General features: G+C 44.8%; 2 long non-coding RNA genes across 3 annotated transcripts; one reads left to right on the top strand and one right to left on the bottom strand.

Annotated features, from left to right (window-relative positions):
* Positions 1–249771: 249771 nt before the first annotated feature.
* LOC140695281 (uncharacterized) lies at positions 249772–1148554 on the bottom strand. Of its 2 annotated transcripts, none has more exons than XR_012070972.1 (3): positions 1148319–1148554; positions 1145047–1145119; positions 249772–249903 (listed from the first exon to the last, which is right to left on the bottom strand). It is a non-coding gene; the product is annotated as an uncharacterized lncRNA (long non-coding RNA). The 2 variants fall into 2 exon arrangements; XR_012070971.1 differs by lacking the exon at positions 249772–249903 and adding an exon at positions 1138621–1138660.
* On the top strand, positions 301995–598625 carry LOC140695285 (uncharacterized). The gene is made up of 3 exons (XR_012070976.1): positions 301995–302053; positions 571868–572005; positions 598464–598625. It is a non-coding gene; the product is annotated as an uncharacterized lncRNA (long non-coding RNA).
* Positions 1148555–1153433: the final 4879 nt, after the last annotated feature.

Genomic DNA, 1153433 nt, shown 5'->3' with positions numbered 1-1153433 from the left:
CCCAAAGACCCTCTGACTAATCAGCCCCCAGAAAATTCTTTCAGTCAATTGTCTTTTCTTTTGTCCTTGAAACAGTGATTTTTGTTGTTGTTGTTCAGCCCCTCTGTTTTGAATTGAACAGCACGCAATGACCTCAAGATGTTATTTATGATACAGAGCTACAGGTACCTTTCAAAATGTCAAATGTGGAGTCTGGTGGCAAACAGTGATTTCTCCGTGAAGAGCTAGGTAAGAAAATAATAAATGCATTTTTTGCAAAGTGCCCATCTTAATAGCTACCAACCTATCCTAAACACCATGAAGTGTACGATTGTACTATGTCAGAGTACAGTTACCCCCTCTCCTTAACCCTGACCTCCGTGGGTGTGGACTCGGCGCTGCACACACCAGGTACACACATCAGCTGACTCTCACTGCAATTCAAAGGGGGAATCAGACGATGCAGTCTCAAAGTTAACATGTGGCTTTACTCATCATCTGTGCATTTTGGAATGTTTTTACTCAAAGTTTTACCAAGTTAAAAGACATATGTGCAATTCAACATGTGATTCCTGCACTGCCTCTGAGGGTCCTCCCACATGGGAGAGAGGTCATGTAGACGGTGGTGACTGACAACGTGCAGAAATGACCTGTGGTTCCTCTAAAGTCTTGCTGCTCAGAGGCCAGTCCATGAATCAGCGATCCGGCCATCATTTGGGAGCTTGTTACAAATGCAGACTCTCAGGACCCAAAACTACTGATTCAGAATCTCCTTTTAGTAAGATCGTCAAGTGAATTGCATGAGCATGAAAGCGGGAGACACTAATTTAAAATGTTCCTTTGAAGTGTTTGAATATAGGAAACCAATGGCTGCTTGACTTACCAGCCACACAGCTTATGCTGATCCCTTAACCTTTCTAAGCCTCGGGTTTCATATCGGTTACTCTTGCAACATCGTCTGTGCTGACACTGGAATGGAGTTGTAAGATCAAATCATGGCCCACAGGAAGGTGTCTGACCCCTGGAGATAAGGTCATCAAGTATGTCATCATTATTAATTTTTCTAGTAGGGAGCTCTCTTTCCATCAGTTGAGGAATATTGATTTTCCAATACCTTAAGTATTTCCAATACTTAAGTTAAACGTAGTTTTTCTATGACAGTATAATAAAGCTTTTTGTCTAATGCTCTTCCATATCTGCTCCATCTTTGCTGCCAGGCACGTGGAAGGATTTTACGTCACTGCCCCCGAGGCCTTCTCTTGGGCAAAGTCACGTGACCAGTCTGGCCAGTGGCACTGGGCTACAGTGTCACTTTCAGGTAAGAACATTTATTTATCAATGTAAGACTGTGCAAGTGTCGCTTCTCTCTTCAGTGTGATTCTTTTAAATGGTGGATGTTTGATCAATCTGAGTCCCCGAGTGAGGAGGATGTGGGGGGGTCCCCTGTTGGCATTTGGTGAACATGCATCATGAGTGAGAAATAAACGTGTCTGGCTTTAAGCCCCTGAGATTTTGGAGTAGGTTGTTAATACACCATGAGGAGTCAATTTGACGACAGAAGCATCTACTCTGCAGTGCTCACCTTCAAGACTGCAGGCTGGTTTTAGACATCAGGATATCTTTACAAAATAAATACTCTAGAAAAACAAAAAAGATGTTGTGAAAAAGTTTACAAATAACTAATCTGATTCATTTGAACAACCACTTACTCTCTGATTCAGCCTTGCCACATCAATCTACCCTATAGAGCTGACCTAAATCTATCTTCCTTATGACTCCTGAGACTGAGATTTCTGTAGTTCCTCTTTCTGACTGTATAGTCTAGCTCAGAATTGCAGACACAGCTCATGAGTTCTTCCATATTTCAAGGAAAACATTGATAATTGATGGCAGTAAGTTTTCTTGAAGAAACAAGACGCATGCTCTTACAAGCATTTTTAACTCAGAAATTTTGCAAGCCTGTAAATAACCCATCAGAGTAAACCAGAAAGATGTAATAAATTTGCAATCATTGGTCCAAATTCTTCAGCTTAATGTCCTAAATAAACACCCCTAAAATCTGGTCTCGCTCCTTTAATTTTAATTTGTTTCATACAAGTCCTCAAAAAAAAAAAAAAAAACAAACCTTTTCTCAAACCAGAACACCTTCCATACTATTCTCCAGCAAGTAAAATACATTAACATGAGGTCTGATTGAGAATGTTTGTCAAGAGTTTACTAAGTAGATTACAGTGCAGCTAGCAACCTGTTGAAAACTGATTTCAAAAACTACCCAGCCCTCGTCCTGAGATACTTGTGGTCCCAGGTATGAAAAGACTAGGTGGTTCATCCAGCCTTATTAATGAGAAGTATAAGAAAAGTTAAGAATGGGCAAACCAGCTAGGTTTCTCAGAGATCACAACACTCAGAGAACCTAAAATACCAGGCCAGCATGACTCTGAGGGTGTGAGACTGTGGCTCTACAGTTGTAACAGTCAAGGGCTAAGAGAAACAGAAATGTTATTAACAACCACGGCAGTAGTGACTATTACACGTTGAGTTCTTACTCTGTGGCAAGTACTGTGAGAAAGCCTTTTCTTGCATTTACTTTTCCCACATCCTTATGAGATAGGTTTTATGATGATTCCTACTTTACGGATGGGGAAACTGAAACTCAGAGAGTTTGCTAAACTTGCCCAAGGTCACGTAGCAAATAGATTTTGAAAACTGGACTTTCTGTCTCTAGGACTTACATGCCTAGCACCTTTCTCCAGATTGCTCTAGGCAGAGAGAAAGTTGCGGTCAACCTCTGGAGTAACGGGGGGAAAATCAATAACTGAGGAAGAGTTACACCTCAGCTGTGGTTGCAATTCAGTTTCAAGTGTACACTTGACCTTGAATAGTATCTCTAAAGTGCTTTTCCAGCCGAGATCCGGTGACAGTCACACATTTCACCTTACACTGACACTCTACTGAACAGCAACTGAGTAACTCACTTTCTATGTCTGCAATCATTTTATATGTTTCAAATATTTGCCATTGGCTGAATCTCTGCATACATATGTTTTCTAAAATAAAGAATCCTTTTCTCATGGAAGCAGTAACTTGCTATCCATCTTTGTTATTTGTGATTTTTATGTATTGATTTTTCTCAACAGCCAATCTTCAGGAAAACTGGAGTTCTCATTTTTCTCAGTTGGCTCTAATTATTAAATCTTACAAAAATATTTCTAAGTAGTTCATCAATTATTCAATATTTAGTTCCAATTAGTAAAAAAGTTTTCCACGGTCCAATTTTCAATATTTATACATCTTGGAAGTTGAGAAACTAAAGATGGCACTGAAGGAGTTTGAAAGTGACACTAAGATTAGAACTAAGGAATTCTGAAGGCATTTGGAGTATATTTTATGTTTGTGAGCAGAAAGAATGTTTATTAACATAATTTTACTTGGTATATTTCGTGATATGCCACGATAAATTCAGAAAGTAACTAGTGTACTGAGAAAACATTACTTTGGTTATTAAAGGCTACAATTTACATCTACCAGTTGATACAACTTTGAGTTTTTCCTGTAATTTTTTTGGAGGTGTCAGTTACTCATCTCTAGAACTGCCCTGACAAGTGCATGAAATTTTATACAACGAGATTAGTTACATGAAAGCCCTTAGACGCTAAATTATTATTAAAAAAAAGTTTTGCTCTTATTGTGAATGCTGATTTTCCTTTGAATATCTGTTGTTAACTCTACAGGGACTAAAAAATATGTGTAGCCCAGAGTAGTTGTCTTATTAATTAAAAAATAACCAGATTAAGGCCTGTTCACTACTTGCCTATTTTGCCTTTATGAACACAGTATGCGATGCATATACTTTGTCTGTCTCTGCACTTGACTGCAGTCTGTAAGATCTGGTAAGACCCAAAGAGGAAATAGAAAATGTGTGTGCGTATGTGTGTAAGATTAGGTATAAAAAGAGATGATAAGATTACTAACTTTTGACAACCTCAATGTAAATTTTTTCAATGTTACCTAGTGAATATTTATTCAAAGGGAGCTTATTATTACAATTGAATGTATAAAATATAATTATTCATTATATTTTTCTATGATAAATTGTTAGTAAACTGTTGTGAAGTAGCCGAATACAATGAACTTTATAACATTATGAGTATTCCTTTGATTTTTTTTTAGTATGTGACAATTTTAAGGACTGTAATATTTTGGTGAGAAATGACTATATGCTTTACTATTAGGGTAGCAGTATTTTGAAGTCTCATAATTAGATTCAATTGACTCTTCAGCATCCAAACCATGGGGTAAGTTCCAAAACAGAGAAGTATTGTCACTAATTTCATCCACAGAAGCAACTTGAATAGTTTTATTTTCTTTGTGTCCATAGTAAACAAGCTTCTAACCTCAGAGCTATTTCAGAATGTAATTACTTAAAATGCATTTCCATTAATATGGGTTTCATTACTGAGAGTATATGGGGATGACTAGATAAGAGACGGATTTTTTTCAGGTAATTCATAGTTATAATTAACAATATGCAAAATTAGGATCACCTAATTTTGAAAAAAATGACAGTTTCTTAGCAAAATTATTCTGCTTTATAAAATGTACTCAGTGTGATTCCCAAACCAAACCACACCCTCTTTGTAATAACATTTAAATTTTTAATTACAAAATTAATTTTCCAGCCTAGCAGGCTGAAATCAGATACTACAATATTTATGTTGCCTTTTTCCCCTGGGTTAGTTATCTAAATAACTCACCTGTTTGCCATCTTTAGAGATAGGTAGACTGACGGCAAAGCAGAGACAGAAGGTGATCTCTAAAGGTCCTCTTCTGAAATGGCTTGCTGTATGTTCTCAGGATGTATCATTGTTTTTGAATAATTTAAGTCATACTTTAGTATTTAAAAGTCATTTAAAATCGTTCATTGAATTATAACAAAGTTACAGAAGAGTAAATGAACCATAAGTGAGCAGTTCAATCAGTTGCCACAATGTCAAGTCCCCAGCGTAGCAAACTCACAGGTCAAGGACAGGATACCGTGTGCCACGGTGCCAGTTTGTGCTCCCTCCCAATTCAAACTTAACTCATCTCCAAACTTCTCATATCTTAGAGTGGTTTTAGTGTTTTGTTTTGTTTTTTCAGCTTTTTAATACTTACACAAAAGTGTGCTTTTTTAAAAGGCTTTTTTTCGCTCATTATTTTCGTGAGATTACTGTGTGATTTACACGTAGCAATTCATTCTTTCTCATTGTTTTGCATCATCATGAAGAGTCTCTGCTTTATCCATCCATCTGATTTTTTGATCCACTTGCTAATCTTTTTATGTGTTTTAATCTTCTATTGGAATTCTATTTCATGTCCTCTGGTTGTGTGTACCTAGGAGTTGAATTGCACAAATATATTAAATCATATGAGATGTTGACAAGCAGCTTCCCAAAGGGATGGAACATAATTTACACTCCCAAGAGTGTCTAGTAATTCCTCCATTACTACAATATTGCCAATACGTGGTCTTAACAGCACCATCTTTTTCGTCTTCTCTTTAGTGGATGGTGTATGCTGGTGGCTTGCAATGGGTTTTGTTGGCATTTCCCAAATGACTAATGAAGCTGACAGTCTTTTCACACTCTTATTGGCTTTCTAGAATCTTCACCTATGAAGTTGCCTATTTTGCTATTAAATTGTCTCTATTTTCCTAGTTACTTGAAAAATTTCTTAATATTTTCTAGATGTGTTTAATTTCAGGTCAAAGTGTTCTCAGCATCTTCTGAAACTTTGTGCCTTGATTTTTCACTTTCTTCATGGTGTCTGTAGTGAAATGAAGTTCTTAATTTTAAAATAGTTCAACACAACAATCTTTTCCTTAAGCTTTAGTTGTGCTTTTCATATTTTGCTTATGAAATATTTCCCCATCCCAAGGTAATGCAAGAATCATCTATATTATCTAGACGTTTCATCCATGTGAAATTGATGGTTTTAAGATGGGGTCAGATTTATTTCCATATGTACGTCCAATTTACCTAGCACAAGTTTTTGAAATTCTCATCTTTCTTAACTCCTCTGCTCTGACGTCCTTGTCATAAATCAGGTGTCCATATCATCTGTGGGTCAGTTTATGAACTCCATTCTGTCATATATGAGTCCATTTTCATGACAAACAAGGACCTGTATTTCTTGTTTTGTAATATTTTTGTTAGGGTTTGTTATCAATATTTCTGCTGGATCATAAAGTGAGTTGAGAAGTTTCACTCTTTTTCTAATAATATTCAGAAAAGTGTGGGTGTGTGTTTTATTTTTCCTACATTGTTTGCAAGAATTCAGCAATGAAGACAACTAGAACAAGAGTGTTCTTCATGGAAAAGCTTTAAATTTTAGATTCAATTATTTTTACTAAAAATAGAAAACTATATATATGTTCCATTTTTCTTCTTCAATTGTATTTTTCTAGGATATTTTCCTCTAGGATATTTTTATTTCCTTTACTATTTCTTATTTATTGCTATAAAATTATTCACTGGTACTAAAAAGTCTGTCAAAATTTATGAACCATGTAATGTCTATATTGTCTGCAGTAATATCTCCTTTTCATTCCTGATATTAATTAATTATGTCTTCCCTCCAATTTTTTTCTCACCAAATCGATCAAAGTTTATCAATTTTATTGGTCCTTTCAAAGAATGTCTTTCTTTCAATTAATTTATCATGTTTGATCAATTTAATTACTTTTCTCTATTATTTTTACCACTCCCTTTCTTTTCTTCTAATTATGCCTCTGAATGCAGTTAATTTTCCTCTAAGCTTTGATTAAGCTTCATCCTACCAGTTTTGATATGCTGTTTGCATATTAATATGCTGTTGAAAGTATTTTTTGATTTCCATGGTGATTTCTTTTTGACCCACTGGGTTTTCAGAAGTCTGTTGCTTTCTAGTTATTTGTGGATTCTGTATTTGAGAATTTGCATACTCACTAAAATGTATTCATAACCCCAAACTCAATACTCTGATTGATTTACTGGTCATCAACAGACTTGCACAGATTGCTGAGAAATTTTAGACATGATGCCTATGTCCCAGCCAAGGTAGAACCAGGGCGCATGCTGCCCTCTTGTTTCAGGCCTCATATGGAAATGACCAGAGGACAGATCGGGGAGGAAGTGAGGAAGCCCTGGTTCGGGGCCATTGGACCACATTTGAATCCCACCTCTGACACCTGTTAGTGGGGCAGCCCCTGGCAAGTCACTTAACATCTGAACATCCCTTGCAAATAAAGAAAAAAGAATCTACCAGGATAAGTATTTTTGGTATTTAAGAGTATAATTGATGTGAGGGATGGATAAATATGAATATATTCCCTAGAAGGGATGATACAGTATTTATTTATCCAGTGTTCATTTTAAAGAACATGACTCTTGAAAATAAGGAGAATTGATCTGTTTCTTTTTCTTAAATAAATTTCTAGCTTCATTGATTTGTCTCCCAGATTCTTTTAATTTTGTTGTCATTTTATGGCCCCTATGTTTCAATCTTGGTGAATGTCCCAAGCACACAGTTGGGTCGGTGATGTATTATGGGCTGAATTATGTCCCCTCACATCTTCACCCCTTTGTGGCTACCTGGTACCTCCTCTCTGGCACTTTACTATGTGTTCTCAGTAGTGGAGCAACTGCTCAGCTGTTCAGCTGTTGGTCTTTAACTAGCCCACTGTTGCTGGAAGATGAATTCAAGTTAAATTTTTCTTATAATATCATCTAATCTGTCTATACTGTTATAGTTCTACATAATTTGGCAAAACAGAACAAGAGAATTGTATTTCCTCCCTCTGCATACGCCTGAATGTAAATTTACACCGTGAAACTGACTGCTGGGCTATTATTAACTCCAGAACGCTGGGAGAGCTTTTTTTTCTTTTTTTTTGGATCAGCGTAACTGTCAGGGTTGACAAGGTGGGCTGCACCATGGAAATAAACCCCAAATGTAGTGACTTCAAACGAACAATTTTTTTTTTGCCTTCTCAATTATTCACACTTCATGGGCATCCAGTTAGTGGGGAACTCTGCTGCTGCTTGATTTCATCAAAGACACAGACAGATCTGGAACATTTCTAATCACAGGGAAGAACTGAAAAAGACCTGACAGGTGACGTTCTGGATGTAGCACGCCTTTGCTTGCATGCTGCTGACCAAGTGGCATAGTTGGACCTTACTTCAAGGAGGCAGGGACAGTAAACCTCATTATGTGATGAAGAGAGGAAGCAGAACATCTGTGAACAGCACTAATGGCTGGTAAACCAGTTTTCCTGTGACCAATGGCCACCATTTCCTAGGAACTGAAAGACGAAGGGTGGAGAATCTGTTACGTCCTTAATTGTTTTCATAGTCTCTGATGGAACTGTATTCATTTTTTATTGCTGACATAACAAAGTCCCACCAACTTGATTGCTGAAGACAACGCAGATTGGCTATTTTCCAGGTCTCTAGGGGAAAATTCACAAGTTTAACCAAGCTAAAATCAAGGTGTCAGCAGGCTGTGTTTCTCTCTGGGAGAACTAAGGGGGAACCCATGTCTTGCTCACTTGAGTTGTTGGCAGAAGTTAAGTTCTCTGTGGCTGTAACACTGAAGCCTCTGGTTTTGCACTGGCTAAAAAGTGAGGGCCACTGTCAGCTGCTAAAGGCTGTCACAGTCCTTGGTTCATGGCCCTTTCTTCATCTCCAAGGCCCGCAAAGGGAAATGGTAGTAGAGATCCCCCATCTCTCTCCCCCTCTCTCATTCTCATGTTACATATATATACACACATACATATAATTTATACGTACACTTTAATTTACAAGTAATGAAATAGAATTTTTTTTAAATGCTATTTGTGCTTGATTAATCTCAGTTAGCTGAGTGAGGGCTATCTGGTCCTATGTACGGAGAAATACAACCACAGTCAAGCACTTCATTCTTTTCCTTTGATACTGATGAATCCTGATCCTTTAAAAATAAACTTAACATTTTATAAAGCATGAAATAGAATAGTCTACGTTAGTAAATGAAAGAAAGGGTTTCAATAATGTGCTTTTCCCCCCATGATTCAAGGAGTCTGGCTGAATAATCAACTCAAATATTGAGGAATGGATTCTGTGTAGGGTGGAAATTGTGGCTAGAGTTCTCAGGCATCATGTGGCTTCCAGACAGGTCTCACCCACATTAGTCCATAACATTTCCACAACTGCTCTGTGATGCAGGCAGGGCAGGAATAAGTAACCCAGTTTTGCAAGTGAGGAAGTTGAGACATGGAAGTGGACACACCCACGGTTTTAGAGCTAGCTGTGGCAAAGTAAGAAATCCCTTAATTCAGGTCTCTGTTGTTTTGCTTAAATCTTTTTAGAAGACATTTTCCTGGACATTAAAGGATAACAAATAGGCTGATATTTTCACTCCAAATTCTGTGGCCTTTGTTTCAGAGAATTGTCAGCTGTACAGAAATAGCAGAAGATGGTTCCTCACCTCACATGAAGGGTTAGGGTTAGAGTTAAGGTGATGCACTGGCTGATTGGCACATGGTCAGTTCCAATGCAGAAGATCTCAGAACCCACTGCAGAAAGCTGTGTTCTGCTTTGTGACTTACTAGCTGTACAATTGCGGGTAAACAATCACCACTCTGGAAAATACATGTTATTGATATCTTACCTGATTTATTGTTTCACGACTATCAAAATGTCTATGTGGAAGTGAGTTTCTATAAGCTGAGATAAGATGTAGCGAGAAGCCCTTGCACATGGCATTGCTGAAGCTGATCAGCATTCTCTTTCTATTAAAACAATTAAATCCTTCATCTGAAGATAAATCATCTCGTGGACCATATGACATCACCCTGGTGGATAATCCGCCAATGTTCTGCTAGTTCCAGACGTTTCACACGTCTTCCTCTGATAGAAGGGAACTGTGGGTTATGAGACAGTACCTTCCATGGGTCATTGGTGCACGGCACCATCTCTGAAAGCCTTGTCACCAGGAAGAGGACAAATGCCTGCCCTCCCTCCATGAGTGCGATGGATCCGTGTAAACCCAGCCACGCCACTCCTCACGGCGTGTGTGCATCAGACTCCTCGCACTTAGTTTACGCTTTTAGTGTTCGTTACCTACCGTTAGTCTAACCCCTGTTTTGTGGGTTTTGAAGCTTCATCTCACATGTCATCCATCAGACACCATGAAATCACCATCAGGTATACTGTGTCGGAACTCCAGAAATGGTAACCGTTTTCTTCTTCTCATTTTAATTCATCTCATCTTATTTCATTTCAGAGTAACAGTAAAATTTAGAACTCATTCTGATCGAGATCAAGTCACTGCTTGAAACTAATATATTCATGTCCAACTATCATTTTTAAAAAGTTATTCGTGACTGGGACATTGTGCTGTGCACCAGAAATTGACATGTAACTGACTGTACTTCAGTTTAAAATAACTGAATAAAAAACACAAATGTAGTTGGATAAATAAATAAATAAACAAATATTTCTTGGGTCTAATAAAATGCATCAATTTATTTTTAAAAAATTATCCTTTAAGATGAAATTTTTTCTCTTCTCCCTGAATTTTCCCAATTTCTGTTCTCTCCTTTTCTAAGAATTCTACTTCCCTCTCTTTTTTAAAGCAAAGTATTCTGAGATATTTAATAGATAGTTCAAGTACCATAAGAATCCACAAAATTGTGCTCATAATACCAAATGACATTAGAGCATCTAATGTAATATTAATTATTATTTAAATATTGTGTTAAATATTTATATTATTTAAATATATTCAAATGCATACGCTGAGTGTTTGCTTAGACATGAAGTCTCCTCTCAAGGAAATCATTTTTTAACTGTAAGAAACACATGTGTAAAATCAAATTCTAGTTTAGCATGTTGAGTATCAATAAGGATTTGTAGAAAACACTGAAAGCACAGAGCAGGTGTAATTAACCCATGCTAGTAAGTGAGAAAATGATTCACAGAAGAGGTGATATTTAGGTTGATTCTCAAAGGATTATTTTAGTGAGATGCAGACCTGAGTAGAGAGTAGGGTGAAAACATGTTGCAGGCAAAAATAATTGTATGATTTATTGTTATCTATTGCTGCATCACAGAGCACAACCTGTTAGGTGGTTTGAAACAGCACACATTTGTTATCTTACAGCATCCCCATGGCAGGAGTCTGGGCATGCCTAGCTGAGTCCGTCTACCCAGGGTCTCATGTCGCTGCAGTCAAGGTGTTGTCCTGGTCCGCATTCTCATCTGGAGGCATGACTGGGGAAGAACTGGTTTCCAAGCTCATTCAGTTTGTTGGCAGAATTAATATTCTTGTGGCTGGTTGGCTGATGTCCTGATTTGTCACTGGATGGAGCCAGGGGTCTGAAAGCTTCCTTAAGCTCCCTTCTCCATGGGCATTTCAAACGTGGATGTTCACCTCTACAAAGCCATAAAGGTAGCCACTCACTTTTAAGGGCTTTCATCTGATTAAGCCAGGCCCACCTGAGACAGTCTCCCTTTTTATTAACTCAGAATCAACTTATATGAGACTTTAACTACATCTGCAAAATCCCTTAACCTTTACTATATAATGTAACTTGATCACAGGAGTGATAGCCCCACTTTTGCCAAATTTTATTGATTAGAAACAAATGACAGTTTCCAACCAAAATCCAGGGACAGGAGTTATACAAAAGCATGCCCACCAGAGTTTGGGAATTATTGGCAGTACCCTGGGGTCTGACTGCCATAATGAGCAAAGATCAGTGCTCAGAAATGATATAATATTGCACACCTGCAATTACTACATGCAGTAGAGAGAGAATGTAAGAGGTGGAGGAGGGTGAAGATCACAGCCTATGAACTTTGAGTGTCTTGTGAAAGAGTTTGGATTTGGTGCTTCATGGGATAAGAAACCATTGCAGAATATTCATGGAGTAGAGCTTGGGTACAACCAGCCTGGAAGCACTGAGCAAGGCAGAGGACAGACCAATTTGGAAGGAGGGAGACCACTTAGAACATCCTCACAATTAACCAGCCGAAGGAGGATATACAGAAAAAGAGAAACCAGATATACAAATCTATTTAAGAAAAATGATTACCAGGGGCTTTGAAGATGGGAAAGAGGGAAGGGTACGAGGTGACTAATTTTTGTCTGAGCTGGTTATAATCTCTGGAACAGGGGCCTCCCAACCTGAGTTTGAACATTGACAAATTGTCCTATCATTGTGTCAAAAAGTACTTAATACAAATCACTCTGTTGAGAATTTCATGTAAATTCAAATATTTACTAGATGCATCATCCAACTCAAGGAATGTATCAGACACAGAATGTAAAAGACTGGATGCATAAGGCTGTGTGCAGTATCGTATCTGATGGACTGTAATGGCGAGATGTCTAGAGTATATGCTAGCTGTAATATGGTTTTAAAAGGATAGTAAGTAAAGGCTAGATTCAGATATGAAAATTGGGGGTAATACGGGGATTTTTGAGTGAAGGTTAAAGAACTTGCACTTTGTTTATAGGCAGTGGAGAAATCGATGGTTTTGAAACTCAAGGGGGACACTACTGAAACAGTGCTTTCTGAACATTAATTTGCAAATTGATGAGCAAGTTTTAGGTTTGATGGACAATGTCTGGAGACAGGAGAATATTTTAAAGAAAATATTATAATCTAGGGTTGAAGACATATGGATTCGGGCCAGTGGGATTGGAAAATGATTGTCGAGAACCTTCACCCAAACTGCACGAAGTTTGTGGTTGCAGGAAATTGCCACAATGGGTCCTTCTTACTTGGTATCTTCACTTTCTAACCAGCATTTTAAGTGCATCCCCATCATACAGATCAGAACCACCATCAGTACACGTTCCACTTGTCATATGCTTTGGGCTTTAACCTTGTGGTCAAAGAATAACAGTTGATTCCTGTTGTTTCTTAGAAATGCGTACCCTTCTTCACCCAAAGGCTACAGCATCCTGCGTTAGTGGATAATATTTATTTTACTAATAGTACTAAAATTGCTATTGAATGTACATTACCTGTAGATAATATTATGAACACTCAATAAGAGTTATCCCTTTGAATAAACCATTTGGTTATAAACCCAATGACTGGAGAAGAAGCTGAGGTGAAATAACTTGCTAAACTCATAACTCTGGTTAGTAGCAGAGTCTGGATTCTAGCCTGCAACATGCGCAGATGTCTACTGCAGAGACACGGTCTTGACCGCTATGGGACTCTCCTTAATTTGACACTGTAAGCAAAACACTCATGCAATGGAAACATTTAATGGGTTCCATTACTTTAATTGGTTCTCTGTATCTTTCCTGTGGAATTCTCATCCCACTAACTCTTTCTGCAGATGAATTATATGGCCTTTCCACCTTATGTTATTTCCCCCAAGTGGGGAAAAATTAACTATTAATAAAGATGATTTAATATATTTTTTGCATAGTAAATTGGAAAGGGGAGGAAGGAATCTGTCATCTGAGAAGAAATCTATTCAAAAATATATTTCTGTGTTGACAAGTTTGAAACATAATAATAATCTAATTTTGATTATTATAGTTGTCATGGGCCAAACTCGCATACAGCCCATTCAGTGAAATGCTCCCCGTGGTATAATCTAAAGTCGCTAAGAAGTCACGTATTCAATGATAAATTTCTCCATTGTCTACGAAGCCATGATAGCCTTCCTTTTCCACTTAGAGCATTTTCTCTAAGAGCGTGTGAGGACATCAAACCACATCATAAGCAGGCAGCCTCAAAGGTATAGACAGGATGAATCACTTTTAGTTACTCATTCATTCAATCATTTGTCCTTTCCATGAGGATATCTTGAGCGATGGATGTGATGACTATATTGGCAGTGCAGAAGTGAAGACAAGCTAGCCAATTGCTTTTGTCTTCCTCGGGGCTGACTTTGAATTACCTTACTGATTTAGAAGAGGAGGACAGAGAAGGAGGTGACTCCAATCCCTGGAGAGTTTCTTCCCTCATTTGATAAAGAGAGCTGTCAAGAGAGATGGCTGATATCGGGGCTGTGGCAGGAAATCATTTCCTTGTGAGGACTCACCTGGTGCAAAAACTCATTAGGGAGTCTGGACAGAGGATGAGAAGAAAGTGTGGAAACTCCTTGAAAGGCAGGAAGATGCTGAGTAGATTGATAATTGTCCACTGATTTTCTGTTTGTTCAGTGAAGAATGTTCCCTTACCCCAGTTATCAAGCTAGAACAGACTTAAAAAAATATAATACTTGTTATAAAAAAAAAACAAAGAAAAAGATTTAGACAATGGGAGAATTAAGGTGAAAGAGATGTCTGTTGCCCACATTAACTCAATGACCAAAAAGAGTGAATTAATGTAATTAGCCAAGGTATTTTGACAAGACTGTCAAATGGCTTAATTAAAATGAAATTTTTCTTATGTTTGTAAAACTCAAAATGCCTTGTTGAGGTAAATCGAGTTACACCCCTCTCCTCTTCACTTGGCAGGTAAGGAACACGAGTTTATTACCATATTTTTTGTGGATGGATAGTAACACTTAACTTTCCTAACAGTTGCTGGTCCATTTAACCTATTTCTTGTTTCAAGAAGGAGATACTTTTATCACTAGTCTCAATAACCCTTATTGGTTTATATCATACATAACCTGGAAAAAATGGAGATTCAAAAACACAAAGAGATTGGCAAATTAACTTTTAAGCTAGAACTAGTCAGTGGGGCAATTTCTGACTTTAGAAGGGTTTGTTTTCCAGCAAGTGTGAAAAGTGCCCTATGCCTTCCTTAAACCACCATGGAACATCTCAGTCCACTCTTGGGAAAAACAAGACTGCCCTAGAATGTAAAGAATTTTAACAGTCTTCTTAGTCACCATCATCTGTGTGAATATTATGAAAAATCCACTGAAATTCATTCACTTATTAAAACTTTTTTTTAACTTAAGTATAGTTAGTTACAGTGTGTCAATTTCTGGTGCACAGCACAATGCCCCAGTCATGCAAATATATATACATATAGTCATGTTCATATTCTTTTTCATTAAAGGTTATTACAAGATATTGAATATGGTTCCATGCTAGACAGAAGAAATTTGTTTTTATCTATTTTTATATATAATGGTTAACCTTTGCAAATCTCAAACTTCCTAATTTATCCCTTCCCATCCCTAATTCAAAAAGACATATGCACCCCATTGCTCACAGAAACACAAGAACAATAGCCAAGACCTGGAGGCAACCTAAATGTCCATCAACATACGACTGGGTAAGGAAGTCATGGTATATTTATACAATGGAATACTACTCAATGATTAATAATAATAATAATAATAATAATAATAATAATAATAATGCCATTTGCGGCAATATGGGTGGATCTGGAGGTCATCATTCTAAGTGAAGTCAACCAGAAAGAGGAAGAAAAATACCATATATCACTCATATGTGGAATCTAAATCAAAAAAAGAAAAGAAAAAAGAGGCCACTAATGAACTCATCTACAAAACTACAAAAATGTAGCTACTTATACTGTTTATTACTAAATGAGGCATGTGTAATTAGCCATTCTCTGCATTATTACCTTAAAACCATTCAGTGCATCCTGTTTCCCCGTGATTCTCCAAAAGATCCTGGAGGTCAGGGGACCATAACCTATAATCTGGAAAACATGAATTCTGAATCTGTACTACAAAGGATTTCTGTAAGGAAAAATTGAGACAATTACACAAAATATGTAAACATAGGGCACTGCTTCAACCATCCTTCCATCAGCAGACAATTTATACTAGTCTCCCACCTAGGATTGTACCATCTGAGATTGTTTTAGTGTAGATGTCTGTCTGGGTACTTTGCACATCATTTTACCACCTGTCATTATTGGAAGATATGTTGACTTTTAAATTAATTTCATTTGGTCCAGACCCACAGTTTTGTAGGAGCAATGCTCCTTATCAAATGAAATTGAATATTAAAGGGGCTTTTGTGTACATTTTTAAGTGAGTTTATTGAATAGCATATTGAACTTTTTTTACGTATAATGCACAATCGATTTCTCACCAGTAAACTACATCTCAACACCGAAGCTCTTAGACAGCCCCAGATGTGGACTCTGCCTCAAAACATTAAGATCTGGCATCCTTTTATGCTTATAGTATTGGAAACTTCGTCATGATACACTGTAAACAGATGAAAGATGATCTACCAGTCTTGTGAAAAATACAAACAAAAGGGATAAATATATAAATAACAGAGCAGTCACCTTGGCTCTTCCCTTCAGTCTGGTTGGCAGGAACATGAAATGTTTACACATCTGGCCTTTAGATGTACCTAGAACATTTGTTTAAAATCTAAAGAACCAGTTTAGTCCTCCAGATAGTGAAAGCTATGTGTCTGCTGTATTTTTCTGTCTGGGGAAATTTTGCAAGTCAGTTTTTTCACAACCATCCCAGAGTGAGCACAGTGGGCTGAGTGCCCGAGCACCCCTGTTTCAGTGACTCTGACTCTGAGGAAAGAGGGGAACTCCATACATTTCTGGGCCATTTTTTCTAATACGTTGAGGCTGCCAACTCAGCATGGAGCTTGGTAGTGCAGTAAAGGGCACCATGTGTTTGAAACTGTATTTTTACCATCTCCAGTTTTTAAGATCTTTGTCTTTGGGAGCATTTCATAAGTAGGCACTAAGCAGTTTTTTGGGGTTTTTTTTCCTTGCCTGCAATGGTTAGATAAAGAGGATTCTAACATTTTTTTAGATCTTAAAGCTGCCTCGATGGCATTGCTCTGCATTTTAAGGAGATGCTTGGAAAAATAAAGCACTATAATTTTTAAAGATCCACTAACATTCACTTACCTTCTATAAATGTGCTGTAATAGTTCACGGAAACTGAAAGGTTTCAAAATGACTTCTGAGCATTTCTTGGAAGGGTTCAGAGTAACTTTCATGTTTGAATGAAACCTACTTTCTGAGACGCTGTCTACAGATTCTGGATGTAATTTTCTAAGGTGGAATACTTTGTCCCATTTTTTTGTCTCCATTCTTCCAGCAGTAATTTCGTCTGTGAAGGATGACACACGTCTGTGGACCCACACAATAGGAGATGATGACAATGGGAAACTACCCTCATGGCACAATGTATTGTTCTGCGTCTCCTAAACTCCAAGAATAAAAGACCTTTTTTTCCAGCACTGTATAATTTTCACACATCTTCCTCTTCACTAAATGCCTCATTAGCTTTATCTTAAGTGGGTTTTGTTTACCAAGAAATTTGTATGCTTCGTGAAATAAGATGATTTTTCAAAGTGACAGAAACGCAGCATTCCCACTGTGCTACTTAGAAATCTGTTGCTAAGAGTGTTCTGTTTGAAAATCAGAGCACAAATTGGGTGCTTCCTCTCAGTGCTGTTGGGTTAAAGTCTTCCTCAGACCTCTCTCCGTGTGATATCCCATTAGCTCACCCTGGTTTGGATTAGAGCCAAGCTCCCGTCTCCAACCCCATGATTGATTCTCTGCTTCCCGGTGCACAGCATGTGCCCCTGACCGGCTTCAAGTGTTTGTTTGACCTTCTGTGTCTGTTCCGTGACAGCCCTCACTTTGGGAGTGTGCACTGTCTACTTTGTATGCTAGGTGTTAACCAGACGTACAATAGGAAGGCGAGAGGATGGCTCCAATCTTACCTAAAGCTTGTACGCCTGTGGTGACCGTTTTTCTAAACCCAAAATTGAGACAAATTGGTTGACAAATATGAATAAACTTGTGGGCACAGAGGGAGATAATATTTTAAGATAGAACAATCCTGGAAAAAAACCCACAACACTGAGTTCAGACACAAACAAACCCAAATGCAGACACACACACACACACATCCTTGGTTCCACGCACAGCCACCCCATCCTCCTCAGCAGAAATTACCACTGATCGATGGTAATTTTACAAGTTTACTCTGCATAGAGTTATCTATACACTGCGTGCAAATTCCTTTTCAGCCAATTTAATTTACTCACTTTTTTGAACGCATCTCAAAGACACAGTTAAATATTAGATACTTTCCTACAAATTCCATGACCCCCAATATTTTAATCTTATGTTTATATATAGCATCTTATAAATTTTATAAATATTTTAATTTTATGCTTATATATAGCAATTTATGAATCTTGTAGTCAATAAAAATCTGAAGCCCTTCATTAGTAGGATTTCACACTTATTTTCTGATTTCCAAACACTCAGACTTTGTGTAGATTCCATAGTATTGCATTTTGTTCAATAAGACAGTAGACAAAATACTGTTTTGCACAGGTGGTGTATAATCTCACAACACATTAAGTATTAAAAGAATAATTGCTGGCATCACCCTGACATATTTTCTGTAAGAACACACACATACACCCCACACATATACACATGTATATATATATTCTATTTAAAATTGTAGATCAATTTTTGAGTTTTTATACTGCTTTTAAGAAACAAACATTTCCAAGTAGCTTAAAAAGCAGTTGCCACAATCAAGACAAGGATTTCACAGTGTATTTGCCAATAAAAGCATTTCAAATAATTTATGTTCAGTTGTGCAGGGTTTTTAAGGGTCCATGCAGACAGCTGCGAGTTACCTTGGAGAATCTATAACGAAGGTAACTCTTATGAGACTTACTCCCTCCCATATGGAAAAAATATTACAGCCTTGACATTGATGCACGCAATATATTTCTAAGATGACATTTACACAATACCGTTCTTGCCAGTAAAAAGTAACACTCCAAAGAAGAAAGTGTTTCTATAGTATGGTACAATATGCCGCAAGAGGTCTAATGTTCCAATTTCTACACTTTTTCTACTCATTCTCTGAACAAGTCAGTATTAACCTGATGGAAATATTTTTTAAATAATCCAGTATGTGTAGCACTAAAATATTCATTTAATCTAAGGAAATTTAAAAGGTGATCAAACGTGATTTGTGTGAAATATACAGTGCAATGTTTATTACCTTCATGTTTCATTTCACCTTTACGTCTCTGAGCTGTTTGCAACTATGTGCACAATGCTGTGACTCTGACCTCCCAGAAGCACTCTTGGCACCTTCCGCCCTCGCCAGCCCCCAATGCTGAACTAGATGGGTGGCATCTCCAGGCTCTTTTGCTGTCTGGCTTCTGAGGTGTGTTTGGACAATGGGTGACATGGGGTGGAGCTCAGAGGCAGGAGAATGAGGTGGGAAGTGGATCCCAGCTCCCTGCCTACTGGGAGGTGAACCTTTATAGGAGGTTGCTGGGTAGTTCCCTGCTGGAACTGGAACCTCTCCAGTCCCCATAACTGCTGTCTTCCTGGGTCCTGCAGCCAAGGGTAGAATCTGCTCCCTGCTGTGCAAGCTTTGAGAACACCCATCCCTTACCAGTGTCCCATAGCCTGTCTATGGATCTGTAAAGAGTCCCTTCATTCAATCTGTCTGTTTTTTTAATTAAGTATGGTCAGTTACAATATGCCAATTGCTGGTATGCAGCATAATAGTCCAGTCATACATATCAATACACATATTCTTTTTCATATCAGTTACTACAAGATGTCAAATATAGTTCCCTGTGCTATACAGTAAAAATATGTTGTTTATCTAGTTTATATATAACAGTTAGTATCTGCAAATCTCGACCTCCCAATTTATCCCTTTCTACCCCCTTTGCCCTGGTAACCATAAGTTTATTTTCTATGTCTTTGAGTCTGTTTCTGTTTTATAAATAAGTTCATTGATCTTTTATTTAGATTCCACATATGACTGATAGCATATGGTATTTTTCTTTCTCTTTCTGGCTTACTTCACTTAGAATGACAATCTCCAGGTCCATCCACATTGCTGCAAATGGCATTATTTTATCATCTTTTATGGCTGAGTAGTATTCCATTGTATAAATATATTACAACTTCTTTACCTAGTCACCTGTCAATGGGCATTTAGACTGTTTCCATGCCTTGGCTATTGTATATAGTGCTGCTATGAACATTGGGGTGTTCATATTAAAATTAGAGTTCCCTCCAGATATATGGCTAGGTGTGAGATTGCTGGATCATAGGGTAAGTCTGTTTTTAGGCTTTTGAGGAATCTCCATACTGTCTTCCATAATGGCTGCACCAAACTACATTCCCACCAGCAGTGTAGGAGGGTTCCCTTTTCTCTACACCCTTTCCAGCATTTATTGTATGTGGACTTTTTAATGGTGACCATTCTGACTGGTGAGGAGTGAGATATTTATACAAAGGAATATTACTCAGCCATAAAATATAAAAAAATGCATTTGTGGCAACATGGATGGACCTGCAGATCATCATTCTAAGTGAAGTCAGCCAGAAAGAGAAAGAAAAATACCATATGATATCACTTATATGTGGAATCTGAAAAAAAGGGGGGGGAAAGGACACAAATGAACTCATCAAAACAGAAACTGACTCATAGACAAAGTCAACAATGTTATGATTACTGGGGAAAAAGGGGTGTGTAGGGATAAATTTTGGTGTTTGAGACGTGCAAATGTTAACCACTATATATTAAAATAGATAAAAATCAGATTTCTTCTGTGTAGCACAGGGAACTCTATTCAATATCTTGTAATAACCTTTAATGAAAAAGGATATATGCATGTATATGCATGACTGGGACGTTGTGCTGTACACCATAAATTGACACACTGTAACTGACTGCACTTGAATAAAAAAACTGCATTCACTTTTGAACCACAGAGTTCTTTAGTGTCTTTCATCCTCACGTGTCCACTTTAAAGTGTACCAAACTCCAGAGATTCAGAAAAAAAGAATCTTTATTTCCTTTATGCAAAGTTTCAAGTTATATCTTCTCTTCAAACAGAGCCAGAGCTTTCCATAAATGTTTCTAAGTGAGACCAATCTCAGGGTCAGCAAATCAGTATAGTTTAAATCTTCTGGGACAGAAATGGAGAAAAGTTGTTGTCTTCACGGACGTTAACAGGTATATTTTTAGGTTTTTTTTTTAAATATGGCAAGAGTGTATCTATGAAAATACTCTAAATTTATTTTTCTTAGTCCTGTCTGTTGAATTTGGCTTCCTACAAGTTTGATCATTCTTTTCCCTACTTTCTCTTCTCCAAGTTAACTATTTACTGTTTCATTATAATACTAATCAAATCCATTTAAGGCACTGAGTTTCCCTCCAAATCATCCAAAACTCTTCTTAAATCATCCAAAAACCTGATGATCATTCCCTTTATTCCTCTGGGCCACATTCAAGAGACATATTTTCCTAAGAGCAAATTATTATTTGATTCTTTGAAAGTTGGGCTTACTCTATGACTTACTGCTTGGTAAGTTCCTGCTGCAAATATTTAAATTAAATCATCATGGACTGTGGACCCAGCAATAAAGTATAATGTTTAATAATAATTTCCCATTTTAAAACCTGTTATAAAATACATTTATTCCATTTATTTTTGTAATGTTGAGAGGGAGACAAAATGATTGTCCCCGTCTTACATCCATACAAAAATTGAAAGGTTATGAGTGGATTAAACCAAGGCCATCTGATTGCTGAGTGGTAGACAGGGAATCTAAGACTCAGGGCTTCCTTCTCAGAGTCTTCTGGTCTCTGTCTGGTACCAGCCTCTGGTTGGTACCACTGCATCACTTCAAGGTGGTAACTGGGAACAGTATGGTCCGGTCTGTTTAATGCCTGGTGATAACTTTAGTGAACATATAAAGATGTGAAGTAAATAGTACATGGTAGACACAGATGAACTCTAGTGAGGGACGTTCAGACATCTGACCCCAAAGTAGAGTTAATCTGAATTGTTGGCAGCTTTTAGGAGAGATTGTATTTTAGAAATAGTCAGCTACTGAATTTGAACTCCATCTTGCCCCTAATACAATATTTTATTGATGGGGAAACACAGAGCAAAGTGTTCATCTAAAGCAATGGGATAAGTGGTCCTAGGATCAGACACAGGACCCTGGGGTGCTAACTACAAGAGCTCGCAAGGTGGCCCACAGCTAAGTGGTTGACTTAAATGAACTATAGTAGCAGACCTAGAATAAATCCAGTTTATCCTGATCGTCTGAGTCTGTTTAGAGTGTCAACTCGGTGATTATCTTAGATTAAAAACAGTATTGCACTGTAAAGAGAACACAGGTTGGAATGCACACAGACAGGGTCCAAAACCCTGCTCAGTCCCTTTTCATCTGGAGACCTGGAGCAACTTAATGTCACCAAGACTCAGATTTCTTAATGTTGGCGCAGATACAATAACTTTGTATGCAGGCCAGATACCTAACGTACATAAGCTCGTTCCTATTTACCATGGGAGTATTTCATGTTAGTTTCTTTCACGTAGAAAGACCATTGTGAAGACAAAACCTCCATCCTGGCTTTGCTATGAAAAGGCCATTTAGCCTTAAATGAGTCACTGCCTCTCTCTGGGTGTCATCGTTAAAATGAAGTGGCAAACCGACACCACAGGGAATCCCATCTCACACCTGGCAAAAGTGTTCTCCTCGAAAGACAGCAAACAGCAGGTCTTGGTAAGGATGTGGAGAAAAAGGAATCCTCCTGCACTGCTGGTGGGAATGCAAATTGGGGCAGCCACTACGGAGAGCAGTATGGAGGTTTCTCAAAACATTAAACACAGAACTACCATATGATCCAACAATTTCACTTCTGGATATTTACCTGAAGGAAATAAAAACACTAACTTGAAAAGATACATACACCCCAATGTTCATAGCAGCATTATTCATGATAGCCAAGATAAGGAAGCAAACTAAATGTCCATCAACAGATGAATGGATAAAGAAGACTTGGTGTATGTATGATAGAATCTTATTTCACCATCAAAAAAGGAATTTTTCCATTTGTGACAACATGGCTGGATCTAGACGGTTTTACACTAAGTGAAATAAGTCAGAGAGGGAACGACATATATCATATAATCCCACTTGTATGTGGAATAGGAAAACAAAACAAAAAAACTGAAAACAGACTTGGGGTACAGACAACAAACTGGTGGTTACCAGAAGAAAGGGGGTTGAGATGGGGGTAAAATTAGTGAAGGAGACCAGACCTCTAGTTACAAAATAAATAAACCACAATGGCATAACATACAGCATAAGGAATATAGTCCATAACATGGTAACAACTCTGTGCGGGGACAGATGGTTACTGAACGTATCATTTCACAGTGTTTGCAAATGTCAAACCACTATGTAATACACCTGAAACTCATATAATATTGTGTGGCAACAATATTTCAATTAAAAAGAGAGAAAAAATGAAATAAAATTACCTTTTAAGACTTTAGATTTAAACAGAAAAATCAAAACAAAATGAAATGGCCTCTTTTTCCAACTAGGCAACTACTCTTCTTTAATGATTTGCTTCTAAGTTGCTAGAATTTAGTTCCATAATCTTTTAGTCTCTTCACACAAACATTTTCAAACACTTGTTCTCAGTGTATCCATAAATAAATGCTCCGTAAAATTAGCTATATTCCTAGCTACTAGCTCTCTACGGACTTTTACATCTAAATAGCATAATATCTTATATCAGCTCAGCTGCGAACTAACCAGACTATTTACAGCCTAAACTATATGGAAAGATCATTTGGTGTGAGAATAATTTACAGAAGAGTAAGATCCTCTGTGTTCATCAGATTAGGTGCTGCCTATCTGTTCTTAACCGATTCTGCCATATGGTTTAATTGACTTTAGCTCAAAACACCCAAATGGGGAGACTTTAACAAAAGATACAGCTGCTGTATCATCTAGTAAGTGCAAAGTCAATAGCAATTTAAGGGAAATAGCTGGTAATCAGAATAAATTATAACTGGGATTATTTTTTGCAAAGTTTGCCCAAGTTATCATTCAGGGGTGGAATATACCTGTATTTTTAAGACTTTTATTTTAAAGTTGGAATAAACTCCAAGCACAGGAAATGCTTGTTTGCTAAGAACAGAAATAAGTCATGTTTTGTCCATCACAAGCACACTGGGCTATGTGATCCACAAATCTCACATTCAGGCAAGGTCAAAGCACACATTCTCACATCACCTTCGGAAACTTTGTAGTAGGGCTGGGTGTAAATTCACCTTTAGGTTATGAGCAGGTAATTTGTCATTCCTCTTAGAAAACAGAAAATGGTTTTTGGAGGTTGGTTCTGTGCTGTGATAAATTTTTATCCTTTACTGGGACCTCACCAAGCACAGAGCCATGTGTGAGTAAACGTCCCCATAGTTTGCATCGCACAGCTGTCATTGTTGGGCACCAGATGATTATCCCCACAGCTGTTTCCACATTTTAAGAAGGAAGCATGGAAACTGAAGACAGTTTGTAATGAAAGAAAGAACAGAAGAAAAGAAGTGGGGAGGGCAAGAAGGAGTTATAAATTAGAGCCTAAAATGACAGATCAAGAGATTAGAATCATCTGGGTTTGCGTGCCCCCCAAACTCATGTATTGACATTCTAACCCTAGTACCTTAAGAATGTAACTGTATTTGAAGAAAGGTCTTTAAATAGTAACCAAATTAAAATGAGGTCATTAGGGTGGGCCCAAATCCAATGTAATATGTCTTTATAAAAAGATTAGGACAGAAACACAGGGAGGGAAGACCATACGAAGACACACGGAGAATTCGGCATCTACAAGCCAAGGAGGGAGCTTTCAGAAGAAACCAACCCTGCTAACACTTTGACCTCAGACCTTTAGCCTCCAGAACTGTGAGAAAATACATTTTTGTTGTTTAAGCCACACACCCAGTCTCTGATACATTTTCGTGGCAGCTGGACCAAACTGAAACACCGAGCAATGGAAGGGATACTGTGTGTCAATTTAATACTTGTGTTTGACTATCAGAAGTTTCACTTAATGGATAACTTTCATCAGCTGTCTTAGATGTACATAATTAGATGACATGAAAGGGGCAAATAATTGGACTTTCTAGTCATTTTGTTAAGTTGAATACATTGTAATAAATTAGACTGAAATATTCATCCTAACTTTTTGTTCATGAAAGTGTTGATATCAACTCATAGACAAAAAAAAATACTGCCATTCAAAGATCAATCAAGTGATATCGCCGAATAGATACATGGACAATGTCTTCAGTCCTGATTGTGAAAATCACCTTTGAATACACAACAGCCTGACTTGAGTGAGGGCTTTATCTTGTCTCAGTATGGATAATGGGATCTTCTCAGGCCCTACTCAAACGTCACCTAAAAAACCTGAAGGTCTTCTACACTTACCCATTTCTTAAATATGTAATGGAAAATAACAGAACCATTAAAGTGAGGGGAAATTTACACAACAGTGAATCAAGCCTCTTAGGAGATTGAATTCTTGATGTTGTAAATATCAAGATTTAAGTGAAAAAGGCTTTAAATTCAAGAGGATTTATTGGCTTATTCAACCAAAAAGTCTAAGGAAGAAGTTTAAGTGTGCTTTGATCCTGAGGGTCCCTAGATTGCCAGATTTCTGTCTATAGTTTAAAATAATTCTCTCAGCACGGTTATCCTTCATATGCCAAATATATCCTCTAGTGTCTTTCTACATCATAATAAAATAGGTGCCTCTGTTACAAGCTTTATGTTCAGAGAATATATTCTCATAACATTCAGACAACTGGTCCAAGTGTGGCCATCAACCAGCATCGTGAGGAGATGGTTCTTCTAAGTGAAGTCAGCAGAAGGAGAAAGAAAAATGCCATCTGATGTCACCCATATGTGGAATCTAAACAAAGAAAAAAGAGGACACTGATGAACTCATCTAAAAAGCAGAAACAGACACATAGTCAACAATCTAATGGTTACAGGGGGTAAGGGAGTGGGAATGGATAAATGGGGAGTTTGAGATTTGCAAAGGTTAACCACTATATATAAAAATCGATAAACAAGAAGTTTCTTCTGTAGAGCACAGGGAACTATATTCAATATCTTGTAGTAACCTCTACTGAAAAAGAAAATGAAAATGAATGAATATATGTATATATATGCATGACTGGGACATTGTGCTGTACACCAGAAATTGGCACATTGTAACTGATTGTATTTCAATTTAAAAAAAAAAGCATCAGCATAATTCCCTACGAGACTGTGAAAAGTTCAAATTCTAGGTAATTTGTCCGGTAATTAGAAAAGGTAACTGACCAATTTATCAGATCTCTGAATAAGAATTTCTGGGATCGGGGCTCCAAAATCTGTCTTAAATCCTTCAAATGATGTTGATAAACACTACATTTTGAGAAGCTCTGTCCTAGAGCAATTGTTTCAAACCTGGTTTTATATAAGCTATCACCTGGGGGAGGTTTTAAAATAATACCATGGCCTAAGTTGCATCTCAGAGATGCTAATTTTGTTGATCTGAGGAAGGGACAGGACCATGCAGCCTTTGCTCTGAATGCAGGTTTCATTTACACATTTAGTTAAATAACACCAGTCCCCAACAACTAAAATTTCTGGTGCCACGACTTATTAACTGCCTGTCATTGCATAGAAAGTAAACTCCACAGCCACTTCTTCAGCCCACAGATCCCTATGAAAATAACAAATGCGCATTAGGATCAGTGATCAGTCACATCACTCTACAGCAGCTCTGTGGTTACCGCACATCTGTTAGGTCACAGACGTAGACTGCAAAGTGGTCTCTCAGTGATACCCCCACATAGTGTCATAAAGACGGATAATCAATGCAGGAGATTGGCCAACAAAGATAAGAGGGCAGCAAAGAAAGGAAAAGTGAAAATGCTGAAAGTGAGCTATAGATCAAGTGTAAATGAATAGTAAGAGAATTAGCTGATCGTGGGAATGTTGAGTCCCGCTATTACTCCAGATTCTATTCAATCTTTCTTTTTTAATTGAAGTACCATCAGTTACAATGTGTCAGTTTCTGGTGTACAGCATCATGTCCCAGTCAGGTATATACATACATAGATTCATTTTCATATTCTTTTCCATTAAAGGTTATCACAAGCTATTGAATGTAGTTCCCTGTGCTCTACAGAAGAAATTTGTTGTTTTATCAGTTTTTATATGCAGTGGCTAAGATTTGCAAATCTCTAACTACCAAATTTATCCCTTCCCATCCCCTTTTCCATAAACTCTAGACATGAAGTCAGAGGAACTTACCAAAGACAAAGTTATAACATAAATGAGGAAAATGGTTGTGGGGAAAAAAAACCGGATGAAGGTGTCCCTGAGGAAGTGTCAGTGGCAAAAAAATTCACATTAAATAAACTCCTGGAGGTATCTCACAATGTGAAAAGTCCAAAGGCTAAAACGTTGGAAGCTGATCTAAACTCGGAGAAGGGTATGAAAATTTGCCAGAGCACAGAAAACTGCACGTTCCCTAACATGTTTTAGAACGAGAAGGCAAGCACTGTTCCAATTACTTCTGATAAATTTTCCACAAAGAAAGAAAACATTATTCTCAATATTTATGACACTTAAAATTGCAGTGTCATAAACATTAGTTTCACTTAAAAAAAAGTACCCAACATTAAATAAACAGTAAGAGAGTTTTCTAATATTTTGACAAAAAATGGTTAAAGGTCAGGGATCCAGTGTAATTTTTCCAATGATTGTTAAGACCGCTTTGCACTGAGGGAGCTGAGCGGGCATTTCTGCAGGTCTGTGCTACCATGTGAACTGGGGACTGCCTGCACCCAGAACTCCCTGGCAGTGGGTGGGGGTCCTCCAAAGTAGGGCGGAGGACCACCGATCCGAGCAGCAGCTCTCACAATGAGCTTCTTGAACGTTAGCATCGATATCAGTACCTTATCGTTTACTAGAAATGTAATGTCATGGGTTCCAGCCCACTAGGGGTGGGGCCCAGGAATTTGTGTTTTATTTAACAAGCTCTCCAGGTAATCATCATTCAAATGCATACTAAAGATGAAGGATCACTGATGCAGAGAATAGAGTGCTTCCCTTACCCAGAGGTCAGCATGAGGGGCAGCCTTTCCCAGGCATCCTGTGTGGTCCAGTCCTTAACTGAGACACTCAGCACTCACTATTGTCACTGAGAAGGTGGCTGCTGGGAGGAGTCCAATAATATCTACTCTAACTCTTTTCTTATAAGCTTCTCAAAAAAAAAAAAAGAAAAGCTTTAAAATTAAAAGGGAAGAAAATCTAAAAAGGCATGGTTTTTAAGTACGCATGCAAGTTATTGAAATTTGATAACTGTGTTTCATAAAAAATGTTTCCTGATTCCACTGAACTGAAAGTGTAACGGAGGTACTGCTTAAAGGAACTGATCCACAGACAATATACTGACCTAGGAAGCTTCTATTCCAGGATCCTTGTGTCAGGCAGCATCTAACGTAGCAGGGAGAGAGGAGCTCTGAAGAGCTGTGCAAGGTGAGAGACGTTTATAGGTCAAATTGTGCATGAACAATGAAGTTATCTGGGGCCTTGGTGATGGGTTAAAACAGGGTTACCCTATGGAGAAGGGCCTTCATGGCACGAGGTCCTGGGTTCAATCCCCAGCACCTCCATTAAAAAATAAATAAATAAACCTAATTACCTCCCCCACCCCCCCAAAACAACAACAACAACAAATTTTTTTAAGTGCACCAGGAAACTTTTGGGAGTGAAGAACGTTTATTATCCTGACTGTGGTTGTGGACTCACAGGTGTATACCCAATGCCAAGATTTATCAAATAGTACTCTTCATAACCAGTTTGTTGTAGTCAGTTTTACCTCAGTTGAAGTTTTATGAACTAGAGAAAAAGAGAGAGAGAGAAAGAAATAAATTTGTCCCATATATTGAAACATATTAAGATGATGTTAACTCTCAATTTTCTGTTATTTTTGCTGTATTTTCTCCGTCAGCAACTGAATTGACAACTTACGCCTAATTTTTATGAAGATTATTTATCATACACCCATAAGTTTTGTAATTTTTTTCCCATAATTTGCTAGTAAACTGAAGTATAAAATAGTACTAATATCAAAAATAATTTCCAAATTCTTTAGTAACAAATGTACTTGGTTTATTTCTTGGATCTCCTGATTTCAAAAGAATAATTAGCAAATTAAACATAGGATTCTGAAGTAAATGTTAAACATTTTAACATACATCAGCCTCCATAGTTTCACAAAATTATATTTTAAAAATTATAGTTGGATATTTAGATGACGATAAATTAAATAAGATGGTATTAAAATGATCCACAAATAGTCAAAATATGAACCAAAGTATACTAGTATATTTAATATTTTCCCTTAAAAATCACCCAATAGACATGTAACATTTTATTCCATTCCTTTCAAGCAAACGAATGACTGGTTTTCAAAAACTAACACGAAAAGCCATCATATGTAATCATTTGCAAAACAAGGAAAAGAAAAGTAAAGAAGGAAAGGAAGAAATTAACCCGGACTGAGCGCTCATCAACTGCCAGGAACCATGTGAGGTTCTTTATATACGATGTTTCATTTAATCAAGAGTCAATCCAGAGCTTAGTCAGCAGTTTAAAATTTAATACCAAAGCTTCAGTCTGGAATATTGGTCATGTTCAAGATCCAATGACAAAAGAGTAAATATTGTTTTTTTTTTTTTTTACCATAACACAGTGCTTAATATAGTGCCAGATTTATTGTGGATGCTTAATATATTTTCTCTTGATGAATGCATGTATTGTCCACTTACCCTAATTTTTAATTCCCACTAAGAAGATTACAGCAAGAGACAGATAATATGTGTCTACAGAATATTCCATTTAAGAGATGAGAGAACCCTAACTGGTTGGCTGTCTGGTCACAAAAGCAAAGACCAGCTCACCCTCACCCCCCAAAAAACCAAAAGTACTGTGAAAAGAGTCCATTAGAAAGCCCAGTGGCAGCGGCTGCATCCCCATGCTCAGGGAAGGTAATTGTAGGACTTCCCCCTAACAGGGAACACCTGTGACTGAAGATAGCTCTGTGGACGTGTCTCTCGAGCTCCCCCATGCACACAGAAGCGTTCTGGAATCCTGAGGGTGGGGAGGTTCCACCAAAGGTTGGCAGCACGTGGGTTCTAACGGAATCCCTTAGCTCACCACACCTAAGTGTTTTCCTAAGTCTGGCTGCTAGGGGGGTGTGTTGGAAAGCCCAGTGTAAGCGGCTGCTTCCCCATGTCAATGGAAGGAAATTATCGGACTTCCACTAACAGGGAACACCTGTGACTGAAGATAGCTGCATGGAGGAGTTTCTCGGGCTCCCCTATGCACACATAAGGGTTCCGGAATCCTGAGCGTGGGGAGGTTCCACCAACGGTCGGCAGCATGAGGGTTCTAATGGAATAATTTAGCTCATCTCCCCTGAGAGTTTTCCTATGTCAGGCTGTCAGGGAAAGCTAGGGGGTTGCTGGAAAGCCCAGTGACAGCGGCTGCCTCCCCATGTTCAGGGAAGGAAATTATCGGTCTTCCCCCTAACAGGGAACAACTGTGACTCAAGATAGCTGCATGGTGCAGTCTCTCGTGCTCCCCCAAACACACAGAAGGGTTCCGGAATACTGAGCATGGGGAGGTTCCAGTAAAGGTCGGTAGCGCGTGGGTTCTAATGGAATAATTTAGCTCATCTCCCCTGAGTGTTTTCCTGAGTCTGGATTCCAGGGAAAGCTAGGGTGTTGTGCTGGAAAGCCCAGTGGCAGCGACAGTGTCCCCAAGGTCAGGGAAGTTATTTATCAGAATTTCCCCTGAGAGAGAACCCCTGTGAATGAAGATAGCTGCTTGGAGTGGTCTCACGTGCTCCCCCACGCACAGCGAATGGTTCCGGAATCCTGAGCGTGGGGAGGTTCCACCAACGGTTGGCAGCATGTGGGTTCTAACGGGAACCCTTAGCTCATCTTCTGAGTATTTTCCTGATTCTGGCTGCCAGGGAAAGCTAGGGGTTGTGCTGGAAAGCCCAGAGGCAGCGAATGCCTCCCCAAGGTCAGGGAAGGAATTTATCAGAGTTTCCCCTAACAGGGAACACCTGTGACTGAAGATAGCTGCGTGTCGTTTTCTCTCGAGCTCCCCCACGCACAGCGATGGTTCCGGAATCCTGAGCGTGGGGAGGTTCCACCAACAGTCGGCAGCGCGTTGGTTCTAACGGAAACCCTAAGCTCGTCTCCCCTGAGTATTTTCCTAAGTCTGGCTGCAAAGTAAAGCTAGGGGGATGTGCTGGAAAGCCAGTGGCAGTGGCTGCATTCCCATGAGCAGGAAACGTAATTATCAGATATCCCCCTAACAGGGAACACCTGTGAATGAAGATAGCTTCGTGGACGGGTCTCTCGAGCTACACCACGCACAAAGAAGCTTTCCAGAATCCTGAGCGTGGGGAGGCTACACAAACGGTCGTCTGGGCGTGGGTTCTAATGGAATACCTTAGCTCATCTCCCCTGAGTGTTTTCCTGAGTCTGGCTGCCAGGGACAGCTAGGGTGTTGTGCTGGAAAGGCCAGTGGCAGCGGCTGCGTCCCCAAGATCAGGGAAGTTATTTATCAGAATTTCCCCTAACAGAGAACCCCCGTGACTTAAGATAGCTGTGTGGAGTTTTCTCTCGAGCTCCTCCATGCACAGAGAATGATTCCGGAATCCTGAGCATGGGGAGATTCCACCAACGGTCTGCAGAGCGAGTGTTCTAACAGAATCCCTTAGCTCGTCTCCCCAGAATGTTTTCCTATGTCTGGCTGCCAGGGAAACCTAGGGGTTTGCTGGAAAGCCCAGTGACAGCAGCTTCCTCCCCATGTCCAGGGAAGAAAATAATCATTTTTCCCCCTAACAGGGAACAACTGTGACTGAAGATATCTGCGTGGAGCTGTCTATCGTGCTCCCCCACGCACACAGAAGTTTTCCGGAATGCTGAGCATGGGGAGGTTCCACCATTGTCGGCAGCACGTGGGTTCAAATGGAATTCGTAAGCTCGTCTCCCGTGAGTGTTTACATGATTCTGGCTGCCAGGGAAAGCTAGGGGTTGTGCTGGAAAGCCCAGTGACAGTGGCTGCCACCCCAAGGTCTAGTAAGGAATTTATCAGAATTTCCCCTAACAGGGAACACCTGTGAATGAATACAGATGTGTGGAGCGGTCTCTCATGCGACCACATGTACAGAGAGTGGTTCCTGAATATTAAGCGTGGGGAGGTTCCACCAACTGTCGGCAGCGCATGGGTTCTAACGGAATCCCTTATATCAACTCCCCTGAGTGTTTTCTTGAGTCTGGCTGCCAGTGAAAGCTAGGGGGTTGTGCAGGAAATCCCAGTGGAAATGGCTGCCTCCCCAAGATCAGGGAAGGTATTTATCAGACTATCCCATAACAGGGAACACCTGTGACTGAAGATAAATGCGTGGATGTGTCTCTCGAGCTTCCCCATGCACAAAGAAGGGTTCCGGAATCCTGAGCGTGGGGAGGATTCACCAAAGGTTGTCAGCGCGTGGGTTCTAATGGAAACCCTTAGCTCGTGTCCCCTGAGTGTTTTCCTATATCTGACTGCCAAGGAAAGCTTGAGGGTTGTGCTGGAAATCCCAGTAGCAGCGGCTGCATCCCCATGCTCACGGAAGGTAATTATAGGGAATGAAGGTGTATAACGGGAGGCTTGTGGCTGGTGGATCTTAGGTAACCGGGCAGAGATCTGTGGGTGGATCTGTGTGATGGAGGGGCTGCAGCCCTTTGTGGAGCTTGGCTTAAGTCTTTGGTCCGGGAATCTGTGTAAGTTGGAGATACTGCTGCTGACCAAAGACCTGAGATCACGGGTCAGTTTCCAGAACCTAAAAGGGCAGACAGTGGAAGATCTGCCTGTAATCAGCTGACTGGTGAGGCTCCGAGGTACATTCAGAATTCCCCACTCCTGTTGAAGTCGACTTTATGGGAGACACGAAGAGAAGCTGGCCGAAAACTTGGCTGCACGGATTGAGGAGAGATGCGAACACATTGATGAGAGATGTTCTGCTACAATGGAGAATACTGGCATGGAGACAGCTGTAGAGGATACCAGGTTTGAAAGACATTCATGAGAATTTTTGAACATCGCTGAAACTTGCAGAAACATACAGTGTGCCAACGTGGACTTAAGAATGTTCCTCAATTCTCTGCTCCAAGAACGGATCCAAGATCCCTGACATCTAAAAGAGAAGAGATGGCTGAGATGATCAAAACAATCATGTTCTTGGAAGAGGACGTGAGAATCCACATGTCCCAAGGGGCATTTCCAAGCTATTAAGACCAAAATGCACCATGACCTGGTAAGCCTTTCACCAGGTTTCGGCCTAGCTAGTAAGCATATGCTCTTCCCTCCCCTCCACTCAGGCATCCATCTGGAAGGATCAAAACCTGACCTGCAAAGAAGCCAGTACTAGAAGAGCAAGCCCCTCCTAGAATCAGAGTTCCCCCAGAATCACACTCTGTGAACAACAGTGAACTCCTTAAAGGTCAAATAGTCTCGACTGAAACAGATAGGAATTGAATACTTAGCTCCCACAAAGAAACGATGGCCTTCCGTTAGATTCAGCAAATGCTGGGTTTATGCCTACTCTGGGGTGAAGTCAGTGTGGTAAGTGAGTGGAATCATTGACTGAACCGTAATATGTATTAGACCTCAGTTTTTCAAGACAGTGTAGGTAAATATTATAAGTCAGATGTTGAACTGAAATGTAAAAGTAGCCAATGACATTAAAGACCCTGCTTACGTGGACAGTCTTTCAATTGAGTCAAGCCACCTGGGGCACTATATCATGGGGGTGCAGACTTGGTTGCGTTAAATTGCTTTACCCAACATGATCGCATGATTAAGCGTTCTCATCACTGATAGAATTACACCTGGTTCTCAATAGCCTAGCATAGCTACAGCAGGGTACTCACAGCTAAAAAGGCTCTAGGTGCTTTTGGATTCAAACCTAAATGCATAAATTTGATTTGTTTTCTCTTGTATTTTCCAAGAGAGGATGTAACCCCTTGAAATGCCAACATTGTCCAGTAGGTGTCATTGGTAGTAAAGGGCACCAAATGAACAACTGAATCCTAAGTTGGGGGTTATTTCATGTTTCCAATAGGTATTTCATGGTTCCTGTTGGTTTCGGAGGCTTCAACAGTAAAGAGTTGTCATGCACTCTTTAAAAGATTGGACTGCTAGTTTGCATTCTATCTGTCTATGTTTTCCTTAGAGCTGACAAAATGTTACCAAAATTGACAAGTCTGGCTTCTAGGTCGATTGAGTGTGTTTCAAAAAATAACTTCATTTTCGTATAACTCCCAAAACATGTAAATCAATTCTATTAAACTTTTTAAAGACTGCAAATGAGATATCAACACAATGTCAAAACTGGAGTCTTCGGACAATCCCTCCCACCACGGCTGTATGGAAACAAAGAGCTAAACAAAAACCACATTTCTGTGAAATGTATCTGGAACGTATTGATTCATCGATACCCAGTTGGCAGAGAAGAAGTGCAAACTGCACTCACTCGCTCCCATGTACACAGCAATGGAAATATCCACTCACTCAGCCCTTGGCACAGGACACATGCCGAAGAGAGGTCTGTTACTTCCAAAGAGAGGATGAGTCCGCAGAACACCAGGAAGTAGGAGAAGGCAAAGCAGGGATTGGAAACCAGTGTGGGTATGACACCAGGTGATGGAGCAGCAAAGTTGAAACTCGCTTTATCTTGGACGCACACGCTCAAGCGGACAGTAGACATGGGATTGAAGGTGATGCTCTGAGTGTTAGAAGAGTGCACAGCAGATGCTTGGCTGACACAACTCAAAGAAACCAGTGCAAAATATCCCCACAGTTGATTCTGAGACCAAGAACTGAGCTGCCAAATTTGACGTAGCAGAGGCAGCGGTCAGGTAGGGAATGGGCTACCGATGATGGCACACGCTGAGGCTCAGGGATCTGGAGTGCATTGTGGGATGTGGTGGGTCCTATCAAGAGAGCAAACCGACCTGTGACTCCAATGAGAAAGCAGCCACACTGGCGTGAGCGGTTGAGATTATCGATATGTCCCATGGCCACACCCAGTGCATCTGCAGGACCAGTGATCAGTATGGCATTTTGCCAATACAGCAATTGTGGGGCTGAATCAGAGATATACTGAATCTGGTTTGAAGGATCCAGGGAGCCTAGGGTTTGAAATAAGAATGAAAAGCCTTAGGATCTGCTACATGCAAAAGCTGGGCAGGGATTATGGTTTGGTTTGAGGCACAGGATGCACAACAGCTCTGTGGATGCTTTCGTGCACCCGTGACACAAGGATGAGAGGACAAGGAAGAGTGGTCCAAGTCCACAGCGTGAGAAGAGGAAGCATTTCCTTCAGCATTATCTCCCAGAAACAGATGCAACATTTTGGATGGCACCAGCACGGTACGGCACCGAGGACACCAAGGTCGGTCTGCGGGAACATTTCAGCAGGCCCTGATGTGTGACATCCAAGGATGTGTTTCCACTGGAGTTTCTGTATAGAGAGAAGCTCTGGGAAGAACTGGTTTCATTGGGACATTCCCGTGGCACTAAAAAGCACAAGCTCAGTCCCAGTTTGCTGTTTTGGAAACACTCCAAAATGACATAGAGCAGAATGCAGAGCTGAGAACCTTTAGAAGCTTCATATCAACAAGAGGAAGTGTCCTCTCTACTTTCAGAATTGTGAGATAAGCGTAATCAAAATGAAGTTATGCTAATCGAAATAGTATGGGTTGTTCATCACAATAAAGGTAACACCAGCAATTGGAGATTTACCAGTCAACACACACAGGAACAGGACATGTCATCAATGTCTAGGAAAAATTGTCTTCAAAGAAATCCCATGGAATTGCGTAGACACAAGAGTCTAAAATATTTACTAAACAAAGCTCTAAAAGTCTACATTAGATACCTGATATTACCTGACAAGAAGAGGCGAAGAAGAACAGTAAACGAAAAAGGAATTACCATTTTCAGTTCCAAAGATATTGAAGGCCCAAAAGATAAGATTTCAATGATCTAGACTGCAAAACGCTATCCAGAGCAAGTATTGAAAACGGAGATGAGGGAAACACTGAAGAACAACAGTGTCTCAGAATCACAAAAGGCAGAATACCAGAAAAGGGGAAGAGAAAGTCTAAAAACGAGCCAAATAATATCAGGAAACTCAATGGATCTGATACTATCAGGGCTAAAATTCAGTCCTAAGCAGACTAGGTAATGAAGAGGGACGCGTGAATGACTGTGAAGACAGGGAAATAAAAATCCCTCGGTCAGAACCAGACGTAGGAAAGCAAGTGCAAATCAATGAAAACATTTTTGTTGAATCCTGGGGTAAGTCAAGACATGAAAGACGAGGATTCGTAAGAGTCCCAGATGGAAAAGCAAGAGATAAAGAGACAAAAAATGTCTGAAAAGTTATCTGTAGGAAAATCATAGTGAAACTTGCTGAAAGCCAGCAAAGAATCATCCATGCGAATACAGGAAGTACACAGCGTCCAAAGGAGGTGGAATCACAATAGACCTAGCAGCAGCTCTATGATTCAAATCAACAAAGTTCATGAGCATCCCAGTGATTTATAATGTGACTGGAGGAAAGCAACCTATTCACAAGAGAACCTCCAGGGAAGTTTCAGCTGGTAAACAGGGAGCAACAGTGCAGGATAGGGAGGAGTGCCAGGACATAGACCATAGCATGAATGGCAAAATGCTGCAATCAATGGTGGCCTATGCCACATGACCGCCATATCCAAAAACGGCAGAGCTGGAGATTTCCAAAGCCGGCCAATCTTAAAAGAATTCAGCATTTCGATACTTATCCTACAAGTAAGGTTGAGAATTTTCCCCTGAATAGAAAAGCAGCAAGATGAAATGGAAAGAAGAAAACCATTATTGGAAATGCAAAAAGAGAATGAGTGGCAAAGAAGAAACAAGAAGAAGGCAAGGAGGACATCAAAACCCAAAAATGGGAGAGGGAAACAGGAAATCATAGTTGATTGGAAGCACTATCTTATGTGAGTCAGCTGATATGACTCTCACTTTGAAGCAAAAGGAGAGATGCATGGCCTGACGTGTTTGCAAAACAAACGAGAAGGAGTCCAACAAAGAATCAAACAAACAAACAAGCACCAAAAGGGTACGGTTGGCTGACATATACCAAGGGAAACATGATTATTCAAAAGAAAATACTCAAGGAGTTGTCAAGGATAATTCAGCACGCATCGACCCAGAATCGCAGCTTGCATGTACTCAGCACACTTGTATTCGGAAATCAGAGGCGTGCATTCATATTCGTAAATATAGATTCATAAGAGCATATCGTGACCTCACCCAAATGCCGATATGGAATCCAATGGATTCCTAGTCCGTGATGTAGTCTTGTATGTCTTCCAACAGGATGAAGGAATGCCATAGTCTACGCTACGTAGAGAAGAATTGTACGAAGCTTATAACAAATGCAAGTAGCTCTGCCAAAGTGCACTAAGAGCAAAAGAGACAGACAGTAAAGTGCACATTGGGGTTGGTTTCATTTCTTGGAATTTCAGCCCCCATGAAACAAATAGATCAATGTCCTGTGAGTGTGGGTATTTCAGCAGAAATCATGCGACGCATATGTATTCCGGTTGTACGGATATTATAGGAACATAAGTCTCCTTTACTGGGTCTCTGTGTACTGTGAACTCTTAGAAAGTTTAAAGACGTGTGAAAACTTCAACTGAAAAGGGACACACTTCTCTCCATTGGTACTGTGCATACAGATCTGAACAAAAGGAAAGAGGGAAGAAGAAAGGCCCATGGGACGCTAGTGGGCAGAACCACATTTACTTTAGGAACCTCTCGTCGGATGCAGCCCCTCCCCCAACACTGACAAGATGCAGCAGCCATTGGGGATGGCAGTTACCGGTTGGATTCCAGGTGGAATGTTGGTGTGTTCCACGAGGCTTGTTGTGGCTGTTGGATCCTAGGTAACCGGGCCGAGTTCTGTGGGTGGATCAGTGTGATGGAGGGGCTGCAGGCCTCTGTGGAGCTTGGCTTAGGTGTTTGGTCCGGGAAGCTGTGTAAGTTCGAGATACTTCTGCTGCCCAAAGACCTGAGTTCACAGGTCAGTTTCCAGAACCTGAAAGGGCAGACAGTGGAAGATCTGCCTGTCATCAGCTTACTGGTGAGGCTCCGAGGTACTTTCAGACTTGCCCAGTCCTGGTGAAGTCGACTTTAGGGGAGTCACGAAGAGAAGCTGGCCGAAAAGCTGGCTGCACGCATTGAGGAGAGATGCGAACACATGGATGAGAGATGTTCTGCTACAATGGAGAATACTGGCGTGGAGACAGCTGTAGAGGATACCAGGCTCAAAAGACATTCAGGAGACATATTGAACCTCGCTGATACTGGCAGAAACATACGGAGTGCCAACGTGGACTTGAGGAAGTTCCTCAATTCTCTTCTCCAAGAACGGGTCCAAGGTCCCTGACGTGTGCAAGAGAAGAGATGGCAGAGATGATCAAAACGCTCCTGTTCTTGGAAGAGGTCGTGAGAATCCACACGTCCCAAGGGGCCTTCCCAAGCCATTCAGACCAAAATTCACCAAGCCCAGGTAAGCCTTTTCCCAGGTTTGGGCCTAGCTAGCAAGCACTTGCCCTTCCCTCCCCTCCACTCACGCATCCATTTTGAAGGTTCAGTACCTGAGCGGCAATGAAGCCATTAGGAGAAGGGCAAGTCCCTCCTAGAATCAGAGTTCCTCCAGCTTCACACTCTGTGAACAACCGTGAATTCCCTAAAGGTCAAATAGTCTCGGTTGAAATAGATAGGAATTGAATACTTAGCTCACACCTAGAAACGATGGCCTTCCGCTAGATTCAGCAAATGTTGTGTTTATGTCTTCCCTGGGGTGAAGGGAGTGTGGTAAGTGAGGGGAATCTTTGACTGAACTTGAATCTGTATTAGGCCTCAGTTTTTCAAGACAGTATAGGTAAATAGTACAAGTCAGAAAGTGAAGTGTACTGTAAAAGTCGCCAATGACATTAAAGACACAGCTTATGTGGATCGTCTTTCATTTCAGTCAAGCCCCCGGGGGCACTATATCATGGGGGTGCAGACTTGGTTGAGTTAAAATGCTTTACCCAACATGATCGGAAGATTAACGGTTCTCATCACTGATAGAAGAACACCTGGTTCTCCATAGACAAGCATAAGTGCAGCAGGGTTCTCCTAGCTATAATGCCTCTAGGTGCTTTTGGATTCAAACCTAAATATATATATTTGGTTTGTTTCCTCTTGTATTTTCCTAGAGAGGGATGTTACCCCTTGAAATGCCAACATTGGCCAGTAGGTGACAAATAGGACTAAAGGGCACCACATGGTCTAGTGCATCCAAGGTTGGGGGTTATTTCATGTTTCCAATAGTTATTTCATGGTTCCTGTTGGTCTCTGAGGCTTCAACTGTAAATAGCTGACATGACCCCTTTAACAGTTTGGACTGCTAGTTTGCATTTTATCTGTTTAGGTTTTCCGTAGAGCTGATAAAATGTTACCAAAATTGACAAGTCTGGCTTCTAGGTCGATTTAGTGTGTTTCAAAATATAATTGCATTTTCGTATAACTTCCAAAACATGTAAATGAATTCTGTTAAACTTCTTAAAGACTGCAAATGAGATATCAACACAATTTCAAAACAGGTGTCTTCGGAAAGTCCCTCCCACCACGGCTGTATAGAAACAAAGAGCAAAGCAAATATCACATTTTTGTGAAATGTATCTGGATAGTGTTGATTCATCGATGCCCAGTTAGCAGAGAAGAAGTGCAACCTGCACTCCCTCAGTCCAATTTACAGAGCAATGGAAACCACATCTCACCCAGCCTTTGGCACAGGACACTTGCCGAAGAGAGTTCTGTTACTTCCAAAGACAGGATGAGGCCTCAGGACACCTGTAAGCAGGAGAAGGCAAAGCAGGGAATGGAAACCAGTGCAGGGTCTGACCCCTGGTGATGGACCAACAATGGTGAAACTCTGTTTAACTTTGACGCACACTCGCAAGCGGACAAGAGACATGAGATTGAAGGTGATGTGCTGAGATTTACAAGAGTGCACAGCAGATGCTTAGCTGAAAGAACTCAAAGAAACCAGCGCAAAATATCCCCACAGTTGATTCTGAGACCAAGATACGAGATGCCAAATTACAGTTAGCAGGGGCATCGGTAAGTGAGGGATAGGGCTACGGTTGATGGTATACACAGATTCTCAGGGATCTGGAGTGCGTTGTGGGATGTGGTGGGTCTAATCAAGAGAGCAAACCGAACAGTATACCAATGATAAATCAAACACACTGGTCGCGTGGCTGAGATTACCGATATGTCCCATGGCCACACCCAGTGCATCTGCAGGACCAGGGACCAATTGGTCATTTTGCCAATAGAGCACGTGTGGGGCTGAATCAGAGCTATCTTGCATCTGGTCTGAGGGATCCAGGTTGCCTTGGGTTTGAAATCAGAATGAAAAGACTTAGGATCTGCTAAATTCATAACCTGGGCTGGGTTTATGGGTTTGTTTGAGGCACAGGATTCGCAAAAGCTCTGTGGTGGCCTTCGTCCACACGTGCCACAAGGATGATAGGACAAGGTAGAGTGGTCCAAGTCCACAGCGTGAGAAGAGGAAGCATTTCCTTCAGCACTATCTCCCAAAATCGGATGCTACATTTTGGATGGCACCGGCACGGTACAGCAGCGAGGACACCAAGGTCGGTCTGCGGGATCATTCCAGCAGGCCCTGATTTGTGACATCCATGGATGTGCTTCCACTGGTGTTTCAGTAGACAGAGAATCTCTGGGAAGAACTGCTTTCATTGGGACATTCCCGTGGCACTAAAAAGCACAAGCGCACTCTCAGTTTGCTCTTTTGGAAACACTCCAAAATGACATAGAGCAGAATGCAGAGCTGAGAACCTTTAGAATCCTCATTTCCACAAGAGGCCGTGTCCTGCGCACTTTCAGAATTGTGAGATAAGCGTAATCAAAATGAAGTTATGCTAATCGAAACAGTATGTGTTGTTCATCACAACAAATGCAACACCAGCAATTGGAGATATACCAGACAACACACACAGGAAAAGAATATGGTATCAATGTCTCGGAGAAACTGTCCTCACAGAAATCCCTTGGAATTGCGAAGAGACAAGAGTCTAAAATTTTCACTTAATAAAGCCCTAGAATTCTGCATTAGATACCTGATATTACCTGACCAGTAGAGATGAAGAAGTACAGTAAAAGAAACATGAAGTAAAATTTTCAGTTCCAAAGATATTGAAGGCCCAAAAGAAAAGCTTTCAAACAACTAGACTGCAAAACGCTATGCAGTCCAAGTGTTGAAAGTGGAGGTCAGGAAAACACTGAAAAACAACAGTGTCTCAGAATCACAAAAGGCAGAATACCAGAAAAGGGGAAGAGAAAGTCTAAAGACGAGCCAAAAAATATCAGAAAACTCAGTGGATGTGATAATATCAGGGCTAAAATTCAGTCCTTAGCAGACTAGATAATACAGAGGGACGCGTGTATGACTGTGAAGATAGGGGAACAGAAATCCCTCGGTCAGAAGCGGACATAGGAATGCAAGTGGAAAACAATGAAAATATTGCTGTTGAATCCTGGGTTAAGACAGGGCATGAAAGACTAGAATTCATAAGAGTCCCAGATGGATAAGCAAGAGATAAAGAAATAAAATATGTCTGAAAATTTATCTGTAGAAATATCAGACTGAAACATGTTGAAAGCCAAGAAAATTCATCTATGCGAATTCAGGAATTACACAGAATCCAAAGGAGGGGTAATCCCAATAGACCTACCAGCAGCTGTATGATTCCAATCAACAAATTTCACGAATATCACAGTGATATAAAATGCACCTGGAGGAAACAACATAGTCACAAGGGAACCTCCAGAGGGGTTTCAGCTTATAAATCGGCAGCAATATTTCAGGATATGGAGGAGTGCCAGGACACAGACCAAATGTTGAATGGCCAAATGCTGCCACCTAGGGTAGCGTATGCCACATGACCACCATTTCTAATAACGGCAGAAATAGAGAAATCCACAGACTGTCAAATCATAAAAGAATTCAGCAGTTCAAAACTTCTTCTAAAAGGAAGGTTGAGAATACTCCCCGGAATAGAAAAGCAGCTAGAAGAAATGGAAAGAAGAAAACCATTATTGGAAATGCAAGAAGAGCATGAGTGGCAAAGAAGAAACAAGAAGAAGGCAAGGAGGACATCAAAACCTTAAAGAATGTAGAGGGAAGCAGGAAATCATAGGTGATTGGAAGCACTCTCTTAAGTGGATCAGCTTATTTGACTCTCTGAAGCGAAAGGAGAGAAGCATGTCCTGACGTGTTTGCAAAACAAGCGAGAAGCAGACCAACAAAGAATCAAACCAACAAACATGCACCAAAATGGTACTGTTGGCTGACATATACCATGGGAAACATGATTATTCAAAAGAAAATACTCAAGGTGATGTCAAGGATCATTCAGCACGCATCGACCCAGTATTGCGGCTTGCATGTACTCAGCACACTTGTATTCAGAAATCAGAGGCGTGCATTCATATTCGTAAATATAGATTCTTAAGAGCATATCGTGACCTCACCCAAATGCCGATTTGGGATCCACTGGATTCCTAGTCCGTGATGTACTCTTGTATGTCTTCCAACAGGATGAAGGAATGCCATATTCAACGCTACGTAGAGAAGAATTGTAAGAAGCCTATAACAAAGGAAAGTAGCTCTGCCAAAGGGTACTAAGAGCAAAAGAGACAGACAGTAAAGTGCACATTGGGGTTGGTTTCATTTCTTGAAATTTCAGCCCCCATGAAACCAATAGATCCATGTCCTGAGAGTGTGGGTTTTCCAGCAGAAATCATGCGACGCATATGTATTCCGGTTGTACGGATATTATAGGAACATAAGTCTCCTTTACTGGGTCTCTGTGTACTGTGAACTCTTAGAAAATTTAAAGACGTGTGAAAACTTCAACTGAAAAGGGACACACTTCAATCCATTGGTACTGTGCATACAGATCTGAACAAAAGGAAAGAGGGAAGAAGAAAGGCCCATGGGACGCTAGTGGGCAGAACCACATTTAATTTAGGAACCTCTCGTCGGATGCAGACCCTCCCCCAACACTGACAAGATGCAGCAGACATTGGGGATGGCAGTTACCGGTTGGATTCCAGGTGGAATGTTGGTGTGTTCCACGAGGCTTGTTGTGGCTATTGGATCCTAGGTATCCGGGCCGAGTTCTGTGGATGGATCAGTGTGATGGAGGGGCTGCCGCCCTCTGTGGAGCTTGGCTTAGGTGTTTGGTCCGGGAAGCTGTGTAAGTTCCAGATACTTCTGCTGCCCAAAGTCTTGAGTTCACTGGTCAGTTTCCAGAACCTGAAAGGGCAGACAGTGGAAGATCTGCCTGTCATCAACTTACTGGTGAGGCTCCGAGGTACTTTCAGACTTGCCCAGTCCTGGTGAAGTCGACTTTAGGGGAGACACGAAGAGAAGCTGGCCGAAAAGCTGGCTGCACGCATTGAGGAGAGATGCGAACACATGGATGAGAGATGTTCTGCTACAATGGAGAATACTGGCGTGGAGACAGCTGTAGAGGATACCAGGCTCAAAAGACATTCAGGAGACATATTGAACCTCGCTGATACTGGCAGAAACATACGGAGTGCCAACGTGGACTTGAGGAAGTTCTTCAATTCTCTTCTCCAAGAACGGGTCCAAGGTCCCTGACGTGTGCAAGAGAAGAGATGGCAGAGATGATCAAAACGCTCCTGTTCTTGGAAGAGGTCGTGAGATTCCACACGTCCCAAGGGGCCTTCCCAAACCATTCAGACCAAAATTCACCAAGCCCAGGTAAGCCTTTTCCCAGGTTTGGGCCTAGCTAGCAAGCACTTGCCCTTCCCTCCCCTCCACTCACGCATCCATTTTGAAGGTTCAGTACCTGAGCGGCAATGAAGCCATTAGGAGAAGGGCAAGTCCCTCCTAGAATCAGAGTTCCTCCAGCTTCACACTCTGTGAACAACAGTGAACTCCTTAAAGGTCAAATAGTCTCGGCTGAAATAGATAGGAATTGAATACTTAGCTCACACCTAGAAACGATGGCCTTCCGCTAGATTCAGCAAATGTTGTGTTTATGTCTTCCCTGGGGTGAAGGGAGTGTGGTAAGTGAGGGGAATCTTTGACTGAACTTGAATCTGTGTTAGGCCTCAGTTTTTCAAGACAGTATAGGTAAATAGTACAAGTCAGAAAGTGAACTGTACCGTATAAGTTGCCAATGACATTAAAGACACAGCTTATTTGGATCGTCTTTCATTTTTGTCAAGCCCCCGGGGGCACTATATCATGTGGTTGCAGATTTGGTTGCGTTAAAAGGCTTCACCCAACATGATCGGAAGATTAACTGTTCTCATCACTGATAGAAGAACACCTGGTTCTCCATAGACAAGCATAACTGCAGCAGGGTTCTCCTAGCTATAATGCCTCTAGGTGCTTTTGGATTCAAACCTAAATGTATATATTTTGTTTGTTTCCTCTTGTACTTTCCTAGAGAGGGATGTTACCCCTTGAAATGCCAACATTGGCCAGTATGTGACAAATAGGAATAAAGGGCACCACATGCCCAAGTGTATCGAAGGTTGGGGGTTATTTCATGATTCCAATATTTAATTCATGGTTCCTGTTTTTTTCGGAGGCTTCAACCGTAAAGAGCTGACATGACCCCTTTAACAGTTTGGACTGCTAGTTTGCATTCTATCTGTCTAGGTTTTCCGTAGAGCTGACAAAATGTTACCAAAATTGACAAGTCTGGCTTCTAGGTCGATTTAGTGTGTTTCAAAAAATAACTTCATTTTCGTATAACTCCCAAAACATGGAAATGAATTCTGTTAAAATTCTTAAAGACTGCAAGTGAGATATCAACACAATGTCAAAACAGGTTTCTTTGGACAACCCCTCCCACCATGGCTGTATAGAAACCAAGAGCTAAGCAAATATCACATTTCTGTGAAATGTATCTGGATAGTGTTGATTCATCGATGCCCAGTTGGCAGAGAAGAAGTGCAACCTGCACTCCCGCGCTCCCTTGTACAGAGAAATGTAAAACTCCACTCACCCAGCCTTTGGCACAGGACACTTGCCGAAGAGAGGTCTGTTACTTCCAAAGACAGGAAGAGGCCTCAGGACACCTGGAAGCAGGAGAAGGCAAAGCAGGGAATGGAAACCAGTGCAGGGTCTGACCAAAAAGGGTGAAACCCTGTTTAACTTGGACGCACCCTCTCAAGCGGACAGGAGACATGAGATTGAAGGTGATGTGCTGAGATTTACAAGAGTGCACAGCAGATGCTTGGCTGACAGAACTCAAAGAAACCAGCGCAAAATATCTCCACAGTTGATTCTGAGACCAAGATCCGTGATGCCAAATTACAGTTAGCAGGGGCATCGGTAAGTGAGGTATAGGGCTACGGTTGATGGCATACGCTGAGTCTCAGGGATCTGGAATGTGTTGTGGGATGTGGTGGGTCTAATCAAGAGAGCAAACCGAACAGTGTACCAATGAAAAATCAACCACACTGGTAGCGCGGTTGAGATTACCGATATGTCCCATGGCCACACCCAGTGCATCTGCAGGACCAGGGACCAATTGGGCATTTTTCCAATAGAGCACGTGTGGGGCTGAGTCAGAGTTATCGTGCATCTGGTCTGAGGGATCCAGGGGGCCTTGGATTTGAAATCAGAATGAAAAGCCTTAGGATCTGCTACATTCATAACCTGGGCTGGGATTATGGTTTGGTTTGAGGCACAGGATGCGCAACAGCTCTGTGGTGGCCTTCGTGCACCCGTGCCACAAGGATGATAGGACAAGGTAGAGTGGTCCAAGTCCACAGCGTGAGAAGAGGAAGCATTTCCTTCAGCACTATCTCCCAAAATCGGATGCTACATTTTGGATGGCACCGGCACGGTACGGCAGCGAGGACACCAAGGTCGGTCTGCGGGATCATTCCAGCAGGCCCTGATTTGTGACATCCATGGATGTGCTTCCAATGGTGTTTCAGTAGACAGAGAAGCTCTGGGAAGAACTGCTTTCATTGGGACATTCCCGTGGCACTAAAAAGCACAAGCGCACTCTCAGTTTGCTGTTTTGAAAACACTCCAAAATGACATAGAGCAGAATGCAGAGCTGAGAACCTTTAGAATCCTCATTTCCACAAGAGGCCGTGTCCTGCGCACTTTCAGAATTGTGAGATAAGCGTAATCAAAATGAAGTTATGCTTATCGAAATAGTATGGGTTGTTCATCACAACAAATGCAACACCAGCAATTGGAGATATACCAGACAACACACACAGGAAGAGAATATGTCTTCAATGTCTAGGAGAAACTGTCCTCACAGAAATCCCTTGGAATTGCGTAGAGACAAGAGTCTAAAATTTTCACTTAACATAGCCCTAAAAATTTACATTAGATACCTGATATTACCTGACCAGTAGAGATGAAGAAGTACAGTAAAAGAAATAGGAAGTACCATTTTCAGTTCCAAAGATATTGAAGGCCCAAAAGATGAGCTTTCAATCAACTAGACTGCAAAACGCTATGGAGTCCAAGTGTTGAAAATGGAGGTCAGGAAAACACTGAAGAACAAAAGGGTCTCAGAATCACAAAAGGCAGAATACCAGAAAAGGGGAAGAGAAAGTCTAAAGACGAGCCAAAAAATATCAGAAAACTCAGTGGATGTGATAATATCAGGGCTAAAATTCAGACCTTAGCAGACTAGATAATGCAGAGGGACGCGTGAATGACTGTGAAGACAGGGGAACAGAAATCCCTCGGTCAGATTCGGACATAGGAAAGCAAGTGCAAAACAATGAAAATATTGCTGTTGTATCCTGGGTTAAGACAGGGCATGAAAGACTAGAATTCATAAGAGTCCCAGATGGAAAAGCAAGTGATAAAGAAATAAAATATGTCTGAAAATTTATCTGTAGAAATATCAGACTGAAACTTGTTGAAAACCAAGAAAAAATCATCTATGCGAATTCAGGAATTACACAGCATTAAAAGGAGGTGGAATCCCAATAGACCTACAAGCAGCTGTATGATACCAATCAACAAAGTTCACGAATATCACAGTGATTTAAAATGCACCTGGAGGAAACAACATAGTCACAAGGGAACCTCCAGAGGGGTTTCAGCTTATAACTCGGCAGCAATATTGCAGGACAGGGAGGAGTGCCAGGACACAGACCATATCCTGAATGGCCAAATGCTGCCACCTAGGGTAGCCTATGCCACATGACCACCATTTCTAATAACGGCAGAGCTAGAGCAATCCACAGACCGGCAAATCATAAAAGAATTCAGCAGTTCAAAACTTCTTCTAAAAGGAAGGTTGAGAATACTCCCCGGAATAGAAAAGCAGCAAGATGAAATGGAAAGAAGAAAACCATTATTGGAAATGCAAGAAGAGCATGAGTGGCAAAGAAGAAACAAGAAGAAGGCAAGGAGGACATCAAAACCTTAAAGATTAGAGAGGGAAGCAGGAAATCATAGGTGATTGGAAGCACTCTCTTAAGTGAATCAGCTTATTTGATTCTCTGTTTGAAGCGAAAGGAGAGATGCATGTCCTGACGTGTTTGCAAAACAAGCGAGAAGCAGACCAACAAAGAATCAAACCAACAAACATGCACCAAAATGGTACGGTTGGCTGACATATACCATGGGAAACATGATTATTCAAAAGAAAATACTCAAGGTGATGTCAAGGATCATTCAGCACGCATCGACCCAGTATTGCGGCTTGCATGTACTCAGCACACTTGTATTCGGAAATCAGAGGCGTGCATTCATATTCGTAAATATAGATTCATAAGAGCATATCGTGACCTCACCCAAATGCCGATTTGGAATCCAATGGATTCCTAGTCCGTGATGTAGTCTTGTATGTCTTCCAACAGGACGAAGGAATGCCATATTCTACGCTACGTAGAGAAGAATTGTAAGAAGCCTATAACAAAGGCAAGTAGCTCTGCCAAAGTGTACTAAGAGCAAAAGAGACAGACAGTAAAGTGCACATTGGGGTTGGTTTCATTTCTTGGAAATTCAGCCCCCATGAAACCAATAGATCCATGTCCTGAGAGTGTGGGTTTTTCAGCAGAAATCATGCGACGCATATGTATTCCATTTGTACGGATACTATAGGAACATATGTCTCCTTTACTGGGTCTCTGTGTACTGTGAACTCTTAGAAAGTTTAAAGACGTGTGAAACCTTCAACTGAAAAGGGACACACTTCTCTCCATTGGTACTGTTCATACAGATCTGAACAAAAGGAAAGAGGGAAGGAGAAAGGCCCATGGGACGCTAGTGGGCAGAACCACATTTACTTTAGGAACCTCTCGTCGGATGCAGCCCCTCCCCCAACACTGACAAGATGCAGCAGCCTTTGGGGATGCCAGTTACCGGTTGGATTCCAGGTGGAATGTTGGTGTGTTCCACGAGGCTTGTTGTGGCTGTTGGATCCTAGGTAACCGGGCCGAGTTCTGTGGGTGGATCAGTGTGATGGAGGGGCTGCAGGCCTCTGTGGAGCTTGGCTTAGGTGTTTGGTCCGGGAAGCTGTGTAAGTTCGAGATACTTCTGCTGCCCAAAGACCTGAGTTCACAGGTCAGTTTCCAGAACCTGAAAGGGCAGACAGTGGAAGATCTGCCTGTCATCAGCTTACTGGTGAGGCTCCGAGGTACTTTCAGACTTGCCCAGTCCTGGTGAAGTCGACTTTAGGGGAGTCACGAAGAGAAGCTGGCCGAAAAGCTGGCTGCACGGATTGAGGAGAGATGCGAACACATGGATGAGAGATGTTCTGCTACAATGGAGAATACTGGCGTGGAGACAGCTGTAGAGGATACCAGGCTCAAAAGACATTCAGGAGACATATTGAACCTCGCTGATACTGGCAGAAACATACGGAGTGCCAACGTGGACTTGAGGAAGTTCCTCAATTCTCTTCTCCAAGAACGGGTCCAAGGTCCCTGACGTGTGCAAGAGAAGAGATGGCAGAGATGATCAAAACGCTCCTGTTCTTGGAAGAGGTCGTGAGAATCCACACGTCCCAAGGGGCCTTCCCAAGCCATTCAGACCAAAATTCACCAAGCCCAGGTAAGCCTTTTCCCAGGTTTGGGCCTAGCTAGCAAGCACTTGCCCTTCCCTCCCCTCCACTCACGCATCCATTTTGAAGGTTCAGTACCTGAGCGGCAATGAAGCCATTAGGAGAAGGGCAAGTCCCTCCTAGAATCAGAGTTCCTCCAGCTTCACACTCTGTGAACAACAGTGAACTCCTTAAAGGTCAAATAGTCTCGGCTGAAATAGATAGGAATTGAATACTTAGCTCAAACCTAGAAACGATGGCCTTCCGCTAGATTCAGCAAATGTTGTGTTTATGTCTTCCCTGGGGTGAAGGGAGTGTGGTAAGTGAGGGGAATCTTTGACTGAACTTGAATCTGTATTAGGCCTCAGTTTTTCAAGACAGTATAGGTAAATAGTACAAGTCAGAAAGTGAAGTGTACTGTAAAAGTCGCCAATGACATTAAAGACACAGCTTATGTGGATCGTCTTTCACATGAGTCAAGCCCCCGGGGGCACTATATCATGTGGGTGCAGACTTGGTTGCGTTAAATGGCTTTACCCAACATGATCGGAAGATTAACTGTTCTCATCACTGATAGAAGAACACCTGGTTCTCCATAGACAAGCATAACTGCAGCAGGGTTCTCCTAGCTATAATGCCTCTAGGTGCTTTTGGATTCAAACCTAAATGTATATATTTGGTTTGTTTCCTCTTGTATTTTCCTAGAGAGGGATGTTATCCCTTGAAATGCCAACATTGGCCAGTAGGTGACAAATAGGACTAAAGGGCACCACATGCCCAAGTGTATCCAAGGTTGGGGGTTATTTCATGTTTCCAATAGTTATTTCATGGTTCCTGTTGGTCTCGGAGGCTTCAACCGTAAAGAGCTGACATGACCCCTTTAACAGTTTGGACTGCTAGTTAGCATTCTATCTGTCTAGGTTTTCCGTAGAGCTGACAAAATGTTACCAAAATTGACAAGTCTGGCTTCTAGGTCGATTGAGTGTGTTTCAAAAAATAACTTCATTTTCGTATAACTCCCAAAACATGGAAATGAATTCTGTTAAAATTCTTAAAGTCTGCAAATGAGATATCAACACAATGTCAAAACAGGTTTCTTTGGACAACCCCTCCCACCAAGGCTGTATAGAAACCAAGAGCTAAGCAAATATCACATTTCTGTGAAATGTATCTGGATAGTGTTGATTCATCGATGCCCAGTTGGCAGAGAAGAAGTGCAACCTGCACTCACGCGCTCCCTTGTACAGAGTAATGTAAAACTCCACTCACCCAGCCTTTGGCACAGGACACTTGCCGAAGAGAGGTCTGTTACTTCCAAAGACAGGAAGAGGCCTCAGGACACCTGGAAGCAGGAGAAGGCAAAGCAGGGAATGGAAACCAGTGCAGTGTCTGACCAAAAAGGGTGAAACCCTGTTTAACTTGGACGCACCCTCTCAAGCGGACAGGAGACATGAGATTGAAGGTGATGTGCTGAGATTTACAAGAGTGCACAGCAGATGCTTGGCTGACAGAACTCAAAAAACCAGCGCAAAATATCTCCACAGTTGATTCTGAGACCAAGATCCGTGATGCCAAATTACAGTTAGCAGGGGCATCGGTAAGTGAGGTATAGGGCTACGGTTGATGGCATACGCTGAGTCTCAGGGATCTGGAATGTGTTGTGGGATGTGGTGGGTCTAATCAAGAGAGCAAACCGAACAGTGTACCAATGAAAAATCAACCACATTGGTAGCGCGGTTGAGATTACCGATATGTCCCATGGCCACACCCAGTGCATCTGCAGGACCAGGGAACAATTGGGCATTTTGCCAATAGAGCGCGTGTGGGGCTGAGTCAGAGTTATCGTGCATCTCGTCTGAGGGATCTAGGGGGCCTTGGATTTGAAATCAGAATGAAAAGCCTTAGGATCTGCTACATTCATATCCTGGGCTGGGATTATGGTTTGGTTTGAGGCACAGGATGCGCAACAGCTCTGTGGTGGCCTTCGTGCACCCGTGCCACAAGGATGATAGGACAAGGTAGAGTGGTCCAAGTCCACAGCGTGAGAAGAGGAAGAATTTCCTTCAGCACTATCTCCCAAAATCGGATGCTACATTTTGGATGGCACCGGCACGGTACGGCAGCGAGGACACAAAGGTCGGTCTGCGGGATCATTCCAGCAGGCCCTGATTTGTGACATCCATGGATGTGCTTCCACTGGTGTTTCAGTAGACAGAGAAGCTCTGGGAAGAACTGCTTTCATTGGGACATTCCCGTGGCACTAAAAAGCACAAGCGCACTCTCAGTTTGCTGTTTTGGAAACACTCCAAAATGACATAGAGCAGAATGCAGAGCTGAGAACCTTTAGAATCCTCATTTCCACAAGAGGCCGTGTCCTGCGCACTTTCAGAATTGTGAGATAAGCGTAATCAAAATGAAGTTATGCTAATCGAAATAGTATGGGTTGTTCATCACAACAAATGCAACACCAGCAATTGGAGATATACCAGACAACACACACAGGAACAGAATATGGCATCAATGTCTAGGAGAAATTGTCCTCACAGAAATCCCTTGGAATTGCGTAGAGACAAGAGTCTAAAATTTTCACTTAACATAGCCCTAATAATCTACATTAGATACCTGATATTACCTGACCAGTAGAGATGAAGAAGTACAGTAAAAGGAATAGGAAGTACCATTTTCAGTTCCAAAGATAATGAAGGCCCAAAAGATAAGCTTTCAAACAACTAGACTGCAAAACGCTATGCAGTCCAAGTGTTGAAAATGGAGGTCAGGAAAACACTGAAGAACAAAAGGGTCTCAGAATCACAAAAGGCAGAATACCAGAAAAGGGGAAGAGAAAGTCTAAAGATGAGCCAAAAAATATCAGAAAACTCAGTGGATGTGATAATATCAGGGCTAAAATTCAGTCCTTAGCAGACTAGATAATGCAGAGGGACGCGAGAATGACTGTGAAGACAGGGGAACAGAAATCCCTCGGTCAGATTCGGACATAGGAAAGCAAGTGCAAAACAATGAAAATATTGCTGTTGTATCCTGGGTTAAGACAGGGCATGAAAGACTAGAATTCATAAGAGTCCCAGATGGAAAAGCAAGAGATAAAGAAATAAAATATGTCTGAAAATTTATCTGTAGAAATATCAGACTGAAACTTGTTGAAAGCCAAGAAAAAATCATCTATGCGAATTCAGGAATTACACAGCATCCAAAGGAGGTGGAATCCCAATAGATCTACCAGCAGCTGTATGATTCCATTCAACAAAGTTCACGAATATCACAGTGATTTAAAATGCACCTGGAGGAAACAACATAGTCACAAGGGAACCTCCAGAGGGGTTTCAGCTTATAACTCGGCAGCAATATTGCAGGACAGGGAGGAGTGCCAGGACACAGACCATATCCTGAATGGCCAAATGCTGTCAGCTAGGGAAGCCTATGCCACATGACCACCATTTCTAATAACGGTAGAGCTAGAGCAATCCACAGACGGGCAAAACATAAAAGAATTCAGCAGTTCAAAACTTCTTCTAAAAGGAAGGTTGAGAATACTCCCCGGAATAGAAAAGCAACAAGATGAAATGGAAAGAAGAAAACCATTATTGGAAATGCAAGAAGAGCATGAGTGGCAAAGAAGAAACAAGAAGAAGGCAAGGAGGACATCAAAACCTTAAAGATTGGAGAGGGAAGCAGGAAATCATAGGTGATTGGAAGCACTCTCTTAAGTGAATCAGCTAATTTGACTCTCTGTTTGAAGCGAAAGGAGAGATGCATGTCCTTACGTGTTTGCAAAACAAGCGAGAAGCAGACCAACAAAGAATCAAACCAACAAACATGCACAAAAATGGTACGGTTGGCTGACATATACCATGGGAAACATGATTATTCAAAAGAAAATACTCAAGGTGATGTCAAGGATCATTCAGCACGCATCGACCCAGTATTGCGGCTTGCATGTACTCAGCACACTTGTATTCGGAAATCAGAGGCGTGCATTCATATTCGTAAATATAGATTCATAAGAGCATATCGTGACCTCACCCAAATGCCGATTATTATTCCAACGGATTCCTAGTCCGTGATGTAGTCTTGTATGTCTTCTAACAGGATGAAGGAATGCCATATTCTACGCTACGTAGAGAAGAATTGTAAGAAAACTATAACAAAGGCAAGTAGCTCTGCCAAAGTGTACTAAGAGCAAAAGAGACAGACAGTAAAGTGCACATTGGGGTTGGTTTCATTTCTTGGAAATTCAGCCCCCATGAAACCAATAGATCCATGTCCTGAGAGTGTGGGTTTTTCAGCAGAAATCATGCGACGCATATGTATTCCGGTTGTACGGATATTATAGGAACATAAGTCTCCTTTACTGGGTCTCTGTGTACTGTGAACTCTTAGAAAGTTTAAAGACGTGTGAAACCTTCAACTGAAAAGGGACACACTTCTCTCCATTGGTACTGTGCATACAGATCTGAACAAAAGGAAAGAGGGAAGAAGAAAGGCCCATGGGACGCTAGTGGGCAGAACCACATTTACTTTAGGAACCTCTCGTCGGATGCAGCCCCACCCCCAACACTGACAAGATGCAGCAGCCATTGGGGATGCCAGTTACCGGTTGGATTCCAGGTGGAATGTTGGTGTGTTCCACGAGGCTTGTTGTGGCTGTTGGATCCTAGGTAACCGGGCTGAGTTCTGTGGGTGGATCAGTGTGATGGAGGGGCTGCAGGCCTCTGTGGAGCTTGGCTTAGGTGTTTGGTCCGGGAAGCTGTGTAAGTTCGAGATACTTCTGCTGCCCAAAGACCTGAGTTCACAGGTCAGTTTCCAGAACCTGAAAGGGCAGACAGTGGAAGATCTGCCTGTCATCAGCTTACTGGTGAGGCTCCGAGGTACTTTCAGACTTGCCCAGTCCTGGTGAAGTCGACTTTAGGGGAGTCACGAGGAGAAGCTTGCCGAAAAGCTGGCTGCACTTATTGAGGAGAGATGCGAACACATGGATGAGAGATGTTCTGCTACAATGGAGAATACTGGCCTGGAGACAGCTGTAGAGGATACCAGGCTCAAAAGACATTCAGGAGACATATTGAACCTCGCTGATACTGGCAGAAACATACGGAGTGCCAACGTGGACTTGAGGAAGTTCCTCAATTCTCTTCTCCAAGAACGGGTCCAAGGTCCCTGACGTGTGCAAGAGAAGAGATGGCAGAGATGATCAAAACGCTCCTGTTCTTGGAAGAGGTCGTGAGGATCCACACGTCCCAAGGGGCCTTCCCAAGCCATTCAGACCAAAATTCACCAAGCCCAGGTAAGCCTTTTCCCAGGTTTGGGCCTAGCTAGCAAGCACTTGCCCTTCCCTCCCCTCCACTCACGCATCCATTTTGAAGGTTCAGTACCTGAGCGGCAATGAAGCCATTAGGAGAAGGGCAAGTCCCTCCAAGAATCAGAGTTCCTCCAGCTTCACACTCTGTGAACAACAGTGAACTCCTTTAAGGTCAAATAGTCTCGGCTGAAATAGGTAGGAATTGAATACTTAGCTCACACCTAGAAACGATTGCCTTCCGCTAGATTCAGCAAATGTTGTGTTTATGTCTTCCCTGGGGTGAAGGGAGTGTGGTAAGTGAGGGGAATCTTTGACTGAACTTGAATCTGTATTAGGCCTCAGTTTTTCAAGACAGTATAGGTAAATAGTACAAGTCAGAAAGTGAAGTGTACTGTAAAAGTCGCCAATGACATTAAAGACACAGCTTATGTGGATCGTCTTTCACTTGAGTCAAGCCCCCGGGGGCACTATATCATGTGGGTGCAGACTTGGTTGCGTTAAATGGCTTTACCCATCATGATCGGAAGATTAACTGTTCTCATCACTGATAGAAGAACACCTGGTTCTCCATAGACAAGCATAAGTGCAGCAGGGTTCCCCTAGCTATAATGCCTCTAGGTGCTTTTGGATTCAAACCTAAATGTATATATTTGGTTTGTTTCCTCTTGTATTTTCCTAGAGAGGGATGTTACCCGTTGAAATGCCAACATTGGCCAGTAGGTGACAAATAGGTCTAAAGGGCACCACATGCCCAAGTGTATCCAAGGTTGGGGGTTATTTCATGTTTCCAATAGTTATTTCATGGTTCCTGTTGGTCTCGGAGGCTTCAACCGTAAAGAGCTGACATGACCCCTTTAACAGTTTGGGCTGCTAGTTTGCATTCTATCTGTCTAGGTTTTCCGTAGAGCTGACAAAATGTTACCAAAATTGACAAGTCTGGCTTCTAGGTCGATTTAGTGTGTTTCAAAAAATAACTTCATTTTCGTATAACTCCCAAAACATGGAAATGAATTCTGTTAAAATTCTTAAAGACTGCAAATGAGATATCAACACAATGTCAAAACAGTTTTCTTTGGACAACCCCTCCCACCACGGCTGTATAGAAACAAAGAGCTAAGCAAATATCACATTTCTGTGAAATGTATCTGGATAGTGTTGATTCATCGATGCCCAGTTGGCAGAGAAGAAGTGCAACCTGCACTCACGCGCTCCCTTGTACAGAAAAATGTAAAACTCCACTCACCCAGCCTTTGGCACAGGACACTTGCCGAAGAGAGGTCTGTTACTTCCAAAGACAGGATGAGGCCTCAGGACACATGGAGGCAGGAGAAGGCAAAGCAGGGAATGGAAACCAGTGCAGGGTCTGACCAACAAGGGTGAAACCCTGTTTAACTTGGACGCACCCTCTCAAGCGGACAGGAGGCATGAGATTGAAGGTGATGTGCTGAGATTTACAAGAGTGCACAGCAGATGCTTGGCTGACAGAATTCAAAGAAACCAGCGCAAAATATCCCCACAGTTGATTCTGAGACCAAGATCCGTGATGCCAAATTACAGTTAGCAGGGGCATCGGTAAGTGAGGTATAGGGCTACGGTTGATGGCATACGCTGAGTCTCAGGGATCTGGAGTGCGTTGTGGGATGTGGTGGGTCTAATCAAGAGAGCAAACCGAACAGTGTACCAATGATAAATCAACCAAACTGGTCGCGCGGTTGAGATTACCGATATGTCCCATGGCCACACACAGTGCATCTGCAGGACCAGGGACCAATTGGGCATTTTTCCAATAGAGCACGTGTGGGGCTGAATCAGAGCTATCGTGCATTTGGTCTGAGGGATCCAGGGGGCCTTGGGTTTGAAATCAGAATGAAAAGCCTTAGGATCTGCTACATTCATATCCTGGGCTGGGATTATGGTTTGGTTTGAGGCACAGGATGCGCAACAGCTCTGTGGTGGCCTTCGTGCACCCGTGCCACAAGGATGATAGGACAAGCTAGAGTGGTCCAAGTCCACAGCGTGAGAAGAGGAAGCATTTCCTTCAGCACTATCTCCCAAAATCGGATGCTACATTTTGGATGGCACCGGCACGGTACGGCAGCGAGGACACCAAGGTCGGTCTGCGGGATCATTCCAGAAGGCCCTGATTTGTGACATCCATGGATGTGCTTCCAATGGTGTTTCAGTAGACAGAGAAGCTCTGGGAAGAACTGCTTTCATTGGGACATTCCCGTGGCACTACAAAGCACAAGTGCACTCTCAGTTTGCTGTTTTGGAAACACTCCAAAATGACATAGAGCAGAATGCAGAGCTGAGAACCTTTAGAATCCTCATTTCCACAAGAGGCCGTATCCTGCGCACTTTCAGAATTGTGAGATAAGCGTAATCAAAATGAAGTTATGCTAATCGAAATAGTATGGGTTGTTCATCACAACAAATGCAACACCAGCAATTGGAGATATACCAGACAACACACACAGGAACAGAATATGGCATCAATGTCTAGGAGAAATTGTCCTCACAGAAATCCCTTGGAATTGCGTAGAGCCAAGAGTCTAAAATTTTCACTTAACATAGCCCTAAAAATCTACATTAGATACCTGATATTACCTGACCAGTAGAGATGAAGAAGTACAGTAAAAGAAATAGGAAGTACCATTTTCAGTTCCAAAGATATTGAAGGCCCAAAAGATAAGCTTTCAAACAACTAGACTGCAAAACGCTATGGAGTCCAAGTGTTGAAAATGGAGGTCAGGAAAACACTGAAGAACAAAAGGGTCTCAGAATCACAAAAGGCAGAATACCAGAAAAGGGGAAGAGAAAGTCTAAAGACGAGCCAAAAAATATCAGAAAACTCAGTGGATGTGATAATATCAGGGCTAAAATTCAGACCTTAGCAGACTAGATAATGCAGAGGGACGCGTGAATGACTGTGAAGACAGGGGAACAGAAATCCCTCGGTCAGATTCGGACATAGGAAAGCAAGTGCAAAACAATGAAAATATTGCTGTTGTATCCTGGGTTAAGACAGGGCATGAAAGACTAGAATTCATAAGAGTCCCAGATGGAAAAGCAAGAGATAAAGAAATAAAATATGTCTGAAAATTTATCTGTAGAAATATCAGACTGAAACTTGTTGAAAGCCAAGAAAAAATCATCTATGCGAATTCAGGAATTACACAGCATCCAAAGGAGGTGGAATCCCAATAGACCTACCAGCAGCTGTATGATTCCATTCAACAAAGTTCACGAATATCACAGTGATTTAAAATGCACCTGGAGGAAACAACATAGTCACAAGGGAACCTCCAGAGGGGTTTCAGCTTATAACTCGGCAGCAATATTGCAGGAGAGGGAGGAGTGCCAGGACACAGACCATATCCTGAATGGCCAAAGGCTGCCACCTAGGGTAGCCTATGCCACATGACCAACATTTCTAATAACGGCAGAGCTAGAGCAATCCATAGACCGGCAAATCATAAAAGATTTCAGCAGTTCAAAACTTCTTCTAAAAGGAAGGTGGAGAATATTCCCCGGAATAGAAAAGCAGCAAGATGAAATGGAAAGAAGAAAACCATTATTGGAAATGCAAGAAGAGCATGAGTGGCAAAGAAGAAACAAGAAGAAGGCAAGGAGGACATCAAAACCTTAAAGATTGGAGAGGGAAGCAGGAAATCATAGGTGATTGGAAGCACTCTCTTAAGTGAATCAGCTAATTTGACTCTCTGTTTGAAGCGAAAGGAGAGATGCATGTCCTGACGTGTTTGCAAAACAAGCGAGAAGAAGACCAACAAAGAATCAAACCAACAAACATGCACCAAAATGGTACTGTTGGCTGACATATACCATGGGAAACATGATTATTCAAAAGAAAATACTCAAGGTGATGTCAAGGATCATTCAGCACGCATCGACCCAGTATTGCGGCTTGCATGTACTCAGCACACTTGTATTCGGAAATCAGAGGCGTGCATTCATATTCGTAAATATAGATTCATAAGAGCATATCGTGACCTCACCCAAATGCCGATTAGGAATCCAACGGATTCCTAGTCCGTTATGTAGTCTTGTATGTCTTCCAAAAGGATGAAGGAATGCCATATTCTACGCTACGTAGAGAAGAATTGTAAGAAGCCTATAACAAAGGCAAGTAGCTCTGCCAAAGTGTACTAAGAGCAAAAGAGACAGAAAGAAAAGTGCACATTGGGGTTGGTTTCATTTCTTGGAAATTCAGCCCCCATGAAACCAATAGATCCATGTCCTGAGAGTGTGGGTTTTTCAGCAGAAATCATGCGACGCATATGTATTCCGGTTGTACGGATATTATAGGAACATAAGTCTCCTTTACTGGGTCTCTGTGTACTGTGAACTCTTAGAAAGTTTAAAGACGTGTGAAACCTTCAACTGAAAAGGGACACACTTCTCTCCATTGGTACTGTGCATACAGATCTGAACAAAAGGAAAGAGGGAAGAAGAAAGGCCCATGGGACGCTAGTGGGCAGAACCACATTTACTTAAGGAACCTCTCGTCGGATGCAGCCCCTCCCCCAACACTGACAAGATGCAGCAGCCATTGGGGATGGCAGTTACTGGTTGGATTCCAGGTGGAATGTTGGGGTGTTCCACGAGGCTTGTTGTGGCTGTTGGATCCTAGGTAACCGGGCCGAGTTCTGTGGGTGGATCAGTGTGATGGAGGGGCTGCAGGCCTCTGTGGAGCTTGGCTTAAGTGTTTGTTCCGGGAAGCTGTGTAAGTTCGAGATACTTCTGCTGCCCAAAGACCTGAGTTCACAGGTCAGTTTCCAGAACCTGAAAGGGCAGACAGTGGAAGATCTGCCTGTCATCAGCTTACTGGTGAGGCTCCGAGGTACTTTCAGACTTGCCCAGTCCTGGTGAAGTCGACTTTAGGGGAGTCACGAGGAGAAGCTTGCCGAAACCTGGCTGCACGTATTGAGGAGAGATGAGAACACATGGATGAGAGATGTTCTGCTACAATGGAGAATACTGGCGTGGAGACAGCTGTAGAGGATACCAGGCTCAAAAGACATTCAGGAGACATATTGAAACTCACTGATACTGGCAGAAACATACGGAGTGCCAACGTGGATTTGAGGAAGTTCCTCAAATCTCTTCTCCAAGAACGGGTCCAAGGTCCCTGACGTGTGCAAGAGAAGAGATGGCAGAGATGATCAAAACGCTCCTGTTCTTGGAAGAGGTCGTGAGAATCCACACGTCCCAAGGGGCCTTCCCAAGCCATTCAGACCAAAATTCACCAAGCCCAGGTAAGCCTTTTCCCAGGTTTGGGCCTAGCTAGCAAGTACATGCCCTTCCCTACCCTCCACTCACGCATCCATTTTGAAGTTTCAGTACCTGAGCGGCAATGAAGCCATTAGGAGAAGGGCAAGTCCCTCCTAGAATCAGAGTTCCTCCAGCTTCACACTCTGTGAACAACAGTGAACTCCTTAAAGGTCAAATAGTCTCGGCTGAAATAGATAGGAATTGAATACTTAGCTCAAACCTAGAAACGATGGCCTTCCGCTAGATTCAGCAAATGTTGTGTTTATGTCTTCCCTGGGGTGAAGGGAGTGTGGTAAGTGAGGGGAATCATTGACTGAACTTGAATCTGTATTAGGCCTCAGTTTTTCAAGACAGTATAGGTAAATAGTACAAGTCAGAAAGTGAAGTGTACTGTAAAAGTCGCCAATGACATTAAAGACACAGCTTATGTGGATCGTCTTTCACTTGAGTCAAGCCCCCGGGGGCACTATATCATGTGGGTGCAGACTTGGTTGCGTTAAATGGCTTTACCCAACATGATCGGAAGATTAACTGTTCTCATCACTGATAGAAGAACACCTGGTTCTCCATAGACAAGCATAACTGCAGCAGGGTTCTCCTAGCTATAATGCCTCTAGGTGCTTTTGGATTCAAACCTAAATGTATATATTTGGTTTGTTTCCTCTTGTATTTTCCTAGAGAGTGATGTTACCCCTTGAAATGCCAACATTGGCCAGTAGGTGACAAATAGGACTAAAGGGCACCACATGCCCAAGTGTATCCAAGGTTGGGGGTTATTTCATGTTTCCAATAGTTATTTCATGGTTCCTGTTGGTCTCGGAGGCTTCAACCGTAAAGAGCTGACATGACCCCTTTAACAGTTTGGACTGCTAGTTTGCATTCTATCTGTCTAGGTTTTCCGTAGAGCTGACAAAATGTTACCAAAATTGACAAGTCTGGCTTCTAGGTCGATTTAGTGTGTTTCAAAAAATAACTTCATTTTCGTATAACTCCCAAAACATGGAAATGAATTCTGTTAAAATTCTTAAAGACTGCAAATGAGATATCAACACAATGTCAAAACAGGTTTCTTTGGACAACCCCTCCCACCACGGCTGTATAGAAACCAAGAGCTAAGCAAATATCACATTTCTGTGAAATGTATCTGGATAGTGTTGATTCATCGATGCCCAGTTGGCAGAGAAGAAGTGCAACCTGCACTCACGCGCTCCCTTGTACAGAGAAATGTAAAACTCCACTCACCCAGCCTTTGGCACAGGACACTTGCCGAAGAGAGGTCTGTTACTTCCAAAGACAGGATGAGGCCTCAGGACACCTGGAAGCAGGAGAAGGCAAAGCAGGAATGGAAACCAGTGCAGGGTCTGACCAACAAGGGTGAAACCCTGTTTAACTTGGTCGCAAAATCTCAAGCGGACAGGAGACATGTGATTGAAGGTGATGTGCTGAGATTTACAAGAGTGCACAGCAGATGCTTGGCTGATAATACTCAAAGAAACCAGCGCAAAATATCCCCACAGTTGATTCTGAGACCAAGATCCGTGATGCCAATTTACAGTTAGCAGGAGCATCGGTAAGTGATGTATAGGGCTACGGTTGATGGCATACGCTGAGTCTCAGGGATCTGGAGTGCGTTGTGGGATGTGGTGGGTCTAAATAAGAGAGCAAACCGAACAGTGTACCAATGATAAATCAACCACACTGGTCGCGCGGTTGTGATTACCGATATGTCCCTTGGCCACACCCAGTGCATCTGCAGGACCAGGGACCAATTGTGCATTTTGCCAATAGAACACGTGTGGGGATGAATCAGAGCTATCGTGCATCTGGTCTGAGGGATCCAGGGGGCCTTGGGTTTGAAATCAGAATGAAAAGCCTTAGGATCTGCTACATTCATAACCTGGGCTGGGATTATGATTTGGTTTGAGGCACAGGATGCGCAACAGCTCTGTGGTGGCCTTCGTGCACCCGTGCCACAAGGATGATAGGACAAGCTAGAGTGGTCCAAGTCCACAGCGTGAGAAGAGGAAGCATTTCCTTCAGCACTATCTCCCAAAATCGGATGCTACATTTTGGATGGCACCGGCACGGTACGGCAGCGAGGACACCAAGGTCGGTCTGCGGGATCATTCCAGAAGGCCCTGATTTGTGACATCCATGGATGTGCTTCCAATGGTGTTTCAGTAGACAGAGAAGCTCTGGGAAGAACTGCTTTCATTGGGACATTCCCGTGGCACTAAAAAGCACAAGTGCACACTCAGTTTGCTGTTTTGGAAACACTCCAAAATGACATAGAGCAGAATGCAGAGCTGAGAATCTTTAGAATCCTCATTTCCACAAGAGGCCGTATCCTGCGCACTTTCAGAATTGTGAGATAAGCGTAATCAAAATGAAGTTATGCTAATCGAAATAGTATGGGTTGTTCATCACAACAAATGCAACACCAGCAATTGGAGATATACCAGACAACACACACAGGAACAGAATATGGCATCAATGTCTAGGAGAAATTGTCCTCACAGAAATCCCTTGGAATTGCGTAGAGTCAAGAGTCTAAAATTTTCACTTAACATAGCCCTAAAAATCTACATTAGATACCTGATATTACCTGACCAGTAGAGATGAAGAAGTACAGTAAAAGAAATAGGAAGTACCATTTTCAGTTCCAAAGATATTGAAGGCCCAAAAGATAAGCTTTCAAACAACTAGACTGCAAAACGCTATGGAGTCCAAGTGTTGAAAATGGAGGTCAGGAAAACACTGAAGAACAAAAGGGTCTCAGAATCACAAAAGGCATAATACCAGAAAAGTGGAAGAGAAAGTCTAAAGACGAGCCAAAAGATATCAGAAAACTCAGTGGATGTGATAATATCAGGGCTAAAATTCAGTCCTTAGCAGACTAGATAATGCAGAGGGACGCGTGAATGACTGTGAAGACAGGGGAACAGAAATCCCTCGGTCAGATTCGGACATAGGAAAGCAAGTGCAAAACAATGAAAATATTGCTGTTGTATCCTGGGTTAAGACAGGGCATGAAAGACTAGAATTCATAAGAGTCCCAGATGGAAAAGCAAGAGATAAAGAAATAAAATATGTCTGAAAATTTATCTGTAGGAATATCAGACTGAAACTTGTTGAAAGCCAAGAAAATATCATCTATGCGAATTCAGGAATTACACAGCATCCAAAGTAGGTGGAATCCCAATAGACCTACAAGCAGCTGTATTATTCCAATCAACAATGTTCACGAATATCACAGTGATTTAAAATGCACCTGGAGGAAACAACATAGTCACAAGGGAACCTCCAGAGGGGTTTCAGCTTATAACTCGGCAGCAATATTGCAGGACAGGGAGGAGTGCCAGGACACAGACCATATCCTGAATGGCCAAATGCTGCCACCTAGGGTAGCCTATGCCACATGACCACCATTTCTAATAACGGCAGAGCTAGAGCAATCCACAGACCGGCAAATCATAAAAGAATTCAGCAGTTCAAAACTTCTTCTAAAAGGAAGGTGGAGAATACTCCCCGGAATAGAAAAGCAGCAAGATGAAATGGAAAGAAGAAACCATTATTGGAAATGCAAGAAGAGCATGAGTGGCAAAGAAGAAACAAGAAGAAGGCAAGGAGGACATCAAAACCTTAAAGATTGGAGAGGGAAGCAGGAAATCATAGGTGATTGGAAGCACTCTCTTAAGTGAATCAGCTAATTTGACTCTCTGTTTGAAGCGAAAGGAGAGATGCATGTCCTGACGTGTTTGCAAAACAAGCGAGAAGAAGACCAACAAAGAATCAAACCAACAAACATGCACCAAAATGGTACTGTTGGCTGACATATACCATGGGAAACATGATTATTCAAAAGAAAATACTCAAGTTGATGTCAAGGATCATTCAGCACGCATCGACCCAGTATTGCGGCTTGCATGTACTCAGCACACTTGTATTCGGAAATCAGAGGCGTGCATTCATATTCGTAAATATAGATTCATAAGAGCATATCGTGACCTCACCCAAATGCCGATTAGGAATCCAACGGATTCCTAGTCCGTTATGTAGTCTTGTATGTCTTCCAAAAGGATGAAGGAATGCCATATTCTACGCAACGTAGAGAAGAATTGTAAGAAGCCTATAACAAAGGCAAGTAGCTCTGCCAAAGTGTACTAAGAGCAAAAGAGACAGACAGTAACGTGCACATTGCGGTTGGTTTAATTTCTTGGAAATTCAGCCCCCATGAAACCAATAGATCCATGTACTGAGAGTGTGGGTTTTTCAGCAGAAATCATGCGACGCATATGTATTCCGGTTGTACAGATATTATAGGAACATAAGTCTCCTTTACTGGGTCTCTGTGTACTGTGAACTCTTAGAAAGTTTAAAGACGTGTGAAACCTTCAACTGAAAAGGGACACACTTCTCTCCATTGGTACTGTGCATACAGATCTGAACAAAAGGAAAGAGGGAAGAAGAAAGGCCCATGGGACGCTAGTGGGAAGAACCACATTTACTTTAGGAACCTCTCGTCGGATGCAGCCCCTCCCCCAACACTGACAAGATGCAGCAGCCATTGGGGATGGCAGTTACCGGTTGGATTCCAGGTGGAATGTTGGTGTGTTCCACGAGGCTTGTTGTGGCTGTTGGATCCTAGGTAACCGGGCCGAGTTCTGTGGGTGGATCAGTGTGATGGAGGGGCTGCAGGCCTCTGTGGAGCTTGGCTTAGGTGTTTGGTCCGGGAACCTGTGTAAGTTCGAGATACTTCTGCTGCCCAAAGACCTGAGTTCACAGGTCAGTTTCCAGAAACTGAAAGGGCAGACAGTGGAAGATCTGCCTGTCATCAGCTTACTGGTGAGGCTCCGAGGTACTTTCAGACTTGCCCAGTCCTGGTGAAGTCGACTTTAGGGGAGTCACGAGGAGAAGCTTGCCGAAACCTGGCTGCACGTATTGAGGAGAGATGCGAACACATGGATGAGAGATGTTCTGATACAATGGAGAATACTGGCGTGGAGACAGCTGTAGAGGATACCAGGCTCAAAAGACATTCAGGAGACATATTGAACCTCACTGATACTGGCAGAAACATACGGAGTGCCAACGTGGACTTGAGGAAGTTCCCCAAATCTCTTTTCCAAGAACGGGTCCAAGGTCCCTGACGTGTGCAAGAGAAGAGATGGCAGAGATGATCAAAACGCTCCTGTTCTTGGAAGAGGTCGTGAGAATCCACACGTCCCAAGGGGCCTTCCCAAGCCATTCAGACCAAAATTCACCAAGCCCAGGTAAGCCTTTTCCCAGGTTTGGGCCTAGCTAGCAAGTACATGCCCTTCCCTACCCTCCACTCACGCATCCATTTTGAAGGTTCAGTACCTGAGCGGCAATGAAGCCATTAGGAGAAGGGCAAGTCCCTCCTAGAATCAGAGTTCCTCCAGCTTCACACTCTGTGAACAACAGTGAACTCCTTAAAGGTCAAATAGTCTCGGCTGAAATAGATAGGAATTGAATACTTAGCTCAAACCTAGAAACGATGGCCTTCCGCTAGATTCAGCAAATGTTGTGTTTATGTCTTCCCTGGGGTGAAGGGAGTGTGGTAAGTGAGGGGAATCATTGACTGAACTTGAATCTGTATTAGGCCTCAGTTTTTCAAGACAGTATAGGTAAATAGTACAAGTCAGAAAGTGAAGTGTACTGTAAAAGTCGCCAATGACATTAAAGACACAGCTTATGTGGATCGTCTTTCACTTGAGTCAAGCCCCCGGGGGCACTATATCATGTGGGTGCAGACTTGGTTGCGTTAAATGGCTTTACCCAACATGATCGGAAGATTAACTGTTCTCATCACTGATAGAAGAACACCTGGTTCTCCATAGACAAGCATAACTGCAGCAGGGTTCTCCTAGCTATAATGCCTCTAGGTGCTTTTGGATTCAAACCTAAATGTATATATTTGGTTTGTTTCCTCTTGTATTTTCCTAGAGAGTGATGTTACCCCTTGAAATGCCAACATTGGCCAGTAGGTGACAAATAGGACTAAAGGGCACCACATGCCCAAGTGTATCCAAGGTTGGGGGTTATTTCATGTTTCCAATAGTTATTTCATGGTTCCTGTTGGTCTCGGAGGCTTCAACCGTAAAGAGCTGACATGACCCCTTTAACAGTTTGGACTGCTAGTTTGCATTCTATCTGTCTAGGTTTTCCGTAGAGCTGAAAAAATGTTACCAAAATTGACAAGTCTGGCTTCTAGGTCGATTTAGTGTGTTTCAAAAAATAACTTCATTTTCGTATAACTCCCAAAACATGGAAATGAATTCTGTTAAAATTCTTAAAGACTGCAAATGAGATATCAACACAATGTCAAAACAGGTTTCTTTGGACAACCCCTCCCACCACGGCTGTATAAATACAAAGAGCTAAGCAAATATCACATTTCTGTGAATTGTATCTGGATAGTGTTGATTCATCGATGCCCAGTTGGCAGAGAAGAAGTGCAACCTGCACTCACGCGCTCCCTTGTACAGAGAAATGTAAAACCCCACTCACCCAGTCTTTGGCACAGGACACTTGCCGAAGAGAGGTCTGTTACTTCCAAAGACAGGATGAGGCCTCAGGACACCTGGAAGCAGGAGAAGGCAAAGCAGGGAATGGAAACCAGTGCAGGGTCTGACCAACAAGGGTGAAACCCTGTTTAACTTGGACGCACCCTCTCAAGCGGACAGGAGACATGAGATTGAAGGTGATGTGCTGAGATTTACAGGAGTGCACAGCAGATGCTTGGCTGACAGAACTCAAAGAAACCAGCGCAAAATATCCCCACAGTTGATTCTGAGACCAAGATCCGTGATGCCAAATTACAGTTAGCAGGGGCATCGGTAAGTGAGGTATAGGGCTACGTTTGATGGCATACGCTGAGTCTCAGGGATCTGGAGAGTATTGTGGGATATGGTGGGTCTAATCAAGAGAGCAAACCGAACAGTGTACCAATGATAAATCAACCACACTGGTCGCGCGGTTGAGGTTACCGATATTTCCCATGGCCACACCCAGTGCATCTGCAGGACCAGGGAACAATTGGGCATTTTGCCAATAGAGCACTTGTGGGGCTGAATCAGAGCTATCGTGCATCTGGTCTGAGGGATCCAGGGGGCCTTGGATTTGAAATCAGAATGAAAAGCCTTAGGATCTGCTACATTCATAACCTGGGCTGGGATTATGGTTTGGTTTGAGGCACAGGATGCGCAACAGCTCTGTGGTGGCCTTCGTGCACCCCTGCCACAAGGATGATAGGACAAGGTAGAGTGGTCCAAGTAAACAGCATGAGAAGAAGAAGCATTTCCTTCAGCACAATCTCCCAAAATCGGATGCTACATTTTGGATGGCACCGGCACGGTACGGCAGCGAGGACACCAAGGTCGGTCTGCGGGATCATTCCAGCAGGCCCTGATGTGTGACATCCATGGATGTGCTTCCACTGGTGTTTCAGTAGACAGAGAAGCTCTGGGAAGAACTGCTTTCATTGGGACATTCCCGTGGCACTACAAAGCACAAGCGCACTCTCAGTTTGCTGTTTTGGAAACACTCCAAAATGACATAGAGCAGAATGCAGAGCTGAGAACCTTTAGAATCCTCATTTCCACAAGAGGCCGTGTCCTGCGCACTTTCAGAATTGTGAGATAAGCGTAATCAAAATGAAGTTATGCTAATCGAAATAGTATGGGTTGTTCATCACAACAAATGCAACACCAGCAATTGGAGATATACCAGACAACACACACAGGAACAGAATATGGCATCAATGTCTAGGAGAAATTGTCCTCACCGAAATCCATTGGAATTGCGTAGAGACAAGAGTCTAAAATTTTCACTAACATAGCCCTAAAAATCTACATTAGATACCTGATATTACCTGACCAGTAGTGATGAAGAAGTACAGTAAAAGAAATAGGAAGTACCATTTTCATTTCCAAAGATATTGAAGGCCCAAAAGATAAGCTTTCAAACAACTAGACTTCAATACGCTCTGCAGTCCAAGGGTTGAAAATGGAGGTCAGGAAAACACTGAAGAACAAAAGGGTCTCAGAATCACAAAAGGCAGAATACCAGAAATCGGGAAGAGAAAGTCTAAAGACGAGCCAAAAAATATCAGAAAACTCAGTGGATGTGATAATATCAGGGCTAAAATTCAGTCCTTAGCAGACTAGATAATGCAGAGGGACGCGTGAATGACTGTGAAGACAGGGGAACAGAAATCCCTCGGTCAGATTCGGACATAGGAAAGCAAGTGCAAAACAATGAAAATATTGCTGTTGTATCCTGGGTTAAGTCAGGGCATGAAAGACTAGTATTCATAAGAGTCCCAGATGGAAAAGCAAGAGATAAAGAAATAAAATATGTCTGAAAATTTACCTGTAGAAATATCAGACTGAAACTTGTTGAAAACCAAGAAAAAATCACCTATGCGAATTCAGGAATTACACAGCATCCAAAGGAGGTGGAATCCCAATAGACCTACAAGCAGCTGTATGATACCAATCAATAAAGTTCACGAATATCACAGTGATTTAAAATGCACCTTGAGGAAACAACATAGTCACAAGGGAACCTCCAGAGGGGTTTCAGCTTATAACTCGGCAGCAATATTGCAGGACAGGGAGGAGTGCCAGGACACAGACCATATCCTGAATGGCCAAATGCTGCCACCTAGGGTAGCCTATGCCACATGACCAACATTTCTAATAACGGTAGAGCTAGAGCAATCCACAGACCGGCAAATCATAAAAGAATTCAGCAGTTCAAAACTTCTTCTAAAAGGAAGGTTGAGAATACTCCCCGGAATAGAAAAGCAGCAAGATGAAATGGAAAGAAGAAAACCATTATTGGAAATGCAAGAAGAGCATGAGTGGCAAAGAAGAAACAAGAAGAAGGCAAGGAGGACATCAAAACCTTAAAGATTGGGGAGGGAAGCAGGTAATCATAGGTGATTGGAAGCACTCTCTAAAGTGAATCAGCTTATTTGACTCTCTGTTTGAAGCGAAAGGAGAGATGCATGTCCTGATGTGTTTGCAAAACAAGCGTGAAGCAGACCAACAAAGAATCAAACCAACAAACATGCACCAAAATGGTACGGTTGGCTGACATATACCATGGGAAACATGATTATTCAAAAGAAAATACTCAAGGTGATGTCAAGGATCATTCAGCACGCATCGACCCAGTATTGCGGCTTGCATGTACTCAGCACACTTGTATTCGGAAATCAGAGGCGTGCATTCATATTCGTAAATATAGATTCATAAGAACATATCGTGACCTCACACAAATGCCGATTTGGAATCCACTGGTTTCCTAGTCCGTGATGTAGACTTGTATGTCTTCCAACAGGATGAAGGAATGTCATATTCAACGCTACGTAGAGAAGAATTGTAAGAAGCCTATAACAAAGGCAAGTAGCTCTGCCAAAGTGTACTAAGAGCAAAAGAGACAGACAGTAAAGTGCACATTGGGGTTGGTTTCATTTCTTGGAAATTCAGCCCCCATGAAACCAATAGATCCATGTCCTGAGAGTGTGGGTTTTTCAGCAGAAATCATGCGACGCATATGTATTCCGGTTGTACGGATATTATAGGAACATAAGTCTCCTTTACTGGGTCTCTGTGTACTGTGAACTCTTAGAAAGTTTAAAGACGTGTGAAACCTTCAACTGAAAAGGGACACACTTCTCTCCATTGGTACTGTGCATACAGATCTGAACAAAAGGAAAGAGGGAAGAAGAAAGGCCCATGGGACGCTAGTGGGCAGAACCACATTTACTTTAGGAACCTCTCGTCGGATGCAGCCCCTCCCCCAACACTGACAAGATGCAGCAGCCATTGGGGATGGCAGTTACCGGTTGGATTCCAGGTGGAATGTTGGTGTGTTCCACGAGGCTTGTTGTGGCTGTTGGATCCTAGGTAACCGGGCCGAGTTCTGTGGGTGGATCAGTGTGATGGAGGGGCTGCAGGCCTCTGTGGAGCTTGGCTTAGGTGTTTGTTCCAGGAAGCTGTGTAAGTTCGAGATACTTGTGCTGCCCAAAGTCCTGAGTTCACAGGTCAGTTTCCAGAATCTGAAAGGGCAGACAGTGGAAGATCTGCCTGTCATCAGCTTACTGGTGAGGCTCCGAGGTACTTTCAGACTTGCCCAGTCCTGGTGAAGTCGACTTTAGGGGAGTCACGAAGAGAAGCTGGCAGAAAAGCTGGCTGCACGGATTGAGGAGAGATGCGAACACATGGATGAGAGATGTTCTGCTACAATGGAGAATACTGGCGTGGAGACAGCTGTAGAGGATACCAGGCTCAAAAGACATTCAGGAGACATATTGAACCTCGCTGATACTGGCAGAAACATACGGAGTGCCAACGTGGACTTGAGGAAGTTCCTCAATTCTCTTCTCCAAGAACGGGTCCAAGGTCCCTGACGTGTGCAAGAGAAGAGATGGCAGAGATGATCAAAACGCTCCTGTTCTTGGAAGAGGTCGTGAGAATCCACACGTCCCAAGGGGCCTTCCCAAGCCATTCAGACCAAAATTCACCAAGCCCAGGTAAGCCTTTTCCCAGGTTTGGTCCTAGCTAGCAAGCACTTGCCCTTCCCTCCCCTCCACTCACGCATCCATTTTGAAGGTTCAGTACCTGAGTGGCAATGAAGCCATTAGGAGAAGGGCAAGTCCCTCCTAGAATCAGAGTTCCTCCAGCTTCACACTCTGTGAACAACAGTGAAATCCTTAAAGGTCAAATAGTCTCGGCTGAAATAGATAGGAATTGAATACTTAGCTCACACCTAGAAACGATGGCCTTCCGCTAGATTCAGCAAATGTTGTGTTTATGTCTTCCCTGGGGTGAAGGGAGTGTGGTAAGTGAGGGGAATCTTTGACAGAACTTGAATCTGTATTAGGCCTCAGTTTTTCAAGACAGTATAGGTAAATAGTACAAGTCAGAAAGTGAAGTGTACTGTAAAAGTCGCCAATGACATTAAAGACACAGCTTATGTGGCTCGTCTTTCACTTGAGTCAAGCTCCCGTGCGCACTATATCATGTGGGTGCAGACTTGGTTGCGTTAAATGGCTTTACCCAACATGATCGGAAGATTAAATGTTCTCATCACTGATAGAAGAACACCTGGTTCTCCATAGACAAGCATAACTGCAGCAGGGTTCTCCTAGATATAATGCATCTAGGTGCTTTTGGATTCAAACCTAAATGTATATATTTGGTTTGTTTCCTCTTGTATTTTCCTAGAGAGGGATGTTACCACTTGAAATGCCGACATTGACCAGTAGGTGACAAATAGGACTAAAGGGCACCACATTCCCAAGTGTATCCAAGGTTGGGGGTTATTTCATGTTTCCAATAGTTATTTCATGGTTCCTGTTGGTCTCGGAGGCTTCAACCATAAAGAGCTGACATGACCCCTTTAAAAGTTTGGACTGCTAGTTTGCATTCTATCTGTCTAGGTTTTCCGTAGAGCTGACAAAATGTTACCAAAATTGACAAGTCTGGCTTCTAGGTCGATTTAGTGTGTTTCAAAAAATAACTTCATTTTCGTATAACTCCCAAAACATGGAAATGAATTCTGTTAAAATTCTTAAAGACTGCAAATGAGATATCAACACAATGTCAAAAGAGATTTCTTTGGACAACCCCTCCCACCACGGCTGTGTAGAAACCAAGAGCTAAGCAAATATCACATTTCTGTGAAATGTATCTGGATAGTGTTGATTCATCGATGCCCAGTTGGCAGAGAAGAAGTGCAACCTGCACTCACGCGCTCCCTTTTACAGAGAAATGTAAAATTCCACTCACCAAGCCTTTGGCACAGGACACTTGCCGAAGAGAGGTCTGTTACTTCCAAAGACAGGATGAGGCCTCAGGACACCTGGAAGCAGGAGAAGGCAAAGCAGGGAATGGAAACCAGGGCAGGGTCTGACCAAAAAGGGTGAAACCCTGTTTAACTTGGACGCACCCTCTCAAGCGGACAGGAAACATGAGATTGAAGGTGATGTGCTGAGATTTACAAGAGTGCACAGCAGATGCTTGGCTGACAGAACTCAAAGAAACCAGCGCAAAGTATCCCCAGAGTTGATTCTGAGACCAAGATCCGTGATGCCAAATTACAGTTAGCAGGAGCATCGGTAAGTGAGGTATAGGGCTACGGTTGATGGCATACGCTGAGTCACAGGGATCTGGAGTGCGTTGTGGGATATGGTGGGTCTAATCAAGAGAGCAAACCGAACAGTGTACCAATGATAAATCAACCAAACTGGTCGCGCGGTTGAGATTACCGATATGTCCCATGGCCACACCCAGTGCATCTGCAGGACCAGGGACCAATTGGGCATTTTGCCAATAGAGCACGTGTGGGGCTGAATCAGAGCTATTGTACATATGGTCTGAGGGATCCAGGGGGCCTTGTGTTTGAAATCAGAATGAAAAGCCTTAGGATCTGCTACATTCATAACCTGGGCTGGGATTATGGTTTGGTTTGAGGCACAGGATGCGCAACAGCTCTGTGGTGGCCTTCGTGCACCCGTGCCACAAGGATGATAGGACAAGGTAGAGTGGTCCAAGTCCACATCGTGAGAAAATGATGCATTACCTTCAGCACTATCTCCCAAAATCGGATGCTACATTTTGGATGGCACCGGCACGGTACGGCAGCGAGGACATGAAGGTCGGTCTGCGGGATCATTCCAGCAGGCCCTGATTTGTGACATCCATGGATGTGCTTCCACTGGTGTTTCAGTAGACAGAGAAGCTCTGGGAAGAACTGCTTTCATTGGGACATTCCCGTGGCACTACAAAGCACAAGCGCACTCTCAGTTTGCTGTTTTGGAAACACTCCAAAATGACATAGAGCAGAATGCAGAGCTGAGAACCTTTAGAATCCTCATTTCCACAAGAGGCCGTGTCCTGCGCACTTTCAGAATTGTGAGATAATCGTAACCAAAATGTAGTTATGCTAATCGAAATAGTATGGGTTGTTCATCTCAACAAATGCAACACCAGCAATTGGAGAAATACCAGACAACACACACAGGAAAAGAATATGGCATCAATGTCTAGGAGAAATTGTCCTCACAGTAATCCCTTGGAATTGCGTAGAGACAAGAGTCTAAAATTTTCACTTAACATAGCCCTAAAAATCTACATTAGATACCTGATATTACCTGACCAGTAGAGATGAAGAAGTACAGAAAATGAAATAGGAAGTACCATTTTCAGTTACAAAGATATTGAAGGCCCAAAAGATAAGCTTTCAAACAACAAGACTGCAAAACGCTATGCAGTCCAAGTGTTGAAAACGGAGGTCAGGAAAACACTGAAGAACAAAATGGTCTCAGAATCACAAAAGGCAGAATACCAGAAAAGGGGAAGAGAAAGTCTAAAGACGAGCCAAAAAATATCAGAAAACTCAGTGGATGTGATAATATCAGGGCTAAAATTCAGTCCTTAGCAGACTAGATAATGCAGAGGGACGCGTGAATGACTGTGAAGACAGGGGAACAGAAATCCCTCGGTCAGATTCGGACATAGGAAAGCAAGTGCAAAACAATGAAAATATTGCTGTTGTATCCTGGATTAAGACAGGGCTTGAAAGACTAGAATTCATAAGAGTCCCAGATGGAAAAGCAAGAGATAAAGAAATAAAATATGCCTGAAAATATATCTGTAGAAATATCAGACTGAAACTTGTTGAAAGCGAAGAAAAAATCATCTATGCGAATTCAGGAATTACACAGCATCCAAAGTAGGTGGAATCCCAATAGACCTACCAGCAGCTGTATGATTCCAATCAACAAAGTTCACGAATATCACAGTGATTTAAAATACACCTGGAGGAAACAACATAGTCACAAGGGAACCTCCAGAGGTGTTTCAGCTTATAAGTCGGCAGCAATATTGCAGGACAGGCAGGAGTGCCAGGACACAGACCATATCCTGAATGGCCAAATGCTGCCACCTAGGGTAGCCTATGCCACATGACCACCATTTCTAATAACGGCAGAGCTAGAGCAATCCACAGACCGGCAAATCATAAAAGAATTAAGCAGTTCAAAACTTCTTCTAAAAGGAAGGTTGAGAATACTCCCCGGAATAGAAAAGCAGCAAGATGAAATGGAAAGAAGAAAACCATTATTGGAAATGCAAGAAGAGCATGAGTGGCAAAGAAGAAACAAGAAGAAGGCAAGGAGGACATCAAAACCTTAAAGATTGGAGAGGGAAGCAGGAAATCATAGGTGATTGGAAGCACTCTCTTAAGTGAATCAGCTTATTTGACTCTCTGTTTGAAGCGAAAGGAGAGATGCATGTCCTGACGTGTTTGCAAAACAAGCGAGAAGCAGACCAACAAAGAATCAAACCAACAAACATGCACCAAAATGGTACGGTTGGCTGACATATACCATGGGAAACATGATTATTCAAAAGAAAATACTCAAGGTGATGTCAAGGATCATTCAGCACGCATCGACCCAGTATTGCGGCTTGCATGTACTCAGCACACTTGTATTCGGAAATCAGAGGCGTGCATTCATATTCGTAAATATAGATTCATAAGAGCATATCGTGACCTCACACAAATGCCGATTTGGTATCCACTGGATTCCTAGTCCGTGATGTAGTCTTGTATGTCTTCCAACAGGACGAAGGAATGCCATATTCTACGCTACGTAGAGAAGAATTGTAAGAAGCCTATAACAAAGGCAAGTAGCTCTGCCAAAGTGTACTAAGAGCAAAAGAGTCAGACAGTAAAGTGCACATTGGGGTTGGTTTCATTTCTTGGAAATTCAGCCCCCATGAAACCAACAGATCCATGTCCTGGGAGTGTGGGTTTTTCAGCAGAAATCATGCGACGCATATGTATTCCGGTTGTACGGATATTATAGGAACATAAGTCTCCTTTACTGGGTCTCTGTGTACTGTGAACTCTTAGAAAGTTTAAAGACGTGTGAAACCTTCAACTGAAAAGGGACACACTTCTCTCCATTGGTACTGTGCATACAGATCTGAACAAAAGGAAAGAGGGAAGAAGAAAGGCCCATGGGACGCTAGTGGGAAGAACCACATTTACTTTAGGAACCTCTCGTCGGATGCAGCCCCTCCCCCAACACTGACAAGATGCAGCAGCCATTGGGGATGGCAGTTACCGGTTGGATTCCAGGTGGAATGTTGGTGTGTTCCACGAGGCTTGTTGTGGCTGTTGGATCCTAGGTAACCGGGCCGAGTTCTGTGGGTGGATCAGTGTGATGGAGGGGCTGCAGGCCTCTGTGGAGCTTGGCTTAGGTGTTTGGTCCGGGAAGCTGTGTAAGTTCGAGATACTTCTGCTGCCCTAAGACCTGAGTTCACAGGTCAGTTTCCAGAACCTGAAAGGGCAGACAGTGGAAGATCTGCCTGTCATCAGCTTACTGGTGAGGCTCCGAGGTACTTTCAGACTTGCCCAGTCCTGGTGAAGTCGACTTTAGGGGAGTCACGAGGAGAAGCTGGCCGAAAAGCTGGCTGCACATATTGAGGAGAGATGCGAACACATGGATGAGAGATGTTCTGCTACAATGGGGAATACTGGCCTGGAGACAGCTGTAGAGGATACCAGGCTCAAAAGATATTCAGGAGACATATTGAACCTCGCTGATACTGGCAGAAACATACGGAGTGCCAACGTGGATGAGGAAGTTCCTCAATTCTCTTCTCCAAGAACGGGTCCAAGGTCCCTGACGTGTGCAAGAGAAGAGATGGCAGAGATGATCAAAACGCTCCTGTTCTTGGAAGAGGTCGTGAGAATCCACACGTCCCAAGGGGCCTTCCCAAGCCATTCAGACCAAAATTCACCAAGCCCAGGTAAGCCTTTTCCCAGGTTTGGATCTAGCTAGCAAGCACTTGCCCTTCCCTCCCCTCCACTCACGCATCCATTTTGAAGGTTCAGTACCTGAGCGGCAATGAAGCCATTAGGAGAAGGGCAAGTCCCTCCTAGAATCAGAGTTCCTCCAGTTTCACACTCTGTGAACAACAGTGAAATCCTTAAAGGTCAAATAGTCTCGGCTGAAATAGTTAGGACTTGTATACATAGCTCACACCTTGAAACGATGACCTTCCGTTAGATTCAGCAAATGTTGTGTTTATGTCTTCCCTGGGGTGAAGGGAGTGTTGTAAGTGAGGGGAATCTTTGACTGAACTTGAATCTGTATTAGGCCTCATTTTTTCAAGACAGTATAGGTAAATAGTACAAGTCAGAAAGTGAAGTGTACTGTAAAAGTCGCCAATGACATTAAAGACACAGCTTATGTGGATCGTCTTTCACTTGAGTCAAGCCCCCGGGGGCACTATATCAGGTGGGTGCAGACTTGGTTGCGTTAAATGGCTTTACCCAACATGATCGGAAGATTAACTGTTCTCATCACTGATAGAAGAACACCTGGTTCTCCATAGACAAGCATAACTGCAGCAGGGTTCTCCTACCTATAATACCTCTAGGTGCTTTTGGATTCAAACCTAAATGTATATATTTGGTTTGTTTCCTCTTGTACTTTCCTAGAGAGGGATGTTACCCCTTGAAATGCCAACATTGGCCAGTTGGTGACAAATAGGACTAAAGGGCACCACATGCCCAAGTGTATACAAGGTTGGGGGTTATTTCATGTTTCCAATAGTTATTTCATGGTTCCTGTTGGTCTCGGAGGCTTCAACCGTAAAGAGATGACATGACCCCTTTAAAAGTTTGGACTGCTAGTTTGCATTCTATCTGTCTAGGTTTTCCGTAGAGCTGACAAAATGTTACCAAAATTGACAAGTCTGGCTTCTAGGTCGATTTAGTGTGTTTCAAAAAATAACTTCATTTTCGTATATCTCCCAAAACATGGAAATGAATTCTGTTTAAATTCTTAAAGACTGCAAATGAGATATCAACACAATGTCAAAACAGGTTTCTTTGGACAACCCCTCCCACCACGGCTGTATAGAAACCAAGAGCTAAGCAAATATCACATTTCTGTGAAATGTATCTGGATAGTGTTGATTCATCGATGCCCAGTTGGCAGAGAAGAAGTGCAACCTGCATTCACGCGCTCCCTTGTACAGAGAAATATAAAACTCCACTCACCCAGCCTTTGGCACAGGACACTTGCCGAAGAGAGGTCTGTTACTTCCAAAGACAGGATGAGGCCTCAGGACACCTGGAAGCAGGAGAAGGCAAAGCAGGGAATGGAAACCAGGGCAGGGTCTGACCAAAAATGGTGAAACCCTGTTTAACTTAGATGCACCCTCTCAAGCGGACAGGAGACATGAGATTGAAGGTGATGTGCTGAGATTTACAAGAGTGCACAGCAGATGCTTGGCTGACAGAACTCAAAGAAACCAGCGCAAAATAACCCCACAGTTGATTCTGAGACCAAGATCCGTGATGCCAAATTACAGTTAGCAGGAGCATCGGTAAGTGAGGTATAGGGCTACGTTTGATGGCATACGCTGAGTCTCAGTGATCGGGAGTGCGTTGTGGGATGTGGTGGGTCTAATCAAGAGAGCAAACCGAACAGTGTACCAATGATATATCAACCACACTGGTCGCGCGGTTGAGATTACCGATATGTCCCATGGCCACACCAAGGTCATCTGCAGGACCAGGGACCAATTTGGCATTTTGCCAATAGAGCACGTGTGGGGCTGAATCAGAGCTATCGTGCATCTGGTCTGAGGGATCCAGGGGGCCTTGGGTTTGAAATCAGAATGAAAAGCCTTAGGATCTGCTACATTCATAACCTGGGCTGGGATTATGGTTTGGTTTGAGGCACAGGATGCGCAACAGCTCTGTGGTGGCCTTCGTGCACCCGTGCCACAAGGATGACAGGACAAGGTAGAGTGGTCCAAGTCCACAGCGTGAGAAGAGGAAGCATTTCCTTCAGCACTATCTCCCAAAATCGGATGCTACATTTTGGATGGCACCGGCACGGTACGGCAGCGAGGACACCAAGGTCGGTCTGCGGGATCATTCCAGCAGGCCCTAATGTGTGACATCCATGGATGTGCTTCCACTGGTGTTTCAGTAGACAGAGAAGCTCTAGGAAGAACTGCTTTCATTGGGACATTCCCGTGGCAGTACAAAGCACAAGCGCACTCTCAGTTTGCTGTTTTGGAAACACTCCAAAATGACATAGAGCAGAATGCAGAGCTGAGAACTTTTAGAATCCTCATTTCCACAAGAGGCCGTGTCCTGCGCCCTTTCAGAATTGTGAGATAAGCGTAATCAAAATGAAGCTATGCTAATCGAAATAGTATGTGTTGTTCATCACAACAAATGCAACACCAGCAATTGGAGATATACCAGACAACACACACAGGAACAGAATTTGGCATCAATGTCTAGGAGAAATTGTCCTCACAGAAATCCCTTGGAATTGCGTAGAGACAAAAGTCTAAAAGTTTCACTTAACATAGCCCTAAAAATCTACATTAGATACCTGATATTACCTGACCAGTAGAGATGAAGAAGTACAGTAAAAGAAATAGGAAGTACCATTTTCAGTTCCAAAGATATTGAAGGCCCAAAAGATAAGCTTTCAAACAACTAGACTGCAAAACGCTATGCAGCCCAAGTGTTGAAAATGGAGGTCAGGAAAACACTGAAGAACCAAAGGGTCTCAGAATCACAAAAGGCAGAATACCAGAAAAGGGGAAGAGAAAGTCTAAAGACGAGCCAAAAGATATCAGAAAACTCAGTGGATGTGATAATATCAGGGCTAAAATTCAGTCCTTAGCAGACTAGATAATGCAGAGGGACGCGTGAATGACTGTGAAGACAGGGGAACAGAAATACCTCGGTCAGATTCGGACATAGGAAAGCAAGTGCAAAACAATGAAAATATTGCTGTTGTATCCTGGATTAAGACAGGGCATGAAAGACTAGAATTCATAAGAGTCCCAGATGGAAAAGCAAGAGATAAAGAAATAAAATATGTCTGAAAATTTATCTGTAGAAATATCAGACTGAAACTTGTTGAAAGCCAAGAAAATATCATCTATGCGAATTCAGGAATTACACAGCATCCAAAGGAGGTGGAATCCCAAGAGACCTACAAGCAGCTGTATGATTCCAATCAACAAAGTTCACGAATATCACAGTGATTTAAAATGCACCTGGAGGAAACAACATAGTCACAAGGGAACCTCCAGAGGGGTTTCAGCTTATAACTCGGCAGCAATATTGCAGGACAGGGAGGAGTGCCAGGACACAGACCATAACCTGAATGGCCAAATGCTGCCACCTAGGGTAGCCTATGCCACATGACCACCATTTCTAATAACGGCAGAACTAGAGCAATCCACAGACCGGCAAATCATAAAAGAATTCAGCAGTTCAAAACTTCTTCTAAAAGAAAGTTTGAGAATTCTCCCCTGAAGGGATAAGCAGCAAGATGAAATGGAAAGAAGAAAACCATTATTGGAAATGCAAGAAGAGCATGAGTGGAAAAGAATAAACAAGAAGAAGGCAAGGAGGACATCAAAACCCTAAAGATTGGAGAGGGAAGCAGGAAATCATAGGTGATTTGAAGCACTCTCTTAAGTGAATCAGCTTATTTGACTCTCTGTTTGAAGCGAAAGGAGAGATGCATGTCCTGACGTGTTTGCAAAACAAACGAGAAGTAGACCAACAAAGAATCAAACCAACAAACATGCACCAAAATGGTACGGTTGGCTGACATATACCATGGGAAACATGATTATTCAAAAGAAAATACTCAAGTTGATGTCAAGTATCATTCAGCACGCATCGACACAGTATTGCGGCTTGCATGTACTCAGCACACTTGTATTCGGAAATCAGAGTTTAAAGACGTGTGAAACCTTCAACTGAAAAGGGACACACTTCTCTCCATTGGTACTGTGCATACAGATCTGCACAAAAGGAAAGAGGGAAGAAGAAAGGCCCATGGGACGCTAGTGGGCAGAACCACATTTACTTTAGGAACCTCTCTTCGGATGCAGCCCCTCCCCCAACACTGACAAGATGCAGCAGCCATTGGGGATGGCAGTTACCAGTTGGATTCCAGGTGGAATGTTGGTGTGTACCACGAGGCTTGTTGTGGCTGTTGGATCCTAGGTAACCGGGCCGAGTTCTTTGGGTGGATCAGTGTGATGGAGGGGCTGCAGGCCTCTGTGGAGCTTGGCTTATTTGTTTGATTCGGGAAGCTGTGTAAGTTCGAGATACTTCTGCTGCCCTAAGTCCTGAGTTCACAGGTCAGTTTCCAGAACCTGAAAGGGCAGACAGTGGAAGATCTACCTGTCATCAGCTTACTGGTGAGGCTCCGAGGTACTTTCAGACTTGCCCAGTCCTGGTGAAGTCGACTTTAGGGGAGTCACGAAGAGAAGCTGGCCGAAAAGCTGGCTGCACGGATTGAGGAGAGATGCGAACACATGGATGAGAGATGTTCTGCTACAATGGAAAATACAGGATTGGAGACAGCTGTAGAGGATACCAGGCTCAAAAGACATTCAGGAGACATATTGAACCTCGCTAATACTGGCAGAATCATACGGATTGCCAACGTGGACTTGAGGAAGTTCCTCAATTCTCTTCTCCAAGAACGGGTCCAAGGTCCCTGACGTGTGCAAGAGAAGAGATGGCAGAGATGATCAAAACGCTCCTGTTCTTGGAAGAGGTCGTGAGGATCCACACGTCCCAAGGGGCCTTCCCAAGCCATTCAGACCAAAATTCACCAAGCCCAGGTAAGCCTTTTCCCAGGTTTGGGCCTAGCTAGCAAGCACTTGCCCTTCCCTCCCCTCCACTCACGCATCCATTTTGAAGGTTCAGTACCTGAGCGGCAATGAAGCCATTAGGAGAAGGGCAAGTCCCTCCTAGAATCAGAGTTCCTCCAGCTTCACACTCTGTGAACAACAGTGAACTCCTTAAAGGTCAAATAGTCTCGGCTGATATAGATAGGAATTGAATACTTAGCTCACACCTTGAAACGATGACCTTCCGCTAGATTCAGCAAATGTTGTGTTTATGTCTTCCCTGGGGTGAAGGGAGTGTTGTAAGTGAGGGGAATCTTTGACTGAACTTGAATCTGTATTAGGCCTCAGTTTTTCAAGACAGTATAGGTAAAAAGTACAAGTCAGAAAGTGAAGTGTACTGTAAAAGTCGCCAATGACATTAAAGGCACAGCTTATGTGGATCGTCTTTCACTTGAGTCAAGCCCCCGGGGGCACTATATCATGTGGGTGCAGACTTGGTTGCGTTAAATGGCTTTACCCAACATGATCGGAAGATTAACTCTTCTCATCACTGATAGAAGAACACCTGGTTCTCCATAGACAAGCATAACTGCAGCAGGGTTCTCCTAGCTATAATGCCTATAGGTGCCTTTGGATTCAAACCTAAATATATATATTTGGTTTGTTTCCTCTTGTATTTTCCTAGAGAGGGATGTTACCCCTTGAAATGCCAACATTGGCCAGTAGGTGACAAATAGGTCTAAAGGGCACCACATGCCCAAGTGTATCCAAGGTTGGGGGTTATTTCATGTTTCCAATAGTTATTTCATGGTTCCAGTTGGTCTCGGAGGCTTCAACCGTAAAGAGCTGACATGACCCCTTTAACAGTTTGGACTGCTAATTTGCATTCTATCTGTCTAGTTTTTCCGTAGAGCTGACAAAATGTTACCAAAATTGACAAGTCTGGCTTCTAGGTCGATTTAGTGTGTTTCAAAAAATAACTTCATTTTCGTATAACTCCCAAAACATGGAAATGAATTCTGTTAAAATTCTTAAAGACAGCAAATGAGATATCAACACAATGTCAAAAGAGATTTCTTTGGACAACCCCTCCCACCACGGCTGTATAGATACCAAGAGCTAAGCAAATATCACATTTCTGTGAAATGTATCTGGATAGTGTTGATTCATCGATGCCCAGTTGGCAGAGAAGAAGTGCAACCTGCACTCACGCGCTCCCTTGTACAGAGAAATGTAAAATTCCACTCACCCAGCCTTTGGCACAGGACACTTGCCAAAGAGAGGTCTGCTACTTCCAAAGACAGGATGAGGCCTCAGGACACCTGGAAGCAGTAGAAGGCAAAGCAGGGAATGGAAACCAGGGCAGGGTCTGACTAACAAGGGTGAAACCCTGTTTAACTTGGACGCACCCTCTCAAGCGGACAGGAGACATGAGATTGAAGGTGATGTGCTGAGATTTACAAGAGTGCACAGCAGATGCTTGGCTGACAGAACTCAAAGAAACCAGCGCAAAATATCCCCACAGTTGATTCTGAGACCAAGATCCGTGATGCCAAATTACAGTTAGAAGGGGCATCGGTAAGTGAGTTATAGGGCTACGGTTGATGGCATACGCTGAGTCTCAGGGATCTGGAGTGTGTTGTGGGATGTGGTGGGTCTAACCAAGAGAGCAAACCGAACAGTGTTCCAATGATAAATCAACCACACTGGTAGCGCTGTTGAGATTACCGATATGTCCCATGGCCACACCCAGTGCATCTGCAGGACCAGGGACCAATTTGGCATTTTTCCAATAGAGCACGTGTGGGGCTGAATCAGAGATATCGTGCATCTGGTCTGAGGGATCCAGGGGGCCTTGGGTTTGAAATCAGAATGAAAAGCCTTAGGATCTGCTACATTCATAACCTGGGCTGGGATTATGGTTTGGTTTGAGGCACAGGACGCGCAACAGCTCTGTGGTGGCATTCGTGAACCCGTGCCACAAGGATGATAGGACAAGGTAGTGTGGTCCAAGTCCACAGCGTGAGAAGAGGAAGCATTTCCTTCAGCACTATCTCCCAAAATCGGATGCTACATTTTGGATGGCACCGGAACGGTACGGCAGCGAGGACACCAAGGTCGGTCTGCGGGATCATTCCAGCAGGCCCTGATTTGTGACATCCATGGATGTGCTTCCACTGGTGTTTCAGTAGACAGAGAAGCTCTGGGAAGAACTGCTTTCATTGGGACATTCCCGTGGCACTACAAAGAACAAGCGCACTCTCAGTTTGCTGTTTTGGAAACACTCCAAAATGACATAGAGCAGAATGCAGAGCTGAGAACCTTTAGAATCCTCATTTCCACAAGAGGCCGTGTCCTGCGCACTTTCAGAATTGTGAGATAAGCATAATCAAAATGAAGTTATGCTAATCGAAAAAGTATGGTTTGTTCATCAGAACAAAAGCAACAACAGCAATTGGAGATATACAAGACAACACACACAGGAACAGAATATGGCATCAATGTCTAGGAGAAATTGTCCTCACAGAAATCCCTTGGAATTGCGTAGAGAAAAGAGTCTAAATTTTTCACTTAACATAGCCCTAGAAATCTACATTAGATACCTGATATTACCTGACCAGTAGAGATGAAGAAGTACAGTAAAAGAAATAGGAAGTACCATTTTCAGTTCCAAAGATATTGAAGGCCCAAAAGATAAGCTTTCAAACATCTAGACTGCAAAACGTTATGCAGTCCAAGTGTTGAAAATGGAGGTTAGGAAAACACTGAAGAACATAAGGGTCTCAGAATCACAAAAGGCATAATTCCAGAAAAGGGGAGTTGAAAGTCTAAAGACGAGCCAGAAGATATCAGAAAACTCAGTGTATGTGATAATATCAGGGCTAAAATTCAGTCCTTAGCAGACTAGATAATGCAGAGGGACGCGTGAATGACTGTGTAGACAGGGGAACAGAAATCCCTCGGTCAGATTCGGACATAGGAAAGCAAGTACGAAACAATGAAAATATTGCTGTTGTATCCTGGGTTAAGACAGGGCATGAAAGACTAGAATTCATAAGAGTCCCAGATGGAAAAGCAAGAGATAAAGAAATAAAATATGTCTGAAAATTTATCTGTAGAAATATCAGACTGAAACTTGTTGAAAGCCAAGAAAAAATCATCTATGCGAATTCAGGAATTACACAGCATCCAAAGGAGGTGGAATCCCAATAGACCTACCAGCAGCTGTATGATTCCATTCAACAAAGTTCACGAATATCACTGTGATTTAAAATGCACCTGGAGGAAACAACATAGTCACAAGGGAACCTCCAGAGGGGTTTCAGCTTATAACTCGGCAGCAATATTGCAGGACAGGGAGGAGTGCCAGGACACAGACCATATCCTGAATGGCCAAAGGCTGCCACCTAGGGTAGCCTATGCCACATGACCACCATTTCTAATAACGGCAGAGCTAGAGCAATCCACAGACCGGCAAATCATAAAAGAATTCAGCAGTTCAAAACTTCTTCTAAAAGGAAGGTTGAGAATACTCCCCGGAATAGAAAAGCAGCAAGATGAAATGGAAAGAAGAAAACCATTATTGGAAATGCAAGAAGAGCATGAGTGGCAAAGAAGAAACAAGAAGAAGGCAAGGAGGACATCAAAACCTTAAAGATTGGAGAGGGAAGCAGGAAATCATAGGTGATTGGAAGCACTCTCTAAGTGAATCAGCTTATTTGACTCTCTGTTTGAAGCGAAAGGAGAGATGCATGTCCTGACGTGTTTGCAAAACAAGCGAGAAGCAGACCAACAAAGAATCAAACCAACAAACATGCACCAAAATGGTACAGTTGGCTGACATATACCATGGGAAACATGATTATTCAAAAGAAAATACTCAAGGTGATGTCAAGGATCATTCAGCACGCATCGACCCAGTATTGCGGCTTGCATGTACTCAGCACACTTGTATTCGGAAATCAGAGGCGTGCATTCATATTCGTAAATATAGATTCATAAGAGCATATCGTGACCTCACCCAAATGCCGATTTGGAATCCAATGGATTCCTAGTCCGTGATGTAGTCTTGTATGTCTTCCAACAGGACGAAGGAATGCCATATTCTACGCTACGTAGAGAAGAATTGTAAGAAGCCTATAACAAAGGCAAGTAGCTCTGCCAAAGTGTACTAAGAGCAAAAGAGACAGACAGTAAAGTGCACATTGGGGTTGGTTTCATTTCTTGGAAATTCAGCCCCCATGAAACCAATAGATCCATGTCCTGAGAGTGTGGGTTTTTCAGCAGAAATCATGCGACGCATATGTATTCCGGTTGTACGGATATTATAGGAACATAAGTCTCCTTTACTGGGTCTCTGTGTACTGTGAACTCTTAGAAAGTTTAAAGACGTGTGAAACCTTCAACTGAAAAGGGACACACTTCTCTCCATTGGTACTGTGCATACAGATCTGAACAAAAGGAAAGAGGGAAGAAGAAAGGCCCATGGGACGCTAGTGGGCAGAACCACATTTACTTTAGGAACCTCTCGTCGGATGCAGCCCCTCCCCCAACACTGACAAGATGCAGCAGCCATTGGGGATGGCAGTTACCGGTTGGATTCCAGGTGGAATGTTGGTGTGTTCCACGAGGCTTGTTGTGGCTGTTGGATCCTAGGTAACCGGGCCGAGTTCTGTGGGTGGATCAGTGTGATGGAGGGGCTGCAGGCCTCTGTGGAGCTTGGCTTAGGTGTTTGGTCCGGGAAGCTGTGTAAGTTCGAGATACTTCTGCTGCCCAAAAACCTGAGTTCACAGGTCAGTTTCCAGAACCTGAAAGGGCAGACAGTGGAAGATCTGCCTGTCATCAGCTTACTGGTGAGGCTCCGAGGTACTTTCAGACTTGCCCAGTCCTGGTGAAGTCGACTTTAGGGGAGTCACGAAGAGAAGCTGGCCGAAAAACTGGCGGCACGTATTGAGGAGAGATGCGAACACATGGATGAGAGATGTTCTGCTACAATGGAGAATACTGGCGTGGAGACAGCTGTAGAGGATACCAGGCTCAAAAGACATTCAGGAGACATATTGAACCTCGCTGATACTGGCAGAAACATACGGAGTGCCAACGTGGACTTGAGGAAGTTCCTCAATTCTCTTCTCCAAGAACGGGTCCAAGGTCCCTGACGTGTGCAAGAGAAGAGATGGCAGAGATGATCAAAACGCTCCTGTTCTTGGAAGAGGTCGTGAGAATCCACACGTCCCAAGGGGCCTTCCCAAGCCATTCAGACCAAAATTCACCAAGCCCAGGTAAGCTTTTTCCCAGGTTTGGGCCTAGCTAGCAAGCACTTGCCCTTCCCTCCCCTCCACTCACGCATCCATTTTGAAGGTTCAGTACCTGAGCGGCAATGAAGCCATTAGGAGAAGGGCAAGTCCCTCCTAGAATCAGAGTTCCTCCAGCTTCACACTCTGTGAACAACCGTGAATTCCCTAAAGGTCAAATAGTCTCGGCTGAAATAGATAGGAATTGAATACTTAGCTCACACCTAGAAACGATGGCCTTCCGCTAGATTCAGCAAATGTTGTGTTTATGTCTTCCCTGGGGTGAAGGGAGTGTGGTAAGTGAGGGGAATCTTTGACTGAACTTGAATCTGTATTAGGCCTCAGTTTTTCAAGACAGTACAGGTAAATAGTACAAGTCAGAAAGTGAAGTGTACTGTAAAAGTCGCCAATGACATTAAAGACACAGCTTATGTGGATCGTCTTTCACTTGAGTCAAGCCCCCGGGGGCACTATATCATGTGGGTGCAGACTTGGTTGCGTTAAATGGCTTTACCCAACATGATCGGAAGATTAACTCTTCTCATCACTGATAGAAGAACACCTGGTTCTCCATAGACAAGCATAACTGCAGCAGGGTTCTCCTAGCTATAATGCCTCTAGGTTCTTTTGGATTCAAACCTAAATGTATATATTTGGTTTGTTTCCTCTTGTATTTTCCTAGAGAGGGATGTTACCCCTTGAAATGCCAACATTGGCCAGTAGGTGACAAATAGGACTAAAGGGCACCACATGCCCAAGTGTATCTAAGGTTGGGGGTTATTTCATGTTTCCAATAGTTATTTCATGGTTCCTGTTGGTCTCGGAGGCTTCAACCGTAAAGAGCTGACATGACCCCTTTAACAGTTTGGACTGCTAGTTTGCATTCTATCTGTCTAGGTTTTCCGTAGAGCTGACAAAATGTTACCAAAATTGACAAGTCTGGCTTCTAGGTCGATTTAGTGTGTTTCAAAAAATAACTTCATTTTCGTATAACTCCCAAAACATGGAAATTAATTCTGTTAAAATTCTTAAAGACTGCAAATGAGATATCAACACAATGTCAAAACAGGTTTCTTTGGACAACCCCTCCCACCACGGCTGTATAGAAACCAAGAGCTAAGCAAATATCACATTTCTGTGAAATGTATCTGGATAGTGTTGATTCATCGATGCCCAGTTGGCAGAGAAGAAGTGCAACCTGCACTCACGCGCTCCCTTGTACAGAGAAATGTAAAACTCCACTCACCCAGCCTTTGGCACAGGACACTTGCCGAAGAGAGGTCTGTTACTTCCAAAGACAGGATGAGGCCTCAGGACACCTGGAAGCAGGAGAAGGCAAAGGAGGGAATGGAAACCAGTGCAGAGTTTGACCAACAAGGGTGAAACCCTGTTTAACTTGGACGCACCCTCTCAAGCGGACAGGAGGCATGAGATTGAAGGTGATGTGCTGAGATTTACAAGAGTGCACAGCAGATGCTTGGCTGACAGAACTCAAAGAAACCAGCGCAAAATATCCCCACAGTTGATTCTGAGGCTAAGATACGTGATGCCAAATTACAATTAGCAGGGGCATCGGTAAGTGAGGTATAGGGTTACGGTTGATGGCATACGCTGAGTCTCAGGGATCTGGAGTGCGTTGTGGGATGTGGTGGGTCTAATCAAGAGAGCAAACCGAACAGTGTACCAATGATAAATCAACCACACTGGTCGCGCCGTTGAGATTACCGATCTGTCCCATGGCGACACCCAGTGCATCTGCAGGACCAGGGACCAATTGGGCATTTTGCCAATAGAGCACGTGTGGGGCTGAATCAGAGCTATCGTGCATCTGGTCTGAGGGATCCAGGGGGCCTTGGGTTTGAAATCAGAATGAAAAGCCTTAGGATCTGCTACATTCATAACCTGGGCTGGGATTATGATTTGGTTTGAGGCACAGGATGCGCAACAGCTCTGTGGTGGCATTCGTGCACCCGTGCCACAAGGATGATAGGACAAGGTAGAGTGGTCCATGTCCACAGCGTGAGAAGAGGAAGCATTACCTTCAGCACACTCTCCCAAAATCGGATGCTACATTTTTGATGCCACCGGCACGCTACGGCAGCGAGGACACCAAGGTCGGTCTGCGGGATCATTCCAGCAGGCCCTGATGTGTGACATCCATGGATGTGCTTCCACTGGTGTTTCAGTAGACAGAGAAGCTCTGGGAAGAACTGCTTTCATTGGGACATTCCCGTGGCACTACAAAGCACAAGCGCACTCTCAGTTTGCTGTTTTGGAAACACTCCAAAATGACATAGAGCAGAATGCAGAGCTGAGAACCTTTAGAATCCTCATTTCCACAAGAGGCCGTGTCCTGCGCACTTTCAGAATTGTGAGATAAGCGTAATCAAAATGAAGTTATGCTAATCGAAATAGTATGGGTTGTTCATCACAACAAATGCAACACCAGCAATTGGAGATATACCAGACAACACACACAGGAAGAGAATATGGCATCAATGTCTAGGAGAAATTGTCCTCACAGAAATCCCTTGGAATTGCGTAGAGACAAGAGTCTAAAATTTTCACTTAACATAGCCCTAAAAATCTACATTAGATACCTGATATTACCTGACCAGTAGAGATGAAGAAGTACAGTAAAAGAAACAGGAAGTACCATTTTCAGTTCCAAAGATATTGAAGGCCCAAAAGATAAGCTTTCAAACAACTAGACTGCAAAACGCTATGCAGTCTTAGTGTTGAAAATGGAGGTCAGGAAAACACTGAAGAACCAAAGGATCTCAGAGTCACAAAAGGCAGAATACCAGAAAAGGGGAAGAGAAAGTCTAAAGACGAGCCAAAAGATATCAGAAAACTCAGTGGATGTGATAATATCAGGGCTAAAATTCAGACCTTAGCAGACTTGATACTGCAGAGGGACGCGTGAATGACTGTGAAGACAGGGGAACAGAAATCCCTCGGTCAGATTCGGACATAGGAAAGCAAGTGCAAAACAATGAAAATATTGCTGTTGTATCCTGGGTTAAGACAGGGCATGAAAGACTAGAATTCATAAGAGTCCCAGATGGAAAAGCAAGAGATAATGAAATAAAATATGTCTGAAAATTTATCTGTAGAAATATCAGACTGAAACTTGTTGAATGCCAAGAAAATATCATCTAAGCATTCAGGAATTACACAGCATCCAAAGGAGGTGGAATCCCAATAGACATACCAGCAGCTGTATGATTCCAATCAACAAAGTTCACGAATATCACAGTGATTTAAAATGCACCTGGAGGAAACAACATAGTCACAAGGGAACCTCCAGAGGGGTTTCAGCTTATAACTCGGCAGCAATATTGCAGGACAGGGAGGAGTGCCAGGACACAGACCATATCCTGAATGGCCAAATGCTGCCACCTAGGGTAGCCTATGCCACATGACCACCATTTCTAATAACGGCAGAGCTAGAGCAATCCACAGACCGGCAAATCATAAAAGAATTCAGCAGTTCAAAACTTCTTCTAAAAGGAAAGTTGAGAATACTCCCCGGAATAGAAAAGCAGCAAGATGAAATGGAAAGAAGAAAACCATTATTGGAAATGCAAGAAGAGCATGAGTGGCAAAGAAGAAACAAGAAGAAGGCAAGGAGGACATCAAAACCTTAAAGATTGGAGAGGGAAGCAGGAAATCATAGGTGATTGGAAGCACTCTCTTAAGTGAATCAACTTATTTGACTCTCTGTTTGAAGCGAAAGGAGAGATGCATGTCCTGACGTGTTTGCAAAACAAGCGAGAAGCAGACCAACAAAGAATCAAACCAACAAACATGCACCAAAATGGTACGGTTGGCTGACATATACCATGGGAAACATGATTATTCAAAAGAAAATACTCAAGGTGATGTCAAGGATCATTCAGCACGCATCGACCCAGTATTGCGGCTTGCATGTACTCAGCACACTTGTATTCGGAAATCAGAGGCGTGCATTCATATTCGTAAATATAGATTCATAAGAGCATATCGTGACCTCACCCAAATGCCGATTTGGAATCCAATGGATTCCTAGTCCGTGATGTAGTCTTGTATGTCTTCCAACAGGACGAAGGAATGCCATATTCTACGCTACGAAGAGAAGAATTGTAAGAAGCCTATAACAAAGGCAAGTAGCTCTGCCAAAGTGTACTAAGAGCAAAAGAGACAGACAGTAAAGTGCACATTGGGGTTGGTTTCATTTCTTGGAAATTCAGCCCCCATGAAACCAATAGATCCATGTCCTGAGAGTGTGGGTTTTTCAGCAGAAATCATGCGACGCATATGTATTCCGGTTGTACGGATATTATAGGAACATAAGTCTCCTTTACTGGGTCTCTGTGTACTGTGAACTCTTAGAAAGTTTAAAGACATGTGAAACCATCAACTGAAAAGGGACACACTTCCCTCCATTGGTACTGTGCATAGAGATCTGAACAAAAGGAAAGAGGGAAGAAGAAAGGCCCATGGGACGCTAGTGGGCAGAACCACATTTACTTTAGGAACCTCTCGTCGGATGCAGCCCCTCCCCAAACACTGACAAGATGCAGCAGCCATTGGGGATGGCAGTTACCGGTTGGATTCCAGGTGGAATGTTGGTGTGTTCCACGAGGCTTGTTGTGGCTGTTGGATCCTAGGTAACCGGGCCGAGTTCTGTGGGTGGATCAGTGTGATGGAGGGGCTGCAGGCCTCTGTGGAGCTTGGCTTAGGTGTTTGGTCCGGGAAGCTGTGTAAGTTCGAGATACTTCTGCTGCCCAAAGACCTGAGTTCACAGGTCAGTTTCCAGAACCTGAAAGGGCAGACAGTGGAAGATCTGCCTGTCATCAGCTTACTGGTGAGGCTCCGAGGTACTTTCAGACTTGCCCAGTCCTGGTGAAGTCGCCTTTAGGGGAGTCACGAAGAGAAGCTGGCCGAAAAGCTGGCTGCACGCATTGAGGAGAGATGCGAACACATGGATGAGAGATGTTCTGCTACAATGGAGAATACTGGCGTGGAGACAGCTGTAGAGGATACCAGGCTCAAAAGACATTCAGGAGACATATTGAACCTCGCTGATACTGGCAGAAACATACGGAGTGCCAACGTGGACTTGAGGAAGTTCCTCAATTCTCTTCTCCAAGAACGGGTCCAAGGTCCCTGACGTGTGCAAGAGAAGAGATGGCAGAGATGATCAAAACGCTCCTGTTCTTGGAAGAGGTCGTGAGGATCCACACGTCCCAAGGGGCCTTCCCAAGCCATTCAGACCAAAATTCACCAAGCCCAGGTAAGCCTTTTCCCAGGTTTGGGCCTAGCTAGCAAGCACTTGCCCTTCCCTCCCCTCCACTCACGCATCCATTTTGAAGGTTCAGTACCTGAGCGGCAATGAAGCCATTAGGAGAAGGGCAAGTCCCTCCTAGAATCAGAGTTCCTCCAGCTTCACACTCTGTGAACAACAGTGAACTCCTTAAAGGTGAAATAGTCTCTGCTGAAATAGTTAGGAATTGAATACTTAGCTCACACCTAGAAACGATGGCCTTCCGCTAGATTCAGCAGATGTTGTGTTTATGTCTTCCCTGGGGTGAAGGGAGTGTGGTAAGTGAGGGGAATCTTTGACTGAACTTGAATCTGTATTAGGCCTCAGTTTTTCAAGACAGTATAGGTAAATAGTACAAGTCAGAAAGTGAAGTGTACAGTAAAAGTCGCCAATGACATTAAAGATACAGCTTATGTGGATCGTCTTTCACTTGAGTCAAGGCCCCGGGGACATTATATCATGTGGGTGCAGACTTGGTTGCGTTAAATGGCTTTACCCAACATGATCGGAAGATTAACTGTTCTCATCACTGATAGAAGAACACCTGGTTCTCCATAGACAAGCATAACTGCAGCAGGGTTCTCCTAGCTATAATGCCTCTAGGTGCTTTTGGATTCAAACCTAAATGTATATATTTAGTTTGTTTCCTCTTGTATTTTCCTAGAGAGGGATGTTACCCCTTGAAATGCCAACATTGGCCAGTAGGTGACAAATAGGTCTAAAAGGCACCACATGCCCAAGTGTATCCAAGGTTGGGGGTTATTTCATGATGCCAATACTTATTTCATGGTTCCTGTTGGTCTCGGAGGCTTCAACCGTAAAGAGCTGACATGACCCCTTTAACAGTTTGGACTGCTAATTTGCATTCTATCTGTCTAGGTTTTCCGTAGAGCTGAAAAAATGTTACCAAAATTGACAAGTCTGGCTTCTAGGACGATTTAGTGTGTTTCAAAAAATAACTTCATTTTCGTATAACTCCCAAAACATGGAAATGAATTCTGTTAAAATTCTTAAAGACTGCAAGTGAGATATCAACACTATGTCAAAACAGTTTTCTTTGGACAACCCCTCCCACCACGGCTGTATAGAAACCAAGAGCTAAGCAAATATCACATTTCTGTGAAATGTATTTGGATAGTGTTGATTCATCGATGCCCAGTTGGCAGAGAAGAAGTGCAACCTGCACTCCCGCGCTCCCTTGTACAGAGAAATGTAAAACTCCACTCACCCAGCCTTTGGCACAGGACACTTGCCGAAGAGAGGTCTGTTACTTCCAAAGACAGGATGAGGCCTCAAGACACCTGGAAGCAGGAGAAGGCAAAGCAGGGAATGGAAACCAGGGCAGGGTCTGACCAACAAGGGTGAAACCCTGTTAAACTTGGACGCACCCTCTCAAGCGGACAGGAGACATGAGATTGAAGGTGATGTGCTGAGATTTACAAGAGTGCACAGCAGATGCTTGGCTGACAGAACTCAAAGAAACCAGAGCAAAATATCCCCACAGTTGATTCTGAGACCAAGATCCGTGATGCCAAATTACAGTTAGCAGGGGCATCGGTAAGTGAGGTATAGGGCTACGGTTGATGGCATACGCTGAGTCTCAGGGATCTGGAATGTGTTGTGGGATGTGGTGGGTCTAATCAAGAGAGCAAACCGAACAGTGTACCAATGAAAAATCAACCACACTGGTAGCGCGGTTGTGATTACCGATATGTCCCATGGCCACACCCTGTGCATCTGCAGGACCAGGGACCAATTGGGCATTTTTCCAATAGAGCGCGTGTGGGGCTGAGTCAGAGATATCGTGCATCTGGTCTGAGGGATCCAGGGGGCCTTGGATTTGAAATCAGAATGAAAAGCCTTAGGATCTGCTACATTCATAACCTGGGCTGGGATTATGGTTTGGTTTGAGGCACAGGATGCGCAACAGCCCTGTGGTGGCCTTCGTGCACCCGTGCCACAAGGATGATAGGACAAGGTAGAGTGGTCCATGTCCACAGCGTGAGAAGAGGAAGCATTTCCTTCAGCACTATCTCCCAAAATCGGATGCTACATTTTGGATGGCACCGGCACGGTACGGCAGCGAGGAAACCAAGGTCGGTCTGCGGGATCATTCCAGCAGGCCCTGATTTGTGACATCCATGGATGTGCTTCCACTGGTGTTTCAGTAGACAGAGAAGCTCTGGGAAGAACTGCTTTCATTGGGACTTTCCCGTGGCACTACAAAGCACAAGCGCACTCTCAGTTTGCTGTTTTGGAAACACTCCAAAATGACATAGAGCAGAATGCAGAGCTGAGAACCTTTAGAATCCTCATTTCCACAAGAGGCCGTGTCCTGCGCACTTTCAGAATTGTGAGATAAGCGTAATCAAAATGAAGTTATGCTAATCGAAATAGTATGGGTTGTTCATCCCAACAAATGCAACACCAGCAATTGGAGATATACCAGACAACACACACAGGAAGAGAATATGGCATCAATGTCTAGGAGAAATTGTCCTCACAGAAATCCCTTGGAATTGCGTAGAGACAAGAGTCTAAAATTTTCACTTAACATAGCCCTAAAAATCTACATTAGATACCTGATATTACCTGACCAGTAGAGATGAAGAAGTACAGTAAAAGAAATAGGAAGTACCATTTTCAGTTCCAAAGATATTGAAGGCCCAAAAGATAAGCTTTCATACAACTAGACTGCAAAACGCTATGAAGTCCAAGTGTTGAAAATGGAGGTCAGGAAAACACTGAAAAAAAAGGGTCTCAGAATCACAAAAGGAAGAATACCAGAAAAGGGGAAGAGAAAGTCTAAAGACGGGCCAAAAATTATCAGAAAACTCAGTGGATGTGATAATATCAGGGCTAAAATTCAGTCCTTAGCAGACTAGATAATTCAGAGGGACGCGTGAATGACTGTGAAGACAGGGGAACAGAAAACCCTCGGTCAGATTTGGACATAGGAAAGCAAGTGCAAAACAATGAAAATATTGCTGTTGTATCCTGGGTTAAGACAGGGCATGAAAGACTAGAATTCATAAGAGTCCCAGATGGAAAAGCAAGAGATAAAGAAATAAAATATGTCTGAAAATTTATCTGTAGAAATATCAGACTGAAACTTGTTGAAAGCCAAGAAAAAATCATCTATGCGAATTCAGGTATTACACAGAATCCAAGGGAGGTGGAATCCCAATTGACCTACCAGCAGCTGTATGATTCCAATCAACAAAGTTCACGAATATCACAGTGACATAAAATGCACCTGGAGGTAACAACATAGTCACAAGGGAACCTCCAGAGGGGATTCAGCTTATAACTCGGCAGCCATATTGCAGGATAGGGAGGAGTGCCAGGACACAGACCATATCCTGAATGGCCAAATGCTGCCACCTAGGGTAACCTATGCCACATGACCAACATTTCTAATAACGGTAGAGCTAGAGCATTCCACAGACCGGCAAATCATAAAAGAATTCAGCAGTTCAAAACTTCTTCTAAAAGGAAGGTTGAGAATACTCCCCGGAATAGAAAAGCAGCAAGATGAAATGGAAAGAAGAAAACCATTATTGGAAATGCAAAAAGAGCATGAGTGGCAAAAAAGAAACAAGAAGTCAAGGAGGACATCAAAACCTTAAAGATTGGAGAGGGAAGCAGGAAATCATAGATGATTGGAAGCACTCTCTTAAGTGAATCAGCTTATTTGACTCTCTGTTTGAAGCGAAAGGAGAGATGCATGCCCTGACGTGTTTGCAAAACAAGCGAGAAGCAGACCAACAAAGAATCAAACCAACAAACATGCACCAAAATGGTACGGTTGGCTGACATATACCATGGGAAACATGATTATTCAAAAGAAAATACTCAAGGTGATGTCAAGGATCATTCAGCACGCATCGTCCCAGTATTGCGGCTTGCATGTACTCAGCACACTTGTATTCGGAAATCAGAGGCGTGCATTCATATTCGTAAATATATGTTCATAAGAGCATATCGTGACCTCACCCAAATGCCGATTTGGATTCCAATGGATTCCTAGTCCGTGATGTAGTCTTGTATGTCTTCCAACAGGATGAAGGAATGATATATTCTACGCAACGTAGAGAAAAACTTTAAGAAACCTATAACAAAGGCAAGTAGCTCTGCCAAAGTGTACTAAGAGCAAAAGAGACAGACAGTAAAGTGCACATTGGGGTTGGTTTCATTTTTTGGAAATTCAGCCCCCATGAAACAAATAGATCCATGTCCTGAGAGTGTGGGTTTTTCAGCAGAAATCATGCGACGCATATGTATTCCGGTTGTACGGATATTATAGGAACATAAGTCTCCTTTACTGGGTCTCTGTGTACTGTGAACTCTTAGAAAGTTTAAAGACGTGTGAAACCTTCAACTGAAAAGGGACACACTTCTCTCCATTGGTACTGTGCATACAGATCTGAACAAAAGGAAAGAGTGAAGAAGAAAGGCCCATGGGACGCTAGTTGGCAGAACCACCTTTACTTTAGGAACCTCTCGTCGGATGTAGCCCCTCCCCCAACAATGACAAGATGCAGCAGCCATTGGGGATGGCAGTTACCGGTTGGATTCCAGGTGGAATGTTGGTGTGTTCCACGAGGCTTGTTGTGGCTGTTGGATCCTAGGTAACCGGGCCGAGTTCTGTGGGTGGATCAGTGTGATAGAGGGGCTTCAGGCCTCTGTGGAGCTTGGCTTAGGTGTTTGGTCCGGGAAGCTGTGTAAGTTCGAGATTCTTCTGCTGCCCAAAGACCTGAGTTCACAGGTCAGTTTCCAGAACCTGAAAGGGCAGACAGTGGAAGATCTGCCTGTCATCAGCTTACTGGTGAGGCTCCGAGGTACTTTCAGACTTGCCCAGTCCTGGTGAAGTCGACTTTAGGGGAGTCACGAAGAGAAGCTGGCCGAAAAGCTGGCGGCACGTATTGAGGAGAGATGCGAACACATGGATGAGAGATGTTCTGCTACAATGGAGAATACTGGCGTGGAGACAGCTGTAGAGGATACCAGGCTCAAAAGACATTCAGGAGACATATTGAACCTCGCTGATACTGGCAGAAACATACGGAGTGCCAACGTGGACTTGAGGAAGTTCCTCAATTCTCTTCTCCAAGAACGGGTCCAAGGTCCCTGACGTGTGCAAGAGAAGAGATGGCAGAGATGATCAAAACGCTCCTGTTCTTGGAAGAGGTCGTGAGAATCCACACGTCCCAAGGGGCCTTCCCAAGCCATTCAGACCAAAATTCACCAAGCCCAGGTAAGCCTTTTCCCAGGTTTGGGCCTAGCTAGCAAGCACTTGCCCTTCCCTCCCCTCCACTCACGCATCCATTTTGAAGGTTCAGTACCTGAGCGGCAATGAAGCCATTAGGAGAAGGGCAAGTCCCTCCTAGAATCAGAGTTCCTCCAGCTTCACACTCTGTGAACAACAGTGAACTCCTTAAAGGTCAAATAGTCTCGGCTGAAATAGATAGGAATTGAATACTTAGCTCACACCTAGAAACGATGGCCTTCCGCTAGATTCAGCAAATATTGTGTTTATGTCTTCCCTGGGGTGAAGGGAGAGTGGTAAGTGAGGGGAATCTTTGACTGAACTTGAATCTGTATTAGGCCTCAGTTTTATAAGACAGTATAGGTAAATAGTACAAGTCAGAAAGTGAAGTGTACTGTAAAAGTCGCCAATGACATAAATGACACAGTTTATGTGGATCGTCGTTCACTTGAGTCAAGCCCCCGGGGGCACTATATAATGTGGGTGCAGACTTGGTTGCGTTAAATGGCTTTACCCAACATGATCGGAAGATTAACTGTTCTCATCACTGATAGAAGAACACCTGGTTCTCCATAGACAAGCATAAGTGCAGCAGGGTTCTCCTAGCTATAATGCCTCTAGGTGCTTTTGGATTCAAACCTAAATGTATATATTTGGTTTGTTTCCTCTTGTATTTTCCTAGAGAGGGATGTTACCCCTTGAAATGCCAACATTGGCCAGTAGGTGACCAATAGGACTAAAGGGCACCACATGCCCAAGTGTATCCAAGGTTGGGGGTTATTTCATGTTTCCAATAGTTATTTCATGGTTCCTGTTGGTCTCGGAGGCTTCAACCGTAAAGAGCTGACAAGACCCCTTTAACAGTTTGGACTGCTAGTTTGCATTCTATCTGTCTAGGTTTTCCGTAGAGCTGACAAAATGTTACCAAAATTGACAAGTCTGGCTTCTAGGTCGATTTAGTGTGTTTCAAAAAATAACTTCATTTTCGTATAACTCCCAAAACATGGAAATGAATTCTGTTAAAATTCTTAAAGACTGCAAATGAGATATCAACACAATGTCAAAACAGGTTTCTTTGGACAACCCCTCCAACCAAGGCTGTATAGAAACCAAGAGCTAAGCAAATATCACATTTCTGTGAAATGTATCTGGATAGTGTTGATTCATCGATGCCCAGTTGGCAGAGAAGAAGTGCAACCTGCACTCCCGCGCTCCCTTGTTCAGAGAAATGTAAAACTCCACTCACCCAGCCTTTGGCACAGGACACTTGCCGAAGAGAGGTCTGTTACTTCCAAAGACAGGATGAGGCCTCAAGACACCTGGAAGCAGGAGAAGGCAAAGCAGGGAATGGAAACCAGGGCAGGGTCTGACCAACAAGGGTGAAACCCTGTTTAACTTGGACGCACCCTCTGAAGCGGACAGGAGACATGAGATTGAAGGTGATGTGCTGAGATTTACAAGAGTGCACAGCAGATGCTTGGCTGACAGAACTCAAAGAAACCAGCGCAAAATAACCCCACAGTTGATTCTGAGACCAAGATCCGTGATGCCAATTTACAGTTAGCAGGAGCATCGGTAAGTGAGGTATAGGGCTACGGTTGATGGCATACACTGAGTCTCAGGGTTCTGGAGTGCGTTGTGGGAATTGGTGGATCTTATCAAGAGAGCAAACCGAACAGTGTACCAATGATAAATCAACCACACTGGTCGCGCGGTTGAGATTACCGATATGTCCCATGGCCACACCCAGTGCATCTGCAGGACCAGGGACCAATTGGGCATTTTGAGAATAGAGCACGTGTGGGGCTGAATTAGAGCTATCGTGCAACTGGTCTCAGGGATCCAGGGGGCCTTGGGTTTGAAATCAGAATGAAAAGCCTTAGGATCTGCTACATTCATAACCTGGGCTGGGATTATGATTTGGTTTGAGGCACAGGATGCGCAACAGCTCTGTGGTGGTCTTCGTGCACCCGTGCCACAAGGATGATAGGACAAGGTAGAGTGGTCCAAGTACACAGCGTGAGAAGAGGAAGCATTTCCTTCAGCACTATCTCCCAAAATCGGATGCTACATTTTGGATGGCACCGGCACGTTACGGCAGCGAGGACACCAAGGTCGGTCTGCGGGATCATTCCAGCAGGCCCTGATTTGTGACATCCATGGATGTGCTTCCACTGGTGTTTCAGTAGACAGAGAAGCTCTGGGAAGAACTGCTTTCATTGGGACATTCCCGTGGCACTACAAAGCACAAGCGCACTCTCAGTTTGCTGTTTTGGAAACACTCCAAAATGACATAGAGCAGAATGCAGAGCTGAGAACCTTTAGAATCCTCATTTCCACAAGAGGCCGTGTCCTGCGCACTTTCAGAATTGTGAGATAAGCGTAATCAAAATGAAGTTATGCTAATCGAAATAGTATGGGTTGTTCATCACAACAAATGCAACACCAGCAATTGGAGATATACCAGACAACACACACAGGAACAGAATATGGCATCAATGTCTAGGAGAAATTGTCCTCACAGAAATCCCTTGGAATTGCGTAGAGACAAGAGTCTAAAATTTTCACTTAACATAGCCCTAAAAATCTACATTAGATACCTGATATTACCTGACCAGTAGAGATGAAGAAGTACAGTAAAAGAAATAGGAAGTACCATTTTCAGTTCCAAAGATATTGAAGGCCCAAAAGATAAGCTTTCAAACAACTAGACTGCAAAAGGCTATGCAGTCCACGTGTTGAAAATGGAGTCAGGAAAACACTGAAGAACAAAAGGGTCTCAGAATCACAAAAGGCAGAATACCAGAAAAGGGGAAGAGAAAGTCTAAAGACGAGCCAAAAGATATCAGAAAACTCAGTGGATGTGATAATATCAGGGCTAAACTTCAGTCCTTAGCAGACTAGATAATGCAAAGGGACGCGTGAATGACTGTGAAGACAGGGGAACAGAAATCCCTCGGTCAGATACGGACATAGGAAAGCAAGTGCAAAACAATGAAAATATTGCTGTTGTATCCTGGGTTAAGACAGGGCATGAAAGACTAGAATTCATAAGAGTCCCAGATGGAAAAGCAAGAGATAAAGAAATAAAATATGTCTGAAAATATATCTGTAGAAATATCAGACTGAAACTTGTTGAAAGCCAAGAAAAAATCATCTATGCGAATTCAGGTATTACACAGCATCCAAAGGAGGTGGAAACCAAATAGACCTACAAGCAGCTGTATGATTCCAATCAACAAAGTTCACGAATATCACAGTGATTTAAAATGCACCTGGAGGAAACAACATAGTCACAAGGGAACCTCCAGAGGGGTTTCAGCTTATAACTCGGCAGCAATATTGCAGGACAGGGAGGAGTGCCAGGACACAGACCATACCTGAACGGCCAAATGCTGCTACCTAGGGTAGCCTATGCCACATGACCACCATTTCTAATTACAGCAGAGCTAGAGCAATCCACAGACCGGCAAATCATAAAAGAATTCAGCAGTTCAAATCTTCTTCTAAAAGGAAGGTTGAGAATACTCCCCGGAATAGAAAAGCAGCAAGATGAAATGGAAAGAAGAAAACCATTATTGGAAATGCAAGAAGAGCATGAGTGGCAAAGAAGAAACAAGAAGAAGGCAAGGAGGACATCAAAACCTTAAAGATTGGAGAGGGAAGCAGGAAATCATAGGTGATTGGAAGCACTCTCTTAAGTGAATCAGCTAATTTGACTCTCTGTTTGAAGCGAAAGGAGAGATGCATGTCCTGACGTTTTGCAAAACAAGCGAGAAGCAGACCAACAAAGAATCAAACCAACAAACATGCACCAAAATGGTACGGTTGGCTGACATATACCATGGGAAACATGATTATTCAAAAGAAAATACTCAAGGTGATGTCAAGGATCATTCAGCACGCATCGACCCAGTATTGCGGCTTGCATGTACTCAGCACACTTGTATTCGGAAATCAGAGGCGTGCATTCATATTCGTAAATATAGATTCATAAGAGCATATCGTGACCTCACCCAAATGCCGATTTGGAATCCAATGGATTCCTAGTCCGTGATATAGTCTTGTATGTCTTCCAACAGGAAGATGGAATGCCATATTCTACGCTACGTAGAGAAGAATTGTAAGAAGCCTATAACAAAGGCAAGTAGCTCTGCCAAAGTGTACTAAGAGCAAAAGAGACAGACAGTAAAGTGCACATTGGGGTTGGTTTCATTTCTTGGAAATTCAGCCCCCATTAAACCAATAGATCCATGTCCTGAGAGTGTGGGTTTTTCAGCAGAAATCATGCGACGCTTATGTATTTCGGTTGTACGGATATTATAGGAACATAAGTCTCCTTTACTGGGTCTCTGTGTACTGTGAACTCTTAGAAAGTTTAAAGACGTGTGAAACCTTCAACTGAAAAGGGACACACTTCTCTCCATTGGTACTGTGCATACAGATCTGAACAAAAGGAAAGAGGGAAGAAGAAAGGCCCATGGGACGCTAGTGGGCAGAACCACATTTACTTTAGGAACCTCTCGTCGGATGCAGCCCCTCCCCCAACACTGACAAGATGCAGCAGCCATTGGGGATGGCAGTTACCCGTTGGATTCAAGGTGGAATGTTGGTTTGTTCCACGAGGCTTGTTGTGGCTGTTGGATCCTAGGTAACCGGGCCGAGTTCTGTGGGTGGATCAGTGTGATGGAGGGGCTGCAGGCCTCTGTGGAGCTTGGCTTAGGTGTTTGTTCCGGGAAGCTGTGTAAGTTCGAGATACTTCTGCTGCCCAAAGACCTGAGTTCACAGGTCAGTTTCCAGAACCTGAAAGGGCAGACAGTGGAAGATCTGCCTGTCATCAGCTTACTGGTGAGGCTCCGAGGTACTTTCAGACTTGCCCAGTCCTGGTGAAGTCGACTTTAGGGGAGTCACGAAGAGAAGCTGGCCGAAAAGCTGGCTGCACGGATTGAGGAGAGATGCGAACACATGGATGAGAGATGTTCTGCTACAATGGAGAATACAGGCGTGGAGACAGCTGTAGAGGATACCAGGCTCAAAAGACATTCAGGAGACATATTGAACCTCGCTGATACTGGCAGAAACATACGGAGTGCCAACGTGGACTTGAGGAAGTTCCTCAATTCTCTTCTCCAAGAACGGGTCCAAGGTCCCTGACGTGTGCAAGAGAAGAGATGGCAGAGATGATCAAAACGCTCCTGTTCTTGGAAGAGGTCGTGAGAATCCACACGTCCCAAGGGGCCTTCCCAAGCCATTCAGACCAAAATTCACCAAGCCCAGGTAAGCCTTTTCCCAGGTTTGGGCCTAGCTAGCAAGCACTTGCCCTTCCCTCCCCTCCACTCACGCATCCATTTTGAAGGTTCAGTACCTGAGCGGCAATGAAGCCATTAGGAGAAGGGCAAGTCCCTCCTAGAATCAGAGTTCCTCCAGCTTCACACTCTGTGAACAACAGTGAACTCCTTAAAGGTCAAATAGTCTCGGCTGAAATAGATAGGAATTGAATACTTAGCTCACACCTAGAAACGATGGCCTTCCGCTAGATTCAGCAAATGTTGTGTTTATGTCTTCCCTGGGGTGAAGGGAGAGTGGTAAGTGAGGGGAATCTTTGACTGAACTTGAATCTGTATTAGGCCTCAGTTTTTCAAGACAGTATAGGTAAATAGTACAAGTCAGAAAGTGAAGTGTACTGTAAAAGTCGCCAATGACATAAATGACACAGTTTATGTGGATCGTCGTTCACTTGAGTCAAGCCCCCGGGGGCACTATATAATGTGGGTGCAGACTTGGTTGCGTTAAATGGCTTTACCCAACATGATCGGAAGATTAACTGTTCTCATCACTGATAGAAGAACACCTGGTTCTCCATAGACAAGCATAAGTGCAGCAGGGTTCTCCTAGCTATAATGCCTCTAGGTGCTTTTGGATTCAAACCTAAATATATATATTTGGTTTGTTTCCTCTTGTATTTTCCTAGAGAGGGATGTTACCCCTTGAAATGCCAACATTGGCCAGTAGGTGACCAATAGGACTAAAGGGCACCACATGCCCAAGTGTATCCAAGGTTGGGGGTTATTTCATGTTTCCAATAGTTATTTCATGGTTCCTGTTGGTCTCGGAGGCTTCAACCGTAAAGAGCTGACATGACCCCTTTAACAGTTTGGACTGCTAGTTTGCATTCTATCTGTCTAGGTTTTCCGTAGAGCTGACAAAATGTTACCAAAATTGACAAGTCTGGCTTCTAGGTCGATTTAGTGTGTTTCAAAAAATAACTTCATTTTCGTATAACTCCCAAAACATGGAAATGAATTCTGTTAAAATTCTTAAAGACTGCAAATGAGATATCAACACAATGTCAAAACAGGTTTCTTTGGACAACCCCTCCAACCAAGGCTGTATAGAAACCAAGAGCTAAGCAAATATCACATTTCTGTGAAATGTATCTGGATAGTGTTGATTCATCGATGCCCAGTTGGCAGAGAAGAAGTGCAACCTGCACTCCCGCGCTCCCTTGTACAGAGAAATGTAAAACTCCACTCACCCAGCCTTTGGCACAGGACACTTGCCGAAGAGAGGTCTGTTACTTCCAAAGACAGGATGAGGCCTCAAGACACCTGGAAGCAGGAGAAGGCAAAGCAGGGAATGGAAACCAGTGCAGGGTCTGACCAACAAGGGTGAAACCCTGTTTAACTTGGACGCACCCTCTGAAGCGGACAGGAGACATGAGATTGAAGGTGATGTGCTGAGATTTACAAGAGTGCACAGCAGATGCTTGGCTGACAGAACTCAAAGAAACCAGCGCAAAATAACCCCACAGTTGATTCTGAGACCAAGATCCGTGATGCCAATTTACAGTTAGCAGGAGCATCGGTAAGTGAGGTATAGGGCTACGGTTGATGGCATACACTGAGTCTCAGGGTTCTGGAGTGCGTTGTGGGAATTGGTGGGTCTTATCAAGAGAGCAAACCGAACAGTGTACCAATGATAAATCAACCACACTGGTCGCGCGGTTGAGATTACCGATATGTCCCATGGCCACACCCAGTGCATCTGCAGGACCAGGGACCAATTGGGCATTTTGAGAATAGAGCACGTGTGGGGCTGAATAAGAGCTATCGTGCAACTGGTCTCAGGGATCCAGGGGGCCTTGGGTTTGAAATCAGAATGAAAAGCCTTAGGATCTGCTACATTCATAACCTGGGCTGGGATTATGATTTGGTTTGAGGCACAGGATGCGCAACAGTTCTGTGGTGGCCTTCGTGCACCCGTGCCACAAGGATGATAGGACAAGGTAGAGTGGTCCAAGTACACAGCGTGAGAAGAGGAAGCATTTCCTTCAGCACTATCTCCCAAAATCGGATGCTACATTTTGGATGGCACCGGCACAGTACGGCAGCGAGGACACCAAGGTCGGTCTGCGGGATCATTCCAGCAGGCCCTGATTTGTGACATCCATGGATGTGCTTCCACTGGTGTTTCAGTAGACAGAGAAGCTCTGGGAAGAACTGCTTTCATTGGGACATTCCCGTGGCACTACAAAGCACAAGCGCACTCTCAGTTTGCTGTTTTGGAAACACTCCAAAATGACATAGAGCAGAATGCAGAGCTGAGAACCTTTAGAATCCTCATTTCCACAAGAGGCCGTGTCCTGCGCACTTTCAGAATTGTGAGATAAGCGTAATCAAAATGAAGTTATGCTAATCGAAATAGTATGGGTTGTTCATCACAACAAATGCAACACCAGCAATTGGAGATATACCAGACAACACACACAGGAACAGAATATGGCATCAATGTCTAGGAGAAATTGTCCTCACAGAAATCCCTTGGAATTGCGTAGAGACAAGAGTCTAAAATTTTCACTTAACATAGCCCTAAAAATCTACATTAGATACCTGATATTACCTGACCAGTAGAGATGAAGAAGTACAGTAAAAGAAATAGGAAGTACCATTTTCAGTTCCAAAGATATTGAAGGCCCAAAAGATAAGCTTTCAAACAACTAGACTGCAAAAGGCTATGCAGTCCACGTGTTGAAAATGGAGTCAGGAAAACACTGAAGAACAAAAGGGTCTCAGAATCACAAAAGGCAGAATAACAGAAAAGGGGAAGAGAAAGTCTAAAGACGAGCCAAAAGATATCAGAAAACTCAGTGGATGTGATAATATCAGGGCTAAACTTCAGTCCTTATCAGACTAGATAATGCAAAGGGACGCGTGAATGACTGTGAAGACAGTGGAACAGAAATCCCTCGGTCAGATCCGGACATAGGAAAGCAAGTGCAAAACAATGAAAATATTGCTGTTGTATCCTGGGTTAAGACAGGGCATGAAAGACTAGAATTCATAAGAGTCCCAGATGGAAAAGCAAGAGATAAAGAAATAAAATATGTCTGAAAATATATCTGTAGAAATATCAGACTGAAACTTGTTGAAAGCCAAGAAAAAATCATCTATGCGAATTCAGGTATTACACAGCATCCAAAGGAGGTGGAAACCAAATAGACCTACAAGCAGCTGTATGATTCCAATCAACAAAGTTCACGAATATTACAGTGATTTAAAATGCACCTGGAGGAAACAACATAGTCACAAGGGAACCTCCAGAGGGGTTTCAGCTTATAACTCGGCAGCAATATTGCAGGACAGGGAGGAGTGCCAGGACACAGACCATACCTGAACGGCCAAATGCTGATACCTAGGGTAGCCTATGCCACATGACCACCATTTCTAATTACGACAGAGCTAGAGCAATCCACAGACCGGCAAATCATAAAAGAATTCAGCAGTTCAAATCTTCTTCTAAAAGGAAGGTTGAGAATACTCCCCGGAATAGAAAAGCAGCAAGATGAAATGGAAAGAAGAAAACCATTATTGGAAATGCAAGAAGAGCATGAGTGGCAAAGAAGAAACAAGAAGAAGGCAAGGAGGACATCAAAACCTTAAAGATTGGAGAGGGAAGCAGGAAATCATAGGTGATTGGAAGCACTCTCTTAAGTGAATCAGCTTATTTGACTCTCTGTTTGAAGCGAAAGGAGAGATGCATGTCCTGACGTGTTTGCAAAACAAGCGAGAAGCAGACCAACAAAGAATCAAACCAACAAACATGCACCAAAATGGTACGGTTGGCTGACATATACCATGGGAAACATGATTATTCAAAAGAAAATACTCAAGGTGATGTCAAGGATCATTCAGCACGCATCGACCCAGTATTGCGGCTTGCATGTACTCAGCACACTTGTATTCGGAAATCAGAGGCGTGCATTCATATTCGTAAATATAGATTCATAAGAGCATATCGTGACCTCACCCAAATGCCGATTTGGAATCCAATGGATTCCTAGTCCGTGATGTAGTCTTGTATGTCTTCCAACAGGATGAAGGAATGCTATATTCTACGCTACGTAGAGAAGAATTGTAAGAAGCCTATAACAAAGGCAAGTAGCTCTGCCAAAGTGTACTAAGAGCAAAAGAGACAGACAGTAAAGTGCACATTGGGGTTGGTTTCATTTCTTGGAAATTCAGCCCCCATGAAACAAATAGATCCATGTCCTGAGAGTGTGGGTCTTTCAGCAGAAATCTTGCGACGCATATGTATTCCGGTTGTACGGATATTATAGGAACATAAGTCTCCTTTACTGGGTCTCTGTGTACTGTGAACTCTTAGAAAGTTTAAAGACGTGTGAAACCTTCAACTGAAAAGGGACACACTTCTCTCCATTGGTACTGTGCATACAGATCTGAACAAAAGGAAAGAGGGAAGAAGAAAGGCCCATGGGACGCTAGTGGGCAGAACCACATTTACTTTAGGAACCTCTCGTCGGATGCAGCCCCTCCCCCAACACTGACAAGATGCAGCAGCCATTGGGGATGGCAGTTACCGGTTGGATTCCAGGTGGAATGTTGGTGTGTTCCACGAGGCTTGTTGTGGCTGTTGGATCCTAGGTAACCGGGCCGAGTTCTGTGGGTGGATCAGTGTGATGGAGGGGCTGCAGGCCTCTGTGGAGCTTGGCTTAGGTGTTTGGTCCGGGAAGCTGTGTAAGTTCGAGATAGTTCTGCTGCCCAAAGACCTGAGTTCACAGGTCAGTTTCCAGAACCTGAAAGGGCAGACAGTGGAAGATCTGCCTGTCATCAGCTTACTGGTGAGGCTCCGAGGTACTTTCAGACTTGCCCAGTCCTGGTGAAGTCGACTTTAGGGGAGTCACGAAGAGAAGCTGGCCGAAAAGCTGGCTGCACGGATTGAGGAGAGATGCGAACACATGGATGAGAGATGTTCTGCTACAATGGAGAATACAGGCGTGGAGACAGCTGTAGAGGATACCAGGCTCAAAAGACATTCAGGAGACATATTGAACCTCGCTGATACTGGCAGAAACATACGGAGTGCCAACGTGGACTTGAGGAAGTTCCTCAATTCTCTTCTCCAAGAACGGGTCCAAGGTCCCTGACGTGTGCAAGAGAAGAGATGGCAGAGATGATCAAAACGCTCCTGTTCTTGGAAGAGGTCGTGAGGATCCACACGTCCCAAGGGGCCTTCCCAAGCCATTCAGACCAAAATTCACCAAGCCCAGGTAAGCCTTTTCCCAGGTTTGGGCCTAGCTAGCAAGCACTTGCCCTTCCCTCCCCTCCACTCACGCATCCATTTTGAAGGTTCAGTACCTGAGCGGCAATGAAGCCATTAGGAGAAGGGCAAGTCCCTCCTAGAATCAGAGTTCCTCCAGCTTCACACTCTGTGAACAACAGTGAACTCCTTAAAGGTGAAATAATCTCGGCTGAAATAGATAGGAATTGAATACTTAGCTCACACCTAGAAACGATGGCCTTCCGCTAGATTCAGCAAATGTTGTGTTTATGTCTTCCCTGGGGTGAAGGGAGTGTGGTAAGTGAGGGGAATCTTTGACTGAACTTGAATCTGTATTAGGCCTCAGTTTTTCAAGACAGTATAGGTAAATAGTACAAGTCAGAAAGTGAAGTGTACTGTAAAAGTCGCCAATGACATTAAAGACACAGCTTATGTGGATCGTCGTTCACTTGAGTCAAGCCCCCGGGGGCACTATATCATGTGGGTGCAGACTTGGTTGCGTTAAATGGCTTTACCCAACATGATCGGAAGACTAACTGTTCTCATCACTGATAGAAGAACACCTGGTTCTCCATAGACAAGCATAACTGCAGCAGGGTTCTCCTAGCTATAATGCCTCTAGGTGCTTTTGGATTCAAACCTAAATGTATATATTTGGTTTGTTTCCTCTTGTATTTTCCTAGAGAGGGATGTTACCCCTTGAAATGCCAACATTGGCCAGTAGGTGACAAATAGGACTAAAGGGCACCACATGCCCAAGTGTATCCAAGGATGGGGGTTATTTCATGTTTCCAATAGTTATATCATGGTTCCTGTTGGTCTCGGAGGCTTCAACCGTAAAGAGCTGACATGACCCCTTTAACAGTTTGGACTGCTAGTTTGCATTCTGTCTAGGTTTTCCGTAGAGCTGACAAAATGTTACCAAAATTGACAAGTCTGGCTTCTAGGTCGATTTGGTGTGTTTCAAAAATTAACTTCATTTTCGTATAACTCCCAAAACATGGAAATGAATTCTGATAAAATTATTAAAGTCTGCAAATGAGATATCATCACAATGTCAAAACAGGTTTCTTTGGACAACCCCTCCCACCACGGCTGTATAGAAACAAAGAGCTAAGCAAATATCACATTTCTGTGAAATGTATCTGGATAGTGTTGATTCATCGATGCCCAGTTGGCAGAGAAGAAGTGCAACCTGCACTCACGTGCTCCCTTGTACAGAGAAATGTAAAACTCCACTCACCCAGCCTTTGGCACAGGACACTTGCCGAAGAGAGGTCTGTTACTTCCAAAGACAGGATGAGGCCTCAGGACACCTGGAAGCAGGAGAAGGCAAAGCAGGGAAAGGAAACCAGTGCAGGGTCTGACCAACAAGGGTGAAACCCTGTTTAACATGGACGCACCCTCTCAAGCGGACAGGAGACATGAGATTGAAGGTGATGTGCTGAGATTTACAAGAGTGCACAGCAGATGCTTGGCTGACAAAACTCAAAGAAACCAGCGCAAAATATCCCCACAGTTGATTCTGAGACCAAGATCCGTGATGCCAAATTACAGTTAGCAGGAGCATCGGTAAGTGAGGTATAGGGCTACGGTTGATGGCATACGCTGAGTCTCAGGGATCTGGAGTGCGTTGTGGGATGTGGTGGGTCTAATCAAGAGAGCAAACCGAACAGTGTACCAATGATAAATCAACCACACTGGTCGCGCGGTTGAGATTACCGATATGTCCCATGGCCACACCCAGTGCATCTGCAGGACCAGGGACCAATTGGGCATTTTGCCAATAGAGCACGTGTGGGGCTGAATCAGGGCTATCGTGCATCTGTTCTGAGGGATCCAGGGGGCCTTGGGTTTGAAATCAGAATGAAAAGCCTTAGGATCTGCTTCATTCATAACCTGGGCTGGGATTATGGTTTGGTTTGAGGCACAGGATGCGCAATAGCTCTGTGGTGGCCTTCGTGCACCCGTGCCACAAGGATGATAGGACAAGTTAGAGTGGTCCAAGTCCACAGCGTGAGAAGAGGATGCATTTCCTTCAGCACTATCTCCCAAAATCGGATGCTACATTTTGGATGGCATCGGCACGTTACGGCAGCGAGGACACCAAAGTCGGTCTGCGGGATCATTCCAGCAGGCCCTGATGTGTGACATCCATGGATGTGCTTCCACTGGTGTTTCAGTAGACAGAGAAGCTCTGGGAAGAACTGCTTTAATTGGGACATTCCCGTGGCACTACAAAGCACAAGCGCACTCTCAGTTTGCTGTTTTGGAAACACTCCAAAATGACATAGAGCAGAATGCAGAGCTGAGAATCTTTAGAATCCTCATTTCCACAAGAGGCCGTGTCCTGCGCACTTTCAGAATTGTGAGATAAGCGTAATCAAAATGAAGTTATGCTAATCGAAATAGTATGGGTTGTTCATCACAACAAATGCAACACCAGCAATTGGAGATATACCAGACAACACACACAGGAACAGAATATGGCATCAATGTCTAGGAGAAATTGTCCTCACAGAAATCCTTTGGAATTGCGTAGAGACAAGAGTCTAAAATTTTCACTTAACATAGCCCTAAAAATCTACATTAGATACCTGATATTACCTGACCAGTAGAGATGAAGAAGTACAGTAAAAGAAATAGGAAGTACCATTTTCAGTTCCAAAGATATTGAAGGCCCAAAAGATAAGCTTTCAAACAACTAGACTGCAAAACGCTATGCAGTCCAAGTGTTGAAAATGGAGGTCAGGAAAACACTGAAAAACTTAAGGGTCTCAGAATCACAAAAGGCAGAATACCAGAAAAGGGGAAGAGAAAGACTAAAGACGAGCCAAAAGATATCAGAAAACTCAGTGGATGTGATAATATAAGGCTGAACTTCAGTCCTTAGCAGACTAGATAATGCAGAGGGATGCGTGAATGACTGTGAAGACAGGGGAACAGAAATCCCTCGGTCAGATTCGGACATAGGAAAGCAAGTGCAAAACAATGAAAATATTGCTGTTGTATCCTGGGTTAAGACAGGGCATGAAAGACTAGAATTCATAAGAGTCCCAGATGGAAAAGCAAGAGATAAAGAAATAAAATATGTCTGAAAATTTATCTGTAGAAATATCAGACTGAAACTTGTTGAATGCCAAGAAAAAATCATCTATGTGAATTCAGGAATTACACAGCATCCAAAGGAGGTGGAATCCCAATAGACCTACAAGCAGCTGTATGATTCCAATCAACGAAGTTCACGAATATCACAGTGATTTAAAATGCACCTGGAGGAACAACATAGTCACAAGGGAACCTCCAGAGGGGTTTCAGCTTATAACTCGGCAGCAATATTGCAGGACAGGGAGGAGTGCCAGGACACAGACCATATCCTGAATGGCCAAATGCTGCCACCTAGGGTAGCCTATGCCACATGACCACCATTTCTAATAACGGCAGAGCTAGAGCAATCCACAGACCAGCAAATCATTAAAGAATTCAGCAGTTCAAAACTTCTTCTAAAAGGAAGTTTGAGAACACTCCCCAGAATAGAAAAGCAGCAAGATGAAATGGAAAGAAGAAAACCATTATTGGAAATGCAAGAAGAGCATGAGTGGCAAAGAAGAAACAAGAAGAAGGCAAGGAGGTCATCAAAATCTTAAAGATTGGAGAGGGAAGCAGGAAATCATAGGTGATTGGAAGCACTCTCTTAAGTGAATCAGCTTATTTGACTCTCTGTTTGAAGCGAAAGGAGAGATGCATGTCCTGACGTGTTTGCAAAACAAGCGAGAAGCAGACCAACAAAGAATCAAACCAACAAACATGCACCAAAATGGTACGGTTGGCTGACATATACCATGGGAAACATGATTATTCAAAAGAAAATACTCAAGGTGATGTCAAGGTTCATTCAGCACGCATCGACCCAGTATTGCGGCTTGCATGTACTCAGCACACTTGTATTCGGAAATCAGAGGCGTGCATTCATATTCGTAAATATAGATTCATAAGAGCATATCGTGACCTCACCCAAATGCCGATTTGGAATCCAATGGATTCCTAGTCCGTGATGTAGTCTTGTATGTCTTCCAACAGGATGAAGGAATGCCATATTCTACGCTACGTAGAGAAGAATAGTAAGAAGCCTATAACAAAGGCAAGTAGCTCTGCCAAAGTGTACTAAGAGCAAAAGAGACAGACAGTAATGTGCATATTGGGGTTGGTTTTATTTCTTGGATATTCAGCCTCCATGAAACCAATAGATCCATGTCCTGAGAGTTTGGGTTTTTCAGCAGAAATCATACGACGCATATGTATTCCGGTTGTACGGATATTATAGGAACATAAGACTCCTTTACTGGGTCTCTGTGTACTGTGAACTCTTAGAAAGTTTAAAGACGTGTGAAACCTTCAACTGAAAAGGGACACACTTCTCTCCATTGGTACTGTGCATACAGATCATAACAAAAGAAAAGAGGGAAGAAGAAAGGCCCATGGGACGCTAGTGGGCAGAACCACATTTACTTTAGGAACCTCTCGTCGGATGCAGCCCCTCCCCCAACACTGAAAAGATGCAGCAGCCATTGGGGATGGCAGTGACCGGTTGGATTCCAGGTGGAATGTTGGTTTGTTCCACGAGGCTTGTTGTGGCTGTTGGATCCTAGGTAACCGGGCCGAGTTCTGTGGGTGGATCAGTGTGATGGAGGGGCTGCAGGCCTCTGTGGAGCTTGGCTTAGGTGTGTGGTCCGGGAAGCTGTGTAAATTCGAGATAGTTCTGCTGCCCAAAGACCTGAGTTCACAGGTCAGTTTCCAGAACCTGAAAGGGCAGACAGTGGAAGATCTGCCTGTCATCAGCTTACTGGTGAGGCTCCGAGGTACTTTCAGACTTGCCCAGTCCTGGTGAAGTCGACTTTAGGGGAGTCACGAAGAGAAGCTGGCAGAAAAGCTGGCGGCACAGATTGAGGAGAGATGCGAACACTTGGATGAGAGATGTTCTGCTACAATGGAGAATACAGGCGTGGAGACAGCTGTAGAGGATACCAGGCTCAAAAAATATTCAGGAGACATATTGAACCTCGCTGATACTGGCAGAAACATACGGAGTGCCAACGTGGACGTGAGGAAGTTCCTCAATTCTCTTCTCCAAGAACGGGTCCAAGGTCCCTGACGTGTGCAAGAGAAGAGATGGCAGAGATGATCAAAACGCTCCTGTTCTTGGAAGTGGTCGTGAGAATCCACACGTCCCAAGGGGCCTTCCCAAGCCATTCAGACCAAAATTCACCAAGCCCAGGTAAGCCTTTTCCCAGGTTTGGGCCTAGCTAGCAAGCACTTGCCCTTCCCTCCCCTCCACTCACGCATCCATTTTGAAGGTTCAGTACCTGAGCGGCAATGAAGCCATTAGGAGAAGGGCAAGTCCCTCCTAGAATCAGAGTTCCTCCAGCTTCACACTCTGTGAACAACAGTGAACTCCTTAAAGGTCAAATAGTCTCGGCTGAAATAGATAGGAATTGAATACTTAGCTCACACCTAGAAATGATGGCCTTCCGCTAGATTCAGCAGATGTTGTGTTTATGTCTTCCCTGGGGTGAAGTGAGTGTGGTAAGTGAGGGGAATCTTTGACTGAACTTGAATCTGTATTAGGCCTCAGTTTTTCAAGACAGTATAGGTAAATAGTACAAGTCAGAAAGTGAAGTGTACTGTAAAAGTCGCCAATGACATTAAAGACACAGCTTATGTGGATCGTCTTTCACTTGAGTCAAGCCCCCGGGGGCACTATATCATGTGGGTGCAGACTTGGTTGCGTTAAATGGCTTTACCCAACATGATCGGAAGATTAACTCTTCTCATCACTGATAGAAGAACACCTGGTTCTCCATAGACAAGCATAACTGCAGCAGGGTTCTCCTAGCTATAATGCCTCTAGGTGCTTTTGGATTCAAACCTAAATGCATATAATTGGTTTGTTTCCTCTTGTATTTTCCTAGAGAGTGATGTTACCCCTTGAAATGCCAACATTGGCCAGTAGGTGACAAATAGGACTAAAGGGCACCACATGCCCAAGTTTATCCAAGGTTGGGGGTTATTTCATGTTTCCAATACTTATTTCATGGTTCCTGTTGGTCTCGGAGGCTTCAACCGTAAAGAGCTGACATGACCCCTTTAACAGTTTGGAATGCTAGTTTGCATTCTATCTGTCTAGGTTTTCCGTAGAGCTGACAAAATGTTACCAAAATTGACAAGTCTGGCTTCTAGGTCGAATGAGTGTGTTTCAAAAATTAACTTCATTTTCGTATAACTCCCTATACATGGAAATGAATTCTGTTGAAATTCTTAAAGACTGCAAATGAGATATCAACACAATGTCAAAACAGGTTTCTTTGGACAACCCCTCCCACCACGGCTGTATAGAAACCAAGAGCTAAGCAAATATCACATTTCTGTGAAATGTATCTGGATAGTGTTGATTCATCGATGCCCAGTTGGCAGAGAAGAAATGCAACCTGCACTCACGCGCTCCCTTGTACAGAGAAATGTAAAACTCCACTCACCCAGCCTTTGGCACAGGACACTTGCCGAAGAGAGGTCTGTTACTTCCAAAGACAGGATGAGGCCTCAGGACACCTGGAAGCAGGAGAAGGCAAAGCAGGGAATGGAAACCAGTGCAGGGTCTGACAAAAAAGGGTGAAACACTTTTTAACTTGGTCGCAAAATCTCAAGCGGACAGGAGACATGAGATTGAAGGTGATGTGCTGAGATTTACAAGAGTGCACAGCAGATGCTTGGCTGACAGTACTTAAAGAAACCAGCACAAAATATCCCCACAGTGGTTTCTGAGACCAAGATCCGTGATGCCAAATTACAGTTAGCAGGAGGATCGTTAAGTGAGGAATAGGGCTTCGGTTGATGGCATACGCTGAGTCTCAGGGATCTGGAGTGCGTTGTGGGATATGGTGGGTCTAATCAAGAGAGCAAACCGAACAGTGTACCAATGATAAATCAACCAGAATGGTCACGCGGTTGAGATTACCGATATGTCCCATGGCCACACCCAGTGCATCTGCAGGACCAGGGACGAATTGGGCTTTTTTCAAATAGAGCACTTGTGGGGCTGAATCAGAGCCATCGTGCAACTGGTCTGAGGGATCCAGGGGGCCTTGGGTTTGAAATCAGAATGAAAAGCCTTAGGATCTGCTACATTCATATCCTGGGCTGGGATTATGGTTTGGTTTGAGGCACAGGAAGCGCAACAGCTCTGTGGTGGCCTTCGTGCACCCGTGCCACAAGGATGATAGGACAAGGTAGAGTGGTCCATGTCCACACCGTGAGAAGAGGAAGCATTTCCTTCAGCACTATCTCCCAAAATCGGATGCTACATTTTGGATGGCACTGGCACGGTACGGCAGCGAGGACACCAAGGTCGGTCTGCGGGATCATTCCAGCAGGCCCTGATTTGTGACATCCATGGATGTGCTTCCACTGGTGTTTCAGTAGACAGAGAAGCTCTGGGAAGAACTGCTTTCATTCGGACATTCCCGTGGCACTACAAAGCACAAGCGCACTCTCAGTTTGCTGTTTTGGAAACACTCCAAAATGACATAGAGCAGAATGCAGAGCTGAGAACCTTTAGAATCCTCATTTCCACAAGAGGCCGTGTCCTGCGCACTTTCAGAATTGTGAGATAAGCGTAATCAAAATGAAGTTATGCTAATCGAAATAGTATGGGTTGTTCATCACAACAAATGCAACACCAGCAATTGGAGATATACCAGACAACACACACAGGAACAGAATATGGCATCAATGTCTAGGAGAAATTGTCCTCACAGAAATCCCTTGGAATTGCGTAGAGACAAGAGTCTAAAGTTTTCACTTAACATAGCCCTAAAAATCTACTTTAGATACCTGATATTAACGGACCAGTAGAGATGAAGAAGTACAGTAAAAGAAATAGGAAGTACCATTTTCAGTTCCAAAGATATTGAAGGCCCAAAAGATAAGCTTTCAAACAACTAGACTGCAAAATGCTATGCAGTCCAAGTGTTGAAAATGGAGGTCAGGAAAACACTGAAGAACATAAGGGTCTCAGAATCACAAAAGGCAGAATACCAGAAAAGGGGAAGAGAAAGTCTAAAGACGAGCCAAAAAATATCAGAAAACTCAGTGGATGTGATAATATCAGGGCTAAAATTCAGTCCTTAGCAGACTAGATAATGCAGAGGGACGCGTGAATGACTGTGAAGACAGGGGAACAGAAATCCCTCGGTCAGATTCGGACATAGGAAAGCAAGTGCAAAACAATGAAAATATTGCTGTTGTATCCTGGGTTAAGACAGGGCATGAAAGACTAGAATTCATAAGAGTCCCAGATGGAAAAGCAAGAGATAAAGAAATAAAATATGTCTGAAAATTTATCTGTAGAAATATCAGACTGAAACTTGTTGAAAGCCAAGAAAAAATCATCTATGCGAATTCAGGAATTAACAGAATCCAAAGGAGGTGGAATCCCAATAGACCTACCAGCAGCTGTATGATTCCAATCAACAAACTTCACGAATATCACAGTGATTTAAAATGCACCTGGAGGAAACAACATAGTCACAAGGGATCCTCCAGAGGGGTTTCAGCTTATAATTCGCAGCAATATTGCAGGACAGGGAGGAGTGCCAGGACACAGACCATATCCTGAATGGCCAAAGGCTGCCACCTAGGGTAGCCTATGCCACATGACCACCGTTTCTAATAACGGCAGAACTAGAGCAATCCACAGACCGGCAAATCATAAAAGAATTCAGCAGTTCAAAACTTCTTCTAAAAGGAAGGTTGAGAATACTCCCCGGAATAGAAAAGCAGCAAGATGAAATGGAAAGAAGAAAACCATTATTGGAAATGCAAGAAGAGCATGAGTGGCAAAGAAGAAACAAGAAGAAGGCAAGGAGGACATCAAAACCTTAAAGATTGGAGAGGGAAGCAGGAAATCATAGGTGATTGGAAGCACTCTCTTAAGTGAATCAGCTTATTTGACTCTCTGTTTGAAGCGAAAGGAGAGATGCATGTCCTGACGTGTTTGCAAAACAAGCGAGAAGCAGACCAACAAAGAATCAAACCAACAAACATGCACCAAAATGGTACGGTTGGCTGACATATACCATGGGAAACATGATTATTCAAAAGAAAATACTCAAGGTGATGTCAAGGATCATTCAGCACGCATCGACCCAGTATTTCGGCTTGCATGTACTCAGCACACTTGTATTCGGAAATCAGAGGCGTGCATTCATATTCGTAAATATAGATTCATAAGAGCATATCGTGACCTCACACAAATGCCGATTTGGAATCCAATGGATTCCTAGTCCGTGATGTAGTCTTGTATGTATCCAACAGGATGAAGGAATGCCATATTCTACGATACGTAGAGAAGAATTGTAAGAAGCCTATAACAAAGGCAAGTAGCTCTGCCAAAGTGTACTAAGAGCAAAAGAGACAGACAGTAACGTGCACATTGGGGTTGGTTTCATTTCTTGGAAATTCAGCCCCCATGAAACAAATAGATCCATGTCCTGAGAGTGTGGGTCTTTCAGCAGAAATCTTGCGACGCATATGTATTCCGGTTGTACGGATATTATAGGAACATAAGTCTCCTTTACTGGGTCTCTGTGTACTGTGAACTCTTAGAAAGTTTAAAGACGTGTGAAACCTTCAACTGAAAAGGGACACACTTCTCTCCATTGGTACTGTGCATACAGATCTGAACAAAAGGAAAGAGGGAAGAAGAAAGGCCCATGGGACGCTAGTGGGCAGAACCACATTTACTTTAGGAACCTCTCGTCGGATGCAGCCCCTCCCCCAACACTGACAAGATGCAGCAGCCATTGGGGATGGCAGTTACCGGTTGGATTCCAGGTGGAATGTTGGTGTGTTCCACGAGGCTTGTTGTGGCTGTTGGATCCTAGGTAACCGGGCCGAGTTCTGTGGGTGGATCAGTGTGATGGAGGGGCTGCAGGCCTCTGTGGAGCTTGGCTTAGGTGTATGTTCCAGGAAGCTGTGTAAGTTCGAGATACTTGTGCTGCCCAAAGTTCTGAGTTCACAGGTCAGTTTCCAGAACCTGAAAGGGCAGACAGTGGAAGATCTGACTGTCATCAGCTTACTGGTGAGGCTCCGAGGTACTTTCAGACTTGCCCAGTCCTGGTGAAGTCGCCTTTATGGGAGTCACGAAGAGAAGCTGGCGGAAAAGCTGGCGGCACGTATTGAGGAGAGATGCGAACACATGGATGAGAGATGTTCTGCTACAATGGAGAATACTGGCGTGGAGACAGCTGTAGAGGATACCAGGCTCAAAAGACATTCAGGAGACATATTGAACCTCGCTGATACTGGCAGAAACATACGGAGTGCCAACGTGGACTTGAGGAAGTTCCTCAATTCTCTTCTCCAAGAACGGGTCCACGGTCCCTGACGTGTGCAAGAGAAGAGATGGCAGAGATGATCAAAACGCTCCTGTTCTTGGAAGTGGTCGTGAGAATCCACACGTCCCAAGGGGCCTTCCCAAGCCATTCAGACCAAAATTCACCAAGCCCAGGTAAGCCTTTTCCCAGGTTTGGGCCTAGCTAGCAAGCACTTGCCCTTCCCTCCCCTCCACTCACGCATCCATTTTGAAGGTTCAGTACCTGAGCGGCAATGAAGCCATTAGGAGAAGGGCAAGTCCCTCCTAGAATCAGAGTTCCTCCAGCTTCACACTCTGTGAACAACAGTGAACTCCTTAAAGGTCAAATAGTCTCGGCTGAAATAGATAGGAATTGAATACTTAGCTCACACCTAGAAACGATGGCCTTCCGCTAGATTCAGCAGATGTTGTGTTTATGTCTTCCCTGGGGTGAAGGGAGTGTGGTAAGTGAGGGGAATCTTTGACTGAACTTGAATCTGTACTAGGCCTCAGTTTTTCAAGACAGTATAGGTAAATAGTACAAGTCAGAAAGTGAAGTGTACTGTAAAAGTCGCCAATGACATTAAAGACACAGCTTATGTGGATCGTCTTTCACTTGAGTCAAGCCCCCGGGGGCACTATATCATGTGGGTGCAGACTTGGTTGCGTTAAATGGCTTTACCCAACATGATCGGAAGATTAACTGTTCTCATCACTGATAGAAGAACACCTGGTTCTCCATAGACAAGCATAAGTGCAGCAGGGTTCTCCTAGCTATAATGCCTCTAGGTGCTTTTGGATTCAAACCTAAATGTATATATTTGGTTTGTTTCCTCTTGTATTTTCCTAGAGAGGGATGTTACCCCTTGAAATGCCAACATTGGCCAGTAGGTGACAAATAGGTCTAAAGGGCACCACATGCCCAAGTGTATCCAAGGTTGGGGGTTATTTCATGTTTCCAATACTTATTTCATGGTTCCTGTTGGTCTCGGAGGCTTCAACCGTAAAGAGCTGACATGACCCCTTTAACAGTTTGGAATGCTAGTTTGCATTCTATCTGTCTAGGTTTTCCGTAGAGCTGACAAAATGTTACCAAAATTGACAAGTCTGGCTTCTAGGTCGAATGAGTGTGTTTCAAAAATTAACTTCATTTTCGTATAACTCCCTATACATGGAAATGAATTCTGTTGAAATTCTTAAAGACTGCAAATGAGATATCAACACAATGTCAAAACAGGTTTCTTTGGACAACCCCTCCCACCACGGCTGTATAGAAACCAAGAGCTAAGCAAATATCACATTTCTGTGAAATGTATCTGGATAGTGTTGATTCATCGATGCCCAGTTGGCAGAGAAGAAATGCAACCTGCACTCACGCGCTCCCTTGTACAGAGAAATGTAAAACTCCACTCACCCAGCCTTTGGCACAGGACACTTGCCGAAGAGAGGTCTGTTACTTCCAAAGACAGGATGAGGCCTCAGGACACCTGGAAGCAGGAGAAGGCAAAGCAGGGAATGGAAACCAGTGCAGGGTCTGACAAAAAAGGGTGAAACACTTTTTAACTTGGTCGCAAAATCTCAAGCGGACAGGAGACATGAGATTGAAGGTGATGTGCTGAGATTTACAAGAGTGCACAGCAGATGCTTGGCTGACAGTACTTAAAGAAACCAGCACAAAATACCCCACAGTGGTTTCTGAGACCAAGATCCGTGATGCCAAATTACAGTTAGCAGGAGGATCGTTAAGTGAGGAATAGGGCTTCGGTTGATGGCATACGCTGAGTCTCAGGGATCTGGAGTGCGTTGTGGGATATGGTGGGTCTAATCAAGAGAGCAAACCGAACAGTGTACCAATGATAAATCAACCAGAATGGTCACGCGGTTGAGATTACCGATATGTCCCATGGCCACACCCAGTGCATCTGCAGGACCAGGGACGAATTGGGCTTTTTTCAAATAGAGCACTTGTGGGGCTGAATCAGAGCCATCGTGCAACTGGTCTGAGGGATCCAGGGGGCCTTGGGTTTGAAATCAGAATGAAAAGCCTTAGGATCTGCTACATTCATATCCTGGGCTGGGATTATGGTTTGGTTTGAGGCACAGGAAGCGCAACAGCTCTGTGGTGGCCTTCGTGCACCCGTGCCACAAGGATGATAGGACAAGGTAGAGTGGTCCATGTCCACACCGTGAGAAGAGGAAGCATTTCCTTCAGCACTATCTCCCAAAATCGGATGCTACATTTTGGATGGCACCGGCACGGTACGGCAGCGAGGACACCAAGGTCGGTCTGCGGGATCATTCCAGCAGGCCCTGATTTGTGACATCCATGGATGTGCTTCCACTGGTGTTTCAGTAGACAGAGAAGCTCTGGGAAGAACTGCTTTCATTCGGACATTCCCGTGGCACTACAAAGCACAAGCGCACTCTCAGTTTGCTGTTTTGGAAACACTCCAAAATGACATAGAGCAGAATGCAGAGCTGAGAACCTTTAGAATCCTCATTTCCACAAGAGGCCGTGTCCTGCGCACTATCAGAATTGTGAGATAAGCGTAATCAAAATGAAGTTATGCTAATCGAAATAGTATGGGTTGTTCATCACAACAAATGCAACACCAGCAATTGGAGATATACCAGACAACACACACAGGAACAGAATATGGCATCAATGTCTAGGAGAAATTGTCCTCACAGAAATCCCTTGGAATTGCGTAGAGACAAGAGTCTAAAGTTTTCACTTAACATAGCCCTAAAAGTCTACTTTAGATACCTGATATTAACGGACCAGTAGAGATGAAGAAGTACAGTAAAAGAAATAGGAAGTACCATTTTCAGTTCCAAAGATATTGAAGGCCCAAAAGATAAGCTTTCAAACAACTAGACTGCAAAATGCTATGCAGTCCAAGTGTTGAAAATGGAGGTCAGGAAAACACTGAAGAACATAAGGGTCTCAGAATCACAAAAGGCAGTATACCAGAAAAGGGGAAGAGAAAGTCTAAAGACGAGCCAAAAAATATCAGAAAACTCAGTGGATGTGATAATATCAGGGCTAAAATTCAGTCCTTAGCAGACTAGATAATGCAGAGGGACGCGTGAATGACTGTGAAGACAGGGGAACAGAAATCCCTCGGTCAGATTCGGACATAGGAAAGCAAGTGCAAAACAATGAAAATATTGCTGTTGTATCCTGGGTTAAGACAGGGCATGAAAGACTAGAATTCATAAGAGTCCCAGATGGAAAAGCAAGAGATAAAGAAATAAAATATGTCTGAAAATTTATCTGTAGAAATATCAGACTGAAACTTGTTGAAAGCCAAGAAAAAATCATCTATGCGAATTCAGGAATTAACAGAATCCAAAGGAGGTGGAATCCCAATAGACCTACCAGCAGCTGTATGATTCCAATCAACAAACTTCACGAATATCACAGTGATTTAAAATGCACCTGGAGGAAACAACATAGTCACAAGGGATCCTCCAGAGGGGTTTCAGCTTATAATTCGCAGCAATATTGCAGGACAGGGAGGAGTGCCAGGACACAGACCATATCCTGAATGGCCAAAGGCTGCCACCTAGGGTAGCCTATGCCACATGACCACCGTTTCTAATAACGGCAGAACTAGAGCAATCCACAGACCCGCAAATCATAAAAGAATTCAGCAGTTCAAAACTTCTTCTAAAAGGAAGGTTGAGAATACTCCCCGGAATAGAAAAGCAGCAAGATGAAATGGAAAGAAGAAAACCATTATTGGAAATGCAAGAAGAGCATGAGTGGCAAAGAAGAAACAAGAAGAAGGCAAGGAGGACATCAAAACCTTAAAGATTGGAGAGGGAAGCAGGAAATCATAGGTGATTGGAAGCACTCTCTTAAGTGAATCAGCTTATTTGACTCTCTGTTTGAAGCGAAAGGAGAGATGCATGTCCTGACGTGTTTGCAAAACAAGCGAGAAGCAGACCAACAAAGAATCAAACCAACAAACATGCAACAAAATGGTACGGTTGGCTGACATATACCATGGGAAACATGATTATTCAAAAGAAAATACTCAAGGTGATGTCAAGGATCATTCAGCACGCATCGACCCAGTATTTCGGCTTGCATGTACTCAGCACACTTGTATTCGGAAATCAGAGGCGTGCATTCATATTCGTAAATATAGATTCATAAGAGCATATCGTGACCTCACACAAATGCCGATTTGGAATCCAATGGATTCCTAGTCCGTGATGTAGTCTTGTATGTATTCCAACAGGATGAAGGAATGCCATATTCTACGATACGTAGAGAAGAATTGTAAGAAGCCTATAACAAAGGCAAGTAGCTCTGCCAAAGTGTACTAAGAGCAAAAGAGACAGACAGTAACGTGCACATTGGGGTTGGTTTCATTTCTTGGAAATTCAGCCCCCATGAAACAAATAGATCCATGTCCTGAGAGTGTGGGTCTTTCAGCAGAAATCTTGCGACGCATATGTATTCCGGTTGTACGGATATTATAGGAACATAAGTCTCCTTTACTGGGTCTCTGTGTACTGTGAACTCTTAGAAAGTTTAAAGACGTGTGAAACCTTCAACTGAAAAGGGACACACTTCTCTCCATTGGTACTGTGCATACAGATCTGAACAAAAGGAAAGAGGGAAGAAGAAAGGCCCATGGGACGCTAGTGGGCAGAACCACATTTACTTTAGGAACCTCTCGTCGGATGCAGCCCCTCCCCCAACACTGACAAGATGCAGCAGCCATTGGGGATGGCAGTTACCGGTTGGATTCCAGGTGGAATGTTGGTGTGTTCCACGAGGCTTGTTGTGGCTGTTGGATCCTAGGTAACCGGGCCGAGTTCTGTGGGTGGATCAGTGTGATGGAGGGGCTGCAGGCCTCTGTGGAGCTTGGCTTAGGTGTATGTTCCAGGAAGCTGTGTAAGTTCGAGATACTTGTGCTGCCCAAAGTTCTGAGTTCACAGGTCAGTTTCCAGAACCTGAAAGGGCAGACAGTGGAAGATCTGACTGTCATCAGCTTACTGGTGAGGCTCCGAGGTACTTTCAGACTTGCCCAGTCCTGGTGAAGTCGCCTTTATGGGAGTCACGAAGAGAAGCTGGCGGAAAAGCTGGCGGCACGTATTGAGGAGAGATGCGAACACATGGATGAGAGATGTTCTGCTACAATGGAGAATACTGGCGTGGAAACAGCTGTAGAGGATACCAGGCTCAAAAGACATTCAGGAGACATATTGAACCTCGCTGATACTGGCAGAAACATACGGAGTGCCAACGTGGACTTGAGGAAGTTCCTCAATTCTCTTCTCCAAGAACGGGTCCAAGGTCCCTGACGTGTGCAAGAGAAGAGATGGCAGAGATGATCAAAACGCTCCTGTTCTTGGAAGTGGTCGTGAGAATCCACACGTCCCAAGGGGCCTTCCCAAGCCATTCAGACCAAAATTCACCAAGCCCAGGTAAGCCTTTTCCCAGGTTTGGGCCTAGCTAGCAAGCACTTGCCCTTCCCTCCCCTCCACTCACGCATCCATTTTGAAGGTTCAGTACCTGAGCGGCAATGAAGCCATTAGGAGAAGGGCAAGTCCCTCCTAGAATCAGAGTTCCTCCAGCTTCACACTCTGTGAACAACAGTGAACTCCTTAAAGGTCAAATAGTCTCGGCTGAAATAGATAGGAATTGAATACTTAGCTCACACCTAGAAATGATGGCCTTCCGCTAGATTCAGCAGATGTTGTGTTTATGTCTTCCCTGGGGTGAAGGGAGTGTGGTAAGTGAGGGGAATCTTTGACTGAACTTGAATCTGTACTAGGCCTCAGTTTTTCAAGACAGTATAGGTAAATAGTACAAGTCAGAAAGTGAAGTGTACTGTAAAAGTCGCCAATGACATTAAAGACACAGCTTATGTGGATCGTCTTTCACTTGAGTCAAGCCCCCGGGGGCACTATATCATGTGGGTGCAGACTTGGTTGCGTTAAATGGCTTTACCCAACATGATCGGAAGATTAACTCTTCTCATCACTGATAGAAGAACACCTGGTTCTCCATAGACAAGCATAACTGCAGCAGGGTTCTCCTAGCTATAATGCCTCTAGGTGCTTTTGGATTCAAACCTAAATGTATATATTTGGTTTGTTTCCTCTTGTATTTTCCTAGAGAGGGATGTTACCCCTTGAAATGCCAACATTGGCCAGTAGGTGACAAATAGGTCTAAAGGGCACCACATGCCCAAGTGTATCCAAAGTTGGGTGTTATTTCATGTTTCCAATAGTTATTTCATGGTTCCTGTTGGTCTCGGAGGCTTCAACCGTAAAGAGCTGACATGACCCCTTTAACATTTTGGACTGCTAGTTTGCATTCTATCTGTCTAGGTTTTCCGTAGAGCTGACAAAATGTTACCAAAATTGACAAGTCTGGCTTCTAGGTCGATTTAGTGTGTTTCAAAAAATAACTTAATTTTCGTATAACTCCCAAAACATGGAAATGAATTCTGTTAAAATCCTTAAAGACTGCAAATGAGATATCAACACAATGTCAAAACAGATTTCTTTGGACAACCCCTCCCACCACGGCTGTATAGAAACAAAGAGCTAAGCAAATATCACATTTCTGTGAAATGTATCTGGATAGTGTTGATTCATCGATGCCCAGTTGGCAGAGAAGAAGTGCAACCTGCACTCACGCGCTCCCTTGTACAGAGAAATGTAAAACACCACTCACCCAGCCTTTGGCACAGGACACTTGCCGAAGAGAGGTCTGTTACTTCCAAAGACAGGATGAGGCCTCAGGACACCTGGAAGCAGGAGAAGGCAAAGCAGGGAATGGAAACCAGGGCAGGGTCTGACCAACAAGGGTGAAACCCTGTTTAACTTGGACGCACCCTCTCAAGCGGACAGGAGACATGAGATTGAAGGTGATGTGCTGAGATTTACAAGAGTGCACAGCAGATGCTTGGCTGACAGAACTCAAAGAAACCAGCGCAATATATCCCCACAGTTGATTCTGAGACCAAGATCCGTGATGCCAAATTACAGTTAGCAGGGGCATCGGTAAGTGAGGTATAGGGCTACGGTTGATGGCATACGCTGAGTCTCAGGGATCTGGAGTGCGTTGTGGGATGTGGTGGGTCTAATCAAGAGAGCAAACCGAACAGTGTACCAATGATAAATCAACCACACTGGTCGCGCGGTTGAGATTACCGATATGTCCCATGGCCACACCCAGTGCATCTGCAGGACCAGGGACCAATTGGGCATTTTGCCAATAGAGCACGTGTGGGGCTGAATCAGAGCTATCGTGCATCTGGTCTGAGGGATCCAGGGGGCCTTGGGTTTGAAATCAGAATGAAAAGCCTTAGGATCTGCTACATTCATAACCTGGGCTGGGATTATGGTTTGGTTTGAGGCACAGGATGCGCAACAGCTCTGTGGTGGCCTTCGTGCACCCGTGCCACAAGGATGATAGGACAAGGTAGAGTGGTCCATGTCCACACCGTGAGAAGAGGAAGCATTTCCTTCAGCACTATCTCCCAAAATCGGATGCTACATTTTGGATGGCACCGGCACGGTACGGCAGCGAGGACACCAAGGTCGGTCTGCGGGATCATTCCAGCAGGCCCTGATATGTGACATCCATGGATGTGCTTCCACTGGTGTTTCAGTAGACAGAGAAGCTCTGGGAAGAACTGCTTTCATTGGGACATTCCCGTGGCACTACAAAGCACAAGCGCACTCTCAGTTTGCTGTTTTGGAAACACTCCAAAATGACATAGAGCAGAATGCAGATCTGAGAACCTTTAGAACCCTCATTTCCACAAGAGACCGTGTCCTGCGCACTTTCAGAATTGTGAGATAAGCGTAATCAAAATGAAGTTATGCTAATCGAAATAGTATGGGTTGTTCATCACAACAAATGCAACACCAGCAATTGGAGATATACCAGACAACACACATAGGAAGAGAATATGGCATCAATGTCTAGGAGAAATTGTCCTCACAGAAATCCCTTGGAATTGCGTAGAGACAAGAGTCTAAAGTTTTCACTTAACATAGCCCTAAAAATCTACATTAGATACCTGATATTAACGGACCAGTAGAGATGAAGATGTACAGTAAAAGAAATAGGAAGTACCATTTTCAGTTCCAAAGATATTGAAGGCCCAAAAGATAAGCTTTCAAACAACTAGACTGCAAAATGCTATGCAGTCCAAGTGTTGAAAATGGAGGTCAGGAAAACACTGAAGAACATAAGGGTCTCAGAATCACAAAAGGCAGAATACCAGAAAAGGGGAAGAGAAAGTCTAAAGACGAGCCAAAAAATATCGGAAAACTCAGTGGATGTGATAATATCAGGGCTAAAATTCAGTCCTTAGCAGACTAGATAATGCAGAGGTACGCGTGAATGACTGTGAAGACAGGGGAACAGAAATCCCTCGGTCAGATTCGGACATAGGAAAGCAAGTGCAAAACAATGAAAATATTGCTGTTGTATCCTGGGTTAAGAGAGGGCATGAAAGACTAGAATTCATAAGAGTCCCAGATGGAAAAGCAAGAGATAAAGAAATAAAATATGTCTGAAAATTTATCTGTAGAAATATCAGACTGAAACTTGTTGAAAGCCAAGAAAAAATCATCTATGCGAATTCAGGAATTAACAGCATCCAAAGGAGGTGGAATCCCAATAGACCTACCAGCAGCTGTATGATTCCAATCAACAAACTTCACGAATATCACAGTGATTTAAAATGCACCTGGAGGAAACAACATAGTCACAAGGGATCCTCCAGAGGGGTTTCAGCTTATAATTCGCAGCAATATTGCAGGACAGGGAGGAGTGCCAGGACACAGACCATATCCTGAATGGCCAAAGGCTGCCACCTAGGGTAGCCTATGCCACATGACCACCGTTTCTAATAACGGCAGAACTAGAGCAATCCACAGACCGGCAAATCATAAAAGAATTCAGCAGTTCAAAACTTCTTCTAAAAGGAAGGTTGAGAATACTCCCCGGAATAGAAAAGCAGCAAGATGAAATGGAAAGAAGAAAACCATTATTGGAAATGCAAGAAGAGCATGAGTGGCAAAGAAGAAACAAGAAGAAGGCAAGGAGGACATCAAAACCTTAAAGATTGGAGAGGGAAGCAGGAAATCATAGGTGATTGGAAGCACTCTCTTAAGTGAATCAGCTTATTTGACTCTCTGTTTGAAGCGAAAGGAGAGATGCATGTACTGACGTGTTTGCAAAACAAGCGAGAAGCAGACCAACAAAGAATCAAACCAACAAACATGCACCAAAATGGTACGGTTGGCTGACATATACCATGGGAAACATGATTATTCAAAAGAAAATACTCAAGGTGATGTCAAGGATCATTCAGCACGCATCGACCCAGAATTGCGGCTTGCATGTACTCAGCACACTTGTATTCGGAAATCAGAGGCGTGCATTCATATTCGTAAATATAGATTCATAAGAGCATATCGTGACCTCACCCAAATGCCGATTTCGAATCCAATGGATTCCTAGTCCGTGATGTAGTCTTGTATGTCTTCCAACAGGATGAAGGAATGCCATATTCTACGATACGTAGAGAAGAATTGTAAGAAGCCTATAACAAAGGCAAGTAGCTCTGCCAAAGTGTACTAAGAGCAAAAGAGACAGACAGTAACGTGCACATTGGGGTTGGTTTCATTTCTTGGAAATTCAGCCCCCATGAAACAAATAGATCCATGTCCTGAGAGTGTGGGTCTTTCAGCAGAAATCTTGCGACGCATATGTATTCCGGTTGTACGGATATTATAGGAACATAAGTCTCCTTTACTGGGTCTCTGTGTACTGTGAACTCTTAGAAAGTTTAAAGACGTGTGAAACCTTCAACTGAAAAGGGACACACTTCTCTCCATTGGTACTGTGCATACAGATCTGAACAAAAGGAAAGAGGGAAGAAGAAAGGCCCATGGGACGCTAGTGGGCAGAACCACATTTACTTTAGGAACCTCTCGTCGGATGCAGCCCCTCCCCCAACACTGACAAGATGCAGCAGCCATTGGGGATGGCAGTTACCGGTTGGATTCCAGGTGGAATGTTGGTGTGTTCCAAGAGGCTTGTTGTGGCTGTTGGATCCTAGGTAACCGGGCCGAGTTCTGTGGGTGGATCAGTGTGATGGAGGGTCTGCAGGCCTCTGTGGAGCTTGGCTTAGGTGTATGTTCCAGGAAGCTTTGTAAGTTCGAGATAATTGTGCTGCCCAAAGTTCTGAGTTCACAGGTCAGTTTCCAGAACCTGAAAGGGCAGACAGTGGAAGATCTGACTGTCATCAGCTTACTGGTGAGGCTCCGAGGTACTTTCAGACTTGCCCAGTCCTGGTGAAGTCGCCTTTATGGGAGTCACGAAGAGAAGCTGGCGGAAAAGCTGGCGGCACGTATTGAGGAGAGATGCGAACACATGGATGAGAGATGTTCTGCTACAATGGAGAATACTGGCGTGGAAACAGCTGTAGAGGATACCAGGCTCAAAAGACATTCAGGAGACATATTGAACCTCACTGATACTGGCAGAAACATACGGAGTGCCAACGTGGACTTGAGGAAGTTCCTCAATTCTCTTCTCCAAGAACGGGTCCAAGGTCCCTGACGTGTGCAAGAGAAGAGATGGCAGAGATGATCAAAACGCTCCTGTTCTTGGAAGAGGTCGTGAGAATCCACACGTCCCAAGGGGCCTTCCCAAGCCATTCAGACCAAAATTCACCAAGCCCAGGAAAGCCTTTTCCCAGGTTTGGGCCTAGCTAGCAAGCACATGCCCTTTCCTCCCCTCCACTCACGCATCCATTTTGAAGGTTCAGTACCTGAGCGGCAATGAAGCCATTAGGAGAAGGGCAAGTCCCTCCTAGAATCAGAGTTCCTCCAGCTTCACACTCTGTGAACAACTGTGAACTCCTTAAAGGTCAAATAGTCTCGGCTGAAATAGATAGGAATTGAATAATTAGCTCACACCTAGAAACGATGGCCTTCCGCTAGATTCAGCAAATGTTGTGTTTATGTCTTCCCTGGGGTAAAGGGAGTGTGGTAAGTGAGGGGAATCTTTGACTGAACTTGAATCTGTATTAGGCCTCAGTTTTTCAAGACAGTATAGGTAAATAGTACAAGTCAGAAAGTGAAGTGTACTGTAAAAGTCGCCAATGACATTAAAGACACAGCTTATGTGGATCGTCTTTCACTTGAGTCAAGCCACCGGGGGCACTATATCATGTGGGTGCAGACTTGGTTGCGTTAAATGGCTTTACCCAACATGATCGGAAGATTAACTTTTCTCATCACTGATAGAAGAACACCTGGTTCTCCATAGACAAGCATAACTGCAGCAGGGTTCTCCTAGCTATAATGCCTCTAGGTGCTTTTGGATTCAAACCTAAATGTATATATTTGGTTTGTTTCCTCTTGTATTTTCCTAGAGAGGGATGTTACCCCTTGAAATGCCAACATTGGCCAGTAGGTGACAAATAGGACTAAAGGGCACCACATGCCCAAGTGTATCCTAGGTTGGGGGTTATTTCATGTTTCCAATAGTTATTTCATGGTTCCTGTTGGTCTCGGAGGCTTCAACCGTAAAGAGCTGACATGACCCCTTTAACAGTTTGGACTGCTAGTTTGCATTCTATCTGTCTAGGTTTTCCGTAGAGCTGACACAATGTTACCAAAATTGACAAGTCTGGCTTCTAAGTCGATTTAGTGTGTTTCAAAAAATAACTTCATTTTCGTATAACTCACAAACATGGAAATGAATTCTGTTAAAATTCTTAAAGTCTGCAAATGAGATATCAACACAATGTCAAAACAGGTTTCTTTGGAAAACCCCTCCCACCACGGCTGTATAGAAACCAAGAGCTAAGCAAATATCACAGTTCTGTGAAATGTATCTGGATAGTGTTGATTCATCGTTGCCCAGTTGGCAGAGAAGAAGTGCAACCTGCACTCACGCGCTCCCTTGTACAGAGAAATGTAAAACTCCACTCACCCAGCCTTTGGCACAGGACACTGGCCGAAGAGAGGTCTGTTACTTCCAAAGACAGGATGAGGCCTCAGGACACCTGGAAGCAGGAGAAGGCAAAGCATGGAATGGAAACCAGTGCAGGGTCTGACCAACAAGGGTGAAACCCTTTTTAACTTGGACGCACCCTCTCAAGCGGACAGGAGGCATGAGATTGAAGGTGATGTGCTGAGATTTACAAGAGTGCACAGCAGATGCTTGGCTGACAGAACTCAAAGAAACCAGTGCAAAATATCCCCACAGTTGATTCTGTGACCAACATCCGTGATGCCAAATTACAGTTAGCAGGAGCATCGGTAAGTGAGGTATAGGGCTACGGTTGATGGCATACGCTGAGTCTCAGGGATCTGGAGTGCGTTGTGGGATGTGGTGGGTCTAATCAAGAGAGCAAACCGAACAGTGTACCAATGATAAATCAACCACACTTGTCGCGCGGTTGAGATTACCGATATGTCCCATGGCCACACCCAGTGCATCTGCAGGACCAGGGACCAATTGGGCATTTTGCCAATAGAGCACGTGTGGGGCTGAATCAGAGCTATCGTGCATCTGGTCTGAGGGATCCAGGGGGCCTTGGGTTTGAAATCAGAATGAAAAGCCTTAGGATCTGCTACATTCATAACCTGGGCTGGGATTATGGTTTGTTTTGAGGCACAGGATGCGCAACAGCTCTGTGGTGGCCTTCGTGCACCCGTGCCACAAGGATGATAGGACAAGGTAGAGTGGTCCAAGTCCACAGCGTGAGAAGAGGAAGCATTTCCTTCAGCACTATCTCCCAAAATCGGATGCTACATTTTGGATGGCACCGGCACGGTACGGCAGCGAGGACACCAAGGTCGGTCTGCGGAATCATTCCAGCAGGCCCTGATGTGTGACATCCATGGATGTGCTTCCACTGGTGTTTCAGAAGACAGAGAAGCTCTGGGAAGAACTGCTTTCATTGGGACATTCCCGTGGCACTACAAAGCACAAGCGCACTTTCAGTTTGCTGTTTTGGAAACACTCCAAAATGACATAGAGCAGAATGCAGAGCTGAGAACCTTTAGAATCCTCATTTCCACAAGAGGCCGTGTCCTGCGCACTTTCAGAATTGTGAGATAAGCGTAATCAAAATGAAGTTATGCTAATCGAAATAGTATGGGTTGTTCATCACAACAAATGCAACACCAGCAATTGGAGATATACCAGACAACACACACAGGAACAGAATATGGCATCAATGTCTAGGAGAAATTGTCCTCACAGAAATCCCTTGGAATTGCGTAGAGACAAGAGTCTAAAATTTTCACTTAACATAGCCCTAAAAATCTACATTAGATACCTGATATTACCTGACCAGTAGAGATGAAGAAGTACAGTAAAAGAAATAGGAAGTACCATTTTCAGTTCCAAAGATATTGAAGGCCCAAAAGATAAGCTTTCAAGCAACTAGACTGCAAAACGCTATGCATTCCAAGTGTTGAAAATGGAGGTCAGGAAAAACTGAAGAACAAAAGGGTCTCAGAATCTCTAAAGGCAGAATACCAGAAAAGGGGAAGAGAAAGTCTAAGGACGAGCCAAAAGATATCAGAAAACTCAGTGGATGTGATAATATCAGGGCTAAAATTCAGTCCTTAGCAGACTAGATAATGCAGAGGGACGCGTGAATGACTGTGAAGACAGGGGAACAGAAATCCCTCGGTCAGATTCGGACATAGGAAAGCAAGTGCAAACAATGAAAATATTGCTGTTGTATCCTGGGTTAAGACAGGGCATGAAAGACTAGAATTCATAAGAGTCCCAGATGGAAAAGCAAGAGATAAAGAAATAAAATATGTCTGAAAATTTATCTGTAGAAATATCAGACTGAAACTTGTTGAAAGCCAAGAAAAAATCATCTATGCGAATTCAGGAATTACACAGCATCCAAAGGAGGTGGAATCCCAATAGACCTACAAGCAGCTGTATGATTCCAATCAACAAAGTTCACGAATATCACAGTGATTTAAAATGCACCTGGAGGAAACAACATAGTCACAAGGGAACCTCCAGAGGGTTTTCAGCTTATAACTCGGCAGCAATATTGCAGGACAGGGAGGAGTGCCAGGACACAGACCATATCCTGAAAGGCCAAATGCTGCCACCTAGGGTAGCCTATGCCACATGACCACCATTTCTAATAACGGTAGAGCTAGAGCAATCCACAGACCGGCAAATCATAAAAGAATTCAGCAGTTCAAAACTTCTTCTAAAAGGAAGGTTGAGAATATTCCCCGGAATAGAAAAGCAGCAAGATGAAATGAAAAGAAGAAAACCATTATTGGAAATGCAAGAAGAGCATGAGTGGCAAAGAAGAAACAAGAAGAAGGCAAGGAGGACATCAAAACCTTAAAGATTGGAGAGGGAAGCAGGAAATCATAGGTGATTGGAAGCACTCTCTTAAGTGAATCAGCTTATTTAACTCCCTGTTTGAAGCGAAAGGAGAGATGCATGTCCTGACGTGTTTGCAAAGCAAGCGAGAAGCAGACCAACAAAGAATCAAACCAACAAACATGCACCAAAATGGTACGGTTGGCTGACATATACCATGGGAAACATGATTATTCAAAAGAAAATACTCAAGGTGATGTCAAGGATCATTCAGCACGCATCGACCCAGTATTGCGGCTTGCATGTACTCAGCACACTTGTATTCGGAAATCAGAGGCGTGCATTCATATTCGTAAATATAGATTCATAAGAGCATATCGTGACCTCACCCAAATGCCGATTTGGAATCCAATGGATTCCTAGTCCGTGATGTAGTCTTGTATGTCTTCCAACAGGATGAAGGAATGCCATATTCTACGCTACGTAGAGAAGAATTGTAAGAAGCCTATAACAAAGGCAAGTAGCTCTGCCAAAGTGTACTAAGAGCAAAAGAGACAGACAGTAACGTGCACATTGGGGTTGGTTTCATTTCTTGGAAATTCAGCCCCCATGAAACCAATAGATCCATGTCCTGAGAGTGTGGGTTTTTCAGCAGAAATCATGCGACGCATATGTATTCCGGTTGTACGGATATTATAGGAACATAAGTCTCCTTTACTGGGTCTCTGTGTACTGTGAACTCTTAGAAAGTTTAAAGACGTGTGAAACCTTCAACTGAAAAGGGACACACTTCTCTCCATTGGTACTGTGCATACAGATCTGAACAAAAGGAAAGAGGGAAGAAGAAAGGCCCATGGGAGGCTAGTGGGCAGAACCACATTGACTTTAGGAACCTCTCGTCGGATGCAGACCCTCCCCCAACACTGACAAGATGCAGCAGCCATTGGGGATGGCAGATACCGGTTGGATTCCAGGTGGAATGTTGGTGTGTTCCACGAGGCTTGTTGTGGCTGTTGGATCCTAGGTAACCGGGCCGAGTTCTGTGGGTGGATCAGTGTGATGGAGGGGCTGCAGGCCTCTGTGGATCTTGGCTTAGGTGTTTGGTCCGGGAAGCTGTGTAAGTTCGAGATACTTCTGCTGCCCAAAGACCTGAGTTCACAGGTCAGTTTCCAGAACCTGAAAGGGCAGACAGTGGAAGATCTGCCTGTCATCAGCTTACTGGTGAGGCTCCGAGGTACTTTCAGACTTGCCCAGTCCTGGTGAAGTCGACTTTAGGGGAGTCACGAAGAGAAGCTGGCCGAAAAGCTGGCTGCACGCATTGAGCGGAGATGCGAACACATGGATGAGAGATGTTCTGCTACAATGGAGAATACTGGCGTGGAGACAGCTGTAGAGGATACCAGGCTCAAAAGACATTCAGGAGACATATTGAACCTCGCTGATACTGGCAGAAACATACGGAGTGCCAACGTGGACTTGAGGAAGTTCCTCAATTCTCTTCTCCAAGAACGGGTCCAAGGTCCCTGACGTGTGCAAGAGAAGAGATGGCAGAGATGATCAAAACGCTCCTGTTCTTGGAAGAGGTCGTGAGAATCCACACGTCCCAAGGGGCCTTCCCAAGCCATTCAGACCAAAATTCACCAAGCCCAGGTAAGCCTTTTCCCAGGTTTGGGCCTAGCTAGCAAGCACTTGCCCTTCCCTCCCCTCCACTCACGCATCCATTTTGAAGGTTCAGTACCTGAGCGGCAATGAAGCCATTAGGAGAAGGGCAAGTCCCTCCTAGAATCAGAGTTCCTCCAGCTTCACACTCTGTGAACAACAGTGAACTCCTTAAAGGTCAAATAGTCTCGGCTGAAATAGATAGGAATTGAATACTTAGCTCACACCTAGAAACGATGGCCTTCCTCTAGATTCAGCAAATGTTGTGTTTATGTCTTCCCTGGGGTGAAGGGAGTGTGGTAAGTGAGGGGAATCTTTGACTGAACTTGAATCTGTATTAGGCCTCAGTTTTTCAAGACAGTATAGGTAAATAGTACAAGTCAGAAAGTGAAGTGTACTGTAAAAGTCGCCAATGACATTAAAGACACAGCTTATGTGGATCGTCTTTCACTTGAGTCAAGCCCCCGGGGGCACTATATCATGTGGGTGCAGACTTGGTTGCGTTAAATGGCTTTACCCAACATGATCGGAAGATTAACTGTTCTCATCACTGATAGAAGAACACCTGGTTCTCCATAGACAAGCATAACTGCAGCAGGGTTCTCCTAGCTATAATGCCTCTAGGTGCTTTTGGATTCAAACCTAAATGTATATATTTGGTTTGTTTCCTCTTGTATTTTCCTAGAGAGGGATGTTACCCCTTGAAATGCCAACATTGGCCAGTAGGTGACAAATAGGACTAAAGGGCACCACATGCCCAAGTGTATCCAAGGTTGGGGGTTATTTCATGTTTCCAATAGTTATTTCATGGTTCCTGTTGGTCTCGGAGGCTTCAACCGTAAAGAGCTGACATGACCCCTTTAACAGTTTGGACTGCTAGTTTGCATTCTATCTGTCTAGGTTTTCCGTAGAGCTGACAAAATGATACCAAAATTGACAAGTCTGGCTTCTAGGTCGATTGAGTGTGTTTCAAAAAATAACTTCATTTTCGTATAACTCCCAAAACATGGAAATGAATTCTGTTAAAATCCTTAAAGACTGCAAATGAGATATCAACACAATGTCAAAACAGGTTTCTTTGGACAACCCCTCCCACCACGGCTGTATAGAAACCAAGAGCTAAGCAAATATCACATTTCTGTGAAATGTATCTGGATAGTGTTGATTCATCGTTGCCCAGTTGGCAGAGAAGAAGTGCAACCTGAACTCACGCGATCCCTTGTACAGAGAAATGTAAAACTCCACTCACCCAGCCTTTGGCACAGGACACTTGCCGAAGAGAGGTCTGTTACTTCCAAAGACAGGATGAGGCCTCAGGACACCTGGAAGCAGGAGAAGGCAAAGCAGGGAATGGAAACCAGTGCAGGGTCTGACCAACAAGGGTGAAACCCTGTTTAACTTGGACGCACCCTCTCAAGCGGACAGGAGGCATGAGATTGAAGGTGATGTGCTGAGATTTACAAGAGTGCACAGCAGATGCTTGGCTGACAGAACTCAAAGAAACCAGCACAACATATCCCCACAGTTGATTCTGAGACCAAGATCCGTGATGCCAAATTACAGTTAGCAGGGGCATCGGTAAGTGAGGTATAGGGCTACGGTTGATGGCATACGCTGAGTCTCAGGGATCTGGAGTGCGTTGTGGGATGTGGTGGGTCTAATCAAGAGAGCAAACCGAACAGTGTACCAATGATAAATCAACAACACTGGTCGCGCGGTTGAGATTACCGATATGTCCCATGGCCACACCCAGTGCATCTGCAGGACCAGGGAACAATTGGGCATTTTGCCAATAGAGCACGTGTGGGGCTGAATCAGAGCTATCGTGCATCTGGTCTGAGGGATCCAGGGGGCCTTGGGTTTGAAATCAGAATGAAAAGCCTTAGGATCTGCTACATTCATAACCTGGGCTGGGATTATGGTTTGGTTTGAGGCACAGGATGCGCAACAGCTCTGTGGTGGCCTTCGTGCACCCGTGCCACAAGGATGATAGGACAAGGTAGAGTGGTCCAAGTCCACAGCGTGAGAAGAGGAAGCATTCCCTTCAGCACTATCTCCCAAAATCGGATGCTACATTTTGGATGGCACCGGCACGGTACGGCAGCGAGGACACCAAGGTCGGTCTGCGGGATCATTCCAGCAGGCCCTGATGTGTGACATCCATGGATGTGCTTCCAATGGTGTTTTAGTAGACAGAGAAGCTCTGGGAAGAACTGCTTTCATTGGGACATTCCCGTGGCACTACAAAGCACAAGCGCACTCTCAGTTTGCTGTTTTGGAAACACTCCAAAATGACATAGAGCAGAATGCAGAGCTGAGAACCTTTAGAATCCTCATTTCCACAAGAGGCCGTGTCCTGCGCACTTTCAGAATTGTGAGATAAGCCTAATCAAAATGAAGTTATGCTAATCGAAATAGTATGGGTTGTTCATCACAACAAATGCAACACCAGCCATTGGAGATATACCAGACAACACACACAGGAACAGAATATGGCATCAATGTCTAGGAGAAATTGTCCTCACAGAAATCCCTTGGAATTGCGTAGAGACAAGAGTCTAAAATTTTCACTTAACATAGCCCTAAAAATCTACATTAGATACCTGATATTACCTGACCAGTAGAGATGAAGAAGTACAGTAAAAGAAATAGGAAGTACCATTTTCAGTTCCAAAGATATTGAAGGCCCAAAAGATAAGCTTTCAAACAACTAGACTGCAAAACGCTATGCAGACCAAGTGTTGAAAATCGAGGTCAGGAAAACACTGAAGAACAAAAGGGTCTCAGAATCACAAAAGGCAGAATACCAGAAAAGGGGAAGAGAAAGTCTAAAGACGAGCCAAAAGATATCAGAAAACTCAGTGGATGTGATAATATCAGGGCTAAAATTCAGTCCTTAGCAGACTAGATAATGCAGAGGGACGCGTGAATGACTGTGAAGACAGGGGAACAGAAATCCCTCGGTCAGATTCGGACATAGGAAAGCAAGTGCAAAACAATGAATATATTGCTGTTGTATCCTGGGTTAAGACAGGGCATGAAAGACTAGAAATCATAAGAGTCCCAGATGGAAAAGCAAGAGATAAAGAAATAAAATATGTCTGAAAATTTATCTGTAGAAATATCAGACTGAAACTTGTTGAAAGCCAAGAAAAAATCATCTCTGCGAATTCAGGAATTACACAGCATCCAAAGGAGGTTGAATCCCAATAGACCTACCAACAGCTGTATGATTCCTATCAACAAAGTTCACGAATATCACAATGATTTAAAATGCACCTGGAGGAAACAACATAGTCACAAGGGAACCTCCAGAGGGGTTTCAGCATATAAGTCGGCAGCAATATTGCAGGAGAGGGAGGAGTGCCAGGACACAGACCATATCCTGAATGGCCAAAGGCTGCCACCTAGGGTAGCCTATGCCACATGACCACAATTTTTTATAACGGCAGAGCTAGAGCAATCCACAGACCGGCAAATCATAAAAGAATTAAGCAGTTCAAAACTTCTTCTAAAAGGAAGGTTGAGAATACTCCCCGGAATAGATAAGCTGCAAGATGAAATGCAAAGAAGAAAACCATTATTGGAAATGCAAGAAGAGCATGAGTGGCAAAGAAGAAACAAGAAGAAGGCAAGGAGGACATCAAAACCTTAAAGATTGGAGAGGGAAGCAGGAAATCATAGGTGATTGGAAGCACTCTCTTAAGTGAATCAGCTTATTTGACTCTCTGTTTGAAGCGAAAGGAGAGATGCATGTCCTGACGTGTTTGCAAAACAAGCGAGAAGCAGACCAACAAAGAATCAAACCAACAAACATGCACCAAAATGGTACGGTTGGCTGACATATACCATGGGAAAAATGATTATTCAAAAGAAAATACTCAAGGTGATGTCAAGGATCATTCAGCACGCATCGACCCAGTATTGCAGCTTGCATGTACTCAGCACACTTGTATTCGGAAATCAGAGGCATGCATTCATATTCGTAAATATAGATTCATAAGAGCATATCGTGACCTCACCCAAATGCCGATTTGGAATCCAATGGATTCCTATTCCGTGATGTAGTCTTGTATGTCTTCCAACAGGATGAAGGAATGCCATATTCTACGCTACGTAGAGAAGAATTGTAAGAAGCCTATAACAAAGGCAAGTAGCTCTGACAAAGTGTACTAAGAGCAAAAGAGACAGACAGTAAAGTGCACATTGGGGTTGGTTTCATTTCTTGGAAATTCAGCCCCCATTAAACCAATAGATCCATGTCCTGAGAGTGTGGGTTTTTCAGCAGAAATCATGCGACGCATATGTATTCTGGTTGTACGGATATTATAGGAACATAAGTCTCCTTTACTGGGTCTCTGTGTACTGTGAACTCTTAGAAAGTTTAAAGACGTGTGAAAACTTCAACTGAAAAGGGACACACTTCTCTCCATTGGTACTGTGCATACAGATCTGAACAAAAGGAAAGAGGGAAGAAGAAAGGCCCATGGGACGCTAGTGGGCAAAACCACATTTACTTTAGGAACCTCTCGTCGGATGCAGCCCCTCCCCCAACACTGACAAGATGCAGCAGCCATTGGGGATGGCAGTTACCTGTTGGATTCCAGGTGGAATGTTGGTGTGTTCCACGAGGCTTGTTGTGGCTGTTGGATCCTAGGTAACCGGGCCGAGTTCTGTGGGTGGATCAGTGTGATGGTGGGGCTGCAGGCCTCTGTGGAGCTTGGCTTATGTGTTTGGTCCGGGAAGCTGTGTAAGTTCGAGATACTTCTGCTGCCCAAAGACCTGAGTTCACAGGTCAGTTTCCAGAACCTGAAAGGGCAGACAGTGGAAGATCTGCCTGTCATCAGCTTACTGGTGAGGCTCCGAGGTACTTTCAGACTTGCCCAGTCCTGGTGAAGTCGACTTTAGGGGAGTCACGAAGAGAAGCTGGCCGAAAAGCTGGCTGCACGGATTGAGGAGAGATGCGAACACATGGATGAGAGATGTTCTGCTACAATGGAGAATACTGGCGTGGAGACAGCTGTAGAGGATACCAGGCTCAAAAGACATTCAGGAGACATATTGAACCTCGCTGATACTGGCAGAAACATACGGAGTACCAACGTGGACTTGAGGAAGTTCCTCAATTCTCTTCTCCAAGAACGGGTCCAAGGTCCCTGACGTGTGCAAGAGAAGAGATGGCAGAGATGATCAAAACGCTCCTGTTCTTGGAAGAGGTCGTGAGAATCCACACGTCCCAAGGGGCCTTCCCAAGCCATTCAGACCAAAATTCACCAAGCCCAGGTAAGCCTTTTCCCAGGTTTGGGCCTAGCTAGCAAGCACTTGCCCTTCCCTCCTCTCCACTCAAGCATCCATTTTGAAGGTTCAGTACCTGAGTGGCAATGAAGCCATTAGGAGAAGGCAAGTCCCTCCTAGAATCAGAGTTCCTCCAGCTTCACACTCTGTGAACAACAGTGAACTCCTTAAAGGTCAAATAGTCTCGGCTGAAATAGATAGGAATTGAATACTTAGCTCACACCTAGAAACGATGGCCTTCCGCTAGATTCAGCAAATGTTGTGTGTCTGTCTTCCCTGGGGTGAAGGGAGTGTGGTAAGTGAGGGGAATCTTTGACTGAACTTGAATCTGTATTAGGCCTCAGTTTTTCAAGACAGTATAGGTAAATAGTACAAGTCAGAAAGTGAAGTGTACTGTAAAAGTCGCCAATGACATTACAGACACAGCTTATGTGGATCGTCTTTCACTTGAGTCAAGCCCCCGGGGGCACTATATCATGTGGGTGCAGACTTGGTTGCGTTAAATGGCTTTACCCAACATGATCGGAAGATTAACTGTTCTCATCACTGATAGAAGAACACCTGGTTCTCCATAGACAAGCATTACAGCAGCAGGGTTCTCCTAGCTATAATGCCTCTAGGTGCTTTTGGATTCAAACCTAAATGTATATATTTGGTTTGTTTCCTCTTGTATTTTCCTAGAGAGGGATGTTACCCATTGAAATGCCAACATTGGCCAGTAGGTGACAAATAGGACTAAAGGGCACCACATGCCCAAGTGTATCCAAGGTTGGGGGTTATTTCATGTTTCCAATAGTTATTTCATGGTTCCTGTTGGTCTCGGAGGCTTCAACCGTAAAGAGCTGACATGACCCCTTTAACAGTTTGGACTGCTAGTTTGCATTCTATCTGTCTAGGTTTTCCGTAGAGCTGACAAAATGTTACCAAAATTGACAAGTCTGGCTTCTAGGTCGATTTAGTGTGTTTCAAAAAATAACTTAATTTTCGTATAACTCCCAAAACATGGAAATGAATTCTGTTAAAATTCTTAAAGACAGCAAATGAGATATCAACACAATGTCAAAAAAGATTTCTTTGGACAACCCCTCCCACCACGGCTGTATAGAAACCAAGAGCTAAGCAAATATCACATTTCTGTGAAATGTATCTGGATAGTGTTGATTCATCGATGCCCAGTTGGCAGAGAAGTAGTGCAACCTGCACTCACGCGCTCCCTTGTACAGAGAAATGTAAAAGTCCACTCACCCAGCCTTTGGCACAGGACACTTGCCGAAGAGAGGTCTGTTACTTCCAAAGACAGGATGAGGCCTCAGGACATGTGGAAGCATGAGCAGGCAAAGCTGGGAATGGAAACCAGGGCAGGGTCTGACCAACAATGGTGAAACCCTGTTTAACTTGGATGCACACTCTCAAGCGGACAGGAGACATGAGATTGAAGGTGATGTGCTGAGATTTACAAGAGTGCACAGCAGATGCTTGGCTGACAGAACTCAAAGATACCAGCGCAAAATATCCCCACAATTGATTCTGAGACCAAGATCCGTGATGCCAAATTACAGTTAGCATGGGCATCGGTAAGTGAGGTATAGAGCTACGGTTGATGGCATACGCTGAGTCTCAGGGATCTGGAGTGCGTTGTGGGATGTGGAGGGTCTAATCAAGAGAGCAAACCGAACAGTGTACCAATGATAAATCAACCACACTGGTCGCGCGGTTGAGATTACCGATATGTCCCATGGCCACACCCAGTGCATCTGCAGGACCAGGGACCAACTGGGCGTTTTGCCAATAGAGCATGTGTGGGGCTGATTCAGAGCTATCGTGCATCTGGTCTGAGGGATCCAGGGGGCCTTGGGTTTGAAACCAGAATGAAAAGCCTTAGGATCTGCTACATTCATAACCTGGGCTGGGATTATGGTTTGGTTTGAGGCAAAGGATGCGCAACAGCTCTGTGATGGCCTTCGTGCACCCATGCCACAAGGATGATAGGACAAGGTAGAGTGGTCCAAGTCCACAGCGTGAGAAGAGGAAGCATTTCCTTCAGCACTATCTCCCAAAATCGGATGCTACATTTTGGATGGCACCGGCACGGTACGGCAGCGAGGACACCATGGTCGTTCTGTGGGATCATTCCAGCAGGACCTGATGTGTGACATCCATGGATGTGCTTCCACTGGTGTTTCAGTAGACAGAGAAGCTCTGGGAAGAACTGCTTTCATTGGGACATTCCCGTGGCACTACAAAGCACAAGCGCACTCTCAGTTTGCTGTTTTGGAAACACTCCAAAATGACATAGAGAAGAATGCAGAGCTGAGAACCTTTAGAATCCTCATTTCCACAAGAGGCCGTGTCCTGCGCACTTTCAGAATTGTGAGATAAGCGTAATCAAAATGAAGTTATGCTAATCGAAATAGTATGGGTTATTCATCACAACAAATGCAACACCAGCAATTGGAGATATACCAGACAACACACACAGGAAGAGAATATGGCATCAATGTCTAGGAGAAATTGTCCTCACAGAAATCCCTTGGAATTGCGTAGAGACAAGAGTCTAAAATTTTCACTTAACATGGCCCTAAAAATCTACATTAGATACCTCATATTACCTGACCAGTAGAGATGAAGAAGTACAGTAAAAGAAATAGGAAGTACCATTTTCAGTTCCAAAGATATTGAAGGCCCAAAAGATAAGCTTTCAAACAACTAGACTGCAAAACGCTATGCAGTCCAAGTGTTGAAAATGGAGGTCAGGAAAACACTGAAGAACAAAAGGGTCTCAGAATCACAAAAGGCAGAATACCGGAAAAGGGGAAGAGAAAGTCTAAAGACGAGCCAAAAGATATCAGAAAACTCAGTGGATGTGATAATATCAGGGCTAAAATTCAGTCCTTAGCAGACTAGATAATGCAGAGGGACGCGTGAATGACTGTGAAGACAGGGGAACAGAAATCCCTCGGTCAGATTCGGACATAGGAAAGCAAGTGCAAAACAATGAAAATATTGCTGTTGTATCCTGGGTTAAGACAGGGCATGAAAGACTAGAATTCATAAGAGTCCCAGATGGAAAAGCAAGAGATAAAGAAATAAAATATGTCTGAAAATTTATCTGTAGAAATATCAGACTGAAACTTGTTGAAAACCAAGAAAAAATCATCTATGCGAATTCAGGAATTACACAGCATCCAAAGGAGGTGGAATCCCAATAGACCTACAAGCAGCTGTATGATTCCAATCAACAAAGTTCACGAATATCACAGTGATTTAAAATGCACCTGGAGGAAACAACATAGTCACAAGGGAACCTCCAGAGGGGTTTCAGCTTATAACTCGGCAGCAATATTGCAGGACAGGGAGGAGTGCCAGGACACAGACCATATCCTGAATGGCCAAATGCTGCCACCTAGGGTAGCCTATGCCACATGACCACCATTTCTAATAACGGCAGAGCTAGAGCAATCCACAGACCGGCAAATCATAAAAGAATTCAGCAGTTCAAAACTTCTTCTAAAAGGAAGGTTGAGAATACTCCCCGGAATAGAAAAGCAGAAAGATGAAATGGAAAGAAGAAAACCATTATTGGAAATGCAAGAAGAGCATGAGTGGCAAACAAGAAACAAGAAGAAGGCAAGGAGGACATCAAAACCTTAAAGATTGGAGAGGGAAGCAGGAAATCATAGGTGATTGGAAGCACTCTCTTAAGTGAATCAGCTTATTTGACTCTCTGTTTGAAGCGAAAGGAGAGATGCATGTCCTGACGTGTTTGCAAAACAAGCGAGAAGCAGACCAACAAAGAATCAAACCAACAAACATGCACCAAAATGGTACGGTTGGCTGACATATACCATGGGAAACATGATTATTCAAAAGAAAATACTCACGGTGTTGTCAAGGATCATTCAGCACACATCGACACAGTATTGCGGCTTGCATGTACTCAGCACACTTGTATTCGGAAATCAGAGGCGTGCATACATATTCGTAAATATAGATTCATAAGAGCATATCGTGACCTCACCCAAATGCCGATTTGGAATCCAATGGATTCCTAGTCCGTGATGTAGTCTTTTATGTCTTCCAACAGGATGAAGGAATGTCATATCCAACGCTACGTATAGAAGAATTGTAAGAAGCCTATAACAAAGGCAAGTAGCTCTGCCAAAGTGTACTAAGAGCAAAAGAGACAGACAGTAAAGTGCACATTGGGGTTGGTTTCATTTCTTGGAAATTCAGCCCCCATGAAACAAATAGATCCATGTCCTGAGAGTGTGGGTTTTTCAGCAGAAATCATGCGACGCATATGTATTCCGGTTGTACGGATATTATAGGAACATAAGTCTCCTTTACTGGGTCTCTGTGTACTGTGAACTCTTAGAAAGTTTAAAGACGTGTGAAACCTTCAACTGAAAAGGGACACACTTCTCTCCATTGGTACTGTGCATACAGATCTGAACAAAAGGAAAGAGGGAAGAAGAAAGGCCCATGGGACGCTAGTGGGCAGAACCACATTTACTTTAGGAACCTCTCGTCGGATGCAGCCCCTCCCCCAACACTGACAAGATGCAGCAGCCATTGGGGATGGCAGTTACCGGTTGGATTCCAGGTGGAATGTTGGTGTGTTCCACGAGGCTTGTTGTGGCTGTTGGATCCTAGGTAACCGGGCCGAGTTCTGTGGGTGGATCAGTGTGATGGAGGGGCTGCAGGCCTCTGTGGAGCTTGGCTTAGGTGTTTGGTCCGGGAAGCTGTGTAAGTTCGAGATACTTCTGCTGCCCAAAGACCTGAGTTCACAGGTCAGTTTCCAGAACCTGAAAGGGCAGACAGTGGAAGATCTGCCTGTCATCAGCTTACTGGTGAGGCTCCGAGGTACTTTCAGACTTGCCCAGTCCTGGTGAAGTCGACTTTAGGGGAGTCACGAAGAGAAGCTGGCCGAAAAGCTGGCTGCACGGATTGAGGAGAGATGCGAACACATGGATGAGAGATGTTCTGCTACAATGGAGAATACTGGCGTGGAGACAGCTGTAGAGGATACCAGGCTCAAAAGACATTCAGGAGACATATTGAACCTCGCTGACACTGGCAGAAACATACGGAGTGCCAATGTGGACTTGAGGAAGTTCCTCAATTCTCTTCTCCAAGAACGGGTCCAAGGTCCCTGACGTGTGCAAGAGAAGAGATGGCAGAGATGATCAAAACGCTCCTGTTCTTGGAAGAGGTCGTGAGAATCCACACGTCCCAAGGGGCCTTCCCAAGCCATTCAGACCAAAATTCACCAAGCCCAGGTAAGCCTTTTCCCAGGTTTGGGCCTAGCTAGCAAGCACTTGCCCTTCCCTCCCATCCACTCACGCATCCATTTTGAAGGTTCAGTACCTGAGTGGCAATGAAGCCATTAGGAGAAGGGCAAGTCCCTCCTAGAATCAGAGTTCCTCCAGCTTCACACTCTGTGAACAACAGTGAACTCCTTAAAGGTCAAATAGTCTCGGCTGAAATAGATAGAAATTGAATACTTAGCTCACACCTAGAAACGATGGCCTTCCGCTAGATTCAGCAAATGTTGTGTTTATGTCTTCCCTGGGGTGAAGGGAGTGTGGTAAGTGAGGGGAATCTTTGACTGAACTTGAATCTGTATTAGGCCTCAGTTTTTCAAGACAGTATTGGTAAATAGTACAAGTCAGAAAGTGAAGTGTACTGTAAAAGTCGCCAATGACATTAAAGACACAGCTTATGTGGATCGTCTTTCACTTGAGTCAAGCCCCCGGGGGCACTATATCATGTGGGTGCAGACTTGGTTGCGTTAAATGGCTTTACCCAACATGATCGGAAGTTTAATTGTTCTCATCACTGATAGAAGAACACCTGGTTCTCCATAGACAAGCATAAGTGCAGCAGGGTTCTCCTAGCTATAATGCCTCTAGGTGCTTTTGGATTCAAACCTAAATGTATATATTTGGTTTGTTTCCTCTTGTATTTTCCTAGAGAGGGATGTTACCCCTTGAAATGCCAACATTGGCCAGTAGGTGACAAATAGGACTAAAGGGCACCACATGCCCAAGTGTATCCAAGGTTGGGGGTTATTTCATGTTTCCAATAGTTATTCCATGGTTCCTGTTGGTCTCGGAGGCTTCAACCGTAAAGAGCTGACATGACCCCTTTAACAGTTTGGACTGCTAGTTTGCATTCTATCTGTCTAGGTTTTCCGTAGAGCTGACAAAATGTTACCAAAATTGACAAGTCTGGCTTCTAGGTCGATTTAGTGTGTTTAAAAAAATAACTTCATTTTCGTATAACTCCCAAAACATGGAAATGAATTCTGTTAAAATTCTCAAAGCCTGCAAATAAGATATCAACACAATGTCAAAACAGGTTTCTTTGGACAACCCCTCCCACCACGGCTGTATAGAAACCAAGAGCTAAGCAAATATCACATTTCTGTGAAATGTATCTGGATAGTGTTGATTCATCGATGCCCAGTTGGCAGAGAAGAAGTGCAACCTGCACTCACGCGCTCCCTTGTACAGAGAAATGTAAAACTCCACTCACCCAGCCTTTGGCACAGGACACTTGCCGAAGAGAGGTCTGTTACTTCCAAAGACAGGATGAGGCCTCAGGACACCTGGAAGCAGGAGAAGGCAAAGCAGGGAATGGAAACCAGGGCAGGTTCTGACCAACAACGGTGAAACCCTGTTTAACTTGGACGCACCCTCTCTAGCGAACAGGAGACATGAGATTGAAGGTGATGTGCTGAGATTTACAAGAGTGCACAGCAGATGCTTGGCTGACAGAACTCAAAGATACCAGTGCAAATTATCCCCACAGTTGATTCTGAGACCAAGATACGTGATGCCAAATTACAGTTAGCAGGAGCATCGGTAAGTGAGGTATCGGGCTACGGTTGATGCCATACGCTGAGTCTCAGGGATCTGGACTGTGTTGTGGGATGTGGTGGGTCTAATCAAGAGAGCAAACCGAACAGTGTACCAATGATAAATCAACCACACTGGTCGCGCGGTTGAGATTACCGATATGTCCCATGGCCACACCCAGTGCATCTGCAGGACCAGGGACCAACTGGGCATTTTGCCAATAGAGCACGTGTGGGGCTGAATCAGAGCTATCGTGCATCTGGTCTGAGGGATCCAGGGGGCCTTGGGTTTGAAATCAGAATGAAAAGCCTTAGGATCTGCTACATTCATAACTTGGGCTGGGATTATGGTTTGGTTTGAGGCACAGGATGCGCAACAGCTCTGTGGTGGCGTTCGTGCACCCGTGCCACAAGGATGATAGGACAAGGTAGAGTGGTCCAAGTCCACAGCGTGAGAAGAGGAAGCATTTCTTTCAGCACTATCTCCCAAAATCGGATGCTACATTTTGGATGGCACCGGCACGGTACGGCAGCGAGGACACCAAGGTCGGTCTGCGGGATCATTCCAGCAGGCCCTGATGTGTGACATCCATGGATGTGCTTCCACTGGTGTTTCAGTAGACAGAGAAGCTCTGGGAAGAACTGCTTTCACTGGGACATTCCCGTGGCACTACAAAGCACAAGCGCACTCTCAGTTTGCTGTTTTGGAAACACTCCAAAATGACATAGCGAAGAATGCAGAGCTGACAACCTTTTGAATCCTCATTTCCACAAGAGGCCGTGTCCTGCGCACTTTCAGAATTGTGAGATAAGCGTAATCAAAATGAAGTTATGCTAATCGAAGTAGTATGGGTTGTTCATCACAACAAATGCAACACCAGCAATTGGAGATATACCAGACAACACACACAGGAAGAGAATATGGCATCAATGTCTAGGAGAAATTGTCCTCACAGAAATCCCTTGGAATTGTGTAGAGAAAAGTGTCTAAAATTTTCACTTAACATAGCCATAAAAATCTACATTAGATACCTGATATTACCTGACCAGTAGAGATGAACTAGTACAGTAAAAGAAATAGGAAGTACCATTTTCAGTTCCAAAGATATTGAAGGCCCAAAAGATAAGCTTTCAAACAACTAGACTGCAAAACGCTATGCAGTCCAAGTGTTGAAAATGGAGGTCAGGAAAACACTGAAGAACAAAAGGGTCTCAGAATCACAAAAGGCAGAATACCAGAAAAGGGGAAGAGAAAGTCTAAAGTCGAGCCAAAAGATATCAGAACACTCAGTGGATGTGATAATATCAGGGCTAAAATTCAGTCCTTAGCAGACTAGATAATGCAGAGGGACGCGTGAATGACTGTGAAGACAGGGGAACAGAAATCCCTCGGTCAGATTCGGACATAGGAAAGCAAGTGCAAAACAATGAAAATATTGCTGTTGTATCCTGGGTTAAGACAGGGCATGAAAGACTAGAATTCATAAGAGTCCCAGATGGAAAAGCAAGTGATAAAGAAATAAAATATGTCTGAAAATTTATCTGTAGAAATATCAGACTGAAACTTGTTGAAAACCAAGAAAAAATCATCTATGCGAATTCAGGAATTACACAGCATTAAAAGGAGGTGGAATCCCAATAGACCTACAAGCAGCTGTATGATACCAATCAACAAAGTTCACGAATATCACAGTGATTTAAAATGCACCTGGAGGAAACAACATAGTCACAAGGGAACCTCCAGAGGGGTTTCAGCTTATAACTCGGCAGCAATATTGCAGGACAGGGAGGAGTGCCAGGACACAGACCATATCCTGAATGGCCAAATGCTGCCACCTAGGGTAGCCTATGCCACATGACCACCATTTCTAATAACGGCAGAGCTAGAGCAATCCACAGACCGGCAAATCATAAAAGAATTCAGCAGTTCAAAACTTCTTCTAAAAGGAAGGTTGAGAATACTCCCCGGAATAGAAAAGCAGCAAGATGAAATGGAAAGAAGAAAACCATTATTGGAAATGCAAGAAGAGCATGAGTGGCAAAGAAGAAACAAGAAGAAGGCAAGGAGGACATCAAACCTGAAAGATTGGAGAGGGAAGCAGGAAATCATAGGTGATTGGAAGCAGTCTCTTAAGTGAATCAGCTTATTTGACTCTCTGTTTGAAGCGAAAGGAGAGATGCATGTCCTGACGTGTTTGCAAAACAAGCGAGAAGCAGACCAACAAAGAATCAAACCAACAAACATGCACCAAAATGGTACGGTTGGCTGACATATACCATGGGAAACATGATTATTCAAAAGAAAATACTCAAGGTGATGTCAAGGATCATTCAGCACGCATCGACCCAGTATTGCGGCTTGCATGTACTCAGCACACTTGTATTCGGAAATCAGAGGCGTGCATTCATATTCGTAAATATAGATTCATAAGAGCATATCGTGACCTCACCCAAATGCCGATTTGGAATCCACTGGATTCCTAGTCCGTGATGTAGTCTTTTATGTCTTCCAACAGGATGAAGGAATGTCATATTCAACGCTACGTAGAGAAGAATTGTAAGAAGCCTATAACAAAGGCAAGTAGCTCTGCCAAAGTGTACTAAGAGCAAAAGAGACAGACAGTAAAGTGCACATTGGGGTTGGTTTCATTTCTTGGAAATTCAGCCCCCATGAAACAAATAGATCCATGTCCTGAGAGTGTGGGTTTTTCAGCAGAAATCATGCGACGCATATGTATTCCGGTTGTACGGATATTATAGGAACATAAGTCTCCTTTACTGGGTCTCTGTGTACTGTGAACTCTTAGAAAGTTTAAAGACGTGTGAAACCTTCAACTGAAAAGGGACACACTTCTCTCCATTGGTACTGTGCATACAGATCTGAACAAAAGGAAAGAGGGAAGAAGAAAGGCCCATGGGACGCTAGTGGGCAGAACCACATTTACTTTAGGAACCTCTCGTCGGATGCAGCCCCTCCCCCAACACTGACAAGATGCAGCAGCCATTGGGGATGGCAGTTACCGGTTGGATTCCAGGTGGAATGTTGGTGTGTTCCACGAGGCTTGTTGTGGCTGTTGGATCCTAGGTAATCGGGCCGAGTTCTGTGGGTGGATCAGTGTGATGGAGGGGCTGCAGGCCTCTGTGGAGCTTGGCTTAGGTGTTTGGTCCGGGAAGCTGTGTAAGTTCGAGATACTTCTGCTGCCCAAAGACCTGAGTTCACAGGTCAGTTTCCAGAACCTGAAAGGGCAGACAGTGGAAGATCTGCCTGTCATCAGCTTACTGGTGAGGCTCCGAGGTACTTTCAGACTTGCCCAGTCCTGGTGAAGTCGCCTTTAGGGGAGTCACGAAGAGAAGCTGGACGAAAAGCTGGCTGCACGGATTGAGGACAGATGCGAACACATGGATGAGAGATGTTCTGCTACAATGGAGAATACTGGCGTGGAGACAGCTGTAGAGGATACCAGGCTCAAAAGACATTCAGGAGACATATTGAACCTCGCTGATACTGGCAGAAACATACGGAGTGCCAACGTGGACTTGAGGAAGTTCCTCAATTCTCTTCTCCAAGAACGGGTCCAAGGTCCCTGACGTGTGCAAGAGAAGAGATGGCAGAGATGATCAAAACGCTCCTGTTCTTGGAAGAGGTCGTGAGAATCCACACGTCCCAAGGGGCCTTCCTAATCCATACAGACCAAAATTCACCAAGCCCAGGTAAGCCTTTTCCCAGGTTTGGGCCTTGCTAGCAAGCACTTGCCCTTCCCTCCCCTCCACTCATTCATCCATTTTGAAGGTTCAGTACCTGAGTGGCAATGAAGCCATTAGGAGAAGGGCAAGTCCCTCCTAGAATCAGAGTTCCTCCAGCTTCACACTCTGTGAACAACAGTGAACTCCTTAAAGGTCAAATATTCTCGGCTGAAATAGATAGGTATTGAATACTTAGCTCACACCTAGAAAAGATGGCCTTCCACTAGATTCAGCAAATGTTGTGTTTATGTCTTCCCTGGGGTAAAGGGAGTGTGGTAAGTGAGGGGAATCTTTGACTGAACTTGAATCTGTATTAGGCCTCAGTTTTTCAAGACAGTATAGGTAAATAGTACAAGTCAGAAAGTGAAGTGTACTGTAAAAGTCGCCAATGACATTAAAGACACAGCTTATGTGGATCGTCTTTCACTTGAGTCAAGCCCCCGGGGGCACTATATCATGTGGGTGCAGACTTGGTTGCGTTAAATTGCTTTACCCAACATGATTGGAAGTTTAACTGTTCTCATCACTGATAGAAGAACACCTGGTTCTCCATAGACAAGCATAACTGCAGCAGGGTTCTCCTAGCTATAATGCCTCTAGGTGCTTTTGGATTCAAACCTAAATGTATATATTTGGTTTGTTTCCTCTTGTATTTTCCTAGAGAGGGATGTTACCCCTTGAAAATCCAACATTGGCCAGTAGGTGACAAATAGGACTAAAGGGCACCACATGCCCAAGTGTATCCAAGGTTGGGGGTTATTTCATGTTTCCAATAGTTATTTCATGGTTCCTGTTGGTCTCGGAGGCTTCAACTGTAAAGAGCTGACATGACCCCTTTAACAGTTTGGACTGCTAGTTTGCATTCTATCTGTCTAGGTTTTCCGTAGAGCTGACACAATGTTACCAAAATTGACAAGTCTGGCTTCTAGGTCGATTTAGTGTGTTTTAAAAAATAACTTCATTTTCGTATAACTCCCAAAACATGGAAATGAATTCTGTTAAAATTCTTAAAGACTGCAAATGAGATATCAACACAATGTCAAAACAGGTTTCTTTGGACAACCCCTCCCACCACGGCTGTATAGAAACCAAGAGCTAAGCAAATATCACATTTCTGTGAAATGTATCTGGATAGTGTTGATTCATCGATGCCCAGTTGGCAGAGAAGAAGTGCAACCTGCACTCACGCGCTCCCTTGTACAGAGAAATGTAAAACTCCACTCACCCAGCCTTTGGCACAGGACACTTGCCGAAGAGAGATCTGTTACTTCCAAAGACAGGATGAGGCCTCAGGACACCTGGAAGCAGGAGAAGGCAAAGCAGGGAATGGAAACCAGTGCAGGGTCTGACCAACAAGGGTGAAACCCTGTTTAACTTGGACGCACCCTCTCAAGCGGGCAGGAGGCATGAGATTGAAGGTGATGTGCTGAGATTTACAAGAGTGCACAGCAGATGCTTGGCTGACAGAACTCAAAGAAACCAGCGCAAAATATCCCCACAGTTGATTCTGAGTCCAAGATCCGTGATGCCAAATTACAGTTAGCAGGAGCATCGGTAATTGAGGTATAGGGCTACGGTTGATGGCATACGCTGAGTCTCAGGGATCTGGAGTGCGTTGTGGGATGTGGTGTGTCTAATCAAGAGAGCAAACCGAACAGTGTACCAATGATAAATCAACCACACTGGTCGCGCGGTTGAGATTACCGATCTGTCTCATGGCCACACCCAGTGCATTTGAAGAACCAGGGACCAATTGGGCATTTTGCCAATAGAGCACGTGTGGGGCTGAATCAGAGCTATCGTGCATCTGGTCTGAGGGATCCAGGGGGCCTTGGGTTTGAAATCAGAATGAAAAGCCTTAGGATCTGCTACATACATAACCTGGGCTGGGATTAAGGTTTGGTTTGAGGCACAGGATGCGCAACAGCTCTGTGGTGGCCTTCGTGCACCCGTGCCACAAGGATGATAGGACAAGGTAGAGTGGTCCAAGTCCACAGCGTGAGAAGAGGAAGCATTTCCTTCAGCACTATCTCCCAAAATCGGATGCTACATTTTGGATGGCACCGGCACGGTACGGTAGCGAGGACACCAAGGTCGGTCTGCGGGATCATTCCAGCAGGCCCTGATTTGTGACATCCATGGATGTGCTTCCACTGGTGTTTCAGTAGACACAGAAGCTCTGGGAAGAACTGCTTTCATTGGGACATTCCCGTGGCACTACAAAGCACAAGCGCACTCTCAGTTTGCTGTTTTGGAAACACTCCAAAATGACATAGAGCAGAATGCAGAGCTGAGAACCTTTAGAATCCTCATTTCCACAAGAGGACGTGTCCTGCGCACTTTCAGAATTGTGAGATAAGTGTAATCAAAATGAAGTTATGCTAATCGAAATAGTATGGGTTGTTCATCACAACAAATGCAACACCAGCAATTGGAGATATACCAGACAACACACACAGGAAGAGAATATGGCATCAATGTCTAGGAGAAATTGTCCTCACAGAAATCCCTTGGAATTGTGTAGAGACAAGAGTCTAAAATTTTCACTTAACATAGCCCTAAAAATCTACATTAGATACCTGATATTACCTGACCAGTAGAGATGAAGAAGTACAGTAAAAGAAATAGGAAGTACCATTTTCAGTTCCAAAGATATTGAAGGCCCAAAAGATAAGCTTTCAAACAACTAGACTGCAAAACGCTATGCAGTCCAAGTGTTGAAAATGGAGGTCAGGAAAACACTGAAGAACCAAAGGGTCTCAGAATCACAAAAGGCAGAATACCAGAAAAGGGGAAGAGAAAGTTTAAAAAGACGAGCCAAAAAATATCAGAAAACTCAGTGGATGTGATAATATCAGGGCTAAAATTCAGTCCTTAGCAGACTAGATAATGCAGAGGGACGCGTGAATGACTGTGAAGACAGGGGAACAGAAATCCCTCGGTCAGATTCGGACATAGGAAAGCAAGTGCAAAACAATGAAAATATTGCTGTTGTATCCTGGGTTAAGACAGGGCATGAAAGACTAGAAATCATAAGAGTCCCAGATGGAAAAGCAAGAGATAAAGAAATAAAATATGTCTGAAAATTTATCTGTAGAAATATCAGACTGAAACTTGTTGAAAGCCAAGAAAAAATCATCTATGAGAATTCAGGAATTACACAGCATCCAAAGGAGGTGGAATCCCAATAGACCTACAAGCAGCTGTATGATTCCAATCAACAAAGTTCACGAATATCACAGTGATTTAAAATGCACCTGGAGGAAACAACATAGTCACAAGGGAACCTCCAGAGGGGTTTCAGCTTATAAATCGGCAGCAATATTGCAGGACAGGGAGGAGTGCCAGGACACAGACCATATCCGGAATGGCCAAAGGCTGCCACCTAGGGTAGCCTATGCCACATGACCACCATTTCTAATAACGGCAGAGCTAGAGCAATCCACAGACCGGCAAATCATAAAAGAATTCAGCAGTTCAAAACTTCTTCTAAAAGGAAGGTTGAGAATACTCCCCGGAATAGAAAAGCAGCAAGATGAAATGGAAAGAAGAAAACCATTATTGGAAATGCAAGAAGAGCATGAGTGGCAAAGAAGAAACAAGAAGAAGGCAAGGAGGACATCAAAACCTTAAAGATTGGAGAGGGAAGCAGGAAATCATAGGTGATTGGAAGCACTCTCTTAAGTGAATCAGCTTATTTGACTCTCTGTTTGAAGCGAAAGGAGAGATGCATGTCCTGACGTGTTTGCAAAACAAGCGAGAAGCAGACCAACAAAGAATCAAACCAACAAACATGCACCAAAATGGTACGGTTGGCTGACATATACCATGGGAAACATGATTATTCAAAAGAAAATACTCAAGGTGATGTCAAGGATCATTCAGCACGCATCGACCCAGTATTGCGGCTTGCATGTACTCAGCACACTTGTATTCGGAAATCAGAGGCGTGCATTCATATTCGTAAATATAGATTCATAAGAGCATATCGTGACCTCACCCAAATGCCGATTTGGAATCCACTAGATTCCTAGTCCGTGATGTAGTCTTGTATGTCTTCCAAAAGGATGAAGGAATGCCATATTCTACGCTACGTAGAGAAGAATTGTAAGAAGCCTATAACAAAGGCAAGTAGCTCTGCCAAAGTGTACTAAGAGCAAAAGAGACAGACAGTAACGTGCACATTGGGGTTGGTTTCATTTCTTGGAAATTCAGCCCCCATGAAACCAATAGATCCATGTCCTGAGAGTGTGGGTTTTTCAGCAGAAATCATGCGACGCATATGTATTCCGGTTGTACGGATATTATAGGAACATAAGTCTCCTTTACTGGGTCTCTGTGTACTGTGAACTCTTAGAAAGTTTAAAGACGTGTGAAACCTTCAACTGAAAAGGGACACACTTCTCTCCATTGGTACTGTGCATACAGATCTGAACAAAAGGAAAGAGGGAAGAAGAAAGGCCCATGGGACGCTAGTGGGCAGAACCACATTTACTTTAGGAACCTCTCGTCGGATGCAGCCCCTCCCCCAACACTGACAAGATGCAGCAGCCATTGGGGATGGCAGTTACCGGTTGGATTCCAGGTGGAATGTTGGTGTGTTCCACGAGGCTTGTTGTGGCTGTTGGATCCTAGGTAATCGGGCCGAGTTCTGTGGGTGGATCAGTGTGATGGAGGGGCTGCAGGCCTCTGTGGAGCTTGGCTTAGGTGTTTGGTCCGGGAAGCTGTGTAAGTTCGAGATACTTCTGCTGCCCAAAGACCTGAGTTCACAGGTCAGTTTCCAGAACCTGAAAGGGCAGACAGTGGAAGATCTGCCTGTCATCAGCTTACTGGTGAGGCTCCGAGGTACTTTCAGACTTGCCCAGTCCTGGTGAAGTCGCCTTTAGGGGAGTCACGAAGAGAAGCTGGCCGAAAAGCTGGCTGCACGGATTGAGGAGAGATGCGAACACATGGATGAGAGATGTTCTGCTACAATGGAGAATACTGGCGTGGAGACAGCTGTAGAGGATACCAGGCTCAAAAGACATTCAGGAGACATATTGAACCTCGCTGATACTGGCAGAAACATACGGAGTGCCAACGTGGACTTGAGGAAGTTCCTCAATTCTCTTCTCCAAGAACGGGTCCAAGGTCCCTGACGTGTGCAAGAGAAGAGATGGCAGAGATGATCAAAACGCTCCTGTTCTTGGAAGAGGTCGTGAGAATCCACACGTCCCAAGGGGCCTTCCTAATCCATACAGACCAAAATTCACCAAGCCCAGGTAAGCCTTTTCCCAGGTTTGGGCCTTGCTAGCAAGCACTTGCCCTTCCCTCCCCTCCACTCATTCATCCATTTTGAAGGTTCAGTACCTGAGCGGCAATGAAGCCATTAGGAGAAGGGCAAGTCCCTCCTAGAATCAGAGTTCCTCCAGCTTCACACTCTGTGAACAACAGTGAACTCCTTAAAGGTCAAATATTCTCGGCTGAAATAGATAGGTATTGAATACTTAGCTCACACCTAGAAAAGATGGCCTTCCACTAGATTCAGCAAATGTTGTGTTTATGTCTTCCCTGGGGTAAAGGGAGTGTGGTAAGTGAGGGGAATCTTTGACTGAACTTGAATCTGTATTAGGCCTCAGTTTTTCAAGACAGTATAGGTAAATAGTACAAGTCAGAAAGTGAAGTGTACTGTAAAAGTCGCCAATGACATTAAAGACACAGCTTATGTGGATCGTCTTTCACTTGAGTCAAGCCCCCGGGGGCACTATATCATGTGGGTGCAGACTTGGTTGCGTTAAATGGCTTTACCCAACATGATTGGAAGTTTAACTGTTCTCATCACTGATAGAAGAACACCTGGTTCTCCATAGACAAGCATAACTGCAGCAGGGTTCTCCTAGCTATAATGCCTCTAGGTGCTTTTGGATTCAAACCTAAATGTATATATTTGGTTTGTTTCCTCTTGTATTTTCCTAGAGAGGGATGTTACCCCTTGAAAATCCAACATTGGCCAGTAGGTGACAAATAGGACTAAAGGGCACCACATGCCCAAGTGTATCCAAGGTTGGGGGTTATTTCATGTTTCCAATAGTTATTTCATGGTTCCTGTTGGTCTCGGAGGCTTCAACTGTAAAGAGCTGACATGACCCCTTTAACAGTTTGGACTGCTAGTTTGCATTCTATCTGTCTAGGTTTTCCGTAGAGCTGACACAATGTTACCAAAATTGACAAGTCTGGCTTCTAGGTCGATTTAGTGTGTTTTAAAAAATAACTTCATTTTCGTATAACTCCCAAAACATGGAAATGAATTCTGTTAAAATTCTTAAAGACAGCAAATGAGATATCAACACAATGTCAAAACAGGTTTCTTTGGACAACCCCTCCCACCACGGCTGTATAGAAACCAAGAGCTAAGCAAATATCACATTTCTGTGAAATGTATCTGGATAGTGTTGATTCATCGATGCCCAGTTGGCAGAGAAGAAGTGCAACCTGCACTCACGCGCTCCCTTGTACAGAGAAATGTAAAACTCCACTCACCCAGCCTTTGGCACAGGACACTTGCCGAAGAGAGATCTGTTACTTCCAAAGACAGGATGAGGCCTCAGGACACCTGGAAGCAGGAGAAGGCAAAGCAGGGAATGGAAACCAGTGCAGGGTCTGACCAACAAGGGTGAAACCCTGTTTAACTTGGACGCACCCTCTCAAGCGGGCAGGAGGCATGAGATTGAAGGTGATGTGCTGAGATTTACAAGAGTGCACAGCAGATGCTTGGCTGACAGAACTCAAAGAAACCAGCGCAAAATATCCCCACAGTTGATTCTGAGTCCAAGATCCGTGATGCCAAATTACAGTTAGCAGGAGCATCGGTAATTGAGGTATAGGGCTACGGTTGATGGCATACGCTGAGTCTCAGGGATCTGGAGTGCGTTGTGGGATGTGGTGGGTCTAATCAAGAGAGCAAACCGAACAGTGTACCAATGATAAATCAACCACACTGGTCGCGCGGTTGAGATTACCGATCTGTCTCATGGCCACACCCAGTGCATTTGAAGAACCAGGGACCAATTTGGCATTTTGCCAATAGAGCACGTGTGGGGCTGAATCAGAGCTATCGTGCATCTGGTCTGAGGGATCCAGGGGGCCTTGGGTTTGAAATCAGAATGAAAAGCCTTAGGATCTGCTACATACATAACCTGGGCTGGGATTAAGGTTTGGTTTGAGGCACAGGATGCGCAACAGCTCTGTGGTGGCCTTCGTGCACCCGTGCCACAAGGATGATAGGACAAGGTAGAGTGGTCCAAGTCCACAGCGTGAGAAGAGGAAGCATTTCCTTCAGCACTATCTCCCAAAATCGGATGCTACATTTTGGATGGCACCGGCACGGTACGGTAGCGAGGACACCAAGGTCGGTCTGCGGGATCATTCCAGCAGGCCCTGATTTGTGACATCCATGGATGTGCTTCCACTGGTGTTTCAGTAGACACAGAAGCTCTGGGAAGAACTGCTTTCATTGGGACATTCCCGTGGCACTACAAAGCACAAGCGCACTCTCAGTTTGCTGTTTTGGAAACACTCCAAAATGACATAGAGCAGAATGCAGAGCTGAGAACCTTTAGAATCCTCATTTCCACAAGAGGACGTGTCCTGCGCACTTTCAGAATTGTGAGATAAGTGTAATCAAAATGAAGTTATGCTAATCGAAATAGTATGGGTTGTTCATCACAACAAATGCAACACCAGCAATTGGAGATATACCAGACAACACACACAGGAAGAGAATATGGCATCAATGTCTAGGAGAAATTGTCCTCACAGAAATCCCTTGGAATTGTGTAGAGACAAGAGTCTAAAATTTTCACTTAACATAGCCCTAAAAATCTACATTAGATACCTGATATTACCTGACCAGTAGAGATGAAGAAGTACAGTAAAAGAAATAGGAAGTACCATTTTCAGTTCCAAAGATATTGAAGGCCCAAAAGATAAGCTTTCAAACAACTAGACTGCAAAACGCTATGCAGTCCAAGTGTTGAAAATGGAGGTCAGGAAAACACTGAAGAACCAAAGGGTCTCAGAATCACAAAAGGCAGAATACCAGAAAAGGGGAAGAGAAAGTTTAAAAAGACGAGCCAAAAAATATCAGAAAACTCAGTGGATGTGATAATATCAGGGCTAAAATTCAGTCCTTAGCAGACTAGATAATGCAGAGGGACGCGTGAATGACTGTGAAGACAGGGGAACAGAAATCCCTCGGTCAGATTCGGACATAGGAAAGCAAGTGCAAAACAATGAAAATATTGCTGTTGTATCCTGGGTTAAGACAGGGCATGAAAGACTAGAAATCATAAGAGTCCCAGATGGAAAAGCAAGAGATAAAGAAATAAAATATGTCTGAAAATTTATCTGTAGAAATATCAGACTGAAACTTGTTGAAAGCCAAGAAAAAATCATCTATGAGAATTCAGGAATTACACAGCATCCAAAGGAGGTGGAATCCCAATAGACCTACAAGCAGCTGTATGATTCCAATCAACAAAGTTCACGAATATCACAGTGATTTAAAATGCACCTGGAGGAAACAACATAGTCACAAGGGAACCTCCAGAGGGGTTTCAGCTTATAAATCGGCAGCAATATTGCAGGACAGGGAGGAGTGCCAGGACACAGACCATATCCGGAATGGCCAAAGGCTGCCACCTAGGGTAGCCTATGCCACATGACCACCATTTCTAATAACGGCAGAGCTAGAGCAATCCACAGACCGGCAAATCATAAAAGAATTCAGCAGTTCAAAACTTCTTCTAAAAGGAAGGTTGAGAATACTCCCCGGAATAGAAAAGCAGCAAGATGAAATGGAAAGAAGAAAACCATTATTGGAAATGCAAGAAGAGCATGAGTGGCAAAGAAGAAACAAGAAGAAGGCAAGGAGGACATCAAAACCTTAAAGATTGGAGAGGGAAGCAGGAAATCATAGGTGATTGGAAGCACTCTCTTAAGTGAATCAGCTTATTTGACTCTCTGTTTGAAGCGAAAGGAGAGATGCATGTCCTGACGTGTTTGCAAAACAAGCGAGAAGCAGACCAACAAAGAATCAAACCAACAAACATGCACCAAAATGGTACGGTTGGCTGACATATACCATGGGAAACATGATTATTCAAAAGAAAATACTCAAGGTGATGTCAAGGATCATTCAGCACGCATCGACCCAGTATTGCGGCTTGCATGTACTCAGCACACTTGTATTCGGAAATCAGAGGCGTGCATTCATATTCGTAAATATAGATTCATAAGAGCATATCGTGACCTCACCCAAATGCCGATTTGGAATCCACTAGATTCCTAGTCCGTGATGTAGTCTTGTATGTCTTCCAAAAGGATGAAGGAATGCCATATTCTACGCTACGTAGAGAAGAATTGTAAGAAGCCTATAACAAAGGCAAGTAGCTCTGCCAAAGTGTACTAAGAGCAAAAGAGACAGACAGTAACGTGCACATTGGGGTTGGTTTCATTTCTTGGAAATTCAGCCCCCATGAAACCAATAGATCCATGTCCTGAGAGTGTGGGTTTTTCAGCAGAAATCATGCGACGCATATGTATTCCGGTTGTACGGATATTATAGGAACATAAGTCTCCTTTACTGGGTCTCTGTGTACTGTGAACTCTTAGAAAGTTTAAAGACGTGTGAAACCTTCAACTGAAAAGGGACACACTTCTCTCCATTGGTACTGTGCATACAGATCTGAACAAAAGGAAAGAGGGAAGAAGAAAGGCCCATGGGACGCTAGTGGGCAGAACCACATTTACTTTAGGAACCTCTCTTCGGATGCAGCCCCTCCCCCAACACTGACAAGATGCAGCAGCCATTGGGGATGGCAGTTACCGGTTGGATTCCAGGTGGAATGTTGGTGTGTTCCACGAGGCTTGTTGTGGCTGTTGGATCCTAGGTAATCGGGCCGAGTTCTGTGGGTGGATCAGTGTGATGGAGGGGCTGCAGGCCTCTGTGGAGCTTGGCTTAGGTGTTTGGTCCGGGAAGCTGTGTAAGTTCGAGATACTTCTGCTGCCCAAAGACCTGAGTTCACAGGTCAGTTTCCAGAACCTGAAAGGGCAGACAGTGGAAGATCTGCCTGTCATCAGCTTACTGGTGAGGCTCCGAGGTACTTTCAGACTTGCCCAGTCCTGGTGAAGTCGCCTTTAGGGGAGTCACGAAGAGAAGCTGGCCGAAAAGCTGGCTGCACGGATTGAGGAGAGATGCGAACACATGGATGAGAGATGTTCTGCTACAATGGAGAATACTGGCGTGGAGACAGCTGTAGAGGATACCAGGCTCAAAAGACATTCAGGAGACATATTGAACCTCGCTGATACTGGCAGAAACATACGGAGTGCCAACGTGGACTTGAGGAAGTTCCTCAATTCTCTTCTCCAAGAACGGGTCCAAGGTCCCTGACGTGTGCAAGAGAAGAGATGGCAGAGATGATCAAAACGCTCCTGTTCTTGGAAGAGGTCGTGAGAATCCACACGTCCCAAGGGGCCTTCCTAATCCATACAGACCAAAATTCACCAAGCCCAGGTAAGCCTTTTCCCAGGTTTGGGCCTTGCTAGCAAGCACTTGCCCTTCCCTCCCCTCCACTCATTCATCCATTTTGAAGGTTCAGTACCTGAGCGGCAATGAAGCCATTAGGAGAAGGGCAAGTCCCTCCTAGAATCAGAGTTCCTCCAGCTTCACACTCTGTGAACAACAGTGAACTCCTTAAAGGTCAAATATTCTCGGCTGAAATAGATAGGTATTGAATACTTAGCTCACACCTAGAAAAGATGGCCTTCCACTAGATTCAGCAAATGTTGTGTTTATGTCTTCCCTGGGGTAAAGGGAGTGTGGTAAGTGAGGGGAATCTTTGACTGAACTTGAATCTGTATTAGGCCTCAGTTTTTCAAGACAGTATAGGTAAATAGTACAAGTCAGAAAGTGAAGTGTACTGTAAAAGTCGCCAATGACATTAAAGACACTGCTTATGTGGATCGTCTTTCACTTGAGTCAAGCCCCCGGGGGCACTATATCATGTGGGTGCAGACTTGGTTGCGTTAAATGGCTTTACCCAACATGATTGGAAGTTTAACTGTTCTCATCACTGATAGAAGAACACCTGGTTCTCCATAGACAAGCATAACTGCAGCAGGGTTCTCCTAGCTATAATGCCTCTAGGTGCTTTTGGATTCAAACCTAAATGTATATATTTGGTTTGTTTCCTCTTGTATTTTCCTAGAGAGGGATGTTACCCCTTGAAAATCCAACATTGGCCAGTAGGTGACAAATAGGACTAAAGGGCACCACATGCCCAAGTGTATCCAAGGTTGGGGGTTATTTCATGTTTCCAATAGTTATTTCATGGTTCCTGTTGGTCTCGGAGGCTTCAACTGTAAAGAGCTGACATGACCCCTTTAACAGTTTGGACTGCTAGTTTGCATTCTATCTGTCTAGGTTTTCCGTAGAGCTGACACAATGTTACCAAAATTGACAAGTCTGGCTTCTAGGTCGATTTAGTGTGTTTTAAAAAATAACTTCATTTTCGTATAACTCCCAAAACATGGAAATGAATTCTGTTAAAATTCTTAAAGACAGCAAATGAGATATCAACACAATGTCAAAACAGGTTTCTTTGGACAACCCCTCCCACCACGGCTGTATAGAAACCAAGAGCTAAGCAAATATCACATTTCTGTGAAATGTATCTGGATAGTGTTGATTCATCGATGCCCAGTTGGCAGAGAAGAAGTGCAACCTGCACTCACGCGCTCCCTTGTACAGAGAAATGTAAAACTCCACTCACCCAGCCTTTGGCACAGGACACTTGCCGAAGAGAGGTCTGTTACTTCCAAAGACAGGATGAGGCCTCAGGACACCTGGAAGCAGGAGAAGGCAAAGCAGGGAATGGAAACCAGTGCAGGGTCTGACCAACAAGGGTGAAACCCTGTTTAACTTGGACGCACCCTCTCAAGCGGGCAGGAGGCATGAGATTGAAGGTGATGTGCTGAGATTTACAAGAGTGCACAGCAGATGCTTGGCTGACAGAACTCAAAGAAACCAGCGCAAAATATCCCCACAGTTGATTCTGAGTCCAAGATCCGTGATGCCAAATTACAGTTAGCAGGAGCATCGGTAATTGAGGTATAGGGCTACGGTTGATGGCATACGCTGAGTCTCAGGGATCTGGAGTGCGTTGTGGGATGTGGTGGGTCTAATCAAGAGAGCAAACCGAACAGTGTACCAATGATAAATCAACCACACTGGTCGCGCGGTTGAGATTACCGATCTGTCTCATGGCCACACCCAGTGCATTTGAAGAACCAGGGACCAATTGGGCATTTTGCCAATAGAGCACGTGTGGGGCTGAATCAGAGCTATCGTGCATCTGGTCTGAGGGATCCAGGGGGCCTTGGGTTTGAAATCAGAATGAAAAGCCTTAGGATCTGCTACATACATAACCTGGGCTGGGATTAAGGTTTGGTTTGAGGCACATTATGCGCAACAGCTCTGTGGTGGCCTTCGTGCACCCGTGCCACAAGGATGATAGGACAAGGTAGAGTGGTCCAAGTCCACAGCGTGAGAAGAGGAAGCATTTCCTTCAGCACTATCTCCCAAAATCGGATGCTACATTTTGGATGGCACCGGCACGGTACGGTAGCGAGGACACCAAGGTCGGTCTGCGGGATCATTCCAGCAGGCCCTGATTTGTGACATCCATGGATGTGCTTCCACTGGTGTTTCAGTAGACACAGAAGCTCTGGGAAGAACTGCTTTCATTGGGACATTCCCGTGGCACTACAAAGCACAAGCGCACTCTCAGTTTGCTGTTTTGGAAACACTCCAAAATGACATAGAGCAGAATGCAGAGCTGAGAACCTTTAGAATCCTCATTTCCACAAGAGGACGTGTCCTGCGCACTTTCAGAATTGTGAGATAAGTGTAATCAAAATGAAGTTATGCTAATCGAAATAGTATGGGTTGTTCATCACAACAAATGCAACACCAGCAATTGGAGATATACCAGACAACACACACAGGAAGAGAATATGGCATCAATGTCTAGGAGAAATTGTCCTCACAGAAATCCCTTGGAATTGTGTAGAGACAAGAGTCTAAAATTTTCACTTAACATAGCCCTAAAAATCTACATTAGATACCTGATATTACCTGACCAGTAGAGATGAAGAAGTACAGTAAAAGAAATAGGAAGTACCATTTTCAGTTCCAAAGATATTGAAGGCCCAAAAGATAAGCTTTCAAACAACTAGACTGCAAAACGCTATGCAGTCCAAGTGTTGAAAATGGAGGTCAGGAAAACACTGAAGAACCAAAGGGTCTCAGAATCACAAAAGGCAGAATACCAGAAAAGGGGAAGAGAAAGTTTAAAAAGACGAGCCAAAAAATATCAGAAAACTCAGTGGATGTGATAATATCAGGGCTAAAATTCAGTCCTTAGCAGACTAGATAATGCAGAGGGACGCGTGAATGACTGTGAAGACAGGGGAACAGAAATCCCTCGGTCAGATTCGGACATAGGAAAGCAAGTGCAAAACAATGAAAATATTGCTGTTGTATCCTGGGTTAAGACAGGGCATGAAAGACTAGAAATCATAAGAGTCCCAGATGGAAAAGCAAGAGATAAAGAAATAAAATATGTCTGAAAATTTATCTGTAGAAATATCAGACTGAAACTTGTTGAAAGCCAAGAAAAAATCATCTATGAGAATTCAGGAATTACACAGCATCCAAAGGAGGTGGAATCCCAATAGACCTACAAGCAGCTGTATGATTCCAATCAACAAAGTTCACGAATATCACAGTGATTTAAAATGCACCTGGAGGAAACAACATAGTCACAAGGGAACCTCCAGAGGGGTTTCAGCTTATAAATCGGCAGCAATATTGCAGGACAGGGAGGAGTGCCAGGACACAGACCATATCCGGAATGGCCAAAGGCTGCCACCTAGGGTAGCCTATGCCACATGACCACCATTTCTAATAACGGCAGAGCTAGAGCAATCCACAGACCGGCAAATCATAAAAGAATTCAGCAGTTCAAAACTTCTTCTAAAAGGAAGGTTGAGAATACTCCCCGGAATAGAAAAGCAGCAAGATGAAATGGAAAGAAGAAAACCATTATTGGAAATGCAAGAAGAGCATGAGTGGCAAAGAAGAAACAAGAAGAAGGCAAGGAGGACATCAAAACCTTAAAGATTGGAGAGGGAAGCAGGAAATCATAGGTGATTGGAAGCACTCTCTTAAGTGAATCAGCTTATTTGACTCTCTGTTTGAAGCGAAAGGAGAGATGCATGTCCTGACGTGTTTGCAAAACAAGCGAGAAGCAGACCAACAAAGAATCAAACCAACAAACATGCACCAAAATGGTACGGTTGGCTGACATATACCATGGGAAACATGATTATTCAAAAGAAAATACTCAAGGTGATGTCAAGGATCATTCAGCACGCATCGACCCAGTATTGCGGCTTGCATGTACTCAGCACACTTGTATTCGGAAATCAGAGGCGTGCATTCATATTCGTAAATATAGATTCATAAGAGCATATCGTGACCTCACCCAAATGCCGATTTGGAATCCACTAGATTCCTAGTCCGTGATGTAGTCTTGTATGTCTTCCAAAAGGATGAAGGAATGCCATATTCTACGCTACGTAGAGAAGAATTGTAAGAAGCCTATAACAAAGGCAAGTAGCTCTGCCAAAGTGTACTAAGAGCAAAAGAGACAGACAGTAACGTGCACATTGGGGTTGGTTTCATTTCTTGGAAATTCAGCCCCCATGAAACCAATAGATCCATGTCCTGAGAGTGTGGGTTTTTCAGCAGAAATCATGCGACGCATATGTATTCCGGTTGTACGGATATTATAGGAACATAAGTCTCCTTTACTGGGTCTCTGTGTACTGTGAACTCTTAGAAAGTTTAAAGACGTGTGAAACCTTCAACTGAAAAGGGACACACTTCTCTCCATTGGTACTGTGCATACAGATCTGAACAAAAGGAAAGAGGGAAGAAGAAAGGCCCATGGGACGCTAGTGGGCAGAACCACATTTACTTTAGGAACCTCTCTTCGGATGCAGCCCCTCCCCCAACACTGACAAGATGCAGCAGCCATTGGGGATGGCAGTTACCGGTTGGATTCCAGGTGGAATGTTGGTGTGTTCCACGAGGCTTGTTGTGGCTGTTGGATCCTAGGTAACCGGGCCGAGTTCTGTGGGTGGATCAGTGTGATGGAGGGGCTGCAGGCCTCTGTGGAGCTTGGCTTAGGTGTTTGGTCCGGGAAGCTGTGTAAGTTCGAGATACTTCTGCTGCCCAAAGACCTGAGTTCACAGGTCAGTTTCCAGAACCTGAAAGGGCAGACAGTGGAAGATCTGCCTGTCATCAGCTTACTGGTGAGGCTCCGAGGTACTTTCAGACTTGCCCAGTCCTGGTGAAGTCGCCTTTAGGGGAGTCACGAAGAGAAGCTGGCCGAAAAGCTGGCTGCACGGATTGAGGAGAGATGCGAACACATGGATGAGAGATGTTCTGCTACAATGGAGAATACTGGCGTGGAGACAGCTGTAGAGGATACCAGGCTCAAAAGACATTCAGGAGACATATTGAACCTCGCTGATACTGGCAGAAACATACGGAGTGCCAACGTGGACTTGAGGAAGTTCCTCAATTCTCTTCTCCAAGAACGGGTCCAAGGTCCCTGACGTGTGCAAGAGAAGAGATGGCAGAGATGATCAAAACGCTCCTGTTCTTGGAAGAGGTCGTGAGAATCCACACGTCCCAAGGGGCCTTCCCAAGCCATTCAGACCAAAATTCACCAAGCCCAGGTAAGCCTTTTCCCAGGTTTGGGCCTAGCTAGCAAGCACTTGCCCTTCCCTCCCCTCCACTCACGCATCCATTTTGAAGGTTCAGTACCTGAGCGGCAATGAAGCCATTAGGAGAAGGGCAAGTCCCTCCTAGAATCAGAGTTCCTCCAGCTTCACACTCTGTGAACAACAGTGAACTCCTTAAAGGTCAAATAGTCTCGGCTGAAATAGATAGGAATTGAATACTTAGCTCACACCTAGAAACGATGGCCTTCCGCTAGATTCAGCAAATGTTGTGTTTCTGTCTTCCCTGGGGTGAAGGGAGTGTGGTAAGTGAGGGGAATCTTTGACTGAACTTGAATCTGTATTAGGCCTCAGTTTTTCAAGACAGTATAGGTAAATAGTACAAGTCAGAAAGTGAAGTGTACTGTAAAAGTCGCCAATGACATTAAAGACACTGCTTATGTGGATCGTCTTTCACTTGAGTCAAGCCCACGGGGGCACTATATCATGTGGGTGCAGACTTGGTTGCGTTAAATGGCTTTACCCAACATGATCGGAAGATTAACAGTTCTCATCACTGATAGAAGAACACCTGGTTCTCCATAGACAAGCATAACTGCAGCAGGGTTCTCCTAGCTATAATGCCTCTAGGTGCTTTTGGATTCAAACCTAAATGTATATATTTGGTTTGTTTCCTCTTGTATTTTCCTAGAGAGGGATGTTACCCCTTGAAATGCCAACATTGGCCAGTAGGTGACAAATAGGACTAAAGGGCACCACATGCCCAAGTGTATCCAAGGTTGGGGGTTATTTCATGTTTCCAATAGTTATTTCATGGTTCCTGTTGGTCTCGGAGGCTTCAACCGTAAAGAGCTGACATGACCCCTTTAACAGTTTGGACTGCTAGTTTGCATTCTATCTGTCTAGGTTTTCCGTAGTGCTGACAAAATGTTACCAAAATTGACAAGTCTGGCTTCTAGGTCGATTTAGTGTGTTTCAAAAAAACTTCATTTTCGTATAACTCCCAAAACATGAAAATGAATTCTGTTAAAATTCTTAAAGACTGCAAATGAGATATCAACACAATGTCAAAACAGGTTTCTTTGGACAACCCCTCCCACCACGGCTATATAGAAACCAAGAGCTAAGCAAATATCACATTTCTATGAAATGTATCTGGATAGTGTTGATTCATCGATGCCCAGTTGGCAGAGAAGAAGTGCAACCTGCACTCACGCGCTCCCTTGTACAGAGAAATGTAAAACTAAACTCACCCAGCCTTTGGCACAGGACACTTGCCGAAGAGAGGTCTGTTACTTCCAAAGACAGGATGAGGCCTCAGGACACCTGGAAGCAGGAGAAGGCAAAGCAGGGAATGGAAACCAGTGCAGGGTCTGACCAACAAGGGTGAAACCCTGTTTAACTTGGACGCACCCTCTCAAGCGGACAGGAGGCATGAGATTGAAGGTGATGTGCTGAGATTTACAAGAGTGCACAGCAGATGCTTGGCTGACAGAACTCAAAGAAACCAGCGCAAAATATCCCCATAGTTGATTCTGAGACCAAGATCCGTGATGCCAAATTACAGTTAGCAGGGGCATCGGTAAGTGAGGTATAGGGCTACGGTTGATGGCATACGCTGAGTCTCAGGGATCTGGAGTGCGTTGTGGGATGTGGTGGGTCTAATCAAGAGAGCAAACCGAACAGTGTACCAATGATAAATCAACCATACTGGTCGCGCGGTTGAGATTACCGATATGTCCCATGGCCACACCCAGTGCATCTGCAGGACCAGGGACCAATTGGGCATTTTGCCAATAGAGCACGTGTGGGGCTGAATCAGAGCTATCGTGCATCTGGTCTGAGGGATCCAGGGGGCCTTGGGTTTGAAATCAGAATGAAAAGCCTTAGGATCTGCTACATACATAACCTGGGCTGGGATTAAGGTTTGGTTTGAGGCACAGGATGCGCAACAGCTCTGTGGTGGCCTTCGTGCACCCGTGCCACAAGGATGATAGGACAAGGTAGAGTGGTCCAAGTCCACAGCGTGAGAAGAGGAAGCATTTCCTTCAGCACTATCTCCCAAAATCGGATGCTACATTTTGGATGGCACCGGCACGGTACGGTAGCGAGGACACCAAGGTCGGTCTGCGGGATCATTCCAGCAGGCCCTGATTTGTGACATCCATGGATGTGCTTCCACTGGTGTTTCAGTAGACACAGAAGCTCTGGGAAGAACTGCTTTCATTGGGACATTCCCGTGGCACTACAAAGCACAAGCGCACTCTCAGTTTGCTGTTTTGGAAACACTCCAAAATGACATAGAGCAGAATGCAGAGCTGAGAACCTTTAGAATCCTCATTTCCACAAGAGGACGTGTCCTGCGCACTTTCAGAATTGTGAGATAAGTGTAATCAAAATGAAGTTATGCTAATCGAAATAGTATGGGTTGTTCATCACAACAAATGCAACACCAGCAATTGGAGATATACCAGACAACACACACAGGAAGAGAATATGGCATCAATGTCTAGGAGAAATTGTCCTCACAGAAATCCCTTGGAATTGTGTAGAGACAAGAGTCTAAAATTTTCACTTAACATAGCCCTAAAAATCTACATTAGATACCTGATATTACCTGACCAGTAGAGATGAAGAAGTACAGTAAAAGAAATAGGAAGTACCATTTTCAGTTCCAAAGATATTGAAGGCCCAAAAGATAAGCTTTCAAACAACTAGACTGCAAAACGCTATGCAGTCCAAGTGTTGAAAATGGAGGTCAGGAAAACACTGAAGAACCAAAGGGTCTCAGAATCACAAAAGGCAGAATACCAGAAAAGGGGAAGAGAAAGTTTAAAAAGACGAGCCAAAAAATATCAGAAAACTCAGTGGATGTGATAATATCAGGGCTAAAATTCAGTCCTTAGCAGACTAGATAATGCAGAGGGACGCGTGAATGACTGTGAAGACAGGGGAACAGAAATCCCTCGGTCAGATTCGGACATAGGAAAGCAAGTGCAAAACAATGAAAATATTGCTGTTGTATCCTGGGTTAAGACAGGGCATGAAAGACTAGAAATCATAAGAGTCCCAGATGGAAAAGCAAGAGATAAAGAAATAAAATATGTCTGAAAATTTATCTGTAGAAATATCAGACTGAAACTTGTTGAAAGCCAAGAAAAAATCATCTATGAGAATTCAGGAATTACACAGCATCCAAAGGAGGTGGAATCCCAATAGACCTACAAGCAGCTGTATGATTCCAATCAACAAAGTTCACGAATATCACAGTGATTTAAAATGCACCTGGAGGAAACAACATAGTCACAAGGGAACCTCCAGAGGGGTTTCAGCTTATAAATCGGCAGCAATATTGCAGGACAGGGAGGAGTGCCAGGACACAGACCATATCCGGAATGGCCAAAGGCTGCCACCTAGGGTAGCCTATGCCACATGACCACCATTTCTAATAACGGCAGAGCTAGAGCAATCCACAGACCGGCAAATCATAAAAGAATTCAGCAGTTCAAAACTTCTTCTAAAAGGAAGGTTGAGAATACTCCCCGGAATAGAAAAGCAGCAAGATGAAATGGAAAGAAGAAAACCATTATTGGAAATGCAAGAAGAGCATGAGTGGCAAAGAAGAAACAAGAAGAAGGCAAGGAGGACATCAAAACCTTAAAGATTGGAGAGGGAAGCAGGAAATCATAGGTGATTGGAAGCACTCTCTTAAGTGAATCAGCTTATTTGACTCTCTGTTTGAAGCGAAAGGAGAGATGCATGTCCTGACGTGTTTGCAAAACAAGCGAGAAGCAGACCAACAAAGAATCAAACCAACAAACATGCACCAAAATGGTACGGTTGGCTGACATATACCATGGGAAACATGATTATTCAAAAGAAAATACTCAAGGTGATGTCAAGGATCATTCAGCACGCATCGACCCAGTATTGCGGCTTGCATGTACTCAGCACACTTGTATTCGGAAATCAGAGGCGTGCATTCATATTCGTAAATATAGATTCATAAGAGCATATCGTGACCTCACCCAAATGCCGATTTGGAATCCACTAGATTCCTAGTCCGTGATGTAGTCTTGTATGTCTTCCAAAAGGATGAAGGAATGCCATATTCTACGCTACGTAGAGAAGAATTGTAAGAAGCCTATAACAAAGGCAAGTAGCTCTGCCAAAGTGTACTAAGAGCAAAAGAGACAGACAGTAACGTGCACATTGGGGTTGGTTTCATTTCTTGGAAATTCAGCCCCCATGAAACCAATAGATCCATGTCCTGAGAGTGTGGGTTTTTCAGCAGAAATCATGCGACGCATATGTATTCCGGTTGTACGGATATTATAGGAACATAAGTCTCCTTTACTGGGTCTCTGTGTACTGTGAACTCTTAGAAAGTTTAAAGACGTGTGAAACCTTCAACTGAAAAGGGACACACTTCTCTCCATTGGTACTGTGCATACAGATCTGAACAAAAGGAAAGAGGGAAGAAGAAAGGCCCATGGGACGCTAGTGGGCAGAACCACATTTACTTTAGGAACCTCTCTTCGGATGCAGCCCCTCCCCCAACACTGACAAGATGCAGCAGCCATTGGGGATGGCAGTTACCGGTTGGATTCCAGGTGGAATGTTGGTGTGTTCCACGAGGCTTGTTGTGGCTGTTGGATCCTAGGTAACCGGGCCGAGTTCTGTGGGTGGATCAGTGTGATGGAGGGGCTGCAGGCCTCTGTGGAGCTTGGCTTAGGTGTTTGGTCCGGGAAGCTGTGTAAGTTCGAGATACTTCTGCTGCCCAAAGACCTGAGTTCACAGGTCAGTTTCCAGAACCTGAAAGGGCAGACAGTGGAAGATCTGCCTGTCATCAGCTTACTGGTGAGGCTCCGAGGTACTTTCAGACTTGCCCAGTCCTGGTGAAGTCGCCTTTAGGGGAGTCACGAAGAGAAGCTGGCCGAAAAGCTGGCTGCACGGATTGAGGAGAGATGCGAACACATGGATGAGAGATGTTCTGCTACAATGGAGAATACTGGCGTGGAGACAGCTGTAGAGGATACCAGGCTCAAAAGACATTCAGGAGACATATTGAACCTCGCTGATACTGGCAGAAACATACGGAGTGCCAACGTGGACTTGAGGAAGTTCCTCAATTCTCTTCTCCAAGAACGGGTCCAAGGTCCCTGACGTGTGCAAGAGAAGAGATGGCAGAGATGATCAAAACGCTCCTGTTCTTGGAAGAGGTCGTGAGAATCCACACGTCCCAAGGGGCCTTCCCAAGCCATTCAGACCAAAATTCACCAAGCCCAGGTAAGCCTTTTCCCAGGTTTGGGCCTAGCTAGCAAGCACTTGCCCTTCCCTCCCCTCCACTCACGCATCCATTTTGAAGGTTCAGTACCTGAGCGGCAATGAAGCCATTAGGAGAAGGGCAAGTCCCTCCTAGAATCAGAGTTCCTCCAGCTTCACACTCTGTGAACAACAGTGAACTCCTTAAAGGTCAAATAGTCTCGGCTGAAATAGATAGGAATTGAATACTTAGCTCACACCTAGAAACGATGGCCTTCCGCTAGATTCAGCAAATGTTGTGTTTCTGTCTTCCCTGGGGTGAAGGGAGTGTGGTAAGTGAGGGGAATCTTTGACTGAACTTGAATCTGTATTAGGCCTCAGTTTTTCAAGACAGTATAGGTAAATAGTACAAGTCAGAAAGTGAAGTGTACTGTAAAAGTCGCCAATGACATTAAAGACACTGCTTATGTGGATCGTCTTTCACTTGAGTCAAGCCCACGGGGGCACTATATCATGTGGGTGCAGACTTGGTTGCGTTAAATGGCTTTACCCAACATGATCGGAAGATTAACAGTTCTCATCACTGATAGAAGAACACCTGGTTCTCCATAGACAAGCATAACTGCAGCAGGGTTCTCCTAGCTATAATGCCTCTAGGTGCTTTTGGATTCAAACCTAAATGTATATATTTGGTTTGTTTCCTCTTGTATTTTCCTAGAGAGGGATGTTACCCCTTGAAATGCCAACATTGGCCAGTAGGTGACAAATAGGACTAAAGGGCACCACATGCCCAAGTGTATCCAAGGTTGGGGGTTATTTCATGTTTCCAATAGTTATTTCATGGTTCCTGTTGGTCTCGGAGGCTTCAACCGTAAAGAGCTGACATGACCCCTTTAACAGTTTGGACTGCTAGTTTGCATTCTATCTGTCTAGGTTTTCCGTAGTGCTGACAAAATGTTACCAAAATTGACAAGTCTGGCTTCTAGGTCGATTTAGTGTGTTTCAAAAAAACTTCATTTTCGTATAACTCCCAAAACATGAAAATGAATTCTGTTAAAATTCTTAAAGACTGCAAATGAGATATCAACACAATGTCAAAACAGGTTTCTTTGGACAACCCCTCCCACCACGGCTATATAGAAACCAAGAGCTAAGCAAATATCACATTTCTATGAAATGTATCTGGATAGTGTTGATTCATCGATGCCCAGTTGGCAGAGAAGAAGTGCAACCTGCACTCACGCGCTCCCTTGTACAGAGAAATGTAAAACTAAACTCACCCAGCCTTTGGCACAGGACACTTGCCGAAGAGAGGTCTGTTACTTCCAAAGACAGGATGAGGCCTCAGGACACCTGGAAGCAGGAGAAGGCAAAGCAGGGAATGGAAACCAGTGCAGGGTCTGACCAACAAGGGTGAAACCCTGTTTAACTTGGACGCACCCTCTCAAGCGGACAGGAGGCATGAGATTGAAGGTGATGTGCTGAGATTTACAAGAGTGCACAGCAGATGCTTGGCTGACAGAACTCAAAGAAACCAGCGCAAAATATCCCCATAGTTGATTCTGAGACCAAGATCCGTGATGCCAAATTACAGTTAGCAGGGGCATCGGTAAGTGAGGTATAGGGCTACGGTTGATGGCATACGCTGAGTCTCAGGGATCTGGAGTGCGTTGTGGGATGTGGTGGGTCTAATCAAGAGAGCAAACCGAACAGTGTACCAATGATAAATCAACCATACTGGTCGCGCGGTTGAGATTACCGATATGTCCCATGGCCACACCCAGTGCATCTGCAGGACCAGGGACCAATTGGGCATTTTGCCAATAGAGCACGTGTGGGGCTGAATCAGAGCTATCGTGCATCTGGTCTGAGGGATCCAGGGGGCCTTGGGTTTGAAATCAGAATGAAAAGCCTTAGGATCTGCTACATACATAACCTGGGCTGGGATTAAGGTTTGGTTTGAGGCACAGGATGCGCAACAGCTCTGTGGTGGCCTTCGTGCACCCGTGCCACAAGGATGATAGGACAAGGTAGAGTGGTCCAAGTCCACAGCGTGAGAAGAGGAAGCATTTCCTTCAGCACTATCTCCCAAAATCGGATGCTACATTTTGGATGGCACCGGCACGGTACGGTAGCGAGGACACCAAGGTCGGTCTGCGGGATCATTCCAGCAGGCCCTGATTTGTGACATCCATGGATGTGCTTCCACTGGTGTTTCAGTAGACACAGAAGCTCTGGGAAGAACTGCTTTCATTGGGACATTCCCGTGGCACTACAAAGCACAAGCGCACTCTCAGTTTGCTGTTTTGGAAACACTCCAAAATGACATAGAGCAGAATGCAGAGCTGAGAACCTTTAGAATCCTCATTTCCACAAGAGGACGTGTCCTGCGCACTTTCAGAATTGTGAGATAAGTGTAATCAAAATGAAGTTATGCTAATCGAAATAGTATGGGTTGTTCATCACAACAAATGCAACACCAGCAATTGGAGATATACCAGACAACACACACAGGAAGAGAATATGGCATCAATGTCTAGGAGAAATTGTCCTCACAGAAATCCCTTGGAATTGTGTAGAGACAAGAGTCTAAAATTTTCACTTAACATAGCCCTAAAAATCTACATTAGATACCTGATATTACCTGACCAGTAGAGATGAAGAAGTACAGTAAAAGAAATAGGAAGTACCATTTTCAGTTCCAAAGATATTGAAGGCCCAAAAGATAAGCTTTCAAACAACTAGACTGCAAAACGCTATGCAGTCCAAGTGTTGAAAATGGAGGTCAGGAAAACACTGAAGAACCAAAGGGTCTCAGAATCACAAAAGGCAGAATACCAGAAAAGGGGAAGAGAAAGTTTAAAAAGACGAGCCAAAAAATATCAGAAAACTCAGTGGATGTGATAATATCAGGGCTAAAATTCAGTCCTTAGCAGACTAGATAATGCAGAGGGACGCGTGAATGACTGTGAAGACAGGGGAACAGAAATCCCTCGGTCAGATTCGGACATAGGAAAGCAAGTGCAAAACAATGAAAATATTGCTGTTGTATCCTGGGTTAAGACAGGGCATGAAAGACTAGAAATCATAAGAGTCCCAGATGGAAAAGCAAGAGATAAAGAAATAAAATATGTCTGAAAATTTATCTGTAGAAATATCAGACTGAAACTTGTTGAAAGCCAAGAAAAAATCATCTATGAGAATTCAGGAATTACACAGCATCCAAAGGAGGTGGAATCCCAATAGACCTACAAGCAGCTGTATGATTCCAATCAACAAAGTTCACGAATATCACAGTGATTTAAAATGCACCTGGAGGAAACAACATAGTCACAAGGGAACCTCCAGAGGGGTTTCAGCTTATAAATCGGCAGCAATATTGCAGGACAGGGAGGAGTGCCAGGACACAGACCATATCCGGAATGGCCAAAGGCTGCCACCTAGGGTAGCCTATGCCACATGACCACCATTTCTAATAACGGCAGAGCTAGAGCAATCCACAGACCGGCAAATCATAAAAGAATTCAGCAGTTCAAAACTTCTTCTAAAAGGAAGGTTGAGAATACTCCCCGGAATAGAAAAGCAGCAAGATGAAATGGAAAGAAGAAAACCATTATTGGAAATGCAAGAAGAGCATGAGTGGCAAAGAAGAAACAAGAAGAAGGCAAGGAGGACATCAAAACCTTAAAGATTGGAGAGGGAAGCAGGAAATCATAGGTGATTGGAAGCACTCTCTTAAGTGAATCAGCTTATTTGACTCTCTGTTTGAAGCGAAAGGAGAGATGCATGTCCTGACGTGTTTGCAAAACAAGCGAGAAGCAGACCAACAAAGAATCAAACCAACAAACATGCACCAAAATGGTACGGTTGGCTGACATATACCATGGGAAACATGATTATTCAAAAGAAAATACTCAAGGTGATGTCAAGGATCATTCAGCACGCATCGACCCAGTATTGCGGCTTGCATGTACTCAGCACACTTGTATTCGGAAATCAGAGGCATGCATTCATATTCGTAAATATAGATTCATAAGAGCATATCGTGACCTCACCCAAATGCCGATTTGGAATCCACTAGATTCCTAGTCCGTGATGTAGTCTTGTATGTCTTCCAAAAGGATGAAGGAATGCCATATTCTACGCTACGTAGAGAAGAATTGTAAGAAGCCTATAACAAAGGCAAGTAGCTCTGCCAAAGTGTACTAAGAGCAAAAGAGACAGACAGTAACGTGCACATTGGGGTTGGTTTCATTTCTTGGAAATTCAGCCCCCATGAAACCAATAGATCCATGTCCTGAGAGTGTGGGTTTTTCAGCAGAAATCATGCGACGCATATGTATTCCGGTTGTACGGATATTATAGGAACATAAGTCTCCTTTACTGGGTCTCTGTGTACTGTGAACTCTTAGAAAGTTTAAAGACGTGTGAAACCTTCAACTGAAAAGGGACACACTTCTCTCCATTGGTACTGTGCATACAGATCTGAACAAAAGGAAAGAGGGAAGAAGAAAGGCCCATGGGACGCTAGTGGGCAGAACCACATTTACTTTAGGAACCTCTCTTCGGATGCAGCCCCTCCCCCAACACTGACAAGATGCAGCAGCCATTGGGGATGGCAGTTACCGGTTGGATTCCAGGTGGAATGTTGGTGTGTTCCACGAGGCTTGTTGTGGCTGTTGGATCCTAGGTAATCGGGCCGAGTTCTGTGGGTGGATCAGTGTGATGGAGGGGCTGCAGGCCTCTGTGGAGCTTGGCTTAGGTGTTTGGTCCGGGAAGCTGTGTAAGTTCGAGATACTTCTGCTGCCCAAAGACCTGAGTTCACAGGTCAGTTTCCAGAACCTGAAAGGGCAGACAGTGGAAGATCTGCCTGTCATCAGCTTACTGGTGAGGCTCCGAGGTACTTTCAGACTTGCCCAGTCCTGGTGAAGTCGCCTTTAGGGGAGTCACGAAGAGAAGCTGGCCGAAAAGCTGGCTGCACGGATTGAGGAGAGATGCGAACACATGGATGAGAGATGTTCTGCTACAATGGAGAATACTGGCGTGGAGACAGCTGTAGAGGATACCAGGCTCAAAAGACATTCAGGAGACATATTGAACCTCGCTGATACTGGCAGAAACATACGGAGTGCCAACGTGGACTTGAGGAAGTTCCTCAATTCTCTTCTCCAAGAACGGGTCCAAGGTCCCTGACGTGTGCAAGAGAAGAGATGGCAGAGATGATCAAAACGCTCCTGTTCTTGGAAGAGGTCGTGAGAATCCACACGTCCCAAGGGGCCTTCCTAATCCATACAGACCAAAATTCACCAAGCCCAGGTAAGCCTTTTCCCAGGTTTGGGCCTTGATAGCAAGCACTTGCCCTTCCCTCCCCTCCACTCATTCATCCATTTTGAAGGTTCAGTACCTGAGCGGCAATGAAGCCATTAGGAGAAGGGCAAGTCCCTCCTAGAATCAGAGTTCCTCCAGCTTCACACTCTGTGAACAACAGTGAACTCCTTAAAGGTCAAATATTCTCGGCTGAAATAGATAGGTATTGAATACTTAGCTCACACCTAGAAATGATGGCCTTCCACTAGATTCAGCAAATGTTGTGTTTATGTCTTCCCTGGGGTAAAGGGAGTGTGGTAAGTGAGGGGAATCTTTGACTGAACTTGAATCTGTATTAGGCCTCAGTTTTTCAAGACAGTATAGGTAAATAGTACAAGTCAGAAAGTGAAGTGTACTGTAAAAGTCGCCAATGACATTAAAGACACAGCTTATGTGGATCGTCTTTCACTTGAGTCAAGCCCCCGGGGGCACTATATCATGTGGGTGCAGACTTGGTTGCGTTAAATGGCTTTACCCAACATGATTGGAAGTTTAACTGTTCTCATCACTGATAGAAGAACACCTGGTTCTCCATAGACAAGCATAACTGCAGCAGGGTTCTCCTAGCTATAATGCCTCTAGGTGCTTTTGGATTCAAACCTAAATGTATATATTTGGTTTGTTTCCTCTTGTATTTTCCTAGAGAGGGATGTTACCCCTTGAAAATCCAACATTGGCCAGTAGGTGACAAATAGGACTAAAGGGCACCACATGCCCAAGTGTATCCAAGGTTGGGGGTTATTTCATGTTTCCAATAGTTATTTCATGGTTCCTGTTGGTCTCGGAGGCTTCAACTGTAAAGAGCTGACATGACCCCTTTAAAAGTTTGGACTGCTAGTTTGCATTCTATCTGTCTAGGTTTTCCGTAGAGCTGACACAATGTTACCAAAATTGACAAGTCTGGCTTCTAGGTCGATTTAGTGTGTTTTAAAAAATAACTTCATTTTCGTATAACTCCCAAAACATTGAAATGAATTCTGTTAAAATTCTTAAAGACTGCAAATGAGATATCAACACAATGTCAAAACAGTTTTCTTTGGACAACCCCTCCCACCACGGCTGTATAGAAACCAAGAGCTAAGCAAATATCACATTTCTGTGAAATGTATCTGGATAGTGTTGATTCATCGATGCCCAGTTGGCAGAGAAGAAGTGCAACCTGCACTCACGCGCTCCCTTGTACAGAGAAATGTAAAACTCCACTCACCCAGCCTTTGGCACAGGACACTTGCCGAAGAGAGATCTGTTACTTCCAAAGACAGGATGAGGCCTCAGGACACCTGGAAGCAGGAGAAGGCAAAGCAGGGAATGGAAACCAGTGCAGGGTCTGACCAACAAGGGTGAAACCCTGTTTAACTTGGACGCACCCTCTCAAGCGGGCAGGAGGCATGAGATTGAAGGTGATGTGCTGAGATTTACAAGAGTGCACAGCAGATGCTTGGCTGACAGAACTCAAAGAAACCAGCGCAAAATATCCCCACAGTTGATTCTGAGTCCAAGATCCGTGATGCCAAATTACAGTTAGCAGGAGCATCGGTAATTGAGGTATAGGGCTACGGTTGATGGCATACGCTGAGTCTCAGGGATCTGGAGTGCGTTGTGGGATGTGGTGGGTCTAATCAAGAGAGCAAACCGAACAGTGTACCAATGATAAATCAACCACACTGGTCGCGCGGTTGAGATTACCGATCTGTCTCATGGCCACACCCAGTGCATTTGAAGAACCAGGGACCAATTGGGCATTTTGCCAATAGAGCACGTGTGGGGCTGAATCAGAGCTATCGTGCATCTGGTCTGAGGGATCCAGGGGGCCTTGGGTTTGAAATCAGAATGAAAAGCCTTAGGATCTGCTACATACATAACCTGGGCTGGGATTAAGGTTTGGTTTGAGGCACAGGATGCGCAACAGCTCTGTGGTGGCCTTCGTGCACCCGTGCCACAAGGATGATAGGACAAGGTAGAGTGGTCCAAGTCCACAGCGTGAGAAGAGGAAGCATTTCCTTCAGCACTATCTCCCAAAATCGGATGCTACATTTTGGATGGCACCGGCACGGTACGGTAGCGAGGACACCAAGGTCGGTCTGCGGGATCATTCCAGCAGGCCCTGATTTGTGACATCCATGGATGTGCTTCCACTGGTGTTTCAGTAGACACAGAAGCTCTGGGAAGAACTGCTTTCATTGGGACATTCCCGTGGCACTACAAAGCACAAGCGCACTCTCAGTTTGCTGTTTTGGAAACACTCCAAAATGACATAGAGCAGAATGCAGAGCTGAGAACCTTTAGAATCCTCATTTCCACAAGAGGACGTGTCCTGCGCACTTTCAGAATTGTGAGATAAGTGTAATCAAAATGAAGTTATGCTAATCGAAATAGTATGGGTTGTTCATCACAACAAATGCAACACCAGCAATTGGAGATATACCAGACAACACACACAGGAAGAGAATATGGCATCAATGTCTAGGAGAAATTGTCCTCACAGAAATCCCTTGGAATTGTGTAGAGACAAGAGTCTAAAATTTTCACTTAACATAGCCCTAAAAATCTACATTAGATACCTGATATTACCTGACCAGTAGAGATGAAGAAGTACAGTAAAAGAAATAGGAAGTACCATTTTCAGTTCCAAAGATATTGAAGGCCCAAAAGATAAGCTTTCAAACAACTAGACTGCAAAACGCTATGCAGTCCAAGTGTTGAAAATGGAGGTCAGGAAAACACTGAAGAACCAAAGGGTCTCAGAATCACAAAAGGCAGAATACCAGAAAAGGGGAAGAGAAAGTTTAAAAAGACGAGCCAAAAAATATCAGAAAACTCAGTGGATGTGATAATATCAGGGCTAAAATTCAGTCCTTAGCAGACTAGATAATGCAGAGGGACGCGTGAATGACTGTGAAGACAGGGGAACAGAAATCCCTCGGTCAGATTCGGACATAGGAAAGCAAGTGCAAAACAATGAAAATATTGCTGTTGTATCCTGGGTTAAGACAGGGCATGAAAGACTAGAAATCATAAGAGTCCCAGATGGAAAAGCAAGAGATAAAGAAATAAAATATGTCTGAAAATTTATCTGTAGAAATATCAGACTGAAACTTGTTGAAAGCCAAGAAAAAATCATCTATGAGAATTCAGGAATTACACAGCATCCAAAGGAGGTGGAATCCCAATAGACCTACAAGCAGCTGTATGATTCCAATCAACAAAGTTCACGAATATCACAGTGATTTAAAATGCACCTGGAGGAAACAACATAGTCACAAGGGAACCTCCAGAGGGGTTTCAGCTTATAAATCGGCAGCAATATTGCAGGACAGGGAGGAGTGCCAGGACACAGACCATATCCGGAATGGCCAAAGGCTGCCACCTAGGGTAGCCTATGCCACATGACCACCATTTCTAATAACGGCAGAGCTAGAGCAATCCACAGACCGGCAAATCATAAAAGAATTCAGCAGTTCAAAACTTCTTCTAAAAGGAAGGTTGAGAATACTCCCCGGAATAGAAAAGCAGCAAGATGAAATGGAAAGAAGAAAACCATTATTGGAAATGCAAGAAGAGCATGAGTGGCAAAGAAGAAACAAGAAGAAGGCAAGGAGGACATCAAAACCTTAAAGATTGGAGAGGGAAGCAGGAAATCATAGGTGATTGGAAGCACTCTCTTAAGTGAATCAGCTTATTTGACTCTCTGTTTGAAGCGAAAGGAGAGATGCATGTCCTGACGTGTTTGCAAAACAAGCGAGAAGCAGACCAACAAAGAATCAAACCAACAAACATGCACCAAAATGGTACGGTTGGCTGACATATACCATGGGAAACATGATTATTCAAAAGAAAATACTCAAGGTGATGTCAAGGATCATTCAGCACGCATCGACCCAGTATTGCGGCTTGCATGTACTCAGCACACTTGTATTCGGAAATCAGAGGCGTGCATTCATATTCGTAAATATAGATTCATAAGAGCATATCGTGACCTCACCCAAATGCCGATTTGGAATCCACTAGATTCCTAGTCCGTGATGTAGTCTTGTATGTCTTCCAAAAGGATGAAGGAATGCCATATTCTACGCTACGTAGAGAAGAATTGTAAGAAGCCTATAACAAAGGCAAGTAGCTCTGCCAAAGTGTACTAAGAGCAAAAGAGACAGACAGTAACGTGCACATTGGGGTTGGTTTCATTTCTTGGAAATTCAGCCCCCATGAAACCAATAGATCCATGTCCTGAGAGTGTGGGTTTTTCAGCAGAAATCATGCGACGCATATGTATTCCGGTTGTACGGATATTATAGGAACATAAGTCTCCTTTACTGGGTCTCTGTGTACTGTGAACTCTTAGAAAGTTTAAAGACGTGTGAAACCTTCAACTGAAAAGGGACACACTTCTCTCCATTGGTACTGTGCATACAGATCTGAACAAAAGGAAAGAGGGAAGAAGAAAGGCCCATGGGACGCTAGTGGGCAGAACCACATTTACTTTAGGAACCTCTCTTCGGATGCAGCCCCTCCCCCAACACTGACAAGATGCAGCAGCCATTGGGGATGGCAGTTACCGGTTGGATTCCAGGTGGAATGTTGGTGTGTTCCACGAGGCTTGTTGTGGCTGTTGGATCCTAGGTAACCGGGCCGAGTTCTGTGGGTGGATCAGTGTGATGGAGGGGCTGCAGGCCTCTGTGGAGCTTGGCTTAGGTGTTTGGTCCGGGAAGCTGTGTAAGTTCGAGATACTTCTGCTGCCCAAAGACCTGAGTTCACAGGTCAGTTTCCAGAACCTGAAAGGGCAGACAGTGGAAGATCTGCCTGTCATCAGCTTACTGGTGAGGCTCCGAGGTACTTTCAGACTTGCCCAGTCCTGGTGAAGTCGCCTTTAGGGGAGTCACGAAGAGAAGCTGGCCGAAAAGCTGGCTGCACGGATTGAGGAGAGATGCGAACACATGGATGAGAGATGTTCTGCTACAATGGAGAATACTGGCGTGGAGACAGCTGTAGAGGATACCAGGCTCAAAAGACATTCAGGAGACATATTGAACCTCGCTGATACTGGCAGAAACATACGGAGTGCCAACGTGGACTTGAGGAAGTTCCTCAATTCTCTTCTCCAAGAACGGGTCCAAGGTCCCTGACGTGTGCAAGAGAAGAGATGGCAGAGATGATCAAAACGCTCCTGTTCTTGGAAGAGGTCGTGAGAATCCACACGTCCCAAGGGGCCTTCCCAAGCCATTCAGACCAAAATTCACCAAGCCCAGGTAAGCCTTTTCCCAGGTTTGGGCCTAGCTAGCAAGCACTTGCCCTTCCCTCCCCTCCACTCACGCATCCATTTTGAAGGTTCAGTACCTGAGCGGCAATGAAGCCATTAGGAGAAGGGCAAGTCCCTCCTAGAATCAGAGTTCCTCCAGCTTCACACTCTGTGAACAACAGTGAACTCCTTAAAGGTCAAATAGTCTCGGCTGAAATAGATAGGAATTGAATACTTAGCTCACACCTAGAAACGATGGCCTTCCGCTAGATTCAGCAAATGTTGTGTTTCTGTCTTCCCTGGGGTGAAGGGAGTGTGGTAAGTGAGGGGAATCTTTGACTGAACTTGAATCTGTATTAGGCCTCAGTTTTTCAAGACAGTATAGGTAAATAGTACAAGTCAGAAAGTGAAGTGTACTGTAAAAGTCGCCAATGACATTAAAGACACTGCTTATGTGGATCGTCTTTCACTTGAGTCAAGCCCACGGGGGCACTATATCATGTGGGTGCAGACTTGGTTGCGTTAAATGGCTTTACCCAACATGATCGGAAGATTAACAGTTCTCATCACTGATAGAAGAACACCTGGTTCTCCATAGACAAGCATAACTGCAGCAGGGTTCTCCTAGCTATAATGCCTCTAGGTGCTTTTGGATTCAAACCTAAATGTATATATTTGGCTTGTTTCCTCTTGTATTTTCCTAGAGAGGGATGTTACCCCTTGAAATGCCAACATTGGCCAGTAGGTGACAAATAGGACTAAAGGGCACCACATGCCCAAGTGTATCCAAGGTTGGGGGTTATTTCATGTTTCCAATAGTTATTTCATGGTTCCTGTTGGTCTCGGAGGCTTCAACCGTAAAGAGCTGACATGACCCCTTTAACAGTTTGGACTGCTAGTTTGCATTCTATCTGTCTAGGTTTTCCGTAGTGCTGACAAAATGTTACCAAAATTGACAAGTCTGGCTTCTAGGTCGATTTAGTGTGTTTCAAAAAAACTTCATTTTCGTATAACTCCCAAAACATGAAAATGAATTCTGTTAAAATTCTTAAAGACTGCAAATGAGATATCAACACAATGTCAAAACAGGTTTCTTTGGACAACCCCTCCCACCACGGCTATATAGAAACCAAGAGCTAAGCAAATATCACATTTCTATGAAATGTATCTGGATAGTGTTGATTCATCGATGCCCAGTTGGCAGAGAAGAAGTGCAACCTGCACTCACGCGCTCCCTTGTACAGAGAAATGTAAAACTAATCTCACCCAGCCTTTGGCACAGGACACTTGCCGAAGAGAGATCTGTTACTTCCAAAGACAGGATGAGGCCTCAGGACACCTGGAAGCAGGAGAAGGCAAATCAGGGAATGGAAACCAGTGCAGGGTCTGACCAACAAGGGTGAAACCCTGTTTAACTTGGACGCACCCTCTCAAGCGGACAGGAGGCATGAGATTGAAGGTGATGTGCTGAGATTTACAAGAGTGCACAGCAGATGCTTGGCTGACAGAACTCAAAGAAACCAGCGCAAAATATCCCCATAGTTGATTCTGAGACCAAGATCCGTGATGCCAAATTACAGTTAGCAGGGGCATCGGTAAGTGAGGTATAGGGCTACGGTTGATGGCATACGCTGAGTCTCAGGGATCTGGAGTGCGTTGTGGGATGTGGTGGGTCTAATCAAGAGAGCAAACCGAACAGTGTACCAATGATAAATCAACCACACTGGTCGCGCGGTTGAGATTACCGATCTGTCTCATGGCCACACCCAGTGCATTTGAAGAACCAGGGACCAATTGGGCATTTTGCCAATAGAGCACGTGTGGGGCTGAATCAGAGCTATCGTGCATCTGGTCTGAGGGATCCAGGGGGCCTTGGGTTTGAAATCAGAATGAAAAGCCTTAGGATCTGCTACATTCATAACCTGGGCTGGGATTATGGTTTGGTTTGAGGCACAGGATGCGCAACAGCTCTGTGGTGGCCTTCGTGCACCCGTGCCACAAGGATGATAGGACAAGGTAGAGTGGTCCAAGTCCACAGCGTGAGAAGAGGAAGCATTTCCTTCAGCACTATCTCCCAAAATCGGATGCTACATTTTGGATGGCACCGGCACTGTACAGCAGCGAGGACACCAAGGTCGGTCTGCGGGATCATTCCAGCAGGCCCTGATTTGTGACATCCATGGATGTGCTTCCACTGGTGTTTCAGTAGACAGAGAAGCTCTGGGAAGTACTGCTTTCATTGGGACATTCCCGTGGCACTACAAAGCACAAGCGCACTCTCAGTTTGCTGTATTGGAAACACTCCAAAATGACATAGAGCAGAATGCAGAGCTGAGAACCTTTAGAATCCTCATTTCCACAAGAGGCCATGTCCTGCGCACTTTCAGAATTGTGAGATAAGCGTAATCAAAATGAAGTTATGCTAATCGAAATAGTATGGGTTGTTCATCACAACAAATGCAACACCAGCAATTGGAGATATACCAGACAACACACACAGGAAGAGAATATGGAATCAATGTCTAGGAGAAATTGTCCTCACAGGAATCCCTTGGAATTGCGTAGAGACAAGAGTCTAAAATTTTCACTAAACATAGCCCTAAAAATCTACATTAGATACCTGATATTACCTGACCAGTAGAGATGAAGAAGTACAGTAAAAGAAATAGGAAGTACCATTTTCAGTTCCAAAGATATTGAAGGCCCAAAAGATAAGCTTTCAAACAACTAGACTGCAAAACCCTATGCAGTCCAAGTGTTGAAAATGGAGGTCAGGAAAACACTGAAGAACAAAAGGGTCTCAGAATCACAAAAGTCAGAATACCAGAAAAGGGGAAGAGAAAGTCTAAAGACGAGCCAAAAGATATCAGAAAACTCAGTGGATGTGATAATATCAGGGCTAAAATTCAGTCCTTAGCAGACTAGATAATGCAGAGGGACGCGTGAATGACTGTGAAGACAGGGGAACAGAAATCCCTCGGTCAGATTCGGACATAGGTAAGCAAGTGCAAAACAATGAAAATATTGCTGTTGTATCCTGGGTTAAGACACGGCATGAAAGACTAGAATTCATAAGAGTCCCAGATGGAAAAGCAAGAGATAAAGAAATAAAATATGTCTGAAAATTTATCTGTAGAAATATCAGACTGAAACTTGTTGAAAGCCAAGAAAAAATCATCTATGCGAATTCAGGAATTACACAGCATCCAAAGGAGGTGGAATCCCAATAGACCTACAAGCAGCTGTATGATTCCAATCAACAAAGTTCACGAATATCACAGTGATTTAAAATGCACCTGGAGGAAACAACATAGTCACAAGGGAACCTCCAGAGGGGTTTCAGCTTATAACTCGGCAGCAATATTGCAGGACTGGGAGGAGTGCCAGGACACAGACCATATCCTGAATGGCCAAATGCTGCCACCTAGGGTAGCCTATGCCACATGACCACCATTTCTAATAATGGCAGAGCTAGAGCAATCCACAGACCGGCAAATCATAAAAGAATTCAGCAGTTCAAAACTTCTTCTAAAAGGAAGGTTGAGAATACTCCCCGGAATAGAAAAGCAGCAAGATGAAATGGAAAGAAGAAAACCATTATTGGAAATGCAAGAAGAGCATGAGTGGCAAAGAAGAAACAAGAAGAAGGCAAGGAGGACATCAAAACCTTAAAGATTGGAGAGGGAAGCAGGAAATCATAGGTGATTGGAAGCACTCTCTTAAGTGAATCAGCTTATTTGACTCTCTGTTTGAAGCGAAAGGAGAGATGCATGTCCTGACGTGTTTGCAAAACAAGCGAGAAGCAGACCAACAAAGAATCAAACCAACAAACATGCACCAAAATGGTACGGTTGGCTGACATATACCATGGGAAACATGATTATTCAAAAGAAAATACTCAAGGTGATGTCAAGGATCTTTCAGCACGCATCGACCCAGTATTGCGGCTTGCATGTACTCAGCACACTTGTATTCGGAAATCAGAGGCGTGCATTCATATTCGTAAATATAGATTCATAAGAGCATATCGTGACCTCACCCAAATGCCGATTTGGAATCCAATGGATTCCTAGTCCGTGATGTAGTCTTGTATGTCTTCCAACAGTATGAAGGAATGCCATATTCTACGCTACGTAGAGAAGAATTGTAAGAAGCCTATAACAAAGGCAAGTAGCTCTGCCAAAGTGTACTAAGAGCAAAAGAGACAGACAGTAATGTGCACATTGGGGTTGGTTTCATTTCTTGGAAATTCAGCCCCCATGAAACAAATAGATCCATGTCCTGAGAGTGTGGGTTTTTCAGCAGAAATCATGCGACGCATATGTATTCCGGTTGTACGGATATTATAGGAACATAAGTCTCCTTTACTGGGTCTCTGTGTACTGTGAACTCTTAGAAAGTTTAAAGACGTGTGAAACCTTCAACTGAAAAGGGACACACTTCTCCCCATTGGTACTGTGCATACAGATCTGAACAAAAGGAAAGAGGGAAGAAGAAAGGCCCATGGGACGCTAGTGGGCAGAACCACATTTACTTTAGGAACCTCTCGTCGGATGCAGCCCCACCCCAAACACTGACAAGATGCAGCAGCCATTGGGGATGGCAGTTACCGGTTGGATTCCAGGTGGAATGTTGGTGTGTTCCACGAGGCTTGTTGTGGCTGTTGGATCCTAGGTAACCGGGCCGAGTTCTGTGGGTGGATCAGTGTGATGGTGGGGCTGCAGGCCTCTGTGGAGCTTGGCTTAGGTGTTTGGTCCGGGAAGCTGTGTAAGTTCGAGATACTTCTGCTGCCCAAAGACCTGAGTTCACAGGTCAGTTTCCAGAACCTGAAAGGGCAGACAGTGGAAGATCTGCCTGTCATCAGCTTACTGGTGAGGCTCCGAGGTACTTTCAGACTTGCCCAGTCCTGGTGAAGTCGCCTTTAGGGGAGTCACGAAGAGAAGCTGGCCGAAAAGCTGGCTGCACGGATTGAGGAGAGATGCGAACACATGGATGAGAGATGTTCTGCTACAATGGAGAATACTGGCGTGGAGACAGCTGTAGAGGATACCAGGCTCAAAAGACATTCAGGAGACATATTGAACCTCGCTGATACTGGCAGAAACATACGGAGTGCCAACGTGGACTTGAGGAAGTTCCTCAATTCTCTTCTCCAAGATCGGGTCCAAGGTCCCTGACGTGTGCAAGAGAAGAGATGGCAGAGATGATCAAAACGCTCCTGTTCTTGGAAGAGGTCATGAGAATCCACACGTCCCAAGGGGCCTTCCCAAGCCATTCAGACCAAAATTCACCAAGCCCAGGTAAGCCTTTTCCCAGGTCTGGGCCTAGCGAGCAAGCACTTGCCCTTCCCTCCCCTCCACTCACGCATCCATTTTGAAGGTTCAGTACCTGAGCGGCAATGAAGCCATTAGGAGAAGGGCAAGTCCCTCCTAGAATCAGAGTTCCTCCAGCTTCACACTCTGTGAACAACAGTGAACTCCTTAAAGGTCAAATAGTCTCGGCTGAAATAGATAGGAATTGAATACTTAGCTCACACCTAGAAAATATGGCCTTCCGCTAGATTCAGCAAATGTTGTGTTTATGTCTTCCCTGGGGTGAAGGGAGTGTGGTAAGTGAGGGGAATCTTTGACTGAACTTGAATCTGTATTAGGCCTCAGTTTTTCAAGACAGTATAGGTAAATAGTACAAGTCAGAAAGTGAAGTGTACTGTAAAAGACGCCAATGACATTAAAGACACAGCTTATGTGGATCGTCTTTCACTTGAGTCAAGCCCCCGGGGGCACTATATCATGTGGGTGCAGACTTGGTTGCGTTAAATGGCTTTACCCAACATGATCGGAAGATTAACTGTTCTCATCACTGATAGAAGAACACCTGGTTCTCCATAGACAAGCATAACTGCAGCAGGGTTCTCCTAGCTATAATGCCTCTAGGTGCTTTTGGATTCAAACCTAAATGTATATATTTGGATTGTTTCCTCTTGTATTTTCCTAGAGAGGGATGTTACCCCTTGAAATGCCAACATTGGCCAGTAGGTGACAAATAGGACTAAAGGGCACCACATGCCCAAGTGTATCCAAGGTTGGGGGTTATTTCATGTTTCCAATAGTTATTTCATGGTTCCTGTTGGTCTCGGAGGCTTCAACCGTAAAGAGCTGACATGACCCCTTTAAAAGTTTGGACTGCTAGTTTGCATTCTATCTGTCTAGGTTTTCCGTAGAGCTGACAAAATGTTACCAAAATTGACAAGTCTGGCTTCTAGGTCGATTTAGTGTGTTTCAAAAAATAACTTCATTTTCGTATAACTCCCAAAACATGGAAATGAATTCTGTTAAAATTCTTAAAGACTGCAAATGAGATATAAACACAATGTCAAAACAGGTTTCTTTGGACAACCCCTCCCACCACGGCTGTATAGAAACCAAGAGCTAAGCAAATATCACATTTCTGTGAAATGTATCTGGATAGTGTTGATTCATCGATGCCCAGTTGGCAGAGAAGAAGTGCAACCTGCACTCACGCGATCCCTTGTACAGAGAAATGTAAAACCCCACTCACCCAGCCTTTGGCACAGGACACTTGCCGAAGAGAGGTCTGTTACTTCCAAAGACAGGATGAGGCCTCAGGACACCTGGAAGCAGGAGAAGGCAAAGCAGGGAATGGAAACCAGTGCAGGGTCTGACCAACAAGGGTGAAACCCTGTTTAACTTGGACGCACCCTCTCAAGCGGACAGGAGACATGAGATTGAAGGTGATGTGCTGAGATTTACAAGAGTGCACAGCAGATGCTTGGCTGACAGAACTCAAAGAAACCAGCGCAAAATATCCCCACAGTTGATTCTGAGACCAAGATCCGTGATGCCAAATTACAGTTAGCAGGGGCATCGGTAAGTGAGGTATAGGGCTACGGTTGATGGCATACGCTGAGTCTCAGGGATCTGGAGTGCGTTGTGGGATGTGGTGGGTCTAATCAAGAGAGCAAACCGAACAGTGTACCAATGATAAATCAACCACACTGGTCGCGCGGTTGAGATTACCGATATGTCCCATGGCCACACCCAGTGCATCTGCAGGACCAGGGACCAATTGGGCATTTTGCCAATAGAGCACGTGTGGGGCTGAATCAGAGCTATCGTGCATCTGGTCTGAGGGATCCAGGGGGCCTTGGGTTTGAAATCAGAATGAAAAGCCTTAGGATCTGCTACATTCATAACCTGGGCTGGGATTATGGTTTGGTTTGAGGCACAGGATGCGCAACAGCTCTGTGGTGGCCTTCGTGCACCCGTGCCACAAGGATGATAGGACAAGGTAGAGTGGTCCAAGTCCACAGCGTGAGAAGAGGAAGCATTTCCTTCAGCACTATCTCCCAAAATCGGATGCTACATTTTGGATGGCACCGGCACGGTACGGCAGCGAGGACACCAAGGTCGGTCTGCGGGATCATTCCAGCAGGCCCTGATTTGTGACATCCATGGATGTGCTTCCACTGGTGTTTCAGTAGACAGAGAAGCTCTGGGAAGAACTGCTTTCATTGGGACATTCCCGTGGCACTACAAAGCACAAGCGCACTCTCAGTTTGCTGTTTTGGAAACACTCCAAAATGACATAGAGCAGAATGCAGAGATGAGAACCTTTAGAATCCTCATTTCCACAAGAGGCCGTGTCCTGCGCACTTTCAGAATTGTGAGATAAGCGTAATCAAAATGAAGTTATGCTAATCGAAATAGTATGGGTTGTTCATCACAACAAATGCAACACCAGCAATTGGAGATATACCAGACAACACACACAGGAAGAGAATATGGCATCAATGTCTAGGAGAAATTGTCCTCAAAGAAATCCCTTGGAATTGCGTAGAGACAAGAGTCTAAAATTTTCACTTAACATAGCCCTAAAAATCTACATTAGATACCTGATATTACCTGACCAGTAGAGATGAAGAAGTACAGTAAAAGAAATTGGAAGTACCATTTTCAGTTCCAAACATATTGAAGGCCCAAAAGATAAGCTTTCAAACAGCTAGACTGCAAAACGCTATGCAGTCCAAGTGTTGAAAATGAAGGTCAGGAAAACACTGAAGAACAAAAGGGTCTCAGAATCACAAAAGGCAGAATACCAGAAAAGGGGAAGAGAAAGTCTAAAGACGAGCCAAAAGATATCAGAAAACTCAGTGGATGTGATAATATCAGGGCTAAAATTCAGTCCTTAGCAGACTAGATAATGCAGAGGGACGCGTGAATGACTGTGAAGACAGGGGAACAGAAATCCCTCGGTCAGATTCGGACATAGGAAAGCAAGTGCAAAACAATGAAAATATTGCTGTTGTATCCTGGGTTAAGACAGGGCATGAAAGACTAGATTTCATAAGAGTCCCAGATGGAAAAGCAAGAGATAAAGAAATAAAATATGTCTGAGAATTTATCTGTAGAAATATCAGACTGAAACTTGTTGAAAGCCAAGAAAAAATCATCTATGCGAATTCAGGAATTACACAGCATCCAAAGGAGGTGAAATCCCAATAGACCTACAAGCAGCTGTATGATTCCAATCAACAAAGTTCACGAATATCACAGTGATTTAAAATGCACCTGGAGGAAACAACATAGTCACAAGGGAACCTCCAGAGGGGTTTCAGCTTATAACTCGGCAGCAATATTGCAGGACAGGGAGGAGTGCCAGGACACAGACCACATCCTGAATGGCCAAATGCTGCCACCTAGGGTAGCCTATGCCACATGACCACCATTTCTAATAATGGTAGAGCTAGAGCAATCCACAGACCGGCAAATCATAAAAGAATTCAGCAGTTCAAAACTTCTTCTAAAAGGAAGGTTGAGAATACTCCCCGGAATAGAAAAGCAGCAAGATGAAATGGAAAGAAGAAAACCATTATTGGAAATGCAAGAAGAGCATGAGTGGCAAAGAAGAAACAAGAAGAAGGCAAGGAGGACATCAAAACCTTAAAGATTGGAGAGGGAAGCAGGAAATCATAGGTGATTGGAAGCACTCTCTTAAGTGAATCAGCTTATTTGACTCTCTGTTTGAAGCGAAATGAGAGATGCATGTCCTGACGTGTTTGCAAAACAAGCGAGAAGCAGACCAACAAAGAATCAAACCAACAAACATGCACCAAAATGGTACGGTTGGCTGTCATATACCATGGGAAACTTGATTATTCAAAAGAAAATACTCAAGGTGATGTCAAGGATCATTCAGCACGCATCGACCCAGTATTGCGGCTTGCATGTATTCAGCACACTTGTATTCGGAAATCAGAGGCGTGCATTCATATTCGTAAATATAGATTCATAAGAGCATATCGTGACCTCACCCAAATGCCGATTTGGAATCCAATGGATTCCTAGTCCGTGATGTAGTCTTGTATGTCTTCCAACAGGATGAAGGAATGCCATATTCTACGCTACGTAGAGAAGAATTGTAAGAAGCCTTTAACAAAGGCAAGTAGCTCTGCCAAAGTGTACTAAGAGCAAAAGAGACAGACAGTAACGTGCACATTGTGGTTGGTTTCATTTCTTGGAAATTCAGCCCCCATGAAACCAATAGATCCATGTCCTGAGAGTGTGGGTTTTTCAGCAGAAATCATGCGACGCATATGTATTCCGGTTGTACGGATATTATAGGAACATAAGTCTCCTTTACTGGGTCTCTGTGTACTGTGAACTCTTAGAAAGTTTAAAGACGTGTGAAACCTTCAACTGAAAAGGGGCACACTTCTCTCAATTGGTTCTGTGCATACAGATCTGAACAAAAGGAAAGAGGGAAGAAGAAAGGCCCATGGGACGCTAGTGGGCAGAACCACATTTACTTTAGGAACCTCTCTTCGGATGCAGCCCCTCCCCCAACATTGACAAGATGCAGCAGCCATTGGGGATGGCAGTTACCGGTTGGATTCCAGGTGGAATGTTGGTGTGTTCCACGAGGCTTGTTGTGGCTGTTGGATCCTAGGTAACCGGGCCGAGTTCTGTGGGTGGATCAGTGTGATGGAAGGGCTGCAGGCCTCTGTGGAGCTTGGCTTAGGTGTTTGGTCCGGGAAGCTGTGTAAGTTCGAGATACTTCTGCTGCCCAAAGACCTGAGTTCACAGGTCAGTTTCCAGAACCTGAAAGGGCAGACAGTGGAAGATCTGCCTGTCATCAGCTTACTGGTGAGGCTCCGAGGTACTTTCCGACTTGCCCAGTCCTGGTGAAGTCGAGTTTAGGGGAGTCATGAAGAGAAGCTGGCCGAAAAGCTGGCTGCACGGATTGAGGAGAGATGCGAACACATGGATGAGAGATGTTCTGCTACAATGGAGTATACTGGCGTGGAGACAGCTGTAGAGGATACCAGGCTCAAAAGACATTCAGGAGACATATTGAACCTCGCTGATACTGGCAGAAACATACGGAGTGCCAACGTGGACTTGAGGAAGTTCCTCAATTCTCTTCTCCAAGAACGGGTCCAAGGTCTCTGACGTGTGCAAGAGAAGAGATGGCAGAGATGATCAAAACGCTCCTGTTCTTGGAAGAGGTCATGAGAATCCACACGTCTCAAGGGGCCTTCCTAACCATTCAGACCAAAATTCACCAAGCCCAGGTAAGCCTTTTCCCAGGTTTGGTCCTAGCTAGCAAGCACTTGCCCTTCCCTCCCCTCCACTCACGCATCCATTTTGAAGGTTCAGAACCTGAGCGGCAATGAAGCCATTAGGAGAAGGGCAAGTCCCTCCTAGAATCAGAGTTCCTCCAGCTTCACACTCTGTGAACAACAGTGAACCCCTTAAAGGTCAAATAGTCTCGGCTGAAATAGATAGGAATTGAATACTTAGCTCACACCTAGAAACGATGGCCTTCCGCTAGATTCAGCAAATGTTGTGTTTATGTCTTCCCTGGGGTGAAGGGAGTGTGGTAAGTGAGGGGAATCTTTGACTGAACTTGAATCTGTATTAGGCCTCAGTTTTTCAAGACAGTATAGGTAAATAGTACAAGTCAGAAAGTGAAGTGTACTGTAAAAGTCGCCAATGACATTAAAGACACAGCTTATGTGGATCGTCTTTCACTTGAGTCAAGCCCCCGGGGGCACTATATCATGTGGGTGCAGACTTGGTTGCGTTAAATGGCTTTACCCAACATGAATCGGAAGATTAACTGTTCTCATCACTGATAGAAGAACACCTGGTTCTCCATAGACAAGCATAACTGCAGCAGGGTTCTCCTAGCTCTAATGCCTCTAGGTGCTTTTGGATTCAAACCTAAATGTATATATTTGGTTTGTTTCCTCTTGTATTTTCCTAGAGAGGGATGTTACCCCTTGAAATGCCAACATTGGCCAGTAGGTGACAAATAGGACTAAAGAGCACCACATGCCCAAGTGTATCCAAGGTTGGGGGTTATTTCATGTTTCCAATAGTTATTTCATGGTTCCTGTTGGTCTCGGAGGCTTCAACCGTAAAGAGCTGACATGGACCCTTTAACAGTTTGGACTGCTAGTTTGCATTCTATCTGTCTAGGTTTTCCGTAGAGCTGACACAATGTTACCAAAATTGACAAGTCTGGCTTCTAGGTCGATTTAGTGTGTTTCAAAAAATAAATTCATTTTCGTATAACTCCCAAAACATGGAAATGAATTCTGTTAAAATTCTTAAAGACTGCAAATGAGATATCAAAACAATGTCAAAACAGTTTTCTTTGGACAACCCCTCCCACCACGGCTGTATAGAAACCAAGAGCTAAGAAAATATCACATTTCTTTGAAATGTATCTGGATAGTGTTGATTCATCGATGCCCAGTTGGCAGAGAAGAAGTGCAACCTGCACTCACGCGCTCGCTTGTTCAGAGAAATGTAAAACTCCACTCACCCAGCCTTTGGCACAGGACACTTGCCGAAGAGAGGTCTGTTACTTCCAAAGACAGGATGAGGCCTCAGGACACCTGGAAGCAGGAGAAGGCAAAGCAGGGAATGGAAACCAGTGCAGGGTCAGACCAACAAGGGTGAAACCCTGTTTAACTTGGACGCACACTCTCAAGCGGACAGGAGGCATGAGATTGAAGGTGATGTGCTGAGATTTACAAGAGTGCACAGCAGATGCTTGGCTGACAGAACTCAAAGAAACCAGCGCAAAATATCCCCACAGTTGATTCTGAGACCAAGATCCGTGATGCCAAATTACAGTTAGCAGGGGCATCGGTAAGTGAGGTATAGGGCTACGGTTGATGGCATATGCTGAGTCTCAGGGATCTGGAGTGCGTTGTGGGATGTGGTGGGTCTAATCAAGAGAGCAAACCGAACAGTGTACCAATGATAAATCAACCACACTGGTCGCGCGGTTGAGATTACCGATATGTCCCATGGCCACACCCAGTGCATCTGCAGGACCAGGGACCAATTGGGCATTTTTCCAATAGAGCACGTGTGGGGCTGAGTCAGAGCTTTCGTGCATCTGGTCTGAGGGATCCAGGGGGCCTTGGGTTTGAAATCAGAATGAAAAGACTTAGGATCTGCTACATTCATAACCTGGGCTGGGATTATGGTTTGGTTTGAGGCACAGGATGCGCAACAGCTCTGTGGTGGCCTTCGTGCACCCGTGCCACAAGGATGATAGGACAAGGTAGAGTGGTCCAAGTCCACAGCGTGAGAAGAGGAAGCATTTCCTTCAGCACTATCTCCCAAAATCGGATGCTACATTTTGGATGGCACCGGCACAGTACGGCAGCGAGGACACCAAGGTCGGTCTGCGGGATCATTCCAGCAGGCCCTGATTTGTGACATCCATGGATGTGCTTCCACTGGTGTTTCAGTAGACAGAGAAGCTCTGGGAAGAACTGCTTTCATTGGGACATTCCCGTGGCACTACAAAGCACAAGCGCACTCTCAGTTTGCTGTTTTGGAAACACTCCAAAATGACATAGAGCAGAATGCAGAGCTGAGAACCTTTAGAATCCTCATTTCCACAAGAGGCCGTGTCCTGCGCACTTTCAGAATTGTGAGATAAGCGTAATCAAAATGAAGTTATGCTAATCGAAATAGTATGGGTTGTTCATCACAACAAATGCAACACCAGCAATTGGAGATATACCAGACAACACACAGGAACAGAATATGGCATCAATGTCTAGGAGAAATTGTCCTCACAGAAATCCCTTGGAATTGTGTAGAGACAAGAGCCTAAAATTTTCACTTATCATAGCCCTAAAAATCTACATTAAATACCTGATATTACCTGACCAGTAGAGGTGAAGAAGTACAGTAAAAGAAATAGGAAGTACCATTTTCAGTTCCAAAGATATAGAAGGCCCAAAAGATAAGCTTTCAAACAACTAGACTGCAAAACGCTATGCAGTCCAAGTGTTGAAAATGGAGGTCAGGAAAACACTGAAGAACAAAAGGGTCTCAGAATCACAAAAGTCAGAATACCAGAAAAGGGGAAGAGAAAGTCTAAATACGATCCAAAAGATATCAGAAAACTCAGTGGATGTGATAATATCAGGGCTAAAATTCAGTCCTTAGCAGACTAGATAATGCAGAGGGACGCGTGAATGACTGTGAAGACAGGGGAACAGAAATCCCTCGGTCAGATTCGGACATAGGAAAGCAAGTGCAAAACAATGAAAATATTGCTGTTGTATCCTGGGTTAAGACAGGGCATGAAAGACTAGAAATCTTAAGAGTCCCAGAAGGAAAAGCAAGAGATAAAGAAATAAAATATGTCTGAAAATTTATCTGTAGAAATATCAGACTGAAACTTGTTGAAAGCCAAGAAAAAATCATCTATGCGAATTCAGGAATTACACAGCATCCAAAGGAGGTGGAATCCCAATAGACCTACCAACAGCTGTATGATTCCAATCAACAAAGTTCACGAATATCACAGTGATTTAAAATGCACCTGGAGGAAACAACATAGTCACAAGGGAACCTCCAGAGGGGTTTCAGCTTATTACTCGGCAGAAATATTGCAGGACAGGGAGGAGTGCCAGGACACAGACCATATCCTGAATGGCCAAATGCTGCCACCTAGGGTAGCCTATGCCACATGACCACCATTTCTAATAACGACAGAGCTAGAGCAATCCACAGACCGGCAAATCATAAAAGAATTCAGCAGTTCAAAACTTCTTCTAAAAGGAAGGTTGAGAATACTCCCCGGAATAGAAAAGCAGCAAGATGAAATGGAAAGAAGAAAACCATTATTGGAAATGCAAGAAGAGCATGAGTGGCAAAGAAGAAACAAGAAGAAGGCAAGGAGGACATCAAAACCTTAAAGATTGGAGAGGGAAGCAGGAAATCATAGGTGATTGGAACCACTCTCTTAAGTGAATCAGCTTATTTGACTTTCTGTTTGAAGCGAAAGGAGAGATGCATGTCCTGACGTGTTTGCAAAATAAGCGAGAAGCTGACCAACAAAGAATCAAACCAACAAACATGCACCAAAATGGTACGGTTGGCTGACATATACCATGGGAAATATGATTATTCAAAAGAAAATACTCAAGGTGATGTCAAGGATCATTCAGCACGCATCGACCCATTATTGCGGCTTGCATGTACTCAGCACACTTGTATTCGGAAATCAGAGGCGTGCATTCATATTCGTAAATATAGATTCATAAGAGCATATCGTGACCTCACCCAAATGCCGATTTGGAATCCAATGGTTTCCTAGTCCGTGATGTAGTCTTGTATGTCTTCCAACAGGATGAAGGAATGCCATATTCTACGCTACGTAGAGAAGAATTGTAAGAAGCCTATAACAAAGGAAAGTAGCTCTGCCAAAGTGTACTAAGAGCAAAAGAGTCAGACAGTAAAGTGCACATTGGTGTTGGTTTCATTTCTTGGAAATTCAGCCCCCATGAAACCAATAGATCCATGTCCTGAGAGTGTGGGTTTTTCAGCAGAAATCATGCGACGCATATGTATTCCGGTTGTACGGATATTATAGGAACATAAGTCTCCTTTACTGGGTCTCTGTGTACTGTGAACTCTTAGAAAGTTTAAAGACGTGTGAAACCTTCAACTGAAAAGGGACACACTTCTCTCCATTGGTACTGTGCATACAGATCTGAACAAAAGGAAAGAGGGAAGAAGAAAGGCCCATGGGACGCTAGTGGGCAGAACCACATTTACTTTAGGAACCTCTCGTCGGATGCAGCCCCTCCCCCAACACTGACAAGATGCAGCAGCCATTGGGGATGGCAGTTACCGGTTGGATTCCAGGTGGAATGTTGGTGTGTTCCACGAGGCTTGTTGTGGCTGTTGGATCCTAGGTAACCGGGCCGAGTTCTGTGGGTGGATCAGTGTGATGGAGGGGCTGCAGGCCTCTGTGGAGCTTGGCTTAGGTGTTTGGTCCGGGAAGCTGTGTAAGTTCGAGATACTTCTGCTGCCCAAAGACCTGAGTTCACAGGTCAGTTTCCAGAACCTGAAAGGGCAGACAGTGGAAGATCTGCCTGTCATCAGCTTACTGGTGAGGCTCCGAGGTACTTTCAGACTTGCCCAGTCCTGGTGAAGTCGACTTTAGGGGAGTCACGAAGAGAAGCTGGCCGAAAAGCTGGCTGCACGGATTGAGGAGAGATGCGAACACATGGATGAGAGATGTTCTGCTACAATGGAGAATACTGGCGTGGAGACAGCTGTAGAGGATACCAGGCTCAAAAGACATTCAGGAGACATATTGAACCTCGCTGATACTGGCAGAAACATACGGAGTGCCAACGTGGACTTGAGGAAGTTCCTCAATTCTCTTCTCCAAGAACGGGTCCAAGGTCCCTGACGTGTGCAAGAGAAGAGATGGCAGAGATGATCAAAACGCTCCTGTTCTTGGAAGAGGTCGTGAGAATCCACACGTCCCAAGGGGCCTTCCCAAGCCATTCAGACCAAAATTCACCAAGCCCAGGTAAGCCTTTTCCCAGGTTTAGGCCTACCTAGCAAGCACTTGCCCTTCCCTCCCCTCCACTCATGCATCCATTTTGAAGGTTCAGTACCTGAGCGGCAATGAAGCCATTAGGAGAAGGGCAAGTCCCTCCTAGAATCAGAGTTCCTCCAGCTTCACACTCTGTGAACAACAGTGAACTCCTTAAAGGTCAAATAATCTCGGCTGAAATAGATAGGAATTGAATAGTTAGCTCACACCTAGAAACGATGGCCTTCCGCTAGATTCAGCAAATGTTGTGTTTATGTCTTCCCTGGGGTAAAGGGAGTGTGGTAAGTGAGGGGAATCTTTGACTGAACTTGAATCTGTATTAGGCCTCAGCTTTTCAAGACAGTATAGGTAAATAGTACAAGTCAGAAAGTGAAGTGTACTGTAAAAGTCGCTAATGACATTAAAGACACAGCATATGTGGATCATCTTTCACTTGAGTCAAGCCCCCGGGGGCACTATATCATGTGGGTGCAGACTTGGTTGCGTTAAATGGCTTTACCCAACATGATCGGAAGATTAACTGTTCTCATCACTGATAGAAGAACACCTGGTTCTCCATAGACAAGCATAACTGCAGCAGGGTTCTCCTAGCTATAATGCCTCTAGGTGCTTTTGGATTCAAACCTAAATGTATATATTTGGTTTGTTTCCTCTTGTATTTTCCTAGAGAGCGATGTTACCCCTTGAAATGCCAACATTGGCCAGTAGGTGACAAATAGGACTAAAGGGCACCACATGCCCAAGTGTATCCAAGGTTGGGGGTTATTTCATGTTTCCAATAGTTATTTCATGGTTCCTGTTGGTCTCGGAGGCTTCAACCGTAAAGAGCTGACATGACCCCTTTAACAGTTTGGACTGCTAGTTTGCATTCTATCTGTCTAGGTTTTCCGTAGAGCTGACAAAATGTTACCAAAATTGACAAGTCTGGCTTCTAGGTCGATTTAGTGTGTTTCAAAAAATAACTTCATTTTCGTATAACTCCCAAAACATGGAAATGAATTCTGTTAAAATTCTTAAAGACTGCAAATGAGATAACAACACAATGTCAAAAGAGGTTTCTTTGGACAACCCCTCCCACAATGGCTGTATAGAAACCAAGAGCTAAGCAAATATCACATTTCTGTGAAATGTATCTGAATAGTGTTGATTCATCGATGCCCAGTTGGCAGAGAAGAAGTGCAACCTGCACTCACGCGATCCCTTGTACAGAGAAATGTAAAACCCCACTCACCCAGCCTTTGGCACAGGACAGTTGCCGAACAGAGGTCTGTTACTTCCAAAGACAGGATGAGGCCTCAGGACACCTGGAAGCAGGAGAAGGCAAAGTAGGGATTGGAAACCAGTGCAGGGTCTGACCAACAAGGGTGAAACCCTGTTTAACTTGGACGCACCCTCTCAAGCGGACAGGAGGCATGAGATTGAAGGTGATGTGCTGAGATTTACAAGAGTGCACAGCAGATGCTTGGCTGACAGAACTCAAAGAAACCAGCGCAAAATATCCCCACAGTTGATTCTGAGACCAAGATCCGTGATGCCAAATTACAGTTAGCAGGGGCATCGGTAAGTGAGGTATAGGGCTACGGTTGATGGCATACGCTGAGTCTCAGGGATCTGGAGTGCGTTGTGGGATTTGGTGGGTCTAATCAAGAGAGCAAACCGAACAGTGTTCCAATGATAAATCAACCACACTGGTCGCGCGGTTGAGATTACCGATATGTCCCATGGCCACACCCAGTGCATCTGCAGGACCAGGGACCAATTGGGCATTTTGCCAATAGAGCACGTGTGGGGCTGAATCAGAGCTATCGTGCATCTGGTCTGAGGGATCCAGGGGGCCTTGGGTTTGAAATCAGAATGAAAAGCCTTAGGATCTGCTACATTCATAACCTGGGCTGGGATTATGGTTTGGTTTGAGGCACAGGATGTGCAACAGCTCTGTGGTGGCCTTCGTCACCCGTGCCACAAGGATGATAGGACAAGGTAGAGTGGTCCAAGTCCACAGCGTGAGAAGAGGAAGCATTTCCTTCAGCACTATCTCCCAAAATTGGATGCTACATTTTGGATGGCACCGGCACGGTACGGCAGCGAGGACACCAAGGTCGGTCTGCGGGATCATTCCAGCAGGCCCTGATGTGTGACATCCATAGATGTGCTTCCAATGGTGTTTTAGTAGACAGAGAAGCTCTGGGAAGAACTGCTTTCATTGGGACATTCCCGTGGCACTACAAAGCACAAGCGCACTCTCAGTTTGCTGTTTTGGAAACACACCAAAATGACATAGAGCAGAATGCAGAGCTGAGAACCTTTAGAATCCTCATTTCCACAAGAGGCCGTGTCCTGCGCACTTTCAGAATTGTGAGATAAGCCTAATCAAAATGAAGTTATGTTAATCGAAATAGTATGGGTTGTTCATCACAACAAATGCAACACCAGCCATTGGAGATATACCAGACAACACACACAGGAACAGAATATGGCATCAATGTCTAGGAGAAATTGTCCTCACAGAAATCCCTTGGAATTGCGTAGAGACAAGAGTCTAAATTTTTCACTTAACATAGCCCTAAAAATCTACATTAGATACCTGATATTACCTGACCAGTAGAGATGAAGAAGTACAGTAAAAGAAATAGGAAGTTCCATTTTCAGTTCCAAAAATATTGAAGGCCCAAAAGATAAGCTTTCAAACAACTAGACTGCAAAACGCTATGCAGTCCAAGTGTTGAAAATCGAGGTCAGGAAAACACTGAAGAACAAAAGGGTCTCAGAATCACAAAAGGCAGAATACCAGAAAAGGGGAAGAGAAAGTCTAAAGACGAGCCAAAAGATATCAGAAAACTCAGTGGATGTGATAATATCAGGGCTAAAATTCAGTCCTTAGCAGACTAGATATTGCAGAGGGACGCGTGAATGACTGTGAAGACAGGGGAACAGAAATCCCTCGGTCAGATTCGGACATAGGAAAGCAAGTGCAAAACAATGAAAATATTGCTGTTGTATCCTGGGTTAAGACAGGGCATGAAAGACTAGAAATCATAAGAGTCCCAGATGGAAAAGCAAGAGATAAAGAAATAAAATATGTCTGAAAATTTATCTGTAGAAATATCAGACTGAAACTTGTTGAAAGCCAAGACAAAATCATCTCTGCGAATTCAGGAATTACACAGCATCCAAAGGAGGTTGAATCCCAATAGACCTACCAACAGCTGTATGATTCCTATCAACAAAGTTCACGAATATCACAATGATTTAAAATGCACCTGGAGGAAACAACATAGTCACAAGGGAACCTCCAGAGGGGTTTCAGCTTATAACTCGGCAGCAATATTGCAGGACAGGGAGGAGTGCCAGGACACAGACCATATCCTGAATGGCCAAAGGCTGCCACCTTGGGTAGCCTATGCCACATGACCACCATTTCTAATAACGGCAGAGCTAGAGCAATCCACAGACCGGCAAATCATAAAAGAATTCAGCAGTTCAAAACTTCTTCTAAAAGGAAGGTTGAGAACACTAACCGGAATAGAAAAGCAGCAAGATGAAATGGAAAGAAGAAAACCATTTTTGGAAATGAAAGAAGAGCATGAGTGGCAAAGAAGAAACAAGAAGAAGGCAAGGAGGACATCAAAACCTTAAAGATTGGAGAGGGAAGCAGGAAATCTTAGGTGATTGGAAGCACTCTCTTAAGTGAATCAGCTTATTTGACTCTCTGTTTGAAGCGAAAGGAGAGATGCATGTCCTGACGTGTTTGCAAAACAAGCGAGAAGCAGACCAACAAAGAATCAAACCAACAAACATGCACCAAAATGGTACGGTTGGCTGACATATACCATGGGAAATATGATTATTCAAAAGAAAATACTCAAGGTGATGTCAAGGATCATTCAGCACGCATCGACCCAGTATCGCGGCTTCCATGTACTCAGCACACTTGTATTCGGAAATCAGAGGCGTGCATTCATATTCGTAAATATAGATTCATAAGAGCATATCGTGACCTCACCCAAATGCCGATTTGGAATCCAATTGATTCCTAGTCCGTGATGTAGACTTGTATGTCTTCAACAGGATGAAGGAATGCCATATTCTACGCTACGTAGAGAAGAATTTTAAGAAGCCTATAACAAAGGCAAATAGCTCTGCCAAAGTGTACTAAGAGCAAAAGAGACAGACAGTAAAGTGCACATTGGGGTTGGTTTCATTTCTTGGAAATTCAGCCCCCATGAAACCAATAGATCCATGTCCTGAGAGTGTGGGTTTTTCAGCAGAAATCATGTGACGCATATGTATTCCGGTTGTATGGATATTATAGGAACATAAGTCTCTTTACTGGGTCTCTGTGTACTGTGAACTCTTAGAAAGTTTAAAGACGTGTGAAACCTTCAACTGAAAAGGGACACACTTCTCTCCATTGGTACTGTGCATACAGATCTGAACAAAAGGAAAGAGTGAAGAAGAAAGGCCCATGGGATGCTAGTGGGCAGAACCACATTTACTTTAGGAACCTCTCGTCGGATGCAGCCCCTCCCCCAACACTGACAAGATGCAGCAGCCATTGGGGATGGCAGTTACCGGTTGGATTCCAGGTGGAATGTTGGTGTGTTCCACGAGGCTTGTTGTGGCTGTTGGATCCTAGGTAACCGGGCCGAGTTCTGTGGGTGGATCAGTGTGATGGAGGGGCTGCAGGCCTCTGTGGAGCTTGGCTTAGGTGTTTGGTCCGGGAAGCTGTGTAATTTCGAGATACTTCTGCTGCCCAAAGACCTGAGTTCACAGGTCAGTTTCCAGAACCTGAAAGGGCAGACAGTGGAAGATCTGCCTGTCATCAGCTTACTGGTGAGGCTCTGAGGTACTTTCCGACTTGCCCAGTCCTGGTGAAGTCGACTTTAGGGGAGTCACGAAGAGAAGCTGGCCGAAAAGCTGGCTGCACGGATTGAGGAGAGATGCGAACACATGGATGAGAGATGTTCTGCTACAATGGAGTATACTGGCGTGGAGACAGCTGTAGAGGATACCAGGCTCAAAAGACATTCAGGAGACATATTGAACCTCGCTGATACTGGCAGAAACATACGGAGTGCCAACGTGGACTTGAGGAAGTTCCTCAATTCTCTTCTCCAAGAACGGGTCCAAGGTCCCTGACGTGTGCAAGAGAAGAGATGGCAGAGATGATCAAAACGCTCCTGTTCTTGGAAGAGGTCGTGAGAATCCACACGTCCCAAGGGGCCTTCCCAAGCCATTCAGACCAAAATTCACCAAGCCCAGGTAAGCCTTTTCCCAGGTTTGGGCCTAGCTAGCAAGCACATGCCCTTCCCTCCCCTCCACTCACGCATCCATTTTGAAGGTTCAGTACCTGAGCGGCAATGAAGCCATTAGGAGAAGGGCAAGTCCCTCCTAAAATCAGAGTTCCTCCAGCTTCACACTCTGTGAACAACAGTGAACTCCTTAAAGGTCAAATAGTCTCGGCTGAAATAGATAGGAATTGAATACTTAACTCACACCTAGAAACGATGGCCTTCCGCTAGATTCAGCAAATGTTGTGTTTATGTCTTCCCTGGGGTGAAGGGAGTGTGGTAAGTGAGGGGAATCTTTGACTGAACTTGAATCTGTATTAGGCCTCAGTTTTTCAAGACAGTATAGGTAAATAGTACAAGTCAGAAAGTGAAGTGTACTGTAAAAGTCGCCAATGACATTAAAGACACAGCTTTTGTGGATCGTCTTTCACTTGAGTCAAGCCCCCGGGGGCACTATATCATGTGGGTGCAGACTTGGTTGCGTTAAATGGCTTTACCCAACATGATCGGAAGATTAACTGTTCTCATCACTGATAGAAGAACACCTGGTTCTCCATAGACAAGCATAACTGCAGCAGGGTTCTCCTAGCTATAATGCCTCTAGGTGCTTTTGGATTCAAACCTAAATGTATATATTTGGTTTGTTTCCTCTTGTATTTTCGTAGAGAGTGATGTTACCACTTGAAATGCCAACATTGGCCAGTAGGTGACAAATAGGACTAAAGGGCACCACATGCCCAATTGTATCCAAGGTTGGGGGTTATTTCATGTTTCCAATAGTTATTTCATGGTTCCTGTTGGTCTCGGAGGCTTCAACCGTAAAGAGCTGACATGACCCCTTTAACAGTTTGGACTGCTAGTTTGCATTCTATCTGTCTAGGTTTTCCGTAGAGCTGACCAAATGTTACCAAAATTGACAAGTCTGGCTTCTAGGTAGATTTAGTGTGTTTCAAAAAATAACTTCATTTTCGTATAACTCCCAAAACATGGAAATGAATTCTGTTAAAATTCTTAAAGACTGCAAATGAGATATCAACACAATGTCAAAACAGGTTTCTTTGGAAAACCCCTCCCACCACGGCTGTATAGAAACCAAGAGCTAAGCAAATATCACATTTCTGTGAAATGTATCTGGATAGTGTTGATTCATCGATGCCCAGTTGGCAGAGAAGAAGTGCAACCTGCACTCACGTGCTCCCTTGTACAGAGAAATGTAAAATTCCACTCACACAGCCTTTGGCACAGGACAGTTGCCGAACAGAGGTCTGTTACTTCCAAAGACAGGATGAGGCCTCAGGACACCTGGAAGCAGGAGAAGGCAAAGCAGGGAAGGGAAACCAGGGCAGGGTCTGACCAACAAGGGTGAAACCCTGTTTAAATTGGACGCACCCTCTCAAGCGGACAGGAGGCATGAGATTGAAGGTGATGTGATGAGATTTACAAGAGTGCACAGCAGATGCTTGGCTGACAGAACTCAAAGAAACCAGCGCAAAATATCCCCACAGTTGATTCTGAGACCAAGATCCGTGATGCCAACTTACAGTTAGCAGGGGCATCGGTAAGTGAGGTATAGGGCTACGGTTGATGGCATACGCTGAGTCTCAGGGATCTGGAGTGCGTTGTGGGATGTGGTGGGTCTAATCAAGAGAGCAAACCGAACAGTGTACCAATGATAAATCAACCACACTGGTCGCGCGGTTGAGATTACCGATATGTCCCATGGCCACACCCAGTGCATCTGCAGGACCAGGGACCAATTGGGCATTTTGCCAATAGAGCACGTGTGGGGCTGAAACAGATCTATCGTGCATCTGGTCTGAGGGATCCAGGGGGCCTTGGGTTTGAAATCAGAATGAAAACCTTAGGATCTGCTACATTCATAACCTGGGCTGGGATTATGGTTTGGTTTGAGGCACAGAATGCGCAACAGCTCTGTGGTGGCCTTCGTGCACCCGTGCCACAAGGATGATAGGACAAGGTAGAGTGGTCCAAGTCCACAGCGTGAGAAGAGGAAGCATTTCCTTCAGCACTATCTCCCAAAATCGGATGCTACATTTTGGATGGCACCGGCACGGTACGGCAGCGAGGACACCAAGTTCGGTCTGCGGGATCATTCCAGCAGGCCCTGATGTGTGACATCCATGGATGTGCTTCCAATGGTGTTTCAGTAGACAGAGAAGCTCTGGGAAGAACTGCTTTCATTGGGACATTCCCGTGGCACTACAAAGCACAAGCGCACTCTCAGTTTGCTGGTTTGGAAACACTCCAAAATGACATAGAGCAGAATGCAGATCTGAGAACCTTTAGAATCCTCATTTCCACAAGAGGCCGTGTCCTGTGCACTTTAAGAATTGTGAGATAAGCGTAATCAAAATGAAGTTATGCTAATCGAAATAGTATGGGATGTTCATCACAACAAATGCAACACCAGCAATTGGAGATATACCAGACAACACACACAGGAAGAGAATATGGCATCAATGTCTAGGAGAAATTGTCCTCACAGAAATCCCTTGGAATTGCGTAGAGACAAGAGTCTAAATTTTTCACTTAACATAGCCCTAAAAATCTACATTAGATACCTGATATTACCTGACCAGTAGAGATGAAGAAGTACAGTAAAAGAAATAGGAAGTACCATTTTCAGTTCCAAAAATATTGAAGGCCCAAAAGATAAGCTTTCAAACAACTAGACTGCAAAACGCTATGCAGTCCAAGTGTTGAAAATCGAGGTCAGGAAAACACTGAAGAACAAAAGGGTCTCAGAATCACAAAAGGCAGAATACCAGAAAAGGGGAAGAGAAAGTCTAAAGACGAGCCAAAAGATATCAGAAAACTCAGTGGATGTGATAATATCAGGGCTAAAATTCAGTCCTTAGCAGACTAGATATTGCAGAGGGACGCGTGAATGACTGTGAAGACAGGGGAACAGAAATCCCTCGGTCAGATTCGGACATAGGAAAGCAAGTGCAAAACAATGAAAATATTGCTGTTGTATCCTGGGTTAAGACAGGGCATGAAAGACTAGAAATCATAAGAGTCCCAGATGGAAAAGCAAGAGATAAAGAAATAAAATATGTCTGAAAATTTATCTGTAGAAATATCAGACTGAAACTTGTTGAAAGCCAAGACAAAATCATCTCTGCGAATTCAGGAATTACACAGCATCCAAAGGAGGTTGAATCCCAATAGACCTACCAACAGCTGTATGATTCCTATCAACAAAGTTCACGAATATCACAATGATTTAAAATGCACCTGGAGGAAACAACATAGTCACAAGGGAACCTCCAGAGGGGTTTCAGCTTATAACTCGGCAGCAATATTGCAGGACAGGGAGGAGTGCCAGGACACAGACCATATCCTGAATGGCCAAAGGCTGCCACCTAGGGTAGCCTATGCCACATGACCACCGTTTCTAATAACGGCAGAGCTAGAGCAATCCACAGACCGGCAAATCATAAAAGAATTCAGCAGTTCAAAACTTCTTCTAAAAGGAAGGTTGAGAACACTCCCCGGAATAGAAAAGCAGCAAGATGAAATGGAAAGAAGAAAACCATTATTGGAAATGCAAGAAGAACATGAGTGGCAAAGAAGAAACAAGAAGAAGGCAAGGAGGACATCAAAACCTTAAAGATTGGAGAGGGAAGCAGGAAATCATAGGTGATTGGAAGCACTCTCTTAAGTGAATCAGCTTATTTGACTCTCTGTTTGAAGCGAAAGGAGAGATGCATGTCCTGACGTGTTTGCAAAACAAGCGAGAAGCAGACCAACAAAGAATCAAACCAACAAACATGCACTAAAATGGTACGGTTGGCTGACATATACCATGGGAAACATGAATATTCAAAAGAAAATACTCAAGGTGATGTCAAGGATCATTCAGCACGCATCGACCCAGTATCGCGGCTTGCATGTACTCAGCACACTTGTATTCGGAAATCAGAGGCGTGCATTCATATTCGTAAATATAGATTCATAAGAGCATATCGTGACCTCACCCAAATGCCGATTTGGAATCCAATGGATTCCTAGTCCGTGATGTAGTCTTGTATGTCTTCCAACAGAATGAAGGAATGCCATATTCTACGCTACGTAGAGAAGAATTGTAAGAAGCCTATAACAAAGGCAAGTAGCTCTGCCAAAGTGTACTAAGAGCAAAAGAGACAGACAGTAAAGTGCACATTGGGGTTGGTTTCATTTCTTGGAAATTCAGCCCCCATGAAACCAATAGATCCATGTCCTGAGAGTGTGGGTTTTTCAGCAGAAATCATGTGACGCATATGTATTCCGGTTGTATGGATATTATAGGAACATAAGTCTCTTTACTGGGTCTCTGTGTACTGTGAACTCTTAGAAAGTTTAAAGACGTGTGAAACCTTCAACTGAAAAGGGACACACTTCTCTCCATTGGTACTGTGCATACAGATCTGAACAAAAGGAAAGAGGGAAGAAGAAAGGCCCATGGGATGCTAGTGGGCAGAACCACATTTACTTTAGGAACCTCTCGTCGGATGCAGCCCCTCCCCCAACAATGACAAGATGCAGCAGCCATTGGGATGGCAGTTACCGGTTGGATTCCAGGTGGAATGTTGGTGTGTTCCACGAGGCTTGTTGTGGCTGTTGGATCCTAGGTAACCGGGCCGAGTTCTGTGGGTGGATCAGTGTGATGGAGGGGCTGCAGGCCTCTGTGGAGCTTGGCTTAGGTGTTTGGTCCGGGAAGCTGTGTAAGTTCGAGATACTTCTGCTGCCCAAAGACCTGAGTTCACAGGTCAGTTTCCAGAACCTGAAAGGGCAGACAGTGGAAGATCTGCCTGTCATCAGCTTACTGGTGAGGCTCTGAGGTACTTTCCGACTTGCCCAGTCCTGGTGAAGTCGACTTTAGGGGAGTCACGAAGAGAAGCTGGCCGAAAAGCTGGCTGCACGGATTGAGGAGAGATGCGAACACATGGATGAGAGATGTTCTGCTACAATGGAGTATACTGGCGTGGAGACAGCTGTAGAGGATACCAGGCTCAAAAGACATTCAGGAGACATATTGAACCTCACGGATACTGGCAGAAACATACGGAGTGCCAACGTGGACTTGAGGAAGTTCCTCAATTCTCTTCTCCAAGAACGGGTCCAAGGTCCCTGACGTGTGCAAGAGAAGAGATGGCAGAGATGATCAAAACGCTCCTGTTCTTGGAAGAGGTCGTGAGAATCCACACGTCCCAAGGGGCCTTCCCAAGCCATTCAGACCAAAATTCACCAAGCCCAGGTAAGCCTTTTCCCAGGTTTGGGCCTAGCTAGCAAGCACTTGCCCTTCCCTCCCCTCCACTCACGCATCCATTTTGAAGGTTCAGTACCTGAGCGGCAATGAAGCCATTAGGAGAAGGGCAAGTCCCTCCTAAAATCAGAGTTCCTCCAGCTTCACACTCTGTGAACAACAGTGAACTCCTTAAAGGTCAAATAGTCTCGACTGAAATAGATAGGAATTGAATACTTAACTCACACCTAGAAACGATGGCCTTCCGCTAGATTCAGCAAATGTTGTGTTTATGTCTTCCCTGGGGTGAAGGGAGTGTGGTAAGTGAGGGGAATCTTTGACTGAACTTGAATCTGTATTAGGCCTCAGTTTTTCAAGACAGTATAGGTAAATAGTACAAGTCAGAAAGTGAAGTGTACTGTAAAAGTCGCCAATGACATTAAAGACACAGCTTATGTGGATCGTCTTTCACTTGAGTCAAGCCCCCGGGGGCACTATATCATGTGGGTGCAGACTTGGTTGCGTTAAATGGCTTTACCCAACATGATCGGAAGATTAACTGTTCTCATCACTGATAGAAGAACACCTGGTTCTCCATAGACAAGCATAACTGCAGCAGGGTTCTCCTAGCTATAATGCCTCTAGGTGCTTTTGGATTCAAACCTAAATGTATATATTTGGTTTGTTTCCTCTTGTATTTTCGTTGAGAGTGATGTTACCCCTTGAAATGCCAACATTGGCCAGTAGGTGACAAATAGGACTAAAGGGCACCACATGCCCAAGTGTATCCAAGGTTGGGGGTTATTTCATGTTTCCAATAGTTATTTCATGGTTCCTGATGGTCTCGGAGGCTTCAACCGTAAAGAGCTGACATGACCCCTTTAACAGTTTGGACTGCTAGTTTGCATTCTATCTGTCTAGGTTTTCCGTAGAGCTGACCAAATGTTACCAAAATTGACAAGTCTGGCTTCTAGGTCGATTTAGTGTGTTTCAAAAAATAACTTCATTTTCGTATAACTCCCAAAACATGGAAATGAATTCTGTTAAAATTCTTAAAGACTGCAAATGAGATATCAACACAATGTCAAAACAGGTTTCTTTGGAAAACCCCTCCCACCACGGCTGTATAGAAACCAAGAGCTAAGCAAATATCACATTTCTGTGAAATGTATCTGGATAGTGTTGATTCATCGATGCCCAGTTGGCAGAGAAGAAGTGCAACCTGCACTCACGTGCTCCCTTTTACAGAGAAATGTAAAACACCACTCACCCAGCCTTTGGCACAGGACACTTGCCGAAGAGAGGTCTGTTACTTCCAAAGACAGGATGAGGCCTCAGGACACCTGGAAGCAGGAGAAGGCAAAGCAGGGAATGGAAACCAGTGCAGGGTCTGACCAACAAGGGTGAAACCCTGTTTAACTTGGACGCACCCTCTCAAGCGGACAGGAGACATGAGATTGAAGGTGATGTGCTGAGATTTACAAGAGTGCACAGCAGATGCTTGGCTGACAGAACTCAAAGAAACCAGCGCAAAATATCCCCACAGTTGATTCTGAGACCAAGATCCGTGATGCCAACTTACAGTTAGCAGGGGCATCGGTAAGTGAGGTATAGGGCTACGGTTGATGGCATACGCTGAGTCTCAGGGATCTGGAGTGCGTTGTGGGATGTGGTGGGTCTAATCAAGAGAGCAAACCGAACAGTGTACCAATGATAAATCAACCACACTGGTCGCGCGGTTGAGATTACCGATATGTCCCATGGCCACACCCAGTGCATCTGCAGGACCAGGGACCAATTGGGCATTTTGCCAATAGAGCACGTGTGGGGCTGAATCAGAGCTATCGTGCATCTGGTCTGAGGGATCCAGGGGGCCTTGGGTTTGAAATCAGAATGAAAAGCCTTAGGATCTGCTACATTCATAACCTGGGCTGGGATTATGGTTTGGTTTGAGGCACAGGATGCGCAAGAGCTCTGTGGTGGCCTTCGTGCACCCGTGCCACAAGGATGATAGGACAAGGTAGAGTGGTCCAAGTCCACAGCGTGAGAAGAGGAAGCATTTCCTTCAGCACTATCTCCCAAAATCGGATGCTACATTTTGGATGGCACCGGCACGGTACGGCAGCGAGGACACCAAGGTCGGTCTGCGGGATCATTCCAGCAGGCCCTGATGTGTGACATCCATGGATGTGCTTCCACTGGTGTTTCAGTAGACAGAGAAGCTCTGGGAAGAACTGCTTTCATTGGGACATTCCCGTGGCACTACAAAGCACAAGCGCACTCTCAGTTTGCTGTTTTGGAAACACTCCAAAATGACATAGAGCAGAATGCAGAGCTGAGAACCTTTAGAATCCTCATTTCCACAAGAGGCCGTGTCCTGCGCACTTTCAGAATTGTGAGATAAGCGTAATCATAATGAAGTTATGCTAATCGAAATAGTATGGGTTGTTCATCACAACAAATGCAACACCAGCAATTGGAGATATACCAGACAACACACACAGGAAGAGAATATGGCATCAATGTCTAGGAGAAATTGTCCTCACAGAAATCCCTTGGAATTGCGTAGAGACAAGAGTCTAAAATTTTCACTTAACATAGCCCTAAAAATCTACATTAGATACCTGATATTACCTGACCAGTAGAGATGAAGAAGTACAGTAAAAGAAATAGGAAGTACCATTTTCAGTTCCAAAGATATTGAAGGCCCAAAGATAAGCTTTCAAACAACTAGACTGCAAAACGCTATGCAGTCCAAATGTTGAAAATGGAGGTCAGGAATACACTGAAGAACAAAAGGGTCTCAGAATCACAAAAGGCAGAATACCAGAAAAGGGGAAGAGAAAGTCTAAAGACGATCCAAAAGATATCAGAAAACTCAGTGGATGTGATAATATCAGGGCTAAAATTCAGTCCTTAGCAGACTAGATAATGCAGAGGGACGCGTGAATGACTGTGAAGACAGGGGAACAGAAATCCCTCGGTCAGATTCGGACATAGGAAAGCAAGTGCAAAACAATGAAAATATTGCTGTTGTATCCTGGGTTAAGACAGGGCATGAAAGACTAGAATTCATAAGAGTCCCAGATGGAAAAGCAAGAGATAAAGAAATAAAAAATGTCTGAAAATTTATCTGTAGAAATATCAGACTGAAACTTGTTGAAAGCCAAGAAAATTCATCTATGCGAATTCAGGAATTACACAGCATCCAAAGGAGTTGGAATCCCAATAGACCTACAAGCAGCTGTATGATTCCAATCAACAAAGTTCACGAATATCACAGTGATTTAAAATGCACCTGGAGGAAACAACATAGTCACAAGGGAACCTCCAGAGGGGTTTCAGCTTATAACTCGGCAGCAATATTGCAGGCCAGGGAGGAGTGCCAGGACACAGACCATATCCTGAATGGCCAAAGGCTGCCACCTAGGGTAGCCTATGCCACATGACCACCATTTCTAATAATGGCAGAGCTAGAGCAATCCACAGACCGGCAAATCATAAAAGAATTCAGCAGTTCAAAACTTCTTCTAAAAGGAAGGTTGAGGATACTCCCCGGAATAGAAAAGCAGCAAGATGAAATGGAAAGAAGAAAACCATTATTGGAAATGCAAGAAGAGCATGAGTGGCAAAGAAGAAACAAGAAGAAGGCAAGGAGGACATCAAAACCTTAAAGATTGGAGAGGGAAGCAGGAAATCTTAGGTGATTGGAAGCACTCTCTTAAGTGAATCAGCTTATTTGACTCTCTGTTTGAAGCGAAAGGAGAGATGCATGTCCTGACGTGTTTGCAAAACAAGCGAGAAGCAGACCAACAAAGAATCAAACCAACAAACATGCACCAAATTGGTACGTTTGGCTGACATATACCATGGGAAACATGATTATTCAAAAGAAAATACTCAAGGTGATGTCAAGGATCATTCAGCACGCATCGACCCAGTATTGCGGCTTGCATGTACTCAGCACACTTGTATTCGGAAATCAGAGGCGTGCATTCATATTCGTAAATATAGATTCATAAGAGCATATCGTGACCTCACCCAAATGCCGATTTGGAATCCACTGGATTCCTAGTCCGTGATGTAGTCTTGTATGACTTCCAACAGGATGAAGGAATGCCATATACTACGCTACGTAGAGAAGAATTGTAAGAAGCCTATAACAAAGACAAGTAGCTCTGCCAAAGTGTACTAAGAGCAAAAGAGACAGACAGTAAAGTGCACATTGGGGTTGGTTTCATTTCTTGGAAATTCAGCCCCCATGAAACAAATAGATCCATGTCCTGAGAGTGTGGGTTTTTCAGCAGAAATCATGCGACGCATATGTATTCCGGTTGTACAGATATTATAGGAACATAAGTCTCCTTTACTGGGTCTCTGTGTACTGTGAACTCTTAGAAAGTTTAAAGAAGTGTGAAACCTTCAACTGAAAAGGGACACACTTCTCTCCATTGGTACTGTGCATACAGATCTGAACAAAAGGAAAGAGGGAAGAAGAAAGGCCCATGGGACGCTAGTGGGCAGAACCACATTTACTTTAGGAACCTCTCTTCAGATGCAGCCCCTCCCCCAACACTGACAAGATGCAGCAGCCATTGGGGATGGCAGTTACCGGTTGGATTCCAGGTGGAATGTTGGTGTGTTCCACGAGGCTTATTGTGGCTGTTGGATCCTAGGTAACCGGGCCGAGTTCTGTGGGTGGATCCGTGTGATGGAGGGGCTGCAGGCCTCTGTGGAGCTTGGCTTAGGTGTTTGGTCCGGGAAGCTGTGTAAGTTCGAGATACTTCTGCTGCCCAAAGACCTGAGTTCACAGGTCAGTTTCCAGAACCTGAAAGGGCAGACAGTGGAAGATCTGCCTGTCATCAGCTTACTGGTGAGGCTCCGAGGTACTTTCAGACTTGCCCAGTCCTGGTGAAGTCGACTTTAGGGGAGTCACGAGGAGAAGCTGGCCGAAAAGCTGGCTGCACGGATTGAGGAGAGATGCGAACACATGGATGAGAGATGTTCTGCTTCAATGGAGAATACTGCCGTGGAGACAGCTGTAGAGGATACCAGGCTCAAAAGACATTCAGGAGACATATTGAACCTCGCTGATACTGGCAGAAACATACGGAGTGCCAACGTGGACTTCAGGAAGTTCCTCAATTCTCTTCTCCAAGAACGGGTCCAAGGTCCCTGACGTGTGCAAGAGAAGAGATGGCAGAGATGATCAAAAAGCTCCTGTTCTTGGAAGAGGTCCTGAGAATCCACACGTCCCAAGGGGCCTTCCCAAGCCATTCAGACCAAAATTCACCAAGCCCAGGTAAGCCTTTTCCCAGGTTTGGGCCTAGCTAGCAAGCACTTGCCCTTCCCTCCCCTCCACTCACGCATCCATTTTGAAGGTTCAGTACCTGAGCGGCAATGAAGCCATTAGGAGAAGGGCAAGTCCCTCCTAGAATCAGAGTTCCTCCAGCTTCACACTCTGTGAACAACAGTGAACTCCTTAAAGGTCAAATAGTCTCGGCTGAAATAGATAGGAATTGAATAGTTAGCTCACACCTAGAAACGATGGCCTTCCGCTAGATTCAGCAAATGTTGTGTTTATGTCTTCCCTGGGGTGAAGGGAGTGTGGTAAGTGAGGGGAATCTTTGACTGAACTTGAATCTGTATTAGGCCTCAGTTTTTCAAGACAATATAGGTAAATAGTACAAGTCAGAAAGTGAAGTGTACTGTAAAAGTCGCCAATGACATTAAAGACACAGCTTATGTGGATCGTCTTTCACTTGAGTCAAGCCCCCGGGGGCACTATATCATGTGGGTGCAGACTTGGTTGCGTTAAATGGCTTTACCCAACATGATCGGAAGATTAACTGTTCTCATCACTGATAGGAGAACACCTGGTTCTCCATAGACAAGCATAACTGCAGCAGGGTTCTCCTAGCTATAATGCCTCTAGGTGCTTTTGGATTCAAACCTTAATGTATATATTTGGTTTGTTTCCTCTTGTATTTTCCTAGAGAGGGATGTTACCCCTTGAAATGCCAACATTGGCCAGTCAGTGACAAATAGGACTAAAGGGCACCACATGCCCAAGTGTATCCAAGGTTGGGGGTTATTTCATGTTTCCAAAAGTTATTTCATGGTTCCTGATGGTCTCGGAGGCTTCAACCGTAAAGAGCTGACATGACCCCTTTAACAGTTTGGACTGCTAGTTTGCATTCTATCTGTCTAGGTTTTCCGTAGAGCTGACCAAATGTTACCAAAATTGACAAGTCTGGCTTCTAGGTCGATTTAGTGTGTCTCAAAAAATAACTTCATTTTCGTATAACTCCCAAAACATGGAAATGAATTCTGTTAAAATTCTAAAAGACTACAAATGAGATATCAACACAATGTCAAAACAGGTTTCTTTGGACAACCCCTCCCACCACGGCTGTATAGAAACCAAGAGCTAAGCAAATATCACATTTCTGTGAAATGTATCTGGATAGTGTTTATTCAACGATGCCCAGTTGGCAGAAAAGAAGTGCAACCTGCACTCACGCGCTCCCTTGTACAGAGAAATGTAAAACTCCACTCACCCAGCCTTTGGCACAGGACACTTGCCGAAGAGAGGTCTGTTACTTCCAAAGACAGGATGAGGCCTCAGGACACCTGGAATCAGGAGAAGGCAAAGCAGGGAAAGGAAACCAGTGCAGGGTCTGACCAACAAGGGTGAAACCCTGTTTAACTTGGACGCACCCTCTCAAGCGGACAGGAGACATGAGATTGAAGGTGATGTGCTGAGATTTACAAGAGTGCACAGCAGATGCTTGGCTGACAGAACTCAAAGAAACCAGCGCAAAATATCCCCACAGTTGATTCTGAGACCAAGATCCGTGATGCCAAATTACAGTTAGCAGGGGCATCGGTAAGTTAGGAATAGGGCTACGGTTGATGTCATACGCTGAGTCTCAGGGATCTGGAGTGCGTTGTGGGATGTGGTGGGTCTAACCAAGAGAGCAAACCGAACAGTGTACCAATGATAAATCAACCACACTGGTCGCGCGGTTGAGATTACCGATATGTCCCATGGCCACACCCAGTGCATCTGCAGGACCAGGGACCAATTGGGCATTTTGCCAATAGAGCACGTGTGGGGCTGAATCAGAGCTATCGTGCATCTGGTCTGAGGGATCCAGGGGGCCTTGGGTTTGAAATCAGAATGAAAAGCCTTAGGATCTGCTACATTCATAACCTGGGCTGGGATTATGGTTTGGTTTGAGGCACAGGATGCGCAACAGCTCTGTGGTGGCCTTCGTGCAACCGTGCCACAAGGATGATAGGACAAGGTAGAGTGGTCCAAGTCCACAGCGTGAGAAGAGGAAGCATTTCCTTCAGCACTATCTCCCAAAATCGGATGCTACATTTTGGATGGCACCGGCACGGTACGGCAGCGAGGACACCAAGGTCGGTCTGCGGGATCATTCCAGCAGGCCCTGATTTGTGACATCCATGGATGTGCTTCCACTGGTGTTTCAGTAGACAGAGAAGCTCTGGGAAGAACTGCTTTCATTGGGACATTCCCGTGGCACTACAAAGCACAAGCGCACTCTCAGTTTGCTGTTTTGGAAACACTCCAAAATGACATAGAGCAGAATGCAGAGCTGAGAACCTTTAGAATCCTCATTTCCACAAGAGGCCGTGTCCTGTGCACTTTCAGAATTGTGAGATAAGCCTAATCAAAATGAAGTTATGCTTATCGAAATAGTATGGGTTGTTCATCACAACAAATGCAACACCAGCAATTGGAGATATACCAGACAACACACACAGGAACAGAATAAGGCATCAATGTCTAGGAGAAATTGTCCTCACAGAAATCCCTTGGAATTGCGTAGAGACAAGAGTCTAAAATTTTCACTTAACATAGCCCTAAAAATCTACATTAGATACCTGATATTACCTGACCAGTAGAGATGAAGAAGTACAGTAAAAGAAATAGGAAGTACCATTTTCAGTTCCAAAGATATTGAAGGCCCAAAAGATGAGCTTTCAAACAACTAGACTGCAAAACGCTATGCAGTCCAAGTGTTGAAAATGGAGGTCAGGAAAACACTGCAGAACAAAAGGGTCTCAGAATCACAAACGGCAGAATACCAGAAAAGGGGAAGAGAAAGTCTAAAGACGAGCCAAAAAATATCAGAAAACTCAGTGGATGTGATAATATCAGGGCTAAAATTCAGTACTCAGCAGACTAAATAATGCAGAGGGACGCGTGAATCACTGTTAAGACAGAAGAACAGAAATCCCTCGGTCAGATTCGGACATAGGAAAGCAAGTGCAAAACAATGAAAATATTGCTGTTGTATCCTGGGTTAAGACAGGGCATGAAAGACTAGAATTCAAAAGAGTCCCAGATGGAAAAGCAAGAGATAAAGAAATAAAATATGTCTGAAAATTTATCTGTAGAAATATCAGACTGAAACTTGTTGAAAGCCAAGAAAAAATCATCTATGCGAATTCAGGAATTACACAGCATCCAAAGGAGGTGGAATCCCAATAGACCTACCAGCAGCTGTATGATTCCAATCAACAAAGTTCACGAATATCACAGTGATTTAAAATGCACCTGGAGGAAACAACATAGTCACAAGGGAACCTCCAGAGGGGTTTCAGCTTATAACTCGGCAGCAATATTGCAGGACAGGGAGGAGTGCCAGGACACAGACCATATCCTGAATGGCCAAATGCTGCCACCTAGGGTAGCCTATGCCACATGACCACCATTTCTAATAACGGCAGAGCTAGAGCAATCCACAGACCGGCAAATCATAAAAGAATTCAGCAGTTCAAAACTTCTTCTAAAAGGAAGGTTGAGGATACTCCCCGGAATAGAAAAGCAGCAAGATGAAATGGAAAGAAGAAAACCATTATTGGAAATGCAAGAAGAGCATGAGTGGCAAAGAAGAAACAAGAAGAAGGCAAGGAGGACATCAAAACCTTAAAGATTGGAGAGGGAAGCAGGAAATCATAGGTGATTGGAAGCACTCTCTTAAGTGAATCAGCTTATTTGACTCTCTGTTTGAAGCGAAAGGAGAGATGCATGTCCTGACGTGTTTGCAAAACAAGCGAGAAGCAGACCAACAAAGAATCAAACCAACAAACATGCACCAAAATGGTACGGTTGGCTGACATATACCATGGGAAACATGATTATTCAAAAGAAAATACTCAAGGTGATGTCAAGGATCATTCAGCACGCATCGACCCAGTATTGCGGCTTGCATGTACTCAGCACACTTGTATTCGGAAATCAGAGGCGTGCATTCATATTCGTAAATATAGATTCATAAGAGCATATCGTGACCTCACCCAAATGCCGATTTGGAATCCACTGGATTCCTAGTCCGTGATGTAGTCTTGTATGACTTCCAACAGGATGAAGGAATGCCATATTCTACGCTACGTATAGAAGAATTGTAAGAAGCCTATAACAAAGGCAAGTAGCTCTGCCAAAGTGTACTAAGAGCAAAAGAGACAGACAGTAAAGTGCACATTGGGGTTGGTTTCATTTCTTGGAAATTCAGCCCCCATGAAACAAATAGATCCATGTCCTGAGAGTGTGGGTTTTTCAGCAGAAATCATGCGATGCATATGTATTCCGGTTGTACGGATATTATAAGAACATAAGTCTCCTTTACTGGGTCTCTTTGTACTGTGAACTCTTAGAAAGTTTAAAGAAGTGTGAAACCTTCAACTGAAAATGGACACACTTCTCTCCATTGGTACTGTGCATACAGATCTGAACAAAAGGAAAGAGGGAAGAAGAAAGGCCCATGGGACGCTAGTGGGCAGAACCACATTGACTTTAGGAACCTCTCGTCGGATGCAGCCCCTCCCCCAACACTGACAAGATGCAGCAGCCATTGGGGATGGCAGTTACCGGTTGGATTCCAGGTGGAATGTTGCTGTGTTCCACGAGGCTTGTTGTGGCTGTTGGATCCTAGGTAACCGGGCCGAGTTCTGTGGGTGGATCAGTGTGATGGAGGGGCTGCAGGCCTCTGTGGAGCTTGGCTTAGGTGTTTGGTCCGGGAAGCTGTGTAAGTTCGAGATACTTCTGCTGCCCAAAGACCTGAGTTCACAGGTCAGTTTCCAGAACCTGAAAGGGCAGACAGTGGAAGATCTGCCTGTCATCAGCTTACTGGTGAGGCTCCGAGGTACTTTCAGACTTGCCCAGTCCTGGTGAAGTCGACTTTAGGGGAGTCACGAAGAGAAGCTGGCCGAAAAGCTGGCTGCACGGATTGAGGAGAGATGCGAACACATGGATGAGAGATGTTCTGCTACAATGGAGAATACTGGCGTGGAGACAGCTGTAGAGGATACCAGGCTCAAAAGACATTCAGGAGACATATTGAACCTCGCTGATACTGGCAGAAACATACGGAGTGCCAACGTGGACTTGAGGAAGTTCCTCAATTCTCTTCTCCAAGAACGGGTCCAAGGTCCCTGACGTGTGCAAGAGAAGAGATGGCAGAGATGATCAAAACGCTCCTGTTCTTGGAAGAGGTCGTGAGAATCCACACGTCCCAAGGGGCCTTCCCAAGCCATTCAGACCAAAATTCACCAAGCCCAGGTAAGCCTTTTCCCAGGTTTGGGCCTAGCTAGCAAGCACTTGCCCTTCCCTCCCCTCCACTCACGCATCCATTTTGAAGGTTCAGTACCTGAGCGGCAATGAAGCCATTAGGAGAAGGGCAAGTCCCTCCTAGAATCAGAGTTCCTCCAGCTTCACACTCTGTGAACAACAGTGAACTCCTTAAAGTCAAATAGTCTCGGCTGAAATAGATAGGAATTGAATACTTAGCTCACACCTAGAAACGATGGCCTTCCGCTAGATTCAGCAAATGTTGTGTTTATGTATTCCCTGGGGTGAAGGGAGTGTGGTAAGTGAGGGGAATCATTGACTGAACTTGAATCTGTATTAGGCCTCAGTTTTTCAAGACAGTATAGGTAAATAGTACAAGTCAGAAAGTGAAGTGTACTGTAAAAGTCGCCAATGACATTAAAGACACAGCTTATGTGGATCGTCTTTCACTTGAGTCAAGCCCCCGGGGGCACTATATCATGTGGGTGCAGACTTGGTTGCGTTAAATGGCTTTACCCAACATGATCGGAAGATTAACTGTTCTCATCACTGATAGAAGAACACCTGGTTCTCCATAGACAAGCATAACTGCAGCAGGGTTCTCCTAGCTATAATGCCTCTAGGTGCTTTTGGATTCAAACCTAAATGTATATATTTGGTTTGTTTCCTCTTGTATTTTCCTAGAGAGGTATGTTACCCCTTGAAATGCCAACATTGGCCAGTCAGTGACAAATAGGACTAAAGGGCACCACATGCCCAAGTGTATCCAAGGTTGGGGGTTATTTCATGTTTCCAATAGTTATTTCATGGTTCCTGTTGGTCTCGGAGGCTTCAACCGTAAAGAGCTGACATGACCCCTTTAACAGTTTGGACTGCTAGTTTGCATTCTATCTGTCAATGTTTTCCGTAGAGCTGACCAAATGTTACCAAAATTGACAAGTCTGGCTTCTAGGTCGATTTAGTGTGTTTCAAAAAATAACTTCATTTTCGTATAACTCCCAAAACATGGAAATGAATTCTGTTAAAATTCTTAAAGACTGCAAATGAGATATCAACACAATGTCAAAACAGGTTTCTTTGGACAACCCCTCCCACCACGGCTGTATAGAAACCAAGAGCTAAGCAAATATCACATTTCTGTGAAATGTATCTGGATAGTGTTGATTCATCGATGCCCAGTTGGCAGAGAAGAAGTGCAACCTGCACTCCCGCGCTCCCTTGTACAGAGAAATGTAAAACTCCACTCACCCAGCCTTTGGCATAGGACACTTCCCGAAGAGAGGTCTGTTACTTCCAAAGACAGGATGAGGCCTCAGGACACCTGGAAGCAGGAGAAGGCAAAGCAGGGAATGGAAACCAGTGCAGGGTCTGACCAACAAGGGTGAAACCCTGTTTAAATTGGACGCACACTCTCAAGCGGACAGGAGACATGAGATTGAAGGTGATGTGCTGAGATTTACAAGAGAGCACAGCAGATGCTTGGTTGACAGAACTCAAAGAAACCAGCGCAAAATATCCCCACAGTTGATTCTGAGACCAAGATCCGTGATGCCAAATTACAGTTAGCAGGAGCATCGGTAAGTGAGGAATAGGGCTATGGTTGATGGCATACGCTGAGTCTCAGGGATCTGGAGTGCGTTGTGGGATGTGGTGGGTCTAATCAAGAGAGCAAACCGAACAGTGTACCAATGATAAATCAACCACACTGGTCGCGCGGTTGAGATTACCGATATGTCCCATGGCCACACCCAGTGCATCTGCAGGACCAGGGACCAATTGGGCATTTTGCCAATAGAGCACGTGTGGGGCTGAATCAGAGCTATCGTGCATCTGGTCTGAGGGATCCAGGGGGCCTTGGGTTTGAAATCAGAATGAAAAGCCTTAGGATCTGCTACATTCATAACCTGGGCTGGGATTATGGTTTGGTTTGAGGCACAGGATGCACAACAGCTCTGTGGTGGCCTTCGTGCAACCGTGCCACAAGGATGATAGGACTAGGTAGAGTGGTCCAAGTCCACAGCGTGAGAAGAGGAAGCATTTCCTTCAGCACTATCTCCCAAAATCGGATGCTACATTTTGGATGGCACCGGCACGGTACGGCAGCGAGGACACCAAGGTCGGTCTGCGGGATCATTCCAGCAGGCCATGATTTGTGACATCCATGGATGTGCTTCCAGTGGTGTTTCAGTAGACAGAGAAGCTCTGGGAAGAACTGCTTTCATTGGGACATTCCCGTGGCACTACAAAGCACAAGCGCACTCTCAGTTTGCTGTTTTGGAAACACTCCAAAATGACATAGAGCAGAATGCAGAGCTGAGAACCTTTAGAATCCTCATTTCCACAAGAAGCCGTGTCCTGTGCACTTTCAGAATTGTGAGATAAGCCTAATCAAAATGAAGTTATGCTAATCGAAATAGTATGGGTTGTTCATCACAACAAATGCAACACCAGCAATTGGAGATATACCAGACAACACACACAGGAACAGAATAAGGCATCAATGTCTAGGAGAAATTGTCTTCACAGAAATCCCTTGGAATTGCATAGAGACAAGAGTCTAAAATTTTTTCTTAACATAGCCCTAAAAATCTACAATAGATACCTGATATTACCTGACCAGTAGAAATGAAGAAGTACAGTAAAAGAAATAGGAAGTACCATTTTCAGTTCCAAAGATATTGAAGGCCCAAAAGATAAGCTTTCAAACAATTAGACTGCAAAACGCTATGCAGTCCAAGTGTTGAAAATGGAGGTCAGGAAAACACTGAAGAACAAAAGGGTCTCAGAATCACAAAAGGCAGAATAGCAGAAAAGGGGAAGAGAAAGTCTAAAGATGATCCAAAAGATATCAGAAAACTCAGTGGATGTGATAATATCAAGGCTAAAATTCAGTACTCAGCAGACTAAATAATGCAGAGGGACGCGTGAATTACTGTTAAGACAGGGGAACAGAAATCCCTCGGTCAGATTCGGACATAGGAAAGCAAGTGCAAAACAATGAAAATATTGCTGTTGTATCCTGGGTTAAGACAGGGCATGAAAGACTAGAATTCATAAGAGTCCCAGATGGAAAAGCAAGAGATAAAGAAATAAAATATGTCTGAAAATTTATCTGTAGAAATATCAGACTGAAACTTGTTGAAAGCCAAGAAAAAATCATCTATGCGAATTCAGGAATTACACAGCATCCAAAGGAGGTGGAATCCCAATAGACATACAAGCAGCTGTATGATTCCAATCAACAAAGTTCACGAATATCACAGTGATTTAAAATGCACCTGGAGGAAACAACATAGTCACAAGGGAACCTCCAGAGGGGTTTCAGCTTATAACTCGGCAGCAATATTGCAGGACAGGGAGGAGTGCCAGGACACAGACCATATCCTGAATGGCCAAAGGCTGCCACCTAGGGTAGCCTATGCCACATGACCACCATTTCTAATAATGGCAGAGCTAGAGCAATCCACAGACCGGCAAATCATAAAAGAATTCAGCAGTTCAAAACTTCTTCTAAAAGGAAGGTTGAGAATACTCCCCGGAATAGAAAAGCAGCAAGATGAAATGGAAAGAAGAAAACCATTATTGGAAATGCAAGAAGAGCATGAGTGGCAAAGAAGAAACAAGAAGAAGGCAAGGAGGACATCAAAACCTTAAAGATTGGAGAGGGAAGCAGGAAATCATAGGTGATTGGAAGCACTCTCTTAAGTGAATCAGCTTATTTGACTCTCTGTTTGAAGCGAAAGGAGAGATGCATGTCCTGACGTGTTTGCAAAACAAGCGAGAAGCAGACCAACAAAGAATCAAACCAACAAACATGCACCAAAATGGTACGGTTGGCTGACATATACCATGGGAAACATGATTATTCAAAAGAAAATACTCAAGGTGATGTCAAGGATCATTCAGCACGCATCGACCCAGTATTGCGGCTTGCATGTACTCAGCACACTTGTATTCGGAAATCAGAGGCGTGCATTCATATTCGTAAAAATAGATTCATAAAAGCATATCGTGACCTCACCCAAATGCCGATTTGGAATACACTGGATTCCTAGTCCGTGATGTAGTCTTGTATGACTTCCAACAGGATGAAGGAATGCCATATTCTACGCTACGTAGAGAAGAATTGTAAGAAGCCTATAACAAAGGCAAGTAGCTCTGCCAAAGTGTACTAAGAGCAAAAGAGTCAGACAGTAAAGTGCACATTGGGGTTGGTTTCATTTCTTGGAAATTCAGCCCCCATGAAACCAATCGATCCATGTCCTGAGAGTGTGGGTTTTTCAGCAGAAATCATGCGATGCATATGTATTCCGGTTGTACGGATATTATAGGAACATAAGTCTCCTTTACTGGGTCTCTGTGTACTGTGAACTCTTAGAAAGTTTAAAGACGTGTGAAACCTTCAACTGAAAAAGGACACACTTCTCTCCATTGGTACTGTGCATACAGATCTGAACAAAAGGAAAGAGGGAAGAAGAAAGGCCCATGGGACGCTAGTGGGCAGAACCACATTGACTTTAGGAACCTCTCGTCGGATGCAGCCCCTCCCCCAACACTGACAAGATGCAGCAGCCATTGGGGATGGTAGTTACCGGTTGGATTCCAGGTGGAATGTTGGTGTGTTCCACGAGGCTTGTTGTGGCTGTTGGATCCTAGGTAACCGGGCCGAGTTCTGTGGGTGGATCAGTGTGATGGAGGGGCTGCAGGCCTCTGTGGAGCTTGGCTTAGGTGTTTGGTCCGGGAAGCTGTGTAAGTTCGAGATACTTCTGCTGCCCAAAGACCTGAGTTCACAGGTCAGTTTCCAGAACCTGAAAGGGCAGACAGTGGAAGATCTGCCTGTCATCAGCTTACTGGTGAGGCTCCGAGGTACTTTCAGACTTGCCCAGTCCTGGTGAAGTCGACTTTAGGGGAGTCACGAAGAGAAGCTGGCCGAAAAGCTGGCTGCACGGATTGAGGAGAGATGCGAACACATGGATGAGAGATGTTCTGCTACAATGGAGAATACTGGCGTGGAGACAGCTGTAGAGGATACCAGGCTCAAAAGACATTCAGGAGACATATTGAACCTCGCTGATACTGGCAGAAACATACGGAGTGCCAACGTGGACTTGAGGAAGTTCCTCAATTCTCTTCTCCAAGAACGGGTCCAAGGTCCCTGACGTGTGCAAGAGAAGAGATGGCAGAGATGATCAAAACGCTCCTGTTCTTGGAAGAGGTCGTGAGAATCCACACGTCCCAAGGGGCCTTCCCAAGCCATTCAGACCAAAATTCACCAAGCCCAGGTAAGCCTTTTCCCAGGTTTGGGCCTAGCTAGCAAGCACTTGCCCTTCCCTCCCCTCCACTCACGCATCCATTTTGAAGGTTCAGTACCTGAGCGGCAATGAAGCCATTAGGAGAAGGGCAAGTCCCTCCTAGAATCAGAGTTCCTCCAGCTTCACACTCTGTGAACAACAGTGAACTCCTTAAAGGTCAAATAGTCTCGGCTGAAATAGATAGGAATTGAATAGTTAGCTCAAACCTAGAAACGATGGCCTTCCGCTAGATTCAGCAAATGTTGTGTTTATGTCTTCCCTGGGGTAAAGGGAGTGTGGTAAGTGAGGGGAATCTTTGACTGAACTTGAATCTGTATTAGGCCTCAGTTTTTCAAGACAGTATAGGTAAATAGTACAAGTCAGAAAGTGAAGTGTACTGTAAAAGTCGCCAATGACATTAAAGACACAGCTTATGTGGATCGTCTTTCACTTGAGTCAAGCCCCCAGGGACACTATATCATGTGGGTGCAGACTTGGTTGCGTTAAATGGCTTTACCCAACATGATTGGAAGATTAACTGTTCTCATCACTGATAGAAAAACACCTGGTTCTCCATAGACAAGCATAACTGCAGCAGGGTTCTCCTAGCTATAATGCCTCTAGGTGCTTTTGGATTCAAACCTAAATGTATATATTTGGTTTGTTTCCTCTTGTATTTTCCTAGAGAGTGATGTTACCCCTTGAAATGCCAACATTGGCCAGTAGGTGACAAATAGGACTAAAGGGCACCACATGCCCAAGTGTATCCAAGGTTGGGGGTTATTTCATGTTTCCAATAGTTATTTCATGGTTCCTGTTGGTCTCAGAGGCTTCAACAGTAAAGAGCTGACATGACCCCTTTAATAGTTTGGACTGCTAGTTTGCATTCTATCTGTCTAGGTTTTCCGTAGAGCTGACAAAATGTTACCAAAATTGACAAGTCTGGCTTCTATGTCCATTTAGTGTGTTTCAAAAAATAACTTCATTTTCGTATAACTCCCAAAACATGGAAATGAATTCTGTTAAAATTCTTAAAGACTGCAAATGAGATATCAACACAATGTCAAAACAGGTTTCTTTGGACATCCCCTCCCACCACGGCTGTATAGAAACAAAGAGCTAAGCAAATATCACATTTCTGTGAAATGTATCTGGATAGTGTTGATTCATCGATGCCCAGTTGGCAGAGAAGAAGTGCAACCTGCACTCACGCGCTCCCTTTTACAGAGAAATGTAAAACTCCACTCACCCATCCTTTGGCACAGGACACTTGCCGAAGAGAGGTCTGTTACTTCCAAAGACAAGATGAGGCCTCAGGACACCTGGAAGCAGGAGAAGGCAAAGCAGGGAATGGAAACCAGTGCAGGGTCTGACCAACAAGGGTGAAACCCTGTTTAACTTGGACGCACCCTCTCAAGCGGACAGGAGACATGAGATTGAAGGTGATGTGCTGAGATTTACAAGAGTGCACAGCAGATGCTTGGCTGACAGAACTCAAAGAAACCAGCGCAAAATATCCCCACAGTTGATTCTGAGACCAAGATCCGTGATGCCAAATTACAGTTAGCTTGGGCATCGGTAAGTGAGGTATAGAGCTACGGTTGATGGCATACGCTGAGTCTCAGGGATCTGGAGTGCGTTGTGGGATGTGGTGGGTCTAATCAAGAGAGCAAACCGAACAGTGTACCAATGATAAATCAACCACACTGGTCACGTGGTTGAGATTACCGATATGTCCCATGGCCACACCGAGTGCATCTGCAGGACCAGGGACCAATTGTGCATTTTGCCAATAGAGAACGTGTGGGGCTGAATCAGAGCTATTGTGCATCTGGTCTGAGGGATCCAGGGGGCCTTGTGTTTGAAATCAGAATGAAAAGCCTTAGGATTTGCTACATTCATAACCTGGGCTGGGATTATGGTTTGGTTTGAGGCACAGGATGCGCAACAGCTCTGTGGTGGCCTTCGTGCACCCGTGCCACAAGGATGATAGGACACGGTAGAGTGGTCCAAGTCCACAGCGTGAGAAGAGGAAGCATTTCCTTCAGCACTATCTCCCAAAATCGGATGCTACATTTTGGATGGCACCGGCACGGTACGGCAGCGAGGACACCAAGGTCGGTCTGCGGGATCATTCCAGCAGGCCCTGATTTGTGACATCCATGGATGTGCTTCCACTGGTGTTTCAGTAGAAAGAGAAGCTCTGGGAAGAACTGCTTTCATTGGGACTTTCCCGTGGCACTACAAAGCAGAAGCGCACTCTCAGTTTGCTGTTTTGGAAACACTCCAAAATGACATAGAGCAGAATGCAGAGCTGAGAACCTTTAGAATCCTCATTTCCACAAGAGGCCGTGTCCTGCGCACTTTCAGAATTGTGAGATAAGCGTAATCAAAATGAAGTTATGCTAATCGAAATAGTATGGGTTGTTCATCCCAACAAATGCAACACCAGCAATTGGAGATATACCAGACAACACACACAGGAACAGAATTTGGCATCAATGTCTAGGAGATATTGTCCTCACAGAAATCCCTTGGAATTGCGTAGAGACAAGAGTCTAAAATTTTCACTTAACATAGCCCTAAAAATCTACATTAGATACCTGATATTATCTGACCAGTAGAGATGAAGAAGTACAGTAAAAGAAATAGGAAGTACCATTTTTAGTTCCAAAGATATTGAAGGCCCAAAAGATAAGCTTTCAAGCAACTAGACTGCAAAACGCTATGCAGTCCAAGTGTTGAAAATGGAGGTCAGGAAAACACTGAAAAACAAAAGGGTTTCAGAATCACAAAAGGCAGAATACCAGAAAAGGGGAAGAGAAAGTCTAAAGACGATCCAAAATATATCAGAAAACTCAGTGGATGTGATAATATCAGGGCTGAACTTCAGTCCTTAGCAGACTAGATAATGCAGAGGGACGCGTGAATGACTGTGAAGAGAGGGGAACAGAAATCCCTCGGTCAGATTCGGACATAGGATAGCAAGTGCAAAACAATGAAAATATTGCTGTTGTATCCTGGGTTAAGACACGGCAAGAAAGACTAGAATTCATAAGAGTCCCAGATGGAAAACCAAGAGATAAAGAAATAAAATATGTCTGAAAATTTATCTGTAGAAATATCAGACTGAAACTTGTTGAAAGCCAAGAAAAAATCATCTATGCGAATTCAGGAATTACACAGCATCCAAAGGAGGTGGAATCCCAATAGACCTACAAGCAGCTGTATGATTCCAATCAACAAAGTTCACGAATATCACAGTGATTTAAAATGCACCTGGAGGAAACAACATAGTCACAAGGGAACCTCCAGAGAGGTTTCAGCATATAACTCGGCAGCATTATTGCAGGACAGGGAGGAGTGCCAGGACACAGACCATATCCTGAATGGCCAAATGCTGCCACCTAGGGTAGTCTATGCCACATGACCACCATTTCTTATAACAGCAGAGCTAGAGCAATCCACAGACCGGCAAAACATAAAAGAATTCAGCAGTTCAAAACTTCTTCTAAAAGGAAGGTTGAGAATACTCCCCGGAATAGAAAAGCAGCAAGATGAAATGGAAAGAAGAAAACCATTATTGGAAATGCAAGAAGAGCATGAGTGGCAAAGAAGAAACAAGAAGAAGGCAAGGAGGACATCAAAACCTTAAAGATTGGAGAGGTAAGCAGGAAATCATAGGTGATTGGAAGCACTCTCTTAAGTGAATCAGCTTATTTGACTCTCTGTTTGAAGCGAAAGGATAGATGCATGTCCTGACGTGTTTGCAAAACAAGCGAGAAGCTGACCAACAAAGAATCAAACCAACAAACATGCACCAAAATGGTACGGTTGGCTGACATATACCATGGGAAACATGATTATTCAAAAGAAAATACTCAAGGTGATGTCAAGGATCATTCAGCATGCATCGACCCAGTATCGCGGCTTGCATGTATTCAGCACACTTGTATTCGGAAATCAGAGGCGTGCATTCATATTCGTAAATATAGATTCATAAGAGCATATCGTGACCTCACCCAAATGCCGATTTGGAATCCAATGGTTTCCTAGTCCGTGATGTAGTCTTGTATGTCTTCCAACAGGATGAAGGAATGCCATATTCTACGCTACGTAGAGAAGAATTGTAAGAAGCCTATAACAAAGGCAAGTAGCTCTGCCAAAGTGTACTAAGAGCAAAAGAGTCAGACAGTAAAGTGCACATTGGTGTTGGTTTCATTTCTTGGAAATTCAGCCCCCATGAAACAAATAGATTCATGTCCTGAGAGTGTGGGTTTTTCAGCAGAAATCATGCGACGCATATGTATTCCGGTTGTACGGATATTATAGGATCATAAGTCTCCTTTACTGGGTCTCTGTGTACTGTGAACTCTTAGAAAGTTTAAAGACGTGTGAAACCTTCAACTGAAAAGGGACACACTTCTCTCCATTGGTACTGTGCATACAGATCTGAACAAAAGGAAAGAGGGAAGAAGAAAGGCCCATGGGACGCTAGTGGGCAGAACCACATTTACTTTAGGAACCTCTCGTCGGATGCAGCCCCTCCCCCAACACTGACAAGATGCAGCAGCCATTGGGGATGGCAGTTACCGGTTGGATTCCAGGTGGAATGTTGGTGTGTTCCACGAGGCTTGTTGTGGCTGTTGGATCCTAGGTAACCGGGCCGAGTTCTGTAGGTGGATCAGTGTGATGGAGGGGCTGCAGGCCTCTGTGGAGCTTGGCTTAGGTGTTTGGTCCGGGAAGCTGTGTAAGTTCGAGATACTTCTGCTGCCCAAAGACCTGAGTTCACAGGTCAGTTTCCAGAACCTGAAAGGGCAGACAGTGGAAGATCTGCCTGTCATCAGCTTACTGGTGAGGCTCCGAGGTACTTTCAGACTTGCCCAGTCCTGGTGAAGTCGACTTTAGGGGAGTCACGAAGAGAAGCTGGCCGAAAAGCTGGCTGCACGGATTGAGGAGAGATGCGAACACATGGATGAGAGATGTTCTGCTACAATGGAGAATACTGGCGTGGAGACAGCTGTAGAGGATACCAGGCTCAAAAGACATTCAGGAGACATATTGAACCTCGCTGATACTGGCAGAAACATACGGAGTGCCAACGTGGACTTGAGGAAGTTCCTCAATTCTCTTCTCCAAGAACGGGTCCAAGGTCCCTGACGTGTGCAAGAGAAGAGATGGCAGAGATGATCAAAACGCTCCTGTTCTTGGAAGAGGTCGTGAGAATCCACACGTCCCAAGGGGCCTTCCCAAGCCATTCAGACCAAAATTCACCAAGCCCAGGTAAGCCTTTTCCCAGGTTTGGGCCTAGCTAGCAAGCACTTGCCCTTCCCTCCCCTCCACTCACGCATCCATTTTGAAGGTTCAGTACCTGAGCGGCAATGAAGCCATTAGGAGAAGGGCAAGTCCCTCCTAGAATCAGAGTTCCTCCAGCTTCACACTCTGTGAACAACAGTGAACTCCTTAAAGGTCAAATAGTCTCGGCTGAAATAGATAGGAATTGAATAGTTAGCTCAAACCTAGAAACGATGGCCTTCCGCTAGATTCAGCAAATGTTGTGTTTATGTCTTCCCTGGGGTAAAGGGAGTGTGGTAAGTGAGGGGAATCTTTGACTGAACTTGAATCTGTATTAGGCCTCAGTTTTTCAAGACAGTATAGGTAAATAGTACAAGTCAGAAAGTGAAGTGTACTGTAAAAGTCGCCAATGACATTAAAGACACAGCTTATGTGGATCGTCTTTCACTTGAGTCAAGCCCCCAGGGACACTATATCATGTGGGTGCAGACTTGGTTGCGTTAAATGGCTTTACCCAACATGATTGGAAGATTAACTGTTCTCATCACTGATAGAAAAACACCTGGTTCTCCATAGACAAGCATAACTGCAGCAGGGTTCTCCTAGCTATAATGCCTCTAGGTGCTTTTGGATTCAAACCTAAATGTATATATTTGGTTTGTTTCCTCTTGTATTTTCCTAGAGAGTGATGTTACCCCTTGAAATGCCAACATTGGCCAGTAGGTGACAAATAGGACTAAAGGGCACCACATGCCCAAGTGTATCCAAGGTTGGGGGTTATTTCATGTTTCCAATAGTTATTTCATGGTTCCTGTTGGTCTCAGAGGCTTCAACAGTAAAGAGCTGACATGACCCCTTTAATAGTTTGGACTGCTAGTTTGCATTCTATCTGTCTAGGTTTTCCGTAGAGCTGACAAAATGTTACCAAAATTGACAAGTCTGGCTTCTATGTCCATTTAGTGTGTTTCAAAAAATAACTTCATTTTCGTATAACTCCCAAAACATGGAAATGAATTCTGTTAAAATTCTTAAAGACTGCAAATGAGATATCAACACAATGTCAAAACAGGTTTCTTTGGACATCCCCTCCCACCACGGCTGTATAGAAACAAAGAGCTAAGCAAATATCACATTTCTGTGAAATGTATCTGGATAGTGTTGATTCATCGATGCCCAGTTGGCAGAGAAGAAGTGCAACCTGCACTCACGCGCTCCCTTTTACAGAGAAATGTAAAACTCCACTCACCCATCCTTTGGCACAGGACACTTGCCGAAGAGAGGTCTGTTACTTCCAAAGACAAGATGAGGCCTCAGGACACCTGGAAGCAGGAGAAGGCAAAGCAGGGAATGGAAACCAGTGCAGGGTCTGACCAACAAGGGTGAAACCCTGTTTAACTTGGACGCACCCTCTCAAGCGGACAGGAGACATGAGATTGAAGGTGATGTGCTGAGATTTACAAGAGTGCACAGCAGATGCTTGGCTGACAGAACTCAAAGAAACCAGCGCAAAATATCCCCACAGTTGATTCTGAGACCAAGATCCGTGATGCCAAATTACAGTTAGCTTGGGCATCGGTAAGTGAGGTATAGAGCTACGGTTGATGGCATACGCTGAGTCTCAGGGATCTGGAGTGCGTTGTGGGATGTGGTGGGTCTAATCAAGAGAGCAAACCGAACAGTGTACCAATGATAAATCAACCACACTGGTCACGTGGTTGAGATTACCGATATGTCCCATGGCCACACCGAGTGCATCTGCAGGACCAGGGACCAATTGTGCATTTTGCCAATAGAGAACGTGTGGGGCTGAATCAGAGCTATTGTGCATCTGGTCTGAGGGATCCAGGGGGCCTTGTGTTTGAAATCAGAATGAAAAGCCTTAGGATTTGCTACATTCATAACCTGGGCTGGGATTATGGTTTGGTTTGAGGCACAGGATGCGCAACAGCTCTGTGGTGGCCTTCGTGCACCCGTGCCACAAGGATGATAGGACACGGTAGAGTGGTCCAAGTCCACAGCGTGAGAAGAGGAAGCATTTCCTTCAGCACTATCTCCCAAAATCGGATGCTACATTTTGGATGGCACCGGCACGGTACGGCAGCGAGGACACCAAGGTCGGTCTGCGGGATCATTCCAGCAGGCCCTGATTTGTGACATCCATGGATGTGCTTCCACTGGTGTTTCAGTAGAAAGAGAAGCTCTGGGAAGAACTGCTTTCATTGGGACTTTCCCGTGGCACTACAAAGCAGAAGCGCACTCTCAGTTTGCTGTTTTGGAAACACTCCAAAATGACATAGAGCAGAATGCAGAGCTGAGAACCTTTAGAATCCTCATTTCCACAAGAGGCCGTGTCCTGCGCACTTTCAGAATTGTGAGATAAGCGTAATCAAAATGAAGTTATGCTAATCGAAATAGTATGGGTTGTTCATCCCAACAAATGCAACACCAGCAATTGGAGATATACCAGACAACACACACAGGAACAGAATTTGGCATCAATGTCTAGGAGATATTGTCCTCACAGAAATCCCTTGGAATTGCGTAGAGACAAGAGTCTAAAATTTTCACTTAACATAGCCCTAAAAATCTACATTAGATACCTGATATTATCTGACCAGTAGAGATGAAGAAGTACAGTAAAAGAAATAGGAAGTACCATTTTTAGTTCCAAAGATATTGAAGGCCCAAAAGATAAGCTTTCAAGCAACTAGACTGCAAAACGCTATGCAGTCCAAGTGTTGAAAATGGAGGTCAGGAAAACACTGAAAAACAAAAGGGTTTCAGAATCACAAAAGGCAGAATACCAGAAAAGGGGAAGAGAAAGTCTAAAGACGATCCAAAATATATCAGAAAACTCAGTGGATGTGATAATATCAGGGCTGAACTTCAGTCCTTAGCAGACTAGATAATGCAGAGGGACGCGTGAATGACTGTGAAGAGAGGGGAACAGAAATCCCTCGGTCAGATTCGGACATAGGATAGCAAGTGCAAAACAATGAAAATATTGCTGTTGTATCCTGGGTTAAGACACGGCAAGAAAGACTAGAATTCATAAGAGTCCCAGATGGAAAACCAAGAGATAAAGAAATAAAATATGTCTGAAAATTTATCTGTAGAAATATCAGACTGAAACTTGTTGAAAGCCAAGAAAAAATCATCTATGCGAATTCAGGAATTACACAGCATCCAAAGGAGGTGGAATCCCAATAGACCTACAAGCAGCTGTATGATTCCAATCAACAAAGTTCACGAATATCACAGTGATTTAAAATGCACCTGGAGGAAACAACATAGTCACAAGGGAACCTCCAGAGAGGTTTCAGCATATAACTCGGCAGCATTATTGCAGGACAGGGAGGAGTGCCAGGACACAGACCATATCCTGAATGGCCAAATGCTGCCACCTAGGGTAGTCTATGCCACATGACCACCATTTCTTATAACAGCAGAGCTAGAGCAATCCACAGACCGGCAAAACATAAAAGAATTCAGCAGTTCAAAACTTCTTCTAAAGGAAGGTTGAGAATACTCCCCGGAATAGAAAAGCAGCAAGATGAAATGGAAAGAAGAAAACCATTATTGGAAATGCAAGAAGAGCATGAGTGGCAAAGAAGAAACAAGAAGAAGGCAAGGAGGACATCAAAACCTTAAAGATTGGAGAGGTAAGCAGGAAATCATAGGTGATTGGAAGCACTCTCTTAAGTGAATCAGCTTATTTGACTCTCTGTTTGAAGCGAAAGGATAGATGCATGTCCTGACGTGTTTGCAAAACAAGCGAGAAGCTGACCAACAAAGAATCAAACCAACAAACATGCACCAAAATGGTACGGTTGGCTGACATATACCATGGGAAACATGATTATTCAAAAGAAAATACTCAAGGTGATGTCAAGGATCATTCAGCATGCATCGACCCAGTATCGCGGCTTGCATGTATTCAGCACACTTGTATTCGGAAATCAGAGGCGTGCATTCATATTCGTAAATATAGATTCATAAGAGCATATCGTGACCTCACCCAAATGCCGATTTGGAATCCAATGGTTTCCTAGTCCGTGATGTAGTCTTGTATGTCTTCCAACAGGATGAAGGAATGCCATATTCTACGCTACGTAGAGAAGAATTGTAAGAAGCCTATAACAAAGGCAAGTAGCTCTGCCAAAGTGTACTAAGAGCAAAAGAGTCAGACAGTAAAGTGCACATTGGTGTTGGTTTCATTTCTTGGAAATTCAGCCCCCATGAAACAAATAGATTCATGTCCTGAGAGTGTGGGTTTTTCAGCAGAAATCATGCGACGCATATGTATTCCGGTTGTACGGATATTATAGGATCATAAGTCTCCTTTACTGGGTCTCTGTGTACTGTGAACTCTTAGAAAGTTTAAAGACGTGTGAAACCTTCAACTGAAAAGGGACACACTTCTCTCCATTGGTACTGTGCATACAGATCTGAACAAAAGGAAAGAGGGAAGAAGAAAGGCCCATGGGACGCTAGTGGGCAGAACCACATTTACTTTAGGAACCTCTCGTCGGATGCAGCCCCTCCCCCAACACTGACAAGATGCAGCAGCCATTGGGGATGGCAGTTACCGGTTGGATTCCAGGTGGAATGTTGGTGTGTTCCACGAGGCTTGTTGTGGCTGTTGGATCCTAGGTAACCGGGCCGAGTTCTGTAGGTGGATCAGTGTGATGGAGGGGCTGCAGGCCTCTGTGGAGCTTGGCTTAGGTGTTTGGTCCGGGAAGCTGTGTAAGTTCGAGATACTTCTGCTGCCCAAAGACCTGAGTTCACAGGTCAGTTTCCAGAAACTGAAAGGGCAGACAGTGGAAGATCTGCCTGTCATCAGCTTACTGGTGAGGCTCCGAGGTACTTTCAGACTTGCCCAGTCCTGGTGAAGTCGACTTTAGGGGAGTCACGAAGAGAAGCTGGCCGAAAAGCTGGCTGCACGGATTGAGGAGAGATGCGAACACATGGATGAGAGATGTTCTGCTACAATGGAGAATACTGGCGTGGAGACAGCTGTAGAGGATACCAGGCTCAAAAGACATTCAGGAGACATATTGAACCTCGCTGATACTGGCAGAAACATACGGAGTGCCAACGTGGACTTGAGGAAGTTCCTCAATTCTCTTCTCCAAGAACGGGTCCAAGGTCCCTGACGTGTGCAAGAGAAGAGATGGCAGAGATGATCAAAACGCTCCTGTTCTTGGAAGAGGTCGTGAGAATCCACACGTCCCAAGGGGCCTTCCCAAGCCATTCAGACCAAAATTCACCAAGCCCAGGTAAGCCTTTTCCCAGGTTTGGGCCTAGCTAGCAAGCACTTGCCCTTCCCTCCCCTCCACTCACGCATCCATTTTGAAGGTTCAGTACCTGAGCGGCAATGAAGCCATTAGGAGAAGGGCAAGTCCCTCCTTGAATCAGAGTTCCTCCAGCTTCACACTCTGTGAACAACAGTGAACTCCTTAAAGGTCAAATAGTCTCGGCTGAAATAGATAGGAATTGAATACTTAGCTCACACCTAGAAACGATGGCCTTCCGCTAGATTCAGCAAATGTTGTGTTTATGTCTTCCCTGGGGTGAAGGGAGTGTGGTAAGTGAGGGGAATCTTTGACTGAACTTGAATCTGTATTAGGCCTCAGTTTTTCAAGACAGTATAGGTAAATAGTACAAGTCAGAAAGTGAAGTGTACTGTAAAAGTCGCCAATGACATTAAAGACACAGCTTATGTGGATCGTCTTTCACTTGAGTCAAGCCCCCGGGGGCACTACATCATGTGGGTGCAGACTTGGTTGCGTTAAATGGCTTTACCCAACATGATCGGAAGATTAACTGTTCTCATCACTGATAGAAGAACACCTGGTTCTCCATAGACAAGCATAACTGCAGCAGGGTTCTCCTAGCTATAATGCCTCTAGGTGCTTTTGGATTCAAACATAAATGTATATATTTGGTTTGTTTCCTCTTGTATTTTCCTAGAGAGGGATGTTACCCCTTGAAATGCCAACATTGGCCAGTCGGTGAAAAATAGGACTAAAGGGCACCACATGCCCAAGTGTATCCAAGGTTGGGGGTTATTTCATGTTTCCAATAGTTATTTCATGGTTCCTGTTGGTCTCGGAGGCTTCAACCGTAAAGAGCTGACATGACCCCTTTAACAGTTTGGACTGCTAGTTTGCATTCTATCTGTCTAGGTTTTCCGTAGAGCTGACCAAATGTTACCAAAATTGACAAGTCTGGCTTCTAGGTCGATTTAGTGTGTTTCAAAAAATAACTTCATTTTCGTATAACTCCCAAAATATGTAAATGAATTCTGTTAAAATTCTTAAAGACTGCAAATGAGATATCAACACAATGTCAAAACAGGTTTCTTTGGAAAACCCCTCCCACCATGGCTGTATAGAAACCAAGAGCTAAGGAAATATCACATTTCTGTGAAATGTATCTGGATAGTGTTGATTCATCAATGCCCAGTTGGCAGAGAAGAAGTGAAACCTGCACTCACGCGCTCCCTTGTACAGAGAAATGCAAAACTCCACTCACCCAGCCTTTGGCACAGGACACTTGCCGAAGAGAGGTCTGTTACTTCCAAAGACAGGATGAGGCCTCAGGACACCTGGAAGCAGGAGAAGGCAAAGCAGGGAATGGAAACCAGTGCAGGGTCTGACCAACAAGGGTGAAACCCTGTTTAAATTGGACGCACCCTCTCAAGCGGACAGGAGACATGAGATTGAAGGTGATGTGCTGAGATTTTCAAGAGTGCACAGCAGATGCTTGGCTGACAGTACTCAAAGAAACCAGCGCAAAATATCCCCACAGTTGATTCTGAGACCAAGTTCCGTGATGCCAAATTACAGTTAGCAGGAGCATCGGTAAGTGAGGTATAGGGCTACAGTTAATGGCATGCGCTGAGTCTCAGGGATCTGGAGTGCGTTGTGGGATGTGGTGGGTCTAATCAAGAGAGCAAACCGAACAGTGTACCAATGATAAATCAACCACACTGGTCGCGCTGTTGAGATTACCGATATGTCCCATGGCCACACCCAGTGCATCTGCAGGACCAGGGACCAATTGGGCATTTTGCCAATAGAGCACGTGTGGGGCTGAATCAGAGCTATCGTGCATCTGGTCTGAGGGATCCAGGGGGCCTTGGGTTTGAAATCAGAATTAAAAGCCTTAGGATCTGCTACATTCATAACCTGGGCTGGGATTATGGTTTGGTTTGAGGCACAGGATGCGCAACAGCTCTGTGGTGGCCTTCGTGCACCCGTGCCACAAGGATGATAGGACAAGGTAGAGTGGTCCAAGTCCACAGCGTGAGAAGAGGAAGCATTTCCTTCAGCACTATCTCCCAAAATCGGATGCTACATTTTGGATGGCACCGGCACGGTACGGCAGCGAGGACACCAAGGTCGGTCTGCGGGATCATTCCAGCAGGCCCTGATTTGTGACATCCATGGATGTGCTTCCACTGGTGTTTCAGTAGACAGAGAAGCTCTGGGAAGAACTGCTTTCATTGGGACATTCCCGTGGCAATAAAAAGCACAAGCGCACTCTGAGTTTGCTGTTTTGGAAACACTCCAAAATGACATAGAGCAGAATGCAGAGCTGAGAACTTTTAGAATCCTTATTTCCACAAGAGGCCGTGTCCTGCTCACTTTCAGAATTGTGAGATAAGCGTAATCAAAATGAAGTTATGCTAATCGAAATAGTATGGGTTGTTCATCACAACAAATGCAACACCAGCAATTGGAGATATACAAGACAACACACACAGGAACAGAATAGGGCATCAATGTCTAGGAGAAATTGTCCTCACAGAAATCCCTTGGAATTGCGTAGAGACAAGAGTCTAAAATTTTCACTTAACATAGCCCTAAATATCTACATTAGATACCTGATATTACCTGACCAGTAGAGATGAAGAAGTACAGTAAAAGAAATAGGAAGTACCATTTTCAGTTCCAAAGATATAGAAGGCCCAAAAGATAAGCTTTCAAACAACTAGACTGCAAAACGCTATGCAGTCCAAGTGTTGAAAATGGAGGTCATGAAAACACTGAAGAACAAAAGGGTCTCAGAATCACAAAAGGCAGAATACCAGAAAAGGGGAAGAGAAAGTCTAAAGACGAGCCAAAAAATATCAGAAAACTCAGTGGATGTGATAATATCAGGGCTAAAATTCAGTCCTTAGCAGACTACATAATGCAGAGGGACGTGTGAATTACTGTGAAGACAGGGGAACAGAAATCCCTCGGTCAGATTCGGACATAGGAAAGCAAGTGCAAAACAATGAAAATATTGCTGTTGTATCCTGGGTTAAGACAGGGCATGAAAGACTAGAATTCATAAGAGTCCCAGATGGAAAAGCAAGAGATAAAGAAATAAAATATGTCTGAAAATTTATCTGTAGAAATATCAGACTGAAACTTGTTGAAAGCCAAGAAAAAATCATCTATGCGAATTCAGGAATTACACAGCATCCAAAGGAGGTGGAATCCCAATAGACCTACCAGCAGCTGTATGATTCCATTCAACAAAGTTCACGAATATCACAGTGATTTAATATGCACCTGGAGGAAACAACATAGTCACAAGGGAACCTCCAGAGGGGTTTCAGCTTATAACTCGGCAGCAATATTGCAGTACAGGGAGGAGTGCCAGGACACAGACCATATCCTGAATGGCCAAATGCTGCCACCTAGGGTACCCTATGCCACATGACCACCATTTCTAATAACGGTAGAGCTAGAGCAATCCACAGACTAGCAAATCATAAAAGAATTCAGCAGTTCAAAACTTCTTCTAAAAGGAAGGTTTAGAATACTCCCCGGAATAGAAAAGCAGCAAGATGAAATGGAAAGAAGAAAACCATTATTGGAAATGCAAAAAGAGCATGAGTGGCAAAGAAGAAACAAGAAGAAGGCAAGGAGGACATCAAAACCTTAAAGATTGGAGAGGGAAGCAGGAAATCATAGGTGATTGGAAGCACTCTCTTTAGTGAATCAGCTTATTTGACTCTCTGTTTGAAGCGAAAGGAGAGATGCATGTCCTGACGTGTTTGCAAAACAAGCGAGAAGCAGACCAACAAATAATCAAACCAACAAACATGCACCAAAATGGTACGGTTGGCTGACATATACCATGGGAAACATGATTATTCAAAAGAAAATACTCAAGGTGATGTCAAGGATCATTCAGCACGCATCGTCCCAGTATTGCGGCTTGCATGTACTCAGCACACTTGTATTCGGAAATCAGAGGCGTGCATTCATATTCGTAAATATAGATTCATAAGAGCATATCGTGACCTCACCCAAATGCCGATTTGGAATCCAATGGATTCCTTGTCAGTGATGTAGTCTTGTATGTCTTCCAACAGAATGAAGGAATGCCATATCCTACGCTACGTAGAGAAGAACTGTAAGAAGCCTATAACAAAGGCAAGTAGCTCTGCCAAAGTGTACTAAGAGCAAAAGAGACAGACAGTAAAGTGCACATTGGGGTTGGTTTCATTTCTTGGAAATTCAGCCCCCATGAAACAAATAGATCCATGTCCTGAGATTGTGGGTTTTTCAGCAGAAATCATGCGACGCATATGTATTCCGGTTGTACGGATATTATAGGAACATAAGTCTCCTTTACTGGGTCTCTGTGTACTGTGAACTCTTAGAAAGTTTAAAGACGTGTGAAACCTTCAACTGAAAAGGGACACACTTCTCTCCATTGGTACTGTGCATACAGATCTGAACAAAAGGAAAGAGGGAAGAAGAAAGGCCCATGGGACGCTAGTGGGCAGAACCACATTTACTTTAGGAACCTCTCGTCGGATGCAGCCCCTCCCCCAACACTGACAAAATGCAGCAGCCATTGGGGATGGCAGTTACCGGTTGGATTCCAGGTGGAATATTGGTGTGTTCCACGAGGCTTGTTGTGGCTGTTGGATCCTAGGTAACCGGGCCGAGTTCTGTGGGTGGATCAGTGTGATGGAGGGGCTGCAGTCCTCTGTGGAGCTTGGCTTAGATATTTGGTCCGGGAAGCTGTGTAAGTTCGAGATACTTCTGCTGCCCAAAGACCTGAGTTCACAGGTCAGTTTCCAGAACCTGAAAGGGCAGACAGTGGAAGATCTGCCTGTCATCAGCTTACTGGTGAGGCTCCGAGGTACTTTCAGACTTGCCCAGTCCTGGTGAAGTCGACTTTAGGGGAGTCACGAAGAGAAGCTGGCCGAAAAGCTGGCTGCACGGATTGAGGAGAGATGCGAACACATGGATGAGAGATGTTCTGCTACAATGGAGAATACTGGCGTGGAGACAGCTGTAGAGGATTCCAGGCTCAAAAGACATTCAGGAGACATATTGAACCTCGCTGATACTGGCAGAAACATACGGAGTGCCAACGTGGACTTGAGGAAGTTCCTCAATTCTCTTCTCCAAGAACGGGTCCAAGGTCCCTGACGTGTGCAAGAGAAGAGATGGCAGAGATGATCAAAACGCTCCTGTTCTTGGAAGAGGTCGTGAGGATCCACACGTCCCAAGGGGCCTTCCCAAGCCATTCAGACCAAAATTCACCAAGCCCAGGTAAGCCATTTCCCAGGTTTGGGCCTAGCTAGCAAGCCCTTGCCCTTCCCTCCCCTCCACTCACGCATCCATTTTGAAGGTTCAGTACCTGAGCGGCAATGAAGCCATTAGGAGAAGGGCAAGTCCCTCCTAGAATCAGAGTTCCTCCTGCTTCACACTCTGTGAACAACAGTGAACTCCTTAAAGGTCAAATAGTCTCGGCTGAAATAGATAGGAATTGAATACTTAGCTCACACCTAGAAACGATGGCCTTCCGCTAGATTCAGCAAATGTTGTGTTTATGTCTTCCCTGGGGTGAAGGGAGTGTGGTAAGTGAGGGGAATTTTTGACTGAACTTGAATCTGTATTAGGCCTCAGTTTTTCAAGACAGTATAGGTAAATAGTACAAGTCAGAAAGTGAACTTTACTGTAAAAGTCGCCAATGAAATTAAAGACACAGTTTATGTGGATCGTCGTGCAATTGAGTCAAGCCCACGGGGGCACTATATAATGTGGGTGCAGACTTGGTTGCGTTAAATGGCTTTACCCAACATGATCGGAAGATTAACTGTTCTCATCACTGATAGAAGAACACTTGGTTCTCCATAGACAAGCATAACTGCAGCAGGGTTCTCCTAGCTATAATGCCTCTAGGTGCTTTTGGATTCAAACCTAAATGTATATATTTGGTTTGTTTCCTCTTGTATTTTCCTAGAGAGGGATGTTACCCCTTGAAATGCCAACATTGGCCAGTAGGTGACAAATAGGACTAAAGGGCACCACATGCCCAATTGTATCCAAGGTTGAGGGTTATTTCATGTTTCCAATAGTTATTCCATGGTTCCTGTTGGTCTCGGAGGCTTCAACCGTAAAGAGCTGACATGACCCCTTTAACAGTTTGGACTGCTAGTTTGCATTCTATCTGTCTAGGTTTTCCGTAGAGCTGACCAAATGTTACCAAAATTGACAAGTCTGGCTTCTAGGTCGATTTAGTGTGTTTCAAAAAATAACTACATTTTCGTATAACTCCCAAAACATGGAAATGAATTCTGTTAAAATTCTTAAAGACTGCAAGTGAGATATCAACACAATGTCAAAACAGTTTTCTTTGGACAACCCCTCCCACCACGGCTGTATAGAAACCAAGAGCTAAGCAAATATCAAATTTCTGTGAAATGTATCTGGATAGTGTTGATTCATCGATGCCCAGTTGGCAGAGAAGAAGTGCAACCTGCACTCACGCGCTCCCTTGTACAGAGAAATGTAAAACTCCACTCACCCAGCCTTTGGCACAGGACACTTGCCGAAGAGAGGTCTGTTACTTCCAAAGACAGGAAGAGGCGTCAGGACACCTGGAAGCAGGAGAAGGCAAAGCAGGGAATGGAAACCAGTGCAGGGTCTGACCAACAAGGGTGAAACCCTGTTTTAATTGGATGCACGCTCTCAAGCGGACAGGAGACATGAGATTGAAGGTGATGTGCTGAGATTTACAAGAGTGCACAGCAGATGCTTGGCTGACAGAACTCAAAGAAACCAGCGAAATATATCCCCACAGTTGATTCTGAGACTAAGATCAGTGATGACAAATTACAGTTAGCAGGGGCATCGGTAAGTGAGGTATAGGGCTACGGTTGATGACATACGCTGAGTCTCAGGGATCTGGAATATGTTGTGGGATGTGGTGGGTCTAATCAAGAGAGCAAACCGAACAGTGTACCAATGATAAATCAACCACACTGGTAGCGCGGTTGAGATTACCGATATGTCCCATGGCCACACCCAGTGCATCTGCAGGACCAGGGACCAATTGGGCATTTTTCCAATAGAGCGCATGTGGGGCTGAGTCAGAGTTATCGTGCATCTGGTCTGAGGGATCCAGGGGGCCTTGGATTTGAAATCAGAATGAAAAGCCTTAGGATCTGCTACATTCATAACCTGGGCTGGGATTATGGTTTGGTTTGAGGCACAGGATGCGCAACAGCTCTGTGGTGGCCTTCGTGCACCCGTGCCACAAGGATGATAGGACAAGGTAGAGTGGTCCAAGTCCACAGCGTGAGAAGAGGAAGCATTTCCTTCAGCACTATCTCCCAAAATCGGATGCTACATTTTGGATGGCACCGGCACGGTACGGCAGCGAGGACACCAAGGTCGGTCTGCGGGATCATTCCAGCAGGCCCTGATTTGTGACATCCATGGATGTGCTTCCACTGGAGTTTCAGTAGACAGAGAAGCTCTGGGAAGAACTGCTTTCATTGGGACATTCCCGTGGCACTACAAAGCACAAGCGCACTCTCAGTTTGCTGTTTTGGAAACACTCCAAAATGACATAGAGCAGAATGCAGAGCTGAGAACCTTTAGAATCCTCATTTCCACAAGAGGCCGTGTCCTGCGCACTTTCAGAATTGTGAGATAAGCGTAATCAAAATGAAGTTATGCTAATCGAAATAGTATGGGTTGTTCATCCCAACAAATGCAACACCAGCAATTGGAGATATACCAGACAACACACACAGGAACAGAATATGGCATCAATGTCTAGGAGAAATTGTCCTCACAGAAATCCCTTCGAATTGCGTAGAGACAAGAGTCTAAAATTTTCACTTAACATAGCCCTAAAAATCTACATTAGATACCTGATATTACCTGACCAGTAGAGATGAAGTAGTACAGTAAAAGAAATAGGAAGTACCATTTTCAGTTCCAAAGATATTGAAGGCCCAAAAGATAAGCTTTCAAACAACTAGACTGCAAAACGCTATGTAGTCCAAGTGTTGAAAATCGAGGTCAGGAAAACACTGAAGAACAAAAGGGTCTCAGAATCACAAAAGGCAGAATACCAGAAAAGGGGAAGAGAAAGTCTAAAGACGAGCCAAAAAATATCAGAAAACTCAGTGGATGTGATAATATCAGGGCTAAAATTCAGTCCTTAGCAGACTAGATAATGCAGAGGGACGCGTGAATGACTGTGAAGACAGGGGAACAGAAATCCCTCGGTCAGATTCGGACATAGGAAAGCAAGTGCAAAACAATGAAAATATTGCTGTTGTATCCTGGGTTAAGACAGGGCATGAAAGACTAGAATTCATAAGAGTCCCAGATGGAAAAGCAAGAGATAAAGAAATAAAATATGTCTGAAAATTTATCTGTAGAAATATCAGACTGAAACTTGTTGAAAGCCAAGAAAAAATCATCTATGTGAATTCAGTAATTACACAGCATCCAAAGGAGATGGAATCCAAATAGACCTACAAGCAGCTGTATGATTCCAATCAACAAAGTTCACGAATATCTCAGTGATTTAAAATGCACCTGGAGGAAACAACATAGTCACAAGGGAAACTCCAGAAGGGTTTCAACTTATAACTCGGCAGCAATATTGAAGGACAGGGAGGAGTGCCAGGACACAGACCATATCCTGAATGGCCAAAGGCTGCCACCTAGGGTAGCCTATGCCACATGACCACCATTTCTAATAACGGCAGAGCTAGAGCAATCCACAGACCGGCAAATCATAAAAGAATTCAGCAGTTCAAAACTTCTTCTAAAAGGAAGGTTGAGAATACTCCCCGGAATAGAAAAGCAGCAAGATGAAATGGAAAGAAGAAAACCATTATTGGAAATGCAAGAAGAGCATGAGTGGCAAAGAAGAAACAAGAAGAAGGCAAGGAGGACATCAAAACCTTAAAGATTGGAGAGGGAAGCAGGAAATCATAGGTGATTGGAAGCACTCTCTTAAGTTAATCAGCTTATTTGACTCTCTGTTTGAAGCGAAAGGAGAGATGCATGTCCTGACGTGTTTGCAAAACAAGCGAGAAGCAGACCAACAAAGAATCAAACCAACAAACATGCACCAAAATGGTACGGTTGGCTGACATATACCATGGGAAACATGATTATTCAAAAGAAAATACTCAAGGTGATGTCAAGGATCATTCAGCACGCATCAACCCAGTATTGCGGCTTGCATGTACTCAGCACACTTGTATTCGGAAATCAGAGGCGTGCATTCATATTCGTAAATTTAGATTCATAAGAGCATATCGTGACCTCACCCAAATGCCGATTTGGAATCCAATGGATTCCTAGTCCGTGATGTAGTCTTGTATGTCTTCCAACAGGATGAAGGAATGCCATATTCTACGCTACGCAGAGAAGAATTGTAAGAAGCCTATAACAAAGGCAAGTAGCTCTGCCAAAGTGTACTAAGAGCAAAATAGACAGACAGTAAAGTGCACATTGGGGTTGGTTTCATTTCTTGGAAATGCAGCCCCCATGAAACCAATAGATCCATGTCCTGAGAGTGTGGGTTTTTCGGCAGAAATCATGCGACGCATATGTATTCCGGTTGTACGGATATTATAGGAACATAAGTCTCCTTTACTGGGTCTCTGTGTACTGTGAACTCTTAGAAAGTTTAAAGACGTGTGAAACCTTCAACTGAAAAGGGACACACTTCTCTCCATTGGTTCTGTGCATACAGATCTGAACAAAAGGAAAGAGTGAAGAAGAAAGGCCCATGGGACGCTAGTGGGCAGAACCACATTTACTTTAGGAACCTCTCGTCGGATGCAGCCCCTTCCCCAACACTGACAAGATGCAGCAGCCATTGTGGATGGCAGTTACCGGTTGGATTCCAGGTGGAATGTAGGTGTGTTCCACGAGGCTTGTTGTGGCTGTTGGATCCTAGGTAACCGGGCCGAGATCTGTGGGTGGATCAGTGTGATGGAGGGGCTGCAGGCCTCTGTGGAGCTTGGCTTAGGTGTTTGGACCGGGAAGATGTGTAAATTCGAGATAATTCTGCTGCCCAAAGACCTGAGTTCACAGGTCATTTTCCAGAATCTGAAAGGGCAGACAGTGGAAGATCTGCCTGTCATCAGCTTACTGGTGATTCTCCGAGGTACTTTCAGACTTGCCCAGTCCTGGTGAAGTCGACTTTAGGGGAGTCACGAAGAGAAGCTGGCCGAAAAGCTGGCGGCACTGATTGAGGAGAGATGCGAACACATGGATGAGAGATGTTCTGCTACAATGGAGAATACAGGCGTGGAGACAGCTGTAGAGGATACCAGGCTCAAAAGACATTCAGGAGACATATTGAACCTCGCTGATACTGGCAGAAACATACGGAGTGCCAACGTGGACTTGAGGAAGTTCCTCAATTCTCTTCTCCAAGAACGGGTCCAATGTCCCTGACGTGTGCAAGAGAAGAGATGGCAGAGATGATCAAAACGCTCCTGTTCTTGGAAGAGGTCGTGAGAATCCACACGTCCCAAGGGGCCTTCCCAAGCCATTCAGACCAAAATTCACCAAGCCCAGGTAAGCCTTTTCCCAGGTTTGGGCCTTGCTAGCAAGCACTTGCCCTTCCCTCCCCTCCACTCACGCATCCATTTTGAAGGTTCAGTACCTGAGCGGCAATGAAGCCATTAGGAGAAGGGCAAGTCCCTCCTAGAATCAGAGTTCCTCCAGCTTCACACTCTGTGAACAACAGTGAACCCCTTAAAGGTCAAATAGTCTCGGCTGAAATAGATAGGAATTGAATACTTAGCTCACACCTAGAAACGATGGCCTTCCGCTAGATTCAGCAGATGTTGTGTTTATGTCTTCCCTGGGGTGAAGGGAGTGTGGTAAGTGAGGGGAATCTTTGACTGAACTTGAATCTGTACTAGGCCTCAGTTTTTCAAGACAGTATAGGTAAATAGTACAAGTCAGAAAGTGAAGTGTACAGTAAAAGTCGCCAATGACATTAAAGACACAGCTTATGTGGATCGTCGTTCAATTGAGTCAAGCCCCCGGGGGCACTATATCATATGGGTGCAGACTTGGTTGCGTTAAATGGCTTTACCCAACATGATCGGAAGATTAACTGTTCTCATCACTGATAGAAGAACACCTGGTTCTCCATAGACAAGCATAACTGCAGCAGGGTTCTCCTAGCTATAATGCCTCTAGGTGCTTTTGGATTCAAACCTAAATGTATATATTTGGTTTGTTTCCTCTTGTATTTTCCTAGAGAGGGATGTTACCCCTTGAAATGCCAACATTGGCCAGTAGGTGACAAATAGGACTAAAGGGCACCACATGCCCAATTGTATCCAAGGTTGGGGGTTATTTCATGTTTCCAATAGTTATTTCATGGTTCCTGTTGGTCTCGGAGGCTTCAACCGTAAAGAGCTGACATGACCCCTTTAACAGTTTGGACTGCTAGTTTGCATTCTATCTGTCTAGGTTTTCCGTAGAGCTGACAAAATGTTACCAAAATTGACAAGTCTGGCTTCTAGGTCGATTTAGTGTGTTTCAAAAAATAACTTAATTTTCGTATAACTCCCAAAACATGGAAATGAATTCTGTTAAAATTCTTAAAGACTGCAAATGAGATATCAACACAATGTCAAAACAGGTTTCTTTGGACAACCCCTCCCACCACGGCTGTATAGAGACCAAGAGATAAGCAAATATCACATTTCTGTGAAATGTATCTGGATAGTGTTGATTCATCGATGCCCAGTTGGCAGAGAAGAAGTGCAACCTGCACTCACGCGCTCCCTTGTACAGAGAAATGTAAAACTCCACTCACCCAGCCTTTGGCACAGAACACTTGTCGAAGAAAGGTCTGTTACTTCCAAAGAAAGGATGAGGCCGCAGGACACCTGGAAGCAGGAGCAGGCAAAGCAGGGAATGGAAACCAGTGCAGGGTCTGACCAACAAGGGTGAAACCCTGTTTAATTTGGACGCATCCTCTCAAGCGGACAGGAGACATGAGATTGAAGGTGATGTGCTGAGATTTACAAGAGTGCACAGCAGAATCTTGGCTGTCAGAACTCAAAGAAACCAGTGCAAAATATCCCCACAGTTGATTCTGAGACCAAGATCCGTGATGCCAAATTACAGTTAGCAGGAGCATCGGTAAGTGAGGTATAGGGCTACGGTTGATGGCATACGCTGAGTCTCAGGGATCTGGAGAGTGTTGTGGGATATGGTGGGTCTAATCAAGAGAGCAAAACGAAGAGTGTACCAATGATAAATCAACCACACTGGTCGCGCGGTTGAGATTTCTGATATTTCCCATGGCCACACCCAGTGCATCTGCAGGACCAGGGACCAATTGGGCATTTTGCCAATAGAGCACGTGTGGGGCTGAATCAGAGCTATCGTGCATCTGGTCTGAGGGATCCAGGGGGCCTTGGGTTTGAAACCAGAATGAAAAGCCTTAGGATCTGCTACATTCATAACCTGGGCTGGGATTATGGTTTGGTTTGAGGCACAGGATGCGCAACAGCTCTGTGGTGGCCTTCGTGCACCCGTGCCACAAGGATGATAGGACAAGGTAGAGTGGTCCAAGTCCACAGCGTGAGAAGGGGAAGCATTTCCTTCAGCATTATCTCCCAAAATCGGATGCTACATTTTGGATGGCACCGGCACGGTACGGCAGCGAGGACACCAAGGTCGGTCTGCGGGATCATTCCAGCAGGCCCTGATTTGTGACATCCATGGATGTGCTTCCACTGGTGTTTCAGTAGACAGAGAAGCTCTGGGAAGAACTGCTTTCATTGGGACATTCCCGTGGCAATAAAAAGCACAAGCGAACTCTGAGTTTGCTGTTTTGGAAACACTCCAAAATGACATAGAGAAGAATGCAGAGCTGAGAACTTTTAGAATCCTCATTTCCACAAGAGGCCGTGTCCTGCTCACTTTCAGAATTGTGAGATAAGCGTATTCAAAATGAAGTTATGCTAATCGAAATAGTATGGGTTGCTCATCACAACATGTGCAAAACCAGCAATTGGAGATAAACCAGTAAACACACACAAAAACAGAATATGGCATCAATGTCTAGGAGAAATTGTCCTCACAGAAAACACTTGGAATTGTGTAGAGACAAGAGTCTAAAATTTTCACTTAACATAGCCCTAAAAATCTACATTAGATACCTGATATTACCTGACCAGTAGAGATAAAGAAGTACAGTAAAAGAAATAAGAAGTACAATTTTCAGTTCCAAAGATATTGAAAGCCCAAATGATAAGCTTTCAAACAAATAGACTGCAAAACGCTATGCAGTCCAAGTGTTGAAAATGGAGGTCAGGAAAACACTGAAGGACAAAAGGGTCTCAGAATCACAAAAGGCAGAATACCAGAAAAGGGGAAGAGAAAGTCTAAAGACGAGCCAAAAGATATCAGAAAACTCAGTGGATGTGATAATATCAGGGCTAAAATTCAGTCCTTAGCAGACTAGATAATGCAGAGGGACGCGTGAATGACTGTGAAGACAGGGGAACAGAAATCCCTCGGTCAGATTCGGACATAGGAAAGCAAGTGCAAAACAATGAAAATATTGCTGTTGTATCCTGGGTTAAGACAGGGCATGAAAGACTAGAATTCACAAGAGTCCCAGATGGAAAAGCAAGAGATAAAGAAATAAAATATGTCTGAAAATTTATCTGTAGAAATATCAGACTGAAACTTTTTGAAAGCCAAGAAAAAATCATCTATGCGAATTCAGGAATTACACAGCATCCAAAGGAAGTGGAATCCCAATAGACCTACCAGCAGCTGTATGATTCCAATCAACAAATTCACGAATATCACAGTGATTTAAAATGCACCTGGAGGAAACAACATAGTCACAAGGGAACCTCCAGAGGGGTTTCAGCTTATAACTCGGCAGCAATATTGCAGGACAGGGAGGAGTGCCAGGACAAAGGCCATAACCTGAATGGCCAAATGCTGCCACCTAGGGTAGCCTATGCCACATGACCACCATTTCTAATAACGGTAGAGCTAGAGCAATCCACAGACCTGCAAATCATAAAAGAATTCAGCAGTTCAAAACTTCTTCTAAAAGGAAGGTTGAGAATACTCCCCAGAATAGAAAAGCAGCAAGATGAAATGGAAAGAAGAAAACCATTATTGGAAATGCAAGAAGAGCATGAGTGGCAAAGAAGAAACAAGAAGAAGGCAAGGAGGACATCAAAACCTTAAAGATTGGAGAGGGAAGCAGGAAATCATAGGTGATTGGAAGCACTCTCTTAAGTGAATCAGCTTATTTGACTCTCTGTTTGAAGCGAAAGGAGAGATGCATGTCCTGACGTGTTTGCAAAACAAGCGAGAAGCAGACCAACAAAGAATCAAACCAACAAACATGCACCAAAATGGTACGGTTGGCTGACATATACCATGGGAAACATGATTATTCAAAAGAAAATACTCAAGGTGATGTCAAGGATCATTCAGCACGCATCGACCCAGTATTGCGGCTTGCATGTACTCAGCACACTTGTATTCGGAAATCAGAGGCGTGCATTCATATTCGTAAATATAGATTCATAAGAGCATATCGTGACCTCACCCAAATGCCGATTTGGAATCCAATGGATTCCTAATCCGTGATGTAGTATTGTATGTCTTCCAACAGGATGATGAAATGCCATATAATACGCTACGTAGAGAAGAATTGTAAGAAGCCTATAACAAATTCAAGTAGCTCTGCCAAAGTGTATTAAGAGCAAAAGAGACAGATAGTAAAGTGCATATTGGGGTTGGTTTAATTTCTTGGAAATTCAGCCCCCATGAAACAAATAGATCCATGTACTGAGAGTGTGGGTTTTTCAGCAGAAGTCATGCGACGCATATGTATTCCGGTTGTACGGATATTATAGGAACATAAGTCTCCTTTACTGGGTCTCTGTGTACTGTGAACTCTTAGAAAGTTTAAAGACGTGTGAAACCTTCAACTGAAAAGGGACACACTTCTCTCCATTGGTACTGTGCATACAGATCTGAACAAAAGTAAAGAGGGAAGAAGAAAGTCCCATGGGACGCTAGTGGGCAGAACCACATTTAATTTAGGAACCTCTCGTCGGATGCAGCCCCTCCCCCAACACTGACAAGATGCAGCAGCCATTGGGGATGGCAGTTACCGGTTGGATTCCAGGTGGAATGTTGCTGTGTTCCACGAGGCTTGTTGTGGCTGTTGGATCCTAGGTAACCGGGCCGAGTTCTGTGGGTGGATCAGTGTGATGGAGGGGCTGCAGGCCTCTGTGGAGCTTGGCTTAGGTGTTTGGTCCGGGAAGCTGTGTAAGTTCGAGATACTTCTGCTGCCCAAAGACCTGAGTTCACAGGTCAGTTTCCAGAACCTGAAAGGGCAGACAGTGGAAGATCTGCCTGTCATCAGCTTACTGGTGAGGCTCCGAGGTACTTTCAGACTTGCCCAGTCCTGGTGAAGTCGACTTTAGGGGAGTCACGAAGAGAAGCTGGCCGAAAAGCTGGCTGCACGGATTGAGGAGAGATGCGAACACATGGATGAGAGGTGTTCTGCTACAATGGAGAATACTGGCGTGGAGACAGCTGTAGAGGATACCAGGCTCAAAAGACATTCAGGAGACATATTGAACCTCGCTGATACTGGCAGAAACATACGGAGTGCCAACGTGGACTTGAGGAAGTTCCTCAATTCTCTTCTCCAAGAACGGGTCCAAGGTCCCTGACGTGTGCAAGAGAAGAGATGGCAGAGATGATCAAAACGCTCCTGTTCTTGGAAGAGGTCGTGAGAATCCACACGTCCCAAGGGGCCTTCCCAAGCCATTCAGACCAAAATTCACCAAGCCCAGGTAAGCCTTTTCCCAGGTTTGGGCCTAGCTAGCAAGCACTTGCCCTTCCCTCCCCTCCACTCACGCATCCATTTTGAAGGTTCAGTTCCTGAGCGGCAATGAATCCATTAGGAGAAAGGCAAGTCCCTCCTAGAATCAGAGTTCCTCCAGCTTCACACTCTGTGAACAACAGTGAACTCCTTAAAGGTCAAATAGTCTCGGCTGAAATAGATAGGAATTGAATACTTAGCTCACACCTAGAAACGATGGCCTTCCGCTAGATTCAGCAGATGTTGTGTTTATGTCTTCCCTGGGGTGAAGTGGTTGTGGTAAGTGAGGGGAATCTTTGACTGAACTTGAATCTGTATTAGGCCTCAGTTTTTCAAGACAGTATAGGTAAATAGTACAAGTCAGAAAGTGAAGTGTACTGTAAAAGTCGCCAATGACATTAAAGACACAGCTTATGTGGATCGTCTTTCACTTGAGTCAAGCCCCCGGGGGCACTATATCATGTGGGTGCAGAATTGGTTGCGTTAAATGGCTTTACCGAACATGATCGGAAGATTAACTGTTCACATCACTGATAGAAGGACACCTGGTTCTCCATAGACAAGCATAACTGCAGCAGGGTTCTCCTAGCTATAATGCCTCTAGGTTCTTTTGGATTCAAACTTAAATGTATATATTAGGTTTGTTTCCTCTTGTATTTTCCTAGAGAGGGATGTTACCCCTTGAAATGCCAACATTGGCCAGTAGGTGACAAATAGGAATAAAGGGCACCACATGCCCAATTGTATCCAAGGTTGGGGGTTATTTCATGTTTCCAATAGTTATTTCATGGTTCCTGTTGGTCTCGGAGGCTTCAACCGTAAAGAGCTGACATGACCCCTTTAACAGTTTGGACTGCTTGTTTGCATTCTATCTGTCTAGGTTTTCCGTGGAGCTGACAAAATGTTACCAAAATTGACAAGTCTGGCTTCTAGGTCGATTTAGTGTGTTTCAAAAAATAACTTCATTTTCGTATAACTCCCAAAACATGGAAATGAATTCTGTTAAAATTCTTAAAGACTGCAAATGAGATATCAACACAATGTCAAAAGAGGTTTCTTTGTACAACCCCTCCCACCACAGCTGTATAGAAACCAAGAGCTAAGCAAATATCACATTTCTGTGAAATGTATCTGGATAGTGTTGATTCATCGATGCCCAGTTGGCAGAGAAGAAGTGCAAGCTGCACTCACGCGCTCCCTTGTACAAAGAAATGTAAAACCCCACTCACCCTGCCTTTGGCACAGGACACTTGCCGAAGAGAGGTCTGTTACTTTCAAAGACAGGATGAGGCCTCAGGACACCTGGAAGCAGGAGAAGGCAAAGCAGGGAATGGAAACCAGTGCAGGGTCTGACCAACAAGTGTGAAACCCTTTTTAAATTGGACGCACCCTCTCAAGCGGACAGGAGACATGAAATTGAAGGTGATGTGCTGAGATTTACAAGAGTGCACAGCAGATGCTTGGCTGACAGAACTCAAAGAAACCAGCGCAAAATATCCCCACAGTTGATTCTGAGACCAAGATCCGTGATGCCAAATTATAGTTAGCAGGGGCATCGGTAACTGAGGTATAGGGCTACGGTTGATGGCATACGCTGAGTCTCAGGGATCTGGAGTGCGTTGTGGGATGTGGTGGGTCTAATCAAGAGAGCAAACCGAACAGTGTACCAATGATAAATCAGCCACACTCTTCGCTTGGTTGAGATTACCGATATGTCCCATGGCCACACCCAGTGCATCTGCAGGACCAGGGACCAATTGGGCATTTTGCCAATAGAGCACGTGTGGGGCGGAATCAGAGCTATCGTGCATCTGGTCTGAGGGATCCAGGGGGCCTTGGGTTTGAAATCAGAATGAAAAGCCTTAGGATCTGCTACATTCATAACCTGGGCTGGGATTATGGTTTGGTTTGAGGCACAGGATGCGCAACAGCTCTGTGGTGGCCTTCGTGCACCCGTGCCACAAGGATGATAGGACAAGGTAGAGTGGTCCAAGTCCACAGCGTGAGAAGAGGAAGCATTTCCTTCAGCACTATCTCCCAAAATCGGATGCTACATTTTGGATGGCACCGGCACGGTACGGCAGCGAGGACACCAAGGTCGGTCTGCGGGATCATTCCAGCAGGCCCTGATTTGTGACATCCATGGATGTGCTTCCACTGGTGTTTCAGTAGACAGAGAAGCTCTGGGAAGAACTGCTTTCATTGGGACATTCCCGTGGCACTACAAAGCACAAGCGCACTCTCAGTTTGCTGTTTTGGAAACACTCCAAAATGACATAGAGCAGAATGCAGAGCTGAGAACCTTTAGAATCCTCATTTCCACAAGAGGCCGTGTCCTGCGCACTTTCAGAATTGTGAGATAAGCGTAATCAAAATGAAGTTATGCTAATCGAAATAGCATGGGTTGTTCATCACAACAAATGCAACAACAGCAATTGGAGATATACCAGACAACACACACAGGAACAGAATATGGCATCAATGTCTAGGAGAAATTGTCCTCACAGAAATCCCTTGGAATTGCGTAGAGACAAGAGTCTAAAATTTTCACTTAACATAGCCCTAAAAATCTACATTAGATACCTGATATTACCTGACCAGTAGAGATGAAGAAGTACAGTAAAAGAAATAGGAAGTACCATTTTCAGTTCCAAAGATATTGAAGGCCCAAAAGATAAGCTTTCAAACAACTAGACTGCAAAACGCTATGCAGTCCAAGTGTTGAAATTCGAGGTCAGGAAAACACTGAAGAACAAAAGGGTCTCAGAATCACAAAAGGCAGAATACCAGAAAAGGGGAAGAGAAAGTCTAAAGACGAGCCAAAAGATATCAGAAAACTCAGTGGATGTGATAATATCAGGGCTAAAATTCAGTCCTTAGCAGACTAGATAATGCAGAGGGACGCGTGAATGACGGTGAAGACAGGGGAACAGAAATCCCTCGGTCAGATTCGGACATAGGAAAGCAAGTGCAAAACAATGAAAATATTGCTGTTGTATCCTGGGTTAAGACAGGGCATGAAAGACTTGAATTCATAAGAGTCCCAGATGGAAAACAAGAGATAAAGAAATAAAATATGTCTGAAAATTTATCTGTAGAAATATCAGACTGAAACTTGTTGAAAGCCAAGAAAAAATCATCTATGCGAATTCAGGAATTACACAGCATCCAAAGGAGTTGGAATCCCAATAGACCTACAAGCAGCTGTATGATTCCAATCAACAAAGTTCACGAATATCACAGTGATTTAAAATGCACCTGGAGGAAACAACATAGTCACAAGGGAACCTCCAGAGGGGTTTCAGCTGATAACTCGGCAGCAATATTGCAGGACAGGGAGGAGTGCCAGGACACAGACCATATCCTGAATGGCCAAAGGCTGCCACCTACGGTAGCCTATGCCACATGACCACCATTTCTCATAACAGCAGATCTAGAGCAATCCACAGACCGGCAAATCATAAAAGAATTCAGCAGTTCAAAACTTCTTCTAAAAGGAAGGTTGAGAATACTCCCCGGAATAGAAAAGCAGCAAGATGAAATGGAAAGAAGAAAACCATTATTGGAAATGCAAGGAGAGCATGAGTGGCAAAGAAGAAACAAGAAGTAGGCAAGGAGGACATCAATACCTTAAATATTGGAGATGGAAGCAGGAAATCATATGTGATTGGAAGCACTCTCTTAATTGAATCAGCTTATTTGACTCTCTGTTTGAAGCGAAAGGAGAGATGCATGTCCTGACGTGTTTGCAAAACAAGCGAGAAGCAGACCAACAAAGAATCAAACCAACAAACATGCACCAAAATGGTACGGTTGGCTGACATATACCATGGGAAACATGATTATTCAAAAGAAAATACTCAAGGTGATGTCAAGGATCATTCAGCACGCATCGACCCAGTATTGCGGCTTGCATGTACTCAGCACACTTGTATTCGGAAATCAGAGGCGTGCATTCATATTCATAAATATAGATTCATAAGAGCATATCGTGACCTCACCCAAATGCCGATTTGGAATCCAATGGATTCCTAGTCCGTGATGTAGTCTTGTATGTCTTCCAACAGGATGAAGGAATGCCATATTCTACGCTACGTAGAGAAGAATTGTAAGAAGCCTATAACAAAGTCAAGTAGCTCTGCCAAAGTGTACTAAGAGCAAAATAGACAGACAGTAAAGTGCACATTGGGGTTGGTTTCATTTCTTGGAAATTCAGCCCCCATGAAACCAATAGATCCATGTCCTGAGAGTGTGGGTTTTTCAGCAGAAATCATGCGACGCATATGTATTCCGGTTGTACGGATATTATATGAACATAAGTCTCCTTTACTGGGTCTCTGTGTACTGTGAACTCTTAGAAAGTTTAAAGACGTGCGAAACCTTCAACTGAAAAGGGACACACTTCTCTCCATTGGTACTGTGCATACAGATCTGAACAAAAGGAAAGAGGGAAGAAGAAAGGCCCATGGGACGCTAGTGGGCAGAACCACATTTACTTTAGGAACCTCTCGTCGGATGCAGCCCCTCCCCCAACACTGACAAGATGCAGCAGCCATTGGGGATGGCAGTTACCGGTTGGATTCCAGGTGGAATGTAGGTGTGTTCCACGAGGCTTGTTGTGGCTGTTGGATCCTAGGTAACCGGGCCGAGTTCTGTGGGTGGATCAGTGTGATGGAGGGGCTGCAGGCCTCTGTGGAGCTTGGCTTAGGTGTTTGGTCCGGGAAGCTGTGTAAGTTCGAGATACTTTTGCTACCCAAAGACCTGAGTTCACAGGTCAGTTTCCAGAACCTGAAAGGGCAGACAGTGGAAGATTTGCCTGGCATCAGCTTACTGGTGAGGCCCCGAGGTACTTTCAGACTTGCCCAGTCCTGGTGAAGTCGACTTTAGGGGAGACACGAAGAGAAGCTGGCCGAAAAGCTGGCTGCACGGATTGAGGTGAGATGCGAACACATGGATGAGAGATGTTCTGCTACAATGGAGAATACTGGCGTGGAGACAGCTGTAGAGGATACCAGGCTCAAAAGACATTCAGGAGACATATTGAACCTCGCTGATACTGGCAGAAACATACGGAGTGCCAACGTGGACTTGAGGAATTTCCTCAATTCTCTTCTCCAAGAACGGGTCCAAGGTCCCTGACGTGTGCATGAGAAGAGATGGCAGAGATGATCAAAACGCTCCTGTTCTTGGAAGAGGTCGTGAGAATCCACACGTCCCAAGGGGCCTTCCCAAGCCATTCAGACCAAAATTCACCAAGCCCAGGTAAGCCTTTTCCCAGGTTTGGGCCTAGCTAGCAAGCACTTGCCCTTCCCTCCCCTCCACTCACGCATCCATTTTGAAGGTTCAGTACCTGAGCGGCAATGAAGCCATTAGGAGAAGGGCAAGTCCCTCCTAGAATCAGAGTTCCTCCAGCTTCACACTCTGTGAACAACAGTGAACTCCTTAAAGGTCAAATAGTCTCGGCTGAAATAGATAGGAATTGAATACTTAGCTCACACCTAGAAACGATGGCCTTCCGCTAGATTCAGCAAATGTTGTGTTTATGTCTTCCCTGGGGTGAAGGGAGTGTGGTAAGTGAGGGGAATCTTTGACTGAACTTGAATCTGTATTAGGCCTCAGGTTTTCAAGACAGTATAGGTAAATAGTACAAGTCAGAAATTGAAGTTTACTGTAAAAGTCGCCAATGACATTAAAGACACAGCTTATGTGGATCGTCTTTCACTTGAGACAAGCCCCCGGGTGCACTATATCATGTGGGTGCAGACTTGGTTGCTTTAAATGGCTTTACCCAACATGATCGGAAGATTAACTGTTCTCATTACTGATAGAAGAACACCTGGTTCTCCATAGACAAGCATAAGTGCAGCAGGGTTCTCCTAGCTATAATGCCTCTAGGTGCTTTTGGTTTCAAACCTAAATGTATATATTTGGTTTGTTTCCTCTTGTATTTTCCTAGAGAGGGATGTTACCCCTTGAAATGCCAACATTGGCCAGTAGGTTACAAATAGGACTAAAGGGCACCACATGCCCAAGTGTATCAAAGGTTGGGGGTTATTTCATGTTTCCAATAGTTATTCCATGGTTCCTGTTGGTCTCGGAGTCTTGAACCGTAAAGAGCTGACATGACCCCTTTAACAGTTTGGACTGCTAGTTTGCATTCTATCTGTCTAGGTTTTCCGTAGAGCTGACAAAATGTTACCAAAATTGACAAGTCTGGCTTCTAGGTCGATTTAGTGTGTTTCAAAAAATAACTTCATTTTCGTATAACTCCCAAAACATGGAAATGAATTCTGTTAAAATTCTCAAAGACTGCAAATGAGATATCAACACAATGTCAAAACAGGTTTCTTTGGACAACCCCTCCCACCACGGCTGTATAGAAACCAAGAGCTAAGCAAATATCACAGTTCTGTGAAATGTATCTGGATAGGGTTGATTCATCGATACCCAGTTGGCAGAGAAGAAGTGCAACCTGCACTCACGCGCTCCCTTGTACAGAGAAATGTGAAACTCCACTCACCCAGCCTTTGGCACAGGACACTTGCCGAAGAGAGATCTGTTACTTCCAATGACAGGATGAGGCCTCAGGACACCTGGAAGCAGGAGAAGGCAATGCAGGGAATGGAAGCCAGGGCAGGGTCTGACCAACAAGGGTGAAACCCTGTTTAACTTGGACGTACCCTCTCAAGCGAACATGAGACATGAGATTGAAGGTGATGTGCTGAGATTTACAAGAGTGCACAGCAGATGCTTGGCTGACAGAACTCAAAGAAACCAGCGCAAATTATCCCCACAGTTGATTCTGAGACCAAGATCCATGATGCCAAATTACAGTTAGCAGGAGCATTGGTAAGTGAGGTATAGGGCTACGGTTGATGGCATACGCTGAGTCTCAGGGATCTGGAGTGCGCTGTGGGATGTGGTGTGTTTAATCAAGAGAGCAAACCGAACAGTGTACCAATGATAAATCAACCACACTGGTCGCGCCGTTGAGATTACCTATATGTCCCATGGCCACACCCAGTGCATCTGCAGGATCAGGGACCAACTGGAAATTTTGCCAATAGAGCATGTGTGGGGCTGAATCAGAGCTATCGTGCATCTGGTCTGAGGGATCCAGGGGTCCTTGGGTTTGAAATCAGATTGAAAAGCCTTAGGATCTGCTACATTCATAACCTGGGCTGGGATTATGGTTTGGTTTGAGGCACAGGATGCGCAACAGCTCTGTGGTGGCCTTCGTGCACCCGTGCCACAAGGATGATAGGACAAGGTAGAGTGGTCCAAGTCCACAGCGTGAGAAGAGGAAGCATTTCCTTCAGCACTATCTCCCAAAATCGGATGCTACATTTTGGATGGCACCGGCACGGTACGGCAGCGAGGACACCAAGGTCGGTCTGCGGGATCATTCCAGCAGGCCCTGATGTGTGACATCGATGGATGTGCTTCCACTGGTCTTTCAGTAGACAGAGAAACTCTGGGAAGAACTGCTTTCATTGGGACAATCCCGTGGCACTACAAAGCACAAGCGCACTCTCAGTTTGCTGTTTTGGAAAAACTCCAAAATGACATAGAGAAGAATGCATAGCTGACAACCTTTTGAATCCTCATTTCCACAAGAGGCCCTGTCCTGCGCACTTTCAGAATTGTGAGATAAGCGTAATCAAAATGAATTTATGCTAATCGAAGTAGTATGGGTTGTTCATCACAACCAATGCAACACCATCAATTGAAGATATAGCAGACAACACACACAAGAACAGAATATGGCATCAATGTCTAGGAGGAATTGTCCTCACAGAAATCCCATGGAATTGCGTAGAGACAAGAGTCTAAAATTTTCACTTAACATAGCCCTAAAAATCTACATTAGATACCTGATATTACCTGACCAGTAGAGATGAAGAAGTACAGTAAAAGAAATAGGAAGTACCATTTTCAGTTCCAAAGATATTGAAGGCCCAAAAGATAAGCTTTCAAACAACTAGACTGCAAAACGCTATGCAGTCCAAGTGTTGAAAATGGAGGTCAGGAAAACACTGAAGGACCAAAGGGTCTCAGAATCACAAAAGGCAGAATACCAGAAAAGGGGAAGAGAAAGTCTAAAGACGAGCCAAAAAATATCAGAAAACTCAGTGTATGTGATAATATCAGGGCTAAAATTCAGTCCATAGCAGACTAGATAATGCAGAGGGACGCGTGAATGACTGTGAAGACAGGGGAACAGAAATCCCTCGGTCAGATTCGGACATAGGTAAGCAAGTGCAAAACAATGAAAATATTGCTGTTGTATCCTGGGTTAAGACAGGGCATGAAAGACTAGAATTCATAAGAGTCCCAGATGGAAAAGCAAGAGATAAAGAAATAAAATATGTCTGAAAATTTATCTGTAGAAATATCAGACTGAAACTTGTTGAAAGCCAAGAAAAAATCATCTATGCGAATTCAGGAATTACACAGCATCCAAAGGAGGTGGAATCCCAATAGACCTACAAGCAGCTGTATGATTCCAATCAACAAAGTTCACGAATATCACAGTGATTTAAAATGCACCTGGAGGAAACAACATAGTCACAAGGGAACCTCCAGAGGGGTTTCAGCTTATAACTCGGCAGCAATATTGCAGGACAGGGAGGAGTGCCAGGACACAGACCATATCCTGAATGGCCAAATGCTGCCACCTAGGGTAGCCTATGCCACATGACCACCATTTCTAATAACGGCAGAGCTAGAGCAATCCACAGACCGGCAAATCATAAAAGAATTCAGCAGTTCAAAACTTCTTCTAAAAGGAAGGTTGAGAATACTCCCCGGAATAGAAAAGCAGCAAGATGAAATGGAAAGAAGAAAACCATTATTGGAAATGCAAGAAGAGCATGAGTGGCAAAGAAGAAACAAGAAGAAGGCAAGGAGGACATCAAAACCTTAAAGATTGGAGAGGGAAGCAGGAAATCATAGGTGATTGGAAGCACTCTCTTAAGTGAATCAGCTTATTTGACTCTCTGTTTGAAGCGAAAGGAGAGATGCATGTCCTGACGTGTTTGCAAAACAAGCGAGAAGCAGACCAACAAAGAATCAAACCAACAAACATGCAGCAAAATGGTACGGTTGGCTGACATATACCATGGGAAACATGATTATTCAAAAGAAAATACTCAAGGTGATGTCAAGGATCATTCAGCACGCATCGACCCAGTATTGCGGCTTGCATGTACTCAGCACACTTGTATTCGGAAATCAGAGGCGTGTATTCATATTCGTAAATATAGATTCATAAGAGCATATCGTGACCTCACCCAAATGCCGATTTGGAATCCACTGGATTCCTAGTCCGTGATGTAGTCTTGTATGTCTTCCAACAGGATGAAGGAATGCCATATTCTACGCTACGTAGAGAAGAATTGTAAGAAGCCTATAACAAAGGCAAGTAGCTCTGCCAAAGTGTACTAAGAGCAAAACAGACAGACTGTAAAGTGCACATTGGGGTTGGTTTCATTTCTTGGAAATTCAGCTCCCATGAAACCAATAGATCCATGTCCTGAGAGTGTGGGTTTTTCAGCAGAAATCATGCGACGCATATGTATTCCGGTTGTATGGATATTATAGGAATATAAGTCTCCTTTACTGGGTCTCTGTGTACTGTGAACTCTTAGAAAGTTTAAAGACGTGTGAAACCTTCAACTGAAAAGGGACACACTTCTCTCCATTGGTACTGTGCATACAGATCTGAACAAAAGGAAAGAGGGAAGAAGAAAGGCCCATGGGACGCTAGTGGGCAGAACCACATTTACTTTAGGAACCTCTCGTCGGATGCAGCCCCTCCCCCAACACTGAAATTATGCAGCAGGCATTGGGGTGGCAGTTACCGGTTAATTCCAGGTGGAATGTTGGTGTGTTCCACGAGGCTTGTTGTGGCTGTTGGATCCTAGGTAACCGGGCCGAGTTCTGTGGGTGGATCAGTGTGATGGAGGGGCTGCAGGCCTCTGTGGAGCTTGGCTTAGGTGTTTGTTCCGGGAAGCTGTGTAAGTTCGAGATAATTCTGCTGCCCAAAGACATGAGTTCACAGGTCAGTTTCCAGAACCTGAAAGGGCAGACAGTGGAAGATCTGCCTGTCATCAGCTTACTGGTGAGGCTCCGAGGTACTTTCAGACTTGCCCAGTCCTGGTGAAGTCGACATTAGGGGAGTCACGAAGAGAAGCTGGCCAAAAAGCTGGCTGCACGCATTGAGGAGAGATGCGAACACATGGATGAGAGATGTTCTGCTCCAATGGAGAATACTGGCGTGGAGACAGCTGTAGAGGATACCAGGCTCAAAAGACATTCAGGAGACATATTGAACCTCGCTGATACTGGCAGAAACATACGGAGTGCCAACGTGGACTTGAGGAAGTTCCTCAATTCTCTTCTCCAAGAACGGGTCCAAGGTCCCTGACGTGTGCAAGAGAAGAGATGGCAGAGATGATCAAAACGCTCCTGTTCTTGGAAGAGGTCGTGAGAATCCACACGTCCCAAGGGGCCTTCCCAAGCCATTCAGACCAAAATTCACCAAGCCCAGGTAAGCCTTTTCCCAGGTCTGGGCCTAGCGAGCAAGCACTTGCCCTTCCCTCCCCTCCACTCACGCATCCATTTTGAAGGTTCAGTACCTGAGCGGCAATGAAGCCATTAGGAGAAGGGCAAGTCCCTCCTAGAATCAGAGTTCCTCCAGCTTCACACTCTGTGAACAACAGTGAACTCCTTAAAGGTCAAATAGTCTCGGCTGAAATAGATAGGAATTGAATACTTAGCTCACACCTAGAAAAGATGGCCTTCCGCTAGATTCAGCAAATGTTGTGTTTATGTCTTCCCTGGGGTGAAGGGAGTGTGGTAAGTGAGGGGAATCTTTGACTGAACTTGAATCTGTATTAGGCCTCAGTTTTTCAAGACAGTATAGGTAAATAGTACAAGTCAGAAAGTGAAGTGTACTGTAAAAGTCGCCAATGACATTAAAGACACAGCTTATGTGGATCGTCTTTCACTTGAGTCAAGCCCCCGGGGGCACTATATCATGTGGGTGCAGACTTGGTTGCGTTAAATGGCTTTACCCAACATGATCGGAAGATTAACTGTTCTCATCACTGATAGAAGAACACCTGGTTCTCCATAGACAAGCATAAGTGCAGCAGGGTTCTCCTAGCTATAATGCCTCTAGGTGCTTTTGGATTCAAACCTAAATGTATATATTTGGTTTGTTTCCTCTTGTATTTTCCTAGAGAGGGATGTTACCCCTTGAAATGCCAACATTGACCAGTAGGTGACAAATAGGACTAACGGGCACCACATGCCCAAGTGTATCCAAGGTTGGGGGTTATTTCATGTTTCCAATAGTTATTCCATGGTTCCTGTTGGTCTCGGAGTCTTGAACCGTAAAGAGCTGACATGACCCCTTTAACAGTTTGGACTGCTAGTTTGCATTCTATCTGTCTAGGTTTTCCGTAGAGCTGACAAAATGTTACCAAAATTGACAAGTCTGGCTTCTAGGTCGATTTAGTGTGTTTCAAAAAATAACTTCATTTTCGTATAACTCCCAAAACATGGAAATGAATTCTGTTAAAATTCTCAAAGACTGCAAATGAGATATCAACACAATGTCAAAACAGATTTCTTTGGACAACCCCTCCCACCACGGCTGTATAGAAACCAAGAGCTAAGCAAATATCACAGTTCTGTGAAATGTATCTGGATAGGGTTGATTCATCGATGCCCAGTTGGCAGAGAAGAAGTGCAACCTGCACTCACGCGCTCCCTTGTACAGAGAAATGTAAAACACCACTCACCCAGCCTTTGGCACAGGACACTTGCCGAAGAGAGGTCTGTTACTTTCAATGACAGGATGAGGCCTCAGGACACCTGGAAGCAGGAGAAGGCAAAGAAGGGAATGGAAACCAGGGCAGGGTCTGACCAACAAGGGTGAAACCCTGTTTAACTTGGACGCACCCTCTCAAGCGAACATGAGACATGAGATTGAAGGTGATGTGCTGAGATTTACAAGAGTGCACAGCAGATGCTTGGCTGACAGAACTCAAAGATACCAGCGCAAATTATCCCCACAGTTGATTCTGAGACCAAGATCCGTGATGCCAAATTACAGTTAGCAGGAGCATCGGTAAGTGAGGTATAGGGCTACGGTTGATGGCATACGCTGAGTCTCAGGGATATGGAGTGCGTTGTGGGATGTGGTGTGTCTAATCAAGAGAGGAAACCGAACAGTGTACCAATGATAAATCAACCACACTGGTCGCGCGGTTGAGATTACCGATATGTCCCATGGCCACACCCAGTGCATCTGCAGGACCAGGGACCAACTGGGCATTTTGCCAATAGAGCATGTGTGGGGCTGAATCAGAGCTATCGTGCATCTGGTCTGAGGTATCCAGGGGGCCTTGGGTTTGAAATCAGATTGAAAAGCCTTAGGATCTGCTACATTCATAACCTGGGCTGGGATTATGGTTTGGTTTGAGGCACAGGATGCGCAACAGCTCTGTGGTGGCCTTCGTGCACCCGTGCCACAAGGATGATAGGACAAGGTAGAGTGGTCCAAGTCCACAGCGTGAGAAGAGGAAGCATTTCCTTCAGCACTATCTCCCAAAATCGGATGCTACATTTTGGATGGCACCGGCACGGTACGGCAGCGAGGACACCAAGGTCGGTCTGCGGGATCATTCCAGCAGGCCCTGATGTGTGACATCCATGGATGTGCTTCCACTGGTGTTTCAGTAGACAGAGAATCTCTGGGAAGAACTGCTTTCATTGGGACATTCCCGTGGCACTACAAAGCACAAGCGCACTCTCAGTTTGCTGTTTTGGAAACACTCCAAAATGACATAGAGAAGAATGCATACCTGACAACCTTTTGAATCCTCATTTCCACAAGAGGCCCTGTCCTGCGCACTTTCAGAATTGTGAGATAAGCGTAATCAAAATGAATTTATGCTAATCGAAGTAGTATGGGTTGTTCATCACAACCAATGCAACACCAGCAATTGGAGATATACCAGACAACACACACAAGAACAGAATATGTCATCAATGTCTAGGAGGAAATGTCCTCACAGAAATCCCTTGGAATTGCCTAGAGACAAGAGTCTAAAATTTTCACTTAACATAGCCCTAAAAATCAACATTAGATACCTGATATTACCTGACCAGTAGAGATGAAGAAGTACAGTAAAAGAAATAGGAAGTACCATTTTCAGTTCCAAAGATATTGAAGGCCCAAAGATAAGCTTTCAAGCAACTAGACTGCAAAACGCTATGCAGTCCAAGTGTTGAAAATGGAGGTCAGGAAAACACTGAAGAACCAAAGAGTCTCAGAATCACAAAAGGCAGAATACCAGAAAAGGGGAAGAGAAAGTCTAAAGACGAGCCAAAAGCTATCAGAAAACTCAGTGGATGTGATAATATCAGGGCTAAAATTCAGTCCTTAGCAGACTAGATAATGCAGAAGGACGCGTGAATAACTGGGAAGACAAGGGAACAGAAATCCCTCGGTCAGATTCGGACATAGGAAAGCAAGTGCAAAACAATGAAAATATTGCTGTTGTATCCTGGGTTAAGACAGGGCATGAAAGACTAGAATTCATAAGAGTCCCAGATGGAAAAGCAAGAGATAAAGAAATAAAATATGTCTGAAAATTTATCTGTAGAAATATCAGACTGAAACTTGTTGAAAGCCAAGAAAAAATCATCTATGCGAATTCAGGAATTACACAGCATCCAAAGGAGGTGGAATCCCAATAGACCTACAAGCAGCTGTATGATTCCATTCAACAAAGTTCACGAATATCACAGTGATTTAAAATGCACCTGGAGGAAACAACATAGTCACAAGGGAACCTCCAGAGGGGTTTCAGCTTATAACTCGGCAGCAATATTGCAGGACAGGGAGGAGTGCCAGGACACAGACCATATCCTGAATGGCCAAATGCTGCCACCTAGGGTAGCCTATGCCACATGACCACCATTTCTAATAACGGTAGAGCTAGAGCAATCCACAGACCGGCAAATCATAAAAGAATTCAGCAGTTCAAAACTTCTTCTAAAAGGAAGGTTGAGAATACTCCCCGGAATAGAAAAGTAGCAAGATGAAATGGAAAGAAGAAAACCATTATTGGAAATGCAAGAAGAGCATGAGTGGCAAAGAAGAAACAAGAAGAAGGCAAGGAGGACATCAAAACCTTAAAGATTGGAGAGGGAAGCAGGAAATCATAGGTGATTGGAAGCACTTTCTTAAGTGAATCAGCTTATTTGACTCTCTGTTTGAAGCGAAAGGAGAGATGCATGTCCTGACGTGTTTGCAAAACAAGCGAGAAGCAGACCAACAAAGAATCAAACCAACAAACATGCACCAAAATGGTACGGTTGGCTGACATATACCATGGGAAACATGATTATTCAAAAGAAAATACTCAAGGTGATGTCAAGGATCTTTCAGCATGCATCGACACAGTATTGCGGCTTGCATGTACTCAGCACACTTGTATTCGGAAATCAGAGGCGTGCATTCATATTCGTAAATATAGATTCATAAGAGCATATCGTGACCTCACCCAAATGCCGATTTGGAATCCACTAGATTCCTAGTCCGTGATGTAGTCTTGTATGTCTTCCAACAGGATGAAGGAATGCCATATTCTACGATACGTAGAGAAGAATTGTACGAAGCCTATAACAAAGGCAAGTAGCTCTGCCAAAGAGTACTAAGAACAAAAGAGAAAGACAGTAAAGTGCACATTGGGGTTGGTTTCATTTCTTGGAATTTCAGCCCCCATGAAACAAATAGATCCATGTCCTGAGAGTGTGGGTTTTTCAGCAGAAATCATGCGACGCATATGTATTCCGGTTGTACGGATATTATAGGAACATAAGTCTCATTTACTGGGTCTCTGTGTACTGTGAACTCTTAGAAAGTTTAAAGACGTGTGAAACCTTCAACTGAAAATGGACACACTTCTCTCCATTGGTACTGTGCATACAGATCTGAACAAAAGGAAAGAGGGAAGAAGAAAGGCCCATGGGACGCTAGTGGGCAGAACCACATTTACTTTAGGAACCTCTCGTCGGATGCAGCCCCTCCCCCAACATTGACAAGATGCAGCAGCCATTGGGGATGGCAGTTACCGGTTGGATTCCAGGTGGAATGTTGGTGTGTTCCACGAGGCTTGTTGTGGCTGTTGGATCCTAGGTAACCGGGCCGAGTTCTGTGGGTGGATCAGTGTGATGGAGGGGCTGCAGGCCTCTGTGGAGCTTGGCTTAGGTGTTTGGTCCGGGAAGCTGTGTAAGTTCGAGATACTTCTGCTGCCCAAAGACCTGAGTTCACAGGTCAGTTTCCAGAACCTGAAAGAGCAGACAGTGGAAGATCTGCCTGTCATCAGCTTACTGGTGAGACTCCGAGGTACTTTCAGACTTGCCCAGTCCTGTTGAAGTCGACTTTAGGGGAGTCACGAAGAGAAGCTGGCCGAAAAGCTGGCTGCATGGATTGAGGAGAGATGCGAACACATGGATGAGAGATGTTCTGCTCCAATGGAGAATACTGGCGTGGAGAGAGCTGTAGAGGATACCAGGCTCAAAAGACATTCAGGAGACATATTGAACCTCGCTGATACTGGCAGAAACATACAGAGTGCCAACGTGGACTTGAGGAAGTTCCTCAATTCTCTTCTCCAAGAACGGGTCCAAGGTCCCTGACGTGTGCAAGAGAAGAGATGGCAGAGATGATCAAAACGCTCCTGTTCTTGGAAGAGGTCGTGAGAATCCACACGTCCCAAGGGGCCTTCCCAAGCCATTCAGACCAAAATTCACCAAGCCCAGGTAAGCCTTTTCCCAGGTTTGGGCCTAGCTAGCAAGCACTTGCCCTTCCCTCCCCTCCACTCACGCATCCATTTTGAAGGTTCAGTACCTGAGCGGCAATGAAGCCATTAGGAGAAGGGCAAGTCCCTCCTAGAATCAGAGTACCTCCAGCTTCACACTCTGTGAACAAAAGTGAACTCCTTAAAGGTCAAATAGTCTCGGCTGAAATAGATAGGAATTGAATACTTAGCTCAAACCTAGAAACGATGGCCTTCCGCTAGATTCAGCAAATCTTGTGTTTATGTCTTCCCTGGGGTGAAGGGAGTGTGGTAAGTGAGGGGAATCTTTGACTGAACTTGAATCTGTATTAGGCCTCAGTTTTTCAAGACAGTATAGGTAAATAGTACAAGTCAGAAAGTGAAGTGTACTGTAAAAGTCGCCAATGACATTAAAGACACAGCTTATGTGGATCGTCTTTTAGTTGAGTCAAGCCCCCGGGGGCACTATATCATGTGGGTGCAGACTTGGTTGCGTTAAATGGCTTTACCCAACATGATCGGAAGATTAACTGTTCTCATCACTGATAGAAGAACACCTGGTTCTCCATAGACAAGCATAACTGCAGCAGGGTTCTCCTAGCTATAATGCCACTAGGTGCTTTTGGATTCAAACCTAAATGTATATATTTGGTTTGTTTCCTCTTGTATTTTCCTAGAGAGGGATGTTACCCCTTGAAATGCCAACATTGGCCAGTCGGTGACAAATAGGACTAAAGGGCACCACATGCCCTAGTGTATCCAAGGTTGGGGGTTATTTCATGTTTCCAATAGTTATTTCATGGTTCCTGTTGGTCTCGGAGGCTTCAACCGTAAAGAGCTGACATGACCCCTTTAACAGTTTGGACTGCTAGTTTGCATTCTATCTGTCTAGGTTTTCCGTTGTGCTGACAAAATGTTACCAAAATTGACAAGTCTGGCTTCTAGGTCGATTTAGTGTGTTTCAAAACTAACTTCATTTTCGTATAACTCCCAAAACATGGAAATGAATTCTGTTAAAATTCTTAAAGACTGCAAATGAGATATCAACACAATGTCAAAACAGTTTTCTTTGGACAACCCCTCCCACCACGGCTGTATAGAAACCAAGAGCTAAGCAAATATCACATTTCTGTGAAATGTATCTGGATAGTGTTGATTCATCGATGCCCAGTTGGCAGAGAAGAAGTGCAACCTGCACTCACGCGCTCCCTTGTACAGAGAAATGTAAAACTCCACTCACCCAGCCTTTGGCACAGGACACTTGCCGAAGAGAGGTCTGTTACTTCCAAAGACAGGATGAGGCCTCAGGACACCTGGAAGCAGGAGAAGGCAAAGCAGGGAATGGAAACCAGTGCAGGGTCTGACCAACAAGGGTGAAACCCTGTTTAACTTGGACGCACACTCTCAAGCGGACAGGAGGCATGAGATTGAAGGTGATGTGCTGAGATTTACAAGAGTGCACAGCAGATGCTTGGCTGACAGAACTCAAAGAAACCAGCGCAAATTATCCCCACAGTTGATTCTGAGACCAAGATCCGTGATGCCAAATTACAGTTAACAGGAGCATCGGTAAGTGAGGTATAGGGCTACGGTTGATGGCATACGCTGAGTCTCAGGGATCTGGAGTGCGTTGTGGGATGTTGTGTGTCTAATCAACAGAGCAAACCGAACAGTGTACCAATGATAAATCAACCACACTGGTCGTGCGGTTGAGATTACCGATCTGTCTCATGGCCACACCCAGTGCATCTGAAGGACCAGGGACCAATTGGGCATTTTGCCAATAGAGCACGTGTGGGGCTGAATCAGAGCTATCGTGCATCTGGTCTGAGGGATCCAGGGGGCCTTGGGTTTGAAATCAGAATGAAAAGCCTTAGGATCTGCTACATTCATAACCTGGGCTGGGATTATTGTTTGGTTTGAGGCACAGGATGCACAACAGCTCTGTGGTGGCCTTCGTGCACCCGTGCCACAAGGATGATAGGACAAGGTAGAGTGGTCCAAGTCCACAGCGTGAGAAGAGGAAGCATTTCCTTCAGCACTATCTCCCAAAATCGGATGCTACATTTTGGATGGCACCGGCACGGTACGGCAGCGAGGACACCAAGGTCGGTCTGCGGGATCATTCCAGCAGGCCCTGATGTGTGACATCCATGGATGTGCTTCCACTGGTGTTTCAGTAGACAGAGAAGCTCTGGGAAGAACTGCTTTCATTGGGACATTCCCGTGGCACTACAAAGCACAAGCGCACTCTCAGTTTGCTGTTTTGGAAACACTCCAAAATGACATAGAGCAGAATGCAGAGCTGAGAACCTTTAGAATCCTCATTTCCACAAGAGGCCGTGTCCTGCGCACTTTCAGAATTGTGAGATAAGCGTAATCAAAATGAAGTTATGCTAATCGAAATAGTATGGGTTGTTCATCACAACAAATGCAACACCAGCAATTGGAGATATACCAGACAACACACAGTAACAGAATATGACATCAATGTCTAGGAGAAATTGTCCTCACAGAAATCCCTTGGAATTGTGTAGAGACAAGAGCCTAAAATTTTCACTTAACATAGCCCTAAAAATCTACATTAAATACCTGATATTACCTGACCAGTAGAGATGAAGAAGTACAGTAAAAGAAATAGGAAGTACCATTTTCAGTTCCAAAGATATTGAAGGCCCAAAAGATAAGCTTTCAAACAACTAGAGTGCAAAACGCTATGCAGTCCAAGTGTTGAAAATGGAGGTCAGGAAAACACTGAAGAACAAAAGGGTCTCAGAATCACAAAAGGCAGAATACCAGAAAAGGGGAAGGGAAAGTCTAAAGACGAGCCAAAAGATATCAGAAAACTCAGTGGATGTGATAATATCAGGGCTAAAATTCAGTCCTTAGCAGACTAGATAATGCAGAGGGACGCGTGAATGACTGTGAAGACAGGGGAACAGAAATCCCTCGGTCAGATTCGGACATAGGAAAGCAAGTGCAAAACAATGAAAATATTGCTGTTGTATCCTGGGATAAGACAGGGCATGAAAGACTAGAAATCATAAGAGTCCCAGATGGAAAAGCAAGAGATAAAGAAATAAAATATGTCTGAAAATTTATCTGTAGAAATATCAGACTGAAACTTGTTGAAAGCCAAGAAAAAATCATCTATGCGAATTCAGGAATTACACAGCATCCAAAGGAGGTGGAATCCCAATAGACCTACAAGCAGCTGTATGATTCCAATAAACAAAGTTCACGAATATCACAGTGATTTAAAATGCACCTGGAGGAAACAACATAGTCACAAGGGAACCTCCAGAGGGGTTTCAGCTTATAACTCGGCAGCAATATTGCAGGACAGGGAGGAGTGCCAGGACACAGACCATATCCTGAATGGCCAAAGGCTGCCACCTAGGGTAGCCTATGCCACATGACCACCATTTCTAATAACGGCAGAGCTAGAGCAATCCACAGACCGGCAAATCATAAAAGAATTCAGCAGTTCAAAACTTCTTCTAAAAGGAAGGTTGAGAATACTCCCCGGAATAGAAAAGCAGCAAGATGAAATGGAAAGAAGAAAACCATTATTGGAAATGCAAGAAGAGCATGAGTGGCAAAGAAGAAACAAGAAGAAGGCAAGGAGGACATCAAAACCTTAAAGATTGGAGAGGGAAGCAGGAAATCATAGGTGATTGGAAGCACTCTCTTAAGTGAATCAGCTTATTTGACTCTCTGTTTGAAGCGAAAGGAGAGATGCATGTCCTGACGTGTTTGCAAAACAAGCGAGAAGCAGACCAACAAAGAATCAAACCAACAAACATGCACCAAAATGGTACGGTTGGCTGACAAATACCATGGGAACATGATTATTCAAAAGAAAATACTCAAGGTGATGTCAAGGATCATTCAGCACGCATCGACCCAGTATTGTGGCTTGCATGTACTCAGCACACTTGTATTCGGAAATCAGAGGCGTGCATTCATATTCGTAAATATAGATTCATAAGAGCATATCGTGACCCACCCAAATGCCGATTTGGAATCCACTGGATTCCTAGTCCGTGATGTAGTCTTGTATAACTTCCAACAGGATGAAGGAATGCCATATTCTACGCTACGTAGAGAAGAATTGTAAGAAGCCTATAACAAAGGCAAGTAGCTCTGCCAAAGTGTACTAAGAGCAAAAGAGACAGACAGTAAAGTGCACATTGGGGTTGGTTTCATTTCTTGGAAATTCAGCCCCCATGAAACCAATAGATCCATGTCCTGAGAGTGTGGGTTTTTCAGCAGAAATCATGCGACGCATATCTATTCCGGTTGTACGGATATTATGGGAACATAAGTCTCCTTTATTAGGTCTCTGTGTACTGTGAACTCTTAGAAAGTTTAAAGACGTGTGTAACCTTCAACTGAAAAGTGACACACTTCTCTCCATTGGTACTGTGCATACAGATCTGAACAAAAGGAAAGAGGGAAGAAGAAAGGCCCATGGGACGCTAGTGGGCAGAACCACATTTACTTTAGGAACCTCTCGTCGGATGCAGCCCCTCCCCCAACACTGACAAGATGCAGCAGCCATTGGGGATGGCAGTTACCGGTTGGATTCCAGGTGGAATGTTGGTGTGTTCCACGAGGCTTGTTGTGGCTGTTGGATCCTAGGTAACCGGGCCGAGTTCTGTGGGTGGATCAGTGTGATGGAGGGGCTGCAGGCCTCTGTGGAGCTTGGCTTATGTGTTTGGTCCGGGAAGCTGTGTAAGTTCGAGATACTTCTGCTGCCCAAAGACCTGAGTTCACAGGTCAGTTTCCAGAACCTGAAAGGGCAGACAGTGGAAGATCTGCCTGTCATCAGCTTACTGGTGAGGCTCCGAGGTACTTTCAGACTTGCCCAGTCCTGGTGAAGTCGACTTTAGGGGAGTCACGAAGAGAAGCTGGCCGAAAAGCTGGCTGCACGGATTGAGGAGAGATGCGAACACATGGATGAGAGATGTTCTGCTCCAAAGGAGAATACTGGCGTGGAGACAGCTGTAGAGGATACCAGGCTAAAAAGACATTCAGGAGACATATTGAACCTCGCTGATACTGGCAGAAACATACGGAGTGCCAACGTGGACTTGAGGAAGTTCCTCAATTCTCTTCTCCAAGAACGGGTCCAAGGTCCCTGACGTGTGCAAGAGAAGAGATGGCAGAGATGATCAAAACGCTCCTGTTCTTGGAAGAGGTCGTGAGAATCCACACGTCCCAAGGGGCCTTCCCAAGCCATTCAGACCAAAATTCACCAAGCCCAGGTAAGCCTTTTCCCAGGTTTGGGCCTAGCTAGCAAGCACTTGCCCTTCCCTCCCCTCCACTCACGCATCCATTTTGAAGGTTCAGTACCTGAGCGGCAATGAAGCCATTAGGAGAAGGGCAAGTCCCTCCTAGAATCAGAGTTCCTCCAGCTTCACACTCTGTGAACAACAGTGAACTCCTTAAAGGTCAAATAGTCTCGGCTGAAATAGATAGGAATTGAATACTTAGCTCACACCTAGAAACGATGGCCTTCTGCTAGATTCAGCAAATGTTGTGTTTATGTCTTCCCTGGGGTGAAGGGAGTGTGGTAAGTGAGGGGAATCTTTGACTGAACTTGAATCTGTATTAGGCCTCAGTTTTTCAAGACAGTATAGGTAAATAGTACAAGTCAGAAAGTGAAGTGTACTGTAAAAGTCGCCAATGACATTAAAGACACAGCTTATGTGGATCGTCTTTCACTTGAGTCAAGCCCCCGGGGGCACTATATCATGTGGGTGCAGACTTGGTTGCGTTAAATGGCTTTACCCAACATGATCGGAAGATTAACTGTTCTCATCACTGATAGAAGAACACCTGGTTCTCCATAGACAAGCATAACTGCAGCAGGGTTCTCCTAGCTATAATGCCTCTAGGTGCTTTTGGATTCAAACCTAAATGTATATATTTGGTTTGTTTCCACTTGTATTTTCCTAGAGAGGGATGTTACCCCTTGAAATGCCAACATTGGCCAGTAGGTGACAAATAGAACTAAAGGGCACCACATGCCCAAGTGTATCCAAGGTTGGGGGTTATTTCATGTTTCCAATAGTTATTTCATATTTCCTGTTGGTCTCGGAGGCTTCAACCGTAAAGAGCTGACATGACCCCTTTAACAGTTTGGACTGCTAGTTTGCATTCTATCTGTCTAGGTTTTCCGTAGAGCTGACAAAATGTTACCAAAATTGACAAGTCTGGCTTCTAGGTCGATTTAGTGTGTTTCAAAAAATAACTTCATTTTCGTATAACTCCCAAAACATGGAAATGAATTCTGTTAAAATTCTTAAAGACTGCAAATGAGATATCAACACAATGTCAAAACAGGTTTCTTTGGACAACCCCTCCCACCACGGCTGTATAGAAACCAAGAGCTAAGCAAATATCACATTTCTGTGAAATGTATCTGGATAGTGTTGATTCATCGATGCCCAGTTGGCAGAGAAGAAGTGCAACCTGCACTCCCGCGCTCCCTTGTACAGAGAAATGTAAAACTCCACTCACCCAGCCTTTGGCACAGGACAATTGCCGAAGAGAGGTCTGTTACTTCCAAAGACAGGATGAGGCCTCAGGACACCTGGAAGCAGGAGAAGGCAAAGCAGGGAATGGAAACCAGTGCAGGGTCTGACCAACAAGGGTGAAACCCTGTTTAACTTGGACGCACACTCTCAAGCGGACAGGAGGCATGAGATTGAAGGTGATGTGCTGAGATTTACAAGAGTGCACAGCAGATGCTTGGCTGACAGAACTCAAAGAAACCAGCGCAAATTATCCCCACAGTTGATTCTGAGACCAAGATCCGTGATGCCAAATTACAGTTAGCAGGAGCATCGGTAAGTGAGGAATAGGGCTACGGTTGATGGCATACGCTGAGTCTCAGGGATCTGGAGTGCGTTGTGGGATGTGGTGTGTCTAATCAAGAGAGCAAACCGAACAGTGTACCAATGATAAATCAACCACACTGGTCGTGCGGTTGAGATTACCGATCTGTCTCATGGCCACACCCAGTGCATCTGAAGGACCAGGGACCAATTGGGCATTTTGCCAATAGAGCACGTGTGGGGCTGAATCAGAGCTATCGTGCATCTGGTCTGAGGGATCCAGGGGGCCTTGGATTTGAAATCAGAATGAAAAGCCTTAGGATCTGCTACATTCATAACCTGGGCTGGGATTATTGTTTGGTTTGAGGCACAGGATGCACAACAGCTCTGTGGTGGCCTTCGTGCACCCGTGCCACAAGGATGATAGGACAAGGTAGAGTGGTCCAAGTCCACAGCGTGAGAAGAGGAAGCATTTCCTTCAGCACTATCTCCCAAAATCGGATGCTACATTTTGGATGGCACCGGCACGGTACGGCAGCGAGGACACCAAGGTCGGTCTGCGGGATCATTCCAGCAGGCCCTGATGTGTGACATCCATGGATGTGCTTCCACTGGTGTTTCAGTAGACAGAGAAGCTCTGGGAAGAACTGCTTTCATTGGGACATTCCCGTGGCACTACAAAGCACAAGCGCACTCTCAGTTTGCTGTTTTGGAAACACTCCAAAATGACATAGAGCAGAATGCAGAGCTGAGAACCTTTAGAATCCTCATTTCCACAAGAGGCCGTGTCCTGCGCACTTTCAGAATTGTGAGATAAGCGTAATCAAAATGAAGTTATGCTAATCGAAATAGTATGGGTTGTTCATCACAACAAATGCAACACCAGCAATTGGAGATATACCAGACAACACACACAGGAACAGAATATGGCATCAATGTCTAGGAGAAATTGTCCTCACAGAAATCCCTTGGAATTGCGTAGAGACAAGAGTCTAAAATTTTCACTTAACATAGCCCTAAAAATCTACATTAGATACCTGATATTACCTGACCAGTAGAGATGAAGAAGTACAGTAAAAGAAATAGGAAGTACCATTTTCAGTTCCAAAGATATTGAAGGCCCAAAAGATAAGCTTTCAAACAACTAGACTGCAAAACGCTATGCAGTCCTAGTGTTGAAAATGGAGGTCAGGAAAACACTGAAGAACAAAAGGGTCTCAGAATCACAAAAGGCAGAATACCAGAAAAGGGGAAGAGAAAGTCTAAAGACGAGCCAAAAAATATCAGAAAACTCAGTGGATGTGATAATATCAGGGCTAAAATTCAGTCCTTAGCAGAGTAGATAATGCAGAGGGACGCGTGAATGACTGTGAAGACAGGGGAACAGAAATCCCTCGGTCAGATTCGGACATAGGAAAGCAAGTGCAAAACAATGAAAATATTGCTGTTGTATCCTGGGTTAAGACAGGGCAAGAAAGACTAGAATTCATAAGAGTCCCAGATGGAAAAGCAAGAGATAAAGAAATAAAATATGTCTGAAAATTTATCTGTAGAAATATCAGACTGAAACTTGTTGAAAGCCAAGATATATCAACTATGCGAATTCAGGAATTACACAGCATCCAAAGGAGGTGGAATCCCAATAGACCTACAAGCAGCTGTATGATTCCAATCAACAAAGTTCACGAATATCACAGTGATTTAAAATGCACCTGGAGGAAACAACATAGTCACAAGGGAACCTCCAGAGGGGTTTCAGCTTATAAATCGGCAGCAATATTGCAGGACAGGGAGGAGTGCCAGGACACAGACCATATCCGGAATGGCCAAAGGCTGCCACCTAGGGTAGCCTATGCCACATGACCACCATTTCTAATAACGGCAGAGCTAGAGCAATCCACAGACCGGCAAATCATAAAAGAATTCAGCAGTTCAAAACTTCTTCTAAAAGGAAGGTTGAGAATACTCCCCGGAATAGAAAAGCAGCAAGATGAAATGGAAAGAAGAAAACCATTATTGGAAATGCAAGAAGAGCATGAGTGGCAAAGAAGAAACAAGAAGAAGGCAAGGAGGACATCAAAACCTTAAAGATTGGAGAGGGAAGCAGGAAATCATAGGTGATTGGAAGCACTCTCTTAAGTGAATCAGCTTATTTGACTCTCTGTTTGAAGCGAAAGGAGAGATGCATGTCCTGACGTGTTTGCAAAACAAGCGAGAAGCAGACCAACAAAGAATCAAACCAACAAACATGCACCAAAATGGTACGGTTGGCTGACATATACCATGGGAAACATGATTATTCAAAAGAAAATACTCAAGGTGATGTCAAGGATCATTCAGCACGCATCGACCCAGTATTGCGGCTTGCATGTACTCAGCACACTTGTATTCGGAAATCAGAGGCGTGCATTCATATTCGTAAATATAGATTCATAAGAGCATATCGTGACCTCACCCAAATGCCGATTTGGAATCCAATGGTTTCCTATTCCGTGATGTAGTCTTGTATGTCTTCCAACAAGATGAAGGAATGCCATATTCTACGCTACGTAGAGAAGAATTGTAAGAAGCCTATAACAAAGGCAAGTAGCTCTGCCAAAGTGTACTAAGGGCAAAAGAGACAGACAGTAAAGTGCACATTGGGGTTGGTTTGATTTCTTGGAATTTCAGCCCCCATGAAACCAATAGATCCATGTCCTGAGAGTGTGGGTTTTTCAGCAGAAATCATGCGACGCATATGTATTCCGGTTGTACGGATATTATAGGAACATAAGTCTCCTTTACTGGGTCTCTGTGTACTGTGAACTCTTAGAAAGTTTAAAGACGTGTGAAACCTTCAACTGAAAAGGGACACACTTCTCTCCATTGGTACTGTGCATACAGATCTGAACAAAAGGAAAGAGGGAAGAAGAAAGGCCCATGGGACGCTAGTGGGCAGAACCACATTTACTTTAGGAACCTCTCGTCGGATGCAGCCCCTCCCCCAACACTGACAAGATGCAGCAGCCATTGGGGATGGCAGTTACCGGATGGATTCCAGGTGGAATGTTGGTGTCTTCCACGAGGCTTGTTGTGGCTGTTGGATCCTAGGTAACCGGGCCGAGTTCTGTGGGTGGATCAGTGTGATGGAGGGGCTGCAGGCCTCTGTGGAGCTTGGCTTAGGTGTTTGGTCTGGGAAGCTGTGTAAGTTCGAGATACTTCTGCTGCCCAAAGACCTGAGTTCACAGGTCAGTTTCCAGAACCTGAAAGGGCAGACAGTGGAAGATCTGCCTGTCATCAGCTTACTGGTGAGGCTCCGAGGTACTTTCAGACTTGCCCAGTCCTGGTGAAGTCGACTTTAGGGGAGTCACGAAGAGAAGCTGGCCGAAAAGCTGGCTGAACGCATTGAGGAGAGATGCGAACACATGGATGAGAGATGTTCTGCTACAATGGAGAATACAGGTGTGGAGACAGCTGTAGAGGATACCAGGCTCAAAAGACATTCAGGAGACATATTGAACCTCGCTGATACTGGCAGAAACATACGGAGTGCCAACGTGGACTTGAGGAACTTCCTCAATTCTCTTCTCCAAGAACGGGTCCAAGGTCCCTGACGTGTGCAAGAGAAGAGATGGCAGAGATGATCAAAACGCTCCTGTTCTTGGAAGAGGTCGTGAGGATCCACACATCCCAAGGGGCCTTCCCAAGCCAATCAGACCAAAATTCACCAAGCCCAGGTAAGCCTTTTCCCAGGTTTGGGCCTAGCTAGCAAGCACTTGCCCTTCCCTCCCCTCCACTCACACATCCATTTTGAAGGTTCAGTACCTGAGCGGCAATGAAGCCATTAGGAGAAGGGCAAGTCCCTCCTAGAATCAGAGTTCCTCCAGCTTCACACTCTGTGAACAACAGTGAACTCCTTAAAGGTCAAATAGTCTCGGCTGAAATAGATAGGAATTGAATACATAGCTCACACCTAGAAACGATGGCCTTCCGCTAGATTCAGCAAATGTTGTCTTTATGTCTTCCCTGGGGTGAAGGGAGTGTGGTAAGTGAGGGGAATCTTTGACTGAACTTGAATCTGTATTAGGCCTCAGTTTTTCAAGACAGTATAGGTAAATAGTACAAGTCAGAAAGTGAAGTGTACTGTAAAAGTCGCCAATGACATTAAAGACACAGCTTATGTGGATCGTCTTTCACTTGAGTCAAGACCCCGGGGGCACTATATCATGTGGGTGCAGACTTGGTTGCGTTAAATGGCTTTACCCAACATGATCGGAAGATTAACTGTTCTCATCACTGATAGAAGAACACCTGGTTCTCCATAGACAAGCATAACTGCAGCAGGGTTCTCCTAGCTATAATGCCTCTAGGTGCTTTTGGATTCAAACCTAAATGTATATATTTGGTTTGTTTCCTCTTGTATTTTCCTAGAGAGGGATGTTACCCCTTGAAATGCCAACATTGGCCAGTAGGTGACAAATAGGACTAAAGGGCACCACATGCCCAAGTGTATCCAAGGTTGGGGGTTATTTCATGTTTCCAATAGTTAATTCATGGTTCCTGTTGGTCTCGGAGGCTTCAACCGTAAAGAGCTGACATGACCCCTTTAACAGTTTGGACTGCTAGTTTGCATTCTATCTGTCTAGGTTTTCCGTAGAGCTGACAAAATGTTACCAAACTTGACAAGTCTGGCTTCTAGGTCGATTTAGTGTGTTTCAAAAAATAACTTCATTTTCGTATAACTCCCAAAACATGGAAATGAATTCTGTTAAAATTCTTAAAGACTGCAAATGAGATATCAACACAATGTCAAAACAGGTTTCTTTGGACAACCCCTCCCACCACGGCTGTATAGAAACCAAGAGCTAAGCAAATATCACATTTCTGTGAAATGTATCTGGATAGTGTTGATTCATCGATGCCCAGTTAGCAGAGAAGAAGTGCAACCTGCACTCACGCGCTCCCTTGTACAGAGAAATGTAAAACTCCACTCACCCAGCCTTTGGCACAGGACACTTGCCGAAGAGAGGTCTGTTACTTCCAAAGACATGATGAGGCCTCAGGACACCTGGAAGCAGGAGAAGGCAAAGCAGGGAATGGAAACCAGTGCAGGGTCTGACCAAAAATTGATACCCTGTTTAACTTGGACGCACCCTCTCAAGCGGAGAGGAGGCATGAGATTGAAGGTGATGTGCTGAGATTTACAAGTGTGCACAGCAGATGCTTGGCTGACAGAACTCAAAGAAACCAGCGCAAAATATCCCCACAGTTGATTCTGAGACCAAGATCCGTGATGCCAATTTACAGTTAGCAGGAGCATCGGTAAGTGAGGTATAGGGCTACGGTTGATGGCATACGCTGAGTCTCAGGGATCTGGAGTGCGTTGTGGGATGTGGTGGGACTAATCAAGAGAGCAAACCGAACAGTGTACCAATGATAAATCAACCACACTGGTCGCGCGGTTTAGATAACCGATATGTCCCATGCTCACACCCAGTGCATCTGCAGGACCAGGGACCAATTGGGCATTTTGCCAATAGAGCACGTGTGGGGCTGAATCACAGCTATCGTGCATCTGGTCTGAGGGATCCAGGGGGCCTTGGGTTTGAAATCAGAATGAAAAGCCTTAGGATCTGCTACATTCATAACCTGGGCTGGGATTATGGTTTGGTTTGAGGCACAGGATGCGCAACAGCTCTGTGGTGGCCTTCGTGCACACGTGCCACAAGGATGATAGGACAAGGTAGAGTGGTCCAAATCCACAGCGTGAGAAGAGGAAGCATTTCCTTCAGCACTATCTCCCAAAATCGGATGCTACATTTTGGATGGCACCGGCACGGTACGGCAGCGAGGACACCATGGTCGGTCTGCGGGATCATTCCAGCAGGCCCTGATGTGTGACATCCATGGATGTGCTTCCAATGGTGTTTCAGTAGACAGAGAAGCTCTGGGAAGAACTGCTTTCATTGGGACATTCCCGTGGCACTACAAAGCACAAGCGCACTCTCAGTTTGCTGTTTTGGAAACACTCCAAAATGACATAGAGCAGAATGCAGAGCTGAGAACCTTTAGAATCCTCATTTCCACAAGAGGCCGTGTCCTGCGCACTTTCAGAATTGTGAGATAAGCGTAATCATAATGAAGTTATGCTAATCGAAATAGTATGGGTTGTTCATCACAACAAATGCAACACCAGCAATTGGAGATATACCAGACAACACACACAGGAAGAGAATATGGCATCAATGTCTAGGAGAAATTGTCCTCACAGAAATCCCTTGGAATTGCGTAGAGACAAGAGTCTAAAATTTTCACTTAACATAGCCCTAAATATCTACATTAGATACCTGATATTACCTGACCAGTAGAGATGAAGAAGTACAGTAAAAGAAATAGGAAGTACCATTTTCAGTTCCAAAGATATTGAAGGCCCAAAAGATAAGCTTTCAAACAACTAGACTGCAAAACGCTATGCAGTCCAAGTGTTGAAAATGGAGGTCAGGAAAACACTGAAGAACAAAAGGGTCTCAGAATCACAAAAGGCAGAATACCAGAAAAGGGGAAGAGAAAGTCTAAAGACGAGCCAAAAGATATCAGAAAACTCAGTGGATGTGATAATATCAGGGCTAAAATTCAGTCCTTAGCAGACTAGATAATGCAGAGGGACGCGTGAATGACTGTGAAGACAGGGGAACAGAAATCCCTCGGTCAGATTCGGACATAGGAAAGCAAGTGCAAAACAATGAAAATATTGCTGTTGTATCCTGGGTTAAGACAGGGCATGAAAGACTAGAATTCATAAGAGTCCCAGATGGAAAAGCAAGAGATAAAGAAATAAAATATGTCTGAAAATTTATCTGTAGAAATATCAGACTGAAACTTGTTGAAAGCCAAGAAAAAATCATCTATGCGAATTCAGGAATTACACAGCATCCAAAGGAGGTGGAATCCCAATAGACCTACCAGCAGCTGTATGATTCCTATCAACAAAGTTCACGAATATCACAGTGATTTAAAATGCACCTGGAGGAAACAACATAGTCACAAGTGAACCTCCAGAGGGGTTTCAGCTTATAACTCGGCAGCAATATTGCAGGACAGGGAGGAGTGCCAGGACACAGACCATATCCTGAATGGCCAAAGGCTGCCACCTAGGGTAGCCTATGCCACATGACCACCATTTCTAATAACGGCAGAGCTAGAGCAATCCACAGACCGGCAAATCATAAAAGAATTCAGCAGTTCAAAACTTCTTCTAAAAGGAAGGTTGAGAATACTCCCCGGAATAGAAAAGCAGCAAGATGAAATGGAAAGAAGAAAACCATTATTGGAAATGCAAGAAGAGCATGAGTGGCAAAGAAGAAACAAGAAGAAGGCAAGGAGGACATCAAAACCTTAAAGATTGGAGAGGGAAGCAGGAAATCATAGGTGATTGGAAGCACTCTCTTAAGTGAATCAGCTTATTTGACTCTCTGTTTGAAGCGAAAGGATAGATGCATGTCCTGACGTGTTTGCAAAACAAGCGAGAAGCAGACCAACAAAGAATCAAACCAACAAACATGCACCAAAATGGTACGGTTGGCTGACATATACCATGGGAAACATGATTATTCAAAAGAAAATACTCAAGGTGATGTCAAGGATCATTCAGCACGCATCGACCCAGTATTGCGGCTTGCATGTACTCAGCACACTTGTATTCGGAAATCAGAGGCGTGCATTCATATTCGTAAATATAGATTCATAAGAGCATATCGTGACCTCACCCAAAAGCCGATTTGGAATCCACTGGATTCCTAGTCCGTGATGTAGTCTTGTATGTCCTCCAACAGGATGAAGGAATGCCATATTCTACGCTACGTAGAGAAGAATTGTAAGAAGCCTATAACAAAGGCAAGTAGCTCTGCCAAAGTGTACTAAGAGCAAAAGAGACAGACAGTAAAGTGCACATTGGGGTTGGTTTCATTTCTTGGAAATTCAGCCCCCATGAAACCAATAGATCCATGTCCTGAGAGTGTGGGTTTTTCAGCAGAAATCATGCGACGCATATGTATTCCGGTTGTACGGATATTATAGGAACATAAGTCTCCTTTACTGGGTCTCTGTGTACTGTGAACTCTTAGAAAGTTTAAAGACGTGTGAAACCTTTAACTGAAAAGGGACACACTTCTCTCCATTGGTACTGTGCATACAGATCTGAACAAAAGGAAAGAGGGAAGAAGAAAGGCCCATGGGACGCTAGTGGGCAGAACCACATTTACTTTAGGAACCTCTCTTTGGATGCAGCCCCTCCCCCAACATTGACAAGTTGCAGCAGCCATTGGGGATGGCAGTTACCGGTTGGATTCCAGGTGGAATGTTGGTGTGTTCCACGAGGCTTGTTGTGGCTGTTGGATCCTAGGTAACCGGGCCGAGTTCTGTGGGTGGATCAGTGTGATGGAGGGGCTGCAGGCCTCTGTGGAGCTTGGCTTAGGTGTTTGTTCCGGGAAGCTGTGTAAGTTCGAGATACTTCTGCTGCCCAAAGACCTGAGTTCACAGGTCAGTTTCCAGAACCTGAAAGGGCAGACAGTGGAAGATCTGCCTGTCATCAGCTTACTGGTGAGGCTCCGAGGTACTTTCAGACTTGCCCAGTCCTGGTGAAGTCGACTTTAGGGGAGTCACGAAGAGAAGCTGGCCGAAAAGCTGGCTGCACGCATTGAGGAGAGATGCGAACACATGGATGAGAGATGTTCTGCTACAATGGAGAATACAGGCGTGGAGACAGCTGTAGAGGATACCAGGCTCAAAAGACATTCAGGAGACATATTGAACCTCGCTGATACTGGCAGAAACATACGGAGTGCCAACGTGGACTTGAGGAAGTTCCTCAATTCTCTTCTCCAAGAACGGGTCCAAGGTCCCTGACGTGTGCAAGAGAAGAGATGGCAGAGATGATCAAAACGCTCCTGTTCTTGGAAGAGGTCGTGAGAATCCACACGTCCCAAGGGGCCTTCCCAAGCCATTCAGACCAAAATTCACCAAGCCCAGGTAAGCCTTTTCCCAGGTTTGGGCCTAGCTAGCAAGCACTTGCCCTTCCCTCCCCTCCACTCACGCATCCATTTTGAAGGTTCAGTACCTGAGCGGCAATGAAGCCATTAGGAGAAGGGCAAGTCCCTCCTAGAATCAGAGTTCCTCCAGCTTCACACTCTGTGAACAACAGTGAACTCCTTAAAGGTCAAATAGTCTCGGCTGAAATAGATAGGAATTGAATATATAGCTCACACCTAGAAACGATGGCCTTCTGCTAGATTCAGCAAATGTTGTGTTTATGTCTTCCCTGGGGTGAAGGGAGTGTGGTAAGTGAGGGGAATCTTTGACTGAACTTGAATCTGTATTAGGCCTCAGTTTTTCAAGACAGTAAAGGTAAATAGTACAAGTCAGAAAGTGAAGTGTACTGTAAAAGTCGCCAATGACATTAAAGACACAGCTTATGTGGATCGTCTTTCACTTGAGTCAAGCCGCCGGGGGCACTATAACATGTGGGTGCAGACTTGGTTGCGTTAAAAGGCTTTAGCCAACATGATCGGAAGATTAACTGTTCTCATCACTGATAGAAGAACACCTGGTTCTCCATAGACAAGCATAAGTGCAGCAGGGTTCTCCTAGCTATAATTCCCCTAGGTGCTTTTGGATTCAAACCTAAATGTATATATTTGGTTTGTTTCCTCTTGTATTTTCCTAGAGAGGGATGTTACCCCTTGAAATGCCAACATTGGCCAGTCGGTGACAAATAGGACTAAAGGGCACCACATGCCCAATTGTATCCAAGGTTGGGGGTTATTTCATGTTTCCAATAGTTATTTCATGGTTCCTGTTGGTCTCGGAGGCTTCAACCGTAAAGAGCTGACATGACCCCTTTAACAGTTTGGACTGCTAGTTTGCATTCTATCTGTCTACTTTTTCCGTAGAGCTGACACAATGTTACCAAAATTGACAAGTCTGGCTTCTAGGTCGATTTAGTGTGTTTCAAAAAATAACTTCATTTTCGTATAACTCCCAAAACATGGAAATGAATTCTGTTAAAATTCTTAAAGACTGCAAATGAGATATCAACACAATGTCAAAACAGTTTTCTTTGGACAACCCCTCCCACCACGGCTGTATAGAAACCAAGAGCTAAGCAAATATCACATTTCTGTGAAATGTATCTGGATAGTGTTGATTCATCGATGCCCAGTTGGCAGAGAAGAAGTGCAACCTGCACTCACGCGCTCCCTTGTACAGAGAAATGTAAAACTCCACTCACCCAGCCTTTGGCACAGGACACTTGCCGAAGAGAGGTCTGTTACTTCCAAAGACAGGATGAGGCCTCAGGACACCTGGAAGCAGGAGAAGGCAAAGCAGGGAATGGAAACCAGGGCAGGGTCTGACCAACAAGGGTGAAACCCTGTTTGAATTGGACGCACCCTCTCAAGCGGACAGGAGACATGAGATTGAAGGTGATGTGCTGAGATTTACAAGAGTGCACAGCAGATGCTTGGCTGACAGAACTCAAAGAAACCAGCGCAAAATATCCCCACAGTTGATTCTGAGACCAAGATCCGTGATGCCAAATAACAGTTAGCAGGAGCATCGGTAAGTGAGGTATAGGGCTACGGTTGATGGCATACGCTGAGTCTCAGGGATCTGGAGTGCGTTGTGGGATGTGGTGGGTCTAATCAAGAGAGCAAACCGAACAGTGTACCAATGATAAATCAACCACACTGGTCGCGCGGTTGAGATTACCGATATGTCCCATGGCCACACCCAGTGCATCTGCAGGACCAGGGACCAATTGGGAATTTTGCCAATAGAGCACGTGTGGGGCTGAATCAGAGCTATCGTGCATCTGGTCTGAGGGATCCAGGGGGCCTTGGGTTTGAAATCAGAATGAAAAGCCTTAGGATCTGCTACATTCATAACCTGGGCTGGGATTATGGTTTGGTTTGAGGCACAGGATGCGCAACAGCTCTGTGGTGGCCTTCGTGCACACGTGCCACAAGGATGATAGGACAAGGTAGAGTGGTCCAAGTCCACAGCGTGAGAAGAGGAAGCATTTCCTTCAGCACTATCTCCCAAAATCGGATGCTACATTTTGGATGGCACCGGCACGGTACGGCAGCGTGGACACCAAGGTCGGTCTGCGGGATCATTCCAGCAGGCCCTGATGTGTGACATCCATGGATGTGCTTCCACTGGTGTTTCAGTAGACAGAGAAGCTCTGGGAAGAACTGCTTTCATTGGGACATTCCCGTGGCACTACAAAGCACAAGCGCACTCTCAGTTTGCTGTTTTGGAAACACTCCAAAATGACATAGAGCAGAATGCAGAGCTGAGAACCTTTAGAATCCTCATTTCCACAAGAGGCCGTGTCCTGCGCACTTTCAGAATTGTGAGATAAGCGTAATCAAAATGAAGTTATGCTAATCGAAATAGTATGGGTTGTTCATCACAACTAATGCAACACCAGTAATTGGAGATAAACCAGACAACACACACAGGAACAGAATATGGCATCAATGTCTAGGAGAAATTGTCCTCACAGAAATCCCTTGGAATTGCGTAGAGACAAGAGTCTAAAATTTTCACTTAACATAGCCCTAAAATTCTACATTTGATACCTGATATTACCTGACCAGTAGAGATGAAGAAGTACAGTAAAAGAAATAGGAAGTACCATTTTCAGTTCCAAAGATATTGAAGGCCCAAAAGATAAGCTTTCAAACAACTAGACTGCAAAACGCTATGCAGACCAAGTGTTGAAAATGGAGGTCAGGAAAACACTGAAGAACAAAAGGGTCTCAGAATCACAAAAGGCAGAATACCAGAAAAGGGGAAGAGAAAGTCTAAAGACGAGCCAAAAGATATCAGAAAACTCAGTGGATGTGATAATATCAGGGCTAAAATTCAGTCCTTAGCAGACTAGATAATGCAGAGGGACGCGTGAATGACTGTGAAGACAGGGGAACAGAAATCCCTCGGTCAGATTCGGACATAGGAAAGCAAGTGCAAAACAATGAAAATATTGCTGTTGTATCCTGGGTTAAGACAGGGCATGAAAGACTAGAATTCATAAGAGTCCCAGATGGAAAAGCAAGAGATAAAGAAATAAAATATGTCTGAAAATTTATCTGTAGAAATATCAGACTGAAACTTGTTGAAAGCCAAGAAAAAATCATCTATGCGAATTCAGGAATTACACAGCATCCAAAGGAGGTGGAATCCCAATAGACCTACAAGCAGCTGTATGATTCCAATCAACAAAGTTCACGAATATCACAGTGATTTAAAATGCACCTGGAGGAAACAACATAGTCACAAGGGAACCTCCAGAGGGGTTTCAGCTTATAACTCGGCAGCAATATTGCAGGACAGGGAGGAGTGCCAGGACACAGACCATATCCTGAATGGCCAAAGGCTGCCACCTAGGGTAGCCTATGCCACATGACCACCATTTCTAATAACGGCAGAGCTAGAGCAATCCACAGACCGGCAAATCATAAAAGAATTCAGCAGTTCAAAACTTCTTCTAAAAGGAAGGTTGAGAATACTCCCCGGAATAGAAAAGCAGCAAGATGAAATGGAAAGAAGAAAACCATTATTGGAAATGCAAGAAGAGCATGAGTGGCAAAGAAGAAACAAGAAGAAGGCAAGGAGGACATCAAAACCTTAAAGATTGGAGATGGAAGCAGGAAATCATAGGTGATTGGAAGCACTCTCTTAAGTGAATCAGCTTATTTGACTCTCTGTTTGAAGCGAAAGGAGAGATGCATGTCCTGACGTGTTTGCAAAACAAGCGAGAAGCAGACCAACAAAGAATCAAACAACAAACATGCACCAAATTGGTATGGTTGGCTGACATATACCATGGGAAACATGATTATTCAAAAGAAAATACTCAAGGTGATGTCAAGGATCATTCAGCACGCATCGACCCAGTATTGCGGCTTGCATGTACTCAGCACACTTGTATTCGGAAATCAGAGGCGTGCATTCATATTCGTAAATATAGATTCATAAGAGCATATCGTGACCTCACCCAAATGCCGATTTGGAATCCACTGGATTCCTAGTCCGTGATGTAGCCTTGTATGTCTTCCAACAGGATGAAGGAATGCCATATCCTACGCTACGTAGAGAAGAATTGTAAGAAGCCTATAACAAAGGCAAGTAGCTCTGCCAAAGTGTACTAAGAGCAAAAGAGACAGACAGTAAAGTGCACATTGGGGTTGGTTTCATTTCTTGGAAATTCAGCCCCCATGAAACCAATAGATCCATGTCCTGAGAGTGTGGGTTTTTCAGCAGAAATCATGCGACGCATATGTATTCCGGTTGTACGGATATTATAGGAACATAAGTCTCCTTTACTGGGTCTCTGTGTACTGTGAACTCTTAGAAAGTTTAAAGACGTGTGAAACCTTCAACTGAAAAGGGACACACTTCTCTCCATTGGTACTGTGCATACAGATCATAACAAAAGAAAAGAGGGAAGAAGAAAGGCCCATGGGATGCTAGTGGGCAGAACCACATTTACTTTGGGAACCTCTCGTCGGATGCAGCCACTCCCCCAATACTGACAAGATGCAGCAGCCATTGGGGATGGCAGTTACCGGTTGGATTCCAGGTGGAATGTTGGTGTGTTCCACGAGGCTTGTTGTGGCTGTTGGATCCTAGGTAACCGGGCCGAGTTCTGTGGGTGGATCAGTGTGATGGAGGGGCTGCAGGCCTCTGTGGAGCTTGGCTTAGGTGTTTGGTCCGGGAAGCTGTGTAAGTTCGAGATACTTCTGCTGCCCAAAGACCTGAGTTCACAGGTCAGTTTCCAGAACCTGAAAGGGCAGACAGTGGAAGATCTGCCTGTCATCAGCTTACTGGTGAGGCTCCGAGGTACTTTCAGACTTGCCCAGTCCTGGTGAAGTCGACTTTAGGGGAGTCACGAAGAGAAGCTGGCCGAAAAGCTGGCTGCACGCATTGAGGAGAGATGCGAACACATGGATGAGAGATGTTCTGCTACAATGGAGAATACAGGCGTGGAGACAGCTGTAGAGGATACCAGGCTCAAAAGACATTCAGGAGACATATTGAACCTCGCTGATACTGGCAGAAACATACGGAGTGCCAACGTGGACTTGAGGAAGTTCCTCAATTCTCTTCTCCAAGAACGGGTCCAAGGTCCCTGACGTGTGCAAGAGAAGAGATGGCAGAGATGATCAAAACGCTCCTGTTCTTGGAAGAGGTCGTGAGAATCCACACGTCCCAAGGGGCCTTCCCAAGCCATTCAGACCAAAATTCACCAAGCCCAGGTAAGCCTTTTCCCAGGTTTGGGCCTAGCTAGCAAGCACTTGCCCTTCCCTCCCCTCCACTCACGCATCCATTTTGAAGGTTCAGTACCTGAGCGGCAATGAAGCCATTAGGAGAAGGGCAAGTCCCTCCTAGAATCAGAGTTCCTCCAGCTTCACACTCTGTGAACAACAGTGAACTCCTTAAAGGTCAAATAGTCTCGGCTGAAATAGATAGGAATTGAATACTTAGCTCACACCTAGAAACGATGGCCTTCCGCTAGATTCAGCAAATGTTGTGTTTATGTCTTCCCTGGGGTGAAGGGAGTGTGGTAAGTGAGGGGAATCTTTGACTGAACTTGAATCTGTATTAGGCCTCAGTTTTTCAAGACAGTATAGGTAAATAGTACAAGTCAGAAAGTGAAGTGTACTGTAAAAGTCGCCAATGACATTAAAGACACAGCTTATGTGGATCGTCTTTCACTTGAGTCAAGCCCCCGGGGGCACTATATCATGTGGGTGCCGACTTGGTTGCGTTAAATGGCTTTACCCAACATGATCGGAAGATTAACTGTTCTCATCACTGATAGAAGAACACCTGGTTCTCCATAGACAAGCATAACTGCAGCAGGGTTCTCCTAGCTATAATGCCTCTAGGTGCTTTTGGATTCAAACCTAAATGTATATATTTGGTTTGTTTCCTCTTGTATTTTCCTAGAGAGGGATGTTACCCCTTGAAATGCCAACATTGGCCAGTAGGTGACAAATAGGACTAAAGGGCACCACATGCCCAAGTGTATCCAAGGTTGGGGGTTATTTCATGTTTCCAATAGTTATTTCATGGTTCCTGTTGGTCTCGGAGGCTTCAACAGTAAAGAGATGACATGACCCCTTTAACAGTTTGGACTGCTAGTTTGCATTCTATCTGTCTAGGTTTTCCGTAGAGCTGACACAATGTTACCAAAATTGACAAGTCTGGCTTCTAGGTCGATTTAGTGTGTTTCAAAAAATAACTTCATTTTCGTATAACTCCCAAAACATGGAAATGAATTCTGTTAAAATTCTTAAAGACTGCAAATGAGATATCAACACAATGTCAAAACAGGTTTCTTTGGACAACCCCTCCCACCACGGCTGTATAGAAACCAAGAGCTAAGCAAATATCACAGTTCTGTGAAATGTATCTGGATAGTGTTGATTCATCGATGCCCAGTTGGCAGAGAAGAAGTGCAACCTGCACTCACGCGCTCCCTTGTACAGAGAAATGTAAAACTCCACTCACCCAGCCTTTGGCACAGGACACTTGCCGAAGAGAGGTCTGTTACTTCCAAAGACAGGATGAGGCCTCAGGACACCTGGAAGCAGGAAAAGGCAAAGCAGGGAATGGAAAACAGGGCAGGGTCTGACCAACAAGGGTGAAACCCTGTTTAACTTGGACGCACCCTCTCAAGCGGAGAGGAGGCATGAGATTGAAGGTGATGTGCTGAGATTTACAAGTGTGCACAGCAGATGCTTGGCTGACAGAACTCAAAGAAACCAGCGCAAAATATCCCCACAGTTGATTCTGAGACCAAGATCCGTGATGCCAATTTACAGTTAGCAGGAGCATCGGTAAGTGAGGTATAGGGCTACGGTTGATGGCATACGCTGAGTCTCAGGGATCTGGAGTGCGTTGTGGGATGTGGTGGGACTAATCAAGAGAGCAAACCGAACAGTGTACCAATGATAAATCAACCACACTGGTCGCGCGGTTTAGATAACCGATATGTCCCATGCTCACACCCAGTGCATCTGCAGGACCAGGGACCAATTGGGCATTTTGCCAATAGAGCACGTGTGGGGCTGAATCACAGCTATCGTGCATCTGGTCTGAGGGATCCAGGGGGCCTTGGGTTTGAAATCAGAATGAAAAGCCTTAGGATCTGCTACATTCATAACCTGGGCTGGGATTATGGTTTGGTTTGAGGCACAGGATGCGCAACAGCTCTGTGGTGGCCTTCGTGCACACGTGCCACAAGGATGATAGGACAAGGTAGAGTGGTCCAAATCCACAGCGTGAGAAGAGGAAGCATTTCCTTCAGCACTATCTCCCAAAATCGGATGCTACATTTTGGATGGCACCGGCACGGTACGGCAGCGAGGACACCATGGTCGGTCTGCGGGATCATTCCAGCAGGCCCTGATGTGTGACATCCATGGATGTGCTTCCAATGGTGTTTCAGTAGACAGAGAAGCTCTGGGAAGAACTGCTTTCATTGGGACATTCCCGTGGCACTACAAAGCACAAGCGCACTCTCAGTTTGCTGTTTTGGAAACACTCCAAAATGACATAGAGCAGAATGCAGAGCTGAGAACCTTTAGAATCCTCATTTCCACAAGAGGCCGTGTCCTGCGCACTTTCAGAATTGTGAGATAAGCGTAATCATAATGAAGTTATGCTAATCGAAATAGTATGGGTTGTTCATCACAACAAATGCAACACCAGCAATTGGAGATATACCAGACAACACACACAGGAAGAGAATATGGCATCAATGTCTAGGAGAAATTGTCCTCACAGAAATCCCTTGGAATTGCGTAGAGACAAGAGTCTAAAATTTTCACTTAACATAGCCCTAAATATCTACATTAGATACCTGATATTACCTGACCAGTAGAGATGAAGAAGTACAGTAAAAGAAATAGGAAGTACCATTTTCAGTTCCAAAGATATTGAAGGCCCAAAAGATAAGCTTTCAAACAACTAGACTGCAAAACGCTATGCAGTCCAAGTGTTGAAAATGGAGGTCAGGAAAACACTGAAGAACAAAAGGGTCTCAGAATCACAAAAGGCAGAATACCAGAAAAGGGGAAGAGAAAGTCTAAAGACGAGCCAAAAGATATCAGAAAACTCAGTGGATGTGATAATATCAGGGCTAAAATTCAGTCCTTAGCAGACTAGATAATGCAGAGGGACGCGTGAATGACTGTGAAGACAGGGGAACAGAAATCCCTCGGTCAGATTCGGACATAGGAAAGCAAGTGCAAAACAATGAAAATATTGCTGTTGTATCCTGGGTTAAGACAGGGCATGAAAGACTAGAATTCATAAGAGTCCCAGATGGAAAAGCAAGAGATAAAGAAATAAAATATGTCTGAAAATTTATCTGTAGAAATATCAGACTGAAACTTGTTGAAAGCCAAGAAAAAATCATCTATGCGAATTCAGGAATTACACAGCATCCAAAGGAGGTGGAATCCCAATAGACCTACCAGCAGCTGTATGATTCCTATCAACAAAGTTCACGAATATCACAGTGATTTAAAATGCACCTGGAGGAAACAACATAGTCACAAGTGAACCTCCAGAGGGGTTTCAGCTTATAACTCGGCAGCAATATTGCAGGACAGGGAGGAGTGCCAGGACACAGACCATATCCTGAATGGCCAAAGGCTGCCACCTAGGGTAGCCTATGCCACATGACCACCATTTCTAATAACGGCAGAGCTAGAGCAATCCACAGACCGGCAAATCATAAAAGAATTCAGCAGTTCAAAACTTCTTCTAAAAGGAAGGTTGAGAATACTCCCCGGAATAGAAAAGCAGCAAGATGAAATGGAAAGAAGAAAACCATTATTGGAAATGCAAGAAGAGCATGAGTGGCAAAGAAGAAACAAGAAGAAGGCAAGGAGGACATCAAAACCTTAAAGATTGGAGAGGGAAGCAGGAAATCATAGGTGATTGGAAGCACTCTCTTAAGTGAATCAGCTTATTTGACTCTCTGTTTGAAGCGAAAGGATAGATGCATGTCCTGACGTGTTTGCAAAACAAGCGAGAAGCAGACCAACAAAGAATCAAACCAACAAACATGCACCAAAATGGTACGGTTGGCTGACATATACCATGGGAAACATGATTATTCAAAAGAAAATACTCAAGGTGATGTCAAGGATCATTCAGCACGCATCGACCCAGTATTGCGGCTTGCATGTACTCAGCACACTTGTATTCGGAAATCAGAGGCGTGCATTCATATTCGTAAATATAGATTCATAAGAGCATATCGTGACCTCACCCAAAAGCCGATTTGGAATCCACTGGATTCCTAGTCCGTGATGTAGTCTTGTATGTCCTCCAACAGGATGAAGGAATGCCATATTCTACGCTACGTAGAGAAGAATTGTAAGAAGCCTATAACAAAGGCAAGTAGCTCTGCCAAAGTGTACTAAGAGCAAAAGAGACAGACAGTAAAGTGCACATTGGGGTTGGTTTCATTTCTTGGAAATTCAGCCCCCATGAAACCAATAGATCCATGTCCTGAGAGTGTGGGTTTTTCAGCAGAAATCATGCGACGCATATGTATTCCGGTTGTACGGATATTATAGGAACATAAGTCTCCTTTACTGGGTCTCTGTGTACTGTGAACTCTTAGAAAGTTTAAAGACGTGTGAAACCTTTAACTGAAAAGGGACACACTTCTCTCCATTGGTACTGTGCATACAGATCTGAACAAAAGGAAAGAGGGAAGAAGAAAGGCCCATGGGACGCTAGTGGGCAGAACCACATTTACTTTAGGAACCTCTCTTTGGATGCAGCCCCTCCCCCAACATTGACAAGTTGCAGCAGCCATTGGGGATGGCAGTTACCGGTTGGATTCCAGGTGGAATGTTGGTGTGTTCCACGAGGCTTGTTGTGGCTGTTGGATCCTAGGTAACCGGGCCGAGTTCTGTGGGTGGATCAGTGTGATGGAGGGGCTGCAGGCCTCTGTGGAGCTTGGCTTAGGTGTTTGTTCCGGGAAGCTGTGTAAGTTCGAGATACTTCTGCTGCCCAAAGACCTGAGTTCACAGGTCAGTTTCCAGAACCTGAAAGGGCAGACAGTGGAAGATCTGCCTGTCATCAGCTTACTGGTGAGGCTCCGAGGTACTTTCAGACTTGCCCAGTCCTGGTGAAGTCGACTTTAGGGGAGTCACGAAGAGAAGCTGGCCGAAAAGCTGGCTGCACGCATTGAGGAGAGATGCGAACACATGGATGAGAGATGTTCTGCTACAATGGAGAATACAGGCGTGGAGACAGCTGTAGAGGATACCAGGCTCAAAAGACATTCAGGAGACATATTGAACCTCGCTGATACTGGCAGAAACATACGGAGTGCCAACGTGGACTTGAGGAAGTTCCTCAATTCTCTTCTCCAAGAACGGGTCCAAGGTCCCTGACGTGTGCAAGAGAAGAGATGGCAGAGATGATCAAAACGCTCCTGTTCTTGGAAGAGGTCGTGAGAATCCACACGTCCCAAGGGGCCTTCCCAAGCCATTCAGACCAAAATTCACCAAGCCCAGGTAAGCCTTTTCCCAGGTTTGGGCCTAGCTAGCAAGCACTTGCCCTTCCCTCCCCTCCACTCACGCATCCATTTTGAAGGTTCAGTACCTGAGCGGCAATGAAGCCATTAGGAGAAGGGCAAGTCCCTCCTAGAATCAGAGTTCCTCCAGCTTCACACTCTGTGAACAACAGTGAACTCCTTAAAGGTCAAATAGTCTCGGCTGAAATAGATAGGAATTGAATATATAGCTCACACCTAGAAACGATGGCCTTCTGCTAGATTCAGCAAATGTTGTGTTTATGTCTTCCCTGGGGTGAAGGGAGTGTGGTAAGTGAGGGGAATCTTTGACTGAACTTGAATCTGTATTAGGCCTCAGTTTTTCAAGACAGTAAAGGTAAATAGTACAAGTCAGAAAGTGAAGTGTACTGTAAAAGTCGCCAATGACATTAAAGACACAGCTTATGTGGATCGTCTTTCACTTGAGTCAAGCCGCCGGGGGCACTATAACATGTGGGTGCAGACTTGGTTGCGTTAAAAGGCTTTAGCCAACATGATCGGAAGATTAACTGTTCTCATCACTGATAGAAGAACACCTGGTTCTCCATAGACAAGCATAAGTGCAGCAGGGTTCTCCTAGCTATAATTCCCCTAGGTGCTTTTGGATTCAAACCTAAATGTATATATTTGGTTTGTTTCCTCTTGTATTTTCCTAGAGAGGGATGTTACCCCTTGAAATGCCAACATTGGCCAGTCGGTGACAAATAGGACTAAAGGGCACCACATGCCCAATTGTATCCAAGGTTGGGGGTTATTTCATGTTTCCAATAGTTATTTCATGGTTCCTGTTGGTCTCGGAGGCTTCAACCGTAAAGAGCTGACATGACCCCTTTAACAGTTTGGACTGCTAGTTTGCATTCTATCTGTCTACTTTTTCCGTAGAGCTGACACAATGTTACCAAAATTGACAAGTCTGGCTTCTAGGTCGATTTAGTGTGTTTCAAAAAATAACTTCATTTTCGTATAACTCCCAAAACATGGAAATGAATTCTGTTAAAATTCTTAAAGACTGCAAATGAGATATCAACACAATGTCAAAACAGTTTTCTTTGGACAACCCCTCCCACCACGGCTGTATAGAAACCAAGAGCTAAGCAAATATCACATTTCTGTGAAATGTATCTGGATAGTGTTGATTCATCGATGCCCAGTTGGCAGAGAAGAAGTGCAACCTGCACTCACGCGCTCCCTTGTACAGAGAAATGTAAAACTCCACTCACCCAGCCTTTGGCACAGGACACTTGCCGAAGAGAGGTCTGTTACTTCCAAAGACAGGATGAGGCCTCAGGACACCTGGAAGCAGGAGAAGGCAAAGCAGGGAATGGAAACCAGGGCAGGGTCTGACCAACAAGGGTGAAACCCTGTTTGAATTGGACGCACCCTCTCAAGCGGACAGGAGACATGAGATTGAAGGTGATGTGCTGAGATTTACAAGAGTGCACAGCAGATGCTTGGCTGACAGAACTCAAAGAAACCAGCGCAAAATATCCCCACAGTTGATTCTGAGACCAAGATCCGTGATGCCAAATTACAGTTAGCAGGAGCATCGGTAAGTGAGGTATAGGGCTACGGTTGATGGCATACGCTGAGTCTCAGGGATCTGGAGTGCGTTGTGGGATGTGGTGGGTCTAATCAAGAGAGCAAACCGAACAGTGTACCAATGATAAATCAACCACACTGGTCGCGCGGTTGAGATTACCGATATGTCCCATGGCCACACCCAGTGCATCTGCAGGACCAGGGACCAATTGGGAATTTTGCCAATAGAGCACGTGTGGGGCTGAATCAGAGCTATCGTGCATCTGGTCTGAGGGATCCAGGGGGCCTTGGGTTTGAAATCAGAATGAAAAGCCTTAGGATCTGCTACATTCATAACCTGGGCTGGGATTATGGTTTGGTTTGAGGCACAGGATGCGCAACAGCTCTGTGGTGGCCTTCGTGCACACGTGCCACAAGGATGATAGGACAAGGTAGAGTGGTCCAAGTCCACAGCGTGAGAAGAGGAAGCATTTCCTTCAGCACTATCTCCCAAAATCGGATGCTACATTTTGGATGGCACCGGCACGGTACGGCAGCGTGGACACCAAGGTCGGTCTGCGGGATCATTCCAGCAGGCCCTGATGTGTGACATCCATGGATGTGCTTCCACTGGTGTTTCAGTAGACAGAGAAGCTCTGGGAAGAACTGCTTTCATTGGGACATTCCCGTGGCACTACAAAGCACAAGCGCACTCTCAGTTTGCTGTTTTGGAAACACTCCAAAATGACATAGAGCAGAATGCAGAGCTGAGAACCTTTAGAATCCTCATTTCCACAAGAGGCCGTGTCCTGCGCACTTTCAGAATTGTGAGATAAGCGTAATCAAAATGAAGTTATGCTAATCGAAATAGTATGGGTTGTTCATCACAACTAATGCAACACCAGTAATTGGAGATAAACCAGACAACACACACAGGAACAGAATATGGCATCAATGTCTAGGAGAAATTGTCCTCACAGAAATCCCTTGGAATTGCGTAGAGACAAGAGTCTAAAATTTTCACTTAACATAGCCCTAAAATTCTACATTTGATACCTGATATTACCTGACCAGTAGAGATGAAGAAGTACAGTAAAAGAAATAGGAAGTACCATTTTCAGTTCCAAAGATATTGAAGGCCCAAAAGATAAGCTTTCAAACAACTAGACTGCAAAACGCTATGCAGACCAAGTGTTGAAAATGGAGGTCAGGAAAACACTGAAGAACAAAAGGGTCTCAGAATCACAAAAGGCAGAATACCAGAAAAGGGGAAGAGAAAGTCTAAAGACGAGCCAAAAGATATCAGAAAACTCAGTGGATGTGATAATATCAGGGCTAAAATTCAGTCCTTAGCAGACTAGATAATGCAGAGGGACGCGTGAATGACTGTGAAGACAGGGGAACAGAAATCCCTCGGTCAGATTCGGACATAGGAAAGCAAGTGCAAAACAATGAAAATATTGCTGTTGTATCCTGGGTTAAGACAGGGCATGAAAGACTAGAATTCATAAGAGTCCCAGATGGAAAAGCAAGAGATAAAGAAATAAAATATGTCTGAAAATTTATCTGTAGAAATATCAGACTGAAACTTGTTGAAAGCCAAGAAAAAATCATCTATGCGAATTCAGGAATTACACAGCATCCAAAGGAGGTGGAATCCCAATAGACCTACAAGCAGCTGTATGATTCCAATCAACAAAGTTCACGAATATCACAGTGATTTAAAATGCACCTGGAGGAAACAACATAGTCACAAGGGAACCTCCAGAGGGGTTTCAGCTTATAACTCGGCAGCAATATTGCAGGACAGGGAGGAGTGCCAGGACACAGACCATATCCTGAATGGCCAAAGGCTGCCACCTAGGGTAGCCTATGCCACATGACCACCATTTCTAATAACGGCAGAGCTAGAGCAATCCACAGACCGGCAAATCATAAAAGAATTCAGCAGTTCAAAACTTCTTCTAAAAGGAAGGTTGAGAATACTCCCCGGAATAGAAAAGCAGCAAGATGAAATGGAAAGAAGAAAACCATTATTGGAAATGCAAGAAGAGCATGAGTGGCAAAGAAGAAACAAGAAGAAGGCAAGGAGGACATCAAAACCTTAAAGATTGGAGATGGAAGCAGGAAATCATAGGTGATTGGAAGCACTCTCTTAAGTGAATCAGCTTATTTGACTCTCTGTTTGAAGCGAAAGGAGAGATGCATGTCCTGACGTGTTTGCAAAACAAGCGAGAAGCAGACCAACAAAGAATCAAACAACAAACATGCACCAAATTGGTATGGTTGGCTGACATATACCATGGGAAACATGATTATTCAAAAGAAAATACTCAAGGTGATGTCAAGGATCATTCAGCACGCATCGACCCAGTATTGCGGCTTGCATGTACTCAGCACACTTGTATTCGGAAATCAGAGGCGTGCATTCATATTCGTAAATATAGATTCATAAGAGCATATCGTGACCTCACCCAAATGCCGATTTGGAATCCACTGGATTCCTAGTCCGTGATGTAGCCTTGTATGTCTTCCAACAGGATGAAGGAATGCCATATCCTACGCTACGTAGAGAAGAATTGTAAGAAGCCTATAACAAAGGCAAGTAGCTCTGCCAAAGTGTACTAAGAGCAAAAGAGACAGACAGTAAAGTGCACATTGGGGTTGGTTTCATTTCTTGGAAATTCAGCCCCCATGAAACCAATAGATCCATGTCCTGAGAGTGTGGGTTTTTCAGCAGAAATCATGCGACGCATATGTATTCCGGTTGTACGGATATTATAGGAACATAAGTCTCCTTTACTGGGTCTCTGTGTACTGTGAACTCTTAGAAAGTTTAAAGACGTGTGAAACCTTCAACTGAAAAGGGACACACTTCTCTCCATTGGTACTGTGCATACAGATCATAACAAAAGAAAAGAGGGAAGAAGAAAGGCCCATGGGATGCTAGTGGGCAGAACCACATTTACTTTGGGAACCTCTCGTCGGATGCAGCCACTCCCCCAATACTGACAAGATGCAGCAGCCATTGGGGATGGCAGTTACCGGTTGGATTCCAGGTGGAATGTTGGTGTGTTCCACGAGGCTTGTTGTGGCTGTTGGATCCTAGGTAACCGGGCCGAGTTCTGTGGGTGGATCAGTGTGATGGAGGGGCTGCAGGCCTCTGTGGAGCTTGGCTTAGGTGTTTGGTCCGGGAAGCTGTGTAAGTTCGAGATACTTCTGCTGCCCAAAGACCTGAGTTCACAGGTCAGTTTCCAGAACCTGAAAGGGCAGACAGTGGAAGATCTGCCTGTCATCAGCTTACTGGTGAGGCTCCGAGGTACTTTCAGACTTGCCCAGTCCTGGTGAAGTCGACTTTAGGGGAGTCACGAAGAGAAGCTGGCCGAAAAGCTGGCTGCACGCATTGAGGAGAGATGCGAACACATGGATGAGAGATGTTCTGCTACAATGGAGAATACAGGCGTGGAGACAGCTGTAGAGGATACCAGGCTCAAAAGACATTCAGGAGACATATTGAACCTCGCTGATACTGGCAGAAACATACGGAGTGCCAACGTGGACTTGAGGAAGTTCCTCAATTCTCTTCTCCAAGAACGGGTCCAAGGTCCCTGACGTGTGCAAGAGAAGAGATGGCAGAGATGATCAAAACGCTCCTGTTCTTGGAAGAGGTCGTGAGAATCCACACGTCCCAAGGGGCCTTCCCAAGCCATTCAGACCAAAATTCACCAAGCCCAGGTAAGCCTTTTCCCAGGTTTGGGCCTAGCTAGCAAGCACTTGCCCTTCCCTCCCCTCCACTCACGCATCCATTTTGAAGGTTCAGTACCTGAGCGGCAATGAAGCCATTAGGAGAAGGGCAAGTCCCTCCTAGAATCAGAGTTCCTCCAGCTTCACACTCTGTGAACAACAGTGAACTCCTTAAAGGTCAAATAGTCTCGGCTGAAATAGATAGGAATTGAATACTTAGCTCACACCTAGAAACGATGGCCTTCCGCTAGATTCAGCAAATGTTGTGTTTATGTCTTCCCTGGGGTGAAGGGAGTGTGGTAAGTGAGGGGAATCTTTGACTGAACTTGAATCTGTATTAGGCCTCAGTTTTTCAAGACAGTATAGGTAAATAGTACAAGTCAGAAAGTGAAGTGTACTGTAAAAGTCGCCAATGACATTAAAGACACAGCTTATGTGGATCGTCTTTCACTTGAGTCAAGCCCCCGGGGGCACTATATCATGTGGGTGCCGACTTGGTTGCGTTAAATGGCTTTACCCAACATGATCGGAAGATTAACTGTTCTCATCACTGATAGAAGAACACCTGGTTCTCCATAGACAAGCATAACTGCAGCAGGGTTCTCCTAGCTATAATGCCTCTAGGTGCTTTTGGATTCAAACCTAAATGTATATATTTGGTTTGTTTCCTCTTGTATTTTCCTAGAGAGGGATGTTACCCCTTGAAATGCCAACATTGGCCAGTAGGTGACAAATAGGACTAAAGGGCACCACATGCCCAAGTGTATCCAAGGTTGGGGGTTATTTCATGTTTCCAATAGTTATTTCATGGTTCCTGTTGGTCTCGGAGGCTTCAACAGTAAAGAGCTGACATGACCCCTTTAACAGTTTGGACTGCTAGTTTGCATTCTATCTGTCTAGGTTTTCCGTAGAGCTGACACAATGTTACCAAAATTGACAAGTCTGGCTTCTAGGTCGATTTAGTGTGTTTCAAAAAATAACTTCATTTTCGTATAACTCCCAAAACATGGAAATGAATTCTGTTAAAATTCTTAAAGACTGCAAATGAGATATCAACACAATGTCAAAACAGGTTTCTTTGGACAACCCCTCCCACCACGGCTGTATAGAAACCAAGAGCTAAGCAAATATCACAGTTCTGTGAAATGTATCTGGATAGTGTTGATTCATCGATGCCCAGTTGGCAGAGAAGAAGTGCAACCTGCACTCACGCGCTCCCTTGTACAGAGAAATGTAAAACTCCACTCACCCAGCCTTTGGCACAGGACACTTGCCGAAGAGAGGTCTGTTACTTCCAAAGACAGGATGAGGCCTCAGGACACCTGGAAGCAGGAAAAGGCAAAGCAGGGAATGGAAAACAGGGCAGGGTCTGACCAACAAGGGTGAAACCCTGTTTAACTTGGACACACCCTCTCAAGCGGACAGGAGACATGAGATTTAAGGTGATGTGCTGAGATTTACAAGAGTGCACAGCAGATGCTTGGCTGACAGAACTCAAAGAAACCAGCGCAAAATATCCCCACAGTTGATTCTGAGACCAAGATCCGTGATGCCAAATTACAGTTAGCAGGAGCATCGGTAAGTGAGGTATAGGGCTACGGTTGATGGCATACACTGAGTCTCAGGGATCTGGAGTGCGTTGTGGGATGTGGTGGGTCTAATCAAGAGAGCAAACCGAACAGTGTACCAATGATAAATCAACCACACTGGTCGCGCGTTTGAGATTACCGATATTTCCCATGGCCACACCCAGTGCATCTGCAGGACCAGGGACCAATTGAGCATTTTGCCAATAGAGCACGTGTGGGGCTGAATCAGAGCTATCGTGCATCTGGTCTGAGGGATCCAGGGGGCCTTGGGTTTGAAATCAGAATGAAAAGCCTTAGGATCTGCTACATTCATAACCTGGGCTGGGATTATGGTTTGGTTTGAGGCACAGGATGCGCAACAGCTCTGTGGTGGCCTTCGTGCACCCGTGCCACAAGGATGATAGGACAAGGTAGAGTGGTCCAAGTCCACAGCGTGAGAAGAGGAAGCATTTCCTTCAGCACTATCTCCCAAAATCGGATGCTACATTTTGGATGGCACCGGCACGGTACGGCAGCGAGGACACCAAGGTCGGTCTGCGGGATCATTCCAGCAGGCCCTGATATGTGACATCCATGGATGTGCTTCCACTGGTGTTTCAGTAGACAGAGAAGCTCTGGGAAGAACTGCTTTCATTGGGACATTCCCGTGGCACTACAAAGCACAAGCGCACTCTCAGTTTGCTGTTTTGGAAACACTCCAAAATGACATAGAGCAGAATGCAGAGCTGAGAACCTTTAGAATCCTCATTTCCACAAGAGGCCGTGTCCTGCGCACTTTCAGAATTGTGAGATAAGCGTAATCAAAATGAAGTTATGCTAATAGAAATAGTATGGGTTGTTCATCACAACAAATGCAACACCAGCAATTGGAGATATACCAGACAACACACACAGGAACAGAATATGGCATCAATGTCTAGGAGAAATTGTCCTCACAGAAATCCCTTGGAATTGCGTAGAGAAAAGAGTCTAAAATTTTCACTTAACATAGCCCTAAAAATCTACATTAGATACCTGATATTACCTGACCAGTAGAGATGAAGAAGTACAGTAAAAGAAATAGGAAGTACCATTTTCAGTTCCAAAGATATTGAAGGCCCAAAAGATAAGCTTTCAAACAACTAGACTGCAAAACGCTATGAATTTCAAGTGTTGAAAATGGAGGTCAGGAAAACACTGAAGAACAAAAGGGTCTCAGAATCACAAAAGGCAGAATACCAGAAAAGGGGAAGAGAAAGTCTAAAGACGAGCCAAAAGATATCAGAAAACTCAGTGGATGTGATAATATCAGGGCTAAAATTCAGTCCTTAGCAGACTAGATAATGCAGAGGGACGCGTGAATGACTGTGAAGACAGGGGAACAGAAATCCCTCGGTCAGATTCGGACATAGGAAAGTAAGTGCAAAACAATGAAAATATTGCTGTTGTATCCTGGGTTAAGACAGGGCATGAAAGACTAGAATTCATAAGAGTCACAGATGGAAAAGCAAGAGATAAAGAAATAAAATATGTCTGAAAATTTATCTGTAGAAATATCAGACTAAACTTGTTGAAAGCCTAGACAAAATCATCTATGCGAATTCAGGAATTACACAGCATCCAAAGGAGGTGGAATCCCAATAGACCTACAAGCAGCTGTATGATTCCAATCAACAAAGTTCACGAATATCACAGTGATTTAAAATGCACCTGGAGGAAACAACATAGTCACAAGGGAACCTCCAAAGGGGTTTCAGCTTATAACTCGGCAGCAATATTGCAGGACAGGGAGGAGTGCCAGGACACAGACCATATACTGAATGGCCAAATGCTGCCACCTAGGGTAGCCTATGCCACATGACCACCATTTCTAATAACGGCAGAGCTAGAGCAATCCACAGACCGGCAAATCATAAAAGAATTCAGCAGTTCAAAACTTCTTCTAAAAGGAAGGTTGAGAACACTCCCCGGAATAGAAAAGCAGCAAGATGAAATGGAAAGAAGAAAACCATTATTGGAAATGCAAGAAGAGCATGAGTGGCAAAGAAGAAACAAGAAGAAGGCAAGGAGGACATCAAAACCTTAAAGATTGGAGAGGGAAGCAGGAAATCATAGGTGATTGGAAGCACTCTCTTAAGTGAATCAGCTTATTTGACTCTCTGTTTGAAGCGAAAGGAGAGATGCATGTCCTGAAGTGTTTGCAAAACAAGCGAGAAGCAGACCAACAAAGAATCAAACCAAAAAACATGCACCAAAATGGTACGGTTGGCTGACATATACCATGGGAAACATGATTATTCAAAAGAAAATACTCAAGGTGATGTCAAGGATCATTCAGCACGCATCGACCCAGTATTGCGGCTTGCATGTACTCAGCACACTTGTATTCGGAAATCAGAGGCGTGCATTCATATTCGTAAATATAGATTCATAAGAGCATATCGTGACCTCACCCAAATGCCGATTTGGAATCCACTGGATTCCTAGTCCGTGATGTAGTCTTGTATGTCTTCCAACAGGATGAAGGAATGCCATATTCTACGCTACGTAGAGAAGAATTGTAAGAAGCCTATAACAAAGGCAAGTAGCTCTGCCAAAGTGTACTAAGAGCAAAAGAGACAGACAGTAAAGTGCACATTGGGGTTGGTTTCATTTCTTGGAAATTCAGCCCCCATGAAACCAATAGATCCATGTCTTGAGAGTGTGGGTTTTTCAGCAGAAATCATGCGACGCATATGTATTCCGGTTGTACGGATATTATAGGAACATAAGTCTCCTTTACTGGGTCTAAGTGTACTGTGAACTCTTAGAAAGTTTAAAGACGTGTGAAACCTTCAACTGAAAAGGGACACACTTCTTTCCATTGGTACTGTTCATACAGATCTGAACAAAAGGAAAGAGGGAAGAAGAAAGGCCCATGGGACGCTAGTGGGCAGAACCACATTTATTTTGGGAACCTCTCGTCGGATGCAGCCCCTCCCCCAACACTGACAAGATGCAGCAGCCATTGGGGATGGCAGTTACCGGTTGGATTCCAGGTGGAATGTTGGTGTGTTCCACGAGGCTTGTTGTGGCTGTTGGATCCTAGGTAACCGGGCCGAGTTCTGTGGGTGGATCAGTGTGATGGATGGGCTGCAGGCCTCTGTGGAGCTTGGCTTAGGTGTTTGGTCCGGGAAGCTGTGTAAGTTCGAGATACTTCTGCTGCCCAAAGACCTGAGTTCACAGGTCAGTTTCCAGAACCTGAAAGGGCAGACAGTGGAAGATCTGCCTGTCATCAGCTTACTGGTGAGGCTCCGAGGTACTTTCAGACTTGCCCAGTCCTGGTGAAGTCGACTTTAGGGGAGTCACGAAGAGAAGCTGGCCGAAAAGCTGGCTGCACGGATTGAGGAGAGATGCGAACACATGGATGAGAGTTGTTCTGCTCCAATGGAGAATACAGGCGTGGAGACAGCTGTAGAGGATACCAGGCTCAAAAGACATTCAGGAGACATATTGAACCTCGCTGATACTGGCAGAAACATACGGAGTGCCAACGTGGACTTGAGGAAGTTCCTCAATTCTCTTCTCCAAGAACGGGTCCAAGGTCCCTGACGTGTGCAAGAGAAGAGATGGCAGAGATGATCAAAACGCTCCTGTTCTTGGAAGAGGTCGTGAGAATCCACACGTCCCAAGGGGCCTTCCCAAGCCATTCAGACCAAAATTCACCAAGCCCAGGTAAGCCTTTTCCCAGGTTTGGGCCTAGCTAGCAAGCACTTGCCCTTCCCTCCCCTCCACTCACGCATCCATTTTGAATGTTCAGTACCTGAGCGGCAATGAAGCCATTAGGAGAAGGGCAAGTCCCTCCTAGAATAAGAGTTCCTCCAGCTTCACACTCTGTGAACAACAGTGAACTCCTTAAAGGTCAAATAGTCTCGGCTGAAATAGATATGAATTGAATACATAGCTCACACCTAGAAACGATGGCCTTCCGCTAGATTCAGCAAATGTTGTGTTTATGTCTTCCCTGGGGTGAAGGGAGTGTGGTAAGTGAGGGGAATCTTTGACTGAACTTGAATCTGTATTAGGCCTCAGTTTTTCAAGACAGTATAGGTAAATAGTACAAGTCAGAAAGTGAAGTGTACTGTAAAAGTCGCCAATGACATTAAAGACACAGCTTATGTGGATCGTCTTTCACTTGAGTCAAGCCCCCGGGGGCACTATATCATGTGGGTGCAGACTTGGTTGCGTTAAATGGCTTTACCCAACATGATCGGAAGATTAACTGTTCTCATCACTGATAGAAGAACACCTGGTTCTCCATAGACAAGCATAAGTGCAGCAGGGTTCTCCTAGCTATAATGCCTCTAGGTGCTTTTGGATTCAAACCTAAATGTATATATTTGGTTTGTTTCCTCTTGTATTTTCCTAGAGAGGGATGTTACCCCTTGAAATGCCAACATTGGCCAGTCGTTGACAAATAGGACTAAAAGGCACCACATGCCCAAGTGTATCCAAGGTTGGGGGTTATTTCATGTTTCCAATAGTTATTTCATGGTTCCTGTTGGTCTCGGAGGCTTCAACCGTAAAGAGCTGACATGACCCCTTTAACAGTTTGGACTGCTAGTTTGCATTCTATCTGTCTAGGTTTTCCGTAGAGCTGACACAATGTTACCAAAATTGACAAGTCTGGCTTCTAGGTCGATTTAGTGTGTTTCAAAAAATAACTTCATTTTCGTATAACTCCCAAAACATGGAAATGAATTCTGTTAAAATTCTTAAAGACTGCAAATGAGATATCAACACAATGTCAAAACAGGTTTCTTTGGACAACCCCTCCCACCACGGCTGTATAGAAACAAAGAGCTAAGCAAATATCACATTTCTGTGAAATGTATCTGGATAGTGTTGATTCATCGATGCCCAGTTGGCAGAGAATAGGTGCAACCTGCACTCACGCGCTCCCTTGTACAGAGAAATGTAAAACTCCACTCACCCAGCCTTTGGCACAGGACACTTGCCGAAGAGAGGTCTGTTACTTCCAAAGACAGGATGAGGCCTCAGGACACCTGGAAGCAGGAGAAGGCAAAGCAGGGAATGGAAACCAGTGCAGGGTCTGACCAACAAGGGTGAAACCCTGTTTGACTTGGACGCACCCTCTCAAGCGGACAGGAGACATGAGATTGAAGGTGATGTGCTGAGATTTACAAGAGTGCACAGCAGATGCTTGGCTGACAGAACTCAAAGAAACCAGCGCAAAATATCCCCACAGTTGATTCTGAGACCAAGATCCGTGATGCAAAATTACAGTTAGCAGGAGCATCGGTAAGTGAGGTATAGGGCTACGGTTGATGGCATACGCTGAGTCTCAGGGATCTGGAGTGCGTTGTGGGATGTGGTGGGTCTAATCAAGAGAGCAAACCGAACAGTGTACCAATGATAAATCAACCACACTGGTCGCGCGGTTGAGATTACCGATAAGTCCCATGGCCACACCCAGTGCATCTGCAGGTCCAGGGACCAATTGGGCATTTTGCCAATAGAGCACGTGTGGGGCTGAATCAGAGCTATCGTGCATCTGGTCTGAGGGATCCAGGGGGCCTTGGGTTTGAAATCAGAATGAAAAGCCTTAGGATCTGCTACATTCATAACCTGGGCTGGGATTATGGTTTGGTTTGAGGCACAGGATGCGAAACAGCTCTGTGGTGGCCTTCGTGCACACGTGCCACAAGGATGATAGGACAAGGTAGAGTGGTCCAAGTCCACAGCGTGAGAAGAGGAAGCATTTCCTTCAGCACTATCTCCCAAAATCGGATGCTACATTTTGGATGGCACCGGCACGGTACGGCAGCGAGGACACGAAGGTCGGTCTGCGGGATCATTCCAGCAGGCCCTGATGTGTGACATCCATGGATGTGCTTCCACTGGTGTTTCAGTAGACAGAGAAGCTCTGGGAAGAACTGCTTTCATTGGGACATTCCCGTGGCACTACAAAGCACAAGCGCACTCTCAGTTTGCTGTTTTGGAAACACTCCAAAATGACATAGAGCAGAATGCAGTGCTGAGAACCTTTAGAATCCTCATTTCCACAAGAGGCCGTGTCCTGCGCACTTTCAGAATTGTGAGATAAGCGTAATCAAAATGAAGTTATGCTAATCGAAATAGTATGGGTTGTTCATCACAACAAATGCAACACCAGCAATTGGAGATATACCAGACAACACACACAGGAAGAGAATATGGCATCAATGTCTAGGAGAAATTGTCCTCACAGAAATCCCTTGGAATTGCGTAGAGACAAGAGTCTAAAATTTTCACTTAACATAGCCCTAAAAATCTACATTAGATACCTGATAATACCTGACCAGTAGAGATGAAGAAGTACAGTAAAAGAAATAGGAAGTACCATTTTCAGTTCCAAAGATATTGAAGGCCCAAAAGATAAGCTTTCAAACAACTAGACTGCAAAACGCTATGCAGTCCAAGTGTTGAAAATGGAGGTCAGGAAAACACTGAAGAACAAAAGGGTCTCAGAATCACAAAAGGCAGAATACCAGAAAAGGGGAAGAGAAAGTCTAAAGACGAGCCAAAATATATCAGAAAACTCAGTGGATGTGATAATATCAGGGCTAAAATTCAGTCCTTAGCAGACTAGATAATGCAGAGGGACGCGTGAATGACTGTGAAGACAGGGGAACAGAAATCCCTCGGTCAGATTCGGACATAGGAAAGCAAGTGCAAAACAATGAAAATATTGCTGTTGTATCCTGGGTTAAGACAGGGCATGAAAGACTAGAATTCATAAGAGTCCCAGATGGAAAAGCAAGAGATAAAGAAATAAAATATGTCTGAAAATTTACCTGTAGAATTATCAGACTGAAACTTGTTGAAAGCCAAGAAAAAATCATCTATGCGAATTCAGGAATTACACAGCATCCAAAGGAGGTGGAATCCCAATAGACCTACAAGCAGCTGTATGATTCCAATCAACAAAGTTCACGAATATCACAGTGATTTAAAATGCACCTGGAGGAAACAACATAGTCACAAGGGAACCTCCAGAGGGGTTTCAGCTTATAACTCGGCAGCAATATTGCAGGACAGGGAGGAGTGCCAGGACACAGACCATATCCTGAATGGCCAAAGGCTGCCACCAAGGGTAGCCTATGCCACATGACCACCATTTCTAATAACGGTAGAGCTAGAGCAATCCACAGACCGGCACATCATAAAAGAATTCAGCAGTTCAAAACTTCTTCTAAAAGGAAGGTTGAGAATTCTCCCTGGAATAGAAAAGCAGCAAGATGAAATGGAAAGAAGAAAACCATTATTGGAAATGCAAGAAGAGCATGAGTGGCAAAGAAGAAACAAGAAGAAGGCAAGGAGGACATCAAAACCTTAAAGATTGGAGAGGGAAGCAGGAAATCATAGGTGATTGGAAGCACTCTCTTAAGTGAATCAGCTTATTTGACTCTCTGTTTGAAGCGAAAGGAGAGATGCATGTCCTGACGTGTTTGCAAAACAAGCGAGAAGCAGACCAACAAAGAATCAAACTACAAACATGCACCAAATTGGTATGGTTGGCTGACATATACCATGGGAAACATGATTATTCAAAAGAAAATACTCAAGGTGATGTCAAGGATCATTCAGCACGCATCGACCCAGTATTGCGGCTTGCATGTACTCAGCACAATTGTATTCGGAAATCAGAGGCGTGCATTCATATTCGTAAATATAGATTCATAAGAGCATATCGTGACCTCACCCAAATGCCGATTTGGAATCCAATGGTTTCCTATTCCGTGATGTAGCCTTGTATGTCTTCCAACAGGATGAAGGAATGCCATATTCTACGCTACGTAGAGAAGAATTGTAAGAAGCCTATAACAAAGGCAAGTAGCTCTGCCAAAGTGTACTAAGAGCAAAAGATACAGAGAGTAAAGTGCACATTGGGGTTGGTTTCATTTCTTGGAAATTCAGCCCCCATGAAACCAATAGATCCATGTCCTGAGAGTGTGGGTTTTTCAGCAGAAATCATGCGACGCATATGTATTCCGGTTGTACGGATATTATAGGAACATAAGTCTCCTTTACTGGGTCTCTGTGTACTGTGAACTCTTAGAAAGTTTAAAGACGTGTGAAACCTTCAACTGAAAAGGGACACACTTCTCTCCATTGGTACCGTGCATACAGATCATAACAAAAGAAAAGAGGGAAGAAGAAAGGCCCATGGGATGCTAGTGGGCAGAACCACATTTACTTTGGGAACCTCTCGTCGGATGCAGCCCCTCCCCCAACACTGACAAGATGCAGCAGCCATTGGGGATGGCAGTTACCGGTTGGATTCCAGGTGGAATGTTGGTGTGTTCCACGAGGCTTGTTGTGGCTGTTGGATCCTAGGTAACCGGGCCGAGTTCTGTGGGTGGATCAGTGTGATGGAGGGGCTGCAGGCCTCTGTGGAGCTTGGCTTAGGTGTTTGGTCCGGGAAGCTGTGTAAGTTCGAGATACTTCTGCTGCCCAAAGACCTGAGTTCACAGGTCAGTTTCCAGAACCTGAAAGGGCAGACAGTGGAAGATCTGCCTGTCATCAGCTTACTGGTGAGGCTCCGAGGTACTTTCAGACTTGCCCAGTCCTGGTGAAGTCGACTTTAGGGGAGTCACGAAGAGAAGCTGGCCGAAAAGCTGGCTGCACAGATTGAGGAGAGATGCGAACACATGGATGAGAGATGTTCTGCTACAATGGAGAATACAGGCGTGGAGACAGCTGTAGAGGATACCAGGCTCAAAAGACATTCAGGAGACATATTGAACCTCGCTGATACTGGCAGAAACCTACGGAGTGCCAACGTGGACTTGAGGAAGTTCCTCAAATCTCTTCTCCAAGAACGGGTCCAAGGTCCCTGACGTGTGCAAGAGAAGAGATGGCAGAGATGATCAAAACGCTCCTGTTCTTGGAAGAGGTCATGAGAATCCACACGTCCCAAGGGGCCTTCCCAAGCCATTCAGACCAAAATTCACCAAGCCCAGGTAAGCCTTTTCCCAGGTTTGGGCCTAGCTAGCAAGCACTTGCCCTTCCCTCCCCTCCACTCACGCATCCATTTTGAAGGTTCAGTACCTGAGCGGCAATGAAGCCATTAGGAGAAGGGCAAGTCCCTCCTAGAATCAGAGTTCCTCCAGCTTCACACTCTGTGAACAACAGTGAACTCCTTAAAGGTCAAATAGTCTCGGCTGAAATAGATAGGAATTGAATACTTAGCTCACACCTAGAAACGATGGCCTTCCGCTAGATTCAGCAAATGTTGTGTTTATGTCTTCCCTGGGGTGAAGGGAGTGTGGTAAGTGAGGGGAATCTTTGACTGAACTTGAATCTGTATTAGGCCTCAGTTTTTCAAGACAGTATAGGTAAATAGTACAAGTCAGAAAGTGAAGTGTACTGTAAAAGTCGCCAATGACATTAAAGACACAGCTTATGTGGATCGTCTTTCACTTGAGTCAAGCCCCCGGGGGCACTATATCATGTGGGTGCCGACTTGGTTGCGTTAAATGGCTTTACCCAACATGATCGGAAGATTAACTGTTCTCATCACTGATAGAAGAACACCTGGTTCTCCATAGACAAGCATAACTGCAGCAGGGTTCTCCTAGCTATAATGCCTCTAGGTGCTTTTGGATTCAAACCTAAATGTATATATTTGGTTTGTTTCCTCTTGTATTTTCCTAGAGAGGGATGTTACCCCTTGAAATGCCAACATTGGCCAGTAGTTGACAAATAGGACTAAAGGGCACCACATGCCCAAGTGTATCCAAGGTTGGGGGTTATTTCATGTTTCCAATAGTTATTTCATGGTTCCTGTTGGTCTCGGAGGCTTCAACAGTATGAGCTGACATGACCCCTTTAACAGTTTGGACTGCTAGTTTGCATTCTATCTGTCTAGGTTTTCCGTAGAGCTGACAAAATGTTACCAAAATTGACAAGTCTGGCTTCTAGGTCGATTTAGTGTGTTTCAAAAAATAACTTCATTTTCGTATAACTCCCAAAACATGGAAATGAATTCTGTTAAAATTCTTAAAGACTGCAAGTGAGATATCAACACAATGTCAAAACAGGTTTCTTTGTACAACCCCTCCCACCACGGCTGTATAGAAACCAAGAGCTAAGCAAATATCACAGTTCTGTGAAATGTATCTGGATAGTGTTGATTCATCGATGCCCAGTTGGCAGAGAAGAAGTGCAACCTGCACTCACGCGCTCCCTTGTACAGAGAAATGTAAAACTCCACTCACCCAGCCTTTGGCACAGGACACTTGCCGAAGAGAGGTCTGTTACTTCCAAAGACAGGATGAGGCCTCAGGACACCTGGAAGCAGGAGAAGGCAAAGCAGGGAATGGAAAACAGGGCAGGGTCTGACCAACAAGGGTGAAACCCTGTTTAACTTGGACACACCCTCTCAAGCGGACAGGAGACATGAGATTGAAGGTGATGTGCTGAGATTTACAAGAGTGCACAGCAGATGCTTGGCTGACAGAACTCAAAGAAACCAGCGCAAAATATCCCCACAGTTGATTCTGAGACCAAGATCCGTGATGCCAAATTACAGTTAGCAGGAGCATCGGTAAGTGAGGTATAGGGCTACGGTTGATGGCATACACTGAGTCTCAGGGATCTGGAGTGCGTTGTGGGATGTGGTGGGTCTAATCAAGAGAGCAAACCGAACAGTGTACCAATGATAAATCAACCACACTGGTCGCGCGTTTGAGATTACCGATATTTCCCATGGCCACACCCAGTGCATCTGCAGGACCAGGGACCAATTGAGCATTTTGCCAATAGAGCACGTGTGGGGCTGAATCAGAGCTATCGTGCATCTGGTCTGAGGGATCCAGGGGGCCTTGGGTTTGAAATCAGAATGAAAAGCCTTAGGATCTGCTACATTCATAACCTGGGCTGGGATTATGGTTTGGTTTGAGGCACAGGATGCGCAACAGCTCTGTGGTGGCCTTCGTGCACCCGTGCCACAAGGATGATAGGACAAGGTAGAGTGGTCCAAGTCCACAGCGTGAGAAGAGGAAGCATTTCCTTCAGCACTATCTCCCAAAATCGGATGCTACATTTTGGATTGCACCGGCACGGTACGGCCGCGAGGACACCAAGGTCGGTCTGCGGGATCATTCCAGCAGGCCCTGATATGTGACATCCATGGATGTGCTTCCACTGGTGTTTCAGTAGACAGAGAAGCTCTGGGAAGAACTGCTTTCATTGGGACATTCCCGTGGCACTACAAAGCACAAGCGCACTCTCAGTTTGCTGTTTTGGAAACACTCCAAAATGACATAGAGCAGAATGCAGAGCTGAGAACCTTTAGAATCCTCATTTCCACAAGAGGCCGTGTCCTGCGCACTTTCAGAATTGTGAGATAAGCGTAATCAAAATGAAGTTATGCTAATCGAAATAGTATGGGTTGTTCATCACAACAAATGCAACACCAGCAATTGGAGATATACCAGACAACACACACAGGAACAGAATATGGCATCAATGTCTAGGAGAAATTGTCCTCACAGAAATCCCTTGGAATTGCGTAGAGAAAAGAGTCTAAAATTTTCACTTATCATAGCCCTAAAAATCTACATTAGATACCTGATATTACCTGACCAGTAGAGATGAAGAAGTACAGTAAAAGAAATAGGAAGTACCATTTTTAGTTCCAAAGATATTGAAGGCCCAAAAGATAAGCTTTCAAACAACTAGACTGCAAAACGCTATGAATTTCAAGTGTTGAAAATGGAGGTCAGGAAAACACTGAAGAACAAAAGGGTCTCAGAATCACAAAAGGCAGAATACCAGAAAAGGGGAAGAGAAAGTCTAAAGACGAGCCAAAAGATATCAGAAAACTCAGTGGATGTGATAATATCAGGGCTAAAATTCAGTCCTTAGCAGACTAGATAATGCAGAGGGACGCGTGAATGACTGTGAAGACAGGGGAACAGAAATCCCTCGGTCAGATTCGGACATAGGAAAGTAAGTGCAAAACAATGAAAATATTGCTGTTGTATCCTGGGTTAAGACAGGGCATGAAAGACTAGAATTCATAAGAGTCACAGATGGAAAAGCAAGAGATAAAGAAATAAAATATGTCTGAAAATTTATCTGTAGAAATATCAGACTAAACTTGTTGAAAGCCAAGACAAAATCACCTATGCGAATTCAGGAATTACACAGCATCCAAAGGAGGTGGAATCCCAATAGACCTACAAGCAGCTGTATGATTCCAATCAACAAAGTTCACGAATATCACAGTGATTTAAAATGCACCTGGAGGAAACAACATAGTCACAAGGGAACCTCCAAAGGGGTTTCAGCTTATAACTCGGCAGCAATATTGCAGGACAGGGAGGAGTGCCAGGACACAGACCATATACTGAATGGCCAAATGCTGCCACCTAGGGTAGCCTATGCCACATGACCACAATTTCTAATAACGGTAGAGCTAGAGCAATCCACAGACCGGCAAATCATAAAAGAATTCAGCAGTTCAAAACTTCTTCTAAAAGGAAGGTTGAGAACACTCCCCGGAATAGAAAAGCAGCAAGATGAAATGGAAAGAAGAAAACCATTATTGGAAATGCAAGAAGAGCATGAGTGGCAAAGAAGAAACAAGAAGAAGGCAAGGAGGACATCAAAACCTTAAAGATTGGAGAGGGAAGCAGGAAATCATAGGTGATTGGAAGCACTCTCTTAAGTGAATCAGCTTATTTGACTCTCTGTTTGAAGCGAAAGGAGAGATGCATGTCCTGAAGTGTTTGCAAAACAAGCGAGAAGCAGACCAACAAAGAATCAAACCAACAAACATGCACCAAAATGGTACGGTTGGCTGATATATACCATGGGAAACATGATTATTCAAAAGAAAATACTCAAGGTGATGTCAAGGATCATTCAGCACGCATCGACCCAGTATTGCGGCTTGCATGTACTCAGCACACTTGTATTCGGAAATCAGAGGCGTGCATTCATATTCGTAAATATAGATTCATAAGAGCATATCGTGACCTCACCCAAATGCCGATTTGGAATCCAATGAATTCCTAGTCCGTGATGTAGTCTTGTATGTCTTCCAACAGGATGAAGGAATGCCATATTCTACGCTACGTAGAGAAGAATTGTAAGAAGCCTATATCAAAGACAAGTAGCTCTGCAAAAGTGTACTAAGAGCAAAAGAGACAGACTGTAAAGTGCACATTGGGGTTGGTTACATTTTTTGGAAATTCAGCCCCCATGAAACCAATAGATCCATGTCCTGAGAGTGTGGGTTTTTCAGCAGAAATAATGCGACGCATATGTATTCCGGTTGTATGGATATTATAGGAATATAAGTCTCCTTTACTGGGTCTCTGTGTACTGTGAACTCTTAGAAAGTTTAAAGACGTGTGAAACCTTCAACTGAAAAGTGACACACTTCTCTCCATTGGTACTGTGCATACAGATCTGAACAAAAGGAAAGAGGGAAGAAGAAAGGCCCATGGGACGCTAGTGGGCAGAACCACATTTACTTTAGGAACCTCTCGTCGGATGCAGCCCCTCCCCCAACACTGACAAGATGCAGCAGGCATTGGGGTGGCAGTTACCGGTTAATTCCAGGTGGAATGTTGGTGTGTTCCACGAGGCTTGTTGTGGCTGTTGGATCCTAGGTAACCGGGCCGAGTTCTGTGGGTGGATCAGTGTGATGGAGGGGCTGCAGGCCTCTGTGGAGCTTGGCTTAGGTGTTTGGTCCGGGAAGCTGTGTAAGTTCGAGATACTTCTGCTGCCCAAAGACCTGAGTTCACAGGTCAGTTTCCAGAACCTGAAAGGGCAGACAGTGGAAGATCTGCCTGTCATCAGCTTACTGGTGAGGCTCCGAGGTACTTTCAGACTTGCCCAGTCCTGCTGAAGTCGACTTTAGGGGAGTCACGAAGAGAAGCTGGCCGAAAAGCTGGCTGCACGGATTGAGGAGAGATGCGAACACATGGATGAGAGATGTTCTGCTACAATGGAGAATACTGGCGTGGAGACAGCTGTAGAGGATACCAGGCTCAAAAGACATTCAGGAGACATATTGAACCTCACTGATACTGGCAGAAACATACGGAGTGCCAACGTGGACTTGAGGAAGTTCCTCAATTCTCTTCTCCAAGAAAGGGTCCAAGGTCCCTGACGTGTGCAAGAGAAGAGATGGCAGAGATGATCAAAATGCTCCTGTTCTTGGAAGAGGTCGTGAGAATCCACACGTCCCAAGGGGCCTTCCCAGGCAATTCAGACCAAAATTCACCAAGCCCAAGTAAGCCTTTTCCCAGGTTTGGGCCTAGCTAGCAAGCACTTGCCCTTCCCTCCCCTCCACTCACGCATCCATTTTGAAGGTTCAGTACCTGAGCGGCAATGAAGCCATTAGGAGAAGGGCAAGTCCCTCCTAGAATCAGAGTTCCTCCAGCTTCACACTCTGTGAACAACAGTGAAATCCTTAAAGGTCAAATAGTCTCGGCTGAAATAGATAGGAATTGAATACTTAGCTCACACCTAGAAACGATGGCCTTCCGCTAGATTCAGCAAATGTTGTGTTTATGTCTTCCCTGGGGTGAAGGGAGTGTGGTAAGTGAGGGGAATCTTTGACTGAACTTGAATCTGTATTAGGCCTCAGTTTTTCAAGACAGTATAGGTAAATAGTACAAGTCAGAAAGTGAAGTGTACTGTAAAAGTCGCCAATGACATTAAAGACACAGCTTATGTGGATCGTCTTTCACTTGAGTCAAGCCCCCGGGGGCACTATATCATGTGGGTGCCGACTTGGTTGCGTTAAATGGCTTTACCCAACATGATCGGAAGATTAACTGTTCTCATCACTGATAGAAGAACACCTGGTTCTCCATAGACAAGCATAAGTGCAGCAGGGTTCTCCTAGCTATAATGCCTCTAGGTGCTTTTGGATTCAAACCTAAATGTATATATTTGGTTTGTTTCCTCTTGTATTTTCCTAGAGAGGGATGTTACCCCTTGAAATGCCAACATTGGCCAGTCGTTGACAAATAGGACTAAAAGGCACCACATGCCCAAGTGTATCCAAGGTTGGGGGTTATTTCATGTTTCCAATAGTTATTTCATGGTTCCTGTTGGTCTCGGAGGCTTCAACCGTAAAGAGCTGACATGACCCCTTTAACAGTTTGGACTGCTAGTTTGCATTCTATCTGTCTAGGTTTTCCGTAGAGCTGACACAATGTTACCAAAATTGACAAGTCTGGCTTCTAGGTCGATTTAGTGTGTTTCAAAAAATAACTTCATTTTCGTATAACTCCCAAAACATGGAAATGAATTCTGTTAAAATTCTTAAAGACTGCAAATGAGATATCAACACAATGTCAAAACAGGTTTCTTTGGACAACCCCTCCCACCACGGCTGTATAGAAACAAAGAGCTAAGCAAATATCACATTTCTGTGAAATGTATCTGGATAGTGTTGATTCATCGATGCCCAGTTGGCAGAGAATAGGTGCAACCTGCACTCACGCGCTCCCTTGTACAGAGAAATGTAAAACTCCACTCACCCAGCCTTTGGCACAGGACACTTGCCGAAGAGAGGTCTGTTACTTCCAAAGACAGGATGAGGCCTCAGGACACCTGGAAGCAGGAGAAGGCAAAGCAGGGAATGGAAACCAGTGCAGGGTCTGACCAACAAGGGTGAAACCCTGTTTGACTTGGACGCACCCTCTCAAGCGGACAGGAGACATGAGATTGAAGGTGATGTGCTGAGATTTACAAGAGTGCACAGCAGATGCTTGGCTGACAGAACTCAAAGAAACCAGCGCAAAATATCCCCACAGTTGATTCTGAGACCAAGATCCGTGATGCAAAATTACAGTTAGCAGGAGCATCGGTAAGTGAGGTATAGGGCTACGGTTGATGGCATACGCTGAGTCTCAGGGATCTGGAGTGCGTTGTGGGATGTGGTGGGTCTAATCAAGAGAGCAAACCGAACAGTGTACCAATGATAAATCAACCACACTGGTCGCGCGGTTGAGATTACCGATAAGTCCCATGGCCACACCCAGTGCATCTGCAGGACCAGGGACCAATTGGGCATTTTGCCAATAGAGCACGTGTGGGGCTGAATCAGAGCTATCGTGCATCTGGTCTGAGGGATCCAGGGGGCCTTCGGTTTGAAATCAGAATGAAAAGCCTTAGGATCTGCTACATTCATAACCTGGGCTGGGATTATGGTTTGGTTTGAGGCACAGGATGCGAAACAGCTCTGTGGTGGCCTTCGTGCACACGTGCCACAAGGATGATAGGACAAGGTAGAGTGGTCCAAGTCCACAGCGTGAGAAGAGGAAGCATTTCCTTCAGCACTATCTCCCAAAATCGGATGCTACATTTTGGATGGCACCGGCACGGTACGGCAGCGAGGACACGAAGGTCGGTCTGCGGGATCATTCCAGCAGGCCCTGATGTGTGACATCCATGGATGTGCTTCCACTGGTGTTTCAGTAGACAGAGAAGCTCTGGGAAGAACTGCTTTCATTGGGACATTCCCGTGGCACTACAAAGCACAAGCGCACTCTCAGTTTGCTGTTTTGGAAACAATCCAAAATGACATAGAGCAGAATGCAGTGCTGAGAACCTTTAGAATCCTCATTTCCACAAGAGGCCGTGTCCTGCGCACTTTCAGAATTGTGAGATAAGCGTAATCAAAATGAAGTTATGCTAATCGAAATAGTATGGGTTGTTCATCACAACAAATGCAACACCAGCAATTGGAGATATACCAGACAACACACACAGGAAGAGAATATGGCATCAATGTCTAGGAGAAATTGTCCTCACAGAAATCCCTTGGAATTGCGTAGAGACAAGAGTCTAAAATTTTCACTTAACATAGCCCTAAAAATCTACATTAGATACCTGATAATACCTGACCAGTAGAGATGAAGAAGTACAGTAAAAGAAATAGGAAGTACCATTTTCAGTTCCAAAGATATTGAAGGCCCAAAAGATAAGCTTTCAAACAACTAGACTGCAAAACGCTATGCAGTCCAAGTGTTGAAAATGGAGGTCAGGAAAACACTGAAGAACAAAAGGGTCTCAGAATCACAAAAGGCAGAATACCAGAAAAGGGGAAGAGAAAGTCTAAAGACGAGCCAAAATATATCAGAAAACTCAGTGGATGTGATAATATCAGGGCTAAAATTCAGTCCTTAGCAGACTAGATAATGCAGAGGGACGCGTGAATGACTGTGAAGACAGGGGAACAGAAATCCCTCGGTCAGATTCGGACATAGGAAAGCAAGTGCAAAACAATGAAAATATTGCTGTTGTATCCTGGGTTAAGACAGGGCATGAAAGACTAGAATTCATAAGAGTCCCAGATGGAAAAGCAAGAGATAAAGAAATAAAATATGTCTGAAAATTTACCTGTAGAATTATCAGACTGAAACTTGTTGAAAGCCAAGAAAAAATCATCTATGCGAATTCAGGAATTACACAGCATCCAAAGGAGGTGGAATCCCAATAGACCTACAAGCAGCTGTATGATTCCAATCAACAAAGTTCACGAATATCACAGTGATTTAAAATGCACCTGGAGGAAACAACATAGTCACAAGGGAACCTCCAGAGGGGTTTCAGCTTATAACTCGGCAGCAATATTGCAGGACAGGGAGGAGTGCCAGGACACAGACCATATCCTGAATGGCCAAAGGCTGCCACCAAGGGTAGCCTATGCCACATGACCACCATTTCTAATAACGGTAGAGCTAGAGCAATCCACAGACCGGCACATCATAAAAGAATTCAGCAGTTTCAAAACTTCTTCTAAAAGGAAGGTTGAGAATTCTCCCTGGAATAGAAAAGCAGCAAGATGAAATGGAAAGAAGAAAACCATTATTGGAAATGCAAGAAGAGCATGAGTGGCAAAGAAGAAACAAGAAGAAGGCAAGGAGGACATCAAAACCTTAAAGATTGGAGAGGGAAGCAGGAAATCATAGGTGATTGGAAGCACTCTCTTAAGTGAATCAGCTTATTTGACTCTCTGTTTGAAGCGAAAGGAGAGATGCATGTCCTGACGTGTTTGCAAAACAAGCGAGAAGCAGACCAACAAAGAATCAAACAACAAACATGCACCAAATTGGTATGGTTGGCTGACATATACCATGGGAAACATGATTATTCAAAAGAAAATACTCAAGGTGATGTCAAGGATCATTCAGCAACGCATCGACCCAGTATTGCGGCTTGCATGTACTCAGCACAATTGTATTCGGAAATCAGAGGCGTGCATTCATATTCGTAAATATAGATTCATAAGAGCATATCGTGACCTCACACCAAATGCCGATTTGGAATCCAATGGTTTTCCTATTCCGTGATGTAGCCTTGTATGTCTTCCAACAGGATGAAGGAATGCCATATTCTACGCTACGTAGAGAAGAATTGTAAGAAGCCTATAACAAAGGCAAGTAGCTCTGCCAAAGTGTACTAAGAGCAAAAGAGACAGACAGTAAAGTGCACATTGGGGTTGGTTTCATTTCTTGGAAATTCAGCCCCCATGAAACCAATAGATCCATGTCCTGAGAGTGTGGGTTTTTCAGCAGAAATCATGCGACGCATATGTATTCCCGGTTGTACGGATATTATAGGAACAAAAGTCTCCTTTACTGGGTCTCTGTGTACTGTGAACTCTTAGAAAGTTTAAAGACGTGTGAAACCTTCAACTGAAAAGGGACACACTTCTCTCCATTGGTACCGTGCATACAGATCATAACAAAAGAAAAGAGGGAAGAAGAAAGGCCCATGGGATGCTAGTGGGCAGAACCACATTTACTTTGGGAACCTCTCGTCGGATGCAGCCCCTCCCCCCAACACTGACAAGATGCAGCAGCCATTGGGGATGGCAGTTACCGGTTGGATTCCAGGTGGAATGTTGGTGTGTTCCACGAGGCTTGTTGTGGCTGTTGGATCCTAGGTAACCGGGCCGAGTTCCGTGGGTGGATCAGTGTGATGGAGGGGCTGCAGGCCCTCTGTGGAGCTTGGCTTAGGTGTTTGGTCCGGGAAGCTGTGTAAGTTCGAGATACTTCTGCTGCCCAAAGACCTGAGTTCACAGGTCAGTTTCCAGAACCTGAAAGGGCAGACAGTGGAAGATCTGCCTGTCATCAGCTTACTGGTGAGGCTCCGAGGTACTTTCAGACTTGCCCAGTCCTGGTGAAGTCGACTTTAGGGGAGTCACGAAGAGAAGCTGGCCGAAAAGCTGGCTGCACAGATTGAGGAGAGATGCGAACACATGGATGAGAGATGTTCTGCTACAATGGAGAATACAGGCGTGGAGACAGCTGTAGAGGATACCAGGCTCAAAAGACATTCAGGAGACATATTGAACCTCGCTGATACTGGCAGAAACCTACGGAGTGCCAACGTGGACTTGAGGAAGTTCCTCAAATCTCTTCTCCAAGAACGGGTCCAAGGTCCCTGACGTGTGCAAGAGAAGAGATGGCAGAGATGATCAAAACGCTCCTGTTCTTGGAAGAGGTCATGAGAATCCACACGTCCCAAGGGGCCTTCCCAAGCCATTCAGACCAAAATTCACCAAGCCCAGGTAAGCCTTTTCCCAGGTTTGGGCCTAGCTAGCAAGCACTTGCCCTTCCCTCCCCTCCACTCACGCATCCATTTTGAAGGTTCAGTACCTGAGCGGCAATGAAGCCATTAGGAGAAGGGCAAGTCCTCCTAGAATCAGAGTTCCTCCAGCTTCACACTCTGTGAACAACAGTGAACTCCTTAAAGTTTCAAATAGTCTCGGCTGAAATAGATAGGAATTGAATACTTAGCCTCACACCTAGAAACGATGGCCTTCCGCTAGATTCAGCAAATGTTGTGTTTATGTCTTCCCTGGGGTGAAGGGAGTGTGGTAAGTGAGGGGAATCTTTGACTGAACTTGAATCTGTATTAGGCCTCAGGTTTTTCAAGACAGTATAGGTAAATAGTACAAGTCAGAAAGTGAAGTGTACTGTAAAAGTCGCCAATGACATTAAAGACACAGCTTATGTGGATCGTCTTTCACTTGAGTCAAGCCCCCGGGGGCACTATATCATGTGGGTGCCGACTTGGTTGCGTTAAATGGCTTTACCCAACATGATCGGAAGATTAACTGTTCTCATCACTGATAGAAGAACACCTGGTTCTCCATAGACAAGCATAACTGCAGCAGGGTTCTCCTAGCTATAATGCCCTCTAGGTGCTTTTGGATTCAAACCTAAATGTATATATTTGGTTTGTTTCCTCTTGTATTTTCCTAGAGAGGGATGTACCCCTTGAAATGCCAACATTGGCCAGTAGTTGACAAATAGGACTAAAGGGCACCACATGCCCAAGTGTATCCAAGGTTGGGGGTTATTTCATGTTTCCAATAGTTATTTCATGGTTCCTGTTGGTCTCGGAGGCTTCAACAGTATGAGCTGACATACCACTTTAACAGTTTGGACTGCTAGTTTGCATTCTATCTGTCTAGGTTTTCCGTAGAGCTGACAAAATGTTACCAAAATTGACAAGTCTGGCTTCTAGGTCGATTTAGTGTGTTTCAAAAAATAACTTCATTTTCGTATAACTCCCAAAACATGGAAATGAATTCTGTTAAAATTCTTAAAGACTGCAAGTGAGATTTCAACACAATGTCAAAACAGGTTTCTTTGTACAACCCCTCCCACCACGGCTGTATAGAAACCAAGAGCTAAGCAAATATCACAGTTCTGTGAAATGTATCTCGGATAGTGTTGATTCATTCGATGCCCAGTTGGGCAGAGAAGAAGTGCAACCTGCACTCACGCGCTCCCTTGTACAGAGAAATGTAAAACCTCCACTCACCCAGCCTTTGGCACAGGACACTTGCCGAAGAGAGGTCTGTTACTTCCAAAGACAGGATGAGGCCTCAGGACACCTGGAAGCAGGAGAAGGGCAAAGCAGGGAATGGAAAACAGGGCAGGGTCTGACCAACAAGGGTGAAACCCTGTTTAACTTGGACACACCCTCTCAAGCGGACAGGAGACATGAGATTGAAGGTGATGTGCTGAGATTACAAGAGTGCACAGCAGATGCTTGGCTGACAGAACTCAAAGAAACCAGCGCAAAATATCCCCACAGTTGATTCTGAGACCAAGATCCGTGATGCCAAAATTACAGTTAGCAGGAGCATCGGTAAGTGAGGTATAGGGCTACGGTTGATGGCATACACTGAGTCTCAGGGATCTGGACTGCGTTGTGGGATGTGGTGGGTCTAATCAAGAGAGCAAACCGAACAGTGTACCAAAGATAAATCAACCACACTGGTCGCCGCGTTTGAGATTACCGATATTTCCCATGGCCACACCCAGTGCATCTGCAGGACCAGGGACCAATTAAGAATTTTGCCAATAGAGCACGTGTGGGGCTGAATCAGAGCTATCGTGCATCTGGTCTGAGGGATCCAGGGGGCCTTGGGTTTGAAATCAGAATGAAAAGCCTTAGGATCTGCTACATTCATAACCTGGGCTGGGATTATGGTTTGGTTTGAGGCCACAGGATGCGCAACAGCTCTGTGGTGGCCTTCGTGCACCCGTGCCACAAGGATGATAGGACAAGGTAGAGTGGTCCAAGTCCACAGCGTGAGAAGAGGAAGCATTTCCTTCAGCACTATCTCCCAAAATCGGATGCTACATTTTGGATGGCACCCGGCACGGTACGGCCGCTGAGGACACCAAGGTCGGTCTGCGGGATCATTCCAGCAGGCCCTGATATGTGACATCCATGGATGTGCTTCCACTGGTGTTTCAGTAGACAGAGAAGCTCTGGGAAGAACTGCTTTCATTGGGACATTCCCGTGGCACTACAAAGCACAAGCGCACTCTCAGTTTTGCTGTTTTGGAAACACTCCAAAATGACATAGAGCAGAATGCAGAGCTGAGAACCTTTAGAATCCTCATTTCCACAAGAGGCCGTGTCCTGCGCACTTTCAGAATTGTGAGATAAGCGTAATCAAAATGAAGTTATGCTAATCGAAATAGTATGGGTTGTTCATCACAACAAATGCAACACCAGCAATTGGAGATATACCAGACAACACACACAGGAACAGAATATGGCATCAATGTCTAGGAGAAATTGTCCTCACAGAAATCCCTTGGAATTGCGTAGAGAAAAGAGTCTAAAATTTTCACTTATCATAGCCCTAAAAATCTACATTAGATACCTGATATTACCTGACCAGTAGAGATGAAGAAGTACAGTAAAAGAAATAGGAAGTACCATTTTTAGTTCCAAAGATATTGAAGGCCCAAAAGATAAGCTTTCAAACAACTAGACTGCAAAACGCTATGAATTTCAAGTGTTGAAAATGGAGGTCAGGAAAACACTGAAGAACAAAAGGGTCTCAGAATCACAAAAGGCAGAATACCAGAAAAGGGGAAGAGAAAGTCTAAAGACGAGCCAAAAGATATCAGAAAACTCAGTGGATGTGATAATATCAGGGCTAAAATTCAGTCCTTAGCAGACTAGATAATGCAGAGGGGACGCGTGAATGACTGTGAAGACAGGGGAAACAGAAATCCCTCGGTCAGATTCGGACATAGGAAAGTAAGTGCAAAACAATGAAAATATTGCTGTTGTATCCTGGGTTAAGACAGGGCATGAAAGACTAGAATTCATAAGAGTCACAGATGGAAAAGCAAGGAGATTAAAGAAATAAAATATGTCTGAAAATTTATCTGTAGAAATATCAGACTAAACTTGTTGAAAGCCAAGACAAAATCACCTATGCGAATTCAGGAATTACACAGCATCCAAAGGAGGTGGAATCCCAATAGACCTACAAAGCAGCTGTATGATTCCAATCAACAAAGTTCACGAATATCACAGTGATTTAAAATGCACCTGGAGGAAACAACATAGTCACAAGGGAACCTCCAAAGGGGTTTCAGCTTATAACTCGGCAGCAATATTGCAGGACAGGGAGGAGTGCCAGGACACAGACCATATACTGAATGGCCAAATGCTGCCACCTAGGGTAGCCTATGCCACATGACCACAATTTCTAATAACGGTAGAGCTAGAGCAATCCACAGACCGGCAAATCATAAAGAATTCAGCAGTTCAAAACTTCTTCTAAAAGGAAGGTTGAGAACACTCCCCGGAATAGAAAAGCAGCAAGATGAAATGGAAAGAAGAAAACCATTATTGGAAATGCAAGAAGAGCATGAGTGGCAAAGAAGAAACAAGAAGAAGGCAAGGAGGACATCAAAACCTTAAAGATTGGAGAGGGAAGCAGGAAATCATAGGTGATTGGAAGCACTCTCTTAAGTGAATCAGCTTATTTGACTCTCTGTTTGAAGCGAAAGGAGAGATGCATGTCCTGAAGTGTTTGCAAAACAAGCGAGAAGCAGACCAACAAAGAATCAAACCAACAAACATGCACCAAAATGGTACGGTTGGCTGACATATACCATGGGAAACATGATTATTCAAAAGAAAATACTCAAGTTGATGTCAAGGATCATTCAGCACGCATCGACCCAGTATTGCGGCTTGCATGTACTCAGCACACTTGTATTCGGAAATCAGAGGCGTGCATTCATATTCGTAAATATAGATTCATAAGAGCATATCGTGACCTCACCCAAATGCCGATTTGGAATCCCAATGAATTCCTAGTCCGTGATGTAGTCTTGTATGTCTTCCAACAGGATGAAGGAATGCCATAATTCTACGCTACGTAGAGAAGAATTGTAAGAAGCCTATATCAAAGACAAGTAGCTCTGCCAAAGTGTACTAAGAGCAAAAGAGACAGACTGTAAAGTGCACATTGGGGTTGGTTACATTTTTTGGAAATTCAGCCCCCCATGAAACCAATAGATCCATGTCCTGAGAGTGTGGGTTTTTCAGCAGAAATAATGCGACGCATATGTATTCCGGTTGTATGGATATTATAGGAATATAAGTCTCCTTTACTGGGTCTCTGTGTACTGTGAACTCTTAGAAAGTTTAAAGACGTGTGAAACCTTCAACTGAAAAGTGACACACTTCTCATACAGATCTGAACAAAAGGAAAGAGGGAAGAAGAAAGGCCCATGGGACGCTAGTGGGCAGAACCACATTTACTTTAGGAACCTCTCGTCGGATGCAGCCCCTCCCCCAACACTGACAAGATGCAGCAGGCATTGGGGTGGCAGTTACCGGTTAATTCCAGGTGGAATGTTGGTGTGTTCCACGAGGCTTGTTGTGGCTGTTGGATCCTAGGTAACCGGGCCGAGTTCTGTGGGTGGATCAGTGTGATGGAGGGGCTGCAGGCCTCTGTGGAGCTTGGCTTAGGTGTTTGGTCCGGGAAGCTGTGTAAGTTCGAGATACTTCTGCTGCCCAAAGACCTGAGTTCACAGGTCAGTTTCCAGAACCTGAAAGGGCAGACAGTGGAAGATCTGCCTGTCATCACCTTACTGGTGAGGCTCCGAGGTACTTTCAGACTTGCCCAGTCCTGCTGAAGTCGACTTTAGGGGAGTCACGAAGAGAAGCTGGCCGAAAAGCTGGCTGCACGGATTGAGGAGAGATGCGAACACATGGATGAGAGATGTTCTGCTACAATGGAGAATACTGGCGTGGAGACAGCTGTAGAGGATACCAGGCTCAAAAGACATTCAGGAGACATATTGAACCTCACTGATACTGGCAGAAACATACGGAGTGCCAACGTGGACTTGAGGAAGTTCCTCAATTCTCTTCTCCAAGAAAGGGTCCAAGGTCCCTGACGTGTGCAAGAGAAGAGATGGCAGAGATGATCAAAATGCTCCTGTTCTTGGAAGAGGTCGTGAGAATCCACACGTCCCAAGGGGCCTTCCCAGGCAATTCAGACCAAAATTCACCAAGCCCAAGTAAGCCTTTTCCCAGGTTTGGGCCTAGCTAGCAAGCACTTGCCCTTCCCTCCCCTCCACTCACGCATCCATTTTGAAGGTTCAGTACCTGAGCGGCAATGAAGCCATTAGGAGAAGGGCAAGTCCCTCCTAGAATCAGAGTTCCTCCAGCTTCACACTCTGTGAACAACAGTGAACTCCTTAAAGGTCAAATAGTCTCGGCTGAAATAGATAGGAATTGAATACTTAGCTCACACCTAGAAACGATGGCCTTCCGCTAGATTCAGCAAATGTTGTGTTTATTTCTTCCCTGGGGTGAAGGGAGTGTGGTAAGTGAGGGGAATCTTTGACTGAACTTGAATCTGTATTAGGCCTCAGTTTTTCAAGACAGTATAGGTAAATAGTACAAGTCAGAAAGTGAAGTGTACTGTAAAAGTCGCCAATGACATTAAAGACACAGCTTATGTGGCTCGTCTTTCAATTGAGTCAAGCCCCCGGGGGCACTATATCATGTGGGTGCAGACTTGGTTGCGTTAAATGGCTTTACCCAACATGATCGGAAAATTAACTGTTCTCATCACTGATAGAAAAACACCTGGTTCTCCATAGACAAGCATAACTGCAGCAGGGTTCTCCTAGATATAATGCCTCTAGGTGCTTTTGAATTCAAACCTAAAGGTATATATTTGGTTTGTTTCCTCTTGTATTTTCCTAGAGAGGGATGTTACCCCTTGAAATGCCGACATTGACCAGTAGGTGACAAATAAGGCTAAAGGGCACCACATGCCCAAGTGTATCCAAGGTTGGGGGTTATTTCATGTTTCCAATAGTTATTCCATGGCTCCTGTTGGTCTCGGAGGCTTCAACCGTAAAGAGCTGACATGACCCCTTTAACAGTTTGGACTGCTAGTTTGCATTCTATCTGTCTAGGTTTTCCGTAGAGCAGACAAAATGTTACCAAAATTGACAAGTCTGGCTTCTAGTTCGATTTAGTGTGTTTCAAAAAATAACTTCATTTTCGTATAACTCCCAAAACATGGAAATGATTTCTGTTAAAATTCTTAAAGACAGCAAATGAGATATCAACACAATGTCAAAAGAGTTTTCTTTGGACAACCCCTCCCACCACGGCTGTATAGAAACCAAGAGCTAAGCAAATATCATATTTCTGTGAAATGTATCAGGATAGTGTTGATTCATCGATGCCCAGTTGGCAGAGAAGAAGTGCAACCTGCACTCACGTGCTCCCTTGTACAGAGAAATGTAAAACTCCACTCACCCAGCCTTTGGCACAGGACACTTGCCGAAGAGAGGTCTGTTACTTCCAAAGACAGGATGAGGCCTCAGGACACCTGGAAGCAGGAGAAGGCAAAGCAGGGAATGGAAACCAGGGCAGGGTCTGACCAACAATGGTGAAACCCTGTTTAACTTGGACGCACCCTCTCAAGCGGACAGGAGACATGAGATTGAATGTGATGTGCTGAGATTTACAAGAGTGCACAGCAGATGCTTGGCTGACAGAACTCAAAGAAACCAGCGCAAAATATCCCCACAGTTGATTCTGAGACCAAGATCCGTGATGCCAAATTACAGTTAGCAGGAGCATCGGTAAGTGAGGTATAGGGCTACGGTTGATGGCATACGCTGAGTCTCAGGGATCTGGAGTGCATTGTGGGATTTGGTGGGTCTAATAATGAGAGCAAACCGAACAGTGTACCAATGATAAATCAACCACACTGTTCGCGCGGTTGAGATTACCGATATGTCCCATGGCCACACCCAGTGCATCTGCAGGACCAGGGACCAATTGGGCATTTTGCCAATAGAGCACGTGTGGGGCTGAATCAGAGCTATCGTGCATCTGGTCTGAGGGATCCAGGGGGCCTTGGGTTTGAAATCAGAATGAAAAGCCTTAGGATCTGCTACATTCATAACCTGGGCTGGGATTATGGTTTGGTTTGAGGCACAGGATGCGCAACAGCTCTGTGGTGGCCTTCGTGCACCCGTGCCACAAGGATGATAGGACAAGGTAGAGTGGTCCAAGTCCACATCGTGAGAAAAGGAAGCATTTCCTTCAGCACTATCTCCCAAAATCTGATGCTACATTTTGGAAGGCACCGGCACGGTACGGCAGCGAGGACACCAAGGTCGGTCTGCGGGATCATTCCAGCAGGCCCTGATGTGTGACATCCATGGATGTGCTTCCACTGGTGTTTCAGTAGACAGAGAAGCTCTGGGAAGAACTGCTTTCATTGGGAAATTCCCGTGGCACTTCAAAGCACAAGTGCACTCTCAGTTTGCTGTTATGGAAACACTCCAAAATGACATAGAGCAGAATGCAGAGCTGAGAACCTTTAGAATCCTCATTTCCACAAGAGGCCGTGTCCTGCGCACTTTCAGAATTGTGAGATAAGCGTAATCAATATGAAGTTATGCTAATCGAAATAGTATGGGTTTTTCATCACAACAAATGCAACACCAGCAATTGGAGATATACCAGACAACACACACAGGAACAGAATATGGCATCAATGTCTAGGAGAAATTGTCCTCACAGAAATCCCTTGGAATTGCGTAGAGACAAGAGTCTAAAATTTTCACTTAACATAGCCCTAAAAATCTACATTAGATACCTGATATTACCTGACCAGTAGAGATGAAGAAGTACAGTAAAAGAAATAAGAAGTACCATTTTCAGTTCCAAAGATATTGAAGGCCCAAAAGATAAGCTTTCAAACAACTAGACTGCAAAACGCTATGCAGTCCAAGTGTTGAAAATGGAGGTCAGGAAAACACTGAAGAACAAAAGGGTCTCAGAATCACATAAGGCAGAATACCAGAAAAGGGGAAGGGAAAGTCTAAAGGCGAGCCAAAAGATATCAGAAAACTCAGTGGATGTGATAATATCAGGGCTAAAATTCAGTCCTTAGCAGACTAGATAATGCAGAGGGACGTGTGAATGACTGTGAAGACAGGGGAACAGAAATCCCTCGGTCAGATTCGGACATAGGAAAGCAAGTGCAAAACAATGAAAATATTGCTGTTGTATCCTGGGTTAAGACAGGGCATGAAAGACTAGAATTCATAAGAGTCCCAGATGGAAAAGCAAGAGATAAAGAAATAAAATATGTCTGAAAATTTATCTGTAGAAATATCAGACTGAAACTTGTTGAAAGCCAAGAAAAAATCATCTATGCGAATTCAGGAATTACACAGCATCCAAAGGAGTTGGAATCCCAATAGACCTACAAGCAGCTGTATGATTCCAATCAACAAAGTTCACGAATATCACAGTGATTTAAAACGCACCTGGAGGAAACAACATAGTCACAAGGGAACCTCCAGAGGGGTTTCAGCTTATAACTCGGCAGCAATATTGCAGGACAGGGAGGAGTGCCAGGACACAGACCATATCCTGAATGGCCAAAGGCTGCCACCTAGGGTAGCCTATGCCACATGACCACCATTTCTAATAACGGCAGAGCTAGAGCAATCCACAGACCGGCAAATCATAAAAGAATTCATCAGGTCAAAACTTCTTCTAAAAGGAAGGTTGAGAACACTCCCCGGAATAGAAAAGCAGCAAGATGAATTGGAAAGAAGAAAACCATTATTGGAAATGCAAGAAGAGCATGAGTGGCAAAGAAGAAACAAGAAGAAGGCAAGGAGGACATCAAAACCTTAAAGATTGGAGAGGGAAGCAGGAAATCATAGGTGATTGGAAGCACTCTCTTAAGTGAATCAGCTTATTTGACTCTCTGTTTGAAGCGAAAGGAGAGATGCATGTCCTGACGTGTTTGCAAAACAAGCGAGAAGCAGACCAACAAATAATCAAACCAACAAACATGCACCAAAATGGTACGGTTGGCTGACATATACCATGGGAACCATGAATATTCAAAAGAAAATACTCAAGGTGATGTCAAGGATCATTCAGCACGCATCGACCCAGTATTGCGGCTTGCATGTACTCAGCACACTTGTATTTGGATATCAGAGGCGTGCATTCATATTCGTAGATATAGATTCATAAGAGCATATCGTGACCTCACGCAAATGCCGATTTGGAATCCAATGGATTCCTAGTCCGTGATGTAGTCTTGTATGTCTTCCAACAGGACGAAGGAATGCCATATTCTACGCTACGTAGAGAAGAATTGTAAGAAGCCTATAACAAAGGCAAGTAGCTCTGCCAAAGTGTACTAAGAGCAAAAGAGACAGACAGTAAAGTGCACATTGGGGTTGGTTTCATTTCTTGGAAATTCAGCCCCCATGAAACCAATAGATCCATGTCCTGAGAGTGTGGGTTTTTCAGCAGAAATCATGCGACGCATATGTATTCCGGTTTTACGGATATTATAGGAACATAAGTCTCCTTTACTGGGTCTCTGTGTACTGTGAACTCTTAGAAAGTTTAAAGACGTGTGAAACCTTCAACTGAAAAGGGACACACTTCTCTCCATTGGTACTGTGCATACAGATCTGAACAAAAGGAAAGAGGGAAGAAGAAAAGCCCATGGGACGCTAGTGGGAAGAACCACATTTACTTTAGGAACCTCTCGTCGGATGCAGCCCCTCCCCCAACACTGACAAGATGCAGCAGCCATTGGGGATGGCAGTTACCGGTTGGATTCCAGGTGGAATGTTGGTGTGTTCCACGAGGCTTGTTGTGGCTGTTGGATCCTAGGTAACCGGGCCGAGTTCTGTGGGTGGATCAGTGTGACGGAGGGGCTGCAGTCCTCTGTGGAGCTTGGCTTAGGTGTTTTGTCCGGGAAGCTGTGTAAGTTCGAGATACTTTTGCTGCCCAAAGACCTGAGTTCACAGGTCAGTTTCCAGAACCTGAAAGGGCAGACAGTGGAAGATCTGCCTGTCATCAGCTTACTGGTGAGGCTCCGAGGTACTTTCAGACTTGCCCAGTCCTGGTGAAGTCGCCTTTAGGGGAGTCACGAAGAGAAGCTGGCCGAAAAGCTGGCTGCACGGATTGAGGAGAGATGCGAACACATGGATGAGAGATGTTCTGCTACAATGGAGAATACTGGCGTGGAGACAGCTGTAAAGGATACCAGGCTCAAAAGACATTCAGGAGACATATTGAACCTCGCTGATACTGTCAGAAACATACGGAGTGCCAACGTGGACTTGAGGAAGTTCCTCAATTCTCTTCTCCAAGAACGGGTCCAAGGTCCCTGACGTGTGCAAGAGAAGAGATGGCAGAGATGATCAAAACGCTCCTGTTCTTGGAAGAGGTCTTGAGGATCCACACGTCCCAAGGGGCCTTCCAAAGCCATTCAGACCAAAATTCACCAAGCCCAGGTAAGCCTTTTCCCAGGTTTGGGCCTAGCTAGCAAGCACTTGCCCTTCCCTCCCCTCCACTCACGCATCCATTTTAAAGGTTCAGTACCTGAGCGGCAATGAAGCCATTAGGAGAAGGGCAAGTCCCTCCTAGAATCAGAGTTCATCCAGCTTCACACTCTGTGAACAACAGTGAACTCCTTAAAGGTCAAATAGTCTCGGCTGAAATAGATAGGAATTGAATACTTAGCTCACACCTAGAAACGATGGCCTTCCGCTAGATTCAGCAGATGTTGTGTTTATGTCTTCCCTGGGGTGAAGGGAGTGTGGTAAGTGAGGGGAATCTTTGACAGAACTTGAATCTGTATTAGGCCTCAGTTTTTCAAGACAGTATAGGTAAATAGTACAAGTCAGAAAGTGAAGTGTACTGTAAAAGTCGCCAATGACATTAAAGACACAGCTTATGTGGATCGTCTTTCACTTGAGTCAAGACCCCGGGGGCACTATATCATGTGGGTGCAGACTTGGTTGCGTTAAATGGCTTTACCCAACATGATCGGAAAATTAACTGTTCTCATCACTGATAGAAGAACCCCTGGTTCTCCATAGACAAACATAACTGCAGCAGGGTTCTCCTAGCTATAATGCCTCTAGTTGCTTTTGGATTCAAACCTAAATGTATATATTTGGGTTGTTTCCTCTTGTATTTTCCTAGAGAGGGATGTTACCCCTTGAAATGCCAACATTGGTCAGTAGGTGACAAATAGGTCTAAAGGGCACCACATGCCCAAATGTATCCAAGGTTGGGGGTTATTTCATTTTTCCAATAGTTATTTCATGGTTCCTGTTGGTCTCGGAGGCTTCAACCATAAAGAGCTGACATGACCCCTTTAAGAGTTTGGACTGCTAGTTAGCATTCTATCTGTCTAGGTTTTTAGTAGAGCTGACAAAATGTTACCAAAATTGACAAGTCTGGCTTCTAGGTCGATTTAGTGTGTTTCAAAAAATAACTTCATTTTCGTATAACTCCCAAAACATGGAAATGAATTCTGTTAAAATTCTTAAAGACTGCAAATGAGATAACAACACAATGTCAAAAGAGTTTTCTTTGGACAACCCCTCCCACCACGGCTGTATAGAAACAAAGAGCTAAGCAAATATCACATTTCTGTGAAATGTATCTGGATAGAGTTGATTCATCGATGCCCAGTTGGCAGAGAAGTAGTGCAACCTGCACTCAAGCGCTCCCTTGTACAGAGAAATGTAAAACTCCACTCACCCAGCCTTTGGCACAGGACACTTTCCGAAGAGAGTTCTGTTACTTCCAAAGACAGGGTGAGGCCTCAGGACACCTGGAAGCAGGAGAAGGTAAAGCAGGGAATGGAAACCAGTGCAGGGTCTGACCAACAAGGGTGAAACCCTGTTTAACTTGGACGCACCCTCTCAAGCGGACAGGAGACATGAGATTGAAGGTGATGTGCTGAGATTTACAAGAGTGCACAGCAGATGCTTGGCTGACAGAACTCAACGAAACCAGCGCAAAATATCCCCACAGTTGATTCTGAGACCAAGATCCGTGATGCCAAATTACAGTTAGCAGGGGAATCGGTAAGTGAGGTATAGGGCTACGGTTGATGGCATACGCTGAGTCTCAGGGATCTGGAATGTGTTGTGGGATGTGGTGGGTCTAATCAAGAGAGCAAACCGAACAGTGAACCAATGAAAAATCAACCACACTGGTAGCGCGATTGTGATTACCGATATGTCCCATGGCCACACCCAGTGCATCTGCAGGACCAGGGACCAATTGGGCATTGCTCCAATAGAGCGCGTGTGGGGCTGAGTCAGAGTTATCGTGCATCTGGTCTGAGGGATCCAGGGGGCCTTGGATTTGAAATCAGAATGAAAAGCCTTAGGATCTGCTACATTCATAACTTGGGCTGAGATTATGGTTGGGTTTGAGGCACAGGATGCGCAACAGCTCTGTGGTGGCCTTCGTGCACCCGTGCCACAAGGATGATAGGACAAGGTAGAGTGGTCCAAGTCCACAGCGTGAGAAGAGGAAGCATTTCCTTCAGCACTATCTCCCAAAATCGGATGCTACATTTTGGATGGCACCGGCACGGTACGGCAGCGAGGACACCAAGGTCGGTCTGCGGGATCATTCCAGCAGGCCCTGATTTGTGACATCCATGGATGTGCTTCCACTGATGTTTCAGTAGACAGAGAAGCTCTGGGAAGAACTGCTTTCATTGGGACATTCCCGTGGCACTACAAAGCACAAGCGCACTCTCAGTTTGCTGTTTTGGAAACACTCCAAAATGACATAGAGCAGAATGCAGAGCTGAGAACCTTTAGAATCCTCATTTCCACAAGAGGCCGTGTCCTGCGCACTTTCAGAATTGTGAGATAAGCGTAATCAAAATGAAGTTATGCTAATCGAAATAGTATGGGTTGTTCATCCCAACAAATGCAACACCAGCAATTGGAGATATACCAGACAACACACACAGGAACAGAATATGGCATCAATGTCTAGGAGAAATTGTCCTCACAGAAATCCCTTGGAATTGCGTAGAGACAAGAGTCTAAAATTTTCACTTAACATAGCCCTAAAAATCTACATTAGATACCTGATATTACCTGACCAGTAGAGATGAAGAAGTACAGTAAAAGAAATAGGAAGTACCATTTTCAGTTCCAAAGATATTGAAGGCCCAAAAGATAAGCTTTCATACAACTAGCCTGCAAAACGCTATGCAGTCCAAGTGTTGAAAATGGAGGTCAGGAAAACACTGAAAAAAAAAAGGGTCTCAGAATCACAAAAGGCAGAATACCAGAAAAGGGGAAGAGAAAGTCTAAAGACGAGCCAAAAATTATCAGAAAACTCAGTGGATGTGATTATATCAGGGCTAAATTTCAGTCCTTAGCAGACTAGATAATTCAGAGGGACGCGTGAATGACTGTGAAGACAGGGGAACAGAAATCCCTCGGTAAGATTTGGACATAGGAAAGCAAGTGCAAAACAATGAAAATATTGCTGTTGTATCCTGGGTTAAGACAGGGCATGAAAGACTAGAATTCATAAGAGTCCCAGATGGAAAAGCAAGAGATAAAGAAATAAAATATGTCTGAAAATTTATCTGTAGAAATATCAGACTGAAACTTGTTGAAAGCCAAGAAAAAATCATCTATGCGAATTCAGGAATTACACAGCATCCAAGGGAGGTGGAATCCCAATTGACCAACCAACAGATGTATGATTCCAATCAACAAAGTTCACGAATATCACAGTGACATAAAATGCACCTGGAGGTAACAACATAGTCACAAGGGAACCTCCAGAGGGGATTCAGCTTATAACTCGGCAGCCATATTGCAGGATAGGGAGGAGTGCCAGGACACAGACCATATCCTGAATGGCCAAATGCTGCCACCTAGGGTAGCCTATGCCACATGACCAACATTTCTAATAACGGCAGAGCTAGAGCAATCCACAGACCGGCAAATCATAAAAGAATTCAGCAGTTCAAAACTTCTTCTAAAAGGAAGGTTGAGAATACTCCCCGGAATAGAAAAGCAGCAAGATGAAATGGAAAGAAGAAAACCATTATTGGAAATGCAAAAAGAGCATGAGTGGCAAAAAAGAAACAAGAAGGCAAGGAGGACATCAAAACCTTAAAGATTGGAGAGGGAAGCAGGAAATCATAGGTGATTGGAAGCACTCTCTTAAGTGAATCAGCTTATTTGACTCTCTGTTTGAAGCGAAAGGAGAGATGCATGCCCTGACGTGTTTGCAAAACAAGCGAGAAGCAGACCAACAAAGAATCAAACCAACAAACATGCACCAAAATGGTACGGTTGGCTGACATATACCATGGGAAACATGATTATTCACAAGAAAATACTCAAGGTGATGTCAAGGATCATTCAGCACGCATCGACCCAGTATTGCGGCTTGCATGTACTCAGCACACTTGTATTCGGAAATCAGAGGCGTGCATTCATATTCGTAAATATATGTTCATAAGAGCATCTCGTGACCTCACCCAAATGCCGATTTGGATTCCAATGGATTCCTAGTCCGTGATGTAGTCTTGTATGTCTTCCAACAGGATGAAGGAATGATATATTCTACGCTACGTAGAGAAGAACTGTAAGAAGCCTATAACAAAGGCAAGTAGCTCTGCCAAAGTGTACTAAGAGCAAAAGAGACAGACAGTAAAGTGCACATTGGGGTTGGTTTCATTTCTTGGAAATTCAGCCCCCATGGAACCAATAGATCCATGTCCTGAGAGTGTGGGTTTTTCAGCAGAAATCATGCGACGCATATATATTCCGGTTGTACGGATATTATAGGAACATAAGTCTCCTTTACTGGGTCTCTGTGTACTGTGAACTCTTAGAAAGTTTAAAGACGTGTGAAACCTTCAACTGAAAAGGGACACACTTCTCTCCATTGGTACTGTGCATACAGATCTGAACAAAAGGAAAGAGGGAAGAAGAAAGGCCCATGGGACGCTAGTGGGCCGAACCACATTTACTTTAGGAACCTCTCGTAGGACGTAGCCCCTCCCCCAACACTGACAAGATGCAGCAGCCATTGGGGATGGCAGTTACTGGATGGATTCCAGGTGGAATGTTGGTGTGTTCCACGAGGCTTGTTGTGGCTGTTGGATCCTAGGTAACCGGGCCGAGTTCTGTGGGTGGATCAGTGTGATGGAGGGGCTGCAGTCCTCTGTGGAGCTTGGCTTAGGTGTTTGGTCCGGGAAGCTGTGTAAGTTCGAGATACTTGTGCTGCCCAAAGACCTGAGTTCACAGGTCAGTTTCCAGAACCTGAAAGGGCAGACAGTGGAAGATCTGCCTGTCATCAGCTTACTGGTGAGGCTCCGAGGTACTTTCAGACTTGCCCAGTCCTGGTGAAGTCGACTTTAGGGGAGTCACGAAGAGAAGCTGGCCGAAAAGCTGGCTGCACGGATTGAGGAGAGATGCGAACACATGGATGAGAGATGTTCTGCTACAATGGAGAATACTGGCGTGGAGACAGCTGTAGAGGATACCAGGCTCAAAAGACATTCAGGAAACATATTGAACCTCGCTGATACTGGCAGAAACATACGGAGTGCCAACGTGGACTTGAGGAAGTTCCTCAATTCTCTTCTCCAAGAACGGGTCCAAGGTCCCTGACGTGTGCAAGAGAAGAGATGGCAGAGATGATCAAAACGCTCCTGTTCTTGGAAGAGGTCGTGAGAATCCACACGTCCCAAGGGGCCTTCCCAAGCCATTCAGACCAAAATTCACCAAGCCCAGGTAAGCCTTTTCCCAGGTTTGGGCCTAGCTAGCAAGCACTTGCCCTTCCCTCCCCTCCACTCACGCATCCATTTTGAAGGTTCAGTACCTGAGCGGCAATGAAGCCATTAGGAGAAGGGCAAGTCCCTCCTAGAATCAGAGTTCCTCCAGCTTCACACTCTGTGAACAACAGTGAACTCCATAAAGGTCAAATAGTCTCGGCTGAAATAGATAGGAATTGAATACTTAGCTCACACCTAGAAACGATGGCCTTCCGCTAGATTCAGCAAATGTTGTGTTTATGTCTTCCCTGGGGTGAAGGGAGTGTGGTAAGTGAGGGGAATCTTTGACTGAACTTGAATCTGTATTAGGCCTCAGTTTTTCAAGACAGTATAGGTAAATAGTACAAGTCAGAAAGTGAACTTTACTGTAAAATTCGCCAATGACATAAATGACACATTTTATGTGGATCTTCGTTCAAATGAGTCAAGCCCACGGGGGCACTATATAATGTGGATGCAGACTTGGTTGCGTTAAATGGCTTTACCCAACATGATCGGAAGATTAACTGTTCTCATCACTGATAGAAAAACACCTGGTTCTCCATAGACAAGCATAAGTGCAGCAGGGTTCTCCTAGCTATAATGACTCTAGGTGCTTTTGGATTCAAACCTAAATGTATATATTTGGTTTGTTTCCTCTTGTATTTTCCTAGAGAGGGATGTTACCCCTTGAAATGCCAACATTGGCCAGTAGGTGACAAATAGGACTAAAGGGCACCACATGCCCAAGTGTATCCAAGGTTGGGGGTTATTTCATGTTTCCAATAGTTATTTCATGGTTCCTGTTGGTCTCGGAGGCTTCAACTGTAAAGAGCTGACATGACCCCTTTAACAGTTTGGACTGCTTGTTTGCTTTCTATCTGTCTAGGTTTTCCGTAGAGCTGACAAAATGTTACCAAAATTGACAAGTCTGGCTTCTAGGTCGATTTAGTGTGTTTCAAATAATAACTTCATTTTCGTATAACTCCCAAAACATGGAAATGAATTCTGTTAAAATTCTTAAAGACTGCAAATGAGATATCAACACAATGTCAAAACAGGTTTCTTTGGACAACCCCTCCCACCACGGCTGTATAGAAACCAAGAGCTAAGCAAATATCACATTTCTGTGAAATGTATCTGGATAGTGTTGATTCATCGATGCCCAGTTGGCAGAGAAGAAGTGCAACCTGCACTCCCGCGCTCCCTTGTACAGAGAAATGTAAAACTCCACTCACCCAGCCTTTGGCACAGGACACTTACCGAAGAGAGGTCTGTTACTTCCAAAGACAGGATGAGGCCTCAAGACACCTGGAAGCAGGAGAAGGCAAAGCAGGGAATGGAAACCAGGGCAGGGTCTGACCAACAAGGGTGAAACCCTGTTTAACTTGGACGCACCTTCTGAAGCGGACAGGAGACATGAGATTGAAGGTGATGTGCTGAGATTTACAAGAGTGCACAGCAGATGCTTGGCTGACAGAACTCAAAGAATCCAGCGCAAAATATCCCCACAGTTGATTCTGAGACCAAGATCCGTGATGCCAATTTACAGTTAGCAGGAGCATCGGTAAGTGAGGTATAGGGCTACGGTTGATGGCATACACTGAGTCTCAGGGTTCTGGAGTGCGTTGTGGGAATTGGTGGGTCTTATCAAGAGAGCAAACCGAACAGTGTACCAATGATAAATCAACCACACTGGTCGCGCGGTTGAGATTACCGATATGTCCCATGGCCACACCCAGTGCATGTGCAGGACCAGGGACCAATTGGGCATTTTGCCAATAGAGCACGTGTGGGGCTGAATCAGAGCTATCGTGCAACTGGTCTCAGGGATCCAGGGGGCCTTGGGTTTGAAATCAGAATGAAAAGCCTTAGGATCTGCTACATTCATAACCTGGGCTGGGATTATGGTTTGGTTTGAGGCACAGGATGCGAAACAGCTCTGTGGTGGCCTTCGTGCACCCGTGCCACAAGGATGATAGGACAAGGTAGAGTGGTCCAAGTCCACAGCGTGAGAAGAGGAAACATTTCCTTCAGCACTATCTCCCAAAATCGGATGCTACATTTTGGATGGCACCGGCACGGTACGGCAGCGAGGACACCAAGGTCGGTCTGCGGGATCATTCCAGCAGGCCCTGATTTGTGACATCCATGGATGTGCTTCCACTGGTGTTTCAGTAGACAGAGAAGCTCTGGGAAGAACTGCTTTCATTGGGACATTCCCGTGGCACTACAAAGCACAAGCGCACTCTCAGTTTGCTGTTTTGGAAACACTCCAAAATGACATAGAGCAGAATGCAGAGCTGAGAACCTTTAGAATCCTCATTTCCACAAGAGGCCGTGTCCTGCGCACTTTCAGAATTGTGAGATAAGCGTAATCAAAATGAAGTTATGCTAATCGAAATAGTATGGGTTGTTCATCACAACAAATGCAACACCAGCAATTGGAGATATACCAGACAACACACACAGGAACAGAATATGGCATCAATGTCTAGGAGAAATTGTCCTCACAGAAATCCCTTGGAATTGCGTAGAGACAAGAGTCTAAAATTTTCACTTAACATAGCCCTAAAAATCTACATTAGATACCTGATATTACCTGACCAGTAGAGATGAAGAAGTACAGTAAAAGAAATAGGAAGTACCATTTTCAGTTCCAAAGATATTGAAGGCCCAAAAGATAAGCTTTCAAACAACTAGACTGCAAAAGGCTATGCAGTCCACGTGTTGAAAATGGAGTCAGGAAAACACTGAAGAACAAAAGGGTCTCAGAATCACAAAAGGCAGAATACCAGAAAAGGGGAAGAGAAAGTCTAAAGACGAGCCAAAAAATATCAGAAAACTCAGTGGATGTGATAATATCAGGGCTAAACTTCAGTCCTTAGCAGACTAGATAATGCAAAGGGACGCGTGAATGACTGTGAATACAGGGGAACAGAAATCCCTCGGTCAGATCCGGACATAGGAAAGCAAGTGCAAAACAATGAAAATATTGCTGTTGTATCCTGGGTTAAGACAGGGCATGAAAGACTAGAATTCATAAGAGTCCCAGATGGAAAAGCAAGAGATAAAGAAATAAAATATGTCTGAAAATTTATCTGTAGAAATATCAGACTGAAACTTGTTGAAAGCCAAGAAAAAATCATCTATGCGAATTCAGGAATTACACAGAATCCAAAGGAGGTGGAATCCAAATAGACCTACAAGCAGCTGTATGATTCCAATCAACAAAGTTCACGAATATCACAGTGATTTAAAATGCACCTGGAAGAAACAACATAGTCACAAGGGAACCTCCAGAGGGGTTTCAGCTTATAACTCGGCAGCAATATTGCAGGACAGGGAGGAGTGCCAGGACACAGACCATACCTGAACGGCCAAATGCTGCTACCTAGGGTAGCCTATGCCACATGATCACCATTTCTAATTACGGCAGAGCTAGAGCAATCCACAGACCGGCAAATCATAAAAGAATTCAGCAGTTCAAAACTTCTTCTAAAAGGAAGGTTGAGAATACTCCCCGGAATAGAAAAGCAGCAAGATGAAATGGAAAGAAGAAAACCATTATTGGAAATGCAAGAAGAGCATGAGTGGCAAAGAAGAAACAAGAAGAAGGCAAGGAGGACATCAGAACCTTAAAGATTGGAGAGGGAAGCAGGAAATCATAGGTGATTGGAAGCACTCTCTTAAGTGAATCAGCTAATTTGACTCTCTGTTTGAAGCGAAAGGAGAGATGCATGTCCTGACGTGTTTGCAAAACAAGCGAGAAGCAGACCAACAAAGAATCAAACCAACAAACATGCACCAAAATGGTACGGTTGGCTGACATATACCATGGGAAACATGGTTATTCAAAAGAAAATACTCAAGGTGATGTCAAGGATCATTCAGCACGCATCGACCCAGTATTGCGGCTTGCATGTACTCAGCACACTTGTATTCGGAAATCAGAGGCGTGCATTCATATTCGTAAATATAGATTCATAAGAGCATATCGTGACCTCACCCAAATGCCGATTTGGAATCAAATGGATTCCTAGTCCGTGATGTAGTCTTGTATGTCTTCCAACAGGATGATGGAATGCCATATTTTACGCTACGTAGAGAAGAATTGTAAGAAGCCTATAACAAAGCAAGTAGCTCTGCCAAAGTGTACTAAGAGCAAAAGAGACAGACAGTAAAGTGCACATTGGGGTTGGTTTCATTTCTTGGAAATTCAGCCCCCATGAAACCAATAGATCCATGTCCTGAGAGTGTGGGTTTTTCAGCAGAAATCATGCGACGCTTATGTATTCCGGTTGTACGGATATTATAGGAACATAAGTCTCCTTTACTGGGTCTCTGTGTACTGTGAACTCTTAGAAAGTTTAAAGACGTGTGAAACCTTCAACTGAAAAGGGACACACTTCTCTCCATTGGTACTGTGCATACAGATCTGAACAAAAGGAAAGAGGGAAGAAGAAAGGCCCATGGGACGCTAGTGGGCAGAACCACATTTATTTTAGGAACCTCTCGTCGGATGCAGCCCCTCCCCCAACACTGACAAGATGCAGCAGCCTTTGGGGATGGCAGTTACCGGTTGGATTCCAGGTGGAATGTTGGTGTGTTCCACGAGGCTTGTTGTGGCTGTTGGATCCTAGGTAACCGGGCCGAGTTCTGTGGGTGGATCAGTGTGATGGAGGGGCTGCAGGCCTCTGTGGAGCTTGGCTTAGGTGTTTGGTCCGGGAAGCTGTGTAAGTTCGAGATACTTCTGCTGCCCAAAGACCTGAGTTCACAGGTCAGTTTCCAGAAACTGAAAGGGCAGACAGTGGAAGATCTGCCTGTCATCAGCTTACTGGTAAGGCTCCGAGGTACTTTCAGACTTGCCCAGTCCTGGTGAAGTCGACTTTAGGGGAGTCACGAAGAGAAGCTGGCCGAAAAGCTGGCTGCACGGATTGAGGAGAGATTCGAACACATGGATGAGAGATGTTCTGCTACAATGGACAATACAGGCGTGGAGACAGCTGTAGAGGATACCAGGCTCAAAAGACATTCAGGAGACATATTGAACCTCGCTGATACTGTCAGAAACATACGGAGTGCCAACGTGGACTTGAGGAAGTTCCTCAATTCTCTTCTCCAAGAACGGGTCCAAGGTCCCTGACGTGTGCAAGAGAAGAGATGGCAGAGATGATCAAAACGCTCCTGTTCTTGGAAGAGGTCGTGAGGATCCACACGTCCCAAGGGGCCTTCCCAAGCCATTCAGACCAAAATTCACCAAGCCCAGGTAAGCCTTTTCCCAGGTTTGGGCCTAGCTAGCAAGCACTTGCCCTTCCCTCCCCTCCACTCACGCATCCATTTTGAAGGTTCAGTACCTGAGCGGCAATGAAGCCATTAGGAGAAGGGCAAGTCCCTCCTAGAATCAGAGTTCCTCCAGCTTCACACTCTGTGAACAACAGTGAACTCCTTAAAGATCAAATAGTCTCGGTTGAAATAGATAGGAATTGAATACTTAGCTCACACCTAGAAACGATGGCCTTCCGCTAGATTCAGCAAATGTTGTGTTTATGTCTTCCCTGGGGTGAAGGGAGTGTGGTAAGTGAGGGGAATCTTTGACTGAACTTGAATCTGTATTAGGCCTCAGTTTTTCAAGACAGTATAGGTAAATAGTACAAGTCAGAAAGTGAAGTGTACTGTAAAAGTCGCCAATGACATTAAAGACACAGCTTATGTGGATCGTCTTTCCCTTGAGTCAAGCCCCCGGGGGCACTATATCATGTGGGTGCAGACTTGGTTGCGTTAAATGGCTTTACCCAACATGACGGAAGATTAACTGTTCTCATCACTGATAGAAGAACACCTGGTTCTCCATAGACAAGCATAACTGCAGCAGGGTTCACCTAACTATAATGCCTCTAGGTGCTTTTGGATTCAAACCTAAATGTATATATTTGGTTTGTTTCCTCATGTATTTTCCTAGAGAGGGATGTTACCCCTTGAAATGACAACATTGGCCAGTAGGTGACAAATAGGACTAAAGGGCACCACATGCCCAAGTGTATCCAAGGTTGGGGGTTATTTCATGTTTCCAATAGTTATTTCATGGTTCCTGTTGGTCTCGGAGGCTTCAACCGTAAAGAGCTGACATGACCCCTTTAACAGTTTGGACTGCTAGTTTGCATTCTATCTGTCTAGTTTTTCCGTAGAGCTGACAAAATGTTACCAAAATTGACAAGTCTGGCTTCTAGGTCGATTTAGTGTGTTTCAAAAAATAACTTCATTTTCGTATAACTCCCAAAACATGGAAATGAATTCTGATAAAATTCTTAAAGACTGCAAATGAGATATCAACACAATGTCAAAACAGTTTTCTTTGGACAACCCCTCCCACCACGGCTGTATAGAAACCAAGAGCTAAGCAAATATCACATTTCTGTGAAATGTATCTGGATAGTGTTGATTCATCGATGCCCAGTTGGCAGAGAAGAAGTGCAACCTGCACTCCCGCGCTCCCTTGTACAGAGAAATGTAAAATTCCACTCACCCAGCCTTTGGCACAGGACACTTGCCGAAGAGGGGTCTGTTACTTCCAAAGACAGTATGAGGCCTCAAGACACCTGGAAGCAGGAGAAGGCAAAGCAGGGAATGGAAACCAGTGCAGGTTCTGACCAACAAGTGTGAAAACCTGTTTAACTTGGACGCACCCTCTCAAGCGGACAGGAGACATGAGATTGAATGTGATGTGCTGAGATTTACAAGAGTGCACAGCAGATGCTTGGCTGACAGAACTCAAAGAAACCAGCGCAAAATATCCCCACAGTTGATTCTGAGACCAAGATCCATGATGCCAATTTACAGTTAGCAGGAGCATCGGTAAGTGAGGTATAGGGCTACGGTTGATGGCATACACTGAGTCTCAGGGTTCTGGAGTGCGCTGTGGGATGTGGTGGGTCTAATAAAGAGAGCAAACCGAACAGTGTACCAATGATAAATCAACCACACTGGTCGCGTGGTTGAGAATACCGATATGTCCCATGGCCACACCCAGTGCATCTGCAGGACCAGGGACCAATTGGGCATTTTGCCAATAGAGCACGTGTGGGGCTGAATCAGAGCTATCGTGCAACTGGTCTGAGGGAACCAGGAGGCCTTGGGTTTGAAATCAGAATGAAAAGCCTTAGGATCTGCTACATTCATAACCTGGGCTGGGATTATGGTTTGGTTTGAGGCACAGGATGCGCAAAAGCTCTGTGGTGGCCTTCGTGCACCCGTGCCACAAGGTTGATAGGACAAGGTAGAGTGGTCCAAGTCCACAGCGTGAGAAGAGGAAGCATTTCCTTCAGCACTATCTCCCAAAATCGGATGTAACATTTTGGATGGCACCGGCACGGTACGGCAGCGAGGACACCAAGGTCGGTCTGCGGGATCATTCCAGCAGGTCCTGATTTGTGACATCCATGGATGTGCTTCCACTGGTGTTTCAGTAGACAGAGAAGCTCTGGGAAGAACTGCTTTCATTGGGACATTCCCGTGGCACTAAAAAGCACAAGCGCACTCTCAGTTTGCTGTTTTGGAAACACTCCAAAATGACATAGAGCAGAATGCAGAGCTGAGAACCTTTAGAAACCTCATTTCCACAAGAGGCCGTGTCCTGCGCACTTTCAGAATTGTGAGATAAGCGTAATCAAAATGAAGTTATGCTAATCGAAATAGTATGGGTTGTTCATCACAACAAATGCAACACCAGCAATTGGAGATATACCAGACAACACACACAGGAACAGAATATGGCATCAATGTCTAGGAGAAATTGTCCTCACAGTAATCCCTTGGAATTGCGTAGAGACAAGAGTCTAAAATTTTCACTTAACATAGCCCTAAAAATCTACAATAGATACCTGATATTACCTGATCAGTAGAGATGAAGAAGTATAGTAAAAGAAATAGGAAGTACCATTTTCAGTTCCAAAGATATTGAAGTCCCAAAAGATAAGCTTTCAAACAACTAGACTGCAAAACGCTATGCAGTCCACGTGTTGAAAATGGAGTCAGGAAAACACTGAAGAACAAAAGGGTCTCAGAATCACAAAAGGCAGAATACCAGAAAAGTGGAAGAGAAAGTCTAAATACGAGCCAAAAGATATCAGAAAACTCAGTGGATGTGATAATATCAGGGCTAAACTTCAGTCCTTAGCAGACTAGATAATGCAGAGGGACGCGTGAATGACTGTGAAGACAGGGGAACAGAAATCCCTCGGTCAGATCCGGACAAAGGAAAGCAAGTGCAAAACAATGAAAATATTGCTGTTGTATCCTGGGTTAAGACAGGGCATGAAAGACTAGAATTCATAAGAGTCCCAGATGGAAAAGCAAGAGATAAAGAAATAAAATATGTCTGAAAATTTATCTGTAGAAATATCAGACTGAAACTTGTTGAAAGCCAAGAAAAAATCATCTATGCGAATTCAGGAATTACACAGCATCCAAAGGAGGTGGAAACCAAATAGACCTACAAGCAGCTGTATGATTCCAATCAACAAAGTTCACGAATAACACAGTGATTTAAAATGCACCTGGAGGAAACAACATAGTCACAAGGGAACCTCCAGAGGGGTTTCAGTTTATAACTCGGCAGCAATATTGCAGGACAGGGAGGAGTGCCAGGACACAGACCATACCTGAACGGACAAATGCTGCTACCTAGTGTAGCCTATGCCACATGACCACCATTTCTAATAACGGCAGAGCTAGAGCAATCCACAGACCGGCAAATCATAGAAGAATTCAGCAGTTCAAAACTTCTTCTAAAAGGAAGGTTGAGAATACTCCCCGGAATAGAAAAGCAGCAAGATGAAATGGAAAGAAGAAAACCATTATTGGAAATGCAAGAAGAGCATGAGTGGCAAAGAAGAAACAAGAAGAAGGCAAGGAGGACATCAAAACCTTAAAGATTGGAGAGGGAAGCAGGAAATCATAGGTGATTGGAAGCACTCTCTTAAGTGAATCAGCTAATTTAACTCTCTGTTTGAAGCGAAAGGAGAGATGCATGTCCTGACGTGTTTGCAAAACAAGCGAGAAGCAGACCAACAAAGAATCAAACCAACAAACATGCACCAAAATGGTACGGTTGGCTGACATATACCATGGGAAACATGATTATTCAAAAGAAAATACTCAAGGTGATGTCAAGGATCATTCAGCACGCATCGACCCAGTATTGCGGCTTGCATGTACTCAGCACACTTGTATTCGGAAATCAGAGGCGTGCATTCATATTCGTAAATATAGATTCATAAGAGCATATCGTGACCTCACCCAAATGCCGATTTGGAATCCAATGGATTCCTAGTCCGTGATGTAGTCTTGTATGTCTTCCAACAGGATGATGGAATGCCATATTCTACGCTACGTAGAGAAGAATTGTAAGAAGCCTATAACAAAGGCAAGTAGCTCTGCCAAAGTGTACTAAGAGCAAAAGAGACAGACAGTAAAGTGCACATTGGGGTTGGTTTCATTTCTTGGAAATTCAGCCCCCATGAAACCAATAGATCCATGTCCTGAGAGTGTGGGTTTTTCAGCAGAAATCATGTGACGCTTATGTATTCCGGTTGTACGGATATTATAGGAACATAAGTCTCCTTTACTGGGTCTCTGTGTACTGTGAACTCTTAGAAAGTTTAAAGACGTGTGAAACCTTTAACTGAAAAGGGACACACTTCTCTCCATTGGTACTGTGCATACAGATCTGAACAAAAGGAAAGAGGGAAGAAGAAAGGCCCATGGGACGCTAGTGGGCAGAACCACATTTACTTTAGGAACCTCTCGTCGGATGCAGCCCCTCCCCCAACACTGACAAGATGCAGCAGCCATTGGGGATGGCAGTTACCGGTTGGATTCCAGGTGGAATGTTGGTGTGTCCCACGAGGCTTGTTGTGGCTGTTGGATCCTAGGTAACCGGGCCGAGTTCTGTGGGTGGATCAGTGTGATGGAAGGGCTGCAGGCCTCTGTGGAGCTTGGCTTAGGTGTTTGGTCCGGGAAGCTGTGTAAGTTCGAGATACTTCTGCTGCCCAAAGACCTGAGTTCACAGGTCAGTTTCCAGACTGAAAGGGCAGACAGTGGAAGATCTGCCTGTCATCAGCTTACTGGTGAGGCTCCGAGGTACTTTCAGACTTGCCCAGTCCTGCTGAAGTCGACTTTAGGGGAGTCACGAAGAGAAGCTGGCCGAAAAGCTGGCGGCACAGATTGAGGAGAGATGCGAACACTTGGATGAGAGATGTTCTGCTACAATGGAGAATACAGGCGTGGAGACAGCTGTAGAGGATACCAGGCTCAAAAGACATTCAGGAGACATATTGAACCTCGCTGATACTGGCAGAAACATACGGAGTGCCAACGTGGACTTGAGGAAGTTCCTCAATTCTCTTCTCCAAGAACGGGTCCAAGGTCCCTGACGTGTGCAAGAGAAGAGATGGCAGAGATGATCAAAACGCTCCTGTTCTTGGAAGTGGTCGTGAGAATCCACACGTCCCAAGGGGCCTTCCCAAGCCATTCAGACCAAAATTCACCAAGCCCAGGTAAGCCTTTTCCCAGGTTTGGGCCTAGCTAGCAAGCACTTGCCCTTCCCTCCCCTCCACTCACGCATCCATTTTGAAGGTTCAGTACCTGAGCGGCAATGAAGCCATTAGGAGAAGGGCAAGTCCCTCCTAGAATTAGAGTTCCTCCAGCTTCACACTCTGTGAACAACAGTGAACTCCTTAAAGGTCAAATAGTCTCGGCTGAAATAGATAGGAATTGAATACTTAGCTCACACCTAGAAACGATGGCCTTCCGCTAGATTCAGCAGATGTTGTGTTTATGTCTTCCCTGGGGTGAAGGGAGTGTGGTAAGTGAGGGGAATCTTTGACTGAACTTGAATCTGTACTAGGCCTCAGTTTTTCAAGACAGTATAGGTAAATAGTACAAGTCAGAAAGTGAAGAGTACTGTAAAAGTCGCCAATGACATTAAAGACACAGCTTATGTGGATCTTCTTTCACTTGAGTCAAGCCCCCAGGGTCACTATATCATGTGGGTGCAGACTTGGTTGCGTTAAATGGCTTTACCCAACATGATCGGAAGATTAACTGTTCTCATCACTGATAGAAGAACACCTGGTTCTCCATAGACAAGCATAACTGCAGCAGGGTTCTCCTAGCTATAATGCCTCTAGGTGCTTTTGGATTCAAACCTAAATGTATATATTTGGTTTGTTTCCTCTTGTATTTTCCTAGAGAGGGATGTTACCCCTTGAAATGCCAACATTGGCCAGTAGGTGACAAATAGGACTAAAGGGCACCACATGCCCAAGTGTATCCAAGGTTGGGGGTTATTTCATGTTTCCAATAGTTATTTCATGGTTCCTGTTGGTCTCGGAGGCTTCAACCGTAAAGAGCTGACATGACCCCTTTAACAGTTTGGACTGCTAGTTTGCATTCTATCTGTCTAGGTTTTCCGTAGAGCTGACAAAATGTTACCAAAATTGACAAGTCTGGCTTCTAGGTCGATTGAGTGTGTTTCAAAAATTAACTTCATTTTCGTATAACTCCCTAAACATGGAAATGAATTCTGTTGAAATTCTTAAAGACTGCAAATGAGATATCAACACAATGTCAAAAGAGGTTTCTTTGGACAACCCCTCCCACCACGGCTGTATAGAAACAAAGAGCTAAGCAAATATCACATTTCTGTGAAATGTATCTGGATAGTGTTGATTCATCGATGCCCAGTTGGCAGAGAAGAAGTGCAACCTGCACACACGCGCTCCCTTGTACAGAGAAATGTAAAACTCCACTCACCCAGCCTTTGGCACAGGACACTTGCCGAAGAGAGGTCTGTTACTTCCAAAGACCGGATGAAGCCTCAGGACACCTGGAAGCAGGAGAAGGCAAAGCAGGGAATGGAAACCAGTGCAGGGTCTGACCAACAAGGGTGAAACACTGTTTAACTTGGACGCACCCTCTCAAGCGGACAGGAGACATGAGATTGGAGGTGATGTGCTGAGATTTACAAGAGTGCACAGCAGATGCTTGGCTGACAGAACTGAAAGAAACCAGCGCAAAATATCCCCACAGTTGATTCTGAGACCAAGATCCGTGATGCCAAATTACAGTTAGCAGGGGCATCGGTAAGTGAGGTATAGGGCTACGGTTGATGGCATACGCTGAGTCTCAGGGATCTGGAGTGCGTTGTGGGATGTGGTGGGTCTAATCAAGAGAGCAAACCGAACAGTGTACCAATGATAAATCAACCACACTGGTTGCGCGGTTGAGATTACCTAAATGTCCCATGGACACACCCAGTGCATCTGCAGGACCAGGGACCAATTGGGCATTTTGCCAATAGAGCACGTGTGGGGCTGAATCAGAGCTATCGTGCATCTGGTCTGAAGGATCCAGGGGGCCTTGGGTTTGAAATCAGAATGAAAAGCCTTAGGATCTGCTACATTCATAACCTGGGCTGGGATTATGGTTTGGTTTGAGGCACAGGATGCGCAACAGCTCTGTGGTGGCCTACGTGCACCCGTGCCACAAGGATGATAGGACAAGGTAGAGTGGTCCAAGTCCACAGTGTGAGAAGGGGAAGCATTTCCTTCAGCACTATCTCCCAAAATCGGATGCTACATTTTGGATGGCACCGGCACGGTACGGCAGCGAGGACACCAAGGTCGGTCTGCGGGATCATTCCAGCAGGCCCTGATTTGTGACATCCATGGATGTGCTTCCACTGGTGTTTCAGTAGACAGAGAAGCTCTGGGAAGAACTGCTTTCATTGGGACATTCCCGTGGCACTACAAAGCACAAGCGCACTCTCAGTTTGCTGTTTTGGAAACACTCCAAAATGACATAGAGCAGAATGCAGAGCTGAGAACCTTTAGAATCCTCATTTCCACAAGAGGCCGTGTCCTGCGCACTTTCAGAATTGTGAGATAAGCGTAATCAAAATGAAGTTATGCTAATCGAAATAGTATGGGTTGTTCATCAAAACAAATGCAACACCAGCAATTGGAGATATACCAGACAACACACACAGGAAGAGAATATGGCATCAATGTCTAGGAGAAATTGTCCTCACAGAAATCCCTTGGAATTGCATAGAGACAAGAGTCTAAAATTTTCACTTAACATAGCCCTAAAAATCTACATTAGATACCTGATATTACCTGACCAGTAGAGATGAAGAAATACAGTAAAAGAAATAGGAAGTACCATTTTCAGTTCCAAAGATATTGAAGGCCCAAAAGATAAGCTTTCAAACAACTAGACTGCAAAATGCTATGCAGTCCAAGTGTTGAAAATGGAAGTCAGGAAAACACTGAAAAACATAAGGGTCTCAGAATCACAAAAGGCAGAATACCAGAAAAGGGGAAGAGAAAGTCTAATGACGAGCCAAAAAATATCAGAAATCTCAGTGGATGTGATAATATCAGGGCTAAAATTCAGTCCTTAGCAGACTAGATAATGCAGAGGGACGCGTGAATGACTGTGAAGACAGGGGAACAGAAATCCCTCGGTCAGATTCGGACATAGGAAAGCAAGTGCAAAACAATGAAAATAATGCTGTTGTATCCTGGGTTAAGACAGGGCATGAAAGACTAGAATTCATAAGAGTCCCAGATGGAAAAGCAAGAGATAAAGAAATAAAATATGTCTGAAAATTTATCTGTAGAAATATCAGACTGAAACTTGTTGAAAGCCAAGAAAAAATCATCTATGCGAATTCAGGAATTACACAGCATCCAAAGGAGGTGGAATCCCAATAGACCTACCAGCAGCTGTATGATTCCAATCAACAAACTTCACGAATATCACAGTGATTTAAAATGCACCTGGAGGAAACAACATAGTCACAAGGGATCCTCCAGAGGGGTTTCAGCTTATAATTCGCAGCAATATTGCAGGACAGGGAGGAGTGCCAGGACACAGACCATATCCTGAATGGCCAAAGGCTGCCACCTAGGGTAGCCTATGCCACATGACCACCGTTTCTAATAACGGCAGAACTAGAGCAATCCACAGACCGGCAAATCATAAAAGAATTCAGCAGTTCAAAACTTCTTCTAAAAGGAAGGTTGAGAATACTCCCCGGAATAGAAAAGCAGCAAGATGAAATGGAAAGAAGAAAACCATTATTGGAAATGCAAGAAGAGCATGAGTGGCAAAGAAGAAACAAGAAGAAGGCAAGGAGGACATCAAAATCTTAAAGATTGGAGAGGGAAGCAGGAAATCATAGGTGATTGGAAGCACTCTCTTAAGTGAATCAGCTTATTTGACTCTCTGTTTGAAGCGAAAGGAGAGATGCATGTCCTGACGTGTTTGCAAAACAAGCGAGAAGCAGACCAACAAAGAATCAAACCAACAAACATGCACCAAAATGGTACGGTTGGCTGACATATACCATGGGAAACATGATTATTCAAAAGAAAATACTCAAGGTGATGTCAAGGATCATTCAGCACGCATCGACCCAGTATTGCGGCTTGCATGTAATCAGCACACTTGTATTCGGAAATCAGAGGCGTGCATTCATATTCGTAAATATAGATTCATAAGAGCATATCGTGACCTCACCCAAATGCCGATTTGGAATCCAATGGATTCCTAGCCGTGATGTAGTCTTGTATGTCTTCCAACAGGACGAAGGAATGCCATATACTACGATACATAGAGAAGAATTGTAAGAAACCTATAACAAAGGCAAGTAGCTCTGCCAAAGTGTACTAAGAGCAAAAGAGACAGACAGTAACGTGCACATTGGGGTTGGTTTCATTTCTTGGAAATTCAGCCCCCATGAAACCAATAGATCCATGCCCTGAGAGTGTGGGTTTTTCAGCAGAAATCATGCGACGCTTATGTATTCCGGTTGTACGGATATTATAGGAACATAAGTCTCCTTTACTGGGTCTCTTTGTACTGTGGACTCTTTGAAAGTTTAAAGACGTGTGAAACCTTCAACTGAAAAGGGACACACTTCTCTCCATTGGTACTGTGCATACAGATCTGAACAAAAGTAAAGAGGGAAGAAGAAAGTCCCATGGGATGCTAGTGGGCAGAACCACATTTACTTTAGGAACCTCTCGTCGGATACAGCCCCTCCCCCAACACTGACAAGATGCAGCAGACATTGGGGATGGCAGTTACCGGTTGGATTCCAGGTGGAATGTTGGTGTGTTCCACGAGGCTTGTTGTGGCTGTTGGATCCTAGGTAACCGGGCCGAGTTCTTTGGGTGGATCAGTGTGATGGAGGGGCTGCAGGCCTCTGTGGAGCTTGGCTTAGGTGTTTGGTCCGGGAAGCTGTGTAAGTTCGAGATACTTCTGCTGCCCAAAGACCTGAGTTCACAGGTCAGTTTCCAGAACCTGAAAGGGCAGACAGTGGAAGATCTGCCTGTCATCATCTTACTGGTGAGGCTCCGAGGTACTTTCAGACTTGCCCAGTCCTGGTGAAGTCGACTTAAGGGAGTCACGAAGAGAAGCTGGCCGAAAAGCTGGCTGCACGTATTGAGGAGAGATGCGAACACATGGATGAGAGATGTTCTGCTACAATGGAGAATACTGGCGTGGAGACAGCTGTAGAGGATACCAGGCTCAAAAGACATTCAGGAGACATATTGAACCTCGCTGATACTCGCAGAAACATACGGAGTGCCAACGTGGACTTGAGGAAGTTCCTCAATTCTCTTCTCCAAGAACGGGTCCAAGGTCCCTGACGTGTGCAAGAGAAGAGATGGCAGAGATGATCAAAACGCTCCTGTTCTTGGAAGAGGTCGTGAGGATCCACACGTCCCAAGGGGCCTTCTCAAGCCATTCAGACCAAAATTCACCAAGCCCAGGTAAGCCTTTTCCCAGGTTTGGGCCTAGCTAGCAAGCACTTGCCCTTCCCTCCCCACCACTCACGCATCCATTTTGAAGGTTCAGTACCTGAGCGGCAATGAAGCCATTAGGAGAAGGGCAAGTCCCTCCTAGAATCAGAGTTCCTCCAGCTTCACACTCTGTGAACAACAGTGAACTCCTTAAAGGTCAAATAGTCTCGGCTGAAATAGATAGGAATTGAATACTTAGCTCACACCTAGAAACGATGGCCTTCCGCTAGATTCAGCAGATGTTGTGTTTATGTCTTCCCTGGGGTGAAGGGAGTGTGGTAAGTGAGGGGAATCTTTGACTGAACTTGAATCTGTATTAGGCCTCAGTTTTTCAAGACAGTATAGGTAAATAGTACAAGTCAGAAAGTGAAGTGTACTGTAAAAGTCGCCAATGACATTAAAGACACAGATTATGTGGATCGTCTTTCACTTGAGTCAAGCCCCCGGGGGCACTATATCATGTGGGTGCAGACTTGGTTGCGTTAAATGGCTTTACCCAACATAATCGGAAGATTAACTGTTCTCATCACTGATAGAAGAACACCTGGTTCTCCATAGACAAGCATAACTGCAGCAGGGTTCTCCTAGCTATAATGCCTCTAGGTGCTTTTGGATTCAAACCTAAATGTATATATTTGGTTTGTTTCCTCTTGTATTTTCCTAGAGAGGGATGTTACCCCTTGAAATGCCAACATTGGCCAGTAGGTGACAAATAGGACTAAAGGGCACCACATGCCCAAGTGTATCCAAGTTTGGGGGTTATTTCATGTTTCCAATAGTTATTTCATCGTTCCTGTTGGTCTCGGAGGCTTCAACCGTAAAGAGCTGACATGACCCCTTTAACAGTTTGGACTGCTAGTTTGCATTTTATCTGTCTAGGTTTTCCGTAGAGCTGACAAAATGTAACCAAAATTGACAAGTCTGGCTTCTAGGTCGATTTAGTGTGTTTCAAAAAATAACTTCATTTTCGTATAACTCCCAAAACATGGAAATGAATTCTGTTAAAATTCTTAAAGACTGCAAATGAGATATCAACACAATGTCAAAAGAGGTTTCTTTGGACAACCCCTCCCACCACGGCTGTATAGAAACCAAGAGCTAAGCAAATATCACATTTCTGTGAAATGTATCTGGATAGTGTTGATTCATCGATGCCCAGTTGGCAGAGAAGAAGTGCAACCTGCACTCCCGTGCTCACTTGTACAGAGAAATGTAAAACTCCACTCACCCAGCCTTTGGCACAGGACACTTGCCGAAGAGAGGTCTGTTACTTCCAAAGACAGTATGAGGCCTCAGGACACCTGGAAGCAGGAGCAGGCAAATCAGGGAATGGAAACCAGCGCAGGGTCTGACCAACAAGGGTGAAACCCTGTTTAACTTGGACGCACCCTCTCAAGTGGACAGGAGACATGAGATTGAAGGTGATGTGCTGAGATTTACAAGAGTGCACAGCAGATGCTTGGCTGACAGAACTCAAAGAAACCAGCGCAAAATATCCCCACAGTTGATTCTGAGACCAAGATCCGTGATGCCAAATTACAGTTAGCAGGAGCATCGGTAAGTGAGGTATAGGGCTACGTTTGATGGCATACTCTGAGTCTCAGGGATCTGGAGTGCGCTGTGGGTTGTGGTGGGTCTAATCATGAGAGCAAACCGAAAAGTTTACCAATGATAAATCAACCACACTGGTCGCGCGGTTGAGATTACCGATCTGTCCCATGGCCACACCCAGTGCATCTGCAGGACCAGGGAACAATTGGGCATTTTGCCAATAGAGCACGTGTGGGGCTGAATCAGAGCTATCGTGCATCTGGTCTGAGGGATCCAGGGGGCCTTGGGTTTGAAATCAGAATGAAAAGCCTTAGGATCTGCTACATTCATAACCTGGGCTGGGATTATGGTTTGGTTTGAGGCACAGGATGCGCAACAGCTCTGTGGTGGCCATCGTGCACCCGTGCCACAAGGATGATAGGATAAGTTAGAGTGGTCCAAGTCCACAGCGTGAGAAGAGGAAGCATTTCCTTCAGCACTATCTCCCAAAATCGGATGCTACATTTTGGATGGCACCGGCACGGTACGGCAGCGAGGACACCAAGGTCGGTCTGCGGGATCATTCCAGCAGGCCCTGATGTGTCACATCCTTGGATGTGCTTCCAATGGTGTTTCAGTAGACAGAGAAGCTCTGGGAAGAACTGCTTTCATTGGGACATTCCCGTGGCACTACAAAGCACAAGCGCACTCTCAGTTTGCTGTTTTGGAAACACTCCAAAATGACATAGAGCAGAATGCAGAGCTGAGAACCTTTAGAATCCTCATTTCCACAAGAGGCCGTGTCCTGCGCACTTTCAGAATTGTGAGATAAGCGTAATCAAAATGAAGTTATGCTAATCGAAATAGTATGGGTTGTTCATCACAACAAATGCAACACCAGCAATTGGAGATAAACCAGACAACACACACTGGAACAGAATATGGCATCAATGTCTAGGAGAAATTGTCCTCACAGAAATCCCTTGGAATTGTGTAGAGACAAGAGTCTAAAATTTTCACTTAACATAGCCCTAAAAATCTACATTAGATACCTGATATTACCTGACCAGTAGAGATGAAGAAGTACAGTAAAAGAAATAGGAAGTACCATTTTCAGTTCCAAAGATATTGAAGGCCCAAAAGATAAGCTTTCAAACAACTAGACTGCAAAACATTATGCAGTCCAAGTGTTGAAAATGGAGGTCAGGAAAACACTGAAGAACAAAAGGGTCTCAGAATCACAAAAGGCAGAATACCAGAAAAGGGGAAGAGAAAGTCTAAAGACGAGCCAAAAGATATCAGAAAACTCAGTGGATGTGATAATATCAGGGCTAATATTCAGTCCTTAGCAGACTAGATAATGCAGAGGGACGCGTGAATGAATGTGAAGTCAGGGGAACAGAAATCCCTCGGTCAGATTCGGACATAGGAAAGCAAGTGCAAAACAATGAAAATATTGCTGTTGTATCCTGGGTTAAGACAGGGCATGAAAGACTAGAATTCATAAGAGTCCCAGATGGAAAAGCAAGAGATAAAGAAATAAAATGTGACTGAAAATTTATCTGTAGAAATATCAGACTGAAACTTGTTGAAAGCCAAGAAAAAATCATCTATGCGAATTCAGGAATTACACAGCATCCAAAGGAGGTGGAATCCCAATAGACCTACAAGCAGCTGTATGATTCCAATCAACAAAGTTCACGAATATCACAGTGATTTAAAATGCACCTGGAGGAAACAACATAGTCACAAGGGAACCTCCAGAGGGGTTTCAGCTTATAAGTCGGCAGCAATATTGCAGGACAGGGAGGAGTGCCAGGACACAGACCATTACCTGAATGGCCAAATGCTGCCACATAGGGTAGCCTATGCCACATGACCACCATTTCTAATAACGGCAGAGCTAGAGCAATCCACAGACCGGCAAATCATAAAAGAATTCAGCAGTTCAAAACTTCTTCTAAAAGGAAGGTTGAGAATACTCCCCGGAATAGAAAAGCAGCAAGATGAAATGGAAAGATGAAAACCATTATTGGAAATGCAAGAAGAGCATGAGTGGCAAAGAATAAACAAGAAGAAGGCAAGGAGGACATCAAAACCTTAAAGATTGGAGAGGGAAGCAGGAAATCATAGGTGATTGGAAGCACTCTCTTAAGTGAATCAGCTAATTTGACTCTCTGTTTGAAGCGAAAGGAGAGATGCATGTCCTGACGTGTTTGCAAAACAAGCGAGAAGCAGACCAACAAAGACTCAAACCAACAAACATGCACCAAAATGGTACGGTTGGCTGAAATATACCATGGGAAACATGATTATTCAAAAGAAAATACTCAAGGTGATGTCAAGGATCATTCAGCACGCATCGACACAGTATTGTGGCTTGCATGTACTCAGAACACTTGTATTCGGAAATCAGAGGCGTGCATTCATATTCGTAAATATAGATTCATAAGAGCATATCGTGACCTCACCCAAATGCCGATTTGGAATCCAATGGATTCCTAGTCCGTGATGTAGTCTTGTATGTCTTCCAACAGAATGAAGGAATGCCATATTCTATGCTACGTAGAGAAGAATTGTAAGAAGCCTATAACAAAGGCAAGTAGCTCTGCCAAAGTGTACTAAGAGCAAAAGAGACATACAGTAAAGTGCACATTGGGGTTGGTTTAATTTCTTGGAAATTCAGCCCCCATGAAACAAATAGATCCATGTCCTGAGATTGTGGGTTTTTCAGCAGAAATCATGCGACGCATATGTATTCCGGTTGTACGGATATTATAGGAACATAAGTCTCCTTTATGGCTCTCTGTGTACTGTGAATTCTTAGAAAGTTTAAAGACGTGTGAAACCTTCAACTGAAAAGGGACACACTTCTCTCCATTGGTACTGTGCATACAGATCTGAACAAAAGGAAAGAGGGAAGAATAAAGGCCCATGGGACGCTAGTGGGCAGAACCACATTTACTTTAGGAACCTCTCGTCGGATGCAGCCCCTCCCCCAACACTGACAAGATGCAGCAGCCATTGGGGATGGCAGTTACCGGTTGGATTCCAGGTGGAATGTTGGTGTGTTCCACGAGGCTTGTTGTGGCTGTTAGATCCTAGGTACCCGGGCCGAGTTCTGTGGGTGGATCAGTGTGATGGAGGGGCTGCAGGCCTCTGTGGAGCTTGGCTTAGGTGTTTGGTCCGGGAAGCTGTGTAAGTTCGAGATACTTCTGCTGCCCAAAGACCTGAGTTCACAGGTCAGTTTCCAGAACCTGAAATGGCAGACAGTGGAAGATCTGCCTGTCATCAGCTTACTGGTGAGGCTCCGAGGTACTTTCAGACTTGCCCAGTCCTGGTGAAGTCGACTTTAGGGGAGTCACGAAGAGAAGCTGGCCGAAAAGCTGGCTGCACGCATTGAGGAGAGATGCGAACACATGGATGAGAGATGTTCTGCTACAATGGAGAATACTGGCGTGGAGACAGCTGTAGAGGATACCAGGCTCAAAAGACATTCAGGAGACATATTGAACCTCGCTGATACTGGCAGAAACATACGGAGTGCCAACGTGGACTTGAGGAAGTTCCTCAATTCTCTTCTCCAAGAACGGGTCCAAGGTCCCTGACGTGTGCAAGAGAAGAGATGGCAGAGATGATCAAAACGCTCCTGTTCTTGGAAGAGGTCGTGAGAATCCACACGTCCCAAGGGGCCTTCCCAAGCCATTCAGACCAAAATTCACCAAGCCCAGGTAAGCCTTTTCCCAGGTTTGGGCATAGCTAGCAAGCACATGCCCTTCCCTCCCCTCCACTCACGCATCCATTTTGAAGGTTCAGTACCTGAGTGGCAATGAAGCCATTAGGAGAATGGCAAGTCCCTCCTAGAATCAGAGTTCCACTAGCTTCACACTCTGTGAACAACAGTGAACTCCTTAAAGGTCAAATAGTCTCGGCTGAAATAGATAGGAATTGAATATTTAGCTCACACCTAGAAAATATGGCCTTCCGCTAGATTCAGCAAATGTTGTGTTTATGTCTTCCCTGGGGTGAAGAGAGTGTGGTAAGTGAGGGGAATCTTTGACTGAACTTGAATCTGTATTAGGCCTCAGTTTTTCAAGACAGTATAGGTAAATAGTACAAGTCAGAAAGTGAAGTGTACTGTAAAAGTCGCCAATGACATTAAAGACACAGCTTATGTGGATCGTCTTTCACTTGAGTCAAGCCCCCGGGGGCACTATATCATGTGGGTGCAGACTTGGTTGCGTTAAATGGCTTTACCCAACATGATCGGAAGATTAACTGTTCTCATCACTAATAGAAGAACACCTGGTTCTCCATAGACAAGCATAACTGCAGCAGGGTTCTCCTAGCTATAATGCCTCTAGGTGCTTTTGGATTCAAACCTAAATGTATATATTTGGTTTGTTTCCTCTTGTATTTTCCTAGAGAGTGATGTTACCCCTTGAAATGCCAACATTGGCCAGTAGGTGACAAATAGGACTAAAGGGCACCACATGCCCAAGTGTATCCAAGGTTGGGGGTTATTTCATGTTTCCAGTAGTTATTTCATGGTTCCTGTTGGTCTCGGAGGCTTCAACCGTAAAGAGTTGGCATGAACCCTTTAACAGTTTGGACGGCTAGTTTGCATTCTATCTGTCAGGTTTTCCGTAGGGCTGACAAAATGTTACCAAAATTGACAAGTCTGGCTTCTAGGTCGATTTAGTGTGTTTCAAAAAATAACTTAATTTTCGTATAACTCCCAAAACATGGAAATGAATTCTGTTAAAATCCTTAAAGACTGCAAATGAGATATCAACACAATGTCAAAACAGGTTTCTTTGGACAACCCCTCCCACCACGGCTGTATAGAAACCAAGAGCTAAGCAAATATCACATTTCTGTGAAATGTATCTGGATAGTGTTGATTCATCGATGCCCAGTTGGCAGAGAAGAAGTGCAACCTGCACTCACGCGCTCCCTTGTACAGAGAAATGTAAAACTCCACTCACCCAGCCTTTGGCACAGGACAATTGCCGAAGAGAGGTCTGTTATTTCCAAAGACAGGATGAGGCCTCAGGACACCTGGAAGCAGGAGAAGGCAAAGCAGGGAAGGGAAACCAGGGCAGGGTCTGACCAACAAGTGTGAAAACCTGTTTAACTTGGACGCACCCTCTCAAGCGGACAGGAGACATGAGATTGAAGGTGATGTGCTGAGATTTACAAGAGTGCTCAGCAGATGCTTGGCTGATAGTACTCAAAGAAATCAGCGCAAAATATCCCCACAGTTGATTCTGAGACCAAGATCCGTGATGCCAAATTACAGTTAGCAGGAGCATCGGTAAGTGAGGTATAGGGCTACGGTTGATGGCATACGCTGAGTCTCAGGGATCTGGAGTGCGTTGTGGGATGTGGTGGGTCTAATCAAGAGAGCAAACCGAACAGTGTACCAATGATTAATCAACCACACTGGTCGCGCAGTTGAGATTACCGATATGTCCCATGGACACACCTAGTGCATCTGCAGGACCAGGGACCAATTGGGCATTTTTCCAATAGCGCACGTATGGGGCTGAATCAGAGCTATCGTGCATCTGGTCTGAGGGATCCAGGGGGCCTTGGGTTTGAAATCAGAATGAAAAGCCTTAGGATCTGCTACATTCATAACCTGGGCTGGGATTATGGTTTGGTTTGAGGCACAGGATGCGCAACAGCTCTGTGGTGGCCTTCGTGCACCCGTGTCACAAGGATGATAGGACAAGGTAGAGTGGTCCAAGTCCACAGCATGAGAAGGGGAAGCATTTCCTTCAGCACTATCTCCCAAAATCGGATGCTACATTTTGGATGGCACCGGCACGGTACGGCAACGAGGACACCAAGGTCGGTCTGCGGGATCATTCCAGCAGGCCCTGATGTGTGACATCCATGGATGTGCTTCCACTGGTGTTTCAGTAGACAGAGAAGCTCTGGGAAGAACTGCTTTCATTGGGACATTCCCGTGGCACTACAAAGCACAAGCGCACTCTCAGTTTGCTGTTTTGGAAACACTCCAAAATGACATAGAGCAGAATGCAGAGCTGAGAACCTTTAGAATCCTCATTTCCACAAGAGGCCGTGTCCTGCGCACTTTCAGAATTGTGAGATAAGCGTAATCAAAATGAAGTTATGCTAATCGAAAGAGTATGGGTTGTTCATCTCAACAAATGCAACACCAGCAATTGGAGATATACCAGACAACACACACAGGAACAGAATATGGCATCAATGTCTAGGAGAAATTGTCCTCACAGAAATCCCTTGGAATTGCGTAGAGACAAGAGTCTAAAATTTTCACTAACATAGCCCTAAAAATCTACATTAGATACCTGATATTACCTGACAAGTAGAAATGAAGAAGTACAGTAAAAGAAATAGGAAGTACCATTTTCAGTTCCAAAGATATTGAAGGCCCAATAGATAAGCTTTCAAACAACTGGACTGCAAAACGCTATGCAGTCCAAGTGTTGAAAATGGAGGTCAGGAAATCACTGAAAACCAAAGGGTCTCAGAATCACAAAAGGCAGAATACCAGAAAAGGGGAAGAGAAAGTCTAAAGACGAGCCAAAAAATATCAGAAAACTCAGTGGATGTGATAATATCAGGGCTAAAATTCAGTCCTTAGCAGACTAGATAATGCAGAGGGACGCGTGAATGACTGTGAAGACAGGGGAACAGAAATCCCTCGGTCAGATTCGGACATAGGAAAGCAAGTGCAAAACAATGAAAATATTGCTGTTGTATCCTGGGTTAAGACAGGGCATGAAAGACTAGAATTCATAAGAGTCCCAGATGGAAAAGCAAGAGATAAAGAAATAAAATATGTCTGAAAATTTATCTGTAGAAATATCAGACTGAAACTTGTTGAATGCCAAGAAAATATCATCTATGCGAATTCAGGAATTACACAGCATCCAAAGGAGGTGGAATCCCAATAGACATACAAGCAGCTGAATGATTCCAATCAACAAAGTTCACGAATATCACAGTGATTTAAAATGCACCTGGAGGAAACAACATAGTCACAAGGGAACCTCCAGAGGGGTTTCAGCTTATAACTCGGCAGCAATATTGCAGGACAGGGAGGAGTGCCAGGACACAGACCATATCCTGAATGGCCAAATGCTGCCACCTAGGGTAGCCTATGCCACATGACCACCATTTCTAATAACGGCAGAGCTAGAGCAATCCACAGACCGGCAAATCATAAAAGAATTCAGCAGTTCAAAACTTCTTCTAAAAGGAAGGTTGAGAACACTCCCCGGAATAGAAAAGCAGCAAGATGAAATGGAAAGAAGAAAACCATTATTGGAAATGCAAGAAGAGCATGAGTGGCAAAGAAGAAACAAGAAGAAGGCAAGGAGGACATCAAAACCTTAAAGATTGGAGAGGGAAGCAGGAAATCTTAGGTGATTGGAAGCACTCTCTTAAGTGAATCAGCTTATTTGACTCTCTGTTTGAAGCGAAAGGAGAGATGCATGTCCTGACGTGTTTGCAAAACAAGCGAGAAGCAGACCAACAAAGAATCAAACCAAAAAACATGCACCAAAATTGTACGGTTGGCTGACATATACCATGGGAAACATGATTATTCAAAAGAAAATACTCAAGGTGATGTCAAGGATCATTCAGCACGCATCGACCCAGTATTGCGGCTTGCATGTACTCAGCACACTTGTATTCGGAAATCAGAGGCGTGCATTCATATTCGTAAATTTAGATTCATAAGAGCATATCGTGACCTCACCCAAATGCCGATTTGGAATCCAATGGATTCCTAATCCGTGATGTAGTATTGTATGTCTTCCAACAGGACGAAGGAATGCCATATAATACGCTACGTAGAGAAGAATTGTAAGAAGCCTATAACAAAGGCAAGTAGCTCTGCCAAAGTGTATTAAGAGCAAAAGAGACAGAGATTAAAGTGCATATTGGGGTTGGTTTAATTTCTTGGAAATTCAGCCCCCATGAAACAAATAGATCCATGTACTGAGAGTGTGGGTTTTTCAGCAGAAGTCATGCGACGCATATGTATTCCGGTTGTACGGATATTATAGGAACATAAGTCTCCTTTACTGGGTCTCTGTGTACTGTGAACTCTTAGAAAGTTTAAAGACGTGTGAAACCTTCAACTGAAAAGGGACACACTTCTCTCCATTGGTACTGTGCATACAGATCTGAACAAAAGGAAAGAGGGAAGAAGAAAGGCCCATGGGACGCTAGTGGGCAGAACCACATTTACTTTAGGAACCTCTCGTCGGATGCAGCCCCTCCCTCAACACTGACAAGATGCAGCAGCCATTGGGGATGGCAGTTACCGGTTGGATTCCAGGTGGAATGTTGGTGTGTTCCACGAGGCTTGTTGTGGCTGTTGGATCCTAGGTAACCGGGCCGAGTTCTGTGGGTGGATCAGTGTGATGGAGGGGCTGCAGGCCTCTGTGGAGCTTGGCTTAGGTGTTTGGTCCGGGAAGCTGTGTAAGTTCGAGATACTTCTGCTGCCCAAAGACCTGAGTTCACAGGTCAGTTTCCAGAACCTGAAAGGGCAGACAGTGGAAGATCTGCCTGTCATCAGCTTACTGGTGAGGCTCCGAGGTACTTTCAGACTTGCCCAGTCCTGGTGAAGTCGACTTTAGGGGAGTCACGAAGAGAAGCTGGCCGAAAAGCTGGCTGCACACATTGAGGAGAGATGCGAACACATGGATGAGAGGTGTTCTGCTACAATGGAGAATACTGGCGTGGAGACAGCTGTAGAGGATACCAGGCTCAAAAGACATTCAGGAGACATATTGAACCTCGCTGATACTCGCAGAAACATACGGAGTGCCAACGTGGACTTGAGGAAGTTCCTCAATTCTCTTCTCCAAGAACGGGTCCAAGGTCCCTGACGTGTGCAAGAGAAGAGATGGCAGAGATGATCAAAACGCTCCTGTTCTTGGAAGAGGTCGTGAGAATCCACACGTCCCAAGGGGCCTTCCAAAGCCATTCAGACCAAAATTCACCAAGCCCAGGTAAGCCTTTTCCCAGGTTTGTGCCTAGCTAGCAAGCACTTGCCCTTCCCTCCCCTCCACTCACGCATCCATTTTGAAGTTTCAGTACCTGAGCGGCAATGAAGCCATTAGGAGAAGGGCAAGTCCCTCCTAGAATCAGAGTTCCTCCAGCTTCACACTCTGTGAACAACAGTGAACTCCTTAAAGGTCAAATAGTCTCGGCTGAAATAGATAGGAATTGAATACTTAGCTCACACCTAGAAATGATGGCCTTCCGCTAGATTCAGCAGATGTTGTGTTTATGTCTTCCCTGGGGTGAATGGGGTGTGGTAAGTGAGGGGAATCTTTGACTGAACTTGAATCTGTATTAGGCCTCAGTTTTTCAAGACAGTATAGGTAAATAGTACAAGTCAGAAAGTGAAGTGTACTGTAAAAGTCGCCAATGACATAAAAGACACAGCTTATGTGGATCGTCTTTCACTTGAGTCAAGCCCCCGGGGGCACTATATCATGTGGGTGCAGACTTGGTTGCGTTAAATGGCTTTACGCAACATGATCGGAAGATTAACTGTTCACATCACTGATAGAAGAACACCTGGTTCTCCATAGACAAGCATAACTGCAGCAGGGTTCTCCTCGCTATAATGCCTCTAGGTGCTTTTGGATTCAAACCTAAATGTATATAATTGGTTTGTTTCCTCTTGTATTTTCCTAGAGAGGGATGTTACCCCTTGAAATGCCAACATTGGCCAGTAGGTTACAAATAGGACTAAAGGGCACCACATGCCCAAGTGTATCCAAGGTTGGGGGTTATTTCATGTTTCCAATAGTTATTTCATGGTTCCTGTTGGTCTCGGAGGCTTCAACCGTAAAGAGCTGACATGACCCCTTTAACAGTTTGGACTGCTTGTTTGCATTCTATCTGTCTAGGTTTTCCGTAGAGCTGACAAAATGTTACCAAAATTGACAAGTCTGGCTTCTAGGTCGATTTAGTGTGTTTCAAAAAATAACTTCATTTTCGTATAACTCCCAAAACATGGAAATGAATTCTGTTAAAATTCTTAAAGACTGCAAATGAGATATCAACACAATGTCAAAACAGGTTTCTTTGGACAACCCCTCCCACCACGGCTGTATAGAAACAAAGAGCTTAGCAAATATCACATTTCTGTGAAATGTATCTGGATAGTGTTGATTCATCGATACCCAGTTGGCAGAGAACATGTGCAACCTGCACACACGCGCTCCCTTGTACAGAGAACTGTAAAACCCACTCACCCAGCCTTTGGCACAGGACACTTGCCGAAGAGAGGTCTGTTACTTCCAAAGACAGGGTGAGGCCTCAGGACACCTGGAAGCAGGAGAAGGCAAAGCAGGGAATGGAAACCAGTGCAGGGTCTGACCAACAAGGGTGAAACCCTGTTTAACTTGGACGCACCCTCTCAAGCGGACAGGAGACATGAGATTGAAGGTGATGTGCTGAGATTTACAAGAGTGCACAGCAGATGCTTGGCTGACAGAACTCAAAGAAACCAGCGCAAAATATCCCCACAGTTGATACTGGGACCAAGATCCGTGATGCCAAATTACAGTTAGCAGGGGCACCGGTAAGTGAGTTATAGGGCTACGGTTGATGGCATACGCTTAGTCTCAGGGATCTGGAGTGTGTTGTGGGATGTGGTTTGTCTAATCAAGGGAGCAAACCGAACAGTGTACCAATGATAAATCAACCACACTGGTAGCGCGGTTGAGATAACCGATATGTCCCATGGCCACACCAAGGTCATTTGCAGGACCAGGGACCAATTGGGCATTTTGCCAATAGAGCACGTGTGGGGCTGAATCAGAGCTATCGTGCATCTGGTCTGAGGGATCCAGGGGGCCTTGGGTTTGAAATCAGAATGAAAAGCCTTAGGATCTGCTACATTCATAACCTGGGCTGGGATTACGGTTTGGTTTGAGGCACAGGATGCGCAACATCTCTGTGGTGGCCTTCGTGCACTCGTGCCACAAGGATGATAGGACAAGGTAGAGTGGACCAAGTCCACAGCGTGAGAAGAGGAAGCATTTCCTTCAGCACTATCTCCCAAAATTGGATGCTACATTTTGGATGGCACCGGCACGGTACGGCAGCGAGGACACCAAGGTCGGTCTGCGGGATCATTCCAGCAGGCCCTGATTTGTGACATCCATGGATGTGCTTCCAATGGTGTTTCAGTATACAGAGAAGCTCTGGGAAGAACTGCTTTAATTGGGACATTCCCGTGGCACTACAAAGCACAAGCGTACTCTCAGTTTGCTGTTTTGGAAACACTCCAAAATGACATAGAGCAGAATGCAGAGCTGAGAACCTTTAGAATCCTCATTTCCACAAGAGGCCGTGTCCTGCGCACTTTCAGAATTGTGAGATAAGCGTAACCAAAATGAAGTTATGCTAATCGAAATAGTATGGGTTGTTCATCTCAACAAATGCAACAGCAGCAATTGGAGAAATACCAGACAACACACACAGGAACAGAATATGGCATCAATGTCTAGGAGAAATTGTCCTCACAGAAATCCCTTGGAATTGCGTAGAGACAAGAGTCTAAAATTTTCACTTAACATAGCCCTAAAAATCTACACTAGATACCTGATATTACCAGACCAGTAGAGATGAAGAAATACAGTAAATGAAATAGGAAGTACCATTTTCAGTTCCAAAGATATTGAAGGCCCAAAAGATAAGCTTTCAAACAACTAGACTGCAAAACGCTATGCAGACCAAGTGTTGAAAACGGAGGTCAGGAAAACACTGAAGAACAAAATGGTCTCAGAATCACAAAAGGCAGAATACCAGAAAAGGGGGAAGAGAAAGTCTAAAGACGAGCCAAAAAATATCAGAAAACTCAGTGGATGTGATAATATCAGGGATAAAATTCAGTCCTTAGCAGACTAGATAATGCAGAGGGACGCGTGAATGACTGTGAATACAGGGGAACAGAAATCCCTCGGTCAGATTCGGACATAGGAAAGCAAGTGCAAAACAATGAAAATATTGCTGTTGTATCCTGGATTAAGACAGGGCATGAAAGACTAGAATTCATAAGAGTCCCAGATGGAAAAGCAAGATATAAAGAAATAAAATATGTCTGAAAATTTATCTGTAGAAATATCAGACTGAAACGTGTTGAAAGCCAAGAAAAAATCATCTATGCAAATTCAGGAATTACACAGCATCCAAAGGAGGTGGAATCCCAATAGACCTACCAGCAGCTGTATGATTCCAATCAACAAAGTTCACGAATATCACAGTGATTTAAAATGCACCTGGAGGAAACAACATAGTCACAAGGGAACCTCCAGAGGGGTTTCAGCTTATAACTCGGCAGAAATATTGCAGGACAGGGAGGAGTGCCAGGACACAGACCATATCCTGAATGGCCAAAGGCTGCCACCTAGGGTAGCCTATGCCACATGACCACCATTTCTAATAACGGCAGAGCTAGAGCAATCCACAGACCGGCAAATCATAAAAGAATTCAGCAGTGCAAAACTTCTTCTAAAAGGAAGGTTGAGAATACTCCCCGGAATAGAAAAGCAGCAAGATGAAATGGAAAGAAGAAAACCATTATTGGAAATGCAAGAAGAGCATGAGTGGCAAAGAAGAAACAAGAAGAAGGCAAGGAGGACATCAAAACCTTAAAGATTGGAGAGGGAAGCAGGAAATCATAGGTGATTGGAAGCACTCTCTTAAGTGAATCAGCTTATTTGACTCTCTGTTTGAAGCGAAAGGAGAGATGCATGTCCTGACGTGTTTGCAAAACAAGCGAGAAGCAGACCAACAAAAATTCAAACCAACAAACATGCACCAAAATGGTACGGTTGGCTGACATATACCATGGGAAACATGATTATTCAAAAGAAAATACTCAAGGTGATGTCAAGGATCATTCAGCACACATCGACCCAGTATTGCGGCTTGCATGTATTCAGCACACTTGTATTCGGAAATCAGAGGCGTGCATTCATATTCGTAAATATAGATTCATAAGAGCATATCGTGACCTCACCCAAATGCCGATTTGGTATCCACTGGATTCCTAGTCCGTGATGTAGTCTTGTATGTCTTCCAACAGGACGAAGGAATGCCATATTCTACGCTACGTAGAGAAGAATTGTAAGAAGCCTATAACAAAGGCAAGTAGCTCTGCCAAAGTGTACTAAGAGCAAAAGAGTCAGACAGTAAAGTGCACATTGGGGTTGGTTTCATTTCTTGGAAATTCAGCCCCCATGAAACCAACAGATCCATGTCCTGGGAGTGTGGGTTTTTCAGCAGAAATCATGCGACGCATATGTATTCCGGTTGTACGGATATTATAGGAACATAAGTCTCCTTTACTGGGTCTCTGTGTACTGTGAACTCTTAGAAAGTTTAAAGACGTGTGAAACCTTCAACTGAAAAGGGACACACTTCTCTCCATTGGTACTGTGCATACAGATCTGAACAAAAGGAAAGAGGGAAGAAGAAAGGCCCATGGGACGCTAGTGGGCAGAACCACATTTACTTTAGGAACCTCTCGTCGGATGCAGCCCCTCCCCCAACACTGACAAGATGCAGCAGCCATTGGGGATGGCAGTTACCGGTTGGATTCCAGGTGGAATGTTGGTGTGTTCCACGAGGCTTGTTGTGGCTGTTGGATCCTAGGTAACCGGGCCGAGTTCTGTGGGTGGATCAGTGTGATGGAGGGGCTGCAGGCCTCTGTAGAGCTTGGCTTAGGTGTTTGGTCCGGGAAGCTGTGTAAGTTCGAGATACTTCTGCTGCCCAAAGACCTGAGTTCACAGGTCAGTTTCCAGAACCTGAAAGGGCAGACAGTGGAAGATCTGCCTGTCATCAGCTTACTGGTGAGGCTCCGAGGTACTTTCAGACTTGCCCAGTCCTGGTGAAGTCGACTTTAGGGGAGTCACGAAGAGAAGCTGGCCGAAAAGCTGGCTGCACGCATTGAGGAGAGATGCGAACACATGGATGAGAGATGTTCTGCTACAATGGAGAATACTGGCGTGGAGACAGCTGTAGAGGATACCAGGCTCAAAAGACATTCAGGAAACATATTGAACCTCGCTGATACTGGCAGAAACATACGGAGTGCCAACGTGGACTTGAGGAAGTTCCTCAATTCTCTTCTCCAAGAACGGGTCCAAGGTCCCTGACGTGTGCAAGAGAAGAGATGGCAGAGATGATCAAAACGCTCCTGTTCTTGGAAGAGGTCGTGAGAATCCACACGTCCCAAGGGGCCTTCCCAAGCCATTCAGACCAAAATTCACCAAGCCCAGGTAAGCCTTTTCCCAGGTTTGGGCCTAGCTAGCAAGCACTTGCCCTTCCCTCCCCTCCACTCACGCATCCATTTTGAAGGTTCAGTACCTGAGCGGCAATGAAGCCATTAGGAGAAGGGCAAGTCCCTCCTAGAATCAGAGTTCCTCCAGCTTCACACTCTGTGAACAACCGTGAATTCCCTAAAGGTCAAATAGTCTCGGCTGAAATAGATAGGAATTGAATACTTAGCTCACACCTAGAAACGATGGCCTTCCGCTAGATTCAGCAAATGTTGTGTTTATGTCTTCCCTGGGGTGAAGGGAGTGTGGTAAGTGAGGGGAATCTTTGACTGAACTTGAATCTGTATTAGGCCTCAGTTTTTCAAGACAGTACAGGTAAATAGTACAAGTCAGAAAGTGAAGTGTACTGTAAAAGTCGCCAATGACATTAAAGACAAAGCTTATGTGGATCGTCTTTCACTTGAGTCAAGCCCCCGGGGGCACTATATCATGTGGGTGCAGACTTGGTTGCGTTAAATGGCTTTACCCAACATGATCGGAAGATTAATTGTTCTCATCACTGATAGAAGAACACCTGGTTCTCCATAGACAAGCATAAGTGCAGCAGGGTTCTCCTAGCTATAATGCCTCTAGGTGCTTTTGGATTCAAACCTAAATGTATATATTTGGTTTGTTTCCTGTTGTATTTTCCTAGAGAGGGATGTTACCCCTTGAAATGCCAACATTGGCCAGTAGGTGACAAATAGGACTAAAGGGCAACACATGCCCAAGTTTATCCAAGGTTGGGGGTTATTTCATGTTTCCAATAGTTATTTCACGGTTCCTGTTGGTCTCGGAGGCTTCAACCGTAAAGAGCTGACATGACCCCTTTAACAGTTTGGACTGCTAGTTTGCATTCTATCTGTCTAGGTTTTCCGTAGAGCTGACAAAATGTTACCAAAATTGACAAGTCTGGCTTCTAGGTCGATTTAGTGTGTTTCAAAAAATAACTTCATTTTCGTATAACTCCCAAAACATGGAAATGAATTCTGTTAAAATTCTTAAAGACTGCAAATGAGATATCAACACAATGTCAAAACAGGTTTCTTTGGACAACCCCTCCCACCACGGCTGTATAGAAACCAAGAGCTAAGCAAATATCACATTTCTGTGAAATGTATCTGGATAGTGTTGATTCATCGATGACCAGTTGGCAGAGAAGAAGTGCAACCTGCACTCACGCGCTCCCTTGTACAGAGAAATGTAAAACTCCACTCACCCAGCCTTTGGCACAGGACACTTGCCGAAGAGAGGTCTGTTACTTCCAAAGACAGGATGAGGCCTCAGGACACCTGGAAGCAGGAGAAGGCAAAGCAGGGAATGGAAACCAGTGCAGGGTCTGACCAACAAGGGTGAAACCCTGTTTAACTTGGACGCACCCTCTCAAGCGGACAGGAGGCATGAGATTGAAGGTGATGTGCTGAGATTTACAAGAGTGCACAGCAGATGCTTGGCTGACAGAACTCAAAGAAACCAGCACAAAATATCCCCACAGTTGATTCTGAGACCAAGATCCGTGATGCCAAATTACAGTTAGCAGGGGCATCGGTAAGTGAGGTATAGGGCTACGGTTGATGGCATACGCTGAGTCTCAGGGATCTGGAGTGCGTTGTGGGATGTGGTGGGTCTAATCAAGAGAGCAAACTGAACAGTGTACCAATGATAAATCAACAACACTGGTCGCGCGTTTGAGATTACCGATATGTCCCATGGCCACACCCAGTGCATCTGCAGGACCAGGGACCAATTGGGCATTTTGCCAATAGAGCACTTGTGGGGCTGAATCAGAGCTATCTTGCATCTGGTCTGAGGGATCCAGGGGGCCTTGGGTTTGAAATCAAAATGAAAAGCCTTAGGATCTGCTACATTCATAACCTGGGCTGGGATTATGGTTTGGTTTGAGGCACAGGATGCGCAACAGCTCTGTGGTGGCCTTCGTGCACCCGTGCCACAAGGATGATAGGACAAGGTAGAGTGGTCCAAGTCCACAGCGTGAGAAGAGGAAGCATTTCCTTCAGCACTATCTCCCAAAATCGGATGCTACATTTTGGATGGCACCAGCACGGTACGGCAGCGAGGACACCAAGGTCGGTCTGCGGGATCATTCCAGCAGGCCCTGATGTGTGACATCCATGGATGTGCTTCCACTGGTGTTTCAGTAGACAGAGAAGCTCTGGGAAGAACTGCTTTCATTGGGACATTCCCGTGGCACTACAAAGCACAAGCGCACTCTCAGTTTGCTGTTTTGGAAACACTCCAAAATGACATAGAGCAGAATGCAGAGATGAGAACCTTTAGAATCCTCATTTCCACAAGAGGCCGTGTCCTGCGCACTTTCAGAATTGTGAGATAAGCGTAATCAAAATGAAGTTATGCTAATCGAAATAGTATGGGTTGTTCATCACAACAAATGCAACACCAGCAATTGGAGATATACCAGACAACACACACAGGAAGAGAATATGGCATCAATGTCTAGGAGAAATTGTCCTCAAAGAAATCCCTTGGAATTGCGTAGAGACAAGAGTCTAAAATTTTCACTTAACATAGCCCTAAAAATCTACATTAGATACCTGATATTACCTGACCAGTAGAGATGAAGAAGTACAGTAAAAGAAATAGGAAGTACCATTTTCAGTTCCAAAGATATTGAAGGCCCAAAAGATAAGCTTTCAAACAACTAGACTGCAAAACGCTATGCAGTACAAGTGTTGAAAATCGAGGTCAGGAAAACACTGAAGAACAAAAGGGTCTCAGAATCACAAAAGGCAGAATACCAGAAAAGGGGAAGAGAAAGTCTAAAGACGAGCCAAAAGATATCAGAAAACTCAGTGGATGTGATAATATCAGGGCTAAAATTCAGTCCTTAGCAGACTAGATATTGCAGAGGGACGCGTGAATGACTGTGAAGACAGGGGAACAGAAATCCCTCAGTCATATTCGGACATAGGAAAGCAAGTGCAAAACAATGAAAATATTGCTGTTGTATCCTGGGTTAAGACAGGGCATGAAAGACTAGAAATCATAAGAGTCCCAGATGGAAAAGCAAGAGATAAAGAAATAAAATATGTCTGAAAATTTATCTGTAGAAATATCAGACTGAAACTTGTTGAAAGCCAAGACAAAATCATCTATGCGAATTCAGGAATTACACAGCATCCAAAGGAGGTTGAATCCCAATAGACCTACCAACAGCTGTATGATTCCTATCAACAAAGTTCACGAATATCACAATGATTTAAAATGCACCTGGAGGAAACAACATAGTCATTAGGGAACCTCCAGAGGGGTTTCAGCTTATAACTCGGCAGCAATATTGCAGGACAGGGAGGAGTGCCAGGACACAGACCATATCCTGAATGGCCAAAGGCTGCCACCTAGGGTAGCCTATGCCACATGACCACCATTTCTAATAACGGCAGATCTAGAGCAATCCACAGACCGGCAAATCATAAAAGAATTCAGCAGTTCAAAACTTCTTCTAAAAGGAAGGTTGAGAACACTCCCCGGAATAGAAAAGCAGCAAGATGAAATGGAAAGAAGAAAACCATTATTGGAAATGCAAGAAGAGCTTGAGTGGCAAAGAAGAAACAAGAAGAAGGCAAGGAGGACATCAAAACCTTAAAGATTGGAGAGGGAAGCAGGAAATCTTAGGTGATTGGAAGCACTCTCTTAAGTGAATCAGCTTATTTGACTCTCTGTTTGAAGCGAAAGGAGAGATGCATGTCCTCACGTGTTTGCAAAACAAGCGAGAAGCAGACCAACAAAGAATCAAACCAACAAACATGCACCAAAATGGTACGGTTGGCTGACATATACCATGGGAAACATGATTATTCAAAAGAAAATACTCAAGGTGATGTCAAGGATCATTCAGCACGCATCGACCCAGTATCGCGGCTTGCATGTACTCAGCACACTTGTATTCGGAAATCAGAGGCGTGCATTCATATTCGTAAATATAGATTCATAAGAGCATATCGTGACCTCACCCAAATGCCGATTTGGAATCCAATGGATTCCTAGTCCGTGATGTAGTCTTGTATGTCTTCCAACAGGATGAAGGAATGCCATATTCTACGCTACGTAGAGAAGAATTGTAAGAAGCCTATAACAAAGGCAAGTAGCTCTGCCAAAGTGTACTAAGAGCAAAAGAGACAGACAGTAAAGTGCACATTGGGGTTGGTTTCATTTCTTGGAAATTCAGCCCCCATGAAACAAATAGATCCATGTCCTGAGAGTGTGGGTTTTTCAGCAGAAATCATGTGACGCATATGTATTTCGGTTGTATGGATATTATAGGAACATAAGTCTCCTTTACTGGGTCTCTGTGTACTGTGAACTCTTAGAAAGTTTAAAGACGTGTGAAACCTTCAACTGAAAAGGGACACACTTCTCTCCATTGGTACTGTGCATACAGATCTGAACAAAAGGAAAGAGGGAAGAAGAAAGGCCCAAGGGATGCTAGTGGGCAGAACCACATTGACTTTAGGAACCTCTCGTCGGATGCAGCCCCTCCCCCAACACTGACAAGATGCAGCAGCCATTGGGATGGCAGTTACCGGTTGGATTCCAGGTGGAATGTTGGTGTGTTCCACGAGGCTTGTTGTGGCTGTTGGATCCTAGGTAACCGGGCCGAGTTCTGTGGGTGGATCAGTGTGATGGAGGGGCTGCAGGCCTCTGTGGAGCTTGGCTTAGGTGTTTGGTCCGGGAAGCTGTGTAAGTTCGAGATACTTCTGCTGCCCAAAGACCTGAGTTCACAGGTCAGTTTCCAGAACCTGAAAGGGCAGACAGTGGAAGATCTGCCTGTCATCAGCTTACTGGTGAGGCTCTGAGGTACTTTCCGACTTGCCCAGTCCTGGTGAAGTCGACTATAGTGGAGTCACGAAGAGAAGCTGGCCGAAAAGCTGGCTGCACGGATTGAGGAGAGATGCGAACACATGGATGAGAGATGTTCTGCTACAATGGAGAATACTGGCGTGGAGACAGCTGTAGAGGATACCAGGCTCAAAAGACATTCAGGAGACATATTGAACCTCGCTGATACTGGCAGAAACATACGGAGTGCCAACGTGGACTTGAGGAAGTTCCTCAATTCTCTTCTCCAAGAACGGGTCCAAGGTCCCTGACGTGTGCAAGAGAAGAGATGGCAGAGATGATCAAAACGCTCCTGTTCTTGGAAGAGGTCGTGAGAATCCACACGTCCCAAGGGGCCTTCCCAAGCCATTCAGACCAAAATTCACCAAGCCCAGGTAAGCCTTTTCCCAGGTTTGGGCCTAGCTAGCAAGCACTTGCCCTTCCCTCCCCTCCACTCACGCATCCATTTTGAAGGTTCAGTACCTGAGCGGCAATGAAGCCATTAGGAGAAGGGCAAGTCCCTCCTAGAATCAGAGTTCCTCCAGCTTCACACTCTGTGAACAACAGTGAACTCCTTAAAGGTCAAATAGTCTCGGCTGAAATAGATAGGAATTGAAAACTTAGCTCACACCTAGAAACGATGGCCTTCCGCTAGATTCAGCAAATGTTGTGTTTATGTCTTCCCTGGGGTGAAGGGAGTGTGGTAAGTGAGGGGAACCTTTGACTGAACTTGAATCTGTATTAGGCCTCAGTTTTTCAAGACAGTATAGGTAAATAGTACAAGTCAGAAAGTGAAGTGTACTGTAAAAGTCGCCAATGACATTAAAGACACAGCTTATGTGGATCGTCTTTCACTTGAGTCAAGCCCCCGGGGGCACTATATCATGTGGGTGCAGACTTGGTTGCGTTAAATGGCTTTACCCAACATGATCGGAAGATTAACTGTTCTCATCACTGATAGAAGAACACCTGGTTCTCCATAGACAAGCATAACTGCAGCAGGGTTCTCCTAGCTATAATGCCTCTAGGTGCTTTTGGATTCAAACCTAAATGTATATATTTGGTTTGTTTCCTCTTGTATTTTCCTAGAGAGGGATGTTACCCCTTGAAATGCCAACATTGGCCAGTAGGTGACAAATAGGACTAAAGGGCACCACATGCCCAAGTGTATCCAAGGTTGGGGGTTATTTCATGTTTCCAATAGTTATTTCATGGTTCCTGTTGGTCTCGGAGGCTTCAACCGTAAAGAGCTGACATGACCCCTTTAACAGTTTGGACTGCTAGTTTGCATTCTATCTGTCTAGGTTTTCCGTAGAGCTGACCAAATGTTACCAAAATTGACAAGTCTGGCTTCTAGGTCGATTTAGTGTGTTTCAAAAAATAACTTCATTTTCGTATAACTCCCAAAACATGGAAATGAATTCTGTTAAAATTCTTAAAGACTGCAAATGAGATATCAACACAATGTCAAAACAGGTTTCTTTGGACAACCCCTCCCACCACGGCTGTATATAAACCAAGAGCTAAGCAAATATCACATTTCTGTGAAATGTATCTGGATAGTGTTGATTCATCGATGCCCAGTTGGCAGAGAAGCAGTGCAACCTGCACTCACGCGCTCCCTTGTACAGAGAAATGTAAAACTCCACTCACCCAGCCTTTGGCACAGGACACTTGCCGAAGAGAGGTCTGTTACTTCCAAAGACAGGATGAGGCCTCAGGACACCTGGAAGCAGGAGAAGGCAAAGCAGGGAATGGAAACCAGTGCAGGGTCTGACCAACAAGGGTGAAACCCTGTTTAACTTGGACGCACACTCTCAAGCGGACAGGAGACATGAGATTGAAGGTGATGTGCTGAGATTTACAAGAGTGCACAGCAGATGCTTGGCTGACAGAACTCAAAGAAACCAGCGCAAAATATCCCCACAGTTGATTCTGAGACCAAGATCCGTGATGCCAAATTACAGTTAGCAGGAGCATCGGTAAGTGAGGAATAGGGCTACGGTTGATGGCATACGCTGAGTCTCAGGGATCTGGAGTGCGTTGTGGGATGTGGTGGGTCTAATCAAGAGAGCAAACCGAACAGTGTACCAATGATAAATCAACCAAACTGGTCGCGCGGTTGAGATTACCGATATGTCCCATGGCCAAACCCAGTGCATCTGCAGGACCAGGAACCAATTGGGCATTTTGCCAATAGAGCACGTGTGGGGCTGAATCAGAGCTATCGTGCATCTGGTCTGAGGGATCCAGGGGGCCTTGGGTTTGAAATCAGAATGAAAAGCCTTAGGATCTGCTACATTCATAACCTGGGCTGGGATTATGGTTTGGTTTGAGGCAAAGTATACACAACAGCTCTGTGGTGGCCTTCGTGCAACCGTGCCACAAGGATGATAGGACAAGGTAGAGTGGTCCAAGTCCACAGCGTGAGAAGAGGAAGCATTTCCTTCAGCACTATCTCCCAAAATCGGATGCTACATTTTAGATGGCACCGGCACGGTACGGCAGCGAGGACACCAAGGTCGGTCTGCGGGATCATTCCAGCAGGCCCTGATTTGTGACATCCATGGATGTGCTTCCACTGGTGTTTCAGTAGACAGAGAAGCTCTGGGAAGAACTGCTTTCATTGGGACATTCCCGTGGCACTACAAAGCACAAGCGCACTATCAGTTTGCTGTTTTGGAAACACTCCAAATTGACATAGAGCAGAATGCAGAGCTGAGAACCTTTAGAATCCTCATTTCCACAAGAGGCCGTGTCCTGTGCACTTTCAGAATTGTGAGATAAGCTTAATCAAAATGAAGTTATGCTAATCGAAATAGTATGGGTTGTTCATCACAACAAATGCAACACCAGCAATTGGAGATATACCAGACAACACACACAGGAACAGAATAAGGCATCAATGTCTAGGAGAAATTGTCCTCACAGAAATCCCTTGGAATTGCGTAGAGACAAGCGTCTAAAATTTTCACTTAACATAGCCCTAAAAATCTACATTAGATACCTGATATTACCTGACCAGTAGAGATGAAGTAGTACAGTAAAAGAAATAGGAAGTACCATTTTCAGTTCCAAAGATATTGAAGGCCCAAAAGATGAGCTTTCAAACAACTAGACTGCAAAACGCTATGCAGTCCAAGTGTTGAAAATGGAGGTCAGGAAAACACTGAAGAACAAAAGGGTCTCAGAATCACAAACGGCAGAATACCAGAAAAGGGGAAGAGAAAGTCTAAAGACGAGCCAAAAAATATCAGAAAACTCAGTGGATGTGATAATATCAGGGCTAAAATTCAGTACTCAGCAGACTACATAATGCAGAGGGACGCGTGAATGACTGTTAAGACAGGGGAACAGAAATCCCTCGGTCAGATTTGGACATAGGAAAGCAAGTGCAAAACAATGAAAATATTGCTGTTGTATCCTGGGTTAAGACAGGGCATAAAAGACTAAAATTCATAAGAGTCCCAGATGGAAAAGCAAGAGATAAAGAAATAAAATATGTCTGAAAATTTATCTGTAGAAATATCAGACTGAAACTTGTTGAAAGCCAAGAAAAAATCATCTATGCGAATTCAGGAATTACACAGCATCCAAAGGAGGTGGAATCCCAATAGACCTACCAGCAGCTGTATGATTCCAATCAACAAAGTTCACGAATATCACAGTGATTAAAAATGCACCTGGAGGAAACAACATAGTCATTAGGGAACCTCCAGAGGGGTTTCAGCTTATAACTCGGCAGCAATATTGCAGGACAGGGAGGAGTGCCAGGACACAGACCATATCCTGAATGGCCAAAGGCTGCCACCTAGGGTAGCCTATGCCACATGACCACCATTTCTATTAACGGCAGAGTTAGAGCAATCCACAGACCGGCAAATCATAAAAGAATTCAGCAGTTCAAAACTTCTTCTAAAAGGAAGGTTGAGAACACTCCCCGGAATAGAAAAGCAGCAAGATGAAATGGAAAGAAGAAAACAATTATTGGAAATGCAAGAAGAGCATGAGTGGCAAAGAAGAAACAAGAAGAAGGCAAGGAGGACATCAAAACCTTAAAGATTGGAGAGGGAAGCAGGAAATCTTAGGTGATTGGAAGCACTCTCTTAAGTGAATCAGCTTATTTGACTCTCTGTTTGAAGCGAAAGGAGAGATGCATGTCCTGACGTGTTTGCAAAACAAGCGAGAAGCAGACCAACAAAGAATCAAACCAACAAACATGCACCAAATTGTTACGGTTGGCTGACATATACCATGGGAAACATGATTATTCAAAAGAAAATACTCAAGGTGATGTCAAGGATCATTCAGCACGCATCGACCCAGTATTGCGGCTTGCATGTACTCAGCACACTTGTATTCGGAAATCAGAGGCGTGCATTCATATTCGTAAATATAGATTCATAAGAGCATATCGTGACCTCACCCAAATGCCGATTTGGAATCCACTGGATTCCTAGTCCGTGATGTAGTCTTGTATGACTTCCAACAGGATGAAGGAATGCCATATTCTACGCTACGTAGAGAAGAATTGTAAGAAGCCTATAACAAAGGCAAGTAGCTCTGCCAAAGTGTACTAAGAGCAAAAGAGACAGACAGTAAAGTGCACATTGGGGTTGGTTTCATTTCTTGGAAATTCAGCCCCCATGAAACCAATAGATCCATGTCCTGAGAGTGTGGGTTTTTCAGCAGAAATCATGCGACGCATATGTATTCCGGTTGTACGGATATTATAGGAACATAAGTCTCCTTTACTGGGTCTCTGTGTACTGTGAACTCTTAGAAAGTTTAAAGACGTGTGAAACCTTCAACTGAAAAGGGACACACTTCTCTCCATTGGTACTGTGCATACAGATCTGAACAAAAGGAAAGAGGGAAGAAGAAAGGCCCATGGGACGCTAGTGGGCAGAACCACATTTACTTTAGGAACCTCTCTTCAGATGCAGCCCCTCCCCCAACACTGACAAGATGCAGCAGCCATTGGGGATGGCAGTTACCGGTTGGATTCCAGGTGGAATGTTGGTGTGTTCCACGAGGCTTGTTGTGGCTGTTGGATCCTAGGTAACCGGGCCGAGTTCTGTGGGTGGATCAGTGTGATGGAGGGGCTGCAGGCCTCTGTGGAGCTTGGCTTAGGTGTTTGGTCCGGGAAGCTGTGTAAGTTCGAGATACTTCTGCTGCCCAAAGACCTGAGTTCACAGGTCAGTTTCCAGAACCTGAAAGGGCAGACAGTGGAAGATCTGCCTGTCATCAGCTTACTGGTGAGGCTCCGAGGTACTTTCAGACTTGCCCAGTCCTGGTGAAGTCGACTTTAGGGGAGTCACGAAGAGAAGCTGGCCGAAAAGCTGGCTGCACGGATTGAGGAGAGATGCGAACACATGGATGAGAGATGTTCTGCTACAATGGAGAATACTGGCGTGGAGACAGCTGTAGAGGATACCAGGCTCAAAAGGCATTCAGGAGACATATTGAACCTCGCTGATACTGGCAGAAACATACGGAGTGCCAACGTGGACTTGAGGAATTTCCTCAATTCTCTTCTCCAAGAACGGGTCCAAGGTCCCTGACGTGTGCAAGAGAAGAGATGGCAGAGATGATCAAAACGCTCCTGTTCTTGGAAGAGGTCGTGAGAATCCACACGTCCCAAGGGGCCTTCCCAAGCCATTCAGACCAAAATTCACCAAGCCCAGGTAAGCCTTTTCCCAGGTTTGGGCCTAGCTAGCAAGCACTTGCCCTTCCCTCCCCTCCACTCACGCATCCATTTTGAAGGTTCAGTACCTGAGCGGCAATGAAGCCATTAGGAGAAGGGCAAGTCCCTCCTAGAATCAGAGTTCCTCCAGCTTCACACTCTGTGAACAACAGTGAACTCCTTAAAGGTCAAATAGTCTCGGCTGAAATAGATAGGAATTGAATACTTAGCTCACACCTAGAAACGATGGCCTTCCGCTAGATTCAGCAAATGTTGTGTTTATGTCTTCCCTGGGGTGAAGGGAGTGTGGTAAGTGAGGGGAATCTTTGACTGAACTTGAATCTGTATTAGGCCTCAGTTTTTCAAGACAGTATAGGTAAATAGTACAAGTCAGAAAGTGAAGTGTACTGTAAAAGTCGCCAATGACATTTAAGACACAGCTTATGTGGATCGTCTTTCACTTGAGTCAAGCCCCCGGGGGCACTATATCATGTGGGTGCAAACTTGGTTGCGTTAAATGGCTTTACCCAACATGATTGGAAGATTAACTGTTCTCATCACTGATAGAAGAACACCTGGTTCTCCATAGACAAGCATAACTGCAGCAGGGTTCTCCTAGCTATAATGCCTCTAGGTGCTTTTGGATTCAAACTTAATGTATATATTTGGTTTGTTTCCTCTTGTATTTTCCTAGAGAGGGATGTTACCTCTTGAAATGCCAACATTGGCCAGTAGGTGACAAATAGGACTAAAGGGCACCACATGCCCAAGTGTATCCAAGGTTGGGGGTTATTTCATGTTTCCAATAGTTATTTCATGGTTCCTGTTGGTCTCGGAGGCTTCAACCGTAAAGAGCTGACATGACCCCTTTAACAGTTTGGACTGCTAGTTTGCATTCTATCTGTCTAGGTTTTCCGTAGAGCTGACCAAATGTTACCAAAATTGACAAGTCTGGCTTCTAGGTCGATTTAGTGTGTTTCAAAAAATAACTTCATTTTCGTATAACTCCCAAAACATGGAAATGAATTCTGTTAAAATTCTTAAAGACTGCAAATGAGATATCAACACAATGTCAAAACAGGTTTCTTTGGACAACCCCTCCCACCACGGCTGTATAGAAACCAAGAGCTAAGCAAATATCACATTTCTGTGAAATGTATCTGGATAGTGTTGATTCATCGATGCCCAGTTGGCAGAGAAGAAGTGCAACCTGCACTCACGCGCTCCCTTGTACAGAGAAATGTAAAACTCCACTCACCCAGCCTTTGGCACAGGACACTTGCCGAAGAGAGGTCTGTTACTTCCAAAGACAGGATGAGGCCTCAGGACACCTGGAAGCAGGAGAAGGCAATGCAGGAAATGGAAACCAGTGCAGGGTCTGACCAACAAGGGTGAAACCCTGTTTAACTTGGACGCACCCTCTCAAGCGGACAGGAGACATGAGATTGAAGGTGATGTGCTGAGATTTACAAGAGTGCACAGCAGATGCTTGGCTGAGAGAACTCAAAGAAACCAGCGCAAAATATCCCCACAGTTGATTCTGAGACCAAGATCCGTGATGCCAAATTACAGTTAGCAGGAGCATCGGTAAGTGAGGAATAGGGCTACGGTTGATGGCATACGCTGAGTCTCAGGGATCTGGAGTGCGTTGTGGGATGTGGTGGGTCTAATCAAGAGAGCAAACCGAACAGTGTACCAATGATAAATCAACCACACTGGTCGCGCGGTTGAGATTACCGATATGTCCCATGGCCAAACCCAGTGCATCTGCAGGACCAGGGACCAATTGGGCATTTTGCCAATAGAGCACGTGTGGGGTTGAATCAGAGCTATCGTGCATCTGGTCTGAGGGAACCAGGGGGCCTTGGGTTTGAAATCAGAATGAAAAGCCTTAGGATCTGCTACATTCATAACCTGGGCTGGGATTATGGTTTGGTTTGAGGCACAGGATGCGCAACAGCTCTGTGGTGGCCTTCGTGCACCCGTGCCACAAGGATGATAGGACAAGGTAGAGTGGTCCAAGTCCACAGCGTGAGAAGAGGAAGCATTTCCTTCAGCACTATCTCCCAAAATCGGATGCTACATTTGATGGCACCGGCACGGTACGGCAGCGAGGACACCAAGGTCGGTCTGCGGGATCATTCCAGCAGGCCCTGATTTGTGACATCCATGGATGTGCTTCCACTGGTGTTTCAGTAGACAGAGAAGCTCTGGGAAGAACTGCTTTCATTGGGACATTCCCGTGGCACTACAAAGCACAAGCGCACTCTCAGTTTGCTGTTTTGGAAACACTCCAAATTGACATAGAGCAGAATGCAGAGCTGAGAACCTTTAGAATCCTCATTTCCACAAGAGGCCGTGTCCTGTGCACTTTCAGAATTGTGAGATAAGCTTAATCAAAATGAAGTTATGCTAATCGAAATAGTATGGGTTGTTCATCACAACAAATGCAACACCAGCAATTGGAGATATACCAGAAAACACACACAGGAACAGAATAAGGCATCAATGTCTAGGAGAAATTGTCCTCACAGAAATCCCTTGGAATTGCGTAGAGACAAGAGTCTAAAATTTTCACTTAACATAGCCCTAAAAATCTACATTAGATACCTGATATTACCTGACCAGTAGAGATGAAGTAGTACAGTAAAAGAAATAGGAAGTACCATTTTCAGTTCCAAAGATTTTGAAGGCCCAAAAGATGAGCTTTCAAACAACTAGACTGCAAAACGCTATGCAGTCCAAGTGTTGAAAATGGAGGTCAGGAAAACACTGAAGAACAAAAGGGTCTCAGAATCACAAACGGCAGAATACCAGAAAAGGGGAAGAGAAAGTCTAAAGACGAGCCAAAAGATATCAGAAAACTCAGTGGATGTGATAATATCAGGGCTAAAATTCAGTACTCAGCAGACTACATAATGCAGAGGGACGCGTGAATGACTGTTAAGACAGGGGAACAGAAATCCCTCGGTCAGATTCGGACATAGGAAAGCAAGTGCAAAACAATGAAAATATTGCTGTTGTATCCTGGGTTAAGACAGGGCATGAAAGACTAGAATTCATAAGAGTCCCAGATGGAAAAGCAAGAGATAAAGAAATAAAATATGTCTGAAAATTTATCTGTAGAAATATCAGACTGAAACTTGTTGAAAGCCAAGAAAAAATCATCTATGCGAATTCAGGAATTACACAGCATCCAAAGGAGGTGGAATCCCAATAGACCTACCAGCAGCTGTATGATTCCAATCAACAAAGATCACGAATATCACAGTGATTTAAAATGCACCTGGAGGAAACAACATAGTCACAAGGGAACCTCCAGAGGGGTTTCAGCTTATAACTCGGCAGCAATATTGCAGGAGAGGGAGGAGTGCCAGGACACAGACCATATCCTGAATGGCCAAAGGCTGCCACCTAGGGTAGCCTATGCCACATGACCACCATTTCTAATAACGGCAGAGCTAGAGCAATCCACAGACCGGCAAATCATAAAAGAATTCAGCAGTGCAAAACTTCTTCTAAAAGGAAGGTTGAGAATACTCCCCGGAATAGAAAAGCAGCAAGATGAAATGGAAAGAAGAAAACCATTATTGGAAATGCAAGAAGAGCATGAGTGGCAAAGAAGAAACAAGATGAAGGCAAGGAGGACATCAAAACCTTAAAGATTGGAGAGGGAAGCAGGAAATCATAGGTGATTGGAAGCACTCTCTTAAGTGAATCAGCTTATTTGACTCTCTGTTTGAAGCGAAAGGAGAGATGCATGTCCTGACGTGTTTGCAAAACAAGCGAGAAGCAGACCAACAAAGAATCAAACCAACAAACATGCACCAAAATGGTACGGTTGGCTGACATATACCATGGGAAACATGATTATTCAAAAGAAAATACTCAAGGTGATGTCAAGGATCATTCAGCACGCATCGACCCAGTATTGCGGCTTGCATGTACTCAGCACACTTGTATTCGGAAATCAGAGGCGTGCATTCATATTCGTAAATATAGATTCATAAGAGCATATCGTGACCTCACCCAAATGCCGATTTGGAATCCACTGGATTCCTAGTCCGTGATGTAGTCTTGTATGACTTCCAACAGGATGAAGGAATGCCATATTCTACGCTACGTAGAGAAGAATTGTAAGAAGCCTATAACAAAGGCAAATAGCTCTGCAAAAGTGTACTAAGAGCAAAAGAGACAGACAGTAAAGTGCACTTTGGGGTTGGTTTCATTTCTTGGAATTTCAGCCCCCATGAAACCAATAGATCCATGTCCTGAGAGTGTGGGTTTTTCAGCAGAAATCATGCGACGCATATGTATTCCGGTTGTACGGATATTATAGGAACATAAGTCTCCTTTACTGGGTCTCTGTGTACTGTGAACTCTTAGAAAGTTTAAAGACGTGTGAAACCTTCAACTGAAAAGGGACACACTTCTCTCCATTGGTACTGTGCATACAGATCTGAACAAAAGGAAAGAGGGAAGAAGAAAGGCCCATGGGACGCTAGTGGGCAGAACCACATTTACTTTAGGAACCTCTCGTCGGATGCAGCACCTCCCCCAACACTGACAAGATGCAGCAGCCATTGGGGATGGCAGTTACCGGTTGGATTCCAGGTGGAATGTTGGTGTGTTCCACGAGGCTTGTTGTGGCTGTTGGATCCTAGGTAACCGGGCCGAGTTCTGTGGGTGGATCAGTGTGATGGAGGGGCTGCAGGCCTCTGTGGAGCATGGCTTAGGTGTTTGTTCCGGGAAGCTGTGTAAGTTCGAGATACTTCTGCTGCCCAAAGACCTGAGTTCACAGGTCAGTTTCCAGAAACTGAAAGGGCAGACAGTGGAAGATCTGCCTGTCATCAGCTTACTGGTGAGGCTCCGAGGTACTTTCAGACTTGCCCAGTCCTGGTGAAGTCGACTTTAGGGGAGTCACGAAGAGAAGCTGGCCGAAAAGCTGGCTGCACGCATTGAGGAGAGATGCGAACACATGGATGAGAGATGTTCTGCTACAATGGAGAATACTGGCGTGGAGACAGCTGTAGAGGATACCAGGCTCAAAAGACATTCAGGAGACATATTGAACCTCGCTGATACTGGCAGAAACATACGGAGTGCCAACGTGGACTTGAGGAAGTTCCTCAATTCTCTTCTCCAAGAACGGGTCCAAGGTCCCTGACGTGTGCAAGAGAAGAGATGGCAGAGATGATCAAAACGCTCCTGTTCTTGGAAGAGGTCGTGAGAATCCACACGTCCCAATGGGCCTTTCCAAGCCATTCAGACCAAAATTCACCAAGCCCAGGTAAGCCTTTTCCCAGGTTTGGGCCTAGCTAGCAAGCACTTGCCCTTCCCTCCCCTCCACTCACGCATCCATTTTGAAGGTTCAGTACCTGAGCGGCAATGAAGCCATTAGGAGAAGGGCAAGTCCCTCCTAGAACCAGAGTTCCTCCAGCTTCACACTCTGTGAACAACAGTGAACTCCTTAAAGGTCAAATAGTCTCGGCTGAAATAGATAGGAATTGAATACTTAGCTCACACCTAGAAACGATGGCCTTCCGCTAGATTCAGCAAATGTTGTGTTTATGTCTTCCCTGGGGTGAAGGGAGTGTGGTAAGTGAGGGGAATCTTTGACTGAACTTGAATCTGTATTAGGCCTCAGTTTCTCAAGACAGTATAGGTGAATAGTACAAGTCAGAAAGTGAAGTGTACTGTAAAAGTCGCCAATGACATTAAAGACACAGCTTATGTGGATCGTCTTTCACTTGAGTCAAGCCCCCGGGGGCACAATATCATGTGGGTGCAGACTTGGTTGCGTTAAATGTCTTTACCCAACATGATCGGAAGATTTACTGTTCTCATCACTGATAGAAGAACACCTGCTTCTCCATAGACAAGCATAACTGCAGCAGGGTTCTCCTAGCTATAATGCCTCTAGGTGCTTTTGGATTCAAACCTAAATATATATATTTTGTTTGTTTCCTCTTGTATTTTCCTAGAGAGGGATGTTACCCCTTGAAATGCCAACATTGGCCAGTAGGTGACAAATAGGACTAAAAGGCACCACATGCCCAAGTGTATCCAAGGTTGGGGGTTATTTCATGTTTCCAATATTTATTTCATGGTTCCTGTTGGTCTCAGTGGCTTCAACCGTAAAGAGCTGACATGACCCCTTTAATAGTTTGGACTGCTAGTTTGCATTCTATCTGTCTAGGTTTTCCGTAGAGCTGACAATATGTTACCAAAATTGACAAGTCTGGCTTCTATGTCCATTTAGTGTGTTTCAAAAAATAACTTCATTTTCGTATAACTTCCAAAACATGGAAATGAATTCTGTTAAAATTCTTAAAGACTGCAAATGAGATATCAACACAATGTCAAAACAGTTTTCTTTGGACATCCCCTCCCACCACGGCTGTATAGAAACCAAGAGCTAAGCAAATATCACATTTCTGTGAAATGCATCTGGATAGTGTTGATTCATCGATGCCCAGTTGGCAGAGAAGAAGTGCAACCTGCACTCACGTGCTCCCTTGTACAGAGAAATGTAAAACTCCACTCACCCAGCCTTTGGCACAGGACACTTGCCGAAGAGAGGTCTGTTACTTCCAAAGACAGGATGAGGCCTCAGGACACCTGGAAGCAGGAGAAGGCAAAGCAGGGAATGGAAACCAGTGCAGGGTCTGACCAACAAGGGTGAAACCCTGTTTAACTTGGACACACCCTCTCAAGCGGACAGGAGAAATGAGATTGAAGGTGATGTGCTGAGATTTACAAGAGTGCACAGCAGATGCTTGGCTGACAGAACTCAAAGAAACCAGCGCAAAATATCCCCACAGTTGATTCTGAGACCAAGATCCGTGATGCCAACTTACAGTTAGCAGGGGCATCGGTAAGTGAGGTATAGGGCTACGGTTGATGGCATACGCTGAGTCTCAGGGTTCTGGAGTGCGTTGTGGGATGTGGTGGGTCTAATCAAGAGAGCAAACCGAACAGTGTACCAATGATAAATCAACCACACTGGTCGCGCGGTTGAGATTACCGATATGTCCCATGGCCACACCCAGTGCATCTGCAGGACCAGGGACCAATTGGGCATTTTGCCAATAGAGCACGTGTGGGGCTGAATCAGAGCTATCGTGCATCTGGTCTGAGGGATCCAGGGGGCCTTGGGTTTGAAATCAGAATGAAAAGCCTCAGGATCTGCTAGATTCATAACCTGGGCTGGGATTATGGTTTGGTTTGAGGCACAGGATGCGCAACAGCTCTGTGGTGGCCTTCGTGCACCCGTGCCACAAGGATGATAGGACAAGGTAGAGTGGTCCAAGTCCACAGCGTGAGAAGAGGAAGCATTTCCTTCAGCACTATCTCCCAAAATCGGATGCTACATTTTGGATGGCACCGGCACGGTACGGCAGAGAGGACAACAAGGTCGGTCTGCGGGATCATTCCAGCAGGCCCTGATGTGTGACATCCATGGATGTGCTTCCACTGGTGTTTCAGTAGACAGAGAAGCTCTGGGAAGAACTGCTTTCATTGGGACATTCCCGTGGCACTACAAAGCACAAGCGCACTCTCAGTTTGCTGTATTGGAAACACTCCAAAATGACATAGAGCAGAATGCAGAGCTGAGAACCTTTAGAATCCTCATTTCCACAAGAGGCCGTGTCCTGCGCACTTTCAGAATTGTGAGATAAGCGTAATCAAAATGAAGTTATGCTAATCGAAATAGTATGGGTTGTTCATCACAACAAATGCAACACCAGCAATTGGAGATATACCAGACAACACACACAGGAACAGAATATGGCATCAATGTCTAGGAGAAATTGTCCTCACAGAAAACCCTTGGAATTGCGTAGAGACAAGAGTCTAAAATTTTCACTTAACATAGCCCTAAAAATCTACATTAGATACCTGATATTACCTGACCAGTAGAGATGAAGAAGTACAGTAAAAGAAATAGGAAGTACCATTTTCAGTTCCAAAGATATTGAAGGCCCAAAAGATTAGCTTTCAAACAACTAGACTGCAAAACGCTATGCAGTCCAAATGTTGAAAATGGAGGTCAGGAATACACTGAAGAACAAAAGGGTCTCAGAATCACAAAAGGCAGAATACCAGAAAAGTGGAAGTGAAAGTCTAAAGACGAGCCAAAAGATATCAGAAAACTCAGTGGATGTGATAATATCAGGGCTAAAATTCAGTCCTTAGCAGACTAGATAATGCAGAGGGACGCGTGAATGACTGTGAAGACAGGGGAACAGAAATCCCTCGGTCAGATTCGGACATAGGAAAGCAAGTGCAAAACAATGAAAATATTGCTGTTGTATCCTGGGTTAAGACAGGGCATGAAAGACTAGAATTCATAAGAGTCCCAGATGGAAAAGCAAGAGATAAAGAAATAAAATATGTCTGAAAATTTATCTGTAGAAATATCAGACTGAAACTTGTTGAAAGCCAAGAAAAAATCATCTATGCGAATTCAGGAATTACACAGCATCCAAAGGAGGTGGAATCCCAATAGACCTACCAGCAGCTGTATGATTCCAATCAACAAAGTTCACGAATATCACAGTGATTTAAAATGCACCTGGAGGAAACAACATAGTCACAAGGGAACCTCCAGAGGGGTTTCAGCTTATAACTCGGCAGCAATATTGCAGGACAGGGAGGAGTGCCAGGACACAGACCATATCCTGAATGGCCAAAGGCTGCCACCTAGGGTAGCCTATGCCACATGACCACCATTTCTAATAACAGCAGAGCTAGAGCAATCCACAGACCGGCAAATCATAAAAGAATTCAGCAGTTCAAAACTTCTAAATGGAAGGTTGAGAATACTCCCCGGAATAGAAAAGCAGCAAGATGAAATGGAAAGAAGAAAACCATTATTTGAAATGCAAGAAGAGCATGAGTGGCAAAGAAGAAACAAGAAGAAGGCAAGGAGAACATCAAAACCTTAAAGATTGGAGAGGGAAGCAGGAAATCATAGGTGATTGGAAGCACTCTCTTAAGTGAATCAGCTTATTTGACTCTCTGTTTGAAGCGAAAGGAGAGATGCATGTCCTGACGAGTTTGCAAAACAAGCGAGAAGCAGACCAACAAAGAATCAAACCAACAAACATGCACCAAAATGGTACGGTTGGCTGACATATACCATGGGAAACATGATTATTCAAAAGAAAATACTCAAGGTGATGTCAAGGATCATTCAGCACGCATCGACCCAGTATTGCGGCTTGCATGTACTCAGCACACTTGTATTCGGAAATCAGAGGCGTGCATTCATATTCGTAAATATAGATTCATAAGAGCATATCGTGACCTCACCCAAATGCCGATTTGGAATCCAATGGTTTCCTATTCCGTGATGTAGTCTTTTATGTATTCCAAAAGAATGAAGGAATGCCATGTTACACGCTACGTAGAGAAGAATTGTAAGAAGCCTATAACAAAGGCAAGTAGCTCTGCCAAAGTGTACTAAGAGCAAAAGAGACAGACAGTAACGTGCACATTGGGGTTGGTTTCATTTCTTTGAAATTCAGCCCCCATGAAACCAATAGATCCATGTCCTGAGAGTGTGGGTTTTTCAGCAGAAATCATGCGACGCATATGTATTCCGGTTGTACGGATATTATTGGAACATAAGTCTCCTTTACTGGGTCTCTGTGTACTGTGAACTCTTAGAAAGTTTAAAGACGTGTGAAACCTTCAACTGAAAAGGGACACACTTCTCTCCATTGGTACTGTGCATACAGATCTGAACAAAAGGAAAGAGGGAAGAAGAAAGGCCCATGGGACGCTAGTGGGCAGAACCACATTGACTTTAGGAACCTCTCGTCGGATGCAGCCCCTCCCCCAACACTGACAAGATGCAGCAGCCATTGGGGATGGCAGTTACCGGTTGGATTCCAGGTGGAATGTTGGTGTGTTCCACGAGGCTTGTTGTGGCTGTTGGATCCTAGGTAACCGGGCCGAGTTCTGTGGGTGGATCAGTGTGATGGAGGGGCTGCAGGCCTCTGTGGAGCTTGGCTTAGGTGTTTGGTCCGGGAAGCTGTGTAAGTTCGAGATACTTCTGCTGCCCAAAGACCTGAGTTCACAGGTCAGTTTCCAGAACCTGAAAGGGCAGACAGTGGAAGATCTGCCTGTCATCAGCTTACTGGTGAGGCTCCGAGGTACTTTCAGACTTGCCCAGTCCTGGTGAAGTCGACTTTAGGGGAGTCACGAAGAGAAGCTGGCCGAAAAGCTGGCTGCACGCATTGAGGAGAGATGCGAACACATGGATGAGAGATGTTCTGCTACAATGGAGAATACTGGCGTGGAGACAGCTGTAGAGGATACCAGGCTCAAAAGACATTCAGGAGACATATTGAACCTCGCTGATACTGGCAGAAACATACGGAGTGCCAACGTGGACTTGAGGAAGTTCCTCAATTCTCTTCTCCAAGAACGGGTCCAAGGTCCCTGACGTGTGCAAGAGAAGAGATGGCAGAAATGATCAAAACGCTCCTGTTCTTGGAAGAGGTCGTGAGAATCCACACGTCCCAATGGGCCTTCCCAAGCCATTCAGACCAAAATTCACCAAGCCCAGGTAAGCCTTTTCCCAGGTTTGGGCCTAGCTAGCAAGCACTTGCCCTTCCCTCCCCTCCACTCACGCATCCATTTTGAATGTTCAGTACCTGAGCGGTAATGAAGCCATTAGGAGAAGGGCAAGTCCCTCCTAGAATCAGAGTTCCTCCAGCTTCACACTCTGTGAACAACAGTGAACTCCTTAAAGGTCAAATAGTCTCGGCTGAAATAGAAAGGAATAGAATACTTAGCTCACACCTAGAAACGATGGCCTTCCGCTAGATTCAGCAAATGTTGTGTTTATGTCTTCCCTGGGGTGAAGGGAGTGTGGTAAGTGAGGGGAATCTTTGACTGAACTTGAATCTGTATTAGGCCTCAGTTTTTCAAGACAGTATAGGTAAATAGTACAAGTCAGAAAGTGAAGTGTACTGTAAAAGTCGCCAATGACATTAAAGACACAGCTTATGTGGCTCGTCTTTCACTTGAGTCAAGCCCCCGGGGGCACTATATCATGTGGGTGCAGACTTGGTTGCGTTAAATGGCTTTACCCAACATGATTGGAAGATTAACTGTTCTCATCACTGATAGAAGAACATCTGGTTCTCCATAGACAAGCATTACAGCAGCAGGGTTCTCCTAGCTATAATGCCTCTAGGTGCTTTTGGATTCAAACCTAAATGTATATATTTGGTTTGTTTCCTCTTGTATTTTCCTACAGAGGGATGTTACCCATTGAAATGCCAACATTGGCCAGTAGGTGACAAATAGGACTAAAGGGCACCACATGCCCAATTGTATCCAAGGTTGGGGGTTATTTCATGTTTCCAATAGTTATTTCATGGTTCCTGTTGGTCTCAGAGGCTTCAACCGTAAAGAGCTGACATGACCCCTTTAACAGTTTGGACTGCTAGTTTGCATTCTATCTGTCTAGGTTTTCCGTAGAGCTTACAAAATGTTACCAAAATTGACAAGTCTGGCTTCTAGGTCGATTTAGTTTGATTCAAAAAATATCTTCATTTTCGTATAACTCCCAAAATATGTAAATGAATTCTGTTAAAATTATTAAAGACAGCAAAAGAGATATCAACAAAATGTCAAAACAGGTTTCTTTGGAAAACCCCTCCCACCACGGTTGTATAGAAACCAAGAGCTTAGCAAATATCACATTTCTGTGAAATGTATCTGGATAGTGTTGATTCATCGATGCCCAGTTGGCAGAGAAGAAGTGCAACCTGCACTCACGCGCTCCCTTGTACAGAGAAATGTAAAATTCCACTCACCCAGCCTTTGGCACAGGACACTTGCCGAAGAGAGGTCTGTTACTTCCAAAGACAGGATGAGGCCTCAGGACACCTGGAAGCAGGAGAAGGCAAAGCAGGGAATGGAAACCAGGGCAGGGTTTGACCAAAAATTGATATCCTGTTTAACTTGGACGCACACTTTCAAGCGGACAGGAGACATGAGATTGAAGGTGATGTGCTGAGATTTACAAGAGTGCACAGCAGATGCTTGGCTGACAGAACTCAAAGAAACCAGCGCAAAATATCCCCACAGTTGATTCTGAGACCAAGATCAGTGATGCCAAATTACAGTTAGCAGGAGCATCGGTAAGTGAGGTATAGGGCTACGGTTGATGGCATACGCTGAGTCTCAGGGATCTGGAGTGCGTTGTGGGATGTGGTGGGTCTAATCAAGAGAGCAAACCGAACAGTGTACCAATGATAAATCAACCACACTGGTCGTGTGGTTGAGATTACCGATATGTCCCATGGCCACAACCAGTGCATCTGCAGGACCAGGGACCAATTGGGCATTTTGCAAATAGAGCACGTGTGGGGCTGAATCAGAGCTATCGTGCATCTAGTCTGAGGGATCCAGGGGGCCTTGGGTTTGAAATCAGAATGAAAAGCCTTAGGATCTGCTACATTCATAACCTGGGCTTGGATTTTGGCTTGGTTTGAGGCACAGGATGCGCAACAGCTCTGTGGTGGCCTTCGTGCACCCGTGCCACAAGGATGATAGGACAAGGTAGAGTGGTCCAAGTCCACAGTGTGAGAAGAGGAAGCATTTCCTTCAGCACTATCTCCCAAAATCGGATGCTACATTTAGGATGGCACCGGCACGGTACGGCAGCGAGGACACCAAGGTCGGTCTGCGGGATCATTCCAGCAGGCCCTGATGTGTGACATCCATGGATGTGCTTCCACTGGTGTTTCAGTAGACAGAGAAGCTCTGGGAAGAACTGCTTTCATTGGGACATTCCCGTGGCACTACAAAGCACAAGCACACTCTCAGTTTGCTGTTTTGGAAACACTCCAAAATGACATAGAGCAGAATGCAGATCTGAGAACCTTTAGAATCCTCATTTCCACAAGAGGCCGTGTCCTGCCCACTTTCAGAATTGTGAGATAAGCCTAATCAAAATGAAGTTATGCTAATCGAAAGAGTATGGGTTGTTCATCTCAACAAATGCAACACCAGCAATGGGAGATATACCAGACAACACACACAGGAACAGAATACGGCATCAATGTCTAGGAGAAATTGTCCTCACAGAAATCCCTTGGAATTGCGTAGAGACAAGAGTCTAAAATTTTCACTTAACATAGCCCTAAAAATCTACATTAGATACCTGATATTACCTGACCAGTAGAGATGAAGAAGTACAGTAAAAGAAATAGGAAGTACCATTTTCAGTTCCAAAGATATTGAAGGCCCAAAAGATAAGCTTTCAAACAACTAGACTGCAAAACGCTATGCAGTCCAAGTGTTGAAAATGGAGGTCAGGAATACACTGAAAAACAAAAGGGTCTCAGAATCACAAAAGGCAGAATACAAGAAAAGGGGAAGAGAAAGTCTAAAGACGAGCCAAAAAATATCAGAAAACTCAGTGGATGTGATAATATCAGGGCTAAAATTCAGTCCTTAGCAGACTAGATAATGCAGAGGGACGCGTGAATGACTGTGAAGACAGGGGAACAGAAATCCCTCGGTCAGATTCGGACATAGGAAAGCAAGTGCAAAACAATGAAAATATTGCTGTTGTATCCTGGGTTAAGACAGGGCATGAAAGACTAGAATTCATAAGAGTCCCAGATGGAAAAGCAAGAGATAAAGAAATAAAATATGTCTGAAAATTTATCTGTAGAAATATCAGACTGAAACTTGTTGAAAGCCAAGAAAAAATCATCTATGCGAATTCAGGAATTACACAGCATCCAAAGGAGGTGGAATCCCAATAGACTTACAAGCAGCTGTATGATTCCAATCAACAAAGTTCACGAATATCACAGTGATTTAAAATGCACCTGGAGGAAACAACATAGTCACAAGGGAACCTCCAGAGGGGTTTCAGCTTATAACTCGGCAGCAATATTGCAGGACAGGGAGGAGTGCCAGGACACAGACCATATCCTGAATGGCCAAATGCTGCCACCTAGGGTAGCCTATGCCACATGACCACCATTTCTAATAACGGCAGAGCTAGAGCAATCCACAGACCGGCAAATCATAAAAGAATTCAGCAGTTCAAAACTTCTTCTAAAAGGAAGGTTGAGAATACTCCCCGGAATAGAAAAGCAGCAAGATGAAATGGAAAGAAGAAAACCATTATTGGAAATGCAAGAAGAGCATGAGTGGCAAAGAAGAAACAAGAAGAAGGCAAGGAGGACATCAAAACCTTAAAGATTGGAGAGGGAAGCAGGAAATCATAGGTGATTGGAAGCACTCTCTTAAGTGAATCAGCTTATTTGACTCTCTGTTTAAAGCAAAAGGAGAGATGCATGTCCTGACGTGTTTGCCAAACAAGCGAGAAGCAGACCAACAAAGAATCAAACCAACAAACATGCACCAAAATGGTACGGTTGGCTGACATATACCATGGGAAACATGATTATTCAAAAGAAAATCCTCAAGGTGATGTCAAGGATCATTCAGCACGCATCGACCCAGTATTGCGGCTTGCATGTACTCAGCACACTTGTATTCGGAAATCAGAGGCGTGCATTCATATTCGTAAATATAGATACATAAGAGCATATCGTGACCTCACCCAAATGCCGATTTGGAATCCAATGGATTCCTAGTCCGTGATGTAGTCTTGTATGTCTTCCAACACGATGAAGGAATGCCATATTCTACGCTACGTAGAGAAGAATTGTAAGAAGCCTATAACAAAGGCAAGTAGCTCTGCCAAAGTGTACTAAGAGCAAAAGAGACAGACAGTAAAGTGCACATTGGGGTTGGTTTCATTTCTTGGAAATTCAGCCCCCATGAAACCAATAGATCCATGTCCTGAGAGTGTGGGTTTTTCAGCAGAAATCATGCGACGCATATGTATTCCGGTTGTACGGATATTATAGGAACATAAGTCTCCTTTACTGGGTCTCTTTGTACTGTGAACTCTTAGAAAGTTTAAAGACGTGTGAAACCTTCAACTGAAAAGGGACACACTTCTCTCCATTGGTACTGTGCATACAGATCTGAACAAAAGGAAAGAGGGAAGAAGAAAGGCCCATGGGACGCTAGTGGGCAGACCACATTTACTTTAGGAACCTCTCGTCGGATGCAGCCACTCCCCCAACACTGACAAGATGCAGCAGCCATTGGGGATGGCAGTTACCGGTTGGATTCCAGGTGGAATGTTGGTGTGTTCCAAGAGGCTTGTTGTGGCTGTTGGATCCTAGGTAACCGGGCCGAGTTCTGTGGGTGGATCAGTGTGATGGAGGGACTGCAGGCCTCTGTGGAGCTTGGCTTAGGTGTTTGGTCCGGGAAGCTGTGTAAGTTCGAGATACTTCTGCTGCCCAAAGACCTGAGTTCACAGGTCAGTTTCCAGAACCTGAAAGGGCAGACAGTGGAAGATCTGCCTGTCATCAACTTACTGGTGAGGCTCCGAGGTACTTTCAGACTTGCCCAGTCCTGGTGAAGTCGACTTTAGGGGAGTCACGAAGAGAAGCTGGCCGAAAAGCTGGCTGCACGGATTGAGGAGAGATGCGAACACATGGATGAGAGATGTTCTGCTACAATGGAGAATACTGGCGTGGAGACAGCTGTAGAGGATACCAGGCTCAAAAGACATTCAGGAGACATATTGAACCTCGCTGATACTGGCAGAAACATACGGAGTGCCAACGTGGACTTGAGGAAGTTCCTCAATTCTCTTCTCCAAGAACGGGTCCAAGGTCCCTGACGTGTGCAAGAGAAGAGATGGCAGAGATGATCAAAACGCTCCTGTTCTTGGAAGAGGTCATGAGAATCCACACGTCCCAAGGGGCCTTCCCAAGCCATTCAGACCAAAATTCACCAAGCCCAGGTAAGCCTTTTCCCAGGTTTGGGCCTAGCTAGCAAGCACTTGCCCTTCCCTCCCCTCCACTCACGCATCCATTTTGAAGGTTCAGTACCTGAGCGGCAATGAAGCCATTAGGAGAAGGGCAAGTCCCTCCTAGAATCAGAGTTCCTCCAGCTTCACACTCTGTGAACAACAGTGAACTCGTTAAAGGTCAAATAGTCTCGGCTGAAATAGATAGGAATTGAATACTTAGCTCACACCTAGAAACGATGGCCTTCCGCTAGATTCAGCAAATGTTGTGTTTATGTCTTCCCTGGGGTGAAGGGAGTGTGGTAAGTGAGGGGAATCTTTGACTGAACTTGAATCTGTATTAGGCCTCAGTTTTTCAAGACAGTCTAAGTAAATAGTACAAGTCAGAAAGTGAAGTGTACTGTAAAAGTCGCCAATGACATTTAAGACACAGCTTATGTGGATCGTCTTTCACTTGAGTCAAGCCCCGGGGGCACTATATCATGTGGGTGCAGACTTGGTTGCGTTAAATGGCTTTACCCAACATGATCGGAAGATTAACTGTTCTCATCACTGATAGAAGAACACCTGGTTCTCCATAGACAAGCATTACTGCAGCAGGGTTCTCCTAGCTATAATGCCTCTAGGTGCATTTGGATTCAAACCTAAATGTATATATTTGGTTTGTTTCCTCTTGTATTTTCCTAGAGAGGGATGTTACCCCTTGAAATTCCAACATTGGCCAGTAGGTGACAAATAGGACTAAAGGGCACCACATGCCCAAGTGTATCCAAGGTTGGGGGTTATTTCATGTTTCCAATAGTTATTTCATGGTTCCTGTTGGTCTCGGAGGCTTCAACCGTAAAGAGCTGACATGACCCCTTTAACAGTTTGGACTGCTAGTTTGCATTCTATCTGTCTAGGTTTTCCGTAGAGCTGACCAAATGTTACCAAAATTGACAAGTCTGGCTTCTAGGTCGATTTAGTGTGTTTCAAAAAATAACTTCATTTTCGTATAACTCCCAAAACTTGGAAATGAATTCTGTTAAAATTCTTAAAGACTGCAAATGAGATATCAACACAATGTCAGAACAGTTTTCTTTGGACAACCCCTCCCACCACGGCTGTATAGAAACCAAGAGCTAAGCAAATATCACATTTCTGTGAAATGTATCTGGATAGTGTTGATTCATCGATGCCCAGTTGGCAGAGATGAAGTGCAACCTGCACTCACGCGCTCCCTTGTACAGAAAAATGTAAAATTCCACTCACCCAGCCTTTGGCACAGGACACTTGCCGAAGAGAGGTCTGTTACTTCCAAAGACAGGATGAGGCCTCAGGACACCTGGAAGCAGGAGAAGGCAAAGCAGGGAATGGAAACCAGGGCAGGGTTTGACCAAAAATTGATATCCTGTTTAACTTGGACGCACACTTTCAAGCGGACAGGAGACATGAGATTGAAGGTGATGTGCTGAGATTTACAAGAGTGCACAGCAGATGCTTGGCTGACAGAACTCAAAGAAACCAGCGCAAAATATCCCCACAGTTGATTCTGAGACCAAGATCAGTGATGCCAAATTACAGTTAGCAGGAGCATCGGTAAGTGAGGTATAGGGCTACGGTTGATGGCATACGCTGAGTCTCAGGGATCTGGAGTGCGTTGTGGGATGTGGTGGGTCTAATCAAGAGAGCAAACCGAACAGTGTACCAATGATAAATCAACCACACTGGTCGCGTGGTTGAGATTACCGATATGTCCCATGGCCACAACCAGTGCATCTGCAGGACCAGGGACCAATTGGGCATTTTGCCAATAGAGCACGTGTGGGGCTGAATCAGAGCTATCGTGCATCTGGTCTGAGGGATCCAGGGGGCCTTGGGTTTGAAATCAGAATGAAAAGCCTTAGGATCTGCTACATTCATAACCTGGGCTTGGATTTTGGCTTGGTTTGAGGCACAGGATGCGCAACAGCTCTGTGGTGGCCTTCGTGCACCCGTGCCACAAGGATGATAGGACAAGGTAGAGTGGTCCAAGTCCACAGCGTGAGAAGAGGAAGCATTTCCTTCAGCACTATCTCCCAAAATCGGATGCTACATTTAGGATGGCACCGGCACTGTACGGCAGCGAGGACACCAAGGTCGGTCTGCGGGATCATTCCAGCAGGCCCTGATGTGTGACATCCATGGATGTGCTTCCACTGGTGTTTCAGTAGACAGAGAAGCTCTGGGAAGAACTGCTTTCATTGGGACATTCCCGTGGCACTACAAAGCACAAGCACACTCTCAGTTTGCTGTTTTGGAAACACTCCAAAATGACATAGAGCAGAATGCAGATCTGAGAACCTTTAGAATCCTCATTTCCACAAGAGGCCGTGTCCTGCCCACTTTCAGAATTGTGAGATAAGCCTAATCAAAATGAAGTTATGCTAATCGAAAGAGTATGGGTTGTTCATCTCAACAAATGCAACACCAGCAATTGGAGATATACCAGACAACACACACAGGAACAGAATACGGCATCAATGTCTAGGAGAAATTGTCCTCACAGAAATCCCTTGGAATTGCGTAGAGACAAGAGTCTAAAATTTTCACTTAACATAGCCCTAAAAATCTACATTAGATACCTGATATTACCTGACCAGTAGAGATGAAGAAGTACAGTAAAAGAAATAGGAAGTACCATTTTCAGTTCCAAAGATATTGAAGGCCCAAAAGATAAGCTTTCAAACAACTAGACTGCAAAACGCTATGCAGTCCAAGTGTTGAAAATGGAGGTCAGGAAAACACTGAAAAACAAAAAGGTCTCAGAATCACAAAAGGCAGAATACAAGAAAAGGGGAAGAGAAAGTCTAAAGACGAGCCAAAAAATATCAGAAAACTCAGTGGATGTGATAATATCAGGGCTAAAATTCAGTCCTTAGCAGACTAGATAATGCAGAGGGACGCGTGAATGACTGTGAAGACAGGGGAACAGAAATCCCTCGGTCAGATTCGGACATAGGAAAGCAAGTGCAAAACAATGAAAATATTGCTGTTGTATCCTGGGTTAAGACAGGGCATGAAAGACTAGAATTCATAAGAGTCCCAGATGGAAAAGCAAGAGATAAAGAAATAAAATATGTCTGAAAATTTATCTGTAGAAATATCAGACTGAAACTTGTTGAAAGCCAAGAAAAAATCATCTATGCGAATTCAGGAATTACACAGCATCCAAAGGAGGTGGAATCCCAATAGACCTACAAGCAGCTGTATGATTCCAATCAACAAATTTCACGAATATCACAGTGATTTAAAATGCACCTGGAGGAAACAACATAGTCACAAGGGAACCTCCAGAGGGGTTTCAGCTTATAACTCGGCAGCAATATTGCAGGACAGGGAGGAGTGCCAGGACACAGACCATATCCTGAATGGCCAAATGCTGCCACCTAGGGTAGCCTATGCCACATGACCACCATTTCTAATAACGGCAGAGCTAGAGCAATCCACAGACCGGCAAATCATAAAAGAATTCAGCAGTTCAAAACTTCTTCTAAAAGGAAGGTTGAGAATACTCCCCGGAATAGAAAAGCAGCAAGATGAAATGGAAAGAAGAAAACCATTATTGGAAATGCAAGAAGAGCATGAGTGGCAAAGAAGAAACAAGAAGAAGGCAAGGAGGACATCAAAACCTTAAAGATTGGAGAGGGAAGCAGGAAATCATAGGTGATTGGAAGCACTCTCTTAAGTGAATCAGCTTATTTGACTCTCTGTTTAAAGCAAAAGGAGAGATGCATGTCCTGACGTGTTTGCCAAACAAGCGAGAAGCAGACCAACAAAGAATCAAACCAACAAACATGCAACAAAATGGTACGGTTGGCTGACATATACCATGGGAAACATGATTATTCAAATAAAATACTCAAGGTGATGTCAAGGATTTTCAGCACGCATCGACCCAGTATTGCGGCTTGCATGTACTCAGCACACTTGTATTCGGAAATCAGAGGCGTGCATTCATATTCGTAAATATAGATTCATAAGAGCATATCGTGACCTCACCCAAATGCCGATTTGGAATCCAATGGATTCCTAGTCCGTGATGTAGTCTTGTATGTCTTCCAACAGGATGAAGGAATGCCATATTCTACGCTACGTAGAGAAGAATTGTAAGAAGCCTATAACAAAGGCAAGTAGCTCTGCCAAAGTGTACTAAGAGCAAAAGAGACAGACAGTAAAGTGCACATTGGGGTTGGTTTCATTTCTTGGAAATTCAGCCCCCATGAAACCAATAGATCCATGACCTGAGAGTGTGGGTTTTTCAGCAGAAATCATGCGACGCATATGTATTCCGGTTGTACGGATATTATAGGAACATAAGTCTCCTTTACTGGGTCTCTGTGTACTGTGAACTCTTAGAAAGTTTAAAGACGTGTGAAACCTTCAACTGAAAAGGGACACACTTCTCTCCATTGGTACTGTGCATACAGATCTGAACAAAAGGAAAGAGGGAAGAAGAAAGGCCCATGGGACGCTAGTGGGCAGACCACATTTACTTTAGGAACCTCTCGTCGGATGCAGCCACTCCCCCAACACTGACAAGATGCAGCAGCCATTGGGGATGGCAGTTACCGGTTGGATTCCAGGTGGAATGTTGGTGTGTTCCAAGAGGCTTGTTGTGGCTGTTGGATCCTAGGTAACCGGGCCGAGTTCTGTGGGTGGATCAGTGTGATGGAGGGACTGCAGGCCTCTGTGGAGCTTGGCTTAGGTGTTTGGTCCGGGAAGCTGTGTAAGTTCGAGATACTTCTGCTGCCCAAAGACCTGAGTTCACAGGTCAGTTTCCAGAACCTGAAAGGGCAGACAGTGGAAGATCTGCCTGTCAACAGCTTACTGGTGAGGCTCCGAGGTACTTTCAGACTTGCCCAGTCCTGGTGAAGTCGACTTTAGGGGAGTCACGAAGAGAAGCTGGCCGAAAAGCTGGCTGCACGGATTGAGGAGAGATGCGAACACATGGATGAGAGATGTTCTGCTACAATGGAGAATACTGGCATGGAGACAGCTGTAGAGGATACGAGGCTCAAAAGACATTCAGGAGACATATTGAACCTCGCTGATACTGGCAGAAACATACGGAGTGCCAACGTGGACTTGAGGAAGTTCCTCAATTCTCTTCTCCAAGAACGGGTCCAAGGTCCCTGACGTGTGCAAGAGAAGAGATGGCAGAGATGATCAAAACGCTCCTGTTCTTGGAAGAGGTCGTGAGAATCCACACGTCCCAAGGGGCCTTCCCAAGCCATTCAGACCAAAATTCACCAAGCCCAGGTAAGCCTTTTCCCAGGTTTGGGCCTAGCTAGCAAGCACTTGCCCTTCCCTCCCCTCCACTCACGCATCCATTTTGAAGGTTCAGTACCTGAGTGGCAATGAAGCCATTAGGAGAAGGGCAAGTCCCTCCTAGAATCAGAGTTCCTCCAGCTTCACACTCTGTGAACAACAGTGAACTCGTTAAAGGTCAAATAGTCTCGGCTGAAATAGATAGGAATTGAATACTTAGCTCACACCTAGAAACGATGGCCTTCCGCTAGATTCAGCAAATGTTGTGTTTATGTCTTCCCTGGGGTGAAGGGAGTGTGGTAAGTGAGGGGAATCTTTGACTGAACTTGAATCTGTATTAGGCCTCAGTTTTTCAAGACAGTCTAAGTAAATAGTACAAGTCAGAAAGTGAAGTGTACTGTAAAAGTCGCCAATGACATTAAAGACACAGTTTATGTGGATCGTCTTTCACTTGAGTCAAGCCCCGGGGGCACTATATCATGTGGGTGCAGACTTGGTTGCGTTAAATGGCTTTACCCAACATGATCGGAAGATTAACTGTTCTCATCACTGATAGAAGAACACCTGGTTCTCCATAGACAAGCATTACTGCAGCAGGGTTCTCCTAGCTATAATGCCTCTAGGTGCATTTGGATTCAAACCTAAATGTATATATTTGGTTTGTTTCCTCTTGTATTTTCCTAGAGAGGGATGTTACCCCTTGAAATTCCAACATTGGCCAGTAGGTGACAAATAGGACTAAAGGGCACCACATGCCCAAGTGTATCCAAGGTTGGGGGTTATTTCATGTTTCCAATAGTTATTTCATGGTTCCTGTTGGTCTCGGAGGCTTCAACCGTAAAGAGCTGACATGACCCCTTTAACAGTTTGGACTGCTAGTTTGCATTCTATCTGTCTAGGTTTTCCGTAGAGCTGACCAAATGTTACCAAAATTGACAAGTCTGGCTTCTAGGTCGATTTAGTGTGTTTCAAAAAATAACTTCATTTTCGTATAACTCCCAAAACATGGAAATGAATTCTGTTAAAATTCTTAAAGACTGCAAATGAGATATCAACACAATGTCAGAACAGTTTTCTTTGGACAACCCCTCCCACCACGGCTGTATAGAAACCAAGAGCTAAGCAAATATCACATTTCTGTGAAATGTATCTGGATAGTGTTGATTCATCGATGCCCAGTTGGCAGAGAAGAAGTGCAACCTGCACTCACGCGCTCCCTTGTACAGAAAAATGTAAAACTCCACTCACCCAGCCTTTGGCACAGGACACTTGCCGAAGAGAGGTCTGTTACTTCCAAAGACAGGATGAGGCCTCAGGACACCTGGAAGCAGGAGAAGGCAAAGCAGGGAATGGAAACCAGTGCAGGGTCTGACCAACAAGGGTGAAACCCTGTTTAACTTGGACGCACACTCTCAAGCGGACAGGAGACATGAGATTGAAGGTGATGTGCTGAGATTTACAAGAGTGCACAGCAGATGCTTGGCTGACAGAACTCAAAGAAACCAGCGCAAAATATCCCCACAGTTGATTCTGAGACCAAGATCCGTGATGCCAAATTACAGTTAGCAGGGGCATCGGTAAGTGAGGTATAGGGCTACGGTTGATGGCATACGCTGAGTCTCAGGAATCTGGAATATGTTGTGGGATGTGGTGGGTCTAATCAAGAGAGCAAACCGAACATTGTACCAATGATAAATCAACCACACTGGTAGCGCGGTTGAGATGACCGATATGTCCCATGGCCACACCCAGTGCATCTGCAGGACCAGGGACCAATTGGACATTTTTCCAATAGAGCACGTGTGGGGCTGAATCAGAGCTATCGTGCATCTGGTCTGAGGGATCCAGGGGGCCTTGGATTTGAAATCAGAATGAAAAGCCTTAGGATCCGCTACATTCATAACCTGGGCTGGGATTATGGTTTGGTTTGAGGCACAGGATGCGCAACAGCTCTGTGGTGGCCTTCGTGCACCCGTGCCACAAGGATGATAGGACAAGGTAGAGTGGTCCAAGTCCACAGCGTGAGAAGAGGAAGCATTTCCTTCAGCACTATCTCCCAAAATCGGATGCTACATTTTGGATGGCACCGGCACGGTACGGCAGCGAGGACACCAAGGTCGGTCTGCGGGATCATTCCAGCAGGCCCTGATTTGTGACATCCATGGATGTGCTTCCACTGGTGTTTCAGTAGACAGAGAAGCTCTAGGAAGAACTGCTTTCATTGGGACATTCCCGTGGCACTACAAAGCACAAGCGCACTCTCAGTTTGCTGTTTTGGAAACACTCCAAAATGACATAGAGCAGAATGCAGAGCTGAGAACCTTTAGAATCCTCATTTCCACAAGAGGCCGTGTCCTGCGCACTTTCAGAATTGTGAGATAAGCGTAATCAAAATGAAGTTATGCTAATCGAAATAGAATGGGTTGTACATCCCAACAAATGCAACACCAGCAATTGGAGATATACCAGACAACACACACAGGAACAGAATATGGCATCAATGTCTAGGAGAAATTGTCCTCACAGAAATCCCTTGGAATTGCGTAGAGACAAGAGTCTAAAATTTTCACTTAACATAGCCCTAAAAATCTACATTAGATACCTGATATTACCTGACCAGTAGAGATGAAGAAGTACAGTAAAAGAAATAGGAAGTACCATTTTCAGTTCCAAAGATATTGAAGGCCCAAAAGATAAGCTTTCAAACAACTAGACTGCAAAACGCTATGTAGTCCAAGTGTTGAAAATGGAGGTCAGGAAAAAACTGAAGAACAAAAGGGTCTCAGAATCACAAAAGGCAGAATACCAGAAAAGGGGAAGAGAAAGTCTAAAGACGAGCCAAAAAATATCAGAAAACTCAGTGGATGTGATAATATCAGGGCTAAAATTCAGTCCTTAGCAGACTACATAATGCAGAGGGACGCGTGAATGACTGTGAAGACAGGGGAACAGAAATCCCTCGGTCAGATTCGGACATAGGAAAGCAAGTGCAAAACAATGAAAATATTGCTGTTGTATCCTGGGTTAAGACAGGGCATGAAAGACTAGAATTCATAAGAGTCCCAGATGGAAAAGCAAGAGATAAAGAAATAAAATATGTCTGAAAATTTATCTGTAGAAATATCAGACTGAAACTTGTTGAAAGCCAAGAAAAAATCATCTATGCGAATTCAGGAATTACACAGCATCCAAGGGAGGTGGAATCCCAATAGACCTACCAGCAGCTGTATGATTCCAGTCAACAAAGTTCACGAATACCACAGTGATTTAAAATGCACCTGGAGGAAACAACATAGTCACAAGGGAAACTCCAGAGGGGTTTCAACTTATAAATCGGCAGCAATATTGCAGGACAGGGAGGAGTGCCAGGACACAGACCATAACCTGAATGGCCAAAGGCTGCCACCTAGGGTAGCCTATGCCACATGACCACCATTTCTAATAACGGCAGAGCTAGAGCAATCCACAGACCGGCAAATCATAAAAGAATTCAGCAGTTCAAAACTTCTTCTAAAAGGAAGGTTGAGAATACTCCCCGGAATAGAAAAGCAGCAAGATGAAATGGAAAGAAGAAAACCATTATTGGAAATGCAAGAAGAGCATGAGTGGCAAAGAAGAAACAAGAAGAAGGCAAGGAGGACACCAAAACCTTAAAGATTGGAGAGGGAAGCAGGAAATCATAGGTGATTGGAAGCACTGTCTTAAGTGAATCAGCTTATTTGACTCTCTGTTTGAAGCGAAAGGAGAGATGCATGTCCTGACGTGTTTGCAAAACAAGCGAGAAGCAGACCAACAAAGAATCAAACCAACAAACATGCACCAAAATGGTACGGTTGGCTGAAATATACCATGGGAAACATGATTATTCAAAAGAAAATACTCAAGGTGATGTCAAGGATCATTCAGCACGCATCGACCCAGTATTGCGGCTTGCATGTACTCAGCACACTTGTATTCGGAAATCAGAGTCGTGCATTCATATTCGTAAATTTAGATTCATAAGAGCATATCGTGACCTCACCCAAATGCCGATTTGTAATCCAATGGTTTCCTAGTCCGTGATGTAGTCTTGTATGTCTTCCAACAGGATGAAGGAATGCCATATTCTACGCTACGCAGAGAAGAATTGTAAGAAGCCTATAACAAAGGCAAGTAGCTCTGCCAAAGTGTACTAAGAGCAAAAGAGACAGACAGTAAAGTGCACATTGGGGTTGGTTTCATTTCTTGGAAATGCAGCCCCCATGAAACCAATAGATCCATGTACTGAGATTGTGGGTTTTTCAGCAGAAATCATGCGACGCATATGTATTCCGGTTGTACGGATATTATAGGAACATAAGTCTCCTTTACTGGGTCTCTGTGTACTGTGAACTCTTAGAAAGTTTAAAGACGTGTGAAACCTTCAACTGAAAAGGGACACACTTCTCTCCATTGGTTCTGTGCATACAGATCTGAACAAAAGGAAAGAGGGAAGAAGAAAGGCCCATGGGACGCTAGTGGGCAGAACCACATTTACTTTAGGAACCTCTAGTCGGATGCAGCCCCTCCCCCAACACTGACAAGATGCAGCAGCCATTGGGGATGGCAGTTACGGTTGGATTCCAGGTGGAATGTTGGTGTGTTCCACGAGGCTTGCTGTGGCTGTTGGATCCTTGGTAACCGGGCCGAGATCTGTGGGTGGATCAGTGTGATGGAGGGGCTGCAGGCCTCTGTGGAGCTTGGCTTAAGTGTTTGGTCCGGGAAGCTGTGTAAGTTCGAGATACTTCTGCTGCCCAAAGACCTGAGTTCACAGGTCATTTTCCAGAATCTGAAAGGGCAGACAGTGGAAGATCTGCCTGTCATCAGCTTACTGGTGAGGCTCCGAGGTACTTTCAGACTTGCCCAGTCCTGGTGAAGTCGACTTTAGGGGAGTCACGACGAGAAGCTGGCCGAAATGCTGGCGGCATTGATTGACGAGAGATGCGAACACATGGATGAGAGATGTTCTGCTACAATGGAGAATACAGGCGTGGAGACAGCTGTAGAGGATACCAGGCTCAAAAGACATTCAGGAGACATATTGAACCTCGCTGATACTGGCAGAAACATACGGAGTGCCAACGTGGACTTGAGGAAGTTCCTCAATTCTCTTCTCCAAGAACGGGTCCAAGGTCCCTGACGTGTGCAAGAGAAGAGATGGCAGAGATGATCAAAACGCTCCTGTTCTTGGAAGAGGTCGTGAGAATCCACACGTCCCAAGGGGCCTTCCCAAGCCATTCAGACCAAAATTCACCAAGCCCAGGTAAGCCTTTTCCCAGGTTTGGGCCTAGCTAGCAAGCACTTGCCCTTCCATCCCCTCCACTCACGCATCCATTTTGAAGGTTCAGTACCTGAGCGGCAATGAAGCCATTAGGAGAAGGGCAAGTCCCTCCTAGAATCAGAGTTCCTCCAGCTTCACACTCTGTGAACAACAGTGAACTCCTTAAAGGTCAAAAAGTCTCGGCTGAAATAGATATGAATTGAATACTTAGCTCAAACCTAGAAACGATGGCCTTCCGCTATATTCAGCAAATGTTGTGTTTATGTCTTCCCTGGGGTGAAGGGAGTGTGGTAAGTGAGGGGAATCTTTGACTGAACTTGAATTTGTATTAGGCCTCAGTTTTTCAAGACAGTATAGGTAAATAGTACAAGTCAGAAAGTGAAGTGTACTGTAAAAGTCGCCAATGACATTAAAGACACAGCTTATGTGGATGGTCTTTCACTTGAGTCAAGCCCCCGGGGGCACTATATCATGTGGGTGCAGACTTGGTTGAGTTAAATGGCTTTACCCAACATGATCGGAAGATTAACTGTTCTCATCACTGATAGAAGAACACCTGGTTCTCCATAGACAAGCATAACTGAGCAGGGTTCTCCTAGCTATAATGCCTCTAGGTGCTTTGGATTCAAACCTAAATGTATATATTTGGTTTGTTTCCTCTTGTATTTTCCTAGAGAGGGATGTTACCCCTTGAAATGCCAACATTGGCCAGTAGGTGACAAATAGGACTAAAGGGCACCACATGCCCAAGTGTATCCAAGGTTGGGGGTTATTTCATGTTTCCAATAGTTATTCCATGGTTCCTGTTGGTCTCGGAGGCTTCAACCGTAAAGAGCTGACATGACCCCTTTAACAGTTTGGACTGCTAGTTTGCATTCTATCTGTCTAGGTTTTCCGTAGAGCTGACAAAATGTTACCAAAATTGACAAGTCTGGTTTCTAGGTCGATTTAGTGTGTTTCAAAATATAACTTCATTTTCGTATAACTCCCAAATCATGGAAATGAATTCTGTTAAAATTCTTAAAGACTGCAAATGAGATATCAACACAATGTCAAAATAGGTTTCTTTGGACAACCCCTCCCACCACGGCTGTATAAATACAAAGAGCTAAGGAAATATCACATTTCTGTGAATTATATCTGGATAGTGTTGATTCATCGATGCCCAGTTGGCAGAGAAGAAGTGCAACCTGCACTCCCGCGCTCCCTTGTACAGAGAAATGTAAAACTCCACTCACCCAGCCTTTGGCACAGGACACTTGCCGAAGAGAGGTCTGTTACTTCCAAAGACAGGATGAGGCCTCAGGACACCTGGAAGCAGGAGAAGGCAAAGCAGGGAATGGAAACCAGGGCAGGGTCTGACCAACAAGGGTGAAACCCTGTTTAACTTGGACGCACCCTCTCAAGCGGACAGGAGACATGAGATTGAAGGTGATGTGCTGAGATTTACAAGAGTGCACAGCAGATGCTTGGCTGACAGAACTCAAAGAAACCAGCGCAAAATATCCCCACAGTTGATTCTTAGACCAAGATCCGTGATGCCAAATTACAGTTAGCAGGGGCATCGGTAAGTGAGGTATAGGGCTACGGTTGATGGCATGCGCTGAGTCTCAGGGATCTGGAGAGTGTTGTGGGATATGGTGGGTCTAATCAAGAGAGCAAACCGAACAGTGTACCAATGATAAATCAACCACACTGGTCGCGCGGTTGAGATTACCGATATTTCCCATGGCCACACCCAGTGCATCTGCAGAACCAGGGACCAATTGGGCATTTTGCCAATAGAGCACGTGTGGGGCTGAATCAGAGCTATCGAGCATCTGGTCTGAGGGATCCAGGGGGCCTTGGGTTTGAAATCAGAATGAAAAGCCTTAGGATCTGCTACATTCATAACCTGGGCTGGGATTATGGTTTGGTTTGAGGCACAGGATGCGCAACAACTCTGTGGTGGCCTTCGTGCACCCGTGCCACAAGGATGATAGGACAAGGTAGAGTGGTCCAAGTCCACAGCGTGAGAAGAGGAAGCATTTCCTTCAGCACTATCTCCCAAAATCGGATGCTACATTTTGGATGGCACCGGCACGGTACGGCAGCGAGGACACCAAGGTCGGTCTGCGGGATCATTCCAGCATGCCCTGATTTGTGACATCCATGGATGTGCTTCCACTAGTGTTTCAGTAGACAGAGAATCTCTGGGAAGAACTGCTTTCATTGGGACATTCCCGTGGCAATAAAAAGCACAAGCGCACTCTGAGTTTGCTGTTTTGGAAATGCTCCAAAATGACATAGAGCAGAATGCAGAGCTGAGAACTTTTAGAATCCTCATTTCCACAAGAGGCCGTGCCCTGCTCACTTTCAGAATTGTGAGATAAGCGTAATCAAAATGAAGTTATGCTAATCGAAATAGTATGGGTTGTTCATCACAACATGTGCAAAACCAACAATTGGAGATAAACCAGTAAACACACACAAAAACAGAATATGGCATCAATGTGTAGGAGAAATTGTCCTCACAGAAAACACTTGGAATTGTGTAGAGACAAGAGTCTAAAATTTTCACTTAACATAGCCCTAAAAATCTACATTAGATACCTCATATTACCTGACCAGTAGAGATGAAGAAGTACAGTAAAAGAAATAAGAAGTACAATTTTCAGTTCCAAAGATATAGAAAGCCCAAAAGATAAGCTTTCAAACAACTAGACTGCAAAACGCTATGCAGTCCAAGTGTTGAAAATGGAGGTCAGGAAATCACTGAAGAACAAAAGGGTCTCAGAATCACAAAAGGCAGAATACCAGAAAAGGGGAAGAGAAAGTCTAAAGACGAGCCAAAATAGATCAGAAAACTCAGTGGATGTGATAATATCAGGGCTAAAATTCAGTCCTTAGCAGACTAGATAATGCAGAGGGACGCGTGAATGACTGTGAAGACAGGGGAACAGAAATCCCTCGGTCAGATTCGGACATAGGAAAGCAAGTGCAAAACAATGAAAATATTGCTGTTGTATCCTGTGTTAAGAAAGGGCATGAAAGACTAGAATTCACAAGAGTCCCAGATGGAAAAGTAAGAGATAAAGAAATTAAATATGTCTGAAAATTTATCTGTAGAAATATCAGACTGAAACTTGTTGAAAGCCAAGAAAAAATCATCTATGCGAATTCAGGAATTACACAGCATCCAAAGGAGGTGGAATCCCAATAGACCTACCAGCAGCTGTATGATTCCAATCAACAAATTCACGAATATCACAGTGATTTAAAATGCACCTGGAGGAAACAACATAGTCACAAGGGAACCTCCAGAGGGTTTTCAGCTTATAACTCGGCAGCAATATTGCAGGACAGGGAGGAGTGCCAGGACAAAGGCCATAACCTGAATGGCCAAATGCTGCCACCTAGGGTAGCCTATGCCACATGACCACCATTTCTAATAGCGGTAGAGCTAGAGCAATCCACAGACCTGCAAATCATAAAAGAATTCAGCAGTTCAAAACTTCTTCTAAAAGGAAGGTTGAGAATACTCCCCGGAATAGAAAAGCAGCAAGATGAAATGGAAAGAAGAAAACCATTATTGGAAATGCAAGAAGAGCATGAGTGGCAAAGAAGAAACAAGAAGAAGGCAAGGAGGACATCAAAACCTTAAAGATTGCAGAGGGAAGCAGGAAATCTTAGGTGATTGGAAGCACTCTCTTAAGTGAATCAGCTTATTTGACTCTCTGTTTGAAGCGAAAGGAGAGATGCATGTCCTGACGTGTTTGCAAAACAAGCGAGAAGCAGACCAACAAAGAATCAAACCAACAAACATGCACCAAAATGGTACGGTTGGCTGACATATACCATGGGAAACATGATTATTCAAAAGAAAATACTCAAGGTGATGTCAAGGATCATTCAGCACGCATCGACCCAGTATTGCGGCTTGCATGTACTCAGCACACTTGTATTCGGAAATCAGAGGCGTGCATTCATATTCGTAAATATAGATTCATAAGAGCATATCCTGACCTCACCCAAATGCCGATTTGGAATCCAATGGATTCCTAATCCGTGATGTAGTCTTGTATGTCTTCCAACAGGATGATGAAATGCCATATAATACGCTACGTAGAGAAGAATTGTAAGAAGCCTATAACAAAGTCAAGTAGCTCTGCCAAAGTGTATTAAGAGCAAAAGAGACAGATAGTAAAGTGCATATTGGGGTTGGTTTAATTTCTTGGAAATTCAGCCCCCATGAAACAAATAGATTCATGTACTGAGAGTGTGGGTTTTTCAGCAGAAGTCATGCGACGCATATGTATTCCGGTTGTACGGATATTGTAGGAACATAAGTCTCCTTTACTGGGTCTCTGTGTGCTGTGAACTCTTAGAAAGTTTAAAGACGTGTGAAACCTTCAACTGAAAAGGGACACACTTCTCTCCATTGGTACTGTGCATACAGATCTGAACAAAAGGAAAGAGGGAAGAAGAAAGGCCCATGGGACGCTAGTGGGCAGAACCACATTTACTTTAGGAACCTCTCGTCGGATGCAGCCCCTCCCCCAACACTGACAAGATGCAGCAGCCATTGGGGATGGCAGTTACCTGTTGGATTCCAGGTGGAATGTTGGTGTGTTCCACGAGGCTTGTTGTGGCTGTTGGATCCTAGGTAACCGGGCCGAGTTCTGTGGGTGGATCAGTGTGATGGTGGGGCTGCAGGCCTCTGTGGAGCTTGGCTTAGGTGTTTGGTCCGGGAAGCTGTGTAAGTTCGAGATACTTCTGCTGCCCAAAGACCTGTGTTCACAGGTCGGTTTCCAGAACCTGAAAGGGCAGACAGTGGAAGATCTGCCTGTCATCAGCTTACTGGTGAGGCTCCGAGGTACTTTCAGACTTGCCCAGTCCTGGTGAAGTCGACTTTAGGGGAGTCACGAAGAGAAGCTGGCCGAAAAGCTGGCTGCACGCATTGAGGAGAGATGCGAACACATGAATGAGAGGTGTTCTGCTACAATGGAGAATACTGGCGTGGAGACAGCTGTAGAGGATACCAGGCTCAAAAGACATTCTGGAGACATATTGAACCTCGCTGATACTGGCAGAAACATACGGAGTGCCAACGTGGACTTGAGGAAGTTCCTCAATTCTCTTCTCCAAGAACGGGTCCAAGGTCCCTGACGTGTGCAAGAGAAGAGATGGCAGAGATGATCAAAACGCTCCTGTTCTTGGAAGAGGTCGTGAGAATCCACACGTCCCAAGGGGCCTTCCCAAGCCATTCAGACCAAAATTCACCAAGCCCAGGTAAGCCTTTTCCCAGGTTTGGGCCTAGCTAGCAAGCACTTGCCCTTCCCTCCCCTCCACTCACGCATCCATTTTGAAGGTTCAGTACCTGAGCGGCAATGAAGCCATTAGGAGAAGGGCAAGTCCCTCCTAGAATCAGAGTTCCTCCAGCTTCACACTCTGTGAACAACAGTGAACTCCTTAAACGTCAAATAGTCTCGGCTAAAATAGATAGGAATTGAATACATAGCTCACACCTAGAAACGATGGCCTTCCGCTAGATTCAGCAGATGTTGTGTTTATGTCTTCCCTGGGGTGAAGGGAGAGTGGTAAGTGAGGGGAATCTTTGACTGAACTTGAATCTGTATTAGGCCTCAGTTTTTCAAGACAGTATAGGTAAATAGTACAAGTCAGAAAGTGAAGTGTACTGTAAAAGTCGCCAATGACATTAAAGACACAGCTTATGTGGATCGTCTTTCACTTGAGTCAAGCCCCCGGGGGCACTATATCATGTGGGTGCAGACTGGGTTGCGTTAAATGGCTTTACCCAACATGATCGGAAGATTAACTGTTCTCATCACTGATAGAAGAACACCTGGTTCTCCATAGACAAGCATAACTGCAGCAGGGTTCTCCTAGCTATAATGCCTCTAGGTGCTTTTGGATTCAAACCTAAATGTATATATTTGGTTTGTTTCCTCTTGTATTTTCCTAGAGAGGGATGTTACCCCTTGAAATGCCAACATTGGCCAGTAGGTGACAAATAGGACTAAAGGGCACCACATGCCCAAGTGTATCCAATTTTGGGGGTTATTTCATGTTTCCAATAGTTATTTCATGGTTCCTTTTGGTCTCGGAGGCTTCAACAGTAAAGAGCTGACATGACCCCTTTAACAGTTTGGACTGCTAGTTTGCATTCTATCTGTCTAGGTTTTCCGTAGAGCTGACAAAATGTAACCAAAATTGACAAGTCTGGCTTCTAGGTCGATTTAGTGTGTTTCAAAAAATAACTTCATTTTCGTATAACTCCCAAAACATGGAAATGAATTCTGTTAAAATTCTTAAAGACTGCAAATGAGATATCAACACAATGTCAAAACAGGTTTCTTTGGACAACCCAACCCACCACGGCTGTATAGAAACCAAGAGCTAAGCAAATATCACATTTCTGTGAAATGTATCTGGATAGTGTTGATTCATCGATGCCCAGTTGGCAGAGAATAAGTGCAACCTGCACTCCCGCGCTCCCTTGTACAGAGAAATGTAAAACACCACTCACCCAGCCTTTGGCACAGGACACTTGCCGAAGAGAGGTCTGTTACTTCCAAAGACAGGATGAGGCCTCAGGACACCTGGAAGCAGGAGCAGGCAAAGCAGGGAATGGAAACCAGTGCAGGGTCTGACCAACAAGGGTGAAACCCTGTTTAACTTGGACGCACCCTCTCAAGCGGACAGGAGGCATGAGATTGAAGGTGATGTGCTGAGATTTACAAGAGTGCACAGCAGATGCTTGGCTGACAGAACTCAAAGAAACCAGCGCAAAATATCCCCACAGTTGATTCTGAGACCAAGATCCGTGATGCCAAATTACAGTTAGCAGGGGCATCGGTAAGTGAGGTATAGGGCTACGCTTGATGGCATACGCTGAGTCTCAGGGATCTGGAGTGCGTTGTGGGATGTGGTGGGTCTAATCAAGAGAGCAAACCGAACAGTGTACCAATGATATATCAACCACACTTGTCGCGCGGTTGAGATTACCTATATGTCCCATGGCCACACCCAGTGCATCTGCAGGACCAGGGACCAATTGGGCATTTTGCCAATAGAGCACGTGTGAGGTTGAATCAGTGCTATCGTGCATCTGGTCTGAGGGATCCAGGGGGCCTTGGGTTTGAAATCAGAATGAAAAGCCTTAGGATCTGCTACATTCATAACCTGGGCTGGGATTATGGTTTGGTTTGAGGCACAGGATGCGCAACAGCTCTGTGGTGGCCTTCGTGCACCCGTGCCACAAGGATGATAGGTCTAGGTAGAGTGGTCCAAGTCCACAGCGTGAGAAGAGGAAGCATTTCCTTCAGCACTATCTCCCAAAATCGGATGCAACATTTTGGATGGCACCGGCACGATACGGCAGCGAGGACACCAAGGTCGGTCTGCGGAAACATTCCAGCAGGCCCTGATGTGTGACATCCATGGATGTGCTTCCACTGGTGTTTCAGTAGACAGAGAAACTCTGGGAAGAACTGCTTTCATTGGGACATTCCCGTGGCACTACAAAGCACAAGCGCACTCTCAGTTTGCTGTTTTGGAAACACTCCAAAATGACATAGAGCAGAATGCAGAGCTGAGAACCTTTATACTCCTCATTTCCACAAGAGGCCCTGTCCTGCGCACTTTCAGAATTGTGAGATAAGCATAATCAAAATGAAGTTATGCTAATCGAAAAAGTATGGGTTGTTCATCACAACAAATGCAACACCAGCAATTGGAGATATACCAGACAACACACAGGAACAGAATATGGCATCAATGTCTAGGAGAAATTGTCCTCACAGAAATCCCTTGGAATTGTGTAGAGACAAGAGTCTAAAATTTTCACTTAACTTAGCCCTAAAATTCTACATTAGATACCTGATATTACCTGACCAGTAGAGATGAATAAGTACAGTAAAAGAAATAGGAAGTACCATTTTCAGTTCCAAAGATATTGAAGGCCCAATAGATAAGCTTTCAAACAACTAGACTGCAAAACGCTATGCAGTCCAAATGTTGAAAATGGAGGTCAGGAAAACACTGAAGAACAAAAGGGTCTCAGAATCACAAAAGGCAGAATACCAGAAAAGGGGAAGAGAAAGTCTAAAGACGAGCCAAAAGATATCAGAAAACTCAGTGGATGTGATAATATCAGGGCTAAAATTCAGTCCTTAGCAGACTAGATAATGCAGAGGGACGCGTGAATGACTGTGAAGACAGGGGAACAGAAATCCCTCGGTCAGATTCGGACATAGGAAAGCAAGTGCAAAACAATGAAAATATTGCTGTTGTATCCTGGGTTAAGACAGGGCATGAAAGACTAGAATTCATAAGAGTCCCAGATGGAAAAGCAAGAGATAAAGAAATAAAATATGTCTGAAAATTTATCTGTAGAAATATCAGACTGAAACTTGTTGAAAGCCAAGAAAAAATCATCTATGCAAATTCAGGAATTACACAGCATCCAAAGGAGGTGGAATCCCAATAGACCTACAAGCAGCTGTATGATTCCAATCAACAAAGTTCACGAATATCACAGTGATTTAAAATGCACCTGGAGGAAACAACATAGTCACAAGGGAACCTCCAGAGGGGTTTCAGCTTATAAATCGGCAGCAATATTGCAGGACAGGGAGGAGTGCCAGGACACAGACCATATCCGGAATGGCCAAATGCTGCCACCTAGGGTAGCCTATGCCACATGACCACCATTTCTAATAACGGCAGAGCTAGAGCAATCCACAGACCGGCAAATCATAAAAGAATTCAGCAGTTCAAAACTTCTTCTAAAAGGAAGGTTGAGAACACTCCCCGGAATAGAAAAGCAGCAAGATGAAATGGAAAGAAGAAAACCATTATTGGAAATGCAAGAAGAGCATGAGTGGCAAAGAAGAAACAAGAAGAAGGCAAGGAGGTCATCAAAATCTTAAAGATTGGAGAGGGAAGCAGGAAATCATAGGTGATTGGAAGCACTCTCTTAAGTGAATCAGCTTATTTGACTCTCTGTTTGAAGCGAAAGAAGAGATGCATGTCCTGACGTGTTTGCAAAACAAGCGAGAAGCAGACCAACAAAGAATCAAACCAACAAACATGCACCAAAATGGTACGGTTGGCTGACATATACCATGGGAAACATGATTATTCAAAAGAAAATACTCAAGGTGATGTCAAGGATCATTCAGCACGCATCGACACAGTATTGCGGCTTGCATGTACTCAGCACACTTGTATTCGTAAATCAGAGGCGTGCATTCATATTCGTAAATATAGATTCATAAGAGCATATCGTGACCTCACCCAAATGCCGATTTGGAATCCAATGGATTCCTTGTCCGTGATGAAGTCTTGTATGTCTTCCAACAGGATGAAGGAATGCCATATTCTACGCTACGTAGAGAAGAATTGTAAGAAGCCTATAACAAAGGCAAGTAGCTCTGCCAAAGTGTACTAAGAGCAAAAGAGACAGACAGTAAAGTGCACATTGGGATTGGTTTCATTTCTTGGAAATTCAGCCCCAATGAAACCAATAGATCCATGTCCTGAGAGTGTGGGTTTTTCAGCAGAAATCATGCGACGCATATGTATTCCGGTTGTACGGATATTATATGAACATAAGTCTCCTTTACTGGGTCTCTGTGTACTGTGAACTCTTAGAAAGTTTAAAGACGTGCGAAAACTTCAACTGAAAATGGACACATTTCTCTCCATTGGTACTGTGCATACAGATCTGAACAAAGGGAAAGAGGGAAGAAGAAAGGCCCATGGGACGCTAGTGGGCAGAACCACATTTACTTTAGGAACCTCTCGTCGGATGCAGCCCCTCCCCCAACACTGACAAGATGCAGCAGCCATTGGGGATGGCAGTTACCGGTTGGATTCCAGGTGGAATGTAGGTGTGTTCCACGAGGCTTGTTGTGGCTGTTGGATCCTAGGTAACCGGGCCGAGTTCTGTGGGTGGATCAGTGTGATGGAGGGACTGCAGGCCTCTGTGGAGCTTGGCTTAGGTGTTTGGTCCGGGAAGCTGTGTAAGTTCGAGATACTTCTGCTACCCAAAGACCTGAGTTCACAGGTCAGTTTCCAGAACCTGAAAGGGCAGACAGTGGAAGATTTGCCTGTCATCAGCTTACTGGTGAGGCCCCGAGGTACTTTCAGACTTGCCCAGTCCTGGTGAAGTCGACTTTAGGGGAGTCACGAAGAGAAGCTGGCCGAAAAGCTGGCTGCACGGATTGAGGAGAGATGCGAACACAAGGATGAGAGATGTTCTGCTACAATGGAGAATACTGGCGTGGAGACAGCTGTAGAGGATACCAGGCTCAAAAGACATTCAGGAGACATATTGAACCTCGCTGATACTGGCAGAAACATACGGAGTGCCAACGTGGACTTGAGGAAGTTCCTCAATTCTCTTCTCCAAGAACGGGTCCAAGGTCCCTGATGTGTGCAAGAGAAGAGATGGCAGAGATGATCATAACGCTCCTGTTCTTGGAAGAGGTCGTGAGAATCCACACGTCCCAAGGGGCCTTCCCAAGCCATTCAGACCAAAATTCACCAAGCCCAGGTAAGCCTTTTCCCAGGTTTGGTCCTAGCTAGCAAGCACTTGCCCTTCCCTCCCCTCCACTCACGCATCCATTTTGAAGGTTCAGTACCTGAGCGGCAATGAAGCCATTAGGAGAAGGGCAAGTCCCTCCTAGAATCAGAGTTCCTCCAGCTTCACACTCTGTGAACAACAGTGAACTCCTTAAAGGTCAAATAGTCTCGGCTGAAATAGATAGGAATTGAATAGTTAGCTCACACCTAGAAACGATGGCCTTCCGCTAGATTCAGCAAATGTTGTGTTTATGTCTTCCCTGGGGTGAAGGGAGTGTGGTAAGTGAGGGGAATTTTTGACTGAACTTGAATCTGTATTAGGCCTCAGGTTTTCAAGACAGTATAGGTAAATAGTACAAGTCAGAAAGTGAAGTGTACTGTAAAAGTCGTCAATGACATTAAAGACACAGCTTATGTGGATCGTCTTTCACTTGAGTCAAGCCCCCGGGGGCACTATATCATGTGGGTGCAGACTTGGTTGCGTTAAATGGCTTTACCCAACATGATCGGTAGATTAACTGTTCTCATCACTGATAGAAGAACACCTGGTTCTCCATAGACAAGCATAACTGCAGCAGGGTTCTCCTAGCTATAATGCCTCTAGGTGCTTTTGGATTCAAACCTAAATGTATATATTTGGTTTGTTTCCTCTTGTATTTTCCTAGAGAGGGATGTTACCCCTTGAAATGCCAACATTGGCCAGTAGGTGACAAATAGGGCTAAAGGGCACCACATGCCCAAGTGTATCCATAGTTGGGGGTTATATCATGTTTCCAATAGTTATTTCATGGTTCCTGTTGGTCTCGGAGGCTTCAACCGTAAAGAGCTGACATGACCCCTTTAACAGTTTGGACTGCTTGTTTGCATTCTATCTGTCTAGGTTTTCCGTAGAGCTGACAAAATGTTACCAAAATTGACAAGTCTGGCTTCTAGGTCGATTTAGTGTGTTTCAAAAAATAACTTCATTTTCGTATAACTCCCAAAACATGGAAATGAATTCTGTTAAAATTCTTAAAGACTGCAAATGAGATATCAACACAATGTCAAAACAGTTTTCTTTGGACAACCCCTCCAACCACGGCTGTATAGAAACCAAGAGCTAAGCAAATATCACATTTCTGTGAAATGTATCTGGATAGTGTTGATTCATCGATGCCCAGTTGGCAGAGAAGAAGTGCAACCTGCACTCACGCGCTCCCTTGTACAGAGAAATGTAAAACTCCACTCACCCAGCCTTTGGCACAGGACACTTGCCGAAGAGAGGTCTGTTACTTCCAAAGACAGGATGAGGCCTCAGGACACCTGGAAGCAGGAGAAGGCAAAGCAGGGAATGGAAACCAGTGCAGGGTCTGACCAACAAGGGTGAAACCCTGTTTAACTTGGATGCACCCTCTCAAGCGGACAGGAGACATGAGATTGAAGGTGATGTGCTGAGATTTACAAGAGTGCACAGCAGATACTTGGCTGACAGAACTAAAAGAAACCAGCGCAAAATATCCCCACAGTTGATTCTGAGACCAAGATCCGTGATGCCAAATTACAGTTAGCAGGACCATCGGTAAGTGAGGTATAGGGCTACGGTTGATGGCATACACTGAGTCTCAGGGATCTGGAGTGCGTTGTGGGATGTGGTGGGTCTAATCAAGAGAACAAACCGAACAGTGTACCAATGATAAATCAACCACACTGGTCGCGCGGTTGAGATTACCGATCTGTCCCATGGCCACACCCAGTGCATCTGCAGGACCAGGGACTAATTGGGCATTTTGCCAATAGAGCACGTGTGGGGCTGAATCAGAGCTATCGTGCATCTGGTCTGAGGGATCCAGGGGGCCTTGGGTTTGAAATCAGAATGAAAAGCCTTAGGATCTGCTACATTCATAACCTGGGCTGGGATTATGGTTTGGTTTGAGGCACAGGATGCGCAACAGCTCTGTGGTGGCCTTCGTGCACCCGTGCCACAAGGATGATAGGACAAGGTAGAGTGGTCCAAGTCCACAGCGTGAGAAGAGGAAGCATTTCCTTCAGCACTATCTCCCAAAATCGGATGCTACATTTTGGATGGCACCGGCACGGTACGGCAGCGAGGACACCAAGGTCGGTCTGCGGGATCATTTCAGCAGGCCCTGATGTGTGACATCCATGGATGTGCTTCCACTGGTGTTTCAGTAGACAGAGAAGCTCTGGGAAGAACTGCTTTCATTGGGACATTCCCGTGGCACTACAAAGCACAAGCGCACTCTCAGTTTGCTGTTTTGGAAACACTCCAAAATGACATAGAGCAGAATGCAGAGCTGAGAACCTTTAGAATCCTCATTTCCACAAGAGGCCGTGTCCTGCGCACTTTCAGAATTATCAGATAAGCGTAATCAAATGAAGTTATGCTAATTGAAATAGTATGGGTTGTTCATCCCAACAAATGCAACACCAGCAATTGGAGATATACCAGACAACACACACAGGAACAGAATATGGCATCAATGTCTAGGAGAAATTGTCCTCACAGAAATCCCTTGGAATTGCGTAGAGACAAGAGTCTAAAATTTTCACTTAACATAGCCCTAAAAATCTACATTAGATACCTGATATTACCTGACCAGTAGAGATGAAGAAGTACAGTAAAAGAAATAGGAAGTACCATTTTCAGTTCCAAAGATATTGAAGGCCCAAAAGATAAGCTTTCAAACAACTAGACTGCAAAACGCTATGCAGTCCAAGTGTTGAAAATGGAGGTCAGGAAAACACTGAAGAACAAAAGGGTCTCAGAATCACAAAAGGCAGAATACCAGAAAAGGGGAAGAGAAAGTCTAAAGACGAGCCAAAAGATATCAGAAAACTCAGTGGATGTGATAATATCAGGGCTAAAATTCAGTCCTTAGCAGACTAGATAATGCAGAGGGACGCGTGAATGACTGTGAAGACAGGGGAACAGAAATCCCTCGGTCAGATTCGGACATAGGAAAGCAAGTGCAAAACAATGAAAATATTGCTGTTGTATCCTGGGTTAAGACAGGGCATGAAAGACTAGAATTCATAAGAGTCCCAGATGGAAAAGCAAGAGATAAAGAAATAAAATATGTCTGAAAATTTATCTGTAGAAATATCAGACTGAAACTTGTTGAAAGCCAAGAAAAAATCATCTATGCGAATTCAGGAATTACACAGCATCCAAAGGAGGTGGAATCCCAATAGACCTACAAGCAGCTGTATGATTCCAATCAACAAAGTTCACGAATATCACAGTGATTTAAATGCACCTGGAGGAAACAACATAGTCACAAGGGAACCTCCAGAGGGGTTTCAGCTTATAAATCGGCAGCAATATTGCAGGACAGGGAGGAGTGCCAGGACACAGACCATATACTGAATGGCCAAAGGCTGCCACCTAGGGTAGCCTATGCCACATGACCACATTTCTAATAACGGCAGAGATAGAGCAATCCACAGACCGGCAAATCATAAAAGAATTCAGCAGTTCAAAACTTCTTCTAAAAGGAAGGTTGAGAACACTCCCCGGAATAGAAAAGCAGCAAGATGAAATGAAAAGAAGAAAACCATTATTGGAAATGCAAAAAGAGCATGAGTGGCAAAGAAGAAACAAGAAGAAGGCAAGGAGGACATCAAAACCTTAAAGATTGGAGAGGGAAGCAGGAAATCATAGGTGATTGGAATCACTCTCTTAAGTGAATCTGCTTATTTGACTCTCAGTTTGAAGCGAAAGGAGAGATGCATTTCCTGAAGTGTTTGCAAAACAAGCGAGAAGCAGACCAACAAAGAATCAAACCAACAAACATGCACCAAAATGGTACGGTTGGCTGAAATATACCATGGGAAACATGATTATTCATAAGAAAATACTCAAGGTGATGTCAAGGATCATTCAGCATGTATCGATCCAGTATTGCGGCTTGCATGTACTCAGCACACTTGTATTCGGAAATCAGAGGCGTGCATTCATATTCGTAAATATAGATTCATAAGAGCATATCGTGACCTCACCCAAATGCCGATTTGGAATCCAATGGATTCCTAGTCCGTGATGTAGTCTTGTATGTCTTCCAACAGGATGAAGGAATGCCATATTCTACGCTACGTAGAGAAGAATTGTAAGAAGCCTATAACAAAGGCAAGTAGCTCTGCCAAAGTGTACTAAGAGCAAAAGAGACAGACTGTAAAGTGCACATTGGGGTTGGTTTCATTTCTTGGAAATTCAGCCCCCATGAAACCAATAGATCCATGTCCTGAGAGTGTGGGTTTTTCAGCAGAAATCATGCGACGCATATGTATTCCGGTTGTATGGATATTATAGGAATATAAGTCTCCTTTACTGGGTCTCTGTGTACTGTGAACTCTTAGAAAGTTTAAAGACGTGTGAAACCTTCAACTGAAAAGGGACACACTTCTCTCCATTGGTACTGTGCATACAGATCTGAACAAAAGGAAAGAGGGAAGAAGAAAGGCCCATGGGACGCTAGTGGGCAGAACCACATTTACTTTAGGAACCTCTCGTCGGATGCAGCCCCTCCCCCAACACTGACAAGATGCAGCAGGCATTGGGGTGGCAGTTACCGTTTAATTCCAGGTGGAATGTTGGTGTGTTCCACGAGGCTTGTTGTGGCTGTTGGATCCTAGGTAACCGGGCCGAGTTCTGTGGGTGGATCAGTGTGATGGAGGGGCTGCAGGCCTCTGTGGAGCTTGGCTTAGGTGTTTGGTCCGGGAAGCTGTGTAAGTTCGAGATACTTCTGCTGCCCAAAGACATGAGTTCACAGGTCAGTTTCCAGAACCTGAAAGGGCAGACAGTGGAAGATCTGCCTGTCATCACCTTACTGGTGAAGCTCCGAGGTACTTTCAGACTTGCCCAGTCCTGGTGAAGTCGACTTTAGGGGAGTCACGAAGAGAAGCTGGCCGAAAAGCTGGCTGCACGGATTGAGGAGAGATGCGAACACATGGATGAGAGATGTTCTGCTCCAATGGAGAATACTGGCGTGGAGACAGCTGTAGAGGATACCAGGCTCAAAAGACATTCAGGAGACATATTGAACCTCGCTGATACTGGCAGAAACATACGGAGTGCCAACGTGGACTTGAGGAAGTTCCTCAATTCTCTTCTCCAAGAACGGGTCCAAGGTCCCTGACGTGTGCAAGAGAAGAGATGGCAGAGATGATCAAAACGCTCCTGTTCTTGGAAGAGGTCGTGAGAATCCACACGTCCCAAGGGGCCTTCCCAAGCCATTCAGACCAAAATTCACCAAGCCCAGGTAAGCCTTTTCCCAGGTTTGGGCCTAGCTAGCAAGCACTTGCCCTTCCCTCCCCTCCACTCACGCATCCATTTGAAGGTTCAGTACCTGAGCGGCAATGAAGCCATTAGGAGAAGGGCAAGTCCCTCCTAGAATCAGAGTTCCTCCAGCTTCACACTCTGTGAACAACAGTGAACTCCTTAAAGGTCAAATAGTCTCTGCTGAAATAGATAGGAATTGAATACTTAGCTCACACCTAGAAACGATGGCCTTCTGCTAGATTCAGCAAATGTTGAGTTTATGTCTTCCCTGGGGTGAAGGGAGTGTGGTAAGTGAGGGGAATCTTTGACTGAACTTGAATCTGTATTAGGCCTCAGTTTTTCAAGACAGTATAGGTAAATAGTACAAGTCAGAAAGTGAAGTGTACTGTAAAAGTCGCCAATGACATTAAAGACACAGCTTATGTGTATCGTCTTTCACTTGAGTCAAGCCCCCGGGGGCACTATATCATGTGGGTGCAGACTTGGTTGCGTTAAATGGCTTTATCCAACATGATCGGAAGATTAACTGTTCTCATCACTGATAGAAGAACACCTGGTTCTCCATAGACAAGCATAAGTGCAGCAGGGTTCTCCTAGCTATAATGCCTCTAGGTGCTTTTGGATTCAAACCTAAATGTATATATTTGGTTTGTTTCCCCTTGTATTTTCCTAGAGAGGGATGTTACCCCTTGAAATGCCAACATTGGCCAGTAGGTGACAAATAGGACTAAAGGGCACCACATGCCCAAGTGTATCCAAGGTTGGGGGTTATTTCATGTTTCCAATAGTTATTCCATGGTTCCTGTTGGTCTCGGAGTCTTGAACCGTAAAGAGCTGACATGACCCCTTTAACAGTTTGGACTGCTAGTTTGCATTCTATCTGTCTAGGTTTTCCGTAGAGCTGACAATATGTTACCAAAATTGACAAGTCTGGCTTCTAGGTCGATTTAGTGTGTTTCAAAAAATAACTTCATTTTCGTATAACTCCGAAAACATGGAAATTAATTCTGTTAAAATTCTCAAAGACTGCAAATGAGATATCAACACAATGTCAAAACAGTTTTCTTTGGACAACCCCTCCCACCACGTCTGTATAGAAACCAAGAGCTAAGCAAATATCACAGTTCTGTGAAATGTATCTGTATAGGGTTGATTCATCGATGCCCAGTTGGCAGAGAAGAAGTGCAACCTGCACTCACGCGCTCCCTTGTACAGAGAAATGTAAAACTCCACTCACACAGCCTTTAGCACAGGACACTTGCCGAAGAGAGGTCTGTTACTTCCAATGACAGGATGAGGCCTCAGGACACCTGGAAGCAGGAGAAGGCAAAGCAGGGAATGGAAACCAGGGCAGGGTCTGACCAACAAGTGTGAAACCCTGTTTAACTTGGACGCACCCTCTCAAGCGAACATGAGACATGAGATTGAAGGTGATGTGCTGAGATTTACAAGAGTGCACAGCAGATGCTTGGCTGACAGAACTCAAAGATACCAGCGCAAATTATCCCCACAGTTGATTCTGAGACCAAGATACGTGTTGCCAAATTACAGTTAGCAGGAGCATTGGTAAGTGAGGTATAGGGCTACGGTTGATGGCATACGCTGAGTCTCAGGGATCGGGAGTGCGTTGTGGGATGTGGTGTGTCTAATCAAGAGAGCAAACCGAACAGTGTACCAATGATATATCAAACACACTGGTCGCGCGGTTGAGATTACCTATATGTCCCATGGCCACACCCAGTGCATCGGCAGGACCAGGGACCAATTGGGCATTTTGCCAATAGAGCACGTGTGGGGCTGAATCAGAGCTATCGTGCATCTGGTCTGAGGAATCCAGGGGCCCTTGGGTTTGAAATCAGAATGAAAAGCCTTAGGATCTGCTACATTCATAACCTGGGCTGGGATTATGGTTTGGTTTGAGGCACAGGATGCGCAACAGCTCTGTGGTGGCCTGCGTGCACACGTGCCACAAGGATGACAGGACAAGGTAGAGTGGTCCAAGTCCACAGCGTGAGAAGAGGAAGCATTTCCTTCAGCACTATCTCCCAAAATCGGATGCTACATTTTGGATGGCACCGGCACGGTACGGCAGCGAGGACACCAAGGTCGGTCTGCGGGATCATTCCAGCAGGCCCTGATGTGTGACATCCATGGATGTGCTTCCACTGGTGTTTCAGTAGACAGAGAAGCTCTAGGAAGAACTGCTTTCATTGGGACATTCCCGTGGCACTACAAAGCACAAGCGCACTCTCAGTTTGCTGTTTTGGAAACACTCCAAAATGACATAGAGCAGAATGCAGAGCTGAGAACCTTTAGAACCCTCATTTCCACAAGAGGCCGTGTCCTGCGCACTTTCAGAATTGTGAGATAAGCGTAATCAAAATGAAGCTATGCTAATCGAAATAGTATGTGTTGTTCATCACAACAAATGCAACACCAGCAATTGGAGATATACCAGACAACACACACAGGAACAGAATATGGCATCAATGTCTAGGAGAAATTGTCCTCACAGAAATCCCTTGGAATTGCGTAGAGACAAGAGTCTAAAAGTTTCACTTAACATAGCCCTAAAAATCTACATTAAATACCTGATATTACCTGACCAGTAGAGATGAATAAGTACAGTAAAAGAAATAGGAAGTACCATTTTCAGTTCCAAAGATATTGAAGGCCCAAAGATAAGCTTTCAAACAACTAGACTGCAAAACGCTATGCAGTCCAAGTGTTGAAAATGGAGGTCAGGAAATCACTGAAGAACAAAAGGGTCTCAGAATCACAAAAGGCAGAATACCAGAAAAGGGGAAGAGAAAGTCTAAAGACGAGCCAAAATATATCAGAAAACTCAGTGGATGTGATAATATCAGGGCTAAAATTCAGTCCTTAGCAGACTAGATAATGCAGAGGGACGCGTGAATGACTGTGAAGACAGGGGAACAGAAATCCCTCGGTCAGATTCGGACATAGGAAAGCAAGTGCAAAACAATGAAAATATTGCTGTTGTATCCTGGGTTAAGACAGGGCATGAAAGACTAGAATTCATAAGAGTCCCAGATGGAAAAGCAAGAGATAAAGAAATAAAATATGTCTGAAAATTTATCTGTAGATATATCAGACTGAAACTTGTTGAAAGCCAAGAAATATCATCTATGCGAATTCAGGAATTACACAGCATCCAAAGGAGGTGGAATGCCAATAGACCTACAAGCAGCTGTATGATTCCAATCAACAAAGTTCACGAATATCACAGTGAGTTAAAATGCACCTGGAGGAAACAACATAGTCACAAGGGAACCTCTAGAGGGGTTTCAGCTTATAACTCGGCAGCAATATTGCAGGACAGGGAGGAGTGCCAGGACACAGACCATATCCTGAATGGCCAAATGCTGCCACCTAGGGTAGCCTATGCCACATGACCACCATTTCTAATAACGGTAGAGCTAGAGCAATCCACAGACCGGCAAATCATAAAAGAATTCAGCAGTTCAAAACTTCTTCTAAAAGGAAGGTTGAGAATACTCCCCGGAATAGAAAAGCAGCAAGATGAAATGGAAAGAAGAAAACCATTATTGGAAATGCAAGAAGAGCATGAGTGGCAAAGAAGAAACAAGAAGAAGGCAAGGAGGACATCAAAACCTTAAAGATTGGAGAGGGAAGCAGGAAATCATAGTTGATTGGAAGCACTCTCTTAAGTGAATCAGCTTATTTGACTCTCTGTTTGAAGCGAAAGGAGAGATGCATGTCCTGACGTGTTTGCAAAACAAGCGAGAAGCAGACCAACAAAGAATCAAACCAACAAACATGCACCAAAATGGTACGGTTGGCTGACATATACCATGGGAAACATGATTATTCAAAAGAAAATCCTCAAGGTGATGTCAAGGATCATTCAGCACGCATCGACCCAGTATTGCGGCTTGCATGTACTCAGCACACTTGTATTCGGAAATCAGAGGCGTGCATTCATATTCGTAAATATAGATTCATAAGAGCATATCGTGACCTCACCCAAATGCCGATTTGGAATCCAATGGATTCCTAGTCCGTGATGTAGTCTTGTATGTCTTCCAACAGGACGAAGGAATGCCATATTCTACGCTACGTAGAGAAGAATTGTAAGAAGCCTATAACAAAGGCAAGTAGCTCTGCCAAAGTGTACTAAGAGCAAAAGAGACAGACAGTAAAGTGCACATTGGGGTTGGTTTCATTTCTTGGAAATTCAGCCCCCATGAATCCAATAGATCCATGTCCTGAGAGTGTGGGTTTTTCAGCAGAAATCATGCGACGCATATGTATTCCGGTTGTACGGATATTATAGGAACATAAGTCTCCTTTACTTGGTCTCTGTGTACTGTGAACTCTTAGAAAGTTTAAAGACGTGTGAAACCTTCAACTGAAAAGGGACACACTTCTCTCCATTGGTACTGTGCATACAGATCTGAACAAAAGGAAAGAGGGAAGAAGAAAGGCCCATGGGACGCTAGTGGGCAGAACCACATTTACTTTAGGAACCTCTCGTCGGATGCAGCCCCTCCCCCAACACTGACAAGATGCAGCAGCCATTGGGGATGGCAGTTACCGGTTGGATTCCAGGTGGAATGTTGGTGTGTTCCACGAGGCTTGTTGTGGCTGTTGGATCCTAGGTAACCGGGCCGAGTTCTGTGGGTGGATCAGTGTGATGGAGGGGCTGCAGGCCTCTGTGGAGCTTGGCTTAGGTGTTTGGTCCGGGAAGCTGTGTAAGTTCGAGATACTTCTGCTGCCCAAAGACCTGAGTTCACAGGTCAGTTTCCAGAACCTGAAAGGGCAGACAGTGGAAGATCTGCCTGCCATCAGCTTACTGGTGAGGCTCCGAGGTACTTTCAGACTTGCCCAGTCCTGGTGAAGTCGACTTTAGGGGAGTCACGAAGAGAAGCTGGCCGTAAAGCTGGCTGCACCGATTGAGGAGAGATGCGAACACATGGATGAGAGATGTTCTGCTCCAATGGAGAATACTGGCGTGGAGACAGCTGTAGAGGATACCAGGCTCAAAAGACATTCAGGAGACATATTGAACCTCGCTGATACTGGCATAAACATACGGAGTGCCAACGTGGACTTGAGGAAGTTCCTCAATTCTCTTCTCCAAGAACGGGTCCAAGGTCCCTGACGTGTGCAAGAGAAGAGATGGCAGAGATGATCAAAACGCTCCTGTTCTTGGAAGAGGTCGTGAGAATCCACACGTCCCAAGGGGCCTTCCCAAGCCATTCAGACCAAAATTCACCAAGCCCAGGTAAGCCTTTTCCCAGGTTTGGGCCTAGCTAGCAAGCACTTGCCCATCCCTCCCCTCCACTCACGCATCCATTTTGAAGGTTCAGTACCTGAGCGGCAATGAAGCCATTAGGAGAAGGGCAAGTCCCTCCTAGAATCAGAGTTCCTCCAGCTTCACACTCTGTGAACAACAGTGAACTCCTTAAAGGTCAAATAGTCTCTGCTGAAATAGATAGGAATTGAATACTTAGCTCAAACCTAGAAACGATGGCCTTCCGCTAGATTCAGCAGATGTTGTGTTTATGTCTTCCCTGGGGTGAAGGGAGTGTGGTAAGTGAGGGGAATCTTTGACTGAACTTGAATCTGTATTAGGCCACAGTTTTTTAAAACAGTATAGGTAAAGAGTACAAGTCAGAAAGTGAAGTGTACGGTAAAAGTCACCAATGACATTAAAAACACAGCTTATGTGGATCGTCTTTCACTTGAGTCAAGACCCCGGGGGCACTATATCATGTGGGTGCAGACTTGGTTGCGTTAAATGGCTTTACCCAACATGATCAGAAGATTAACTGTTCTCATCACTGATAGAAGAACACCTGGTTCTCCATAGACAAGCATAACTGCAGCAGGGTTCTCCTAGCTATAATGCCTCTAGGTGCTTTTGGATTCAAGCCTAAATGTATATATTTGGTTTGTTTCCTCTTGTATTTTCCTAGAGAGTGATGTTACCCTTTGAAATGCCAACATTGGCCAGTAGGTGACAAATAGGATTAAAGGGCACCACATGCCCAAGTGTATCCAAGGTTGGGGGTTATTTCATGTTTCCAATAGTTATTTCATGGTTCCTGTTGGTCTCGGAGGCTTCAACCGTAAAGAGCTGACATGACCCCTTTAACAGTTTGGACTGCTAGTTTGCATTCTATCTGTCAAGGTTTTCCGTAGAGCTGACAAAATGTTACCAAAATTGACAAGTCTGGCTTCTAGGTCGATTTAGTGTGTTTCAAAAAATAACTTCATTTTCGTATAACTCCCAAAACATGGAAATGAATTCTGTTAAAATTCTTAAAGACTGCAAGTGAGATATCAACACAATGTCAAAACAGGTTTCTTTGGACAACCCCTCCCACCACGGCTGTATAGAAACCAAGAGCTAAGCAAATATCACATTTCTGTGAAATGTATCTGGATAGTGTTGATTCATCGATGCCCAGTTGGCAGAGAAGAAGTGCAACCTGCACTCACGCGCTCCCTTGTACAGAGAAATGTAAAACTCCACTCACCCAGCCTTTGGCACAGGACACTTGCCGAAGAGAGGTCTGTTACTTCCAAAGACAGGATGAGGCCTCAGGACACCTGGAAGCAGGAGAAGGCAAAGCAGGGAATGGAAACCAGGGCAGGGTCTGACCAACAAGGGTGAAACCCTGTTTAACTTGGACGCACCCTCTCAAGCGGACAGGAGACATGAGACTGAAGGTGATGTGCTGAGATTTACAAGAGTGCACAGCAGATGCTTGGCTGACAGAACTCAAAGAAACCAGTGCAAAATATCCCCACAGTTGATTCTGAGACCAAGATCCATGATGCCAAATTACAGTTAACAGGGGCATCGGTAAGTGAGTTATAGGGCTACGTTTGTTGTCAGACGCTGAGTCTCAGGGATCTGGAGTGTGTGGTGGGATGTGGTGGGTCTAATCAAGAGAGCAAACCGAACAGTGTACCAATGATAAATCAACCACACTGGTCGCGCGGTTGAGATTACCGATATGTCCCATGGCCACACCCAGTGCATCTGCAGGACCAGGGACCAATTGGGCATTTTGCCAATAGAGCACGTGTGGGGCTGAATCAGAGCTATCGTGCATCTGGTCTGAGGGATCCAGGGGGCCTTGGTTTTGAAATCAGAATGAAAAGCCTTAGGATCTGCTACATTCATAACCTGGGCTGGGATTATGGTTTGGTTTGAGGCACAGGATGCGCAACAGCTCTGTGGTGGCCTTCGTGCACCCGTGCCACAAGGATGATAGGACAAGGTAGAGTGGTCCAAGTCCACAGCGTGAGAAGAGGAAGCATTTCCTTCAGCACTATCTCCCAAAATCGGATGCTACATTTTGGATGGCACCGGCACGGTACGGCAGCGAGGACACCAAGGTCGGTCTGCGGGATCATTCCAGCAGGCCCTGATGTGTGACATCCATGGATGTGCTTCCACTGGTGTTTCAGTAGACAGAGAAGCTCTGGGAAGAACTGCTTTCATTGGGACATTCCCGTGGCACTACAAAGCACAAGCGCACTCTCAGTTTGCTGTTTTGGAAACACTCCAAAATGACATAGAGCAGAATGCAGAGCTGAGAACCTTTAGAATCCTCATTTCCACAAGAGGCCGTATCCTGCGCACTTTCAGAATTGTGAGATAAGCGTAATCATAATGAAGTTATGCTAATCGAAATAGTATGGGTTGTTCATCACAACAAATGCAACACCAGCAATTGGAGATATACCAGACAACACACACAGGAACAGAATATGGCATCAATGTCTAGGAGAAATTGTCCTCACAGAAATCCCTTGGAATTGCGTAGAGACAAGAGTCTAAAATTTTCACTTAACGTAGCCCTAAAAATCTACATTAAATACCTGATATTACCTGACCAGTAGAGATGAAGAAGTACAGTAAAAGAAATAGGAAGTACCATTTTCAGTTCCAAAGATATTGAAGGCCCAAAAGATAAGCTTTCAAACAACTAGACTGCAAAACGCTATGCAGTCCAAGTGTTGAAAATGGAGGTCAGGAAAACACTGAAGAACCAAAGGGTCTCAGAATCACAAAAGGCAGAATACCAGAAAAGGGGAAGAGAAAGTCTAAAGACGAGCCAAAAGATATCAGAAAACTCAGTGGATGTGATAATATCAGGGCTAAAATTCAGTCCTTAGCAGACTAGATAATGCAGAGGGACGCGTGAATGACTGTGAAGACAGGGGAACAGAAATCCCTCGGTCAGATTCGGACATAGGAAAGCAAGTGCAAAACAATGAAAATATTGCTGTTGTATCCTGGGTTAAGACAGGGCATGAAAGACTAGAATTCATAAGAGTCCCAGATGGAAAAGCAAGAGATAAAGAAATAAAATATGTCTGAAAATTTATCTGTAGAAATATCAGACTGAAACTTGTTGAAAGCCAAGAAAAAATCATCTATGCGAATTCAGGAATTACACAGCATCCAAAGGAGGTGGAATCCCAATAGACCTACAAGCAGCTGTATGATTCCAATCAACAAAGTTCACGAATATCACAGTGATTTAAAATGCACCTGGAGGAAACAACATAGTCACAAGGGAACCTCCAGAGGGGTTTCAGCTTATAACTCGGCAGCAATATTGCAGGACAGGGAGGAGTGCCAGGACACAGACCATATCCTGAATGGCCAAAGGCTGCCACCTAGGGTAGCCTATGCCACATGACCACCATTTCTAATAACGGTAGAGCTAGAGCAATCCACAGACCGGCAAATCATAAAAGAATTCAGCAGTTCAAAACTTCTTCTAAAAGGAAGGTTGAGAATACTCCCCGGAATAGAAAAGCAGCAAGATGAAATGGAAAGAAGAAAACCATTATTGGAAATGCAAGAAGAGCATGAATGGCAAAGAAGAAACAAGAAGAAGGCAAGGAGGACATCAAAACCTTAATGATTGGAGAGGGAAGCAGGAAATCATAGGTGATTGGAAGCACTCTCTTAAGTGAATCAGCTTATTTGACTCTCTGTTTGAAGCGAAAGGAGAGATGCATGTCCTGACGTGTTTGCAAAACAAGCGAGAAGCAGACCAACAAAGAATCAAACCAACAAACATGCACCAAAATGGTACGGTTGGCTGACATATACCATGGGAAACATGATTATTCAAAAGAAAATACTCAAGGTGATGTCAAGGATCATTCAGCACGCATCGACCCAGTATTGCGGCTTGCATGTACTCAGCACACTGGTATTCGGAAATCAGAGGCGTGCATTCATATTCGTAAATATAGATTCATAAGAGCATATCGTGACCTCACCCAAATGCCGATTTGGAATCCACTGGATTCCTAGTCCGTGATGTAGTCTTGTATGTCTTCCAACAGGATGAAGGGATGCCATATTCTACGCTACGTAGAGAAGAATTATAAGAAGCCTATAACAAAGGCAAGTAGCTCTGCCAAAGTGTACTAAGAACAAAAGAGACAGACAGTAACGTGCACATTGGGGTTGGTTTCATTTCTTGGAAATTCAGCCCCCATGAAACAAATAGATCCATGTCCTGAGAGTGTGGGTTTTTCAGCAGAAATCATGCGAAGCATATGTATTCCGGTTGTACGGATATTATAGGAACATAAGTCTCCTTTACTGGGTCTCTGTGTACTGTGAACTCTTAGAAAGTTTAAAGACGTGTGAAACCTTCAACTGAAAAGGGACACACTTCTCTCCATTGGTACTGTGCATACAGATCTGAACAAAAGGAAAGAGGGAAGAAGAAAGGCCCATGGGACGCTAGTGGGCAGAACCACATTTACTTTAGGAACCTCTCGTCGGATGCAGCCCCTCCCCCAACACTGACAAGATGCAGCAGCCATTGGGGATGGCAGTTACCGGTTGGATTCCAGGTGGAATGTTGGTGTGTTCCACGAGGCTTGTTGTGGCTGTTGGATCCTAGGTAACCGGGCCGAGTTCTGTGGGTGGATCAGTGTGATAGAGGGGCTGCAGGCCTCTGTGGAGCTTGGCTTTGGTGTTTGGTCCGGGAAGCTGTGTAAGTTCGAGATACTTCTGCTGCCCAAAGACCTGAGTTCACAGGTCAGTTTCCAGAACCTGAAAGGGCAGACAGTGGAAGATCTGCCTGTCATCAGCTTACAGGTGAGGCTCTGAGGTACTTTCAGACTTGCCCAGTCCTGGTGAAGTCGACTTTAGGGGAGTCACGAAGAGAAGCTGGCCGAAAAGCTGGCTGCACGGATTGAGGAGAGATGCGAACACATGGATGAGAGATGTTCTGCTACAATGGAGAATACAGGCGTGGAGACAGCTGTAGAGGATACCAGGCTCAAAAGACATTCAGGAGACATATTGAACCTCGCTGATACTGGCAGAAACATACGGAGTGCCAACGTGGACTTGAGGAAGTTCCTCAATTCTCTTCTCCAAGAACGGGTCCAAGGTCCCTGACGTGTGCAAGAGAAGAGATGGCAGAGATGATCAAAACGCTCCTGTTCTTGGAAGAGGTCGTGAGAATCCACACGTCCCAAGGGGCCTTCCCAAGCCATTCAGACCAAAATTCACCAAGCCCAGGTAAGCCTTTTCCCAGGTTTGGGCCTAGCTAGCAAGCACTTGCCCTTCCCTCCCCTCCACTCACGCATCCATTTTGAAGGTTCAGTACCTGAGCGGCAATGAAGCCATTAGGAGAAGGGCAAGTCCCTCCTAGAATCAGAGTTCCTCCAGCTTCACACTCTGTGAACAACAGTGAACTCCTTAAAGGTCAAAAAGTCTCGGCTGAAATAGATAGGAATTGAATACATAGCTCACACCTAGAAACGATGGCCTTCCGCTAGATTCAGCAAATGTTGTGTTTCTGTCTTCCCTGGGGTGAAGGGAGTGTGGTAAGTGAGGGGAATCTTTGACTGAACTTGAATCTGTATTAGGCCTCAGTTTATCAAGACAGTATAGGTAAATAGTACAAGTCAGAAAGTGAAGTGTACTGTAAAAGTCGCCAATGACATTAAAGACACAGCTTATGTGGATCGTCTTTCACTTGAGTCAAGACCCCGGGGGCACTATATCATGTGGGTGCAGACTTGGTTGCGTTAAATGGCTTTACCCAACATGATCGGAAGATTAACTGTTCTCATCACTGATAGAAGAACACCTGGTTCTCCATAGACAAGCATAACTGCAGCAGGGTTCTCCTAGCTATAATGCCTCTAGGTGCTTTTGGATTCAAACCTAAATGTATATATTTGGTTTGTTTCCTCTTGTATTTTCCTAGAGAGGGATGTTACCCCTTGAAATGCCAACATTGGCCAGTAGGTGACAAATAGGACTAAAGGGCACCACATGCCCAAGTGTATCCAAGGTTGGGGGTTATTTCATGTTTCCAATAGTTATTTCATGGTTCCTGTTGGTCTCGGAGGCTTCAACCATAAAGAGCTGACATGACCCCTTTAACAGTTTGGACTGCTAGTTTGCATTCTATCTGTAAAGGTTTTCCGTAGAGCTGACAAAATGTTACCAAAATTGACAAGTCTGGCTTCTAGGTCGATTTAGTGTGTTTCAAAAAATAACTTCATTTTCGTATAACTCCCAAAACATGGAAATGAATTCTGTTAAAATTCTTAAAGACTGCAAGTGAGATATCAACACAATGTCAAAACAGGTTTCTTTGGACAACCCCTCCCACCACGGCTGTATAGAAACCAAGAGCTAAGCAAATATCACATTTCTGTGAAATGTATCTGGATAGTGTTGATTCATCGATGCCCAGTTGGCAGAGAAGAAGTGCAACCTGCACTCACGCGCTCCCTTGTACAGAGAAATGTAAAACTCCACTCACCCAGCCTTTGGCACAGGACACTTGCCGAAGAGAGGTCTGTTACTTCCAAACACAGGATGAGGCCTCAGGACACCTGGAAGCAGGAGAAGGCAAAGCAGGGAATGGAAACCAGTGCAGGGTCTGACCAACAAGGGTGAAACCCTGTTTAACTTGGACGCACCCTCTCAAGGGGACAGGAGACATGAGATTGAAGGTGATGTGCTGAGATTTACAAGAGTACACAGCAGATGCTTGGCTGACAGAACTCAAAGAAACCAGTGCAAAATATCCCCACAGTTGATTCTGAGACCAAGATCCATGATGCCAAATTACAGTTAACAGGGGCATCTGTAAGTGAGTTATAGGGCTACGTTTGTTGGCAGACGCTGAGTCTCAGGGATCTGGAGTGTGTGGTGGTATGTGGTGGGTCTAATCAAGAGAGCAAACCGAACAGTGTACCAATGATAAATCAACCACACTGGTCGCGCGGTTGAGATTACCGATATGTCCCATGGCCACACCGAGTGCATCTGCAGGACCAGGGACCAATTGGGCATTTTGCCAATAGAGCACGTGTGGGGCTGAATCAGAGCTATCGTGCATCTGGTCTGAGGGATCCAGGGGGCCTTGGGTTTGAAATCAGAATGAAAAGCCTTAGGATCTGCTACATTCATAACCTGGGCTGGGATTATGGTTTGGTTTGAGGCACAGGACGCGCAACAGCTCTGTGGTGGCCTTCGTGCACCCGTGCCACAAGTATGATAGGACAAGGTAGAGTGGTCCAAGTCCACAGCGTGAGAAGAGGAAGCATTTCCTTCAGCACTATCTCCCAAAATCGGATGCTACATTTTGGATGGCACCGGCACGGTACGGCAGCGAGGACACCAAGGTCGGTCTGCGGGATCATTCCAGCAGGCCCTGATTTGTGACATCCATGGATGTGCTTCCACTGGTGTTTCAGTAGACAGAGAAGCACTGGGAAGAACTGCTTTCATTGGGACATTCCCGTGGCACTACAAAGCACAAGCGCACTCTCAGTTTGCTGTTTTGGAAACACTCCAAAATGACATAGAGCAGAATGCAGAGCTGAGAACCTTTAGAATCCTCATTTCCACAAGAGGCCGTGTCCTGCGCACTTTCAGAATTGTGAGATAAGCGTAATCAAAATGAAGTTATGCTAATCGAAATAGTAAAGGTTGTTCATCACAACAAAAGCAACAACAGCAATTGGAGATATACAAGACAACACACACAGGAACAGAATATGGCATCAATGTCTAGGAGAAATTGTCCTCACAGAAATCCCTTGGAATTGCGTAGAGACAAGAGTCTAAAATTTTCACTTAACATAGCCCTAAAAATCTACATTAGATACCTGATATTACCTGACCAGTAGAGATGAAGAAGTACAGTAAAAGAAATATGAAGTACCATTATCAGTTCCAAAGATATTGAAGGCCCAAGAGATAAGCTTTCAAACATCTAGACTGCAAAACGCTATGCAGTCCAAGTGTTGAAAATGGAGGTCAGGAAAACACTGAAGAACATAAGGGTCTCAGAATCACAAAAGGCATAATACCAGAAAAGGGGAAGTGAAAGTCTAAAGACGAGCCAGAAGATATCAGAAAACTCAGTGAATGTGATAATATCAGGGCTAAAATTCAGTCCTTAGCAGACTAGATAATGCAGAGGGACGCGTGAATGACTGTGAAGACAGGGGAACAGAAATCCCTCGGTCAGATTTGGACATAGGAAAGCAAGTGCGAAACAATGAAAATATTGCTGTTGTATCCTGGGTTAAGACAGGGCATGAAAGACTAGAATTCATAAGAGTCCCAGATGGAAAAGCAAGAGATAAAGAAATAAAATATGTCTGAAAATTTATCTGTAGAAATATCAGACTGAAACTTGTTGAAAGCCAAGAAAAAATCATCTATGCGAATTCAGGAATTACACAGCATCCAAAGGAGGTGGAATCCCAATAGACCTACCAGCAGCTGTATGATTCCAATCAACAAAGTTCACGAATATCACAGTGATTTAAAATGCACCTGGAGGAAACAACATAGTCACAAGGGAACCTCCAGAGGGGTTTCAGCTTATAACTCGGCAGCAATATTGCAGGACAGGGAGGAGTGCCAGGACACAGACCATATCCTGAATGGCCAAAGGCTGCCACCTAGGGTAGCCTATGCCACATGACCACCATTTCTAATAACGGCAGAGCTAGAGCAATCCACAGACCGGCAAATCATAAAAGAATTCAGCAGTTCAAAACTTCTTCTAAAAGGAAGGTTGAGAATACTCCCCGGAATAGAAAAGCAGCAAGATGAAATGGAAAGAAGAAAACCATTATTGGAAATGCAAGAAGAGCATGAGTGGCAAAGAAGAAACAAGAAGAAGGCAAGGAGGACATCAAAACCTTAAAGATTGGAGAGGGAAGCAGGAAATCATAGGTGATTGGAAGCACTCTCTTAAGTGAATCAGCTTATTTGACTCTCTGTTTGAAGCGAAAGGAGAGATGCATGTCCTGACGTGTTTGCAAAACAAGCGAGAAGCAGACCAACAAAGAATCAAACCAACAAACATGCACCAAAATGGTACGGTTGGCTGACATATACCATGGGAAACATGATTATTCAAAAGAAAATACTCAAGGTGATGTCAAGGATCATTCAGCACGCATCGACCCAGTATTGCGGCTTGCATGTACTCAGCACACTTGTATTCGGAAATCAGAGGCGTGCATTCATATTCGTAAATATAGATTCATAAGAGCATATCGTGACCTCACCCAAATGCCGATTTGGAATCCAATGGATTCCTAGTCCGTGATGTAGTATTGTATGTCTTCCAACAGGTCGAAGGAATGCTATATTCTACGCTACGTAGAGAAGAATTGTAAGAAGCCTATAACAAAGGCAAGTAGCTCTGCCAAAGTGTACTAAGCGCAAAAGAGACAGACAGTAAAGTGCACATTGGGGTTGGTTTCATTTCTTGGAAATTCAGCCCCCATGAAACCAATAGATCCATGTCCTGAGAGTGTGGGTTTTTCAGCAGAAATCATGCGAAGCATATGTATTCCGGTTGTACGGATATTATAGGAACATAAGTCTCCTTTACTTGGTCTCTGTGTACTGTGAACTCTTAGAAAGTTTAAAGACGTGTGAAACCTTCAACTGAAAAGGGACACACTTCTCTCCATTGGTACTGTGCATACAGATCTGAACAAAAGGAAAGAGGGAAGAAGAAAGGCCCATGGGACGCTAGTGGGCAGAACCACATTTACTTTAGGAACCTCTCGTCGGATGCAGCCCCTCCCCCAACACTGACAAGATGCAGCAGTCATTGGGGTTGGCAGTTACCGGTTGGATTCCAGGAGGAATGTTGGTGTGTTCCACGAGGCTTGTTGTGGCTGTTGGATCCTAGGTAACCGGGCCGAGTTCTGTGGGTGGATCAGTGTGATGGAGGGGCTGCAGGCCTCTGTGGAGCTTGGCTTAGGTGTTTGGTCCGGGAAGCTGTGTAAGTTCGAGATACTTCTGCTGCCCAAAGACCTGAGTTCACAGGTCAGTTTCCAGAACCTGAAAGGGCAGACAGTGGAAGATCTGCCTGTCATCATCTTACTGGTGAGGCTCCGAGGTACTTTCAGACTTGCCCAGTCCTGGTGAAGTCGACTTTATGGGAGTCACGAAGAGAAGCTCCCGAAAAGCTGGCTGCACGGATTGAGGAGAGATGCGAACACATGGATGAGAGATGTTCTGCTCCAATGGAGAATACTGGCGTGGAGACAGCTGTAGAGGATACCAGGCTCAAAAGACATTCAGGAGACATATTGAACCTCGCTGATACTGGCAGAAACATACGGAGTGCCAACGTGGACTTGAGGAAGTTCCTCAATTCTCTTCTCCAAGAACGGGTCCAAGGTCCCTGACGTGTGCAAGAGAAGAGATGGCAGAGATGATCAAAACGCTCCTGTTCTAGGAAGAGGTCGTGAGAATCCACACGTCCCAAGGGGCCTTCCCAAGCCATTCAGACCAAAATTCACCAAGCCCAGGTAAGCCTTTTCCCAAGTTTGGTCCTAGCTTGCAAGCACTTGCCCATTCCTCCCCTCCACTCACGCATCCAATTTGAAGGTTCAGTACCTGAGCGGCAATGAAGCCATTAGGAGAAAGGCAAGTCCCTCCTAGAATCAGAGTTCCTCCAGCTTCACACTCTGTGAACAACAGTGAACTCCTTAAAGGTCAAATAGTCTCGGCTGAAATAGATAGGAATTGAATACATAGCTCACACCTAGAAACGATGGCCTTCCGCTAGATTCAGCAGATGTTGTGTTTATGTCTTCCCTGGGGTGAAGGGAGTGTGGTAAGTGAGGGGAATCTTTGACTGAACTTGAATCTGTATTAGGCCACAGTTTTTCAAGACAGTATAGGTAAATAGTACAAGTCAGAAAGTGAACTGTACTATAAAATTCGCCAATGACATTAAAGACACAGCTTATGTGGATCGTCTTTCACTTGAATCAAGACCCCGGGGGCACTATATCATGTGGGTGCAGACTTGGTTGCGTTAAATGGCTTTACCCAACATGATCAGAAGATTAACTCTTCTCATCACTGATAGAAGAACACCTGGTTCTCCAGAGACAAGCATAACTGCAGCAGGGTTCTCCTAGCTATAATGCCTCTAGGTGCTTTTGGATTCAAACCTAAATGTATATATTTGGTTTGTTTCCTCTTGTATTTTCCTAGAGAGGGATGTTACCCCTTGAAATGCCAACATTGGCCAGTAGGTGACAAATAGGACTAAAGGGCACCACATGCACAAGTGTATCCAAGGTTGGGGGTTATTTCATGTTTCCAATAGTTATTTCATGGTTCCTGTTGGTCTCGGAGGCTTCAACCGTAAAGAGCTGACATGACCCCTTTAACAGTTTGGACTGCTAGTTTGCATTCTATCTGTCAAGGTTTTCCGTAGAGCTGACAAAATGTTACCAAAATTGACAAGTCTGGCTTCTAGGTCGATTTAGTGTGTTTCAAAAATAACTTCATTTTCGTATAAATCCCAAAACATGGAAATGAATTCTGTTAAAATTCTTAGGGACAGCAAATGAGATATCAACACAATGTCAAAAGAGTTTTCTTTGGACAACCCCTCCCACCACGGCTGTATAGAAACCAAGAGCTAAGCAAATATCACATTTCTGTGAAATGTATCTGGATAGTGTTGATTCATCGATGCCCAGTTGGCTGAGAAGAAGTGCAACCTGCACTCACGCGCTCCCTTGTACAGAGAAATGTAAAACTCCACTCACCCAGCCTTTGGCACAGGACACTTGCCGAAGAGAGGTCTGTTACTTCCAAAGACAGGATGAGGCCTCAGGACACCTGGAAGCAGGAGAAGGCAAAGCAGGGAATGGAAACCAGTGCAGGGTCTGACCAACAAGGGTGAAACCCTGTTTAACTTGGACGCACCCTCTCAAGGGGACAGGAGACATGAGATTGAAGGTGATGTGCTGTGATTTACAAGAGTGCACAGCAGATGCTTGGCTGACAGAACTCAAAGAAACCAGTGCAAAATATCCCCACAGTTGATTCTGAGACCAAGATCTGTGATGCCAAATTACAGTTAGCAGGAGCATCGGTAAGTGAGGTATAGGGCTACGGTTGATGGCATACGCTGAGTCTCAGGGATCTGGAGTGCGTTGTGGGATGTGGTGGGTCTAATCAAGAGAGCAAACCGAACAGTGTACCAATGATAAATCAACCACACTGGTCGCGCTGTTGAGATTACCGATCTGTCTCATGGCCACACCCAGTGCATCTGAAGGACCAGGGACCAATTGGGCATTTTGCCAATAGAGCACGTGTGGGGCTGAATCAGAGCTATCGAGCATCTGTTCTGAGGGATCCAGGGGGCCTTGGGTTTTAAATCAGAATGAAAAGCCTTAGGATCTGCTACATACATAACCTGGGCTGGGATTATGGTTTGGTTTGAGGCACAGTTTGCGCAACAGCTCTGTGGTGGCCTTCGTGCACCCGTGCCACAAGGATGATAGGACAAGGTAGAGTGGTCCAAGTCCACAGCGTGAGAAGAGGAAGCATTTCCTTCAGCACTATCTCCCAAAATCGGATGCTACATTTTGGATGGCACCGGCACGGTACGGCAGCGAGGACACCAAGGTCGGTCTGCGGGATCATTCCAGCAGGCCCTGATGTGTGACATCCATGGATGTGCTTCCACTGGTGTTTCAGTAGACAGAGAAGCTCTGGGAAGAACTGCTTTCATTGGGACTTTCCCGTGGCACTACAAAGCACAAGCGCACTCTCAGTTTGCTGTTTTGGAAACACTCCAAAATGACATAGAGCAGAATGCAGAGCTGAGAACCTTTAGAATCCTCATTTCCACAAGAGGCCGTGTCCTGCGCACTTTCAGAATTGTGAGATAAGCGTAATCAAAATGAAGTTATGCTAATCGAAATAGTATGGGTTGTTCATCACAACAAATGCAACACCAGCAATTGGAGATATACCAGACAACACACACAGGAAGAGAATATGGCATCAATGTCTAGGAGAAATTGTCCTCACAGAAATCCCTTGGAATTGCGTAGAGACAAGAGTCTAAAATTTTCACTTAACATAGCCCTAAAAATCTACATTAGATACCTGATATTACCTGACCAGTAGAGATGAAGAAGTACAGTAAAAGAAATAGGAAGTACCATTTTCAGTTCCAAAGATATTGAAGGCCCAAAGATAAGCTTTCAAGCAACTAGACTGCAAAACGCTATGCAGTCCAAGTGTTGAAAATGGAGGTCAGGAAAACACTGAAGAACCAAAGGGTATAAGAATCACAAAAGGCAGAATACCAGAAAAGGGGAAGAGAAAGTCTAAAGACGAGCCAAAAGCTATCAGAAAACTCAGTGAATGTGATAATATCAGGGATAAAATTCAGTCCTTATCAGACTAGATAATGCAGAGGGACGCGTGAATGACTGTGAAGACAGGGGAACAGAAATCCCTCGGTCAGATTCGGACATAGGAAAGCAAGTGCAAAACAATGAAAAAATTGCTGTTGTATCCTGGGTTAAGACATGGCATGAAAGACTAGAATTCATAAGAGTCCCAGATGGAAAAGCAAGAGATAAAGAAATAAAATAAGTCTGAAAATTTATCTGTAGAATTATCAGACTGAAACTTGTTGAAAGCCAAGAAAAAATCATCTATGCGAATTCAGGAATTACACAGCATCCAAAGGAGGTGGAATGACAATAGACCTACCAGCAGCTGTATGATTCCATTCCACAAAATTCACGAATATCACAGTGATTTAAAATGCACCTGGAGGAAACAACATAGTCACAAGGGAACCTCCAGAGGGGTTTCAGCTTATAACTCGGCAGCAATATTGCAGGACAGGGAGGAGTGCCAGGACACAGACCATATCCTGAATGGCCAAATGCTGCCAGCTAGGGTAGCCTATGCCACATGACCACCATTTCTAATAACGGTAGAGCTAGAGCAATCCACAGACCGGCAAATCATAAAAGAATTCAGCAGTTCAAAACTTCTTCTAAAAGGAAGGTTGAGAATACTCCCCGGAATAGAAAAGCAGCAAGATGAAATGGAAAGAAGAAAACCATTATTGGAAATGCAAGAAGAGCATGAGTGGCAAAGAAGAAACAAGAAGAAGGCAAGGAGGACATCAAAACCTTAAAGATTGGAGAGGGAAGCAGGAAATCATAGGTGATTGGAAGCACTCTCTTAAGTGAATCAGCTTATTTGACTCTCTGTTTGAAGCGAAAGGAGAGATGCATGTCCTGACGTGTTTGCAAAACAAGCGAGAAGCAGACCAACAAAGAATCAAACCAACAAACATGCACCAAAATGGTACGGTTGGCTGACATATACCATGGGAAACATGATTATTCAAAAGAAAATACTCAAGGTGATGTCAAGGATCATTCAGCACGCATCGACCCAGTATTGCGGCTTGCATGTACTCAGCACACTTGTATTCGGAAATCAGAGGCGTGCATTCATATTCGTAAATATAGATTCATAAGAGCATATCGTGACCTCACCCAAATGCCGATTTGGAATCCACTGGATTCCTAGTCCGTGATGTAGTCTTGTATGTCTTCCAACAGGATGAAGGAATGCCATATTCTACGCTACGTAAAGAAGAATTGTAAGAAGCCTATAACAAAGGCAAGAAGCTCTGCCAAAGTGTACTAAGAGCAAAAGAGTCAGACAGTAACGTGCACATTGGGGTTGGTTTCATTTCTTGGAAATTCAGCCCCCATGAAACCAATAGATCCATGTCCTGAGAGTGTGGGTTTTTCAGCAGAAATCATGCGACGCATATGTATTCCGGTTGTACGGATATTATAGGAACATAAGTCTCCTTTACTGGGTCTCTGTGTACTGTGAACTCTTAGAAAGTTTAAAGACGTGTGAAACCTTCAACTGAAAAGGGACACACTTCTCTCCATTGGTACTGTGCATACAGAACTGAACAAAAGGAAAGAGGGAAGAAGAAAGGCCCATGGGACGCTAGTGGGCAGAACCACATTTACTTTAGGAACCTCTCTTCGGATGCAGCCCCTCCCCCAACACTGACAAGATGCAGCAGCCATTGTGGATGGCAGTTACCGGTTGGATTCCAGGTGGAATTTTGGTGTGTTCCACGAGGCTTGTTGTGGCTGTTGGATCCTAGGTAACCGGGCCGAGTTCTGTGGGTGGATCAGTGTGATGGAGGGGCTGCAGGCCTCTGTGGAGCTTGGCTTAGGTGTTTGGTCCGGGAAGCTGTGTAAGTTCGAGATACTTCTGCTGCCCAAAGACCTGAGTTCACAGGTCAGTTTCCAGAACCTGAAAGGGCAGACAGTGGAAGATCTGCCTGTCATCAGCTTACTGGTGAGGCTCCGAGGTACTTTCAGACTTGCCCAGTCCTGGTGAAGTCGACTTTAGGGGAGTCACGAAGAGAAGCTGGCCGAAAAGCTGGCTGCACGGATTGAGGAGAGATGCGAACACATGGATGAGAGATGTTCTGCTACAATGGAGAATACTGGCGTGGAGACAGCTGTAGAGGATACGACGCTCAAAAGACATTCAGGAGACATATTGAACCTCGCTGATACTGGCAGAAATATACGGAGTGCCAACGTGGACTTGAGGAAGTTCCTCAATTCTCTTCTCCAAGAACGGGTCCAAGGTCCCTGACGTGTGCAAGAGAAGAGATGGCAGAGATGATCAAAACGCTCCTGTTCTTGGAAGAGGTCGTGAGAATCCACACGTCCCAAGGGGCCTTCCCAAGCCATTCAGACCAAAATTCACCAAGCCCAGGTAAGCCTTTTCCCAGGTTTGGGCCTAGCTAGCAAGCACTTGCCCTTACCTCCCCTCCACTCATGCATCCATTTTGAAGGTTCAGTACCTGAGCGCAATGAAGCCATTAGGAGAAGGGCAAGTCCCTCCTAGAATCAGAGTTCCTTCAGCTTCACACTCTGTGAACAACAGTGAACTCCTTAAAGGTCAAATAATCTCGGCTGAAATAGATAGGAATTGAATACTTAGCTCACACCTAGAAACGATGGCCTTCCGCTAGATTCAGCAAATGTTGTGTTTATGTCTTCCCTGGGGTGAAGGGAGTGTGGTAAGTGAGGGGAATCTTTGACTAAACTTGAATCTGTATTAGGCCTCAGTTTTTCAAGACAGTATAGGTAAATAGTACAAGTCAGAAAGTGAAGTGTACTGTAAAATTCGCCAATGACATTAAAGACACAGCTTATGTGGAACGTCTTTCACTTGAGTCAAGCCCCCGGGGGCACTATATCATGTGGGTGCAGACTTGGTTGCGTTAAATGGCTTTACCCAACATGATCGGAAGATTAACTGTTCTCATCAATGATAGAAGAACACCTGGTTCTCCATAGACAAGCATAACTGCAGCAGGGTTCTCCTAGCTAAAATGCCTCTAGGTGCTTTTGGATTCAAACCTAAATGTATATATTTGGATTGTTTCCTCTTGTATTTTCCTAGAGAGAGATGTTACCCCTTGAAATGCCAACATTGGCCAGTCGGTGACAAATAGGACTAAAGGGCACCACATGCCCAAGTGTATCCAAGTTTGGGGGTTATTTCATATTTCCAATAGTTATTTCATGGTTCCTGTTGGTCTCGGAGGCTTCAACCGTAAAGAGCTGACATGACCCCTTTAAAAGTTTGGACTGCTAGTTTGCATTCTATCTGTCTAGGTTTTCCGTAGAGCTGACACAATGTTACCAAAATTGACAAGTCTGGCTTCTAGGTCGATTTAGTGTGTTTCAAAAAATAACTTCATTTTCGTATAACTCCCAAAACATGGAAATGAATTCTGTTAAAATTCTTAAAGACTGCAAATGAGATATCAACACAATGTCAAAACAGGTTTCTTTGGACAACCCCTCCCACCACGGCTGTATAGAAACCAAGAGCTAAGCAAATATCACATTTCTGTGAAATGTATCTGGATAGTGTTGATTCATCGATGCCCAGTTGGCAGAGAAGAAGTGCAACCTGCACTCACGCGCTCCCTTGTACAGAGAAATGTAAAACTACACTCACCCAGCCTTTGGCACAGGACACTTGCCGAAGAGAGGTCTGCTAATTCCAAAGACAGGATGAGGCCTCAGGACACCTGGAAGCAGGAGAAGGCAAAGCAGGGAATGGAAACCAGTGCAGGGTCTGACCAACAAGGGTGAAACCCTGTTTAACTTGGACGCACCCTCTCAAGCAGACAGGAGACATGAGATTGAAGGTGATGTGCTGAGATTTACAAGAGTGCACAGCAGATACTTGGCTGACAGAACTCAAAGAAACCAGCGCAAAATATCCCCACAGTTGATTCTGAGACCAAGATCCGTGATGCCAAATTACAGTTAGCAGGAGCATCGGTAAGTGAGGTATAGGGCTACGGTTGATGGCATACGCTGAGTCTCAGGGATCTGGAGTGCGTTGTGGGATGTGGTGGGTCTAATAAAGAGAGCAAACCGAACAGTGTACCAATGATAAATCAACCACACTGGTCGCGCGGTTGAGATTACCGATCTGTCTCATGGCCACACCCAGTGCATCTGAAGGACCAGGGACCAATTGGGCATTTTGCCAATAGAGCACGTGTGGGGCTGAATCAGAGCTATCGTGCATCTGGTCTGAGGGATCCAGGGGGCCTTGGGTTTGAAATCAGAATGAAAAGCCTAAGGATCTGCTACATACATAACCTGGGCTGGGATTATGGTTTGGTTTGAGGCACAGTATGCGCAACAGCTCTGTGGTGGCCTTCGTGAACCCGTGTCACAAGGATGATAGGACAAGGTAGAGTGGTCCAAGTCCACAGCGTGAGAAGAGGAAGCATTTCCTTCAGCACTATCTCCCAAAATCGGATGCTACATTTTGGATGGCACCGGCACAGTACGGCAGCGAGGACACCAAGGTCGGTCTGCGGGATCATTCCAGCAGGCCCTGATTTGTGACATCCATGGATGTGCTTCCACTGGTGTTTCAGTAGACAGAGAAGCTCTGGGAAGAACTGCTTTCATTGGGACATTCCCGTGGCACTACAAAGCACAAGCGCACTCCCAGTTTGCTGTTTTGGAAACACTCCAAAATGACATAGAGCAGAATGCAGAGCTGAGAACCTTTAGAATCCTCATTTCCACAAGAGGACGTGTCCTGCGCACTTTCAGAATTGTGAGATAAGCGTAATCAAATTGAAGTTATGCTAATCGAAATAATACGGGTTGATCATCACAACAAATGCATCACCAGCAATTGGAGATATACCAGACAACACACACAGGAAGAGAATATGGCATCAATGTCTAGGAGAAATTGTCCTCACAGAAATCCCTTGGAATTGCGTAGAGACAAGAGTCTAAAATTTTCACTTAACATAGCCCTAAAAATCTACATTAGATACCTGATATTACCTGACCAGTAGAGATGAAGAAGTACAGTAAAAGAAATAGGAAGTACCATTTTCAGTTCCAAAGATATTGAAGGCCCAAAGATAAGCTTTCAAGCAACTAGAATGCAAAACGCTATGCAGTCCAAGTGTTGGAAATGGAGGTCAGGGAAACACTGAAGAACCAAAGGGTATCAGAATCACAAAAGGCAGAATACCAGAAAAGGGGAAGAGAAAGTCTAAAGACGAGCCAAAAGCTATCAGAAAACTCAGTGAATGTGATAATATCAGGGATAAAATTCAGTCCTTATCAGACTAGATAATGCAGAGGGACGCGTGAATGACTGTGAAGACAGGGGAACAGAAATCCCTCGGTCAGATTCGGACATAGGAAAGCAAGTGCAAAACAATGAAAAAATTGCTGTTGTATCCTGGGTTAAGACATGGCATGAAAGACTAGAATTCATAAGAGTCCCAGATGGAAAAGCAAGAGATAAAGAAATAAAATATGTCTGAAAATTTATCTGTAGAATTATCAGACTGAAACTTGTTGAAAGCCAAGAAAAAATCATCTATACGAATTCAGGAATTACACAGCATCCAAAGGAGGTGGAATGACAATAGACCTACCAGCAGCTGTATGATTCCATTCCACAAAATTCACGAATATCACAGTGATTTAAAATGCACCTGGAGGAAACAACATAGTCACAAGGGAACCTCCAGAGGGGTTTCAGCTTATAACTCGGCAGCAATATTGCAGGACAGGGAGGAGTGCCAGGACACAGACCATATCCTGAATGGCCAAAGGCTGCCACATAAGTTAGCCTATGCCACATGACCACCATTTCTAATAACGGCAGAGCTAGAGCAATCCACAGACCGGCAAATCATAAAAGAATTCCGCAGTTCAAAACTTCTTCTAAAAGGAAGGATGAGAATACTCCCCGGAATAGAAAAGCAGCAAGATGAAATGGAAAGAAGAAAACCATTATTGGAAATGCAAGAAGAGCATGAGTGGCAAAGAAGAAACAAGAAGAAGGCAAGGAGGACATCAAAACCTTAAAGATTGGAGAGGGAAGCAGGAAATCATAGGTGATTGGAAGCACTCTCTTAAGTGAATCAGCTTATTTGACTCTCTGTTTGAAGCGAAAGGAGAGATGCATGTCCTGACGTGTTTGCAAAACAAGCGAGAAGCAGACCAACAAAGAATCAAACCAACAAACATGCACCAAAATGGTACGGTTGGCTGACATATACCATGGGAAACATGATTATTCAAAAGAAAATACTCAAGGTGATGTCAAGGATCATTCAGCACGCATCGACCCAGTATTGCGGCTTGCATGTACTCAGCACACTTGTATTCGGAAATCAGAGGCGTGCATTCATATTCGTAAATATAGATTCATAAGAGCATATCGTGACCTCACCCAAATGCCGATTTGGAATCCACTGGATTCCTAGTCCGTGATGTAGTCTTGTATGACTTCCAACAGGATGAAGGAATGCCATATTCTACGCTACGTAGAGAAGAATTGTTAGAAGCCTATAACAAAGGCAAGTAGCTCTGCCAAAGTGTACTAAGAGCAAAAGGGACAGACTGTAAATTGCACATTGGGGTTGGTTTCATTTCTTGGAAATTCAGCCCCCATGAAACCAATAGATCCATGTCCTGAGAGTGTGGGTTTTTCAGCAGAAATCATGCGACGCATATGTATTCCGGTTGTACGGATATTATGGGAACATAAGTCTCCTTTACTGGGTCTCTGTGTACTGTGAACTCTTAGAAAGTTTAAAGACGTGTGAAACCTTCAACTGAAAAGGGACACACTTCTCTCCATTGGTACTGTGCATACAGATCTGAACAAAAGGAAAGAGGGAAGAGGAAAGGCCCATGGGACGCTAGTGGGCAGAACCACATTTACTTTAGGAACCTCTCGTCGGATGCAGCCCCTCCCCCAACACTGACAAGATGCAGCAGCCATTGGGGTTGGCAGTTACCGGTTGGATTCCAGGTGGAATGTTAGTGTGTTCCACGAGGCTTGTTGTGGCTGTTGGATCCTAGGTAACCGGGCCGAGTTCTGTGGGTGGATCAGTGTGTTGGAGGGGCTGCAGGCCTCTGTGGAGCTTGGCTTAGTTGTTTGGTCCGGGAAACTGTGTAAGTTCGAGATACTTCTGCTGCCCAAAGACCTGAGTTCACAGGTCAGTTTCCAGAACCTGAAAGGGCAGACAGTGGAAGATCTGCCTGTCATCAGCTTACTGGTGAGGCTCCGAGGTACTTTCAGACTTGCCCAGTCCTGGTGAAGTCGACTTTAGGGGAGTCACGAAGAGAAGCTGGCCGAAAAGCTGGCTGCACGGATTGAGGAGAGATGCGAACACATGGATGAGAGATATTCTGCTCCAATGGAGAATACTGGCGTGGAGACAGCTGTAGAGGATACCAGGCTCAAAAGACATTCAGGAGACATATTGAACCTCGCTGATACTGGCAGAAATATACGGAGTGCCAACGTGGACTTGAGGAAGTTCCTCAATTCTCTTCTCCAAGAACGGGTCCAAGGTCCCTGACGTGTGCAAGAGAAGAGATGGCAGAGATGATCAAAACGCTCCTGTTCTTGGAAGAGGTCGTGAGAATCCACACGTCCCAAGGGGCCTTCCCAAGCCATTCAGACCAAAATTCACCAAGCCCAGGTAAGCCTTTTCCCAGGTTTGGGCCTAGCTAGCAAGCACTTGCCCTTCCCTCCCCTCCACTCACGCATCCATTTTGAAGGTTCAGTACCTGAGCGGCAATGAAGCCATTAGGAGAAGGGCAAGTCCCTCCTAGAATCAGAGTTCCTCCAGCTTCACACTCTGTGAACAACAGTGAACTCCTTAAAGGTCAAATAGTCTCGGCTGAAATAGATAGGAATTGAATACTTAGCTCACACCTAGAAACGATGGCCTTCCGCTAGATTCAGCAGATGTTGTATTTATGTCTTCCCTGGGGTGAAGGGAGTGTGGTAAGTGAGGGGAATCTTTGACTGAACTTGAATCTGTATTAGGCCTCAGTTTTCCAAGACAGTATAGGTAAATAGTACAAGTCAGAAAGTGAAGTGTACTGTAAAAGTCGCCAATGACATTAAAGACACAGCTTATGTGGATCGTCTTTCACTTGAGTCAAGCCCCCGGGGGCACTATATCATGTGGGTGCAGACTTGGTTGCGTTAAATGGCTTTACCCAACATGATCGGAAGATTAACTGTTCTCATCACTGATAGAAGAACACCTGGTTCTCCATAGACAAGCATAAATGCAGCAGGGTTCTCCTAGCTATAATGCCTCTAGGTGCTTTTGGATTCAAACCTAAATGTACATATTTGGATTGTTTCCTCTTGTATTTTCCTAGAGAGGGATGTTACCCCTTGAAATGCCAACATTGGCCAGTAGGTGACAAATAGGACTAAAGGGCACCACATGCACAAGTGTATCCAAGGTTGGGGGTTATTTCATGTTTCCAATAGTTATTTCATGGTTCCTGTTGGTCTCGGAGGCTTCAACCGTAAAGAGCTGACATGACCCCTTTAACAGTTTGGACTGCTAGTTTGCATTCTATCTGTCTAGGTTTTCCGTAGAGATGACAAAATGTTACCAAAATTGACAAGTCTGGCTTCTAGGTCGATTTAGTGTGTTTCAAAAAATAACTTCATTTTCGTATAACTCCCAAAACATGGAAATGAATTCTGTTAAAATTCTTAAAGACTGCAAATGAGATATCAACACAATGTCAAAACAGGTTTCTTTGGACAACACCTCCCACCACGGCTGTATAGAAACAAAGAGCTAAGCAAATATCACATTTCTGTGAAATGTATCTGGATAGTGTTGATTCATCGATGCCCAGTTGGCAGAGAAGTAGTGCAACCTGCACTCACGCGCTCCCTTGTACAGAGAAATGTAAAACTCCACTCATCCAGCCTTTGGCACAGGACACTTACCGAAGAGAGGTCTGTTACTTCCAAAGACAGGATGAGGCCTCAGGACACCTGGAAGCAGGAGAAGGCAAAGCAGGGAATGGAAACCAGTGCAGGGTCTGACCAACAAGGGTGAAACCCTGTTTAACTTGGACGCACCCTCTCAAGCGGACAGGAGGCATGAGATTGAAGGGGATGTGCTCAGATTTACAAGAGTGCACAGCAGATGCTTGGCTGACAGAACTCAAAGAAACCAGCGCAAATTATCCCCACAGTTGATTCTGAGACCAAGATCAGTGATGCCAAATTACATTTAGCAGGAGCATCGGTAAGTGAGGTATAGGGCTACGGTTGATGGCATACGCTGAGTCTCAGGGATCTGGAGTGCGTTGTGGGATGTGGTGGGTCTAATAAAGAGAGCAAACCGAACAGTGTACCAATGATAAATCAACCACACTGGTCGTGCGGTTGAGATTACCGATCTGTCTCATGGCCACACCCAGTGCATCTGCAGGACCAGGGACCAATTGGGCATTTTGCCAATAGAGCACGTGTGGGGCTGAATCAGAGCTATCGTGCATCTGGTCTGAGGGATCCAGGGGGCCTTGGGTTTGAAATCAGAATGAAAAGCCTTAGGATCTGCTACATTCATAACCTGGGCTTGGATTATGGTTTGGTTTGAGGCACAGGATGCGCAACAGCTCTGTGGTGGCCTTCGTGCACCCGTGCCACAAGGATAATAGGACAAGGTAGAGTGGTCCATGTCCACAGCGTGAGAAGAGGAAGCATTACCTTCAGCACTCTCTCCCAAAATCGGATGCTACATTTTGATGGCACCGGTACGGTACGGCAGCGAGGACACCAAGGTCGGTCTGCGGGATCATTCCAGCAGGCCCTGATGTGTGACATCCATGGATGTGCTTCCACTGGTGTTTCAGTAGACAGAGAAGCTCTGGGAAGAACTGCTTTCATTGGGACATTCCCGTGGCACTACAAAGCACAAGCGCACTCTCAGTTTGCTGTTTTGGAAACACTCCAAAATGACATAGAGCAGAATGCAGAGCTGAGAACCTTTAGAATCCTCATTTCCACAAGAGGCCGTGTCCTGCGCACTTTCAGAATTGTGAGATAAGCGTAATCAAAATGAAGTTATGCTAATCGAAATAGTATGGGTTGTTCATCTCAACAAATGCAACACCAGCAATTGGAGATATACCAGACAACACACACAGGAACAGAATATGGCATCAATGTCTAGGAGAAATTGTCCTCACAGAAATCCCTTGGAATTGTGTAGAGACAAGTGTCTAAAATTTTCACTTAACATAGCCCTAAAAATCTACATTAGATACCTGATATTACCTGACCAGTAGAGATGAAGAAGTACAGTAAAAGAAATAGGAAGTACCATTTTCAGTTCCAAAGATATTGAAGGCCCAAAAGATAAGCTTTCAATCAACTAGAATGCAAAACGCTATGCAGTCCAAGTGTTGAAAATGGAGGTCAGGAAAACACTGAAGAACAATAGGGTCTCAGAATCACAAAAGGCAGAATACCAGAAAAGGGGAAGAGAAAGTCTAAAGTCGAGCCAAAAGATATCAGAACACTCAGTGGATGTGATAATATCAGGGCTAAAATTCAGTCCTTAGCAGACTAGATAATGCAGAGGGACGCGTGAATGACTGTGAAGACAGGGGAACAGAAATCCCTCGGTCAGATTCGGACATAGGAAAGCAAGTGCAAAACAATGAAAATATTGCTGTTGTATCCTGGGTTAAGACAGGGCATGAAAGACTAGAATTCATAAGAGTCCCAGATGGAAAAGCAAGAGATAAAGAAATAAAATATGTCTGAAAATTTATCTGTAGAAATATCAGACTGAAACTTGTTGAAAGCCAAGAAAAAATCATCTATGCGAATTCAGGAATTACACAGCATCCAAAGGAGGTGGAATCCCAATAGACCTACCAGCAGCTGTATGATTCCATTCAACAAAGTTCACGAATATCACAGTGATTTAAAATGCACCTGGAGGAAACAACATAGTCACAAGGGAACCTCCAGAGGGGTTTCAGCTTATAACTCGGCAGCAATATTGCAGGACAGGGAGGAGTGCCAGGACACAGACCATATCCTGAATGGCCAAAGGCTGCCACCTAGGGTAGCCTATGCCACATGACCACCATTTCTAATAACGGCAGAGCTAGAGCAATCCACAGACCGGCAAATCATAAAAGAATTCAGCAGTTCAAAACTTCTTCTAAAAGGAAGGTTGAGAATACTCCCCGGAATAGAAAAGCAGCAAGATGAAATGGAAAGAAGAAAACCATTATTGGAAATGCAAGAAGAGCATGAGTGGCAAAGAAGAAACAAGAAGAAGGCAAGGAGGACATCAAAACCTTAAAGATTGGAGAGGGAAGCAGGAATTCATAGGTGATTGGAAGCACTCTCTTAAGTGAATCAGCATATTTGACTCTCTGTTTGAAGCGAAAGGAGAGATGCATGTCCTGACGTGTTTGCAAAACAAGCGAGAAGCAGACCAACAAAGAATCAAACCAACAAACATGCACCAAAATGGTACGGTTGGCTGACATATACCATGGGAAACATGATTATTCAAAAGAAAATACTCAAGGTGATGTCAAGGATCATTCAGCACGCATCGACCCAGTATTGCGGCTTGCATGTACTCAGCACACTTGTATTCGGAAATCAGAGGCGTGCATTCATATTCGTAAATATAGATTCATAAGAGCATATCGTGACCTCACCCAAATGCCGATTTGGAATCCAATGGATTCCTAGTCCGTTATGTAGTCTTGTATGTCTTCCAACAGGATGAAGGAATGCCATATTCTACGCTACGTAGAGAAGAATTGTAAGAAGCCTATAACAAAGGCAAGTAGCTCTGCCAAAGTGTACTAAGAGCAAAAGAGATAGACTGTAAAGTGCACATTGGGGTTGGTTTCATTTCTTGGAAATTCAGCCCCCATGAAACCAATAGATCCATGTCCTGAGAGTGTGGGTTTTTCAGCAGAAATCATGCGACGCATATGTATTCCGGTTGTACGGATATTATAGGAACATAAGTCTCCTTTACTGGGTCTCTGTGTACTGTGAACTCTTAGAAAGTTTAAAGACGTGTGAAACCTTCAACTGAAAAGGGACACACTTCTCTCCATTGGTACTGTGCATACAGATCTGAACAAAAGGAAAGAGGGAAGAAGAAAGGCCCATGGGATGCTAGTGGGCAGAACCACATTTACTTTAGGAACCTCTCGTCGGATGCAGCCCCTCCCCCAACACTGACAAGATGCAGCAGCCATTGGGGATGGCAGTTACCGGTTGGATTCCAGGTGGAATGTTGGTGTGTTCCACGAGGCTTGTTGTGGCTGTTGGATCCTAGGTAACCGGGCCGAGTTCTGTGGGTGGATCAGTGTGATGGAGGGGCTGCAGGCCTCTGTGGAGCTTGGCTTAGGTGTTTGGTCCGGGAAGCTGTGTAAGTTCGAGATACTTCTGCTGCCCAAAGACCTGAGTTCACAGGTCAGTTTCCAGAACCTGAAAGGGCAGACAGTGGAAGATCTGCCTGTCATCAGCTTACTGGTGAGGCTCCGAGGTACTTTCAGACTTGCCCAGTCCTGGTGAAGTCGACTTTAGGGGAGTCACGAAGAGAAGCTGGCCGAAAAGCTGGCTGCACGGATTGAGGAGAGATGCGAACACATGGATGAGAGATGTTCTGCTACAATGGAGAATACTGGCGTGGAGACAGCTGTAGAGGATACCAGGCTCAAAAGACATTCAGGAGACATATTGAACCTCGCTGATACTGGCAGAAACATACGGAGTGCCAACGTGGACTTGAGGAAGTTCCTCAATTCTCTTCTCCAAGAACGGGTCCAAGGTCCCTGACGTGTGCAAGAGAAGAGATGGCAGAGATGATCAAAACGCTCCTGTTCTTGGAAGAGGTCGTGAGAATCCACACGTCCCAAGGGGCCTTCCCAAGCCATTCAGACCAAAATTCACCAAGCCCAGGTAAGCCTTTTCCCAGGTTTGGGCCTAGCTAGCAAGCACTTGCCCTTCCCTCCCCTCCACTCACGCATCCATTTTGAAGGTTCAGTACCTGAGCGGCAATGAAGCCATTAGGAGAAGGGCAAGTCCCTCCTAGAATCAGAGTTCCACCAGCTTCACACTCTGTGAACAACTGTGAACTCCTTAAAGGTCAAATAGTCTCGGCTGAAATAAATAGGAATTGAATATTTAGCTCACACCTAGAAACGATGGCCTTCCGCTAGATTCAGCAAATGTTGTGTTTATGTCTTCCCTGGGGTGAAGGGAGTGTGGTAAGTGAGGGGAATCTTTGACTGAACTTGAATCTGTATTAGGCCTCAGTTTTTCAAGACAGTATAGGTAAATAGTTCAAGTCAGAAAGTGAAGTGTACTGTAAAAGTCGCCAATGACATTAAAGACACAGCTTATGTGGATCGTCTTTCACTTGATTCAAGCCGCCGGGGGCACTATATCATGTGGGTGCAGACTTGGTTGCGTTAAATGGCTTTACCCAACATGATCGGAAGATTAACTGTTCTCATCACTGATAGAAGAACACCTGGTTCTCCATAGACAAGCATAACTGCAGCAGGGTTCTCCTAGCTATAATGCATCTAGGTGCTTTTGGATTCAAACCTAAATGTATATATTTGGTTTGTTTCCTCTTGTATTTTCCTAGAGAGTGATGTTACCCCTTGAAATGCCAACATTGGCCAGTAGGTGACAAATAGGACTAAAGGGCACCACATGCCCAAGTGTATCCAAGGTTGGGGGTTATTTCATGTTTCCAATAGTTATTTCATGGTTCCTGTTGGTCTCGGAGGCTTCAACCGTAAAGAGCTGACATGACCCCTTTAACAGTTTGGACTGCTAGTTTGCATTCTATCTGTCTAGATTTTCCGTAGAGCTGACCAAATGTTACCAAAATTGACAAGTCTGGCTTCTAGGTCGATTTAGTGTGTTTCAAAAAAAAACTTCATTTTCGTATAACTCCCAAAACATGGAAATGAATTCTGTTAAAATTCTTAAAGACTGCAAATGAGATATCAAAACAATGTCAAAACAGGTTTCTTTGGACAACCCCTCCCACCACGGCTGTATAGAAACCAAGAGCTACGCAAATATCACATTTCTGTGAAATGTATCTGGATAGTGTTGATTCATCAATGCCCAGTTGGCAGAGAAGAAGTGCAACCTGCACTCACGCGCTCCCTTGTACAGAGAAATGTAAAACTCCACTCACCCAGCCTTTGGCACAGGACACTTGCCGAAGAGAGGTCTGTTACTTCCAAAGACAGGATGAGGCCTCAGGACACCTGGAAGCAGGAGAAGGCAAAGCAGGGAATGGAAACCAGTGCAGGGTCTGACCAACAAGGGTGAAACCCTTTTTAACTTGGACACACCCTCTCAAGCGGACAGGAGACATGAGATTGAAGGTGATGTGCTGAGATTTACAAGAGTGCACAGCAGATGCTTGGCTGACAGAACTCAAAGAAACCAGCGCAAAATATCCCCACAGTTGATTCTGAGACCAAGATCCGTGATGCCAAATTACAGTTAGCAGGAGCATCGGTAAGTGAGGTATAGGGCTACGGTTGATGGCATACGCTGAGTCTCAGGGATCTGGAGTGCATTGTGGGATGTGGTGGGTCTAATCAAGAGAGCAAACCGAACAGTGTACCAATGATAAATCAACCACACTGGTCGCGCGGTTGAGATTACCGATATGTCCCATGGCCACACCCAGTGCATCTGCAGGACCAGGGACCAATTGGGCATTTTGCCAATAGAGCACGTGTGGGGCTGAATCAGAGCTATCGTGCATCTGGTCTGAGGGATCCAGGGGCCCTTGGGTTTGAAATCAGAATGAAAAGCCTTAGGATCTGCTACATTCATAACCTGGGCTGGGATTATGGTTTGGTTTGAGGCACAGGATGCGCAACAGCTCTGTGGTGGCCTTCGTGCACCCGTGCCACAAGGATGATAGGACAAGGTAGAGTGGTCCAAGTCCACAGCGTGAGAAGAGGAAGCATTTCCTTCAGCACTATCTCCCAAAATCGGATGCTACATTTTGGATGGCACCGGCACGGTACGGCAGCGAGGACACCAAGGTCGGTCTGCGTGATCATTCCAGCAGGCCCTGATGTGTGACATCCATGGATGTGCTTCCACTGGAGTTTCAGTAGACAGAGAAGCTCTGGGAAGAACTGCTTTCATTGGGACATTCCCGTGGCACTAAAAAGCACAAGCGCACTCTCAGTTTGCTGTTTTGGAAACACTCCAAAATGACATAGAGCAGAATGCAGAGCTGAGAACCTTTAGAATCCTCATTTCCACAAGAGGCCGTGTCCTGCGCACTTTCAGAATTGTGAGATAAGCGTAATCAAAATGAAGTTATGCTAATCGAAATAGTATGGGTTGTTCATCACAACAAATGCAACACCAGCAATTGGAGATATACCAGACAACACACACAGGAACAGAATATGGCATCAATGTCTAGGAGAAATTGTCCTCACAGAAATCCCTTGGAATTGCATAGAGTCAAGAGTCTAAAATTTTCACTTAACATAGCCCTAAAAATCTACATTAGATACCTGATATTACCTGACCAGTAGAGATGAAGAAGTACAGTAAAAGAAATAGGAAGTACCATTTTCAGTTCCAAAGATATTGAAGGCACAATAGATAAGCTTTCAAACAACTAGACTGCAAAACGCTATGCAGTCCAAGTGTTGAAAATGGAGGTCAGGAAAACACTGAAGAACAAAAGGGTCTCAGAATCACAAAAGGCAGAATACCAGAATAGGGGAAGAGAAAGTCTAAAGACGAGCCAAAAGATATCAGAAAACTCAGTGGATGTGATAATATCAGGGCTAAAATTCAGTCCTTAGCAGACTAGATAATGCAGAGGGACGCGTGAATGACTGTGAAGACAGGGGAACAGAAATCCCTCGGTCAGATTCGGACATAGGAAAGCAAGTGCAAAACAATGAAAATATTGCTGTTGTATCCTGGGTTAAGACAGGGCATGAAAGACTAGAATTCATAAGAGTCCCAGATGGAAAAGCAAGAGATAAAGAAATAAAATATGTCTGAAAATTTATCTGTAGAAATATCAGACTGAAACTTGTTGAAAGCCAAGAAAAAATCATCTATGCGAATTCAGGAATTACACAGCATCCAAAGGAGGTGGAATCCCAATAGACCTACAAGCAGCTGTATGATCCCAATCAACAAAGTTCACGAATATCACAGTGATTTAAAATGCACCTGGAGGAAACAACATAGTCACAAGGGAACCTCCAGAGGGGTTTCAGCTTATAACTCGGCAGCAATATTGCAGGACAGGGAGGAGTGCCAGGACACAGACCATATCCAGAATGGCCAAAGGCTGCCACCTAGGGTAGCCTATGCCACATGACCACCATTTCTAATAACGGCAGAGCTAGAGCAATCCACAGACCGGCAAATCATAAAAGAATTCAGCAGTTCAAAACTTCTTCTAAAAGGAAGGTTGAGAATACTCCCCGGAATAGAAAAGCAGCAAGATGAAATGGAAAGAAGAAAACCATTATTGGAAATGCAAGAAGAGCATGAGTGGCAAAGAAGAAACAAGAAGAAGGCAAGGAGGACATCAAAACCTTAAAGATTGGAGAGGGAAGCAGGAAATCATAGGTGATTGGAAGCACTCTCTTAAGTGAATCAGCTTATTTGACTCTCTGTTTGAAGCGAAAGGAGAGATGCATGCCCTGACGTGTTTGCAAAACAAGCGAGAAGCAGACCAACAAAGAATCAAACCAACAAACATGCACCAAAATGGTACGGTTGGCTGACATATACCATGGGAAACATGATTATTCAAAAGAAAATACTCAAGGTGATGTCAAGGATCATTCAGCACGCATCGACCCAGTATTGCGGCTTGCATGTACTCAGCACACTTGTATTCGGAAATCAGAGGCGTGCATTCATATTCGTAAATATAGATTCATAAGAGCATATCGTGACCTCACCCAAATGCCGATTTGGAATCCAATGGATTCCTAGTCCGTGATGTAGTCTTGTATGTCTTCCAACAGGATGAAGGAATGCCATATTCTACGCTACGTAGAGAAGAATTGTAAGAAGCCTATAACAAAGGCAAGTAGCTCTGCCAAAGTGTACTAAGAGCAAAAGAGGCAGACAGTAAAGTGCACATTGGGGTTGGTTTCATTTCTTGGAAATTCAGCCCCCATGAAACCAATAGATCCATGTCCTGAGAGTGTGGGTTTTTCAGCAGAAATCATGCGACGCATATGTATTCCGGTTGTACGGATATTATAGGAACATAAGTCTCCTTTACTGGGTCTCTGTGTACTGTGAACTCTTAGAAAGTTTAAAGACGTGTGAAACCTTCAACTGAAAAGGGACACACTTCTCTCCATTGGTACTGTGCATACAGATCTGAACAAAAGGAAAGAGGGAAGAAGAAAGGCCCATGGGACGCTAGTGGGCAGAACCACATTGACTTTAGGAACCTCTCGTCGGATGCAGCCCCTCCCCCAACACTGACAAGATGCAGCAGCCATTGGGGATGGCAGTTACCGGTTGGATTCCAGGTGGAATGTTGGTGTGTTCCACGAGGCTTGTTGTGGCTGTTGGATCCTAGGTAACCGGGCCGAGTTCTGTGGGTGGATCAGTGTGATGGAGGGGCTGCAGGCCTCTGTGGAGCTTGGCTTAGGTGTTTGGTCCGGGAAGCTGTGTAAGTTCGAGATACTTCTGCTGCCCAAAGACCTGAGTTCACAGGTCAGTTTCCAGAACCTGAAAGGGCAGACAGTGGAAGATCTGCCTGTCATCAGCTTACTGGTGAGGCTCCGAGGTACTTTCAGACTTGCCCAGTCCTGGTGAAGTCGACTTTAGGGGAGTCACGAAGAGAAGCTGGCCGAAAAGCTGGCTGCACGGATTGAGGAGAGATGCGAACACATGGATGAGAGATATTCTGCTACAATGGAGAATACTGGCGTGGAGACAGCTGTAGAGGATACCAGGCTCAAAAGACATTCAGGAGACATATTGAACCTCGCTGATACTGGCAGAAACATACGGAGTGCCAACGTGGACTTGAGGAAGTTCCTCAATTCTCTTCTCCAAGAACGGGTCCAAGGTCCCTGACGAGTGCAAGAGAAGAGATGGCAGAGATGATCAAAATGCTCCTGTTCTTGGAAGAGGTCGTGAGATTCCACACGTCCCAAGGGGCCTTCCCAAGCCATTCAGACCAAAATTCACCAAGCCCAGGTAAGCCTTTTCCCAGGTTTGGGCCTAGCTAGCAAGCATTTGCCCTTCCCTCCCCTCCACTCACGCATGCATTTTGAACGTTCAGTACCTGAGCGGCAATGAAGCCATTAGTAGAAGGGCAAGTCCCTCCTAGAATCAGAGTTCCTCCAGCTTCACACTCTGTGAACAACAGTGAACTCCTTAAAGGTCAAATAGTCTCGGCTGAAATAGATAGGAATTGAATACATAGCTCACACCTAGAAACGATGGCCTTCTGCTAGATTCAGCAAATGTTGTGTTTATGTCTTCCCTGGGGTGAAGGGAGTGTGGTAAGTGAGGGGAATCTTTGACTGAACTTGATTCTGTATTAGGCCTCAGTTTTTCAAGACAGTATAGGTAAATAGTACAAGTCAGAAAGTGAAGTGTACTGTAAAAGTCGCCAATGACATTAAAGACACAGCTTATGTGGATCGTCTTTCACTTGAGTCAAGCCGCCGGGGGCACTATATCATGTGGGTGCAGACTTGGTTGCGTTAAATGGCTTTACCCAACATGATCGGAAGATTAACTGTTCTCATCACTGATAGAAGAACCCCTGGTTCTCCATAGACAAGCATAAGTGCAGCAGGGTTCTCCTAGCTATAATGCCTCTAGGTGCTTTTGGATTCAAACCTAAATATATATATTTGGTTTGTTTCCTCTTGTATTTTCCTAGAGAGGGATGTTACCCCTTGAAATTCCAACATTGGCCAGTAGGTGACAAATAGGACTAAAGGGTACAACATGCCCAAGTGTATCCAAGGTTGGGGGTTATTTCATGTTTCCAATAGTTATTTCATGGTTCCTGTTGGTCTCGGAGGCTTCAACCGTAAAGAGCTGACATGACCCCTTTAACAGTTTGGACTGCTAGTTTGCATTCAATCTGTCTAGGTTTTCCGTAGTGCTGACAAAATGTTACCAAAATTGACAAGTCTGCCTTCTAGGTCGATTTAGTGTGTTTCAAAAAATAACTTCATTTTCGTATAACTCCCAAAACATGGAAATGAATTCTGTTAAAATTCTTAAAGACTGCAAATGAGATATCAACACAATGTCAAAACAGGTTTCTTTGGACAACCCCTCCCACCACGGCTGTATAGAAACCAAGAGCTAAGCAAATATCACATTTCTGTGAAATGTATCTGGATAGTGTTGATTCATCGATGCCCAGTTGGCAGAGAAGAAGTGCAACCTGCACTCACGCGCTCGCTTGTACAGAGAAATGTAAAACTCCACTCACACAGCCTTTGGCACAGGACACTTGCCGAAGAGAGGTCTGTTACTTCAAAAGACAGGATGAGGCCTCAGGACACCTGGAAGCAGGAGAAGGCAAAGCAGGGAATGGAAACCAGGGCAGGGTCTGACCAACAAGGGTGAAACCCTGTTTAACTTGGACGCACCCTCTCAAGCGGACAGGAGGCATGAGATTGAAGGTGATGTGCTGAGATTTACAAGAGTGCACAGCAGATGCTTGGCTGACAGAACTCAAAGAAACCAGCGCAAAATATCCCCACAGTTGATTCTGAGACCAAGATCCGTGATGCTAAATTACAGTTAGCAGGGGCATCGGTAAGTGAGGTATAGGGCTACGGTTGATGGCATACGCTGAGTCTCAGGGATCTGGAGTGCGTTGTGGGATGTGGTGGGTCTAATCAAGAGAGCAAACCGAACAGTGTACCAATGATAAATCAACCACACTGGTCGCGCGGTTGAGATTACCGATATGTCCCATTGCCACACCCAGTGCATCTGCAGGACCAGGGACCAATTGGGCATTTTGCCAATAGAGCACGTGTGGGGCTGAATCAGAGCTATCGTGCATCTGGTCTGAGGGATCCAGGGTGCCTTGGGTTTGAAATCAGAATGAAAAGCCTTAGGATCTGCTACATTCATAACCTGGGCTGGGATTATGGTTTGGTTTGAGGCACAGGATGCGCAACAGCTCTGTGGTGGCCTTCGTGCACCCGTGCCACAAGGATGATAGGACAAGGTAGAGTGGTCCAAGTCCACAGCGTGAGAAGAGGAAGCATTTCCTTCAGCACTATCTCCCAAAATCGGATGCTACATTTTGGATGGCACCGGCACGGTACGGCAGCGAGGACACCAAGGTCGGTCTGCGGGATCATTCCAGCAGGCCCTTATGTGTGACATCCATGGATGGGCTTCCACTGGTGTTTCAGTAGACAGAGAAGCTCTGGGAAGAACTGCTTTCATTGGGAAATTCCCGTGGAACTACAAAGCACAAGCGCACTCTCAGTTTGCTGTTTTGGAAACACTCCAAAATGACATAGAGCAGAATGCAGAGCTGAGAACCTTTAGAATCCTCATTTCCACAAGTGGCCGGGTCCTGCGCACTTTCAGAATTGTGAGATAAGCGTAATCAAAATGAAGTTATGCTAATCGAAATAGTATGGGTTGTTCATCACAACAAATTCAACACCAGCAATTGGAGATATACCAGACAACACACACAGGAACAGAATATGGCATCAATGTCTAGGAGAAATTGTCCGCACAGAAATCCCTTGGAATTGCGTAGAGACAAGAGTCTAAAATTTTCACTTAACATAGCCCTAAAAATCTACATTAGATACCTGATATTACCTGACCAGTAGAGATGAAGAAGTACAGTAAAAGAAATAGGAAGTACCATTTTCAGTTCCAAAGATATTGAAGGCCCAAAAGATAAGCTTTCAAACAACTAGACTGCAAAAAGCTATGCAGTCCAAGTGTTGAAAATGGAGGTCAGGAAATCACTGAATAACAAAAGAGTCTCAGAATCACAAAAGGCAGAATACCAGAAAAGGGGAAGAGAAAGTCTAAATACGAGCCAAAAGATATCAGAAAACTCAGTGGATGTGATAATATCAGGGCTAAAATTCAGTCCTTAGCAGACTAGATAATGCAGAGGGACGCGTGAATGACTGTGAAGACAGGGGAACAGAAATCCCTCGGTCAGATTCGGACATAGGAAAGCAAGTGCAAAACAATGAAAATATTGCTGTTGTATCCTGGGTTAAGACAGGGCATGAAAGACTAGAAATCATAAGAGTCCCAGATGGAAAAGCAAGAGATAAAGAAATAAAATATGTCTGAAAATTTATCTGTAGAAATATCAGACTGAAACTTGTTGAAAGCCAAGAAAAAATCATCTATGCGAATTCAGGAATTACACAGCATCCAAAGGAGTTTGAATCCCAATAGACCTACCAACAGCTGTATGATTCCTATCAACAAAGTTCACGAATATCACAATGATTTAAAATGCACCTGGAGGAAACAACATAGTCACAAGGGAACCTCCAGAGGGGTTTCAGCTTATAACTCGGCAGCAATATTGCAGGACAGGGAGGAGTGCCAGGACACAGACCATATCCTGAATGGCCAAATGCTGCCACCTAGGGTAGCCTATGCCACATGACCACCATTTCTAATAACGGCAGAGCTAGAGCAATCCACAGACCGGCAAAACATAAAAGAATTCAGCAGTTCAAAACTTCTACTAAAAGGAAGGTTGAGAACACTCCCCGGAATAGAAAAGCAGCAAGATGAAATGGAAAGAAGAAAACCATTATTGGAAATGCAAGAAGAGCATGAGTGGCAAAGAAGAAACAAGAAGAAGGCAAGGAAGACATCAAAACCTTAAAGATTGGAGAGGGGAGCAGGAAATCTTAGGTGATTGGAAGCACTCTCTTAAGTGAATCAGCTTATTTGACTCTCTGTTTGAAGCGAAAGGAGAGATGCATGTCCTGACGTGTTTGCAAAACAAGCGAGAAGCAGACCAACAAAGAATCAAACCAACAAACATGCACCAAAATGGTACGGTTGGCTGACATATACCATGGGAAACATGATTATTCAAAAGAAAATACTCAAGGTGATGTCAAGGATCATTCAGCACGCATCGACCCAGTATTGCGGCTTGCATGTACTCAGCACACTTGTATTCGGAAATCAGAGGCGTGCATTCATATTCGTAAATATAGATTCATAAGAGCATATCGTGACCTCACCCAAATGCCGATTTGGAATCCAATGGATTCCTAGTCCGTGATGTAGTCTTGTATGTCTTCCAACACGATGAAGGAATGCCATATTCTACGCTACGTAGAGAAGAATTGTAAGAAGCCTATAACAAAGGCAAGTAGCTCTGCCAAAGTGTACTAAGAACAAAAGAGACAGACAGTAAAGTGCACATTGGGGTTGGTTTCATTTCTTGGAAATTCAGCCCCCATGAAACCAATAGATCCATGTCCTGAGAGTGTGGGTTTTTCAGCAGAAATCATGCGACGCATATGTATTCCGGTTGTACGGATATTATAGGAACATAAGTCTCCTTTACTGGGTCTCTGTGTACTGTGAACTCTTAGAAAGTTTAAAGACGTGTGAAACCTTCAACTGAAAAGGGACACACTTCTCTCCATTGGTACTGTGCATACAGATCTGAACAAAAGGAAAGAGGGAAGAAGAAAGGCCCATGGGACGCTAGTGGGCAGAACCACATTGACTTTAGGAACCTCTCGTCGGATGCAGCCCCTCCCCCAACACTGACAAGATGCAGCAGCCATTGGGGATGGCAGTTACCGGTTGGATTCCAGGTGGAATGTTGGTGTGTTCCACGAGGCTTGTTGTGGCTGTTGGATCCTAGGTAACCGGGCCGAGTTCTGTGGGTGGATCAGTGTGATGGAGGGGCTGCAGGCCTCTGTGGAGCTTGGCTTAGGTGTTTGGTCCGGGAAGCTGTGTAAGTTCGAGATACTTCTGTGCCCAAAGACCTGAGTTCACAGGTCAGTTTCCAGAACCTGAAAGGGCAGACAGTGGAAGATCTGCCTGTCATCAGCTTACTGGTGAGGCTCCGAGGTACTTTCAGACTTGCCCAGTCCTGGTGAAGTCGACTTTAGGGGAGTCACGAAGAGAAGCTGGCCGAAAAGCTGGCTGTACGGATTGAGGAGAATGCGAACACATGGATGAGAGAAGTTCTGCTACAATGGAGAATACTGGCGTGGAGACAGCTGTAGAGGATACCAGGCTCAAAAGACATTCAGGAGACATATTGAACCTCGCTGATACTGGCAGAAACATACGGAGTGCCAACGTGGACTTGAGGAAGTTCCTCAATTCTCTTCTCCAAGAACGGGTCCAAGGTCCCTGACGTGTGCAAGAGAAGAGATGGCAGAGATGATCAAAACGCTCCTGTTCTTGGAAGAGGTCGTGAGAATCCACACGTCCCAAGGGGCCTTCCCAAGCCATTCAGACCAAAATTCACCAAGCCCAGGTAAGCATTTTCCCAGGTTTGGGCCTAGCTAGCAATCACTTGCCCTTCCCTCCTCTCCACTCACGCATCCATTTTGAAGGTTCAGTACCTGAGCGGCAATGAAGCCATTAGGAGAAGGGCAAGTCCCTCCTAGAATCAGAGTTCCTCCAGCTTCACACTCTGTGAACAACAGTGAACTCCTTAAAGGTCAAATAGTCTCGGCTGAAATAGATAGGAATTGTATAGTTAGCTCACACCTAGAAACGATGGCCTTCCGCTAGATTCAGCAAATGTTGTGTTTATGTCTTCCCTGGGGTGAAGGGAGTGTGGTAAGTGAGGGGAATCTTTGACTGAACTTGAATCTGTATTAGGCCTCAGTTTTTCAAGACAGTATAGGTAAATAGTACAAGTCAGAAAGTGAAGTGTACTGTAAAAGTCGCCAATGACATTAAAGACACAGCTTATGTGGATCGTCTTTCACTTGAGTCAAGCCACCGGGGGCACTATATCATGTGGGTGCAGACTTGGTTGCGTTAAATGGCTTTACCCAACATGATGGGAAGATTAACTGTTCTCATCACTGATAGAAGAACACCTGGTTCTCCATAGACAAGCATAACTGCAGCAGTGTTCTCCTAGCTATAATGACTCTAGGTGCTTTTGGATTCAAACCTAAATGTATATATTTGGTTTGTTTCCTCTTGTATTTTCCTAGAGAGGGATGTTACCCCTTGAAATGCCAACATTGGCCAGTAGGTGACAAATAGGACTAAAGGGCACCACATGCCCAAGTGTATCCAAGGTTGGGGGTTATTTCATGTTTCCAATAGTTATTTCATGGTTCCTGTTGGTCTCAGAGGCTTCAACCGTAAAGAGCTGACATGACCCCTTTAACAGTTTGGACAGCTAGTTTGCATTCTATCTGTCTAGGTTTTCCGTAGAGCTGACAAAATGTTACCAAAATTGACAATTCTGGCTTCTAGGTCCATTTAGTGTGTTTCAAAAAATAACTTCATTTTCGTATAACTCCCAAAACATGGAAATGAATTCTGTTAAAATTCTTAAAGACTGCAAATGAGATATCAACACAATGTCAAAACAGTTTTCTTTGGACATCCCCTCCCACCACGGCTGTATAGAAACAAAGAGCTAAGCAAATATCACATTTCTGTGAAATGTATCTGGATAGTGTTGATTCATCGAAGCCCAGTTAGCAGAGAAGAAGTGCAACCTGCACTCACGCGCTCCCTTGTACAGAGAAATGTAAAACTCCACTCACCCAGCCTTTGGCACAGGACACTTGCCGAAGAGAGGTCTGTTTCTTCCAAAGACAGGATGAGGCCTCAGGACACCTGGAAGCAGGAGAAGGCAAAGCAGGGAATGGAAACCAGTACAGGGTCTGACCAAAAAGGGTGAAACCCTGTTTAAATTGGACGCACCCTCTCAAGCGGACAGGAGACATGAGATTGAAGGTGATGTGCTGAGATTTACAAGAGTGCACAGCAGATGCTTGGCTGACAGAACTCAAAGAAACCAGCGCAAAATATCCCCACAGTTGATTCTGAGACCAAGATCCGTGATGCCAAATTACAGTTAGCAGGGGCATCGGTAAGTGAGGTATAGGGCTACGGTTGATGGCATACGCTGAGTCTCAGGGATCTGGAGTGCATTGTGTAATGTGGTGGGTCTAATCAAGAGAGCAAACCGAACAGTGTACCAATGATAAATCAACCACATTGGTCGCGCGGTTGAGATTACCGATATGTCCCATGGCCACACCCAGTGCATCTGCAGGACCAGGGACCAATTGGGCATTTTGCCAATAGAGCACGTGTGGGGCTGAATCAGAGCTATCGTGCATCTGGTCTGAGGGATCCAGGGGGCCTTGGGTTTGAAATCAGAATGAAAAGCCTTAGGATCTGCTACATTCATAACCTGGGCTGGTATTATGGTTTGGTTTGAGGCACAGGATTCGCAAAAGCTCTGTGTTGGCCTTCGTGCACCCGTGCCACAAGGATGATAGGACAAAGTAGAGTGGTCCAAGTCCACAGTGTGAGAAGAGGAAGCATTTCCTTCAGCACTATCTCCCAAAATCGGATGCTACATTTTGGATGGCACCGGCACGATACGGCAGAGAGGACACCAAGGTCGGTCTGCGGGATCATTCCAGCAGGCCCTTATGTGTGACATCCATGGATGTGCTTCCACTGTTGTTTCAGTAGACAGAGAAGCTCTGGGAAGAACTGCTTTCATTGGGACATTCCCGTGGCACTACAAAGCACAAGCGCACTCTCAGTTTGCTGGTTTGGAAACACTCCAAAATGACATAGAGCAGAATGCAGAGCTGAGAACCTTTAGAATCCTCATTTCCACAAGAGGCCGTGTCCTGCGCACTTTCAGAATTGTGAGATAAGCGTAATCAAAATGAAGTTATGCTAATCGAAATAGTATGGGTTGTTCATCACAACAAATGCAACACCAGCAATTGGAGATATACCAGACAACACACACAGGAACAGAATATGGCATCAATGTCTAGGAGAAATTGTCCTCACAGAAATCCCTTGGAATTGCGTAGAGACAAGAGTCTAAAATTTTCACTTAACATAGCCCTAAAAATCTACATTAGATACCTGATATTACCTGACCAGTAGAGATGAAGAAGTACAGTAAAAGAAATAGGAAGTACCATTTTCAGTTCCAAAGATATTGAAGGCCCAAAAGATAAGCTTTCAAACAACTAGACTGCAAAACGCTATGCAGGCCAAGTGTTGAAAATGGAGGTCAGGAAAACACTGAAGAACAAAAGGGTCTCAGAATCACAAAAGGCAGAATACCAGAAAAGGGGAAGAGAAAGTCTAAAGACGAGCCAAAAGATATCAGAAAACTCAGTGGATGTGATAATATCAGGGCTAAAATTCAGTCCTTAGCAGACTAGATAATGCAGAGGGACGCGTGAATGACTGTGAAGACAGGGGAACAGAAATCCCTCGGTCAGATTCGGACATAGGAAAGCAAGTGCAAAACAATGAAAATATTGCTGTTGTATACTGGGTTAAGACAGGGCATGAAAAACAAGAATTCATAAGAGTCCCAGATGGAAAAGCAAGAGATAAAGAAATAAAATATGTCTGAAAATTTATCTGTAGAAATATCAGTCTGAAACTTGTTGAAAGCCAAGAAAAAATCATCTATGCGAATTCAGGAATTACACAGCATCCAAAGGAGTTGGAATCCCAATAGACCTACCAGCAGCTGTATGATTCCATTCAACAAAGTTCACGAATATCACATTGATTTAAAATGCACCTGGAGGAAACAACATAGTCACAAGGGAACCTCCAGAGGGGTTTCAGCTTATAACTAGGCAGCAATTTTGCAGGACATGGAGGAGTGCCAGGACACAGACCATATCCTGAATGGCCAAATGCTGCCACCTAGGGTAGCCTATGCCACATGACCACCATTTCTAATAACGGCAGAGCTAGAGCAATCCACAGACCGGCAAATCATAAAAGAATTCAGCAGTTCAAAACTTCTTCTAAAAGGAAGGTTGAGAATACTCCCCGGAATAGAAAAGCAGCAAGATGAAATGGAAAGAAGAAAACCATTGTTGGAAATGCAAGAAGAGCATGAGTGGCAAAGAAGAAACAAGAAGAAGGCAAGGAGGACATCAAAACCTTAAAGATTGGAGAGGGAAGCAGGAAATCATAGGTGATTGGAAGCACTCTCTTAAGTGAATCAGCTTATTTGACTCTCTGTTTGAAGTGAAAGGAGAGATGCATGTCCTGACGTGTTTGCAAAACAAGCGAGAAGCAGACCAACAAAGAATCAAACCAACAAACATGCACCAAAATGGTACGGTTGGCTGACATATACCATGGGAAACATGATTATTCAAAAGAAAATACTCAAGGTGATGTCAAGGATCATTCAGCACGCATCGACCCAGTATTGCGGCTTGCATGTACTCAGCACACTTGTATTCGGAAATCAGTGGCGTGCATTCATATTCGTAAATATAGATTCATAAGAGCATATCGTGACCTCACCCAAATGCCGATTTGGAATCCACTGGATTCCTAGTCCGTGATGTAGTATTGTATGTCTTCCAACAGAATGAAGGAATGCCATATTCTACGCTACGTAGAGAAGAATTGTAAGAAGCCTATAACAAAGGCAAGTAGCTCTGCCAAAGTGTACTAAGAGCAAAAGAGACAGACAGTAACGTGCACATTGGGGTTGGTTTCATTTCTTGGAAATTCAGCCCCCATGAAACCAATAGATCCATGTCCTGAGAGTGTGGGTTTTTCAGCAGAAATCATGCGACGCATATGTATTCCGGTTGTACGGATATTATAGGAACATAAGTCTCCTTTACTGGGTCTCTGTGTACTGTGAACGCTTAGAAAGTTTAAAGACGTGTGAAACCTTCAACTGAAAAGGGACACACTTCTCTCCATTGGTACTGTGCATACAGATCTGAACAAAAGGAAAGAGGGAAGAAGAAAGGCCCATGGGACGCTAGTGGGCAGAACCACATTGACTTTAGGAACCTCTCGTCGGATGCAGCCCCTCCCCCAACACTGACAAGATGCAGCAGCCATTGGGGATGGCAGTTACCGGTTGGATTCCAGGTGGAATGTTGGTGTGTTCCACGAGGCTTGTTGTGGCTGTTGGATCCTAGGTAACCGGGCCGAGTTCTGTGGGTGGATCAGTGTGATGGAGGGGCTGCAGGCCTCTGTGGAGCTTGGCTTAGGTGTTTGGTCCGGGAAGCTGTGTAAGTTCGAGATACTTCTGCTGCCCAAAGACCTGAGTTCACAGGTCAGTTTCCAGAACCTGAAAGGGCAGACAGTGGAAGATCTGCCTGTCATCAGCTTACTGGTGAGGCTCCGAGGTACTTTCAGACTTGCCCAGTCCTGGTGAAGTCGACTTTAGGGGAGTCACGAAGAGAAGCTGGCCGAAAAGCTGGCTGCACGGATTGAGGAGAGATGCGAACACATGGATGAGAGATGTTCTGCTACAATGGAGAATACTGGCGTGGAGACAGCTGTAGAGGATACCAGGCTCAAAAGACATTCAGGAGACATATTGAACCTCCCTGATACTGGCAGAAACATACGGAGTGCCAACGTGGACTTGAGGAAGTTCCTCAATTCTCTTCTCCAAGAACGGGTCCAAGGTCCCTGACGTGTGCAAGAGAAGAGATGGCAGAGATGATCAAAACGCTCCTGTTCTTGGAAGAGGTCGTGAGAATCCACACGTCCCAAGGGGCCTTCCCAAGCCATTCAGACCAAAATTCACCAAGCCCAGGTAAGCCTTTTCCCAGGTTTGGGCCTAGCTAGCAAGCACTTGCCCTTCCCTCCCCTCCACTCACGCATCCATTTTGAAGGTTCAGTACCTGAGCGGCAATGAAGCCATTAGGAGAAGGGCAAGTCCCTCCTAGAATCAGAGTTCCTCCAGCTTCACACTCTGTGAACAACAGTGAACTCCTTAAAGGTCAAATAGTCTCGGCTGAAATAGATAGGAATTGAATACTTAGCTCACACCTAGAAACGATGGCCTTCCGCTAGATTCAGCAAATGTTGTGTTTATGTCTTCCCTGGGGTGAAGGGAGTGTGGTAAGTGAGGGGAATCTTTGACTGAACTTGAATCTGTATTAGGCCTCAGTTTTTCAAGACAGTATAGGTAAATAGTACAAGTCAGAAAGTGAAGTGTACTGTAAAAGTCGCCAATGACACTAAAGACACAGCTTATGTGGATCGTCTTTCACTTGAGTCAAGACCCCGGGGGCACTATATCATGTGGGTGCAGACTTGGTTGCGTTAAATGGCTTTACCCAACATGATCGGAAGATTAACTGTTCTCATCACTGATAGAAGAACCCCTGGTTCTCCATAGACAAGCATAACTGCAGCAGGGTTCTCCTAGCTATAATGCCTCTAGGTGCATTTGGATTCAAACCTAAATGTATATATTTGGTTTGTTTCCTCTTGTATTTTCCTAGAGAGGGATGTTACCCCTTGAAATGCCAACATTGGCCAGTAGGTGACAAATAGGACTAAATGGCACCACATGCCCAAGTGTATCCAAGGTTGGGGGTTATTTCATGTTTCCAATAGTTATTTCATGGTTCCTGTTGGTCTCGGAGGCTTCAACCGTAAAGAGCTGACATGACCCCTTTAACAGTTTGGAATGCTAGTTTGCATTCTATCTGTCTAGGTTGTCCGTAGTGCTGACAAAATGTTACCAAAATTGACAAGTCTGGCTTCTAGGTCGATTTAGTGTGTTTCAAAAAATAACTTCATTTTCATATAACTCCCAAAACATGGAAATGAATTCTGTTAAAATTCTTAAAGACTGCAAATGAGATATCAACACAATGTCAAAACAGGTTTCTTTGGACAACCCCTCCCACCACGGCTGTATAGAAACCAAGAGCTAAGCAAATATCACATTTCTGTGAAATGTATCTGGATAGTGTTGATTCATCGATGCCCAGTTGGCAGAGAAAAAGTGCAACCTGCACTCACGCGCTCCCTTGTACAGAGAAATGTAAAACTCCACTCACCCAGCCTTTGGCACAGGACACTTGCCGAAGAGAGGTCTGTTACTTCCAAAGACAGGATGAGGCCTCAGGACACCTGGAAGCAGGAGAAGGCAAAGCAGGGTATGGAAACCAGGGCAGGGTCTGCCCAACAAAGATGAAACCCTGTTTAACTTGGACGCACCCTCTCAAGCGGACAGGAGGCATGAGATTGAAGGTGATGTGCTGAGATTTACAAGAGTGCACAGCAGATGCTTGGCTGACAGAACTCAAAGAAACCAGCGCAAAATATCCCCACAGTTGATTCTGAGACCAAGATCCGTGATGCCAAATTACAGTTAGCAGGGGCATCGGTAAGTGAGGTATAGGGCTACGGTTGATGGCATACGCTGATTCTCAGGGATCTGGAGTGCGTTGTGGGATGTGGTGGGTCTAATCAAGAGAGCAAACCGAACAGTGTACCAATGATAAATCAACCACACTGGTCGCGCGGTTGAGATTACCGATCTGTCCCATGGCCACACCCAGTGCATCTGCAGGACCAGGGACCAATTGGGCATTTTGCCAATAGAGTACGTGTGGGGCTGAATCAGAGCTATCGTGCATCTGGTCTGAGGGATCCAGGGGGCCTTGGGTTTGAAATCAGAATGAAAAGCCTTAGGATCTGCTACATTCATAACCTGGGCTGGGATTATGTTTTGGTTTGAGGCACAGGATGCGCAACAGCTCTGTGGTGGCCTTCGTGCACCCGTGCCACAAGGATGATAGGACAAGGTAGAGTGGTCCAAGTCCACAGCGTGAGAAGTGGAAGCATTTCCTTCAGCACTATCTCCCAAAATCGGATGCTACATTATGGATGGCACCGGCACGGTACGGCAGAGAGGACACCAAGGTCGGTCTGCGGGATCATTCCAGCAGGCCCTGATGTGTGACATCCATGGATGTGCTTCCAATGGTGTTTTAGTAGGCAGAGAAACTCTGGGAAGAACTGCTTTCATTGGGACATTCCCGTGGCACTACAAAGCACAAGCGCACTCTCAGTTTGCTGGTTTGGAGACACTCCAAAATGACATAGAGCAGAATGCAGAGCTGAGAACCTTTAGAATCCTCATTTCCACAAGAGGCCGTGTCCTGTGCACTTTCAGAATTGTGAGATAAGCGTAATCAAAATGAAGTTATGCTAATCGAAATAGTATGGGTTGTTCATCACAACAAATGCAACACCAGCAATTGGAGATATACCAGACAACACACACAGGAAGAGAATATGGCATCAATGTCTTGGAGAAATTGTCCTCACAGAAATCCCTTGGAATTGCGTAGAGACAAGAGTCTAAAATTTTCACTTAACATAGCCCTAAAAATCTACATTAAATACCTGATATTACCTGACCAGTAGAGATGAAGAAGTACAGTAAAAGAAATAGGAAGTACCATTTTCAGTTCCAAAGATATTGAAGGCCCAAAAGATAAGCTTTCAAACAACTAGACTGCAAAACGCTATGCAGTCCAAGTGTTGAAAATGGAGGTCAGGAAAACACTGAAGAACAAAAGGGTCTCAGAATCACAAAAGGCAGAATACCAGAAAAGGGGAAGAGAAAGTCTAAAGACGAGCCAAAAGATATCAGAAAACTCAGTGGATGTGATAATATCAGGGCTAAAATTCAGTACTTAGCAGACTAGATAATGCAGAGGGACGCGTGAATGACTGTGAAGACAGGGGAACAGAAATCCCTCGGTCAGATTCGGACATAGGAAAGCAAGTGCAAAACAATGAAAATATTGCTGTTGTATCCTGGGTTAAGACAGGGCATGAAAGACTAGAATTCATAAGAGTCCCAGATGGAAAAGCAAGAGATAAAGAAATAAAATATGTCTGAAAATTTATCTGTAGAAATATCAGACTGAAACTTGTTGAAAGCCAAGAAAAAATCATCTATGCGAATTCAGGAATTACACAGCATCCAAAGGAGGTGGAATCCCAATAGACCTACCAGCAGCTGTATGATTCCATTCAACAAAGTTCACGAATATCACAGTGATTTAAAATGCACCTGGAGGAAACAACATAGTCACAAGGGAACCTCCAGAGGGGTTTCAGCTTATAACTCGGCAGCAATATTGCAGGACAGGGAGGAGTGCCAGGACACAGACCATATCCTGAATGGCCAAATGCTGCCACCTAGGGTAGCCTATGCCACATGACCACCATTTCTAATAACGGCAGAGCTAGAGCAATCCACAGACCGGCAAATCATAAAAGAATTCAGCAGTTCAAAACTTCTTCTAAAAGGAAGGTTGAGAATACTCCCCGGAATAGAAAAGCAGCAAGATGAAAAGGAAAGAAGAAAACCATTATTGGAAATGCAAGAAGAGCATGAGTGGCAAAGAAGAAACAAGAAGAAGGCAAGGAGGACATCAAAACCTTAAAGATTGGAGAGGGAAGCAGGAAATCATAGGTGATTGGAAGCACTCTCTTAAGTGAATCAGCTTATTTGACTCTCTGTTTGAAGCGAAAGGAGAGATGCATGTCCTGACGTGTTTGCAAAACAAGCGAGAAGCAGACCAACAAAGAATCAAACCAACAAACATGCACCAAAATGGTACGGTTGGCTGACATATAACATGGGAAACATGATTATTCAAAAGAAAATACTCAAGGTGATGTCAAGGATCATTCAGCACGCATCGACCCAGTATTGCGGCTTGCATGTACTCAGCACACTTGTATTCGGAAATCAGAGGCGTGCATTCATATTCGTAAATATAGATTCATAAGAGCATATCGTGACCTCACCCAAATGCCGATTTGGAATCCACTGGATTCCTAGTCCGTGATGTAGCCTTGTATGTCTTCCAACAGGATGAAGGAATGCCATATTCTACGCTACGTAGAGAAGAATTGTAAGAAGCCTATAACAAAGGCAAGTAGCTCTGCCAAAGTGTACTAAGAGCAAAAGAGGCAGACAGTAAAGTGCACATTGGGGTTGGTTTAATTTCTTGGAAATTCAGCCCCCATGAAACAAATAGATCCCTGTCCTGAGAGTGTGGGTTTTTCAGCAGAAATCATGCGACGCATATGTATTCCGGTTGTACGGATATTATAGGAACATAAGTCTCCTTTACTGGGTCTCTGTGTACTGTGAACTCTTAGAAAGTTTAAAGACGTGTGAAACCTTCAACTGAAAAGGGACACACTTCTATCCATTTGTACTGTGCATACAGATCTGAACAAAAGGAAAGAGGGAAGAAGAAAGGCCCATGGGACGCTAGTGGGCAGAACCACATTTACTTTAGGAACCTCTCGTCGGATGCAGCCCCTCCCCCAACACTGACAAGATGCAGCAGCCATTGTGGATGGCAGTTACCGGTTGGATTCCAGGTGGAATGTTGGTGTGTTCCACGAGGCTTGTTGTGGCTGTTGGATCCTAGGTAACCGGGCCGAGTTCTGTGGGTGGATCAGTGTGAAGGAGGGGCTGCAGGCCTCTATGGAGCTTGGCTTAGGTGTTTGGTCCGGGAAGCTGTGTAAGTTCGAGATACTTCTGCTGCCCAAAGACCTGAGTTCACAGGTCAGTTTCCAGAACCTGAAAGGGCAGACAGTGGAAGATCTGCCTGTCATCAGCTTACTGGTGAGGCTCCGAGGTACTTTCAGACATGCCCAGTCCTGGTGAAGTCGACTTTAGGGGAGTCACGAAGAGAAGCTGGCTGAAAAGATGGCTGCACGGATTGAGGAGAGATGCGAACACATGGATGAGAGATGTTCTGCTACAATGGAGAATACTGGCGTGGAGACAGCTGTAGAGGATACCAGGCTCAAAAGACATTCAGGAGACATATTGAACCTCACTGATACTGGCAGAAACATACGGAGTGCCAACGTGGACTTGAGGAAGTTCCTCAATTCTCTTCTCCAAGAACGGGTCCAAGGTCCCTGACGTGTGCAAGAGAAGAGATGGCAGAGATGATCAAAACGCTCCTGTTCTTGGAAGAGGTCGTGAGAATCCACACGTCCCAAGGGGCCTTCCCAAGCCATTCAGACCAAAATTCACCAAGCCCAGGTAAGCCTTTTCCCAGGTTTGGGCCTAGCTAGCAAGCACTTGCCCTTCCCTCCCCTCCACTCACGCATCCATTTTGAAGGTTCAGTACCTGAGCGGCAATGAAGCCATTAGGAGAAGGGCAAGTCCCTCCTAGAATCAGAGTTCCTCCAGCTTCACACTCTGTGAACAACAGTGAAATCCTTAAAGGTCAAATAGTCTCGGCTGAAATAGATAGGAATTGAATACTTAGCTCACACCTAGAAACGATGGCCTTCCGCTAGATTCAGCAAATGTTGTGTTTATGTCTTCCCTGGGGTGAAGGGAGTGTGGTAAGTGAGGGGAATCTTTGACTGAACTTGAATCTGTATTAGGCCTCAGTTTTTCAAGACAGTATAGGTAAATAGTACAAGTCAGAAAGTGAAGTGTACTGTAAAAGTCGCCAATGACATTAAAGACACAGCTTATGTGGATCGTCTTTCACTTGAGTCAAGCCACCGGGGGCACTATATCATGTGGGTGCAGACTTGGTTGCGTTAAATGGCTTTACCCAACATGATGGGAAGATTAACTGTTCTCATCACTGATAGAAGAACACCTGGTTCTCCATAGACAAGCATAACTGCAGCAGGGTTCTCTTAGCTATAATGCCTCTAGGTGCTTTTGGATTCAAACCTAAATGTATATATTTGGTTTGTTTCCTCTTGTATTTTCCTAGAGAGGGATGTTACCCCTTGAAATGCCAACATTGGCCAGTAGGTGACAAATAGGACTAAAGGGCACCACATGCCCAAGTGTATCCAAGGTTGGGGGTTATTTCATGTTTCCAATAGTTATTTCATGGTTCCTGTTGGTCTCAGAGGCTTCAACCGTAAAGAGCTGACATGACCCCTTTAACAGTTTGGACAGCTAGTTTGCATTCTATCTGTCTAGGTTTTCCGTAGAGCTGACAAAATGTTACCAAAATTGACAAGTCTTGCTTCTAGGTCCATTTAGTGTGTTTCAAAAAATAACTTCATTTTCGTATAACTCCCAAAACATGGAAATGAATTCTGTTAAAATTCTTAAAGACTGCAAATGAGATATAAACACAATGTCAAAACAGGTTTCTTTGGACATCCCCTCCCACCACGGCTGTATAGAAACAAAGAGCTAAGCAAATATCACATTTCTGTGAAATGTATCTGGATAGTGTTGATTCATCGAAGCCCAGTTGGCAGAGAAGAAGTGCAACCTGCACTCACGCGCTCCCTTGTACAGAGAAATGTAAAACTCCACTCACCCAGCCTTTGGCACAGGACACTTGCCGAAGAGAGGTCTGTTACTTCCAAAGACAGGATGAGGCCTCAGGACACCTGGAAGCAGGAGAAGGCAAAGCAGGGAATGGAAACCAGTACAGGGTCTGACCAACAAGGGTGAAACCCTGTTTAAATTGGACGCACCCTCTCAAGCGGACAGGAGACATGAGATTGATGGTGATGTGCTGAGATTTACAAGAGTGCACAGCAGATGCTTGGCTGACAGAACTCAAAGAAACCAGCGCAAAATATCCCCACAGTTGATTCTGAGACCAATATCCGTGATGCCAAATTACAGTTAGCAGGGGCATCGGTAAGTGAGGTATAGGGCTACGGTTGATGGCATACGCTGAGTTTCAGGGATCTGGAGTGCATTGTGTAATGTGGTGGGTCTAATCAAGAGAGCAAACCGAACAGTGTACCAATGATAAATCAACCACATTGGTCGCGCGGTTGAGATTACCGATATGTCCCATGGCCACACCCAGTGCATCTGCAGGACCAGGGACCAATTGGGCATTTTGCCAATAGAGCACGTGTGGGGCTGAATCAGAGCTATCGTGCATCTGGTCTGAGGGATCCAGGGGGCCTTGGGTTTGAAATCAGAATGAAAAGCCTTAGGATCTGCTACATTCATAACCTGGGCTGGTATTATGGTTTGGTTTGAGGCACAGGATTCGCAAAAGCTCTGTGTTGGCCTTCGTGCACCCGTGCCACAAGGATGATAGGACAAGGTAGAGTGGTCCAAGTCCACAGTGTGAGAAGAGGAAGCATTTCCTTCAGCACTATCTCCCAAAATCGGATGCTACATTTTGGATGGCACCGGAACGGTACGGCAGAGAGGACACCAAGGTCGGTCTGCGGGATCATTCCAGCAGGCCCTTATGTGTGACATCCATGGATGTGCTTCCACTGTTGTTTCAGTAGACAGAGAAGCTCTGGGAAGAACTGCTTTCTTTGGGACATTCCCGTGGCACTACAAAGCACAAGCGCACTCTCAGTTTGCTGGTTTGGAAACACTCCAAAATGACATAGAGCAGAATGCAGAGCTGAGAACCTTTAGAATCCTCATTTCCACAAGAGGCCGTGTCCTGCGCACTTTCAGAATTGTGAGGTAAGCGTAATCAAAATGAAGTTATGCTAATCGAAGTAGTAAAGGTTGTCCATCACAACAAATGCAACACCAGAAATTGGTCATATACCAGACAACACACACAGGAACAGAATATGGCATCAATGTCTAGGAGAAATTGTCCTCACAGAAATCCCTTGGAATTGTGTACAGACAAGGGTCTAAAATTTTCACTTAACATAGCCCTAAAAATCTACATTAGATACCTGATATTACCTGACCAGTAGAGATGAAGAAGTACAGTAAAAGAAATAGGAACTACCATTTTCAGTTCCAAAGATATAGAAGGCCCAAAAGATAAGCTTTCAAACAACTAGACTGCAAAACGCTATGCAGTCCAAGTGTTGAAAATGGAGGTCAGGAATACACTGAACAACAAAAGGGTCTCAGAATCACAAAAGGCAGAATACCAGAAAAGGGGAAGAGAAAGTCTAAAGTCGAGCCAAAATATATCAGAACACTCAGTGGATGTGATAATATCAGGGCTAAAATTCAGTCCTTAGCAGACTAGATAATGCAGAGGGACGCGTGAATGACTGTGAAGACAGGGGAACAGAAATCCCTCGGTCAGATTCGGACATAGGAAAGCAAGTGCAAAACAATGAAAATATTGCTGTTGTATACTGGGTTAAGACAGGGCATGAAAGACAAGAATTCATAAGAGTCCCAGATGGAAAAGCAAGAGATAAAGAAATAAAATATGTCTGAAAATTTATCTGTAGAAATATCAGTCTGAAACTTGTTGAAAGCCAAGAAAAAATCATCTATGCGAATTCAGGAATTACACAGCATCCAAAGGAGTTGGAATCCCAATAGACCTACCAGCAGCTGTATGATTCCATTCAACAAAGTTCACGAATATCACATTGATTTAAAACGCACCTGGAGGAAACAACATAGTCACAAGGGAACCTCCAGAGGGGTTTCAGCTTATAACTAGGCAGCAATTTTGCAGGACATGGAGGAGTGCCAGGACACAGACCATATCCTGAATGGCCAAATGCTGCCACCTAGGGTAGCCTATGCCACATGACCACCATTTCTAATAACGGCAGAGCTAGAGCAATCCACAGACCGGCAAATCATAAAAGAATTCAGCAGTTCAAAACTTCTTCTAAAAGGAAGGTTGAGAATACTCCCCGGAATAGAAAAGCAGCAAGATGAAATGGAAAGAAGAAAACCATTATTGGAAATGCAAGAAGAGCATGAGTGGCAAAGAAGAAACAAGAAGAAGGCAAGGAGGACATCAAAACCTTAAAGATTGGAGAGGGAAGCAGGAAATCATAGGTGATTGGAAGCACTCTCTTAAGTGAATCAGCTTATTTGACTCTCTGTTTGAAGTGAAAGGAGAGATGCATGTCCTGACGTGTTTGCAAAACAAGCGAGAAGCAGACCAACAAAGAATCAAACCAACAAACATGCACCAAAATGGTACGGTTGGCTGACATATACCATGGGAAACATGATTATTCAAAAGAAAATACTCAAGGTGATGTCAAGGATCATTCAGCACGCATCGACCCAGTATTGCGGCTTGCATGTACTCAGCACACTTGTATTCGGAAATCAGTGGCGCGCATTCATATTCGTAAATATAGATTCATAAGAGCATATCGTGACCTCACCCAAATGCCGATTTGGAATCCACTGGATTCCTAGTCCGTGATGTAGTATTGTATGTCTTCCAACAGAATGAAGGAATGCCATATTCTACGCTACGTAGAGAAGAATTGTAAGAAGCCTATAACAAAGGCAAGTAGCTCTGCCAAAGTGTACTAAGAGCAAAAGAGACAGACAGTAACGTGCACATTGGGGTTGGTTTCATTTCTTGGAAATTCAGCCCCCATGAAACCAATAGATCCATGTCCTGAGAGTGTGGGTTTTTCAGCAGAAATCATGCGACGCATATGTATTCCGGTTGTACGGATATTATAGGAACATAAGTCTCCTTTACTGGGTCTCTGTGTACTGTGAACGCTTAGAAAGTTTAAAGACGTGTGAAACCTTCAACTGAAAAGGGACACACTTCTCTCCATTGGTACTGTGCATACAGATCTGAACAAAAGGAAAGAGGGAAGAAGAAAGGCCCATGGGACGCTAGTGGGCAGAACCACATTTACTTTAGGTACCTCTCGTCGGATGCAGCCCCTCCCCCAACACTGACAAGATGCAGCAGCCATTGGGGATGGCAGTTACCGGTTGGATTCCAGGTGGAATGTTGGTGTGTTCCACGAGGCTTGTTGTGGCTGTTGGATCCTAGGTAACCGGGCCGAGTTCTGTGGGTGGATCAGTGTGATGGAGGGGCTGCAGGCCTCTGTGGAGCTTGGCTTAGGTGTTTGGTCCGGGAAGCTGTGTAAGTTCGAGATACTTCTGCTGCCCAAAGACCTGAGTTCACAGGTCAGTTTCCAGAACCTGAAAGGGCAGACAGTGGAAGATCTGCCTGTCATCAGCTTACTGGTGAGGCTCCGAGGTACTTTCAGACTTGCCCAGTCCTGGTGAAGTCGACTTTAGGGGAGTCACGAAGAGAAGCTGGCCGAAAAGCTGGCTGCACGGATTGAGGAGAGATGCGAACACATGGATGAGAGATGTTCTGCTACAATGGAGAATACTGGCGTGGAGACAGCTGTAGAGGATACCAGGCTCAAAAGACATTCAGGAGACATATTGAACCTCGCTGATACTGGCAGAAACATACGGAGTGCCAACGTGGACTTGAGGAAGTTCCTCAATTCTCTTCTCCAAGAAAGGGTCCAAGGTCCCTGACGTGTGCAAGAGAAGAGATGGCAGAGATGATCAAAACGCTCCTGTTCTTGGAAGAGGTCGTGAGAATCCACACGTCCCAAGGGGCCTTCCCAAGCCATTCAGACCAAAATTCACCAAGCCCAGGTAAGCCTTTTCCCAGGTTTGGGCCTAGCTAGCAAGCACTTGCCCTTCCCTCCCCTCCACTCACGCATCCATTTTGAAGGTTCAGTACCTGAGCGGCAATGAAGCCATTAGGAGAAGGGCAAGTCCCTCCTAGAATCAGAGTTCCTCCAGCTTCACACTCTGTGAACAACAGTGAACTCCTTAAAGGTCAAATAGTCTCGGCTGAAATAGATAGGAATTGAATACTTAGCTCACACCTAGAAACGATGGCCTTCCGCTAGATTCAGCAAATGTTGTGTTTATGTCTTCCCTGGGGTGAAGGGAGTGTGGTAAGTGAGGGGAATCTTTGACTGAACTTGAATCTGTATTAGGCCTCAGTTTTTCAAGACAGTATAGGTAAATAGTACAAGTCAGAAAGTGAAGTGTACTGTAAAAGTCGCCAATGACACTAAAGACACAGCTTATGTGGATCGTCTTTCACTTGAGTCAAGACCCCGGGGGCACTATTTCATGTGGGTGCAGACTTGGTTTCGTTAAATGGCTTTACCCAACATGATCGGAAGATTAACTGTTCTCATCACTGATAGAAGAACCCCTGGTTCTCCATAGACAAGCATAACTGCAGCAGGGTTCTCCTAGCTATAATGCCTCTAGGTGCATTTGGATTCAAACCTAAATGTATATATTTGGTTTGTTTCCTCTTGTATTTTCCTAGAGAGGGATGTTACCCCTTGAAATGCCAACATTGGACAGTAGGTGACAAATAGGACTAAATGGCACCACATGCCCAAGTGTATCCAAGGTTGGGGGTTATTTCATGTTTCCAATAGTTATTTCATGGTTCCTGTTGGTCTCGGAGGCTTCAACCGTAAAGAGCTGACATGACCCCTTTAACAGTTTGGAATGCTAGTTTGCATTCTATCTGTCTAGGTTGTCCGTAGTGCTGACTAAATGTTACCAAAATTGACAAGTCTGGCTTCTAGGTCGATTTAGTGTGTTTCAAAAAATAACTTCATTTTCATATAACTCCCAAAACATGGAAATGAATTCTGTTAAAATTCTTAAAGACTGCAAATGAGATATCAACACAATGTCAAAACAGGTTTCTTTGGACAACCCCTCCCACCACGGCTGTATAGAAACCAAGAGCTAAGCAAATATCACATTTCTGTGAAATGTATCTGGATAGTGTTGATTCATCGATGCCCAGTTGGCAGAGAAAAAGTGCAACCTGCACTCACGCGCTCCCTTGTACAGAGAAATGTAAAACTCCACTCACCCAGCCTTTGGCACAGGACACTTGCCGAAGAGAGGTCTGTTACTTCCAAAGACAGGATGAGGCCTCAGGACACCTGGAAGCAGGAGAAGGCAAAGCAGGGAATGGAAACCAGGGCAGGGTCTGCCCAACAAAGATGAAACCCTGTTTAACTTGGACGCACCCTCTCAAGCGGACAGGAGGCATGAGATTGAAGGTGATGTGCTGAGATTTACAAGAGTGCACAGCAAATGCTTGGCTGACAGAACTCAAAGAAACAGCGCAAAATATCCCCACAGTTGATTCTGAGACCAAGATCCGTGATGCCAAATTACAGTTAGCAGGGGCATCGGTAAGTGAGGTATAGGGCTACGGTTGATGGCATACGCTGATTCTCAGGGATCTGGAGTGCGTTGTGGGATGTGGTGGGTCTAATCAAGAGAGCAAACCGAACAGTGTACCAATGATAAATCAACCACACTGGTCGCGCGGTTGAGATTACCGATCTGTCCCATGGCCACACCCAGTGCATCTGCAGGACCAGGGACCAATTGGGCATTTTGCCAATAGAGCACGTGTGGGGCTGAATCAGAGCTATCGTGCATCTGGTCTGAGGGATCCAGGGGGCCTTGGGTTTGAAATCAGAATGAAAAGCCTTAGGATCTGCTACATTCATAACCTGGGCTGGGATTATGTTTTGGTTTGAGGCACAGGATGCGCAACAGCTCTGTGGTGGCCTTCGTGCACCCGTGCCACAAGGATGATAGGACAAGGTAGAGTGGTCCAAGTCCACAGCGTGAGAAGTGGAAGCATTTCCTTCAGCACTATCTCCCAAAATCGGATGCTACATTATGGATGGCACCGGCACGGTACGGCAGAGAGGACACCAAGGTCGGTCTGCGGGATCATTCCAGCAGGCCCTGATGTGTGACATCCATGGATGTGCTTCCAATGGTGTTTTAGTAGGCAGAGAAACTCTGGGAAGAACTGCTTTCATTGGGACATTCCCGTGGCACTACAAAGCACAAGCGCACTCTCAGTTTGCTGGTTTGGAGACACTCCAAAATGACATAGAGCAGAATGCAGAGCTGAGAACCTTTAGAATCCTCATTTCCACAAGAGGCCGTGTCCTGTGCACTTTCAGAATTGTGAGATAAGCGTAATCAAAATGAAGTTATGCTAATCGAAATAGTATGGGTTGTTCATCACAACAAATGCAACACCAGCAATTGGAGATATACCAGACAACACACACAGGAAGAGAATATGGCATCAATGTCTTGGAGAAATTGTCCTCACAGAAATCCCTTGGAATTGCGTAGAGACAAGAGTCTAAAATTTTCACTTAACATAGCCCTAAAAATCTACATTAGATACCTGATATTACCTGACCAGAAGAGATGAAGAAGTACAGTAAAAGAAATAGGAAGTACCATTTTCAGTTCCAAAGATATTGAAGGCCCAAAAGATAAGCTTTCAAACAACTAGACTGCAAAACGCTATGCAGTCCAAGTGTTGAAAATCGAGGTCAGGAAAACAGTGAATAACAAAAGGGTCTCAGAATCACAAAAGGCAGAATACCAGAAAAGGGGAAGAGAAAGTCTAAAGACGAGCCAAAAGATATCAGAAAACTCAGTGGATGTGATAATATCAGGGCTAAAATTCAGTCCTTAGCAGACTAGATAATGCAAAGGGACGCGTGAATGACTGTGAAGACAGGGGAACAGAAATCCCTCGGTCAGATTCGGACATAGGAAAGCAAGTGCAAAACAATGAAAATATTGCTGTTGTATCCTGGGTTAAGACAGGGCATGAAAGACTAGAATTCATAAGAGTCCCAGATGGAAAAGCAAGAGATAAAGAAATAAAATATGTCTGAAAATTTATCTGTAGAAATATCAGACTGAAACTTGTTGAAAGTCAAGAAAAAATCATCTATGCGAATTCAGGAATTACACAGCATCCAAAGGAGGTGGAATCCCAATAGACCTACCAGCAGCTGTATGATCCCAATCAACAAAGTTCACGAATATCACAGTGATTTAAAATGCACCTGGAGGAAACAACATAGTCACAAGGGAACCTCCAGAGGGGTTTCAGCTAATAACTCGGCAGCAATATTGCAGGACAGGGAAGAGTGCCAGGACACAGACCATATCCTGAATGGCCAAAGGCTGCCACCTAGGGTAGCCTATGCCACATGACCACCATTTCTAATAACGGCAGAGCTAGAGCAATCCACAGACCGGCAAATCATAAAAGAATTCAGCAGTTCAAAACTTCTTCTAAAAGGAAGGTTGAGAATACTCCCCGGAATAGAAAAGCAGCAAGATGAAATGGAAAGAAGAAAACCATTATAGGAAATGCAAGAAGAGCATGAGTGGCAAAGAAGAAACAAGAAGAAGGCAAGGAGGACATCAAAACATTAAAGATTGGAGAGGGAAGCAGGAAATCATAGGTGATTGGAAGCACTCTCTTAAGTGAATCAGCTTATTTGACTCTCTGTTTGAAGCGAAAGGAGAGATACATATCCTGACGTGTTTGCAAAACAAGCGAGAAGCTGACCAACAAAGAATCAAACCAACAAACATGCACCAAAATGGTACGGTTGGCTGACATATACCATGGGAAACATGATTATTCAAAAGAAAATACTCAAGGTGATGTCAAGGATCATTCAGCACGCATCGACCCAGTATTGCGGCTTGCATGTACTCAGCACACTTGTATTCGGAAATCAGAGGCATGCATTCATATTCGTAAATATAGATTCATAAGAGCATATCGTGACCTCACCCAAATGCCGATTTGGAATCCAATGGATTCCTATTCCGTGTTGTAGTCTTTTATGTCTTCCAACAGGATGAAGGAATGCCATATTCTACGCTACGTAGAGAAGAATTGTAAGAAGCCTATAACAAAGGCAAGTAGCTCTGCCAAAGTGTACTAAGAGCAAAAGAGACAGACAGTAAAGTGCACATTGGGGTTGGTTTCATTTCTTGGAAATTCAGCCCCCATGAAACCAATAGATCCATGTCCTGAGAGTGTGGGTTTTTCAGCAGAAATCATGCGACGCATATGTATTCCGGTTGTACGGATATTATAGGAACATAAGTCTCCTTTACTGGGTCTCTGTGTACTGTGAACTCTTAGAAAGTTTAAAGACGTGTGAAACCTTCAACTGAAAAGGGACACACTTCTCTCCATTGGTACTGTGCATACAGATCTGAACAAAAGGAAAGAGGGAAGAAGAAAGGCCCATGGGACGCTAGTGGGCAGAACCACATTTACTTTAGGAACCTCTCGTCGGATGCAGCCCCTCCCCCAACACTGACAAGATGCAGCAGCCATTGGGGATGGCAGTTACCGGTTGGATTCCAGGTGGAATGTTGGTGTGTTCCACGAGGCTTGTTGTGGCTGTTGGATCCTAGGTAACCGGGCCGAGTTCTGTGGGTGGATCAGTGTGATGGAGGGGCTGCAGGCCTCTGTGGAGCTTGGCTTAGGTGTTTGGTCCGGGAAGCTGTGTAAGTTCGAGATACTTCTGCTGCCCAAAGACCTGAGTTCACAGGTCAGTTTCCAGAACCTGAAAGGGCAGACAGTGGAAGATCTGCCTGTCATCAGCTTACTGGTGAGGCTCCGAGGTACTTTCAGACTTGCCCAGTCCTGGTGAAGTCGACTTTAGGGGAGTCACGAAGAGAAGCTGGCCGAAAAGCTGGCTGCACGGATTGAGGAGTGATGCGAACACATGGATGAGAGAAGTTCTGCTCCAATGGAGAATACTGGCGTGGAGACAGCTGTAGAGGATACCAGGCTCAAAAGACATTCAGGAGACATATTGAACCTCGCTGATACTGGCAGAAACATACGGAGTGCCAACGTGGACTTGAGGAAGTTCCTCAATTCTCTTCTCCAAGAACGGGTCCAAGGTCCCTGACGTGTGCAAGAGAAGAGATGGCAGAGATGATCAAAACGCTCCTGTTCTTGGAAGAGGTCGTGAGAATCCACACGTCCCAAGGGGCCTTCCCAAGCCATTCAGACCAAAATTCACAAAGCCCAGGTAAGCCTTTTCCCAGGTTTGGGCCTAGCTAGCAAGCACTTGCCCTTCCCTCCCCTCCACTCACGCATCCATTTTGAAGGTTCAGTACCTGAGCGGCAATGAAGCCATTAGGAGAAGGGCAAGTCCCTCCTAGAATCAGAGTTCCTCCAGCTTCACACTCTGTGAACAACAGTGAACTCCTTAAAGGTCAAATAGTCTCGGCTGAAATAGATAGGAATTGAATACTTAGCTCACACCTAAAAACGATGGCCTTCCGCTAGATTCAGCAAATGTTGTGTTTATGTCTTCACTGGGGTGAAGGGAGTGTGGTAAGTGAGGGGAATCTTTGACTGAACTTGAATCTGTATTAGGCCTCAGTTTTTCAAGACAGTATAGGTAAATAGTACAAGTCAGAAAGTGAAGTGTACTGTAAAAGTCGCCAATGACATTAAAGACACAGCTTATGTGGATCGTCTTTCACTTGAGTCAAGCCCCCGGTGGCACAATATCATGTGGGTGCAGACCTGGTTGCGTTAAATGGCTTTACCCAACATGATCAGAAGATTAACTGTTCTCATCACTGATAGAAGAACACCTGGTTCTCCATAGAAAAGCATAACTGCAGCAGGGTTCTCCTAGCTATAATGCCTCTAGGTGCTTTTGGATTCAAACCTAAATGTATATATTTGGTTTGTTTCCTCTTGTATTTTCCTAGAGAGGGATGTTACCCCTTGAAATGCCAACATTGGCCAGTAGGTGACAAATAGGAATAAAGGGCACCACATGCCCAAGTGTATCCAAGGTTGGGGGTTATTTCATGTTTCCAATAGTTATTTCATGGTTCCTGTTGGTCTCGGAGGCTTCAACCGTAAAGAGCTGACATGACCCCTTTAACAGTTTGGACTGCTAGTTTGCATTCTATCTGTCTAGGTTTTCCGTAGAGCTGACACAATGTTACCAAAATTGACAAGTCTGGCTTCTAGGTCGATTTAGTGTGTTTCAAAAAATAACTTCATTTTCGTATAACTCCCAAAACATGGAAATGAATTCTGTTAAAATTCTTAAAGACTGCAAGTGAGATATCAACACAATGTCAAAAAAGTTTTCTTTGGACAACCCCTCCCACCACGGCTGTATAGAATCCAAGAGCTAAGCAAATATCACATTTCTGTGAAATGTATCTGGATAGTGTTGATTCATCGATGCCCAGTTGGCAGAGAAGAAGTGCAACCTGCACTCACGCGCTCCCTTGTACAGAGAAATGTAAAACTCCACTCACCCAACCTTTGGCACAGGACACTTGTCGAAGAGAGGTATGTTACTTCCAAAGACAGGATGAGGCCTCAGGACTCCTGGAAGCAGGAGAAGGCAAAGCAGGGAATGGAAACCAGTACAGGGTCTGACCAACAAGGGTGAAACCCTGTTTAACTTGGACGCACCCTCTCAAGCGGACAGGAGGCATGAGATTGAAGGTGATGTGCTGAGATTTACAAGAGTGCACAGCAGATGCTTGGCTGACAGAACTGAAAGAAACCAGCGCAAAATATCCCCACAGTTGATACTGAGACCAAGATCCGTGATGCCAAATTACAGTTAGCAGGGGCATCGGTAAGTGAGGTATAGGGCTACGGTTGATTGCATACGCTGAGTCTCAGGGATCTGGAGTGCGTTGTGGGATGTGGTGGGTCTAATCAAGAGAGCAAACCGAACAGTGTACCAATGATAAATCAACCACACTGGTCGCGCGGTTGAGATTACCGATCTGTGCCATGGCCACACCCAGTGCATCTGCAGGACCAGGGACCAATTGGGCATTTTGCCAATAGAGCACGTGTGGGGCTGAATCAGAGCTATCGTGCATCTGGTCTGAGGGATCCAGGGGGCCTTGGGTTTGAAATCAGAATGAAAAGCCTTAGGATCTGCTACATTCATAACCTGGGCTGGGATTATGGTTTGGTTTGAGGCACAGGATGCGCAACAGCTCTGTGGTGGCCTTCGTGCACCCGTGCCACAAGGATGATAGGACACGTTAGAGTGGTCCATGTCCACAGCGTGAGAAAAGGAAGCATTTCCTTCAGCACTATCTCCCAAAATCGGATGCTACATTTTGGATGGCACCGGCACGGTACGGCAGCGAGGACACCAAGGTCGGTTTGCGGGATCATTCCAGCAGGCCCTGATGTGTGACATCCATGGATGTGCTTCCACTGGTGTTTCAGTAGACAGAGAAGCTCTGGGAAGAACTGCTTTCATTGGGACTTTCCCGTGGCACTACAAAGCACAAGCGCACTCTCAGTTTGCTGTTTTGGAAACACTCCAAAATGACATAGAGCAGAATGCAGAGCTGAGAACCTTTAGAATCCTCATTTCCACAAGAGGCCGTGTCCTGCGCACTTTCAGAATTGTGAGATAAGCGTAATCAAAATGAAGTTATGCTAATCGAAATAGTATGGGTTGTTCATCACAACAAATGCAACACCAGCAATTGGAGATATACCAGACAACACACACAGGAAGAGAATTTGGCATCAATGTCTAGGAGAAATTGTCCTCACAGAAATCCCTTGGAATTGCGTAGAGACAAGAGTCTAAAATTTTCACTTAACATAGCCCTAAAAATCTACATTAGATACCTGATATTACCTGACCAGTAGAGATGAAGAAGTACAGTAAAAGAAATAGGAAGTACCATTTTCAGTTCCAAAGATATTGAAGGCCCAAAAGATAAGCTTTCAAACAATTAGACTGCAAAATTCTATGCAGTCCAAGTGTTGAAAATGGAGGTCAGGAAAACAGTGAAAAACAAAAGGGTCTCAAAATCACAAAAGGCAGAATACCAGAAAAGGGGAAGAGAAAGTCTAAAGACGAGCCAAAAGATATCAGAAAACTCAGTGGATGTGATAATATCAGGGCTAAAATTCAGTCCTTAGCAGACTAGATAATGCAGAGGGACGCGTGAATGACTGTGAAGACAGGGGAACAGAAATCCCTCGGTCAGATTCGGACATAGGAAAGCAAGTGCAAAACAATGAAAATATTGCTGTTGTATCCTGGGTTAAGACAGGGCATGAAAGAGTAGAATTCATAAGAGTCCCAGATGGAAAAGCAAGAGATAAAGAAATAAAATATGTCTGAAAATTTATCTGTAGAAATATCAGACTGAAACTTGTTGAAAGCCAAGAAAAAATCATCTATGCGTATTCAGGAATTACACAGCATCCAAAGGAGGTGGAATCCCAATAGACCTACCAACAGCTGTATGATTCCAATCAACAAAGTTCACGAATATCACAGTGATTTAAAATGCACCTGGAGGAAACAACATAGTCACAAGGGAACCTCCAGAGGGGTTTCAGCATATAACTCGGCAGCAATATTGCAGGACAGGGAGGAGTGCCAGGACACAGACCATATCCTGAATGGCCAAATGCTGCCACCTAGGGTAGCCTATGCCACATGACCACCATTTGTTATAACTGCAGAGCTAGAGCAATCCACAGACCGGCAAATCATAAAAGAATTCAGCAGTTCAAAACTTCTTCTAAAAGGAAGGTTGAGAATACTCCCCGGAATAGAAAAGCAGCAAGATGAAATGGAAAGAAGAAAACCATTATTGGAAATGCAAGAAGAGCATGAGTGGCAAAGAAGAAACAAGAAGAAGGCAAGGAGGACATCAAAACCTTAAAGATTGGAGAGGGAAGCAGGAAATCATAGGTGATTGGAAGCACTCTCTTAAGTGAATCAGCTTATTTGACTCTCTGTTTGAAGCGAAAGGAGAGATGCATGTCCTGACGTGTTTGCAAAACAAGCGAGAAGCAGACCAACAAAGAATCAAACCAACAAACATGCACCAAAATGGTACGGTTGGCTGACATATACCATGGGAAACATGATTATTCAAAAGAAAATACTCAAGGTGATGTCAAGGATCATTCAGCACGCATCAACCCAGTATTGCGGCTTGCATGTACTCAGCACACTTGTATTCGGAAATCAGAGGCGTGCATTCATATTCGTAAATATAGATTCATAAGAGCATATCGTGACCTCACCCAAATGCCGATTTGGAATCCACTGGATTCCTAGTCCGTGATGTAGTATTGTATATCTTCGAACAGGATGAAGGAATGCCATATTCTACGCTACGTAGAGAAGAATTGTAAGAAGCCTATAACAAAGGCAAGTAGCTCTGCCAAAGTGTACTAAGAGCAAAAGAGACAGACAGTAAAGTGCACATTGGGGTTGGTTTCATTTCTTGGAAATTCAGCCCCCATGAAACCAATAGATCCATGTCCTGAGAGTGTGGGTTTTTCAGCAGAAATCATGCGACGCATATGTATTCCGGTTGTACGGATATTATAGGAACATAAGTCTCCTTTACTGGGTCTCTGTGTACTGTGAACTCTTAGAAAGTTTAAAGACGTGTGAAACCTTCAACTGAAAAGGGACACACTTCTCTCCATTGGTACTGTGCATACAGATCTGAACAAAAGGAAAGAGGGAAGAAGAAAGGCCCATGGGACGCTAGTGGGCAGAACCACATTGACTTTAGGAACCTCTCGTCGGATGCAGCCCCTCCCCCAACACTGACAAGCTGCAGCAGCCATTGGGGATGGCAGTTACCGGTTGGATTCCAGGTGGAATGTTGGTGTGTTCCACGAGGCTTGTTGTGGCTGTTGGATCCTAGGTAACCGGGCCGAGTTCTGTGGGTGGATCAGTGTGATGGAGGGGCTGCAGGCCTCTGTGGAGCTTGGCTTAGGTGTTTGGTCCGGGAAGCTGTGTAAGTTCGAGATACTTCTGCTGCCCAAAGACCTGAGTTCACAGGTCAGTTTCCAGAACCTGAAAGGGCAGACAGTGGAAGATCTGCCTGTCATCAGCTTACTGGTGAGGCTCCGAGGTACTTTCAGACTTGCCCAGTCCTGGTGAAGTCGACTTTAGGGGAGTCACGAAGAGAAGCTGGCCGAAAAGCTGGCTGCACGGATTGAGGAGAGATGCGAACACATGGATGAGAGATATTCTGCTACAATGGAGAATACTGGCGTGGAGACAGCTGTAGAGGATACCAGGCTCAAAAGACATTCAGGAGACATATTGAACCTCGCTGATACTGGCAGAAACATACGGAGTGCCAACGTGGACTTGAGGAAGTTCCTCAATTCTCTTCTCCAAGAACGGGTCCAAGGTCCCTGACGTGTGCAAGAGAAGAGATGGCAGAGATGATCAAAACGCTCCTGTTCTTGGAAGAGGTCGTGAGAATCCACACGTCCCAAGGGGCCTTCCCAAGCCATTCAGACCAAAATTCACCAAGCCCAGGTAAGCCTTTTCCCAGGTTTGGGCCTAGCTAGCAAGCACTTGCCCTTCCCTCCCCTCCACTCACGCATCCATTTTGAAGGTTCAGTACCTGAGCGGCAATGAAGCCATTAGGAGAAGGGCAAGTCCCTCCTAGAATCAGAGTTCCTCCAGCTTCACACTCTGTGAACAACAGTGAACACCTTAAAGGTCAAATAGTCTCGGCTGAAATAGATAGGAATTTAATACTTAGCTCACACCTAGAAACGATGGCCTTCTGCTAGATTCAGCAAATGTTGTGTTTATGTCTTCCCTGGGGTGAAGGGAATGTGGTAAGTGAGGGGAATCTTTGACTGAACTTGAATCTGTATTAGGCCTCAGTTTTTCAAGACAGTATAGGTAAATAGTACAAGTCAGAAAGTGAAGTGTACTGTAAAAGTCGCCAATGACATTAAAGACACAGCTTATGTGGATCGTCTTTCACTTGAGTCAAGCCCCCGGGGGCACTATATCATGTGGGTGCAGACTTGGTTGCGTTAAATGGCTTTACCCAACATGATCGGAAGATTAACTGTTCTCATCACTGATAGAAGAACCCCTGGTTCTCCATAGACAAGCATTACAGCAGCAGGGTTCTCCTAGATATAATGCCTCTAGGTGCTTTTGGATTCAAACCTAAATGTATATATTTGGTTTGTTTCCCCTTGTATTTTCCTAGAGAGGGATGTTACCCATTGAAATGCCAACATTGGCCAGTATGTGACAAATAGGACTAAAGAGAACCACATGCCCAAGTGTATCCAAGGTTGGGGGTTATTTCATGTTTCCAATAGTTATTTCATGGTTCCTGTTGGTCTCAGAGGCTTCAACCGTAAAGAGCTGACATGACCCCTTTAACAGTTTGGACTGCTAGTTTGCATTCTATCTGTCTAGGTTTTCCGTAGAGCTTACAAAATGTTACCAAAATTGACAAGTGTGGCTTCTAGGTCGATTTAGTATGTTTCAAAAAATAACTTCATTTTCGTATAACTCCCAAAACATGTAAATGCATTCTGATAAAATTCTTAAGGGCAGCATATGAGATATCAACAAAATGTCAAAACAGGTTTCTTTGGAAAACCCCTCCCACCACGGCTGTATAGAAACCAAGAGCTAAGCAAATATCACATTTCTGTGAAATGTATCTGGATAGTGTTGATTCATCAATTCCCAGTTGGCAGAGAAGAAGTGCAACCTGCACTCACGCGCTCCCTTGTACAGAGAAATGTAAAATTCCACTCACCCAGCCTTTGGCACAGGACACTTGCCGAAGAGAGGTCTGTTACTTCCAAAGACAGGATGAGGCCTCAGGACACCTGGAAGCAGGAGCAGGCAAAGCTGGGAATGGAAACCAGGGCAGGGTCTGACCAACAAGGGTGAAACACTGTTTAACTTGGATGCACACTCTCAAGCCGACAGGAGACATGAGATTGAAGGTGATGTGCTGAGATTTAAAAGAGTGCACAGCAGATGCTTGGCTGACAGAACTCAAAGAAACCAGCGCAAAATATCCCCACAGTTGATTCTGAGACCAAGAACCGTGATGCCAAATTACAGTTAGCATGGGCATCGGTAAGTGAGGTATAGAGCTACAGTTGATGGCATACCCTGAGTCTCAGGGATCTGGAGTGCGTTGTGGGATGTGGTGGGTCTAATCAAGAGAGCAAACCGAACAGTGTACCAATGATAAATCAACCACACTGGTCGCGTGGTTGAGATTACCAATATGTCCCATGGCCACACCGAGTGCATCTGCAGGACCAGGGACCAATTGGGCATTTTGCCAATAGAGCACGTGTGGGGCTGAATCAGAGCTATCGTGAATCTGGTCTGAGGGATCCAGGGGGCCTTGTGTTTGAAATCAGAATGAAAAGCCTTAGGATTTGCTACATTCATAACCTGTGCTGGGATTATGGTTTGGTTTGAGGCACAGGATGGGCAACAGCTCTGTGGTGGCCTTCGTGCACACGTGCCACAAGGATGATAGGACACGGTAGAGTGGTCCAAGTCCACAGCGTGAGAAGTGGAAGCATTTCCTTCCGCACTATCTCCCAAAATCGGATGCTACATTTTGGATGGCACCGGCACGGTACGGCAGCGAGGACACCAAGGTCGGTCTGCGGGATCATTCCAGCAGGCCCTGATTTGTGACATCCATGGATGTGCTTCCACTGGTGTTTCAGTAGACAGAGAAGCTCTGGGAAGAACTGCTTTCATTGGGACTTTCCCGTGGCACTACAAAGCACAAGCGCACTCTCAGTTTGCTGTTTTGGAAACACTCCAAAATGACATAGAGCAGAATGCAGAGATGAGAACCTTTAGAATCCTCATTTCCACAAGAGGCCGTGTCCTGCGCACTTTCAGAATTGTGAGATAAGCGTAATCAAAATGAAGTTATGCTAATCGAAATAGTATGGGTTGTTCATCACAACAAATGCAACACCATCAATTGGAGATATACCAGACAACACACACAGGAACAGAATATGGCATCAATGTCTAGGAGAAATTGTCCTCACAGAAATCCCTTGGAATTGCGTAGAGACAAGAGTCTAAAATTTTCACTTAACATAGCCCTAAAAATCTACATTAGATACCTGATATTACCTGACCAGTAGAGATGAAGAAGTACAGTAAAAGAAATAGGAAGTACCATTTTCAGTTCCAAAGATATTGAAGGCCCAAAAGATAAGCTTTCAAACAATTAGACTGCAAAACGCTATGCAGTCCAAGTGTTGAAAATGGAGGTCAGGAAAACACTGAAGAACAAAAGGGTCTCAGAATCACAAAAGGCAGAATACCAGAAAAGGGGAAGAGAAAGTCTAAAGACGAGCCAAAAGATATCAGAAACCTCAGTGGATGTGATAATATCAGGGCTAAAATTCAGTCCTTATCAGACTAGATAATGCAGAGGGACGCGTGAATGACTGTGAAGACAGGGGAACAGAAATCCCTCGGTCAGATTCGGACATAGGAAAGCAAGTGCAAAACAATGAAAATATTGCTGTTGTATCCTGGGTTAAGACAGGGCATGAAAGACTAGAATTCATAAGAGTCCCAGATGGAAAAGCAAGAGATAAAGAAATAAAATATGTCAGAAAATTTATCTGTAGAAATATCAGACTGAAACTTGTTGAAAGCCAAGAAAAAATCATCTATGCGAATTCAGGAATTACACAGCATCCAAAGGAGTTGGAATACCAATAGACCTACAAGCAGCTGTATGATTCCAATCAACAAAGTTCACGAATATCACAGTGATTTAAAATGCACCTGGGGGAAACAACATAGTCACAAGGGAACCTACAGAGGGGTTTCAGCATATAACTCGGCAGCAATATTGCAGGACAGGGAGGAGTGCCAGGACACAGACCATATCCTGAATGGCCAAATGCTGCCACCTAGGGTAGCCTATGCCACATGACCACCATTTCTAATAACGGCAGAGCTAGAGCAATCCACAGACCGGCAAATCATAAAAGAATTCAGCAGTTCAAAACTTCTTCTAAAAGGAAGGTTGAGAATAATCCCCGGAATATAAAAGCAGCAAGATGAAATGGAAAGAGGGGAACCATTATTGGAAATGCAAGAAGAGCATGAGTGGCAAAGAATAAACAAGAAGAAGGCAAGGAGGACATCAAAACCTTAAAGATTGGAGAGGGAAGCAGGAAATCATAGGTGATTGGAAGCACTCTCTTAAGTGAATCAGCTTATTTGACTCTCTGTTTGAAGCGAAAGGAGAGATGCATGTCCTGACGTGTTTGCAAAACAAGCGAGAAGCAGACCAACAAAGAATCAAACCAACAAACATGCACCAAAATGGTACGGTTGGCTGACATATACCATGGGAAACATGATTATTCAAAAGAAAATACTCAAGGTGATGTCAAGGATCATTCAGCACGCATCGACCCAGTATTGCGGCTTGCATGTACTCAGCACACTTGTATTCGGAAATCAGAGGCGTGCATTCATATTCGTAAATATAGATTCATAAGAGCATATCGTGACCTCACCCAAATGCCGATTTGGAATCCAATGGATTCCTAGTCCGTGATGTAGTCTTGTATGTCTTCCAACAGGACGAAGGAATGCCATATTCTACGCTACGTAGAGAAGAATTGTAAGAAGCCTATAACAAAGGCAAGTAGCTCTGCCAAAGTGTACTAAGAGTAAAAGAGACAGACAGTAAAGTGCACATTGGGGTTGGTTTCATTTCTTGGAAATTCAGCCCCCATGAAACCAATAGATCCCTGTCCTGAGAGTGTGGGTTTTTCAGCAGAAATCATGCGACGCATATGTATTCCGGTTGTACGGATATTATAGGAACATAAGTCTCCTTTACTGGGTCTCTGTGTACTGTGAACTCTTAGAAAGTTTAAAGACGTGTGAAACCTTCAACTGAAAAGGGACACACTTCTCTCCATTGGTACTGTGCATACAGATCTGAACAAAAGGAAAGAGGGAAGAAGAAAGGCCCATGGGACGCTAGTGGGCAGAACCACATTGACTTTAGGAACCTCTCGTCGGATGCAGCCCCTCCCCCAACACTGACAAGCTGCAGCAGCCATTGGGGATGGCAGTTACCGGTTGGATTCCAGGTGGAATGTTGGTGTGTTCCACGAGGCTTGTTGTGGCTGTTGGATCCTAGGTAACCGGGCCGAGTTCTGTGGGTGGATCAGTGTGATGGAGGGGCTGCAGGCCTCTGTGGAGCTTGGCTTAGGTGTTTGGTCCGGGAAGCTGTGTAAGTTCGAGATACTTCTGCTGCCCAAAGACCTGAGTTCACAGGTCAGTTTCCAGAACCTGAAAGGGCAGACAGTGGAAGATCTGCCTGTCATCAGCTTACTGGTGAGGCTCTGAGGTACTTTCAGACTTGCCCAGTCCTGCTGAAGTCGACTTAAGGGGAGTCACGAAGAGAAGCTGGCCGAAAAGCTGGCTGCACGGATTGAGGAGAGATGCGAACACATGGATGAGAGATGTTCTGCTACAATGGAGAATACTGGCGTGGAGACAGCTGTAGAGGATACCAGGCTCAAAAGACATTCAGGAGACATATTGAACCTCGCTGATACTGGCAGAAACATACGGAGTGCCAACGTGGACTTGAGGAAGTTCCTCAATTCTCTTCTCCAAGAACGGGTCCAAGGTCCCTGACGTGTGCAAGAGAAGAGATGGCAGAGATGATCAAAACGCTCCTGTTCTTGGAAGAGGTCGTGAGAATCCACACGCCCCAAGGGGCCTTCCCAAGCCATTCAGACCAAAATTCACCAAGCCCAGGTAAGCCTTTTCCCAGGTTTGGTCCTTGCTAGCAAGCACTTGCCCTTCCCTCCCCTCCACTCACGCAACCATTTTGAAGGATCAGTACCTGAGCGGCAATGAAGCCATTAGGAGAAGGGCAAGTCCCTCCTAGAATCAGATTTCCTCCAGCTTCACACTCTGTGAACAACAGTGAACTCCTTAAAGGTCAAAGAGTCTCGGCTGAAATAGATAGGAATTGAATAGTTAGCTCACACCTAGAAACGATGACCTTCCGCTAGATTCAGCAAATGTTGTGTTTATGTCTTCTCTGGGGTGAAGGGAGTGTGGTAAGTGAGGGGAATCTTTGACTGAACTTGAATCTGTATTAGGCCTCAGATTTTCACGACAGTATAGGTAAATAGTACACGTCAGAAAGTGAAGTGTACTGTAAAAGTCGCCATTGACATTAAAGACACAGCTTATGTGGATCGTCTTTCATTTGAGTCAAGCCCCCGGGGGCACTATATCATGTGGGTGCAGACTTGGTTGCGTTAAATGGCTTTACCCAACATGATCGGAAGATTAACTCTTCTCATCACTGATAGAAGAACACCTGGTTCTCCATAGACAAGCATAACTGCAGCAGGGTTCTCCTAGCTATAATGCCTCTAGGTGCATTTGGATTCAAACCTAAATATATATATTTGGTTTGTTTCCTCTTGTATTTTCCTAGAGAGGGATGTTACCCCTTGAAATTCCAACATTGGCCAGTAGGTGACAAATAGGACTAAAGGGCACCACATGCCCAAGTGTATCCAAGTTTGGGGGTTATTTCATGTTTCCAATAGTTATTTCATGGTTCCTGTTGGTCTCGGAGGCTTCAACCGTAAAGAGCTGACATGACCCCTTTAACAGTTTGGAATGCTAGTTAGCATTCTATCTGTCTAGGTTTTCCGTAGAGTTGACAAAATGTTACCAAAATTGACAAGTCTGGCTTCTAGGTCGATTTAGTGTGTTTCAAAAAATAACTTCATTTTCGTATAACTCCCAAAACATGGAAATGAATTCTGTTAAAATTCTTAAAGACTGCAAATGAGATATCAACACAATGTCAAAACAGGTTTCTTTGGACAACCCCTCCCACCACGGCTGTATAGAAACCAAGAGCTAAGCAAATATCACATTTCTGTGAAATGTATCTGGATAGTGTTGATTCATCGATGCCCAGTTGGCAGAGAAGAAGTGCAACCTGCACTCACGCGCTCCCTTATACAGAGAAATGTAAAACTCCACTCACCCAGCCTTTGGCACAGGACACTTGCCGAAGAGAGGTCTGTTACTTCCAAAGACAGGATGAGGCCTCAGGACACCTGGAAGCAGGAGAAGGCAAAGCAGGGAATGGAAACCAGTGCAGGGTCTGACCAACAAGTGTGAAACCCTGTTTAACTTGGACGCACCCTCTCAAGCGTACAGGAGACATGAGATTGAAGGTGATGTGCTGAGATTTACAAGAGTGCACAGCAGATGCTTGGATGACAGAACTCAAAGAAGCGAGCACAAAATATCCCCACAGTTGATTCTGAGACCAAGATCCGTGATGCCAAATTACATTTAGAAGGAGCATCGGTAAGTGAGGTATAGGGCTACGGTTGATGGCATACGCTGAGTCTCAGGGATCTGGAGTGCATTGTGTAATGTGGTGGGTCTAATCAAGAGAGCAAACCGAACAGTGTACCAATGATAAATCAACCACACTGGTAGCGCGGTTGAGATTACCGATATGTCCCATGGCCACACCCAGTGCATCTGCAGGACCAGGGACCAATTGGGCATTTTTCCAATAGAGCGCATGTGGGACTGAATCAGAGCTATCGTGCATCTGGTCTGAGGTATCCAGGGGGCCTTGGGTTTGAAATCAGAATGAAAACCCTTAGGATCTGCTACATTCATAACCTGGGCTGGGATTATGTTTTGGTTTGAGGCACAGTATGCGCAACAGCTCTGTGGTGGCATTCGTGCACCCGTGCCAAAAGGATGATAGGATAAGGTAGAGTGGTCCAAGTCCACAGCGTGAGAAGAGGAAGCATTTCCTTCAGCACTATCTCCCAAAATCGGATGCTACATTTTGGATGGCACCGGCACGGTACGGCAGCGAGGACACCAAGGTCGGTCTGCGGGATCATTCCAGCAGGCCCTGATTTGTGACATCCATGGATGTGCTTCCACTGGTGTTTCAGTAGACAGAGAAGCTCTGGGAAGAACTGCTTTCATTGGGACATTCCCGTGGCACTACAAAGCACAAGCGCACTCTCAGTTTGCTCTTTTGGAAACACTCCAAAATGACATAGAGTAGAATGCAGAGCTGAGAACCTTTAGAATCCTTATTTCCACAAGAGGCCGTGTCCTGCGCACTTTCAGAATTGTGAGATAAGCGTAATCAAAATGAAGTTATGCTAATCGAAATAGTATGGGTTGTTCATCACAACAAATGCAACACCAGCAATTGGAGATATACCAGACAACACACACAGGAAGAGAATATGGCATCAATGTCTAGGAGAAATTGTCCTCACAGAAATCCCTTGGAATTGCGTAGAGACAATAGTCTAAAATTTTCACTTAACATAGCCCTAAAAATCTACATTAGATACCTGATATTACCTGACCAGTAGAGATGAAGAAGTACAGTAAAAGAAATAGGAAGTACCATTTTCAGTTCCAAAGATATTGAAGGCCCAAAAGATAAGCTTTCAAGCAACTAGAGTGAAAAACGCTATGCAGTCCAAGTGTTGAAAATGGAGGTCAGGAAAACACTGAAGAACAAAAGGGTCTCAGAATCACAAAAGGCAGAATACCAGAAAAGGGGAAGAGAAAGTCTAAAGACGAGCCAAAAGATATCAGAAAACTCAGTGGATGTGATAATATCAGGGCTAAAATTCAGTCCTTAGCAGACTAGATAATGCAGAGGGACGCGTGAATGACTGTGAAGACAGGGGAACAGAAATCCCTCGGTCAGATTCGGACATAGGAAAGCAAGTGCAAAACAATGAAAATATTGCTGTTGTATCCTGGGTTAAGACAGGGCATGAAAGACTAGAATTCATAAGAGTCCCAGATGGAAAAGCAAGAGATAAAGAAATAAAATATGTTTGAAAATTTATCTGTAGAAATATCAGACTGAAACTTGTTGAAAGCCAAGAAAAAATCATCTATGCGAATTCAGGAATTGCACAGCATCCAAAGGAGGTGGAATCCCAATTGACCTACAAGCAGGTGTATGATTCCAATCAACAAAGTTCACGAATATCACAGTGATTTAAAATGCACCTGGAGGAAACAACATAGTCACAAGGGAACCTCCAGAGGGGTTTCAGCTTATAACTCGGCAGCAATATTGCAGGACAGGGAGGAGTGCTAGGACACAGACCATATCCTGAATGGCCAAAGGCTGCCACCTAGGGTAGCCTATGCCACATGACCACCATTTCTAATAACGGCAGAGCTAGAGCAATCCACAGACCGGCAAATCATAAAAGAATTCAGCAGTTCAAAACTTCTTCTAAAAGGAAGGTTGAGAATACTCCCCGGAATAGAAAAGCAGCAAGATGAAATGGAAAGAAGAAAACCATTATTGGAAATGCAAGAAGAGCATGAGTGGCAAAGAAGAAACAAGAAGAAGGCAAGGAGGACATCAAAACCTTAAAGATTGGAGAGGGAAGCCGGAAATCATAGGTGATTGGAAGCACTCTCTTAAGTGAATCAGCTTATTTGACTCTCTGTTTGAAGCGAAAGGAGAGATGCATGTCCTGACGTGTTTGCAAAACAAGCGAGAAGCAGACCAACAAAGAATCAAACCAACAAACATGCACCAAAATGGTACGGTTGGCTGACATATACCATGGGAAACATGATTATTCAAAAGAAAATACTCAAGGTGATGTCAAGGATCATTCAGCACGCATCGACCCAGTATTGCGGCTTGCATGTACTCAGCACACTTGTATTCGGAAATCAGAGGCGTGTATTCATATTCGTAAATATAGATTCATAAGAGCATATCGTGACCTCACCCAAATGCCGATTTGGAATCCAATGGATTCCTAGTCCGTGATGTAGTCTTGTATGTCTTCCAACAGGATGAAGGAATGCCATATTCTACGCTACGTAGAGAAGAATTGTAAGAAGCCTATAACAAAGGCAAGTAGCTCTGCCAAAGTGTACTAAGAACAAAAGAGACAGACAGTAACGTGCACATTGGGGTTGGTTTCATTTCTTGGAAATTCAGCCCCCATGAAACAAATAGATCCATGTCCTGAGAGTGTGGGTTTTTCAGCAGAAATCATGCGACGCATATGTATTCCGGTTGTATGGATATTATAGGAATATAAGTCTCCTTTACTGGGTCTCTGTGTACTGTGAACTCTTAGAAAGTTTAAAGACGTGTGAAACCTTCAACTGAAAAGGGACACACTTCTCTCCATTGGTGCTGTGCATACAGATCTGAACAAAAGGAAAGAGGGAAGAAGAAAGGCCCATGGGACGCTAGTGGGCAGAACCACATTTACTTTAGGAACCTCTCTTCGGATGCAGCCCCTCCCCCAACACTGACAAGATGCAGCAGCCATTGGGGATGGCAGTTACCGGTTGGATTCCAGGTGGAATGTTGGTGTGTTCCACGAGGCTTGTTGTGGCTGTTGGATCCTAGGTAACCGGGCCGAGTTCTGTGGGTGGATCAGTGTGATGGAGGGGCTGCAGGCCTCTGTGGAGCTTGGCTTAGGTGTTTGGTCCGGGAAGCTGTGTAAGTTCGAGATACTTCTGCTGCCCAAAGACCTGAGTTCACAGGTCAGTTTCCAGAAACTGAAAGGGCAGACAGTGGAAGATCTGCCTGTCATCAGCTTACTGGTGAGGCTCCGAGGTACTTTCAGACTTGCCCAGTCCTGGTGAAGTCGACTTTAGGGGAGTCACGAAGAGAAGCTGGCCGAAAAGCTGGCTGCACGGATTGAGGAGAGATGCGAACACATGGATGAGAGATGTTCTGCTACAATGGAGAATACTGGCGTGGAGACAGCTGTAGAGGATACCAGGCTCAAAAGACATTCAGGAGACATATTGAACCTCGCTGATACTGGCAGAAACATACGGAGTGCCAACGTGGACTTGAGGAAGTTCCTCAATTCTCTTCTCCAAGAACGGGTCCAAGGTCCCTGACGTGTGCAAGAGAAGAGATGGCAGAGATGATCAAAACGCTCCTGTTCTTGGAAGAGGTCGTGAGAATCCACACGTCCCAAGGGGCCTTCCCAAGCCATTCAGACCAAAATTCACCAAGCCCAGGTAAGCCTTTTCCCAGGTTTGGGCCTAGCTAGCAAGCACTTGCCCTTCCCTCCCCTCCACTCACGCATCCATTTTGAAGGTTCAGTACCTGAGCGGCAATGAAGCCATTAGGAGAAGGGCAAGTCCCTCCTAGAATCAGAGTTCCTCCAGCTTCACACTCTGTGAACAACAGTGAACTCCTTAAAGGTCAAATAATCTCGGCTGAAATAGATAGGAATTGAATAGTTAGCTCACACCTAGAAACGATGGCCTTCCGCAAGATTCAGCAAATGTTGTGTTTATGTCTTCCCTGGGGTAAAGGGAGTGTGGTAAGTGAGGGGAATCTTTGACTGAACTTGAATCTGTTTTAGGCCTCAGTTTTTCAAGACAGTACAGGTAAATAGTACAAGTCAGAAAGTGAAGTGTACTGTAAAAGTCGCCAATGACATTAATGACACAGCTTATGTGGATCGTCTTTCACTTGAGTCAAGCCCCCGGGGGCACTATATCATGTGGGTGCAGACTTGGTTGCGTTAAATGGCTTTACCCAACATGATCGGAAGATTAACTGTTCTCATCACTGATAGAAGAACACCTGGTTCTCCATAGACAAGCATAACTGCAGCAGGGTTCTCCTAGCTATAATGCCTCTAGGTGCTTTTGGATTCAAACCTAAATGTATATATTTGGTTTGATTCCTCTTGTATTTTCCTAGAGAAGTATGTTACCCCTTGAAATGACAACATTGGCCAGTAGGTGACAAATAGGACTAAAGGGCACCACATGCCTAAGTGTATCCAAGGTTGGGGGTTAATTCATGTTTCCAATAGTTATTTCATGGTTCCTGTTGGTCTCGGAGGCTTCAACCGTAAAGAGCTGACATGACCCCTTTAACAGTTTGGACTGCTAGTTTGCATTCTATCTGTCTAGGTTTTCCGTAGAGCTGACCAAATGTTACCAAAATTGACAAGTCTGGCTTCTAGGTCGATTTAGTGTGTTTCAAAAAATAACTTCATTTTCGTATAACTCCCAAAACATGGAAATGAATTCTGTTAAAATTCTTAAAGACTGCAAATGAGATATCAACACAATGTCAAAACAGGTTTCTTTGGACAACCCCTCCCACCACGGCTGTATACAAACCAAGAGCTAAGCAAATATCACATTTCTGTGAAATGTATCTGGATAGTGTTGATTCATCGATGCCCAGTTGGCAGAGAAGAAGTGCAACCTGCACACACGCGCTCCCTTGTACAGAGAAATGTAAAACTCCACTCACCCAGCCTTTGGCACAGGACACTTGCCGAAGAGAGGTCTGTTACTTCCAAAGACAGGATGAGGCCACAGGACACCTGGAAGCAGGAGAAGGCAAAGCAGGGAATGGAAACCAGTGCAGGGTCTGAACAACAAGGGTGAAACCCTGTTTAACTTGGACGCACCCTCTCAAGCAGACAGGAGGCATGAGATTGAAGGTGATGTGCTGAGATTTACAAGAGTGCACAGCAGATGCTTGGCTGACAGAACTCAAAGAAACCAGCGCAAAATATCCCCACAGTTGATTCTGAGACCAAGATCCGTGATGCCAAATTACATTTAGCAGGAGCATCGGTAAGTGAGGTATAGGGCTACGGTTGATGGCATACGCTGAGTCTCAGGGATCTGGAGTGCGTTGTGGGATGTGGTGGGTCTAATCAAGAGAGCAAACCGAACAGTGTACCAATGATAAATCAACCACACTGGTCGCGCGGTTGAGATTACCGATCTGTCTCATGGCCACACCCAGTGCATCTGCAGGACCAGGGACCAATTGGGCATTTTGCCAATAGAGCACGTGTGGGGCTGAATCAGAGCTATCGTGCATCTGGTCTGAGGGATCCAGAGGGCCTTGGGTTTGAAATCAGAATGAAAAGCCTTAGGATCTGCTACATTCATAAACTGGGCTGGGATTATGATTTGGTTTGAGGCACAGGATGCGCAAAAGCTCTGTGGTGGCCTTCGTGCACCCGTGCCACAAGGATGATAGGACAAGGTAGAGTGGTCCAAGTCCACAGCGTGAGAAGAGGAAACATTTCCTTCAGCACTATCTCCCAAAATCGGATGCTACATTTTGGATGGCACCGGCACGGTACGGCAGCGAGGACACCAAGGTCGGTCTGCGGGATCATTCCAGCAGGCCCTGATTTGTGACATCCATGGATGTGCTTCCACTGGTGTTTCAGTAGACAGAGAAGCTCTGGGAAGAACTGCTTTCATTGGGACATTCCCGTGGCACTACAAAGCACAAGCGCACTCTCAGTTTGCTGTTTTGGAAACACTCCAAAATGACATAGAGCAGAATGCAGAGCTGAGAACCTTTAGAATCCTCATTTCCACAAGAGGCCGTGTCCTGCGCACTTTCAGAATTGTGAGATAAGCGTAATCAAAATGAAGTTATGCTAATCGAAATAGTATGGGTTGTTCATCACAACAAATGCAACACCAGCAATTGGAGATATACCAGACAACACACACAGGAAGAGAATATGACATCAATGTCTAGGAGAAATTGTCCTCACAGAAATCCCTTGGAATTGCGTAGAGACAAGAGTCTAAAATTTTCACTTAACATAGCCCTAAAAATCTACATTAGATACCTGATATTACCTGACCAGTAGAGATGAAGAAGTACAGTAAAAGAAATAGGAAGTACCATTTTCAGTTCCAAAGATATTGAAGGCCCAAAAGATAAGCTTTCAAACAACTAGACTGCAAAACGCTATGCAGTCCAAGTGTTGAAAATGGAGGTCAGGAAAACACTGAAGAACAAAAGGGTCTCAGAATCACAAAAGGCAGAATACCAGAAAAGGGGAAGAGAAAGTCTAAAGACGAGCCAAAAGATATCAGAAAACTCAGTGGATGTGATAATATCAGGGCTAAAATTCAGTCCTTAGCAGACTAGATAATGCAGAGGGACGCGTGAATGACTGTGAAGACAGGGGAACAGAAATCCCTCGGTCAGATTCGGACATAGGAAAGCAAGTGCAAAACAATGAAAATATTGCTGTTGTATCCTGGGTTAAGACAGGGCATGAAAGACTAGAATTCATAAGAGTCACAGATGGAAAAGCAAGAGATAAAGAAATAAAATATGTCAGAAAATTTATCTGTAGAAATATCAGACTGAAACTTGTTGAAAGCCAAGAAATATCATCTATGCGAATTCAGGAATTACACAGCATCCAAAGGAGGTGGAATCCCAATAGACCTACAAGCAGCTGTATGATTCCAATCAACAAAGATCACGAATATCACAGTGAGTTAAAATGCACCTGGAGGAAACAACATAGTCACAAGGGAACCTCCAGAGGGGTTTCAGCTTATAACTCGGCAGCAATATTGCAGGACAGGGAGGAGTGCCAGGACACAGACCATATCCTGAATGGCCAAATGCTGCCACCTAGGGTAGCCTATGCCACATGATCACCATTTCAAATAACGGTAGAGCTAGAGCAATCCACAGACCGGCAAATCATAAAAGAATTCATCAGTTCAAAACTTCTTCTAAAAGGAAGGTTGAGAATACTCCCCGGAATAGAAAAGCAGCAAGATGAAATGGAAAGAAGAAAACCATTATTGGAAATGCAAGAAGAGCATGAGTGGCAAAGAAGAAACAAGAAGAAGGCAAGGAGGACATCAAAACCTTAAAGATTGGAGAGGGAAGCCGGAAATCATAGGTGATTGGAAGCACTCTCTTAAGTGAATCAGCTTATTTGACTCTCTGTTTGAAGCGAAAGGAGAGATGCATGTCCTGACGTGTTTGCAAAACAAGCGAGAAGCAGACCAACAAAGAATCAAACCAACAAACATGCACCAAAATGGTACAGTTGGCTGACATATACCATGGTAAACATGATTATTCAAAAGAAAATACTCAAGGTGATGTCAAGGATCATTCAGCACGCATCGACACAGTATTGCGGCTTGCATGTACTCAGAACACTTGTATTCGGAAATCAGAGGCGTGCATTCATATTCGTAAATATAGATTCATAAGAGCATATCGTGACCTCACCCAAATGCCGATTTGGAATCCAATGGATTCCTAGTCCGTGATGTAGTCTTGTATGTCTTCCAACAGGATGAAGGAATGCCATATTCTACGCTACGTAGAGAAGAATTGTAAGAAGCCTATAACAAAGGCAAGTAGCTCTGCCAAAGTGTACTAAGAGCAAAAGAGACAGACAGTAAAGTGCACATTGGGGTTGGTTTCATTTCTTGGAAATTCAGCCCCCATGAAACCAATAGATCCATGTCCTGAGAGTGTGGGTTTTTCAGCAGAAATCATGCGACGCATATGTATTCCGGTTGTACGGATATTATATGAACATAAGTCTCGTTTACTGGGTCTCTGTGTACTGTGAACTCTTAGAAAGTTTAAAGACGTGCGAAAACTTCAACTGAAACGGGACACACTTCTCTCCATTGGTACTGTGCATACAGATCTGAACAAAAGGAAAGAGGGAAGAAGAAAGGCCCATGGGATGCTAGTGGGCAGAACCACATTTACTTTAGGAACCTCTCGTCGGATGCAGCCCCTCCCCCAACACTGACAAGATGCAGCAGCCATTGGGGATTTCAGTTACCGGTTGGATTCCAGGTGGAATGTTGGTGTGTTCCACGAGGCTTGTTGTGGCTGTTGGATCCTAGGTAACCGGGCCGAGTTCTGTGGGTGGATCAGTGTGATGGAGGGGCTGCAGGCCTCTGTGGAGCTTGGCTTAGGTGTTTGGTCCGGGAAGCTGTGTAAGTTCGAGATACTTCTGCTGCCCAAAGACCTGAGTTCACAGGTCAGTTTCCAGAACCTGAAAGGGCAGACAGTGGAAGATTTGCCTGTCATCAGCTTACTGGTGAGGCTCCGAGGTACTTTCAGACTTGCCCAGTCCTGGTGAAGTCGACTTTAGGGGAGACACGAAGAGAAGCTGGCCGAAAAGCTGGCTGCACGGATTGAGGAGAGATGCGAACACAAGGATGAGAGATGTTCTGCTACAATGGAGAATACTGGCGTGGAGACAGCTGTAGAGGATACCAGGCTCAAAAGACATTCAGGAGACATATTGAACCTCGCTGATACTGGCAGAAACATACGGAGTGCCAACGTGGACTTGAGGAAGTTCCTCAATTCTCTTCTACAAGAACGGGTCCAAGGTCCCTGACGTGTGCAAGAGAAGAGATGGCAGAGATGATCAAAACGCTCCTGTTCTTGGAAGAGGTCGTGAGAATCCACACGTCCCAAGGGGCCTTCCCAAGCAATTCAGACCAAAATTCACCAAGCCCAGTTAAGCCTTTTCCCAGGTTTGGGCCTAGCTAGCAAGCACTTGCCCTTCCCTCCCCTCCACTCACGCATCCATTTTGAAGGTTCAGTACCTGAGCGGCAATGAAGCCATTAGGAGAAGGGCAAGTCCCTCCTAGAATCAGAGTTCCTCCAGCTTCACACTCTGTGAACAACAGTGAACTCCTTAAAGGTCAAATACTCTCGGCTGAAATAGATAGGAATTGAATACTTAGCTCACACCTAGAAACGATGGCCTTCCGCTAGATTCAGCAAATGTTGTGTTTATGTCTTCCCTGGGGTGAAGAGAGTGTGGTAAGTGAGGGGGATCTTTGACTGAACTTGAATCTGTATTAGGCCTCAGTTTTTCAAGACAGTATATGTAAATAGTACAAGTCAGAAATTGAAGTGTACTGTAAAAGTCGCCAATGACATTAAAGACACAGCTTATGTGGATCGTCTTTCACTTGAGTCAAGCCCCCGGGGGCACTATATCATGTGGGTGCAGACTTGGTTGCGTTAAATGGCTTTACCCAACATGATCGGTAGATTAACTGTTCTCATCACTGATAGAAGAACACCTGGTTCTCCATAGACAAGCATAACTGCAGCAGGGTTCTCCTAGCTATAATGCCTCTAGGTGCTTTTGGATTCAAACCTAAATGTATATATTTGGTTTGTTTCCTCTTGTATTTTCCTAGAGAGGGATGTTACCCCTTGAAATGCCAACATTGGCCAGTCGGTGACAAATAGGGCTAAAGGGCACCACATGCCCAAGTGTATCCAAGTTTGGGGGTTATTTCATGTTTCCAATAGTTATTTCATGGTTACTGTTGGTCTCGGGGGCTTCAACCGTAAAGAGCTGACATGAACCCTTTAACAGTTTGGACTGCTAGTTTGCATTCTATCTGTCTAGGTTTTCCGTAGAGCTGACAAAATGTTACCAAAATTGACAAGTCTGGCTTCTAGGTCGATTTAGTGTGTTTCAAAAAATAACTTCATTTTCGTATAACTCCCAAAACATGGAAATGAATTCTGTTAAAATTCTTAAAGACTGCAAATGAGATATCAACACAATGTCAAAACAGGTTTCTTTGGACAACCCCTCCCACCACGGCTGTATACAAACCAAGAGCTAAGCAAATATCACATTTCTGTGAAATGTATCTGGATAGTGTTGATTCATCGATGCCCAGTTGGCAGAGAAGAAGTGCAACCTGCACTCACGCGCTCCCTTGTACAGAGAAATGTAAAACTCCACTCACCCAGCCTTTGGCACAGGACACTTGCCGAAGAGAGGTCTGTTACTTCCAAAGACAGGATGAGGCCTCAGGACACCTGGAAGCAGGAGAAGGCAAAGCAGGGAATGGAAACCAGGGCAGGGTCTGACCAACAAGGGTGAAACCCTGTTTAACTTGGACGCACCCTCTCAAGCGGACAGGAGACATGAGATTGAAGGTGATGTGCTGAGATTTACAAGAGTGCACAGCAGATGCTTGGCTGACAGAACTCAAAGAAACCAGCGCAAAATATCCCCACAGTTGATTCTGAGACCAAGATACGTGATGCCAAATTAGAGTCAGCCGGGGCATCGGTAAGTGAGGAATAGGGCTACGGTTGATGGCATACGCTGAGTCTCAGGGATCTGGAGTGCGTTGTGGGATGTGGTGTGTCTAATCAAGAGAGCAAACCGAAAAGTGTACCAATGATAAATCAACCACACTGGTCGCGCGGTTGAGATTACCGATCTGTCCCATGGCCACACCCAGTGCATCTGCAGGACCAGGGACCAATTGGGCATTTTGCCAATAGAGCACGTGTGGGGCTGATTCAGAGCTATCGTGCATCTGGTCTGAGGGATCCAGGGGGCCTTGGGTTTGAAATCAGAATGAAAAGCCTTAGGATCTGCTACATTCATAACCTGGGCTGGGATTATGGTTTGGTTTGAGGCACAGGATGCGCAACAGCTCTGTGGTGGCCTTCGTGCACCCGTGCCACAAGGATGATAGGACAAGGTAGAGTGGTCCAAGTCCACAGCATGAGAAGAGGAAGCATTTCCTTCAGCACTATCTCCCAAAATCGTATGCTACATTTTGGATGGCACCGGCACGGTACGGCAGCGAGGACACCAAGGTCGGTCTGCGGGATCATTCCAGCAGGCCCTGATTTGTGACATCCATGGATGTGCTTCCACTGGTGTTTCAGTAGACAGAGAAGCTCTGGGAAGAACTGCTTTCATTGGGACATTCCCGTGGCACTACAAAGCACAAGCGCACTCTCAGTTTGCTGTTTTGGAAACACTCCAAAATGACATAGAGAAGAATGCAGAGCTGAGAACCTTTAGAATCCTCATTTCCACAAGAGGCCGTGTCCTGCGCACTTTCAGAATTGTGAGATAAGCGTAATCAAAATGAAGTTATGCTAATCGAAATAGTATGGGTTGTTCATCACAACAAATGCAACACCAGCAATTGGATATATACCAGACAACACACACAGGAACAGAATATGGCATCAATGTCTAGGAGAAATTGTCCTCACAGAAATCCCTTGGAATTGCGTAGAGACAAGAGTCTAAAATTTTCACTTAACATAGCCCTAAAAATCTACATTAGATACCTGATATTACCTGACCAGTAGAGATGAAGAAGTACAGTAAAAGAAATAGGAAGTACCATTTTCAGTTCCAAAGATATTGAAGGCCCAAAAGATAAGCTTTCAAACAACTAGACTACAAAACGCTATGCAGTCCAAGTGTTGAAAATGGAGGTCAGGAAACCACTGAAGAACAAAAGGGTCTCAGAATTACAAAACTCAGAATACCAGAATAGGGGAAGAGAAAGTCTAAAGACGAGCCAAAAGATATCAGAAAACTCAGTGGATGTGATAATATCAGGGCTAAAATTCAGTCCTTAGCAGACTAGATAATGCAGAGGGACGCGTGAATGACTGTGAAGACAGGGGAACAGAAATCCCTCGGTCAGATTCGGACATAGGAAAGCAAGTACAAAACAATGAAAATATTGCTGTTGTATCCTGGGTTAAGACAGGGCATGAAAGACTAGAATTCATAAGAGTCCCAGATGGAAAAGCAAGAGATAAAGAAATAAAATATGTCTGAAAATTTATCTGTAGAAATATCAGACTGAAACTTGTTGAACGCCAAGACAAAATCATCTATGCGAATTCAAGATTTACACAGCATCCAAAGGTGGTGGAATCCCAATAGACCTACAAGCAGCTGTATGATTCCAATCAACAAAGTTCACGAATATCACAGTGATTTAAAATGCACCTGGAGGAAACAACATAGTCACAAGGGAACCTCCAGAGGGGTTTCAGCTTATAACTCGGCAGCAATATTGCAGGACAGGGAGGAGTGCCAGGACACAGACCATATACTGAATGGCCAAATGCTGCCACCTAGGGTAGCCTAAGCCACATGACCACATTTCTAATAACGGCAGAGCTAGAGCAATCCACAGACCGGCAAATCATAAAAGAATTCTGCAGTTCAAAACTTCTTCTAAATGGAAGGTTGAGAACACTCCCCGGAATAGAAAAGCAGCAAGATGAAATGGAGAGAAGAAAACCATTATTGGAAATGCAAGAAGAGCATGAGTGGCAAAGAAGAAACAAGAAGAAGGCAAGGAGGACATCAAAACCTTAAAGATTGGAGAGGGAAGCAGGAAATCATAGGAGATTGGAAGCACTCTCTTAAGTGAATCAGCTTATTTGACTCTCTGTTTGAAGCGAAAGGAGAGATGCATGTCCTGACGTGTTTGCAAAACAAGCGAGAAGCAGACCAACAAAGATTCAAACCAACAAACATGCACCAAAATGGTACGGTTGGCTGACATATACCATGGTAAACATGATTATTCAAAAGAAAATACTAAAGGTGATGTCAAGGATCATTCAGCACGCATCGACCCAGTATTGCGGCTTGCATGTACTCAGCACACTTGTATTCGGAAATCAGAGGCGTGCATTCATATTCGTAAATATAGATTCATAAGAGCATATCGTGACCTCACCCAAATGCCGATTTGGAATCCAATGGATTCCTAGTCCGTGATGTAGTCTTGTATGTCTTCCAACAGGATAAAGGAATGCCATATTCTATGCTACGTAGAGAAGAATTGTAAGAAGCCTATAACAAAGGCAAGTAGCTCTGCCAAAGTGTACTAAGAGCAAAAGAGACAGACTGTAAAGTGCACATTGGGGTTGGTTTCATTTCTTGGAAATTCAGCACCAATGAAACCAATAGATCCATGTCCTGAGAGTGTGGGTTTTTCAGCAGAAATCATGCGACGCATATGTATTCCGGTTGTATGGATATTATAGGAATATAAGTCTCCTTTACTGGGTCTCTGTGTACTGTGAACTCTTAGAAAGTTTAAAGACGTGTGAAACCTTCAACTGAAAAGGGACACACTTCTCTCCATTGGTGCTGTGCATACAGATCTGAACAAAAGGAAAGAGGGAAGAAGAAAGGCCCATGGGACGCTAGTGGGCAGAACCACATTTACTTTAGGAACCTCTCTTCGGATGCAGCCCCTCCCCCAACACTGACAAGATGCAGCAGCCATTGGGGATGGCAGTTACCGGTTGGATTCCAGGTGGAATGTTGGTGTGTTCCACGAGGCTTGTTGTGGCTGTTGGATCCTAGGTAACCGGGCCGAGTTCTGTGGGTGGATCAGTGTGATGGAGGGGCTGCAGGCCTCTGTGGAGCTTGGCTTAGGTGTTTGGTCCGGGAAGCTGTGTAAGTTCGAGATACTTCTGCTGCCCAAAGACCTGAGTTCACAGGTCAGTTTCCAGAAACTGAAAGGGCAGACAGTGGAAGATCTGCCTGTCATCAGCTTACTGGTGAGGCTCCGAGGTACTTTCAGACTTGCCCAGTCCTGGTGAAGTCGACTTTAGGGGAGTCACGAAGAGAAGCTGGCCGAAAAGCTGGCTGCACGGATTGAGGAGAGATGCGAACACATGGATGAGAGATGTTCTGCTACAATGGAGAATACTGGCGTGGAGACAGCTGTAGAGGATACCAGGCTCAAAAGACATTCAGGAGACATATTGAACCTCGCTGATACTGGCAGAAACATACGGAGTGCCAACGTGGACTTGAGGAAGTTCCTCAATTCTCTTCTCCAAGAACGGGTCCAAGGTCCCTGACGTGTGCAAGAGAAGAGATGGCAGAGATGATCAAAACGCTCCTGTTCTTGGAAGAGGTCGTGAGAATCCACACGTCCCAAGGGGCCTTCCCAAGCCATTCAGACCAAAATTCACCAAGCCCAGGTAAGCCTTTTCCCAGGTTTGGGCCTAGCTAGCAAGCACTTGCCCTTCCCTCCCCTCCACTCACGCATCCATTTTGAAGGTTCAGTACCTGAGCGGCAATGAAGCCATTAGGAGAAGGGCAAGTCCCTCCTAGAATCAGAGTTCCTCCAGCTTCACACTCTGTGAACAACAGTGAACTCCTTAAAGGTCAAATAATCTCGGCTGAAATAGATAGGAATTGAATAGTTAGCTCACACCTAGAAACGATGGCCTTCCGCAAGATACAGCAAATGTTGTGTTTATGTCTTCCCTGGGGTAAAGGGAGTGTGGTAAGTGAGGGGAATCTTTGACTGAACTTGAATCTGTATTAGGCCTCAGTTTTTCAAGACAGTACAGGTAAATAGTACAAGTCAGAAAGTGAAGTGTACTGTAAAAGTCGCCAATGACATTAATGACACAGCTTATGTGGATCGTCTTTCACTTGAGTCAAGCCCCCGGGGGCACTATATCATGTGGGTGCAGACTTGGTTGCGTTAAATGGCTTTACCCAACATGATCGGAAGATTAACTGTTCTCATCACTGATAGAAGAACACCTGGTTCTCCATAGACAAGCATAACTGCAGCAGGGTTCTCCTAGCTATAATGCCTCTAGGTGCTTTTGGATTCAAACCTAAATGTATATATTTGGTTTGTTTCCTCTTGTATTTTCCTAGAGAGGTATGTTACCCCTTGAAATGACAACATTGGCCAGTAGGTGACAAATAGGACTAAAGGGCACCACATGCCTAAGTGTATCCAAGGTTGGGGGTTAATTCATGTTTCCAATAGTTATTTCATGGTTCCTGTTGGTCTCGGAGGCTTCAACCGTAAAGAGCTGACATGACCCCTTTAACAGTTTGGACTGCTAGTTTGCATTCTATCTGTCTAGGTTTTCCGTAGAGCTGACCAAATGTTACCAAAATTGACAAGTCTGGCTTCTAGGTCGATTTAGTGTGTTTCAAAAAATAACTTCATTTTCGTATAACTCCCAAAACATGGAAATGAATTCTGTTAAAATTCTTAAAGACTGCAAATGAGATATCAACACAATGTCAAAACAGGTTTCTTTGGACAACCCCTCCCACCACGGCTGTATAGAAACCAAGAGCTAAGCAAATATCACATTTCTGTGAAATGTATCTGGATAGTGTTGATTCATCGATGCCCAGTTGGCAGAGAAGAAGTGCAACCTGCACACACGCGCTCCCTTGTACAGAGAAATGTAAAACTCCACTCACCCAGCCTTTGGCACAGGACACTTGCCGAAGAGAGGTCTGTAACTTCCAAAGACAGGATGAGGCCACAGGACACCTGGAAGCAGGAGAAGGCAAAGCAGGGAATGGAAACCAGTGCAGGGTCTGAACAACAAGGGTGAAACCCTGTTTAACTTGGACGCACCCTCTCAAGCAGACAGGAGGCATGAGATTGAAGGTGATGTGCTGAGATTTACAAGAGTGCACAGCAGATGCTTGGCTGACAGAACTCAAAGAAACCAGCGCAAAATATCCCCACAGTTGATTCTGAGACCAAGATCCGTGATGCCAAATTACAGTTAGCAGGAGCATCGGTAAGTGAGGTATAGGGCTACGGTTGATGGCATACGCTGAGTCTCAGGGATCTGGAGTGCGTTGTGGGATGTGGTGGGTCTAATCAAGAGAGCAAACCGAACAGTGAACCAATGATAAATCAACCACACTGGTCGCGCGGTTGAGATTACCGATCTGTCTCATGGCCACACCCAGTGCATCTGCAGGACCAGGGACCAATTGGGCATTTTGCCAATAGAGCACGTGTGGGGCTGAATCAGAGCTATCGTGCATCTGGTCTGAGGGATCCAGAGGGCCTTGGGTTTGAAATTAGAATGAAAAGCCTTAGGATCTGCTACATTCATAACCTGGGCTGGGATTATGATTTGGTTTGAGGCACAGGATGCGCAAAAGCTCTGTGGTGGCCTTCGTGCACCCGTGCCACAAGGATGATAGGACAAGGTAGAGTGGTCCAAGTCCACAGCGTGAGAAGAGGAAACATTTCCTTCAGCACTATCTCCCAAAATCGGATGCTACATTTTGGATGGCACCGGCACGGTACGGCAGCGAGGACACCAAGGTCGGTCTGCGGGATCATTCCAGCAGGCCCTGATTTGTGACATCCATGGATGTGCTTCCACTGGTGTTTCAGTAGACAGAGAAGCTCTGGGAAGAACTGCTTTCATTGGGACATTCCCGTAGCACTACAAAGCACAAGCGCACTCTCAGTTTGCTGTTTTGGAAACACTCCAAAATGACATAGAGCAGAATGCAGAGCTGAGAACCTTTAGAATCCTCATTTCCACAAGAGGCCGTGTCCTGCGCACTTTCAGAATTGTGAGATAAGCGTAATCAAAATGAAGTTATGCTAATCGAAATAGTATGGGTTGTTCATCACAACAAATGCAACACCAGCAATTGGAGATATACCAGACAACACACACAGGAAGAGAATATGACATCAATGTCTAGGAGAAATTGTCCTCACAGGAATCCCTTGGAATTGCGTAGAGACAAGAGTCTAAAATTTTCACTTAACATAGCCCTAAAAATCTACATTAGATACCTGATATTACCTGACCAGTAGAGATGAAGAAGTACAGTAAAAGAAATAGGAAGTACCATTTTCAGTTCCAAAGATATTGAAGGCCCAAAAGATAAGCTTTCAAACAACTAGACTGCAAAACGCTATGCAGTCCAATTGTTGAAAATGGAGGTCAGGAAAACACTGAAGAACAAAAGGGTCTCAGAATCACAAAAGGCAGAATACCAGAAAAGGGGAAGAGAAAGTCTAAAGACGAGCCAAAAGATATCAGAAAACTCAGTGGATGTGATAATATCAGGGCTAAAATTCAGTCCTTAGCAGACTAGATAATGCAGAGGGACGCGTGAATGACTGTGAAGACAGGGGAACAGAAATCCCTCGGTCAGATTCGGACATAGGAAAGCAAGTGCAAAACAATGAAAATATTGCTGTTGTATCCTGGGTTAAGACAGGGCATGAAAGACTAGAATTCATAAGAGTCCCAGATGGAAAAGCAAGAGATAAAGAAATAAAATATGTCTGAAAATTTATCTGTAGAAATATCAGACTGAAACTTGTTGAAAGCCAAGAAATATCATCTATGCGAATTCAGGAATTACACAGCATCCAAAGGAGGTGGAATCCCAATAGACCTACAAGCAGCTGTATGATTCCAATCAACAAAGATCACGAATATCACATTGAGTTAAAATGCACCTGGAGGAAACAACATTGTCACAAGGGAACCTCCAGAGGGGTTTCAGCTTATAACTCGGCAGCAATATTGCAGAACAGGGAGGAGTGCCAGGACACAGACCATATCCTGAATGGCCAAATGCTGCCACCTAGGGTAGCCTATGCCACATGATCACCATTTCAAATAACGGTAGAGCTAGAGCAATCCACAGACCGGCAAATCATAAAAGAATTCATCAGTTCAAAACTTCTTCTAAAAGGAAGGTTGAGAATACTCCCCGGAATAGAAAAGCAGCAAGATGAAATGGAAAGAAGAAAACCATTATTGGAAATGCAAGAAGAGCATGAGTGGCAAAGAAGAAACAAGAAGAAGGCAAGGAGGACATCAAAACCTTAAAGATTGGAGAGGGAAGCCGGAAATCATAGGTGATTGGAAGCACTCTCTTAAGTGAATCAGCTTATTTGACTCTCTGTTTGAAGCGAAAGGAGAGATGCATGTCCTGACGTGTTTGCAAAACAAGCGAGAAGCAGACCAACAAAGAATCAAACCAACAAACATGCACCAAAATGGTACGGTTGGCTGACATATACCATGGGAAACATGATTATTCAAAAGAAAATACTCAAGGTGATGTCAAGGATCATTCAGCACGCATCGACCCAGTATTGCGGCTTGCATGTACTCAGCACACTTGTATTCGGAAATCAGAGGCGTGTATTCATATTCGTAAATATAGATTCATAAGAGCATATCGTGACCTCACCCAAATGCCGATTTGGAATCCAATGGATTCCTAGTCCGTGATGTAGTCTTGTATGTCTTCCAACAGGATGAAGGAATGCCATATTCTACGCTACGTAGAGAAGAATTGTAAGAAGCCTATAACAAAGGCAAGTAGCTCTGCCAAAGTGTACTAAGAGCAAAAGAGACAGACAGTAAAGTGCACATTGGCGTTGGTTTCATTTCTTGGAAATTCAGCCCCCATGAAACCAATAGATCCATGTCCTGAGAGTGTGGGTTTTTCAGCAGAAATCATGCGACGCATATGTATTCCGGTTGTACAGATATTATAGGAACATAAGTCTCCTTTACTGGGTCTCTGTGTACTGTGAACTCTTAGAAAGTTTAAAGACGTGTGAAACCTTCAACTGAAAAGGGACACACTTCTCTCCATTGGTACTGTGCATACAGATCTGAACAAAAGGAAAGAGGGAAGAAGAAAGGCCCATGGGACGCTAGTGGGCAGAACCACATTTACTTTAGGAACCTCTCGTCGGATGCAGCCCCTCCCCCAACACTGACAAGATGCAGCAGCCATTGGGGATGGCAGTTACCGGTTGGATTCCAGGTGGAATGTTGGTGTGTTCCACGAGGCTTGTTGTGGCTGTTGGATCCTAGGTAACCGGGCCGAGTTCTGTGGGTGGATCAGTGTGATGGAGGGGCTGCAGGCCTCTGTGGAGCTTGGCTTAGGTGTTTGGTCCGGGAAGCTGTGTAAGTTCGAGATACTTCTGCTGCCCAAAGACCTGAGTTCACAGGTCAGTTTCCAGAACCTGAAAGGGCAGACAGTGGAAGATCTGCCTGTCATCAGCTTACTGGTGAGGCTCCGAGGTACTTTCAGACTTGCCCAGTCCTGGTGAAGTCGACTTTAGGGGAGTCACGAAGAGAAGCTGGCCGAAAAGCTGGCTGCACGGATTGAGGAGAGATGCGAACACATGGATGAGAGATGTTCTGCTACAATGGAGAATACTGGCGTGGAGACAGCTGTAGAGGATACCAGGCTCAAAAGACATTCAGGAGACATATTGAACCTCGCTGATACTGGCAGAAACATACGGAGTGCCAACGTGGACTTGAGGAAGTTCCTCAATTCTCTTCTCCAAGAACGGGTCCAAGGTCCCTGACGTGTGCAAGAGAAGAGATGGCAGAGATGATCAAAACGCTCCTGTTCTTGGAAGAGGTCGTGAGAATCCACACATCCCAAGGGGCCTTCCCAAGCCATTCAGACCAAAATTCACCAAGCCCAGGTAAGCCTTTTCCCAGGTTTGGGCCTAGCTAGCAAGCACTTGCCCTTCCCTCCCCTCCACTCACGCATCCATTTTGAAGGTTCAGTACCTGAGCGGCAATGAAGCCATTAGGAGAAGGGCAAGTCCCTCCTAGAATCAGAGTTCCTCCAGCTTCACACTCTGTGAACAACAGTGAACTCCTTAAAGGTCAAATAGTCTCGGCTGAAATAGATAGGAATTGAATACTTAGCTCACACCTAGAAACGATGGCCTTCCGCTAGATTCAGCAAATGTTGTGTTTATGTCTTCCCTGGGGTGAAGGGAGTGTGGTAAGTGAGGGGAATCTTTGACTGAACTTGAATCTGTATTAGGCCTCAGTTTTTCAAGACAGTCTAGGTAAATAGTACAAGTCAGAAAGTGAAGTGTACTGTAAAAGTCGCCAATGACATTAAAGACACAGCTTATGTGGATCGTCTTTCACTTGAGTCAAGCCCCCGGGGGCACTATATCATGTGGGTGCAGACTTGGTTGCGTTAAATGGCTTTAACCAACATGATCGGAAGATTAACTGTTCTCATCACTGATAGAAGAACACCTGGTTCTCCATAGACAAGCATAACTGCAGCAGGGTTCTCCTAGCTATAATGCCTCTAGGTGCTTTTGGATTCAAACCTAAATGTATATATTTGGTTTTTTTCCTCTTGTATTTTCCTAGAGAGCGATGTTACCCCTTGAAATGCCAACATTGGCCAGTCAGTGACAAATAGGACTAAAGGGCACCACATGCCCAAGTGTATCCAAGGTTGGGGGTTATTTCATGTTTCCAATAGTTATTTCATGGTTCCTGTTGGTCTCGGAGGCTTCAACCGTAAAGAGCTGACATGACCCCTTTAACAGTTTGGACTGCTAGTTTGCATTCTATCTGTCTAGGTTTTCCGTAGAGCTGACCAAATGTTACCAAAATTGACAAGTCTGGCTTCTAGGTCGATTTAGTGTGTTTCAAAAAATAACTTCATTTTCGTATAACTCCCAAAACATGGAAATGAATTCTGTTAAAATTCTTAAAGACTGCAAATGAGATATCAACACAATGTCAAAACAGGTTTCTTTGGACAACCCCTCCCACCACGGCTGTATAGAAACCAAGAGCTAAGCAAATATCACATTTCTGTGAAATGTATCTGGATAGTGTTGATTCATCGATGCCCAGTTGGCAGAGAAGAAGTGCAACCTGCACTCACGCGCTCCCTTGTACAGAGAAATGTAAAACTCCACTCACACAGCCTTTGGCACAGGACACTTGCCGAAGAGAGGTCTGTTACTTCCAAAGACAGGATGAGGCCTCAGGACACCTGGAAGCAGGAGAAGGCAAAGCAGGGAATGGAAACCTGTGCAGGGTCTGACCAACAAGGGTGAAACCCTGTTTAACTTGGACGCACCCTCTCAAGCGGACAGGAGACATGAGATTGAAGGTGATGTGCTGAGATGTACAAGAGTGCACAGCAGATGCTTGGCTGACAGAACTCAAAGAAACCAGCGCAAAATATCCCCACAGTTGATTCTGAGACCAAGATCCGTGATGCCAAATTACAGTTAGCAGGAGCATCGGTAAGTGAGGAATAGGGCTACGGTTGATGGCATACGCTGAGTCTCAGGGATCTGGAGTGCGTTGTGGGATGTGGTGGGTCTAATCAAGAGAGCAAACCGAACAGTGTACCAATGATAAATCAACCACACTGGTCGCGCGGTTGAGATTACCGATCTGTCCCATGGCCACACCCAGTGCATCTGCAGGACCAGGGACCAATTGGGCATTTTGCCAATAGAGCACGTGTGGGGCTGAATCACAGCTATCGTGCATCTGGTCTGAGGGATCCAGGGGGCCTTGGGTTTGAAATCAGAATGAAAAGCCTTAGGATCTGCTACATTCATAACCTGGGCTGGGATTATGGTTTGGTTTGAGGCACAGGATGCACAACAGCTCTGTGGTGGCCTTCGTGCAACCGTGCCACAAGGATGATAGGACAAGTTAGAGTGGTCCAAGTCCACAGCGTGAGAAGAGGAAGCATTTCCTTCAGCACTATCTCCCAAAATCGGATGCTACATTTTGGATGGCACCGGCACGGTACGGCAGCGAGGACACCAAGGTCGGTCTGCGGGATCATTCCAGCAGGCCCTGATTTGTGACATCCATGGATGTGCTTCCACTGGTGTTTCAAAAGACAGAGAAGCTCTGGGAAGAACTGCTTTCATTGGGACATTCCCGTGGCACTACAAAGCACAAGCGCACTCTCAGTTTGCTGGTTTGGAAACACTCCAAAATGACATAGAGCAGAATGCAGAGCTGAGAACCTTTAGAATCCTCATTTCCACAAGAGGCCGTGTCCTGCGCACTTTCAGAATTGTGAGATAAGCGTAATCAAAATGTAGTTATGCTAATCGAAATAGTATGGGTTGTTCATCACAACAAATGCAACACCAGCAATTGGAGATATACCAGACAACACACACAGGAAGAGAATATGGCATCAATGTCTAGGAGAAATTGTCCTCACAGAAATCCCTTGGAATTGCGTAGAGACAAGAGTCTAAAATTTTCACTTAACATAGCCCTAAAAATCTACATTAGATACCTGATATTACCTGACCAGTAGAGATGAAGAAGTACAGTAAAAGAAATAGGAAGTACCATTTTCAGTTCCAAAGATATTGAAGGCCCAAAAGATAAGCTTTCAAACAACTAGACTGCAAAACGCTATGCAGTCCAAGTGTTGAAAATGGAGGTCAGGAAAACACTGAAGAACAAAAGGGTCTCAGAATCACAAAAGGCAGAATACCAGAAAAGGGGAAGAGAAAGTCTAAAGACGAGCCAAAAGATATCAGAAAACTCAGTGGATGTGATAATATCAGGGCTAAAATTCAGTCCTTAGCAGACTAGATAATGCAGAGGGACGCGTGAATGACTGTGAAGACAGGGGAACAGAAATCCCTCGGTCAGATTCGGACATAGGAAAGCAAGTGCAAAACAATGAAAATATTGCTGTTGTATCCTGGGTTAAGACAGGGCATGAAAGACTAGAATTCATAAGAGTCCCAGATGGAAAAGCAAGAGATAAAGAAATAAAATATGTCTGAAAATTTATCTGTAGAAATATCAGACTGAAACTTGATGAAAGCCAAGAAAAAATCATCTATGCGAATTCAGGAATTACACAGCATCCAAAGGAGGTGAAATCCCAATAGACCTACAAGCAGCTGTATGATTCCAATCAACAAAGTTCACGAATATCACAGTGATTTAAAATGCACCTGGAGGAAACAACATAGTCACAAGGGAACCTCCAGAGGGGTTTCAGCTTATAACTCGGCAGCAATATTGCAGGACAGGGAGGAGTGCCAGGACACAGACCATATCCTGAATGGCCAAATGCTGCCACCTAGGGTAGCCTATGCCACATGACCACCATTTCTTATAACGGTAGAGAAAGAGCAATCCACAGACCGGCAAATCATAAAAGAATTCAGCAGTTCAAAACTTCTTCTAAAAGGAAGGTTGAGAATACTCCCCGGAATAGAAAAGCAGCAAGATGAAATGGAAAGAAGAAAACCATTATTGGAAATGCAAGAAGAGCATGAGTGGCAAAGAAGAAACAAGAAGAAGGCAAGGAGGACATCAAAACCTTAAAGATTGGAGAGGGAAGCAGGAAATCATAGGTGATTGGAAGCACTCTCTTAAGTGAATCAGCTTATTTGACTCTCTGTTTGAAGCGAAAGGAGAGATGCATGTCCTGACGTGTTTGCAAAACAAGCGAGAAGCAGACCAACAAAGAATCAAACCAACAAACATGCACCAAAATGGTACGGTTGGCTGACATATACCATGGGAAACATGATTATTCAAAAGAAAATACTCAAGGTGATGTCAAGGATCATTCAGCACACATCGACCCAGTATTGCGGCTTGCATGTACTCAGCACACTTGTATTCGGAAATCAGAGGCGTGCATTCATATTCGTAAATATAGATTCATAAGAGCATATCGTGACCTCACCCAAATGCCGATTTGGAATCCACTGGATTCCTAGTCCTTGATGTAGTATTGTATGTCTTCCAACAGGACGAAGGAATGCCATATTCTACGCTACGTTGAGAAGAATTGTAAGAAGCCTATAACAAAGGCAAGTAGCTCTGCCAAAGTGTACTAAGAGCAAAAGAGACAGACAGTAAAGTGCACATTGGGGTTGGTTTCATTTCTTGGAAATTCAGCCCCCATGAAACCAATAGATCCATGTCCTGAGAGTGTGGGTTTTTCAGCAGAAATCATGCGACGCATATGTATTCTGGTTGTACGGATATTATAGGAACATAAGTCTCCTTTACTGGGTCTCTGTGTACTGTGAACTCTTAGAAAGTTTAAAGACGTGTGAAACCTTCAACTGAAAAGGGACACACTTCTCTCCATTGGTACTGTGCATACAGATCTGAACAAAAGGAAAGAGGGAAGAAGAAAGGCCCATGGGACGCTAGTGGGCAGAACCACATTGACTTTAGGAACCTCTCGTCGGATGCAGCCCCTCCCCCAACACTGACAAGATGCAGCAGCCATTGGGGATGGCAGTTACCGGTTGGATTCCAGGTGGAATGTTGGTGTGTTCCACGAGGCTTGTTGTGGCTGTTGGATCCTAGGTAACCGGGCCGAGTTCTGTGGGTGGATCAGTGTGATGGAGGGGCTGCAGGCCTCTGTGGAGCTTGGCTTAGGTGTTTGGTCCGGGAAGCTGTGTAAGTTCGAGATACTTCTGCTGCCCAAAGACCTGAGTTCACAGGTCAGTTTCCAGAACCTGAAAGGGCAGACAGTGGAAGATCTGCCTGTCATCAGCTTACTGGTGAGGCTCCGAGGTACTTTCAGACTTGCCCAGTCCTGGTGAAGTCGACTTTAGGGAAGTCACGAAGAGAAGCTGGCCGAAAAGCTGGCTGCACGGATTGAGGAGAGATGCGAACACATAGAAGAGAGATGTTCTGCTACAATGGAGAATACTGGCGTGGAGACAGCTGTAGAGGATACCAGGCTCAAAAGACATTCAGGAGACATATTGAACCTCGCTGATACTGGCAGAAACATACGGAGTGCCAACGTGGACTTGAGGAAGTTCCTCAATTCTCTTCTCCAAGAACGGGTCCAAGGTCCCTGACGTGTGCAAGAGAAGAGATGGCAGAGATGATCAAAACGCTCCTGTTCTTGGAAGAGGTCGTGAGAATCCACACGTCCCAAGGGGCCTTCCCAAGCCATTCAGACCAAAATTCACCAAGCCCAGGTAAGCTTTTTCCCAGGTTTAGGCCTAGCTAGCAAGCACTTGCCCTTCCCTCCCCTCCACTCTGCATCCATTTTGAAGGTTCAGTACCTGAGCGGCAATAAAGCCATTAGGAGAAGGGCAAGTCCCTCCTAGAATCAGAGTTCCTCCAGCTTCACACTCTGTGAACAACAGTGAACTCCTTAAAGGTCAAATAGTCTCGGCTGAAATAGATAGGAATTGAATACTTAGCTCACACCTAGAAACGATGGCCTTCGGCTAGATTCAGCAAATGTTGTGTTTATGTCTTCCCTGGGGTGAAGGGAGTGTGGTAAGTGAGGGGAATCTTTGACTGAACTTGAATCTGTATTAGGCCTCAGTTTTTCAAGACAGTATAGGTAAATAGTACAAGTCAGAAAGTGAAGTGTACTGTAAAAGTCGCCAATGACATTAAAGACACAGCTTATGTGGCTCGTCTTTCACTTGAGTCAAGCCCCCGGGGGCACTATATCATGTGGGTGCAGACTTGGTTGCGTTAAATGGCTTTACCCAACATGATCGGAAGATTAACTGTTCTCATCACTGATAGAAGAACACCTGGTTCTCCATAGACAAGCATAACTGCAGCAGGGTTCTCCTAGCTATAATGCCTCTAGGTGCTTTTGGATTCAAACCTAAATGTATATATTTGGTTTGTTTCCTCTTGTATTTTCCTAGAGAGGGATGTTACCCCTTGAAATGCCAACATTGGCCAGTAGGTGACAAATAGGACTAAAGAGCACCACATGCCCAAGTTTATCCAAGGTTGGGGGTTATTTCATGTTTCCAATAGTTATTTCATGGTTCCTGTTGGTCTCGGAGGCTTCAACCGTAAAGAGCTGACATGACCCCTTTAACAGTTTGGACTGCTAGTTTGCATTCTATCTGTCTTGGTTTTCCGAAGTGCTGACAAAATGTTACCAAAATTGACAAGTCTGGCTTTTAGGTCGATTTAGTGTGTTTCAAAAAATAACTTCATTTTCGTATAACTCCCAAAACATGGAAATGAATTCTGTTAAAATTCTTAAGGACTGCAAATGAGATATCAACACAATGTCAAAACAGTTTTCTTTGGACAACCCCTCCCTCCACGGCTGTATAGAAACCAAGAGCTAAGCAAATATCACATTTCTGTGAAATGTATCTGGATAGTGTTGATTCATCGATGCCCAGTTGGCAGAGAAGAAGTGCAACCTGCACTCACGCGCTCCCTTGTACAGAGAAATGTAAAACTCCACTCACCCAGCCTTTGGCACAGGACACTTGCCGAAGAGAGGTCTGTTACTTCCAAAGACAGGATGAGGCCTCAGGACACCTGGAAGCAGGAGAAGGCAAAGCAGGGAATTGAAACCAGTGCAGGGTCTGACCAACAAGGGTGAAACCCTGTTTAACTTGGACGCACCCTCTCAAGCGGACAGGAGGCATGAGATTGAAGGTGATGTGCTGAGATTAACAAGAGTGCAAAACAGATGCTTGGCTGACAGAACTCAAAGAAACCAGCGCAAAATATCCCCACAGTTGATTCTGAGACCAAGATCCGTGATGCCAAATTAGAGTTAGCAGGGGCATCGGTAAGTGAGGTATAGGGCTACGGTTGATGGCATACGCTGAGTCTCAGGGATCTGGAGTGCGTTGTGGGATGTGGTGGGTCTAATCAAGAGAGCAAACCGAACAGTGTACCAATGATAAATCAACCACACTGGTCGCGCGGTTGAGATTACCGATATGTCCCATGGCCACACCCAGTGCATCTGCAGGACCAGGGACCAATTGGGCATTTGGCCAATAGAGCACGTGTGGGGCTGAATCAGAGCTATCGTGCATCTGGTCTGAGGTATCCAGGGGGCCTTGGGTTTGAAATCAGAATGAAAAGCCTTAGGATCTGCTACATTCATAACCTGGGATGGGATTATGTTTTGGTTTGAGGCACAGGATGCGCAACAGCTCTGTGGTGGCCTTCGTGCACCCGTGCCACAAGGATGATAGGACAAGGTAGAGTGGTCCAAGTCCACAGCGTGAGAAGAGGAAGCATTTCCTTCAGCACTATCTCCCAAAATCGGATGCTACATTTTGGATGGCACCGGCACGGTACGGCAGCGAGGACACCAAGGTCGGTCTGCGGGATCATTCCAGCAGGCCCTGATTTGTGACATCCATGGATGTGCTTCCAGTGGTGTTTCAGTAGACAGAGAAGCTCTGGGAAGAACTGCTTTCATTGGGACATTCCCGTGGCACTACAAAGCACAAGCGTACTCTCAGTTTGCTGTTTTGGAAACACTCCAAAATGACATAGAGCAGAATGCAGAGCTGAGTACTTTTAGAATCCTCATTTCCACAAGAGGCCGTGTCCTGCGCACTTTCAGAATTGTGAGATAAGCGTAATCAAAATGAAGTTATGCTAATCGAAATAGTATGGGTTGTTCATCACAACAAATGCAACACCAGCAATAGGAGATATATCAGACAACACACAGGAACAGAATATGGCATCAATGTCTAGGAGAAATTGTCCTCACAGAAATCCCTTGGAATTGTGTAGAGACAAGAGCCTAAAATTTTCACTTATCATAGCCCTAAAAATCTACATTAAATACCTGATATTACCTGACCAGTAGAGATGAAGAAGTACAGTAAAAGAAATAGGAAGTACCATTTTCAGTTCCAAAGATATTGAAGGCCCAAAAGATAAGCTTTCTAACAACTAGACTGCAAAACGCTATGCAGTCCAAGTGTTGAAAATGGAGGTCAGGAAAACACTGAAGAACAAAAGGGTCTCAGAATCACAAAAGGCAGAATACCAGAAAAGGGGAAGAGAAAGTCTAAAGACGAGCCAAAAGATATCAGAAAACTCAGTGGATGTGATAATATCAGGGCTAAAATTCAGTCCTTAGCAGACTAGATAATGCAGAGGGACGCGTGAATGACTGTGAAGACAGGGGAACAGAAATCCCTCGGTCAGATTCGGACATAGGAAAGCAAGTGCAAAACAATGAAAATATTGCTGTTGTATCCTGGGTTAAGACAGGGCATGAAAGACTAGAAATCATAAGAGTCCCAGATGGAAAAGCAAGAGATAAAGAAATAAAATATGTCTGAAAATTTATCTGTAGAAATATCAGACTGAAACTTGTTGAAAGCCAAGAAAAAATCATCTATGCGAATTCAGGAATTACACAGCATCCAAAGGAGGTGGAATCCCAATAGACCTACCAACAGCTGTATGATTCCAATCAACAAAGTTCACGAATATCACAATGATTTAAAATGCACCTGGAGGAAACAACATAGTCACAAGGGAACCTCCAGAGGGGTTTCAGCTTATAACTCGGCAGCAATATTGCAGGACAGGGAGGAGTGCCAGGACACAGACCATATCCTGAATGGCCAAATGCTGCCACCTAGGGTAGCCTATGCCACATGACCACCATTTCTAATAACGGCAGAGCTAGAGCAATCCACAGACCGGCAAATCATAAAAGAATTCAGCAGTTCAAAACTTCTTCTAAAAGGAAGGTTGAGAATACTCCCCAGAATAGAAAAGCAACAAGATGAAATGGAAAGAAGAAAACCATTATTGGAAATGAAATAAGAGCATGAGTGGCAAAGAAGAAACAAGAAGAAGGCAAGGAGGACATCAAAACCTTAAAGATTGGAGAGGGAAGCAGGAAATCATAGGTGATTGGAAGCACTGTCTTAAGTGAATCAGCTTATTTGACTCTCTGTTTGAAGCGAAAGGAGAGATGCATGTCCTGACGTGTTTGCAAAACAAGCGAGAAGCTGACCAACAAAGAATCAAACCAACAAACATGCACCAAAATGGTACGGTTGGCTGACATATACCATGGGAAACATGATTATTCAAAAGAAAATCCTCAAGGTGATGTCAAGGATCATTCAGCACGCATCGACCCAGTATTGCGGCTTGCATGTACTCAGCACACTTGTATTCGGAAATCAGAGGCGTGCATTCATATTCGTAAATATAGATTCATAAGAGCATATCGTGACCTCACCCAAATGCCGATTTGGAATCCAATGGTTTCCTAGTCCGTGATGTAGTCTTGTATGTCTTCCAACAGGATGAAGGAATGCCATATTCTACGCTACGTAGAGAAGAATTGTAAGAAGCCTATAACAAAGGCAAGTAGCTCTGCCAAAGTGTACTAAGAGCAAAAGAGTCAGACAGTAAAGTGCACATTGGGGTTGGTTTCATTTCTTGGAAATTCAGCCCCCATGAAACAAATAGATCCATGTCCTGAGAGTGTGGGTTTTTCAGCAGAAATCATGCGACGCATATGTATTCCGGTTGTACGGATATTATAGGAACATAAGTCTCCTTTACTGGGTCTCTGTGTACTGTGAACTCTTAGAAAGTTTAAAGACGTGTGAAACCTTCAACTGAAAAGGGACACACTTCTCTCCATTGGTACTGTGCATACAGATCTGAACAAAAGGAAAGAGGGAAGAAAAAAGGCCCATGGGACGCTAGTGGGCAGAACCACATTTACTTTAGGAACCTCTCTTCGGATGCAGCCCCTCCCCCAACACTGACAAGATGCAGCAGCCATTGGGGATGGCAGTTACCGGTTGGATTCCAGGTGGAATGTTGGTGTGTTCCACGAGGCTTGTTGTGGCTGTTGGATCCTAGGTAACCGGGCCGAGTTCTGTGGGTGGATCAGTGTGATGGAGGGGCTGCAGGCCTCTGTGGAGCTTGGCTTAGGTGTTTGGTCCGGGAATCTGTGTAAGTTCGAGATACTTCTGCTGCCCAAAGACCTGAGTTCACAGGTCAGTTTCCAGAACCTGAAAGGGCAGACAGTGGAAGATCTGCCTGTCATCAGCTTACTGGTGAGGCTCCGAGGTACTTTCAGACTTGCCCAGTCCTGGTGAAGTCGACTTTAGGGGAGTCACGAAGAGAAGCTGGCCGAAAAGCTGGCTGCACGGATTGAGGAGAGATGCGAACACATGGATGAGAGATGTTCTGCTACAATGGAGAATACTGGCGTGGAGACAGCTGTAGAGGATACCAGGCTCAAAAGACATTCAGGAGACATATTGAACCTCCCTGATACTGGCAGAAACATACGGAGTGCCAACGTGGACTTGAGGAAGTTCCTCAATTCTCTTCTCCAAGAACGGGTCCAAGGTCCCTGACGTGTGCAAGAGAAGAGATGGCAGAGATGATCAAAACGCTCCTGTTCTTGGAAGAGGTCGTGAGAATCCACACGTCCCAAGGGGCCTTCCCAAGCCATTCAGACCAAAATTCACCAAGCCCAGGTAAGCCTTTTCCCAGGTTTTGCCTAGCTAGCAAGCACTTGCCCTTCCCTCCCCTCCACTCACGCATCCATTTTGAAGGTTCAGTACCTGAGCGGCAATGAAGCCATTAGGAGAAGGGCAAGTCCCTCCTAGAATCAGAGTTCCTCCAGCTTCACACTCTGTGAACAACAGTGAACTCCTTAAAGGTCAAATAATCTCGGCTGAAATAGATAGGAATTGAATAGTTAGCTCACACCTAGAAACGATGGCCTTCCGCTAGATTCAGCAAATGTTGTGTTTATGTCTTCCCTGGGGTAAAGGGAGTGTGGTAAGTGAGGGGAATCTTTGACTGAACTTGAATCTGTATTAGGCCTCAGTTTTTCAAGACAGTATAGGTAAATAGTACAAGTCAGAAAGTGCAGTGTACTGTAAACGTCGCCAATGACATTAAAGACACAGCTTATGTGGATCGTCTTTCACTTGAGTCAAGCCCCCGGGGGCACTATATCATGTGGGTGCAGACTTGGTTGCGTTAAATGGCTTTACCCAACATGATCGGAAGATTAACTGTTCTCATCACTGATAGAAGAACACCTGGTTCTCCATAGACAAGCATAACTGCAGCAGGGTTCTCCTAGCTATAATGCCTCTAGGTGCTTTTGGATTCAAACCTAAAGGTATATATTTGGTTTGTTTCCTCTTGTATTTTCCTAGAGAGGGATGTTACCCCTTGAAATGCCAACATTGTCCAGTAGGTGACAAATAGGACTAAAGGGCACCACATGCCCAAGTGTATCCAAGGTTGGGGGTTATTTCATGTTTCCAATAGTTATTTCATGGTTCCTGTTGGTCTGGGAGGTTTCAAACGTAAAGAGCTGACATGACCCCTTTAACAGTTTGGACTGCTAGTTTGCATTCTATCTGTCTAGGTTTTCCGTAGTGCTGACAAAATGTTACCAAAATTGACAAGTCTGGCTTCTAGGTCGATTTAGTGTGTTTCAAAAAATAACTTCATTTTCGTATAACTCCCAAAACATGGAAATGAATTCTGTTAAAATTCTTAAAGACTGCAAGTGAGATATCAACACAATGTCAAAACAGGTTTCTTTGGACAACCCCTCCCTCCACGGCTGTATAGAAACCAAGAGCTAAGCAAATATCACATTTCTGTGAAATGTATCTGGATAGTGTTGATTCATCGATGCCCAGTTGGCAGAGAAGAAGTGCAACCTGCACTCACGCGCTCGCTTGTACAGAGAAATGTAAAACTCCACTCACCCAGCCTTTGGCACAGGACACTTGCCGAAGAGAGGTCTGTTACTTCCAAAGACAGGATGAGGCCTCAGGACACCTGGAAGCAGGAGAAGGCAAAGCAGGGAATGGAAACCAGTGCAGGGTCTGACCAACAAGGGTGAAACCCTGTTTAACTTGGACGCACCCTCTCAAGCGGACAGGAGGCATGAGATTGAAGGTGATGTGCTGAGATTAACAAGAGTGCACAGCAGATGCTTGGCTGACAGAACTCAAAGAATCCAGCGCAAAATATCCCCACAGTTGATTCTGAGACCAAGATCCGTGATGCCAAATTACAGTTAGCAGGAGCATCGGTAAGTGATGTATAGGGCTACGGATGATGGCATACGCTGAGTCTCAGGGATCTGGAGTGCGTTGTGGGATGTGGTGGGTCTAATCAAGAGAGCAAACCGAACAGTGTACCAATGATAAATCAACCACACTGATCGCGCGGTTGAGATTACCGATCTGTCTCATGGCCACACCCAGTGCATCTGCAGGACCAGGGACCAATTGGGCATTTTGCCAATAGAGCACGTGTGGGGCTGAATCAGAGCTATCGTGCATCTGGTCTGAGGGATCCAGGGGGCCTTGGGTTTGAAATCAGAATGAAAAGCCTTAGGATCTGCTACATTCATAACCTGGGCTGGGATTATGATTTGGTTTGAGGCACAGGATGCGCAACAGCTCTGTGGTGGCCTTCGTGCACCCGTGCCACAAGGATGATAGGACAAGGTAGAGTGGTCCAAGTCCACAGCGTGAGAAGAGGAAGCATTTCCTTGAGCACTATCTCCCAAAATCAGATGCTACATTTTGGATGTCCCCGGCACGGTACGGCAGCGAGGACACCAAGGTCGGTCTGCGGGATCATTCCAGCAGGCCCTGATTTGTGACATCCATGGATGTGCTTCCACTGGTGTTTCAGTAGACAGAGAAGCTCTGGGAAGAACTGATTTCATTGGGACATTGCCGTGGCACTACAAAGCACAAGCGCACTCTCAGTTTGCTGTTTTGGAAACACTCCAAAATGACATAGAGCAGAAAGCAGAGCTGAGAACCTTTAGAATCCTCATTTCCACAAGAGGCCGTGTCCTGCGCACTTTCAGAATTGTGAGATAAGCGTAATCAAAATGAAGTTATGCTAATCGAAATAGTATGGGTTGTTCATCACAACAAATGCAACACCAGCAATTGGAGATATACCAGACAACACACACAGGAAGAGAATATGGCATCAATGTCTAGGAGAAATTGTCCTCACAGAAATCCCTTGGAATTGCGTAGAGACAAGAGTCTAAAATTTTCACTTAACATAGCCCTAAAAATCTACATTAGATACCTGATATTACCTGACCAGTAGAGATGAAGAAGTACAGTAAAAGAAATAGGAAGTACCATTTTCAGTTCCAAAGATATTGAAGGCCCAAAAGATAAGCTTTCAAACAACTAGACTGCAAAACGCTATGCAGTCCAAGTGTTGAAAATGGAGGTCAGGAAAACACTGAAGAACAAAAGGGTCTCAGAATCACAAAAGGCAGAATACCAGAAAAGGGGAAGAGAAAGTCTAAAGACGAGCCAAAAGATATCAGAAAACTCAGTGGATGTGATAATATCAGGGCTAAAATTCAGTCCTTAGCAGACTAGATAATGCAGAGGGACACGTGAATGACTGTGAAGACAGGGGAACAGAAATCCCTCGGTCAGATTCGGACATAGGAAAGCAAGTGCAAAACAATGAAAATATTGCTGTTGTATCCTGGGTTAAGACAGGGCATGAAAGACTAGAATTCATAAGAGTCCCAGATGGAAAAGCAAGAGATAAAGAAATAAAATATGTCTGAAAATTTATCTGTAGAAATATCAGACTGAAACTTGTTGAAAGCCAAGAAAAAATCATCTATGCGAATTCAGGAATTACCCAGTATCCAAAGGAGGTGGAATCCCAATAGACCTACAAGCAGCTGTATGATTCCAATCAACAAAGTTCACGAATATCACAGTGATTTAAAATGCACCTGGAGGAAACAACATAGTCACAAGGGAACCTCAAGAGGGGTTTCAGCTTATAACTCGGCAGCAATATTGCAGGACAGGGAGGAGTGCCAGGACACAGACCATATCCTGAATGGCCAAATGCTGCCACCTAGGGTAGCCTATGCCACATGACCACCATTTCTAATAACGGTAGAGCTAGAGCAATCCACAGACCGTCAAATCATAAAAGAATTCAGCAGTTCAAAACTTCTTCTAAAAGGAAGGTTGAGAATACTCCCCGGAATAGAAAAGCAGCAAGATGAAATGGAAAGAAGAAAACCATTATTGGAAATGCAAGAAGAGCATGAGTGGCAAAGAAGAAACAAGAAGAAGGCAAGGAGGACATCAAAACCTTAAAGATTGGAGAGGGAAGCTGGAAATCATAGGTGATTGGAAGCACTCTCTTAAGTGAATCAGCTTATTTGACTCTCTGTTTGAAGCGAAAGGAGAGATGCATGTCCTGACGTGTTTGCAAAACAAGCGAGAAGCAGACCAACAAAGAATCAAACCAAAAAACATGCACCAAAATGGTACGGTTGGCTGACATATACCATGGGAAACATGATTATTCAAAAGAAAATACTCAAGGTGATGTCAAGGATCATTCAGCACGCATCGACCCAGTATTGCGGCTTGCATGTACTCAGCACACTTGTATTCGGAAATCAGAGGCGTGCATTCATATTCGTAAATATAGATTCATAAGAGCATATCGTGACCTCACCCAAATGCCGATTTGGAATCCACTGGATTCCTAGTCAGTGATGTAGTCTTGTATGTCTTCCAACAGGATGAAGGAATGCCATATTCTACGCTACGTAGAGAAGAATTGTAAGAAGCCTATAACAAAGGCAAGTAGCTCTGCCAAAGTGTACTAAGAGCAAAAGAGACAGACTGTAAAGTGCACATTGGGGTTGGTTTCATTTCTTGGAATTTCAGCCCCCATGAAACAAATAGATCCATGTCCTGAGAGTGTGGGTTTTTCAGCAGAAATCATGCGACGCATATGTATTCCGGTTGTACGGATATTATAGGAACATAAGTCTCCTTTACTGGGTCTCTGTGTACTGTGAACTCTTAGAAAGTTTAAAGACGTGTGAAACCTTCAACTGAAAAGGGACACACTTCTCTCCATTGGTACTGTGCATACAGATCTGAACAAAAGGAAAGAGGGAAGAAGAAAGGCCCATGGGACGCTAGTGGGCAGAACCACATTTACTTTAGGAACCTCTCTTCGGATGCAGCCCCTCCCCCAACACTGACAAGATGCAGCAGCCATTGGGGATGGCAGTTACCGGTTGGATTCCAGGTGGAATGTTGGTGTGTTCCACGAGGCTTGTTGTGGCTGTTGGATCCTAGGTAACCGGGCCGAGTTCTGTGGGTGGATCAGTGTGATGGAGGGGCTGCAGGCCTCTGTGGAGCTTGGCTTAGTTGTTTGATACGGGAAGCTGTGTAAGTTCGAGATACTTCTGCTGCCCTAAGACCTGAGTTCACAGGTCAGTTTCCAGAACCTGAAAGGGCAGACAGTGGAAGATCTGCCTGTCATCAGCTTACTGGTGAGGCTCCGAGGTACTTTCCGACTTGCCCAGTCCTGGTGAAGTCGACTTTAGGGGAGTCACGAAGAGAAGCTGGCCGAAAAGGTGGCTGCACGGATTGAGGAGAGATGCGAACACATGGATGAGAGATGTTCTTCTACAATGGAAAATACAGGCGTGGAGACAGCTGTAGAGGATACCAGGCTCAAAAGACATTCAGGAGACATATTGAACCTCGCTGATACTGGCAGAAACATACGGAGTGCCAACGTGGACTTGAGGAAGTTCCTCAATTCTCTTCTCCAAGAACGGGTCCAAGGTCCCTGACGTGTGCAAGAGAAGAGATGGCAGAGATGATCAAAACGCTCCTGTTCTTGGAAGAGGTCGTGAGGATCCACACGTCCCAAGGGGCCTTCCCAAGCCATTCAGACCAAAATTCACCAAGCCCAGGTAAGCCTTTTCCCAGGTTTGGGCCTAGCTAGCAAGCACTTGCCCTTCCCTCCCCTCCACTCACGCATCCATTTTGAAGGTTCAGTACCTGAGCGGCAATGAAGCCATTAGGAGAAGGGCAAGTCCCTCCTAGAATCAGAGTTCCTCCAGCTTCACACTCTGTGAACAACAGTGAACTCCTTAAAGGTCAAATAGTCTCGGCTGATATAGATAGGAATTGAATACTTAGCTCACACCTTGAAACGATGACCTTCCGCTAGATTCAGCAAATGTTGTGTTTATGTCTTCCCTGGGGTGAAGGGAGTGTTGTAAGTGAGGGGAATCTTTGACTGAACTTGAATCTGTATTAGGCCTCAGTTTTTCAAGACAGTATAGGTAAATAGTACAAGTCAGAAAGTGAAGTGTACTGTAAAAGTCGCCAATGACATTAATGACACAGCTTATGTGGATCGTCTTTCATTGAGTCAAGCCCCCGGGGGCACTATATCATGTGGGTGCAGACTTAGTTGCGTTAAATGGCTTTACCCAACATGATCGGTAGAATAACTATTCTCATCACTGATAGAAGAACACCTGGTTCTCCATAGACAAGCATAACTGCAGCAGGGTTCTCCTAGATATAATGCCTCTAGGTGCTTTTGGATTCAAACCTAAAGGTATATATTTGGTTTGTTTCCTCTTGTATTTTCCTAGAGAGGGATGTTACCCCTTGAAATGCCAACATTGGCCAGTAGGTGACAAATAGGACTAAAGGGCACCACATGCCCAAGTGTATCCAAGGTTGGGGGTTATTTCATGTTTCCAATAGTTATTTCATGGTTCCTGTTGGTCTCGGAGGCTTCAACCGTAAAGAGCTGACATGACCCCTTTAACAGTTTGGACTGCTAGTTTGCATTCTATCTGTCTAGGTTTTCCGTAGAGCTGACACAATGTTACCAAAATTGATAAGTCTGGCTTCTAGGTCGATTTAGTGTGTTTCAAAAAATAACTTCATTTTCGTATAACTCCCAAAACATGGAAATGAATTCTGTTAAAATTCTTAAAGTCTGCAAATGAGATATCAACACAATGTCAAAACAGGTTTCTTTGCACAACCCCTCCCACCACAGCTGTATAGAAACCAAGAGCTAAGCAAATATCACATTTCTGTGAAATGTATCTGGATAGTGTTGATTCATCGATGCCCAGTTGGCAGAGAAGAAGTGCAACCTGCACTCACGCGCTCCCTTGTACAGAGAAATGTAAAACCCCACTCACCCAGCCTTTGGCACAGGACACTTGCCGAAGAGAGGTCTGTTACTTCCAAAGACAGGATGAGGCCTCAGGACACCTGGAAGCAGGAGAAGGCAAAGCAGGGAATGGAAACCAGGGCAGGGTCTGACCAACAAGGGTGAAACCCTGTTTAACTTGGACGCACCCTCTCAAGCGGACAGGAGGCATGAGATTGAAGGTGATGTGCTGAGATTTACAAGAGTGCACAGCAGATGCTTGGCTGACAGGACTCAAAGAAACCAGCGCAAAATATCCCCACAGTTGATTCTGAGACCAAGATCCGTGATGCCAAATTACAGTTAGCAGGGGCATCGATAAGTGAGGTATAGGGCTACGGTTGATGGCATACGCTGATTCTCAGGGATCTGGAGTGCGTTGTGGGATGTGGTGGGTCTAATCAAGAGAGCAAACCGAACAGTGTACCAATGATAAATCAACCACACTGTTTGCGCGGTTGAGATTACCGATATGTCCCATGGCCACACCCAGTGCATCTGCAGGACCAGGGACCAATTGGGCATTTTGCCAATAGAGCATGTGTGGGGCTGAATCAGAGCTATCGTGCATCTGGTCTGAGGGATCCAGGGGGCCTTGGGTTTGAAATCAGAATGAAAAGCCTTAGGATCTGCTACATTCATAACCTGGGCTGGGATTATGGTTTGGTTTGAGGCACAGGATGCGCAACAGCTCTGTGGTGGCCTTCGTGCACCCATGCCACAAGGATGATAGGACAAGGTAGAGTGGTCCAAGTCCACAGCGTGAGAAGAGGAAGCATTTCCTTCAGCACTATCTCCCAAAATCGGATGCTACATTTTGGATTGCACCGGCACGGTACGGCAGCGAGGACACCAAGGTCGGTCTGCGGGATCATTCCAGCAGGCCCTGATTTGTGACATCCATGGATGTGCTTCCACTGGTGTTTCAGTAGACAGAGAAGCTCTGGGAAGAACTGCTTTCATTGGGACATTCCCGTGGCACTACAAAGCACAAGCGCACTCTCAGTTTGCTGTTTTGGAAACACTCCAAAATGACATAGAGCAGAATGCAGATCTGAGAACCTTTAGAATCCTCATTTCCACAAGAGGCCGTGTCCTGCGCACTTTCAGAATTGTGAGATAAGCGTAATCAAAATGAATTTATGCTAATCGAAATAGTATGGGTTGTTCATCACAACAAATGCAACACCAGCAATTGGAGATATACCAGACAACACACACAGGAACAGAATATGGCATCAATGTCTAGGAGGAATTGTCCTCACAGAAATCCCTTGGAATTGCGTAGAGACAAGAGTCTAAAATTTTCACTTAACATAGCCCTAAAAATCTACATTAGATACCTGATATTACCTGACCAGTAGAGATGAAGAAGAACAGTAAAAGAAATAGGAAGTACCATTATCAGATCCAAAGATATTGAAGGCCCAAAAGATAAGCTTTCAAACAACTAGACTGCAAAACGCTATGCAGTCCAAGTGTTGAAAATGGAGGTCAGGAAAACACTGAAGAACCAAAGGATCTCAGAATCACAAAAGGCAGAATACCAGAAAAGGGGAAGAGAAAGTCTTAAGACGAGCCAAAAATTATCAGAAAACTCAGTGGATGTGATAATATCAGGGCTAAAATTCAGACCTTAGCAGACTAGATAATGCAGAGGGACGCGTGAATGACTGTGAAGACAGGGGTACAGAAATCCCTCGGTCAGATTCGGACATAGGAAAGCAAGTGCAAAACAATGAAAATATTGCTGTTGTATCCTGGGTTAAGACAGGGCATGAAAGACTAGAATTCATAAGAGTCCCAGATGGAAAAGCAAGAGATAAAGAAATAAAATATGTCTGAAAATTTATCTGTAGAAATATCAGACTGAAACTTGTTGAAAGCCAAGAAAAAATCATCTATGCGAATTCAGGAATTACACAGCATCCAAAGGAGGTGGAATCCCAATAGACCTACAAGCAGCTGTATGATTCCAATCAACAAAGTTCACGAATATCACAGTGATTTAAAATGCACCTGGAGGAAACAACATAGTCACAAGGGAACCTCCAGAGGGGTTTCAGCTTATAACTCGGCAGCAATATTGCAGGACAGGGAGGAGTGCCAGGACACAGACCATATCCTGAATGGCCAAAGGCTGCCACCTAGGGTAGCCTATGCCACATGACCACCATTTCTAATAACGGCAGAGCTAGAGCAATCCACAGACCGGCAAATCATAAAAGAATTCAGCAGTTCAAAACTTCTTCTAAAAGGAAGGTTGAGAATACTCCCCGGAATAGAAAAGCAGCAAGATCAAATGGAAAGAAGAAAACCATTATTGGAAATGCAAAAGAGCATGAGTGGCAAAGAAGAAACAAGAAGAAGGCAAGGAGGACATCAAAACCTTAAAGATTGGAGAGGGAAGCAGGAAATCATAGGTGATTGGAAGCACTCTCTTAAGTGAATCAGCTTATTTGACTCTCTGTTTGAAGCGAAAGGAGAGATGCATGTCCTGACGTGTTTGCCAAACAAGCGAGAAGCAGACCAACAAAGAATCAAACCAACAAACATGCACCAAAATGGTACGGTTGGCTGACATATACCATGGGAAAAATGATTATTCAAAAGAAAATACTCAAGGTGATGTCAAGGATCATTCAGCACGCATCAACCCAGTATTGCAGCTTGCATGTACTCAGCACACTTGTATTCGGAAATCAGAGGCGTGCATTCATATTCGTAAATATAGATTCATAAGAGCATATCGTGACCTCACCCAAATGCCGATTTGGAATCCAATGGATTCCTAGTCCGTGATGTAGTCTTGTATGTCTTCCAACAGGACGAAGGAATGCAATATTTTACGCTACGTAGAGAAGAATTGTAAGAAGCCTATAACAAAGGCAAGTAGCTCTGCCAAAGTGTACTAAGAGCAAAAGAGACAGACTGTAAAGTGCACATTGGGGTTGGTTTCATTTCTTGGAATTTCAGCCCCCATGAAACCAATAGATCCATGTCCTGAGAGTGTGGGCTTTTCAGCAGAAATCATGCGTCGCATATGTATTCCGGTTGTACGGATATTATAGGAACATAAGTCTCCTTTACTGGGTCTCTGTGTACTGTGAACTCTTAGAAAGTTTAAAGACGTGTGAAACCTTCAACTGAAAAGGGACACACTTCTCTCCATTGGTACTGTGCATACAGATCTGAACAAAAGGAAAGAGGGAAGAAGAAAGGCCCATGGGACGCTAGTGGGCAGAACCACATTTACTTTAGGAACCTCTCTTCGGATGCAGCCCCTCCCCCAACACTGACAAGATGCAGCAGCCTTTGGGGATGGCAGTTACCGGTTGGATTCCAGGTGGAATGTTGGTGTGTTCCACGAGGCTTGTTGTGGCTGTTGGATCCTAGGTAACCGGGCCGAGTTCTGTGGGTGGATCAGTGTGATGGAGGGGCTGCAGGCCTCTGTGGAGCTTGGCTTAGTTGTTTGATACGGGAAGCTGTGTAAGTTCGAGATACTTCTGCTGCCCTAAGACCTGAGTTCACAGGTCAGTTTCCAGAACCTGAAAGGGCAGACAGTGGAAGATCTGCCTGTCATCAGCTTACTGGTGAGGCTCCGAGGTACTTTCCGACTTGCCCAGTCCTGGTGAAGTCGACTTTAGGGGAGTCACGAAGAGAAGCTGGCCGAAAAGGTGGCTGCACGGATTGAGGAGAGATGCGAACACATGGATGAGAGATGTTCTTCTACAATGGAAAATACAGGCGTGGAGACAGCTGTAGAGGATACCAGGCTCAAAAGACATTCAGGAGACATATTGAACCTCGCTGATACTGGCAGAAACATACGGAGTGCCAACGTGGACTTGAGGAAGTTCCTCAATTCTCTTCTCCAAGAACGGGTCCAAGGTCCCTGACGTGTGCAAGAGAAGAGATGGCAGAGATGATCAAAACGCTCCTGTTCTTGGAAGAGGTCGTGAGGATCCACACGTCCCAAGGGGCCTTCCCAAGCCATTCAGACCAAAATTCACCAAGCCCAGGTAAGCCTTTTCCCAGGTTTGGGCCTAGCTAGCAAGCACTTGCCCTTCCCTCCCCTCCACTCACGCATCCATTTTGAAGGTTCAGTACCTGAGCGGCAATGAAGCCATTAGGAGAAGGGCAAGTCCCTCCTAGAATCAGAGTTCCTCCAGCTTCACACTCTGTGAACAACAGTGAACTCCTTAAAGGTCAAATAGTCTCGGCTGATATAGATAGGAATTGAATACTTAGCTCACACCTTGAAACGATGACCTTCCGCTAGATTCAGCAAATGTTGTGTTTATGTCTTCCCTGGGGTGAAGGGAGTGTTGTAAGTGAGGGGAATCTTTGACTGAACTTGAATCTGTATTAGGCCTCAGTTTTTCAAGACAGTATAGGTAAATAGTACAAGTCAGAAAGTGAAGTGTACTGTAAAAGTCGCCAATGACATTAATGACACAGCTTATGTGGATCGTCTTTCATTGAGTCAAGCCCCCGGGGGCACTATATCATGTGGGTGCAGACTTAGTTGCGTTAAATGGCTTTACCCAACATGATCGGTAGAATAACTATTCTCATCACTGATAGAAGAACACCTGGTTCTCCATAGACAAGCATAACTGCAGCAGGGTTCTCCTAGATATAATGCCTCTAGGTGCTTTTGGATTCAAACCTAAAGGTATATATTTGGTTTGTTTCCTCTTGTATTTTCCTAGAGAGGGATGTTACCCCTTGAAATGCCAACATTGGCCAGTAGGTGACAAATAGGACTAAAGGGCACCACATGCCCAAGTGTATCCAAGGTTGGGGGTTATTTCATGTTTCCAATAGTTATTTCATGGTTCCTGTTGGTCTCGGAGGCTTCAACCGTAAAGAGCTGACATGACCCCTTTAACAGTTTGGACTGCTAGTTTGCATTCTATCTGTCTAGGTTTTCCGTAGAGCTGACACAATGTTACCAAAATTGATAAGTCTGGCTTCTAGGTCGATTTAGTGTGTTTCAAAAAATAACTTCATTTTCGTATAACTCCCAAAACATGGAAATGAATTCTGTTAAAATTCTTAAAGTCTGCAAATGAGATATCAACACAATGTCAAAACAGGTTTCTTTGCACAACCCCTCCCACCACAGCTGTATAGAAACCAAGAGCTAAGCAAATATCACATTTCTGTGAAATGTATCTGGATAGTGTTGATTCATCGATGCCCAGTTGGCAGAGAAGAAGTGCAACCTGCACTCACGCGCTCCCTTGTACAGAGAAATGTAAAACCCCACTCACCCAGCCTTTGGCACAGGACACTTGCCGAAGAGAGGTCTGTTACTTCCAAAGACAGGATGAGGCCTCAGGACACCTGGAAGCAGGAGAAGGCAAAGCAGGGAATGGAAACCAGGGCAGGGTCTGACCAACAAGGGTGAAACCCTGTTTAACTTGGACGCACCCTCTCAAGCGGACAGGAGGCATGAGATTGAAGGTGATGTGCTGAGATTTACAAGAGTGCACAGCAGATGCTTGGCTGACAGGACTCAAAGAAACCAGCGCAAAATATCCCCACAGTTGATTCTGAGACCAAGATCCGTGATGCCAAATTACAGTTAGCAGGGGCATCGATAAGTGAGGTATAGGGCTACGGTTGATGGCATACGCTGATTCTCAGGGATCTGGAGTGCGTTGTGGGATGTGGTGGGTCTAATCAAGAGAGCAAACCGAACAGTGTACCAATGATAAATCAACCACACTGTTTGCGCGGTTGAGATTACCGATATGTCCCATGGCCACACCCAGTGCATCTGCAGGACCAGGGACCAATTGGGCATTTTGCCAATAGAGCATGTGTGGGGCTGAATCAGAGCTATCGTGCATCTGGTCTGAGGGATCCAGGGGGCCTTGGGTTTGAAATCAGAATGAAAAGCCTTAGGATCTGCTACATTCATAACCTGGGCTGGGATTATGGTTTGGTTTGAGGCACAGGATGCGCAACAGCTCTGTGGTGGCCTTCGTGCACCCATGCCACAAGGATGATAGGACAAGGTAGAGTGGTCCAAGTCCACAGCGTGAGAAGAGGAAGCATTTCCTTCAGCACTATCTCCCAAAATCGGATGCTACATTTTGGATTGCACCGGCACGGTACGGCAGCGAGGACACCAAGGTCGGTCTGCGGGATCATTCCAGCAGGCCCTGATTTGTGACATCCATGGATGTGCTTCCACTGGTGTTTCAGTAGACAGAGAAGCTCTGGGAAGAACTGCTTTCATTGGGACATTCCCGTGGCACTACAAAGCACAAGCGCACTCTCAGTTTGCTGTTTTGGAAACACTCCAAAATGACATAGAGCAGAATGCAGATCTGAGAACCTTTAGAATCCTCATTTCCACAAGAGGCCGTGTCCTGCGCACTTTCAGAATTGTGAGATAAGCGTAATCAAAATGAATTTATGCTAATCGAAATAGTATGGGTTGTTCATCACAACAAATGCAACACCAGCAATTGGAGATATACCAGACAACACACACAGGAACAGAATATGGCATCAATGTCTAGGAGGAATTGTCCTCACAGAAATCCCTTGGAATTGCGTAGAGACAAGAGTCTAAAATTTTCACTTAACATAGCCCTAAAAATCTACATTAGATACCTGATATTACCTGACCAGTAGAGATGAAGAAGAACAGTAAAAGAAATAGGAAGTACCATTATCAGATCCAAAGATATTGAAGGCCCAAAAGATAAGCTTTCAAACAACTAGACTGCAAAACGCTATGCAGTCCAAGTGTTGAAAATGGAGGTCAGGAAAACACTGAAGAACCAAAGGATCTCAGAATCACAAAAGGCAGAATACCAGAAAAGGGGAAGAGAAAGTCTTAAGACGAGCCAAAAATTATCAGAAAACTCAGTGGATGTGATAATATCAGGGCTAAAATTCAGACCTTAGCAGACTAGATAATGCAGAGGGACGCGTGAATGACTGTGAAGACAGGGGTACAGAAATCCCTCGGTCAGATTCGGACATAGGAAAGCAAGTGCAAAACAATGAAAATATTGCTGTTGTATCCTGGGTTAAGACAGGGCATGAAAGACTAGAATTCATAAGAGTCCCAGATGGAAAAGCAAGAGATAAAGAAATAAAATATGTCTGAAAATTTATCTGTAGAAATATCAGACTGAAACTTGTTGAAAGCCAAGAAAAAATCATCTATGCGAATTCAGGAATTACACAGCATCCAAAGGAGGTGGAATCCCAATAGACCTACAAGCAGCTGTATGATTCCAATCAACAAAGTTCACGAATATCACAGTGATTTAAAATGCACCTGGAGGAAACAACATAGTCACAAGGGAACCTCCAGAGGGGTTTCAGCTTATAACTCGGCAGCAATATTGCAGGACAGGGAGGAGTGCCAGGACACAGACCATATCCTGAATGGCCAAAGGCTGCCACCTAGGGTAGCCTATGCCACATGACCACCATTTCTAATAACGGCAGAGCTAGAGCAATCCACAGACCGGCAAATCATAAAAGAATTCAGCAGTTCAAAACTTCTTCTAAAAGGAAGGTTGAGAATACTCCCCGGAATAGAAAAGCAGCAAGATCAAATGGAAAGAAGAAAACCATTATTGGAAATGCAAAAGAGCATGAGTGGCAAAGAAGAAACAAGAAGAAGGCAAGGAGGACATCAAAACCTTAAAGATTGGAGAGGGAAGCAGGAAATCATAGGTGATTGGAAGCACTCTCTTAAGTGAATCAGCTTATTTGACTCTCTGTTTGAAGCGAAAGGAGAGATGCATGTCCTGACGTGTTTGCCAAACAAGCGAGAAGCAGACCAACAAAGAATCAAACCAACAAACATGCACCAAAATGGTACGGTTGGCTGACATATACCATGGGAAAAATGATTATTCAAAAGAAAATACTCAAGGTGATGTCAAGGATCATTCAGCACGCATCAACCCAGTATTGCAGCTTGCATGTACTCAGCACACTTGTATTCGGAAATCAGAGGCGTGCATTCATATTCGTAAATATAGATTCATAAGAGCATATCGTGACCTCACCCAAATGCCGATTTGGAATCCAATGGATTCCTAGTCCGTGATGTAGTCTTGTATGTCTTCCAACAGGACGAAGGAATGCAATATTTTACGCTACGTAGAGAAGAATTGTAAGAAGCCTATAACAAAGGCAAGTAGCTCTGCCAAAGTGTACTAAGAGCAAAAGAGACAGACTGTAAAGTGCACATTGGGGTTGGTTTCATTTCTTGGAATTTCAGCCCCCATGAAACCAATAGATCCATGTCCTGAGAGTGTGGGCTTTTCAGCAGAAATCATGCGTCGCATATGTATTCCGGTTGTACGGATATTATAGGAACATAAGTCTCCTTTACTGGGTCTCTGTGTACTGTGAACTCTTAGAAAGTTTAAAGACGTGTGAAACCTTCAACTGAAAAGGGACACACTTCTCTCCATTGGTACTGTGCATACAGATCTGAACAAAAGGAAAGAGGGAAGAAGAAAGGCCCATGGGACGCTAGTGGGCAGAACCACATTTACTTTAGGAACCTCTCTTCGGATGCAGCCCCTCCCCCAACACTGACAAGATGCAGCAGCCTTTGGGGATGGCAGTTACCGGTTGGATTCCAGGTGGAATGTTGGTGTGTTCCACGAGGCTTGTTGTGGCTGTTGGATCCTAGGTAACCGGGCCGAGTTCTGTGGGTGGATCAGTGTGATGGAGGGGCTGCAGGCCTCTGTGGAGCTTGGCTTAGGTGTTTGGTCCGTGAAGCTGTGTAAGTTCGAGATACTTCTGCTGCCCAAAGACCTGAGTTCACAGGTCAGTTTCCAGAACCTGAAAGGGCAGACAGTGGAAGATCTGCCTGTCATCAGCTTACTGGTGAGGCTCCGAGGTACTTTCAGACTTGCCCAGTCCTGGTGAAGTCGACTTTAGGGGAGTCACGAAGAGAAGCTGGCCGAAAAGCTGGCTGCACGGATTGAGGAGAGATGCGAACACATGGATGAGAGATGTTCTGCTACAATGGAGAATACTGGCGTGGAGACAGCTGTAGAGGATACCAGGCTCAAAAGACATTCAGGAGACATATTGAATCTCGCTGATACTGGCAGAAACATACGGAGTGCCAACGTGGACTTGAGGAAGTTCCTCAATTCTCTTCTCCAAGAACGGGTCCAAGGTCCCTGACGTGTGCAAGAGAAGAGATGGCAGAGATGATCAAAACGCTCCTGTTCTTGGAAGAGGTCGTGAGAATCCACACGTCCCAAGGGGCCTTCCCAAGCCATTCAGACCAAAATTCACCAAGCCCAGGTAAGCATTTTCCCAGGTTTGGGCCTAGCTAGCACGCACTTGCCCTTCCCTCCCCTCCACTCACGCATCCATTTTGAAGGTTCAGTACCTGAGCGGCAATGAAGCCATTAGGAGAAGGGCAAGTCCCTCCTAGAATCAGAGTTCCTCCAGCTTCACACTCTGTGAACAACAGTGAACTCCTTAAAGGTCAAATAGTCTCGGCTGAAATAGATAGGAATTGAATACTTAGCTCACACCTAGAAACGATGGCCTTCCGCTAGATTCAGCAAATATTGTGTTTCTGTCTTCCCTGGGGTGAAGGGAGTGTGGTAAGTGAGGGGAATCTTTGACTGAACTTGAATCTGTATTAGGTCTCAGTTTTTCAAGACAGTCTAAGTAAATAGTACAAGTCAGAAAGTGAAGTGTTCTGTAAAAGTCGCCAATGACATTAAATCACAACTTATGTGGATCGTCTTTCACTTGAGTCAAGCCCCCGGGGGCACTATATCATGTGGGTGCAGACTTGGTTGCGTTAAATGGCTTTACCCAACATGATCGGAAGATTAACTGTTCTCATCACTGATAGAAGAACACCTGGTTCTCCATAGACAAGCATAATTGCAGCAGGGTTCTCCTAGCTATAATGCCTCTAGGTGCTTTTGGATTCAAACCTAAATGTATATATTTGATTTGTTTCCTCTTTTATTTTCCTAGAGAGGTATATTACACCTTGAAATGCCAACATTGGCCAGTAGGTGACAAATAGGACTAAAGGGCACCACATGCCCAAGTGTATCCCAGGTTGGGGGTTATTTCATGTTTCCAATAGTTATTTCATGGTTCCTGTTGGTCTCGGAGGCTTCAACCGTAAAGAGCTGACATGACCCCTTTAACAGTTTGGACTGCTAGTTTGCATTCTATCTGTCTAGGTTTTCCGTAGAGCTGACCAAATGTTACCAAAATTGACAAGTCTGGCTTCTAGGTCGATTTAGTGTGTTTCAAAAAATAACTTCATTTTCGTATAACTCCCAAAACATGGAAATGAATTCTGTTAAAATTCTTAAAGACTGCAAATGAGATATCAACACAATGTCAAAACAGGTTTCTTTGGCCAAACCCTCCCACCACGGCTGTACAGAAACAAAGAGCTAAGCAAATATCACATTTCTGTGAAATGTATCTGGATAGTGTTGATTCATCGATGCCCAGTTGGCAGAGAAGAAGTGCAACCTACACTCACGCACTCCCTTGTACAGAGAAATGTAAAACTCCACTCACCCAGCCTTTGGCACAGGACACTTGCCGAAGAGAGGTCTGTTACTTCCAAAGACAGGATGAGGCCTCAGGACACCTGGAAGCAGGAGAAGGCAAAGCAGGGAATGGAAACCAGTGCAGGGTCTGACCAACAACGGTGAAACCCTGTTTAACTTGGACGCACCCTCTCAAGCGGACAGGAGACATGAGATTGAAGGTGATGTGCTGAGATTTACAAGAGTGCACAGCAGATTCTTGGCTGACAGATCTCAAAGAAACCAGCGCAAAATATCCCCACAGTTGATTCTGAGACCAAGATCCGTGATGCCAAATTACAGTTAGCAGGGGCATCGGTAAGTGAGGTATAGGGCTACGGTTGATGGCATACGCTGAGTCTCAGGGATCTGGAGTGCGTTGTGGGATGTGGTGGGTCTAATCAAGAGAGCAAACCGAACAGTGTACCAATGATAAATCAACCACACTGGTCGCGCGGTTGAGATTACCGATATGTCCCATGGCCACACCCAGTGAATCTGCAGGACCAGGGACCAATTGGGCATTTTGCCAATAGAGCACGTGTGGGGCTGAATCAGAGCTATCGTGCATCTGGTCTGAGGGATCCAGGGGGCCTTGGGTTTGAAATCAGAATGAAAAGCCTTAGGATCTGCTACATTCATAACCTGGGCTTGGATTATGGTTTGGTTTGAGGCACAGGATGCGCAACAGCTCTGTGGTGGCCTTCGTGCACCCGTACCACAAGGATGATAGGACAAGGTAGAGTGGTCCAAGTCCACAGCGTGAGAAGAGGAAGCATTCCCTTCAGCACTATCTCCCAAAATCGGATGCTACATTTTGGATGGCACCGGCACGGTACGGCAGCGAGGACACCAAGGTAGGTCTGCGGGATCATTCCAGCAGGCCCTGATTTGTGACATCCATGGATGTGCTTCCACTGGTGTTTCAGTAGACAGAGAAGCTCTGGGAAGAACTGCTTTCATTGGGACATTCCCGTGGCACTACAAAGCACAAGCGCACTCTCAGTATGCTGTTTTGGAAACACTCCAAAATGACATAGAGCAGAATGTAGAGCTGAGAACCTTTAGAATCCTCATTTCCACAAGAGGCCGTGTCCTGCGCACTTTCAGAATTGTGAGATAAGCGTAATCAAAATGAAGTTATGCTAATCGAAATAGTATGGGTTGTTCATCACAACAAATGCAACACCAGCAATTGGAGATATACAAGACAACACACACAGGAACAGAATATGGCATCAATGTCTAGGAGGAATTTTCCTCACAGAAATCCCTTGGAATTGCGTAGAGACAAGAGTCTAAAATTTTCACTTAACATAGCCCTAAAAATCTACATTAGATACCTGATATTACCTGACCAGTAGAGATGAAGAAGTACAGTAAAAGAAATAGGAAGTACCATTTTCAGTTCCAAAGATATTGAAGGCCCAAAAGATAAGCTTTCAAACAACTAGACTGCAAAACGCTATGCAGTCCAAGTGTTGAAAATGGAGGTCAGGAAAACACTGAAGAACCAAAGGATCTCAGAATCACAAAAGGCAGAATACCAGAAAAGGGGAAGAGAAAGTCTAAAGACGAGCCAAAAAATATCAGAAAACTCAGTGGATGTGATAATATCAGGGCTAAAATTCAGACCTTAGCAGACAAGATAATGCAGAGGGACGCTTGAATGACTGTGAAGACAGGGGAACAGAAAACCCTCGGTCAGATTCGGACATAGGAAAGCAAGTGCAAAACAATGAAAATATTGCTGTTGTATCCTGGGTTAAGACAGGGCATGAAAGACTACAATTCATAAGAGTCCCAGATGGAAAAGCAAGAGATAAAGAAATAAATTAAGTCTGAAAATTTATCTGTAGAAATATCAGACTGAAAATAGTTGAATGCCAAGAAAATATCATCTAAGCATTCAGGAATTACACAGCATCCAAAGGAGGTGGAATCCCAATAGACCTACCAGCAGCTGTATGATTCCAATCAACAAAGTTCACGAATATCACAGTGATTTAAAATGCACCTGGAGGAAACAACATAGTCACAAGGGAACCTCCAGAGGGGTTTCAGCTTATAACTCGGCAGCAATATTGCAGGACAGGGAGGAGTGCCAGGACACAGACCATATCCTGAATGGCCAAAGGCTGCCACCTAGGGTAGCCTATGCCACATGACCACCATTTCTAATAACGGCAGAGCTAGAGCAATCCACAGACCGGCAAATCATAAAAGAATTCAGCAGTTCAAAACTTCTTCTAAAAGGAAGGTTGAGAATACTCCCCGGAATAGAAAAGCAGCAAGATGAAATGGAAAGAAGAAAACCATTATTGGAAATGCAAGAAGAGCATGAGTGGCAAAGAAGAAACAAGAAGAAGGCAAGGAGGACATCAAAACCTTAAAGATTGGAGAGGGAAGCAGGAAATCATAGGTGATTGGAAGCACTCTCTTAAGTGAATCAGCTTATTTGACTCTCTGTTTGAAGCGAAAGGAGAGATGCATGTCCTGACGTGTTTGCCAAACAAGCGAGAAGCAGACCAACAAAGAATCAAACCAACAAACATGCACCAAAATGGTACGGTTGGCTGACATATACCATGGGAAACATGATTATTCAAAAGAAAATACTCAAGGTGATGTCAAGGATCATTCAGCACGCATCGACCCAGTATTGCGGCTTGCATGTACTCAGCACACTTGTATTCGGAAATCAGAGGCGTGCATTCATATTCGTAAATATAGATTCATAAGAGCATATCGTGACCTCACCCAAATGCCGATTTGGAATCCAATGGATTCCTAGTCCGTGATGTAGTCTTGTATGTCTTCCAACAGGACGAAGGAATGCCATATTCTACGCTACGTAGAGAAGAACTGTAAGAAGCCTATAACAAAGGCAAGTAGCTCTGCCAAAGTGTACTAAGAACAAAAGAGACAGACAGTAAAGTGCACATTGGGGTTGGTTTCTTTTCTTGGAAATTCAGCCCCCATGAAACCAATAGATCCATGTCCTGAGAGTGTGGGTTTTTCAGCAGAAATCATGCGACGCATATGTTTTCCGGTTGTACGGATATTATATGAACATAAGTCTCCTTTACTAGGTCTCTGTGTACTGTGAACTCTTAGAAAGTTTAAAGACGTGTGAAACCTTCAACTGAAAAGGGACACACTTCTCTCCATTGGTACTGTGCATACAGATCTGAACAAAAAGAAAGAGGGAAGAAGAAATGCCCATGGGACGCTAGTGGGCAGAACCACATTGACTTTAGGAACCTCTCGTCGGATGCAGCCCCTCCCCCAACACTGACAAGATGCAGCAGCCATTGGGGATGGCAGTTACCGGTTGGATTCCAGGTGGAATGTTGATGTGTTCCACGAGGCTTGTTGTGGCTGTTGGATCCTAGGTAACCGGGCCGAGTTCTGTGGGTGGATCAGTGTGATGGAGGGGCTGCAGGCCTCTGTGGAGCTTGGCTTAGGTGTTTGGTCCGGGAAGCTGTGTAAGTTCGAGATACTTCTACTGCCCAAAAACCTGAGTTCACAGGTCAGTTTCCAGAACCTGAAAGGGCAGACAGTGGAAGATCTGCCTGTCATCAGCTTACTGGTGAGGCTCCGAGGTACTTTCAGACTTGCCCAGTCCTGGTGAAGTCGACTTTAGGGGAGTCACGAAGAGAAGCTGGCCGAAAAGCTGGCTGCACGGATTGAGGAGAGATGCGAACACATGGATGAGAGATGTTCTGCTACAATGGAGAATACTGGCGTGGAGACAGCTGTAGAGGATACCAGGCTCAAAAGACATTCAGGAGACATATTGAACCTCGCTGATACTGGCAGAAACATACGGAGTGCCAACGTGGACTTGAGGAAGTTCCTCAATTCTCTTCTCCAAGAACGGGTCCAAGGTCCCTGACGTGTGCAAGAGAAGAGATGTCAGAGATGATCAAAACGCTCCTGTTCTTGGAAGAGGTCGTGAGAATCCACACGTCCCAAGGGGCCTTCCCAAGCCATTCAGACCAAAATTCACCAAGCCCAGGTAAGCCTTTTCCCAGGTTTGGGCCTAGCTAGCAAGCACTTGCCCTTCCCTCCCCTCCACTCACGCATCCATTTTGAAGGTTCAGTACCTGAGCGGCAATGAAGCCATTAGGAGAAGGGCAAGTCCCTCCTAGAATCAGAGTTCCTCCAGCTTCACACTCTGTGAACAACAGTGAACTCCTTAAAGGTCAAATAGTCTCGGCTGAAATAGATAGGAATTGACTACTTAGCTCACACCTAGAAACGATGGCCTTCCGCTAGATTCAGCAAATGTTGTGTTTATGTCTTCCCTGGGGTGAAGGGAGTGTGGTAAGTGAGGGGAATCTTTGACTGAACTTGAATCTGTATTAGGCCTCAGTTTTTCAAGACAGTATAGGGAAATAGTACAAGTCAGAAAGTGAAGTGTACTGTAAAAGTCGCCAATGACATTAAAGACACAGCTTATGTGGCTCGTCTTTCACTTGAGTCAAGCCCCCGGGGGCACTATATCATGTGGGTGCAGACTTGGTTGCGTTAAATGGCTTTAACCAACATGATCGGAAGATTAACTGTTCTCATCACTGATAGAAGAACACCTGGTTCTCCATAGACAAGCATAACTGCAGCAGGGTTCTCCTAGATATAATGCCTCTAGGTGCTTTTGGATTCAAACATAAATGTATATATTTGGTTTGTTTCCTCTTGTATTTTCCTAGAGAGGGATGTTACCCCTTGAAATGCCGACATTGACCAGTAGGTGACAAATAGGACTAAAGGGCACCACATGCCCAAGTGTATCCAAGGTTGGGGGTTATTTCATGTTTCCAATAGTTATTTCATGGTTCCTGTTGGTCTCGGAGGCTTCAACCATAAAGAGCTGACATGACCCCTTTAAAAGTTTGGACTGCTAGTTTGCATTCTATCTGTCTAGGTTTTCCGTAGAGCTGACAAAATGTTACCAAAATTGACAAGTCTGGCTTCTAGGTCGATTTAGTGTGTTTCAAAAAATAACTTCATTTTCGTATAACTCCCAAAACATGGAAATGAATTCTGTTAAAATTCTTAAAGACTGCAAATGAGATATCAACACAATGTCAAAACAGGTTTCTTTGGACAACCCCTCCCACCACGGCTGTATAGAAACCAAGAGCTAAGCAAATATCACATTTCTGTGAAATGTATCTGGATAGTGTTGATTCATCGATGCCCAGTTGGCAGAGAAGAAGTGCAACCTGCACTCACGCGCACCCTTGTACAGAGAAATGTAAAACTCCACTCACCCAGCCTTTGGCACAGGACACTTGCCGAAGAGAGCTCTGTTACTTCCAAAGACAGGATGAGGCCTCAGGACACCTGGAAGCAGGAGAAGGCAAAGCAGGGAATGGAAACCAGTGCAGGGTCTGACCAACAAGGGTGAAACCCTGTTTAACTTGGACGCACCCTCTCAAGCGGACAGGAGACATGAGATTGAAGGTGATGTGCTGAGATTTACAAGAGTGCACAGCAGATGCTTGGCTGACAGATCTCAAAGAAACCAGCGCAAAATATCCCCACAGTTGATTCTGAGACCAAGATCCGTGATGCCAAATTAGAGTTAGCAGGAGCATCGGTAAGTGAGGTATAGGGCTTCGGTTGATGGCATACGCTGAGTCTCAGGGATCTGGAGTGCGTTGTGGGATGTGGTGGGTCTAATCAAGAGAGCAAACCGAACAGTGTACCAATGATAAATCAACCACACTGGTCGCGTGGTTGAGATTACCGATATGTCCCATGGCCACACCCAGTGCATCTGCAGGACCAGGGACCAATTGGGCATTTTGCCAATAGAGCACGTGTGGGGCTGAATCAGAGCTATTGTGCATCTGGTCTGAGGGATCCAGTGGGCCTTGTGTTTGAAATCAGAATGAAAAGCCTTAGGATCTGCTACATTCATAACCTGGGCTGGGATTATGGTTTGGTTTGAGGCACAGGATGCGCAACAGCTCTGTGGTGGCCTTCGTGCATCCGTGCCACAAGGATGATAGGACAAGGTAGAGTGGTCGAAGTCCACATCGTGAGAAAAGGAAGCATATCCTTCAGCATTATCTCCCAAAATCGGATGCTACATTTTGGATAGCACCGGCACGGTACGGCAGCGAGGACACCAAGGTCGGTCTGCGGGATCATTCCAGCAGGCCCTGATGTGTTTCATCCATGGATGTGCTTCCACTGGTGTTTCAGTAGACAGAGAAGCTCTGGGAAGAACTGCTTTCATTGGGACATTCCCGTGGCAATAAAAAGCACAAGCGCACTCTCAGTTTGCTGTTTTGGAAACACTCCAAAATGACATAGAGCAGAATGCAGAGCTGAGAACTTTTAGAATCCTCATTTCCACAAGAGGCCGTGTCCTGCGCACTTTCAGAATTGTGAGATAAGCGTAATCAAAATGAAGTTATGCTAATCGAAATAGTATGGGTTGTTCATCACAACAAATGCAACACCAGCAATTGGAGATATACCAGACAACACACACAGGAACAGAATATGGCATCAATGTCTAGGAGAAATTGTCCTCACAGAAATCCCTTGGAATTGCGTAGAGACAAGAGTCTAAAATTTTCACTTAACATAGCCCTAAAAATCTACATTAGATACCTGATATTACCTGACCAGTAGAGATGAAGAAGTACAGTAAAAGAAATAGGAAGTACCATTTTCAGTTCCAAAGATATTGAAGGCCCAAAAGATAAGCTTTCAAACAACTAGACTGCAAAACGATATGCAGTCAAAGTGTTGAAAATGGAGGTCAGGAAAACACTGAAGAACAAAAGGGTCTCAGAATCACAAAAGGCAGAATACCAGAAAAGGGGAAGAGAAAGCCTAAAGACGAGCCAAAAGATATCAGAAAACTCAGTGGATGTGATAATATCAGGGCTAAAATTCAGTCCTTAGCAGACTAGATAATGCAGAGGGACGCGTGAATGACTGTGAAGACAGGGGAACAGAAATCCCTCGGTCAGATTCGGACATAGGATAGCAAGTGCAAAACAATGAAAATATTGCTGTTGTATCCTGGGTTAAGACAGGGCATGAAAGACTAGAATTCATAAGAGTCCCAGATGGAAAAGCAAGAGATAAAGAAATAAAATATGTCTGAAAATTTATCTGTAGAAATATCAGACTGAAACTTGTTGAAAGCCAAGAAAAAATCATCTATTCGAATTCAGGAATTACACAGCATCCAAAGGAGGTGGAATCCCAATAGACCTACAAGCAGCTGTATGATTCCAATCAACAAAGTTCACGAATATCACAGTGATTGAAAATGCACCTGGAGGAAACAACATAGTCACAAGGGAACCTCCAGAGGGGTTTCAGCTTATAACTCGGCAGCAATATTGCAGGACAGGGAGGAGTGCCAGGACACAGACCATACCCTGAATGGCCAAAGGCTGCCACCTACGGTAGCCTATGCCACATGACCACCATTTCTAATAACGGCAGAGCTAGAGCAATCCACAGACCGGCAAATCATAAAAGAATTCAGCAGTTCAAAACTTCTTCTAAAAGGAAGGTTGAGAATACTCCCCGGAATAGAAAAGCAGCAAGATGAAATGGAAAGAAGAAAACCATTATTGGAAATGCAAGAAGAGCATGAGTGGCAAAGAAGAAACAAGAAGAAGGCAAGGAGGACATCAAAACCTTAAAGATTGGAGAGGGAAGCAGGAAATCATAGGTGATTGGAAGCAGTCTCTTAAGTGAATCAGCTTATTTGACTCTCTGTTTGAAGCGAAAGGAGAGATGCATGTCCTGACGTGTTTGCAAAACAAGCGAGAAGCAGACCAACAAAGAATCAAACCAACAAACATGCACCAAAATGGTACGGTTGGCTGACATATACCATGGGAAACATGATTATTCAAAAGAAAATACTCAAGGTGATGTCAAGGATCATTCAGCACGCATCGACCCAGTATTGCGGCTTGCATGTACTCAGCACACTTGTATTCGGAAATCAGAGACGTGCATTCATATTCGTAAATATAGATTCATAAGAGCATATCGTGACCTCACCCAAATGCCGATTTGGAATCCAATGGATTCCTAGTCCGTGATGTAGTCTTGTATGTCTTCCAACAGGACGAAGGAATGCCATATTCTACGCTACGTTGACAAGAATTGTAAGAAGCCTATAACAAAGGCAAGTAGCTCTGCCAAAGTGTACTAAGAGCAAAAGAGACAGACAGTAAAGTGCACATTGGGGTTGGTTTCATTTCTTGGAAATTCAGCCCCCATGAAACAAATAGATCCATGTCCTGAGAGTGTGGGTTTTTCAGCAGAAATCATGCGACGCATATGTATTCCGGTTGTACGGATATTATAGGAACATAAGTCTCCTTTACTGGGTCTCTGTGTACTGTGAACTCTTAGAAAGTTTAAAGACGTGTGAAACCTTCAACTGAAAAGGGACACACTTCTCTCCATTGGTACTGTGCATACAGATCTGAACAAAAGGAAAGAGGGAAGAAGAAATGCCCATGGGACGCTAGTGGGCAGAACCACATTGACTTTAGGAACCTCTCGTCGGATGCAGCCCCTCCCCCAACACTGACAAGATGCAGCAGCCATTGGGGATGGCAGTTACCGGTTGGATTCCAGGTGGAATGTTGGTGTGTTCCACGAGGCTTGTTGTGGCTGTTGGATCCTAGTAACCGGGCCGAGTTCTGTGGGTGGATCAGTGTGATGGAGGGGCTGCAGGCCTCTGTGGAGCTTGGCTTAGGTGTTTGGTCCGGGAAGCTGTGTAAGTTCGAGATACTTCTGCTGCCCAAAGACCTGAGATTACAGGTCAGTTTCCAGAAACTGAAAGGGCAGACAGTGGAAGATCTGCCTGTCATCAGCTTACTGGTGAGGCTCCGAGGTACTTTCAGACTTGCCCAGTCCTGGTGAAGTCGACTTTAGGGGAGTCACGAAGAGAAGCTGGCCGAAAAGCTGGCTGCACGGATTGAGGAGAGATGCGAACACATGGATGAGAGATGTTCTGCTCCAATGGAGAATACTGGCGTGGAGACAGCTGTAGAGGATACCAGGCTCAAAAGACATTCAGGAGACATATTGAACCTCGCTGATACTGGCAGAAACATACGGAGTGCCAACGTGGACTTGAGGAAGTTCCTCAATTCTCTTCTCCAAGAACGGGTCCAAGGTCCCTGACGTGTGCAAGAGAAGAGATGGCAGAGATGATCAAAACGCTCCTGTTCTTGGAAGAGGTCGTGAGAATCCACACGTCCCAAGGGGCCTTCCCAAGCCATTCAGACCAAAATTCACCAAGCCCAGGTAAGCCTATTCCCATGTTTGGGCCTAGCTAGCAAGCACTTGCCCATCCCTCCCCTCCACTCACGCATCCATTTTGAAGGTTCAGTACCTGAGCGGCAATGAAGCCATTAGGAGAAGGGCAAGTCCCTCCTAGAATCAGAGTTCCTCCAGCTTCACACTCTGTGAACAACAGTGAACTCCTTAAAGGTCAAATAGTCTCGGCTGAAATAGATAGGAATTGAATACTTAGCTCACACCTAGAAACGATGGCCTTCCGCTTGATTCAGCAGATATTGTGTTTATGTCTTCCCTGGGGTGAAGGGAGTGTGGTAAGTGAGGGGAATCTTTGACTGAACTTGAATCTGTATTTGGCCACAGTTTTTCAAGACAGTATAGGTAAATAGTACAAGTCAGAAAGTGAACTGTACTATAAAATTCGCCAATGACATTAAAGACACAGCTTATGTGGATCGTCTTTCACTTGAGTCAAGACCCCGGGGGCACTATATCATGTGGGTGCAGACTTGGTTGCGTTAAATGGCTTTACCCAACATGATCGGAAGATTAACTCTTCTCATCACTGATAGAAGAACACCTGGTTCTCCATAGACAAGCATAACTGCAGCAGGGTTCTCCTAGCTATAATGCCTCTAGGTGCTTTTGGATTCAAACCTAAATGTATATATTTGGTTTGTTTCCTCTTGTATTTTCCTAGAGAGGGATGTTACCCCTTGAAATGCCAACATTGGCCAGTAGGTGACAAATAGGACTAAAGGGCACTACATGCCCAAGTGTATCCAAGGTTGGGGGTTATTTCATGTTTCCAATAGTTATTTCATGGTTCCTGTTGGTCTCGGAGGCTTCAACCGTAAAGAGCTGACATGACCCCTTTAACAGTTTGGACTGTTAGTTTGCATTCTATCTGTCTAGGTTTTCCGTAGAGCTGACAAAATGTTACCAAAATTGACAAGTCTGGCTTCTAGGTCGATTTAGTGTGTTTCAAAAAATAACTTCATTTTCGTATAACTCCCAAAACATGGAAATGAATTCTGTTAAAATTCTTAAAGACTGCAAATGAGATATCAACACAATGTCAAAACAGGTTTCTTTGGAGAAACCCTCCCACCACGGCTGTATAGAAACCAAGAGCAAAGCAAATATCACATTTCTGTGAAATGTATCTGGATAGTGTTGATTCATCGATGCCCAGTTGGCAGAGAAGAAGTGCAACCTGCACTCACGCGCTCCCTTGTACAGAGAAATGTAAAACTCCACTCACCCAGCCTTTGGCACAGGACACTTGCCGAAGAGAGGTCTGTTACTTCCAAAGACAGGATGAGGCCTCAGGACACCTGGAAGCAGGAGAAGGCAAAGCAGGGAATGGAAACCAGTGCAGGGTCTGACCAACAAGGGTGAAACCCTGTTTAACTTGGACGCACCCTCTCAAGCGGACAGGAGGCATGAGATTGAAGGTGATGTGCTGAGATTTACAAGAGGGCACAGCAGATGCTTGGCTGACATAACTCAAAGAAACCAGCGCAAAATATCCCCACAGTTGATTCTGAGACCAAGATCCGTGATGCCAAATTACAGTTAGCAGGGGCATCGGTAAGTGAGGTATAGGGCTACGGTTGATGGCATACGCTGAGTCTCAGGGATCTGGAGTGCGTTGTGGGATGTGGTAGGTCTAATCAAGAGAGCAAACTGAAAAGTGTACCAATGATAAATCAACCACACTGGTCGCGCGGTTGAGATTAGCGATATGTCCCATGGCCACACCCAGTGCATCTGCAGGACCAGGGACCAATTGGGCATTTTGCCAATAGAGCACTTGTGGGGCTGAATCAGAGCTATCGTGCATCTGGTCTGAGGGATCCAGGGGGCCTTGAGATTGAAATCAGAATGAAAAGCCTTAGGATCTGCTACATTCATAACCTGTGCTGGGATTATGGTTTGGTTTGAGGCACAGGATGCGCAACAGCTCTGTGGTGGCCTTCGTGCACCCGTGCCACAAGGATGATAGGACAAGGTAGAGTGGTCCAAGTCCACAGCGTGAGAAGAGGAAGCATTTCCTTCAGCACTATCTCCCAAAATCGGATGCTACATTTTGGATGGCACCGGCACGGTACGGCAGCTAGGACACCAAGGTCGGTCTGCGGGAGCATTCCAGCAGGCCCTGATTTGTGACATCCATGGATGTGCTTCCACTGGTGTTTCAGTAGACAGAGAAGCTCTGGGAAGAACTGCTTTCATTGGGACATTCCCGTGGCACTACAAAGCACAAGCGCACTCTCAGTTTGCTGTTTTGGAAACACTCCAAAATGACATAGAGCAGAATGCAGAGCTGAGAACCTTTAGAATCCTCATTTCCACAAGAGGCCGTGTCCTGCGCACTTTCAGAATTGTGAGATAAGCGTAATCAAAATGAAGTTATGCTATTCGAAATAGTATGGGTTGTTCATCACAACAAATGCAACACCAGCAATTGGAGATATACCAGACAACACACACAGGAAGAGAATATGGCATCAATGTCTAGGAGAAATTGTCCTCACAGAAATCCCTTGGAATTGCGTAGAGACAAGAGTCTAAAATTTTCACTTAACATAGCCCTAAAAATCTACATTAGATACCTGATATTACCTGACCAGTAGAGATGAAGAAGTACAGTAAAAGAAATAGGAAGTACCATTTTCAGTTCCAAAGATATTGAAGGCCCAAAAGATAAGCTTTCAAACAACTAGACTGCAAAATGCTATGCAGTCCAAGTGTTGAAAATGGAGGTCAGGAAAACACTGAAGAACAAAAGGGTCTCAGAATCACAAAAGGCAGAATACCAGAAAAGGGGAAGAGAAAGTCTAAAGACGAGCCAAAAAATATCAGAAAACTCAGTGGATGTGATAATATCAGGGCTAAAATTCAGTCCTTAGCAGACTAGATAATGCAGAGGGACGCGTGAATGACTGTGAAGACAGGGGAACAGAAATCCCTCGGTCAGATTCGGACATAGGAAAGCAAGTGCAAAACAATGAAAATATTGCTGTTGTATCCTGGGTTAAGACAGGGCATGAAAGACTAGAATTCATAAGAGTCCCAGATGGAAAAGCAAGAGATAAAGAAATAAAATATGTCAGAAAATTTATCTGTAGAAATATCAGACTGAAACTTGTTGAAAGCCAAGAAAAAATCATCTATGTGAATTCAGGAATGACACAGCATCCAAAGAAGGTAGAATCCCAATAGACCTACCAACAGCTGTATGATTCCAATCAACAAAGTTCACGAATATCACAGTGATTTAAAATGCACCTGGAGGAAACAACATAGTCACAAGGGAACCTCCAGAGGGGTTTCAGCTTATAACTCGGCAGCAATATTGCAGGACAGGGAGGAGTGCCAGGACACAGACCATATCCTGAATGGCCAAAGGCTGCCACCTAGGGTAGCCTATGCCACATGACCACCATTTCTAATAACGGCAGAGCTAGAGCAATCCACAGACCGGCAAATCATAAAAGAATTCAGCAGTTCAAAACTTCTTCTAAAAGGAAGGTTTAGAAATAATCCCCGGAATAGAAAAGCAGCAAGATGAAATGGAAAGAAGAAAACCATTATTGGAAATGCAAGAAGAGCATGAGTGGCAAAGAAGAAACAAGAAGAAGGCAAGGAGGACATCAAAACCTTAAAGATTGGAGAGGGAAGCAGGAAATCATAGGTGATTGGAAGCACTCTCTTAAGTGAATCAGCTTATTTGACTCTCTGTTTGAAGCAAAAGGAAAGATGCATGTCCTGACGTGTTTGCAAAACAAGCGAGAAGCAGACCAACAAAGAATCAAACCAACAAACATGCACCAAAATGGTACGGTTGGCTGACATATACCATGGGAAACATGATTATTCAAAAGAAAATACTCAAGGTGATGTCAAGGATCATTCAGCACGCATCGACCCAGTATTGCGGCTTGCATGTACTCAGCACACTTGTATTCGGAAATCAGAGGCGTGCATTCATATTCGTAAATATAGATTCATAAGAGCATATCGTGACCTCACCCAAATGCCGATTTGGAATCCACTGGATTCCTAGTCCGTGATGTAGTCTTGTATGTCTTCCAACAGGATGAAGGAATGCCATATTCTACGCTACGTAGAGAAGAATTGTAAGAAGCCTATAACAAAGGCAAGTAGCTCTGCCAAAGTGTACTAAGAGCAAAAGAGACAGACAGTAACGTGCACATTGGGGTTGGTTTCATTTCTTGGAAATTCAGCCCCCATGAAACCAATAGATCCATGTCCTGAGAGTGTGGGCTTTTCAGCAGAAATCATGCGACGCATATGTATTCCGGTTGTACGGATATTATAGGAACATAATTCTCCTTTACTGGGTCTCTGTGTACTGTGAACTCTTAGAAAGTTTAAAGACCTGTGAAACCTTCAACTGAAAAGGGACACACTTCTCTCCATTGGTACTGTGCATACAGATCTGAACAAAAGGAAAGAGGGAAGAAGAAAGGCCCATGGGACGCTAGTGGGCAGAACCACATTTACTTAAGGAACCTCTCGTCGGATGCAGCCCCTCCCCCAACACTGACAAGATGCAGCAGCCATTGGGGATGGCAGTTACCGGTTGGATTCCAGGTGGAATGTTGGTGTGTTCCACGAGGCTTGTTGTGGCTGTTGGATCCTAGGTAACCGGGCCGAGTTCTGTGGGTGGATCAGTGTGATGGAGGGGCTGCAGGCCTCTGTGGAGCTTGGCTTAGGTGTTTGGTCCGGGAAGCTGTGTAAGTTCGAGATACTTCTGCTGCCCAAAGACCTGAGTTCACAGGTCAGTTTCCAGAACTTGAAAGGGCAGACAGTGGAAGATCTGCCTGTCATCAACTTACTGGTGAGGCTCCGAGGTACTTTCAGACTTGCCCAGTCCTGGTGAAGTCGACTTTAGGGGAGTAACGAAGAGAAGCTGGCCGAAAAGCTGGCTGCACGGATTGAGGAGAGATGCGAACACATGGATGAGAGATGTTCTGCTACAATGGAGAATACTGGCGTGGAGACAGCTGTAGAGGATACCAGGCTCAAAAGACATTCAGGAGACATATTGAACCTCGCTGATACTGGCAGAAACATACAGAGTGCCAACGTGGACTTGAGGAAGTTCCTCAATTCTCTTCTCCAAGAACGGGTCCAAGGTCCCTGACGTGTGCAAGAGAAGAGATGGCAGAGATGATCAAAACGCTCCTGTTCTTGGAAGAGGTCGTGAGAATCCACACGTCCCAAGGGGCCTTCCCAAGACATTCAGACCAAAATTCACCAAGCCCAGGTAAGCCTTTTCCCAGGTTTGGGCCTAGCTAGCAAGCACTTGCCCTTCCCTCCCCTCCACTCACGCATCCATTTTGAAGGTTCAGTACCTGAGCGGCAATGAAGCCATTAGGAGAAGGGCAAGTCCCTCCTAGAATCAGAGTTCCTCCAGCTTCACACTCTGTGAACAACAGTGAACTCCTTAAAGGTCAAATAGTCTCGGCTGAAATAGATAGGAATTGAATACTTAGCTCACACCTAGAAACGATGGCCTTCCGCTAGATTCAGCAAATATTGTGTTTATGTCTTCCCTGGGGTGAAGGGAGTGTGGTAAGTGAGGGGAATCTTTGACTGAACTTGAATCTGTATTAGGCCTCAGTTTTTCAAGACAGTATAGGTAAATAGTACAAGTCAGAAAGTGAACTGTACTGTAAAAGTCGCCAATGACATTAAAGACACAGCTTATGTGGATCGTCTTTCACTTGAGTCCAGCCCCCGGGGGCACTATATCATGTGGGTGCAGACTTGGTTGCGTTAAATGGCTTTACCCAACATGATCGGAAGATTAACTGTTCTCATCACTGATAGAAGAACACCTGGTTCTCCATAGACAAGCATAACTGCAGCAGGGTTCTCCTAGCTATAATGCCTCTAGGTGCTTTTGGATTCAAACCTAAATGTATATATTTGGTTTGTTTCCTCTTGTATTTTCCTAGAGAGGGATGTTACCCCTTGAAATGCCAACATTGGCCAGTAGGTGACAAATAGGACTAAAGGGCACCACATGCCCAAGTGTATCCAAGGTTGTGGGTTATTTCTTGTTTCCAATAGTTATTTCATGGTTCCTGTTGGTCTCGGAGGCTTCAACCGTAAAGAGCTGACATGACCCCTTTAACAGTTTGGACTGCTAGTTTGCATTCTATCTTTCTAGGTTTTCCGTAGTGCTGACAAAATGTTACCAAAATTGACAAGTCTGGCTTCTAGGTCGATTTAGTGTGTTTCAAAAAATAACTTCATTTTCGTATAACTCCCAAAACATGGAAATGAATTCTGTTAAAATTCTTAAAGACTGCAAATGAGATATCAACACAATGTCAAAACAGGTTTCTTTGGACAACCCCTCCCACCACGGCGGTATAGAAACCAAGAGCTAAGCAAATATCACATTTCTGTGAAATGTATCTGGATAGTGTTGATTCATCGATGCCCAGTTGGCAGAGAAGAAGTGCAACCTGCACTCACGCGCTCCCTTGTACAGAGAAATGTAAAACTCCACTCACCCAGCCTTTGGCACAGGACACTTGCCGAAGAGAGGTCTGTTACTTCCAAAGACAGGATGAGGCCTCAGGACACCTGGAAGCAGGAGAAGGCAAAGCAGGGAATGGAAACCAGTGCAGGGTCTGACCAACAAGGGTGAAACCCTGTTTAACTTGGACGCACCCTCTCAAGCGGACAGGAGGCATGAGATTGAAGGTGATGTGCTGAGATTTACAAGAGTGCACAGCAGATGCTTGGCTGACAGAACTCAAAGAAACCAGCGCAAAATATCCCCACAGTTGATTCTGAGACCAAGATCCGTGATGCCAAATTACAGTTAGCAGGGGCATCGGTAAGTGAGGTATAGGGCTACGGTTGATGGCATACGCTGAGTCTCAGGGATCTGGAGTGCGTTGTGGGATGTGGTGGGTGTAATTAAGAGAGCAAACTGGACAGTGTACCAATGATAAATCAACCACACTGGTCGCGCGGTTGAGATTACCGATATATCCCATGGCCACACCCAGTGCATCTGCAGGACCAGGGACCAATTGGGCATTTTGCCAATAGAGCACGTGTGGGGCTGAATCAGAGCTATCGTGCATCTGGTCTGAGGGATCCAGGGGGCCTTGGGTTTGAAATCAGAATGAAAAGCCTTAGGATCTGCTACATTCATAACCTGGGCTGGGATTATGGTTTGGTTTGAGGCACAGGATGCGCAACAGCTCTGTGGTGGCCTTCGTGCACCCGTGCCACAAGGATGATAGGACAAGGTAGAGTGGTCCAAGTCCACAGCGTGAGAAGAGGAAGCATTTCCTTCAGCACTATCTCCCAAAATCGGATGCTACATTTTGGATGGCACCGGCACAGTACGGCAGCGAGGACACCAAGGTCGGTCTGCGGGATCATTCCAGCAGGCCCTGATTTGTGACATCCATGGATGTGCTTCCACTGGTGTTTCAGTAGACAGAGAAGCTCTGGGAAGAACTGCTTTCATTGGGACATTCCCGTGGCACTACAAAGCACAATCGCACTCCCAGTTTGCTGTTTTGGAAACACTCCAAAATGACATAGAGCAGAATGCAGAGCTGAGAACCTTTAGAATCCTCATTTCCACAAGAGGCCGTGTCCTGCGCACTTTCAGAATTGTGAGATAAGCGTAATCAAAATGAAGTTATGCTAATCGAAATAGTATGGGTTGTTCATCACAACAAATGCAACACCAGCAATTGGAGATATACCAGACAACACACACAGGAAGAGAATATGGCATCAATGTCTAGGAGAAATTGTCCTCACAGAAATCCCTTGGAATTGCGTAGAGACAAGAGTCTAAAATTTTCACTTAACATAGCCCTAAAAATCTACATTAGATACCTGATATTACCTGACCAGTAGAGATGAAGAAGTACAGTAAAAGAAATAGGAAGTACCATTTTCAGTTCCAAAGATATTGAAGGCCCAAAGATAAGCTTTCAAGCAACTAGACTGCAAAACGCTATGCAGTCCAAGTGTTGAAAATGGAGGTCAGGAAAACACTGAAGAACCAAAGGGTCTCAGAATCACAAAAGGCAGAATACCAGAAAAGGGGAAGAGAAAGTCTAGAGACGAGTCAAAAGCTATCAGAAAACTCAGTGGATGTGATAATATCAGGGCTAAAATTCAGTCCTTAGCAGACTAGATAATGCAGAGGGACGCGTGAATGACTGTGAAGACAGGGGAACAGAAATCCCTCGGTCAGATTCGGACATAGGAAAGCAAGTGCAAAACAATGAAAATATTGCTGTTGTATCCTGGGTTAAGACAGGGCATGAAAGACTAGAATTCATAAGAGTCCCAGATGGAAAAGCAAGAGATAAAGAAATAAAATATGTCTGAAAATTTATCTGTAGAAATATCAGACTGAAACTTGTTGAAAGCCAAGAAAAAATCATCTATGCGAATTCAGGAATTACACAGCATCCAAAGGAGGTGGAATCCCAATAGACCTACAAGCAGCTGTATGATTCCAATCAACAAAGTTCACGAATATCACAGTGATTTAAAATGCACCTGGAGGAAACAACATAGTCACAAGTGAACCTCCAGAGGGGTTTCAGCTTATAACTCGGCAGCAATATTGCAGGACAGGGAGGAGTGCCAGGACACAGACCATATCCTGAATGGCCAAAGGCTGCCACTTAAGGTAGCCTATGCCACATGACCACCATTTCTAATAACGGCAGATCTAGAGCAATCCACAGAACGGCAAATCATAAAAGAATTCAGCAGTTCAAAACTTCTTCTAAAAGGAAGGTTGAGAATACTCCCCGGAATAGAAAAGCAGCAAGATGAAATGGAAAGAAGAAAACCATTATTGGAAATGCAAGAAGAGCATGAGTGGCAAAGAAGAAACAAGAAGAAGGCAAGGAGGACATCAAAACCTTAAAGATTGGAGAGGGAAGCAGGAAATCATAGGTGATTGGAAGCACTCTCTTAAGTGAATCAGCTTATTTGACTCTCTGTTTGAAGCGAAAGGAGAGATGCATGTCCTGACGTGTTTGCAAAACAAGCGAGAAGCAGACCAACAAAGAATCAAACCAACAAACATGCACCAAAATGGTACGGTTGGCTGACATATACCATGGGAAACATGATTATTCAAAAGAAAATACTCAAGGTGATGTCAAGGATCTTTCAGCACGCATCGACCCAGTATTGCGGCTTGCATGTACTCAGCACACTTGTATTCGGAAATCAGAGGCGTGCATTCATATTCGTAAATATAGATTCATAAGAGCATATCGTGACCTCACCCAAATGCCGATTTGGAATCCACTAGATTCCTAGTCCGTGATGTAGTCTTGTATGTCTTCCAACAGGATGAAGGAATGCCATATTCTACGATACGTAGAGAAGAATTGTAAGAAGCCTATAACAAAGGCAATTAGCTCTGCCAAAGTGTACTAAGAACAAAAGAGACAGACAGTAACGTGCACATTGGGGTTGGTTTCATTTCTTGGAAATTCAGCCCCCATGAAACAAATAGATCCATGTCCTGAGAGTGTGGGCTTTTCAGCAGAAATCATGCGACGCATATGTATTCCGGTTGTACGGATATTATAGGAACATAAGTCTCCTTTACTGGGTCTCTGTGTACTGTGAACTCTTAGAAAGTTTAAAGACGTGTGAAACCTTCAACTGAAAAGGGACACACTTCTCTCCATTGGTACTGTGCATACAGATCTGAACAAAAGGAAAGAGGGAAGAAGAAAGCCCCATGGGACGCTAGTGGGCAGAACCACATTTACTTTAGGAACCTCTCGTCGGATGCAGCCCCTCCCCCAACACTGACAAGATGCAGCAGCCATTGGGGATGGCAGTTACCGGTTGGATTCCAGGTGGAATGTTGGTGTGTTCCACGAGGCTTGTTGTGGCTGTTGGATCCTAGGTAACCGGGCCGAGTTCTGTGGGTGGATCAGTGTGATGGAGGGGCTGCAGGCCTCTGTGGAGCTTGGCTTAGGTGTTTGGTCCGGGAAGCTGTGTAAGTTCGAGATACTTCTGCTGCCCAAAGACCTGAGTTCACAGGTCAGTTTCCAGAACCTGAAAGGGCAGACAGTGGAAGATCTGCCTGTCATCAGCTTACTGGTGAGGCTCCGAGGTACTTTCAGACTTGCCCAGTCCTGGTGAAGTCGACTTTAGGGGAGTCACGAAGAGAAGCTGGCCGAAAAGCTGGCTGCACGGATTGAGGAGAGATGCGAACACATGGATGAGAGATGTTCTGCTCCAATGGAGAATACTGGCGTGGAGACAGTTGTAGAGGATACCAGGCTCAAAAGACATTCAGGAGACATATTGAACCTCGCTGATACTGGCAGAAACATACGGAGTGCCAACGTGGACTTGAGGAAGTTCCTCAATTCTCTTCTCCAAGAACGGGTCCAAGGTCCCTGACGTGTGCAAAAGAAGAGATGGCAGAGATGATCAAAACGCTCCTGTTCTTGGAAGAGGTCGTGAGAATCCACACGTCACAAGGGGCCTTCCCAAGCCATTCAGACCAAAATTCACCAAGCCCAGGTAAGCCTTTTCCCAGGTTTGGGCCTAGCTAGCAAGCAATTGCCCTTCCCTCCCCTCCACTCACGCATCCATTTTGAAGGTTCAGTACCTGAGCGGCAATGAAGCCATTAGGAGAAGGGCAAGTCCCTCCTAGAATCAGAGTTCCTCCAGCTTCACACTCTGTGAACAACAGTGAACTCCTTAAAGGTCAAATAGTCTCGGCTGAAATAGATAGGAATTGAATACTTAGCTCACACCTAGAAACGATGGCCTTCCGCTAGATTCAGCAAATGTTGTGTTTCTGTCTTCCCTGGGGTGAAGGGAGTGTGGTAAGTGAGGGGAATCTTTGACTGAACTTGAATCTGTATTAGGCCTCAGTTTTTCAAGACAGTATAGGTAAATAGTACAAGTCAGAAAGTGAAGTGTACTGTAAAAGTCGCCAATGACATTAAAGACACAGCTTATGTGGATCGTCTTTCACTTGAGTCAAGCCCCCGGGGGCACTATATCATGTGGGTGCAGACTTGGTTGCGTTAAATGGCTTTACCCAACATGATCGGAAGATTAACTGTTCTCATCACTGATAGAAGAACACCTGGTTCTCCATAGACAAGCATAACTGCAGCAGGGTTCTCCTAGCTATAATGCCTCTAGGTGCTTTTGGATTCAAACCTAAATGTATATATTTGGTTTGTTTCCTCTTGTATTTTCCTAGAGAGGGATGTTACCCCTTGAAATGCCAACATTGGCCAGTAGGTGACAAATAGGACTAAAGGGCACCACATGCCCAAGTGTATCCAAGGTTGTGGGTTATTTCTTGTTTCCAATAGTTATTTCATGGTTCCTGTTGGTCTCGGAGGCTTCAACCGTAAAGAGCTGACATGACCCCTTTAACAGTTTGGACTGCTAGTTTGCATTCTATCTTTCTAGGTTTTCCGTAGTGCTGACAAAATGTTACCAAAATTGACAAGTCTGGCTTCTAGGTCGATTAAGTGTGTTTCAAAAAATAACTTCATTTTCGTATAACTCCCAAAACATGGAAATGAATTCTGTTAAAATTCTTAAAGACTGCAAATGAGATATCAACACAATGTCAAAACAGGTTTCTTTGGACAACCCCTCCCACCACGGCGGTATAGAAACCAAGAGCTAAGCAAATATCACATTTCTGTGAAATGTATCTGGATAGTGTTGATTCATCGATGCCCAGTTGGCAGAGAAGAAGTGCAACCTGCACTCACGCGCTCCCTTGTACAGAGAAATGTAAAACTCCACTCACCCAGCCTTTGGCACAGGACACTTGCCGAAGAGAGGTCTGTTACTTCCAAAGACAGGATGAGGCCTCAGGACACCTGGAAGCAGGAGAAGGCAAAGCAGGGAATGGAAACCAGTGCAGGGTCTGACCAACAAGGGTGAAACCCTGTTTAACTTGGACGCACCCTCTCAAGCGGACAGGAGGCATTAGATTGAAGGTGATGTGCTGAGATTTACAAGAGTGCACAGCAGATGCTTGGCTGACAGAACTCAAAGAAACCAGCGCAAAATATCCCCACAGTTGATTCTGAGACCAAGATCCGTGATGCCAAATTACAATTAGCAGGGGCATCGGTAAGTGAGGTATAGGGCTACGGTTGATGGCATACGCTGAGTCTCAGGGATCTGGAGTGCGTTGTGGGATGTGGTGGGTGTAATCAAGAGAGCAAACTGGACAGTGTACCAATGATAAATCAACCACACTGGTCGCGCGGTTGAGATTACCGATATGTCCCATGGCCACACCCAGTGCATCTGCAGGACCAGGGACCAATTGGGCATTTTGCCAATAGAGCACTTGTGGGGCTGAATCAGAGCTATCGTGCATCTGGTCTGAGGGATCCAGGGGGCCTTGGGTTTGAAATCAGAATGAAAAGCCTTAGGATCTGCTACATTCATAACCTGGGCTGGGATTATGGTTTGGTTTGAGGCACAGGATGCGCAACAGCTCTGTGGTGGCCTTCGTGCACCCGTGCCACAAGGATGATAGGACAAGGTAGAGTGGTCCAAGTCCACAGCGTGAGAAGAGGAAGCATTTCCTTCAGCACTATCTCCCAAAATCGGATGCTACATTTTGGATGGCACCGGCACAGTACGGCAGCGAGGACACCAAGGTCGGTCTGCGGGATCATTCCAGCAGGCCCTGATTTGTGACATCCATGGATGTGCTTCCACTGGTGTTTCAGTAGACAGAGAAGCTCTGGGAAGAACTGCTTTCATTGGGACATTCCCGTGGCACTAAAAAGCACAATCGCTCTCCCAGTTTGCTGTTTTGGAAACACTCCAAAATGACATAGAGCAGAATGCAGAGCTGAGAACCTTTAGAATCCTCATTTCCACAAGAGGCCGTGTCCTGCGCACTTTCAGAATTGTGAGATAAGAGTAATCAAAATGAAGTTATGCTAATCGAAATAGTATGGGTTGTTCATCACAACAAATGCAACACCAGCAATTGGAGATATACCAGACAACACACACAGGAAGAGAATATGGCATCAATGTCTAGGAGAAATTGTCCTCACAGAAATCCCTTGGAATTGCGTAGAGACAAGAGTCTAAAATTTTCACTTAACATAACCCTAAAAATCTACATTAGATACCTGATATTACCTGACCAGTAGAGATGAAGAAGTACAGTAAAAGAAATAGGAAGTACCATTTTCAGTTCCAAAGATATTGAAGGCCCAAAGATAAGCTTTCAAGCAACTAGACTGCAAAACGCTATGCAGTCCAAGTGTTGAAAATGGAGGTCAGGAAAACACTGAAGAACCAAAGGGTCTCAGAATCACAAAAGGCAAAATACCAGAAAAGGGGAAGAGAAAGTCTAGAGACGAGTCAAAAGGTATCAGAAAACTCAGTGGATGTGATAATATCAGGGCTAAAATTCAGTCCTTAGCAGACTAGATAATGCAGAGGGACGCGTGAATGACTGTGAAGACAGGGGAACAGAAATTCCTCGGTCAGATTCGGACATAGGAAAGCAAGTGCAAAACAATGAAAATATTGCTGTTGTATCCTGGGTTAAGACAGGGCATGAAAGACTAGAATTCATAAGAGTCCCAGATGGAAAAGCAAGAGATAAAGAAATAAAATATGTCTGAAAATTTATCTGTAGAAATATCAGACTGAAACTTGTTGAAAGCCAAGAAAAAATCATCTATGCGAATTCAGGAATTACACAGCATCCAAAGGAGGTGGAATCCCAATAGACCTACAAGCAGCTGTATGATTCCAATCAACAAAGTTCACGAATATCACAGTGATTTAAAATGCACCTGGAGGAAACAACATAGTCACAAGGGAACCTCCAGAGGGGTTTCAGCTTATAAATCGGCAGCAATATTGCAGGACAGGGAGGAGTGCCAGGACACAGACCATATCCTGAATGGCCAAAGGCTGCCACCTAGGGTAGCCTATGCCACATGACCACCATTTCTAATAACGGCAGATCTAGAGCAATCCACAGACCGGCAAATCATAAAAGAATTCAGCAGTTCAAAACTTCTTCTAAAAGGAAGGTTGAGAATACTCCCCGGAATAGAAAAGCAGCAAGATGAAATGGAAAGAAGAAAACCATTATTGGAAATGCAAGAAGAGCATGAGTGGCAAAGAAGAAACAAGAAGAAGGCAAGGAGGACATCAAAACCTTAAAGATTGGAGAGGGAAGCAGGAAATCATAGTTGATTGGAAGCACTCTCTTAAGTGAATCAGCTTATTTGACTCTCTGTTTGAAGCGAAAGGAGAGATGCATGTCCTGACGTGTTTGCAAAACAAGCGAGAAGCAGACCAACAAAGAATCAAACCAACAAACATGCACCAAAATGGTACGGTTGGCTGACATATACCATGGGAAACATGATTATTCAAAAGAAAATACTCAAGGTGATGTCAAGGATCTTTCAGCACGCATCGACCCAGTATTGCGGCTTGCATGTACTCAGCACACTTGTATTCGGAAATCAGAGGCGTGCATTCATATTCGTAAATATAGATTCATAAGAGCATATCGTGACCTCACCCAAATGCCGATTTGGAATCCACTAGATTCCTAGTCCGTGATGTAGTCTTGTATGTCTTCCAACAGGATGAAGGAATGCCATATTCTACGATACGTAGAGAAGAATTGTAAGAAGCCTATAACAAAGGCAAGTAGCTCTGCCAAAGTGTACTAAGAGCAAAAGAGACAGACAGTAAAGTGCACATTGGGGTTGGTTTCATTTCTTGGAAATTCAGCCCCCATGAAACCAATAGATCCATGTCCTGAGAGTGTGGGTTTTTCAGCAGAAATCATGCGATGCATATGTATTCCGGTTGTACGGATATTATAGGAACATAAGTCTCCTTTACTGGGTCTCTGTGTACTGTGAACTCTTAGAAAGTTTAAAGACGTGTGAAACCTTCAACTGAATAGGGACACACTTCTCTCCATTGGTACTGTTCATACAGATCTGAACAAAAGGAAAGAGGGAAGAAGAAAGGCCCATGGGAAGCTAGTGGGCAGAACCACATTTACTTTAGGAACCTCTCGTCGGATGCAGCCCCTCCCCCAACACTGACAAGATGCAGCAGCCATTGGGGATGGCAGTTACCGGTTGGATTCCAGGTGGAATGTTGGTGTGTTCCACGAGGCTTGTTGTGGCTGTTGGATCCTAGGTAACCGGGCCGAGTTCTGTGGGTGGATCAGTGTGATGGAGGGTCTGCAGGCCTCTGTGGAGCTTGGCTTATGTGTTTGGTCCGGGAAGCTGTGTAAGTTCGAGATACTTCTGCTGCCCAAAGACCTGAGTTCACAGGTCAGTTTCCAGAACCTGAAAGAGCAGACAGTGGAAGATCTGCCTGTCATCAGCTTACTGGTGAGGCTCCGAGGTACTTTCAGACTTGCCCAGTCCTTGTGAAGTCGACTTCAGGGAGTCACGAAGAGAAGCTGGCCGAAAAGCTGGCTGCACGGATTGAGGAGAGATGCGAACACATGGATGAGAAATGTTCTGCTACAATGTAGAATACTGGCGTGGAGACAGCTGTAGAGGATACCAGGCTCAAAAGACATTCAGGAGACATATTGAACCTCGCTGATACTGGCAGAAACATACGGAGTGCCAACGTGGACTTGAGGAAGTTCCTCAATTCTCTTCTCCAAGAACGGGTCCAAGGACCCTGACGTGTGCAATAGAAGAGATGGCAGAGATGATGAAAATGCTCCTGTTCTTGGAAGAGGTCGTGAGGATCCACACTTCCCAAGGGGCCTTCCCAAGCCATTCAGACCAAAATTCACCAAGCCCAGGTAAGCATTTTCCCAGGTTTGGGCCTAGCTAGCAAGCACTTGCCCTTCCCTCCCCTCCACTCACGCATCCATTTTGAAGGTTCAGTACCTGAGCGGCAATGAAGCCATTAGGAGAAGGGCAAGTCCCTCCTAGAATCAGAGTTCCTCCAGCTTCACACTCTGTGAACAACAGTGAACTCCTTAAAGGTCAAATAGTCTCGGCTGAAATAGATAGGAATTGAATACTTAGCTCACACCTAGAAACGATGGCCTTCCGCTAGATTCAGCAAATATTGTGTTTCTGTCTTCCCTGGGGTGAAGGGAGTGTGGTAAGTGAGGGGAATCTTTGACTGAACTTGAATCTGTATTAGGCCTCAGTTTTTCAAGACAGTATAGGTAAATAGTACAAGTCAGAAAGTGAACTGTACTGTAAAAGTCGCCAATGACATTAAAGACACAGCTTATGTGGATCGTCTTTCACTTGAGTCCAGCCCCCGGGGGCACTATATCATGTGGGTGCAGACTTGGTTGCGTTAAATGGCTTTACCCAACATGATCGGAAGATTAACTGTTCTCATCACTGATAGAAGAACACCTGGTTCTCCATAGACAAGCATAACTGCAGCAGGGTTCTCCTAGCTATAATGCCTCTAGGTGCTTTTGGATTCAAACCTAAATGTATATATTTGGTTTGTTTCCTCTTGTATTTTCCTAGAGAGGGATGTTACCCCTTGAAAGGCCAACATTGACCAGTAGGTGACAAATAGGACTAAAGGGCACCACATGCCCAAGTGTATCCAAGGTTGTGGGTTATTTCTTGTTTCCAATAGTTATTTCATGGTTCCTGTTGGTCTCGGAGGCTTCAACCGTAAAGAGCTGACATGACCCCTTTAACAGTTTGGACTGCTAGTTTGCATTCTATCTTTCTAGGTTTTCCGTAGTGCTGACAAAATGTTACCAAAATTGACAAGTCTGGCTTCTAGGTCGATTTAGTGTGTTTCAAAAAATAACTTCATTTTCGTATAACTCCCAAAACATGGAAATGAATTCTGTTAAAATTCTTAAAGACTGCAAATGAGATATCAACACAATGTCAAAAAAGTTTTCTTTGGACAACCCCTCCCAAAACGGCTGTATAGAAACCAAGAGCTAAGCAAATATCACATTTCTGTGAAATGTATCTGGATAGTGTTGATTCATCGATGCCCAGTTGGCAGAGAAGAAGTGCAACCTGCACTCACGTGCTCCCTTGTACAGAGAAATGTAAAACTCCACTCACCCAGCCTTTGGCACAGGACACTTGCCGAAGAGAGGTCTGTTACTTCCAAAGACAGGATGAGGCCTCAGGACACCTGGAAGCAGGAGAAGGCAAAGCAGGGAATGGAAACCAGTGCAGGGTCTGACCAACAAGGGTGAAACCCTGTTTAACTTGGACGCACCCTCTCAAGCGGACAGGAGGCATGAGATTGAAGGTGATGTGCTGAGATTTACAAGAGTGCACAGCAGATGCTTGGCTGACAGAACTCAAAGAAACCAGCGCAAAATATCCCCACAGTTGATTCTGAGACCAAGATCCGTGATGCCAAATTACAGTTAGCAGGGGCATCGGTAAGTGAGGTATAGGGCTACGGTTGATGGCATACGCTGAGTCTCAGGGATCTGGAGCGCGTTGTGGGATGTGGTGGGTGTAATCAAGAGAGCAAACTGGACAGTGTACCAATGATAAATCAACCACACTGGTCGCGCGGTTGAGATTACCGATATATCCCATGGCCACACCCAGTGCATCTGCAGGACCAGGGACCAATTGGGCATTTTGCCAATAGAGCACTTGTGGGGCTGAATCAGAGCTATCGTGCATCTGGTCTGAGGGATCCAGGGGGCCTTGGGTTTGAAATCAGAATGAAAAGCCTTAGGATCTGCTACATTCATAACCTGGGCTGGGATTATGGTTTGGTTTGAGGCACAGGATGCGCAACAGCTCTGTGGTGGCCTTCGTGCACCCGTGCCACAAGGATGATAGGACAAGGTAGAGTGGTCCAAGTCCACAGCGTGAGAAGAGGAAGCATTTCCTTCAGCACTATCTCCCAAAATCGGATGCTACATTTTGGATGGCACCGGCACAGTACGGCAGCGAGGACACCAAGGTCGGTCTGCGGGATCATTCCAGCAGGCCCTGATTTGTGACATCCATGGATGTGCTTCCACTGGTGTTTCAGTCGACAGAGAAGCTCTGGGAAGAACTGCTTTCATTGGGACATTCCCGTGGCACTACAAAGCACAATCGCACTCCCAGTTTGCTGTTTTGGAAACACTCCAAAATGACATAGAGCAGAATGCAGAGCTGAGAACCTTTAGAATCCTCATTTCCACAAGAGGCCGTGTCCTGCGCACTTTCAGAATTGTGAGATAAGCGTAATCAAAATGAAGTTATGCTAATCGAAATAGTATGGGTTGTTCATCACAACAAATGCAACACCAGCAATTGGAGATATACCAGACAACACACACAGGAAGAGAATATGGCATCAATGTCTAGGAGAAATTGTCCTCACAGAAATCCCTTGGAATTGCGTAGAGACAAGAGTCTAAAATTTTCACTTAACATAGCCCAAAAATCTACATTAGATACCTGATATTACCTGACCAGTAGAGATGAAGAAGTACAGTAAAAGAAATAGGAAGTACCATTTTCAGTTCCAAAGATATTGAAGGCCCAAAGATAAGCTTTCAAGCAACTAGACTGCAAAACGCTATGCAGTCCAAGTGTTGAAAATGGAGGTCAGGAAAACACTGAAGAACCAAAGGGTATCAGAATCACAAAAGGCAGAATACCAGAAAAGGGGAAGAGAAAGTCGAGAGACGAGTCAAAAGCTATCAGAAAACTCAGTGGATGTGATAATATCAGGGCTAAAATTCAGTCCTTAGCAGACTAGATAATGCAGAGGGACGCGTGAATGACTGTGAAGACAGGGGAACAGAAATTCCTCGGTCAGATTCGGACATAGGAAAGCAAGTGCAAAACAATGAAAATATTGCTGTTGTATCCTGGGTTAAGACAGGGCATGAAAGACTAGAATTCATAAGAGTCCCAGATGGAAAAGCAAGAGATAAAGAAATAAAATATGTCTGAAAATTTATCTGTAGAAATATCAGACTGAAACTTGTTGAAAGCCAAGAAAAAATCATCTATGCGAATTCAGGAATTACACAGCATCCAAAGGAGGTGGAATCCCAATAGACCTACAAGCAGCTGTATGATTCCAATCAACAAAGTTCACGAATATCACAGTGATTTAAAATGCACCTGGAGGAAACAACATAGTCACAAGGGAACCTCCAGAGGGGTTTCAGCTTATAACTCGGCAGCAATATTGCAGGACAGGGAGGAGTGCCAGGACACAGACCATATCCTGAATGGCCAAAGGCTGCCACCTAGGGTAGCCTATGCCACATGACCACCATTTCTAATAACGGCAGATCTAGAGCAATCCACAGACCGGCAAATCATAAAAGAATTCAGCAGTTCAAAACTTCTTCTAAAAGGAAGGTTGAGAATACTCCCCGGAATAGAAAAGCAGCAAGATGAAATGGAAAGAAGAAAACCATTATTGGAAATGCAAGAAGAGCATGAGTGGCAAAGAAGAAACAAGAAGAAGGCAAGGAGGACATCAAATCCTTAAAGATTGGAGAGGGAAGCAGGAAATCATAGGTGATTGGAAGCACTCTCTTAAGTGAATCAGCTTATTTGACTCTCTGTTTGAAGCGAAAGGAGAGATGCATGTCCTGACGTGTTTGCAAAACAAGCGAGAAGCAGACCAACAAAGAATCAAACCAACAAACATGCACCAAAATGGTACGGTTGGCTGACATATACCATGGGAAACATGATTATTCAAAAGAAAATACTCAAGGTGATGTCAAGGATCTTTCAGCACGCATCGACCCAGTATTGCGGCTTGCATGTACTCAGCACACTTGTATTCGGAAATCAGAGGCGTGCATTCATATTCGTAAATATAGATTCATAAGAGCATATCGTGACCTCACCCAAATGCCGATTTGGAATCCACTGGATTCCTAGTCCGTGATGTAGTCTTGTATGTCTTCCAACAGGATGAAGGAATGCCATATTCTACGTTACGTAGAGAAGAATTGTAAGAAGCCTATAACAAAGGCAAGTAGCTCTGCCAAAGTGTACTAAGAGCAAAAGTGTCAGACAGTAAAGTGTACATTGGGGATGGTTTCATTTCTTGGAAATTCAACCCCCATGAAACCAATAGATCCATGTCCTGAGAGTGTGGGTTTTTCAGCAGAAATCATGCGACGCATATGTATTCCGGTTTTACGGATATTATAGGAACATAAGTCTCCTTTACTGGGTCTCTGTGTACTGTGAACTCTTAGAAAGTTTAAAGACGTGTGAAACCTTCAACTGAAAAGGGACACACTTCTCTCCATTGGTACTGTGCATACAGATCAGAACAAAAGGAAAGAGGGAAGAAGAAAGCCCCATGGGATGCTAGTGGGCAGAACCACATTGACTTTAGGAACCTCTCGTCGGATGCAGCCCCTCCCCCAACACTGACAAGATGCAGCAGCCATTGGGGATGGCAGTTACCGGTTGGATTCCAGGTGAAATGTTGGTGTGTTCCACGAGGCTTGTTGTGGCTGTTGGATCCTAGGTAACCGGGCCGAGTTCTGTGGGTGGATCAGTGTGATGGAGGGGCTGCAGGCCTCTGTGGAGCTTGGCTTAGGTGTTTGGTCTGGGAAGCTGTGTAAGTTCGAGATACTTCTGCTGCCCAAAGACCTGAGTTCACAGGTCAGTTTCCAGAACCTGAAAGGGCAGACAGTGGAAGATCTGCCTGTCATCAGCTTACTGGTGAGGCTCCGAGGTACTTTCAGACTTGCCCAGTCCTGGTGAAGTCGACTTTAGGGGAGTCACGAAGAGAAGCTGGCCGAAAAGCTGGCTGCACGGATTGAGGAGAGATGCGAACACATGGATGAGAGATGTTCTGCTACAATGGAGAATACTGGCGTGGAGACAGCTGTAGAAGATTCCAGGCTCAAAAGACATTCAGGAGACATATTGAACCTCGCTGATACTGGCAGAAACATACGGAGTGCCAACGTGGACTTGAGGAAGTTCCTCAATTCTCTTCTCCAAGAACGGTTCCAAGGACCCTGACGTGTGCAAGAGAAGAGATGGCAGAGATCATCAAAACGCTCGTGTTCTTGGAAGAGGTCGTGAGAATCCACACGTCCCAAGGGGCCTTCCCAAGCCATTCAGACCAAAATTCACCAAGCCCAGGTAAGCCTTTTCCCAGGTTTGGGCCTAGCTAGCAAGCACTTGCCCTTCCCTCCCCTCCACTCACGCATCCATTTTGAAGGTTCAGTACCTGAGCGGCAATGAAGCCATTAGGAGAAGGGCAAGTCCCTCCTAGAATCAGAGTTCCACCAGCTTCACACTCTGTGAACAACTGTGAACTCCTTAAAGGTCAAATAGTCTCGGCTGATATAGATAGGAATTGAATATTTAGCTCACACCTAGAAACGATGGCCTTCCGCTAGATTCAGCAAATGTTGTGTTTATGTCTTCCCTGGGGTGAAGGGAGTGTGGTAAGTGAGGGGAAACTTTGACTGAACTTGAATCTGTAATAGGCCTCAGTTTTTCAAGACAGTATAGGTAAATAGTACAAGTCAGAAAGTGAAGTGTACGGTAAAAGTCGCCAATGACATTAAAGACACAGCTTATGTGGATCGTCTTTCACTTGAGTCAAGCCCCCAGGGGCACTATATCATGTGGGTGCAGACTTGGTTGCGTTAAATGGCTTTACCCATCATGATCGGAAGATTAACTATTCTCATCACTGATAGAAGAACACCTGGTCCTCCATAGACAAGCATAAGTGCAGCAGGTTTCTCCTAGCTATAATGCCTCTAGGTGCTTTTGGATTCAAACCTAAATGTATATATTTGGTTTGTTTCCTCTTGTATTTTCCTAGAGAGGGATGTTACCCCTTGAAATGCCAACATTGGCCAGTAGGTGACAAAAAGGACTAAAGGGCACTACATGCCCAAGTGTATCCAAGGTTGGGGGTTATTTCATGTTTCCAATAGTTATTTCATGGTTCCTGTTGGTCTCGGAGTCTTCAACCGTAAAGAGCTGACATGACCCCTTTAACAGTTTGGACTGCTAGTTTGCATTCTATCTGTCTAGGTTTTCCGTTGAGTTGACAAAATGTTACCAAAATTGACAAGTCTGGCTTCTAGGTCAATTTAGTGTGTTTCAAAAAATAACTTCATTTTCGTATAACTCCCAAAACATGGAAATGAATTCTGTTAAAATTCTTAAAGACTGCAAATGAGATATCAACGCAATGTCAAAACAGGGTTCTTTGGACAACCCCTCCCACCACGGCTGTATAGAAACCAAGAGCTAAGCAAATATCACATTTCTGTGAAATGTATCGGATAGTGTTGATTCATCGATGCCCAGTTGGCAGAGAAGAAGTGCAACCTGCATTCACGCACTCCCTTGTACAGAGAAATGTAAAACACCACTCACCCAGCCTTTGGCACAGGACACTTGCCGAAGAGAGGTCTGTTACTTCCAAAGACAGGATGAGGCCTCAGGACACCTGGAAGCAGGAGAAGGCAAAGCAGGGAATGGAAACCAGTGCAGGGTCTGACCAACAAGGGTGAAACCCTGTTTAACTTGGACGCACCCTCTCAAGCGGACAGGAGACATGAGATTGAAGGTGATGTGCTGAGATTTACAAGAGTGCACAGCAGATGCTTGGCTGACAGAACTCAAAGAAACCAGCGCAAAATATCCCCACAGTTGATTCTGAGACCAAGATCCGTGATGCCAAATTACAGTAAGCAGGGGCATCGTTAAGTGAGGTATAGGGCTACGGTTGATGGCATACGCTGAGTCTCAGGGATCTGGAGTGCGTTGTGGGATGTGGTGCGTCTAATCAAGAGAGCAAACCGAACAGTGTACCAATGATAAATCAACCACACTTGTCGCGCGGTTGAGATTACCGATATGTCCCATGGCCACACCCAGTGCATCTGCAGGACCAGGGACCAATTGGGCATTTTGCCAATAGAGCACTTGTGGGGCTGAATCAGAGCTATCGTGCATCTGGTCTGAGGGGTCCAGGGGGCCTTGGGTTTGAAATCAGAATGAAAAGCCTTAGGATCTGCTACATTCATAACCTGGGCTGGGATTATGGTTTGGTTTGAGGCACAGGATGCGCAAAATCTATGTGGTGGCCTTCGTGCACCCGTGCCACAAGGATGATAGGACAAGGTAGAGTGGTCCAAGTCCACAGCGTGAGAAGAGGAAGCATTTCCTTCAGCACTATCTCCCAAAATCGGATGCTACATTTTGGATGGCACCGGCACGGTACGGCAGCGAGGACACCAAGGTCGGTCTGCGGGATCATTCCAGCAGGCCCTGATTTGTGACATCCATGGATGTGCTTCCACTGGTGTTTCAGTAGACAGAGAAGCTCTGGGAAGAACTGCTTTCATTGGGACATTCCCGTGGCACTACAAAGCACAAGCGCACTCTCAGTTTGCTGTTTTGGAAACACTCCAAAATGACATAGAGCAGAATGCAGAGCTGAGAACCATTAGAATCCTCATTTCCACAAGAGGCCGTGTCCTGCGCACATTCAGAATTGTGAGATAAGCGTAATCAAAATGAAGTTATGCTAATCGAAATAGTATGGGTTGTTCATCACAACAAATGCAACACCAGCAATTGGAGATATACCAGACAACACACACAGGAACAGAATATGGCATCAATGTCTAGGAGAAATTGTCCTCACAGAAATCCCTTGGAATTGTGTAGAGACAAGAGTCTAAAATTTTCACTTAACATAGCCCTAAAAATCTACATTAGATACCTGATATTACCTGACCAGTAGAGATGAAGAAGTACAGTAAAAGAAATAGGAAGTACCATTTTCAGTTCCAAAGATATTGAAGGCCCAAAAGATAAGCTTTCAAACAACTAGACTGCAAAACGCAAGGCAGTCCAAGTGTTGAAAATGGAGGTCAGGAAAACACTGAAGAACAAAAGGGTCTCAGAATCACAAAAGGCAGAATACCAGAAAAGTGGAAGAGAAAGTCTAAAGACGAGCCAAAAGATATCAGAACACTCAGTGGATGTGATAATATCAGGGCTAAATTTCAGTCCTTAGCAGACTAGATAATGCAGAGGGACGCGTGAATGACTGTGAAGACAGGGGAACAGAAATCCCTCGGTCAGATTCGGACATAGGAAAGCAAGTGCAAAACAATGAAAATATTGCTGTTGTATCCTGGGATAAGACAGGGCATGAAAGACTAGAATTCATAAGAGTCCCAGATGGAAAAGCAAGAGATAAAAAAATAAAATATGTCTGAAAATTTATCTGTAGAAATATCAGACTGAAACTTGTTGAAAGCCAAGAAAAAATCATCTATGCGAATTCAGGAATTACACAGCATCCAAAGGAGGTGGAATCCCAATAGACCTACCAGCAGCTGTATAATTCCAATCAACAAAGTTCACGAATATCACAATGATTTAAAATGCACCTGGAGGAAACAACATAGTCACAAGGGAACCTCCAGAGGGGTTTCAGCTTATAACTCGGCAGCAATATTGCAGGACAGGGAGGAGTGCCAGGACACAGACCATATCCTGAATGGCCAAAGGCTGCCACCTAGGGTAGCCTATGCCACATGACCACCATTTCTAATAACGGCAGAGCTAGAGCAATCCACAGACCGGCAAATCATAAAAGAATTCAGCAGTTCAAAACTTCTTCTAAAAGGAAGGTTGAGAATACTCCCCAGAATAGAAAAGAAGCAAGATGAAATGGAAAGAAGAAAACCATTATTGGAAATGCAAGAAGAGCATGAGTGGCAAAGAAGAAACAAGAAGAAGGCAAGGAGGACATCAAAACCTTAAAGATTGGAGAGGGAAGCAGGAAATCATAGGTGATTGGAAGCACTCTCTTAAGTGAATCAGCTTATTTGACTCTCTGTTTGAAGCGAAAGGAGAGATGCATGTCCTGACGTGCTTGCAAAACAAGCGAGAAGCAGACCAACAAAGAATCAAACCAACAAACATGCACCAAAATGGTACGGTTGGCTGACATATACCATGGGAAACATGATTATTCAAAAGAAAATACTCAAGGTGATGTCAAGGATCATTCAGCACGCATCGACCCAGTATTGCGGCTTGCATGTACTCAGCACACTTGTATTCGGAAATCAGAGGCGTGCATTCATATTCGTAAATATAGATTCATAAGAGCATATCGTGACCTCACACAAATGCCGATTTGGAATCCAATGGATTCCTAGTCCGTGATGTAGTCTTGTATGTCTTCCAACAGGATGAAGGAATGCCATATTCTACGCTACGTAGAGAAGAATTGTAAGAAGCCTATAACAAAGGCAAGTAGCTCTGCCAAAGTGTACTAAGAGCAAAAGAGACAGACAGTAACGTGCACATTGGGGTTGGTTTCATTTCTTGGAAATTCAGCCCCCATGAAACAAATAGATCCATGTCCTGAGAGTGTGGGTTTTTCAGCAGAAATCATGCGACGCATATGTATTCCGGTTGTACGGATATTATAGGAACATAAGTCTCCTTTACTGGGTCTCTGTGTACTGTGAACTCTTAGAAAGTTTAAAGACGTGTGAAACCTTCAACTGAAAAGGGACACACTTCTCTCCATTGGTACTGTGCATACAGACCTGAACAAAAGGAAAGAGGGAAGAAGAAAGGCCCATGGGACGCTAGTGGGCAGAACCACATTTACTTTAGGAACCTCTCTTCGGATGCAGCCCCTCCCCCAACACTGACAAGATGCAGCAGCCATTGGGGATGGCAGTTACCGGTTGGATTCCAGGTCGAATGTTGGTGTGTTCCACGAGGCTTGTTGTGGCTGTTGGATCCTAGGTAACCGGGCCGAGTTCTGTGGGTGGATCAGTGTGATGGAGGGGCTGCAGGCCTCTGTGGAGCTTGGCTTAGGTGTTTGGTCCGGGAAGCTGTGTAAGTTCGAGATACTTCTGCTGCCCAAAGACCTGAGTTCACAGGTCAGTTTCCAGAACCTGAAAGGGCAGACAGTGGAAGATCTGCCTGTCATCAGCTTACTGGTGAGGCTCCGAGGTACTTTCAGACTTGTCCAGTCCTGGTGAAGTCGACTTTAGGGGAGTCACGAAGAGAAGCTGGCCGAAAAGCTGGCTGCACGGATTGAGGAGAGATGCGAACACATGGATGAGAGATGTTCTGCTACAATGGAGAATACTGGCGTGGAGACAGCTGTAGAGGATACCAGGCTCAAAAGACATTCAGGAGACATATTGAACCTCGCTGATACTGGCAGAAACATACGGAGTGCCAACTTGGACTTGAGGAAGTTCCTCAATTCTCTTCTCCAAGAACGGGTCCAAGGTCCCTGACGTGTGCAAGAGAAGAGATGGCAGATATGATCAAAACGCTCCTGTTCTTGGAAGAGGTCGTGAGAATCCACACGTCCCAAGGGGCCTTCCCAAGCCATTCAGACCAAAATTCACCAAGCCCAGGTAAGCCTTTTCCCAGGTTTGGGCCTAGCTAGCAAGCACTTGCCCTTCCCTCCCCTCCACTCACGCATCCATTTTGAAGGTTCAGTACCTGAGCGGCAATGAAGCCATTAGGAGAAGGGCAAGTCCCTCCTAGAATCAGAGTTCCTCCAGCTTCACACTCTGTGAACAACAGTGAACTCCTTAAAGGTCAAATAGTCTCGGCTGAAATAGATAGGAATTGAATACTTAGCTCACACCTAGAAACGATGGCCTTCCGCTAGATTCAGCAAATGTTGTGTTTCTGTCTTCCCTGGGGTGAAGGGAGTGTGGTAAGTGAGGGGAATCTTTGACTGAACTTGAATCTGTATTAGGCCTCAGTTTTTCAAGACAGTATAGGTAAATAGTACAAGTCAGAAAGTGAAGTGTACTGTAAAAGTCGCCAATGACATTAAAGACACAGCTTATGTGGATCGTCTTTCACTTGAGTCAAGCCCCCGGGGGCACTATATCATGTGGGTGCAGACTTGGTTGCGTTAAATGGCTTTACCCAACATGATCGGAAGATTAACTGTTCTCATCACTGATAGAAGAACACCTGGTTCTCCATAGACAAGCATAACTGCAGCAGGGTTCTCCTAGCTATAATGCCTCTAGGTGCTTTTGGATTCAAACCTAAATGTATATATTTGGTTTGTTTCCTCTTGTATTTTCCTAGAGAGGGATGTTACCCCTTGAAATGCCAACATTGGCCAGTAGGTGACAAATAGGACTAAAGGGCACCACATGCCCAAGTGTATCCAAGGTTGGGGGTTATTTCATGTTTCCAATAGTTATTTCATGGTTCCTGTTGGTCTCGGAGGCTTCAACCGTAAAGAGCTGACATGACCCCTTTAACAGTTTGGACTGCTAGTTTGCATTCTATCTGTCTAGGTTTTCCGTAGAGCTGACACAATGTTACCAAAATTGACAAGTCTGGCTTCTAGGTCGATTTAGTGTGTTTCAAAAAATAACTTCATTTTCGTATAACTCCCAAAACATGGAAATGAATTCTGTTAAAATTCTTAAAGACTGCAAATGAGATATCAACACAATGTCAAAACAGGTTTCTTTGGACAACCCCTCCCACCACGGCTGTATAGAAACCAAGAGCTAAGCAAATATCACATTTCTGTGAAATGTATCTGGATAGTGTTGATTCATCGATGCCCAGTTGGCAGAGAAGAAGTGCAACCTGCACTCACGCGCTCCCTTGTACAGAGAAATGTAAAACTCCACTCACCCAGCCTTTGGCACAGGACACTTGCCGAAGAGAGGTCTGTTACTTCCAAAGACAGGATGAGGCCTCAGGACACCTGGAAGCAGGAGAAGGCAAAGCAGGGAATGGAAACCAGTGCAGGGTCTGACCAACAAGGGTGAAACCCTGTTTAACTTGGACGCACCCTCTCAAGCGGACAGGAGGCATGAGATTGAAGGTGATGTGCTGAGATTTACAAGAGTGCACAGCAGATGCTTGGCTGACAGAACTCAAAGAAACCAGCGCAAAATATCCCCACAGTTGATTCTGAGACCAAGATCCGTGATGCCAAATTACAGTTAGCAGGAGCATCAGTAAGTGAGGTATAGGGCTACGGTTGATGGCATACGCTGAGTCTCAGGGATCTGGAGTGCGTTGTGGGATGTGGTGGGTCTAATCAAGAGAGCAAACCGAACAGTGTACCAATGATAAATCAACCACACTGGTCGCGCGGTTGAGATTAACGATCTGTCTCATGGCCACACCCAGTGCATCTGCAGGACCAGGGACCAATTGGGCATTTTGCCAATAGAGCACGTGTGGGGCTGAATCAGAGCTATCGTGCATCTGGTCTGAGGGATCCAGGGGGCCTTGGGTTTGAAATCAGAATGAATAGCCTTAGGATCTGCTACATTCATAACCTGGGCTGGGATTATGGTTTGGTTTGAGGCACAGGATGCGCAACAGCTCTGTGGTGGCCTTCGTGCACCCGTGCCACAAGGATGATAGGACAAGGTAGAGTGGTCCAAGTCCACAGCGTGAGAAGAGGAAGCATTTCCTTCAGCACTATCTCCCAAAATCGGATGCTAAATTTTGGATGGCACCGGCATGGTACGGCAGCGAGGACACCAAGGTCGGTCTGCGGGATCATTCCAGCAGGCCCTGATTTGTGACATCCATGGATGTGCTTCCACTGGTGTTTCAGTAGACAGAGAAGCTCTGGGAAGAACTGCTTTCATTGGGACATTCCCGTGGCACTACAAAGCACAAGCGCACTCTCAGTTTGCTGTTTTGGAAACACTCCAAAATGACATAGAGCAGAATGCAGAGCTGAGAACCTTTAGAATCCTCATTTCCACAAGAGGCCGTGTCCTGCGCACTTTCAGAATTGTGAGATAAGCGTAATCAAAATGAAGTTATGCTAATCGAAATAGTATGGGTTGTTCATCACAACAAATGCAACACCAGCAATTGGAGATATACCAGACAACACACACAGGAAGAGAATATGGCATCAATGTCTAGGAGAAATTGTCCTCACAGAAATCCCTTGGAATTGCGTAGAGACAAGAGTCTAAAATTTTCACTTAACATAGCCCTAAAGATCTACATTAGATACCTGATATTACCTGACCAGTAGAGATGAAGAAGTACAGTAAAAGAAATAGGAAGTACCATTTTCAGTTCCAAAGATATTGAAGGCCCAAAAGATAAGCTTTCAAGCAACTAGACTGCAAAACGCAAGGCAGTCCAAGTGTTGAAAATGGAGGTCAGGAAAACACTGAAGGACAAAAGGGTCTCAGAATCACAAAAGGCAGAATACCAGAAAAGGGGAAGAGAAAGTCTAAAGACGAGCCAAAAGATATCAGAAAACTCAGTGGATGTGATAATATCAGGGCTAAAATCCAGTCCTTAGCAGACTAGATAATGCAGAGGGACGCGTGAATGACTGTGAAGACAGGGGAACAGAAATCCCTCGGTCAGATTCGGACATAGGAAAGCAAGTGCAAAACAATGAAAATATTGCTGTTGTATCCTGGGTTAAGACAGGGCATGAAAGACTAGAATTCATAAGAGTCCCAGAAGGAAAAGCAAGAGATAAAGAAATAAAATATGTCTGAAAATTTATCTGTAGAAATATCAGACTGAAACGTGTTGAAAGCCAAGAAAAAATCATCTATGCGAATTCAGGAATTACACAGCATCCAAAGGAGGTGGAATCCCAATAGACCTACAAGCAGCTGTATGATTCCAATCAACAAAGTTCACGAATATCACAGTGATTTAAAATGCACCTGGAGGAAACAACATAGTCACAAGGGAACCTCCAGAGGGGTTTCAGCTTATAACTCGGCAGCAATATTGCAGGACAGGGAGGAGTGCCAGGACACAGAACATATCCTGAATGGCCAAAGGCTGCCACCTAGGGTAGCCTATGCCACATGACCACCATTTCTAATAACGGCAGATCTAGAGCAATCCACAGACCGGCAAATCATAAAAGAATTCAGCAGTTCAAAACTTCTTCTAAAAGGAAGGTTGAGAATACTCCCCGGAATAGAAAAGCAGCAAGATGAAATGGAAAGAAGAAAACCATTATTGGAAATGCAAGAAGAGCATGAGTGGCAAAGAAGAAACAAGAAGAAGGCAAGGAGGACATCAAAACCTTAAAGATTGGAGAGGGAAGCAGGAAATCATAGGTGATTGGAAGCACTCTCTTAAGTGAATCAGCTTATTTGACTCTCTGTTTGAAGCGAAAGGAGAGATGCATGTCCTGACGTGTTTGCAAAACAAGCGAGAAGCAGACCAACAAAGAATCAAACCAACAAACATGCACCAAAATGGTACGGTTGGCTGACATATACCATGGGAAACATGATTATTCAAAAGAAAATACTCAAGGTGATGTCAAGGATCATTCAGCACGCATCGACCCAGTATTGCGGCTTGCATGTACTCAGCACACTTGTATTCGGAAATCAGAGGCGTGCATACATATTCGTAAATATAGATTCATAAGAGCATATCGTGACCTCACCCAAATGCCGATTTGGAATCCACTAGATTCCTAGTCCGTGATGTAGTCTTGTATGTCTTCCAACAGGATGAAGGAATGCCATATTCTACGCTACGTTGAGAAGAATTGTAAGAAGCCTATAACAAAGGCAAGTAGCTCTGCCAAAGTGTACTAAGAACAAAAGAAACAGACAGTAACGTGCACATTGGGGTTGGTTTCATTTCTTGGAATTTCAGCCCCCATGAAACCAATAGATCCATGTCCTGAGAATGTGGGTTTTTCAGCAGAAATCATGCGACGCATATGTATTCCGGTTGTACGGATATTATAGGAACATAAGTCTCCTTTACTGGGTCTCTGTGTACTGTGAACTCTTAGAAAGTTTAAAGACGTGTGAAACCTTCAACTGAAAAGGGACACACTTCTCTCCATTGGTACTGTGCATACAGATCTGAACAAAAGGAAAGAGGGAAGAAGAAAGGCCCATGGGACGCTAGTGGGCAGAACCACATTGACTTTAGGAACCTCTCGTCGGATGCAGCCCCTCCCCCAACACTGACAAGATGCAGCAGCCATTGGGGATGGCAGTTACCGGTTGGATTCCAGGTGGAATGTTGGTGTGTTCCACGAGGCTTGTTGTGGCTGTTGGATCCTAGGTAACCGGGCCGAGTTCTGTGGGTGGATCAGTGTGATGGAGGGGCTGCAGGCCTCTGTGGAGCTTGGCTTAGGTGTTTGGTCCGGGAAGCTGTGTAAGTTCGAGATACTTCTGCTGCCCAAAGACCTGAGTTCACAGGTCAGTTTCCAGAACCTGAAAGGGCAGACAGTGGAAGATCTGCCTGTCATCAGCTTACTGGTGAGGCTCCGAGGTACTTTCAGACTTGCCCAGTCCTGGTGAAGTCGACTTTAGGGGAGTCACGAAGAGAAGCTGGCCGAAAAGCTGGCTGCACGGATTGAGGAGAGATGCGAACACATGGATGAGAGATGTTCTGCTACAATGGAGAATACTGGCGTGGAGACAGCTGTAGAGGATTCCAGGCTCAAAAGACATTCAGGAGACATATTGAACCTCGCTGATACTGGCAGAAACATACGGAGTGCCAACTTGGACTTGAGGAAGTTCCTCAATTCTCTTCTCCAAGAACGGGTCCAAGGTCCCTGACGTGTGCAAGAGAAGAGATGGCAGATATGATCAAAACGCTCCTGTTCTTGGAAGAGGTCGTGAGAATCCACACGTCCCAAGGGGCCTTCCCAAGCCATTCAGACCAAAATTCACCAAGCCCAGGTAAGCCTTTTCCCAGGTTTGGGCCTAGCTAGCAAGCACTTGCCCTTCCCTCCCCTCCACTCACGCATCCATTTTGAAGGTTCAGTACCTGAGCGGCAATGAAGCCATTAGGAGAAGGGCAAGTCCCTCCTAGAATCAGAGTTCCTCCAGCTTCACACTCTGTGAACAACAGTGAACTCCTTAAAGGTCAAATAGTCTCGGCTGAAATAGATAGGAATTGAATACTTAGCTCACACCTAGAAACGATGGCCTTCCGCTAGATTCAGCAAATGTTGTGTTTCTGTCTTCCCTGGGGTGAAGGGAGTGTGGTAAGTGAGGGGAATCTTTGACTGAACTTGAATCTGTATTAGGCCTCAGTTTTTCAAGACAGTATAGGTAAATAGTACAAGTCAGAAAGTGAAGTGTACTGTAAAAGTCGCCAATGACATTAAAGACACAGCTTATGTGGATCGTCTTTCACTTGAGTCAAGCCCCCGGGGGCACTATATCATGTGGGTGCAGACTTGGTTGCGTTAAATGGCTTTACCCAACATGATCGGAAGATTAACTGTTCTCATCACTGATAGAAGAACACCTGGTTCTCCATAGACAAGCATAACTGCAGCAGGGTTCTCCTAGCTATAATGCCTCTAGGTGCTTTTGGATTCAAACCTAAATGTATATATTTGGTTTGTTTCCTCTTGTATTTTCCTAGAGAGTGATGTTACCCCTTGAAATGCCAACATTGGCCAGTAGGTGACAAATAGGACTAAAGGGCACCACATGCCCAAGTGTATCCAAGGTTGGGGGTTATTTCATGTTTCCAATAGTTATTTCATGGTTCCTGTTGGTCTCGGAGGCTTCAACCGTAAAGAGCTGACATGACCCCTTTAACAGTTTGGACTGCTAGTTTGCATTCTATCTGTCTAGGTTTTCCGTAGAGCTGACACAATGTTACCAAAATTGACAAGTCTGGCTTCTAGGTCGATTTAGTGTGTTTCAAAAAATAACTTCATTTTCGTATAACTCCCAAAACATGGAAATGAATTCTGTTAAAATTCTTAAAGACTGCAAATGAGATATCAACACAATGTCAAAACAGGTTTCTTTGGACAACCCCTCCCACCACGGCTGTATAGAAACCAAGAGCTAAGCAAATATCACATTTCTGTGAAATGTATCTGGATAGTGTTGATTCATCGATGCCCAGTTGGCAGAGAAGAAGTGCAACCTGCACTCACGCGCTCCCTTGTACAGAGAAATGTAAAACTCCACTCACCCAGCCTTTGGCACAGGACACTTGCCGAAGAGAGGTCTGTTACTTCCAAAGACAGGATGAGGCCTCAGGACACCTGGAAGCAGGAGAAGGCAAAGCAGGGAATGGAAACCAGTGCAGGGTCTGACCAACAAGGGTGAAACCCTGTTTAACTTGGACGCACCCTCTCAAGCGGACAGGAGGCATGAGATTGAAGGTGATGTGCTGAGATTTACAAGAGTGCACAGCAGATGCTTGGCTGACAGAACTCAAAGAAACCAGCGCAAAATATCCCCACAGTTGATTCTGAGACCAAGATCCGTGATGCCAAATTACAGTTAGCAGGAGCATCAGTAAGTGAGGTATAGGGCTACGGTTGATGGCATACGCTGAGTCTCAGGGATCTGGAGTGCGTTGTGGGATGTGGTGGGTCTAATCAAGAGAGCAAACCGAACAGTGTACCAATGATAAATCAACCACACTGGTCGCGCGGTTGAGATTAACGATCTGTCTCATGGCCACACCCAGTGCATCTGCAGGACCAGGGACCAATTGGGCATTTTGCCAATAGAGCACGTGTGGGGCTGAATCAGAGCTATCGTGCATCTGGTCTGAGGGATCCAGGGGGCCTTGGGTTTGAAATCAGAATGAATAGCCTTAGGATCTGCTACATTCATAACCTGGGCTGGGATTATGGTTTGGTTTGAGGCACAGGATGCGCAACAGCTCTGTGGTGGCCTTCGTGCACCCGTGCCACAAGGATGATAGGACAAGGTAGAGTGGTCCAAGTCCACAGCGTGAGAAGAGGAAGCATTTCCTTCAGCACTATCTCCCAAAATCGGATGCTAAATTTTGGATGGCACCGGCATGGTACGGCAGCGAGGACACCAAGGTCGGTCTGCGGGATCATTCCAGCAGGCCCTGATTTGTGACATCCATGGATGTGCTTCCACTGGTGTTTCAGTAGACAGAGAAGCTCTGGGAAGAACTGCTTTCATTGGGACATTCCCGTGGCACTACAAAGCACAAGCGCACTCTCAGTTTGCTGTTTTGGAAACACTCCAAAATGACATAGAGCAGAATGCAGAGCTGAGAACCTTTAGAATCCTCATTTCCACAAGAGGCCGTGTCCTGCGCACTTTCAGAATTGTGAGATAAGCGTAATCAAAATGAAGTTATGCTAATCGAAATAGTATGGGTTGTTCATCACAACAAATGCAACACCAGCAATTGGAGATATACCAGACAACACACACAGGAAGAGAATATGGCATCAATGTCTAGGAGAAATTGTCCTCACAGAAATCCCTTGGAATTGCGTAGAGACAAGAGTCTAAAATTTTCACTTAACATAGCCCTAAAGATCTACATTAGATACCTGATATTACCTGACCAGTAGAGATGAAGAAGTACAGTAAAAGAAATAGGAAGTACCATTTTCAGTTCCAAAGATATTGAAGGCCCAAAAGATAAGCTTTCAAGCAACTAGACTGCAAAACGCAAGGCAGTCCAAGTGTTGAAAATGGAGGTCAGGAAAACACTGAAGGACAAAAGGGTCTCAGAATCACAAAAGGCAGAATACCAGAAAAGGGGAAGAGAAAGTCTAAAGACGAGCCAAAAGATATCAGAAAACTCAGTGGATGTGATAATATCAGGGCTAAAATCCAGTCCTTAGCAGACTAGATAATGCAGAGGGACGCGTGAATGACTGTGAAGACAGGGGAACAGAAATCCCTCGGTCAGATTCGGACATAGGAAAGCAAGTGCAAAACAATGAAAATATTGCTGTTGTATCCTGGGTTAAGACAGGGCATGAAAGACTAGAATTCATAAGAGTCCCAGAAGGAAAAGCAAGAGATAAAGAAATAAAATATGTCTGAAAATTTATCTGTAGAAATATCAGACTGAAACGTGTTGAAAGCCAAGAAAAAATCATCTATGCGAATTCAGGAATTACACAGCATCCAAAGGAGGTGGAATCCCAATAGACCTACAAGCAGCTGTATGATTCCAATCAACAAAGTTCACGAATATCACAGTGATTTAAAATGCACCTGGAGGAAACAACATAGTCACAAGGGAACCTCCAGAGGGGTTTCAGCTTATAACTCGGCAGCAATATTGCAGGACAGGGAGGAGTGCCAGGACACAGAACATATCCTGAATGGCCAAAGGCTGCCACCTAGGGTAGCCTATGCCACATGACCACCATTTCTAATAACGGCAGATCTAGAGCAATCCACAGACCGGCAAATCATAAAAGAATTCAGCAGTTCAAAACTTCTTCTAAAAGGAAGGTTGAGAATACTCCCCGGAATAGAAAAGCAGCAAGATGAAATGGAAAGAAGAAAACCATTATTGGAAATGCAAGAAGAGCATGAGTGGCAAAGAAGAAACAAGAAGAAGGCAAGGAGGACATCAAAACCTTAAAGATTGGAGAGGGAAGCAGGAAATCATAGGTGATTGGAAGCACTCTCTTAAGTGAATCAGCTTATTTGACTCTCTGTTTGAAGCGAAAGGAGAGATGCATGTCCTGACGTGTTTGCAAAACAAGCGAGAAGCAGACCAACAAAGAATCAAACCAACAAACATGCACCAAAATGGTACGGTTGGCTGACATATACCATGGGAAACATGATTATTCAAAAGAAAATACTCAAGGTGATGTCAAGGATCATTCAGCACGCATCGACCCAGTATTGCGGCTTGCATGTACTCAGCACACTTGTATTCGGAAATCAGAGGCGTGCATACATATTCGTAAATATAGATTCATAAGAGCATATCGTGACCTCACCCAAATGCCGATTTGGAATCCACTAGATTCCTAGTCCGTGATGTAGTCTTGTATGTCTTCCAACAGGATGAAGGAATGCCATATTCTACGCTACGTTGAGAAGAATTGTAAGAAGCCTATAACAAAGGCAAGTAGCTCTGCCAAAGTGTACTAAGAACAAAAGAAACAGACAGTAACGTGCACATTGGGGTTGGTTTCATTTCTTGGAATTTCAGCCCCCATGAAACCAATAGATCCATGTCCTGAGAATGTGGGTTTTTCAGCAGAAATCATGCGACGCATATGTATTCCGGTTGTACGGATATTATAGGAACATAAGTCTCCTTTACTGGGTCTCTGTGTACTGTGAACTCTTAGAAAGTTTAAAGACGTGTGAAACCTTCAACTGAAAAGGGACACACTTCTCTCCATTGGTACTGTGCATACAGATCTGAACAAAAGGAAAGAGGGAAGAAGAAAGGCCCATGGGACGCTAGTGGGCAGAACCACATTGACTTTAGGAACCTCTCGTCGGATGCAGCCCCTCCCCCAACACTGACAAGATGCAGCAGCCATTGGGGATGGCAGTTACCGGTTGGATTCCAGGTGGAATGTTGGTGTGTTCCACGAGGCTTGTTGTGGCTGTTGGATCCTAGGTAACCGGGCCGAGTTCTGTGGGTGGATCAGTGTGATGGAGGGGCTGCAGGCCTCTGTGGAGCTTGGCTTAGGTGTTTGGTCCGGGAAGCTGTGTAAGTTCGAGATACTTCTGCTGCCCAAAGACCTGAGTTCACAGGTCAGTTTCCAGAACCTTAAAGGGCAGACAGTGGAAGATCTGCCTGTCATCAGCTTACTGGTGAGGCTCCGAGGTACTTTCAGACTTGCCCAGTCCTGGTGAAGTCGACTTTAGGGGAGTCACGAAGAGAAGCTGGCCGAAAAGCTGGCTGCACGGATTGAGGAGAGATGCGAACACATGGATGAGAGATGTTCTGCTCCAATGGAGAATACTGGCGTGGAGACAGCTGTAGAGGATACCAGGCTCAAAAGACATTCAGGAGACATATTGAACCTCGCTGATACTGGCAGAAACATACGGAGTGCCAACGTGGACTTGAGGAAGTTCCTCAATTCTCTTCTCCAAGAACGGGTCCAAGGTCCCTGACGTGTGCAAGAGAAGAGATGGCAGAGATGATCAAAACGCTCCTGTTCTTGGAAGAGGTCGTGAGAATCCACACGTCCCAAGGGGCCTTCCCAAGCCATTCAGACCAAAATTCACCAAGCCCAGGTAAGCCTTTTCCCAGGTTTGGGCCTAGCTAGCAAGCACTTGCCCTTCCCTCCCCTCCACTCACGCATCCATTTTGAAGGTTCAGTACCTGAGCGGCAATGAAGCCATTAGGAGAAGGGCAAGTCCCTCCTAGAATCAGAGTTCCTCCAGCTTCACACTCTGTGAACAACAGTGAACTCCTTAAAGGTCAAAGAGTCTCGGCTGAAATAGATAGGAATTGAATACTTAGCTCACACCTACAAACGATGGCCTTCCGCTAGATTCAGCAAATGTTGTGTTTCTGTCTTCCCTGGGGTGAAGGGAGTGTGGTAAGTGAGGGGAATCTTTGACTGAACTTGAATCTGTATTAGGCCTCAGTTTTTCAAGACAGTATAGGTAAATAGTACAAGTCAGAAAGTGAAGTGTACTGTAAAAGTCGCCAATGACATTAAAGACACAGCTTATGTGGATCGTCTTTCACTTGAGTCAAGCCCCCGGGGGCACTATATCATGTGGGTGCAGACTTGGTTGCGTTAAATGGCTTTACCCAACATGATCGGAAGATTAACTGTTCTCATCACTGATAGAAGAACACCTGGTTCTCCATAAACAAGCATAACTGCAGCAGGGTTCTCCTAGCTATAATGCCTCTAGGTGCTTTTGGATTCAAACCTAAATGTATATATTTGGTTTGTTTCCTCTTGTATTTTCCTAGAGAGGGATGTTACCCCTTGAAATGCCAACATTGGCCAGTAGGAGACAAATAGGACTAAAGGGCAACACATGCCCAAGTGTATCCAAGGTTGGGGGTTATTTCATGTTTCCAATAGTTATTTCATGGTTCCTGTTGGTCTCGGAGGCTTCAACCGTAAAGAGATGACATGACCCCTTTAACAGTTTGGACTGCTAGTTTGCATTCTATCTTTCTAGGTTTTCCGTAGTGCTGACAAAATGTTACCAAAATTGACAAGTCTGGCTTCTAGGTCGATTTAGTGTGTTTCAAAAAATAACTTCATTTTCGTATAACTCCCAAAACATGGAAATGAATTCTGTTAAAATTCTTAAAGACTGCAAATGAGATATCAACACAATGTCAAAACAGCTTTCTTTGGACAACCCCTCCCACCACGGCTGTATAGTAACCAAGAGCTAAGCAAATATCACATTTCTGTGAAATGTATCTGGATAGTGTTGATTCATCGATGCCCAGTTGGCAGAGAAGAAGTGCAACCTGCACTCACGCGCTCCCTTGTACAGAGAAATGTAAAACCCCACTCACCCAGCCTTTGGCACAGGACACTTGCCGAAGAGAGGTCTGTTACTTCCAAAGACAGGATGAGGCCTCAGGACACCTGGAAGCAGGAGAAGGCAAAGCAGGGAATGGAAACCAGTGAAGGGTCTGACCAACAAGGGTGAAACCCTGTTTAACTTGGACGCACCCTCTCAAGCGGACAGGAGGCATGAGATTGAAGGTGATGTGCTGAGATTTACAAGAGTGCACAGCAGATGCTTGGCTGACAGAACTCAAAGAAACCAGCGCAAAATATCCCCACAGTTGATTCTGAGACCAAGATCCGTGATGCCAAATTACAATTAGCAGGGGCATCGGTAAGTGAGGTATAGGGCTACGGTTGATGGCATACGCTGAGTCTCAGGGATCTGGAGTGCGTTGTGGGATGTGGTGGGTCTAATCAAGAGAGCAAACCGAACAGTGTACCAATGATAAATCCACCACACTGATCGCGCGGTTGAGATTACCGATATGTCCCATGGCCACACCCAGTGCATCTGCAGGACCAGGGACCAATTGGGCATTTTGCCAATAGAGCACGTGTGGGGCTGAATCAGAGCTATCGTGCATCTGGTCTGAGGGATCCAGGGGGCCTTGGGTTTGAAATCAGAATGAAAAGCCTTAGGGTCTGCTACATTCATAACCTGGGATGGGATTATGGTTTGGCTTGAGGCACAGGATGCGCAACAGCTCTGTGGTGGCCTTCGTGCACCCGTGCCACAAGGATGATAGGACAAGGTAGAGTGGTCCAAGTCCACAGCGTGAGAAGAGGAAGCATTTCCTTCAGCACTATCTCCCAAAATCGGATGCTACATTTTGGTTGGCACCGGCACGGTACGGCAGCGAGGACACCAAGGTCGGTCTGCGGGATCATTCCAGCAGGCCCTGATGTGTGACATCCATGGATGTGCTTCCACTGGTGTTTCAGTAGACAGAGAAGCTCTGGGAAGAACTGCTTTCATTGGGACATTCCCGTGGCACTACAAAGCACAAGCGCACTCTCAGTTTGCTGTTTTGGAAACACTCCAAAATGACATAGAGCAGAATGCAGAGCTGAGAACTTTTAGAATCCTCATTTCCACAAGAGGCCGTGTCCTGCGCACTTTCAGAATTGTGAGATAAACGTAATCAAAATGAAGTTATGCTAATCGAAATAGTATGGGTTGTTCATCACAACAAATGCAACACCAGCAATTGGAGATATACCAGACAACACACACAGGAAGAGAATATGGCATCAATGTCTAGGAGAAATTGTCCTCACAGAAATCCCTTGGAATTGCGTAGAGACAAGAGTCTAAAATTTTCACTTAACATAGCCCTAAAAATCTACATTAGATACCTGATATTACCTGACCAGTAGAGATGAAGAAGTACAGTAAAAGAAATAGGAAGTACCATTTTCAGTTCCAAAGATATTGAAGGCCCAAAAGATAAGCTTTCAAACAACTAGACTGCAAAACGCTATGGAGTACAAGTGTTGAAAATGGAGGTCAGGAAAACACTGAAGAACAAAAGGGTCTCAGAATCACAAAAGGCAGAATACCAGAAAAGGGGAAGAGAAAGTCTAAAGACGAGCCAAAAGATATCAGAAAACTCAGTGGATGTGATAATATCAGGGCTAAAATTCAGTCCTTAGCAGACTAGGTAATGCAGAGGGACGCGTGAATGACTGTGAAGACAGGGGAACAGAAATACCTCGGTCAGATTCGGACATAGGAAAGCAAGTGCAAAACAATGAAAATATTGCTGTTGTATCCTGGGTTAAGACAGGGCATGAAAGACTAGAATTCATAAGAGTCCCAGATGGATAAGCAAGAGATAAAGAAATAAAATATGTCTGAAAATTTATCTGTAGAAATATCAGACTGAAACTTGTTGAAAGCCAAGAAAAAATCATCTATGCGAATTCAGGAATTACACAGCATCCAAAGGAGGTGGAATCCCAATAGACCTACCAGCAGCTGTATGATTCCAATCAACAAAGTTCACGAATATCACAGTGATTTAAAATGCACCTGGAGGAAACAACATAGTCACAAGGGAACCTCCAGAGGGGTTTCAGCTTATAACTCGGCAGCAATATTGCAGGACAGGGAGGAGTGCCAGGACACAGACCATATACTGAATGGCCAAATGCTGCCACCTAGGGTAGCCTATGCCACATGACCACCATTTCTAATAACGGCAGAGCTAGAGCAATCCACAGACCGGCAAATCATAAAAGAATTCAGCAGTTCAAAACTTCTTCTAAAAGGAAGGTTGAGAATACTCCCCGGAATAGAAAAGCAGCAAGATGAAATGGAAAGAAGAAAACCATTATTGGAAATGCAAGAAGAGCATGAGTGGCAAAGAATAAACAAGAAGAAGGCAAGGAGGACATCAAAACCTTAAAGATTGGAGAGGGAAGCAGGAAATCATAGGTGATTGGAAGCACTCTCTTAAGTGAATCAGCTTATTTGACTCTCTGTTTGAAGCGAAAGGAGAGATGCATGTCCTGACGAGTTTGCAAAACAAGCGAGAAGCAGACCAACAAAGAATCAAACCAACAAACATGCACCAAAATGGTACGGTTGGCTGACATATACCATGGGAAACATGATTATTCAAAAGAAAATACTCAAGGTGATGTCAAGGATCATTCAGCACGCATCGACCCAGTATTGGGCTTGCATGTACTCAGCACACTTGTATTCGGAAATCAGAGGCGTGCATTCATATTCGTAAATATAGATTCATAAGAGCATATCGTGACCTCACCCAAATGCCGATTTGGAATCCACTAGATTCCTAGTCCGTGATGTAGTCTTGTATGTCTTCCAACAGGATGAAGGAATGCCATATTCTACGCTACGTAGAGAAGAATTGTAAGAAGCCTATAACAAAGGCAAGTAGCTCTGCCAAAGTGTACTAAGAGCAAAAGAGACAGACAGTAACGTGCACATTGGGGTTGGTTTCATTTCTTGGAAATTCAGCCCCCATGAAACCAATAGATCCATGTCCTGAGAGTGTGGGTTTTTCAGCAGAAATCATGCGACGCATATGTATTCCGGTTGTACGGATATTATAGGAACATAAGTCTCCTTTACTGGGTCTCTGTGTACTGTGAACTCTTAGAAAGTTTAAAGACGTGTGAAACCTTCAACTGAAAAGGGACACACTTCTCTCCATTGGTACTGTGCATACAGATCTGAACAAAAGGAAAGAGGGAAGAAGAAAGGCCCATGGGACGCTAGTGGGCAGAATCACATTTACTTTAGGAACCTCTCTTCGGATGCAGCCCCTACCCCAACACTGACAAGATGCAGCAGCCATTGGGGATGGCAGTTACCGGTTGGATTCCAGGTGGAATGTTGGTGTGTTCCACGAGGCTTGTTGTGGCTGTTGGATCCTAGGTAACCGGGCCGAGTTCTGTGGGTGGATCAGTGTGATGGAGGGGCTGCAGGCCTCTGTGGAGCTTGGCTTAGGTGTTTGGTCCGGGAAGCTGTGTAAGTTCGAGATACTTCTGCTGCCCAAAGACCTGAGTTCACAGGTCAGTTTCCAGAACCTGAAAGGGCAGACAGTGGAAGATCTGCCTGTCATCAGCTTACTGGTGAGGCTCCGAGGTACTTTCAGACTTGCCCAGTCCTGGTGAAGTCGACTTTAGGGGAGTCACGAAGAGAAGCTGGCCGAAAAGCTGGCTGCACGCATTGAGGAGAGATGCGAACACATGGATGAGAGATGTTCTGCTCCAATGGAGAATACTGGCGTGGAGACAGCTGTAGAGGATACCAGGCTCAAAAGACATTCAGGAGACATATTGAACCTCGCTGATACTGGCAGAAACATACGGAGTGCCAACGTGGACTTGAGGAAGTTCCTCAATTCTCTTCTCCAAGAACGGGTCCAAGGTCCCTGACGTGTGCAAGAGAAGAGATGGCAGAGATGATCAAAACGCTCCTGTTCTTGGAAGAGGTCGTGAGAATCCACACGTCCCAAGGGGCCTTCCCAAGCCATTCAGACCAAAATTCACCAAGCCCAGGTAAGCCTTTTCCCAGGTTTGGGCCTAGCTAGCAAGCACTTGCCCTTCCCTCCCCTCCACTCACGCATCCATTTTGAAGGTTCATTACCTGAGCGGCAATGAAGCCATTAGGAGAAGGGCAAGTCCCTCCTAGAATCAGAGTTCCTCCAGCTTCACACTCTGTGAACAACAGTGAACTCCTTAAAGGTCAAATAGTCTCGGCTGAAATAGATAGGAATTGAATACTTAGCTCACACCTAGAAATGATGTCCTTCCGCTAGATTCAGCAAATGTTGTGTTTCTGTCTTCACTGGGGTGAAGGGAGTGTGGTAAGTGAGGGGAATCTTTGACTGAACTTGAATCTGTATTAGGCCTCAGTTTTTCAAGACAGTATAGGTAAATAGTACAAGTCAGAAAGTGAAGTGTACTGTAAAAGTCGCCAATGACATTAAAGACACAGCTTATGTGGATCGTCTTTCACTTGAGTCAAGCCCCCGGGGGCACTATATCATGTGGGTGCAGACTTGGTTGCGTTAAATGGCTTTACCCAACATGATCGGAAGATTAACTGTTCTCATCACTGATAGAAGAACACCTGGTTCTCCATAGACAAGCATAACTGCAGCAGGGTTCTCCTAGCTATAATGCCTCTAGGTGCTTTTGGATTCAAACCTAAATGTATATATTTGGTTTGTTTCCTCTTGTATTTTCCTAGAGAGGGATGTTACCCCTTGAAATGCCAACATTGGCCAGTAGGTGACAAATAGGACTAAAGGGCACCACATGCCCAAGTGTATCCAAGGTTGGGGGTTATTTCATGTTTCCAATAGTTATTTCATGGTTCCTGTTGGTCTCGGAGGCTTCAAACGTAAAGAGCTGACATGACCCCTTTAACAGTTTGGACTGCTAATTTGCATTCTATCTGTCTAGGTTTTCCGTAGAGCTGACACAATGTTACCAAAATTGACAAGTCTGGCTTCTAGGTCGATTTAGTGTGTTTCAAAAAATAACTTCATTTTCGTATAACTCCCAAAACATGGAAATGAATTCTGTTAAAATTCTTAAAGACTGCAAATGAGATATCAACACAATGTCAAAACAGGTTTCTTTGGACATCCCCTCCCACCACGGCTGTATAGAAACCAAGAGCTAAGCAAATATCATATTTCTGTGAAATGTATCTGGATAGTGTTGATTCATCGATGCCCAGTTGGCAGAGAAGAAGTGCAACCTGCACTCACGCGCTCCCTTGTACAGAGAAATGTAAATCTCCACTCACCCAGCCTTTGGCACAGGACACTTGCCGAAGAGAGGTCTGTTACTTCCAAAGACAGGATGAGGCCTCAGGACACCTGGAAGCAGGAGAAGGCAAAGCAGGGAATGGAAACCAGTGCAGGGTCTGACCAACAAGGGTGAAACCCTGTTTAACTTGGACGCACCCTCTCAAGCGGACAGGAGGCATGAGATTGAAGGTGATGTGCTGAGATTTACAAGAGTGCACAGCAGATGCTTGGCTGACAGAACTCAAAGAAACCAGCGCAAAATATCCCCACAGTTGATTCTGAGACCAAGATACGTGATGCCAAATTACAGTTAGCAGGGGCATCGGTAAGTGAGGTATAGGGCTACGGTTGATGGCATACGCTGAGTCTCAGGGATCTGGAGTGCGTTGTGGGATGTGGTGGGTCTAATCAAGAGAGCAAACCGAACAGTGTACCAATGATAAATCAACCACACTGATCGCGCGGTTGAGATTACCGATATGTCCCATGGCCACACCCAGTGCATCTGCAGGACCAGGGACCAATTGGGCATTTTGCCAATAGAGCACGTGTGGGGCTGAATCAGAGCTATCGTGCATCTGGTCTGAGGGATCCAGGGGGCCTTGTGTTTGAAATCAGAATGAAAAGACTTAGGATCTGCTACATTCATAACCTGGGCTGGGATTATGGTTTGGTTTGAGGCACAGGATGCGCAACAGCTCTGTGGTGGCCTTCGTGCACCCGTGCCACAAGGATGATAGGACAAGGTAGAGTGGTCCAAGTCCACAGCGTGAGAAGAGGAAGCATTTCCTTCAGCACTATCTCCCAAAATCGGATGCTACATTTTGGTTGGCACCGGCACGGTACGGCAGCGAGGACACCAAGGTCGGTCTGCGGGATCATTCCAGCAGGCCCTGATGTGTGACATCCATGGATGTGCTTCCACTGGTGTTTCAGTAGACAGAGAAGCTCTGGGAAGAACTGCTTTCATTGGGACATTCCCGTGGCACTACAAAGCACAAGCGCACTCTCAGTTTGCTGTTTTGGAAACACTCCAAAATGACATAGAGCAGAATGCAGAGCTGAGAACCTTTAGAATCCTCATTTCCACAAGAGGCCGTGTCCTGCGCACTTTCAGAATTGTGAGATAAGCGTAATCAAAATGAAGTTATGCTAATCGAAATAGTATGGGTTGTTCATCACAACAAATGCAACACCAGCAATTGGAGATATACCAGACAACACACACAGGAACAGAATATGGCATCAATGTCTAGGAGAAATTGTCCTCACAGAAATCCCTTGGAATTGCGTAGAGACAAGAGTCTAAAATTTTCACTTAACATAGCCCTAAAAATCTACATTAGATACCTGATATTACCTGACCAGTAGAGATGAAGAAGTACAGTAAAAGAAATAGGAAGTACCATTTTCAGTTCCAAAGATATTGAAGGCCCAAAAGATAAGCTTTCAAGCAATTAGACTGCAAAACGCTATGCAGTCCAAGTGTTGAAAATGGAGGTCAGGAAAACACTGAAAAACAAAAGGGTCTCAGAATCACAAAAGGCAGAATACCAGAAAAGGGGAAGAGAAAGTCTAAAGACGAGCCAAAAGATATCAGAAAACTCAGTGGATGTGATAATATCAGGGCTAAAATTCAGTCCTTAGCAGACTAGATAATGCAGAGGGACGCGTGAATGACTGTGAAGACAGGGGAACAGAAATCCCTCGGTCAGATTCGGACATAGGAAAGCAAGTGCAAAACAATGAAAATATTGCTGTTGTATCCTGGGTTAAGACAGGGCATGAAAGACTAGAATTCATAAGAGTCCCAGATGGAAAAGCAAGAGATAAAGAAATAAAATATGTCTGAAAATTTATCTGTAGAAATATCAGACTGAAACTTGTTGAAAGCCAAGAAAAAATCATCTATGCGAATTCAGGAATTACACAGCATCCAAAGGAGGTGGAATCCCAATAGACCTACAAGCAGCTGTATGATTCCAATCAACAAAGTTCACGAATATCACAGTGATTTAAAATGCACCTGGAGGAAACAACATAGTCACAAGGGAACCTCCAGAGGGGTTTCAGCTTATAACTCGGCAGCAATATTGCAGGACAGGGAGGAGTGCCAGGACACAGACCATATCCTGAATGGCCAAATGCTGCCACCTAGGGTAGCCTATGCCACATGACCACCATTTCTAATAACGGCAGAGCTAGAGCAATCCACAGACCGGCAAATCATAAAAGAATTCAGCAGTTCAAAACTTCTTCTAAAAGGAAGGTTGAGAATACTCCCCGGAATAGAAAAGCAGCAAGATGAAATGGAAAGAAGAAAACCATTATTGGAAATGCAAGAAGAGCATGAGTGGCAAAGAAGAAACAAGAAGAAGGCAAGGAGGACATCAAAACCTTAAAGATTGGAGAGGGAAGCAGGAAATCATAGGTGATTGGAAGCACTCTCTTAAGTGAATCAGCTTATTTGACTCTCTGTTTGAAGCGAAAGGAGAGATGCATGTCCTGACGAGTTTGCAAAACAAGCGAGAAGCAGACCAACAAAGAATCAAACCAACAAACATGCAACAAAATGGTACGGTTGGCTGACATATACCATGGGAAACATGATTATTCAAAAGAAAATACTCAAGGTGATGTCAAGGATCATTCAGCACGCATCGACCCAGTATTGCGGCTTGCATGTACTCAGCACACTTGTATTCGGAAATCAGAGGCGTGCATTCATATTCATAAATATAGATTCATAAGAGCATATCGTGACCTCACCCAAATGCCGATTTGGAATCCACTAGATTCCTAGTCCGTGATGTAGTCTTGTATGTCTTCCAACAGGATGAAGGAATGCCATATTCTACGCTACGTAGAGAAGAATTGTAAGAAGCCTATAACAAAGGCAAGTAGCTCTGCCAAAGTGTACTAAGAACAAAAGAGACAGACAGTAACGTGCACATTGGGGTTGGTTTCATTTCTTGGAAATTCAGCCCCCAGGAAACAAATAGATCCATGTCCTGAGAGTGTGGGTTTTTCAGCAGAAATCATGCGACGCAAATGTATTCCGGTTGTACGGATATTATAGGAACATAAGTCTCCTTTACTGGGTCTCTGTGTACTGTGAACTCTTAGAAAGTTTAAAGACGTGTGAAACCTTCAACTGAAAAGGGACACACTTCTCTCCATTGGTACTGTGCATACAGATCTGAACAAAAGGAAAGAGGGAAGAAGAAAGGCCCATGGGACGCTAGTGGGCAGAACCACATTGACTTTAGGAACCTCTCGTCGGATGCAGCCCCTCCCCCAACACTGACAAGATGCAGCAGCCATTGGGGATGGCAGTTACCGGTTGGATTCCAGGTGGAATGTTGGTGTGTTCCACGAGGCTTGTTGTGGCTGTTGGATCCTAGGTAACCGGGCCGAGTTCTGTGGGTGGATCAGTGTGATGGAGGGGCTGCAGGCCTCTGTGGAGCTTGGCTTAGGTGTTTGGTCCGGGAAGCTGTGTAAGTTCGAGATACTTCTGCTGCCCAAAGACCTGAGTTCACAGGTCAGTTTCCAGAACCTGAAAGGGCAGACAGTGGAAGATCTGCCTGTCATCAGCTTACTGGTGAGGCTCCGAGGTACTTTCAGACTTGCCCAGTCCTGGTGAAGTCGACTTTATGGGAGTCACGAAGAGAAGCTGGCCGAAAAGCTGGCTGCACGCATTGAGGAGAGATGCGAACACATGGATGAGAGATGTTCTGCTACAATGGAGAATACTGGCGTGGAGACAGCTGTAGAGGATACCAGGCTCAAAAGACATTCAGGAGACATATTGAACCTCGCTGATACTGGCAGAAACATACGGAGTGCCAACGTGGACTTGAGGAAGTTCCTCAATTCTCTTCTCCAAGAACGGGTCCAAGGTCCCTGACGTGTGCAAGAGAAGAGATGGCAGAGATGATCAAAACGCTCCTGTTCTTGGAAGAGGTCGTGAGAATCCACACGTCCCAAGGGGCCTTCCCAAGCCATTCAGACCAAAATTCACCAAGCCCAGGTAAGCCTTTTCCCAGGTTTGGGCCTAGCTAGCAAGCACTTGCCCTTCCCTCCCCTCCACTCACGCATCCATTTTGAAGGTTCAGTACCTGAGCGGCAATGAAGCCATTAGGAGAAGGGCAAGTCCCTCCTAGAATCAGAGTTCCTCCAGCTTCACACTCTGTGAACAACAGTGAACTCCTTAAAGGTCAAATAGTCTCGGCTGAAATAGATAGGAATTGAATACTTAGCTCACACCTAGAAACGATGGCCTTCCGCTAGATTCAGCAAATGTTGTGTTTCTGTCTTCCCTGGGGTGAAGGGAGTGTGGTAAGTGAGGGGAATCTTTGACTGAACTTGAATCTGTATTAGGCCTCAGTTTTTCAAGACAGTATAGGTAAATAGTACAAGTCAGAAAGTGAAGTGTACTGTAAAAGTCGCCAATGACATTAAAGACACAGCTTATGTGGATCGTCTTTCACTTGAGTCAAGCCCCCGGGGGCACTATATCATGTGGGTGCAGACTTGGTTGCGTTAAATGGCTTTACCCAACATGATCGGAAGATAAACTGTTCTCATCACTGATAGAAGAACACCTGGTTCTCCATAGACAAGCATAACTGCAGCAGGGTTCTCCTAGCTATAATGCCTCTAGGTGCTTTTGGATTCAAACCTAAATGTATATATTTGGTTTGTTTCCTCTTGTATTTTCCTAGAGAGGGATGTTACCCCTTGAAATGCCAACATTGGCCAGTAGGTGACAAATAGGACTAAAGGGCACCACATGCCCAAGTGTATCCAAGGTTGGGGGTTATTTCATGTTTCCAATAGTTATTTCATGGTTCCTGTTGGTCTCGGAGGCTTCAACCGTAAAGAGCTGACATGACCCCTTTAACAGTTTGGACTGCTAGTTTGCATTCTATCTGTCTAGGTTTTCCGTAGAGCTTACAAAATGTTACCAAAATTGACAAGTCTGGCTTCTAGGTCGATTTAGTGTGTTTCAAAAAATAACTTCATTTTCGTATAACTCCCAAAACATGGAAATGAATTCTGTTAAAATTCTTAAAGTCTGCAAATGAGATATCAACACAATGTCAAAACAGGTTTCTTTGGACAACCCCTCCCACCACGGCGGTATAGAAACCAAGAGCTAAGCAAATATCACATTTCTGTGAAATGTATCTGGATAGTGTTGATTCATCGATGCCCAGTTGGCAGAGAAGAAGTGCAACCTGCACTCACGCGCTCCCTTGTACAGAGAAATGTAAAACTCCACTCACCCAGCCTTTGGCACAGGACACTTGCCGAAGAGAGGTCTGTTACTTCCAAAGACAGGATGAGGCCTCAGGACACCTGGAAGCAGGAGAAGGCAAAGCAGGGAATGGAAACCAGTGCAGGGTCTGACCAACAAGGGTGAAACCCTGTTTAACTTGGACGCACCCTCTCAAGCGGACAGGAGGCATGAGATTGAAGGTGATGTGCTGAGATTTACAAGAGTGCACAGCAGATGCTTGGCTGACAGAACTCAAAGAAACCAGCGCAAAATATCCCCACAGTTGATTCTGAGACCAAGATCCGTGATGCCAAATTACAGTTAGCAGGGGCATCGGTAAGTGAGGTATAGGGCTACGGTTGATGGCATACGCTGAGTCTCAGGGATCTGGAGTGCGTTGTGGGATGTGGTGGGTCTAATCAAGAGAGCAAACCGAACAGTGTACCAATGATAAATCCACCACACTGATCGCGCGGTTGAGATTACCGATATGTCCCATGGCCACACCCAGTGCATCTGCAGGACCAGGGACCAATTGGGCATTTTGCCAATAGAGCACGTGTGGGGCTGAATCAGAGCTATCGTGCATCTGGTCTGAGGGATCCAGGGGGCCTTGGCTTTGAAATCAGAATGAAAAGCCTTAGGATCTGCTACATTCATAACCTGGGCTGGGATTATGGTTTGGTTTGAGGCACAGGATGCGCAACAGCTCTGTGGTGGCCTTCGTGCACCCGTGCCACAAGGATGATAGGACAAGGTAGAGTGGTCCAAGTCCACAGCGTGAGAAGAGGAAGCATTTCCTTCAGCACTATCTCCCAAAATCGGATGCTACATTTTGGTTGGCACCGGCACGGTACGGCAGCGAGGACACCAAGGTCGGTCTGCGGGATCATTCCAGCAGGCCCTGATGTGTGACATCCATGGATGTGCTTCCACTGGTGTTTCAGTAGACAGAGAAGCTCTGGGAAGAACTGCTTTCATTGGGACATTCCCGTGGCACTACAAAGCACAAGCGCACTCTCAGTTTGCTGTTTTGGAAACACTCCAAAATGACATAGAGCAGAATGCAGAGCTGAGAACCTTTAGAATCCTCATTTCCACAAGAGGCCGTGTCCTGCGCACTTTCAGAATTGTGAGATAAGCGTAATCAAAATGAAGTTATGCTAATCGAAATAGTATGGGTTGTTCATCACAACAAATGCAACACCAGCAATTGGAGATATACCAGACAACACACACAGGAACAGAATATGGCATCAATGTCTAGGAGAAATTGTCCTCACAGAAATCCCTTGGAATTGCGTAGAGACAAGAGTCTAAAATTTTCACTTAACATAGCCCTAAAAATCTACATTAGATACCTGATATTACCTGACCAGTAGAGATGAAGAAGTACAGTAAAAGAAATAGGAAGTACCATTTTCAGTTCCAAAGATATTGAAGGCCCAAAAGATAAGCTTTCAAACAATTAGACTGCAAAACGCTATGCAGACCAAGTGTTGAAAATGGAGGTCAGGAAAACACTGAAAAACAAAAGGGTCTCAGAATCACAAAAGGCAGAATACCAGAAAAGGGGAAGAGAAAGTCTAAAGACGAGCCAAAAGATATCAGAAAACTCAGTGGATGTGATAATATCAGGGCTAAAATTCAGTCCTTAGCAGACTAGATAATGCAGAGGGACGCGTGAATGACTGTGAAGACAGGGGAACAGAAATCCCTCGGTCAGATTCGGACATAGGAAAGCAAGTGCAAAACAATGAAAATATTGCTGTTGTATCCTGGGTTAAGACAGGGCATGAAAGACTAGAATTCATAAGAGTCCCAGATGGAAAAGCAAGAGATAAAGAAATAAAATATGTCTGAAAATTTATCTGTAGAAATATCAGACTGAAACATGTTGAAAGCCAAGAAAAAATCATCTATGCGAATTCAGGAATTACACAGCATCCAAAGGAGGTGGAATCCCAATAGACCTACCAGCAGCTGTATGATTCCAATCAACAAAGTTCACGAATATCACAGTGATTTAAAATGCACCTGGAGGAAACAACATAGTCACAAGGGAACCTCCAGAGGGGTTTCAGCATATAACTCGGCAGCAATATTGCAGGACAGGGAGGAGTGCCAGGACACAGACCATATCCTGAATGGCCAAAGGCTGCCAACTAGGGTAGCCTATGCCACATGACCACCATTTCTAATAACGGCAGAGCTAGAGCAATCCACAGACCGGCAAATCATAAAAGAATTCAGCAGTTCAAAACTTCTTCTAAAAGGAAGGTCGAGAATACTCCCCGGAATAGAAAAGCAGCAAGATGAAATGGAAAGAAGAAAACCATTATTGGAAATGCAAAAAGAGCATGAGTGGCAAAGAAGAAACAAGAAGAAGGCAAGGAGGACATCAAAACCTTAAAGATTGGAGAGGGAAGCAGGAAATCATAGGTGATTGGAAGCACTCTCTTAAGTGAATCAGCTTATTTGACTCTCTGTTTGAAGCGAAAGGAGAGATGCATGTCCTGACGTGTTTGCAAAACAAGCGAGAAGCAGACCAACAAAGAATCAAACCAACAAACATGCACCAAAATGGTATGGTTGGCTGACATATACCATGGGAAACATGATTATTCAAAAGAAAATACTCAAGGTGATGTCAAGGATCATTCAGCACGCATCGACCCAGTATTGCGGCTTGCATGTACTCAGCACACTTGTATTCGGAAATCAGAGGCGTGCATTCATATTCGTAAATATAGATTCATAAGAGCATATCGTGACCTCACCCAAATGCCGATTTGGAATCCAATGGATTCCTAGTCCGTGATGTAGTCTTGTATGTCTTCCAACAGGATGAAGGAATGCCATATTCTACGCTACGTAGAGAAGAATTGTAAGAAGCCTATAACAAAGGCAAGTAGCTCTGACAAAGTGTACTAAGAGCAAAAGAGACAGACAGTAAAGTGCACATTGGGGTTGGTTTCATTTCTTGGAAATTCAGCCCCCATGAAACCAATAGATCCATGTCCTGAGAGTGTGGGTTTTTCAGCAGAAATCATGCGACGCATATGTATTCCGGTTGTACGGATATTATAGGAACATAAGTCTCCTTTACTGGGTCTCTGTGTACTGTGAACTCTTAGAAAGTTTAAAGACGTGTGAAACCTTCAACTGAAAAGGGACACACTTCTCTCCATTGGTACTGTGCGTACAGATATGAACAAAAGGAAAGAGGGAAGAAGAAAGGCCCATGGGACGCTAGTGGGCAGAACCACATTTATTTTAGGAACCTCTCGTCGGATGCAGACTCTCCCCCAACACTGACAAGATGCAGCAGCCATTGGGGATGGCAGTTACCGGTTGGATTCCAGGTGGAATGTTGGTGTGTTCCACGAGGCTTGTTGTGGCTGTTGGATCCTAGGTAACCGGGCCGAGTTCTGTGGGTGGATCAGTGTGATGGAGGGGCTGCAGGCCTCTGTGGAGCTTGGCTTAGGTGTTTGGTCCGGGAAGCTGTGTAAGGTCGAGATACTTCAGCTGCCCAAAGACCTGAGTTCACAGGTCAGTTTCCAGAACCTGAAAGGGCAGACAGTGGAAGATCTGCCTGTCATCAGCTTACTGGTGAGGCTCCGAGGTACTTTCAGACTTGCCCAGTCCTGGTGAAGTCGACTTTAGGGGAGTCACGAAGAGAAGCTGGCCGAAAAGTTGGCTGCACGCATTGAGGAGAGATGCGAACACATGGATGAGAGATGTTCTGCTACAATGGAGAATACTGGCGTGGAGACAGCTGTAGAGGATACCAGGCTCAAAAGACATTCAGGAGACATATTGAACCTCGCTGATACTGGCAGAAACATACGGAGTGCCAACGTGGACTTGAGGAAGTTCCTCAATTCTCTTCTCCAAGAACGGGTCCAAGGTCCCTGACGTGTGCAAGAGAAGAGATGGCAGAGATGATCAAAACGCTCCTGTTCTTGGAAGAGGTCGTGAGAATCCACACGTCCCAAGGGGCCTTCCCAAGCCATTCAGACCAAAATTCACCAAGCCCAGGTAAGCCTTTTCCCAGGTTTGGGACTAGCTAGCAAGCACTTGCCCTTCCCTCCCCTCCACTCACGCATCCATTTTGAAGGTTCAGTACCTGAGCGGCAATGAAGCCATTAGGAGAAGGGCAAGTCCCTCCTAGAATCAGAGTTCCTCCAGCTTCACACTCTGTGAACAACAGTGAACTCCTTAAAGGTCAAATAGTCTCGGCTGAAATAGATAGGAATTGAATACTTAGCTCACACCTAGAAAAGATGGCCTTCCGCTAGATTCAGCAAATGTTGTGTTTATGTCTTCCCTGGGGTGAAGGGAGTGTGGTAAGTGAGGGGAATCTTTGACTGAACTTGAATCTGTATTAGGCCTCAGTTTTTCAAGACAGTATAGGTAAATAGTACAAGTCAGAAAGTGAAGTGTACTGTAAAAGTCGCCAATGACATTAATGACACAGCTTATGTGGATCGTCTTTCACTTGAGTCAAGACACCGGGGGCACTATATCATGTGGGTGCAGACTTGGTTGCGTTAAATGGCTTTACCCAACATGATCGGAAGATTAACTGTTCTCATCACTGATAGAAGAACACCTGGTTCTCCATAGACAAGCATAACTGCAGCAGGGTTCTCCTAGCTATAATGCCTCTAGGTGCTTTTGGATTCAAACCTAAATGTATATATTTGGTTTGTTTCCTCTTGTATTTTCCTAGAGAGGGATGTTACCCCTTGAAATTCCAACATTGGCCAGTCGGTGACAAATAGGACTAAAGGGCACCACATGCCCAAGTGTATCCAAGGTTGGGGGTTATTTCATGTTTCCAATAGTTATTTCATGGTTCCTGTTGGTCTCGGAGGCTTCAACCGTAAAGAGCTGACATGACCCCTTTAACAGTTTGGACTGCTAGTTTGCATTCTATCTGTCTAGGTTTTCCGTAGAGCTGACAAAATGTTACCAAAATTGACAAGTCTGGCTTCTAGGTCGATTTAGTGTGTTTCAAAAAATAACTTCATTTTCGTATAACTCCCAAAACATGGAAATGAATTCTGTTAAAATTCTTAAAGACTGCAAATGAGATATCAACACAATGTCAAAACAGGTTTCTTTGGACAACCCCTCCCACCACGGCTGTATAGAAACCAAGAGCTAAGCAAATATCACATTTCTGTGAAATGTATCTGGATAGTGTTGATTCATCGATGCCCAGTTGGCAGAGAAGAAGTGCAACCTGCACTCACGCGCTCCCTTGTACAGAGAAATGTAAAACTCCACTCACCCAGCCTTTGGCACAGGACACTTGCCGAAGAGAGGTCTGTTACTTCCAAAGACAGGATGAGGCCTCAGGACACCTGGAAGCAGGAGAAGGCAAAGCAGGGAATGGAAACCAGTGCAGGGTCTGACCAACAAGGGTGAAACCCTGTTTAACTTGGACGCACCCTCTCAAGCGGACAGGAGACATGAGATTGAAGGTGATGTGCTGAGATTTACAAGAGTGCACAGCAGATGCTTGGCTGACAGAACTCAAAGAAACCAGCGCAACATATCCCCACAGTTGATTCTGAGACCAAGATCCGTGATGCCAAATTACAGTTAGCAGGGGCATCGGTAAGTGAGGTATAGGGCTACGGTTGATGGCATACGCTGAGTCTCAGGGATCTGGAGTGCGTTGTGGGATGTGGTGGGTCTAATCAAGAGAGCAAACCGAACAGTGTACCAATGATAAATCAACCACACTGGTCGCGCGGTTGAGATTACCGATATGTCCCATGGCCACACCCAGTGCATCTGCAGGACCAGGGACCAATTGGGCATTTTGCCAATAGAGCACGTGTGGGGCTGAATCAGAGCTATCGTGCATCTGGTCTGAGGGATCCAGGGGGCCTTGGGTTTGAAATCAGAATGAAAAGCCTTAGGATCTGCTACATTCATAACCTGGGCTGGGATTATGGTTTGGTTTGAGGCACAGGATGCGCAACAGCTCTGTGGTGGCCTTCGTGCACACGTGCCACAAGTATGATAGGACAAGGTAGAGTGGTCCAAGTCCACAGCGTGAGAAGAGGAAGCATTTCCTTCAGCACTATCTCCCAAAATCGGATGCTACATTTTGGATGGCACCGGCACGGTACGGCAGCGAGGACACCAAGGTCGGTCTGCGGGATCATTCCAGCAGGCCCTGATGTGTGACATCCATGGATGTGCTTCCACTGTTGTCTCAGTAGACAGAGAAGCTCTGGGAAGAACTGCTTTCATTGGGACATTCCCGTGGCACTACAAAGCACAAGCGCACTCTCAGTTTGCTGTTTTGGAAACACTCCAAAATGACATAGAGCAGAATGCAGAGCTGAGAACCTTTAGAATCCTCATTTCCACAAGAGGCCGTGTCCTGCGCACTTTCAGAATTGTGAGATAAGCGTAATCAAAATGAAGTTATGCTAATCGAAATAGTATGGGTTGTTCATCACAACAAATGCAACACCAGCAATTGGAGATAAACCAGACAACACACACAGGAACAGAATTTGGCATCAATGTCTAGGAGAAATTGTCCTCACAGAAATCCCTTGGAATTGCGTAGAGACAAGAGTCTAAAATTTTCACTTAACATAGCCCTAAAAATCTACATTAGATACCTGATATTACCTGACCAGTAGAGATGAAGAAGTACAGTAAAAGAAATAGGAAGTACCATTTTCAGTTCCAAAGATATTGAAGGCCCAATAGATAAGCTTTCAAACAACTAGACTGCAAAACGCAAGGCAGTCCAAGTGTTGAAAATGGAGGTCAGGAAAACACTGAAGGACAAAAGGGTCTCAGAATCACAAAAGGCAGAATACCAGAAAAGGGGAAGAGAAAGTCTAAAGACGAGCCAAAAGATATCAGAAAACTCAGTGGATGTGATAATATCAGGGCTAAAATCCAGTCCTTAGCAGACTAGATAATGCAGAGGGACGCGTGAATGACTGTGAAGACAGGGGAACAGAAATCCCTCGGTCAGATTCGGACATAGGAAAGCAAGTGCAAAACAATGAAAATATTGCTGTTGTATCCTGGGTTAAGACAGGGCATGAAAGACTAGAATTCATAAGAGTCCCAGAAGGAAAAGCAAGAGATAAAGAAATAAAATATGTCTGAAAATTTATCTGTAGAAATATCAGACTGAAACGTGTTGAAAGCCAAGAAAAAATCATCTATGCGAATTCAGGAATTACACAGCATCCAAAGGAGGTGGAATCCCAATAGACCTACAAGCAGCTGTATGATTCCAATCAACAAAGTTCACGAATATCACAGTGATTTAAAATGCACCTGGAGGAAACAACATAGTCACAAGGGAACCTCCAGAGGGGTTTCAGCTTATAACTCGGCAGCAATATTGCAGGACAGGGAGGAGTGCCAGGACACAGAACATATCCTGAATGGCCAAAGGCTGCCACCTAGGGTAGCCTATGCCACATGACCACCATTTCTAATAACGGCAGAGCTAGAGCAATCCACAGACCGGCAAATCATAAAAGAATTCAGCAGTTCAAAACTTCTTCTAAAAGGAAGGTTGAGAATACTCCCCGGAATAGAAAAGCAGCAAGATGAAATGGAAAGAAGAAAACCATTATTGGAAATGCAAGAAGAGCATGAGTGGCAAAGAAGAAACAAGAAGAAGGCAAGGAGGACATCAAAACCTTAAAGATTGGAGAGGGAAGCCGGAAATCATAGGTGATTGGAAGCACTCTCTTAAGTGAATCAGCTTATTTGACTCTCTGTTTGAAGCGAAAGGAGAGATGCATGTCCTGACGTGTTTGCAAAACAAGCGAGAAGCAGACCAACAAAGAATCAAACCAACAAACATGCACCAAAATGGTACGGTTGGCTGACATATACCATGGGAAACATGATTATTCAAAAGAAAATACTCAAGGTGATGTCAAGGATCATTCAGCACGCATCGACCCAGTATTGCGGCTTGCATGTACTCAGCACACTTGTATTCGGAAATCAGAGGCGTGCATTCATATTCGTAAATATAGATTCATAAGAGCATATCGTGACCTCACCCAAATGCCGATTTGGAATCCACTGGATTCCTAGTCCGTGATGTAGTCTTGTATGTCTTCCAACAGGAAGAAGGAATGCCATATTCTACGCTACGTAGAGAAGAATTGTAAGAAGCCTATAACAAAGGCAAGTAGCTCTGCCAAAGTGTACTAAGAGCAAAAGAGACAGACAGTAAAGTGCACATTGGGGTTGGTTTCATTTCTTGGAAATTCAGCCCCCATGAAACCAATAGATCCATGTCCTGAGAGTGTGGGTTTTTCAGCAGAAATCATGCGACGCATATGTATTCCGGTTGTACGGATATTATAGGAACATAAGTCTCCTTTACTGGGTCTCTGTGTACTGTGAACTCTGAGAAAGTTTAAAGACGTGTGAATCCTTCAACTGAAAAGGGACACACTTCTTTAAATTGGTACTGTTCATACAGATCTGAACAAAAGGAAAGAGGGAAGAAGAAAGGCCCATGGGACGCTAGTGGGCAGAACCACATTTACTTTAGGAACCTCTCGTCGGATGCAGCCCCTCCCCCAACACTGACAAGATGCAGCAGCCATTGGGGATGGCAGTTACCAGTTGGATTCCAGGTGGAATGTTGGTGTGTTCCACGAGGCTTGTTGTGGCTGTTGGATCCTAGGTAACCGGGCCGAGTTCTGTGGGTGGATCAGTGTGATGGAGGGGCTGCAGGCCTCTGTGGAGCTTGGCTTAGGTGTTTGGTCCGGGAAGCTGTGTAAGTTCGAGATACTTCTGCTGCCCAAAGACCTGAGTTCACAGGTCAGTTTCCAGAACCTGAAAGGGCAGACAGTGGAAGATCTGCCTGTCATCAGCTTACTGGTGAGGCTCCGAGGTACTTTCAGACTTGCCCAGTCCTGGTGAAGTCGACTTTAGGGGAGTCACGAAGAGAAGCTGGCCGAAAAGCTGGCTGCACGGATTGAGGAGAGATGCGAACACATGGATGAGAGATGTTCTGCTCCAATGGAGAATACAGGCGTGGAGACAGCTGTAGAGGATACCAGGCTCAAAAGACATTCAGGAGACATATTGAACATCGCTGATACTGGCAGAAACATACGGAGTGCCAACGTGGACTTGAGGAAGTTCCTCAATTCCCTTCTCCAAGAACGGGTCCAAGGTCCCTGACGTGTGCAAGAGAAGAGATGGCAGAGATGATCAAAACGCTCCTGTTCTTGGAAGAGGTCGTGAGAATCCACACGTCCCAAGGAGCCTTCCCAAGCCATTCAGACCAAAATTCACCAAGCCCAGTTAAGCCTTTTCCCACGTATGGGCCTAGCTAGCAAGCACTTGCCCTTCCCACCCCTCCACTCACGCATCCATTTGGAAGGTTCAGTACCTGAGCGGCAATGAAGCCATTAGGAGAAGGGCAAGTCCCTCCTAGAATCAGAGTTCCTCCAGCTTCACACTCTGTGAACAACAGTGAACTCCTTAAAGGTCAAATAGTCTCGGCTGAAATAGATAGGAATTGAATACATAGCTCACACCTAGAAACGATGGCCTTCGGCTAGATTCAGCAAATGTTGTGTTTATGTCTTCCCTGGGGTGAAGGGAGTGTGGTAAGTGAGGGGAATCTTTGACTGAACTTGAATCTGTATTAGGCCTCAGTTTTTCAAGACAGTATAGGTAAATAGTACAAGTCAGAAAGTGAAGTGTACTGTAAAAGTCGCCAATGACATTAAAGACACAGCTTATGTGGATCGTCTTTCACTTGAGTCAAGCCCCCGGGGGCACTATATCATGTGGGTGCAGACTTGGTTGCGTTAAATGGCTTTACCCAACATGATCGGAAGATTAACTGTTCTCATCACTGATAGAAGAACACCTGGTTCTCCATAGACAAGCATAACTTCAGCAGGGTTCTCCTAGCTATAATGCCTCTAGGTGCTTTTGGATTCAAACCTAAATATATATATTTGGTTTGTTTCCTCTTGTATTTTCCTAGAGAGGGATGTTACCCCTTGAATTGCCAACATTGGCCAGTAGGTGACAAATAGGACTAAAGGGCACCACATGCCCAAGTGTATCCAAGGTTGGGGGTTATTTCATGTTTCCAATAGTTATTTCATGGTTCCTGTTGGTCTCGGAGGCTTCAACCGTAAAGAGCTGACATGACCCCTTTAACAGTTTGGACTGCTAGTTTGCATTCTATCTGTCTAGGTTTTCCGTAGAGCTGACAAAATGTTACCAAAATTCACAAGTCTGGCTTCTATGTCCATTTAGTGTGTTTCAAAAAATAACTTCATTTTCGTATAACTCCCAAAACATGGAAATGAATTCTGTTAAAATTCTTAAAGACTGCAAATGAGATATCAACACAATGTCAAAACAGGTTTCTTTGGACATCCCCTCCCACCACGGCTTTATAGAAACAAAGAGCTAAGCAAATATCACATTTCTGTGAAATGTATCTGGATAGTGTTGATTCATCGATGCCCAGTTGGCAGAGAAGAAGTGCAACCTGCACTCACGCGCTCCCTTGTACAGAGAAATGTAAAATTCCACTCACCCAGCCTTTGGCACAGGACACTTGCCGAAGAGAGGTCTGTTACTTCCAAAGACAGGATGAAGCCTCAGGACACCTGGAAGCAGGAGAAGGCAAAGCAGGGAATGGAAACCAGTGCAGGGTCTGACCAACAAGGGTGAAACCCTGTTTAACTTGGACGCACCCTCTCAAGCGGACAGGAGGCATGAGATTGAAGGTGATGTGCTGAGATTTACAAGAGTGCACAGCAGATGCTTGGCTGACAGAACTCAAAGAAACCAGCGCAAAATATCCCCACAATTGATTCTGAGACCAAGATACGTGATGCCAAATTACAGTTAGCAGGGGCATCGGTAAGTGAGGTATAGGGCTACGGTTGATGGCATACGCTGAGTCTCAGGGATCTGGAGTGCGTTGTGGGATGTGGTGGGTCTAATCAAGAGAGCAAACCGAACAGTGTACCAATGATAAATCAACCACACTGGTCGCGCGGTTGAGATTACCGATATGTCCCATGGCCACACCCAGTGCATCTGCAGGACCAGGGACCAATTGGGCATTTTGCCAATAGAGCACGTGTGGGGCTGAATCAGAGCTATCGTGCATCTGGTCTGAGGGACCCAGGGGGGCTTGGGTTTGAAATCAGAATGAAAAGCCTTAGGATCTGCTACATTCATAACCTGGGCTGGGATTATGGTTTGGTTTGAGGCACAGGATGCGCAACAGCTCTGTGGTGGCCTTCGTGCACCCATGCCACAAGGATGATAGGACAAGGTAGAGTGGTCCAAGTCCACAGCGTGAGAAGAGGAAGCATTTCCTTCAGCACTATCTCCCAAAATCGGATGCTACATTTTGGATGGCACCGGCACGGTACGGCAGCGAGGACACCAAGGTCGGTCTGCGGGATCATTCCAGCAGGCCCTGATGTGTGACATCCATGGATGTGCTTCCACTGGTGTTTCAGTAGACAGAGAAGCTCTGGGAAGAACTGCTTTCATTGGGACATTCCCGTGGCACTACAAAGCACAAGCGCACTCTCAGTTTGCTGTTTTGGAAACACTCCAAAATGACATAGAGCAGAATGCAGAGCTGAGAACCTTTAGAATCCTCATTTCCACAAGAGGCCGTGTCCTGCGCACTTTCAGAATTGTGAGATAAGCGTAATCATAATGAAGTTATGCTAATCGAAATATTATGGGTTGTTCATCACAACAAATGCAACACCAGCAATTGGAGATATACCAGACAACACACACAGGAAGAGAATATGGCATCAATGTCTAGGAGAAATTGTCCTCACAGAAATCCCTTGGAATTGCGTAGAGACAAAGTCTAAAATTTTCACTTAACATAGCCCTAAAAATCTACATTAGATACCTGATATTACCTGACCAGTAGAGATGAAGAAGTACAGTAAAAGAAATAGGAAGTACCATTTTCAGTTCCAAAGATATTGAAGGCCCAAAAGATAAGCTTTCAAACAACTAGACTGCAAAACGCTATGCAGTCCAAGTGTTGAAAATGGAGGTCAGGAAAACACTGAAGAACAAAAGGGTCTCAGAATCACAAAAGGCAGAATACCAGAAAAGGGAAAGTGAAAGTCTAAAGTCGAGCCAAAAGATATCAGAAAACTCAGTGGATGTGATAATATCAGGGCTAAAATTCAGTCCTTAGCAGACTAGATAATGCAGAGGGACGCGTGAATGACTGTGAAGACAGGGGAACAGAAATCCCTCGGTCAGATTCGGACATAGGAAAGCAAGTGCAAAACAATGAAATATTGCTGTTGTATCCTGGGTTAAGACACGGCATGAAAGACTGGAATCCATAAGAGTCCCAGATGGAAAAGCAAGAGATAAAGAAATAAAATATGTCTGAAAATTTATCTGTAGAAATATTAGACTGAAACTTGTTGAAAGCCAAGAAAAAATCATCTATGCGAATTCAGGAATTACACAGCATCCAAAGGAGGTGGAATCCCAATAGACCTACAAGCAGCTGTATGAATCCAATCAACAAAGTTCACGAATATCACAGTGATTTAAAATGCACCTGGATGAAACAACATAGTCACAAGGGAACCTCCAGAGGGGTTTCAGCTTAAAACTCGGCAGCAATATTGCAGGACAGGGAGGAGTGCCAGGACACAGACCATATCCTGAATGGCCAAAGGCTGCCACCTAGGGTAGCCTATGCCACATGACCACCATTTCTAATAACGGCAGATCTAGAGCAATCCACAGACCGGCAAATCATAAAAGAATTCAGCAGTTCAAAACTTCTTCTAAAACGAAGGTTGAGAATACTCCCCGGAATAGAAAAGCAGCAAGATGAAATGGAAAGAAGAAAACCATTATTGGAAATGCAAGAAGAGCATGAGTGGCAAAGAAGTAACAAGAAGAAGGCCAGGAGGACATCAAAACCTTAAAGATTGGAGAGGGAAGCAGGAAATCATAGGTGATTGGAAGCACTCTCTTAAGTCAATCAGCTTATTTGACTCTCTGTTTGAAGCGAAAGGAAAGATGCATGTCCTGACGTGTTTGCAAAACAAGCGAGAAGCAGAAAAACAAAGAATCAAACCAACAAACATGCACCAAAATGGTACGGTTGGCTGACATATACCATGGGAAACATGATTATTCAAAAGAAAATACTCAAGGTGATGTCAAGGATCATTCAGCACGCATCGACCCAGTATTGCGGCTTGCATGTACTCAGCACACTTGTATTCGGAAATCAGAGGCGTGCATTCATATTCGTAAATATAGATTCATAAGAGCATATCGTGACCTCACCCAAATGCCGATTTGGAATCCAATGGATTCCTAGTCCGTGATGTAGTCTTGTATGTCTTCCAACAGGATGAAGGAATGCCATATTCTACGCTACGTAGAGAAGAATTGTAAGAAGCCTATAACAAAGGCAAGTAGCTCTGCCAAAGTGTACTAAGAGCAAAAGAGACAGACAGTAAAGTGCACATTGGGGTTGGTTTCATTTCTTGGAAATTCAGCCCCCATGAAACCAATAGATCCATGTCCTGAGAGTGTGGGTTTTTCAGCAGAAATCATGCGACGCATATGTATTCCGGTTGTACGGATATTATAGGAACATAAGTCTCCTTTACTGGGTCTCTGTGTTCTGTGAACTCTTAGAAAGTTTAAAGACGTGTGAAACCTTCAACTGAAAAGGGACACACTTCTCTCCATTGGTACTGTGCATACAGATCTGAACAAAAGGAAAGAGGGAAGAAGAAAGGCCCATGGGACGCTAGTGGGCAGAACCACATTTACTTTAGGAACCTCTCTTCGGATGCAGCCCCTCCCCCAACACTGACAAGATGCAGCAGTCATTGGGGATGGCAGTTACCGGTTGGATTCCAGGTGGAATGTTGGTGTGTTCCACGAGGCTTGTTGTGGCTGTTGGATCCTAGGTAACCGGGCCGAGTTCTGTGGGTGGATCAGTGTGATGGAGGGGCTGCAGGCCTCTGTGGAGCTTGGCTTAGGTTTTTGGTCCGGGAATCTGTGTAAGTTCGAGATACTTCTGCTGCCCAAAGACCTGAGTTCACAGGTCAGTTTCCAGAACCTGAAAGGGCAGACAGTGGAAGATCTGCCTGTCATCAGCTTACTGGTGAGGCTCCGAGGTACTTTCAGACTTGCCCAGTCCTGTTGAATTCGACTTTAGGGGAGTCACGAAGAGAAGCTGGCCGAAAAGCTGGCTGCACGGATTGAGGAGAGATGCGAACACATGGATGAGAGATGTTCTGCTCCAATGGAGAATACTGGCGTGGAGACAGCTGTAGAGGATACCAGGCTCAAAAGACATTCAGGAGACATATTGAACCTCGCTGATACTGGCAGAAACATACGGAGTGCCAACGTGGACTTGAGGAAGTTCCTCAATTCTCTTCTCCAAGAACGGGTCCAAGGTCCCTGACGTGTGCAAGAGAAGAGATGGCAGAGATGATCTAAACGCTCCTGTTCTTGGAAGAGGTCGTGAGAATCCACACATCCCAAGGGGCCTTCCCAAGCCATTCAGACCAAAATTAACCAAGCCCAGGTAAGCATTTTCCCAGGTTTGGGCCTAGCTAGCAAGCACTTGCCCTTCCCTCCCCTCCACTCACGCATCCATTTTGAAGGTTCAGTACCTGAGCGGCAATGAAGCCATTAGGAGAAGGGCAAGTCCCTCCTAGAATCAGAGTTCCTCCAGCTTCACACTCTGTGAACAACAGTGAACTCCTTAAAGGTCAAATAGTCTCGGCTGAAATAGATAGGAATTGAATACTTAGCTCACACCTAGAAACGATGGCCTTCCGCTAGATTCAGCAAATGTTGTGTTTCTGTCTTCCCTGGGGTGAAGGGAGTGTGGTAAGTGAGGGGAATCTTTGACTGAACTTGAATCTGTATTAGGCCTCAGTTTTTCAAGACAGTATAGGTAAATAGTACAAGTCAGAAAGTGAAGTGTACTGTAAAAGTCGCCAATGACATTAATGACACAGCTTATGTGGATCGTCTTTCAATTGAGTCAAGCCCCCGGGGGCACTATATCATGTGGGTGCAGACTTGGTTGCGTTAAATGGCTTTACCCAACATGATCGGAAGATTAACTGTTCTCATCACTGATAGAAGAACACCTGGTTCTCCATAGACAAGCATAACTGCAGCAGGGTTCTCCTAGGTATAATGCCTCTAGGTGCTTTTGGATTCAAACCTAAATGTATATATTTGGTTTGTTTCCTCTTGTATTTTCCTAGAGAGGGATGTTACCCCTTGAAATGCCAACATTGGCCAGTCGGTGACAAATAGGACTAAAGGGCACCACATGACCAAGTGTATCCAAGGTTGGGGGTTATTTCATGTTTCCAATAGTAATTTCATGGTTCCTGTTGGTCTCGGAGGCTTCAACCGTAAAGAGCTGACATGACCCCTTTAACAGTTTGGACTGCTAGTTTGCATTCTATCTGTCTAGGTTTTCCGTAGAGCTGACAAAATGTTACCAAAATTGACAAGTCTGGCTTCTAGGTCGATTTAGTGTGTTTCAAAAAATAACTTCATTTTCGTATAACTCCCAAAACATGGAAATGAATTCTGTTAAAATTCTTAAAGACTGCAAATGAGATATCAACACAATGTCAAAACAGGATTCTTTGGACAACCCCTCCCACCACGGCTGTATAGAAACCAAGAGCTAAGCAAATATCACATTTCTGTGAAATGTATCTGGATAGTGTTGATTCATCGATGCCCAGTTGGCAGGGAAGAAGTGCAACCTGCACTCACGCGCTCCCTTGTACAGAGAAATGTAAAACTCCACTCACCCAGCCTTTGGCACAGGACACTTGCCGAAGAGAGGTCTGTTACTTCCAAAGACAGGATGAGGCCTCAGGACACCTGGAAGCCGGAGAAGGCAAAGCAGGGAATGGAAACCAGTGCAGGGTCTGACCAACAAGGGTGAAACCCTGTTAGACTTGGTCGCAAAATCTCAAGCGGACAGGAGACATGTGATTGAAGGTGATGTGCTGAGATTTACAAGAGTGCACAGCAGATGCTTGGCTGACAGAACTCAAAGAAACCAGCGCAAAATATCCCCACAGTTGATTCTGAGACCAAGATCCGTGATGCCAAATTACAGTTAGCAGGAGCATCGGTAAGTGAGGTATAGGGCTACGGTTGATGGCATACGCTGAGTCTCAGGGATCTGGAGTGCGTTGTGGGATGTGGTGGGTCTAAACAAGAGAGCAAACCGAACAGTGTACCAATGATAAATCAACCATACTGGTCGCGCTGTTGAGATTACTGATATGTCCCTTGGCCACACCCAGTGCATCTGCAGGACCAGGGACCAATTGGGCATTTTGCCAATAGAGCACGTGTGGGGCTGAATCAGAGCTATCGTGCATCTGGTCTGAGGGATCCAGGGGGCCTTGGGTTTGAAATCAGAATGAAAAGCCTTAGGATCTGCTACATTCATAAACTGGGCTGGGATTATGGTTTGGTTTGAGGCACAGGATGCGCAACAGCTCTGTGGTGGCCTTCGTGCACCCATGCCACAAGGATGATAGGACAAGGTAGAGTGGTCCAAGTCCACAGCGTGAGAAGAGGAAGCATTTCCTTCAGCACTATCTCCCAAAATCGGATGCTACATTTTGGATGGCACCGGCACGGTACGGCAGCGAGGACACCAAGGTCGGTCTGCGGGATCATTCCAGCAGGCCCTGATGTGTGACATCCATGGATGTGCTTCCACAGGTGTTTCAGTAGACAGAGAAGCTCTGGGAAGAACTGCTTTCATTGGGACATTCCCGTGGCACTACAAAGCACAAGCGCACTCTCACTTTGCTGTTTTGGAAACACTCCAAAATGACATAGAGCAGAATGCAGAGCTGAGAACCTTTAGAATCCTCATTTCTACAAGAGGCCGTATCCTGCGCACTTTCAGAATTGTGAGATAAGCGTAATCAAAATGAAGTTATGCTAATCGAAATAGTATGGGTTGTTCATCACAACAAATGCAACACCAGCAATTGGAGATATACCAGACAACACACAGGAACAGAATATGGCATCAATGTCTAGGAGAAATTGTCCTCAGAGAAATCCCTTGGAATTGTGTAGAGACAAGTGTCTAAAATTTTCACTTAACATAGCCCTAAAAATCTACATTAGATACCTGATATTACCTGACCAGTAGAGAAGAAGAAGTACAGTAAAAGAAATAGGAAGTACCATTTTCAGTTCCAAAGATATTGAAGGCCCAAAAGATAAGCTTTCATACAACTAGACTGCAAAACGCTATGCAGTCCAAGTGTTGAAAATGGAGGTCAGGAAAACACTGAAGGACAAAAGGGTCTCAGAATCACAAAAGGCAGAATACCAGAAAAGGGGAAGAGAAAGTCTAAAGACGAGCCAAAAGATATCAGAAAACTCAGTGGATGTGATAATATCAGGGCTAAAATTCAGTCCTTAGCAGACTAGATAATGCAGAGGGACGCGTGAATGACTGTGAAGACAGGGGAACAGAAATCCCTCGGTCAGATTCGGACATAGGAAAGCAAGTGCAAAACAATGAAAATATTGCTGTTGTATCCTGGGTTAAGACAGGGCATGAAAGACTAGAATTCATAAGAGTCCCAGATGGAAAAGCAAGAGATAAAGAAATAAAATATGTCTGAAAATTTATCTGTAGAAATATCAGACTGAAACTTGTTGAAAGCCAAGAAAAAATCATCTATGCGAATTCAGGAATTACACAGCATGCAAAGGAGGTGGAATCCCAATAGACCTACAAGCAGCTTTATGATTCCAATCAACAAAGTTCACGAATATCACAGTGATTTAAAATGCACCTGGAGGAAACAACATAGTCACAAGGGAACCACCAGAGGGGTTTCAGCTTATAACTCGGCAGCAATATTGCAGGACAGGGAGGAGTGCCAGGACACAGACCATATCCTGAATGGCCAAATGCTGCCACCTAGGGTAGCCTATGCCACATGACCACCATTTCTAATAACGGCAGAGCTAGAGCAATCCAAAGACCGGCAAATCATAGAAGAATTCAGCAGTTCAAAACTTCTTCTAAAAGGAAGGTGGAGAATACTCCCCGGAATAGAAAAGCAGCAAGATGAAATGGAAAGAAGAAAACCATTATTGGAAATGCAAGAAGAGCATGAGTGGCAAAGAAGAAACATGAAGAAGGCAAGGAGGACATCAAAACCTTAAAGATTGGAGAGGGAAGCAGGAAATCATAGGTGATTGGAAGCACTCTCTTAAGTGAATCAGCTTATTTGACTCTCTGTTTGAAGCGAAAGGAGAGATGCATGTCCTGACGTGTTTGCAAAACAAGCGAGAAGCAGACCAACAAAGAATCAAACCAACAAACATGCACCAAAATGGTACGGTTGGCTGACATATACCATGGGAAACATGATTATTCAAAAGAAAATACTCAAGGTGATGTCAAGGATCATTCAGCACGCATCGACCCAGTATTGCGGCTTGCATGTACTCAGCACACTTGTATTCGGAAATCAGAAGCGTGCATTCATATTCGAAAATATAGATTCATAAGAGCATATCGTGACCTCACCCAAATGCCGATTTGGATTCCATTGAATTCCTAGTCCGTGATGTAGTCTTGTATGTCTTCCAACAGGATGAAGGAATGCCATATTCTACGCTACGTAGAGAAGAATTGTAAGAAGCCTATAACAAAGGCAAGTAGCTCTGCCAAAGTGTACTAAGAGCAAAAGAGACAGACAGTAAAGTGCACATTGGGGTTGGTTTCATTTCTTGGAAATTCAGCCCCCATGAAACCAATAGATCCATGTCCTGAGAGTGTGGGTTTTTCAGCAGAAATCATGCGACGCATATGTATTCCGGTTGTACGGATATTATAGGAACATAAGTCTCCTTTACTGGGTCTCTGTGTACTGTGAACTCTTAGAAAGTTTAAAGACGTGTGAAACCTTCAACTGAAAAGGGACACACTTCTCTCCATTGGTACTGTTCATACAGATCTGAAAAAAGGAAAGAGGGAAGAAGAAAGGCCCATGGGACGCTAGTGGGCAGAACCACATTTACTTTAGGAACCTCTCGTCGGATGCAGCCCCTCCCCCAACACTGACAAGATGCAGCAGCCATTGGGGATGGCAGTTACCGGTTGGATTCCAGGTGGAATGTTGGTGTGTTCCACGAGGCTTGTTGTGGCTGTTGGATCCTAGGTAACCGGGCCGAGTTCTGTGGGTGGATCAGTGTGATGGAGGGGCTGCAGGCCTCTGTGGAGCTTGGCTTAGGTGTTTGGTCCGGGAAGCTGTGTAAGTTCGAGATACTTCTGCTGCCCAAAGACCTGAGTTCACAGGTCAGTTTCCAGAACCTGAAAGAGCAGACAGTGGAAGATCTGCCTGTCATCAGCTTACTGGTGAGGCTCCGAGGTACTTTCAGACTTGCCCAGTCCTGGTGAAGTCGACATCAGGGAGTCACGAAGAGAAGCTGGCCGAAAAGCTGGCTGCACGGATTGAGGAGAGATGCGAACACATGGATGAGAGATGTTCTGCTACAATGGAGAATACTGGCGTGGAGACAGCTGTAGAGGATACCAGGCTCAAAAGACATTCAGGAGACATATTGAACCTCGCTGATACTGGCAGAAACATACGGAGTGCCAACGTGGACTTGAGGAAGTTCCTCAATTCTCTTCTCCAAGAACGGGTCCAAGGTCCCTGACGTGTGCAAGAGAAGAGATGGCAGAGATGATGAAAATGCTCCTGTTCTTGGAAGAGGTCGTGAGGATCCACACTTCCCAAGGGGCCTTCCCAAGCCATTCAGACCAAAATTAACCAAGCCCAGGTAAGCATTTTCCCAGGTTTGGGCCTAGCTAGCAAGCACTTGCCCTTCCCTCCCCTCCACTCACGCATCCATTTTGAAGGTTCAGTACCTGAGCGGCAATGAAGCCATTAGGAGAAGGGCAAGTCCCTCCTAGAATCAGAGTTCCTCCAGCTTCACACTCTGTGAACAACAGTGAACACCTTAAAGGTCAAATAGTCTCGGCTGAAATAGATAGGAATTGAATACTTAGCTCAAACCTAGAAACGATGGCCTTCCGCTAGATTCAGCAAATGTTGTGTTTATGTCTTCCCTGGGGTGAAGGGAGTGTGGTAAGTGAGGGGAAACTTTGACTGAACTTGAATCTGTATTAGGCCTCAGTTTTTCAAGACAGTATAGGTAAATAGTACAAGTCAGAAAGTGAAGTGTACTGTAAAAGTCGCCAATGACATTAAAGACACAGCTTATGTGGATCGTCTTTCACTTGAGTCAAGCCCCCGGGGGCACTATATCATGTGGGTGCAGACTTGGTTGCGTTAAATGGCTTTAGCCAACATGATCGGAAGATTAACTGTTCTCATCACTGATAGAAGAACACCTGGTTCTCCATAGACAAGCATAAGTGCAGCAGGGTTCTCCTAGCTATAATGCCTCTAGGTGCTTTTGGATTCAAACCTAAATGTATATATTTGGTTTGTTTCCTCTTGTATTTTCCTAGAGAGGGATGTTACCCCTTGAAATGCCAACATTGTCCAGTAGGTGACAAATAGGACTAAAGGGGACCACATGCCCAAGTGTATCCAAAGTTGGGGGTTATTTCATGTTTCCAATATTTATTTCATGGTTCATGTTGGTCTCGGAGGCTTCAACCGTAAAGAGCTGACATGACCCCTTTAACAGTTTGGACTGCTAGTTTGTATTCTATCTGTCTAGGTTTTCCATAGAGCTGACAAAATGTTACCAAAATTGACAAGTCTGGCTTCTAGGTCGATTTAGTGTGTTTCAAAAAATAACTTCATTTTCGTATAACTCCCAAAACATGGAAATGAATTCTGTTAAAATTCTTAAAGACTGCAAATGAGATATCAACACAATGTCAAAACAGGTTTCTTTGGACAAAACCTCCCACCACGACTGTATAGAATCCAAGAGCTAAGCAAATATCACATTTCTGTGAAATGTATCTGGATAGTGTTGATTCATCGATGCCCAGTTGGCAGAGAAGAAGTGAAACCTGCACTCACGCGCTCCCTTGTACAGAGAAATGTAAAACACCACTCACCCAGCCTTTGGCACAGGACACTTGCCGAAGAGAGGTCTGTTTCTTCCAAAGACAAGATGAGGCCTCAGGACACCTGGAAGCAGGAGAAGGCAAAGCAGGGAATGGAAACCAGGGCAGGGTCTGACCAACAAGGGTGAAACCCTGTTTAACTTGGACGCACCCTCTCAAGCGGAAAGGAGACATGAGATTGAAGGTGATGTGCTGAGATTTACAAGAGTGCACAGCAGATGCTTGGCTGACAGAACTCAAAGAAATCAGCGCAAAATATCCCCACAGTTGATTCTGAGACCAAGATCCGTGATGCCAAATTACAATTAGCAGGGGCATCGGTAAGTGAGGTATAGGGCTACGGTTGATGGCATACGCTGAGTCTCAGGGATCTGGAGTGCGTTGTGGGATGTGGTGGGTCTAATCAAGAGAGCAAACCGAACAGTGTACCAATGATATATCAACCACACTTGTCTCGCGGTTGAGATTACCGATATGTCCCATGGCCACACCCAGTGCATCTGCAGGACCAGGGACCAATTGGGCATTTTGCCAATAGAGCACGTGTGGGGCTGAATCAGAGCTATCGTGCATCTGGTCTGAGGGATCCAGGGGGCCTTGGGTTTGAAATCAGAATGAAAAGCCTTAGGATCTGCTACATTCATAAACTGGGCTGGGATTATGGTTTGGTTTGAGGCACAGGATGCGCAACAGCTCTGTGTTGGCCTTCGTGCACCCATGCCACAAGGATGATAGGACAAGGTAGAGTGGTCCAAGTCCACAGCGTGAGAAGAGGAAGCATTTCCTTCAGCACTATCTCCCAAAATCGGATGCTACATTTTGGATGGCACCGGCACGGTACGGCAGCGAGGACACCAAGGTCGGTCTGCGGGATCATTCCAGCAGGCCCTGATGTGTGACATCCATGGATGTGTTTCCACAGGTGTTTCAGTAGACAGAGAAGCTCTGGGAAGAACTGCTTTCATTGGGACATTCCCGTGGCACTACAAAGCACAAGCGCACTCTCACTTTGCTGTTTTGGAAACACTCCAAAATGACATAGAGCAGAATGCAGAGCTGAGAACCTTTAGAATCCTCATTTCTACAAGAGGCCGTATCCTGCGCACTTTCAGAATTTTGAGATAAGCGTAATCAAAATGAAGTTATGCTAATCGAAATAGTATGGGTTGTTCATCACAACAAATGCAACACCAGCAATTGGAGATATACCAGACAACACACAGGAACAGAATATGGCATCAATGTATAGGAGAAATTGTCCTCAGAGAAATCCCTTGGAATTGTGTAGAGACAAGTGTCTAAAATTTTCACTTAACATAGCCCTAAAAATCTACATTAGATACCTGATATTACCTGACCAGTAGAGAAGAAGAAGTACAGTAAAAGAAATAGGAAGTACCATTTTCAGTTCCAAAGATATTGAAGGCCCAAAAGATAAGCTTTCATACAACTAGACTGCAAAACGCTATGCAGTCCAAGTGTTGAAAATGGAGGTCAGGAAAACACTGAAGGACAAAAGGGTCTCAGAATCACAAAAGGCAGAATACCAGAAAAGGGGAAGAGAAAGTCTAAAGACGAGCCAAAAGATATCAGAAAACTCAGTGGATGTGATAATATCAGGGCTAAAATTCAGTCCTTAGCAGACTAGATAATGCAGAGGGACGCGTGAATGACTGTGAAGACAGGGGAACAGAAATCCCTCGGTCAGATTCGGACATAGGAAAGCAAGTGCAAAACAATGAAAATATTGCTGTTGTATCCTGGGTTAAGACAGGGCATGAAAGACTAGAATTCATAAGAGTCCCAGATGGAAAAGCAAGAGATAAAGAAATAAAATATGTCTGAAAATTTATCTGTAGAAATATCAGACTGAAACTTGTTGAAAGCCAAGAAAAAATCATCTATGCGAATTCAGGAATTACACAGCATGCAAAGGAGGTGGAATCCCAATAGACCTACAAGCAGCTTTATGATTCCAATCAACAAAGTTCACGAATATCACAGTGATTTAAAATGCACCTGGAGGAAACAACATAGTCACAAGGGAACCACCAGAGGGGTTTCAGCTTATAACTCGGCAGCAATATTGCAGGACAGGGAGGAGTGCCAGGACACAGACCATATCCTGAATGGCCAAATGCTGCCACCTAGGGTAGCCTATGCCACATGACCACCATTTCTAATAACGGCAGAGCTAGAGCAATCCAAAGACCGGCAAATCATAGAAGAATTCAGCAGTTCAAAACTTCTTCTAAAAGGAAGGTGGAGAATACTCCCCGGAATAGAAAAGCAGCAAGATGAAATGGAAAGAAGAAAACCATTATTGGAAATGCAAGAAGAGCATGAGTGGCAAAGAAGAAACATGAAGAAGGCAAGGAGGACATCAAAACCTTAAAGATTGGAGAGGGAAGCAGGAAATCATAGGTGATTGGAAGCACTCTCTTAAGTGAATCAGCTTATTTGACTCTCTGTTTGAAGCGAAAGGAGAGATGCATGTCCTGACGTGTTTGCAAAACAAGCGAGAAGCAGACCAACAAAGAATCAAACCAACAAACATGCACCAAAATGGTACGGTTGGCTGACATATACCATGGGAAACATGATTATTCAAAAGAAAATACTCAAGGTGATGTCAAGGATCATTCAGCACGCATCGACCCAGTATTGCGGCTTACATGTACTCAGCACACTTGTATTCGGAAATCAGAAGCGTGCATTCATATTCGAAAATATAGATTCATAAGAGCATATCGTGACCTCACCCAAATGCCGATTTGGATTCCATTGGATTCCTAGTCCGTGATGTAGTCTTGTATGTCTTCCAACAGGATGAAGGAATGCCATATTCTACGCTACGTAGAGAAGAATTGTAAGAAGCCTATAACAAAGGCAAGTAGCTCTGCCAAAGTGTACTAAGAGCAAAAGAGACAGACAGTAAAGTGCACATTGGGGTTGGTTTCATTTCTTGGAAATTCAGCCCCCATGAAACCAATAGATCCATGTCCTGAGAGTGTGGGTTTTTCAGCAGAAATCATGCGACGCATATGTATTCCGGTTGTACGGATATTATAGGAACATAAGTCTCCTTTACTGGGTCTCTGTGTACTGTGAACTCTTAGAAAGTTTAAAGACGTGTGAAACCTTCAACTGAAAAGGGACACACTTCTCTCCATTGGTACTGTTCATACAGATCTGAAAAAAGGAAAGAGGGAAGAAGAAAGGCCCATGGGACGCTAGTGGGCAGAACCACATTTACTTTAGGAACCTCTCGTCGGATGCAGCCCCTCCCCCAACATTGACAAGATGCAGCAGCCATTGGGGATGGCAGTTACCGGTTGGATTCCAGGTGGAATGTTGGTGTGTTCCACGAGGCTTGTTGTGGCTGTTGGATCCTAGGTAACCGGGCCGAGTTCTGTGGGTGGATCAGTGTGATGGAGGGGCTGCAGGCCTCTGTGGAGCTTGGCTTAGGTGTTTGGTCCGGGAAGCTGTGTAAGTTCGAGATACTTCTGCTGCCCAAAGACCTGAGTTCACAGGTCAGTTTCCAGAACCTGAAAGAGCAGACAGTGGAAGATCTGCCTGTCATCAGCTTACTGGTGAGGCTCCGAGGTACTTTCAGACTTGCCCAGTACTGGTGAAGTCGACTTCAGGGAGTCACGAAGAGAAGCTGGCCGAAAAGCTGGCTGCACGGATTGAGGAGAGATGCGAACACATGGATGAGAGATGTTCTGCTACAATGGAGAATACTGGCGTGGAGACAGCTGTAGAGGATACCAGGCTCAAAAGACATTCAGGAGACATATTGAACCTCGCTGATACTGGCAGAAACATACGGAGTGCCAACGTGGACTTGAGGAAGTTCCTCAATTCTCTTCTCCAAGAACGGGTCCAAGGTCCCTGACGTGTGCAAGAGAAGAGATGGCAGAGATGATGAAAATGCTCCTGTTCTTGGAAGAGGTCGTGAGGATCCACACTTCCCAAGGGGCCTTCCCAAGCCATTCAGACCAAAATTAACCAAGCCCAGGTAAGCATTTTCCCAGGTTTGGGCCTAGCTAGCAAGCACTTGCCCTTCCCTCCCCTCCACTCACGCATCCATTTTGAAGGTTCAGTACCTGAGCGGCAATGAAGCCATTAGGAGAAGGGCAAGTCCCTCCTAGAATCAGAGTTCCTCCAGCTTCACACTCTGTGAACAACAGTGAACACCTTAAAGGTCAAATAGTCTCGGCTGAAATAGATAGGAATTGAATACTTAGCTCAAACCTAGAAACGATGGCCTTCCGCTAGATTCAGCAAATGTTGTGTTTATGTCTTCCCTGGGGTGAAGGGAGTGTGGTAAGTGAGGGGAAACTTTGACTGAACTTGTATCTGTATTAGGCCTCAGTTTTTCAAGACAGTATAGGTAAATAGTACAAGTCAGAAAGTGAAGTGTACTGTAAAAGTCGCCAATGACATTAAAGACACAGCTTATGTGGATCGTCTTTCACTTGAGTCAAGCCCCCGGGGGCACTATATCATGTGGGTGCAGACTTGGTTGCGTTAAATGGCTTTAGCAAACATGATCGGAAGATTAACTGTTCTCATCACTGATAGAAGAACACCTGGTTCTCCATAGACAAGCATAAGTGCAGCAGGGTTCTCCTAGCTATAATGCCTCTAGGTGCTTTTGGATTCAAACCTAAATGTATATATTTGGTTTGTTTCCTCTTGTATTTTCCTAGAGAGGGATGTTACCCCTTGAAATGCCAACATTGTCCAGTAGGTGACAAATAGGACTAAAGGGGACCACATGCCCAAGTGTATCCAAAGTTGGGGGTTATTTCATGTTTCCAATATTTATTTCATGGTTCATGTTGGTCTCGGAGGCTTCAACCGTAAAGAGCTGACATGACCCCTTTAACAGTTTGGACTGCTAGTTTGCATTCTATCTGTCTAGGTTTTCCATAGAGCTGACAAAATGTTACCAAAATTGACAAGTCTGGCTTCTAGGTCGATTTAGTGTGTTTCAAAAAATAACTTCATTTTCGTATAACTCCCAAAACATGGAAATGAATTCTGTTAAAATTCTTAAAGACTGCAAATGAGATATCAACACAATGTCAAAACAGGTTTCTTTGGACAAAACCTCCCACCACGACTGTATAGAATCCAAGAGCTAAGCAAATATCACATTTCTGTGAAATGTATCTGGATAGTGTTGATTCATCGATGCCCAGTTGGCAGAGAAGAAGTGCAACCTGCACTCACGCGCTCCCTTGTACAGAGAAATGTAAAACACCACTCACCCAGCCTTTGGCACAGGACACTTGCCGAAGAGAGGTCTGTTTCTTCCAAAGACAAGATGAGGCCTCAGGACACCTGGAAGCAGGAGAAGGCAAAGCAGGGAATGGAAACCAGTGCAGGGTCTGACCAACAAGGGTGAAACCCTGTTTAAATTGGACGCACCCTCTCAAGCGGACAGGAGACATGAGATTGAAGGTGATGTGCTGAGATTTACAAGAGTGCACAGCAGATGCTTGGCTGACAGAACTCAAAGAAACCAGCGCAAAATATCCCCACAGTTGATTCTGAGACCAAGATCCGTGATGCCAAATTACAATTAGCAGGGGCATCGGTAAGTGAGGTATAGGGCTACGGTTGATGGCATACGCTGAGTCTCAGGGATCTGGAGTGCTTTGTGGGATGTGGTGGGTCTAATCAAGAGAGCAAACCGAACAGTGTACCAATGATAAATCAACCACACTGGTCGCGCGGTTGAGATTACCGATATGTCCCATGGCCACACCAAGTGCATCTGCAGGACCAGGGACCAATTGGGCATTTTGCCAATAGAGCACGTGTGGGGCTGAATCAGAGCTATTGTGCATCTGGTCTGAGGGATCCAGGGGGCCTTGGGTTTGAAATCAGAATGAAAAGCCTTAGGATCTGCTACATTCATAACCTGGGCTGGGATTATGGTTTGGTTTGAGGCACAGGAAGCGCAACAGCTCTGTGGTGGCCTTCGTGCACCCGTGCCACAAGGATGATAGGACAAGGTAGAGTGGTCCAAGTCCACAGCGTGAGAAGAGGAAGCATTTCCTTCAGCACTATCTCCCAAAATCGGATGCTACATTTTGGGTGGCACCGGCACGGTACGTCAGCGAGGACACCAAGGTCGGTCTGTGGGATCATTCCAGCAGGCCCTGATTTGTGACATCCATGGATGTGCTTCCACTGGTGTTTCAGTAGACAGAGAAGCTCTGGGAAGAACTGCTTTCATTGGGACATTCCCGTGGCAATAAAAAGCACAAGCGCACTCTCAGTTTGCTGTTTTGGAAACACTCCAAAATGACATAGAGCAGAATGCAGAGCTGAGAAACTTTAGAATCCTCATTTCCACAAGAGGCCGTGTCCTGCGCACTTTCAGAATTGTGAGATAAGCGTAATCAAAATGAAGTTATGCTAATCGAAATAGTATGTGTTGTTCATCACAACAAATGCAACACCAGCAATTGGAGATATACCAGACAACACACACAGGAACAGAATATGGCATCAATGTCTAGGAGAAATTGTCCTCACAGAAATCCATTGGAATTGCATAGAGACAAGAGTCTAAAATTTTTACTTAACATAGTCCTAAAAATCTACATTAGATACCTGATATTACCTGACCAGTAGTGATGAAGAAGTACAGTAAAAGAAATAGGAAGTACCATTTTCAGTTCCAAAGATATTGAAGGCCCAAAAGATAAGCTTTCAAACAACTAGACTGCAATACGCTATGCAGTCCAAGTGTTGAAAATGGAGGTCAGGAAAACACTGAAGAACAAAAGGGTCTCAGAATCACAAAAGGCAGAATACCAGAAAAGGGGAAGAGAAAGTCTAAAGACGAGCCAAAAGATATCAGAAAACTCAGTGGATGTGATAATAACAGGGCTAAAATTCAGTCCTTAGCAGACTAGATAATGCAGAGGGACGCGTGAATGACTGTGAAGACAGGGGAACAGAAATCCCTCGGTCAGATTCGGACATAGGAAAGCAAGTGCAAAACAATGAAAATATTGCTGTTGTATCCTGGGTTAAGACAGGGCATGAAAGACTAGAATTCATAAGAGTCCCAGATGGAAAAGCAAGAGATAAAGAAATAAAATATGTCTGAAAATTTATCTGTAGAAATATCAGACTGAAACTTTTTGAAAGCCAAGAAAAAATCATCTATGCGAATTCAGGAATTACGCAGCATCCAAAGGAGGTGGAATCCCAATAGACCAACCAGCAGCTGTATGATTCCATTCAACAAAGTTCACGAATATCACAGTGATTTAAATTGCACCTGGAGGAAACAACATAGACACAAGGGAACCTCCAGAGGGGTTTCAGCTTATAACTCGGCAGCAATATTGCAGGACAGGGAGGAGTGCCAGGACAAAGACCATATCCTGAATGGCCAAAGGCTGCCACCTAGGGTAGCCTATGCCACATGACCACCATTTCTCATAACGGCAGATCTAGAGCAATCCACAGACCGGCAAATCATAAAAGAATTCAGCAGTTCAAAACTTCTTCTAAAAGGAAGGTTGAGAATACTCCCCGGAATAGAAAAGCAGCAAGATGAAATGGAAAGAAGAAAACCATTATTGGAAATGCAAGAAGAGCATGAGTAGCAAAGAAGAAACAAGAAGTAGGCAAGGAGGACATCAATACCTTAAATATTGGAGAGGGAAGCAGGAAATCATAGGTGATTGGAAGCACTCTCTTAAGTGAATCAGCTTATTTGACTCTCTGTTTGAAGCGAAAGGAGAGATGCATGTCCTGACGTGTTTGCAAAACAAGCGAGAAGCAGACCAACAAAGAATCAAACCAACAAACATGCACCAAAATGGTACGGTTGGCTGACATATACCATGGGAAACATGATTATTCAAAAGAAAATACTCAAGGTGATGTCAAGGATCATTCAGCACGCATCGACCCAGTATTGCGGCTTGCATGTACTCAGCACACTTGTATTCGGAAATCAGAGGCGTGCATTCATATTCGTAAATATAGATTCATAAGGGCATATCGTGACCTCACCCAAATGCCGATTTGGATTCCATTGGATTCCTAGTCCATGATGTAGTCTTGTATGTCTTCCAACAGGATGAAGGAATGCCATATTCTACGCTACGTAGAGAAGAATTGTAAGAAGCCTATAACAAAGGCAAGTAGCTCTGCCAAAGTGTACTAAGAGCAAAAGAGTCAGACAGTAAAGTGCACATTGGGGTTGGTTTCATTTCTTGGAAATTCAGCCCCCATGAAACCAATAGATCCATGTCCTGAGAGTGTGGGTTTTTCAGCAGAAATCATGCGACGCATATGTATTCCGGTTGTACGGATATTATAGGAACATATGTTTCCTTTACTGGGTCTCTGTGTACTGTGAACTCTTAGAAAGTTTAAAGACCTGTGAAACATTCAACTGAATAGGGACACACTTCTCTCCATTGGTACTGTGCATACAGATCTGAACAAAAGAAAAGAGGGAAGAAGAAAGGCCCATGGGACGCTAGTGGGCAGAACCACATTTACTTTGGGAACCTCTCGTCGGATGCAGCCCCTCCCCCAACACTGACAAGATGCAGCAGCCATTGGGGATGGCAGTTACCAGTTGGATTCCCGGTGGAATGTTGGTGTGTTCCACGAGGCTTGTTGTGGCTGTTGGATCCTAGGTAACCGGGCCGAGTTCTGTGGGTGGATCAGTGTGATGGAGGGGCTGCAGGCCTCTGTGGAGCTTGGCTTAGGTGTTTGGTCCGGGAATCTGTGTAAGTTCGAGATACTTCTGCTGCCCAAAGACCTGAGTTCACAGGTCAGTTTCCAGAACCTGTAAGGGCAGACAGTGGAAGATCTGCCTGTCATCAGCTTACTGGTGAGGCTCCGAGGTACTTTCAGACTTGCCCAGTCCTGGTGAAGTCGACTTTAGGGGAGTCACGAAGAGAAGCTGGCCGAAAAGCTGGCTGCACGGATTGAGGAGAGATGCGAACAAATGGATGAGAGATGTTCTGCTACAATGGAGAATACTGGCGTGGAGACAGCTGTAGAGGATACCAGGCTCAAAAGACATTCAGGAGACATATTGAACCTCGCTGATACTGGCAGAAACATACGGAGTGCCAACGTGGACTTGAGGAAGTTCCTCAATTCTCTTCTCCAAGAACGGGGCCAAAGTCCCTGACGTGTGCAAGAGAAGAGATGGCAGAGATGATCAAAACGCTCCTGTTCTTGGAAGAGGTCGTGAGAATCCACACGTCCCAAGGGGCCTTCCCAAGCCATTCAGACCAAAATTCACCAAGCCCAGGTAAGCCTTTTCCCAGGTTTGGGCCTAGCTAGCAAGCACTTGCCCTTCCCTCCCCTCCACTCACGCATCCATTTTGAAGGTTCAGTACCTGAGCGGCAATGAAGCCATTAGGAGAAGGGCAAGTCCCTCCTAGAATCAGATTTCCTCCAGCTTCACACTCTGTGAACAACAGTGAACTCCTTAAAGGTCAAATAGTCTCGGCTGAAATAGATAGGAATTGAATAATTAGCTCACACCTAGAAACGATGGCCTTCCGCTAGATTCAGCAGATGTTGTGTTTATGTTTTCCCTGGGGTGAAGGGAGTGTGGTAAGTGAGGGGAATCTTTGACTGAACTTGAATCTGTATTAGGCCTCAGTTTTTCAAGACAGTATAGGTAAATAGTACAAGTCAGAAAGTGAAGTGTACTGTAAAAGTCGCCAATGACATTAAAGACACAGCTTATGTGGATCGTCTTTCACTTGAGTCAAGCCCCCGGGGGCACTATATCATGTGGGTGCAGACTTGGTTGCGTTAGATGGCTTTACCCAACATGATCGGAAGATTAACTGTTCTCATCACTGATAGAAGAACACCTGGTTCTCCATAGACAAGCATAACTGCAGCAGGGTTCTCCTAGCTATAATGTCTCTAGGTGCTTTTGGATTCAAACCTAAATGTATATATTTGGTTTGTTTCCTCTTGTATTTTCCTAGAGAGGGATGTTACCCCTTGAAATGCCAACATTGGCCAGTAGGTGACAAATAGGACTAAAGGGCACCACATGCCCAAGTGTATCCAAGGTTGGGGGTTATTTCATGTTTCCAATAGTTATTTCATGGTTCCTGTTGGTCTCGGAGGCTTCAACCGTAAAGAGCTGACATGACCCCTTTAACAGTTTGGACTGCTAGTTTGCATTCTATCTGTCTAGGTTTTCCGTAGAGCTGACCAAATGTTACCAAAATTGACAAGTCTGGCTTCTAGGTCGATTTAGTGTGTTTCAAAAAATAACTTCATTTTCGTATAACTCCCAAAACATGGAAATGAATTCTGTTAAAATTCTTAAAGACTGCAAATGAGATATCAACACAATGTCAAAACAGATTTCTTTGGACAACCCCTCCCACCACGGCTGTATAGAAACCAAGAGCTAAGCAAATATCACATTTCTGTGAAATGTATCTGGATAGTGTTGATTCATCGATGCCCAGTTGGCAGAGAAGAAGTGCAACCTGCACTCCCGCGCTCCCTTGTACAGAGAAATGTAAAACTCCACTCACCCAGCCTTTGGCACAGGACACTTGCCGAAGAGAGGTCTGTTACTTCAAAAGACAGGATGAGGCCTCAGGACACCTGGAAGCAGGAGCAGGCAAAGCAGAGAATGGAAACCAGTGCAGGGTCTGACCAACATGGGTGAAACCCTGTTTAACTTGGACGCACCCTCTCAAGCGGAAAGGAGACATGAGATTGAAAGTGATGTGCTGAGATTTACAAGAGTGCACAGCAGATGCTTGGCTGACAGAACTCAAAGAAACCAGCGCAAAATATCCCCACAGTTGATTCTGAGACCAAGATCCGTGATGCCAAATTACAATTAGCAGGGGCATCGGTAAGTGAGGTATAGGGCTACGGTTGATGGCATACGCTGAGTCTCAGGGCTCTGGAGTGCGTTGTGGGATGTGGTGGGTCTAATCAAGAGAGCAAACCGAACAGTGTACCAATGATATATCAACCACACTTGTCTCGCGGTTGAGATTACCGATATGTCCCATGGCCACACCCAGTGCATCTGCAGGACCAGGGACCAATTGGGCATTTTGCCAATAGAGCACGTGTGGGGCTGAATCAGAGCTATCGTGCATCTGGTCTGAGGGATCCATTGGGCCTTGGGTTTGAAATCAGAATGAAAAGCCTTAGGATCTGCTACATTCATAACCTGGGCTGGGATTATTGTTTGGTTTGAGGCACAGGATGCGCAACAGCTCTGTGGTGGCCTTCGTGCACCCGTGCCACAAGGATGATAGGACAAGGTAGAGTGGTCCAAGTCCACAGCGTGAGAAGAGGAAGCATTTCCTTCAGCACTATCTCCCAAAATCGGATGCTACATTTTGGATGGCACCGGCACGCTACGGCAGCGAGGACACCAAGGTCGTTCTGCGGGATCATTCCAGCAGGCCCTGATGTGTGACATCCATGGATGTGCTTCCACTGGTGTTTCAGTAGACAGAGAAGCTCTGGGAAGAACTGCTTTCATTGGGACATTCCCGTGGCACTACAAAGCACAAGCGCACTCTCACTTTGCTGTTTTGGAAACACTCCAAAATGACATAGAGCAGAATGCAGAGCTGAGAACCTTTAGAATCCTCATTTCCACAAGAGGCCGTGTCCTGCGCACTTTCAGAATTTTGAGATAAGCGTAATCAAAATGAAGTTATGCTAATCGAAATAGTATGGGTTGTTCATCACAACAAATGCAACAACAGCAATTGGAGATATACCAGACAACACACAGGAACAGAATATGGCATCAATGTCTAGGAGAAATTGTCCTCACAGAAATACCTTGGAATTGTGTAGAGACAAGAGTCTAAAATTTTCACTTAACATAGCCCTAAAAATCTACATTAGATACCTGATATTACCTGACCAGTAGAGATGAAGAAGTACAGTAAAAGAAATAGGAAGTACCATTTTCAGTTCCAAAGATATTGAAGGCCCAAAAGATAAGCTTTCATACAACTAGACTGCAAAACGCTATGCAGTCCAAGTGTTGAAAATGGAGGTCAGGAAAACACTGAAGAACAAAAGGGTCTCAGAATCACAAAAGGCAGAATACCAGAAAAGGGGAAGAGAAAGTCTAAAGACGAGCCAAAAGATATCAGAAAACTCAGTGGATGTGATAATATCAGGGCTAAAATTCAGTCCTTAGCAGACTAGATAATGCAGAGGGACGCTTGAATGACTGTGAAGACAGGGGAACAGAAATCCCTCGGTCAGATTCGGACATAGGAAAGCAAGTGCAAAACAATGAAAATATTGCTGTTGTATCCTGGGTTAAGACAGGGCATGAAAGAGTAGAATTCATAAGAGTCCCAGATGGAAAAGCAAGAGATAAAGAAATAAAATATGTCTGAAAATTTATCTGTAGAGATATCAGACTGAAACTTGTTGAAAGCCAAGAAAAAATCATCTATGCGAATTCAGGAATTACACAGCATGCAAAGGAGGTGGAATCCCAATAGACCTACAAGCAGCTGTATGATTCCAATCAACAAAGTTCACGAATATCACAGTGATTTAAAATGCACCTGGAGGAAACAACATAGTCACAAGGGAACCTCCAGAGGGGTTTCAGCTTATAACTCGGCAGCAATATTGCAGGCCAGGGAGGAGTGCCAGGACACAGACCATATCCTGAATGGCCAAAGGCTGCCACCTAGGGTAGCCTATGCCACATGACCACCATTTCTAATAACGGTAGAGCTAGAGCAATCCACAGACCGGCAAATCATAAAAGAATTCAGCAGTTCAAAACTTCTTCTAAAAGGAAGGTTGAGAATACTCCCCGGAATAGAAAAGCAGCAAGATGAAATGGAAAGAAGAAAACCATTATTGGAAATGCAAGAAGAGCATGAGTGGCAAAGAAGAAACAAGAAGAAGGCAAGGAGGACATCAAAACCTTAAAGATTGGAGAGGGAAGCAGGAAATCATAGGTGATTGGAAGCACTCTCTTAAGTGAATCAGCTTATTTGACTCTCTGTTTGAAGCGAAAGGAGAGATGCATGTCCTGACGTGTTTGCAAAACAAGCGAGAAGCAGACCAACAAAGAATCAAACCAACAAACATGCACCAAAATGGTACGGTTGGCTGATATATACCATGGGAAACATGATTATTCAAAAGAAAATACTCAAGGTGATGTCAAGGATCATTCAGCACGCATCGACCCAGTATTGCGGCTTGCATGTACTCAGCACACTTGTATTCGGAAATCAGAGGCGTGCATTCATATCCGTAAATATAGATTCATAAGAGCATATCGTGACCTCACCCAAATGCCCATTTTGAATCCGCTAGTTTCCTAGTCCGTGATGTAGTCTTGTATGTCTTCCAACAGGATGAAGGAATGCCATATTCTACGCTACGTAGAGAAGAATTGTAAGAAGCCTATAACAAAGGCAAGTAGCTCTGCCAAAGTGTACTAAGAACAAAAGAAACAGACAGTAACGTGCACATTGGGGTTGGTTTCATTTCTTGGAAATTCAGCCCCCATGAAACCAATAGATCCATGTCTTGAGAGTGTGGGTTTTTCAGCAGAAATCATGCGACGCATATGTATTCCGGTTGTACGGATATTATAGGAACATAAGTCTCCTTTACTGGGTCTCTGTGTACTGTGAACTCTTAGAAAGTTTAAAGACGTGTGAAACCTTCAACTGAAAAGGGACACACTTCTATCCATTGGTACTGTGCATACAGATCTGAACAAAAGGAAAGAGGGAAGAAGAAAGGCCCATGGGACGCTAGTGGGCAGAACCACATTTACTTTAGGAACCTCTCGTCGGATGCAGCCCCTCCCCCAACACTGACAAGATGCAGCAGCCATTGGGGATGGCAGTTACCGGTTGGATTCCAGGTGGAATGTTGGTGTGTTCCACGAGGCTTGTTGTGGCTGTTGGATCCTAGGTAACCGGGTCGAGTTCTCTGGGTGGATCAGTGTGAAGGAGGGGCTGCAGGCCTCTATGGAGCTTGGCTTAGGTGTTTGGTCCGGAAAGCTGTGTAAGTTCGAGATACTTCTGCTGCCCAAAGACCTGAGTTCACAGGTCAGTTTCCAGAACCTGAAAGGGCAGACAGTGGAAGATCTGCCTGTCATCAGCTTACTGGTGAGGCTCCGAGGTACTTTCAGACTTGCCCAGTCCTGGTGAAGTCGACTTTAGGGGAGTCACGAAGAGAAGATGGCTGAAAAGATGGCTGCACGGATTGAGGAGAGATGCGAACACATGGATGAGAGATGTTCTGCTACAATGGAGAATACTGGCGTGGAGACAGCTGTAGAGGATACCAGGCTCAAAAGACATTCAGGAGACATATTGAACCTCGCTGATACTGGCAGAAACATACGGAGTGCCAACGTGGACTTGAGGAAGTTCCTCAATTCTCTTCTCCAAGAACGGGTCCAAGGTCCCTGACTTGTGCAAGAGAAGAGATGGCAGAGATGATCAAAATGCTCCTGTTCTTGGAAGAGGTCGTGAGAATCCACACGTCCCAAGGGGCCTTCCCAAGCCATTCAGACCAAAATTCGCCAAGCCCAGGTAAGCCTTTTCCCAGGTTTGGGCCTAGCTAGCAAGCACTTGCCCTTCCCTCCACTCCACTCACGCATCCATTTTGAAGGTTCAGTACCTGAGCGGCAATGAAGCCATTAGGAGAAGGGCAAGTCCCTCCTAGAATCAGAGTTCCTCCAGCTTCACACTCTGTGAACAACAGTGAACTCCTTAAAGGTCAAATAGTCTCGGCTGAAATAGATAGGAATTAAATACTTAGCTCACACCTAGAAACGATGGCCTTCCGCTAGATTCAGCAAATGTTGTGTTTATGTCTTCCCTGGGGTGAAGGGAGTGTGGTAAGTGAGGGGAATCTTTGACTGAACTTGAATCTGTATTAGGCCTCAGATTTTCAAGACAGTATAGGTAAATAGTACAAGTCAGAAAGTGAAGTGTACTGTAAAAGTCGCCAATGACATTAAAGACACAGCTTATGTGGATCGTCTTTCACTTGAGTCAAGCCCCCGGGGGCACTATATCATGTGGGTGCAGACTTGGTTGCGTTAAATGGCTTTACCCAACATGATCGGAAGATTAACTGTTCTCATCACTGATAGAAGAACACCTGGTTCTCCATAGACAAGCATAACTGCAGCAGGGTTCTCCTAGCTATAATGCCTCTAGGTGCTTTTGGATTCAAACCTAAATGTATATATTTGGTTTGTTTCCTCTTGTATTTTCCTAGAGAGGGATGTTACCCCTTGAAATGCCAACATTGGCCAGTAGGTGACAAATAGGACTAAAGGGCACTACATGCCCAAGTGTATCCAAGGTTGGGGGTTATTTCATGTTTCCAATAGTTATTTCATGGTTCCTGTTGGTCTCGGAGGCTTCAACCGTAAAGAGCTGACATGACCCCTTTAACAGTTTGGACTGCTAGTTTGCATTCTATCTGTCTAGGTTTTCCGTAGAGCTGACAAAATGTTACCAAAATTGACAAGTCTGGCTTCTAGGTCGATTTAGTGTGTTTCAAAAAATAACTTCATTTTCGTATAACTCCCAAAACATGGAAATGAATTCTGTTAAAATTCTTAAAGACTGCAAATGAGATATCAACACAATGTCAAAACAGGTTTCTTTGGACAACCCCTCCCACCACGGCTGTATAGAAACCAAGAGCTAAGCAAATATCACATTTCTGTGAAATGTATCTGGATAGTGTTGATTCATCGATGCCCAGTTGGCAGAGAAGAAGTGCAACCTGCACTCACGCGCTCCCTTGTACAGAGAAATGTAAAACTCCACTCACCCAGCCTTTGGCACAGGACACTTGCCGAAGAGAGGTCTGTTACTTCCAAAGACAGGATGAGGCCTCAGGACACCTGGAAGCAGGAGAAGGCAAAGCAGGGAATGGAAACCAGTGCAGGGTCTGACCAACAAGGGTGAAACCCTGTTTAACTTGGACGCACCCACTCAAGCGGACAGGAGGCATGAGATTGAAGGTGATGTGCTGAGATTTACAAGAGTGCACAGCAGATGCTTGGCTGACAGAACTCAAAGAAACCAGCACAACATATCCCCACAGTTGATTCTGAGACCAAGATCCGTGATGCCAAATTACAGTTAGCAGGAGCATCGGTAAGTGAGGTATAGGGCTACGGTTGATGGCATACGCTGAGTCTCAGGGATCTGGAGTGCGTTGTGGGATGTGGTGGGTCTAATCAAGAGAGCAAACCGAACAGTGTACCAATGATAAATCAACCACACTGGTCGCGCGGTTGAGATTACCGATATGTCCCATGGCCACACCCAGTGCATTTGCAGGACCAGGGACCAATTGGGCATTTTGCCAATAGAGCACGTGTGGGGCTGAATCAGAGCTATCGTGCATCTGGTCTGAGGGATCCAGCGGGCCTTGGGTTTGAAATCAGAATGAAAAGCCTTAGGATCAGCGACATTCATAACCTGGGCTGGGATTATGGTTTGGTATGAGGCAACGGATGCGCAACAGCTCTGTGGTGGCCTTCGTGCACCCGTGCCACAAGGATGATAGGACAAGGTAGAGTGGTCCAAGTCCACAGCGTGAGAAGAGGAAGCATTTCCTTCAGCACTATCTCCCAAAATCGGATGCTACATTTTGGATGGCACCGGCACGGTACGGCAGCGAGGACACCAAGGTCGGTCTGCGGGATCATTCCAGCAGGCCCTGATGTGTGACATCCATGGATGTGTTTCCACTGGTGTTTTAGTAGACAGAGAAGCTCTGGGAAGAACTGCTTTCATTGGGACATTCCCGTGGCACTACAAAGCACAAGCGCACTCTCAGTTTGCTGTTTTGGAAACACTCCAAAATGACATAGAGCAGAATGCAGAGCTGAGAACCTTTAGAATTCTCATTTCCACAAGAGGCCATGTCCTGCGCACTTTCTGAATTGTGAGATAAGCGTAATCAAAATGAAGTTATGCTAATCGAAATAGTATGGGTTGTTCATCAAAACAAATGCAACACCAGCCATTGGAGATATACCAGACAACACACACAGGAACAGAATATGGCATCAATGTCTAGGAGAAATTGTCCTCACAGAAATCCCTTGGAATTGCGTAGAGACAAGAGTCTAAAATTTTCACTTAACATAGCCCTAAAAATCTACATTAGATACCTGATATTACCTGACCAGTAGAGATGAAGAAGTACAGTAAAAGAAATAGGAAGTACCATTTTCAGTTCCAAAGATATTGAAGGACGAAAAGATAAGCTTTCAAACAACTAGACTGCAAAACGCTATGCAGTCCAAGTGTTGAAAATGGAGGTCAGGAAAACACTGAAGAACAAAAGGGTCTCAGAATCACAAAAGGCAGAATACCAGAAAAGGGGAAGAGAAAGTCTAAAGACGAGCCAAAAGATATCAGAAAACTCAGTGGATGTGATAATATCAGGGCTAAAATTCAGTCCTTAGCAGACTAGATATTGCAGAGGGACGCGTGAATGACTGTGAAGACAGGGGAACAGAAATCCCTCGGTCATATTCGGACATAGGAAAGCAAGTGCAATACAATGAAAATATTGCTGTTGTATCCTGGGTTAAGACAGGGCATGAAAGACTAGAAATCATAAGAGTCCCAGATGGAAAAGCAAGAGATAAAGAAATAAAATATGTCTGAAAATTTATCTGTAGAAATATCAGATTGAAACTTGTTGAAAGCCAAGAAAAAATCATCTATGCGAATTCAGGAATTACACAGTATCCAAAGGAGGTTGAATCCCAATAGACCTAACAACAGCTGTATGATTCCTATCAACAAAGTTCACGAATATCACAATGATTTAAAATGCACCTGGAGGAAACAACATAGTCACAAGGGAACCTCCAGAGGGGTTTCAGCTTATAACTCGGCAGCAATATTGCAGGACAGGGAGGAGTGCCAGGACACAGACCATATCCTGAATGGCCAAATGCTGCCACCTAGGGTAGCCTATGCCTCATGACCACCATTTCTAATAACGGTAGAGCTAGAGCAATCCACAGACCGGCAAATCATAAAAGAATTCAGCAGTTCAAAACTTCTTCTAAAAGGAAGGTTGAGAACACTCCCCGGAATAGAAAAGCAGCAAGATGAAATGGAAAGAAGAAAACCATTATTGGAAATGCAAGAAGAGCATGAGTGGCAAAGAAGAAACAAGAAGAAGGCAAGGAGGACATCAAAACCTTAAAGATTGGAGAGGGTAGCAGGAAATCTTAGGTGATTGGAAGCACTCTCTTAAGTGAATCAGCTTATTTGACTCTCTGTTTGAAGCGAAAGGAGAGATGCATGTCCTGACGTGTTTGCAAAACAAGCGAGAAGCAGACCAACAAAAAATCAAACCAACAAACATGCACCAAAATGGTACGGTTGGCTGACATATACCATGGGAAACATGATTATTCAAAAGAAAATACTCAAGGTGATGTCAAGGATCATTCAGCACGCATCGACCCAGTATCGCGGCTTGCATGTACTCAGCACACTTGTATTCGGAAATCAGAGGCGTGCATTCATATTCGTAAATATAGATTCATAAGAGCATATCGTGACCTCACCCAAATGCCGATTTGGAATCCAATGGATTCCTAGTCCGTGATGTAGTCTTGTATGTCTTCCAACAGGATGAAGGAATGCCATATTCTACGCTACGTAGAGAAGAATTGTAAGAAGCCTATAACAAAGGCAAGTAGCTCTGCCAAAGTGTACTAAGAGCAAAAGAGACAGACAGTAAAGTGCACATTGGGGTTGGTTTCATTTCTTGGAAATTCAGCCCCCATGAAACCAATAGATCCATGTCCTGAGAGTGTGGGTTTTTCAGCAGAAATCATGTGACGCATATGTATGCCGGTTGTATGGATATTATAGGAACATAAGTCTCCTTTACTGCGTCTCTGTGTACTGTGAACTCTTAGAAAGTTTAAAGACGTGTGAAACCTTCAACTGAAAAGGGACACACTTCTCTCCATTGGTACTGTGCATACAGATCTGAACAAAAGGAAAGAGGGAAGACGAAAGTCCCATGGGATGCTAGTGGGCAGAACCACATTTACTTTAGGAACCTCTCGTCGGATGCAGCCCCTCCCCCAACACTGACAAGATGCAGCAGCCATTGGGGATGGCAGTTACCGGTTGGATTCCAGGTGGAATGTTGGTGTGTTCCACGAGGCTTGTTGTGGCTGTTGGATCCTAGGTAACCGGGCCGAGTTCTGTGGGTGGATCAGTGTGATGGAGGGGCTGCAGGCCTCTGTGGAGCTTGGCTTAGGTGTTTGGTCCGGGAAGCTGTGTAAGTTCGAGATACTTCTGCTGCCCAAAGACCTGAGTTCACAGGTCAGTTTCCAGAACCTGAAAGGGCAGACAGTGGAAGATCTGCCTGTCATCAGCTTACTGGTGAGGCTCCGAGGTACTTTCAGACTTGCCCAGTCCTGGTGAAGTCGACTTTAGGGGAGTCACGAGGAGAAGCTGGCCGAAAAGCTGGCTGCACGGATTGAGGAGAGATGCGAACACATGGATGAGAGATGTTCTGCTACAATGGAGAATACTGGCGTGGAGACAGCTGTAGAGGATACCAGGCTCAAAAGACATTCAGGAGACATATTGAACCTCGCTGATACTGGCAGAAACATACGGAGTGCCAACGTGGACTTGAGGAAGTTCCTCAATTCTCTTCTCCAAGAACGGGTCCAAGGTCCCTGACGTGTGCAAGAGAAGAGATGGCAGAGATGATCAAAACGCTCCTGTTCTTGGAAGAGGTCGTGAGAATCCACACGTCCCAAGGGGCCTTCCCAAGCCATTCAGACCAAAATTCACCAAGCCCAGGTAAGCCTTTTCCCAGGTTTGGGCCTAGCTAGCAAGCACTTGCCCTTCCCTCCCCTCCACTCACGCATCCATTTTGAAGGTTCAGTACCTGAGCGGCAATGAAGCCATTAGGAGAAGGGCAAGTCCCTCCTAGAATCAGATTTCCTCCAGCTTCACACTCTGTGAACAACAGTGAACTCCTTAAAGGTCAAATAGTCTCGGCTGAAATAGATAGGAATTGAATACTTAGCTCACACCTAGAAACGATGGCCTTCCGCTAGATTCAGCAAATGTTGTGTTTATGTCTTCCCTGGGGTGAAGGGAGTGTGGTAAGTGAGGGGAATCTTTGACTGAACTTGAATCTGTATTAGGCCTCAGTTTTTCAAGACAGTATAGGTGAATAGTACAAGTCAGAAAGTGAAGTGTACTGTAAAAGTCGCCAATGACATTAAAGACACAGCTTATGTGGATCGTCTTTCACTTGAGTCAAGCCCCCGGGGGCACTATATCATGTGGGTGCAGACTTGGTTGCGTTAAATGGCTTTACCCAACATGATCGGAAGATTAACTGTTCTCATCACTGATAGAAGAACACCTGGTTCTCCATAGACAAGCATAACTGCAGCAGGGTTCTCCTAGCTATAATGCCTCTAGGTGCTTTTGGATTCAAACCTAAATGTATATATTTGATTTGTTTCCTCTTGTATTTTCCTAGAGAGGGATGTTACCCCTTGAAAGGCCAACATTGGCCAGTAGGTGACAAATAGGACTAAAGGGCACCACATGCCCAAGTGTATCCAAGGTTGGGGGTTATTTCATGTTTCCAATAGTTATTTCATGATTCCTGTTGGTCTCGGAGGCTTCAAAGGTAAAGAGCTGACATGACCCCTTTAACAGTTTGGACTGCTAGTTTGCATTCTATCTGTCTAGGTTTTCCGTAGAGCTGACAAAATGTTACCAAAATTGACAAGTCTGGCTTCTAGGTCGATTTAGTGTGTTTCAAAAAATAACTTCATTTTCGTATAACTCCCAAAACATGGAAATGAATTCTGTTAAAATTCTTAAAGACTGCAAATGAGATATCAACACAATGTCAAAAAAGGTTTCTTTGGAAAACCCCTCCCACCACGGCTGTATAGAAACCAAGAGCTAAGCAAATATCACATTTCTGTGAAATGTATCTGGATAGTGTTGATTCATCGATGCCCAGTTGGCAGAGAAGAAGTGCAACCTGCACTCACGCGCTCCCTTGTACAGAGAAATGTAAAACTCCACTCACCCAGCCTTTGGCACAGGACACTTGCCGAAGAGAGGTCTGTTACTTCCAAAGACAGGATGAGGCCTCAGGACACCTGGAAGCAGGAGAAGGCAAAGCAGGGAATGAAAACCAGTGCAGGGTCTGACCAACAAGGGTGAAACCCTGTTTAACTTGGACGCACCCTCTCAAGCGGACAGGAGGCATGAGATTGAAGGTGATGTGCTGAGATTTACAAGAGTGCACAGCAGATGCTTGGCTGACAGAACTCAAAGAAACCAGCACAACATATCCCCACAGTTGATTCTGAGACCAAGATCCGTGATGCCAAATTACAGTTAGCAGGAGCATCGGTAAGTGAGGTAAAGGGCTACGGTTGATGGCATACGCTGAGTCTCAGGGATCTGGAGTGCGTTGTGGGATGTGGTGGGTCTAATCAAGAGAGCAAACCGAACAGTGTACCAATGATAAATCAACCACACTGGTCGCGCGGTTGAGATTACCGATATGTCCCATGGCCACACCCAGTGCATTTGCAGGACCAGGGACCAATTGGGCATTTTGCCAATAGAGCACGTGTGGGGCTGAATCAGAGCTATCGTGCATCTGGTCTGAGGGATCCAGCGGGCCTTGGGTTTGAAATCAGAATGAAAAGCCTTAGGATCAGCGACATTCATAACCTGGGCTGGGATTATGGTTTGGTATGAGGCACAGGATGCGCAACAGCTCTGTGGTGGCCTTCGTGCACCCGTGCCACAAGGATGATAGGACAAGGTAGAGTGGTCCAAGTCCACAGCGTGAGAAGAGGAAGCATTTCCTTCAGCACTATCTCCCAAAATCGGATGCTACATTTTGGATGGCACCGGCACGGTACGGCAGCGAGGACACCAAGGTCGGTCTGCGGGATCATTCCAGCAGGCCCTGATGTGTGACATCCATGGATGTGTTTCCACTGGTGTTTTAGTAGACAGAGAAGCTCTGGGAAGAACTGCTTTCATTGGGACATTCCCGTGGCACTACAAAGCACAAGCGCACTCTCAGTTTGCTGTTTTGGAAACACTCCAAAATGACATAGAGCAGAATGCAGAGCTGAGAACCTTTAGAATTCTCATTTCCACAAGAGGCCATGTCCTGCGCACTTTCTGAATTGTGAGATAAGCGTAATCAAAATGAAGTTATGCTAATCGAAATAGTATGGGTTGTTCATCAAAACAAATGCAACACCAGCCATTGGAGATATACCAGACAACACACACAGGAACAGAATATGGCATCAATGTCTAGGAGAAATTGTCCTCACAGAAATCCCTTGGAATTGCGTAGAGACAAGAGTCTAAAATTTTCACTTAACATAGCCCTAAAAATCTACATTAGATACCTGATATTACCTGACCAGTAGAGATGAAGAAGTACAGTAAAAGAAATAGGAAGTACCATTTTCAGTTCCAAAGATATTGAAGGACGAAATGATAAGCTTTCAAACAACTAGACTGCAAAACGCTATGCAGTCCAAGTGTTGAAAATGGAGGTCAGGAAAACACTGAAGAACAAAAGGGTCTCAGAATCACAAAAGGCAGAATACCAGAAAAGGGGAAGAGAAAGTCTAAAGACGAGCCAAAAGATATCAGAAAACTCAGTGGATGTGATAATATCAGGGCTAAAATTCAGTCCTTAGCAGACTAGATATTGCAGAGGGACGCGTGAATGACTGTGAAGACAGGGGAACAGAAATCCCTCGGTCATATTCGGACATAGGAAAGCAAGTGCAATACAATGAAAATATTGCTGTTGTATCCTGGGTTAAGACAGGGCATGAAAGACTAGAAATCATAAGAGTCCCAGATGGAAAAGCAAGAGATAAAGAAATAAAATATGTCTGAAAATTTATCTGTAGAAATATCAGATTGAAACTTGTTGAAAGCCAAGAAAAAATCATCTATGCGAATTCAGGAATTACACAGTATCCAAAGGAGGTTGAATCCCAATAGACCTAACAACAGCTGTATGATTCCTATCAACAAAGTTCACGAATATCACAATGATTTAAAATGCACCTGGAGGAAACAACATAGTCACAAGGGAACCTCCAGAGGGGTTTCAGCTTATAACTCGGCAGCAATATTGCAGGACAGGGAGGAGTGCCAGGACACAGACCATATCCTGAATGGCCAAATGCTGCCACCTAGGGTAGCCTATGCCACATGACCACCATTTCTAATAACGGTAGAGTTAGAGCAATCCACAGACCGGCAAATCATAAAAGAATTCAGCAGTTCAAAACTTCTTCTAAAAGGAAGGTTGAGAACACTCCCCAGAATAGAAAAGCAGCAAGATGAAATGGAAAGAAGAAAACCATTATTGGAAATGCAAGAAGAGCATGAGTGGCAAAGAAGAAACAAGAAGAAGGCAAGGAGGACATCAAAACCTTAAAGATTGGAGAGGGTAGCAGGAAATCTTAGGTGATTGGAAGCACTCTCTTAAGTGAATCAGCTTATTTGACTCTCTGTTTGAAGCGAAAGGAGAGATGCATGTCCTGACGTGTTTGCAAAACAAGCGAGAAGCAGACCAACAAAAAATCAAACCAACAAACATGCACCAAAATGGTACGGTTGGCTGACATATACCATGGGAAACATGATTATTCAAAAGAAAATACTCAAGGTGATGTCAAGGATCATTCAGCACGCATCGACCCAGTATCGCGGCTTGCATGTACTCAGCACACTTGTATTCGGAAATCAGAGGCGTGCATTCATATTCGTAAATATAGATTCATAAGAGCATATCGTGACCTCACCCAAATGCCGATTTGGATTCCAATGGATTCCTAGTCCGTGATGTAGTCTTGTATGTCTTCCAACAGGATGAAGGAATGCCATATTCTACGCTACGTAGAGAAGAATTGTAAGAAGCCTATAACAAAGGCAAGTAGCTCTGCCAAAGTGTACTAAGAGCAAAAGAGACAGACTGTAAAGTGCACATTGGGTTTGGTTTCATTTCTTGGAAATTCAGCCCCCATGAAACCAATAGATCCATGTCCTGAGAGTGTGGGTTTTTCAGCAGAAATCATGTGACGCATATGTATGCCGGTTGTATGGATATTATAGGAACATAAGTCTCCTTTACTGCGTCTCTGTGTACTGTGAACTCTTAGAAAGTTTAAAGACGTGTGAAACCTTCAACTGAAAAGGGACACACTTCTCTCCATTGGTACTGTGCATACAGATCTGAACAAAAGGAAAGAGGGAAGACGAAAGTCCCATGGGATGCTAGTGGGCAGAACCACATTTACTTTAGGAACCTCTCGTCGGATGCAGCCCCTCCCCCAACACTGACAAGATGCAGCAGCCATTGGGGATGGCAGTTACCGGTTGGATTCCAGGTGGAATGTTGGTGTGTTCCACGAGGCTTGTTGTGGCTGTTGGATCCTAGGTAACCGGGCCGAGTTCTGTGGGTGGATCAGTGTGATGGAGGGGCTGCAGGCCTCTGTGGAGCTTGGCTTAGGTGTTTGGTCCGGGAAGCTGTGTAAGTTCGAGATACTTCTGCTGCCCAAAGACCTGAGTTCACAGGTCAGTTTCCAGAACCTGAAAGGGCAGACAGTGGAAGATCTGCCTGTCATCAGCTTACTGGTGAGGCTCCGAGGTACTTTCAGACTTGCCCAGTCCTGGTGAAGTCGACTTTAGGGGAGTCACGAGGAGAAGCTGGCCGAAAAGCTGGCTGCACGGATTGAGGAGAGATGCGAACACATGGATGAGAGATGTTCTGCTACAATGGAGAATACTGGCGTGGAGACAGCTGTAGAGGATACCAGGCTCAAAAGACATTCAGGAGACATATTGAACCTCGCTGATACTGGCAGATACATACGGAGTGCCAACGTGGACTTGAGGAAGTTCCTCAATTCTCTTCTCCAAGAACGGGTCCAAGGTCCCTGACGTGTGCAAGAGAAGAGATGGCAGAGATGATCAAAACGCTCCTGTTCTTGGAAGAGGTCGTGAGAATCCACACGTCCCAAGGGGCCTTCCCAAGCCATTCAGACCAAAATTCACCAAGCCCAGGTAAGCCTTTTCCCAGGTTTGGGCCTAGCTAGCAAGCACTTGCCCTTCCCTCCCCTCCACTCACGCATCCATTTTGAAGGTTCAGTACCTGAGCGGCAATGAAGCCATTAGGAGAAGGGCAAGTCCCTCCTAGAATCAGAGTTCCTCCAGCTTCACACTCTGTGAACAACAGTGAACTCCTTAAAGGTCAAATAGTCTCGGCTGAAATAGATAGGAATTGAATACTTAGCTCACACCTAGAAACGATGGCCTTCCGCTAGATTCAGCAAATGTTGTGTTTATGTCTTCCCTGGGGTGAAGGGAGTGTGGTAAGTGAGGGGAATCTTTGACTGAACTTGAATCTGTATTAGGCCTCAGATTTTCAAGACAGTATAGGTAAATAGTACAAGTCAGAAAGTGAAGTGTACTGTAAAAGTCGCCAATGACATTAAAGACACAGCTTATGTGGATCGTCTTTCACTTGAGTCAAGCCCCCGGGGGCACTATATCATGTGGGTGCAGACTTGGTTGCGTTAAATGGCTTTACCCAACATGATCGGAAGATTAACTGTTCTCATCACTGATAGAAGAACACCTGGTTCTCCATAGACAAGCATAACTGCAGCAGGGTTCTCCTAGCTATAATGCCTCTAGGTGCTTTTGGATTCAAACCTAAATGTATATATTTGATTTGTTTCCTCTTGTATTTTCCTAGAGAGGGATGTTACCCCTTGAAAGGCCAACATTGGCCAGTAGGTGACAAATAGGACTAAAGGGCACCACATGCCCAAGTGTATCCAAGGTTGGGGGTTATTTCATGTTTCCAATAGTTATTTCATGATTCCTGTTGGTCTCGGAGGCTTCAAAGGTAAAGAGCTGACATGACCCCTTTAACAGTTTGGACTGCTAGTTTGCATTCTATCTGTCTAGGTTTTCCGTAGAGCTGACAAAATGTTACCAAAATTGACAAGTCTGGCTTCTAGGTCGATTTAGTGTGTTTCAAAAAATAACTTCATTTTCGTATAACTCCCAAAACATGGAAATGAATTCTGTTAAAATTCTTAAAGACTGCAAATGAGATATCAACACAATGTCAAAAAAGGTTTCTTTGGAAAACCCCTCCCACCACGGCTGTATAGAATCCAAGAGCTAAGCAAATATCACATTTCTGTGAAATGTATCTGGATAGTGTTGATTCATCGATGCCCAGTTGGCAGAGAAGAAGTGCAACCTGCACTCACGTGCTCCCTTGTACAGAGAAATGTAAAACTCCACTCACAAAGCCTTTGGCGCAGGACAATTGACGAACACAGGTCTGTTACTTCCAAAGACAGGATGAGGCCTCAGGACACCTGGAAGCAGGAGAAGTCAAAGCAGGGAATGGAAACCAGGGCAGGGTCTGACCAACAAGGGTGAAACCCTGTTTAACTTGGACGCACCCTCTCAAGCGGACAGGAGGCATGAGATTGAAGGTGATGTGCTGAGATTTACAAGAGTGCACAGCAGATGCTTGGCTGACAGAACTCAAAGAAACCAGCGCAAAATATCCCCACAGTTGATTCTGAGACCAAGATCCGTGATGCCAAATTACAGTTAGCAGGGGCATCGGTAAGTGAGGTATAGGGCTACGGTTGATGGCATACGCTGAGTCTCAGGGATCTGGAGTGCGTTGTGGGATGTGGTGGGTCTAATCAAGAGAGCAAACCGAACAGTGTACCAATGATAAATCAACCACACTGGTCGCGCGTTTGAGATTACCGATATGTCCCATGGCCACACCCAGTGCATTTGCAGGACCAGGGACCAATTGGGCATTTTGCCAATAGAGCACGTGTGGGGCTGAATCAGAGCTATCGTGCATCTGGTCTGAGGGATCCAGGGGGCCTTGGGTTTGAAATCAGAATGAAAAGCCTTAGGATCTGCTACATTCATAACCTGGGCTGGGATTATGGTTTGGTTTGAGGCACAGGATGCGCAACAGCTCTGTGGTGGCCTTCGTGCACCCGTGCCACAAGGATGATAGGACAAGGTAGAGTGGTCCAAGTCCACAGCGTGAGAAGAGGAAGCATTTCCTTCAGCACTATCTCCCAAAATCGGATGCTACATTTTGGATGGCACCGGCACGGTACGGCAGCGAGGACACCAAGGTCGGTCTGCGGGATCATTCCAGCAGGCCCTGATGTGTGACATCCATGGATGTGCTTCCAATGGTGTTTTAGTAGACAGAGAAGCTCTGGGAAGAACTGCTTTCATTGGGACATTCCCGTGGCACTACAAAGCACATCGCACTCTCAGTTTGCTGTTTTGGAAACAATCCAAAATGACATAGAGCAGAATGCAGAGCTGAGAACCTTTAGAATCCTCATTTCCACAAGAGGCCGTGTCCTGTGCACTTTCAGAATTGTGAGATAAGCGTAATCAAAATGAAGTAATGCTAATCGAAATAGTATGGGTTGTTCATCAAAACAAATGCAACACCAGCAATTGGAGATATACCAGACAACACACACAGGAACAGAATATGGCATCAATGTCTAGGAGAAATTGTCCTCACAGAAATCCCTTGGAATTGCGTAGAGACAAGAGCCTAAAATTTTCACTTAACATAGCCCTAAAAATCTACATTAGATACCTGATATTACCTGACCAGTAGAGATGAAGAAGTACAGTAAAAGAAATAGGAAGTACCATTTTCAGTTCCAAAGATATTGAAGGCCCAAAAGATAAGCTTTCAAACAACTAGACTGCAAAACGCTATGCAGTCCAAGTGTTGAAAATGGAGGTCAGGAAAACACTGAAGAACAAAAGGGTCTCAGAATCACAAAAGGCAGAATACCAGAAAAGGGGAAGAGAAAGTCTAAAGACGAGCCAAAAGATATCAGAAAACTCAGTGGATGTGATAATATCAGGGCTAAAATTCAGTCCTTAGCAGACTAGATAATGCAGAGGGACGCGTGAATGACTGTGAAGACAGGGGAACAGAAATCCCTCGGTCAGATTCGGACATAGGAAAGCAAGTGCAAAACAATGAAAATATTGCTGTTGTATCCTGGGTTAAGACAGGGCATGAAAGACTAGAAATCATAAGAGTCCCAGATGGAAAAGCAAGAGATAAAGAAATAAAATATGTCTTAAAATTTATCTGTAGAAATATCAGACTGAAACATGTTGAAAGCCAAGAAAAAATCATCTATGCGAATTCAGGAATTACACAGCATCCAAAGGAGGTGGAATCCCAATAGACCTACAAGCAGCTGTATGATTCCAATCAACAAAGTTCACGAATATCACAGTGATTTAAAATGCACCTGGAGGAAACAACATAGTCACAAGGGAACCTCCAGAGGGGTTTCAGCTTATAACTCGGCAGCAATATTGCAGGCCAGGGAGGAGTGCCAGGACACAGACCATATCCTGAATGGCCAAAGGCTGCCACCTAGGGTAGCCTATGCCACATGACCACAATTTCTAATAACGGCAGAGCTAGAGCAATCCACAGACCGGCAAATAATAAAAGAATTCAGCAGTTCAAAACTTCTTCTAAAAGGAAGGTTGAGAACACTCCCCGGAATAGAAAAGCAGCAAGATGAAATGGAAAGAAGAAAACCATTATTGAAAATGCAAGAAGAGCATGAGTGGCAAAGAAGAAACAAGAAGAAGGCAAGGAGGACATCAAAACCTTAAAGATTGGAGAGGGAAGCAGGAAATCTTAGGTGATTGGAAGCACTCTCTTAAGTGAATCAGCTTATTTGACTCTCTGTTTGAAGCGAAAGGAGAGATGCATGTCCTGACGTGTTTGCAAAACAAGCGAGAAGCAGACCAACAAAGAATCAAACCAACAAACATGCACCAAATTGGTACGGTTGGCTGACATATACCATGGGAAACATGATTATTCAAAAGAAAATACTCAAGGTGATGTCAAGGATCATTCAGCACGCATCGACCCAGTATTGCGGCTTGCATGTACTCAGCACACTTGTATTCGGAAATCAGAGGCGTGCATTCATATTCGTAAATATAGATTCATAAGAGCAAATCGTGACCTCACCCAAATGCCGATTTGGGATCCACTGGATTCCTAGTCCGTGATGTAGTCTTGTATGACTTCCAACAGGATGAAGGAATGCCATATTCTACGCTACGTAGAGAAGAATTGTAAGAAGCCTATAACAAAGGCAAGTAGCTCTGCCAAAGTGTACTAAGTGCAAAAGAGACAGACAGTAAAGTGCACATTGGGGTTGGTTTCATTTCTTGGAAATTCAGCCCCCATGAAACCAATAGATCCATGTCCTGAGAGTGTGGGTTTTTCAGCAGAAATCATGCGACGCATATGTATTCCGGTTGTACGGATATTATAGGAACATAAGTCTCCTTTACTGGGTCTCTGTGTACTGTGAACTCTTAGAAAGTTTAAAGAAGTGTGAAAACTTAAACTGAAAAGGGACACACTTCTCTCCATTGGTACTGTGCATACAGATCTGAACAAAAGGAAAGAGGGAAGAAGAAAGGCCCATGGGACGCTAGTGGGCAGAACCACATTTACTTTAGGAACCTCTCGTCGGATGCAGCCCCTCCCCCAACACTGACAAGATGCAGCAGCCATTGGGGATGGCAGTTACCGGTTGGATTCCAGGTGGAATGTTGGTGTGTTCCACGAGGCTTGTTGTGGCTGTTGGATCCTAGGTAACCGGGCCGAGTTCTGTGGGTGGATCAGTGTGATGGAGGGGCTGCAGGCCTCTGTGGAGCTTGGCTTAGGTGTTTGGTCCGGGAAGCTGTGTAAGTTCGAGATACTTCTGCTGCCCAAAGACCTGAGTTCACAGGTCAGTTTCCAGAACCTGAAAGGGCAGACAGTGGAAGATCTGCCTGTCATCAGCTTACTGGTGAGGCTCCGAGGTACTTTCAGATTTGCCCAGTCCTGGTGAAGTCGACTTTAGGGGAGTCACGAGGAGAAGCTGGCCGAAAAGCTGGCTGCACGGATTGAGGAGAGATGCGAACACATGGATGAGAGATGTTCTGCTACAATGGAGAATACTGGCGTGGAGACAGCTGTAGAGGATACCAGGCTCAAAAGACATTCAGGAGACATATTGAACCTCGCTGATACTGGCAGATACATACGGAGTGCCAACGTGGACTTGAGGAAGTTCCTCAATTCTCTTCTCCAAGAACGGGTCCAAGGTCCCTGACGTGTGCAAGAGAAGAGATGGCAGAGATGATCAAAACGCTCCTGTTCTTGGAAGAGGTCGTGAGAATCCACACGTCCCAAGGGGCCTTCCCAAGCCATTCAGACCAAAATTCACCAAGCCCAGGTAAGCCTTTTCCCAGGTTTGGGCCTAGCTAGCAAGCACTTGCCCTTCCCTCCCCTCCACTCACGCATCCATTTTGAAGGTTCAGTACCTGAGCGGCAATGAAGCCATTAGGAGAAGGGCAAGTCCCTCCTAGAATCAGAGTTCCTCCAGCTTCACACTCTGTGAACAACAGTGAACTCCTTAAAGGTCAAATAGTCTCGGCTGAAATAGATAGGAATTGAATACTTAGCTCACACCTAGAAACGATGGCCTTCCGCTAGATTCAGCAAATGTTGTGTTTATGTCTTCCCTGGGGTGAAGGGAGTGTGGTAAGTGAGGGGAATCTTTGACTGAACTTGAATCTGTATTAGGCCTCAGTTTTTCAAGACAGTATAGGTAATAGTACAAGTCAGAAAGTGAAGTGTACTGTAAAAGTCGCCAATGACATTAAAGACACAGCTTATGTGGATCGTCTTTCACTTGAGTCAAGCCCCCGGGGGCACTATATCATGTGGGTGCAGACTTGGTTGCGTTAAATGGCTTTACCCAACATGATCGGAAGATTAACTGTTCTCATCACTGATAGAAGAACACCTGGTTCTCCATAGACAAGCATAACTGCAGCAGGGTTCTCCTAGCTATAATGCCTCTAGGTGCTTTTGGATTCAAACCTAAATGTATATATTTGGATTGTTTCCTCTTGTATTTTCCTAGAGAGGGATGTTACCCCTTGAAATGCCAACATTGGCCAGTAGGTGACAAATAGGACTAAAGGGCACCACATGCCCAAGTGTATCCAAGGTTGGGGGTTATTTCATGTTTCCAATAGTTATTTCATGGTTCCTGTTAGTCTCGGAGGCTTCAACCGTAAAGAGATGACATGACCCCTTTAACAGTTTGGACTGCTAGTTTGCATTCTATCTGTCTAGGTTTTCCGTAGAGCTGACCAAAAGTTACCAAAATTGACAAGTCTGGCTTCTAGGTCGATTTAGTGTGTTTCAAAAAATAACTTCATTTTCGTATAACTCCCAAAACATGGAAATGAATTCTGTTAAAATTCTTAAAGACTGCAAATGAGATATCAACACAATGTCAAAAAAGGTTTCTTTGGAAAACCCCTCCCACCACGGCTGTATAGAAACCAAGAGCTAAGCAAATATCACATTTCTGTGAAATGTATCTGGATAGTGTTGATTCATCGATGCCCAGTTGGCAGAGAAGAAGTGCAACCTGCACTCACGTGCTCCCTTGTACAGAGAAATGTAAAACTCCACTCACAAAGCCTTTGGCGCAGGACAATTGACGAACACAGGTCTGTTACTTCCAAAGACAGGATGAGGCCTCAGGACACCTGGAAGCAGGAGAAGGCAAAGCAGGGAATGGAAACCAGGGCAGGGTCTGACCAACAAGGGTGAAACCCTGTTTAACTTGGACGCACCCTCTCAAGCGGACAGGAGGCATGAGATTGAAGGTGATGTGCTGAGATTTACAAGAGTGCACAGCAGATGCTTGGCTGACAGAACTCAAAGAAACCAGCGCAAAATATCCCCACAGTTGATTCTGAGACCAAGATCCGTGATGCCAAATTACAGTTAGCAGGGGCATCGGTAAGTGAGGTATAGGGCTACGGTTGATGGCATACGCTGAGTCTCAGGGATCTGGAGTGCGTTGTGGGATGTGGTGGGTCTAATCAAGAGAGCAAACCGAACAGTGTACCAATGATAAATCAACCACACTGGTCGCGCGTTTGAGATTACCGATATGTCCCATGGCCACACCCAGTGCATTTGCAGGACCAGGGACCAATTGGGCATTTTGCCAATAGAGCACGTGTGGGGCTGAATCAGAGCTATCGTGCATCTGGTCTGAGGGATCCAGGGGGCCTTGGGTTTGAAATCAGAATGAAAAGCCTTAGGATCTGCTACATTCATAACCTGGGCTGGGATTATGTTTTGGTTTGAGGCACAGGATGCGCAACAGCTCTGTGGTGGCCTTCGTGCACCCGTGCCACAAGGATGATAGGACAAGGTAGAGTGGTCCAAGTCCACAGCGTGAGAAGAGGAAGCATTTCCTTCAGCACTATCTCCCAAAATCGGATGCTACATTTTGGATGGCACCGGCACGGTACGGCAGCGAGGACACCAAGGTCGGTCTGCGGGATCATTCCAGCAGGCCCTGATGTGTGACATCCATGGATGTGCTTCCACTGGTGTTTCAGTAGACAGAGAAGCTCTGGGAAGAACTGCTTTCATTGGGACATTCCCGTGGCACTACAAAGCACAAGCGCACTCTCAGTTTGCTGTTTTGGAAACACTCCAAAATGACATAGAGCAGAATGCAGAGCTGAGAACCTTTAGAATCCTCATTTCCACAAGAGGCCGTGTCCTGCGCACTTTCAGAATTGTGAGATAAGCCTAATCAAAATGAAGTTATGCTAATCGAAATAGTATGGGTTGTTCATCACAACAAATGCAACACCAGCCATTGGAGATATACCAGACAACACACACAGGAACAGAATATGGCATCAATGTCTAGGAGAAATTGTCCTCACAGAAATCCCTTGGAATTGCGTAGAGACAAGAGTCTAAAATTTTCACTTAACATAGCCCTAAAAATCTACATTAGATACCTGATATTACCTGACCAGTAGAGATGAAGAAGTACAGTAAAAGAAATAGGAAGTACCATTTTCAGTTCCAAAGATATAGAAGGCCCAAAAGATAAGCTTTCAAACAACTAGACTGTAAAACGCTATGCAGTCCAAGTGTTGAAAATCGAGGTCAGGAAAACACTGAAGAACAAAAGGGTCTCAGAATCACAAAAGGCAGAATACCAGAAAAGGGGAAGAGAAAGTCTAAAGACGAGCCAAAGATATCAGAAAACTCAGTGGATGTGATAATATCAGGGCTAAAATTCAGTCCTTAGCAGACTAGATATTGCAGAGGGACGCGTGAATGACTGTGAAGACAGGGGAACAGAAATCCCTCGGTCATATTCGGACATAGGAAAGCAAGTGCAATACAATGAAAATATTGCTGTTGTATCCTGGGTTAAGACAGGGCATGAAAAACTAGAAATCATAAGAGTCCCAGATGTAAAAGCAAGAGATAAAGAAATAAAATATGTCTGAAAATATATCTGTAGAAATATAAGACTGAAACTTGTTGAAAGGCAAGAAAAAATCATCTATGCGAATTCAGGAATTACACAGCATCCAAAGGAGGTAGAATCCCAATAGACCTAACAACAGCTGTATGATTCCTATCAACAAAGTTCACGAATATCACAATGATTTAAAATGCACCTGGAGGAAACAACATAGTCACAAGGGAACCTCCAGAGGGGTTTCAGCTTATAACTCGGCAGCAATATTGCAGGACAGGGAGGAGTGCCAGGACACAGACCATATCCTGAATGGCCAAATGCTGCCACCTAGGGTAGCCTATGCCACATGACCACCATTTCTAATAACGGCAGAGCTAGAGCAATCCACAGACCGGCAAATCATAAAAGAATTCAGCAGTTCAAAACTTCTTCTAAAAGGAAGGTTGAGAACACTCCCCGGAATAGAAAAGCAGCAAGATGAAATGGAAAGAAGAAAACCATTATTGGAAATGCAAGAAGAGCATGAGTGGCAAAGAAGAAACAAGAAGAAGGCAAGGAGGACATCAAAACCTTAAAGATTGGAGAGGGTAGCAGGAAATCTTAGGTGATTGGAAGCACTCTCTTAAGTGAATCAGCTTATTTGACTCTCTGTTTGAAGCGAAAGGAGAGATGCATGTCCTGACGTGTTTGCAAAACAAGCGAGAAGCAGACCAACAAAGAATCAAACCAACAAACATGCACCAAAATGGTACGGTTGGCTGACATATACCATGGGAAACATGATTATTCAAAAGAAAATACTCAAGGTGATGTCAAGGATCATTCAGCACGCATCGACCCAGTATCGCGGCTTGCATGTACTCAGCACACTTGTATTCGGAAATCAGAGGCGTGCATTCATATTCGTAAATTTAGATTCATAAGAGCATATCGTGACCTCACCCAAATGCCGATTTGGAATCCAATGGATTCCTAGTCCGTGATGTAGTCTTGTATGTCTTCCAACAGGATGAAGGAATGCCATATTCTACGCTACGTAGAGAAGAATTGTAAGAAGCCTATAACAAAGGCAAGTAGCTCTGCCAAAGTGTACTAAGAGCAAAAGAGACAGACAGTAAAGTGCACATTGGGGTTGGTTTCATTTCTTGGAAATTCAGCCCCCATGAAACCAATAGATCCATGTCCTGAGAGTGTGGGTTTTTCAGCAGAAATCATGTGACGCATATGTATTCCGGTTGTACGGATATTATAGGAACATAAGTCTCCTTTACTGGGTCTCTGTGTACTGTGAACTCTTAGAAAGTTTAAAGACGTGTGAAATCTTCAACTGAAAAGGGACACACTTCTCTCCATTGGTACTGTGCATACAGATCTGAACAAAAGGAAAGAGGGAAGAAGAAAGGCCCATGGGACGCTAGTGTGCAGAACCACATTTACTTTAGGAACCTCTCGTCGGATGCAGCCCCTCCCCCAACACTGACAAGATGCAGCAGCCATTGGGGATGGCAGTTACCGGTTGGATTCCAGGTGGAATGTTGGTGTGTTCCACGAGGCTTGTTGTGGCTGTTGGATCCTAGGTAACCGGGCCGAGTTCTGTGGGTGGATCAGTGTGATGGAGGGGCTGCAGGCCTCTGTGGAGCTTGGCTTAGGTGTTTGGTCCGGGAAGCTGTGTAAGTTCGAGATACTTCTGCTGCCCAAAGACCTGAGTTCACAGGTCAGTTTCCAGAACCTGAAAGGGCAGACAGTGGAAGATCTGCCTGTCATCAGCTTACTGGTGAGGCTCCGAGGTACTTTCAGACTTGCCCAGTCCTGGTGAAGTCGACTTTAGGGGAGTCACGAGGAGAAGCTGGCCGAAAAGCTGGCTGCACGGATTGAGGAGAGATGCGAACACATGGATGAGAGATGTTCTGCTACAATGGAGAATACTGGCGTGGAGACAGCTGTAGAGGATACCAGGCTCAAAAGACATTCAGGAGACATATTGAACCTCGCTGATACTGGCAGAAACATACGGAGTGCCAACGTGGACTTGAGGAAGTTCCTCAATTCTCTTCTCCAAGAACGGGTCCAAGGTCCCTGACGTGTGCAAGAGAAGAGATGGCAGAGATGATCAAAACGCTCCTGTTCTTGGAAGAGGTCGTGAGAATCCACACGTCCCAAGGGGCCTTCCCAAGCCATTCAGACCAAAATTCACCAAGCCCAGGTAAGCCTTTTCCCAGGTTTGGGCCTAGTTAGCAAGCACTTGCCCTTCCCTCCCCTCCACTCACGCATCCATTTTGAAGGTTCAGTACCTGAGCGGCAATGAAGCCATTAGGAGAAGGGCAAGTCCCTCCTAGAATCAGAGTTCCTCCAGCTTCACACTCTGTGAACAACAGTGAACTCCTTAAAGGTCAAATAGTCTCGGCTGAAATAGATAGGAATTGAATACTTAGCTCACACCTAGAAACGATGGCCTTCCGCTAGATTCAGCAAATGTTGTGTTTATGTCTTCCCTGGGGTGAAGGGAGTGTGGTAAGTGAGGGGAATCTTTGACTGAACTTGAATCTGTATTAGGCCTCAGTTTTTCAAGACAGTATAGGTAAATAGTACAAGTCAGAAAGTGAAGTGTACTGTAAAAGTCGCCAATGACATTAAAGACACAGCTTATGTGGATCGTCTTTCACTTGAGTCAAGCCCCCGGGGGCACTATATCATGTGGGTGCAGACTTGGTTGCGTTAAATGGCTTTACCCAACATGATCGGAAGATTAACTGTTCTCATCACTGATAGAAGAACACCTGGTTTTCCATAGACAAGCATAACTGCAGCAGGGTTCTCCTAGCTATAATGCCTCTAGGTGCTTTTGGATTCAAACCTAAATGTATATATTTGGATTGTTTCCTCTTCTATTTTCCTAGAGAGGGATGTTACCCCTTGAAATGCCAACATTGGCCAGTAGGTGACAAATAGGACTAAAGGGCACCACATGCCCAAGTGTATCCAAGGTTGGGGGTTATTTCATGCTTCCAATAGTTATTTCATGGTTCCTGTTAGTCTCGGAGGCTTCAACCGTAAAGAGATGACATGACCCCTTTAACAGTTTGGACTGCTAGTTTGCATTCTATCTGTCTAGGTTTTCCGTAGAGATGACACAATGTTACCAAAATTGACAAGTCTGGCTTCTAGGTCGATTTAGTGTGTTTCAAAAAATAACTTCATTTTCGTATAACTCCCAAAACATGGAAATGAATTCTGTTAAAATTCTTAAAGACTGCAAATGAGATATCAACACAATGTCAAAACAGGTTTCTTTGGACAACCCCTCCCACCACGGCTGTATAGAAACCAAGAGCTAAGCAAATATCACATTTCTGTGAAATGTATCTGGATAGTGTTGATTCATCGATGCCCAGTTGGCAGAGAAGAAGTGCAACCTGCACTCACGCGCTCCCTTGTACAGAGAAATGTAAAACTCCACTCACCCAGCCTTTGGCACAGGACACTTGCCGAAGAGAGGTCTGTTACTTCCAAAGACAGGATGAGGCCTCAGGACACCTGGAAGCAGGAGAAGGCAAAGCAGGGAATGGAAACCAGTGCAGGGTCTGACCAACAAGGGTGAAACCCTGTTTAACTTGGACGCACCCTCTCAAGCGGACAGGAGGCATGAGATTGAAGGTGATGTGCTGAGATTTACAAGAGTGCACAGCAGATGCTTGGCTGACAGAACTCAAAGAAACCAGCGCAACATATCCCCACAGTTGATACTGAGACCAAGATCCGTGATGCCAAATTACAGTTAGCAGGGGCATCGGTAAGTGAGGTATAGGGCTACGGTTGATGGCATACGCTGAGTCTCAGGGATCTGGAGTGCGTTGTGGGATGTGGTGGGTCTAATCAAGAGAGCAAACCGAACAGTGTACCAATGATAAATCAACCACACTGGTCGCGCGTTTGAGATTACCGATATGTCCCATGGCCACACCCAGTGCATTTGCAGGACCAGGGACCAATTGGGCATTTTGCCAATAGAGCACGTGTGGGGCTGAATCAGAGCTATCGTGCATCTGGTCTGAGGGATCCAGGGGGCCTTGGGTTTGAAATCAGAATGAAAAGCCTTAGGATCTGCTACATTCATAACCTGGGCTGGGATTATGTTTTGGTTTGAGGCACAGGATGCGCAACAGCTCTGTGGTGGCCTTCGTGCACCCGTGCCACAAGGATGATAGGACAAGGTAGAGTGGTCCAAGTCCACAGCGTGAGAAGAGGAAGCATTTCCTTCAGCACTATCTCCCAAAATCGGATGCTACATTTTGGATGGCACCGGCACGGTACGGCAGCGAGGACACCAAGGTCGGTCTGCGGGATCATTCCAGCAGGCCCTGATGTGTGACATCCATGTATGTGCTTCCACTGGTGTTTTAGTAGACAGAGAAGCTCTGGGAAGAACTGCTTTCATTGGGACATTCCCGTGGCACTACAAAGCACAAGCGCACTCTCAGTTTGCTGTTTTGGAAACACTCCAAAATGACATAGAGCAGAATGCAGAGCTGAGAACCTTTAGAATCCTCATTTCCACAAGAGGCCGTGTCCTGCGCACTTTCAGAATTGTGAGATAAGCCTAATCAAAATGAAGTTATGCTAATCGAAATAGTATGGGTTGTTCATCACAACAAATGCAACACCAGCCATTGGAGATATACCAGACAACACACACAGGAACAGAATATGGCATCAATGTCTAGGAGAAATTGTCCTCACAGAAATCCCTTGGAATTGCGTAGAGACAAGAGTCTAAAATTTTCACTTAACATAGCCCTAAAAATCTACATTAGATACCTGATATTATCTGACCAGTAGAGATGAAGAAGTACAGTAAAAGAAATAGGAAGTACCATTTTCAGTTCCAAAGATATTGAAGGCCCAAAAGATAAGCTTTCAAATAACTAGACTGCAAAACGCTATGCAGTCCAAGTGTTGAAAATCGAGGTCAGGAAAACACTGAAGAACAAAAGGGTCTCAGAATCACAAAAGGCAGAATACCAGAAAAGGGGAAGAGAAAGTCTAAAGACGAGCCAAAGATATCAGAAAACTCAGTGGATGTGATAATATCAGGGCTAAAATTCAGTCCTTAGCAGACTAGATATTGCAGAGGGACGCGTGAATGACTGTGAAGACAGGGGAACAGAAATCCCTCGGTCATATTCGGACATAGGAAAGCAAGTGCAATACAATGAAAATATTGCTGTTGTATCCTGGGTTAAGACAGGGCATGAAAAACTAGAAATCATAAGAGTCCCAGATGGAAAAGCAAGAGATAAAGAAATAAAATATGTCTGAAAATTTATCTGTAGAAATATCAGACTGAAACTTGTTGAAAGCCAAGAAAAAATCATCTATGCGAATTCAGGAATTACACAGCATCCAAAGGAGGTAGAATCCCAATAGACCTAACAACAGCTGTATGATTCCTATCAACAAAGTTCACGAATATCACAATGATTTAAAATGCACCTGGAGGAAACAACATAGTCACAAGGGAACCTCCAGAGGGGTTTTAGCTTATAACTCGGCAGCAATATTGCAGGACAGGGAGGAGTGCCAGGACACAGACCATATCCTGAATGGCCAAATGCTGCCACCTAGGGTAGCCTATGCCACATGACCACCATTTCGAATAACGGCAGAGCTAGAGCAATCCACAGACCGGCAAATCATAAAAGAATTCAGCAGTTCAAAACTTCTTCTAAAAGGAAGGTTGAGAACACTCCCCGGAATAGAAAAGAAGCAAGATGAAATGGAAAGAAGAAAACCATTATTGGAAATGCAAGAAGAGCATGAGTGGCAAAGAAGAAACAAGAAGAAGGCAAGGAGGACATCAAAACCTTAAAGATTGGAGAGGGTAGCAGGAAATCTTAGGTGATTGGAAGCACTCTCTTAAGTGAATCAGCTTATTTGACTCTCTGTTTGAAGCGAAAGGAGAGATGCATGTCCTGACGTGTTTGCAAAACAAGCGAGAAGCAGACCAACAAAGAATCAAACCAACAAACATCCACCAAAATGGTACGGTTGGCTGACATATACCATGGGAAACATGATTATTCAAAAGAAAATACTCAAGGTGATGTCAAGGATCATTCAGCACGCATCGACCCAGTATCGCGGCTTGCATGTACTCAGCACACTTGTATTCGGAAATCAGAGGCGTGCATTCATATTCGTAAATTTAGATTCATAAGAGCATATCGTGACCTCACCCAAATGCCGATTTGGAATCCAATGGATTCCTAGTCCGTGATGTAGTCTTGTATGTCTTCCAACAGGATGAAGGAATGCCATATTCTACGCTACGTAGAGAAGAATTGTAAGAAGCCTATAACAAAGGCAAGTAGCTCTGCCAAAGTGTACTAAGAGCAAAAGAGACAGACAGTAAAGTGCACATTGGGGTTGGTTTCATTTCTTGGAAATTCAGCCCCCATGAAACCAATAGATCCATGTCCTGAGAGTGTGGGTTTTTCAGCAGAAATCATGTGACGCATATGTATTCCGGTTGTACGGATATTATAGGAACATAAGTCTCCTTTACTGGGTCTCTGTGTACTGTGAACTCTTAGAAAGTTTAAAGACGTGTGAAACTTTCAACTGAAAAGGGACACACTTCTCTCCATTGGTACTGTGCATACAGATCTGAACAAAAGGAAAGAGGGAAGAAGAAAGGCCCATGGGACGCTAGTGTGCAGAACCACATTTACTTTAGGAACCTCTCGTCGGATGCAGCCCCTCCCCCAACACTGACAAGATGCAGCAGCCATTGGGGATGGCAGTTACCGGTTGGATTCCAGGTGGAATGTTGGTGTGTTCCACGAGGCTTGTTGTGGCTGTTGGATCCTAGGTAACCGGGCCGAGTTCTGTGGGTGGATCAGTGTGATGGAGGGGCTGCAGGCCTCTGTGGAGCTTGGCTTAGGTGTTTGGTCCGGGAAGCTGTGTAAGTTCGAGATACTTCTGCTGCCCAAAGACCTGAGTTCACAGGTCAGTTTCCAGAACCTGAAAGGGCAGACAGTGGAAGATCTGCCTGTCATCAGTTACTGGTGAGGCTCCGAGGTACTTTCAGACTTGCCCAGTCCTGGTGAAGTCGAATTTAGGGGAGTCACGAGGAGAAGCTGGCCGAAAAGCTGGCTGCACGGATTGAGGAGAGATGCGAACACATGGATGAGAGATGTTCTGCTACAATGGAGAATACTGGCGTGGAGACAGCTGTAGAGGATACCAGGCTCAAAAGACATTCAGGAGACATATTGAACCTCGCTGATACTGGCAGAAACATACGGAGTGCCAACGTGGACTTGAGGAAGTTCCTCAATTCTCTTCTCCAAGAACGGGTCCAAGGTCCCTGACGTGTGCAAGAGAAGAGATGGCAGAGATGATCAAAACGCTCCTGTTCTTGGAAGAGGTCGTGAGAATCCACACGTCCCAAGGGGCCTTCCCAAGCCATTCAGACCAAAATTCACCAAGCCCAGGTAAGCCTTTTCCCAGGTTTGGGCCTAGCTTGCAAGCACATGCCCTTCCCTCCCCTCCACTCACGCATCCATTTTGAAGGTTCAGTACCTGAGCAGCAATGAAGCCATTAGGAGAAGGGCAAGTCCCTCCTAGAATCAGAGTTCCTCCAGCTTCACACTCTGTGAACAACAGTGAACTCCTTAAAGGTCAAATAGTCTCGGCTGAAATAGATAGGAATTGAATACTTAGCTCACACCTAGAAACGATGGCCTTCCGCTAGATTCAGCAAATGTTGTGTTTATGTCTTCCCTGGGGTGAAGGGAGTGTGGTAAGTGAGGGGAATCTTTGACTGAACTTGAATCTGTATTAGGCCTCAGTTTTTCAAGACAGTATAGGTAAATAGTACAAGTCAGAAAGTGAAGTGTACTGTAAAAGTCGCCAATGACATTAAAGACACAGCTTATGTGGATCGTCTTTCACTTGAGTCAAGCCCCCGGGGGCACTATATCATGTGGGTGCAGACTTGGTTGCGTTAAATGGCTTTACCCAACATGATCGGAAGATTAACTGTTCTCATCACTGATAGAAGAACACCTGGTTCTCCATAGACAAGCATAACTGCAGCAGGGTTCTCCTAGCTATAATGCCTCTAGGTGCTTTTGGATTCAAACCTAAATGTATATATTTGGATTGTTTCCTCTTCTATTTTCCTAGAGAGGGATGTTACCCCTTGAAATGCCAACATTGGCCAGTAGGTGACAAATAGGACTAAAGGGCACCACATGCCCAAGTGTATCCAAGGTTGGGGGTTATTTCATGCTTCCAATAGTTATTTCATGGTTCCTGTTAGTCTCGGAGGCTTCAACCGTAAAGAGATGACATGACCCCTTTAACAGTTTGGACTGCTAGTTTGCATTCTATCTGTCTAGGTTTTCCGTAGAGCTGACCAAATGTTACCAAAATTGACAAGTCTGGCTTCTAGGTCGATTTAGTGTGTTTCAAAAAATAACTTCATTTTCGTATAACTCCCAAAACATGGAAATGAATTCTGTTAAAATTCTTAAAGTCTGCAAATGAGATATCAACACAATGTCAAAACAGGTTTCTTTGGACAACCCCTCCCACCACGGCTGTATAGAAACCAAGAGCTAAGCAAATATCACATTTCTGTGAAATGTATCTGGATAGTGTTGATTCATCGATGCCCAGTTGGCAGAGAAGAAGTGCAACCTGCACTCACGCGCTCCCTTGTACAGAGAAATGTAAAACTCCACTCACCCAGCCTTTGGCACAGGACACTTGCCGAAGAGAGGTCTGTTACTTCCAAAGACAGGATGAGGCCTCAGGACACCTGGAAGCAGGAGAAGGCAAAGCAGGGAATGGAAACCAGTGCAGGGTCTGACCAACAAGGGTGAAACCCTGTTTAACTTGGACGCACCCTCTCAAGCGGACAGGAGGCATGAGATTGAAGGTGATGTGCTGAGATTTACAAGAGTGCACAGCAGATGCTTGGCTGACAGAACTCAAAGAAACCAGCGCAACATATCCCCACAGTTGATTCTGAGACCAAGATCCGTGATGCCAAATTACAGTTAGCAGGGGCATCGGTAAGTGAGGTATAGGGCTACGGTTGATGGCATACGCTGAGTCTCAGGGATCTGGAGTGCGTTGTGGGATGTGGTGGGTCTAATCAAGAGAGCAAACCGAACAGTGTACCAATGATAAATCAACCACACTGGTCGCGCGTTTGAGATTACCGATATGTCCCATGGCCACACCCAGTGCATTTGCAGGACCAGGGACCAATTGGGCATTTTGCCAATAGAGCACGTGTGGGGCTGAATCAGAGCTATCGTGCATCTGATCTGAGGGATCCAGGGGGCCTTGGGTTTGAAATCAGAATGAAAAGCCTTAGGATCTGCTACATTCATAACCTGGGCTGGGATTATGTTTTGGTTTGAGGCACAGGATGCGCAACAGCTCTGTGGTGGCCTTCGTGCACCCGTGCCACAAGGATGATAGGACAAGGTAGAGTGGTCCAAGTCCACAGCGTGAGAAGAGGAAGCATTTCCTTCAGCACTATCTCCCAAAATCGGATGCTACATTTTGGATGGCACCGGCACGGTACGGCAGCGAGGACACCAAGGTCGGTCTGCGGGATCATTCCAGCAGGCCCTGATGTGTGACATCCATGGATGTGCTTCCACTGGTGTTTTAGTAGACAGAGAAGCTCTGGGAAGAACTGCTTTCATTGGGACATTCCCGTGGCACTACAAAGCACAAGCGCACTCTCACTTTGCTGTTTTGGAAACACTCCAAAATGACATAGAGCAGAATGCAGAGCTGAGAACCTTTAGAATCCTCATTTCCACAAGAGGCCGTGTCCTGCGCACTTTCAGAATTGTGAGATAAGCCTAATCAAAATGAAGTTATGCTAATCGAAATAGTATGGGTTGTTCATCACAACAAATGCAACACCAGCCATTGGAGATATACCAGACAACACACACAGGAACAGAATATGGCATCAATGTCTAGGAGAAATTGTCCTCACAGAAATCCCTTGGAATTGCGTAGAGACAAGAGTCTAAAATTTTCACTTAACATAGCCCTAAAAATCTACATTAGATACCTGATATTACCTGACCAGTAGATATGAAGAAGTACAGTAAAAGAAATAGGAAGTACCATTTTCAGTTCCAAAGATATTGAAGGCCCAAAAGATAAGCTTTCAAACAACTAGACTGCAAAACGCTATGCAGTCCAAGTGTTGAAAATCGAGGTCAGGAAAACACTGAAGAACAAAAGGGTCTCAGAATCACAAAAGGCAGAATACCAGAAAAGGGGAAGAGAAAGTCTAAAGACGAGCCAAAGATATCAGAAAACTCAGTGGATGTGATAATATCAGGGCTAAAATTCAGTCCTTAGCAGACTAGATATTGCAGAGGGACGCGTGAATGACTGTGAAGACAGGGGAACAGAAATCCCTCGGTCATATTCGGACATAGGAAAGCAAGTGCAATACAATGAAAATATTGCTGTTGTATCCTGGGTTAAGACAGGGCATGAAAGACTAGAAATCATAAGAGTCCCAGATGGAAAAGCAAGGGATAAAAAATAAAATATGTCTGAAAATTTATCTGTAGAAATATCAGACTGAAACTTGTTGAAAGCCAAGAAAAAATCATCTATGCGAATTCAGGAATTACACAGCATCCAAAGGAGGTTGAATCCCAATAGACCTAACAACAGCTGTATGATTCCTATCAACAAAGTTCACGAATATCACAATGATTTAAAATGCACCTGGAGGAAACAACATAGTCACAAGGGAACCTCCAGAGGGGTTTCAGCTTATAACTCGGCAGCAATATTGCAGGACAGGGAGGAGTGCCAGGACACAGACCATATCCTGAATGGCCAAATGCTGCCACCTAGGGTAGCCTATGCCACATGACCACCATTTCTAATAACGGCAGAGCTAGAGCAATCCACAGACCGGCAAATCATAAAAGAATTCAGCAGTTCAAAACTTCTTCTAAAAGGAAGGTTGAGAACACTCCCCGGAATAGAAAAGCAGCAAGATGAAATGGAAAGAAGAAAACCATTATTGGAAATGCAAGAAGAGCATGAGTGGCAAAGAAGAAACAAGAAGAAGGCAAGGAGGACATCAAAACCTTAAAGATTGGAGAGGGTGGCAGGAAATCTTAGGTGATTGGAAGCACTCTCTTAAGTGAATCAGCTTATTTGACTCTCTGTTTGAAGCGAAAGGAGAGATGCATGTCCTGACGTGTTTGCAAAACAAGCGAGAAGCAGACCAACAAAGAATCAAACCAACAAACATGCACCAAAATGGTACGGTTGGCTGACATTTACCATGGGAAACATGATTATTCAAAAGAAAATACTCAAGGTGATGTCAAGGATCATTCAGCACGCATCGACCCAGTATCGCGGCTTGCATGTACTCAGCACACTTGTATTCGGAAATCAGAGGCGTGCATTCATATTCGTAAATATAGATTCATAAGAGCATATCGTGACCTCACCCAAATGCCGATTTGGAATCCAATGGATTCCTAGTCCGTGATGTAGTCTTGTATGTCTTCCAACAGGATGAAGGAATGCCATATTCTACGCTACGTAGAGAAGAATTGTAAGAAGCCTATAACAAAGGCAAGTAGCTCTGCCAAAGTGTACTAAGAGCAAAAGAGACAGACAGTAAAGTGCACATTGGGGTTGGTTTCATTTCTTGGAAATTCAGCCCCCATGAAACCAATAGATCCATGTCCTGAGAGTGTGGGTTTTTCAGCAGAAATCATGTGACGCATATGTATTCCGGTTGTACGGATATTATAGGAACATAAGTCTCCTTTACTGGGTCTCTGTGTACTGTGAACTCTTAGAAAGTTTAAAGACGTGTGAAACCTTCAACTGAAAAGGGACACACTTCTCTCCATTGGTACTGTGCATACAGATCTGAACAAAAGGAAAGAGGGAAGAAGAAAGGCCCATGGGACGCTAGTGGGCAGAACCACATTTACTTTAGGAACCTCTCGTCGGATGCAGCCCCTCCCCCAACACTGACAAGATGCAGCAGCCATTGGGGATGGCAGTTACCGGTTGGATTCCAGGTTGAATGTTGGTGTGTTCCACGAGGCTTGTTGTGGCTGTTGGATCCTAGGTAACCGGGCCGAGTTCTGTGGGTGGATCAGTGTGATGGAGGGGCTGCAGGCCTCTGTGGAGCTTGGCTTAGGTGTTTGGTCCGGGAAGCTGTGTAAGTTCGAGATAATTCTGCTGCCCAAAGACCTGAGTTCACAGGTCAGTTTCCAGAACCTGAAAGGGCAGACAGTGGAAGATCTGCCTGTCATCAGCTTACTGGTGAGGCTCCGAGGTACTTTCAGACTTGCCCAGTCCTGGTGAAGTCGACTTTAGGGGAGTCACGAGGAGAAGCTGGCCGAAAAGCTGGCTGCACGGATTGAGGAGAGATGCGAACACATGGATGAGAGATGTTCTGCTACAATGGAGAATACTGGCGTGGAGACAGCTGTAGAGGATACCAGGCTCAAAAGACATTCAGGAGACATATTGAACCTCGCTGATACTGGCAGAAACATACGGAGTGCCAACGTGAACTTGAGGAAGTTCCTCAATTCTCTTCTCCAAGAACGGGTCCAAGGTCCCTGACGTGTGCAAGAGAAGAGATGGCAGAGATGATCAAAACGCTCCTGTTCTTGGAAGAGGTCGTGAGAATCCACACGTCCCAAGGGGCCTTCCCAAGCCATTCAGACCAAAATTCACCAAGCCCAGGTAAGCCTTTTCCCAGGTTTGGGCCTAGCTAGCAAGCACTTGCCCTTCCCTCCCCTCCACTCACGCATCCATTTTGAAGGTTCAGTACCTGAGCGGCAATGAAGCCATTAGGAGAAGGGCAAGTCCCTCCTAGAATCAGAGTTCCTCCAGCTTCACACTCTGTGAACAACAGTGAACTCCTTAAAGGTCAAATAGTCTCGGCTGAAATAGATAGGAATTGAATACTTAGCTCACACCTAGAAACGATGGCCTTCCGCTAGATTCAGCAAATGTTGTGTTTATGTCTTCCCTGGGGTGAAGGGAGTGTGGTAAGTGAGGGGAATCTTTGACTGAACTTGAATCTGTATTAGGCCTCAGTTTTTCAAGACAGTATAGGTAAATCGTACAAGTCAGAAAGTGAAGTGTACTGTAAAAGTCGCCAATGACATTAAAGACACAGCTTATGTGGATCGTCTTTCACTTGAGTCAAGCCCCCGGGGGCACTATATCATGTGGGTGCAGACTTGGTTGCGTTAAATGGCTTTACCCAACATGATCGGAAGATTAACTGTTCTCATCACTGATAGAAGAACACCTGGTTCTCCATAGACAAGCATAACTGCAGCAGGGTTCTCCTAGCTCTAATGCCTCTAGGTGCTTTTGGATTCAAACTTAAATGTATATATTTGGATTGTTTCCTCTTCTATTTTCCTAGAGAGGGATGTTACCCCTTGAAATGCCAACATTGGCCAGTAGGTGACAAATAGGACTAAAGGGCACCACATGCCCAAGTGTATCCAAGGTTGGGGGTTATTTCATGCTTCCAATAGTTATTTCATGGTTCCTGTTAGTCTCGGAGGCTTCAACCGTAAAGAGATGACATGACCCCTTTAACAGTTTGGACTGCTAGTTTGCATTCTATCTGTCTAGGTTTTCCGTAGAGCTGACCAAATGTTACCAAAATTGACAAGTCTGGCTTCTAGGTCGATTTAGTGTGTTTCAAAAAATAACTTCATTTTCGTATAACTCCCAAAACATGGAAATGAATTCTGTTAAAATTCTTAAAGACTGCAAATGAGATATCAACACAATGTCAAAACAGGTTTCTTTGGACAACCCCTCCCACCACGGCTGTATAGAAACCAAGAGCTAAGCAAATATCACATTTCTGTGAAATGTATCTGGATAGTGTTGATTCATCGATGCCCAGTTGGCAGAGAAGAAGTGCAACCTGCACTCACGCGCTCCCTTGTACAGAGAAATGTAAAACTCCACTCACCCAGCCTTTGGCACAGGACACTTGCCGAAGAGAGGTCTGTTACTTCCAAAGACAGGATGAGGCCTCAGGACACCTGGAAGCAGGAGAAGGCAAAGCAGGGAATGGAAACCAGTGCAGGGTCTGACCAACAAGGGTGAAACCCTGTTTAACTTGGACGCACCCTCTCAAGCGGACAGGAGGCATGAGATTGAAGGTGATGTGCTGAGATTTACAAGAGTGCACAGCAGATGCTTGGCTGACAGAACTCAAAGAAACCAGCGCAACATATCCCCACAGTTGATTCTGAGACCAAGATCCGTGATGCCAAATTACAGTTAGCAGGGGCATCGGTAAGTGAGGTATAGGGCTACGGTTGATGGCATACGCTGAGTCTCAGGGATCTGGAGTGCGTTGTGGGATGTGGTGGGTCTAATCAAGAGAGCAAACCGAACAGTGTACCAATGATAAATCAACCACACTGGTCGCGCGTTTGAGATTACCGATATGTCCCATGGCCACACCCAGTGCATTTGCAGGACCAGGGACCAATTGGGCATTTTGCCAATAGAGCACGTGTGGGGCTGAATCAGAGCTATCGTGCATCTGGTCTGAGGGATCCAGGGGGCCTTGGGTTTGAAATCAGAATGAAAAGCCTTAGGATCTGCTACATTCATAACCTGGGCTGGGATTATGTTTTGGTTTGAGGCACAGGATGCGCAACAGCTCTGTGGTGGCCTTCGTGCACCCGTGCCACAAGGATGATAGGACAAGTTAGAGTGGTCCAAGTCCACAGCGTGAGAAGAGGAAGCATTTCCTTCAGCACTATCTCCCAAAATCGGATGCTACATTTTGGATGGCACCGGCACGGTACGGCAGCGAGGACACCAAGGTCGGTCTGCGGGATCATTCCAGCAGGCCCTGATGTGTGACATCCATGGATGTGCTTCCAATGGTGTTTTAGTAGACAGAGAAGCTCTGGGAAGAACTGCTTTCATTGGGACATTCCCGTGGCACTACAAAGCACAAGCGCACTCTCACTTTGCTGTTTTGGAAACACTCCAAAATGACATAGAGCAGAATGCAGAGCTGAGAACCTTTAGAATCCTCATTTCCACAAGAGGCCGTGTCCTGCGCACTTTCAGAATTGTGAGATAAGCCTAATCAAAATGAAGTTATGCTAATCGAAATAGTATGGGTTGTTCATCACAACAAATGCAACACCAGCCATTGGAGATATACCAGACAACACACACAGGAACAGAATATGGCATCAATGTCTAGGAGAAATTGTCCTCACAGAAATCCCTTGGAATTGCGTAGAGACAAGAGTCTAAAATTTTCACTTAACATAGCCCTAAAAATCTACATTAGATACCTGATATTACCTGACCAGTAGATATGAAGAAGTACAGTAAAAGAAATAGGAAGTACCATTTTCAGTTCCAAAGATATTGAAGGCCCAAAAGATAAGCTTTCAAACAACTAGACTGCAAAACGCTATGCAGTCCAAGTGTTGAAAATCGAGGTCAGGAAAACACTGAAGAACAAAAGGGTCTCAGAATCACAAAAGGCAGAATACCAGAAAAGGGGAAGAGAAAGTCTAAAGACGAGCCAAAGATATCAGAAAACTCAGTGGATGTGATAATATCAGGGCTAAAATTCAGTCCTTAGCAGACTAGATATTGCAGAGGGACGCGTGAATGACTGTGAAGACAGGGGAACAGAAATCCCTCGGTCATATTCGGACATAGGAAAGCAAGTGCAATACAATGAAAATATTGCTGTTGTATCCTGGGTTAAGACAGGGCATGAAAGACTAGAAATCATAAGAGTCCCAGATGGAAAAGCAAGAGATAAAAAATAAAATATGTCTGAAAATTTATCTGTAGAAATATCAGACTGAAACTTGTTGAAAGCCAAGAAAAAATCATCTATGCGAATTCAGGAATTACACAGCATCCAAAGGAGGTTGAATCCCAATAGACCTAACAACAGCTGTATGATTCCTATCAACAAAGTTCACGAATATCACAATGATTTAAAATGCACCTGGAGGAAACAACATAGTCACAAGGGAACCTCCAGAGGGGTTTCAGCTTATAACTCGGCAGCAATATTGCAGGACAGGGAGGAGTGCCAGGACACAGACCATATCCTGAATGGCCAAATGCTGCCACCTAGGGTAGCCTATGCCACATGACCACCATTTCTAATAACGGCAGAGCTAGAGCAATCCACAGACCGGCAAATCATAAAAGAATTCAGCAGTTCAAAACTTCTTCTAAAAGGCAGGTTGAGAACACTCCCCGGAATAGAAAAGCAGCAAGATGAAATGGAAAGAAGAAAACCATTATTGGAAATGCAAGAAGAGCATGAGTGGCAAAGAAGAAACAAGAAGAAGGCAAGGAGGACATCAAAACCTTAAAGATTGGAGAGGGTGGCAGGAAATCTTAGGTGATTGGAAGCACTCTCTTAAGTGAATCAGCTTATTTGACTCTCTGTTTGAAGCGAAAGGAGAGATGCATGTCCTGACGTGTTTGCAAAACAAGCGAGAAGCAGACCAACAAAGAATCAAACCAACAAACATGCACCAAAATGGTACGGTTGGCTGACATTTACCATGGGAAACATGATTATTCAAAAGAAAATACTCAAGGTGATGTCAAGGATCATTCAGCACGCATCGACCCAGTATCGCGGCTTGCATGTACTCAGCACACTTGTATTCGGAAATCAGAGGCGTGCATTCATATTCGTAAATATAGATTCATAAGAGCATATCGTGACCTCACCCAAATGCCGATTTGGAATCCAATGGATTCCTAGTCCGTGATGTAGTCTTGTATGTCTTCCAACAGGATGAAGGAATGCCATATTCTACGCTACGTAGAGAAGAATTGTAAGAAGCCTATAACAAAGGCAAGTAGCTCTGCCAAAGTGTACTAAGAGCAAAAGAGACAGACAGTAAAGTGCACATTGGGGTTGGTTTCATTTCTTGGAAATTCAGCCCCCATGAAACCAATAGATCCATGTCCTGAGAGTGTGGGTTTTTCAGCAGAAATCATGTGACGCATATGTATTCCGGTTGTACGGATATTATAGGAACATAAGTCTCCTTTACTGGGTCTCTGTGTACTGTGAACTCTTAGAAAGTTTAAAGACGTGTGAAACCTTCAACTGAAAAGGGACACACTTCTCTCCATTGGTACTGTGCATACAGATCTGAACAAAAGGAAAGAGGGAAGAAGAAAGGCCCATGGGACGCTAGTGGGCAGAACCACATTTACTTTAGGAACCTCTCGTCGGATGCAGCCCCTCCCCCAACACTGACAAGATGCAGCAGCCATTGGGGATGGCAGTTACCGGTTGGATTCCAGGTGGAATGTTGGTGTGTTCCACGAGGCTTGTTGTGGCTGTTGGATCCTAGGTAACCGGGCCGAGTTCTGTGGGTGGATCAGTGTGATGGAGGGGCTGCAGGCCTCTGTGGAGCTTGGCTTAGGTGTTTGGTCCGGGAAGCTGTGTAAGTTCGAGATACTTCTGCTGCCCAAAGACCTGAGTTCACAGGTCAGTTTCCAGAACCTGAAAGGGCAGACAGTGGAAGATCTGCCTGTCATCAGCTTACTGGTGAGGCTCCGAGGTACTTTCAGACTTGCCCAGTCCTGGTGAAGTCGACTTTAGGGGAGTCACGAGGAGAAGCTGGCCGAAAAGCTGGCTGCACGGATTGAGGAGAGATGCGAACACATGGATGAGAGATGTTCTGCTACAATGGAGAATACTGGCGTGGAGACAGCTGTAGAGGATACCAGGCTCAAAAGACATTCAGGAGACATATTGAACCTCGCTGATACTGGCAGAAACATACGGAGTGCCAACGTGGACTTGAGGAAGTTCCTCAATTCTCTTCTCCAAGAACGGGTCCAAGGTCCCTGACGTGTGCAAGAGAAGAGATGGCAGAGATGATCAAAACGCTCCTGTTCTTGGAAGAGGTCGTGAGAATCCACACGTCCCAAGGGGCCTTCCCAAGCCATTCAGACCAAAATTCACCAAGCCCAGGTAAGCCTTTTCCCAGGTTTGGGCCTAGCTAGCAAGCACTTGCCCTTCCCTCCCCTCCACTCACGCATCCATTTTGAAGGTTCAGTACCTGAGCGGCAATGAAGCCATTAGGAGAAGGGCAAGTCCCTCCTAGAATCAGAGTTCCTCCAGCTTCACACTCTGTGAACAACAGTGAACTCCTTAAAGGTCAAATAGTCTCGGCTGAAATAGATAGGAATTGAATACTTAGCTCACACCTAGAAACGATGGCCTTCCGCTAGATTCAGCAAATATTGTGTTTATGTCTTCCCTGGGGTGAAGGGAGTGTGGTAAGTGAGGGGAATCTTTGACTGAACTTGAATCTGTATTAGGCCTCAGTTTTTCAAGACAGTATAGGTAAATAGTACAAGTCAGAAAGTGAAGTGTACTGTAAAAGTCGCCAATGACATTAAAGACACAGCTTATGTGGATCGTCTTTCACTTGAGTCAAGCCCCCGGGGGCACTATATCATGTGGGTGCAGACTTGGTTGCGTTAAATGGCTTTACCCAACATGATCGGAAGATTAACTGTTCTCATCACTGATAGAAGAACACCTGGTTCTCCATAGACAAGCATAACTGCAGCAGGGTTCTCCTAGCTATAATGCCTCTAGGTGCTTTTGGATTCAAACCTAAATGTATATATTTGGTTTGTTTCCTCTTGTATTTTCCTAGAGAGGGATGTTACCCCTTGAAATGCCAACATTGGCCAGTAGGTGACAAATAGGACTAAAGGGCACCACATGCCCAAGTGTATCCAAGGTTGGGGGTTATTTCATGCTTCCAATAGTTATTTCATGGTTCCTGTTAGTCTCGGAGGCTTCAACCGTGAAGAGATGACATGACCCCTTTAACAGTTTGGACTGCTAGTTTGCATTCTATCTGTCTAGGTTTTCCGTAGAGCTGACCAAATGTTACCAAAATTAACAAGTCTGGATTCTAGGTCGATTTAGTGTGTCTCAAAAAATAACTTCATTTTCGTATAACTCCCAAAACATGGAAATGAATTCTGTTAAAATTCTTAAAGACTGCAAATGAGATATCAACACAATGTCAAAACAGGTTTCTTTGGAAAACCCCTCCCACCACGGCTGTATAGAAACCAAGAGCTAAGCAAATATCACATTTCTGTGAAATGTATCTGGATAGTGTTGATTCATCGATGCCCAGTTGGCAGAGAAGAAGTGCAACCTGCACTCACGTGCTCCCTTTTACAGAGAAATGTAAAACTCCACTCACCCAGCCTTTGGCACAGGACAGTTGCCGAACAGAGGTCTGTTACTTCCAAAGACAGGATGAGGCCTCAGGACACCTGGAAGCAGGAGAAGGCAAAGCAGGGAATGGAAACCAGGGCAGGGTCTGACCAACAAGGGTGAAACCCTGTTTAACTTGGACGCACCCTCTCAAGCGGACAGGAGGCATGAGATTGAAGGTGATGTGCTGAGATTTACAAGAGTGCACAGCAGATGCTTGGCTGACAGAACTCAAAGAAACCAGAGCAAAATATCCCCACAGTTGATTCTGAGACCAAGATCCGTGATGCCAACTTACAGTTAGCAGGGGCATCGGTAAGTGAGGTATAGGGCTACGGTTGATGGCATACGCTGAGTCTCAGGGATCTGGAGTGCGTTGTGGGATGTGGTGGGTCTAATCAAGAGAGCAAACCGAACAGTGTACCAATGATAAATCAACCACACTGGTCGCGCGGTTGAGATTACCGATATGTCCCATGGCCACACCCAGTGCATCTGCAGGACCAGGGACCAATTGGGCATTTTGCCAATAGAGCACGTGTGGGGCTGAATCAGAGCTATCGTGCATCTGGTCTGAGGGATCCAGGGGGCCTTGGGTTTGAAATCAGAATGAAAAGCCTTAGGATCTGCTACATTCATAACCTGGGCTGGGATTATGGTTTGGTTTGAGGCACAGGATGCGCAACAGCTCTGTGGTGGCCTTCGTGCACCCGTGCCACAAGGATGATAGGACAAGGTAGAGTGGTCCAAGTCCACAGCGTGAGAAGAGGAAGCATTTCCTTCAGCACTATCTCCCAAAATCGGATGCTACATTTTGGAAGGCACCGGCACGGTACGGCAGCGAGGACACCAAGGTCGGTCTGCGGGATCATTCCAGCAGGCCCTGATGTGTGACATCCATGGATGTGCTTCCAATGGTGTTTTAGTAGACAGAGAAGCTCTGGGAAGAACTGCTTTCATTGGGACATTCCCGTGGCACTACAAAGCACAAGCGCACTCTCATTTGGCTGGTTTGGAAACACTCCAAAATGACATAGAGCAGAATGCAGAGCTGAGAACCTTTAGAATCCTCATTTCCACAAGAGGCCGTGTCCTGCGCACTTTCAGAATTGTGAGATAAGCGTAATCAAAATGAAGTTATGCTAATAGAAATAGTATGGGTTGTTCATCACAACAAATGCAACACCAGCAATTGGAGATATACCAGACAACACACACAGGAAGAGAATATGGCATCAATGTCTAGGAGAAATTGTCCTCACAGAAATCCCTTGGAATTGCGTAGAGACAAGAGCCTAAAATTTTCACTTAACATAGCCCTAAAAATCTACATTAGATACCTGATATTACCTGACCAGTAGAGATGAAGAAGTACAGTAAAAGAAATAGGAAGTACCATTTTCAGTTCCAAAGATATTGAAGGCCCAAAAGATAAGCTTTCAAACAACTAGACTGCAAAACGCTATGCAGTCCAAGTGTTGAAAATGGAGGTCAGGAAAACACTGAAGAACAAAAGGGTCTCAGAATCACAAAAGGCAGAATACCAGAAAAGCGGAAGAGAAAGTCTAAAGACGAGCCAAAAGATATCAGAAAACTCAGTGGATGTGATAATATCAGGGCTAAAATTCAGTCCTTAGCAGACTAGATAATGCAGAGGGACGCGTGAATAACTGTGAAGACAGGGGAACAGAAATCCCTCGGTCAGATTCGGACATAGGAAAGCAAGTGCAAAACAATGAAAATATTGCTGTTGTATCCTGGGTTAAGACAGGGCATGAAAGACTAGAATTCATAAGAGTCCCAGATGGAAAAGCAAGAGATAAAGAAATAAAATATGTCTGAAAATTTATCTGTAGAAATATCAGACTGAAACTTGTTGAAAGCCAAGAAAAAATCATCTATGCGAATTCAGGAATTACACAGCAACCAAAGGAGGTGGAATCCCAATAGACCTACAAGCAGCTGTATGATTCCAATCAACAAAGTTCACGAATATCACAGTGATTTAAAATGCACCTGGAGGAAACAACATAGTCACAAGGGAACCTCCAGAGGGGTTTCAGCTTATAACTCGGCAGCAATATTGCAGGCCAGGGAGGAGTGCCAGGACACAGACCATATCCTGAATGGCCAAAGGCTGCCACCTAGGGTAGCCTATGCCACATGACCACAATTTCTAATAACGGCAGAGCTAGAGCAATCCACAGACCGGCAAATCATAAAAGAATTCAGCAGTTCAAAACTTCTTCTAAAAGGAAGGTTGAGAACACTCCCCGGAATAGAAAAGCAGCAAGATGAAATGGAAAGAAGAAAACCATTATTGGAAATGCAAGAAGAGCATGAGTGGCAAAGAAGAAACAAGAAGAAGGCAAGAAGGACATCAAAACCTTAAAGATTGGAGAGGGAAGCAGGAAATCTTAGGTGATTGGAAGCACTCTCTTAAGTGAATCAGCTTATTTGACTCTCTGTTTGAAGCGAAAGGAGAGATGCATGTCCTGACGTGTTTGCAAAACAAGCGAGAAGCAGACCAACAAAGAATCAAACCAACAAACATGCACCAAATTGGTACGGTTGGCTGATATATACCATGGGAAACATGATTATTCAAAAGAAAATACTCAAGGTGATGTCAAGGATCATTCAGCACGCATCGACCCAGTATTGCGGCTTGCATGTACTCAGCACACTTGTATTCGGAAATCAGAGGCGTGCATTCATATTCGTAAATATAGATTCATAAGAGCATATCGTGACCTCACCCAAATGCCGATTTGGAATCCACTGAATTCCTAGTCCGTGATGTAGTCTTGTATGACTTCCAACAGGATGAAGGAATGCCATATTTTACGCTACGTAGAGAAGAATTGTAAGAAGCCTATAACAAAGGCAAGTAGCTCTGCCAAAGTGTACTAAGTGCAAAAGAGACAGACAGTAAAGTGCACATTGGGGTTGGTTTCATTTCTTGGAAATTCAGCCCCCATGAAACAAATAGATCCATGTCCTGAGAGTGTGGGTTTTTCAGCAGAAATCATGCGACGCATATGTATTCCGGTTGTACGGATATTATAGGAACATAAGTCTCCTTTACTGGGTCTCTGTGTACTGTGAACTCTTAGAAAGTTTAAAGACGTGTGAAACCTTCAACTGAAAAGGGACACACTTCTCTCCATTGGTACTGTGCATACAGATCTGAACAAAAGGAAAGAGGGAAGAAGAAAGGCCCATGGGACGCTAGTGGGCAGAACCACATTTACTTTAGGAACCTCTCGTCGGATGCAGCCCCTCCCCCAACACTGACAAGATGCAGCAGCCATTGGGGATGGCAGTTACCGGTTGGATTCCAGGTGGAATGTTGGTGTGTTCCACGAGGCTTGTTGTGGCTGTTGGATCCTAGGTAACCGGGCCGAGTTCTGTGGGTGGATCAGTGTGATGGAGGGGCTGCAGGCCTCTGTGGAGCTTGGCTTAGGTGTTTGTTCCGGGAAGCTGTGTAAGTTCGCGATACTACTGCTGCCCAAAGACCTGAGTTCACAGGTCAGTTTCCAGAACCTGAAAGGGCAGACAGTGGAAGATCTGCCTGTCATCAGCTTACTGGTGAGGCTCCGAGGTACTTTCAGACTTGCCCAGTCCTGGTGAAGTCGACTTTAGGGGAGTCACGAGGAGAAGCTGGCCGAAAAGCTGGCTGCACGGATTGAGGAGAGATGCGAACACATGGATGAGAGATGTTCTGCTACAATGGAGAATACTGGCGTGGAGACAGCTGTAGAGGATACCAGGCTCAAAAGACATTCAGGAGACATATTGAACCTCGCTGATACTGGCAGAAACATACGGAGTGCCAACGTGGACTTGAGGAAGTTCCTCAATTCTCTTCTCCAAGAACGGGTCCAAGGTCCCTGACGTGTGCAAGAGAAGAGATGGCAGAGATGATCAAAACGCTCCTGTTCTTGGAAGAGGTCGTGAGAATCCACACGTCCCAAGGGGCCTTCCCAAGCCATTCAGACCAAAATTCACCAAGCCCAGGTAAGCCTTTTCCCAGGTTTGGGCCTAGCTAGCAAGCACTTGCCCTTCCCTCCCCTCCACTCACGCATCCATTTTGAAGGTTCAGTACCTGAGCGGCAATGAAGCCATTAGGAGAAGGGCAAGTCCCTCCTAGAATCAGAGTTCCTCCAGCTTCACACTCTGTGAACAACAGTGAACTCCTTAAAGGTCAAATAGTCTCGGCTGAAATAGATAGGAATTGAATACTTAGCTCACACCTAGAAACGATGGCCTTCCGCTAGATTCAGCAAATGTTGTGTTTATGTCTTCCCTGGGGTGAAGGGAGTGTGGTAAGTGAGGGGAATCTTTGACTGAACTTGAATCTGTATTAGGCCTCAGTTTTTCAAGACAGTATAGGTAATAGTACAAGTCAGAAAGTGAAGTGTACTGTAAAAGTCGCCAATGACATTAAAGACACAGCTTATGTGGATCGTCTTTCACTTGAGTCAAGCCCCCGGGGGCACTATATCATGTGGGTGCAGACTTGGTTGCGTTAAATGGCTTTACCCAACATGATCGGAAGATTAACTGTTCTCATCACTGATAGAAGAACACCTGGTTCTCCATAGACAAGCATAAGTGCAGCAGGGTTCTCCTAGCTATAATGCCTCTAGGTGCTTTTGGATTCAAACCTAAATGTATATATTTGGTTTGTTTCCTCTTGTATTTTCCTAGAGAGGGATGTTACCCCTTGAAATGCCAACATTGGCCAGTCGGTGACAAATAGGACTAAAGGGCACCACATGCCCAAGTGTATCCAAGGTTGGGGGTTATTTCATGTTTCCAATAGTAATTTCATGGTTCCTGTTGGTCTCGGAGGCTTCAACCGTAAAGAGCTGACATGACCCCTTTAACAGTTTGGACTGCTAGTTTGCATTCTATCTGTCTAGGTTTTCCGTAGAGCTGACAAAATGTTACCAAAATTGACAAGTCTGGCTTCTAGGTCGATTTAGTGTGTTTCAAAAACTAACTTCATTTTCGTATAACTCCCAAAACATGGAAATGAATTCTGTTAAAATTCTTAAAGACTGCAAATGAGATATCAACACAATGTCAAAACAGGTTTCTTTGGACAACCCCTCCCACCACGGCTGTATAGAAACCAAGAGCTAAGCAAATATCACATTTCTGTGAAATGTATCTGGATAGTGTTGATTCATCGATGCCCAGTTGGCAGAGAAGAAGTGCAACCTGCACTCACGCGCTCCCTTGTACAGAGAAATGTAAAACTCCACTCACCCAGCCTTTGTCACAGGACACTTGCCGAAGAGAGGTCTGTTACTTCCAAAGACAGGATGAGGCCTCAGGACACCTGGAAGCAGGAGAAGGCAAAGCAGGGAATGGAAACCAGTGCAGGGTCTGACCAACAAGGGTGAAACCCTGTTTGACTTGGACGCACCCTCTCAAGCGGACAGGAGACATGAGATTGAAGGTGATGTGCTGAGATTTACAAGAGTGCACAGCAGATGCTTGGCTGACAGAACTCAAAGAAACCAGCGCAAAATATCCCCACAGTTGATTCTGAGACCAAGATCCGTGATGCCAAATTACAGTTAGCAGGGGCATCGGTAAGTGAGGTATAGGGCTACGGTTGATGGCATACGCTGAGTCTCAGGGATCTGGAATGCGTTGTGGGATGTGGTGGGTCTAATCAAGAGAGCAAACCGAACAGTGTACCAATGATAAATCAACCACACTGGTCGCGCGGTTGAGATTACCGATATGTCCCATGGCCACACCCAGTGCATCTGCAGGACCAGGGACCAATTGGGCATTTTGCCAATAGAGCACGTGTGGGGCTGAATCAGAGCTATCGTGCATCTGGTCTGAGGGATCCAGGGGGCCTTGGGTTTGAAATCAGAATGAAAAGCCTTAGGATCTGCTACATTCATAACCTGGGCTGGGATTATTGTTTGGTTTGAGGCACAGGATGCGCAACAGCTCTGTGGTGGCCTTCGTGCACCCGTGCCACAAGGATGATAGGACAAGGTAGAGTGGTCCAAGTCCACAGCGTGAGAGGAGGAAGCATTTCCTTCAGCACTATCTCCCAAAATCGGATGCTACATTTTGGATGGCACCGGCACGGTACGGCAGCGAGGACACCAAGGTCGGTCTGCGGGATCATTCCAGCAGGCCCTGATGTGTGACATCCATGGATGTGCTTCCACTGGTGTTTCAGTAGACAGAGAAGCTCTGGGAAGAACTGCTTTCATTGGGACATTCCCGTGGCACTACAAAGCACAAGCGCACTCTCAGTTTGCTGTTTTGGAAACACTCCAAAATGACATAGAGCAGAATGCAGAGCTGAGAACCTTTAGAATCCTCATTTCCACAAGAGGCCGTGTCCTGCGCACTTTCAGAATTGTGAGATAAGCGTAATCAAAATGAAGTTATGCTAATCGAAATAGTATGGGTTGTTCATCCCAACAAATGCAACACCAGCAATTTGAGATAAACCAGACAACACACACAGGAACAGAATATGGCATCAATGTCTAGGAGAAATTGTCCTCACAGAAATCCCTTGGAATTGCGTAGAGACAAGAGTCTAAAATTTTCACTTAACATAGCCCTAAAAATCTACATTAGATACCTGATATTACCTGACCAGTAGAGATGAAGAAGTACAGTAAAAGAAATAGGAAGTACCATTTTCAGTTCCAAAGATATTGAAGGCCCAAAAGATAAGCTTTCAAACAACTAGACTGCAAAACGCTATGCAGTCCAAGTGTTGAAAATGGAGGTCAGGAAAACACTGAAGAACAAAAGGGTCTCAGAATCACAAAAGGCAGAATACCAGAAAAGGGGAAGAGAAAGTCTAAAGACGAGCCAAAAGATATCAGAAAACTCAGTGGATGTGATAATATCAGGGCTAAATTTCAGTCCTTAGCAGACTAGATAATGCAGAGGGACGCGTGAATGACTGTGAAGACAGGGGAACAGAAATCCCTCGGTCAGATTCGGACATAGGAAAGCAAGTGCAAACAATGAAAATATTGCTGTTGTATCCTGGGTTAAGACAGGGCATGAAAGACTAGAATTCATAAGAGTCCCAGATGGAAAAGCAAGAGATAAAGAAATAAAATATGTCTGAAAATTTATCTGTAGAAATATCAGACTGAAACTTGTTGAAAGCCAAGAAAAAATCATCTATGCGAATTCAGGAATTACACAGCATCCAAAGGAGTTGGAATCCCAGTAGACCTACAAGCAGCTGTATGATTCCAATCAACAAAGTTCACGAATATCACAGTGATTTAAAATGCACCTGGAGGAAACAACATAGTCACAAGGGAACCTCCAGAGAGGTTTCAGCTTATAACTCGACAGCAATATTGCAGGACAGGGAGGAGTGCCAGGACACAGACCATATCCTGAATGGCCAAATGCTGCCACCTAGGGTATCCTATGCCACATGACCACCATTTCTAATAACGGCAGAGCTAGAGCAATCCACAGACCGGCAAATCATAAAAGAATTCAGCAGTTCAAAACTTCTTCTAAAAGGAAGGTTGAGAATACTCCCCGGAATAGAAAAGCAGCAAGATGAAATGGAAAGAAGAAAACCATTATTGGAAATGCAAGAAGAGCATGAGTGGCAAAGAAGAAACAAGAAGAAGGCAAGGAGGACATCAAAACCTTAAAGATTGGAGAGGGAAGCAGGAAATCATAGGTGATTGGAAGCACTCTCTTAAGTGAATCAGCTTATTTGACTCTCTGTTTGAAGCGAAAGGAGAGATGCATGTCCTGACGTGTTTGCAAAACAAGCGAGAAGCAGACCAACAAAGAATCAAACCAACAAACATGCACCAAAATGGTACGGTTGGCTGACATATACCATGGGAAACATGATTATTCAAAAGAAAATACTCAAGGTGATGTCAAGGATCATTCAGCACGCATCGACCCAGTATTGCGGCTTGCATGTACTCAGCACACTTGTATTCGGAAATCAGAGGCGTGCATTCATATTCGTAAATATAGATTCATAAGAGCATATCGTGACCTCACTCAAATGCCGATTTGGAATCCAATGGATTCCTAGTCCGTAATGTAGTCTTGTATATCTTCCAACAGAATGAAGGAATGCCATATTCTACGCTACGTAGAGAAGAATTGTAAGAAGCCTATAACAAAGGCAAGTAGCTCTGCCAAAGTGTACTAAGAGCAAAAGAGACAGACAGTAAAGTGCACATTGGGGTTGGTTTCATTTCTTGAAAACTCAGCCCCCATGAAACCAATAGATCCATGTCCTGAGAGTGTGGGTTTTTCAGCAGAAATCATGCGACGCATATGTATTCCGGTTGTACGGATATTATAGGAACATAAGTCTCCTTTACTGGGTCTCTGTGTACTGTGAACTCTTAGAAAGTTTAAAGACGTGTGAAACCTTCAACTGAAAAGGGACACACTTCTCTCCATTGGTACTGTGCATACAGATATGAACAAAAGGAAAGAGGGAAGAAGAAAGGCCCATGGGACGCTAGTGGGCAGAACCACATTTACTTTGGGAACTTCTCGTCGGATGCAGCCCCTCCCCCAACACTGACAAGATGCAGCAGCCATTGGGGATGGCATTTACCGGTTGGATTCCAGGTGGAATGTTGGTGTGTTCCACGAGGCTTGTTGTGGCTGTTGGATCCTAGGTAACCGGGCCGAGTTCTGTGGGTGGATCAGTGTGATGGAGGGGCTGCAGGCCTCTGTGGAACTTGGCTTAGGTGTTTGTTCCGGGAAGCTGTGTATGTTCGAGATACTTCTGCTGCCCAAAGACCTGAGTTCACAGATCAGTTTCCAGAAACTGAAAGGGCAGACAGTGGAAGATCTGCCTGTCATCAGCTTACTGGTGAGGCTCCGAGGTACTTTCAGACTTGCCCAGTCCTGGTGAAGTCGACTTTAGGGGAGTCACGAAGAGAAGCTGGCCGAAAAGCTGGCTGCACGGATTGAGGAGAGATGCGAACACATGGATGAGAGATGTTCTGCTACAATGGAGAATACTGGCGTGGAGACAGCTGTAGAGGATACCAGGCTCAAAAGACATTCAGGAGACATATTGAACCTCGCTGATACTGGCAGAAACTTACGGAGTGCCAACGTGGACTTGAGGAAGTTCCTCAATTCTCTTCTCTAAGAACGGGTCCAAAGTCCCTGACGTGTGCAAGAGAAGAGATGGCAGAGATGATCAAAACGCTCCTGTTCTTGGAAGAGGTCGTGAGAATCCACACGTCCCAAGGGGCCTTCCCAAGCCATTCAGACCAAAATTCACCAAGCCCAGGTAAGCCTTTTCCCAGGTTTGGGCCTAGCTAGCAAGCACTTGCCCTTCCCTCCCCTCCACTCACGCATCCATTTTGAAGGTTCAGTACCTGAGCAGCAATGTAGCCATTAGGAGAAGGGCAAGTCCCTCCTAGAATCAGAGTTCCTCCAGCTTCACACTCTGTGAACAACAGTGAACTCCTTAAAGGTCAAATAGTCTCGGCTGAAATAGATAGGAATTGAATACATAGCTCACACCTAGAAAAGATGGCCTTCCGCTAGATTCAGCAAATGTTGTGTTTATGTCTTCCCTGGGGTGAAGGGAGTGTGGTAAGTGAGGGGAATCTTTGACTGAACTTGAATCTGTATTAGGCCTCAGTTTTTCAAGACAGTATAGGTAAATAGTACAAGTCAGAAAGTGAAGTGTACTGTAAAAGTCGCCAATGACATTAAAGACACAGCTTATGTGGATCGTCTTTCACTTGAGTCAAGCCCCCGGGGGCACTATATCATGTGGGTGCAGACTTGGTTGCGTTAAATGGCTTTACCCAACATGATCGGAAGATTAACTGTTCTCATCACTGATAGAAGAACACCTGGTTCTCCATAGACAAGCATAACTGCAGCAGGGTTCTCCTAGCTATAATGCCTCTAGGTGCTTTTGGATTCAAACCTAAATATATATATTTGGTTTGTTTCCTCTTGTATTTTCCTAGAGAGGGATGTTACCCCTTGAAATGCCAACATTGGCCAGTCGGTGACAAATAGGACTAAAGGGCACCACATGCCCAAGTGTATCCAAGGTTGGGGGTTATTTCATGTTTCCAATAGTAATTTCATAGTTCCTGTTGGTCTCGGAGGCTTCAACCGTAAAGAGCTGACATGACCCCTTTAACAGTTTGGACTGCTAGTTTGCATTCTATCTGTCTAGGTTTTCCGTAGAGCTGACAAAATGTTACCAAAATTGACAAGTCTGGCTTCTAGGTCGATTTAGTGTGTTTCAAAAAATAACTTCATTTTCGTATAACTCCCAAAACATGGAAATGAATTCTGTTAAAATTCTTAAAGACTGCAAATGAGATATCAACACAATGTCAAAACACGTTTATTTGGACAACCCCTCCCACCACGGCTGTATAGAAACCAAGAGCTAAGCAAATATCACATTTCTGTGAAATGTATCTGGATAGTGTTGATTCATCGATGCCCAGTTGGCAGAGAAGAAGTGCAACCTGCACTCACGCGCTCCCTTGTACAGAGAAATGTAAAACTCCACTCACCCAGCCTTTGGCACAGGACACTTGCCGAAGAGAGGTCTGTTACTTCCAAAGACAGGATGAGGCCTCAGGACACCTGGAAGCAGGAGAAGGCAAAGCAGGGAATGGAAACCAGTGCAGGGTCTGACCAACAAGGGTGAAACCCTGTTTAAATTGGACGCACCCCCTCAAGCGGACAGGAGACATGTGATTGAAGGTGATGTGCTGAGATTTACAAGAGTGCACAGCAGATGCTTGGCTGACAGAACTCAAAGAAACCAGCGCAAAATATCCCCACAGTTGATTCTGAGACCAAGATCCGTGATGCCAAATTACAGTTAGCAGGGGCATCGGTAAGTGAGGTATAGGGCTACGGTTGATGGCATACGCTGAGTCTCAGGGATCTGGAGTGCGTTGTGGGATGTGGTGGGTCTAATCAAGAGAGCAAACCGAACAGTGTACAAATGATAAATCAACCACACTGGTCGCGCGGTTGAGATTACCGATCTGTCCCATGGCCACACCCAGTGCATCTGCAGGACCAGGGACCAATTGGGCATTTTGCCAATAGAGCACGTGTGGGGCTGAATCAGAGCTATCGTGCATCTGGTCTGAGGGATCCAGGGGGCCTTGGGTTTGAAATCAGAATGAAAAGCCTTAGGATCTGCTACATTCATAACCTGGGCTGGGATTATGGTTTGGCTTGAGGCACAGGATGCGCAACAGCTCTGTGGTGGCTTTCATGCACCCGTGCCACAAGGATGATAGGACAAGGTAGAGTGGTCCAAGTCCACAGCGTGAGAAGAGGAAGCATTTCCTTCAGCACTATCTCCCAAAATCGGATGCTACATTTTGGATGGCACCGGCACGGTACGGCAGCGAGGACACCAAGGTCGGTCTGCGGGATCATTCCAGCAGGCCCTGATTTGTGACATCCATGGATGTGCTTCCACTGGTGTTTCAGTAGACAGAGAAGCTCTGGGAAGAACTGCTTTCATTGGGACATTCCCGTGGCACTACAAAGCACAAGCGCACTCTCAGTTTGCTGTTTTGGAAACACTTCAAAATGACATAGAGCAGAATGCAGAGCTGAGAACCTTTAGAATCCTCATTTCCACAAGAGGCCGTGTCCTGCGCACTTTCAGAATTGTGAGATAAGCGTAATCAAAATGAAGTTATGCTAATCGAAATAGTATGTGTTGTTCATCAGAACAAATGCAACACAAGCAATTGGAGATATACAAGACAACACACACAGGAACAGAATATGGCATCAATGTCTAGGAGAAATTGTCCTCACAGAAATCCCTTGGAATTGCGTAGAGACAAGAGTCTAAAATTTTCACTTAACATAGCCCTAAAATCTACATTAGATACCTGATATTACCTGACCAGTAGAGATGAAGAAGTACAGTAAAAGAAATAGGAAGTACCATTTTCAGTTCCAAAGATATTGAAGGCCCAAAAGATAAGCTTTCAAACAACTAGACTGCAAAACGCTATGCAGTCCAAGTGTTGAAAATGGAGGTCAGGAAAACACTGAAGAACAAAAGGGTCTCAGAATCACAAAAGGCAGAATACCAGAAAAGGGGAAGAGAAAGTCTAAAGACGAGCCAAAAGATATCAGAAAACTCAGTGGATGTGATAATATCAGGGCTAAATTTCAGTCCTTAGCAGACTAGATAATGCAGAGGGACGCGTGAATGACTGTGAAGACAGGGGAACAGAAATCCCTCGGTCAGATTCGGACATAGGAAAGCAAGTGCAAACAATGAAAATATTGCTGTTGTATCCTGGGTTAAGACAGGGCATGAAAGACTAGAATTCATAAGAGTCCCAGATGGAAAAGCAAGAGATAAAGAAATAAAATATGTCTGAAAATTTATCTGTAGAAATATCAGACTGAAACTTGTTGAAAGCCAAGAAAAAATCATCTATGCGAATTCAGGAATTACACAGCATCCAAAGGAGTTGGAATCCCAATAGACCTACAAGCAGCTGTATGATTCCAATCAACAAAGTTCACGAATATCACAGTGATTTAAAATGCACCTGGAGGAAACAACATAGTCACAAGGGAACCTCCAGAGAGGTTTCAGCTTATAACTCGACAGCAATATTGCAGGACAGGGAGGAGTGCCAGGACACAGACCATATCCTGAATGGCCAAATGCTGCCACCTAGGGTATCCTATGCCACATGACCACCATTTCTAATAACGGCAGAGCTAGAGCAATCCACAGACCGGCAAATCATAAAAGAATTCAGCAGTTCAAAACTTCTTCTAAAAGGAAGGTTGAGAATACTCCCCGGAATAGAAAAGCAGCAAGATGAAATGGAAAGAAGAAAACCATTATTGGAAATGCAAGAAGAGCATGAGTGGCAAAGAAGAAACAAGAAGAAGGCAAGGAGGACATCAAAACCTTAAAGATTGGAGAGGGAAGCAGGAAATCATAGGTGATTGGAAGCACTCTCTTAAGTGAATCAGCTTATTTGACTCTCTGTTTGAAGCGAAAGGAGAGATGCATGTCCTGACGTGTTTGCAAAACAAGCGAGAAGCAGACCAACAAAGAATCAAACCAACAAACATGCACCAAAATGGTACGGTTGGCTGACATATACCATGGGAAACATGATTATTCAAAAGAAAATACTCAAGGTGATGTCAAGGATCATTCAGCACGCATCGACCCAGTATTGCGGCTTGCATGTACTCAGCACACTTGTATTCGGAAATCAGAGGCGTGCATTCATATTCGTAAATATAGATTCATAAGAGCATATCGTGACCTCACTCAAATGCCGATTTGGAATCCAATGGATTCCTAGTCCGTAATGTAGTCTTGTATATCTTCCAACAGAATGAAGGAATGCCATATTCTACGCTACGTAGAGAAGAATTGTAAGAAGCCTATAACAAAGGCAAGTAGCTCTGCCAAAGTGTACTAAGAGCAAAAGAGACAGACAGTAAAGTGCACATTGGGGTTGGTTTCATTTCTTGAAAACTCAGCCCCCATGAAACCAATAGATCCATGTCCTGAGAGTGTGGGTTTTTCAGCAGAAATCATGCGACGCATATGTATTCCGGTTGTACGGATATTATAGGAACATATATCTCCTTTACTGGGTCTCTGTGTACTGTGAACTCTTAGAAAGTTTAAAGACGTGTGAAACCTTCAACTGAATAGGGACACACTTCTCTCCATTGGTACTGTGCATACAGATCTGAACAAAAGAAAAGAGGGAAGAAGAAAGGCCCATGGGACGCTAGTGGGCAGAACAACATTTACTTTGGGAACTTCTCGTCGGATGCAGCCCCTCCCCCAACACTGACAAGATGCAGCAGCCATTGGGGATGGCATTTACCGGTTGGATTCCAGGTGGAATGTTGGTGTGTTCCACGAGGCTTGTTGTGGCTGTTGGATCCTAGGTAACCGGGCCGAGTTCTGTGGGTGGATCAGTGTGATGGAGGGGCTGCAGGCCTCTGTGGAACTTGGCTTAGGTGTTTGTTCCGGGAAGCTGTGTATGTTCGAGATACTTCTGCTGCCCAAAGACCTGAGTTCACAGATCAGTTTCCAGAAACTGAAAGGGCAGACAGTGGAAGATCTGCCTGTCATCAGCTTACTGGTGAGGCTCCGAGGTACTTTCAGACTTGCCCAGTCCTGGTGAAGTCGACTTTAGGGGAGTCACGAAGAGAAGCTGGCCGAAAAGCTGGCTGCACGGATTGAGGAGAGATGCGAACACATGGATGAGAGATGTTCTGCTACAATGGAGAATACTGGCGTGGAGACAGCTGTAGAGGATACCAGGCTCAAAAGACATTCAGGAGACATATTGAACCTCGCTGATACTGGCAGAAACTTACGGAGTGCCAACGTGGACTTGAGGAAGTTCCTCAATTCTCTTCTCTAAGAACGGGTCCAAAGTCCCTGACGTGTGCAAGAGAAGAGATGGCAGAGATGATCAAAACGCTCCTGTTCTTGGAAGAGGTCGTGAGAATCCACACGTCCCAAGGGGCCTTCCCAAGCCATTCAGACCAAAATTCACCAAGCCCAGGTAAGCCTTTTCCCAGGTTTGGGCCTAGCTAGCAAGCACTTGCCCTTCCCTCCCCTCCACTCACGCATCCATTTTGAAGGTTCAGTACCTGAGCAGCAATGAAGCCATTAGGAGAAGGGCAAGTCCCTCCTAGAATCAGAGTTCCTCCAGCTTCACACTCTGTGAACAACAGTGAACTCCTTAAAGGTCAAATAGTCTCGGCTGAAATAGATAGGAATTGAATACATAGCTCACACCTAGAAAAGATGGCCTTCCGCTAGATTCAGCAAATGTTGTGTTTATGTCTTCCCTGGGGTGAAGGGAGTGTGGTAAGTGAGGGGAATCTTTGACTGAACTTGAATCTGTATTAGGCCTCAGTTTTTCAAGACAGTATAGGTAAATAGTACAAGTCAGAAAGTGAAGTGTACTGTAAAAGTCGCCAATGACATTAAAGACACAGCTTATGTGGATCGTCTTTCACTTGAGTCAAGCCCCCGGGGGCACTATATCATGTGGGTGCAGACTTGGTTGCGTTAAATGGCTTTACCCAACATGATCGGAAGATTAACTGTTCTCATCACTGATAGAAGAACACCTGGTTCTCCATAGACAAGCATAACTGCAGCAGGGTTCTCCTAGCTATAATGCCTCTAGGTGCTTTTGGATTCAAACCTAAATATATATATTTGGTTTGTTTCCTCTTGTATTTTCCTAGAGAGGGATGTTACCCCTTGAAATGCCAACATTGGCCAGTCGGTGACAAATAGGACTAAAGGGCACCACATGCCCAAGTGTATCCAAGGTTGGGGGTTATTTCATGTTTCCAATAGTAATTTCATGGTTCCTGTTGGTCTCGGAGGCTTCAACCGTAAAGAGCTGACATGACCCCTTTAACAGTTTGGACTGCTAGTTTGCATTCTATCTGTCTAGGTTTTCCGTAGAGCTGACAAAATGTTACCAAAATTGACAAGTCTGGCTTCTAGGTCGATTTAGTGTGTTTCAAAAAATAACTTCATTTTCGTATAACTCCCAAAACATGGAAATGAATTCTGTTAAAATTCTTAAAGACTGCAAATGAGATATCAACACAATGTCAAAACACGTTTCTTTGGACAACGCCTCCCACCACGGCTGTATAGAAACCAAGAGCTAAGCAAATATCACATTTCTGTGAAATGTATCTGGATAGTGTTGATTCATCGATGCCCAGTTGGCAGAGAAGAAGTGCAACCTGCACTCACGCGCTCCCTTGTACAGAGAAATGTAAAACTCCACTCACCCAGCCTTTGGCACAGGACACTTGCCGAAGAGAGGTCTGTTACTTCCAAAGACAGGATGAGGCCTCAGGACACCTGGAAGCAGGAGAAGGCAAAGCAGGGAATGGAAACCAGTGCAGGGTCTGACCAACAAGGGTGAAACCCTGTTTAAATTGGACGCACCCCCTCAAGCGGACAGGAGACATGTGATTGAAGGTGATGTGCTGAGATTTACAAGAGTGCACAGCAGATGCTTGGCTGACAGAACTCAAAGAAACCAGCGCAAAATATCCCCACAGTTGATTCTGAGACCAAGATCCGTGATGCCAAATTACAGTTAGCAGGGGCATCGGTAAGTGAGGTATAGGGCTACGGTTGATGGCATACGCTGAGTCTCAGGGATCTGGAGTGCGTTGTGGGATGTGGTGGGTCTAATCAAGAGAGTAAACCGAACAGTGTACAAATGATAAATCAACCACACTGGTCGCGCGGTTGAGATTACCGATCTGTCCCATGGCCACACCCAGTGCATCTGCAGGACCAGGGACCAATTGGGCATTTTGCCAATAGAGCACGTGTGGGGCTGAATCAGAGCTATCGTGCATCTGGTCTGAGGGATCCAGGGGGCCTTGGGTTTGAAATCAGAATGAAAAGCCTTAGGATCTGCTACATTCATAACCTGGGCTGGGATTATGGTTTGGCTTGAGGCACAGGATGCGCAACAGCTCTGTGGTGGCTTTCATGCACCCGTGCCACAAGGATGATAGGACAAGGTAGAGTGGTCCAAGTCCACAGCGTGAGAAGAGGAAGCATTTCCTTCAGCACTATCTCCCAAAATCGGATGCTACATTTTGGATGGCACCGGCACGGTACGGCAGCGAGGACACCAAGGTCGGTCTGCGGGATCATTCCAGCAGGCCCTGATTTGTGACATCCATGGATGTGCTTCCACTGGTGTTTCAGTAGACAGAGAAGCTCTGGGAAGAACTGCTTTCATTGGGACATTCCCGTGGCACTACAAAGCACAAGCGCACTCTCAGTTTGCTGTTTTGGAAACACTTCAAAATGACATAGAGCAGAATGCAGAGCTGAGAACCTTTAGAATCCTCATTTCCACAAGAGGCCGTGTCCTGCGCACTTTCAGAATTGTGAGATAAGCGTAATCAAAATGAAGTTATGCTAATCGAAATAGTATGTGTTGTTCATCAGAACAAATGCAACACAAGCAATTGGAGATATACCAGACAACACACACAGGAACAGAATATGGCATCAATGTCTAGGAGAAATTGTCCTCACAGAAATCCCTTGGAATTGCATAGAGACAAGCGTCTAAAATTTTCACTTAACATAGCCCTAAAAATCTACATTAGATACCTGATTTTACCTGACCAGTAGAGATGAAGAAGTACAGTAAAAGAAATAGGAAGTACCATTTTCAGTTCCAAAGATATTGAAGGCCCAAAAGATAAGCTTTCAAACAACTAGACTGCAAAACGCTATGCAGTCCAAGTGTTGAAAATGGAGGTCAGGAAAACACTGAAGAACAAAAGGGTCTCAGAATCACAAAAGGCAGAATACCAGAAAAGGGGAAGAGAAAGTCTAAAGACGAGCCAAAAGATATCAGAAAACTCAGTGGATGTGATAATATCAGGGCTAAATTTCAGTCCTTAGCTGACTAGATAATGCAGAGGGACGCGTGAATGACTGTGAAGACAGGGGAACAGAAATCCCTCGGTCAGATTCGGACATAGGAAAGCAAGTGCAAACAATGAAAATATTGCTGTTGTATCCTGGGTTAAGACAGGGCATGAAAGACTAGAATTCATAAGAGTCCCAGATGGAAAAGCAAGAGATAAAGAAATAAAATATGTCTGAAAATTTATCTGTAGAAATATCAGACTGAAACTTGTTGAAAGCCAAGAAAATATCATCTATGCGAATTCAGGAATTACACAGCATCCAAAGGAGGTGGAATCCCAATAGACCTACAAGCAGCTGTATGATTCCAATCAACAAAGTTCACGAATATCACAGTGATTTAAAATGCACCTGGAGGAAACAACATAGTCACAAGGGAACCTCCAGAGAGGTTTCAGCTTATAACTCGACAGCAATATTGCAGGACAGGGAGGAGTGCCAGGACACAGACCATATCCTGAATGGCCAAATGCTGCCACCTAGGGTATCCTATGCCACATGACCACCATTTATAATAACGGCAGAGCTAGAGCAATCCACAGACCGGCAAATCATAAAAGAATTCAGCAGTTCAAAACTTCTTCTAAAAGGAAGGTTGAGAATACTCCCCGGAATAGAAAAGCAGCAAGATGAAATGGAAAGAAGAAAACCATTATTGGAAATGCAAGAAGAGCATGAGTGGCAAAGAAGAAACAAGAAGAAGGCAAGGAGGACATCAAAACCTTAAAGATTGGAGAGGGAAGCAGGAAATCATAGTTGATTGGAAGCACTCTCTTAAGTGAATCAGCTTATTTGACTCTCTGTTTGAAGCGAAAGGAGAGATGCATGTCCTGACGTGTTTGCAAAACAAGCGAGAAGCAGACCAACAAAGAATCAAACCAACAAACATGCACCAAAATGGTACGGTTGGCTGACATATACCATGGGAAACATGATTATTCAAAAGAAAATACTCAAGGTGATGTCAAGGATCATTCAGCACGCATCGACCCAGTATTGCGGCTTGCATGTACTCAGCACACTTGTATTCGGAAATCAGAGGCGTGCATTCATATTCGTAAATATAGATTCATAAGAGCATATCGTGACCTCACTCAAATGCCGATTTGGAATCCAATGGATTCCTAGAACGTAATGTAGTCTTGTATATCTTCCAACAGAATGAAGGAATGCCATATTCTACGTTACGTATAGAAGAATTGTAAGAAGCCTATAACAAAGGCAAGTAGCTCTGCCAAAGTGTACTAAGAGCAAAAGAGACAGACAGTAAAGTGCACATTGGGGTTGGTTTCATTTCTTGAAAACTCAGCCCCCATGAAACCAATAGATCCATGTCCTGAGAGTGTGGGTTTTTCAGCAGAAATCATGCGACGCATATGTATTCCGGTTGTACGGATATTATAGGAACATATGTCTCCTTTACTTGGTCTCTGTGTACTGTGAACTCTTAGAAAGTTTAAAGACGTGTGAAACCTTCAACTGAAAAGGGACACACTTCTCTCCATTGGTACTGTGCATACAGATCTGAACAAAAGGAAAGAGGGAAGAAGAAAGGCCCATGGGACGCTAGTGGGCAGAACCACATTTACTTTGGGAACCTCTCGTCGGATGCAGCCCCTCCCCCAACACTTACAAGATGCAGCAGCCATTGGGGATGGCAGTTACCGGTTGGATTCCAGGTGGAATGTTGGTGTGTTCCACGAGGCTTGTTGTGGCTGTTGGATCCTAGGTAACCGGGCCGAGTTCTGTGGGTGGATCAGTGTGATGGAGGGGCTGCAGGCCTCTGTGGAACTTGGCTTAGGTGTTTGGTCCGGGAAGCTGTGTATGTTCGAGATACTTCTGCTGCCCAAAGACCTGAGTTCACAGATCAGTTTCCAGAAACTGAAAGGGCAGACAGTGGAAGATCTGCCTGCCATCAGCTTACTGGTGAGGCTCCGAGGTACTTTCAGACTTGCCCAGTCCTGGTGAAGTCGACTTTAGGGGAGTCACGAAGAGAAGCTGGCCGAAAAGCTGGCTGCACGGATTGAGGAGAGATGCGAACAAATGGATGAGAGATGTTCTGCTACAATGGAGAATACTGGCGTGGAGACAGCTGTAGAGGATACCAGGCTCAAAAGACATTCAGGAGACATATTGAACCTCGCTGATACTGGCAGAAACTTACGGAGTGCCAACGTGGACTTGAGGAAGTTCCTCAATTCTCTTCTCTAAGAACGGGTCCAAAGTCCCTGACGTGTGCAAGAGAAGAGATGGCAGAGATGATCAAAACGCTCCTGTTCTTGGAAGAGGTCGTGAGAATCCACACGTCCCAAGGGGCCTTCCCAAGCCATTCAGACCAAAATTCACCAAGCCCAGGTAAGCCTTTTCCCAGGTTTGGGCCTAGCTAGCAAGCACTTGCCCTTCCCTCCCCTCCACTCACGCATCCATTTTGAAGGTTCAGTACCTGAGCAGCAATGAAGCCATTAGGAGAAGGGCAAGTCCCTCCTAGAATCAGAGTTCCTCCAGCTTCACACTCTGTGAACAACAGTGAACTCCTTAAAGGTCAAATAGTCTCGGCTGAAATAGATAGGAATTGAATACATAGCTCACACATAGAAAAGATGGCCTTCCGCTAGATTCAGCAAATGTTGTGTTTATGTCTTCCCTGGGGTGAAGGGAGTGTGGTAAGTGAGGGGAATATGTGACTGAACTTGAATCTGTATTAGGCCTCAGTTTTTCAAGACAGTATAGGTAAATAGTACAAGTCAGAAAGTGAAGTGTACTGTAAAAGTCGCCAATGACATTAAAGACACATCTTATGTGGATCGTCTTTCACTTGAGTCAAGCCCCCGGGGGCACTATATCATGTGGGTGCAGACTTGGTTGCGTTAAATGGCTTTACCCAACATGATCGGAAGATTAACTGTTCTCATCACTGATAGAAGAACACCTGGTTCTCCATAGACAAGCATAACTGCAGCAGGGTTCTCCTAGCTCTAATGCCTCTAGGTGCTTTTGGATTCAAACCTAAATATATATATTTGGTTTGTTTCCTCTTGTATTTTCCTAGAGAGGGATGTTACCCCTTGAAATGCCAAAATTGGCCAGTCGGTGACAAATAGGACTAAAGGGCACCACATGCCCAAGTGTATCCAAGGTTGGGGGTTATTTCATGTTTCCAATAGTTATTTCATGGTTCCTGTTGGTCTCGGAGGCTTCAACCGTAAAGAGCTGACATGACCCCTTTAACAGTTTGGACTGCTAGTTTGCATTCTATCTGTCTAGGTTTTCCGTAGAGCTGACAAAATGTTACCAAAATTGACAAGTCTGGCTTCTAGGTCGATTTAGTGTGTTTCAAAAAATAACTTCATTTTCGTATAACTCCCAAAACATGGAAATGAATTCTGTTAAAATTCTTAAAGACTGCAAATGAGATATCAACACAATGTCAAAACAGGTTTCTTTGGACAACCCCTCCCACCACGGCTTTATAGAAACCAAGAGCTAAGCAAATATCACATTTCTGTGAAATGTATCTGGATAGTGTTGATTCATCGATGCCCAGTTGGCAGAGAAGAAGTGCAACCTGCACTCACGCGCTTCCTTGTACAGAGAAATGTAAAACTCCACTCACCCAGCCTTTGGCACAGGACACTTGCCGAAGAGAGGTCTGTTACTTCCAAAGACAGGATGAGGCCTCAGGACACCTGGAAGCAGGAGAAGGCAAAGCAGGGAATGGAAACCAGTGCAGGGTCAGACCAACAATTGTGAAACCCTGTTTGACTTGGACGCACCCTCTCAAGCGGACAGGAGACATGAGATTGAAGGTGATGTGCTGAGATTTACAAGAGTGCACAGCAGATGCTTGGCTGACAGAACTCAAAGAAACCAGCGCAGAATATCCCCACAGTTGATTCTGAGACCAAGATCCGTGATGCCAAATTACAGTTAGCAGGAGCATCGGTAAGTGAGGTATAGGGCTACGGTTGATGGCATACGCTGAGTCTCAGGGATCTGGAGTGCGTTGTGGGATGTGGTGGGTCTAATCAAGAGAGCAAACCGAACAGTGTACCAATGATAAATCAACCAAACTGGTCGCGCGGTTGAGATTACCGATATGTCCCATGGCCACACCCAGTGCAACTGCAGGACCAGTGACCAATTGGGCATTTTGCCAATAGAGCACGTGTGGGGCTGAATCAGAGCTATCGTGCATCTGGTCTGAGGGATTCAGGGGGCCTTGGGTTTGAAATCAGAATGAAAAGCCTTAGGATCTGCTACATTCATAACCTGGGCTGGGATTATGGTTTGGTTTGAGGCACAGGATGCGCAACAGCTCTGTGGTGGCCTTCGTACACCCGTGCCACAAGGATGATAGGACAAGGTAGAGTGGTCCAAGTCCACAGCGTGAGAAGTGGAAGCATTTCCTTCAGCACTATCTCCCAAAATCGGATGCTACATTTTGGATGGCACCGGCATGGTACGGCAGCGAGGACACCAAGGTCGGTCTGCGGGATCATTCCAGCAGGCCCTGATTTGTGACATCCATGGATGTGCTTCCACTGGTGTTTCAGTAGACAGAGAAGCTCTGGGAAGAACTGCTTTCATTGGGACATTCCCGTGGCACTACAAAGCACAAGCGCACTCTCAGTTTGCTGTTTTGGAAACACTCCAAAATGACATAGAGCAGAATGCAGAGCTGAGAACCTTTAGAATCCTCATTTCCACAAGAGACCGAGTCCTGCGCACTTTCAGAATTGTGAGATAAGCGTAATCATAATGAAGTTATGCTAATCGAAATAGTATGGGTTGTTCATCACAACAAATGCAACACCAGCAATTGGAGATATACCAGACAACACACACAGGAAGAGAATATGGCATCAATGTCTAGGAGAAATTGTCCTCACAGAAATCCCTTGGAATTGCGTAGAGACAAGAGTCTAAAATTTTCACTTAACATAGCCCTAAAAATCTACATTAGATACCTGATATTACCTGACCAGTAGAGATGAAGAAGTACAGTAAAAGAAATAGGAAGTACCATTTTCAGTTCCAAAGATATTGAAGGCCCAAAAGATAAGCTTTCAAACAACTAGACTGCAAAACGCTATGCAGTCCAAGTGTTGAAAATGGAGGTCAGGAAAACACTGAAGAACAAAAGGGTCTCAGAATCACAAAAGGCAGAATACCAGAAAAGGGGAAGAGAAAGTCTAAAGACGAGCCAAAAGATATCAGAAAACTCAGTGGATGTGATAATATCAGGGCTAAAATTCAGTCCTTAGCAGACTAGATAATGCAGAGGGACGCGTGAATGACTGTGAAGACAGGGGAACAGAAATCCCTCGGTCAGATTCGGACATAGGAAAGCAAGTGCAAAACAATGAAAATATTGCTGTTGTATCCTGGGTTAAGACAGGGCATGAAAGACTAGAATTCATAAGAGTCCCAGATGGAAAAGCAAGAGATAAAGAAATAAAATATGTCTGAAAATTTATCTGTAGAAATATCAGACTGAAACTTGTTGAAAGCCAAGAAAAAATCATCTATGCGAATTCAGGAATTACACAGCATCCAAAGGAGGTGGAATCCCAATAGACCTACAAGCAGCTGTATGATTCCAATCAACAAAGTTCACGAATATCACAGTGATTTAAAATGCACCTGGAGGAAACAACATAGTCACAAGGGAACCTCCAGAGGGGTTTCAGCTTATAACTCGGCAGCAATATTGCAGGACAGGGAGGAGTGCCAGGACACAGACCATATCCTGAATGGCCAAAGGCTGCCACCTAGGGTAGCCTATGCCACATGACCACCATTTATAATAACGGCAGAGCTAGAGCAATCCACAGACCGGCAAATCATAAAAGAATTCAGCAGTTCAAAACTTCTTCTAAAAGGAAGGTTGAGAATACTCCCCGGAATAGAAAAGCAGCAAGATGAAATGGAAAGAAGAATACCATTATTGGAAATGCAAGAAGAGCATGAGTGGCAAAGAAGAAACAAGAAGAAGGCAAGGAGGACATCAAAACCTTAAAGATTGGAGAGGGAAGCAGGAAATCATAGGTGATTGGAAGCACTCTCTTAAGTGAATCAGCTTATTTGACTCTCTGTTTGAAGCGAAAGGAGAGATGCATGTCCTGACGTGTTTGCAAAACAAGCGAGAAGCAGACCAACAAAGTATCAAACCAACAAACATGCACCAAAATGGTACGGTTGGCTGACATATACCATGGGAAACATGATTATTCAAAAGAAAATACTCAAGGTGATGTCAAGGATCATTCAGCACGCATCGACCCAGTATTGCGGCTTGCATGTACTCAGCACACTTGTATTCGGAAATCAGAGGCGTGCATTCATATTCGTAAATATAGATTCATAAGAGCATATCGTGACCTCACCCAAATGCCGATTTGGAATCCACTGGATTCCTAGTCCGTGATGTAGTCTTGTATGTCTTCCAACAGGATGAAGGAATGCCATATTCTACGCTACGTAGAGAAGAATTGTAAGAAGCCTATAACAAAGGCAAGTAGCTCTGCCAAAGTGTACTAAGAGCAAAAGAGACAGACAGTAAAGTGCACATTGGGGTTGGTTTCATTTCTTGGAAATTCAGCCCCCATGAAACCAATAGATCCATGTCCTGAGAGTGTGGGTTTTTCAGCAGAAATCATGCGACGCATATGTATTCCGGTTGTACGGATATTATAGGAACATAAGTCTCCTTTACTGGGTCTCTGTGTACTGTGAACTCTTAGAAAGTTTAAAGACGTGTGAAACCTTCAACTGAAAAGGGACACACTTCTCTCCATTGGTACAGTTCATTCAGATCTGAACAAAAGGAAAGAGGGAAGAAGAAAGGCCCATGGGACGCTAGTGGGCAGAACCACATTAACTTTAGGAACCTCTCGTCGGATGCAGCCCCTCCCCCAACACTTACAAGATGCAGCAGCCATTTTGGATGGCAGTTACCGGTTGGATTCCAGGTGGAATGTTGGTGTGTTCCACGAGGCTTGTTGTGGCTGTTGGATCCTAGGTAACCGGGCCGAGTTCTGTGGGTGGATCAGTGTGATGGAGGGGCTGCAGGCCTCTGTGGAGCTTGGCTTAGGTGTTTGGTCCGGGAAGCTGTGTAAGTTCGAGATACTTCTGCTGCCCAAAGACCTGAGTTCACAGGTCAGTTTCCAGAACCTGAAAGGGCAGACAGTGGAAGATCTGCCTGTCATCAGCTTACTGGTGAGGCTCCGAGGTATTTTCAGACTTGCCCAGTCCTGGTGAAGTCGACTTTAGGGGAGTCACGAAGAGAAGCTGGCCGAAAAGCTGGCTGCACGGATTGAGGAGAGATGCGAACACATGGATGAGAGATGTTCTGCTACAATGGAGAATACTGGCGTGGAGACAGCTGTAGAGGATACCAGGCTCAAAAGACATTCAGGAGACATATTGAACCTCGCTGATACTGGCAGAAACATACGGAGTGCCAACGTGGACTTGAGGAAGTTCCTCAATTCTCTTCTCCAAGAACGGGTCCAAGGTCCCTGACGTGTGCAAGAGAAGAGATGGCAGAGATGATCAAAACGCTCCTGTTCTTGGAAGAGGTCGTGAGAATCCACACGTCCCAAGGGGCCTTCCCAAGCCATTCAGACCAAAATTCACCAAGCCCAGGTAAGCCTTTTCCCAGGTTTGGGCCTAGCTAGCAAGCACTTGCCCTTCCCTCCCCTCCACTCACGCATCCATTTTGAAGGTTCAGTACCTGAGCGGCAATGAAGCCATTAGGAGAAGGGCAAGTCCCTCCTAGAATCAGAGTTCCTCCAGCTTCACACTCTGTGAACAACAGTGAACTCCTTAAAGGTCAAATAGTCTCGGCTGAAATAGATAGGAATTGAATACTTAGCTCACACCTAGAAAAGATGGCCTTCCGCTAGATTCAGCAAATGTTGTGTTTATGTCTTCCCTGGGGTGAAGGGAGTGTGGTAAGTGAGGGGAATCTTTGACTGAACTTGAATCTGTATTAGGCCTCAGTTTTTCAAGACAGTATAGGTAAATAGTACAAGTCAGAAAGTGAAGTGTACTGTAAAAGTCGCCAATGACATTAAAGACACAGCTTATGTGGATCGTCTTTCACTTGAGTCAAGCCCCCGGGGGCACTATATCATGTGGGTGCAGACTTGGTTGCGTTAAATGGCTTTACCCAACATGATCGGAAGATTAACTGTTCTCATCACTGATAGAAGAACACCTGGTTCTCCATAGACAAGCATAAGTGCAGCAGGGTTCTCCTAGCTATAATGCCTCTAGGTGCTTTTGGATTCAAACCTAAATGTATATATTTGGTTTGTTTCCTCTTGTATTTTCCTAGAGAGGGATGTTACCCCTTGAAATGCCAACATTGGCCAGTAGGTGTCAAATAGGACTAAAGGGCACCATATGCCATAGTGTATCCAAGGTTGGGGGTTATTTCATGTTTCCAATAGTTATTTCATGGTTCCTGTTGGTCTCGGAGGCTTCAACCGTAAAGAGCTGACATGACCCCTTTAACAGTTTGGACTGCTAGTTTGCATTCTATCTGTCTAGGTTTTCCGTAGAGCTGACACAATGTTACCAAAATTGACAAGTCTGGCTTCTAGGTCGATTTAGTGTGTTTCAAAAAATAACTTCATTTTCGTATAACTCCCAAAACATGGAAATGAATTCTGTTAAAATTCTTAAAGACTGAAAATGAGATATCAACCCAATGTCAAAACAGGTTTCTTTGGACAACCCCTCCCACCACGGCTGTATAGAAACCAAGAGCTAAGCAAATATCACATTTCTGTGAAATGTATCTGGATAGTGTTGATTCATCGATGCCCAGTTGGCAGAGAAGAAGTGCAACCTGCACTCACGCGCTCCCTTGTACAGAGAAATGTAAAACTCCACTCACCCAGCCTTTGGCACAGGACACTTGCTGAAGAGAGGTCTGTTACTTTCAAAGACAGGATTAGGTATCAGGACACCTGGAAGCAGGAGAAGGCAAAGCAGGGAATGGAAACCAGTGCAGGGTCTGACCAACAAGGGTGAAACCCTGTTTAACTTGGACGCACCCTCCCAAGCGGACTGGAGACATGAGATTGAAGGTGATGTGCTGAGATTTACAAGAGTGCACAGCAGATGCTTGGCTGACAGAACTCAAAGAAACCAGTGCAAAATATCCCCACAGTTGATTCTGAGACCAAGATCCGTGATGCCAAATTACATTTAGCAGGGGCATCGGTAAGTGAGGTATAGGGCTACGGTTGATGGCATACGCTGAGTCTCAGGGATCTGGAGTGCGTTGTGGGATGTGGTGGGTCTAATCAAGAGAGCAAACCAAACAGTGTACCAATGATAAATCAACCACACTGGTCGCGCGTTTGAGATTACCGATCTGTCCCATGGCCACACCCAGTGCATCTGCAGGACCAGGGACCAATTGGGCATTTTGCCAATAGAGCACGTGTGGGGCTGAATCAGAGCTATCGTGCATCTGGTCTGAGGGATCCAGGGGGCCTTGGGTTTGAAATCAGAATGAAAAGCCTTAGGATCTGCTACATTCATAACCTGGGCTGGGATTATGGTTTGGTTTGAGGCACAGGATGCGCAACAGCTCTGTGGTGGCCTTCGTGCACCCGTGCCACAAGGATGATAGGACAAGTTATAGTGGTCCAAGTCCACAGCGTGAGAAGAGGAAGCATTTCCTTCAGCACTATCTCCCAAAATCGGATGCTACATTTTGGATGGCACCGGCACGGTACGGCAGCGAGGACACCAAGGTCGGTCTGCGGGATCATTCCAGCAGGCCCTGATGTGTGACATCCATGGATGTGCTTCCACTGGTGTTTCAGTAGACAGAGAAGCTCTGGGAAGAACTGCTTTCATTGGGACTTTCCCGTGGCACTACAAAGCACAAGCGCACTCTCAGTTTGCTGTTTTGGAAACACTCCAAAATGACATAGAGCAGAATGAAGAGCTGAGAACCTTTAGAATCCTCATTTCCACAAGAGGCCGTGTCCTGCGCACTTTCAGAATTGTAAGATAAGCGTAATCAAAATGAAGTTATGCTAATCGAAATAGTATGGGTTGTTCATCACAACAAATGCAACAACAGCAATTGGAGATATACCAGACAACACACACAGGAAGAGAATATGGCATCAATGTCTAGGAGAAATTGTCCTCACAGAAATCCCTTGGAATTGCGCAGAGACAAGAGTCTAAAATTTTCACTTAACATAGCCCTAAAAATCTACATTAGATACCTGATATTACCTGACCAGAAGAGATGAAGAAGTACAGTAAAAGAAATAGGAAGTACCATTTTCAGTTCCAAAGATATTGAAGGCCCAAAAGATAAGCTTTCAAACAACTAGACTGCAAAACGCTATGCAGTCCAAGTGTTGAAAATGGAGGTCAGGAAAACACTGAAGAACAAAAGGGTCTCAGAATCACAAAAGGCAGAATACCAGAAAAGGGGAAGAGAAAGTCTAAAGACGAGCCAAAAGATATCAGAAAACTCAGTGGATGTGATAATATCAGGGCTAATATTCAGTCCTTAGCAGACTAGATAATGCAGAGGGACGCGTGAATAACTGTGAAATCCGGGGAACAGAAATCCCTCGGTCAGATTCGGACATAGGAAAGCAAGTGCAAAACAATGAAAATATTGCTGTTGTATCCTGGGTTAAGACAGGGCATGAAAGACTAGAATTCATAAGAGTCCCAGATGGAAAAGCAAGAGATAAAGAAATAAAATGTGTCTGAAAATTTATCTGTAGAAATATCAGACTGAAACTTGTTGAAAGCCAAGAAAAAATCATCTATGCGAATTCAGGAATTACACAGCATCCAAAGGAGGTGGAATCCCAATAGACCTACAAGCAGCTGTATGATTCCAATCAACAAAGTTCACGAATATCACAGTGATTTAAAATGCACCTGGAGGAAACAACATAGTCACAAGGGAACCTCCAGAGGGGTTTCAACTTATAACTCGGCAGCAATATTGCAGGACAGGGAGGAGTGCCAGGACACAGACCATATCCTGAATGGCCAAATGCTGCCACCTAGGGTAGCCTATGCCACATGAGCACCATTTCTAATAACGGCAGAGCTAGAGCAATCCACAGACCGGCAAATCATAAAAGAATTCAGCAGTTCAAAACTTCTTCTAAAAGGAAGGTTGAGAATACTCCCCGGAATAGAAAAGCAGCAAGATGAAATGGAAAGAAGAAAACCATTATTGGAAATGCAAGAAGAGCATGAGTGGCAAAGAAGAAACAAGAAGAAGGCAAGGAGGACATCAAAACCTTAAAGATTGGAGAGGGAAGCAGGAAATCATAGGTGATTGGAAGCACTCTCTTAAGTGAATCAGCTTATTTGACTCTCTGTTTGAAGCGAAAGGAGAGATGCATGTCCTGACGTGTTTGCAAAACAAGCGAGAAGCAGACCAACAAAGAATCAAACCAACAAACATGCACCAAAATGGTACGGCTGGCTGACATATACCATGGGAAACATGATTATTCAAAAGAAAATACTCAAGGTGATGTCAAGGATCATTCAGCACGCATCGACCCAGTATTGCGGCTTGCATGTACTCAGCACACTTGTATTCGGAAATCAGAGGCGTGCATTCATATTCGTAAATATAGATTCATAAGAGCATATCGTGACCTCACCCAAATGCCGATTTGGAATCCACTGGATTCCTAGTCCGTGATGTAGTCTTGTATGTCTTCCAACAGGATGAAGGAATGCCATATTCTATGCTACGTAGAGAAGAATTGTAAGAAGCCTATAACAAAGGCAAGTAGCTCTGCCAAAGTGTACTAAGAGCAAAAGAGACAGACAGTAAAGTGCACATTTGGGTTGGTTTCATTTCTTGGAAATTCAGCCCCCATGAAACCAATAGATCCATGTCCTGAGAGTGTGGGTTTTTCAGCAGAAATCATGCGACGCATATGTATTCCGGTTGTACGGATATTATAGGAACATAAGTCTCCTTTATGGGTCTCTGTGTACTGTGAACTCTTAGAAAGTTTAAAGACGTGTGAAACCTTCAACTGAAAAGGGACACACTTCTCTCCATTGGTACTGTGCATACAGATCTGAACAAAAGGAAAGAGGGAAGAAGAAAGGCCCATGGGACGCTAGTGGGCAGAACCACATTTACTTTAGGAACCTCTCGTCGGATGCAGCCCCTCCCCCAACACTGACAAGATGCAGCAGCCATTGGGGATGGCAGTTACCGGTTGGATTCCAGGTGGAATGTTGGTGTGTTCCACGAGGCTTGTTGTGGCTGTTGGATCCTAGGTAACCGGGCCGAGTTCTGTGGGTGGATCAGTGTGATGGAGGGGCTGCAGGCCTCTGTGGAGCTTGGCTTAGGTGTTTGGTCCGGGAAGCTGTGTAAGTTCGAGATACTTCTGCTGCCCAAAGACCTGAGTTCACAGGTCAGTTTCCAGAACCTGAAAGGGCAGACAGTGGAAGATCTGCCTGTCATCAGCTTACTGGTGAGGCTCCGAGGTACTTTCAGACTTGCCCAGTCCTGGTGAAGTCGACGTTAGGGGAGTCACGAAGAGAAGCTGGCCGAAAAGCTGGCTGCACGGATTGAGGAGAGATGCGAACACATGGATGAGAGATGTTCTGCTACAATGGAGAATACTGGCGTGGAGACAGCTGTAGAGGATACCAGGCTCAAAAGACATTCAGGAGACATATTGAACCTCGCTGATACTGGCAGAAACATACGGAGTGCCAACGTGGACTTGAGGAAGTTCCTCAATTCTCTTCTCCAAGAACGGGTCCAAGGTCCCTGACGTGTGCAAGAGAAGAGATGGCAGAGATGATCAAAACGCTCCTGTTCTTGGAAGAGGTCGTGAGAATCCACACGTCCCAAGGGGCCTTCCCAAGCCATTCAGATCAAAATTCACCAAGCCCAGGTAAGCCTTTTCCCAGGTTTGGGCCTAGCTAGCAAGCACTTGCCCTTCCCTCCCCTCCACTCACGCATCCATTTTGAAGGTTCAGTACCTGAGTGGCAATGAATCCATTAGGAGAAAGGCAAGTCCCTCCTAGAATCAGAGTTCCTCCAGCTTCACACTCTGTGAACAACAGTGAACTCCTTAAAGGTCAAATAGTCTCGGCTGAAATAGATAGGAATTGAATAATTAGCTCACACCTAGAAACGATGGCCTTCCGCTAGATTCAGCAAATGTTGTGTTTATGTCTTCCCTGGGGTGAAGGGAGTGTGGTAAGTGAGGGGAATCTTTGACTGACCTTGAATCTGTATTAGGCCTCAGTTTTTCAAGACAGTATAGGTAAATAGTACAAGTCAGAAAGTGAAGTGTACAGTAAAAGTCGCCAATGACATTAAAGACACAGCTTATGTGGATCGTCTTTCACTTGAGTCAAGCCCCCGGGGGCACTATATCATGTGGGTGCAGACTTGGTTGCGTTAAATGGCTTTAGCCAACATGATCGGAAGATTAACTGTTCTCATCACTGATAGAAGAACACCTGGTTCTCCATAGACAAGCATAAGTGCAGCAGGGTTCTCCTAGCTATAATGCCTCTAGGTGCTTTTGGATTCAAACCTAAATGTATATATTTGGTTTGTTTCCTCTTGTATTTTCCTAGAGAGGGATGTTACCCCTTGAAATGCCAACATTGGCCAGTAGGTGACAAATAGGGCTAAATGGCACCACATGCCCAAGTGTATCCAAGTTTGGGGGTTATATAATGTTTCCAATATTTATTTCATGGTTCCTGTTGGTCTCGGAGGCTTCAACCGTAAAGAGCTGACATGATCCCTTTAAAAGTTTGGACTGCTAGTTTGCATTCTATCTGTCTAGGTTTTCCGTAGAGCTGACACAATGTTACCAAAATTGACAAGTCTGGCTTCTAGGTCGATTTAGTGTGTTTCAAAAAATAACTTCATTTTCGTATAACTCCCAAAACATGGAAATGAATTCTGTTAAAATTCTTAAAGACAGCAAATGAGATATCAACACAATGTCAAAACAGGTTTCTTTGGACAACCCCTCCCACCACGGCTGTATAGAAACCAAGAGCTAAGCAAATATCACATTTCTGTGAAATGTATCTGGATAGTGTTGATTCATCGATGCCCAGTTGGCAGAGAAGAAGTGCAACCTGCACTCACGCGCTCCCTTGTACAGAGACATGTAAAACCCCACTCACCCAGCCTTTGGCACAGGACACTTGCCGAAGAGAGGTCTGTTACTTCCAAAGACAGGATGAGGCCTCAGGACACCTGGAAGCAGGAGAAGGCAAAGCAGGGAATGGAAACCAGTGCAGGGTCTGACCAACAAGGGTGAAACCCTGTTTAACTTGGATGCACCCTCTCAAGTGGACAGGAGGCATGAAATTGAAGGTGATGTGCTGAGATTTACAAGAGTGCACAGCAGAAGCTTGGCTGACAGAACTCAAAGAAACCAGCGCAAAATATCCCCACAGTTGATTCTGAGACCAAGATCCGTGATGACAAATTACAGTTAGCAGGGGCATCGGTAAGTGAGGTATAGGTCTACGGTTGATGTCATACGCTGAGTCTCAGGGATCTGGAGTGCGTTGTGGGATGTGGTGGGTCTAATCAAGAGAGCAAACTGAACAGTGTACCAATGATAAATCAACCACACTGGTCGCGCGGTTGAGATTACCGATATGTCCCATGGCCACACCCAGTGCATCTGCAGGACCAGGGACCAATTGGGCATTTTGCCAATAGAGCACGTGTGGGGCTGAATCAGAGCTATCGTGCATCTGGTCTGAGGGATCCAGGGGGCCTTGGGTTTGAAATCAGAATGAAAAGCCTTAGGATCTGCTACATTCATAACCTGGGCTGGGATTATGGTTTGGTTTGAGGCACAGGATGCGCAACAGCTCTGTGGTGGCCTTCGTGCACCCGTGCCACAAGGATGATAGGACAAGGTAGAGTGGTCCAAGTCCACAGCGTGAGAAGAGGAAGCATTTCCTTCAGCACTATCTCCCAAAATCGGATGCTACATTTTGGATGGCACCGGCACGATACGGCAGCGAGGACACCAAGGTCGGTCTGCGGGATCATTCCAGCAGGCCCTGATGTGTGACATCCATGGATGTGCTTCCACTGGTGTTTCAGTAGACAGAGAAGCTCTGGGAAAAACTGCTTTCATTGGGACATTCCCGTGGCACTACAAAGCACAAGCGCACTCTCATTTTGCTCTTTTGGAAACACTCCAAAATGACATAGAGCAGAATGCAGAGCTGAGAACCTTTAGAATCCTCATTTCCACAAGAGGCCGTGTCCTGCGCACTTTCAGAATTGTGAGATAAGCGTAATCAAAATGAAGTTATGCTAATCGAAATAGTATGGGTTGTTCATCACAACAAATGCAACACCAGCAATTGGAGATATACCAGACAACACACACAGGAAGAGAATATGGCATCAATGTCTAGGAGAAATTGTCCTCACAGAAATCCCTTGGAATTGCGTAGAGACAAGAGTCTAAAATTTTCACTTAACATAGCCCTAAAAATCTACATTAGATACCTGATATTACCTGACCAGTAGAGATGAAGAAGTACAGTAAAAGAAATAGGAAGTACCATTTTCAGTTCCAAAGATATTGAAGGCCCAATATATAAGCTTTCAAACAACTAGACTGCAAAACGCTATGCAGTCCAAGTGTTGAAAATGGAGTTCAGGAAAACACTGAAGAACCAAAGGGTCTCAGAATCACAAAAGGCAGAATACCAGAAAAGGGGAAGAGAAAGTCTAAAGACGAGCCAAAAGATATCAGAAAACTCAGTGGATGTGATAATATCAGGGCCAAAATTCAGTCCATAGCAGACAAGATAATGCAGAGGGACGCGTGAATGACTGTGAAGACAGGGGAACAGAAATCCCTCGGTCAGATTCGGACATAGGAAAGCAAGTGCAAAACAATGAAAATATTGCTGTTGTATCCTGGGTTAAGACAGGGCATGAAAGACTAGAATTCATAAGAGTCCCAGATGGAAAAGCAAGAGATAAAGAAATAAAATATGTCTGAAAATTTATCTGTAGAAATATCAGACTGAAACTTGTTGAAAGCCAAGAAAAAATCATCTATGCTAATTCAGGAATTACACAGCATCCAAAGGAGGTGGAATCCCAATAGACCTACAAGCAGCTGTATGATTCCAATCAACAAAGTTCACGAATATCACAGTGATTTAAAATGCACCTGGAGGAAACAACATAGTCACAAGGGAACCTCCAGAGGGGTTTCAGCTTATAACTCGGCAGCAATATTGCAGGACAGGGAGGAGTGCCAGGACACAGACCATATCCTGAATGGCCAAATGCTGCCACCTAGGGTAGCCTATGCCACATGACCACCATTTCTAATAACGGTAGAGCTAGAGCAATCCACAGACCGGCAAATCATAAAAGAATTCAGCAGTTCAAAACTTCTTCTAAAAGGAAGGTTGAGAATTCTCCCTGGAATAGAAAAGCAGCAAGATGAAATGGAAAGAAGAAAACCATTATTGGAAATGCAAGAAGAGCATGAGTGGCAAAGAAGAAACAAGAAGAAGGCAAGGAGGGCATCAAAACCTTAAAGATTGGAGAGGGAAGCAGGAAATCATAGGTGATTGGAAGCACTCTCTTAAGTGAATCAGCTTATTTGACTCTCTGTTTGAAGCGAAAGGAGAGATGCATGTCCTGACGTGTTTGCAAAACAAGCGAGAAGCAGACCAACAAAGAATCACACCAACAAACATGCACCAAAATGGTACGGTTGGCTGACATATACCATGGGAAACATGATTATTCAAAAGAAAATACTCAAGGTGATGTCAAGGATCATTCAGCACGCATCGACCCAGTATTGCGGCTTGCATGTACTCAGCACACTTGTATTCGGAAATCAGAGGCGTGCATTCATATTCGTAAATATAGATTCATAAGAGCATATCGTGACCTCACCCAAATGCCGATTTGGAATCCACTGGATTCCTAGTCCGTGATGTAGTCTTGTATGTCTTCCAACAGGATGAAGGAATGCCATATTCTACGTTACGTAGAGAAGAATTGTAAGAAGCCTATAACAAAGGCAAGTAGCTCTGCCAAAGTGTACTAAGAGCAAAAGAGACAGACAGTAAAGTGCACATTGGGGTTGGTTTCATTTCTTGGAAATTCAGCCCCCATGAAACCAATAGATCCATGTCCTGAGAGTGTGGGTTTTTCAGCAGAAATCATGCGACGCATATGTATTCCGGTTGTACGGATATTATAGGAACATAAGTCTCCTTTACTGGGTCTCTGTGTACTGTGAACTCTTAGAAAGTTTAAAGACGTGTGAAACCTTCAACTGAAAAGGGACACACTTCTCTCCATTGGTACTGTGCATACAGATCTGAACAAAAGGAAAGAGGGAAGAAGAAAGGCCCATGGGACGCTAGTGGGCAGAACCACATTTACTTTAGGAACCTCTCTTCGGATGCAGCCCCTCCCCCAACACTGACAAGATGCAGCAGCCATTGGGGATGGCAGTTACCGGTTGGATTCCAGGTGGAATGTTGGTGTGTTCCACGAGGCTTGTTGTGGCTGTTGGATCCTTGGTAACCGGGCCGAGTTCTGTGGGTGGATCAGTGTGATGGAGGGGCTGCAGGCCTCTGTGGAGCTTGGCTTAGGTGTTTGGTCCGGGAAGCTGTGTAAGTTCGAGATACTTCTGCTGCCCAAAGACCTGAGTTCACAGGTCAGTTTCCAGAACCTGAAAGGGCAGACAGTGGAAGATCTGCCTGTCATCAGCTTACTGGTGAGGCTCCGAGGTACTTTCAGACTTGCCCAGTCCTGGTGAAGTCGACTTTAGGGGTGTCACGAAGAGAAGCTGGCCGAAAAGCTGGCTGCACGGATTGAGGAGAGATGCGAACACATGGATGAGAGACGTTCTGCTACAATGGAGAATACTGGCGTGGAGACAGCTGTAGAGGATACCAGGCTCAAAAGACATTCAGGAGACATATTGAACCTCGCTGATACTGGCAGAAACATACGGAGTGCCAACGTGGACTTGAGGAAGTTCCTCAATTCTCTTCTCCAAGAACGGGTCCAAGGTCCCTGACGTGTGCAAGAGAAGAGATGGCAGAGATGATCAAAACGCTCCTGTTCTTGGAAGAGGTCGTGAGAATCCACACATCCCAAGGGGCCTTCCCAAGCCATTCAGACCAAAATTCACCAAGCCCAGGTAAGCCATTTCCCAGGTTTGGGCCTAGCTAGCAAGCACTTGCCCTTCCCTCCCCTCCACTCACGCATCCATTTTGAAGGTTCAGTACCTGAGCGGCAATGAAGCCATTAGGAGAAGGGCAAGTCCCTCCTAGAATCAGAGTTCCTCCAGCTTCACACTCTGTGAACAACAGTGAACTCCTTAAAGGTCAAATAGTCTCGGCTGAAATAGATAGGAATTGAATACTTAGCTCACACCTAGAAACGATGGCCTTCCGCTAGATTCAGCAAATGTTGAGTTTATGTCTTCCCTGGGTTGAAGGGAGTGTGGTAAGTGAGGGGAATCTTTGACTGAACTTGAATCTGTATTAGGCCTCAGTTTTTCAAGACAGTATAGGTAAATAGTACAAGTCAGAAAGTGAAGTGTACTGTAAAAGTCGCCAATGACATTAAAGACACAGCTTATGTGGATCGTCTTTCACTTGAGTCAAGCCCCCGGGGGCACTATATCATGTGGGTGCAGACTTGGTTGCGTTAAATGGCTTTACCCAACATGATCGGAAGATTAACTGTTCTCATCACTGATAGAAGAACACCTGGTTCTCCATAGACAAGCATAACTGCAGCAGGGTTCTCCTAGCTATAATGCCTCTAGGTGCTTTTGGATTCAAACCTAAATGTATATATTTGGTTTGTTTCCTCTTGTATTTTCCTAGAGAGGGATGTTACCCCTTGAAATGCCAACATTGGCCAGTAGGTGACAAATAGGACTAAAGGGCACCACATGCCCAAGTGTATCCAAGGTTGGGGGTTATTTCATGTTTCCAATAGTTATTTCATTGTTCCTGTTGGTCTCGGAGGCTTCAACCATAAAGAGCTGACATGACCCCTTTAACAGTTTGGACTGCTAGTTTGCATTCTATCTGTCTAGGTTTTCCGTAAAGCTGACACAATGTTACCAAAATTGACAAGTCTGGCTTCTAGGTCGATTTAGTGTGTTTCAAAAAATAACTTCATTTTCGTATAACTCCCAAAACATGGAAATGAATTCTGTTAAAATTCTTAAAGACTGCAAATGAGATATCAACACAATGTCAAAACAGGTTTCTTTGGACAACCCCTCCCACCACGGCTGTATAGAAACCAAGAGCTAAGCAAATATCACATTTCTGTGAAATGTATCTGGATAGTGTTGATTCATCGATGCCCAGTTGGCAGAGAAGAAGTGCAACCTGCACTCACGCGCTCCCTTGTACAGAGAAATGTAAAACTCCACTCACCCAGCCTTTGGCACAGGACACTTGCCGAAGAGAGGTCTGTTACTTCCAAAGACAGGATGAGGCCTCAGGACACCTGGAAGCAGGAGAAGGCAAAGCAGGGAATGGAAACCAGTGCAGGGTCTGACCAACAAGGGTGAAACCCTGTTTAACTTGGACGCACCCTCTCAAGCGGACAGGAGGCATGAGATTGAAGGTGATGTGCTGAGATTTACAAGAGTGCACAGCAGATGCTTGGCTGACAGAACTCAAAGAAACCAGCGCAAAATATCCCCACAGTTGATTCTGAGACCAAGATCCGTGATGCCAAATTACAGTTAGCAGGGGCATCGGTAAGTGAGGTATAGGTCTACGGTTGATGGCATACGCTGAGTCTCAGGGATCTGGAGTGCGTTGTGGGATGTGGTGGGTCTAATCAAGAGAGCAAACCGAACAGTGTACCAATGATAAATCAACCACACTGGTCGCGCGTTTGAGATTACCGATCTGTCCCATGGCCACACCCAGTGCATCTGCAGGACCAGGGACCAATTGGGCATTTTGCCAATAGAGCACGTGTGGGGCTGAATCAGAGCTATCGTGCATCTGGTCTGAGGGATCCAGGGGGCCTTGGGTTTGAAATCAGAATGAAAAGCCTTAGGATCTGCTACATTCATAACCTGGGCTGGGATTATGGTTTGGTTTGAGGCACAGGATGCGCAACAGCTCTGTGGTGGCCTTCGTGCACTCGTGCCACAAGGATGATAGGACAAGGTAGAGTGGTCCAAGTCCACAGCGTGAGAAGAGGAAGCATTTCCTTCAGCACTATCTCCCAAAATCGGATGCTACATTTTGGATGGCACCGGCACGGTACGGCAGCGAGGACACCAAGGTCGGTCTGCGGGATCATTCCAGCAGGCCCTGATATGTGACATCCATGTATGTGTTTCCACTGGAGTTTCAGTAGACACAGAAGTTCTGGGAAGAACTGCTTTCATTGGGACATTCCCTTGGCACTACAAAGCACAAACGCACTCTCAGTTTGCTGTTATGGAAACACTCCAAAATGACATAGAGCAGAATGCAGAGCTGAGAACCTTTAGAATCCTCATTTCCACAAGAGGCCGTGTCCTGCGCACTTTCAGAATTGTGAGATAAGCGTAATCAAAATGAAGTTATGCTAATCGAAGTAGTACAGATTGTTCATCACAACAAATGCAACACCAGCAATTGGTGATATACCAGACAACACACACAGGAACAGAATATGGCATCAATGTCTAGGAGAAATTGTCCTCACAGAAATCCCTTGGAATTTTGTAGAGAAAAGGGTCTAAAATTTTCACTTAACATAGCCCTAAAAATCTACATTAGATACCTGATATTACCTGACCAGTAGAGATGAATAAGTACAGTAAAAGAAATAGGAAGTACCATTTTCAGTTCCAAAGATATTGAAGGCCCAAAAGATAAGCTTTCAAACAAGTAGACTGCAAAACGCTATGCAGTCCAAGTGTTGAAAATGGAGGTCAGGAAAACACTGAAAAACAAAAGGGTCTCAGAATCACAAAAGGCAGAATACCAGAAAAGGGGAAGAGAAAGTCTAAAGTCGAGCCAAAAGATATCAGAACACTCAGTGGATGTGATAATATCAGGGCTAAAATTCAGTCCTTAGCAGACTAGATAATGCAGAGGGACGCGTGAATGACTGTGAAGACAGGGGAACAGAAATCCCTCGGTCAGATTCGGACATAGGAAAGCAAGTGCAAAACAATGAAAATATTGCTGTTGTATCCTGGGTTAAGACAGGGCATGAAAGACAAGAATTCACAACAGTCCTAGATGGAAAAGCAATAGATAAAGAAATAAAATATGTCTGAAAATTTATCTGTAGAAATATCAGTCTGAAACTTGTTGAAAGATAAGAAAAAATCATCTATGCGAATTCAGGAATTACACAGCATCCAAAGGAGGTGAAATTCCAATAGACTTACCAGCAGCTGTATGATTCCATTCAACAAAGTTCACGAATATCACATTGATTTAAAATGCACCTGGAGGAAACAACATAGTCACAAGGGAACCTCCAGAGGGGTTTCAGCTTATAACTCGGCAGCAATATTGCAGGACAGGGAGGAGTGCCAGGATTCAGACCATATCCTGAATGGCCAAAGGCTGCCACATAGGGTAGCCTATGCCACATGACCACCATTTCTAATAACGGCAGAGCTAGAGCAATCCACAGACCGGCAAATCATAAAAGAATTCAGCAGTTCAAAAGTTCTTCTAAAAGGAAGGTTGAGAAAACTCCCCGGAATAGAAAAGCAGCAAGATGAAATGGAAAGAAGAAAACCATTATTGGAAATGCAAGAAGAGCATGAGTGGCAAAGAAGAAACAAGAAGAAGGCAAGGAGGACATCAAAACCTTAAAGATTGGAGAGGGAAGCAGGAAATCATAGGTGATTGGAAGCACTCTCTTAAGTGAATCAGCTTATTTGACTCTCTGTTTGAAGCGAAAGGAGAGATGCATGTCCTGACGTGTTTGCAAAACAAGCGAGAAGCAGACCAACAAAGAATCAAACCAACAAACATGCACCAAAATGGTACGGTTGGCTGACATATACCATGGGAAACATGATTATTCAAAAGAAAATACTCAAGGTGATGTCAAGGATCATTCAGCACGCATCGACCCAGTATTGCGGCTTGCATGTACTCAGCACACTTGTATTCGGAAATCAGAGGCGTGCATTCATATTCGTAAATATAGATTCATAAGAGCATATCGTGACCTCACCCAAATGCCGATTTGGAATCCAATGGATTCCTAGTCCGTGATGTAGTCTTGTATGTCTTCCAACAGGATGAAGGAATGCCATATTCTACGCTACGTAGAGAAGAATTGTAAGAAGCCTATAACAAAGGCAAGTAGCTCTGCCAAAGTGTACTAAGAACAAAAGAGACAGACAGTAACGTGCACATTGGGGTTGGTTTCATTTCTTGGAAATTCAGCCCCCATGAAACCAATAGATCCATGTCCTGAGAGTGTGGGTTTTTCAGCAGAAATCATGCGACGCATATGTATTCCGGTTGTACGGATATTATAGGAACATAAGTCTCCTTTACTGGGTCTCTGTGTACTGTGAACTCTTAGAAAGTTTAAAGACGTGTGAAACCTTCAACTGAAAAGGGACACACTTCTCTCCATTGGTACTGTGCATACAGATCTGAACAAAAGGAAAGAGGGAAGAAGAAAGGCCCATGGGACGCTAGTGGGCAGAACCACATTTACTTTAGGAACCTCTCGTCGGATGCAGCCCCTCCCCCAACACTGACAAGATGCAGCAGCCATTGGGGATGGCAGTTACCGGTTGGATTCCAGGTGGAATGTTGGTGTGTTCCACGAGGCTTGTTGTGGCTGTTGGATCCTAGGTAACCGGGCCGAGTTCTGTGGGTGGATCAGTGTGATGGAGGGGCTGCAGGCCTCTGTGGAGCTTGGCTTAGGTGTTTGGTCCGGGAAGCTGTGTAAGTTCGAGATACTTCTGCTGCCCAAAGACCTGAGTTCACAGGTCAGTTTGCAGAAACTGAAAGGGCAGACAGTGGAAGATCTGCCTGTCATCAGCTTACTGGTGAGGCTCCGAGGTACTTTCAGACTTGCCCAGTCCTGGTGAAGTCGACGTTAGGGGAGTCACGAAGAGAAGCTGGCCGAAAAGCTGGCTGCACGGATTGAGGAGAGATGCGAACACATGGATGAGAGATGTTCTGCTACAATGGAGAATACTGGCGTGGAGACAGCTGTAGAGGATACCAGGCTCAAAAGACATTCAGGAGACATATTGAACCTCGCTGATACTGGCAGAAACATACGGAGTGCCAACGTGGACTTGAGGAAGTTCCTCAATTCTCTTCTCCAAGAACGGGTCCAAGGTCCCTGACGTGTGCAAGAGAAGAGATGGCAGAGATGATCAAAACGCTCCTGTTCTTGGAAGAGGTCGTGAGAATCCACACGTCCCAAGGGGCCTTCCCAAGCCATTCAGACCAAAATTCACCAAGCCCAGGTAAGCCTTTTCCCAGGTTTGGGCCTAGCTAGCAAGCACTTGCCCTTCCCTCCCCTCCACTCACGCATCCATTATGAAGGTTCAGTACCTGAGCGGCAATTAAGCCATTAGGAGAAGGGCAAGTCCCTCCTAGAATCAGAGTTCCTCCAGCTTCACACTCTGTGAACAACAGTGAACTCCTTAAAGGTCAAATAGTCTCGGCTGAAATAGATAGGAATTGAATACATAGCTCACACCTAGAAACGATGGCCTTCTGCTAGATTCAGCAAATGTTGTGTTTATGTCTTCCCTGGGGTGAAGGGAGTGTGGTAAGTGAGGGGAATCTTTGACTGAACTTGAATCTGTATTAGGCCTCAGTTTTTCAAGACAGTATAGGTAAATAGTACAAGTCAGAAAGTGAAGTGTACTGTAAAAGTCGCCAATGACATTAAAGACACAGCTTATGTGGATCGTCTTTCACTTGAGTCAAGACCCCGGGGGCACTATATCATGTGGGTGCAGACTGGGTTGCGTTAAATGGCTTTACCCAACATGATCGGACGATTAACTGTTCTCATCACTGATAGAAGAACACCTGGTTCTCCATAGACAAGCAGAAGTGCAGCAGGGTTCTCCTAGCTATAATGCCTCTAGGTGCTTTTGGATTCAAACCTAAATGTATATATTTGGTTTGTTTCCTCTTGTATTTTCCTAGAGAGGGATGTTACCCCATGAAATGCCAACATTGGCCAGTCGGTGACAAATAGGACTAAAGGGCACCACATGCCCAAGTGTATCCAAGGTTGGGGGTTATTTCATGTTTCCAATAGTTATTTCATGGTTCCTGTTGGTCTCGGAGGCTTCAACCGTAAAGAGCTGACATGACCCCTTTAACAGTTTGGACTGCTAGTTTGCATTCTATCTGTCTAGGTTTTCCGTAGAGCTGACACAATGTTACCAAAATTGACAAGTCTGGCTTCTAGGTCGATTTAGTGTGTTTCAAAAAATAACTTCATTTTCGTATAAGTCCCAAAACATGGAAATGAATTCTGTTAAAATTCTTAAAGACTGCAAATGAGATATCAACACAATGTCAAAACAGGTTTCTTTGGACAACCCCTCCCACCACGGCTGTATTGAAACCAAGAGCTAAGCAAATATCACATTTCTGTGAAATGTATCTGGATAGTGTTGATTCATCGATGCCCAGTTGGCAGAGAAGAAGTGCAAACTGCACTCACGCGCTCCCTTGTACAGAGAAATGTCAAACTCCACTCACCCAGCCTTTGGCACAGGACACTTGCCGAAGAGAGGTCTGTTACTTCCAAAGACAGGATGAGGCCTCAGGACACCTGGAAGAAGGAGAAGGCAAAGCAGGGAATGGAAACCAGTGCAGGGTCTGACCAACAAGGGTGAAACCCTGTTTGACTTGGACGCACCCTCTCAAGCGTACAGGAGACATGAGATTGAAGGTGATGTGGTGAGATTTACAAGAGTGCACAGCAGATGCTTGGCTGATAGTACTCAAAGAAACCAGCGCAAAATATCCCCACAGTTGATTCTGAGACCAAGATCCGTGATGCCAAATTACAGTTAGCAGGAGCATCGGTAAGTGATGTATAGGGCTACGGATGATGGCATACGCTGAGTCTCAGGGATCTGGATTGCGTTGTGGGATGTGGTGGGTCTAAACAAGAGAGCAAACCGAACAGTGTACCAATGATAAATCAACCAGAATGGTCACGCGGTTGAGATTACCGATATGTCCCATGGCCACACCCTGTGCATCTGCAGGACCAGGGACCAATTGGGCTTTTTTCAAATAGAGCACTTGTGGGGCTGAATCAGAGCTATCGTGCAACTGGTCTGAGGGATCCAGGGGGCCTTGGGTTTGAAATCAGAATGAAAAGCCTTAGGATCTGCTACATTCATATCCTGGGCTGGGATTATGGTTTGATTTGAGGCACAGAATGCGCAACAGCTCTGTGGTGGCCTTCGTGCACCCGTGCCACAGGGATGATAGGACAAGGTAGAGTGGTCCACGTCCATAGCGTGAGAAGAGGAAGCATTTCCTTCAGCACTATCTCCCAAAATCGGATGCTACATTTTGGATGGCACCGGCACGGTACGGCAGCGAGGACACCAAGTTCAGTCTGCGGGATCATTCCAGCAGGCCCTGATGTGTGACATCCATGGATGTGCTTCCACTGGTTTTTCAGTAGACAGAGAAGCTCTGGGAAGAACTGCTTTCATTGGGACATTCCCGTGGCACTAAAAAGCACAAGCGCACTCTCAGTTTGCTGGTTTGGAAACACTCCAAAATGACATAGAGCAGAATGCAGAGTTGAGAACCTTTAGAATCCTCATTTCCACAAGAGGCCGTGTCCTGCGCACTTTCAGAATTGTGAGATAAGCGTAATCAAAATGAAGTTATGCTATTCGAAGTAGTATGGGTTGTTCATCACAACAAATGCAACACAAGCATTTCGAGATATACCAGACAACACACACAGGAAGAGAATATGGCATCAATGTCTAGGAGAAATTGTCCTCACAGAAATCCCTTGGAATTTTGTAGAGAAAAGGGTCTAAAATTTCACTTAACATAGCCCTAAAAATCTACATTAGATACCTGATATTACCTGACCAGTAGAGATGAAGAAGTACAGTAAAAGAAATAGGAAGTACCATTTTCAGTTCCAAAGATATTGAAGGCCCAAAAGATAAGCTTTCAAACAACTAGACTGCAAAACGCTATGCAGTCCAAGTGTTGAAAATGGAGGTCAGGAAAACACTGAAAAACAAAAGGGTCTCAGAATAACAAAAGGCAGAATACCAGAAAAGGGGAAGAGAAAGTATAAAGTCGAGCCAAAAGATATCAGAACACTCAGTGGATGTGATAATATCAGGGCTAAAATTCAGTCCTTAGCAGACTAGATAATGCAGAGGGACGCGTGAATGACTGTGAAGACAGGGGAACAGAAATCCCTCGGTCAGATTCGGACATAGGAAAGCAAGTGCAAAACAATGAAAATATTGCTGTTGTATCCTGGGTTAATACAGGGCATGAAAGACTAGAATTCATAAGAGTCCCAGATGGAAAAGCAAGAGATAAAGAAATAAAATATGTCTGAAAATTTATCTGTAGAAATATCAGACTGAAACTTGTTGAAAGCCAAGAAAAAATCATCTATGCGAATTCAGGAATTACACAGCATCCAAAGGAGGTGGAATCCCAATAGACCAACCAGCAGATGTATGATTCCAATCAACAAAGTTCACGAATATCACAGTGATTTAAAATGCACCTGGAGGAAACAACATAGTCACAAGGGAACCTCCAGAGGGGTTTCAGCTTATAACTCGGCAGCAATATTGCAGGACAGGGAGGAGTGCCAGGACAAAAACCATATCCTGAATGGCCAAAGGCTGCCACCTAGGGTAGCCTATGCCACATGACCACCATTTCTAATAACGGCAGAGCTAGAGCAATCCACAGACCGGCAAATCATAAAAGAATTCAGCAGTTCAAAAGTTCTTCTAAAAGGAAGGTTGAGAAAACTCCCCGGAATAGAAAAGCAGCAAGATGAAATGGAAAGAAGAAAACCATTATTGGAAATGCAAGAAGAGCATGAGTGGCAAAGAAGAAACAAGAAGAAGGCAAGGAGGACATCAAAACCTTAAAGATTGGAGAGGGAAGCAGGAAATCATAGGTGATTGGAAGCACTCTCTTAAGTGAATCAGCTTATTTGACTCTCTGTTTGAAGCGAAAGGAGAGATGCATGTCCTGACGTGTTTGCAAAACAAGCGAGAAGCAGACCAACAAAGAATCAAACCAACAAACATGCACCAAAATGGTACGGTTGGCTGACATATACCATGGGAAACATGATTATTCAAAAGAAAATACTCAAGGTGATGTCAAGGATCATTCAGCACGCATCGACCCAGTATTGCGGCTTGCATGTACTCAGCACACTTGTATTCGGAAATCAGAGGCGTGCATTCATATTCGTAAATATAGATTCATAAGAGCATATCGTGACCTCACCCAAATGCCGATTTGGAATCCACTGGATTCCTAGTCCGTGATGTAGCCTTGTATGTCTTCCAACAGGATGAAGGAATGCCATATTCTACGCTACGTAGAGAAGAATTGTAAGAAGCCTATAACAAAGGCAAGTAGCTCTGCCAAAGTGTACTAAGAGCAAAAGAGACAGACAATAAAGTGTACATTGGGGTTGGTTTCATTTCTTGGAAATTCAGCCCCCATGAAACCAATAGATCCATGTCCTGAGAGTGTGGGTTTTTCAGCAGAAATCATGCGACGCATATGTATTCCGGTTGTACGGATATTATAGGAACATAAGTTTCCTTTACTGGGTCTCTGTGTACTGTGAACTCTTAGAAAGTTTAAAGACGTGTGAAAACTTCAACTGAAAAGTGACACACTTCTTTCCATTGGTACTGTTCATACAGATCTGAACAAAAGGAAAGAGGGAAGAAGAAAGGCCCATGGGACGCTAGTGGGCAGAACCACATTTACTTTAGGAACCTCTCGTCGGATGCAGCCCCTCCCCCAACACTGACAATATGCAGCAGCCATTGGGGATGGCAGTTACCAGTTGGATTCCAGGTGGAATGTTGGTGTGTTCCACGAGGCTTGTTGTGGCTGTTGGATCCTAGGTAACCGGGCCGAGTTCTGTGGGTGGATCAGTGTGATGGAGGGGCTGCAGGCCTCTGTGGAGCTTGGCTTAGGTGTTTGGTCCGGGAAGCTGTGTAAGTTCGAGATACTTCTGCTGCCCAAAGACCTGAGTTCACAGGTCAGTTTCCAGAACCTGAAAGGGCAGACAGTGGAAGATCTGCCTGTCATCATCTTACTGGTGAGGCTCCGAGGTACTTTCAGACTTGCCCAGTCCTGGTGAAGTCGACTTTAGGGGAGTCACGAAGAGAAGCTGGCCGAAAAGCTGGCTGCACGGATTGAGGAGAGATGAGAACACATGGATGAGAGATGTTCTGCTACAATGGAGAATACAGGCGTGGAGACAGTTATAGAGGATACCAGGCTCAAAAGACATTCAGGAGACATATTGAACCTCGCTGATACTGGCAGAAACATACGGAGTGCCAACGTGGACTTGAGGAAGTTCCTCAATTCTCTTCTCCAAGAACGGGTCCAAGGTCCCTGACGTGAGCAAGAGAAGAGATGGCAGAGATGATCAAAACGCTCCTGTTCTTGGAAGAGGTCGTGAGAATCCACACGTCCCAAGGGGCCTTCCCAAGCCATTCAGACCAAAATTCACCAAGCCCAGGTAAGCCTTTTCCCAGGTTTGGGCCTAGCTAGCAAGCACTTGCCCTTCCCTCCCCTCCACTCACGCATCCATTATGAAGGTTCAGTACCTGAGCGGCAATTAAGCCATTAGGAGAAGGGCAAGTCCCTCCTAGAATCAGAGTTCCTCCAGCTTCACACTCTGTGAACAACAGTGAACTCCTTAAAGGTCAAATAGTCTCGGCTGAAATAGATAGGAATTGAATACATAGCTCACACCTAGAAACGATGGCCTTCTGCTAGATTCAGCAAATGTTGTGTTTATGTCTTCCCTGGGGTGAAGGGAGTGTGGTAAGTGAGGGGAATCTTTGACTGAACTTGAATCTGTATTAGGCCTCAGTTTTTCAAGACAGTATAGGTAAATAGTACAAGTCAGAAAGTGAAGTGTACTGTAAAAGTCGCCAATGACATTAAAGACACAGCTTATGTGGATGGTCTTTCACTTGAGTCAAGCCCCCGGGGGCACTATATCATGTGGGTGCAGACTGGGTTGCGTTAAATGGCTTTACCCAACATGATCGGAAGATTAACTGTTCTCATCACTGATAGAAGAACACCTGGTTCTCCATAGACAAGCAGAAGTGCAGCAGGGTTCTCCTAGCTATAATGCCTCTAGGTGCTTTTGGATTCAAACCTAAATGTATATATTTGGTTTGTTTCCTCTTGTATTTTCCTAGAGAGGGATGTTACCCCTTAAAATGCCAACATTGGCCAGTAGGTGACAAATAGGACTAAAGGGCACCACATGCCCAAGTGTATCCAAGGTTGGGGGTTATTTCATGTTTCCAATAGTTATTTCATGGTTCCTGTTGGTCTCGGAGGCTTCAACCGTAAAGAGCTGACATGACCCCTTTAACAGTTTGGACTGCTAGTTTGCATTCTATCTGTCTAGGTTTTCCGTAGAGCTGACCAAATGTTACCAAAATTGACAAGTCTGGCTTCTAGGTCGATTTAGTGTGTTTCAAAAAATAACTTCATTTTCGTATAACTCCCAAAACATGGAAATGAATTCTGTTAAAATTCTTAAAGACTGCAAATGAGATATCAACACAATGTCAAAACAGGTTTCTTTGGACAACCCCTCCCACCACGGCTGTATAGAAACCAAGAGCTAAGCAAATATCACATTTCTTTGAAATGTATCTGGATAGTGTTCATTCATCGATGCCCAGTTGGCAGAGAAGAAGTGCAACCTGCACTCACGCGCTCCCTTGTACAGAGAAATGTAAAACCCCACTCACCCAGCCTTTGGCACAGGACACTTGCCGAAGAGAGGTCTGTTACTTCCAAAGACAGGATGAGGCCTCAGGACACCTGGAAGCAGGAGAAGGCAAAGCAGGGAATGGAAACCAGTGCAGGGTCTGACCAACAAGGGTGAAAAACTGTTTAACTTTGACGCACCCTCTCAAGCGGACAGGAGACATGAGATTGAAGGTGATGTGCTGAGATTTACAAGAGTGCACAGCAGATGCTTGGCTGACAGAACTCAAAGAAACCAGCGCAAAATATCCCCACAGTTGATTCTGAGACCAAGATCCGTGATGCCAAATTACAGTTAGCAGGAGCATCGGTAAGTTACGTATAGGGCTACGGTTGATGGCATACGCTGAGTCTCAGTGATCTGGAGTGCGTTGTGGGATGTGGTGGGTCTAATCAAGAGAGCAAACCGAACAGTGTACCAATGATAAATCAACCACACTGGTCGCGCGGTTGAGATTACCGATATATCCCATGGCCACACCCAGTGCATCTGCAGGACGAGGGACCAATTGGGCATTTTGCCAATAGAGCACGTGTGGGGCTGAATCAGAGCTATCGTGCATCTGGTCTGAGGGATCCAGGGGGCCTTGGGTTTGAAATCAGAATGAAAAGCCTTAGGATCTGCTACATTCATAACCTGGGCTGGGATTATGATTTGGTTTGAGGCACAGGATGCGCAACAACTCTGTGGTGGCCTTCGTGCACCCGTGCCACAAGGATGATAGGACAAGGTAGAGTGGTCCATGTCCACAGCGTGAGAAGTGGAAGCATTACCTTCAGCACTCTCTCCCAAAATCGGATGCTACATTTTGGATGGCACCGGCACGGTACGGCAGCGAGGACACCAAGGTCGGTCTGCGGAATCATTCCAGCAGGCCCTGATGTGTGACATCCATGGATGTGCTTCCACTGGTGTTTCAGTAGACAGAGAAGCTCTGGGAAGAACTGCTTTCATTGGGACATTCCCGTGGCACTACAAAGCACAAGCGCACTCTCAGTTTGCTGTTTTGGAAACACTCCAAAATGACATAGAGCAGAATGCAGAGCTGAGAACCTTTAGAATCCTCATTTCCACAAGAGGCCGTGTCCTGCACACTTTCAGAATTGTGAGATAAGCCTAATCAAAATGAAGTTATGCTAATCGAAATACTATGGGTTGTTCATCTCAACAAATGCAACACCAGCAATTGGAGATATACCAGACAACACACACAGGAACAGAATATGGCATCAATGTCTAGGAGAAATTGTCCTCACAGAAATCCCTTGGAATTGCGTAGAGACAAGAGTCTAAAATTTTCACTTAACATAGCCCTAAAAATCTACATTAGATACCTGATATAACCTGACCAGTAGAGATGAAGAAGTACAGTAAAAGAAACAGGAAGTACCATTTTCAGTTCCAAAGATATTGAAGGCACAAAAGATAAGCTTTCAAACAACTAGACTGCAAAACGCTATGCAGTCCAAGTGTTGAAAATGGAGGTCAGGAAAACACTGAAGAACAAAAGGGGCTCAGAATCACAAAAGGCAAAATACCAGAAAAGGGGAAGAGAAAGTCTAAAGACGAGCCAAAATATATCAGAAAACTCAGTGGATGTGATAATATCATGGCTAAAATTCAGTCCTTAGCAGACTAGATAATGCAGAGGGACGCGTGAATGACTGTGAAGACAGGGGAACAGAAATCCCTCGGTCAGATTCGGACATAGGAAAGCAAGTGCAAAACAATGAAAATATTGCTGTTGTATCCTGGGTTAAGACAGGGCATGAAAGACTAGAATTCATAAGAGTCCCAGATGGAAAAGCAAGAGATAAAGAAATAAAATATGTCTGAAAATTTATCTGTAGAAATATCAGACTGAAACTTGTTGAAAGCCAAGAAAAAATCATCTATGCGAATTCAGGAATTACACAGCATCCAAAGGAGGTGGAATCCCAATAGACCTACCAGCAGCTGTATGATTCCAATCAACAAAGTTCACGAATATCACAGTGATTTAAAATGCACCTGGAGGAAACAACATAGTCACAATGGAACCTCCAGAGGGGTTTCAGCTTATAACTCGGCAGCAATATTGCAGGACAGGGAGGAGTGCCAGGACACAGACCATATCCTGAATGGCCAAATGCTGCCACCTAGGGTAGCCTATGCCACATGACCACCATTTCTAATAACGGTAGAGCTAGAGAAATCCACAGACCGGCAAATCATAAAAGAATTCAGCAGTTCAAAACTTCTTCTAAAAGGAAGGTTGAGAATACTCCCCGGAATAGAAAAGCAGCAAGATGAAGTGGAAAGAAGAAAACCATTATTGGAAATGCAAGAAGAGCATGAGTGGCAAAGAAGAAACAAGAAGAAGGCAAGGAGGACATCAAAACCTTAAAGATTGGAGAGGGAAGCAGAAATCATAGGTGATTGGAAGCACTCTCTTAAGTAAATCAGCTTATTTGACTCTCTGTTTGAAGCGAAAGGAGAGATACATGTCCTGACGTGTTTGCAAAACAAGCGAGAAGCAGACCAACAAAGAATCAAACCAACAAACATGCACCAAAATGGTACGGTTGGCTGACATATACCATGGGAAACATGAATATTCAAAAGAAAATACTCAAGGTGATGTCAAGGATCATTCAGCACGCATCGACCCAGTATTGAGGCTTGCATGTACTCAGCACACTTGTATTCGGAAATCAGAGGCGTGCATTCATATTCGTAAATATAGATTCATAAGAGCATATCGTGACCTCACCCAAATGCCGATTTGGAATCCAATGAATTCCTAGTCCGTGATGTAGTCTTGTATGTCTTCCAACAGGATGAAGGAATGCCATATTCTACGCTACGTGGAGAAGAATTGTAAGAAGCCTATAACAAAGCAAGTAGCTCTGCCAAAGTGTACTAAGAGCAAAAGAGACAGACAGTAAAGTGCACATTGGGGTTGGTTTCATTTCTTGGAAATTCAGCCCCCATGAAACCAATAGATCCATGTCCTGAGAGTGTGGGTTTTTCAGCAGAAATCATGCGACGCATATGTATTCCGGTTGTACGGATATTATAGGAACATAAGTCTCCTTTACTGGGTCTCTGTGTACTGTGAACTCTTAGAAAGTTTAAAGACGTGTGAAACCTTCAACTGAAAAGGGACACACTTCTCTCCATTGGTACTGTGCATACAGATCTGAACAAAAGGAAAGAGGGAAGACGAAAGGCCAATGGGACGCTAGTGGCCAGAACCACATTTACTTTAGGAACCTCTCGTCGGATGCAGCCCCTCCCCCAACACTGACAAGATGCAGCAGCCATTGGGGATGGCAGTTACCGGTTGGATTCCAGGTGGAATGTTGGTGTGTTCCACGAGGCTTGTTGTGGCTGTTGGATCCTAGGTAACCGGGCCGAGTTCTGTGGGTGTATCAGCGTGATGGAGGGGCTGCAGGCCTCTGTGGAGCTTGGCTTAGGTGTTTGGTCCGGGAAGCTGTGTAAGTTCGAGATACTTCTGCTGCCCAAAGACCTGAGTTCACAGGTCAGTTTCCAGAACCTGAAAGGGCAGACAGTGGAAGATCTGCCTGTCATCAGCTTACTGGTGAGGCTCCGAGGTACTTTCAGACTTGCCCAGTCCTGGTGAAGTCGACTTTAGGGGAGTCACGAAGAGAAGCTGGCCGAAAAGCTGGCTGCACGGATTGAGGAGAGATGCGAACACATGGATGAGAGATGTTCTGCTCCAATGGAGAATTCTGGCGTGGAGACTGCTGTAGAGGATACCAGGCTCAAAAGACATTCAGGAGACATATTGAACCTCACTGATACTGGCAGAAACATACGGAGTGCCAACGTGGACTTGAGGAATTTCCTCAATTCTCTTCTCCAAGAACGGGTCTAAGGTCCCTGACGTGTGCAAGAGAAGAGATGGCAGAGATGATCAAAACGCTCCTGTTCTTGGAAGTGGTCGTGAGAATCCACACGTCCCAAGGGGCCTTCCCAAGCCATTCAGACCAAAATTCACCAAGCCCAGGTAAGCCTTTTCCCAGGTTTGGGCCTAGCTAGCAAGCACTTGAACTTCCCTCCCCTCCACTCACGCATCCATTTTGAAGGTTCAGTACCTGAGCGGCAATGAAGCCATTAGGAGAAGGGCAAGTCCCTCCTAGAATCAGAGTTCCTCCAGCTTCACACTCTGTGAACAACAGTGAACCCCTTAAAGGTCAAATAGTCTCGGCTGAAATAGATAGGAATTGAATACTTAGCTCACACCTAGAAACGATGGCCTTCCGCTAGATTCAGCAAATGTTGTGTTTATGTCTTCCCTGGGGTGAAGGGAGTGTGGTAAGTGAGGGGAATCTTTGACTGAACTTGAATCTGTATTAGGCCTCAGTTTTTCAAGACAGTACAGGTAAATAGTACAAGTCAGATAGTGAAGTGTACTGTAAAAGTCGCCAATGACATTAAAGACACAGCTTATGTGGATCGTCTTTCACTTGAGTCAAGACCCCGGGGGCACTATATCATGTGGGTGCAGACTTGGTTGCGTTAAATGGCTTTACCCAACATGATCGGAAGATTAATTGTTCTCATCACTGATAGAAGAACACCTTGTTCTCCATAGACAAGCATAACTGCAGCAGGGTTCTCCTAGATATAATGCCTCTAGGTGCTTTTGGATTCAAACCTAAATGTATATATTTGGTTTGTTTCCTCTTGTATTTTCCTAGAGAGGGATGTTACCCCTTGAAATGCCAACATTGGCCAGTAGGTGACAAATAGGACTAAAGGGCAACACATGCCCAAGTTTATCCAAGGTTGGGGGTTATTTCATGTTTTCAATAGTTATTTCACGGTTCCTGTTGGTCTCGGAGGCTTCAACCGTAAAGAGCTGACATGACCCCTTTAACAGTTTGGACTGCTAGTTTGCATTCTATCTGTCTAGGTTTTCCGTAGAGCTGACACAATGTTACCAAAATTGACAAGTCTGGCTTCTAGGTCGATTTAGTGTGTTTCAAAAAATAACTTCATTTTCGTATAACTCCCAAAACATGGAAATGAATTTTGTTAAAATTCTTAAAGACTGCAAATGAGATATCAACACAATGTCAAAACAGGTTTCTTTGGACAACCCCTCCCACCACGGCTGTATAGAAACCAAGAGCTAAGCAAATATCACATTTCTGTGAAATGTATCTGGATAGTGTTGATTCATCGATGCCCAGTTGGCAGAGAAGAAGTGCAACCTGCACTCACGCGCTCCCTTTTACAGAGAAATGTAAAACTCCACTCACCCAGCCTTTGGCACAGGACACTTGCCGAAGAGAGGCCTGTTACTTCCAAAGACAGGATGAGGCCTCAGGACACCTGGAAGCAGGAGAAGGCAAAGCAGGGAATGGAAACCAGTGCAGGGTCTGACCAACAAGGGTGAAACCCTGTTTAACTTGGACGCACCCTCTCAAGCGGACAGGAGGCATGAGATTGAAGGTGATGTGTCGAGATTTACAAGAGTGCACAGCAGATGCTTGGCTGACAGAACTCAAAGAAACCAGCGCAATATATCCCCACAGTTGATTCTGAGACCAAGATCCGTGATGCCAAATTACAGTTAGCAGGGGCATCGGTAAGTGAGGTATAGGGCTACGGTTGATGGCATACGCTGAGTCTCAGGGATCTGGAGTGCGTTGTGGGATGTGGTGTGTCTAATCAAGAGAGCAAACCGAACAGAGTACCAATGATAAATCAACCACACTGGTCGCGCGGTTGAGATTACCGATCTGTCCCATGGCCACACCCAGTGCATCTGCAGGACCAGGGACCAATTGGGCATTTTGCCAATAGAGCACGTGTGGGGCTGAATCAGAGCTATCGTGCATCTGGTCTGAGGGATCCAGGGGGCCTTGGGTTTGAAATCAGAATGAAAAGCCTTAGGATCTGCTACATTCATAACCTGGGCTGGGATTATGGTTTGGTTTGAGGCACAGGATGCGCAACAGCTCTGGGGTGGCCTTCGTGCACCCGTGCCACAAGGATGATAGGACAAGGTAGAGTGGTCCAAGTCCACAGCGTGAGAAGAGGAAGCATTTCCTTCAGCACTATCTCCCAAAATCGGATGCTACATTTTGGATGGCACCGGCACGGTACGGCAGCGAGGACACCAAGGTCGGTCTGCGGAATCATTCCAGCAGGCCCTGATGTGTGACATCCATGGATGTGCTTCCACTGTTGTTTCAGTAGACAGAGAAGCTCTGGGAAGAACTGCTTTCATTGGGACATTCCCGTGGCACTACAAAGCACAAGCGCACTCTCAGTTTGCTGGTTTGGAAACACTCCAAAATGACATAGAGCAGAATGCAGAGCTGAGAACCTTTAGAATCCTCATTTCCACAAGAGGCCATGTCCTGCGCACTTTCAGAATTGTGAGATAAGCGTAATCAAAATGAAGTTATGCTAATCGAAATAGTATGGGTTGTTCATCACAACAAATGCAACACCAGCAATTGGAGATATACCAGACAACACACACAGGAACAGAATATGGCATCAATGTCTAGGAGAAATTGTCCTCACAGAAATCCCTTGGAATTGCGTAGAGACAAGGGTCTAAAATTTTCACTTAACATAGCCCTAAAAATCTACATTAGATACCTGATATTACCTGAGCAGTAGAGATGAAGAAGTACAGTAAAAGAAATAGGAAGTACCATTTTCAGTTCCAAAGATATTGAAGGCCCAAAAGATAAGCTTTCAAGCAACTAGACTGCAAAACGCTATGCAGTCCAAGTGTTGAAAATGGAGGTCAGGAAAACACTGAAGAACAAAAGGGTCTCAGAATCACAAAAGGCAGAATACCAGAAAAGGGGAAGTGAAAGTCTAAAGACGAGCCAAAATATATCAGAAAACTCAGTGGATGTGATAATATCAGGGCTAAAATTCAGTCCTTAGCAGACTAGATAATGCAGAGGGACGCGTGAATGACTGTGAAGACAGGGGAACAGAAATCCCTCGGTCAGATTCGGACATAGGAAAGCAAGTGCAAAACAATGAAAATATTGCTGTTGTATCCTGGGTTAAGACAGGGCATGAAAGACTAGAATTCATAAGAGTCCCAGATGGAAAAGCAAGAGATAAAGAAATAAAATATGTCTGAAAATTTATCTGTAGAAATATCAGACTGAAACTTGTTGAAAGCCAAGAAAAAATCATCTATGCGAATTCAGGAATTACACAGCATCCAAAGGAGGTGGAATCCCAATAGACCTACAAGCAGCTGTATGATTCCAATCAACAAAGTTCACGAATATCACAGTGATTTAAAATGCACCTGGAGGAAACAACATAGTCACAAGGGAACCTCCAGAGGGGTTTCAGCTTATAACTCGGCAGCAATATTGCAGGACAGGGAGGAGTGCCAGGACACAGACCATATCCTGAATGGCCAAATGCTGCCACCTAGGGTAGCCTATGCCACATGACCACCATTTCTAATAACGGCAGAGCTAGAGCAATCCACAGACCGGCAAATCATAAAAGAATTCAGCAGTTCAAAAGTTCTTCTAAAAGGAAGGTTGAGAAAACTCCCCGGAATAGAAAAGCAGCAAGATGAAATGGAAAGAAGAAAACCATTATTGGAAATGCAAGAAGAGCATGAGTGGCAAAGAAGAAACAAGAAGAAGGCAAGGAGGACATCAAAACCTTAAAGATTGGAGAGGGAAGCAGGAAATCATAGGTGATTGGAAGCACTCTCTTAAGTGAATCAGCTTATTTGACTCTCTGTTTGAAGCGAAAGGAGAGATGCATGTCCTGACGTGTTTGCAAAACAAGCGAGAAGCAGACCAACAAAGAATCAAACCAACAAACATGCACCAAAATGGTACGGTTGGCTGACATATACCATGGGAAACATGATTATTCAAAAGAAAATACTCAAGGTGATGTCAAGGATCATTCAGCACGCATCGACCCAGTATTGCGGCTTGCATGTACTCAGCACACTTGTATTCGGAAATCAGAGGCGTGCATTCATATTCGTAAATATAGATTCATAAGAGCATATCGTGACCTCACCCAAATGCCGATTTGGAATCCAATGGATTCCTAGTCCGTGATGTAGTCTTGTATGTCTTCCAACAGGATGAAGGAATGCCATATTCTACGTTACGTAGAGAAGAATTGTAAGAAGCCTATAACAAAGGCAATTAGCTCTGCCAAAGTGTACTAAGAGCAAAAGAGACAGACAGTAAAGTGCACATTGGGGTTGGTTTCATTTTTTGGAAATTCAGCCCCCATGAAACCAATAGATCCATGTCCTGAGAGTGTGGGTTTTTCAGCAGAAATCATGCGACGCATATGTATTCCGGTTGTACGGATATTATAGGAAAATAAGTTTCCTTTACTGGGTCTCTGTGTACTGTGAACTCTTAGAAAGTTTAAAGACGTGTGAAACCTTCAACTGAAAAGGGACACACTTCTCTCCATTGGTACTGTGCATACAGATCAGAACAAAAGGAAAGAGGGAAGAAGAAAGCCATATGGGATGCTAGTGGGCAGAACCACATTTACTTTAGGAACCTCTCGTTGGATGCAGCCCCTCCCCCAACACTGACAAGATGCAGCAGCCATTGGGGATGGCATTTACCGGTTGGATTCCAGGTGGAATGTTGGTGTGTTCCACGAGGCTTGTTGTGGCTGTTGGATCCTAGGTAACCGGGCCGAGTTCTGTGGGTGGATCAGTGTGATGGAGGGGCTGCAGGCCTCTGTGGAGCTTGGCTTAGGTGTTTGGTCCGGGAAGCTGTGTAAGTTCGAGATACTTCTGCTGCCCAAAGACCTGAGTTCACAGGTCAGTTTCCAGAACCTGAAAGGGCAGACAGTGGAAGATCTGCCTGTCATCAGCTTACTGGTGAGGCTCCGAGGTACTTTCAGACTTGCCCAGTCCTGGTGAAGTCGACTTTAGTGGAGTCACGAAGAGAAGCTGGCCGAAAAGCTGGCTGCACGGATTGAGGAGAGATGCGAACACATGGATGAGAGATGTTCTGCTACAATGGAGAATACTGGCGTGGAGACTGCTGTAGAGGATACCAGGCTCAAAAGACATTCAGGAGACATATTGAACCTCGCTGATACTGGCAGAAACATACGGAGTGCCAACGTGGACTTGAGGAAGTTCCTCAATTCTCTTCTCCAAGAACGGGTCCAAGGTCCCTGACGTGTGCAAGAGAAGAGATGGCAGAGATGATCAAAACGCTCCTGTTCTTGGAAGAGGTCATGAGAATCCACACGTCCCAAGGGGCCTTCCCAAGCCATTCAGACCAAAATTCACCAAGCCCAGGTAAGCCTTTTCCCAGGTTTGGGCCTAGCTCGCAAGCACTTGCCCTTCCCTCCCCTCCACTCACGCATCCATTTTGAAGGTTCAGTACCTGAGCGGCAATGAAGCCATTAGGAGAAGGGCAAGTCCCTCCTAGAATCAGATTTCCTCCAGCTTCAGACTCTATGAACAACAGTGAATTCCTTAAAGTTCAAATAGTCTCGGCTGAAATAGATAGGAATTGAATACTTAGCTCACACCTAGAAACGATGGCCTTCCGCTAGATTCAGCAAATGTTGTGTTTATGTCTTCCCTGGGGTGAAGGGAGTGTGGTAAGTGAGGGGAATCTTTGACTGAACTTGAATCTGTATTAGGCCTCAGTTTTTCAAGACAGTATAGGTAAATAGTACAAGTCAGAAAGTGAAGTGTACTGTAAAAGTCGCCAATGACATTAAAGACACAGCTTATGTGGATCGTCTTTCACTTGAGTCAAGCCCCCGGGGGCACTATATCATGTGGGTGCAGACTTGGTTGCGTTAAATGGCTTTACCCAACATGATCGGAAGATTAACTGTTCTCATCACTGATAGAAGAACACCTGGTTCTCCATAGACAAGCATAAGTGCAGCAGGGTTCTCCTAGCTATAATGCCTCTAGGTGCTTTTGGATTCAAACCTAAATGTATATATTTGGTTTGTTTCCTCTTGTATTTTCCTAGAGAGGGATGTTACCCCTTGAAATGCCAACATTGGCCAGTAGGTGACAAATAGGACTAAAGGGCACCACATGCCCAAGTGTATCCAAGGTTGGGGGTTATTTCATGTTTCCAATAGTTATTTCATGGTTCCTGTTGGTCTCGGAGGCTTCAACCGTAAAGAGCTGACATGACCCCTTTAACAGTTTGGACTGCTAGTTTGCATTCTATCTGTCTAGGTTTTCCGTAGAGCTGACAAAATGTTACCAAAATTGACAAGTCTGGCTTCTAGGTCGATGTAGTGTGTTTCAAAAAATAACTTCATTTTCGTATAACTCCCAAAACATGGAAATGAATTCTGTTAAAATTCTTAAAGACTGCAAATGAGATATCAACACAATGTCAAAAGAGGTTTCTTTGGACAAACCCTCCCACCACGGCTGTATAGAAACCAAGAGCTAAGCAAATATCACATTTCTGTGAAATGTATCTGGATAGTGTTGATTCATCGATGCCCAGTTGGCAGAGGAGAAGTGCAACCTGCACTCACGTGCTCCATTGTACAGAGAAATGTAAAACTCCACTCACCCAGCCTTTGGCACAGGACACTTGCCGAAGAGAGGTCTGTTACTTCCAAAGACAGGATGAGGCCTCAGGACACCTGGAAGCAAGAGAAGGCAAAGCAGGTAATGGAAACCAGTGCAGGGTCTGACCAACAAGGGTGAAACCCTGTTTAACTTGGACGCACCCTCTCAAGCGGACAGGAGACATGAGATTGAAGGTGATGTGCTGAGATTTACAAGAGTGCACAGCAGATGCTTGGCTGACAGAACTCAAAGAAACCAGCGCAAAATATCCCCACAGTTGATTCTGAGACCAAGATCCGTGATGCCAAATTACAGTTAGCAGGAGCATCGGTAAGTGAGGTATAGGGCTACGGTTGATGGCATACGCTGAGTCTCAGGGATCTGGAGTGCGTTGTGGGTTGTGGTGGGTCTAATCAAGAGAGCAAACCGAACAGTGTACCAATGATAAATCAACCACACTGGTCGCGCGGTTGAGATTACCGATCTGTCCCTTGGCCACACCCAGTGCATCTGCAGGACCAGGGACCAATTGGGCATTTTGCCAATAGAGCACGTGTGGGGCTGAATCAGAGCTATCGTGCATCTGGTCGGAGGGATCCAGGGGGCCTTGGGTTTGAAATCAGAATGAAAAGCCTTAGGATCTGCTACATTCATAACCTGGGCTGGGATTATGGTTTGGTTTGAGGCACAGGATGCGCAACAGCTCTGTGGTGGCCTTCGTGCACCCGTGCCACAAGGATGATAGGACAAGGTAGAGTGGTCCAAGTCCACAGCGTGAGAAGAGGAAGCATTTCCTTCAGCACTATCTCCCAAAATCGGATGCTACATTTTGGATGGCACCGGCACGGTACGGCAGCGAGGACACCAAGGTCGGTCTGCGGAATCATTCCAGCAGGCCCTGATGTGTGACATCCATGGATGTGCTTCCACTGTTGTTTCAGTAGACAGAGAAGCTCTGGGAAGAACTGCTTTCATTGGGACATTCCCGTGGCACTACAAAGCACAAGCGCACTCTCAGTTTGCTGTTTGGAAACAACCCAAAATGACATAGAGCAGAATGCAGAGCTGAGAACCTTTAGAATCCTCATTTCCACAAGAGGCCGTGTCCTGCGCACTTTCAGAACTGTGAGATAAGCGTAATCAAAATGAAGTTATGCTAATCGAAATAGTATGGGTTGTTCATCACAACAAATGCAACACCAGCAATTGGAGATATACCAGACAACACACACAGGAAGAGAATATGGCATCAATGTCTAGGAGAAATTGTCCTCACAGAAATCCCTTGGAATTGCGTAGAGACAAGAGTCTAAAGTTTTCACTTAACATAGCCCTAAAAATCTACATTAGATACCTGATATTACCTGAGCAGTAGAGATGAAGAAGTACAGTAAAAGAAATAGGAAGTACCATTTTCAGTTCCAAAGATATTGAAGGCCCAAAAGATAAGCTTTCAAGCAACTAGACTGCAAAACGCTATGCAGTCCAAGTGTTGAAAATGGAGGTCAGGAAAACACTGAAGAACAAAAGGGTCTCAGAATCACAAAAGGCAGAATACCAGAAAAGGGGAAGAGAAAGTCTAAAGACGAGCCAAAAGATATCAGAAAACTCAGTGGATGTGATAATATCAGGGCTAAAATTCAGTCCTTAGCAGACTAGATAATGCAGAGGGACGCGTGAATGACTGTGAAGACAGGGGAACAGAAATCCCTCGGTCAGATTCGGACATAGGAAAGCAAGTGCAAAACAATGAAAATATTGCTGTTGTATCCTGGGTTAAGACAGGGCATGAAAGACTAGAATTCATAAGAGTCCCAGATGGAAAAGCAAGAGATAAAGAAATAAAATATGTCTGAAAATTTATCTGTAGAAATATCAGACTGAAACTTGTTGAAAGCCAAGAAAAAATCATCTATGCGAATTCAGGAATTACACAGCATCCAAAGGAGGTGGAATCCCAATAGACCTACAAGCAGCTGTATGATTCCAATCAACAAAGTTCACGAATATCACAGTGATTTAAAATGCACCTGGAGGAAACAACATAGTAACAAGGGAACCTCCAGAGGGGTTTAAGCTTATAATTCGGCAGCAATATTGCAGGACAGGGAGGAGTGCCAGGACACAGACCATATCCTGAATGGCCAAATGCTGCCACCTAGGGTAGCCTATGCCACATGACCACCATTTCTAATAACGGCAGAGCTAGAGCAATCCACAGACCGGCAAATCATAAAAGAATTCAGCAGTTCAAAACTTCTTCTAAAAGGAAGGTTGAGAATACTCCCTGGAATAGAAAAGCAGCAAGATGAAATGGAAAGAAGAAAACCATTATTGGAAATGCAAGAAGAGCATGAGTGGCAAAGAAGAAACAAGAAGAAGGCAAGGAGGACATCAAAACCTTAAAGATTGGAGAGGGAAGCAGGAAATCATAGGTGATTGGAAGCACTCTCTTAAGTGAATCAGCTTATTTGACTCTCTGTTTGAAGCGAAAGGAGAGATGCATGTCCTGACGTGTTTGCAAAACAAGCGAGAAGCAGACCAACAAAGAATCAAACCAACAAACATGCACCAAAATGGTACGGTTGGCTGACATATACCATGGGAAACATGATTATTCAAAAGAAAATACTCAAGGTGATGTCAAGGATCATTCAGCACGCATCGACCCAGTATTGCGGCTTGCATGTACTCAGCACACTTGTATTCGGAAATCAGAGGCGTGCATTCATATTCGTAAATATAGATACATAAGAGCATATCGTGACCTCACCCAAATGCCGATTTGGAATCCAATGGATTCCTAGTCCGTGATGTAGTCTTGTATGTCTTCCAACAGGATGAAGGAATGCTATATTCTACGCTACGTAGAGAAGAATTGTAAGAAGCCTATAACAAAGGCAAGTAGCTCTGCCAAAGTGTACTAAGAACAAAAGAGACAGACAGTAACGTGCACATTGGTGTTGGTTTCATTTCTTGGAAATTCAGCCCCCATGAAACAAATAGATCCATGTCCTGAGAGTGTGGGTTTTTCAGCAGAAATCATGCGACGCATATGTATTCCGGTTGTACGGATATTATAGGAACATAAGTCTCCTTTACTGGGTCTCTGTGTACTGTGAACTCTTAGAAAGTTTAAAGACGTGTGAAACCTTCAACTGAAAAGGGACACACTTCTCTCCATTGGTACTGTGCATACAGATCTGAACAAAAGGAAAGAGGGAAGAAGAAAGGCCCATGGGACGCTAGTGGGCAGAACCACATTTACTTTAGGAACCTCTCGTTGGATGCAGCCCCTCCCCCAACACTGACAAGATGCAGCAGCCATTGGGGATGGCAGTTACCGGTTGGATTCCAGGTGGAATGTTGGTGTGTTCCACGAGGCTTGTTGTGGCTGTTGGATCCTAGGTAACCGGGCCGAGTTCTGTGGGTGGATCAGTGTGATGGAGGGGCTGCAGGCCTCTGTGGAGCTTGGCTTAGGTGTTTGGTCCGGGAAGCTGTGTAAGTTCGAGATACTTCTGCTGCCCAAAGACCTGAGTTCACAGGTCAGTTTCCAGAACCTGAAAGGGCAGACAGTGGAAGATCTGCCTGTCATCAGCTTACTGGTGAGGCTCCGAGGTACTTTCAGACTTGCCCAGTCCTGGTGAAGTCGACTTTAGGGGAGTCACGAAGAGAAGCTGGCCGAAAAGCTGGCTGCACGGATTGAGGAGAGATGCGAACACATGGATGAGAGATGTTCTGCTACAATGGAGAATACAGGCGTGGAGACAGCTGTAGAGGATACCAGGCTCAAAAGACATTCAGGAGACATATTGAACCTCGCTGATACTGGCAGAAACATACGGAGTGCCAACGTGGACTTGAGGAAGTTCCTCAATTCTCTTCTCCAAGAACGGGTCCAAGGTCCCTGACGTGTGCAAGAGAAGAGATGGCAGAGATGATCAAAACGCTCCTGTTCTTGGAAGAGGTCGTGAGAATCCACACGTCCCAAGGGGCCTTCCCAAGCCATTCAGACCAAAATTCACCAAGCCCAGGTAAGCCATTTCCCAGGTTTGGGCCTAGCTAGCAAGCACTTGCCCTTCCCTCCCCTCCACTCATGCATCCATTTTGAAGGTTCAGTACCTGAGCGGCAATGAAGCCATTAGGAGAAGGGCAAGTCCCTCCTAGAATCAGAGTTCCTCCAGCTTCACACTCTGTGAACAACAGTGAACTCCTTAAAGGTCAAATAGTCTCGGCTGAAATAGATAGGAATTGAATACTTAGCTCACACCTAGAAACGATGGCCTTCCGCTAGATTCAGCAAATGTTGTGTTTATGTCTTCCCTGGGGTGAAGGGAGTGTGGTAAGTGAGGGGAATCTTTGACTGAACTTGAATCTGTATTAGGCCTCAGTTTTTCAAGACAGTATAGGTAAATAGTACAAGTCAGAAAGTGAAGTGTACTGTAAAAGTCGCCAATGACATTAAAGACACAGCTTATGTGGATCGTCTTTCACTTGAGTCAAGCCCCCGGGGGCACTATATCATGTGGGTGCAGACTTGGTTGCGTTAAATGGCTTTACCCAACATGATCGGAAGATTAACTGTTCTCATCACTGATAGAAGAACACCTGGTTCTCCATAGACAAGCATAAGTGCAGCAGGGTTCTCCTAGCTATAATGCCTCTAGGTGCTTTTGGATTCAAACCTAAATGTATATATTTGGTTTGTTTCCTCTTGTATTTTCCTAGAGAGGGATGTTACCCCTTGAAATGCCAACATTGGCCAGTAGGTGACAAATAGGACTAAAGGGCACCACATGCCCAAGTGTATCCAAGGTTGGGGGTTATTTCATGTTTCCAATAGTTATTTCATGGTTCCTGTTGGTCTCGGAGGCTTCAACCGTAAAGAGCTGACATGACCCCTTTAACAGTTTGGACTGCTAGTTTGCATTCTATCTGTCTAGGTTTTCCGTAGTGCTGACAAAATGTTACCAAAATTGACAAGTCTGGCTTCTAGGTCGATTTAGTGTGTTTCAAAAAATAACTTCATTTTCGTATAACTCCCAAAACATGGAAATGAATTCTGTTAAAATTCTTAAAGACTGCAAATGAGATATCAACACAATGTCAAAACAGGTTTCTTTGGACAACCCCTCCCACCACGGCTGTATAGAAACCAAGAGCTAAGCAAATATCACATTTCTGTGAAATGTATCTGGATAGTGTTGATTCATCGATGCCCAGTTGGCAGAGAAGAAGTGCAACCTGCACTCACGCGCTCCCTTGTACAGAGAAATGTAAAACTCCACTCACCCAGCCTTTGGCACAGGACACTTGCCGAAGAGAGGTCTGTTACTTCCAAAGACAGGATGAGGCCTCAGGACACCTGGAAGCAGGAGAAGGCAAAGCAGGGAATGGAAACCAGTGCAGGGTCTGACCAACAAGGGTGAAACCCTGTTTAACTTGGACGCACCCTCTCAAGCGGACAGGAGACATGAGATTGAAGGTGATGTGCTGAGATTTACAAGAGTGCACAGCAGATGCTTGGCTGACAGAACTCAAAGAAACCAGCGCAAAATATCCCCACAGTTGATTCTGAGACCAAGATCCGTGATGCCAAATTACAGTTAGCAGGAGCATCGGTAAGTGAGGTATAGGGCTACGGTTGATGGCATACGCTGAGTCTCAGGGATCTGGAGTGCGTTGTGGGTTGTGGTGGGTCTAATCAAGAGAGCAAACCGAACAGTGTACCAATGATAAATCAACCACACTGGTCGCGCGGTTGAGATTACCGATCTGTCCCATGGCCACACCCAGTGCATCTGCAGGACCAGGGACCAATTGGGCATTATGCCAATAGAGCACGTGTGGGGCTGAATCAGAGCTATCGTGCATCTGGTCGGAGGGATCCAGGGGGCCTTGGGTTTGAAATCAGAATGAAAAGACTTAGGATCTGCTACATTCATAACCTGGGCTGGGATTATGGTTTGGTTTGAGGCACAGGATGCGCAACAGCTCTGTGGTGGCCTTCGTGCACCCGTGCCACAAGGATGATAGGACAAGGTAGAGTGGTCCAAGTCCACAGCGTGAGAAGAGGAAGCATTTCCTTCAGCACTATCTCCCAAAATCGGATGCTACATTTTGGATGGCACCGGCACGGTACGGCAGCGAGGACACCAAGGTCGGTCTGCGGAATCATTCCAGCAGGCCCTGATGTGTGACATCCATGGATGTGCTTCCACTGTTGTTTCAGTAGACAGAGAAGCTCTGGGAAGAACTGCTTTCATTGGGACATTCCCGTGGCACTACAAAGCACAAGCGCACTCTCAGTTTGCTGTTTGGAAACAACCCAAAATGACATAGAGCAGAATGCAGAGCTGAGAACCTTTAGAATCCTCATTTCCACAAGAGGCCGTGTCCTGCGCACTTTCAGAACTGTGAGATAAGCGTAATCAAAATGAAGTTATGCTAATCGAAATAGTATGGGTTGTTCATCACAACAAATGCAACACCAGCAATTGGAGATATACCAGACAACACACACAGGAAGAGAATATGGCATCAATGTCTAGGAGAAATTGTCCTCACAGAAATCCCTTGGAATTGCGTAGAGACAAGAGTCTAAAGTTTTCACTTAACATAGCCCTAAAAATCTACATTAGATACCTGATATTACCTGAGCAGTAGAGATGAAGAAGTACAGTAAAAGAAATAGGAAGTACCATTTTCAGTTCCAAAGATATTGAAGGCCCAAAAGATAAGCTTTCAAGCAACTAGACTGCAAAACGCTATGCAGTCCAAGTGTTGAAAATGGAGGTCAGGAAAACACTGAAGAACAAAAGGGTCTCAGAATCACAAAAGGCAGAATACCAGAAAAGGGGAAGAGAAAGTCTAAAGACGAGCCAAAATATATCAGAAAACTCAGTGGATGTGATAATATCAGGGCTAAAATTCAGTCCTTAGCAGACTAGATAATGCAGAGGGACGCGTGAATGACTGTGAAGACAGGGGAACAGAAATCCCTCGGTCAGATTCGGACATAGGAAAGCAAGTGCAAAACAATGAAAATATTGCTGTTGTATCCTGGGTTAAGACAGGGCATGAAAGACTAGAATTCATAAGAGTCCCAGATGGAAAAGCAAGAGATAAAGAAATAAAATATGTCTGAAAATTTATCTGTAGAAATATCAGACTGAAACTTGTTGAAAGCCAAGAAAAAATCATCTATGCGAATTCAGGAATTACACAGCATCCAAAGGAGGTGGAATCCCAATAGACCTACAAGCAGCTGTATGATTCCAATCAACAAAGTTCACGAATATCACAGTGATTTAAAATGCACCTGGAGGAAACAACATAGTAACAAGGGAACCTCCAGAGGGGTTTAAGCTTATAATTCGGCAGCAATATTGCAGGACAGGGAGGAGTGCCAGGACACAGACCATATCCTGAATGGCCAAATGCTGCCACCTAGGGTAGCCTATGCCACATGACCACCATTTCTAATAACGGCAGAGCTAGAGCAATCCACAGACCGGCAAATCATAAAAGAATTCAGCAGTTCAAAACTTCTTCTAAAAGGAAGGTTGAGAATACTCCCTGGAATAGAAAAGCAGCAAGATGAAATGGAAAGAAGAAAACCATTATTGGAAATGCAAGAAGAGCATGAGTGGCAAAGAAGAAACAAGAAGAAGGCAAGGAGGACATCAAAACCTTAAAGATTGGAGAGGGAAGCAGGAAATCATAGGTGATTGGAAGCACTCTCTTAAGTGAATCAGCTTATTTGACTCTCTGTTTGAAGCGAAAGGAGAGATGCATGTCCTGACGTGTTTGCAAAACAAGCGAGAAGCAGACCAACAAAGAATCAAACCAACAAACATGCACCAAAATGGTACGGTTGGCTGACATATACCATGGGAAACATGATTATTCAAAAGAAAATACTCAAGGTGATGTCAAGGATCATTCAGCACGCATCGACCCAGTATTGCGGCTTGCATGTACTCAGCACACTTGTATTCGGAAATCAGAGGCGTGCATTCATATTCGTAAATATAGATACATAAGAGCATATCGTGACCTCACCCAAATGCCGATTTGGAATCCAATGGATTCCTAGTCCGTGATGTAGTCTTGTATGTCTTCCAACAGGATGAAGGAATGCTATATTCTACGCTACGTAGAGAAGAATTGTAAGAAGCCTATAACAAAGGCAAGTAGCTCTGCCAAAGTGTACTAAGAACAAAAGAGACAGACAGTAACGTGCACATTGGGGTTGGTTTCATTTCTTGGAAATTCAGCCCCCATGAAACAAATAGATCCATGTCCTGAGAGTGTGGGTTTTTCAGCAGAAATCATGCGACGCATATGTATTCCGGTTGTACGGATATTATAGGAATATAAGTCTCCTTTACTGGGTCTCTGTGTACTGTGAACTCTTAGAAAGTTTAAAGACGTGTGAAACCTTCAACTGAAAAGGGACACACTTCTCTCCATTGGTACTGTGCATACAGATCTGAACAAAAGGAAAGAGGGAAGAAGAAAGCCCCATGGGACGCTAGTGGGCAGAACCACATTTACTTTAGGAACCTCTCGTTGGATGCAGCCCCTCCCCCAACACTGACAAGATGCAGCAGCCATTGGGGATGGCAGTTACCGGTTGGATTCCAGGTGGAATGTTGGTGTGTTCCACGAGGCTTGTTGTGGCTGTTGGATCCTAGGTAACCGGGCCGAGTTCTGTGGGTGGATCAGTGTGATGGAGGGGCTGCAGGCCTCTGTGGAGCTTGGCTTAGGTGTTTGGTCCGGGAAGCTGTGTAAGTTCGAGATACTTCTGCTGCCCAAAGACCTGAGTTCACAGGTCTGTTTCCAGAACCTGAAAGGGCAGACAGTGGAAGATCTGCCTGTCATCAGCTTACTGGTGAGGCTCCGAGGTACTTTCAGACTTGCCCAGTCCTGGTGAAGTCGACTTTAGGGGAGTCACGAAGAGAAGCTGGCCGAAAAGCTGGCTGCACGGATTGAGGAGAGATGCGAACACATGGATGAGAGATGTTCTGCTACAATGGAGAATACAGGCGTGGAGACAGCTGTAGAGGATACCAGGCTCAAAAGACATTCAGGAGACATATTGAACCTCGCTGATACTGGCAGAAACATACGGAGTGCCAACGTGGACTTGAGGAAGTTCCTCAATTCTCTTCTCCAAGAACGGGTCCAAGGTCCCTGACGTGTGCAAGAGAAGAGATGGCAGAGATGATCAAAACGCTCCTGTTCTTGGAAGAGGTCGTGAGAATCCACACGTCCCAAGGGGCCTTCCCAAGCCATTCAGACCAAAATTCACCAAGCCCAGGTAAGCCATTTCCCAGGTTTGGGCCTAGCTAGCAAGCACTTGCCCTTCCCTCCCCTCCACTCATGCATCCATTTTGAAGGTTCAGTACCTGAGCGGCAATGAAGCCATTAGGAGAAGGGCAAGTCCCTCCTAGAATCAGAGTTCCTCCAGCTTCACACTCTGTGAACAACAGTGAACTCCTTAAAGGTCAAATAGTCTCGGCTGAAATAGATAGGAATTGAATACTTAGCTCACACCTAGAAACGATGGCCTTCCGCTAGATTCAGCAAATGTTGTGTTTATGTCTTCCCTGGGGTGAAGGGAGTGTGGTAAGTGAGGGGAATCTTTGACTGAACTTGAATCTGTATTAGGCCTCAGTTTTTCAAGACAGTATAGGTAAATAGTACAAGTCAGAAAGTGAAGTGTACTGTAAAAGTCGCCAATGACATTAAAGACACAGCTTATGTGGATCGTCTTTCACTTGAGTCAAGCCCCCGGGGGCACTATATCATGTGGGTGCAGACTTGGTTGCGTTAAATGGCTTTACCCAACATGATCGGAAGATTAACTGTTCTCATCACTGATAGAAGAACACCTGGTTCTCCATAGACAAGCATAAGTGCAGCAGGGTTCTCCTAGCTATAATGCCTCTAGGTGCTTTTGGATTCAAACCTAAATGTATATATTTGGTTTGTTTCCTCTTGTATTTTCCTAGAGAGGGATGTTACCCCTTGAAATGCCAACATTGGCCAGTAGGTGACAAATAGGACTAAAGGGCACCACATGCCCAAGTGTATCCAAGGTTGGGGGTTATTTCATGTTTCCAATAGTTATTTCATGGTTCCTGTTGGTCTCGGAGGCTTCAACCGTAAAGAGCTGACATGACCCCTTTAACAGTTTGGACTGCTAGTTTGCATTCTATCTGTCTAGGTTTTCCGTAGTGCTGACAAAATGTTACCAAAATTGACAAGTCTGGCTTCTAGGTCGATTTAGTGTGTTTCAAAAAATAACTTCATTTTCGTATAACTCCCAAAACATGGAAATGAATTCTGTTAAAATTCTTAAAGACTGCAAATGAGATATCAACACAATGTCAAAACAGGTTTCTTTGGACAACCCCTCCCACCACGGCTGTATAGAAACCAAGAGCTAAGCAAATATCACATTTCTGTGAAATGTATCTGGATAGTGTTGATTCATCGATGCCCAGTTGGCAGAGAAGAAGTGCAACCTGCACTCACGCGCTCCCTTGTACAGAGAAATGTAAAACTCCACTCACCCAGCCTTTGGCACAGGACACTTGCCGAAGAGAGGTCTGTTACTTCCAAAGACAGGATGAGGCCTCAGGACACCTGGAAGCAGGAGAAGGCAAAGCAGGGAATGGAAACCAGTGCAGGGTCTGACCAACAAGGGTGAAACCCTGTTTAACTTGGACGCACCCTCTCAAGCGGACAGGAGGCATGAGATTGAAGGTGATGTGCCGAGATTTACAAGAGTGCACAGCAGATGCTTGGCTGACAGAACTCAAAGAAACCAGCGCAAAATATCCCCACAGTTGATTCTGAGACCAAGATCCGTGATGCCAAATTACAGTTAGCAGGGGCATCGGTAAGTGAGGTATAGGGCTACGGTTGATGGCATACGCTGAGTCTCAGGGATCTGGAGTGCGTTGTGGGATGTGGTGTGTCTAATCAATAGAGCAAACCGAACAGTGTACCAATGATAAATCAACCACACTGGTCGCGCGGTTGAGATTACCGATCTGTCCCATGGCCACACCCAGTGCATCTGCAGGACCAGGGACCAATTGGGCATTTTGCCAATAGAGCACGTGTGGGGCTGAATCAGAGCTATCGTGCATCTGGTCTGAGGGATCCAGGGGGCCTTGGGTTTGAAATCAGAATGAAAAGCCTTAGGATCTGCTACATTCATAACCTGGGCTGGGATTATGGTTTGGTTTGAGGCACAGGATGCGCAACAGCTCTGTGGTGGCCTTCGTGCACACGTGCCACAAGGATGATAGGACAAGGTAGAGTGGTCCAAGTCCACAGCGTGAGAAGAGGAAGCATTTCCTTCAGCACTATCTCCCAAAATCGGATGCTACATTTTGGATGGCACCGGCACGGTACGGCAGCGAGGACACCAAGGTCGGTCTGCGGGATCATTCCAGCAGGCCCTGATGTGTGACATCCATGGATGTGCTTCCACTGGTGTTTCAGTAGACAGAGAAGCTCTGGGAAGAACTGCTTTCATTGGGACATTCCCGTGGCACTACAAAGCACAAGCGCACTCTCAGTTTGCTGTTTTGGAAACACTCCAAAATGACATAGAGCAGAATGCAGAGATGAGAACCTTTAGAATCCTCATTTCCACAAGAGGCCGTGTCCTGCGCACTTTCAGAATTGTGAGATAAGCGTAATCAAAATGAAGTTATGCTAATCGAAATAGTATGGGTTGTTCATCACAACAAATGCAACACCAGCAATTGGAGATATACCAGACAACACACACAGGAAGAGAATATGGCATCAATGTCTAGGAGAAATTGTCCTCACAGAAATCCCTTGGAATTGCGTAGAGACAAGAGTCTAAAGTTTTCACTTAACATAGCCCTAAAAATCTACATTAGATACCTGATATTACCTGAGCAGTAGAGATGAAGAAGTACAGTAAAAGAAATAGGAAGTACCATTTTCAGTTCCAAAGATATTGAAGGCCCAAAAGATAAGCTTTCAAGCAACTAGACTGCAAAACGCTATGCAGTCCAAGTGTTGAAAATGGAGGTCAGGAAAACACTGAAGAACAAAAGGGTCTCAGAATCACAAAAGGCAGAATACCAGAAAAGGGGAAGAGAAAGTCTAAAGACGAGCCAAAATATATCAGAAAACTCAGTGGATGTGATAATATCAGGGCTAAAATTCAGTCCTTAGCAGACTAGATAATGCAGAGGGACGCGTGAATGACTGTGAAGACAGGGGAACAGAAATCCCTCGGTCAGATTCGGACATAGGAAAGCAAGTGCAAAACAATGAAAATATTGCTGTTGTATCCTGGGTTAAGACAGGGCATGAAAGACTAGAATTCATAAGAGTCCCAGATGGAAAAGCAAGAGATAAAGAAATAAAATATGTCTGAAAATTTATCTGTAGAAATATCAGACTGAAACTTGTTGAAAGCCAAGAAAAAATCATCTATGCGAATTCAGGAATTACACAGCATCCAAAGGAGGTGGAATCCCAATAGACCTACAAGCAGCTGTATGATTCCAATCAACAAAGTTCACGAATATCACAGTGATTTAAAATGCACCTGGAGGAAACAACATAGTAACAAGGGAACCTCCAGAGGGGTTTAAGCTTATAATTCGGCAGCAATATTGCAGGACAGGGAGGAGTGCCAGGACACAGACCATATCCTGAATGGCCAAATGCTGCCACCTAGGGTAGCCTATGCCACATGACCACCATTTCTAATAACGGCAGAGCTAGAGCAATCCACAGACCGGCAAATCATAAAAGAATTCAGCAGTTCAAAACTTCTTCTAAAAGGAAGGTTGAGAATACTCCCTGGAATAGAAAAGCAGCAAGATGAAATGGAAAGAAGAAAACCATTATTGGAAATGCAAGAAGAGCATGAGTGGCAAAGAAGAAACAAGAAGAAGGCAAGGAGGACATCAAAACCTTAAAGATTGGAGAGGGAAGCAGGAAATCATAGGTGATTGGAAGCACTCTCTTAAGTGAATCAGCTTATTTGACTCTCTGTTTGAAGCGAAAGGAGAGATGCATGTCCTGACGTGTTTGCAAAACAAGCGAGAAGCAGACCAACAAAGAATCAAACCAACAAACATGCACCAAAATGGTACGGTTGGCTGACATATACCATGGGAAACATGATTATTCAAAAGAAAATACTCAAGGTGATGTCAAGGATCATTCAGCACGCATCGACCCAGTATTGCGGCTTGCATGTACTCAGCACACTTGTATTCGGAAATCAGAGGCGTGCATTCATATTCGTAAATATAGATACATAAGAGCATATCGTGACCTCACCCAAATGCCGATTTGGAATCCAATGGATTCCTAGTCCGTGATGTAGTCTTGTATGTCTTCCAACAGGATGAAGGAATGCTATATTCTACGCTACGTAGAGAAGAATTGTAAGAAGCCTATAACAAAGGCAAGTAGCTCTGCCAAAGTGTACTAAGAACAAAAGAGACAGACAGTAACGTGCACATTGGTTTTGGTTTCATTTCTTGGAAATTCAGCCCCCATGAAACAAATAGATCCATGTCCTGAGAGTGTGGGTTTTTCAGCAGAAATCATGCGACGCATATGTATTCCGGTTGTACGGATATTATAGGAACATAAGTCTCCTTTACTGGGTCTCTGTGTACTGTGAACTCTTAGAAAGTTTAAAGACCTGTGAAACATTCAACTGAATAGGGACACACTTCTCTCCATTGGTACTGTGCATACAGATCTGAACAAAAGGAAAGAGGGAAGAAGAAAGCCCCATGGGACGCTAGTGGGCAGAACCACATTTACTTTAGGAACCTCTCGTTGGATGCAGCCCCTCCCCCAACACTGACAAGATGCAGCAGCCATTGGGGATGGCAGTTACCGGTTGGATTCCAGGTGGAATGTTGGTGTGTTCCACGAGGCTTGTTGTGGCTGTTGGATCCTAGGTAACCGGGCCGAGTTCTGTGGGTGGATCAGTGTGATGGAGGGGCTGCAGGCCTCTGTGGAGCTTGGCTTAGGTGTTTGGTCCGGGAAGCTGTGTAAGTTCGAGATACTTCTGCTGCCCAAAGACCTGAGTTCACAGGTCAGTTTCCAGAACCTGAAAGGGCAGACAGTGGAAGATCTGCCTGTCATCAGCTTACTGGTGAGGCTCCGAGGTACTTTCAGACTTGCCCAGTCCTGGTGAAGTCGACTTTAGGGGAGTCACGAAGAGAAGCTGGCCGAAAAGCTGGCTGCACGGATTGAGGAGAGATGCGAACACATGGATGAGAGATGTTCTGCTACAATGGAGAATACAGGCGTGGAGACAGCTGTAGAGGATACCAGGCTCAAAAGACATTCAGGAGACATATTGAACCTCGCTGATACTGGCAGAAACATACGGAGTGCCAACGTGGACTTGAGGAAGTTCCTCAATTCTCTTCTCCAAGAACGGGTCCAAGGTCCCTGACGTGTGCAAGAGAAGAGATGGCAGAGATGATCAAAACGCTCCTGTTCTTGGAAGAGGTCGTGAGAATCCACACGTCCCAAGGGGCCTTCCCAAGCCATTCAGACCAAAATTCACCAAGCCCAGGTAAGCCATTTCCCAGGTTTGGGCCTAGCTAGCAAGCACTTGCCCTTCCCTCCCCTCCACTCATGCATCCATTTTGAAGGTTCAGTACCTGAGCGGCAATGAAGCCATTAGGAGAAGGGCAAGTCCCTCCTAGAATCAGAGTTCCTCCAGCTTCACACTCTGTGAACAACAGTGAACTCCTTAAAGGTCAAATAGTCTCGGCTGAAATAGATAGGAATTGAATACTTAGCTCACACCTAGAAACGATGGCCTTCCGCTAGATTCAGCAAATGTTGTGTTTATGTCTTCCCTGGGGTGAAGGGAGTGTGGTAAGTGAGGGGAATCTTTGACTGAACTTGAATCTGTATTAGGCCTCAGTTTTTCAAGACAGTATAGGTAAATAGTACAAGTCAGAAAGTGAAGTGTACTGTAAAAGTCGCCAATGACATTAAAGACACAGCTTATGTGGATCGTCTTTCACTTGAGTCAAGCCCCCGGGGGCACTATATCATGTGGGTGCAGACTTGGTTGCGTTAAATGGCTTTACCCAACATGATCGGAAGATTAACTGTTCTCATCACTGATAGAAGAACACCTGGTTCTCCATAGACAAGCATAAGTGCAGCAGGGTTCTCCTAGCTATAATGCCTCTAGGTGCTTTTGGATTCAAACCTAAATGTATATATTTGGTTTGTTTCCTCTTGTATTTTCCTAGAGAGGGATGTTACCCCTTGAAATGCCAACATTGGCCAGTAGGTGACAAATAGGACTAAAGGGCACCACATGCCCAAGTGTATCCAAGGTTGGGGGTTATTTCATGTTTCCAATAGTTATTTCATGGTTCCTGTTGGTCTCGGAGGCTTCAACCGTAAAGAGCTGACATGACCCCTTTAACAGTTTGGACTGCTAGTTTGCATTCTATCTGTCTAGGTTTTCCGTAGTGCTGACAAAATGTTACCAAAATTGACAAGTCTGGCTTCTAGGTCGATTTAGTGTGTTTCAAAAAATAACTTCATTTTCGTATAACTCCCAAAACATGGAAATGAATTCTGTTAAAATTCTTAAAGACTGCAAATGAGATATCAACACAATGTCAAAACAGGTTTCTTTGGACAACCCCTCCCACCACGGCTGTATAGAAACCAAGAGCTAAGCAAATATCACATTTCTATGAAATGTATCTGGATAGTGTTGATTCATCGATGCCCAGTTGGCAGAGAAGAAGTGCAACCTGCACTCACGCGCTCCCTTGTACAGAGAAATGTAAAACTCCACTCACCCAGCCTTTGGCACAGGACACTTGCCGAAGAGAGGTCTGTTACTTCCAAAGACAGGATGAGGCCTCAGGACACCTGGAAGCAGGAGAAGGCAAAGCAGGGAATGGAAACCAGTGCAGGGTCTGACCAACAAGGGTGAAACCCTGTTTAACTTGGACGCACCCTCTCAAGCGGACAGGAGGCATGAGATTGAAGGTGATGTGCCGAGATTTACAAGAGTGCACAGCAGATGCTTGGCTGACAGAACTCAAAGAAACCAGCGCAAAATATCCCCACAGTTGATTCTGAGACCAAGATCCGTGATGCCAAATTACAGTTAGCAGGGGCATCGGTAAGTGAGGTATAGGGCTACGGTTGATGGCATACGCTGAGTCTCAGGGATCTGGAGTGCGTTGTGGGATGTGGTGTGTCTAATCAATAGAGCAAACCGAACAGTGTACCAATGATAAATCAACCACACTGGTCGCGCGGTTGAGATTACCGATCTGTCCCATGGCCACACCCAGTGCATCTGCAGGACCAGGGACCAATTGGGCATTTTGCCAATAGAGCACGTGTGGGGCTGAATCAGAGCTATCGTGCATCTGGTCTGAGGGATCCAGGGGGCCTTGGGTTTGAAATCAGAATGAAAAGCCTTAGGATCTGCTACATTCATAACCTGGGCTGGGATTATGGTTTGGTTTGAGGCACAGGATGCGCAACAGCTCTGTGGTGGCCTTCGTGCACACGTGCCACAAGGATGATAGGACAAGGTAGAGTGGTCCAAGTCCACAGCGTGAGAAGAGGAAGCATTTCCTTCAGCACTATCTCCCAAAATCGGATGCTACATTTTGGATGGCACCGGCACGGTACGGCAGCGAGGACACCAAGGTCGGTCTGCGGGATCATTCCAGCAGGCCCTGATGTGTGACATCCATGGATGTGCTTCCACTGGTGTTTCAGTAGACAGAGAAGCTCTGGGAAGAACTGCTTTCATTGGGACATTCCCGTGGCACTACAAAGCACAAGCGCACTCTCAGTTTGCTGTTTTGGAAACACTCCAAAATGACATAGAGCAGAATGCAGAGATGAGAACCTTTAGAATCCTCATTTCCACAAGAGGCCGTGTCCTGCGCACTTTCAGAATTGTGAGATAAGCGTAATCAAAATGAAGTTATGCTAATCGAAATAGTATGGGTTGTTCATCACAACAAATGCAACACCAGCTATTGGAGATATACCAGACAACACACACAGGAAGAGAATATGGCATCAATGTCTAGGAGAAATTGTCCTCACAGAAATCCCTTGGAATTGCGTAGAGACAAGAGTCTAAAATTTTCACTTAACATAGCCCTAAAAATCTACATTATATACCTGATATTACCTGAGCAGTAGAGATGAAGAAGTACAGTAAAAGAAATAGGAAGTACCATTTTCAGTTCCAAAGATATTGAAGGCCCAAAAGATAAGCTTTCAAGCAACTAGACTGCAAAACGCTATGCAGTCCAAGTGTTGAAAATGGAGGTCAGGAAAACACTGAAGAACCAAAGGGTCTCAGAATCACAAAAGGCAGAATACCAGAAAAGGGGAAGAGAAAGTCTAAAGACGAGCCAAAATATATCAGAAAACTCAGTGGATGTGATAATATCAGGGCTAAAATTCAGTCCTTAGCAGACTAGATAATGCAGAGGGACGCGTGAATGACTGTGAAGACAGGGGAACAGAAATCCCTCGGTCAGATTCGGACATAGGAAAGCAAGTGCAAAACAATGAAAATATTGCTGTTGTATCCTGGGTTAAGACAGGGCATGAAAGACTAGAATTCATAAGAGTCCCAGATGGAAAAGCAAGAGATAAAGAAATAAAATATGTCTGAAAATTTATCTGTAGAAATATCAGACTGAAACTTGTTGAAAGCCAAGAAAAAATCATCTATGCGAATTCAGGAATTACACAGCATCCAAAGGAGGTGGAATCCCAATAGACCTACAAGCAGCTGTATGATTCCAATCAACAAAGTTCACGAATATCACAGTGATTTAAAATGCACCTGGAGGAAACAACATAGTCACAAGGGAACCTCCAGAGGGGTTTCAGCTTATAACTCGGCAGCAATATTGCAGGACAGGGAGGAGTGCCAGGACACAGACCATATCCTGAATGGCCAAATGCTGCCACCTAGGGTAGCCTATGCCACATGACCACCATTTCTAATAACGGCAGAGCTAGAGCAATCCACAGACCGGCAAATCATAAAAGAATTCAGCATTTCAAAACTTCTTCTAAAAGGAAGGTTGAGAATACTCCCCGGAATAGAAAAGCAGCAAGATGAAATGGAAAGAAGAAAACCATTATTGGAAATGCAAGAAGAGCATGAGTGGCAAAGAAGAAACAAGAAGAAGGCAAGGAGGACATCAAAACCTTAAAGATTGGAGAGGGAAGCAGGAAATCATAGGTGATTGGAAGCACTCTCTTAAGTGAATCAGCTTATTTGACTCTCTGTTTGAAGCGAAAGGAGAGATGCATGTCCTGACGTGTTTGCAAAACAAGCGAGAAGCAGACCAACAAAGAATCAAACCAACAAACATGCACCAAAATGGTACGGTTGGCTGACATATACCATGGGAAACATGATTATTCAAAAGAAAATACTCAAGGTGATGTCAAGGATCATTCAGCACGCATCGACCCAGTATTGCGGCTTGCATGTACTCAGCACACTTGTATTCGGAAATCAGAGGCGTGCATTCATATTCGTAAATATAGATTCATAAGAGCATATCGTGACCTCACCCAAATGCCGATTTGGAATCCAATGGATTCCTAGTCCGTGATGTAGTCTTGTATGTCTTCCAACAGGATGAAGGAATGCTATATTCTACGCTACGTAGAGAAGAATTGTAAGAAGCCTATAACAAAGGCAAGTAGCTCTGCCAAAGTGTACTAAGAGCAAAAGAGACAGACAGTAACGTGCACATTGGGGTTGGTTTCATTTTTTGGAAATTCAGCCCCCATGAACAAATAGATCCATGCCCTGAGAGTGTGGGTTTTTCAGCAGAAATCATGCGACGCATATGTATTCCGGTTGTACGGATATTATAGGAACATAAGTCTCCTTTACTGGGTCTCTGTGTACTGTGAACTCTTAGAAAGTTTAAAGACGTGTGAAACCTTCAACTGAAAAGGGACACACTTCTCTCCATTGGTACTGTGCATACAGATCTGAACAAAAGGAAAGAGGGAAGAAGAAAGGCCCATGGGACGCTAGTGGGCAGAACCACATTTACTTTAGGAACCTCTCGTCGGATGCAGCCCCTCCCCCAACACTGACAAGATGCAGCAGCCATTGGGGATGGCAGTTACCGGTTGGATTCCAGGTGGAATGTTGGTGTGTTCCACGAGGCTTGTTGTGGCTGTTGGATCCTAGGTAACCGGGCCGAGTTCTGTGGGTGGATCAGTGTGATGGAGGGGCTGCAGGCCTCTGTGGAGCTTGGCTTAGGTGTTTGGTCCGGGAAGCTGTGTAAGTTCGAGATACTTCTGCTGCCCAAAGACCTGAGTTCACAGGTCAGTTTCCAGAACCTGAAAGGGCAGACAGTGGAAGATCTGCCTGTCATCAGCTTACTGGTGAGGCTCCGAGGTACTTTCAGACTTGCCCAGTCCTGGTGAAGTCGACTTTAGGGGAGTCACGAAGAGAAGCTGGCCGAAAAGCTGGCTGCACGCATTGAGGAGAGATGCGAACACATGGATGAGAGATGTTCTGCTACAATGGAGAATACTGGCGTGGAGACAGCTGTAGAGGATACCAGGCTCAAAAGACATTCAGGAGACATATTGAACCTCGCTGATACTGGCAGAAACATACGGAGTGCCAACGTGGACTTGAGGAAGTTCCTCAATTCTCTTCTCCAAGAACGGGTCCAAGGTCCCTGACGTGTGCAAGAGAAGAGATGGCAGAGATGATCAAAACGCTCCTGTTCTTGGAAGAGGTCGTGAGAATCCACACGTCCCAAGGGGCCTTCCCAAGCCATTCAGACCAAAATTCACCAAGCCCAGGTAAGCCTTTTCCCAGGTTTGGGCCTAGCTAGCAAGCACTTGCCCTTCCCTCCCCTCCACTCACGCATCCATTTTGAAGGTTCAGTACCTGAGCGGCAATGAAGCCATTAGGAGAAGGGCAAGTCCCTCCTAGAATCAGAGTTCCTCCAGCTTCACACTCTGTGAACAACAGTGAACTCCTTAAAGGTCAAATAGTCTCGGCTGAAATAGATAGGAATTGAATACTTAGCTCACACCTAGAAACGATGGCCTTCCGCTAGAGTCAGCAAATGTTGTGTTTATGTCTTCCCTGGGGTGAAGGGAGTGTGGTAAGTGAGGGGAATCTTTGACTGAACTTGAATCTGTATTAGGCCTCAGTTTTTCAAGACAGTATAGGTAAATAGTACAAGTCAGAAAGTGAAGTGTACTGTAAAAGTCGCCAATGACATTAAAGACACAGCTTATGTGGATCGTCTTTCACTTGAGTCAAGCCCCCGGGGGCACTATATCATGTGGGTGCAGACTTGGTTGCGTTAAATGGCTTTACCCAACATGATCGGAAGATTAACTGTTCTCATCACTGATAGAAGAACACCTGGTTCTCCATAGACAAGCATAACTGCAGCAGGGTTCTCCTAGCTATAATGCCTCTAGGTGCTTTTGGATTCAAACCTAAATGTATATATTTGGTTTGTTTCCTCTTGTATTTTCCTAGAGAGGGATGTTACCCCTTGAAATGCCAACATTGGCCAGTAGGTGACAAATAGGACTAAAGGGCACCACATGCCCAAGTGTATCCAAGGTTGGGGGTTATTTCATGTTTCCAATAGTTATTTCATGGTTCCTGTTGGTCTCGGAGGCTTCAACCGTAAAGAGCTGACATGACCCCTTTAACAGTTTGGACTGCTAGTTTGCATTTTATCTGTCTAGGTTTTCCGTAGTGCTGACAAAATGTTACCAAAATTGACAAGTCTGGCTTCTAGGTCGATTTAGTGTGTTTCAAAAAATAACTTCATTTTCGTATAACTCCCAAAACATGGAAATGAATTCTGTTAAAATTCTTAAAGACTGCAAATGAGATATCAACACAATGTCAAAACAGGTTTCTTTGGACAACCCCTCCCACCACGGCTGTATAGAAACCAAGAGCTAAGCAAATATCACATTTCTGTGAAATGTATCTGGATAGTGTTGATTCATCGATGCCCAGTTGGCAGAGAAGAAGTGCAACCTGCACTCACGCGCTCCCTTGTACAGAGAAATGTAAAACTCCACTCACCCAGCCTTTGGCACAGGACACTTGCCGAAGAGAGGTCTGTTACTTCCAAAGACAGGATGAGACCTCAGGACACCTGGAAGCAGGAGAAGGCAAAGCAGGGAATGGAAACCAGTGCAGGGTCTGACCAACAAGGGTGAAACCCTGTTTAACTTGGACGCACCCTCTCAAGAGGACAGGAGGCATGAGATTGAAGGTGATGTGCTGAGATTTACAAGAGTGCACAGCAGATGCTTGGCTGACAGAACTCAAAGAAACCAGCGCAAAATATCCCCACAGTTGATTCTGAGACCAAGATCCGTGATGCCAAATTACAGTTAGCAGGAGCATCGGTATGTGAGGTATAGGGCTACGGTTGATGGCATACGCTGAGTCTCAGGGATCTGGAGTGCGTTGTGGGATGTGGTGGGTCTAATCAAGAGAGCAAACTGAACAGTGTACCAATGATAAATCAACCACACTTGTCACGCGGTTGAGATTACCGATATGTCCCATGGCCACACCCAGTGCATCTGCAGGACCAGGGAACAATTGGGCATTTTGCCAATAGAGCACGTGTGGGGCTGAATCAGAGCTATCGTGCATCTGGTCTGAGGGATCCAGGGGGCCTTGGGTTTGAAATCAGAATGAAAAGCCTTAGGATCTGCTACATTCATGACCTTGGCTGGGATTATGGTTTGGTTTGAGGCACAGGATGCGCAACAGCTCTGTGGTGGCCTTTGTGCACTCGTGCCACAAGTATGATAGGACAAGGTAGAGTGGTCCAAGTCCACAGCGTGAGAAGAGGAAGCATTTCCTTCAGCACTATCTCCCAAAATCGGATGCTACATTTTGGATGGCACCGGCACGGTACGGCAGCGAGGACACCAAGGTCGGTCTGCGGGATCATTCCAGCAGGCCCTGATTTGTGACATCCATGGATGTGCTTCCACTGGTGTTTCAGTAGACACAGAAGCTCTGGGAAGAACTGCTTTCATTGGGACATTCCCGTGGCACTACAAAGCACAAGCGAACTCTCAGTTTGCTGTTTTGGAAACACTCCAAAATGACATAGAGCAGAATGAAGAGCTGAGAACCTTTAGAATCCTCATTTCCACAAGAGGCCGTGTCCTGCGCACTTTCAGAATTGTGAGATAAGCGTAATCAAAAAGAAGTTATGCTAATCGAAATAGTATGGGATGTTCATCACAACAAATGCAACACCAGCAATTGGAGATATACCAGACAACACACACAGGAACAGAATATGGCATCAATGTCTAGGAGAAATTGTCCTCACAGAAATCACTTGGAATTGCGTAGAGACAAGAGTCTAAAATTTCACTTAACTTAGCCCTAAAAATCTACATTAGATACCTGATATTACCTGACCAGTAGAGATGAAGAATTACAGTAAAAGAAATAGGAAGTACCATTTTCAGTTCCAAAGATATTGAAGGCCCAAAAGATAAGCTTTCAAACAACTAGACTGCAAAACGCTATGCAGTCCAAGTGTTGAAATTGGAGGTCAGGAAAACACTGAATAACAAAAGAGTTTCCGAATCACAAAAGGCAGAATACCAGAAAAGGGGAAGAGAAAGTTTAAGACGAGCCAAAACATATCAGAAAACTCAGTGGATGTGATAATATCAGGGCTAAAATTCAGTCCTTAGCAGACTAGATAATGCAGAGGGACGCGTGAATGACTTTGAAGACAGGGGAACAGAAATCCCTCGGTCAGATTCGGACATAGGAAAGCAAGTGCAAAACAATGAAAATATTGCTGTTGTATCCTGGGTTAAGACAGGGCATGAAAGACTAGAATTCATAAGAGTCCCAGATGGAAAAGCAAGAGATAAAGAAATAAAATATGTCTGAAAATTTATCTGTAGAAATATCAGACTGAACCTTTTTGAAAGCCAAGAAAAAATCATCTATGCGAATTCAGGAATTACACAGCATCCAAAGGAGGTGGAATCCCAATAGACCTACCAGCAGCTGTATGATTCCATTCAACAAAGTTCACGAATATCACAGTGATTTAAAATGCACCTGGAGTAAACAACATAGTCACAAGGGAACCTCCAGAGGGGTTTCAGCTTATAACTCGGCAGCAATATTGCAGGACAGGGAGGAGTGCCAGGACACAGACCATATCCTGAATGGCCAAAGGCTGCCACCTAGGGTAGCCTATGGCACATGACCACCATTTCTAATAACGGTAGAGCTAGAGCAATCCACAGACCGGCAAATCATAAAAGAATTCAGCAGTTCAAAACTTCTTCTAAAAGGAAGGTTGAGAATACTCCCCGGAATAGAAAAGCAGCAAGATGAAATGGAAAGAAGAAAACCATTATTGGAAATGCAAGAAGAGCATGAGTGGCAAAGAAGAAACAAGAAGAAGGCAAGGAGGACATCAAAACCTTAAAGATTGGAGAGGGAAGCAGGAAATCATAGGTGATTGGAAGCACTCTCTTAAGTGAATCAGCTTATTTGACTCTCTGTTTGAAGCGAAAGGAGAGATGCATGTCCTGACGTGTTTGCAAAACAAGCGAGAAGCAGACCAACAAAGAATCAAACCAACAAACATGCACCAAAATGGTACGGTTGGCTGACATATACCATGGGAAACATGATTATTCAAAAGAAAATACTCAAGGTGATGTCAAGGATCATTCAGCACGCATCGACCCAGTATTGCGGCTTGCATGTACTCAGCACACTTGTATTCGGAAATCAGAGGCGTGCATTCATATTCGTAAATATAGATTCATAAGAGCATATCGTGACCTCACCCAAATGCCGATTAGGAATCCAATGGATTCCTAGTCCGTGAAGTAGTCTTGTATGTCTTCCAACAGGATGAAGGAATGCCATATTCTACGCTACGTAGAGAAGAATTGTAAGAAGCCTATAACAAAGGCAAGTAGCTCTGCCAAAGTGTACTAAGAACAAAAGAGACAGACAGTAACGTGCACATTGGGGTTGGTTTCTTTTCTTGGAAATTCAGCCCCCATGAAACAGATAGATCCATGTCCTGAGAGTGTGGGTTTTTCAGCAGAAATCATGCGACGCATATGTATTCCGGTTGTACGGATATTATAGGAACATAAGTCTCCTTTACTGGGTCTCTGTGTACTGTGAACTCTTAGAAAGTTTAAAGACGTGTGAAACCTTCAACTGAAAAGGGACACACTTCTCTCCATTGGTACTGTGCATACAGATCTGAACAAAAGGAAAGAGGGAAGAAGAAAGGCCCATGGGACGCTAGTGGGCAGAACCACATTTACTTTAGGAACCTCTCGTCGGATGCAGCCCCTCCCCCAACACTGACAAGATGCAGCAGCCATTGGGGATGGCAGTTACCGGTTGGATTCCAGGTGGAATGTTGGTGTGTTCCACGAGGCTTGTTGTGGCTGTTGGATCCTAGGTAACCGGGCCGAGTTCTGTGGGTGGATCAGTGTGATGGAGGGGCTGCAGGCCTCTGTGGAGCTTGGCTTAGGTGTTTGGTCCGGGAAGCTGTGTAAGTTCGAGATACTTCTGCTGCCCAAAGACCTGAGTTCACAGGTCAGTTTCCAGAACCTGAAAGGGCAGACAGTGGAAGATCTGCCTGTCATCAGCTTACTGGTGAGGCTCCGAGGTACTTTCAGACTTGCCCAGTCCTGGTGAAGTCGACTTTAGGGGAGTCACGAAGAGAAGCTGGCCGAAAAGCTGGCTGCACGGATTGAGGAGAGATGCGAACACATGGATGAGAGATGTTCTGCTCCAATGGAGAATACTGGCGTGGAGACAGCTGTAGAGGATACCAGGCTCAAAAGACATTCAGGAGACATATTGAACCTCGCTGATACTGGCAGAAACATACGGAGTGCCAACGTGGACTTGAGGAAGTTCCTCAATTCTCTTCTCCAAGAACGGGTCCAAGGTCCCTGACGTGTGCAAGAGAAGAGATGGCAGAGATGATCAAAACGCCCCTGTTCTTGGAAGAGGTCGTGAGAATCCACACGTCCCAAGGGGCCTTCCCAAGCCATTCAGACCAAAATTCACCAAGCCCAGGTAAGCCTTTTCCCAGGTTTGGGCCTAGCTAGCAAGCACTTGCCCTTCCCTCCCCTCCACTCACGCATCCATTTTGAAGGTTCAGTACCTGAGCGGCAATGAAGCCATTAGGAGAAGGGCAAGTCCCTCCTAGAATCAGAGTTCCTCCAGCTTCACACTCTGTGAACAACAGTGAACTCCTTAAAGGTCAAATAGTCTCAGCTGAAATAGATAGGAATTGAATACTTAGCTCACACCTAGAAACGATGGCCTTCCGCTAGATTCAGCAAATGTTGTGTTTATGTCTTCCCTGGGTTGAAGGGAGTGTGGTGAGGGGAATTTTTGACTGAACTTGAATCTGTATTAGGCCTCAGTTTATCAAGACAGTATAGGTAAATAGTACAAGTCAGAAAGTGAAGTGTACTGTAAAAGTCGCCAATGACATTAAAGACACAGCTTATGTGGATCGTCTTTCACTTGAGTCAAGCCCCCGGGGGCACTATATCATGTGGGTGCAGACTTGGTTTCGTTAAATGGCTTTACCCAACATGATCGGAAGATTAACTGTTCTCATCACTGATAGAAGAACACCTGGTTCTCCATAGACAAGCATAACTGCAGCAGGGTTCTCCTAGCTATAATGCCTCTAGGTGCTTTTGGATTCAAACCTAAATGTATATATTTGGTTTGTTTCCTCTTGTATTTTCCTAGAGAGGGATGTTACCCCTTGAAATGCCAACATTGGCCAGTAGGTGACAAATAGGACTAAAGGGCACCACATGCCCAAGTGTATCCAAGGTTGGGGGTTATTTCATGTTTCCAATAGTTATTTCATGGTTCCTGTTGGTCTCGGAGGCTTCAACCGTAAAGAGCTGACATGACCCCTTTAACAGTTTGGACTGCTAGTTTGCATTCTATCTGTCTAGGTTTTCCGTAGTGCTGACAAAATGTTACCAAAATTGACAAGTCTGGCTTCTAGGTCGATTTAGTGTGTTTCAAAAAATAACTTCATTTTCGTATAACTCCCAAAACATGGAAATGAATTCTGTTTAAATTCTTAAAGTCTGCAAATGAGATATCAACACAATGTCAAAACAGGTTTCTTTGGACAACCCCTCCCACCACGGCTGTATAGAAACCAAGAGCTAACAAATATCACATTTCTGTGAAATGTATCTGGATAGTGTTGATTCATCGATGCCCAGTTGGCAGAGAAGAAGTGCAACCTGCACTCACGCGCTCGCTTGTACAGAGAAATGTAAAACACCACTCACCCATCCTTTGGCACAGGACACTTGCCGAAGAGAGGTCTGTTACTTCCAAAGACAGGATGTGGCCTCAGGACACCTGGAAGCAGGAGAAGGGAAAGCAGGGAATGGAAACCAGTGCAGGGTCTGACCAACAAGCGTGAAACCCTGTTTAACTTGGACGCACCCTCTCAAGCGGACAGGAGGCATGAGATTGAAGGTGATGTGCTGAGATTTACAAGAGTGCACAGCAGATGCTTGGCTGACAGAACTCAAAGAAACCAGCGCAAAATATCCCCACAGTTGATTCTGAGACCAAGATCCGTGATGCCAAATTACAGTTAGCAGGGGCATCGGTAAGTGAGGAATAGGGCTACGGTTGATGGCATACGCTGAGTCTCAGGGATCTGGAGTGCGTTGTGGGATGTGGTGGGTCTAATCAAGAGAGCAAACCGAACAGTGTACCAATGATAAATCAACCACACTGGTCGCGCGGTTGAGATTACCGATATGTCCCATGGCCACACCCAGTGCATCTGCAGGACCAGGGACCAATTGGGCATTTTGCCAATAGAGCACGTGTGGGGCTGAATCAGAGCTATCGTGCATCTGGTCTGAGGGATCCAGGGGGCCTTGGGTTTGAAATCAGAATGAAAAGCCTTAGGATCTGCTACATTCATAACCTGGGCTGGGATTATTGTTTGGTTTGAGGCACAGGATGCGCAACAGCTCTGTGGTGGCCTTCGTGAACCCGTGCCACAAGGATGATAGGACAAGGTAGAGTGGTCCAAGTCCACAGCGTGAGAAGAGGAAGCATTTCCTTCAGCACTATCTCCCAAAATCGGATGCTACATTTTGGATGGCACCGGCACGGTACGGCAGCGAGGACACCAAGGTCGGTCTGCGGGATCATTCCAGCAGGCCCTGATTAGTGACATCCATGGATGTGCTTCCACTGGTGTTTCAGTAGACTGAGAAGCTCTGGGAAGAACTGCTTTCATTGGGACATTCCCGTGGCACTACAAAGCACAAGCGCACTCTCAGTTTGCTGTTTTGGAAACACTCCAAAATGACATAGAGCAGAATGCAGAGCTGAGAACCTTTAGAATTCTCATATCCACAAGAGGCCGTGTCCTGCGCACTTTCAGAATTGTGAGATAAGCGTAATCAAAATGAAGTTATGCTAATCGAAATAGTATGGGTTTTTCATCACAACAAATGCAACACCAGCAATTGGAGATATACCAGACAACACACACAGGAAGAGAATATGGCATCAATGTCTAGGAGAAATTGTCCTCACAGAAATCCGTTGGAATTGCGTAGAGACAAGAGTCTAAAATTTTCACTTAACAAAGCCCTAAAAATCTACATTAGATACCTGATATTACCTGACCAGTAGAGGTGAAGAAGTACAGTAAAAGAAATAGGAAGTACCATTTTCAGTTCCAAAGATATTGAAGGCCCAAAAGATAAGCTTTCAAACAACTAGACTGCAAAACGCTATGCAGTCCAAGTGTTGAAAATGGAGGTCAGGAAAACACTGAAGAACAAAAGGGTCTCAGAAACACAAAAGGCAGAATACCAGAAAAGGGGAAGAGAAAGTTTAAAGACGAGCCAAAAGATACCAGAAAACTCAGTGGATGTGAAAATATCAGGGCTAAAATTCAGTCCTTAGCAGACTAGATAATGCAGAGGGACGCGTGAATGACTGTGAAGACAGGGGAACAGAAATCCCTCGGTCAGATTCGGACATAGGAAATCAAGTGCAAAACAATGAAAATATTGCTGTTGTATCCTGGGTTAAGACAGGGCATGAAAGACTAGAATTCATAAGAGTCCCAGATGGAAAAGCAAGAGATAAAGAAATAAAATATGTCTGAAAATTTATCTGTAGAAATATCAGACTGAAACTTGTTGAAAGCCAAGAAAAAATCATCTATGCGAATTCAGGTATTACACAGCATCCAAAGGAGGTGGAATCCCAATAGACCTACAAGCAGCTGTATGATTCCAATCAACAAAGTTCACGAATATCACAGTGATTTAAAATGCACCTGGAGGAAACAACATAGTCACAAGGGAACCTCCAGAGGGGTTTCAGCTTATAACTCGGCAGCAATATTGCAGGACAGGGAGGAGTGCCAGGACACAGACCATATCCTGAATGGCCAAAGGCTGCCACCTAGGGTAGCCTATGCCACATGACCACCATTTCTAATAACGGTAGAGCTAGAGCAATCCACAGACCGGCAAATCATAAAAGAATTCAGCAGTTCAAAACTTCTTCTAAAAGGAAGGTTGAGAATACTCCCCGGAATAGAAAAGCAGCAAGATGAAATGGAAAGAAGAAAACCATTATTGGAAATGCAAGAAGAGCATGAGTGGCAAAGAAGAAACAAGAAGAAGGCAAGGAGGACATCAAAACCTTAAAGATTGGAGAGGGAAGCAGGAAATCATAGGTGATTGGAAGCACTCTCTTAAGTGAATCAGCTTATTTGACTCTCTGTTTGAAGCGAAAGGAGAGATGCATGTCCTGACGTGTTTGCAAAACAAGCGAGAAGCAGACCAACAAATAATCAAACCAACAAACATGCACCAAAATGGTACGGTTGGCTGACATATACCATGGGAAACATGATTATTCAAAAGAAAATACTCAAGGTGATGTCAAGGATCATTCAGCACGCATCGACACAGTATTGCGGCTTGCATGTACTCAGCACACTTGTATTCGGAAATCAGAGGCGTGCATTCATATTCGTAAATATAGATTCATAAGAGCATATCGTGACCTCACCCAAATGCCGATTTGGAATCCAATGGATTCCTAGTCCGTGATGTAGTCTTGTATGTCTTCCAACAGGATGAAGGAATGCCATATTCTACGCTACGTAGAGAAGAATTGTAAGAAGCCTATAACAAAGGCAAGTAGCTCTGCCAAAGTGTACTAAGAGCAAAAGACACAGAGAGTAAAGTGCACATTGGGGTTGGTTTCATTTCTTGGAAATTCAGCCCCCATGAATCAAATAGATCCATGTCCTGAGAGTGTGGGTTTTTCAGCAGAAATCATGCGACGCATATGTATTCCGGTTGTACAGATATTATAGGAACATAAGTCTCCTTTACTGGGTCTCTGTGTACTGTGAACTCTTAGGAAGTTTAAAGACGTGTGAAACCTTCAACTGAAAAGGGACACACTTCTCTCCATTGGTACTGTGCATACAGAACTGAACAAAAGGAAAGAGGGAAGAAGAAAGCCCCATGGGATGCTAGTGGGCAGAACCACATTTACTTTAGGAACCTCTCGTCGGATGCAGCCCCTCCCCCAACACTGACAAGATGCAGCAGCCATTGGGGATGGCAGTTACCGGTTGGATTCCAGGTGGAATGTTGGTGTGTTCCACGAGGCTTGTTGTGGCTGTTGGATCCTAGGTAACCGGGCCGAGTTCTGTGGGTGGATCAGTGTGATGGAGGGGCTGCAGGCCTCTGTGGAGCTTGGCTTAGGTGTTTGGTCCGGGAAGCTGTGTAAGTTCGAGATACTTCTGCTGCCCAAAGACCTGAGTTCACAGGTCAGTTTCCAGAACCTGAAAGGGCAGACAGTGGAAGATCTGCCTGTCATCAGCTTACTGGTGAGGCTCTGAGGTACTTTCAGACTTGCCCAGTCCTGGTGAAGTCGACTTTAGGGGAGTCACGAAGAGAAGCTGGCCGAAAAGCTGGCTGCACGGATTGAGGAGAGATGCGAACACATGGATGAGAGATGTTCTGCTACAATGGAGAATACAGGCGTGGAGACAGCTGTAGAGGATACCAGGCTCAAAAGTCATTCAGGAGACATATTGAATCTCGCTGATACTGGCAGAAACATACGGAGTGCCAACGTGGACTTGAGGAAGTTCCTCAATTCTCTTCTCCAAGAACGGGTCCAAGGTCCCTGACGTGTGCAAGAAAAGAGATGGCAGAGATGATCAAAACGCTCCTGTTCTTGGAAGAGGTCGTGAGGATCCACACGTCCCAAGGGGCCTTCCCAAGCCATTCAGACCAAAATTCACCAAGCCCAGGTAAGCCTTTTCCCAGGTTTGGGCCTAGCTAGCAAGCACTTGCCCTTCCCTCCCCTCCAATCACGCATCCATTTTGAAGGTTCAGTACCTGAGCGGCAATGAAGCCATTAGGAGAAGGGCAAGTCCCTCCTAGAATCAGAGTTCCTCCAGCTTCACACTCTGTGAACAACAGTGAACTCCTTAAAGGTCAAATAGTCTCGGCTGAAATAGATAGGAATTGAATACTTAGCTCACACCTAGAAACGATGGCCTTCCGCTAGATTCAGCAAATGTTGTGTTTATGTCTTCCCTGGGGTGAAGGGAGTGTGGTAAGTGAGGGGAATCTTTGACTGAACATGAATCTGTATTAGGCCTCAGTTTTTCAAGACAGTATAGGTAAATATTACAAGTCAGAAAGTGAAGTGTACTGTAAAAGTCGCCAATGAAATTAAAGACACAGCTTATGTGGATCGTCTTTCACTTGAGTCAAGCCCCCGGGGGCACTATATCATGTGGGTGCAGACTTGGTTGCATTAAATGGCTTTACCCAACATGATCGGAAGATTAACTGTTCTCATCACTGATAGAAGAACACCTGGTTCTCCATAGACTAGCATAACTGCAGCAGGGTTCTCCTAGCTATAATGCCTCTAGGTGCTTTTGGATTCAATCCTAAATGTATATATTTGGTTTGTTTCCTCTTGTATTTTCCTAGAGAGGGATGTTACCCCTTGAAATGCCAACATTGGCCAGTAGGTGACAAATAGGACTAAAGGGCACCACATGCCCAAGTGTATCCAAGGTTGGGGGTTATTTCATGTTTCCAATAGTTATTTCATGGTTCCTGTTGGTCTCGGAGGCTTCAACCGTAAAGAGTTGACATGACCCCTTTAACAGTTTGGACTGCTAGTTTGCATTCTATCTGTCTAGGTTTTCCGTAGAGCTGACACAATGTTACCAAAATTGACAAGTCTGGCTTCTAGGTCGATTTAGTGTGTTTCAAAAAATAACTTCATTTTCGTATAACTCCCAAAACATGGAAATGAATTCTGTTAAAATTCTTAAAGACTGCAAATGAGATATCAACACAATGTCAAAACAGGTTTCTTTGGACAACCTCTCCCACCACGGCTGTATAGAAACCAAGAGCTAAGCAAATATCACAGTTCTATGAAATGTATCTGGATAGTATTGATTCATCGATGCCCAGTTGGCAGAGAAGAAGTGCAACCTGCACTCACGCGCTCCCTTGTACAGAGAAATGTAAAACTCCACTCACCCAGCCTTTGGCACAGGACACTTGCTGAAGAGAGGTCTGTTACTTCCAAAGACAGGATGAGGCCTCAGGACACCTGGAAGCAGGAGAAGGCAAAGCAGGGAATGGAAACCAGTGCAGGGTCTGACCAACAAGTGTGAAACCCTGTTTAACTTGGACGCACCCTCTCAAGCGGACAGGAGACATGAGATTGAAGGTGATGTGCTGAGATTTACAAGAGTGCACAGCAGATGCTTGGCTGACAGAACTCAAAGAAACCAGCGCAAAATATCCCCACAGTTGATTCTGAGACCAAGATCCGTGATGCCAAATTACAGTTAGCAGGAGCATCGGTAAGTGAGGTATTGGGCTACGGTTGATGGCATACACTGAGTCTCAGGGATCTGGAGTGCGTTGTGGGATGTGGTGGGTCTAATCAAGAGAGCAAATCGAACAGTGTACCAATGATAAATCAACCACACTGGTCACGCTGTTGAGATTACCGATCTGACCCATGGCCACACCCAGTGCATCTGCAAGACCAGGGACCAATTGGGCATTTTGCCAATAGAGCACGTGTGGGGCTGAATCAGAGCTATCGTGCATCTGGTCTGAGGGATCCAGGGGGCCTTGGGTTTGAAATCAGAATGAAAAGCCTTAGGATCTGCTACATTCATAACCTGGGCTGGGATTATGGTTTGGTTTGAGGCACAGGATGCGCAACAGCTCTGTGGTGGCCTTCGTGCACCCGTGCCACAAGGATGATAGGACAAGGTAGAGTGGTCCAAGTCCACAGCGTGAGAAGAGGAAGCATTTCCTTCAGCACTATCTCCCAAAATCGGATGCTACATTTTGGATGGCACCGGCACGGTACGGCAGCGAGGACACCAAGGTCGGTCTGCGGGATCATTCCAGCAGGCCCTGATGTGTGACATCCATGGATGTGCTTCCACTGGTGTTTCAGTAGACAGAGAAGCTCTGGGAAGAACTGCTTTCATTGGGACATTCCCGTGGCACTACAAAGCACAAGCGCACTCTCAGTTTGCTGTTTTGGAAACACTCCAAAATGACATAGAGCAGAATGCAGAGCTGAGAACCTTTAGAATCCTCATTTCCACAAGAGGCCGTGTCCTGCGCACTTTCAGAATTGTGAGATAAGCGTAATCAAAATGAAGTTATGCTAATCGAAATAGTATGGGTTGTTCATCACAACAAATGCAACACCAGCAATTGGAGATATACCAGACAACACACAGGAACAGAATATGGCATCAATGTCTAGGAGAAATTGTCCTCACAGAAATCCCTTGGAATTGTGTAGAGACAAGAGTCTAAAATTTTCACTTAACATAGCCCTAAAAATCTACATTAGATACCTGATATTACCTGACCAGTAGAGATGAAGAAGTACAGTAAAAGAAATAGGAAGTACCATTTTCAGTTCCAAAGATATTGAAGGCCCAAAAGATAAGCTTTCAAACAACTAGACTGCAAAACGCTATGCAGTCCAAGTGTTGAAAATGGAGGTCAGGAAAACACTGAAGAACAAAAGGGTCTCAGAAACACAAAAGGCAGAATACCAGAAAAGGGGAAGAGAAAGTCTAAAGACGAGCCAAAAGATATCAGAAAACTCAGTGGATGTGATAATATCAGGGCTAAAATTCAGTCCTTAGCAGACTAGATAATGCAGAGGGACGCGTGAATGACTGTGAAGACAGGGGAACAGAAATCCCTCGGTCAGATTCGGACATAGGAAAGCAAGTGCAAAACAATGAAAATATTGCTGTTGTATCCTGGGTTAAGACAGGGCATGAAAGACTAGAATTAATAAGAGTCCCAGATGGAAAAGCAAGAGATAAAGAAATAAAATATGTCTGAAAATTTATCTGTAGAAATATCAGACTGAAACTTGTTGAAAGCCAAGAAAAAATCATCTATGCGAATTCAGGAATTACACAGCATCCAAAGGAGGTGGAATCCCAATAGACCTACAAGCAGCTGTATGATTCCAATCAACAAAGTTCACGAATATCACAGTGATTTAAAATGCACCTGGAGGAAACAACATAGTCACAAGGGAACCTCCAGAGGGGTTTCAGCTTATAACTCGGCAGCAATATTGCAGGACAGGGAGGAGTGCCAGGACACAGACCATATCCTGAATGGCCAAAGGCTGCCACCTAGGGTAGCCTATGGCACATGACCACCATTTCTAATAACGGCAGAGCTAGAGCAATCCACAGACCGGCAAATCATAAAAGAATTCAGCAGTTCAAAACTTCTTCTAAAAGGAAGGTTGAGAATACTCCCCGGAATAGAAAAGCAGCAAGATGAAATGGAAAGAAGAAAACCATTATTGGAAATGCAAGAAGAGCATGAGTGGCAAAGAAGAAACAAGAAGAAGGCAAGGAGGACATCAAAACCTTAAAGATTGGAGAGGGAAGCAGGAAATCATAGGTGATTGGAAGCACTCTCTTAAGTGAATCAGCTTATTTGACTCTCTGTTTGAAGCGAAAGGAGAGATGCATGTCCTGACGTGTTTGCAAAACAAGCGAGAAGCAGACCAACAAAGAATCAAACCAACAAACATGCACCAAAATGGTACGGTTGGCTGACATATACCATGGGAAATATGATTATTCAAAAGAAAATACTCAAGGTGATGTCAAGGATCATTCAGCACGCATCGACACAGTATTGCGGCTTGCATGTACTCAGCACACTTGTATTCGGAAATCAGAGGCGTGCATTCATATTCGTAAATATAGATTCATAAGAGCATATCGTGACCTCACCCAAATGCCGATTTGGAATCCACTGGATTCCTAGTCCGTGATGTAGTCTTGTATGTCTTTCAACAGGAGGAAGGAATGCCATATTCTACGCTACGTAGAGAAGAATTGTAAGAAGCCTATAACAAAGGCAAGTAGCTCTGCCAAAGTGTACTAAGAGCAAAAGACACAGAGAGTAAAGTGCACATTGGGGTTGGTTTCATTTCTTGGAAATTCAGCCCCCATGAAACAAATAGATCCATGTCCTGAGAGTGTGGGTTTTTCAGCAGAAATCATGCGACGCATATGTATTCCGGTTGTACGGATATTATAGGAACATAAGTCTCCTTTACTGGGTCTCTGTGTACTGTGAACTCTTAGGAAGTTTAAAGACGTGTGAAATCTTCAACTGAAAAGGGACACACTTCTCTCCATTGGTACTGTGCATACAGAACTGAACAAAAGGAAAGAGGGAAGAAGAAAGCCCCATGGGATGCTAGTGGGCAGAACCACATTTAATTTAGGAACCTCTCGTCGGATGCAGCCCCTCCCCCAACACTGACAAGATGCAGCAGCCATTGGGGATGGCAGTTACCGGTTGGATTCCAGGTGGAATGTTGGTGTGTTCCACGAGGCTTGTTGTGGCTGTTGGATCCTAGGTAACCGGGCCGAGTTCTGTGGGTGGATCAGTGTGATGGAGGGGCTGCAGGCCTCTGTGGAGCTTGGCATAGGTGTTTGGCACGGGAAGCTGTGTAAGTTCCAGATAATTCTGCTGCCCAAAGACCTGAGTTCACAGGTCAGTTTCCAGAAACTGAAAGGGCAGACAGTGGAAGATCTGCCTGTCATCAGCTTACTGGTGAGGCTCTGAGGTACTTTCAGACTTGCTCAGTCCAGGTGAAGTCGACTTTAGGGGAGTCACGAAGAGAAGCTGGCCGAAAAGTTGGCTGCACAGATTGAGGAGAGATGCGAACACATGGATGAGAGATGTTCTGCTACAATGGAGAATACTGGCGTGGAGACAGCTGTAGAGGATACCAGGCTCAAAAGACATTCAGGAGACATATTGAACCTCGCTGATACTGGCAGAAACATACGGAGTGCCAACGTGGACTTGAGGAAGTTCCTCAATTCTCTTCTCCAAGAACGGGTCCAAGGTCCCTGACGTGTGCAAGGGAAGAGATGGCAGAGATGATCAAAACGCTCCTGTTCTTGGAAGAGGTCATGAGAATCCACACGTCCCAAGGGGCCTTCCCAAGCCATTCAGACCAAAATTCACCAAGCCCAGGTAAGCCTTTTCCCAGGTTTGGGCCTAGCTAGCATGCACATGCCCTTCCCTCCCCTCCACTCACGCATCCATTTTGAAGGTTCAGTACCTGAGCGGCAATGAAGCCATTAGGAGAAGGGCAAGTCCCTCCTAGAATCAGAGTTCCTCCAGCTTCACACTCTGTGAACAACAGTGAACACCTTAAAGGTCAAATAGTCTCGGCTGAAATAGATAGGAATTGAATACTTAGCTCACACCTAGAAACGATGGCCTTCCGCTAGATTCAGCAAATGTTGTGTTTATGTCTTCCCTGGGGTGAAGGGAGTGTGGTAAGTGAGGGAAATCTTTGACTGAACTTGAATCTGTATTAGGCCTCAGTTTTTCAAGACAGTATATGTAAATAGTACAAGTCAGAAAGTGAACTGTACAGTAAAAGTCGCCAATGACATTAAAGACACAGCTTATGTGCATCGTCTTTCACTTGAGTCAAGCCCCCGGGGGCACTATATCATGTGGGTGCAGACTTGGTTGCGTTAAATGGCTTTACCCAACATGATCGGAAGATTAACTGTTCTCATCACTGATAGAAGAACACCTGGTTCTCCATAGACAAGCATAACTGCAGCAGGGTTCTCCTAGCTATAATGCCTCTAGGTGCTTTTGGATTCAAACCTAAATGTATATATTTGGTTTGTTTCCTCTTGTATTTTCCTAGAGAGGGATGTTACCCCTTGAAATGCCAACATTGGCCAGTAGGTGACAAATAGGACTAAAGGGCACCACATGCCCAAGTGTATCCAAGGTTGGGGGTTATTTCATGTTTCCAATAGTTATTTCATGGTTCCTGTTGGTCTCGGAGGCTTCAACCGTAAAGAGCTGACATGACCCCTTTAACAGTTTGGACTGCTAGTTTGCATTCTATCTGTCTAGGTTTTCCGTAGAGCTGACACAATGTTACCAAAATTGACAAGTCTGGCTTCTAGGTCGATTTAGTGTGTTTCAAAAAATAACTTCATTTTCGTATAACTCCCAAAACATGGAAATGAATTCTGTTAAAATTCTTAAAGACTGCAAATGAGATATCAACACAATGTCAAAATAAGTTTCTATGGACAACCCCTCCCACCACGGCTGTATAGAAACCAAGAGCTAAGCAAATATCACATTTCTGTGAAATGTATCTGGATAGTGTTGATTCATCGATGCCCAGTTTGCAGAGAAGAAGTGCAACCTGCACTCACGCGCTCCCTTGTACAGAGAAATGTAAAACTCCACTCACCCAGCCTTTGGCACAGGACACTTGCCGAAGAGAGGTCTGTTACTTCCAAAGACAGGATGAGGCCTCAGGACACCTGGAAGCAGGAGAAGGCAAAGCAGGGAATGTAAACGAGGGCAGGGTCTGACCAACAAGGGTGAAACCCTGTTTAACTTGGACGCACCCTCTCAAGCGGACAGGAGACATGAGATTGAAGGTGATGTGCTGAGATTTACAAGAGTGCACAGCAGATGCTTGGCTGACAGAACTCAAAGAAACCAGCGCAAAATATCCCCACAGTTGATTCTGAGACCAAGATCCGTGATGCCAAATTACAGTTAGCAGGAGCATCGGTAAGTGAGATATAGGGATACGGTTGATGGCATATGCTGAGTCTCAGGGATCTGGAGTGCGTTGTGGGATGTGGTGGGTCTAATCAAGAGAGCAAACCGAACAGTGTACCAATGATAAATCATCCACAATTGTCGTGCGGTTGAGATTACAGATATGTCCCATGGCCACACCCAGTGCATCTGCAGGACCAGGGACCAATTGGGCATTTTGCCAATAGAGCACGTGTGGGGCTGAATCAGAGCTATCGTGCATCTGGTCTGAGGGATCCAGGGGGCCTTGGGTTTTAAATCAGAATGAAAAGCCTTAGGATCTGCTAAATTCATAACCTGGGCTGGGATTATGGTTTGGTTTGAGGCACAGGATGCGCAACAGCTCTGTGGTGGCCTTCGTGCACCCGTGCCACAAGGATGATAGGACAAGGTAGAGTGGTCAAAGTCCACATCGTGAGAAAAGGAAGCATTTCCTTCAGCACTATCTCCCAAAATCGGATGCTACATTTTGGATGGCACCGGCACGGTACGGCAGCCAGGACACCAAGGTCGGTCTGCGGGATCATTCCAGCAGGCCCTGATTTGTGACATCCATGGATGTGCTTCCACTGGTGTTTCAGTAGACAGAGAAGCTCTGGGAAGAACTGCTTTCATTGGGACATTCCCGTGGCACTACAAAGCACAAGCGCACTCTCAGTTTGCTGTTTTGGAAACACTCCAAAATGACATAGAGCAGAATGTAGAGCTGAGAACCTTTAGAATCCTCATTTCCACAAGAGGCCGTGTCCTGCGCACTTTCAGAATTGTGAGATAAGCGTAATCAAAATGAAGTTATGCTAATCGAAATAGTATGGGTTGTTCATCACAACAAATGCAACACCAGCAATTGGAGATATACCAGACAACACACACAGGAACAGAATATGGCATCAATGTCTAGGAGAAATTGTCCTCACGGAAATCCCTTGGAATTGCGTAGAGACAAGAGTCTAAAATTTTCACTTAACATAGCCCTAAAAATCTACATTAGATACCTGATATAACCTGACCAGTAGAGATGAAGAAGTACAGTAAAAGAAATAGGAAGTACCATTTTCAGTTCCAAAGATGTTGAAGGCCCAAAAGATAAGCTTTCAAACATCTAGACTGCAAAACGCTATGCAGTCCAAGTGTTGAAAATGGAGGTCAGGAAAACACTGAAGAACCAAAGGGTCTCAGAATCACAAAAGGCAGAATACCGGAAAAGGGGAAGAGAAAGTCTAAAGACGAGCCAAAAAATATCAGAAAACTCAGTGGATGTGATAATATCAGGGCTAAAATTCAGTCCTTAGCAGACTAGATAATGCAGAGGGACGCGTGAATGACTGTGAAGACAGGGGAACAGAAATCCCTCGGTCAGATTCGGACATAGGAAAGCAAGTGCAAAACAATGAAAATATTGCTGTTGTATCCTGGGTTAAGACATGGCATGAAAGAATAGAATTAATAAGAGTCCCAGATGGAAAAGCAAGAGATAAAGAAATAAAATATGTCTGAAAATTTATCTGTAGAAATATCAGACTGAAACTTGTTGAAAACCAAGAAAAAATCATCTATGCGAATTCAGGAATTACACAGCATCCAAAGGAGGTGGAATCCCAATAGACCTACAAGCAGCTGTATGATTCCAATCAACAAAGTTCACGAATATCACAGTGATTTAAAATGCACCTGGAGGAAACAACATAGTCACAAGGGAACCTCCAGAGGGGTTTCAGCTTATAACTCGGCAGCAATATTGCAGGACAGGGAGGAGTGCCAGGACACAGACCATATCCTGAATGGCCAAAGGCTGCCACCTAGGTTAGCCTATGCCACATGACCACCATTTCTAATAACGGCAGAGCTAGAGCAATCCACAGACCGGCAAATCATAAAAGAATTCATCAGTTCAAAACTTCTTCTAAAAGGAAGGTTGAGAATACTCCCCGGAATAGAAAAGCAGCAAGATGAAATGGATAGAAGAAAACCATTATTGGAAATGCAAGAAGAGCATGAGTGGCAATGAAGAAACAAGAAGAAGGCAAGGAGGACTTCAAAACCTTAAAGATTGGAGAGGGAAGCAGGAAATCATAGGTGATTGGAAGCACTCTCTTAAGTGAATCAGCTTATTTTACTCTCTGTTTGAAGCGAAAGGAGAGATGCATGTCCTGACGTGTTTGCAAAACAAGCGAGAAGCAGACCAACAAAGAATCAAACCAACAAACATGCACCAAAATGGTACGGTTGGCTGACATATACCATGGGAAACATGATTATTCAAAAGAAAATACTCAAGGTGATGTCAAGGATCATTCAGCACGCATCGACCCAGTATTGCGGCTTGCATGTACTCAGCACACTTGTATTCGGAAATCAGAGGCGTGCATTCATATTCGTAAATATAGATTCATAAGAGCATATCGTGACCTCACCCAAATGCCGATTTGGAATCCAATGGATTCCTAGTCCGTGATGTAGTCTTGTATGTCTTCCAACAGTATGAAGGAATGCCATATTCTACGCTACGTGGAGAAGAATTGTAAGAAGCCTATAACAAAGGCAAGTAGCTCTGCCAAAGTGTACTAAGAGCAAAAGAGACAGACAGTAAAGTGCACATTGGGGTTGGTTCCATTTCTTGGAATTTCAGCCCCCATGAAACCAATAGATCCATGTCCTGAGAGTGTGGGTTTTTCAGCAGAAATCATGCGACGCATATGTATTCCGGTTGTACGGATATTATAGGAACATAAGTCTCCTTTACTGGGTCTCTGTGTACTGTGAACTCTTAGAAAGTTTATAGACGTGTGAAACCTTCAACTGAAAAAGGACACACTTCTCTCCATTGGTACTGTGCATACAGATCTGAACATAATAAAGAGGGAAGAAAAAGGCCCATGGGACGCTAGTGGGCAGAACCACATTGACTTTAGGAACCTCTCGTCGGATGCAGCCCCTCCCCCAACATTGACAAGATGTAGCAGCCATTGGGGATGGCAGTTACCGGTTGGATTCCAGGTGGAATGTTGGTGTGTTCCACGAGGCTTGTTGTGGCTGTTGGATCCTAGGTAACCGGGCCGAGTTCTGTGGGTGTATCAGCGTGATGGAGGGGCTGCAGGCCTCTGTGGAGCTTGGCTTAGGTGTTTGGTCCGGGAAGCTGTGTAAGTTCGAGATACTTATGCTGCCCAAAGGCCTGAGTTCACAGGTCAGTTCCCAGAACCTGAAAGGGCAGACAGTGGAAGATCTGCCTGTCATCAGCTTACTGGTGAGGCTCCGAGGTACTTTCAGACTTGCCCAGTCCTGGTGAAGTCGACTTTAGGGGAGTCACGAAGAGAAGCTGGCCGAAAAGCTGGCTGCACGGATTGAGGAGAGATGCGAACACATGGATGAGAGATGTTCTGCTCCAATGGAGAATACTGGCGTGGAGACTGCTGTAGAGGATACCAGGCTCAAAAGACATTCAGGAGACATATTGAACCTCGCTGATACTGGCAGAAACATACGGAGTGCCAACGTGGACTTGAGGAAGTTCCTCAATTCTCTTCTCCAAGAACGGGTCCAAGGTCCCTGACGTGTGAAAGAGAAGAGATGGCAGAGATGATCAAAACGCTCCTGTTCTTGGAAGAGGTCGTGAGGATCCACACGTCCCAAGGGGCCTTCCCAAGCCATTCAGACCAAAATTCACCAAGCCCAGGTAAGCCTTTTCCCAGGTTTGGGCCTAGCTAGCAAGCACTTGCCCTTCCCTCCCCTCCACTCACGCATCCATTTTGAAGGTTCAGTACCTGAGCGGCAATGAAGCCATTAGGAGAAGGGCAAGTCCCTCCTAGAATCAGAGTTCCTCCAGCTTCACACTCTGTGAACAACAGTGAACTCCTTAAAGGACAAATAATCTCGGCTGAAATAGATAGGAATTGAATAATTAGCTCACACCTTGAAACGATGGCCTTCCGCTAGATTCAGCAAATGTTGTGTTTATGTCTTCCCTGGGGTGAAGGGAGTGTGGTAAGTTAGGGGAATCTTTGACTGAACTTGAATCTGTATTAGGCCTCAGTTTTTCAAGACAGTATAGGTAAATAGTACAAGTCAGAAAGTGAAGTGTACTGTAAAAGTCGCCAATGACATTAAAGACACAGCTTATGTGGATCGTCTTTCAATTGAGTCAAGCCCCCGGGGGCACTATATCATGTGGGTGCAGACTGGGTTGCGTTAAATGGCTTTACCCAACATGATCGGAAGATTAACTGTTCTCATCACTGATAGAAGAACACCTGGTTCTCCATAGACAAGCATAAGTGCAGCAGGGTTCTCCTAGCTATAATGCCTCTAGGTGCTTTTGGATACAAACCTAAATGTATATATTTGGTTTGTTTCCTCTTGTATTTTCCTAGAGAGGGATGTTACCCCTTGAAATGCCAACATTGGCCAGTAGGTGACAAATAGGACTAAAGGGCACCACATGCCCAAGTGTATCCAAGGTTGGGGGTTATTTCATGTTTCCAATAGTTATTTCATGGTTCCTGTTGGTCTTGGAGGCTTCAACCGTAAAGAGCTGACATGACCCCTTTAACAGTTTGGACTGCTAATTTGCATTCTATCTGTCTAGGTTTTCCGTAGAGCTGACACAATGTTACCAAAATTGACAAGTCTGGCTTCTAGGTCGATTTAGTGTGTTTCAAAAAATAACTTCATTTTCGTATAACTCCCAAAACATGGAAATGAATTCTGTTAAAATTCTTAAAGTCTGCAAATGAGATATCAACACAATGTCAAAAGAGGTTTCTTTGGACAACCCCTCCCACCACGGCTGTATAGAAACCAAGAGCTAAGCAAATATCACATTTCTGTGAAATGTATCTGGATAGGGTTGATTCATCGATGCCCAGTTGGCAGAGAAGAAGTGCAACCTGCACTCACGCGCTCCCTTGTACAGAGAAATGTAAAACTCCACTCACCCAGCCTTTGGCACAGGACACTTGCCGAAGGGAGGTCTGTTACTTCCAAAGACAGGATGAGGCCTCAGGACCCCTGGAAGCAGGAGAAGGCAAAGCAGGGAATGGAAACCAGTGCAGGTTCTGACCAACAAGGGTGAAACCCTGTTTAACTTGGACGCACCCTCTCAAGCGGACAGGAGGCATGAGATTGAAGGTGATGTGCTGAGATTTACAAGAGTGCACAGCAGATTCTTGGCTGACAGAACTCAAAGAAACCAGCGCAAAATATCCCCACAGTTGATTCTGAGACCAAGATCCGTGATGCCAAATTACAGTTAGCAGGAGCATCGGTAAGTGAGGTATACGGCTACGGTTGATGGCATACGCTGAGTCTCAGGGATCTAGAGTGCGTTGTGGGATGTGGTGGGTCTAATCAAGAGAGCAAACCGTACAGTGTACCAATGATAAATCAAACAAACTGGTCGCGCGGTTGAGATTACCGATATGTCCCATGGCGACACACAGTGTATCTGCAGGACCAGGGACCAATTGGGCATTTTGCCAATAGAGCACGTGTGGGGCTGAATCAGAGCTATCGTGCATCTGGTCTGAGGGATCAAGGGGGCCTTGGGTTTGAAATCAGAATGAAAAGCCTTAGGATCTGCTACATTCATAACCTGGGCTGGGATTATGATTTGGTTTGAGGCACAGGATGCGTAACAGCTCTGTGGTGGCCTTCGTGCACCCGTGCCACAAGGATGATAGGACAAGGTAGAGTGGTCCAAGTCCACAGCGTGAGAAGAGGAAGCATTTCCTTCAGCACTATCTCCCAAAATCGGATGCTACATTTTGGATGGCACCGAAACGGTACGGCAGCGAGGACACCAAGGTCGGTCTGCGGGATCATTCCAGCAGGCCCTGATGTGTGACATCCATGGATGTGCTTCCACTGGTGTTTCAGTAGACAGAGAAGCTCTGGGAAGAACTGCTTTCATTGGGACATTCCCGTGGCACTACAAAGCACAAGCGCACTCTCAGTTTGCTGTTTTGGAAACACTCCAAAATGACATAGAGCAGAATGCAGAGCTGAGAACCTTTAGAATCCTCATTTCCACAAGAGGCCGTGTCCTGCGCACTTTCAGAATTGTGAGATAAGCGTAATCAAAATAAAGTTATGCTAATCGAAATAGTATGGGTTGTTCATCACAACAAATGCAACACCAGTAATTGGAGATAAACCAGACAACACACACAGGAACAGAATATGGCATCAATGTCTAGGAGAAATTGTCCTCACAGAAATCCCTTGGAATTGCGTAGAGACAAGAGTCTAAAATTTTCACTTAACATAGCCCTAAAAATCTACATTAGATACCTGATATTACCTGACCAGTAGAGATGAAGAAGTACAGTTAAAGAAATAGGAAGTACCATTTTCAGTTCCAAAGATATTGAAGGCCCAAAAGATAAGCTTTCAAACAACTAGACTGCAAAACGCTATGCAGTCCAAGTGTTGAAAATGGAGGTCAGGAAAACACTGAAGAACCAAAGGGTCTCAGAATCACAAAAGGCAGAATACCAGAAAAGGGGAAGGGAAAGTCTAAAGACGAGCCAAAAGATATCAGAAAACTCAGTGGATGTGATAATATCAGGGCTAAAATTCAGTCCTTAGCAGACTAGATAATGCAGAGGGACGCGTGAATGACTGTGAAGACAGGGGAACAGAAATCCCTCGGTCAGATTCGGACATAGGAAAGCAAGTGCAAAACAATGAAAATATTGCTGTTGTATCCTGGGTTAAGACAGGGCATGAAAGACTAGAATTCATAAGAGTCCCAGATGGAAAAGCAAGAGATAAAGAAATAAAATATGTCTGAAAATTTATCTGTAGAAATATCAGACTGAAACTTGTTGAAAGCCAAGAAAAAATCATCTATGCGAATTCAGGAATTACACAGCATCCAAAGGAGGTGGAATCCCAATAGACCTACAAGCAGCTGTATGATTCCAATCAACAAAGTTCACGAATATCACAGTGATTTAAAATGCACCTGGAGGAAACAACATAGTCACAAGGGAACCTCCAGAGGGGTTTCAGCTTATAACTCGGCAGCAATATTGCAGGACAGGGAGGAGTGCCAGGACACAGACCATATCCTGAATGGCCAAAGGCTGCCACCTAGGGTAGCCTATGGCACATGACCACCATTTCTAATAACGGTAGAGCTAGAGCAATCCACAGACCGGCAAATCATAAAAGAATTCAGCAGTTCAAAACTTCTTCTAAAAGGAAGGTTGAGAATACTCCCCGGAATAGAAAAGCAGCAAGATGAAATGGAAAGAAGAAAACCATTATTGGAAATGCAAGAAGAGCATGAGTGGCAAAGAAGAAACAAGAAGAAGGCAAGGAGGACATCAAAACCTTAAAGATTGGAGAGGGAAGCAGGAAATCATAGGTGATTGGAAGCACTCTCTTAAGTGAATCAGCTTATTTGACTCTCTGTTTGAAGCGAAAGGAGAGATGCATGTCCTGACGTGTTTGCAAAACAAGCGAGAAGCAGACCAACAAAGAATCAAACCAACAAACATGCACCAAAATGGTACGGTTGGCTGACATATACCATGGGAAATATGATTATTCAAAAGAAAATACTCAAGGTGATGTCAAGGATCATTCAGCACGCATCGACACAGTATTGCGGCTTGCATGTACTCAGCACACTTGTATTCGGAAATCAGAGGCGTGCATTCATATTCGTAAATATAGATTCATAAGAGCATATCGTGACCTCACCCAAATGCCGATTTGGAATCCACTGGATTCCTAGTCCGTGATGTAGTCTTGTATGTCTTCCAACAGGATGAAGGAATGCCATATTCTACGCTACGTAGAGAAGAATTGTAAGAAGCCTATAACAAAGGCAAGTAGCTCTGCCAAAGTGTACTAAGAGCAAAAGAGACAGACAGTAACGTGCACATTGGGGTTGGTTTCATTTCTTGGAAATTCAGCCCCCATGAAAATAATAAATCCATGTCCTGAGAGTGTGGGTTTTTCAGCAGAAATCATGCGACGCATATGTATTCCGGTTGTACAGATATTATAGGAACATAAGTCTCCTTTACTGGGTCTCTGTGTACTGTGAACTCTTAGAAAGTTTAAAGACGTGTGAAACCTTCAACTGAAAAGGGACACAGTTCTTTCCATTGGTACTGTTCATACAGATCTGAACAAAAGGAAAGAGGGAAGAAGAAAGGCCCAGGGGACGCAAGTGGGCAGAACCACATTTACTTTAGGAACCTCTCGTCGGATGCAGCCGCTCCCCCAACACTGACAAGATGCAGCAGCATTGGGATGGCAGTTACCAGTTGGATTCCAGGTGGAATGTTGGTGTGTTCCACGAGGCTTGTTGTGGCTGTTGGATCCTAGGTAACCGGGCCGAGTTCTGTGGGTGGATCAGTTTGATGGAGGGGCTGCAGGCCTCTGTGGAGCTTGGCTTAGGTGTTTGTTCCGGGAAGCTGTGTAAGTTCGAGATACTTCTTCTGCCCAAAGACCTGAGTTCACAGGTCAGTTTCCAGAACCTGAAAGGGCAGACAGTGGAAGATCTGCCTGTCATCAGCTTACTGGTGAGGCTCCGAGGTACTTTCAGACTTGCCCAATCCTGGTGAAGTCGACTTTAGGGGAGTCACGAAGAGAAGCTGGCCGAAAAGCTGGCTGCACGGATTGAGGAGAGATGCGAACACATGGATGAGAGATGTTCTGCTACAATGGAGAATACAGGCGTGGAGACAGCTGTAGAGGATACCAGGCTCAAAAGACATTCAGGAGACATATTGAACCTCGCTGATACTGGCAGAAACATACGGAGTGCCAACGTGGACTTGAGGAAGTTCCTCAATTCTCTTCTCCAAGAACGGGTCCAAGGTCCCTGACGTGTGCAAGAGAAGAGATGGCAGAGATGATCAAAACGCTCCTGTTCTTGGAAGAGGTCGTGAGAATCCACACGTCCCAAGGGGCCTTCCCAAGCCATTCAGACCAAAATTCACCAAGCCCAGGTAAGCCTTTTCCCAGGTTTGGGCCTAGCTAGCAAGCACTTGCCCTTCCCTCCCCTCCACTCACTCATCCATTTTGATGGTTCAGTACCTGAGCGGCAATGAAGCCATTAGGAGAAGGGCAAGTCCCTCCTGGAATCAGAGTTCCTCCAGCTTCACACTCTGTGAACAACAGTGAACTCCTTAAAGGTCAAATAGTCTCGGCTGAAATAGATAGGAATTGAATACATAGCTCACACCTAGAAACGATGGCCTTCTGCTAGATTCAGCAAATGTTGTGTTTATGTCTTCCCTGGGGTGAAGGGAGTGTGGTAAGTGAGGGGAATCTTTGACTGAACTTGAATCTGTATTAGGCCTCAGTTTTTCAAGACAGTATAGGTAAATAGTACAAGTCAGAAAGTGAAGTGTACTGTAAAAGTCGCCAATGACATTAAAGACACAGCATATGTGGATCGTCTTTCACTTGAGTCAAGCCCCCGGGGGCACTATATCATGTGGGTGCAGACTTGGTTGCGTTAAATGGCTTTACCCAACATGATCGGAAGATTAACTGTTCTCATCACTGATAGAAGAACACCTGGTTCTCCATAGACAAGCATAAGTGCAGTAGGGTTCTCCTAGCTATAATGCCTCTAGGTGCTTTTGGATTCAAACCTAAATGTATATATTTGGTTTGTTTCCTCTTGTATTTTCCTAGAGAGGGATGTTACCCCTTGAAATGCCAATATTGGCCAGTAGGTGACAAATAGGACTAAAGGGCACCACATACCCAAGTGTATCCAAGGTTGGGGGTTATTTCATGTTTCCAATAGTTATTTCATGGTTCCTGTTGGTCTCGGAGGCTTCAACCGTAAAGAGCTGACATGACCCCTTTAACAGTTTGGACTGCTAGTTTGCATTCTATCTGTCTAGGTTTTCCGTAGAGCTGACAAAATGTTACCAAAATTGACAAGTCTGGCTTCTAGGTCGATTTAGTGTGTTTCAAAAAATAACTTCATTTTCGTATAACTCCCAAAACATGGAAATGAATTCTGATAAAATTCTTAAAGACTGCAAATGAGATATCAACACAATGTCAAAACAGGTTTCTTTGGACAACCCCTCCCACCACGGCTGTATAGAAACCAAGAGCTAAGCAAATATCACATTTCTGTGAAATGTATCTGGATAGTGTTGATTCATCGATGCCCAGTTGGCAGAGAAGAAGTGCAACCTGCACTCACGCGCTCCCTTGTACAGAGAAATGTAAAACCCCACTCACCCAGCCTTTGGCACAGGACACTTGCCGAAGAGAGGTCTGTTACTTCCAAAGACAGGATGAGGCCTCAGGACACCTGGAAGCAGGAGAAGGCAAAGCAGGGAATGGAAACCAGTGCAGGGTCTGACCAACAAGGGTGAAACCCTGTTTAACTTGGACGCACCCTCTCAAGCGGACAGGAGGCATGAGATTGAAGGTGATGTGCTGAGATTTACAAGAGTGCACAGCAGATGCTTGGCTGACAGAACTCAAAGAAACCAGCGCAAAATATCCCCACAGTTGATTCTGAGACCAAGATCCGTGATGCCAAATTACAGTTAGCAGGAGCATCGGTAAGTGAGGTATAGGGCTACGGTTGATGGCATACGCTGAGTCTCAGGGATCTGGAGTGCGTTGTGGGATGTGGTGGGTCTAATCAAGAGAGCAAACCGAACAGTGTACCAATGATAAATCAACCACACTGGTCGCGCGGTTGAGATTACCGATATGTCCCATGGCCACACCCAGTGCATCTGCAGGACCAGGGACCAATTGGGCATTTTGCCAATAGAGCACGTGTGGGGCTGAATCAGAGCTATCGTGCATCTGGTCTGAGGGATCCAGGGGGCCTTGGTTTTGAAATCAGAATGAAAAGCCTTAGGATCTGCTACATTCATAACCTGGGCTGGGATTATGGTTTGGTTTGAGGCACAGGATGCGCAACAGCTCTGTGGTGGCCTTCGTGCACCCGTGCCACAAGGATGATAGGACAAGGTAGAGTGGTCCAAGTCCACAGCGTGAGAAGAGGAAGCATTTCCTTCAGCACTATCTCCCAAAATCGGATGCTACATTTTGGATGGCACCGGCACGGTACGGCAGCGAGGACACCAAGGTCGGTCTGCGGGATCATTCCAGCAGGCCCTGATGTGTGACATCCATGGATGTGCTTCCACTGGTGTTTCAGTAGACAGAGAAGCTCTGGGAAGAACTGCTTTCATTGGGACATTCCCGTGGCACTACAAAGCACAAGCGCACTCTCAGTTTGCTGTTTTGGAAACACTCCAAAATGACATAGAGCAGAATGCAGAGCTGAGAACCTTTAGAATCCTCATTTCCACAAGAGGCCGTATCCTGCGCACTTTCAGAATTGTGAGATAAGCGTAATCATAATGAAGTTATGCTAATCGAAATAGTATGGGTTGTTCATCACAACAAATGCAACACCAGCAATTGGAGATATACCAGACAACACACACAGGAACAGAATATGGCATCAATGTCTAGGAGAAATTGTCCTCACAGAAATCCCTTGGAATTGCGTAGAGACAAGAGTCTAAAATTTTCACTTAACGTAGCCCTAAAAATCTACATTAGATACCTGATATTACCTGACCAGTAGAGATGAAGAAGTACAGTAAAAGAAATAGGAAGTACCATTTTCAGTTCCAAAGATATTGAAGGCCCAAAAGATAAGCTTTCAAACAACTAGACTGCAAAACGCTATGCAGTCCAAGTGTTGAAAATGGAGGTCAGGAAAACACTGAAGAACCAAAGGGTCTCAGAATCACAAAAGGCAGAATACCAGAAAAGGGGAAGAGAAAGTCTAAAGACGAGCCAAAAGATATCAGAAAACTCAGTGGATGTGATAATATCAGGGCTAAAATTCAGTCCTTAGCAGACTAGATAATGCAGAGGGACGCGTGAATGACTGTGAAGACAGGGGAACAGAAATCCCTCGGTCAGATTCGGACATAGGAAAGCAAGTGCAAAACAATGAAAATATTGCTGTTGTATCCTGGGTTAAGACAGGGCATGAAAGACTAGAATTCATAAGAGTCCCAGATGGAAAAGCAAGAGATAAAGAAATAAAATATGTCTGAAAATTTATCTGTAGAAATATCAGACTGAAACTTGTTGAAAGCCAAGAAAAAATCATCTATGCGAATTCAGGAATTACACAGCATCCAAAGGAGGTGGAATCCCAATAGACCTACAAGCAGCTGTATGATTCCAATCAACAAAGTTCACGAATATCACAGTGATTTAAAATGCACCTGGAGGAAACAACATAGTCACAAGGGAACCTCCAGAGGGGTTTCAGCTTATAACTCGGCAGCAATATTGCAGGACAGGGAGGAGTGCCAGGACACAGACCATATATTGAATGGCCAAAGGCTGCCACCTAGGGTAGCCTATGCCACATGACCACCATTTCTAATAACGGTAGAGCTAGAGCAATCCACAGACCGGCAAATCATAAAAGAATTCAGCAGTTCAAAACTTCTTCTAAAAGGAAGGTTGAGAATACTCCCCGGAATAGAAAAGCAGCAAGATGAAATGGAAAGAAGAAAACCATTATTGGAAATGCAAGAAGAGCATGAATGGCAAAGAAGAAACAAGAAGAAGGCAAGGAGGACATCAAAACCTTAAAGATTGGAGAGGGAAGCAGGAAATCATAGGTGATTGGAAGCACTCTCTTAAGTGAATCAGCTTATTTGACTCTCTGTTTGAAGCGAAAGGAGAGATGCATGTCCTGACGTGTTTGCAAAACAAGCGAGAAGCAGACCAACAAAGAATCAAACCAACAAACATGCACCAAAATGGTACGGTTGGCTGACATATACCATGGGAAACATGATTATTCAAAAGAAAATACTCAAGGTGATGTCAAGGATCATTCAGCACGCATCGACCCAGTATTGCGGCTTGCATGTACTCAGCACACTGGTATTCGGAAATCAGAGGCGTGCATTCATATTCGTAAATATAGATTCATAAGAGCATATCGTGACCTCACCCAAATGCCGATTTGGAATCCACTGGATTCCTAGTCCGTGATGTAGTCTTGTATGTCTTCCAACAGGATGAAGGGATGCCATATTCTACGCTACGTAGAGAAGAATTATAAGAAGCCTATAACAAAGGCAAGTAGCTCTGCCAAAGTGTACTAAGAACAAAAGAGACAGACAGTAACGTGCACATTGGGGTTGGTTTCATTTCTTGGAAATTCAGCCCCCATGAAACAAATAGATCCATGTCCTGAGAGTGTGGGTTTTTCAGCAGAAATCATGCGAAGCATATGTATTCCGGTTGTACGGATATTATAGGAACATAAGTCTCCTTTACTGGGTCTCTGTGTACTGTGAACTCTTAGAAAGTTTAAAGACGTGTGAAACCTTCAACTGAAAAGGGACACACTTCTCTCCATTGGTACTCTGCATACAGATCTGAACAAAAGGAAAGAGGGAAGAAGAAAGGCCCATGGGACGCTAGTGGGCAGAACCACATTTACTTTAGGAACCTCTCGTCGGATGCAGCCCCTCCCCCAACACTGACAAGATGCAGCAGCCATTGGGGATGGCAGTTACCGGTTGGATTCCAGGTGGAATGTTGGTGTGTTCCACGAGGCTTGTTGTGGCTGTTGGATCCTAGGTAACCGGGCCGAGTTCTGTGGGTGGATCAGTGTGATAGAGGGGCTGCAGGCCTCTGTGGAGCTTGGCTTTGGTGTTTGGTCCGGGAAGCTGTGTAAGTTCGAGATACTTCTGCTGCCCAAAGACCTGAGTTCACAGGTCAGTTTCCAGAACCTGAAAGGGCAGACAGTGGAAGATCTGCCTGTCATCAGCTTACAGGTGAGGCTCTGAGGTACTTTCAGACTTGCCCAGTCCTGGTGAAGTCGACTTTAGGGGAGTCACGAAGAGAAGCTGGCCGAAAAGCTGGCTGCACGGATTGAGGAGAGATGCGAACACATGGATGAGAGATGTTCTGCTACAATGGAGAATACAGGCGTGGAGACAGCTGTAGAGGATACCAGGCTCAAAAGACATTCAGGAGACATATTGAACCTCGCTGATACTGGCAGAAACATACGGAGTGCCAACGTGGACTTGAGGAAGTTCCTCAATTCTCTTCTCCAAGAACGGGTCCAAGGTCCCTGACGTGTGCAAGAGAAGAGATGGCAGAGATGATCAAAACGCTCCTGTTCTTGGAAGAGGTCGTGAGAATCCACACGTCCCAAGGGGCCTTCCCAAGCCATTCAGACCAAAATTCACCAAGCCCAGGTAAGCCTTTTCCCAGGTTTGGGCCTAGCTAGCAAGCACTTGCCCTTCCCTCCCCTCCACTCACGCATCCATTTTGAAGGTTCAGTACCTGAGCGGCAATGAAGCCATTAGGAGAAGGGCAAGTCCCTCCTAGAATCAGAGTTCCTCCAGCTTCACACTCTGTGAACAACAGTGAACTCCTTAAAGGTCAAATAGTCTCGGCTGAAATAGATAGGAATTGAATACATAGCTCACACCTAGAAACGATGGCCTTCCGCTAGATTCAGCAAATGTTGTGTTTCTGTCTTCCCTGGGGTGAAGGGAGTGTGGTAAGTGAGGGGAATCTTTGACTGAACTTGAATCTGTATTAGGCCTCAGTTTTTCAAGACAGTATAGGTAAATAGTACAAGTCAGAAAGTGAAGTGTACTGTAAAAGTCGCCAATGACATTAAAGACACAGCTTATGTGGATCGTCTTTCACTTGAGTCAAGCCCCCGGGGGCACTATATCATGTGGGTGCAGACTTGGTTGCGTTAAATGGCTTTACCCAACATGATCGGAAGATTAACTGTTCTCATCACTGATAGAAAACACCTGGTTCTCCATAGACAAGCATAACTGCAGCAGGGTTCTCCTAGCTCTAATGCCTCTAGGTGCTTTTGGATTCAAACCTAAATGTATATATTTGGTTTGTTTCCTCTTGTATTTTCCTAGAGAGGGATGTTACCCCTTGAAATGCCAACATTGGCCAGTAGGTGACAAATAGGACTAAAGAGCACCACATGCCCAAGTGTATCCAAGGTTGGGGGTTATTTCATGTTTCCAATAGTTATTTCATGGTTCCTGTTGGTCTCGGAGGCTTCAACCGTAAAGAGCTGACATGACCCCTTTAACAGTTTGGACTGCTAGTTTGCATTCTATCTGTCTAGGTTTTCCGTAGTGCTGACAAAATGTTACCAAAATTGACAAGTCTGGCTTCTAGGTCGATTTAGTGTGTTTCAAAAAATAACTTCATTTTCGTATAACTCCCAAAACATGGAAATGAATTCTGTTAAAATTCTTAAAGACTGCAAATGAGATATCAACACAATGTCAAAACAGGTTTCTTTGGACAACCCCTCCCACCACGGCTGTATAGAAACCAAGAGCTAAGCAAATATCACATTTCTGTGAAATGTATCTGGATAGTATTGATTCATCGATGCCCAGTTGGCAGAGAAGAAGTGCAACCTGCACTCCCGCGCTCCCTTGTACAGAGAAATGTAAAACTCCACTCACCCAGCCTTTGGCACAGGACACTTGCCGAAGAGAGGTCTGTTACTTCCAAAGACAGGATGAGGCCTCAGGACACCTGGAAGCAGGAGAAGGCAAAGCAGGGAATGGAAACCAGTGCAGGGTCTGACCAACAAGGGTGAAACCCTGTTTAACTTGGACGCACCCTCTCAAGCGGACAGGAGGCATGAGATTGAAGGTGATGTGCTGAGATTTACAAGAGTGCACAGCAGATGCTTGGCTGACAGAACTCAAAGAAACCAGCGCAAAATATCCCCACAGTTGATTCTGAGACCAAGATCCGTGATGCCAAATTACAGTTAGCAGGGGCATCGGTAAGTGAGGTATAGGGCTACGGTTGATGGCATACGCTGAGTCTCAGGGATCTGGAGTGCGTTGTGGGATGTGGTGGGTCTAATCAATAGAGCAAACTGAACATTGTACCAATGATAAATCAACCACACTGGTCGCGCGGTTGAGATTACCGATATGTCTCATGGCCACACCCAGTGCATCTGCAGGACCAGGGACCAATTGGGCATTTTGCCAATAGAGCACTTGTGGGGCTGAATCAGAGCTATCGTGCATCTGTTCTGAAGGATCCAGGGGGCCTTGGGTTTGAAATCAGAATGAAAAGCCTTAGGATCTGCTACATTCATAACCTGGGCTGGGATTATGGTTTGGTTTGAGGCACAGGATGCGCAACAGCTCTGTGGTGGCCTTCGTGCACCCGTGCCACAAGGATGATAGGACAAGTTAGAGTGGTCCAAGTCCACAGCGTGAGAAGAGGAAGCATTTCTTCAGCACTATCACCCAAAATCGGATGCTACATTTTGGATGGCACCGGCACGGTACGGCAGCGAGGACACCAAGGTCGGTCTGCGGGATCATTCCAGCAGGCCCTGATTTGTGACATCCATGGATGTGCTTCCACTGTTGTTTCAGAAGACAGAGAAGCTCTGGGAATAACTGCTTTCATTGGGACATTCCCGTGGCACTACAAAGCACAAGCGCACTCTCAGTTTGCTGTTTTGGAAACACTCCAAAATGACATAGAGCAGAATGCAGAGCTGAGAACCTTTAGAATCCTCATTTCCACAAGAGGCCGTGTCCTGCGCACTTTCAGAATTGTGAGATAAGCGTAATCAAAATGAAGTTATGCTAATCGAAATAGTATGGGTTGTTCATCACAACAAATGCAACACCAGCAATTGGAGATATACCAGACAACACACACAGGAAGAGAATATGGCATCAATGTCTAGGAGAAATTGTCCTCACAGAAATCCCTTGGAATTGCGTAGAGACAAGAGTCTAAAATTTTCACTTAACATAGCCCTAAAAATCTACATTAGATACCTGATATTACCTGACCAGTAGAGATGAAGTAGTACAGTAAAAGAAATAGGAAGTACCATTTTCAGTTCCAAAGATATTGAAGGCCCAAAAGATAAGTTTTCAAACAACTAGACTGCAAAACGCTATGCAGTCCAAGTGTTGAAAATGGAGGTCAGGAAAACACTGAAGAACCAAAGGGTCTCAGAATCACAAAAGGCAGAATACCAGAAAAGGGGAAGAGAAAGTCTAAAGACGAGCCAAAAGATATCAGAAAACTCAGTGGATGTGATAATATCAGGGCTAAAATTCAGTCCTTAGCAGACTAGATAATGCAGAGGGACGCGTGAATGACTGTGAAGACAGGGGAACAGAAATCCCTCGGTCAGATTCGGACATAGGAAAGCAAGTGCAAAACAATGAAAATATTGCTGTTGTATCCTGGGTTAAGACAGGGCATGAAAGACTAGAATTCATAAGAGTCCCAGATGGAAAAGCAAGAGATAAAGAAATAAAATATGTCTGAAAATTTATCTGTAGAAATATCAGACTGAAACTTGTTGAAAGCCAAGAAAAAATCATCTATGCGAATTCAGGAATTACACAGCATCCAAAGGAGGTGGAATCCCAATAGACCTACAAGCAGCTGTATGATTCCAATCAACAAAGTTCACGAATATCACAGTGATTTAAAATGCACCTGGAGGAAACAACATAGTCACAAGGGAACCTCCAGAGGGGTTTCAGCTTATAACTCGGCAGCAATATTGCAGGACAGTGAGGAGTGCCAGGACATAGACCATATATTGAATGGCCAAAGGCTGCCACCTAGGGTAGCCTATGCCACATGACCACCATTTCTAATAACGGTAGAGCTATAGCAATCCACAGACCGGCAAATCATAAAAGAATTCAGCAGTTCAAAACTTCTTCTAAAAGGAAGGTTGAGAATACTCCCCGGAATAGAAAAGCAGCAAGATGAAATGGAAAGAAGAATACCATTATTGGAAATGCAAGAAGAGCATGAGTGGCAAAGAAGAAACAAGAAGAAGGCAAGGAGGACATCAAAACCTTAAAGATTGGAGAGGGAAGCAGGAAATCATAGGTGATTGGAAGCACTCTCTTAAGTGAATCAGCTTATTTGACTCTCTGTTTGAAGCGAAAGGAGAGATGCATGTCCTGACGTGTTTGCAAAACAAGCGAGAAGCAGACCAACAAAGAATCAAACCAACAAACATGCACCAAAATGGTACGGTTGGCTGACATATACCATGGGAAACATGATTATTCAAAAGAAAATACTCAAGGTGATGTCAAGGATCATTCAGCACGCATCGACCCAGTATTGCGGCTTGCATGTACTCAGCACACTTGTATTCGGAAATCAGAGGCGTGCATTCATATTCGTAAATATAGATTCATAAGAGCATATCGTGACCTCACCCAAATGCCGATTTGGAATCCACTGGATTCCTAGTCCATGATGTAGTCTTGTATGTCTTCCAACAGGATGAAGGAATGCCATATTCTACGCTACGTAGAGAAGAATTGTAAGAAGCCTATAACAAAGGCAAGTAGCTCTGCCAAAGTGTATTAAGAACAAAAGAGACAGACAGTAACGTGCACATTGGGGTTGGTTTCATTTCTTGGAAATTCAGCCCCCATGAAACAAATAGATCCATGTCCTGAGAGTGTGGGTTTTTCAGCAGAAATCATGCGAAGCATATGTATTCCGGTTGTACGGATATTATAGGAACATAAGTCTCCTTTACTGGGTCTCTGTGTACTGTGAACTCTTAGAAAGTTTAAAGACGTGTGAAACCTTCAACTGAAAAGGGACACACTTCTCTCCATTGGTACTGTGCATAGAGATCTGAACAAAAGGAAAGAGGGAAGAAGAAAGGCCCATGGGACGCTAGTGGGCAGAACCACATTGACTTTAGGAACCTCTCGTCGGATGCAGCCCCTCCCCCAACACTGACAAGATGCAGCAGCCATTGGGGATGGCAGTTACCGGTTGGATTCCAGGTGGAATGTTGGTGTGTTCCACGAGGCTTGTTGTGGCTGTTGGATCCTAGGTAACCGGGCCGAGTTCTGTGGGTGGATCAGTGTGATGGAGGGGCTGCAGGCCTCTGTGGAGCTTGGCTTAGGTGTTTGGTCCGGGAAGCTGTGTAAGTTCGAGATACTTCTGCTGCCCAAAGACCTGAGTTCACAGGTCAGTTTCCAGAACCTGAAAGGGCAGACAGTGGAAGATCTGCCTGTCATCAGCTTACTGGTGAGGCTCCGAGGTACTTTCAGACTTGCCCAGTCCTGGTGAAGTCGACTTTAGGGGAGTCACGAAGAGAAGCTGGCCGAAAAGCTGGCTGCACGCATTGAGGAGAGATGCGAACACATGGATGAGAGATGTTCTGCTACAATGGAGAATACAGGCGTGGAGACAGCTGTAGAGGATACCAGGCTCAAAAGACATTCAGGAGACATATTGAACCTCGCTGATACTGGCAGAAACATACGGAGTGCCAACGTGGACTTGAGGAAGTTCCTCAATTCTCTTCTCCAAGAACGGGTCCAAGGTCCCTGACGTGTGCAAGAGAAGAGATGGCAGAGATGATCAAAACGCTCCTGTTCTTGGAAGAGGTCGTGAGAATCCACACGTCCCAAGGGGCCTTCCCAAGCCATTCAGACCAAAATTCACCAAGCCCAGGTAAGCCTTTTCCCAGGTTTGGGCCTAGCTAGCAAGCACTTGCCCTTCCCTCCCCTCCACTCACGCATCCATTTTGAAGGTTCAGTACCTGAGCGGCAATGAAGCCATTAGGAGAAGGGCAAGTCCCTCCTAGAATCAGAGTTCCTCCAGCTTCACACTCTGTGAACAACAGTGAACTCCTTAAAGGTCAAATAGTCTCGGCTGAAATAGATAGGAATTGAATACATAGCTCACACCTAGAAACGATGGCCTTCTGCTAGATTCAGCAAATGTTGTGTTTCTGTCTTCCCTGGGGTGAAGGGAGTGTGGTAAGTGAGGGGAATCTTTGACTGAACTTGAATCTGTATTAGGCCTCAGTTTTTCAAGACAGTATAGGTAAATAGTACAAGTCAGTAAGTGAAGTGTACTGTAAAAGTCGCCAATGACATTAAAGACACAGCTTATGTGGATCGTCTTTCACTTGAGTCAAGCCCCCGGGGGCACTATATCATGTGGGTGCAGACTTGGTTGCGTTAAATGGCTTTACCCAACATGATCGGAAGATTAACTGTTCTCATCACTGATAGAAGAACACCTGGTTCTCCATAGACAAGCATAAGTGCAGCAGGGTTCTCCTAGCTATAATGCCTCTAGGTGCTTTTGGATTCAAACCTAAATGTATATATTTGGTTTGTTTCCTCTTGTATTTTCCTAGAGAGGGATGTTACCCCTTGAAATGCCAACATTGGCCAGTCGGTGACAAATAGGACTAAAGGGCACCACATGCCCAAGTGTATCCAAGGTTGGGGGTTATTTCATGTTTCCAATAGTTATTTCATGGTTCCTGTTGGTCTCGGAGGCTTCAACCGTAAAGAGCTGACATGACCCCTTTAACAGTTTGGACTGCTAGTTTGCATTCTATCTGTCTAGGATTTCCGTAGAGCTGACCAAATGTTACCAAAATTGACAAGTCTGGCTTCTAGGTCGATTTAGTGTGTTTCAAAATTAACTTCATTTTCGTATAACGACCAAAACATGGAAATGAATTCTGTTAAAATTCTTAAAGACTGCAAATGAGATATCAAAACAATGTCAAAACAGGTTTCTTTGGACAACCCATCCCACCACGGCTGTATAGAAACCAAGAGCTAAGCAAATATCACATTTCTGTGAAATGTATCTGGATAGTGTTGATTCATCGATGCCCAGTTGGCAGAGAAGAAGTGCAACCTGCACTCCCGCGCACCCTTGTACAGAGAAATGTAAAACCCCACTCACCCAGCCTTTGGCACAGGACACTTGCCGAAGAGAGGTCTGTTACTTCCTAAGACAGGATGAGGCCTCAGGACACCTGGAAGCAGGAGAAGGCAAAGCAGGGAATGGAAACCAGTGCAGGGTCTGACCAACAAGGGTGAAACCCTGTTTGACTTGGACGCACCCTCTCAAGCGGACAGGAGACATGAGATTGAAGGTGATGTGCTGAGATTTACAAGAGTGCACAGCAGATGCTTGGCTGACAGAACTCAAAGAAACCAGCGCAAAATATCCCCACAGTTGATTCTGAGACCAAGATCCGTGATGCCAAATTACAGTTAGCAGGAGCATCGGTAAGTGAGGTATAGGGCTACGGTTGATGGCATACGCTGAGTCTCAGGGATCTGGAGTGCGTTGTGGGATGTGGTGGGTCTAATCAAGAGAGCAAACCGAACAGTGTACCAATGATAAATCAACCACACTGGTCGCGCGGTTGAGATTACCGATATGTCCCATGGCCACACCCAGTGCATCTGCAGGACCAGGGACCAATTGGGCATTTTGCCAATAGAGCACGTGTGGGGCTGAATCAGAGCTATCGTGCATCTGGTCTGAGGGATCCAGGGGGCCTTGGGTTTGAAATCAGAATGAAAAGCCTTAGGATCTGCTACATTCATAACCTGGGCTGGGATTATGGTTTGGTTTGAGGCACAGGATGCGCAACAGCTCTGTGGTGGCCTTCGTGCACCCGTGCCACAAGGATGATAGGACAAGGTAGAGTGGTCCAAGTCCACAGCGTGAGAAGAGGAAGCATTTCCTTCAGCACAATCTCCCAAAATCGGATGCTACATTTTGGATGGCACAGGCACGGTACTGCAGCGAGGACACCAAGGACGGTCTGCGGGATCATTCCAGCAGGCCCTGATGTGTGACATCCATGGATGTGCTTCCACTGGTGTTTCAGTAGACAGAGAACCTCTGGGAAGAACTGCTTTCATTGGGACATTCCCGTGGCACTACAAAGCACAAGCGCACTCTCAGTTTGCTCTTTTGGAAACACTCCAAAATGACATAGAGCAGAATGCAGAGCTGAGAACCTTTAGAATCCTCATTTCCACAAGAGACCGTGTCCTGCGCACTTTCAGAATTGTGAGATAAGCGTAATCATAATGAAGTTATGCTAATCGAAATAGTATGGGTTGTTCATCACAACAAATGCAACACCAGCAATTGGAGATATACCAGACAACACACACAGGAAGAGAATATGGCATCAATGTCTAGGAGAAATTGTCCTCACAGAAATCCCTTGGAATTGCGTAGAGACAAGAGTCAAAAACTTTCACTTAACATAGCCCTAAAAATCTACATTAGATACCTGATATTACCTGACCAGTAGAGATGAAGAAGTACAGTAAAAGAAATAGGAAGTACCATTTTCAGTTCCAAAGATATTGAAGGCCCAAAAGATAAGCTTTCAAACAACTAGAATGCAAAACGCTATGCAGTCCAAGTGTTGAAAATGGAGGTCAGGAAAACACTGAAGAACAAAAGGGTCTCAGAATCACAAAAGGCAGAATACCAGAAAAGGGGAAGAGAAAGTATAAAGACGAGCCAAAAGATATCAGAAAACTCAGTGGATGTGATAATATCAGGGCTAAAATTCAGTCCTTAGCAGACTAGATAATGCAGAGGGACGCGTGAATGACTGTGAAGACAGGGGAACAGAAATCCCTTGGTCAGATTCGGACATAGGAAAGCAAGTGCAAAACAATGAAAATATTGCTGTTGTATCCTGGGTTAAGACAGGGCATGAAAGACTAGAATTCATAAGAGTCCCAGATGGAAAAGCAAGAGAAAAAGAAATAAAATATGTCTGAAAATTTATCTGTAGAAATATCAGACTGAAACTTGTTGAAAGCCAAGAAAATATCATCTATGCGAATTCAGGAATTACACAGCATCCAAAGGAGGTGGAATCCCAATAGACCTACAAGCAGCTGTATGATTCCAAACAACAAAGTTCACGAATATCACAGTGATTTAAAATGCACCTGGAGGAAACAACATAGTCACAAGGGAACCTCCAGAGGGGTTTCAGCTTATAACTCGGCAGCAATATTGCAGGACAGGGAGGAGTGCCAGGACACAGACCATATCCTGAATGGCCAAAGGCTGCCACCTAGGGTAGCCTATGCCACATGACCACCATTTCTAATAACGGCAGAGCTAGAGCAATCCACAGACCGGCAAATCACAAAAGAATTCAGCAGTTCAAAACTTCTTCTAAAAGGAAGGTTGAGAATACTCCCCAGAATAGAAAAGCAGCAAGATGAAATGGAAAGAAGAAAACCATTATTGGAAATGCAAGAAGAGCATGAGTGGCAAAGAAGAAACAAGAAGAAGGCAAGGAGGACATCAAAACCTTAAAGATTGGAGAGGGAAGCAGGAAATCATAGGTGATTGGAAGCACTCTCTTAAGTGAATCAGCTTATTTGACTCTCTGTTTGAAGCGAAAGGAGAGATGCATGTCCTGACGTGTTTGCAAAACAAGCGAGAAGCAGACCAACAAAGAATCAAACCAACAAACATGCACCAAAATGGTACGGTTGGCTGACATATACCATGGGAAACATGATTATTCAAAAGAAAATACTCAAGGTGATGTCAAGGATCATTCAGCACGCATCGACCCAGTATTGCGGCTTGCATGTACTCAGCACACTTGTATTCGGAAATCAGAGGCGTGCATTCATATTCGTAAATATAGATTCATAAGAGCATATCGTGACCTCACCCAAATGCCGATTTGGAATCCACTGGATTCCTAGTCCGTGATGTAGTCTTGTATGTCTTCCAACAGGATGAAGGAATGCCATATTCTACGCTACGTAGAGAAGAATTGTAAGAAGCCTATAACAAAGGCAAGTAGCTCTGCCAAAGTGTACTAAGAGCAAAAGAGACAGACAGTAAATTGCACATTGGGGTTGGTTTCATTTCTTGGAAATTCAGCCCCCATGAAACCAATAGATCCATGTCCTGAGAGTGTGGGTTTTTCAGCAGAAATCATGCGACGCATATGTATTCCGGTTGTACGGATATTATAGGAACATAAGTCTCCTTTACTGGGTCTCTGTGTACTGTGAACTCTTAGAAAGTTTAAAGACGTGTGAAACCTTCAACTGAAAAGGGACACACTTCTCTCCATTGGTACTGTGCATACAGATCTGAACAAAAGGAAAGAGGGAAGAAGAAAGGCCCATGGGACGCTAGTGGGCAGAACCACATTGACTTTAGGAACCTCTCGTCGGATGCAGCCCCTCCCCCAACACTGACAAGATGCAGCAGCCATTGGGGATGGCAGTTACCGGTTGGATTCCAGGTGGAATGTTGGTGTGTTCCACGAGGCTTGTTGTGGCTGTTGGATCCTAGGTAACCGGGCCGAGTTCTGTGGGTGGATCAGTGTGATGGAGGGGATGCAGGCCTCTGTGGAGCTTGGCTTAGGTGTTTGGTCCGGGAAGCTGTGTAAGTTCGAGATACTTCTGCTGCCCAAAGACCTGAGTTCACAGGTCAGTTTCCAGAACCTGAAAGGGCAGACAGTGGAAGATCTGCCTGTCATCAGCTTACTGGTGAGGCTCCGAGGTACTTTCAGACTTGCCCAATCCTGGTGAAGTCGACTTTAGGGGAGTCACGAAGAGAAGCTGGCCGAAAAGCTGGCTGCACGCATTGAGGAGAGATGCGAACACATGGATGAGAGATGTTCTGCTACAATGGAGAATACAGGCGTGGAGACAGCTGTAGAGGATACCAGGCTCAAAAGACATTCAGGAGACATATTGAACCTCGCTGATACTGGCAGAAACATACGGAGTGCCAACGTGGACTTGAGGAAGTTCCTCAATTCTCTTCTCCAAGAACGGGTCCAAGGTCCCTGACGTGTGCAAGAGAAGAGATGGCAGAGATGATCAAAACGCTCCTGTTCTTGGAAGAGGTCGTGAGGATCCACACGTCCCAAGGGGCCTTCCCAAGCCATTCAGACCAAAATTCACCAAGCCCAGGTAAGCCTTTTCCCAGGTTTGGGCCTAGCTAGCAAGCACTTGCCCTTCCCTCCCCTCCACTCACGCATCCATTTTGAAGGTTCAGTACCTGAGCGGCAATGAAGCCATTAGGAGAAGGGCAAGTCCCTCCTAGAATCAGAGTTCCTCCAGCTTCACACTCTGTGAACAACAGTGAACTCCTTAAAGGTCAAATAGTCTCGGCTGAAATAGATAGGAATTGAATACATAGCTCACACCTAGAAACGATGGCCTTCCGCTAGATTCAGCAAATGTTGTGTTTATGTCTTCCCTGGGGTGAAGGGAGTGTGGTAAGTGAGGGGAATATTTGACTGAACTTGAATCTGTATTAGGCCTCAGTTTTTCAAGACAGTATAGGTAAATAGTACAAGTCAGAAAGTGAAGTGTTCTGTAAAAGTCGCCTATGACATTAAAGACACAGCTTATGTGGATCGTCTTTCACTTGAGTCAAGCCCCCGGGGGCACTATATCATGTGGGTGCAGACTTGGTTGCGTTAAATTACTTTACCCAACATGATCGGAAGATTAACTGTTCTCATCACTGATAGAAGAACACCTGGTTCTCCATAGACAAGCATAAGTGCAGCAGGGTTCTCCTAGCTATAATGCCTCTAGGTGCTTTTGGATTCAAACCTAAATGTATATATTTGGTTTGTTTCCTCTTGTATTTTCCTAGAGAGGGATGTTACCCCTTGAAATGCCAACATTGGCCAGTCGGTTACAAATAGGACTAAAGGGCACCACATGCCCAAGTGTATCCAAGGTTGGGGGTTATTTCATGTTTCCAATAGTTATTTCATGGTTCCTGTTGGTCTCGGAGGCTTCAACCGTAAAGAGCTGACATGACCCCTTTAACAGTTTGGACTGCTAGTTTGCATTTTATCTGTCTAGGTTTTCCGTAGAGCTGACAAAATGTTACCAAAATTGACAAGTCTGGCTTCTAGGTCGATTTAGTGTGTTTCAAAAAATAACTTCATTTTCGTATAACTCCCAAAACATGGAAATGAATTCTGTTAAAATTCTTAAAGACTGCAAATGAGATATCAACACAATGTCAAAACAGGTTTCTTTGGACAACCCCTCCCACCACGGCTGTATAGAAACCAAGAGCTAAGCAAATATCACATTTCTGTGAAATGTATCTGGATAGTGTTGATTCATAGATGCCCAGTTGGCAGAGAAGAAGTGCAACCTGCACTCCCGCGCTCCCTTGTACAAAGAAATGTAAAACTCCTCTCACCCAGCCTTTGGCACAGGACACTTGCCGAAGAGAGGTCTGTTACTTCCAAAGACAGGATGAGGCCTCAGGACACCTGGAAGCAGGAGAAGGCAAAGCAGGGAATGGAAACCAGTGCAGGGTCTGACCAACAATGGTGAAACCCTGTTTGACTTGGACGCACCCTCTCAAGCGGACAGGAGACATGAGATTGAAGGTGATGTGCTGAGATTTACAAGAGTGCACAGCAGATGCTTGGCTGACAGAACTCAAAGAAACCAGCGCAAAATATCCCCACAGTTGATTCTGAGACCAAGATCCGTGATGCCAAATTACAGTTAGCAGGAGCATCGGTAAGTGAGGTATAGGGCTACGGTTGATGGCATACGCTGAGTCTCAGGGATCTGGAGTGCATTGTGGGATGTGGTGGGTCTAATCAAGAGAGCAAACCGAACAGTGTACCAATGATAAATCAACCACACTGATCGCGCGGTTGAGATTACCGATATGTCCCATGGCCACACCCAGTGCATCTGCAGGACCAGGGACCAATTGGGCATTTTGCCAATAGAGCACGTGTGGGGCTGAATCAGAGCTATCGTGCATCTGGTCTGAGGGATCCAGGGGGCCTTGGGTTTGAAATCAGAATGAAAAGCCTTAGGATCTGCTACATTCATAACCTGGGCTGGGATTATGGTTTGGTTTGAGGCACAGGATGCGCAACAGCTCTGTGGTGGCCTTCGTGCACCCGTGCCACAAGGATGATAGGACAAGGTAGAGTGGTCCAAGTCCACAGCGTGAGAAGAGGAAGCATTTCTTTCAGCACTATCTCCCAAAATCGAATGCTACATTTTGGATGGCACAGGCACGGTACGGCAGCGAGGACACCATGGACGGTCTGCGGGATCATTCCAGCAGGCCCTGATGTGTGACATCCATGGATGTGCTTCCACTGGTGTTTCAGTAGACAGAGAAGCTCTGGGAAGAACTGCTTTCATTGGGACATTCCCGTGGCACTACAAAGCACAAGCGCACTCTCAGTTTGCTGTTTTGGAAACACTCCAAAATGACATAGAGCAGAAAGCAGAGCTGAGAACCTTTAGAATCCTCATTTCCACAAGAGGCCGTGTCCTGCGCACTTTCAGAATTGTGAGATAAGCGTAATCATAATGAAGTTATGCTAATCGAAATAGTATGGGTTGTTCATCACAACAAATGCAACACCAGCAATTGGAGATATACCAGACAACACACACAGGAAGAGAATATGGCATCAATGTCAAGGAGAAATTGTCCTCACAGAAATCCCTTGGAATTGCGTAGAGAAAAGAGTCAAAAATTTTCACTTAACATAGCCCTAAAAATCTACATTAGATAGCTGATATTACCTGACCAGTAGAGATGAAGAAGTACAGTAAAAGAAATAGGAAGTACCATTTTCAGTTCCAAAGATATTGAAGGCCCAAAATATAAGCTTTCAAACAACTAGACTGCAAAACGCTATGTAGTCCAAGTGTTGAAAATGGAGGTCAGGAAAACACTGAAGAACAAAAGGGTCTCAGAATCACAAAAGGCAGAATACCAGAAAAGGGGAAGAGAAAGTCTAAAGACGAGCCAAAAGATATCAGAAAACTCAGTGGATGTGATAATATCAGGGCTAAAATTCAGTCCTTAGCAGACTAGATAATGCAGAGGGACGCGTGAATGACTGTGAAGACAGGGGAATAGAAATCCCTCGGTCAGATTCGGACATAGGAAAGCAAGTGCAAAACAATGAAAATATTGCTGTTGTATCCTGGGTTAAGACAGGGCATGAAAGACTAGAATTCATAAGAGTCCCAGATGGAAAAGCAAGAGATAAAGAAATAAAATATGTCTGAAATTTTATCTGTAGAAATATCAGACTGAAACTTGTTGAAAGCCAAGAAAAAATCATCTATGCGAATTCAGGAATTACACAGCATCCAAAGGAGGTGGAATCCCAATAGACCTACCAACAGCTGTATGATTCCAATCAACAAAGTTCACGAATATCACAATGATTTAAAATGCACCTGGAGGAAACAACATAGTCACAAGGGAACCTCCAGAGGGGTTTCAGCTTATAACTCGGCAGCAATATTGCAGGACAGGGAGGAGTGCCAGGACACAGACCTTATCCTGAATGGCCAAGTGCTGCCACCTAGGGTAGCCTATGCCACATGACCACCATTTCTAATAACGGCAGAGCTAGAGCAATCCACAGACTGGCAAATCATAAAAGAATTCAGCAGTTCAAAACTTCTTCTAAAAGGAAGGTTGAGAATACTCACCGGAATAGAAAAGCAGCAAGATGAAATGGAAAGAAGAAAACCATTATTGGAAATGCAAGAAGAGCATGAGTGGCAAAGAAGAAACAAGAAGAAGGCAAGGAGGACATCAAAACCTTAAAGATTGGAGAGGGAAGCAGGAAATCATAGGTGATTGGAAGCACTCTCTTAAGTGAATCAGCTAATTTGACTCTCTGTTTGAAGCGAAAGTAGAGATGCATGTCCTGACGTGTTTGCAAAACAAGCGAGAAGCAGACCAACAAAGAATCAAACCAACAAACATGCACCAAAATGGTACGGTTGGCTGACATATACCATGGGAAACATGATTATTCAAAAGAAAATACTCAAGGTGATGTCAAGGATCATTCAGCACGCATCGACCCAGTATTGCGGCTTGCATGTACTCAGCACACTTGTATTCGGAAATCAGAGGCGTGCATTCATATTCGTAAATATAGATTCATAAGAGCATATCGTGACCTCACCCAAATGCCGATTTGGAATCCACTGGATTCCTAGTCCGTGATGTAGTCTTGTATGTCTTCCAACAGGATGAAGGAATGCCATATTCTACGCTACGTAGAGAAGAATTGTAAGAAGCCTATAACAAAGGCAAGTAGCTCTGCCAAAGTGTACTAAGAGCAAAAGAGACAGACAGTAAAGTGCACATTGGGGTTGGTTTCATTTCTTGGAAATTCAGCCCCCATGAAACCAATAGATCCATGTCCTGAGAGTGTGGGTTTTTCAGCAGAAATCATGCGACGCATATGTATTCCGGTTGTACGGATATTATAGGAACATAAGTCTCCTTTACTGGGTCTCTGTGTACTGTGAACTCTTAGAAAGTTTAAAGACGTGTGAAACCTTCAACTGAAAAGGGACACACTTCTCTCCATTGGTACTGTGCATACAGATCTGAACAAAAGGAAAGAGGGAAGAAGAAAGGCCCATGGGACGCTAGTGGGCAGAACCACATTTACTTTAGGAACCTCTCGTCGGATGCAGCCCCTCCCCCAACACTGACAAGATGCAGCAGCCATTGGGGATGGCAGTTACCGGTTGGATTCCAGGTGGAATGTTGGTGTGTTCCACGAGGCTTGTTGTGGCTGTTGGATCCTAGGTAACCGGGCCGAGTTCTGTGGGTGGATCAGTGTGATGGAGGGGCTGCAGGCCTCTGTGGAGCTTGGCTTAGGTGTTTGGTCCGGGAAGCTGTGTAAGTTCGAGATACTTCTGCTGCCCAAAGACCTGAGTTCACAGGTCAGTTTCCAGAACCTGAAAGGGCAGACAGTGGAAGATCTGCCTGTCATCACCTTACTGGTGAGGCTCTGAGGTACTTTCAGACTTGCCCAGTCCTGGTGAAGTCGACTTTAGGGGAGTCACGAAGAGAAGCTGGCCGAAAAGCTGGCTGCACGGATTGAGGAGAGATGCGAACACATGGATGAGAGATGTTCTGCTCCAATGGAGAATACAGGCGTGGAGACAGCTGTAGAGGATACCAGGCTCAAAAGACATTCAGGAGACATATTGAACCTCGCTGATACTGGCAGAAACATACGGAGTGCCAACGTGGACTTGAGGAAGTTCCTCAATTCTCTTCTCCAAGAACGGGTCCAAGGTCCCTGACGTGTGCAAGAGAAGAGATGGCAGAGATGATCAAAATGCTCCTGTTCTTGGAAGAGGTCGTGAGAATCCACACGTCCCAAGGGGCCTTCCCAAGCCATTCAGACCAAAATTCACCAAGCCCAGGTAAGCCTTTTCCCAGGTTTGGGCCTAGCTAGCAAGCACTTGCCCTTCCCTCCCCTCCACTCACGCATCCATTTTGAAGGTTCAGTACCTGAGTGGCAATGAAGCCATTAGGAGAAGGGCAAGTCCCTCCTAGAATCAGAGTTCCTCCAGCTTCACACTCTGTGAACAACAGTGAACTCCTTAAAGGTCAAATAGTCTCGGCTGAAATAGATAGGAATTGAATACATAGCTCACACCTAGAAACGATGGCCTTCCGCTAGATTCAGCAAATGTTGTGTTTCTGTCTTCCCTGGGGTGAAGGGAGTGTGGTAAGTGAGGGGAATCTTTGACTGAACTTGAATCTGTATTAGGCCTCAGTTTTTCAAGACAGTATAGGTAAATAGTACAAGTCAGAAATTGAAGTGTACTGTAAAAGTCGCCAATGACATTAAAGACACAGCTTATGTGGATCGTCTTTCACTTGAGTCAAGCCCCCGGGGGCACTATATCATGTGGGTGCAGACTTGGTTGCGTTAAATGGCTTTACCCAACATGATCGGAAGATTAACTGTTCTCATCACTGATAGAAGAACACCTGGTTCTCCATAGACAAGCATAACTGCAGCAGGGTTCTCCTAGCTCTAATGCCTCTAGGTGCTTTTGGATTCAAACCTAAATGTATATATTTGGTTTGTTTCCTCTTGTATTTTCCTAGAGAGGGATGTTACCCCTTGAAATGCCAACATTGGCCAGTAGGTGACAAATAGGACTAAAGGGCACCACATGCCCAAGTGTATCCAAGGTTGGGGGTTATTTCATGTTTCCAATAGTTATTTCATGGTTCCTGTTGGTCTCGGAGGCTTCAACCGTAAAGAGCTGACATGACCCCTTTAACAGTTTGGACTGCTAGTTTGCATTCTATCTGTCTAGGTTTTCCGTAGAGCTGACAAAATGTTACCAAAATTGACAAGTCTGGCTTCTAGGTCGATTTAGTGTGTTTCAAAAAATAACTTCATTTTCGTATAACTCCCAAAACATGGAAATGAATTCTGTTAAAATCCTTAAAGACTGCAAATGAGATATCAACACAATGTCAAAACAGGTTTCTTTGGACAACCCCTACCACCACGGCTGTATAGAAACCAAGAGCTAAGCAAATATCACATTTCTGTGAAATGTATCTGGATAGTGTTGATTCATCGATGCCCAGTTGGCAGAGAAGAAGTGCAACCTGCACTCCCGCGATCCCTTGTACAGAGAAATGTAAAACTCCACTCACCCAGCCTTTGGCACAGGACACTTGCCGAAGAGAGGTCTGTTACTTCCAAAGACAGGATGAGGCCTCAGGACACCTGGAAGCAGGAGAAGGCAAAGCAGGGAATGGAAACCAGTGCAGGGTCTGACCAACAAGGGTGAAACCCTGTTTGACTTGGACACACCCTCTCAAGCGGACAGGAGACATGAGATTGAAGGTGATGTGCTGAGATTTACAAGAGTGCACAGCAGATGCTTGGCTGACAGAACTCAAGAAACCAGCGCAAAATATCCCCACAGTTGATTCTGAGACCAAGATCCGTGATGCCAAATTACAGTTAGCAGGAGCATCGGTAAGTGAGGTATAGGGCTACGGTTGATGGCATACGCTGAGTCTCAGGGATCTGGAGTGCGTTGTGGGATGTGGTGGGTCTAATCAAGAGAGCAAACCGAACAGTGTACCAATGATAAATCAACCACACTGGTCGCGCGGTTGAGATTACCGATATGTCCCATGGCCACACCCAGTGCATCTGCAGGACCAGGGACCAATTGGGCATTTTGCCAATAGAGCATGTGTGGGGCTGAATCGGAGCTATCGTGCATCTGGTCTGAGGGATCCAGGGGGCCTTGGGTTTGAAATCAGAATGAAAAGCCTTAGGATCTGCTACATTCATAACCTGGGCTGGGATTATGGTTTGGTTTGAGGCACAGGATGCGCAACACCTCTGTGGTGGCCTTCGTGCACCCGTGCCACAAGGATGATAGGACAAGGTAGAGTGGTCCAAGTCCACAGCGTGAGAAGAGGAAGCATTTCCTTCAGCACTATCTCCCAAAATCGGATGCTACATTTTGGATGGCACCGGCACGGTACGGCAGCGAGAACAACAAGGTCGGTCTGCGGGATCATTCCAGCAGGCCCTGATGTGTGACATCCATGGATGTGCTTCCACTGGTGTTTCAGTAGACAGAGAATCTCTGGGAAGAACTGCTTTCATTGGGACATTCCCGTGGCACTACAAAGCACAAGCGCACTCTCAGTTTGCTGTTTTGGAAACACTCCAAAATGACATAGAGCAGAATGCAGAGCTGAGAACCTTTAGAATCCTCATTTCCACAAGAGGCCGTGTCCTGCGCACTTTCAGAATTGTGAGATAAGCGTAATCAAAATGAAGTTATGCTAATCGAAATAGTATGGGTTGTTCATCACAACAAATGCAACACCAGCAATTGGAGATAAACCAGACAACACACACAGGAACAGAATATGGCATCAATGTCTAGGAGAAATTGTCCTCACAGAAATCCCTTGGAATTGCGTAGAGACAAGAGTCTAAAGTTTTCACTTAACATAGCCCTAAAAATCTACATTAGATACCTGATATTACCTGACCAGTAGAGATGAAGAAGTACAGTAAAAGAAATAGGAAGTACCATTTTCAGTTCCAAAGATATTGAAGGCCCAAAAGATAAGCTTTCAAACAACTAGACTGCAAAACGCTATGCAGTCCAAGTGTTGAAAATGGAGGTCAGGAAAACACTGAAGAACAAAAGGGTCTCAGAATCACAAAAGGCAGAATACCAGAAAAGGGGAAGAGAAAGTCTAAAGACGAGCCAAAAGATATCAGAAAACTCAGTGGATGTGATAATATCAGGGCTAAAATTCAGTCCTTAGCAGACTAGATAATGCAGAGGGACGCGTGAATGACTGTGAAGACAGGGGAACAGAAATCCCTCGGTCAGATTCGGACATAGGAAAGCAAGTGCAAAACAATGAAAATATTGCTGTTGTATCCTGGGTTAAGACAGGGCATGAAAGACTAGAATTCATAAGAGTCCCAGATGGAAAAGCAAGAGATAAAGAAATAAAATATGTCTGAAAATTTATCTGTAGAAATATCAGACTGAAACTTGTTGAAAGCCAAGAAAAAATCATCTATGCGAATTCAGGAATTACACAGCATCCAAAGGAGGTGGAATCCCAATAGACCTACCAGCAGCTGTATGATTCCAATCAACAAAGTTCACGAATATCACAGTGGTTTAAAATGCACCTGGAGGAAACAACATAGTCACAAGGGAACCTCCAGAGGGGTTTCAGCTTATAACTCGGCAGCAATATTGCAGGACAGGGAGGAGTGCCAGGACACAGACCATTTCCTGAATGGCCAAAGGCTGCCACCTAGGGTAGCCTATGCCACATGACCACCATTTCTAATAACGGCAGAGCTAGAGCAATCCACAGACCGGCAAATCATAAAAGAATTCAGCAGTTCAAAACTTCTTCTAAAAGGAAGGTTGAGAATACTCCCCGGAATAGAAAAGCAGCAAGATGAAATGGAAAGAAGAAAACCATTATTGGAAATGCAAGAAGAGCATGAGTGGCAAAGAAGAAACAAGAAGAAGGCAAGGAGGACATCAAAACCTTAAAGATTGGAGAGGGAAGCAGGAAATCATAGGTGATTGGAAGCACTCTCTTAAGTGAATCAGCTTATTTGACTCTCTGTGTGAAGCGAAAGGAGAGATGCATGTCCTGACGTGTTTGCAAAACAAGCGAGAAGCAGACCAACAAAGAATCATCCAACAAACATGCAACAAAATGGTACGGTTGGCTGACATATACCATGGGAAACATGATTATTCAAAAGAAAATACTCAAGGTGATGTCAAGGATCATTCAGCACGCATCGACCCAGTATTGCGGCTTGCATGTACTCAGCACACTTGTATTCGGAAATCAGAGGCGTGCATTCATATTCGTAAATATACATTCATAAGAGCATATCGTGACCTCACCCAAATGCCGATTTGGAATCCACTGGATTCCTAGTCCGTGATGTAGTCTTGTATGTCTTCCAACAGGATGAAGGAATGCCATATTCTATGCTACGTAGAGAAGAATTGTAAGAAGCCTAAAACAAAAGCAAGTAGCTCTGCCAAAGTGTACTAAGAGCAAAAGAGACAGACAGTAAAGTGCACATTGGGGTTGGTTTCATTTCTTGGAAATTCAGCCCCCATGAAACCAATAGATCCATGTCCTGAGAGTGTGGGTTTTTCAGCAGAAATCATGCGACGCATATGTATTCCGGTTGTACGGATATTATAGGAACATAAGTCTCCTTTACTGGGTCTCTGTGTACTGTGAACTCTTAGAAAGTTTAAAGACGTGTGAAACCTTCAACTGAAAAGGGACACACTTCTCTCCATTGGTACTGTGCATACAGATCTGAACAAAAGGAAAGAGGGAAGAAGAAAGGCCCATGGGACGCTAGTGGGCAGAACCACATTGACTTTAGGAACCTCTCGTCGGATGCAGCCCCTCCCCCAACACTGACAAGATGCAGCAGCCATTGGGGATGGCAGTTACCGGTTGGATTCCAGGTGGAATGTTGGTGTGTTCCACGAGGCTTGTTGTGGCTGTTGGATCCTAGGTAACCGGGCCGAGTTCTGTGGGTGGATCAGTGTGATGGAAGGGCTGCAGGCCTCTGTGGAGCTTGGCTTAGGTGTTTGGTCCGGGAAGCTGTGTAAGTTCGAGATACTTCTGCTGCCCAAAGACCTGAGTTCACAGGTCAGTTTCCAGAACCTGAAAGGGCAGACAGTGGAAGATCTGCCTGTCATCAGCTTACTGGTGAGGCTCCGAGGTACTTTCAGACTTGCCCAGTCCTGGTGAAGTCGACTTTAGGGGAGTCACGAAGAGAAGCTGGCTGAAAAGCTGGCTGCACGGATTGAGGAGAGATGCGAACACATGGATGAGAGATGTTCTGCTCCAATGGGGAATACAGGCGTGGAGACAGCTGTAGAGGATACCAGGCTCAAAAGACATTCAGGAGACATATTGAACCTCACTGATACTGGCAGAAACATACGGAGTGCCAACGTGGACTTGAGGAAGTTCCTCAATTCTCTTCTCCAAGAACGGGTCCAAGGTCCCTGACGTGTGCAAGAGAAGAGATGGCAGAGATGATCAAAACGCTCCTGTTCTTGGAAGAGGTCGTGAGAATCCACACGTCCCAAGGGGCCTTCCCAAGCCATTCAGACCAAAATTCACCAAGCCCAGGTAAGCCTTTTCCCAGGTTTGGGCCTAGCTAGCAAGCACTTGCCCTTCCCTCCCCTCCACTCACGCATCCATTTTGAAGGTTCAGTACCTGAGTGGCAATGAAGCCATTAGGAGAAGGGCAAGTCCCTCCTAGAATCAGAGTTCCTCCAGCTTCACACTCTGTGAACAACAGTGAACTCCTTAAAGGTCAAATAGTCTCGGCTGAAATAGATAGGAATTGAATACATAGCTCACACCTAGAAACGATGGCCTTCCGCTAGATTCAGCAAATGTTGTGTTTCTGTCTTCCCTGGGGTGAAGGGAGTGTGGTAAGTGAGGGGAATCTTTGACTGAACTTGAATCTGTATTAGGCCTCAGTTTTTCAAGACAGTATAGGTAAATAGTACAAGTCAGAAAGTGAAGTGTACTGTAAAAGTCGCCAATGACATTAAAGACACAGCTTATGTGGATCGTCTTTCACTTGAGTCAAGCCCCCGGGGGCACTATATCATGTGGGTGCAGACTTGGTTGCGTTAAATGGCTTTACCCAACATGATCGGAAGATTAACTGTTCTCATCACTGATAGAAGAACACCTGGTTCTCCATAGACAAGCATAACTGCAGCAGGGTTCTCCTAGCTCTAATGCCTCTAGGTGCTTTTGGATTCAAACCTAAATGTATATATTTGGTTTGTTTCCTCTTGTATTTTCCTAGAGAGGGATGTTACCCCTTGAAATGCCAACATTGGCCAGTAGGTGACAAATAGGACTAAAGGGCACCACATGCCCAAGTGTATCCAAGGTTGGGGGTTATTTCATGTTTCCAATAGTTATTTCATGGTTCCTGTTGGTCTCGGAGGCTTCAACCGTAAAGAGCTGACATGACCCCTTTAACAGTTTGGACTGCTAGTTTGCATTCTATCTGTCTAGGTTTTCCGTAGAGCTGACAAAATGTTACCAAAATTGACAAGTCTGGCTTCTAGGTCGATTTAGTGTGTTTCAAAAAATAACTTCATTTTCGTATAACTCCCAAAACATGGAAATGAATTCTGTTAAAATCCTTAAAGACTGCAAATGAGATATCAACACAATGTCAAAACAGGTTTCTTTGGACAACCCCTACCACCACGGCTGTATAGAAACCAAGAGCTAAGCAAATATCACATTTCTGTGAAATGTATCTGGATAGTGTTGATTCATCGATGCCCAGTTGGCAGAGAAGAAGTGCAACCTGCACTCCCGCGATCCCTTGTACAGAGAAATGTAAAACTCCACTCACCCAGCCTTTGGCACAGGACACTTGCCGAAGAGAGGTCTGTTACTTCCAAAGACAGGATGAGGCCTCAGGACACCTGGAAGCAGGAGAAGGCAAAGCAGGGAATGGAAACCAGTGCAGGGTCTGACCAACAAGGGTGAAACCCTGTTTGACTTGGACACACCCTCTCAAGCGGACAGGAGACATGAGATTGAAGGTGATGTGCTGAGATTTACAAGAGTGCACAGCAGATGCTTGGCTGACAGAACTCAAGAAACCAGCGCAAAATATCCCCACAGTTGATTCTGAGACCAAGATCCATGATGCCAAATTACAGTTAGCAGGAGCATCGGTAAGTGAGGTATAGGGCTACGGTTGATGGCATACGCTGAGTCTCAGGGATCTGGAGTGCGTTGTGGGATGTGGTGGGTCTAATCAAGAGAGCAAACCGAACAGTGTACCAATGATAAATCAACCACACTGGTCGCGCGGTTGAGATTACCGATATGTCCCATGGCCACACCCAGTGCATCTGCAGGACCAGGGACCAATTGGGCATTTTGCCAATAGAGCATGTGTGGGGCTGAATCGGAGCTATCGTGCATCTGGTCTGAGGGATCCAGGGGGCCTTGGGTTTGAAATCAGAATGAAAAGCCTTAGGATCTGCTACATTCATAACCTGGGCTGGGATTATGGTTTGGTTTGAGGCACAGGATGCGCAAAAGCTCTGTGGTGGCCTTCGTGCACCCGTGCCACAAGGATGATAGGACAAGGTAGAGTGGTCCAAGTCCACAGCGTGAGAAGAGGAAGCATTTCCTTCAGCACTATCTCCCAAAATCGGATGCTACATTTTGGATGGCACCGGCACGGTACGGCAGCGAGAACAACAAGGTCGGTCTGCGGGATCATTCCAGCAGGCCCTGATGTGTGTCATCCATGGATGTGCTTCCACTGGTGTTTCAGTAGACAGAGAATCTCTGGGAAGAACTGCTTTCATTGGGACATTCCCGTGGCACTACAAAGCACAAGCGCACTCTCAGTTTGCTGTTTTGGAAACACTCCAAAATGACATAGAGCAGAATGCAGAGCTGAGAACCTTTAGAATCCTCATTTCCACAAGAGGCCGTGTCCTGCGCACTTTCAGAATTGTGAGATAAGCGTAATCAAAATGAAGTTATGCTAATCGAAATAGTATGGGTTGTTCATCACAACAAATGCAACACCAACAATTGGAGATAAACCAGACAACACACACAGGAACAGAATATGGCATCAATGTCTAGGAGAAATTGTCCTCACAGAAATCCCTTGGAATTGCGTAGAGACAAGAGTCTAAAGTTTTCACTTAACATAGCCCTAAAAATCTACATTAGATACCTGATATTACCTGACCAGTAGAGATGAAGAAGTACAGTAAAAGAAATAGGAAGTACCATTTTCAGTTCCAAAGATATTGAAGGCCCAAAAGATAAGTTTTCAAACAACTAGACTGCAAAACGCTATGCAGTCCAAGTGTTGAAAATGGAGGTCAGGAAAACACTGAAGAACCAAAGGGTCTCAGAATCACAAAAGGCAGAATACCAGAAAAGGGGAAGAGAAAGTCTAAAGACGAGCCAAAAGATATCAGAAAACTCAGTGGATGTGATAATATCAGGGCTAAAATTCAGTCCTTAGCAGACTAGATAATGCAGAGGGACGCGTGAATGACTGTGAAGACAGGGGAACAGAAATCCCTCGGTCAGATTCGGACATAGGAAAGCAAGTGCAAAACAATGAAAATATTGCTGTTGTATCCTGGGTTAAGACAGGGCATGAAAGACTAGAATTCATAAGAGTCCCAGATGGAAAAGCAAGAGATAAAGAAATAAAATATGTCTGAAAATTTATCTGTAGAAATATCAGACTGAAACTTGTTGAAAGCCAAGAAAAAATCATCTATGCGAATTCAGGAATTACACAGCATCCAAAGGAGGTGGAATCCCAATAGACCTACCAGCAGCTGTATGATTCCAATCAACAAAGTTCACGAATATCACAGTGGTTTAAAATGCACCTGGAGGAAACAACATAGTCACAAGGGAACCTCCAGAGGGGTTTCAGCTTATAACTCGGCAGCAATATTGCAGGACAGGGAGGAGTGCCAGGACACAGACCATTTCCTGAATGGCCAAAGGCTGCCACCTAGGGTAGCCTATGCCACATGACCACCATTTCTAATAACGGCAGAGCTAGAGCAATCCACAGACCGGCAAATCATAAAAGAATTCAGCAGTTCAAAACTTCTTCTAAAAGGAAGGTTGAGAATACTCCCCGGAATAGAAAAGCAGCAAGATGAAATGGAAAGAAGAAAACCATTATTGGAAATGCAAGAAGAGCATGAGTGGCAAAGAAGAAACAAGAAGAAGGCAAGGAGGACATCAAAACCTTAAAGATTGGAGAGGGAAGCAGGAAATCATAGGTGATTGGAAGCACTCTCTTAAGTGAATCAGCTTATTTGACTCTCTGTGTGAAGCGAAAGGAGAGATGCATGTCCTGACGTGTTTGCAAAACAAGCGAGAAGCAGACCAACAAAGAATCATCCAACAAACATGCAACAAAATGGTACGGTTGGCTGACATATACCATGGGAAACATGATTATTCAAAAGAAAATACTCAAGGTGATGTCAAGGATCATTCAGCACGCATCGACCCAGTATTGCGGCTTGCATGTACTCAGCACACTTGTATTCGGAAATCAGAGGCGTGCATTCATATTCGTAAATATAGATTCATAAGAGCATATCGTGACCTCACCCAAATGCCGATTTGGAATCCACTGGATTCCTAGTCCGTGATGTAGTCTTGTATGTCTTCCAACAGGATGAAGGAATGCCATATTCTATGCTACGTAGAGAAGAATTGTAAGAAGCCTAAAACAAAGGCAAGTAGCTCTGCCAAAGTGTACTAAGAGCAAAAGAGACAGACAGTAAAGTGCACATTGGGGTTGGTTTCATTTCTTGGAAATTCAGCCCCCATGAAACCAATAGATCCATGTCCTGAGAGTGTGGGTTTTTCAGCAGAAATCATGCGACGCATATGTATTCCGGTTGTACGGATATTATAGGAACATAAGTCTCCTTTACTGGGTCTCTGTGTACTGTGAACTCTTAGAAAGTTTAAAGACGTGTGAAACCTTCAACTGAAAAGGGACACACTTCTCTCCATTGGTACTGTGCATACAGATCTGAACAAAAGGAAAGAGGGAAGAAGAAAGGCCCATGGGACGCTAGTGGGCAGAACCACATTGACTTTAGGAACCTCTCGTCGGATGCAGCCCCTCCCCCAACACTGACAAGATGCAGCAGCCATTGGGGATGGCAGTTACCGGTTGGATTCCAGGTGGAATGTTGGTGTGTTCCACGAGGCTTGTTGTGGCTGTTGGATCCTAGGTAACCGGGCCGAGTTCTGTGGGTGGATCAGTGTGATGGAGGGGCTGCAGGCCTCTGTGGAGCTTGGCTTAGGTGTTTGGTCCGGGAAGCTGTGTAAGTTCGAGATACTTCTGCTGCCCAAAGACCTGAGTTCACAGGTCAGTTTCCAGAACCTGAAAGGGCAGACAGTGGAAGATCTGCCTGTCATCAGCTTACTGGTGAGGCTCCGAGGTACTTTCAGACTTGCCCAGTCCTGGTGAAGTCGACTTTAGGGGAGTCACGAAGAGAAGCTGGCTGAAAAGCTGGCTGCACGGATTGAGGAGAGATGCGAACACATGGATGAGAGATGTTCTGCTCCAATGGGGAATACAGGCGTGGAGACAGCTGTAGAGGATACCAGGCTCAAAAGACATTCAGGAGACATATTGAACCTCACTGATACTGGCAGAAACATACGGAGTGCCAACGTGGACTTGAGGAAGTTCCTCAATTCTCTTCTCCAAGAACGGGTCCAAGGTCCCTGACGTGTGCAAGAGAAGAGATGGCAGAGATGATCAAAACGCTCCTGTTCTTGGAAGAGGTCGTGAGAATCCACACGTCCCAAGGGGCCTTCCCAAGCCATTCAGACCAAAATTCACCAAGCCCAGGTAAGCCTTTTCCCAGGTTTGGGCCTAGCTAGCAAGCACTTGCCCTTCCCTCCCCTCCACTCACGCATCCATTTTGAAGGTTCAGTACCTGAGCGGCAATGAAGCCATTAGGAGAAGGGCAAGTCCCTCCTAGAATCAAAGTTCCTCCAGCTTCACACTCTGTGAACAACAGTGAACTCCTTAAAGGTCAAATAGTCTCGGCTGAAATAGATAGGAATTGAATACATAGCTCACACCTAGAAACGATGGCCTTCCGCTAGATTCAGCAAATGTTGTGTTTATGTCTTCCCTGGGGTGAAGGGAGTGTGGTAAGTGAGGGGAATCTTTGACTGAACTTGAATCTGTATTAGGCCTCAGTTTTTCAAGACAGTATAGGTAAATAGTACAAGTCAGAAAGTGAAGTGTACTGTAAAAGTCGCCAATGACATTAAAGACACAGCTTATGTGGATCGTCTTTCACTTGAGTCAAGCCCCCGGGGGCACTATATCATGTGGGTGCAGACTTGGTTGCGTTAAATTGCTTTACCCAACATGATCGGAAGATTAACTGTTCTCATCACTGATAGAAGAACACCTGGTTCTCCATAGACAAGCATAAGTGCAGCAGGGTTCTCCTAGCTATAATGCCTCTAGGTGCTTTTGGATTCAAACCTAAATGTATATATTTGGTTTGTTTCCTCTTGTATTTTCCTAGAGAGGGATGTTACCCCTTGAAATGCCAACATTGGCCAGTAGGTGAGAAATAGGACAAAAGGGCACCACATGCCCAAGTGTATCCAAGGTTGGGGGTTATTTCATGTTTCCAATAGTTATTCCATGGTTCCTTTTGGTCTCGGAGGCTTCAACCGTAAAGAGCTGACATGACCCCTTTAACAGTTTGGACTGCTAGTTTGCATTCTATCTGTCTAGGTTTTCCGTAGAGCTGACAAAATGTTACCAAAATTGACAAGTCTGGCTTCTAGGTCGATTTAGTGTGTTTCAAAAAATAACTTCATTTTCGTATAACTCCCAAAACATGAAATTAATTCTGATAAAATTATAAAAGACTGCAAATGAGATATCAACACAATGTCAAAACAGGTTTCTTTGGACAACCCCTCCCACCACGGCTGTATAGATACCAAGAGCTAAGCAAATATCACAGTTCTGTGAAATGTATCTGGATAGTGTTGATTCATCGATGCCCAGTTGGCAGAGAAGAAGTGCAACCTGCACTCACGCGCTCCCTTGTACAGAGAAATGTAAAACTCCACTCACCCAGCCTTTGGCACAGGACAGTTGCCGAAGAGAGGTCTGTTACTTCCAAAGACAGGATGAGGCCTCAGGACACCTGGAAGCAGGAGAAGGCAAAGCAGGGAATGGAAACCAGGGCAGGGTCTGACCAACAAGGGTGTAACCCTGTTTAACTTGGACGCACCCTCTCAAGCGGACAGGAGACATGAGATTGAAGGTGATGTGCTGAGATTTACAAGAGTGCACAGCAGATGCTTGGCTGACAGAACTCAAAGAAACCAGCGCAAAATATCCCCACAGTTGATTCTGAGACCAAGATCCGTGATGCCAAATTACAGTTAGCAGGAGCATCGGTAAGTGAGATATAGGGCTACTGTTGATGGCATATGCTGAGTCTCAGGGATATGGAGTGCGTTGTGGGATGTGGTGGGTCTAATCAAGAGAGCAAACCGAACAGTGTACCAATGATAAATCAACCACACTGGTCGTGCGGTTGAGATTACCGATATGTCCCATGGCCACACCCAGTGCATCTGCAGGACCAGGGACCAATTGGGCATTTTGCCAATAGAGCACGTGTGGGGCTGAATCAGAGCTATCGTGCATCTGGTCTGAGGGATCCAGGGGGCCTTGGGTTTGAAATCAGAATGAAAAGCCTTAGGATCTGCTACATTCATAACCTGGGCTGGGATTATGGTTTGGTTTGAGGCACAGGATGCGCAACAGCTCTGTGGTGGCCTTCGTGCACCCGTGCCACAAGGATGATAGGACAAGGTAGAGTGGTCCAAGTCCACAGCGTGAGAAGAGGAAGCATTTCCTTCAGCACTATCTCCCAAAATCGGATGCTACATTTTGGATGGCACCGGCACGGTACGGCAGCGAGGACACCAAGGTCGGTCTGCGGGATCATTCCAGCAGGCCCTGATTTGTGACAACTATGGATGTGCTTCCACTGGTGTTTCAGTAGACAGAGAAGCTCTGGGAAGAACTGCTTTCATTGGGACATACCCGTGGTACTTCAAAGCACAAACGCACTCTCAGTTTGCTGTTTCGGAAACACTCCAAAATGACATAGAGCAGAATGCAGAGCTGAGAACCTTTAGAATCCTCATTTCCACAAGAGGCCGTGTCCTGCGCACTTTCAGAACTGTGAGATAAGCGTAATCAAAATGAAGTTATGCTAATCGAAATAGTATGGGTTTTTCATCACAACAAATGCAACACCTGCAATTGGAGATATACCAGACAACACACACAGGAACAGAATATGGCATCAATGTCTAGGAGAAATTGTCCTCACAGAAATCCCTTGGAATTGTGTAGAGACAAGAGTCTAAAATTTTCACTTAACATAGCCCTAAAAATCTACATTAGATACCTGATATTACCTGACCAGTAGAGATGAAGAAGTACAGTAAAAGAAATAGGAAGTACCATTTTCAGTTCCAAAGATATTGAAGGCCCAAAGATAAGCTTTCAAACAACTAGACTGCAAAACGCTATGCAGTCCAAGTGTTGAAAATGGAGGTCAGGAAAACACTGAAGAACCAAAGGGTCTCAGAATCACAAAAGGCAGAATACCAGAAAAGGGGAAGAGAAAGTCTAAAGACGAGCCAAAAAATATCAGAAAACTCAGTGGATGTGATAATATCAGGGCTAAAATTCAGTCCTTAGCAGACTAGATAATGCAGAGGGACGCGTGAATGACTGTGAAGACAGGGGAACAGAAATCCCTCGGTCAGATTCGGACATAGGAAAGCAAATGCAAAACAATGAAAATATTGCTGTTGTATCCTGGGTTAAGACAGGGCATGAAAGACTAGAATTCATAAGAGTCCCAGATGGAAAAGCAAGAGATAAAGAAATAAAATATGTCTGAAAATTTATCTGTAGATATATCAGACTGAAACTTGTTGAAAGCAAAGAAATATCATCTATGCGAATTCAGGAATTACACAGCATCCAAAGGAGGTGGAATCCCAATAGACCTACAAGCAGCTGTATGATTCCAATCAACAAAGTTCACGAATATCACAGTGATTTAAAATGCACCTGGAGGAAACAACATAGTCACAAGGGAACCTCCAGAGGGGTTTCAGCTTATAACTCGGCAGCAATATTGCAGGACAGGGAGGAGTGCCAGGACACAGACCATATCCTGAATGGCCAAATGCTGCCACCTAGGGTAGCCTATGCCACATGACCACCATTTCTAATAACGGCAAAGCTAGAGCAATCCACAGACCGGGAAATCATAAAAGAATTCAGCAGTGCAAAACTTCTTCTAAAAGGAAGGTTGAGAACACTCCCCGGAATAGAAAAGCAGCAAGATGAAATGGAAAGAAGAAAACCATTATTGGAAATGCAAGAAGAGCATGAGTGGCAAAGAAGAAACAAGAAGAAGGCAAGGAGGACATCAAAACCTTAAAGATTGCAGAGGGAAGCAGGAAATCATAGGTGATTGGAAGCACTCTCTTAAGTGAATCAGCTTATTTGACTCTCTGTTTGAAGCGAAAGGAGAGATGCATGTCCTGACGTGTTTGCAAAACAAGCGAGAAGCAGACCAACAAAGAATCAAACCAACAAACATGCACCAAAATGGTACGGTTGGCTGACATATACCATGGGAAACATGATTATTCAAAAGAAAATACTCAAGGTGATGTCAAGGATCATTCAGCACGCATCGACCCAGTATTGCGGCTTGCATGTACTCAGCAAACTTCTATTCGGAAATCAGAGGCGTGCATTCATATTCGTAAATATAGATTCATAAGAGCATATCGTGACCTCACCCAAATGCCGATTTGGAATCCACTGGATTCCTAGTCCGTGATGTAGTCTTGTATGTCTTCCAACAGGATGAAGGAATGCCATATTCTACGCTACGTAGAGAAGAATTGTAAGAAGCCTATAACAAAGGCAAGTAGCTCTGCCAAAGTGTACTAAGAGCAAAAGAGACAGACAGTAAAGTGCACATTGGGGTCGGTTTCATTTCTTGGAAATTCAGCCCCCATGAAACAAATAGATCCATGTCCTGAGAGTGTGGGTTTTTCAGCAGAAATCATGCGACGCATATGTATTCCGGTTGTACGGATATTATAGGAACATAAGTCTCCTTTACTGGGTCTCTGTGTACTGTGAACTCTTAGAAAGTTTAAAGACGTGTGAAACCTTCAACTGAAAAGGGACACACTTCTCTCCATTGGTACTGTGCATACAGATCTGAACAAAAGGAAAGAGGGAAGAAGAAAGGCCCATGGGACGCTAGTGGACAGAACCACATTGACTTTAGGAACCTCTCGTCGGATGCAGCCCCTCCCCCAACACTGACAAGATGCAGCAGCCATTGGGGATGGCAGTTACCGGTTGGATTCCAGGTGGAATGTTGGTGTGTTCCACGAGGCTTGTTGTGGCTGTTGGATCCTAGGTAACCGGGCCGAGTTCTGTGGGTGGATCAGTGTGATGGAGGGGCTGCAGGCCTCTATGGAGCTTGGCTTAAGTGTTTGGTCCGGGAAGCTGTGTAAGTTCGAGATACTTCTGCTGCCCAAAGACCTGAGTTCACAGGTCAGTTTCCAGAACCTGAAAGGGCAGACAGTGGAAGATCTGCCTGTCATCAGCTTACTGGTGAGGCTCCGAGGTACTTTCAGACTTGCCCAGTCCTGGTGAAGTCGACTTTAGGGGAGTCACGAAGAGAAGCTGGCCGAAAAGCTGGCTGCACGGATTGAGGAGAGATGCGAACACATGGATGAGAGATGTTCTGCTACAATGGAGAATACTGGCGTGGAGACAGCTGTAGAGGATACCAGGCTCAAAAGACATTCAGGAGACATATTGAACCTCGCTGATACTGGCAGAAACATACGGAGTGCCAACGTGGACTTGAGGAAGTTCCTCAATTCTCTTCTCCAAGAACGGGTCCAAGGTCCCTGACGTGTGCAAGAGAAAAAATGGCAGATATGATCAAAACGCTCCTGTTCTTGGAAGAGGTCGTGAGAATCCACACGTCCCAAGGGGCCTTCCCAAGCCATTCAGACCAAAATTCACCAAGCCCAGGTAAGCCTTTTCCCAGGTTTGGGCCTAGCTAGCAAGCACTTGCCCTTCCTTCCCCTCCACTCACGCATCCATTTTGAAGGTTCAGTACCTGAGTGGCAATGAAGCCATTAGGAGAAGGGCAAGTCCCTCCTAGAATCAGAGTTCCTCCAGCTTCACACTCTGTGAACAACAGTGAACTCCTTAAAGGTCAAATAGTCTCGGCTGAAATAGATAGGAATTGAATACTTAGCTCACACCTAGAAACGATGGCCTTCCGCTAGATTCAGCAAATGTTGTGTTTATGTCTTCCCTGGGGTGAAGGGAGTGTGGTAAGTGAGGGGAATCTTTGACTGAACTTGAATCTGTATTAGGCCTCAGTTTTTCAAGACAGTATAGGTAAATCGTACAAGTCAGAAAGTGAATTGTACAGTAAAAGTCGCCAATGACATTAAAGACACAGCTTATGTGGATCGTCTTTCACTTGAGTCAAGCCCCCGGGGGCACTATATCATGTGGGTGCAGACTTGGTTGCGTTAAATTGCTTTACCCAACATGATCGGAAGATTAACTGTTCTCATCACTGATAGAAGAACACCTGGTTCTCCATAGACAAGCATAAGTGCAGCAGGGTTCTCCTAGCTATAATGCCTCTAGGTGCTTTTGGATTCAAACCTAAATGTATATATTTGGTTTGTTTCCTCTTGTATTTTCCTAGAGAGGGATGTTACCCCTTGAAATGCCAACATTGGCCAGTAGGTGACAAATAGGACTAAAGGGCACCACATGCCCAAGTGTATCCAAGGTTGGGGGTTATTTCATGTTTCCAATAGTTATTTCATGGTTCCTGTTGGTCTCGGAGGCTTCAACCGTAAAGAGCTGACATGACCCCTTTAACAGTTTGGACTGCTAGTTTGCATTCTATCTGTCTAGGTTTTCCGTAGAGCTGACAAAATGTTACCAAAATTGACAAGTCTGGCTTCTAGGTCGATTTAGTGTGTTTCAAAAAATAACTTCATTTTCGTATAACTCCCAAAACATGGAAATTAATTCTGATAAAATTATAAAAGACTGCAAATGAGATATCAACACAATGTCAAAACAGGTTTCTTTGGACAACCCCTCCCACCACGGCTGTATAGATACCAAGAGCTAAGCAAATATCACAGTTCTGTGAAATGTATCTGGATAGTGTTGATTCATCGATGCCCAGTTGGCAGAGAAGAAGTGCAACCTGCACTCACGCGCTCCCTTGTACAGAGAAATGTAAAACTCCACTCACCCAGCCTTTGGCACAGGACAGTTGCCGAAGAGAGGTCTGTTACTTCCAAAGACAGGATGAGGCCTCAGGACACCTGGAAGCAGGAGAAGGCAAAGCAGGGAATGGAAACCAGGGCAGGGTCTGACCAACAAGGGTGTAACCCTGTTTAACTTGGACGCACCCTCTCAAGCGGACAGGAGACATGAGATTGAAGGTGATGTGCTGAGATTTACAAGAGTGCACAGCAGATGCTTGGCTGACAGAACTCAAAGAAACCAGCGCAAAATATCCCCACAGTTGATTCTGAGACCAAGATCCGTGATGCCAAATTACAGTTAGCAGGAGCATCGGTAAGTGAGATATAGGGCTACTGTTGATGGCATATGCTGAGTCTCAGGGATATGGAGTGCGTTGTGGGATGTGGTGGGTCTAATCAAGAGAGCAAACCGAACAGTGTACCAATGATAAATCAACCACACTGGTCGTGCGGTTGAGATTACCGATATGTCCCATGGCCACACCCAGTGCATCTGCAGGACCAGGGACCAATTGGGCATTTTGCCAATAGAGCACGTGTGGGGCTGAATCAGAGCTATCGTGCATCTGGTCTGAGGGATCCAGGGGGCCTTGGGTTTTAAATCAGAATGAAAAGCCTTAGGATCTGCTAAATTCATAACCTGGGCTGGGATTATGGTTTGGTTTGAGGCACAGGATGCGCAACAGCTCTGTGGTGGCCTTCGTGCACCCGTGCCACAAGGATGATAGGACAAGGTAGAGTGGTCCAAGTCCACAGCGTGAGAAGAGGAAGCATTTCCTTCAGCACTATCTCCCAAAATCGGATGCTACATTTTGGATGGCACCGGCACGGTACGGCAGCGAGGACACCAAGGTCGGTCTGCGGGATCATTCCAGCAGGCCCTGATTTGTGACAACTATGGATGTGCTTCCACTGGTGTTTCAGTAGACAGAGAAGCTCTGGGAAGAACTGCTTTCATTGGGACATTCCCGTGGTACTACAAAGCACAAACGCACTCTCAGTTTGCTGTTTTGGAAACACTCCAAAATGACATAGAGCAGAATGCAGAGCTGAGAACCTTTTGAATCCTCATTTCCACAAGAGGCCGTGTCCTGCGCACTTTCAGAATTGTGAGATAAGCGTAATCAAAATGAAGTTATGCTGATCGAAATAGTATGGGTTTTTCATCACAACAAATGCAACACCTGCAATTGGAGATATACCAGACAACACACACAGGAACAGAATATGGCATCAATGTCTAGGAGAAATTGTCCTCACAGAAATCCCTTGGAATTGTGTAGAGACAAGAGTCTAAAATTTTCACTTAACATAGCCCTAAAAATCTACATTAGATACCTGATATTACCTGACCAGTAGAGATGAAGAAGTACAGTAAAAGAAATAGGAAGTACCATTTTCAGTTCCAAAGATATTGAAGGCCCAAAGATAAGCTTTCAAACAACTAGACTGCAAAACGCTATGCAGTCCAAGTGTTGAAAATGGAGGTCAGGAAAACACTGAAGAACCAAAGGGTCTCAGAATCACAAAAGGCAGAATACCAGAAAAGGGGAAGAGAAAGTCTAAAGACGAGCCAAAAAATATCAGAAAACTCAGTGGATGTGATAATATCAGGGCTAAAATTCAGTCCTTAGCAGACTAGATAATGCAGAGGGACGCGTGAATGACTGTGAAGACAGGGGAACAGAAATCCCTCGGTCAGATTCGGACATAGGAAAGCAAATGCAAAACAATGAAAATATTGCTGTTGTATCCTGGGTTAAGACAGGGCATGAAAGACTAGAATTCATAAGAGTCCCAGATGGAAAAGCAAGAGATAAAGAAATAAAATATGTCTGAAAATTTATCTGTAGATATATCAGACTGAAACTTGTTGAAAGCAAAGAAATATCATCTATGCGAATTCAGGAATTACACAGCATCCAAAGGAGGTGGAATCCCAATAGACCTACAAGCAGCTGTATGATTCCAATCAACAAAGTTCACGAATATCACAGTGATTAAAAATGCACCTGGAGGAAACAACATAGTCACAAGGGAACCTCCAGAGGGGTTTCAGCTTATAACTCGGCAGCAATATTGCAGGACAGGGAGGAGTGCCAGGACACAGACCATATCCTGAATGGCCAAATGCTGCCACCTAGGGTAGCCTATGCCACATGACCACCATTTCTAATAACGGCAAAGCTAGAGCAATCCACAGACCGGGAAATCATAAAAGAATTCAGCAGTTCAAAACTTCTTCTAAAAGAAGGTTGAGAACACTCCCCGGAATAGAAAAGCAGCAAGATGAAATGGAAAGAAGAAAACCATTATTGGAAATGCAAGAAGAGCATGAGTGGCAAAGAAGAAACAAGAAGAAGGCAAGGAGGACATCAAAACCTTAAAGATTGCAGAGGGAAGCAGGAAATCATAGGTGATTGGAAGCACTCTCTTAAGTGAATCAGCTTATTTGACTCTCTGTTTGAAGCGAAAGGAGAGATGCATGTCCTGACGTGTTTGCAAAACAAGCGAGAAGCAGACCAACAAAGAATCAAACCAACAAACATGCACCAAAATGGTACGGTTGGCTGACATATACCATGGGAAACATGATTATTCAAAAGAAAATACTCAAGGTGATGTCAAGGATCATTCAGCACGCATCGACCCAGTATTGCGGCTTGCATGTACTCAGCACACTTGTATTCGGAAATCAGAGGCGTGCATTCATATTCGTAAATATAGATTCATAAGAGCATATCGTGACCTCACCCAAATGCCGATTTGGAATCCACTGGATTCCTAGTCCGTGATGTAGTCTTGTATGTCTTCCAACAGGATGAAGGAATGCCATATTCTACGCTACGTAGAGAAGAATTGTAAGAAGCCTATAACAAAGGCAAGTAGCTCTGCCAAAGTGTACTAAGAGCAAAAGAGACAGACAGTAACGTGCACATTGGGGTTGGTTTCATTTTTTGGAAATTCAGCCCCCATGAAACAAATAGATCCATGTCCTGAGAGTGTGGGTTTTTCAGCAGAAATCATGCGACGCATATGTATTCAGGTTGTACGGATATTATAGGAACATAAGTCTCCTTTACTGGGTCTCTGTGTACTGTGAACTCTTAGAAAGTTTAAAGACGTGTGAAACCTTCAACTGAAAAGGGACACACTTCTCTCCATTGGTACTGTGCATACAGATCTGAACATAATAAAGAGGGAAGAAAAAGGCCCATGGGACGCTAGTGGTCAGAACCACATTTACTTTAGGAACCTTTCGTCGGATGCAGCCCCTCCCCCAACACTGACAAGATGTAGCAGCCATTGGGGATGGCAGTTACCGGTTGGATTCCAGGTGGAATGTTGGTGTGTTCCACGAGGCTTGTTGTGGCTGTTGGATCCTAGGTAACCGGGCCGAGTTCTGTGGGTGGATCAGTGTGATGGAAGGGCTGCAGGCCTCTGTGGAGCTTGGCTTAGGTGTTTGTTCCGGGAAGTTGTGTAAGTTCGAGATACTTCTGCTGCCCTAAGACCTGAGTTCACAGGTCACTTTCCAGAACCTGAAAGGGCAGACAGTGGAAGATCTGCCTGTCATCAGCTTACTGGTGAGGCTCCGAGGTACTTTCACACTTGCCCAGTCCTGGTGAAGTCGACTTTAGGGGAGTCACGTAGAGAAGCTGGCCGAAAAGCTGGCTGCACGGATTGAGGAGAGATGCGAACACATGGATGAGAGATGTTCTGCTACAATGGAGAATACTGGCGTGGAGACAGCTGTAGAGGATACCAGGCTCAAAAGACATTCAGGAGACATATTGAACCTCGCTGATACTGGCAGAAGCATACGGAGTGCCAACGTGGACTTGAGGAAGTTCCTCAATTCTCTTCTCCAAGAACAGGTCCAAGGTCCCTGACGTGTGCAAGAGAAGAGATGGCAGGGATGATCAAAACGCTCCTGTTCTTGGAAGAGTTCGTGAGAATCCACACGTCCCAAGGGGCCTTCCCAAGCCATTCAGACCAAAATTCACCAAGCCCAGGTAAGCCTTTTCCCAGGTTTGGGCCTAGCTAGCAAGCATTTGCCCTTCCCTCCCCTCCACTCACGCATCCATTTTGAAGGTTCAGTACCTGAGCGGCAATGAAGCCATTAGGAGAAGGGCAAGTCCCTCCTAGAATCAGAGTTCCTCCAGCTTCACACTCTGTGAACAACAGTGAAATCCTTAAAGGTCAAATAGTCTCGGCTGAAATAGATAGGAATTGAATACTTAGCTCAAACCTTGAAACGATGGCCTACCGCTAGATTCAGCAGATGTTGTGTTTATGTATTCCCTGGGGTGAAGGGAGTGTGGTAAGTGAGGGGAATCTTTGACTGAACTTGAATCTGTATTAGGCCTCAGGTTTTCAAGACAGTATATGTAAATAGTACAAGTCAGAAAGTGAAGTGTACTGTAAAAGTCGCCAATGACATTAAAGACATAGTTTATGTGGATCGTCTTTCACTTGAGTCAAGCCCCCGGGGGCACTATATCATGTGGGTGCAGACTTGGTTGCGTTAAATGGCTTTACCCAACATGATCGGAAGATTAACTGTTCTCATCACTGATAGAAGAACACCTGGTTCTCCATAGACAAGCATAAGTGCAGCAGGGTTCTCCTAGCTATAATGCCTCTAGGTGCTTTTGGATTCAAACCTAAATGTATATATTTGGTTTGTTTCCTCTTGTATTTTCCTAGAGAGGGATGTTTCCCCTTGAAATGCCAACATTGGCCAGTAGGTGACAAATAGGACTAAAGGGCACCACATGCCCAAGTGTATCCAAGTTTGGGGGTTATTTCATGTTTCCAATAGTTATTTCATGGTTCCTGTTGGTCTCGGAGGCTTCAACCGTAAAGAGCTGACATGACCCCTTTAACAGTTTGGACTGCTAGTTTGCATTCTATCTGTCTAGGTTTTCCGTAGAGCTGACAAAATGTTACCAAAATTGACAAGTCTGGCTTCTAGGTCGATTTAGTGTGTTTCAAAAAATAACTTCATTTTCGTATAACTCCCAAAACATGGAAATGAATTCTGTTAAAATTCTTAAAGACTGCAAATGAGATATCAACACAATGTCAAAACAGGTTTCTTTGGACAACCCCTCCCACCACGGCTGTATAGAAACAAAGAGCTAAGCAAATATCACATTTCTGTGAAATGTATCTGGATAGTGTTGATTCATCGATGCCCAGTTGGCAGAGAAGAAGTGCAACCTGCACTCACGCACTCCCTTGTACAGAGAAATGTAAAACCCACTCACCCAGCCTTTGGCACAGGACACTTGACGAAGAGAAGTCTGTTACTTCCAAAGACAGGATGAGGCCTCAGGACACCTGGAAGCAGGAGAAGGCAAAGCAGGGAATGGAAACCAGTGCAGGGTCTGACCAACAAGGGTGAAACCCTGTTTAACTTGGACGCACCCTCTCAAGCGGACAGGAGACATGAGATTGAAGGTGATGTGCTGAGATTTACAAGAGGGCACAGCAGATGCTTGGCTGACAGAACTCAAAGAAACCAGCGCAAAATATCCCCACAGTTGATTCTGAGACCAAGATCCGTGATGCCAAATTACAGTTAGAAAGGGCATCGGTAAGTGAGGTATAGGGCTACGGTTGATGGCATACGCTGAGTCTCAGGGATCTGGAGTGCGTTGTGGGATGTGGTGGGTCTAATCAAGAGAGCAAACCGAACAGTGTACCAATGATAAATCAACCACACTGGACGCGCGGTTGAGATTACCGATCTGTCCCATGGCCACACCCAGTGCATCTGCAGGACCAGGGACCAATTGGGCATTTTGCCAATTGAGCACGTGTGGGGCTGAATCAGAGCTATCGTGCATCAGGTCTGAGGGATCCAGGGGGCCTTGGGTTTGAAATCAGAATGAAAAACCTTAGGAACTGCTACATATATAACCTGGGCTGGGATTATGGTTTGGTTTGAGGCACAGGATGCGCAACAGCTCTGTGGTGGCCTTCGTGCACCCGTGCCACAAGGATGATAGGACAAGGTAGAGTGGTCCAAGTCCACAGCGTGAGAAGAGGAAGCATTTCCTTCAGCACTATCTCCCAAAATCGGATGCTACATTTTGGATGGCACCGGCACGGTACGGCAGCGAGGACACCAAGGTCGGTCTGCGGGATCATTCCAGCAGGCCCTGATTTGTGACATCCATGGATGTGCTTCCACTGCTGTTTCAGCAGACAGAGAAGCTCTGGGAAGAACTGCTTTCATTGGGACATTCCCGTGGCACTACAAACACAAGCGCACTCTCAGTTTGCTGTTTTGGAAACACTCCAAAATGACATAGAGCAGAATGCAGAGCTGAGAACCTTTAGAATCCTCATTTCCACAAGAGGCCATGTCCTGCGCACTTTCAGAATTGTGAGATAAGCGTAATCAAAATGAAGTTATGCTAATCGAAATAGTATGGGATGTTCATCACAACAAATGCAACACCAGCAATTGGAGATATACCAGACAACACACACAGGAACAGAATATGGCATCAATGTCTAGGAGAAATTGTCCTCACAGAAATCCCTTGGAATTGCGTAGAGACAAGAGTCTAAAATTTTCACTTAACATAGCCCTAATAATCTACATTAGATACCTGATATTACCTGACCAGTAGAGATGAAGAAGTACAGTAAAAGAAATAGGAAGTACCATTTTCAGTTCCAAAGATATTGAAGGCCAAAAAGATAAGCTTTCAAGCAACTAGACTGCAAAACGCTATGCAGTCCAAGTGTTGAAAATGGAGGTCAGGAAAACACTGAAGAACCGAAGGGTCTCAGAATCACAAAAGGCAGAATACCAGAAAAGGGGAAGAGAAAGTCTAAAGACGAGCCAAAAGATATCAGAAAACTCAGTGGATGTGATAATATCAGGGCTAAAATTCAGTCCTTAGCAGACTAGATAATGCAGAGGGACGCGTGAATGACTGTGAAGACAGGGGAACAGAAATCCCTCGGTCAGATTCGGACATAGGAAAGCAAATGCAAAACAATGAAAATATTGCTGTTGTATCCTGGGTTAAGACAGGGCATGAAAGACTAGAATTCATAAGAGTCCCAGATGGAAAAGCAAGAGATAAAGAAATAAAATATGTCTGAAAATTTATCTGTAGAAATATCAGACTGAAACTTGTTGAAAGCCAAGAAAAAATCATCTATGCGAATTCAGGAATTACACAGCATCCAAAGGAGGTGGAATCACAATAGACCTACAAGCAGCTGTATGATTCCAATCAACAAAGTTCACGAATATCACAGTGATTTAAAATGCACCTGGAGGAAACTACATAGTCACAAGGGAACCTCCAGAGGGGTTTCAGCTTATAACTCGGCAGCAATATTGCAGGACAGGGAGGAGTGCCAGGACACAGACCATATCCTGAATGGCCAAATGCTGCCAGCTAGGGTAGCCTAGGCCACATGACCACCATTTCTAATAACGGTAGAGCTAGAGCAATCCACAGACCGGCAAATCATAAAAGAATTCAGCAGTTCAAAACTTCTTCTAAAAGGAAGGTTGAGAATACTCCCCGGAATAGAAAAGCAGCAAGATGAAATGGAAAGAAGAAAACCATTATTGGAAATGCAAGAAGAGCATGAGTGGCAAAGAAGAAACAAGAAAAAGGCAAGGAGGACATCAAAACCTTAAAGATTGGAGAGGGAAGCAGGAAATCATAGGTGATTGGAAGCACTCTCTTAAGTGAATCAGCTTATTTGACTCTCTGTTTGAAGCGAAAGGAGAGATGCATGTCCTGACGTGTTTGCAAAACAAGCGAGAAGCAGACCAACAAAGAATCAAACCAACAAACATGCACCAAAATGGTACGGTTGGCTGACATATACCATGGGAAACATGATTATTCAAAAGAAAATACTCAAGGTGATGTCAAGGATCATTCAGCACGCATCGACCCAGTATTGCGGCTTGCATGTATTCAGCACACTTGTATTCGGAAATCAGAGGCGTGCATTCATATTCGTAAACATAGATTCCTTAGAGCATATCGTGACCTCACCCAAATGCCGATTTGGAATCCACTGGATTCGTAGTCCGTGATGTAGTCTTGTATGTCTTCCAACAGGATGAAGGAATGCTATATTCTACGCTACGTAGAGAAGAATTGTAAGAAGCCTATAACAAAGGCAAGTAGCTCTGCCAAAGTGTACTAAGAACAAAAGAGACAGACAGTAACGTGCACATTGGGGTTGGTTTCATTTCTTGGAAATTCAGCCCCCAGGAAACCAATAGATCCATGTCCTGAGAGTGTGGGTTTTTCAGCAGAAATCATGCGACGCATAAGTATTCCGGTTGTACGGATATTATAGGAACATAAGTCTCCTTTACTGGGTCTCTGTGTACTGTGAACTCTTAGAAAGTTTAAAGACGTGTGAAACCTTCAACTGAAAAGGGACACACTTCTCTCCATTGGTACTGTGCATACAGATCTGAACAAAAGGAAAGAGGGAAGAAGAAAGGCCCATGGGACGCTAGTGGGCAGAACCACATTTACTTTAGGAACCTCTCGTCGGATGCAGCCCCTCCCCCAACACTGACAAGATGCAGCAGCCATTGGGGATGGCAGTTACCGGTTGGATTCCAGGTGGAATGTTGGTGTGTTCCACGAGGCTTGTTGTGGCTGTTGGATCCTAGGTAACCGGGCCGAGTTCTGTGGGTGGATCAGTGTGATGGAGGGGCTGCAGGCCTCTGTGGAGCTTGGCTTAGGTGTTTGGTCCGGGAAGCTGTGTAAGTTCGAGATACTTCTGCTGCCCAAAGACCTGAGTTCACAGGTCAGTTTCCAGATCCTGAAAGGGCAGACAGTGGAAGATCTGCCTGTCATCAGCTTACTGGTGAGGCTCCGAGGTACTTTCAGACTTGCCCTGTCCTGGTGAAGTCGACTTTAGGGGAGTCACGAAGAGAAGCTGGCCGAAAAGCTGGCTGCGCGGATTGAGGAGAGATGCGAACACATGGATGAGAGATGTTCTGCTACAATGGAGAATACTGGCGTGGAGACAGCTGTAGAGGATACCAGGCTCAAAAGACATTCAGGAGACATATTGAACCTCGCTGATACTGGCAGAAACATACGGAGTGCCAACGTGGACTTGAGGAAGTTCCTCAATTCTCTTCTCCAAGAACGGGTCCAAGGTCCCTGACGTGTGCAAGAGAAGAGATGGCAGAGATGATCAAAACGCTCCTGTTCTTGGAAGAGGTCGTGAGAATCCACACGTCCCAAGGGGCCTTCCCAAGCCATTCAGACCAAAATTCACCAAGCCCAGGTAAGCCTTTTCCCAGGTTTGGGCCTAGCTAGCAAGCACTTGCCCTTCCCTCCCCTACACTCACGTATCCATTTTGAAGGTTCAGTACCTGAGCGGCAATGAAGCCATTAGGAAAAGGGCAAGTCCCTCCTAGAATCAGAGTTCCTCCAGCTTCACACTCTGTGAACAACAGTGAACTCCTTAAAGGTCAAATAATCTCGGCTGAAATAAATAGGAATTGAACAGTTAGCTCACACCTAGAAACGATGGCCTTCCGCTAGATTCAGCAAATGTTGTGTTTATGTCTTCCCTGGGGTAAAGGGAGTGTGGTAAGTGAGGGGAATCTTTGACTGAACTTGAATCTGTATTAGGCCTCAGTTTTTCAAGACAGTATAGGTAAATAGTACAAGTCAGAAAGTGAAGTGTACAGTAAAAGTCGCCAATGACATTAAAGACACAGCTTATGTGGATCGTCTTTCACTTGAGTCAAGCCCCCGGGGGCACTATATCATGTGGGTGCAGACTTGGTTGTGTTAAATGGCTTTACCCAACATGATCGGAAGATTAACTGTTCTCATCACTGATAGAAGAACACCTGGTTCTCCATAGACAAGCATAACTGCAGCAGGGTTCTCCTAGCTATAATGCCTCTAGGTGCTTTTGGATTCAAACCTAAATGTATATATTTGGTTTGTTTCCTCTTGTATTTTCCTAGAGAGAGATGTTACCACTTGAAATGCCAACATTGGCCAGTAGGTGACAAATAGGACTAAAGGGCACCACATGCCCAAGTGTATCCAAGGTTGGGGGTTATTTCATGTTTCCAATAGTTATTTCATGGTTCCTGTTGGTCTCGGAGGCTTCAACCGTAAAGAGCTGACATGAACCCTTTAACAGTTTGGACTGCTAGTTTGCATTCTATCTGTCTAGGTTTTCCGTAGAGCTGACACAATGTTACCAAAATTGACAAGTCTGGCTTCTAGGTCAATTTAGTGTGTTTCAAAAAATAACTTCATTTTCGTATAACTCCCAAAACATGGAAATTAATTCTGTTAAAATTATTAAAGACTGCAAATGAGATATCAACACAATGTCAAAACAGGTTTCTTTGGACAACCCCTCCCACCACGGCTGTATAGAAACCAAGAGCTAAGCAAATATCACATTTCTGTGAAATGTATCTGGATAGTGTTGATTCATCGATGCCCAGTTGGCAGAGAAGAAGTGCAACCTGCACTCACACGATCCCTTGTACAGAGAAATGTAAAACTCCACTCACCCAGCCTTTGGCACAGGACACTTGCCGAAGAGAGGTCTGTTACTTCCAAAGACAGGATGAGGCCTCAGGACACCTGGAAGCAGGAGAAGGCAAAGCAGGGAATGGAAACCAGTGCAGGGTCTGACCAACAAGGGTGAAACCCTGTTTAACTTGGGCGCACCCTCTCAAGCGGACAGGAGGCATGAGATTGAAGGTGATGTGCTGAGATTTACAAGAGTGCACAGCAGATGCTTGGCTGACAGAACTCAAAGAAACCAGCGCAAAATATCCCCACATTTGATTCTGAGACCAAGATCCGTGATGCCAAATTACAGTTAGAAGGAGCATCGGTAAGTGAGGTATAGGGCTACGGTTGATGGCATACGCTGAGTCTCAGGGATCTGGAGAGTGTTGTGGGATATGGTGGGTCTAATCGAGGGAGCAAACCGAATAGTGTACCAATGATAAATCAACCACACTGGTCGCGCGGTTGAGATTACCGATATTTCCCATGGCCACACCCAGTGCATCTGCAGGACCAGGGACCAATTGGGCATTTTGCCAATAGAGCACGTGTGGGGCTGAATCAGAGATATCGTGCATCTGGTCTGAGGGATCCAGGGGGCCTTGGGTTTGAAATCAGAAGGAAAAGCCTTAGGATCTGCTACATACATAACCTGGGCTGGGATTATGGTTTGGTTTGAGGCACAGGATGCGCAACAGCTCTGTGGTGGCCTTCGTGCACCCGTGCCACAAAGATGATAGGACAAGTTAGAGTGGTCCAAGTCCACAGCGTGAGAAGAGGAAGCATTTCCTTCAGCACTATCTCCCAAAATCGGATGCTACATTTTGGATGGCACCGGCACGGTACGGCAGCGAGGACACCAAGGTCGGTCTGCGGGATCATTCCAGCAGGCCCTGATTTGTGACATCCATGGATGTGCTTCCACTGGTGTTTCAGTAGACAGAGAAGCTCTGGGAAGAACTGCTTTCATTGGGACATTCCCGTGGCACTACAAAGCACAAGCGCACTCCCAGTTTGCTGTTTTGGAAACACTCCAAAATGACATAGAGCAGAATGCAGAGCTGAGATCCTTTTGAATCCTCATTTCCAAAAGAGGCCGTGTCCTGCGCACTTTCAGAATTGTGAGATAAGCGTAATCAAAATGAAGTTATGCTAATCGAAATAGTATGGGTTGTTCATCACAACAAATGCAACACCAGCAATTGGAGATATACCAGACAACACACACAGGAAGAGAATATGGCATCAATGTCTAGGAGAAATTGTCCTCACAGAAATCCCTTGGAATTGCATAGAGACAAGAGTCTAAAATTTTCACTTAACATAGCCCTAAAAATCTACATTAGATACCTGATATTACCTGACCAGTAGAGATGAAGAAGTACAGTAAAAGAAATAGGAAGTACCATTTTCAGTTCCAAAGATATTGAAGGCCCAAACGATAAGCTTTCAAGCAACTAGACTGCAAAACGCTATGCAGTCCAAGTGTTGAAAATGGAGGTCAGGAAATCACTGAAGAACAAAAGGGTCTCAGAATCACAAAAGGCAGAATACCAGAAAAGGGGAAGAGAAAGTCTAAAGACGAGCCAAAAGATATCAGAAAACTCAGTGGATGTGATAATATCAGGGCTAAAATTCAGTCCTTAGCAGACTAGATAATGCAGAGGGACGCGTGAATGACTGTGAAGACAGGGGAACAGAAATCCCTCGGTCAGATTCGGACATAGGAAACCAAGTGCAAAACAATGAAAATATTGCTGTTGTATCCTGGGTTAAGACAGGGCATGAAAGACTAGAATTCATAAGAGTCCCAGATGGAAAAGCAAGAGATAAAGAAATAAAATATGTCTGAAAATTTATCTGTAGAAATATCAGACTGAAACTTGTTGAAAGCCAAGAAAAAATCATCTATGCGAATTCAGGAATTACACAGCATACAAAGGAGGTGGAATCCCAATAGACCTACCAGCAGCTGTATGATTCCATTCAACAAAGTTCACGAATATCACAGTGATTTAAATGCACCTGTAGGAAAAAACATAGTCATAAGGGAACCTCCAGAGGGGTTTCAGCTTATAACTCGGCAGCAATATTGCAGGACAGGGAGGAGTGCCAGGACACAGACCATATCCTGAATGGCCAAAGGCTGCCACATAGGGTAGCCTATGCCACATGACCACCATTTCTAATAACGGCAGAGCTAGAGCAATCCACAGACCGGCAAATCATAAAAGAATTCAGCAGTTCAAAACTTCTTCTAAAAGGAAGGTTGAGAATATTCCCCGGAATAGAAAAGCAGCAAGATGAAATGGAAAGAAGAAAACCATTATTGGAAATGCAAGAAGAGCATGAGTGGCAAAGAAGAAACAAGAAGAAGGCAAGGAGGACATCAAAACCTTAAAGATTGGAGAGGGAAGCAGGAAATCATAGGTGATTGGAAGCACTCTCTTAAGTGAATCAGCTTATTTGACTCTCTGTTTGAAGCGAAAGGAGAGATGCATGTCCTGACGTGTTTGCAAAACAAGCGAGAAGCAGACCAACAAAGAATCAAACCAACAAACATGCACCAAAATGGTACGGTTGGCTGACATATACCATGGGAAACATGATTATTCAAAAGAAAATACTCAAGGTGATGTCAAGGATCATTCAGCACGCATCGACCCAGTATTGCGGCTTGCATGTACTCAGCACACTTGTATTCGGAAATCAGAGGCGTGCATTCATATTCGTAAATATAGATTCATAAGAGCATATCGTGACCTCACCCAAATGCCGATTTGGAATTCAATGGATTCCTAGTCCGTGATGTAGTCTTGTATGTCTTCCAACAGGATGAAGGAATGCCATATTCTACGCTACGTAGAGAAGAATTGTAAGAAGCCTATAACAAAGGCAAGTAGCTCTGCCAAAGTGTACTAAGAGCAAAAGAGACAGACAGTAACGTGCACATTGGGGTTGGTTTCATTTCTTGGAAATTCAGTCCCCATGAAACCAATAGATCCATGTCCTGAGAGTGTGGGTTTTTCAGCAGAAATCATGCGACGCATAAGTATTCCGGTTGTACGGATATTATAAGAACATAAGTCTCCTTTACTGGGTCTCTGTGTACTGTGAACTCTTAGAAAGTTTAAAGACGTGTGAAACCTTCAACTGAAAAGGGACACACTTCTCTCCATTGGTACTGTGCATACAGATCTGAACAAAAGGAAAGAGGGAAGAAGAAAGGCCCATGGGACGCTAGTGGGCAGAACCACATTTACTTTAGGAACCTCTCTTCGGATGCAGCCCCTCCCCCAACACTGACAAGTTGCAGCAGCCATTGGGGATGGCAGTTACCGGTTGGATTCCAGGTGGAATGTTGGTGTGTTCCACGAGGCTTGTTGTGGCTGTTGGATCCTAGGTAACCGGGCCGAGTTCTGTGGGTGGATCAGTGTGATGGAGGGGCTGCAGGCCTCTGTGGAACTTGGCTTAGGTGTTTGGTCCGGGAAGCTGTGTAAGTTCGAGATACTTCTGCTGCCCAAAGACCTGAGTTCACAGGTCATTTTCCAGAACCTGAAAGGGCAGACAGTGGAAGATCTGCCTGTCATCAGCTTACTGGTGTGGCTCCGAGGTACTTTCAGACTTGCCCAGTCCTGGTGAAGTCGACTTTAGGGGAGTCACGAAGAGAAGCTGGCCGAAAAGCTGGCTGCACGGATTGAGGAGAGATGCGAACACATGGATGAGAGATGTTCTGCTACAATGGAGAATACTGGCGTGGAGACAGCTGTAGAGGATACCAGGCTCAAAAGACATTCAGGAGACATATTGAACCTCGCTGATACTGGCAGAAACATACGGAGTGCCAACGTGGACTTGAGGAAGTTCCTCAATTCTCTTCTCCAAGAACGGGTCCAAGGTCCCTGACGTGTGCAAGAGAAGAGATGGCAGAGATGATCAAAACGCTCCTGTTCTTGGAAGAGGTCGTGAGGATCCACACGTCCCAAGGGGCCTTCCCAAGCCATTCAGACCAAAATTCACCAAGCCCAGGTAAGCCTTTTCCCAGGTTTGGGCCTAGCTAGCAAGCATTTGCCCTTCCCTCCCCTCCACTCACGCATCCATTTTGAAGGTTCAGTACCTGAGCGGCAATGAAGCCATTAGGAGAAGGGCAAGTCCCTCCTAGAATCAGAGTTCCTCCAGCTTCACACTCTGTGAACAACAGTGAAATCCTTAAAGGTCAAATAGTCTCGGCTGAAATAGATAGGAATTGAATATTTAGCTCAAACCTTGAAACGATGGCCTACCGCTAGATTCAGCAGATGTTGTGTTTATGTATTCCCTGGGGTGAAGGGAGTGTGGTAAGTGAGGGGAATCTTTGACTGAACTTGAATCTGTATTAGGCCTCAGTTTTTCAAGACAGTATAGGTAAATAGTACAAGTCAGAAAGTGAAGTGTACTGTAAAAGTCGCCAATGACATTAAAGACATAGTTTATGTGGATCGTCTTTCACTTGAGTCAAGCCCCCGGGGGCACTATATCATGTGGGTGCAGACTTGGTTGCGTTAAATGGCTTTACCCAACATGATCGGAAGATTAACTGTTCTCATCACTGATAGAAGAACACCTGGTTCTCCATAGACAAGCATAAGTGCAGCAGGGTTCTCCTAGCTATAATGCCTCTAGGTGCTTTTGGATTCAAACCTAAATGTATATATTTGGTTTGTTTCCTCTTGTATTTTCCTAGAGAGGGATGTTTCCCCTTGAAATGCCAACATTGGCCAGTAGGTGACAAATAGGACTAAAGGGCACCACATGCCCAAGTGTATCCAAGGTTGGGGGTTATTTCATGTTTCCAATAGTTATTTCATGGTTCCTGTTGGTCTCGGAGGCTTCAACCGTAAAGAGCTGACATGACCCCTTTAACAGTTTGGACTGCTAGTTTGCATTCTATCTGTCTAGGTTTTCCGTAGAGCTGACAAAATGTTACCAAAATTGACAAGTCTGGCTTCTAGGTCGATTTAGTGTGTTTCAAAAAATAACTTCATTTTCGTATAACTCCCAAAACATGGAAATGAATTCTGTTAAAATTCTTAAAGACTGCAAATGAGATATCAACACAATGTCAAAACAGGTTTCTTTGGACAACCCCTCCCACCACGGCTGTATAGAAACAAAGAGCTAAGCAAATATCACATTTCTGTGAAATGTATCTGGATAGTGTTGATTCATCGATGCCCAGTTGGCAGAGAAGAAGTGCAACCTGCACTCACGCACTCCCTTGTACAGAGAAATGTAAAACCCACTCACACAGCCTTTGGCACAGGACACTTGACGAAGAGAAGTCTGTTACTTCCAAAGACAGGATGAGGCCTCAGGACACCTGGAAGCAGTAGAAGGCAAAGCAGGGAATGGAAACCAGTGCAGGGTCTGACCAACAAGGGTGAAACCCTGTTTAACTTGGACGCACCCTCTCAAGCGGACAGGAGACATGAGATTGAAGGTGATGTGCTGAGATTTACAAGAGGGCACAGCAGATGCTTGGCTGACAGAACTCAAAGAAACCAGCGCAAAATATCCCCACAGTTGATTCTGAGACCAAGATCCGTGATGCCAAATTACAGTTAGAAAGGGCATCGGTAAGTGAGGTATAGGGCTACGGTTGATGGCATACGCTGAGTCTCAGGGATCTGGAGTGCGTTGTGGGATGTGGTGGGTCTAATCAAGAGAGCAAACCGAACAGTGTACCAATGATAAATCAACCACACTGGTCGCGCGGTTGAGATTACCGATCTGTCCCATGGCCACACCCAGTGCATCTGCAGGACCAGGGACCAATTGGGCATTTTGCCAATAGAGCACGTGTGGGGCTGAATCAGAGCTATCGTGCATCTGGTCTGAGGGATCCAGGGGGCCTTGGGTTTGAAATCAGAATGAAAAGCCTTAGGATCTGCTACATTCAAAACCTGGGCTGGGATTATGGTTTGGTTTGAGGCACAGGATGCGCAACAGCTCTGTGGTGGCCTTCGTGCACACGTGCCACAAGGATGATAGGACAAGGTAGAGTGGTCCAAGTCCACAGCGTGAGAAGAGGAAGCATTTCCTTCAGCACTATCTCCCAAAATCGGATGCTACATTTTGGATGGCACCGGCACGTTACGGCAGTGAGGACACCATGGTCGGTCTGCGGGATCATTCCAGCAGGCCCTGATGTGTGACATCCATGGATGTGCTTCCACTGGTGTTTCAGTAGACAGAGAAGCTCTGGGAAGAACTGCTTTCATTGGGACATTCCCGTGGCACTACAAAGCACAAGCGCACTCTCAGTTTGCTGTTTTGGAAACACTCCAAAATGACATAGAGCAGAATGCAGAGCTGAGAACCTTTTGAATCCTCATTTCCACAAGAGGCCGTGTCCTGCGCACTTTCAGAATTGTGAGATAAGCGTAATCAAAATGAAGTTATGCTAATCGAAATAGTATGGGTTGTTCATCACAACAAATGCAACACCAGCAATTGGAGATATACCAGACAACACACACAGGAAGAGAATATGGCATCAATGTCTAGGAGAATTTGTCCTCACAGAAATCCCTTGGAATTGCGTAGAGACAAGAGTCTAAAATTTTCACTTAACATAGCCCTAAAAATCTACATTAGATACCTGATATTACCTGACCAGTAGAGATGAAGAAGTACAGTAAAAGAAATAGGAAGTACCATTTTCAGTTCCAAAGATATTGAAGGCCCAAAAGATAAGCTTTCAAACAACTAGACTGCAAAACGCTATGCAGTCCAAGTGTTCAAAATTGAGGTCAGGAATACACTGAATAACAAAAGAGTCTCAGAATCACAAAAGGCAGAATACCAGAAAAGGGGAAGAGAAATTCTAAAGACGAGCCAAAAGATATCAGAAAACTCAGTGGATGTGATAATATCAGGGCTAAAATTCAGTCCTTAGCAGACTAGATAATGCAGAGGGACGCGTGAATGACTGTGAAGACAGGGGAACAGAAATCCCTCGGTCAGATTCGGACATAGGAAAGCAAGTGCAAAACAATGAAAATATTGCTGATGTATCCTGGGTTAAGACATGGCATGAAAGACTAGAATTCATAAGAGTCACAGATGGAAAAGCAAGAGATAAAGAAATAAAATATGTCTGAAAATTTATCTGTAGAAATATCAGACTGAAACTTGTTGAAAGCCAAGAAAAAATCATCTATGCGAATTCAGGAATTACACAGCATACAAAGGAGGTGGAATCCCAATAGACCTACCAGCAGCTGTATGATTCCATTCAACAAAGTTCACGAATATCACAGTGATTTAAATGCACCTGGAGGAAAAAACATAGTCACAAGGGAACCTCCAGAGGGGTTTCAGCTTATAACTCGGCAGCAATATTGCAGGACAGGGAGGAGTGCCAGGACACAGACCATATCCTGAATGGCCAAAGGCTGCCACATAGGGTAGCCTATGCCACATGACCACCATTTCTAATAACGGCAGAGCTAGAGCAATCCACAGACCGGCAAATCATAAAAGAATTCAGCAGTTCAAAACTTCTTCTAAAAGGAAGGTTGAGAATATTCCCCGGAATAGAAAAGCAGCAAGATGAAATGGAAAGAAGAAAACCATTATTGGAAATGCAAGAAGAGCATGAGTGGCAAAGAAGAAACAAGAAGAAGGCAAGGAGGACATCAAAACCTTAAAGATTGGAGAGGGAAGCAGGAAATCATAGGTGATTGGAAGCACTCTCTTAAGTGAATCAGCTTATTTGACTCTCTGTTTGAAGCGAAAGGAGAGATGCATGTCCTGACGTGTTTGCAAAACAAGCGAGAAGCAGACCAACAAAGAATCAAACCAACAAACATGCACCAAAATGGTACGGTTGGCTGACATATACCATGGGAAACATGATTATTCAAAAGAAAATACTCAAGGTGATGTCAAGGATCATTCAGCACGCATCGACACAGTATTGCGGCTTGCATGTACTCAGCACACTTGTATTCGGAAATCAGAGGCGTGCATTCATATTCGTAAATATAGATTCATAAGAGCATATCGTGACCTCACCCAAATGCCGATTTGGTATTCAATGGATTCCTAGTCCGTGATGTAGTCTTGTATGTCTTCCAACAGGATGAAGGAATGCCATATTCTACGCTACGTAGAGAAGAATTGTAAGAAGCCTATAACAAAGGCAAGTAGCTCTGCCAAAGTGTACTAAGAGCAAAAGAGACAGACAGTAACGTGCACATTGGGGTTGGTTTCATTTCTTGGAAATTCAGTCCCCATGAATCCAATAGATCCATGTCCTGAGAGTGTGGGTTTTTCAGCAGAAATCATGCGACGCATATGTATTCCGGTTGTACGGATATTATAAGAACATAAGTCTCCTTTACTGGGTCTCTGTGTACTGTGAACTCTTAGAAAGTTTAAAGACGTGTGAAACCTTCAACTGAAAAGGGACACACTTCTCTCCATTGGTACTGTGCATACAGATCTGAACAAAAGGAAAGAGGGAAGAAGAAAGGCCCATGGGATGCTAGTGGGCAGAACCACATTGACTTTAGGAACCTCTCGTCGGATGCAGCCCCTCCCCCAACACTGACAAGATGAAGCAGCCATTGGGGATGGCAGTTACCGGTTGGATTCCAGGTGGAATGTTGGTGTGTTCCACGAGGCTTGTTGTGGCTGTTGGATCCTAGGTAACCGGGCCGAGTTCTGTGGGTGGATCAGTGTGATGGAGGGGCTGCAGGCCTCTGTGGAGCTTGGCTTAGGTGTTTGGTCCGGGAAGCTGTGTAAGTTCGACATACTTCTGCTGCCCAAAGACCTGAGTTCACAGGTCAGTTTCCAGAACCTGAAAGGGCAGACAGTGGAAGATCTGCCTGTCATCAGCTTACTGGTGAGGCTCCGAGGTACTTTCAGACTTGCCCAGTCTTGGTGAAGTCGACTTTAGGGGAGTCACGAAGAGAAGCTGGCCGAAAAGCTGGCTGCACGGATTGAGGAGATATGCGAACACATGGATGAGAGATGTTCTGCTACAATGGAGAATACTGGCGTGGAGACAGCTGTAGAGGATACCAGGCTCAAAAGACATTCAGGAGACATATTGAACCTCGCTGATACTGGCAGAAACATACGGAGTGCCAACGTGGACTTGAGGAAGTTCCTCAATTCTCTTCTCCAAGAACGGGTCCAAGGTCCCTGACGTGTGCAAGAGAAGAGATGGCAGAGATGATCAAAACGCTCCTGTTCTTGGAAGAGGTCGTGAGGATCCACACATCCCAAGGGGCCTTCCCAAGCCATTCAGACCAAAATTCACCAAGCCCAGGTAAGCCTTTTCCCAGGTTTGGGCCTAGCTAGCAAGCACTTGCCCTTCCCTCCCCTCCACTCACGCATCCATTTTGAAGGTTCAGTACCTGAGCGGCAATGAAGCCATTAGGAGAAGGGCAAGTCCCTCCTAGAATCAGATTTCCTCCAGCTTCAGACTCTGTGAACAACAGTGAATTCCTTAAAGTTCAAATAGTCTCGGCTGAAATAGATAGGAATTGAATACTTAGCTCACACCTAGAAACGATGGCCTTCCGCTAGATTCAGCAAATGTTGTGTTTATGTCTTCCCTGGGGTGAAGGGAGTGTGGTAAGTGAGGGGAATCTTTGACTGAACTTGAATCTGTATTAGGCCTCAGTTTTTCAAGACAGTATAGGTAAATAGTACAAGTCAGAAAGTGAAGTGTACTGTAAAAGTCGCCAATGACATTAAAGACACAGCTTATGTGGATCGTCTTTCACTTGAGTCAAGCCCCCGGGGGCACTATATCATGTGGGTGCAGACTTGGTTGCGTTAAATGGCTTTACCCAACATGATAGGAAGATTAACTGTTCTCATCACTGATAGAAGAACACCTGGTTCTCCATAGACAAGCATAACTGCAGCAGGGTTCTCCTAGCTATAATGCCTCTAGGTGCTTTTGGATTCAAACCTAAATGTATATATTTGGTTTGTTTCCTCTTGTATTTTCCTAGAGAGGGATGTTACCCCTTGAAATGCCAACATTGGCCAGTAGGTGACAAATAGGACTAAAGGGCACCGCATGCCCAAGTGTATCCAAGGTTGGGGGTTATTTCATGTTTCCAATAGTTATTTCATGGTTCCTGTTGGTCTCGGAGGCTTCAACCGTAAAGAGCTGACATGAACCCTTTAACAGTTTGGACTGCTAGTTTGCATTCTATCTGTCTAGGTTTTCGGTAGAGCTGACACAATGTTACCAAAATTGACAAGTCTGGCTTCTAGGTCGATTTAGTGTGTTTCAAAAAATAACTTCATTTTCGTATAACTCCCAAAACATGGAAATGAATTCTGTTAAAATTCTTAAAGACTGCAAATGAGATATCAACACAATGTCAAAACAGGTTTCTTTGGACAACCCCTCCCACCACGGCTGTATAGAAACCAAGAGCTAAGCAAATATCACATTTCTGTGAAATGTATCTGGATAGTGTTGATTCATCGATGCCCAGTTGGCAGAGAAGAAGTGCAACCTGCACTCACGCGCTCCCTTGTACAGAGAAATGTAAAACTCCACTCACCCAGCCTTTGGCACAGGACACTTGCCGAAGAGAGGTCTGTTACTTCCAAAGACAGGATGAGGCCTCAGGACACCTGGAAGCAGGAGAAGGCAAAGCAGGGAATGGAAACCAGTGCAGGGTCTGACCAGCAAGTGTGAAACCCTGTTTAACTTGGACGCACCCTCTCAAGCGGACAGGAGGCATGAGATTGAAGGTGATGTGCTGAGATTTACAAGAGTGCACAGCAGATGCTTGGCTGACAGAACTCAAAGAAACCAGCGCAAAATATCCCCACAGTTGATTCTGAGACCAAGATCCGTGATGCCAAATTACAGTTAGCAGGAGCATCGGTAAGTGAGGTATAGGGCTACGGTTGATGGCATACGCTGAGTCTCAGGGATCTGGAGTGCGTTGTGGGATGTGGTGGGTCTAATCAAGAGAGCAAACCGAACAGTGTACCAATGATAAATCAACCACACTGGTCGCGCGGTTGAGATTACCGATCTGTCCCATGGCCACACCCAGTGCATCTGCAGGACCAGGGACCAATTGGGCATTTTGCCAATAGAGCACGTGTGGGGCTGAATCAGAGCTATCGTACATCTGGTCTGAGGGATCCAGGGGGCCTTGGGTTTGAAATCAGAATGAAAAGCCTTAGGAACTGCTACATACATAACCTGGGCTGGGATTATGGTTTGGTTTGAGGCACAGTATGCGCAACAGCTCTGTGGTGGCCTTCGTGCACCCGTGCCACAAGGATGATAGGATAAGGTAGAGTGGTCCAAGTCCACAGCGTGAGAAGAGGAAGCATTTCCTTCAGCACTATCTCCCAAAATCGGATGCTACATTTTGGATGGCACCGGCACGGTACGGCAGCGAGGACACCAAGGTCGGTCTGCGGGATCATTCCAGCAGGCCCTGATTTGTGACATCCATGGATGTGCTTCCACTGGTGTTTCAGTAGACAGAGAAGCTCTGGGAAGAACTGCTTTCATTGGGACATTCCCGTGGCACTACAAAGCACAAGCGCACTCTCAGTTTGCTGTTTTGGAAACACTCCAAAATGACATAGAGCAGAATGCAGAGCTGAGAACCTTTAGAATCCTCATTTCCACAAGAGGCCGTGTCCTGCGCACTTTCAGAATTGTGAGACAAGCGTAATCAAAATGAAGTTATGCTAATCGAAATAGTATGGGTTGTTCATCACAACAAATGCAACACCAACAATTGGAGATATACCAGACAACACACAGGAAAAGAATATGGCATCAAAGTCTAGGAGAAATTGTCCTCACAGAAATCCCTTGGAATTGTGTAGAGACAAGAGTCTAAAATTTTCACTTAACATAGCCCTAAAAATCTACATTATATACCTGATATTACCTGACCAGTAGAGATGAAGAAGTACAGTAAAAGAAATAGGAAGTACCATTTTCAGTTCCAAAGATATTGAAGGCCCAAAAGATAAGCTTTCAAACAACTAGACTGCAAAACGCTATGCAGTCCAAGTGTTGAAAATTGAGGTCAAGAATACACTGAATAACAAAAGAGTCTCAGAATCACAAAAGGCAGAATACCAGAAAAGGGGAAGAAAAAGTCTAAAGACGAGCCAAAAGATATCAGAAAACTCAGTGGATGTGATAATATCAGGGCTAAAATTCAGTCCTTAGCAGACTAGATAATGCAGAGGGACGCGTGAATGACTGTGAAGACAGGGGAACAGAAATCCCTCGGTCAGATTCGGACATAGGAAAGCAAGTGCAAAACAATGAAAATATTGCTGTTGTATCCTGGGTTAAGACATGGCATGAAAGACTAGAATTCATAAGAGTCACAGATGGAAAAGCAAGAGATAAAGAAATAAAATATGTCTGAAAATTTATCTGTAGAAATATCAGACTGAAACTTGTTGAAAGCCAAGAAAAAATCATCTATGCGAATTCAGGAATTACACAGCATACAAAGGAGGTGGAATCCCAATAGACCTACCAGCAGCTGTATGATTCCATTCAACAAAGTTCACGAATATCACAGTGATTTAAAATGCACCTGGAGGAAAAAACATAGTCACAAGGGAACCTCCAGAGGGGTTTCAGCTTATAACTCGGCAGCAATATTGCAGGACAGGGAGGAGTGCCAGGACACAGACCATATCCTGAATGGCCAAAGGCTGCCACATAGGGTAGCCTATGCCACATGACCACCATTTCTAATAACGGCAGAGCTAGAGCAATCCACAGACCGGCAAATCATAAAAGAATTCAGCAGTTCAAAACTTCTTCTAAAAGGAAGGTTGAGAATATTCCCCGGAATAGAAAAGCAGCAAGATGAAATGGAAAGAAGAAAACCATTATTGGAAATGCAAGAAGAGCATGAGTGGCAAAGAAGAAACAAGAAGAAGGCAAGGAGGACATCAAAACCTTAAAGATTGGAGAGGGAAGCAGGAAATCATAGGTGATTGGAAGCACTCTCTTAAGTGAATCAGCTTATTTGACTCTCTGTTTGAAGCGAAAGGAGAGATGCATGTCCTGACGTGTTTGCAAAACAAGCGAGAAGCAGACCAACAAAGAATCAAACCAACAAACATGCACCAAAATGGTACGGTTGGCTGACATATACCATGGGAAACATGATTATTCAAAAGAAAATACTCAAGGTGATGTCAAGGATCATTCAGCACGCATCGACACAGTATTGCGGCTTGCATGTACTCAGCACACTTGTATTCGGAAATCAGAGGCGTGCATTCATATTCGTAAATATAGATTCATAAGAGCATATCGTGACCTCACCCAAATGCCGATTTGGAATTCAATGGATTCCTAGTCCGTGATGTAGTCTTGTATGTCTTCCAACAGGATGAAGGAATGCCATATTCTACGCTACGTAGAGAAGAATTGTAAGAAGCCTATAACAAAGGCAAGTAGCTCTGCCAAAGTGTACTAAGAGCAAAAGAGACAGACAGTAACGTGCACATTGGGGTTGGTTTCATTTCTTGGAAATTCAGTCCCCATGAAACCAATAGATCCATGTCCTGAGAGTGTGGGTTTTTCAGCAGAAATCATGCGACGCATATGTATTCCGGTTGTACGGATATTATAAGAACATAAGTCTCCTTTACTGGGTCTCTGTGTACTGTGAACTCTTAGAAAGTTTAAAGACGTGTGAAACCTTCAACTGAAAAGGGACACACTTCTCTCCATTGGTACTGTGCATACAGATTTGAACAAAAGGAAAGAGGGAAGAAGAAAGGCCCATGGGACGCTAGTGGGCAGAACCACATTGACTTTAGGAACCTCTCGTCGGATGCAGCCCCTCCCCCAACACTGACAAGATGCAGCAGCCATTGGGGATGGCAGTTACCGGTTGGATTCCAGGTGGAATGTTGGTGTGTTCCACGAGGCTTGTTGTGGCTGTTGGATCCTAGGTAACCGGGCCGAGTTCTGTGGGTGGATCAGTGTGATGGAGGGGCTGCAGGCCTCTGTGGAGCTTGGCTTAGGTGTTTGGTCCGGGAAGCTGTGTAAGTTCGACATACTTTTGCTGCCCAAAGACCTGAGTTCACAGGTCAGTTTCCAGAACCTGAAAGGGCAGACAGTGGAAGATCTGCCTGTCATCAGCTTACTGGTGAGGCTCCGAGGTACTTTCAGACTTGCCCAGTCTTGGTGAAGTCGACTTTAGGGGAGTCACGAAGAGAAGCTGGCCGAAAAGCTGGCTGCACGGATTGAGGAGAGATGCGAACACATGGATGAGAGATGTTCTGCTACAATGGAGAATACTGGCGTGGAGACAGCTGTAGAGGATACCAGGCTCAAAAGACATTCAGGAGACATATTGAACCTCGCTGATACTGGCAGAAACATACGGAGTGCCAACGTGGACTTGAGGAAGTTCCTCAATTCTCTTCTCCAAGAACGGGTCCAAGGTCCCTGACGTGTGCAAGAGAAGAGATGGCAGAGATGATCAAAACGCTCCTGTTCTTGGAAGAGGTCGTGAGGATCCACACGTCCCAAGGGGCCTTCCCAAGCCATTCAGACCAAAATTCACCAAGCCCAGGTAAGCCTTTTCCCAGGTTTGGGCCTAGCTAGCAAGCACTTGCCCTTCCCTCCCCTCCACTCACGCATCCATTTTGAAGGTTCAGTACCTGAGCGGCAATGAAGCCATTAGGAGAAGGGCAAGTCCCTCCTAGAATCAGATTTCCTCCAGCTTCAGACTCTGTGAACAACAGTGAATTCCTTAAAGTTCAAATAGTCTCGGCTGAAATAGATAGGAATTGAATACTTAGCTCACACCTAGAAACGATGGCCTTCCGCTAGATTCAGCAAATGTTGTGTTTATGTCTTCCCTGGGGTGAAGGGAGTGTGGTAAGTGAGGGGAATCTTTGACTGAACTTGAATCTGTATTAGGCCTCAGTTTTTCAAGACAGTATAGGTAAATAGTACAAGTCAGAAAGTGAAGTGTACTGTAAAAGTCGCCAATGACATTAAAGACACAGCTTATGTGGATCGTCTTTCACTTGAGTCAAGCCCCCGGGGGCACTATATCATGTGGGTGCAGACTTGGTTGCGTTAAATGGCTTTACCCAACATGATCGGAAGATTAACTGTTCTCATCACTGATAGAAGAACACCTGGTTCTCCATAGACAAGCATAACTGCAGCAGGGTTCTCCTAGCTATAATGCCTCTAGGTGCTTTTGGATTCAAACCTAAATGTATATATTTGGTTTGTTTCCTCTTGTATTTTCCTAGAGAGGGATGTTACCCCTTGAAATTCCAACATTGGCCAGTAGGTGACAAATAGGACTAAAGGGCACCACATGCCCAAGTGTATCCAAGGTTGGGGGTTATTTCATGTTTCCAATAGTTATTTCATGGTTCCTGTTGGTCTCGGAGGCTTCAACCGTAAAGAGCTGACATGAACCCTTTAACAGTTTGGACTGCTAGTTTGCATTCTATCTGTCTAGGTTTTCCGTAGAGCTGACACAATGTTACCAAAATTGACAAGTCTGGATTCTAGGTCGATTTAGTGTGTTTCAAAAAATAACTTCATTTTCGTATAACTCCCAAAACATGGAAATGAATTCTGTTAAAATTCTTAAAGACTGCAAATGAGATATCAACACAATGTCAAAACAGGTTTCTTTGGACAACCCATCCCACCACGGCTGTATAGAAACCAAGAGCTAAGCAAATATCACATTTCTGTGAAATGTATCTGGATAGTGTTGATTCATCGATGCCCAGTTGGCAGAGAAGAAGTGCAACCTGCACTCACGCGCTCCCTTGTACAGAGAAATGTAAAACTCCACTCACCCAGCCTTTGGCACAGGACACTTGCCGAAGAGAGGTCTGTTACTTCCAAAGACAGGATGAGGCCTCAGGACACCTGGAAGCAGGAGAAGGCAAAGCAGGGAATGGAAACCAGTGCAGGGTCTGACCAGCAAGTGTGAAACCCTGTTTAACTTGGACGCACCCTCTCAAGCGGACAGGAGGCATGAGATTGAAGGTGATGTGCTGAGATTTACAAGAGTGCACAGCAGATGCTTGGCTGACAGAACTCAAAGAAACCAGCGCAAAATATCCCCACAGTTGATTCTGAGACCAAGATCCGTGATGCCAAATTACAGTTAGCAGGAGCATCGGTAAGTGAGGTATAGGGCTACGGTTGATGGCATACGCTGAGTCTCAGGGATCTGGAGTGCGTTGTGGGATGTGGTGGGTCTAATCAAGAGAGCAAACCGAACAGTGTACCAATGATAAATCAACCACACTGGTCGCGCGGTTGAGATTACCGATCTGTCCCATGGCCACACACAGTGCATCTGAAGGACCAGGGACCAATTGGGCATTTTGCCAATAGAGCACGTGTGGGGCTGAATCAGAGCTATCGTACATCTGGTCTGAGGGTTCCAGGGGGCCTTGGGTTTGAAATCAGAATGAAAAGCCTTAGGAACTGCTACATACATAACCTGGGCTGGGATTATGGTTTGGTTTGAGGCACAGTATGCGCAACAGCTCTGTGGTGGCCTTCGTGCACCCGTGCCACAAGGATGATAGGACAAGGTAGAGTGGTCCAAGTCCACAGCGTGAGAAGAGGAAGCATTTCCTTCAGCACTATCTCCCAAAATCGGATGCTACATTTTGGATGGCACCGGCACGGTACGGCAGCGAGGACACCAAGGTCGGTCTGCGGGATCATTCCAGCAGGCCCTGATTTGTGACATCCATGGATGTGCTTCCACTGGTGTTTCAGTAGACAGAGAAGCTCTGGGAAGAACTGCTTTCATTGGGACATTCCCGTGGCACTACAAAGCACAAGCGCACTCTCAGTTTGCTGTTTTGGAAACACTCCAAAATGACATAGAGCAGAATGCAGAGCTGAGAACCTTTAGAATCCTCATTTCCACAAGAGGCCGTGTCCTGCGCACTTTCAGAATTGTGAGACAAGCGTAATCAAAATGAAGTTATGCTAATCGAAATAGTATGGGTTGTTCATCACAACAAATGCAACACCAACAATTGGAGATATACCAGACAACACACAGGAAAAGAATATGGCATCAAAGTCTAGGAGAAATTGTCCTCACAGAAATCCCTTGGAATTGTGTAGAGACAAGAGCCTAAAATTTTCACTTAACATAGCCCTAAAAATCTACATTATATACCTGATATTACCTGACCAGTAGAAATGAAGAAGTACAGTAAAAGAAATAGGAAGTACCATTTTCAGTTCCAAAGATATTGAAGGCCCAAAAGATAAGCTTTCAAACAACTAGACTGCAAAACGCTATGCAGTCCAAGTGTTGAAAATGGAGGTCAGGAAAACACTGAAGAACACAAGGGTCTCAGAATCACAAAAGGCAGAATACCAGAAAAGGGGAAGAGAAAGTCTAAAGACGAGCCAAAAGATATCAGAAAACTCAGTGGATGTGATAATATCAGGGCTAAAATTCAGTCCTTAGCAGACTAGATAATGCAGAGGGACGCGTGAATGACTGTGAAGACAGGGGAACAGAAATCCCTCGGTCAGATTCGGACATAGGAAAGCAAGTGCAAAACAATGAAAATATTGCTGTTGTATCCTGGGTTAAGACAGGGCATGAAAGACTAGAAATCATAAGAGTCACAGATGGAAAAGCAAGAGATAAAGAAATAAAATATGTCTGAAAATTTATCTGTAGAAATATCAGACTGAAACTTGTTGAAAGCCAAGAAAAAATCATCTATGCGAATTCAGGAATTACACAGCATCCAAAGGAGGTGGAATCCCAATAGACCTACCAACAGCTGTATGATTGTAATCAACAAAGTTCACGAATATCACAGTGATTTAAAATGCACCTGGAGGAAACAACATAGTCACAAGGGAACCTCCAGAGGGGTTTCAGCTTATAAATCGGCAGCAATATTGCAGGACAGGGAGGAGTGCCAGGACACAGACCATATCCTGAATGGCCAAATGCTGCCACCTAGGGTAGCCTATGCCATATGACCACCATTTCTAATAACGGCAGACCTAGAGCAATCCACAGACCGGCAAATCATAAAAGAATTCAGCAGTTCAAAACTTCTTCTAAAAGGAAGGTTGAGAATACTCCCCGGAATAGAAAAGCAACAAGATGAAATGGAAAGAAGAAAACCATTATTGGAAATGCAAGAAGAGCATGAGTGGCAAAGAAGAAACAAGAAGAAGGCAAGGAGGACATCAAAACCTTAAAGATTGGAGAGGGAAGCAGGAAATCATAGGTGATTGGATGCACTCTCTTAAGTGAATCAGCTTATTTGACTCTCTGTTTGAAGCGAAAGGAGAGATGCATGTCCTGACGTGTTTGCAAAACAAGCGAGAAGCAGACCAACAAAGAATCAAACCAACAAACATGCACCAAAATGGTACGGTTGGCTGACATATACCATGGGAAACATGATTATTCAAAAGAAAATACTCAAGGTGATGTCAAGGATCTTTCAGCACGCATCGACCCAGTATTGCGGCTTGCATGTACTCAGCACACTTGTATTCGGAAATCAGAGGCGTGCATTCATATTCGTAAATATAGATTCATAAGAGCATATCGTGACCTCACCCAAATGCCGATTTGGAATCCAATGGATTCCTTGTCCGTGATGTAGTCTTGTATGTCTTCCAACAGGATGAAGGAATGCCATATTCTACGCTACGTAGAGAAGAATTGTAAGAAGCCTATAACAAAGGCAAGTAGCTCTGCCAAAGTGTACTAAGAGCAAAAGAGACAGACAGTAACGTGCACATTGGGGTTGGTTTCATTTCTTGGAATTTCAGCCCCCATGAAACCAATAGATCCATGTCCTGAGAGTGTGGGTTTTTCAGCAGAAATCATGCGACGCATATGTATTCCGGTTGTACGGATATTATAGGAACATAAGTCTCCTTTACTGGGTCTCTGTGTACTGTGAACTCTTAGAAAGTTTAAAGACGTGTGAAACCTTCAACTGAAAAGGGACACACTTCTCTCCATTGGTACTGTGCATACAGATCTGAACAAAAGGAAAGAGGGAAGAAGAAAGGCCCATGGGATGCTAGTGGGTAGAACCACATTTACTTTAGGAACCTCTCGTCGGATGCAGCCCCTCCCCCAACACTGACAAGATGCAGCAGCCATTGGGGTTGGCAGTTACCGGTTGGATTCCAGGTGGAATGTTGGTGTGTTCCACGAGGCTTGTTGTGGCTGTTGGATCCTAGGTAACCGGGCCGAGTTCTGTGGGTGGATCAGTGTGATGGAGGGGCTGCAGGCCTCTGTGGAGCTTGGCTTAGGTGTTTGGTCCGGGAAGCTGTGTAAGTTCGAGATACTTCTGCTGCCCAAAGACCTGAGTTCACAGGTCAGTTTCCAGAACCTGAAAGGGCAGACAGTGGAAGATCTGCCTGTCATCTACTTACTGGTGAGGCTCCGAGGTACTTTCAGACTTGCCCTGTCCTGGTGAAGTCGACTTTAGGGGAGTCATGAAGAGAAGCTGGCCGAAAAGCTGGCTGCACGGATTGAGGAGAGATGCGAACACATGGATGAGATATGTTCTGCTACAATGGAGAATACTGGCGTGGAGACAGCTGTAGAGGATACCAGGCTCAAAAGACATTCAGGAGACATATTGAACCTCGCTGATACTGGCAGAAACATACGGAGTGCCAACGTGGACTTGAGGAAGTTCCTCAATTCTCTTCTCCAAGAACGGGTCCAAGGTCCCTGACGTGTGCAAGAGAAGAGATGGCAGAGATGATCAAAACGCTCCTGTTCTTGGAAGAGGTCGTGAGAATCCACACGTCCCAAGGGGCCTTCCCAAGCCATTCAGACCAAAATTCACCAAGCCCAGGTAAGCCTTTTCCCAGGTTTGGGCCTAGCTAGCAAGCACTTGCCCTTCCCTCCCCTCCACTCACGCATCCATTTTGAAGGTTCAGTACCTGAGCGGCAATGAAGCCATTAGGAGAAGGGCAAGTCCCTCCTAGAATCAGAGTTCCTCCAGCTTCACACTCTGTGAACAACAGTGAACTCCTTAAAGGTCAAATAGTCTCGGCTGAAATAGATAGGAATTGAATACTTAGCTCACACCTAGAAACGATGGCCTTCCGCTAGATTCAGCAAATGTTGTGTTTATGTCTTCCCTGGGGTGAAGGGAGTGTGGTAAGTGAGGGGAATCTTTGACTGAACTTGAATCTGTATTAGGCCTCAGTTTTTCAAGACAGTATAGGTAAATAGTACAAGTCAGAAAGTGAAGTGTACTGTAAAAGTCGCCAATGACAATAAAGACACAGCTTATGTGGATCGTCTTTCACTTGAGTCAAGCCCCCGGGGGCACTATATCATGTGGGTGCAGACTTGGTTGCGTTAAATGGCTTTACCCAACATGATCGGAAGATTAACTGTTCTCATCACTGATAGAAGAACACCTGGTTCTCCATAGACAAGCATAAGTGCAGCAGGGTTCTCCTAGCTATAATGCCTCTAGGTGCTTTTGGATTCAAACCTAAATGTATATATTTGGTTTGTTTCCTCTTGTATTTTCCTAGAGAGGGATGTTACCCCTTGAAATGCCAACATTGGTCAGTAGGTGACAAATAGGACTAAAGGGCACTACATGCCCAAGTGTATCCAAGGTTGGGGGTTATTTCATGTTTCCAATCGTTATTTCATGGTTCCTGTTGGTCTCGGAGGCTTCAACCGTAAAGAGCTGACATGACCCCTTTAACAGTTTGGACTGCTAGTTTGCATTCTATCTGTCTAGGTTTTCGGTAGAGCTGACACAATGTTACCAAAATTGACAAGTCTGGCTTCTAGGTCGATTTAGTGTGTTTCAAAAAATAACTTCATTTTCGTATAACTCCCAAAACGTGGAAATGAATTCTGTTAAAATTCTCAAAGTCTGCAAATGAGATATCAACACAATGTCAAAACAGGTTTCTTTGGACAACCCCTCCCACCACGGCTGTATAGAAACCAAGAGCTAAGCAAATATCACATTTCTGTGAAATGTATCTGGATAGTGTTGATTCATCGATGCCCAGTTGGCAGAGAAGAAGTGCAACCTGCACTCACGCGCTCGCTTGTACAGAGAAATGTAAATCTAAACTCACCCAGCCTTTGGCACAGGACACTTGCCGAAGAGAGGTCTGTTACTTCCAAAGACAGGATGAGGCCTCAGGACACCTGGAAGCAGGAGAAGGCAAAGCAGGGAATGGAAACCAGTGCAGGGTCTGACCAACATGGGTGAAACCCTGTTTAACTTGGACGCACCCTCTCAAGCGGACAGGAGGCATGAGATTGAAGGTGATGTGCTGAGATTTACAAGAGTGCACAGCAGATGCTTGGCTGACAGAACTCAAAGAAACCAGCGCAAAATATCCCCACAGTTGATTCTGAGACTAAGATCCGTGATGCCAAATTACAGTTAGCAGGGGCATCGGTAAGTGAGTTATAGGGCTACGGTTGATGGCATACGCTGAGTCTCAGGGATCTGGAGTGCGTTGTGGGATGTGGTGGGTCTAATCAAGAGAGCAAACCGAACAGTGTACCAATGATAAATCAACCACACTGGTCGCGCGGTTGAGATTACCGATCTGTCCCATGGCCACACCCAGTGCATCTGCAGGACCAGGGACCAATTGGGCATTTTGCCAATAGAGCACGTGTGGGGCTGAATCAGAGCTATCGTGCATCTGGTCTGAGGGATCCAGGGGGCCTTGGGTTTGAAATCAGAATGAAAAGCCTTAGGATCTGCTACATTCATAACCTGGGCTGGGATTATGGTTTGGTTTGAGGCACAGGATGCGCAACAGCTCTGTGGTGGCCTTCGTGCACCCGTGCCACAAGGATGATAGGACAAGGTAGAGTGGTCCAAGTCCACAGCGTGAGAAGAGGAAGCATTTCCTTCAGCACTATCTCCCAAAATCGGATGCTACATTTTGGATGGCACCGGCACGGTACGGCAGCGAGGACACCAAGGTCGGTCTGCGGGATCATTCCAGCAGGCCCTGATGTGTGACATCCATGGATGTGCTTCCACTGGTGTTTCAGTAGACAGAGAAGCTCTGGGAAGAACTGCTTTCATTGGGACATTCCCGTGGCACTACAAAGCACAAGTGCACTCTCAGTTTGCTGTTTTGGAAACACTCCAAAATGACATAGAGCAGAATGCAGAGCTGAGAACCTTTAGAATCCTCATTTCCACAAGAGGCCGTGTCCTGCGCACTTTCAGAATTGTGAGATAAGCGTAATCAAAATGAAGTTATGCTAATCGAAATAGTATGGGTTGTCCATCACAACAAATGCAACACCAGCAATTGGAGATATACCAGACAACACACACAGGAACAGAATATGGCATCAATGTCTAGGAGAAATTGTCCTCACAGAAATCCCTTGGAATTGCGTAGAGACAAGAGTCTAAAATTTTCACTTAACATAGCCCTAAAAATCTACATTAGATACCTGATATTACCTGACCAGTAGAGATGAAGAAGTACAGTAAAAGAAATAGGAAGTACCATTTTCAGTTCCAAAGATATTGAAGGCCCAAAAGATAAGCTTTCAAACAACTAGACTGCAAAACGCTATGCAGTCCAAGTGTTGAAAATGGCGGTCAGGAAACACTGAAGAACAAAAGGGTCTCAGAATCACAAAAGGCAGAATACCAGAAAAGGGGAAGAGAAAGTCTAAAGACGAGCCAAAAGATATCAGAAATCTCAGTGGATGTGATAATATCAGGGCTAAAATTCAGTCCTTAGCAGACTAGATAATGCAGAGGGACGCGTGAATGACTGTGAAGACAGGGGAACAGAAATCACTAGGTCAGATTCGGACATAGGAAAGCAAGTGCAAAACAATGAAAATAATGCAGTTGTATCCTGGGTTAAGACAGGGTATGAAAGACTGGAATTCATAAGAGTCCCAGATGGAAAAGCAAGAGATAAAGAAATAAAATATGTCTGAAAATTTATCTGTAGAAATATCAGACTGAAACATGTTGAAAGCCAAGACAAAATCATCTATGCGAATTCAGGAATTACACAGCATCCAAAGGAGGTGGAATCCCAATAGACCTACCAGCAGCTGTATGATTCCAATCAACAAAGTTCACGAATATCACAGTGATTTAAAATGCACCTGGAGGAAACAACATAGTCACAAGTGAAACTCCAGAGGGGTTTCAGCTTATAACTCGGCAGCAATATTGCAGGACAGGGAGGAGTGCCAGGACACAGACCATATCCTGAATGGCCAAAGGCTGCCACCTAGGGTAGCCTATGCCACATGACCACCATTTCTAATAACGGCAGAGCTAGAGCAATCCACAGACCGGCAAATCATAAAAGAATTCAGCAGTTCAAAACTTCTTCTAAAAGGAAGGTTGAGAATACTCCCCGGAATAGAAAAGCAGCAAGATGAAATGGAAAGAAGAAAACCATTATTGGAAATGCAAGAAGAGCATGAGTGGCAAAGAAGAAACAAGAAGAAGGCAAGGAGGACATCAAAATCTTAAAGATTGGAGAGGGAAGCAGGAAATCATAGGTGATTGGAAGCACTCTCTTAAGTGAATCAGCTTATTTGACTCTCTGTTTGAAGCGAAAGGAGAGATGCATGTCCTGACGTGTTTGCAAAACAAGCGAGAAGCAGACCAACAAAGAATCAAACCAACAAACATGCACCAAAATGGTACGGTTGGCTGACATATACCATGGGAAACATGATTATTCAAAAGAAAATACTCAAGGTGATGTCAAGGTTCATTCAGCAAGCATCGACCCAGTATTGCGGCTTGCATGTACTCAGCACACTTGTATTCGGAAATCAGAGGCGTGCATTCATATTCGTAAATATAGATTCATAAGAGCATATCGTGACCTCACCCAAATGCCGATTTGGAATCCACTGGATTCCTAGCCCGTGATGTAGTCTTGTATGTCTTCCAACAGGAAGAAGGAATGTCATATTCTACGCTACGTAGAGAAGAATTGTAAGAAGCCTATAACAAAGGCAAGTAGCTCTGCCAAAGTGTACTAAGAGCAAAAGAGACAGACAGTAACGTGCACATTGGGGTTGGTTTCATTTCTTGGAATTTCAGCCCCCATGAAACCAATAGATCCATGTCCTGAGAGTGTGGGTTTTTCAGCAGAAATCATGCGACGCATATGTATTCCGGTTGTACGGATATTATAGGAACATAAGTCTCCTTTACTGGGTCTCTGTGTACTGTGAACTCTTAGAAAGTTTAAAGACGTGTGAAACCTTCAACTGAAAAGGGACACACTTCTCTCCATTGGTACTGTGCATACAGATCTGAACAAAAGGAAAGAGGGGAGAAGAAAGGCCCATGGGACGCTAGTGGGCAGAACCACATTGACTTTAGGAACCTCTCGTCGGATGCAGCCCCTCCCCCAACACTGACAAGATGCAGCAGCCATTGGGGATGGCAGTTACCGGTTGGATTCCAGGTGGAATGTTGGTGTGTTCCACGAGGCTTGTTGTGGCTGTTGGATCCTAGGTAACCGGGCCGAGTTCTGTGTGTGGATCAGTGTGATGGAGGGGCTGCAGGCCTCTGTGGAGCTTGGCTTAGGTGTTGTTCCGGGAAGCTGTGTAAGTTCGAGATACTTCTGCTGCCCAAAGACCTGAGTTCACAGGTCAGTTTCCAGAACCTGAAAGGGCAGACAGTGGAAGATCTGCCTGTCATCAGCTTACTGGTGAGGCTCCGAGGTACTTTCAGACTTGCCCAGTCCTGGTGAAGTCGACTTTAGGGGAGTCACGAAGAGAAGCTGGCCGAAAAGCTGGCTGCACGGATTGAGGAGAGATGCGAACACATGGATGAGAGATGTTCTGCTACAATGGAGAATACTGGCGTGGAGACAGCTGTAGAGGATACCAGGCTCAAAAGACATTCAGGAGACATATTGAACCTCGCTGATACTGGCAGAAACATACGGAGTGCCAACGTGGACTTGAGGAAGTTCCTCAATTCTCTTCTCCAAGAACGGGTCCAAGGTCCCTGACGTGTGCAAGAGAAGAGATGGCAGAGATGATCAAAACGCTCCTGTTCTTGGAAGAGGTCGTGAGAATCCACACGTCCCAAGGGGCCTTCCCAAGCCATTCAGACCAAAATTCACCAAGCCCAGGTAAGCCTTTTCCCAGGATTGGGCCTAGCTATCAAGCACTTGCACTTCCCTCCCCTCCACTCATGCATCCATTTTGAAGGTTCAGTACCTGAGCGGCAATGAAGCCATTAGGAGAAGGGCAAGTCCCTCCTAGAATCAGAGTTCCTCCAGCTTCACACTCTGTGAACAACCATGAATTCCCAAAAGGTCAAATAGTCTCGGCTGAAATAGATAGGAATTGAATATTTAGCTCACACCTAGAAACGATGGCCTTCCGCTAGATTCAGCAAATATTGTGTTTATGTCTTCCCTGGGGTGAAGGGAGTGTGGTAAGTGAGGGGAATCTTTGACTGAACTTGAATCTGTATTAGGCCTCAGTTTTTCAAGACAGTACAGGTAAATAGTAAAAAGTCAGATAGTGAAGTGTACTGTAAAAGTCGCCAATGACATTAAAGACACAGCTTATGTGGATCGTCTTTCACTTGAGTCAAGCCCCCGGGGGCACTATATCATGTGGGTGCAGACTTGGTTGCGTTAAATGGCTTTACCCAATATGATCGGAAGATTAATTGTTCTCATCACTGATAGAAAAACACCTGGTTCTCCATAGACAAGCATAAGTGCAGCAGGGTTCTCCTAGCTATAATGCCTCTAGGTGCTTTTGGATTCAAACCTAAATGTATATATTTGGTTTGTTTCCTCTTGTATTTTCCTAGAGAGTGATGTTACCCCTTGAAATGCCAACATTGGTCAGTAGGTGACAAATAGGACTAAAGGGCAACACATGCCCAAGTGTATCCAAGGTTGGGGGTTATTTCATGTTTCCAATAGTTATTTCATGGTTCCTGTTGGTCTCGGAGGCTTCAACCGTAAAGAGCTGACATGACCCATTTAACAGTTTGGACTGCTAGTTTGCATTCTATCTGTCTAGGTTTTCCGTAGAGCTGACAAAATGTTACCAAAATTGACAAGTCTGGCTTCTAGGTCGATTTAGTGTGTTTTAAAAAATAACTTCATTTTCGTATAACTCCCAAAACATGGAAATGAATTCTGTTAATATTCTTAAAGACTGCAAGTGAGATATCAACACAATGTCAAAACAGGTTTCTTTGGACAACCCCTCCCACCACGGCTGTATAGAAACCAAGAGCTAAGCAAATATCACATTTCTGTGAAATGTATCTGGATAGTGTTGATTCATCGATGCCCAGTTGGCAGAGAAGAAGTGCAACCTGCACTCACGCGCTCGCTTGTACAGAGAAATGTAAAACTCCACTCACCCAGCCTTTGGCACAGGACACTTGCCGAAGAGAGGTCTGTTACTTCCAAAGACAGGATGAGGCCTCAGAACACCTGGAAGCAGGAGAAGGCAAAGCAGGGAATGGAAACCAGTGCAGGGTCTGACCAACAAGGGTGAAACCCTGTTTAACTTGGACGCATCCTCTCAACGGGACAGGAGATATGAGATTGAAGGTGATGTGCTGAGATTTACAAGAGTGCACAGCAGATGCTTGGCTGACAGAACTCAAAGAAACCAGTGCAAAATATCCCCACAGTTGATTCTGAGAGCAAGATCCATGATGCCAAATTACAGTTAGCAGGGGCATCGGTAAGTGAGTTATAGGGCTACGGTTGATGGCATACGCTGATTCTCAGGGATCTGGAGTGCGTTGTGGGATGTGGTGGGTCTAATCAAGAGAGCAAACCGAACAGTGTACCAATGATAAATCAACCACACTGGTCGCGCGGTTGAGATTACCGATCTGTCCCATGGCCACACCCAGTGCATCTGCAGGACCAGGGACCAATTGGGCATTTTGCCAATAGAGCACGTGTGGGGCTGAATCAGAGCTATCGTGCATCTGGTCTGAGGGATCCAGGGGGCCTTGGGTTTGAAATCAGAATGAAAAGCCTTAGGATCTGCTACATTCATAACCTGGGCTGGGATTATGGTTTGGTTTGAGGCACAGGATGAGCAACAGCTCTGTGGTGGCCTTCGTGCACCCGTGCCACAAGGATGATAGGACAAGGTAGAGTGGTCCAAGTCCACAGCGTGAGAAGAGGAAGCATTTCCTTCAGCACTATCTCCCAAAATCGGATGCTACATTTTGGATGGCACCGGCACGGTACGGCAGAGAGGACACCAAGGTCGGTCTGCGGGATCATTCCAGCAGGCCCTGACGTGTGACATCCATGGATGTGCTTCCACTGGTGTTTCAGTAGACAGAGAAGCTCTGGGAAGAACTGCTTTCATTGGGACATTCCCGTGGCACTACAAAGCACAAGCGCACTCTCAGTTTGATGTTTTGGAAACACTCCAAAATGACATAGAGCAGAATGCAGAGCTGAGAACCTTTAGAATCCTCATTTCCACAAGAGGCCGTGTCCTGCGCACTTTCAGAATTGTGAGATAAGCGTAATCAAAATGAAGTTATGCTAATCGAAATAGTATGGGTTGTTCATCACAACAAATGCAACACCAGCAATTGGAGATATACCAGACAACACACACAGGAAGAGAATATGGCATCAATGTCTAGGAGAAATTGTCCTCACAGTAATCCCTTGGAATTGCGTAGAGACAAGAGTCTAAAGTTTTCACTTAACATAGCCCTAAAAATCTACATTAGATACCTGATATTACCTGACCAGTAGAGATGAAGAAGTACAGTAAAAGAAATAGGAAGTACCATTTTCAGTTGCAAAGATATTGAAGGCCCAAAAGATAAGCTTTCAAACAACTAGACTGCAAAACGCTATGCAGTCCAAGTGTTGAAAATGGAGGTCAGGAAAACACTGAAGAACAAAAGGGTCTCAGAATCACAAAAGGCAGAATACCAGAAAAGGGGAAGAGAAAGTCTAAAGACGAGCCAAAAGATATCAGAAAACTCAGTGGATGTGATACTATCAGGGCTAAAATTCAGTCCTTAGCAGACTAGATAATGCAGAGGGACGCGTGAATGACTGTGAAGACAGGGGAACAGAAATCCCTCGGTCAGATTCGGACATAGGAAATCAAGTGTGAAACAATGAAAATATTGCTGTTGTATCCTGGGTTAAGACAGGGCATGAAAGACTAGAAATCATAAGAGTCCCAGATGGAAAAGCAAGAGATAAAGAAATAAAATATGTCTGAAAATTTATCTGTAGAAATATCAGACAGAAAATTGTTGAAAGCCAAGAAAAAATCATCTATGCGAATTCAGGAATTACACAGCATCCAAAGGAGGTGGAATCCCAATAGACCTACCAACAGCTGTATGATTCCTATCAACAAAGTTCACGAATATCACAATGATTTAAAATGCACCTGGAGGAAACATCATAGTCAAAAGGGAACCTCCAGAGGGGTTTCAGCTTATAACTCGGCAGCATTATTGCAGGACAGGGAGGAGTGCCAGGGCACAGACCATACCCTGAATGGCCAAATGCTGCCACCGAGGGTAGCCTATGCCACATGACCACCATTTCTAATAACTGCAGAGCTAGAGCAATCCAAAGACCGGCAAATCATAAAAGAATTCAGCAGTTCAAAACTTCTTCTAAAAGGAAGGTTGAGAACACTCCCCGGAATAGAAAAGCAGCAAGATGAAATGGAAAGAAGAAAACCATTATTGGAAATGCAAGAAGAGCATGAGTGGCAAAGAAGAAACAAGAAGAAGGCAAGGAGGACATCAAAACCTTAAAGATTGGAGAGGGAAGCAGGAAATCTTAGGTGATTGGAAGCACTCTCTTAAGTGAATCAGCTTATTTGACTCTCTGTTTGAAGCGAAAGGAGAGATGCATGTCCTGACGTGTTTGCAAAACAAGCGAGAAGCAGACCAACAAAGAATCAAACCAACAAACATGCACCAAAATGGTACGGTTGGCTGACATATACCATGGGAAACATGATTATTCAAAAGAAAATACTCAAGGTGATGTCAAGGATCATTCAGCACGCATCGACCCAGTATCGCGGCTTGCATGTACTCAGCACACTTGTATTCGGAAATCAGAGGCGTGCATTCATATTCGTAAATATAGATTCATAAGAGCATATCGTGTCCTCACCCAAATGCCGATTTGGATTCCAATGGATTCCGAGTCCGTGATGTAGTCTTGTATATCTTCCAACAGGATGAAGGAATGCCATATTCTACGCTACGTAGAGAAGAATTGTAAGAAGCCTATAACAAAGGCAAGTAGCTCTGCCAAAGTGTACTAAGAGCAAAAGAGACAGACAGTAAAGTGCACATTGGGGTTGGTTTCATTACTTGGAAATTCAGTCCCCATGAAACAAATAGATCCATGTCCTGAGAGTGTGGGTTTTTCAGCAGAAATCATGTGACGCATATGTATTCCGGTTGTATGGATATTATAGGAACATAAGTCTCCTTTACTGGGTCTCTGTGTACTGTGAACTCTTAGAAAGTTTAAAGACGTGTGAAACCTTCAACTGAAAAGGGACACACTTCTCTCCATTGGTACTGTGCATACAGATCTGAACAAAAGGAAAGAGGGAAGAAGAAAGGCCCATGGGACGCTAGTGGGCAGAACCACATTTACTTTAGGAACCTCTCGTCGGATACAGCCCCTCCCCCAACACTGACAAGATGCAGCAGCCATTGGGGATGGCAGTTACCGGTTGGATTCCAGGTGGAATGTTGGTGTGTTCCACGAGGCTTGTTGTGGCTGTTGGATCCTAGGTAACCGGGCCGAGTTCTGTGGGTGGATCAGTGTGATGGAGGGGCTGCAGGCCTCTGTGGAGCTTGGCTTAGGTGTTTGGTCCGGGAAGCTGTGTAAGTTCGAGATACTTCTGCTGCCCAAAGACCTGAGTTCACAGGTCAGTTTCCAGAACCTGAAAGGGCAGACAGTGGAAGATCTGCCTGTCATCAGCTTACTGGTGAGGCTCCGAGGTACTTTCAGACTTGCCCAGTCCTGGTGAAGTCGACTTTAGGGGAGTCACGAAGAGAAGCTGGCCGAAAAGCTGGCTGCACGGATTGAGGAGAGATGCGAACACATGGATGAGAGATGTTCTGCTACAATGGAGAATACTGGCGTGGAGACAGCTGTAGAGGATACCAGGCTCAAAAGACATTCAGGAGACATATTGAACCTCGCTGATACTGGCAGAAACATACGGAGTGCCAACGTGGACTTGAGGAAGTTCCTCAATTCTCTTCTCCAAGAACGGGTCCAAGGTCCCTGACGTGTGCAAGAGAAGAGATGGCAGAGATGATCAAAACGCTCCTGTTCTTGGAAGAGGTCGTGAGAATCCACACGTCCCAAGGGGCCTTCCCAAGCCATTCAGACCAAAATTCACCAAGCCCAGGTAAGCCTTTTCCCAGGTTTGGGCCTAGCTAGCAAGCACTTGCCCTTCCCTCCCCTCCACTCACGCATCCATTTTGAAGGTTCAGTACCTGAGCGTCAATGAAGCCATTAGGAGAAGGGCAAGTCCCTCCTAGAATCAGAGTTCCTCCAGCTTCACACTCTGTGAACAACAGTGAACTCCTTAAAGGTCAAATAGTCTCGGCTGAAATAGATAGGAATTGAATACTTAGCTCACACCTAGAAACGATGGCCTTCCGCTAGATTCAGCAAATGTTGTGTTTATGTCTTCCCTGGGGTGAAGGGAGTGTGGTAAGTGAGGGGAATCTTTGACTGAACTTGAATCTGTATTAGGCCTCAGTTTTTCAAGACAGTATAGGTAAATAGTACAAGTCAGAAAGTGAAGTGTACTGTAAAAGTCGCCAATGACATTAAAGACACAGCTTATGTGGATCGTCTTTCACTAAGTCAAGCCCCCGGGGGCACTATATCATGTGGGTGCAGACTTGGTTGCGTTAAATGGCTTTACCCAACATGATCGGAAGATTAACTGTTCTCATCACTGATAGAAGAACACCTGGTTCTCCATAGACAAGCATAAGTGCAGCAGGGTTCTCCTAGCTATAATGCCTCTAGGTGCTTTTGGATTCAAACCTAAATGTATATATTTGGTTTGTTTCCTCTTGTATTTTCCTAGAGAGGGATGTTACCCCTTGAAATGCCAACATTGGTCAGTAGGTGACAAATAGGACTAAAGGGCACCACATGCCCAAGTGTATCCAAGGTTGGGGGTTATTTCATGTTTCCAATAGTTATTTCATCGTTCCTGTTGGTCTCGGAGGCTTCAACCGTAAAGAGCTGACATGACCCCTTTAACAGTTTGGACTGCTAGTTTGCATTCTATCTGTCTAGGTTTTCCGTAGAGCTGACCAAATGTTACCAAAATTGACAAGTCTGGCTTCTAGGTCTATTTAGTGTGTTTCAAAAAATAACTTCATTTTCGTATAACTCCCAAAACATGGAAATGAATTCTGTTAAAATTCTTAAAGACTGCAAATGAGATATCAACACAATGTCAAAACAGGTTTCTTTGGAAAACCCCTCCCACCACGGCTGTATAGAAACCAAGAGCTAAGCAAATATCACATTTCTGTGAAATGTATCTGGATAGTGTTGATTCATCGATGCCCAGTTGGCAGAGAAGAAGTGCAACCTGCACTCACATGCTCCCTTGTACAGAGAAATGTAAACTACACTCACCCAGCCTTTGGCACAGGACAGTTTTAGAAGAGAGTTCTGTTACTTCCAAAGACAGGATGAGGCCTCAGGACACCTGGAAGCAGGAGAAGGCAAAGCAGGGAATGGAAACCAGTGCAGGGTCTGACCAACAAGGGTGAAACCCTGTTTAACTTGGACGCACCCTCTCAAGCAGACAGGAGGCATGAGATTGAAGGTGATGTGCTGAGATTTACAAGAGTCCACAGCAGATGCTTGGCTGACAGAACTCAAAGAAACCAGCGCAAAATATCCCCACAGTTGATTCTGAGACCAAGATTCGTGATGCCAACTTACAGTTAGCAGGGACATCGGTAAGTGAGGTATAGGGCTACGGTTGATGGTATACGCTGAGTCTCAGGGATCTGGAATGTGTTGTGGGATGTGGTGGGTCTAATCAAGAGAGCAAACCGAACAGTGTACCAATGATAAATCAACCACACTGGTCGCGCGGTTGAGATTACCGATATGTCCCATGGCCACACCCAGTGCATCTGCAAGACCAGGGACCAATTTGGCATTTTGCCAATAGAGCACGTGTGGGGCTGAATCAGAGCTATCGTGCATCTGGTTTGAGTGATCCAGGGGGCCTTGGGTTTGAAATCAGAATGAAAAGCCTTAGGATCTGCTACATTCATAACCTGGGCTGGGATTATGGTTTGGTTTGAGGCACAGGATGCGCAACAGCTCTGTGGTGGCCTTCGTGCACCCGTGCCACAAGGATGATAGGACAAGGTTGAGTGGTCCAAGTCCACAGCGTGAAAAGAGGAAGCATTTCCTTCAGCACTATCTCCCAAAATCGGATGCTACATTTTGGTTGGCACCGGCACGGTACAGCAGCGAGGACACCAAGGTCGGTCTGCGGGATCATTCCAGCAGGCCCTGATGTGTGACATCCATGGATGTGCTTCCAATGCTGTTTCAGTAGACAGAGAAGCTCTGGGATGAACTGCTTTCATTGGGACATTCCCGTGGCACTACAAAGCACAAGCGCACTCTCAGTTTGCTGGTTTGGAAACACTCCAAAATGACATAGAGCAGAATGCAGAGCTGAGAACCTTTAGAATCCTCATTTCCACAAGAGGCCGTGTCCTGTGCACTTTCAGAATAGTGAGATAAGCGTAATCAAAATGAAGTTATGCTAATCGAAATAGTATGGGTTGTTCATCACAACAAATGCAACACCAGCAATTGGAGATATACCAGACAACACACACAGGAAGAGAATATGGCATCAATGTCTAGGAGAAATTGTCCTCACAGAAATCCCTTGGAATTGCGTAGAGACAAGAGTCTAAAATTTTCACTTAACATAGCCCTAAAAATCTACATTAGATACCTGATATTACCTGACCAGTAGAGATGAAGAAGTACAGTAAAAGAAATAGGAAGTACCATTTTCAGTTCCAAAGATATACAAGGCCCAAAAGATAAGCTTTCAAACAACTAGACTGCAAAACGCTATGCAGTCCAAGTGTTGAAAATGGAGGTCAGGAAAACACTGAAGAACAAAAGGGTCTCAGAATCACAAAAGGCAGAATACCAGAAAAGGGGAAGAGAAAGTCTAAAGACGAGCCAAAAGATATCAGAAAACTCAGTGGATGTGATAATATCAGGGCTAAAATTCAGTCCTTAGCAGACTAGATAATGCAGAGGGACGCGTGAATGACTGTGAAGACAGGGGAACAGAAATCCCTCGGTCAGATTCGGACATAGGAAAGCAAGTGCAAAACAATGAAAATATTGCTGTTGTATCCTGGGTTAAGACAGGGCATGAAAGACTAGAATTCATAAGAGTCCCAGATGGAAAAGCAAGAGATAAAGAAATAAAATATGTCTGAAAATTTATCTGTAGAAATATCAGACTGAAACTTGTTGAAAGCCAAGAAAAATTCATCTATGCGAATTCAGGAATTACACAGCATCCAAAGGAGGTGGAATCCCAATAGACCTACAAGCAGCTGTATGATTCCAATCAACAAAGTTCACGAATATCACAGTGATTTAAAATGCACCTGGAGGAAACAACATAGTCACAAGGGAACCTCCAGAGGGGTTTCAGCTTATAACTCGGCAGCAATATTGCAGGACAGGGAGGAGTGCCAGGACACAGACCATATCCTGAATGGCCAAAGGCTGCCACCTAGGGTAGCCTATGCCACATGACCACCATTTCTAATAACGGCAGAGCTAGAGCAATCCACAGACCGGCAAATCATAAAAGAATTCAGCAGTTCAAAACTTCTTCTAAAAGGAAGGTTGAGAATACTCCCCGGAATAGAAAAGCAGCAAGATGAAATGGAAAGAAGAAAACCATTATTGGAAATGCAAGAAGAGCATGAGTGGCAAAGAAGAAACAAGAAGAAGGCAAGGAGGACATCAAAACCTTAAAGATTGGAGAGGGAAGCAGGAAATCATAGGTGATTGGAAGCACTCTCTTAAGTGAATCAGCTTATTTGACTCTCTGTTTGAAGCGAAAGGAGAGATGCATGTCCTGACGTGTTTGCAAAACAAGCGAGAAGCAGACCAACAAAGAATCAAACCAACAAACATGCACCAAAATGGTACGGTTGGCTGACATATACCATGGGAAACATGATTATTCAAAAGAAAATACTCAAGGTGATGTCAAGGATCATTCAGCACGCATCGACCCAGTATTGCGGCTTGCATGTACTCAGCACACTTGTATTCGGAAATCAGAGGCGTGCATTCATATTCGTAAATATAGATTCATAAGAGCATATCGTGACCTCACCCAAATGCCGATTTGGGATCCAATGGATTCCTTGTCCGTGATGTAGTCTTGTATGTCTTCCAACAGGATGAAGGAATGCCATATTCTACGCTACGTAGAGAAGAATTGTAAGAAGCCTATAACAAAGGCAAGTAGCTCTGCCAAAGTGTACTAAGAACAAAAGAGACAGACAGTAACGTGCACATTGGGGTTGGTTTCATTTCTTGGAAATTCAGCCCCCATGAAACCAATAGATCCATGTCCTGAGAGTGTGGGTTTTTCAGCAGAAATCATGCGACGCATATGTATTCCGGTTGTACGGATATTATAGGAACATAAGTCTCCTTTACTGGGTCTCTGTGTACTGTGAACTCTTAGAAAGTTTAAAGACGTGTGAAACCTTCAACTGAAAAGGGACACACTTCTCTCCATTGGTACTGTGCATACAGATCTGAACAAAAGGAAAGAGGGAAGAAGAAAGGCCCATGGGACGCTAGTGGGCAGAACCACATTTATTTTAGGAACCTCTCTTCGGATGCAGCCCCTCCCCCAACACTGACAAGTTGCAGCAGCCATTGGGGATGGCAGTTACCGGTTGGATTCCAGGTGGAATGTTGGTGTGTTCCACGAGGCTTGTTGTGGCTGTTGGATCCTAGGTAACCAGGCCGAGTTTTGTGGGTGGATCAGTGTGATGGAGGGGCTGCAGGCCTCTGTGGAGCTTGGCTTAGTTGTTTGGTCCGGGAAGCTGTGTAAGTTCGAGATACTTCTGCTGCCCAAAGACCTGAGTTCACAGGTCAGTTTCCAGAACCTGAAAGGGCAGACAGTGGAAGATCTGCCTGTCATCAGCTTACTGGTGAGGCTCCGAGGTACTTTCAGACTTGCCCAGTCCTGGTGAAGTCGACTTTAGGGGAGTCACGAAGAGAAGCTGGCCGAAAAGCTGGTTGCACGGATTGAGGAGAGATGCGAACACATGGATGAGAGATGTTCTGCTACAATGGAGAATACTGGCGTGGAGACAGCTGTAGAGGATACCAGGCTCAAAAGACATTCAGGAGACATATTGAACCTCACTGATACTGGCAGAATCATACGGAGTGCCAACGTGGACTTGAGGAAGTTCCTCAATTCTCTTCTCCAAGAACGGGTCCAAGGTCCCTGACGTGTGCAAGAGAAGAGATGGCAGAGATGATCAAAACGCTCCTGTTCTTGGAAGAGGTCGTGAGAATCCACACGTCCCAAGGGGCCTTCCCAAGCCATTCAGACCAAAATTCACCAAGCCCAGGTAAGCCTTTTCCCAGGTTTGGGCCTAGCTAGCAAGCACTTGCCCTTCCCACCCCTCCACTCACGCATCCATTTTGAAGGTTCAGTACCTGAGCGGCAATGAAGCCATTAGGAGAAGGGCAAGTCCCTCCTAGAATCAGAGTTCCTCCAGCTTCACACTCTGTGAACAACAGTGAACTCCTTAAAGGTCAAATAGTCTCGGCTGAAATAGATAGGAATTGAATACTTAGCTCACACCTAGAAACGATGGCCTTCCGCTAGATTCAGCAAATGTTGTGTTTATGTCTTCCCTGGGGTGAAGGGAGTGTGGTAAGTTAGGGGAATCTTTGACTGAACTTGAATCTGTATTAGGCCTCAGTTTTTCAAGACAGTATAGGTAAATAGTACAAGTCAGAAAGTGAAGTGTACTGTAAAAGTCGCCAATGACATTAAAGACACAGCTTATGTGGATCGTCTTTCACTTGAGTCAAGCCCCCGGGGGCACTATATCATGTGGGTGCAGACTTGGTTGCGTTAAATGGCTTTACCCAACATGATCGGAAGATTAACTGTTCTCATCACTGATAGAAGAACACCTGGTTCTCCACAGACAAGCATAACTGCAGCAGGGTTCTCCTAGCTATAATGCCTCTAGGTGCTTTTGGATTCAAACCTAAATGTATATATTTGGTTTGTTTCCTCTTGTATTTTCCTAGAGAGGGATGTTACCCCTTGAAATGCCAACATTGGCCAGTCGGTGACAAATAGGACTAAAGGGCACCACATGCCCAAGTGTATCCAAGGTTGGGGGTTATTTCATGTTTCCAATAGTTATTTCATGGTTCCTGTTGGTCTCGGAGGCTTCAACCGTAAAGAGCTGACATGACCCCATTAACAGTTTGGACTGCTAGTTTGCATTCTATCTGTCTAGGTTTTCCGTAGAGCTGACCAAATGTTACCAAAATTGACAAGTCTGGCTTCTAGGTCGATTTAGTGTGTTTCAAAAAATAACTTCATTTTCGTATAACTCCCAAAACATGGAAATGAATTCTGTTAAAATTCTTAAAGACTGCAAATGAGATATCAACACAATGTCAAAACAGGTTTCTTTGGACAACCCCTCCCACCACGGCTGTATAGAATCCAAGAGCTAAGCAAATATCACATTTCTGTGAAATGTATCTGGATAGTGTTGATTCATCGATGCCCAGTTGGCAGAGAAGAAGTGCAACCTGCACTCACGCGCTCCCTTGTACAGAGAAATGTAAAACTCCACTCACCCAGCCTTTGGCACAGGACACTTGCCGAAGAGAGGTCTGTTACTTCCAAAGACAGGATGAGGCCTCAGGACACCTGGAAGCAGGAGCAGGCAAAGCAGGGAATGGAAACCAGTGCAGGATCTGACCAACAAGGGTGAAACCCTTTTTAAATTGGTCGCAAAATCTCAAGCGGACAGGAGACATGTGATTGAAGGTGATGTGCTGAGATTTACAAGAGTGCACAGCAGATGCTTGGCTGATAGTACTCAAAGAAACCAGCGCAATATATCCCCACAGTTGATTCTGAGACCAAGATACGTGATGCCATATTACAGTTAGCAGGAGCATCGGTAAGTGAGGTATAGGGCTACGGTTGATGGCATACGCTGAGTCTCAGGGATCTGGAGTGCGTTGTGGGATGTGGTGGGTCTAAACAAGAGAGCAAACCGAACAGTGTACCAATGATAAATCAACCACACTGGTCGCGCTGTTGAGATTACCGATATGTCCCTTGGCCACACCCAGTGCATCTGCAGGACCAGGGACCAATTGTGCATTTTGCCAATAGAACACGTGTGGGGATGAATCAGAGCTATCGTGCATCTGTTCTGAGGGATCCAGGGGGCCTTGGGTTTGAAGTCAGAATGAAAAGCATTAGGATCTGATACATTCATAACCTGGGCTTGGATTTTGGTTTGGTTTGAGGCACAGGATGCGCAACATCTCTGTGGTGGCCTTCGTGCACCCGTGCCACAAGGATGATAGGACAAGCTAGAGTGGTCCAAGTCCACAGCGTGAGAAGAGGAAGCATTTCCTTCAGCACTATCTCCCAAAATCGGATGCTACATTTTGGATGGTACCAGCACGGTACGGCAGCGAGGACAACAAGGTCGGTCTGCGGGATCATTCCAGAAGGCCCTGATGTGTGACATCCATGGATGTGCTTCCACTGGTGTTTCAGTAGACAGAGAAGCTCTGGGAAGAACTGCTTTCATTGGGACAATCCCGTGGCACTACAAAGCACAAGCGCACTCTCAGTTTGCTGTTTTGGAAACACTCCAAAATGACATAGAGCAGAATGCAGAGCTGAGAACCTTTAGAATCCTCATTTCCACAAGAGGCCGTGTCCTGCGCACTTTCAGAATAGTGAGATAAGCGTAATCAAAATGAAGTTATGCTAATCGAAATAGTATGGGTTGTTCATCACAACAAATGCAACACCAGCAATTGGAGATACACCAGACAACACACACAGGAACAGAATATGGCATCAATGTCTAGGAGAAATTGTCCTCACAGAAATTCCTTGGAATTGCGTAGAGACAAGAGTCTAAAATTTTCACTTAACATAGCCCTAAAAATCTACATTAGATACCTGATATTACCTGACCAGTAGAGATGAAGAAGTACAGTAAAAGAAATAGGAAGTACCATTTTCAGTTCCAAAGATATTGAAGGCCCAAAAGATAAGCTTTCAAACAAATAGAGTGCAAAACGCTATGCAGTCCAAGTGTTGAAAATGGAGGTCAGGAAATCACTGAAGAACAAAAGGGTCTCAGAATCACAAAAGGCAGAATACCAGAAAAGGGGAAGAGAAAGTCTAAAGACGAGCCAAAAGATATCAGAAAACTCAGTGGATGTGATAATATCAGGGCTAAAATTCAGTCCTTAGCAGACTAGATAATGTAGAGGGACGCGTGAATGACTGTGAAGACAGGGGAACAGAAATCCCTCGGTCAGATTCAGACATAGGAAAGCAAGTGCAAAACAATGAAACTATTGCTGTTGTATCCTGGGTTAAGACAGGGCATGAAAGACTAGAATTCATAAGAGTCCCAGATGGAAAAGCAAGAGATAAAGAAATAAAATATGTCTGAAAATTTATCTGTAGAAATATCAGACTGAAACTTGTTGAAAGCCAAGAAAATATCATCTATGCGAATTCAGGAATTACACAGCATCCAAAGGAGGTGGAATCCCAATAGACCTACAAGCAGCTGTATGATTCCAATCAACAAAGTTCACGAATATCACAGTGATTTAAAATGCACCTGGAGGAAACAACATAGTCACAAGGGAACCTCCAGAGGGGTTTCAGCTTATAACTCGGCAGCAATATTGCAGGACAGGGAGGAGTGCCAGGACACAGACCATATCCTGAATGGCCAAAGGCTGCCACCTATGGTAGCCTATGCCACATGACCACCATTTCTAATAACGGCAGAGCTAGAGCAATCCACAGACTGGCAAATCATAAAAAGAATTCAGCAGTTCAAAACTTCTTCTAAAAGGAAGGTTGAGAATACTCCCCGGAATAGAAAAGCAGCAAGATGAAATGGAAAGAAGAAAACCATTATTGGAAATGCAAGAAGAGCATGAGTGGCAAAGAAGAAACAAGAAGAAGGCAAGGAGGACATCAAAACCTTAAAGATTGGAGAGGGAAGCAGGAAATCATAGGTGATTGGAAGCACTCTCTTAAGTGAATCAGCTTATTTGACTCTCTGTTTGAAGCGAAAGGAGAGATGCATGTCCTGACGTGTTTGCAAAACAAGCGAGAAGCAGACCAACAAAGAATCAAACCAACAAACATGCACCAAAATGGTACGGTTGGCTGACATATACCATGGGAAACATGATTATTAAAAAGAAAATACTCAAGGTGATGTCAAGGATCATTCAGCACGCATCGACCCAGTATTGCGGCTTGCATGTACTCAGCACACTTGTATTCGGAAATCAGAGGCGTGCATTAATATTCGTAAATATAGATTCATAAGAGCATATCGTGACCTCACCCAAATTCCGATTTGGAATCCAATGGATTCCTAGTCCGTGATGTAGTCTTGTATGTCTTCCAACAGGATGAAAGAATGCCATATTCTATGCTACGTAGAGACGAATTGTAAGAAGCCTATAACAAAGGCAAGTAGCTCTGCCAAAGTGTACTAAGAGCAAAAGAGACAGACAGTAACGTGCACATTGGGGTTGGTTTCATTTCTTGGAAATTCAGCCCCCATGAAACCAATAGATCCATGTCCTGAGAGTGTGGGTTTTTCAGCAGAAATCATGCGACGCATATGTATTCCGGTTGTACGGATATTATAGGAACATAAGTCTCCTTTACTGGGTCTCTGTGTACTGTGAACTCTTAGAAAGTTTAAAGACGTGTGAAACCTTCACCTGAAAAGGGACACACTTCTCTCCATTGGTACTGTGCATACAGATCTGAACAAAAGGAAAGAGGGAAGAAGAAAGGCCCATGGGACGCTAGTGGGCAGAACCACATTTACTTTGGGAACCTCTCGTCGGATGCAGCCCCTCCCCCTACACTGACAAGATGCAGCAGCCATTGGGGATGGCAGTTACCGGTTGGATTCCAGGTGGAATGTTGGTGTGTTCCACGAGGCTTGTTGTGGCTGTTGGATCCTAGGTAACCGGGCCGAGTTCTGTGGGTGGATCAGTGTGATGGAGGGGCTGCAGTCCTCTGTGGAGCTTGGCTTAGGTGTTTGGTCCGGGAAGCTGTGTAAGTTCGAGATACTTCTGCTGCCCAAAGACCTGAGTTCACAGGTCAGTTTCCAGAACCTGAAAGGGCAGACAGTGGAAGATCTGCCTGTCATCAGCTTACTGGTGAGGCTCCGAGATACTTTCAGACTTGCCCAGTCCTGGTGAAGTCGACTTTAGGGGAGTCACGAAGAGAAGCTGGCCGAAAAGCTGGCTGCACGGATTGAGGAGAGATGCGAACACATGGATGAGAGATGTTCTGCTACAATGGAGAATACTGGCGTGGAGACAGCTGTAGAGGATACCAGGCTCAAAAGACATTCAGGAGACATATTGAACCTCGCTGATACTGGCAGAAACATACGGAGTGCCAACGTGGACTTGAGGAAGTTCCTCAATTCTCTTCTCCAAGAACGGGTCCAAGGTCCCTGACGTGTGCAAGAGAAGAGATGGCAGAGATGATCAAAACGCTCCTGTTCTTGGAAGAGGTCGTGAGAATCCACACGTCCCAAGGGGCCTTCCCAAGCCATTCAGACCAAAATTCACCAAGCCCAGGTAAGCCTTTTCCCAGGTTTGGGCCTAGCTAGCAAGCACTTGCCCTTCCCTCCCCTACACTCACGCATCCATTTTGAAGGTTCAGTACCTGAGCGGCAATGAAGCCATTAGGAGAAGGGCAAGTCCCTCCTAGAATCAGAGTTCCTCCAGCTTCACACTCTGTGAACAACAGTGAACTCCTTAAAGGTCAAATAGTCTCGGCTGAAATAGATAGGAATTGAATACTTAGCTCACACCTAGAAACGATGGCCTTCCGCTAGATTCAGCAGATGTTGTGTTTATGTCTTCCCTGGGGTGAAGGGAGTGTCGTAAGTGAGGGGAATCTTTGACTGAACTTGAATCTGTATTAGGCCTCAGTTTTTCAAGACAGTATAGGTAAATAGTACAAGTCAGAAAGTGAAGTGTACTGTAAAAGTCGCCAATGACATTAAAGACACAGCTTATGTGGATCGTCTTTCACTTGAGTCAAGCCCCCGGGGGCACTATATCATGTGGGTGCAGACTTGGTTGCGTTAAATGGCTTTACCCAACATGATCGGAAGATTAACTGTTCTCATCACTGATAGAAGAACACCTGGTTCTCCATAGACAAGCATAACTGCAGCAGGGTTCTCCTAGCTATAATGCCTCTAGGTGGTTTTGGATTCAAACCTAAATGTATATATTTGGTTTGTTTCCTCTTGTATTTTCCTAGAGAGGGATGTTACCCCTTGAAATGCCAACATTGGCCAGTAGGTGACAAATAGGACTAAAGGGCACCACATGCCAAAGTGTATCCAAGGTTGGGGGTTATTTCATGTTTCCAATAGTTATTTCATCGTTCCTGTTGGTCTCGGAGGCTTCAACAGTAAAGAGCTGACATGACCCCTTTAACAGTTTGGACTGCTAGTTTGCATTCTATCTGTCTAGGTTTTCCGTAGAGCTGACAAAATGTAACCAAAATTGACAAGTCTGGCTTCTAGGTCGATTTAGTGTGTTTCAAAAAATAACTTCATTTTCGTATAACTCCCAAAACATGGAAATGAATTCTGTTAAAATTCTTAAAGACTGCAAATGAGATATCAACACAATGTCAAAACAGGTTTCTTTGGACAACCCCTCCCACCACGGCTGTATAGAAACCAAGAGCTAAGCAAATATCACATTTCTGTGAAATGTATCTGGATAGTGTTGATTCATCGATGCCCAGTTGGCAGAGAAGAAGTGCAACCTGCACTCACGTGCTCCCTTGTACAGAGAAATGTAAAACTCCACTCACCCAGCCTTTGGCACAGGACACTTGCCGAAGAGAGGTCTGTTACTTCCAAAGACAGGATGAGGCCTCAGGACACCTGGAAGCAGGAGAAGGCAAAGCAGGGAATGGAAACCAGTGCAGGGTCTGACCAACAAGGGTGAAACCCTGTTTAACTTGGACGCACCCTCTCAAGTGGACAGGAGGCATGAGATTGAAGGTGATGTGCTGAGAATTACAAGAGTGCACAGCAGATGCTTGGCTGACAGAACTCAAAGAAACCAGCGCAAAATATCCCCACAGTTGATTCTGAGACCAAGATCCGTGATGCCAAATTACAGTTAGCAGGAGCATCGGTAAGTGAGGTATAGGGCTACGGTTGATGGCATACGCTGAGTCTCAGGGATCTGGAGTGCGTTGTGGGATGTGGTGGGTCTAATCAAGAGAGCAAACTGAACAGTGTACCAATGATAAATCAACCACACTGTTCGCGCGGTTGAGATTACCGATATGTCCCATGGCCACACCCAGTGCATCTGCAGGACCAGGGACCAATTGGGCATTTTGCCAATAGAGCACATGTGGGGCTGAATCAGAGCTATTGTACATCTGGTCTGAGGGATCCAGGGGGCCTTGTGTTTGAAATCAGAATGAAAAGCCTTAGGATCTGCTACATTCATAACCTGGGCTGGGATTATGGTTTGGTTTGAGGCACAGGATGCGCAACAGCTCTGTGGTGGCCTTCGTGCACCCGTGCCACAAGGATGATAGGACAAGGTAGAGTGGTCGAAGTACACATCGTGAGAAAAGGAAGCATATCCTTCAGCACTATCTCCCAAAATCGGATGCTACATTTTGGATGGCACCGGCACGGTACGGCAGCGAGGACACCAAGGTCGGTCTGCGGGATCATTCCAGCAGGCCCTGATTTGTGACATCCATGGATGTGCTTCCACTAGTGTTTCAGTAGACAGAGAAGCTCTGGGAAGAACTGCTTTCATTGGGACATTCCCGTGGCACTACAAAGCACAAGCGCACTCTCAGTTTGCTGTTTTGGAAACACTCCAAAATGACATAGAGCAGAATGCAGAGCTGAGAACCTTTAGAATCCTCATTTCCACAAGAGGCCGTGTCCTGCGCACTTTCAGAATTGTGAGATAAGCGTAATCAAAATGAAGTTATGCTAATCGAAATAGTATGGGTTGTTCATCACAACAAATGCAACACCAGCAATTGGAGATATACCAGACAACACACACAGGAACAGAATATGGCATCAATGTCTAGGAGAAATTGTCCTCACAGAAATCCCTTGGAATTGCGTAGAGACAAGAGTCTAAAATTTTCACTTAACATAGCCCTAAAAATCTACATTAGATACCTGATATTACCTGAAGAGTAGAGATGAAGAAGTACAGTAAAAGAAATAGGAAGTACCATTTTCAGTTCCAAAGATATTGAAGGCCCAAAAGATAAGCTTTCAAACAACTAGACTGCAAAACGCTATGCAGTCCAAGTGTTGAAAATGGAGGTCAGGAAAACACTGAAAAACAAAAGGGTCTCAGAATCACAAAAGGCAGAATACCAGAAAAGGGGAAGAGAAAGCCTAAAGACGAGCCAAAAGATATCAGAAAACTCAGTGGATGTGATAATATCAGGGCTAAAATTCAGTCCTTAGCAGACTAGATAATGCAGAGGGACTCGTGAATGACTGTGAAGACAGGGGAACAGAAATCCCTCGGTCAGATTCGGACATAGGAAAGCAAGTGCAAAACAATGAAAATATTGCTGTTGTATCCTGGGTTAAGACAGGGCATGAAAGACTAGAATTCATAAGAGTCCCAGATGGAAAAGCTAGAGATAAAGAAATAAAATATGTCTGAAAATTTATCTGTAGAAATATCAGACTGAAACTTGTTGAAAGCCAAGAAAAAATCATCTATGCGAATTCAGGAATTACACAGCATCCAAAGGAGGTGGAATCCCAATAGACCTACAAGCAGCTGTATGATTCCAATCAACAAAGTTCACGAATATCACAGTGATTTAAAATGCACCTGGAGGAAACAAAATAGTCACAAGGGAACCTCCAGAGGGGTTTCAGCTTATAACTCGGCAGCAATATTGCAGGACAGGGAGGAGTTCCAGGACACAGACCATATCCTGAATGGCCAAATGCTGCCACCTAGGGTAGCCTATGCCACATGACCACCATTTCTTATAACGGCAGAGCTAGAGCAATCCACAGACCGGCAAATCATAAAAGAATTCAGCAGTTCAAAACTTCTTCTAAAAGGAAGGTTGAGAATACTCCCCGGAATAGAAAAGCAGCAAGATGAAATGGAAAGAAGAAAACCATTATTGGAAATGCAAGAAGAGCATGAGTGGCAAAGAAGAAACAAGAAGAAGGCAAGGAGGACATCAAAACCTTAAAGATTGGAGAGGGAAGCAGGAAATCATAGGTGATTGGAAGCACTCTCTTAAGTGAATCAGCTTATTTGACTCTCTGTTTGAAGCGAAAGGAGAGATGCATGTCCTGACGTGTTTGCAAAACAAGCGAGAAGCAGACCAACAAAGAATCAAACCAACAAACATGCACCAAAATGGTACGGTTGGCTGACATATACCATGGGAAACATGATTATTCAAAAGAAAATACTCAAGGTGATGTCAAGGATCATTCAGCACGCATCGACCCAGTATTGCGGCTTGCATGTACTCAGCACACTTGTATTCGGAAATCAGAGGCGTGCATTCATATTCGAAAATATAGATTCATAAGAGCATATCGTGACCTCACCCAAATGTCGATTTGGAATCCAATGGATTCCTAGTCCGTGATGTAGTCTTGTATGTCTTCCAAAAGGATGAAGGAATGCCATATTCTACGCTACGTAGAGAAGAATTGTAAGAAGCCTATAACAAAGGCAAGTAGCTCTACCAAAGTGTACTAAGAGCAAAAGAGACAGACAGTAAAGTGCACATTGGGGTTGTTTTCATTTCTTGGAAATTCAGCCCGAATGAAACCAATAGATCCATGTCCTGAGATTGTGGGTTTTTCAGCAGAAATCATGCGACGCATATGTATTCCGGTTGTACGGATATTATAGGAACAAAAGTCTCCTTTACTGGGTCTCTGTGTACTGTGAACTCTTAGAAAGTTTAAAGACGTGTGAAACCTTCAACTGAAAAGGGACACACTTCTCTCCATTGGTACTGTGCATACAGATCTGAACAAAAGGAAAGAGGGAAGAAGAAAGGCCCATGGGACGCTAGTGGGCAGAACCACATTTACTTTAGGAACCTCTCGTCGGATGCAGCCCCTCCCCCAACACTGACAAGATGCAGCAGCCATTGGGGATGGCAGTTACCGGTTGGATTCCAGGTGGAATGTTGGTGTGTTCCACGAGGCTTGTTGTGGCTGTTGGATCCTAGGTAACCGGGCCGAGTTCTGTGGGTGGATCAGTGTGATGGAGGGGCTGCAGGCCTCTGTGGAGCTTGGCTTAGTTGTTTGGTCCGGGAAGCTGTGTAAGTTCGAGATACTTCTGCTACCCTAAGACCTGAGTTCACAGGTCAGTTTCCAGAACCTGAAAGGGCAGACAGTGGAAGATCTGCCTGTCATCAGCTTACTGGTGAGGCTCCGAGGTACTTTCAGACTTGCCCAGTCCTGGTGAAGTCGACTTTAGGGGAGTCACGAAGAGAAGCTCTCCGAAAAGCTGGCTGCACGGATTGAGGAGAGATGCGAACACATGGATGAGAGATGTTCTGCTACAATGGAGAATACTGGCGTGGAGACAGCTGTAGAGGATACCAGGCTCAAAAGACATTCAGGAGACATATTGAACCTCGCTGATACTGGCAGAAACATACGGAGTGCCAACGTGGACTTGAGGAAGTTCCTCAAATCTCTTCTCCAAGAACGGGTCCAAGGTCCCTGACATGTGCAAGAGAAGAGATGGCAAAGATGATCAAAACGCTCCTGTTCTTGGAAGAGGTCGTGAGGATCCACACGTCCCAAGGGGCCTTCCCAAGCCATTCAGACCAAAATTCACCAAGCCCAGGTAAGCCTTTTTCCAGGTTTGGGCCTAGCTAGCAAGCACTTGCCCTTCCCTCCCCTCCACTCACGCATCCATTTTGAAGGTTCATTACCTGAGCGGCAATGAAGCCATTAGGAGAAGCGCAAGTCCCTCCTAGAATCAGAGTTCCTCCAGCTTCACACTCTGTGAACAACAGTGAACTCCTTAAAGGTCAAATAGTCTCGGCTGAAATAGATAGGAATTGAATATTTAGCTCACACCTAGAAACGATGGCCTTCCGCTAAATTCAGCAAATGTTGTGTTTATGTCTTCCCTGGGGTGAAGGGAGTGTGGTAAGTGAGGGGAATCTTTGACTGAACTTGAATCTGTATTAGGCCTCAGTTTTTCAAGACAGTATAGGTAAATAGTACAAGTCAGAAAGTGAAGTGTACTGTAAAAGTCGCCAATGACATTAAAGACACAGCTTATGTGGATCGTCTTTCACTTGAGTCAAGCCGCCGGGGGCACTATATCATGTGGGTACAGACTTGGTTGCGTTAAATGGCTTTACCCAACATGATCGGAAGATTAACTGTTCTCATCACTGATAGAAGAACCCCTGGTTCTCCATAGACAAGCATAACTGCAGCAGGGTTCTCCTAGCTATAATGCCTCTAGGTGCGTTTGGATTCAAACCTAAATGTATATAATTGGTTTGTTTCCTCTTGTATTTTCCTAGAGAGGGATGTTACCCCTTGAAATGCCAACATTGGCCAGTAGGTGACAAATAGGACTAAAGGGCACGACATGCCCAAGTGTATCCAAGGTTGGGGGTTATTTCATGTTTCCAATAGTTATTTCATGGTTCCTGTTGGTCTCGGAGGCTTCAACCGTAAAGAGCTGACATGACCCCTTTAACAGTTTGGACTGCTAGTTTGCATTCTATCTGTCTAGGTTTTCCGTAGAGCTGACAAAATGTTACCAAAATTGACAAGTCTGGTTTCTAGGTCGATTTAGTGTGTTTCAAAAATAACTTCATTTTCGTATAACTCCCAAAACATGGAAATGAATTCTGTTAAAATTCTTAAAGACTGCAAATGAGATATCAACACAATGTCAAAACAGTTTTCTTTGGACAACCCCTCCCACCACGGCTGTATAGAAACCAAGAGCTAAGCAAATATCACATTTCTGTGAAATGTATCTGGATAGTGTTGATTCATCGATGCCCAGTTGGCAGAGAAGAAGTGCAACCTGCACTCACGCGCTCCCTTGTACAGAGAAATGTAAAACTCCACTCACCCATCCTTTGGCACAGGACACTTTCCGAAGAGAGGTCTGTTACTTCCAAAGACAGGATGAGGCCTCAGGACACCTGGAAGCAGGACTAGGCAAAGCAGGGAATGGAAACCAGTGCAGGGTCTGACCAACAACGGTGAAACCCTGTTTAACTTGGACGCACCCTCTCAAGCGGACTGGAGACATGAGATTGAAGGTGATGTGCTGAGATTTACAAGAGTGCACAGCAGATGCTTGGCTGACAGAACTCAAAGAAACCAGCGCAAAATATCCCCACAGTTGATTCTGAGACCAAGATCCGTGATGCCAAATTACAGTTAGCAGGAGCATCGGAAAGTGAGGTATAGGGCTACGGTTGATGGCATACGCTGAGTCTCAGGGATCTGGAGTGTGTTGTGGGATGTGGTGGGTCTAAACAAGAGAGTAAACCGAACAGTGTACCAATGATATATCAAACAAACTGGTCGCGGGTTTGAGATTACCGATATGACCCATGGCCACACCCAGTGCATCTGCAGGACCAGGGACCAATTGGGCATTTTGCCAATAGAGCACGTGTGGGGCTGAATCAGAGCTATCGTGCATCTGGTCTGAGGGATCCAGGGGGCCTTGGGTTTGAAATCAGAATGAAAAGACTTAGGATCTGCTACATTCATAACCTGGGCTGGGATTATGGTTTGGTTTGAGGCACAGGATGCACAACAGCTCTGTGGTGGCCTTCGTGCACCCGTGCCACAAGGATGATAGGACAAGGTAGAGTGGTCCAAGTCCACAGCGTGAGAAGAGGAAGCATTTCCTTCAGCACTATCTCCCAAAATCGGATGCTACATTTTGGATGGCACCGGCACGGTACGGCAGCGAGGACACCAAGGTCGGTCTGCGGGATCATTCCAGCAGGCCCTGATGTGTGACATCCATGGATGTGCTTCCACTGGTGTTTCAGTAGACAGAGAAGCTCTGGGAAGAACTGCTTTCATTGGGACATTCCCGTGGCACTACAAAGCACAAGCGCACTCTCAGTTTGCTGTTTTGGAAACACTCCAAAATGACATAGAGCAGAATGCAGAGCTGAGAACCTTTAGAATCCTCATTTCCACAAGAGGCCGTGTCCTGCGCACTTTCAGAATTGTGAGATAAGCGTAATCAAAATGAAGTTATGCTAATCGAAATAGTATGGGTTGTTCATCACAACAAATGCAACACCAGTAATTGGAGATATACCAGACAACACACACAGGAACAGAATATGGCATCAAAGTCTAGGAGAAATTGTCCTCACAGAAATCCCTTGGAATTGCGTAGAGACAAGAGTCTAAAATTTTCACTTAACATAGCCCTAAAAATCTACATTAGATACCTGATATTTCCTGACCAGTAGAGCTGAAGAAGTACAGTAAAAGAAATAGGAAGTACCATTTTCAGTTCCAAAGATATTGAAGGCCCAAAAGATAAGCTTTCAAACAACTAGACTGCAAAACGCTATGCAGTCCAAGTGTTGAAAATGGAGGTCAGGAAAACACTGAAGAACAAAAGGGTCTCAGAATCACAAAAGGCAGAATACCAGAAAAGGGGAAGAGAAAGTCTAAAGAAGAGCCAAAAGATATCAGAAAACTCAGTGGATGTGATAATATCAGGGCTAAAATTCAGTCCTTAGCAGACTAGATAATGCAGAGGGACGCGTGAATGACTGTGAAGACAGGGGAACAGAAATCCCTCGGTCAGATTCGGACATAGGAAATCAAGTGTGAAACAATGAAAATATTGCTGTTGTATCCTGGGTTAAGACAGGGCATGAAAGACTAGAATTCATAAGAGTCCCATATGGAAAAGCAAGAGATAAAGATATAAAATATGTCTGAAAATTTATCTGTAGAAATATCAGACTGAAACTTGTTGAAAGCCAAGAAAAAATCATCTATGCGAATTCAGGAATTACACAGCATCCAAAGGAGGTGGAATCACAATAGACCTACAAGCAGCTGTATGATTCCAATCAACAAAGTTCACGAATATCACAGTGATTTAAAATGCACCTGGAGGAAACAACATAGTCACAAGGGAACCTCCAGAGGGGTTTCAGCTTATAACTCGGCAGCAATATTGCAGGACAGGGAGGAGTGCCAGGACACAGACCATATCCTGAATGGCCAAAGGCTGCCACATAGGGTAGCCTATGCCACATGACCACCATTTCTAATAACGGCAGAGCTAGAGCAATCCACAGACCGGCAAATCATAAAAGAATTCAGCAGTTCAAAACTTCTTCTAAAAGGAAGGTTGAAAATACTCCCTGGAATAGAAAAGCAGCAAGATGAAATGGAAAGAAGAAAACCATTATTGGAAATGCAAGAAGAGCATGAGTGGCAAAGAAGAAACAAGAAGAAGGCAAGGAGGACATCAAAACCTTAAAGATTGGAGAGGGAAGCAGGAAATCATAGGTGATTGGAAGCACTCTCTTAAGTGAATCAGCTTATTTGACTCTCTGTTTGAAGTGAAAGGAGAGATGCATGTCCTGACGTGTTTGCAAAACAAGCGAGAAGCAGACCAACAAAGAATCAAACCAACAAACATGCACCAAAATGGTACGGTTGGCTGACATATACCATGGGAAACATGATTATTCAAAAGAAAATACTCAAGGTGATGTCAAGGATCATTCAGCACGCATCGTCCCATTATTGCGGCTTGCATGTACTCAGCACACTTGTATTCGGAAATCAGAGGCGTGCATTCATATTCGTAAATATAGATTCATAAGAGCATATCGTGACCTCACACAAATGCCGATTTGGAATCCAATGGATTCCTAGTCCGTGATGTAGTCTTGTATGTCTTCCAACAGGATGAAGGAATGCCATATTTTACACTAAGTAGAGAAGAACTGTAAGAAGCCTATAACAAAGGCAAGTAGCTCTGCCAAAGTGTACTAAGAGCAAAAGAGACAGACTGTAAAGTGCACATTGGGGTTGGTTTCATTTCTTGGAAATTCAGCCCCCATGAAACCAATAGATCCATGTCCTGAGAGTGTGGGTTTTTCAGCAGAAATCATGCGACGCATATGTATTCCGGTTGTACGGATATTATAGGAACATAAGTCTCCTTTACTGGGTCTCTGTGTACTGTGAACTCTTAGAAAGTTTAAAGACGTGTGAAACCTTCAACTGAAAAGGGACACACTTCTCTCCATTGGTACTGTGCATACAGATCTGAACAAAAGGAAAGAGGGAAGAAGAAAGGCCCATGGGACGCTAGTGGGCAGACCACATTTACTTTAGGAACCTCTCGTCGGATGCAGCCCCTCCCCAAACACTGACAAGATGCAGCAGCCATTGGGGATGGCAGTTACCAGTTGGATTCCAGGTGGAATGTTGGTGTGTTCCACGAGGCTTGTTGTGGCTGTTGGATCCTAGGTAACCGGGCCGAGTTCTGTGGGTGGATCAGTGTGATGGAGGGGCTGCAGGCCTCTGTGGAGCTTGGCTTAGTTGTTTGGTCCGGGAAGCTGTGTAAGTTCGACATACTTCTGCTGCCCAAAGACCTGAGTTCACAGGTCAGTTTCCAGAAACTGAAAGGGCAGACAGTGGAAGATTTGCCTGTCATCAGCTTACTGGTGAGGCTCCGAGGTACTTTCAGACTTGCCCAGTCCTGGTGAAGTCGACTTTAGGGGAGACACGAAGAGAAGCTGGCCGAAAAGCTGGCTGCACGGATTGAGGAGAGATGCAAACACAAGGATGAGAGATGTTCTGTTACAATGGAGAATACTGGCGTGGAGACAGCTGTAGAGGATACCAGGCTCAAAAGACATTCAGGAGACATATTGAACCTCGCTGATACTGGCAGAAACTTACGGAGTGCCAACGTGGACTTGAGGAAGTTCCTCAATTCTCTTCTCCAAGAACGGGTCCAAGGTCCCTGACGTGTGCAAGAGAAGAGATGGCAGAGATGATCAAAATGCTCCTGTTCTTGGAAGAGTTCGTGAGAATCCACACGTCCCAAGGGGCCTTCCCAAGCCATTCAGACCAAAATTCACCAAGCCCAGGTAAGCCTTTTCCCAGGTTTGGGCCTAGCTAGTAAGCACATGCCCTTCCCTCCCCACCACTCACGCATCCATTTTGAAGGTTCAGTACCTGAGCGGCAATAAAGCCATTAGGAGAAGGGCAAGTTCCTCCTAGAATCAGAGTTCCTCCAGCTTCACACTCTGTGAACAACAGTGAACTCCTTAAAGGTCAAATAGTCTCGGCTGAAATAGATAGGAATTGAATACTTAGCTCACACCTTGAAACGATGGCCTTCCGCTAGATTCAGCAGATGTTGTGTTTATGTATTCCCTGGGGTGAAGGGAGTGTGGTAAGTGAGGGGAATCTTTGACTGAACTTGAATCTGTATTAGGCCTCAGTTTTTCAAGACAGTATAGGTAAATAGTACAAGTCAGAAAGTGAACTGCACTATAAAATTCGCCAATGACATTAAAGACACAGCTTATGTGGATCGTCTTTCACTTGAGTCAAGACCCCGGGGGCACTATATCATGTGGGTGCAGACTTGGTTGCGTTAAATGACTTTACCCAACATGATCGGAAGATTAACTGTTCTCATCACTGATAGAAGAACACCTGGTTCTCCATAGACAAGCATAAGTGCAGCAGGGTTCTACTAGCTATAATGCCTCTAGGTGCTTTTGGATTCAAACCTAAATGTATATATTTGGTTTGTTTCCTCTTGTATTTTCCTAGAGAGGGATGTTACCCCTTGAAATGCCAACATTGGCCAGTAGGTGACAAATAGGACTAAAGGGCACCACATGCCCAAGTGTATCCAAGGTTGGGGGTTATTTCATGTTTCCAATAGTTATTTCATGGTTCCTGTTGGTCTCGGAGGCTTCAACCGTAAAGAGCTGACATGACCCCTTTAACAGTTTGGACTGCTAGTTTGCATTCTATCTGTCAAGGTTTTCCGTAGAGCTGACAAAATGTTACCAAAATTGACAAGTCTGGCTTCTAGGTCGATTTAGTGTGTTTCAAAAAATAACTTCATTTTCGTATAACTCCCAAAACATGGAAATGAATTCTGTTAAAATTCTTAAAGACTGCAAGTGCGATATCAACACAATGTCAAAACAGGTTTCTTTGGACAACCCCTCCCACCACGGCTGTATAGAAACCAAGAGCTAAGCAAATATCACATTTCTGTGAAATGTATCTGGATAGTGTTGATTCATCGATGCCCAGTTGGCAGAGAAGAAGTGCAACCTGCACTCACGCGCTCCCTTGTACAGAGAAATGTAAAATTCCACTCACCCAGCCTTTGGCACAGGACACTTGCCGAAGAGAGGTCTGTTACTTCCAAAGACAGGATGAGGCCTCAGGACACCTGGAAGCAGGAGAAGGCAAAGCAGGGAATGGAAAACAGGGCAGGGTCTGACCAACAAGGGTGAATCCCTGTTTAACTTGGACGCACCCTCTCAAGGGGACAGGAGCCATGAGATTGAAGGTGATGTGCTGAGATTTACAAGAGTGCACAGCAGATGCTTGGCTGACAGAACTCAAAGAAACCAGTGCAAAATATCCCCACAGTTGATTCTGAAACCAAGATCCATGATGCCAAATTACAGTTAGCAGGGGCATCGGTAAGTGAGTTATAGGGCTACGTGTGTTGGCAGACGCTGAGTCTCAGGGATCTGGAGTGTGTGGTGGGATGTGGTGGGTCTAATCAAGAGAGCAAACCGAACAGTGTACCAATGATAAATCAACCACACTGGTCGCGCTGTTGAGATTACCGATATGTCCCATGGCCACACCCAGTGCATCTGCAGGACCAGGGACCAATTGGGCATTTTGCCAATAGAGCACGTGTGGGGCTGAATCAGAGCTATCGTGCATCTGGTCTGAGGGATCCAGGGGGCCTTGGGTTTGAAATCAGAATGAAAAGCCTTAGGATCTGCTACATTCAAAACCTGGGCTGGGATTATGGTTTGGTTTGAGGCACAGGACACGCAACAGCTCTGTGGTGGCCTTCGTGCACCCGTGCCACAAGGATGATAGGACAAGGTAGAGTGGTCCAAGTCCACAGCGTGAGAAGAGGAAGCATTTCCTTCAGCACTATCTCCCAAAATCGGATGCTACATTTTGGATGGCACCGGCACGGTACGGCAGCGAGGACACCAAGGTCGGTCTGCGGGATCATTCCAGCAGGCCCTGATTTGTGACATCCATGGATGTGCTTCCACTGTTGTTTCAGTAGACATAGAAGCACTGGGAAGAACTGCTTTCATTGGGACATTCCCGTGGCACTACAAAGCACAAGCGCACTCTCAGTTTGCTGTTTTGGAAACACTCCAAAATGACATAGAGCAGAATGCAGAGCTGAGAATCTTTAGAATCCTCATTTCCACAAGAGGCCGTGTCCTGCGCACTTTCAGAATTGTGAGATAAGCGTAATCAAAATGAAGTTATGCTAATCGATAAAGTATGGGTTGTTCATCAGAACAAAAGCAACAACAGCAATTGGAGATATGCAAGACAACACACACAGGAACAGAATATGGCATCAATGTCTAGGAGAAATTGTCCTCACAGAAATCCCTTGGAATTGCGTAGAGACAAGAGTCTAAAATTTTCACTTAACATAGCCCTAAAAATCTACATTAGATACCTGATATTACCTGACCAGTAGAGATGAAGATGTACAGTAAAAGAAATAGGAAGTACCATTTTCAGTTCCAAAGATATTGAAGGCCCAAAAGATAAGCTTTCAAACATCTAGACTGCAAAACGCTATGCAGTCCAAGTGTTGAAATTGGAGGTCAGGAAAACACTGAAGAACATAAGGGTCTCAGAATCACAAAAGGCATAATACCAGAAAAGGGGAAGTGAAAGTCTAAAGACGAGCCAGAAGATATCAGAAAACTCAGTGAATGTGATAATATCAGGGCTAAAATTCAGTCCTTAGCAGACTAGATAATGCAGAGGGACGCGTGAATGACTGTGAAGACAGGGGATCAGAAATCCCTCGGTCAGATTCGGACATAGGAAAGCAAGTGCGAAACAATGAAAATATTGCTGTTGTATCCTGGGTTAAGACAGGGCATGAAAGACTAGAAATCATAAGAGTTCCAGATGGAAAAGCAAGAGATAAAGAAATAAAATATGTCTGAAAATTTATCTGTAGAAATATCAGACTGAAACTTGTTGAAAGCCAAGAAAAAATCATCTATGCGAATTCAGGAATTACACAGCATCCAAAGGAGGTGGAATCCCAATAGACTTACAAGCAGCTGTATGATTCCAATCAACAAAGTTCACGAATATCACAGTGATTTAAAATGCACCTGGAGGAAACAACATAGTCACAAGGGAACCTCCAGAGGGGTTTCAGCTTATAACTCGGCAGCAATATTGCAGGACAGGGAGGAGTGCCAGGACACAGACCATAACCTGAATGGCCAAAGGCTGCCACCTAGGGTAGCCTATGCCACATGACCACCATTTCTAATAATGGCAGAGCTAGAGCAATCCACAGACCGGCAAATCATAAAAGAATTCAGCAGTTCAAAACTTCTTCTAAAAGGAAGGTTGAGAATACTCCCCGGAATAGAAAAGCAGCAAGATGAAATGGAAAGAAGAAAACCATTATTGGAAATGCAAGAAGAGCATGAGTGTCAAAGAAGAAACAAGAAGAAGGCAAGGAGGACATCAAAAACTTAAAGATTGGTGAGGGAAGCAGGAAATCATAGGTGATTGGAAGCACTCTCTTAAGTGAATCAGCTTATTTGACTCTCTGTTTGAAGCGAAAGGAGAGATGCATGTCCTGACGTGTTTGCAAAACAAGCGAGAAGCAGACCAACAAAGAATCAAACCAACAAACATGCACCAAAATGGTACGGTTGGCTGACATATACCATGGGAAACATGATTATTCAAAAGAAAATACTCAAGGTGTTGTCAAGGATCATTCAGCACGCATCGACCCAGTATTGCGGCTTGCATGTACTCAGCACACTTGTATTCGGTAATCAGAAGCGTGCATTCATATTCATAAATATAGATTCATAAGAGCATATCGTGACCTCACCCAAATGTCGATTTGGAATCCAATGGATTCCTAGTCCGTGATGTAGTCTTGTATGTCTTCCAACAGGACGAAGGAATGCCATATTCTACGCTACGTAGAGAAGAATTGTAAGAAGCCTATAACAAAGGCAAGTAGCTCTGCCAAAGTGTACTAAGAGCAAAAGAGACAGACAGTAAAGTGCACATTGGGGTTGGTTTCATTTCTTGGAAATTCAGCCCCCATGAAACCAATAGATCCATGTCCTGAGAGTGTGGGTTTTTCAGCAGAAATCATGCGACGCATATGTATTCCGGTTGTACGGATATTATAGGAACATAAGTCTCCTTTACTGGGTCTCTGTGTACTGTGAACTCTTAGAAAGTTTAAAGACGTGTGAAACCTTCAACTGAAAAGGGACACACTTCTCTCCATTGGTACTGTGCATACAGATCTGAACAAAAGGAAAGAGGGAAGAAGAAAGGCCCATGGGACGCTAGTGGGCAGAACCACATTTACTTTAGGAACCTCTCTTCGGATGCAGCCCCTCCCCCAATACTGACAAGATGCAGCAGCCATTGGGGATGGCAGTTACCGGTTGGATTCCAGGTGGAATGTTGGTGTGTTCCACGAGGCTTGTTGTGGCTGTTGGATCCTAGGTAACCGGGCCGAGTTCTGTGGGTGGATCAGTGTGATGGAGGGGCTGCAGGCCTCTGTGGAGATTGGCTTAGGTGTTTGGTCCGGGAAGCTGTGTAAGTTCGAGATACTTCTGCTGCCCAAAGACCTGAGTTCACAGGTCAGTTTCCAGAAACTGAAAGGGCAGACAGTGGAAGATCTTCCTGTCATCAGCTTACTGGTGAGGCTCCGAGGTACTTTCAGACTTGCCCAGTCCTGGTGAAGTCGACTTTAGGGGAGTCACGAAGAGAAGCTGGCCGAAAAGCTGGCTGCACGGATTGAGGAGAGATGCGAACACATGGATGAGAGATGTTCTGCTACAATGGAGAATACTGGCGTGGAGACAGCTGTAGAGGATACCAGGCTCAAAAGACATTCAGGAGACATATTGAACCTCGCTGATACTGGCAGAAACATACGGAGTGCCAACGTGGACTTGAGGAAGTTCCTCAATTCTCTTCTCCAAGAACGGGTCCAAGGTCCCTGACGTGTGCAAGAGAAGAGATGGCAGAGATGATCAAAACGCTCCTGTTCTTGGAAGAGGTCGTGAGAATCCACACGTCCCAAGGGGCCTTCCCAAGCCATTCAGACCAAAATTCACCAAGCCCAGGTAAGCCTTTTCCCAGGTTTGGGCCTAGCTAGCAAGCACTTGCCCATCCCTCCCCTCCACTCACGCATCCATTTTGAAGGTTCAGTACCTGAGCGGCAATGAAGCCATTAGGAGAAGGGCAAGTCCCTCCTAGAATCAGAGTTCCTCCAGCTTCACACTCTGTGAACAACAGTGAACTCCCTAAAGGTCAAATAGTCTCGGCTGAAATAGATAGGAATTGAATACTTAGCTCAAACCTAGAAACGATGGCCTTCCGCTAGATTCAGCAAATGTTGTGTTTATGTCTTCCCTGGGGTGAAGGGAGTGTGTTAAGTGAGGGGAATCTTTGACTGAACTTGAATCTGTATTAGGCCTCAGTTTTTCAACACAGTACAGGTAAATAGTACAAGTCAGAAAGTGAAGTGTACTGTAAAAGTCGCCAATGACATTAAAGACACAGCTTATGTGGATCGTCTTTCACTTGAGTCAAGCCCCCGGGGGCACTATATCATGTGGGTGCAGACTTGGTTGCGTTAAATGGCTTTACCCAACATGATCGGAAGATTAACTGTTCTCATCACTGATAGAAGAACACCTGGTTCTCCATAGACAAGCATAACTGCAGCAGGGTTCTCCTAGCTATAAGGCCTCTAGGTGCTTTTGGATTCAAACCTAAATGTATATATTTGGTTTGTTTCCTCTTGTATTTTCCTAGAGAGTGATGTTACCCCTTGAAATGCCAACATTGGCCAGTAGGTGACAAATAGGACTAAAGGGCACAACATGCCCAAGTGTATCCAAGGTTGGGGGTTATTTCATGTTTCCAATAGTTATTTCACGGTTCCTGTTGGTCTCGGAGGCTTCAACCGTAAAGAGCTGACATGACCCCTTTAACAGTTTGGACTGCTAGTTTGCATTCTATCTGTCTAGGTTTTCCGTAGAGCTGACAATATGTTACCAAAATTGACAAGTCTGGCTTCTAGGTCGATTTAGTGTGTTTCAAAAAATAACTTCATTTTCGTATAACTCCCAATACATGGAATTGGATTCTGTTAAAATTCTTAAAGACTGCAAATGAGATATCAACACAATGTCAAAACAGGTTTCTTTGGACAACCCCTCCCACCACGGCTGTATAGAAACCAAGAGCTAAGCAAATATCACAATTCTGTGAAATGTATCTGGATAGTGTTAATTCATCGATGCCCAGTTGGCAGAGAAGAAGTGCAACCTGCACTCACGCGCTCCATTGTACAGAGAAATGTAAAACTCCACTCACCCAGCCTTTGGCACAGGACACTTGCCGAAGAGAGGTCTGTTACTTCCAAAGACAGGATGAGGCCTCAGGACACCTGGAAGCAGGAGAAGGCAAAGCAGGGAATGGAAACCAGTGCAGGGTCTGACCAACAAGGGTGAAACCCTGTTTAACTTGGACGCACCCTCTCAAGTGTACAGGAGACATGAGATTGAAGGTTATGTGCTGAGATTTACAAGAGTGCACAGCAGATGCTTGGCTGACAGAACTCAAAGAAACCAGCGCAAAATATCCCCACAGTTTATTCTGAGACTAAGATACGTGATGCCAAATTACAGTTAGCAGGGGCATCGGTAAGTGAGGTATAGGGCTACGGTTGATGGCATACGCTGAGTCTCAGGGATCTGGAGTGCGTTGTGGGATGTGGTGGGTCTAATCAAGAGAGCAAACCGAACAGTGTACCAATGATAAATCAACCACACTGGTCGCGCAGTTGAGATTACCGAACTGTCCCATGGCGACACCCAGTGCATCTGCAGGACCAGGGACCAAATGGGCATTTTGATAATAGAGCACGTGTTGGGCTGAATCAGAGCTATCGTGCATCTGGTCTGAGGGATCCAGGGGTCCTTGGGTTTGAAATCAGAATGAAAAGCCTTAGGATCTGCTACATTCATAACCTGGGCTGGGATTATGGTTTGGTTTGAGGCACAGGATGCGCAACAGCTCTGTGGTGGCCTTCGTGCACCCGTGCCACAAGGATGATAGGACAAGGTAGAGTGGTCCAAGTCCACAGCGTGAGAAGAGGAAGCATTTCCTTCAGCACTATCTCCCAAAATCTGATGCTACATTTTGGATGGCACCGGCACGGTACGGCAGCGAGGACACCAAGGTCGGTCTGCGGGATCATTCCAGCAGGCCCTGATTTGTGACATCCATGGATGTGCTTCCACTGGTGTTTCAGTAGACAGAGAAGCTCTGGGAAGAACTGCTTTAATTGGGACATTCCCGTGGCACTACAAAGCACAAGCGCACTCTCAGTTTGCTGTTTTGGAAACACTGCAAAATGACATAGAGCAGAATGCAGAGCTGAGAACCTTTAGAATCCTCATTTCCACAAGAGGCCGTGTCCTGCGCACTTTCAAAATTGTGAGATAAGCGTGATCAAAATGAAGTTATGCTAATCGAAATAGTATGGGTTGTTCATCACAACAAATGCAACACCAGCAATTGGAGATATACCAGACAACACACACAGGAAGAGAATATGGCATCAATGTCTAGGAGAAATTGTCCTCACAGGAATCCCTTGGAATTGCGTAGAGACAAGAGTCTAAAATTTTCACTTAACATAGCCCTAAAAATCTACATTAGATACCTGAGATTACCTGACCAGTAGAGATGAAGAAGTACAGTAAAAGAAATAGGAAGTACCATTTTCAGTTCCAAAGATATTGAAGGCCCAAAAGATAAGCTTTCAAACAACTAGACTGCAAAACGCTATGCAGTCCAAGTGTTGAAAATGGAGGTCAGGAAAACACTGAAGAACAAAAGGGTCTCAGAATCACAAAAGGCAGAATACCAGAAAAGGGGAAGAGAAAGTCTAAAGACGAGCCAAAAGATATCAGAAAACTCAGTGGATGTGATAATATCAGGGCTAAAATTCAGTCCTTAGCAGACTAGATAATGCAGAGGGACGCGTGAATGACTGTGAAGTCAGGGGAACAGAAATCCCTCGGTCAGATTCGGACATAGGAAAGCAAGTGCAAAACAATGAAAATATTGCTGTTGTATCCTGGGTTAAGACAGGGCATGAAAGACTAGAAATCATAAGAGTCCCAGATGGAAAAGCAAGAGATAAAGAAATAAAATATGTCTGAAAATTTATCTGTAGAAATATCAGACTGAAACTTGTTGAAAGCCAAGAAAATATCATCTATGCGAATTCAGGAATTACACAGCATCCAAAGGAGGTGGAATCCCAATAGACCTACCAACAGCTGTATGATTCCATTCAACAAAGTTCACGAATATCACAGTGATTTAAAATGCACCTGGAGGAAACAACATAGTCACAAGGGAACCTCCAGAGGGGTTTCAGCTTATAACTCGGCAGCAATATTGCAGGACAGGGAGGAGTGCCAGGACACAGACCATATCCTGAATGGCCAAAGGCTGCCACCTAGGGTAGCCTATGCCACATGACCACCATTTCTAATAACGGCAGAGCTAGAGCAATCCACAGACCGGCAAATCATAAAAGAATTCAGCAGTTCAAAACTTCTTCTAAAAGGAAGGTTGAGAATACTCCCCGGAATAGAAAAGCAGCAAGATGAAATGGAAAGAAGAAAACCATTATTGGAAATGAAAGAAGAGCATGAGTAGCAAAGAAGAAACAAGAAGAAGGCAAGGAGGACATCAAAACCTTAAAGATTGGAGAGGGAAGCAGGAAATCATAGGTGATTGGAAGCACTCTCTTAAGTGAATCAGCTTATTTGACTCTCTGTTTGAAGCGAAAGGAGAGATGCATGTCCTGACGAGTTTGCAAAACAAGCGAGAAGCAGACCAACAAAGAATCAAACCAACAAACATGCACCAAAATGGTACGGTTGGCTGACATATACCATGGGAAACATGATTATTCAAAAGAAAATACTCAAGGTGATGTCAAGGATCATTCAGCATGCATCGACCCAGTATTGCGGCTTGCATGTACTCAGCACACTTGTATTCGGAAATCAGAGGCGTGCATTCATATTCGTAAATATAGATTCATAAGAGCATATCGTGACCTCACCCAAATGCCGATTTGGAATCCAATGGTTTCCTAGTCCATGATGTAGTCTTGTATGTCTTCCAACAGGATGAAGAATGCCATATTCTACAATACGTAGAGAAGAATTGTAAGAAGCCTATAACAAAGGCAAGTAGCTCTGCCAAAGTATACTAAGAGCAAAAGAGACAGACAGTAAAGTGCACATTGGGGTTGGTTTCATTTCTTGGAATTTCAGCCCCCATGAAACAAATAGATCCATGTCCTGAGAGTGTGGGTTTTTCAGCAGAAATCATGCGACGCATATGTATTCCGGTTGTACGGATATTATAGGAACATAAGTCTCCTTTACTGGGTCTCTTTGTACTGTGAACTCTTAGAAAGTTTAAAGACGTGTGAAACCTTCACCTGAAAAGGGACACACTTCTCTCCATTGGTACTGTGCATACAGATCTGAACAAAAGGAAAGAGGGAAGAAGAAAGCCCCATGGGACGCTAGTGGGCAGAACCACATTTACTATAGGAACCTCTCGTCGGATGCAGCCCCTCCCCCAACACTGACAAGATGCAGCAGCCATTGGGGATGGCATTTACCGGTTGGATTCCAGGTGGAATGTTGGTGTGTTCCACGAGGCTTGTTGTGGCTGTTGGATCCTAGGTAACCGGGCCGAGTTCTGTGGGTGGATCAGTGTGATGGAGGGGCTGCAGGCCTCTGTGGAGCTTGGCTTAGGTGTTTGGTCCGGGAAGCTGTGTAAGTTCGAGATACTTTTGCTGCCCAAAGACCTGAGTGCACAGGTCAGTTTCCAGAACCTGAAAGGGCAGACAGTGGAAGATCTGCCTGTCATCAGCTTACTGGTGAGGCTCCGAGGTACTTTCAGACTTGCCCAGTCCTGGTGAAGTCGACTTTAGGGGAGTCACGAAGAGAAGCTGGCCGAAAAGCTGGCTGCACGGATTGAGGTGAGATGCGAACACATGGATGAGAGATGTTCTGCTACAATGGAGAATACTGGCGTGGAGACAGCTGTAGAGGATACCAGGCTCAAAAGACATTCAGGAGACATATTGAACCTCGCTGATACTGGCAGAAACATACGGAGTGCCAACGTGGACTTGAGGAAGTTCCTCAATTCTCTTCTCCAAGAACGGGTCCAAGGTCCCTGACGTGTGCAAGAGAAGAGATGGCAGAGATGATCAAAACGCTCCTGTTCTTGGAAGAGGTCGTGAGAATCCACACGTCCCAAGGGGCCTTCCCAAGCCATTCAGACCAAAATTCACCAAGCCCAGGTAAGCCTTTTCCCAGGATTGGGCCTAGCTATCAAGCACTTGCACTTCCCTCCCCTCCACTCATGCATCCATTTTGAAGGTTCAGTACCTGAGCGGCAATGAAGCCATTAGGAGAAGGTCAAGTCCCTCCTAGAATCAGATTTCCTCCAGCTTCACACTCTGTGAACAACAGTGAACTCCTTAAAGGTCAAATAATCTCGGCTGAAATAGATAGGAATTGAATACTAACTCACACCTAGAAACGATGGCCTTCAGCTAGATTCAGCAAATGTTGTGTTTATGTCTTCCCTGGGGTAAAGGGAGTGTGGTAAGTGAGGGGAATCTTTGACTGAACTTGAATCTGTATTAGGCCTCAGTTTTACAAGACAGTATAGGTAAATAGTACAAGTCAGAAAGTGAAGTGTACTGTAAAAGTCGCCAATGACATTAAAGACACAGCTTATGTGGATCGTCTTTCACTTGAGTCAAGCCCCCGGGGGCACTATATCATGTGGGTGCAGACTTGGTTGCGTTAAATGGCTTTACCCAACATGATCGGAAGATTAACTGTTCTCATCACTGATAGAATAACACCTGGTTCTCCATAGAAAAGCATAACTGCAGCAGGGTTCTCCTAGCTATAATGCCTCTAGGTGCTTTTGGATTCAAACCTAAATGTATATATTTGGTTTGTTTCCTCTTGTATTTTCCTAGAGAGGGATGTTACCCCTTGAAAGGCCAACATTGGCCAGTAGGTGACAAATAGGACTAAAGGGCACCACATGCCCAAATGTATCCAAGTTTGGGGGTTATTTCATGTTTCCAATAGTTATTTCATGGTTCCTGTTGGTCTCGGAGGCTTCAACCGTAAAGAGCTGACATGACCCCTTTAACAGTTTGGACTGCTAGTTTGCATTCTATCTGTCTAGGTTTTCCGTAGTGCTGACAAAATGTTACCAAAATTGACAAGTCTGGCTTGTAGGTCGATGTAGTGTGTTTCAAAAAATAACTTCATTTTCGTATAACTCCCAAAACATGGAAATGAATTCTGTTAAAATTCTTAAAGACTGCAAATGAGATATCAACACAATGTCAAAACAGGTTTCTTTGGACAACCCCTCCCACCACGGCTGTATAGAAACCAAGAGCTAAGCAAATATCACATTTCTGTGAAATGTATCTGGATAGTGTTGATTCATCGATGCCCAGTTGGCAGAGAAGAAGTGCAACCTGCACTCACATGCTCGATTGTACAGAGAAATGTAAAACTCCACTCACCCAGCCTTTGGCACAGGACACTTGCCGAAGAGAGGTCTGTTACTTCCAAAGACAGGATGAGGCCTCAGGACACCTGGAATCAGGAGAAGGCAAAGCAGGGATTGGAAACCAGTGCAGGGTCTGACCAACAAGGGTGAAACCCTGTTTAACTTGGACGCACCCTCTCAAGCAGACAGGAGGCATGAGATTGAAGGTGATGTGCTGAGATTTACAAGAGTGCACAGCAGATGCTTGGCTGACAGAACTCAAAGAAACCAGCGCAAAATATCCCCACATTTGATTCTGAGACCAAGATCCGTGATGCCAAATTACAGTTAGCAGGGGCATCGGTAAGTGAGGTATAGGGCTACGGTTGATGGCATACGCTGAGTCTCAGGGATCTGGAGTGCGTTGTGGGATGTGGTGGGTCTAATCAAGAGAGCAAACCGAACAGTGTACCAATGATAAATCAACCACACTGGTCGCGCGGTTGAGATTACCGATATGTCCCATGGCCACACCCAGTGCATCTGCAGGACCAGGGACCAATTGGGCATTTTGCCAATAGAGCACGTGTGGGGCTGAATCAGAGCTATCGTGCATCTGGTCTGAGGGATCCAGGGGGCCTTGGGTTTGAAATCAGAATGAAAAGCCTTAGGATCTGCTACATTCATAACCTGGGCTGGGATTATGGTTTGGTTTGAGGCACAGGATGCGCAACAGCTCTGTAGTGGCCTTCGTGCACCCGTGCCACAAGGATGATAGGACAAGGTAGAGTGGTCCAAGTCCACAGCGTGAGAAGAGGAAGCATTTCCTTCAGCACTATCTCCCAAAATCGGATGCTACATTTTGGATGGCACCGGCACGGTACGGCAGCGAGGACACCAAGGTCGGTCTGCGGGATCATTCCAGCAGGCCCTGATGTGTGACATCCATGGATGTGCTTCCACTGGTGTTTCAGTAGACAGAGAAGCTCTGGGAAGAACTGCTTTCATTGGGACATTCCCGTGGCACTACAAAGCACAAGCGCACTCTCAGTTTGCTGTTTTGGAAACACTCCAAAATGACATAGAGCAGAATGCAGAGCTGAGAACCTTTAGAATCCTCATTTCCACAAGAGGCCGTGTCCTGCGCACTTTCAGAATTGTGAGATAAGCGTAATCAAAATGAAGTTATGCTAATCGAAATAGTATGGGTTTTCATCACAACAAATGCAACACCAGTAATTGGAGATATACCAGACAACACACACAGGAACAGAATATGGCATCAAAGTCTAGGAGAAATTGTCCTCACAGAAATCCCTTGGAATTGCGTAGAGACAAGAGTCTAAAATTTTCACTTAACATAGCCCTAAAAATCTACATTAGATACCTGATATTTCCTGACCAGTAGAGCTGAAGAAGTACAGTAAAAGAAATAGGAAGTACCATTTTCAGTTCCAAAGATATTGAAGGCCCAAAAGATAAGCTTTCAAACAACTAGACTGCAAAACGCTATGCAGTCCAAGTGTTGAAAATGGAGGTCAGGAAAACACTGAAGAACAAAAGGGTCTCAGAATCACAAAAGGCAGAATACCAGAAAAGGGGAAGAGAAAGTCTAAAGAAGAGCCAAAAGATATCAGAAAACTCAGTGGATGTGATAATATCAGGGCTAAAATTCAGTCCTTAGCAGACTAGATAATGCAGAGGGACGCGTGAATGACTGTGAAGACAGGGGAACAGAAATCCCTCGGTCAGATTCGGACATAGGAAATCAAGTGTGAAACAATGAAAATATTGCTGTTGTATCCTGGGTTAAGACAGGGCATGAAAGACTAGAATTCATAAGAGTCCCATATGGAAAAGCAAGAGATAAAGATATAAAATATGTCTGAAAATTTATCTGTAGAAATATCAGACTGAAACTTGTTGAAAGCCAAGAAAAAATCATCTATGCGAATTCAGGAATTACACAGCATCCAAAGGAGGTGGAATCACAATAGACCTACAAGCAGCTGTATGATTCCAATCAACAAAGTTCACGAATATCACAGTGATTTAAAATGCACCTGGAGGAAACAACATAGTCACAAGGGAACCTCCAGAGGGGTTTCAGCTTATAACTCGGCAGCAATATTGCAGGACAGGGAGGAGTGCCAGGACACAGACCATATCCTGAATGGCCAAAGGCTGCCACCTAGGGTAGCCTATGCCACATGACCACCATTTCTAATAACGGCAGAGCTAGAGCAATCCACAGACCGGCAAATCATAAAAGAATTCAGCAGTTCAAAACTTCTTCTAAAAGGAAGGTTGAGAATACTCCCCGGAATAGAAAAGCAGCAAGATGAAATGGAAAGAAGAAAACCATTATTGGAAATGCAAGAAGAGCATGAGTGGCAAAGAAGAAACAAGAAGAAGGCAAGGAGGACATCAAAACCTTAAAGATTGGAGAGGGAAGCAGGAAATCATAGGTGATTGGAAGCACTCTCTTAAGTGAATCAGCTTATTTGACTCTCTGTTTGAAGCGAAAGGAGAGATGCATGTCCTGACGTGTTTGCAAAACAAGCGAGAAGCAGACCAACAAAGAATCAAACCAACAAACATGCACCAAAATGGTACGGTTGGCTGACATATACCATGGGAAACATGATTATTCAAAAGAAAATACTCAAGGTGATGTCAAGGATCATTCAGCACGCATCGTCCCATTATTGCGGCTTGCATGTACTCAGCACACTTGTATTCGGAAATCAGAGGCGTGCATTCATATTCGTAAATATAGATTCATAAGAGCATATCGTGACCTCACACAAATGCCGATTTGGAATCCAATGGATTCCTAGTCCGTGATGTAGTCTTGTATGTCTTCCAACAGGATGAAGGAATGCCATATTTTACACTAAGTAGAGAAGAACTGTAAGAAGCCTATAACAAAGGCAAGTAGCTCTGCCAAAGTGTACTAAGAGCAAAAGAGACAGACAGTAAAGTGCACATTGGGGTTGGTTTCATTTCTTGGAAATTCAGCCCCCATGAAACCAATAGATCCATGTCCTGAGAGTGTGGGTTTTTCAGCAGAAATCATGCGACGCATATGTATTCCGGTTGTACGGATATTATAGGAACATAAGTCTCCTTTACTGGGTCTCTGTGTACTGTGAACTCTTAGAAAGTTTAAAGACGTGTGAAACCTTCAACTGAAAAGGGACACACTTCTCTCCATTGGTACTGTGCATACAGATCTGAACAAAAGGAAAGAGGGAAGAAGAAAGGCCCATGGGACGCTAGTGGGCAGACCACATTTACTTTAGGAACCTCTCGTCGGATGCAGCCCCTCCCCAAACACTGACAAGATGCAGCAGCCATTGGGGATGGCAGTTACCAGTTGGATTCCAGGTGGAATGTTGGTGTGTTCCACGAGGCTTGTTGTGGCTGTTGGATCCTAGGTAACCGGGCCGAGTTCTGTGGGTGGATCAGTGTGATGGAGGGGCTGCAGGCCTCTGTGGAGCTTGGCTTAGTTGTTTGGTCCGGGAAGCTGTGTAAGTTCGACATACTTTTGCTGCCCAAAGACCTGAGTTCACAGGTCAGTTTCCAGAAACTGAAAGGGCAGACAGTGGAAGATTTGCCTGTCATCAGCTTACTGGTGAGGCTCCGAGGTACTTTCAGACTTGCCCAGTCCTGGTGAAGTCGACTTTAGGGGAGACACGAAGAGAAGCTGGCCGAAAAGCTGGCTGCACGGATTGAGGAGAGATGCAAACACAAGGATGAGAGATGTTCTGTTACAATGGAGAATACTGGCGTGGAGACAGCTGTAGAGGATACCAGGCTCAAAAGACATTCAGGAGACATATTGAACCTCGCTGATACTGGCAGAAACTTACGGAGTGCCAACGTGGACTTGAGGAAGTTCCTCAATTCTCTTCTCCAAGAACGGGTCCAAGGTCCCTGACGTGTGCAAGAGAAGAGATGGCAGAGATGATCAAAATGCTCCTGTTCTTGGAAGAGGTCGTGAGAATCCACACGTCCCAAGGGGCTTTCCCAAGCCATTCAGACCAAAATTCACCAAGCCCAGGTAAGCCTTTTCCCAGGTTTGGGCCTAGCTAGTAAGCACATGCCCTTCCCTCCCCTAAACTCACGCATCCATTTTGAAGGTTCAGTACCTGAGCGGCAATAAAGCCATTAGGAGAAGGGCAAGTTCCTCCTAGAATCAGAGTTCCTCCAGCTTCACACTCTGTGAACAACAGTGAACTCCTTAAAGGTCAAATAGTCTCGGCTGAAATAGATAGGAATTGAATACTTAGCTCACACCTTGAAACGATGGCCTTCCGCTAGATTCAGCAGATGTTGTGTTTATGTATTCCCTGGGGTGAAGGGAGTGTGGTAAGTGAGGGGAATCTTTGACTGAACTTGAATCTGTATTAGGCCTCAGTTTTTCAAGACAGTATAGGTAAATAGTACAAGTCAGAAAGTGAACTGCACTATAAAATTCGCCAATGACATTAAAGACACAGCTTATGTGGATCGTCTTTCACTTGAGTCAAGACCCCGGGGGCACTATATCATGTGGGTGCAGACTTGGTTGCGTTAAATGGCTTTACCCAACATGATCGGAAGATTAACTGTTCTCATCACTGATAGAAGAACACCTGGTTCTCCATAGACAAGCATAAGTGCAGCAGGGTTCTACTAGCTATAATGCCTCTAGGTGCTTTTGGATTCAAACCTAAATGTATATATTTGGTTTGTTTCCTCTTGTATTTTCCTAGAGAGGGATGTTACCCCTTGAAATGCCAACATTGGCCAGTAGGTGACAAATAGGACTAAAGGGCACCACATGCCCAAGTGTATCCAAGGTTGGGGGTTATTTCATGTTTCCAATAGTTATTTCATGGTTCCTGTTGGTCTCGGAGGCTTCAACCGTAAAGAGCTGACATGACCCCTTTAACAGTTTGGACTGCTAGTTTGCATTCTATCTGTCAAGGTTTTCCGTAGAGCTGACAAAATGTTACCAAAATTGACAAGTCTGGCTTCTAGGTCGATTTAGTGTGTTTCAAAAAATAACTTCATTTTCGTATAACTCCCAAAACATGGAAATGAATTCTGTTAAAATTCTTAAAGACTGCAAGTGCGATATCAACACAATGTCAAAACAGGTTTCTTTGGACAACCCCTCCCACCACGGCTGTATAGAAACCAAGAGCTAAGCAAATATCACATTTCTGTGAAATGTATCTGGATAGTGTTGATTCATCGATGCCCAGTTGGCAGAGAAGAAGTGCAACCTGCACTCACGCGCTCCCTTGTACAGAGAAATGTAAAATTCCACTCACCCAGCCTTTGGCACAGGACACTTGCCGAAGAGAGGTCTGTTACTTCCAAAGACAGGATGAGGCCTCAGGACACCTGGAAGCAGGAGAAGGCAAAGCAGGGAATGGAAAACAGGGCAGGGTCTGACCAACAAGGGTGAATCCCTGTTTAACTTGGACGCACCCTCTCAAGGGGACAGGAGCCATGAGATTGAAGGTGATGTGCTGAGATTTACAAGAGTGCACAGCAGATGCTTGGCTGACAGAACTCAAAGAAACCAGTGCAAAATATCCCCACAGTTGATTCTGAAACCAAGATCCATGATGCCAAATTACAGTTAGCAGGGGCATCGGTAAGTGAGTTATAGGGCTACGTTTGTTGGCAGACGCTGAGTCTCAGGGATCTGGAGTGTGTGGTGGGATGTGGTGGGTCTAATCAAGAGAGCAAACCGAACAGTGTACCAATGATAAATCAACCACACTGGTCGCGCTGTTGAGATTACCGATATGTCCCATGGCCACACCCAGTGCATCTGCAGGACCAGGGACCAATTGGGCATTTTGCCAATAGAGCACGTGTGGGGCTGAATCAGAGCTATCGTGCATCTGGTCTGAGGGATCCAGGGGGCCTTGGGTTTGAAATCAGAATGAAAAGCCTTAGGATCTGCTACATTCAAAACCTGGGCTGGGATTATGGTTTGGTTTGAGGCACAGGACACGCAACAGCTCTGTGGTGGCCTTCGTGCACCCGTGCCACAAGGATGATAGGACAAGGTAGAGTGGTCCAAGTCCACAGCGTGAGAAGAGGAAGCATTTCCTTCAGCACTATCTCCCAAAATCGGATGCTACATTTTGGATGGCACCGGCACGGTACGGCAGCGAGGACACCAAGGTCGGTCTGCGGGATCATTCCAGCAGGCCCTGATTTGTGACATCCATGGATGTGCTTCCACTGTTGTTTCAGTAGACAGAGAAGCACTGGGAAGAACTGCTTTCATTGGGACATTCCCGTGGCACTACAAAGCACAAGCGCACTCTCAGTTTGCTGTTTTGGAAACACTCCAAAATGACATAGAGCAGAATGCAGAGCTGAGAATCTTTAGAATCCTCATTTCCACAAGAGGCCGTGTCCTGCGCACTTTCAGAATTGTGAGATAAGCGTAATCAAAATGAAGTTATGCTAATCGATAAAGTATGGGTTGTTCATCAGAACAAAAGCAACAACAGCAATTGGAGATATGCAAGACAACACACACAGGAACAGAATATGGCATCAATGTCTAGGAGAAATTGTCCTCACAGAAATCCCTTGGAATTGCGTAGAGACAAGAGTCTAAAATTTTCACTTAACATAGCCCTAAAAATCTACATTAGATACCTGATATTACCTGACCAGTAGAGATGAAGAAGTACAGTAAAAGAAATAGGAAGTACCATTTTCAGTTCCAAAGATATTGAAGGCCCAAAAGATAAGCTTTCAAACATCTAGACTGCAAAACGATATGCAGTCCAAGTGTTGAAATTGGAGGTCAGGAAAACACTGAAGAACATAAGGGTCTCAGAATCACAAAAGGCATAATACCAGAAAAGGGGAAGTGAAAGTCTAAAGACGAGCCAGAAGATATCAGAAAACTCAGTGAATGTGATAATATCAGGGCTAAAATTCAGTCCTTAGCAGACTAGATAATGTAGAGGGACGCGTGAATGACTGTGAAGACAGGGGATCAGAAATCCCTCGGTCAGATTCGGACATAGGAAAGCAAGTGCGAAACAATGAAAATATTGCTGTTGTATCCTGGGTTAAGACAGGGCATGAAAGACTAGAATTCATAAGAGTTCCAGATGGAAAAGCAAGAGATAAATAAATAAAATATGTCTGAAAATTTATCTGTAGAAATATCAGACTGAAACTTGTTGAAAGCCAAGAAAAAATCATCTATGCGAATTCAGGAATTACACAGCATCCAAAGGAGGTGGAATCCCAATAGACTTACAAGCAGCTGTATGATTCCAATCAACAAAGTTCACGAATATCACAGTGATTTAAAATGCACCTGGAGGAAACAACATAGTCACAAGGGAACCTCCAGAGGGGTTTCAGCTTATAACTCGGCAGCAATATTGCAGGACAGGGAGGAGTGCCAGGACACAGACCATAACCTGAATGGCCAAAGGCTGCCACCTAGGGTAGCCTATGCCACATGACCACCATTTCTAATAATGGCAGAGCTAGAGCAATCCACAGACCGGCAAATCATAAAAGAATTCAGCAGTTCAAAACTTCTTCTAAAAGGAAGGTTGAGAATACTCCCCGGAATAGAAAAGCAGCAAGATGAAATGGAAAGAAGAAAACCATTATTGGAAATGCAAGAAGAGCATGAGTGTCAAAGAAGAAACAAGAAGAAGGCAAGGAGGACATCAAAAACTTAAAGATTGGTGAGGGAAGCAGGAAATCATAGGTGATTGGAAGCACTCTCTTAAGTGAATCAGCTTATTTGACTCTCTGTTTGAAGCGAAAGGAGAGATGCATGTCCTGACGTGTTTGCAAAACAAGCGAGAAGCAGACCAACAAAGAATCAAACCAACAAACATGCACCAAAATGGTACGGTTGGCTGACATATACCATGGGAAACATGATTATTCAAAAGAAAATACTCAAGGTGTTGTCAAGGATCATTCAGCACGCATCGACCCAGTATTGCGGCTTGCATGTACTCAGCACACTTGTATTCGGTAATCAGAAGCGTGCATTCATATTCATAAATATAGATTCATAAGAGCATATCGTGACCTCACCCAAATGTCGATTTGGAATCCAATGGATTCCTAGTCCGTGATGTAGTCTTGTATGTCTTCCAACAGGACGAAGGAATGCCATATTCTACGCTACGTAGAGAAGAATTGTAAGAAGCCTATAACAAAGGCAAGTAGCTCTACCAAAGTGTACTAAGAGCAAAAGAGACAGACTATAAAGTGCACATTGGGGTTGGTTTCATTTCTTGGAAATTCAGCCCCCATGAAACCAATAGATCCATGTCCTGAGAGTGTGGGTTTTTCAGCAGAAATCATGCGACGCATATGTATTCCGGTTGTACGGATATTATAGGAACATAAGTCTCCTTTACTGGGTCTCTGTGTACTGTGAACTCTTAGAAAGTTTAAAGACGTGTGAAACCTTCAACTGAAAAGGGACACACTTCTCTCCATTGGTACTGTGCATACAGATCTGAACAAAAGGAAAGAGGGAAGAAGAAAGGCCCATGGGACGCTAGTGGGCAGAACCACATTTACTTTAGGAACCTCTCTTCGGATGCAGCCCCTCCCCCAACACTGACAAGATGCAGCAGCCATTGGGGATGGCAGTTACCGGTTGGATTCCAGGTGGAATGTTGGTGTGTTCCACGAGGCTTGTTGTGGCTGTTGGATCCTAGGTAACCGGGCCGAGTTCTGTGGGTGGATCAGTGTGATGGAGGGGCTGTAGGCCTCTGTGGAGATTGGCTTAGGTGTTTGGTCCGGGAAGCTGTGTAAGTTCGAGATACTTCTGCTGCCCAAAGACCTGAGTTCACAGGTCAGTTTCCAGAAACTGAAAGGGCAGACAGTGGAAGATCTTCCTGTCATCAGCTTACTGGTGAGGCTCCGAGGTACTTTCAGACTTGCCCAGTCCTGGTGAAGTCGACTTTAGGGGAGTCACGAAGAGAAGCTGGCCGAAAAGCTGGCTGCACGGATTGAGGAGAGATGCGAACACATGGATGAGAGATGTTCTGCTACAATGGAGAATACTGGCGTGGAGACAGCTGTAGAGGATACCAGGCTCAAAAGACATTCAGGAGACATATTGAACCTCGCTGATACTGGCAGAAACATACGGAGTGCCAACGTGGACTTGAGGAAGTTCCTCAATTCTCTTCTCCAAGAACGGGTCCAAGGTCCCTGACGTGTGCAAGAGAAGAGATGGCAGAGATGATCAAAACGCTCCTGTTCTTGGAAGAGGTCGTGAGAATCCACACGTCCCAAGGGGCCTTCCCAAGCCATTCAGACCAAAATTCACCAAGCCCAGGTAAGCCTTTTCCCAGGTTTGGGCCTAGCTAGCAAGCACTTGCCCATCCCTCCCCTCCACTCACGCATCCATTTTGAAGGTTCAGTACCTGAGCGGCAATGAAGCCATTAGGAGAAGGGCAAGTCCCTCCTAGAATCAGAGTTCCTCCAGCTTCACACTCTGTGAACAACAGTGAACTCCCTAAAGGTCAAATAGTCTCGGCTGAAATAGATAGGAATTGAATACTTAGCTCAAACCTAGAAACGATGGCCTTCCGCTAGATTCAGCAAATGTTGTGTTTATGTCTTCCCTGGGGTGAAGGGAGTGTGTTAAGTGAGGGGAATCTTTGACTGAACTTGAATCTGTATTAGGCCTCAGTTTTTCAACACAGTACAGGTAAATAGTACAAGTCAGAAAGTGAAGTGTACTGTAAAAGTCGCCAATGACATTAAAGACACAGCTTATGTGGATCGTCTTTCACTTGAGTCAAGCCCCCGGGGGCACTATATCATGTGGGTGCAGACTTGGTTGCGTTAAATGGCTTTACCCAACATGATCGGAAGATTAATTGTTCTCATCACTGATAGAAGAACACCTGGTTCTCCATAGACAAGCATAAGTGCAGCAGGGTTCTCCTAGCTATAATGCCTCTAGGTGCTTTTGGATTCAAACCTAAATGTATATATTTGGTTTGTTTCCTCTTGTATTTTCCTAGAGAGCGATATTACCCCTTGAAATGCCAACATTGGCCAGTAGGTGACAAATAGGACTAAAGGGCACAACATGCCCAAGTGTATCCAAGGTTGGGGGTTATTTCATGTTTCCAATAGTTATTTCACGGTTCCTGTTGGTCTCGGAGGCTTCAACCGTAAAGAGCTGACATGACCCCTTTAACAGTTTGGACTGCTAGTTTGCATTCTATCTGTCTAGGTTTTCCGTAGAGCTGACAATATGTTACCAAAATTGACAAGTCTGGCTTCTAGGTCGATTTAGTGTGTTTCAAAAAATAACTTCATTTTCGTATAACTCCCAATACATGGAATTGGATTCTGTTAAAATTCTTAAAGACTGCAAATGAGATATCAACACAATGTCAAAACAGGTTTCTTTGGACAACCCCTCCCACCACGGCTGTATAGAAACCAAGAGCTAAGCAAATATCACAATTCTGTGAAATGTATCTGGATAGTGTTAATTCATCGATGCCCAGTTGGCAGAGAAGAAGTGCAACCTGCACTGACGCGCTCACTTGTACAGAGAAATGTAAAACTCCACTCACCCAGCCTTTGGCACAGGACACTTGCCGAAGAGAGGTCTGTTACTTCCAAAGACAGGATGAGGCCTCAGGACACCTGGAAGCAGGAGAAGGCAAAGCAGGGAATGGAAACCAGTGCAGGGTCTGACCAACAAGGGTGAAACCCTGTTTAACTTGGACGCACCCTCTCAAGTGTACAGGAGACATGAGATTGAAGGTTATGTGCTGAGATTTACAAGAGTGCACAGCAGATGCTTGGCTGACAGAACTCAAAGAAACCAGCGCAAAATATCCCCACAGTTTATTCTGAGACTAAGATACGTGATGCCAAATTACAGTTAGCAGGGGCATCGGTTAGTGAGGTATAGGGCTACGGTTGATGGCATACGCTGAGTCTCAGGGATCTGGAGTGCGTTGTGGGATGTGGTGGGTCTAATCAAGAGAGCAAACCGAACAGTGTACCAATGATAAATCAACCACACTGGTCGCGCAGTTGAGATTACCGAACTGTCCCATGGCGACACCCAGTGCATCTGCAGGACCAGGGACCAAATGGGCATTTTGATAATAGAGCACGTGTTGGGCTGAATCAGAGCTATCGTGCATCTGGTCTGAGGGATCCAGGGGTCCTTGGGTTTGAAATCAGAATGAAAAGCCTTAGGATCTGCTACATTCATAACCTGGGCTGGGATTATGGTTTGGTTTGAGGCACAGGATGCGCAACAGCTCTGTGGTGGCCTTCGTGCACCCGTGCCACAAGGATGATAGGACAAGGTAGAGTGGTCCAAGTCCACAGCGTGAGAAGAGGAAGCATTTCCTTCAGCACTATCTCCCAAAATCGGATGCTACATTTTGGATGGCACCGGCACGGTACGGCAGCGAGGACACCAAGGTCGGTCTGCGGGATCATTCCAGCAGGCCCTGATTTGTGACATCCATGGATGTGCTTCCACTGGTGTTTCAGTAGACAGAGAAGCTCTGGGAAGAACTGCTTTCATTGGGACATTCCCGTGGCACTACAAAGCACAAGCGCACTCTCAGTTTGCTGTTTTGGAAACACTACAAAATGACATAGAGCAGAATGCAGAGCTGAGAACCTTTAGAATCCTCATTTCCACAAGAGGCCGTGTCCTGCGCACTTTCAGAATTGTGAGATAAGCGTAATCAAAATGAAGTTATGCTAATCGAAATAGTATGGGTTGTTCATCACAACAAATGCAACACCAGCAATTGGAGATATACCAGACAACACACACAGGAAGAGAATATGGCATCAATGTCTAGGAGAAATTGTCCTCACAGGAATCCCTTGGAATTGCGTAGAGACAAGAGTCTAAAATTTTCACTTAACATAGCCCTAAAAATCTACATTAGATACCTGAGATTACCTGACCAGTAGAGATGAAGAAGTACAGTAAAAGAAATAGGAAGTACCATTTTCAGTTCCAAAGATATTGAAGGCCCAAAGGATAAGCTTTCAAACAACTAGACTGCAAAACGCTATGCAGTCCAAGTGTTGAAAATGGAGGTCAGGAAAACACTGAAGAACAAAAGGGTCTCAGAATCACAAAAGGCAGAATACCAGAAAAGGGGAAGAGAAAGTCTAAAGACGAGCCAAAAGATATCAGAAAACTCAGTGGATGTGATAATATCAGGGCTAAAATTCAGTCCTTAGCAGACTAGATAATGCAGAGGGACGCGTGAATGACTGTGAAGACAGGGGAACAGAAATCCCTCGGTCAGATTCGGACATAGGAAAGCAAGTGCAAAACAATGAAAATATTGCTGTTGTATCCTGGGTTAAGACAGGGCATGAAAGACTAGAATTCATAAGAGTCCCAGATGGAAAAGCAAGAGATAAAGAAATAAAATATGTCTGAAAATTTATCTGTAGAAATATCAGACTGAAACTTGTTGAAAGCCAAGAAAAAATCATCTATGCGAATTCAGGAATTACACAGCATCCAAAGGAGCTGGAATCCCAATAGACCTACAAGCAGCTGTATGATTCCAATCAACAAAGTTCACGAATATCACAGTGATTTAAAATGCACCTGGAGGAAACAACATAGTCACAAGGGAACCTCCAGAGGGGTTTCAGCTTATAACTCGGCAGCAATATTGCAGGACAGGGAGGAGTGCCAGGACACAGACCATAACCTGAATGGCCAAATGCTGCCACCTAGGGTAGCCTATGCCACATGACCACCATTTCTAATAACGGTAGAGCTAGAGCAATCCACAGACCGGCAAATCATAAAAGAATTCAGCAGTTCAAAACTTCTTCTAAAAGGAAGGTTTAGAAATAATCCCCGGAATAGAAAATCAGCAAGATGAAATGGAAAGAAGAAAACCATTATTGGAAATGCAAGAAGAGCATGAGTGGCAAAGAAGAAACAAGAAGAAGGCAAGTAGGACATCAAAACCTTAAAGATTGGAGAGGGAAGCAGGAAATCATAGGTGATTGGAAGCACTCTCTTAAGTGAATCAGCTTATTTGACTCTCTGTTTGAAGCGAAAGGAGAGATGCATGTCCTGACGTGTTTGCAAAACAAGCGAGAAGCAGACCAACAAAGAATCAAACCAACAAACATGCACCAAAATGGTACGGTTGGCTGACATATACCATGGGAAACATGATTATTCAAAAGAAAATACTCAAGGTGATGTCAAGGATCATTCAGCACGCATCGACCCAGTATTGCGGCTTGCATGTACTCAGCACACTTGTATTCGGAAATCAGAGGCGTGCATTCATATTCGTAAATATAGATTCATAAGAGCATATCGTGACCTCACCCAAATGCCGATTTGGAATCCACTGGATTCCTAGTCCGTGATGTAGTCTTGTATGTCTTCCAACAGGATGAAGGAATGCCATATTCTACGCTACGTAGAGAAGAATTGTAAGAAGCCTATAACAAAGGCAAGTAGGTCTGCCAAAGTGTACTAAGAGCAAAAGAGACAGACAGTAACGTGCACATTGGGGTTGGTTTCATTTCTTGGAAATTCAGCCCCCATGAAACAAATAGATCCATGTCCTGAGAGTGTGGGTTTTTCAGCAGAAATCATGCGACGCATATGTATTCCGGTTGTACGGATATTATAGGAACATAAGTCTCCTTTACTGGGTCTCTGTGTACTGTGAACTCTTAGAAAGTTTAAAGACGTGTGAAACCTTCAACTGAAAAGGGACACACTTCTCTCCATTGGTACTGTGCATACAGATCTGAACAAAAGGAAAGAGGGAAGAAGAAAGGCCCATGGGACGCTAGTGGGCAGAACCACATTGACTTTAGGAACCTCTCGTCGGATGCAGCCCCTCCCCCAACACTGACAAGATGCAGCAGCCATTGGGGATGGCAGTTACCGGTTGGATTCCAGGTGGAATGTTGGTGTGTTCCACGAGGCTTGTTGTGGCTGTTGGATCCTAGGTAACCGGGCCGAGTTCTGTGGGTGGATCAGTGTGATGGAGGGGCTGTAGGCCTCTGTGGAGCTTTACTTAGGTGTTTGGTCCGGGAAGCTGTGTAAGTTCGAGATACTTCTGCTGCCCAAAGACCTGAGTTCACAGGTCAGTTTCCAGAAACTGAAAGGGCAGACAGTGGAAGATCTGCCTGTCATCAGCTTACTGGTGAGGCTCCGAGGTACTTTCAGACTTGCCCAGTCCTGGTGAAGTCGACTTTAGGGGAGTCACGAAGAGAAGCTGGCCGAAAAGCTGGCTGCACGGATTGAGGAGAGATGCGAACACATGGATGAGAGATGTTCTGCTACAATGGAGAATACTGGCGTGGAGACAGCTGTAGAGGATACCAGGCTCAAAAGACATTCAGGAGACATATTGAACCTCGCTGATACTGGCAGAAACATACGGAGTGCCAACGTGGACTTGAGGAAGTTCCTCAATTCTCTTCTCCAAGAACGGGTCCAAGGTCCCTGACGTGTGCAAGAGAAGAGATGGCAGAGATGATCAAAACGCTCCTGTTCTTGGAAGAGGTCGTGAGAATCCACACGTCCCAAGGGGCCTTCCCAAGACATTCAGACCAAAATTCACCAAGCCCAGGTAAGCCTTTTCCCAGGTTTGGTCCTAGCTAGCAAGCACATGCCCTTCCCTCCCCTCCACTCACGCATCCATTTTGAAGGTTCAGTACCTGAGCGGCAATGAAGCCATTAGGAGAAGGGCAAGTCCCTCCTAGAATCAGAGTTCCTCCAGCTTCACACTCTGTGAACAACAGTGAACTCCTTAAAGATCAAATAATCTCGGCTGAAATAGATAGGAATTGAATACTTAGCTCACACCTAGAAACGATGGCCTTCCGCTAGATTCAGCAAATGTTGTTTTTATGTCTTCCCTGGGGTGAAGGGAGTGTGGTAAGTGAGGGGAATCTTTGACTGAACTTGAATCTGTATTAGGCCTCAGTTTTTCAAGACAGTATAGGTAAATAGTACAAGTCAGAAAGTGAAGTGTACTGTAAAAGTCGCCAATGACATTAAAGACACAGCTTATGTGGATCGTCTTTCAATGAGTCAAGCCCCCGGGGGCACTATATCATGTGGGTGCAGACTTGGTTGAGTTAAATGGCTTTACCCAACATGATCGGATGATTAACTGTTCTCATCACTGATAGAAGAACACCTGGTTCTCCATAGACAAGCATAACTGCAGCAGGGTTCTCCTAGCTATAAGGCCTCTAGGTGCTTTTGGATTCAAACCTAAATGTATATATTTGGTTTGTTTCCTCTTGTATTTTCCTAGAGAGGGATGTTACCCCTTGAAATGCCAACATTGGCCAGTAGGTGACAAATAGGACTAAAGGGCACCACATGCCCAAGTGTATCCAAGGTTGGGGGTTATTTCATGTTTCCAATAGTTATTTCATGGTTCCTGTTGGTCTGGGAGGCTTCAACCGTAAAGAGCTGACATGACCCCTTTAACAGTTTGGACTGCTAGTTTGCATTCTATCTGTCTAGGTTTTCCGTAGTGCTGACAAATTGTTACCATAATTGACAAGTCTGGCTTCTAGGTCGATTTAGTGTGTTTCAAAAAATAACTTCATTTTCGTATAACTCCCAAAACATGGAAATGAATTCTGTTAAAATTCTTAAAGACTGCAAATGAGATATCAACACAATGTCAAAATAGGTTTCTTTGGACAACCCCTCCCACCACGGCTGTATAGAAACCAAGAGCTAAGCAAATATCACATTTCTGTGAAATGTATCTGGATAGTGTTGATTCATCGATGCCCAGTTGGCAGAGAAGAAGTGCAACCTGCACTCACGCGCTCCCTTGTACAGAGAAATGTAAAACTCCACTCACCCAGCCTTTGGCACAGGACACTTGCCGAAGAGAGGTCTGTTACTTCCAAAGACAGGATGAGGCCTCAGGACACCTGGAAGCAGGAGAAGGCAAAGCAGGGAATGGAAACCAGTGCAGGGTCTGACCAACAAGGGTGAAACCCTGTTTAACTTGGACGCACCCTCTCAAGCAGACAGGAGGCATGAGATTGAAGGTGATGTGCTGAGATTTACAAGAGTGCACAGCAGATGCTTGGCTGACAGAACTCAAAGAAACCAGCGCAAAATATCCCCACATTTGATTCTGAGACCAAGATCCGTGATGCCAAATTACAGTTAGTAGGGGCATCGGTAAGTGAGGTATAGGGCTACGGTTGATGGCATACGCTGAGTCTCAGGGATCTGGAGTGCGTTGTGGGATGTGGTGGGTCTAATCAAGAGAGCAAACCGAACAGTGTACCAATGATAAATCAACCACACTGGTCGCGCGGTTGAGATTACCGATATGTCCCATGGCCACACCCAGTGCATCTGCAGGACCAGGGACCAATTGGGCATTTTGCCAATAGAGCACGTGTGGGGCTGAATCAGAGCTATCGTGCATCTGGTCTGAGGGAACCAGGGGGCCTTGGGTTTGAAATCAGAATGAAAAGCCTTAGGATCTGCTACATTCATAACCTGGGCTGGGATTATGGTTTGGTTTGAGGCACAGGATGCGCAACAGCTCTGTAGTGGCCTTCGTGCACCCGTGCCACAAGGATGATAGGACAAGGTAGAGTGGTCCAAGTCCACAGCGTGAGAAGAGGAAGCATTTCCTTCAGCAATATCTCCCAAAATCGGATGCTACATTTTGGATGGCACCGGCACGGTACGGCAGCGAGGACACCAAGGTCGGTCTGCGGGATCATTCCAGCAGGCCCTGATTTGTGACATCCATGGATGTGCTTCCACTGGTGTTTCAGTAGACAGAGAAGCTCTGGGAAGAACTGCTTTCATTGGGACATTCCCGTGGCACTACAAAGCACAAGCGCACTCTCAGTTTGCTGTTTTGGAAACACTCCAAAATGACATAGAGCAGAATGCAGAGCTGAGAACCTTTAGAATCCTCATTTCCACAAGAGGCCGTGTCCTGCGCACTTTCAGAATTGTGAGATAAGCGTAATCAAAATGAAGTTATGCTAATCGAAATAGTATGGGTTGTTCATCTCAACAAATGTAACACCAGCAATTGGAGATATACCAGTCATCACACACAGGAAGAGAATATGGCATCAATGTCTAGGAGAAATTGTCCTCACAGAAATCCCTTGGAATTGTGTAGAGACAAGAGTCTAAAATTTTCACTTAACATAGCCCTAAAAATCAACATTAGATACCTGATATTACCTGACCAGAAGAGATGAAGAAGTACAGTAAAAGAAATAGGAAGTACCATTTTCAGTTCCAAAGATATTGAAGGCCCAAAGGATAAGCTTTCAAACAACTAGACTGCAAAACGCTATGCAGTCCAAGTGTTGAAAATGGAGGTCAGGAAAACACTGAAGAACAAAAGGGTCTCAGAATCACAAAAGGCAGAATACCAGAAAAGGGGAAGAGAAAGTCTAAAGACGAGCCAAAAGATATCAGAAAACTCAGTGGATGTGATAATATCAGGGCTAAAATTCAGTCCTTAGCAGACTAGATAATGCAGAGGGACGCGTGAATGACTGTGAAGACAGGGGAACAGAAATCCCTCGGTCAGATTCGGACATAGGAAAGCAAGTGCAAAACAATGAAAATATTGCTGTTGTATCCTGGGTTAAGACAGGGCATGAAAGACTAGAATTCATAAGAGTCCCAGATGGAAAAGCAAGAGATAAGAAATAAAATATGTCTGAAAATTTATCTGTAGAAATATCAGACTGAAACTTGTTGAAAGCCAAGAAAAAATCATCTATGCGAATTCAGGAATTACACAGCATCCAAAGGAGGTGGAATCCCAATAGACCTACCAGCAGCTGTATGATTCCAATCAACAAAGTTCACGAATATCACAGTGATTTAAAATGCACCTGGAGGAAACAACATAGTCACAAGGGAACCTCCAGAGGGGTTTCAGCTTATAACTCGGCAGCAATATTGCAGGACAGGGAGGAGTGCCAGGACACAGACCATATCCTGAATGGCCAAAGGCTGCCACCTAGGGTAGCCTATGCCACATGACCACCATTTCTAATAACGGTAGAGATAGAGCAATCCACAGACCGGCAAATCATAAAAGAATTCAGCAGTTCAAAACTTCTTCTAAAAGGAAGGTTGAGAATACTCCCCGGAATAGAAAAGCAGCAAGATGAAATGGAAAGAAGAAAACCATTATTGGAAATGCAAGAAGAGCATGAGTGGCAAAGAATAAACAAGAAGAAGGCAAGGAGGACATCAAAACCTTAAAGATTGGAGAGGGAAGCAGGAAATCATAGGTGATTGGAAGCACTGTCTTAAGTGAATCAGCTTATTTGACTCTCTGTTTGAAGCGAAAGGAGAGATGCATGTCCTGACGTGTTTGCAAAACAAGCGAGAAGCAGACCAACAAAGAATCAAACCAACAAACATGCACCAAAATGGTACGGTTGGCTGACATATACCATGGAAACATGATTATTCAAAAGAAAATACTCAAGGTGATGTCAAGGATCATTCAGCACGCATCGACCCAGTATTGCGGCTTGCATGTACTCAGCACACTTGTATTCGGAAATCAGAGGCGTGCATTCATATTCGTAAATATAGATTCATAAGAGCATATCGTGACCTCACCCAAATGCCGATTTGGAATCCAATGGATTCCTTGTCGGTGATGTAGTCTTGTATGTCTTCGAACAGGTTGAAGGAATGCCATATTCTATGCTACGTAGAGAAGAATTGTAAGAAGCCTATAGCAAAGGCAAGTAGCTCTGCCAAAGTGTACTAAGAGCAAAAGAGACAGACAGTAACGTGCACATTGGGGTTGGTTTCATTTCTTGGAAATTCAGCCCCCATGAAACAAATAGATCCATGTCCTGAGAGTGTGGGTTTTTCAGCAGAAATCATGCGACGCATATGTATTCCGGTTGTACGGATATTATAGGAACATAAGTCTCCTTTACTGGGTCTCTGTGTACTGTGAACTCTTAGAAAGTTTAAAGACGTGTGAAACCTTCAACTGAAAAGGGACACACTTCTCTCCATTGGTACTGTGCATACAGATCTGAACAAAAGGAAAGAGGGAAGAAGAAAGGCCCATGGGACGCTAGTGGGCAGAACCACATTTACTTTAGGAACCTCTCGTCGGATGCAGCCCCTCCCCCAACACTGACAAGATGCAGCAGCCATTGGGGATGGCAGTTACCGGTTGGATTCCAGGTGGAATGTTGGTGTGTTCCACGAGGCTTGTTGTGGCTGTTGGATCCTAGGTAACCGGGCCGAGTTCTGTGGGTGGATCAGTGTGATGGAGGGGCTGCAGGCCTCTGTGGAGCTTGGCTTAGGTGTTTGGTCCGGGAAGCTGTGTAAGTTCGAGATACTTCTGCTGCCCAAAGACCTGAGTTCACAGGTCAGTTTCCAGAACCTGAAAGGGCAGACAGTGGAATATCTGCCTGTCATCAGCTTACTGGTGAGGCTCCGAGGTACTTTCAGACTTGCCCAGTCCTGGTGAAGTCGACTTTAGGGGAGTCACGAAGAGAAGCTGTCCGAAAAGCTGGCTGCACGGATTGAGGAGAGATGCGAACACATGGATGAGAGATGTTCTGCTACAATGGAGAATACTGGCATGGAGACAGCTGTAGAGGATACCAGGCTCAAAAGACATTCAGGAGACATATTGAACCTCGCTGATACTGGCAGAAACATACGGAGTGCCAACGTGGACTTGAGGAAGTTCCTCAATTCTCTTCTCCAAGAACGGGTCCAAGGTCCCTGACGTGTGCAAGAGAAGAGATGGCAGAGATGATCAAAACGCTCCTGTTCTTGGAAGAGGTCGTGAGAATCCACACGTCCCAAGGGGCCTTCCCAAGCCATTCAGACCAAAATTCACCAAGCCCAGGTAAGCCTTTTCCCAGGTTTGGGCCTAGCTAGCAAGCACTTGCCCTTCCCTCCCCTCCACTCACGCATCCATTTTGAAGGTTCAGTACATGAGCGGCAATGAAGCCATTAGGAGAAGGGCAAGTCCCTCCTAGAATCAGAGTTCCTCCAGCTTCACACTCTGTGAACAACAGTGAACTCCTTAAAGGTCAAATAGTCTCGGCTGAAATAGATAGGAATTGAATAGTTAGCTCACACCTAGAAACGATGGCCTTCCGCTAGATTCAGCAAATGTTGTGTTTATGTCTTCCCTGGGGTGAAGGGAGTGTGGTAAGTGAGGGGAATATTTGACTGAACTTGAATCTGTATTAGGCCTCACTTTTTCAAGACAGTATAGGTAAATAGTACAAGTCAGAAAGTGAAGTGTACTGTAAAAGTCGCCAATGACATTAAAGACACAGCTTATGTGGATCGTCTTTCACTTGAGTCAAGCCCCCGGGGGCAATATATCATGTGGGTGCAGACTTGGTTGCGTTAAATGGCTTTAGCCAACATGATCGGAAGATTAAATGTTCTCATCACTGATAGAAGAAGACCTGGTTCTCCATAGACAAGCATAAGTGCAGCAGGGTTCTCCTAGCTATAATGCCTCTAGGTGCTTTTGGATTCAAACCTAAATGTATATATTTGGTTTGTTTCCTCTTGTATTTTCCTAGAGAGGGATGTTACCCCTTGAAAGGCCAACATTGGCCAGTAGGTGACAAATAGGACTAAAGGGCACCACATGCCCAAGTGTATCCAAGGTTGGGGGTTATTTCATGTTTCCAATAGTTATTTCATGGTTCCTGTTGGTCTCGGAGGCTTCAACCGTAAAGAGCTGACATGACCCCTTTAACAGTTTGGACTGCTAGTTTGCATTCTATCTGTCTAGGTTTTCCGTAGAGCTGACACAATGTTACCAAAATTGACAAGTCTGGCTTCTAGGTCGATTTAGTGTGTTTCAAAAAATAACTTCATTTTTGTATAACTCCCAAAACATGGAAATGAATTCTGTTAAAATTCTTAAAGACTGCAAATGAGATATCAACACAATGTCAAAACAGGTTTATTTGGACAACCCCTCCCACCACGGCTGTATAGATACCAAGAGCTAAGCAAATATCACATTTCTGTGAAATGTATCTGGATAGTGTTGATTCATCGATGCCCAGTTGGCAGAGAAGAAGTGCAACCTGCACTCACGTGCTCGATTGTACAGAGAAATGTAAAACTCCACTCACCCAGCCTTTGGCACAGGACACTTGCCGAAGAGAGGTCTGTTACTTCCAAAGACAGGATGAGGCCTCAGGACACCTGGAAGCAGGAGAAGGCAAAGCAGGGAATGGAAACCAGTGCAGGGTCTGACCAACAAGGGTGAAACCCTGTTTAACTTGGACGCACCCTCTCAAGCGGACAGGAGGCATGAGATTGAAGGTGATGTGTTGAGATTTACAAGAGTGCACAGCAGATGCTTGGCAGACAGAACTCAAAGAAACCAGCGCAAAATATCCCCACAGTTGATTCTGAGACCAAGATCCGTGATGCCAAATTACAGTTAGCAGGGGCATCGGTAAGTGAGGTATAGGGCTACGGTTGATGGCATATGCTGAGTCTCAGGGATCTGGATTGCGTTGTGGGATGTGGTGGGTCTAATCAAGAGAGCAAACCGAACAGTGTACCAATGATAAATCAACCACACTGGTCGCGCGGTTGAGATTACCGATATGTCCCATGGCCACACCCAGTGCATCTGCAGGACCAGGGACCAATTGGGCATTTTGCCAATAGAGCACGTGTGGGGCTGAATCAGAGCTATCGTGCATCTGGTCTGAGGGATCCAGGGGGCCTTGGGTTTGAAATCAGAATGAAAAGCCTTAGGATCTTCTTCATTCATAACCTGGGCTTGGATTATGGTTTGGTTTGAGGCACAGGATGCGCAACAGCTCTGTGGTGGCCTTCGTGCACCCGTGCCACAAGGATGATAGGACAAGTTAGAGTGGTCCAAGTCCACAGCGTGAGAAGAGGAAGCATTTCCTTCAGCACTATCTCCCAAAATCGGGTGCTACATTTTGGATGGCACCGGCACGGTACGGCAGCGAGGACACCAAGGTCGGTCTGCGGGAACATTCCAGCAGGCCCTGATTTGTGACATCCATGGATGTGCTTCCACTGGTGTTTCAGTAGACAGAGAAGCTCTGGGAAGAACTGCTTTCATTGGGACATTCCCGTGGCACTACAAAGCACAAGCGCACTCTCAGTTTGCTGTTTTGGAAACACTACAAAATGACATAGAGCAGAATGCAGAGCTGAGAACCTTTAGAATCCTCATTTCCACAAGAGGCCGTGTCCTGCGCACGTTCAGAATTGTGAGATAAGCATAATCAAAATGAAGTTATGCTAATCGAAATAGTATGGGTTGTTCATCACAACAAATGCAACACCAGCAATTGGAGATATACCAGACAACACACACAGGAAGAGAATATGGCATCAATGTCTAGGAGAAATTGTCCTCACAGAAATCCCTTGGAATTGCGTAGAGAGAAGAGTCTAAAATTTTCACTTAACATTGCCCTAAAATTCTACATTAGATACCTGATATTACCTGACCAGTAGAGATGAAGAAGTACAGTAAAAGAAATAGGAAGTACCATTTTCAGTTCCAAAGATATTGAAGGCCCAAAAGATAAGCTTTCAAACAACTAGACTGCAAAACGCTATGCAGTCCAAGTGTTGAAAATGGAGGTCAGGAAAACACTGAATAACAAAAGAGTCTCAGAATCACAAAAGGCAGAAAACCAGAAAAGGGGAAGAGAAAGTCTAAAGACGAGCCAAAATATATCAGAAAACTCAGTGGATGTGATAATATCAGGGCTAAAATTCAGTCCTTAGCAGACTAGATAATGCAGAGGGACACGTGAATGACTGTGAAGACAGGGGAACAGAAATCCCTCGGTCAGATTCGGACATAGGAAAGCAAGTGCAAAACAATGAAAATATTGCTGTTGTATCCTGGGTTAAGACATGGCATGAAAGACTAGAATTCATAAGAGTCCCAGATGGAAAAGCAAGAGATAAAGAAATAAAATATGTCTGAAAATTTATCTGTAGAATTATCAGACTGAAACTTGTTGAAAGCCAAGAAAAAATCATCTATGCGAATTCAGGAATTACACAGCATCCAAAGGAGGTGGAATCCCAATAGACCTACCAGCAGCTGTATGATTCCATTCAACAAAGTTCACGAATATCACAGTGATTTGAAATGCACCTTGAGGAAACAACATAGTCACAAGGGAACCTCCAGTGGGGTTTCAGCTTATAACTCGGCAGCAATATTGCAGGACAGGGAGGAGTGCCAGGACACAGACCATATCCTGAATGGCCAAAGGCTGCCACCTAGGGTAGCCTATGCCACATGACCACCATTTCTAATAACGGCAGAGCTAGAGCAATCCACAGACCGGCAAATCATAAAAGAATTCAGCAGTTCAAAACTTCTTCTAAAAGGAAGGTTGAGAATAGTCCCCGAAATAGAAAAGCAGCAAGATGAAATGGAAAGAAGAAAACCATTATTGGAAATGCAAGAAGAGCATGAGTGGCAAAGAAGAAACAAGAAGAAGGCAAGGAGGACATCAAAACCTTAAAGATTGGAGAGGGAAGCAGGAAATCACAGGTGATTGGAAGCACTCTCTTAAGTGAATCAGCTTATTTGACTCTCTGTTTGAAGCGAAAGGAGAGATGCATGTCCTGACGTGTTTGCAAAACAAGCGAGAAGCAGACCAACAAAGAATCAAACCAACAAACATGCACCAAAATGGTACGGTTGGCTGACATATACCATGGGAAACATGATTATTCAAAAGAAAATACTCAAGGTGATGTCAACGATCATTCAGCACGCATCGACCCAGTATTGCGGCTTGCATGTACTCAGCACACTTGTATTCGGAAATCAGAGGCGTGCATTCATATTCGTAAATATAGATTCATAAGAGCATATCGTGACCTCACCCAAATGCCGATTTGGAATCCAATGGTTTCCTAGTCCGTGATGTAGTCTTGTATGTCTTCCAACAGGATGAAGGAATGCCATATTCTACGCTACGTAGAGAAGAATTGTAAGAAGCCTATAACAAAGGCAAGTAGCTCTGCCAAAGTGTACTAAGAGCAAAAGAGACAGACAGTAAAGTGCACATTGGGGTTGGTTTCATTTCTTGGAAATTCAGCCCCCATGAAACCAATAGATCCATGTCCTGAGAGTGTGGGTTTTTCAGCAGAAATCATGCGACGCATATGTATTCCGGTTGTACGGATATTATAGGAACATAAGTCTCCTTTACTGGGTCTCTGTGTACTGTGAACTCTTAGAAAGTTTAAAGACGTGTGAAACCTTCAACTGAAAAGGGACACACTTCTCTCCATTGGTACTGTGCATACAGATCTGAACAAAAGGAAAGAGGGAAGAAGAAAGGCCCATGGGACGCTAGTGGGCAGAACCACATTTACTTTAGGAACCTCTCGTCGGATGCAGCCCCTCCCCCAACACTGACAAGATGCAGCAGCCATTGGGGATGGCAGTTACCGGTTGGATTCCAGGTGGAATGTTGGTGTGTTCCACGAGGCTTGTTGTGGCTGTTGGATCCTAGGTAACCGGGCCGAGTTCTGTGGGTGGATCAGTGTGATGGAGGGGCTGCAGGCCTCTGTGGAGCTTGGCTTAGGTGTTTGGTCCGGGAAGCTGTGTAAGTTCGAGATACTTCTGCTGCCCAAAGACCTGAGTTCACAGGTCAGTTTCCAGAACCTGAAAGGGCAGACAGTGGAAGATCTGCCTGTCATCAGCTTACTGGTGAGGCTCCGAGGTACTTTCAGACTTGCCCAGTCCTGGTGAAGTCGACTTTAGGGGAGTCACGAAGAGAAGCTGTCCGAAAAGCTGGCTGCACGGATTGAGGAGAGATGCGAACACATGGATGAGAGATGTTCTGCTACAATGGAGAATACTGGCATGGAGACAGCTGTAGAGGATACCAGGCTCAAAAGACATTCAGGAGACATATTGAACCTCGCTGATACTGGCAGAAACATACGGAGTGCCAACGTGGACTTGAGGAAGTTCCTCAATTCTCTTCTCCAAGAACGGGTCCAAGGTCCCTGACGTGTGCAAGAGAAGAGATGGCAGAGATGATCAAAACGCTCCTGTTCTTGGAAGAGGTCGTGAGAATCCACACGTCCCAAGGGGCCTTCCCAAGCCATTCAGACCAAAATTCACCAAGCCCAGGTAAGCCTTTTCCCAGGTTTGGGCCTAGCTAGCAAGCACTTGCCCTTCCCTCCCCTCCACTCACGCATCCATTTTGAAGGTTCAGTACATGAGCGGCAATGAAGCCATTAGGAGAAGGGCAAGTCCCTCCTAGAATCAGAGTTCCTCCAGCTTCACACTCTGTGAACAACAGTGAACTCCTTAAAGGTCAAATAGTCTCGGCTGAAATAGATAGGAATTGAATAGTTAGCTCACACCTAGAAACGATGGCCTTCCGCTAGATTCAGCAAATGTTGTGTTTATGTCTTCCCTGGGGTGAAGGGAGTGTGGTAAGTGAGGGGAATATTTGACTGAACTTGAATCTGTATTAGGCCTCACTTTTTCAAGACAGTATAGGTAAATAGTACAAGTCAGAAAGTGAAGTGTACTGTAAAAGTCGCCAATGACATTAAAGACACAGCTTATGTGGATCGTCTTTCACTTGAGTCAAGCCACCGGGGGCAATATATCATGTGGGTGCAGACTTGGTTGCGTTAAATGGCTTTAGACAACATGATCGGAAGATTAAATGTTCTCATCACTGATAGAAGAAGACCTGGTTCTCCATAGACAAGCATAAGTGCAGCAGGGTTCTCCTAGCTATAATGCCTCTAGGTGCTTTTGGATTCAAACCTAAATGTATATATTTGGTTTGTTTCCTCTTGTATTTTCCTAGAGAGGGATGTTACCCCTTGAAAGGCCAACATTGGCCAGTAGGTGACAAATAGGACTAAAGGGCACCACATGCCCAAGTGTATCCAAGGTTGGGGGTTATTTCATGTTTCCAATAGTTATTTCATGGTTCCTGTTGGTCTCGGAGGCTTCAACCGTAAAGAGCTGACATGACCCCTTTAACAGTTTGGACTGCTAGTTTGCATTCTATCTGTCTAGGTTTTCCGTAGAGCTGACACAATGTTACCAAAATTGACAAGTCTGGCTTCTAGGTCGATTTAGTGTGTTTCAAAAAATAACTTCATTTTTGTATAACTCCCAAAACATGGAAATGAATTCTGTTAAAATTCTTAAAGACTGCAAATGAGATATCAACACAATGTCAAAACAGGTTTATTTGGACAACCCCTCCCACCACGGCTGTATAGATACCAAGAGCTAAGCAAATATCACATTTCTGTGAAATGTATCTGGATAGTGTTGATTCATCGATGCCCAGTTGGCAGAGAAGAAGTGCAACCTGCACTCACGTGCTCGATTGTACAGAGAAATGTAAAACTCCACTCACCCAGCCTTTGGCACAGGACACTTGCCGAAGAGAGGTCTGTTACTTCCAAAGACAGGATGAGGCCTCAGGACACCTGGAAGCAGGAGAAGGCAAAGCAGGGAATGGAAACCAGTGCAGGGTCTGACCAACAAGGGTGAAACCCTGTTTAACTTGGACGCACCCTCTCAAGCGGACAGGAGGCATGAGATTGAAGGTGATGTGTTGAGATTTACAAGAGTGCACAGCAGATGCTTGGCAGACAGAACTCAAAGAAACCAGCGCAAAATATCCCCACAGTTGATTCTGAGACCAAGATCCGTGATGCCAAATTACAGTTAGCAGGGGCATCGGTAAGTGAGGTATAGGGCTACGGTTGATGGCATATGCTGAGTCTCAGGGATCTGGATTGCGTTGTGGGATGTGGTGGGTCTAATCAAGAGAGCAAACCGAACAGTGTACCAATGATAAATCAACCACACTGGTCGCGCGGTTGAGATTACCGATATGTCCCATGGCCACACCCAGTGCATCTGCAGGACCAGGGACCAATTGGGCATTTTGCCAATAGAGCACGTGTGGGGCTGAATCAGAGCTATCGTGCATCTGGTCTGAGGGATCCAGGGGGCCTTGGGTTTGAAATCAGAATGAAAAGCCTTAGGATCTTCTTCATTCATAACCTGGGCTTGGATTATGGTTTGGTTTGAGGCACAGGATGCGCAACAGCTCTGTGGTGGCCTTCGTGCACCCGTGCCACAAGGATGATAGGACAAGTTAGAGTGGTCCAAGTCCACAGCGTGAGAAGAGGAAGCATTTCCTTCAGCACTATCTCCCAAAATCGGGTGCTACATTTTGGATGGCACCGGCACGGTACGGCAGCGAGGACACCAAGGTCGGTCTGCGGGAACATTCCAGCAGGCCCTGATTTGTGACATCCATGGATGTGCTTCCACTGGTGTTTCAGTAGACAGAGAAGCTCTGGGAAGAACTGCTTTCATTGGGACATTCCCGTGGCACTACAAAGCACAAGCGCACTCTCAGTTTGCTGTTTTGGAAACACTACAAAATGACATAGAGCAGAATGCAGAGCTGAGAACCTTTAGAATCCTCATTTCCACAAGAGGCCGTGTCCTGCGCACGTTCAGAATTGTGAGATAAGCATAATCAAAATGAAGTTATGCTAATCGAAATAGTATGGGTTGTTCATCACAACAAATGCAACACCAGCAATTGGAGATATACCAGACAACACACACAGGAAGAGAATATGGCATCAATGTCTAGGAGAAATTGTCCTCACAGAAATCCCTTGGAATTGCGTAGAGAGAAGAGTCTAAAATTTTCACTTAACATTGCCCTAAAATTCTACATTAGATACCTGATATTACCTGACCAGTAGAGATGAAGAAGTACAGTAAAAGAAATAGGAAGTACCATTTTCAGTTCCAAAGATATTGAAGGCCCAAAAGATAAGCTTTCAAACAACTAGACTGCAAAACGCTATGCAGTCCAAGTGTTGAAAATGGAGGTCAGGAAAACACTGAATAACAAAAGAGTCTCAGAATCACAAAAGGCAGAAAACCAGAAAAGGGGAAGAGAAAGTCTAAAGACGAGCCAAAAGATATCAGAAAACTCAGTGGATGTGATAATATCAGGGCTAAAATTCAGTCCTTAGCAGACTAGATAATGCAGAGGGACACGTGAATGACTGTGAAGACAGGGGAACAGAAATCCCTCGGTCAGATTCGGACATAGGAAAGCAAGTGCAAAACAATGAAAATATTGCTGTTGTATCCTGGGTTAAGACATGGCATGAAAGACTAGAATTCATAAGAGTCCCAGATGGAAAAGCAAGAGATAAAGAAATAAAATATGTCTGAAAATTTATCTGTAGAATTATCAGACTGAAACTTGTTGAAAGCCAAGAAAAAATCATCTATGCGAATTCAGGAATTACACAGCATCCAAAGGAGGTGGAATCCCAATAGACCTACCAGCAGCTGTATGATTCCATTCAACAAAGTTCACGAATATCACAGTGATTTAAAATGCACCTTGAGGAAACAACATAGTCACAAGGGAACCTCCAGTGGGGTTTCAGCTTATAACTCGGCAGCAATATTGCAGGACAGGGAGGAGTGCCAGGACACAGACCATATCCTGAATGGCCAAAGGCTGCCACCTAGGGTAGCCTATGCCACATGACCACCATTTCTAATAACGGCAGAGCTAGAGCAATCCACAGACCGGCAAATCATAAAAGAATTCAGCAGTTCAAAACTTCTTCTAAAAGGAAGGTTGAGAATACTCCCCGAAATAGAAAAGCAGCAAGATGAAATGGAAAGAAGAAAACCATTATTGGAAATGCAAGAAGAGCATGAGTGGCAAAGAAGAAACAAGAAGAAGGCAAGGAGGACATCAAAACCTTAAAGATTGGAGAGGGAAGCAGGAAATCACAGGTGATTGGAAGCACTCTCTTAAGTGAATCAGCTTATTTGACTCTCTGTTTGAAGCGAAAGGAGAGATGCATGTCCTGACGTGTTTGCAAAACAAGCGAGAAGCAGACCAACAAAGAATCAAACCAACAAACATGCACCAAAATGGTACGGTTGGCTGACATATACCATGGGAAACATGATTATTCAAAAGAAAATACTCAAGGTGATGTCAAGGATCATTCAGCACGCATCGACCCAGTATTGCGGCTTGCATGTACTCAGCACACTTGTATTCGGAAATCAGAGGCGTGCATTCATATTCGTAAATATAGATTCATAAGAGCATATCGTGACCTCACCCAAATGCCGATTTGGAATCCAATGGTTTCCTAGTCCGTGATGTAGTCTTGTATGTCTTCCAACAGGATGAAGGAATGCCATATTCTACGCTACGTAGAGAAGAATTGTAAGAAGCCTATAACAAAGGCAAGTAGCTCTGCCAAAGTGTACTAAGAGCAAAAGAGACAGACAGTAAAGTGCACATTGGGGTTGGTTTCATTTCTTGGAAATTCAGCCCCCATGAAACCAATAGATCCATGTCCTGAGAGTGTGGGTTTTTCAGCAGAAATCATGCGACGCATATGTATTCCGGTTGTACGGATATTATAGGAACATAAGTCTCCTTTACTGGGTCTCTGTGTACTGTGAACTCTTAGAAAGTTTAAAGACGTGTGAAACCTTCAACTGAAAAGGGACACACTTCTCTCCATTGGTACTGTGCATACAGATCTGAACAAAAGGAAAGAGGGAAGAAGAAAGGCCCATGGGACGCTAGTGGGCAGAACCACATTTACTTTAGGAACCTCTCGTCGGATGCAGCCCCTCCCCCAACACTGACAAGATGCAGCAGCCATTGGGGATGGCAGTTACCGGTTGGATTCCAGGTGGAATGTTGGTGTGTTCCACGAGGCTTGTTGTGGCTGTTGGATCCTAGGTAACCGGGCCGAGTTCTGTGGGTGGATCAGTGTGATGGAGGGGCTGCAGGCCTCTGTGGAGCTTGGCTTAGGTGTTTGGTCCGGGAAGCTGTGTAAGTTCGAGATACTTCTGCTGCCCAAAGACCTGAGTTCACAGGTCAGTTTCCAGAACCTGAAAGGGCAGACAGTGGAAGATCTGCCTGTCATCAGCTTACTGGTGAGGCTCCGAGGTACTTTCAGACTTGCCCAGTCCTGGTGAAGTCGACTTTATGGGAGTCACGAAGAGAAGCTGGCCGAAAAGCTGGCTGCACGGATTGAGGAGAGATGCGAACACATGGATGAGAGATGTTCTGCTACAATGGAGAATACTGGCGTGGAGACAGCTGTAGAGGATACCAGGCTCAAAAGACATTCAGGAGACATATTGAACCTCGCTGATACTGGCAGAAACATACGGAGTGCCAACGTGGACTTGAGGAAGTTCCTCAATTCTCTTCTCCAAGAACGGGTCCAAGGTCCCTGACGTGTGCAAGAGAAGAGATGGCAGAGATGATCAAAACGCTCCTGTTCTTGGAAGAGGTCGTGAGAATCCACACGTCCCAAGGGGCCTTCCCAAGCCATTCAGACCAAAATTCACCAAGCCCAGGTAAGCCTTTTCCCAGGTTTGGGCCTAGCTAGCAAGCACTTGCCCTTCCCTCCCCTCCACTCACGCATCCATTTTGAAGGTTCAGTACCTGAGCGGCAATGAAGCCATTAGGAGAAGGGCAAGTCCCTCCTAGAATCAGAGTTCCTCCAGCTTCACACTCTGTGAACAACAGTGAACTCCTTAAAGGTCAAATAGTCTCGGCTGAAATAGATAGGAATTGAATACTTAGCTCACACCTAGAAACGATGGCCTTCCGCTAGATTCAGCAAATGTTGTGTTTATGTCTTCCCTGGGGTGAAGGGAGTGTGGTAAGTGAGGGGAATCTTTGACTGAACTTGAATCTGTATTAGGCCTCAGTTTTTCAAGACAGTATAGGTAAATAGTACAAGTCAGAAAGTGAAGTGTACTGTAAAAGTCGCCAATGACATTAAAGACACAGCTTATGTGGATCGTCTTTTACTTGAGGTGCGTTAAATGGCTTTACCCATCATGATCGGAAGATTAACTGTTCTCATCACTGATAGAAGAACACCTGGTCCTCCATAGACAAGCATAAGTGCAGCAGGGTTCTCCTAGCTTTAATGCCTCTAGGTGCTTTTGGATTCAAACCTAAATGTATATATTTGGTTTGTTTCCTCTTGTATTTTCCTAGAGAGTGATGTTACCCCTTGAAAGGCCAACATTGGCCAGTAGGTGACAAATAGGCCTAAAGGGCACTACATGCCCAAGTGTATCCTAGGTTGGGGGTTATTTCATGTTTCCAATAGTTATTTCATGGTTCCTGTTGGTCTCGGAGGCTTCAACCGTAAAGAGCTGACATGACCCCTTTAACAGTTTGGACTGCTAGTTTGCATTATATCTGTCTAGGTTTTCCGTTGAGCTGACAAAATGTTACCAAATTTGACAAGTCTGGCTACTAGGTCGATTTAGTGTGTTTCAAAAAATAAATTCATTTTCGTATAACTCCCAAAACATGGAAATGAATTCTGTTAAAATTCTTAAAGACTGCAAATGAGATATCAACGCAATGTCAAAACAGGATTCTTTGGACAACCCCTCCCACCACGGCTGTATAGAAACCAAGAGCTAAGCAAATATCACATTTCTGTGAAATGTATCTGGATAGTGTTGATTCATCGATGCCCAGTTGGCAGAGAAGAAGTGCAACCTGCATTCACGCGCTCCCTTGTACAGAGAAATGTAAAACTCCACTCACCCAGCCTTTGGCACAGGACACTTGCCGAAGAGAGGTCTGTTACTTCCAAAGACAGGATGAGGCCTCAGGACACCTGGAAGCAGGAGAAGGCAAAGCAGGGAATGGAAACCAGTGCAGGGTCTGACCAGCAAGGATGAAACCCTGTTTAAATTGGACGCACCCTCTCAAGCGGACAGGAGGCATGAGATTGAAGGTGATGTGCTGAGATTTACAAGAGTGCCCAGCAGATGCTTGGCTGAAAGAACTCAAAGAAACCAGCGCAAATTATCCCCACAGTTGATTCTGAGACCAAGATCCGTGATGCCAAATTACAGTTAGCAGGGGCATCGGTAAGTGAGGTATAGGGCTACGGTTGATGGCATACGCTGAGTCTCAGGGATCTGGAGTGCGTTGTGGGATGTGGTGCGTCTAATCAAGAGAGCAAACCGAACAGTTTACAAATGATAAATCAACCACACTTGTCGCGCGGTTGAGATTACCGATATGTCCCATGGCCACACCCAGTGCATCTGCAGGACCAGGGACCAATTGGGCATTTTGCCAATAGAGCACTTGTGGGGCTGAATCAGAGCTATCGTGCATCTGGTCTGAGGGATCCAGGGGGCCTTGGGTTTGAAATCAGAATGAAAAGCCTTAGGATCTGCTACATTCATAACCTGGGCTGGGATTATGGTTTGGTTTGAGGCACAGGATGCACAAAAGCTATGTGGTGGCCTTCGTACACCCGTGCCACAAGGATGATAGGACAAGGTAGAGTGGTCCAAGTCCACAGCGTGAGAAGAGGAAGTATTTCCTTCAACACTATCTCCCAAAATCGGATGCTACATTTTGGATGGCACCGGCACAGTACGGCAGCGAGGACACCAAGGTCGGTCTGCGGGATCATTCCAGCAGGCCCTGATTTGTGACATCCATGGATGTGCTTCCACTGGTGTTTCAGTAGACAGAGAAGCTCTGGGAAGAACTGATTTCATTGGGACATTCCCGTGGCACTACAAAGCACAAGCGCACTCTCAGTTTGCTGTTTTGGAAACACTACAAAATGACATAGAGCAGAATGCAGAGCTGAGAACCTTTAGAATCCTCATTTCCACAAGAGGCCGTGTCCTGCGCACTTTCAGAATTGTGAGATAAGCGTAATCAAAATGAAGTTATGCTAATCGAAATAGTATGGGTTGTTCATCACAACAAATGCAACACCAGCAATTGGAGATATACCAGACAACACACACAGGAAGAGAATATGGCATCAATGTCTAGGAGAAATTGTCCTCACAGAAATCCCTTGGAATTGTGTAGAGACAAGAGTCTAAAATTTTCACTTAACATAGCCCAAAAAATCTACATTAGATACCTGATATTACCTGACCAGTAGAGATGAAGAAGTACAGTAAAAGTAATAGGAAGTACCATTTTCAGTTCCAAAGATATTGAAGGCCCAAAAGATAAGCTTTCAAACAACTAGACTGCAAAACGTTATGCAGTCCAAGTGTTGAAAATGGAGGTCAGGAATACACTTAAAAACAAAAGGGTCTCAGAATCACAAAAGGCAGAATACCAGAAAAGGGGAAGAGAAAGTCTAAAGACGAGCCAAAAGATATCAGAAAACTCAGTGGATGTGATAATATCAGGGCTAAATTTCAGTCCTTAGCAGACTAGATAATGCAGAGGGACGCGTGAATGACTGTGAAGACAGGGGAACAGAAATCCCTCGGTCAGATTCGGACATAGGAAAGCAAGTGCAAAACAATGAAAATATTGCTGTTGTATCCTGGGTTAAGACAGGGCATGAAAGACTAGATTTCATAAGAGTCCCAGATGGAAAAGCAAGAGATAAAGAAATAAAATATGTCTGAAAATTTATCTGTAGAAATATCAGACTGAAACTTGTTGAAAGCCAAGAAAAAATCATCTATGCGAATTCAGGAATTACACAGCATCCAAAGGAGGTGGAATCCCAATAGACCTACAAGCCGCTGTATGATTCCAATCAACAAAGTTCACGAATATCACAGTGATTTAAAATGCACCTGGAGGAAACAACATAGTCACAAGGGAACCTCCAGAGGGGTTTCAGCTTATAACTCGGCAGCAATATTGCAGGACAGGGAGGAGTGCCAGGACACAGACCATATCCTGAATGGCCAAATGCTGCCACCTAGGGTAGCCTATGCCACATGACCACCATTTCTAATAACGGTAGAGCTAGAGCAATCCACAGACCGGTAAATCATAAAAGAATTCAGCAGTTCAAAACTTCTTCTAAAAGGAAGGTTGAGAATACTCACCGGAATAGAAAAGCAGCAAGATGAAATGGAAAGAAGAAAACCATTATTGGAAATGCAAGAAGAGCATGAGTGGCAAAGAAGAAACAAGAAGAAGGCAAGGAGGACATCAAAACCTTAAAGATTGGAGAGGGAAGCAGGAAATCATAGGTGATTGGAAGCACTCTCTTAAGTGAATCAGCTTATTTGACTCTCTGTTTGAAGCGAAAGGAGAGATGCATGTCCTGACGTGTTTGCAAAACAAGCGAGAAGCAGACCAACAAAGAATCAAACCAACAAACATGCACCAAAATGGTACGGTTGGCTGACATATACCATGGGAAACATGATTATTCAAAAGAAAATACTCAAGGTGATGTCAAGGATCATTCAGCACGCATCGACCCAGTATTGCGGCTTGCATGTACTCAGCACACTTGTATTCGGAAATCAGAGGCGTGCATTCATATTCGTAAATATAGATTCATAAGAGCATATCGTGACCTCACCCAAATGCCGATTTGGAATCCAATGGATTCCTAGTCCGTGATGTAGTCTTGTATGTCTTCCAACAGGATGAAGGAATGCTATATTCTACGCTACGTAGAGAAGAATTGTAAGAAGCCTATAACAAAGGCAAGTAGCTCTGCCAAAGTGTACTAAGAACAAAAGAGACAGACAGTAACGTGCACATTGGGGTTGGTTTCATTTTTTGGAAATTCAGCCCCCATGAAGCCAATAGATCCATGTCCTGAGAGTGTGGGTTTTTCAGCAGAAATCATGAGACGCATATGTATTCCGGTTGTACGGATATTATAGGAACATAAGTCTCCTTTACTGGGTCTCTGTGTACTGTGAACTCTTAGAAAGTTTAAAGACGTGTGAAACCTTCAACTGAAAAGGGACACACTTCTCTCCATTGGTACTGTGCATACAGATCTGAACAAAAGGAAAGAGGGAAGAAGAAAGGCCCATGGGACGCTAGTGGGCAGAACCACATTTACTTTAGGAACCTCTCGTCGGATGCAGCCCCTCCCCCAACACTGACAAGATGCAGCAGCCATTGGGGATGGCAGTTACCGGTTGGATTCCAGGTGGAATGTTGGTGTGTTCCACGAGGCTTGTTGTGGCTGTTGGATCCTAGGTAACCGGGCCGAGTTCTGTGGGTGGATCAGTGTGATGGAGGGGCTGCAGGCCTCTGTGGAGCTTGGCTTAGGTGTTTGGTCCGGGAAGCTGTGTAAGTTCGAGATACTTCTGCTGCCCAAAGACCTGAGTTCACAGGTCAGTTTCCAGAACCTGAAAGGGCAGACAGTGGAAGATCTGCCTGTCATCAGCTTACTGGTGAGGCTCCGAGGTACTTTCAGACTTGCCCAGTCCTGGTGAAGTCGACTTTAGGGGAGTCACGAAGAGAAGCTGGCCGAAAAGCTGGCTGCACGGATTGAGGAGAGATGCGAACACATGGATGAGAGATGTTCTGCTACAATGGAGAATACTGGCGTGGAGACAGCTGTAGAGGATACCAGGCTCAAAAGACATTCAGGAGACATATTGAACCTCGCTGATACTGGCAGAACATACGGAGTGCCAACGTGGACTTGAGGAAGTTCCTCAATTCTCTTCTCCAAGAATGGGTCCAAGGTCCCTGACTTGTGCAAGAGAAGAGATGGCAGAGATGATCAAAACGCTCCTGTTCTTGGAAGAGGTCGTGAGAATCCACACGTCCCAAGGGGCCTTCCCAAGCCATTCAGACCAAAATTCACCAAGCCCCGGTAAGCCTTTTCCCAGTTTTGGGCCTAGCTAGCAAGCACATGCCCTTCCCCCCCTCCACTCACGCATCCATTTTGAAGGTTCAGTACCTGAGCGGCAATGAAGCCATTAGGAGAAGGGCAAGTCCCTCCTAGAATCAGAGTTCCTCCAGCTTCACTCTCTGTGAACAACAGTGAACTCCTTAAAGGTCAAATAGTCTCGGCTGAAATAGATAGGAATTGAATACTTAGCTCACACCTAGAAACGATGGCCTTCCGCTAGATTCAGCAAATGTTGTGTTTCTGTCTTCCCTGGGGTGAAGGGAGTGTGGTAAGTGAGGGGAATCTTTGACTGAACTTGAATCTGTATTAGGCCTCAGTTTTTCAAGACAGTATAGGTAAATAGTACAAGTCAGAATGTGAAGTGTACTGTAAAAGTCGCCAATGACATTAAAGACACAGCTTATGTGGATCGTCTTTCACTTGAGTCAAGCCCCCGGGGGCACTATATCATGTGGGTGCAGACTTGGTTGCGTTAAATGGCTTTACCCAACATGATCGGAAGATTAACTGTTCTCATCACTGATAGAAGAACACCTGGTTCTCCATAGACAAGCATAACTGCAGCAGGGTTCTCCTAGCTATAATGCCTCTAGGTGCTTTTGGATTCAAACCTAAATGTATATATTTGGTTTGTTTCCTCTTGTATTTTCCTAGAGAGGGATGTTACCCCTTGAAATGCCAACATTGGCCAGTAGGTGACAAATAGGACTAAAGGGCACCACATGCCCAAGTGTATCCAAGGTTGGGGGTTATTTCATGTTTCCAATAGTTATTTCATGGTTCCTGTTTCTCTCGGAGGCTTCAACCGTAAAGAGCTGACATGACCCCTTTAACAGTTTGGACTGCTAGTTTGCATTCTATCTGTCTAGGTTTTCCGTACTGCTGACAAAATGTTACCAAAATTGACAAGTCTGGCTTCTAGGTCGATTTAGTGTGTTTCAAAAAATAACTTCATTTTCGTATAACTCCCAAAACATGGAAATGAATTCTGTTAAAATTCTTAAAGACTGCAAATGAGATATCAACACAATGTCAAAACAGGTTTCTTTGGACAACCCCTCCCACCACGGCTGTATAGAAACCAAGAGCTAAGCAAATATCACATTTCTGTGAAATGTATCTGGATAGTGTTGATTCATCGATGCCCAGTTGGCAGAGAAGAAGTGCAACCTGCACTCACGCGCTCCCTTGAACAGAGAAATGTAAAACTCCACTCACCCAGCCTTTGGCACAGGACACTTGCCGAAGAGAGGTCTGTTACTTCCAAAGACAGGATGAGGCCTCAGGACACCTGGAAGCAGGAGAAGGCAAAGCAGGGAATGGAAACCAGTGCAGGTTCTGACCAACAAGGGTGAAACCCTGTTTAACTTGGACGCACCCTCTCAAGCGGACAGGAGGCATGAGATTGAAGGTGATGTGCTGAGATTTACAAGAGTGCACAGCAGATGCTTGGCTGACAGAACTCAAAGAAACCAGCGCAAAATATCCCCACAGTTGATTCTGAGACCAAGATCCGTGATGCCAAATTACAGTTAGCAGGGGCATCGGTAAGTGAGGTATAGGGCTACGGTTGATGGCATAGGCTGAGTCTCAGGGATCTGGAGTGCATTGTGGGATGTGGTGGGTCTAATGAAGAGAGCAAACTGAACAGGCTACCAATGATAAATCAACCACACTGGTCGCGCGGTTGAGATTACCGATATGTCCCATGGCCACACCCAGTGCATCTGCAGGACCAGGGACCAATTGGGCATTTTGCCAATAGAGCACGTGTGGGGCTGAATCAGAGCTATCGTGCATCTGGTCTGAGGGATCCAGGGGGCCTTGGGTTTGAAATCAGAATGAAAAGCCTTAGGATCTGCTACATTCATAACCTGGGCTGGGATTATGGTTTGGTTTGAGGCACAGGATGCGCAACAGCTCTGTGGTGGCCTTCGTGCACTCGTGCCACAAGGATGATAGGACAAGGTAGAGTGGTCCAAGTCCACAGCGTGAGAAGAGGAAGCATTTCCTTCAGCACTATCTCCCAAAATCGGATGCTACATTTTGGATGGCACCGGCACGGTACGGCAGCGAGGACACCAAGGTCGGTCTGCGGGATCATTCCAGCAGGCCCTGATTTGTGACATCCATGGATGTGCTTCCACTGGTGTTTCAGTAGACACAGAAGCTCTGGGAAGAACTGCTTTCATTGGGACATTCCCGTGGCACTACAAAGCACAAGCGCACTCTCAGTTTGCTGTTTTGGAAACACTCCAAAATGACATAGAGCAGAATGCAGAGCTGAGAACATTTAGAATCCTCATTTCCACAAGAGACCGTGTCCTGCGCACTTTCAGAATTGTGAGATAAGCGTAATCAAAATGAAGTTATGATAATCGAGGTAGTATAGGTTGTTCATCACAACAAATGCAACAACAGCAATTGGTGATATACCAGACAACACACACAGGAACAGAATATGGCATCAATGTCTAGGAGAAATTGTCCTCACAGAAATCCCTTGGAATTGTGTAGAGACAAGGGTCTAAAATTTTCACTTAACATAGACCTAAATATCTACATTAAATACCTGATATTACCTGACCAGTAGAGATGAAGAAGTACAGTAAAAGAAATAGGAAGTACCATTTTCAGTTCCAAAGATATTGAAGGCCCAAAAGATAAGCTTTCAAACAACTAGACTGCAAAACGCTATGCAGTCCAAGTGTTGAAAATGGAGGTCAGGAAAACACTGAAGAACAAAAGGGTCTCAGAATCACAAAAGGCAGAATACCAGAAAAGGGGAAGAGAAAGTCTAAAGACGAGCCAAAAGATATCAGAAAACTCAGTGGATGTGATAATATCAGGGCTAAATTTCAGTCCTTAGCAGACTAGATAATGCAGAGGGACGCGTGAATGACTGTGAAGACAGGGGAACAGAAATCCCTCGGTCAGATTCGGACATAGGAAAGCAAGTGCAAAACAATGAAAATATTGCTGTTGTATCCTGGGATAAGACAGGGCATGAAAGACTAGAAATCATAAGAGTCCCAGATGGAAAAGCAAGAGATAAAGAAATAAAATATGTCTGAAAATTTATCTGTAGAAATATCAGACTGAAACTTGTTGAAAGCCAAGAAAAAATCATCTATGCGAATTCAGGAATTACACAGCATCCAAAGGAGGTGGAATCCCAATAGACCTACCAACAGCTGTATGATTCCAATCAACAAAGTTCACGAATATCACAATGATTTAAAATGCACCTGGAGGTACAACATAGTCACAAGGGAACCTCCAGAGGGGTTTCAGCTTATAACTCGGCAGCAATATTGCAGGACAGGGAGGAGTGCCAGGACACAGACCATATCCTGAATGGCCAAAGGCTGCCACCTAGGGTAGCCTATGCCACATGACCACCATTTCTAATAACGGCAGAGCTAGAGCAATCCACAGACCGGCAAATCATAAAAGAATTCAGCAGTTCAAAACTTCTTCTAAAAGGAAGGTTGAGAATACTCCCCAGAATAGAAAAGCAGCAAGATGAAATGGAAAGAAGAAAACCATTATTGGAAATGCAAGAAGAGCATGAGTGGCAAAGAAGAAACAAGAAGAAGGCAAGGAGGACATCAAAACCTTAAAGATTGGAGAGGGAAGCAGGAAATCATAGGTGATTGGAAGCACTCTCTTAAGTGAATCAGCTTATTTGACTCTCTGTTTGAAGCGAAAGGAGAGATGCATGTCCTGACGTGTTTGCAAAACAAGCGAGAAGCAGACCAACAAAGAATCAAACCAACAAACATGCACCAAAATGGTATGGTTGGCTGACATATATCATGGGAAACATGATTATTCTAAAGAAAATACTCAAGGTGATGTCAAGGATCATTCAGCACGCATCGACCCAGTATTGCGGCTTGCATGTACTCAGCACACTTGTATTCGGAAATCAGAGGCGTGCATTAATATTCGTAAATATAGATTCATAAGAGTATATCGTGACCTCACCCAAATGCCGATTTGGAATCCAATGGTTTCCTAGTCCGTGATGTAATCTTGTATGTCTTCCAACAGGATGAAGGAATGCCATATTCTACGCTACGTAGAGAAGAATTGTAAGAAGCCTATAACAAAGGCAAGTAGCTCTGCCAAAGTGTACTAAGAGCAAAAGAGACAGACAGTAACGTGCACATTGGGGTTGGTTTCATTTCTTGGAAATTCAGCCCCCATGAAACAAATAGATCCATGTCCTGAGAGTGTGGGTTTTTCAGCAGAAATCATGCGACGCATATGTATTCTGGTTGTACGGATATTATAGGAACATAAGTCTCCTTTACTGGGTCTCTGTGTACTGTGAACTCTTAGAAAGTTTAAAGACGTGTGAAACCTTCAACTGAAAAGGGACACACTTCTCTCCATTGGTACTGTGCATACAGATCTGAACAAAAGGAAAGAGGGAAGAAGAAAGGCCCATGGGACGCTAGTGGGCAGAACCACATTTACTTTAGGAACCTCTCGTCGGATGCAGCCCCTCCCCCAACACTGACAAGATGCAGCAGCCATTGGGGATGGCAGTTACCGGTTGGATTCCAGGTGGAATGTTGGTGTGTTCCACGAGGCTTGTTGTGGCTGTTGGATCCTAGGTAACCGGGCCGAGTTCTGTGGGTGGATCAGTGTGATGGAGGGGCTGCAGGCCTCTGTGGAGCTTGGCTTAGGTGTTTGGTCCGGGAAGCTGTGTAAGATCGAGATACTTCTGCTGCCCAAAGACCTGAGTTCACAGGTCAGTTTCCAGAACCTGAAAGGGCAGACAGTGGAAGATCTGCCTGTCATCAGCTTACTGGTGAGGCTCCGAGGTACTTTCAGACTTGCCCAGTCCTGGTGAAGTCGACTTTAGGGGAGTCACGAAGAGAAGCTGGCCGAAAAGCTGGCTGCACGGATTGAGGAGAGATGCGAACACATGGATGAGAGATGTTCTGCTACAATGGAGAATACTGGCGTGGAGACAGCTGTAGAGGATACCAGGCTCAAAAGACATTCAGGAGACATATTGAACCTCGCTGATACTGGCAGAAACATACGGAGTGCCAACGTGAACTTGAGGAAGTTCCTCAATTCTCTTCTCCAAGAATGGGTCCAAGGTCCCTGACGTGTGCAAGAGAAGAGATGGCAGAGATGATCAAAACGCTCCTGTTCTTGGAAGAGGTCGTGAGGATCCACACGTCCCAAGGGGCCTTCCCAAGCCATTCAGACCAAAATTCACCAAGCCCAGGTAAGCCTTTTCCCAGGTTTGGGCCTAGCTAGCAAGCACTTGTCCTTCCCTCCCCTCCACTCACGCATCCATTTTGAAGGTTCAGTACCTGAGCGGCAATGAAGCCATTAGGAGAAGGGCAAGTCCCTCCTAGAATCAGAGTTCCTCCAGCTTCACACTCTGTGAACAACAGTGAACTCCTTAAAGGTCAAATAGTCTCGGCTGAAATAGATAGGAATTGAATACTTAGCTCACACCTAGAAACGATGGCCTTCCGCTAGATTCAGCAAATGTTGTGTTTCTGTCTTCCCTGGGGTGAAGGGAGTGTGGTAAGTGAGGGGAATCTTTGACTGAACTTGAATCTGTATTAGGCCTCAGTTATCCAAGACAGTATAGGTAAATAGTACAAGTCAGAAAGTGAACTGTACTGTAAAATTCGCCAATGACATTAAAGACACAGCTTATGTGGATCGTCTTTCACTTGAGTCAAGCCCCCGGGGGCACTATATCATGTGGGTGCAGACTTGGTTGCGTTAAATGGCTTTACCCAACATGATCGGAAGATTAACTGTTCTCATCACTGATAGAAGAACACCTGGTTCTCCATAGACAAGCATAACTGCAGCAGGGTTCTCCTAGCTATAATGCCTCTAGGTGCATTTGGATTCAAACCTAAATGTATATATTTGGTTTGTTTCCTCTTGTATTTTCCTAGAGAGGGATGTTACCCCTTGAAATGCCAACATTGTCCAGTAGGTGACAAATAGGGCTAAAGGGCACCACATGCCCAAGTGTATCCAAGGTTGGGGGTTATTTCATGTTTCCAATAGTTATTTCATGGTTCCTGTTGGTCTCGGAGGCTTCAACCGTAAAGAGCTGACATGACCCCTTTAACACTTTGGACTGCTAGTTTGCATTCTATCTGTCTAGGTTTTCCGTAGAGCTGACCAAATGTTACCAAAATTGACAAGTCTGGCTTCTAGGTCGATTTAGTGTGTTTCAAAAAATAACTTCATTTTCGTATAACTCCCAAAACATGGAAATGAATTCTGTTAAAATTCTTAAAGACTGCAAATGAGATATCAACACAATGTCAAAACAGGTTTCTTTGGACAACCCCTCCCACCACGGCTGTATAGAAACCAAGAGCTAAGCAAATATCACATTTCTGTGAAATGTATCTGGATAGTGTTGATTCATCGATGCCCAGTTGGCAGAGAAGAAGTGCAACCTGCACTCACGCGCTCCCTTGTACAGACAAATGTAAAACTCCACTCACCCAGCCTTTGGCACAGGACACTTGCCGAAGAGAGGTCTGTTACTTCCAAAGACAGGATGAGGCCTCAGGACACCTGGAAGCAGGAGAAGGCAAAGCAGGGAATGGAAACCAGTGCAGGGTCTGACCAAAAATTGATACCCTGTTTAACTTGGACGCACCCTCTCAAGCGGACAGGAGACATGAGATTGAAGGTGATGTGCTGAGATTTACAAGAGTTCACAGCAGATGCTTGGCTGACAGAACTCAAAGAAACCAGCACAAAATATCCCCAGAGTTGATTCTGAGACCAAGATCCGTGATGCCAAATTACAGTTAGCAGGGGCATCGGTAAGTGAGGTATAGGGCTACGGTTGATGGCATACGCTGAGTCTCAGGGATCTGGAGTGCGTTGTGGGATGTGGTGTGTCTAATCAAGAGAGCAAACCGAACAGTGTACCAATGATAAATCAACCACACTGGTCGCGCGGTTGAGATTACCGATATGTCCCATGTCCACACACAGTGCATCTGCAGGACCAGGGACCAATTGGGCATTTTGCCAATAGAGCACGTGTGGGGCTGAATCAGAGCTATCGTGCATCTGGTCTGAGGGATCCAGGGGGCCTTGGGTTTGAAATCAGAATGAAAAGCCTTAGGATCTACTACATTCATAACCTGGGCTGGGATTATGGTTTGGTTTGAGGCACAGGATGCGCAACAGCTCTGAGGTGGCCTTCGTGCACACGTGCCACAAGGATGATAGGACAAGGTAGAGTGGTCCAAGTCCACAGCGTGAGAAGAGGAAGCATTTCCTTCAGCACTATCTCCCAAAATCGGATGCTACATTTGGAAGGCACCGGCACGGTACGGCAGCGAGGACACCAAGGTCGGTCTGCGGGATCATTCCAGCAGGCCCTGATGTGTGACATCCATGGATGTGCTTCCAATGGTGTTTCAGTAGACAGAGAAGCACTGGGAAGAACTGCTTTCATTGGGACATTCCCGTGGCACTACAAAGCACAAGCGCACTCTCAGTTTGCTGTTTTGGAAACACTCCAAAATGACATAGAGCAGAATGCAGAGCTGAGAACCTTTAGAATCCTCATTTCCACAAGAGGCAGTGTCCTGCGCACTTTCAGAATTGTGAGATAAGCGTAATCAAAATGAAGTTATGCTAATCGAAATAGTATGGGTTGTTCATCTCAACAAATGCAACACCAGCAATTGGAGATATACCAGACAACACACACAGGAAGAGAATATGGCATCAATGTCTAGGAGAAATTGTCCTCACAGAAATCCCTTGGAATTGCATAGAGACAAGAGTCTAAAATTTTCACTTAACATAGCCCTAAAAATCTACATTAGATACCTGATATAACCTGACCAGTAGAGATGAAGAAGTACAGTAAAAGAAACAGGAAGTACCATTTTCAGTTCCAAAGATATTGAAGGCCCAAAAGATAAGCTTTCAAACAACTAGACTGCAAAACGCTATGCAGTCCAAGTGTTGAAAATGGAGGTCAGGAAAACACTGAAGAACAAAAGGGTCTCAGAATCACAAAAGGCAGAATACCAGAAAAGGGGAAGAGAAAGTCTAAAGACGAGCCAAAAAATATCAGAAAACTCAGTGGATGTGATAATATCAGGGTTAAATTCAGTCCTTAGCAGACTAGATAATGCAGAGGGACGCGTGAATGACTGTGAAGACAGGGGAACAGAAATCCCTCGGTCAGATTCGGACATAGGAAAGCAAGTGCAAAACAATGAAAATATTGCTGTTGTATCCTGGGTTAAGACAGGGCATGAAAGACTAGAATTCATAAGAGTCCCAGATGGAAAAGCAAGAGATAAAGAAATAAAATATGTCTGAAAATTTATCTGTAGAAATATCAGACTGAAACTTGTTGAAAGCCAAGAAAAAATCATCTATGCGAATTCAGGAATTACACAGCATCCAAAGGAGGTGGAATCCCAATAGACCTACCAGCAGCTGTATGATTCCAATCAACAAAGTTCACGAATATCACAGTGATTTAAAATGCACCTGGAGGAAACAACATAGTCACAAGGGAACCTCCAGAGGGGTTTCAGCTTATAACTCGGCAGCAATATTGCAGGACAGGGAGGAGTGCCAGGACACAGACCATATCCTGAATGGCCAAAGGCTGCCACCTAGGGTAGCCTATGCCACATGACCACCATTTCTAATAACGGCAGAGCTAGAGCAATCCACAGACCGGCAAATCATAAAAGAATTCAGCAGTTCAAAACTTCTTCTAAAAGGAAGGTTGAGAATACTCCCCGGAATAGAAAAGCAGCAAGATGAAATGGAAAGAAGAAAACCATTATTGGAAATGCAAGAAGAGCATGAGTGGCAAAGAAGAAACAAGAAGAAGGCAAGGAGGACATCAAAACCTTAAAGATTGGAGAGGGAAGCAGGAAATCATAGGTGATTGGAAGCACTCTCTTAAGTGAATCAGCTTATTTGACTCTCTGTTTGAAGCGAAAGGAGAGATGCATGTCCTGACGTGTTTGCAAAACAAGCGAGAAGCAGACCAACAAAGAATCAAACCAACAAACATGCACCAAAATGGTACGGTTGGCTGACATATACCATGGGAAACATGTTTATTCAAAAGAAAATACTCAAGGTGATGTCAAGGATCATTCAGCACGCATCGACCCAGTATTGCGGCTTGCATGTACTCAGCACACTTGTATTCGGAAATCAGAGGCGTGCATTCATATTCGTAAATATAGATTCATAAGAGCATATCGTGACCTCACCCAAATGCCGATTTGGAATCCAATGGTTTCCTAGTCCGTGATGTAGTCTTGTATGTCTTCCAACAGGATGAAGGAATGCCATATTCTACGCTACGTAGAGAAGAATTGTAAGAAGCCTATAACAAAGGCAAGTAGCTCTGCCAAAGTGTACTAAGAGCAAAAGAGACAGACAGTAAAGTGCACATTGGGGTTGGTTTCATTTCTTGGAAATTCAGCCCCCATGAAACCAATAGATCCATGTCCTGAGAGTGTGGGTTTTTCAGCAGAAATCATGCGACGCATATGTATTCCGGTTGTACGGATATTATAGGAACATAAGTCTCCTTTACTGGGTCTCTGTGTACTGTGAACTCTTAGAAAGTTTAAAGACGTGTGAAACCTTCAACTGAAAAGGGACACACTTCTCTCCATTGGTACTGTGCATACAGATCTGAACAAAAGGAAAGAGGGAAGAAGAAAGGCCCATGGGACGCTAGTGGGCAGAACCACATTTACTTTAGGAACCTCTCGTCGGATGCAGCCCCTCCCCCAACACTGACAAGATGCAGCAGCCATTGGGGATGGCAGTTACCGGTTGGATTCCAGGTGGAATGTTGGTGTGTTCCACGAGGCTTGTTGTGGCTGTTGGATCCTAGGTAACCGGGCCGAGTTCTGTGGGTGGATCAGTGTGATGGAGGGGCTGCAGGCCTCTGTGGAGCTTGGCTTAGGTGTTTGGTCCGGGAAGCTGTGTAAGTTCGAGATACTTCTGCTGCCCAAAGACCTGAGTTCACAGGTCAGTTTCCAGAACCTGAAAGGGCAGACAGTGGAAGATCTGCCTGTCATCAGCTTATTGGTGAGGCTCCGAGATACTTTCAGACTTGCCCAGTCCTGGTGAAGTCGACTTTAGGGGAGTCACGAAGAGAAGCTGGCCGAAAAGCTGGCTGCACGCATTGAGGAGAGATGCGAACACATGGATGAGAGATGTTCTGCTACAATGGAGAATACTGGCGTGGAGACAGCTGTAGAGGATACCAGGCTCAAAAGACATTCAGGAGACATATTGAACCTCGCTGATACTGGCAGAAACATACGGAGTGCCAACGTGGACTTGAGGAAGTTCCTCAATTCTCTTCTCCAAGAACGGGTCCAAGGTCCCTGACGTGTGCAAGAGAAGAGATGGCAGAGATGATCAAAACGCTCCTGTTCTTGGAAGAGGTCGTGAGGATCCACACGTCCCAAGGGGCCTTCCCAAGCCATTCAGACCAAAATTCACCAAGCCCAGGTAAGCCTTTTCCCAGGTTTGGGCCTAGCTAGCAAGCACTTGCCCTTCCCTCCCCTCCACTCACGCATCCATTTTGAAGGTTCAGTACCTGAGCGGCAATGAAGCCATTAGGAGAAGGGCAAGTCCCTCCTAGAATCAGAGTTCCTCCAGCTTCACACTCTGTGAACAACAGTGAACTCCTTAAAGGTCAAATAGTCTCGGCTGAAATAGATAGGAATTGAATACTTAGCTCACACCTAGAAACGATGGCCTTCCGCTAGATTCAGCAAATGTTGTGTTTATGTCTTCCCTGGGGTGAAGGGAGTGTGGTAAGTGAGGGGAATCTTTGACTGAACTTGAATCTGTATTAGGCCTCAGTTTTTCAAGACAGTATAGGTAAATAGTACAAGTCAGAAAGTGAAGTGTACTGTAAAAGTCGCCAATGACATTAAAGACACAGCTTATGTGGATCGTCTTTCACTTGAGTCAAGCCCCCGGGGGCACTATATCATGTGGGTGCAGACTTGGTTGCGTTAAATGGCTTTACCCAACATGATCGGAAGATTAACTGTTCTCATCACTGATAGAAGAACACCTGGTTCTCCATAGACAAGCATAAGTGCAGCAGGGTTCTCCTAGCTATAATGCCTCTAGGTGCTTTTGGATTCAAACCTAAATGTATATATTTGGTTTGTTTCCTCTTGTATTTTCCTAGAGAGGGATGTTACCCCTTGAAATGCCAACATTGGCCAGTCGGTGACAAATAGGACTAAAGGGCACCACATGCCCAAGTGTATCCAAGGTTGGGGGTTATTTCATGTTTCCAATAGTTATTTCATGGTTCCTGTTGGTCTCGGAGGCTTCAACCGTAAAGAGCTGACATGACCCCTTTAACAGTTTGGACTGCTAGTTTGCATTCTATCTGTCTAGGTTTTCCGTAGAGCTGACAAAATGTTACCAAAATTGACAAGTCTGGCTTCTAGGTCGATTTAGTGTGTTTCAAAAAATAATTTCATTTTCGTATAACTCCCAAAACATGGAAATGAATTCTGTTAAAATTCTTAAAGACTGCAAATGAGATATCAACACAATGTCAAAACAGGTTTCTTTGGACAACCCCTCCCACCACGGCTGTATAGAAACCAAGAGCTAAGCAAATATCACATTTCTTTGAAATGTATCTGGATAGTGTTGATTCATCGATGCCCAGTTGGCAGAGAAGAAGTGCAACCTGCACTCACCCGCTCCCTTGTACAGAGAAATGTAAAACTCCACTCACCCAGCCTTTGGCACAGGACACTTGCCGAAGAGAGGTCTGTTACTTCCAAAGACAGGATGAGGCCTCAGGACACCTGGAAGCAGGAGAAGGCAAAGCAGGGAATGGAAACCAGTGCAGGGTCTGACCAACAAGGGTGAAACCCTGTTTGACTTGGACGCACCCTCTCAAGCCGACAGGAGACATGAGATTGAAGGTGATGTGCTGAGATTTACAAGAGTGCACAGCAGATGCTCGGCTGACAGAACTCAAAGAAACCAGCGCAAAATATCCCCACAGTTGATTCTGAGACCAAGATCCGTGATGCCAAATTACAGTTAGCAGGAGCATCGGTAAGTGAGGTATAGGGCTACGGTTGATGGCATACGCTGAGTCTCAGGGATCTGGAGTGCATTGTGGGATGTGGTGGGTCTAATCAAGAGAGCAAACCGAACAGTGTACCAATGATAAATCAACCACACTGGTCGCGCGGTTGAGATTACCGATATGTCCCATGGCCACACCCAGTGCATTTGGAGGACCAGGGACCAATTGGGCATTTTTCCAATAGAGCACGTGTGGGGCTGAATCAGAGCTATCGTGCATCTGGTCTGAGGGATCCAGGGGTCCTTGGGTTTGAAATCAGAATGAAAAGCCTTAGGATCTGCTACATTCATAACCTGGGCTTGGATTATGGTTTGGTTTGAGGCACTTGATGCGCAACAGCTCTGTGGTGGCCTTCGTGCACACGTGCCACAAGGATGATAGGACAAGGTAGAGTGGTCCAAGTCCACAGCGTGAGAAGAGGAAGCATTTCCTTCAGCACTATCTCCCAAAATCGGATGCTACATTTTGGATGGCACCGGCACGGTACGGCAGCGAGGACACCAAGGTCGGTCTGCGGGATCATTCCAGCAGGCCCTGATGTGTGACATCCATGGATGTGCTTCCACTGGTGTTTCAGTAGACAGAGAAGCTCTGGGAAGAACTGCTTTCATTGGGACATTCCCGTGGCACTACAAAGCACAAGCGCACTCTCAGTTTGCTGTTTTGGAAACACTCCAAAATGACATAGAGCAGAATGCAGAGCTGAGAACCTTTAGAATCCTCATTTCCACAAGAGGCCGTGTCCTGCACACTTTCAGAATTGTGAGATAAGCGTAATCATAATGAAGTTATGCTAATCGAAATAGTATGGGTTTTTCATCACAACAAATGCAACACCAGCAATTGGAGATATACCAGACAACACACACAGGAATAGAAAATGGCATCAATGTCTAGGAGAATTTGTCCTCACAGAAATCCCTTGGAATTGCGTAGAGACAAGAGTCTAAAATTTTCACTTAACATAGCCCTAAAAATCTACATTAGATACCTGATATTTCCTGACCAGTAGAGATTAAGAAGTACAGTAAAAGAAATAGGAAGTACCACTTTCAGTTCCAAAGATATTGAAGGCCCAAAAGATAAGCTTTCAAACAACTAGACTGCAAAACGCTATGCAGGCCAACTGTTGAAAATGGAGGTCAGGAAAACACTGAAGAACAAAAGGGTCTCAGAATCACAAAAGGCAGAATACCAGAAAAGGGGAAGAGAAAGTCTAAAGACGAGCCAAAAGATATCAGAAAACTCAGTGGATGTGATAATATCAGGGCTAAAATTCAGTCCTTAGCAGACTAGATAATGCAGAGGGACGCGTGAATGACTGTGAAGACAGGGGAAAAGAAATCCCTCGGTCAGATTCGGACATAGGAAAGCAAGTGCAAAACAATGAAAATATTGCTGTTGTATCCTGGGTTAAGACAGGGCATGAAAGACTAGAATTCATAAGAGTCCCAGATGGAAAAGCAAGAGATAAAGAAATAAAATATGTCTGAAAATTTATCTGTAGAAATATCAGACTGAAACTTGTTGAAAGCCAAGAAAAAATCATCTATGCGAATTCAGGAATTACACAGCATCCAAAGTAGGTGGAATCCCAATAGACCTACAAGCAGCTGTATGATACCAATCAACAAAGTTCACGAATATCACAGTGATTTAAAATGCACCTGGAGGAAACAACATAGTCACAAGGGAACCTCCAGAGGGGTTTCAGCTTATAACTCGGCAGCAATATTGCAGGACAGGGAGGAGTGCCAGGACACAGACCATATCCTGAATGTCCAAAGGCTGCCACCTAGGGTAGCCTATGCCACATGACCACCATTTCTAATAACGGCAGAGCTAGAGCAATCCACAGACCGGCAAATCATAAAAGAATTCAGCAGTTCAAAACTTCTTCTAAAAGGAAGGTTGAGAATACTCCCCGGAATAGAAAAGCAGCAAGATGAAATGGAAAGAAGAAAACCATTATTGGAAATGCAAGAAGAGCATGAGTGGCAAAGAAGAAACAAGAAGAAGGCAAGGAGGACATCAAAACCTTAAAGATTGGAGAGGGAAGCCGGAAATCATAGGTGATTGGAAGCACTCTCTTAAGTGAATCAGCTTATTTGACTCTCTGTTTGAAGCGAAAGGAGAGATGCATGTCCTGACGTGTTTGCAAAACAAGCGAGAAGCAGACCAACAAAGAATCAAACCAACAAACATGCACCAAAATGGTACGGTTGGCTGACATATACCATGGGAAACATGATTATTCAAAAGAAAATACTCAAGGTGATGTCAAGGATCATTCAGCACGCATCGACCCAGTATTGCGGCTTGCATGTACTCAGCACACTTGTATTCGGAAATCAGAGGCGTGCATTCATATTCGTAAATATAGATTCATAAGAGCATATCGTGACCTCACCCAAATGCCGATTTGGAATTCACTGGATTCCTAGTCCGTGATGTAGTCTTGTATGTCTTCCAATTGGATGAAGGAATGCCATATTCTACGCTACGTAGAGAAGAATTGTAAGAAGCCTATAACAAAGGCAAGTAGCTCTGCCTAAGTGTACTAAGAGCAAAAGAGACAGACAGTAACGTGCACATTGGGGTTGGTTTCATTTCTTGGAAATTCAGCCCCCATGAAACCAATAGATCCATGTCCTGAGAGTGTGGGTTTTTCAGCAGAAATCATGCGACGCATATGTATTCCGGTTGTACGGATATTATAGGAACATAAGTCTCCTTTCCTGGGTCTCAGTTTACTGTGAACTCTTAGAAAGTTTAAAGACGTGTGAAACCATCAACTGAAAAGGGACACACTTCTTTCCATTGGTACTGTTCATACAGATCTGAACAAAAGGAAAGAGGGAAGAAGAAAGGCCCATGGTACGCTAATGGGCAGAACCACATTTACTTTAGGAACCTCTCGTCGGATGCAGCTCCTCCCCCAACACTGACAAGATGCAGCAACCATTGGGGATGGCAGTTACCTGTTGGATTCCAGGTGGAATGTTGGTGTGTTCCACGAGGCTTGTTGTGGCTGTTGGATCCTAGGTAACCGGGCCGAGTTCTGTGGGTGGATCAGTGTGATGGAGGGGCTGCAGGCCTCTGTGGAGCTTGGCTTAGGTGTTTGGTCCGGGAAGCTGTGTAAGTTCGAGATACTTCTGCTGCCCAAAGACCTGAGTTCACAGGTCAGTTTCCAGAACCTGAAAGGGCAGACAGTGGAAGATCTGCCTGTCATCAGCTTACTGGTGAGGCTCCGAGGTACTTTCAGACTTGCCCAGTCCTGGTGAAGTCGACTTTAGGGGAGTCACGAAGAGAAGCTGGCCGAAAAGCTGGCTGCACGGATTGAGGAGAGATGCGAACACATGGATGAGAGATGTTCTGCTCCAATTGAGAATACAGGCGTGGAGACAGCTGTAGAGGATACCAGGCTCAAAAGACATTCAGGAGACATATTGAACCTCGCTGATACTGGCAGAAACATACGGAGTGCCAACGTGGACTTGAGGAAGTTCCTCAATTCTCTTCTCCAAGAACGGGTCCAAGGTCCCTGACGTGTGCAAGAGAAGAGATGGCAGAGATGATCAAAACGCTCCTGTTCTTGGAAGAGGTCGTGAGGATCCACACGTCCCAAGGGGCCTTCCCAAGCCATTCAGACCAAAATTCACCAAGCCCAGGTAAGCCTTTTCCCAGGTTTGGGCCTAGCTAGCAAGCACTTGCCCTTCCCTCCCATCCACTCACGTATCCATTTTGAAGGTTCAGTACCTGAGCGGCAATGAAGCCATTAGGAGAAGGGCAAGTCCCTCCTAGAATCAGAGTTCCTCCAGCTTCACACTCTGTGAACAACAGTGAACTCCTTAAAGGTCAAATAGTCTCGGCTGAAATAGATAGGAATTGAATACTTAGCTCACACCTAGAAAAGATGGCCTTCAGCTAGATTCAGCAAATGTTGTGTTTATGTCTTCCCTGGGGTGAAGGGAGTGTGGTAAGTGAGGGGAATCTTTGACTGAACTTGAATCTGTATTAGGCCTCAGTTTTTCAAGACAGTATAGGTAAATAGTACAAGTCAGAAAGTGAAGTGTACTGTAAAAGTCGCCAATGACATTAAAGACACAGCTTATGTGGATCGTCTTTCACTTCAGTCAAGCCCCCGGGGGCACTATATCATGTGGGTGCAGACTTGGTTGTGTTAAATGGCTTTACCCAACATGATCGGAAGATTAACTGTTCTCATCACTGATAGAAGAACACCTGGTTCTCCATAGACATGCATAAGTGCAGCAGGGTTCTCCTAGCTATAATGCCTCTAGGTGCTTTTGGATTCAAACCTAAATGTATATATTTGGTTTGTTTCCTCTTGTATTTTCCTAGAGAGGGATGTTACCCCTTGAAATGCCAACATTGGCCAGTCGGTGACAAATAGGACTAAAAGGCACCACATGCCCAAGTGTATCCAAGGTTGGGGGTTATTTCATGTTTCCAATAGTTATTTCATGGTTCCTGTTGGTCTCGGAGGCTTCAACCGTAAAGAGCTGACATGACCCCTTTAACAGTTTGGACTGCTAGTTTGCATTCTATCTGTCTAGGTTTTCCGTAGAGCTGACAAAATGTTACCAAAATTGACAAGTCTGGCTTCTAGGTCGATTTAGTGTGTTTCAAAAAATAACTTCATTTTCGTATAACTCCCAAAACATGGAAATGAATTCTGTTAAAATTCTTAAAGACTGCAAATGAGATATCAACACAATGTCAAAACAGGTTTCTTTGGACAACCCCTCCCACCACGGCTGTATAGAAACCAAGAGCTAAGCAAATATCACATTTCTGTGAAATGTATCTGGATAGTGTTGATTCATCGATGCCCAGTTGGCAGAGAAGAAGTGCAACCTGCACTCACGCGCTCCCTTGTACAGAGAAATGTAAAACTCCACTCACACAGCCTTTGGCACAGGACACTTGCCGAAGAGAGTTCTGTTACTTCCAAAGACAGGATGAGGCCTCAGGACACCTGGAAGCAGGAGTAGGCAAAGCAGGGAATGGAAACCAGTGCAGGGTCTGACCAACAAGGGTGAAACCCTGTTTGATTTGGACGCACCCTCTCAAGCAGACAGGAGACATGAGATTGAAAGTGATGTGCTGAGATTTACAAGAGTGCACAGCAGATGCTTGGCTGACAGAACTCAAAGAAACCAGCGCAAAATATCCCCACAGTTGATTCTGAGACCAAGATCCGTGATGCCAATGTACAGTTGGCAGGAGCATCGGTAAGTGAGGTATAGGGCTACGGTTGATGTCATACGCTGAGTCTCAGGGATCTGGAGTGCGTTGTGGGATGTGGTGGGTCTAATCAAGAGAGCAAACCGAACAGTGTACCAATGATAAATCAACCACACTGGTCGCGCGGTTGAGATTACCGATATGTCCCATGGCCACACCCAGTGCATCTGCAGGACCAGGGACCAATTGGGCATTTTGCCAATAGAGCACTTGTGGGGCTGAATCAGAGCTATCGTGCATCTGGTCTGAGGGATCCAGGGGGCCTTGGGTTTGAAATCAGAATGAAAAGCCTTAGGATCTGCTACATTCATAACCTGGGCTGGGATTATGGTTTGGTTTGAGGCACAGGATGCGCAACAGCTCTGTGGTGGCCTTCGTGCACACGTGCCACAAGGATGATAGGACAAGGTAGAGTGGTCCAAGTCCACAGCGTGAGAAGAGGAAGCATTTCCTTCAGCACTATCTCCCAAAATCGGATGCTACATTTTGGATGGCACCGGCACGGTACGGCAGCGAGGACACCAAGGTCGGTCTGCGGGATCATTCCAGCAGGCCCTGATGTGTGACATCCATGGATGTGCTTCCACTGGTGTTTCAGTAGACAGAGAAGCTCTGGGAAGAACTGCTTTCATTGGGACATTCCCGTGGCACTACAAAGCACAAGCGCACTCTCAGTTTGCTGATTTGGAAACACTCCAAAATGACATAGAGCAGAATGCAGAGCTGAGAACCTTTAGAATCCTCATTTCCACAAGAGGCCGTGTCCTGCACACTTTCAGAATTGTGAGTTAAGCGTAATCATAATGAAGTTATGCTAATCGAAATAGTATGGGTTTTTCATCACAACAAATTCAACACCAGCAATTGGAGATATACTAGACAACACACACAGGAACAGAATATGGCATCAATGTCTAGGAGAAATTGTCCTCACAGTAATCCCTTGGAATTGCGTAGAGACAAGAGTCTAAAATTTTCACTTAACATAGCCCTAAAAATCTACATTAGATACCTGATATTACCTGACCAGTAGAGATGAAGAAGTACAGTAAAAGAAATAGGAAGTACCATTTTCAGTTCCAAAGATATTGAAGGCCCAAAAGATAAGCTTTCAAACAACTAGACTGCAAAACGCTATGCAGTCCAAGTGTTGAAAATGGAGGTCAGGAAATCACTGAAGAACAAAAGGGTCTCAGAATCACAAAAGGCAGAATACCAGAAAAGGGGAAGAGAAAGTCTAAAGACGAGCCAAAAGATATCAGAAAACTCAGTGGATGTGATAATATCAGGGCTAAAATTCAGTCCTTAGCAGACTAGATAATGCAGAGGGACGTGTGAATGACTGTGAATACAGGGGAAAAGAAATCCCTCGGTCAAATTCGGACATAGGAAAGCAAGTGCAAAACAATGAAAATATTGCTGTTGTATCCTGGGTTAAGACAGGGCATGAAAGACTAGAATTCATAAGAGTCCCAGATGGAAAAGCAAGAGATAAAGAAATAAAATATGTCTGAAAATTTATCTGTAGAAATATCAGACAGAAACTTGTTGAAAGCCAAGAAAAATCATCTATGCGAATTCAGGAATTACACAGCATCCAAAGGAGGTGGAATCCCAATAGACCTACAAGCAGCTGTATGATTCCAATCAACAAAGTTCACGAATATCACAGTGATTTAAAATGCACCTGGAGGAAACAACATAGTCACAAGGGAACCTCCAGAGGGGTTTCAGCTTATAACTCGGCAGCAATATTGCAGGACAGGGAGGAGTGCCAGGACACAGACCATATCCTGAATGGCCAAAGGCTGCCACCTAGGGTAGCCTATGCCACATGACCACCATTTCTAATAACGGCAGAGCAAGAGCTATCCGCAGACCGGCAAATCAAAAAAGAATTCAGCAATTCAAAACTTCTTCTAAAAGGAAGGTTGAGAATACTCCCCGGAATAGAAAAGCAGCAAGATGAAATGGAAAGAAGAAAACCATTATTGGAAATGCAAGAAGAGCATGAGTGGCAAAGAAGAAACAAGAAGAAGGCAAGGAGGACATCAAAACCTTAATGATTGGAGAGGGAAGCAGGAAATCATAGGTGATTGGAAGCACCCTCTTAAGTGAATCAGCTTATTTGACTCTCTGTTTGAAGCGAAAGGAGAGATGCATGTCCTGACGTGTTTGCAAAACAAGCGAGAAGCAGACCAACAAAGAATCAAACCAACAAACATGCACCAAAATGGTACGGTTGGCTGACATATACCATGGGAAACATGATTATTCAAAAGAAAATACTCAAGGTGATGTCAAGGATCATTCAGCACGCATCGACCCAGTATTGCGGCTTGCATGTACTCAGCACACTTGTATTCGGAAATCAGAGGCGTGCATTCATATTCGTAAATATAGATTCATAAGAGCATATCGTGACCTCACCCAAATGCCGATTTGGAATCCAATGGATTCCTAGTCCGTGATGTAGTCTTGTATGTCTTCCAACAGGACGAAGGAATGCCATATTCTACGCTACGTAGAGAAGAATTGTAAGAAGCCTATAACAAAGGCAAGTAGCTCTGCCAAAGTGTACTAAGGGCAAAAGAGACAGACATTAAAGTGCACATTGGGGTTGGTTTCATTTCTTGGAAATTCAGCCCCCATGAAACCAATAGATCCATGTCCTGAGAGTGTGGGTTTTTCAGCAGAAATCATGCGACGCATATGTATTCCGGTTGTACGGATATTATAGGAACATAAGTCTCCTTTACTGGGTCTCTGTGTACTGTGAACTCTTAGAAAGTTTAAAGACGTGTGAAACCTTCAACTGAAAAGGGACACACTTCTCTCCATTGGTATTGTGCATACAGATCTGAACAAAAGGAAAGAGGGAAGAAGAAAGGCCCATGGGACGCTAGTGGGCAGAACCACATTTACTTTAGGAACCTCTCGTTGGATGCAGCCCCTCCCCCAACAATGACAAGCTGCAGCAGCCTTTGGGGATGGCAGTTACCGGTTGGATTCCAGGTGGAATGTTGGTGTGTTCCACGAGGCTTGTTGTGGCTGTTGGATCCTAGGTAACCGGGCCGAGCTCTGTGGGTGGATCAGTGTGATGGTGGGGCTGAAGGACTCTGTGGAGCTTGGCTTAGGTGTTTGGTCCGGGAAGCTGTGTAAGTTCGAGATACTTCTGCTGCCCAAAGACCTGAGTTCACAGGTCAGTTTCCAGAACCTGAAAGGGCAGACAGTGGAAGATCTGCCTGTCATCAGCTTACTGGTGAGGCTCCGAGGTACTTTCAGACTTGCCCAGTCCTGGTGAAGTCGACTTTAGGGGAGTCACGAAGAGAAGCTGGCCGAAAAGCTGGCTGCACGGATTGAGGAGAGATGCGAACACATGGATGAGAGATGTTCTGCTCCAATTGAGAATACAGGCGTGGAGACAGCTGTAGAGGATACCAGGCTCAAAAGACATTCAGGAGACATATTGAACCTCGCTGATACTGGCAGAAACATACGGAGTGCCAACGTGGACTTGAGGAAGTTCCTCAATTCTCTTCTCCAAGAACGGGTCCAAGGTCCCTGACGTGTGCAAGAGAAGAGATGGCAGAGATGATCAAAACGCTCCTGTTCTTGGAAGAGGTCGTGAGGATCCACACGTCCCAAGGGGCCTTCCCAAGCCATTCAGACCAAAATTCACCAAGCCCAGGTAAGCCTTTTCCCAGGTTTGGGCCTAGCTATCAAGCACTTGCCCTTCCCTCCCCTCCACTCACGTATCCATTTTGAAGGTTCAGTACCTGAGCGGCAATGAAGCCATTAGGAGAAGGGCAAGTCCCTCCTAGAATCAGAGTTCCTCCAGCTTCACACTCTGTGAACAACAGTGAACTCCTTAAAGGTCAAATATTCTCGGCTAAAATAGATAGGAATTGAATACATAGCTCACACCTAGAAACGATGGCCTTCCGCTAGATTCAGCAGATGTTGTGTTTATGTCTTCCCTGGGGTGAAGGGAGTGTGGTAAGTGAGGGGAATCTTTGACTGAACTTGAATCTGTATTAGGCCTCAGTTTTTCAAGACAGTATAGGTAAATAGTACAAGTCAGAAAGTGAAGTGTACTGTAAAAGTCGCCAATGACATTAAAGACACAGCTTATGTGGATCGTCTTTCACTTCAGTCAAGCCCCCGGGGGCACTATATCATGTGGGTGCAGACTTGGTTGTGTTAAATGGCTTTACCCAACATGATCGGAAGATTAACTGTTCTCATCACTGATAGAAGAACACCTGGTTCTCCATAGACAAGCATAAGTGCAGCAGGGTTCTCCTAGCTATAATGCCTCTAGGTGCTTTTGGATTCAAACCTAAATGTATATATTTGGTTTGTTTCCTCTTGTATTTTCCTAGAGAGGGATGTTACCCCTTGAAATGCCAACATTGGCCAGTAGGTGACAAATAGGAATATAGGGCACCACATGACCAAGTGTATCCAAGGTTGGGGGTTATTTCATGTTTCCAATAGTTATTTCATGGTTCCTGTTGGTCTCGGAGGCTTCAACAGTAAAGAGCTGACATGACTCCTTTAACAGTTTGGACTGCTAGTTTGCATTCTATCTGTCTAGGTTTTCCGTAGAGCTGACAAAATGTTACCAAAATTGACAAGTCTGGCTTCTAGGTCGATTTAGTGTGTTTAAAAAATATAACTTCATTTTCGTATAACTCCCAAAACATGGAAATGAATTCTGTTAAAATTCTTAAAGACTGCAAATGAGATATCAACACAATGTCAAAACAGGTTTCTTTGGACAACCCCTCCCACCACGGCTGTATAGAAACCAAGAGTTAAGCAAATATCACATTTCTGTGAAATGTATCTGGATAGTGTTGATTCATCGATGCCCAGTTGGCAGAGAAGAAGTGCAACATGCACTCACGCGCTCCCTTGTACAGAGAAATGTAAAACTCCACTCACCCAGCCTTTGGCACAGGACACTTGCCGAAGAGAGGTCTGTTACTTCCAAAGACAGGATGAGGCCTCAGGACACCTGGAAGCAGGAGCAGGCAAAGCAGGGAATGGAAACCAGTGCAGGGTCTGACCAACAAGGGTGAAACCCTGTTTAACTTGGACGCACCCTCTCAAGCGTACTGGAGGCATGAGATTGAAGGTGATGTGCTGAGATTTACAAGAGTGCACAGCAGATGCTTGGCTGACAGAACTCAAAGAAACCAGCGCAAAATATCCCCACAGTTGATTCTGAGACCAAGATCCGTGATGCCAAATTACAGTTAGCAGGGGCATCGGTAAGTGAGGTATAGGGCTACGGTTGATGTCATACGCTGAGTCTCAGGGATCTGGAGTGCGTTGTGGGATGTGGTGGGTCTAATCAAGAGAGCAAACCGAACAGTGTACCAATGATATAGCAACCACACTTGTCGCGCTGTTGAGATTACCGATATGTCCCATGGACACACCCAGTGCATCTGCAGGACCAGGGACCAATTGGGCATTTTGCCAATAGAGCACGTGTGGGGCTGAATCAGAGCTATCGTGCATCTGGTCTGAGGGATCCAGGGGGCCTTGGGTTTGAAATCAGAATGAAAAGCCTTAGGATCTGCTACATTCATAACCTGGGCTGGGATTATGGTTTGGTTTGAGGCACAGGATGCGCAACAGCTCTGTGGTGGCCTTCGTGCACCCGTGCCACAAGGATGATAGGACAAGGTAGAGTGGTCCAAGTCCACAGCGTGAGAAGAGGAAGCATTTCCTTCAGCACTATCTCCCAAAATCGGATGCTACATTTTGGATGGCACCGGCACGGTACGGCAGCGAGGACACCAAGGTCGGTCTGCGGGATCATTCCAGCAGGCCCTGATGTGTGACATCCATGGATGTGCTTCCACTGTTGTTTCAGTAGACAGAGAAGCTCTGGGAAGAACTGCTTTCATTGGGACATTCCCGTGGCACTACAAAGCACAAGCGCACTCTCAGTTTGCTGTTTTGGAAACACTCCAAAATGACATAGAGCAGAATGCAGAGCTGAGAACCTTTAGAATCCTCATTTCCACAAGAGGCCGTGTCCTGCGCACTTTCAGAATTGTGAGATAAGCGTAATCAAAATGAAGTTATGCTAATCGAAGTAGTATGAGTTGTTCATCACAACAAATGCAACACCAGCAATTGGAGATATACCAGACAACACACACAGGAACAGAATATGGCATCAATGTCTAGGAGAAATTGTCCTCACAGAAATCCCTTGGAATTGCGTAGAGACAAGAGTCTAAAATTTTCACTTAACATAGCCCTAAAAATCTACATTAGATACCTGATATTACCTGACCAGTAGAGATGAAGAAGTACAGTAAAAGAAATAGGAAGTACCATTTTCAGTTCCAAAGATATTGAAGGCCCAAAAGATAAGCTTTCAAACAACTAGACTGCAAAACGCTATGCAGTCCAAGTGTTTAAAATGGAGGTCAGGAAAACACTGAAGAACCAAAGGGTCTCAGAATCACAAAAGGCAGAATACCAGAAAAGGGGAAGAGAAAGTCTAAAGACGAGCCAAAAAATATCAGAAAACTCAGTGGATGTGATAATATCAGGGCTAAAATTCAGTCCATAGCAGACTAGATAATGCAGAGGGACGCGTGAATGACTGTGAAGACAGGGGAACAGAAATCCCTCGGTCAGATTCGGACATAGTAAACAAGTGCAAAACAATGAAAATATTGCTGTTGTATCCTGGGTTAAGACAGGGCATGAAAGACTAGAATTCATAAGAGTCCCAGATGGAAAAGCAAGAGATAAAGTAATAAAATATGTCTGAAAATTTATCTGTAGAAATATCAGACAGAAACTTGTTGAAAGCCAAGAAAAATCATCTATGCGAATTCAGGAATTACACAGCATCCAAAGGAGGTGGAATCCCAATAGACCTACAAGCAGCTGTATGATTCCATTCAACAAAGTTCACGAATATCACAGTGATTTAAAATGCACCTGGAGGAAACAACATAGTCACAAGGGAACCTCCAGAGGGGTTTCAGCTTATAACTCGGCAGCAATATTGCAGGACAGGGAGGAGTGCCAGGACACAGACCATATCCTGAATGGCCAAAGGCTGCCACCTAGGGTAGCCTATGCCACATGACCACCATTTCTAATAACGTCAGAGCTAGAGCAATCCGCAGACCGGCAAATCAAAAAAGAATTTAGCAATTCAAAACTTCTTCTAAAAGGAAGGTTGAGAATACTCCCCGGAATAGAAAAGCAGCAAGATGAAATGGAAAGAAGAAAACCATTATTGGAAATGCAAGAAGAGCATGAGTGGCAAAGAAGAAACAAGAAGAAGGCAAGGAGGACATCAAAACCTTAATGATTGGAGAGGGAAGCAGGAAATCATAGGTGATTGGAAGCACCCTCTTAAGTGAATCAGCTTATTTGACTCTCTGTTTGAAGCGAAAGGAGAGATGCATGTCCTGACGTGTTTGCAAAACAAGCGAGAAGCAGACCAACAAAGAATCAAACCAACAAACATGCACCAAAATGGTACGGTTGGCTGACATATACCATGGGAAACATGATTATTCAAAAGAAAATACTCAAGGTGATGTCAAGGATCATTCAGCACGCATCGACCCAGTATTGCGGCTTGCATGTACTCAGCACACTTGTATTCGGAAATCAGAGGCGTGCATTCATATTCGTAAATATAGATTCATAAGAGCATATCGTGACCTCACCCAAATGCCGATTTGGAATCCAATGGATTCCTAGTCCGTGATGTAGTCTTGTATGTCTTCCAACAGGACGAAGGAATGCCATATTCTACGCTACGTAGAGAAGAATTGTAAGAAGCCTATAACAAAGGCAAGTAGCTCTGCCAAAGTGTACTAAGGGCAAAAGAGACAGACATTAAAGTGCACATTGGGGTTGGTTTCATTTCTTGGAAATTCAGCCCCCATGAAACCAATAGATCCATGTCCTGAGAGTGTGGGTTTTTCAGCAGAAATCATGCGACGCATATGTATTCCGGTTGTACGGATATTATAGGAACATAAGTCTCCTTTACTGGGTCTCTGTGTACTGTGAACTCTTAGAAAGTTTAAAGACGTGTGAAACCTTCAACTGAAAAGGGACACACTTCTCTCCATTGGTATTGTGCATACAGATCTGAACAAAAGGAAAGAGGGAAGAAGAAAGGCCCATGGGACGCTAGTGGGCAGAACCACATTTACTTTAGGAACCTCTCGTCGGATGCAGCCCCTCCCCCAACACTGACAACCTGCAGCAGCCTTTGGGGATGGCAGTTACCGGTTGGATTCCAGGTGGAATGTTGGTGTGTTCCACGAGGCTTGTTGTGGCTGTTGGATCCTAAGTAACCAGGCCGAGCTCTGTGGGTGGATCAGTGTGATGGTGGGGCTGAAGGACTCTGTGGAGCTTGGCTTAGGTGTTTGGTCCGGGAAGCTGTGTAAGTTCGAGATACTTCTGCTGCCCAAAGACCTGAGTTCACAGGTCAATTTCCAGAAACTGAAAGGGCAGACAGTGGAAGATCTGCCTGTCATTAGCTTACTGGTGAGGCTCTGATGTACTTTCAAACTTGCCCAGTCCTGATGAAGTCGACTTTATGGGAGTCACGAAGAGAAGCTGGCCGAAAAGCTGGCTGCACGGGTTGAGGAAAGATGCGAACACATGGATGAGAGATGTTCTGCTAAAATGGAGAATACTGGCGTGGAGACAGCTGTAGAGGATACCAGGCTCAAAAGACATTCAGGAGACATATTGAACCTCGCTGATACTGGCAGAAACATACGGAGTGCCAACGTGGACTTGAGGAAGTTCCTCAATACTCTTCTCCAAGAACGGGTCCAAGGTCCCTGACGTGTGCCAGAGAAGAGATGGCAGAGATGATCAAAACGCTCCTGTTCTTGGAAGAGGTCGTGAGAATCCACACGTCCCAAGGGGCCTTCCCAAGCCATTCAGACCAAAATTCACCAAGCCCAGGTAAGCCTTTTCCCAGGTTTGGGCCTAGCTAGCAAGCACTTGCCCTTCCCTCCCCTCCACTCACGCATCCATTTTGAAGGTTCAGTACCTGAGCGGCAATGAAGCCATTAGGAGTAGGGCAAGTCCTTTCTAGAATCAGAGTTCCTCCAGCTTCACACTCTGTGAACAACAGTGAACTCCTTAAAGGTCAAATAGTCTCGGTTGAAATAGATAGGCATTGAATAATTAGCTCACACCTAGAAACGATGGCCTTCCGCTAGATTCAGCAAATGTTGTGTTTATGTCTTCCCTGGGGTGAAGGGAGTGTGGTAAGTGAGGGGAATCTTTGACTGAACTTGAATCTGTATTAGGCCTCAGTTTTTCAAGACAGTATAGGTAAATAATACAAGTCAGAAAGTGAAGTGTACTGTAAAAGTCGCCAATGACATTAAAGACACAGCTTATGTGGATCGTCTTTCACTTGAGTCAAGCCCCCGGGGGCACTATATCATGTGGGTGCAGACTTGGTTGCGTTAAATGGCTTTAGCCAACATGATCGGAAGATTAACTGTTCTCATCACTGATAGAAGAACACCTGGTTCTCCATAGACAAGCATAAGTGCAGCAGGGTTCTCCTAGCTATAATGCCTCTAGGTGCTTTTGGATTCAAACCTAAATGTATATATTTGGTTTGTTTCCTCTTGTATTTTCCTAGAGAGTGATGTTACCCCTTGAAATGCCAACATTGGCCAGTCGGTGACAAATAGGTCTAAATTGCACCACATGCCCAAGTGTATCCAAATTTGGGGGTTATTTCATGTTTCCAAAAGTTATTTCATGGTTCCTGTTGGTCTCGGAGGCTTCAACCGTAAAGAGCTGACATGACCCCTTTAACAGTTTGGACTGCTAGTTTGCATTCTATCTGTCTAGGTTTTCCGTAGAGCTGACAAAATGTTACCAAAATTGACAAGTCTGGCTTCTAGGTCGATTTAGTGTGTTTCAAAATATAACTTCATTTTCGTATAACTCCCAAAACATGGAAATGAATTCTGTTAAAATTCTTAAAGACTGCAAATGAGATATCAACTCAATGTCAACACAGGTTTCTTTGGACAACCCCTCCCACCACGGCTGTATAGAAACCAAGAGCAAAGCAAATATCACATTTCTGTGAAATGTATCTGGATAGTGTTGATTCATCGATGCCCAGTTGTCAGAGAAGAAGTGCAAAATGCACTCACGCGCTCCCTTGTACAGAGAAATGTAAAACTCCACTCACCCAGCCTTTGGCACAGGACACTTGCCGAAGAGAGGTCTGTTACTTCCAAAGACAGGATGAGGCCTCAGGACACCTGGAAGCAGGAGAAGGCAAAGCAGGGAATGGATACCAGGATTGGGTCTGACCAACAAGGGTGAAACCCTGTTTAACTTGGACGCACCCTCTCAAGCGGACAGGAGACATGAGATTGAAGGTGATGTGCTGAGATTTACAAGAGTGCACAGCAGATGCTTGGCTGACAGAACTCAAAGAAACCAGCGCAAAATATCCCCACAGTTGATTCTGAGACCAAGATCCGTGATGCCAAATTACAGTTAGCAGGAGCATCGGTAATTGAGGTATAGGGCTAAGGTTGATGGCATACGCTGAGTCTCAGGGATCTGGAGTGCGTTGTGGGATGTGGTGGGTCTAATCAAGAGAGCAAACCGAACAGTGTACCAATGATAAATCAACCACACTGGTCGCGCGGTTGAGATTACCGATATGTCCCATGGCCACACCCAGTGCATCTGCAGGACCAGGGACCAATTGGGCATTTTTCCAATAGAGCACGTTTGGGGCTGAATCAGAGCTATCGTGCATCTGGTCTGAGGGATCCAGGGGGCCTTGGGTTTGAAATCAGATTGAAAAGCCTTAGGATCTGCTACATTCATAACCTGGGCTGGGATTATGGTTTGGTTTGAGGCACAGGATGCGCAACAGCTCTGTGGTGGCCTTCGTGCACCCGTGCCACAAGGATGATAGGACAAGGTAGAGTGGTCCAAGTCCACAGCGTGAGAAGAGGAAGCATTTCCTTCAGCATTATCTCCCAAAATCGGATGATACATTTTGGATGGCACCGGCACGGTACGGCAGCGAGGACACCAAGGTCGGTCTGCGGGATCATTCCAGCAGGCCCTGATGTGTGACATCCATGGATGTGCTTCCACTGGTGTTTCAGTAGACAGAGAAGCTCTGGGAAGAACTGCTTTCATTGGGACATTCCCGTGGCACTACAAAGCACAAGCGCACTCTCAGTTTGCTGTTTTGGAAACACTCCAAAATGACATAGAGCAGGATGCAGAGCTGAGAACCTTTAGAATCTTCATTTCCACAAGAGGCCGTGTCCTGCGCACTTTCAGAATTGTGAGATAAGCGTAATCAAAATGAAGTTATGCTAATCGAAATAGTATGGGTTGTTCATCACTACAAATGCAACACCAGCAATTGGAGATATACCAGACATCACACACAGGAACAGAATAGGGCATCAATGTCAAGGAGAAATTGTCCTCACAGAAATCGCTTGGAATTGCGTAGAGACAAGAGTCTAAAATTTTCACTTAACATAGCCCTAAAAATCTACATTAGATACCTGATATTACCTGACCAGTAGAGATGAAGACGTACAGTAAAAGAAATAGGAAGTACCATTTTCAGTTCCAAAGATATTGAAGGCCCAAAAGATAAGCTTCCAAACAACTAGACTGCAAAACGCTTTGCAGTCCAAGTGTTGAAAATGGAGGTCAGGAAACCACTGAAGAACAAAAGGGTCTCAGAATCACAAAAGGCATAATATCAGAAAAGGGGAAGGGAAAGTCTAAAGACGAGCCAAAAGCTATCAGAAAACTCAGTGGATGTGATAATATCAGGGCTAAAATTCAGTCCTTAGCGGACTAGATATTGCAGAGGGACGCGTGAATGACTGTGAAGACAGGGGAACAGAAATCCCTCGGTCAGATTCGGACATAGGAAAGCAAGTGCAAAACAATGAAAATATTGCTGTTGTATCCTGGGTTAAGACAGGGCATGAAAGACTAGAATTCATAAGAGTCCCAGATGGAAAAGCAAGAGATAAAGAAATAAAATATGTCTGAAAATTTATCTGTAGAAATATCAGACAGAAACTTGTTGAAAGCCAAGAAAAATCATCTATGCGAATTCAGGAATTACACAGCATCCAAAGGAGGTGGAATCCCAATAGACCTACAAGCAGCTGTATGATTCCAATCAACAAAGTTCACGAATATCACAGTGATTTAAAATGCACCTGGAGGAAACAACATAGTCACAAGGGAATCTCCAGAGGGGTTTCAGCTTATAACTCGGCAGCAATATTGCAGGACAGGGAGGAGTGCCAGGACACAGACCATATCCTGAATGGCCAAAGGCTGCCACCTAGGGTAGCCTATGCCACATGACCACCATTTCTAATAACGGCAGAGCTAGAGCAATCCGCAGACCGGCAAATCAAAAAAGAATTCAGCAATTCAAAACTTCTTCTAAAAGGAAGGTTGAGAATACTCCCCGGAATAGAAAAGCAGCAAGATGAAATGGAAAGAAGAAAACCATTATTGGAAATGCAAGAAGAGCATGAGTGGCAAAGAAGAAACAAGAAGAAGGCAAGGAGGACATCAAAACCTTAAAGATTGGAGAGGGAAGCAGGAAATCATAGGTGATTGGAAGCACTCTCTTAAGTGAATCAGCTTATTTGACTCTCTGTTTGAAGCGAAAGGAGAGATGCATGTCCTGACGTGTTTGCAAAACAAGCGAGAAGCAGACCAACAAAGAATCAAACCAACAAACATGCACCAAAATGGTACGGTTGGCTGACATATACCATGGGAATCATGATTATTCAAAAGAAAATACTCAAGGTGATGTCAAGGATCATTCAGCACGCATCGACCCAGTATTGCGGCTTGCATGTACTCAGCACACTTGTATTCGGAAATCAGAGGCGTGCATTCATATTCGTAAATATAGATTCATAAGAGCATATCGTGACCTCACCCAAATGCCGATTTGGAATCCAATGGATTCCTAGTCCGTGATGTAGTCTTTTATGTCTTCCAACAGGACGAAGGAATGCCATATTCTACGCTACGTAGAGAAGAATTGTAAGAAGCCTTTAACAAAGGCAAGTAGCTCTGCCAAAGTGTACTAAGGGCAAAAGAGACAGACATTAAAGTGCACATTGGGGTTGGTTTCATTTCTTGGAAATTCAGCCCCCATGAAACCAATAGATCCATGTCCTGAGAGTGTGGGTTTTTCAGCAGAAATCATGCGACGCATATGTATTCCGGTTGTACGGATATTATAGGAACATAAGTCTCCTTTACTGGGTCTCTGTGTACTGTGAACTCTTAGAAAGTTTAAAGACGTGTGAAACCTTCAACTGAAAAGGGACACACTTCTCTCCATTGGTATTGTGCATACAGATCTGAACAAAAGGAAAGAGGGAAGAAGAAAGTCCCATGGGACGCTAGTGGGCAGAACCACATTTACTTTAGGAACCTCTCGTCGGATGCAGCCCCTCCCCCAACACTGACAAGCTGCAACAGCCATTGGGGATGGCAGTTACCGGTTGGATTCCAGGTGGAATGTTGGTGTGTTCCACGAGGCTTGTTGTGGCTGTTGGATCCTATTTAACCGGGCCGAGCTCTGTGGGTGGATCAGTGTGATGGAGGGGCTGAAGGCCTCTGTGGAGTTTGGCTTAGGTGTTTGGTCCGGGAAGCTGTGTAAGTTCGAGATACTTCTGCTGCCCAAAGACCTGAGTTCACAGGTCAGTTTCCAGAACCTGAAAGGGCAGACAGTGGAAGATCTGCCTGTCATTAGCTTACTGGTGAGGCTCTGAGGTACTTTCAAACTTGCCCAGTCCTGGTGAAGTCGACTTTATGGGAGTCACGAAGAGAAGCTGGCCGAAAAGCTGGCTGCAAGGGTTGAGGAGAGATGCGAACACATGGATGAGAGATGTTCTGCTAAAATGGAGAATACTGGCGTGGAGACAACTGTAGAGGATACCAGGCTCAAAAGACATTCAGGAGACATATTGAACCTCGCTGATACTGGCAGAAACATACGGAGTGCCAACGTGGACTTGAGGAAATTCCTCAATACTCTTCTCCAAGAACGGGTCCAAGGTCCCTGACGTGTGCAAGAGAAGAGATGGCAGAGATGATCAAAACGCTCCTGTTCTTGGAAGAGGTCGTTAGAATCCACACGTCCCAAGGGGCCTTCCCAAGCCATTCAGACCAAAATTCACCAAGCCCCGGTAAGCCTTTTCCCAGGTTTGGGCCTAGCTAGCAAGCACTTGCCCTTCCCTCCCCTCCACTCACGCATCCATTTTGAAGGTTCAGTACCTGAGCGGCAATGAAGCCATTAGGAGGAGGGCAAGTCCCTCCTAGAATCAGAGTTCCTCCAGTTTCACACTCTGTGAACAACAGTGAACTCCTTAAAGGTCAAATAGTCTCGGCTGAAATAGATAGGAATTGAATACTTAGCTCATACCTAGAAAAGATGGCCTTCCACTAGATTCAGCAAATGTTGTGTTTATGTCTTCCCTGGGGTGAAGGGAGTGTGGTAAGTGAGGGGAATATTTGACTGAACTTGAATCTGTATTAGGCCTCAGTTTTTCAAGACAGTATAGGTAAATAGTACAAGTCAGAAAGTGAAGTGTACTGTAAAAGTCGCCAATGACATTAAAGACACAGCTTATGTGGATCGTCTTTCACTTGAGTCAAGCCCCCGGGGGCACTATATCATGTGGGTGCAGACTTGGTTGCGTTAAATGGCTTTACCCAACATGATTGGAAGATTAACTCTTCTCATCACTGATAGAAGAACACCTGGTTCTCCATAGACAAGCATAACTGCAGCAGGGTTCTCCTAGCTATAATGCCTCTAGGTGCTTTTGGATTCAAACCTAAATGTATATATTTGGTTTGTTTCCTCTTGTATTTTCCTAGAGAGGGATGTTACCCCTTGAAAAGCCAACATTGGCCAGTAGGTGACAAATAGGACTAAAGGGCACCACATGCCTAAGTGTATCCAAGGTTGGGGGTTATTTCATGTTTCCAATAGTTATTCCATGGTTCCTGTTGGTCTCGGAGTCTTCAACCGTAAAGAGCTGACATGACCCCTTTAACAGTTTGGACTGCTAGTTTGCATTCTATCTGTCTAGGTTTTCCGTAGAGCTGACAAAATGTTACCAAAATTGACAAGTCTGGCTTCTAGGTCGATTTAGTGTGTTTCAAAAAATAAATTCATTTTCGTATAACTCCCAAAACATGGAAATGAATTTTGTTAAAATTATAAAAGACTGCAAATGAGATATCAACACAATGTCAAAACAGCTTTCTTTGGACAACCCCTCCCACCACGGCTGTATAGAACCCAAGAGCTAAGCAAATATCACAGTTCTGTGAAATGTATCTGGATAGTGTTGATTCATCGATGCCCAGTTGGCAGAGAAGAAGTGCAACCTGCACTCACGCGCTCCCTTGTACAGAGAAATGTAAAACTCCACTCACCCAGCCTTTGGCACAGGACACTTGCCGAAGAGAGGTCTGTTACTTCCAAAGACAGGATGAGGCCTCAGGACACCTGGAAGCAGGAGAAGGCAAAGCAGGGAATGGAAACCAGGGCAGGGTCTGACCAACAAGGGTGAAACCCTGTTTAACTTGGACGCACCCTCTCAAGCGAACAGGAGACATGAGATTGAAGGTGATGTGCTGAGATTTACAAGAGTGCACAGCAGATGCTTGGCTGACAGAACTCAAAGATACCAGCGCAAATTATCCCCACAGTTGATTCTGAGACCAAGATCCGTGATGCCAAATTACAGTTAGCAGGAGCATCGGTAAGTGAGGTATAGGGCTACGGTTGATGGCATACGCTGAGTCTCAGGGATCTGGAGTGCGTTGTGGGATGTGGTGGGTCTAATCAAGAGAGCAAACCGAACAGTGTACCAATGATAAATCAACCACACTGGTCGCGCGTTTGAGATTACCGATATGTCCCATGGCCACACCCAGTGCATCTGCAGGACCAGGGACCAACTGGGCATTTTGCCAATAGAGCACGTGTGGGGCTGAATCAGAGCTATCGTGCATCTGGTCTGAGGGATCCAGGGGGCCTTGGGTTTGAAATCAGATTGAAAAGCCTTAGGATCTGCTACATTCATAACCTGGGCTAGGATTATGGTTTGGTTTGAGGCACAGGATGCGCAACAGCTCTGTGGTGGCCTTCGTGCACCTGTGCCACAAGGATGATAGGACAAGGTAGAGTGGTCCAAGTCCACAGCGTGAGAAGAGGAAGCATTTCCTTCAGCACTATCTCCCAAAATCGGATGCTACATTTTGGATGGCACCGGCACGGTACGGCAGCGAGGACACCAAGGTCGGTCTGCGGGATCATTCCAGCAGGCCCTGATGTGTGACATCCATGGATGTGCTTCCACTGGTGTTTCAGTAGACAGAGAAGCTCTGGGAAGAACTGATTTCATTGGGACATTCCCGTGGCACTACAAAGCACAAGCGCACTTTCAGTTTGCTGTTTTGGAAACACTCCAAAATGACATAGAGCAGAATGCAGAGTTGACAGCCTTTTGAATCCTCATTTCCACAAGAGGCCGTGTCCTGCGCACTTTCAGAATTGTGAGATAAGCGTAATCAAAATGAAGTTATGCTAATCGAAGTAGTATGAGTTGTTCATCACAACAAATGCAACACCAGCAATTGGAGATATACCAGACAACACACACAGGAACAGAATATGGCATCAATGTCTAGGAGAAATTGTCCTCACAGAAATCCCTTGGAATTGCGTAGAGTCAAGAGTCTAAAATTTTCACTTAACATAGCCCTAAAAATCTACATTAGATACCTGATATTACCTGACCAGTAGAGATGAAGAAGTACAGTAAAAGAAATAGGAAGTACCATTTTCAGTTCCAAAGATATTGAAGGCCCAAAAGATAAGCTTTCAAACAACTAGACTGCAAAACGCTATGCAGTCCAAGTGTTGAAAATGGAGGTCAGGAAAACACTGAAGAACAAAAGGGTCTCAGAATCACAAAAGGCAGAATACCAGAAAAGGGGAAGAGAATGTCTAAAGACGAGCCAAAAAATATCAGAAAACTCAGTGGATGTGATATTATCAGGGCTAAAATTCAGTCCATAGCAGACTAGATAATGCAGAGGGATGCGTGAATGACTGTGAAGACAGGGGAACAGAAATCCCTCGGTCAGATTCGGACATAGGAAAGCAAATGCAAAACAATGAAAATATTGCTGTTGTATCCTGGGTTAAGACAGGGCATGAAAGACTAGAATTCATAAGAGTCCCAGATGGAAAAGCAAGAGATAAAGAAATAAAATATGTCTGAAAATTTATCTGTAGAAATATCAGACTGAAACTTGTTGAAAGCCAAGAAAAAATCATCTATGCGAATTCAGGAATTACACAGCATCCAAAGGAGGTGGAACCCCAATAGACCTACAAGCAGCTGTATGACTCCAATCAACAAAGTTCACGAATATCACAGTGATTTAAAATGCACCTGGAGGAAACAACATAGTCACAAGGGAACCTCCAGAGGGGTTTCAGCTTATAACTCGGCAGCAATATTGCAGGACAGGGAGGAGTGCCAGGACACAGACCATATCCTGAATGGCCAAAGGCTGCCACCTAGGGTAGCCTATGCCACATGACCACCATTTCTAATAACGGCAGAGCTAGAGCAATCCACAGACTGGCAAATCATAAAAGAATTCATCAGTTCAAAACTTCTTCTCAAAGGAAGGTTGAGAACACTCCCCAGAATAGAAAAGCAGCAAGATGAAATGGAAAGAAGAAAACCATTATTGGAAATGCAAGAAGAGCATGAGTGGCAAAGAAGAAAAAAGAAGAAGGCAAGGAGGACATCAAAACCTTAAAGATTGGAGAGGGAAGCAGGAAATCATAGGTGATTGGAAGCACTCTCTTAAGTGAATCAGCTTATTTGACTCTCTGTTTGAAGCGAAAGGAGAGATGCATGTCCTGACGTGTTTGCAAAACAAGCGAGAAGCAGACCAACAAAGTATCAAACCAACAAACATGCACCAAAATGGTACGGTTGGCTGACATATACCATGGGAAACATGATTATTCAAAAGAAAATACTCAAGGTGATGTCAAGGATCATTCAGCACGCATCGACCCAGTATTGCGGCTTGCATGTACTCAGCACACTTGTATTCGGAAATCAGAGGCGTGCATTCATATTCGTAAATATAGATTCATAAGAGCATATCGTGACCTCACCCAAATGCCGATTAGGAATCCAATGGATTCCTAGTCCGTGATGTAGTCTTGTATGTCTTCCAAAAGGATGAAGGAATGCCATATTCTACGCTACGTAGAGAAGAATTGTAAGAAGCCTATAACAAAGGCAAGTAGCTCTGCCAAAGTGTACTAAGAGCAAAAGAGACAGACAGTAAAGTGCACATTGGGGTTGGTTTCATTTCTTGGAATTTCAGCCCCCATGAAACCAATAGATCCATGTCCTGAGAGTGTGGGTTTTTCAGCAGAAATCATGCGACGCATATGTATTCCGGTTGTATGGATATTATAGGAACATAAGTCTCCTTTACTGGGTCTCTGTGTACTGTGAACTCTTAGAAAGTTTAAAGACGTGTGAAACCTTCAACTGAAAAGGGACACACTTCTCTCCATTGGTACTGTGCATACAGATCTGAACATAATAAAGAGGGAAGAAAAAGGCTCATGGGACGCTAGTGGTCAGAACCACATTTACTTTAGGAACCTCTCGTCGGATGCAGCACCTCCCCCAACACTGACAAGATGCAGCAGCCATTGGGGATGGCAGTTACCGGTTGGATTCCAGGTGGAATGTTGGTGTGTTCCACGAGGCTTGTTGTGGCTGTTGGATCCTAGGTAACCGGGCCGAGTTCTGTGGGTGGATCAGTGTGATGGAGGGGCTGCAGGCCTCTGTGGAGCTTGGCTTAGTTGTTTGGTCCGGGAAGCTGTGTAAGTTCGAGATACTTCTGCTGACCTAAGACCTGAGTTCACAGGTCAGTTTCCAGAACCTGAAAGGGCAGACAGTGGAAGATCTGCCTGTCATCAGCTTACTGGTGAGGCTCCGAGGTACTTTCAGACTTGCCCAGTCCTGGTGAAGTCGACTTTAGGAGAGTCACGAAGAGAAGCTGGCCGAAAAGCTGGCTGCACGGATTGAGGAGAGATGCGAACACATGGATGAGAGATGTTCTGCTCCAATGGAGAATCCTGGCGTGGAGACAGCTGTAGAGGATACCAGGCTCAAAAGACATTCAGGAGACATATTGAAACTCGCTGATACTGGCAGAAACATACGGAGTGCCAACGTGGACTTGAGGAAGTTCCTCAATTCTCTTCTCCAACAACGGGTCCAAGGTCCCTGACGTGTGCAAGAAAAGAGATGACAGAGATGATCAAAACGCTCCTGTTCTTGGAAGAGGTCGTGAGGAACCACACGTCCCAAGGGGCCTTCCCAAGCCATTCAGACCAAAATTCACCAAGCCCAGGTAAGCCTTTTCCCAGGTTTGGGCCTAGCTAGCAAGCACTTGCCCTTCCCTCCCCTCCACTCACGCATCCATTTTGATGGTTCAGTACCTGAGCGGCAATGAAGCCATTAGGAGAAGGGCAAGTCCCTCCTAGAATCAGAGTTCCTCCAGCTTCACACTCTGTGAACAACAGTGAAATCCTTAAAGGTCAAATAGTCTCGGCTGAAATAGATAGGGATTGAATACTTAGCTCACACCTAGAAACGATGGCCTTCCGCTAGATTCAGCAAATGTTGTGTTTATGTCTTCCCTGGGGTGAAGGGAGTGTGGTAAGTGAGGGGAATCTTTGACTGAACTTGAATCTGTATTAGGCCTCAGTTTTTCAAGACAGTATAGGTAAATAGTACAAGTCAGAAAGTGAAGTGTACTGTAAAAGTCGCCAATGACATTAAAGACACAGCTTATGTGGATCGTCTTTCACTTGAGTCAAGCCCCCGCGGGCACTATATCATGTGGGTGCAGACTTGGTTGCGTTAAATGGCTTTACCCAACATGATCGGAAGATTAACTGTTCTCATCACTGATAGAAGAACACCTGGTTCTCCATAGACAAGCATAACTGCAGCAGGGTTCTCCTAGCTATAATGCCTCTAGGTGCCTTTGGATTCAAACCTAAATGTATATATTTGGTTTGTTTCCTCTTGTATTTTCCTAGAGAGGGATGTTACCCCTTGAAATGCCAACATTGGCCAGTAGGTGACAAATAGGACTAAAGGGCACCACATGCCCAAGTGTATCCAAGGTTGGGGGTTATTTCATGTTTCCAATAGTTATTTCATGGTTCCTGTTGGTCTCGGAGGCTTCAACCGTAAAGAGCTGACATGACCCCTTTAACAGTTTGGACTGCTAGTTTGCATTCTATCTGTCTAGGTTTTCCGTAGAGCTGACAAAATGTTACCAAAATTGACAAGTCTGGCTTCTATGTCGATTTAGTGTGTTTCAAAAAATAACTTCATTTTCGTATAACTCCCAAAACATGGAAATGAATTCTGTTAAAATTCTTAAAGACTGCAAATGAGATATCAACACAATGTCAAAACAGGTTTATTTGGACAACCCCTCCCACCACGGCTGTATAGATACCAAGAGCTAAGCAAATATCACATTTCTGTGAAATGTATCTGGATAGTGTTGATTCATCGATGCCCAGTTGGCAGAGAAGAAGTGCAACCTGCACTCACGCGCTCCCTTTTACAGAGAAATGTAAAACTCCACTCACCCAGCCTTTGGCACAGGACACTTGCCGAAGAGAGGTCTGTTACTTCCAAAGACAAGATGAGGCCTCAGGACACCTGGAAGCAGGAGAAGGCAAAGCAGGGAATGGAAACCAGTGCAGGGTCTGACCAACAAGGGTGAAACCCTGTTTGACTTGGACGCACCCTCTCAAGCGGACAGGAGACATGAGATTGAAGGTGATGTGCTGAGATTTACAAGAGTGCACAGCAGATGCTTGGCTGACAGAACTCAAAGAAACCAGCGCAAAATATCCCCACAGTTGATTCTGAGACCAAGATCCGTGATGCCAAATTACAGTTAGCAGGGGCATCGGTAAGTGAGGTATAGGGCTACGGTTGATGGCATACGCTGAGTCTCAGGGATCTGGAGTGCGTTGTGGGATGTGGTGGGTCTAATCAAGAGAGCAAACCGAACAGTGTACCAATGATAAATCAACCACACTGGTCGCGCGGTTGAGATTACCGATATGTCCCATGGCCACACAAAGTGCATCTGCAGGACCAGGGACCAATTGGGCATTTTGCCAATAGAGCAAGTTTGGGGCTGAATCAGATCTATCGTGCATCTGGTCTGAGGGATCCAGGGGGCCTTGGGTTTGAAATCAGAATGAAAAGCCTTAGGATCTGCTACATTCATAACTTGGGCTGGGATTATGGTTTGGTTTGAGGCACAGGATGCGCAACAACTCTGTGGTGGCCTTCGTGCACACGTGCCACAAGGATGATAGGACAAGGTAGAGTGGTCCAAGTCCACAGCGTGAGAAGAGGAAGCATTTCCTTCAGCACTATCTCCCAAAATCGGATGCTACATTTTGGATGGCACCGGCACGGTACGGCAGCGAGGAAACCAAGGTCGGTCTGCGGGATCATTCCAGCAGGCCCTGATGTGTGACATCCATGGATGTGCTTCCACTGGTGTTTCAGTAGACAGAGAAGCTCTGGGAAGAACTGCTTTCATTGGGACATTTACGTGGCACTACAAAGCACAAGCGCACTCTCAGTTTGCTGTTTTGGAAACAATCCAAAATGACATAGAGCAGAATGCAGAGCTGAGAACCCTTAGAATCCTCATTTCCACAAGAGACCGTGTCCTGCGCACTTTCAGAATTGTGAGATAAGCTTAATCACAATGAAGTTATGCTAATCGAAATAGTATGGTTTGTTCATCACAACAAATGCAACACCAGCAATTGGAGATATACCAGACAACACACACAGGAACAGAATATGGCATCAATGTCTAGGAGAAATTGTCCTCACAGAAATCCCTTGGAATTGCGTAGAGACAAGAGTCTAAAATTTTCACTTAACATAGCCCTAAAAATCTACATTAGATACCTGATATTACCTGACCAGTAGAGATGAAGAAGTACAGTAAAAGAAATAGGAAGCACCATTTTCAGTTCCAAAGATATTGAAGGCCCAAAAGATAAGCTTTCAAACAACTAGACTGCAAAACGCTATGCAGTCCAAGTGTTGAAAATGGAGGTCAGGAGAACACTGAAGAACAAAAGGGTCTCAGAATCACAAAAGGCAGAATACCAGAAAAGTGGAAGGGAAAGTCTAAAGACGAGCCAAAAGATATCAGAAAACTCAGTGGATGTGATAATATCAGGGCTAAAATTCAGTCCTTAGCAGACTAGATAATGCAGAAGGACGCGTGAATGACTGTGAAGACAGGGGAACAGAAATCCCTCGGTCAGATTCGGACATAGGAAAGCAAGTGCAAAACAATGAAAATATTGCTGTTGTATCCTGGGTTAAGACAGGGCATGAAAGACTAGAATTCATAAGAGTCCCAGATGGAAAAGCAAGAGATAAAGAAATAAAATATGTCTGAAAATTTATCTGTAGAAATATCAGACTGAAACTTGTTGAAAGCCAAGATAATATCATCTTTGCGAATTCAGGAATTACACAGCATCCAAAGGAGGTGGAATCCCAATAGACCTACAAGCAGCTGTATGATTCCAATCAACAAAGTTCACGAATATCACAGTGATTTAAAATGCACCTGGAGGAAACAACATAGTCACAAGGGAACCTCCAGAGGGGTTTCAGCTTATAATTCGGCAGCAATATTGCAGGACAGGGAGGAGTGCCAGGACACAGACCATATCCTGAATGGCCATATGCTGCCACCTAGGGTAGCCTATGCCACATGAACACCATTTCTATTAACGGCAGATCTAGAGCAATCCACAGACCGGCAAATCAAAAAAGAATTCAGCAGTTCAAAACTTCTTCTAAAAAGAAGGTTGAGAATACTTCCCGGAATAGAAAAGCAGCAAGATGAAATTTAAAGAAGAAAACCATTATTGGAAATGCAAGAAGAGCATGAGTGGCAAACAAGAAACAAGAAGAAGGCAAGGAGGACATCAAAACCTTAAAGATTGGAGAGGGAAGCAGGAAATCATAGGTGATTGGAAGCACTCTCTTAAGTGAATCAGCTAATTTGACTCTCTGTTTGAAGCGAAAGGAGAGATGCATGTCCTGACGTGTTTGCAAAACAAGCGAGAAGCAGACCAACAAAGAATCAAACCAACAAACATGCACCAAAATGGTACGGTTGGCTGACATATACCATGGGAAACATGATTATTCAAAAGAAAATACTCAAGGTGATGTCAAGGATCATTCAGCACGCATCGACCCAGTATTGCGGCTTGCATGTACTCAGCACACTTGTATTCGGAAATCAGAGGCGTGCATTCATATTCGTAAATATAGATTCATAAGAGCATATCTTGACCTCAACCAAATTCCGATTAGGAATCCAACGGATTCCTAGTCCGTGATGTAGTCTTGTATGTCTTCCAACAGGATGAAGGAATGCCATATTCTACGCTACGTAGAGAAGAATTGTAAGAAGCCTATAACAAAGCAAGTAGCTCTGCCAAAGTGTACTAAGAACAAAAGAGACAGACAGTAACGTGCACATTGGGGTTGGTTTCATTTCTTGGAAATTCAGCCCCCATGAAACCAATAGATCCATGTCCTGAGAGTGTGGGTTTTTCAGCAGAAATCATGCGACGCATATGTATTCCGGTTGTACGGATATTATACGAACATAAGTCTCCTTTACTGGGTCTCTGTGTACTGTGAACTCTTAGAAAGTTTAAAGACGTGTGAAACCTTCAACTGAAAAGGGACACACTTCTCTCCATTGGTACTGTGCATACAGATCTGAACAAAAGGAAAGAGGGAAGAAGAAAGGCCCATGGGACGCTAGTGGGCAGAACCACATTTACTTTAGGAACCTCTCATCGGATGCAGCCCCTCCCCCAACACTGACAAGATGCAGCAGCCATTGGGGATGGCAGTTACCCGTTGGATTCCAGGTGGAATGTTGGTGTGTTCCACGAGGCTTGTTGTGGCTGTTGGATCCTAGGTAACCGGGCCGAGTTCTGTGGGTGGATCAGTGTGATGGAGGGGCTGCTGGCCTCTGTGGAGCTTGGCTTAGGTGTTTGGTCCGGGAAGCTGTGTAAGTTCGAGATACTTCTGCTGCCCAAAGGCCTGAGTTCACAGGTCAGTTTCCAGAACCTGAAAGGGCAGACAGTGGAAGATCTGCCTGTCATCAGCTTACTGGTGAGGCTCCGAGGTACTTTCAGACTTGCCCAGTCCTGGTGAAGTCGACTTTAGGGGAGTCACGAGGAGAAGCTGGCCGAAAAGCTGGCTGCACGTATTGAGGAGAGATGCGAACACATGGATGAGAGATGTTCTGCTACAATGGAGAATACTGGCGTGGAGACAGCTGTAGAGGATACCAGGCTCAAAAGACATTCAGGAGACATATTGAACCTCGCTGATACTGGCAGAAACATACGGAGTGCCAACGTGGACTTGAGGAATTTCCTCAATTCTCTTCTCCAAGAACGGGTCCAAGGTCCCTGACGTGTGCAAGAGAAGAGATGGCAGAGATGATCAAAACGCTCCTGTTCTTGGAAGAGGTCGTGAGGATCCACACGTCCCAAGGGGCCTTCCCAAGCCATTCAGACCAAAATTCACCAAGCCCAGGTAAGCCTTTTCCCAGGTTTGTGCCTAGCTAGCAAGCACTTGCCCTTCCCTCCCCTCCACTCACGCATCCATTTTGAAGGTTCAGTACCTGAGCGGCAATGAAGCCATTAGGAGAAGGGCAAGTCCCTCCTAGAATCAGATTTCCTCCAGCTTCACACTCTGTGAACAACAGTGAACTCCTTAAAGGTCAAATAGTCTCGGCTGAAATAGATAGGAATTGAATAATTAGCTCACACCTAGAAACGATGGCCTTCCGTTAGATTCAGCAAATGTTGTGTTTATGTCTTCCCTGGGGTGAAGGGAGTGTGGTAAGTGAGGGGAATCTTTGACTGAACTTGAATCTGTATTAGGCCTCAGTTTTTCAAGACAGTATAGGTAAATAGTACAAGTCAGAAAGTGAAGTGTACTGTAAAAGTACCCAATGACATTAAAGACACCGCTTATGTGGATCGTCTTTCACTTCAGTCAAGCCCCCGGGGGCACTATATCATGTGGGTGCAGACTTGGTTGCGTTAAATGGCTTTACCCAACATGATCGGAAGATTAACTGTTCTCATCACTGATAGAAGAACACATGGTTCTCCATAGACAAGCATAAGTGCAGCATGGTTCTCCTAGCTATAATGCCTCTAGGTGCTTTTGGATTCAATCCTAAATGTATATATTTGGTTTGTTTCCTCTTGTATTTTCCTGGAGAGGGATGTTACCCCTTGAAATGCCAACATTGGCCAGTAGGTGACAAATAGGTCTAAAGGGCACCACATGCCCAAGTGTATCCAAGGTTGGGGGTTATTTCTTGTTTCCAATAGTTATTTCATGGTTCCTGTTGGTCTCGGAGGCTTCAACCGTAAAGAGCTGACATGACCCCTTTAACAGTTTGGACTGCTAGTTTGCATTCTATCTGTCTAGGTTTTCCGTAGAGCTGACAAAATGTTACCAAAATTGACAAGTCTGGCTTCTAGGTCGATTTAGTGTGTTTCAAAAAATAACTTCATTTTCGTATAACTCCCAAAAGATGGAAATGAATTCTGTTAAAATTCTTAAAGACTGCAAATGAGATATCTACACAATGTCAAAACAGTTTTCTTTGGACAACCACTCCCACCACGGCTGTATAGAAACCAAGAGCTAAGCAAATATCACAGTTTTGTGAAATGTATCTGGATAGTGTTGATTCATCGATGCCCAGTTGGCAGAGAAGAAGTGCAACCTGCACTCACGCGCTCCCTTGTACAGAGAAATGTAAAACTCCACTCACCCAGCCTTTGGCACAGGACACTTACCGAAGAGAGTTCTGTTACTTCCAAAGACAGGATGAGGCCTCAGGACACCTGGAATCAGGAGAAGGCAAAGCAGGGTTTGGAAACCAGTGCAGGGTCTGACCAACAAGGGTGAAACCCTGTTTAACTTGGTCGTAAAATCTCAAGCGGACAGGAGACATGTGATTGAAAGTGATGTGCTGAGATTTACAAGAGTGCACAGCAGATGCTTGGCTGATAGTACTCAAAGAAACCAGCGCAAAATATCCCCACAGTTGATTCTGAGACCAAGATCCGTGATGCCAAATTACAGTTAGCAGGAGCATCGGTAAGTGATGTATAGGGCTACGGTTGATGGCATACGCTGAGTCTCAGGGATCCGGAGTGAGTTGTGGGATGTGGTGGGTCTAAACAAGAGAGCAAACCGAACAGTGTACCAATGATAAATCAACCACACTGGTCGCGCTGTTGAGAATACTGATATGTCCCTTGGCCACACCCAGTGCATCTGCAGGACCAGGGACCAATTGTGCATTTTGCCAATAGAACACGTGTGGGGATGAATCAGAGCTATCGTGCATCTGGTCTGAGGGATCCAGGGGGCCTTGGGTTTGAAATCAGAATGAAAAGCCTTAGGATCTGCTACATTCATAACCTGGGCTGGGATTATGGTTTGGTTTGAGGCACAGGATGCGCAACAGCTCTGTGGTGGCCTTCGTGCACCCGTGCCACAAGGATGATAGGACAAGGTAGAGTGGTCCAAGTCCACAGCGTGAGAAGAGGAAGCATTTCCTTCAGCACTATCTCCCAAAATCGGATGCTACATTTTGGATGGCACCGGCACGGTACGGCAGCGAGGACACCAAGGTCGGTCTGCGGGATCATTCCAGAAGGCCCTGATTTGTGACATCCATGGATGTGCTTCCACTGGTGTTTCAGTAGACAGAGAAGCTCTGGGAAGAACTGCTTTCATTGGGACATTCCCGTGGCACTACAAAGCACAAGTGCACTCTCAGTTTGCTGTTTTGGAAACACTCCAAAATGACATATAGCAGAATGCAGAGCTGAGAACCTTTAGAATCCTCATTTCCACAAGAGGCCGTGTCCTGCGCACTTTCAGAATTGTGAGATAAGCGTAATCAAAATGAAGTTATGCTAATCGAAATAGTATGGGTTGTTCATCACAACAAATGCAACACCAGCAATTGGAAATATACCAGACAACACACACAGGAACAGAATATGGCATCAATGTCTAGGAGAAATTGTCCTCACAGAAATCCCATGGAATTGCGTAGAGTCAAGAGTCTAAAATTTTCACTTAACATAGCCCTAAATATCTACATTAGATACCTGAAATTACCTGACCAGTAGAGATGAAGAAGTACAGTAAAAGAAATAGGAAGTACCACTTTCAGTTCCAAAGATATTGAAGGCCCAAAAGATAAGCTTTCAAACAACTAGAGTGCAAAACTCTATGCAGTCCAAGTGTTGAAAATGGAGGTCAGGAAAACACTGAAGAACAAAAGGGTCTCAGAATCACAAAAGGCAGAATACCAGAAAAGGGGAAGAGAAAGTCTAAAGACGAGCCAAAAGATATCAGAAAACTCAGTGGATGTGATAATATCAGGGCTAAAATTCAGTCCTTAGCAGACTAGATAATGCAGAGGGACGCGTGAATGACTGTGAAGACAGGGGAACAGAAATCACTAGGTCAGATTCGGACATAGGAAAGCAAGTGTAAAACAATGAAAATATTGCTGTTGTATCCTGGGTTAAGACAGGGCATGAAAGACTAGAATTCATAAGAGTCCCAGATGGAAAAGCAAGAGATAAAGAAATAAAATATGTCTGAAAATTTATCTGTAGATATATCAGACTGAAACTTGTTTAAAGCCAAGAAAATATCATCTATGCGAATTCAGGAATTACACAGCATCCAAAGGAGTTGGAATCCCAATAGACCTACAAGCAGCTGTATGATTCCAATCAACAAAGTTCACGAATATCACAGTGATTTAAAATGCACCTGGAGGAAACAACATAGTCACAAGTGAACCTCCAGAGGGGTTTCAGCTTATAACTTGGCAGCAATATTGAAGGACAGGGAGGAGTGCCAGGACACAGACCATATCCTGAATGGCCAAAGGCTGCCACCTAGGGTAGCCTATGCCACATGACCACCATTTCTAATAACGGCAGAACTAGAGCATTCCACAGACTGGCAAATCATAAAAGAATTCAGAAGTTCAAAACTTCTTCTAAAAGGAAGGTTGAGAATACTCCCCGGAATAGAAAAGAAGCAAGATGAAATGGAAAGAAGAGAACCATTATTGGAAATGCAAGAAGAGCATGAGTGGCAAAGAAGAAACAAGAAGAAGGCAAGGAGGACATCAAAACCTTAAAGATTGGAGAGGGAAGCAGGAAATCATAGGTGATTGGAAGCAGTCTCTTAAATGAATCAGCTAATTTGACTCTCTGTTTGAAGCGAAAGGAGAGATGCATGTCCTGACGTGTTTGCAAAACAAGCGAGAAGCAGACCAACAAAGAATCAAACCAACAAACATGCACCAAAATGGTACAGTTGGCTGACATATACCATGGGAAACATGATTATTCAAAAGAAAATACTCAAGGTGATGTCAAGGATCATTCAGCACGCATCGACCCAGTATTGCGGCTTGCATGTACTCAGCACACTTGTATTCGGAAATCAGAGGCGTGCATTCATATTCGTAAATATAGATTCATAAGAGCATATCGTGACCTCACCCAAATGCCGATTAGGAATCCAACGGATTCCTAGTCCGTGATGTAGTCTTGTATGTCTTCCAACAGGATGAAGGAATGCCATATTCTACGCTACGTAGAGAAGAATTGTAAGAAGCCTATAACAAAGGCAAGTAGCTCTGCCAAATTGTACTAAGAGCAAAAGAGACAGACAGTAAAGTGCACATTGGGGTTGGTTTCATTTCTTGGAATTTCAGCCCCCATGAAACCAATAGATCCATGTCCTGAGAGTGTGGGTTTTTCAGCAGAAATCATGCGACGCATATGTATTCCGGTTGTACGGATATTATAGGAACATAAGTCTCCTTTACTGGGTCTCTGTGTACTGTGAACTCTTAGAAAGTTTAAAGACGTGTGAAACCTTCAACTGAAAAGGGACACACTTCTCTCCATTGGTACTGTGCATACAGATCTGAACAAAAGGAAAGAGGGAAGAAGAAATGCCCATGGGACGCTAGTGGGCAGAACCACATTTACTTCAGGAACCTCTCGTCGGATGCAGCCCCTCCCCCAACACTGACAAGATGCAGCAGCCATTGGGGATGGCAGTTACCGGTTGGATTCCAGGTGGAATGTTGGTGTGTTCCACGAGGCTTGTTGTGGCTGTTGGATCCTAGGTAACCGGGCCGAGTTCTGTGGGTGGATCAGTGTGATGGAGGGGCTGCTGGCCTCTGTGGAGCTTGGCTTAGGTGTTTGGTCCGGGAAGCTGTGTAAGTTCGAGATACTTCTGCTGCCCAAAGGCCTGAGTTCACAGGTCAGTTTCCAGAACCTGAAAGGGCAGACAGTGGAAGATTTGCCTGTCATCAGCTTACTGGTGAGGCTCCGAGGTACTTTCAGACTTGCCCAGTCCTGGTGAAGTCGACTTTAGGGGAGTCACGAGGAGAAGCTGGCCGAAAAGCTGGCTGCACGTATTGAGGAGAGATGCGAACACATGGATGAGAGATGTTCTGCTACAATAGAGAATACTGGCGTGGAAACAATGTAGAGGATACCAGGCTCAAAAGACATTCAGGAGACATATTGAACCTCACTGATACTGGCAGAAACATACGGAGTGCCAACGTGGACTTGAGGAAGTTCCTCAATTCTCTTCTCCAAGAACGGGTCCAAGGTCCCTGACGTGTGCAAGAGAAGAGATGGCAGAGATGATCAAAACGCTCCTGTTCTTGGAAGAGGTCGTGAGAATCCACACGTCCCAAGGTGCCTTCCCAAGCCATTCAGACGAAAATTCACCAAGCCCAGGTAAGCCTTTTCCCAGGTTTGGGCCTAGCTAGCAAGCACATGCCCTTCCCTCCCCTCCACTCACGCATCCATTTTGAAGGTTCAGTACCTGAGCGGCAATGAAGCGATTAGGAGAAGGTCAAGTCCCTCCTAGAATCAGAGTTCCTCCAGCTTCACACTCTGTGAACAACAGTGAACTCCTTAAAGTTCAAATAGTCTCGGCTGAAATAGATAGGAATTGAATACTTAGCTCAAACCTAGAAACGATGGCCTTCCGCTAGATTCAGCAAATGTTGTGTTTATGACTTCCCTGGGGTGAAGGGAGTGTGGTAAGTGAGGGGAATCTTTGACTGAACTTGAATCTGTATTAGGCCTCAGTTTTTCAAGACAGTATAGGTAAATAGTACAAGTCAGAAAGTGAAGTGTACTGTAAAAGTCGCCAATGACTTTAAAGACACAGCTTATGTGGATGGTCTTTCACTTGAGTCAAGCCCCCGGGGGCACTATATCATGTGGGTGCAGACTTGGTTGCGTTAAATGGCTTTACCCAACATGATCGGAAGATTAACTGTTCTCATCACTGATAGAAGAACACCTGGTTCTCCATAGACAAGCATAACTGCAGCAGGGTTCTCCTAGGTATAATGCCTCTAGGTGCTTTTGGATTCAAACCTAAATGTATATATTTGGTTTGTTTCCTCTTGTATTTTCCTAGAGAGGGATGTTACCCCTTGAAATGCCAACATTGGCCAGTAGGTGACAAATAGGACTAAAGGGCACCACATGCCCAAGTGTATCCAAGGTTGGGGGTTATTTCATGTTTCCAATAGTTATTTCATGGTTCCTGTTGGTCTCGGAGACTTCAACCGTAAAGAGCTGACATGACCCCTTTAACAGTTTGGACTGCTAGTTTTCATTCTATCTGTCTAGGTTTTCCGTAGAGTTGACAAAATGTTACCAAAATTGACAAGTCTGGCTTCTAGGTCGATTTAGTGTGTTTCAAAAAATAACTTCATTTTCGTATAACTCCCAAAACATGGAAATGAATTCTGTTAAAATTCTTAAAGACTGCAAATGAGATATCAGCACAATGTCAAAACAGGTTTCTTTGGACAACCTCTCCCACCACGGCTGTATAGAAACAAATAGCTAAGCAAATATCACATTTCTGTGAAATGTATCTGGATACTGTTGATTCATCGATGCCCAGTTGGCAGAGAAGAAGTGCAACCTGCACTCACGCGCTCCCTTGTACAGAGAAATGTAAAACTCCACTCACCCAGCCTTTGGCACAGGACACTTGCCGAAGAGAGGTCTGTTACTTCCAAAGACAGGATGAGGCCTCAGGACACCTGGAAGCAGGAGAAGGCAAAGCAGGGAATGGAAACCAGTGCAGGGTCTGACCAACAAGGGTGAAACCCTGTTTAACTTGGACGCACCCTCTCAAGCGGACAGGAGACATGAGATTGAAGGTGATGTGCTGAGATTTACAAGAGTGCACAGCAGATGCTTGGCTGACAGAACTCAAAGAAACCAGCGCAAAATATCCCCACAGTTGATTCTGAGACCAAGATCCGTGATGCCAAATTACAGTTAGCAGGGGCATCGGTAAGTGAGGTATAGGGCTACGGTTGATGGCATACGCTGAGTCTCAGGGATCTGGAGAGTGTTGTGGGATATGGTGGGTCTAATCAAGAGAGCAAACCGAACAGTGTACCAATGATAAATCAACCACACTGGTCGCGCGGTTGAGATTACCGATATTTCCCATGGCCACACCCAGTGCATCTGCAGGACCAGGGACCAATTGGGCATTTTGCCAATAGAGCACCTGTGGGGCTGAATCAGAGCTATCGTGCATCTGGTCTGAGGGATCCAGGGGGCCTTGGGTTTGAAATCAGAATGAAAAGCCTTAGGATCTGCTACAGTCATAACCTGGGCTGGGATTATGGTTTGGTTTGTGGCACAGGATGCGCAACAGCTCTGTGGTGGCCTTCGTGCACCCGTGCCACAAGGATGATAGGACAAGGTAGAGTGGTCCAAGTCCACAGCGTGAGAAGAGGAAGCATTTCCTTCAGCACTATCTCCCAAAATCGGATGCTACATTTTGGATGGCACCGGCACGGTACGGCAGCGAGGACACCAAGTTCGGTCTGCGGGATCATTCCAGCAGGCCCTGATTTGTGACATCCATGGATGTGCTTCCACTGGTGTTTCAGTAGACAGAGAAGCTCTGGGAAGAACTGCTTTCATTGGGACATTCCCGTGGCACTACAAAGCACAAGCGCACTCTCAGTTTGCTGTTTTGGAAACACTCCAAAATGACATAGAGCAGAATGCAGAGCTGAGAACCTTTAGAATCCTCATTTCCACAAGAGGCCGTGTCCTGCGCACTTTCAGAATTGTGAGATAAGCGTAATCAAAATGAAGTTATGCTAATCGAAATAGTATGGGTTGTTCATCACAACAAATGCAACACCAGCAATTGGAGATATACCAGACAACACACACAGGAACAGAATATGGCATCAATGTCTAGGAGAAATTGTCCTCACAGAAATCCCTTGGAATTGCGTAGAGACAAGAGTCTAAAATTTTCACTTAACATAGCCCTAATAATCTACATTAGATACCTGATATTACCTGACCAGTAGAGATGAAGAAGTACAGTAAAAGAAATAGGAAGTACCATTTTCAGTTCCAAAGATATTGAAGGCCCAAAAGATAAGCTTTCAAACAACTAGACTGCAAAACGCTATGCAGTCCAAGTGTTGAAAATGGAGGTCAGGAAATCACTGAAGAACAAAACGGTCTCAGAATCAAATAGGCAGAATACCAGAAAAGGGGAAGAGAAAGTCTAAAGACGAGCCAAAAGATATCAGAAAACTCAGTGGATGTGATAATATCAGGGCTAAAATTCATTCCTTAGCAGACTAGATAATGCAGAGGGATGCGTGAATGACTGTGAAGACAGGGGAACAGAAATCCCTCGGTCAGATTCGGACATAGGAAAGCAAGTGCAAAACAATGAAAATATTGCTGTTGTATCCTGGGTTAAGACAGGGCATGAAAGACTAGAATTCATAAGAGTCCCAGATGGAAAAGCAAGAGATAAAGAAATAAAATATGTCTGAAAATTTATCTGTAGAAATATCAGACTGAAACTTGTTGAAAGCCAAGAAAAAATCATCTATGCGAATTCAGGAATTACACAGCATCCAAAGGAGTTGGAATCCCAATAGACCTACAAGCAGCTGTATGATTCCAATCAACAAAGTTCACGAATATCACAGTGATTTAAAATGCACCTGGAGGAAACAACATAGTCACAAGGGAACCTCCAGAGGGGTTTCAGCTTATAACTCGGCAGCAATATTGCAGGACAGGGAGGAGTGCCAGGACACAGACCATATCCTGAATGGCCAAAGGCTGCCACCAAGGGTAGCCTATGCCACATGACCACCATTTCTAATAACGGCAGAGCTAGAGCAATCCACAGACCGGCAAATCATAAAAGAATTCAGCAGTTCAAAACTTCTTCTAAAAGGAAGGTTGAGAATACTCCCTGGAATAGAAAAGCAGCAAGATGAAATGGAAAGAAGAAAACCATTATTGGAAATGCAAGAAGAGCATGAGTGGCAAAGAAGAAACAAGAAGAAGGCAAGGAGGACATCAAAACCTTAAAGATTGGAGAGGGAAGCAGGAAATCATAGGTGATTGGAAGCACTCTCTTAAGTGAATCAGCTTATTTGACTCTCTGTTTGAAGCGAAAGCAGAGATGCATGTCCTGACGTGTTTGCAAAACAAGCGAGAAGCAGACCAACAAAGAATCAAACCAACAAACATGCAATAAAATGGTACGGTTGGCTGACATATACCAAGGGAAACATGATTATTCAAAAGAAAATACTCAAGGTGATGTCAAGGATCATTCAGCACGCATCGACCCAGTATTGCGGCTTGCATGTACTCAGCACACTTGTATTCGGAAATCAGAAGCGTGCATTCATATTCGTAAATAGAGATTCATAAGAGCATATCGTGACCTCACCCAAATGCCGATTTGGATTCCATTGGATTCCTAGTCCGTGATGTAGTCTTGTATGTCTTCCAAAAAGAGGAAGGAATGCCATATTCTACGCTACGTAGAGAAGAATTGTAAGAAGCCTATAACAAAGGCAAGTAGCTCTGCCAAAGTGTACTAAGAGCAAAAGAGACAGACAGTAAAGTGCACATTGGGGTTGGTTTCATTTCTTGGAAATTCAGCCCCCATGAAACCAATAGATCCATGTCCTGAGAGTGTGGGTTTTTCAGCAGAAATCATGCGATGCATATGGATTACGGTTGTACGGATATTATAGGAAAATAAGTCTCCTTTACTGGGTCTATGTGTACTGTGAACTCTTAGAAAGTTTAAAGACGTGTGAAACCTTCAACTGAAAAGGGACACACTTCTCTCCATTGGTACTGTGCATACAGATCTGAACAAAAGGAAAGAGGGAAGAAGAAAGGCCCATGGGACGCTAGTGGGCAGAACCACATTTACTTTAGGAACCTCTCTTCGGATGCAGCCCCTCCCCCAACACTGACAAGATGCAGCAGCCATTGGGGATGGCAGTTACCGGTTGGATTCCAGGTGGAATGTTGGTGTGTTCCACGAGGCTTGTTGTGGCTGTTGGATCCTAGGTAACCGGGCCGAGTTCTGTGGGTGGATCAGTGTGATGGAGGGGCTGCAGGCCTCTGTGGAGCTTGGCTTAGGTGTTTGGTCCGGGAAGCTGTGTAAGTTCGAGATACTTCTGCTGCCCAAAGACCTGAGTTCACAGGTCAGTTTCCAGAAACTGAAAGGGCAGACAGTGGAAGATCTGCCTGTCATCAGCTTACTGGTGAGGCTCCGAGGTACTTTCAGACTTGCCCAGTCCTGGTGAAGTCGACTTAAGGGAGTCACGAAGAGAAGCTGGCCGAAAAGCTGGCTGCACGGATTGAGGAGAGATGCGAACACATGGATGAGAGATGTTCTGCTACAATGGAGAATACTGGCGTGGAGACAGCTGTAGAGGATACCAGGCTCAAAAGACATTCAGGAGACATATTGAACCTCGCTGATACTGGCAGAAACATACGGAGTGCCAACGTGGACTTGAGGAAGTTCCTCAATTCTCTTCTCCAAGAACGGGTCCAAGGTCCCTGACGTGTGCAAGAGAAGAGATGGCAGAGATGATCAAAACGCTCCTGTTCTTGGAAGAGGTCGTGAGAATCCACACGTCCCAAGGGGCCTTCCCAAGCCATTCAGACCAAAATTCACCAAGCCCAGGTAAGCCTTTTCCCAGATTTGGGCCTAGTTAGCAAGCACTTGCCCTTCCCTCCCCTCCACTCACGCATCCATTTTGAAGGTTCAGTACCTGAGCGGCAATGAAGCCATTAGGAGAAGGGCAAGTCCCTCCTAGAATCAGAGTTCCTCCAGCTTCAGACACTGTGAACAACAGTGAACTCCTTAAAGGTCAAATATTCTCGGCTGAAATAGATAGGAATTGAATACTTAGCTCACACCTAGAAACGATGGCCTTCCGCTAGATTCAGCAGATGTTGTGTTTATTTCTTCCCCGGGGTGAAGGGAGTGTGGTAAGTGAGGGGAGTCTTTGATTGAACTTGAATCTGTATTAGGCCTCAGTTTTTCAAGACAGTATAGGTAAATAGTACAAGTCAGAAAATGAAGTGTACTGTAAAAGTCGCCAATGGCATTAAAGACACAGCTTATGTGGATCGTCTTTCACTTGAGTCAAGCCCCCGGGGGCACTATATCATGTGGGTGCCGACTGGGTTGCGTTAAATGGCTTTACCCAACATGATCGGAAGATTAACTGTTCTCATCACTGATAGAAGAACACCTGGTTCTCCATAGACCAGCATAAGTGCAGCAGGGTTCTCCTAGCTATAATGCCTCTAGGTGCTTTTGGATTCAAACCTAAATGTATATATTTGGTTTGTTTCCTCTTGTATTTTCCGAGAGAGGGATGTTACCCCTTGAAATGCCAACATTGGCCAGTAGGTGACAAATAGGACTAAAGGGCACCACATGCCCAAGTGTATCCAAGGTTGGGGGTTATTTCATGTTTCCAATAGTTATTTCATCGTTCCTATTGGTCTCGGAGGCTTTAACAGTAAAGAGCTGACATGACCCCTTTAACAGTTTGGACTGCTAGTTTGCATTCTATCTGTCTAGGTTTTCCGTAGAGCTGACAAAATGTAACCAAAATTGACAAGTCTGGCTTCTAGGTCTATTTAGTGTGTTTCAAAAAATAACTTCATTTTCGTATAACTCCCAAAACATGGAAATGAATTCTGTTAAAATTCTTAAAGACTGCAAATGAGATATCAACTCAATGTCAAAACAGGTTTCTTTGGACAACCCCTCCCACCACGGCTGTATAGAAACCAAGAGCTAAGCAAATATCACATTTCTGTGAAATGTATCTGGATAGTGTTGATTCATCGATGCCCAGTTGGCAGAGAAGAAGTGCAACCTGCACTCACGTGCTCCCTTGTACAGAGAAATGTAAAACTCCACTCACCCAGCCTTTGGCACAGGACACTTGCCGAAGAGAGGTCTGTTACTTCCAAAGACAGGATGAGGCCTCAGGACACCTGGAAGCAGGAGCAGGCAAAGCAGGGAATGGAAACCAGTGCAGGGTCTGACCAACAAGGGTGAAACCCTGTTTAACTTGGACTCACCCTCTCAAGCGGACAGGAGACATGAGATTGAAGGTGATGTGCTGAGATTTACAAGAGTGCACAGCAGATGCTTGGCTGACAGAACTCAAAGAAACCAGCGCAAAATATCCCCACAGTTGATTCTTAGACCAAGATCCGTGATGCCAAATTACAGTTAGCAGGAGCATCGGTAAGTGAGGTATAGGGCTACGGTTGATGGCATACGCTGAGTCTCAGGGATCTGGAGTGCGTTGTGGGATGTGGTGGGTCTAATCAAGAGAGCAAACCGAACAGTGTACCAATGATAAATCAACCACACTGGTCGCACGGTTGAGATAACCGATCTGTCCCAAGGCCACACCCAGTGCATCTGCAGGACCAGGGACCAATTGGGCATTTTGCCAATAGAGCACGTGTGGGGCTGAATCAGAGCTATCGTGCATCTGGTCTGAGGGATCCAGGGGGCCTTGGGTTTGAAATCAGAATGAAAAGCCTTAGGATCTGCTACATTCATAACCTGGGCTGGGATTATGGTTTGGTTTGAGGCACAGGATGCGCAACAGCTCTGTGGTGGCCTTCGTGCACCCGTGCCACAAAGATGATAGGACAAGTTAGAGTGGTCCATGTCCACAGCGTGAGAAGAGGAAGCATTTCCTTCAGCACTATCTCCCAAAATCGGATGCTACATTTTGGATGGCACCGGCACGGTACGGCAGCGAGGACACCAAGGTCGGTCTGCGGGATCATTCCAGCAGGCCCTGATGTGTGACATCCATGGATGTGCTTCCAAAGGTGTTTCAGTAGACAGAGAAACTCTCGGAAGAACTGCTTTCATTGGGACATTCCCGTGGCACTACAAAGCACAAGCGCACTCTCAGTTTGCTGTTTTGGAAACACTCCAAAATGACATAGAGCAGAATGCAGAGCTGAGAACCTTTAGAATCCTCATTTCCACAAGAGGCCGTGTCCTGCGCACTTTCAGAATTGTGAGATAAGCGTAATAAAAATGAAGTTATGCTAATCGAAGTAGTATGGGTTGTTCATCACAACAAATGCAACACCAGCATTTCGAGATATACCAGACAACACACACAGGAACAGAATATGGCATCAATGTCTAGGAGAAATTGTCCTCACAGAAATCCCTTGGAATTGCGTAGAGACAAGAGTCTAAAATTTTCACTTAACATAGCCCTAAAAATCTACATTAGATACCTGATATTACCTGACCAGTAGAGATGAAGAAGTACAGTAAAAGAAATAGGAAGTACCATTTTCAGTTCCAAAGATATTGAAGGCCCAAAATATAAGCTTTCAAACAACTAGACTGCAAAACGCTATGCAGACCAAGTGTTGAAAATGGAGGTCAGGAAATCACTGAAGGACAAAAGGGTCTCAGAATCACAAAAGGCAGAATACCAGAAAATGGGAAGAAAAGTCTAAAGACGAGCCAAAAAATATCAGAAAACTCAGTGGATGTGATAATATCAGGGCTAAAATTCAATCCTTAGCAGACTAGATAATGAAGAGGGACGCGTGAATGACTGTGAAGACAGGGGAACAGAAATCCCTCGGTCAGATTCGGACATAGGAAAGCAAGTGCAAAACAATGAAAATATTGCTGTTGTATCCTGGGTTAAGACAGGGCATGGAAGACTAGAATTCATAAGAGTACCAGATGGAAAAGCAAGAGATAAAGAAATAAAATATGTCTGAAAATTTATCTGTAGAAATATCAGACTGAAACTTGTTGAAAGCCAAGAAAAAATCATCTATGCGAATTCAGGAATTACACAGCATCCAAAGGAGATGGAATCCCAATAGACATACAAGCAGCTGTATGATTCCAATCAACAAAGTTCACGAATATCACAGTGATTTAAAATGCACCTGGAGGAAACAACATAGTCACAAGGGAACCTCCAGAGGGGTTTCAGCTTATAACTCGGCAGCAATATTTCAGGACAGCTAGGATTGCCAGGACACAGACCATATCCTGAAAGGCCAAATGCTGAAACCTAGGGAAGCCTATGCCACATGACCACCATTTCTAATAACGGCAGAGCTAGAGCAATCCACAGACCGGCAAATCATAAAAGAATTCAGCAGTTCAAAACTTCTTCTAAAAGGAAGGTTGAGAATACTCCCTGGAATAGAAAAGCAGCAAGATGAAATGGAAAGAAGAAAACCATTATTGGAAATGCAAGAAGAGCATGAGTGGCAAAGAAGAAACAAGAAGAAGGCAAGGAGGACATCAAAACCTTAAAGATTGGAGAGGGAAGCAGGAAATCATAGGTGATTGGAAGCACTCTCTTAAGTGAATCAGCTAATTTGACTCTCTGTTTGAAGCGAAAGGAGAGATGCATGTCCTGACGTGTTTGCAAAACAAGCGAGAAGCAGACCAACAAAGAATCAAACCAACAAACATGCACCAAAATGGTACGGTTGGCTGACATATACCATGGGAAACATGATTATTCAAAAGAAAATACTCAAGGTGATGTCAAGGATCATTCAGCACGCATCGACCCAGTATTGCGGCTTGCATGTACTCAGCACACTTGTATTCGGAAATCAGAGGCGTGCATTCATATTCGTAAATATAGATTCATAAGAGCATATCGTGACCTCACCCAAATGCCGATTTGGAATCCAATGGATTCCTAGTCCGTGATGTAGTTTTGTATGTCTTCCAACAGGATGAAGGAATGCCATATTCTACGCTACGTAGAGAAGAATTGTAAGAAGCCTATAACAAAGGCAAGTAGCTCTGCCAAAGAGTACTAAGAGCAAAAGAGACAGACAGTAAAGTGCACATTGGGGTTGGTTTCATTTCTTGGAAATTCAGCCCCCATGAAACCAATAGATCCATGTCCTGAGAGTGTGGGTTTTTCAGCAGAAATCATGCGACGCATATGTATTCCGGTTGTACGGATATTATAGGAACATAAGTCTCCTTTACTGGGTCTCTGTGTACTGTGAACTCTTAGAAAGTTTAAAGACGTGTGAAACCTTCAACTGAAAAGGGACACACTTCTCTCCATTGGTACTGTGCATACAGATGTGAACAAAAGGAAAGAGGGAAGAAGAAAGGCCCATGGGACGCTAGTGGGCAGAACCACATTTACTTTAGGAACCTCTCGTCGGATGCAGCCCCTCCCCAAACACTGACAAGATGCAGCAGCCATTGGGGATGGCAGTTACCGGTTGGATTCCAGGTGGAATGTTGGTGTGTTCCACGAGGCTTGTTGTGGCTGTTGGATCCTAGGTAACCGGGCCGAGTTCTGTGGGTGGATCAGTTTGATGGAGGGGCTGCAGGCCTCTGTGGAGCTTGGCTTAGGTGTTTGTTCCAGGAAGCTGTGTAAGTTCGAGATACTTGTGCTGCCCAAAGTCCTGAGTTCACAGGACAGTTTCCAGAACCTGAAAGGGCAGACAGTGGAAGATCTGCCTGTCATCAGCTTACTGGTGAGGCTCCGAGGTACTTTCAGACTTGCCCAGTCCTGGTGAAGTCGACTTTAGGGGAGTCACGAAGAGAAGCTGGCCGAAAAGCTGGCGGCACGGATTGAGGAGAGATGCGAACACATGGATGAGAGATGTTCTGCTACAATGGAGAATACTGGCGTGGAAACAATGTAGAGGATACCAGGCTCAAAAGACATTCAGGAGACATATTGAATCTCACTGATACTGGCAGAAACATACGGAGTGCCAACGTGGACTTGAGGAAGTTCCTCAATTCTCTTCTCCAAGAACGGGTCCAAGGTCCCTGACGTGTGCAAGAGAAGAGATGGCAGAGATGATCAAAACGCTCCTGTTCTTGGAAGAGGTCGTGAGAATCCACACGTCCCAAGGGGCCTTCCCAAGCCATTCAGACCAAAATTCACCAAGCCCAGGTAAGCCTTTTCCCAGGTTTGGGCCTAGCTAGCAAGCACATGCCCTTCCCTCCCCTCCACTCACGCATCCATTTTGAAGGTTCAGTACCTGAGCGGCAATGAAGCCATTAGGAGAAGGGCAAGTCCCTCCTAGAATCAGAGTTCCTCCAGCTTCACACTCTGTGAACAACAGTGAACTCCTTAAAGTTCAAATAGTCTCGGCTGAAATAGATAGGAATTGAATACTTAGCTCAAACCTAGAAACGATGGCCTTCCGCTAGATTCTGCAAATGTTGTGTTTATGTCTTCCCTGGGGTGAAGGGAGTGTGGTAAGTGAGGGGAATCTTTGACTGAACTTGAATCTGTATTAGGCCTCAGTTTTTCAAGACAGTATAGGTAAATAGTACAAGTCAGAAAGTGAAGTGTACTGTAAAAGTCGCCAATGACTTTAAAGACACATCTTATGTGGATCGTCTTTCACTTGAGTCAAGCCCCCGGGGGCACTATATCATGTGGGTGCAGACTTGGTTGCGTTAAATGGCTTTACCCAACATGATCGGAAGATTAACAGTTCTCATCACTGATAGAAGAACACCTGGTTCTCCATAGACAAGCATAACTGCAGCAGGGTTCTCCTAGGTATAATGCCTCTAGGTGCTTTTGGATTCAAACCTAAATGTATATATTTGGTTTGTTTCCTCTTGTATTTTCCTAGAGAGGGATGTTACCCCTTGAAATGCCAACATTGGCCAGTAGGTGACAAATAGGACTAAAGGGCACCACATGCCCAAGTGTATCCAATGTTGGGGGTTATTTCATGTTTCCAATAGTTATTTCATGGTTCCTGTTGGTCTCGGAGACTTCAACCGTAAAGAGCTGACATGACCCCTTTAACAGTTTGGACTGCTAGTTTGCATTCTATCTGTCTAGGTTTTCCGTAGAGCTGACAAAATGTTACCAAAATTGACAAGTCTGGCTTCTAGGTCGATTTAGTGTGTTTCAATAAATAAATTCATTTTCGTATAACTCCCAAAACATGGAAATGAATTCTGTTAAAATTCTTAAAGACTGCAAATGAAATATCAACACAATGTCAAAAGAGGTTTCTTTGGACAACCCCTCCCACCACGGCTGTATAGAAACAAAGAGCTAAGCAAATATCACATTTCTGTGAAATGTATCTGGATAGTGTTGATTCATCGATGCCCAGTTGGCAGAGAAGAAGTGCAACCTGCACTCACGCGCTCCCTTGTACAGAGAAATGTAAAACTCCACTCACCCAGCCTTTGGCACAGGACACTTGCCGAAGAGAGGTCTGTTACTTCCAAAGACAGGATGAGGCCTCAGGACACCTGGAAGCAGGAGAAGGCAAAGCAGGGAATGGAAAACAGTGCAGGGACTGACCAACAAGGGTGAAACCCTGTTTAACTTGGACGCACCCTCTCAAGCGGACAGGAGACATGAGATTGAAGGTGATGTGCTGAGATTTACAAGAGTGCACAGCAGATGCTTGGCTGACAGAACTCAAAGAAACCAGCGCAAAATATCCCCACAGTTGATTCTGAGACAAAGATCCGTGATGCCAAATTACAGTTAGCAGGGGCATCGGTAAGTGAGGTATAGGGCTACGGTTGATGGCATACGCTGAGTCTCAGGGATCTGGAGAATGTTGTGGGATATGGTGGGTCTAATTAAGAGAGCAAACCGAACAGTGTACCAATGATAAATCAACCACACTGGTCGCGCGGTTGAGATTACCGATATGTCCCATGGCCACACACAGTGCATCTGCAGGACCAGGGACCAATTGGGCATTTTGCCAATAGAGCACGTGTGGGGCTGAATCAGAGCTATCGTGCATCTGGTCTGAGGGATCCAGGGGGCCTTGGGTTTGAAATCAGAATGAAAAGCCTTAGGATCTGCTACATTCATAACCTGGGCTGGGATTATGGTTTGGTTTGTGGCACAGGATGCGCAAAAGCTCTTTGGTGGCCTTCTTGCACCCGTGCCACAAGGATGATAGGACAAGGTAGAGTGGTCCAAGTCCACAGCGTGAGAAGAGGAAGCATTTCCTTCAGCACTATCTCCCAAAATCGGATGCTACATTTTGGATGGCACCGGCACGTTACGGCAGCGAGGACACCAAGCTCGGTCTGCGGGATCATTCCAGCAGGCCCTGATTTGTGACATCCATGGATGTGCTTCCACTGTTGTTTCAGTAGACAGAGAAGCTCTGGGAAGAACTGCTTTCATTGGGACATTCCCGTGGCACTACAAAGCACAAGCGCACTCTCAGTTTGCTGTTTTGGAAACACTCCAAAATGACATAGAGCAGAATGCAGAGCTGAGAACCTTTAGAATCCTCATTTCCACAAGAGGCCGTGTCCTGCGCACTTTCAGAATTGTGAGATAAGCGTAATCAAAATGAAGTTATGCTAATCGAAATAGTATGGGTTGTTCATCACAACAAATGCAACACCAGCAATTGGAGATATACCAGACAACACACACAGGAACAGAATATGGCATCAATGTCTAGGAGAAATTGTCCTCACAGAAATCCCTTGGAATTGCGTAGAGAAAAGAGTCTAAAATTTTCACTTAACATAGCCCTAAAAATCTACATTAGATACCTGATATTACCTGAGCAGTAGAGATGAAGAAGTACAGTAAAAGAAATAGGAAGTACCATTTTCAGTTCCAAAGATATTGAAGGCCCAAAAGATAAGCTTTCAAACAACTAGACTGCAAAACGCTATGCAGTCCAAGTGTTGAAAATGGAGGTCAGGAAATCACTGAAGAACAAAAGGGTCTCAGAATCACAAAAGGCAGAATACCAGAAAAGGGGAAGAGAAAGTCTAAACACGAGCCAAAAAATATCAGAAAACTCAGTGGATGTGATAATATCCGGGCTAATATTCAGTCCTTAGCAGACTAGATAATGCAGAGGGACGCGTGAATGACTGTGAAGTCAGGGGAACAGAAATCCCTCGGTCAGATTCAGACATAGGAAAGCAAGTGCAAAACAATGAAAATATTGCTGTTTTATCCTTGGTTAAGACAGGGCATGAAAGACTAGAATTCATAAGAGTTCCAGATGGAAATGCAAGAGATAAAGAAATAAAATATGTCTGAAAATTTATCTGTAGAAATATCAGACTGAAACTTGTTGAAAGCCAAGAAAAAATCATCTATGCCAATTCAGGAATTACACAGCATCCAAAGGAGGTGGAATCCCAATAGACCTACCACCAGCTGTATGATTCCAATCAACAAAGTTCACGAATATCACAGTGATTTAAAATGCACCTGGAGGAAACAACATAGTCACAAGGGAACCTCTAGAGGGGTTTCAGCTTATAACTCGGCAGCAATATTGCAGGACAGGGAGGAGTGCCAGGACACAGACCATATCCTGAATGGCCAAAGGCTGCCACCTAGGGTAGCCTATGCCACATGACCACCATTTCTAATAACGGCAGAGCTAGAGCAATCCACAGACCGGCAAATCATAAAAGAATTCAGCAGTTCAAAACTTCTTCTAAAAGGAAGGTTGAGAATACTCCCCGGAATAGAAAAGCAGCAAGATGAAATGGAAAGAAGAAAAACATTATTGGAAATGCAAGAAGAGCATGAGTGGCAAAGAAGAAACAAGAAGAAGGCAAGGAGGACATCAAAACCTTAAAGATTGGAGAGGGAAGCAGGAAATCATAGATGATTGTAAGCACTCTTTTAAGTGAATCAGCTTATTTGACTCTCTGTTTGAAGCGAAAGGAGAGATGCATGTCCTGACGTGTTTGCAAAACAAGCGAGAAGCAGACCAACAAATAATCAAACCAACAAACATGCACCAAAATGGTACGGTTGGCTGACATATACCATGGGAAACATGATTATTCAAAAGAAAATACTCAAGGTGATGTCAAGGATCATTCAGCACGCATCGACCCAGTATTGCGGCTTGCATGTACTCAGCACACTTGTATTCGGAAATCAGAGGCGTGCATTCATATTCGTAAATATAGATTCATAAGAGCATATCGTGACCTCACCCAAATGCCGATTTGGAATCCAATGGATTCCTAGTCCGTGATGTAGTCTTGTATGTCTTCCAACAGGATGAAGGAATGCCATATTCTATGCTACGTAGAGAAGAATTGTAAGAAGCCTATAACAAAGGCAAGTAGCTCTGCCAAAGTGTACTAAGAGCAAAAGAGACAGACAGTAAAGTGCACATTGGGGTTGGTTTCATTTCTTGGAAATTCAGCCCCCATGAAACCAATAGATCCATGTCCTGAGAGTGTGGGTTTTTCAGCAGAAATCATGCGACGCATATGTATTCCGGTTGTACGGATATTATAGGAACATAAGTCTCCTTTACTGGGTCTCTGTGTACTGTGAACTCTTAGAAAGTTTAAAAACGTGTGAAACCTTCAACTGAAAAGGGACACACTTCTCTCCATTGGTACTGTGCATACAGATCTGAACAAAAGGAAAGAGGGAAGAAGAAAGGCCCATGGGACGCTAGTGGGCAGAACCACATTTACTTTAGGAACCTCTCGTCGGATGCAGCCCCTCCCGCAACACTGACAAGATGCAGCAGCCATTGGGGATGGCAGTTACCGGTTGGATTCCAGGTGGAATGTTGGTGTGTTCCACGAGGCTTGTTGTGGCTGTTGGATCCTAGGTAACCGGGCCGAGTTCTGTGGGTGGATCAGTGTGATGGAGGGGCTGCAGGCCTCTGTGGAGCTTGGCTTAGGTGTTTGGTCCGGGAAGCTGTGTAAGTTCGAGATACTTCTGCTGCCCAAAGACCTGAGTTCACAGGTCAGTTTCCAGAACCTGAAAGGGCAGACAGTGGAAGATCTGCCTGTCATCAGCTTACTGGTGAGGCTCCGAGGTACTTTCCGACTTGCCCAGTCCTGGTGAAGTCGACTTTAGGGGAGTCACGAAGAGAAGCTGGCCGAAAAGCTGGCTGCACGGATTGAGGAGAGATGCGAACACATGGATGAGAGATGTTCTGCTACAATGGAGAATACTGGCGTGGAGACAGCTGTAGAGGATACCAGGCTCAAAAGACATTCAGGAGACATATTGAACCTCGCTGATACTGGCAGAAACATACGGAGTGCCAACGTGGACTTGAGGAAGTTCCTCAATTCTCTTCTCCAAGAAAGGGTCCAAGGTCCCTGACGTGTGCAAGAGAAGAGATGGCAGAGATGATCAAAACGCTCCTGTTCTTGGAAGAGGTCGTGAGAATCCACACGTCCCAAGGGGCCTTCCCAAGCCATTCAGACGAAAATTCACCAAGCCCAGGTAAGCCTTTTCCCAGGTTTGGGCCTAGCTAGCAAGCACTTGCCCTTCCCTTCCCTCCACTCACGCATCCATTTTGAAGGTTCAGTACCTGAGCGGCAATGAAGCCATTAGGAGAAGGGCAAGTCCCTCCTAGAATCAGAGTTCCTCCAGCTTCACACTCTGTGAACAACAGTGAACTCCTTAAAGGTCAAATAGTCTCGGCTGAAATAGATAGGAATTGAATACTTAGCTCACACCTACAAACGATGGCCTTCCGCTAGATTCAGCAAATGTTGTGTTTATGTCTTCCCTGGGGTGAAGGGAGTGTGGTAAGTGAGGGGAATCTTTGACTGAACTTGAATCTGTATTAGGCCTCAGTTTTTCAAGACAGTATAGGTAAATAGTACAAGTCAGAAAGTGAAGTGTACTGTAAAAGTCGCCAATGACATTAAAGACACAGCTTATGTGGATCGTCTTTCACTTGAGTCAAGCCCACGGGGGCACTATATCATGTGGGTGCAGACTTGGTTGCGTTAAATGGCTTTACCCAACATGATCGGAAGATTAACTGTTCTCATCACTGATAGAAGAACACCTGGTTCTCCATAGACAAGCATAACTGCAGCAGGGTTCTCCTAGCTATAATGCCTCTAGGTGCTTTTGGATTCAAACCTAAATGTATATATTTTGTTTGTTTCCTCTTGTATTTTCCTAGAGAGTGATGTTACCCCTTGAAATGCCAACATTGGCCAGTAGGTGACAAATAGGACTAAAGGGCACCACATGCCCAAGTGTATCCAAGGTTGGGGGTTATTTCATGTTTCCAATAGTTATTTCATGGTTCCTGTTGGTCTCGGAGGCTTCAACCGTAAAGAGCTGACATGACCCCTTTAACAGTTTGGACTGCTAGTTTGCATTCTATCTGTCTAGGTTTTCCGTAGTGCTGACAAAATGTTACCAAAAATGACAAGTCTGGCTTCTAGGTCGATTTAGTGTGTTTCAAAAAATAACTTCATTTTCGTATAACTCCCAAAACATGGAAATGAATTCTGTTAAAATTCTTAAAGTCTGCAAATGAGATATCAACACAATGTCAAAACATGTTTCTTTGGACAACACCTCCCACCACGGCTGTATAGAAACCAAGAGCTAAGCAAATATCACATTTCTGTGAAATGTATCTGGATAGTGTTGATTCATCGATGCCCAGTTGGCAGAGAAGAAGTGCAACCTGCACTCACGCGCTCGCTTGTACAGAGAAATGTAAAACTCCACTCACCCAGCCTTTGGCACAGGACACTTGCCGAAGAGAGGTCTGTTACTTCCAAAGACAGGATGAGGCCTCAGGACACCTGGAAGCAGGAGAAGGCAAAGCAGGGAATGGAAACCAGTGCAGGGTCTGACCAACAAGGGTGAAACCCTGTTTAACTTGGACGCACCCTCTCAAGCGGACAGGAGGCATGAGATTGAAAGTGATGTGCTGAGATTTACAAGAGTGCACAGCAGATGCTTGGCTGACAGAACTCAAAGAAACCAGCGCAAAATATCCCCACAGTTGATTCTGAGACCAAGATCCGTGATGCCAAATTACAGTTAGCAGGGGCATCGGTAAGTGAGGTATAGGGCTACGGTTGATGGCATACGCTGAGTCTCAGGGATCTGGAGTGCGTTGTGGGATGTGGTGGGTCTAATCAAGAGAGCAAACCGAACAGTGTACCAATGATAAATCAACCACACTGATCGCGCGGTTGAGATTACCGAATTGTCCCATGGCCACACCCAGTGCATCTGCAGGACCAGGGACCAATTGGGCATTTTGCCAATAGAGCACGTGTGGGGCTGAATCAGAGCTATCGTGCATTTAGTCTGAGGGATCCAGGGGGCCTTGGGTTTGAAATCAGAATGAAAAGCCTTAGGATCTGCTACATTCATAACCTGGGCTGGGATTATGGTTTGGTTTGAGGCACAGGATGCGCAACAGCTCTGTGGTGGCCTTCGTGCACCCGTGCCACAAGGATGATAGGACAAGGTAGAGTGGTCCAAGTCCACAGCGTGAGAAGAGGAAGCATTTCCTTCAGCACTATCTCCCAAAATCGGATGCTACATTTTGGATGGCACCGGCACGGTACGGCAGCGAGGACACCAAGGTCGGTCTGCGGGATCATTCCAGCAGGCCCTGATTTGTGACATCCATGGATGTGCTTCCACTGGTGTTTCAGTAGACAGAGAAGCTCTGGGAAGAACTGCTTTAATTGGGACATTCCCGTGGCACTACAAAGCACAAGCGCACTCACAGTTTGCTGTTTTGGAAACACTCCAAAATGACATAGAGCAGAATGCAGAGCTGAGAACCTTTAGAATCCTCATTTCCACAAGAGGCCGTGTCCTGCGCACTTTCAGAATTGTGAGATAAGCGTAATCAAAATGAAGTTATGCTAATCGAAATAGTATGGGTTGTTCATCACAACAAATGCAACACCAGCAATTGGAGATATACCAGACAACACACACAGGAAGAGAATATGGCATCAATGTCTAGGAGAAATTGTCCTCACAGAAATCCCTTGGAATTGCGTAGAGACAAGAGTCTAAAATTTTCACTTAACATAGCCCTAAAAATCTACATTAGATACCTGATATTACCTGACCAGTAGAGATGAAGAAGTACAGTAAAAGAAATAGGAAGTACCATTTTCAGTTCCAAAGATATTGAAGGCCCAAAAGATAAGCTTTCAAAAAACTAGACTACAAAACGCTATGCAGTCCAAGTGTTGAAAATGGAGGTCAGGAAAACACTGAAGAACAAAAGGGTCTCAGAATCACAAAAGGCAGAATACCAGAAAAGGGGAAGAGAAAGTCTAAAGACGAGCCAAAAGATATCAGATAAATCAGTGGATGTGATAATATCAGGGCTAAAATTCAGTCCTTAGCAGACTAGATAATGCAGAGGGACGCATGAATGACTGTGAAGACAGGGGAACAGAAATCCCTCGGTCAGATTCGGACATAGGAAAGCAAGTGCAAAACAATGAAAATATTGCTGTTGTATCCTGGGTTAAGACAGGGCATGAAAGACTAGAATTCATAAGAGTCCCAGATGGAAAAGCAAGAGATAAAGAAATAAAATATGTCTGAAAATTTATCTGTACAAATATCAGACTGAAACTTGTTGAAAGCCAAGAAAAAATCATCTATGCGAATTCAGGAATTACACAGCATCCAAAGGAGTTGGAATCCCAATAGACCTACAAGCAGCTGTATGATTCCAATCAACAAAGTTCACGAATATCACAGTGAGTTAAAATGCACCTGGAGGAAACAACATAGTCACAAGGGAACCTCCAGAGGGGTTTCAGCTTATAACTCGGCAGCAATATTGCAGGACAGGGAGGAGTGCCAGGACACAGACCATATCCTGAATGGCCAAATGCTGCCACCTAGGGTAGCCTATGCCACATGACCACCATTTCTAATAACGGCAGAGCTAGAGCAATCCACAGACCGGCAAATCATAAAAGAATTCAGCAGTTCAAAACTTCTTCTAAAAGGAAGGTTGAGAATACTCCCCGGAATAGAAAAGCAGCAAGATGAAATGGAAAGAAGAAAACCATTATTGGAAATGCAAGAAGAGCTTGAGTGGCAAAGAAGAAACAAGAAGAAGGCAAGGAGGACATCAAAATCTTAAAGATTGGAGAGGGAAGCAGGAAATCATAGGAGATTGGAAGCACTCTCTTAAGTGAATCAGCTTATTTGACTCTCTGTTTGAAGCGAAAGGAGAGATGCATGTCCTGACGTGTTTGCAAAACAAGCGAGAAGCAGACCAACAAAGAATCAAACCAACAAACATGCACCAAAATGGTACGGTTGGCTGACATATACCATGGGAAACATGATTATTCAAAAGAAAATACTCAAGGTGATGTCAAGGATCATTCAGCACGCATCGACCCAGTATTGCGGCTTGCATGTACTCAGCACACTTGTATTCGGAAATCAGAGGCGTGCATTCATATTCGTAAATATAGATTCATAAGAGCATATCGTGACCTCACCCAAATGCCGATTTGGAATCCACTAGATTCCTAGTCCGTGATGTAGTCTTGTATGTCTTCTAACAGGATGAAGGAATGCCATATTCTACGCTACGTAGAGAAGAATTGTAAGAAGCCTATAACAAAGGCAAGTAGCTCTGCCAAAGTGTACTAAGAACAAAAGAGACAGACAGTAACGTGCACATTGGGGTTGGTTTCATTTCTTGGAAATTCAGCCCCCATGAAACCAATAGATCCATGTCCTGAGAGTGTGGGTTTTTCAGCAGAAATCATTCGACGCATATGTATTCCGGTTGTACGGATATTATAGGAACATAAGTCTCCTTTACTGGGTCTCTGTGTACTGTGAACTCTTAGAAAGTTTAAAGACGTGTGAAACCTTCAACTGAAAAGGGACACACTTCTCTCCATTGGTACTGTGCATACAGATCTGAACAAAAGGAAAGAGGGAAGAAGAAAGGCCCATGGGACGCTAGTGGGCAGAACCACATTTACTTTAGGAACCTCTCTTCGGATGCAGCCCCTCCCCAAACACTGACAAGATGCAGCAGCCATTGGGGATGGCAGTTACCGGTTGGATTCCAGGTGGAATGTTGGTGTGTTCCACGAGGCTTGTTGTGGCTGTTGGATCCTAGGTAACCGGGCCGAGTTCTGTGGGTGGATCAGTGTGATGGAGGGGCTGCAGGCCTCTGTGGAGCTTGGCTTAGGTGTTTGTTCCGGGAAGCTGTGTAAGTTCGAGATACTTCTGCTGCCCAAAGACCTGAGTTCACAGGTCATTTTCCAGAACCTGAAAGGGCAGACAGTGGAAGATCTGCCTGTCATCAGCTTACTGGTGAGGCTCCGAGGTACTTTCAGACTTGCCCAGTCCTGGTGAAGTCGCCTTTAGGGGAGTCACGAAGAGAAGCTGGCCGAAAAGCTGGCTGCACGGATTGAGGAGAGATGCGAACACATGGATGAGAGATGTTCTGCTACAATGGAGAATACTGGCGTGGAGACAGCTGTAGAGGATACCAGGCTCAAAAGACATTCAGGAGACATATTGAACCTCGCTGATACTGGCAGAAACATACGGAGTGCCAACGTGGACTTGAGGAAGTTCCTCAATTCTCTTCTCCAAGAACGAGTCCAAGGTCCCTGACGTGTGCAAGAGAAGAGATGGCAGAGATGATCAAAACGCTCCTGTTCTTGGAAGAGGTCGTGAGAATCCACACGTCCCAAGGGGCCTTCCCAAGCCATTCAGACCAAAATTCACCAAGCCCAGGTAAGCCTTTTCCCAGGTTTGGGCCTAGCTAGCAAGCACTTGCCCTTCCCTCCCCTCCACTCACGCATCCATTTTGAAGGTTCAGTACCTGAGCGGCAATGAAGCCATTAGGAGAAGGGCAAGTCCCTCCTAGAATCAGAGTTCCTCCAGCTTCACACTCTGTGAACAACAGTGAACTCCTTAAAGGTCAAATAGTCTCGGCTGAAATAGATAGGAATTGAATACTTAGCTCACACCTAGAAACGATGGCCTTCCGCTAGATTCAGCAAATGTTGTGTTTATGTCTTCCCTGGGGTGAAGGGAGTGTGGTAAGTGAGGGGAATCTTTGACTGAACTTGAATCTGTATTAGGCCTCAGTTTTTCAAGACAGTATAGGTAAATAGTACAAGTCAGAAAGTGAAGTGTACTGTAAAAGTCGCCAATGACATTAAAGACACAGCTTATGTGGATCGTCTTTCACTTGAGTCAAGCCCACGGGGGCACTATATCATGTGGGTGCAGACTTGGTTGCGTTAAATGGCTTTACCCAACATGATCGGAAGATTAACTGTTCTCATCACTGATAGAAGAACACCTGGTTCTCCATAGACAAGCATAACTGCAGCAGGGTTCTCCTAGCTATAATGCCTCTAGGTGCTTTTGGATTCAAACCTAAATGTATATATTTGGTTTGTTTCCTCTTGTATTATCCTAGAGAGGGATGTTACCCCTTGAAATGCCAACATTGGCCAGTAGGTGACAAATAGGACTAAAGGGCACCACATGCCCAAGTGTATCCAAGGTTGGGGGTTATTTCATGTTTCCAATAGTTATTTCATGGTTCCTGTTGGTCTCGGAGGCTTCAACCGTAAAGAGTTGACATGACCCCTTTAAAAGTTTGGACTGCTAGTTTGCATTCTATCTGTCTAGGTTATCCGTAGTGCTGACAAAATGTTACCAAAATTGACAAGTCTGGCTTCTAGGTCGATTTAGTGTGTTTCAAAAAATAACTTCATTTTCGTATAACTCCCAAAACATGGAAATGAATTCTGTTAAAATTCTTAAAGTCTGCAAATGAGATATCAACACAATGTCAAAACATGTTTCTTTGGACAACCCCTCCCACCACGGCTGTATAGAAACCAATAGCTAAGCAAATATCACATTTCTGTGAAATGTATCTGGATAGTGTTGATTCATCGATGCCCAGTTGGCAGAGAAGAAGTGCAACCTGCACTCACGCGCTCGCTTGTACAGAGAAATGTAAAATTCCACTCACCCAGCCTTTGGCACAGGACACTTGCCGAAGAGAGTTCTGTTACTTCCAAAGACAGGATGAGGCCTCAGGACACCTGGAAGCAGGAGAAGGCAAAGCAGGGAATGGAAACCAGTGCAGGGTCTGACCAACAAGGGTGAAACCCTGTTTAACTTGGACGCACCCTCTCAAGCGGACAGGAGGCATGAGATTGAAGGTGATGTGCTGAGATTTACAAGAGTGCACAGCAGATGCTTGGCTGACAGAACTCAAAGAAACCAGCGCAAAATATCCCCACAGTTGATTCTGAGACCAAGATCCGTGATGCCAAATTACAGTTAGCAGGGGCATCGGTAAGTGAGGTATAGGGCTACGGTTGATGGCATACGCTGAGTCTCAGGGATCTGGAGTGCGATGTGGGATGTGGTGGGTCTAATCAAGAGAGCAAACCGAACAGTGTACCAATGATAAATCAACCACACTGATCGCGCGGTTGAGATTACCGATATGTCCCATGGCCACACCCAGTGCATCTGCAGGACCAGGGACCAATTGGGCATTTTGCCAATAGAGCACGTGTGGGGCTGAATCAGAGCTATCGTGCATCTGGTCTGAGGGATCCAGGGGGCCTTGGGTTTGAAATCAGAATGAAAAGCCTTAGGATCTGCTACATTCATAACCTGGGCTGGGATTATGGTTTGGTTTGAGGCACAGGATGGGCAACAGCTCTGTGGTGGCCTTCGTGCACCCGTGCCACAAGGATGATAGGACAAGGTAGAGTGGTCCAAGTCCACAGCGTGAGAAGAGGAAGCATTTCCTTCAGCACTATCTCCCAAAATCGGATGCTACATTTTGGATGGCACCGGCACGGTACGGCAGCGAGGACACCAAGGTCGGTCTGCGGGATCATTCCAGCAGGCCCTGATTTGTGACATCCATGGATGTGCTTCCACTGGTGTTTCAGTAGACAGAGAAGCTCTGGGAAGAACTGCTTTCATTGGGACATTCCCGTGGCACTACAAAGCACAAGCGCACTCTCAGTTTGCTGTTTTGGAAACACTCCAAAATGACATAGAGCAGAATGCAGAGCTGAGAACCTTTAGAATTCTCATTTCCACAAAAGGCCGTGTCCTGCGCACTTTCAGAATTGTGAGATAAGCGTAATCAAAATGAAGTTATGCTAATCGAAATAGTATGGGTTTTTCATCACAACAAATGCAACACCAGCAATTGGAGATATACCAGACAACACACACAGGAAGAGAATATGGCATCAATGTCTAGGAGAAATTGTCCTCACAGAAATCCATTGGAATTGCGTAGAGACAAGAGTCTAAAATTTTCACTTAACATAGCCCTAAAATCTACATTAGATACCTGATATTACCTGACCAGTAGAGATGAAGAAGTACAGTAAAAGAAATAGAAGTACCATATTCAGTTCCAAAGATATTGAAGGCCCAAAAGATAAGCTTTCAAACAACTAGACTGCAAAACGCTATGCAGTCCAAGTGTTGAAAATCGAGGTCAGGAAAACACTGAAGAACAAAAGGGTCTCAGAATCACAAAAGGCAGAATACCAGAAAAGGGGAAGAGAAAGTCTAAAGACGAGCCAAAAGATATCAGAAATCTCAGTGGATGTGATAATATCAGGGCTAAAATTCAGTCCTTAGCAGACTAGATAATGCAGAGGGACGCGAGAATGACTGTGAAGACAGGGGAACAGAAATCCCTCGGTCAGATTCGGACATAGGAAAGCAAGTGCAAAACAATGAAAATATTGCTGTTGTATCCTGGGTTAAGACATGGCATGAAAGACTAGAATTCATAAGAGTCCCAGATGGAAAAGCAAGAGATAAAGAAATAAAATATGTCTGAAAATTTATCTGTAGAAATATCAGACTGAAACTTGTTGAAAGCCAAGAAAAAATCATCTATGCGAATTCAGGAATTACACAGCATCCAAAGGAGTTGGAATCCCAATAGACCTACCAGCAGCTGTATGATTCCAATCAACAAAGTTCACGAATATCACAGTGATTTAAAATGCACCTGGAGGAAACAACATAGTCACAAGGGAACCTCCAGAGGGGTTTCAGCTTATAACTCGGCAGCAATATTGCAGGACATGGAGGAGTGCCAGGACACAGACCATATCCTGAATGGCCAAATGTTGCCACCTAGGGTAGCCTATGCCACATGACCACCATTTCTAATAACGGCAGAGCTAGAGCAATCCACAGACCGGCAAATCATAAAAGAATTCAGCAGTTCAAAACTTCTTCTAAAAGGAAGGTTGAGAATACTCCCCGGAATAGAAAAGCAGCAAGATGAAATGGAAAGAAGAAAACCATTATTGGAAATGCAAGAAGAGCATGAGTGGCAAAGAAGAAACAAGAAGAAGGCAAGGAGGACATCAAAACCTTAAAGATTGGAGAGGGAAGCAGGAAATCATAGGTGATTGGAAGCACTCTCTTACGTGAATCAGCTTATTTGACTCTCTGTTTGAAGCGAAAGGAGAGATGCATGTCCTGACGTGTTTGCAAAACAAGCGAGAAGCAGACCAACAAAGAATCAAACCAACAAACATGCACCAAAATGGTACGGTTGGCTGACATATACCATGGGAAACATGATTATTCAAAACAAAATACTCAAGGTGATGTCAAGGATCATTCAGCACGCATCGACCCAGTATTGCGGCTTGCATGTACTCAGCACACTTGTTTTCGGAAATCAGAGGCGTGCATTCGTATTCGTAAATATAGATTCATAAGAGCATGTCGTGACCTCACCCAAATGCCGATTTGGAATCCAATGGATTCCTAGTCCGTGATGTAGTCTTGTATGTCTTCCAACAGGATGAAGGAATGCCATATTCTACGCTACGTAGAGAAGAATTGTAAGAAGCCTATAACAAAGGCAAGTAGCTCTGCCAAAGTGTACTAAGAGCAAAAGAGACAGACAGTAAAGTGCACATTGGGGTTGGTTTCATTTCTTGGAAATTCAGCCCCCATGAAACAAATAGATCCATGTCCTGAGAGTGTGGGTTTTTCAGCAGAAATCATGCGACGCATATGTATTCCGGTTGTACGGATATTATAGGAACATAAGTCTCCTTTACTGGGTCTCTGTGTACTGTGAACTCTTAGAAAGTTTAAAGACGTGTGAAACCTTCAACTGAAAAGGGACACACTTCTCTCCATTGGTTCTGTGCATACACATCTGAACAAAAGGAAAGAGGGAAGAAGAAAGGCCCATGGGACGCTAGTGGGCAGAACCACATTGACTTTAGGAACCTCTCGTCGGATGCAGCCCCTCCCCCAACACTGACAAGATGCAGCAGCCATTGGGGATGGCAGTTACCGGTTGGATTCCAGGTGGAATGTTGGTGTGTTCCACGAGGCTTGTTGTGGCTGTTGGATCCTAGGTAACCGGGCCGAGTTCTGTGGGTGGATCAGTGTGATGGAGGGGCTGCAGGCCTCTGTGGAGCTTGGCTTAGGTGTTTGGTCCGGGAAGCTGTGTAAGTTCGAGATACTTCTGCTGCCCAAAGACCTGAGTTCACAGGTCAGTTTCCAGAACCTGAAAGGGCAGACAGTGGAAGATCTGCCTGTCATCAGCTTACTGGTGAGGCTCCGAGGTACTTTCAGACTTGCCCAGTCCTGGTGAAGTCGAGTTTAGGGGAGTCACGAAGAGAAGCTGGCCGAAAAGCTGGCTGCACGGATTGAGGAGAGATGCGAACACATGGATGAGAGATGTTCTGCTACAATGGAGAATACTGGCGTGGAGACAGCTGTAGAGGATACCAGGCTCAAAAGACATTCAGGAGACATATTAAACCTCGCTGATACTGGCAGAAACATACGGAGTGCCAACGTGGACTTGAGGAAGTTCCTCAATTCTCTTCTCCAAGAACGGGTCCAAGGTCCCTGACGTGTGCAAGAGAAGAGATGGCAGAGATGATCAAAACGCTCCTGTTCTTGGAAGAGGTCGTGAGAATCCACACGTCCCAAGGGGCCTTCCCAAGCCATTCAGACCAAAATTCACCAAGCCCAGGTAAGCCTTTTCCCAGGTTTGGGCCTAGCTAGCAAGCACTTGCCCTTCCCTCCCCTCCACTCATGCATCCATTTTGAAGGTTCAGTACCTGAGCGGCAATGAAGCCATTAGGAGGAGGGCAAGTCCCTCCTAGAATCAGAGTTCCTCCAGCTTCACACTCTGTGAACAACAGTGAACTCCTTAAAGGTCAAATAGTCTCGGCTGAAATAGATAGGAATTGAATACTTAGCTCACACCTAGAAACGATGGCCTTCCGCTAGATTCAGCAAATGTTGTGTTTATGTCTTCCCTGGGGTGAAGGGAGTGTGGTAAGTGAGGGGAATCTTTGACTGAACTTGAATCTGTATTAGGCCTCAGTTTTTCAAGACAGTATAGGTAAATAGTACAAGTCAGAAAGTGAAGAGTACTGTAAAAGTCGCCAATGACATTAAAGACACAGCTTATGTGGATCGTCTTTCACTTGAGTCAAGCCCCCGGGGGCACTATATCATGTGGGTGCAGACTTGGTTGCGTTAAATGGCTTTACCCAACATGATCGGAAGATTAACTGTTCTCATCACTGATAGAAGAACACCTGGTTCTCCATAGACAAGCATAACTGCAGCAGGGTTCTCCTAGCTATAATGCCTCTAGGTGCTTTTGGATTCAAACCTAAATGTATATATTTGGATTGTTTCCTCTTGTATTTTCCTAGAGAGGGATGTTACCCCTTGAAATGCCAACATTGGCCAGTAGGTGACAAATAGGACTAAAGGGCACCACATGCCCAAGTGTATCCAAGGTTGGGGGTTATTTCATGTTTCCAATAGTTATTTCATGGTTCCTGTTGGTCTCGGAGGCTTCAACCGTAAAGAGCTGACATGACCCCTTTAACAGTTTGGACTGCTAGTTTGCATTCTATCTGTCTAGTTTTTCCGTAGAGCTGACCAAATGTTACCAAAATTGACAAGTCTGGCTTCTAGGTCGATTTAGTGTGTTTCAAAAAATAACTTCATTTTCGTATAACTCCCAAAACATGGAAATGAATTCTGTTAAAATTCTTAAAGACTGCAAATGAGATATCAACACAATGTCAAAACAGGTTTCTTTGGACAACCCCTCCCACCACGGCTGTATAGAAACCAAGAGCTAAGCAAATATCACATTTCTGTGAAATGTATCTGGATAGTGTTGATTCATCGATGCCCAGTTGGCAGAGAAGAAGTGCAACCTGAACTCACGCGATCCCTTGTACAGAGAAATGTAAAACTCCACTCACCCAGCCTTTGGCACAGGACACTTGCCGAAGAGAGGTCTGTTACTTCCAAAGACAGGATGAGGCCTCAGGACACCTGGAAGCAGGAGAAGGCAAAGCAGGGAATGGAAACCAGTGCAGGGTCTGACCAACAAGGGTGAAACCCTGTTTAACTTGGACGCACCCTCTCAAGCGGACAGGAGGCATGAGATTGAAGGTGATGTGCTGAGATTTACAAGAGTGCACAGCAGATGCTTGGCTGACAGAACTCAAAGAAACCAGCGCAACATATCCCCACAGTTGATTCTGAGACCAAGATCCGTGATGCCAAATTACAGTTAGCAGGGGCATCGGTAAGTGAGGTATAGGGCTACGGTTGATGGCATACGCTGAGTCTCAGGGATCTGGAGTGCGTTGTGGGATGTGGTGGGTCTAATCAAGAGAGCAAACCGAACAGTGTACCAATGATAAATCAACCACACTGGTCGCGCGGTTGAGATTACCGATATGTCCCATGGCCACACCCAGTGCATCTGCAGGACCAGGGACCAATTGGGCATTTTGCCAATAGAGCACGTGTGGGGCTGAATCAGAGCTATCGTGCATCTGGTCTGAGGGATCCAGGGGACCTTGGGTTTGAAATCAGAATGAAAAGCCTTAGGATCTGCTACATTCATAACCTGGGCTGGGATTATGGTTTGGTTTGAGGCACAGGATGCGCAACAGCTCTGTGGTGGCCTTCGTGCACCCGTGCCACAAGGATGATAGGACAAGGTAGAGTGGTCCAAGTCCACAGCGTGAGAAGAGGAAGCATTCCCTTCAGCACTATCTCCCAAAATCGGATGCTACATTTTGGATGGCACCGGCACGGTACGGCAGCGAGGACACCAAGGTCGGTCTGCGGGATCATTCCAGCAGGCCCTGATGTGTGACATCCATGGATGTGCTTCCAATGGTGTTTTAGTAGACAGAGAAGCTCTGGGAAGAACTGCTTTCATTGGGACATTCCCGTGGCACTACAAAGCACAAGCGCACTCTCAGTTTGCTGTTTTGGAAACACTCCAAAATGACATAGAGCAGAATGCAGAGCTGAGAACCTTTAGAATCCTCATTTCCACAAGAGGCCGTGTCCTGCGCACTTTCAGAATTGTGAGATAAGCCTAATCAAAATGAAGTTATGCTAATCGAAATAGTATGGGTTGTTCATCACAACAAATGCAACACCAGCCATTGGAGATATACCAGACAACACACACAGGAACAGAATATGGCATCAATGTCTAGGAGAAATTGTCCTCACAGAAATCCCTTGGAATTGCGTAGAGACAAGAGTCTAAAATTTTCACTTAACATAGCCCGAAAAATCTACATTAGATACCTGATATTACCTGACCAGTAGAGATGAAGAAGTACAGTAAAAGAAATAGGAAGTACCATTTTCAGTTCCAAAGATATTGAAGGCCCAAAAGATAAGCTTTCAAACAACTAGACTGCAAAACGCTATGCAGTCCAAGTGTTGAAAATGGAGGTCAGGAAAACACTGAAGAACAAAAGGGTCTCAGAATCACAAAAGGCAGAATACCAGAAAAGGGGAAGAGAAAGTCTAAAGACGAGCCAAAAGATATCAGAAAACTCAGTGGATGTGATAATATCAGGGCTAAAATTCAGTCCTTAGCAGACTAGATAATGCAGAGGGACGCGTGAATGACTGTGAAGACAGGGGAACAGAAATCCCTCGGTCAGATTCGGACATAGGAAAGCAAGTGCAAAACAATGAAAATATTGCTGTTGTATCCTGGGTTAAGACAGGGCATGAAAGACTAGAAATCATAAGAGTCCCAGATGGAAAAGCAAGAGATAAAGAAATAAAATATGTCTGAAAATTTATCTGTAGAAATATCAGACTGAAACTTGTTGAAAGCCAAGAAAAAATCATCTCTGCGAATTCAGGAATTACACAGCATCCAAAGGAGGTTGAATCCCAATAGACCTACCAACAGCTGTATGATTCCTATCAACAAAGTTCACGAATATCACAATGATTTAAAATGCACCTGGAGGAAACAACATAGTCACAAGGGAACCTCCAGAGGGGTTTCAGCTTATAACTCGGCAGCAATATTGCAGGACAGGGAGGAGTGCCAGGACACAGACCATATCCTGAATGGCCAAATGCTGCCACCTAGGGTAGCCTATGCCACATGACCACCATTTCTAATAACGGCAGAGCTAGAGCAATCCACAGACCTGCAAATCATAAAAGAATTCAGCAGTTCAAAACTTCTTCTAAAAGGAAGGTTGAGAACACTCCCCGGAATAGAAAAGCAGCAAGATGAAATGGAAAGAAGAAAACCATTATTGGAAATGCAAGAAGAGCATGAGTGGCAAAGAAGAAACAAGAAGAAGGCAAGGAAGACATCAAAACCTTAAAGATTGGAGAGGGAAGCAGGAAATCTTAGGTGTTTGGAAGCACTCTCTTAAGTGAATCAGCTTATTTGACTCTCTGTTTGAAGCGAAAGGAGAGATGCATGTCCTGACGTGTTTGCAAAACAAGCGAGAAGCAGACCAACAAAGAATCAAACCAACAAACATGCACCAAAATGGTACGGTTGGCTGACATATACCATGGGAAACATGATTATTCAAAACAAAATACTCAAGGTGATGTCAAGGATCATTCAGCACGCATCGACCCAGTATCGCGGCTTGCATGTACTCAGCAGACTTGTATTCGGAAATCAGAGGCGTGCATTCATATTCGTAAATATAGATTCATAAGAGCATATCGTGACCTCACCCAAATGCCGATTTGGAATCCAATGGATTCCTAGTCCGTGATGTAGTCTTGTATGTCTTCCAACAGGATGAAGGAATGCCATATTCTACGCTACGTAGAGAAGAATTGTAAGAAGCCTATAACAAAGGCAAGTAGCTCTGCCAAATTGTACTAAGAGCAAAAGAGACAGACAGTAAAGTGCACATTGGGGTTGGTTTCATTTCTTGGAAATTCAGCCCCCATGAAAACAATAGATCCATGTCCTGAGAGTGTGGGTTTTTCAGCAGAATTCATGTGACGCATATGTATTCTGGTTGTATGGATATTATAGGAACATAAGTCTCCTTTACTGGGTCTCTCTGTACTGTGAACTCTTAGAAAGTTTAAAGACGTGTGAAACCTTCAACTGAAAAGGGACACACTTCTCTCCATTGGTACTGTGCATACAGATCTGAACAAAAGGAAAGAGGGAAGAAGAAAGGCCCATGGGATGCTAGTGGGCAGAACCACATTTACTTTAGGAACCTCTCGTCGGATGCAGCCCCTCCTCCATCACTGACAAGATGCAGCAGCCATTGGGATGGCAGTTACCGGTTGGATTCCAGGTGGAATGTTGGTGTGTTCCACGAGGCTTGTTGTGGCTGTTGGATCCTAGGTAACCGGGCCGAGTTCTGTGGGTGGATCAGTGTGATGGAAGGGCTGCAGGCCTCTGTGGAGCTTGGCTTAGGTGTTTGGTCCGGGAAGCTGTGTAAGTTCGAGATACTTCTGCTGCCCAAAGACCTGAGTTCACAGGTCAGTTTCCAGAACCTGAAAGGGCAGACAGTGGAAGATCTGCCTGTCATCAGCTTACTGGTGAGGCTCTGAGGTATTTTCCGACTTGCCCAGTCCTGGTGAAGTCGACTTTAGGGGAGTCACGAAGAGAAGCTGGCCGAAAAGCTGGCTGCACGGATTGAGGAGAGATGCGAACACATGGATGAGAGATGTTCTGCTACAATGGAGAATACTGGCATGGAGACAGCTGTAGAGGATACCAGGCTCAAAAGACATTCAGGAGACATATTGAACCTCGCTGATACTGGCAGAAACATACGGAGTGCCAACGTGGACTTGAGGAAGTTCCTCAATTCTCTTCTCCAAGAACGGGTCCAAGGTCCCTGACGTGTGCAAGAGAAGAGATGGCAGAGATGATCAAAACGCTCCTGTTCTTGGAAGAGGTCGTGAGAATCCACACGTCCCAAGGGGCCTTCCCAAGCCATTCAGACCAAAATTCACCAAGCCCAGGTAAGCCTTTTCCCAGGTTTGGGCCTAGCTAGCAAGCACTTGCCCTTCCCTCCCCTCCACTCACGCATCCATTTTGAAGGTTCAGTACCTGAGCGGCAATGAAGCCATTAGGAGAAGGGCAAGTCCCTCCTAGAATCAGAGTTCCTCCAGCTTCACACTCTGTGAACAACAGTGAACTCCTTAAAGGTCAAATAGTCTCGGCTGAAATAGATAGGAATTGAATACTTAGCTCACACCTAGAAACGATGGCCTTCCGCTAGATTCAGCAAATGTTGTGTTTATGTCTTCCCTGGGGTGAAGGGAGTGTGGTAAGTGAGGGGAATCTTTGACTGAACTTGAATCTGTATTAGGCCTCAGTTTTTCAAGACAGTATAGGTAAATAGTACAAGTCAGAAAGTGAAGTGTACTGTAAAAGTCGCCAATGACATTAAAGACACAGCTTATGTGGATCGTCTTTCACTTGAGTCAAGCCCCCGGGGGCACTATATCATGTGGGTGCAGACTTTGTTGCGTTAAATGGCTTTACCCAACATGATCGGAAGATTAACTGTTCTCATCACTGATAGAAGAACACCTGGTTCTCCATAGACAAGCATAACTGCAGCAGGGTTCTCCTAGCTATAATGCCTCTAGGTGCTTTTGGATTCAAACCTAAATGTATATATTTGGTTTGTTTCCTCTTGTATTTTCCTAGAGAGGGATGTTACCCCTTGAAATGCCAACATTGGCCAGTAGGTGACAAATAGGACTAAAGGGCACCACATGCCCAAGTGTATCCAAGGTTGGGGGTTATTTCATGTTTCCAATAGTTATTTCATGGTTCCTGTTGGTCTCGGAGGCTTCAACCGTAAAGAGCTGACATGACCCCTTTAACAGTTTGGACTGCTAGTTTGCATTCTATCTGTCTAGGTTTTCCGTAGAGCTGACCAAATGTTACCAAAATTGACAAGTCTGGCTTCTAGGTCGATTTAGTGTGTTTCAAAAAATAACTTCATTTTCGTATAACTCCCAAAACATGGAAATGAATTCTGTTAAAATTCTTAAAGACTGCAAATGAGATATCAACACAATGTCAAAACAGGTTTCTTTGGACAACCCCTCCCACCACAGCTGTATAGAAACCAAGAGTTAAGCAAATATCACATTTCTGTGAAATGTATCTGGATAGTGTTGATTCATCGATGCCTAGTTGGCAGAGAAGAAGTGCAACCTGAACTCACGCGATCCCTTGTACAGAGAAATGTAAAATTCCACTCACCCAGCCTTTGGCACAGGACACTTACCGAAGAGAGGTCTGTTACTTCCAAAGACAGGATGAGGCCTCAGGACACCTGGAAGCAGGAGAAGGCAAAGCAGGGAATGGAAACCAGTGCAGGGTCTGACCAACAAGGGTGAAACCCTGTTTAACTTGGACGCACCCTCTCAAGCGGACAGGAGGCATGAGATTGAAGGTGATGTGCTGAGATTTACAAGAGTGCACAGCAGATGCTTGGCTGACAGAACTCAAAGAAACCAGCGCAACATATCCCCACAGTTGATTCTGAGACCAAGATCCGTGATGCCAAATTACAGTTAGCAGGGGCATCGGTAAGTGAGGTATAGGGCTACGGTTGATGGCATACGCTGAGTCTCTGGGATCTGGATTGCATTCTGGGATGTGGTGGGTCTAATCAAGAGAGCAAACCGAACCGTGTACCAATGATAAATCAACCAGACTGGTCGCGCGGTTGAGATTACCGATATGTCCCATGGCCACACCCAGTGCATCTGCAGGACCAGGGACCAATTGGGAATTTTGCCAATAGAGCACGTGTGGGGCTGAATCAGAGCTTTCGTGCATCTGGTCTGAGGGATCCAGGGGGCCTTGGGTTTGAAATCAGAATGAAAAGACTTAGGATCTGCTACATTCATAACCTGGGCTGGGATTATGCTTTGGTTTGAGGCACAGGATGCGCAAAAGCTCTGTGGTGGCCTTCGTGCACCCGTGCCACAAGGATGATAGGACAAGGTAGAGTGGTCCAAGTCCACAGCGTGAGAAGAGGAAGCATTTCCTTCAGCACTATCTCCCAAAATCTGATGCTACATTTTGGATGGCACCGGCACGGTACGGCAGCGAGGACACCAAGGTCGGTCTGCGGAATCATTCCAGCAGGCCCTGATGTGTGACATCCATGGATGTGCTTCCAATGGTGTTTTAGTAGACAGAGAAGCTCTGGGAAGAACTGCTTTCATTGGGACATTCCCGTGGCACTACAAAGCACAAGCGCACTCTCAGTTTGCTGTTTTGGAAACACTCCAAAATGACATAGAGCAGAATGCAGAGCTGAGAACCTTTAGAATCCTCATTTCCACAAGAGGCCGTGTCCTGCGCACTTTCAGAATTGTGAGATAAGCGTAATCAAAATGAAGTTATGCTAATCGAAATAGTATGGGTTGTTCATCACAACAAATGCAACACCAGCCATTGGAGATATAACAGACAACACACACAGGAAGAGAATATGGCATCAATGTCTAGGAGAAATTGTCCTCACAGAAATCCCTTGGAATTGCGTAGAGACAAGAGTCTAAAATTTTCACTTAACATAGCCCTAAAAATCTACATTAGATACCTGATATTACCTGACCAGTAGAGATGAAGAAGTACAGTAAAAGAAATAGGAAGTACCATTTTCAGTTCCAAAGATATTGAAGGCCCAAAAGATAAGCTTTCAAACAACTAGACTGCAAAACGCTATGCAGTCCAAGTGTTGAAAATCGAGGTCAGGAAAACACTGAAGAACAAAAGGGTCTCAGAATCACAAAAGGCAGAATACCAGAAAAGGGGAAGAGAAAGTCTAAAGACGAGCCAAAAGATATCAGAAAACTCAGTGGATGTGATAATATCAGGGCTAAAATTCAGTCCTTAGCAGACTAGATAATGCAGAGGGACGCGTGAATGACTGTGAAGACAGGGGAACAGAAATCCCTCGGTCAGATTCGGACATAGGAAAGCAAGTGCAAAACAATGAAAATATTGCTGTTGTATCCTGGGTTAAGACAGGGCATGAAAGACTAGAAATCATAAGAGTCCCAGATGGAAAAGCAAGAGATAAAGTAATAAATATGTCTGAAAATTTATCTGTAGAAATATCAGACTGAAACTTGTTGAAAGCCAAGAAAAAATCATCTCTGCGAATTCAGGAATTACACAGCATCCAAAGGAGGTTGAATCCCAATAGACCTACCAACAGCTGTATGATTCCTATCAACAAAGTTCACGAATATCACAATGATTTAAAATGCACCTGGAGGAAACAACATAGTCACAAGGGAACCTCCAGAGGGGTTTCAGCTTATAACTCGGCAGCAATATTGCAGGACAGGGAGGAGTGCCAGGACACAGACCATATCCTGAATGGCCAAATGCTGCCACCTAGGGTAGCCTATGCCACATGACCACCATTTCTAATAACGGCAGAGCTAGAGCAATCCACAGACCGGCAAATCATAAAAGAATTCAGCAGTTCAAAACTTCTTCTAAAAGGAAGGTTGAGAACACTCCCCGGAATAGAAAAGCAGCAAGATGAAATGGAAAGAAGAAAACCATTATTGGAAATGCAAGAAGAGCATGAGTGGCAAAGAAGAAACAAGAAGAAGGCAAGGAAGACATCAAAACCTTAAAGATTGGAGAGGGAAGCAGGAAATCTTAGGTGATTGGAAGCACTCTCTTAAGTGAATCAGCTTATTTGACTCTCTGTTTGAAGCGAAAGGAGAGATGCATGTCCTGACGTGTTTGCAAAACAAGCGAGAAGCAGACCAACAAAGAATCAAACCAACAAACATGCACCAAAATGGTACGGTTGGCTGACATATACCATGGGAAACATGATTATTCAAAAGAAAATACTCAAGGTGATGTCAAGGATCATTCAGCACGCATCGACCCAGTATCGCGGCTTGCATGTACTCAGCACACTTGTATTCGGAAATCAGAGGCGTGCATTCATATTCGTAAATATAGATTCATAAGAGCATATCGTGACCTCACCCAAATGCCGATTTGGAATCCACTGGATTCCTAGTCCGTGATGTAGTCTTGTATGTCTTCCAACAGGATGAAGGAATGCCATATTCTACGCTACGTAGAGAAGAATTGTAAGAAGCCTATAACAAAGGCAAGTAGCTCTGCCAAAGTGTACTAAGAGCAAAAGAGACAGACAGTAAAGTGCACATTGGGGTTGGTTTCATTTCTTGGAAATTCAGCCCCCATGAAACCAATAGATCCATGTCCTGAGAGTGTGGGTTTTTCAGCAGAAATCATGTGACGCATATGTATTCCGGTTGTACGGATATTATAGGAACATAAGTCTCCTTTACTGGGTCTCTGTGTACTGTGAACTCTTAGAAAGTTTAAAGACGTGTGAAACCTTCAACTGAAAAGGGACACACTTCTCTCCATTGGTACTGTGCATACAGATCTGAACAAAAGGAAAGAGGGAAGAAGAAAGGCCCATGGGACGCTAGTGGGCAGAACCACATTTACTTTAGGAACCTCTCGTCGGATGCAGCCCCTCCCCCAACACTGACAAGATGCAGCAGCCATTGGGATGGCAGTTACCGGTTGGATTCCAGGTGGAATGTTGGTGTGTTCCACGAGGCTTGTTGTGGCTGTTGGATCCTAGGTAACCGGGCCGAGTTCTGTGGGTGGATCAGTGTGATGGAGGGGCTGCAGGCCTCTGTGGAGCTTGGCTTAGGTGTTTGGTCCGGGAAGCTGTGTAAGTTCGAGATACTTCTGCTGCCCAAAGACCTGAGTTCACAGGTCAGTTTCCAGAATCTGAAAGGGCAGACAGTGGAAGATCTGCCTGTCATCAGCTTACTGGTGAGGCTCTGAGGTACTTTCCGAATTGCCCAGTCCTGGTGAAGTCGACTTTAGGGGAGTCACGAAGAAAAGCTGGCCGAAAAGTGGCTGCACGGATTGAGGAGAGATGCGAACACATGGATGAGAGATGTTCTGCTACAATGGAGAATACTGGCGTGGAGACAGCTGTAGAGGATACCAGGCTCAAAAGACATTCAGGAGACATATTGAACCTCGCTGATACTGGCAGAAACATACGGAGTGCCAACGTGGACTTGAGGAAGTTCCTCAATTCTCTTCTCCAAGAACGGGTCCAAGGTCCCTGACGTGTGCAAGAGAAGAGATGGCAGAGATGATCAAAACGCTCCTGTTCTTGGAAGAGGTCGTGAGAATCCACACGTCCCAAGGGGCCTTCCCAAGCCATTCAGACCAAAATTCACCAAGCCCAGGTAAGCCTTTTCCCAGGTTTGGGCCTAGATAGCAAGCACTTGCCCTTCCCTCCCCTCCACTCACGCATCCATTTTGAAGGTTCAGTACCTGAGCGGCAATGAAGCCATTAGGAGAAGGGCAAGTCCCTCCTAGAATCAGAGTTCCTCCAGCTTCACACTCTGTGAACAACAGTGAACTCCTTAAAGGTCAAATAGTCTCGGCTGAAATAGATAGGAATTGAATACTTAGCTCACACCTAGAAACGATGGCCTTCCGCTAGATTCAGCAAATGTTGTGTTTATGTCTTCCCTGGGGTGAATGGAGTGTGGTAAGTGAGGGGAATCTTTGACTGAACTTGAATCTGTATTAGGCCTCAGATTTTCAAGACAGTATAGGTAAATAGTACAAGTCAGAAAGTGAAGTGTACTGTAAAAGTCGCCAATGACATTAAAGACACAGCTTATGTGGATCGTCTTTCACTTGAGTCAAGACCCCGGGGGCACTATATCATGTGGGTGTACACTTGGTTGCGTTAAATGGCTTTACCCAACATGATCGGAAGATTAACTGTTCTCATCACTGATAGAAGAACACCTGGTCCTCATTAGACAAGCATAAATGCAGCAGGGTTCTCCTAGCTATAATGCCTCTAGGTGCTTTTGGATTCAAACCTAAATGTATATATTTGGTTTGTTTCCTCTTGTATTTTCCTAGAGAGGGATGTTACCCCTTGAAATGCCAACATTGGCCAGTAGGTGACAAATAGGACTAAAGGGCACCACATGCCCAAGTGTATCCAAGGTTGGGGGTTATTTCATGTTTCCAATAGTTATTTCATGGTTCCTGTTGGTCTCGGAGGCTTCAACCGTAAAGAGCTGACATGACCCCTTTAACAGTTTGGACTGCTAGTTTGCATTCTATCTGTCTAGGTTTTCCGTAGTGCTGACAAAATGTCACCAAAATTGACAAGTCTGGCTTCTAGGTCGATTTAGTGTGTTTCAAAAAATAACTTCATTTTCGTATAACTCCCAAAACATGGAAATGAATTCTGTTAAAATTCTTAAAGACTGCAAATGAGATATCAACACAATGTCAAAACACGTTTCTTTGGACAACCCCTCCCACCACGGCTGTATAGAAACCAAGAGCTAAGCAAATATCACATTTCTGTGAAATGTATCTGGATAGTGTTGATTCATCGATGCCCAGTTGGCAGAGAAGAAGTGCAAACTGCACTCACGCGCTCCCTTGTACAGAGAAATGTAAAACTCCACTCACCCAGCCTTTGGCACAGGACACTTGCCGAAGAGAGGTCTGTTACTTCCAAAGACAGGATGAGGCCTCAGGACACCTGGAAGCAGGAGAAGGCAAACAGGGAATGGAAACCAGTGCAGGGTCTGACCAACAAGGGTGAAACCCTGTTTAACTTGGACGCACCCTCTCAAGCGGACAGGAGGCATGAGATTGAAGGTGATGTGCTGAGATTTACAAGAGTGCACAGCAGATGCTTGGCTGACAGAACTCAAAGAAACCAGCGCAAAATATCCCCACAGTTGATTCTGAGACCAAGATCCGTGATGCCAAATTAGAGTTAGCAGGGGCATCGGTAAGTGAGGTATAGGGCTACGGTTGATGGCATACGCTGAGTCTCAGGGATCTGGAGTGCGTTGTGGGATGTGGTGGGTCTAATCAAGAGAGCAAACCGAACAGTGTACCAATGATAAATCAACCACACTGGTCGCGCGGTTGAGATTACCGATATGTCCCATGGCCACACCCAGTGCATCTGCAGGACCAGGGACCAATTGGGCATTTTGCCAATAGAGCACGTGTGGGGCTGAATCAGAGCTATCGTGCATCTGGTCTGAGGGATCCAGGGGGCCTTGGGTTTGAAATCAGAATGAAAAGCCTTAGGATCTGCTACATTCATAACCTGGGCTGGGATTATGGTTTGGTTTGAGGCACAGGATGCGCAACAGCTCTGTGGTGGCTTTCGTGCACCCGTGCCACAAGGATGATAGGACAAGCTTGAGTGGTCCAAGTCCACAGCGTGAGAAGAGGAAGCATTTCCTTCAGCACTATCTCCCAAAATCGGATGCTACATTTTGGATGGCACCGGCACGGTACGGCAGCGAGGACACCAAGGTCGGTCTGCGGGATCATTCCAGCAGGCCCTGATTTGTGACATCCATGGATGTGCTTCCACTGGTGTTTCAGTAGACAGAGAAGCTCTGGGAAGAACTGCTTTCATTGGGACATTCCCGTGGCACTACAAGGCACAAGCGCACTCTCAGTTTGCTGTTTTGGAAACACTCCAAAATGACATAGAGCAGAATGCAGAGCTGAGAACCTTTAGAATCCTCATTTCCACAAGAGGCCGTGTCCTGCGCACTTTCAGAATTGTGAGATAAGCGTAATCAAAATGAAGATATGCTAATCGAAATAGTATGGGTTGTTCATCACAACAAATGCAACACCAGCAATTGGAGATATACCAGACAAAACACACAGGAAGAGAATATGGCATCAATGTCTAGGAGAAATTGTCCTCACAGAAATCCCTTGGAATTGCGTAGAGACAAGAGTCTAAAATTTTCACTTAACATAGCCCTAAAAATCTACATTAAATACCTGATATTACCTGACCAGTAGAGATGAAGAAGTACAGTAAAAGAAATAGGAAGTACCATTTTCAGTTCCAAAGATATTGAAGGCCCAAAAGATAAGCTTTCAAGCAACTAGACTGCAAAACGCTATGCAGTCCAAGTGTTGAAAATGGAGGTCAGGAAAACACTGAAGAACAAAAGGGTCTCAGAATCACAAAAGGCAGAATACCAGAAAAGGGGAAGAGAAAGTCTAAAGACGAGCCAAAAGATATCAGAAAACTCAGTGGATGTGATAATATCAGGGCTAAAATTCAGTCCTAAGCAGACTAGATAATGCAGAGGGACGCGTGAATGACTGTGAAGACAGGGGAACAGAAATCCCTCGGTCAGATTCGGACATAGGAAAGCAAGTGCAAAACAATGAAAATATTGCTGTTGTATCCTGGGTTAAGACATGGCATGAAAGACTAGAATTCATAAGAGTCCCAGATGGAAAAGCAAGAGATAAAGAAATAAAATATGTCTGAAAATTTATCTGTAGAAATATCAGACTGAAACTTGTTGAAAGCCAAGAAAAAATCATCTATGCGAATTCAGGAATTACACAGCATCCAAAGGAGGTGGAATCCCAATAGACCTACCAGCAGCTGTATGATTCCATTCAACAACGTTCACGAATATCACAGTGATTTAAAATGCACCTGGAGGAAACAACATAGTCACAAGGGAACCTCCAGAGGGGTTTCAGCTTATAACTCGGCAGCAATATTGCAGGACAGGGAGGAGTGCCAGGACACAGACCATATCCTGAATGGCCAAAGGCTGCCACCTAGGGTAGCCTATGCCACATGACCACCATTTCTAATAACGGCAGAGCTAGAGCAATCCACAGACCGGCAAATCATAAAAGAATTCAGCAGTTCAAAACTTCTTCTAAAAGGAAGGTTGAGAATACTCCCCGGAATAGAAAAGCAGCAAGATGAAATGGAAAGAAGAAAACCATTATTGGAAATGCAAGAAGAGCATGAGTGGCAAAGAAGAAACAAGAAGAAGGCAAGGAGGACATCAAAACCTTAAAGATTGGAGAGGGAAGCAGGAAATCATAGGTGATTGGAAGCACTCTCTTAAGTGAATCAGCTTATTTGACTCTCTGTTTGAAGCGAAAGGAGAGATGCATGTCCTGACGTGTTTGCAAAACAAGCGAGAAGCAGACCAACAAAGAATCAAACCAACAAACATGCACCAAAATGGTACGGTTGGCTGACATATACCATGGGAAACATGATTATTCAAAAGAAAATACTCAAGGTGATGTCAAGGATCATTCAGCACGCATCGACCAAGTATTGCGGCTTACATGTACTCAGCACACTTGTATTCGGAAATCAGAGGCGTGCATTCATATTCGTAAATATAGATTCATAAGAGCATATCGTGACCCCACGCAAATGCCAATTTGGAATCCATTGGATTCCTAGTCCGTGATGTAGTCTTGTATGACTTCCAACAGGATGAAGGAATGCCATATTCTACGCTACGTAGAGAAGAATTGTAAGAAGCCTATAACAAAGGCAAGTAGCTCTGCCAAAGTGTACTAAGAGCAAAAGAGACAGACAGTAAAGTGCACATTGGTGTTGGTTTCATTTCTTGGAAATTCAGCCCCCATGAAACCAATAGATCCATGTCCTGAGAGTGTGGGTTTTTCAGCAGAAATCATGCGACGCATATGTATTCCGGTTGTACGGATATTATAGGAACATAAGTCTCCTTTACTGGGTCTCTGTGTACTGTGAACTCTTAGAAAGTTTAAAGACGTGTGAAACCTTCAACTGAAAAGGGACACACTTCTCTCCATTGGTACTGTGCATACAGATCTGAACAAAAGGAAAGAGGGAAGAAGAAAGGCCCATGGGACGCTAGTGGGCAGAACCACATTTACTTTAGGAACCTCTCGTCGGATGCAGCCCCTCCCCCAACATTGACAAGATGCAGCAGCCATTGGGGATGGCAGTTACCGGTTGGATTCCAGGTGGAATGTTGGTGTGTTCCACGAGGCTTGTTGTGGCTGTTGGATCCTAGGTAACCGGGCCGAGTTCTGTGGGTGGATCAGTGTGATGGAGGGGCTGCAGGCCTCTATGGAGCTTGGCTTAGGTGTTTGGTCCGGGAAGCTGTGTAAGTTCGAGATACTTCTGCTGCCCAAAGACCTGAGTTCACAGGTCAGTTTCCAGAACCTGAAAGGGCAGACAGTGGAAGATCTGCCTGTCATCAGCTTACTGGTGAGGCTCCGAGGTACTTTCAGACTTGCCCAGTCCTGGTGAAGTCGACTTTAGGGGAGTCACGAAGAGAAGCTGGCCGAAAAGCTGGCTGCACGGATTGAGGAGAGATGCGAACACATGGATGAGAGATGTTCTGCTACAATGGAGAATACTGGCGTGGAGACAGCTGTAGAGGATACCAGGCTCAAAAGACATTCAGGAGACATATTGAACCTCGCTGATACTGGCAGAAACATACGGAGTGCCAACGTGGACTTGAGGAAGTTCCTCAATTCTCTTCTCCAAGAATGGGTCCAAGGTCCCTGACGTGTGCAAGAGAAGAGATGGCAGAGATGATCAAAACGCTCCTGTTCTTGGAAGAGGTCGTGAGAATCCACACGTCCCAAGGGGCCTTCCCAAGCCATTCAGACCAAAATTCACGAAGCCCAGGTAAGCCTTTTCCCAGGTTTGGGCCTAGCTAGCAAGCACTTGCCCTTCCCTCCCCTCCACTCACGCATCCATTTTGAAGGTTCAGTACCTGAGCGGCAATGAAGCCATTAGGAGTAGGGCAAGTCCCTCCTAGAATCAGAGTTCCTCCAGCTTCACACTCTGTGAACAACAGTGAACTCCTTAAAGGTCAAATAGTCTCGGCTGAAATAGATAGGAATTGAATACTTAGCTCACACCTAGAAACGATGGCCTTCCGCTAGATTCAGCAAATGTTGTGTTTATGTCTTCCCTGGGGTGAAGGGAGTGTGGTAAGTGAGGGGAATCTTTGACTGAACTTGAATCTGTATTAGGCCTCAGTTTTTCAAGACAGTATAGGTAAATAGTACAAGTCAGAAAGTGAAGTGTACTGTAAAAGTCGCCAATGACATTAAAGACACAGCTTATGTGGATCGTCTTTCACTTGAGTCAAGACCCCGGGGGCACTATATCATGTGGGTGCAGACTTGGTTGCGTTAAATGGCTTTACCCAACATGATCGGAAGATTAACTGTTCTCATCACTGATAGAAGAACACCTGGTTCTCCATAGACAAGCATAAGTGCAGCAGGGTTCTCCTAGCTATAATGCCTCTAGGTGCTTTTGGATTCAAACCTAAATGTATATATTTGGTTTGTTTCCTCTTGTATTTTCCTAGAGAGGGATGTTACCCCTTGAAATGCCAACATTGGCCAGTAGGTGACAAATAGGACTAAAGGGCACCACATGCCCAAGTGTATCCAAGGTTGGGGGGTATTTCATGTTTCCAATAGTTATTTCATGGTTCCTGTTGGTCTCGTAGGCTTCAACCATTAAGAGCTGACATGACCCCTTTAACAGTTTGGACTGCTAGTTTGCATTCTATCTGTCTAGGTTTTCCGTAGAGCTGACAAAATGTAACCAAAATTGACAAGTCTGGGTTCTAGGCCGATTTAGTGTGTTTCAAAAAATAACTTCATTTTCGTATAACTCCCAAAACATGGAAATGAATTCTGTTAAAATTCTTAAAGACTGCAAATGAGATATCAACACAATGTCAAAACAGGTTTCTTTGGACAACCCCTCCCACCACGGCTGTATAGAAACCAAGAGCTAAGCAAATATCACATTTCTGTGAAATGTATCTGGATAGTGTTGATTCATCGATGCCCAGTTGGCAGAGAAGAAGTGCAAACTGCACTCACGCGCTCCCTTGTACAGAGAAATGTAAAACTCCACTCACCCAGCCTTTGGCACAGGACACTTGCTGAAGAGAGGTCTGTTACTTCCAAAGACAGGATGAGGCCTCAGGACACCTGGAAGCAGGAGAAGGCAAAGCAGGGAATGGAAACCAGTGCAGGGTCTGACCAACAAGGGTGAAACCCTGTTTAACTTGGACGCACCCTCTCAAGCGGACAGGAGGCATGAGATTGAAGGTGATGTGCTGAGATTTACAAGAGTGCACAGCAGATGCTTGGCTGACAGAACTCAAAGAAACCAGCGCAAAATATCCCCACAGTTGATTCTGAGACCAAGATCCGTGATGCCCAATTACAGTTAGCAGGGGCATCGGTAAGTGAGGTATAGGGCTACGGTTGATGGCATACGCTGAGTCTCAGGGATCTGGAGTGCGTTGTGGGATGTGGTGGGTCTAACCAAGAGAGCAAACCGAACAGTGTACCAATGATAAATCAACCACACTGGTCGCGCGGTTGAGATTACCGATATGTCCCATGGCCACACCCAGTGCATCTGCAGGACCAGGGACCAATTGGGCATTTTGCCAATAGAGCACGTGTGGGGCTGAATCAGAGCTATCGTGCATCTGGTCTGAGGGATCCAGGGGGCCTTGGCTTTGAAATCAGAATGAAAAGCCTTAGGATCTGCTTCATTCATAAACTGGGCTGGGATTATGGTTTGGTTAGAGGCACAGGATGCGCAACAGCTCTGTGGTGGCCTTCGTGCACCCGTGCCACAAGGATGATAGGACAAGGTAGAGTGGTCCATGTCCACAGCGTGAGAAGAGGAAGCATTACCTTCAGCACACTCTCCCAAAATCGGATGCTACATTTTGGATGGCACCGGCACAGTACGGCAGCGAGGACACCAAGGTCGTTCTGCGGGATCATTCCAGCAGGCCCTGATTTGTGACATCCATGGATGTGCTTCCACTGGTGTTTCAGTAGACAGAGAAGCTCTGGGAAGAACTGCTTTCATTGGGACATTCCCGTGGCACTACAAAGCACAAGCGCACTCTCAGTTTGCTGTTTTGGAAACACTCCAAAATGACATAGAGCAGAATGCAGAGCTGAGAACCTTTAGAATCCTCATTTCCACAAGAGGCCGTGTCCTGCACACTTTCAGAATTGTGAGATAAGCGTAATCAAAATGAAGTTATGCTAATCGAAATAGTATGGGTTGTTCATCACAACAAATGCAACACCAGCAATTGGAGATATACCAGACAACACACAGGAACAGAATATGGCATCAATGTCTAGGAGAAATTGTCCTCACAGAAATCCCTTGGAATTGTTTAGAGACAAGAGCCTAAAATTTTCACTTATCATACCCCTAAAAATCTACATTAAATACCTGATATTACCTGACCAGTAGAGGTGAAGAAGTACAGTAAAAGAAATAGGAAGTACCATTTTCAGTTCCAAAGATATAGAAGGCCCAAAAGATAAGCTTTCAAACAACTAGACTGCAAAACGCTATGCAGTCCAAGTGTTGAAAATGGAGGTCAGGAAAACACTGAAGAACAAAAGGGTCTCAGAATCACAAAAGGCAGAATACCAGAAAAGGGGAAGAGAAAGTCTAAAGACGAGCCAAAAGATATCAGAAAACTCAGTGGATGTGATAATATCAGGGCTAAAATTCAGTCCTTAGCAGACTAGATAATGCAGAGGGACGCGTGAATGACTGTGAAGACAGGGGAACAGAAATCCCTCGGTCAGATTCGGACATAGGAAAGCAAGTGCAAAACAATGAAAATATTGCTGTTGTATCCTGGGTTAAGACAGGGCATGAAAGACTAGAAATCTTAAGAGTCCCAGAAGGAAAAGCAAGAGATAAAGAAATAAAATATGTCTGAAAATTTATCTGTAGAAATATCAGACTGAAACTTGTTGAAAGCCAAGAAAAAATCATCTATGCGAATTCAGGAATTACACAGCATCCAAAGGAGGTGGAATCCAAATAGACCTACCAACAGCTGTATGATTCCAATCAACAAAGTTCACGAATATCTCAATGATTTAAAATGCACCTGGAGGAAACAACATAGTCACAAGGGAACCTCCAGAGGGGTTTCAGCTTATAACTCGGCAGCAATATTGCAGGACAGGGAGGAGTGCCAGGACACAGACCATATCCTGAATGGCCAAATGCTGCCACCTAGGGTAGCCTATGCCACATGACCACCATTTCTAATAACGGCAGAGCTAGAGCAATCCACAGACCGGCAAATCATAAAAGAATTCAGCAGTTCAAAACTTCTTCTAAAAGGAAGGTTGAGAATACTCCCCAGATTAGAAAAGCAGCAAGATGAAATGGAAAGAAGAAAACCATTATTGGAAATGCAAGAAGAGCATGAGTGGCAAAGAAGAAACAAGAAGAAGGCAAGGAGGACATCAAAACCTTAAAGATTGGAGAGGGAAGCAGGAAATCATAGGTGATTGGAAGCACTCTCTTAAGTGAATCAGCTTATTTGACTCTCTGTTTGAAGCGAAAGGAGAGATGCATGTCCTGACGTGTTTGCAAAACAAGCGAGAAGCTGACCAACAAAGAATCAAACCAACAAACATGCACCAAAATGGTACGGTTGGCTGACATATACCATGGGAAACATGATTATTCAAAAGAAAATACTCAAGGTGATGTCAAGGATCATTCAGCACGCATCGACCCAGTATTGCGGCTTGCATGTACTCAGCACACTTGTATTCGGAAATCAGAGGCGTGCATTCATATTCGTAAATATAGATTCATAAAGGCATATCGTGACCTCACCCAAATGCCGATTTGGAATCCAATGGTTTCCTAGTCCGTGATGTAGTCTTGTATGTCTTCCAACAGGATGAAGGAATGCCATATTCTACGCTACGTAGAGAAGAATTGTAAGAAGCCTATAACAAAGGCAAGTAGCTCTGCCATATTGTACTAAGAGCAAAAGAGTCAGACAGTAAAGTGCACATTGGTGTTGGTTTCATTTCTTGGAAATTCAGCCCCCATGAAACCAATAGATCCATGTCCTGAGAGTGTGGGTTTTTCAGCAGAAATCATGCGACGCATATGTATTCCGGTTGTACAGATATTATAGGAACATAAGTCTCCTTTACTGGGTCTCTGTGTACTGTGAACTCTTAGAAAGTTTAAAGACGTGTGAAACCTTCAACTGAAAAGGGACACACTTCTCTCCATTGGTACTGTGCATACAGATGTGAACAAAAGGAAAGAGGGAAGAAGAAAGGCCCATGGGACGCTAGTGGGCAGAACCACATTTACTTTAGGAACCTCTCGTCGGATGCAGCCCCTCCCCCAACACTGACAAGATGCAGCAGCCATTGGGGATGGCAGTTACCGGTTGGATTCCAGGTGGAATGTTGGTGTGTTCCACGAGGCTTGTTGTGGCTGTTGGATCCTAGGTAACCGGGCCGAGTTCTGTGGGTGGATCAGTGTGATGGAGGGGCTGCAGGCCTCTGTGGAGCTTGGCTTAGGTGTTTGGTCCGGGAAGCTGTGTAAGTTCGAGATAGTTCTGCTGCCCAAAGACCTGAGTTCACAGGTCAGTTTCCAGAACCTGAAAGGGCAGACAGTGGAAGATCTGCCTGTCATCAGCTTACTGGTGAGGCTCCGAGGTACTTTCAGACTTGCCCAGTCCTGGTGAAGTCGACTTTAGGGGAGTCACGAAGAGAAGCTGGCCGAAAAGCTGGCTGCACGGATTGAGGAGAGATGCGAACACATGGATGAGAGATGTTCTGCTACAATGGAGAATACTGGCGTGGAGACAGCTGTAGAGGATACCAGGCTCAAAAGACATTCAGGAGACATATTGAACCTCGCTGATACTGGCAGAAACATACGGAGTGCCAACGTGGACTTGAGGAAGTTCCTCAATTCTCTTCTCCAAGAACGGGTCCAAGGTCCCTGACGTGTGCAAGAGAAGAGATGGCAGAGATGATCAAAACGCTCCTGTTCTTGGAAGAGGTCGTGAGAATCCACACGTCCCAAGGGGCCTTCCCAATCCATACAGACCAAAATTCACCAAGCCCAGGTAAGCCTTTTCCCAGGTTTGTGCCTAGCTAGCAAGCACTTGCCCATCCCTCCCCTCCACTCACGCATCCATTTTGAAGGTTCAGTACCTGAGCGGCAATGAAGCCATTAGGAGAATGGCAAGTCCCTCCTAGAATCAGAGTTCCTCCAGCTTCACACTCTGTGAACAACAGTGAACTCCTTAAAGGTCAAATAGTCTCGGCTGAAATAGATAGGAATTGAATACTTAGCTCACACCTAGAAACGATGGCCTTCCGCTAGATTCAGCAAATGTTGTGTTTATGTCTTCCCTGGGGTGAAGGGAGTGTGGTAAGTGAGGGGAATCTTTGACTGAACTTGAATCTGTATTAGGCCTCAGTTTTTCAAGACAGTATAGGTAAATAGTACAAGTCAGAAAGTGAAGTGTACTGTAAAAGTCGCCAATGACATTAAAGACACAGCTTATGTGGATCGTCTTTCACTTGAGTCAAGCCCCCGGGGGCACTATATCATGTGGGTGCAGACTTGGTTGCGTTAAATGGCTTTACCCAACATGATCGGAAGATTAACTGTTCTCATCACTGATAGAAGAACACCTGGTTCTCCATAGACAAGCATAACTGCAGCAGGGTTCTCCTAGCTATAATGCCTCTAGGTGCTTTTGGATTCAAACCTAAATGTATATATTTGGTTTGTTTCCTCTTGTATTTTCCTAGAGAGGGATGTTACCCCTTGAAATGCCAACATTGGCCAGTAGGTGACAAATAGGACTAAAGCGCACCACATGCCCAAGTGTATCCAAGGTTGGGGGTTATTTCATGTTTCCAATAGTTATTTCATGTTTCCTGTTGGTCTCGGAGGCTTCAACCGTAAAGAGCTGACATGACCCCTTTAAAAGTTTGGACTGCTAGTTTGCATTCTATCTGTCTAGGTTTTCCGTAGAGCTGACACAATGTTACCAAAATTGACAAGTCTGGCTTCTAGGTCGATTTAGTGTGTTTCAAAAAATAACTTCATTTTCGTATAACTCCCAAAACATGGAAATGAATTCTGTTAAAATTCTTAAAGACTGCAAATGAGATATCAACACAATGTCAAAACAGGTTTCTTTGGACAACCCCTCCCACCACGGCTGTATAGAAACCAAGAGCTAAGCAAATATCACATTTCTGTGAAATGTATCTGGATAGTGTTGATTCATCGATGCCCAGGTGGCAGAGAAGAAGTGCAACCTGCACTCACGCGCTCCCTTGTACAGAGAAATGTAAAACTCCACTCACCCAGCCTTTGGCACAGGACACTTGCCGAAGAGAGGTCTGTTACTTCCAAAGACAGGATGAGGCCTCAGGACACCTGGAAGCAGGAGAAGGCAAAGCAGGGAATGGAAACCAGTGCAGGGTCTGACCAACAAAGGTGAAACCCTGTTTAACTTGGACGCACCCTCTCAAGCGGACAGGAGGCATGAGATTGAAGGTGATGTGCTGAGATTTACAAGAGTGCACAGCAGATGCTTGGCTGACAGAACTCAAAGAAACCAGCGCAAAATATCCCCACAGTTGATTCTGAGACCAAGATCCGTGATGCCAAATTACAGTTAGCAGGGGCATCGGTAAGTGAGGTGTAGGGCTACGGTTGATGGCATACGCTGAGTCTCAGGGATCTGGAGTGCGTTGTGGGATGTGGTGGGTCTAATCAAGAGAGCAAACCGAACAGTGTACCAATGATAAATCAACCACACTGGTCGCGCGGTTGAGATTACCGATATGTCCCATGGCCACACCCAGTGCATCTGCAGGACCAGGGACCAATTGGGCATTTTGCCAATAGAGCACGTGTGGGGCTGAGTCAGAGCTATCGTGCATCTGGTCTGAGGGATCCAGGGGGCCTTGGGTTTGAAATCAGAATGAAAAGCCTTAGGATCTGCTACATTCATAACCTGGGCTGGGATTATGGTTTGGTTTGAGGCACAGGATGCGCAACAGCTCTGTGGTGGCCTTCGTGCACACGTGCCACAAGGATGATAGGACAAGGTAGAGTGGTCCAAGTCCACAGCGTGAGAAGAGGAAGCATTTCCTTCAGCACTATCTCCCAAAATCGGATGCTACATTTTGGATGGCACCGGCACTGTACGGCAGCGAGGACACCAAGGTCGGTCTGCGGGATCATTCCAGCAGGCCCTGATGTGTGACATCCATGGATGTGCTTCCACTGGTGTTTCAGTAGACACAGAAGCTCTGGGAAGAACTGCTTTCATTGGGACATTCCCGTGGCACTACAAAGCACAAGCGCACTCTCAGTTTGCTGTTTTGGAAACACTCCAAAATGACATAGAGCAGAATGCAGAGCTGAGAACCTTTAGAATCCTCATTTCCACAAGAGGCCGTGTCCTGCGCACTTTCAGAATTGTGAGATAAGCGTAATCTAAATGAAGTTATGCTAATCGAAATAGTATGGGTTGTTCATCACAACAAATGCAACACCAGCAATTGGAGATATACCAGACAACACACAGGAACAGAATATGGCATCAATGTCTAGGAGAAATTGTCCTCACAGAAATCCCTTGGAATTGCGTAGAGACAAGAGTCTAAAATTTTCACTTAACATAGCCCTAAAAATCTACATTAGATACCTGATATTACCTAACCAGTAGAGATGAAGAAGTACAGTATAAGAAATAGGAAGTACCATTTTCAGTTCCAAAGATATTGAAGGCCCAAAAGATAAGCTTTCATACAACTAGAATGCAAAACGCTATGCAGTCCAAGTGTTGAAAATGGAGGTCAGGAAAACACTGAATAACAAAAGAGTCTCAGAATCACAAAAGGCAGAATACCAGAAAAGGGGAAGAGAAAGTCTAAAGACGAGCCAAAAAATATCAGAAAACTCAGTGGATGTGATAATATCAGGGCAAAAATTCAGTCCTTAGCAGACTAGATAATGCAGAGGGACGCGTGAATGACTGTGAAGACAGGGGAACAGAAATCCCTCGGTCAGATTCGGACATAGGAAAGCAAGTGCAAAACAATGAAAATATTGCTGTTGTATCCTGGGTTAAGACAGGGCATGAAAGACTAGAATTCATAAGAGTCCCAGATGGAAAAGCAAGAGATAAAGAAATAAAATATGTCTGAAAATTTATCTGTAGAAATATCAGACTGAAACTTGTTGAAAGCCAAGAAAAAATCATCTCTGCGAATTCAGGAATTACACAGCATCCAAAGGAGGTGGAATCCCAATAGACCTACCAGCAGCTGTATGATTCCATTCAACAAAGTACACGAATATCACAGTGATTTAAAATGCACCTGGAGGAAACAACATAGTCACAAGGGAACCTCCAGAGGGGTTTCAGCTTATAACTCGGCAGCAATATTGCAGGACAGGGAGGAGTGCCAGGACACAGACCATATCCTGAATGGCCAAAGGCTGCCACATAGGGTAGCCTATGCCACATGATCACCATTTCTAATAACGGCAGAGCTAGAGCAATCCACAGACCGGCAAATCATAAAAGAATTCAGCAGTTCAAAACTTCTTCTAAAAGGAAGGTTGAGAATACTCCCCGGAATAGAAAAGCAGCAAGATGAAATGGAAAGAAGAAAACCATTATTGGAAATGCAAGAAGAGCATGAGTGGCAAAGAAGAAAGAAGAAGAAGGCAAGGAGGACATCAAAACCTTAAAGATTGGAGAGGGAAGCAGGAAATCATAGGTGATTGGAAGCACTCTCTTAAGTGAATCAGCTTATTTGACTCTCTGTTTGAAGCGAAAGGAGAGATGCATGTCCTGACGTGTTTGCCAAACAAGCGAGAAGCAGACCAACAAAGAATCAAACCAACAAACATGCACCAAAATGGTACGGTTGGCTGACATATACCATGGGAAACATGATTATTCAAAAGAAAATACTCAAGGTGATGTCAAGGATCATTCAGCACGCATCGACCCAGTATTGCGGCTTGCATGTATTCAGCACACTTGTATTCGGAAATCAGAGGCGTGCATTCATATTCGTAAATATAGATTCATAAGAGCATATCGTGACCTCACCCAAATGCCGATTTGGAATCCACTAGATTCCTAGTCCGTGATGTTGTCTTGTATGTCTTCCAACAGGATGAAGGAATGCCATATTCTACGCTACGTAGAGAAGAATTGTAAGAAGCCTATAACAAAGGCAAGTAGCTCTGCCAAAGTGTACTAAGAACAAAAGAGACAGACTGTAACGTGCACATTGGTGTTGGTTTCATTTCTTGGAAATTCAGCCCCCATGAAACCAATAGATCCATGTCCTGAGAGTGTGGGTTTTTCAGCAGAAATCATGCGACGCATAAGTATTCCGGTTGTACGGATATTATAGGAACATAAGTCTCCTTTACTGGGTCTCTGTGTACTGTGAACTCTTAGAAAGTTTAAAGACGTGTGAAACCTTCAACTGAAAATGGACACACTTCTCTCCATTGGTACTGTGCATACAGATCTGAACAAAAGGAAAGAGGGAAGAAGAAAGGCCCATGGGACGCTAGTGGGCAGAACCACATTTACTTTAGGAACCTCTCGTAGGATGCAGCCCCTCCCCCAACACTGACAAGATGCAGCAGCCATTGGGGATGGCAGTTACCGGTTGGATTCCAGGTGGAATGTTGGTGTGTTCCACGAGGCTTGTTGTGGCTGTTGGATCCTAGGTAACCGGGCCGAGTTCTGTGGGTGGATCAGTGTGATGGAGGGGCTGCAGGCCTCTGTGGAGCTTGGCTTAGGTGTTTGGTCCGGGAAGCTGTGTAAGTTCGAGATAGTTCTGCTGCCCAAAGACCTGAGTTCACAGGTCAGTTTCCAGAACCTGAAAGGGCAGACAGTGGAAGATCTGCCTGTCATCAGCTTACTGGTGAGGCTCCGAGGTACTTTCAGACTTGCCCAGTCCTGGTGAAGTCGACTTTAGGGGAGTCACGAAGAGAAGCTGGCCGAAAAGCTGGCTGCACGGATTGAGGAGAGATGCGAACACATGGATGAGAAATGTTCTGCTACAATGGAGAATACTGGCGTGGAGACAGCTGTAGAGGATACCAGGCTCAAAAGACATTCAGGAGACATCTTGAACCTCGCTGATACTGGCAGAAACATACGGAGTGCCAACGTGGACTTGAGGAAGTTCCTCAAATCTCTTCTCCAAGAACGGGTCCAAGGTCCCTGACGTGTGCAAAAGAAGAGATGGCAGAGATGATCAAAACGCTCCTGTTCTTGGAAGAGGTCGTGAGAATCCACACGTCCCAAGGGGCCTTCCCAAGCCATACAGACCAAAATTCACCAAGCCCAGGTAAGCCTTTTCCCAGGTTTGTGCCTAGCTAGCAAGCACTTGCCCATCCCTCCCCTCCACTCACGCATCCATTTTGAAGGTTCAGTACCTGAGCGGCAATGAAGCCATTAGGAGAAGGGCAAGTCCCTCCTAGAATCAGAGTTCCTCCAGCTTCACACTCTGTGAACAACAGTGAACTCCTTAAAGGTCAAATAGTCTCGGCTGAAATATATAGGAATAGAATACTTAGCTCACACCTAGAAACGATGGCCTTCCGCTAGATTCAGCAAATGTTGTGTTTATGTCTTCCCTGGGGTAAAGGGAGTGTGGTAAGTGAGGGGAATCTTTGACTGAACTTGAATCTGTATTAGGCCTCTGTTTTTCAAGACAGTATAGGTGAATAGTACAAGTCAGAAAGTGAAGTGTACTGTAAAAGTCGCCAATGACATTAAAGACACAGCTTATGTGGATCGTCTTTCACTTGAGTCAAGCCCCCGGGGGCACTATATCATGTGGGTGCAGACTTGGTTGCGTTAAATGGCTTTACCCAACATGATCGGAAGATTAACTGTTCTCATCACTGATAGAAGAACACCTGGTTCTCCATAGACAAGCATAACTGCAGCAGGGTTCTCCTAGCTATAATGCCTCTAGGTGCTTTTGGATTCAAACCTAAATGTATATATTTGGTTTGTTTCCTCTTGTATTTTCCTAGAGAGGGATGTTACCCTTTGAAATGCCAACATTGGCCAGTAGGTGACAAATAGGACTAAAGCGCACCACATGCCCAAGTGTATCCAAGGTTGGGGGTTATTTCATGTTTCCAATAGTTATTTCATGTTTCCTGTTGGTCTCGGAGGCTTCAACCGTAAAGAGTTGACATGACCCCTTTAAAAGTTTGGACTGCTAGTTTGCATTCTATCTGCCTAGGTTTTCCGTAGAGCTGACACAATGTTACCAAAATTGACAAGTCTGGCTTCTAGGTCGATTTAGTGTGTTTCAAAAAATAACTTCATTTTCGTATAACTCCCAAAACATGGAAATGAATTCTGTTAAAATTCTTAAAGACTGCAAATGAGATATCAACACAATGTCAAAACAGGTTTCTTTGGACAACCCCTCCCACCACGGCTGTATAGAAACCAAGAGCTAAGCAAATATCACATTTCTGTGAAATGTATCTGGATAGTGTTGATTCATCGATGCCCAGTTGGCAGAGAAGAAGTGCAACCTGCACTCACGCGCTCCCTTGTACAGAGAAATGTAAAACTACACTCACCCAGCCTTTGGCACAGGACACTTGCCGAAGAGAGGTCTGTTACTTCCAAAGACAGGATGAGGCCTCAGGACACCTGGAAGCAGGAGAAGGCAAAGCAGGGAATGGAAACCAGTGCAGGGTCTGACCAACAAGGGTGAAACCCTGTTTAAATTGGACGCAACCTCTCAAGCGGACAGGAGGCATGAGATTGAAGGTGATGTGCTGAGATTTACAAGAGTGCACAGCAGATGCTTGGCTGACAGAACTCAAAGAAACCAGCGCAAAATATCCCCACAGTTGATTCTGAGACCAAGATCCGTGATGCCAAATTACAGTTAGCAGGGGCATCGGTAAGTGAGGTATAGGGCTACGGTTGATGGCATACGCTGAGTCTCAGGGATCTGGAGTGCGTTGTGGGATGTGGTGGGTCTAATCAAGAGAGCAAACCGAACAGTGTACCAATGATAAATCAACCACACTGGTCGCGCGGTTGAGATTACCGATATGTCCCATGGCCACACCCAGTGCATCTGCAGGACCAGGGACCAATTGGGCATTTTGCCAATAGAGCAAGTGTGGGGCTGAATCAGAGCTATCGTGCATCTGGTCTGAGGGATCCAGGGGGCCTTGGGTTTGAAATCAGAATGAAAAGCCTTAGGATCTGCTACATTCATAACCTGGGCTGGGATTATGGTTTGGTTTGAGGCACAGGATGCGCAACAGCTCTGTGGTGGCTTCGTGCACACCTGCCACATGGATGATAGGACAAGGTAGAGTGGTCCAAGTCCACAGCGTGAGAAGAGGAAGCATTTCCTTCAGCACTATCTCCCAAAATCGGATGCTACATTTTGGATGGCACCGGCACGGTACGGCAGCGAGGACACCAAGGTCGGTCTGCGGGGTCATTCCAGCAGGCCCTGATGTGTGACATCCATGGATGTGCTTCCACTGGTGTTTCAGTAGACACAGAAGCTCTGGGAAGAACTGCTTTCATTGGGACATTCCCGTGGCACTACAAAGCACAAGCGCACTCTCAGTTTGCTGTTTTGGAAACACTCCAAAATGACATAGAGCAGAATGCAGAGCTGAGAACCTTTAGAATCCTCATTTCCACAAGAGGCCGTGTCCTGCGCACTTTCAGAATTGTGAGATAAGCGTAATCAAAATGAAGTTATGCTAATCGAAGTAGTATGGGTTGTTCATCACAACAAATGCAACACCAGCAATTGGAGATATACCAGACAACACACACAGGAAGAGAATATGGCATCAATGACTAGGAGAAATTGTCCTCACAGAAATCCCTTGGAATTGCGTAGAGACAAGAGTCTAAAATTTTCACTTAACATAGCCCTAAAAATCTACATTAGATACCTGATATTACCTAACCAGTAGAGATGAGAAGTACAGTAAAAGAAATAGGAAGTACCATTTTCAGTTCCAAAGATATTGAAGGCCCAAAAGATAAGCTTTCATACAACTAGACTGCAAAACGCTATGCAGTCCAAGTGTTGAAAATGGAGGTCAGGAAAACACTGAAGAACAAAAGGGTCTCAGAATCACAAAAGGCAGAATACCAGAAAAGGGGAAGAGAAAGTCTAAAGACGAGCCAAAAAATATCAGAAAACTCAGTGGATGTGATAATATCAGGGCTAAAATTCAGTCCTTAGCAGACTAGATAATGCAGAGGGACGCGTGAATGACTGTGAAGACAGGGGAACAGAAATCCCTCGGTCAGATTCGGACATAGGAAAGCAAGTGCAAAACAATGAAAATATTGCTGTTGTATCCTGGGTTAAGACAGGGCATGAAAGACTAGAATTCATAAGAGTCCCAGATGGAAAAGCAAGAGATAAAGAAATAAAATATGTCTGAAAATTTATCTGTAGAAATATCAGACTGAAACTTGTTGAAAGCCAAGAAAAAATCATCTATGCGAATTCAGGAATTACACAGCATCCAAAGGAGGTGGAATCCCAATAGACCTACCAGCAGCTGTATGATTCCATTCAACAAAGTTCACGAATATCACAGTGATTTAAAATGCACCTGGAGGAAACAACATAGTCACAAGGGAACCTCCAGAGGGGTTTCAGCTTATAACTCGGCAGCAATATTGCAGGACAGGGAGGAGTGCCAGGACACAGACCATATCCTGAATGGCCAAAGGCTGCCACCTAGGGTAGCCTATGCCACATGACCACCATTTCTAATAACGGCAGAGCTAGAGCAATCCACAGACCGGCAAATCATAAAAGAATTCAGCAGTTCAAAACTTCTTCTAAAAGGAAGGTTGAGAATACTCATCGGAATAGAAAAGCAGCAAGATGAAATGGAAAGAAGAAAACCATTATTGGAAATGCAAGAAGAGCATGAGTGGCAAAGAAGAAACAAGAAGAAGGCAAGGAGGACATCAAAACCTTAAAGATTGGAGAGGGAAGCAGGAAATCATAGGTGATTGGAAGCACTCTCTTAAGTGAATCAGCTTATTTGACTCTCTGTTTGAAGCGAAAGGAGAGATGCATGTCCTGACGTGTTTGCAAAACAAGCGAGAAGCTGACCAACAAAGAATCAAACCAACAAACATGAACCAAAATGGTACGGTTGGCTGACATATACCATGGGAAACATGATTATTCAAAAGAAAATACTCAAGGTGATGTCAAGGATCATTCAGCACTCATCGACCCAGTATTGCGGCTTGCATGTACTCAGCACACTTGTATTCGGAAATCAGAGGCGTGCATTCATATTCGTAAATATAGATTCATAAGAGCATATCGTGACCTCACCCAAATGCCGATTTGGAATCCAATGGATTGCTAGTCCGTGATGTAGTCTTGTATGTCTTCCAACAGGATGAAGGAATGCCATATTCTACGCTACGTAGAGAAGAATTGTAAGAAGCCTATAACAAAGGCAAGTAGCTCTGCCAAAGTGTACTAAGAGCAAAAGAGACAGACAGTAAAGTGCACATTGGGGTTGGTTTCATTTCTTGGAAATTCAGCCCCCATGAAACCAATAGATCCATGTCCTGAGAGTGTGGGTTTTTCAGCAGAAATCATGCGACGCATATGTATTCCGGTTGTACGGATATTATAGGAACATAAGTCTCCTTTACTGGGTCTCTGTGTACTGTGAACTCTTAGAAAGTTTAAAGACGTGTGAAACCTTCAACTTAAAAGGGACACACTTCTCTCCATTGGTACTGTGCATACAGATCTGAACAAAAGGAAAGAGGGAAGAAGAAAGGCCCATGGGACGCTAGTGGGCAGAACCACATTTACTTTAGGAACCTCTCTTCGGATGCAGCCCCTCCCCTAACACTGACAAGATGCAGCAGCCATTGGGGTTGGCAGTTACCGGTTGGATTCCAGGTGGAATGTTGGTGTGTTCCACGAGGCTTGTTGTGGCTGTTGGATCCTAGGTAACCGGGCCGAGTTCTGTGGGTGGATCAGTGTGATGGAGGGGCTGCAGGCCTCTGTGGAGCTTGGCTTAGGTGTTTGGTCCGGGAAGCTGTGTAAGTTCGAGATACTTCTGCTGCCCAAAGACCTGAGTTCACAGGTCAGTTTCCAGAACCTGAAAGGGCAGACAGTGGAAGATCTGCCTGTCATCAGCTTACTGGTGAGGCTCCGAGTTACTTTCAGACTTGCCCAGTCCTGGTGATGTCGACTTTAGGGGAGTCACGAAGAGAAGCTGGCCGAAAAGCTGGCGGCCCGGATTGAGGAGAGATGCGAACACATGGATGAGAGATGTTCTGCTACAATGGAGAATACTGGCGTGGAGACAGCTGTAGAGGATACCAGGCTCAAAAGACATTCAGGAGACATATTGAACCTCGCTGATACTGGCAGAAACATACGGAGTGCCAACGTGGACTTGAGGAATTTCCTCAATTCTCTTCTCCAAGAACGGGTCCAAGGTCCCTGACGTGTGCAAGAGAAGAGATGGCAGAGATGATCAAAACGCTCCTGTTCTTGGAAGAGGTCGTGAGAATCCACACGTCCCAAGGGGCCTTCCCAAGCCATTCAGACCAAAATTCACCAAGCCCAGGTAAGCCTTTTCCCAGGTTTGGGCCTAGCTAGCACGCACTTGCCCTTCCCTCCCCTCCACTCACGCATCCATTTTGAAGGTTCAGTACCTGAGCGGCAATGAAGCCATTAGGAGAAGGGCAAGTCCCTCCTAGAATCAGAGTTCCTCCAGCTTCACACTCTGTGAACAACAGTGAACTCCTTAAAGGTCAAATAGTCTCGGCTGAAATAGATAAGAATTGAAAATTTAGCTCACACCTAGAAACGATGGCCTTCCGCTAAATTCAGCAAATGATGTGTTTATGTCTTCCCTGGGGTGAAGGGAGTGTGGTAAGTGAGGGGAATCTTTGACTGAACTTGAATCTGTATTAGGCCTCAGTTTTTCAAGACACTATAGGTAAATAGTACAAGTCAGAAAGTGAAGTGTACTGTAAAAGTCGCCAATGACTTTAAAGGCACAGCTTATGTGGATCGTCTTTCACTTGAGTCAAGCCCCCGGGGGCACTATATCATGTGGGTGCAGACTTGGTTGCGTTAAATGGCTTTACCCAACATGATCGGAAGATTAACTGTTCTCATCACTGATAGAAGAACACCTGGTTCTCCATAGACAAGCATAACTGCAGCAGGGTTCTCCTAGCTATAATGCCTCTAGGTGCTTTTGGATTCAAACCTAAATGTATATATTTGGTTTGTTTCCTCTTGTATTTTCCTAGAGAGGGATGTTACCCCTTGAAATGCCAACATTGGCCAGTCAGTGACAAATAGGACTAAAGGGCACCACATGCCCAAGTGTATCCAAGGTTGGGGGTTATTTTATGTTTCCAATAGTTATTTCATGGTTCCTGTTGGTCTCGGAGGCTTCAACCGTAAAGAGCTGACATGAACCCTTTAACAGTTTGGACTGCTAGTTTGCATTCTATCTGTCTAGGATTTCCGTAGAGCTGACACAATGTTACCAAAATTGACAAGTCTGACTTCTAGGTCGATTAAGTGTGTTTCAAAAAATAAATTCATTTTCGTATAACTCCCAAAACATGGAAATGAATTCTGTTAAAATTCTTAAAGACTGCAAATGAGATATCAACACAATGTCAAAACAGGTTTCTTCGGACAACCCCTCCCACCACGGCTGTATAGAAACCAAGAGCTAAGCAAATATCACATTTCTGTGAAATGTATCTGGATAGTGTTGATTCATCGATGCCCAGTTGGCAGAGAAGAAGTGCAACCTGCACTCACGCGCTCCCTTGTACAGAGAAATGTAAAACTCCACTCACCCAGCCTTTGGCACAGGACACTTGCCGAAGAGAGGTCTGTTACTTCCAAAGACAGGATGAGGCCTCAGGACACCTGGAAGCAGGAGAAGGCAAAGCAGGGAATGGAAACCAGTGCAGGGTCTGACCAACAAGGGTGAAACTCTGTTTAACTTGGACGCACCCTCTCAAGCGGACAGGAGGCATGAGATTGAAGGTGATGTGCTGAGATTTACAAGAGTGCACAGCAGATGCTTGGCTGACAGAACTCAAAGAAACCAGCGCAAAATATCCCCACAGTTGATTCTGAGACCAAGATCCGTGATGCCAAATTACAGTTAGCAGGGGCATCGGTAAGTGAGGTATAGGGCTACGGTTGATGGCATATGCTGAGTCTCAGGGATCTGGAGTGCGTTGTGGGATGTGGTGGGTCTAATCAAGAGAGCAAACCGAACAGTGTACCAATGATAAATCAACCAAACTGGTCGCACGGTTGAGATAACCGATATGTCCCATGGCCACACCCAGTGCATCTGCAGGACCAGGGACCAATTGGGCATTTTGCCAATAGAGCACGTGTGGGGCTGAATCAGAGCTAACGTGCATCTGGTCTGAGGGATCCAGGGGGCCTTGGGTTTGAAATCAGAATGAAAAGCCTTAGGATCTGCTACATTCATAACCTGGGCTGGGATTATGGTTTGGTTTGAGGCAAAGGATGCGCAACAGTTCTGTGGTGGCCTTCGTGCACCCGTGCCACAAGGATGATAGGACAAGGTAGAGTGGTCCAAGTCCACAGCGTGAGAAGAGGAAGCATTTCCTTCAGCACTATCTCCCAAAATCGGATGCTACATTTTGGATGGCACCGGCACGGTACGGCAGCGAGGACACCAAGGTCGGTCTGCGGGATCATTCCAGCAGGCCCTGATTTGTGACATCCATGGATGTGCTTCCACTGGTGTTTCAGTAGACAGAGAAGCTCTGGGAAGAACTGCTTTCATTGGGACATTCCCGTGGCACTACAAAGCACAAGCGCACTCTCAGTTTGCTGTTTTGGAAACACTCCAAAATGACATAGAGCAGAATACAGAGCTGAGAACCTTTAGAATCCTCATTTCCACAAGAGGCCGTGTCCTGCGCACTTTCAGAATTGTGAGATAAGCGTAATCAAAATGAAGTTATGCTAATCGAAATAGTATGGGTTGTTCATCACAACAAATGCAACACCAGCAATTGGAGATATACAAGACAACACACAGGAAGAGAATATGGCATCAATGTCTAGGAGAAATTGTCCTCACAGAAATCCCTTGGAATTGCGTAGAGACAAGAGCCTAAAATTTTCACTTAACATAGCCCTAAAAATCTACATTAAATACCTGATATTACCTGACCAGTAGAGATGAAGAAGTACAGTAAAAGAAATAGGAAGTACCATTTTCAGTTCCAAAGATATTGAAGGCACAAAAGATAAGCTTTCAAACAACTAGACTGCAAAACGCTATGCAGTCCAAGTGTTGAAAATGGAGGTCAGGAAATCACTGAAGAACAAAAGGGTCTCAGAATCACAAAAGGCAGAATACCAGAAAAGGGGAAGAGAAAGTCTAAAGACGAGCCAAAAAATATCAGAAAACTCAGTGGATGTGATAATATCAGGGCTAAAATTCAGTCCTTAGCAGACTAGATAATGCAGAAGGACGCGTGAATGACTGTGAAGACAGGGGAACAGAAATCCCTCGGTCAGATTCGGACATAGGAAAGCAAGTGCAAAACAATGAAAATATTGCTGTTGTATCCTGGGTTAAGACAGGGCATGAAAGACTAGAAATCATAAGAGTCCCAGATGGAAAAGCAAGAGATAAAGAAATAAAATATGTCTGAAAATTTATCTGTAGAAATATCAGACTGAAACTTGTTGAAAGCCAAGAAAAAATCATCTATGCGAATTCAGGAATTACACAGCATCCAAAGGAGGTGGAATCCCAATAGACCTACCAACAGCTGTATGATTCCAATCAACAAAGTTCACGAATATCACAATGATTTAAAATGCACCTGTAGGAAACAACATAGTCACAAGGGAACCTCCAGAGGGGTTTCAGCTTATAACTAGGCAGCAATTTTGCAGGACAGGGAGGAGTGCCAGGACACAGACCATATCCTGAATGGCCAAAGGCTGCCACCTAGGGTAGCCTATGCCACATGACCACCATTACTAATAACGGCAGAGCTAGAGCAATCCACAGACCGGCAAATCATAAAAGAATTCAGCAGTTCAAAATTTCTTCTAAAAGGAAGGTTGAGAATACTCCCCGGAATAGAAAAGCAGCAAGATGAAATGGAAAGAAGAAAACCATTATTGGAAATGCAAGAAGAGCATGAGTGGCAAAGAAGAAACAAGAAGAAGGCAAGGAGGACATCAAAACCTTAAAGATTGGAGAGGGAAGCAGGAAATCATAGGTGATTGGAAGCACTCTCTTAAGTGAATCAGCTTATTTGACTCTCTGTTTGAAGCGAAAGGAGAGATGCATGTCCTGACGTGTTTGCAAAACAAGCGAGAAGCAGACCAGCAAAGAATCAAACCAACAAACATGCACCAAAATGGTACGGTTGGCTGACATTTACCATGGGAAACAAGATTATTCAAAAGAAAATACTCAAGGTGATGTCAAGGATCATTCAGCACGCATCGACCCAGTATCGCGGCTTGCATGTACTCAGCACACTTGTATTCGGAAATCAGAGGCGTGCATTCATATTCGTAAATATAGATTCATAAGAGCATATCGTGACCTCACCCAAATGCCGATTTGGAATCCAATGGATTCCTAGTCCGTGATGTAGTCTTGTATGTCTTCAACAGGATGAAGGAATGCCATATTCTACGCTACGTAGAGAAGAATTGTAAGAAGCCTATAACAAAGGCAAGTAGCTCTGCCAAAGAGTACCAAGAGCAAAAGAGACAGACAGTAAAGTGCACATTGGGGTTGGTTTCATTTCTTGGAAATTCAGCCCCCATGAAACCAATAGATCCATGTCCTGAGAGTGTGGGTTTTTCAGCAGAAATCATGCGACGCATATGTATTCCGGTTGTACGGATATTATAGGAACATAAGTCTCCTTTACTGGGTCTCTGTGTACTGTGAACTCTTAGAAAGTTTAAAGACGTGTGAAACCTTCAACTGAAAAGGGACACACTTCTCTCCATTGGTACTGTGCATACAGATCTGAACAAAAGGAAAGAGGGAAGAAGAAAGGCCCATGGGACGCTAGTGGGCAGAACCACATTTACTTTAGGAACCTCTCGTCGGATGCAGCCCCTCCCCCAACACTGACAAGATGCAGCAGCCATTGGGGATGGCAGTTACCGGTTGGATTCCAGGTGGAATGTTGGTGTGTTCCACGAGGCTTGTTGTGGCTGTTGGATCCTAGGTAACCGGGCCGAGTTCTGTGGGTGGATCAGTGTGATGGAGGGGCTGCAGGCCTCTGTGGAGCTTGGCTTAGGTGTTTGGTCCGGGAAGCTGTGTAAGTTCGAGATACTTCTGCTGCCCAAAGACCTGAGTTCACAGGTCAGTTTTCAGAACCTGAAAGGGCAGACAGTGGAAGATCTGCCTGTCATCAGCTTACTGGTGAGGCTCCGAGGTACTTTCAGACTTGCCCAGTCCTGGTGAAGTCGACTTTAGGGGAGTCACGAAGAGAAGCTGGCCGAAAAGCTGGCTGCACGGATTGAGGAGAGATGCGAACACATGGATGAGAGATGTTCTGCTACAATGGAGAATACTGGCGTGGAGACAGCTGTAGAGGATACCAGGCTCAAAAGACATTCAGGAGACATATTGAACCTCGCTGATACTGGCAGAAACATACGGAGTGCCAACGTGGACTTGAGGAAGTTCCTCAATTCTCTTCTCCAAGAACGGGTCCAAGGTCCCTGACGTGTGCAAGAGAAGAGATGGCAGAGATGATCAAAACGCTCCTGTTCTTGGAAGAGGTCGTGAGAATCCACATGTCCCAAGGGGCCTTCCCAAGCCATTCAGACCAAAATTCACCAAGCCCAGGTAAGCCTTTTCCCAGGTTTGGGCCTAGCTAGCAAGCACTTGCCCTTCCCTCCCCTCCACTCACGCATCCATTTTGAAGGTTCAGTACCTGAGCGGCAATGAAGCCATTAGGAGAAGGGCAAGTCCCTCCTAGAATCAGAGTTCCTCCAGCTTCACACTCTGTGAACAACAGTGAACTCCTTAAAGGTCAAATAGTCTCAGCTGAAATAGATAGGAATTGAATACTTAGCTCACACCTAGAAACGATGGCCTTCCGCTAGATTCAGCAAATGTTGTGTTTATGTCTTCCCTGGGGTGAAGGGAGTGTGGTAAGTGAGGGGAATCTTTGACTGAACTTGAATCTGTATTAGGCCTCAGTTTTTCAAGACACTATAGGTAAATAGTACAAGTCAGAAAGTGAAGTGTACAGTAAAAGTCGCCAATGACTTTAAAGGCACAGCTTATGTGGATCGTCTTTCACTTGAGTCAAGCCCCCGGGGGCACTATATCATGTGGGTGCAGACTTGGTTGCGTTAAATGGCTTTACCCAACATGATCGGAAGATTAACTGTTCTCATCACTGATAGAAGAACACCTGGTTCTCCATAGACAAGCATAACTGCAGCAGGGTTCTCCTAGCTATAATGCCTCTAGGTGCTTTTGGATTCAAACCTAAATGTATATATTTGGTTTGTTTCCTCTTGTATTTTCCTAGAGAGGGATGTTACCCCTTGAAATGCCAACATTGGCCAGTCAGTGACAAATAGGACTAAAGGGCACCACATGCCCAAGTGTATCCAAGGTTGGGGGTTATTTCATGTTTCCAATAGTTATTTCATGGTTCCTGTTGGTCTCGGAGGCTTCAACCGTAAAGAGCTGACATGAACCCTTTAACAGTTTGGACTGCTAGTTTGCATTCTATCTGTCTAGGATTTCCGTAGAGCTGACACAATGTTACCAAAATTGACAAGTCTGACTTCTAGGTCGATTAAGTGTGTTTCAAAAAATAAATTCATTTTCGTATAACTCCCAAAACATGGAAATGAATTCTGTTAAAATTCTTAAAGACTGCAAATGAGATATCAACACAATGTCAAAACAGGTTTCTTTGGACAACCCCTCCCACCACGGCTGTATAGAAACCAAGAGCTAAGCAAATATCACATTTCTGTGAAATGTATCTGGATAGTGTTGATTCATCGATGCCCAGTTGGCAGAGAAGAAGTGCAACCTGCACTCACGCGCTCCCTTGTACAGAGAAATGTAAAACTCCACTCACCCAGCCTTTGGCACAGGACACTTGCCGAAGAGAGGTCTGTTACTTCCAAAGACAGGATGAGGCCTCAGGACACCTGGAAGCAGGAGAAGGCAAAGCAGGGAATGGAAACCAGTGCAGGGTCTGACCAACAAGGGTGAAACTCTGTTTAACTTGGACGCACCCTCTCAAGCGGACAGGAGGCATGAGATTGAAGGTGATGTGCTGAGATTTACAAGAGTGCACAGCAGATGCTTGGCTGACAGAACTCAAAGAAACCAGCGCAAAATATCCCCACAGTTGATTCTGAGACCAAGATCCGTGATGCCAAATTACAGTTAGCAGGGGCATCGGTAAGTGAGGTATAGGGCTACGGTTGATGGCATATGCTGAGTCTCAGGGATCTGGAGTGCGTTGTGGGATGTGGTGGGTCTAATCAAGAGAGCAAACCGAACAGTGTACCAATGATAAATCAACCAAACTGGTCGCACGGTTGAGATAACCGATATGTCCCATGGCCACACCCAGTGCATCTGCAGGACCAGGGACCAATTGGGCATTTTGCCAATAGAGCACGTGTGGGGCTGAATCAGAGCTAACGTGCATTTGGTCTGAGGGATCCAGGGGGCCTTGGGTTTGAAATCAGAATGAAAAGCCTTAGGATCTGCTACATTCATAACCTGGGCTGGGATTATGGTTTGGTTTGAGGCAAAGGATGCGCAACAGTTCTGTGGTGGCCTTCGTGCACCCGTGCCACAAGGATGATAGGACAAGGTAGAGTGGTCCAAGTCCACAGCGTGAGAAGAGGAAGCATTTCCTTCAGCACTATCTCCCAAAATCGGATGCTACATTTTGGATGGCACCGGCACGGTACGGCAGCGAGGACACCAAGGTCGGTCTGCGGGATCATTCCAGCAGGCCCTGATTTGTGACATCCATGGATGTGCTTCCACTGGTGTTTCAGTAGACAGAGAAGCTCTGGGAAGAACTGCTTTCATTGGGACATTCCCGTGGCACTACAAAGCACAAGCGCACTCTCAGTTTGCTGTTTTGGAAACACTCCAAAATGACATAGAGCAGAATACAGAGCTGAGAACCTTTAGAATCCTCATTTCCACAAGAGGCCGTGTCCTGCGCACTTTCAGAATTGTGAGATAAGCGTAATCAAAATGAAGTTATGCTAATCGAAATAGTATGGGTTGTTCATCACAACAAATGCAACACCAGCAATTGGAGATATACAAGACAACACACAGAAAGAGAAAATGGCATCAATGTCTAGGAGAAATTGTCCTCACAGAAATCCCTTGGAATTGCGTAGAGACAAGAGCCTAAAATTTTCACTTAACATAGCCCTAAAAATCTACATTAAATACCTGATATTACCTGACCAGTAGAGATGAAGAAGTACAGTAAAAGAAATAGGAAGTACCATTTTCAGTTCCAAAGATATTGAAGGCACAAAAGATAAGCTTTCAAACAACTAGACTGCAAAACGCTATGCAGTCCAAGTGTTGAAAATGGAGGTCAGGAAATCACTGAAGAACAAAAGGGTCCCAGAATCACAAAAGGCAGAATACCAGAAAAGGGGAAGAGAAAGTCTAAAGACGAGCCAAAAAATATCAGAAAACTCAGTGGATGTGATAATATCAGGGCTAAAATTCAGTCCTTAGCAGACTAGATAATGCAGAGGGACGCGTGAATGACTGTGAAGACAGGGGAACAGAAATCCCTCGGTCAGATTCGGACATAGGAAAGCAAGTGCAAAACAATGAAAATATTGCTGTTGTATCCTGGGTTAAGACAGGGCATGAAAGACTAGAAATCATAAGAGTCCCAGATGGAAAAGCAAGAGATAAAGAAATAAAATATGTCTGAAAATTTATCTGTAGAAATATCAGACTGAAACTTGTTGAAAGCCAAGAAAAAATCATCTATGCGAATTCAGGAATTACACAGCATCCAAAGGAGGTGGAATCCCAATAGACCTACCAACAGCTGTATGATTCCAATCAACAAAGTTCACGAATATCACAATGATTTAAAATGCACCTGTAGGAAACAACATAGTCACAAGGGAACCTCCAGAGGGGTTTCAGCTTATAACTAGGCAGCAATTTTGCAGGACAGGGAGGAGTGCCAGGACACAGACCATATCCTGAATGGCCAAAGGCTGCCACCTAGGGTAGCCTATGCCACATGACCACCATTACTAATAACGGCAGAGCTAGAGCAATCCACAGACCGGCAAATCATAAAAGAATTCAGCAGTTCAAAATTTCTTCTAAAAGGAAGGTTGAGAATACTCCCCGGAATAGAAAAGCAGCAAGATGAAATGGAAAGAAGAAAACCATTATTGGAAATGCAAGAAGAGCATGAGTGGCAAAGAAGAAACAAGAAGAAGGCAAGGAGGACATCAAAACCTTAAAGATTGGAGAGGGAAGCAGGAAATCATAGGTGATTGGAAGCACTCTCTTAAGTGAATCAGCTTATTTGACTCTCTGTTTGAAGCGAAAGGAGAGATGCATGTCCTGACGTGTTTGCAAAACAAGGGAGAAGCAGACCAGCAAAGAATCAAACCAACAAACATGCACCAAAATGGTACGGTTGGCTGACATTTACCATGGGAAACAAGATTATTCAAAAGAAAATACTCAAGGTGATGTCAAGGATCATTCAGCACGCATCGACCCAGTATCGCGGCTTGCATGTACTCAGCACACTTGTATTCGGAAATCAGAGGCGTGCATTCATATTCGTAAATATAGATTCATAAGAGCATATCGTGACCTCACCCAAATGCCGATTTGGAATCCAATGGATTCCTAGTCCGTGATGTAGTCTTGTATGTCTTCAACAGGATGAAGGAATGCCATATTCTACGCTACGTAGAGAAGAATTGTAAGAAGCCTATAACAAAGGCAAGTAGCTCTGCCAAAGAGTACCAAGAGCAAAAGAGACAGACAGTAAAGTGCACATTGGGGTTGGTTTCATTTCTTGGAAATTCAGCCCCCATGAAACCAATAGATCCATGTCCTGAGAGTGTGGGTTTTTCAGCAGAAATCATGCGACGCATATGTATTCCGGTTGTACGGATATTATAGGAACATAAGTCTCCTTTACTGGGTCTCTGTGTACTGTGAACTCTTAGAAAGTTTAAAGACGTGTGAAACCTTCAACTGAAAAGGGACACACTTCTCTCCATTGGTACTGTGCATACAGATCTGAACAAAAGGAAAGAGGGAAGAAGAAAGGCCCATGGGACGCTAGTGGGCAGAACCACATTTACTTTAGGAACCTCTCGTCGGATGCAGCCCCTCCCCCAACACTGACAAGATGCAGCAGCCATTGGGGATGGCAGTTACCGGTTGGATTCCAGGTGGAATGTTGGTGTGTTCCACGAGGCTTGTTGTGGCTGTTGGATCCTAGGTAACCGGGCCGAGTTCTGTGGGTGGATCAGTGTGATGGAGGGGCTGCAGGCCTCTGTGGAGCTTGGCTTAGGTGTTTGGTCCGGGAAGCTGTGTAAGTTCGAGATACTTCTGCTGCCCAAAGACCTGAGTTCACAGGTCAGTTTTCAGAACCTGAAAGGGCAGACAGTGGAAGATCTGCCTGTCATCAGCTTACTGGTGAGGCTCCGAGGTACTTTCAGACTTGCCCAGTCCTGGTGAAGTCGACTTTAGGGGAGTCACGAAGAGAAGCTGGCCGAAAAGCTGGCTGCACGGATTGAGGAGAGATGCGAACACATGGATGAGAGATGTTCTGCTACAATGGAGAATACTGGCGTGGAGACAGCTGTAGAGGATACCAGGCTCAAAAGACATTCAGGAGACATATTGAACCTCGCTGATACTGGCAGAAACATACGGAGTGCCAACGTGGACTTGAGGAAGTTCCTCAATTCTCTTCTCCAAGAACGGGTCCAAGGTCCCTGACGTGTGCAAGAGAAGAGATGGCAGAGATGATCAAAACGCTCCTGTTCTTGGAAGAGGTCGTGAGAATCCACATGTCCCAAGGGGCCTTCCCAAGCCATTCAGACCAAAATTCACCAAGCCCAGGTAAGCCTTTTCCCAGGTTTGGGCCTAGCTAGCAAGCACTTGCCCTTCCCTCCCCTCCACTCACGCATCCATTTTGAAGGTTCAGTACCTGAGCGGCAATGAAGCCATTAGGAGAAGGGCAAGTCCCTCCTAGAATCAGAGTTCCTCCAGCTTCACACTCTGTGAACAACAGTGAACTCCTTAAAGGTCAAATAGTCTCGGCTGAAATAGATAGGAATTGAATACTTAGCTCACACCTAGAAACGATGGCCTTCCGCTAGATTCAGCAAATGTTGTGTTTATGTCTTCCCTGGGGTGAAGGGAGTGTGGTAAGTGAGGGGAATCTTTGACTGAACTTGAATCTGTATTAGGCCTCAGTTTTTCAAGACAGTATAGGTAAATAGTACAAGTCAGAAAGTGAAGTGTACTGTAAAAGTCGCCAATGACATTAAAGACACAGCTTATGTGGATCGTCTTTCACTTGAGTCAAGCCCCCGGGGGCACTATATCATGTGGGTGCAGACTTGGTTGCGTTAAATGGCTTTAGCCAACATGATCGGAAGATTAACTGTTCTCATCACTGATAGAAGAACACCTGGTTCTCCATAGACAAGCATAACTGCAGCAGGTTTCTCCTAGCTATAATGCCTCTAGGTGCTTTTGGGTTCAAACCTAAATGTATATATTTGGTTTGTTTCCTCTTGTATTTTCCTAGAGAGTGATTTTACCCCTTGAAATGCCAACATTGGCCAGTAGGTGACAAATAGGACTAAAGGGCACCACATGCCCAAGTGTATCCAAGGTTGGGGGTTATTTCATGTTTCCAATAGTTATTTCATGGTTCCTGTTGGTCTCGGAGGCTTCAACCGTAAAGAGCTGACATGACCCCTTTAACAGTTTGGACTGCTAGTTTGCATTCTATCTGTCTAGGTTTTCCGTAGAGCTGACAAAATATTACCAAAATTGACAAGTCTGGCTTCTATGTCCATTTAGTGTGTTTCAAAAAATAACTTCATTTTCGTATAACTCCCAAAACATGGAAATGAATTCTGTTAAAATTCTTAAAGACTGCAAATGAGATATCAACACAATGTCAAAACAGGTTTCTTTGGACAACCCCTCCCACCACGGCTGTATAGAAACCAAGAGCTAAGCAAATATCACATTTCTGTGAAATGTATCTGGATAGTGTTGATTCATCGATGCCCAGTTGGCAGAGAAGAAGTGCAACCTGCACTCACGCGCTCCCTTGTACAGAGAAATGTAAAATTCCACTCACCCAGCCTTTGGCACAGGACACTTGCCGAAGAGAGGTCTGTTACTTCCAAAGACAGGATGAGGCCTCAGGACACCTGGAAGCAGGAGAAGGCAAAGCAGGGAATGGAAACCAGTGCAGGGTCTGACCAACAAGGGTGAAACCCTGTTTAACTTGGACGCACCCTCTCAAGCGGACAGGAGGCATGAGATTGAAGGTGATGTGCTGAGATTTACAAGAGTGCACAGCAGATGCTTGGCTGACAGAACTCAAAGAGACCAGCGCAAAATATCCCCACAGTTGATTCTGAGACCAAGATCCGTGATGCCAAATTACAGTTAGCAGGAGCATCGGTAAGTGAGGTATAGGGCTACGGTTGATGGCATACGCTGAGTCTCAGTGATCTGGAGTGCGTTGTGGGATGTGGTGTGTCTAATCAAGAGAGCAAACCGAACAGTGTATGAATGATAAATCAACCACACTGGTCGTGCGGTCGAGATTACCGATATGTCCCATGGCCACACCCAGTGCATCTGCAGGACCAGGGACCAATTGGGCATTTTGCCAATAGAGCACGTGTGGGGCTGAATCAGAGCTATCGTGCATCTGGTCTGAGGAATCCAGGGGGCCTTGGGTTTGAAATCAGAATGAAAAGCCTTAGGATCTGCTACATTCATAACCTGGGCTGGGATTATGGTTTGGTTTGAGGCACAGGATGCGCAACAGCTCTGTGGTGGCCTTCGTGCACCCGTGCCACAAGGATGATAGGACAAGGTAGAGTGGTCCAAGTCCACAGCGTGAGAAGAGGAAGCATTTCCTTCAGCACTATCTCCCAAAATCGGATGCTACATTTTGGATGGCACCGGCACGGTACGGCAGCGAGGACACCAAGGTCGGTCTGCGGGATCATTCCAGCAGGCCCTGATGTGTGACATCCATGGATGTGCTTCCACTGGTGTTTCAGTAGACAGAGAAGCTCTGGGAAGAACTGCTTTCATTGGGACATTCCCGTGGCACTACAAAGCACAAGCGCACTCTCAGTTTGCTGTTTTGGAAACACTCCAAAATGACATAGAGCAGAATGCAGAGCTGAGAACCTTTAGAATCCTCATTTCCACAAGAGGCCGTATCCTGCGCACTTTCAGAATTGTGAGATAAGCGTAATCAAAATGAAGTTATGCTAATCGAAATAGTATGGGTTGTTCATCACAACAAATGCAACACCAGCAATTGGAGATATACCAGACAACACACACAGGAAGAGAATATGGCATCAATGTCTAGGAGAAATTGTCCTCACAGAAATCCCTTGGAATTGCGTAGAGACAAGAGTCTAAAATTTTCACTTAACATAGCCCTAAAAATCTACATTAGATACCTGATATTACCTGACCAGTAGAGATGAAGAAGTACAGTAAAAGAAATAGGAAGTACCATTTTCAGTTCCAAAGATATTGAAGGCCCAAAAGATAAGCTTTCAAACAACTAGAGTGCAAAACGCTATGCAGTCCAAGTGTTGAAAATGGAGGTCAGGAAAACACTGAAGAACAAAAGGGTCTCAGAATAACAAAAGGCAGAATACCAGAAAAGGGGAAGAGAAAGTCTAAAGGCGAGCCAAAAGATATCAGAAAACTCAGTGGATGTGATAATATCAGGGCTAAAATTCAGTCCTTAGCAGACTAGATAATGCAGAGGGACGCGTGAATGACTGTGAAGATAGGGGAACAGAAATCCCTCGGTCAGATTCGGACATAGGAAAGCAAGTGCAAAACAATGAAAATATTGCTGTTGTATCCTGGGTTAAGACAGGGCATGAAAGACTAGAATTCATAAGAGTCCCAGATGGAAAAGCAAGAGATAAAGAAATAAAATATGTCTGAGAATTTATCTGTAGAAATATCAGACTGAAACTTGTTGAAAGCCAAGAAAAAATCATCTATGCGAATTCAGGAATTACACAGCATCCAAAGGAGGTGAAATCCCAATAGACCTACAAGCAGCTGTATGATTCCAATCAACAAAGTTCACGAATATCACAGTGATTTAAAATGCACCTGGAGGAAACAACATAGTCACAAGGGAACCTCCAGAGGGGTTTCAGCTTATAACTCGGCAGCAATATTGCAGGACAGGGAGGAGTGCCAGGACACAGACCATATCCTGAATGGCCAAATGCTGCCACCTAGGGTAGCCTATGCCACATGACCACCATTTCTAATAACGGTAGAGCTAGAGCAATCCACAGACCGGCAAATCATAAAAGAATTCAGCAGTTCAAAACTTCTTCTAAAAGGAAGGTTGAGAATACTCCCCGGAATAGAAAAGCAGCAAGATGAAATGGAAAGAAGAAAACCATTATTGGAAATTCAAGAAGAGCATGAGTGGCAAAGAAGAAACAAGAAGAAGGCAAGGAGGACATCAAAACCTTAAAGATTGGAGAGGGAAGCCGGAAATCATAGGTGATTGGAAGCACTCTCTTAAGTGAATCAGCTTATTTGACTCTCTGTTTGAAGCGAAAGGAGAGATGCATGTCCTGACGTGTTTGCAAAACAAGCGAGAAGCAGACCAACAAAGAATCAAACCAACAAACATGCACCAAAATGGTACGGTTGGCTGACATATACCATGGGAAACATGATTATTCAAAAGAAAATACTCACGGTGATGTCAAGGATCATTCAGCACGCATCGACCCAGTATTGCGGCTTGCATGTACTCAGCACACTTGTATTCGGAAATCAGAAGCGTGCATTCATATTCGTAAATATAGATTCATAAGAGCATATCGTGACCTCACCCAAATGCCGATTTGGAATCCAATGGATTCCTAGTCCGTGATGTAGTCTTGTATGTCTTCCAACAGGATGAAGGAATGCCATATTCTACGCTACGTAGAGAAGAATTGTAAGAAGCCTATAACAAAGGCAAGTAGCTCTGCCAAAGTGTACTAAGAGCAAAAGAGACAGACTGTAACTTGCACATTGGTGTTGGTTTCATTTCTTGGAAATTCAGCCCCCATGAAACAAATAGATCCATGTCCTGAGAGTGTGGGTTTTTCAGCAGAAATCATGCGACGCATATGTATTCCGGTTGTACGGATATTATAGGAACATAAGTCTCCTTTACTGGGTCTCTGTGTACTGTGAACTCTTAGAAAGTTTAAAGACGTGTGAAACCTTCAACTGAAAAGGGACACACTTCTCTCCATTGGTACTGTGCATACAGATCTGAACAAAAGGAAAGAGGGAAGAAGAAAGGCCCATGGGACGCTAGTGGGCAGAACCACATTTACTTTAGGAACCTCTCGTCGGATGCAGCCCCTCCCCCAACACTGACAAGATGCAGCAGCCATTGTGGATGGCAGTTACCGGTTGGATTCCAGGTGGAATGTTGGTGTGTTCCACGAGGCTTGTTGTGGCTGTTGGATCCTAGGTAACCGGGCCGAGTTCTGTGGGTGGATCAGTGTGATGGAGGGGCTGCAGGCCTCTGTGGAGCTTGGCTTAGGTGTTTGGTCCGGGAAGCTGTGTAAGTTCGAGATACTTCTGCTGCCCAAAGACCTGAGTTCACAGGTCAGTTTCCAGAACCTGAAAGGGCAGACAGTGGAAGATCTGCCTGTCATCAGCTTACTGGTGAGGCTCCGAGGTACTTTCAGACTTGCCCAGTCCTGGTGAAGTCGACTTTAGGGGAGTCACGAAGAGAAGCTGGCCGAAAAGCTGGCTGCACGGATTGAGGAGAGATGCGAACACATGGATGAGAGATGTTCTGCTACAATGGAGAATACTGGCGTGGAGACAGCTGTAGAGGATACCAGGCTCAAAAGACATTCAGGAGACATATTGAACCTCGCTGATACTGGCAGAAACATACGGAGTGCCAACGTGGACTTGAGGAAGTTCCTCAATTCTCTTCTCCAAGAACGGGTCCAAGGTCCCTGACGTGTGCAAGAGAAGAGATGGCAGAGATGATCAAAACGCTCCTGTTCTTGGAAGAGGTCGTGAGAATCCACACGTCCCAAGGGGCCTTCCCAAGCCATTCAGACCAAAATTCACCAAGCCCAGGTAAGCCTTTTCCCAGGTTTGGGCCTAGCTAGCAAGCAATTGCCCTTCCCTCCCCTCCACTCACGCATCCATTTTGAAGGTTCAGTACCTGAGCGGCAATGAAGACATTAGGAGAAGGGCAAGTCCCTCCTAGAATCAGACTTCCTCCAGCTTCACACTCTGTGAACAACAGTGAACTCCTTAAAGGTCAAATAGTCTCGGCTGAAATAGATAGGAATTGAATACTTAGCTCACACCTAGAAACGATGGCCTTCCGCTAGATTCAGCAAATATTGTGTTTATGTCTTCTCTGGGGTGAAGGGAGTGTGGTAAGCGAGGGGAATCTTTGACTGAACTTGAATCTGTATTAGGCCTCAGTTTTTCAAGACAGTATAGGTAAATAGTACAAGTCAGAAAGTGAAGTGTACTGTAAAAGTCGCCAATGACATTAAAGACACAGCTTATGTGGATCGTCTTTCACTTGAGTCAAGCCCCCAGGGGCACTATATCATGTGGGTGCAGACTTGGTTGCGTTAAATGGCTTTAGCCAACATGATCGGAAGATTAACTGTTCTCATCACTGATAGAAGAACACCTGGTTCTCCATAGACAAGCATAACTGCAGCAGGGTTCTCCTAGCTATAATGCCTCTAGGTGCTTTTGGATTCAAACCTAAATGTATATATTTGGTTTGTTTCCTCTTGTATTTTCCTAGAGAGGGATGTTACCCCTTGAAATGCCAACATTGGCCAGTCGGTGACAAATAGGACTAAAGAGCACCACATGCCCAAGTGTATCCAAGGTTGGGGGTTATTTCATGTTTCCAATAGTTATTTCATGGTTCCTGTTGGTCTCGGAGGCTTCAACCGTAAAGAGCTGACATGACCCCTTTAAGAGTTTGGACTGCTAGTTTGCATTCTATCTGTCTAGGTTTTCCGTAGTGCTGACAAAATTTTATCAAAATTTACAAGTCTGGCTTCTAGGTCGATTTAGTGTGTTTCAATAAATAACTTCATTTTCGTATAACTCCCAAAACATGGAAATGAATTCTGTTAAAATTCTTAAAGACGGAAAATGAGATATCAAAACAATGTCAAAAGAGTTTTCTTTGGACAACCCCTCCCACCACGGCTGTATAGAAACCAAGAGCTAAGCAAATATCACATTTCTTTGAAATGTATCTGGATAGTGTTGATTCATCGATGCCCAGTTGGCAGAGAAGAAGTGCAACCTGCACCCACGCGCTCGCTTGTACAGAGAAATGTAAAATTCCACTCACCCAGCCTTTGGCACAGGACACTTGCCGAAGAGAGGTCTGTTACTTCCAAAGACAGGATGAGGCCTCAGGACACCTGGAAGCAGGAGAAGGCAAAGCAGGGAATGGAAACCAGTGCAGGTTCTGACCAACAAGGTTGAAACCCTGTTTAACTTGGACGCACCCTCTCAAGCGGACAGGAGGCATGAGATTGAAGGTGATGTGCTGAGATTTACAAGATTGCACAGCAGATGCTTGGCTGACAGAACTCAAAGAAACCAGCGCAAAATATCCCCACAGTTGATTCTGAGACCAAGATCCGTGATGCCAAATTAGAGTTAGCAGGTTCATCGGTAAGTGAGGTATAGGGCTACGGTTGATGGCATATGCTGAGTCTCAGGGATCTGGAGTGCGTTGTGGGATGTGGTGGGTCTAATCAAGAGAGCAAACCGAACAGTGTACGGATGATAAATCAACCACACTGGTCGCGCGGTTGTGATTACCGATATGTCCCATGGCCACACCCAGTGCATCTGCAGGACCAGGGACCAATTGGGCATTTTGCCAATAGAGCACGTGTGGGGCTGAGTCAGAGCTATCGTGCATCTGGTCTGAGGGATCCAGGGGGCCTTGGGTTTGAAATCAGAATGAAAAGACTTAGGATCTGCTACATTCATAACCTGGGATGGGATTATGGTTTGGTTTGAGGCACAGGATGCGCAACAGCTCTGTGGTGGCCTTCGTGCACCCGTGCCACAAGGATGATAGGACAAGGTAGAGTGGTCCAAGTCCACAGCGTGAGAAGAGGAAGCATTTCCTTCAGCACTATCTCCCAAAATCGGATGCTACATTTTGGATGGCACCGGCACAGTACGGCAGCGAGGAAACCAAGGTCGGTCTGCGGGATCATTCTAGCAGGCCCTGATTTGTGACATCCATGGATGTGCTTCCACTGGTGTTTCAGTAGACAGAGAAGCTCTGGGAAGAACTGCTTTCATTGGGACATTCCCGTGGCACGAAAATGCACAAGCGCACTCTCAGTTTGCTGTTTTGGAAACACTCCAAAATGACATAGAGCAGAATGCAGAGCTGAGAACCTTTAGAATCCTCATTTCCACAAGAGGCCGTGTCCTGCACACTTTCAGAATTGTGAGATAAGCGTAATCAAAATGAAGTTATGCTAATCGAAATAGTATGGGATGTTCATCACAACAAATGCAACACCAGCAATTGGAGATATACCAGACAACACACAGGAACAGAATATGGCATCAATGTCTAGGAGAAATTGTCCTCACAGAAATCCCTTGGAATTGTGTAGAGACAAGAGCCTAAAATTTTCACTTATCATAGCCCTAAAAATCTACATTAAATACCTGATATTACCTGACCAGTAGAGATGAAGAAGTACAGTAAAAGAAATAGGAAGTACCATTTTCAGTTCCAAAGATACTGAAGGCCCAAAAGATAAGCTTTCAAACAACTAGACTGCAAAACGCTATGCAGTCCAAGTGTTGAAAATGGAGGTCAGGAAAACACTGAAGAACAAAAGGGTCTCAGAATCACAAAAGGCAGAATACCAGAAAAGGGGAAGAGAAAGTCTAAAGACGAGCCAAAAGATATCAGAAAACTCAGTGGATGTGATAATATCAGGGCTAAAATTCAGTCCTTAGCAGACTAGATAATGCAGAGGGACGCGTGAATGACTGTGAAGACAGGGGAACAGAAATCCCTCGGTCAGATTCGGACATAGGAAAGCAAGTGCAAAACAGTGAAAATATTGCTGTTGTATCCTGGGTTAAGACAGGGCATGAAAGACTAGAATTCATAAGAGTCCCAGATGGAAAAGCAAGAGATAAAGAAATAAAATAGGTCTGAAAATTTATCTGTAGAAATATCAGACTGAAACTTGTTGAAAGCCAAGAAAAAATCATCTATGCGAATTCAGAAATTACACAGCATCCAAAGGAGGTGGAATCCCAATAGACCTACAAGCAGCTGTATGATTCCAATCAACAAAGTTCACGAATATCACAATGATTTAAAATGCACCTGGAGGAAACAACATAGTCACAAGGGAACCTCCAGAGGGGTTTCAGCTTATTACTCGGCAGCAATATTGCAGGACAGGGAGGAGTGCCAGGACACAGACCATATCCTGAATGGCCAAATGCTGCCACCTAGGGTAGCCTATGCCACATGAACACCATTTCTAATAACGACAGAGCTAGAGCAATCCACAGACCGGCAAATCATAGAAGAATTCAGCAGTTCAAAATTTCTTCTAAAAGGAAGGTTGAGGATACTCCCCAGAATAGAAAAGCAGAAAGATGAAATGGAAAGAAGAAAACCATTATTGGAAATGCAAGAAGAGCATGAGTGGCAAAGAAGAAACAAGAAGAAGGCAAGGAGGACATCAAAACCTTAAAGATTGGAGAGGGAAGCAGGAAATCATAGGTGATTGGAAGCACTCTCTTAAGTGAATCAGCTTATTTGACTCTCTGTTTGAAGCGAAAGGAGAGATGCATGTCCTGACGTGTTTGCAAAACAAGCGAGAAGCAGACCAACAAAGAATCAAACCAACAAACATGCACCAAAATGGTACGGTTGGCTGACATATACCATGGGAAACATGATTATTCAAAAGAAAATACTCAAGGTGATGTCAAGGATCATTCAGCACGCATCGACCCAGTATTGCGGCTTGCATGTACTCAGCACACTTGTATTCGGAAATCAGAGGCGTGCATTCATATTCGTAAATATAGATTCATAAGAGCATATCGTGACCTCACCCAAATGCCGATTTGGAATCCAATGGTTTCCTAGTCCGTGATGTAGTCTTGTATGTCTTCCAACAGGATGAAGGAATGCCATATTCTACGCTACGTAGAGAAGAATTGTAAGAAGCCTATAACAAAGGCAAGTAGCTCTGCCAAAGTGTACTAAGAGCAAAAGAGTCAGACATTAAAGTGCACATTGGTGTTGGTTTCATTTCTTGGAAATTCAGCCCCCATGAAACAAATAGATCCATGTCCTGAGAGTGTGGGTTTTTCAGCAGAAATCATGCGACGCATATGTATTCCGGTTGTACGGATATTATAGGAACATAAGCCTCCTTTACTGGGTCTCTGTGTACTGTGAACTCTTAGAAAGTTTAAAGACGTGTGAAACCTTCAACTGAAAAGGGACACACTTCTCTCCATTGGTACTGTGCATACAGATCTGAACAAAAGGAAAGAGGGAAGAAGAAAGGCCCATGGGACGCTAGTGGGCAGAACCACATTTACTTTAGGAACCTCTCGTCGGATGCAGCCCCTCCCCCAACACTGACAAGATGCAGCAGCCATTGGGGATGGCAGTTACCGGTTGGATTCCAGGTGGAATGTTGGTGTGTTCCACGAGGCTTGTTGTGGCTGTTGGATCCTAGGTAACCGGGCCGAGTTCTGTGGGTGGATCAGTGTGATGGAGGGGCTGCAGGCCTCTGTGGAGCTTGGCTTAGGTGTTTGGTCCGGGAAGCTGTGTAAGTTCGAGATACTTCTGCTGCCCAAAGACCTGAGTTCACAGGTCAGTTTCCAGAACCTGAAAGGGCAGACAGTGGAAGATCTGCCTGTCATCAGCTTACTGGTGAGGCTCCGAGGTACTTTCCGACTTGCCCAGTCCTGGTGAAGTCGACTTTAGGGGAGTCACGAAGAGAAGCTGGCCGAAAAGCTGGCTGCACGGATTGAGGAGAGATGCGAACACATGGATGAGAGATGTTCTGCTACAATGGAGAATACTGGCGTGGAGACAGCTGTAGAGGATACCAGGCTCAAAAGACATTCAGGAGACATATTGAACCTCGCTGATACTGGCAGAAACATACGGAGTGCCAACGTGGACTTGAGGAAGTTCCTCAATTCTCTTCTCCAAGAACGGGTCCAAGGTCCCTGACGTCTGCAAGAGAAGAGATGGCAGAGATGATCAAAACGCTCCTGTTCTTGGAAGAGGTCGTGAGAATCCACACGTCCCAAGGGGCCTTCCCAAGCCATTCAGACCAAAATTCACCAAGCCCAGGTAAGCCTTTTCACTGGTTTAGGCCTACCTAGCAAGCACTTGCCCTTCCCTCCCCTCCACTCATGCATCCATTTTGAAGGTTCAGTACCTGAGCGGCAATGAAGAAATTAGGAGAAGGGCAAGTCCCTCCTAGAATCAGAGTTCCTCCAGCTTCACACTCTGTGAACAACAGTGAACTCCTTAAAGGTCAAATAATCTCGGCTGAAATAGATAGGAATTGTATAGTTAGCTCACACCTAGAAACGATGGCCTTCCGCTAGATTCAGCAAATGTTGTTTTTATGTCTTCCCTGGGGTAAAGGGAGTGTGGTAAGTGAGGGGAATCTTTGACTGAACTTGAATCTGTATTAGGCCTCAGTTTTTCAAGACAGTATAGGTAAATAGTACAAGTCAGAAAGTGAAGTGTTCTGTAAAAGTCGCTAATGACATTAAAGACACAGCATATGTGGATCGTCTTTCACTTGAGTCAAGCCCCCGGGGGCACTATATCATGTGGGTGCAGACTTGGTTGCGTTAAATGGCTTTACCCAACATGATCGGAAGATTAACTGTTCTCATCACTGATAGAAGAACACCTGGTTCTCCATAGACAAGCATAACTGCAGCAGGGTTCTCCTAGCTATAATGCCTCTAGGTGCTTTTGGATTCAAACCTAAATGTATATATTTGGTTTGTTTCCTCTTGTATTTTCCTAGAGAGGTATGTTAACCCTTGAAATGACAACATTGGCCAGTAGGTGACAATAGGAATAAAGGGCACCACATGCCCAAGTGTATCCAAGTTTGGGGGTTATTTCATATTTCCAATAGTTATTTCATGGTTCCTGTTGGTCTCGGAGGCTTCAACGGTAAAGAGCTGACATGACCCCTTTAAAAGTTTGGACTGCTAGTTTGCATTCTATCTGTCTAGGTTTTCCGAAGAGCTGACAAAATGTTACCAAAATTGACAAGTCTGGCTTATAGGTCGATTTAGTGTGTTTCAAAAAATAACTTCATTTTCGTATAACTCCCAAAACATGGAAATGAATTCTGTTAAAATTCTTAAAGACTGCAAATGAGATATCAACACAATGTCAAAACAGGTTTCTTTGGACAACCCCTCCCACCACGGCTGTATAGAAACCAAGAGCTAAGCAAATATCACATTTCTGTGAAATGTATCTGGATAGTGTTGATTCATCGATGCCCAGTTGGCAGAGAAGAAGTGCAACCTGCACTCACGCGCTCCCTTGTACAGAGAAATGTAAAACTCCACTCACCCAGCCTTTGGCACAGGACACTTGTCGAAGAGAGGTCTGTTACTTCTAAAGACAGGATGAGGCCTCAGGACACCTGGAAGCAGGAGAAGGCAAAGCAGGGAATGGAAACCAGTGCAGGGTCTGACCAACAAGGGTGAAACCCTGTTTAACTTGGACGCACCCTCTCAAGCGGACAGGAGGCATGAGATTGAAGGTGATGTGCTGAGATTTACAAGAGTGCACAGCAGATGCTTGGCTGACAGAACTCAAAGAAACCAGCGCAAAATATCCCCACAGTTGATTCTGAGACCAAGATCCGTGATGCCAAATTAGAGTTAGCAGGGGCATCGGTAAGTGAGGTATAGGGCTACGGTTGATGGCATATGCTGAGTCTCAGGGATCTGGAGTGCGTTGTGGGATGTGGTGGGTCTAATCAAGAGAGCAAACCGAACAGTGTACCAATGATAAATCAACCACACTGGTCGAGCGGTTGAGATTACCGATATGTCCCATGGCCACACCCAGTGCATCTGCAGGACCAGGGACTAATTGGGCATTTTGCCAATAGAGCACGTGTGGGGCTGAGTCAGAGCTATCGTGCATCTGGTCTGAGGGATCCAGGGGGCCTTGGGTTTGAAATCAGAATGAAAAGCCTTAGGATCTGCTACATTCATAACCTGGGCTGGGATTATGTTTTGGTTTGAGGCACAGGATGCGCAACAGCTCTGTGGTGGCCTTCGTGCACCCGTGCCACAAGGATGATAGGACAAGGTAGAGTGGTCCAAGTCCACAGCGTGAGAAGAGGAAGCATTTCCTTCAGCACTATCTCCCAAAATCGGATGCTACATTTTGGATGGCACCGGCACGGTACGGCAGCGAGGACACCAAGGTCGGTCTGCGGGATCATTCCAGCAGGCCCTGATGTGTGACATCCATGGATGTGCTTCCACTGGTGTTTCAGTAGACAGAGAAGCTCTGGGAAGAACTGCTTTCATTGGGACATTCCCGTGGCACTACAAAGCACAAGCGCACTCTCAGTTTGCTGTTTTGGAAACACTCCAAAATGACATAGAGCAGAATGCAGAGCTGAGAACCTTTAGAATCCTCATTTCCACAAGAGGCCGTGTCCTGCGCACTTTCAGAATTGTGAGATAAGCGTAATCAAAATGAAGTTATGCTAATCGAAATAGTATGGGTTGTTCATCACAACAAATGCAACACCAGCAATTGGAGATATACCAGACAACACACACAGGAAGAGAATATGGCATCAATGTCTAGGAGAAATTGTCCTCACAGAAATCCCTTGGAATTGCGTAGAGACAAGAGTCTAAAATTTTCACTTAACATAGCCCTAAAAATCTACATTAGATACCTGATATTACCTGACCAGGAGAGATGAAGAAGTACAGTAAAAGAAATAGGAAGTACCATTTTCAGTTCCAAAGATATTGAAGGCCCAAAAGATAAGCTTTCAAACAACTAGACTGCAAAACGCTATGCAGTCCAAGTGTTGAAAATGGAGGTCAGGAAAACACTGAAGAACAAAAGGGTCTCAGAATCACAAAAGGCAGTATACCAGAAAAGGGGAAGAGAAAGTCTAAAGACGAGCCAAAAGATATCAGAAAACTCAGTGGATGTGATAATATCAGGGCTAAAATTCAGTCCTTAGCAGACTAGATAATGCAGAGGGACGCGTGAATGACTGTGAAGACAGGGGAACAGAAATCCCTCGGTCAGATTCGGACATAGGAAAGCAAGTGCAAAACAATGAAAATATTGCTGTTGTATCCTGGGTTAAGACAGGGCATGAAAGACTAGAATTCATAAGAGTCCCAGATGGAAAAGCAAGAGATAAAGAAATAAAATAGGTCTGAAAATTTATCTGTAGAAATATCAGACTGAAACTTGTTGAAAGCCAAGAAAAAATCATCTATGCGAATTCAGAAATTACACAGCATCCAAAGGAGGTGGAATCCCAATAGACCTACAAGCAGCTGTATGATTCCAATCAACAAAGTTCACGAATATCACAGTGAGTTAAAATGCACCTGGAGGAAACAACATAGTCACAAGGGAACCTCCAGAGGGGTTTCAGCTTATAACTCGGCAGCAATATTGCAGGACAGGGAGGAGTGCCAGGACACAGACCATATCCTGAATGGCCAAATGCTGCCACCTAGGGTAGCCTATGCCACATGACCACCATTTCTAATAACGGTAGAGCTAGAGCAATCCACAGACCGGCAAATCATAAAAGAATTCAGCAGTTCAAAACTTCTTCTAAAAGGAAGGTTGAGAATACTCCCCGGAATAGAAAAGCAGCAAGATGAAATGGAAAGAAGAAAACCATTTTTGGAAATGCAAGAAGAGCATGAGTGGCAAAGAAGAAACAAGAAGAAGGCAAGGAGGACATCAAAACCTTAAAGATTGGAGAGGGAAGCAGGAAATCATAGGTGATTGGAAGCACTCTCTTTAGTGAATCAGCTTATTTGACTCTCTGTTTGAAGCGAAAGGAGAGATGCATGTCCTGACGTGTTTGCAAAACAAGCGAGAAGCAGACCAACAAAGAATCAAACCAACAAACATGCACCAAAATGGTACGGTTGGCTGACATATACCATGGGAAACATGATTATTCAAAAGAAAATACTCAAGGTGATGTCAAGGATCATTCAGCACGCATCGACCCAGTATTGCGGCTTGCATGTACTCAGCACACTTGTATTTGGAAATCAGAGGCGTGCATTCATATTCGTAAATATAGATTCATAAGAGCATATCGTGACCTCACCCAAATGCCGATTTGGAATCCACTAGATTCCTAGTCCGTGATGTAGTCTTGTATGTCTTCCAACAGGATGAAGGAATGCCATATTCTACGCTACGTAGAGAAGAATTGTAAGAAGCCTATAACAAAGGCAAGTAGCTCTGCCAAAGTGTACTAAGAGCAAAAGAGTCAGACAGTAAAGTGCACATTGGTGTTGGTTTCATTTCTTGGAAATTCAGCCCCCATGAAACAAATAGATCCATGTCCTGAGAGTGTGGGTTTTTCAGCAGAAATCATGCGACGCATATGTATTCCGGTTGTACGGATATTATAGGAACATAAGTCTCCTTTACTGGGTCTCTGTGTACTGTGAACTCTTAGAAAGTTTAAAGACGTGTGAAACCTTCAACTGAAAAGGGACACACTTCTCTCCATTGGTACTGTGCATACAGATCTGAACAAAAGGAAAGAGGGAAGAAGAAAGGCCCATGGGACGCTAGTGGGCAGAACCACATTTACTTTAGGAACCTCTCGTCGGATGCAGCCCCTCCCCCAACACTGACAAGATGCAGCAGCCATTGGGGATGGCAGTTACCGGTTGGATTCCAGGTGGAATGTTGGTGTGTTCCACGAGGCTTGTTGTGGCTGTTGGATCCTAGGTAACCGGGCCGAGTTCTGTGGGTGGATCAGTGTGATGGAGGGGCTGCAGGCCTCTGTGGAGCTTGGCTTAGTTGTTTGGTCCGGGAAGCTGTGTAAGTTCGAGATACTTCTGCTGCCCAAAGACCTGAGTTCACAGGTCAGTTTCCAGAACCTGAAAGGGCAGACAGTGGAAGATCTGCCTGTCATCAGCTTACTGGTGAGGCTCCGAGGTACTTTCCGACTTGCCCAGTCCTGGTGAAGTCGACTTTAGGGGAGTCACGAAGAGAAGCTGGCCGAAAAGCTGGCTGCACGGATTGAGGAGAGATGCGAACACATGGATGAGAGATGTTCTGCTACAATGGAGAATACTGGCGTGGAGACAGCTGTAGAGGATACCAGGCTCAAAAGACATTCAGGAGACATATTGAACCTCGCTGATACTGGCAGAAACATACGGAGTGCCAACGTGGACTTGAGGAAGTTCCTCAATTCTCTTCTCCAAGAACGGGTCCAAGGTCCCTGACGTCTGCAAGAGAAGAGATGGCAGAGATGATCAAAACGCTCCTGTTCTTGGAAGAGGTCGTGAGAATCCACACGTCCCAAGGGGCCTTCCCAAGCCATTCAGACCAAAATTCACCAAGCCCAGGTAAGCCTTTTCCCAGGTTTGGGCCTAGCTAGCAAGCACTTGCCCATCCCTCCCCTCCACTCACGCATCCATTTTGAAGGTTCAGTACCTGAGCGGCAATGAAGCCATTAGGAGAAGGGCAAGTCCCTCCTAGAACCAGAGTTCCTCCAGCTTCACACTCTGTGAACAACAGTGAACTCCTTAAAGGTCAAATAGTCTCGGCTGAAATAGATAGGAATTGAATACTTAGCTCACACCTAGAAACGATGGCCTTCCGCTAGATTCAGCAAATGTTGTGTTTATGTCTTCCCTGGGGTGAAGGGAGTGTGGTAAGTGAGGGGAATCTTTGACTGAACTTGAATCTGTATTAGGCCTCAGTTTTTCAAGACAGTATAGGTAAATAGTACAAGTCAGAAAGTGAATTGTACTGTAAAAGTCGCCAATGACATTAAAGACACAGCTTATGTGGTTCGTCTTTCACTTAAGTCAAGCCCCCGGGGGCACTATATCATGTGGGTGCAGACTTGGTTGCGTTAAATGGCTTTACCCAACATGATCGGAAGATTAACTGTTCTCATCACTGATAGAAGAACACCTGGTTCTCCATAGACAAGCATAACTGCAGCAGGGTTCTCCTAGCTATAATGCCTCTAGGTGCTTTTGGATTCAAACCTAAATGTATATATTTGGTTTGTTTCCTCTTGTATTTTCCTAGAGAGGGATGTTACCCCTTGAAATGCCAACATTGGCCAGTAGGTGACAAATAGGACTAAAGGGCACCACATGCCCAAGTGTATCCAAGGTTGGGGGTTATTTCATGTTTCCAATAGTTATTTCATGGTTCCTGTTGGTCTCAGAGGCTTCAACCGTAAAGAGCTGACATGACCCCTTTAACAGTTTGGACTGCTAGTTTGCATTCTATCTGTCTAGGTTTTCCGTAGTGCTGACAAAATGTTACCAAAATTGACAAGTCTGGCTTCTAGGTCGATTTAGTGTGTTTCAAAAAATAACTTCATTTTCGTATAACTCCCAAAACATGGAAATGAATTCTGTTAAAATTCTTAAAGTCTGCAAATGAGATATCAACACAATGTCAAAACAGGTTTCTTTGGACAACCCCTCCCACCACGGCTGTATAGAAACCAAGAGCTAAGCAAATATCACATTTCTGTGAAATGTATCTGGATAGTGTTGATTCATCGATGCCCAGTTGGCAGAGAAGAAGTGCAACCTGCACTCACGCGCTCGCTTGTACAGAGAAATGTAAAACTCCACTCACCCAGCCTTTGGCACAGGACACTTGCCGAAGAGAGGTCTGTTACTTCCAAAGACAGGATGAGGCCTCAGGACACCTGGAAGCAGGAGAAGGCAAAGCAGGGAATGGAAACCAGTGCAGGGTCTGACCAACAAGGGTGAAACCCTGTTTAACTTGGACGCACCCTCTCAAGCGGACAGGAGGCATGAGATTGAAGGTGATGTGCTGAGATTTACAAGAGTGCACAGCAGATGCTTGGCTGACAGAACTCAAAGAAACCAGCGCAAAATATCCCCACAGTTGATTCTGAGACCAAGATCCGTGATACCAAATTAGAGTTAGCAGGGGCATCGGTAAGTGAGGTATAGGGCTACGGTTGATGGCATATGCTGAGTCTCAGGGATCTGGAGTGCGTTGTGGGATGTGGTGGGTCTAATCAAGAGAGCAAACCGAACAGTGTACCAATGATAAATCAACCACACTGGTCGCGCGGTTGAGATTACCGATATGTCCCATGGCCACACCCAGTGCATCTGCAGGACCAGGGACAAATTGGGCATTTTGCCAATAGAGCACGTGTGGGGCTGAGTCAGAGCTATCGTGCATCTGGTCTGAGGGATCCAGGGGGCCTTGGGTTTGAAATCAGAATGAAAAGACTTAGGATCTGCTACATTCATAACCTGGGCTGGGATTATGGTTTGGTTTGAGGCACAGGATGCGCAACAGCTCTGTGGTGGCCTTCGTGCACCCGTGCCACAAGGATGATAGGACAAGGTAGAGTGGTCCAAGTCCACAGCGTGAGAAGAGGAAGCATTTCCTTCAGCACTATCTTCCAAAATCGGATGCTACATTTTGGATGGCACCGGCGCGGTACGGCAGCGAGGACACCAAGGTCGGTCTGCGGGATCATTCCAGCAGGCCCTGATGTGTGACATCCATGGATGTGCTTCCACTGGTGTTTCAGTAGACAGAGAAGCTCTGGGAAGAACTGCTTTCATTGGGACATTCCCGTGGCACTACAAAGCACAAGCGCACTCTCAGTTTGCTGTTTTGGAAACACTCCAAAATGACATAGAGCAGAATGCAGAGCTGAGAACCTTTAGAATCCTCATTTCCACAAGAGGCCGTGTCCTGCGCACTTTCAGAATTGTGAGATAAGCGTAATCAAAATGAAGTTATGCTAATCGAAATAGTATGGGTTGTTCATCACAACAAATGCAACACCAGCAATTGGAGATATACCAGACAACACACACAGGAAGAGAATATGGCATCAATGTCTAGGAGAAATTGTCCTCACAGAAATCCCTTGGAATTGCGTAGAGACAAGAGTCTAAAATTTTCACTTAACATAGCCCTAAAAATCTACATTAGATACCTGATATTACCTGACCAGGAGAGATGAAGAAGTACAGTAAAAGAAATAGGAAGTACCATTTTCAGTTCCAAAGATATTGAAGGCCCAAAAGATAAGCTTTCAAACAACTAGACTGCAAAACGCTATGCAGTCCAAGTGTTGAAAATGGAGGTCAGGAAAACACTGAAGAACAAAAGGGTCTCAGAATCACAAAAGGCAGTATACCAGAAAAGGGGAAGAGAAAGTCTAAAGACGAGCCAAAAGATATCAGAAAACTCAGTGGATGTGATAATATCAGGGCTAAAATTCAGTCCTTAGCAGACTAGATAATGCAGAGGGACGCGTGAATGACTGTGAAGACAGGGGAACAGAAATCCCTCGGTCAGATTCGGACATAGGAAAGCAAGTGCAAAACAATGAAAATATTGCTGTTGTATCCTGGGTTAAGACAGGGCATGAAAGACTAGAATTCATAAGAGTCCCAGATGGAAAAGCAAGAGATAAAGAAATAAAATAGGTCTGAAAATTTATCTGTAGAAATATCAGACTGAAACTTGTTGAAAGCCAAGAAAAAATCATCTATGCGAATTCAGAAATTACACAGCATCCAAAGGAGGTGGAATCCCAATAGACCTACAAGCAGCTGTATGATTCCAATCAACAAAGTTCACGAATATCACAGTGAGTTAAAATGCACCTGGAGGAAACAACATAGTCACAAGGGAACCTCCAGAGGGGTTTCAGCTTATAACTCGGCAGCAATATTGCAGGACAGGGAGGAGTGCCAGGACACAGACCATATCCTGAATGGCCAAATGCTGCCACCTAGGGTAGCCTATGCCACATGACCACCATTTCTAATAACGGTAGAGCTAGAGCAATCCACAGACCGGCAAATCATAAAAGAATTCAGCAGTTCAAAACTTCTTCTAAAAGGAAGGTTGAGAATACTCCCCGGAATAGAAAAGCAGCAAGATGAAATGGAAAGAAGAAAACCATTTTTGGAAATGCAAGAAGAGCATGAGTGGCAAAGAAGAAACAAGAAGAAGGCAAGGAGGACATCAAAACCTTAAAGATTGGAGAGGGAAGCAGGAAATCATAGGTGATTGGAAGCACTCTCTTTAGTGAATCAGCTTATTTGACTCTCTGTTTGAAGCGAAAGGAGAGATGCATGTCCTGACGTGTTTGCAAAACAAGCGAGAAGCAGACCAACAAAGAATCAAACCAACAAACATGCACCAAAATGGTACGGTTGGCTGACATATACCATGGGAAACATGATTATTCAAAAGAAAATACTCAAGGTGATGTCAAGGATCATTCAGCACGCATCGACCCAGTATTGCGGCTTGCATGTACTCAGCACACTTGTATTTGGAAATCAGAGGCGTGCATTCATATTCGTAAATATAGATTCATAAGAGCATATCGTGACCTCACCCAAATGCCGATTTGGAATCCACTAGATTCCTAGTCCGTGATGTAGTCTTGTATGTCTTCCAACAGGATGAAGGAATGCCATATTCTACGCTACGTAGAGAAGAATTGTAAGAAGCCTATAACAAAGGCAAGTAGCTCTGCCAAAGTGTACTAAGAGCAAAAGAGTCAGACAGTAAAGTGCACATTGGTGTTGGTTTCATTTCTTGGAAATTCAGCCCCCATGAAACAAATAGATCCATGTCCTGAGAGTGTGGGTTTTTCAGCAGAAATCATGCGACGCATATGTATTCCGGTTGTACGGATATTATAGGAACATAAGTCTCCTTTACTGGGTCTCTGTGTACTGTGAACTCTTAGAAAGTTTAAAGACGTGTGAAACCTTCAACTGAAAAGGGACACACTTCTCTCCATTGGTACTGTGCATAGAGATCTGAACAAAAGGAAAGAGGGAAGAAGAAAGGCCCATGGGACGCTAGTGGGCAGAACCACATTTACTTTAGGAACCTCTCGTCGGATGCAGCCCCTCCCCCAACACTGACAAGATGCAGCAGCCATTGGGGATGGCAGTTACCGGTTGGATTCCAGGTGGAATGTTGGTGTGTTCCACGAGGCTTGTTGTGGCTGTTGGATCCTAGGTAACCGGGCCGAGTTCTGTGGGTGGATCAGTGTGATGGAGGGGCTGCAGGCCTCTGTGGAGCTTGGCTTAGTTGTTTGGTCCGGGAAGCTGTGTAAGTTCGAGATACTTCTGCTGCCCAAAGACCTGAGTTCACAGGTCAGTTTCCAGAACCTGAAAGGGCAGACAGTGGAAGATCTGCCTGTCATCAGCTTACTGGTGAGTCTCCGAGGTACTTTCCGACTTGCCCAGTCCTGGTGAAGTCGACTTTAGGGGAGTCACGAAGAGAAGCTGGCCGAAAAGCTGGCTGCACGGATTGAGGAGAGATGCGAACACATGGATGAGAGATGTTCTGCTACAATGGAGAATACTGGCGTGGAGACAGCTGTAGAGGATACCAGGCTCAAAAGACATTCAGGAGACATATTGAACCTCGCTGATACTGGCAGAAACATACGGAGTGCCAACGTGGACTTGAGGAAGTTCCTCAATTCTCTTCTCCAAGAACGGGTCCAAGGTCCCTGACGTGTGCAAGAGAAGAGATGGCAGAGATGATCAAAACGCTCCTGTTCTTGGAAGAGGTCGTGAGAATCCACACGTCCCAAGGGGCCTTCCCAAGCCATTCAGACCAAAATTCACCAAGCCCAGGTAAGCCTTTTCCCAGGTTTGGGCCTAGCTAGCAAGCACTTGCCCATCCCTCCCCTCCACTCACGCATCCATTTTGAAGGTTCAGTACCTGAGCGGCAATGAAGCCATTAGGAGAAGGGCAAGTCCCTCCTAGAACCAGAGTTCCTCCAGCTTCACACTCTGTGAACAACAGTGAACTCCTTAAAGGTCAAATAGTCTCGGCTGAAATAGATAGGAATTGAATACTTAGCTCACACCTAGAAACGATGGCCTTCCGCTAGATTCAGCAAATGTTGTGTTTATGTCTTCCCTGGGGTGAAGGGAGTGTGGTAAGTGAGGGGAATCTTTGACTGAACTTGAATCTGTATTAGGCCTCAGTTTTTCAAGACAGTATAGGTAAATAGTACAAGTCAGAAAGTGAAGTGTACTGTAAAAGTCGCCAATGACATTAAAGACACAGCTTATGTGGTTCGTCTTTCACTTAAGTCAAGCCCCCGGGGGCACTATATCATGTGGGTGCAGACTTGGTTGCGTTAAATGGCTTTACCCAACATGATCGGAAGATTAACTGTTCTCATCACTGATAGAAGAACACCTGGTTCTCCATAGACAAGCATAACTGCAGCAGGGTTCTCCTAGCTATAATGCCTCTAGGTGCTTTTGGATTCAAACCTAAATGTATATATTTGGTTTGTTTCCTCTTGTATTTTCCTAGAGAGGGATGTTACCCCTTGAAATGCCAACATTGGCCAGTAGGTGACAAATAGGACTAAAGGGCACCACATGCCCAAGTGTATCCAAGGTTGGGGGTTATTTCATGTTTCCAATAGTTATTTCATGGTTCCTGTTGGTCTCAGAGGCTTCAACCGTAAAGAGCTGACATGACCCCTTTAACAGTTTGGACTGCTAGTTTGCATTCTATCTGTCTAGGTTTTCCGTAGTGCTGACAAAATGTTACCAAAATTGACAAGTCTGGCTTCTAGGTCGATTTAGTGTGTTTCAAAAAATAACTTCATTTTCGTATAACTCCCAAAACATGGAAATGAATTCTGTTAAAATTCTTAAAGTCTGCAAATGAGATATCAACACAATGTCAAAACAGGTTTCTTTGGACAACCCCTCCCACCACGGCTGTATAGAAACCAAGAGCTAAGCAAATATCACATTTCTGTGAAATGTATCTGGATAGTGTTGATTCATCGATGCCCAGTTGGCAGAGAAGAAGTGCAACCTGCACTCACGCGCTCGCTTGTACAGAGAAATGTAAAACTCCACTCACCCAGCCTTTGGCACAGGACACTTGCCGAAGAGAGGTCTGTTACTTCCAAAGACAGGATGAGGCCTCAGGACACCTGGAAGCAGGAGAAGGCAAAGCAGGGAATGGAAACCAGTGCAGGGTCTGACCAACAAGGGTGAAACCCTGTTTAACTTGGACGCACCCTCTCAAGCGGACAGGAGGCATGAGATTGAAGGTGATGTGCTGAGATTTACAAGAGTGCACAGCAGATGCTTGGCTGACAGAACTCAAAGAAACCAGCGCAAAATATCCCCACAGTTGATTCTGAGACCAAGATCCGTGATACCAAATTAGAGTTAGCAGGGGCATCGGTAAGTGAGGTATAGGGCTACGGTTGATGGCATATGCTGAGTCTCAGGGATCTGGAGTGCGTTGTGGGATGTGGTGGGTCTAATCAAGAGAGCAAACCGAACAGTGTACCAATGATAAATCAACCACACTGGTCGCGCGGTTGAGATTACCGATATGTCCCATGGCCACACCCAGTGCATCTGCAGGACCAGGGACAAATTGGGCATTTTGCCAATAGAGCACGTGTGGGGCTGAGTCAGAGCTATCGTGCATCTGGTCTGAGGGATCCAGGGGGCCTTGGGTTTGAAATCAGAATGAAAAGACTTAGGATCTGCTACATTCATAACCTGGGCTGGGATTATGGTTTGGTTTGAGGCACAGGATGCGCAACAGCTCTGTGGTGGCCTTCGTGCACCCGTGCCACAAGGATGATAGGACAAGGTAGAGTGGTCCAAGTCCACAGCGTGAGAAGAGGAAGCATTTCCTTCAGCACTATCTCCCAAAATCGGATGCTACATTTTGGATGGCACTGGCGCGGTACGGCAGCGAGGACACCAAGGTCGGTCTGCGGGATCATTCCAGCAGGCCCTGATGTGTGACACCCATGGATGTGCTTCCACTGGTGTTTCAGTAGACAGAGAAGCTCTGGGAAGAACTGCTTTCATTGGGACATTCCCGTGGCACTACAAAGCACAAGCGCACTCTCAGTTTGCTGTTTTGGAAACACTCCAAAATGACATAGAGCAGAATGCAGAGCTGAGAACCTTTAGAATCCTCATTTCCACAAGAGGCCGTGTCCTGCGCACTTTCAGAATTGTGAGATAAGCGTAATCAAAATGAAGTTATGCTAATCGAAATAGTATGGGTTGTTCATCACAACAAATGCAACACCAGCAATTGGAGATATACCAGACAACACACACAGGAAGAGAATATGGCATCAATGTCTAGGAGAAATTGTCCTCACAGAAATCCCTTGGAATTGCGTAGAGACAAGAGTCTAAAATTTTCACTTAACATAGCCCTAAAAATCTACATTAGATACCTGATATTACCTGACCAGTAGAGATGAAGAAGTACAGTAAAAGAAATAGGAAGTACCATTTTCAGTTCCAAAGATATTGAAGGCCCAAAAGATAAGCTTTCAAACAACTAGACTGCAAAACGCTATGCAGTCCAAGTGTTGAAAATGGAGGTCAGGAAAACACTGAAGAACAAAAGGGTCTCAGAATCACAAAAGGCAGAATACCAGAAAAGGGGAAGAGAAAGTCTAAAGACGAGCCAAAAGATATCAGAAAACTCAGTGGATGTGATAATATCAGGGCTAAAATTCAGTCCTTAGCAGACTAGATAATGCAGAGGGACGCGTGAATGACTGTGAAGACAGGGGAACAGAAATCCCTCGGGCAGATTCGGACATAGGAAAGCAAGTGCAAAACAATGAAAATATTGCTGTTGTATCCTGGGTTAAGACATGGCATGAAAGACTAGAATTCATAAGAGTCCCAGATGGAAAAGCAAGAGATAAAGAAATAAAATATGTCTGAAAATTTATCTGTAGAAATATCAGACTGAAACTTGTTGAAAGCCAAGAAAAAATCATCTATGCGAATTCAGGAATTACACAGCATCCAAAGGAGGTGGAATCCAAATAGACCTACAAGCAGCTGTATGATTCCAATCAACAAAGTTCACGAATATCACAGTGAGTTAAAATGCACCTGGAGGAAACAACATAGTCACAAGGGAACCTCCAGAGGGGTTTCAGCTTATAACTCGGCAGCAATATTGCAGGACAGGGAGGAGTGCCAGGACACAGACCATATCCTGAATGGCCAAATGCTGCCACCTAGGGTAGCCTATGCCACATGACCACCATTTCTAATAACGGTAGATCTAGAGCAATCCACAGACCGGCAAATCATAAAAGAATTCAGCAGTTCAAAACTTCTTCTAAAAGGAAGGTTGAGAATACTCCCCGGAATAGAAAAGCAGCAAGATGAAATGGAAAGAAGAAAACCATTATTGGAAATGCAAGAAGAGCATGAGTGGCAAAGAAGAAACAAGAAGAAGGCAAGGAGGACATCAAAATCTTAAAGATTGGAGAGGGAAGCAGGAAATCATAGGTGATTGGAAGCACTCTCTTTAGTGAATCAGCTTATTTGACTCTCTGTTTGAAGCGAAAGGAGAGATGCATGTCCTGACGTGTTTGCAAAACAAGCGAGAAGCAGACCAACAAAGAATCAAACCAACAAACATGCACCAAAATGGTACGGTTGGCTGACATATACCATGGGAAACATGATTATTCAAAAGAAAATACTCAAGGTGATGTCAAGGATCATTCAGCACGCATCGACCCAGTATTGCAGCTTGCATGTACTCAGCACACTTGTATTTGGAAATCAGAGGCGTGCATTCATATTCGTAAATATAGATTCATAAGAGCATATCGTGACCTCACCCAAATGCCGATTTGGAATCCACTAGATTCCTAGTCCGTGATGTAGTCTTGTATGTCTTCCAACAGGATGAAGGAATGCCATATTCTACGCTACGTAGAGAAGAATTGTAAGAAGCCTATAACAAAGGCAAGTAGCTCTGCCAAAGTGTACTAAGAACAAAAGAGACAGACAGTAACGTGCACATTGGGGTTGGTTTCATTTCTTGGAAATTCAGCCCCCATGAAACAAATAGATCCATGTCCTGAGAGTGTGGGTTTTTCAGCAGAAATCATGCGACGCATATGTATTCCGGTTGTACGGATATTATAGGAACATAAGTCTCCTTTACTGGGTCTCTGTGTACTGTGAACTCTTAGAAAGTTTAAAGACGTGTGAAACCTTCAACTGAAAAGGGACACACTTCTCTCCATTGGTACTGTGCATACAGATCTGAACAAAAGGAAAGAGGGAAGAAGAAAGGCCCATGGGACGCTAGTGGGCAGAACCACATTGACTTTAGGAACCTCTCGTCGGATGCAGCCCCTCCCCCAACACTGACAAGATGCAGCAGCCATTGGGGATGGCAGTTACCGGTTGGATTCCAGGTGGAATGTTGGTGTGTTCCACGAGGCTTGTTGTGGCTGTTGGATCCTAGGTAACCGGGCCGAGTTCTGTGGGTGGATCAGTGTGATGGAGGGGCTGCAGGCCTCTGTGGAGCTTGGCTTAGGTGTTTGGTCCGGGAAGCTGTGTAAGTTCGAGATACTTCTGCTGCCCAAAGACCTGAGTTCACAGGTCAGTTTCCAGAACCTGAAAGGGCAGACAGTGGAAGATCTGCCTGTCATCAGCTTACTGGTGAGGCTCCGAGGTACTTTCCGACTTGCCCAGTCCTGGTGAAGTCGACTTTAGGGGAGTCACGAAGAGAAGCTGGCCGAAAAGCTGGCTGCACGGATTGAGGAGAGATGCGAACACATGGATGAGAGATGTTCTGCTACAATGGAGAATACTGGCGTGGAGACAGCTGTAGAGGATACCAGGCTCAAAAGACATTCAGGAGACATATTGAACCTCGCTGATACTGGCAGAAACATACGGAGTGCCAACGTGGACTTGAGGAAGTTCCTCAATTCTCTTCTCCAAGAACGGGTCCAAGGTCCCTGACGTGTGCAAGAGAAGAGATGGCAGAGATGATCAAAACGCTCCTGTTCTTGGAAGAGGTCGTGAGAATCCACACGTCCCAAGGGGCCTTCCCAAGCCATTCAGACCAAAATTCACCAAGCCCAGGTAAGCCTTTTCCCAGGTTTGGGCCTAGCTAGCAAGCACTTGCCCATCCCTCCCCTCCACTCACGCATCCATTTTGAAGGTTCAGTACCTGAGCGGCAATGAAGCCATTAGGAGAAGGGCAAGTCCCTCCTAGAACCAGAGTTCCTCCAGCTTCACACTCTGTGAACAACAGTGAACTCCTTAAAGGTCAAATAGTCTCGGCTGAAATAGATAGGAATTGAATACTTAGCTCACACCTAGAAACGATGGCCTTCCGCTAGATTCAGCAAATGTTGTGTTTATGTCTTCCCTGGGGTGAAGGGAGTGTGGTAAGTGAGAGGAATCTTTGACTGAACTTGAATCTGTATTAGGCCTCAGTTTTTCAAGACAGTATAGGTAAATAGTACAAGTCAGAAAGTGAAGTGTACTGTAAAAGTCGCCAATGACATTAAAGACACAGCTTATGTGGATCGTCTTTCAATTGAGTCAAGCCCCCGGGGGCACTATATCATGTGGGTGCAGACTTGGTTGCGTTAAATGGCTTTACCCAACATGATCGGAAGATTAACTGTTCTCATCACTGATAGAAGAACACCTGGTTCTCCATAGACAAGCATAACTGCAGCAGGGTTCTCCTAGCTATAATGCCTCTAGGTGCTTTTGGATTCAAACCTAAATGTATATATTTGGTTTGTTTCCTCTTGTATTTTCCTAGAGAGGGATGTTACCCCTTGAAATGCCAACATTGGCCAGTAGGTGACAAATAGGACTAAAGGGCACCACATGCCCAAGTGTATCCAAGGTTGGGGGTTATTTCATGTTTCCAATAGTTATTTCATGGTTCCTGTTGGTCTCGGAGGCTTCAACCGTAAAGAGCTGACATGACCCCTTTAACAGTTTGGACTGCTAGTTTGCATTCTATCTGTCTAGGTTTTCCGTAGTGCTGACAAAATGTTACCAAAATTGACAAGTCTGGCTTCTAGGTCGATTTAGTGTGTTTCAAAAAATAACTTCATTTTCGTATAACTCCCAAAACATGGAAATGAATTCTGTTAAAATTCTTAAAGTCTGCAAATGAGATATCAACACAATGTCAAAACAGGTTTCTTTGGACAACCCCTCCCACCACGGCTGTATAGAAACCAAGAGCTAAGCAAATATCACATTTCTGTGAAATGTATCTGGATAGTGTTGATTCATCGATGCCCAGTTGGCAGAGAAGAAGTGCAACCTGCACTCACGCGCTCGCTTGTACAGAGAAATGTAAAACACCACTCACCCAGCCTTTGGCACAGGACACTTGCCGAAGAGAGGTCTGTTACTTCCAAAGACAGGATGAGGCCTCAGGACACCTGGAAGCAGGAGAAGGCAAAGCAGGGAATGGAAACCAGTGCAGGGTCTGACCAACAAGGGTGAAACCCTGTTTAACTTGGACGCACCCTCTCAAGCGGACAGGAGGCATGAGATTGAAGGTGATGTGCTGAGATTTACAAGAGTGCACAGCAGATGCTTGGCTGACAGAACTCAAAGAAACCAGCGCAAAATATCCCCACAGTTGATTCTGAGACCAAGATCCGTGATACCAAATTAGAGTTAGCAGGGGCATCGGTAAGTGAGGTATAGGGCTACGGTTGATGGCATATGCTGAGTCTCAGGGATCTGGAGTGCGTTGTGGGATGTGGTGGGTCTAATCAAGAGAGCAAACCGAACAGTGTACCAATGATAAATCAACCACACTGGTCGCGCGGTTGAGATTACCGATATGTCCCATGGCCACACCCAGTGCATCTGCAGGACCAGGGACAAATTGGGCATTTTGCCAATAGAGCACGTGTGGGGCTGAGTCAGAGCTATCGTGCATCTGGTCTGAGGGATCCAGGGGGCCTTGGGTTTGAAATCAGAATGAAAAGACTTAGGATCTGCTACATTCATAACCTGGGCTGGGATTATGGTTTGGTTTGAGGCACAGGATGCGCAACAGCTCTGTGGTGGCCTTCGTGCACCCGTGCCACAAGGATGATAGGACAAGGTAGAGTGGTCCAAGTCCACAGCGTGAGAAGAGGAAGCATTTCCTTCAGCACTATCTCCCAAAATCGGATGCTACATTTTGGATGGCACCGGCGCGGTACGGCAGCGAGGACACCAAGGTCGGTCTGCGGGATCATTCCAGCAGGCCCTGATGTGTGACATCCATGGATGTGCTTCCACTGGTGTTTCAGTAGACAGAGAAGCTCTGGGAAGAACTGCTTTCATTGGGACATTCCCGTGGCACTACAAAGCACAAGCGCACTCTCAGTTTGCTGTTTTGGAAACACTCCAAAATGACATAGAGCAGAATGCAGAGCTGAGAACCTTTAGAATCCTCATTTCCACAAGAGGCCGTGTCCTGCGCACTTTCAGAATTGTGAGATAAGCGTAATCAAAATGAAGTTATGCTAATCGAAATAGTATGGGTTGTTCATCACAACAAATGCAACACCAGCAATTGGAGATATACCAGACAACACACACAGGAAGAGAATATGGCATCAATGTCTAGGAGAAATTGTCCTCACAGAAATCCCTTGGAATTGCGTAGAGACAAGAGTCTAAAATTTTCACTTAACATAGCCCTAAAAATCTACATTAGATACCTGATATTACCTGACCAGTAGAGATGAAGAAGTACAGTAAAAGAAATAGGAAGTACCATTTTCAGTTCCAAAGATATTGAAGGCCCAAAAGATAAGCTTTCAAACAACTAGACTGCAAAACGCTATGCAGTCCAAGTGTTGAAAATGGAGGTCAGGAAAACACTGAAGAACAAAAGGGTCTCAGAATCACAAAAGGCAGAATACCAGAAAAGGGGAAGAGAAAGTCTAAAGACGAGCCAAAAGATATCAGAAAACTCAGTGGATGTGATAATATCAGGGCTAAAATTCAGTCCTTAGCAGACTAGATAATGCAGAGGGACGCGTGAATGACTGTGAAGACAGGGGAACAGAAATCCCTCGGTCAGATTCGGACATAGGAAAGCAAGTGCAAAACAATGAAAATATTGCTGTTGTATCCTGGGTTAAGACAGGGCATGAAAGACTAGAATTCATAAGAGTCCCAGATGGAAAAGCAAGAGATAAAGAAATAAAATATGTCTGAAAATTTATCTGTAGAAATATCAGACTGAAACTTGTTGAAAGCCAAGAAAAAATCATCTATGCGAATTCAGGAATTACACAGCATCCAAAGGAGGTGGAATCCAAATAGACCTACAAGCAGCTGTATGATTCCAATCAACAAAGTTCACGAATATCACAGTGAGTTAAAATGCACCTGGAGGAAACAACATAGTCACAAGGGAACCTCCAGAGGGGTTTCAGCTTATAACTCGGCAGCAATATTGCAGGACAGGGAGGAGTGCCAGGACACAGACCATATCCTGAATGGCCAAATGCTGCCACCTAGGGTAGCCTATGCCACATGACCACCATTTCTAATAACGGTAGATCTAGAGCAATCCACAGACCGGCAAATCATAAAAGAATTCAGCAGTTCAAAACTTCTTCTAAAAGGAAGGTTGAGAATACTCCCCGGAATAGAAAAGCAGCAAGATGAAATGGAAAGAAGAAAACCATTATTGGAAATGCAAGAAGAGCATGAGTGGCAAAGAAGAAACAAGAAGAAGGCAAGGAGGACATCAAAATCTTAAAGATTGGAGAGGGAAGCAGGAAATCATAGGTGATTGGAAGCACTCTCTTTAGTGAATCAGCTTATTTGACTCTCTGTTTGAAGCGAAAGGAGAGATGCATGTCCTGACGTGTTTGCAAAACAAGCGAGAAGCAGACCAACAAAGAATCAAACCAACAAACATGCACCAAAATGGTACGGTTGGCTGACATATACCATGGGAAACATGATTATTCAAAAGAAAATACTCAAGGTGATGTCAAGGATCATTCAGCACGCATCGACCCAGTATTGCGGCTTGCATGTACTCAGCACACTTGTATTTGGAAATCAGAGGCGTGCATTCATATTCGTAAATATAGATTCATAAGAGCATATCGTGACCTCACCCAAATGCCGATTTGGAATCCACTAGATTCCTAGTCCGTGATGTAGTCTTGTATGTCTTCCAACAGGATGAAGGAATGCCATATTCTACGCTACGTAGAGAAGAATTGTAAGAAGCCTATAACAAAGGCAAGTAGCTCTGCCAAAGTGTACTAAGAACAAAAGAGACAGACAGTAACGTGCACATTGGGGTTGGTTTCATTTCTTGGAAATTCAGCCCCCATGAAACAAATAGATCCATGTCCTGAGAGTGTGGGTTTTTCAGCAGAAATCATGCGACGCATATGTATTCCGGTTGTACGGATATTATAGGAACATAAGTCTCCTTTACTGGGTCTCTGTGTACTGTGAACTCTTAGAAAGTTTAAAGACGTGTGAAACCTTCAACTGAAAAGGGACACACTTCTCTCCATTGGTACTGTGCATACAGATCTGAACAAAAGGAAAGAGGGAAGAAGAAAGGCCCATGGGACGCTAGTGGGCAGAACCACATTTACTTTAGGAACCTCTCGTCGGATGCAGCCCCTCCCCCAACACTGACAAGATGCAGCAGCCATTGGGGATGGCAGTTACCGGTTGGATTCCAGGTGGAATGTTGGTGTGTTCCACGAGGCTTGTTGTGGCTGTTGGATCCTAGGTAACCGGGCCGAGTTCTGTGGGTGGATCAGTGTGATGGAGGGGCTGCAGGCCTCTGTGGAGCTTGGCTTAGGTGTTTGGTCCGGGAAGCTGTGTAAGTTCGAGATACTTCTGCTGCCCAAAGACCTGAGTTCACAGGTCAGTTTCCAGAACCTGAAAGGGCAGACAGTGGAAGATCTGCCTGTCATCAGCTTACTGGTGAGGCTCCGAGGTACTTTCCGACTTGCCCAGTCCTGGTGAAGTCGACTTTAGGGGAGTCACGAAGAGAAGCTGGCCGAAAAGCTGGCTGCACGGATTGAGGAGAGATGCGAACACATGGATGAGAGATGTTCTGCTACAATGGAGAATACTGGCGTGGAGACAGCTGTAGAGGATACCAGGCTCAAAAGACATTCAGGAGACATATTGAACCTCGCTGATACTGGCAGAAACATACGGAGTGCCAAAGTGGACTTGAGGAAGTTCCTCAATTCTCTTCTCCAAGAACGGGTCCAAGGTCCCTGACGTGTGCAAGAGAAGAGATGGCAGAGATGATCAAAACGCTCCTGTTCTTGGAAGAGGTCGTGAGAATCCACACGTCCCAAGGGGCCTTCCCAAGCCATTCAGACCAAAATTCACCAAGCCCAGGTAAGCCTTTTCCCAGGTTTGGGCCTAGCTAGCAAGCACTTGCCCATCCCTCCCCTCCACTCACGCATCCATTTTGAAGGTTCAGTACCTGAGCGGCAATGAAGCCATTAGGAGAAGGGCAAGTCCCTCCTAGAACCAGAGTTCCTCCAGCTTCACACTCTGTGAACAACAGTGAACTCCTTAAAGGTCAAATAGTCTCGGCTGAAATAGATAGGAATTGAATACTTAGCTCACACCTAGAAACGATGGCCTTCCGCTAGATTCAGCAAATGTTGTGTTTATGTCTTCCCTGGGGTGAAGGGAGTGTGGTAAGTGAGAGGAATCTTTGACTGAACTTGAATCTGTATTAGGCCTCAGTTTTTCAAGACAGTATAGGTAAATAGTACAAGTCAGAAAGTGAAGTGTACTGTAAAAGTCGCCAATGACATTAAAGACACAGCTTATGTGGATCGTCTTTCACTTGAGTCAAGCCCCCGGGGGCACTATATCATGTGGGTGCAGACTTGGTTGCGTTAAATGGCTTTACCCAACATGATCGGAAGATTAACTGTTCTCATCACTGATAGAAGAACACCTGGTTCTCCATAGACAAGCATAACTGCAGCAGGGTTCTCCTAGCTATAATGCCTCTAGGTGATTTTGGATTCAAACCTAAATGTATATATTTGGTTTGTTTCCTCTTGTATTTTCCTAGAGAGGGATGTTACCCCTTGAAATGCCAACATTGGCCAGTAGGTGACAAATAGGACTAAAGGGCACCACATGCCCAAGTGTATCCAAGGTTGGGGGTTATTTCATGTTTCCAATAGTTATTTCATGGTTCCTGTTGGTCTCGGAGGCTTCAACCGTAAAGAGCTGACATGAACCCTTTAACAGTTTGGACTGCTAGTTTGCATTCTATCTGTCTAGGTTTTCCGTAGTGCTGACAAAATGTTACCAAAATTGACAAGTCTGGCTTCTAGGTCGATTTAGTGTGTTTCAAAAAATAACTTCATTTTCGTATAACTCCCAAAACATGGAAATGAATTCTGTTAAAATTCTTAAAGTCTGCAAATGAGATATCAACACAATGTCAAAACAGGTTTCTTTGGACAACCCCTCCCACCACGGCTGTATAGAAACCAAGAGCTAAGCAAATATCACATTTCTGTGAAATGTATCTGGATAGTGTTGATTCATCGATGCCCAGTTGGCAGAGAAGAAGTGCAACCTGCACTCACGCGCTCGCTTGTACAGAGAAATGTAAAACTCCACTCACCCAGCCTTTGGCACAGGACACTTGCCGAAGAGAGGTCTGTTACTTCCAAAGACAGGATGAGGCCTCAGGACACCTGGAAGCAGGAGAAGGCAAAGCAGGGAATGGAAACCAGTGCAGGGTCTGACCAACAAGGGTGAAACCCTGTTTAACTTGGACGCACCCTCTCAAGCGGACAGGAGGCATGAGATTGAAGGTGATGTGCTGAGATTTACAAGAGTGCACAGCAGATGCTTGGCTGACAGAACTCAAAGAAACCAGCGCAAAATATCCCCACAGTTGATTCTGAGACCAAGATCCGTGATACCAAATTAGAGTTAGCAGGGGCATCGGTAAGTGAGGTATAGGGCTACGGTTGATGGCATATGCTGAGTCTCAGGGATCTGGAGTGCGTTGTGGGATGTGGTGGGTCTAATCAAGAGAGCAAACCGAACAGTGTACCAATGATAAATCAACCACACTGGTCGCGCGGTTGAGATTACCGATATGTCCCATGGCCACACCCAGTGCATCTGCAGGACCAGGGACAAATTGGGCATTTTGCCAATAGAGCACGTGTGGGGCTGAGTCAGAGCTATCGTGCATCTGGTCTGAGGGATCCAGGGGGCCTTGGGTTTGAAATCAGAATGAAAAGACTTAGGATCTGCTACATTCATAACCTGGGCTGGGATTATGGTTTGGTTTGAGGCACAGGATGCGCAACAGCTCTGTGGTGGCCTTCGTGCACCCGTGCCACAAGGATGATAGGACAAGGTAGAGTGGTCCAAGTCCACAGCGTGAGAAGAGGAAGCATTTCCTTCAGCACTATCTCCCAAAATCGGATGCTACATTTTGGATGGCACCGGCGCGGTACGGCAGCGAGGACACCAAGGTCGGTCTGCGGGATCATTCCAGCAGGCCCTGATGTGTGACATCCATGGATGTGCTTCCACTGGTGTTTCAGTAGACAGAGAAGCTCTGGGAAGAACTGCTTTCATTGGGACATTCCCGTGGCACTACAAAGCACAAGCGCACTCTCAGTTTGCTGTTTTGGAAACACTCCAAAATGACATAGAGCAGAATGCAGAGCTGAGAACCTTTAGAATCCTCATTTCCACAAGAGGCCGTGTCCTGCGCACTTTCAGAATTGTGAGATAAGCGTAATCAAAATGAAGTTATGCTAATCGAAATAGTATGGGTTGTTCATCACAACAAATGCAACACCAGCAATTGGAGATATACCAGACAACACACACAGGAAGAGAATATGGCATCAATGTCTAGGAGAAATTGTCCTCACAGAAATCCCTTGGAATTGCGTAGAGACAAGAGTCTAAAATTTTCACTTAACATAGCCCTAAAAATCTACATTAGATACCTGATATTACCTGACCAGTAGAGATGAAGAAGTACAGTAAAAGAAATAGGAAGTACCATTTTCAGTTCCAAAGATATTGAAGGCCCAAAAGATAAGCTTTCAAACAACTAGACTGCAAAACGCTATGCAGTCCAAGTGTTGAAAATGGAGGTCAGGAAAACACTGAAGAACAAAAGGGTCTCAGAATCACAAAAGGCAGAATACCAGAAAAGGGGAAGAGAAAGTCTAAAGACGAGCCAAAAGATATCAGAAAACTCAGTGGATGTGATAATATCAGGGCTAAAATTCAGTCCTTAGCAGACTAGATAATGCAGAGGGACGCGTGAATGACTGTGAAGACAGGGGAACAGAAATCCCTCGGTCAGATTCGGACATAGGAAAGCAAGTGCAAAACAATGAAAATATTGCTGTTGTATCCTGGGTTAAGACAGGGCATGAAAGACTAGAATTCATAAGAGTCCCAGATGGAAAAGCAAGAGATAAAGAAATAAAATATGTCTGAAAATTTATCTGTAGAAATATCAGACTGAAACTTGTTGAAAGCCAAGAAAAAATCATCTATGCGAATTCAGGAATTACACAGCATCCAAAGGAGGTGGAATCCAAATAGACCTACAAGCAGCTGTATGATTCCAATCAACAAAGTTCACGAATATCACAGTGAGTTAAAATGCACCTGGAGGAAACAACATAGTCACAAGGGAACCTCCAGAGGGGTTTCAGCTTATAACTCGGCAGCAATATTGCAGGACAGGGAGGAGTGCCAGGACACAGACCATATCCTGAATGGCCAAATGCTGCCACCTAGGGTAGCCTATGCCACATGACCACCATTTCTAATAACGGTAGATCTAGAGCAATCCACAGACCGGCAAATCATAAAAGAATTCAGCAGTTCAAAACTTCTTCTAAAAGGAAGGTTGAGAATACTCCCCGGAATAGAAAAGCAGCAAGATGAAATGGAAAGAAGAAAACCATTATTGGAAATGCAAGAAGAGCATGAGTGGCAAAGAAGAAACAAGAAGAAGGCAAGGAGGACATCAAAATCTTAAAGATTGGAGAGGGAAGCAGGAAATCATAGGTGATTGGAAGCACTCTCTTTAGTGAATCAGCTTATTTGACTCTCTGTTTGAAGCGAAAGGAGAGATGCATGTCCTGACGTGTTTGCAAAACAAGCGAGAAGCAGACCAACAAAGAATCAAACCAACAAACATGCACCAAAATGGTACGGTTGGCTGACATATACCATGGGAAACATGATTATTCAAAAGAAAATACTCAAGGTGATGTCAAGGATCATTCAGCACGCATCGACCCAGTATTGCGGCTTGCATGTACTCAGCACACTTGTATTTGGAAATCAGAGGCGTGCATTCATATTCGTAAATATAGATTCATAAGAGCATATCGTGACCTCACCCAAATGCCGATTTGGAATCCACTAGATTCCTAGTCCGTGATGTAGTCTTGTATGTCTTCCAACAGGATGAAGGAATGCCATATTCTACGCTACGTAGAGAAGAATTGTAAGAAGCCTATAACAAAGGCAAGTAGCTCTGCCAAAGTGTACTAAGAACAAAAGAGACAGACAGTAACGTGCACATTGGGGTTGGTTTCATTTCTTGGAAATTCAGCCCCCATGAAACAAATAGATCCATGTCCTGAGAGTGTGGGTTTTTCAGCAGAAATCATGCGACGCATATGTATTCCGGTTGTACGGATATTATAGGAACATAAGTCTCCTTTACTGGGTCTCTGTGTACTGTGAACTCTTAGAAAGTTTAAAGACGTGTGAAACCTTCAACTGAAAAGGGACACACTTCTCTCCATTGGTACTGTGCATACAGATCTGAACAAAAGGAAAGAGGGAAGAAGAAAGGCCCATGGGACGCTAGTGGGCAGAACCACATTTACTTTAGGAACCTCTCGTCGGATGCAGCCCCTCCCCCAACACTGACAAGATGCAGCAGCCATTGGGGATGGCAGTTACCGGTTGGATTCCAGGTGGAATGTTGGTGTGTTCCACGAGGCTTGTTGTGGCTGTTGGATCCTAGGTAACCGGGCCGAGTTCTGTGGGTGGATCAGTGTGATGGAGGGGCTGCAGGCCTCTGTGGAGCTTGGCTTAGGTGTTTGGTCCGGGAAGCTGTGTAAGTTCGAGATACTTCTGCTGCCCAAAGACCTGAGTTCACAGGTCAGTTTCCAGAACCTGAAAGGGCAGACAGTGGAAGATCTGCCTGTCATCAGCTTACTGGTGAGGCTCCGAGGTACTTTCCGACTTGCCCAGTCCTGGTGAAGTCGACTTTAGGGGAGTCACGAAGAGAAGCTGGCCGAAAAGCTGGCTGCACGGATTGAGGAGAGATGCGAACACATGGATGAGAGATGTTCTGCTACAATGGAGAATACTGGCGTGGAGACAGCTGTAGAGGATACCAGGCTCAAAAGACATTCAGGAGACATATTGAACCTCGCTGATACTGGCAGAAACATACGGAGTGCCAAAGTGGACTTGAGGAAGTTCCTCAATTCTCTTCTCCAAGAACGGGTCCAAGGTCCCTGACGTGTGCAAGAGAAGAGATGGCAGAGATGATCAAAACGCTCCTGTTCTTGGAAGAGGTCGTGAGAATCCACACGTCCCAAGGGGCCTTCCCAAGCCATTCAGACCAAAATTCACCAAGCCCAGGTAAGCCTTTTCCCAGGTTTGGGCCTAGCTAGCAAGCACTTGCCCATCCCTCCCCTCCACTCACGCATCCATTTTGAAGGTTCAGTACCTGAGCGGCAATGAAGCCATTAGGAGAAGGGCAAGTCCCTCCTAGAACCAGAGTTCCTCCAGCTTCACACTCTGTGAACAACAGTGAACTCCTTAAAGGTCAAATAGTCTCGGCTGAAATAGATAGGAATTGAATACTTAGCTCACACCTAGAAACGATGGCCTTCCGCTAGATTCAGCAAATGTTGTGTTTATGTCTTCCCTGGGGTGAAGGGAGTGTGGTAAGTGAGAGGAATCTTTGACTGAACTTGAATCTGTATTAGGCCTCAGTTTTTCAAGACAGTATAGGTAAATAGTACAAGTCAGAAAGTGAAGTGTACTGTAAAAGTCGCCAATGACATTAAAGACACAGCTTATGTGGATCGTCTTTCACTTGAGTCAAGCCCCCGGGGGCACTATATCATGTGGGTGCAGACTTGGTTGCGTTAAATGGCTTTACCCAACATGATCGGAAGATTAACTGTTCTCATCACTGATAGAAGAACACCTGGTTCTCCATAGACAAGCATAACTGCAGCAGGGTTCTCCTAGCTATAATGCCTCTAGGTGATTTTGGATTCAAACCTAAATGTATATATTTGGTTTGTTTCCTCTTGTATTTTCCTAGAGAGGGATGTTACCCCTTGAAATGCCAACATTGGCCAGTAGGTGACAAATAGGACTAAAGGGCACCACATGCCCAAGTGTATCCAAGGTTGGGGGTTATTTCATGTTTCCAATAGTTATTTCATGGTTCCTGTTGGTCTCGGAGGCTTCAACCGTAAAGAGCTGACATGAACCCTTTAACAGTTTGGACTGCTAGTTTGCATTCTATCTGTCTAGGTTTTCCGTAGTGCTGACAAAATGTTACCAAAATTGACAAGTCTGGCTTCTAGGTCGATTTAGTGTGTTTCAAAAAATAACTTCATTTTCGTATAACTCCCAAAACATGGAAATGAATTCTGTTAAAATTCTTAAAGTCTGCAAATGAGATATCAACACAATGTCAAAACAGGTTTCTTTGGACAACCCCTCCCACCACGGCTGTATAGAAACCAAGAGCTAAGCAAATATCACATTTCTGTGAAATGTATCTGGATAGTGTTGATTCATCGATGCCCAGTTGGCAGAGAAGAAGTGCAACCTGCACTCACGCGCTCGCTTGTACAGAGAAATGTAAAACTCCACTCACCCAGCCTTTGGCACAGGACACTTGCCGAAGAGAGGTCTGTTACTTCCAAAGACAGGATGAGGCCTCAGGACACCTGGAAGCAGGAGAAGGCAAAGCAGGGAATGGAAACCAGTGCAGGGTCTGACCAACAAGGGTGAAACCCTGTTTAACTTGGACGCACCCTCTCAAGCGGACAGGAGGCATGAGATTGAAGGTGATGTGCTGAGATTTACAAGAGTGCACAGCAGATGCTTGGCTGACAGAACTCAAAGAAACCAGCGCAAAATATCCCCACAGTTGATTCTGAGACCAAGATCCGTGATGCCAAATTACAGTTAGCAGGGGCATCGGTAAGTGAGGTATAGGGCTACGGTTGATGGCATACGCTGAGTCTCAGTGATCTGGAGTGCATTGTGGGATGTGGTGGGTCTAATCAAGAGAGCAAACCGAACAGTGTACCAATGATAAATCAACCACACTGATCGCGCGGTTGAGATTACCGATATGTCCCATGGCCACACCCAGTGCATCTGCAGGACCAGGGACCAATTGGGCATTTTGCCAATAGAGCACGTGTGGGGCTGAATCAGAGCTATCGTGCATCTGGTCTGAGGGATCCAGGGGGCCTTGGGTTTGAAATCAGAATGAAAAGCCTTAGGATCTGCTACATTCATAACCTGGGCTGGGATTATGGTTTGGTTTGAGGCACAGGATGCGCAACAGCTCTGTGGTGGCCTTCGTGCACCCGTGCCACAAGGATGATAGGACAAGGTAGAGTGGTCCAAGTCCACAGCGTGAGAAGAGGAAGCATTTCCTTCAGCACTATCTCCCAAAATCGGATGCTACATTTTGGATGGCACCGGCACGGTACGGCAGCGAGGACACCAAGGTCGGTCTGCGGGATCATTCCAGCAGGCCCTGATTTGTGACATCCATGGATGTGCTTCCACTGGTGTTTCAGTAGACAGAGAAGCTCTGGGAAGAACTGCTTTCATTGGGACATTCCCGTGGCACTACAAAGCACAAGCGCACTCTCAGTTTGCTGTTTTGGAAACACTCCAAAATGACATAGAGCAGAATGCAGAGCTGAGAACCTTTAGAATCCTCATTTTAACAGGAGGCCGTGTCCTGCGCACTTTCAGAATTGTGAGATAAGCGTAATCAAAATGAAGTTATGATAATCGAAATAGTATGGGTTGTTCATCACAACAAATGCAACACCAGCAATTGGAGATATACCAGACAACACACACAGGAAGAGAATACGGCATCAATGTCTAGGAGAAATTGTCCTCACAGAAATCCCTTGGAATTGCGTAGAGACAAGAGTCTAAACATTTCACTTAACATAGCCCTAAAAATCTACATTATATACCTGATATTACCTGACCAGTAGAGATGAAGAAGTACAGTAAAAGAAATAGGAAGTACCATTTTCAGTTCAAAAGATATTGAAGGCCCAAAAGATAAGCTTTCAAACAACTAGACTTCAAAACTCTATGCAGACCAAGTGTTGAAAATAGAGGTCAGGAAAACACTGAAGAACAAAAGGGTCTCAGAATCACAAAAGGCAGAATACCAGAAAAGGGGAAGAGAAAGTCTAAAGACGAGCCAAAAGATATCAGAAAACTCAGTGGATGTGATAATATCAGGGCTAAAATTCAGTCCTTAGCAGACTAGATAATGCAGAGGGACGCGTGAATGACTGTGAAGACAGGGGAACAGAAATCCCTCGGTCAGATTCAGACATAGGAAAGCAAGTGCAAAACAATGAAAATATTGCTGTTGTATCCTGGGTTAAGACAGGGAATGAAAGACTAGAATTCATAAGAGTCCCAGATGGAAAAGCAAGAGATAAAGAAATAAAATATGTCTGAAAATTTATCTGTGGAAATATCAGACTGAAACTTGTTGAAAGCCAAGAAAAAATCATCTATGCGAATTCAGGAATTACACAGCATCCAAAGGAGGTGGAATCCCAATAGACCTACAAGCAGCTGTATGATTCCAATCAACAAAGTTCACGAATATCACAGTGAGTTAAAATGCACCTGGAGGAAACAACATAGTCACAAGTGAACCTCCAGAGGGGTTTCAGCTTATAACTCGGCAGCAATATTGCAGGACAGGGAGGAGTGCCAGGACACAGACCATATCCTGAATGGCCAAATGCTGCCACCTAGGGTAGCCTATGCCACATGACCACCATTTCTAATAACGGTAGAGCTAGAGCAATCCACACACCGGCAAATCATAAAAGAATTCAGCAGTTCAAAACTTCTTCTAAAAGGAAGGTTGAGAATACTCCCCGGAATAGAAAAGCAGCAAGATGAAATGGAAAGAAGAAAACCATTATTGGAAATGCAAGAAGAGCATGAGTGGCAAAGAAGAAACAAGAAGAAGGCAAGGAGGACATCAAAACCTTAAAGATTGGAGAGGGAAGCAGGAAATCATAGGTGATTGGAAGCACTCTCTTAAGTGAATCAGCTTATTTGACTCTCTGTTTGAAGCGAAAGGAGAGATGCATGTCCTGACGTGTTTGCAAAACAAGCGAGAAGCTGACCAACAAAGAATCAAACCAACAAACATGCACCAAAATGGTACGGTTGGCTGACATATACCATGGGAAACATGATTATTCAAAAGAAAATTCTCAAGGTGATGTCAAGGATCTTTCAGCACGCATCGACCCAGTATTGCGGCTTGCATGTACTCAGCACACTTGTATTCGGAAATCAGAGGCGTGCATTCATATTCGTAAATATAGATTCATAAGAGCATATCGTGACCTCACCCAAATGCCGATTTGGAATCCAATGGATTCCTAGTCCGTGATGTAGTCTTGTATGTCTTCCAACAGGATGAAGGAATGCCATATTCTACGCTACGTAGAGAAGAATTGTAAGAAGCCTATAACAAAGGCAAGTAGCTCTGCCAAAGTGTACTAAGAGCAAAAGAGACAGACAGTAAAGTGCACATTGGGGTTGGTTTCATTTCTTGGAAATTCAGCCCCCATGAAACAAATAGATCCATGTCCTGAGAGTGTGGGTTTTTCAGCAGAAATCATGCGACGCATATGTATTCCGGTTGTACGGATATTATAGGAACATAAGTCTCCTTTACTGGATCTCTGTGTACTGTGAACTCTTAGAAAGTTTAAAGACGTGTGAAACCTTCAACTGAAAATGGACACACTTCTCTCCATTGGTACTGTGCATACAGATCTGAACAAAAGGAAAGAGGGAAGAAGAAAGGCCCATGGGACACTAGTGGGCAGAACCACATTTACTTTAGGAACCTCTCGTCGGATGCAGCCCCTCCCCCAACACTGACAAGATGCAGCAGCCATTGGGGATGGCAGTTACCGGTTGGATTCCAGGTGGAATGTTGGTGTGTTCCACGAGGCTTGTTGTGGCTGTTGGATCCTAGGTAACCGGGCCGAGTTCTGTGGGTGGATCAGTGTGATGGAGGGGCTGCAGGCCTCTGTGGAGCTTGGCTTAGGTGTTTGGTCCGGGAAGCTGTGTAAGTTCGAGATACTTCTGCTGCCCAAAGACCTGAGTTCACATGTCAGTTTCCAGAACCTGAAAGGGCAGACAGTAGAAGATCTGCCTGTCATCAGCTTACTGGTGAGGCTCCGAGGTACTTTCAGACTTGCCCAGTCCTGGTGAAGTCGACTTTAGGGGAGTCACGAAGAGAAGCTGGCCGAAAAGCTGGCTGCACGGATTGAGGAGAGATGCGAACACATGGATGAGAGATGTTCTGCTACAATGGAGAATACTGGCGTGGAGACAGCTGTAGAGGATACCAGGCTCAAAAGACATTCAGGAGACATATTGAACCTCGCTGATACTGGCAGAAACATACGGAGTGCCAACGTGGACTTGAGGAAGTTCCTCAATTCTCTTCTCCAAGAACGGGTCCAAGGTCCCTGACGTGTGCAAGAGAAGAGATGGCAGAGATGATCAAAACGCTCCTGTTCTTGGAAGAGGTCGTGAGAATCCACACGTCCCAAGGGGCCTTCCCAAGCCATTCAGACCAAAATTCACCAAGCCCAGGTAAGCCTTTTCCCAGGTTTGGGCCTAGCGAGCAAGCACTTGCCCTTCCCTCCCCTCCACTCACGCATCCATTTTGAAGGATCAGTACCTGAGCGGCAATGAAGCCATTAGGAGAAGGGCAAGTCCCTCCTAGAATCAGAGTTCCTCCAGCTTCACACTCTGTGAACAACAGTGAACTCCTTAAAGGTCAAATAGTCTCGGCTGAAATAGATAGGAATTGAATACTTAGCTCACACCTAGAAACGATGGCCTTCCGCTAGATTCAGCAAATGTTGTGTTTATGTCTTCCCTGGGGTGAAGGGAGTGTGGTAAGTGAGGGGAATCTTTGACTGAACTTGAATCTGTATTAGGCCTCAGTTTTTCAAGACAGTATAGGTAAATAGTACAAGTCAGAAAGTGAAGTGTACTGTAAAAGTCGCCAATGACATTAAAGACACAGCTTATGTGGATCGTCTTTCACTTGAGTCAAGCCCCCGGGGGCACTATATCATGTGGGTGCAGACTTGGTTGCGTTAAATGGCTTTACCCAACATGATCGGAAGATTAACTGTTCTCATCACTGATAGAAGAACACCTGGTTCTCCATAGACAAGCATAACTGCAGCAGGGTTCTCCTAGCTATAATGCCTCTAGGTGCTTTTGGATTCAAACCTAAATGTATATATTTGGTTTGTTTCCTCTTGTATTTTCCTAGAGAGGGATGTTACCCCTTGAAATGCCAACATTGGCCAGTAGGTGACAAATAGGACTAAAGGGCACCACATGCCCAAGTGTATCCAAGGTTGGGGGTTATTTCATGTTTCCAATAGTTATTTCATGGTTCCTGTTGGTCTCGGAGGCTTCAACCGTAAAGAGCTGACATGAACCCTTTAACAGTTTGGACTGCTAGTTTGCATTCTATCTGTCTAGGTTTTCCGTAGAGCTGACAAAATGTTACCAAAATTGACAAGTCTGGCTTCTAGGTCGATTTAGTGTGTTTCAAAAAATAACTTCATTTTCGTATAACTCCCAAAACATGGAAATGAATTCTGTTAAAATTCTTAAAGACTGCAAATGAGATATCAACACAATGTCAAAACAGGTTTCTTTGGACAACCCCTCCCACCACGGCTGTATAGAAACCAAGAGCTAAGCAAATATCACATTTCTGTGAAATGTATCTGGATAGTGTTAATTCATCGATGCCCAGTTGGCAGAGAAGAAGTGCAACCTGCACTCACGCGCTCGCTTGTACAGAGAAATGTAAAACTCCACTCACCCAGCCTTTGGCACAGGACACTTGCCGAAGAGAGGTCTGTTACTTCCAAAGACAGGATGAGGCCTCAGGACACCTGGAAGCAGGAGAAGGCAAAGCAGGGAATGGAAACCAGTGCAGGGTCTGACCAACAAGGGTGAAACCCTGTTTAACTTGGACGCACCCTCTCAAGCGGACAGGAGGCATGAGATTGAAGGTGATGTGCTGAGATTTACAAGAGTGCACAGCAGATGCTTGGCTGACAGAACTCAAAGAAACCAGCGCAAAATATCCCCACAGTTGATTCTGAGACCAAGATCCGTGATGCCAAATTACAGTTAGCAGGGGCATCGGTAAGTGAGGTATAGGGCTACGGTTGATGGCATACGCTGAGTCTCAGGGATCTGGAGTGCATTGTGGGATGTGGTGGGTCTAATCAAGAGAGCAAACCGAACAGTGTACCAATGATAAATCAACCACACTGGTCACGCGGTTGAGATTACCGATATGTCCCATGGCCACACCCAGTCCATCTGCAGGACTAGGGACCAATTGGGCATTTTGCCAATAGAGCACGTGTGGGGCTGAATCAGAGCTATCGTGCATCTGGTCTGAGGGATCCAGGGGGCCTTGGGTTTGAAATCAGAATGAAAAGACTTAGGATCTGCTACATTCATAACCTGGGCTGGGATTATGGTTTGGTTTGAGGCACAGGATGCGCAACAGCTCTGTGGTGGCCTTCGTGCACACGTGCCACAAGGATGATAGGACAAGGTAGAGTGGTCCAAGTCCACAGCGTGAGAAGAGGAAGCATTTCCTTCAGCACTATCTCCCAAAATCGGATGCTACATTTTGGATGGCACCGGCACGGTACGGCAGCGAGGACACCAAGGTCGGTCTGCGGGATCATTCCAGCAGGCCCTGATGTGTGACATCCATGGATGTGCTTCCACTGGTGTTTCAGTAGACAGAGAAGCTCTGGGAAGAACTGCTTTCATTGGGACATTCCCGTGGCACTACAAAGCACAAGCGCACTCTCAGTTTGCTGTTTTGGAAACACTCCAAAATGACATAGAGCAGAATGCAGAGATGAGAACCTTTAGAATCCTCATTTCCACAAGAGGCCGTGTCCTGCGCACTTTCAGAATTGTGAGATAAGCGTAATCAAAATGAAGTTATGCTAATCGAAATAGTATGGGTTGTTCATCACAACAAATGCAACACCAGCAATTGGAGATATACCAGACAACACACACAGGAAGAGAATATGGCATCAATGTCTAGGAGAAATTGTCCTCACAGAAATCCCTTGGAATTGCGTAGAGACAAGAGTCTAAAATTTTCACTTAACATAGCCCTAAAAATCTACATTAGATACCTGATATTACCTGACCAGTAGAGATGAAGAAGTACAGTAAAAGAAATAGGAAGTACCATTTTCAGTTCCAAAGATATTGAAGGCCCAAAAGATAAGCTTTCATACAACTAGACGGCAAAACGCTATGCAGTCCAAGTGTTGAAAATGGAGGTCAGGAAAACACTGAAGAACAAAAGAGTCTCAGAATCACAAAAGGCAGAATACCAGAAAAGGGGAAGAGAAAGTCTAAAGACGAGCCAAAACATATCAGAAAACTCAGTGGATGTGATAATATCAGGGCTAAAATTCAGTCCTTAGCAGACTAGATAATGCAGAGGGACGCGTGAATGACTGTGAAGACAGGGGAACAGAAATCCCTCGGTCAGATTCGGACATAGGAAAGCAAGTGCAAAACAATGAAAATATTGCTGTTGTATCCTGGGTTAAGACAGGGCATGAAAGACTAGAATTCATAAGAGTCCCAGATGGAAAAGCAAGAGATAAAGAAATAAAATATGTCTGAAAATTTATCTGTAGAAATATCAGACTGAAACTTGTTGAAAGCCAAGAAAAAATCATCTATGCGAATTCAGAAATTACACAGCATCCAAAGGAGGTGGAATCCCAATAGACCTACCAGCAGCTGTATGATTCCATTCAACAAAGTTCACGAATATCACAGTGATTTAAAATGCACCTGGAGGAAACAACATAGTCACAAGGGAACCTCCAGAGGGGTTTCAGCTTATAACTCGGCAGCAATATTGCAGGACAGGGAGGAGTGCCAGGACACAGACCATATCCTGAATGGCCAAAGGCTGCCACATAGGGTAGCCTATGACACATGACCACCATTTCTTATAACGGCAGAGCTAGAGCAATCCACAGACCGGAAAATCATAAAAGAATTCAGCAGTTCAAAACTTCTTCTAAAAGGAAGGTTGAGAATACTCCCCGGAATAGAAAAGCAGCAAGATGAAATGGAAAGAAGAAAACCATTATTGGAAATGCAAGAAGAGCATGAGTGGCAAAGAAGAAACAAGAAGAAGGCAAGGAGGACATCAAAACCTTAAAGATTGGAGAGGGAAGCAGGAAATCATAGGTGATTGGAAGCACTCTCTTAAGTGAATCAGCTTATTTGACTCTCTGTTTGAAGCGAAAGGAGAGATGCATGTCCTGACGTGTTTGCAAAACAAGCGAGAAGCAGACCAACAAAGAATCAAACCAACAAACATGCACCAAAATGGTACGGTTGGCTGACATATACCATGGGAAACATGATTATTCAAAAGAAAATTCTCAAGGTGATGTCAAGGATCTTTCAGCACGCATCGACCCAGTATTGCGGCTTGCATGTACTCAGCACACTTGTATTCGGAAATCAGAGGCGTGCATTCATATTCGTAAATATAGATTCATAAGAGCATATCGTGACCTCACCCAAATGCCGATTTGGAATCCAATGGTTTCCTAGTCCGTGATGTAGTCTTGTATGTCTTCCAACAGGATTAAGGAATGCCATATTCTCCGCTACGTAGAGAAGAATTGTAAGAAGCCTATAACAAAGGCAAGTAGCTCTGCCAAAGTGTACTAAGAGCAAAAGAGACAGACAGTAAAGTGCACATTGGGGTTGGTTTCATTTCTTGGAAATTCAGCCCCCATGAAACCAATAGATCCATGTCCTGAGAGTGTGGGTTTTTCAGCAGAAATCATGCGACGCATATGTATTCCGGTTGTACGGATATTATAGGAACATAAGTCTCCTTTACTGGGTCTCTGTGTACTGTGAACTCTTAGAAAGTTTAAAGACGTGTGAAACCTTCAACTGAAAAGGGACACACTTCTCTCCATTGGTACTGTGCATACAGATCTGAACAAAAGGAAAGAGGGAAGAAGAAAGGCCCATGGGACGCTAGTGGGCAGAACCACATTTACTTTAGGAACCTCTCGTCGGATGCAGCCCCTCCCCCAACACTGACAAGATGCAGCAGCCATTGGGGATGGCAGTTACCGGTTGGATTCCAGGTGGAATGTTGGTTTGTTCCACGAGGCTTGTTGTGGCTGTTGGATCCTAGGTAACCGGGCCGAGTTCTGTGGGTGGATCAGTGTGATGGAGGGGCTGCAGGCCTCTATGGAGCTTGGCTTAGGTGTTTGGTCCGGGAAGCTGTGTAAGTTCGAGATACTTCTGCTGCCCAAAGACCTGAGTTCACAGGTCAGTTTCCAGAACCTGAAAGGGCAGACAGTGGAAGATCTGCCTGTCATCATCTTACTGGTGAGGCTCCGAGGTACTTTCAGACTTGCCCAGTCCTGGTGAAGTCGACTTTAGGGGAGTCACGAAGAGAAGCTGGCCGAAAAGCTGGCTGCACGGATTGAGGAGAGATGCGAACACATGGATGAGAGATGTTCTGCTTCAATGGAGAATACTGGCGTGGAGACAGCTGTAGAGGATACCAGGCTCAAAAGACATTCAGGAGACATATTGAACCTCGCTGATACTGGCAGAAACATACGGAGTGCCAACGTGGACTTGAGGAAGTTCCTCAATTCTCTTCTCCAAGAACGGGTCCAAGGTCCCTGACGTGTGCAAGAGAAGAGATGGCAGAGATGATCAAAACGCTCCTGTTCTTGGAAGAGGTCGTGAGAATCCACACGTCCCAAGGGGCCTTCCCAAGCCATTCAGACCAAAATTCACCAAGCCCAGGTAAGCCTTTTCCCAGGTTTGGGCCTAGCTAGCAAGCACTTGCCCTTCCCTCCCCTCCACTCACGCATCCATTTTGAAGGTTCAGTACCTGAGCGGCAATGAAGCCATTAGGAGAAGGGCAAGTCCCTCCTAGAATCAGAGTTCCTCCAGCTTCACACTCTGTGAACAACAGTGAACTCCTTAAAGGTCAAATAGTCTCGGCTGAAATAGATAGGAATTGAATACTTAGCTCACACCTAGAAACGATGGCCTTCCGCTAGATTCAGCAAATGTTGTGTTTATGTCTTCCCTGGGGTGAAGGGAGTGTGGTAAGTGAGGGGAATCTTTGACTGAACTTGAATCTGTATTAGGCCTCAGTTTTTCAAGACAGTATAGGTAAATAGTACAAGTCAGAAAGTGAAGTGTACTGTAAAAGTCGCCAATGACATTAAAGACACAGCTTATGTGGATCGTCTTTCACTTGAGTCAAGCCACCGGGGGCACTATATCATGTGGGTGCAGACTTGGTTGCGTTAAATGGCTTTACCCAACATGATCGGAAGATTAACTGTTCTCATCACTGATAGAAGAACACCTGGTTCTCCATAGACAAGCATAACTGCAGCAGGGTTCTCCTAGCTATAATGCCTCTAGGTGCTTTTGGATTCAAACCTAAATGTATATATTTGGTTTGTTTCCTCTTGTATTTTCCTAGAGAGGGATGTTACCCCTTGAAATGCCAACATTGGCCAGTAGGTGACAAATAGGACTAAAGGGCACCACATGCCCAAGTGTATCCTAGGTTGGGGGTTATTTCATGTTTCCAATAGTTATTTCATGGTTCCTGTTGGTCTCGGAGGCTTCAACCGTAAAGAGCTGACATGACCCCTTTAATAGTTTGGACTGCTAGTTTGCATTCTATCTGTCTAGGTTTTCCGTAGAGCTGACATAATGTTACCAAAATTGACAAGTCTGGCTTCTATGTCCATTTAGTGTGTTTCAAAAAATAACTTCATTTTCGTATAACTCCCAAAACATGGAAATGAATTCTGTTAAAATTCTTAAAGACTGCAAATGAGATATCAACACAATGTCAATACAGTTTTCTTTGGACATCCCCTCCCACCACGGCTGTATAGAAACCAAGAGCTAAGCAAATATCACATTTCTGTGAAATGTATCTGGATAGTGTTGATTCATCGATGCCCAGTTGGCAGAGAAGAAGTGCAACCTTCACTCACGTGCTCCCTTGTACAGAGAAATGAAAAACTCCACTCACCCAGCCTTTGGCACAGGACACTTGCCGAAGAGAGGTCTGTTACTTCCAAAGACAGGATGAGGCCTCAGGACACCTGGAAGCAGGAGAAGGCAAAGCAGGGAATGGAAACCAGTGCAGGGTCTGACCAACAAGGGTGAAACCCTGTTTAACTTGGACGCACCCTCTCAAGCGGACAGGAGACATGAGATTGAAGGTGATGTGCTGAGATTTACAAGAGTGCACAGCAGATGCTTGGCTGACAGAACTCAAAGAAACCAGCGCAAAATATCCCCACAGTTGATTCTGAGACCAAGATCCGTGATGCCAACTTACAGTTAGCAGGGGCATCGGTAAGTGAAGTATAGGGCTACGGTTGATGGCATACGCTGAGTCTCAGGGATCTGGAGTGCGTTGTGGGATGTGGTGGGTCTAATCAAGAGAGCAAACCGAACAGTGTACCAATGATAAATCAACCACACTGGTCACGCGGTTGAGATTACCGATATGTCCCATGGCCACACCCAGTGCATCTGCAGGACCAGGGACCAATTGGGCATTTTGCCAATAGAGCACGTGTGGGGCTGAATCAGAGCTATCGTGCATCTGGTCTGAGGGATCCAGGGGGCCTTGGGTTTGAAATCAGAATGAAAAGCCTTAGGATCTGCTACATTCATAACCTGGGCTGGGATTATGGTTTGGTTTGAGGCACAGGATGCGCAACAGCTCTGTGGTGGCCTTCGTGCACCCGTGCCACAAGGATGATAGGACAAGGTAGAGTGGTCCAAGTCCACAGCGTGAGAAGAGGAAGCATTTCCTTCAGCACTATCTCCCAAAATCGGATGCTACATTTTGGATGGCACCGGCACGGTACGGCAGCGAGGACACCAAGGTCGGTCTGCGGGATCATTCCAGCAGGCCCTGATTTGTGACATCCATGGATGTGCTTCCACTGGTGTTTCAGTAGACAGAGAAGCTCTGGGAAGAACTGCTTTCATTGGGACATTCCCGTGGCACTACAAAGCACAAGCGCACTCTCAGTTTGCTGTTTTGGAAACACTCCAAAATGACATAGAGCAGAATGCAGAGCTGAGAACCTTTAGAATCCTCATTTTAACAGGAGGCCGTGTCCTGCGCACTTTCAGAATTGTGAGATAAGCGTAATCAAAATGAAGTTATGATAATCGAAATAGTATGGGTTGTTCATCACAACAAATGCAACACCAGCAATTGGAGATATACCAGACAACACACACAGGAAGAGAATATGGCATCAATGTCTAGGAGAAATTGTCCTCACAGAAATCCCTTGGAATTGCGTAGAGACAAGAGTCTAAACATTTCACTTAACATAGCCCTAAAAATCTACATTATATACCTGATATTACCTGACCAGTAGAGATGAAGAAGTACAGTAAAAGAAATAGGAAGTACCATTTTCAGTTCAAAAGATATTGAAGGCCCAAAAGATAAGCTTTCAAACAACTAGACTTCAAAACTCTATGCAGACCAAGTGTTGAAAATAGAGGTCAGGAAAACACTGAAGAACAAAAGGGTCTCAGAATCACAAAAGGCAGAATACCAGAAAAGGGGAAGAGAAAGTCTAAAGACGAGCCAAAAGATATCAGAAAACTCAGTGGATGTGATAATATCAGGGCTAAAATTCAGTCCTTAGCAGACTAGATAATGCAGAGGGACGCGTGAATGACTGTGAAGACAGGGGAACAGAAATCCCTCGGTCAGATTCAGACATAGGAAAGCAAGTGCAAAACAATGAAAATATTGCTGTTGTATCCTGGGTTAAGACAGGGAATGAAAGACTAGAATTCATAAGAGTCCCAGATGGAAAAGCAAGAGATAAAGAAATAAAATATGTCTGAAAATTTATCTGTAGAAATATCAGACTGAAACTTGTTGAAAGCCAAGAAAAAATCATCTATGCGAATTCAGGAATTACACAGCATCCAAAGGAGGTGGAATCCCAATAGACCTACAAGCAGCTGTATGATTCCAATCAACAAAGTTCACGAATATCACAGTGAGTTAAAATGCACCTGGAGGAAACAACATAGTCACAAGTGAACCTCCAGAGGGGTTTCAGCTTATAACTCGGCAGCAATATTGCAGGACAGGGAGGAGTGCCAGGACACAGACCATATCCTGAATGGCCAAATGCTGCCACCTAGGGTAGCCTATGCCACATGACCACCATTTCTAATAACGGTAGAGCTAGAGCAATCCACACACCGGCAAATCATAAAAGAATTCAGCAGTTCAAAACTTCTTCTAAAAGGAAGGTTGAGAATACTCCCCGGAATAGAAAAGCAGCAAGATGAAATGGAAAGAAGAAAACCATTATTGGAAATGCAAGAAGAGCATGAGTGGCAAAGAAGAAACAAGAAGAAGGCAAGGAGGACATCAAAACCTTAAAGATTGGAGAGGGAAGCAGGAAATCATAGGTGATTGGAAGCACTCTCTTAAGTGAATCAGCTTATTTGACTCTCTGTTTGAAGCGAAAGGAGAGATGCATGTCCTGACGTGTTTGCAAAACAAGCGAGAAGCTGACCAACAAAGAATCAAACCAACAAACATGCACCAAAATGGTACGGTTGGCTGACATATACCATGGGAAACATGATTATTCAAAAGAAAATTCTCAAGGTGATGTCAAGGATCTTTCAGCACGCATCGACCCAGTATTGCGGCTTGCATGTACTCAGCACACTTGTATTCGGAAATCAGAGGCGTGCATCCATATTCGTAAATATAGATTCATAAGAGCATATCGTGACCTCACCCAAATGCCGATTTGGAATCCAATGGATTCCTAGTCCGTGATGTAGTCTTGTATGTCTTCCAACAGGATGAAGGAATGCCATATTCTACGCTACGTAGAGAAGAATTGTAAGAAGCCTATAACAAAGGCAAGTAGCTCTGCCAAAGTGTACTAAGAGCAAAAGAGACAGACAGTAAAGTGCACATTGGGGTTGGTTTCATTTCTTGGAAATTCAGCCCCCATGAAACAAATAGATCCATGTCCTGAGAGTGTGGGTTTTTCAGCAGAAATCATGCGACGCATATGTATTCCGGTTGTACGGATATTATAGGAACATAAGTCTCCTTTACTGGATCTCTGTGTACTGTGAACTCTTAGAAAGTTTAAAGACGTGTGAAACCTTCAACTGAAAATGGACACACTTCTCTCCATTGGTACTGTGCATACAGATCTGAACAAAAGGAAAGAGGGAAGAAGAAAGGCCCATGGGACACTAGTGGGCAGAACCACATTTACTTTAGGAACCTCTCGTCGGATGCAGCCCCTCCCCCAACACTGACAAGATGCAGCAGCCATTGGGGATGGCAGTTACCGGTTGGATTCCAGGTGGAATGTTGGTGTGTTCCACGAGGCTTGTTGTGGCTGTTGGATCCTAGGTAACCGGGCCGAGTTCTGTGGGTGGATCAGTGTGATGGAGGGGCTGCAGGCCTCTGTGGAGCTTGGCTTAGGTGTTTGGTCCGGGAAGCTGTGTAAGTTCGAGATACTTCTGCTGCCCAAAGACCTGAGTTCACATGTCAGTTTCCAGAACCTGAAAGGGCAGACAGTGGAAGATCTGCCTGTCATCAGCTTACTGGTGAGGCTCCGAGGTACTTTCAGACTTGCCCAGTCCTGGTGAAGTCGACTTTAGGGGAGTCACGAAGAGAAGCTGGCCGAAAAGCTGGCTGCACGGATTGAGGAGAGATGCGAACACATGGATGAGAGATGTTCTGCTACAATGGAGAATACTGGCGTGGAGACAGCTGTAGAGGATACCAGGCTCAAAAGACATTCAGGAGACATATTGAACCTCGCTGATACTGGCAGAAACATACGGAGTGCCAACGTGGACTTGAGGAAGTTCCTCAATTCTCTTCTCCAAGAACGGGTCCAAGGTCCCTGACGTGTGCAAGAGAAGAGATGGCAGAGATGATCAAAACGCTCCTGTTCTTGGAAGAGGTCGTGAGAATCCACACGTCCCAAGGGGCCTTCCCAAGCCATTCAGACCAAAATTCACCAAGCCCAGGTAAGCCTTTTCCCAGGTTTGGGCCTAGCGAGCAAGCACTTGCCCTTCCCTCCCCTCCACTCACGCATCCATTTTGAAGGATCAGTACCTGAGCGGCAATGAAGCCATTAGGAGAAGGGCAAGTCCCTCCTAGAATCAGAGTTCCTCCAGCTTCACACTCTGTGAACAACAGTGAACTCCTTAAAGGTCAAATAGTCTCGGCTGAAATAGATAGGAATTGAATACTTAGCTCACACCTAGAAACGATGGCCTTCCGCTAGATTCAGCAAATGTTGTGTTTATGTCTTCCCTGGGGTGAAGGGAGTGTGGTAAGTGAGGGGAATCTTTGACTGAACTTGAATCTGTATTAGGCCTCAGTTTTTCAAGACAGTATAGGTAAATAGTACAAGTCAGAAAGTGAAGTGTACTGTAAAAGTCGCCAATGACATTAAAGACACAGCTTATGTGGATCGTCTTTCACTTGAGTCAAGCCCCCGGGGGCACTATATCATGTGGGTGCAGACTTGGTTGCGTTAAATGGCTTTACCCAACATGATCGGAAGATTAACTGTTCTCATCACTGATAGAAGAACACCTGGTTCTCCATAGACAAGCATAACTGCAGCAGGGTTCTCCTAGCTATAATGCCTCTAGGTGCTTTTGGATTCAAACCTAAATGTATATATTTGGTTTGTTTCCTCTTGTATTTTCCTAGAGAGGGATGTTACCCCTTGAAATGCCAACATTGGCCAGTAGGTGACAAATAGGACTAAAGGGCACCACATGCCCAAGTGTATCCAAGGTTGGGGGTTATTTCATGTTTCCAATAGTTATTTCATGGTTCCTGTTGGTCTCGGAGGCTTCAACCGTAAAGAGCTGACATGAACCCTTTAACAGTTTGGACTGCTAGTTTGCATTCTATCTGTCTAGGTTTTCCGTAGAGCTGACAAAATGTTACCAAAATTGACAAGTCTGGCTTCTAGGTCGATTTAGTGTGTTTCAAAAAATAACTTCATTTTCGTATAACTCCCAAAACATGGAAATGAATTCTGTTAAAATTCTTAAAGACTGCAAATGAGATATCAACACAATGTCAAAACAGGTTTCTTTGGACAACCCCTCCCACCACGGCTGTATAGAAACCAAGAGCTAAGCAAATATCACATTTCTGTGAAATGTATCTGGATAGTGTTAATTCATCGATGCCCAGTTGGCAGAGAAGAAGTGCAACCTGCACTCACGCGCTCGCTTGTACAGAGAAATGTAAAACTCCACTCACCCAGCCTTTGGCACAGGACACTTGCCGAAGAGAGGTCTGTTACTTCCAAAGACAGGATGAGGCCTCAGGACACCTGGAAGCAGGAGAAGGCAAAGCAGGGAATGGAAACCAGTGCAGGGTCTGACCAACAAGGGTGAAACCCTGTTTAACTTGGACGCACCCTCTCAAGCGGACAGGAGGCATGAGATTGAAGGTGATGTGCTGAGATTTACAAGAGTGCACAGCAGATGCTTGGCTGACAGAACTCAAAGAAACCAGCGCAAAATATCCCCACAGTTGATTCTGAGACCAAGATCCGTGATGCCAAATTACAGTTAGCAGGGGCATCGGTAAGTGAGGTATAGGGCTACGGTTGATGGCATACGCTGAGTCTCAGGGATCTGGAGTGCATTGTGGGATGTGGTGGGTCTAATCAAGAGAGCAAACCGAACAGTGTACCAATGATAAATCAACCACACTGGTCACGCGGTTGAGATTACCGATATGTCCCATGGCCACACCCAGTCCATCTGCAGGACTAGGGACCAATTGGGCATTTTGCCAATAGAGCACGTGTGGGGCTGAATCAGAGCTATCGTGCATCTGGTCTGAGGGATCCAGGGGGCCTTGGGTTTGAAATCAGAATGAAAAGACTTAGGATCTGCTACATTCATAACCTGGGCTGGGATTATGGTTTGGTTTGAGGCACAGGATGCGCAACAGCTCTGTGGTGGCCTTCGTGCACACGTGCCACAAGGATGATAGGACAAGGTAGAGTGGTCCAAGTCCACAGCGTGAGAAGAGGAAGCATTTCCTTCAGCACTATCTCCCAAAATCGGATGCTACATTTTGGATGGCACCGGCACGGTACGGCAGCGAGGACACCAAGGTCGGTCTGCGGGATCATTCCAGCAGGCCCTGATGTGTGACATCCATGGATGTGCTTCCACTGGTGTTTCAGTAGACAGAGAAGCTCTGGGAAGAACTGCTTTCATTGGGACATTCCCGTGGCACTACAAAGCACAAGCGCACTCTCAGTTTGCTGTTTTGGAAACACTCCAAAATGACATAGAGCAGAATGCAGAGATGAGAACCTTTAGAATCCTCATTTCCACAAGAGGCCGTGTCCTGCGCACTTTCAGAATTGTGAGATAAGCGTAATCAAAATGAAGTTATGCTAATCGAAATAGTATGGGTTGTTCATCACAACAAATGCAACACCAGCAATTGGAGATATACCAGACAACACACACAGGAACAGAATATGGCATCAATGTCTAGGAGAAATTGTCCTCACAGAAATCCCTTGGAATTGCGTAGAGACAAGAGTCTAAAATTTTCACTTAACATAGCCCTAAAAATCTACATTAGATACCTGATATTACCTGACCAGTAGAGATGAAGAAGTACAGTAAAAGAAATAGGAAGTACCATTTTCAGTTCCAAAGATATTGAAGGCCCAAAAGATAAGCTTTCATACAACTAGACGGCAAAACGCTATGCAGTCCAAGTGTTGAAAATGGAGGTCAGGAAAACACTGAAGAACAAAAGAGTCTCAGAATCACAAAAGGCAGAATACCAGAAAAGGGGAAGAGAAAGTCTAAAGACGAGCCAAAACATATCAGAAAACTCAGTGGATGTGATAATATCAGGGCTAAAATTCAGTCCTTAGCAGACTAGATAATGCAGAGGGACGCGTGAATGACTGTGAAGACAGGGGAACAGAAATCCCTCGGTCAGATTCGGACATAGGAAAGCAAGTGCAAAACAATGAAAATATTGCTGTTGTATCCTGGGTTAAGACAGGGCATGAAAGACTAGAATTCATAAGAGTCCCAGATGGAAAAGCAAGAGATAAAGAAATAAAATATGTCTGAAAATTTATCTGTGGAAATATCAGACTGAAACTTGTTGAAAGCCAAGAAAAAATCATCTATGCGAATTCAGAAATTACACAGCATCCAAAGGAGGTGGAATCCCAATAGACCTACCAGCAGCTGTATGATTCCATTCAACAAAGTTCACGAATATCACAGTGATTTAAAATGCACCTGGAGGAAACAACATAGTCACAAGGGAACCTCCAGAGGGGTTTCAGCTTATAACTCGGCAGCAATATTGCAGGACAGGGAGGAGTGCCAGGACACAGACCATATCCTGAATGGCCAAAGGCTGCCACATAGGGTAGCCTATGCCACATGACCACCATTTCTAATAACGGCAGAGCTAGAGCAATCCACAGACCGGAAAATCATAAAAGAATTCAGCAGTTCAAAACTTCTTCTAAAAGGAAGGTTGAGAATACTCCCCGGAATAGAAAAGCAGCAAGATGAAATGGAAAGAAGAAAACCATTATTGGAAATGCAAGAAGAGCATGAGTGGCAAAGAAGAAACAAGAAGAAGGCAAGGAGGACATCAAAACCTTAAAGATTGGAGAGGGAAGCAGGAAATCATAGGTGATTGGAAGCACTCTCTTAAGTGAATCAGCTTATTTGACTCTCTGTTTGAAGCGAAAGGAGAGATGCATGTCCTGACGTGTTTGCAAAACAAGCGAGAAGCAGACCAACAAAGAATCAAACCAACAAACATGCACCAAAATGGTACGGTTGGCTGACATATACCATGGGAAACATGATTATTCAAAAGAAAATTCTCAAGGTGATGTCAAGGATCTTTCAGCACGCATCGACCCAGTATTGCGGCTTGCATGTACTCAGCACACTTGTATTCGGAAATCAGAGGCGTGCATTCATATTCGTAAATATAGATTCATAAGAGCATATCGTGACCTCACCCAAATGCCGATTTGGAATCCAATGGTTTCCTAGTCCGTGATGTAGTCTTGTATGTCTTCCAACAGGATTAAGGAATGCCATATTCTCCGCTACGTAGAGAAGAATTGTAAGAAGCCTATAACAAAGGCAAGTAGCTCTGCCAAAGTGTACTAAGAGCAAAAGAGACAGACAGTAAAGTGCACATTGGGGTTGGTTTCATTTCTTGGAAATTCAGCCCCCATGAAACCAATAGATCCATGTCCTGAGAGTGTGGGTTTTTCAGCAGAAATCATGCGACGCATATGTATTCCGGTTGTACGGATATTATAGGAACATAAGTCTCCTTTACTGGGTCTCTGTGTACTGTGAACTCTTAGAAAGTTTAAAGACGTGTGAAACCTTCAACTGAAAAGGGACACACTTCTATCCATTGGTACTGTGCATACAGATCTGAACAAAAGGAAAGAGGGAAGAAGAAAGGCCCATGGGACGCTAGTGGGCAGAACCACATTTACTTTAGGAACCTCTCGTCGGATGCAGCCCCTCCCCCAACACTGACAAGATGCAGCAGCCATTGGGGATGGCAGTTACCGGTTGGATTCCAGGTGGAATGTTGGTTTGTTCCACGAGGCTTGTTGTGGCTGTTGGATCCTAGGTAACCGGGCCGAGTTCTGTGGGTGGATCAGTGTGATGGAGGGGCTGCAGGCCTCTATGGAGCTTGGCTTAGGTGTTTGGTCCGGGAAGCTGTGTAAGTTCGAGATACTTCTGCTGCCCAAAGACCTGAGTTCACAGGTCAGTTTCCAGAACCTGAAAGGGCAGACAGTGGAAGATCTGCCTGTCATCATCTTACTGGTGAGGCTCCGAGGTACTTTCAGACTTGCCCAGTCCTGGTGAAGTCGACTTTAGGGGAGTCACGAAGAGAAGCTGGCCGAAAAGCTGGCTGCACGGATTGAGGAGAGATGCGAACACATGGATGAGAGATGTTCTGCTACAATGGAGAATACTGGCGTGGAGACAGCTGTAGAGGATACCAGGCTCAAAAGACATTCAGGAGACATATTGAACCTCGCTGATACTGGCAGAAACATACGGAGTGCCAACGTGGACTTGAGGAAGTTCCTCAATTCTCTTCTCCAAGAACGGGTCCAAGGTCCCTGACGTGTGCAAGAGAAGAGATGGCAGAGATGATCAAAACGCTCCTGTTCTTGGAAGAGGTCGTGAGAATCCACACGTCCCAAGGGGCCTTCCCAAGCCATTCAGACCAAAATTCACCAAGCCCAGGTAAGCCTTTTCCCAGGTTTGGGCCTAGCTAGCAAGCACTTGCCCTTCCCTCCCCTCCACTCACGCATCCATTTTGAAGGTTCAGTACCTGAGCGGCAATGAAGCCATTAGGAGAAGGGCAAGTCCCTCCTAGAATCAGAGTTCCTCCAGCTTCACACTCTGTGAACAACAGTGAACTCCTTAAAGGTCAAATAGTCTCGGCTGAAATAGATAGGAATTGAATACTTAGCTCACACCTAGAAACGATGGCCTTCCGCTAGATTCAGCAAATGTTGTGTTTATGTCTTCCCTGGGGTGAAGGGAGTGTGGTAAGTGAGGGGAATCTTTGACTGAACTTGAATCTGTATTAGGCCTCAGTTTTTCAAGACAGTATAGGTAAATAGTACAAGTCAGAAAGTGAAGTGTACTGTAAAAGTCGCCAATGACATTAAAGACACAGCTTATGTGGATCGTCTTTCACTTGAGTCAAGCCACCGGGGGCACTATATCATGTGGGTGCAGACTTGGTTGCGTTAAATGGCTTTACCCAACATGATCGGAAGATTAACTGTTCTCATCACTGATAGAAGAACACCTGGTTCTCCATAGACAAGCATAACTGCAGCAGGGTTCTCCTAGCTATAATGCCTCTAGGTGCTTTTGGATTCAAACCTAAATGTATATATTTGGTTTGTTTCCTCTTGTATTTTCCTAGAGAGGGATGTTACCCCTTGAAATGCCAACATTGGCCAGTAGGTGACAAATAGGACTAAAGGGCACCACATGCCCAAGTGTATCCTAGGTTGGGGGTTATTTCATGTTTCCAATAGTTATTTCATGGTTCCTGTTGGTCTCGGAGGCTTCAACCGTAAAGAGCTGACATGACCCCTTTAATAGTTTGGACTGCTAGTTTGCATTCTATCTGTCTAGGTTTTCCGTAGAGCTGACAAAATGTTACCAAAATTGACAAGTCTGGCTTCTATGTCCATTTAGTGTGTTTCAAAAAATAACTTCATTTTCGTATAACTCCCAAAACATGGAAATGAATTCTGTTAAAATTCTTAAAGACTGCAAATGAGATATCAACACAATGTCAATACAGTTTTCTTTGGACATCCCCTCCCACCACGGCTGTATAGAAACCAAGAGCTAAGCAAATATCACATTTCTGTGAAATGTATCTGGATAGTGTTGATTCATCGATGCCCAGTTGGCAGAGAAGAAGTGCAACCTTCACTCACGTGCTCCCTTGTACAGAGAAATGAAAAACTCCACTCACCCAGCCTTTGGCACAGGACACTTGCCGAAGAGAGGTCTGTTACTTCCAAAGACAGGATGAGGCCTCAGGACACCTGGAAGCAGGAGAAGGCAAAGCAGGGAATGGAAACCAGTGCAGGGTCTGACCAACAAGGGTGAAACCCTGTTTAACTTGGACGCACCCTCTCAAGCGGACAGGAGACATGAGATTGAAGGTGATGTGCTGAGATTTACAAGAGTGCACAGCAGATGCTTGGCTGACAGAACTCAAAGAAACCAGCGCAAAATATCCCCACAGTTGATTCTGAGACCAAGATCCGTGATGCCAACTTACAGTTAGCAGGGGCATCGGTAAGTGAAGTATAGGGCTACGGTTGATGGCATACGCTGAGTCTCAGGGATCTGGAGTGCGTTGTGGGATGTGGTGGGTCTAATCAAGAGAGCAAACCGAACAGTGTACCAATGATAAATCAACCACACTGGTCACGCGGTTGAGATTACCGATATGTCCCATGGCCACACCCAGTGCATCTGCAGGACCAGGGACCAATTGGGCATTTTGCCAATAGAGCACGTGTGGGGCTGAATCAGAGCTATCGTGCATCTGGTCTGAGGGATCCAGGGGGCCTTGGGTTTGAAATCAGAATGAAAAGACTTAGGATCTGCTACATTCATAACCTGGGCTGGGATTATGGTTTGGTTTGAGGCACAGGATGCGCAACAGCTCTGTGGTGGCCTTCGTGCACCCGTGCCACAAGGATGATAGGACAAGGTAGAGTGGTCCAAGTCCACAGCGTGAGAAGAGGAAGCATTTCCTTCAGCACTATCTCCCAAAATCGGATGCTACATTTTGGATGGCACCGGCACGGTACGGCAGCGAGGACACCAAGGTCGGTCTGCGGGATCATTCCAGCAGGCCCTGATGTGTGACATCCATGGATGTGCTTCCACTGGTGTTTCAGTAGACAGAGAAGCTCTGGGAAGAACTGCTTTCATTGGGACATTCCCGTGGCACTACAAAGCACAAGCGCACTCTCAGTTTGCTGGTTTGGAAACACTCCAAAATGACATAGAGCAGAATGCAGAGCTGAGAACCTTTAGAATCCTCATTTCCACAAGAGGCCGTGTCCTGTGCACTTTCAGAATTGTGAGATAAGCGTAATCATAATGAAGTTATGCTAATCGAAATAGTATGGGTTGTTCATCACAACAAATGCAACACCAGCAATTGGAGATATACCAGACAACACACACAGGAACAGAATATGGCATCAATGTCTAGGAGAAATTGTCCTCACAGAAATCCCTTGGAATTGCGTAGAGACAAGAGTCTAAAATTTTCACTTAACATAGCCCTAAAAATCTACATTTGATACTTGATATTACCTGACCAGTAGAGATGAAGAAGGACAGTAAAAGAAATAGGAAGTACCATTTTCAGTTCCAAAGATATTGAAGGCCCAAAAGATAAGCTTTCAAACAACTAGACTGCAAAACGCTATGCAGTCCAAATGTTGAAAATGGAGGTCAGGAATACACTGAAGAACAAAAGGGTCTCAGAATCACAAAAGGCAGAATACCAGAAAATGGGAAGTGAAAGTCTAAAGACGATCCAAAAGATATCAGAAAACTCAGTGGATGTGATAATATCAGGGCTAAAATTCAGTCCTTAGCAGACTAGATAATGCAGAGGGACGCGTGAATGACTGTGAAGACAGGGGAACAGAAATCCCTCGGTCAGATTCGGACATAGGAAAGCAAGTGCAAAACAATGAAAATATTGCTGTTGTAACCTGGGTTAAGACAGGGCATGAAAGACAAGAATTCATAAGAGTCCCAGATGGAAAAGCAAGAGATAAAGAAATAAAATATGTCTGAAAATTTATCTGTAGAAATATCAGACTGAAACTTGTTGAAAGCCAAGACAAAATCATCTATGCGAATTCAGGAATTACACAGCATCCAAAGGAGGTGGAATCCCAATAGACCTACCAACAGCTGTATGATTCCAATCAACAAAGTTCACGAATATCAGAATGATTTAAAATGCACCTGGAGGAAACAACATAGTCACAAGGGAACCTCCAGAGGGGTTTCAGCTTATAACTCGGCAGCAATATTGCAGGACAGGGAGGAGTGCCAGGACACAGACCATATCCTGAATGGCCAAAGGCTGCCACCTAGGGTAGCCTATGCCACATGACCACCATTTCTAATAACGGCAGAGCTAGAGCAATCCACAGACCGGCAAATCATAAAAGAATTCAGCAGTTCAAAACTTCTTCTAAAAGGAAGGTTGAGAAAACTCCCCGGAATAGAAAAGCAGCAAGATGAAATGGAAAGAAGAAAACCATTATTGGAAATGCAAGAAGAGCATGAGTGGCAAAGAAGAAACAAGAAGAAGGCAAGGAGGACATCAAAACCTTAAATATTGGAGAGGGAAGCAGGAAATCTTAGGTGATTGGAAGCACTCTCTTAAGTGAATCAGCTTATTTGACTCTCTGTTTGAAGCGAAAGGAGAGATGCATGTCCTGACGTGTTTGCAAAACAAGCGAGAAGCAGACCAACAAAGAATCAAACCAACAAACATGCACCAAAATGGTACGGTTGGCTGACATATACCATGGGAAACATGATTATTCAAAAGAAAATACTCAAGGTGATGTCAAGGATCATTCAGCACGCATCGACCCAGTATCGCGGCTTGCATGTACTCAGCACACTTGTATTCGGAAATCAGAGGCGTGCATTCATATTCGTAAATATAGATTCATAAGAGCATATCGTGACCTCACCCAAATGCCGATTTGGAATCCAATGGATTCCTAGTCCGTGATGTAGTCTTGTATGTCTTCCAACAGGATGAAGGAATGCCATATTCTACGTTACGTAGAGAAGAATTGTAAGAAGCCTATAACAAAGGCAAGTAGCTCTGCCAAAGTGTACTAAGAGCAAAAGAGACAGACAGTAAAGTGCACATTGGGGTTGGTTTCATTTCTTGGAAATTCAGCCCCCATGAAACCAATAGATCCATGTCCTGAGAGTGTGGGTTTTTCAGCAGAAATCATGCGACGCATATGTATTCCGGTTGTACGGATATTATAGGAACATAAGTCTCCTTTACTGGGTCTCTGTGTACTGTGAACTCTTAGAAAGTTTAAAGACGTGTGAAACCTTCAACTGAAAAGGGACACACTTCTCTCCATTGGTACTGTGCATAGAGATCTGAACAAAAGGAAAGAGGGAAGAAGAAAGGCCCATGGGACGCTAGTGGGCAGAACCACATTGACTTTAGGAACCTCTCGTCGGATGCAGCCCCTCCCCCAACACTGACAAGATGCAGCAGCCATTGGGGATGGCAGTTACCGGTTGGATTCCAGGTGGAATGTTGGTGTGTTCCACGAGGCTTGTTGTGGCTGTTGGATCCTAGGTAACCGGGCCGAGTTCTGTGGGTGGATCAGTGTGATGGAGGGGCTGCAGGCCTCTGTGGAGCTTGGCTTAGTTGTTTGGTCCGGGAAGCTGTGTAAGTTCGAGATACTTCTGCTGCCCAAAGACCTGAGTTCACAGGTCAGTTTCCAGAACCTGAAAGGGCAGACAGTGGAAGATCTGCCTGTCATCAGCTTACTGGTGAGGCTCCGAGGTACTTTCCGACTTGCCCAGTCCTGGTGAAGTCGACTTTAGGGGAGTCACGAAGAGAAGCTGGCCGAAAAGCTGGCTGCACGGATTGAGGAGAGATGCGAACACATGGATGAGAGATGTTCTGCTACAATGGAGAATACTGGCGTGGAGACAGCTGTAGAGGATACCAGGCTCAAAAGACATTCAGGAGACATATTGAACCTCGCTGATACTGGCAGAAACATACGGAGTGCCAACGTGGACTTGAGGAAGTTCCTCAATTCTCTTCTCCAAGAACGGGTCCAAGGTCCCTGACGTGTGCAAGAGAAGAGATGGCAGAGATGATCAAAACGCTCCTGTTCTTGGAAGAGGTCGTGAGAATCCACACGTCCCAAGGGGCCTTCCCAAGCCATTCAGACCAAAATTCACCAAGCCCAGGTAAGCCTTTTCCCAGGTTTGGGCCTAGCTAGCAAGCACTTGCCCATCCCTCCCCTCCACTCACGCATCCATTTTGAAGGTTCAGTACCTGAGCGGCAATGAAGCCATTAGGAGAAGGGCAAGTCCCTCCTAGAACCAGAGTTCCTCCAGCTTCACACTCTGTGAACAACAGTGAACTCCTTAAAGGTCAAATAGTCTCGGCTGAAATAGATAGGAATTGAATACTTAGCTCACACCTAGAAACGATGGCCTTCCGCTAGATTCAGCAAATGTTGTGTTTATGTCTTCCCTGGGGTGAAGGGAGTGTGGTAAGTGAGAGGAATCTTTGACTGAACTTGAATCTGTATTAGGCCTCAGTTTTTCAAGACAGTATAGGTAAATAGTACAAGTCAGAAAGTGAAGTGTACTGTAAAAGTCGCCAATGACATTAAAGACACAGCTTATGTGGATCGTCTTTCACTTGAGTCAAGCCCCCGTGGGCACTATATCATGTGGGTGCAGACTTGGTTGCGTTAAATGGCTTTACCCAACATGATCGGAAGATTAACTGTTCTCATCACTGATAGAAGAACACCTGGTTCTCCATAGACAAGCATAACTGCAGCAGGGTTCTCCTAGCTATAATGCCTCTAGGTGCTTTTGGATTCAAACCTAAATGTATATATTTGGTTTGTTTCCTCTTGTATTTTCCTAGAGAGGGATGTTACCCCTTGAAATGCCAACATTGGCCAGTAGGTGACAAATAGGACTAAAGGGCACCACATGCCCAAGTGTATCCAAGGTTGGGGGTTATTTCATGTTTCCAATAGTTATTTCATGGTTCCTGTTGGTCTCGGAGGCTTCAACCGTAAAGAGCTGACATGACCCCTTTAACAGTTTGGACTGCTAGTTTGCATTCTATCTGTCTAGGTTTTCCGTAGTGCTGACAAAATGTTACCAAAATTGACAAGTCTGGCTTCTAGGTCGATTTAGTGTGTTTCAAAAAATAACTTCATTTTCGTATAACTCCCAAAACATGGAAATGAATTCTGTTAAAATTCTTAAAGTCTGCAAATGAGATATCAACACAATGTCAAAACAGGTTTCTTTGGACAACCCCTCCCACCACGGCTGTATAGAAACCAAGAGCTTAGCAAATATCACATTTCTGTGAAATGTATCTGGATAGTGTTGATTCATCGATGCCCAGTTGGCAGAGAAGAAGTGCAACCTGCACTCACGCGCTCGCTTGTACAGAGAAATGTAAAACTCCACTCACCCAGCCTTTGGCACAGGACACTTGCCGAAGAGAGGTCTGTTACTTCCAAAGACAGGATGAGGCCTCAGGACACCTGGAAGCAGGAGAAGGCAAAGCAGGGAATGGAAACCAGTGCAGGGTCTGACCAACAAGGGTGAAACCCTGTTAAACTTGGACGCACCCTCTCAAGCGGACAGGAGGCATGAGATTGAAGGTGATGTGCTGAGATTTACAAGAGTGCACAGCAGATGCTTGGCTGACAGAACTCAAAGAAACCAGCGCAAAATATCCCCACAGTTGATTCTGAGACCAAGATCCGTGATACCAATTTAGAGTTAGCAGGGGCATCGGTAAGTGAGGTATAGGGCTACGGTTGATGGCATATGCTGAGTCTCAGGGATCTGGAGTGCGTTGTGGGATGTGGTGGGTCTAATCAAGAGAGCAAACCGAACAGTGTACCAATGATAAATCAACCACACTGATCGCGCGGTTGAGATTACCGATATGTCCCATGGCCACACCCAGTGCATCTGCAGGACCAGGGACAAATTGGGCATTTTGCCAATAGAGCACGTGTGGGGCTGAGTCAGAGCTATCGTGCATCTGGTCTGAGGGATCCAGGGGGCCTTGGGTTTGAAATCAGAATGAAAAGACTTAGGATCTGCTACATTCATAACCTGGGCTGGGATTATGGTTTGGTTTGAGGCACAGGATGCGCAACAGCTCTGTGGTGGCCTTCGTGCACCCGTGCCACAAGGATGATAGGACAAGGTAGAGTGGTCCAAGTCCACAGCGTGAGAAGAGGAAGCATTTCCTTCAGCACTATCTCCCAAAATCGGATGCTACATTTTGGATGGCACCGGCGCGGTACGGCAGCGAGGACACCAAGGTCGGTCTGCGGGATCATTCCAGCAGGCCCTGATGTGTGACATCCATGGATGTGCTTCCACTGGTGTTTCAGTAGACAGAGAAGCTCTGGGAAGAACTGCTTTCATTGGGACATTCCCGTGGCACTACAAAGCACAAGCGCACTCTCAGTTTGCTGTTTTGGAAACACTCCAAAATGACATAGAGCAGAATGCAGAGCTGAGAACCTTTAGAATCCTCATTTCCACAAGAGGCCGTGTCCTGCGCACTTTCAGAATTGTGAGATAAGCGTAATCAAAATGAAGTTATGCTAATCGAAATAGTATGGGTTGTTCATCACAACAAATGCAACACCAGCAATTGGAGATATACCAGACAACACACACAGGAAGAGAATATGGCATCAATGTCTAGGAGAAATTGTCCTCACAGAAATCCCTTGGAATTGCGTAGAGACAAGAGTCTAAAATTTTCACTTAACATAGCCCTAAAAATCTACATTAGATACCTGATATTACCTGACCAGTAGAGATGAAGAAGTACAGTAAAAGAAATAGGAAGTACCATTTTCAGTTCCAAAGATATTGAAGGCCCAAAAGATAAGCTTTCAAACAACTAGACTGCAAAACGCTATGCAGTCCAAGTGTTGAAAATGGAGGTCAGGAAAACACTGAAGAACAAAAGGGTCTCAGAATCACAAAAGGCAGAATACCAGAAAAGGGGAAGAGAAAGTCTAAAGACGAGCCAAAAGATATCAGAAAACTCAGTGGATGTGATAATATCAGGGCTAAAATTCAGTCCTTAGCAGACTAGATAATGCAGAGGGACGCGTGAATGACTGTGAAGACAGGGGAACAGAAATCCCTCGGTCAGATTCGGACATAGGAAAGCAAGTGCAAAACAATGAAAATATTGCTGTTGTATCCTGGGTTAAGACAGGGCATGAAAGACTAGAATTCATAAGAGTCCCAGATGGAAAAGCAAGAGATAAAGAAATAAAATATGTCTGAAAATTTATCTGTAGAAATATCAGACTGAAACTTGTTGAAAGCCAAGAAAAAATCATCTATGCGAATTCAGGAATTACACAGCATCCAAAGGAGGTGGAATCCAAATAGACCTACAAGCAGCTGTATGATTCCAATCAACAAAGTTCACGAATATCACAGTGAGTTAAAATGCACCTGGAGGAAACAACATAGTCACAAGGGAACCTCCAGAGGGGTTTCAGCTTATAACTCGGCAGCAATATTGCAGGACAGGGAGGAGTGCCAGGACACAGACCATATCCTGAATGGCCAAATGCTGCCACCTAGGGTAGCCTATGCCACATGACCACCATTTCTAATAACGGTAGATCTAGAGCAATCCACAGACCGGCAAATCATAAAAGAATTCAGCAGTTCAAAACTTCTTCTAAAAGGAAGGTTGAGAATACTCCCCGGAATAGAAAAGCAGCAAGATGAAATGGAAAGAAGAAAACCATTATTGGAAATGCAAGAAGAGCATGAGTGGCAAAGAAGAAACAAGAAGAAGGCAAGGAGGACATCAAAATCTTAAAGATTGGAGAGGGAAGCAGGAAATCATAGGTGATTGGAAGCACTCTCTTTAGTGAATCAGCTTATTTGACTCTCTGTTTGAAGCGAAAGGAGAGATGCATGTCCTGACGTGTTTGCAAAACAAGCGAGAAGCAGACCAACAAAGAATCAAACCAACAAACATGCACCAAAATGGTACGGTTGGCTGACATATACCATGGGAAACATGATTATTCAAAAGAAAATACTCAAGGTGATGTCAAGGATCATTCAGCACGCATCGACCCAGTATTGCGGCTTGCATGTACTCAGCACACTTGTATTTGGAAATCAGAGGCGTGCATTCATATTCGTAAATATAGATTCATAAGAGCATATCGTGACCTCACCCAAATGCCGATTTGGAATCCACTAGATTCCTAGTCCGTGATGTAGTCTTGTATGTCTTCCAACAGGATGAAGGAATGCCATATTCTACGCTACGTAGAGAAGAATTGTAAGAAGCCTATAACAAAGGCAAGTAGCTCTGCCAAAGTGTACTAAGAACAAAAGAGACAGACAGTAACGTGCACATTGGGGTTGGTTTCATTTCTTGGAAATTCAGCCCCCATGAAACAAATAGATCCATGTCCTGAGAGTGTGGGTTTTTCAGCAGAAATCATGCGACGCATATGTATTCCGGTTGTACGGATATTATAGGAACATAAGTCTCCTTTACTGGGTCTCTGTGTACTGTGAACTCTTAGAAAGTTTAAAGACGTGTGAAACCTTCAACTGAAAAGGGACACACTTCTCTCCATTGGTACTGTGCATACAGATCTGAACAAAAGGAAAGAGGGAAGAAGAAAGGCCCATGGGACGCTAGTGGGCAGAACCACATTTACTTTAGGAACCTCTCGTCGGATGCAGCCCCTCCCCCAACACTGACAAGATGCAGCAGCCATTGGGGATGGCAGTTACCGGTTGGATTCCAGGTGGAATGTTGGTGTGTTCCACGAGGCTTGTTGTGGCTGTTGGATCCTAGGTAACCGGGCCGAGTTCTGTGGGTGGATCAGTGTGATGGAGGGGCTGCAGGCCTCTGTGGAGCTTGGCTTAGGTGTTTGGTCCGGGAAGCTGTGTAAGTTCGAGATACTTCTGCTGCCCAAAGACCTGAGTTCACAGGTCAGTTTCCAGAACCTGAAAGGGCAGACAGTGGAAGATCTGCCTGTCATCAGCTTACTGGTGAGGCTCCGAGGTACTTTCCGACTTGCCCAGTCCTGGTGAAGTCGACTTTAGGGGAGTCACGAAGAGAAGCTGGCCGAAAAGCTGGCTGCACGGATTGAGGAGAGATGCGAACACATGGATGAGAGATGTTCTGCTACAATGGAGAATACTGGCGTGGAGACAGCTGTAGAGGATACCAGGCTCAAAAGACATTCAGGAGACATATTGAACCTCGCTGATACTGGCAGAAACATACGGAGTGCCAAAGTGGACTTGAGGAAGTTCCTCAATTCTCTTCTCCAAGAACGGGTCCAAGGTCCCTGACGTGTGCAAGAGAAGAGATGGCAGAGATGATCAAAACGCTCCTGTTCTTGGAAGAGGTCGTGAGAATCCACACGTCCCAAGGGGCCTTCCCAAGCCATTCAGACCAAAATTCACCAAGCCCAGGTAAGCATTTTCCCAGGTTTGGGCCTAGCTAGCAGGCACTTGCCCATCCCTCCCCTCCACTCACGCATCCATTTTGAAGGTTCAGTACCTGAGCGGCAATGAAGCCATTAGGAGAAGGGCAAGTCCCTCCTAGAACCAGAGTTCCTCCAGCTTCACACTCTGTGAACAACAGTGAACTCCTTAAAGGTCAAATAGTCTCGGCTGAAATAGATAGGAATTGAATACTTAGCTCACACCTAGAAACGATGGCCTTCCGCTAGATTCAGCAAATGTTGTGTTTATGTCTTCCCTGGGGTGAAGGGAGTGTGGTAAGTGAGAGGAATCTTTGACTGAACTTGAATCTGTATTAGGCCTCAGTTTTTCAAGACAGTATAGGTAAATAGTACAAGTCAGAAAGTGAAGTGTACTGTAAAAGTCGCCAATGACATTAAAGACACAGCTTATGTGGATCGTCTTTCACTTGAGTCAAGCCCCCGGGGGCACTATATCATGCGGGTGCAGACTTGGTTGCGTTAAATGGCTTTACCCAACATGATCGGAAGATTAACTGTTCTCATCACTGATAGAAGAACACCTGGTTCTCCATAGACAAGCATAACTGCAGCAGGGTTCTCCTAGCTATAATGCCTCTAGGTGCTTTTGGATTCAAACCTAAATGTATATATTTGGTTTGTTTCCTCTTGTATTTTCCTAGAGAGGGATGTTACCCCTTGAAATGCCAACATTGGCCAGTAGGTGACAAATAGGACTAAAGGGCACCACATGCCCAAGTGTATCCAAGGTTGGGGGTTATTTCATGTTTCCAATAGTTATTTCATGGTTCCTGTTGGTCTCGGAGGCTTCAACCGTAAAGAGCTGACATGAACCCTTTAACAGTTTGGACTGCTAGTTTGCATTCTATCTGTCTAGGTTTTCCGTAGTGCTGACAAAATGTTACCAAAATTGACAAGTCTGGCTTCTAGGTCGATTTAGTGTGTTTCAAAAAATAACTTCATTTTCGTATAACTCCCAAAACATGGAAATGAATTCTGTTAAAATTCTTAAAGTCTGCAAATGAGATATCAACACAATGTCAAAACAGGTTTCTTTGGACAACCCCTCCCACCACGGCTGTATAGAAACCAAGAGCTAAGCAAATATCACATTTCTGTGAAATGTATCTGGATAGTGTTGATTCATCGATGCCCAGTTGGCAGAGAAGAAGTGCAACCTGCACTCACGCGCTCGCTTGTACAGAGAAATGTAAAACTCCACTCACCCAGCCTTTGGCACAGGACACTTGCCGAAGAGAGGTCTGTTACTTCCAAAGACAGGATGAGGCCTCAGGACACCTGGAAGCAGGAGAAGGCGAAGCAGGGAATGGAAACCAGTGCAGGGTCTGACCAACAAGGGTGAAACCCTGTTTAACTTGGACGCACCCTCTCAAGCGGACAGGAGGCATGAGATTGAAGGTGATGTGCTGAGATTTACAAGAGTGCACAGCAGATGCTTGGCTGACAGAACTCAAAGAAACCAGCGCAAAATATCCCCACAGTTGATTCTGAGACCAAGATCCGTGATGCCAAATTACAGTTAGCAGGGGCATCGGTAAGTGAGGTATAGGGCTACGGTTGATGGCATACGCTGAGTCTCAGTGATCTGGAGTGCATTGTGGGATGTGGTGGGTCTAATCAAGAGAGCAAACCGAACAGTGTACCAATGATAAATCAACCACACTGATCGCGCGGTTGAGATTACCGATATGTCCCATGGCCACACCCAGTGCATCTGAAGGACCAGGGACCAATTGGGCATTTTGCCAATAGAGCACGTGTGGGGCTGAATCAGAGCTATCGTGCATCTGGTCTGAGGGATCCAGGGGGCCTTGGGTTTGAAATCAGAATGAAAAGCCTTAGGATCTGCTACATTCATAACCTGGGCTGGGATTATGGTTTGGTTTGAGGCACAGGATGCGCAACAGCTCTGTGGTGGCCTTCGTGCACCCGTGCCACAAGGATGATAGGACAAGGTAGAGTGGTCCAAGTCCACAGCGTGAGAAGAGGAAGCATTTCCTTCAGCACTATCTCCCAAAATCGGATGCTACATTTTGGATGGCACCGGCACGGTACGGCAGCGAGGACACCAAGGTCGGTCTGCGGGATCATTCCAGCAGGCCCTGATTTGTGACATCCATGGATGTGCTTCCACTGGTGTTTCAGTAGACAGAGAAGCTCTGGGAAGAACTGCTTTCATTGGGACATTCCCGTGGCACTACAAAGCACAAGCGCACTCTCAGTTTGCTGTTTTGGAAACACTCCAAAATGACATAGAGCAGAATGCAGAGCTGAGAACCTTTAGAATCCTCATTTTAACAGGAGGCCGTGTCCTGCGCACTTTCAGAATTGTGAGATAAGCGTAATCAAAATGAAGTTATGCTAATCGAAATAGTATGGGTTGTTCATCACAACAAATGCAACACCAGCAATTGGAGATATACCAGACAACACACACAGGAAGAGAATATGGCATCAATGTCTAGGAGAAATTGTCCTCACAGAAATCCCTTGGAATTGCGTAGAGACAAGAGTCTAAACTTTTCACTTAACATAGCCCTAAAAATCTACATTATATACCTGATATTACCTGACCAGTAGAGATGAAGAAGTACAGTAAAAGAAATAGGAAGTACCATTTTCAGTTCAAAAGATATTGAAGGCCCAAAAGATAAGCTTTCAAACAACTAGACTTCAAAACTCTATGCAGACCAAGTGTTGAAAATAGAGGTCAGGAAAACACTGAAGAACAAAAGGGTCTCAGAATCACAAAAGGCAGAATACCAGAAAAGGGGAAGAGAAAGTCTAAAGACGAGCCAAAAGATATCAGAAAACTCAGTGGATGTGATAATATCAGGGCTAAAATTCAGTCCTTAGCAGACTAGATAATGCAGAGGGACGCGTGAATGACTGTGAAGACAGGGGAACAGAAATCCCTCGGTCAGATTCAGACATAGGAAAGCAAGTGCAAAACAATGAAAATATTGCTGTTGTATCCTGGGTTAAGACAGGGAATGAAAGACTAGAATTCATAAGAGTCCCAGATGGAAAAGCAAGAGATAAAGAAATAAAATATGTCTGAAAATTTATCTGTAGAAATATCAGACTGAAACTTGTTGAAAGCCAAGAAAAAATCATCTATGCGAATTCAGGAATTACACAGCATCCAAAGGAGGTGGAATCCCAATAGACCTACAAGCAGCTGTATGATTCCAATCAACAAAGTTCACGAATATCACAGTGAGTTAAAATGCACCTGGAGGAAACAACATAGTCACAAGTGAACCTCCAGAGGGGTTTCAGCTTATAACTCGGCAGCAATATTGCAGGACAGGGAGGAGTGCCAGGACACAGACCATATCCTGAATGGCCAAATGCTGCCACCTAGGGTAGCCTATGCCACATGACCACCATTTCTAATAACGGTAGAGCTAGAGCAATCCACACACCGGCAAATCATAAAAGAATTCAGCAGTTCAAAACTTCTTCTAAAAGGAAGGTTGAGAATACTCCCCGGAATAGAAAAGCAGCAAGATGAAATGGAAAGAAGAAAACCATTATTGGAAATGCAAGAAGAGCATGAGTGGCAAAGAAGAAACAAGAAGAAGGCAAGGAGGACATCAAAACCTTAAAGATTGGAGAGGGAAGCAGGAAATCATAGGTGATTGGAAGCACTCTCTTAAGTGAATCAGCTTATTTGACTCTCTGTTTGAAGCGAAAGGAGAGATGCATGTCCTGACGTGTTTGCAAAACAAGCGAGAAGCTGACCAACAAAGAATCAAACCAACAAACATGCACCAAAATGGTACGGTTGGCTGACATATACCATGGGAAACATGATTATTCAAAAGAAAATTCTCAAGGTGATGTCAAGGATCTTTCAGCACGCATCGACCCAGTATTGCGGCTTGCATGTACTCAGCACACTTGTATTCGGAAATCAGAGGCGTGCATTCATATTCGTAAATATAGATTCATAAGAGCATATCGTGACCTCACCCAAATGCCGATTTGGAATCCAATGGATTCCTAGTCCGTGATGTAGTCTTGTATGTCTTCCAACAGGATGAAGGAATGCCATATTCTACGCTACGTAGAGAACAATTGTAAGAAGCCTATAACAAAGGCAAGTAGCTCTGCCAAAGTGTACTAAGAGCAAAAGAGACAGACAGTAAAGTGCACATTGGGGTTGGTTTCATTTCTTGGAAATTCAGCCCCCATGAAACAAATAGATCCATGTCCTGAGAGTGTGGGTTTTTCAGCAGAAATCATGCGACGCATATGTATTCCGGTTGTACGGATATTATAGGAACATAAGTCTCCTTTACTGGATCTCTGTGTACTGTGAACTCTTAGAAAGTTTAAAGACGTGTGAAACCTTCAACTGAAAATGGACACACTTCTCTCCATTGGTACTGTGCATACAGATCTGAACAAAAGGAAAGAGGGAAGAAGAAAGGCCCATGGGACACTAGTGGGCAGAACCACATTTACTTTAGGAACCTCTCGTCGGATGCAGCCCCTCCCCCAACACTGACAAGATGCAGCAGCCATTGGGGATGGCAGTTACCGGTTGGATTCCAGGTGGAATGTTGGTGTGTTCCACGAGGCTTGTTGTGGCTGTTGGATCCTAGGTAACCGGGCCGAGTTCTGTGGGTGGATCAGTGTGATGGAGGGGCTGCAGGCCTCTGTGGAGCTTGGCTTAGGTGTTTGGTCCGGGAAGCTGTGTAAGTTCGAGATACTTCTGCTGCCCAAAGACCTGAGTTCACATGTCAGTTTCCAGAACCTGAAAGGGCAGACAGTGGAAGATCTGCCTGTCATCAGCTTACTGGTGAGGCTCCGAGGTACTTTCAGACTTGCCCAGTCCTGGTGAAGTCGACTTTAGGGGAGTCACGAAGAGAAGCTGGCCGAAAAGCTGGCTGCACGGATTGAGGAGAGATGCGAACACATGGATGAGAGATGTTCTGCTACAATGGAGAATACTGGCGTGGAGACAGCTGTAGAGGATACCAGGCTCAAAAGACATTCAGGAGACATATTGAACCTCGCTGATACTGGCAGAAACATACGGAGTGCCAACGTGGACTTGAGGAAGTTCCTCAATTCTCTTCTCCAAGAACGGGTCCAAGGTCCCTGACGTGTGCAAGAGAAGAGATGGCAGAGATGATCAAAACGCTCCTGTTCTTGGAAGAGGTCGTGAGAATCCACACGTCCCAAGGGGCCTTCCCAAGCCATTCAGACCAAAATTCACCAAGCCCAGGTAAGCCTTTTCCCAGGTTTGGGCCTAGCGAGCAAGCACTTGCCCTTCCCTCCCCTCCACTCACGCATCCATTTTGAAGGATCAGTACCTGAGCGGCAATGAAGCCATTAGGAGAAGGGCAAGTCCCTCCTAGAATCAGAGTTCCTCCAGCTTCATACTCTGTGAACAACAGTGAACTCCTTAAAGGTCAAATAGTCTCGGCTGAAATAGATAGGAATTGAATACTTAGCTCACACCTATAAACGATGGCCTTCCGCTAGATTCAGCAAATGTTGTGTTTATGTCTTCCCTGGGGTGAAGGGAGTGTGGTAAGTGAGGGGAATCTTTGACTGAACTTGAATCTGTATTAGGCCTCAGTTTTTCAAGACAGTATAGGTAAATAGTACAAGTCAGAAAGTGAAGTGTACTGTAAAAGTCGCCAATGACATTAAAGACACAGCTTATGTGGATCGTCTTTCACTTGAGTCAAGCCCCCGGGGGCACTATATCATGTGGGTGCAGACTTGGTTGCGTTAAATGGCTTTACCCAACATGATCGGAAGATTAACTGTTCTCATCACTGATAGAAAAACACCTGGTTCTCCATAGACAAGCATAACTGCAGCAGGGTTCTCCTAGCTATAATGCCTCTAGGTGCTTTTGGATTCAAACCTAAATGTATATATTTGGTTTGTTTCCTCTTGTATTTTCCTAGAGAGGGATGTTACCCCTTGAAATGCCAACATTGGCCAGTAGGTGACAAATAGGACTAAAGGGCACCACATGCCCAAGTGTATCCAAGGTTGGGGGTTATTTCATGTTTCCAATAGTTATTTCATGGTTCCTGTTGGTCTCGGAGGCTTCAACCGTAAAGAGCTGACATGAACCCTTTAACAGTTTGGACTGCTAGTTTGCATTCTATCTGTCTAGGTTTTCCGTAGAGCTGACAAAATGTTACCAAAATTGACAAGTCTGGCTTCTAGGTCGATTTAGTGTGTTTCAAAAAATAACTTCATTTTCGTATAACTCCCAAAACATGGAAATGAATTCTGTTAAAATTCTTAAAGACTGCAAATGAGATATCAACACAATGTCAAAACAGTTTTCTTTGGACAACCCCTCCCACCACGGCTGTATAGAAACCAAGAGCTAAGCAAATATCACATTTCTGTGAAATGTATCTGGATAGTGTTGATTCATCGATGCCCAGTTGGCAGAGAAGAAGTGCAACCTGCACTCACGCGCTCGCTTGTACAGAGAAATGTAAAACTCCACTCACCCAGCCTTTGGCACAGGACACTTGCCGAAGAGAGGTCTGTTACTTCCAAAGACAGGATGAGGCCTCAGGACACCTGGAAGCAGGAGAAGGCAAAGCAGGGAATGGAAACCAGTGCAGGGTCTGACCAACAAGGGTGAAACCCTGTTTAACTTGGACGCACCCTCTCAAGCGGACAGGAGGCATGAGATTGAAGGTGATGTGCTGAGATTTACAAGAGTGCACAGCAGATGCTTGGCTGACAGAACTCAAAGAAACCAGCGCAAAATATCCCCACAGTTGATTCTGAGACCAAGATCCGTGATGCCAAATTACAGTTAGCAGGGGCATCGGTAAGTGAGGTATAGGGCTACGGTTGATGGCATACGCTGAGTCTCAGGGATCTGGAGTGCATTGTGGGATGTGGTGGGTCTAATCAAGAGAGCAAACCGAACAGTGTACCAATGATAAATCAACCACACTGGTCACGCGGTTGAGATTACCGATATGTCCCATGGCCACACCCAGTCCATCTGCAGGACTAGGGACCAATTGGGCATTTTGCCAATAGAGCACGTGTGGGGCTGAATCAGAGCTATCGTGCATCTGGTCTGAGGGATCCAGGGGGCCTTGGGTTTGAAATCAGAATGAAAAGACTTAGGATCTGCTACATTCATAACCTGGGCTGGGATTATGGTTTGGTTTGAGGCACAGGATGCGCAACAGCTCTGTGGTGGCCTTCGTGCACACGTGCCACAAGGATGATAGGACAAGGTAGAGTGGTCCAAGTCCACAGCGTGAGAAGAGGAAGCATTTCCTTCAGCACTATCTCCCAAAATCGGATGCTACATTTTGGATGGCACCGGCACGGTACGGCAGCGAGGACACCAAGGTCGGTCTGCGGGATCATTCCAGCAGGCCCTGATGTGTGACATCCATGGATGTGCTTCCACTGGTGTTTCAGTAGACAGAGAAGCTCTGGGAAGAACTGCTTTCATTGGGACATTCCCGTGGCACTACAAAGCACAAGCGCACTCTCAGTTTGCTGTTTTGGAAACACTCCAAAATGACATAGAGCAGAATGCAGAGATGAGAACCTTTAGAATCCTCATTTCCACAAGAGGCCGTGTCCTGCGCACTTTCAGAATTGTGAGATAAGCGTAATCAAAATGAAGTTATGCTAATCGAAATAGTATGGGTTGTTCATCACAACAAATGCAACACCAGCAATTGGAGATATACCAGACAACACACACAGGAAGAGAATATGGCATCAATGTCTAGGAGAAATTGTCCTCACAGAAATCCCTTGGAATTGCGTAGAGACAAGAGTCTAAAATTTTCACTTAACATAGCCCTAAAAATCTACATTAGATACCTGATATTACCTGACCAGTAGAGATGAAGAAGTACAGTAAAAGAAATAGGAAGTACCATTTTCAGTTCCAAAGATATTGAAGGCCCAAAAGATAAGCTTTCATACAACTAGACGGCAAAACGCTATGCAGTCCAAGTGTTGAAAATGGAGGTCAGGAAAACACTGAAGAACAAAAGAGTCTCAGAATCACAAAAGGCAGAATACCAGAAAAGGGGAAGAGAAAGTCTAAAGACGAGCCAAAACATATCAGAAAACTCAGTGGATGTGATAATATCAGGGCTAAAATTCAGTCCTTAGCAGACTAGATAATGCAGAGGGACGCGTGAATGACTGTGAAGACAGGGGAACAGAAATCCCTCGGTCAGATTCGGACATAGGAAAGCAAGTGCAAAACAATGAAAATATTGCTGTTGTATCCTGGGTTAAGACAGGGCATGAAAGACTAGAATTCATAAGAGTCCCAGATGGAAAAGCAAGAGATAAAGAAATAAAATATGTCTGAAAATTTATCTGTAGAAATATCAGACTGAAACTTGTTGAAAGCCAAGAAAAAATCATCTATGCGAATTCAGAAATTACACAGCATCCAAAGGAGGTGGAATCCCAATAGACCTACCAGCAGCTGTATGATTCCATTCAACAAAGTTCACGAATATCACAGTGATTTAAAATGCACCTGGAGGAAACAACATAGTCACAAGGGAACCTCCAGAGGGGTTTCAGCTTATAACTCGGCAGCAATATTGCAGGACAGGGAGGAGTGCCAGGACACAGACCATATCCTGAATGGCCAAAGGCTGCCACATAGGGTAGCCTATGACACATGACCACCATTTCTTATAACGGCAGAGCTAGAGCAATCCACAGACCGGAAAATCATAAAAGAATTCAGCAGTTCAAAACTTCTTCTAAAAGGAAGGTTGAGAATACTCCCCGGAATAGAAAAGCAGCAAGATGAAATGGAAAGAAGAAAACCATTATTGGAAATGCAAGAAGAGCATGAGTGGCAAGGAAGAAACAAGAAGAAGGCAAGGAGGACATCAAAACCTTAAAGATTGGAGAGGGAAGCAGGAAATCATAGGTGATTGGAAGCACTCTCTTAAGTGAATCAGCTTATTTGACTCTCTGTTTGAAGCGAAAGGAGAGATGCATGTCCTGACGTGTTTGCAAAACAAGCGAGAAGCAGACCAACAAAGAATCAAACCAACAAACATGCACCAAAATGGTACGGTTGGCTGACATATACCATGGGAAACATGATTATTCAAAAGAAAATTCTCAAGGTGATGTCAAGGATCTTTCAGCACGCATCGACCCAGTATTGCGGCTTGCATGTACTCAGCACACTTGTATTCGGAAATCAGAGGCGTGCATTCATATTCGTAAATATAGATTCATAAGAGCATATCGTGACCTCACCCAAATGCCGATTTGGAATCCAATGGTTTCCTAGTCCGTGATGTAGTCTTGTATGTCTTCCAACAGGATTAAGGAATGCCATATTCTCCGCTACGTAGAGAAGAATTGTAAGAAGCCTATAACAAAGGCAAGTAGCTCTGCCAAAGTGTACTAAGAGCAAAAGAGACAGACAGTAAAGTGCACATTGGGGTTGGTTTCATTTCTTGGAAATTCAGCCCCCATGAAACCAATAGATCCATGTCCTGAGAGTGTGGGTTTTTCAGCAGAAATCATGCGACGCATATGTATTCCGGTTGTACGGATATTATAGGAACATAAGTCTCCTTTACTGGGTCTCTGTGTACTGTGAACTCTTAGAAAGTTTAAAGACGTGTGAAACCTTCAACTGAAAAGGGACACACTTCTATCCATTGGTACTGTGCATACAGATCTGAACAAAAGGAAAGAGGGAAGAAGAAAGGCCCATGGGACGCTAGTGGGCAGAACCACATTTACTTTAGGAACCTCTCGTCGGATGCAGCCCCTCCCCCAACACTGACAAGATGCAGCAGCCATTGGGGATGGCAGTTACCGGTTGGATTCCAGGTGGAATGTTGGTTTGTTCCACGAGGCTTGTTGTGGCTGTTGGATCCTAGGTAACCGGGCCGAGTTCTGTGGGTGGATCAGTGTGATGGAGGGGCTGCAGGCCTCTATGGAGCTTGGCTTAGGTGTTTGGTCCGGGAAGCTGTGTAAGTTCGAGATACTTCTGCTGCCCAAAGACCTGAGTTCACAGGTCAGTTTCCAGAACCTGAAAGGGCAGACAGTGGAAGATCTGCCTGTCATCATCTTACTGGTGAGGCTCCGAGGTACTTTCAGACTTGCCCAGTCCTGGTGAAGTCGACTTTAGGGGAGTCACGAAGAGAAGCTGGCCGAAAAGCTGGCTGCACGGATTGAGGAGAGATGCGAACACATGGATGAGAGATGTTCTGCTTCAATGGAGAATACTGGCGTGGAGACAGCTGTAGAGGATACCAGGCTCAAAAGACATTCAGGAGACATATTGAACCTCGCTGATACTGGCAGAAACATACGGAGTGCCAACGTGGACTTGAGGAAGTTCCTCAATTCTCTTCTCCAAGAACGGGTCCAAGGTCCCTGACGTGTGCAAGAGAAGAGATGGCAGAGATGATCAAAACGCTCCTGTTCTTGGAAGAGGTCGTGAGAATCCACACGTCCCAAGGGGCCTTCCCAAGCCATTCAGACCAAAATTCACCAAGCCCAGGTAAGCCTTTTCCCAGGTTTGGGCCTAGCTAGCAAGCACTTGCCCTTCCCTCCCCTCCACTCACGCATCCATTTTGAAGGTTCAGTACCTGAGCGGCAATGAAGCCATTAGGAGAAGGGCAAGTCCCTCCTAGAATCAGAGTTCCTCCAGCTTCACACTCTGTGAACAACAGTGAACTCCTTAAAGGTCAAATAGTCTCGGCTGAAATAGATAGGAATTGAATACTTAGCTCACACCTAGAAACGATGGCCTTCCGCTAGATTCAGCAAATGTTGTGTTTATGTCTTCCCTGGGGTGAAGGGAGTGTGGTAAGTGAGGGGAATCTTTGACTGAACTTGAATCTGTATTAGGCCTCAGTTTTTCAAGACAGTATAGGTAAATAGTACAAGTCAGAAAGTGAAGTGTACTGTAAAAGTCGCCAATGACATTAAAGACACAGCTTATGTGGATCGTCTTTCACTTGAGTCAAGCCACCGGGGGCACTATATCATGTGGGTGCAGACTTGGTTGCGTTAAATGGCTTTACCCAACATGATCGGAAGATTAACTGTTCTCATCACTGATAGAAGAACACCTGGTTCTCCATAGACAAGCATAACTGCAGCAGGGTTCTCCTAGCTATAATGCCTCTAGGTGCTTTTGGATTCAAACCTAAATGTATATATTTGGTTTGTTTCCTCTTGTATTTTCCTAGAGAGGGATGTTACCCCTTGAAATGCCAACATTGGCCAGTAGGTGACAAATAGGACTAAAGGGCACCACATGCCCAAGTGTATCCTAGGTTGGGGGTTATTTCATGTTTCCAATAGTTATTTCATGGTTCCTGTTGGTCTCGGAGGCTTCAACCGTAAAGAGCTGACATGACCCCTTTAATAGTTTGGACTGCTAGTTTGCATTCTATCTGTCTAGGTTTTCCGTAGAGCTGACAAAATGTTACCAAAATTGACAAGTCTGGCTTCTATGTCCATTTAGTGTGTTTCAAAAAATAACTTCATTTTCGTATAACTCCCAAAACATGGAAATGAATTCTGTTAAAATTCTTAAAGACTGCAAATGAGATATCAACACAATGTCAATACAGTTTTCTTTGGACATCCCCTCCCACCACGGCTGTATAGAAACCAAGAGCTAAGCAAATATCACATTTCTGTGAAATGTATCTGGATAGTGTTGATTCATCGATGCCCAGTTGGCAGAGAAGAAGTGCAACCTTCACTCACGTGCTCCCTTGTACAGAGAAATGAAAAACTCCACTCACCCAGCCTTTGGCACAGGACACTTGCCGAAGAGAGGTCTGTTACTTCCAAAGACAGGATGAGGCCTCAGGACACCTGGAAGCAGGAGAAGGCAAAGCAGGGAATGGAAACCAGTGCAGGGTCTGACCAACAAGGGTGAAACCCTGTTTAACTTGGACGCACCCTCTCAAGCGGACAGGAGACATGAGATTGAAGGTGATGTGCTGAGATTTACAAGAGTGCACAGCAGAGGCTTGGCTGACAGAACTCAAAGAAACCAGCGCAAAATATCCCCACAGTTGATTCTGAGACCAAGATCCGTGATGCCAACTTACAGTTAGCAGGGGCATCGGTAAGTGAAGTATAGGGCTACGGTTGATGGCATACGCTGAGTCTCAGGGATCTGGAGTGCGTTGTGGGATGTGGTGGGTCTAATCAAGAGAGCAAACCGAACAGTGTACCAATGATAAATCAACCACACTGGTCGCGCGGTTGAGATTACCGATATGTCCCATGGCCACACCCAGTGCATCTGCAGGACCAGGGACCAATTGGGCATTTTGCCAATAGAGCACGTGTGGGGCTGAATCAGAGCTATCGTGCATCTGGTCTGAGGGATCCAGGGGGCCTTGGGTTTGAAATCAGAATGAAAAGCCTTAGGATCTGCTACATTCATAACCTGGGCTGGGATTATGGTTTGGTTTGAGGCACAGGATGCGCAACAGCTCTGTGGTGGCCTTCGTGCACCCGTGCCACAAGGATGATAGGACAAGGTAGAGTGGTCCAAGTCCACAGCGTGAGAAGAGGAAGCATTTCCTTCAGCACTATCTCCCAAAATCGGATGCTACATTTTGGATGGCACCGGCACGGTACGGCAGCGAGGACACCAAGGTCGGTCTGCGGGATCATTCCAGCAGGCCCTGATGTGTGACATCCATGGATGTGCTTCCACTGGTGTTTCAGTAGACAGAGAAGCTCGGGGAAGAACTGCTTTCATTGGGACATTCCCGTGGCACTACAAAGCACAAGCGCACTCTCAGTTTGCTGGTTTGGAAACACTCCAAAATGACATAGAGCAGAATGCAGAGCTGAGAACCTTTAGAATCCTCATTTCCACAAGAGGCCGTGTCCTGTGCACTTTCAGAATTGTGAGATAAGCGTAATCAAAATGAAGTTATGCTAATCGAAATAGTATGGGTTGTTCATCACAACAAATGCAACACCAGCAATTGGAAATATACCAGACAACACACACAGGAAGAGAATATAGCATCAATGTCTAGGAGAAATTGTCCTCACAGAAATCCCGTGGAATTGCGTAGAGACAAGAGTCTAAAATTTTCACTTAACATAGCCCTAAAAATCTACATTAGATACCTGATATTACCTGACCAGTAGAGATGAAGAAGTACAGTAAAAGAAATAGGAAGTACCATTTTCAGTTCCAAAGATATTGAAGGCCCAAAAGATAAGCTTTCAAGCAACTAGACTGCAAAACGCTATGCAGTCCAAGTGTTGAAAATGGAGGTCAGGAAATCACTGAAGAACAAAAGGGTCTCAGAATCACAAAAGGCAGAATACCAGAAAAGGGGAAGAGAAAGTCTAAAGACGAGCCAAAAGATATAAGAAAACTCAGTTTATGTGATAATATCAGGGCTAAAATTCAGTCCTTAGCAGACTAGATAATGCAGAGGGACGCGTGAATGACTGTGAAGACAGGGGAACAGAAATCCCTCGGTCAGATTCGGACATAGGAAAGCAAGTGCAAAACAATGAAAATATTGCTGTTGTATCCTGGGTTAAGACAGGGCATGAAAGACTAGAATTCATAAGAGTCCCAGATGGAAAAGCAAGAAATAAAGAAATAATATATGTCTGAATATTTATCTGTAGAAATATCAGACTGAAACTTGTTGAAAGCCAAGAAAAATTCATCTATGCGAATTCAGGAATTACACAGCATCCAAAGGATTTGGAATCCCAATAGACCTACAAGCAGCTGTATGATCCCAATCAACAAAGTTCACGAATATCACAGTGATTTAAAATGCACCTGGAGGAAACAACATAGTCACAAGAGAACCTCCAGAGGGGTTTCAGCTTATAACTCGGCAGCAATATTGCAGGACAGGGAGGAGTGTCAGGACACAGACCATATCCTGAATGGCCAAATGCTGCCACCTAGGGTAGCCTATGCCACATGACCACCATTTCTAATAACGGCAGAGCTAGAGCAATCCACAGACCGGCAAATCATAAAAGAATTCAGCAGTTCAAAACTTCTTCTAAAAGGAAGGTTTAGAATACTCCCCGGAATAGAAAAGCAGAAAGATGAAATGGAAAGAAGAAAACCATTATTGGAAATGCAAGAAGAGCATGAGTGGCAAAGAAGAAACAAGAAGAAGGCAAGGAGGACATCAAAATCTTAAAGATTGGAGAGGGAAGCAGGAAATCATAGGTGATTGGAAGCACTCTCTTAAGTGAATCAGCTTATTTGACTCTCTGTTTGAAGCGAAAGGAGAGATGCATATCCTGACGTGTTTGCAAAACAAGCGAGAAGCAGACCAACAAAGAATCAAACCAACAAACATGCACCAAAATGGTACGGTTGGCTGACATATACCATGGGAAACATGATTATTCAAAAGAAAATACTCAAGGTGATGTCAAGGATCATTCAGCACGCATCGACCCAGTATTGCGGCTTGCATGTACTCAGCACACTTGTATTCGGAAATCAGAGGCATGCATTCATATTCGTAAATATAGATTCATAAGAGCATATCGTGACCTCACCCAAATGCCGATTTGGAATCCAATGGATTCCTAGTCCGTGATGTAGTCTTGTATGACTTCCAACAGGATGAAGGAATGCCATATTCTACGCTACGTAGAGAAGAATTGTAAGAAGCCTATAACAAAGGCAAGTAGCTCTGCCAAAGTGTACTAAGAGCAAAAGAGACAGACAGTAAAGTGCACATTGGGGTTGGTTTCATTTCTTGGAAATTCAGCCCCCATGAAACCAATAGATCCATGTCCTGAGACTGTGGGTTTTTCAGCAGAAATCATGCGACGCATATGTATTCTGGTTGTACGGATATTATAGGAACATAAGTCTCCTTTACTGGGTCTCTGTGTACTGTGAACTCTTAGAAAGTTTAAAGACGTGTGAAACCTTCAACTGAAAAGGGACACACTTCTCTCCATTGGTACTGTGCATACAGATCTGAACAAAAGGAAAGAGGGAAGAAGAAAGGCCCATGGGACGCTAGTGGGCAGAACCACATTGACTTTAGGAACCTCTCGTCGGATGCAGCCCCTCCCCCAATACTGACAAGATGCAGCAGCCATTGGGGATGTCAGTTACCGGTTGGATTCCAGGTGGAATGTTGGTGTGTTCCACGAGGCTTGTTGTGGCTGTTGGATCCTAGGTAACCGGGCCGAGTTCTGTGGGTGGATCAGTGTGATGGAGGGGCTGCAGGCCTCTGTGTAGCTTGGCTTAGGTGTTTGGTCCGGGAAGCTGTGTAAGTTCGAGATACTTCTGCTGCCCAAAGACCTGAGTTCACAGGTCAGTTTCCAGAATCTGAAAGGGCAGACAGTGGAAGATCTGCCTGTCATCAGCTTACTGGTGAGGCTCCGAGGTACTTTCAGACTTGCCCAGTCCTGGTGAAGTCGACTTTAGGGGAGTCACGAAGAGAAGCTGGCCGAAAAGCTGGCTGCACGGATTGAGGAGAGATGCGAACACATGGATGAGAGAAGTTCTGCTACAATGGAGAATACTGGCGTGGAGACAGCTGTAGAGGATACCAGGCTCAAAAGACATTCAGGAGACATATTGAACCTCGCTGATACTGGCAGAAACATACGGAGTGCCAACGTGGACTTGAGGAAGTTCCTCAATTCTCTTCTCCAAGAACGGGTCCAAGGTCCCTGACGTGTGCAAGAGAAGAGATGGCAGAGATGATCAAAACGCTCCTGTTCTTGGAAGAGGTCGTGAGAATCCACACGTCCCAAGGGGCCTTCCCAAGCCATTCAGACCAAAATTCACCAAGCCCAGGTAAGCCTTTTCCCAGGTTTGGGCCTAGCTAGCAAGCACTTGCCCTTCCCTCCCCTCCACTCACGCATCCATTTTGAAGGTTCAGTACCTGAGCGGCAATGAAGCCATTAGGAGAAGGGCAAGTCCCTCCTAGAATCAGAGTTCCTCCAGCTTCACACTCTGTGAACAACAGTGAACTCCTTAAAGGTCAAATAGTCTCGGCTGAAATAGATAGGAATTGAATACTTAGCTCACACCTAGAAACGATGGCCTTCCGCTAGATTCAGCAAATGTTGTGTTTATGTCTTCCCTGGGGTGAAGGGAGTGTGGTAAGTGAGGGGAATCTTTGACTGAACTTGAATCTGTATTAGGCCTCAGTTTCTCAAGACAGTATAGGTGAATAGTACAAGTCAGAAAGTGAAGTGTACTGTAAAAGTCGCCAATGACATTAAAGACACAGCTTATGTGGATCGTCTTTCACTTGAGTCAAGCCCCCGGGGGCACTATATCATGTGGGTGCAGACTTGGTTGCGTTAAATGTCTTTACCCAACATGATCGGAAGATTAACTGTTCTCATCACTGATAGAAGAACACCTGGTTCTCCATAGACAAGCATAACTGCAGCAGGGTTCTCCTAGCTATAATGCCTCTAGGTGCTTTTGGATTCAAACCTAAATGTATATATTTGGTTTGTTTCCTCTTGTATTTTCCTAGAGAGGGATGTTACCCCTTGAAATGCCAACATTGGCCAGTAGGTGACAAATAGGACTAAAGGGCACCACATGCCCAAGTGTATCCAATGTTGGGGGTTATTTCATGTTTCCAATACTTATTTCATGGTTCCTGTTGGTCTCAGAGGCTTCAACCGTAAAGAGCTGACATGACCCCTTTAATAGTTTGGACTGCTAGTTTGCATTCTATCTGTCTAGGTTTTCCGTAGAGCTGACAAAATGTTACCAAAATTGACAAGTCTGGCTTCTATGTCCATTTAGTGTGTTTCAAAAAATAACTTCATTTTCGTATAACTCCCAAAACATGGAAATGAATTCTGTTAAAATTCTTAAAGACTGCAAATGAGATATCAACACAATGTCAAAACAGGTTTCTTTGGACATCCCCTCCCACCACGGCTTTATAGAAACCAAGAGCTAAGCAAATATCACATTTCTGTGAAATGTATCTGGATAGTGTTGATTCATCGATGCCCAGTTGGCAGAGAAGAAGTGCAACCTGCACTCACGCGCTCCCTTGTACAGAGAAATGTAAAACTCCACTCACCCATCCTTTGGCACAGGACACTTGCCGAAGAGAGGTCTGTTACTTCCAAAGACAGGATGAGGCCTCAGGACACCTGGAAGCAGGAGAAGGCAAAGCAGGGAATGGAAACCAGTGCAGAGTCTGACCAACAAGGGTGAAACCCTGTTTAACTTGGACGCACCCTCTCAAGCGGACAGGAGACATGAGATTGAAGGTGATGTGCTGAGATTTACAAGAGTGCACAGCAGATGCTTGGCTGACAGAACTCAAAGAAACCAGCGCAAAATATCCCCACAGTTGATTCTGAGACCAAGATCCGTGATGCCAAATTACAGTTAGCTTGGGCATCGGTAAGTGAGGTATAGAGCTACGGTTGATGGCATACGCTGAGTCTCAGGGATCTGGAGTGCGTTGTTGGATGTGGTGGGTCTAATCAAGAGAGCAAACCGAACAGTGTACCAATGATAAATCAACCACACTGGTCGCGTGGTTGAGATTACCGTTATGTCCCATGGCCACACCGAGTGCATCTGCAGGACCAGGGACCAATTGTGCATTTTGCCAATAGAGCACGTGTGGGGCTGAATCAGAGCTATTGTGCATCTGGTCTGAGGGATCCAGGGGGCCTTGTGTTTGAAATCAGAATGAAAAGCCTTAGGATTTGCTACATTCATAACCTGGGCTGGGATTATGGTTTGGTTTGAGGCACAGGATGCGCAACAGCTCTGTGGTGGCCTTCGTGCACCCGTGCCACAAGGATGATAGGACACGGTAGAGTGGTCCAAGTCCACAGCGTGAGAAAAGGAAGCATTTCCTTCAGCACTATCTCCCAAAATCGGATGCTACATTTTGGATGGCACCGGCACGGTACGGCAGCGAGGACACCAAGGTCGGTCTGCGGGATCATTCCAGCAGGCCCTGATTTGTGACATCCATGGAGGTGCTTCCACTGGTGTTTCAGTAGACAGAGAAGCTCTGGGAAGAACTGCTTTCATTGGGACATTCCCGTGGCACTACAAACCACAAGCGCACTCTCAGTTTGCTGGTTTGGAAACACTCCAAAATGACATAGAGCAGAATGCAGAGCTGAGAACCTTTAGAATCCTCATTTCCACAAGAGGCCGTGTCCTGTGCACTTTCAGAATTGTGAGATAAGCGTAATCAAAATGAAGTTATGCTAATCGAAATAGTATGGGTAGTTCATCACAACAAATGCAACACCAGCAATTGGAGATATACCAGACAACACACACAGGAACAGAATATGGCATCAATGTCTAGGAGAAATTGTCCTCACAGAAATCCCTTGGAATTGCGTAGAGACAAGAGTCTAAAATTTTCACTTAACATAGCCCTAAAAATCTACATTAGATACCTGATATTACCTGACCAGAAGAGATGAAGAAGTACAGTAAAAGAAATAGGAAGTACCATTTTCAGTTCCAAAGATATTGAAGGCCCAAAAGATAAGCTTTCAAACAATTAGACTGCAAAACGCTATGCAGTCCAAGTGTTGAAAATGGAGGTCAGGAAAACACTGAAGAACAAAAGGGTCTCAGAATCACAAAAGGCAGAATACCAGAAAAGGGGAAGAGAAAGTCTAAAGACGAGCCAAAAGATATCAGAAAACTCAGTGGATGTGATAATATCAGGGCTAAAATTCAGTCCTTAGCAGACTAGATAATGCAGAGGGACGCGTGAATGACTGTGAAGACAGGGGAACAGAAATCCCTCGGTCAGATTCGGACATAGGAAAGCAAGTGCAAAACAATGAAAATATTGCTGTTGTATCCTGGGTTAAGACACGGCATGAAAGACTAGAATTCATAAGAGTCCCAGATGGAAAAGCAAGAGATAAAGAAATAAAATATGTCTGAAAATTTATCTGTAGAATTATCAGACTGAAAATTGTTGAAAGTCAAGAAAAAATCATCTATGCGAATTCAGGAATTACACAGCATCCAAAGGAGGTGGAATCCCAATAGGCCTACAAGCAGCTGTATGATTCCAATCAACAAAGTTCACGAATATCACAGTGATTTAAAATGCACCTGGAGGAAACAACATAGTCACAAGGGAACCTCCAGAGGGGTTTCAGCATATAACTCGGCAGCAATATTGCAGGACAGGGAGGAGTGCCAGGACACAGACCATATCCTGAATGGCCAAATGCTGCCACCTAGGGTAGCCTATGCCACATGACCACCATTTCTAATAACGGCAGAGCTAGAGCAATCCACAGACCGGCAAATCATAAAAGAATTCAGCAGTTCAAAACTTCTTCTAAAAGGAAGGTTGAGAATACTCCCCGGAATAGAAAAGCAGAAAGATGAAATGGAAAGAAGAAAACCATTATTGGAAATGCAAGAAGAGCATGAGTGGCAAAGAAGAAACAAGAAGAAGGCAAGGAGGACATCAAAACCTTAAAGATTGGAGAGGGAAGCAGGAAATCATAGGTGATTGGAAGCACTCTCTTAAGTGAATCAGCTTATTTGACTCTCTGTTTGAAGCGAAAGGAGAGATGCATGTCCTCACGTGTTTGCAAAACAAGCGAGAAGCAGACCAACAAAGAATCAAACCAACAAACATGCACCAAAATGGTACGGTTGGCTGACATATACCATGGGAAACATGATTATTCAAAAGAAAATACTCAAGGTGATGTCAAGGATCATTCAGCACGCATCGACCCAGTATTGCGGCTTGCATGTACTCAGCACACTTGTATTCGGAAATCAGAGGCGTGCATTCATATTAGTAAATATAGATTCATAAGAGCATATCGTGACTTCACCCAAATGCCGATTTGGTATCCAATGGATTCCTAGTCCGTGATGTAGTCTTGTATGTCTTCCAACAGGATGAAGGAATGCCATATTCTACGCTACGTAGAGAAGAATTGTAAGAAGCCTATAACAAAGGCAAGTAGCTCTGCCAAAGTGTACTAAGAGCAAAAGAGACAGACAGTAAAGTGCACATTGGGGTTGGTTTCATTTCTTGGAAATTCAGCCCCCATGAAACCAATAGATCCATGTCCTGAGAGTGTGGGTTTTTCAGCAGAAATCATGCGACGCATATGTATTCCGGTTGTACGGATATTATAGGAACATAAGTCTCCTTTACTGGGTCTCTGTGTACTGTGAACTCTTAGAAAGTTTAAAGACGTGTGAAACCTTCAACTGAAAAGGGACACACTTCTCTCCATTGGTACTGTGCATACAGATCTGAACAAAAGGAAAGAGGGAAGAAGAAAGGCCCATGGGACGCTAGTGGGCAGAACCACATTGACTTTAGGAACCTCTCGTCGGATGCAGCCCCTCCCCCAACACTGACAAGATGCAGCAGCCATTGGGGATGGCAGTTACTGGTTGGATTCCAGGTGGAATGTTGGTGTGTTCCACGAGGCTTGTTGTGGCTGTTGGGTCCTAGGTAACCGGGCCGAGATCTGTGGGTGGATCAGTGTGATGAAGGTGCTGCAGGCCTCTGTGGGGCTTGGCTTAGGTGTTTGGTCCGGGAAGCTGTGTAAGTTCGAGATACTTCTGCTGCCCAAAGACCTGAGTTCACAGGTCAGTTTCCAGAACCTGAAAGGGCAGACAGTGGAAGATCTGCCTGTCATCAGCTTACTGGTGAGGCTCCGAGGTACTTTCAGACTTGCCCAGTCCTGGTGAAGTCGACTTTAGGGGAGTCACGTAGAGAAGCTGGCCGAAAAGCTGGCTGCACGGATTGAGGAGAGATGCGAACACATGGATGAGAGATGTTCTGCTACAATGGAGAATACTGGCGTGGAGACAGCTGTAGAGGATACCAGGCTCAAAAGACATTCAGGAGACATATTGAACCTCGCTGATACTGGCAGAAACATACGGAGTGCCAACGTGGACTTGAGGAAATTCCTCAATTCTCTTCTCCAAGAACGGGTCCAAGGTCCCTGACGTGTGCAAGAGAAGAGATGGCAGAGATGATCAAAACGCTCCTGTTCTTGGAAGAGGTCGTGAGAATCCACACGTCCCAAGGGGCCTTCCCAAGCCATTCAGACCAAAATTCACCAAGCCCAGGTAAGCCTTTTCCCAGGTTTGGGCCTAGCTAGCAAGCACTTGCCCTTCCCTCCCCTCCACTCACGCATCCATTTTGAAGGTTCAGTACCTGAGCGGCAATGAAGCCATTAGGAGAAGGGCAAGTCCCTCCTAGAATCAGAGTTCCTCCAGCTTCACACTCTGTGAACAACAGTGAACTCCTTAAAGGTCAAATAGCCTCGGCTGAAATAGATAGGAATTGAATACTTAGCTCACACCTAGAAACGATGGCCTTCCGCTAGATTCAGCAAATGTTGTGTTTATGTCTTCCCTGGGGTGAAGGGAGTGTGGTAAGTGAGGGGAATCTTTGACTGAACTTGAATCTGTATTAGGCCTCAGTTTTTCAAGACAGTATAGGTAAATAGTACAAGTCAGAAAGTGAAGTGTACTGTAAAAGTCGCCAATGACATTAAAGACACATCTTATGTGGATCGTCTTTCACTTGAGTCAAGCCCCCGGGGGCACTATATCATGTGAGTGCAGACTTGGTTGAGTTAAATGGCTTTACCCTACATGATAGGAAGATTAACGGTTCTCATCACTGATAGAAGAACAACTGGTTCTCCATAGACAAGCATAACTGCAGCAGGGTTCTCCTAGCTATAATGCCTCTAGGTGCTTTTGGATTCAAACCTAAATGTATATATTTGGTTTGTTTCCTCTTGTATTTTCCTAGAGAGGGATGTTACCCCTTGAAATGCCAACATTGGCCAGTCGGTGACAAATAGGACTAAAGGGCACCACATGCCCAAGTGTATCCAAGGTTGGGGGTTATTTCATGTTTCCAATATTTATTTCATGGTTCCTGTTGGTCTCGGAGGCTTCAACCGTAAAGAGCTGACATGACCCCTTTAACAGTTTGGACTGCTAGTTTGCATTCTATCTGTCTAGGTTTTCCGTAGAGCTGACCAAATGTTACCAAAATTGACAAGTCTGGCTTCTAGGTCGATTTAGTGAGTTTCAAAAAATAACTTCATTTTCGTATAACTCCCAAAACATGGAAATGAATTCTGTTAAAATTCTTAAAGACTGCAAGTGAGATATCAACACAATGTCAAAACAGTTTTCTTTGGACAACCCCTCCCACCACGGCTGTATAGAAACCAAGAGCTAAGCAAATATCATATTTCTGTGAAATGTATCTGGATAGTGTTGATTCATTGATGCACAGTTGGCAGAGAAGAAGTGCAACCTGCACTCACGCGCTCCCTTGTACAGAGAAATGTAAAACTCCACTCACCCAGCCTTTGGCACAGGACACTTGCCGAAGAGAGGTCTGTTACTTCCAAAGACAGGAAGAGGCCTCAGGACACCTGGAAGCAGGAGAAGGCAAAGCAGGGAATGGAAACCAGTGCAGGGTCTGACCAACAAGGGTGAAACCCTGTTTAACTTGGACGCACCCTCTCAAGCGGACAGGAGACATGAGATTGAAGGTGATGTGCTGAGATTTACAAGAGTGCACAGCAGATGCTTGGCTGACAGAACTCAAAGAATCCAGCGCAAAATATCCCCACAGTTGATTCTGAGACCAAGATCCGTGATGCCAAATTACAGTTAGCAGGGGCATCGGTAAGTGAGGTATAGGGCTACGGTTGATGGCATACGCTGAGTCTCAGGGATCTGGAGTGCGTTGTGGGATGTGGTGGGTCTAATCAAGAGAGCAAACCGAACAGTGTACCAATGATAAATCAACCACACTGGTAGCGCGGTTGAGATTACCGATATGTCCCATGGCCACACCCAGTGCATCTGCAGGACCACTGACCAATTGGGCATTTTTCCAATAGAGCGCATGTGGGGCTGAGTCAGAGTTATCGTGCATCTGGTCTGAGGGATCCAGGGGGCCTTGGGTTTGAAATCAGATTGAAAAGCCTTAGGATCTGCTACATTCATAACCTGGGCTGGGATTATGGTTTGGTTTGAGGCACAGGATGCGCAACAGCTCTGTGGTGGCCTTCGTGCACCCGTGCCACAAGGATGATAGGACAAGGTAGAGTGGTCCAAGTCCACAGCGTGAGAAGAGGAAGCATTTCCTTCAGCACTATCTCCCAAAATCGGATGCTACATTTTGGATGGCACCGGCTCGGTACGGCAGCGAGGACAACAAGGTCGGTCTGCGGGATCATTCCAGGAGGCCCTGATTTGTGACATCCATGGATGTGCTTCCACTGGTGTTTCAGTAGACAGAGAAGCTCTGGGAAGAACTGCTTTCATTGGGACATTCCCGTGGCACTACAAAGCACAAGCGCACTCTCAGTTTGCTGTTTTGGAAACACTCCAAAATGACATAGAGCAGAATGCAGAGCTGAGAACCTTTAGAATCCTCATTTCCACAAGAGGCCGTGTCCTGCGCACTTTCAGAATTGTGAGATAAGCGTAATCAAAATGAAGTTATGCTAATCGAAATAGTATGGGTTGTTCATCCCAACAAATGCAACACCAGCAATTGGAGATAAACCAGACAACACACACAGGAACAGAATATGGCATCAATGTCTAGGAGAAATTGTCCTCACAGAAATCCCTTGGAATTGCGTAGAGACAAGAGTCTAAAATTTTCACTTAACATAGCCCTAAAAATCTACATTAGATACCTGATATTACCTGACCAGTAGAGATGAAGAAGTACAGTAAAAGAAATAGGAAGTACCATTTTCAGTTCCAAAGATATTGAAGGCCCAAAAGATAAGCTTTCAAACAACTAGACTGCAAAACGCTATGCAGTCCAAGTGTTGAAAATGGAGGTCAGGAAAACACTGAAGAACAAAAGGGTCTCAGAATCACAAAAGGCAGAATACCAGAAAAGGGGAAGAGAAAGTCTAAAGACGAGCCAAAACATATCAGAAAACTCAGTGGATGTGATAATATCAGGGCTAAAATTCAGTCCTTAGCAGACTAGATAATGCAGAGGGACGCGTGAATTACTGTGAAGACAGGGGAACAGAAATCCCTCGGTCAGATTCGGACATAGGAAAGCAAGTGCAAAACAATGAAAATATTGCTGTTGTATCCTGGGTTAAGACAGGGCATGAAAGACTAGAATTCATAAGAGTCCCAGATGGAAAAGCAAGAGATAAAGAAATAAAATATGTCTGAAAATTTATCTGTAGAAATATCAGACTGCAACTTGTTGAAAGCCAAGAAAAAATCATCTATGCGAATTCAGGAATTACACAGCATCCAAGGGAGGTGGAATCCCAATAGACCTACCAGCAGCTGTATGATTCCAGTCAACAAAGTTCACGAATATCACAGTGACATAAAATGCACCTGGAGGTAACAACATAGTCACAAGGGAACCTCCAGAGGGGTTTCAGCTTATAACTCGGCAGCCATATTGCAGGATAGGGAGGAGTGCCAGGACACAGACCATATCCTGAATGGCCAAATGCTGCCACCTAGGGTACCCTATGCCACATGACCACCATTTCTAATAACGGCAGAGCTAGAGCAATCCACAGACCGGCAAATCATAAAAGAATTCAGCAGTTCAAAACTTCTTCTAAAAGGAAGGTTGAGAATACTCCCCGGAATAGAAAAGCAGCAAGATGAAATGGAAAGAAGAAAACCATTATTGGAAATGCAAAAAGAGCATGAGTGGCAAAGAAGAAACAAGAAGAAGGCAAGGAGGACATCAAAACCTTAGAGATTGGAGAGGGAAGCAGGAAATCATAGGTGATTGGAAGCACTCTCTTAAGTGAATCAGCTTATTTGACTCTCTGTTTGAAGCGAAAGGAGAGATGCATGTCCTGACGTGTTTGCAGAACAAGCGAGAAGCAGACCAACAAATAATCAAACCAACAAACATGCACCAAAATGGTACGGTTGGCTGACATATACCATGGGAAACATGATTATTCAAAAGAAAATACTCAAGGTGATGTCAAGGATCATTCAGCACGCATCGTCCCAGTATTGCGGCTTGCATGTACTCAGCACACTTGTATTCGGAAATCAGAGGCGTGCATTCATATTCGTAAATATATGTTATTAAGAGCATATCGTGACCTCACCCAAATGCCGATTTGGAATCCAATGGATTCCTAGTCAGTGATGTAGTCTTGTAAGTCTTCCAACAGGATGAGGGAATGCCATATTCTACGCTACGTAGAGAAGAACTGTAAGAAGCCTATAACAAAGGCAAGTAGCTCTGCCAAAGTGTACTAAGAGCAAAAGAGACAGACAGTAAATTGCACATTGGGGTTGGTTTCATTTCTTGGAAATTCAGCCCCCATGAAACCAATAGATCCATGTCCTGAGAGTGTGGGTTTTTCAGCAGAAATCATGCGACGCATATGTATTCCGGTTGTACGGATATTATAGGAACATAAGTCTCCTTTACTGGGTCTCTGTGTACTGTGAACTCTTAGAAAGTTTAAAGACGTGTGAAACCTTCAACTGAAAAGGGACACACTTCTCTCCATTGGTACTGTGCATACAGATCTGAACAAAAGGAAAGAGGGAAGAAGAAAGGCCCATGGGACGCTAGTGGGCAGAACCACATTGACTTTAGGAACCTCTCGTCGGATGCAGCCCCTCCCCCAACACTGACAAGATGCAGCAGCCATTGGGGATGGCAGTTACCGGTTGGATTCCAGGTGGAATGTTGGTGTGTTCCACGAGGCTTGTTGTGGCTGTTGGATCCTAGGTAACCGGGCCGAGTTCTGTGGGTGGATCAGTGTGATGGAGGGGCTGCAGGCCTCTGTGGAGCTTGGCTTAGGTGTTTGGTCCGGGAAGCTGTGTAAGTTCGAGATACTTCTGCTGCCCAAAGACCTGAGTTCACAGGTCAGTTTCCAGAACCTGAAAGGGCAGACAGTGGAAGATCTGCCTGTCATCAGCTTACTGGTGAGGCTCCGAGGTACTTTCCGACTTGCCCAGTCCTGGTGAAGTCGACTTTAGGGGAGTCACGAAGAGAAGCTGGCCGAAAAGCTGGCTGCACGGATTGAGGAGAGATGCGAACACATGGATGAGAGATGTTCTGCTACAATGGAGAATACTGGCGTGGAGACAGCTGTAGAGGATACCAGGCTCAAAAGACATTCAGGAGACATATTGAACCTCGCTGATACTGGCAGAAACATACGGAGTGCCAACGTGGACTTGAGGAAGTTCCTCAATTCTCTTCTCCAAGAATGGGTCCAATGTCCCTGACGTGTGCAAGAGAAGAGATGACAGAGATGATCAAAACGCTCCTGTTCTTGGAAGAGGTCGTGAGAATCCAAACGTCCCAAGGGGCCTTCCCAAGCCATTCAGACCAAAATTCACCAAGCCCAGGTAAGCCTTTTCCCAAGTTTGGGCCTAGCTAGCAAGCACTTGCCCTTCCCTCCCCTCCACTCACGCATCCATTTTGAAGGTTCAGTAACTGAGCGGCAATGAAGCCATTAGGAGAAGGGCAAGACCCTCCTAGAATCAGGGTTCTTCCAGCTTCACACTCTGTGAACAACAGTGAACTCCTTAAAGGTCAAATAGTCTCGGCTGAAATAGATAGGAATTGAATACTTAGCTCACACTTAGAAACGATGGCCTTCCGCTAGATTCAGCAGATGTTGTGTTTATGTCTTCCCTGGGGTGAAGGGAGTGTGGTAAGTGAGGGGAATCTTTGACTGAACTTGAATCTGTACTAGGCCTCAGTTTTTCAAGACAGTATAGGTAAATAGTACAAGTCAGAAAGTGAAGTGTACTGTAAAAGTCGCCAATTACATTAAAGACACAGCTTATGTGGATCGTCGTTCAATTGAGTCAAGCCCCCGGGGGCACTATATCATGTGGGTGCAGACTTGGTTGCGTTAAATGGCTTTACCGAACATGATCGGAAGATTAACTGTTCACATCACTGATAGAAGAACACCTGGTTCTCCATAGACAAGCATAACTGCAGCAGGGTTCTCCTAGCTATAATGCCTCTAGGTGCTTTTGGATTCAAACCTAAATGTATATATTAGGTTTGTTTCCTCTTGTATTTTCCTAGAGAGGGATGTTACCCATTGAAATACCAACATTGGCCAGTAGGTGACAAATAGGACTAAAGGGCACCACATGCCCAAGTGTATCCAAGGTTGGGGGTTATTTCATATTTCCAATAGTTATTTCATGGTTCCTGTTGGTCTCGGAGGCTTCAACCGTAAAGAGCTGACATGACCCCTTTAACAGTTTGGACTGCTTGTTTGCATTCTATCTGTCTAGGTTTTCCGTAGAGCTGACAAAATGTTACCAAATTTGACAAGTCTGGCTTCTAGGTCGATTTAGTGTGTTTCAAAAAATAACTTCATTTTCGTATAACTCCCAAAACATGGAAATGAATTCTGTTAAAATTCTTAAAGACTGCAAATGAGATATCAACACAATGTCAAAACAGGTTTCTTTGTACAACCCCTCCCACCACGGCTGTATAGAAACCAAGAGCTAAGCAAATATCACATTTCTGTGAAATGTATCTGGATAGTGTTAATTCATCGATGCCCAGTTGGCAGAGAAGAAGTGCAACCTGCACTCACGCGCTCCCTTGTACAAAGAAATGTAAAACCCCACTCACCCAGCCTTTGGCACAGGACACTTGCCGAAGAGAGGTCTGTTACTTTCAAAGACAGGATGAGGCCTCAGGACACCTGGAAGCAGGAGAAGGCAAAGCAGGGAATGGAAACCAGTGCAGGGTCTGACCAACAAAGGTGAAACCCTTTTTAAATTGGACGCACCCTCTCAAGCGGACAGGAGACATGAGATTGAATGTGATGTGCTGAGATTTACAAGAGTGCACAGCAGATGCTTGGCTGACAGAACTCAAAGAAACCAGCGCAAAATATCCCCACAGTTGATTCTGAGACCAAGATCCGTGATGCCAAATTACAGTTAGCAGGGGCATCGGTAAGTGAGGTATAGGGCTACGGTTGATGGCATACGCTGAGTCTCAGGGATCTGGAGTGCGTTGTGGGATGTGGTGGGTCTAATCAAGAGAGCAAACCGAACAGTGTACCAATGATAAATCAGCCACACTCGTCGCTTGGTTGAGATTACCGATATGTCCCATGGCCACACCCAGTGCATCTGCAGGACCAGGGACCAATTGGGCATTTTGCCAATAGAGCACGTGTGGGGCTGAATCAGAGCTATCGTGCATCTGGTCTGAGGGATCCAGGGGGCCTTGGGTTTGAAATCAGAATGAAAAGCCTTAGGATCTGCTACATTCATAACCTGGGCTGGGATTATGGTTTGGTTTGAGGCACAGGATGCGCAACAGCTCTGTGGTGGCCTTCGTGCAACCGTGCCACAAGGATGATAGGACAAGGTAGAGTGGTCCAAGTCCACAGCGTGAGAAGAGGAAGAATTTCCTTCAGCACTATCTCCCAAAATCGGATGCTACATTTTGGATGGCACCGGCACGGTACGGCAGCGAGGACACCAAGGTCGGTCTGCGGGATCATTCCAGCAGGCCCTGATTTGTGACATCCATGGATGTGCTTCCACTGGTGTTTCAGTAGACAGAGAAGCTCTGGGAAGAACTGCTTACATTGGGACATTCCCGTGGCACTACAAAGCACAAGCGCACTCTCAGTTTGCTGTTTTGGAAACACTCCAAAATGACATAGAGCAGAATGCATAGCTGAGAACCTTTAGAATCCTCATTTCCACAAGTGGCCGTGTCCTGCGCACTTTCAGAATTGTGAGATAAGCGTAATCAAAATGAAGTTATGCTAATCGAAATAGTATGGGTTGTTCATCACAACAAATGCAACAACAGCAATTGGAGATATACCAGACAACACAAAGAGGAACAGAATATGGCATCAATGTCTAGGAGAAATTGTCCTCACAGAAATCCCTTGGAATTGCGTAGAGACAAGAGTCTAAAATTTTCACTTAACATAGCCCTAAAAATCTACATTAGATACCTGATATTACCTGACCAGTAGAGATGAAGAAGTACAGTAAAAGAAATAGGAAGTACCATTTTCAGTTCCAAAGATATTGAAGGCCCAAAAGATAAGCTTTCAAACAACTAGACTGCAAAACGCTATGCAGTCCAAGTGTTGAAAATCGAGGTCAGGAAAACACTGAAGAACAAAAGGGTCTCAGAATCACAAAAGGCAGAATACCAGAAAAGGGGAAGAGAAAGTCTAAAGACGAGCCAAAAGATATCAGAAAACTCAGTGGATGTGATAATATCAGGGCTAAAATTCAGTCCTTAGCAGACTAGATAATGCAGAGGGACGCGTGAATGACTGTGAAGACAGGGGAACAGAAATCCCTCGGTCAGATTCGGACATAGGAAAGCAAGTGCAAAACAATGAAAATATTGCTGTTGTATCCTGGGTTAAGACAGGGCATGAAAGAATAGAATTCACAAGAGTCCCAGATGGAAAAGCAAGAGATAAAGAAATAAAATATGTCTGAAAATTTATCTGTAGAAGTATCAGACTGAAACTTGTTGAAAGCCAAGAAAAAATCATCTATGCGAATTCAGGAATTACACAGCATCCAAAGGAGTTGGAATCCCAATAGACCTACAAGCAGCTGTATGATTCCAATCAACAAAGTTCACGAATATCACAGTGATTTAAAATGCACCTGGAGGAAACAACATAGTCACAAGGGAACCTCCAGAGGGCTTTCAGCTGATAACTCGGCAGCAATATTGCAGGACAGGGAGGAGTGCCAGGACACAGACCATATCCTGAATGGCCAAAGGCTGCCACCTAGGGTAGCCTATGCCACATGACCACCATTTCTAATAACGGCAGACCTAGAGCAATCCACAGACCGGCAAATCATAAAAGAATTCAGCAGTTCAAAACTTCTTCTAAAAGGAAGGTTGAGAATACTCCCCGGAATAGAAAAGCAGCAAGATGAAATGGAAAGAAGAAAACCATTATTGGAAATGCAAGAAGAGCATGAGTGGCAAAGAAGAAACAAGAAGTAGGCAAGGAGGACATCAATACCTTAAATATTGGAGATGGAAGCAGGAAATCATATGTGATTGGAAGCACTCTCTTAATTGAATCAGCTTATTTGACTCTCTGTTTGAAGCGAAAGGAGAGATGCATGTCCTGACGTGTTTGCAAAACAAGCGAGAAGCAGACCAACAAAGAATCAAACCAACAAACATGCACCAAAATGGTACGGTTGGCTGACATATACCATGGGAAACATGATTATTCAAAAGAAAATACTCAAGGTGATGTCAAGGATCATTCAGCACGCATCGACCCAGTATTGCGGCTTGCATGTACTCAGCACACTTGTATTCGGAAATCAGAGGCGTGCATTCATATTCATAAATATAGATTCATAAGAGCATATCGTGACCTCACCCAAATGCCGATTTGGAATCCAATGGATTCCTAGTCCGTGATGTAGTCTTGTATGTCTTCCAACAGGATGAAGGAATGCCATATTCTACGCTACGTAGAGAAGAATTGTAAGAAGCCTATAACAAAGGCAAGTAGCTCTGCCAAAGTGTACTAAGAGCAAAAGAGACAGACAGTAAAGTGCACATTGGGGTTGGTTTCATTTCTTGGAAATTCAGCCCCCATGAATCCAATAGATCCGTCTCCTGAGAGTGTGGGTTTTTCAGCAGAAATCATGCGACGCATATGTATTCCGGTTGTACGGATATTATATGAACATAAGTCTCCTTTACTGGGTCTCTGTGTACTGTGAACTCTTAGAAAGTTTAAAGACGTGCGAAACATTCAACTGAAAAGGGACACACTTCCCTCCATTGGTACTGTGCATAGAGATCTGAACAAAAGGAAAGAGGGAAGAATAAAGGCCCATGGGACGCTAGTGGGTAGAATCACATTTACCTTAGGAACTTCTCGTCGGATGCAGCCCCTCCCCCAACACTGACAAGATGCAGCAGCCATTGGGGATGGCAGTTAGCGGTTGGATTCCAGGTGGAATGTTGGTGTGTACCGCGAGGCTTGTTGTGGCTGTTGGATCCTAGGTAACCGGGCAGAGTTCTGTGGGTGGATCAGTGTGATGGAGGGGCTGCCGCCCTCTGTGGAGCTTGGCTTAGGTGTTTGGTCCGGGAAGCTGTGTAAGTTCGAGATACTGCTGCTGCCCAAAGACCTGAGGTCACAGGTCAGTTTCCAGAACCTGAAAGGGCAGACAGTGGAAGATCTGCCTGTCATCAGCTTACTGGTGAGGCTCCGAGGTACTTTCAGACTTGCCCAGTCCTGGTGAAGTCAACTTTAGGGGAGACACGAAGAGAAGCTGGCCGAAAAGCTGGCTGAACGGATTGAGGAGAGATGCGAACACATGGATGAGAGATGTTCTGCTACAATGGAGAATACTGGCGTGGAGACAGCTGTAGAGGATACCAGGCTCAAAAGACATTCATGAGACATATTGAACCTCGCTGATACTGGCAGAAACATACGGAGTGCCAACGTGGACTTGAGGAAGTTCCTCAATTCTCTTCTCCAAGAACGGGTCCAAGGTCCCTGACGTCTGCAAGAGAAGAGATGGCAGAGATGATCAAAACGCTCCTGTTCTTGGAAGAGGTCATGGGAATCCACACTTCCCAAGGGGCCTTCCCAAGCCATTCAGACCAGAATTCACCAAGCCCAGGTAAGCCTTTTCCCAGGTTTGGGCCTAGCTAGCAAGCACTTGCCTTCCCTCCCCTCCACACAGGCATCCATTTTGAAGGATCAGTAGCTGAGCTGCAATGAAGCCATTACGAGTAAAACAAGCCCCTCCTAGAATCAGAGTTCCTCCAGCTTCACACTCTGTGAACAACAGTGAACTCCTTAAAGGTCCAATAAACTTGGCTGAAATAGATAGGAATTGAATACTTAGCTCACACCTAGAAACGTTGGCCTTCCGCTAGATTCAGCAAATGTTGTGTTTATGTCTTCCCTGGGGTGAAGGGAGTGTGGTAAGAGAGGGGAATCTGGCTGAACTTGAATCTGTATTAGGCCTCAATTTTTCAAGACAGTACAGGTAAATAGTACAAGTCAGAAAGAGAACTGTACTGTAAAAGTCGCCAATGATATAAAAGACACAGCTTATGTGGATCGTCTTTCACTTGAGTCAAGCCCCCGTGGGCACTATATCATGCGGGTGCAGACTTGGTTGCGTTAAATGGCTTTACCCAACATGATCGGATGATTAAGCGTTCTCATCACTGATAGAAGAACACCTGGTTCTCCATAGACTAGCATAATTGCAGCAGGGTTCTCCTAGCTAGAATGCCTCTAGGTGCTTTTGGATTCAAACCTACATGTATATATTTGGTTTCTTTCCTCTTGTATTTTCCTAGAGAGGGATGTTACCCCTTGAAATGCCAATATTGGCCAGTAGGTGTCATTGGGAGTAAAGGGCACCAATGCACAAGTGTATCCAAGTTTGGGGGTTATTTCAAGTTTCCAATAGTTATTTCATGGTTCCTGTTGGTTTCGGAGGCTTCAACCGTAAAGAGCCGACATGAACCCTTTAACAGTTTGGACTGCCAATTTGCATTCTATCTGTCTAGGTTTTCCGTCGAGCTGACAAAATGTTACCAAAATTGACAAGTCTGGCTTCTAGGTCGATTGAGTGTGTTTCAAAAAATAACTTCATTTCCGTATAACTCCCAAAACATGTAAATGAATTCTTTTAAACTTCTTAAAGACTGCAAATGAGATATCAACACAATGTCAAAACAGGTGTATTCGGACCATCCCTCCCACCACGGCTGTATAGAAACAAAGAGCTAAGCAAATATCACATTTCTGTGAAATGTATCTGGATAGTGTTGATTCATCGATGCCCAGTTGGCAGAGAAGAAGTGCAACCTGCACTCACTCGCTCCCATGAACAGAGCAATGGAAACATCCACTCACCCAGCCCTTGGCACAGGACACTTGCCGAAGAGAGGTCAGTTACTTCCAAAGACAGGATGAGGCCTCAGGACACCTGGAAGCAGGAGAAGGCAAAGCAGGAAATGGAATCCAGTGAGGGTCTGACCCCTGGTGATGGAGCAACAAGGGTGAAACTCTGTTTAACTTGGACGCACACTCTCAAGCGGACAGGAGACATGGGATAGAAGGTGATGTGCTGAGATTTACAAGAGTGCACAGCAGATGCTTGGCTGACAGAACTCAAAGAAACCAGCGCAAAATATCCCCACAGTTGATTCGGAGTCCAAGATCCCAGCTGCCACATTTGAGGTAGCAGAGGCAACGTTCTGTGAGGGATAGGGCTACGAATGATGGCACACGCTGAGTCTCAGGGATCTGGAGTGCATTGTGGGATGTGGTGGGTCGAATCAAGAGAGCAAACCAAAATGTGTACCAATGATAAAGCATCAAAACTGGTCACGTGGTTGAGATTACCAATATGTCCCATGGCCACACCCAGTGCATCTGCAGGACCAGGGACCAATTGGGCATTTTGCCAATAGAGCACGTGTGGGGCTGAATCAGAGATATCGTTCATCTGGTCTGAGGGATCCAGGGGGCCTTGGTTTTGAAATCAGAATGAAAAGTCTTAGGATCTGCTACATTCATAACCTGGGCTGGGATTATGGTTTGGTTTGAGGCACAGGATGCGCAACAGCTGTGTGGTTGCCTTCGTGCACCCGTGCCACAAGGATGAGAGGACAAGGAAGAGTGGTCCAAGTCCACAGCGTTTGATGTGGAAGCATTACCTACAGCATTATCTCCCTAAAGCGGATGCTACATTTTGGATGGCACCAGCACGGTACGGCACCGAGGAAACCAAGGTAGGTCTGCGGGATCATTCCAGCAGGCCCTGATATGTGACATCCATAGATATGCTTCCACTGGTGTTTCTGTAGACAGAGAAGCTCTGAGAAGAACTGCTTTCATTGGCACATTCCCGTGGAACTACAAAGCACAAGCGCACTCTCAGTTTGCTGTTTTGGAAACACTCCAAAATGACATAGAGCAGAATGCAGAGCTGAGAACCTTTAAAAGCTTCATTTCCACAAGAGGAAGTGTCCTGCGCACTTTCAGAATTGTGAGATAAGCATTATCAAAATGAAGTTATGCAAATCGAAATAGTATTGGTTTTTCATCAAAACTAATGCAACAACAGCAATTGGAGATATACCAGACAACACACACAGGAACACGATATGGCATCAATGTCTAGGAGAAATTGTCCGCACAGAAATCCCATGGAATTGCGTAGAGCCAAAAGTCTAAATTTTTCACTTAACAAAGCCCTAGAAGTCCACATTACATACCTGATATTACCTGAGCTGTAGAGGTGTAGAAGTACAGTAAAAGAAACAGGAAGTACCATTTTCAGTTCCAAAGATATTGAAGGCCCAAAAGATAAGCTTTCAAACAACTAGACTGCAAAACGCTATCCAGACCATGTGTTGAAAATGGAGGTCAGGAAATCACTGAAAAACAACAGTGTCTCAGAATCACATAAGGCAGAATACCGGAAAAGGGGAAGAGAAAGTCTAAAGACGAGCCAAAAAATATCAGGAAACTCAATGGATGTGATAATATCAGGGCTAAAATTTAGTCGTAAGCAGACTAGATAATGCAGAGGGACGCGTGAATGACTGTGAAGACATGGGATCAGAAAAACCTCGGTCAGAAGCAGACATAGGAAAGCAAGTGCAAAGCAATGTAAACATTGCTGTTGAACCCTGGGTTAAGACAGGGCATGAAAGACTAGAATTCATAAGGGTCCCAGATGGAAAAGCAAGAGATAAGGAAACAAAAAATGTCTGAAAATTTATCTGTAGAAAAATCAGACTGAAACTTCCTGAAAGCCAAGAAAGAATCATGTATGCGAATTCAGGAATTACACAGCATCCAAAGGAGGTGGAATCCCAATAGACCTACCAGCAGCTGTATGATTCAAATCAACAAAGCTCACGAATATCACAGTGATTTAAAATGCACCTGGAGGAAACAACATAGTCACAAGGGAACCTCAAAAGGGGATTCAGCTGATATCTCGGCAGCAACATTGCAGGAGAGGGAGGAGTGCCAGGACACAGACCATATCCTGAATGGCCAAATGCTGCCACCTAGGGGAGCCTATGCCTCATGACCGCCAGTCCTAATAACGACAGAGCTAGAAAATTCCACAAAACGGCAAATCTAAAAGAATTCAGCAGTTCAAAAATTATCCTACAAGAATGGTTGAGAAATCTACCCTGAATAGAAAAGCAGCAAGATGGAATGGAAAGAAGAAACCATTATTGGAAATGCAAGAAGAGCAGGAGTGGCAAAGAAGAAACAAGAAGAAGGCAAGAAGGACATCAAAACACTAAAGATGGGAGAGGAAAGCAGGAAATCATAGGTGATTGGAAGCACTCTCTTAAGTGAATCAGCTTATTTGACTCTCTGTTTCAAGCTTAAGGAGAGATGCATGGCCTGTCGTGTTTGCAATACAAGCGAGAAGCAGACCAACAAAGAATCAAACCAACAAGCAAACACCAAAATGGTACGGTTGGCTGATATTTACCAAGGGAACCATGATTATTCAAAAGAAAATACTTAAGGTGATGTCAAGGATCATTCAGCATGCATCGACCCATTATCGCGGCTTGCATGTACTCAGCACACTTGTATTCGGAGGCGTGCATTCATATTCGTAAATTTTGATTCATAAGAACATATCGTGACCTAACCCTAATGCCGATTTGGAATCAAATGGATTCCTAGTCCGTGATGTAGACTTGTATGTCTTCCAACAGGATGAAGGAATGCCATATTCTAGGCTACGTAGAGAAGAATTGTAAGAAGCCTATAACAAAGGCAAGTAGCTCTGCCAAAGTGTTCTCAGAGCAAAAGAGACTGACAGCAAAGTGCACATTGGGGTTGGTTTCATTTCTTGGAATTTCAGCCCCCATGAAACCAATGGATCCATGTCCTGAGAGTGCGGGTGTTTCAGCAGAAATCAGGCGACGCATATGTATTCCGGGTGTACGGATATTATAGGAACATAAGTCTCCTTTAGTGGGTCTCTGTGTACTGTGAACTGTTAGAAAGTTTAAAGACGTGTGAAACCATCAACTGAAAAGGGACACACTTCCCTCCATTGGTACTGTGCATAGAGATCTGAACAAAAGGAAAGAGGGAAGAAGAAAGGCCCATGGGACGCTAGTGGGTAGAATCACATTTACCTTAGGAACTTCTCGTCGGATGCAGCCCCTCCCCCAACACTGACAAGATGCAGCAGCCATTGGGGATGGCAGTTAGCGGTTGGATTCCAGGTGGAATGTTGGTGTGTACCGCGAGGCTTGTTGTGGCTGTTGGATCCTAGGTAACCGGGCAGAGTTCTGTGGGTGGATCAGTGTGATGGAGGGGCTGCCGCCCTCTGTGGAGCTTGGCTTAGGTGTTTGGTCCGGGAAGCTGTGTAAGTTCGAGATACTGCTGCTGCCCAAAGACCTGAGGTCACAGGTCAGTTTCCAGAACCTGAAAGGGCAGACAGTGGAAGATCTGCCTGTCATCAGCTTACTGGTGAGGCTCCGAGGTACTTTCAGACTTGCCCAGTCCTGGTGAAGTCAACTTTAGGGGAGACACGAAGAGAAGCTGGCCGAAAAGCTGGCTGAACGGATTGAGGAGAGATGCGAACACATGGATGAGAGATGTTCTGCTACAATGGAGAATACTGGCGTGGAGACAGCTGTAGAGGATACCAGGCTCAAAAGACATTCATGAGACATATTGAACCTCGCTGATACTGGCAGAAACATACGGAGTGCCAACGTGGACTTGAGGAAGTTCCTCAATTCTCTTCTCCAAGAACGGGTCCAAGGTCCCTGACGTCTGCAAGAGAAGAGATGGCAGAGATGATCAAAACGCTCCTGTTCTTGGAAGAGGTCATGGGAATCCACACTTCCCAAGGGGCCTTCCCAAGCCATTCAGACCAGAATTCACCAAGCCCAGGTAAGCCTTTTCCCAGGTTTGGGCCTAGCTAGCAAGCACTTGCCTTCCCTCCCCTCCACACAGGCATCCATTTTGAAGGATCAGTAGCTGAGCTGCAATGAAGCCATTACGAGTAAAACAAGCCCCTCCTAGAATCAGAGTTCCTCCAGCTTCACACTCTGTGAACAACAGTGAACTCCTTAAAGGTCCAATAAACTTGGCTGAAATAGATAGGAATTGAATACTTAGCTCACACCTAGAAACGTTGGCCTTCCGCTAGATTCAGCAAATGTTGTGTTTATGTCTTCCCTGGGGTGAAGGGAGTGTGGTAAGAGAGGGGAATCTGGCTGAACTTGAATCTGTATTAGGCCTCAATTTTTCAAGACAGTACAGGTAAATAGTACAAATCAGAAAGAGAACTGTACTGTAAAAGTCGCCAATGATATAAAAGACACAGCTTATGTGGATCGTCTTTCACTTGAGTCAAGCCCCCGTGGGCACTATATCATGCGGGTGCAGACTTGGTTGCGTTAAATGGCTTTACCCAACATGATCGGATGATTAAGCGTTCTCATCACTGATAGAAGAACACCTGGTTCTCCATAGACTAGCATAATTGCAGCAGGGTTCTCCTAGCTAGAATGCCTCTAGGTGCTTTTGGATTCAAACCTACATGTATATATTTGGTTTCTTTCCTCTTGTATTTTCCTAGAGAGGGATGTTACCCCTTGAAATGCCAATATTGGCCAGTAGGTGTCATTGGGAGTAAAGGGCACCAATGCACAAGTGTATCCAAGTTTGGGGGTTATTTCAAGTTTCCAATAGTTATTTCATGGTTCCTGTTGGTTTCGGAGGCTTCAACCGTAAAGAGCCGACATGAACCCTTTAACAGTTTGGACTGCCAATTTGCATTCTATCTGTCTAGGTTTTCCGTCGAGCTGACAAAATGTTACCAAAATTGACAAGTCTGGCTTCTAGGTCGATTGAGTGTGTTTCAAAAAATAACTTCATTTCCGTATAACTCCCAAAACATGTAAATGAATTCTTTTAAACTTCTTAAAGACTGCAAATGAGATATCAACACAATGTCAAAACAGGTGTATTCGGACCATCCCTCCCACCACGGCTGTATAGAAACAAAGAGCTAAGCAAATATCACATTTCTGTGAAATGTATCTGGATAGTGTTGATTCATCGATGCCCAGTTGGCAGAGAAGAAGTGCAACCTGCACTCACTCGCTCCCATGAACAGAGCAATGGAAACATCCACTCACCCAGCCCTTGGCACAGGACACTTGCCGAAGAGAGGTCTGTTACTTCCAAAGACAGGATGAGGCCTCAGGACACCTGGAAGCAGGAGAAGGCAAAGCAGGAAATGGAATCCAGTGAGGGTCTGACCCCTGGTGATGGAGCAACAAGGGTGAAACTCTGTTTAACTTGGACGCACACTCTCAAGCGGACAGGAGACATGGGATAGAAGGTGATGTGCTGAGATTTACAAGAGTGCACAGCAGATGCTTGGCTGACAGAACTCAAAGAAACCAGCGCAAAATATCCCCACAGTTGATTCGGAGTCCAAGATCCCAGCTGCCACATTTGAGGTAGCAGAGGCAACGTTCTGTGAGGGATAGGGCTACGAATGATGGCACACGCTGAGTCTCAGGGATCTGGAGTGCATTGTGGGATGTGGTGGGTCGAATCAAGAGAGCAAACCAAAATGTGTACCAATGATAAAGCATGAAAACTGGTCACGTGGTTGAGATTACCAATATGTCCCATGGCCACACCCAGTGCATCTGCAGGACCAGGGACCAATTGGGCATTTTGCCAATAGAGCACGTGTGGGGCTGAATCAGAGATATCGTTCATCTGGTCTGAGGGATCCAGGGGGCCTTGGTTTTGAAATCAGAATGAAAAGCCTTAGGATCTGCTACATTCATAACCTGGGCTGGGATTATGGTTTGGTTTGAGGCACAGGATGCGCAACAGCTGTGTGGTTGCCTTCGTGCACCCGTGCCACAAGGATGAGAGGACAAGGAAGAGTGGTCCAAGTCCACAGCGTTAGAAGAGGAAGCATTACCTACAGCCTTATCTCCCTAAAGCGGATGCTACATTTTGGATGGCACCAGCACGGTACGGCACCGAGGACACCAAGGTAGGTCTGCGGGATCATTCCAGCAGGCCCTGATATGTGACATCCATAGATATGCTTCCACTGGTGTTTCTGTAGACAGAGAAGCTCTGAGAAGAACTGCTTTCATTGGCACATTCCCGTGGAACTACAAAGCACAAGCGCACTCTCAGTTTGCTGTTTTGGAAACACTCCAAAATGACATAGAGCAGAATGCAGAGCTGAGAACCTTTAAAAGCTTCATTTCCACAAGAGGAAGTGTCCTGCGCACTTTCAGAATTGTGAGATAAGCATTATCAAAATGAAGTTATGCAAATCGAAATAGTATTGGTTTTTCATCAAAACTAATGCAACAACAGCAATTGGAGATATACCAGACAACACACACAGGAACACGATATGGCATCAATGTCTAGGAGAAATTGTCCGCACAGAAATCCCATGGAATTGCGTAGAGCCAAAAGTCTAAAATTTTCACTTAACAAAGCCCTAGAAGTCCACATTACATACCTGATATTACCTGAGCAGTAGAGGTGAAGAAGTACAGTAAAAGAAACAGGAAGTACCATTTTCAGTTCCAAAGATATTGAAGGCCCAAAAGATAAGCTTTCAAACATCTAGACTGCAAAACGCTATCCAGACCATGTGTTGAAATTGGAGGTCAGGAAATCACTGAAAAACAACAGTGTCTCAGAATCACATAAGGCAGAATACCGGAAAAGGGGAAGAGAAAGTCTAAAGACGAGCCAAAAAATATCAGGAAACTCAATGGATGTGATAATATCAGGGCTAAAATTTAGTCGTAAGCAGACTAGATAATGCAGAGGGACGCGTGAATGACTGTGAAGACATGGGATCAGAAAAACCTCGGTCAGAAGCAGACATAGGAAAGCAAGTGCAAAGCAATGTAAACATTGCTGTTGAACCCTGGGTTAAGACAGGGCATGAAAGACTAGAATTCATAAGGGTCCCAGATGGAAAAGCCAGAGATAAGGAAACAAAAAATGTCTGAAAATTTATCTGTAGAAAAATCAGACTGAAACTTCCTGAAAGCCAAGAAAGAATCATGTATGCGAATTCAGGAATTACACAGCATCCAAAGGAGGTGGAATCCCAATAGACCTACCAGCAGCTGTATGATTCAAATCAACAAAGCTCACGAATATCACAGTGATTTAAAATGCACCTGGAGGAAACAACATAGTCACAAGGGAACCTCAAGAGGGGATTCAGCTGATATCTCGGCAGCAACATTGCAGGAGAGGGAGGAGTGCCAGGACACAGACCATATACTGAATGGCCAAATGCTGCCACCTAGGGGAGCCTATGCCACATGACCGCCAGTCCTAATAACGACAGAGCTAGAAAATTCCACAAAACGGCAAATCTAAAAGAATTCAGCAGTTCAAAACTTATCCTACAAGAATGGTTGAGAAATCTACCCTGAATAGAAAAGCAGCAAGATGAAATGGAAAGAAGAAACCATTATTGGAAATGCAAGAAGAGCAGGAGTGGCAAAGAAGAAACAAGAAGAAGGCAAGGAGGACATCAAAACCCTAAAGATGGGAGAGGGAAGCAGGAAATCATAGGTGATTGGAAGCACTCTCTTAAGTGAATCAGCTTATTTGACTCTCTGTTTCAAGCTTAAGGAGAGATGCATGGCCTGTCGTGTTTGCAATACAAGCGAGAAGCAGACCAACAAAGAATCAAACCAACAAGCAAACACCAAAATGGTACGGTTGGCTGATATTTACCAAGGGAACCATGATTATTCAAAAGAAAATACTTAAGGTGATGTCAAGGATCATTCAGCATGCATCGACCCATTATCGCGGCTTGCATGTACTCAGCACACTTGTATTCGGAGGCGTGCATTCATATTCGTAAATTTTGATTCATAAGAACATATCGTGACCTAACCCTAATGCCGATTTGGAATCAAATGGATTCCTAGTCCGTGATGTAGACTTGTATGTCTTCCAACAGGATGAAGGAATGCCATATTCTAGGCTACGTAGAGAAGAATTGTAAGAAGCCTATAACAAAGGCAAGTAGCTCTGCCAAAGTGTACTAAGAGCAAAAGAGACTGACAGCAAAGTGCACATTGGGGTTGGTTTCATTTCTTGGAATTTCAGCCCCCATGAAACCAATGGATCCATGTCCTGAGAGTGTGGGTGTTTCAGCAGAAATCAGGCGACGCATATGTATTCCGGGTGTACGGATATTATAGGAACATAAG

Source organism: Vicugna pacos, unplaced genomic scaffold (assembly GCF_048564905.1).
Source record: "Vicugna pacos unplaced genomic scaffold, VicPac4 scaffold_193, whole genome shotgun sequence".
In the NCBI taxonomy this organism is placed as follows: domain Eukaryota; kingdom Metazoa; phylum Chordata; class Mammalia; order Artiodactyla; family Camelidae; genus Vicugna; species Vicugna pacos.
This window is presented reverse-complemented; position numbering and strand designations above follow the sequence as displayed.